Below are 1,153,433 nucleotides of genomic sequence, written 5' to 3'. Positions count from 1 at the left end.
GTCAACTCACTCACTGCACAGGAACTACGACACATTTCACTGATTCTATCCTGATTTCACTAACACTTCAAAAACATTTCACTGTTCAAATTCTTTGCACTGCCACTATAAACTATAAAGCTTCACTGACAGGAACACGTTTCACTTACACAGCACACTTCATTGACACGACATACTTCTTCACTGATACAACACACTTCACTGACACAACATAATTCTTCACTGATACAACACTTCAATAACAACATATCATTTACACCCTTTAAATACTGTGTATAATTACCGTCTATTAGTAAGGTCCTTAAGCCTATTTTTAAATGCATTTTTGGTTGTTGGTAAAGCCTTTAGTAAGTCTGCAGGTAAAGCATTCCAGTCCCTGATAGTACGATTGAGAAAAGAAAACTTTCCAGTGTCCGTCCTCTGCCTTCTTTCCCTCAATTTATATGAGTGGTCGTTCCTTGAAGAGTAATTTGGCGGCTGCAACCTATTTTTTATTTCTCTCCAGGCAGGCTCACCTCTGTATGTTTTGAACAGTGCGCATAATCGAATTCGCGTTCTCCTGTCCGTGAGTGTGTCCCATTTTAATGGTGAATTTTTCCGACAACACTTAAGAGCCCGTTTTTGAATCTTTTCCAGTGTCTTAATATGTTCTAATCTGTAAGGATCCGAACATGCAGCACCATATTCCATTACTGGACGTACTAGTGATTTATATGCAATCTCTTTGGATTTATCAGAACCTTTTCTTAGTACCCTCATCACAAAGTGTAACGCTCTCCATGTCTTTCCTGCTGTGTCTGTAACGTGTTCCCCCCAGCCGAGATCGCTGCTAAATGTTATTCCGAGGTATTTACATTTGTTAACTTCCGGAATGGTTTCACCCCCTAACGTATACGATGCGACTATTTTATTTCTTTTCCTTGTAAAGCTGATGGCTTTGCTCTTTAGAGAATTTATTTTCATTTTGTTGGCTATTGCCCAATCGTTTATTCTATTGAGGTCATTCTGGAGAAGAGTAGTATCTTCATAACTTTTTATTTCCCTGTATACCATACAATCATCCACGAATAAACGAACCCTAGACAAGATATTAACTGGCAGATCATTTACAAAAGCCAAGAATAGAAGAGGCCCCAAGACATTCCCCTGCGGGACCCCGGAAGTAATTTCAATTGGGTTCGATAATTCCTCCCCTACCCGTACTCTCTGAGTGCGACAAGTTAAAAATTCCTTGATCCACTGGAGCACTCTGAAGTCAATCCCCGTTGATTGTAGTTTAACCAACAATATATCGTGTGGGACTACATCGAATGCATCTACTTGGCTATTGGAATCTATTCAGTCTTCTAAATCCTGACATACCGTTACTAATTGACTCTCACATGAATAGCCCCCCCGAAATCCATGCTGACAGTTATGTAACCAATTTGAGTCATCCCAATGCTGCCTTAGATAAGCTGAAATCAAGTGTTCCATCTGTTTGCAAACCACAGAGGTGAGGCTGACCGGTCTGTAATTTTTTGTATCTGAGTGAGACCCTATTTTGGGTAATTTCCTAAATTCCATTAATAAAATATACTAAATTAATTGTTCAAAATGTTCTCTATTGCTGGCTAGACAGTAATACAGCGTGTTTTGGAACTCCTCTATCCTGTTTTAAATTTCTAAAGAATGGGTTTATAATACACAACCATAATATTCATAAATTCATAATACATAATATTCATAGGTTTATAATACACCACCATAATATTACTTTGTGTTACTATTTGAAATAACCTGTTAATCAAGAAAATTTAATTTAAACAAAAAAACACGTCAATTTACATATAAGTTTATAATCAGTGTTAATTCCATTTTAGGTTTCACCCCCCTCACTCTCCCCGCATTTCTCTTCGAAATTTTTAATGGCACCATTTTATTTTGATATTTAAATTTGAAAGAGTATTCAATTGTTTATACATCTCATTCATTTGTTCCACATCTTTTGTTTTCTATCATTGGCAATTAGATTGCTAGAGGCTTTGAATGGCTTGTCAAGTTCAGAATGGAAAAAAGCCCTCAAGCTGCAATATAACCTTGTTCCTGTCCGGGCTCTTCCTGGTCATAGTCGATCTGCAGTGAACCTGAAATCTTGTCCCACATTCTTGGCTCATAACCCATAGGAAACTTAGTCAGAAACTGGAGACACCAAAGAATAAGATCAAAAATTGCAGCTTTCTTTTTCTGAAAGGGTTATGAAGTTCATGAAGAAGTCTCGTGAATTGCTGTGGACAGTGGAAGTAGAAGGATTGACATCATTTCTATTAAATGTACACAGGACACCGCACATGTTTTGGACACCACCATCAGATCTGAGGCCAGGTGTAGTCAGCCAGAAGAAGTAGATCATGAAAAATGGGCGATTTATGATCCATCTACCTACTTCAATCCTCTGATTGAGGCTCTGGCTGATATGTAAATCTTTTATCAGGCAGTACATCTCACTTGACGAAATGTGTCTGAGGAAGAACGTTTGTTTGTATGCATCTGAAGTCTTACTACGTAGTGTAATATGTAGCTAGTCGGCGATGTATGCAATGGAGAGAGAAAGGAACTGGCCACCCTACCCCATTATCTCCTAGCCTAGTTGCCTCATAAGTAGTGCCTTGTTGATATCACTTGTGAGGTTCAAACCTGTCTTCGAACAGTTGACTAAACTACATACAACTACCAACTTCAAAGACAAATATAAAATTTCCTGGAGTAAAGTAATAAAATAAAATTTGTAGTGGATTTTTTTAAAACACTTGGAATCCTTAAAAATGAATATACTGATTTGTCCTTTTTTTTTTTTTTTTTATCTAATGCTCTGGATTTAACAATGAAGTCATCATCCTTCTTGCTCTTTTTTTTTTTTTTTTTTTTTTTTTTTGTGTGTACATGTATAATACAGTCAACAGCATAATAGTCTACAAAGCGAGACACAGTTTTATTGGATGCGATAAGTACTGTTCAAGGAAAGTCTGCTGCCTACTATAGCAGTTAATAATAAATGTGGTGATTTTAACACAGAAAACGAATTCCTAGACATTGGCACTTCTATGAAAGTAGTTTTCAAAATATTTATCTTCGATTTATTTTCCTTAATTACTTAATGTCCAGTACACTAACTAGGACTACTTTTTGTGTACCTACTATGTCATCATTAGCTTAGGAATCAGCTGACTAGTTGCTCTGTTTCCTGGAGTAGGAGGAGGATACTATTTACCTTTACATTCTTCACGCGAGAAAACTATAAAAGAACACTAATAAAGAAAACTAAATGTAATCAAAGTGCTAAAGAAAGTAACAGACTCTTTTAAAATGACTCGTGATTAGTTATTTATTAATTAGTAAAACACTGTTATACAGCAACATTAAGCTAGAATATTATCCAAGTAAAACGGATTAGCCATCACTTACGGTTAACTGTCAACCCCTTCCTGTCCATTATAATGGATAATTAGATTTTGCTGTATATAGATTATTGATTGCTGTAAATTCTAAAATTTTTCCTTGTCCATTATTTACTTGTCAAAGTGTAGTTTGCTCCTTGCATTGGTGTCAGCTGTTCTTATGTCTGTTCCCTTGGTATGGTTTATAAATCTTTCAATTTCACTGGTGTTTCTTCTTTACATCTTCAAAAGCAGATGTTTGCACAGTAGAATTTATGAGCTCAGATCGTATTCCTGTGGCTACAGAGTCTTGATCTGAGAGTTGATTGACTAATAACTAGGGACCATATTTTTTGGTCAAATAAAATGGGTAATTTCGGTGTTAAACCTGCCACTATTTTGGTTAGTTTTTCGTGAATAAGTTGTCAATTCGGTGGGTATTTTGGGAAAGAAGTTGTCAGTTAATTGTATTATTTTAAAATTTTATTTTCTTCTTCCTTACACATTTCATATATGAGCATCACCAGAATATAAACTAAGCAAGGTTTCTGTGTAGTCTGAACTAAGATTTGTACGAGTCAGTGAGTATTTTCGTATATGCAGAACATCCCTCTGACTCTCCACATTAGATGTAGGAAACCACACTTCCTGCAATGAAGTCATCATCCTTCTTACTTTTTTTTTTGTGAACATGTATAATTCAGTCAACAGCATAATAGTCTACAAAGCGAGGCACAGTTTTATTGGATGCGATAAGTACTGTTCAAGGAAAGTCTGCTGCCTACTATAGCAGTTAATAATAAATGTGGTGATTTTAACACAGAAAACGAATTCCTAGACATTGACACTTCTATAAAAGTAGTTTTCAAAATATTTATCTTCGATTTATTTTCCTTAATTACTTAATGTCCAGTACACTAACTAGAACTACTTTTTGTGTACCTACTATGCCATCATTAGCTTAGGAATCAGCAAGGGAAAAAATGGAACTCTCTGCATCAAAATCCACAGTTAATTCCCGATTTACCACGAAAATCGTCTGTAGCTGCATTTAGATTGGCAACAGGCCATGATTGTTCGGCTAAACACCTGCATAGAACTGGAATATATCAGTCTCCTAACTGCCCATTGTGCAACTCAAACCAAGAAATGGATTCGGAACACCTCAGAATCTGTGCTTCATTGGCTGGTCATGATAATATCTTTGAAAAATATTGGAGTGCAAGAGGTCAAATGACTTTATTGTCAAACGCCTGGCATTAGAAAACAACAACAACACTTCCTGCAAACACTTGAACGCAATTCATTGTGGTCCTCTACTAGTTCTCCCAGAACCTCTTTGCCTCAAAATATATCCTCCAAGCGATTGATAATTTAACTGAAACAAAAGTCACAGACATATTTTTTTAATAATAACGAATAACATTTTGTTGCATGTTTCGTAGCTTGCAATGGAGGTGGTATATTTTTTGGTTATTGATATATTAAAGTAAAGTAGATTGTCTCCGTGTGGTGCCTCCTGGATAGTACAAAATGATCTACAACACTGATCGAGGAGCTCTCAGTAGACCAACAAGATACACTACAAACCTTTGCAAAAATCATGCAGTGGAATGTTTGGTGGATCATCTACTCAAAAATCCACAGAAAAAAAATATATTTCATGACATCCAAGTATTTGGCATAAATGAAGCACATATAACACAAAGACAATAAAATAGTACAATATACCAGGCTGCAAAGTAGGAAAGTACATGGCCTATACAAGAGGGAAAAAAAAAAGACAAATTGCAAGTGGATACTTGTCATTTTTATAAAAATGACATACCTTCAAAATTCAGAAAAAGAAATCAACAACACAGATTCATCGGAAATAACAGAGCTAATTATATGATATAATAAAAGGAAATTCAAAATTTATGGAATCTACAGTCCACCACAAAATGACAACCTAAACCTCAATATAATTGAAGTACATGAAAACAATATCCTCATAAGTGATTTGAACTCTGCTTCACCAAACTGGGGCTATAACTACTACAACAAAGTTGGAAAAATAGTAGCAACTGTCTAGAATTACTTTACAACAGAAATGACACAGACATATTCATACACTATTCCGGCAGCACAACCAATCCCAACCTTATAATAGTACCCACAAATATCCACAAAATAGCCAAAACAGAAGTCATAGAAGATGCTGGGAATGGACACAGAGCTGTAATATAGACACTCAATTGCAGAGAAAAGATACCACATATACAAACGAAAACAAAAAACAATCTGGAACTTCAAAAAAGCAAATTGGGATGCATATAAACAAGAAATTGAAAATAAAGTCCTAACAATAGAAACCCAAGAAAGGTAAAGACATTTTTGAAACAATTATGCAGACTAATAAACGAAATGGCAAAACAATATATTCCAAGAGGATGAACAACAAAACTAAACCATTCTGGAATGAAACACTATCAAATCTAAAGAAACATAGAGATGAGGCTAGATCTAAGGCCAAAGCAACAAACCTTCCAGAAGATGTAACACAATGGAGAAAGGAAGCTGCTATTTTGAAGAAAAAAAAAAAAGTAGCAAAGAGAGAAGTTTGGAACAAATTTATCACAAAATTAGACTACACAACCAACCCTTCTAAAACATAAGTTTTTGAAAAACTAAATAATAAAAACCAAAGAGACAACATGGAACCATTTCTGATCAGACAACAGGAAGTCACAGACAGTTTACAAATAGCAAATGAGTTGAACACCAAAAAGGAAAGGAAAGAACTTATCTTATAAACAAACTCAATCCTGAAGATTTCGTAATAAATAACAGTGTATTTAACCAAAATTTCATGATACTAGAACTTGAAGCCATCAAAAACCTCAAAATGGAAAGACAACCTGGATGAGACAGTATTCATTCAGAGATGATAAAGAACCTCGTAAGAAGAGCAAAATAGTTTTATTAACCATTTATAACCAGTATGGAATTCCACTGAAAATGTACCCTCAGACTGGATAAAAGCACTAATAGTACCAATATACAAAAAAAGAAAACCAAAAGAACTCCTATCATTATACCATCCAATTGCACTGACATCAGTTAAACAAAAATCCAAGAAGACATGATAACAGAAAGATAAATTTGGTACCTAGAATCCCTTGGAATTCTAACACTGAACAAGTTGGATTTAGAATCAACAGCACAACAACCATGAGACTCGCACAGAAAATTAGAGAACCCTTCAACAATGAAGAAAGCGTTCTTCCTATATTCATAGATATCAAAGGTGCTTTCGATACAGTATGGAGATCAAAAGTAATACGTAAACTGAAGTCAATCAGCGTCATAGAAAAAAATGTTAATTTGGTTCAAAAGATTCTTAGCACAAAGAATAATTACAACTAGATATGACGCAACTTCCATATTCAAACAAACAAAGCTTGGCTTTCCTCAAGGTACCAAAACAAGTCCAATTGTACGGTATTCAATGTATGCACCGTTGCTTACGAGATTATACAAGCTGGCGCATAACACGATCGAGAGTAGGTCTCTGAGAGTCATGACAATTTCTGCCGCTAGGTTCGCCTCGCTGTACTAAGAAATGATGAATAGTTCCATTACTAAGCATTGTGTATCGTGAAAATAGTTTGATTAATTGTGCCTTATTGATCGAGTACGAAAATTATAAATATGCCAAGCATATTACAGTCTTATTTGAGATTTATTGATGACTTTAAATATCAGTATGCAGATTTTCAGCGTCATTTAATGGAATTTACAATTTTGTTTCCCGAAAGTCTGAATTTGTTGAATTAAAAACTACATTGTTCATATGGTTCATTTACTTTGGCAAGTTGATTGTTTTCAGTTCCGTGTTTTTCCTTTAGATTTCGTTCCCTCTAATTTGTTATAATTGCTGAAAGTGAACTACCGGTTTCTGCTACTTTCAGACATTATTATTATTATTATTATCATCATCATCATCATCATCATCATTATCATCATCAACAAAATCAAATTAATATAGTTCTTAGCTTGTCTTGCCTTAAGGCAATCAGTAGCGTTATTCGAGGAAAAGATTATGATTTACCATCATCATTTTATAGTGACGAAATATTCCACGACAATGGTTAATTTATTACTGCTGAATATTGGCACATATACGATTTGCATTATTTAGGATACAACATACGCAGCAATGCGATTTTAATATTGAGCATGCTGAGTTTAGTGTAACGTACTCCCCTCATCCTCCAAGCCAAATCAAATATTATTACGACATTACGAGTAATAAATAAATAAATAATAATTACTACAATTATTCGTTGTGATAAAGTACAATTATCACTGCATAGTGTACCGAAAATTTTACTTTATGTTTTCATTAAATTAACATGTCATGAGTGACGACAGAAAACAGCTCAGGGGAGCGAGATTAAGACATTACTAATGAAATGGGGATCGGGGGGAGCAGATGTGCATGTGCCTATGGGCGGCAAATTCTAAAAAAATATTGTCCCTGAGATTCCTGAGATATTTGTTTATGTTTTGGGAAATGGTCAAATTCGAAAACCATTTCTGATCACATATATTGCAGTCTTAACTTCCTAATTAATTAATTCCAACTCCTAATTTAAAAACTGTTTACACACACTAAAATATCATAGCATTTGACTACTGAATTAATCTTGCACAGGATAGGGACTGATGGCGGGCTTATATGAGGGCGGCAATGAACCTGCGGGTTTCTTAAAAGCCATTTGTAACAGGTAAATCAGCAGGCCTATTAGATATGTATTTCACCACTCCAAGGTGTGCAAGAAAAATCGCACATTTGTACTAATCATGTATTGTGACTGCTGTTTGCTTTAGTAAAAATCATAACACTTCAACGTCAATATATTTTTAAAAAAGAAAAGGATAAGTTAGGCCTACTTACAAATGATTAAATTATGAAGTCATGGAAATGGAAGATTTAATATCTTGATTCAATATCTTAATTCATTGGAATAATAATAATAATAATAATAATAATAATAATAATAATAATAATAATAATAATAAATGAATACGTGAAAAGGGTAGACTACAGTGTTCATGTAAAATATATTAAGTTTCTTTCATTATTTCCGAAAAGGTACGGTGTGTGAATTGAACAACAGAAAGGTAGTACCTTAGTTTATAATATGTAATATCTTTTAATATCAAGAATGACAGCCTTTTATTGTAATATAATTGAGACGTAGAAGTTTGGAAATTTACGTCTATTATCCATAAAATATTGTACGAAGCATTTAATAAGCAACGGTGAGTCCTTTAAATGTCCCAAATATCAGTGTCATTTAAGTGTTCTGCTATGAATATTTAGTATAGAACAGCGCTCCGAGCGGCGGAATTGGCATTACGAGGGAACCACTTCAGACCCGTATTTCAAGCGCTATGCGCCAGCTTGTATAATCTCGTAAGCAACGGTATGCACAGACGACTTTCCCAAATACCTATCAAACGACATCAAATGTTGCATGTTTGCTGATGACACTGTCATATGGCCCCAGCCAAAAACAATAAATACCAAAAGCAAATCCTCAACAGTAATATTAACAATTCATTATATGCTATAGAAAACTGGGCAGAAGACAACAATCTGGAACTAAATACTCTGAAAACTACCTTTCAGCTCTTTTAACACAATATAAATTTGACCTCAGAATTAACATTGAACCAATACAGCAAAGGAAAACCACAAAATACCTTGGCATTACCCTGGACAGCAAACTCGACTGGACTAAATACATTGAAAACAAAATTACAAAAATAAATTTTAGATTATCATTTCTGAAAAGGCTAGTAGGAGCTAAATGGGGTAACTCACAAGACACATTCAATTAAACCTATAAGTAGAGACCACAGGATTTCGCATTAATTTCGAAAAGAAATCGTGATGATAATATTATATTTCGCATTTTATCGCAAATTAGTTGTAAGGTTATGGCAATAATTTCCTATAAATTGGAACGGAATGTTACGTGAAAAAATAATAATGCTATGTTATGTATTAGAGGTCAAAATAATGATAGAAAAGTTTTTATACATAATTTTTTTTTTTCTACATTCTATCCTATGTAAATTTTAAATAATGTTTATTAATATGCAATAACTTGATAAAATACTGAAAATTAACTTGAAGTATCAAATTAACATGATTTTGTAATAGTTTAGTGTGATGCAACATTTATTTTAACATGATTACCAGTATTTGCTTTATGAAAAAGTATGTAAAATAAAAATAGTGTTATTTAATATTAGTAACATAACACGCGTGCAGTAATAATTATGATTATACACAATTATAATACTGTATATATAAAACAAATACTCAATCGGAACATACTTCAGAAGCAAGTTCTAACTGTTGGGTCATCCACCTTTTCAATATGAATATTTGCCGCCCTCACATAAGCCCGTCATCGGTCCCTATCTTTTGCAAATTAATGTAGTCCCACCTCCCTCGAATTCATTTTAGTATTATCCTCCCATCTACGTCTCGGCCTCTCCAAAGGTCTTTTTTTCCTTTGGCCTCCCAACTAACATTCTATATGCATTTCTGGATTCGCCCATATCTGCTACATGCCTTGCCCATCTCAAACATCTGGATTTAATGTTCCTAATTTCAGGTGAAGAATATAATGCCTACAGTTCTGCGTTGTGTAATTTTCTCCATTCTCCTGTAACTTCATCCTTTTTAGTCCCAACTAGTTCCTAAGAACCTTATTCTCTTACACCTTTAATCTCTGTTTCTTTCTCAAAGTGAGAGTCCAAGTTTCACAACCATACAGAACAACCGATAATACAACTGTTTTATAAATTCTAACTTTCAGATTTTTGACAGCAGACTAGATGACAAAAGCTTCTCAACTGAATAATAAGAAGGCATTTCCCATATTTACTCTGTTTAATTTCCTTCCAAGTGTCATTTATATTTGTTACTGTTGCTCCAAGATATTTGAATTTTTCCACCTCTTCGAAGGATAAATCTCCAATTTTTATATTTCCATTTCGTACAATATTCTGGTCATGAGCGTAATAGATCGACTATTGATCAGATTTTTTGTATTCGACAGATAATGGAGAAAAAATGGGATTATAAGGGTACAGTACATCAGTTATTCATAGATTTCAAAAAGGCTCGGTTAAGAGGGAAGTATTATATGATATTCTTATTGAATTTGGTATTCCCAAGAAACTAGTTCGGTTAATTAACATGTATCTCAGTGAAACATACAGCAGAGTCTGTATAGGTCAGTTTCTATCTGATGCTTTTCCAATTCACTGCGGGCTAAAGCAGGGAGCTGCACTATCACCTTTACTTTTTAACTTCGCTCTAGAATATGCCATTAGGAAAGTTCAGGATAACAGGCAGGGTTTGGAATTGAACGGGTTACATCAGCTTCTTGTCTATGCAGATGACGTGAATATGTTAGGAGAAAATACACAAACGATTAGGGAAAACACGGAAATTTTACTTGAAGCAAGTAAAGCGATCGGTTTGGAAGTGAATCCCGAAAAGACAAAGTATATGATTATGTCTCGTGACGAGAATATTGTACGAACTGGAAATATAAAAATTGGAGTTTTATCCTTCGAAGAGGTGGAAAAATTCAAATATCTTGGAGCAACAGTAACATATATAAATGACACTCAGGAGGAAATGAAACGCAGAATAAATATGGGAAATGCATGTTATTATTCGGTTGAGAAACTCTTATCATCCAGTCTGCTGTCCAGAAATCTGAAAGTTAGAATTTATAAAACAGTTATATTACCGGTTGTTCCGTATAGTTGTGAAACTTGGACTCTCACTCTGAGAGAGGAACATAGGTTAAGGGTGTTTGAGAATAAGGTGCTTAGGAAAATATTTGGGGCTAAGCGGGATGAAGTTACAGGAGAATGGAGAAAGTTACACAACACAGAACTGCACGCATTGTATTCTTCACCTAACATAATTAAAATCCAGACGTTTGAGATGGGCAGGGCATGTAGCATGTATGGGCGAATCCAGAAATGCATATAGAATGTTAGTTGGGAGACCAGAGGGAAAAAGATCTTTAGGGAGGCCGAGACGTAGACGGGAGGATAATATTAAAATGGATTTGAGGGAGGTGGGGTATGATGATAGAGACTGGATTAATCTTGCACATGATAGGGACTGATGGCGGGCTTATGTGAGGGCGGCAATGAACCTTCGGGTTCCTTAAAAGCCATTTGTAAGTAAGTATTCTGGTCATGAGACATAATCATATACTTTGTATTTTCGGGATTTACTTCCAAACCTATTGCATTACTTGCTTCAAGTAAAATTCCCGTGTTTTCCCTAATAGCTCGTGGATTTTCTACTAACATATTCACGTCATCTGCATACACAAGAAGCTGATGTAACATATTCAATTTCAAACCCTCTCTATTATTCCTGAACTTTCCTAATGCCATATTCTATAGCAAAGTTAAAAAGTAAAGGTGATAGTGCATCTCCTTGCTTTAGCCTGTAGTAAATTGGAAAAGCATCAGATAGAAACTGGCCTATACGGACTCTGCTGTACGTTTCACTGAGACACATTTTAATTAATCAAACTAGTTTCTTGGGAATACCAAATTCAATAAGAATATTATATAAAACTTCTTTCTTAAACCAAGTCACATGCTTTTTTGGAATCTATGAATAACTGATGTTATAACCTTATACTCTTTTTTTCTCCAATACCTGTCGGATGCAAAAAATCTGATCAATAGTCGATCGATTACGCCTAACAGTGCACTGATGGTCCTTAATAATTTCATCTACATATGGAGTTCATCTTCTCGAAAGAATGTTGGACAAAATTTTGTACAATGTCAACGAACGTGATATTCCTCGAAAGTTACTACAGTTAGTCTTGTCCCCATTCTTAAAAATAGATACTATTATGGACTCCTTCCATTGTTCTGGTACAATTTCCTTATAAATTTCGCAAGATAATGTGCTTCCATCCCTCTTGTATTAATTCTGCTGGAATTTGATCGATACCTGAAGACTTGTACTTATTCAGATTTTCTATTGCAATTTCAACTTCAGAAACTGTGGGTTTGGGTATAAATAGCTCAGCAGTCTATATTTGAATTTCGTCTTGATCATTTCTATTTGGCCTGTGTACATTTAGTAGTTGTTCAAAATAGTTTTTCCATCTGTTCAGGATTGAATGAGAGTCTGGAAGCAAGTCACCATTGAGTCATTCCACGTCAACTCGCAGAAAATTGTACAAATTTTGACCTTCATATTTCTAATTGTATTTATATTTTTTTTTATCAACTCTATGGGTCTAATAAATTAACAAGTGTACAGTAACTTCGGTTATAGTGAACCTCTGTGGACCAGCATTTTTTTTTCACTATATCCGAGGTTCACTAAAACCGAAGTGTCTGTTTTTATACTACTGACGTTGCTATACATACAGTATTAATGTCTGTTTGGTACAGACCACATTCAATATCAGTACTAATGCTCTCTTTATCTTCCAATTTAAATGCTTTATGCTTCGACATTCAGATGTTCACAGTTCGAAACTTGAATCTAATCTGGCCATGGCCTTGATCACGTTTACCCTTGTTTGATATCCGTTCTTAAATTCCTGTATTCCCTTATATAAATCTCGAATGGTTTTGTTGTTACTATTTTTGTTTCTATTTCATTCAGTTTTTCCTTCAAGTAATCTCTCTTTTTATTCCAAAGTGTACGACTTGCTTTCCGTCTTTCATTGAAATAATTATCTCTGTTCAACTGGATCCTGTAAGAATTTCAATTTTGCCTGTTTCCTTCTTTCTACTATCATGATGTAAATAATCATGACCATTTTTTTAATTTGGCTGGGTCTAAATTCCCTCTGTATTTACAAGTTATAATAAGAACTAGAGATGAAAAACGATCGAGAAAGCAAGACTAACAGCACCCCCAAAGCCAAAAACCCACACGACAAAGTTGCATACGAGTACGTTGCGTCATTGATGTAAAGACTGGTTATGAGTGTTTCAAGACATCGAAATTGATCACTCTCAACGTCAAGCAGCCTTGAATCACCACAGTTGTTTATACCTGACTGAACTTTTATCTACTTTGGAAACGGTTATATATGTATAAACAATGAAGTAGCCTATTTGAAGTATCATGTCTACCTTTCAGTGTATAATAATATATTCCCCAGTCTTATTTAATTACCAGGCCCTAATTAAAAAGCTAGGAATTTTCTTTTCATATGTTTGAGATCAAGTGTGCAATCTCAAGTAAAAAGATACAGTAGAACCTCGATTATCCATCAGCCTATTAACCGATTGGTGGATTAACTGACTCTCTCTCTCTCTCTCTCTCTGGCTTTTTTTTTTTCTGCTGCAGAAAAATACTAAGTACTGTACAATATGTTAATACGTATTTTTTCTACGGAAGGTTATTACCAGCCTTTACCATTACACAGTATGTAGTAGGAATCCTACCGTTACTGGCAATAGAAACACTTTTGGAAGGAGATTATTTCAAGAGAGATTTCCAGATGTTCTAATTCCGTGTCAAACTACGATTCATAGATTAGTAAAGAAATTAGTAAATAACGGGAAGTTTTCTTGATAAGAAACATAATAAACCACATACAGTACTCATAGAAGAAACCTTTCAGGATACCCAGGTCAAAAATATCTTCCTCATTCCGCTTATCAGTTGCCAGTGTCGTTCTTTCTTCTCCTCGACTATATGTGAATGAACCCTGAAACATATAAGGGTGGGAGTTGAGATGGTTACTGAAATAACGGGGTTTGCATTGTGTCAGTAAGCAAGGTTTGTCTACATTTCTACTACAGACATTCCAGTGAAAGACCGAGGAGTGCTTTGTGTGTTACGAAATGTGTATTGTGAAATTTGAAATCTGGCATCCTTGTGTGATCGTCACTATATAATTGACTAACTTTTGCAAACGCCGATTAGTGCACTGAGTTACAGCGATAAACTTAAGTCAATAGAGGATTGTCTTCCAATCTGGAAACAAAGATCTACACTTTAAACGGTAAGATAAGACTGTTAACAGAATATTACTTTTACTTATTCAAACATACATGATTCTTAATTATAGATGTTTTTAATTGTTTATTTTATCAGCTGCTGTGTTTATCTACAGTCAGTATGTAACATCACGAAGATTAAACCAAAATATATTGTATGTGATCTGTGAAAGGAACTAAGTCCAATTTTTAAAGTGAATAATCCATTAATCCATAATGGAGTTTTTTTTTCGATTATCGACTGTTGGGCTTGAATTCCTCATATTTTTTCTCTAGTTGCAGGAAGATCAAATGCAATTTTAATAGGATGTTAAAATATGATCAAAGTAGTATCACGATTATTCGTGGGTTTTGTAGGTTAAGGACATGTGGTTTTGAATATGCAGGATAATTCTGAAAATTTGAAATTAAAACATGATTTTTAATAGTTAGTCTACATTAAAAGCATTATTCACGAAATGTATTTTTGGAGTCAAGGTTCCCTTACTTTCTTATTTTATACATAGACTCCTTGATAATAATCATCCCAGGTAATCGAGAGATTACTGTAGACCTAGGTATTGTTCCATTGTAAAATACAGATGTAAACTTCTAAGACTTCTTGAAGTACTGAATATAATCCAAGCTAACATAGTTTGCTGTCGAGGTTACATGTGTTTTTATTACAATTTTTCTTTCCCTCTTCCAAAATTAAACTGTAGCCAGCAATTCCTTACTTGAATTAGTTCTTTTTGTTTAATAGCACTTTTGAGGCGCAATTTAATTAGTTATATATTTAAGATTGAAAGCATATATTCAGAATCTTTCGGAACCTAATTAAAGGGAAAAAGCTTTCCCTGGTTTTTACATGTAGGAACACTACATAAATTCTCAATGGTTATATACTGGAAAACAAATGCACATGCAAAGCGCGTCCCTCAAAATACACGCTTGCGCTATCTGTTTGTGCTAGTTCAGGATATCTCTATTAAAACAGAATTGCTGGGTAACTTTCGGCACTGGACTTCAAACTCATTTCAGCATCAGTAATAAACATAACATCATCCATACCATAGCCCAGGTTAAGTATAAGAGCACAGCCGTTTTGGCTACCCAGTCATTCACAGAATAGAAGTTGTAAGCACAATAAGCCTTAAGCTGCAGTATAAGCCTTCAGGTTGCTGCTCTGTACAAGAGAAAAAAAAAAGTTCCACTCATATTAGTATCCATTGACTGTTACATAATTCACTTTCCATGTAAAACATATGATAGTTTATATTTTGATGATGCTGAAATATGATAATATAAGCAAAAAAGAGTAACACGAAATTTTATTTTAAATAAACAATATAATGCATTTGACTTTTATTCCTCAAGGGAAGAATTAAGTCTGTATTTTTGTACACGTTATTTTGTTAACAATAAACAACAAAAATTGGTAACTTATTTCATGACTCACCCACCAAAATAGTGACAGGTTTAACACCGAAATGGTGTGTGTTATTTCGACAAAAACTACTCTGTCAAATGTTTACTTCTGCGTTTTAAAATGACTGTTATGTTTTAGGCTCCTATTTCTCCTGTTCACTGTTTGCCACTTCTCATATATTTTCTTCCTGGTATAAATCTTTTCTTCTTGAGGTTTGTTTCATTTCTGGAGTTACTGTATTGCAAGTGCTGTATTATTTGTTTCCATTTTTATTCAGTTTATGTAGTAATGCACCGTATAAACCTCTCAGAGTGCTGACAAAATAATATCACTGTCATCTTTCAGATATTTTCTGAGCTTACCACTTTTTTCGTCACTTTTATTACTGTTCTTAAATTGCTTTCCAACTCACTGTCCAGGTCGTTCTCTATTTTACGCTGACTGAATGATTATTCAATAATATAATTTTGATCCATTCCCATTTGACGATCACATTGTTCTTGAGTTGTTTTAGTAGCACTTCACAGAGCCCCAAACTGCTAAGCTTTTAGAAGACAGTGATTGAGGTATTGTTTAGCACTGTATATTTTTAAATTATATCACCAAAATCACACTTCCACAAAACTGACTTAATTGCTGTAGATCACTCTCCTCCATTTTTAGTCCCACAGAAGACTGAGTAATATCATCTTCCATTCATTCATAAATTTCTGTCCAAGGGCAGATCTTTCACTGCACATCCAGCATTCTCCATTCCTTCCTATTTTCTGATTTCCTTTTAGTCTCGCATATGATTCATAATTTTTAATGTTGTCCATCATATGATATCTTCATCTGCCCCAAACTTTTCTGCGGAATATCATCGTATAGTAACAGAAAATTATCCCCAATGCACTTAACTGCGTGCATGTGTTCTCCCCTCCTCACAATTTATTTTTCTATGAGACATAACATGAAGTACGAGGGCTATTCATAAATCAACTTCCGATTGTTGATTGTGGATTGCTAGACCGTTGCAGAAAGATTGTGCTTGTGCAGTAGCCGTAAGTAAAGACGTGATAATGCTCCCATGCATCGTGCACTCATTTTGGTTCAGTAGTCTGTGAGAAACAACTGTTGATAATGGACGCGATTATTACTCGTCCCTCGATTTCTTCATGCAAAAGGAGTTAACGCTGCTGAGATTCACCATCGATTCTGTCGTGTTTATAGCAACATTATGAGTGATAGTGCAGTACGGTACTGGTGCAGAAAATTTAAGAATGGGTGTGAAGATGTGCACAATGAGGGAGGTCAAGGACGACATTCAATTGTGACTGATGAACTCGTTCAACAAACTCTGGGTGAAAGACGTTGTTTCACAATTTCTGAAAATTTCCCACAAATTTCAAGGACAAGTGTCTATGAAATTGTTACGGCAAGGTTAGGTTTCCACAAATTTTGTGCACGATGGGTGCCGAAAAATCTCACTGACCAGCATAAAGCTCAGAGAATGATCTCGGCCTTAACATTCCTTTAACATTACCACATTGATGGTGATCAATTTCTGTACAGATTCGTGACAGAAGATGAGACATGGGTACAGTTCGTGAATGCTGAGACCAAAGAACAGTCAAAATAATAACAGCAGATGTTTATTGTGAAATGCTAAAGAAGCTTCTGAGAGCAATCCAAAACAAACGCTGCGGATTGGTCTCCAAGGGTGTCATTCTTTTCTATGACAATGCTAGTCCCCATACTGCTGCTCGCACAAAGACTTTATTGAACAAGTACACACGGGAATCTTTCGAACATCCCCCCTACATCCAGACTTGGTGCCAAGCGACTACCACCTGTTTCCCAAGATGAAGAACTGGTTAGCAACTCAGTGCTTCATTGACAATGAGGAGCTCATGGACAAAGTGAAAACCTGGCTGAGTACACAGGCAGTGTCCTGTTATGAAGAAGGAATACACAAGTTAGTCCCACGCTATAACAAGTGCTTGAATTTATATGGCGACTATGTTGAAAAATAGTGTCACTATCCAGGAACGTTTTCCAGGCAATAAATAATTTGTAACATTGTTTGTGTTTTTTTTTTTTGTAGCCAATCGGAAGTTTATTTCTGAATAGCCCTCGTATTACACATAGGGTGGTATTTTTTCAGACCATATGCATTTGACCGCCCTGTCAAAATACGTGCATATGATTGGCACCATTCCTTCTCCACACTGTGTCCTGTGTAGAAAGGATTAAATCATGGCAAGAGTCGTCTGTCTGTGGTGCTCTTCTCAGCTACATACAAACAATTGTGGGAAATTATTGAACTCCAAGAAAATGTATGGTTTCGTTGCCAAACACCTGTACATTGGACAGCAACAAGGTGCATCTGCACAACGTGCAAATAGAATAAATTTAATTCTCTTATCTAGATATAAGGATCTGGCCTAAAACCAACATTCCCTCCCCTCCCCCTTCCCATTCACAGTAATATAATATAACTTCAAAAACTAAAGGAATATGAAACAAATACTGACCACTCGTCTGTTATATATGTGTTAAACGGTTTCTTTCTGTGAATGTATCTGCTCATTGAAATATTACGAAGGGATCATGCATTCTGAAACAGTGCATCTAATTGTTATCCATGTTAATAAAACATACAAATAGCTGCAACCAATTATTGAAAGAGTTTTGTTGTTGTTAGTTAGTATTTATTTAATGCACAAACATTTGGTACAAGATCATTCGTCATTATTAGTAGTAGTAGTAGTAGTAGTACTGTCATCCTCTGAGGAGTTTAGTGCTGAGAGGAATGCGGTTCCAACTAGCCTAGCTAGCGCGGTACTGGAGTGGGAGGAAACAGTGACAGCGGCATTCTGGAAGGAAGTACAATCATACTGAAAACACGTGCACACAGTCACACTACTACAAACTGAAGACTGCATATATTTGGACGATTAATACTTCCCACTCCACTCAGCTTGGCTTGGCTGTAGCAACAAAAGAATCTACCTGCAATCCCCCGCACCGATGGCAAGAATACCTCAGGTCCCAGCACTAAACTCGTCAGAGGAAGACAGTAGTAGTAGTAGTAATATCATTATTATTAAATATCAGTAAATAAATCATTCCTATTGTTATTGTTGTTATTATTATTGTAAAAAATTTTAAATTATGGTTTATTTATGCTCGCAACTGCTGAGGTTATATCAGCATTGGTAGTGTGACAGAATTTTGTCCTGCAGGAGTTCTTTTACATGCCAGTAAATCTACTAACATGATGCTGTCGCATTTAAGCCTACTTAAATGCCATCGACCTGGACCGGTATCGAACTCGGAAACTTGAGCACAGAAGGCCAGCGCTATACCGACTGCACTACCCAGGCCAACATTATTATTATTATTATTATTATTATTATTATTATTATTATTATTATATCAAAATTGAAGCCTTGATTTTATGTCTTGCATCTTACATATGTTTTTCATTATTTCAGTAATGACTGCAAGTGGACACAGGTTGACTGTGCTTTCGAAAGCAGTTAGTGGTGTTGCTACAACCACAGTGACTACAGTGAATCGCATGATTCCAACTGCTCAAACCACGTCGACATCAGTATCAAGACCAGTGATGAGGGTACCTCCTCTTAACATGACGTGTGGAACGCAGGCAACATTAGGTACTTTGGTAAACACAGTGGTGACAGGCACTACCACAGTGACCACGACAACTACAGTAACTACAACCAAGACCTGTACAGCTCTCACACAGCCAGTCCTAGCTGCTCTAGTCCAGTCTCCAAAGAACAATACAACTTCTTCATTACCATTATCTAGTAGTATAGTGACACGGAATGAAACCAAAATTGCGGAGCAAAACAAGCAAAAGCAGGAGATGCAAGAGGAAAATCGATCTGTTTTCTACTTGGTGAGTGTATGTTTTAAAAATAACTTTGGTTAAGAAATAATATTGATCCAAACATCTCCTCCAAGGAATACAATGCTCAAACTGTAGATTGCTTTGTAATCTTCGTATGTAATGCATTGTATTGAGGTATATACATATCACACTGGGGATCAGGGAAGTAAAGTGGTGTTGGCAGGAGGAACAGGAGTACGTACCCAAGAAAATCATTGCATTGCTGTTTTTGGACTTGGACTCACTGGAATCTAAATTCAGATGGATTTAGTGTGACTCATAAATTAACGTTTTAAATTTGCTCTTTCGTATAGTTATATTGTAAACTCGAAGTGTAATCTCAAAAACTTTTAATGCTAAAATTTTTTGGAATTTGAACAGAAATCGTTTTCTACCACTTGTATAGCTGTATCTTTAACATCTGCATACCTTTCTCTCTTTCCTCTTCCCTTCTTATGCTTTCATCACACTCCAAGTAATGGAAAATATTAGGTTTGTAATCTAGGTACATTATTTATTGAACATCTTTATTTTTATTTCTCTCGTGCAGCCTGAACTAGAAGAAAAGAAACGAGAAAGAAGAAAAAGAAAATTAGAAATGTTGAACAGATTCAATATGCGTCGCTGTGCAGCCTGCCCCATATATGGGTCTGATCTGATAGACGCTATGCGAATTGTGGATTTAGTAGAACCTCATTCAGGCAACTTCAGAGGTGCTGGTTATGTACACTGCTTGAATTCGCTAAAAGACTGTAATAAACCAGACAGGTTCTGGACACAGACAGAAACATTGAGAGCAGCTGTTAATACTCCACTGCACTATGTTGATGATCTTAGAGACATTTTTTCAAGGTAAGATTTTAACTGGTTACAGTTTAAAATAAATTTGAATGTTGTTTGATGTTGGTTTAGGATAAATATGGGAACCTAGGCAATTGCTAATTTTGAATGATAGTACATTAGAAGCTTCGTGTGACTTTATTCTCATATCCTTTAATCTCCAACCATATCAAATAGCTTTGTTGAAAGTAATTAAACATCTTCCCTTCAATTTCATTCGTTTTTAGAAGCTTTCAAGTATATACAGTGTTATTCAGAATATATGATAATTGTGTATGCAAAATCTGCAAAAGAGAAAACATCCTGGTACTTTCCTGTAACCCATCTCACTGTGGTGGGGGGGGGGGGGAGATTTTGAACTTCAGTCCATGCACCAGAATTAACAACAATTTAAACAAAATAAAGTCATTGCCCACCAAATATATAGCAAACACCCAGACCCAGTACTCGGGTTTGCACCATAAAACAAAAGTAAATATATAACATAGTATGAAGTCAGGGTCATTTTTATATGGTTTACTATAAAAATGAACAGAACTAACATTTTTAATTAAGACACAGATATTGTTTCAAATTATTAGATACATTACCTTGAAAGATATATAGTAATCTAGTTTTAGGGTAGATTTGAGTACCCACAATTTAAAAAAGTAAAAGTATCATTTTGATCAAATGTTCATCATAAACTTCCATTTACTATTATGCATAATGCCAAGATCAAAATTGTCTATTTAAAATGGAAATAAAATTTCTCATTTTGCTTTGAAACACTGAGGTGATGCTGAACTTAAGTCGCCTTCATGCCTCCATGATCACTAGATTTTGTGTTACAGTCTTCAAATAAGTACTTCACTGTGAGATTAAATAATAAGAAGTTTACTTTCTTAATTTACGAGTACAAGTTTTCTGAGAGCAGTCATTAATGTGTAATATGATAAGTAATTTAAAAACTGCTTAATATTTTGTAACATAAAGAGAAAATAAATACTACAGTTCTATGTATTAGGATATCATTACAGTCCAGACTTGTCTTCAAATGATTGATAGCATTATACTTCATTCATTCATAGTTTTCTGCCCAAGAGCAGGTCTATCGCTGCAAACCCAACATTCTCCCATGTTTCCTATTTTCTGCCTTCCTCCTTGTTTCGACATATATCTTAATGTCGTCTATCATCTGATTCTTCTCCCGTTCACCATTCCTTTCATTGCATCCTTCAGTAGGCAGTTTCTTCTCAGCCAGTGATGCAACCAATTCCTTTTTCCCTTCCTGATCAGTTTCACCCACTCTTTCCAACACAGCTTCATTTCTTATTCTGTCTGTCCATTTCACACTCTCCATTCATCTCCATATCCACATTTCAATACTTCTCTTCTCTTCTCTTCTCTTCTCTTCTCTTCTCTTCTCTTCTCTTCTCTTCTCCTCTCCTCTCCTCTCCTCTCCTTACTTGTAGTCGTAGTCGTAGTCATGTCTATATTTTTGCTCCATACAATACCACACAAAGCACTTCACTAGTCTCTTCCTTAGCTTTTTTTTTTTTTTTTTTTTTTTTTTTTTTTTTTTTTTTTTTTTTTCCAGAGGTCCGGCAGAAGATGCTCTCCTTTTTCTACTGATGTGTTGTATTTAATAGGTCTAGTTATTCCAATTAATTTCTTTCCTAATTTCAACAACATCTTCTACTGATTGTTTTGCATTTACTTTCTCCTTTTTTTCTATTCTACTCCTCTACTTTTGTTACTTTATCTTCAAATAGCATTGCTTGTGTTGCTTGTTTTTACAATAAAATTATTACGAGTACATTTTTTCTACTCCATTTTGTTAGTTTTATGTAAGTAACACAAAAACACTATAAATTCATACTGGCTACGAAACGTGATTACATCCAGCACTCATTGTGAAATTCTCATACTTCACACATAAACATGTTTTTCGCTTTTAAATATTAAATGCTACAACCCAGAGAGGCCGCAATACACAAAAAAATGGAATAAAAAATTTCATAGTCATGATCTCCCCAGTCAAAAGTCTTGACGAACTTTGTCATGCTATATGCAGGGTGGGCCAAAGAAAAGGGAGATTTTTAAATAGAGAAATGAAACTTTAGATATTGTAGTAAATTAACTTTATTGTATGAAAATATAGAATATAGTATGCCATTTGCATGTAACTACTACTACTTGCTCTCCATCAATGTGCATACATTCTTGTAATTTCTCTTTGAAGTTTCTCATTTCACTTTACAACAGTTTGACTGTGATGGTCCAAATTTTTTCACGAATTGCTGTCTTCAGTTGTTCCATGTTACATGGTTTCTTTGAAATTACCTTACTTTTTAGATACCCCCATAAAAAGAAATGATATGCACTTAAATCGGGGGATTGTGCAGACCAGGGAATGTCTTCATTTCTCGATATGATATAATTCCCAAACAAAGTTCGCATTTCTGTCATAGAGATGGGTGCAGTATGTGCTGTTACACTACCTTGCTGAAATTAAGTTAATCTGTTGATATGAGAATTTCTTCTTCTCAATTGACCACTTAAAAGAAGTTGAATCATTATCACATAACGAGCTGCATTAACAATTTATGTACAACGATTGGCAATCTTTTCTTTATTAGAAGGTTTCTTTTTTAGAGCTGAGCCTGTTTGTTCTAAATTTCGAACTCAGATTTTAATTGCATGTGAAGAGGGCACAGGATCATGAGACGGAGTTGAAAGTGGCGGCAAAACTCCTTATGAACAACTTCTGCATATTGACCATCTAGATAATAAGTTTTTACAGCAAATCCTCGTTGCTCACCAGTCCAATGCTCCATATTTAATAAATTACAACAATTAGGCTAAATAATGACAATGAATCTAAGCCTGCTGAAATAATCCATATACTACCAACAACAAAATTAAAATCTCCCGTTTATTTGGTCCACTTTGTATAACAGATTTATTTTCCTTGTAGTTGAGAGTTACTTGAGAAGGAAGCGTTTCCCCAAACCGACACTGCTTGATTAATTTGGGAAATACCTTTTCATGCCCTAACAATTGTTTAACTTTTGAACATTGTGTGTCATTTGGGAGTTTTCTTTAATTAATTTATAATACCTTGCTTTGTTAGCTTCTTAAGTTTTTACTCTAGTTTCTTAATTTTTTGTAAGCCTTAGCCCTATCTTTATTCACTTGCATTCACACTACTTGTTTTCTATTTCTGCTCAGGTCCTGTTTCTTTAATGTTTCCACCAGTTTCACTAGCACTAGCTGTTACAGTAGACCTATCTTCTTCTTTTGAAAATAATTTTTACCTCAGTTTACTTTTGTCAGGTATCTTCTAATCCTGTACGCCCAGTTCCTTTGAGCTTTTTTTTTATGTTCAATTTCATTTATTGCATTCCATAGATCGTACATTAGCATTGAAACTTTAAGATTCGGAACAAGTCAAGAGATATGCAGTTTTTTTTTGTTGAGATGATCAATCACTTAAATCAGATATGTCTGAATTTTCGCTGCTTCTTTTCTTTTACAATATATTTCTCGTTCTCTACGTTTCACTTCTTCATAGAGTATCGGATCAGATCTGATTCTCTCTCTGGATACATTTTTCTTCCGCTTTTCGTTTTTTCCTTCTGAGTTTTCCTTCATTCCAGTCACTTTGCTTATATTTACTCTCATATGCAGAAATTAAAAAGAAGTGGCATTTTCATCTACATCTTTCCCACACATAAGGCATGTTTTTCATATATTAAATAAGTTTTTTTGTACTTTGAACTAAATATTTAATGAGGTGTACTATCATGACAAAATAATAATTGAAAAATATGTTATTAAGATCTTGTTCACCTCCATGTGAAGCTACTTTACATGGAGGTGACATATTTCATGTTTTTCCTAATCTATTTGTAACCCATAACTTCAAGTCCAATGTGATTTATTTCTGACATTAAAATTCTATTTCACACCATCCTATCAGAAAAGTAATGTTTCACTAAAATAGTGTAGGCAGTAAAGAGGTCATGGAGGTGACTAAAAGAAAAGGTAACTTAGCAAAAGTGGTTTTACAGTTTAATTAAAGTGAACAAGGGAACACTTAACCACAGTGTCCACAGTGAGATGAAAAGGTGGTTGTCACAAACATCTACTGGAATAATATAGCAGTGTTATTTGCGAATCTAGTGGCCTTTTTAAGAAACTTTCTGAATTTCAATGAAGGCAACCAAAAAAAACTAGTTACATATATTCACAGAAAATCTACAGCCACCTCGTAATGGGGATGTTTACTTCTTACATTTTCCAATAAATATAGATGTTTCTCTATACAGATGGTATTGTAATCATAATATGTAAAAAGTAATTTTGAATTTATAGTCTTACAATTAGGGTAAAACAGAGGTAGATACATCCATGATGGTGACATTTTGCATTATTTCTAAATTCTAACAATAAATCTGTAATATTTAAAGCAAGTTCACATTACTCCCTATTTTTGTGAAATGGCCTCTTTTTAACCAATATCCGATATGCGTATGTAAAGTATTTCTCTAGTTCTCAATGGTTCCAAGAAGTAACTAGTGAAGATAGTTGTAGTTCAAAACTTAATCTTTTACAAAAATGTTTTTTCTGTTGTGTAGGTTCGTGTTGTGTGTGCCAGCAGTTTCAGCTCCTCAGCCTAAGTTCCATGTATCTCATCCTCCCCCCTCAAAGTTCTGGGGACTGAAGAGAACTCAGGCCATGCTACAGCAAGAACTGTCATCACGTAGTGCTTTACTGCATCCTATTGCTAGTGCAATGGTTACACAGTTCCCGGATCCTAGGCTTATACAGTATGATTGTGGTGGGTTAATAGAACACTATATTTTTTTAACATATACCTGCGAAGAAAATAACTATCCAAATTATCTACTCAACCTTTTGAGAAATTGTATGCATATTTGAATGAAGAAACTTGTCTACATAAATAATTCAACCTTATCATAGCAAGAGTTCGTTAAATTCAGGATATAACTTGTTATAATTAGGGCTCGGAAGTTGATCAAATATCACCATTTTTGAGACGTCACTGACAATGCAGGATGCAATATGAACTTGTTTCACTTCAATACGAACCAATATAGCCTACTTGTATTATGCATTTTTGCATCTTTCGATCTTCTATTGTCTATTGGTCATTCTTAAGGAAATGTTCTACTTTTTGTTGCATATTTGCTAATTTCTGCTTTTTAACAGACCTTTTTTTTATGTTGTGGTCATAGTCTATATTCAAGAAGCAGGTTGCTTATGCAATTCCATTGAATCATACAGTAATTTTCTCTATTATTGCATCGGCCTTGACCCCTGATTATGTTTGTTATGTGCTTCCCCCCATTCAGTGCAACAGAACAAATACTGCAACCACAGTCAGCATTCGATTATGTCTCACAAGTGAAGACATAAAAATTCCGAAAGTGAGTAAAATAAGCAGTCCTTTTGCAATAGTTAGTGATTGAGTTTGGTGACAATATATTTCCCACAGATGAAAGTATACCATTTTGTAAGTTGTGAGAAATTAAAATACGAGGGCTATTCATAAAGTAACTTCCGTTTATTTTTTACAAACCTGTGAATGACGTTACAGAATTGGGTTACAATACGTTTGAAAGTATGCACTCTAGTCTATTGTTCCACATAGTTTCCAGTCACATTGAGACACTTGTAGCATTTGACGAGCTTTGAAATTCCGCAATCGTAGAATTCGGCCGCCTGTGACTGAAGCCAACCTACGAAGCTGGTTTTCAACTCTTCGTCATCGTCAAAACACTTCGAGTCAAGCCACGTCTTCATGTGCATAAAGAGATGGTAATCGGTAGGTGCCAAATCTGGGCTATAGGGAGGATGATCCAATACTTCCCAGTTGAACTCTTGCAGTTTGGTCGCAGTACAACGTGCTGTATGCGGCCGGCTGTTGTCATGCAGGAAAATGACCACAGAGCTCAACATGCCACGATGTTTGTTTAGAATGGCCCTTTTCAAGTTCATTAGTGTGTACAGTAATGCTGTGGCATTCCTCTCCAAGAACTCCACTAGCAAAATTCTTTTCTGTCCCAGAAGACAGTTGCCATGAGTTATCTCGTGGAAAGTGTTTGACGACATTTTGTGGGTTTTTTCGGGGAGTGAGTATGGCCCCACTGCATTGATTGAAGCTTTGTTTCTGCATTCCTGTCACAATCTGATCGAGAAAAGCATCACCTTCTCTTAATGCTCAAGAAAGGACAGTGCTTCTCCCATCTGCTGAGCCTTTGGTCCTCAAAAAGAGTGTAGGCACCCATCTGGCAGAAAGTTTCCAGTAGCCCAAATCTTCGGTAATCACTTTGTACAGAAGAGTACGACTAATCTGTGGAAAACCCTCTCTAAGCTCCGACATGGTGAACCTGCGGTTTGCTCTAACCTTTTCGTCAACCAAACGAATCAGATCTGCATTCATGATACTCAGTCGAACACTTCTCTCTTTATCCTGGACATTGGTTCGCCCATTTTTGAACATATGGCACCATTGTCTTACACTACCTTCACTCATTACATATGGCCCATAAACTTCACAAAGTTGGCGATGGATTTTATTAGTTTTACAGTTTTTGGCAACAAGAAACCTTATTACAGAACGTACCTCACACCTGGTGGGACTTGCGGTTGCAGCACACATTTTGACAGTATGTAGCTCAGAGAAGAACAAAGACACGACCTTGACTCTACTGCTGCTCGTCTTGTACTGCTTCAAGGTACACTCTAACTCAAGAGCGGCGCCACTGTCTCTGTTGTTACGCACGCTATATGAAAACGGAAGTTACTTTATGAATAGCCCTCGTAAGTGCAGATGCAATCAGATATATGGTGAAAGCAGACACAGCAATAAAATCATTTTATACAAAAAAAGGGTTCACATAACGTGCATGACTTCATAGAGTGGTGTGAACCACTGCGTGAAAAATTTTCGCGACTCAACAAACTTTTGTCAAATATATATACATCTTCTGTGTGTGCATGCGTTTTTTTCTCTTTCATGAATAAGACATTTTCGTGTCGAAAAACAATGTGTAAAGTCGAGAAAGTTTGTTCTACATAATGAAAATGTTGACTTCGTGCTTTTGATGAAGATTTTTCACCAGGGTCCTTGGTCATTTCATCTATACACAATTGAAGTAGAGAAGAGTTTATTACTACTACTACTACTACTACTACTACTACTACTACTACTACTACTACTACTACTACTACTACTACTACTACTACTACTGCTGCTGCTGCTGCTGCTTCTTTTTAAATTATGTTATATTTCAGAAATTGAAGGTCATTTTTCTGTCATTTTTTAGGTCATAAACTTCCAAGCTCTAGTTATAATGTGTGTCTATAATATCTTAGAACATAATCTATGAAATTATATATTGTAGTAGTCTGAGTTTTTCTGTATTAACTCTTCCATCAGTTGTGAATTTATTTTATATCACTTGCATTGTCTAATTTTTGTAGGAAGTGGTACATTGTATTTTGTTGTTGAGCCATTTCGATCCCTTACTAATGACGTCACATTTTTTTTTTTTACCATTCATGATATCCGTCTAAGTTGTTAAAATGTAATTTGAATAGCTTACTGTTCCTTCTCTCCGAATTTTTGTCACACACTTCAGTTACTTTTATCTTTCGTGTTGCATCGTGCTTTCATTTTGGCCATAATGTGTATACTGCCAGTCAAAAATTTTTGGACAGGTACAGAATTCATTCATTTATAGTTTTCTGTCTGAGGGCAGGTCTTTCACTGCAAATCCAGTATTCTCCATCTCTTCCTATTTTCTCCCTTCTTCTTAGTCTCCACATTGATCCATGTATCTTAATGTTGTCTATCATCTGATAACTTCTTCTGCCTCGAAATTTTCTTCCATACACCATTCCTTCCAATGAATCCTTCTTAGTCAATGGCCCAGCCAATTTCTTTTTCTCTTTCTGATCAGTTTCAGCATTATCCTTCCTTCACCCACTCTTCCTTTCCAATTCTGTCTGTCCATTTTACACACTCCATTCTTCTCCATATCCACATTTTAAATGCTTCTATTTGCTTCTCTTCACTTCGTCACAGTGTCCATGTTTCTGTCCCATATAATATCACATTCCACACAATGCACTTCACTAGTCTCTTTCTTAGTTCTTTTTACAGAGGTCCGCAGAAGATGCTCTTTTTTCTATTAAAAGCTTGCTTGTGTCCTCCTTTTGACTTCCTGGCAGCAGCTCATGTTACTATTTACAGCACACTCCAACTATTTGAAGCTGTCCACTTGTTCCATTGCTTCATTTCGAATTCGCAAGTTTCCTTTCTTTAGTTTTTTTTTTTTTTCTGATAACCGTGGTCTTCGTTTTATTCACACTTATATTCAAGTCATGTTGCTCATAATTGTCAATTAGCTCCAGTAGCATATCTCTTAGTATCATCTCCTCTTCTGCTAACAGCGCCATATCATCAGCAAATCTTATGCACTTTACTTTTCTTCCTCCTATTAATCACATCTCCCATGTTCTGAAAACAGAGGACAGGTATTATTTGTTTTAATTACCACAGTAACAATGGAGTATATCCCACTTATACATGTAGTTTGACACATTTATAATAAATGACTCTTTGAAGAATTAAACTTTCTTTTCATTAAAGAAACCACTCTTTGCAGAAGCCACTTTCTTCACTACTCCTGGCCATATGCTTAATGAGTAATTCTGATATGTGCTCTGTGGTGGTGTTTCACTCCTATCTGGTCCTGGAATGTTCCGTAGTTTTTCCTCTAATGTTGGACAAATATTTCTCACACGACAATTGCACTCCTACCACTATGACTCCAGATTTCAGTCTAGCGACTGCAGTGGTACCTTCGTATATTTTTATTTTCTCTTACCTTCTTCTTCTTCTTTCCTCCTCTCCCCTAATAGTCAGAGCTTAATTTTGATATATGTTTAGGATCATTATGTTGCATAATCAATTCTAGCCCAACTAGACACATTGCTGAAAGAACTGTGTTTCTCCTCAAAATGTTTTTGTTTGGTGTGTCCTTTATTCTGTGGAATTTACGAACTTCACTGAAAGAAAAGCAGCCCCCCACATCATAACAAATCCTCCCCATGTTTTATTTTTAGAGTTATACCATAGTGAATAGAAGAGAAAATTTGAGCACTATCGTAGTTGATTGGCGCCAGCAGAAGTCGCACTAGCATGGCTAAAGATCCATCCTATGTGTTACATGTGGTATAGTGAGTTTCCAGTATTATACGAAAGGGAATTCCTTAGTAAACACTGTTCTGTTCGCTATGGGCAAAGTAAATATTAACTCTAAAGTGAACCTGTTTGCTATCTTGTTTCATTTGGTCAGCTAAAAATATATTTGTCGTGATATATTTATTCAAGGAATGTTTTAATGCGGCTATTGGTTATAAATCTGATGATTCATGTTAAATCTCAGAAAGGTATTAAACATTAAGATTTACCGATTCTGCTTGTAAAAGTGAAATAAACATCTAGGTGAAGTAAGGTAATTCGGGGGAAGACGCCACACCTAAGGTATTTCTTGGCTATAGAACTCAAACCTGAAGTGATAAGGCAATATAAACAAATTTATCGTATTTTTTTCAATTATAATTGGCTCTGTATAATGATTCGTTCCTTTCCAAATACGTGTATTATTAACAATTTTTCATGTTAAAGAACTCGTGTCAGGGTGCCATCTTCCCCCATATATATGGGGAAGATGCCGCTTGGTATGGGGTAAGATGCAACAACACAGTAAATGGCATACATAAAATAAAAATTGAAATATTATGTATATTTTATTACAACTATGGAGAAACATCTATGAAATTAATTACATATTTGTTTCATGATTATTTTGAAACCATTCATTAATAAAATTAGGACACAATTCTGAATGTTAGTGCGAGCCTGCACCACTTTTCATACAGTGCAAATTATCACCACTGCAATCTATGTGCAACCATTTCTTGCATGCGATGCACTGTATCCAGTCACACTTAGGACATTTCTTAACGTAAAAATGTCCATTACAAACAATACAAAAATCATCATCATCATCATCATCATCAAAACTATTGTCACTTCATCGTGACTAATATCATCACCAGAGGAAGAAGATGAACTTCCACATCTCTTTTTTTCCTTGGTTGGGAAGGTTTCTTTTTATTTTTGGCCTTTTCTCGCTTAGTTTCTCTTCTCTGTGCTGTAGTTAAGACCTACGCTGTTTGTTTTTTGTACATCCAGAGGGTTTAGATTTTCTTACTTGAGGAATAGGGCTGACTGTTTTCACAGTTGAAATTCCATTATCCATTCTGATAGGAGCAACTGTTGATTTAGATCTACTGCCACATGCTCCGCTAGTGGTAGGACCTGGTGAACCTTTAGTAAGGTTTGAAGATTCCATCCATCGTTTCAGAGTTCTGTATGGAATGCCATACATCCTCGCTGCAGCCCATAACGTTTTTCGTCCATAGTTTACATCTTCAGCAGCTCGAATTAAATTTTATTCTGACCAAAATGTCCAATCTGTTTTTCTTTTGTAGTCTCGAATCATCGTCTTTATAGAAATGAAATGTCAATTACATTTTTAATCATTGATACCTTTATAAAATATCAGAGAATATGTAAAATAATATAATGTAAAATATTATGAAATAATAACCTTTCCACAACATAATTTAAGGTTAAATATATTTCTTAACCATGTTGCGTCTTCCCCCAGTTACAAGGGGAAGATGCCACTCACACAAGGTTGCTGCCGTAGCTGCATGCCTCGTGTGTGTAAGAGAATGCACAACTCACGTATATAGCAGATATTCCATTTAAAATAAAATATCAGTCTATGAACCTTAACTATAAACAATGAAATATTATAAAGTATGTACTCACCGGGCTATATGCTCACAAGATCCAAAATAACGGCGATGAAAATTGATATCGATAAAAAAAGACAAATGCACATGCTACGTGTCCACCTCGTCAACACTCTTCAAACTAGAAGGTCCACGTTGACCACTGCTGCAAACAAAGTTGCGTCTTCCCCCGAATTACCTTACATATTAAGTACCAAACACCTATTTTTTTTTTTAGACATAATTTTTTATGAGAGAAAAAGTTGCAACTGACGGATCAGGGAGGTTTATCACTTTGAAGTGTGCAAATTCAGTCCAAACATTTGATAATGTATTATGTTTCTTCATTATGTATCCTGCTAAGTGAAATGCTAACTTCTGTTTAGAGAATTTTTCATTTTAAGGAAGAATTAATTCACTTTCTCAGTCTTTCAGTATTTTAATTTTGGTCTTTACTTTTCTATTCACTTTCATCATCCATTGTGCGGAAATGACTATCGAATGAAGTAAAGGGTGAATCTATCTTGGGTTCACAGTTGGCAATCGAATTTAAGGCAAGTTTGGTAGGAATGTACAGACCCAGAAACAAAAATTTTGTATCTGGGTCTGTACACATATTGTAACATAATTATATAGGCCTATAACTTTTTTTTTTAATGGCTGGTACTTGACTGTTCGTCATTCATCCTTATGAAGCCAGTAATGTAAAAAAAGTTTCGTAGTGGAAGAGTGATCATCGCAGTTGAGAGAATGCAGAATATCAAAATGACAACTCCAAAAGACCTTGATTACTTGAGTATATTCTGCCATCAGAACATATCTCAATCCTCTGTTCAACAAATATTCCATTTCTAGAGTGCTCTTCAAGATTATTCTTAATGGTTCTGAAATTCTTATAGATGCAAACGTGTTTTTCTGAAGTGTTAGACTGTGTAAAAATTCTTGTAATATTTCGTGGAACAAAGAACCTTTGTAAACCCTTTTTGTGAGTAATGTGTAGTTAAAAGCATCTGCAAGGTTATTGAATTCTGTTGCGAAAATGTCGGTACTGATGTGCTGACTACCACCAAATTCGTTATGCTTCATTTCTCTAACTAATTTAATTGCATTGAAATGCCAATCTCGCATTCATCTTCTGAAATGTGGTTGGCTCCGTGGGAGGTTGTCAACTTAAGACAAATTTGAAGCTCAACGAATTCAGGATATGTGTCAGTCTCGAGTAACTGTCTATAATACGAAGGTTGTTACGGCATAAGTCATGGCACTTTTTTTTTTTTTTTTTCAAAATTAAGCAATGGTATCACGAGATGTCTTATGTCGTATGTTGTATGGCATCCATAGTATATGATCGCATCACTGGATTGGGATGTATGGTTATCACACAGAAAGCAGTATGAATTCAGTTGTGAGTCAACTATCATGCCTTGTATTCATAACACAAGTATGTTGTCTAATCACTATGCTGATGGCAGTGTGATACGGTTATCACACAGAAAGCTGTGTTAAACATAATGCATAATACAGTTGTGCCTTGTGACCCAGTGGTTTGTTAGGGTGGTGGCTATGTGTGCTGTAATGCTATTTCAAGTATCGTAATAAACACGAGTAGCATGATGCTGAGTCATTTATGGATGTTTGATCATTAGTCTATCTTATGTTACCCTACTAATACACCTATTGTCCTTTCAAATAGCATGTTGCTGTATTGTTTATGGATATTGGACCCCTAACCTATCCTACCTCATTAGTACACATACTCTGCTCTTTCATTTGTTTATTTCAAAATTTTGGACCACGCCACATTCTCACAAAAAGAAATAGTTGCCTACCTTCGTAATTACAATTTACTTATTTGTCTTTGTATAGCAACAGTACATTGTCGTGGAAATAATTACGTATGCACTCCAAAATATGTACGGAATGTGATAAAGACCATTTTTCTTTGGTCATCTATTGAATTTGGAATGGAGGAGCATTTTAATTTGTATTTTTTTCTCCATACATCCAAATTTAACCCTGCACTTTTATTTGATTGACTTCCATCACTTGTGAAGCCACGTTCATCCTTCCTTGTTCCAAATTAATTAGACTAGGGACCATACTTTTTGGTAATAGTGATATGAGCGAAATTTTCCGCAATTGCTTTCTTTGTTACATTTACCCTTATTGACACCTAAAATACAATATTTAAGCAAAACATACTAGCTAAATAACACGAAATTTTGGAACAGTGTTCGAATAACCGCGAATCATAGTAAAAACTACGAAATGTGCCCCGAAAATTTTGTTCAATATTGTTTAAGAGCATGTTTGTTTCAATTTGTCACTCATTTAGTAATGCCAATATTTCTGCATTTTTGCTATGGTTATCGAAAAACGATTAATTTCTGTAGTCGACTGCAGGAAAGTTTAAAGAATGTTGTTTGCAACATAGGGCTACAACATTATTCAGTCTTTACTTCAGTATGTTATGCACTAGAGGCTATAGTTTGGTGCAAAAAAGATTTTTGAGGGACTAGTAGAGAACCGCTATGAATTTGGTGTAAATTGTTTGCAGGAACTGTGGTTCCAAACATCAGTCTAATGTGGATATTGAGAGGGGCTTTTTTGCATACACGAAAATATTCTCTGACTGTCGCACAAATGTTCGTGCAGACAATGTAGAAACAATAGATTAACGATGCTGATGTGAGATACATGCAAACCATAAAAAGTAACAAAAATTTCATATTAAACATAATAAATAATACATTCAATTGACAACTTATTTCACGAAATACCCACCGAAATAGTGGCAAGTTTAACACCGAAATTATACATTTTATTTCACCAGAAAATACACTCTAATTATGACTTGAATTAATATTTTGGCCAAAATGTCACCAGGAGTTGAATTTTTGCTAGCATAGATTGCCTCATGCTGGATTCAATTTTACAACAATGGGACAAATATGAACACTAGTGCGTAATTGGCAAGATCATTCTTTTTGTTGTCATGAGTTTCGTCCTCCGAATCAAAAAATTGATCAAGTTTCAGTGAAGATGAACAATTAAATTTAATGTTTTCACTTAATTTATCTTCCCTAGTCGTTTGCCTCCATTTTACTCGTTTATTACAATATCTATCTCCTGGCACCACATTATCATAATCATCCTATCACATCATCGAGGTAATGTAACTCCGCCTTCCAGGCGCCCCAACCTCAGAAGTGGGTTACAATTAAGCCACGGCCAGGAGAGAAGACCAGAAATGTCGAAAAGACAACCTGGTGGCATTGGATTAAAACAATATCTGTCATTGCATTTATGGCATTTCTGTTCTATTAAAACCAGATTTACATTTTGAACCATTTGCATTGTCATTTCGAATGAAATTTAGTAGGCAGAAGCAGTAACTCTTGTCTCAAACAATTCCTGTAATCCTTAGGTTATTTGATTCTTAAAAGCAAACTTTCTAATTTAAATTCATTGAAATAACGCATGCCTTTGGGACTAGTGTTGCATTTCTTTAGTGTCATGTCTACAATTAATTTTTGTTTCTTGTCGAGACATTTTAGACGACCTTCAGCTTCAGTTTGTGTCATTCTGGACCAGCTTCTTTTCAATCAGCCTTAATTTCACTCTGCAACTAATTATTAGTTCTAATTAAATTTCTGTTTACATTTTTAATTTATTTTTCTAAATTTAGTATTATCTAAGGGGTGTCAACATAATCATCGACTATTTTGGATGTAGAAGGCTGATTCAGATTTGTTTATTCCTGAACTGTTGCTGATGATGTTGTCAACAGTGATTCTTTGCTCAGTTTCGTTTTTCAGTGGAGTTCTTAAGATATACAGGGTGTTAGGGGTTAACAGGAGGTTCTTTGTATGAAATAGAACCAATACTTTCAATGAAATATTTTTCTACAACGCATAGTTCAAGCAATAAAAAATAAATTGTGTTGAAAGTTTCGTTGCCGAAGTTTTCATATCTCTTTAAAATTTTAAGGTTTACTATGAATGTCGCAATAGATATTAAAAAGATGAACAGTGTATGTCTTTGTCTTTTTTGCATAAGGTGAACAATTTATTCACAAATTAATACTCAAATTTTATTATCTGTATGTTCTGTATAACTAAACTATTAGTACTGTAGTTGGCACTGAGGGTTTATGAACCTAAAGCGGTATGATGCTGCAGTTGCAACCCTCCATTCGTCACTCCATTGCTACAATGGGAAGCTAGAGGGAGTACACACACTTTCTCTTCCATACGCTTTGGTTATACTATATGGATGCATATTTTCAGTTAATGAATGACAAATGAAAGTACTCCATGTGGCCTAGGCTTCAATTTCGGCTCTTCAGATCACAGGACATACTTCCGTCATCAATTGTCTAGTGTTTTGTTATCATTTGCCCATTTTAGACTCTTCTGTATGTTTCCTTTTCTGAGGAGTTGTTCCTTGTTGACTGCCAATCTTCCCCAGAAATTCGCTTCTGAAAGACATCTCTGCAAAGTACTGATAGATATATTGTTATGAGCAATTTTAAAAACTGTTAGATTTTTCGATATCAGTTTTCTATTTCTTTTACTAATCAGTACAATAAACCTGTCCTCAGCTTTGAGAATTTTCGATGTCAGTTTTCCATTTATTTTACTAATCAGTACAGTAAACCTATCCTCAACTTTGGAAATAGTTCTAGGTGTTCCATGTCCTATTTTGTTCTTATTGGACTGAGTTGTATTGTACTTCTGGATCACATAAGACACAGTTCATCTCGGAAAATTTAGTTTCTTCGAAATTTCACGAAGACTGTGAACTGATACCGATTTATCTGCACTCAGTGTCCATTACTCATTCCCTAATAATTTCAAAAATAAAAATTATTTAACAAAAAGATACTGATCATTTAATAAATAGTATTAAAATTTATTAAAAAAGGTTATGTACCTTGGACAGACGGACCGTTTCGACGCTGGTGTTGCGTGTTCATCAGTGTCCTACGAACACTACTGCCGATCTTGAATTCTGCCATTTGAATTCGTCAGTTGTAGGGGTGGGGGTGTGTTGCTCTTATGGTGGGGGGGTGGTTGTTTGTGTGCTGTGTATCATGATATCGAACAGTGTATGGGTATTGAACTGTAATTGTGTATAAAGTATATGTTGTATGTTACTATATGTTTATATATTTCGTATTGTTCTAAGATGTTTAACTGTGAACTGTTTGGTGTGGTGTGTAGAATTTCCATATCTGTTTCTATATTATTGTAGTTATGATTATTGTTGATAATATGTTCTGCGTAATTTGATGTGATGTAGGGTTTGGTTATAGCTTTAATATGTTCATTATGTCTTGTTTGAAAGGATCTTCCTGTCCTATGTAAAAATGTGGGCAAACACCAGTTGAATTATATTTATTTGAATGTTTGACGTGATTAGTTCTGTGTTAAGTTATTTGTTTTGTATGCTATCTTGTATTTTAGTTTTCTGAATGAAATTGCAATTTTGTAAGTATTGATATTGTGATATGTTAATGTTATGTATTTATTCTCATGTGGTGTTTGTGTTGGTTTGTTCTGTTTTTGTTTTGCCTTTTCTTATTAGTGTGTGTGTGTCTATCATGTTAGGGTTATATCCATTGTCTTGTGCTATATATTTTATTGTGTTTAGTTCTTCAGTGTAGTTGTCATTGTTCATTGGTATGTTAATTAATCTGTGTCATTGTGCGGAAAGCTGCATGTTTATGTTGTATGAGATGATTTGATGAATTGTGTATGTGTGTGTTGTGGTTGTGGCGGGTTTCCTGTATATTTTGAATTCGTGTCTGTTATTTGTTTCGGTTATGGTGATGTCTAAGAAGTTTATAGCTTGATTATGTTCTGTTTCTATTGTATACTTTAATTTGGGATGTATTTTGTTGAGTAGTTGATGTAGATTTTCTATTTGTATTTTGTTTCCATTATATAGGACTATTAAGTCATCTACATATCGATGGCAGTACATTATGTTCTCTGCTTGTTTGTTGTTGTCAGTGTTTAGTATGTGTGTTTGTTCTATATTATGAATGCAGATTTCAGCTAATATGCTTGATATAGGTGAACCCATTGGTAATCCTTCAGTTTGTGTGTAATATTTATTGTTATGTGTGAAATAATTTTGTTTTGTAATAATCTCCATAATGTTTATAATTTCGTCAATGTGAGTCTGTGGTATGTTATTTTTGATAAGCACAGACTCACATTGACGAAATTATACACATTACAGAGATTACTACAAAATAAAATTATTTCAAATCGATATTGATGGATGGCTTGACGATTGTGACTCATTATAACTTCTCCAGCTAGTGAAAATTTTATTCCAGCAAGTTGTTTGTGATATGTAAGCAAGAGTAATCTTTCCACATATTGCTAGTCTCTTTTTGTACTTACAGGTAAACTGCAGGTGCTAGACCGATTACTTCGGCAATTGAAAGCAGAACACCACCGTGTACTGATTTTCACCCAAATGACTAGGATGCTGGATGTGTTAGAAGCTTTTCTCAATTTTCATGGCCACATCTATTTACGCTTGGATGGAACAACTCGTGTAGATCAAAGACAGGTTATTTGTTGAATATTTATTATATTTTATGTCGTTTTTAATTGAATTTTATCTCCCTAATGATTTTGTAGTCATGACAAATTTATATTTATGAAGTTTGTATGATTCTTGATTTGTAAGAATTTAATTGCAAAAGCGAGATAGTTCCTATCTTATGTCTGGTTTCTACAGACTCGTAAAATAGGCCATGGATAAGCTATCCATGAGGTACAATTTATGTAGTAATGATTACTTTTTGTGTTTCTACAAACCAACAACTAATAATTTGCTAGTACATTAATATCAAAGGGTAGTGATGTGTCTCACATAACCTCTCCTACCCATTTCCCATCCTCACCTTCTCGTGGTGTAATCTGTTTTTATGAACGAGGCTCTGAGAACTGAGTCATGGCGGTATAACCATTCCACCTATTACTGAGGAAATGCAGTATTGAAGCAGGTCCAGTAGCTTAAAGATGGCAACCCCATCGCTGGACTTACCACCTCCTTGCTAGCAACTAGTTGGTGGGACATTCTATTGCTTTCAAGCCTGATAAAAGGAAAAGCCGGATGGATCATTTTGATGACGACTTATAAATGAATAAGGCTAATGAATGGAAAAAAGAAAATATTATTAAATTTGCTACATGAAATTGACCATAAAGAAGAACAATTAGATGACATTTTGGCAAAGAAAGGAATATTTGAGCCTTTCAGAGCAAAAGTGATGTAAGTCAAAATTGGGTAATGAGGTTTAAAGTAAAAATTCTATCAAATACAGCGCAAAGTAGCAATTAATATGTCCTTCTTGCTATCCACTGACTACTAATAGTTTAAATAAATTGAATATTAATTGCAACTTTGCACTGTATTTTACAGAATGTTTACTTTAACCCTCATTACTCATTTTTGACTTACACCAGTTTTGCTCTGAATGGCTCATATCACTATTAACAGAAATTTAAAATTAGATTAATAACGTTTGCAAATCTTGTTTTACTAGCAACATCAGAAGATGATTTGCAATGGTCAGTACATAATTTAAATTTAATAGTTCAAAAATATTCAATGGAAATATCCATTAACAAAACAAAAATAATGGCCTTTTGTAGTAAATACCCAATACCAAACAAAATTTGATTAAATAACAAAATTTTTGGAAACAGTTAATGAGTTTAATTATTTAGGATATAAACTTTCTTTTGTTGAAAATTTGGATTATCAGAAAAAATTGTTGTTGTTGTCTAGTGCCTTGCATTTGGCAATGAAGCCATTAGCAGTCGTGCTTTCCAATACTTTTGAACTGTAGTTTCTTCTGATCTTAATGCTTCACAGGTCTTCAAGTGGTCTTCATTCATTTCTGCTGGATCGGTCCCCCTTGCATAATGGGGGTTTACGTCGGGTAATGTAACTGCTACATTGTAAAACTGGTGCCCGTTAAGAAAACAGTTACATGAAAGCCACAACATACATGAGTATGAGTCCTAAAGATAAATATTCAGAAAAAATTGTAAAATTCAACAAATCAATGGGCATCATTAGTACAAAAATCAACTCATACTCGTCTTTATCAAATAATAGCTCGACCAGTCTTATGTTATGGGAGTGAAGCGTGGACTACAAGGACAAAAGATGAAAGCAGACTAACAGCTTGCGAGATGAGATTCATGTGCTGAACAGCTGGCTACACTAAATGGGATGAAAAATGAAGATATCCTTCAAGAACTTAATGTGTCATCAATACTGGACTATATCTCCAAATTATCAGTTAAACTGGAAGGAACACGTCTCAAGAATGGTTTCATCCAGGATCCCTAAGGCAATAATGAAGTATCGTCCAAATGGGAAATGGTCACTTGGTTGACCTATGAAAAGATGGCAAGAAAATCGCTTTTACAGGCCGTAACAGTTCTTTTGGGACTAGTACTTGACATCATGATGATGATGATGATGATGATGATGATTAATATCCAAATTATAAGTCACATACAGTATTATTTTATCAAATTCAGTTCGGTTCTTTGTTTTTATATTTGCCTAATTATGTCTGTTTTCAAAGTCATTTGACTGTATCCTAATGTGAGTATAATCAGTACAGTCTATGATTTTTCGGGAGCCAGATAGGTAATTAAATTCATTAACAGTAGTCTTAACTTCATCTTCTGTGGACATTGTAACATGTTCATTGGTCATACTAGCAATTCAATTCTTTTTATGATTCTGCATACTGTTATTTTGTGAATTTGTAAATAATATCCAGTTAATATTTGAAAGCTTCCTGTGGCATAAAATCTTAAAAGTTGTCAGGACTTGATTGATGGGGAAAATTGAAGTGAACTTTCTTCGCTTTTGGACAATATTAGGTTCAGTTATGTCTAAAAGATTAAAGATTGTGGTTTCTGACAAACTGTACCCAGACAAATTTTCCCTTCTGGAATTTGATTCGAGGGCCTAATGTCTGAAAAAATATATGAGAAGTATATTAGGACTACATAACTAACCAGAAACTTATAAGAAAGTGATAAAATGAAATAATTATATTCCTTACTTTTCTCGAAATATTCTTAGACTCAAAATTCCTACAACTATTTATATACGTAACTTCATCACTTAAGGAGAGGGAATTTAGTAAGTACATCATGTAAAGTGATTTGAACTATATGAAACTGTGAAGAGTTGTTAGCCTTGCAGTTTTATCAGATATTGACAGTTAACAGACTGCTTCAGAAGCAATTAAACCTGACTGAAGAGCACACTGGAAGATAATACATATGAAATATATGATTATGTTAACTCATTGTGCATAAGTGTTTAATTTTCAATTTATATATACAGTATAATTCCTTGTATCTGGCAACTGTGGGACAAAGCCAGTGATGCATAAGTGATTTTGCCAGATTATTGGAAAATATGTTTATAGGTTATGTCAAGACATACTGTATAAATATGTACAATGTTAGTAATGAATACAGTAATATACATTTACAATGTTTATTTTTAGTACTGAATACAGTAATATACATTCATCAGTTCATAATTACAGTAATACATAATAGCGTCAAAAATACTAAAAGTTTTCGTAACCTTATGACAATTTTAAATTGCGGTCATGTGACATGAAGAGCAGTGTAGCCAACGTCGCAGCTATGAAGACGATGATGTACCGGTAGCGCTTGATGGTTTGAACCTATTTAACATATCTCTGATGTCTGCTTGTTTATATATACTATTACTCGAATTAAACTTCTACACACTAGAACATATTAGAGAATTTAGACTCATCCAACACTCCTTCGAAATGGGCAAGTTCAAGTGGTAAATTTAAAGATATTGTCTCTGTGCATTGTTTGCAAGCTCCAAGTGACAGCTTACCAATGTTACCCAATCTACTCAGAGACATAAGAGGGTTTTCTGTCTTTTGTTTTCATGCATGAACAACGTAAAGAGTAAACACAATATGCAGCATGTGCGATCCACGAAAACCACTCACATTTTCGTCCAACTCTTCCCTTTTGCATGAATGACTTTTTTTTTTTTGGCCTAGCCAAAAGTGCCGTTGTTTTGGTATTGCCGAATATTTGGGTGCTGGATACTAGGGATTTTATTGTACATATAGATTCAGTTGGACTGCTACAAACAATCAGCGAAAGATGGCTAGAGAAGAATAAAGAAATGTATATAGTATTTGTAGACCTAGAAAAGGCGTTCAACAGAGTGGATTGAATGAAATAAACTGATGGGAATCCTAAAGAAAATTGGTGTGCATTGGAAAAAGAGGAAGCTGTTCAGTAACCTTTGTATAAAATGAGTCAAAGTCAGGATAGGAGAAGAAATCTCTGAAGGAAGTAAAATAGGGAGAGGAATACATCAAGGATGCCTTTATTATCTACCCTGTTCCACATATACTTGGAGGATTTAGTGAAGAACTGTTTTCAGAACATGGGAGAAGTGGTAGTAGAAGGAAAAATAATAAAGTGCGTAAGATTTGCTGATGATAGCATTTGCTGGAGGCATTTAATAAAAAATTACAAGTTGGAGGGATTTTCTGTGATTTATCCAAAGCATTTGACTGTATAAATAATAAAATCCTGCTAGATAAATTAGATTATTATGGAATTAAAGGTGTTGCACACCAATGGTTTCACTCATATCTCATAGATAGGAAACAGAAAGTTGAAATCAATACAACTAGGAAATCTGCATCCTTGCCCTCCTAATAAAAGATGTAGGTCATCCCATATTATTTGCAGATGACACAACATATTATTTGCAGATGACACAAGTGTAGTAATTACAGCCAATAACTCCAACACATTCCAATCTTCAACAGAGGAAATTCTCTTCAAAATATGTGACTGGTTCTCAGTCAATAAATTAGTATTAAATTTTAACAAAACTAACATAATTCAATTTAAATCCAGTCCAAATTCAACGTCGCAAATTTCTAGTGCAATGATTAATAATAGATCCCTATTAGAAACAACAACAACCAAATTTCTTGGCTTAAAAATCGATAATGTGTTAAATTGGAAAAATCATATTAAAGAAATTACCCCCAAACTAAATTCAGCTTGTTTTGCTATTAGATCTATGCAAAAGATAGTAAATATCAATGCCTTAAAAACAATATACTTTGCATACTTCCTCTCGGTAATGAGTTTTGGAATAATATTCTGGGGAAATTCCACAGATAGTAACAATATATTTCTATTACAAAAAAGAGTAATTAGAATAATAGCAGGTGCCAAATCTAGGGAATCGTGTAGGACTATTTTAAAAAAACTACAAATAATGCCCATGGCTTGTCAGTATATCTTTTCATTAATAATCTTCCTCATATGTAATCGTGAAAACTTTGTAACTAATTCAACAGTTCATAGCATAAATACACCTCAAAAAATGACTTTCATACTCCATCGGCAAGTCTATCGTGCTATCAAAAAGGAGTGTGTTATATGGCAGTAAAAATTTTTAATAGCCTCCCTATCGATATAAAAAATGAAACTCAAAACATAAAATTATTTAGGGCCAAATTAAAGAAGTACCTAATTTCTCACGCCTTCTATTCTGTAGGTGAATTCATGACATTCAATAACGCTTCATGAAATTGATACCAAATCTTTGTGTTGTACTAGTAGACTATATTGTAAATCTCGTCTGTATATATTTCATCTAGACTGTGACTATAAATTAAGATTTTATAATAATATTAAATTTTTTGACTTGTTCCATATTCTAGCTGTAAGCATGTATGAATACCATGGAATGTTAATAAATATAATACAATACCTCTATGAATCAGTTTTATATTATTCGGTTGAATCAACAAAAAAAATTTATCATTAGTTTTAATAATTTAACAGAAATATTGGTCTTGTAAACCAAAAGTAAGGAACACCTTTTAAAACTTCATAAAAAAAGATATAATCTTTTCATTAATTCCCAAAACTATGACATTGTTAGCAGAAGAGGAGATGATACTAAAGGATATGCTACTGGAGCTAAATGACAACTGTGAGCATTATGGGATGAAGATAAATGCAAATAAGACGAAGACCATGGTGATAGGAAGAAAAAATAAAGAAGGTAAATGTGCGAATTCTAAATGAGGCAGTAGAACAAATGGACAGCTTCAAATACGTGGGATGTTTTATAAGCAGTAACATGAGCTGCTGCCAGGAAGTTAAAGGGAGGATAGCAATGGCCAAGGAAGCTTGTAATAGAAAAAAGAGCATCTTCTGCAGATCTCTGCAAAAAGAACTAAGGAAATGCTTTGTGTGGAGTGTAGCATTGTATGGGGCAGAAACACGGACAGTACAACTAAGTGAAGAAAAGTGACTAGAAGCACTTGAAATGTGGATATGGAGAAGAATGGAGCATGTGAAATGGACAGACAGAATAAGAAGTGAAGCTGTGTTGGAAAGAGTGGATGAAGAAAGAATATTGCTGAAATTGATCAGGAAGAGAAACAAAAATTTGCCTGGGTCACTGGTTGAGAAGAAACTGCCTACTGAAGGATGCATTGGAAAATTGGTGAACGGGAGAAGAGTTCGGGGCAGAAGAAGATATCAAATAATAGACGACATTAAGATATATGTGGAGACTAAGAGGAAGGCAGAAAATAGGAAAGACTGGAGAGTGTTGGGTTTGCAGTGAAAGACCTGTTCGTGGGCAGAACATTATGAATGAAATATACAGTGTAACTTATACGCTGTTTTACATTGGCTTATCTTGTACTTTGTGGATGCAAGTGTTATATTTTAAGGCAATGCAATTTCTGAATGTATGGAAGGTAAATCGGATGGGATTTGAGCATAGATAATTTTTATACTTCATTGTACATCACATGATGTAGTGGGTGCAAATTGAAAACACATGATATCGGCATTGTTTATGCCTTCTTAAGTGAATAGTGCATCTCTTATTGTACATATTTCTTCATACCCAGGGTTCTGTAGAACACTTTTTTATTTTGCTCTGCAGTATATATTGACTACACCTCAACTCTGGCTACTAACAACAGGCATCTATGATGAACACCGATCAAAATACCCCTCATTTCTCATGAAAAACAAGAACTGAAAAGACTACAGTGAATAATAGTGGACTTTCAGCAAACAGCTGGTTACATTAAGAAGATTGATTGATTGTCATTTTATTTTCTACCCTTTCTGTAACTTGTCCCTCTTGTGCTTGATTCAGTAATAGTGACACTTGTTTTATTAACTGAAGAGCATCTGGCAATTTAATTTCGATGATTATAAATACCATATTGTACTTACTTCAGAACTGAAATTTCACGAAATATATAAAAAAATGTTTTAAAAGTTAATGTGAAACAAAATCTCTTCCTACCTTTATAAAAGAATTATGCTCCTCCTCGAAGGCGTTGATTATGTGAACAACTACGTCATAATTTTGAACATAATATAAGGCTGTGTCTAACCATATCCCTCACCAAGTTATAATTGGACGTGGTGACAAAGAAATTTCAGATGCCATTTCCTTACTTTCTTGATTCTAAAAAGTGCCTACAGAAATATCTTCTTTACATTGGCAATAGAATTATCGACGTCACTGAAGCAGGCTCTAATTTCTTCTGCAACTCTGTAAAGACAGTAGGCCATGCAGATTAGATATACAGTGAAAACTCTCATTTACGGACATCGAAGGGACGTAACAATCTGTCCACTTCTGGGAGGTGTCCTTTATTGGGAGGGAGGCTCCCCAATCTAACAGTAAATTTATAATATGCATTATGTATCCCTTCACGCTTTAAATGAAATGTATTACTGTAGTTTAATTCTAAATACAGTATACTGTACTACAGTAAATTCTTTGCAACTTTGAACTATAGTAGATAAGACCAAAAAAGGAAAATACAGTACTGTGTCATGCAATTTTATTCTAGGTTTACAGTTATGCAGTACTATAATTTATACTTTTCAACTGAACCTTTATGTTCAGGTGTCATGCTCATGTCTCTCGAAACCGAAGAGCTGATTGAAGGGAAGAGAATAATCCTACTAACCCTATCATGTATCGAATACAATTTCACGATCGCGGAAACCTGGATCCATCATACAGGTTAAATTTTATAACTTTGTTTATCCACCCCCTTCCAGATGACAAGAATTGGTAGCCTAGGAAACCCTTATTTATTGTCTTCTTTCATGTTACGGAATTTCTGTACAGTTCTCAAAACTAAATTTTCAATTTTTTTAACACATTACGTCTTGAAATTCAAGTTCTGTCCGCAGTCAGAAGGTAAAGCAAGCTTTAGGACTGTGAAACAGCTGTCTGCGTCCGTGTCTGAGAGTGTCCGTAAACAAGAGTTAAAATTATCATTATTTCTATATTATTTCAGTTGGGACATAAAAATCTGTCCGTATATGAGGAGTGTCCGTATCTTAGGGGTGTCCGTAAGGAGAGGTTTCACTGTATTAACTTTGGATAAGATTTTTGTATTTCTTTGGCAGTTTTCTTATTGTAAGCAGCACCATCAGTAACCAGTAGCAAAACATTTTGTTTCTTAACACCTGCAGGCCAGAACAGAAATGAGGAATGATCAGATAACTTTGTAATTTTACAATAATTAACCTCCTCTAGTTCTTCTGAGGTTAAGGGATTTATTTCACCTGCATCTAGCGTGATACAGTTTAACCACTGACTATTTCACTGTTATACTGTACAATATACAGTACATATACACACACAGCGAGTTTGTTATGGAGTGGCATGTCCTGCTCAGGCATGCACAACACTTGACATCTATACTTTGTGTTTCAGTCTGATTGTTTTCGTTACTTACTAAACTTTCTGTCCTTATTCATCACTGTCGCCATCATCATCATCATAAGAAGAACTAGTCACTTATTATATTCGTAAATTTTTTTCTGTTCAGTCAAACATATAAGATAAAGAAAATACAAGAAAACAAAAGCAAAATCAGCATGGGACTTTGGCTATAAGCTGTTTTATGTCCGCCATGTTGAATATTTGTCTTTGGATAAAGCTATAGTTAATTAATTCAATGATTTACCACAGGATAAAAATATCTCGAGTTTGTAGTAACACTTTTACAGTAATGTTTATATTTATCAAGAGGATAAAAGGTTATCCAATGTGTAGAAACTTGCCATTAATAAGGTCAGAATTATCCGGACTAATAGGTCGTGGTCTACTGGCAATGTTACGACCAGATGTTTCGTCTACAGCTGCAGTAGACATCATCAGTGACGAGGCACTCTAGGACATAATGATCTCCTCAGAGTGCCAGGGGTGCTGCGACTAGTTTCGCGTCATCATTTATAGGGGGATCTGGGTACGGGTTGATGTTGACAGTGCAGTTCACCTTTATCCTGCACTGAGAAACAGTCCTGACCAGGCTGAGTGTGTCTGAACCAAATGAATTGAATCAAGGCATTTTCGGCAGCTGATTATCTTTCAGTGCATGACGATCTATTGAACAATTACGAGATGTGTGTCATTATTTGGTGTTTTCTCATGTGCATTCAGTTTCATGTTATTATTTATTTTTTTATACAAAAAATTAATGTGGACATTGAGACGTTAATTTCAGCAGTTTAAGAAAGACAATCTTTGTGGGAACAGTCTCTCAAAAAATACAATAATCGGGATTTTTCAACAGAGTTGTGGAAATATCTCCAGAAATGTTCGTCATTCCGTAGATTCCTTATAAAGATGGAATTCTTCATAATTTCCGAGCCTAAAATTTAAATCATGAGCACAATAACGTGTCTTTTCCTACATATTTTCTGGCATGAAGTTCTCAGGAGCAGTAAAAGAGCAGGTGATACCACAAATGCAATGCCACAGGTATTTGAGAATGAATTCGAAAAACCCTGTCTGAAAATAAAAACTGATGCCACTTCTAATGAAGATTTTCAAAATCAGTGTATCTAAGATTGTCTTTGAAGATCTTAACTGCAAGCCTATTGTCATCTGTTCGCACCTTGTTTAAGAAAATTATATTGGAAAGAGTAAAGAACCTCTGCGGGCATACCAGAAACGGACACAAAAATATTATCTTCACGAACGAGAAAATGTTCATTATTGATGAGAAGTTCAACAAACAAAACTACAGAATGTACTATGCCCGCAGCAGCTGGGAAGCTCATGGGATTGCTCCTTGTGTTCAACGAGATCATCATCCATCATATGTGATAATTTGGTTGGGAGTGTTGTTTCTGGGTATAACAGGTGGATTTTTGTGAATAAAATGGTGCGGAATTATTCTTTTAGAGAAGTTTGTGAAGCCCATCAATTAGGCCATGTTCGAGAATTAACATTGGGTCTTCCAACAAGACTCTGCACCAATTCACGGCTGGACATATGGAAGAGTTGCGTAAGGACAATGTGCACAAATATTGGCCATTCATATCCAGATCTCATTATGCTGGATTACAAACTAAGGGACATTTTGGAGAGTGAAGCCTGTTCTTCATGACACAGATTTGGAGAGCATAAAACGTGCTGTGAAGCAAGTAGTAAACAATTTACTTCCAAGTATTATATTGTGCATCCATTGACAATTTATTGGCCATGCTGTTAAGAGCTTGTGTGAAAATCAAACAGATCATTTTGAATATTTGTGTGTTCAGTGTATACTTAATATTATAGGTAGTTAATAGAGATATTTTTTTTATATTGCAGTTTTTTTATTCTCCCATTCTCTTTAATGTTGTGACAGAACTTGTGTGATAACACTAGATATGTTGACATACAGAGGCTCTTAAAATATTATATTGTAGACTCGTGTAAAGACTTCCTTTGTCCCTCGGATATGACAGACTTACTAGAACTCTGTGAACCTTCTGTTAATGCTGCAAACACTACTCCTTGTGATTTCATTTATCAAATCGTTCAGAAAGTAAATTGAGTTTCTTCTTTTATCATTAATAGAGAATACTATTCAGAATTACATCAAAATATATCAATTTTTGCATTGTTTCTTCTTCAGCTCTTAATGGAACGTTTTAATGGAGACCACCGAATATTTTGCTTTATCTTATCAACTCGTTCTGGTGGAATTGGTGTGAATCTCACTGGTGCAGACACTGTTATATTCTACGACAGTGATTGGAATCCAACGATGGATGCCCAAGCTCAAGATCGTTGTCATAGAATAGGGCAAACTAGAGATGTTCACATATACAGGTATTTTGTTATATTGACTAATTGTATGGTTGATGTCTTTCTTTTCTAGAGGATGAAAGTTTATGCAGATATTACAAATGTAGGCTAACTTGTTACGTAAATACGTAGAAATTCTGTGTTTATTTATTTCAAGTGAAATATCCTGAATGTATGCATACTTTTTTTCCACAATGACGTTTGTGTATGTCTTTGAAGTTTATACCTATTATATACTAGTGGCTTGTGCAGCAAATGCTGCAAAGTAAGTATGAAATTAATTTTGATGTAGTTTAAAGACGCAGCTAAAATAGGAAGCATGACTCAATTACTACCTAGGAAAATTAATCACACATATAAATATCTACATCACACTGCAATTAAATATATGAAAAAGACCCACACCACTTGATTAATAACTATAAAAATATTTCATTTTTAATAACAACATTGTTACCTTATGTAAGTTTTACAATTTTCAGTAACACACACACACACACACACATACAAAAAAATATATATATATAGCCGATACTCAGTAAATTATAGAAATGAAGATCTAATTTAAAATATTCTTTCTCTGCGTCTGCTTATATAAAACCCCATAAGGTTTCACTTTCTTGTCATCAATATAGCATATAGTGACAAATACTAAGATAATTGCATTAACTATAATAATATTTGATTTGTAATGGTGATAATGTCATGTAACATTCTTAAGTTTTGTAGTTCTTAATATCCAATACACAGCTGTACTCAGAAAACCACAGACCAGAGAATCAGATCTGTAAATTTGGAAGCTTTTATATGTTATCAAAAAGTTACAAAAATGAAGATCGACATATTGGCATTATGTCAGAGAATCTGAGCCATCTGAACTCTAAATATGTCAGCAATCCTGCAGGTTGTAGCCTTCATGTAATATTGTTTCTTGTAGTGTGTTTGTGTTTTGTTTTATTCTGAAAAGCCATTATTTCTCAAAACTGACGACAGATGGATTTTGGAAAATAGGAAAATGATGTAGGAAAATTGACATTTCACTGAAAACTACTATTTTTCTGAAAAACTTTGGTTTCCAAGCTTCAAAATGAGGGGTCATTTATTAAAATCCATTCAGCCGTTTTCTCGGAATTTCCATTACTAGTTCAAATTATGTATACATATATATACATATATATATATATATATATATATATATATATATATATATATATGGATGGATGGATGGATGGATGGTTTTGGGAAGACATAAAATAAAAATACTATAATATGATGGCTGTTAATATTTATTTTTCAGTGATCTGTAAATACATTCTGGAAGGATGGGTGGTTTTCCTATGTTAGACCTCAATGTGGCACCATTGTGTACACAAGATTTATTTCTGCTATTTATGATGCAGCATCTCAGGGGCAGTTTCTTCCAAAGCTGAGACAATCTTAGCTCATGTATTTTAGGCTTGCTGTGCATAGACATCTTTCTTCACAAAACCTCAAACAAAGAAATCAGCTGGCATTAGGTCTGGAGAATTTGGATGCCATGTAATTGGCCATCATGACCTCACCAGTTGATCTCGAATATTATTCACGAAATTCTTTTCCTCAATGAGGTGATGTGTCATTCTGCTGGAACACCATCCCCATGTCGTTTTCTTGTTGCAGCTGTGATGTGAAAAACAAATGTGACCCTTTCTGGAGATCCACATTTGTAATGCCTGAACATATTATATGCATTAGAGATAAAGTTTCAGATAGCATTGACAGGTTGTGTATGGTATAGCTATCTCTGCAATCATCTAAGACTCTTTTTGGGACTTGCTGTCACACCAATGCTAACAGCAGCTTCAGTTTCAAGCATATGCCTATGACTACTAATGCATGGCATGTTAACAGATCCAGTTTTTTCAGATGTGCAGTACCGTTAACTTTATCAACTTGTAATTCAGAGATCACCAAACATATATTCATGGTTAAAACAACTTTGAATTGATGTTACATTTTCAAGTTTTGCGAACTGCAACACGTATTTTGCTAGTTGCCTTGCAGTAATTTGTCTTGCAGTAATTCGTATTTTCTTTATTCAGTCGTTTCAATCTAACTTCGTAAAATCAATGATCCAAAACAACCGTGTTTTAACATCTTATTGGAATTAAAATAATTTTTGTACCACTTCTAATAATGTGAATTTATAGTGATTTTATGTCTTTCCATATGGGTTAGATTGTGGCTTAGTTTTATTTTATTTTTCTGTATTCGTAGGTTAGTTAGTGAGAAGACAGTTGAGGAAAATATTCTGAAGAAAGCTAACCAAAAAAGACTTCTTGGTGACCTGGCAATTGAAGGAGGAAACTTCACAACAGCTTATTTCAAAGGTGTAAGTATCTTGCTTAATTTTAACAACTATCTGAATATAGAACAACACTTTTGCACAAGTGTTGAGGTCTGAGATCGTGGAGTTGTCACTCCATGTCCTCTAGGTGCATTTATGGTGTCTAAAGGGAAAATTTTTACCATTTTTCCAGTAGAATAACATTGACATTAAATTTATTGATGCGAGTAGTTCTCAGTACTTATCGTTTCGTTTCACTCTCTCCTTACCCTTTCCTTTCATAATTTGTAGCTTGTCTTCAATATTAGATGTGGACTGTCAGAATAGCCTATACTTAAAAGCACTATATTTGAATATGTAAAAAACTAATAGGTTAGAGTTCTTGTCAACACTAAAATACATATTATACAGTGCATACATTTTGTCTTTTAACATTCATGTACAGGACCAACGTTGCCAGTAGCGATCTGTTATTCAAGGACATGGCATGGTCACTGATAAGATTGTTGTCTGTATTGTGTGCACTATTGAGTTCAGTTTCAAAGCAATACATCTGTTTTGTGTGCAGTGTTGAGTTTCATCTCTCTGTTTGTATCTGTTGTTTGAGTCATGGTCAGAGATTTAATATAGAGCAAAGAATTTTCATTTGCCCTAATTTAAAAAAAAAATCACTTGTTCAGTATTGTGGAGAATTTCAAGGACGTTTTCCTGGGTTTGATCCACCTGAAAGGACTACAGTTCATAAAATAGTGAATAAATTCAAAACTACGGGACAGTATTACACAAGAAAAGGAAACGTAGGCATCATGAATCAAAATGTGTTTAGATGCTTCAGTGCTGGCCTTCTAGCAAATGGGGAACTCTTGCAACATCGTCTTTGAAAAGGTAAGTATTTTTTAGCACATTCACAATTTCAACTTGTAAAGAAGTATTCTTTCTACGGTTTATGTCACATGTTCTAGATTCATAACTGAGCACTCGGTGGGTCATGTGTGGACAGCTGAGCTGTGCACTGCCATTTCCACTCATGCAGAAAGATAAAATGTTGTTGTTGTTGTTTTCTAATGCCAGGCGTTTGACAATAAAGTCATTTGACCTCTTGCACTCCAATATTTTTCAAAGATATTATCATGACTAGCCACTGAAGCACAGATTTTGAGGTGTTCCGAATCCATTTCTTGGTTTGAGTTGCACAATGGGCAATTAGGGGACTGATATATTCCAATTCTATGCAGGTGTTTGGCTAAACAATCATGGCCTCTTGCCAATCTAAATGCAGCTACAGACGATTTTCGTGGTAAATCGGGAATTAACTGTGGATTTTGATGCGGAGAGTCCCATTTTTTCCTTGGGATTGAGTTATCAAATTTTGTTTGTTGAAGTCTAAGTATGTAGATTTAATAAATCTCTTCACAGAGTAATACGTAGATTTAGTAACAGCCTGTAAGTAGCAGTGCTGCCCTTCTTTGCTAAAGCATCCGCATTCTCGTTTCCCAGGATTCCACAATGGGATGGTATCCATTGGAATACAATTCTTTTATTGAGTGATAATAATTGAGAGAGCATTTTAGTTATTTCTGCTGTTTGAGATGAAGGTGTGTGTTTAGAGACGATTGATAGAAAAGCTGCTTTGGAGTCTGACAATATAACTGCATTCCTAAATTTATTGATGTGGCATAGAAGATTCCTGCGACATTCATTTATTGCAATGATTTCACCATCAAATCTTGTTGTTCCATATCCAAGAGATAAAATGTGTGCACTGTATATTTACATATAGATGTCTGTTCACTACAAAGAGAATTTGTGCAGTCGTCATTGTGTTACCTGTCGAGTCTTCTCCTCACTTTCTGAAATGTGTTTTCAAAGTCATACTGTCCTCCTCATTACTTACGTTATGCTATTGAACTTTAATCATAAAGATAGAATCAACAGAACAGTAATGTTACAGTCTTTCACATTCAGAAAGTAAGCAGTTCATTTCTGACTCTGGCATCCCAGTTGTGCATAAAAACCCTGCTATTTCTTATTTTTAATGTGATTCACTTTCAGTCAACAATTCAAGATCTTTTCAACATTGATATTGCTGAAAATGATGCTTCAAGGAGAATGGCGGAAGTACTTGAAAGAGACAGTGAACTGGAAAAACGACGACAGAAAGATGATTCTCAGGTAATTGTAATATACACGTACACCAAGCATCATCGATCAGTTATCATACATTTCTATGATAACTTTTGCAGTGATGCAAAATAAAATTTGCATGAGCCAGCTTGTTTACTTACTTTAGAGGTAAACATTCTAGAATCGTGCAGACAAAGTAATAATTTACAGTGCTCATACTAGGATGGAAACTTCATAATTATGTACTTCGGTACATTAAAATATAATATAGCATAGGGAAGTTCAACAGAGGTGCATAAACAGTCTTCTTCTGTCTTTCTCGCTTGCTCCCTCTTATTGTTCGTTCCCTCCCTCTTAGTCTTTTTTTTTTCTGATGACCAATTATTTTTTTTTTTTTAGTCAGGTAAGTTTGACAATATTGAGAATGCACAATAGGTAGTTAAACAGTAATTTGGTATTTAACATTATACTGTATTTGTTTAATTCTCTTAAAATCATATATAAACTTTTGAAAAGAGGAAAAATCCAAATTATATTTACACCTTTGAAAATCTCAATTGACAAATATCCCAAGTCCAAAATTTACCAAATCTGACTTTTTACGTGACATATACATTGTGTTCTGCATAGGCTACCATCCTGTAAAAAAATAATGAACCTTCCAAAATTTACCAACTCTGTCTTTTTATATGACATATACAGTACATTGTTTTTTGCATAAGCTACCATCCTGTAAAAAAGAATGTCACAAGTCCGACTCTGAACTTTGTGTTTTTTAATCTTACAAATATTTACTTCTTCTTCTTCTTCTTCTTCTTCTTCTTCTTCTTCTTCTTCTGCCATGATGTAACTTTCCCACCCAGTACGCAAATGAAATTGATAGTGTAAAAATTAAAAATCACAGAGATTTATTTCACAATTGAACATAATTAAGATAAAAAAAGTTTTGATGTTTTCTGTACCCAATCAGTTCCTAAGTTTAGAGTAAACTATTCCAAACTTAGAAAGAAAAAATACTACCAAAGAAGACTTTAGCTTTGAATTACTATTTAATCAGGGAATATTTCGTGTATGTGTATGTGTGTATATATATATATATATATATATATATATATATAGGGTGTACGGTACAGCGCTACAGTTCTTGGCAGGTGTTGAACATAGTTAATAATAATAAGTTTAATTTTTTCCCACAGACAAATCTACTTAGAGAAAAACATAGCTTATAATGTTGATCACATTATTATGTGAATGTTTTCTCTCCATTTTTCTTTGATTCTTCATGCTGTGTGTAAATTTTCTGAACTGCATATCTAGTGTTGAATTATAAAGAAAAAAATAAGAACACAGGAGTGACATATTCTGTGAGTACTTGTCTATGTTGTATATTACATATTTAAAATACAGTTATATTTGATCTGTATGTTCTGCTGGTTATGTAATTAAATTCATTCAACCTCATAACCTAATTTTACTTAAAATAATTTGGGTGCCAACATCTGTATCATTTTTTTCTACATATTATAATTATTGGCACCCCCTGCCAACAACTATATTATTGTGTATTAGTGATATAAGTACAGATTTTGAATCGCCTTATAGTGTAGTTCAATTAGGTATATTTTCGACTCACTTCTGATACTTAGTTACAGTTCTTGGCAGGGGTGCCAATAAACTGTAATTTTGAAATGAAAAGGTATGATAGTTGTTGGCAGTATTGCGATATTATAGAAAACTTTCCCCCCCTGCACAGGGTGTCAGAAATGTCGTCAAAAAAGTAAAGATACACATCTGAGGATTTAGAAGCTGCTATTAATGATATCAAAAGTGGACTTCCAAAAAATGCAGCTGCGAAGAAACATAATGTTCCTTGGGCAGAATTCAGTTTCATTTAAAGTAAGATTTTGTTAAAAGTCGCCCTGACCCCAACACAATTTTGACTGATGAAGAGGAAATCACTCTCAAAAAATGGATCATTGATAGTTGTAGAAAAGGATTCCCTCGTCGTAAGGCAGATGTGATTGCAAGTGTCAAAGAATTTCTCCACAACCGGCCAAATCAATTCATAGACAATACACCAGGTATAGGTTGGTATAAGGCTTTTCTGAAAAGACATCCAGATACTGCGACTCGGACTAGTGGAGCTGTCACTTCAGCAAGCAGCTGCGTCAGCGAAAAAGACATTCGAAACTAGTTTGTCAAAATATCTGAAGTCTAACGGAAGAACAGAACATTGATGTTCTTAATCAACCTGACAGGATATTCAATCTGACGAGACAAGTTTCATATTGAATCCTGTAAATTGAAAAGTTTTAGGCGCAAGAGCAGTTAGACATATTTATGAGGTGGATCAAGGAAATGCCAAAACCTCCATAACTGTAATGTTCATCTTTTTAGCTAGTGGCTTGGTGGTACCACTGATGGTAGTTTTTCCGTACAAGAGGATTCCAGCAGAAATTGGGTGCTCAGTTCCAGATTCCTGGGGAATTAGTCACAGCGATAGAGGCTGGATGAAAACTGAAGTCTTCTATGAGTATGTTGTAAATGTTTTTGTGTCATTTCTAAAAGAGAAAAACATCTAAACACCTGTAATTCTATTTGAAAATGGGGATAAAAGCCACATATTATGCCATATTATTCAACTCTACACAGAACTTGGTATTGTATTAATCGCGTTGTATTCCAACGCAACGCAAATTCTTCAACCAGCCGACGTAGCAGCATTTAGGCCCATAAAAGAAGACCGGAGGAAAGGAGTACCGGTACTTAATTTGCACACAAAGATCACCCTCATGAAGACCTGAAAAAGGAACATTTCTGTCCAGTCTTAGAAGCAGCCCTAGAGAAGTACGTTACAGTTAAAATGCTCCGAAGTGGTTTCTGAGCATGCTGGCTATTTCCTTGGAATCCTAATTCCATTGATTACTCAAAATGTCTTGGAAGCAAAGTAATAAATAGGACATCAGCTCAGTCATACAGTGAACTATTGCCAAAATTAGATTATGAACATTTCAAATTACTGGTGGCTGAAGAATTAATAGAAAAGTTCAAAGACATTAAGAGTGAGACTGAAGTAGATCACAATAATGAATTTTATGTTCTCTTCAGGATGTGGAACGAAGTATTTCGTAAAGGTGTGCAACCAAAGATAATGAAAAGACAAAGCACTGTTTTAGTTCTATAATTAAGCCAATTATTTGAGACTATAAAACGATAGATAACAAGCAAAATTTGGAAAAAGATTCAGGCAGATAAAGAACACAAAAAACAGGCAGAACAAGAGAAAAAAGAACAAAGGAAGAGAAAGAGAGAAGAAAAACTCTAGATACAAAACAGATGCTTAAGAAAAAGAAAGAGCGAATTACTAACATGGGTAAGGGTACTGATGTAACTGAAATGTCATCTTTCAAACAAGACATGTGTTATGTTTGTGTTCGTAATATTAAAACTGAAAATGGAAGCCTGCAATGTTCACTGTGCAATAAGTTATTCCACAAGAAATGTGTACCTAAAAATCATCAACAACATATTCCCGACAATACAGACTGCGATGATTTCCTTTGTCATCTGTGCTACAATGTTGATGAAAGCAATAGTGAAGACTTGTTTTTAAATACTGAAAGTGATAATGAATAAATGGGACGTGTGTTGATTTCAATTTTGTTATAAACTGTTGATAAAACGAGTATGCCAAGAACTGATCAATACCTGCCAAATATTGTAACAACCCTGCCAAGAATTGTATTTTTCAGAACTTATTTTTTAACATGAAAAAATATTATTATTTAAATTTAAAATGTAACTTGATATATGTGAATATATGTAAAAAATATCCCTTTGCCCCATAGAAGTTTCATTTTTACGATTGAACTTAAAATATCTACTCAATTTTTAATTGACTAAAAAATCATCCTTAACCCTGCCAATAATTGTACCTTTACCCCTATATATATATATATATATATATATATATATGTATATATATATCTTTTTCTGTCACTACTCCTGCAACCTCTGGTGCAAACAGACGTCTAGAAATATTGGTAATTTTGTCTTCGAATTTACAGCACAGAAGTTTCTGGATAGTGTTCCAAGAACAGTTCTTTTTTATTTTGAATAATAATGTCAATTTCTTCAGTTCTTTTCTTCCGACATATAACTACACAAGAAGGTTACTAAAGTTTTGGCAATGACTTATCTTTTTTTTTCTTCCTAGGTGCCTTGTCAGTAAAAGTTATTTTTGTTGGTCCAATGGCTACCCACTTAACAATAGTCATTCACAATCTTGAACTCCTGTATTTTTGTACGGTGTCATTTTCTTGTAACAGTGCTGTCCAGCTTCTGATGTGTTCCATGTTTATCTCTTCATTTGCATCACACAATACACAGGTGGATGCATGGGAAATTCTTATCCTGTGCAGTTGGCTTGCCAAAAAATCATAACCTATTACCAATCTGAACATCACAACAATAGATTTATGTGGCCCTTGGGAGGATTATCTCGGGATTAATCAATAAAATTTTCCAGGTTTTATGTTTTGGTCCATCTGAATGTTGTTTTTGGGCAGATCTGAAATCACTTTTGATTAGTTGTTTTACAGAATAAAATACAAGTCCGTTATTATAGTTAAGATCACGTAAGTATAGTTTCTAAAAGCTTAATTTGGCATCTCTTCAGTGTTGTCAACTAATAGGTACAAGATATAACCAAAGAGGATAAAGTCATAATGCCATATACTGAAATAATAATATTATTTTGCTTATTTACTTATTTACCACATCTTCCTCTTTGTGTTGGAAGATGTTTTCTAAATGGTTCAGTAATTTGTGAAAGTATATCTTCCTCCTTCCTGGACCTCTTGCTCATTTTGTTAGTAATTAGTAGATTAGTGTGATCTAATATTAAAATGTATTTTGTCTGACGACATGAAATTCATTGCTTTGATTAAACAGTTTACGATTGACGAGACCTAACCTAAAAATATATTTTGTTTGATCGCGTGAATGATTAGTACAAATTCCGAAAACAGAATACCACTTCAAAATGTATACCCTACTTAAAATACAAACTCCTTAGTCGCTATCATGCTAGTTTCTCTCTTGAACATTGTAATAAAATAATCTGAACACTAAGAAATATATTTCTATCTATTAGCCACGTACATGTTTCATACCAAGTAGGTCTATAAGTTATATCTTATTTAATTACACTTAACCTGGATATAGTGTTGTATTGGAATCACAGCACAACACAACTGAATTATGTATTGATATTAATATTAATACCGGTATTATTAATTACCTTCAAATTTCACAAGCTTATTTTCTTCCATTTCATCAGTTTTCTTTACTCCAAACCAAAATTATTGCTCCCAACATAACAGAAAATAACTGCCAGTTGTATTTTTTAGTAGTAGTCGAAATTTGAAACGAAGTTGATAAAAGAAAATTCAACCTGATATCAAAATCACTATAATCCACTAGCACATGTAGTAATAGGGGGAAAATGGTTATTTTTTTCTTCACCCACTCTTTCTAGCACAGCCTCATTTCTTACTCTGTACGTTTCACAGGCTACATTCTTCTCTATATCCACATTTCAAATACTTCTAGTATTTTCTTTTTACTTCGTTGTAATATCTGTGTTTATGACTCATATGATTCCACACGTCACTTTTCCAGGCAGATCTCCTAGGTATGACCTTCAATGGCTTCACGCCATGCAAATCAGTTTTTTCACCCTTAGGTTATTGAGTTAACTGATCTGGACTATCGATGGTTGTAAAATTTCAATGTAAATATATACAATACAATACAAAAAGTCTGCTGTTTCATTTCCTTTTATATCACAGTGGGAAGGAATCCACTGTAAACTAATTTTTTTTCTGTAGTTTAGTTAGAAAATAGATTCTTTTCTTATAATCCTGAATTTTAGCCTCTTTTGTAGACTGTTGTGAAATTATAGCTTGTATGTCTGCCATTGAATCTGATAATATGGCAGAGTTCTGGAATTTACTTAATCTGAATAAGAGGTTTTCCAAAGATATGTAAATAGTAGTAACTTGTCCTTCACAGTTTTTGAACCTCATAAGTGACAATAATAAGACGTCACCTCATGAGGGAGCTGAGCCAGGAGATATTGGGATAGAGTGGCAAGTTCCTTTCCCCCTCCATTGCATATATCGCTGACTAGTAACGTATTTCACTAATCAGCAATGTTGTTGTTGTTTTCTAATGCCAGGCGTTTGACAATAAAGTCATTTGACCTCTTGCACTCCAATATTTTTCAAAGATATTATCATGACCAGCCACTGAAGCACAGATTTCGAGGCCTAGGGGTTCATTTCCCTTTCCTTCTCCTCTTTCTACTTTTCTGTTCCTAGTGCTGACCTGCTATGGCACTAAAATCGTCCTCCAGTGGCTTAAGGAGGGAAAGCTGGTGATCAACAAGATCTCCCAGCTAGGTCCAATGGACCCGTCGACCAACAGCAGGTGTGGTCCTCCAGACATTCTGGGGGTTGTGTGTGAATGAAGTAGCCACCAAAACGGTAAAATATGGTGTTCACTTAAATCGGCTACAACTTGCCTTTTAACTCCAATATGAAATGAGTACCATTAAGGTAAAATTATCCGGAGGTAAAATAGTCCCCCAATCGGATCTCCGGGCGGGGACTACTTTAATGGTACAGAATCAACTAATCAACAATGTGCAGTAGGCTTACAGTAGATTTATGAACATATCCAAAATCTTCCATCATTACCAGAGGAAAAATAGCACAGCGCAATTATATAATAACTGATGCAGATGTTCAACAGAATGTTTTCAAAAATAAAAAGGAAATTGTTTACCTTTTCAAATAATCTTTAAGTTCAGACCCTAAAATACACATATTTTTGCACATTTTCATTTTTTTTATTGCGTGGTGTATTCAAGTTTCAATTTTTCGAAACAAGGTTAGGAACTGTAAAATCTAATTCTGAAGATTAGGACTTTCTACTTCGAAAGCCTGAATCTGTTTTAAAACTCATGTTCATTTATATTTCAAAGTAGTGCACTCTATTTCGAAAAGTTCTTGGCCACTGTGGTCGTTCAGTAATATTGATCACTTCCTCACAATCACTCATAAGTTTTCGGAAAACATCTGTCATGTCCATGTGTATAGCGGAAGCAGCCATCACCATCTTGCACTGTTGAGCCTTAAACTGCAATTTAAACACAGAAGACTGCCGATCAAGGTAAACTTAAGTTAACTCAAGATTAACTGGTGGTTAAGGTTTATAACTTTATAATACGAAGCAGAACGAAAACTGAACATAAGTTTAAATGGCGTTCATAATACTGGCCCTAAGTCCAGTTGAATCAGTTGATTCATCAACTTGAATTACAAACATGGCATTGTTGTTTCCAACCTTGTCTCTCACTGAAAATTCAGTGTTTTCAGATAAATCCTGAATTTTCGCCCAACTGTATTGTCAACCAAAGAATTTTTTTTTTTAATTTCAGTATAATAAGCCTTCTCGCCAGCTGAGTGGAGTAGTGTATTTTTTTTTTTTTCAATAATCTCCAATACTTATTTCTTGAGCTTTCTCAGACATATTGAATTTCTTAGTAAACACAACACACTTTTTTTTTTAACATTTCTGTGAAGTAATTCACAGATTTGTCTTTTAAGTGGCTATGTTTAGTATGAAAATGACGAATCAGTTTATTTGGCACGATACTTGCATTTGACAGGTTTTCTCTGCAAACTAAACACTCCGGACTGGGACTGCTCTCGTCATCAGACCACATGAAATCCATTTTCAAACAATCTTCATTATATAAACGCACTTTTCTTTTTGTGAAACTTGTACTACTTTTGCTCGATGGCAAGTTCTTACTTGTTGATGCATCTACATTCGTTTTCTTATCATTAGTAATGAAGCGTTCAGAAGTCAACATGATTAACTTCTTTTCCAAAGATTTTGAGATATTCAAGGTTAAAGTTAAACACACACTATTTATTCTGTGATGTAATTGAGAAGAATACTGCAGTCTGTGAGCTTTTTACTGAACTATGGAGCAAATCACATTGACCACTGAAAATATGGTCAATTTAATACATTGCTAACTTATAAACTCTGAAATAACTGAACCAAAAGTGGAGTTAATCATGTTGACTTCTGAACGCCTCAGTTGTTGCAACGTATGGTGAATCTTCACTGTAAGTTCTCTTTCTTATAATAAATTTATCCATGACTAATAATAAATAGTAGAGAAGTGAACATTCAGACTGTACTACGAAAGAAAAAGTCACGTTCCATTATACTTTATCTACCACACAGACTCGCAATAGACCTGCTCACGAAGCCACATTTTCTCACACTGAAGTACAGAACAATACCACTATGCTGCTTGTTGGCATTTACATGCTGCTGTCTAGCGGCACATACTTGGTACACACATTTATGTGTCTATCAAGGACATGTATCTACCAGGCAGCTGGGTAAGCAAGAGGTGACCAGCGATTTTCTTACTTCATTTCATTTATCATGAGTTAATAGCTCAAAATAATTAAATATACCAGACAGTTCGCGATACTCTATAAACCTTCAGAGACACCCAGTTTGGAAAGCTCTGATCTAAATGTTTTGAATTTCGGACTTTTTTTTTCCTAATATGCCCTAATGGCCAGCTTCGAATTTCCGAGAATTTCAAACTAGGCCGCATCTTATAGCAATGAACATGTACTGTGTTTTCACGTTCTTACAGTTTCACAGCTAATCTGCTTTTGAGCAAAATTGATTCAGAATATATAAATGACGTTTCATATCTCCCAGGGTTTAAATTACGATTCTATAAGAGTAAAAAACGAAAAACTAATATATAATTCGCATGCAAAGTATTAGAATTTTGCCAGGACCTTTGGACGTGGCAGAGGGAATGAATGAGTGTGAAAAACTCGTAGGTGTGAATCATATAAAAGGAATTTTACTGTAGTAAGGGAAAGTACTAGACCAGTAAATTGCAATTAAAACCTGCCACCCCTGATAACATATTGTGTAAAAACATGTAGCATATCACAATTCTGAAAACTGTGAAAATTTAGTGAAACTGCTTGCCTTAGGTATCTTTGAAGGAAGTACCAGTCAATTAAAATTATTTTCATAATTCAGTATTAAGTATTATTCACTTCATCTGTCATATATTTTGGTTATTAAGCAATGTACTGTATTTTTGTGCTAAGATTGTAGAATAAATGGAGCTCTTGCTTGTTAGTCACTTGCCTTTCTCTGAGTGCTCAGATTTTGATAAGAATACTGCTCATATATTTTTATAAATTCTGTTTATGGTATACACGTTATAAAAACCTATACTTTATAGGCTTCCGGAGTTCCCGAATTTTAGGTCTTTTTTGATTGAATATTTAGGTTATTTCTGAAGCTAGTGTTTAGGTAATATTCCGCCATTTATCAATATTATCGGTAATTATTCTTTTATTAACACGGGAATATTTATGCATTTGTATCACATAATCAGACTTACTTTAGTGTAGTGTTACGACATTCTGCTTTTACATATAGTAACCAATACCATGTTTTGAATACTGTTTATTGAGTTATATCCTTTGCTATGTTTCTTGTAGTTGCCTCCTCCTAATGAAGATAAGGCCGCATTAGGTGCTTTAGAATCAGCCTTAGCTGCAGCAGAGGATGAGTCAGATGTCCAGGCTGCCAGGACTGCCAAAGCTGAAGCAGCTGCTGATTTGGCAGAATTTGATGAATCAATTCCTCTTGAGGATGGTGAACCAGGTGGTGCCTCAGGTGAACAAGAAATGAGCAAAGCAGAGTTGGAAGTCCATAATCTTATTCAGCAGGTATGTACTGTAGTTGGGAAATAGCATTGTTCTTCGTCTTCATCTGTTCGTTTTTTTTCTCTGCATTTTAGTCCATCCTTCATTCTATTTATAACATTTTGTATTCATACATAGATATGTTTGTACAGTAAAACCGCACTTAACCAAATTTCTCTTAACTGAAACTGTAGAATAAAGATACATATTGTATTTTCTGGACCATAACACGCACATTTTTCTTTAAAAAAATTACTGTCTAAAATATGACAGCATGTTATGTTCTAGAGCAGCAGTTCCCAAACTTTTTCAGCCATGGAGCCCTTTTTGAAGCAAAAGTTTCTCGTGAAGCCCCGAGACTTGGATATATATATAAAATAAAGGAAACAATAGTAAAAAAGTACTGGATATAATTTGTTTAAATCTACAAAATGATATTAACAAGTAGTTAAGATATTTAAAAAATGTTACAATGTTACGTGTACACCTGAAGTTAATGTGAAGAATGTGCCTGTTTCTTGCGACAGAGTTTGTCAATGTCCGGTGTCATAGAAGTCAGTTGAGGACGACGAATATCGTCTTCTGTGTCCAAACAAGTTCGATATTTTGTTTTTGTAGCCATGTACCTCGAAAAGGTCGTTTCACTGAGGTACCCAGTATCAAAAGGCAGTGAGAGAAATTTAGCTTTTGAACTTAATATCAAAAGATCCTCCCCTAACTTAGCCCAAAATTCGGGAAATGGATTGTTTTTAAATTATGCCTGACAGTGGCTGTTCGAAACCATGTCTATAAGGACCTCATATCTGAAGCAGTGAGGACTGCTCGTTTTGACATCACTGGAAATGGATCTACAATCCACTCATATTTCTTTAGAATCGATTCCTGAGTGTCCCTTGGAAAGTATGAATTCATATTTTGAAGCAAATTGTCAAGGTGTTCTTTCATTATTGCTATGAATGAGACATTCATTGTTATGTTATTTTCTTCTATAAAGTTTGAAGTCAATGATAAACGTAAGATCCTTATTGTCGACGCTTTCTATGTAGAACGCTATCTTTTTCTTCAGTGCGACAATTTCGTCATCAGCATCGAATATAGTCTTCCATTTACCTTGTATGTATGTGCTGAATTCATTTTTGAAAAATGTCTGCCAAGTAACATAATTTGTACAGCCATTCCTGAACATTCAAATAATCTGCTAGCAAACTGTTCTGGTAATTCAAAAGTGAAGAAACTTCCATTCGAATTTCATGTAATCGGGTAACCGTGTTACCGCACGACAACCATCGCACTTCTGTGTGTAATATTACTAACAATGACTTGGATATACTACCCATGTCTTCACACAGGATTTTAAGTAGCCTACACTGCGAAGGTCGTGCCTTAACAAAGTTGATAATTTTGACAGCGTTGTCTAGTACCTGCTTTAATAACGGGCGTGTCGGTGTAGTACACAGTGACTACTTGTTCAGTTTTTAAAACTTTCTTGATCCTTGTAACAGCGCCAGCAACAGGACCTACCATGGCCTTCGCGCCATCTGTGTACACATCAATGCAATTGTCCCACGGTATCGAGTTTTCAATGAAGAAGAAAAAATTTCAGTACCACTTGTAGAGGATGGCAGTGGCTGCAGAACAAAATATTTCATGAAAGAACCTGAAAATTCATACCGCACAAACATCATTAACATAGCTAATCTAGCAAAGACCGTGGATTTGTCAAGTTGTAACGAAAATTTCGTTTGGCTGATACGGGAAATCATATTTTTTACGTCTTTTCATAGATTCTGGATTCGATTATGCAGTGTTATTTGATAAGGACACACCGGAAATCAAGTTTGCAGTTTTCTCGTCCACCATGCACTTCACTACTTTCACTAATAGTGGTTTCATAAGAGTTTCAGCAAGGGTGAGGTTTACCATCAAGAGTCTGGTTATGACTAACCAAGTACGACATTTTCAGTGCTTTCTCGTTGTTTGTTTTTACACTAAGTAAATGAGCGTTTTTGCAAAAGTCGATAGATGCAGAAATCAAGATTTTACAGAAATTACTTTTTTTAATTTAAACATACAAATATTTATTTTAGAACAACAATTTTCACAGGAAGCATTCTTTGTTCTGAGACAATGAGTGTAGATTTGAAAAATATAAGCATTTTTTTTTTATTACTTGTCAGTTTTACGCCAAAAAAAAATAGAATTTTTGCAAAAGTCGATAGATGCAGTCTATCTTCATATGAATCTCATTAAAACACAATAAAATAGAAGAAAAGTATTAGTGTCAACACAAAATTACAATTTTATCACAAAAGTCTGATGGGACACATCTGCTAGAACTGTTGTGTACAAGTTCTTTGCCTCTCTTGTTACTTCGAAATAATGCATGAGTTTCTTAACGTCATTCTTTTTTACTTTTGACACCATGTTGACTTCTGGATGAGCAGGGGAGTTTAACACACTACCGCATGTTTTAATTCTTGGTTTTAGAAACCACACTGCCATTGGGCACGCTGTATATGTGTTTTGCACTGTAACAGAAACATAACGACTTTTCCCAAAGTTTTACTGTAAGTGATCACTCGCTGCAGAGCCTTCTTAAATGACAGTGTCAGTCTTAACATCTTTTGAGCACTCGATTTTAAGTACATGATTTTCCAGTCCTTGTTGATATTCTTGACTGAGCCATGATTTTCTAGCATCTTGTGGTAGTCATTGGGGTCAATATGTCTTCCAATCTCCTATAGTCTTTTTCTATTCTTCCAAAAACACGATCTGGAGCCATATAGCTATGACGGTGTATCGGAAAGAAAGAAGAATGTGAGTAAAAATATTGTTTTGCTCCAAAAAAAGGCATGAGAGTTGCCATCATAATGCTATTCTTGTTCACACTAGCACAAGAATACAGATAAATGGTGGAAGGGGCATTAGTTGAAGTTTTTTTTCTAGATTAAATAAAAATCTAGCAATGCAGATGCGATTTAGTTACATCCCCTTGATCACTGGGTCTTCAACCAAGTACAGAATGAAATATCCTTAATTTCTTGTGTTTTTGAATGTATCACAACACAGAGGTTGTAGTGTCATACTTGTCTTGCGTAGAACACTTCGCCCACCGATAATTTCGGTAGAGGTTGATTTTGTTGTAAGTCGAAACATGTCTTTATTACTTCTGGAGTATCATCTTTCATAATTTTGTAAAACTTGTCTGCACGGAGTTTTTGTAGCCTATATTGGGTCCTTAGTTCATTTTTTACCAAGTCTGAGACAGACTTGGTAAAAAATGAACTAAGGACCCAATGCCTTTATTTGGAATAGGCTTATCTTGCAGGTTGAGCAGGAATCAGTATGGGGAGTTTTAAATGACAGGTTGAAATAACTGTAAAATATATGTTTATACTTCGAGAGTGAGTAACTCTCAAGTAGTCCCAAGTTTTTTCTTTTTTCACAGAAATTTGACCACATTTTTTTAATAGAGAGATCTGGAGGCAGATTTCTCCTACTAGATTTTCCCCCAGTATAGTGGCTCTCTCTGCATTTATACATCTTTTTGTCATTTTAACTGTTATTGTAAGATTCTCATGCTTCTTAGCTGCAGTATTTCCTCCTCTATTTTCCCTTGATGACTGTCCTGTAGAGTAGAATCTATTTTGCCAGAAGAGACAATCGGTCCTTTGAGAAACTAGTTATGCCTTGGAAACTTGACGTACAAACTGGGATTATCTGTCCTTCTGTTTTCCTGATACTGTATTTAATTGACACACTTTGTTTTCTTTTCGAAGATTCGGTATTCACCACCCTACGCTTCGGTGATGTAATGGTCATGAGCTTAATAACTAATTTGTCTTGATTTATTTTGCATAAAATCTTAAATTTATTGTGAAATACACTAATATCATCAAAGGTTAAATCTGCCACTTTACACTGCTTACTTCCTTTAATTTTTGGATTGGAGGAAGAGTTTGCAAGTCCATGAGAGCATTTTATATTCAGTTCATGCTCCTTTGTTCTACGCTTCCCTGTACGAGGACTCTTTAGTTCTGGATTTCCTACCACCCACTACTTTTTGAATCATATTCATTTCATCTACTGGATCCATTATTCACACACAGAAACTATCTAGAATATCACAACATTGGAAAATGCTCTTACTTAAAGCTTGTCTGAAGTCACTCGTGAATGAATACAGTTTTGAAAAGTATTTCACTTCATATTCGCCACTTAACAGTCAAGTTGAGTGGGAGAAATAGATAAATAGTTTTTGCCTCAGTAATTTACAGTTATGCGAGAAATCCTAAACAGTGAAGCTTTAGTTTGGGGAGGGAGATCAAATAGCTTCCGTCTCAGTGATTTACCGCTAGACGACAAAAAATAGCATTCCAATTCTGCCGGCAACTCTAATAAAATAAAATTGTCTGAAATAGTATGCTGAAAACTATTTTATTTAACCCTGCACATATTTCAAATATATTTGGAGTTATTTTCGACATTGAACAACCATTTGAAATACATTTCTGAAAAAGCTCGTAAAAGATTCTCCCTTCTGAAAAGACTAGCAGGAAAGAAATGGGCTGCTCTAGAAATACTTTGAACACTACATACAAAATGTTTATACAGCCAGTGCTGCCGTACTGCAGAGAAATTTTAATTACTTCACATTTCATAAATGCAATAGAACGTGTTCAAAACCAAGCTCTCAGGCTCATTACTGGTGGAATCAAAATAACTCCAATAGATTCTATGAGATTCCTCACTAATATTAACAGCATCAAAATGATTATAAAAGAAAAAGCACTGATTCAATATGAAAAACTTATCAGATTACCAGGAAACAATTGGCATTCATACAGTCCTCTCCGTAGATTAAAAATTCAAAAAAGTTTCATATCCATGGTTCAAGAATTAAAACAGAAAATCAACATCCTGAATTTAAAAGAAAACCTACAAATTAAACCAAACCCTTTAACACTATTAAATATAGAGTATAATCTAAATTTAACATAAATACTGAACTCAGCAGTAAACACTGAAATAATGAAACAATTGTCTTTAGAGACAATTAATATTAGGTACCCTCCACAAAATTGGCTTCATTTATACACCGATGGATCCTTGATCTCCAGAGAACAAGGTGCCGGTGCAGGTGTTACGTGCTGTCTCTTCTCACTTTATAGATCTCTTGGATATGGAACAACAAGTTTTGATGGAGAAATCACTGCAATAAGTGAAAGTCTCAGGAATCTTCTCTGCCACATCAATAAATTTAAAAATGCAGTTATATTGTCAAACTCCAAAGCAGCTATTCCATCAATAGTCTCTAGACACATACCTACATCTCAAATAGCAGAAATAAATAAAATGCTCTCTCAACTAATAACACTCAATAAAAGAATTGTATTCCAATGGATACCATCCCATTGTGGAATCCTGGGAAACGAGAATGCGGATGCTTTAGCAAAGAAGGGCAGCACTGTTACTTACAGACCTGTTACTAAATCTACGTATTCCTCTGTGAAAAGATTTATTAAATCTACATACTTAGACTTCAACAAACAAAATTTGATAATACAATCTCAAGGGAAAAAATGGAACTCTCTGCATCATAATCCACAGTTGATTCCCAATTTACCACGCAAATCGTCTGTAGCTGCATTTAGATTGGCAACAGGCCATGACTGTTTGGTCAAGCATCTGCATAGAATTGGAATATATCAGTCTCCTGACTGTCCATTGTGCAACTCAGATCAAGAAATGGATTCAGAACATCTCAAAATTTGTGCGTCAGTGGCTAACTATGACAATATCTTTGAAAAATATTGGAGTGCAAGAGGTCAAATGACTTTATTGTCAAATGCCTGGCATTAGAAAACAACAACATATTTCAAATAAGAACTCGAGCATCTATAGAGTTTTGCTTTAACTAAGAGAGAGCATCTATCGAGTTTTGAAAAAACCTGGAAGGTTTGGTGGTCTCTACACACGGTATGGATCAAGTTTTGCTAAATCTGAGTTCATAGATCGATTCCGGAGGTAGAAAACATACGATATCCATATATAACTCATTTTCGAAAATTTCTGCATCTATCAACTTTTGCAAAAACGCTCGTCAATTTTGTCTGAACTGCATGGAGTTCGTCACTATTTCTTTCGAAGTAGTCTGCAGTTTTATTTTTGAATTGAGAAATGCCGTCTAAGCTTGGCAGGGAACATAGAACTATTGGGAAAAACTTTGTTACATATCACACACTGTGGACGTTCATCAGCAAACGCAGTGAATCCCATGTCCAAATATAAATGACCTTTAATGTATTTAATAAAATCAATGAACACTGTATTATTGACCTAACATGTGTGTTTTATCATTAAATATAAATCACAATATTTTCGTTTGGTACTTTCAATAACTTTACACTAGGCACCATAGACTCTGAGACAGGATCATGTTCAACATATTCCGAACTCAATTCCCAGGAATTCGCACTATCTTCTTTGAAGTAAGGTTATAGCTTTGTTATCTCCCTTTGACTGAGCACTGGTTGATGGCTAATGACTCTTAGGTCTTAGGGAGCCCGTCGTAAGCCACAGTTCCCGTTCAACGAAAATTTAGCTAACACATCTGCTATCAAATTAACATGCAGGTATACAGTATATATATTTTTTTAGGTAACGTAACAGTCAATAGATTGTAGATTCCACGTACCATGAATAACAAACGCTGCCTGCCCAGTATATAAAAAAATAAAATAAATTTCGAGAATCCTTGAGTACTTGGCAAGCAAGAAAGATCGAGATAGTTCCAGTGACGAGTAGATCTAATATTAATGCTTCCATGTAGCAAGAAGAACGCAAACTACTTTCTCAGAAAGTATTTTTCGCTTGATGGAAGTAGTTTCCATTTTCCCCGCTAGAGACTAGATGGAATTAGCAATTTTTGTCATCTTCATAACTTCCGCAGACGGAGCCCCTGAGAATCATTTGCGGGGCCCTTAAGGGCTCCGCGGAGCACACTTTGGGAACTGCTGTTCTAGAGGACTGTCAGTGCTTGCCGATGACACAGCTACCATTTAAATCTCATCCCACAGCAAGGCTACAAATAAGAGTGAATGCCCTTTAATGAATGCAGTAGGGAGAGAAATCTACATTCCACAATCTCATTTCACTTGTTTTGTGTTAGCCAGTGGCCAGAGGGTGTACAATGGTCCTTCAAATGAAAGTTATTCTTTGCTTGCGTACTTTTTGTTCTGTCTACCCACTAGCCAAAGAATTTGCAACCAATTACAACTGAATGAATGATGTCAGCTGATTCCATATGTATTCACTTCTGTGATTGTGCAGTAGGTAAGTGTTAAGCAGTTGTTAATGCACTACCAGAAAGAGTACCCATGGATTAACCAGAGTGGGGTCATGTTATCTGAAATAGTTCCACTCCCTTTGGTTCGGATAAATGGGGTTTTACTGTACTTTTCTTCCCATTAGTTGAGTTTAATAGATTTTGGAGTTAAATCCTGGATTTTAAATTGTTTCATATTTATTAGAAAGTGCCGGCATAGCAGCTAGAGTGCTGGACTTATCTCCTATGGTGGTACACCATTAGTAAAATCTGTGTGTGCATGTGTGTGCGTATATGCACTTTTTTTTTACAATTATTCTTTCTTTAATAATAATTTATATTAAGAAACGTAAAAAATTTATATATTACAGTTATATGAACACTAATAAATATAATATAATATCATTAAAAAATTAGTAAAAGTCAGACATGTTCCGGAGATGCTTCTTCATCCTCAGTGACTTTACCGCATTGTTGCTTCGCTTAAAGGAGACTCCTTTAAGCCAAGCAACAACGCGGTTCGATCATCTGAACCAGCCGTCGTGGTAAAGTCAATGAGGATGGAGAAGCATCTCCGAAACATGTCTGACTTTTACTAATTTTTTAATGATTATATTATATTTATTAGTGTTCATATAACTGTAATATATAAATTTTTTACGTTTCTTATCAAATCTATGAACACTGTATAATTGGCCCAACATGTGTGGTTTATCTTTGAATATAATTTATAGTCTTAGTAAAATTAGATTTTATGCACTAGTAGAAAGTTTATCTGAGGGTGATAATTTTGACGAATGCATGAAAACTGTTTACTCTCGTGTGCTATACAATACTGTATCCATTATTGGTATCTAAATTTCATTTTAAATTGTACGCAGTGAATTAAAAACTTTTATGCCATCCTAGCATTAGAAACAAGTTGTTACTACATCCCATATCAGTCGCTATGACATAATACTGTAACACTTGCTATTTTGCTTACCGTTTCTATGCGTGACGTAACAAGAAATGAAATGCAGGACAGAAGATAACTTACCATTTATTTCCAATCTTTAACAATTTTGTATCACTTTTGTAATAACACATAAAACAGTTCTGTGGTTCAGAGAAACTATATTAACAAAATGAAGGAACGTTTGTAACATAACCTGCAAGGTCATCCATTTCTCTTTATTCATTGTCAATGCCAGATGCAACTAATCGATACAAACATATGAAGACTCTGTCAGCTATAGATCCCGAATTTCTTTCATAATTTATTTCCTTCAATTTATAATGCTAAGATGCCATAAAGTGTTGTCTCCAACTCGTGGATAATCTTATTATGACACTCCTGAATAAGATTATCCTTTGTTGCATAAATTACTATTAATTCAGTACTGCGAATAAAGCCATTGTTTAAGTTGCTAAAGACGATGTAATAAAGACCAGTTTAGATAGAGCCCGATCACAACCTAGTGGCACCAACATGCGTGAGCTTCTTTCTGATTCTTCGGAGTGGGGGGTTTTGTGTGTGTGGAGGACTGCTTACTCATACAGCATTCTGTTCAAACTCCCTTCCCCCCCCAGCAAGATTCTTGAGCGATTCCATGTTAGTGGATGCCAATTCATCTTTTGCGCAGGTGCCACGAGTTTGCGATCAGGCTCTACCAGTCGTGAATAAAAATTATTATGTATAATATATCAAGCAAGCAGCATTTACACAGTTGTCTAGATAAGGGTTCCATCCATCAGTATGTCATACAATATTTCTTGAATTTAAGAAATGCTATTTTAGACAAGTTTTCTTTACAACAAGTAATTTTGTCGAAGATGTAAAAGCTTAAAATTCTTATAGATAAACATTTTGTAACTGACGGTAATTTGGAGAACAGTTCAGTGAACTCTTTATAAGTATAGCCTTATTTCTCTATTTTACGGTTGTACAATTTCAGGATTAACAGTTTAGTGACTGAATTGTGAAAAAGAAGACTTGTCTTTACTAGAGTTGCTCTAAAGAAATTATTACTCCATTTCCAAGGGGAATTCAAATCAATCTGATACTAAATATTTATCCTCGTGAGTCTTGAAGAAATTTGTTTTATTTTTAAAGTTCAGTATAATTCCATGCTTCAAGAAAAAGTCACTGACATGAGGAAAAATGCTGAAAAAATTCTGCAGCCTACAGTTATGGCAAAAATGCGGGTATAGTGTACTATACTCTTAGAACTCAGGAAGTTAATGGAAATGGGAATTCAGTTCGAACTGAATCTGAAATTCGATCCTTCTAGATAGTAGGATTGGATCGAAATTGCTGCAACATTTTTGGCATGTAAACAAAACGGTATTGAAATCAAATGGTTTATGCACCTAATTTAGAACGTTTCAAACAAGGAGCTTTGACAATATCGACTGCAAACAGAAATATGTGGACAACGAAGGAAATAATAACCATTTTGGAAAACTTTTGTGAAATGCAAATCCACATATTTTTTGATGGAAAGCGATTTAAAAATGCTGAAATCTAGACATGTGGAGAAGGAAATGGAAAAAAAGGAGTTATAATTCCAAAAGTGCTGAACAGATTTAAAAAAATGGAAAAGAATGAAATCGGCTTAGAGCACATGTCGAAAATAACACAAAAATAGTATTGCAGAGTGTAGGCGTTTGAGTTGCTGACTAATTTCTTTGAAGTCAGACATTAGCTTCAGTTGAGGGGTTGGATACTCCTGAAGTTAGCCCTCAGGAGCTGGAATTTTCAGATGCCAGGAGAATCAGTCGCGTCAGTGCTTTTGTCACTTCCATATTTCTTTATTTTTGTAATGATAACTGATCATTGATATTAACACCTATATGAGCAATTAAGACCAATGTTAATAATAACAGCCATAAAGATGTGAACCAAAGTTAACCAACGTAAGAATGTTGAATTATTTTGATATCGAAACTTATGAGTCGAAATTGATCTCTGTTTGTATTGAAACTTACATGGAAACATGAATCATACTGAATACAGAAAGTATACTCAGATTGATTTGAATTCCCCTTGGAAACATAGTATATTTCTCCCTTACAAGTTACACCAAATTCTTCAAAATAAGTGTTAATTGTGTAGTAGAAGCATAAGTAATGTGCATTCCAGCCCCAGTTCCTTAATAATTTCTCACATAACTTCGTAATATTCCATTGCAGCTAACACCTGTGGAACGTTATGCAATGAAATTTGTCGAAGATACAGATGCTGCTTGGTCTGCAGAACAGTTGGCTGCAGCAGAGGCAGAAATAGAACAACAAAAACGAGAGTGGGAACTTGGACGACTGCAGGCACTCAAAGAGGAAGAAGAGCGCCTTGCAAGAGTTGCAAATGATGAAGAGCAGCTTCTTACATTCTCGCATGAGGATGCACACAACCAGGTTAATAATACAAGTGGTCCTACAAATTCTGATGATAGTAGGAGATCTGTAGTGAGTGTTGGTCGAAGGGCAAGGGGAAGTGGCAGGGGTCGGGGTGGGAGGGGACGTGGTGGGAATAGAAATCATGCTGGGGCTCTGAATTTTTCCACAAGTGATAGTGATACCTCTTCTTGTAACGACATAGATGCAACTTCTTCTGTTGAGGAAGAAAGTGACGAGAAAGGTAGTAGTTCAGGTGACGAAAGTTATATTGATGAGCCTAGAAATCGTCGTAATATAAGTAGCAGAAAATGTACCACTCCAAATAATCACTGTCTCTCAAGTCAAAATAGCCCAAGAACACGATCGAGAGGTTCAGTAAGCATAAACTTGTGGACGCTGGATGTGAGTCCTATCTTGCCTGGTGTGAAACCTGTAGGTTCAGCAAGTGTGCGAAGTCAGACACCAACTCCCAGAGGTGGCAGAGGAGGTAGGGTGCGAAGAGGCTGTGGGCGTGGTGGTTTCCATAACTTCTCGAGATCTCCTGAAAGGCAATCTATATTGCCTAGACGTTTATCCAGTAGTAGTGCCCACAGTGTTCCTCACAACTCACCTCCCCCTGTCCCATATTCTAATCCAAATCTCGTTATACGAACTAGACGTGCATCTGCCACACCTTTCCGACAGTCGGATGGCAGTGAAGTTGAGACATCAGAACCTCTGTCTCCTAAGAAAGCAAATAGAATGAGTCGGGTAACACGTAGATCTGAAAGTAGTGTAGAGGGGAATGGACCGATTTCCTGAGTTCGGCTTAATAAACCATCTCATTGTTGATGGTTATAATATCTGCTTGTAACCCGGTTCAAATCACTGCAACTTTTTAATAACATAAGAACAGCTCCTCGTGCTGTTACAAACGTGTAATTCTTCCCTTTAAAGGACTGTCTTTTCTTTACTGTTTTCCAGTAAAGTTGTAAATAGTTTAAGTTAAACCAGAGTCATTGATGGATCTGGATTTTTTTTTACATTGTTTTAGTTTTAAATCAAATTGAAAATATCTGTAAATAGTTTAAATGAATTGAACCAAAATCATAGCTTCAATCAGGAGCTTATTTTGACATGTGAACTATTGGATTCCTGACTGCCAAGTTCACTACATTGTAATTAGCATAATTTATGTTTGAGTGTGTGCATGTGCAATCGACTCGAGAGAATGCGAAGTGATGTTAATTTTATTTTACCATGTGGGCACAGACTGCGTGGTTGTGTTGTAAACTAGAATGTGACATGTTGTCACAAATGTTTCGAGTCAGCAAACCATTTTGTCCTGTGAATTTAGACTTATAAGGAAATAAAGTGATTTTCTTTCCTTGCTATGACCTGTGTTTTACTTATTTCTTGGTACGTTTCCAAGTGGGTTCAAAGGTTGAGCTCTGTTTTGGTGTCAAACTTTGCTCTGTGTGCTTGTTTATATTTTGCATTGGCTGTCAAAATTAGTTTGGTGTGGCACAGGCTTGTCATTACCTTGAATGAGTGACTTAACGCCAAGAAGGCAAAGACTCGTCTATTTATGCTAAAAGGGCCCTTACAATTAATGAACAGTGGCACCAAAACCCTGCCTGCCTTTGCCATTCCAAACTTGGAGACGACCCAAGATATAAGCATGCACAGTGAGCAAGGAAGATAGCAACGTCTTGAACTGACACATGTGTGCATAATAAACGTAAGTATCATGTTTCTTTTAATTTAAAATGACGACAGAAATTTCTTTTCGCATTTAGTTTTGAGGGAAAGTAAAATTTTTCTAGTCTGTGGTCCTCTATGTTATATTAGTATAAGAATACACTGAAACCTCTCTACAACAGACACCATTGGGACCAAAAAAACTGTCTGTTACATAATAGATGTTTTGAAAGAAAAGGCTTTTATATAATATAGAACTACTATAGTATGGAAATGATCAATCTGCTCTCATATCAGATATAGACTACTGAATTGCATGCAGAACATACTGTATTTAGTTTATAATAGCCACTCGCATAGCTCAGTCAGTTGAGGTGCTTGCCTGCAGATGCGGAGTTGAGTTCGATTCCCGATTGGGCTGATTACTTGGTTGGGTTTTTTCCGAGGTTTTTCCCAAACGTAAAGCAAATGTTAGGTAATCTATGGCGAATTCTCGGTTTCTCCTCACTATCACCAATGCTATCGATGCTAAATAACCAAGTAGTTTATATAGCAAAATAACCAAGTAGTATTATATGGTAATGCTCACATGAAAGCTAGGAATTCCAGCTTGTATGTATATTTAACTCATAAACTGGTAATATTATAACACAATGTTTTACATTCACTTTTTTATAAAAAAAACTTACATTGTTTTATTTGTTTATTTGGTACATTTTGGTTTCACATTGATGCTTTCATTATGTATAATTAAGTCTTGTACCATCCTCAATCCATTTTTTATCTTCCCTCACAATATAGAACTGCTTTAATCACCTAACACAGTCTAGAACTTCTATATGGTACTATTGTTAATCATTTCTGTATTAACACCATCACTACCATTGGTGTCATCATCACATTCTCTACACATACTCTTCTATCAACACCATCACAGTCATTCCTTTGCCACTATACCTCCAGCACAGGATTTTAAGAAGTAAAGTGTGAAAGAACAGGCTTGTCTCATCAACATTAAAAATATTCTCAGGAGAATAACCACTGATGAGTGAAGACAACGTTCCCTCCCAGTTTGTAACTGTCTCCATACCAGCAGTAGATAATTATCCACAAATTAAAATGGACTTAATGTCATGTCGCTTTCTAAATTTTTCAGGATAGCTATTTGAAATCTGAATCATCCAATTTAACTGTAAATTGTAACACTTTGGCTGAACCACTGGTCCTGATACAGGAATGTTTTGACTTTTGATTCTGCTGAACCACTCTATGACTGCTTTATTAATAAGGACACCATTCCCACTTTGAAATTGTCGGATGCGCTGCTCGTTACATTAAGGTGCCAGTTCTTGAGAAGCTTGTCATGTTTCTTCATAAGTTCTGCCACCTTTTGTTTTCCCTATCTTGAACCTTCCAATAGTTTTCTTACTTCACACCTTTCACGTCTATTGTAGTCGATCATGTCCACCTTTTCCTTCAATGTTAAAGATTTCCGCGGTTTTCCTTCAATGTTAAAGATTTACGTGGAATCATTACAAACTCATCTTTGCCAGTTCGCTTGTTGCTGCACACTATAAATACAGAGGAAAGAGGTTTTTCAACCACTGGTGTGATCTTGCCACACCTTGTTCATTTCTATTAACATCGGTTTTCACCAACCCTGCAAAGATAGAAAGGAACAAATGTCTATCTCTCTCTACTAGAAAAATACTACCGGTATACCTCTCTCAAGTTACTGTATTCTTCATAAAAACGGTCGGTTCTGTTAGGTTTTCAGACTGAGGAGGGGGGGGGGGAGGTGAGAGTTAAGCCTTCGGAGAATTCTGAATGAAAATTCTGTGGTACAGGCTGCTTCAAAAATATACTTACACATAACACACTATGCTCCTATACATTTATTCTAATATTTTTCTAATCTGTGTCTGTTAAGAGGTTTGGACTGTGATTTTTGGTAGATATTTTGTTTCCATGTCAGTAATAAAGTGTAATCCATCGTAGATAGGTTAATTAATATGGAGTTACAATATATCGACTTATGAACCAAGAAGATTCTCTGACAAAAAGTGGTGGCCGCTGTCATGCGGTGTCCATTCAGGTAGGTTTCACTGTAATAGAGAATGATATCTGGCTTTCTTCTCCAGATATTGATCTGTTAATAAATTCTAGTTATTGTAATTATTATTAATGGAGAAAAATTCGTTCCAGCACTGGGAATCAAACCCAGGACCCCTCAGGTTGATATGCTGAGTGCTCCTAACTAACTGAGCTATGCCAGGATCTGATCCATAGCACCAGCCTAACTCTCATCCTTCGTTTTCATCAATGGCCTACTACCTGCATCATATACATATGTACATACAGTCAACTCTGGATATAGTGAACTCGGTTATAGTGAACCTAAATCGTTGGTCCCGACCCGCAAACATTAAAAAGTACATTAATATTTCCATTTATAGCGAACCTTGTATCCTGACAAATTCTTATTTGAAGTCAGACCTTCTTGTATAAAATTGAAAGAATGTGTTGTGAACATTCTAAGTTTCTTACTTTTTTAGTCAAAGGACAAAGGTAGGATTAGCGGTTCCTAGACAATGAGCTGTACTGTAAATTCAGGCAACAATTGACGATCTTGCCTCACTCCACCATCGAAGGGTTGACATTCTGTTCTCAGGCATCCTACACTACTATTATTTCTAATCCTCCACCGTCAAAAGGGTTGCCTTTTGTTCTCAGAAACATTTCCATTATGACAGATAGCATCGAAACAACGGAAAATGAAATTGCCTTCTTTTATTAAAAGGGGACAGACATTATGTCCAAAGCATAAATGAAGGTAAGATTTCGATGGCTTTCAAACTCCATCAGCCCCCTCCCAGTTTCCATTAAGTGGCCCAGGAAATTCCAAGGCTGAGTATGCAGTCACACTATAACAACGTTTGTCATTTCTACCTGATCTAGTGTTCGAACAGTGAATGTACTGTATAAAAATGTCGAAGTGTAAAGTGTTTTCTTTGGAAGATAAGGCAAATATTATAAGTGACATTGAACATGGTCTTTCGCAAGCGGACGTGAGTTGACAGCATAGTTTAAGTAAATCAACTGTAACAATATACATATATAGTGTAATCCATTCCACAAAAATGAAATATTTTATTTTCTTGTTCACAATTTCATTCATTTATGTCATTTAAGGTTAAGGGAGAGACACTTCGGATATAGTGAACGAAATATGCAAGTCCGCAGAGGTTCACTATATCCGGAGTTGACTGTATATACATAAGCGCATATTTCAATGACTTTATGGCCATTTTCAACAACGTTTTAGATCACTGTTAACACTTATAAATATTCTTATTTCAGGACCTTATTCCATAACTTTGTGTAGTAATCACGTAAATACCATTATTCATTAATAGTATTTATGTGATGACTTAACAATATTCAATAGAGGACGATGAGGTCCTCAAATAATATATGTGTTAACAATGATATAAAACTATTGTTGAAAATGGCCATAAAGTCATTGAAATATGGACTCCTGTATATATGACATGTATGTCTAAAATGCAGGTAGTAAGCTATTGCTGAAAATAAAGGAGAGTTTGGCCAGTGCTATGCATCAGATCCCGGCATAGCTCAGTTGGTTAAGAACACTCAGCGTACCAAGCTGAAGGGTCCTGGCTTCGATTCCCAGTGCTCGAACGAATTTTTCTCCTTTAATAATATTTACGTGATTATTAGACAAAGTCATGGAATACACAATATTCAATACAGGATGTGAGGTCCTGAAATAAGAATATATTGTGATTATGTTAGAAGTAGGAAGAAAGGCCTTTTCTGCAGTTTATTATTTCATAGTACCAGCCTCGTAGTCTTGTGGTCAGAGCTTCTGGCTTCAGTTCATGGGATCCCGGGTTCAATTCCCAGTTACAACACAGGAATTTTTTCTTAAAGGGAATTGTTTCTGTGTTCGTTCATGGTCTGGAAATTAGGTTAAGTTTGAGTTTAAGACCTCTCCTGGTGCCATACATTCGTAGTCATCCTATCATAATATCATTGGGGCAGCCTAACTCTGTCTTCCAGGTGCTCCAACCTCAGAAGTGGGTTATGAATAAGTCATTGCCAAAAGAAACCAGAAATGTCGAATGACAACCTGGCTACATTAAAAAAAAAAAAGACAAAGTTTCCAGGCTTTTATTATTAAACATACTTAGATTTATATATTAATGATGTGCTGTCACTTTTCATTTAACTCTCTACTTGGCAAATGAAGATCGAACTTGGAAAAAAAAATATTCACAAGTAGAATTGTAAGCATCATAGGGTAATTAAATAGTAACTACGTCATATTTTTTTAATAGAAAATCTTTAGTTGTATCCTATACATAGAGATGTGAAATTATAGCATTAATTATTTGAAGAAGTAGCATTTCTTAGCTAAAACCTGTTTTGATATTTTGAGGGTATAAATTAAAATTTTGTTGTTGGTCCAGTGCATAGATATTTGACAATGAAGCACTGCTTACGTAATATATATAAGCTGATGCATCCACTTAAAATACAGCTCTCAACCGGATCCCACACTCCTTCAGTGGAGCAGCGTACACCAGAGTGAAACTAGTGGCCAACAGGCTTGGAGCTCACATATTTAGTTTCTTACAGCCCCGAACCCCTTGCAAGGACGCGTTTTGCGTACCTTTTAAATTTGTCCTCCCAATTCTCCTGCTGAGAGCGATGTTTGATTCTAGGGATTTGCAGCATAACACCTGAATGACATTGACATTTGGGGCATTTAAAGGAGTCACCATTGTTTATTAAATGCTTCGTACAGTATTTTATGGCTATTTTCCAACTTCTGTGTCTCAATGGTGGAGCTGTTTGGACTTTTTCCATTGCTAATTGTCAAAATTATAACACAACGTTTCAAAGAGTGGATCTCTCTTTGTCTTCAAGTGATAACTTACTGTGGAGATCGTTACAAACAGCTAGCCTGTCTGAGTATAAATGTTATATTATAATTTTGACAATTAGCAATGGAAAAAGTTCAAACAGCTCAACCATTGAACAAATCACATTTGCTCTTCCCCCATTCATTCAGATCAATTCTATATCTCAGTCATATTAAAATAAATGGCTGTCATTCCTGATATTAAAAGATACTATAGTACATATAAACTATGTCGCTGTCTTTCCTGCAGTTCAATTTGCACACTAAACATTGCAAACTTAATACATTTTACATGTACATGTGCACCTATTATTATTATTATTATTATTATTATTATTATTATTATAAGAATTAGCAATAAATTAAGGTACTGTATTATCACCCATTTCCCTGAATTCATAATTAAACATTTGCAAATAGGCCTAACTTTTCCCTCTCTTTTTAAAATACAATAAAGTTGAATTGTTTTGATTTTACTGACTGATAGGAAGCTGAAAGCACATTGCATGAGAATTACAATAATTGCTGGGAAGTCGTTATAGGCCAAATGATTAATCTATAGTGTATGGTAACAGTAAAATAATGCTGTAGTATTTTAGTGTCTATAAATATACACTTCCAGTCAAAAGTTTTCGATCATCTATCACAACTATGGATTTGTGATTAAAACAGGGATTTCGTTTTGAATATTCTTAGAGAGAGAAAATATTTAATTTGTTGGTCTGTTTAGCTTTTCCGAAGTGTTTATACATTGAAATAAAGTATATAGTTGTTTTCATAGCTGATCGAAAACTTTTGACTGGTAGTGTATTTTAAATGTTAAGTTAAAATTAAATTAAATTAGGAAGTTAATCTGTATTTTATGTGATTATTTCTAATTACTGTTGTTATTCTGCAAATCGAACCACAGTAAAGAATGTGACTTGTCATTTCATTGTATTTTACAAGATGTTGAACTAAGAAGGAAGTGGTATTTAGCTTTTGTCGTCAAGGGGACAAACTAGGGACTCTGGATGCCAAGCGAAGCATTACATGTTTGTAGCAGGCAATTCATAGAAGCTGATTTTAGCATTAGCACAACAAGAAAATGTTTGTTTCCTAATGTGGTACCATCCATATTTGAGGATTTGATAAACAAATATCTCAGGGATGTTTTTGAAATTTTGCTGTTCATAGACAAATGCGCATCTATCTTCCCTCAGTTTGCCGCTTTTTTTAATATCTATCTCACTCTCTTGAAATGTTATCTCGCTCATCACTCATGACTAGTAAATTTAATGAAAGTACAAAATAAAGCAGTGATAGTTACCTTGGGGGATGAGGGAAGCCCATTACAATAACTCTGCATGTGCAACGCTAAAATTCTTTTGCTACATATTTTGTATCCTAAATAATCCAAATCGTGTATGTGTTAATATTCAGCAGTAATAGTTTACCATTGTAGTAGAATATTTCGACATTGCAAACAATTTTTAATCACATGTACATCAAAATTATTAAATAAAATTACTAATTGTCTTAAGACAAACTAAGAACTATACTATAGTAATAGTAGTAGTTTTTATCCAATGCTAAGCTATTTTAGCAATAAAGCTGTCATCTGTCTTGTAGTCCAATATTTTTCGTAGATATTAGTTTATATGGGAAATGCCTGTTATTATTCAGTTGAGAAGCTTTTGTCATCTAGTCTGCTGTCAAAAAATCTGAAAGTTAGAATTTGTAAAACAGTTGTATTACCATTTGTTCTGTGTGGTTGTGAAACTTGGACTCTCATTTTGAGAGAGGAACAGAGATTAAGGGTGTTTGAGAATAGGAAAATATTTGGGGCTAAGAGGGATGAAGTTAAGGAGAATGGAGAAAGTTACACAATGCAGAACTGCACGCATTGTTATCTTCACTTGACATAATAATTAGGAACATTAAATCCAGACGTTTGATTTGGGCAGGGCATGTAGCACATATGGGCGAATCCAGAAATGCATATAGAGTGTTAGTTTGGAGACTGGAGGGAAAAAGACTTTTGGGGAGGCCGAGATGTACATGATAGGATAATATTAAAATGAATTTGAGGGAAATGGGATATGATGATAAAGACTGGATTAATCTTGGACAGGATAGGGACCGATGGTTGGCTTATGTGAGTGCGGCAGTGAACCTGCGGGTTCCTTAAAAGCCGTAAGTAAGTAATTAGTTTAATAGTAGTAGTAGTAAAAATGGTTCTGAAAGTGGAAGACATGGTTTACTTTAAGCAATTAAAATGAATTAGAGATTCACAGGACTGAGAAACATTCAACTTGCCAAAGTAAAAGCAACAGCTGAAGAATATAGTTTGAAAGCAAACTTTTCAAATCCATGTTTTCGGAAAAGAAAATAGTAAATTTCATTAAAGCACTCTTAAAATCTGCATACTGTTATTTAACATGCCGTAAACAAATCTGAAATGTCACTGTAACATGCTTCACGTAAGCCTATTTATAATTTTCGTACCCATTCAATTAGACAGGATTAATCAAACAATTTTCAAGTGCCTAGTAATGGAACTAATAATCATTTTATAGAAATTTGGGACAAACCTAGTGACATAAATTGTAATGACGCTCCACAACTTAGTTGTGCCCTGTGACTATGCCAGCTTATACTCGTATATACACTGAAACCTGTTCAAGACGGAAATGACATGGTTCTAATTTTTTCCCCTTGTGAAGAGGTTTCCGTATTATTCAGTTTAAAATTGAATGGTAACTGAATAAAGTTGCACTAAGAACTGGTCCCTGTGATAAGCTTCTGTGTATCAGTCTGTATCAATATTGAGAAGTAAGATTAAATTTTGTGGCACAAAACTGTTATGTTACTAATTCTGAAAGTCAACAAAACGTGTATGCTTTATACCTATTTTATGCAATTTATGTAACAAGTTACATCCACAAATATAGTCGTGAGCTGCCTCAAAGTCCATAAAGATAGCCAAATTATTTTCTCCTTTATTGAAAGAATTTTTAATTTCTTGACTGAGATGAATGACTAATTCATTTGTAGAAAGAAACTCTCTAATCTAGCTTGGCGTGAGGAGATAAAGTTTTAGAATTCCAAGTACCACTTAAGTCGGTTTGAAATCATTTTTCCCTGATTTTTGCTATTGCAGTAATGAGTGATATTGATCTATAACTGGGAATATCATGTGAGGGTTCGCCCTTTTTCAAAACAGCAATAATTTTTTTCCCCAGTCAGCTGGTAGTGTATTCTTTCATATTTTGATGTTTAATGATAGTAGTTTTCTCCTAACTGTTTTATAAATTCTTATTGTCTGGGTCTGGAGATGAAGTTTATATAATATGAACAGTTAATAGTTTTAATTTTAGTAAATATTCAATTTTAGGTGGAATTTATGTACAAAGAATTGGTGCTGACAATGAGTAGGCTACTACTGCTTTGAACTGAACTGAAAAGTCAAATTCTATCAGTGAGAAAGCCTGATTGCTAATTGGTCAGTTTCACTTCCCATAACGGGGATGCATTGACGCTAAAATTAATTTGTAAGCTCTCACCTAACCTGAATAACTTACCACCCCTTTTATGCTAGGATGGACTTTTGCCAACAAACTCCGGTTCCAGGAAATTAGATAAAATCTTCTTCCCTCCCCTTCTAAGACCAATAAGGAATGAACTTGATGAGCCAGTGTTTGTCTGTAAGAGAATTTTTGTAGCTTTTTTTAGAATTTTTTCAGTTTTAGTACCTACTGTATTTTTATTTTGAATATAGGCAAAAAAACAGAGAGAGAGAAAAGAAAAAAAGGCACTTTTCAAACACAAATATAGTTTTTAGGAATTCATGGTTCATTTAGGCATTTTAGGTCCTATAGAATTTTATTATGGGAATCCTGTGTACATGAAATGTAGAGATATTTAGGATGTAGCAAACAAAATAGGTACGGAACTACAAATCCTTTCCCTACATAAACAAAGTTTCTTTAAACTGACATTAATATTGATGAACATTATCTTTAACACTAGAATGCCCAAACTGGTTAATTTTACCCAATGGAATCTTAAACTGCACAATATTCTACATTAATTATTTTTATAAAACTATCTCTTTATAAGAGTCCTGAATATGGACGTGTTTCATATGCAAGGTGTATTCTTAAAGTAAGTTCCAAAAGGGTGTAGTAAGTAAACGGGAAGATATTTACAAACCATTTTTGTTGCATTGTATTCTCCACACTTCAATTACTTCTCAACATAATCTCCACCATTATTGAGGCATTTATCGAGTCATGGCACAAGTCTTTCTATCCCTTCATTGTAGAATTCGCCCGCTTGCAATGCGAACCACTCCAGCACTGCTGTTTTCACTTCATCATCGCTATCAAAACGTTGACCACTGAGGAACTTCTTGAGGTGCAGGAAGAGATGAAAGTCACTCTGAGCCAAATCCGGGCTGTAGGGGGGGATGGTCAATTTGTACCTAGCCAAATTTCGAGATGAGATTTTGGATGTCACGAGCTGTGTGTGGCCGAGCGTTGTCATGAAGCAACACAACTCCGTCGGTCAGCATCCCATGTCTCTTGTTCTGAATTCCGCGACTGAGCTTCTTCAAGGTCTGACAATAGGTTTCTCTATTAATGGTTTCACCCTGAGGCAAGAATTCGATGAGTAGGACTCCTTTTCTGTCCCCAAATACAGTGCACATGATCTTGCGTGTTGACATGATTTGTTTGAATTTTTTTTTCCTTGGCGATGCAGTGTGCCTCCATTCCATGGACTGCTGCTTCGATTCAGGTGTCATGTGAGACACCCAAGTCTCGTCACCTATCACGATATGGTCAAGAAACTCATCGCCTTGCTCACTGTAACATGTGAGAAAGCTCAATGCACTGGAAGCTCGTTTGGTTTTGTGTTCCTTGGTGAGCATCTTGAGTACCCATCGTGAGCACAATTTTCGATATCATAATCGATCTGTTACAATTTTGTAGAGAACACTCAGCGACATTTGTGGAAAATTCAAGGAAAGCGAAGAAATTGCGAATTTCCTGTCCTCATGAATTGTTTTATCGACAGCACGTACCAAATCGTAATTGATCAAAGATGGCCGACTAATATGCTGCTCGTCATGCACAGAGACACGGCCCTCGTTGAACTTCCTAACCCATCTCCTGACCATTCCATCACTAATGGCATCATACTCCTCACAAAGTTGACGATGAAAGTCAGCTGGTTTGATGTTTCTCGCATTCAAGAAATGGATAACAGGCCGCATCTCACAGTCGGCGGGGTACTCGATCACTTTAAACATTTCAACTGATCACAACTAACCACACACACGGACTGAAGCTCTGAAACTGCATGCACAGCTTGCCTGAGGACTGAAGAAGAAAATACGCATGCGCAAAATAACGATAGCAGCGATGAGACGGCTATAATTGAAAACGGAACTTACTTTAAGAACACGCCTCGTATACAAAGAATCAATGTTATTAACCACGTATTGTTTAAAATTTGAGCTGATTTACCTCCAACACCCAAGTGGATCATTTAACCCAAGTTTGAGTAATGTTATTTATTTATGTATTTACAATCCTGATTGTGATTTTACAATCTGTTTATTTTATTCAAGCAACAAAGACGTTATGTATCTGACATTATGCAACAATGCACAAAATCTAAGTTGCATTTTATATTCTTAGATTTCTTCATAGTAGTCCTTTCAACATGAATGTGACAAACACAATATCTCATAGACCACATCAGAAAATATTATGTGGAAATGAGCTCATCGCTGAGGTCCAAAAAGTTAGGAATGAAGATTCAGATGGGAAAGAGATATTCTCTTACGAAGATGATGATGATGGTGATGGTGATGATTTTGTGCCTTCACAAGATGATTCATCCAGCGATTCTACAGAGAGTGAGATTTAAAAATTGAAGAAGCATTGTGTGAAAATAAAAAAGAGGTAGTTTTTTGTTATTATTATTATCACCATCATCATTATCATCATTAGTATACTAGGTGATTTAGAATCTGAAGATTAACCGAAACTTCGCTGATGTGAAATAAAGCAGAATTGTAAGGAAAACAAGAGTATCAGTAAATGCCTACATTGCAAGAAAATAGTCTATGGTAAATGTAGAAAAAAAAAATACATATCTTTGTCAAGTGTGTGTGATCATCGGATTTGAACTTAATTATATCTGGCAGTTTGATGTTTATAGTACTGCAGTTTTTGTCTAAAAGTATCATTTCTTGTACTACCAATTTTTGTCGCATTGAAGTAAAATACCGTACCATTGTTAAATTGTTCAATTTTTGTGTATTCCTACTAAAATGTTATAAATGTACCAATACAAAGCTAAATATAAATACTGGAATAAAAGTACAAAGGATTTCAAATGTTATAGTTTGGGTTAAGTTGACCCGTTTCAGCATTCTAGGTAAACAGAAACTGGGCATTTTAGTGTTAAAGAATTTAGTAACTGGAGTGAAAAAAAACTTACCTTTAAATGTTAATCAGATTTAACTTACACCGAACGTAAATGTCCAATTTGAATGAAATTTGCATGTGAATATACTGTATGTAGCATTCCTTCCAAGTGAGTAATAACTTAAACATTTTAAAGAATCAAAAGTAGTATTTTCATATAAATACACATATATGAATGTACGAGGCGCGTCCATAAAGTAACTTTCCCACTCGTCCCACAGCTAGCAAACCATATGTTGCGCGAAGTGACTGTGTGTATGTGATAGAGTAATGTCCTGGGATGGCACATGCACTAGCAGAACTTCCCGAGTGCTCTCAGTAGCTTTGTTGCATTGGTTGAAGTTGGACGCTCCTATTCCAGCTCCTGCAGCGTGTGAAGTGCAATCAGTGATAAAGTTTTTGAATGCACAGGGGATAGCGCCGATTGAAATTTATCGTCAGCTGTGCCAGGTCTATGGGCCTAATGTCATGAGCAAGCAGTGCGTTGCTCCACAGGGTCGTTTGTGATGATGGTTGACCTCCCACTGCACTCCTCGTCATGCACATTTTGGTGTCCTATTGCAAATTGTCTACACCAGCAACGCACCATCTGCTTGCTCATGATATTAGGCCATAGACCTGGCACAGCTGACGATAAATTTAAATCGGCGCTATGCCCTGTGCATTCAAAAACTTTATCACTGATTGCACTTCACACGCGACGGGAGCTGGAATACGAGCATCCATCTTCAACTAATGCAACGAAGCTACTGAGAGCACTCAGGAAGTTCTGCTAGCGCATGTGCCATGCCAGGACATTATCATGTACACGCAGTCACCGCACAACATATAGCTAGCTGTAGGACGAGTGGGAAAGTTACTTTATGGACGCACCTCATATTTTACAAACCATCGGTAGATTGCTTAATCTTCATCCAGAAACCCTACGGCCTTGCTTTTTTCTTTTCACATTGGCCCTATGGAAGTGATCTCAAGACTTTCTTTACTTTTTTCCTGTTAGAAACGTGAAAATAGTCGACACACTGATTCCATACTTTCTCGCCACATCTCCTTCATGCCACTGTGTATTTTGCTTGAGTTACTGATTCTTTCTCACGCATAAGCTGATACAATCCAGTATTGGTGTACACACCAACAGTAGACATCTTGGTTACAAAGGCTAAATAGTAGAGTCACCAACTACATACATGTGCGGCAGTCAGACACACACACAGAGATAATATTTTTTATACAGCCAGAGTAGTCAGTCGGCTTAGATTAAAAGGCAGCTCCATTATAAAACATCCCTTTTTACATAGGGATAGGGAAATGGTGGGGACCAATATAAAAATTTGCAGAACTGAAAAATTCGTTGTTCTGGCGTTTGTTGTGACGATAATATTTTGTTATATGTATTGTAAATAATTGTTGTATTCGAAGTCATTCTATTATTCTTTATACTACTCAAGAACTCACAATCTTCAGGTCCATCGGTTCTGTAATTTACATTTTCTATAAATTTATTATTATTTTATGCAGTATTTACTTCCTTAGCCAATTTAGCTGCAGTTTTCCTCCATCTTGAACATCACTTCCATTTTTTGTACCTTCTGCCTTATCCCTACCTGTATTTTTTTTGTTTAAGTGGGTTATTTTACGACGCTGTATCAAATCTTAGGTTATTTAGCGTCTGAATGAGGTAAAGGTGATAATGCCGGTGAAATTAGTCCGGGGTCCAGCACCAATAGTTACTAGTAACCCAGCATTTGCTCATATTGGGTTGAGGGAAAACTCTGGAAAAAACCTCAACTAGGTAACTTTCCCCGACCGGGACTCGAACCTGGACCACCTGGTTTTGCGGCCAGATGCGCTAGCTGTTACTCCTCAGGTGTATTTTGTTCGCTTTTTAATGCTTCTAAATTCTCTGACCAGAATGGTTTGTAATTCCTCCCTTTTTCCCTTGGAATACTTTTTTTTGTGTGTGTGTGCGTGCGTGCGTGCGTGCGTGCGTGTGTTTTTTTATCAGTTTTCAGTTATGTTAATTTTTCATTCCAAAAAATGTTTATACATGAAATTTTCATGTCTTATAAATTTTCAGTTGCGTTAATTTTTTTAATTCCATAAAGGTTTATACAGGGTGATTCACGAGGATTTACCATCAGTTACGAAGCTTGTTTCCGAAGACATTCTGAGTAAAAAATGTCATATAAACATTTGTCCTAATCTCAATATTTTCAGAGCTACACTGATTTGAAGTTGTTTGTAAAATGCCATTAATCTTGAGTTTTAAGGGTAAAAAAGTATTACAGATAAAGAATGAACTATTCAGAAGTATCATTTCTTTAATTAGCTAGTATTCTGAGCTAAAAATATGTTGTAAATTCCATAGTTGCTTCATACATAATTTTTTTCCGATTTTTAACTACAACATTTTCTTACACATTTATCACAGCAATTGTTATAAGTCATGCCGCTCTTGTAAATTTTTGAAGACTATACATTAGGATGCATTATTAAACTGTAAAGAATCAAGTTCCTAAAGTCGTATGATTTGTAACAATTTTTGTGATAAATGCGTAAGAATGATGTAATTTTTAGTTAAAAAATGAAAAACAAAATCTGTACAAAGCAATTGACAACATATTTTTAGCTTTAGAACACTACCCAGTTAAAGAAATGATACTTCTGAACAGTTCATTCTCTATTTGTAATCATTTTTTACCATTAAAACTAAAGAAAAAAGATATTTTACTAACAACTTCAAATTCGTGTAACTCTAAAAATATTGGTATTAGGACACATGTTTATATGACATTTCTTGCTTAGAATGTCTTCGGAAATAAACTCGGTAAGTGATGGTAAATTCTCGTTAATTACCCTGTATGTGAAACCTTCACCTCCATTTATGAAGATTTTACGATTTAAGTATTAACCTAGACAGTATTATTACTAAAGAAAAAGAATAGCCCAGGACCACATAAAATTCATGGGGAATTTATCATGTGATTAGGACGTACAGCCAAGATAGTAATACTAAAAATATTCAGTAAGATCTGGTACAGTGAAAACTGCATTCCTGTAATATGGAAGAAAGCCATAATTATACCCCATTAAGAAGAAAGATAAATCTACCGATCTGGTAAACAGTTATAGTTGCATATCCTTAAAGTCCCTCTCCAATTAAAAATCGCAGTTTTGTTTTTGTATTTATTGTTGTAGCTTTTTCAGAGAGAAAATTACATTGTCCTGCAACTTTTAGATCATAATTCAACAGTAAAATTATTGCCTCTTGATTCCATGATGTCATATAGTCCCAGCCGTGTCAATATGGCCATGACTAGACTATGATAATCACATGACTCTGATTCGTGCCGAAGCCTGTCTTTCTCGTTTGCCATGGTCTCAGCTCTATACAGCTTACACAGCAAATACACGTACTTATTGTTTAGTTCACTCAATGTGTCTGGAATAAAACCTTATTGCTTCAAACCCCAGAAAATAAACACTGACGTAAATCTAGCTGATGCTTCAATAGAAGATAAAATTTAATATTTAGGCTGGTTTTTGTGGGGAATATCAGTCTATGTCTACAAACAAAGTGTGCTTTTGTTGCCAAGAAAGTGTCATTATAAACAATCTTAGAGGAAATGCAGAGAGCATAACATTTCATGATTCGTTTGAAAGTGCAGATTTAAATATAGATATTCTTAATACAGTCAGAGTCGTTCTTTTAATCATAGTGAGATCAGAATTCATCTTCGAGAAAACAGATCTAAAAATGGAATTGAAAATAGAAACTTTCGGTGTGTTGCATATAGACAGTTCATACACGTATACTGGGAAGCTCTAGGGAAGAGAAAAAGGCGTGTAATACCATCCTTTGTTGTGATTAAAATAAGAAACTGATTTCCGGGAATTGGGAATGTGAGTGTGAAGTGCCTGAAAAATAAAAACTTCGTACACTAAATATTTTGTAGTATAATCTACATGTAAATACACTACTAAATAATAAGAATTTATACCTGTAGTTTACAGTTCCTGTCATCTGTTAAATTGGATTACATTGAACTTTTTCTAATGATTGTAACTGCAGCAATACAACTGGGGACAACACAGCTGTAGACATCGTCCACTTCATATGAAATAATCCCTCCTGTCCACTTCATGTGAAATAATCCCCCCCCCCCCCTCCCTATGATTTTCATTACTTCTTCGAAAATCAGTTTTCGCCATTTCACGAGATTTCCATTCATACTCTGTAGCAGCAATCCATTTTTAGTGGCCTCTGAGTACTTGAGTTTTTGACAATTTGAAGAGAAAAATTCGCTCCGGCATCGGGGATCGAACCCAAGTCCTTGGTTCTACGTACCAATCTCTCTTGACCTACGCCGCATTCAAACCCCGGTGCCGGAGCGAATTTTTTCTCCTCAAATATTAATTGTCGATATTATAGATATCATTCTGTATAACAAATTAATAAATCTATAATACTTGAGTTTTTATTTGATGGCACTTTTACCTATGTTAGAGTCCACATCTGTGGAGTAACGGTCAGCTCGTCTGGCCGTGAAACCAGGTGGCCCAGGTTCGAATCCTGGTCGGGGCAAGTTACCTGGTTGAGGTTTTTTCCAGGGTTTTCCCTCAACCCAATATGAGCAAATGCTAGGTAACTTTCGGTGCTGGACCATGGACTCATTTCACCGGCATTATCACCTTCATTTCATTCAGATGCTAAATAACCCAGATGTTGATACAGCATCGTAAAATAACCCAAGAAAATAAAAATGCTTATGTTAGAATTATAATGCATTATCGCCAACATAGTGTGCAACACCATCCTATCATACCAAGCGAACTCTCTTTGGTTTATATTTAATTATTAGAGCCCGGATGTTACGCAAAACACCTTTTTTTAAACTGAGTGTATGTATGAAAGACCTATTAAAGATAAACACGTTTCCACACATTTGGGGATGATAGGCCCAATTTTTATTTTGCTTTTTTTGCCTGTTTTAGCTCCCGTTGTCTATTTAAGGTTAAATGCCTTTTTTTTTTAGCCTTTTTACATCATTATTGTACATTTTCTATGTTTTTAATGCATTTAAAATAAACCGCACATAAATTAGCCTATATCAAAAACAAAAAACGATTGTACAAATTAAAAATATATAGGCCTATTCACCTCACACAAATAATTGCTGAGAATCTTATTTTCCAGCAATACATATGTTTCCTAGAAGTCGTAAACTTTCCCCTACCGATTCCATCTTTTATGTCACTTAACAAAGATGTTTGAACAGTATAACTCTCAGTGCTCAGGTCACTTCGGGGTTTACCAGCGAAAGAAAGGAGATGAGGGAAGTATTAGAAGCAAGTCTCCAGATCCCGTTACTGTTGTTGCTTGCATTCACAAGTCATGCACACTTTGAAGTCTCTAATCCCTTCTCACACCCCTCTTTTTGAGACAATACACAGTCAGTTTTTCCCGATTTCTGAAAGAAATTAGAGACTGTCCTTCTGAAATAAGTTGTTTTAAGTTTGCTCCAATCACTTCAGTAGAAGTAGAAAGATCTTTTTCCACCATCAAAAACGTTCTGACAGACGGCTCACTATGACAGTTAACAACTTAAAAAAGCATCTTGTTGTGACATGTAACCAAGGAAAGTGAGTATCGTGTGGGATAGTTTATTAAGTATTTGTCTGTTTCCATGAATAATAAATGCCTATTTTCATTATTTTTAGTGCCTATATGCCTGCCTATTTTAACCAAAATAAATGCCTAAACATCCGGACTCTATTAATTATACATTGTAAAAAGACTCTAGATTCCCAGTGTGGCAATAATGTTTCGTCTGTTGTAAATCTTTCAGAAAGAAAGCATCTAGTAATATTGACTGCATAAATCTGTGGTCATGTAAATTAGATCTTATCCCGTTTCATTTAGTTGTTGATTATTAAGTTCAAAGTGTTCACAATTTTTTATTATTGCGTTTCCAGTCCATGTACATACGAATTTTTAAGTGAAAGCAATTTCATCACTTCCAAATGATTCACTTGACCATCATAAATTATTAATTAGAATTGATTTCGTCTTGTTTATAAGTGGTGACTGACTTCCACCAGGGTTCAGTATCTTCTGTAAGGATGTGCTAGACATCAAATTCTTGTGTTATATTAGGAAAAGCAGTGCATAACATTTTCCTGGTTCCACGGTGTCTATCTGAAAGAAATAGATCAATATTTAGCTCTATTAAGATCGCCAAGTAAGCAAAGATTGATATTCTGGTTTTTGTAATTCTCTAGAAACTACGCCTTTTTGATGGACAATGAAGTTGAGAACTCTGTCCGTCATCAATGTTCATTATTGTTTAGGTAATATTCTTGGCACTAAAACCAGGACTATCGTATTGTCCATCACCTTGTATCCAGACTTTATAACTAATAGATTGGAACTGCTCATCTCGTTTTTGGCTCAAAACTGATCTGATTGTTTGACTGATATAGGTTTTAGTAAGTCTGAAGAAAGTGTCTTGTCTGTGAGTGGCTAAATTAAAAATTTTACATATATGAAGGTAGTGAGTTTCACAGTTGGAAGAGATTGTTAACATTTTCCTGTGATCACCGCATCATTTTATCACCATCCACACACAGTTAGTTAGTCAGTTATTTATTTACCTACCTACCTATCTATCTATCTATCTATCTATCTATCTATCTATCTATCTATCTATCTATCTATCTATCTATCTATCTATCTATCTATCTATCTATCTATCTATCTATTTATTTATTTCAATCTTTGTTCACGTCATGGCAGATTAGATGTGTACTTAGTAATCAATATGTAAACATTGCCCCTGGTATGAAAGTTTAGTAATTCCTACATGTTTTCCCCAGCCCTGACAGAAGGTTAATAATGCTAGCAGACACCCTTACAGAACAAAGAAAATTCTATGTTCCATCCCTCCATTACCTTCAACCAGTAAGTCACTTTCCAATTCATCTTGTCTTTCAGCAGTGTCACTTGTCATTATCCAATACAAAAGATTTATCCATATTTCCATCTTCTTTGCTTTAACAACCATTTTCTATGTTTCTGTAACTTCACAAACTATTTCACACTGCACACCAATTTCTGGAAACTGAATTCACGACTCTGGTTTTTCAAATCCTGAAGTTGGTATCTGAAATTCATTGTGATGAATTTCGTCCATGAAACTTTCATTACTCACGTCAGAATGTTGGAAATTATTGGTTGCTTCAGTTCCCACTACTGCTTCCCTTACAACTTTTTTCCTCAGATAAAATCTATCTTTCCTTCCTTCTTTTCTTTTCAGTTAAGTTGAGTCTTGTTGCTTCTTCAGTTGCAAAGAAGGAACATTGTTGTTTTTCAGTACTCTTGGAGAGTTAGCTTCCATTAAGGTTGACTTTAAAACTGAGGATAACTTATAATCTTCATCTCTAAACTGAATGGAGCATACCACACATGTCTTGGAAGGACAAGGAATGAAGTCCTTCCGATTGATCCTCTTCAATCAGGCATTAAATAGTTCATTATATTTTTCTTTGTTCCATTTGATTACTACACTCAAATACACAACACATGGTCATTGAATTTATAATATTGCAGGCAACAAATACATGGAGAACATTGGCGTAGCTAATTAGCATGCAGCTGGGATGCAATGACGTCACAACCAGTGGAGAAAATATTCAGAGGAGGATTTAATTAGAGTTGTCTAATTTCTTTGCAGTTATTCGGAACACAAGAAATTTGTAACTACTGTAAATGTACATGATTTTTAATTGGAAAGAGCCTTTAACATAAAACATTGATTGTTGCCAAGATAATTGAAAAAATTATCACAACAAGACTAATGTATTTGTTCAAATCACATATCGCAATTTTCGCAATTTTTTTTTTTTTTTGAGTCAGAAAGTTAAAATTTTTATAAGTATGACCATGACTCATTGTGTAGACACATTTTACAATCGCGAATTTTGCCATTTTTGTAGTTAAACATTTTTTTTACGAATAAAGCTGAATCATACATGCATTAGTTCCGAAATTTTATTTAGACAATGAAACATTCAAAATAAGTATGAAAATGAGTTTGTTTTTAATGTTTTATAATATGGAAAGCATGACTGCTCAGCTGTGAAAAGTGAAAAATCTGTGTCATGCATGCACAATGTTCAGGTTCGCTACACACTAACACAATCAAAAGAAATGTGTAAAAGATATTGATCGGATTTTCATTAAGTGTACCCAACGAAGACTAAGGAATAATGTATTTTGATAATAATTCGGTCTCTTAACAGAAAAAGAAACAACACTTGCTCTCTTTGTTGACTTCGTTGACTTTAAAACACCTTTGATCAAGTATGGAAAGGCAAAAACTTATTTATAAGATTAGTAATATGGAGTTAAGAGGAAACATGATGAGATGGTTTTTAGATCTTCTGCCACAAAGATACAGTGAATGGTATTTAACAAAATTTGGCTTTTTCGAAGGAGCTATTTCTAACCCAATCCTTTTTAACATTTTTATAAATGAATAAAAGGAAATGTTAATAAATTCTCTTAAAGCATATTTCAGATGATACTGTTGTGTGGATCAGTCGAAAAAACAGTCACAATAAACGACACTACGAAAACGAAATGAAAAGATTATCAAAGACTCATGAAGGCTCGCTAATAATATGGAAGTAAATAAAAAAAAACAGTGTATCAGTAATTTCTTTTACAGCACTCCACAGATAAACTACAACTAAAAATTAATAATGACTTAATACAGGAGCAAGAATATGTAACATACCTAGGAATAATCCTAGATAGAAAACCCATTTTCTGAAATACATTAATAACATAACGAGAAAGTGGACAGAAAGAAGAACATTTTGAGAAGACTAGTAAGTGTTAAGTGAAGTGGATTTATAAATCTACTTACTAACAAGGAGAGGACACGCTCTGTATATCACCGAATTAAATAAGATTGTGTGAGATGAAAGTACAAGACGTACTGTTTAAAATCATACCTGGTATAGGTGGCCAATGACCCCTCGTTTTGGAAATATTGGCTATTGTTTGTGACATACTTCTGTTAGGTGCCTAATAGGGAAGCATTGACCTGTGTAAAAGCGTAGCTCATATGGTTGGGTGCTGAGTTGTCATCCAGGCAACCCCTGTTCGAATCCTAATGCCTTCTCATTTTTTTAAAACTTGATATTATTATTATTATTATTATTATTATTATTATTATTATTATTATTATTATTATTATTATTATTATTATTATTATTATTATTATTATTATTATTATTATTAGAACCAAAAGAAAGGACAATTTGGCCCAAGAGTGCAATGTCAAGTAGATGAACTCACTTCTAAATTCGGAAATATATGTGTAACACGTTCTTCATCAGGAAAGCTGACATCTCAACTCCATAAGCAATACCTGGAGAAAGTAATAAAGACATATGTGAAAGAGCAGCCTTTTCTTCTAATTCTGGACTCATGGGAAGGGCAGGTAAATCCTTCTTTGTATGATGAAATATTTAAAAATGAAGAAAATGAAATAACGTGCAACCTTAAAGTGATTTCACCCAAATGTGCTGGATTATGCCAGTCCAGTGATGTTTATCTTTTTAGACAGGTGAAGATTTTTATCAAATATTTGCAAAATAGCTCTTTCCTTTTACAAACTGGATGACAAATTACTTCAAGGGAGGATGCCCTCAAAATTCACTCTTTAATTCACTTTCAGTTGTCAGCTCCTATATTCAAAGCCATGTTGAAATATGCGTGGTATGCATCAAAATTAATAAACGAACGAGAAGTGTTTGGGAATGTGAAAGATGTCCGTTTCGCAGCAGAATTGCGGAAAAATGTGTGTGACTGTGGACAACCTTTCATTTGCTGTGCATGATGCAGGAAATATGTATGTTTTGTGTGTTTTTATGATATTTATCTTAATGAAACATGTACAAAATGAAGTGGAATAGAAACGGAACAGACATCAGTGACCTGCCTACTGAGCAATATTTCCTTGTTTATCCTTTACAATACAATGTTAGTTAATTAGTAATTTGTTTAAAACATGACGAAGAGTTCAATACATTGAGAAATATGATATAAGTAAATAGATTACTATGATCACACTATTAATCATTATTAAAAGAAAAAAATACAGGACCAGTTAAGATTCGAACTCAGGTTTCCTGAATAACAACTCAGCACCCAACCATATGAGCTACGCTTTTACACTGTTCAATGCTTCCCTATTAGGCACCTAATGGAAGTATGTCACAAACAATAGCCAATATTTCCAAAACGAGGGGTCATTGGCCACCCATACCAGGTATGACTTTAAACAGTACTTGTACTTTCATCTTACACAATCTTATTTCATTCGGTGATATACAGAGCGTGTCCTCTCCTTGTAAGACATATAAAAGGTAATAAAACCTAACTTGCTATATTACGGATGTTAAGTAATATCTACAGTAAATAATCAGCTTAAACATAAATTTAAAATAGCTTAATCTAAATCTCCTAGAATTGTGCCAGAACATGTCAGGACAACTCCTATTGCTGCAATAACTCTCTCAATAAAAACAGAACTTGATATTAAAGCAGCATTATGGGACAAAAACTGAAATATGACATAGGTACACAGAAATAAATGGTTCCACATTCCTGACAGTAAAAACCCAAATAACATTTAAGAACTATATATGAAAAGAAAAACGAAACAAAATCATTAAGATAAGTGTTAACCCAATATCATACAGATTGATTCCTTAGAATATATATATAGATAATAGAATTATAAATTTGACATTAATATTCAAGTCGCCAAAAAGGAAGAATCACCTGAACTGTAAAAAATGATAACACAGTATATTAAGTAAACACTATCCAATTGAATCATGGTGTAGAACAGTTGATTGACTTATAAAACAGAGATGCAGGTTTTGGCGATTGTTGTGAAAATTCTCAAAATATGCACCATTGGGTCAATATGCTGATAATGTCAATGGAGAAATCTTAGCTCTCAGAGCTGCATTAGAAATCTCCTTTACAGACTCAACATAACCAGAAAAATGACAAACTTAAATGATTCTGAGCCATCACTACAAAGCATAATTAACTAGATCTGCAACTGAAATCATACAACAAATAAAAAAATTCAATTAACTAGATCTGCAACTGAAATCATACAACAAATAAAAAAATTCCATCAGACTCTTAAGAATTGAAATACAGAAGTAATTCTTCATTAGATATGCTGTTTAAAAGGAAATGAAATTGTTCATACTTTGACATAACATATGGGCTTAACTCTGCCAGGTTAAATAAACCATCATTATTATTATTATTATTATTATTATTATTATTATTATTATTATTATTATTATTATTATTATTATTATTAAAAACCTCCAAAGTTGACATAAAACTAGACTTTCAATTAGATCTTCCCTGAAAACTTTATGAAAAAATTATTGTCTGAAGAGTAACATAAACTATTTAAAGGAAATAAATTCTATGAAAAGTATGTGTAGCTCAATTTTGATTAATGATTGTCTTCAGAATAGAACTAATTAAGGATAATTACTGCTCACTGTGCAGAGATCTGAATGCAACTTAAAATAAAGAACATCTACTGGAGTGCAGTCGACTTGATGGTAATAAACAGAAGAATGATAATTTAGTAGTCTTATATTGCGAGTCTAGAGAGAAAATAAAATAATAACTATTAGTGCCTTATACAGCCACTAACTAGAGTAGTGAACCGTATACGAAATGTGAGGTCCACTATTACTGTACATGAAAGAATTGTTGACATGGAATACAAATACAAATATAGCCACTAGGAACCAATCAAGCAAACATGCATAATTCTCTATGGAAATTTGGTAAATATTCAGTCAACTGTTCTCAATAGTAATGATATATTGCCATTACTTCCACACAGGTCATCACTAATAACCTTGTCATAAATTGTGCTAAGATTTTTAATTATCTTTATTTCTTCATGTGTTTACGATATTATTAAGTTTAGTGTTGATCTAAATGAGGGGTTGGAAAGCAATGGTGGATCATTAATGTTTAGGTGAGGGGTTTGGATTTTTTCCATTGCTGGTTGTCACAATCAAAAATTAAGACAACGTATCGAAGGGTGGTTCTCCCTTCGTCTTCAGGTGGAAGGAAGGAGAGAAGGGAAAAGAACCTGCAGAATAGCTGTACGTAATGATCCCAACAGCAGGTTTTTTTTTCCCTTCTCTCCTTCCTTCCACCTGAAGACGAAGGGAGAACCACCCTTCAAAACGTTGTGTCTTAATTTTTTATTGTGACAACCAGCAATGGAAAAAGTCCAAATCCCTCACCTAAACATTATTAAGTTTAGTTTTCTGAAACAATTTAAAATTAAATTGCTGATATATTAATTTCGACATGTGAAGCAACTTTAATTTCCTTGCACATACAGTTTCCATAACAGTAACACAAGAATTCAGGACATTTTGACATGACAAGTCTACATATTTATGTTTTTTCAACCTTTATTGCATATACAGTGACTTCATTTGGACATGTGGCCAACTTGGTGGGGATTTGCTTGGCCTTGCGTTGCACTGCTTGTAACTGATTATGTCCCCTTCACTCTACTGTCTCTCAGTGTGCCGCTAAATCAGTTTCTGTGACACCATGTGTTTCAATGTGCCAGCTCAACAGGGATTTACTTGGTACCAGAAAGCATGCTGTTTGCCAGCGGAGTCGAATATTCATAGCCCCTAAAATTAAAGCACGTAGATGCAAATTATAACTGTATAATAATCACAAACCTTGCCATAGAAGATGTTGGAAATGAAGTCTTTATGCCACCACACATCTCTCACACCTTCAAAAAAAATTTTCATTGAGACACATTAATTCTGCTTCTGAAATTGCGGCAATTTTTCTTCTGTCTTTCAGTTTGTTCAACATATGCGGGTTATTCTGATACACTTTATTTTTTAAAGTCTCCCTTAAATAGAAATCGCATATAGTAAGATCTGGAGACAATGCTGGCCTTAATCCCCTACTGATAACTCTGTCTTCAAAAATTTCTTCTGTTAATTGTAACGACAGAACAGTTGTGTGTGCTGTAGTGAAATCTTGTTGAAAATATGTTTGTGTACATTCACTGTATCCTCAAAAAATATGGAGCCTGTAATTCTGTAAGCATTCACAGCACACCAAACACCAATTTTTTGGGGATGCAATGGCATTTCGTGTACAAGATCGGGTTTTTCTGCACTCCAGTATCTATTGTTTTGTGTCAATACATGGCCATTTAAATAAAACCATGCTTCGTCAGTAAAAAAAAAAAAAAAAAAAAAAAAAATTAACTGCCGGTACGTAGAGTCATCATTAACATTATCCAACACCAAATTGCAAAAATTGACTCTACTTACATAATGATGCTGACACGCCCTTCAAATCTCACTATCATCATCTCTACTTACATCATTGTCTGGTTGCAATTCCTGAACTACAGTTATCTTATACAGCTTTAATTTTAAAAGTTTAGATTCCTGATTCCTGCACAAGTTTACTCAGAGATTTCCTTAGACTTGGTTCTAACATTTGCCCAATCTCATTGAGTTTTCTCTCTGTAAGGACACGGCAATTTACTCTCGGTTTCTTATCAAGAACTAGTCCTGTTTATCTAAATCTAGTCACAAGATTACGAACCATTTCCCTGTGAAAAGCACAACAGCAGGAAATCTGTCTATAAATCGCCATCTCACTTCTCTACAAGAGTCTGTTTTCACATAGGACTCATACATAAAAATTCTGTGTTCTAAAGTATATTGATTTTTTTGGCATTATAACAGTACTAACACACTGTAGAAACGCACTGAAACACTTATCAATTTCCATACAGCATAAAGACTTCAACTGATTTAGCGGGCACACTGACAAGGGACACCTTTGACCTCAGACAATCAAAACCGCATTAAAACATTCATAGAATAACAATCGATCATAAATAAAACTGTGTTGTGTGTGTGTGTGTGCACGTGTTTTTTTTTTTTTTTTTTTTTGCATTCTAATCAACAGTGCCAAAAACTCTCTGCTTAAAGTACTTATAATAGCGCAAAACACACATATATATAGCATTACCACACACCTGATAGTGCTTATATTAGTCCTCAAAGTGCAGATGCGGGATTTCGATGAAGTGGTTAAAACAAAGTGGAAGAGAACAATGTGCATACCTCACAAAAGCCATGTTATCACATTCCAAATCACTTTCCCATTCACGCAGACCAATATCAAAAGCCACACTAATTACATTTTCAAATGATGATGTTGGTATGTCAATATCATAACCTGGCTTTCGCCAAGCATATTGAAACATAGGCTTATACGTAGGTGCAGAAAATTGATTGTAAATCACAGAGTGAAGTGATGGTTTGGCACATTGTAGTCTTACAAAATCAGTAATCCTTCTGATATAGAGCTTATATTGCCGAAAGAAGTAAAACATCAAGGGGTTGGCAATATTTTGTTGTTTTCAGTGGCAATATCTTCAGCCTAACATCTTTGTTTGGAAAACTTGCATGTAGAAGGGTATGATCTGTATGACCTGACCAGGAATCACACAACAATAGGCTCTTTTCACTTGTTACATGTTCGCCAAGGACTGAAGTTAGAAAAGGTTTCATGTGTTCTTTAGTCATTTTTCCACTTTTGCTTGCCTCCACATGAATGTTTCGTAGATAGGTTGTTTCAAGTTTCTTTGAAATATTTGAACCGAAAGTACCTTGCGTCTTTTGTAAACAGATGTACAACTTGTTTACTAGTCTGCCTGTCATTGATAAAGCCACATCAATTATGTAGCTGGGTAGAGCTATGTACAGACTGCAACACACTAGCTGTAGTTTTCTCTCCTCTGTGGGACAGTTTGATCCTGAAGACATTTCATACTAGAATTGACTCTGGTCACTGTTCCAAACATTACATTTCTTCACACCCTCCTCTCTTATGAACATGTTCACTTCCTCCACAAATTGTTGTGCCTTCTGACGTATACTATTATCGTCTTCTTTGTCCTTAAGTGTGACAAATGTAGTAATATGCCTGGATGAAATGCCATATTCACACTTGAGATGGTCGATAAAGGAAATGGAAGCTTTAAAATTGTTCTAGCCAACCATTTTAGCCGCTTCCAGTGCCCACATCTCAGATGCCAATAGTGAACTGTAGATTCATACCTCCTTGCACTATCAAATTGCGATATTACATGCTCTTATAGTTTGTAATTGCAACAGTCTGTTTCCTTTGAAACAAGCTCCTGCTCGCCGTTTGTTAGATGCATAATTTAGAATTAATGAGCAAATGATTTACTTTTAATGCACTTATAGCACTTCATTAGTTTGTTATAGGAATTGAAGCCACGATTGTAATAGTCTTCATAAATGTTCTCTGGTGCGCTGTCATCAATATCTTCTAATACACTGGACCTCGTTTTTTTGGGTGGAGAGAGTTCGTACTCACTTTGACTTGACTGTTCCTGTTGCTCTGGAGATGAACGTCGTGTACTGCTTGAACAGCCACCTTCAGGTTCAAGTTCTCCTCTCCTTCAAAATTAATATAGCTATCCAGCATAATGTCATGTATTTCTGTGTCATCCCCATTATATTTCTGAATTATTATGTTGTATAATATATCCCCGAACCCTATGTCCTCGGCCCCAATGTCATTTCCATATTCAGCACGTCGCAATTTTGTCCCTAATATTTGGACCACATTCGTAGGATTAATTCTCTTCATGATATCACTGCACTGTACACAGTTTACACAGTAACCTGCTTGCGAATACTCCAAGAGACAAATACATACTGCAGCGATACCATTCACGCAACTGGAGCACTGGTTAGTGCAGCTACAATATCCCACCGTCTAATGGTGCTAGCAGACAAGTGCGGAGTTTTGCATGGAAATGACACACACCACTGTTTTGTTTATGATCGATTGTTATTCTAAGCATGTTCTCGTGTGGTTCCGATCGTTCGAGGTCAAAGGTGTCCCTTGTGAGAGACGGGAGAGTGAAGGGAGACGTAACCGGTTACAAGTGTGCTGTGTAAGGCCAAGCAAATCCCCGCCAACTGGTCACACATACAAATTAAGTCACTGTACTAATAATTAATGACAGTATTTGGGAATATGTATTAATAGCACAACAAAATAATATTAAATTGGACTTATTTTGTACAGTTACGCTTATATGTATGTATCCAATGCCTACCCACTACACTTTTCGTGATTCGGGTTCCGCATATTGCGGATAGATGGCAGGATTGTGACCAATTTTATAGTTATACACCACTTTTGCAGGCTACGCTCTACAAAAGCATTTCTCAAACTTCTCTATCGAGGAATCCTTTTAAACCCAAAATAAAAGTGTGGAACCCAGCGGAATATTAGTGGTGTGTGTGAGCGTGCATACATGCGTGCATATGTGTGTGTATATTACAGACAAGTATTAAATTACCAAAAGTATTTTTACCACTAACATTACACATTTTTATTATTGTCACATATTATATATATTTAACAATTATAAATAATGTTGTTGAACTGAATTTGCTGTTATTACAAAGATTAGTAATCCTAGCTTATTTTTAACACTAACATTATAAATGTTCCTGAGATATATTTGCTACTGTTACAAAGATCAGTAAATATATAACAAGCATAAACGAAATTAAGTCCACTTGCATTATTAACACGTTTTGTAATTCACACTAAAATTCAGGTATTTAATCTTTTTTATAAAAAAAAACAGCTATTTGAAATAGATCAGTGGGACAAGTGTTTTTATTGTTTACGCCTGCATATTCCTTTAATATCGGGTTTAATGTTGGAAAGCTGAAGTCTCATGTCTGGTTCTGTATCCAGTCTGTTTCGGTATTTAGTTTTGTTAGACGTATACACAGAAAACCCAGTTTCACATAGGTAAGTACTTACAAAAGGAAGTAGAATTGTAATAGCTTTCTTTGATAACACTGGGTACTCTCTTCTCAAGCTGTGCCAAAAATCCATCAGAGGGAGATTCTTAAACGAGGTTGCAGGGATAAATTAGATGTCAATTCCACTAATGCTTTGTATTCTTCACAAGCAAGGGAAGAAGGTTTTTCTTTGATGTCAAATGGATTTTTGACCCACACGTTTTGAGAATTGTTTTCACTTTTCTGTACTGGAAAATACTACTCTACAATGTGGCGCATATCCTCCAAATGCTTTACAAATTTTTCACTGATTTCATCAAGTTATTGGAGAGTTTCTTCGTTCTCCTCAAAGAAATCTTTCAAAGCAGAGAAACTCTGAAATTCGCGGCCAGCTAGACTTCTCATCCAGAACTGCAATTTTCTCTTTAAAGTCCTGAATTTATTTGCTGCAGTGAATATATTAGCAATTTTCCCCTGCAATGACACATTTACTTTGTTCATATTGACAAAAATGTCAGCTAAATAGGTAAGTCGAGTCATTGTTTGTCACTCAAACGATTGTCCAACTCGAAATGGTGTTCAATGAAGAAAACCATCACCTCAGCCCTAAGTTCAAAGAGTCTACTTAAAGTCTTTCCGCGAGAAAGCCATCTCACTTCTGTATGGAGAAGCAGAGATTTATGAAGACTTCCCATGTGCTCACAAATGATTTTGAAGAGTCTTGAATTTAATGGTCTGGACTTGATAAAAATTAATGATTTTTACTGTTTCATCAAGAACATTTTGAGTGACAATGGCATTTTTGATGCGGCCAAAGCTTGACGGTACAAAATACAATGACTGCTTTTGCAATTTTTTGCAACTGACTTTATGCGCAATACTGCACCAGCTGTTTTCCCAACCATTGCCTTTGTCCCATCTGTGCAGACATGTACACAATTGTCCCAGAGTATATGATTTTCTTCCAAGTACTCACTAACAAGTCTGAAAATGTCAGATCCTGTTGCATTAGCTGGCAGCGGTTTACATAATAGCTTATCGTCTTCAATAGCATCTTCATAATGGTAACGGACAAACACTAGTACAACTGCCAGATCTGCTACACTTGACTCGTCTATCTTTAGTGCAAATTGACATGATCTGAGCCGACAGTTTAATTCTTTCTTGACCTAAACTACCATGTCTTCAATGTGACGAGCCACTGTGTCATTTGAAAGCAGCATGGAAGATAATTCTTTAGCCTCCTTCTCATTGATAATGCACTTAACCATGTCACTCGCGCAAAGTTTTATTAATTTTCCAGTTACTGTGTGGGACTCACCTGCCTGAGCCACTCTGTAGCTTACAATGAAAGATGCCTCTGTTGCTTTTTCATTTGTGCTATAAGATGTCTGAGCTAAGAACTTTTGTGAATTTAGTAACTCACGACGTTTCCTATATCAAAGAAATCAATATTCTTGTCATGAAACTGAGTATGGTTTGTTCAAAAATGGCGACGTAATTTTGAAGGTGCCATCAAACTATTCGGTAAAATTCTGTCACATATTCCACACTGAGGGTAATTTTCAGCATCAATGAAACTCAAGGCTAAGTAACTCTCATTATATTTACATTTTTTAATTACAGGTTCATGTTGTGTTTTGGATGTTGGCTCCTTCATATTTTCAGATGATGAGTAGCTATTTTGTAAACCTGGTGTTTCCATTTCGCCTTCATCAGACCCATATACTTGTTTAGGGATAGTTGAAGTTATAGTGGTACACTTGGATGTTGATTGTTTTAATGATCCTGTTCCAGCAAATACTTTACTCCTGCTTCTTTGTCACTTCGCAAAGAGTTAATAAAAAAAGCATGCACAGAGAGGAGCTGTAATTTTTTCCATAATATTAAAAACTTCATGACATTTGCAAGACATTAATAATTCAGGCAGGACATCTCTCTTGAAGATAAAATTCAAGACAATCCCACTTTTCAGGATGTCACTTTATTATTATTATTATTATTATTATTATTATTATTATTATTATTATTATTATTATTAATCATTTTATTGCAACTAAAATAGAAAAATATTAAACTCGAAAGAAACTAATTGCAGAAAGTAAAAAGAACAGGCATCCAATAAAATAGTTATTTATGCAACAAGTGGATAATCTTAATGATTATGACATGAGTGAATGTCATAATAAGATTATCCATGAGTCGGATACAACACTTTATGGAATCTTAGCATTATAAATTGTAGGAAAGAATTATGACAGAAATTCAATTCAGGATCCATAGCTGACAAATTGTCTTCATATCGATTAGTTGCTCCTGATCTTGGCATTGAGTAAAGAGTAATGGATGACCTTGCAGATTATGTTACAAATATTCCTTTATTTTGTTAATATAGTTTCTCTGAACTATAGAACTGTTTTATGTGATATTACAAAAGTGATACAGAATTGTTAAAGATTGGAAATAAATTATACGTTACCTTCTGTACTGCATTTCATTTCTTGTTACGTCATGCATAGAAACTATAACCAAGATACCATTCCGATATTACATTATAGCAAATACATCATAGCTTTTGTCAGCATGTGTGCTATAATAAGTCAATTACGCACGATTTTCGATGTAGTAACAACCTGTTTATAATGCTAGGATGGCATAAAAGAAAATATATTATAAGAAATTTTTTTTTTATAATTTCTTTGTGTTATGTCTTCGTCTTTTGCATTTTTTTTTCAACTCGTTGACTTTTTGGAAGAATTCTATCTGTGCTGAGGTTTGTTTTTATTTTTTATCTTAGAACTCAAATTTTACTAATATTATGTTTGTGTGGAAACTTGTTTTCAGCATGTGTAAACAATCCAGTTCTCTCAACTATATCATATAAGCAGTGCCATAATGTGACTTCTGAAGGGAGGGTAGCAACTACAGTATTATACTATTATACTATTATTATTATTATTATTATTATTATTATTATTATTATTATTATCAATTACACAGTACTACATTCTATTGTACATTACATGTACATTTACATAAATTTTACCTGATCATTCTAACTTCAGTTCCATCCTCCAATTTTTTCATTGTAAACAAGTCAGGTACGTCATCATGTAAAGAAAGTCTGAATTGAAGTTCCTGCAGCTGATATTTCTTGATATTCATCAGCGAAGTGATGACAGCCTTTCCTGAATCTGTGTATTTCTCACAACATTTTTAATCCTTTATAGGACAGAGAAAATGAATGTTCACTTGATGTGCTTGTGGCAGAAATCATTAATATATTTACACAATTTATAGCTCCCTTGCTTCCAAATGATTGTAGAGTTCGAGCACCCACAGTTCTTCCCCATATCAGAATCAGAATCAGAGAAGACCACACTATACTAATTTTTTACAGAAATGAAGTCAAAATAATTTCCATAATTTTGCTTTAAGCATGAAAATTCTGTATTAGGAAAAGTATATTTATATTGAAGGAAGTGCTTAGGTCAAGGTTAATTATTAGCTAATTTCTCTTTAATATTAAGTCAAGTAACATCAATATTTCGCAATGGAGGTGACTGTAATATTGTTTTATTTCTTCGCCATCCATGCTATAAAAATGCATTCTTTTGGCTCGAGAAGAACATTCGAAGTTAATAATATTTTGCTGAGTTCTCCCTCAAATTTCGCAAATTACATTTGAAATCAGCAATTTTTTTTATTGCAGAAACTAATATCGACCTGTTTATTTTTAAGAAACTGAAGAGTATTTCTGAGTGTGGAAACATCAAGGAAAAGGTACCCAACAAGAAATTGAATCTAAATCATTTATAAAAGACTATGGAGACCACGAACTGAATAAATAGTATCTTGATCCCATTCCTCTCTATTTTCAACAATAGAATTAACAAGAGATTCATTTACGTCTTTACATAAATTAAGTTTCGAGAAGAGGATTTTGATAGTGCCATTTAGTTGCTGAAACAAAATTAATCTTCTTGTTTATATGTAACTAGCTGAAAGCACCCAGCATTGCCCAGGCAGTGGCGATTTCTCTTAAGGAGCACATGAGCAGTGCACCACCTCTTCAAATAATACATGTTTTTAAATGTATGTCAATCAGCTACAGTAGACTATGTGAGCGACATAATTCTTTATTATAATACTACGTAAAAATAACACTGCACGTGTACTGGTCTTGTTGACGCCTGGGACTTATGTTTACTGCTCAACACTTGCGGCACACTGTTCCATTGGAGCATGCGCAGTAGTACTGTTTCACTGGCAGGTTTTGGAGCATGGTAGGAAGGCAATGCAATGTGCATAAGAGGGGTTAGGAGCACTTTCAGATGTGTTCTCAAGCTGTTTGCAGTAGTAGTTAGATCGTTACATCACAAATGTTACAATGAATAGTGTGCAAAATCTTTTAAATATGTAATTTTCTGTAAGACCTTTACACGAAAAGATCAAAATAAAGAAGATGGGTACACCTACACATGAATTAAAATTACAAGTGGCGAAGCATAGTAATAGATAAGAGAAAAGAAAATTGAACATTCGGACTTACGAAAAAGCAATATGTGGCTACAATATAAAAGACGCTGTATTTTGTTTTGCTTGCCAATTGTTCGACGGCGATAATTTATTGACAAAAACAAGTACATTTTATGAATTTTATTTATTTTTCTGTTTGAATTTAGGACTGTGCGTAGTAACTAAATAATTTTGATTATCGTTCTGCAGGTATGATTGATTTGAATCACATGAATGAAAGAATTAAAAAAACACGATTCTTCAGCTGCACACATCAACAATAATGTTAAAGTAGCAGTATTGGGTCAAACAAATATACAGACACAATTGGATTTAATATTGGATTGTTGCACTTCACAATGATAAAGTTACCAAGAACAGATATATGTGTGCGGTTTTGTGGAGCTTTTGAGTTGGCTTTAAGAGGTCACGATAATGGAGACTCATCTTTAAACGCTAGTATTTTTCTTCGCCTCATCAATTTCAGTTCTGAATTAGACGCAGTCTTAAGGAACATTTGAAAAGAGCAACAGTGTTTAAGGACACATCAAACATTATACAGAACGAAATGCTTCAAGCCATTTTGCATGTATGCCATGATGAGATTTCAAAGAAATAAAGAATGCTGTTGACTTTTTAGCAGTTAAGGCTGATGAGACGACAGATGTATCGAATGTTTGTGAACATGTGAACTTTGTTATAAAACGCAATATAGCTAAAACAATATTATTTACAGTGTGTTGCAATAGAAATTGAACATTTTACTTTGCTATTAATGGACCTACATAGGAAACTAATTAACTGCAATTTCTTGACTAACAAAATTATGTAAATCTATACCTATATAACATATGTTAATAGTTATGGAGTAGTTAGTACAAATAATGATAATAATAATAATAATAATAATAGGGTGTAATAATAATAATAATAATAATAATAATATGATAATCATAATAAATATTTGTGCACCACCAGGATTATTTATCACCACACGCCACTGTGCCCAGGTATTCCTTTTTGCTTCTACTTTTAATTAAACTGTTGTTAGACTTTTAGGATAAATCGGAAAGTCAACTATAGAAACCAAAACTAATTGTTTTTACTAAGCTTTCCTCGTCGATAAAGATGAATCTTTACGTAGCGTCACTTACATGAATTAATGAACTTCTTAGTCAGGCACCAAAAAGAAAACATTTCATCATGTGCCTTACATTCAACTGTTTTTTAATTTTTATTTATTTATTTATGTTTGTTAATTTTTTATTCTGGTATAATTAAGAACATCAGGCCTTCTCTTCCACACCACCAGAAATAGAAATAAAATAATAGAAAAATCAAACTATAAACAAAGTAAATCCAGGCTACAGTTACACAAACTTTAAATGAGTTAGCATTGTCTTAAAGTTCAGCAAAACAAAAACACACCCCTCGGTCCCTATGCGCCGAATTAGTTTGACTCAATGTTCCACAAATTTTACATTTTATCTCTGTTGGTCAAGTGGCTTGTCTTAGTCGTAGGCGTCAGCATATTAAAAACATTTACAACCTTTCTGTCGTCTTCTTTCCTCCTCACTGCAAATGTGACAGAGACAGAGATAAAATAATTATAAAATCTGTACATTAATCTGAACCTGTACTGACATACATTTCGCGTAACTTCATGTCCATGCATGCTTTCACCTGAACTTAAGAAACAGCTGACAATAAATAGGACATTTCCTTGTTCCCAGTCTGAACCTGTTAGGGTGTCATTGTGAGCCGAAATTTATTTCTCTGTCAGTCGTACCAATGAATCAATATATACATATATAATTTAATTTATATTGGAAGACTTTCATCATGCCATGTTTGCAGTTTTTCTTGGGAAAGGTAAATGCTGTAGCTTCCTGTTGCTTTCCGCACACCACTCTTTTGCATCTTAAAAGATACCAGGGGGCCCCAGCGTGGAGGTGAGGAGAGTGGATTTGATTTGAGAGATATATATTTTAAATTACTACAGTGGGCTTACATATATTCACATACTACATTAGGAACATGACAAAAGTAACATTGAATTGCTTTTGATATATGTACAATTCTTTCTTTTCCCCTCTGTGTGTGTGTGTGTGTGTGTGCGTGCGTGCATGCGCGCGCGTTTTTTTTTTTTTTTTTTTTTTTCTAAATGAACTTTGAGCGAATGTCCTTGTGCCTTATTTTATTAAGGTCATTGGAGTTGCTTAAAATCGAAAGGAATGTTAGTGGGTATCATAGGAATACATGAGATAAAAACTTTTCTCCTATAGTTTTGCCAGTTAATATTGTCACTTCTGTTATGTTCTGCATGAGTTTTTTGACAACAATTCTTGTTCCATTGCATAATTTTAGTGGGTCAGTATTTCGCAATAGCATTATTGGTGATTCAATATTAAGTATTAAATTATGTCGTGGCAATCCTTGTGGTTTCAAAGAATTCAAGAATTCAGTTGCATAAAACACAGCCTGCTTACTATCTACAACTGTATCGAGAAACTCATAACACGGTCCTGGACTGTGTAAAATAGTTATTGCATGTATTGTCTAGATTTTGGCATTCTTAATTTCGCGTATTTTTCCTCAGCCTCGTGAAAATTGGTGTTGAATACAACAAACAATAATAAAAAACAATTGATTGCAGAAGATTGCATTTTTATATTATACATGAATGTTTTACTGTATTTATTTTTATGTTTAATTGTTTTAAATAATTTAACGTCCATTTGCCCAATTTTAATGTAGCCTATGTTTCTCTTGGTTATAAAGGCTAAATGAGCAAACTTTGGCAAATATCGGTCAAAGTATGTAGATTTGTATAGAGAACATACATAGCCACATTCACTTTTATTTATAAGTTTCTAATTCTAGTTGATTTTCATTTAGTTCCAAAACACTGCAATGTAAAAATAAAATACCTTTACTTCCTTAATGGAAGAGGCATATTAGGAGATAACTAAATTAAGTTTATGTGCGGAACAATGCATAAATATGGCTTGATTGTATTGCTCACGAATCTGTGCCCTGACCCCACTACAGTAAGTTTGGAAAACTAATTTTTGACCGGCAACAAAAATAATTTATTATCTCAACAGTATGGCAATAGAATTGACAGAATGATCAGAACTCGCATCTGAAATTAAAGAAGAAATGTCATTTTCTAACTTTGTTGCAATGATTCTTGACGAAATTTCTTGTGATACAATAAAATGTCATCAATGTTTAGTTATATGTCTAAGGATGGAGTGCTGAACAATTTTAGAAGTTAGACTTAATTTCCTTGATTTGTAGAGGAGAACTCTTGTTACTACTCTTAAAAATAACACAAGTCCTGTGACTCAAAACAGACTGCTCTATTAGATGCCAAATTTATTTTTCTATTTTCCCTGACAGTTGCATTGTGTTTTTCAATAGCAAGCTTATATTGACTGCTTATAGAAAGTTCAATTCCGTCTTTTTGCCAAAAACTGTAAGTTCCTGTAAGTATAAAATGTGATTATGTGATGGTTTCTGGTGTTTATTGTCTTGGTAAATATTACAATATTATGGATTTATTAATTTGCCCTACAGAATAATCTCTGTAATGTTGACAATTAATATTTGAGGAGAAAAATTCACTCCGGCACCAGGGATCGAACCCGGTCCTTGGTCCTACATACCAAGCGCTCTGACCACTGAGCTACACCGAATTCAATCCACAGCACCAGATCGAACCTTCCTCCTTCAATGTTTCCCTTTGTGGCCTGACTCCAAGTTAGGCATATATGTTGACGTATATGTCTAGTGTCAACTGCCATTATACTAGGAGCGCACTCAGTTGAGTGACTTATTTGGCCGGCATTCCGCAGTTATGGTGCACTGCTAGCTATGAGAATATTATGGATTTATTAATTTGTTCTACAGAATAATCTCTGTAATGTTGACAATATTTGAGGAGAAAAATTCGATCCGGCACTGGGGATTGAACCCAGGTCCTTTGTTCTATGTACCAAGCGCTCTGACCACTGAGCTACACCAAATTCAATCCACAGCACTGGATCGAACCTTCCTCCTTCAGAATTTTTCAAGTTTCATTTTCTAGACTTGTATCTTTCTATTTGTTACATTTGCATCTAATCTTACTCCAGTATCACTGCAATTTGTCATCTTGAGAAAGCATTTGTATGTTTTGCTATGAGGTTACTGTAGGTGGTTGGCCAATTTCCTCTGCTAGATGTAATCTGGTTCTTCAGAATTTTCCGTTGTCTTTCGTGGATGAGATGGTGTGTAGTTTGCTCTCCTAGACTGCAGGGGCACAATAGATTGCTTGCTAGTTTAAACCTATGGAGGTAAGCTTTTGTTTTCCAGTGCCTTGTAACAACTGCTGTGAACTCTGATGATATGGGGATTTTGAGTTTTAGTTGTTGTTCTATTGTTGGAGAAAATAATTTGCATGTGGCATCTTTCTGTGTATTCTGCCATCCACTCTGCCACTTTTCGAGACATTCTTTCCTCAGCTCAGTGACGACTGATGTTATAGGTTTCCTGTTAAAGTTTATAGGTAGTATAGCTTCAGCTTCTTCTTTGGCATGTTTGTCTGCCAATTCATTGCCTTCCATACCAATGTGTGCCTTTACCATCCAAAGTTGAAGTTCTTAAGTTGGCGAATCTTTCTTCGAATTTATTCTAATATTGGGCTATTTATCAAGAGTGAGTGAGTGATTTTTTTATTTTTTTGGTGTGTGTGTGTGTGTGTGTGTGTGTGCGCGCGCGTGCGTGTGCGCGCGAGAGTGAGCATGTTTTTTATATACTCATTTAGCAGCACTTTACCATTATTCATGAAGTACACTTTAAACAGTTTTTTTTAATAGTTTGTTCGTAAAGTCCTAATTTGTAGTAATATTCTTCAGAAATATTACTTTTTCAGCCATAAAAGTGACTTTAGTTTATGTTCGAAGTAAAATTGAAGATGTCTTTGAATTCAATTTTATATTTGTTGTTTTTCGTTTTTTTCCTCATATGAAGTGTAAAGAGAAAGTGTTCTGATTCTGCTAAAATTCGATTTCATTAGTTTGATGAAAGTGCACATTCCTTCAGCATGCCCGTTATGTAAACAGTGGCTTTTGTCATGCCACCTGTCCATGTGTAACAATTTCTTCTAGACTATTAGACGGATTGTGTTCACATTCAGCATCTTCTAGTCATTTTATCAAAGAATAATGAACAGGAAATATATCAGTTTTTGCATCTTTATCTGAAATAAGAACACAATGGCAATTTACTCTAAATCAAGGCGTGTTTCGTGATTTCTACATAGCACAAACAAACAAAAATTGGAACAGTATAGTTTATATTACATAGAGAAATTAATTGTCATCTTTTTAATTGTTTCTATTTTCCACTGCAATTTCATTCTTAAATTTCTACTGTTCCAGCACAAAGGAATCACAGATAGGCACAAATCCTTGTTTATTAATACAGAATACCAGTCTTAGACCCTCCTCAGGTAATGTATGGATTAAGTAATTAGTTTTACAGCTTCACTTCAGTGGCCTGATTCAACTGCACTGCTGATCATTTCATCTGAAAGCTATAAGCTATATACTTACAATCGCATTATACATCCACTCATGGTCTGAGACTGAATTCTGCTTGAGCTGATCACATGTTCCCACTCCTCCCCATAGTTTCAGGTAATCTCATAGCAAATCGTTGATCTCATCTTGCTGTCACTCACTCCATTGACGTCAGATAACCTCGCAATTGATGCAATGTCGTTAAATAACCAATTTGAAATTATTACATGTACGAATAAATATTTTACGTGAATTTGTTCAAATTTAGTGTTGTACATTTACTTAATCTATACTGTTGTATTTATGAATGAAGTTAGAGAGCTTATTTTTTGGGATTATAAAGATTGTTTTTTTGTGCAATCCAAAAAATTAATCCCAGTGTCAGAACGAATTTTTCTCCATTAATAGCAAAAGATTAAAGGTTATTTTCTTATTTCGATGCATACAGTAAATTATTTTAAATAGTGCAGTAAAATAAGTTATAATTTGAAATATGATTGGAGACTTGATAAATGAACTACATTGGCGCAAGTAAAATCTATATTGAGAAACTATCTTGTCATCATGATATCCCCCCCCCCCATATGAACTGTGTGAAGAAATGAAACTGTAAAGTTAGGCATGTAATATTTGTTATTTAGAAATCTAGTTTAACATTGAAATTCTGACTATAAAAGATTGGCAGGTGATAGAGAAAAAGAAGGATCTGTATATTTTACGAGTTGGAAGAGGATTAAAATAAGCTCCTTTTGACAAATAAAGCAGGGTTGTCAGTTACACAAAAAAGTTTAATATCATTGTGGTCTTTTGTAAAGGTGTTTTGAGAAAAGTAGCAGTTTTAGTTGAATTTTGGAATACGTATTCCAGGAAAACAGGAGATGTTAGGGAATTTTTTTAGAGCAAATAACATATAATTGTCCTGCATTGTTTTTTATTGTTTACTTTAACACGTGATTAAAACTATAAAATCTTCTAGAGTTAAAATGTTAAAATTGTTACAATTAAAAAAAAAAATGTAATGTACCTTTATGACAGATGAGATCCGTTTCAACACTGCACAGTGGGCCAGAATCGACTCAAAATGGGACAAAATTATTTTATGTCTCTATTATTTTCTTGTATGCATAAAAGCAATAGTTATTCAATAGTTTTCAGTTTTTCTTTAAGTTAAAAGCACTTTCACAACATAATAGTTTTTTATTCAATATCTGATTCCTTATCATTACATTTCCATTACTGACATTTTCTTCATGAATGGCACTTTCTTCTTCTTCCTCACTAGAGTCTTTCAATAGTTGTAATTCTTCCTTCCACAAGGGAGTTTTGTGTTTTTTATGTGACTTTCTTGATATTTGAAATGAGAGGATCGGAAGATATGAGAAGGTTGTTGACTAAATCTGTCACTGTATTTTTACGAGAACTTTTCCTTGTGTGGGGCTCTCGATATATTATTTTAATATCTTTATTATGAGTCTCCTGAGCCTCCTCAGATAACTGTGCAATTGGAAGCAGAGCTGGGAGGTTAAACTAGGGATACTTCTGAATGAACAATTTTGCAATTTCTACGCATATTGATTGAAAGAATGAACTTTAATGTCTCTTCCACTAGAAATTACTCGAAGAACAACTGCAAAACATATAATATCCCAGTTATGGATATGTTAATTCAGGATTTGAGAAGAATCTTCTAAGAGTATTCCCGTTGTTTGAGGTTCCACTCTCTCCTGATTTAGGTTTGTCCACAAGAAGTCCCATCTCATTTGGAAACCAACTCTGAATTTCTTCCTTTCTCCTTTTCATAAATTCGTCTGGCTGCGTGATCTAACAGACTCTGTAACTTCACTTCTGCACTTATTTCTGTCAGAGTAATGTCACATAGATAGCAATCCAGCTTTGCTTCTCGAACTTCATTGTACGCTGGATATAAATCTACATTTCTACATGTTGCTTGCAGTCTCAATAAAGTGTACTAGTACTTAGATAATTTCGTATCCATTATCAGGGCTAAAACGTCATCACCACTATATTTTGCAACATTTTTGCAGGAACCACTATGCTGGTTATATGCAGTTGGAAATTTTGCCGCATGGGTTGGTATAGCTACTTAGAGCATTTTCCATTAGTTTAGCTGTTTCTCTTTACCAGAAGCCTTCAGACTTATCTGAGTAGCAAGAGCAAGCACAGCAGGATCAGCAGCTTCTCTGAGGTGTTCAGTTTTCCTCCTCTTGGTCTTCTGAGATGATTCAGAGAACAATTTTCTTTGATGACCAGAATGACTATACAACTATGAACATCCAGCCACATGTGCAACATGAAATTTATTACATGGGAGCAGCTTAAATTCTTGATCCAATGAACTGCCATATTTTTCTTCCTATATATTTTTCATTCTGTAGCAATTCTGCTATCTTTTATTCAAATTACTGCAGAATGAACTAATTTTTTCTTTAGTTCTGAAGAAAAATCTTGTTGACAATTTTCACATAATCGTAATTATGGAATAACAAACTCATGAACAGCTGTCTTATCATTATTATTTTGTAGCAAGGCTTCCATGATTTCACGGTGTAAAAAACAGCGGTCATCTGGAATAGTAATGAATAATATTGTACGTAGGTATCTGAATTTTCGCACATTAAACAGAAAAGTGCAAGTAGCTGCAGCTGAATACGACTTTTCTGCAATCTATAGGGTCTGTTTAAACCATCGACACAAAAGTTTTCGTAACATCGAGTGACATGCACTTTATAACCCTCTTTAAATATTGAAAAGTAAAATATATTAGCTTAAATTGCATTCCTCCGAGTTATCACAAATATTTACACTCTATATAAACCAATTCAAAATTACATGTATTCCTAATAAAACCTACCCTTTGTTCTAACATTCTCAGCCATTGCTATTTCTTTATTCACGAATATCACCATGTAACACACGCCACTGTCTCAAGCGCACGGCTTAGGACTGACTGGTGTGCTACTGCCTGGTTACAATAGCTCTCTTTCAAGGCTGTAGCCACAGTTGTTAAAACATGTTATCGATGATGCATCATGAGTTTAGTGCTCACCAGGATCTCTACTATGAGTATATACTGTCAAAAGTATTGTAAAATAAAGTTCATTTTTTCAATTTTGTCCCATTTTTTACTCAGTCTGGCCCACTGTGCACTGGTGTGATGTCATCTTCACTGTCCTTCGAGCTACTGCTGCTCCAGCTGGTGTTGATTTTCGGCATTTGCTTTCATCAGTGGTGATGGTGGGGGTATGTTGCTCTTATGGTGAGGGAATGGTTGTTTGTGTGTCGTGTATTGTGATATTGACACACAAACGACCATCTCTCACCATAAGAACAACATGTCCCCACCACCACCACTGACGAAAGCAAATGCTGGAAATCAACACCAGCTGGAGCAGCAATAGTTTGAAGAATACTGAAGATAACACCATACCAGTATTGAAATGGGACCCGTCTTTACCTTTTCTAAAAGTTGTAATACTTAACATTTTAACTTGAGAAGGTTTTATATATGTCCATATTAATATTTGTTCCATAACATTGATAAGTTGACCGTAATTTCATTGAAAATGGATAGCAAAATGTGTCACAGGAAGACGTGACAACCATGCATTCACTATAATGGAAGCAAGTCTAAAGTGGGAAATAGGAAATGCACAGCCACCAGTATCCCTCTGTGATGTGTTAGATTACTGAACCTTTTATGCAGTTACGTACCGGTACATAATTTTGCGACTCTGCTGCTACTCTTATGTGAACATGTTTTCAATATTGCAGTTTATATGAATATCTCAAAATCTGTTCAAAAACAACCACAATGATATTAGGCTTTTGATGTTCAACTCCTCTGCCTGATTCATTTTTCAAAAGGACCACATTTAATATTTAATACCAATCCATTCTATATAATGAGAACAGAAGGGAATGTGAATGGAACTGTTCTTTCCAGTTGTTTTAGTTGAAAAGTTAGAAATGCAGAATAGTACTGTAGTAGTTGGACAGTTATAGTACATTAATTATTTCATTAATCAATACATTGTTATAGAACATAATATCTTGTTAGCTAATATTCAGTTAAACTCTCTTGCTCTCCAATATTTCTCACACACAGCGGGTTTGGAAGATAAAGCTGGACATTACTGAGGATGGTTCTGATTAATTTCTTCTTGAAGACTGCACGATGGACAAAGTGGTGAAGGAATAATTCCAATTTTATTCAAGTGTTTTGACAAACAGACATGCAGCTGTACTTTTCCTTGGATACTCAGGAATTATATTTTGTTATGTACATTGAAACACTTCTCATTTTTTGTTACTTGTAATTTCGTAGAAAGGTATGATACTGTATTTTGAGTTGATTAATCTTTTTACTTTTGGAAATGATAAAGTTGACATAGGGTTTTATAAGATGTTACTTCCCTTCTTAGCAAAATGGTCAGCAGCCTCATTACCAAATAATTCACAGTGTCCAGTACCCATTGAAAAACTGTCCTTTTGTTAAGATTTATCAGATAATATATAATTTTCCAACAATCAGTTACTTTTTACTCTAGGTGGCAGATTGGTTGTTATAACAGCAATCTTTAGAATCACTGAATATAACAGCTTCTTGAATATAAAGAGATCCGGAGGTAAAATATTGCACATATTGTAATGCTGGAAAATTTAAAAAGTACATATTCCTTGCATACTTAGCCACAAAAACTACAATATATTTTGGTATACATTCTTTCTCCTCGACTTTTTCTTCTAACGTCGTTTTTTATTCACTTTTAAACTTATTGGAGAAATATACTGAGAAATTTCATAATTTCTACTTCAGTGGATAATTTTTTTTTTAATTCGGCTTTAATGATTTTTTATCATATCTTTTCTGAGAGAAATTAATCTTTATTGGTATGCAACATAGCATAAAAAATACAAATAAAATAATTCTTAATAATGCAGTATACATGATGATCTTCAATTTATTTCACACTAATACAGTAATAACTTACAAACTCTCGCACCCATACAATCACACAACCATCAACCACTTAAACATTCCACTCAATTATAGGGATTCTACAAATCCTCTGCCATCTCCTTCCCACCCTCACAGTAATTTAGTTACAATATTAGGAAGATTATCTTATACTAGAGCTCTATTGCAGTCTTTAGATATTTATTATGGAGTTCATTATTTTATATGACCAGAAAACCTGTTTAGTCTTCGCTACCCTCAGAATTCAGTTCACAGCTCATTGTAATACACTTTTATGAAGCAGTGGAATAATAGTTGCTGTATATGTGACACCAGAAAATTGTTTCAGAATATTGGAAAAAGTAAGTTGCCATAGCAATAATTTCTTCAGACAAAGGATTTAGTGTATAAAACATATATGTATTTATCCATGCCTTTACTAAATACTTTTGCGTTTGTAAAGTAGGCTTTTATTCAACATTACTTTATTCCACTAGTGAGATAAAGATTTCACCTCACAGTTTGAACGTTATCTCACAGTTCATTAGTATTTTCCTAGTACCCGGGTACACACATATACTTTTCCATTCAACTATTACTCAAGAAGTTAATATATTAGTTACTAGATGTCACTACCTCTACTTCGTTATTACCATTTCTTAAATATACATACACTCAATCTCCTTCTCTTTTCTCTATCTACTACGTCGTAATTTGTGCATTGCATCCATATCTAATATGTTTTTTTTTTTTTTTTTTTTTTTTTTTTTTTTTTTTTTTTTTTGAGATGCAAGTAGACTTGAACCTGCGAAGTTTGGTTTATAGGATTTTAATTTTAAAACTTTAAAACATCACGCGTTAGTCAACTGAGCTAAACAGACACGATGATAAGTAAAACAACACGCATTAGTCAACTGAGCTAAACAGACACGATGATAAGTTATCTTTTAATATTCCTCTTAAATTTACAGAAGTAAAATGTGAAATTATTTTAATCACATTAGTCCTGTGAACACTTCTGAATAATCCCTGAAACTTCAAAAAGACGAAAATACACGTTTAAAATGAAAAAAAAACTATATATATATATATATATATATATATATATATATATATATATATATAATTATATAATTAATTATAATTTGTTATTTATCCAACGCCTTAGATACCATTCTTCACTAATCATGACCTCCTACATCATAACCTACCTAGTACACGTATCGATTCTAAAATCCATGCCATGATATGTGATTATATGAGGATTTATTTTCAACATATATTCTTTTATAAAACAGAATTTTTCGTTATGGTCATGGATAAAATTACGTATGGTACTTGTGCGCGTGATCTTTATTGTGCTCGTGTAATTTAAGCACTGGGCTGACGCCTTGTGCTTAAATCTTTCTACTCGCGCAATAAAGATGCACTTACATCACATGTACCATAAATAACTATTATCATTAGGCTCAAATTTACTCAGAATTGTTTTAAAAAAGCGATATAGATATTAAGTTTTTAATATAACTACATTTAAAATAATTTCAAGCAAATATATGATAAATAATTTGGTATTTTCTGTTTGCTACCTCTCTTGTTTTTACGTGAATAATTTCGTTGAAATGGAAGTGAAAATTGACACAAAACAGATTCCTGCCCTCCCTTCTACCCAGCTAATATTAATAGTAGGTCTACCTGTATATGCAGTCATTATGTATTTTCATTTGTCAATATGATGTACTTTCTAAGTATACCAGGGACAGAACAACTAGAGGCTTCAGTGACATCACTACAGAAGAACCCACACACAGCAGAATTGTTCGTTGCACTACAAACTGAAAACGTTGACCACTTACTTTCACTGATCCAGCTGCGCTCTCACAATACAATAACTTCTGTTGAGAAAATGTTTTGCAGCTGAATGGCACCGTACCTGCTAGTGTGGGAGGAGGGGGTGGTCGGACTGCTTAAAAGTAACTGTCTCCAAGCTTCTAGATGTTCTGTCCCCGGTATATATTAAGATAGTCTAAGTTCAAACAATGAAAACTATACAGCATTTCTAAAGAGTGGTTCATCACATTAATGGAAAAAATCTTCCCTAGACTTTTCTTCATAATACTATTTTTTTAAGTACTATTTCATATTTACAGAAAATTGGACTATTAATTACATTTTACAAACAAATCAATATCTATAATATGTTTATTCAAGCAGTATGCATATAAAATAAAATAACACAAGTTGGAGTTTTCACCAAAATAATATTAAATAACTATTAATGAAACCCAACTGAAATTTTTTCTTAGGCACGAAAATTAAGCTCATGTTATGTTGTAGGCAATATGTTCTCAAAATTTATTTCAGAGAAAGCTTTTCTATCATTATAGTGAATTCTTGTTAAATGTTATACTTCTGACTGGTGGAAGTACTGTAGAAGCTTATTTTCTCCAGTTGAGATGAGAAGTGAGCAAGAATAAATTAGTAGGAAATCTTGTATTTACCTGTCTATTCAATTGATTGTGATTATAAACTTAATTTTAATTGTGGGATGATAGTGATTTTGAAGATAGTAATCACAGACATTTCATTTGAGGGTGCTTATATAAAATAGTGTTCATTTATTATTCCATAAAATGTATAAAGGAAAGTAGCAATGGCCAAAGAAGCTTTTAATAGAAAAAGGAGCATCTTCTGTGAACCTCTGGAAAAAGAACTAAAGAAGAGACTAGTGAAGTGCTTTGTATGGAGTGTGGCATTGTATGGGACAGAAACATGGACATTACGACGAAGTGAAGAGAAGCGAATAGAAGCATTTGAAATGTGGATATGGAGAAGAATGGAACATGTGAAGTGGACAGACAGAATAAGAAATGAAGCTGTCTTGAAAAGAATGGGTGAAGAAAGAATGATGCTGAAACTGATCACGAAGAGGAAAAGGAATTGGTTGGGTCACTGGCTGAGAAGAAACTGCCTACTGAAGGATGCACTGGAAGGAATGGTGAATGGGAGAAGAGTTCGGGACAGAAGAAATCAGATGATAGACGACATTAAGATATATGGATCATATGTGGAGACAAAGAGGAAGACAGAAAATAGGAAAGATTGGAGAAAGCTAGGTTTACAGTGAAAGACCTGCTCTTGGGCAGAACACTAAATGAATGAAAATGTATAAAATATTGTAAGGTAGAATCAATTTGTAGAGCTTTCACAATACGCATTTCTTTTACAAAGAATTCAATAATCATTTATTAGATATAAGTGCTGTCTTAATAATGTTGACGTAAGTTGCTTCTCAGACTGAAACCTTATCTTTTCCCTCCATGTCAATTGGTAATATAGTTGCAGCACATGATAAGGTCACACTATAGGTCTTGCCTCTTCTACTGTACATTTAATTAAAACATATAGAATGTCCCATTTATCTTGCTCACTAAAAATAATTTCTTGTCTTACACACTGTATGAAAAACTGTTTCAAACAAATTTGTTTAAGTATAATGGAGGATTAATGCTATGGGTACATCATGTGAAATTGTTCATTCAAGAGATACGAGTAATGACTTAATTCCTTTAAATAGCACATTTTATTCAGTGATTCATTTAACCTCTTCAAGACACGTTTAAATATGTACCGTATCACAGTGAAGCATTCCAATAAACAAAATATTGAGAGGTGTAAAAGAATATTGAACTCGTATTATATATACTGTACTTACTGTAAGCTCGAAGTAAAATGAAAATGAATGAACGATCTAGGATGTCATTCATCCAAAGATTGTAATTATGTAATAATTCCAATGGTCCCCACGTTTTGTTACTTTTGACAAGACGTGAAGTTAAATGATTCACTGAATAAAATGTAAATGGTGTCATTTGAATAAATTACGTCATTACTTGTAGCTTCTGAATGAACTAGGCTACAAGAAAGATATACCTAAAATATTTATTCTCCATCGTACTTGAACAAATTATTTGAAACAATTTTTCATAAGGAAAAAATGTATTTTGGGTGAGCAAATTGGACACCCTGAGTATTCAAAATCGACAGAGCAATGTACTCACATTAATAGCAACAAACGTTAAGTGACAAATAATATTGATGAGATTCGTACATTCAGGATTTTAATATTAAGTCCTCTCTTCTAGGTTTGGGTGTCTCAGAGTGCTAGAGAGCAAATGCCAGTAAGTATCCTCTTTTACTTTTATAACAGTTTCGGAATTATTATTATTATATGAGACTATTATAGAAACCAAGAGATTCTGTCTAACACAAAAGAACATAGCATCAGGAGGTTACAATTAAATGTATTAACAAGGAAACTGTAAAAGTTAATGAAAGTAATATTCGGAAAATTCTCTCTCTCTCTCTCCCCCTCCCCCTCTCCCTCTCAATTCCTTTATTTTATTCTCTGTGTTCATAAATCAAATTTTATAGGGAGTATATATTGAATAGCATATAAATACCGGTATGACATGTATAGAATAATAATTTACTTAAACTGCTTTATGATATCATTGCATGATGAGAAATCATTCATAAGTCATTAGGACGATATGTTTGTCTTGTAATGTTTCTTTTTTACATAACTATTGTATCAGTATATCTCAAAATACGATTATGCAGTTCTGAAGTTGTGTTACAAAACTTTACCTATGAATTGGTAAAGCAACCACAGCTCACACAGTACCAGGTTGGACTTGTAGGTTGTGCGCGAGCATGGATTCAAATCCTATTTGAACTGATTACCTGTTGGGTTTTTCCGACATTTTCCTCAACTCTAAGTCCAATATCATGCTGATATTCATTTCATGCTGAATCTTTGGACTTATCTTGTTAGATACTACTTTGCTATCATTAATTCCACCAACAAGCACAATAAGTCTACAACATGTGATGCATTTTAAACAGAGAAAAAAATGGTAAAACTGATTTTTGTATATTTATATCGCATATAATTTTCTAACTATACTTTCTTAGTTAACAGTGCCCTTATTTATTCACGTATATAATTTCTTTCAGTATACGTATTGTCACCTGACATAATTAGGAACATTTTAATCCAGATGTTTGAGATGGGCAGGGTATGCAGTACATATGGGCGAATCCCGAAATGCATATAGAGTGTTAGTTGGAAGGCCGAAGGGCGAAAAAAAACCTTTGGGGAGGCCGAGACGTAGATGGGAGGATAATATGAAATTGAATTTGAGGGAGGTGGGATATGATGATAGAGACTGGATTAATCTCGCGCAGGATAGGGACCGATGTCGGGCTTATGTGAGGGCTACAATGAACCTCCGGGTTTCATAAGTAAACATATTGTGCATTATCATGAAATGGTGATCTACAGTTGTTCAAATTTCATAAAACGATTTCTATTGGTTGAAGGATATTGTCTTGTGTTGGTGATTTACTCCATAGGAGATGGATGTTATGTTTCATTGTTTTGCATATTGCCACATAGTTATTCATTGTAACTAATGTATTGGATTAGAAGTGTCTGTTTCTTATTTTATCGAAGACAACAGAGCATCATGCCAGTAAATAATTAAATATAAGGAAGATTATGATATGTAGCTATTTTATATTTTTACACTTGTGTATATAGATGTGGTGCCCACCAACTCCTCCTCAGGATGATAATGATGTATACATAGACCATGCAATGGGCTTCCTATATGAACAGACAATCATGTCTGAATCACAGCTACCAGTTGTGTATGTGAAGAAGGAACATAAACGATTGAGAGTGGATGCTTTGCCATCTGCAGAAAGAGAAGGTGAGCAATTGCAATGAATCACATTAATATTTTTGGCAGACTTCTGTTACTTTCTTCATAAGCCATTAACATTTTGGAAGAAAACATTTCGCTATTGTGAAATATTATTAATTCAGTAATTCATTTGTGCTTTAAACATCAGTGTAGAAACAGAATTGCTAAGTTCCTATATTTCCATTTGTCTTGTTTCGAGATTTGTTTTAATGACTACTAATAATGATATAAATGAGAGAGAAAGCAATGATAATATGAAGAAGTGTAGATTGGACTTGTCATTGCTGATGATGAAAAAGTAAATCACGTTTCAAAGATAGAGCCATTCTTCGAAACATTGTAATTTCCTTTTTCATCACTTGCATGGAAAAAGTCAAATCTGCACCTCTTCTGTGTGTTTAATAAAATTGAATTTCCACACTTATTGCTCCAGATTCACAACATTCTCAGCATTGTCTGTCTCTCCGTCAGCATAATACTTGATCGTCATGAAATTAAATAATTATTATGTTAAAACAGTCATAATCAGTATCATTGTCATTTAATTGTAATCTTAATCTTGTTGAAATCCACAGTGTCTTCATTTTATGCTGTCCATATTAATCATCGTCGTGGTCGTCATCATCATCATCATCATCATCATCATCCCTGTAATTTCTGTCATAATGAAATTGTGCCAGCGAGTTCTATCCTGTGTTAAGGCTTTCGTCTCTCTCCAAGTCTTATTGATAGTTATTAGTTCATTCTTGATGATTTGCTTTCAGGTGATAATCAGTCTGCCTTGCCTGCAATTTCCTTGCAGATTCCAGTACAATGTCTGTCTTGCAGTCCTTTCTAGTGACTTTTATAGAGTGTATCTTATCTGCTTCATGTACACCTTCTTGGAACACATTATGCCACTGTTAATTTATCTGTCTGTCCCAACCGACAGTTTCTCCTCTGTTCTGTAAGCTGGATCTTGATACTTCGTTGTATATGAACATGGACACTTAAAATGAATGTTGCTGAATGATAAAATAAAATTACATGATTCAGATATATATATATATATATATATATATATATATATATATATAAGAAATGGGCTAATGAATTTAATATTGTTTAGAAAGAAAAAAAAATTTTTAATATAAATGGTTTGATAATAGTTAATAATTATATGCTAATAAATTCATCACAAAAAATCCTAGTGTCCCTATTTTAAAGACATTACCCAAAACTCATAAACAAGGACTCTTGATGAGACCCATACTCAATAGCAGAAATGCACCTAATCACAAAGTAAATAAATACCTACATGGATTCTTAAAGCGTAATCTAATTACAGAGAATGAGCATCTTCTAATGAACACTACAGTCGTGCTGAAACCTCCTGACATTTTGTGAGCACCAGTAACATGCTAGCATGATGTGTCACAATTACTCTCTCCGTCTCTGTCTCTCAGCTGCAGTAGTTTTAAAACTGTGGAACGCGACCCTTTACCTGAGATTGGTTTGATAGAGAGATATAGAAGACTTCTTAATAATAATAATAATAATAATAGTAATAAATATTATCATCAGATTGCATCAAATGAAATTAAAAGTCACAAAGTATAGAGAAATTAGTTGAGTCAGATGTAAATAATCGTACTCGCTGAGTTTATATAAATTTTTGTAACAGCTTTACTTTTATTAGGATTAATAAAGTTGTCGAATAATGCAAAGGTGCAGAGTGATAAAATAAATTGAATGATATGCTTAATTTTAAATAGTAATTTTCTGTACAAATTAATTGACATCGCTCTAAATAGCATTATGTCCATGCTGTCAAAGCATATTCTTGCAAAACTAGTTGTTATTATATGCCTGCACATTTCATATATAATACCTTTATCAATTACCCCATTTGTTGTGTTCAAGTCCCGCATAATACCCTATTTTTGTGGAATATTTTCGATGGAATTTTCAGCAATGTACTATAACAGCAGTGAGACATTTTGGCCATTGAATAAATTTTTTCTGATCAGTTTGTTGTCTTTTAGTGTATTGGAGTGTCTGTGTGAGTGATTACAATGAGTGTTATAGGAAAAGTGCTTTCTGTGTCAGAAAAATTGGAAATCTTATGAAAGTACGATGAAAACAATACTCTTAATCAGAAGCAACTCTCTGATTCATTAGGAATCCCATCATCGACATTAAGGATGATAATAAAAAGTTACGACTCAATCACTGCAGCTGCGACATCGGGAAGATGTAAGTGCAGGAAAGTGAAGCTTGGTAAACATGTGGACTTGGAGAACATGCACATGGCAAACAACTATAAATGACTTTTTTCGAAAGAATTAAGTACAGTACATATTGTAAATATTTTTGACATACAGTACACTGTATTGTCTTTCATGAATCATGTATTGCAATAAAGAAAAATGCTAATAGATTTTGTATATAAGTCACAATTAGCATACCCACTTAATACGTGGTCCTGGTTAATACGCGGTTTATACACAGTCCCTTGACAGTGTCTTAACGGGGTTTCACTGTACTAACCCATAAAATTGGAACCACTGGAAGTAGAAATATGATTTTTGTTTCTTTGTTTTCAGAAAACATTAAACATTCATCATATAATTATACATGCAGGGTCCCTACAACATACCCATTTTCCGAGCGCACTTGTTATTTGATTTTGAGACTTTCTAAGTGGTGAGTCTGCATGCCCATATGTTGCAACGCAGCACTGCCGCTATTGGCTATCGCCAATAAGCGGACACACCTGCAACACCTGCAAAGTGTCAGGAGGTTTGAGCGCAACTATAAGCATCTCGTAAGAAAATTATCCAAAATAAAAACCATAGAAATAAATTAATCTCATTAGAGATAACTAATCTATATACAAACATACCAATCAGTGAAGTTTTAGACATAGTTAACTCGAAATTAAATGAACTACAACTGGACCCTCCTTAATAAAACAAGTTATCAACACACTAAATATTTCTTTAAAACAAAACTACTTCAAGTTCAACAATAAAATTTTTTAACAACGAAAAGGCCTAGCTATGGACGATCCTCTTTCTGGTTTATTAGCGGAAATATTTTTACAACATCTAGAACAAGCATACATAGTTGATCTTTCCAACAAACTCAGCATTTCAACCTGTGTAACATACGTTTACAGCACACTCATCTTGTATGAAAGCGAGTCGTCTAACAATGAAAAATTACTCATGAGTTCAACAAAATCCACCCTAACATACAGTTCACACATGAATCAGGTATTAATGGTTCAGTTAATTTTGTGGATTTCAAAATTACAGTTAAACAACCCCGAATAACATTTGACATTTTTCAGAAACCTACCTCGACTAATCACACAATACATAATACATCCCCCTTCACTCAAGATGCAAATTTATATACCTAATAGATAGAATGATCACAACTCCTCTAGATAAAAACAAATATGAGAAAGAATATAATTACATTCTAAACCATGCATTAGATAATGGCTACAACAAACAGATCATTAAAAATCTTATTACTAAAAGAAAATCCATTCTAACCAAGAAAAAATTTACTAAATTAATCCCCGAAAATACAGCTTTTAAAAAACATCGATTTTAAATGACCTACTTTAGCAAAATCTCAAACAAATTAAATATTTCTTTTAAACAACATAACATACATATTGCCTCCCGTAAAAATAATAAACTAAATAATAAATGCCCAATCAAATAAATAATAATGACACCTTCTCAAACAGAGGAATTTATATGCTTAATTGTAAAAAATGCCAAAAGAAGTACGCTGGTCAAACACATAGGAATTTCAGAACTAGATTCAATGAACATGTATGAGTATCTGATCTGATTTTAAGTACAATAGAAACAGGTCACAATTCACCACACATTTAATTGAAGAAGGTCATGAACTTCATAATATAAAAGATACATTACAAATACAGAGTGATTTATATAGAACTGACACATTTCTTTCTTTCTTTCTTTATTTCAAAACGAATTATGCTAGCCACAATTTGTTATACCTCAAATGTAGAGTATCTTTTGGAGATTACTAACCTTTATTGCAAATGTTGAAAATTCTTTATTTATTCGGCTGGAAATTCACTTAATGACCAGTTTTTAACGTCAAATTAAACAGGAGTTTTGATTCCTGTCATGAGATGCGCAGATTTTTATTTTTTATTCTGTATATTTGTCATATTCTTTTAGAGATCCAGTTGTTTCCAATTTGTTTACCAATTCCAGTATTGTGTTTCTTTGGGGGGGGGGGGATTACGAACACCAAATTCTCTCTGGTATGCCCTTTGAGTAGCTGTAATTGAATTCCTAATCCAGTATTGCTTCACAAGATATAGCTTTTAATTTAATGTGTACGTACTGCATTTTCAGTGACTAAAACAAAATGTCGAAAACAGCTGCCAACAATAAGGAATAAAGAATAAACATCTGCGCATCTCCTGACAGGGAATCAAAACTCCTGCTTAATTTGACGTTAAAACTGGTCATTAAGTGAATTTGCAGCCGAATAAATAAAGCATTTTCAACATTTGCTATAGAGGTTAGTAATCTCCCAAAGATACTCTACATTTGAGGCATAACAAACTGTGGCTAGCATCATTCGTTTTGAAGTAAAGAAAGAAAGAAATGTGTGAGTTCTATATAAATCATTCTGTAGTTAAAACCTTAAACAATAACAACACAGTAAGCATTGCTGAAGAATATTTTATCGTGAAGGCCTACAATCAAGGAACCCAACTTTTAAATGAACAAATTACTAATATAACAAACCCACCAAAAAATTCATATAAACAAATTACCACATAAAAAGTTCCATTTCACTCTACAAACATTACAATTTACCCTCTTCACAAAACAGATGACATATGTCTAGATAACGAATAATAAGCTGTAAACACAGAGCAACTGTCAGTATCGTTGCAGTGCACAATCAGCACAGAGCTCCTCTTAACACCTCCACACCACGTAAGGTTTTATAATAGTTGAAGCAACTACTATCAAACCATTTATATTTAAAAATTTTTTTTCTTTCTTTCTAATACAATATTAAATTCATTAGCCCATTTCTTACACAAACATATTACTTTCAGTTTTAACCACGTGACTGTCAAGTCGCACTGTGTGCTAACTTCTGTAGGAAGATAATACATATATTCATTCATTCATTCATTTATTTTATTCCATAGAGCTTACATGAGCAATGAAGCTTTAAGATGTGGAACAAGTCAAAATTTTACAATATTACAATTACAATTTTTACAAATTTTTATAGTTTTACAATTTAGTAATTTTCTACAATTTTTACAATTTTGTGCAATTTTTTACAATATTTTAGCGAGATGTAGTGAGATGAGGTGAGGTCCGAGGATTTGCCAAAATATTACCCGGCATTTGCCTTTTGGTTGGGGAAAACCTCGGAAAAACCCAACCAGGTAATCAAATCAAAGGGGGATAATCAAATCAAAGGGGTTGATGCCAAGAACTCGCCATAGACCATCCGGCTTCAGTCCCACGGCTGTGGAAAACCTCAGAATAAACCAAAGACCAAAGGGGGATCCAATCCAAGCCCGAATACAGCTCCGGATCAGCAGCCCAGCGAGTGTGCCGACTGAGCTACATCGATGCTCTACTAAAAGTATACAATACTTAGCCAATCAGATTATTAAATTTACAAACGCAAACGATTATTCATCAGTTGAGATATATGTACAATACAAAACAAGTAAGTTAATTAAATTTAAGGCATAAACAATTCAACCAGTTGTGATATACAGAAATTGATAATACATATCATGCAAACTACTTCAAATTACAAACACAAACAATTTAGCAATAGAGCTATATAGATTACTGTTCAATTTAAAGCATATACATATATATATATTTTTTTGAATCATGTAATTTTATTTTATCATTCAGTAACATTCATGTTATGTGTCCATGTTCATATACAATCTGGATTTTAAATATTTTAATATGTAATCAACATGTATCTTAGTCATAATGTTTCCACACGAGGTATTCATATTCTTGTATTGTTACATGTTCTGAAGATGGCAGTTTATGCTGAAAATGTTTAACACTGTAAATGTTGTAATATTTTGCTAATTACAGCATTGTGATTTTAATAAGCAATTTGACTGACATGCCTATTCAATTATTGTGATGATTTTGTTACTGTATCTACTCGCGTTAGACTCTTTTTTTTTTGTTCCTTTTTATGCAAAATAGTTTGGGGGTCTTAGATGCGCATTGTAAAAAGTAAGGAACTAAAGTTTTAGAAGTTAGGTAACAGTAAGACTAAATATAGAGATAAGTTTAAAAATGCCAATACTTTTTTCTGCATGAAGTCAGTCACATTTGGTTTAAATGACACAGAATAAGTCACTCACTTGTAGTTCTTCTTTATATTCACACTTGACACTAATCTCTGTCTCTGAACTGCTGACTTCGGAAGTATGGTATGCAAAATTCGATACCATCAATAAAGAAGAAAGGAAATTTGTGCCTCTGTCTTTGCCGTGACAGTGAACTAACTGGACAAAGGGTGCAGTAGGTATTTTCAGGATAAACAGAGAAAGAGATATATTGTTCCTCTTTGTCATTACGAAGAAATAACAGGACAATGAAACAGAGGATGGTTTCAGAAGTGGGTTTTACCTTGCAATCTTTGGATGAGTATTTGTGGTTGATAATGTCCACTACTATGCAAAAGTCTTAGGCAGGAATTGAGAACCTAGAGGTATGCATTGCGCATATGTCAGACAGGTCTAATATACGGATATATATATTTTCTTAATGTAGAGGGAGGGTCTAATAAGCGAGTAAATGCAGTATTTTCCACATATATATATATTGTGAATTGTTTCCTGTTTCAGTTTTTAAGGATATATATGCATGCATTCATTATAATCGGTTTGCTTAAATTTAAATGTATGTTTTACTACAGGTCGTCGTCCTATGAAGATGAGAAAAGAAGAGTCCATGTATGCACCTCGATCGCTGTTTGACCGACCCTCACCTGCATTAGCAAAGATGCGCCGAGACATGAAGATGCAGCGATGTCGTGGCATTGTACGTTCTCCAGCATCTCTCCAAGGATTGAAACCCCCAACAATGGTCAAACCTCTGCCAGAATCAGAGTATTTTCCGGACTGGGTCATTCATGAAGATTGGGCACTTCTTCAGGTAACATTTAAAATAATTAATTTTTTGTACATTTTACATATTTCTAGTTATTATTTGGTAAAGAAATAATTTTAGCACATAGATTTCATAATGACGATTATTTTACAAAATTTATATGTACATTTGCTTTTCATAGAAAATGTTACTACATTTCTGCTAAACACTTGTAATTCAATATTTTATCTCTATTATTTGTCCAGATAAGATGAAACTACTTACATTGTGCATCTCACAACTAATTATATTATAACCATGATTGAAGCAATTATATACATACACATAATTTGGCGTACTATAGTCAAAAATACGAATTTAAGATTAAATTGTAAACTCTGATTTATTTTATTTGTTACTGAAATCGTATTTAAGTTCAGTTTTCTTAATACACATTGCATTATTATATTCCATTAATTATATTCTACGTAATCAGTGATTTTGAAAATATGGACTATTGAAAGGTTGCAGTACGTGTGTTTTTATTGTATTTGTTTTCTTTTGTCATAGAAAATATGGTTTTTGAAATACGTTTAGAAGTTACATGTCAGAATGAAAGAAAATGATTTGGCAAGGATAGTTGGTGTATAACAGAAAAAGAATATTCCTATGAAACTATTACTAGATGATGTTATCATGAATTCAGATCTCTTACTACTGTGCAGTTTCTCCACATATAAAAAAGCCAATATCTGGGAATAGTACCAAAAAAAAAAAAAAACGTGCAAACCACAGAACTTAAAACAATATCCATGAAGCAAGAAGAACAAGTTAATGGAAAGTGAGATACATACTTTTACAAAGAAAGATTGCCACTTGGAACACCAATATGGAAAGGAAACATGAATTAAATCCTGGGGAAGAAATCAAAACAATTTTTAAAGCTACCAATTGAATATTGGTCCCAATGCATTTTCTGGTATGATAATGCTCTGTATTCCTAAGTCACCTAATTGGTAACCATTTCTGTAAAATTCCCAATATCACTTGACGCTAGAAATACTGTAGAGTACATAATTACAATATTTGGATTCCAATCCTTTATGGTATAATTGGAAATTTTACAGTTCAGTATTCTGCAACCAGTGTGTTCAAAACTGTTATATATTTTAAGAAATTTAGTGTAAAGTTTTATTTATTTATTTATTTATTTATTTACTTATCTAATTATTTATTCAGTTATTTAGTTTATATACTAATATATTTATTTATTTATCTATTTATTTTTTATTTTATCTATCTATCTATCTGTCTGTAATTCTTTTATGCATAGTGTTCACTGCAAACCCAGCATTCTCCAATATTTCATATTTTCTGCCTTCCTCTTATTTTTGGCCCTGGGTCATTCCATGTAAATTCATCCAGAAAATTCTGAAAATGTCACCCTGTGTCAGAAATTTTTATAAAAATGTGTTGAATTGTGCTACAAGCATATATATGGTTAGTCTTACAATTTAAATGGATTTTGCAGATTGGTTGCAGAGTAGCAATTGCCAATTTCTTTCTCGTATTGTTAAGAGCCAAGATGTCAGATGATGAGTGTAATATATGATTTTATATAACACGTTGTAAGTATATATTACATCTCTCTAAAAAACCTATATTTTACAACATATAACAATACATGGTTATTCTGTCAGTAAATATACAGTCACAACTCATTGAACAGATTACAATATCTGTTTGTTTGTTCACTTCCAGGTAAATAAGATGGAAGGTAGCAGTTGCCATTGCATTCTGGGAAGCTTGCATGGGGAAGAATGCAGTGGTGGTTTGAAGGTATTGAATACATTGACATACGAAGAACAGGAACTTATACTCTGACGTAGTCATATCCAGTCCATACCTCTAGATGACACCACTATTTGTTCAAAACACATAGACAAATATTTACACTGATTCGCACTGCATCAAAGGTTATGCTGGGACATTTTCAACATTCACAAGCCTCCAATTAAATCAACCTTACGTGAAATAACGTTGGAAGAAGCAAAGGAATTAAGAGACAGTGGACTAGCTGTGACTCCTGGGGAGAAGCTCTGTCCAACATATAGGAAGTTCATAGCACACTCACAACTCAAAACACAACATCGTCTTCTTTTGGTGAAGAAGTTACTGAGTCTACAGATTTGATTCAAAAGTAGACTGAACACCACTTTACTTCAGTTAGATATATCCCCTATGCAACTGCACTCAGTTCCTAGACACAGCCAATCGGTTGCAGCTATGCGAAAATTTCAATCAGCAGCACAAGCGCTTCAAATTAAAATCAGTAAAATTTATGATACTGAATTAGCAACCGAACCAGAACTTAAGACAACAGAAGAGAACGTGGAAGAGAAAGCACAACATTTTTATGAGTTAGGGACAAATTAAAGATGAAATTAAACATATCAACTTCCGTGAATCCAACTACTTACACTGGTATCACTGTTGTGGTCTAAAAATAAAATTAGTGAAATGTTTGACGTTTCTGAGTATATGATATGCCAGGCACATCCACTTGTGACTGAGGAAGTTATTCTAGCATTGTCTGAACCAAGGAAAAGGAAGAACCTATCAGAAGAGACAACCAAGAAGAAAGTGATTGATTTTTACTTGGATGATGACAATTCAAGAATAATGCTTGGAATGAAAGATAAAGTAAGCATAAGTAAAAATGTTTATAAACAAAAATGGCTTATTTTAAGCAATCTGTCAGAGCTGCATTCTTTGTTCAAGACAACATTCCCTCACAACAAAATAGGTTTATCTAAATCTGCAATCCTCAGATCTAAAGAGTGTGCTTCAGGTCCTTAGGTATACATGCTGCCTGTGTGTGTACAATCTACTAGAATGTTCAGTTGCTTCTGGAAAGTATTTGTGTGAAAGGAACTTTACATGATCTGATTAAACTAATAACTTGTGACATAAGTACCTGTGCATAACAGAATTTGCATCCTATGTCTTTGTGAAAAGTACCCTAGCAATCTTGTCGTAAAAAAACATATCAAACAACAATTCCCAGATAACTTTGATCCTGATGAACCAATCCAGTACAGACAGGGGTAGCAACAGATAGAGTAAATATGGTTGTTGAAGTAAGCACTTTTTCTGAATTTTGTAATTTACTAATACAGAAAATTGAGAAATTCATTCCACATTCATTTATAGCAAGAGCATAGTCTTCTTACTTGAAAATGTTAAAAGAGAACCTGGATAATGAATCAGCTATCATTTTATTGGATTTCAGTGAAAACTACAGTTTTGTAACTCAAGACGAGGCCCAAGGGTTTCATTGGAACACAGGTAGCTGTACACTTCATGCTGCAGTAGTATATTACAAGAAGATGAAAGACTTTATTCAAAGTGCTTGTGCCTAATTTCTGATGACATGAATCATGATGTATCTTTCATTTACCAAACTCGAAAGATCATATTCAATTTCTTGAGAACAGAGTCTCTCTTACACATTAAAACTGTAGAATACTTTTCAGATGGTTGTGCTGCTCAGTACAAGAACCGCAAGAATTTCATTAATACAGTATATGTAAGCATGAAGCAGACATAGTATGAAATTTACTGGTCATTTTTTGCTGCTAGCTATGGAAAATCTTCTTGTGATATAACTGGGGGTACTTTGAAAAGGATGGTTACGAAAGTCAGTTTACAAATGCCATTTAATGAACAAATAACCACTACATCATAAGTGTTCAACTTTTATAAGGAGAATCTCGAGGAGATTACTGTGTTTTTGTAACAAAAGAGGAAATGGTTCAAGTCGAAATGATCTCACTGAATGGTTTGAAGATGCAAAAACCATTCCTGGGACATGATGCATGCATCAATTTGTGCCTTTGTCTACATATGAAATTGGAGCAAAACGATTAAGTTCTGATATGGAATACAGTGTGGTATTTGACATATTTAAACCTGTTGTGAATTCAAATTTCAAGGCAAAATCTTATGTTCTTGTGTGTATGAATCTTTGTGGTATATGGGTTTTATTGAAAAAGTTAATTATGAAGAAGGTGATGCTACAATAAAATTCATGCATTCACATGGGCCCTCTCCATCATTTCATTGGCCTGACAATGATAGTTATGAAGTTCCATTTTCGAACATTTTGTGCCGAATTGCTGCCTATACTTTAAACCAAGATTCTTACAAGAGAATTGAAGTCAAACTGTCTCAATTGTAAAAAGTTACATTTTGTTCACATTTTGAGAAATGTTGTGCCTTACACTTCTTCATTTCTCTGCCAAAAATAAAGTTGTTATTATTTCCCCGTTATAAATTTTTTGTCTACAGATATAGCACTGTGTTCTCATTACTATGCATATGAGTAGTTTTCAGCATTTTCTGAAGTGTGGCAGTTGGGAAAAAAAAATTAATTTCCAATAAACGGGAAAAAAAAAAAAAAAAAACCTTATAAAGGCAAAAGTGACATAGTAAATTAAATGTGCAATTTTTATAATCTCCAATATAAATCTCAGTAACAGAGCAAGTTTAATAAAAATCCAGTGAATACATTGAAAACTGTGGCATTATTTGTAATTTTTTCAACTGCTGACATGCAATGACTATATTTATGACAATATTACTATATTTTGCTTCAACAACTTCATAGATTTCAATACAATTTTAAAGGAAGTCATTCATTGAAGTATGCAACACATATGCAAAGTCTCTGCAAATTGGAAACTGTATGTGACATGGTCTGGATGAATTGACATGGAATAGGAAGGGTCCCCTGTCGCCTATTTTTTTTTTAAGAACTGTTGTTCTAAAGTTTACTGTTCCAATTTTGTGTTCCATTTATTGGACATTTAAATTTAATGAAGAATAGCTGCTAAATAGTTTTATATAATAGGATAATACTACAGCTCATTTATCCCATGCATCAATGAATTTGTTGTGAGACATTTTCGGAGAGAGAATAATTTCGCAAGGACTATGGTCTCCGAGATCCCTAATCTTACTCCACCCGATTATTATTATTATTATTATTATTATTATTATTATTATTATTATTTTATGATTTTATTTATTTATTTATTTTTTTAAGGAATGCTGCTAAGTCGGCAGTAGGCCTATATTAAGGCAACCTTAAAGAATTGATTACATAAAGTTGGCAATAACAAATTATACAAGATCAGTGACAAAATAAACTTTAATAATTAAAGTGTCCCAGAATAAAATAAAACGTGTATATCTACTCCTTGGACATAATGGGGAACATTTCCGCATTTTATTTGAAAGAATAGTTCAATTATTATTATTATTTTTTTTTTCTAAAAAAATGTGTCCCCTTTTATTCAATATGCTCCATTGCAGTAATTCAATACTACACACATTTGTTGCTACATTGTTTTTACATTCTGTCAGAACTTAAAACAAAAACTAATAGTAAACTATTTACAATATTTACAAGGATGTAAGTCTGCTGACTGAATAGAGTTTATGAATTATTTAAAATTATTAATACTAATATTTTAACTGGAGTAGTATTTTCACTATATACAATATAATACACTGCCGTGAAGTCTAGTGACTTAATAAAAGTGGTGAATTGCTTATAATTATTTTAACATAACTAACTACTACTACTACTGAATACTAATACTAATACTAATCTTAAGTAGAGTAGTTTTTTTTAACTATTTACAATATTTACAGTGATGTGAAATCTATTGATTGAACAAAGTTTCTGAATTCCTTATAGTGTTTTAACAATAGTTTCTCATGTGACACTGGCCATCTATCTTGATTTCTATATATTCCCTTCTTCAGTATATCCCTTTGTTTATTCAGTTTGACACACGAGTATATTAGGTGATCTACAAATTATTATTATTATTATTATTATTATTATTATTATTATTATTATTATTATTATTATTATTATTTGGTAGAAAGAAATCAATTGCATTATATTTACTTAGTGCAATTTTTGCATGGCAAGAAATAGTATTGCAGTTCATAAATGTCCTGGTAACGTAATTTCTGAGTTTTAAAAAAATGCAGAGAATTTTGATAAAATGTAAATCTCTTACAAAATATACTATTAAAGCATTGTATGTTAAAATGCGGAATATTTATACGTACACCAAATAACTTAATTGCGAAAAAAGAATAGAAAAAAGGGATTGTAAAATCAAAACTTGTTGTAAGTAAGACTTACTGTAGAAAACTGTATGCTATGATTGTACTTTGCATCTTTTTTTTTTTTTTTTTTTTTTTTAAATATATTTTGATCTGAGTAAAGTTTATAATCCCATAGGAAAAGTGTAATTTCAGATTAAAAGAATATACAAATTGAAAACATTAAAGAAAAATGTGGCATATTAAAGTTATGTATCTTATTCATATTGTGTTTAAGATAAGAGCATTGCTACTGGACTCTCCACCCATTAACATGTAGTATTCTGTCATGGACAAATTATTATTACTTTCAAGTGTCAAATCACTTAACATGCCAAAAGTAAGGTTCGCGAAGACCACTTAAGAGTTGAGAACAAGATGTAATGTGCTACCATACTCAGTACATGCAAGAAACAAAGAGAAAAGGAGAAGGAAACAGAAAGAGAAATAGTATAAGAAGATGGTAGTGGCGGGGTGACAGTGGCAAGGGTGGTGGAGGCATGAACTAAGTAAAGTAGTGAGAAATAAAGAACTTCGTCCAACAGAATAAATAAATTTAGGTATCACTTCCATCATCAGTTAGATAAAATTTTAATTGATTTTTTTTTAATCCACGTTTTATATGTATTTAAAGAATTAGAAATAATTTTACACAAATATGGTGAAAAATCTAAAGAACATAAATTCAGCATTTAATGTACCTCCATTGTTTGAAATTCAGCATTTAATGTACCTCCATTGTTTGCTAAGTGACTGAATTCACTGATAAAAGTATAAAAAGTTGTAGATGGATGGATGGACGGACAGACAGACTGACTTTATTGTCAAAAATGCATAGACATGGTCAAAAAGTAAACATACATTAAAATATAAAAAAGAGTCAATGAAATATTATTTCATTATTTTAAATGGTTCACATGTGCGTCCTCACTGTAAGGACCAATTGTATTAACATTTTCTTAATGTATTTCCTAAATGTAATAATGTTATTTGTATCTTCGACATCAGCTGGTAGACTATTATAAATCTTTATACCAAAAACCATACAAGTTCTACTAATATTAATATTAAGGTAGTGTACTGGAATACTTGAACTATTTTTGTTACTAGTTTCGTAAATGTGAAAGTCACTATTTTGATCAAGATCCAGAAAGGTTAGTATGAATTAATTCCAATACTTTAAGGATGTATATACCATAATATTATTATATATTATAATATATAAGATATTCTCTACAGGAAGTTTCACTATCAACACCTTCTATGCACCTGATAATGCATTTCTGTGCCACGAAAATGTCATTCAATATGGTTCCAGATCCCCAAAAGCAAATACCATAATTATATGAAAGTCTAGGCTCAACTTGTGCATAATAAAAAGACAGTAACATATCATGATTAATTATAGGCACCGTGCATGGGTCTCAAAATCGTACTGGTGGTACCGCGCAGTGTCTCAATTTCTAATTAACTACAGGCTCGCAGTCATTCACTAGTCATGTGTGATATAGAAATTACATGCGGCTTTCTGCCGATAAAAAGTTTTAATATTAATAAGAAAGGGTTCATTGATTCATAGTGTTCTGCCCAAGGGCAAGTCTTTCACAGCAAACCCAGCAATCTCCAGTCTTTAATTATTTAATAGACTCAGTGGAAAGTTCAGTACTGCTAGAGGAGTGTAAAAATGTAACTACAAAGTTCCTGAAATATCAGTGAAGTTGTTTGATATTTAAATCAGATTTCAGACCATTGAATGAGGGTGAACAGTCATATTACGAAAACATTGATATACTTATATTTGATATCATGATGTGTGTAATATTTATGTGTGTATAATGTCTATAAATTACGTATTTTAATGTGATTTAATTCTAAAAGTAGTCTTAATTACATTTTCTGAATAATGGGCGACTGCAAATTCTCTAAAAATAACACATATGAACAATATCATCAACATATTACCTCTGATTAAGGTTCTGGCTGATACATACATCTGTTATCAGGCTGTACATCTCACTTGACGATATGTGTCAGGGGAAGAACAATATTGTTTGTATGCATATGACGTCTGACTAGTGTAATTTGTAGCTAGTCGGCGATATATGCAATGGAAGGGAAAAGGAACTGGCCACCCTACCCCATGATATTCTGGCCTAGTTGCCTCATAAGTGGTGTCTTGTTGGTATCACTTGTGAGGTTCAGACTTCTCTTTGGACAGTTGAATAAACAACAAAATCAACATGCAGAAGCAGTTCAATTGATAGTTTGTGTAAAATGTTATAATATATATTTTAATTCGCTGAATGCACCTTTCAACATGAATTCGAACACTAGCAACGCTGTAAGTAGTTTCGACTTCTTCAGCTGTTAATTTACCATCGTGCAGATACGGTGGAGTAACAACAATGATTCCTTTATCGGAGAGGTTTGTTATTATTCCGGGAAAACCTGACTTCATCACCACCTACTAATAAAGTCAATAATCCGCAATCAGTTGTTATGAATATGTCACTCGATCTGCCAAGGTAGCATTTAGATTTGAAGGCCACCATCTGATCCACGTTGGATGGCTGTTCCACTTCTGAACAATTAATTGTCACTCTACATTTTTCAATATTGCAGGCATTGTTTCCTGAATACTTTCTCTGCTAGGCCAAAATCCAAAATTACAGTAACCATTGTGGATGTCAACAACATTAAAGTGGCGGTAAAAATACATCATAATTATAATTGTACGATTAACTTTGAACATCAGAATAGCAGAATACGACAATCCAGTTTTCATTTTAATTTGAAAATATGAGTAGACGATTTTCTTTACTAATCTTGCTCTTGGATAGAATTTTTCGAAAGCTTTCGATGTGAAATTCACTAATAAAAATGGCAAAACAGAATATGTATGGTCTACATCTTGGGGCGTTTCGACTATTTATGGTAGCTATTTTTGGGTTAAATGATAGAATTGGAAATATTTCTTATTATGATTCTACGGGTATGATTGTATTTCAATTGGCTGCAATTTTAACAACATATTCAAAACCACATTTGTCACTCCCATTAAGTCTGGTAGTTGTGTCTCATATTTTATTGTAGAATAATCTCGGAAACCTTGCATTTCATTAAACATATCATCAGTTTTTGAACTCTTGTCATAACATTTCTTATGTGACTTCAGTTCGGCATGTAATGGAATAGACACTTGAGTAGACAATTAACACAATTCAACTGTGAAAGAAAAAACAAAATCACTAAGAATGGTTTCGTTTACTTCTGCCTGTATGCCTACTTCACTTCTCGAAATAACACTTGTTGAGCATTCGCCTTCCATAAAACTTTTAAATTTTCATATTTTCTTCTTCTTTTTGCGTCTCTTTCGTACCTTTACGGAGCTAGTTGAGATGAGGCAGTCTTTTTCTTATAATCTCTTAGAAAAATACTGGGAACGGTATGCTAGTTTTGGGTGTGTACTGATCTCGTTCCCAATAAAATGAATACCGTAAATTCTTGTTGCGGGTGTTGGTTTCCAAGGTGAACCATTAACACTTGAAATCAAGAATTAAATATTGATATGAATACATTTAAAAATAAGTATATTATTGTTATTATTATTATTATTATTATTATTATTATTATTATTATTATTATTATTATTTATTTTTGCTAATATTATATGTTACATAATATGTATGTAAAGAACTCAGTAATTATGTACTTTTTTAAATTTAAATTATAAATTCCTGTCGTTGTTAACTTAATAGTTATTTATAAACATAATACTATATGCATTCTATTTTTTATATTAGGCCTAGTATATAATAATACTATGATTACAAGCAGTGTAGCCTTATTTACTTTCGTCTGCGTACTGCATGAATTCACAATTAGCGTCGTTGTGCTTCAAGTTTCTGTTTTTGGGAATGAATAAAAACAATATTGGTGTGTTCCTATAAGCATTACTACACTCAAGAACACAGCAATTTGCGTTACCTTTCCGCATTTTAGGATCATCCATATTTCTAATCATTTAACCTGAGATATTAAGTATATTCATACGCTTCAAACACAGCTCTATCGCTGCTGTCCTGCAGTTAGTAACAACAGTCGCCACCAGAGGAGCTTGCACGGTGCCTATAGTCCTAAAGATTCGAATTTGATAACAAATACTATTAAGTTTCGAAATTAAGCTTATACAGTGGGATCTCCAAGACATGTGATGATCAAATGTAACACCAAAAAACTTAGTAGTGTCCCATTTACGTAAATATTGATTTTGAATAGAAATATGTATGTATTTCATATTTTTCTTTTAAAAATTATGGAAGTGATTATAACCCGTCTTATTAACATTCATATAAAGCAGATTGTTATCAAACCATGTTTTGAAATCTTTCAAGAGTTCACTAACGTTTTCTCTAAAATCCTGTTCGTTTGTGTCTTTAATAATAACAGAAATATCATCAACATACATACACATGAAATAATTTCTTAAATACATGGGTAAGTCGTTGACATATAAAAGAAATAATATTGGACCCAAAATGAAGTCATGAGGAACACCTACATAAATGTGTACAGGCTTGACCCAACACTGAAACCTAAATAATCCATAAAATTATGCCTATATTAAGTGACTTACCAAACTTGAAGACTCCATCCAGCTACATCCCGAATGAAAGTTAATGCATTTTGAATCTTGCGTACAATGTTAACTTTATTCTAGTTCAGTCCATCACACTGTATCAAATGTTTTTAAACACTTATGGTGTTACTTTCAAAACTTCATATTCACTTTTAATTCATACTAAATTGTCAAGAATTTTTTAAGAAGACACTCGCAATGCTACAAAAAGCTAACTACCCTATATTCTCACACAAATGTTCCGCACATGGTTTTGCTTTCTGCTAAAGTATTAATCATTTGAGAGAGATCCAAGTTTTTGACAACTTAATTCTCAATACAAATGTTAGCTAAAGCTCACAAATGGTCGTGGTTCGTTGCAGAGCGCAAATATGTGTTTATTAATTTTAACTTACTGAAGCTATGCTCTCCACTTTCCATTGAGATAGGCATAGACAACAAAATCCTAAGACAACATATTGGGAAAACAATCCACCATGTTGTCTTTGAAAATGAAATTCAAAGATTGAATGGGAGTTTCTGTGCTGTCATTATTCACTACTGCCTCTAAATGTATTAGTTCATTGTAGAGCTCCTGGCCGTTAATATCACTTTGTCCTAAAATCTGATCTAGAAGAGTTTCATGAATGTTAATTCATTTTGACACCAAAGATGAGGCGGCATCACCAATAATTAAATTAAGTGAATGACCTCCAAGAATGCCCTTGGGTACTTATGTAGAATTCTATTTTTCACTCTATTCTTCTTTCCAACCATATTGGCACCATTATCATAATCTTGTCCTCTACTGTTGTTCATATTAAGTCCACAGTTTTCGATCTCCTCTTGAAGTGAAGTAGCTAACCCTTCTCCTGTTGAATCAAATACTCTACAGAAAGAAAGGAAAGTTTCTTAACTTGAATGAGTTCTTCAGTAGAATCAACAAAACTTAAAGTGAATAATAACTGTTCTTAGTGGCTAAAATCAGGTGTATCAATTAAAAATATATAGCTTTCTTAGTCTTGTTGATGATTTCATTCATTACTTGAGTTTCAAGAAGTTGTATGAGCTCATTTTGGACAACCTTATCCAGATAATGGTTATGAATTTCTTTGATTGGATCCTTCTCATGTGTTCTGCCATCATCAGGTCATATTTTCCAAATAGTTGTACAAGGCCTATCAGGTTGCCATTGTTTTTTTGCAAATTGCTTGCCATCGCTTCCCCTGAATGTCAAATTATGCTGAGATAAAAACAATAGTTATTTCAATCATATGTTCTAAAACCCCTTTTATGTTCTGACGCTCTCTGTATTTGACTTTGAAGCTGATCATTAATAGGCCTACCTTTCAGATTACAAATATACTTTTCTGCATCATGTAATTTGCCATAGCATACAAAACGTTCACTTGCAGCCTCATTCTATTTTAAATACTCACCGATGTTCTTCCATTTGTTAAGTCCATTTTCGCCAAGTTGTGATGGAGAATTCCCGAACAATTCAGAGCAAAAACAATAAACCCTATTTTTGTTTCAGAATATTGAAGCCATTGGTGATAACATGTTTCATTATTGGCTAGATTTCTTATGCAATATTACAGAGAAAATCTCCGACTGCGATTTGTTGATTTATTTTCGATATTTTTCGGAGCATCGAATGAAAACCGTGAATCAGGGCCAACTATTTTTTGTGTTCCATATGCATGATCTTGGTCTCGAATTTGAGGTGTGAGACTCGGCCATAGACCTACGTCATTCAAATAATCTATCTGAAGATTATCTGCTAATGAAACAGGTGTTTATGTGTTTTCAGTGTTTTCTGTTTCAGTAGGATAATTGTTATATTCTTGTTCACTAAGATGTGTTTTTGTGTCATCGTTATTAAATGGCTCACTTTGTTTACTATGTTACAGTTATTATCATCACATAATAAGTAACTAGACATGAGTTTAGCACTAGCTCTCATTTCAGCTAAAGCTTTCGCTTTTCGCTTTCTATTATATGCACCAGACAGTTTAGAAATCATTTTCTACTCAGATATTAACACAAATTAAAACAAAACAAACTAGAAACCACAGTGCACAGTTTACCACAATATTTTAAGCACTCACATTAGTAACTGAATATAGTAAACTGGGTTCCAGTCTCACAATAACTGTACAATCGCATTGGGAACTTGTACATTGTTACGTCGTTATGTAAACTTTTACTCGTAAAATGTGAAAGTACATTCGAATTTCATTATATTTAAAAATAGTGATTTTGACGGATTAAGACTAAAGGTGGGCCTCTATTATATTACTTATTTGTCCCAATGTAACATTTTGAAAATTCTCTTTCAAAGTATGTACCTATGTACATACCAGATGTCTTCTTTTGTGTGGACATATCCTCCTTTTTAGGCCTTCTTCCGGGGTCCGGGCAGATTTTTAGAAAATCAAGGAATATCCTTCTTTTCGTAACTTGTATGTCTGATATTTTGAAATTACCTGATTTTACACCTTTTTCAAGTAATTTTCCTGTAGCAGCAGTATCGACAGAATATATTCTTTGCCAACGATCATAACTCTCTTTGCATACAAAATAATACTAAATTCATAATTTGTGCTGTCTTTTTGGGTATTTTGATAATAATTATAGTTCCCTTGGCTTTCATATGTAGTTAACTGTAAAATCATTTTATATTATTAAGTTTTATCATGAATATACTGTAATAAAATAGATATTGACATAATTTTAAGTATAATATAGGCCTAAGCCTAAATCTAAATAGGGTAGATATTTTCTGTCCTCTTTAATAATTATAGTTCTCTTGACTTTCATATGTAGCTAACTGTAAAAGCATTATTATTTAGTTTTATCATAATTATTTTTGTAATATTAACATACTTTTAAGTATGATGTAAGCCTAAATCTGTACTGTAAATATTTTGTAAGAAAATAGATATTGATGTAATTTATAATATAATATAGACCTAAGCTTAAATCTAAGTGCATATTTTCTGTCTCTTTTTTCGAACAATGTCCTCCTTTTTGAAGCTTTGTGTCCTCTTTTCTATCGATGTGAATCTAGTTAACCTATACTTAGGTCGAATTTAAAAATACTTGTCAGACAGTAATGAACCTTACAGCAGTCGCCTATAAGAAGAATTTAGAGTATTTATTGTTGGACATGTATGCAAAGTGACATAAGCTCAATCTGTATAATGAAGAAACATTAAATGAGGAAGGTGCAATGGCAAATGTATGATATAATAAATGAATTACAGTATTTAATTTACTGATGTGAATTAATTTAATAAAGGGTCTCAACTGCTGGAAATAATTTTTACTATAAAATATCAATGTTTAATTTAATATATAATACGAATATGATTTTTCATTATTTTGGTGCCCCTTCAATTTGGCGCCCTGGGCCATGGCTTGGCTGACTCTTGTGCCAGCTCTGAATGAGTACATTTTTAGACCTATATGTATTAATACATTTATTTGTTTTATGTAATATTTCAAGTTAAACTTTTGAATGATACAAGTATTAGATGGCTATATGAGCAAAGAGTGAATTTATATACTAGTAATTCTGCAACGCATAATTCAAATGAGGAGGAATGGAACAATATCACCACAATATTACAGCAGGCAGCCTTTGAAAGCCTTGGGACAAAGAAGAAATGGTTTCGGGTAAGAGGATTACAAATCTGGGATGAGGAAATAGCCAAAGCAATACAAGATAAAAGAGAAGTCTTCCAGAAATATATCGCATTAGGAACTCTCGAAGCAAAAATAGAATATAATAGGAAGAAAATCATTGCAAAACGTGAAACTAGAAAGAGACACAGAGAAAACTGGGATAGATTTGTCTCCAACTTGGAAAGAGATATAACCAAACCCATTTCAAAAACCTACAAAATGTTAAAACATTTAAACAAATATTTAAAAGATAATGCGAAGATTAATGTTATTGATAAACAGATTTGGCTGCGATATTTTCAAAATTTGTGGTCACTCCCCTACGATACTTTACCAACTCCAATATCAAACAACAATGATCCTTGCTATATATCTGAAGATGAATTGAATATAGCCCTTAAAGCTTGTAAAAATAACAAAACTCCAGGTGAGGATGGACTCCCTATAGAACTTTTCAAATATGCTGACAGATCTCTCAAAATTAAATTTCTTAATCTTTTGAACAGAATACTTGAAGGAGAGGCTCCACCAACATCATGGCAAAAAGCTATCATCATCCCAATCTTCAAGAAAGGCAACATCAAAGATTGCACAAACTACAGAGGAATCAGTCTCCTAAATAGTGGATACAAAATTTTCTCAAGAATGACAGCTCTTAAGTTGGAAGCTCACTACAAAACTCTCATTGGTGAAGAACAAAACGGTTTTCGAAAAGGCAGATCTTGCGCAGATGGATATTTTACTTTGAAGATTTTGATCGAAAAACATAGGGAATTTAATAAAGAAACTCACTTGGCTTTTATTGATTATGAAAAAGCTTTCGACCATGTTGACAGAAATAAGCTCTTTCAAATTTTGGCAGATGATTCAGTTCCAAACGCAATTATAAGAACAATTTACGAATTATATAACAACAATATTATCAAAATTACTATTGGATCAGAACATACCGAATGGAGACCGATAAACTGTGGAGTTCATCAAGGATGCCCCCTCTCACCACTTTTATTCAATATATACATCAACTCCATCATCAGACATTGGCGACTAACAATTCATGGAAACATCCTGCTCTTCCGAAATTGTACTCTAGATACATTATTATATGCAGACAATCAGGTTCTTTTTGCTACAAATGAAGACAAGCTGCAGTACTCAATATATACCTGAATATAATAGCACAAAATTTAAATATGAAAATTTCCCCAAACAAAACAAAAATTGTGGTGTTCCAAGGTAAACAGCCAGTTAGGAGTAAAATTTGCATTGGAATCCATACGTTAGAACAGGTAAACTCATTTAAATATTTAGGTTATAATTTGACATATTTACCTGTTACTGATATATCTGAAAATATTCAACATTTTAATGGAGCCTTAAGAACCATCAACAGGTTTTCACAATCACGAAAACCCAAAAACATACCAGGTTAAAAGCATATAAAGTTCTAGCAAGACTTGTCCTCATGTATGGTAGTGAGGCCTGGACTGTCCAAAACTCTCAGATGTTCAATGCCTAACAACTGCGGAAATGAGATTTCTAAGGAGGACTGCTGGCTACAGCTTGCTTGACCACAAAAGGAATGAACTAATTACAAAAGAATTGAAAATTACTCTTATTTATGAACATCTCAACCACTATACACAAAAATGGCTTAACCATGTCAATAGGATAGACCATTCCAGACTCCCAAGACAAATTCTCCGCTATATACCACATGGAAGACAATCTTTGGGACACCCCCTGAAAAGCTGGACGGAGACTGTAACATGCCACTAGACCTAATACCTGCAAGGACGATGATGATGATGATGATGATGATGATGATGATGGTGATGATGTAATATTTCAACATATTGATATCTATTTTCAAGATACGAAGCAAACCATTTTATTACCACACCACAAATACCATATCTTTCAAATTTAGTAAGAAGAAGTTTGTAATTTACACAATCAAAAGTTCCACTAAGATCGCAAAAAAATTTCAACTTTGAGGTTTGTCATTATCAAGAACAGACCAAATTTCGTTCCAGGTGCATTCTGAAATTAAAGGACTAACAGCGAGATTTTTCTCCCATCTTCCATTCTATAACCAGCACTTAATTTTCTGAAATAAAATTTATTCGTTTGGCTAAAGGAAATTAATGAGTGATTATACAATATCTGAATATAAAAAATAATTGATAAATTCCTTTCATGAGAAACATATGAGGTATGAACTCTCTGTACAATTTAAGTATCAAGATTGAAATGAGAATACTGCAGTAGACACTGAAAAAATATATATATATATATATATATATATATATATATATATAAAATAATAATAATAATAATAATAATAATAATGTTTTATAAATGTATATTCATTCAGATATATCATATACTTCCAAGGGGACAAACAATGAAATACTTATGATTAAAATAAATATAAACATACATATCTGCAAACTTGTTATTAGGTTTGTATTTTCAATAACAGTCGAATTACGAAATAATTTGTTGCTGTATTCAGTGTTTCTTTTTAGTTAAATTAATTTTCCATAGTTTCTTTGTTACATATGCAAGAAGCATTTCAACTCGAAAGCAAGAAAAACTAAGTTTCCATCAAGAAACTAGACCTACCACATGATATCTCCAACAAATCTACTAAGCCTGTCAATGTTCAACATTTACGAAGAAAACTGAGAGAACAAGAATTCGATAGATGGTTCTCCTTACCTCAAAAGGGAAAAGGAGTAATTCTATTCAAAGACTTCATGTCAGCCAACAGATGGGTAAATAGACCAGAAAATCTTATAAGCAGTGAAGTGAATGGAAGGATGGCCTTAAATTAACAGCTCATGTATATCCTGTACGCCCTCTACCAGGGCGATCTCAAGGTGGAAACCATTGTCGGCATTGCCACAATGAGATAGAATCTATTGCGCATGTCTTGGAGTTTTGCCCTTTTAGTAAGACATTGAGGAATACCCGCCATTACAATATAAGAACATCAATTCCTGACGCCTTAAAAAAAAACAGTACCTTGTATAAGAAGAGGTACATGGGATATCACAAGATGGGTCTTGTAGAAAAATAGACATGATCACTATTTCACCTGACAAATTATCTACAGGGTATATAATTGACCCCACAATAAGAACAGAGACTACTGCCAATCAACCAATCAGTGGCGCCAACTTATATGGACCCATGGGGCCTGAGCCCACCCAATAATTTGTTGTGCTATTATTATTATTATTATTATTATTATTATTATTATTATTATTATTATTAATGAGATTTATTTATTTTAACTTAAAACTAAAGTGTTTGAGCCCACCCAATGTTTTCCAAAAGTTGGCGCCAGTGCAACCAATTGAAGTTCATAATGAGAAATGTGCTATCTGTGAACCATCAGTATTGTACTTCAAGGAGAAATACCATCTGTCGTCCATTAAAGTTATAGGTTTAATGATTGGTGCGAAGGGAACAATATCTAGTACCTTTGTTACATCCTGCAGGAAATATGGCCTCTCAACAGAATTCATTAACTCTATAGCTAGTTCAGCCCTGAAAAGTTCTCTAACCATCTTGAAAAATCACTTATATTCGAATTAATCTTTGTTAACCTTTTCTACTTAATCATTACTATTCAGTTTCTTGGTTAATTCATGTTATTGCCTCCTGATTATAATATTTTATATATGTATTATGCCTTCTTCTTACATTTCTCTCGTCCACACCTGTGGAGTAACAGCGCGTCTGGCCGCGAACCAGGTGGCCCGGGTTCGTTTCCTGGTCGGGACAAGTTACTTGGTTGAATTTTTTTCCGGGGTTTTCCCTCAACCCAAGATGAGCAAATGCTGGGTAACTTTCGGTGCTGGACCCCGGACTCATTTCACCGGCATTATCACCTTCATCTCATTCAGATGCTAAATAACCTAAGCTGTTGATAAAACGTCGTAAAATAATCAATTAAAAAAATATATTTCTCTCTTATATTGTACACTTTGTCTTTTGACAGCCACTAGTTAGTGGAAGTCGAATAAAGGTTATTCTTGTTAATAAATTGCTTTCATTGTCATTCTGTGTCAAGTTTGTAGCATAATTTTAATGTGTATCTGTTAAATGTTTTTATACATATGTCGGAAACAAACCATTCCAGTTTCTCGAAACATAAATAGACATATTACTGTCTCTACTTCAAATCTGGAACATGGGCGTTTTTTGTATTGTAGGCAGTGCAGGTGCTACTTGAGCTGCCTCTGAACCTGATGATCCTGTCGCCAGGGCACACTCCAAACTGGGACATGGTGGCAGATATGGTCAACAATGTGTCACGTATATATCGCTCGTCCAAGCAGTGTCGCAACAGGTAAAGTAACTTAAATAGCATATAAGTAGTAAATGTATTATGCTATTTGATGAAATTGAGGTTTAACAAGTACTACCAGGTGTTGGGTTCAATTTCTTTTATTTAGAATTGTTTGATGTCAGCATTGTGTATATTCCTAAGTGAATTGGAATCATGGATGTATTTGTAATAATACAAAATATGTGATATGTGCATTCTAATTAAACCGTAATTTACAACAGAAAATTTTGACGACATGAAATATCAAGTATAAAGTATTGAAAAATTGTCTGCAGAATTGGAAACAAAATAAATTAACCTGCGATGTACAATATTCAACAATGATGAAGAGTTGAGCCAGTGTATTATTATCGTACAAAAGAGATGAGGGACTAATTTATATTACAGACACACTTATTGCTCAAACTAGAGTTGTGAATGAAATTCCTCCTGGAAGTGGATGATTTTGGAACATAGTGTACAAATTCAAGGAAATCACTTAAAAATGATTCTGCACTCTTTATGAAATAAAGACTATCTTCACATTTATACACATGGTTATTACATTTCAAAATATAAAAACTATTTCATACAATAGTCATATTCTTTCAGTCTGGATATTGAGCTTTTGGCTATTGACACTGCTCTTCAATGTGTTTCCCAAATTTCTGATAAATCTGTATATTTACTGATCCCGAAGGGAATATTTTTAATACAATATAATAGGCACTAACTTTATATGTACACACAGCTATTGCTATTCGGAAACAACTGAGTAAACTCAAAAATCTCCAAAAGGAAATATATTTTAATGAACGTGTAGCCACCTTGTTAAAGTTGATAATATTGTGAAACGGCAACATATTTGTAACCCAGACATTTCCAAAATGTATATTTATCTAGTGTCTTTGCTTCAATCGACTCTCATTTTACAATCTTATGGATCGACAATAATTAGCTCTCTTCTGATAGAGCTAAAATTCCATTGGACATACAAAATAAGTGAAATGGCCTAAAAATGTACAAAAACGTACCATGACATATTCAAACTTCATTATTTTGTTTTATTTTATTTTATTTATTTACTTTATTATAATATATTTAGTTATTTGTTTCTCTGTTTGTTTATTCATATATTCATTTATTTATTTATTTATTCATTGATTCATTTATTTAATCTGGCGGAGTTAAGATCATCAGGCCTTCTCTACCACACCACCAGAATACAAATATACAAAAGAATTAATGCAGAGAGAAGAAATAAATGAGAAAAAATAATGCAAGTACAAATACCAATACGAAACAAAAAAAAACACAAATGCGAAAAGAGGGGAGGAGAAAAATACAAGTACAAAGTACTAATATAATTATACGAGTATTAACTTCTTGATATATTCAGTTTTAATCACTGACTAAACATTTAAAAATAAATGACTGATTGTACAAATTTCAAAAGAATCATAACATTAACAATTTCGAAAAGTTTACAATGAAGTTAAAATATTCAGTTCACTGCATTGCACTCTTCTGAGTAAAATGCTTATTAAGTTTGTTTTTGAATACTGTTAAATTCTGATAGTTTCTGATGTCCCTGGTTAGGGTATTTCACAAGTGTGATAGCAAGATAGTAAATGATATGTTGATATTTTATGTGCTGATATGGCTAATATGCAACTATTTTGTGTGCATGCGTGTGTGATACAATGATAGGTGACTGAAGTGGGAGGCAGGATAGGTAGGTAGGGATAGAGGCGTGAAGGACTTGAAAAAAGAGAACAAGGGATTGAAAATTTCTATATTTGTTAAGCCAAAGCCAGTTTATACAGTTTGGAAGGATGCAGTAATGTGGTCAGCATGACAGACATCTGCAAAGATGAAGTGAACACAAGAGTTGTCAGCACGTAGTCTTTACTATAGGTTGACATTGAGGTTGGTCAGTATAAAATCATAATAATCAAGTTGGTTCATTACTTGTCTCTCCAGTAGTAATTTTTTTTAATAGTAGGAGGAGAAATTTTCGAATGCTGTTTAAGGAATGAAGTATAGAAAATACTTTTTTGATAATATGAATTACTTGGCTGTTCCAATTTAGATTAGTATCGAAGTAAACTTCAAGATTTTTAACAAAGGAAGTAAAGTGATTATTACGGTATGTCATTTAATTTTACTGAAAGAGCAAGAGTAATGTTGGACAATAGACGTTGATTTAGGATTTCATGTGATTTTCCTGCATTGAGAATGTATGTCTCTCTCTCCCTCCCTCCCCTCCCCCTCTCTCCCTCCCTCCCTTTCTCTCTCCCCCTCCCTCTCTCCTTTTTCCCCCTCCCCCCATTATATCTTGTTTGAAAGGAACTTCCTGTCTGTCCTATGTAAAAATGTGGGCAACTATTGCATTTTAATTTGTAAATACCAGTTGAATTATATTTATTTGAATGTTTGATGTGATTATTTAGATATTTCTGTGTTGTGTTATTTGTTTTGTATGCTATCTAAATTCTAAATGAGGCAGTAGCAATTGCTACCACTGAGATTTTTATTTTTACGCTTTTTTTTTTTCTTTAGGTATTCCATACATGTTTTCTCAAACCCTCTGTAAACAATCCAACAAAAGCGAGTGCTTTAAACTATAATGCGTGCACAGAGTAATTTAGATTTCAGAACTGGCTATTTTTCATGTGCAATATTCTCTCTCCTCGTCCATCCGTTTCCTTTAATTTTCTAACCATATTGTTACCATTGAGATTGGATCCTAAGGGCATCCATGGGTGTACTATGATTAGTAACATGAGCTGCTGCCAGGAAGTCAAAAGGAGGATAGCAATGGCCAAGGAAGCTATTAATAGAAAAAGGGGCATTTTCTGCTGACCTCTGGAAAAAGAACTAAAGAAGAGACTAGTGAAGTACTTTGTATGAAGTGTGGCATTGTATGTGGCAGAAACATGGACATTACGACGAAGTGAAGAGAAGCAAATAGAAGCATTTGAAATGTGAATATGGAGAAGAATAGAATGTGTGAAGTGGACAGACAGAATAAGAAATGAAGCTGTGTTGAAAAGAGTGGGTGAAGAGAGAATGATGCTGAAACTGATCAGGAAGAGGAAAAGGAATTGGTTGGGTCATTGGTTGAGAAGAAACTGCCTACTGAAGGATGCACTGGAAGGAATGGTGATCGGGAGAAGAGTTCGGAGTAGAAGAAGATATCAGATCATAGCGACATTAAAATATATGGATCATATGAGGAAATGAAGAGGAAAGCAGAAAATAGGAAAGATTGGAGAAAGCTGGGTTTGCAGTGAAAGATCTGCTCTTGGGCAGAAAACTAAATGAATGAGTACTATAAAGATTTTTTTTTTTTTTTTACATGTTCCATATTCTAGCTGTGAAGCGATGTACAAATGCCATGGAATGTAAACAAATATAATACATGGCACACAATGAGTCAGTTTCCTTTTCCTTGGAGAACTTTCTTACTGTCATTTCCTGCAGAATCCTGTCGAATATGAATATACTTTTTAGGATGGTTTTGATTGACCCACATTTTGTCAAAATGCACTCTTAAGTCAAATTTCTCTGGAAGCTCTGAGATCTTGTAACTTACAAAGGCATTTAATATAAGCTGCAACAATTTTCTCCTCTTTTCATAAACAATTTTCAGCCATCAGTAGCTTTCCTATAGTCCCTATACAAACTCCCTCTGCATTGAAGCAGGCAGCTACAGTTAAGTTTGCAGCAGAAACTTCCATACTGAAACAAAATTGTGCTTTCCTTTAACTAATCTCTGTATCATTGCAATTCAGAAATGATTGTTATTGGATTTCTGAATAATTGAAATTACTTACTACCTGCTGTTTATCCCACTTACATCTTTTTGTGTATGCACAATATATATCACGCCTGTGGATAGATAAATCATTTACGTCAGGTTCAACTAAACATTTTTTTTTTTTGTTATAGAACGAATATACAAACAATGTATAAGCACTCATGAATTAGTTAATGAAATTAACTCCAACCTGTAAGACTAGGAGAAGGGGACGTGAAAGTCAGTAAGTCAGCTACATTCAAAGGAAATACAATTTAAAGCCCAAAACAAAATACAGAGTGTCTCATTTGACATGCTTTCTTTGTCTGGATCTTCAAATTGGACACCATTTTCACACTTTCTGCTGCTATGGTCTGTCCATGGAGTCTGTAGAGTGTCAGTCACAAAGCAAACTTTCTGAACAACTGGCTTCATAGCTGGCTGGTGCAATGAGTAGTCAGAGTGTGAAAGGGAAGGGCACGTGGGAGAGGGAACACAACTAGCATCTAGCTGTTGATGTTAAAACAGAAAATATGTCAAACGATAAGATGGACTCGACATTGTGATCAGAAGACTCCCTTTGCAGGTGGTAGCAAAACAGTTTCTGAATGTGTTGAGGAAACAATACAATGGCTAAGAAGTGATACCTGGTATCTGTAAATTTGCAGGTGAATCAGGAAACTATTTTAACAATTAATTTTCTCAAAGTAGACAAACTGATATATATATTTCTGCTTTGCAAGATCTTCTACTCAGAAACAAAATATTAGTTAGTTGTTAAATTTTGTGAATATAATAATTAGTTAATCTATAGGAAGAAGTATGTGGGAAGAAAACAGTTCAAGGATTAAAAGGATTAAACATACAAAATGGTGGAATGAAGAAGTTAAACAGAAAGTAAAACAGAAGAAAAATGATATGGAAGAGATATTGTGAAACAAAGACAAGAGAGGATTGGCAGAGTTATGTAACAGCAAGAAATGAAGCCAAAATAGAAGTTCGAAAGGCCAAAGAACAAACATGGGAAAAGTTTGGGAATGAAATAGAAAATAATTTTAGAGATAATAAAAGAAAATTTTGGACATTAATTAAGGGACTACGTGGAAAGACAGGAAAAAGCATAAGAAACATATAGGATAAACAGAATAAATTTATTACTGATACACCTAAAATTCTTGATACATGGAGGGAGTATTATGAAGATATTTTTAAAGAGGAAGAAACGAATGAAGTGGAAGAAGAAGACGACGTAGAGAATAATTTTAATGAAAATGAAAACAACAATGTAGATGAAATAGATACTGAAATATCTATAGATAGCATGAAACTAGGAAAAGCAGCTGGACCAGACAGTATAACACCGGAAATGATCAAATATGGAGGAAGATGGGTTATAGTATGGCTAAGAAAGATCTTCCAACAAGCATGGAATGAAGAAAGAATACCAAATAATTGGGAATATAATTATATAATTCCCATTTTTAAAAATGGAATTAGTACAAAATGTGAGAACTACAGAGCTATATGCCTTTCCTCTGTTGTCTTTAAACTATATACCAGAATAGTGGAAAGCAGACTTAGAAGGGAAGTAGAAGGAAAGTTAGAAGAAGAACAAGCAGCATTCCGACCATTAAGACAAACCCAGGATCATATTTGTACATTGAGAACAATGATAGGAAAAGATGTGTATTTAGCTTTCCTAGATCTAAAATCAGCATTCGATAGAGTACCAAAAAAAGAAATATGGAAATCACTACATAATTTAGAAGTAAATAAGAAATTAATAAATGTAATTAAAAGTATATATATGAAAGTGCAAGGGTCAGTAAGAATAAACGGACAACAGAGTGGAAATTTTAGAATGGAAAAAGGAATGAAACAAAGAGACAGTCTAAGCCCATTATTATTTATAACATTCATGGATCAAATCATAAAACAATGCAGAAGACGAACAAGAAGATATAGAATTGGAAATTGGAAACTTAGACCTATATACCTGCAATCACTGATATATGCAGATGATATTGTTTTGATTAATAATAATGTTAAAGACCTTCAGAATGCAGTTATAGAATGGGCAAGTACCTTAGAAAAACGAGGTATGGCTGTGAATATTAGTAAAAGCAAAATATTGAAGATTGGAGGGGAAAAGATAAATTTCGAAATAAAATAGAAAGATCAAACATTAGAACAAGTAAATAGTTATAAGTATTTAGGAACAATAATAAATGACGTTGGCAAACTAGACAAAGAAATAAACAATCGAATTAGAAAAGCAAATCAAGTTTATTATAATCTAAATAATACAATTATTGGAAAGAGCGAAGTAAACAAGAAAACAAAAATGCAGATTTATGAAACAGTATATTTACCTGTACTATATGGTGCTGAGACTTGGGCAATGATGGATAAGCATAAAAGTAGGGTGACCGTATCAGAAATGAAATATCTGAGAAAAGTAGTTGGGAAAACTAAGAGAGATAGAGTTAGAAATATAAATATTAGAAATTAACTACAGCAGGCACCAGTAGTAGAACAAATTGAAAGGAAACAACTGAATTGGTTTGGACATCTGGTTAGAATGGGAGATCAGAGGAACTTGAAAGAAGTATTCGAATCAAGAGTAGAAGGTAAAAGGAGGGGGGGTAGACCAAGAATAGAATGGGAACAATACGTTAATGATGTGGTGAGGAGAAGAGGGAAGGAAATCTGGGAAATAAGAAGATTGGCATTGGACAGGGAGAGATATAAGAAATGGGAGGAGGACCCGACGTTGCAAGGCACAAGGGATAGATGAAGAAGAAGTTAATCTATAGTAATTTTGTTGAAGTAAATGACCATTTTTATAGATGCGAGGTATCACTTTTTAGTCATTGATACAGATGGTGCGTAATTTATGTATTAGTGTTGTAAATAATATGTAGCATTGCTGTGAAATGTCGCAAAAAAGAAGTTGTTCTGAGAACGATAACACCATAATACAGCATGTAACAAAATGATAGCACAGCAAAACACTACTTCACCTAGCAGCAGCAGCCGATACAAAATGCTACTTCCTGATTGGTCCAGAAGGCTACCACACAGCATTCTTCAGTTTTGTCATGGGAAGGGTTGCGAATGCAAATAAAAATGGTTTGGGTATAGATTGTGCACTTAATTGTGATTTTATCTCAACAGACATCCTTTACACCAACATTTCACATTTTCCATGCACACTCCCATAAAGAAATTTGGCAATATATACTGTTGAAATATTTAATAAGAAAGTATGTATAACTTGAATGTTAATATTTATTTCTCTTTCTTAAAACTATAATGTTTATAACTACCTGTATGTGTTATCTCCCTGTTCTGTGTTTCTTTCATCCTGTTATTTTATATAGTGTAGCTACTTGTGTAGCTACACTATAGCAAAACAATGTAATTTTATTGTATTCTTACTGGCAACAACACTCTTTTGTTCAGTGTAATGTAACAATTTACCACGCTTTTTATGTATATGACAACAGGCTTTTAGGACAAAGAGTGCAGAACAATGCTGATTTGTGTGTAGAGTAAACATGTATATAGTTTTATCAGTGTATGATCTCTTAAGTTGGATAAACATGGTTTTTAACATTGCGTGATGATGTATTTAAAAAGTTATCTTATTTGGCTTTGAATGTAGTGTGCAGGTTTTTTTTAATTGTAATGTTCTATTTTCAGATATGATACAATAATTGTGCCTAGAGAAGAAGGTAAAATTTTCTATGATTCAAATCCAAAGAAACAAAAGAAGACGAAGGGAATGTATAAACTTCCTCCACAGACAAAAACAAATCGCCCAATGAGAACATCACAATTATACATCCAAGATAATAATGGAACTTACACGCAATTGTATACACAGCGATTTGAGACAATCAAGGCAGTATCAAATAAACGAACACCAACTGTAAAACCACTTTTGGTGAACCCTACTATGAGAAATCCCAAACATGCTGCTGTTTTAGCGGACAATGGAATAACATATGATCAACCTCTTACTCCAATAGAGGTGGCGACACGCAGAGCAGAAAGGATTGCTAAGGAGAAACAAAAAACTGCACAAGCAGCTGCTGTAAGTAAAACTTTTGTTGAATAAATATACATGTCTTTACATTTAATAGCATGTCCTAACTTGCTATACTATCTGCTACCCGCAACGTGGCAGTGTTGTTAAATTATTTCATGGGTTTCATGGAGTGTACTTATGTAAGTTGTTAGAAGTGAAATTATGCAGTGTTATATTTGAATGAATTTAGAAACGCAAAAAATTCGGTATTGTTATTGTTATTGTTATTATTATTATTATTATTATTATTATTATTATTATTATTATTATTATTATTATTATTATTATATAAAATCATGATATTAGAAATTGTTAGAGTGCCAACCATTGTTATGCCATGATTTGATAGAAGATCTAAAGCTAAAGGAACTGACGTGAAAAAGTTGCCCGTTATGTTCCTGCCAAATTTATGAATAGGTTGGATTAGATTTTCTTAACTGCATGTTAACTGTTGTTCAGAAGATAGGGTCTTCCTGTTGGCTGTTGGGTTCCTGGATATATGTCCATTTTTACTGTATAGAAGACACGAGCATCTGCCAAAGGAAATACCTTTATTCCATATTTTGCAGGTTTCTTAGGCATAAAACACCAAAAGAAATATCTTCCCCTGATGGATTCCAGCATTTCATCAACTGTTACATACTCATAAGGGGTTCAGTAAGCTCACAACAAAGTCTTCAAACAGTATCCATACTGCAGTTAAATTGTCTTATGTTTTCCTTTGTTGTATAATATGAATATCATCAAAAGTGCATACAAGCAAACAGAGACAGTTCTGGTCCTGTTCCACCAGTTGTCCACGGGTCTTTTACGTTCAGATGAGAATTTCATCATATCCACTAATGACACAGATAAAAGTGAAATCACCAAATTGGATGTGTGGAAAAATGGCTGTCATTACAAAATCTGTGCTGTATATAATCTCCCAAACAACAAACCTGACTTCTCCAGTTTAAACTTTATAAATAACATTATATTCCTTGGTGATTTCAGTGGTCACTCCCTTGTTTGGAGTTATGCTCACACCAATGCATCAGGAAATGAAATAGAAGATATTTTCAACGTGTCTAACTTACAACTTGTGTATACTAAAAACAACACCCACACATACCTGCACTACAATGGTACTCAAACTACACCATATCTCATCCTTGCATCCTCAGATATATTTTCGAACATCGAAAGAATGATCATAGATGACCCAGGATCAGAACACAGACCTGTTATAGCCATAATCAAACTTCCTCACAGAAAGGACAATTGAAAACTAATACAATGAGAGCCTTCTGGAACTTCAAAATAGCAGATTGGTGTAAATTTACATCTTTATAGAAAAGGAGCTGTCTGCAAGTAAGATTGATTTTTCACAATATCCTAGTATAATAGTAAACAAATAATCATATCTGCAAAAGACTTCATCCCAAGAGGTAAAGTTGGATATTTCAATTGTTTCTGGAATAGTAATTTTGGTATTCTAAAACAAGACTGCGAAGCCAAAAGAAAACTGGCTAAGGCTAAGAGCCAGGAACATACATAATTATAATGAAATGGAGACAAGCGGGCAATATCCAAAGCCAAAAGACGAGCATTTCATAAATTTCTTCAAACTTTCAAGACAATAATGGTTTTATTAATAGATTCTTCAACAAAATTCAAAATAAGACATCAGTCATGATAAAGCAACCAATTAATAATAGAAATAAAACTCTGACCTCTGATCAAGACATAGCAACTGCATTTGTAAAACATTACTCTAATAATCAATAGAAGAGTTCAGCAACCGCATTTGTAAAACATTACTCTATTAGTCAAAAGAAGAGTTCGTATGCAGTAAAGATGTCAAGAGATATTAAGAAACAAATAACACACACAGCAAAAAGGAATTAAATAATTCCAAAGGTCCAAGTTCCTATCCAGTCTCTGTTGCTGACTTTTGTTACCAGGAACTCTGATTTGCTATAAAGGATTTAAAAAACCAAGAAGTCCCCTTGTGAAGATGGAATTCATAGTGAGTTCATCAGACATTTGGATAGTGAAACTAAGAAGTCAGTTTTTCTATGGTTCAACAAAATTTGAAAGACAGGCATCATCCCATCTCAATGGAAAAAAGCAGTTATTACAGGGCAAGGATGCATCACACATTGAGAACTAGAGACCCGTATCTCTGCTCAGCATAATGACAAAAACTATGGAAAGGATGGTGGATAGAAGGTTTAATTGGTTCCGTGAAAATCTTAGTATGCTTTCAAATGAACAGGCAGGATTTCAAATAAATAGATGTACAAGCCAACAGACACAAAACTAGGCCAGCATATCAAGGATGCTTTAGATAAAAGCAATGTTTTGACAATGATTTTCTTCGACTTTATTAGTGCCTATGATTCTGTCTGGAAGGACAACCTTATTTTAACACTAGAACTGTCGGAACCATTTATATACATTTTGACTGCTTCTGATAGTATACCTATACACAGTACAATGTTAAATAACAAAATAAGCAATATTTGATAATACTTGAATGTTTCTCTTATTCGCCTGGTAACTTTACAATGAATTATGTTATTCAATATAATATATTTTACTGTTTCTCTTACTTCCCTGGCAAAAAGAATTCGTGCTTCCTACATTAGATCAAAATGCAGGAATTGAATCTCCCCGCCTGTTTCTAATCATTGTTCCATTGAATAATGGGGGCCCCCACGTTTCAGACCACAGTTCATCTATCTCAATGCTCTTGGTTCCTAAAACAAGTCTGTACTTATAATAAAGCAAAAAATATATATATAAACCTTTTCTAAACTCAAAATTAAGGAGTTGTTTCCAAGAATCCTTTCGACCTCAGCTTCTGTGCATTTTCTTATGTGCTTCAGTATTATTTCGTCAACAAACAGGCGTTATGCACGTGTCATAATCTTATTAGATACATATTGGTTTGAATGTGGTGTAGGTCCTCCATTCTCTTTCAAAATATTCTGCTGAGCAAACCTACCTGGAATAGTAGTACCAAAGTCCCCTACAGTCCACTCTGTAATGCTGTTCTTGCCCAGAAATTTTAAACCTGGGTCAGGAAGTAGTCACTGTCTCGAATCGTACTACTATGTCGAGGTTGCACTATTGTGAAAGTGCTGTTACCTCTTAACATGGGTGTGTGATCTCTCTGACTCGACCAAGGATGAGATTGGCTGACTGGCTTTACAAGGGCTGAACCCGGGATTGTCTGTGGCCCATTGTGCACCCTATACAGTAGAACTCCGTTTATCCAAAATAATGGGGGCAGAGCCATTTCAGATAACGTGATTTTTCATATAATCAATGAGAAATATTTTAGGTAAAAGTGGAGAGGAAAAGAGATCATTAAGCATGTAAATTATAAACAAAAATTGATGTGCAATTACAATATTAAATTCATTGAATTTCCATATGTCTCATGGCTTCTAACTTATCCTTTATGGATATAACAACACATTTTCTTTTACTCGACATTGCACTTGAATAACCTAAAAATAAGACTACCGATAATGCGATAATTGCAACACAACTAAAATGAATGAGAAATTGGAAACTTGCTTCGAATGCATACATCATAATCCTGTAATTCGTGGGTAAGTGGGAGGAGGGGGGAGCGAAAAGAACGTCTCACTCGGTTACCGCCGATACTATACAAAACAAGTATTTGGAGGATGGAAGTGGAAAACAGATGCATCATTGCTGTGAGAACATTGACACTTAAATTTGTAGCCATGTTAAATTTGTAGCCATGTTACAGGGGATGAACAAAACTTTTTTTTTTTGCTACATTGTTTCAGATAAGCTGGATTTTGGTTAAGAGGGGTTTTCTGTATATGCGATAATTGCCTAAGTCCTGGGTGACATCATGAATCTGACGCTGTCAAATGGGCCATCCTGCCTCAGTCACTTATAGAGTCAGTCCCATTTCGCTGACAAGTAGCCTGATAGGTCTCAGGGGCCCAAAGCCTCAAGCTCTTCTTTCCACCCATAAGCAGTGCTGACTAGATCAGACGCTATGGACAGTATGAGAGGAGAATTTCGAGCCTTTGGCGTGAAATGAACTCGATAGCTCAGTTGGTAGAGCGCCTGACCGGAGTACAGGAAGTCGCAGGTTCGAGTCCCGCTCGAGGTTGTGAAATTTTTCTTTCATACCATGGCATGATTGTGACTATATAAGTATTTAAAATTTATTAATATGTCACGTATATACGTCATCCAACATAGTAAGATGAAGTTTACATTTACAAGATAATTCTTTTTCCCATTTGTAAACTTTTTTAATTCCATGCTTACATAGTAGCATTTGTCTGTTCTTTTATTGTAATTTTTTTTGTAGCACTTTCACTTATGTAACATTATAATAAAGTAGCATTTATATGATTTCAGTAAAACGACATAGGCTTATAATCCCACATTGAAATTTTCTTATCTCAATCAGGAACCTGCCGCGCTTTCTTGATTACGTTATATGACCCACATACCAATTTAAATTTGACACCCCTGATTTAGTCATGTCTCAGTTTCATTGTGCATTATTCCTTCAATCCACTTTAATAATTTTGAATATGTTTTATATTGTTGTTGTTTAGTCAACTATCCGAAGACAGGTTGGAACCTCATAAGTAATACCAATAACTCATGAGGCAACTAAGTAAGGAGATAATGGGGTAAGGTGGCCAGTTCCTTTCTCCCTCCATTGCATACATCGCTGACTAGTAACAAATTACACTAGTCAGACTTCAGATGTATAAAAACAATTGTTCTTCCTCTGACAGACATGTCAAGTGAGATGTATGAGGTGTGATCATTAAATTCCGAGACCTGTCCCATAAATGGAAATAAAATTACCTGATTTAAATTTGGCTGCCATCCCCTTCAAAGTAGTCCCCTTGGGCAGCTACACACTGATCCCAACGTGTCTGCCATTTTTGGAATTCCTCCTGGAAGACGTGTTCTTGAAGCCTGTCAAGCACCTTCTGCGATTTGCGTTGGATTTCCTCCACTGTGCCAAAACGGCGACCCTTTAGTTTCAATTTCACCTTCGGAAACAAAAAAAAAAGTCGCAGGGGGCAAAATCTGGTGAGTACAGGGGTGAGGAACGACGACCATCTTGTTACGGGTGCAAAACTGGCGTGTTGAGAGAGCTCTGTGAGCTGGAGCATCGTCGTCATGAAGCATCCATTTGTTCTCTGTCCAGAGTCAAATGGACGTGAGGATCATTATGCACAATTTTTCGAATTTTTTCGACATTCTGGGCAGTATTGCACGTGTGTGGTCGACTTGGCCTCTTGTCGTTCTCCAGCTATGTTCTGCCATTTCTGAAATTCGAATGTCACTCAAAACACCTCTCCTGACTCACTGCTTTGTTCCCATAGGCTTGCTTCAACATTCCATGGGTTTCAGTTGCTGATTTCACGAAGAATTTGATGTTGGATCTCTGCTCCAGTGTCGAGTCCATCGTGATTTCGCAAGTGCGTGGATGCACGTGCTAACAGAACCTTGTGTAACACAGGTCTCAATGAAGATAGCTCTTTGAAACTTTGCGTTGCATCTCTACAAGGTCGTCTAGTGTCACTGCTGCATGCGCGCGTCAATCACATGATCCCTTCTCCCACATCAAGCACAGTTTCGGAATTTAATGATCATACCTCGTACTGCTGATCATAAATGTTCATATCAGATAGAACCTTAATCAGAGGGTATTTTATATTGGTTTTATAAAATAAATGTTTATTATAATACAATTTGTCTGTGAGTGCATGCGTGCGTGCGACAGAAACCAGAAACATGGACATTACGACGAAGTGAAGAGAAGTAACTAGAAGCATTTGAAATGTGGATATGGAGAAGATGGAATTAGGATAAATACAATTTGCTGTAAATTTTAAGTGTGTCTAATGAACGAAATGAAATAAGCTGTGAATAACAGTTGAAACAGTAGTATGTGTGTGAGACTGTGGAAGAACATTGGAACATGCCTAATGAGGTATTGAATTTGAAGAAAGGTAACTGTTGCAACACACATGTTGATAGTACAGCATCCACTCCCCCTGTTTGTAGGTCTATTAAATCCAGTAGTGTTCAATGTGCTTATTGTCACTGGTTAATATTACGAACTGCTGCCCCAATACCGATGTTCTGCCTCCCCCATCAGCAATTAATGTTGTGGAAACTACATCTTACTGACACCACTCTGTCCTTGTGATCATCTCCATGAATTTACAAAATGGGTCAACAGCATTGGCCAAAGTTTTTTTCCTGAACAAGTAGTATGCCAGAAAGAAATCGTACTTTAACCTGTTTGTTGTATGGGAGCAGGGTTACCTTAACATGCTGCCACTTGCTCTCTACTAGTATTGATGTGGGCACCAGTTTTCTCATCAACGAAAGTAAGTGAATAATTAACTGTCATGTGGATGTATCCCCCTTCCTTCAAACAGTTGTATGATGCCCAGCAATCAGTAATCACAGTTGCACCTAGAAGTATAAATTGCTTAATGATTGCAATAGTGTGCTAATAAATACTTCACTTGGCTTCAGAGAAGAAATCCTTAAATTATTTAATGACATTTGGAAAACAGGATTTTATCTTAAAAATTGGAAAAATGCAATAATAATCCCAATCCTGCGCAGATTCTGCAGTTAATTCTCATTTAGTAAATTTATGGGTCGAATTATGGCTTTCTTCTGATAAAGGCAAAGTTCTTCAAAACATACAAAAGAAACCTAATGATTTACAAATGTTCCGCAACATTCCCAGACACATACAAACTTTCCTAGCAAGAGCCAGGACAGGCCATTTTATCACTCAGAAGTATCTTCACTGCTTTAATCTTGTTGACTCTAGTAGTTGTTGCTGGTGCGACAATAACGAAGAAGATATGGAACATATCCTTTTAAACTGCCCTTCACAAACATCCATACAACTAATCTAAAATCTGCAATCCCTGTAATCTTGGACAATTCTCTCCAATATACACTGAATACACCTCATCTTTGGAATGTGGCTGTTGAAATATACAACCAGCATCGTGCTTTCTATCCATCATTTGTAAGAAGAGGCAATTCATAGTGAAACATAGTGGAACACGTGTTGTCAGCAAATAGCTGGATGCACTACGAAGATAGATTAATGATCGCAACAAGATTTCAGTGATAAGAAATGTGTTGTCCCTTTCTTGTTCAATTTCAACAACTTTGCCCTCACTCCCTATACATACAGAAGTTGAGTGGAGTAACGGTTAGCATGTCTGGCCACGAAACCAGGTGGCCCAGGTTCGATTCCCGATTGGAGCAAGTTACGTGGTTGAGGTTTTTTTCTAGGTTTTTCCCTCAACCCAATATGAGCAAATGCTTGGTAACTATTGATGCTGAACCCAGGACTCATTTCACTGCCATTATCACCTTCATCTCATTCAAATGCTAAATAACCTAAGATGTTGATAAAGTGTCGTAAAATAACCTACTAAAATAAAAAAAAATACAGAAGTTGACTCAGTGCAATCGCAGATCATCTCGTGATAGAATTGTTGCATATCAGTCATAGATATTTAACCAAATCTTTATTTCCCTTAGTGAGTTGTTGCTCTTGAAAAACCACAAGCCGTAACAAATGGATTTCTGAAAATCACAAGATTTCTGCTGATATCTCTTGGTACAGATCCATTATGCTAGGTTAGATTTGGCCAAGTTTTCATACCTTCGTCACACTTGCGGCAAACAACATGAGAGTGGAGAAGCCCAGAGAAACCGAAGACCTTTCTCGTGATCTTTGAAGAGTTCGTTGAAGAAGCATCTTGACAGAAGACTGTCAGCACCAAAATGTGATTTCCCATAAGAACAGCAGAGAATATGTGGACAACATTATCAGGAAATCTAGCCATTATTTAAATTTAAATATGACTAGCAGTGCAGATATTTTAGGAAAATTTAAAGAGAATTAGTACTATTATCGAAAAGCAGAAAAACTCCACAAAAAGGAACACAAAAAATAAATAATTAATAATGAAACTTTTATAAAAACGTACTGAGAACTAATTAAATAAAATGAAATTGAGGCTTAGAAAAACACACAAAGAACTAAGTAATTATAATGGAATTGAGGCTTAGAAAAACACACAGAGAACTAAGTAATTATAATGGAATTGAGGCTTAGAAAAACACACAGAGAACTAAGTAATTATAATGGAATTGAAGCTTAGAAAAACACACAGAGAACTGAGTAATTATAATGCATCTTATATAATAAATTGTTTTAACTGATTTATGCGTATCTGGAACAAACTCACCAAGTGAATAAAGCAACCTTTCTAAGGCTGAAAGTTTCCACGTGCGTCTTCTGCCACTGCACGAAGCAGAATGGTCTGCTTGACATTGAAAAATCCCATTGTTATTATCAGCTATTCATTCTCACACATATACAGTATTTACAGATATTCAACCCACATGACAAATTAGTAGTCAGATGATATCTATTTGAAACTTATGCAGTGTGAAGAGGCGACATTTATTTGGCTGTTAGAGGTATTCCAAAGTTAAATAGAAATATTTTCCATTTACCCTGTAAGATCCACACAGCCGAGGTCATTAAGGTGCAGTATAGATAAGTATTACAGCAGTTCAAGTAACAGGACCACCTAAATTAATGTAAGTGTAACTTGCATTTTGTTTCTAGTATACTTGTGTAATTTCAAGAAATACAGAGAAAGATGAGGAGAGGGGGAAGGGAAGAAGGGAGAAGAGTGGGGAGGAGATAGCAATAGAAAGAAATATTTTTCAAATATGCGTGAGTGTTGAGAGCAGAAATAGCATAAGTAAGCAACAGACTGATTGTCCTCCTAGTCAGTCCTCCAATAATAATCCATTAAAATAGATTGCACTATTAAGAGGACAAGTAAAGAACTGTTTTTGAGCCAAAGACAATTAACAGTTAACTGGTATGTTGTATATAAGCTGCTGAGAAGGTCCCATAATTCTTTTTTTCTGATGCTGCACATATTGGCATGTAGCAATTTGTGCGTCTACTTTTTGGCATTTGTCATAACTGGTATGTTGTATATAAGCAGATGAGAATGTCCCATAAATATTTTTTTTTCTGATGCTGCACATATTGGCATGTAGCAATTTGTGCATCGCCTACTTTTTGGCATTTGTGATAACTGGCATGTTGTATATAAGCAGATGAGAATGTCCCATAATTTTTTTTTCTAATGCTGCACATATTGGCATGTAACAATTTGTGCATCGTCTCCTTTTTGGCGATTATGATGAAGAATCTTGTTCTGAGGTTGGGGCACCCATTAGGTCGGATTCTGTTAGCCCCATATGATGGATGACATGAGTATGGAAGTAGGCAGGATGGATGAAGATGAAGGTGATAATTATGGCGAAATGAGCCTTGGGTCTGGTGCCGAAAGTTACCCAACATTTGCTCTTAATGGGTTGAGGGAAAACCCTGGAAAGAACCTCAACCAGGCAACCTGTCCCAACCAGGATTCTATCCCTGTCCCACTGTTTCGCAGTTAGACATGCTGACCTCTAATCCAAAATGATAGACTATATTCCATAAATATTGTTATTGCTGTTTATTCATCTATGTGAGTAATGCCAATCTTGTATTAACTTTCTATAGTTACACATGTATTGTGCACTTGTTTGTATCACTACGATGTCAGAGCACAACTGACTAACATTATTATTTACAGTAAAGTCTTACAGATAGGTTTTATATCTGTATATGCGGACTTCTCTAATGTAGAGGAATGGAGTTCTACACATTGTTGGGTTTATCTCATATGACATAAGCATTTCCATCTTGACCAAAGTTGTATGACGTCATTGTAGTTTCTATTTGAATGTAGTCGTTATAATTACTCAACTTACAAATTGTTTTTAAAGAACCCAAGGTTCATTGCTGCCCTCACATAAGACTGCTATTGGTCCCTATCCTGAGCAAGATTAATCCAATCCCTACCATCATATCCCACCTCCCTCAAATCCATTTAATATTATCCTCCCATCTACGTCTGGGCCTCTCCAAAGGACTTTTTCCCTCAGGTCTTCCAACTAACACTCTGAATGCATTTCTGGATTCACCCATACATGCTACATGCCCTGCCCATCTCAAACATCTGGATTTAATGTTCCTAATTACCTTTCATGAAGAATATGAAGCGTGCAGTTCTGTGTTGTGTAACTTTCTCTATTATCCTGTAACATCTTCCCTCTTAGCCTCAAATATTTTCCTAAGCACCTTATTCTCGAACACCTTTAACGTGTGTCCCTCTTTCAAAGTGAGAGTCCAAGTTTCACAACCATACAGAACAACTAGTAATGTAACTGGTTTATAAATTGTCACTTTCAGTTTTTTTTAAAGCAGACTAGATGACAAAATCTTCTCAACTGAATAATAACAGACATTTTCCATATTTATTCTGTGTTTAATATCCTCTCGAGTGTCATTTATATTTGTTGCTCCAAGGTACTTGAATTTTTCCATCTTTTCAAAGGATAAATATCCATTTCATACTATGTTCTGGTTACAAGACATAGTCAAATAGGCTACTTTGTTTTTTCGGGATTTATTTCCAAGCCCATCTTATTACTTGCTGCAAATAAAATTCCCGTCTCTTCCCTAATAGTTTGTGAATTTTCTCCTAACATATTCACGTCAACTGTATAAAATGTAGCTGTTATACTTAAAAAAAAATACTTGAAATTGATTGGAACTTTCTGTAGCCTATACCAACATTAGGTACTTTTGTTTTCCTAAGCTCACTAAATTCATAAACAGGACTGCTAAAAATGTACTCTAGGTTTATCAGCAAGAATGCTATGTACCGAGCAATCTGTTGAGTTGTCACGTGACCACTGTGCTATCAGTACATTCATAAGCACTCAGTGGTGGTATAAAATGACTGAAAAGAGTGGTTCTAGAGTTAACCCTCACAACTTAGCTGCTCTAGAATTGTACGCTACTTATCTGGGGTCTTTTCATCTGCTGCAGTAGAGAGAACAAGAAGCTAATTTTACAAATACAAATAATAACTCTTGAACCTACAATATTGTGACTTTTATTCTGCTTTAACCACCACACACTCGACAACAAAGTGACTTTTATCCTTAATACTTCACCCTACAACAATGGGTATTCCACTCAACACAGCAACACAATAGTCGTTATTGCACTCCACATGACGACAATGGCAATACATGACGTGTATTATTGAGAAGAAAAACAATGTACTCCTAATTTCAATTAATGTTCACAATGCACTATATGCAGAACAAAACTGTCAGTTCTCAATTCACAGTACGCTTGCCTTGCCTAATTCTTCTAGCTCACTGTTCAAGTTCACTGCACATCGAACTCAGGTCTTCCGAGCTGCGTCACACTCGCCTGGTGGACACGGTCACAGTTACGGACTCACTCACTCAAGTTCACTGCGTGTCGAACCCAGGTTCCCCAGATGCTGTTCATTGCACGTCGAACTCGAGTCTCCCAGATGTGGTCCTTTGTATGTCGAACTCAGGTCCCCCTTGCTTGCTGCTGTCAAGACAAGACTTGAAGATTGACTGACTGACCGACCGACCGACCGACCACTTGCACTCTTATTACTAAACCACACGTTCTGGAATCTTCGATTCGCGTGGCATTCACAATCTTCGAGAGAAACACGCTTCTAGATGTCTTCCTTGCTCTCTCTGCTCCACGCCGTCACCTTAGTTCTCATTCCCTCGCTTCGTACTGCACTACAGTTCTTACTGAAGTTCTAGTTTCCATTTCGCCACGCCTACCTTCTCACTAGATGCACGCACACACTCCTGAGGCAACCAGAATAATCCAGACTGGTGCCACAATATATTACCTGTAGCCTACATGGCAGTTTATGCTATATTTGTTTCATTTGTTCATTTTGCTTACAACAAAACAGTATCACTGCAAAATAATTCTAACTAGAAAATAAAGATGTGTTCTACAGCTGGGGCCATCCACAAACCCATGCAAGAAACATGAAAAAAATATATAATTATGAAATAATAATTTTACTTGTAAAGGAAACTAAAATAACCAAGGATAGCATATTTAGGTTACTGGAATGTTTCGGAGTATATAGATGTAGATATTAACAATAAAAATGGTATGAGGACAGAAAAGATCCCAGGTAAGTATCAAGGGTTAATACTGATGAGTAGAAAGAGTATTTTAAGTTTCTAAAGGATGGGAAAGATGTGTGTCTCTTCTGCTTTACTGATTTGCCATATATTTTATATTTTATTTCTGGTCATGAAAAATGATATGGATAAACTAGATCGTCAGGAAATATCAAAATAGGAAAAGCATGTTTTAAAACAACCATGGGGAAAAATGGCTCCGAAGGGCCACTGCACTCAAAGCCGCCTTACCCCACTCCACCGACTCTCTCCTCCGCCTGGTGCTTCTCTAGACACGCTTCATTCAGTGGTGGGTATGGCTTCGATCTCAGGACGTCAGTTTCAGGAAGAGTGGCAGAAAGAATTTTTTGTTACTTACATAAAGAAGAAAGTCTGTTGCTTAATATGTGAGTTTAAAATTGCGCATATAAAACGCTTCAATATTAAACGCCACTTTAATCAGAAGCATAGGCTAAAGCTGACTTCGGTGATCTTACAAGTATTTATTTACAATTTTAAAAGCTATTTTCGTAATATATGTGAAAAGATACAAAACAAGATATGTTTATGGTATTTTCAGGATTTAGATACTTGTTATTTTTATTGAGTAGTATCTGGAACTGAACCTATTTAAAACTTTGAGTGCATATTAGGCCTACTTGATGCGTTCTCTTTCCAAGAAAGATTTTCAGAAGAACTGCAATGGACATGGAGATGTGTCTGTTCAATAATCCATTTGTATTTGATGTTACCCAAGCATCAGAGCCACTATAGAGATGCAAAAGAGCACGCCACTAAAGTGTTTAGGAAAAAATGGATTACCTACCAGAGGAACAATTCCCTAATCTGCGCACATTTGCAATGCGTATGGTATCTATGTTTGGCTCAACTTACTGTTGTGAGCTGTTTTTCTTTTCAAAATGAATATGACCAAAAGTATCTCCAGGTCTAGGATCACAGACATGCATTTAGTTTCAGTATTACAGTTGAGTTGTTTTATTTTAGAGCTAAATATATCCTTTTTAGTTAATAACAAGAAATTTCGAGGGCAATCAACAACAACAAAAATGAAAATCAGCAGTATAGGCCTACAGTAGTATTTCGTTTCATTCATATCTCATGTATTTTGTTTAATATGTTTTAAAATTAAATGACAGTGGAGCTTAGTTTTACTTTCTTTAGTATTTATAAAAAAAAAAAGAAACAATTGATTTTGTTGATCATTATATTGTGTTTAATATGTTTTCCAGTTAAATGACAATGGAGCTTAGTTACTTTATTAGTTTTAAAAAGAAACAATTTATTATGTTGAGCATTGTATCTTTTAATATATTGTGCAGTTAAATGACAATGGAGCTTTGCTTTTTTCTTTATTGTTTTTAAAAAAGAAATACTTTATTATGTCGATCACAAGGCAGTTCAAGAATTTTTTGTGCACATGATAAAGGAGTAGTTATACAATTGAAAAATATATAATTTGCCCAATGACAGTAGGTGGCCGTCATAATTTATTATTGTATGATACGTGTACTTCCTATAAACAAAATACTGTAAAGATTTTGAAACAAGAAATAAGAGCGGAGGAATTACTGATGCGCAAGGTGTGTCGAATCCACCACTGCACTTGCCTTAGCAAAACAGCTGCTTTACCCCTCGCCTGTCAATCAGACGAATATGGGGTGGGTAGGAACATTCCCTCCCTACTTTGCTTATAGTCCGCATAGCTGTTTTAAAATAATAAGGGAAGAGTACAATTCAGTGATCAGTGCTAATAAGGTGTAAAGTTTCTAAACGCATTGCAGAATCCTCGAAACTTTTAATAGGATCCGAATTTGTAAAATAATGTTTAGTTATGGCTGCAGAACAAATTTAATATGTCTTCTGCTGTGGAAAACTTCAAATATGTTTATTTCACGAAATTCTTACTCATAGAATAATTGACATGACGAAAAATTTGGAAGAACAGTTGATATCTTAAAATAAAACTTGCAATGTTCTTCTCGTTGACACTGGATGAGAGCATCAATTGAAGAGACACAGTTCAGTTTGCAGTGATTTTGAGGTTCTTCACTTCCCACTTTCTCCTCCTTGAAGAGCTGCTGGATTTGGTCTGTCTTACACAAAATAGGAAAATATTTTTGCAACATTGCTGAAAATTATACATAAATTTTCTTAACCATTGGGAAAACAGGTGTGTGTATCAACTGATGGAGCTCCTTTTATGTTAGGGAATTCGACAGGATTTGTTGGATCACTTCTTAAATTCTTATTCAGGAAAGAAGTCCCAGAAAACAGATTCCTAACAGTTCATTGCATCATTCATCATATGGCACTTTGTCCAAAGCCTGTGTCATATGACAGCATGATGGAAGTGGTTATAAGAACAGTAAACATTATTAGATCCAATTCTCTTTTATTGCATAGGCACTGAATAGACTATAGTGGACTTTATGTTGTCAGCAAACAGCTGGATACATTAGGAAGATTGATTATTGCATAGGCAGTTTCAAGAATTTAAGGATATTAAATCTGACTCAGCAATGTTACTCATTACTAGGGAACAGATTTCTAGGTCCTAAAAAGAGACATTTAGAACTTTATAAAATCCAATTTAGGATTTTTGGGAGTTATTTAAAATTAACAAGTATTAATTTTAATTTTAGGAAATATTTCATTTTGGGTACAATTTATGTACAAAGAACTGGTGCTGACAGTGAGTGTTCCTGAACTGAAGACTCAAATTCTGTCAGTGAAAGAGACTGATTGCTGATTGGTCAATTTCACTTTGCATAATGGGGGTGCATTGACACAAAAGCTAATTTGTTAGCTATCGTCATGTCAATAGGACTTTTATGCTAGGATGGACTTTTCCAAATAAACTTCTGTTCCAGGAAATTAGGTAAAATTTTCTTCCCTCCCCTTCTAAGACCAATAAGAAACGAACTTGCCAGACCAGTGTTTGTAAGAGTTTTTTACATTTTAAATAGCATTTTTGTAGTTTTTTGGGAAATATTCCATTTTAGTACTGGTATTTTTACTTTAAATATACGAAAAATACCAAAAAGGTGTTTTTAGGCATTTATAAGACTTTATGAGTTATATTACTGGTTGTTCTGTATGGTTGTGAAACTTGGACTCTCACTTTGAGAGAGAAGGGTATTGGAGAATAAGGTGCTTAGAAAAATATTCGGGGCTAAGAGAGATGAAGTTACAGTAGATTTGAGAAAGTTACAGAATGTAGAACTGCACGCATTGTATTCTTCACCTGACATAATTAGGAATTATATCTAGACGTTTGAGATGAGCAGGGCATGTAGCACATATGAGCAAATCCAAAAATGTAGATAGAGTGTTAGTTGGGAGGCTGGAGGGAAAAAAATCTTTGGGGAGGCCGAGACATAGATAGAAGGCTAACTTAAAAATAGATTTGAGAGAAGTGATATATGATGGTAGAGACTGGATTAATCTTGCTCAGGATAGGAACCAATGGCAGGCTTATGTGAGGGTGGCAATGAACCTCCGGGTTCCTTAAAAACCATTTGTAAGTAAGTAATAAGACTTTATGGTTCTTTTAGGCGTTTTAGGGTCTATAAAATTTTAATGGGAGGTTTCTGTGTATGTGAAATATAGAGATATGTTAATGACATAGTCTAGGATGTAGCAAACAAAATACTGTATGTAAGGAACTAGAAATCTGTACCCCACTCATTACCTACATTGTCAGATGGTTGAGTGGAGGCTGCGAGTTAGGGAAGTCATCTGTTCTCCGTAATGAAAGCCAGTGTTTCAAGAAACCCAAGAATGGGAAATTCCAAAACTAAGGGATCAAGTATGGATTTGTGATTTGACATTTTTGTCAGACCTATTTTTGCTTCACAGCACTTACAAATATAGAAAAGATTAGAACCCTATGAAACAATTCTAGACTTGATTTGGTGATCTGACGTCTATGAATAAAGAATGGAGGCTCTTTACGATCTCTTCACTTTCCAACCATCAGTAGCTCCATATCTTCAGTATTGAAACTAATAAATTTACAAAACAATACAGAGCCACCGGCGCAGCTCTGTTGGCTAAGGCGCTTGCCTACTGATTCAGACTTGTATTCAGGCGTGGGTTCGATTCCCGCTTGGGCCGATTACTGGTTGGGTTTTCCCCAACCGTAAGGCAAATGTCAGGTAATCTACGACGAATCCTCGGTCTCATCTCGCGATCACCAGTCCCATCGACGCTAAATAACCTCGTAGTTGATACAGCATCATTAAATAACCAAGTAAAAAAAAAAAACAATACACCACTCCAGGCTATTGGAAAAGTAGGAGTAGAATCGCTTTGCCTTCTGTTTAATAGATGTGGTTGAGCTCAACATGTAGGGCCTGTACTTATGGCCTGTGACTTGTTATAATGAGCCATATAGTGATCTAAAGAATAATTCACGAAGTTTCATTTAAAATTGTGTGGGAGCAGCATAGTTCGTTTGTTTGATCATTTATTAGACAGTGGTTTGTAAGAATGGCAGTGGCATGAGAAGAGAAAGCTTATTACAACTTTGAATTCCATTCCACAAAATCTGTAACTAATGTGCAAATTTATTTCCGCACATGATTTCAGAAGGATATACCAAGTAGTAATGAATAAAGATAAGTATGGATAAAGAATGGAGGCTCTTCACGATCTCTTCAGTTTCCAACCATCAATAGTTCCATGTCTTCACTATTGAAATTGATAAATTTACAAAACAATACTCCACTCCAGGCTATTATTATGGGATTCACAACTTACAAGAAATGCATGTTTGTGCAAAAGGAAACCCACCAGCTGCCTCTCTGTCTTGGATGGAATGATTCAATGCGTAAGGAAAACTTATCAGCTAAGATCAAAGAAATCGACGACAAAGAAAAGTAGAGCGCTTAGAATACCACAGCAGACAGTTTGGAAAATGCTGCATAAACATTTCAAAATGAGACTGAATTGTTTACAGCTGCATGGAGCTTTTTCTTCTAATGACTATAATCAATGACGTGAATTTGTTCATTTCAAGAAAAGTTGGGAGACCAAGAATTGGCTGAGAAAACACGGGATTAAGACCATTCATAAACCACCCACAAAGATCCAGAATTTACTGAGACCTGCGTCTTAGGACACCTGGTTCTACAAAATACCTTGTGAGTGTGGGAAATGCTACATCGGGCAGACGGGACACACCATTATGGAACAGTGCAAGGAACATCAACGCAGCATAAGACTATATTACCCCAATAAGTCTGCAGTAGCCGAACACAGCCTAGAAACAGGTCATAAGATAGATTTCGGCGCCACCACCGTCTTGGACAAGACATCAGGTTACTGGGACTTGGTTATCAAGAAAGCCATCGAAATCCAGCTAGATGGCAATAATTTCAACAGAGATGGGGGTCTACAGCTGAGTATGGCATGGGAACCTGCCATCAATACGCTTCGAGCACCAGCACATGGTAGACAGTCAGGACCAGCAACTAGCTCCTGATTGGCCACCGCTTCCACCAACCAGAATGCGCCTGGCAGTCAGGACTAGGAACTAGCTCCTGATTGGCCCACAGCAGGAAGCCCTACTATTGCATATATACTGGCTAGACATGGTCCCACATCACTTTATTCTCTGAAGAAGGTGGCAGAGCTAGTCATCGAAAGCTTGGAAGCAAATCTCCAACTCACCTGGCTGAGAACCCGAGAAGAGTTATTCTAACAATGTACTCCTAATTTCAATTAATGTTCACAAAGCACTATGTGCAGAACAAAACTGTCAGCCTTGGCTATTTCTTCTAGCTCACTGTTCAAGTTCACTGCACGTCGAATTCAGGTCTTCCGGAAGCGTCGCCCTCGCCTGGACCCTGCCACAGTTACGGACTTACTCAAGTTCACTGCACATCGAACTCAAGTCCTCCGGATACGTTGCACTCGCCTGGATACTGCCACAGTTACGGACTGCACATCGAACTCAGGCCCACCTTGCTCGCTGCTATCCAAGACTTGAAGGCTGACTGAAGACTGAAGACTGAAGACTGAGTGACTTCCGAAGACTCGCGCTTTCATTTATTAAACCACATGTTCTCGGACCTTCGATTTGCGTGGCTTTCTGGATCTTTGAGAGGAATATGCTCCCAGATGTTTCCCCTGCTCTGTCCGCTCCGCGCCGTCACCGAAGTTCTACTCCCCTTGCTTCTTACTGTGCTATAGCTCCTACTGAAGCTCGAGTTTCCATTTCCCCGCACCTTCCTTCTCGCTAGATGCGTGCGCAACTCCCTGACGCGACCAGAATCTTCCAACATGGTGCCACAATACATACATACATACATACATACATACATACATACATACATACATACATACTGTCTGACCAAGTTGTTATGTCGCATCTCAATTTCCCCCCACCTGTTTCTGCTGACTTCTCTGTAAAGGCTATGGCTGGGATGTTAGACTCTTTCCTGAAAATATTTTCTGTTCGGAATTGGAAGTCTATGTAATATTATGTAACTGTTTAAAATAATTTAAAGAAAAGGGTCCCATAAAGTAAGTAACTGTCACATGACTTCCCCCATTTTGTCGACCCTACAACATAACCACTCATTCGGACAGTGCATGCATACATACATACATACATACATACATACATACAATCTCTGATTGAGGTTCTGGCTGATATGTACATCTATTATCAGGCAATACATCTCACTTGGCAGTATGTGTCAGTGGAAGAATAGTTGCTTGTATATATTTGAAGTCTGATTAGTGTAACATGTAACCAGTCAGCAATGTATGCAATGGAAGGGGAAAGAAACTGGCCATGCTATCCCATTATCTCCTGGCTTAGTTGCCTTATGAGTGATGTCTTATGGTGTCACTTATGAGGTTCATACCTGTCTTGTTGTGTATCACGTCGTTGTGCATGAATTAGAGTTTTTGTAATTAATGTGCTGTTAATTAAAAGAACTGATGATATTGCAGGCGCAAGTAGTATTGTCTGCAGAGCAACAGTTGGTTGCTCAACGCATACAACAGCAACAGCAAGTGGCAGCAGCTGCAAAATCTATACCTACTCCTGTTCCTCAGGTATCCTTGGCATCTGCCCCACCTACTCCTTCTCCAGGCCCTCCAACCCCAGCACCTGTACAGAGTTCAACACAGCAAGCTGTCATGGTGGGTTTGGGTCAGGCACAGTCATCACAGCAAATAGGTGCAGTTGTATCAGTAGCTGGCACCACAGTTATACAGACTGGACCAGTAGCAACTGTGACTCCAGCACTCAGCAGAATGCAGAGGCCTGTGACAGCTCTTACAGTACAGGTGTGTAATATTACCATTGTGCATTATTGTTATAATAGTACATCATCTTCCCTTAAACTAATTTGAATAAAATTACACTGTAGATTGTAAATAGATTTTCTTTATTGGTACTTTTAGAGCATACCAGCATTACTACATGTATTGACTGTTTCAGTCTGTTCCCAGCCCTTTCCCCATTGTAACAGAACCAGCTTCTACCATGAAGTATGCATACAAAGATTGCCCTTCAATCTTATGATTAAACTACAGGATTGAGAGTGTAATTAAATGGCATCACAAGTGTTCAGTCTAAAGGAACAGTCACATTCGCTACTTTTGCTGCGAAACTTTTGTACTGCAGCTGCATGCTACTTTTCGTGCTGTGCAACCCTAGCACTGCAAAAGTTGCAACTAGAGGTTGCGAGTCTGTTCACACACAAGGTGCTACTTTTGCAGCCACAGTCTAGCTGCAGCTTTCCATCTCCATATTGACTTTTCAATATACATTTTGTGGTTATGCTCTCATTATTAGTTTCGGATTATGAAACTCATGCGATAGCATACTTATCTATTATTTGCTTTTCTGACCTAACTAGTATTCAGAAATTGACATTGTTTTACTATAAGCTATTAAAAACACCTATATACTTAAATGATAACCAACAGCATAATCACATAATCAATGTTGGCAACCCTCTTCTTTGAAATTATGCTACGGAAAATTAAAAAAAATTAATTGTCAGCAAATATACCCAGCCTATGTTGTACATTTAATAACTGTTATAGATCATTCATTTTCATCACACTTAACATTAATATATATCCAAACAATAAAAGTATCATTGACACATTTGGGTGGCAACACTGGTCGCAACTGCTCCAAAAGTTTCAACAAAGCAGATAACAAAAATGCTGCACCTGCAACCCTGAGAACTTTGTTACTTTTAAGCTGTGCGCAGCATGAAAAATTAGTGGGCAGCAGGTTTGGCAGCCGCTACTTTTCAGGTTGCACCATTGTTCACACTTCGCAGTACGAGATTTGCGCAGTTTTTTTGTGCTGCAGCACTGCAAAAGTAGTGACGTGTGACCGTACCTTAACCTTAAATTAAAAAATAATATATATATATATATATATATATATATATTTTTTCGAAATTATACTCATCTGCACGTAGACAAGCTTCAATAATTGTTAAACAATAGCTCCAGTTCTTGTTATGTAATGTTATGAAGGACATTACAGAAATGTAATATAATGGACACTTATGTAATTGATGGGTGCTGCCTCTGAACTCCAGTAACGAATTTCTTTGGAAATTTACATATATCTCGATAAATGTAGCCACAGTTTGTCAATAAAAAATATAATTTCTGAATTCTCAGTCCTGTCAAATAGACTGCAGAAACTAATACAAAGTAACATTTTAATGTTGCTGTTGGGATTATTCAATCTTCAAATCACTGAAATCTTATACAGTCACAATTTCAGTAATTTTGTTACTGTAATTCACATGAAACTGCACACTGTGCTGCTAAATGATTGAGAGGTTCTCTTGAACTTCCTTCTAATGTTTTTTTTCAATTTCTCTTCTGTTAAAACAGTCCTCCGGTTTGCTTTCTTGTCCAGTACCAACCTTACAGCAAAATCTCTTTACATTTCACTTGCTTGGGACATTTACACTCAGTTACACAAATTTAAATTGACACTGTCGATTCAGTCTATTCTTAACAAAAGTATTCACTAATAACATACACTGTTTCTTGCTTATCTACTTCTTATTTTATATCCTATTGCAACGGATTGCCCGAGTATAGTGAATTATGCACTAAGTACAGCATCAATTTAATCACCCAAGAACTGGGAATTGTGCATGGACTTTCCCATACAGTGTTGCCAGGAAAGTGGAGAAACCCTATAGTAGGATTTCTTTGTCATATATTCGGTTATGGCATTTTGGAGTGTATTTGTAAAATTCAGTATTGAAAATATTTGTGTATTTAGTCTGGCTACACAGTGAAGTATACTGCACATGCATATGAATATTATGCCTTATTCATACTAGAGCTTATACAGTTGAATAGAACATCTGTGTACATAGAATTCCTGTATATGACCCTATGCATTTATGGAGTGGTACCAGTACACAACAGTTTATTACACTGTGGAAGTTGATGGTTGCAGGGTCTAGCATAAGCCACTTTGTGTCACAGCGAAATACTAACTAATAATGTGAAAGAAACAACCTTCAAAGTTACAAAACTTCGTATATGTCTTTCTATTCTCAAAATGTACCTGCCTTGTTTTCATCACTCCCTGTAGTTGCCATTTTAGCTGTGGACTCACTGTCATTAAATTCTGGATTTTGGTGATACTGAACTGGGTCAGATTAGCAACTCAGTTATTTGGACATTGTAAATATTATTGTCTTTACTAATTGACATATTAATTACTAGAAAGTGTAACAATAATGTAAGGATTAATAATTAAATTGAACAACAAAATTGTTACAATTTTGCACTACGTTTATGTCATTTGATTTTAAATGTTCGAATCCATTGTTACACAAATCTGTATACAAGATGTATCTAGAATGGAGAATGTGAATGGATTTTATTTTCCTTAGAGCTGGTCTTTTAATGGGAAATATGTATAATGTTATATCTTATTTAAAATTAAAATATTTGATCTTTCGTGATAAAAAAAATGAAAGCAAAATTCATGTAACTCGAAAACAGCATGTAATTTGTGTGACATAGCGCAATGCAACATAATTATGTTTCTGGCCTGGCTGTAGTGAATCATTCTTTCCTGTGCTTAGTTTTTTTCATATCTACTAATCGTTTATATTACTATGATGTACCGAAGTACATATGATATTTTTGTGCAGGAATTCTACATTACTATATTGTGAAGAATGGGTAGAACGGAGAAAAATTCTCTCTCCAGCACCAGGATTCGAAGCTGGGTTTTTTAGCTCTATGTGCTGATGCTTTATCCACTAAGCCACACCGGATTCAAATTCCAATGTCAGATTGAATCCTTCTCAGTTTAAGTTCTACCTCCATGCTCCCCCTTTAGTGGCCTACCCTCATGTACTGTGTTACAGAATATGTGACAGCAGAGCCTGATTTAGGCAGGAGCCTATGGTGCCTCTGCTCAGAGCCTCAAAATCCAGGAACAAGCTTTTTTTTTAAATGAATTACGCAAATGAAAAACAGACAACAACTCTGCCAGCTGAAAATTAGAATTGAGATAATAAGTAATTACCTAATGCATTATTACGTTAGAAAACAGATCAAAATCACTTTATTGTTTTGAAACTTAGAGTTATAAGTTGATTGCAGAGTTTAATGTGTTCAACTTGTAAAAGTTATTCAAATTGAGGGGCATTTTCACAAAACTCGTTATCTACATTTTTTTTTCGATTTTGAAGTTTTAGTGTATCCTTACGTTTTTGGGTCAGGAGAATTAAGCTAAAGTTGGTAAGTATATCAGTAAATTGATCTTGAAATAAAAGAGATTTTTCAAAACTCGGTATCTACAGTTGTGTATTTTAGAAAAGAGTTGTCTTGAAAAAAAGAAGATTTTGTAGATAACGAGTTTTGTGAAAATGCCCCTCAATTGTAACAGTAGTCCCATTTAAATAATTAATCATGAATTCAGCAGCAGAAGTCAACAACATTGTCAGTTTTCATTGTATTTAGTGTTAAACCAAGTGTCTAGTACTTGTGTTCCTTGCAGCGTATCTATTTTTTGTTGTTCATGATTAAAAACGAAATTCCCAAGCCAATTTGAGTTAGGAGTCAATAAAAGAAAACGGAAAGCTATTGAAATTCAACAGGAAAAACAACGCTGATTATTGAGCAAGTATATTCGTTCATATGTTACTAGCAGTAACTCCTTTACCCACAGAGACCTTCAGTTTCAAAAAGTTAAGAATATTTTAAAACAGACTAATGAAGATTTTGGCATACAGGGACAACAATCCTCCACAGCTACTAAATTGTGAAGAGTCAAGGTATGTTTAATTATATAAGCCTAAGTCAGAATTTAGTAAAAGTGAATATTCCTTTCAAACTCTTGAATTACTACACTAGAGGAAACAAGGAATAGTGCTGGTACTACAACCAATGCAATCAGACTGACCTATCTTGTGGCCACACATAATCACTAACACCATATAGGACCATTTTATTTTTAATCCTTCTCAAAATAGAGAATTAATAAAAACCTCTGTGAAATAAATAAATGGTGAAAAGAGATAGGTGACAATTTAAATAAAATAAGATAGGCCTAATTATCATATCATATATATTATATGAAAAGAAGGGGCCTCATAAAGAAAATTAAGCTTCGGGCCTCTGGAATTGCAAATCAGGCTCTATGTGACAGTGGCACAATGTCCAATACTATGTACAGAGATGCACTCATTACGAGTGACTAAGTGGCTGGAGTCCGACCAGTGAGCTCTATGCTAAATTGGAGGCACCACTGCAATGCTCTTTCCTGTCTGAAAACGTGACTGTTGGCGAGGGTATTGCTCTCTCTTTCTAACTAATGTGTTCCAATGGATCTTTCGTGAGGTTGATGTTGCATATGCGCAGTAAGCAATAAAAATACCATTAGTGTAAGATAACATTCAGTGCAAGAGACAAAGACAACACTGTTAGAAAAAGATAGCAATGCACTCCGGTGCTCAGCATTCGGCCACACCTTTCAAGCATTGAGTAGTGCCTCCAATTTAGTATAGAGCTCACTGTGTCTGACAGAACAAGGTGCCATTTTGAATCACGAAATGATTACTTACGTTTATCATATATGATATTTCCTTGCAGGAATTCTGCATTACCACATGGTGAAGAATGGGTAGAACAGAGGAAAATTCTCTCTGGCACTGGGATTCTTCACTATATACTAATTGTTTGTTCATCATCCATCGGTCTCAGTTGTTTCAAGAGTATCATAGACTGAAAACTGTCTTTGAGTGATGTGTCTACAGTATGTGCTATGGACATTATTAAACTGCCTGATTAGTGAACTTAGAAAGTGTACAGGCTACCAGGTTGAATAAGAAATTACAATAAAATATTTAAATAATAATAAATTAATAAAGTAAAATAAAATTTTTACAAACTATGTTTCTTATAAGAATATTAATATAAAGTATAAGCAGCACTAAAAAAGATTTAAAAAATATGTTCGTGTTTATCCTTTCGAGTTGAACGAAACAGTTATAATATTTTGTAACAGTTGTATTTGTAATGTCACAGGACAAAAGGAAACACATTAAAGAAATCAAGAAAGAAATTCTAGATAAGACTGAATAAAAATTATTCCTTTTTATACCGAATGGCTCAGTATTGAAAATATTTATTTAGTTAGTCTTAAAGAAGATGCGACAAAAGCAGAAATACACAGTGAGACCTATCCCTTGGACCGGGCTCAACAAACTTCAAAACTGAACTTCTGGCCATAGTAATTCTGTAGAGTAATCACTATATAAAAAGGAAAATAGTAGCCTAATCCTAGTAGACTCAATATCAACAATACAGCAATACTGCATGCACGTAACAACTCAAAGACTTATTCAGGATACACATCTATGTACAAACTTCCAAAAGCGAGGTTTTTGCACTACAATTACATCCCATTTAATGCCTGATACCCAAAACAACCTACCTAAGAATTCAATTCGTTAAATGAAATAATGGTTTATGTTATCAGTAATGTTATTCAGCATCCTTCTTATCAAACAGCAAAATGAACATATATATTTGGTTTATTTTTATGAAATACTGTGACTGAAATAGATTATGTCTTCTTTTGAAGAAATTTGAGATGCATCACAAAATCTCTGTTCTGTTTATACAATCACATATTTACTAAGTTACATTAAACATTGTCATTACTGATATAATAAGTTTGCCCAAGCAACCACATCTATGAGCAATGTGCCAAGGCTGTAGTTCTTTTCCGGCCATAGTCATTGCCTTCAGTGCACCATGAGATGCGAACTATGTAGCACCACAAAATGATATGTAGAGCAATGATGAAATACCAGTAGGGGAAATAGAAGTATACCCTACCACTAAAGTTGCCATATATTCAAACTTTAATTGTATTGTAATTTCGATAAGTCAGATGAATACTAGAATATTTATTGAGTCGTTCCGTCTTTGACTTATCTTATTCTTTATGTTTATGAACAGTATATATTAAAATTATACATGCATTAAAATTTAATACATAATATGAGACAAACGTTTGTAGTAAAGAATAAGATATGTCAAAGATGGAACCACTCAATAAATATTTTACAGTGTGTTCCAGCAATAAGTACCGGTTTATTCTTCTGCTGCTGAATAGCATGGTGCTTGAGCAACCACCAGCAAGTGTTAACAATTTTGTGCTATACACACTTCACATCTCCGTAAAAAACCATTGTTCACATTCATGAGCTCCACTTCACTGATTTGTCTAATTGCGTCACGAATATTATCTTTCATTTGTTCAATTGTGCGAGGATTATTTGCAAACACTCTGTTTTTTAGTGTTCCCCATAAATAACAATTTTTAACAACTATAACGTTAGATTTAGGGCTTTAATTGTAATTTTTTTCTTGCTCGCTGGGCAGATGGTTTTGAAATTCTGGTCTCCTGTGCTACACATCTCAGACACTTTTCAGGTGTACGTTCCAAAGCAGCTACAATTTCGTAAATTTTTTCTTCTGTAAGCACACGAGATTGTGGTTGTTTTTTTCTGTCAATTACACAACCTGTTTCAATAAACTTTTTCTCTAATTGTTTTATTGCTCTCCTGGTCGATTCTGGGCAGCCTGAAAAACGATTTCTAAATTTTTGCCTTGTTTTGCCACACGATTTTTTTTTTCATATAGACTAATAAATTTTCACAATTTATGTACGTTCAAGCACAGAATATCTCACCATTACGCAGTCTCCACATGGTAACGACACAACACAACATGACTCCTCTCTACATATTCCAATCTCAGACTGACTAGTCGCTGAAATCTTACATGAGGTATTGAACACTGAGAGAGGGGGAACTCATTCATTCATTCATTCATTCATTTATTTTATTCCATAGATCTTACATGAGCAATGAAGCTTTAAGATGTGGAACATGTCAACATTTTACAATATTACAATTACAATTTTTATAGTTTTACAATTTAGTAATTTTCTACAATTTTTACAATTTTGTACAATTTTTTTACATTTTTTTACATTTTGGCGAGATGTAGTGAGATGAGATGAGGTCCGAGGATTCGCCAAAATATTACCCGGCATTTGCCTTTTTGGTGGGGGAAACCTCGGAAAAACCCAACCAGGTAATCAAATCAAAGGGGTTGATGCCAAGGACTCGCCATAGACCATCCGGCTTCAGTCCCACAGCTGGGGAAAACCTCCGAAGAAACCAAAGTCCAAAGGGGGATCCAACCCAAGCCCGAACGCAGCTCCGGATCAGCAGCCCAGCGAGTCTGTCGACTGAGCAACATCGATGGCTCTACTAAAAGTATACAATACATAGCCAATCAGATTATTAAATTTACAAACGCAAACGATCATTCATAAGTTGAGCTATATTATAATACAAAACAATTTAATTAAATTTAAGGCATAAACAATTCAACCAGTTGTGATATACAGAAATTGATAATACATATCATGCAAACTACTTCAAATTACAAACACAAACAATTTATCAGTAGAGCTATACAGATTACTATTCAATTTAAAGCATATACAATTCATCGGCCAAATCTATACAAATATATACAATACAAAGTAGCATACTTTCATTAAGCTATACAAATTTGTGCAATTAATATCAAGTAGATTAATTCAATTTATAATCATAAACAATTCATCAGTTGAGCTATACATATTACCATTCAATTTACAGTAGGTCTATATACAATTCATCAGTAGAGCTACACAGACTAGTAATCATTTTAAGAACATATACAATTCATCAGCCAAACTATACAAACATATACAATCAAATTAGTATTTTCGTTAAGCTATACAATTCATATGAAGTAGATTATTTCAATTTATAAGCTTAAACAATTCATCAGTTGACCTATACAGTATACTATTTAATTTACAGTACATACAATTCATCAGTTATGCTAAACAAAAAATACAATACATAGTAAACAGATTAAGTCACTATAAAAACATATTTTAGTTGAGCTATATAAAATTGTACATGTCATTTAAGTAGAATAATTCAATTCACAAGCATAAACAATTCATCAATTGTGTAGAAGGTATGAGTATGTAGAAATTTGGTTGATTCTTTTCTGAACCTTTTCTCGTTGTTCTTCAAATCTTTAAGATAATTAGGCAGTGCATTGAAGACTGTTATACATGAATAGCGAACTCCTTTTTTAAAACAGCTTAGACTAACAGAGGGTAGATGAAGATCTGATTTATGTCTTCTATTAAAATGATGAATGTCTTGATTAGTACTGAATTTATCTTGGTTCTTAATATACAGCATCATTAGGGAAAGAATGTATTCACAAGGTAAAGTCAAGATTTCTAAGTTTCGGAAAATATTTTTACATGAGGTCCTTTTATGCACACCGGCCATTATTCTTATAGCTTTCTTTTGTAAAACAAAAACGTGTTTAGCTTCAGACGAGTTACCCCAGAATATTAATCCATATTTCATTACAGAGTGAAAATATGCAAAGTATGACATTTTAAGTAAGTTTATATCACCAATAGTAGATAAGGATCTTAATGCATAACAGGCAGAGCTCAATTTACGAGTAATACATTCTATATGCGTTTTCCAGTTCAAGTGATTATCCAATTCTAATCCAAGAAACTTTGTGCTTATAGATTCTTTGAGATGAGTTCCATTTAATCGAATACTGTAGGAAACCTGAGCACTATTGTGTGTACTAAATTTGACTGCACTGGTTTTATCAACATTAAGTGCTAGTTTATTTGCATGGAACCATTCATTCATTAGATTCAGCACTGTATTAGAAGTGTTTATAAAATGATCGTATTGTTTGCTTGAAATAATTACACTTGTATCATCTGCAAATAAAATTACATGGGATGAATTGTTTATGGTCAAGGCTAAATCATTAATATAAACTAGAAACAACAATGGACCTAAAATTGACCCCTGCGGAACACCATGTTTAATATTTCTAAATTCTGAATAAGTAACTTTATGACTATTTGGTACATTTATTTCTACTTTTTGTTTTCTATTTGATAAGTACGATGTAAACCAACCCAACATCTCATCTTTAATACCATAAAACTTCAATTTTTTTACTAATATACTATGGTCTACACAATCAAATGCTTTAGCCAAGTCACAAAAAATCCCACCTACATGTAGTTTCGAATTTAATGAATTTAGTATTTCATCCACCAAACTAAAAGCAGCATTCTCTGTCGATTTTTGTTTTCTAAATCCAAACTGTTCTAAAACTAATATATTGTTGGACTCCAGGTAATGATATAATCTGTTATACATAACTTTCTCAAACACTTTTGAAAATGTTGTTAATAATGATATGGGTCTGTAATTAGCAATAGTACATTTATCTCCCTTTTTGTATATTGGTTTTACTATTGAATATTTGAGTCTTTCTGGAAAAATACCACATTGCATTGACAAATTGCATAGATAGCTTAACGGAGGGGATAATATTTCAGAACAAGCTTTCAGAACTTTACTTGGAATTTCATCATATCCAGAGGAATATTTTGTTTTTAGTTGTTTTATCACATGCATGATTTCTGCTGCGGTAGTGGGAATAAATTTGAGACCTAAAAACTCAGTGTTAAATGCATCAGTTAGGTAACCAAGTGCAGCATCTTCTGCACAATCTTGAATGTTTAAGTTCTGAATAATATTTATATAGAAGTCGTTAAAATGATTTGCAATTGATTTTGGGTTATCTATTTTACTGTCATTGATTTTAATGCAAGTAATATTTTCACTCTTTGAATATCGATTAGTTTCATTTTTAATAATATCCCAAATAGTTTTAATCTTATTATCTGAATTTTGTATTTTTTCATTCAGATACATTTTCTTTGCATCTTTTATAACTTTTGTCAAAGTTTTACAGTAATTCTTGTAGTAATTAAGAACATGAGGATCATCACTATTCCTACTCATTAAATATAGATTCCTTTTTCTAGCACATGATATTTTAATTCCCTGAGTTATCCACGTGTTTTTACTTTTACATTTTTTCACCACCTTGACTGGAAAACATTCATTGAAATAATTGGTAAATGTAGTGAAAAATGCATTAAATTTAGTATTAATATCAATGGTATCGGTATTATATACATTTACCCAAGATTCATTTTGTAGACATGTATTTAAATGATGAAGAGATTCAGCATTTATAATCCTTTTTTTTATTTTTAGATTAACACTTTGGAATTTTTCACTCATATTGAAAACACTTAGAATTTGTGCATCGTGATCAGACAGGCCATTGACTAATGGTACTGTTGAATAGGAATTAAATCTACTTTTATCTATAAATATATTATCAATGGCAGTACTACTTCCAGCTTGTGTTCTGGTTGGAAAACTTACTGTGTGACTAAGATTATAAGTTTCAAGAAGTGAGTTTAATTTTCTTTTACGTGAGCTTTCTGATAGATAATCTATGTTTATGTCACCACAGATTACAAATTCGGTATGTGGTTTATAAAGTCTTTTCAATAATGAATCTAAGTTAGTTGTAAATTTCTTATAATCTCCCATTGGCGCCCTATAAACACATAAGATAATTAAATTTGATATCTCATAACCAATTTGTATTCCACAGATTTCAATATCTTGTTCAAGGCAAAAATCAGATATATCAATTTTACTAAATAATAGATCCTCTCTGATAAAAATACAGGCACCCCCTTTTTGGAAGACATGTCTACAGAAATGAGAACCTAATACATATCCATGTAAAGACAGTTGTAGTATTTCCTGTTGCTTCATATGATGTTCAGTTATACATAACATCTGAGGTTTATGCTTTTGAGTTGCTAAAGAAGTGATCAATTCATCAGTTTTTTGTTTTAATCCCCTAATATTTTGATGAAAAATAGTGAAGTTACTGTGTTCATTACTAGAAACATCAGAGCATTTACAATTTAGTTGAACTTGTTTCAAACACCTTACTGGTGGGAGGTTTAACCTAAAAAAGGAGAAGCCCTAGCATTAACTAACACAGGAATATTACAACTCTGCTTTTTAACATGGCTGCCTCTGATGCTATTAGCAATAAGAACCGAAAGGTGCTCCTTGCCTCTACCATTCAGATGCAGGCCATGTGACGTATATTCATACCTTCTTATAGGGCTTACATCTATCAAACCAATGTGTGATGCCCCAGGTCTCATCAGAGCCCGCTCAAGCCGCATATTCACGCTCCGCACCCTCCTGTGAAGATACGGCTTGTCGTACCTGCTGAAAAGACTGAGAAATCCCACATTGGTATGGCTGCTCATCTCAATTATGTTGTTGACATCTTTCTCAATAGAATAGTTACAATCGTTATCAATACTATTACCTGGCCCACCCACTATAACTACATGATCCCTCTTAGAAAATTCTGAACTCAATTTCATCATATCCTCAACAACATTCTTGAGAGGAGCATTAGGCTTACATACACTAGATACTTCAAACTCTTCGCCCAGTTTCGACTTCAAAAGTGAGGAAATACCTCTTGCATGGCTGCTTCCTAAAATCAATACTTTACTCCTACAATCATTAACCTTATCTATTTTCTGACTTACCTTTACTAGTGTCGATACTGGGTCTGAGTTCTCCTGATCAACATTCATTGCTTGAAGAGCACTGAATTTGTTGGTCAGTTTGATTGATGCAGCATCATCCGCAGAGAAACGTCTACTCCTAGATTTGGAATTCTTCGGTTTCATCCAAGTGTGAGATCTCTCTTTATTCGAAACACTAATGCTATCCTTCAAAGCTCTCAATTTATTAATTTCACACTTTGCCTCATCTAATTCCAATTCTAGGCCTCTGATTCTCTCCAGTTGATCGCGCATCTTTCTATCATATATACAATCACTACATTCCCAACTACCTTTGTCAACAAAATTATCAGGATCTATATCTATACATTTCCAATGAAAACAGAAATTACAATTATTACATACCAATCCTTTCACTACAATCCTTCTACAACTACGACAGTTTCCAGACAGAGCAGCCATAGCACACATTATGTATATACTGTACCTTATTTACAAATTCAATTTCACTCACTTTTCAATTTAATGTACTTACGTATATTAGTTTTAGGTTATTTCTACCCTTAAGTATCACCACACTATAATATTTCAATAGGCCAACACTACACTTTATCACTTCACTATACCACACTTTTCGACGTTGAAACTACACGACACGTCACTGCACTTATATTTCGGTCTAGATGAAACTTCACTATTTATGTTTTAAATTATTTCTACTTTGAAGTATCACCACACTACAATATTTCAATGGACCAACACTACACTTTATCACTTCACTATCCGGTACAACACTTGTCGACGTTAATCTACACGATACGTCACTTCACTGCACTTATATTTCAGCTGGTCACCTAGCAGTTGCTCAACCACTGCCACTGCCTAGCGGCTGATGATTAAACCTGTACTTATTGCTGGAACTCTCTGTAGTGTATTTAGACGCAAAATTGAGGACATCATACCAAATAGTGTGTTATAATATTAAGAGATGCTTAATCACAGACAAATGGGTGGTATTAATAAAAATGAAGACCTTACTTCGCTCATCTTCCTCATGAACAAAACGAGCTTGCTTTTTCTGTGAGGAAGCTCTGAAATGTCGTATTAATAAAAACTATCGGAGCTTGCTCTTACATGCCGGAGTTTGCTCACAGAGTTTGCTTCACTTCGCGTGGGACTTCGTATCAGTAGAGTCGTCAGTCGGGGTCAGTCCAGCCACAACAAGCAATACCGCCACGTATATTTCGATCGAAAGTTGATATATGTGATACAGAGGAAGATGTTGAGGAAAAGGGGAAATACTTATCTTTGTTTATGGACATCATTAAGAATTTTCAGTTATATTTCAGAAGTCAATGTTACTGGAATCATGGCAAAAGAAATCCCCCCGCATTTGCAGATATTAGAGAGAAGTATGAAAAAGGGTTTGGGTGCCAATAAACATGGCACAATTAATTTAAAAAGTGTCCAATATGAAAACCAGACTTAAAAAAGATAGGAAACAAGCCCATAAAAGTAAACAAAACCACTATCTCAATTTAGAATAGCTTAATGATATCAATATTAACTAATACAAAATATGACAATTATCACATTCCTTTTCAGTTACTATTTCCATTTAGAACTTTCATACATTTTTCTGTTTACTTGTAAAATAGTGTAGGCTACTTAAACTGTGGGAGTCTTACTATTACCGGGTAACTTACTTACAAATGATTTTTAAGGAACCCAGAGGTTCATTGCTGCCCTCACATAAGCCCTCCATTGGTCCCTATCCTGAGCAAGATTAATCCAGTCCCTAGCATCATATTCCATTCCCTCAAATCCATTTTTATATTATCCTCCCATCTACGTCTCGGCCTTCCAAAAGGTATTTTTCCCTCCGGTCTCTAACACTCTATATGCATTTCTGGATTCACCCATAAGTGCTATATGTCCTGTCCATCTCAAATATCTGGATTTAATGTTCCTAATTGTATCAGGTGAAGAATACAATGCATGCAGTTCTGTTGTGTAACTTTCTCCATCCTCAAAAAAAAAGTCCAGGGTAACAGTAGACTTAATTATATATCGATATGCTAGGATTAAAGGACAAAAGAAAAAAAGCAAAGGCAGTACCAGACAAAATAACGGTTTGACTAGGCCTACTTGTAAAAAATTGAGTAGTACCACATCATAAAGAAATAGGAACTTCTAGGGCGATAAATGAATAAATTTTTATAACAAGTCATATGGCCTAACTCTCTGGCAGGGTCATCATCATTATTATTATTATTATTATTATTATTATTATTATTATTATTATTATTATTATTATTATTAACCGTTTTCTGTAAGATGTAATAGGGACGTCTGCGGTGATTGGGTGGTCAGACATTCGGGTGGTCCGGGTTCGTATGGGATCTTTAATTGAAAAATCCATAGTGACACTTGTGGCGGACAAGGTTGCAGTTGGGTTTCTCAGAGTTCTTCAGTTTCCCCTGATTATGAATTTACTTCATTCTGTCAACATTACTCCATTCAGTCATTATTCCATAGCATTCCTCGAATGCTGGCTAGTGATGTAAAGAGGGGGCTGGCCAAAGGATGAGTGGAGTTGCCTGCTCTAAACCTGGATACATAGTGAACCTTAGTGTAGTCAGCCGGTGTGAGTTTGGGAATGTGCCTAGCTTGAGGGTTAGCGCAATAGATCTTGATAGCTCGCAGTGCTGGGTCATAGTGCCCATCTCCCGAAATTCCATTTCATTCCAATCCATAATACTTGAACTAATAATTTCATGTAATTTACATTTGTGTGTAAGTTGTAAATAAAGAGGTATTCGACATTCCGTATGTTATCAGCTGTGATTTGATAGTAGTTTTCAGAGAGCCTTGCACGCTTTTCCTTATAATACTCTTTGTGTTTCTTTAATGCCACCAGTGATTGTTTCAACAGCACTAGCCTCTGTAAATTGTTAAGGAAATATTTAAATGCACTGCCTCTGGTTTGGTTTGTGTCACCTAAGAGTCGGTTAAACAATCCACATTTTCTTGATTAAATCAATACAAAGTTTTTTTATCTCTCGAAAGTGAATCTCTGTGCTTCTTATACAACTTTTGAGGCCATTGAATATTCATGAAACTCAGCCATTTCGATACAACAGCTTCACTCCACAAGCTTGAGTTACCGAAATAGGTACCTCAGGTTTTTTGAAGCAAATGCTTCAAAGCAAGAAGCAAAACTCCGTTTTATTAATAAGTAATGTAAGGAAACTATTACGTGATGACTCCTTGCTCAAAGGTGGAGGAAACTCTTGGTGAGCAAGCTCATTTTCCTCAACTTTATTAATAGGAAAAGGAGGAAGCTCACAAAATTTGAAGCAAACTCATCTTCCTCATCTTTATTAATACCACCCGTTGGAGCTGCTTATAGTGAGATGGAGATGCAGATTCTATTATTCCACATTCATCGACCTATCACGAAATATCAAGGATGGAAGAAACAAAATTCGTGCTGAACCAGATCCTTCCAACCCCTAAATAACATTTTAGAGATACAAATTCACGCAATGAGTCGTTCAATTTTAAACAATTAAAATAAAATCAAATGTTTAATATAGTGCATGTTTTGATACATAATTCCTGATTTATTATAATTTCAGTATGCATATAGAAGTACATAAAAACAACAAGAATAAACTTCACTGTTGAACCAAATTTCAGTCATTCATGTTCCAGTAGTGGATAACTTCATTTAAACAGCTCATGAATATTTCTTTGTTGGTCTGATTTTCTTTAAGATGTCAGGAATTTTTAGCAAGTACAAATGAAATGCTACACAACTGAAATGACGAAAGATATACTTCACTTTAGTTTGTCCTTTCACTTTCTTCATAACAAGGCAATTGTTAAAAAAAATGGCAAAATGTCCAGCAAGCATGGCAAAGAACTTGCGATTCTCGCCCCTTTCTTCTTGTTATCTTCTATTCTGTAACCAGTTCTTTAATTTCGTATTAGTTATCCCATCCCACAAATTCCGTATTCTAATTTATGACATTAATTTTGTTTGGCCATTTGTTATTGTTATGTCGTTATACAATTACATTCATTTTTGTGTAATCTTTCAAGTAATATTCTTTTTACGTAGATAGATTATCAACTTCTCACATGACTCTTAACCTGAAGAACTAAAACCATAACCTGATCTGCTGATTTTCAACATGGCCGAATATGTACATAGTCGTCACCATATATATATATATATATATATATATCAGTAATATGCACAGCAAGGTTGAATATTGAGGCTGAGAGTTCTGGACAATTGAATAATTTTGTTTTAATTGCAGGATATGGTAGCTGCAGCAGGACAAGTAAGGACAATGGCCAGCTCGCCAGCTGTTGTGTCAGTAGCTAATCTTACTTCTGGACAAGTCCAGCGATTTGCAACGGGAAATCTTGTATCCCAGTCTCAGACCGTGGTTACAACAGTAACAACAAAGGGTAAGGCAGTTTTAATATTAAAAATAATTAAATCTTAAATTAATTAAATTATTTTTCTTTAACCACTCGCCACACAATTTCATCTATTTTCTTATTACTAGGGCCTGGAAGTTCATGCCCTAAAAATCCACTGAATAATATGCCCTTAAAAAAGTGAAAAATATGCTCTAATACCGGTACATAAAGAGAAATTATGCTTCCTGTAACAGTACGAATTCTAATGAGTATGAACTTACATTATTCCTTAGAGCAATGATGTTACCCGGTTCTATTATGTTTTAAAGGAGGCTTTAGCTAAACTATAAGAGCTGTATGTCAGAAGAAGAAGAAAAAGAAAGGAAGATTACTTCTAATGGAAAGGAGTGATATTGTTAAATTGAGGACAAAATATCTTGAAATAAAGAACAATGACAATGCGGGTGAGAACAAGAAAACAGTGATATTTCTGGATGAGACATGGATTCACCCTACTTATACTGTGAGCAAATGTTGGCAAGACAATACAACGGATGGTGTGTTAAAGAATGAAAGTATCGGACAATGCTGGATAATTGTTCATGCTGACAGTGAAGAAGGGTTTGTTTCTGGACCATTTCCAATCTTCAAATCGAAGACTAAGAGTGGCGATTCCCACGATGAATTGAATTTTGATAATTTTTCAAAGTGGATCCGAGAAATGCTCATTGCCAATCTCCCGCCAAACTGTCTCATTGTTTTGGATAATGCTCCATATCACTCAATGCAGTATGATAAACCACCAACAATGGCGTTGAGAAAAGTAAAAATTAAAGCTAGGCTGGACAGACATAATGTTGCTTACGAAGCCAACATGGCGAAGGTAGAATCAGTGGACCTTGTGCAGGTTTGATGCCCACCACCTAAGTACCACGTAGACTCTATTTTCGAAATGTATGGACATGAAACTGTAAGATTACCTCTGTATTATTGCTATCTAAATGCTGTCGAGTACATCTGGAGAACTGCAAATCATAATGTGGATCAGAGTTCAGCTAAAATAAGAAATCGCACAATACAAGCGGTGTTAAGTGTAACAGTAGACAAGTAGAAAAACGCTGTGACTCATGTAAAACGACTTGAAAGTGCTTATTGGGAACTCGATCATTTGATGGATGACGAAATTGAGCAACTTCTCATTAATCTTGGTGGGTTGGATTCCGAGAGTGACTCCGATTTTGATAGCGAATCATCTGCTTCCAGCCTAAATATACATTAGGCTTAATAAGGTATGAAATTATTATTATTATTATTATTATTATTATTATTATTATTATTATTATTATTATTATTGACATAAACAGCATTATTCATTGCTCATCATCAGCAGACGTAGTAGTAACTTGAAGATAACTGTTCAGTTTTAGTAAATGTGTTGCGCTATTTTACAGTACTGCAAACTTAACTGTACTTAACTTCATTCCTTGCCAACTCAGGTCGCCCCCAACCACTCTGCTCGTCGCGCTCTTACCTCCCCTCCCATGATTGAATGTTAACATGGTCACACTGTATTTACAATATTAATTATTTCTGCCATTACCATCATCAGTATATCTTTTTTCTTATTATTTCAAAACATTTTCTTAATCAGTTGGGAAGCAGTTTCATTGTGATCTTCCCTAAATATATCACATATAGATAAAGCACTACCGTAGCTCAGATGGTAGCATGTTTACCTGCTGATCTGAAGTTGCGCTCGGGCATGGGTTCGATTCCCACTTGGACTGATTACCTGGTTGGGTTTTTTCCGAGGTTTTACCAATTGTAAGGCAAATGTTAGGAAATCTATGGCAAATCCTCAGCCTCATCTCGCTAAATACCATCTTGCTATTACCAATTCCATTAATACTAAATAACCCAGTAGTTGATACAGCATCGTTAAATAACGAAGCAAAAAAAATACCATTCGATGTATTATGTATCCTCCATAGTTTCTTTCTTTAAATAGTATTAAAATTTGTAGTCCCATAATTCCTTTAATGAGTTGCACATATTTTTGCAGTATGTATAAAAATGAGTCTTAAGAAGATGACACATACCTTCTCATTACATATTTCATGTGTTTCACAAAAATTGATTTACTTCATCATGTTGCAAATAATGTTAATGTTTATAGTTGATTCTCTCTTAATCTAATAGATCACAGTACATAAATGAGCCCATTTATTATGCACTGTAATAAGGTATGCTTTAGTTTTATGGTTGCACACTGAAGGTGTTCGTTACTATTCCATAACACAAGTTACTTGACTTACTGGTAATTTACATATTATATGGTTTAAGGAGATGACATACCATACATCGGTCACATGATCTAAGACAGTGTTTCTCAACCACCGGGCCACAGACCGGTACCAGGCCCTAGCATTAATTATACTGGGACATTAAAATATAATTCCTGAGTATCCAAGGAAAAGTGCAGGTGCATCCTTTCGATTACTCACATGGCATGACTGTTTGTCAAAACACTTGAAGAAAATGGAATATTTCTTCATACTTTTGTCGATTGTGCAGTCTTCAGGAAGAAATACATCAAAATCACCTTCAGCAATGTCTAGCCCTTTCCTCTAACTTAATGGATTTATTGCCAAGAACTCTACATTAGTTGACAACAACATATTTTTAGACACGTCTAAGTTGTGGTGTTTGCTCTCAATTGAAAAATGTTGGTCAGTGTCCGTTTGAGGAGAATATTACTGCAGAATGAATAAATTCTATTCACACCACCCATTCTTTCTTAGGCCCCAATAGATTTAAGCTCTAAGATTTCAGGACTTATTCTCTGTGAGCTATCATTTCTTTATTGACAGTGCTAGGCTCCATAAATAATAATTGTTTCAGTAATTCATTATCTCTCGGTATGTCCAGGAGTAACAGCAGGTACTGTGACAACAGGAGGTAAGGCGCTTAACCCTGCACAGATTCAGCTCTACAAGCAGCATCAAATAAGACAGCAGCATCTGCACCAACAGCGACTTTTGTTACGAGACCATCAGCTGAAAGCTCTACAGAGTCAGTCAACTATTGGGCAAGGAAATCAGAAAGTTTCAGTTGCTGTAACCACAGGAACAGCCATGGGCATAGCTACAGTTGCGGGAGTTACAGCTGTGCAAGTCTCACAGGCGCAACAGCAGCAGCAACGTGCTCAGGTATGAATGAAATTTAATTAAATTATGGCTTATATTTACAGGTTTCTTAATACATTAAAACCCCTGTTTTACGTCATCATGTAGCCCAATATGGTTTCCTTGCTTCCAACAGTTATTTTATTGGCTAAATTCATTCTCATAATCAGAACAGTATACATCACATTGATTGATTTCTCTAAACCAGTCATGGATGAAAATTATTGCAAAATCAAAGGAGATTCTACCAGGAAGACTTTCAAATTAGAATGTATATTCATTAAGAATGCGAAAATGACGAACATAAATTTAAGGAACATTTAACACATACACCATTCTGGTACATGTTATAAATTTGTAGTGTGAATTCTGGGGGGAAAAGAAAAACACGTTAGCTCTGAGAATCAAAGGACATAAAACCGAACAAAAAATGAATTCGTAGTGCAACAGCTCATGAAGGCCAACCAGTCGGCTGCTAGCCTTACGTCCACATGACTCAGCAGAGGCGAACAATCATCGAACCGAAACAGAGGTATTGTGTGATTAGCACAATGATCCTCGCCAGCTGTTATAACTGGTCTTTAACCAGATTTCACTGCCTATCATAGCTCCTCAAATTCATCACAATGTTGAGTGGGCATCATTCCCATACACTGGCCGAAATTTAATGAGAAAATTCCTTCCTCATGAGGACTCGACCCAGCGCGCATTCTGTAACACAAATCTTAGGCATAATGCCTTAAACCAGTGATAGCCAACTGTCAGCCTGTGGAATCTGAGGTTTACAGGAATAGTCCAGTTTCTAAGAGAACACGTTTCGAATTCTGTTGAACTGCAGAACAATATTGAAATCGTTAAATCTTCGAGAAACTTGGATTTTCTTGCTGATATCACTCAACATCTAAATGTCCTAAATTTGTAATTGCAGGGCAAGAAGCAGACAGTAAGTCAAATGGTCGCCTTTGTTGACAGTTTCCATAAAAATTTTTATTATTTAGTTCTGCATTAGAGAAAAATAACCTGCTACATTTTTCTTGTCGAAAAGTCTTGGCGAAGGAAACATGGAGTTTGAAAAATATAATTAAATTAATGAAGAGTTGACTTCAAAGTTTGACCAATCTTTTCAAGATTTCGAAACTTTTGCCCTGATATTTCTTTATTCAATAATCCTGTACATTGTGATATCGAATATCAGCTAGGTCATCTGCATTTAGAGTTTTGTGAACTTCAGTGTGATCCATCAATCAACACATCTCAGGTTACTGGAGTTGACTTTTAGAAATTGCTGCGACCAGAAAAACTGGGCTCTCTAATTTTGTTCTTTTTTTCGCAAGTACGCACATATGCGAAGCTGCGTTTTATAGCTGATGCATGTAAAATCTAAGAACAGAAACAGACTTTCAGATACTGTGGTATCATATCACACTGGCCACACTGGTTTTCGTTTATGGTAAACTGTAAAGTCACATAATCAATGTTCTACACATGTGTCACATTATCATTACCACATATCATGATACGACAAGCCCATTTGTTTGATCGTGAAACTTTATTGTGAGCAGAATGGCGCAGGAAAGGCTACGTTTCAACATGAATGATGACTTAATATTAATGCATGAAATAATTGCAACTAATCCCTATGAGAACTTGAATATGTGGAAAGATACTCATGAGAAAACAGTGACTGCAACTGAAAAACCTTTCTGCCTGCGAGCCATAAAAAAGCATATGGATCATCTTGTCAAACTATGACGGAATTCTGACACTGAAAATTTACGGAATTGAGTATAAATGTATTAAAATATAAAATCAAAATATTTCCTTCATTAAAAACAAAATTAATGTAACATACAAAGCAAGAAACAAAACAGCTTCACGGCAATTCAACAATGATCATAACTTATCACATTATGTATATTAGATGTAATTATGACATGAGTGAACATGCATAATTATTAGAGATAATAGATTTTCGCAACTACGATAAACACAAAGTGTGCCCAAATGCTGCCAAAGTATGTAATGTGATGTTTAAAATCATGTTAAGTATATTACTGTAGATTTTAATACGTGATAAAATGCGAAATGTGTTTCTTCCGTTTTTCTTGTCTTTGTCATATTCATTGACAGATGCCTGGCCAAAAACTATTTTTATGGCAAAGCCCACTGTTGTAATTACTATATTCAGTCACGTGACATTATAGTTTATGGTAACAAGAAACACGTTATGGCAAAAACTCTCTATTCTTCGAGTGGCAAGCTCACAATTATACGTGGATTTTAAATCACTATTTTCCCATATTCAGAAAACAAAGTGTTCTTATTAGCAACGTGTGTAGAAGGATTTCATTTATTTAAGGACTATAACAATTTATGTTCCACAAGATTTTTATGCTTCTTTCTGCTGAAAGAGGAATCATTTTGTCTATCAACTTACTATTTTCTGTTGAGTAATGATAAATTTCCATGAATCTGACCTTAAACTAAATTACATGCATGACGGGAACTTCTTCCCCCCCTCCCTCCCGCATAGGTAAAACTAAACTTAAAATATAATCTGGCCCCTAATGGAATTCTCTGAATTAAATTTGGCCCTCCAGGAATATTACATTGGCCATCTCTGCCTTAGACTACAATGCTGTGACGTTGAACATACATAAAACCAAAGTTTCATTGTAATTCAGAACTCGAATAATTATAGCAAATTTTTCCACAGGCATACTTAGTTACATGTACTCTGTTACTCAGGAGATATACGAAACATAATCATGTGAATGCTTCTTAAACATAACATTTCTAGCTTCTGTCCAGAAAAAGATTTTTATATATCTACATCTGAAATTGGATGACTTGTTATAATTTTCTTATTAATATAAACAAGAGACAGCTTCATGAAATCACAGATTGCAAATCAGGGTTTATTGAAATAACTCTTTCCCTAGAAGAAGAAAAAGAAGAATCATCTTCATCTTCTTCCTCCTCCTCCTACTGTTTCCACTTTCAAATATACAAGTGATTTTACGTTATGTATAGTAACATCGTTTTCAGCCATATCGTTGGCTTCTAAAACCTCGTTAAGTCCTATTTTTCGCGAATGTTGAATTCTCTGTATATTTTCAAAATAGGCTACGTCTGTTGATAACACTTCTTAAGTATACAAATGTTTTTATATTGTATAAGTAACAAATGCATGACAGTAGTGACAGTATTTAAGGTAGGGTATAAACAGACTCTGGATATCAAACAGTTACCTCAGACTCCAACATAGCGAATGCATTTGATAAATTCTACTCTCAGAGACAAAAGAAAGTCTAATATGCCAGAAAAATGTCAAAAAGTGATCAAGGAGGAAACCATGAATAAGAAATAGAAACTTATAATACAAAATTTTTATGCTGACTTTTCCGAATAAGCTAACAGCTATCAATGAACTACCAAATAAAGAAATCTCCTGGAGAAGACAAAATTCATAAGGAACTTATAGAACATATAGGAGAAGAAATAACAATCTTGCTGTGGTTCAACAAAATCTGGAACTCAGGCATCATCCCATCCCAGTGGAAGAAAGTCACTGCCATTTTATTCATTCATTCTTAATTTTATTGCCAAGAGCAAATCTTTCACTACAAACCCAGCATTCTCCAATTTTCCTTATTTTCTGCCTTCCTCTTAGTCTCTGCATACGATCTATATACCTTAATGTCACCTATCATCTGATACCTTCTTTGCTCCGAACTTTTTTCCCATTCACCATTCCTTCCAGTGTATCCTTCAGTAGGCAGTTTCTTCTTAACCAGTGATCCAACCAATTTCTTTTTCTCTTCCTGTCTGTTTATTTCACACATTTCATTCTTCTCCAGATCCACATTTCAAATGATTTCATGTTTCTGCCCCATACATTGGCATGCTCCACACAAAGCACTTCACTAGTCTCTCCCTTAGTTCTTTTTCCAGAGGTCTGCTTCTATTAAAAGCGTCCTTTGCCATTGCTGTCCCCATTTTGATTTCCAAGTATTTGAAGATATCCACTTGTTTTACTGCCTCAGTTCGAATTCACATGTTTATCCTCTTTATTTTTCCTCTGATAATTATGGTCTTCGTCTTGTTTGGATTTATTTTCATCTCATACTGCTCACAGCTATTATTTAGCTTCAATGTATATCCCTTAGTATCGTCTCCTCTTCTGCCTTATCATCAGCGAATCTTATGGACTTTATTCTTCTTCCTCCTGCCGCCATCTCTTCCATGTTCTGAAAACAGTTCTTCACAAAATCCTCCAAGTAGATGTTGAACAGGATAGGTGATAAAGGACATCCTTGTCATACTCCGCTCTCTATTCCACTTCTTTTTTTATATTACTTCTCCTATCCTGACTTTGACTCATTATTTCATATAAAAATTACTGAATAGCCTCATCTCTTTCCAATCGATACCAATTTTCTTCAAGATACCTATAAGTTTATTTCAATCCCATTATCATATCAGCCACCTGCGAAGCTCAGTCAGCTAAGGTGTTTGCCTGCCGATCCAGAGTTACACTCAGGCGTGAGTTCGATTCCCGCTTGGGCTGATTACCTGGTTGGGCTTTTTCCGAGGTTTTCTCCAACTGTAAGGCGAATGTCAGGTAATCTGTGGCGAATTCTCGGCCTCAACTTGCCAAATACCATCTCACTATCCGCGCTCCCATCAACACTAAATTAACCGAGTAGTTGATACAGCATCGTTAAATAACAAAAAACTATCATACCCATACTCAAAAAAAGTAAAAATCCCTCTTGCTTTCAGAACTACAGATGTATCTCTTTAATTATTATCTTAGCTAAGACCATGGAAAGAATGGTCAACAGAAGACTGAACTGGTTTCTGAAAACCTTTGACATTATAGCAAATAAACAAGCAGTTTTTTAATTAATAGGTCCACAAGTCAAGAAGTCACGAAGAAAACTCACTCAATAAACTTGTAACAATTCAAAATCAAGACTAATCTACAGTATGCTTCTGTTAACAGGCATGAAACCTCTCAGGTTAACACTCAAGGAAAAAACCATTCTTCTTTACAATAAACTCATCAGAAGCTCGGATGATTATTGGAGGGCATATAGCATTTGAGAGGGACAACTCAAAACACAGAATGGATTTATCCAACATGCTATAAAGATTAAAGAAAGATTGACAATAACCAGCTCTCACTATATTTAATGTAACAACAAAATCCCACTGAAATGGACAGTTTCAGGTTATCCATAGAATTAGAACAACCTACTACAAAACGCCACATAGACAAAGTCAACTTAAGACTATTAGGTCTTGAAACAATCAATGTTAGACATCCTGAAGATAATTGTACTGACAGCTCAAAAATGGAAGAATGTACCAATGTAGGGGCTGACGTCTTCAACAACCTGTTCTTCTATATATCAGTTGGATGACTGGACAGCATTTGATGGAGAAGTAGAGGCCATACAAGTGGCATTAAGTCAACTCATTCTACATCAAAATAAATTTATAAATGCTGTTATCCTATCTGACTAAAGCACTCATTCAGTCTATTAGTAAAAATTCTCTCTCCCCTCCTCTCACTGGACATCCTGAATTGCTAGAACACCTTCAAGTTCCTAAAACAAACTTGCGAAACAGTTGCTCTTCAGTGGATCCCAGGACACTGAGATTTATGGTAACAAACAGGCAGACACACTAACCAAAATAGGAACTAAACTATGTATATCTCTCCAGAAACCTGTGCCATATATTCCTAAGAAGAAATATGTGAAGCAGTTTTCCAGAAAGGAATCCATGTATGATTTAGATGTCAGAACATTCCAAAAGCAGTGGAGACGCTATCCAGAATAGCATCGTGCATTACAGGCACTATATTTGTTTCAAGTTTGTCGAGTATGGTGAATTTCGATATTCGTCAATGTTAGCTCTGCAGGAGGAGGCATATCGTGTTTGTTCCACCTTGTTATAAAAATATTCACTGTCCTTCACTCATGTTTCAATCGCTTAAGAATTTTAGCACTTGTTTTATGATTAGTTTTTTATATGAAATAAGAGGAAGTTTTTAATGTCTTGGTTGCCTCTCTCATGTTCGAACATTGCAGGACACTAATCCAGAACACACCATGTGAACCATGAAGAATAACAGTGGCTACCTTCCATCTCAATATTGGTCATGATATACTGGCCAAACACTTCTATCATTTGAGAATCTTGCAATTTTCAGCCTGTATTTTTTGCAACCTTGAAGAAATGGACCTCAACATCTTAAAAAGGTCCCACCCTTCACTGCTCCACAGAAGTTTGAACACTACTGCGAAGCAGGAATGAAGATGACTTTCTTTGTTTTTGGTCAATGATCTACATATCATAACCTAGCCATTACATAAATTACTCAGTTACAAGGTTTTTAGAAGTAAGCAAACGGTATATGGCTCATAAATTAACTTACAACATATCTTAGATTAGAGGTAGTTAAACATTTATGTTATGTGACTCATCTTTGACTATTTAATACACAGAATTTTACTTATGCTACTAGGTGAGCTGTTGAAGTGTGAACTAGCATACAATATTTGTTCTATTATCAAAAACACAGCTGGTTTCCACCTATGGGCATGCAATCAAGGTCACGTCAATAACCCCAGGGTGCCTAGTTCGACAGTTCTTTTATTAGCAGTTGACTATTTCTTTGTTGTGTATGTAACCACAGAATGTATTATGGCTCAACATATTTTTCTACTGAACAATGTGTATTTATTTATGATGCATATTTGTTAACAGAGTTGGCTCAACAAGTTCAAAGTCGATTTGAAAAAAGATTCCTGGGTATAGAAGTTCTAGTTGTACAGTAATTCAGATTCTTTATAATACATTTCAAACAGCAGGAAGTGTTTGGGCTAAGGAACCAAACAAACAGCGTAGGATTCCCATTGAAGGAACATTAAGCATTATGTGGAAGATTCTTCTAAAAAGTTCGTTTCTCACCTTTCTCAATATATGAGATTTTCTTAGACACTGAGCAAAGAGCAGCAAAATTGTTGAAGTTACATAAGAAAACTGTGGTACATGAACTTAAAGACATAGACACACATTTTGTGACTGGATTCTGAATAAAGTACATAACGGAGATATAGACCAACATTTAATATTTTTCTCAGATGAGGCTTGGTTCCACCTCCATAGATATGTAAACTCACAAAATAATCATTATTATTGGTGTTCTGAAAATCTAATATCATTCATAAAGTGCCACTCCACGATGAGAAAATTGATGTATGGTGCACCATGACCAGCAAAAAATCATATGACCTATTTTTTTTATGAGACAACTGTTGATGCTCACACATACGTGAATATGATTTTGCCTTTTTTTAACAGAAATCTAGCAAATCGCATACAGCCAATGTTTCGATGACAGAAATCAAGAGTGTGTTCAACCAGGACAGAGTGTGTTCAATCAGGACAGAGTTATTAGTAGTGCAACCAAAAAGCATAACAGCACTTTAGACATATTGTTGCTATCCCAAACATAATTTTGGTTATCATCGCCGCGGCCTCATGCTTAACATGTCGGCATCATACAATAACGTCCGGTGTGCTTTTAAAACATCATTTTGCCGACCAATTGTTGCTCTGTAGATTTCACTCTAAGCGTCACGTTGTCATGTCTACTTCCTCGATAAGAATAAGCACTAGTTTGTTATATTGTTAAATGGCTATTATTATTATTATTATTATTATTATTATTATTATTATTATTATTATTGTTATTATTTCATATACGAGTACGTTGACATTCTTAACTCTTAATAATAACTCTTTAATAATAATTTTTAATCACATACCTTAATCATCCTCAGCACAAGACATTGCAACCTCGGTTTTAGTCCACGTGGATTAGACAAGTAGGTGTCATTTAATAATGGAAGCAGCTTATTGGTTCCAATATTGAAATTGAGGCGAGTGATTGGAGTAGTGACATAAGAAATTGAAAACAATAATACAATTAAATTTCAAAGACCTGCCGAATGTTATGCACAAGGCCACTCAAAGACCTGCCAAATGTGCGTGGCGATAATATCTTACTGTCTCAATGAAACAAATGTTAGAAACACAATAAAGCATAATTTTAAAAAAATAAAGCATAAAAACATAATATTTAAGATAGAGCATAATTCTTGGAAAATGAACTGCCTGCTTTAATGCACTATTTATAACAATTGTGACCAACAATTAATATTAAAAATACATTAACAATGAGAAGCTGCTTTTTCAACAATGGAAATTTCAAACTATAATCTATTTTAAATCCTTAACTACGGTTATATTTGTAGTTCTGCGAGAACCAGTACAACAATTAAAATAACATTACAAAGTACAAGTTTAACGGTTTTATGGCCAGTTCACACTCTGAATCAGAAGGGTTCATATCTATTTGATACCAGCATACCGAAAACATTTGTAATTGCGATACAAAGGGTTCCCGAGTTTCCTACAAACAATTTTGTGCCTGAAAAGGGGAAACTTTTGTGTACCTTATGTTCAGAGTGTATTAATTTAAAAAAAAAATCCATTGTGCAGAAACATGTAGATCTCTGAAACAGAGTGATGGACAGAGTTGAACTTCAGGTGGTCCTAGCAGCATACATGCGAATGAGATACCTCAAGTATGGCAGCGTATGGAAAAATCCAAGGATAATATGAAAGATCTTGTGGAAGCATTCACTTCTGCTGATATTCCATTGCATGTCTTTCGTAACCAACGATTTCGTCAGTGGATAGCAACAGCTACATGTATGCAGTCAGCTCCCAGTGAAACCACTCTAAGAAGTTATCTTGCAAAGTGTGCTGAAGACGACTTTCAGGAAACTACCTAAGTCAAAATGTAAGGGAAATTCTGTCTATCTAATGGCTGATGAAACAACAGATATAAAGAATCGTAAAGTGGTGAATGTTCTTGTTGCTCCACTGGATGTTGTGAATGAAAAACTCCGATTTGTGAAAACCAAAATTGTTGAACACTGCAATGCCGATGTTATAGTAAATTTTATACTTGATATACTAGATCTTATTGGTGTTCACAGAAACAATTTTATTGTTTTAATATCAGACAGTGCACCATATATGCTTTCTGCTGGCAGGCCACTGGCTAGAGTTGCACCTCAGTTTTTACATTCTACATGTTGGGCTCACGTATTGCATCTTTGTGCTGAAGAGATTAGATTTTCACTACAAATTGCTGATGGATTCATTGCAGCTGTTAAAGTTGCTTTAGCGAAAACTGCAGCTGGAAGGGAGAGATTGCTGGACTGCCTAAAATAAGCAGGAACATTATTTTGTTCTACCTCCAGTTCCTCTAATAACTTGCTGGGGGAAATGGCTGAAGGCAGGAAAATATCATGGCATCAATTTCAATGCAGTCAAACATTGGATTGATTTGGAAGATGGTGAAGGCAGTGCTGCTGTAACAAACTTAAAGCGACTGGTTGAAAATAAATAACTTGTACTTAAACTCAGAGCTATATCTAAAATTTCTGATGGACTCTGCAATCAAATACAGATTTCGGAATCAGATAATCAAGATGCAACAAAGGTCTGGCTTCTATCGTCAGTTCTTCAGATGCAACGTGTAAAAAATTGGCAGGATATATGAATGAACATCATCCTGCTCTAAATTTCTGGAAGGAAGTTCAGAATTTAAATCCAACATTAGCTGTTCCTGAGAAGATTTCTTCGGTTTTTACTTCAGGTGAACTGAAATGTTTCTCTGCCATTGATGTTTCAGTGAAAGAAATATCAACATATGCAGCAATGGTACATGGAGAAAATTTGTCTTCAACTTATGCCTTATCCTTCTGGCAGAAACATTCCATCAAGATGCCTATCCTAAGTCAGCTGGCAATGAAGCCAATTATGGTTCCTCCATCATCTGCTTCAATTGAGAGAAGCTTTTCTACTCTTAATTGGATTTTGAACTTTAAACAGTCATGTCTGACAGAAAAAAGTCTACAGTCTCACTTACAACTTGCAATTAATCAAAACAACGTCACGAGGGTGTTCATCTGGAGAGTGCGAGTGACAGTGACAAGGATGACTAGATTTTCATTCATTTCATGACTAGATTGCTTGCAGTATATTCTTCTATAAACTTAATACCTATCCTGCAAACTAACATTAGTGACAAAAAAATTCAGTTTGATGATATACGTAAACAGTATTTTACTTAAGTTTATTGGTATAAAATACATTATTACGTATTATTTATGTTAAAAGTAATTTAAAATAAAGCATAATTTGAAAAAAGTTAAAGCATAATTATCAAAAAAATAAAGCATAATGTGGGATGCTCTAGTTATTAGTAAGGATTTGCAGTCCCTTCGGTCCTCTGCCCTTTGCGAATTTTATGTCTGGAGTAATTTAAAAGATATTATATACAAAACAGACCCACACATTCTGATAGATAATAATAATAATAATAATAATAATAATAATAATAATAATAATAATAATAATCCGTGGCACTACAGCCCGTGAATGGCCTAGACCGACCAGCCGACTGCTGGCCTCACACATATCGAGGCAGAGGTGGACGATCATCCAACCAGAATGGAGGTATCGTGTGGTTAGCACGATGATCCCCCCAGCCGTTATAGCTGGTATTTGCAACTGGATTTCGCTACCTATCGTAGCTCCCCAAGTGCATCACAATGCTGGGTGGGCACCGGTCCCATACACTGGCCAAAATTTCGTGAGAAAATTTCTTCCCCCATGAGGACTCGAAACAGCGCGCATTCTGTAACGCGAGTCCTAGGCAGGATGCCTTAGACTACGACACCACGGCGTGGGACACATTCTGATAGAACTGGAACTTAATATTCGTTAGGTGATTGCTGCCATGTCTCAATAACAACTCCAGCAAGTGATGTATAGTTTTTTTAAAGAGATGCCAGAACTGGACAAAGGAGGCACCCAGTCTCATTACCTCCTTTCATAAAACTGGTAAGTAACTTTTTAACTTCTTTTTCGTCCACACCTGTGGAGTAACGGTTAGCGCGTCTGGCCGCGAAACCAGGTGGCCCGGGTTCGATTCCTGGTCGGGGCAAGTTACGTGGTTGAGGTTTTTTTTCGGGGTTTTCCCTCAACCCAATATGAGCAAATGCTGCGTAACTTTCGGTGTTGGACTCCGGACTCATTTCACCGGCATTATCACCTTCATCTCATTCAGACGCTAAATAACCTAAGATGTTGATAAAGCGTCGTAAAAGAACCTAGTAAAATGAAAAAAAAAAAACTTCTTTTTCTCCATAGTTTTTAAGGAAACTGTATATGTGTGGTTACATCACTGCCATTCTACAATACCCACAGTGGCACTGAGCACTCGACGACAGTACAAATGCTGGTTTGCACTTCAATGGCTGACTCTATATGCACGAGAATACTCAAAATTATAAACTTTGTATTTTGTAAATTTGTATCATTTCATTCTAGTTCATCAAACAAGCTACTGCAGGGGGGAAGCAGACAGCAATTGCTCGCACTGTGTCAGAAACTGAAATGGCAGCTTTAATCAAGCGCCAGCAACACTTGGCAGCACAGCAGCAGCAGCAAGCTGGAACAACGCAAGTGACTCAAGTGCAAGTACCCACACAGACAGGCCTTACTCCAGCTCAGATTCTGGCACAAGCTGGCTTACAGGTAAGTGCATAATTACATCTGCAAGAACGTTGAAATTTGGAAAAATCTGCCAGATAAATATAGACATCCATATCCTCACTTTATCCACATCCATTTTTTGTAAGTCTTCTTGAATATATCTCATGAATGATGATTCTATTGAGATCTTCCCCACCTGACCTTATTTTGTAATATTCGGTTTATTTTTATGCCTATTAATGCATCCCTAACTAATATAAGAGCTTTATTCAGCATTTAGTGATAACACTGGAAAAGAAAAGAAAAGATATACTACTGGGTTCAAAAAGTTCCCGGAATTTTACTACCATTTTTCGTATTAATATATAACAAGGGATATTATACATTTGTTTTGTTGGTAACATTCATGATGTCATTTCCTTAAAGTTTGTTGATAATGGCGATTGTTGGTTTTGAATTGTAGGCAATTGTTTATCATAGTGTTTTGTTTGTTCGTCGCATTTTGTAATTATGTCCACAGAGCAACGTACAAACATCAAGTTCTGTGTTTTGTTACACAAAACTCCTGCAGAGTCATTAAGATTGTTGGAAGAAGCATATGGCGAAGCAGCGATGAAAAAAACTCAAGTGTATGCCTGGCATAAACGCTTTTCTGGTAGCCGCGATACGTACGCAGCGGCCGACCAACAACTGCAACAACTGAAGCAATCGCTCAGCGTGTGCGTAATGTTGTGAGGGACGACCGACGTAAAACCATAAAAGAGATAGCAGCAGAGGTCGGAATATCAGACGGAAGTGTACACAATGTTCTTCACAAGCATCTCAACATGCATTACGTGTCTCAGAAGTTAGTTCCGAAAATGTTGTTGGCAGAACAGAAAGAAACAAGAATGACTCTTGCTGGGGACATGATCAGTATGGCTGATGAAGATGGTGATTTCTTAAATAAAATTATTGCTGGTGATGAAACTTGGTGCTACTTGTACAACCCATCCCTAAACGACAGTCATCTGAGTGGAAATCGAAAACATCTCCTCGGAAGCAAAAATTTCCTAGGGACACTTCCAAAGGCAAAGTTATGTTGGAAGTTTTCTTCGACTCTCAGGGACTCATCCACCATGAGTTCATTCCAGAAGGTCGTACTGTAACGAAAGAATTGTACGTAGAAATCCTCCTTCGCCTCCGGGACGCAGTGAGAAGGAAACGTCCAGAAAAGTGGGTAGAAAACAACTGGTTCCTTATGCATGACAATGCACCTGCTCATCGTGCAATTATTGTAAAGAATTTTCTTGCCAGGCACAACATAACTGCATTGGATCACTCACCATACTCTCCTGATCTCTCACCACGTCATTACTTTCTGTTTCCCCGTCTGAAAAGTCATCTGAAAGGACGGAGATTCAATGCTGAAGAGGTTATCGCAAACGCGACGAGAGCACTAAGACGGGTTTCACAAAATGGCTTCCAGGAACACGCGTTGGCAAAAGTGTGTTGTTGCGGAAGGCAACTATTTTGAAGGGAATGCTGTAGAATAGTGTTTAAGGTACGTTGTTTATATGATACTAGCAAATTCCGGGAACTTTTTGAACCTAGTATGTATATACATATACAGAGCCTTCAACTTAAGATGCAACCCTGGTCACAGCAGGTGGGTCGGTGATAGACTGTTCTCTATAGTGGGAAAACTAAGCGGTGTTGTGAGGCAGCAGCCAGGCAGGCGGGCCGGCAGATAGGCCGGTATTTCAAGCAGGAAAATCCAGCGGTGTTGTGCAATTCAGCATTCAATTGATGTTAGTTTGTCTTCTGTAAGGTGTATACATGTTTGGTCAGTTTTAGTTTTCATTTAATGTGTTTGGTGAACTACTGTGCTGTTTAAGTTTAAATTTATCATAGTGTTTACCACTGAACAGAGGGTGTTTTTACTTTTGACGTATGCGAAGAAGAAATCCCACAAAAGTTGTAAATTTCGTCTTCAATTCCCTGATGCAAGTGTCCCAAATAAGGCCACGATTTCAAGCATATTCAGGAAATTTTGTACCACTGGTTCAGTTTTTAGACAGGAAGAAAAACAAGAGATGCACTGTACTAATGGAGGAAAAGCTTGATGGTATTGGAGCACTTTTAGAGGCAAGTCAGAAAAATCTATCTCACATGTAGCTACACAGTCTAGTGTGTCTGTAGGATCGGCCCATAAAGCCACGAAATTGTTACGTCTAAAGTTTTATAAAATTAGAAAAGCTCACAAACTGAACATTTCTGATAATAATGTTGGAATTAATCTCTGTAACTGGCTTTTAAATTCCATACACGATGGCATAATCAATCCTGAACTGTTGTTCTTTACCGATGAAGCATGGTTGCATTTAAGCAGATATGTAAATTCACAGAATAATCGCTATTGGAGTGACAACAATCCCCATGTGCTTCATGAAGCACCTCTGCATAATGTTAAAGGTACGGTCACACGTTGCTACTTTTACAGCAATGCAGTACAAAAAACTGCGCAACTCTTGTACTGCAACGTGTGAACAACGGTGCAACCCGAAAAGTAGCGGCTGCCGAACCTGCTGCCCGCTACTTTTCCATGCTGCGCGCAGCTTAAAAGTAGCGACGTGTGAACAGGTTCTCAGGGTTGCAGCCGCAGCATTTTTGATATCGGTTTTGTTGAAACTTTTGCTGCGGTTGCAACCAGTGTTACCACCCAAATGTGCCAATGATACTTTTATTGTTTGGATATATTTTAATGTTAAATGTGATGAAAATAAATTATTTGTAACAGTTATTAAATACACAACACAGTCTGAGCATAATAATTGCTGACGATATAATTCATTTTTTAAATTTTCCGTAGCGTAGTTCCAAACAGGAGGGTTGCCAACATTGATTACGTGAATATATTGTTGGTTATCATTTAAGTATATAGGCGTTTTTAAAAGCTTTATAGTAAAAATAATGTCAATTTCTGAATACTAGATACGACAGAAAAGCAAATACTAGATAAGGAAGCTTTCGCATGAGTTTCTTAATAATGTGAACATAACCACAAAATGTATATTGAGAAGTCAACACGGAGATGGAAACCTGTAGCATGACTGCAGCTGCAAAAGTAGCGCCTTGTGTGTGAACAGACTCGCAACCTCCAGTTGCAACTTTTGCAGCACTCGGGTTGCGCAACATGAAAAGTAGCGTGCAGCTCGTTACTTTTGGCTTATGTGTGAACACAACATGCAACTTTTGCAGCTGTAGTACAAAAGTTCTGCTGCAAAAGTAGCGATGTGTGACCGTACCTTAAGGTTGGCATGTGGTATGCGATCACTTTCAGGAGAATAATCGGGCCAATATTCCATTACGACACAGTAGATTCTCATTGTTATACATCAGTGACATATTGTCTCAATTTTTTTAACAAATGAACGAGAATTAAAAAAATTATGGATGGTTTATGCAAGATAGTGCAACAGCCCATACAGCCGAGCGATCTATGCAGGAATTTAGGCGTGTATTTGGTGAACAAGTGATCGTTAATTGGCCCCCGCTTTCCCCAGATCTTAATCCATGTGACTTTTATCTTTGGGGTATGTTAAAACATAAAGTGTATATGAACAATCTTCATACATTAGAGGAACTTCAAAAAAATATCCGGGCCATGATCTCCAGCATTTCAAGGCAGAAATTGGATTGCGTATTTCAGCATCTTTTTCGCCAGTGTGAGCATTGTATTGAAGCTGACGTAGGTTATTTTGAACATCTTATGTCTTAAGGTAAGAAATTAAACACCATTAAATTAATTTTACAGAAGATAAACTAACACTAAATACGGGTAGAAAGAATGCATACTAGGTCACTTAGCAGTTCACTTGCCACACAACGCCGCTAGGTGTTGTCACTTGGGAGTACTGCCCAACTGCCGGTGCCTGGATTGCATCTTAAGTTGAAATTAGACTTTTTAACCTTAGAAATATGTGTCTGTTCTTCGTAATAATATATTTATATCTGTGTTTTAGTTGGGATCTCTTGTTATTGAGATTATCTTGAATTCGTTACTACAAATATTGTTCTCTTTATCTAATTTCTTCAGCATCATCCTTTAACTAATATGATAATTTCATCTTTGTAGTCTGTATAAGGATATCTTATTTCATTGTAAGAACTCACGATCTACTCACATATAAAAACATGTGTAACTCTACAGATCATGCATTTCTTTTCTCACATTGTTTCTTGTAGTTGAAAATATAGCTTACAATTATCATTATTGATGCAGCTTTATAGCACGATTGTAACTCAAAACAAGTGCTAAATATCACGAGGCTGCATTGTGATATGTGATGAATAGGGGGCGGATTCATATGCACTAAAAACGGAAAAATATATATGCACATATGCACTAAAAATACAAAATATGCACTGTTAAAATTAAATAAAAAGAAAAAATTTATTTTTAGGAAATTACTATTATTCATGGTTTTTCTGTTATACATAACAATATTGAGATACCATCAGTTGTTAAAGTTGCGTATCCTTCAACTAATTGCTTAAGTTTACTTCTGACATATTTTTCGTGTGTCATAGTTGATAAAACTAATTCAAATTGATGCTTTTCTTGCAGCTAAACTGTTCTAAAATGCAATGCACTTCACACACTGTCGAATTTTCTCTGACTTGTCACCATAATACAATGAAATATTCTGATTTGCCACATCGGCAAATAGAAGACAGAAAATTGCATTATCGAGCCCATATTATTGTTGACAGGTGGAGAAATTTGAGTTTAGCAAGCACAAAGTAGTCTTGCGAAATCTCAACTTTCAACCATCATAACGTCTCTATATTATACATTTGCACAAAGTCAGCAATGCATTTCATTATGGAGTGCTTTGTTGATTGCGGAATTGTCTGCAATAATTTGCCAACAACAGTGCACTGTTTGCATGTTGTCAGATTGCAATAAATAAAATATAATACTGTAATGTGTTTCAGTGTCTGTATTTCTTCTGTATTCCAGCTTTCAGGTAAAGCTCCCTATGAAGAAGCAGACTTGAATAATTTCAAGGGAAAAATTGTTCTGGTACCAGGTATCGATCCCAGGACCCTTTGCTTAGTGCATGAATGCTCTACTTACTGAGCTATCCAGGAACTACACCCGACACTGAAAAATTGGGACGGTGCCAGGTGTAGTTTCTGAGTAGCTCAGTTGGTAGAGCATTTGTGTGCTAAGCGAAGGGTGCTGGGATCGATACCTGCCCCAGAACAATTTTTCCCTTGAAATAATTCAAGTCTGCTTCACAGGGAGCTTTACCTGAAAGAAAGATTTGCATAATATATACGTCACAGGTCGACCTGGTTGGCGAGTTGGTATAGCGCTGGCCTTCTATGCCCAAGGTTGTGGGTTCGATCCCGGGGTCCACACCTGTGGAGTAACGGTCAGCGCGTCTGGTTCGAATCCCGGTCGGGGCAAGTTACCTGGTTGAGGTTTTTTCCGGGGTTTTCCCTCAACCCAATACGAGCAAATGCTGGGTAACTTTCGGTGCTGGACTCCGGACTCATTTCACCGGCATTATCATCTTCATTTCATTCAGACGCTAAATAACCTAGATGTTGATACAGCGTCGTAAAATAACCCCATAAAAAAAATCGATCCCGGGCCAGGTCGGTGGCATTTAAGTGTGCTTAAATGCGACAGGCTCATGTCAGTAGATTTACTGGCATGTAAAACAACTCCTGCGGGACAAAATTCCGGCACATCCGGCGACGCTGATATAACCTCTGCAGTTGCGAGCGTCGTTAAATAAAACATAACATATATACGTCACTGTAGGTACATTAACAGAAAATCACAATTCAGGTCACACAGAGTTTGTGTGAACTCAGAGTTGGATTTCTGGTGCCTTGTTAGCCTACTTAAGTTGTGTGGATATAAAGAGAAAAATTGGGTTGGTGTCGGGTATAGTTCCTGGGTAGCTCAGTCGGTAGAGCATTCGTATGCTAAGCGAAGAGTCCCGGGATCGATACCTGGCCCTGGAACAATTTTTTCCTTGAAATTATTCAAGTCTCCTTCACAAGGAGCTTTACCTGAAAACCAGATTTGCATAATATATATGTCACTGTAGGTATGTTAAAGGAAAAGCAACAATTCAAATCACACAGAGTTTGTGTGCACTCAAAGTTGGTTTTCTGGCGCCTTTTCAGCCCATTTGAGTTGTGTGGATATAAAGGGAAAAATTGGGACAGTGTCGGGTGTAGTTCCTGGGTAGCTCAGTCAGTAGACCATTCGTGCACTAAACGAAGGGTCCAGAGATCAATACCCGCCCCGGAACAATTTTTTCCTTGAAATTATTCAAGTCTGCTTCACAGGGCTTTACCTGAAAGCCAGATTTGCATAATATATACATCACTATAGGTACGCTAACAGAAAACCACAATTCAAGACACACAGAGTTTGTGTGCACTCAAAGTTGGGTTTCTGGCGCCTTGTCAGCCCACTTGAGTTGTGTGAATATAAAGGGAAAAATTGGGATGGTGTCGGGTGTAGTTCCTGGGTAGCTCAGCCGGTAGAGCATTCGCGCACTAAGCGAAGGGTCCCGAGATCGATACCTGGCCCTGGAACAATTTTTCCCTTGAAATTATTCAAGTCTGCTTCACAGGGATGTTTACCTGAAAGCCAGATTTGCTGAATATATACTGTGACATGACGTCTATTTTCAGATGCCTTTTAGGAATAAAACTGAAATACACTATGTTTGTAGAATGTGCAACACCATGAAGGAACATAGGTAGGCATGTGAAAATTATACTAAATATAACGCAGGGTATGACAAGCAACTGATTAGAATTTCAAAATTATTTTGCATCCCTGAACCTCTGAACTGATGTGGTAGGTGCATAAACAGAGGGCTTTTATGGAGTCAGACGAGCAGTGTATTAGAGTCAACAGGCAGTAAACCTTTCTCTAAGAATCATTATGCCTCATCGTGCTAAAAGGGCTCAGAATAAGCAAACAACAAGAGTTTGAATGGGGACGAATGATTGGCCTGCATGAAAGTGGATTTTCATATCGCAATATTGTTGCTCGTGTGGGACATCATGCCACTATAGTGATGTGAGTGTGGAAACAGTGAACCAAAGAGAATTGGACAAATCGAAAATCCGGCAGTGGATCACACCACAAGATGACAGACATCTCGTTCCCATGGTAGTGACAGGTCGTTCAGCTTCATTACAAATGCCAGCACAATGGTGGAGACTGTAACAGATGTAGTACTGTCTGTTTCCACTGTTTGACGATGTCTGCTTCACAGAGGGTTGGTTGCACACACTCCTTTGCTGCGGATTCCCTTGATCATAGTTCATCGACATCTCAGGCTACAATGGGCTCGTGAACATACAGAGTGGAGTGCAGATTAGCAACACGTGGTGTTTTTGGACGAATCCCGTTTCAACTTGGACTATAATGATGGTCGAATATGCATTAGACAATATCGTGGTCAGCGGTATCATCCAGACTGCATTGTCCAGCTTCATACTTGCCGAATACCAGGCATGATGATGTGGGGTGCCATTGGGTATCATTCACTATCTCGGCTGCTACGTATTGAGGACAGACTCAACAGCAACTGGTACATCGAGGACGTTGTAGAGGCAGACACTCCTCAGCACACTCCTGACGTTATATTCCAGCAAGAAAATGCCTGACCACATGTTGCCAGGAATTTCCAGCTCTCTTCAGTGGCTTGCCCATTTTTACCAGACATGTCACCTATTGAGCATGTTTGGGATATGGTTGGTCGACAATTAGCCCGTCAACAACTTCCAGCAGCCAGCTGCAATGAACTGTGGGCATGTATACAAGCAGCCTGGCAGGCCATTCCCCAGGAAGAGATTCAAGGCCAATGGCGTGCGGTGATGACGTTTCTGGGGAAGCAATTCCATGGAAACACTATGTAGGCAACAGGCATCGAAGCCCAGTTGAGCAATGGCATACATACAGGCACTGCTTCTCTTCACGTCACACTACAGTATGCCACTGTTTTGCTTCAATGCCATGATGTATAGCAGCTCTGATTGCAGCTCGTGGATGTTTCACAAAACACTGATGTACTCATATGTATTCATGTGTATTGGTCTGAAACATTAATCATTTGTGTACATCAATATTAGTAATATGTAAAATAAATTTGATTCAGTTCTCATGATTCCTTCATGGTGTTGCAATTTTTACAGACAGTAATGTACATTTTTATTTGTGATACGGATCTAATTTCATTAAATTTTTCACTTTTCACCCCTTATTAAGGGTTTTGTTAAAGAATATGGTACAAGTTTTCCATTAAGTTGCTGATTTGATATTAAATTAAATGTGCACTGTGATATAACATTTTTCTAGGTGCAGCAGGCAAGTACGTCAGGGCAAACACAAGTTGCAACATTAGTGAAAACAGTGTCTACTCCAGGAACATCACAGAGTGTGACAATCCCAGTGACTGGAATGACTTTACCTCAGGTAAAGGCCACATTGGCTCCTGGTGCCATGAAAACTGCCACACAACATCAAATACGACAATTGGCACTACACCAACAGTTGCTACAGCGGAAACTACCAGCTCAGAAGGTGGCACAATTGAGTCAGGTATGGATGGATAACATATTCACACATTTCTAAGATTGTTAAATATAATTGTAAAACTTGCTTCATTTATTAACAATTATAATTACGAAATATGATAAAAAAAACTAAATTTCCCTAATTTATATAGATCCTTTTACAATTTTCATTCTAATTGAAAATGTGTTAAAACACATATTTATCACTACTTTTTACATAGTTTCTAAAAACAGTTATACACTTTTCCCCTCTTGACATGAACTTGAAGATTCCTTCTCGGCACAACTGCCTCTTGACAGCTACTCTTCAGTGCTACTGCATTATGTGGAAACTGTTGTTCTCAAAGTCATTTCTGTCAGTGACTAAATGGAAGGAGAAACATTTAATAGGTACAGTTCTCCAAAAAAGGAATGGGACAATGGAATATTCTTAAGTCTCAGATGTAAGACACTGCGCATGATCGGAGACCAGAGCACTGATACACAAGATAACGAATATTGAGTTACTTAAATTCAGGTTATTTGGTTTGTTACTAACATCGTTCCGACATTCACTTCAAAAACTGCAAAAAATATGGTAATATGACGTAAATAATAGATAAATATATACATAAATCGTGTAGTTAAATCGACATTTGAACCTTCATGACTAGATCGACACACGCAGAAAAGAAAACTTTTGTGTCCTCTCAATAGCTCAGGTGCTAAGTCTTCTGTGTATTGTGCAGAACAGTGCGGGTTCAATTCTTAGTTTATACCAACGGCTTTTTTTTTTGTCTGACTAACGTTGAAATAGAGATTTACAGAGTCCAGAGATTGTGTTAATGATCACAGGCAATACAAAATTACAAATTATAATATTATAAGCATTAATCTAATTAGTGTATTTACACCATTTATATAATCTTATATATACACAGAGAATATTGTGTCACATTAATAGCATTAAAGAGACTTTCTTTATCCGTATCCTTTATACGCAATATGTAAGTTGCCTGGGGATTTGCCTGCTCCCATTTTCAGCTCTGATAGTTACAAGCTTTATTCATAGTGCTTATGATAAAAAAAAGTAAAAGGAAAGAACGTATGCAGCCTTTAAGGATACTTGCTTAAGTAATTATTTAGTGAACATAAACAGTGACTTTTTGCAGTAAGGTGTACCTGAGTCATTCCATGTCAAATCGCACAGCAATAAAACATTACTTTCTCGGAAATGGTCGAATTTTTTTTCATGAATTCCAGACATCAAATAAGGAGACCCATATTGTTTTATTTTCACAATTATTAATTATTTGTGTAGTTATGACTATTTGAAGTTACGCAAATTATGCGCACACTGTTACATAAACTCACTTGGAACTCTGTGTCTACATATAATTGAGATTTGCGGTTTGGTGCATTTTAAAAGACTAATGGCTGGTTTCACCAAGCTTCTTTAAATCAGCACAAACGACTTGTCAACAAATGGATCGTTTAATTTTAACGGGACCTTTAAAAGTTGACTGTTTCACCAAGCCTCGTATCTTTAAAATTAACAGGTGTTTACTAACGAGGGGATTTTGTACTTGTATCTTGCATGTTTTGTTTTTCATATGACCATGGCTTCGAAATCGCGAATTTCATTGGTTACATATGATCATGGCTGACTTTGTTTGGCATGAGGAAACAATCATAGGCAAACGGATAAGAGGCAGTAATTTTAAGAACATCTTCCTAAATACAGTATGTTGTCACACCGCAATTAAAAAAAAAGACAGCTGCTTCTAAATGTAAATAATAGGAATGTAGAGCAGTTAAATTGTAACTTCTAAAGGAAATCTAAGAAAATTTAGTGGACTATAAGGTCGACAGCTTCAAAATTGATGCCACACTTAATTATATACAAAGCATTCTAAGCAGTTATATTAGGCCTAAATTTAGGACGGGAAATTGCCTCTACCATAAATTGCATACTACTTTTCCACTGTATTTCATACAAATTTATTAGTACCCTGTAACAATTTTGCCATGCTTGTGTGGCAGGATTCAGGAGAGGTGTCATTAAATTGGATTTTAAGGGGTATCCATTGTCTCCTAAAAGAAAATCTCTTTGCACCCTTTTCATTTAAAAGGCATCCTCCTTTGGAATGTTGTGCTATCTGTCTAGACCGTAACATTATCTTAAACCGAGAAGAATCTGTTGGAGAGGCGTTAAGTGGGTGATTCCTATCTGTCGTATTCTAACCTATTACAATTTCAATAAACTAGCGCTGAGGTAGTTCTGCTGGTTTCAGAAGTGAAAATCGTTGAATTTGTAAAGGATTTTTTTGTGGTAATGCATTTAATCGTATATGCAAGGCATAACAAAAACCTAAACTAATCAAACATAAACTGTCACAGATTCGTATGTGCAAGGTGTATAAGCAGAGTACGAAGGAAACTACCTCAGCACTAGTTTAGCCACAATTTTTCTATACGGAGCATTACATAGGCCTATGAAATTGTTTGAATATTGAAGGAAAAATATGTTCTTCTATTGCAGATTCTTTTGGCTATATTACTGCCAGGATATACCATACAATTGGAACATGTACACATTCTATGTTGTCTATGACAACATAAAATTTAGTTATAAGCTTATTAGGCCTATAGAAATAATGACTATTGTAATGTTGATAGTACATCTGATAATTTATTCACATATCTGGACAATATAGCTTTTGATACCCCGTTCATATCATCAATTACCATTTCAAAACTTCCCGCAACGTTATCTTAAAGCGAGAAGAATGTGTTGAAGAGGCGTTAAGTGGGTGATTTCTATCTGTCGTATTCTAACCTATACAGTAGACCGGTATTCAGTTTCTTCTAGAATCATTCTTACTACTTATTTCATTAATGTGTAGCTTTCGTGGAATTCTTTATCACAATCTTCAAAATGATTATTCCGAGTGTTATTACAACATATAAGTTCGTTGTTATGTTGAAGTTCTAAATAAAGAACTTCATCATCGAATAATTACGTCTGCCATGTTGTTGACTCCTTAACGCATCGTTACTGTTTCAATGCAACGAATAGGTCCTAATAAATTAACGATGAATTTAAAGATGCATTAGCAATAATGATACTTGGTGAAACACAAAAACTGACTAACGTGTCATTAAATTATTTAACGAGACGTTATAATGATAACGAAGGTTGGTGAAACCGCTCATAAATACAACACTTTTTATTACTTTAGACTTATCACAAATAAATTTAAAATTTGGCCTATTTTTTTAATCATTTCTTTTTCAAAGCAAAATTACTATATTAAATAGCCAAGTTAAAAATCTGGAAAAAATATAGACTTGTTCGCTGATGTATTATCTGTAAACTACTGCATTTATAAATATGGGATCGGCACCCATACATTTGTAACAATTTATTTTCCGGAGGCATGCATGCACTCGCGATGCCCAGCTAATGAACTGCTTGCAGCCATAGGCTAGAAGGCTGCCCTTGGAAAGTTTTACGAAATTCCCCGTTGCATCTGATGTCACCATACTAATCATCAAATGATTAATACCTTAAGGAACAGTAAATACCTTATCGAAAATTATTTTATTATTGTCAGCTCAGCTAAGAGGGGAAGCCCTTCTCAGTGTTCTATGTTTATACTGTAATATAGCCAAGTGTTTGATGATAGCAAGGCTGGGTAAGGCAGTAAACTAATGGCAGTAAACAGATGGCAGGAGACAAAATATAGAAGAGAAAAATAATCAGTTTGGGTTTGAATTTCACGCAATGACGTGACTTCTATACAACATGAGTGATGGTAAAGATCGCGTAATATATAACAAATGTTTAAATCCATTTACCTTCCTAATCACGCTTTTAAAAAGAAAAGTACATTAAGACGTGTAAGTCGCGACTTATTGATAAAGCCCAATTTAAAGGAGTCTTTGAATGTGCAAATATGTGATTCGTTCCGTAAAAATCAATCAATTTCCGGATAGGTCAGGTGAAATTATATGTGAAGCCGGTAGTCTTGTGATATTAATAAACATGAATCAAATGAAAGTACGGACAGAGAAAGTGATTATCCCAGTTCTTCTTCTAGTAGTTCTTTGGATACAGTGCTAGAAATCACTAATATTTAGGAATTAAACAAGAGTTTGATGTCAATAGAATCCCCTATCAAGAAAAGAAAGCTACAACAAAAACGATACCCCCGTGAAAAGTTTCAAAAACTAAAGGCTCCCTAGCATGTAAAGTTTTTCATGTAGAAAATGCATCGTCATCCCTTCAAGAGTCAGCCATATTTTATTTTTGACGGAATGCAAAGAAATGTACAACCTGAAAATTACATAGTTATTGCAGACTTTTCTGAAAATTATTCATTTGTAATACAAGATTCAATACAAGGTGTGCATTGGAACATATGCCAAGCCACAATACAATACAATTTTATTTTTACTTCCTACTTTATTTTATTTTATATTCTCTTATAGTCCTATTAATATTATATCTGAACTGTGACCAAACACGAGCGCTGCTCACCCGGTCTCAAATTTTGTTAATACTACTGTATCTCCTTTTTCTTATTGATTGTATTATTTTATTTCTATTTCTCTTGTTTGTAATTCTTTATTCTGTATATTTAAATAAATAAATAAATAAATCCTTTCGTAGTATATTTCAAAGGAGATACAGAAATTCGTTACAAAATTACTGTCATCTCAGAAACTATGAAACATGACACCGATCCCTTCCACTTTTTTCAATCCAAAGCAATCAATTTCTTAAAGCAAGAATTCAACGATATGAAAAAAATCATCTACTTTTCCAATGGATCAAGTTCACAATACAAAAAAAAAAAAACGAATTTTGAAAATAATTGCTTACATGAAGACGATTATGGAATTAGTGCTGAATGACACTTCTTTGCAACGTCGCATGGTAAAGGTCCATGTGATGGGATTGGAGATACTGTTAAAAGACTTGCCACGAGAGTTAGCCTATACAAGATCCTATAACAACACCAAAAAAAAAAACTGTTTGATTGATCACAAAAAACATTTCTAACATGTCATTTATATTTTGTCCATTCAATAAGCACAAAAACCACACTGAAAATTTGCAGGCCAGATACCATAATCTAAAACCAATAACTGGTACATTAAAATTACATTCTTTCATTCCATTGTCAAAAACTGAAGATTTAGTAAAACAATTTTTTTTCAAGAAAGAAGGTAGGCGAATGAAAATTTAAAGTGTGAATGAAAAGAAACATTTAAAAAGCATAATGTACAATTATTTGAAGATATTATAATAAGTAAATTAGTAGTGTTTCCTCGAGTGACTTGATCCATACTGGGTGGAATGTTGCAACGTTCAGTCAATCATCCAGCTCCGATAAACCTCCCAGCACGCTTTAACACTTCCCGTCCACTGCTGCTGTGCCGACCACTACACATTCTGTTATAAGTAATTAAATTTCCATTGAACTATTGGAGATCCCATTCTGATTTTTTCTGGAATTATTAAGAATACTTCAGTGCACCTAGTAGGCATTTTTTTAGATTTTTAATAGGGCTATTTCATATTGATATATATGTTTTAAAAATTGAATTATAAAAAAATATTTGTAATAATTATATTAAAATTAGTTAGTAAATATTTAATAAAAGACTGTACTTTAAACTTTTAAATGCATTTTTCAAAAAAATTTTAACGAATTTTAACATGTAATATTTTAAAAACATGTGGACTCAGGAGGAAAAAAAATACTCTTGTTGGTTTATTAGACCCATAGAGTTGATAAAAAAAAATATAAACGCAATCAGAAATATGAAGGTCAAAATTTGTATAATTTTGTGCGATTTGACGTGGAATGACTCACCTGTCTAACTAAATTAATTAGTCAAATGTTCAGAACATTGGATTTTTTCCATTTTTCTAATATCCTAGTAAACGTCTGTGACAGCTAGCACGTCTGGCCGCAAAACCAGGTGGCCTGGGTTCGATTCCTGGTCGGGGCAAGTTACCTGGTTGAGGTTTTTTCCGGGGTTTTTCCTCAACCCAATATGAGCAAATCCTGGGTAACTTTCGGTGCTAGACCCCAGACTCATTTCACAGTCATTATCACCTTCATATCATTCAGACGCTAAATAACCTGAGATGTTGATACAGCGTCGTAAAATAACCTACTTAAAAAAAAACGTCTGTGATGTTATTAACACTTTTATCTGAAATGTCAGTAGCCTTGCAGTTTAGTATGTTCCTATTTGAATCCTCTTCTCTTCAGAGAACACATTTTGGTGACGTATAAATTCAAATTCTGAAGAGAAGCACTGCCAAACAGTCATATCCAGATACTTGTCTGAAGATAGTCACTGCTGTTCTTCTTGGAGAATTATGAATCAGAGTTTATTATTTAAAATTTCACGCCAAGATTTATGTTCACTGACATACTTATTATTACTTAATATTGTTCATTTCTAATTTTTCCTTGTTAATAATTTTACTGAATAATACGAAATTTCAGAATGAAACCTTCATTGCATTGTAGTTTCCTTCTTTTCCAAAAAGTCTGCATTTTCATTTCCTTGTAATTCATAATAAGAAAGTATCCATTGTAAAGCAACTATTTTTGTCTGTTTTTGTAGAAACTTAATTTTGGTATAGATTTCTCTCACTCTCTTGTCTTCTCATGTTAACCCTTCAGTAGGTCTACTTGTGTACTTTTTCATATCATATTCAGTCACATGGAGGACAGCTTTCACCCAAGATACATTCTTGCTTTAGAGAATGAATTTGAACATTCTTTTCAATATCAATGGTTACATAAATGTGTTACTATGGAGTATGCATACAAATAGTTTTGAAATAGAATTAGTTTATTTATAATTAATATAAAATTATTTATGGGTAAATTTCAAACATTTTTACAGTTACTTACAAAATTAACACTGGAAACACAATTATAATCCTTGCTTTGTTGTGAAAATCTTTCTATACAAGAATACCTGAATAACTTGGGTCCTATTTTCTTATTGTCCTTGGATTATCCTTCAAAAACCTTTATTCCTGAATGCTTTCTGCAGACATATATTTACAGTACCTAGTTATTTACAAGCAAATGGTCAGCACATGTCCGTTTTGAACATTTCACACACCATATCTAGTCGTTTTGTCTCGAGACTTACCAAATTGGTAACAACGGCCCCTGGATCCATTCCTTTGTTCTGGGGCTGGTGTAGCTGATTCTTGAATTCCCAGCAGTACTTGAGAACGCCTTCTAATCCCTGAAGGAATCTAATAAACGTATATCTACAATCCTCCGAGGTTTAGTAGAACAAATTATCCCTAAAGATATAGTACAGGGCATATCGAAAGTCCGGTAACACTTTCAATATTTTATTACACAAAAACTACTAATGATAGCACTTCAAACACACTTCAGTTTAAAGTCAAACTCTCAAAGTTCTGTTTACACCTTACAGAGATTCAATGTGTGAACCACGAGTGACTCGGCAGATGTCCAAACGATAATCAAACTCTTCCTATACCCTTTTCAACATATCCTCTGTGACCGTGGCGGCAGCTTCTCGAATTCTGGTTTTTAGTTCCTCTAAATCACGTGTAAAGGACGTGCTGGAGTAAGGGACAGATGTTTCATGACATGGCCACCAAGGTCACCCGATATGACTGCATGTGACTTTTTTCTATGTGGGTACCTAAAGGACCGTGTGTTTGTACCGCCTTTGTCACGTGATTTAGAGGAACTAAAAACCAGAATTAGAGAAGCTGCTGCCACGGTCACAGAGGATATGTTGAAAAGGGTATGGGAAGAGTTTTATTATCGTTTGGACATCTGCCGAGTCACTCATGGTTCACACATTGAATCTCTGTAAGGTGTAAACAGAACTTTGAGAGTTTGACTTTAAACTGACGTGTGTTTGAAGTGCTATCATTAATAGTTTTTGTGTAATAAAATGTTGAAAGTGTTACCGGACTTTTGATATCCCCTGTATATAGCTCACAAAAGTTACAATGAATACTTACCGAAACTTAACAGAAACCGTAACATAAAAAGTCGCGTGATTTACAATTTATTATCACCCAGAAGAATAAAACCTTAGCTACACACGTTATGTGAGCTTGGTTTCGAAGGTACCCTAAAGTCTAACAGTTGTAAACCCTTTCTAAGAAATACAACAATGAAAAGAAACATGCTGGTTGACAGGTGTCTCCCATGCGAGTACTGAAGGGTTAATGAAACAGTAGCCTAAATTGAAAATTTTGAATCACAAAATATGGCTAAGATAGTATATGATTTATTCTGTAAATTAATTATTGTAGGCCAGTATTAATTCATCTTTATAGTGTATAGAGCGTTCTCTCATGTTGCAGCCTAAAACTCCGTACTTTTCTGGACTGTTCTTTACAAAATGCACTTAGTTTAAATCATTATTTCCGAAGCACTTATTAACTAATTTTTCTGAAGCTAATCCAAGCCTCTCTTTCAGGAGTCATACATTCTTCAAAGGTTTTATCTTTAGTTAGTTCCCTAATCTGCAGCCCTATGAAGATACTTTCTTTGACTTTTACCTCTGAGAGTGGAGGAAACTTGATTAATTACTGAAAACAATTGCCATTTTTATTCAGTGTCTTAGTAAATTGGTTCATTAAGTCCAATTTTATGTGTAGGGGCGGTAACAGAATTTTTTCAGGATTTACTAAGCTCTTCTTCATTATGTTGTTGGAACCTGGTATCAGTGTGTCTTATAGACCATTCTCTTTTTGTCCAGTGATTCTGTCTATGTCAACTGTCCCATTCACATATGTAACATGAGTACTTGGTGTAACCCTGTTGTTGTCCTAACAACATGCACAAAATCTTCAAATCACCGCAGAGCATCCATTGATGTTCCTTGTAATTGACTTTTTCGAGTAGCCGCTCAAGATTTTCATACATTTTCTTGAAATGGACAGAATGAGCGACTGGAACTAATGCTAGAAGGTTACCATTATGTAGTAACACACCTTTTAAACTTCTCTTGCTTGAATCGATGAGGAGCCTGCATTCATTTGTTTTGTACTCAGCTCCTAACTTATTTATGGTGTTCGAAATATCAGTGCAATATACTAAAGAGTCTTCTTGGTTAAAATACTGTTGTAGATTTTCTCTCGATTTCTATAAAAGGTTACATAGGTTCCTGGAGCTAGCAGATTCTTCTCTTTCAGCTTTGAAGCTATAAGTTCTGAAGCGTCCTTTGGGAGATTTAAATCTCTCATCAAGTCATTCAGCTTATTTTGTGTGAAAGGTTGGAGCATGCCTTGTGTGTCTGCCCAATCAGAATCTTCAGATGACTCGAAGGTGTAGAATTTGTTTCAGAATGCTGTATATGAAGGTTATTAGGAGGGTTTGGTACAGGAATATCAGGACCATGTGGTACAGGTCTTATAGCAGATTCCAAGTCAGGATAAGTCTTTCCTTTTTCGTTTTTGTATTGAAGCCTTTTACTTTGCAAATACAAAAATAGCAGTCGTCAGTGTGGTCTTTTTGGTTCACACCACACGTCAGAATTCCAAAACTAAGGACCTTCTTCTTTCCCTTTAACCAGTTTCTTAACTCCGCAATAAAACACTGCACGCTTTATGAGGAACCCACGGTTTATCCTGATCGCTCAGCTTCATTCCAAAATAAGCAAAATAAACACTTTTAACATATGAAGTTATATATCACATATTCATTTTGTATGAGATCTCGCCCATCTCATTGAATACAACACAGCTACTATGAAGTAGCCAATATGTATTATTACTATTTAATACGAGAAAAATTCGTACCGGCACCAGGAATCGAACCCAGGACCTCTCAGCTCTGCGCGCTGAGTGCTCTTTCCAACTGAGCTATGCCGGGACACAATCCACAGCGCCAGCCGAACCTCTCTCGTAATGCTTTTACGGCCTTACTACCTGCATTTGAGATGATACAAGTCATATATATGCAGGAGCGCATGGCCACAAAGTCATTTAAATATGCGCTCCTGCATATATATATGACTTGTATCGTCTCAAATGCAGGTAGTAAGGCCGTAAAAGCATTACGAGAGGGGTTCGACCGGCGCCATGGATCGTGTCCCGGCATAGCTCAGTTGGAAAGAGCGCTCAGCACGCAGAGCTGAGAGGTCCTGGGTTCGATTCCCGGTGCCAGTACGAATTTTTCTCGTATTAAATAGTAATAATATGAAGTTATATTGTGTCTCTGTTTTGCAATCATGAAACGTCCACAAATATAACAAAATATATTTGGATCGTTCAAACACTGCCTTCTGTTCATGGTTATAGCACAACAAATAAACTAAAACACACCAAATAGTCCACAGAAACACTCTGCATTAGAATACACTTCTCAGAACTGGTTAATGTAACTTTTCTGCACTGTCCCCCATTACAACAGTAGAAAGTGCTGCCATCTGATCATAAAATATTGTCACCTCCAGTAACACAGTGATGCAAAATTAACACAATTAGAGTGATTGTTTACTCTCAAATAAATAGTTGTGTTCCTATTTAATTAAAGATATTGTGTATTTTTTGTCTTAATAATCATAAATACTAAAATTATTAAAAATTGGTATGTGATAGGACAAAACCATTGTTATTTCTGGAGTCAGGTGAACAAAGTGAATATGAAACAAGTGTCAAAATCAAAAAAGGAAAATTTGTGTTGACCTGTGTAAGTTGCACGACTGTTATTGGCGTTGATTGTACAGCATCAGTAACATTGTTGGCACAGCTATTTATTGTCAGTTTGATTTTGAACAGTTTCTAATCTTTGTAAACGTATTGTAGTAAGTGCTTCACATCCGTATAATAATAAGTTCTGTATGTAATGTTTAATATTGATCTTGAAAATTCCCATGTGGTAATTGCTAAATGCTGCAATATATTTTAATTTCTGTCTTGCGTCTTCAATCACTTTGTTTATGTGATTTTTTTCCATGTTAGTTTCTGATAAAAAGTGTACTCTTAAATATTTGAAGACTTGATTCTTTTATCTTGGTCAATTTGAATGTTGATCTCTGGTGTACTGTGACTTAATAAAAAGGTCTTGATAAACAATATGTTTCATATTATTTATATTAATTCTCATAGCAGTTTCAGGGATTCATTCATGTGAAATTTTAATGACTTCATTTATTTTGAGAAAAATTATATTGGAATGTTTTTTTTTTTGGAATGAAACCCATAAAACTAGATCATCTGCAAATAAAGCTGTTTGCATTTCTGCTACTTGTTTTAATTTAGAAAGGAGGTCAAATAATATGAAACTTAACTTAAGACTGAACTTTGAGAGACTGCCTTATTTTGATGATTTATATTTTAAACAACTATTTCCAAATTTGATCTATAAAATTGTGTATCTACTTCAGCATTCTTTCTTTGGCATCTAAATTTGATAATTTTTCTAATAATTTTAGTCCTCATATTGAATCACAAGCATTTTTTTTTTAAATTCCACACACTGCAAGTAGTGTTTCTCTTTTATCCAATGCATCCTTATTATTTTGGCTAAGTAAGACAACCTTTTAAATTGTTGCAATTAAGTTTGAGTTAACATGTCTTGTTTTAACACAAAAATAAATTTTTAACTCTTCAGGTGACAGGAAAAGCAGGTGTACCAGCACAGTTGATTGTCCAGTCTCAGAAGACAATGCCAGCCACTGTTGTGCAACACATTCAGCAAGTTATAAAACATGTCCAGCCACAGACTGTGCAGCATATAGCTCACGTAAGCACTTGAGATCTTCCTTAATTTCTATTAATGTACCGATACCACCTTTACTTTTTTTAAAGTGATTTGGGTTATTTTTACATACTCTTTACTGATTCAGTTAAATAATCCCATATACCGGTAATGTTTTATAATACATAATTACCATCAAACTACAAAGGCGTTTTTTGTAGTACTTCAAATTGATTTCATGTTATCAAACTTTAAACTCTCATATAAGAGTCTGAGGTATTTCCGTCATTATTATTGAAATTATCATATAAATCATCTTGTCCAGCTATGGGAAGGCATAATTGTAAAATAGGTAGGCGGACTTTGGAATAGATATCTGCATGTTTTGTACTAGGCCCATATAATATATTCAGATATAGAATTTGAATAATTTTAATGAATTAATATTTCAATTTATCAGACTTAGCACATTTCTATAAATAGTTCTTTCCTTGTACTTCTGCTTTTTGTATAAGCATAGTGTGTGTGATCATTGTATCACCATCTGTATGCGTGGAGTTTCTCTAAATAAATATTTTCGTCTGCATTACATCCTAGATAAAACAGTCTGTGATAAGTAAGTTAACATCCTTAGTTGAAATTTCTAAAAATAGTTTTGCTTTACAAAATTGGAAGAAAAGGACTATGAGGACATAGAATATATGACCAGAAAACTTATAGAAGAATATAATAAATGAGGGGTAAAAATAAATTTAGAGAAAACACTATATATGTCCTGTGGGGAGGAAATGAAAGATTTGATTTTGGAAGATGGGTTGGGATGTATCAAAGGATGTGAGGAGTGTGAATATTTGGGGGTAAAAATTAACTCAACATAAAGCCAGGAAAGTGACATAAAATATAGAATTCAGAAAGGTAGATCGGTAATAGCTGTGTTAAATGGGGTTTGGTGGGATAACACATTAACAATTGAAACAAAGCTCCAAATCTATAAATCTGTAATAAGGAGTACTATAACATATGGGGCGGAGACATGGCATTTAAACACGAGTCTGAGATTGAAACTCCTCTCCACTGACATGAATTATTTTAGACGTTCCACTAGACATTCTAAGTTGGAAAAAATTCGAAACACAAGCATTAGACAAGAAATGGGAGTTAATAGTACATTGTCAGATTTCGTTAGCTACAAGCAATTAGAATGGTATGGCCACGTACGTAGAATACCAGAAACAAAATTGCCCAGACAGATTTTGGAATTGATTCCACCAGGAAGAGGAAAGAGGGGAAGACCAAGGAAAACCTGGATGGACGATATAAGAAGTGGAATGAAGGAGAGAGGCTTGGAAGGACGGGAGTGGGAGACAAGAGAAGAATGGAGGAAGAAGATAAGAATTTAATCACTTTGGATACAGGAAGATACAGTTTACATTGTAACCCTGTTAATAAATAAACTATTATTAAAACTATAGGAAGGACTGTGATTTTCTACTTATGACGAGGAATCTATTATCATTTGAATTGACAGGGCATTATCGAAATTCAGCATCAAAACAGTATCTGTAACATTGCGAGAAACATAGATTTTTCTGAAACCCCCTAAAACAATAGGAAATATTGTCTCTCTCACTGGAAGGATATAAATTAGGTGCTAGTTACTGCAGACAAACTCTTGAGGATGGAGGTGTGAATGTATTTCTCAGATCTGACCTTAATTTCAAAAATATTGATCTTTCACATTTTTGCAAAGACAGGGATTTAGAAATTTGTGCTGTTGAATTAGAAAATGAAACATACAATTTCATTATAATATGTCTATATAGAGCACCATCTGGAGACTACGAAAATTTTATTCATTTATTGGAAAAGACACTGGAATACGTACAGAAACTGAAACGTGAATGCAATATTTGCGGGGATATCAATGTCGATTATCTAACAGAAAGCAATAGGAAAGATCAACTAAATTTATTGCTAGCTTCTTTCAATTTAGTTTACACTAAATTTTCCGACCAGAATACAAGGGGATTCAGCTACTGCAATAGACAACATATTTATCAGAAAAGAAAGAATAGGTATATCTCAAACAACCCCCAATAATTAATAGTCTTTTGGATCATTGTGCTCAACTCCTAAATATAAATGTTAACACATCATAAAAAACCCAACTAAAGTGAGATTCAGAAATATAAATAGGGAATCATTAAATAATTTTGAAATAAATCTTAAAAGGAAGCATGGGAAACAGTACCGGTATGTAGTCAAAGTGATATGAACAGTAAATTCAACGAGTCCATGAAACATTTCTAAATATTTTTTAATCCAGTTTTCCTGTAAAGTATAAAAATGCACAAATATGCAACAATAGATGGATTACACAAGGTACCTAGTAAAATCTCATGCAAACCAAGAGATCGTTAGATATACAGAGCAGAAATAATAATGATACAGACTTAAAAACAACATTATAAAAATTATTCAAAGATATTACACAAAGTGATCCAAAAAGCTAAAGAATTGCACTATAATACTGTAATACAAAACTCTGATAATAAAATCAAAACAACTTGAAACATAATTAAAAGGGAAAATTGACGATAAAAAAGTAAAGTAACAAACTATAACCTTATATCTAACAATACAAAAACGTCAGACCCAAATGAAATTGCAAATATATTTAACAAATATTTTCTTACAATAACTGATAACCTCAACATCCCCCAAAATAATGTTACTAACAGTTTAGACTCTTTAACACAATATTTTCCGACAAAATTCCCAAATATTCAAATATTTCTAACAAACAAACTAGAAATAATTGCAATTATTAAAAATCTAAAGTCAAATAACTCCTCGGGGTATGATGACATAACAAGCAAAATATTAAAAGCGAGTTCACATATTATAGCTGGGCCACTAAGTTATTTATGTAACTATTCAATGTTCATTGGTGTATTCCCTGAGAGATTAAAATATTCAGTGGTCATTCATATCTGCAAAAGGGGAGAAACAAGGTCTCCAGAAAATTACAGACCCAATATCACTTCTACCAATCTTCTCCAAAGTCTTTGAAAAAATAATGTATAAAAGATTATATCATCATCTAGAAAGATACAACATTTTAGTCTCAGAACAGTTTGGATTTAGGAAAAATAAATGCACGGAAAATGCAACATTTAATTTAACTGACAAAATTCTGGAGGCAGTAAATAAAAAATTACAAGTTGGAGGGATTTTCTGTGATTTATCCAAAGCGTTTGCCTGTCTAAATCATAAAATGCTGCTAGACAAATTAGATTATTATGGAATTAAAGGCATTGCACACCAATGGTTTCACTCATATCTCATAAATAGACAACAGAAAGTCGAAATCAATGCAACTATGAAATCTACCTCGACATGGGAACTATTAATAATGGAATTCCTCAAGGATCAATATTAGGTCCCCTACATTTTCTAGTGTTCATAAATGACCTTGCCCCCCTAATAAAAGATGTAGGTCATCCCATATTATTTGGAGATGATACAAGGATAGTAATTACAGCCAATAATTTCAACACACAGGCAATTCTCCTCAAAATATGTGATTGGTTCTCAGCCACTGAATTAGTATTAAATTGTAACAAAACTAGCATAATCCAATTGAAATCCTGTCAAATTCAACCTCGCAAATATCAAACCCAATAATTAATAAGTCCGTAATAGAAACAACAAGAACCAAATTTCTTGGCTTACAAATTGATGTGTTAAATTGAAAAAATCATATTAAAGAAATTACCCCAAACTAAATTCAGAATGTTTTGCTATTAGATCTATGCAAGAGATAGTAAATATCAATACCTTAAAAACCATATACTTTGCATACTTCCTGTCGGTAATGAGTTTTGGAATAATATTCTGTGGAAATTCCACAGATAGTAACAGTATATTCCTACTACAAAAAAGAGTAATTAGAATAATATTGGGTGCCAGACCTAGGGAATTGTGTAGAACTATTTTTAAAAAACTACAAATAATGCCCCTGGTTTGTCAGTATATTTTTTCACTAATAATCTTCCTCGTATGTAATCGTGAAAACTTTGTAACTAATTGAACAGTTCATAGCATAAATACATGTCAAAAAAATTACTTTCATACTGCATCAGCAAGTCTATCGGGCTATCAAAAAGGAGTGCGTTATATGGCAGTAAAAATTTTTAATAGCCTCCCTATCACCTTTTGTTCTGTAAGTGAATTCTTGACATTCAACAACACTTCATTAATATTTCTGTGTTTTATTAAGTATTGATACTAAAACTTTATGTTGTACTAGTAGATTCTTCTCTTCTGTATATGTTTCAATTAGACTGTGACTTTATATTACTATTGAGATTTTTTTTTTCGTTGACCATTTCCATATTCTAGCTGTGAAGCAATGTAGGAATACCATGGAATGTAAATAAATACAATACAATACAATGCCATGGAGGGGATGGAGGTAAAGCTCCATGCTTTCATGATGTTGGTATTAAAATAAGGTGATGCTGTTTGCACCATGCTCCAACCATTGCTTTCACAAGGAAATACATGATACTTAATTTGACAAGAGGCTGATTGAATCTCAGGTCGTTCTGGAAGTTTTGGTAACGAGAAAAATCCTGCCACCACCCAGGATTTTAGTCTGTAGTCAGTTGCTCTACCAACTAAGCTGCCTGGCTACTGTAATGTTCAGTCAACAAGTGGTATGATGAAAACAGTTTTGAGGGAAAGATGTCAATTTGTTTCAGCAAAAAGTGTTCTTACAAGAATATCTGACACACAGATGTCAGTTTCGCGCATTTAGTTTTATAAATCAGTTCTGTTGGTAATGAAATTATTGAAATTTTTTATTTGTTGCATTCATTTATTCATTCATTCATTCATAGTTTTCTGCCCAAGAGCAGGTCTTTCACTGAAAAGCCAGCATTCTCTTATTTTCCCTGTTTTCCGCTTTCCTCTTAGTCTTCACATACGATCCATATATCGTAATATTGTCTATCATCTATATCTTCTTCTGCAATGAACTTTTCTTCCATTCACCATTCCTACCAGTGCATCCTTCAGTAGGCAGTTTCTTCTTAACCATTAACCCAGCCTATTTCTTTTTCTCTTCCTGATCAGTTTCAACATTATTCTTTCTTCACCCACTCTTTCTAGCACAGCTTTATTTCTTATTTTGTCAGTCCATTTCACACATTCCATTCTTCTCCATATTCACGATTCAAATGCTTCCAATTGTTTCTCTTCACCTCGTCGTAATGCCCATGTTTCTGTTCCATATAATTCCAATCAAAGCACTTCACTAGTTTCATCCTTAGTTATTTTTCCAGTAGTCCGCAAAAGATGCACCTTTTTCTATATTTATTGCATATACAGTACATCATTAAAAATGTAGATACAAGAACACAAAAAACTTTTTGTATAGTATGTAACATATCTGTTTATGAAAATATAAACTAAAGGTACAGTCACACATCGCTACTTTTGCTGCATCCTACTTTTTGTGCTGCAACAGTTGCGACTGGAGGTTGCGAGTCTGTTTACACACAAGACATTATTTTTGCAGCTGCGGTTTTAGCTGCAGCTTTCCATCTCCGTGTCTATTCTTCAATACATTTTGTGGTTATGTTCATATTAGAGTTTCAGATTCAGGTGATAGCTTATTTACCACCGCTTTTAATTACAGAATGGAGAACAAAACATTAAACTACAAAAAGCATAAGATGTTGGGTCAAAGAAAGAATAAAAATACAGAACAATTTGAAGTTACATTCCCCTTCGAGAACTACTATAAAGGGGATAGGCCCTAATGTTCGGTATAAGAACTTTTTGCGAGTATTAGGAACATTACTATTTTTTTAAACCTTCTTTATTGTATTGGTTCCGAATACAATGCATTTTTTAAACATCATCTTCTGAAATTTGCATTGTACTAGCAATTTCTGCTAAAGTCTTTTATTTTTTGTTGGGAATCGTCATTTTCAAATTCCATAAGCACTCTTTTGGTTCAAGTAGGTTTATTATTTATTTTCCTGTCTTAACTAGCATTTAAAAATTGGCATTATTTGTATTATAGAGCTATAATTAAAAAAACGTCCAAGCAGTCAAGTACCCATAGTCAATGACAATAGAAGAAAAAGCACTGATTCAATATGAAAAACTTATCAGATTACCAGGAAACAATTGGCATTCATACAGTCTTCTCTGTAGATTGAAAACTCAAAACAGTTTCATATCCATGGCTCAAGAATTAAAACAGAAAATCAATATCTCAAATTTAAAAGAAAACTTACAAATTAAACCAAACCCTTTAACTCTACTAAATATAGAATATAATCTAAATTTAACAGAAGAAATACTGAAATCAGAAGTAAGCACTGAAATAATAAAACAATTGTCTTTAGAGAGAATTAATATTAGGTACCCTCCACAAAACTGGCTTCATTTATACACCGACGGATCCTTGATCTCCAGAGAACAAGGTGCCGGTGCAGGTGTTACGTGCTGTCTCTTCTCACTTTATAGATCTCTTGGATATGGAACAACAAGTTTTGATGGAGAAATCGTTGCAATAAGTGAAAGTCTCAGGAATCTTCTAGTTCACATCAATAAATTTAAGAATGCAGTTATATTGTCAGACTCCAAAGCAGCTATTCTATCAATAGTCTCTAAACACACAGCTTCATCTCAAACAGCAGAAATAACTAAAATGCTCTCTCAATTAATATCACTCAATAAAAGAATTATATTCCAATGGATACCATCCCAGTGTGGAATGGGATGCACTAGCACAGAAGGGCAGCACTGCTACTTACAGATCTGTTACTAAATCTACATATTACTCTGTGAAAAGATTTATTAAATCTACATACTTAGACTTCAACAAACAAAATTTGATAACACAATCTCAAGGGAAAAAAATGGAACTCTCTGCATCATAATCCACAGTTAATTTCCGATTTACCACGAAAATCGTCTGTAGCTGCATTTAGATTGGCAACAGGCCATGATTGTTTGGCCAAACACCTGCATAGAATTGGAATATATCAGTCCCCTAACTGCCCATTGTGCAACTCAAACCAAGAAATGGATTCGGAACACCTCAAAATCTGTGCTTCAGTGGCTGACCATGATAATATCTTTGAAAAATATTGGAATGCAAGAGGTCAAATGACTTTATTGTCAAACGCCTGGCATTAGAAAACAACAACATAATAGTTTTTTTTTAAATTATGAAAATTGACAAACTCTTTTGGAATATACAGCTTGAAAACGTGAAAAAAGGAGATTTGGCTACATTTCAAACGAACAAACAAACGAACAAAATCAACAAATACCCAGAACTGCATAAAATTAAGGGTTCAGTTTAAAAAATAATTATAGTACTAAAAGAGAATATTTTTAAATATGTTTGTACAAAATATGAATTATACAAAAGATGATGAAAAAGCATATCAATTTACACATAACAAATGGCACTAAGTTGAAATAAATACTGTGCTAATATTATATATGAATTATTCATCTATGAGCTCTGAAAAGGAACAAAGTGCACTGAAGAAAAAAATTAAAGAATATATCAAATTAACAATCCATCTGGAAAATAATATTTTTAATTAAGACTGTAACATCGAAGTATATTGAAAATTGCTATTAATAACATAATAATCTTAGATCCGAAAAAAATCCAGATCCAGAGTATAGATGCTGAATTTCTTAAACATCTTGGCAAACAAGCAAAACTAAGACTCTACCTCCATAGTCTCTCCTGGAATACAACAATACCTGCTGTCTGGGGGATGGGGGAAGGGGAACTCTATTGTAGTACTAATTTTGAAAAGTTAATCTAATCCAGCTAATTTACTTTTTCAAGTTATCAGCCGATGTCACTTACTAGAGTGTTAGGCAAAATTATGAAAAAGATGATTTTACTCACATTAAATTAGTTCCTGGAATCTGATAACCTACTTTCCTCTAATTAGACTGGCTTTAGAGAATTACATTCAACAAATGAACAGATTTTAAATTTTAGTCAAGACATTAAAGACAGTTTGAGCAGAAAAGAAGCTATTTTAACAATATTCATTGATGTTCAGGGAACATGTGACTCAGTTTGGAGATACAAATTACTTGAAAAACTGCAAACTTTAGGTGTTAAAAGGCAGTATATTATGCAGGATCAATGATTTCATTATCCAGCGATTTATTGCCACAAGATATGAAGTAGTTTATGTAAAAATAAATACAAACCAGATTCATCAAGCCTTGCCAGTACTACACACGCCAGTAATGCCTGCAATTATAATTTAAATGAATTCGTGAAAATTATAATTCTAATTGGAGGAAAATACACAAGGGTCCTGGATTGATGCCTGAAGCACATCGTAAGAATTAATGTTATTATTTCAGATAGGAAGGAAGAACTGTAATAAATTACTTTTTAATTAGGGCTATCGAGATTTTTTTAGCAGAAGGGAATTGTGTGGCTGTGTTTTAAGTGTGCAAAAAATAATTTGAAAGTGAGTTGTAGTGTAGCAAAGTGTTTTAAATTGAACTGGAATCTGGGGACAGATACGAAGTAAATTAATAAAAAATGGACTAAGATAGTAGAATCAGATTTGAAAAAAAAAAAGCATTAAAAATTAATCTAATATAGGAGGACTGTTATTAGTGATAAGCCAGATAAAAATGGATACTCTAATGCTGTTATGAAAATAATGCCAGTAAAAATTCTAGTTTAAGATATATTTATTAATAGCTAATAATGATAATCAGATGTTAATATAAATAACAGTTATGATAGATAGATAGATAGATAGATAGATAGATAGATAGATAGATAGATAGATAGATAGATAGATAGATAGATGGATGGATGGATGGATGGATGGATGGATGGATGGATGGATGGATGGATGGATGGATGGATGGATGGATGGATGGATGGATGGATGGATGGATGGATGGATGGATGGATGGATGGATGGACGGACGGACGGACGGACGGACGGACGGACGGACGGACAGACAGACAGACAGACAGACAGACATTTATTAGCCTTAGGAAATACAATGATTTCATGGCATCGTCAGAGTGAATACATAATAAATATGCGGTTACATACATGTTATTCCGACATACAAGATGTCTGCAATAATATACAAATAATATACAATCAACACATTCAGTAATGAAGTCAATTCTCCACAGTTTTCTTCAGACCATTACTTGTACAAGGTTCTTGGTTTCCTTATCTTCTTGGGCAGTCTCACCCCAGACATGAATCAGATAGAAAAGAAGAGCAGTAAACACAAAAGGAGATACTAACTACTGTAAGCTAAATTTGGAGTGCTAAACTAAGATACTCATTGACAGTAAAAGGCATGTGGAAAAGTAAAATATGTTTCACTGACTTTTTAAATCTAGCATAGTTAAGGGCTTTAGTTTCAACAGGGAGTTTGTTGTAAAGTCTTATCCCTGTATGTGATAAGCTATTGAGACTCTTGGATAACCTATGATGATTAAAATGTAAATTATTGCATGTTCTTGTGCTGTAGTTGTGATAATCAGAGTTTATTTTAAAACTATCATAATTTTGGTGGATGAAACAGACTGTTTCAAGTATGTAAATACAAGGTAGGGGTAAAATATCAAACTCTTTGAATATTTTTTTACTATCCGAGCGAATAGGTACTTTCTTTATAATTTTCAATATTCTCTTTTCCAGTCTAAACACTTGTGCAAGTTTTGATGACGACCCCCAGATAATTATCCCATATGATAATACAGAGTGAACATAGCCAAAGTAAACCGCTCTAAGTAGTTCCTTGGGAGTTATATTGGTTAGGACACAGAAAGCATAACACAAACGACTTAGTTTATCAGTTAAGAATTGAATATGACTTTCCCACGTGAGGTTGGAATCAATCCATATCCCTAAAAATTTTGTACAATCGACGTCCTTTATTCCAGTATTATTAAGTAGTATTTCAATGGAGTCATGTAGTTGTTTCTGACTGAAATACATACAAACGGTTTTACTGACATTCAGTTTTAGTCTATTGCTAGCTAACCACTGTTCTAGTTGTCTTGAGGTTTCATTTATTTTCTCCTGTAAATTATTTTTATCAAGAGCATTGAAAACAATATTGGTGTCATCTGCAAAGAGAACGGTTTTAGCTTGTGTTATTCTTGAGGGAAGGTCGTTTATATACAGGAGAAATAGAATTGGGCCAAGTATGGAACCCTGGGGCACCCCGCTTTTCATGATAGTGGGATATGATTTCATTGAGCCTATTTCAACAAATTGTTGCCTTGCACTTAGGTAAGAAACAAACCAACTTTTAGCTAACCCCCTTATGCCAAACCATTGTAGTTTCTGGATCAGTATCATGTGGTCAACTGTGTCAAATGCTTTGCTTAGGTCCAGGAATAGCCCAACTGTTTGATTCTTGTTGTCTTTTGAATTTAGAATAAATTCCGTGAAAGTGAATATGGCGTTATTAATTCCTTTGCCTTTTTGAAATCCAAATTGAGCATTAGATAGTGCACCATTGCAATCTAAAAACCGAACTAATCTATTATACATAACTTTTTCAAGGATTTTGGAGAATGTAGATAATAGAGATATCAGCCTATAGTTGTTAATATTTTGTTTATCTCCCTTCTTAAATATAGGACATACTTTTGTGAGTTTGAATTGTTCGGGAAATTTACCACTAATTAAAGATGAATTGCAGATGTTTACTAGTGAGCTACTAGTAGTACAGCACATTTCTTTACAATACCATCCGGAATGTCATCAGGTCCACAGGAAAGATTATTTTTTAGTTTTTTTATTATATCGAGAATTTCATCTGCAGTCACGGGAGATAGAAATATGGTGTTTACATTTCCTGTTCCATGTAAGGTTGTTTCCTGACTACCTGTTACCTGGTTATTAGGATTGTCTGCTACATTTGCAAAAAATTTATTAAAAATTTCAGCTATTTAGAAGGAATTTTGAATTGTTTGACCATTATGTATTATTGAAAAGTCTTGATTTGAGACTTTGGTATTTTTACAAGTTTCTTTCTTTACAACTTCCCATATAGCTTTACCTCTGTTCTGTGCTTTCATAATGGATTCTCCATTGAATTTCAGTTTGGCTGCATGTATAACTTTCTTTGATGTGACCAGTATACAAAATATCAAGGCACATCATAACTTGAAGGCCTATCTGTATTGATTGCATGAGATATTCATGATTTATTTCCTATTGTTCTTTTCGTTTCGTAGTAATTCATACTTCCTCTCATCTCATCTAGCTTTTTTAAGTTGGGATCATAAATAATCAAATTCTTGGAAAGGAAGTAATACCTATATTACATATAAAACTGACAAGTTCAGTCTTACAGAGCTAATGTTGAAACTTATGATGTAGGTATCAGGTGCACAGGCTGTTACTCAAGCAACCTCAGGAAGTCAAGTGATATCTCATGCTGTGCTTACCAAATCACCACAAGTGTCAGCAGCTGGTCCTACACTGCAGACTCGAGTCATTCCTGTGTCCAGTACGCAACAGTCTTTAAAGCAGACTATACAGGTAGGAAAAATGTATATAATACAGAATTTTTAAGAAATCACACTTGTATTCGCATAGAATTATGGTATGGTATGGTATATGGTATATGGTATATTTCTCAATATACTCGGTCCTGCTGGCCCTTCACATTTCTGTATTCGGGCCAGCATTTCCTTACTTACACTATTTACAATTTTAACAAAGCCGTGATGTGACCCTTGAAGCCTGTTCATGTTCCTTTCACTTTCACTTAATATTCATTTCTTGTCCTATTCCTACATTCAACTCCATTCCCCTTTTCTCGTAACTAACTAAATACTGCCGTCTTGTAAATAACATAATACATTTAACCTTACGTATTTAATATAGAACCCTAACCCTCGTTGACTATTTCCCTAAAAATTCACCCTATTATTAAATACACTGACTAAACACTTCTTATACTACACATTCGCGCTCGCAGCCTAGCACATTTGTTACACTTTATTTATAACCCTATTTGAACAAAACTATTATTCAGTAACCCTGAAAAAAAAAATGTCGCAGTTCAATTTGAATTATCCATTACATAACTTACACCAGCTATTATTTGAACCCACTAATACACCACTTTCTGAGATTATAAACAGTTTTTTCTTCTCTATTATCCCCACGTTTCACACTCCTAGTACGATTTGCACTCTCAATATTTCCCCTTCTATTCCCCGCACTTATTTCATTTCCTCGATCACTACTCTCTTCTTTCGATGGTTCAGCATTCTTCTCTCCCCCCTTCTGCCTTCTAACTCCAAGGTCTCCAACTCTGTTGCTATTTGATGCTTTGCTAGTTTTGCCGACTTGGCCTTGGGGTGACGTCATTCCTGCTCGTCTAGTTGATGATGTAGCCGCTGCCTTCGAGTTCATCGCCTGAATGGAATCTGATGATAATGCTGATTTTCTCCGACATCCTTCTATCGCAATCTCCTGTGTCGCTGCCCTCTTGCCTTCTGCAACTTTACCTTTTCTATTAATTCCGCTATTATTTACAATTTCTCTTACTTTCTCCTTTATCTCTAATCTTTTTCTTTCATCAATGTTCTCATCATTTGACGGTGCATTTAAGTTTTCTAAACAAAATTCGACATCGAATAACTCTCCATTAATTTTCAATTTATCCTTAATTAATTTAGCGTAATGTCCATTTTGTCTAGCTGCTTTCATAAATGGCACTAAGACACTCCTACACCTCATCTCGTATTCAAAATCTTCATCTATACTAATGCTCGAGTCTTTCAATGATTTCTTACTATACATGATCTTCTCTTTAATCATCCTGTTTGCCAGTTTGACCAAGATGGGCCTAACATAGAATTATGATAATTATTTTTATCAATATTTTTTGCTTCAACTGTAAGTTGCATTCTCTCCACCCCCTCCCCAACCTTTGAATTACATACAAAGTTATTAACCAAAATTTTAGAAATTATTCTTTTGTTTTCATATGGTAGAAGTTTGAACAATAAAAATATGTAGACCTTTCTGGATATTGATTTATGTAGTCTATGTACGTACTTAGTGCCTAATTTTTTATTTACATTCAGTATATCTTAGTTTTATAAATATAACTTAAATGATATAATTCAAACTTTAATACCCTTTACTGATAAAAATTCTTTAGTGATTACTTCTGTAACACACTTGGTTTAAGAAAACTACATCTTAAAATTACACTTCATGCTGTGAACATAGTTATTATGCCTTTTGATGCAGACATAGTCATTTCTTATATTCTTCAAATTGCGATTTTAGAAATATCCATATAAAAGTATGGAGCACAAATAATTTAAAGCCTTACAGGTAATTAACTTTGCATTAATAACTTATTGCCATACCATAATATCAAATTAAAACATAGATTCAGTTTACTATACAAAAAATTGTGTTAATTATAGTGAATCTATTAGTACAAAACTTTATAAAATCTTAAAACTCTAAAAGTATTAAAATCGTTTAAAAAATTTAATATACCTTGTGTAACGTACAGTATCGTTTCGACATTGGTTTCTGTGTTTTCATCAGCATTTGGTGAACTACTGCTGTATCAGCTCGTATTGTTTCTTCTTTCGGTGTTTCCTGTCAACTATGTGAGGGAATGCAATTTTAGTGGTGATGGAAGTTGTTTGTACATTACATACTACTAAAATGAATAATGTGTGTACTACCTCTTTTGATGTTCTGGCTGATATGTACATCTATTATCAGGCAGTACACCTCACTTGATATGTGTCAGAGGAAGAACAATATTGTTTGTATACATCTGAAGTCTAATTAGTGTAATATTTTAATAGTCAGCGATATATGCAATGTAGGAAGAAAAGAGCTGGTCAACAATTCAATTATCTCCTGGCTTAGTTGCCTCATGAGTGATGTCTTAATGGTGCCACTTATGAGTCTATATGATGATATTATTTTTAAGCCTATTGAATAATAATAATAATAATAATAATAATAATAATAATAATAAATAGTCACTTAGAGGTTCAAGCCTGTCTTCGGACAGTTGACTTAACCAGTGTTCCGCAACCAGTGTGCTGCAGCACACTGATGTGCCTTCACAAGGTGGAAAGTGTGATACGAACTTTTATCTATTGTTGTTGTTTGGTCAACTGTCCGAAGACAGGCCTGAATCTCACAAATGATAAAGTGATACCAAGAAGGCACCACTTATGAGGCAACTAGACCAGGAGTTAATGGGGTAGGGTGGCCAGTTCCTTTCCTCCTCCATTGCATACATCGCCTACTAGCTACATATTACGCTAGTCAGACTTCAGATGTATACAAACAATTGCTCTTCCTCTGACACATATTGTCAAGTGAGATGTACTGCCTGATAATAGATGTACAGTACATATCAGTCAGAACCTCAATCAGAGGTTATTATTGTAAGAAATTAATACAATTAATTAAAATTAAAATGGTGTGGTGACAAAACATGCCCAATCTCCGAGTGTGTTGTGAAAAACTCTGTAATGTTGCTACGGTTCCCAGTAAATTGAAATGACATATGTTAACGAAACATTGACAGATATGTCAAGCAAAGATGTGAATTATTTTCGTCGGTTGTTGGAACAAAATAAAAAACAAGTGATGCTCATGACAATATCGGTACAAGTTTCTCAAAAAAGTACAGAAAGCTAGTTATAAGATAGCCAAACTTATCGTAAAGACCAAACAAACACACACAATAGCTGAAACTCTGTTAATGGCTGCCTGTAAAGAATTTGTGAGAATAATCTGGATTCAGAAGCTCCTAGTGAAATTTAAAACAATTTCTCTCTCTCTTGACACAATCAGTCACCAAGTTAATGACATGTCCAGTGACATCAAAGACATTATGAAGGAGAAAATAAAGAGCAGTCAGAAGTTCTCACTTCAGATCGACGAGTCCACTGATATTAGTGGTTGCGCACAACTTCTTTCCTACATTCAGTACATTGATGGAGATGTAATTGCAAAGTTCCCCCCCCCCCCCGCCCCAAAGAACTGCACAAGCAAGCAATCGGTGAAGAAATATTTCGTACAACTAATGAATATGTGCCCCATAATGAATTAACAGAAGAGTATTGCATTAATATAGACAGGCTTCTACAACAGGCCAAGTGAAAAGATTTGTGGCTAAAGTACGTGACATAAGTCCTAACAACCATCGTCATATTCACAGCAAAGCCATTGTTACTAAGTTTTTACCATCTCCTTTGAAAATTGTGATGAACAAAGTAGTAAAAATCGTGAACTTTATCAAATCACGGCCTCTAATAAGCGGTTTTTTTTTTCCGTTTTGTGTTAGGAAATGGGTCAGAGTACACTACACTACTGCTACATATAGAAGTGCGATGGTTATCACGAGGTAAAGTGTTAGCGTAAATGTTTGAACTTAAAGAGGAGGTAGTTGCTTTTTTTGACAATTGAGGGCATGAGTACACAGATTTATTTGCAGATGATGGATGGGTATTTAAGTTGGCATATATTTCCGATATTTTCTTACATTTGAATGAGTTTAACAGAAAAATGCAAGGTAGGAACGAAAATATTCTGACTAGTATGGATAAGATTCAAGAATTATGTTTCTTGCACTTCATGAGTCAAATCTTACTAATTTTGGGTTGAGAAAAACGAATATGACAATGAAAAATTTTTCTTAGCTCTAGTTTCTGTGATACACAATAGGTGGAAATATTTCAGTTTAACGGATTAAGAGAAAGCGATACATTTTAATTACATATGCCAACAACATTGAAAGTGCATTTAATTTTTTTTAAATGGCAGTTACATTCTAAGAGTTCTAAATTTATGGAAGAATACCTGGCATATGGTTGGGTCTGAAGAGAATCATGTGTGGCTTCATGAGATCGTCGTCTTTTAGCTTGCCTCTTGTAAGTGAGTTCCGGAGCATCCCTACACAAAGACAGCAGTAATCCGCAAGCATTGTTTCATTCCAGCGGCCCTGATATCTTTGTTCCATAACAGAAATATCGTGATGGAACCTTCCTCCGTGTTTATCACTGAAAGCTCCATAACTAGGAGGGAAAAAGTCTAGGTAGGAGTGGAGAAAATGGATTTTAAGGGACATTTTGCATCCGAGTTGATGGTATTTTTGCAGGAGCATTGTCACCAACTGAGTGTAGTTATCATCGCTTTTGTTGCCTAAAAATCCATGAATAACTCCCTTGAAGGCTTTCCAAACTTCCTTTCCTTTCCCCGCCAAAACTTGGTCAAATGCAGGATCCTTTACATGTTCTCGAATTTGTTGCCCGACAAATATACCTTCCTTGACTTTGGCATCACTTAATTTCGGAAATTTCTCTCTTACGTACTTAAAGGCCTGTCCTTCTTGGTTCATACCTATGACAAAATATTTTATCAAACCCAGCTTAATATGAAAATGTTGACTCTAAAAAATGAAATGTCACTTTATCTACAAAGCAAGAGCTAATATGTCATTTTTATGGTGATTTTTTAATTCAGCAGGTGGAAATACATAAGAATTAGCTATTTTTGAGCAAGAAACATTTTCATTGTTGACCAGTGATTTTGGAGAGAGTGTTCAAGATTTCGACTGGTTCATGATCCATTCATTGTGGATTCAAAACATCTTTCAAATAATATACTCATACAAGAGGAACTGGAGATTTAAAAGCAGACAGAACATTGAAATTAAAACTTCTCGAAATGCCTTTGGAAACATTTTGGTTGTCAATAAGGAGTGAATACCCAGCTATCTTTGAGATGGCAGTTAATATGTTATTGCCATTTTCAACTAAATATATGTGTGAACCAGGCTTCTCGACATTAACTGAAATTAAAACATCCAAGAGGGAGAAACTCAAATCCATCAATGAGGAAATAAGGCTTGCACTGTCAAAGATTCCGTCACGGATCAGCAAATTGTGTGCAGCTAAACAGGCTCAAGTACCACATTGAAGATGTGAGTAAAGTTATTTATTTTAATATTAGTAGAAGAAATGTGTATTTTCTACAGTGAATTAAAGTTAATAAATTGTTGATAAATGTAAGAATCGAGTTCTGTTTTTAATAATGATGACAACAATAGTAATAATAACAATAATAATAATAAATTTGATTACATTACGTAATTATATTAAGAGAGTCACATCATATGTTTTGAGGAGATTAACATTTTGGTGTGTCGTGTTGAGTCTAGGCCCGTCTAGGGTGTGCCGTGAGTAGAAAAAGGTTGCGAAACACTGGTCTAAAAAACAACAATGTGTGTACTGAATTGTAATTGAGTATTAAATATATGTTGTGGATATGTTATGGTATGATGTATAGTATCTCCATGTCTGATTCTATGCTATTCTAATAATCATGATTGTTGTTAGTGATATGTTCTGCGTAATTTGATGTAATGTATGGTTTAGTTATTACTTTTATGTGCTCATTGTACTTTTTTTTTGCAATGATCTTTATATTTATCCTATGTAGAAATCTGGGCAGCTATTGCATTTTAATTTGTAAACTCCAGTTGAATGTGCTATTTGTTTTGTATGCTTTATCGTATTTTAGTAACTGCCCCCCCTCTCCCCCACATAATACATTATAGATTATATGACAATTGTGTTTCTAAATCTAATATTATGTTATTAATAGAAAACTATGCTACCTGTACAGAGTAACAATGTTTGTATTTACAGGTAGTAACTGCTACACCTGGAGTACGCACTCCCGTCCCCAATGTGACAATTGATTCAGCAGGAAGACCACAAGTGAGTGTAGCATCGACACTTGCTTCAGCTCTCACTGGCACTATCAAAGTAGCGCCATCAGTCTCCACAGCTCAGCAGCAGGCTATCTTGTCGCAGGTAAGATCATTTTGTACATTTAGTAGTTGCGCAAAATAGTTTTTCCATCTGTTTAGGATTGATGGAGAGTCTGCAAGCAAGTCACCATTCTCATCCTTGATCACGTTTACCCTTGGCTGATATCCGTTCTTAAATTCCTTTATACCCTTATATAAATCTCGAATGTTTTTATTCTTACTATTTGTTTCTACCTCATTCAGTTTTTCCTTCAAATAACCTCTCTTTTTATTCCTAAGTGTACGACTTGCTTCCCGTCTTTCATTGAAATAATTATCTCTCTTCTCCTCAACTGGATCCTGTAAGTATTTCAATTTTGCCTGTTTCCTTCTTTCTACTACCATGCAACAATCTTAATCAAACCACGGTTTCTTTTTCTTAGTTTCATAATAACCTATGCTCTGCTCAGCTGCAATTTTGATACTATCTCTGATATTTTCCCACACGCTATTAACATCTAATTGTTTCTCAACTTCGTCGGAACTTTCTAAAGTGGGAAACCTATTCGAAATTTCGACCTGATAATTTTGCTTAGCTTCCTCGTCCTTTAATTTCAAAATATTGAATTTAGTAATATTAACTTGTTGCTCTACTCGCTTGGCTACTGATAATCTTTCTCTTAATTCTCCAATCACCAAATAATGGTCAGAATTACAGTCTGCACCCCTGAAAGTTCGAATATCTACTATACTGGTATGTATATATGGTATTATATTATATTATATTATATTATATTATATTATATTATATTATATTATATTATATTATATTATATTATATTATATTATATTATATTATATTATATTATATTATATTATATTATATTATATTATATTATATTATATTATATTATATTATATTATATTATATTATATTATATTATATTATATTATATTATATTATATTATATTATATTATATTATATTATATTATATTATATTATATTATATTATATTATATTATATTATATTATATTATATTATATTATATTATATTATATTATATTATATTATATTATATTATATTATATTATATTATATTATATTATATTATATTATATTATATTATATTATATTATATTATATTATATTATATTATATTATATTATATTATATTATATTATATTATATTATATTATATTATATTATATTATATTATATTATATTATATTATATTATATTATATTATATTATATTATATTATATTATATTATATTATATTATATTATATTATATTATATTATATTATATTATATTATATTATATTATATTATATTATATTATATTATATTATATTATATTATATTATATTATATTATATTATATTATATTATATTATATTATATTATATTATATTATATTATATTATATTATATTATATTATATTATATTATATTATATTATATTATATTATATTATATAAAAAGTTTGTTGATAACGGATGTACTCCGATAAGTAAGTTTTCAATTTGTTATGGGGGCTCTTGAATCTCAGGAGGAATAAAATTTATTTTACAACAGGGCAACATAATCTGCTTGGCTCATTACCCAAATTTTTTGCATTGCATTTAATGCATATGTATTTTATGTATTTTAACTCGATTCAGTTGAGCATAGTTAAAATTTGGATTATAAAATAATGAAATGTTATGCTAACATATTATTACTGCATACTAAATCAATACACTCTCGTTGTTCGTTAATTCTCTGAGATAAACATTATTTTAAGAAATACAGGAAACGAATACACAGAATAGCCTATCAAGTTTTCTGTGCATAAGAAGCTATTTTAATCTTACCTGTCCTCAATTCACTCAGAAGTTACTGTAATAACATTATAGCATTATGTCCATGCAGAGAAACTACACTTTCCAATGGTGAAATAATAATTAATTATACAAATCGGTTAATTTAGCTTCCGATATTGCTTCATAAACACAGAAACATTTTCTGTAGGCTATGATTCATAGCTTTCGATTGTTGTTGACCAAGGCCCCTTATAGACGAAGTCATTTGTTTATTTCATTACACGGCCTTAGATGGCAGTTATTTTAATTTTAAAACTCATTTATCTCATTAAATATCAGTCATGTCAAAATTTTTCAAAGAATAAAACTTATCGGAAATGATTTTTAAAGAAATTTTTGTTATGTAACATTTTTCATAAAAATCAATAATAAGCGAGATATTTCGATTTATTTAATTCAGGCCCCCTTATAACCCCCCCTTTTAAATAATGTATTTTGAATGCCATACAGCCTATAATCTAAGTTACAACGAACTTAATTTATATTCCAATTTTCATCGAAATCCGTTCAGCCATTATTGCGTGAAAAGGTAACAAACATACAGACAGACAGACATACAAACAAAAATTTCAAAAAAGCGATTTTCGGTTTCAGGGTGGTTAATTATATATGTTAGGACCAATTATTTTTTGGAAAATCGAAAATTACCAGAAAAATTTCGGCTACAGATTTATTATTAGTATAGATGACAATAAATAAATTGTACGTTGATAAGTTAGTGATAGCTATATGACCGGATGTCAATGCTGTCATTCAACATTGTAACGCACTCCAGCCAAATAAATAAATAAATAAAAAGTAAGTAGGTAAATAAGTATAAAGTAAATAAGTAACTAAATAAATAAGTAAATAAATAAATAAGTAAATAAACAAACAAACAAATAATATGCGTACTGCAGTTTAAAGAGAACTGGAACATGGCAAAATCTAAACCCGTGAAGGAATACTACTTCCAAAGGAAATGGGAATTGTTGTTGAAGAGGAAATAATTGCTTGTTTACTGTGACCCATCCAATTTATTTCTACTCGTCATTTCAATATTAAACCACATATAAACAAAGTCCATATTAAGAATTATGGAATGCACAAACTTTCGGGTAAGCTCATTATTACGAACTGTATATTGATTATTTATTTATTTATTGTAAAATTACGGACGTCACTCGTTGTGTTCATTTTGAATTGAAATTAATACCAGTAGTGACTTTCAAGGTTCATTACTTAAATGTTATACATTTATGTTTCCGTAGGCGATGATAGGAGGAAAGTTTTAGAAAATCTAAAACAGGTTAGGTGCAAAGCAACTACCGACAGGAAATCTAGCATAATTGTAAACCTTGAAACGAGATAACGCATTATAAAAACAATGAATTTATTACAATCCTTTTTGAAAATTACATGCCGCCACTGATCGGCCAGAGAATGTAAATAACTCTACGCAGAAGTCGATCATCCCCAATAGAAGTGGAATGAGGCTGACTTCATATTTCCCCTACTTAACGAGTTCTGCAGGCCTGGTCCATCTGATAATTGCTTCAGGCAATCTCCTTTTGAATGTTGCAGTACCAGATTATTATTAGTCTCCTTTCATTGCGGACTCAGTACAGTTTCAGAATTTTTGTCTATCTTCTGAAAAGATTTATTTCATTGTTATTTAATTTTCTTGTGTTATAATCTGTGGAACTTATCACACTCAAATGCCATGTTAGTACATTTATTTTCGTATTGTAAATGTTAACTTCCTCGTTTCACTTTACAAATTTCTTTTTTTATAAATTGTCTATACAGGTAAATGCAGCATTACAGGGACAACCCATGTCTGTGGCAGTACGTCAAGCAGCCCAGAGCCCAGTTCGTGGCCCACCACTAGTGGCAGTCACTGTACAGCAGCCAGCAGGAGTACAGCCTCAAGGCATTGCTACAGCAGTAACTACACAACAAGTGCTTACCCCGCAGCAGCAGACAACTGTCACTTCATCAAGCAGTTCACAGGATACTGTACGTAGTAGCTCCAGTTAGCATTGTTAATTTTAAGTTATGGTCTCTTATTTCTATATAGCCTGTGGTGATAGTTCACAATATCCTTTGATAACACTAAACGACAATTAATTTGAATTTTAAAAAATTACACGAACATGTTATTTCTAAAATATTTTGATGCATTAAGGTCAAATATGCTGTCGGATATTACGTAAAACCCATGTTTTTATAAAATTGCATGTTAAACGTTTTTGATAGCGGCAAAGAAAATAAAATGAATTTTTGTAGCAATACATTATTCACTATAAATTGTTCTGATTCGAGTGAAGTAACAACATAACATACCTGGCAAGAATTTCCAGCTCATCCTCCAACCCCATCCTTTTTATACTGTGCAGTGCAGTCATTTAACTTCCGCCATTTGCTCTTTTCTTGTGGATATTCAGATTTTCTTTTTATCTGAGGCGACCAAATATTAGTGTCATAGTGAATGGTTTTAGCACAATTGTCCCACACACACAAAAACAACAGTGTTTTGTGTATTCACATTGTATATGTAAAATAGCATACCATATACTAATTTTTAATTTTCATTTCATTTAATGAAAAAACTCCAAAAGGAAAAACATTTTAGTGGATACCTAGTCATTGTGGTATACCTGAAAATGAGAAAGTCGATAATATTGCAAAACAGGCAACATATTTGCAACCAAAACCTCTTCAAATGATATCTCTATCGAGTGCTTTTGCTTCAGTAAAGTCTCATTTTATAAACCTATGGATCAACAATTGGCTCTCTTCTGACAAAGGAAAAATTTTACAGTCCGTACTAAAGAAACCAAATGACCTGGAAATGTACAAAAACTTGCCCAGACATGTTCAAACATTTTAACAAGAGCCAGAACAGGTCACATTGTCACACAATTGTTCCTACACCAATTTCACATTTCTGATAATTCTACTTGTCTGTGGTGTAATAATCATGATGAAGATCTGGAACACATTCTTCTATACTGTCCATCCATAAACTACAAAAGAAGTAAATTAAAATCATCAGTTCCAGTTGCAGAAAACACAGCTCTGTAGTATATATTGACCACACCCCAACTCTGGCTACTAGCAACAGGCATCTATAATGAACACCGATCAAAATACCCCTCATTTCTCATGAAAAACAAAAACTGAATAGACTACAGTGGACTATAGTGGACTTTATGTTGCTAGCAAACAGCTGGATACATTAAGAAAATTGATTGATTCATTCATTTAATGAATTCCATAGATCTTATATTAGCATTGAAGCTTTAAGATGTAGAACAAGTCAAGATTTTACAAGTTTACAATTTTCTGGCAAGATGAATGAGCCCAAGAATTCGCCATAGATTACCTGGTATTTGCCTTATGATTGGAGAAAATCTCATAAAAAACCCAACTAGGTAATCAGCCCAAACAGGAATCTAAACCAAGCTCGAGCACAACTCCAGATCAGTAGCTAGCGAGTCTGCCGAATGAGCTACGTTGGTGGCTCTGCAAAAAATATATAGTACATAACAAGCAGATGATTCAGTTTACAAACCTGAACAGTTATTCATGAGGTGAGCTATAGAAATATAACACATAGCAAGTAAATTACTGGAGTATCCACAGATGAAACAATTATACAGCTTGTACAGAAAAGAATATCACAGTTTTAAGTGGTTTGTATGGCTATGTAAGCAACAATAGACGTTTGTAAACCACATGTAATGAAAAATCAGGTGTGAAATTTTTTTTAATCTGTGCGCAAAAAGTTGCTGTTTCACCCTGTCACATGGCACTGTTAAAGACATGATGACTCCCAAGCATAAAACTTCCTGTGTTCTGCAGCTTGTAAAGTACAATTTGGTAGTTACAGTCCAGCAGGTGTTCTGACGCCAATTTGGATATGATCCTTCATCTGGCAACATTTGCTGATGATATAACCAATTCGAGATGACAGACTACCTGTGTAAAGGGAAGAGTATGGGACAACCTCATGTGTCAGATGATAAAGTCAAAAGAGTCAGAATGGCTTTGTGTGTAGTCCTAAAAGAATTTTTTGATAGGAAGCCTGCACACCATATGGCATCCACTAACTTCACCCTCGAAATGCAGGAGTGAGCAACGGCTAATGAAGTTTCCTTAGTTATGTTATTTTCAGTGATGAATTGAATTGACATTTCATATTAGTGGTAAACCAGTGGCGCAACCAGAATTTGATTCGGGGGGGGGGGGATAGTACATATGGTAACATAACTTTAATGTGTCATTACTTATAATTACAGTTTGAATGAAATAGAACTCATTGGAGTAAAGACCTCCCAACTAAAGCAAAGAAAAATCCATTTGCTGATGATCCACATAGACACAAATGCAACATATGCTTTCTCGGCAACAATGCAGCTATGCACATGCACAGTGCGTTATCACTGTAAAAAAATACCTTTTGAGTTTATCTTACACACCACGTATCGCTTATTGTGCTGATGAGTAAACATGAGATGTAAACTTTTCTCGCTGCAGTTCATTTCGTCACCTTTTACTCTCAGGACATAGGTTTCGTTTCATCACACTTCTTTTAATGTAAGCACGTTCAGAATGCAACATGCTCGGCACTGCTGTATGGTATACTCACATTCTAGTATATACAGTCACGAAGCTCAATACTTACTAAATACACATACATAGACAGTCGAAATATGCATCCATAGATAGTTGCTAGCCACCAGGATCGCTACTATTGCCTCATCACAGACTCTTTCCCTAGCAGACGATAAAATGTATTGTACTTTCGATATTGTGTTCTTTTGAAAAAATTAAAAACCTTCCTTCCACTATTGAAATACGAAATACATAAGTTCATATACTATTTTCATAAAGCATATATTATATTTTATAAACTCACCTTCCTGGATCTTTCGGAAGAAGGATAATTCTGACCTCTTTTTCTTAGAATTTATAGTGCAACAAACATCTCCTTGTCTCATATCATTATTCAAATTATTATATTTTAGCCATTTACAGTTATTACAACCGATAACAAACATTTCACAGTTTACACAACTTTTCACAACAATGCGAAATACGGCACAGTCAATGCCTTTTCGATCTGGACCGCCGTAATGTATGTTCGAGTTTTCTGTTTCATTGTATAGAGCTCAATGAAATATTATATTATAACTTTATTGCGTATCATTGCTAAGTTTTATTTAGTGTAATGTGTCCATAAGTTTCATGTACTTCTTGCTGCATAATATGTTGCAGAAATAATTATAAAACTGTGTTATTTTAATGTGAAGAGAATTTTACATGTTAACATAATCTGTTCGCATCAACATTTTAAGTTAAGAATTGAAGCTATTTTGAGGTTTAATAAAAAAGAATTTACATTATGATTTTAATTTAGCACATTTACCTTCCTTAATTGTAGACAGAAAATTTACTATACCACTCCTATGAAATTAGTGTACATACGATTGTGTTACTTTGTCTCTTAGGTTGTAGATAAATACATTAATTCAGTCTCAATTGTAGTATTAAAATACAGACAAAATTGAATGTGAGGGGTATCATACATGATGTTTAATTATAATGTATACTTGCAAATATAGGAATATAAGTTAAATATAGTAAACATAACCTATAATTTTCATATGACATAATATACCGGTACATATGTAATGGCACGGCATTGGAGACCACTAAAATTAGACAGAAAGGGGCAACTGGTACAGTAAACATAACCTATAATTTCAGCATATCTAAATATCCATGCGGTGCAACTGATAATTATTGAATCGTGCATAAATGAATATACGAGAATTTCGCAATATTTAATCGAAATAAAGGCAGGTATTACACATACGAACAACGTAATTTTCACACCAAAAATAATGTTACACCTTAACCCATTTTAGCGTTACCATATGGTAATGTAGTGCAGAAAGCAATATAACTTGCTTCATACCCATCCTTAATTAATAAAACTGGAATTTTTCTTTGTGAATCCAAGCTACATGATTGGTTCTTTCTTATTACATTATGAAATCACAATTTTATTATACCAGTTGGGTAAGAGCAGCTACGCGATTTAAATGTTGCTTTCTCAGCAGCAATTTTGGAGAGCAACAAGAAGTAAGATAATTTTTTTGTTACTTTGATTAACTTGATTGTAATGTTTGTTGTGGTATTTTACTTATTGTTGATTGAGCACAAGTTTACAATACATAACATTGTTGTTGATATAATACATAGTTTCTTATGTTACCATATGGTAACGCTAGGCTAATATGTTGTCACTCATTCTTTGTGCTCTCTTGCTACTAACAGTAAGATGGAGGAGTTACAGAAAAGTACAAGTAACAAAATAAATGTTACAAACAGGTGCGTGGAAGTGCATGAGATACTTTGGGAATTAGAAAACGAAAAATTAGAGCATTCTACATACAGCCATGAAAGCCCAACTTTCTACCTGACGAGAACTCTGCTGATGTAGAGGGTGGCATGTTCGACAACCTAAGTGGAAGGAAACTGAGTACTGAAGCTGGGGTTATTTTTGTTAATAGCGACAGAATAGGTGGACCAGATGATATTCCTTTTGTAGAAGAAGAGGAAGTTGAAGAGTCATCTGTGATAGAAAGAGAATGATACCATCAACATTTCAATGTGTGGAAATGGTGTCATTAGGGAAAAGTAATGGATAAAACAGTATGTTATAACAGTTCAATCGATTTCTCCAGAGAGTGACTTTTAAAGACAGAGATGTGACAAATTTTGTTTTCTTTATAAAAATTCGCTTTATATATGTAAAAACTGTTTTAGTCCATTTTCACATGGTAGTTAGATGTAGCTATACAAAATGCTTGGCAGCCAAGTAGAAGATCTGGCTCACCATTGAATGAATTAGAATTGAAATGGGAAATTTGAAGAAGTAGGCTAGGGGTGACCATCTACTTCCAAAAACAGCGATATTGGAGCTACGAGACGTGTCCAAAAAGTAAGTTTCCCTGGGGCCGTTTGCAGAAATAAAATACAATTTTATGGAAAGATTTATTCGAACAGATACAGGAGTTGTTGAGCTATTTTTTTCAACATATTTCCACCTGAATTGAGACTTTTTGATACTGTGGTATCAACAGAGAGGTGCAAATGGTTCTATTTCCAAGGGGGAACTTCTACAAGGGACAAAAGTTGATCCCACGGTGCGACAAATGACTCAGTTCCGGTGGGAAATATGTTGAAAAATAGTTCAACAATTGCTGTTTCTGTTCCAATAAATCTTTTCATGAAATTGTATTTTCTTTCTGTAAACAGCTCCAGGTAAACTTACTTTCTGGACGTCATTCGCAGAACATCTAATTATATAAGATACGATGAAATGGAACATTAGTGATTCCGATACCCGGAGACAAAAGACAGCGATGTGCTGGTGAGAATGCTCTTCTGGCATACAGCTTTCTCAAATTTAGATGTAGGTATCTGCAGCCCATGTTTTTTTGTCATATCGTAAGAAATGTTTTACTTTACGACCGAAAGATGTGAAAATCGCACAAAAAATTAACATAAAACATTATGTTATGAAAATGTGTTTTGTTCATATGAGTATATTGTGACAATAATTCTATTACATATATTTGTTCAGGTATTGTGAAAGTAATTTTCTTATTTTTGTATTTTTTGTATTATTTGTATGGAGTGTGGTATTGTGTGGGACAGAAACGTGGACATTATGATGAAGTGAAGAGAAACGAATAGATGCATTTGAAATGCGAATAAGGAGAAGAATGGAACGTGTTAAGTGGACAGACAATAAGAAATGAAGCCGTGTTGGAAAGAGTGGGTGAAGAAAGAATGATGCTGAAACTGATCAGGAAGAGGAAAAGGAATTGGTTGGGTCATTGGCTGAGAAGATACTACTACCTACTGAAGGATGCACTGGAAGGAATGGTGAACGGGAGTGAATGGTGAAAAGTTCGGAGCAGAAGAAGATATCAGATGATAGACGACATGAAGATATATGGATCATATGAGAAGACAAACAGGAAGGCAGAAGATAGCAAACATTGGAGAATGCTGGGTTTGCAGTGAAAGATCTGACCTTGGGCAGAACACTGAATGAGTGATGAATATATTATTTGTATGCTAAAGTTCAGTTAAGTTCAATAAATTGCTTGAAAGATGGTATTATAAGGCAACAACTCATTCTTCAAGATTTAACAACATAATGATCTAGTGTTACCATATGGTCACGCCCTGTAATTCCACATATTCGCTTCAACAATAGAAAACGAAAGCATTGTTGTGTTCAATTACATCCATTTAATTAGTCTATAATGAAATAAACGAAAAACTTGACGAAAAATAATTCAGGCTTTTAAGGATTAACTCGCAAGTGAATTATGTCTGAAATGTCTCATAATCATTGTTTTAAATTTTATTAATGCAATTATAATACATTTGAAAGAAATATATGTTACTCTTTATGCATTCCAACTAATTTATATGGTTGAAAAGCCGCCCTTCGTGATCGATTTAAGGGAGTCGCATAGTCTGCCTTACGGCCTGTATTAGATCACGATGGCAGTGGCACAGTCTATTGTTCCTAGTACTCACAGCGCTCCAAGCGGCTAGCAACTATCGCGAGAAATGCAAAAAATCATTCCAAGCTTCGCGACTGTATATATTAGACTGTGGTATACTGTATTGCAGCCCAGCATGGTTCAATCTGCGGTCCATCATACTAATTTGCTGGCCCTCTACCCTTTTATCCTTTTTTAAAATGTAATATAATCATAATGTATTATCTGTTCCCAAATCATAAGTGTTACAAAGAATTGTGGTTTACCATCATATTCAATAAAAAAAATAACTTTCTTATCACTTTGATAGATGACAGAAATTGTCACCTATCTTCTGCAACACACTGTCTTCTTGATTGTTCCTTTTTGTACTATAATAAATGTTATACACAGCACAGGTTACCAAGCTTGAAGAGTAAAGATTCAAGAGAAGAAACATAGCAGTCATAAGATGCTACTATCTCTAGGAAGGAAACATACTGCTTTGACCACATGCGTGCTTTGTCATAATTGAATGAACTACAGTACATTCTAATAGAAACTACATCATAATAATAAGAAACTACGAACCTTCAATATAAAATTTCGTACTCAAATCTTACTTACATTTTCTCCTTAAAGTTATCTATGTGAAATACCTCTTTTTTCCTTTCTGTATTATTCAGATACATAATTTTGAAGTGATGGCCCTCACCTGCTTTAAAAAGTTTCGATTTCCCCTCAAGTAATGAAAGGTTAGACCACTATGCTATAGCCTATCTCGTAGGCAAAGAGTGCCTTTGTTTAGTCTTAGTGGTAACGATATAGTGTATAGTAGTATATTTGCTTTTTTGTGTAGTGGTTATGGAATTAAAGTATGTGATTATGTCTCGTGACCAGAATATTGCGCGAAATGGAAACATAAAAATTGGAGAGTTATCTTTCGAAGAGGTGGAAAAATTCAAATATCTTGGAGCAATATAAATGACACTCGAGAGGAAGTTAAATGCAGAATAAATATGGGAAATGCCAGCTATTATTCGGTTGAGAAGCTTTCGTCATCTAGTCTGCTGTCAAAAAATCTGAAAGTTAGAATTTATAAAAAGAATTTATAAAACAGTTATATTACCAGTTGTTCTGTATGGTTGTGAAACTTGGACTCTCACTTTGAGAGAGGAACAGAGATTACGGGTGTTTGAGAATAAGGTTCTTAGGAAAATATTTGGGACTAAGAGGGATGAAGTTACAGGAGAATGGAGAAAGTTACACAACGCAGAACTGTACGCATTGTATTCTTCACCTGACATAATTAGGAACATTAAATCCAGACATTTGAGATGGGCAGGGCATGTAGCACGTATGGGCGATCCCAGAAATGCATATAGAGTGTTAGTTGAGAGACCAGAGGGGAAAAAAACCTTTGGGGAGGCCGAGACGTAGATGGAGGATAATATTAAAATGGATTTGAGAAAGGTGGGATATGAAGATAGAGACTAGATTAATCTTGCACAGGATAGGGACTGATGGCCGGCTTATGTGAGGGCAGCAATGAACCTGCAGGTTCCTTAAAGCCATTGTAAGTAAGTAAGGTTAGGAAATTAATTTGGCTTCAATATAGGCCCAAAGAATTTTAGCTAATTTATTTTAAACAAATCCTCTTTTACAGATCTAATGAAGTATGTAGTTTAACTTCTTAATATCTTTTAAACTTTTTTTTTTTTTTTTTTGCTAATGGCAGGCAAAAGTAACAGAGGACAAGACATGGAAGTTTACAGTGAAATGTGCCATGAGAAATATAAACTTTTAAACGTCGATAAAACAGACCTTGAAAACATTTCATCATATCTAATAAATTAAAAACCAAAATATTCGTACAGCATTGAAAAGAAAGGCAACAGATGATTTATAGAGCTGGGCAAACAGCCTCTCAGTTCCGATGATTCCTACTGGTGAGACTAGCAGTCCGATAATGCTAATTCCGAAAATTGTATTATCGACACTGCCATTCTCGAGACCAAGCATTACGATACTCGGCCTCTCATCGTATAAGAAAATACGTACACCAACTGTCGGCTTAATTGCCGCCAATCACTGCAATTCGTGACTCATACTGAAATGTTAATGTTAATAAAGTAATTTCAAGAAGACACAGCAGTATGGTACGCAATAAGAACACATTATGATTGTCGACATTCTTACAGAAGTTACACTATTCTAATGAACTATTTATCGCCTTTCTTGGGAAGCAAAACAATGCAGCATTTTCGCCAGTCATTGTCTAAGATCATCTGAAACAATAATAAGCTGTAGTAGGAACTATGATGTGCTTTCTCGTTATATTTCATTGACATTTCCATTTTAATCATTTGATACTGTTTTGAATATCACTATTGTAATTGATATCACACAACTATATATTTTATAATAAATAGATAAAAGCTAATTACACGGTAGGTATTTTATTTTTTATTTTATTTTAAGATATGAACATAACAGGCCAACCAATTACAATGTTCACTTATAACTAAGACATTAATTATTTAATACAAAAAAATTACACAAAGAAGTATATATATATAAAAGGCTGATACGGGTGGTCTGAAACACCTGGTATTATATTTCTGAAGACATTCTGAGCAAAAAATGTCATATAAACATGTGTCCTAATCTTAAATTTTCAGAGTTACATTAATTTGAAGTTGTTTGTAAAGTACTATTATTCTTTATTTTTAAGAATAAAAAAATATTACCAAACCAAAATGAACTATTCAAGAGTATCATTTCTTTAATTAGCTAGTATTCTGAAGCTAAAAATGTGTTGTGAATTCCATAGTTGCTACATACAGAGTTTATTTCGATTTTTAACAACAAAATTACACTTTTCTTACGCATTTATCACAACAATTGATACAAATCTCGCCACTCTTGTAAATTTTTTAAAACTGTACTAATGACTAATTAAATTGTAAATAATCAAGTTCCTAAAGTCGTATAATTTATGACAATTTTTTGTAATAACTGCGTAAGAATAATGTATTTTTTAGTTAAAAGTTGAAAAACAAAATCTTTACAAAGTAATTAACAACACATTTTTAGCTTCAGAACACTAGTCAAAGAAATGATACTTCTGATAGTTCATTCTGTATTTGTAATATTCTTTTACCCTCACAACTAAAGAAAGATGATATTTTATTAACAACTTCAAATTAGTGTAACTCTGAAAATATTGAGATTAAGACACATGTTTATATGATATTTTTTGCTTAGAATGTCTTTGAAAATAAGCTCCGTAAGTGACGGTAAATCCCCGTGAATCACCCTATATATATATATATATATATATATATATGTATATAAGAGAGAAAAGGTACGAGAGATGCAATTGGATTGCAACGAACAATCGGCAGAAGATACCTAGAATCGAAAAATCGAAAAATCTAAGGAGAATTGGGAGGAAAATTTAAAAGGTACGCAGAACGCGTCCTTGCAAGGGGTTGGGGGCTGTACAAAACTAAATATGTGAGCTCCAAGCCTGTTGGCCACTAGTCTCACTCCGGGTTACGCTGCTCCCCTGAAGGAGCTCTAGAAAATTTTGAAGGGGAAGCCGAAATTGGACGTAACCTCTTAGGTACCACATACGCGAGGGGGGCTGAGATTGATCAATTGATCACGGAACGGGGCGAAGAGTAGTTGGCTGGTGTTTGCCGTTAGGATGGCAAGACTCCGTCATCTGTTGTTCGATGACAAAGCAGGTGAAGGCCGTCGGAAGAAGCGCCGTGAAATCTAAGCTGCAATTTGAGAGGTCCCTGTCCTTTCAATTTGCGACTTATTGAGTGACCTCGTATGTTTAATAGACTATTAATATTATCTGAACTAGGGCATACATAATTTATAATAAAGGTGGAATATATATGGGGAAGGGCATATAGGTCCGTGGCCCATTTCTTATAGGGCTCATCCCGACATTTGTCTTACGCCTGAGGAAAACCACGGAATACCTTAGGCAGGATGAGTTGTCTCATATAAGAGACTAGCCAATTTGGCTATTATGTAGGAGGTCATGAGCCTTGTTGATTTGTCTCAATTTCGAGACCAGCCATTTGGCTATATGATGGCTCAATTGCGAAGAGGGGGGAGAGATGTAATTGTTAATTAGGGAGATTCATGGGGATATGAGTGCAGGTCCGTGGCCCATTTCTTTTAGGGCTCATCCCGACATTTGTCTTAGCGCCTTAGGAAAACCACGGAAAACCTTAGGCAGGATGAAGATACCTAGAGAAGTATGAAGTATATATATAGTATTTGTGGACCTAGAAAAGGCATTTGACAGAGTGGATTGGAATAAACTGATGGGTATCCTAAAGAAAATTGGCGTGGATTGGAAAGAGAGGAGGCTGTGCAGTAACCTTTATAAGAAACGAGTCAAAGTCAGGATAGGAGAAGAAATGTCAGAAGGAAGTAAAATATGGAGAGGAGTACGACAAGGATGCCCTTTATCACCTACCCTGTTCAACATCTACTTGGAGCATTTAGTGAAGAACTGTTTTCAGAACATGGGAGGAGTGATAGTAGGAGGAAGAAGAATAAAGTGTGTAAGATTTGCTGATGATATGGCATTAGCAGAAGAGGAGATGATACTAAGGGATATGCTACTCGACCTAATGACAGCTGTGAATGTCAACAAGACAAAGACCATGGTCATAGGAAGGAAAGTAAAGAAGGTAAACTTGCAAATTCTAAATGAGGCAGTAGAGTAAGTGGACAGCTTCAAATACTTGTGGTGTACTACAAGCAGTAACATGAGCTGCTGCCAAGAAGTCAAGAGAAGAACAGCAATAGCAAAGGAAGCTTTTAATAGAAAAAGGAGCATCTTCTGCGGACCTCTGGAGAAAGAACTAAGGAAGAGACTAGTGAAGTGCTTTGTGTAGCATTGTATGGGGCAGGAACATGGACATTACGACGAAGTGAAAAGAAGTGAATAGAAGCATTTGAAATGTGGATATGGAAAAGGATGGAGCGTGCGAAGTGGACAGACAGAGTAAGAAATGAAGCTGTGTTGGAAAGAGTGGATGAAGAAAGAATGATGCTGAAACTGATCAGGAAGAGGAAAAGGAATTGGCTGGGTCACTGGTTGAGAAGAAACTGCCTACTGAAGGATGCACTGGAAGGAATGGTGAACAGGAGAAGAGTTCGTGACAGAAGAAGATATCAGATGATAGACGACAGTAAGATATATGGATCATAAGCGGAGACAAAGAGGAAGGCAGAAATTAGGAAAGACTGGAGAATGCTGGGTTTGCAGTGAAAGACCTGCCCTTGGGCAGAACACTATGAATGAATGAATGAATGAATGAATGAATGAATATATACAGGGTGAGTAAAAAGTATGGAACAATGCTTGTAACTTTCTTTTTTCTAATTTTATGAAGAAACTATACAGAAATTGTAGGGTATCAAAGAAGGAATATTTTGAACATGTTTTCAAATACTAGGCTTTTCAATGAGTCTGTGTTTTTTTAAATGGCACTATATACTACTGCATTAAGGTGCTCCTCCCCTATGCTGTTCCTAAGGTACGATTTCTTAGTGATGAAAATGACCTCAGCTGCAGGATTGACTACAGAACATCATTTGGCAGCATTTCCTAACGAACTGCGGGAATGGCTGAATGAAGTTGTTCTCCATCACTGGATTGGTCATCAGTTCATCATAGAATGAAATAGTTTACATTGGTGGCCTCCAAGGTCTCCCCGATCTCATCCTATGTGACTTCTTTCTCGGGTGTATGTGCCACTGACTTGAGATAAAAGATTGTTGTGGCTGTTGCATCCATTACACCAGATATGCTGACCAGAATGTGGGAAGAACTTGACTCTGGTTGAATGTGTGCCATGTAACAAGGGGTGTCTGCATTGAGAACTTATAGTACGTGCTTTAAAATCTTAAAACCTCGAAGACATTCTTTCATTCTGTGTATGGTTTATTATTTTATACCACAAATGAAATAAATTATATATTCTTAAAACTCCGATATTCATGTATGTACACCAGGTAGTTTTTATACTATGGGGGATCATCAGTGCAGTTTTAGGCGTAATAGATCTACTATTGATCAGATTTTTTGTATTCGACAGATAATGGAGAAAAAATGGGAGTATAAGGGTACAGTACATCAGTTATTCATAGATTTCAAAAAGGCATATGACTCGGTTAAGAGGGAAGTATTATATGATATTCTTATTGAATTTGGTATTCCCAAGAAACTAGTTCGATTAATTAAAATGTGTCTCAGTGAAACATACAGCAGAGTCCATATAGGTCAGTTTCTATCTGATGCTTTTCCAATTCACTGCGGGCTAAAGCAGGGAGATGCACTATCACCTTTACTTTTTAACTTCGCTTTAGAATATGCCATTAGGAAAGTTCAGGATAACAGGCAGGGTTTGGAATTGAATGGGTTACATCAGCTTCGTGTCTATGCGGATGACGTGTATATGTTATGAGAAACTCCACAAACGATTAGGGAAAACACGGAAATTTTACTTGAAGCAAGTAAAGCGATCAGTTTGGAAGTAAATCCCGAAAAGACAAAGTATATGATTATGTCTCGTGACGAGAATATTGTACGAAATGGAAATATAAAAATTGGAGATTTATCCTTCGAAGGGGTGGAAAAATTCAAATATCTTGGAGCAACAGTAACAAATATAAATGACACTCGGGAGGAAATTAAACGCAGACTAAATATGGGAAATGCGTGTTATTATTTGGTTGAGAAGTTTTTATCATCTACTCTGCTGTCAAAAAATCTGAAAGTTAGAATTTATAAAACAGTTATATTACCGGTTGTTCTGTATGGTTGTGAAACTTGGACTGTCACTCTGAGGGAGGAACATAGGTTAAGGGTGTTTGAGAATAAGGTGCTTAGGAAAATATTTGGGGCTAAGCGGGATGAAGTTACAGGAGAATGGAGAAAGTTACACAACGCAGAACTGCACGCATTGTATTCTTCACCTGACATAATTAGGAAAATTAAATCCAGACATTTGAGATGGGCAGGGCATGTAGCATATATGGGCGAATCCAGAAATGCATATAGAGTGTTAGTTGGGAGACCGGAGGGAAAAAGACCTTTAGGGAGGCCGAGACGTAGATGGGAGGATAATATTAAAATGGATTTGAGGGAGGTGGGATATGATGATAGAGACTGGATTAATCTTGCACAGGATAGGGACCGATGGCGGGCTTATGTGAGGGCGGCAATGAACCTTCGGGTTCCTTAAAAGCCATTTGTAAGTAAATAAGTAACTTATACTGTATGTATGTCACTCAATGTATATCAGCAAAAAATATATATGTAGCCTCCTTTGGTGTAGAATATCTGGGAAAATACCCAAACTGAATCTAATTTCTCAAAATTTAGTGCAGTTGAGATATGATGTTTTGCCTCTTCACATGCTATGCAATTGATGCTCCTGCCAGCTGTGGAATTCGTGCTTTTTCTCTCCCCTCACCATACACAGATAGGTAAAGTGGTGTACAAAATGCAGAGCTGGATGAATGAACTTGCACATTGAAGAGGTCGACAGATGAACTTGTCCGAAGAGTTGATAAAAAATTTCGCAAAAGACATTACTTCACAATTTCATAGCTTTCGTATGTGTTTTCACAAATTTATTGAAATGCTCTGTACAAGATCATTACAAGTAACCTAAGCAGCTACAAGTTTTGTACACAGAGGGTGTCTAAAATGCTTACAATGCAACCAAAATGCAGAGACTGTGACCAGCATTATAGTGAAGATGGGGATGATGATCAGCATTATAGTGAAGTTGGGGATGAATTTCTTGACCATATTATCATTACAGGCGATGAAACGTGAGTTCAATTTTTTAATTTCGAAGCTAAAGAGCAATCAACGCAGTGAATGTAGACACATCTACGAAACAAGTCCAAAAAGTTCAAACAGACGTTTTCTGTCAGAAAGTTTCTGGGATAGGAAAGGAGTGCTTCTGACTGAATTACTGGAACCAGAACAAAGAACCCTGACCATCAGATATTGTATTCTTCCATGACAACATGGCGACCACACACTATCACTGCTGTGTATTAGTTTGGCTGGGAGTTATGTTGTTTGTCTATACAATCTGGACCTTGCACTGAGCACTGTTACCACTTCTTTATCGACACTAAAATCTGGTTGGAATTCTAACACTTCAGTACCAATGAGGAGTTGATACTTGTAGAGTCAAACCACAGTTGAGCTGCTAGGTGGCAGCATTCTTTGATACAAGAATAAGAAAGCTCATGCTTAAATATGATTAGTGCCTCAATGTAGAGAATGACCATGTTGAGATGTAGCCTAGACTTGTAGTTATTTTTGTCTAAAGTCGAGCGTTTTTATTTTTTAATTTCATGATTATTTATTATAGTAAGAGTGTCACTGAAGAGCCATTCTCAGACTTTCGGAACTCATCTATTATGTGATATGCAGAGAGGATGTTGAGGTATAGTGTAAAGTTTAAATGCCCAAAAGAGCTGATTAAAGTTCCAACAACTTGAAGTATGAATAGCCTAGTAAGCAATGTTTTAGAAAAAGTAAAATAGGCATGTGACTACAGTAATAATAATCATCATCATATTTTATATATGTTATAATATAATCATTCCACGAGCATAAAGTCGGATTGAAAACTGCACTCCATGCTAGTTGTACAGTATTTAGTTAGTAGTTCAAATTAAAATCGGCCAAGGCTTACTGTGTGCAACAAGAGTATCGATCAGAGTTCACTTTAAGGACATTGACAACAATGATTACAGACTTTCTATTGGTAGGCGTGATTGGCATACTTGTTGTTGCTCCAAATAAATGAAAAAATAAAAGCAAATGGTACAAGATGGAAGCATCCAAAGGTGAACAGCATGCTGTAATTATTTTTTTTTTATATATATGTACTGTAAAACTTTCTGAAATCCATCGCAGAATGATTGCAGTTTATGGATAGACATGTCTAGGGAAATCAACTAAAGGATTAGTGTGTGCAGTTTCTTTCCAGGCGAACATCTATTACGAGAATCCACGACCAGAATAACTGCTGAAGGCTATCAGGCCAAATTCAACATGTTGATGCCTTTGTCCGAAAGAATAGGAGAATAATAAAATAATAATAAGCGGACTTTTTCTGTTGTTGAATATCAGCCATAAAAGGATTCACAACATTCTTCATAAACACATTCAGTTTGTGCTGAGCAGAAAGCCAAACGTGTGAGAGTCTGCCAACAGAACCTCAGACAATATCAGGAGAATGTGATCAGTTCTTGCACCGCATTGTGACAGGTGCTGGTACCATAATTTTGAGCCACACTCCCATCGATCTAGTATGGGAAGGAAACACACCAGATCTCCTCCTCCTAGAAAGCTCAGATTGCAAAGAAATGCAGGAAAAGTTGTTTCATTATTAGTGTTGTTTTTAAACAATATTTATTGCTAGTGGAATTTCTGGAGCAAGGACAGTACTCTACTGACATTTTCGGGCATCTCAGCCAAAACATAAAAAATAAACGCTCAGGCCTTTTGACAAGAAGCGTGGTCGTAACTCCATTGTAATGTTCGAGCTTACACCATCAAATCAACAAGGGCAAGTTGCAAAGGTTTTGCTGGGAAACACTACCATATCCCACTAAAGCCCCAACTTGTCTCTATGTATTTTCAATATTTTTGGAGATATGAAGAAAAGTCTGTAAGATCCACATTTTCATCGGAAAGTGATATTAAATATTAATTCATCTCCAGGCTACAGGGATTATATGACGTAGCCAGTATGCATCACTTGGTGTCACTGTGGGAGAACCGTTTAACAACCATGATGAGTATTAAGCAGTAAACTGAATTCCTTTCTTTCTACTAGCAATGGCCGGGTTTCATTTGAATGACCTAATAGTATTATGGAATGTCTTTTTTTTTTTACACACTTGTCCATCTGTATAATATATATTATATGTTTCTTTAGGATGGCACATGTCTGCAATGTAACACTTATGGTGAACATGATTATGCAAACTGAACATCAAGGAATTACCTCCTTTTTCGACTCTATATAAGAAGGGTTAGTAGTGATGCACAATTTATAGTCTCTCTCCTATCCAACAGCCTTCCTAACTTCTTGTGGTCCACCCTGTTTTTACTGATAAGGCTCTGACAATGGAGTCACAGCAATATAACTGTTGTATCTACTAGAGAGGAAATGTCTGTCTATAGGCTAAAAGATAGCAATCCTATCATCAGACTCACCTATTCACCTATTCAGAGACCAGTAATCCCTCATGGGGAAATTGTACTTACTTATAGATCTTATAAGCAACTACTGGGAATGTCTCCTCAAACTATGGTATCATCTCCATGGAAAGAGAAGTATGGTCAACTTCTTTGATATATATATATATATATATATATATATATATATATATATATATATATTTTTTTTTTTCTGAATTATAGACATCAGCTCAAAGAATTTGAGTGACCACAAGGATCCTGAATACAATAAACATATAAACATGTACAATATAATGTGATGTGATACATTAAAGAAAAAAGAAAGTTAATTGTTGAAGGCAAATATAAGTGGATTAATTGAAATAGAGATGATGTAATATTTGAAGAGAATCCTTGATAGTATTTATAAGAATAGACATTATATAATCAATTCTAGACTAATACATTATAGGACCTAAACAGGCTGTGGGCTATAACCCTGATTGCTGCCATTGCTGCTGATGATGATGATGATGATGATGTTTCTAAATATCTGATTGATTAGTTAGCCTATTGTAAATTATTAGTGATACTAAGTGGTGGTGGTGGTGGTGGTGGTGGTGGTGGTGGTGGTGGTGGTGGTGGTGGTGGTGGTGGTGGTGGTGGTGGTGGTGGTGGTGGTGGTGGTGGTGGTGGTGGTGGTGGTGGTGGTGGTGGTGGTGGTGGTGGTGGTGGTGGTGGTGGTGGTGGTGGTGGTGGTGGTGGTGGTGGTGGTGGTGGTGGTGGTGGTGGTGGTGGTGGTGGTGGTGGTGGTGGTGGTGGTGGTGGTGGTGGTGGTGGTGGTGGTGGTGGTGGTGGTGGTGGTGGTGGTGGTGGTGGTGGTGGTGGTGGTGGTGGTGGTGGTGGTGGTGGTGGTGGTGGTGGTGGTGGTGGTGGTGGTGGTGGTGGTGGTGGTGGTGGTGGTGGTGGTGGTGGTGGTGGTGGTGGTGGTGGTGGTGGTGGTGGTGGTGGTGGTGGTGGTGGTGGTGGTGGTGGTGGTGGTGGTGGTGGTGGTGGTGGTGGTGGTGGTGGTGGTGGTGGTGGTGGTGGTGGTGGTGGTGGTGGTGGTGGTGGTGGTGGTGGTGGTGGTGGTGGTGGTGGTGGTGGTGGTGGTGGTGGTGGTGGTGGTGGTGGTGGTGGTGGTGGTGGTGGTGGTGGTGGTGGTGGTGGTGGTGGTGGTGGTGGTGGTGGTGGTGGTGGTGGTGGTGGTGGTGGTGGTGGTGGTGGTGGTGGTGGTGGTGGTGGTGGTGGTGGTGGTGGTGGTGGTGGTGGTGGTGGTGGTGGTGGTGGTGGTGGTGGTGGTGGTGGTGGTGGTGGTGGTGGTGGTGGTGGTGGTGGTGGTGGTGGTGGTGGTGGTGGTGGTGGTGGTGGTGGTGGTGGTGGTGGTGGTGGTGGTGGTGGTGGTGGTGGTGGTGGTGGTGGTGGTGGTGGTGGTGGTGGTGGTGGTGGTGGTGGTGGTGGTGGTGGTGGTGGTGGTGGTGGTGGTGGTGGTGGTGGTCAATATAACTGCAAGATTATTTTTAAGTGTTTTAGAAGGGTTAAGTTTGTAGCAGAGCTTGGTCCCATGTATATTTTATTTTGTAAATTAATAGTTGTAGTAGTAGTGTAATTTATTATTAGGGCTCGGATTTTTAGTTGCAAAAAATCGGAAAAATATTTAATTATTTTTTCAGTTATTTTATGTGAATATAAACAAAATGCAGTACTCACTAGTATAAATTATTCCGTCTCGCCAACTGCTGAAGAATTGCAGTACACAATGAGATTCATCCTCAAGTTGACAATGACAAATGATGCAGAACACTGCCTTGCACTGAGAAAAAGATCACTCAACGTCACAAGAAGTCAGCCCAGCAAATTTATAATAGGGCATGTCACTCACATTCACATCCATATCCTTTTCTTGCTGGCCATTCAACACACACGAAATCTTACACCTAGTGTGAAACCCACTGTCTTTTTTCAAACACATTTCTATATATATTTTTTTAACACATGTGCTGTAGCTCCACATCAGGATCATCCTGAACTGTTTCTGACAGAAAGATTCCTCCCATTTTGAAAGAACAGAATACTTCAGAAATATTTATGGTAAGATTGATAGAAGCCCTGGCCATTGAGAAACAACATGCACTCCCTAGAGACTGTTTATGATTGGAAACGAAAACAGAGACAGCTGATGTTTATGAAATTATAATTGCTTCCTGAATCAGAGTTATAATTTACAAGACACTCCTAAATGACACGTCAATGTTTATATGTGTTAGTTACAGTACAATTTTTAGTGGTGACAGCTCTTATTGTTTGTGATGAGAGAGCAGACTGCAGTTCCACAGATCCACAGATAGGCAGTTCCAGAAAACAGTTGTTAGCTGTCACATTTAAGCAATTGCATTGAACATTTGGGTGATAATTAATCTGAAATGGAGCTTTTGTCGAAAACTATTTGATGAAAACTTAATTTTTATGTGAAATAAAATTTAAAATAAATGCTCAGTGACCTTGTCCGAAACTTAAAATACAATTACAAGTTTCTATTACAGTGCATATAAAATATTTATTTACCTAAGAATCCTAGCCCTATTATTTTATTATAATATAATGTATATTGATCAGTTATATGTGTTTCTTGCATTTCAGTCCCAGTAAAATTGATGCTAGTTTCTCAAGAAAGAGACAGAAGAACTATTGTATCTCTCAAGTGGATAACCAGTAGGGAGAAATTGGTTATATAGTGTGATGTAAAACTGCTTAGGTGGATTTAATATGTAATATTATAATTTTATTGAAAGAAAACTTGCAACAAAGCAGTGGTTTTGTTACAGTACTCACCAAAGTGTCTGCTGTTGGATTTCAGTCCCTGTGTAATGTTCATAGTTGAAGTATTTTTGTACCTGGAAAGTGAAATAACGCTTAAAATTAATTTAAAATTAAAATTGGAAGAAAGACAATCGACACATATATTGTAGGTTGTTAAAATTACGATCACCATCCACTTATATATTTACATCTCCACATTATATTGGCAATTCTAATCCTACATTTCTTGAAAGTTTCATAGATTTGTGTGTCAATGTTCTGTGCAAGCACGTGTGTTGCAGGTGTTTAATTTCTTATGATTAAGAATGTGAGAGATTATTTTATATCAAATATGTTTAAGTGATGGTTTGTATGGAAGAAAAAACATCAATAAGTTGAAAACAATAGACGTATTATTCCAGTGCTAGTATTTAATTTGTTAATGGCTGTATAAATAATGTGTATCAGTGTGTGTACTTTTATTAAATGACTTCTATTTTGTTCTCTTTCAAAGAACAATGTGGTATGCTTGAACTCGGACTTTTATGTCTTGTGTTTCACACGTATCAAAAACTGTTACTATGTATAATGTTTTTGCGAATACCACAACATGATAACCAGTGATATTTGAATTACGAAGATGGGAAGGAAGTATTACATAGTTATATAATTGAGTGTGTGAATGCGTATTGATATTGTAAATATGCAGAGTAAAAAGGTGTGCATACATTTTATTGTATTGATAACTTAATTATCTTGATAAGATATATGCATAATGTACATTTTTTAAGTAATATGAAGTAAGTCTGTTTTAATGTTCTCTTTTAATTTTGCAGTAAATTTCTTCAAAGGCAGTTAATTTGTCATTAGTCTCAATTCTGGAATAAAAATGTTCTTGGTGCAACCATACAAAGTCATTACAGGTATATACAGCAATGTCCACACATCTCATTATAAGTATTTCGTACTCTGTGTGTGTCATTACACAAAGAAAACTGGCAACAGAAAAGCATTTTGACATTATATCAGGAAATTTAGAGACTCCTAACATTAGGTCTCATTACAGTTTTTTTTCTTTTTCTAGCTTCCTTGCTGCTTTTAACACATAATCGTCCTATCTTGCTAATGATGAATAACCTCTGCAGGTGGAAATGTTGTTATAAAAAACATGTTTAGCTTTGTCAGCGCCTCTAAATTTTAATGATAATATTTTCTAGAAATAAATCATACTGTAAACCGGGGTTACTTTGACCCACTGAAATACATTTTTAAATGGTCTTTAATTGGTTTATTGTGAAATTTTTTAGAAATAAGGCTCCAAATTTCATATGCGAATGCGGAAACATTTCCTAAAAGCATTTCAACAATCATAATAGCCACTGATAATAGTACATGTGATACAGCTTAGTTCAAAGCTGTGAGCCAAATTTACCTGGCACATGGGGTTACTTTGACCCACCTGTGTTTTCTCATTTATACGAAATACGAAAAGCCTGAAATCCCATAAGGGCAACGGCCTCCTACAGGAGAGTGTAGGGTGAGCTAATGGTCTACTATACTTGGGGAGGCAGTCCAAGAGAGCTTACACTATACACTTACAAACTAAACACATGAACAAATTATACCAACTAAACATGAAAAACAATATAGACTGAACACATAAATTATGCAAACTGAACACATAAATTATAATTTGAACACAACTGTCCACACTAAACACACGATAAAAAAAGAAAAAATTACACAAACTGAACACATACATATTCTCATCTATAACCATAGTATAATTAAACTGGGCCATTGTAATACAGCACCTGAGAAATTAAACAAAAGATAATTACAGATCTTTTATATTATGTTGATGCCTTGAACACTCTTTAATTATTTTGGGGGGTTTATTATCTTAACAATATTTTTCCACTTGTAAAATAAAATGTTCTTCTGTTTAGGCCATACCCAATATCGACCAATAGGACTTGCATGCATACAGTCAACATAAATTCCATTTTCTTCCATTTTAGTAATAACAGCTTAGCATTAGGAGTTACTTTGGCTGGGATCAGTGTAACTCCTATCCACGTGCATAGGTGCTATTTATTTTTAGATAGAAAATACTGTCAAGGGATTTTACAATAATCAAGTATTGTATGCCAATACTCTGAGCTTACAAAAAATATACTTACTTGATTTTTTCAATCACCAGTATCAGCTGGGAAGAAGGAAGTTTATACAGTATTAATTTACTACTACTACAACAAACACCATGAACAGCACAGGTGTCCAACAGAGACCATTATAGAAAATCCTGATAGCGGGAGTTATTCTTAAAATATTTGACTATCATATGGTGCGCATAAATGGATGATGTGGATAAAACTCGCAGTGTGAAAATTTTTAAAAACCTTTTTATCGTGTGTGGGTCAAAATAACATGCATTAGACCAATCTAACTGCGGTTTACAGTAGGTACTTTAATAACAGAGGATGTGGAAGGTAATAACATTTTTATCCTTACAAATAACAAGATGTAAGTGAAGTACAGTAGAACCCCGATTTAGGCGACCTCCATTTAACGTTTTACCGCATTTAACTTCGAAATTTCACGGTTCCAATAATTATTACGTATGATTAATGTATTTTTAAATTCGATTTAACGTTATTCTCTTTGCTGTGAAACCCGCATTTTACATTAAAAAATGTTTAAATGATTTTTTACTCTACTAATGCAAAAATAAATGCATTTTGATTCAATGTGTAAAACACGAATTCTTTGTAGGATCAGCGACTTGGCAATGCTGCTGCCTTGCTGCCACATGATTTCCCCTCCTAAGTTTAGGGCCTACTTATTAAATCAATCAATCAATTAATTCGATTTGTTGATTTAAGTTTTACCTTCACAGATTCATTCTGTTCCACAAACTTAACCTCACTGAAAATACCACTTGTTTCCTCTGGTTATTTCATTGGTTTTAATTCTTTTTTTTTATTATTATTATTATTTTTATTAGTGGAGGTTCGTGGGCGACAGTCCCAAGCCCCAAACAAATACAAAATTACATTCTGATTTGGACTGAGACATAGCTAATATAAAGTAATTTCTACTCACCTTAGTTCCAGGAAGTGGCCTTTAACCTGGCATCATCTATTGATGGTATTTATAAACAATAATAATATGTGCACGAACACGGAATCCTGTAAACTCCAGAGTTTACAGGATTCCGTGTTCGTGCGGGAAGGTCTACATCGGTACTACACAGCGGAGCGTCAGAACGAGACTGACAGAACATAATAGGAATTGCCGCCTAGGACAGATCGACAAATCGGCAGTGGCAGCACATGCCTATCAAGAGGGCGATCACAACATTAGATTCAAGGACACGGACATCTTGAGCACGACGACGCACTTCTTCCCCCGTCTACATAGAGAAGCGATCGAAATACATAAACATAACAACAACTTTAATCGCAAGGAAGAAGGCGTAAAGCTAAACAAGTGTTGGTACCTGGTCCTAAACAGAACAGATAAGAAGCCACTACAACAAAAGAAAGGAACCCAGAACGGGAGCAGCGAACAAAGCAGCGCGGACCGCAGCGACAACAGGCCTCGGCCCGCGAGCCGCACTATAAATACGCTCGCACAACCAGACACAGGATCAGTTGCCTCAGGTACGCCGAGAAGAGTCTTGCGACCTCGGATACCACTCCACTGAAGATGTCTGCCGCAGTTGCAGACGAAACGTCTTGGTATAAAACCAACTAATAGACCATGGCCTCTCAGCCCGGAAAATGAATCTACTTCTATAGACTCCGGCCGTGAAAGCCTACACTGCAAGAACAACAACTGAATGTTACCTAAATCTGTATTTTCGTCTATTGTGATAGTATGTCCTGGGTGACTGAAAATAAGAGATCCATTAAGAAAAGTTTTAGCTTCTCTTGCATTTCTCACCTTCACACTCGATTCCACAAACAGAATCTGTGTGCTCTTGGCATCTTGCAACATGTTCTACATGGTATTGCAATACTTTTACATTTTAAACTCAGTTTATTGCACTTGTAATACCATACATGTACAATTTTGCATTGTAAAATGTAATAAACATGTGAACAATACCTCAAAATAAAAGTTAGAAATATAGACTCTCATTTCACAACAGAAAAACAGAAATAGAAGATGTCTATTGCAAACCTGCCAAGTCTCATGCACAGTGTGTGAGATACACTGAATTGAGGCCGATCTCATGCTCGCATGCATGCAATCTGAAATCTCACGCATTTGTGGATTGCAAAATTTTAATCCAAGACAAGCTGAACTCTCACTCATTTTTCGATTACAAAATTTTAATACAAGACAGACAGTATTCGTTAAGATGTATGGGAAAGTGCTAAAGTCCAAGATGAGGAGCAAGTAAGTTGGTACATTCACCAAATGGGCACATTTATCTGAGATGAAACTAGCAAATGGAGAAATAAGATACAAGAGGCTATCTGAGGTTGCAAAATTGATTTTGATAATTCCACATTCTAATGCTGGGCAAAGAACGTGTTTTTTCTATAAGGAAAAATAAAACAGCTTTTAGATCTTCATTGAATATGGATGGTACATTATCATCTGTCTTGACAATTGGCCATCCCTGAGCCATATCACACATTCGAACCATCAAAAGAAGTGATAGCTAATGCTAAGAAAGCAATACATCAGTATAATAAAACACATTGCAATAAAGAGTGAGATTTGTGTCGTTTACAATTAAGTGCAACATTTGGAATATAACCTACAGAGTGAACCAGCTAGGGCTAGACTCCTAACTGCACTCACAGTGGCTGATTCATACATAACGACACTACCATATGCAGAGGATTCATTCGTGTTTTTGTGGTTAGTATTGCGTAATGATGTACTTACCTAATTCACAATTCAAGTTCGAAATGACGTCTTTGTGATATCAGGCAGGCTGCATATTCCTGAAGACATGTCCAGCAGAATTTGTTCTCCGAAATGCATCGAATTTATGTCATGTAGCAGTTTTTCGTGAAAACGGTGTGTGTTTTGAGTGTTTCACTTAACCATTGAGGTGGAACCATCCTTCGTTACTATAAAAAAATTAAGGTGGGGTCAAGTAGTCCATTATACACTGACTGTTGGAACCACATGCAAAACCTAAATCTGATAATCAGGTTTCATTAAACTCTCAACTACACGAATTTTATAAGATTTTAATTTTAATTATTTCGTATCTCTTATCACTGAAGATTATGATACCACTACCCACATGCCGGGATGATGTCATAGGACTTCTCTCTAGTCGGTGGCCAATTTCATTTAACATCTTCTCAATGAGAACACGCTTCACACATGTTCGTTTCTTATCCAATACTGATCCAGTTGTACGAAATTTTTTCACTAAATTGTAAATCAATGCTTTAGAAGGCTCTGGCGAATCAGGGAATGACTGACAGAAGTTTGTTACAACTGATCTCCAAAATTCGTATTTCATAAAGTTCTCGTAAATAAACACTCTTTGTTTAAGGCTGTATTTCATAATGAACACACTATTGCACTCTAAATGTATGGTATAAAGCTGCACCCTCGCTTGTGAATGTGTTTACGTAACTAAACACGAAACATAAGCGAGCAAGAGGTCTGATCATTGCGATGGTGCAGCAGGTACTACACATACGACTTTCCGCTGATGCCGTAGATCTGACTTGCTCTGTATTAACTTATTTTGTATTCTGTTGTTTTCCACAATAATTTTCATTATAAAAAATTGTGGTTTGCTAATGATTAATGATGAAATAAATTATATATAAAAGAAATTTGTTGTCTCTTCAATCCTGTTCTTCCTGACCAGTGATCTCACCAGTAACCATGGGGATCCTTAGTAACTCTGCTGTTGGCTAAGACAGTACATATCATTTCCTGTAACAATTCATAAATAAAAGGAGAGTATGCTACAATTTGTGTCTTTAAAATAAAAAAAAAAAACACTACATACTATTAAAATGTCCTTTCTCCTTCTGCTTTTTAAATTAGAGTCTGCATCTTATTGAAAAGAATGTTGATTACAAAAATCATTGTACATATAACAATTACTTCTTTCATTTTACATATGGAGTTTCAGTGCAGTAATTCTGCATTTCCGTATGGTGAAGAATCAGTAGAACAGAGAAAAATTCTCTCTGGCACCGGGACTCGAACCCAGGTTTCTAGCTTTACATGTTGGCGCTTTATTCACTAAGCCACACTGGATTCAAGTTCCGAGCTGAATTGAATCTCTCTCATATTTCTTCCATGTTGTAATGAAGCATGCATTAAATAACTACAAAATCAAATTATAGCGTTGTGGCTACAAGTGTTATATGATATTGACAGTTTACTGTGTGCGAGAAATTGCAGGTATGTGCATTGGCAGAAACCAAATTTTTTCCCTTTTTCATGTGTTACAAAGGAAAATAGGGCCAATGGCTTCTAAACCTGATGAGACAGCGAAGTTACAAATAATTTACTCTTTATTGTGTAAATTGCAATATATAAAATAAGTTATATTTGAACAAAACTACCAGTACCGTGTACCACTTCAGTATTTACATTAGAAGCAGCCATCACAATTAGTCACTTTCTCTTTGCATCCAGACTAGAATGGCATCTACTTGCACAGATAAACCTTTCGAACTTTAGTAAACAGACAGAGGTCTAATTGGTTCAAAAAAAAAATATAGTTACAATAAAGTTGAAGCATACATTAACCATACTGTAAATCCATTCACAACAACAGGCAAGGCAGTAAGGAAGGAATAGCAGAATTTATTTCAGGGAGTCATGATCTAAAAGTTTTATGATACGAATACTAACATAAAGTATACCAATAATAACTGCAGTTAAAAATTAGAGTAGACCCAACTTAAATATCAATGTTCCTCCTACTTGGAAGCTGTCCATTCAATTACGGAAAAACGTCAAAAATAAAATTAAACATAAACATTACGAAAACATAACAAGAGACATTGATAGAATATAATGATACTAGTAGCATATGAGGCAGCATATCAAAAATGTATTCAATTTTAAAACATCGCACTTATTGTATTTCCTGCATTCAGACTTTAATAGGCTACTTTGTAAATTGTCAGTACAATGCAAGATTTATGGGAAACCTAATTCTTAGACAACCAATATGTACTGACTTTCAATGAACTTGCTATTATGAAGTAATCTTTAAGGGAGAATATCTTTTAGAGAAAGGGAGATCGTTATTGTGCATTTATCTTATGTTTGATGGTTTCACTGTCTGATATCTCCAAGAAATCCTTTATATATAATGTTGCTCGATTTTGTTAATTTCGGTCCATTTATGACTTGCATTTTAACAAAATGAACTGATGTAACCTGATAAAGGTGACATACATCATCATGCTGTGGCAAAATACAAGATTTTGGAGATAAATCCCAACTTTCTTTAAAGTTTGTTCTTCTGATTTTTAAATTGTCATAGCAAAGACAGGACAGACTGATGGTCAGATGTGGTCATAAGATGTATCAGCTTAGGATGCTACGAATTGCTGGAAGTTGAACTTTACTGTTTTGGCAACATTGAATGAAGTGTTCATTCTCCTTTTTACAACTAAAGTGATGGGTTCCACAGAGTGTACATGTCAGTCATACTTCCACCACATCTATGCCTCAGGTGCTAATACACTGCTCTTCCATTCAGGTGGCATTTGCTGGCGGACATTCTAGAACGAATTAAAGAACACAGTGACTACTTTAAACAAGTTTGTTTTTTTTTTTTTTTTCTGATGAGTCAATCTTTCACAAGTTAAGAGACACAGTTCGAATTTGAGGGTCGGAAAAATGAAATGTTGGTGAAAATATGGCACGAAATTGGATATCAATTAGATGTTCTCCGGACAATAAACAAAGCTCATGTGAAAATGTATGCATGAAAACTGTGTAAGTTTGCTGAAAACCGCATCCCTGTATCTAGCGTTGTTGTTCATAATCAGGGAAAGACTTTGTGTTCATCCTTGATACAAAATCTTAATACAAATAGATATTAACATTAATTAACTGATACATTGAAAGATGATCTAATTTTTTCAAATTATGTTGGCCAACTACATTTCCTAACTAAGATTGCCAACTGTCCAGTTTTGCACTGAAGATTTCTATTTCTAGGGAAATACAGAGCATTTGCCCACAGCTGGGGCCAGGAAAGTGGCCTGCCTGCGGTGTTGCTTGCGGGAATCGTCTATCCGTAAGCTTCTGCTTTCTATACTATACTCTGTAGGGTTTTAATTTTAAAAGTTTAGCAGCTGTAAAGACTGATGTTTTTGAAACACCAACTTCCTGTGAAACACGTCTTAGAGATTTATTAGGAGAGCATATAAATGATGCACTGATTTCATCAATTTTTTTCTTCCGTCAATACTCTTTGTTTTCGCTTAGGAATTGTAGCATTTATCGACCCTGTTGTCCTTAATTTGTAAACAAGGCATCTTAACAGTTTCTCTACCCTGAATTGGAGCACCTGGATATTTCACTTCAAATTGCCTACGCACCTCTCTACATGACTCTGTTTTCACATATGCATCATACATAAAAACTTTCTGTTCAAGCGTGAATTTTGCGTTTTTCATTGTTAATAAATTTTACACACATGCTGAATATTTAGCAATTGTGTCAAGAAACTGCACTGTACGTGTTAAATACTGCAACATCTGGCTCACAACTGATAGCTTGTCGACCTTGATGTCCTTGATTGTCGAGCGTGTCTCAATAACTGCACGCACAAAGCGGCGTATCAGTATATGCCGCTTTCCTGGCCCCATCCGTAGGCGAACGCTCTGTAGTTTATCGTCCAGTTATAAGTCTAAACCAGATGTCAAATCAATGGTTATGAGAGTTTTTTTTTTTTTGTACAGGTTTAAGGTGAAGTTTAAACGGACGGCATTTTACATCATCTGGCTAAATGGCAATTTTAAACAAATGAGATTTTGATGCCACATGTCATACTGGAGGATAAACTAAGTGTACGCTCACTTTTTGCACCTTCTCTTTAAATATAATCTTATTATTACATAATAATGTACGTGCCATTGCCTGAATTCGAGATTCCAAGTTTAGCATCATACTGCTATGTGTCTAAATCTTTAAAAATGATGAATGTAGTTCTGCATTAAGCAGCTAAGTGGTATGTTCTTGGTGCTTACATTGTTGGTGCATATCTGACATACTTTCATCACCATTGTGCAGTTTGTCACTTGGATGAGATTGTCTAGAAGTTCTTCAATCCTTTGTTAACCCTTCACCATATGCGTGCAATTGTACGGTAGTGGCAAAAAAAACCGGACCGACCCTTGTAGCTGATTTCAGAGCCTTGTTCACTCCAGAGCACGATGGACTGGTAACTAAGACTTTTGTGGTTCGAATCCTGCCTGGGAAGGAAACTTTTTTTTGTTCCTTATTCAAATTTATTCCCAATACTTTTCGATTGCAGCAATATTTTACTACTCAATTAAATTATTATTCCCAGAACATGAATTTTACCAGCAATCGAAAAGTATTGGGAATAAATTTGGATAAGGAACAAAAAAAAGTTTCTTTCCCAGGCAGGATTCGAACCACGAAAGTCTTAGTTACCAATCTATCATGGTCTGGAGTGAACAAGGCTCTGAAATCAGCTACAAGAGTCGTTCGGTTTTTTTTGCCACTACTATACTGTTCATATATAAGAAATTTAAATGTTTATTTCTAGCTTCACATTAAGAATAAATTAAATTTTTACAGAATTTTTATCACTAATTAGCTGTAGAAAAAACTGAATATTTTCTTAATGTATACTAGTGCATTATATTTGAACATATTTATTCTGGTTGGTTTAATTTGTTATATTATCAAAACTTCACAAAAACACAACCTACTCTGAGGAAACAGACTCAGGTTTATGATTATAAAATTTTACACACAACATGATCAAATGTCTTTACATATGAGCTTTTAACATATCTGACACATGTTTGTTTATGGTTTTGCTAACTTTGTTTCTCGGATAGCTTTCACAACGACCACTGGATGACATTCTTGGGATACCTTTCCCATCATTATCCCAAGGCCCTTGGCATTTTGAAGGGAACATTTTTGGCTCCCAGCAAAATACAAAGATCTATAAGTGCCTTTATTTCTGCTAGATTCGTTGGTGAAGTATCACGTTCCTGACTGAATTGTCCTCTAATTGAATGGATATAGATATTTCTATAATTCAGAATAACATCTTTAATGTCATCATCAATGAGGCAAAATCAAATTTCCAATGTTCATTTGGCTTCACTAGCTTTTCATTTTTTGCCACGTAAATGAGTGACTATATGACAGGCTCTTGTTCTCCTGTTTCGAAAAGTTCATTTTTTTTCAGACAGTACCATCCTTACTTGTGTATATAGAATAATCTCTATCTTCATAAATCATCATCATCAATTTCCATACTTTCTTCTTCAGATATACAGGGTCCGATAGAAACAATCTACCACTTTCAACAGTTGGAAATACATACGACCATACTGTGAGGATGAAACTTAGAAGGCAGGTAATAGGAATGTCGCCATTTAGTAAGCAATGGAGCATTCGGGTCCTATGCATCGTGTTTTTATGTTTGAGGCATATTTTAAAAATAACGACAGTGCAGTAGCTACACAACACCAATTTCAATGACACTTTAACGTTGAGACATGGAAGAGTACCAGAATGGCATACAATTCAGAGGTGGGTCGATCAGTTCCGTGTTACTGCAGTTGCAACAAATAAGAAGCCAATGGGAAGGCCGAGGACTGTATGGTCACCTGAAAATATCGAAAGGATAATGAATGTATTGACAGGTGTCCCTGGTGTTCAGGAATCAGACATGCTGCAACTTCACACATGTCAGACAGAAGAATTCGCCACATTCTCCATAAAGACTTACGTTTTCATCCTTACAAACTGCAGGTGACCCACAAGTTATCTAATCGTGATTATGCCTCCCGGAAACAGTTCAGTTAGCACTTCATCGAGTTGATGAATGAAAATAGAGAAATTCTTCCTAACCTCATTATGTCGGATGAGGTTCACTTTGTACTGTCAGGTCATGTCAATAAGAAATAAGATACTGGTGTGATATTAATTCAAACGAACTTCATGAAAAACCACTACACAGTCCAAAAGTCACGGTTTGGTGTGGTGTTTCGGCTTTCAGCATTATTGGACTCTACTTTTTTGAGATCACCACGGGAACACAGTCACAGTCAATTCGCAGAGATACATAAACCTACTGACGACTTTCTTTATTACAGAATTACAGAGACATGGCATTAATTTGGCTACAGTTTACTTCCAGCAGGACGTTCCCATACTACTCAAGTTTCAATGACAGAATCATCTCTCATTTTGGAGACTTTCCATGGCCAGCCAGATTCCCCGATTTGACTATCTGCGATTTCTTTTTGTGGGGGTACCTCAAGAGTTGAGTGTTTCAAACACGTATCCCCAACATTGACAATCTTAAAAGACGCATCAGGGAAGAGGTCCAAGCAATTCCACCTCCAATGTTGGTAATGGATAGTTTTGTTAGTCGAGTTCATAAGTGCAACACACAAGACAGTGGCTATCTAAGTGGTGTAATTTTCAAGATATAAAATGTACACAGTCCTGGGTTATTGAGTGTGTTAAAATGGCATTGTATTGTCTATCAATTACCACTCTTGTTTGTTGCATTTGCTAAGTGGTGTTTCTGCAGGACCCTGAGTATTATGGTCACAATCTGTTAAATGATGTTTGTCACTATCAAGTTCATCACCTTCATTATATTCTTCTTCATCATCTTCATCAAGTCAATTATTAATTTGCCGAGTTTGTGGACCTTGTTTTGCCATGGAGTTGAAAGTACAGGTGTACATACAGTCGGATTTGATTTCCGGTTGGGGCAAGTTATCTGGTTGAGGTTTTTCCGGGGTTTTCCCTTAACCCAATACGAGCAAATGCTGGGAAACTTTCGGTGCTGGACCCTGGACTCATTTCATCGGCATTATCACCTTCATCTCAGTCAGACGCTAAATAACCTAAGATGTTGATAAAGCGTCGTAAAATAACTTACTAGAATAAAATAAGCAGCCGAATTTATACAGCATAAGGCGCTTATTCCATTTCATAGACTTACTAAATAACTGCTAGATCACTCACTGGCACTAGTGTTATGCTCCCAAATTGGACAGCCGAAGGGCGGCCATTTGTATGGTTGAGCTGAATAAGTATGGTTCGTTCGTGTGATGTTTTTAATTGCAGGAATGCACATGGATGTAAAGATAAAGAAGGAAGGAATGTTACATTTCACTGATTAGTTCATCTTTAATTTCTACGACAATTTTTGCTCCGTATTATGTTACAGAAGACAAACTATTGTACTTATACGACTGTTTATGCTTCAGGTTTCCTCTGAGTAAAGATTCCCTTAACCGAAAGTGGATAGGTGCAATCCGCAGAGAAAATTTCTACCCTACAATGAATCATTCTGTGTGTTCAACTCATTTCCAAGATAGTTGTTACTTTTCAAACTAGGTACTGCCCGTGTCTCACTTCCTGAGCTATTTCTTTGCGGGGCGAGACGCAGAGGGGGAGAGTGGGAGGTCCTGGGTACTGCATATGTCTACTACCCTACGTTCAACATATCGGACTTTTTAGGATTCCTTTCGTCAGCTATGGAGCAAGATCAACCATGGACAAGGGAATGTACAGGCTATTCCCTCACAAAACAAATTATGTCCTACTCATTCAATTCATGTAACTAAACACTATGGGCCATATTCATAGAATTCTTAGCATGGGCTTCCAATGGATGATCAATGAACTAACGTTTTTCGTATTCATAAATCAGTGTTAGCGATATGATATGATATGATATGATATGATATGATATGATATGATATGATATGATATGATATGATATATGATATGATATGATATGATATGATATGATATATGATATGATATGATATGACATGATATGATATATGATATGATATGATATGATATGATATGATATGATATGATATGATATGATATGATATGATATGAATCGTGTACAAATAATCACTCAATAGCCGGGGCTAGTTTAGCATGCTCATAGCGTGGGCTAGCGAAATGTCTATGCATAGCACCCTATAATACCAGTGATAGACTACAGTCTCTACTCGAGATTATCGACCTAATCGCGATTACGGTTGTTGTGGGTACACATCTGTAAACTCTTTCCTCTATGGCAGTGTTTCTCAAACTTTTTCCACCCCAAAACCCTTTTAATCTAAAGTGTAAGTGCGGAATCCTTGTAATGTTTTATTAGTAGGCCTATTTAATAATTAACAGACAAGTGAAAGCTAGTATCTCAATAATTCTGTTCAGTGGGACGAATGTATTTACTTTTTAAGTCTGCAATCTGTAGTCTCAGTTCTACTGTACTTCCGCATTTTGTTTTAGTGAACACATACACAGAGAATCCAGTGATGAAAGTGATAAGTATTATTTTCCGTTTTAAATGTTCATTAAACATATTATTATTACGCATATTATTGGAATATTATTATTATTATTATTATTATTATTATTATTATTATTATTATTATTATCATCGGTGGTTTCGTGTTGTTATTGATTCATATTTTCGTAACATTTATATATTTTTATAGTAACCACTATGTATAAAATAGCCACCGGAGCAGCCCAGTCAGCTAAGGCGCTTGCCTATCAATCCAGAGTTGCATTCGGGCGCGGGTTCGATTCCTGCTTGGGCTGATTACCTGATTGGATTTTTTTTCCGAGCTTTTCCCCAACAGTAAGGCGAATGTCAGGTAATCTATGGCTAATCCCTGGCCTCATCTCGCCAAATACCATTTCGCTATCACCAATCCCATCGATGCAAAATAACCTAGTAGTTGGTACAATGTCGTTAAATAACCAAGTAAAAAAAGTATAAAATAAAATTTAAAATCATATAGGGGTCACGGAACTGCGGAACATACTTTGAGAAACACTTCTATGGTAATTCAGCAGTTGTCCAGACTGAACAAAGAGTGGCCTAGTGTGTACATACATTTTCGGAAATTGCCACCAGAGATAATAGTGATAGTGGTAACCACATTAGAGTCTCCAGTATTATAAACAGTAAAGACCCCTGCACTGGCATAGGATGTTTTCAGAACATGCAATATGCTGCCGTGCTGCACGCTGCTGCTGCTGCTGCCGTGACGATCCGAGCAGACCTAAGAGGCGTGGTTATAAGCACCAGGGAACTCTCAGTTCAGGACGTGAGACACGGGCAGGGCATTATTACTAGGAGGCGGATGTTGATGAAAAGTCATCTTAATTTTCACATTATGACGATGCCTATTACTATAGAAATCCTTTCTATGTTAATATCAGCGTAAAAAAGTAATTTCTTATATTGCATTTTTTACGCTTTTGAACTAATAGGTCATTTTTATATTTTTTTCGGCATTTTTTGGTCATTTTTAATACTTTGAAGAACTTTTAGATCATTTGCAATGCATTTTACTTTCTTCTTTACCGATAGATCTGTTTATAATTTGCTAACCAAATAGGTCAGTAGTAATTACCTAAAGAATTAATGAATAACAGTGAAGTTTGAGTTTTATAGTTTGGAACAGACTCTGAAGTCCATCCCCTATTTCACTGAATGCTTCACTTCACACAATGGGCGTAATATAAAATTCTTGACAGCAGCTTAGTTTAAGTGAGGACTTTTTTTTTTATTATCCAATTTAATAAACCCTATTTCACCCTGAGGTATATTAGGGTTATAGTTGGCATCAAAATACATATTTTATAACCAATAAACAACAGTAAAGTGATAACATAAAATAGTGGTCACATTTACAATTTACATGAATTATGTAGAAGCATGCACATTAGTGAAAGAATGGCTCCTGTTAAAGATTAATGAGATGTTTGAGGAATAATCAATATAAAAGGTATACAAGAATGTCTAACCATTTCAGAGTAAATCACGATCTTAAAAAGATAATGAATAGTAGATTAATAAAACAAAGTTTCACTTTCACTTTCAAATTAATACTTAATTCATGAACAATGAAACAGTTAAGAGTAATAAAGAGATATTACAAGCAATGATTTACGGTTACAAGTTACATACATGATTCAGGAACAATTACAATAATTAAAATATAACACAAGTAATGACTTACAACTAACGAATACCGAAATTCTTGAAGGGCAATATATAATGGTAGGGGCAATACAAAAGATTTAAAAACAAATGGAAACAGTACAGTAAAGGAATAGTAGAAAAAATGGCTTAAGATTACAAATTAAACACATTCTTTTTAAAGCAATAGGTAACAACAAAGAGATACTAATAACAATACACTGACTATAGTTACAGATTAAACACATTATTTAAAAAAAATTACAAACACGCAAATGATTAATAGCTATTTTCAGGCATCATTCAAAGGGACCATGACTGTAATTCACATCTTCATGACGTTATTTCGTATATTATTTTGTATTTCAACCTATTTCAATTTGTTATTTTTCACTGTAACAACAAAATATGTTTCATAAAGCCTCAAGACATTTCTCTACACTTATTGTATCACGGTACTCTTTGTCAATGGCAACCTGTAATGGTTATAGGAAGAAATATATATAAATAATTTAAAATGGTTATTAAACACAATATTTTAAAAGCAATAAATAGCTATATTAACAGATGACTTGAAATTTACGAATTAAATGCATTATTTACTAACAACAATTGGCAATAAGGAGGTATTACAAGAAATGGCTCAAAATTGGAAATTAAATACTGTACATAATTAAAAAAATAAATAAATAAATAATAAAAACCATATGCGAAATTGAAGACTTACAGTTTCATAATAGTTGATTAGAACTAATACGATTTTTCCCGCAGAATAATTTAACATTTTACAGTTTCACGAATATTCTATTCAAGATGGACATGAAATAATTATATGATTTAGAGTTGGTAAGTATATTGGTTAACGGTTTGGTAAATGCATAATTTAAAGTGTTCAGTAACAACTCAAACGCGTATCTTTCATGGCAAAAGACTGGATAGTCATATAATACATGTTTGACATCATGAGATTCCTCCCCACAAATGCAAGTTGCATCGTCTTTAATATGGAATCTATTTAAGTATTCCCCGAATTTCCCATGCCCAGTCAAAAACTGTGTCAGCACGAAATTTGGTGTAATTCCTTTACATTTATTCTGATCATAGACCGTTCGAAAATATAGCTCTTTTGTAAGAATCACTATTGACCCATCTGTCGTTCCATTCTTGCATATATTGTTCTTTGGCTACCTTTTTGATATAGGATATTGGACATAAATTGTACGACAGTGGCATATCAGAGTTGGCTGCCATCTTTGCCAATTCATCGGCTCTCTCATTTCCAACTATCCCAGTGTGACAAGTTATATAAATATGGACGGCACTTTGCATTACTAAAGTTCTTATCTCTGAGGCTATAATGTTAGTGTTATATTTATCATTAATTGATATTACTGCTGACTGAGAGTTACTGTGAACGCAAGCGCTGTAACCAGACTGACTTCACCATTTGATTGCTTCTCGCAAAGCTAGTAGTTCCGCTTGAAACACTGAGCATTCTGAGGAGAGTTTGAAGATAGCTGAGGTGTGTTCGCTATCATTCCTGTAGGCAACAAAGGCACAGCCTACTTTGGCATTTTGATTCGACAGTTTATCCAAACACGATCCATCTGTATAGATCAAACAGTCGTGGGAATCTGCATCACAAGTTTCTTTGAGACAGGGTATGTATAAAGATGGATGCCCTGCCTGGAGAGAATTTGCTGGTTCTTGTACATGGAGATGTGTCAAAAACTGAGGGATTTTTCGGCCTTGTTTTATATTGCTGATGTTTGCTTTAAGTTCACCAACCAAATATAATGGTTCAATATCTGCTATAACCTGAGAGGCTGCAGTAGATATTGTACGATATCCTCGGATAATTCATAAGAGATATCCTCGTTGAATCTGAGACAGTTTTTCTTGCGCCCATTTTTTCTGTAATATATGTTGGAATGCTGCCACACAGTAAAGAACCATAGGTTCTGCTGCTCCCCGATAAATTATCTTTAGTAAAGAGGAGTTAAGGCCCCATGTAGGTCTAGTTGCAGCGGAAAGAGAGCAGAAAGTAGCTTGTTAGCTTTACCAGCAATGTGTTGAAGATGTGGACGGAAAGTCAGGCGCTTATCTAAGACCATGCCTAAATACTTAAGTTCATCAACTAGTACAATGCTTGTGTTATCCATAGAGATGCTTATCAGTTCTATTTTTCTTTTTCTTGTAGTTAGCATTGCTGATGTTTTGGACGCATTGAAGTTGAGTTTGTTTGTCTTGCCCCACATGTAGATAGCCGCTAGTGCTTCATTGACTATGTCCTCTAAGTGCCTAAATGTACTTGATTTTGCAAGTATTAGAGCATCGTCGGCGTAAGCGTGCAGCGTCCATCCTTCAGGGAGTCGTTGTTATAGCAGATCATCATAAAGTATAATCCAGAAACCTGGACTGCATGCTGACCCTTGTGGACATCCTCTCGTCACATTCTTGATAATGGTCTCATCGCTTATAGTGAGCTGACTTCTGCGGTCTTCGAAATAATTTTTAACTATTCTATATAAATTTCTAGGGCATTTTTTAAGCTTTAGTTGATGTAGTATTTTTGGCCACCAGGCATTGTCAAACGCACCTGATATGTCCAAGGAGATTAATAGTCCAATTTCTTTCCTTGAGTGTACCTCCTGTATCCAATCTACAACTTTACAAACTGCCAATTCTGTTGATTTCAGCGGCATGAATCCAAACTGAAGTTCACTGAGGGAACTGTTACTTAGTAAGTGATACATAATGCGATCTATGATGAGTTTCTCTAGGCATTTTCCCAATATAGGCAGCAAGGTGATTGGTCGGAAAGAAGAGGTAGTAACTTTGTTGCTACTTTGACATTTCGGTATTACTTTAACTACACCGAATTTCCAGCAGTCAGGGAAAACCCCGAGCTCCAAACATTTATTGTACAGATTCAATAGAAGTGAAGCATGTGAGAGATGTATTTGTTTGACAACATTTGCCGATAGTCCATCAAGTCCCGGAGTCTTACGATCATTTTGCTTCAGAATTATGCGTTGCACTTCAGGAGGTGTGAAGTATGTATCATCTAACATATCTGGCTCAGCATGTGTTGTTGCACGAATTACTCTTTGAACATCATTATCTTCCATGTCATCCGGAAAAAATTTACTCACCAGGGCGTTTGCAGTATCTTTTGTATTTATAGTGGGTCCATTTTCCGTTTCCAGTGTTGTTAGCACTTTATTAAAATTTTGTGGCTTCCAGAAGTGTTTATATATAATACCCCAGGGGTTTGTTTGTGTAGAACAAAAGATTTTCTAACTATTTGCTTTCGCTTGCGACATCATCAATCTGTATTGAGATTTGACCTGGTAGATTTCTTCATACTTCACACGAAGAAGGTCACACTTCACTCGTTTATACCTACGGTAACATGCGAGAACACGTTTTCTCATTATTGTAAGTTCAGTGTTCCACCAGTAGTTCTTCAAAGGTTTCTGGCTTAGTTTTGGTAGATGGGCATCACAAAGTCGTGCTGTAACATCCGTGAGTTTTTTAGTGACAATATTTAACTCTGAAGAGTTATTAACATTTTGTAGCTCTTCTGATACTGGTACAAGTTTCCGAGTAGCTGATTTTTTAAAATGCTCCCACAGTATATTTTTTGTTCTATACTTCCTTGTTAAATACATTCCCCCAATGTTACCACATGTATTTTATGATGTGTTAATTTTAGTAACAATCAGACTGTGGTCTGAAAGGGATGCCTTGTCGCTCACTCTCCAGTCAGTAATATAGGCCTATAATACATTATAGAATTACACACACTCAGATCTATAAAACTAGTAGAATTTCCGCGTCTATATGTTGGCATGTTCCCCTCATTAAGTATGATAAGGTTGCTGACAGAACAAAAGTCATAACATTTTTTGCCGCGGTCGGCAGTAATTGGACTTGACCATCCTGTCTGTATGTTTTGCATTTATGTCCTCTATAATTAGCAGAGGGTTCCCATTTATCTCTTGACATATTTTAGTTAGTTCTTCTATTTTGTGGTCCAAATTAGAGACACAATATATATTACATATATATAAACTAATAGTATTTATAATAATGTTTACCAGAACCAGATCTGGTGTACAGATCTGTTGTAATTTTAAAGTATTTTTGTATTTTGTTATGATGGCTGAGCGAGTTCTTTAATTATTATCATCAGTTTCATAAACTGGTGATCCGAAAACAGACGCTAGCTTATGTCTTGTGTTAGGTTCTTGAACACAAAGTACTTTTATCTCTGCCATACCGGTAGGAGGAGGGGGCACAATCAGACAAAAAAATTTAAAAATTATAACTGCTAAATTTCTAGGAATATACCAATTTTTTTTAGGGATGCACATTATTTATACTTTCACTTAACACCTGACAAACTCAGAGAATTTTAATGCAGCAATTTTATTAGATACAAACATTTAATATTACAGCAGCATAGTGTCTCATTGTGCCCCAGTAAGGGGCACTATCAGACATCACTGGGGCAGAATTAGACACTGACTAACGCTGATATAATCCTGGAATTTTTTTTCCATTTACTTGATTAACAAATCATATATCATTCTGAATTCAAAGTTTCTAAGTTCTATCGCACATCAATATTATCAAAATGGACTTCAAACTGATGATAAGATGCTTGACGTTTTGTTCCTTTTAGTTTCAGTAGTGTGGTAAAATAAGTTTTTATATCTTTTAAGCTTACAGACGATATGTCCTCTACAAGTGGTTATACAAATTTATTTTCCATTTTCAAGCTTTTCCGCAGGAAAGTGACTTCAAAATCATCTTTGAAGCAATAATCCTGCCAACATAAAAAATGTTTTTCTTGTCATGAAAATGGACCAGCACATAATCCCCTTCCTGAGCCTCTTTGTCTAATTCCTCGAAACCAGTAGGATCTGGAACTGTCATCCAATCCATGTCATTATCACTTTCATCATAAACAATTTCCATTGTTTGCTCGTCATCTGAAGATTCGGTTTCTGGCTTCTTGTTTGTTATTTTCTTTTTCCTAAATAGTTGTTTTTTTAACTATTTTGCTTTTAATTTGGTTCGATGTTCTTTCTTCTAAAGATTTTTTGATTGGAGTGTCTGTTGCAATGCAGCTTTTCCCTGTCCTCCTTCCCTTTCTTCTGTTTTTCTGCTTACCAGCCTTCGGGTAGCTGACAAAACCTTTTACTCAAGGACTTGATTCATCTTACTGAGTTCAGCAGAATTTTTCCTGTTAGAACCTGATGTTGAAGTACTGGCTGATGTGGTATCAAGACAATCTATCACTACTGGTGTTTCATCATGTCCTTCTCAGTCTTCCTTTGTCTATTTCTGATCATCCTATACTTAGAATAACATATGTTTTACTGTCACAATTATTATTATTATTATTATTATTATTATTATTATTATTATTATAAATTTATTGTAATAATTAAACAATATTTTACAATACTTATTAATGGCAGACATTGTCTGATTGTACCCCATCATGGGTGTCTGATTGTGCCCCATAGTGCATATAACTACATTTTGATTTCGCACTGCAATGTGGATACTGTGATCGGATTCTGATCAGTGTTTAACTGTAGCTTAAAAACAGCTTTATAAAGTGTGCTATATTTAATTATTAAAAAAAAATACATATAAAAACAAACAACAGAATAATGAAAGGAAATTTTTTCAAAATCTTACCTGAAATATACAAAACACCTTTAACTCACGAAACTCAAACAAAGCAGTCTTGCAATCAACAATTCACAGCTTGGTATGGGTTCAACTTCTTGTCACTAGATGGTGTTTGATGTACAACTATTCCATCTTGCGGAAAAGTCACTGTCTAATTGTGCCCCCTGTCTTATTGTACCCCCTCCTCCCCTATTCCTATTTGTGTTTTGGTTGGTGTGAAATTCACTATTAAACAGTAATTCTTGCGTTGGCACTAGAGATCTATGTAAATTTTGTTGGTAGTTCACGATTTCAGCCATAATTAATTTTTGATTTTATTATTTCAATGATTCTTTTGTATGCCGGACATTCAGATGAAGTTGTTGCATGATTAGGGTCTGACGGTGTGAAGAACTTTCTATTAGACATCTTGTTATTGTAGGTTATACATTCAATTTTTGTTCGTGGGCATGAACTTAGCTCGTGTTCCTCGACGCACTGCGAACAACTTTTAGTAGATTGGCAGTCAGCTGACACATGGCCAAAAGTGAGGACTTTGACCGCTACTGTTCTTTTGTCGGTACGAGGGTGTCTTTAGAATTTATGTTTGGAAGGGGGAAAACTTTCACCATGTCCTGGACAGTATGTTGTGTCCTCAACATGGTTCGGAAGGGATTTTTAACACAAAGATTGCAAGAATGCACACTGCGCCCACAATTTGTTTTGTCATTCACACTCCGTCATCTGGAAGATATGGTAACAAAAGTGGAGCGTGGAAGGAGGAGGAGACAGAATGAAAGCACTGACAAGCATCACCCCATTGAAACACAATGTAAACCCTCATTAAAATCTATAGTTTTCCCTTAAAACCTTAATTTCGTTACATGTTCTTTTCCTTTATCTTAGCCAAATTTCAGGAAGTTGCCTCCTCTCTCCGAGATTTGCAGGGCAGTAATTGAAACAAGGTGACTAATTTTTAAGAAGTTGTGGTGCGAATACGGTGAATAATATTTAAATGTCATTTTCTTTCAATTCCATGTCATTTTTCCATTAGTTTAAGGGCATTTTAATGATTATTTTAAGTAGATTTTTAGATCATCAACATCCGCCCCCTAGTTATTACCATATGCATTGTTATTATCCTTCATACACTCCATATCCTTCATTTTCTGCAAACAGTTGTTGTTTCAGTGCATACATGAATAATTATTCGCCGAATTTAATGATACAGACACCTATAAATTATAAAAAAGTTAATTTCTTAATATGACTGATTGAAAGTAACTCGTCTTAGTTAGGCCTACAGATTAATGAAACAGTTTCTTATACTACTACTGCTACTGCTACTACAACTACTTACTGCTACTACTACTACTACTACTACTACTACTACTACTAATAATAATAATAATAATATTATTATTATTATTATTATTATTATTATTATTATTATTATTATTTCACACAGCAGTTTAACCTACAGATTAAATTAAAAAGTAGACATTAATTCTTTTATTAACCGTGGTTATGAATATTCACGTTCAGAGTTCCTAGGGGAAAATAATCCAAGCCTGACAGCCAAAGTTGCCAGGTATCCCAATTTAGGCGGGATTCTCCAATTTCCTGATTGAATCCTGATAAAGCGAATTGGGGATTGATAAAAATCCCGATTTGAGAGATAATAGCTTAGCACGTAATTTAAACAAAGTAGTCTGCATTTCCTATTATCCGATACTTTTATTTATGTACTGACTCAAATGGTACCGGTAACATTGTAAACATAGAGGTAACCCGCGGAAATTTAGTAAGTCTATGAGGTAACCCAGGTGATTGCCGTAAGGCAACTCTACTCGCAAGATAATAGTTCCCCTAGTTCTACCTCATTGTTGATTAATCCGTTTCGGTACCAAGTTGCTGTTCTCGCAATTAATAAAAATTTTATATTTTAAGTTCGTTGAGTGGCAAAAAAAATAGCGTTTTGATATCGTATTTTACACTAATAACAGACACATACAATTACGTTTTATAGTTCAGTGAACTATGTTTAAACATAGATTCATCGTCAGATATACCGATACTGTTGGAGTACAGGTTCCGAAAAAGAAAAGTTGCAAAGTTAATTTAATAGCGAATGATTAAAACAATGATTAATGGTTAATAAAAGAAAAAAACGATTAGCCTATAGTATTAACTGTACTGTGTGTCCGTATTTTAGTGTTTCTCAAGGAGGCGTATTTACATTAAAAGCACGCGAACACTACTTTGCAGAAAATGTCATAAATCTTATGATAAATTGTTGATAAGTCTAATGTCGTAAGTTAGCTTCTGATATCCCGATTTCCCTCGCAGAAAACCTAGCAACGCTGCTGACAGCAGAAACACGCTATTAAAGGTACGTATATCGCAAGGGAAGTATTGTTTCTGTAAATAAAAACATTTAGCTTTTGGATACGCAATACAAAGCGTATTCAAATAGCTGTTTCGAAATCCCGCGCGTTTTCTACCAAACAAATGGCGGCTTTCCGCTGCTTCAATTTGAGAACATATTTCTCCAACGAGTTATATATTTATTTGTCTACAGCCGAGGCTGCGCAGAATTTTAGCGCAGGGACAAATTGAAGCTTGCGTCCGCCGCCATGTTTTGGGAGAAGCACCGGCTAGAAGACGGCTGTACTGTGCAATGTTGAATGTTTAATATATATGTTTGGTGTAACTTATAAATCAATCTGAATGGATGAATTAAAGAAATCCTATTAACATTAAAACGACCACGTTATGGACATAATTCAAGCTCAGTTACCATTAGTTTGACACGAAATGAAAAAAGACTGGAACAATAATTTGATACCGTAACCAAAGACGTTGTATAGTTTTAACAATATGGTATATTGAGCGAACAGAAATACAAATGCATATTGTAGTAGCGGTAATAGTTCAGATGAAAAGAAAATTATTAGTAATAACTATTATTAACAAAACACTGCCAGCTGTGTAAGGCGTTACATTAGGCCTATAATGTAAACACATGTTTGCTTTGATGTGGACGAGAAACAAACAATTTTATTATTATTTATCTGCTTTCATATCACATAATTTACACCTGTAAAATAAAAACACGTACCGTACCTAATGTTTTAGATTGAAATATAAATAGGCCTGCCATACATTAGCTTATTATCAAAGCTGTAGTATGAAATAAGTGTCACATGCATGAATTAGTCATATAATAGAACTCAAGCCTAGTGTACAGAACATCTTGCCTATTGATTCATTATTATTATTATTATTATTATTATTATTATTATTATTATTATTAACTTCGTTAAATGTTATCTTTCAACTTTTTTTATGTAAAGTCGTGTTGAACCGGTAACCTTAAGCTGTGTGGTGACATCTGTTCTTTATATAATACTTTTAGTTGGTTATTTAATGACGCTGTATCAACTACCGGTACTAGATTATTTAGCATCGATGGTATTGATGATAGTGAGATGTATTTGGCGAGACGAGGCCATAGATTACCTGACATTCGCCTTACAGTTAGGGATATCGGAAAAAACCAACCAAGTAATTAGCCCGAAGCAGGAATCGAACCCACGCCTGAGGCAACTCCGGATCGGCAGGCCTTAGTCAGCTGAGGTACGCCAGTAGCTCTTTATGTACTTCTATGGTCAGTTTAACGAGTTTAAAATGTGACTCTAGGGGGAATCTGGGACCCATTTCCTAAAATATGTTCCTATAGTTGTAGAAAGATTGTACAAGTGTTCTACTGTTTAACCAATTCCCTGATTAACCTGAGTTAACTTGGGTTGCTAACTTCTGTCAAAATTTATTACCCCGAGTTAACTTGTTTGAGTCCCATTTTCGCTGCTAAGGATTATTATCCCGAATATATACCTTTCCATCCTTCCATTAACCTTTCCCTTACTAGAGGACTACAGAAGATAGTGATATTGCTACATCTGGTGGTGTGTATTGTACTGCTTCCTTGGGAGTGGAATTCAATGCTCATATAGCATTCACACACAGTAGTGAGTATATGCTAGTTAGTTTTGGCGGTTTCTGTTTGTGTTTAGTGTTTTTTGTGCTGTTTTGTGTAAAGATGGATCAAGTTGGTGATTCCGAAACTTTTGATCAGGAATATATTCCTGTAGAAGATAGGAAATTAAACATCGGTATCAGAAGACGAAGTTATAGACCAACATATAGATTCAGATCAGTTGATGTCGCGTCTTTTCGACAGTGGTTTCAATAAAAGACATCTGGCACCACTTGTTCTGCACCTCCGAGGTCCCCATTCCCTGAAATTTTAAAATTGTTTCTGATAACGATAATTCTCAATTTGTTTAATTATTCTTTGATAATGACCTCATCAACATTATATTCGTGAGACGATTCGGCATGCTAATAAGTGTTCACATAATGCTGAAAATAATTCGTGGCGGTCTACTACAGACTCTGAAATACGTGTACTTTTGGGCATAGTGATACTGCAGAACATTATTCACAAACCTGAAGAACAGATGTACTGGTACAAAATATATTCAATGACTGCTACACCATTCTTCCCAAAACGCTCTCATGTAGGAGATTTCTCAATTGAAAAATTCCTACACTTCGCCAACAATGAGGACTACGACCCGAAAACCCACCCAAATCTGAAATTGAATGAAGTCTGCAAATTTTCCGGAATCTTGAAGACAAATACACTCCCGACAGAGATGTCACCATCGAACAGAGCCTGTTGATTTATAAGGGGCGACTAGGGTGGGTACAGTATGTATCACTAAAACGAGCCAGGTTTGGGACAAAGACATATATGCTCTGTGAATCTATTGTAAGAGCGGGTACGTTTAGTCCAGTATAATTTACACTGGAAAAGGAACCGTTCTTGACAACGACTACAAGGATATTCCAACGTCTGGCCAAGTAGTCATGACACTCATAAGTCTTTACTTGGCTGGGACTATTGTCTTACAGCTGACAATTTTACACGTTACCCCAGTTATCCAACATGCATTTCACACACTACAGACACTTATGGGGCTGTGAGAAAGAGTAGGAAAGAAATGTCATCAGGAATGAAGAGAACAAAGCTGCGGCCTTCCCTTCCAGAGGGGCAAGAACATTACCCTCAGGTTTAAATAGTGGATATAATTGAAGAAATCTACCCATGGCTTTTCCTGTTATTTGAGTGACATGTTGGTTCCAGATTAGTGTTTTATCCATAGTTATTCCCAGATATCTGATTTTAGGAGTCCAGTTGATGTATATATTGAATAATTTGAGTCGGGTCCTGGGTTGGGCTTGTCGTTTTTGAAAAATGATTGCAGAGCTTTTAAGAGGATTTATTTTAATTTTCCATCTATAGGTCCATGTTTCGTAATTATTTAAGAAGTTTTGTAATCTATTGATTGCAAATGGTAGGTTTTCTGCGGTTGATAAAAATGCGGTGTCGTCGGCATATTGAAACATGTGAATATATGGTTGTGTAGGGATATCTGCGGAGTAGAAGTTATAAAGTATAGGTGATAGCTTGGATCCCTGTGGCAAACCTGCGTATATGTTATACTTTGTTGATGAGGCACCTTGATGTAAATCTTGAAATTTTCTGTTGGAAAGGTATGACTTAATAAAGCGTATTAATTTTGGGTTTGTTCCAACTTGAATCAATTTATAGTATAGACCTGTATGCCATACAGTGTCATAAGCTTTGTTAACATCAAGTAACATCATCGCAGCATACTGTTTGTTGTTGAAAGCAGTGGTGATTGTTTCGGTTAAACGGAGAAGTTGCATTGTTGTGCTTCGTCCTGACATAAATGCAAATTATTCATCGGGTATATGTCTCTGTAGATGTGGATATAGTCTGTTATACGTATATCACTCCTTCGTAGATTTTTCTAAGTGTGCTGAGCAAACTGATCGGTCTTCTGTTTTGTGGTAGTTGTGGATTTCTCCTGGGTTTGGGAATTGAAATGATATTTGGAGTCTTCCATAGTTGTGGGAACATTTGGAGTTTTAGTGCACTATTGTATATTTTGGTAAGGTGAGTCAGAGCGTTTCTCGGTAGATTTCTCAGGCATTGGTAAGTTATTTTATCGGATCCAGGTGCTCTTCTTTGTGGTGCTTTTTTGATAGATCTACTAATTTCGGAAGGTGTGGTGTGTACAATTAACCCATTTGGATAGGTTTGGAAGAACTGTCTTGTTTGTCAGATATGAGCGTGTTGTGGTGTGTAGTTTGGATCATTTTGATATGTTTGGAACTGTTGAAAATATGTAGATGCAATTATTTCAGCTTTTTCTGTTGGTAAATAAACCAGCCCATTTGGTCCAAGTATGGGATGATTATCGGAATTTCTGTTATGAATTAGGCGTTTATTTTATGTTCCAAATTTTGTTGTCTTTTTCAGCAATGGAGATATCTCGTTCAAAGGTTGCGATACGTAGGTCTAATAATTTATTGTGAATATAGTTCTTTAGGAAATTAAATTGTCCTATGTCACATCTTCGGTGGAATTTATTTTTTAACCGTTTGGTCTTTCGTTTTCAGTTAATTCAGGGAATTCTGAAGATATATTACGACTAGCTGTTGTTGCCTGCGAAGTTATATGTGCCTGTCTGATGGTATTAGTTAAGGTTTTACATGCCATTTCTAGTTCTTCCTCGGTGTTGATTTCTACGTTACCTGGAACAGAAGTTTCAAGGATATTTCTGTATTTTCTCCAGTTAACAGTGGTTGGTGATCTCACATTGTATGGCAGTTCAGGTGGTTTCAAATCAACTATTGCTAGCACCGGATTGTGATCAGAGTTTAATTCATTTATGGTGGTTATATAATTTATAGTTGCATTGGATTTATGTAGGAATATATCTAAGACATCAGGTTGGCAGTTGACGCGTAGGGGATAATGTGTGGGAGTTAATGGTTATAATAACCATGTTCAGTGGAATCTTTATGTAGCATTTTCCCGCGTTGAGTTCTTTAATCTGCAGTTCCAATTTATATGTTTAGCATTGAAATCACCTCCAATAATAAACGACGGATATTGTTCTAACAAGGCTGTTAAATCTTGTTCGGTCAGTGATACACTGGGTGGTGCATATACGAAACCAATTATTATTCTTTCATTTACAGAGTTGATTGTTATAAGCACAGCCTGTAAATATTGTAGATTGGCAGAATGGACATAGCTCTGTACTATTGCAGATTTTATGAGTAGCTACTCCTTCATGTGGTGCATTTGGGCCGTCCGTACGATATGTTATATATTTCGGAATATGAAATCGTTGATTGGGCTTTAGATGGGTTTCTGTGATCAATAGTATATCAATGTCGTGTTGTTGAAGAAACGTAGGTAAAAGATATTTGTCACGTTGTACACTGTTAGCATTCCATGTCATTATTTTAAGTGGTTGTGTGCGATGATAGTATATTCTATTTATGGCTGTTGTTTTTGTTCTGTAGATTCAGTTGGTAGTATTTTGTCGAGTATCATAGGGACAAAGTTCCAGGTAATTATGCTTTTATCTATGACGTTGGGTGCCATCTTGAGTTGGACAAACAGATTTGCTACCGTAAAGCGGGGTGACTTTGAACAGTAATTTAGCGCCTTTCTAAATTAAATGCTGTACCCAATTGCGATAAAACTGTTTAAGTTGTCAATAAACTAGTTCAGTTTTTTCGCAATAGGGTACAGCATTTAATTTAGAAAGTCGCTAAATTACTGTTCAAAGTCACCTCAGCGTTCAAAGTCACCCCACTTTACGGTAATTTTTAAGAGCTCTCTAATGTTGACTACCTGAAGAATGTTGAGTAAATCTTTTAGTAATTCATTGGTAGATGTATCATTATTTGCTTCCTTTTTTTGGTTTGTCAATGGACGTGTCCATGCAAATGTTTTGTGTTTTAGGCAGTTGTGGGAAGTCACTTTTTTGTGGAATTGAATTAGTAGTCCGGGAATTCGTTTTGATAAGATGGTTTTCGGTGAGTTTCACCTTAATCGGACATTTGGAGTAATTTGCGGGATGATCTTGATTGCAATTACAGCATGTCGCTGGTATGTTGGCTGGTTTTGTGCAAGTGTATGAAAAGTGGTTTCCTGAACATTTCATACATCTAGGAGTTACTGTACACCACTGTGCTTTATGACCAAACAGTTGGCATCGGTAGCATTGAATTGGCCCTGTTTTTCCAATATAATCCTCTATGGTAACCCGATAATGTAATAAACCACGAAGTCCTTTGATATCAGAAACGTTGTCTATATTTTTGTAGGTGATAGCCCATAATGGTAGTTTGACCAATTCGTGTTGGGAGCCTGTTCTGATTGATTTAGTAAGCTGTCGGATGCTTGTAATGGGATATTTCAGTGCAAGTAACTCATCTTTAATTTCGTCTGACTCTATTGTTGGAGGTAAACCCCTTAACATGACTTTGTGGATCTGTTTGTCTTGTTGACCATATGTAAAGTACTGGTAATTTTTGTCGTTTAGTATTTGAATGATCGCTGTGTAGTGCTGTTGAGTATTTGTGAATATTTTCAAACCTTGTCTTGTGTACTGAAACTCAATGTTTTGTATAAAATTTCCCAAGATAGTGTGAAGTACTTTTGTAGGCACTTTTGTTACGAGTACAATAGGAGACGGTTTGCCTGTGGTGGTTGTTGATTGGCTTGATTTGGCCTTAACTCCAGATGGACCTGGTTGATTTATATTTGTTTTCTTTGTTGAAACAGTAGTCGGTTGGTCAGAAGCTTTGCTAAGTGATTCTGGTGCATTTGGTGTTGTTTCTGTTAGTGCTTCATATTGGTTTGATGTAGTAATTGTGAAAGTAGGTTGTGTTCGTTGTGTTGCCGTCTTTTTCGGTGTTTGGTAGTCATTTCCATCGTTGGAATGATTTCTTTTATAAGGTTGAATAGTGTAGAGTTGTCCAGTAGATGATATAAATGTTCCAGGTTCTGGAGTTGCTTGAACCATATGTTCCGATGCATTATCTACCACAGCAAAAGTATGAGTCACGTTACCTGAATTCATATTGGCCTCGACAGGAAGAGTATCTCCATTGCTGAATTTTCCTGGAAATCCATGTAGATCTTGTTTGTTTCTTTCGATCATTATTGTGAAGTGTCAACCAGGAGAAACTGCAGTTAGTGTCCCGCAAAAAATTTTTCAGTCCAAAGATGGGACACTGCGCATGCGCAAGACTCAGACAAGTAAAGGAGCTACCACACCATAGATAAAGCTGGTGCTCCAACAGTAACATGTACTTAAACCGTTTTAGCAGGTACGTTTCACAACAGCTGAGACTCAACATAACAAATGGCGGCAGTTATATTGCATCGTTTAGGGCCGTTTTCTCCAAAGATAGTTAAACTTGGGATAAATTAAACCCGTTCAACTTTACTATTCAGTTTAAACATGCTTCCATTTTCTCCATAAATATCTGACAGCCCACCCGTTTAAATTAATGTTGGCACTAGATGCCCATGGCTTCTCATGTGTTGGCTACACTGAATAACTAGCCAATCGGAGCCACGAGACGATAAAAGTCACCCTCGGCTCTCTTTTTGCGCATGCGCCATCGGTGTAATATTTCCGCTTCCGGTGTGATGCTGGGCCTCGTTGTAAGCATAAAAATTGTTTTATTCACCGCATTCTAGATTCACCCACAGTCTAATACATACAGTCACGAAACTTCAACACTTTTTCTGCCAAAATTCGCGACACTAGCGCCCAAGCGGCAGGCAAGGCACTGGTCATAGTCTCGTTCAGCCAGCATATGCTTTAAAGGGATGAGAGATATTATAATAACGTTTTAATCATGCATCGGAATAAAAGCAATGTGTGCAATGACGAAAATTGCAGTAACAAGTTTAAATCTCAGAATTTGTCGTTCTTCAGATTACCTGAAGACCAAGAGAAAATCATTACTCAGTCGTAACCAATAATCCACGTTGAAGGTAGCCTACGTATTGTATTCTATAAAACATTTATTAGTTATGTTACCTATTTGTATGTCAGGAAGGAGAGTTTAAATAAAACCAAAGTAAATACCTGTTACAGTATATTAATTTTTTGCAGAAATCATATGCGTAAATGTGTAACCATTCCGATTTTGGATAATGTATCTTAAGTTTTTAATGCAAGTAATTCCATAATTTTTGTATTCGTCTTTTTTTTCTTTATATTTTTCAAAAGTTGAACGTTATATTGCATTCAAGTAGGGATCATGATGTTAATTTTTCAAGAATTCATGGATTATTGTAATCCTTTTGCAAAATATTCACTTCTTGAATAAATCCAGACTGTGTCGATAAATTTCTGATTTGTTGGTGTAGATTCATGTGGCAGACGTATTAAGTTCTCAATAGCCTTTTTAAATTTAATATAAAAAGCAATCTTTTCTGTAACAATTTGCATGACTGTTATTGGTGTTGATTTTATATTCCCAGTGATTATTTGAGCCGTTCAGAGCAGAAGTGGTGTAAGTCAAAATTAGGTAATGAGGTTTAAAGTAAATATTCTGTAAAATACAGCGCAAAGTAGCAATTAATATATCCTTCGTGCTATTCACTGACTACTAATAGTTTAAATAAATTCAATATTAACTGCTATTTTGCGCTGTATTATAAAGAACGTTTACTTTAACCCTCATTACTCATTTTGACTTACACCACTTCTGCTCTGAAAATAAAATTAGGCCTAGATTTTCTGAGTTAATTGAAGTCACAATTTTTTCAACAAAATTGTGTGTTCATTTATTTGTTCTCACCTACGTCATATTAACAATAAGGACATGTAAATTACGTATTATATAAGTAGGATAAGTTAAAATTAAGCTTATGTGTGAAAACTGGAAATGTAATGTAAAATGCGGTAAACTTGCCATAAACATTTACACCATAATATCAGCACTATTTGCCACTCAAAATAATAAAGGAAATACCGGTTCTTAAGAAATGAAAAATAATGAACTTCATAAATCAATGTCTGTCATATTAAGGTTTAAATCTTCCCCTTTTTATTTTCAAGTTTACCTCAGCGGCCGAGTTTGCCCCAATTTGCGGTATGGAAAATAGTTACTTTCTCAGGAAATAGGGAGAGGAATTCACCACGCAATGTACCCTACGAGATATGCCCTTCAATTTTGAAGCTATTAATTTTGACTCTTCTCACAGGAAATATAGAGTTCCAATGATTCATAAATATATTTAGGAATGAATTTAATTAACCATCCACGTACGAACAATTATATTATTTCAAACCATGATACGTGAACAGGACCATGATTCAGTTGTAAGGAGCAGAAAGAATTACGTTTATTCCCAGCTTCTGAAACTTGTAGATTAACTGCGTGTGAAATTCATCTAGGATTCTAAAGTAAAATTAATAAGAATCATATACACTTATACTGCATAGCATAAAAATATAAAACAAATTACGCAAAACCCGTTTTCTGATATGTTATCATGTGTCGTGTGCTCACTTTTAACTTGCCTGCCGCTAGAGGGCTACTGTCGCGCCAGCTGTCAAATGTTGGCATATTTTATACGTATGAGTTGCGTGACTGTAAGTATTAAACTGTGATTCACCTTCGTCACGATCATATATTATTTACATTTCGGTGATACAAGTTACGTAATTATAATAATAGTGCATTGATAGATTTCACAATTATTACTCCAGATCCTGTTATCCAAGTCAAACGTTATTTTCGTATAATTGTATTCCAGAATATTTCCTCATAAGTCTTGATAGGCTATATGTATTAAGAGTTAATTTCTGGTGGTAGTATTGATATTAAACTTGGCTAACACAATATTCCATCAACAACTTCAGAGGGGCGGCAAGAACTAGCGCTGAGGTAGTTCTGTATATTTCAACTGTAAACCAAATTACGAATCTCGTGATATGCAAATAAATATCACCAAACGTAGGTGCCAACTTCAGAGGGGCTGCAAGACACTTTGTGTCCAAATTTATAAAACCAGGGGCGTCACATCCAGTAAAATTAAGAGTGATCTCAGCCTTGTTAACAATTCGAAGAGATATTCCTATGTAAATAAAGCGGCGAAACTAGCGCTGAAGTAGTTCTGGTGATTTCGGAAGTGAAAATTGTTGAATTTATAAGGGTTTCTTTTTATGTAGATACAGTTGATCGTATATGCATCATAGACAAATATATGCATGGCGTAACAAAACCCTAAACTAACCAAATCTAACCTGTCACAGATTCGTATATGCAACATGTATATAAGCGGGGTACTACTCCAGCACTAGTTTAGCCAAAAATTGAATTAATTTGTTTGAAAGATGAAGTAGGTTATAGGCCAAAGATTATTATTTGAACTCTATAGAGAGTAGTGGTTTGGTTCGACTGGAACATCTCGGAAAAAAGAAGATATATTTTTTTTTTTATTATTACCGGTATAGACCTATATTCATTATTATTTATTATTCCACAGTTGAGTAACAAAATGGACAAGGAACCATCCAAAAGAACAAATCGGGACACCCTTAGAACAATAGCATTTTAAATATCGTGGTAAATTAGAAAACATACCACTAACTTTATGAGTTCCTGTAGGCCCTAAATGTTTTTATCCATCTAAATCACTGATAGAGGAGGTCAGCTGTCGAACATGTTAGTAAAGCAATTCACAGTGCCGCTATCTTTCCTGAATTTGAGATCGGTGAATCTTCACACATGCAACAGAGTGACTCCACTTCTCTATCCATGATCCACATTTTTGTAGTTCAGTTCAAATCTATGAACTATTGGGATCGAACAGTAATGGTCCTAAGTCTTACCAAGTGGAAATAACACAGAGCTAACAGTTAATTAACAGTGTATGGTAATTATGTAGTAATAATCGGCCAGGCCTCCATATTCCCGCAATAGAGGTCCAGGGCACCTTCGTTATCATATGTATTTTCTTTTATTAAATTTCGTTTGTATATGATTAACTTGTCATCCAGTATCCACTTTACACCCTGGATCTCTGTTGTAGTAAGATGATGGCCTGGCCGATATGACCTGTCGATGGTTTGTTTCTACACAATTATTAATATATATATATATATATATGTATATACTTGGTAATGTATCTATCCTGGATCTCTATTACGGGAAGATGGCCTGGCTGGTGATTACTACTTAATTACCCAAAATTTAAAACTAACCATTATCAACACTCGTTTTTAGGTTGCTTTTTTTTTTTTTTGTTATGATCGTCGTCGTAGGTGTGTGCTCGTTAATTGATTAGCAACGGCTATATAACTACTGATAATGGATAAATGCTTAATAAAGAAAATTGTCCCCACTGAAAGTGCAGTGAACGGGAATACAATGATAAATTGGGTTATATTAATGATAGTGAAACTAATGGCTCATCGTCGGGTGGCGATCAAAACCTTGTAATTCCAAAACTGGAAATTTTACAAGAGAAAGATATAATATTACTGATACGATATCATGTTCACGTGCTCTATTTTATGTACATGTCTTAAATGTCTGTTTAAATTCGACTGTTTACTAAATATGGTACTGCAATGTTTGCATACCACAGGCATTATTACAGAAGTTTGAAAACTAATCCATCAATCTCGAATGAAAGTAAAAGAAATCCAGTTCACAATTACTGCGGTAAATAAAACATTTTTATGCTTACAACGGGGCTCAGCGTCACACCGGAAGCGGAATTTCTTCACCGATAGCGCATGCGCAATAAAGGGAGCCGAGGGTGACTTTTATCGTCTCGTATCGGAGCCAAGATTACTGATGGCGCGTCAGATTTTCAATATGTCAGCCACAGATCACGATGTCAGTTGTTTACAGAGAATTAATGCTATAATCAAATCAACGCGAATAAAGAAGGAATGCATCTACTAGTTTCACAAATAAATAAATCATTTATACCCATGTGAAGTGTTGTGTATCATTTAATCAGCTGTTTTCTTGAATTTATTGGAAAGCGTTCTCGATTCCATTTTTCTCTGATAGGCAAGATCGTACAATAATTTGAGTCATGTGTTAATGTGCATTATCTGGTGGCATGTGTGGATCCATTTTAATATAAAAAATTAATTTCCTTTAGTTTATTCCTTTCCCTCCGAAAATCACGATCTTAATTAATTTCAAGAAGACAACTTCCAGATTTTTAACGTGTTCGGTAACCCACTAAATTAGGCCTAACTGTTGTACCCAGGATCTTGATAATTCTAAGGGAAATAGCTTTTATTTTTAACATTGTAGTATGTGACCTTATCTATTTTTATGGTTAAATCCACCATTAGGTTGCCGAAGCGAAGTGTCATGGCGGACGCGCGCAAGGTTACTACGTAAATCAAATTAAGCATGTATGCATGGCAGCCAACACTACACTCCTTAGCGATGAGAGAAGAGCTGCTATCATGTATTTCCATAGCCAATATGTTGTAACTGTATGAAATCATGGACGTAGTTTACAGACAGAACACCAGAGTCGCATTCACACGATGCTTCCAGCTCAGGAAAACCGTACGGCAAAGAAACTGTTGACCAAACAAATTATTACCCGGGTTCGATCCCCGTATCAATGTAATTCCGTGGAACATGTATAAGTACCACAGATATGCAAATAATCGTAATCCTAGGACATATAATGCCTCAATGACAGGAAAGGTAACGCACTGAGGTCATAGAGTGAACTACGAGGACAGCCAATGGACTGGTAGAACGGACAGTGTAGTTACAGCACAGAGACTGAGACGAAAAAGACTGAACTGCTAGGACAGAGAGTGTAGTGACAGGAAAAAGATTGGACTCATAGCACACAGAGTGGACTGAGAGGACATAGATTGGACTGAGAGGACATAGAGTGCACTGAGAGGAGAGAGAGTGGACTGAGAAGATATAGAGTGGACTGAGGGCATATAGAGTGCCTTGAGAGGAGATAGAGTGGACTGAGAGGAGATAGAGTGGACTGAGAGGACACAGGGTGGACTGCGAGGAGATAGAGTGGACTGACAGGAGATAGAGTGGACTGAGAGGACATAGAGTGGACTGACAGGACATAGAGTGGACTGACAGGAGATAGAGTGGACTGAGAGGATATAGAGTGGACAGAGAGGACATAGAGTGGACTGAGAGGACATACAGTGGACTGAGAGGACATAGAGTGGACTGAGAGGAGATAGAGTGGACTGAGAGGACAGAGTGGACTGAGAGCAGATAGAGTGGACTGAGAGGAGATAGAGTGGACTGAAAGGACATAGAGTGGACTGAGAGGATATAGAGTGGACTGAGAGGATATAGAGTGGACTGAGAGGACATAGAGTGGACTGACAGGTGATAGAGTGGACTGAGAGGACACAGAGTGGACTGAGAGGATACAGAGTGGACTGAGAGGAGATAGAGAAGACTGAAAGGAGATAGAGTGGACTGAGAGGACACAGGGTGGACTGAGAGGACACAGAGTGGACTGACAGGAGATAGAGTGGACTGAGAGGACACAGGGTGGACTGAGAGGACAGAGTGGACTGAGAGGACACAGGGTGGACTGAGAGGACATAGAGTGGACTGACAGGAGATATAGTGGACAGAGAGGACATAGCGTGGACTGACAGGAGATAGAGTTGACAGAGGACACAGAGTGGACTGAGAGGAGATAGAGATGACTGACAGGAGATAGAGTGGACTGAGGGGACACAGACTGGACTGACAGGAGATAGAGAGGACTGAGAGGACACAGGGTGGACTGAGAGGACACAGAGTGGACTGAGAGGAGATAGAGAAGACTGACAGGAGATAGACTGGACTGAGAGGACACAGGGTGGACTGAGAGGACACAGAGTGGACTGAGAGGAGATAGAGAAGACTGACAGGAGATAGAGTGGAATGAGAGGACACAGAGTGGACTGAGAGGACATAGAGTGGACTGACAGGAGATAGAGTGGACTGACAGGAGATAGAGTGGACTGAGAGGACATAGAGTGGACTGAAGGGACACAGAGTGTACTGAGAGGACACAGAGTGTACTGAGAGAAGATAGAGAAGACTGACAGGAGATAGAGTGGACAGAGAGGACATCGAGTGGACTGACAGGAGATAGAGTGGACTGACAGGAGATAGAGTGGACTGAGAGGACACAGAGTGGACTGAGAGGAGATAGAGAAGACTGACAGGAGATAGAGTGGACTGAGAAGACATCGAGTGGACTGACAGGAGATAGAGTGGACTGAGAGGATATAGAGTGGACTGACAGGAGATAGAGTGGACTGACAGGAGATAGAGTGGACTGAGGACACAGAGTGGACTGAGAGGACACAGAGTAGACTGAGAGAAGATAGAGAAGACTGACAGGAGATAGAGTGGAATGAGAGGACACAGGGTGGACTGATAGGACAAAGAGTGGACTGACAGGAGATAGAGTGGACTGAGAGGACACAGGGTGGACTGAGAGGACACAGAGTCGACTGAGAGGAGATAGAGTGCACTGACAGGTGATAGAGTGGACTGAGAGGACATAGAGTGGACTGAGAGGAGATAGAGAAGACTGACAGGAGATAGAGTGGACTGACAGGAGATATAGAAGACTGACAGGAGATAGAGTGGACTGAGAGGACACAGGGTGAACTGAGAGGACACAGAGTGGACTGAGAAGAGATAGAGAAGACAGAGAGGTGATAGAGTGGAATGAGAGGACACAGAGTGGACTGACAGTAGATAGAGTGGACTGAGAGGACATAGAGTGGACTGACAGCAGATAGAGTGGACTGAGAAGACACAGGGTGGACTGAGAGGACACAGAGTGGACTGAGAGGAGATAGAGTGGACTGAGAGGACATAGAGTGGACTGAGAGGACATAGAGTGAGTGGACTGAGAGGACATAGAGTGGACTGAGAGGACATAGAGAAGACTGACAGGAGATAGAGTGGACTGATAGGAGATGGAGTGGACTGAGAGGACATAGAGTGGACTGAGAGGAGATAGAGAAGACTGACACGAGATAGAGTGGACTGAGAGGAGATAGAGTGGACTGAGAGGACATAGAGTGGACTGAGAGGAGATAGAGAAGACTGACAGGAGATAGAGTGGACTGAGAGGAGATAGAGAGGACTGAGAGGACATAGAGTGGGCTGAGAGGACATAGAGTGGACTGAGAGGACATAGAGTGGACTGAGAGGACATAGAGAAGACTGACACGAGATAGAGTGGACTGACAGGAGATAGAGTGGACTGAGAGGACATAGAGAGGACTGAGAGGACATAGAGTGGACTGAGAGCACATAGAGTGGACTGAGAGGGGATAGAGTGGGCTGAGAGGACATAGAGTGGACTGAGAGGACATAGAGTGGACTGAGACGACATAGAGTGGACTGAGAAGACATGGAGTGGACTGACAAGAGATAGAGTGGACTGACAGGAGATAGAGTGCACTGAGAGGACACAGAGTGGACTGAGAGGAGATAGAGAAGACTGACCGGAGATTGAGTGGACTGAGAGGACATAGAGTGGACTGACAGGAGATAGAATGGACTGAGAGGACATGGAGTGCACTGAGAGGAGATAGAGTGGACTGAGAGGAGATAGAGTAGACTGAGGACACAGAGTGGACTGAGAGGACCCAGATTGGACTGAGAGGAGATAGAGAAGACTGACAGGAGATAGAGTGGACTGAAATGACACAGGGTGGACTGAGAAGACACAGAGTGGACTGACAGGAGATAGAGTGGGCTGAGAGGACACAGGGTTGACTGAGAGGACACAGAGTGGACTGAGAGGAGATAGAGAAGATTGACAGGAGATAGAGTGGACTGAGAGGACACAGAGTGGACTGAGAGGAGATAGAGAAGACTGACAGGAGATAGAGTGGACTGAGAGGACACAGGGTGGACTGAGAGGACAGAGAGTGGACTGAGAGGAGATAGAGAAGACTGAGAGGAGATAGAGTGGACTGAGAGGACATAGAGTGAACTGAGAGGAGGTAGAGAAGACTGACAGTAGGTAAAGTGGACTCAGAGGACACAGGGTGGACTGAGAGGACATTGAGTGGGCTGACAGGAGGTAGAGTGGACTGAGAGGACACAAAGTGGTCTGATAGGAGATAGAGTGGACTGAGAGGACACAGGGTGGACTGAGAGGACATAGAGTGGACTGAGAGTACACAGGGTGGACTGAGAATACACAGAGTGAACTCAGAGGAGATGGAGAAGACTGACAGGAGATAGAGTGCACTGACAGGAGATAGAGGGGATTGAGAGAACATAGAGTTGACTGAGAGGACTTACAGTGGACTGAGAGGATATAGAGTGGACTGAGATGTTATAGAGTGGACTGAGAGGAGATAGAGTGGACTGACAGGTGATGGAGAAGACTGACAGGAGGTAGAGTGGACTGAGAGGACATAGAGTGGACTGAGAGTACATAGAGTGGACTGAGAGGACATAGAGTGGATTGAGAGAAGATAGAGAAGACTGACAGGACATAGAGTGGACTGAGAGGAGATAGAGTGGACTGAGAGGACATAGACTAGACTGAGAGGAGAGAGAGTAGACTGAGAGGACATAGAGTAGACTGAGAGCAGATAGAGAAGACTGACAGGAGATAGAGTGCACTGAGAGGAGATAGAGTGGACTGAGAGGATATAGAGTGGACTGAGAGGAGATAGAGAGGACTGACAGGAGATGGAGAAGACTGACAGGAGATAGAGTGGATTGAGAGGAGATAGAGTGGACTGAGAGGACATAGAGTGGACTGAGAGGAGATAGAGTGCACTGAGAGTACGTGGAGTGGACTGAGAAGACATAGATTGGACTGAGAGCAGATAGAGAAGAGTGACAGGATATAGAGTGGACTGAGAGGACATAGACTGGACTGAGAGGATAGGGAGTGGACTGAGAGGACATAGAGTGGACTGAGAGAACATAGAGTGGACTGAGAGGAGATAGAGAAGACTGACAGGAGATAGAGTGGACTGAGAGGAGATAGAGTGGACTGAGTGGACATAGAGTGGACTGAAAGGACACAGGGTGGACTGAGAAGACATAGAGAAGACTGACAGGAGATAGAGTGGACTGAGAGGACATAGAGTGGACTGAGAGGAGATAGAGTAGACTGAGAGGACATAGAGTGGACTGAGAGTAGATAGAGCAGACGGACAAGAGATATAGTGGACTGAGTTGAGATAGAGTGGACTCAGAGGACATAGAGTGGAATGAGAGGACACAGGGTGGACTGAGAGGACATAGAGTAGACTGACAGGAGGTACAGTGGCCTAAGAGGACACAGGGTGGACTGAGAGGACACAAAGTGGTCTGACAGGAGATAGAGTGGACTGAGAGGACACAGATTGGACTGATTGGACATAGAGTGGCCAGACAGGAGATAGAGTGAACTGAGAGTACACAGGGTGGACTGAGAATACACAGATTCGACTCAGAAGAGATAGAGAAGACTGACAGGAGATAGAGTGCACTGACAGGAGATAGAGGGGACTGAGAAGACATAGAGTGGACTGAGATGACTTAGAGTGGACTGAGAGGACATAGAGTGGACAGAGAGGATATAGAGTGGACTGAGAGGATATAGGGTGGACTGACAAGTGATGGAGAAGACTGACAGGAGACAGAGTGGACTGAGAGGAGATAGAGTGGACTGAGAGGACATAGAGTGGACTGAGAAGAGATAGAGTGGACTGAGAGTACATAGAATGGACTGAGAGGTCATAGATTGGACTGAGAGGAGATAGAGAGGACTGACAGGAGATGGAGTGGACTGAGAGGAGATAGAGTGGACTGAGAGGATATAGACTGGACTGAGAGGAGAGAGAGTGGACTGAGAGGACATAGAGTGGACTGAGAGGACATAGAGTGGACTGAGAGCAGATAGAGAAGACTGAGAGGAGATAGAGTGGACTGAGAGGAGATAGAGTGGACTTAGGACATAGAGTGGACTGAGAGGACACAGGGTGGACTGAGAGAACATAGAGAAGACTGACAGGAGATAGAGTGGACTGAGAGGACGTAGAGTCGACTGAGAGGAGATAGAGTGGACTGAGAGGACATAGAGTGGACTGAGAGGAGATAGAGAAGACTGACACCAGATAGAGTGGACTGAGAGGATATAGAGTGGACTGAGAGGACACAGGATGGACTGAGAGGTCATAGAGAAGACTGGCAGGAGTTAGAGTGGACTAAGAGGACATAGAGTGGACAGAGAGGAGATGGAGTGGACTGAGAGAACATACAGTGGACTGAGAGGACATGAAGTGGACTGAGAGGACACAGGGTGGACTGAGAGGACACAGAGAAGACTGAGAGGAGATAGAGTGGATTGAGAGTACATAGAGTGGACTGAGAGGAAATAGAGAAGACTGACACAAGATAAAGTGGACTGAGGAGACACAGAGTGGACTGAGAGGACATAGTGTGGACTGAGATGACATAGAGTGGACAGAGAAGAGATAGAGTGGACTGAGAGGAGATAGAGTGGACTGAGAGGACATAGAGTGGACTGAGAGGAGATAGAGTGGACTTAGACGACATAGAGTGGACTGAGAGGACATAGAGTGGACTGAGAGGACACAGGGTGGACTGAGAGCAGATAAAGTGGACTGACAGGAGATAGAGTGGACTGATAGCAGATAGAGTGGACTGAGAGGACATAGGGTGGACTGAGAGAACACAGGGTGGACTGAGAGGAGATAGAGTGGACTGACAGAAGATAGAGTGGACTGAGAGGACATAAAGTGGACTGAGAGGAGATAGAATGGACTGAGAGGACATAAAGTGGACTGAGAAGATATAGAGTGGACTGAGAGAACATAGAGTAGACTGAGAGGACATAGAGTGGACTCACCGCAGATAGAGTGGACTGAGAGGACATAGGGTGGACTGAGACTACACAGGGTGGACTGAGAGGAGAAGAGTGGACTGACAGGAGATAGAGTGGACTGAGAGGACACAGGGTGGACTGCAAGGACACAGAGTGGACTGAGAGTAGATAGAGAAGACTGACAGGATAGAGAGTGGACTGAGAGGAGATAGAGAAGACTGACAGGTGTAAGAGTGGACTGAGAGGAGATAGAGTGGACTGAGAGGACATAGTGTGGACTGAGAGGACATAGAGTGGACTGAGATGAGATAGAGTGGACTGAGAGGAAATAGAGTGGACTGAGAGGACATAGGATGGACAGAGAGGACATAGTGTGGACTGAGAGGACATAGAGTGGACTGAGAGGAGATAGAGTGGACTGACAGGAGATGGAGTGGACTGAGGGGACATAGAGTGGACTGAGAGGAGCTAGAGAAGAGTCACAGGAGATAGAGTGGACTGACAGGAGATAGAGTGGACTGAGAGGACATAGAGTGGACTGAGAAGACATAGATTGGACTGAGAGTACATGGAGCGGACTGAGAGGACATAGAGTGAACTGAGAGGAGATAGAGAGGACTGACAGCAGATAGAGTGGACTGACAGGAGATAGAGTGGACTGAGAGAACATAGAGTGGACTGAGAGGACACAGGGTGGACTGAGAGGAGACAGAGTGGACTGACAGGAGATAGAGTGGACTGACAGCAGATAGAGTGGACTGAGAGGATATAGGGTGGACTGAGAGGACACATCGTGGACTGAGAGCAGATAGAGGCGACTGACAGAAGATAGAGTGGACTGAGAGGACATAGAATGGACTGAGAGGAGATAGAGTGGACTGAGAGGACATAAAGTGTACTGAGAAGATATAGAGTAGACTGAGAGGACATAGAGTAGACTGAGAGGACATAGAGTGGAGTGAGAGGGCATAGAGTGGACTGAGAGGAGATAGAGATGACTGACAGCAGATAGAGTGGACTGAGAGGACATAGAGTGGATTGAGAGAAGATAGAGAAGACTGACAGGACATAGAGTGGACTGAGAGGAGATAGAGTGGACTGAGAGGACATAGACTAGACTGAGAGGAGAGAGAGTGGACTGAGAGGACATAGAGTGGACTGAGAGCAGATAGAGAAGACTGACAGGAGATAGAGTGCACTGAGAGGAGATAGAGTGGACTGAGAGGATATAGAGTGGACTGAGAGGAGACAGAGTGGACTGACAGGAGATGGAGAAGACTGACATGAGATAGAGTGGACTGAGAGGACATAGAGTGCACTGAGAGTACGTGGAGTGGACTGAGAAGACATAGAGTGGACTGAGAGGAGATAGAGAAGACTGACAGGAGATAGGGTGGACTGAGAGGACATAGAGTGGACTGAGAGGACATAGACTGGCCTGAGAGGATAGAGAGTGGACTGAGAGGACATAGAGTGGACTGAGAGAACATAGAGTGGACTGAGAGGAGATAGAGAAGACTGACAGGAGATAGAGTGGACTGAGAGGAGATAGAGTGGACTGAGAGGACATAGAGTGGACTGAAAGGACACAGGGTGGACTGATAAGACATAGAGAAGACTGACAGGAGATAGAGTGGACTGAGAGGACATAGAGTGGACTGAGAGGAGATAGAGTAGACTGAGAGGACATAGAGTGGACTGAGAGGACATAGAGTGGACTGAGAGAGCATAGAGTGGACAGAGAGGAGATAGAGTAGACTGACAGGAGATAGAGTGGACTGAGAGGAGATAGAGAAAACTGAGAGGAGATAGAGTGGACTGAGAGGACATAGAGTGGACTGAGAGGACACAGGGTGGACTGAGAGGAGATAGATTGGACTGACAGGAGATAGAGTGGACTGAGAGGACATAGAGTGGACTGAGACGACATAGAGTGGAATGAGAGGAATAAGGATGGACTGAGAGGAGATAGAGTGGACTGACAGGAGATAGAGTGGACTGAGAGAACATAGAGTGGACTGAGAGGAGATAGAGTGGACTGAGAGGACATAGAGTACACTGAGAGGACACAGAGTGGACTGAGAGGACATAGAGTGGACTGAGAGAATATGGAGTGGACTGAGAGAAAATAGAGTGGACTGAGAGGACATAGAGTGGACTGAGAGGACACAGGGTGGACTGAGAGCAGATAGAGTGGACTGACAAGAGATAGAGTGGACTGATAGCAGATAGAGTGGACTGAGAGGACATAGGGTGGACTGAGAGGAGATAGAGTGGACTGAGAGGACATAGAGTGCACTGAGAGTAGATAGAGCAGACGGACAAGAGATATAGTGGACTGAGTGGAGATAGAGTGGACTGAGAGGACATAGATTGGACTGAGAGGACACAGAGTAGACTGAGAGGACATAGACAAGACTGACAGGAGATAGAGTGGACTGAGAGGAGATAGAGTGAACTCAGAGGAGATAGAGAATACTGACAGTAGATAGAGTGGACTGAGAGGACACAGGGTGGACTGAGAGGACATTGACTGGGCTGACAGGAGGTAGAGTGGACTGAGAGGACACAGGGTGGACTGAGAGGACACAAAGTGGTCTGACAGGAGATAGAGTGGACTGAGAGGACACAGATTGGACTGAGAGGACATAGAGTGGACAGACAGGAGATAGAGTGGACTGAGAGTACACAGAGTGGACTGAGAGTACACAGGGTGGACTGAGAATACACAGATTGGTCTCAGAGGAGATAGAGAAGACTGACAGGAGATAGAGTGCACTGACAGGAGATAGAGGGGACTGAGAGGACATAGAGTGGACTGAGATGACTTAGAGTGGACTGAGAGGACATAGAGTGGACTGAGAGGATATAGAGTGGACTGAGAGGACATAGAGTGGACTGAGAGGACACAGGGTGGACTGAGAGGACATAGAGAAGACTGAGAGGAGATAGTGTGGAGTGAGAGTACATAGAGTGGACTGAGAGGAGATAGACAAGACTGACTGGAGATAGAGTGGACTGAGAGGTCACAGAGTGGACTGAGAGGACATAGTGTGGACTGAGATGACATAGATTGGACTGAGATGAGATAGAGTGGAGTGAGAGGAGATAGAGTGGACAGAGAGGACATAGAGTGGACTGAGAGGACACAGGGTGGACTGAGAGGAGATAGATTGGACTGACAGGAGATAGAGTGGACTGAGAGGACATAGAGTGGACTGAGAGGAGACAGGGTGGACTGACAGGAGATAGAGTGGACTGAGAGAACATAGAGTGGACTGACAGGAGATAGAGTGGACTGAGAGGACATAGAGTACACTGAGTGGACACAGGGTGGACTGAGAGGACATAGAGTGGACTGAGAGAATATGGAGTGGACTGAGAGGAAATAGAGTGGACTGAGAGGACATAGAGTGGACTGAGAGAACATAGAGTGGAATGAGGGGAGATAAAGTGGACTGAGAGGACATAGAGTGGACTGAGAGGACATAGAGTGGACTGAGAGGACACAGGGTGGACTGAGAGGAGATAGAGTGGACTGACAGGTGATAGAGTGGACTGAGAGGACACATGGTGGACTGAGAGCAGATAGAGTCGACTGACAGAAGATAGAGTGGACTGAGAGGACATAGAGTGGACTGAGAAGATATAGAGTGGACTGAGAGGACATAAAGTGGACAGAGAGGACTTAGAGTGGACTGAGAGGACATAGAGTGGACTGAGAGGGCATAGAGTGGACTGAGAGGAGATAGAGTGGACTGACAGCAGATAGAGTGGACTGAGAGGACATAGGGTGGATTGTGAGGACACAGGGTGGACTGAGAGGAGATAGAGTGGCCTGACAGGAGATAGAGTGGACTGAGAGTACATAGGGTGGACTGAGAGGACACATGGTGGACTGAGAGCAGATAGAGTCGACTGACAGAAGATAGAGTGGACTGAGAGGACATAGATTGGACAGAGAGGAGATAGAGTGGACTGAGAGGACATAAAGTGGACTGAGAAGATATAGAGTGGACCGAGAGGACATAGAGTGGACTGAGAGGACATAGAGTGGAGTGAGAGGGCATAGAGTGGACTGAGAGGAGATAGAGTTGACTGACAGCAGATAGAGTGGACCGAGAGGACATAGAGTGGACTGAGAGGACATAGAGTGGATTGAGAGAAGATAGAGAAGACTTAGATGACATAGAGTGGACTGAGAGGAGATAGAGTGGACTGAGAAGACATAGACTAGACTGAGAGGAGAGAGAGTGGACTGAGAGGACATAGAGTGGACTGAGAGCAGATAGAGAAGACTGACAGGAGATAGAGTGCACTGAGAGGAGATAGAGTGGACTGAGAGGATATAGAATGGACTGAGAGGAGATAGAGTGGACTGACATGAGATGGAGAAGACTGAAATGAGATAGAGTGGATTGAGAGGAGATAGAGTGGACTGAGAGGACATAGAGTGGACTGAGAGGAGATAGAGTGCACTGAGAGTACGTGGAGTGGACTGAGAAGACATAGAGTGGACTGAGAGGAGATAGAGAAGACTGACAGGAGATAGAGTGGACTGAGAGGAGATAGAGTGGACTGAGAGGACATAGAGAGGACTGAAAGGACACAGGGTGGACTGAGAAGACATAGAGTAGACTGACAGGAGATAGAGTGGACTGAGAGGACATAGAGTGGACTGAGAGGAGATAGAATAGACTGAGAGGACATAGAGTGGACTGAGAGGACATAGAGTGGACTGAGAGAGCATAGAGTGGTCTGAGAGGATATAGAGAAGACTGACAGGAGATAGAGTGGACTGAGAGGAGATAGAGAAGACTGAGAGGAGATAGAGTGGACTGAGAGGACATAGAGTGGACTGAGAGGACACAGGGTGGACTGAGAGGAGATAGATTGGACTGACAGGAGATAGAGTGGACTGAGAGGACATAGAGTGGACTGAGACGACATAGAGTGGACTGAGAGGAAGAAGGGTGGACTGAGAGGTGATAGAGTGGATTGACAGGAGATAAAGTGGACTGAGAGAACATAGAGTGCACTGACAGGAGATAGAGTGGACTGAGAGGACATACAGTACACTGAGAGGACACAGAGTGGACTGAGGGGACATAGAGTGGACTGAGAGAATATGGATTGGACTGAGAGGAAATAGAGTGGACTGAAAGGACATAGAGTGGACTGAGAGAACATAGAGTGGATTGAGGGGAGATAGAGTGGACTGAGAGGACATAGAGTGGACTGAGAGGACATAGAGTGGACAGAGAGGACACAGGGTGGACTGAGAGGAGATATAGTGGACTGACAGGGGATAGAGTGGACTGACAGGAGATACAGTGGACTGAGAGGACATAGGTTGGACTGAGAGGACACATGGTGGACTGAGAGCAGATAGAGTCGACTGACAGAAGATAGAGTGGACTGAGAGGACACAGAGCGGAAAGAGAGGAGCTAGAGTGGACTGAGAGGACATAAAGTGGACTGAGAAGATATAGAGTGGACTGAGAGGACATAGAGTGCACTGAGAGGAGAGAGAGTGGACTGAGAAGACATAGAGTGGACTGAGAGGACATAGAGTGGACTGAGAGCAGATAGAGAAGACTGACAGGAGATAGAGTGGACTGAGAGGAGAAAGAGTGGACTTAGGACATAGAGTGGACTGAGAGGACATAGAGTGGACTGAGAGGACATAGAGTGGTCTGAGAGGACATTGAGAGGACTGAGAGGACATAGAGTGGATTGAGAGGAGATAGAGAAGACTGACAGGAGATAGAGTGGACTGAGAGGATATAGAGTGGACTGAGAGGACACAGGGTGGACTGATAGGACATAGAGACGACTGGCAGGAGTCAGAGTGGACTAAGAGGACATAGAGTGGACCGAGAGGAGATGGAGTGGACTGAGAGAACATACAGTGGACTGAGAGGACATAGAGTGGACTGAGAGTACACAGGGTGGACTGAGACGACATAGAGTGGACTGAGAGGAGACAGGGTGGACTGAGAGGAGATAGAGAAGACTGAGAGGAGATAAAGTGGACTGAGAGGACACAGAGTGGACTGAGAGGACATAGTGTGGACTAAGATGACATAGAGTTAACTGAGAGGATATAGAGTGGACTGAGAGGAGATAGAGTGGACTGAGAGGACATAGAGTGGACAGAGAGGAGATAGAGCGGACTGAGAGAACATAAAGTGGACTGACAGGAGATAGAGTGGACTGAGAGGACATAGAGTTGACTGAGATGACATAGAGTGGACTGAGAGGATATAGAGTGGACAGAGAGGAGATAGAGAAGACTGACAGGAGATAAAGTGGACTGAGAGGACACAGGGTGGACTGAGAGGACATAGTGTGGACGGAGATGACATAGAGTGGAATGAGAGGATATAGAGTGGACTGAGAGGAGATAGAGTGGACTGAGAGGACATAGAGTGGACTGAGAGGAGATAGAGCGGACTGAGAGAACATAGAGTGGACTGACAGGAGATAGAGTGGACTGAGAGGACATAGAGTTGACTGAGAGGACATAAAGTGGACTGAGAGGATATGGAGTCGACTGAGAGGAAATAGAGTGGACTGAGAGGACATAGAGTGGACTGAGGTGAGATAGAGTGGACTGAGAGGACATAGAGTGGACAGACAGGACATAGAGTGGACTGAGAGGACACAGGGTGGACTGAGAGCAGATAGAGTGGACTGACAGGAGATAGAGTGGACCGATAGGAGATAGAGTGAACTGAGAGGACATAGGGTGGACTGAGAGGACACAGGATGGACTGAGAGGAGATAGAGTGGACTGACAGAAGATAGAGTGGACTGAGAGGAGATAGAGTGGACTGAGAGGACATAATGTGGACTGAGAAGATATAGAGTGGACTGAGAGGACATAGAGTGGACTTTGAGGACATAGAGTGGACTGACAGGATATAGAGTGAACTGACAGCAGAGAGAGTGGACTGGGAGGACACAGGGTGGACTGAGAGGACACAGGGTGGACTGAGAGGAGATAGAGTGGACTGACAGGAGATAGAGTGGACTGAGAGGACACAGGGTGGACTGCAAGACCACAGAGTGGACTGAGAGTAGATAGAGAAGACTGACAGGATATAGAGTGGACTGAGAGGAGATAGAGAAGACTCACAGATGTAAGAGTGGACTGAGAGGAGATAGAGTGGACTGAGAGGACATAGTGTGGACTGAGAGGACATAGAGTGGACTGAGAGGAGATAGAGTGGACTGAGAGGAGAGAGTGGACAGAGAGGACATAGGGTGGACCGATGGGACACAGGGTGGACTGAGAGGAGATAGAGTGGACTGACAGGAGATAGAGTGGAATGAGAGGACATAGAGTGGACTGAGAGGAGATAGAGTGGACTGAGAGGAGATAGAGAATAGTGACAGGAGATAGAGTGGACTGACAGGAGATAGAGTGGACAGAGAGGACATAGAGTGGACTGAGAGGACATAGATTGGACTGAGAGGACATAGACGGGACTGAGAGGACATAGAGTGAACTGAGAGGAAATAGAGTGGACTGTGAGGACATAGAGTGGACTGAAAGCACATAGAGTGGACTGAGATTAGATAGAGTGGATGAGAGGACATAGTGTGGACTGAGAGGACACAGGGATAACTGAGAGGAGATAGAGTGGGCTGAGAGTACATACAGTGGACTGAGAGGACATAGAGTGGACTGAGAGTATATAGAGTGGGCTGAGAGGAGAAAGAGTGGACTGACAGGAGATGGAGGAGACTGACAGGAGATAGAGTGCACTGAGAGGAGATAGAGTGGACTGAGATTACATAGAGTGGACTGAGAGGACATAGAGAAGACTGGCAAAAGATAGAGTGGACTGAGAGGAGGTAGAGTGGACTGAGAGGACATAGACTGGACTGAGAGGAGAGAGAGTGGACACAGAGGACATAGAGTGGACTGAGAGGACATAGAGTTGACTGAGAGGAGATAGAGAAGACTGACATGAGATAGAGTGGACTGAGAGGAGATAGAGTGCACTGAGAGGACATAGAGTAGACTGAGAGGACTCAGGGTGGATTGAGAGGAGATAGAGTGGACTGAGAGAACATAGAGAAGACTGAGAGGAGATAGAGCGGTGTGATAGTACATAGAGTGGACTGAGAGGGGATAGAGAAGACTGACAGGAGATAGAGAGGACTGAGAGGACACAGGGTGGACTGAGAGGAGATAGAGCGTACTGACAGGAGATAGAGAGGACAGAGAGGACATAGAGTGGACTGACAGAAGATAGAGTGGACTGAGAGGACATAGAGTATACTGAGAGGACATAGAGTGGACTGAGAGGACATAGAGTGGACTGAGAGGATATGGAGAGGACTGAGAGGAAATAGAGTGGACTGAGAGGACATAAAGTGGACTGAGAAGATATAGAGTGGCCTGAGAGGACATACACTGGACTGAGAGGACATAGAGTGGACTGAGAGGACATAGAGTGGACTGAGAGGACATAGAGTGGACTGAGAGGGCATAGAGTGGACTGAGAGGAGATAGAGAAGACTGACAGGAGATAGAGAGGACTGAGAGGAGATAGAGAAGACTGAGAGGAGATAGAGTGGACTGAGAGGACATAGAGTGGACTGAGAGGACACAGGGTGGACTGAGAAGAAATAGAGAAGACTGACAGGAGTTAGAGTGGACTGAGAGGACATAGAGTGGACTGAGAGGTGATAGAGTGGGCTGAGAGAACATACAGTGGACTGAGAGGACATAGAGTGGACTGAGAGGACACAGGGTGGACTGAGAGGACATAGAGAAGACTGAGAGGAGATAGTGGTTTGAGAGTACATAGAGTGGACTGAGAGGGGATAGAGGAGACTGACAGGAGATAGAGTGGACTGAGAGGACACAGAGTAGACTGAGAAGACATAGTGAGGACTGAGAGGACATAGACTGGACTGAGAGGAGATAGAGTGGACTGAGAGGAGATAGATTGGACTGTGGGGAGAGAAGGTGGACTGAAAGGATACAGAATTTACTGAGAGGACATTAAGTGGACTGAGAGTAGATAGAGTGGACTGAGAGGACAGAAAGTGGACTGAGAAGATATAGAGTGGACTGAGAATGCATAGAGTGGACTGATAGGTCACAGGGTGGACTAAGACAATAGGATGTGGACTGAAAGAACACAGACTATACTGAGAGGACATAGAGTGGACTGAGAGTACATAGAGTGGACTAAGAGGAGATAGAGAAGACTGACAGGAGATAGAGTGGACTGAGAGGACATAGAGTGGACTGAGAGGAAATAGAGTGGACAGAGAGGACATTGAGTGGACCGAGAGGACATAGAGTGGACTGAGAGGAGATAGAGAAGACCGAGAGGAGTTAGAGTGGACTGACAGGACATAGAGTGGACTGAGAGGACATAGAGTGGACTGAGACGACATAGAGTGGTCTGAGAGGACACAGGGTGGACTGACAGGAGATAGAGTGGACTGACAGGAGATAGAGTGGACTGAGAGTACATAGAGTGGACTGACAGGAGATAGAGTGGACTGAGAGGACATAGAGTAGACAGAGAGGACATAGAGTGGACTGAGATGACATAGAGTGGACTGAGAGGTTATGGAGTGGACTGAGGGGAAATAGAGTGGACTGAGAGGACATAGAGTCTACTGAGAGCACATAGAGTGGATTGAGGGGAGATAGAGTGGACAGAGAGGACATTGAGTGGACCGAGAGTCCATAGAGTGGACTGAGAGGACACAGGGTGGACTGAGAGGAAATAGAGTGGACTGACAGGAGATAGAGTGGACTGAGAGCACATTGGTTGGACTGAGAGGTCACATGGTGGACTGAGAGCAGATAGAGTGGACTGATAGTAGATAGAGTGGACTGAGAGGAGATAGAGTGGACTGAAAGGACATAGAGTGGACTGAGAGGATATAGAGTGGACTGAGAGGACATAGAGTGGACTGAGAGGACATAGAGTGGACAGACAGGTGATAGAGTGGACTGAGAGGACACAGAGTGGACAGAGAGGATACAGAGTGGACTGAGAGGAGATAGAGAAGACTGAAAGGAGATAGAGTGGACTGAGAGGACACAGGGTGGACTGAGAGGACACAGAGTGGACTGACAGGAGATAGAGTGGACTGAGAGGACACAGGGTGGACTGAGAGTACAGAGTGGACTGAGAGGACACAGGGTGGACTGAGAGGACATAGAGTGGACTGACAGGAGATATAGTGGACAGAGAGGACATAGCGTGGACTGACAGGAGATAGAGTTGACAGAGGACACAGAGTGGACTGAGAGGAGATAGAGATGACTGACAGGAGATAGAGTGGACTGAGGGGACACAGACTGGACTGACAGGAGTTAGAGAGGTCTGAGAGGACACAGGGTGGACTGAGAGGACACAGAGTGGACTGAGAGGAGATAGAGAAGACTGACAGGAGATAGAGTGGACTGAGAGGACACAGGGTGGACTGAGAGGACACAGAGTGGGCTGAGATTAGATAGAGAAGACTGACAGGAGATAGAGTGGAATGAGAGGACACATAGTGGACTGAGAGGACATAGAGTGGACTGTCAGGAGATAGAGTGGACTGACAGGAGATAGAGTGGACTTAGAGGACATAGAGTGGACTGAGAGGACACAGAGTGTACTGAGAGGACACAGAGTGTACTGAGAGAAGATAGAGAAGACTGACAGGAGATAGAGTGGACAGAGAGGACATCGAGTGGACTGACAGGAGATAGAGTGGACTGACAGGAGATAGAGTGGACTGAGAGTACACAGAGTGGACTGAGAGGAGATAGAGAGAAATGACAGGAGATAGAGTGGACTGAGAAGACATCGAGTGGACTGACAGGAGATAGAGTGGACTGAGAGGATATAGAGTGGACTGACAGGAGATAGAGTGGACTGACAGGAGATAGAGTGGACTGAGGACACAGAGTGGACTGAGAGGACACAGAGTAGACCGAGAGAAGATAGAGAAGACTGACAGGAGATAGAGTGGAATGAGAGGACACAGGGTGGACTGATAGGACAAAGAGTGGACTGACAGGAGATAGAGTGGACTGAGAGGACTCAGGGTGGACTGAGAGGACACAGAGTCGACTGAGAGGAGATAGAGTGCACTGACAGGTGATAGAGTGGACTGAGAGGACATAGAGTGGACTGAGAGGAGATAGAGAAGACTGACAGGAGATAGAGTGGACTGACAGGAGATAGAGAAGACTGACAGGAGATAGAGTGGACTGAGAGGACACAGGGTGAACTGAGAGGACACAGAGTGGACTGAGAAGAGATAGGCAAGACAGACAGGTGATAGAGTGGAATGAGAGGACACAGAGTGGACTGACAGTAGATAGAGTGGACTGAGAGGACATAGAGTGGACTGACAGCAGATAGAGTGGACTGAGAAGACACAGGGTGGACTGAGAGGACACAGAGTGGACTGAGAGGAGATAGAGTGGACTGAGAGGACATAGAGTGGACTGAGAGGACATAGAGTGAGTGGACTGAGAGGACATAGAGTGGACTGAGAGGAGATAGAGAAGACTGACAGGAGATAGGGTGGACTGATAGGAGACGGAGTGGACTGAGAGGACATAGAGTGGACTGAGAGGAGATAGAGAAGACTGACACGAGATAGATTGGACTGAGTGGAGATAGATTGGACTGAGAGGACATAGAGTGGACTGACAGGAGATAGAGAAGACTGACAGGAGATAGAGTGGACTGAGAGGAGATAGAGAGGACTGAGAGGACATAGAGTGGGCTGAGAGGACATAGAGTGGACTGAGAGGACATAGAGTGGACTGAGAGGACATAGAGTGGACAGACAGGTGATAGAGTGGACTGAGAGGACACAGAGTGGACTGAGAGGATACAGAGTGGACTGAGAGGAGATAGAGAAGACTGAAAGGAGATAGAGTGGACTGAGAGGACACAGGGTGGACTGAGAGGACACAGAGTGGACTGACAGGAGATAGAGTGGACTGAGAGGACACAGGGTGGACTGAGAGGACAGAGTGGACTGAGAGGACACAGGGTGGACTGAGAGGACATAGAGTGGACTGACAGGAGATATAGTGGACAGAGAGGACATAGCGTGAACTGACAGGAGATAGAGTAGACTGAGAAGACATCGAGTGGACTGACAGGAGATAGAGTGGACTGAGAGGATATAGAGTAGACTGACAGGAGATAGAGTGGACTGACAGGAGATAGAGTGGACTGAGGACACAGAGTGGACTGAGAGGACACAGAGTAGACTGAGAGAAGATAGAGAAGACTGACAGGAGATAGAGTGGAATGAGAGGACACAGGGTGGACTGATAGGACAAAGAGTGGACTGACAGGAGATAGAGTGGACTGAGAGGACTCAGGGTGGACTGAGAGGACACAGAGTCGACTGAGAGGAGATAGAGTGCACTGACAGGTGATAGAGTGGACTGAGAGGACATAGAGTGGACTGAGAGGAGATAGAGAAGACTGACAGGAGATAGAGTGGACTGACAGGAGATAGAGAAGACTGACAGGAGATAGAGTGGACTGAGAGGACACAGGGTGAACTGAGAGGACACAGAGTGGACTGAGAAGAGATAGGCAAGACAGACAGGTGATAGAGTGGAATGAGAGGACACAGAGTGGACTGACAGTAGATAGAGTGGACTGAGAGGACATAGAGTGGACTGACAGCAGATAGAGTGGACTGAGAAGACACAGGGTGGACTGAGAGGACACAGAGTGGACTGAGAGGAGATAGAGTGGACTGAGAGGACATAGAGTGGACTGAGAGGACATAGAGTGAGTGGACTGAGAGGACATAGAGTGGACTGAGAGGAGATAGAGAAGACTGACAGGAGATAGAGTGGACTGATAGGAGATGGAGTGGACTGAGAGGACATAGAGTGGACTGAGAGGAGATAGAGAAGACTGACACGAGATAGAGTGGACTGAGAGGAGATAGAGTGGACTGAGAGGACATAGAGTGGACTGACAGGAGATAGAGAAGACTGACAGGAGATAGAGTGGACTGAGAGGAGATAGAGAGGACTGAGAGGACATAGAGTGGGCTGAGAGGACATAGAGTGGACTGAGAGGACATAGAGTGGACTGAGAGGACATAGAGAAGACTGACACGAGATAGAGTGGACTGACAAGAGATAGAGTGGACTGAGAGGACATAGAGAGGACTGAGAGGACATAGAGTGGACTGAGAGCACATAGAGTGGACTGAGATGGGATAGAGTGGGCTGAGAGTACATAGAGTGGACTGAGAGGACATAGAGTGGACTGAGACGACATAGAGTGGACTGAGAAGACATGGAGTGGACTGACAAGAGATTGAGTGGACTGACAGGAGATAGAGTGCACTGAGAGGACACAGAGTGGACTGAGAGGAGATAGAGAAGACTGACCGGAGATTGAGTGGACTGAGAGGACATAGAGTGGTCTGACAGGAGATAGAGTGGACTGAGAGGACATAGAGTGCACTGAGAGGAGATAGAGTGGACTGACAGGAGATAGAGTAGACTGAGTACACAGAGTGGACTGAGAGGACCCAGACTGGACTGAGAGGAGATAGAGAAGACTGACAGGAGATAGAGTGGACTGAAATGACACAGGGTGGACTGAGAAGACACAGAGTGGACTGACAGGAGATAGAGTGGACTGAGAGGACACAGGGTTGACTGAGAGCACACAGAGTGGACTGAGAGGAGATAGAGAAGATTGACAGGAGATAGAGTGGACTGAGAGGACACAGAGTGGACTGAGAGGAGATAGAGAAGACTGACAGGAGATAGAGTGGACTGAGAGAACACAGGGTGGACTGAGAGGACAGAGAGTGGACTGAGAGGAGATAGAGAAGACTGAGAGGAGATAGAGTGGACGGAGAGGACATAGAGTGAACTGAGAGGAGGTAGAGAAGACTGACAGTAGATAAAGTGGACTGAGAGGACACAGGGTGGACTGAGAGAACATTGAGTGGGCTGACAGGAGGTAGAGTGGACTGAGAGGACACAAAGTGGTCTGATAGGAGATAGAGTGGACTGAGAGGACACAGGGTGGACTGAGAGGACATAGAGTGGACTGAGAGTACACAGGGTGGACTGAGAATACACAGAGTGAACTCAGAGGAGATGGAGAAGACTGACAGGAGATAGAGTGCACTGACAGGAGATAGAGGGGACTGAGAGGACATAGAGTTGACTGAGAGGACTCACAGTGGACTGAGAGGATATAGAGTGGACTGAGATGTTATAGAGTGGACTGAGAGGAGATAGAGTGGACTGACAGGTGATGGAGAAGACTGACCTTAGGTAGAGTGGACTGAGAGGACATAGAGTGGACTGAGAGGACATAGAGTGGATTGAGAGAAGATAGAGAAGACTGACAGGACATAGAGTGGACGGAGAGGAGATCGAGTGGACTGAGAGGACATAGACTAGACTGAGAGGAGAGAGAGTGGACTGAGAGGACATAGAGTAGACAGAGAGCAGATAGAGAAGACTGACAGGAGATAGAGTGCACTGAGAGGAGATAGAGTGGACTGAGAGGATATAGAGTGGACTGAGAGGAGATAGAGAGGACTGACAGGAGATGGAGAAGACTGACAGGAGATAGAGTGGATTGAGAGGAGATAGAGTGGACTGAGAGGACATAGAGTGGACTGAGAGGAGATAGAGTGCACTGAGAGTACGTGGAGTGGACTGAGAAGACATAGAGTGGACTTAGAGCAGATAGAGAAGAGTGACAGGAGATAGAGTGGACTGAGAGGACATAGACTGGACTGAGAGGATAGGGAGTGGACTGAGAGGACATAGAGTGGACTGAGAGGAGATAGAGAAGACTGACAGGAGATAGAGTGGACTGAGAGGAGATAGAGTGGACTGAGTGGACATAGAGTGGACTGAAAGGACACAGGTCGGACTGAGAAGACATAGAGAAGACTGACAGGAGATAGAGTGGACTGAGAGGACATAGAGTGGACTGAGAGGAGATAGAGTAGACTGAGAGGACATAGAGTGGACTGAGAGGACATAGAGTGGACTGAGAGAGCATAGAGTGGACTGAGAGGAGATAGAGAAGATTGACAGGAGATAGAGTGGACTGAGAGGAGATAGAGAAGACTGAGAGGAGATAGAGTGGACTGAGAGGACATAGAGTGGACTGAGAGGACATAGAGTGGACTGAGAAGAGATAGAGAGGACTGACAGGAGATAGAGTGGACTGAGAGGAGAAAGAGTGGACTGAGAGGACATAGAGTGGACTGAGAGTAGATAGAGCAGACGGACAAGAGATATAGTGGACTGAGTTGAGATAGAGTGGACTCAGAGGACATAGAGTGGAATGAGAGGACACAGGGTGGACTGAGAGGACATAGAGTAGACTGACAGGAGGTACAGTGGACTGAGAGGACACAGGGTGGACTGAGAGGACACAAAGTGGTCTGACAGGAGATAGAGTGGACTGAGAGGACACAGATTGGACTGATTGGACATAGAGTGGCCAGACAGGAGATAGAGTGAACTGAGAGTACACAGGGTGGACTGAGAATACACATATTGGACTCAGAGGAGATAGAGAAGACTGACAGGAGATAGAGTGCACTGACAGGAGATAGAGGGGACTGAGAAGACATAGAGTGGACTGAGATGACTTAGAGTGGCCTGAGAGGACATAGAGTGGACTGAGAGGATATAGAGTGGACTGAGAGGATATAGGGTGGACTGACAAGTGATGGAGAAGACTGACAGGAGACAGAGTGGACTGAGAGGAGATAGAGTGGACTGAGAGGTCATAGAGTGGACTGAGAAGAGATAGAGTGGACTGAGAGTACATAGAATGGACTGAGAGGTCATAGATTGGACTGAGAGGAGATAGAGAGGACTGACAGGAGATGGAGTGGACTGAGAGGAGATAGAGTGGACTGAGAGGATATAGACTGAGAGGAGAGAGAGTGGACTGAGAGGACATAGAGTGGACTGAGAGGACATAGAGTGGACAGAGAGCAGATAGAGAAGACTGAGAGGAGATAGAGTGGACAGAGAGGAGATAGAGTGGACTTAGGACATAGAGTGGACTGAGAGGACACAGGGTGGACTGAGAGAACATAGAGAAGACTGACAGGAGATAGAGTGGACTGAGAGGACATAGAGTCGACTGAGAGGAGATAGAGTGGACTGAGAGGACATAGAGTGGACTGAGAGGAGATAGAGAAGACTGACACCAGTTCGAATGGACTGAGAGGATATAGAGTGGACTGAGAGGACACAGGATGGACTGAGAGGGCATAGAGAAGACTGGCAGGAGTTAGAGTGGACTAAGAGGACATAGAGTGGACAGAGAGGAGATGGAGTGGACTGAGAGAACATACAGTGGACTGAGAGGACATGAAGTGGACTGAGAGGACACAGGGTGGACTGAGAGGACACAGAGAAGACTGAGAGGAGATAGAGTGGATTGAGAGTACATAGAGTGGACTGAGAGGAAATAGAGAAGACTGACAGGAGATAAAGTGGACTGAGAGGACACAGAGTGGACTGAGAGGACATAGTGTGGACTGAGATGACATAGATTGGACTTAGAAGAGATAGAGTGGACTGAGAGGAGATAGAGTGGACTGAGAGGACATAGAGTGGACTGAGAGGAGATAGAGCGGACTGAGACAACATATAGTGGACTGACAGGAGATAGAGTGGACTGAGAGGACATAGATTTGACTGAGAGGACATAGAGTGGACTGAGAGGATATGGAGTGGACTGAGAGGACACAGGGTGGACTGAGATGAGATAGAGTGGACTGACAGAAGATAGAGTGGACTGAGAGGACATAGGGTGGACTGAGAGTACACAGGGTGGACTGAGAGGAGAAGAGTGGACTGACAGGAGATAGAGTGGACTGAGAGGACACAGGGTGGACTGCAAGGACACAGAGTGGACTGAGAGTAGATAGAGAAGACTGACAGGATAGAGAGTGGACTGATAGCAGATAGAGTGGACTGAGAGGACATAGGGTGGACTGAGAGAACACAGGGTGGACTGAGAGGAGATAGAGTGGACTGACAGAAGATAGAGTGGACTGAGAGGACATAAAGTGGACTGAGAGGAGATAGAGTGGACTGAGAGGACATAAAGTGGACTGAGAAGATATAGAGTGGACTGAGAGAACATAGAGTGGACTGAGAGGACATAGAGTGGACTGACCGCAGATAGAGTGGACTGAGAGGACATAGGGTGGACTGAGAGTACACAGGGTGGACTGAGAGGAGAAGAGTGGACTGACAGGAGATAGAGTGGACTGAGAGGACACAGGGTGGACTGCAAGGACACAGAGTGGACTGAGAGTAGATAGAGAAGAGTGACAGGATAGAGAGTGGACTGAGAGGAGATAGAGAAGACTGACAGGTGTAAGAGTGGACTGAGAGGAGATAGAGTGGACTGAGAGGACATAGTGTGGACTGAGAGGACATAGAGTGGACTGAGATGAGATAGAGTGGACTGAGAGGAAATAGAGTGGACTGAGAGGACATAGGGTGGACTGAGAGGACATAGTGTGGACTGAGAGGACATAGAGTGGACTGAGAGGGGATAGAGTGGACTGACAGGAGATGGAGTGGACTGAGGGGACATAGAGTGGACTGAGAGGAGCTAGAGAAGAGTCACAGGAGATAGAGTGGACTGACAGGAGATAGAGTGGACTGAGAGGACATAGAGTGGACTGAGAGGACATAGATTGGACTGAGAGTACATGGAGCGGACTGAGAGGACATAGAGTGAACTGAGAGGAGATAGAGTGGACTGACAGCAGATAGAGTGGACTGACAGGAGATAGAGTGGACTGAGAGAACATAGAGTGGACTGAGAGGACACAGGGTGGACTGAGAGGAGACAGAGTGGACTGACAGGAGATAGAGTGGACTGACAGGAGATAGAGTGGACTGAGAGGATATAGGGTTGACTGAGAGGAGATAGAGAGGACTGAGAGGACATAAAGTGGACTGAGAAGATATAGAGTGGACTGAGAGGACATAGAGTAGACTGAGAGGACATAGAGTGGAGTGAGAGGGCATAGAGTGGACTGAGAGGAGATAGAGATGACTGACAGCAGATAGAGTGGACTGAGAGGACATAGAGTGGATTGAGAGAAGATAGAGAAGACAGACAGGACATAGAGTGGACTGAGAGGAGATAGAGTGGACTGAGAGGACATAGACTAGACTGAGAGGAGAGCGAGTGGACTGAGAGGACATAGAGTGGACTGAGAGCAGATAGAGTAGACTGACAGGAGATAGAGTGCACTGAGAGTAGATAGAGTGGACTGAGAGGATATAGAGTGGACTGAGAGGAGACAGAGTGGACTGACTGGAGATGGAGAAGACTGACATGAGATAGAGTGGACCGAGAGGACATAGAGTGCACTGAGAGTACGTGGAGTGGACTGAGAAGACATAGAGTGGACTGAGAGGAGATAGAGTGGTCAGAGAGGACATAGAGTGGACTGAGAGGACACAGGGTGGACTGAGAGCAGATAGAGTGGACTGACAAGAGATAGAGTGGACTGATAGCAGATAGAGTGGACTGAGAGGACATAGGGTGGACTGAGAGGAGATAGAGTGGACTGAGAGGACATAGAGTGGACTGAGAGTAGATAGAGCAGACGGACAAGGGATAGAGTGGACTGAGTGGAGATAGAGTGGACTGAGAGGACATAGAGTGGACTGAGAGGACACAGGGTGGACTGAGAGGACATAGAGTAGACTGACAGGAGATAGAGTGGACTGAGAGGAGATAGAGTGAACTCAGAGGAGATAGAGAATACTGACAGTAGATAGAGTGGACTGAGAGGACACAGGGTGGACTGAGAGGACATTGAGTGGGCTGACAGGAGGTAGAGTGGACTGAGAGGACACAGGGTGGACTGAGAGGACACAAAGTGGTCTGACAGGAGATAGAGTGGACTGACAGGACACAGATTGGACTGAGAGGTCATAGAGTGGACAGACAGGAGATAGAGTGGACTGAGAGTACACAGGGTGGACTGAGAATACACAGATTGGTCTCAGAGGAGATAGAGAAGACTGACAGGAGATAGAGTGCACAGACAGGAGATAGAGGGGTTTGAGAGGACATAGAGTGGACTGAGATGACTTAGAGTGGACTGAGAGGACATAGAGTGGACTGAGAGGATATAGAGTGGACTGAGAGGACATAGAGTGGACTGAGAGGACACAGGGTGGACTGAGAGGACATAGAGAAGACTGAGAGGAGATAGAGTGAAGTGAGAGTACATAGAGTGGACTGAGAGGAGATAGACAAGACTGACAGGAGATAGAGTGGACTGAGAGGTCACAGAGTGGACTGAGAGGACATAGTGTGGACTGAGATGACATAGATTGGACTGAGATGAGATAGAGTGGAGTGAGAGGAGATACAGTGGACAGAGAGGACATAGAGTGGACTGAGAGGACACAGGGTGGACTGAGAGGAGGTAGATTGGACTGACAGGAGACAGAGTGGACTGAGAGGACATAGAGTGGACTGAGACGACATAGAGTGGACTGAGAGGAGACAGGGTGGACTGACAGGAGATAGAGTGGACTGAGAGAACATAGAGTGGACTGACAGGAGATAGAGTGGACTGAGAGGACATAGAGTACACTGAGAGGACACAAGGTGGACTGAGAGGAAATAGAGTGGACTGAGAGAATATGGAGTGGACTGAGAGGAAATAGAGAGGACTGAGATGACATAGAGTGGACTGAGAGAACATAGAGTGGAATGAGGGGAGATAAAGTGGACTGAGAGGACATAGAGTGGACTGAGAGGACATAGAGTGGACTGAGAGGACACAGGGTTAACTGAGAGGAGATAGAGTGAACTGACAGGAGATAGAGTGGACTGACAAGAGATAGAGTGGACTGAGAGGACACATGGTGGACTGAGAGCAGATAGAGTCGACTGACAGAAGATAGAGTGGACTGAGAGGACATAGAGTGGACTGAGAGGAGATAGACTGGACTGAGAGGACATAAAGTGGACTGAGAAGATATAGAGTGGGTCTGAGAGGACATAAAGTGGACAGATAGGACTTAGAGAGGACTGAGAGGAGATAGAGTGGACTGACAGCAGATAGAGTGGACTGAGAGGACATAGGGTGGATTGTGAGGACACAGGGTGGACTGAGAGGAGATAGAGTGGCCTGACAGGAGATAGAGTGGACTGAGTGGACATAGGGTGGACTGAGAGGACACATGGTGGACTGAGAGCAGATAGAGTCGACTTACAGAAGATAGAGTGGACTGAGAGGACATAGATTGGACTGAGAGGAGATAGAGTGGACTGAGAGGACATAAAGTGGACTGAGAAGATATAGAGTGGACTGAGAGGACATAGAGTGGACTGAGAGGACATAGAGTGGAGTGAGAGGGCATAGAGTGGACTGAGAGGAGATAGAGTTGACCGACAGCAGATAGAGTGGACTGAGAGGACATAGAGTGGACTGAGACGACATAGAGTGGACTGAGAGGAAGAAGGGTGGACTGAGAGGTAATAGAGTGGATTAACAGGAGATAAAGTGGACTGAGAGAACATAGAGTGCACTGACAGGAGATAGAGTGGACTGAGAGTACATACTGTACACTGAGAGGACACAGAGTGGACTGAGAGGACATAGAGTGGACTGAGAGAATATGGAGTGGACTGAGAGGAAATAGAATGGACTGAAAGGACATAGAGTGGGCTGAGAGAACATAGAGTGGATTGAGGGGATATAGAGTGGACTGAGAGGACATAGAGTGGACTGAGAGGACATAGAGTGGACAGAGAGGCCACAGGGTGGACTGAGAAGAGATATAGTGGACTGACAGGGGATAGAGTGGACTGACAGGAGATAGAGTGGACTGAGAGTACATAGGTTGGACTGAGAGGACACATGGTGGACTGAGAGCAGATAGAGTCGACTGACAGAAGATAGAGTGGACTGAGAGGACATAGAGTGGAATGAGAGGAGATAGAGTGGACTGAGAGGACATAAAGTGGACTGAGAAGATATAGAGTGGACTGAGAGGACATAGAGTGCACTGAGAGGAGAGAGAGTGGACTGAGAAGACATAGAGTGGACTGAGAGGACATAGAGTGGACTGAGAGCAGATAGAGAAGACTGACAGGAGATAGAGTGGACTGAGAGCAGATAGAGTGGACTTAGGACATAGAGTGGACTGAGAGGAGATAGAGTGGACTGAGAGGACATAGAGTGGACTGAGAGGACTGAGAGGACATAGAGTGGATTGAGAGGAGATAGAGAAGACTGACAGGAGGTAGAGTGGACTGAGAGGATATAGAGTGGACTGAGAGGACACAGGGTGGACAGATAGGACATAGAGACGACTGGCAGGAGTCAGAGTGGACTAAGAGGACATAGAGTGGACTGAGAGGGGATGGAGTGGACTGAGAGAACATACAGTGGACTGAGAGGACACAGAGTGGACTGAGTGTACACAGGGTGGACTGAGACGACATAGAGTGGACTGAGAGGAGACAGGGTGGACTGAGAGGAGATAGAGAAGACTGAGAGGAGATAAAGTGGACTGAGAGGACACAGATTGGACCGAGAGGACATAGTGTGGACTAAGATGACATAGAGTTAACTGAGAGGATATAGAGTGGACTGAGAGGAGATAGAGAGGACTGAGAGGACATAGAGTGGACAGAGAGGAGATAGAGCGGACTGAGAAAACATAGAGTGGACTGACAGGAGATAGAGTGGACTGAGAGGACATAGAGTTGACTGAGATGACATAGATTGGACTGAGAGGATATAGAGTGGACTGAGAGGAGATAGAGAAGACTGACAGGAGATAAAGTGGACTGAGAGGACACAGAGTGGACTGAGAGGACATAGTGTGAACGGAGATGACATAGAGTGGACTGAGAGGATATAGAGTGGACTGAGAGGAGATAGAGTGGACTGAGAGGACATAGAGTGGACTGAGAGGAGATAGAGCGGACTGAGAGAACATAGAGTGGACTGACAGGAGATAGAGTGGACTGAGAGGACATAGAGTTGACTGAGAGGACATAGAGTGGACTGAGAGGATATGGAGTGGACTGAGAGGAAATAGAGTGGACTGAGAGGACATACAGTAGACTGAGGGGAGATAGAGTGGACTGAGAGGACATAGAGTGGACAGACAGGACATAGAGTGGACTGAGAGCAGATAGAGTGGACTGACAGGAGATAGAGTGGGCTGATAGGAGATAGAGTGGACTGAGAGGACATAGGGTGGACTGAGAGGACACAGGATGGACTGAGAGGAGATAGAGTGGACTGACAGAAGATAGAGTGGACTGAGAAGAGATAGAGTGGACTGAGAGGACATAATGTGGACTGAGAAGTTATAGAGTGGACTGAGAGGACATAGAGTGGACTGAGAGGACATAGAGTGGACTGACAGGATATAGAGTGAACTGACAGCAGAGAGAGTGGACTGGGAGGACACAGGGTGGACTGAGAGGACACAGGGTGGACTGAGAGGAGATAGAGTGGACTGACAGGAGATAGAGTGGACTGAGAGGACACAGGGTGGACTGCAAGACCACAGAGTGGACTGAGAGTAGATAGAGAAGACTGACAGGATATAGAGTGGACTGAGAGGAGATAGAGAAGACTGACAGATGTAAGAGTGGACAGAGAGGAGATAGAGTGGACTGAGAGGACATAGTGTGGACTGAGAGGACATAGAGTGGACTGAGAGGAGATAGAGTGGACTGAGAGGAGATAGAGTGGACAGAGAGGACATAGGGTGGACTGAGGGGACACAGGGTGGACTGAGAGGAGATAGAGTGGACTGACAGGAGATAGAGTGGAATGAGAGGACATAGAGTGGACTGAGAGGAGATGGAGTGGACTGAGAGGAGATAGAGAATAGTGACAGGAGATAGAGTGGACTGACAGGAGATAGAGTGGACTGAGAGGACATAGAGTGGACGGAGAGGACATAGATTGGACTGAGAGGACATAGACCGGACTGAGAGGACATAGAGTGAACTGAGAGGATATAAAGTGGACTGTGAGGACATAGAGTGGAATGAAAGCACATAGAGTGGACTGAGATTAGATAGAGTGGATGAGAGGACATAGTGTGGACTGAGAGGACACAGGGATAACTGAGAGGAGATAGAGTGGACTGAGAGTACATAGAGTGAACTGAGAGGACATAGAGTGGACTGAGAGTATATAGAGTGGGCTGAGAGGAGAAAGAGTGGACTGACAGGAGATGGAGGAGACTGACAGGCGATAGAGTGCACTGATAGGAGATAGAGTGGACTGAGAGGAGATAGAGTGGACTGAGATTACATAGAGTGGACTGAGAGGACATAGAGTGGACTGAGAGGAAATAGAGAAGACTGACAAAAGATAGAGTGGACTGAGAGGAGGTAGAGTGGACTGAGAGGACATAGACTGGACTGAGAGGAGAGAGAGTGGACAGAGAGGACATAGAGTGGACTGAGAGGACATAGAGTTGACTGAGAGGAGATAGAGAAGACTGACAGGAGATAGAGTGGACTGAGAGGAGATAGAGTGCACTGAGAGGACATAGAGTAGACAGAGAGGACTCAGGGTGGATTGAGAGGAGATAGAGTGGACTGAGAGAACGTAGAGTGGACTGAGAGGACATAGAGTGGACTGAGAGGACACAGGGTTAACTGAGAGGAGATAGAGTGAACTGACAGGAGATAGAGTGGACTGACAGGAGATAGAGTGGACTGAGAGGACACATGGTGGACTGAGAGCAGATAGAGTCGACTGACAGAAGATAGAGTGGACTGAGAGGACATAGAGTGGACTGAGAGGAGATAGAGTGGACTGTGAGGACATAAAGTGGACTGAGAAGATGTAGAGTGGACTGAGAGGACATAAAGTGGACAGATAGGACTTAGAGTGGACTGAGAGGACATAGAGTGGACTGAGAGGGTATAGAGTGGACTGAGAGGAGATAGAGTGGACTGACAGCAGATAGAGTGGACTGAGAGGACATAGGGTGGATTGTGAGGACACAGGGTGGACTGAGAGTAGATAGAGTGGCCTGACAGGAGATAGAGTGGACTGAGAGGACATAGGGTGGACTGAGAGGACACATGGTGGACTGAGAGCAGATAGAGTCGACTGACAGAAGATAGAGTGGACTGAGAGGACATAGATTGGACTGAGAGGAGATAGAGTGGACGGAGAGGACATAAAGTGGACTGAGAAGATTTAGAGTGGACTGAGAGGACATAGAGTGGACTGAGAGGACATAGAGTGGAGTGAGAGGGCATAGAGTGGACTGAGAGGAGATAGAGTTGACTGACAGCAGATAGAGTGGACTGAGAGGACATAGAGTGGACTGAGAGGACATAGAGTGGATTGAGAGAAGATAGAGAAGACTTACATGACATAGAGTGGACTGAGAGGAGATAGAGTGGACTGAGAGGACATAGACTAGACTGAGAGGAGAGAGAGTGGACTGAGAGGACATAGAGTGGACTGAGAGCAGATAGAGAAGACTGACAGGAGATAGAGTGCACTGAGAGGAGATAGAGTGGACTAAGAGGATATAGAGTGGACTGAGAGGAGATAGAGTGGACTGACAGGAGATGGAGAAGACTGAAATGAGATAGAGTGGATTGAGAGGAGATAGAGTGGACTGAGAGGACATAGAGTGGACTGAGAGGATATAGAGTGCACTGAGAGTACGTGGAGTGGACTGAGAAGACATAGAGTGGACTGAGAGGAGATAGAGAAGACTGACAGGAGATAGAGTGGACTGAGAGGAGATAGAGTGGACTGAGAGGACATAGAGAGGACTGAAAGGACACAGGGTGGACTGAGAAGACATAGAGAAAACTGACAGGAGATAGAGTGGACTGAGAGGACATAGAGTTGACTGAGAGGTGATAGAATAGACTGAGAGGACATAGAGTGGACAGAGAGGACATAGAGTGGACTGAGAGAGCATAGAGTGGACTGAGAGGAGATAGAGAAGACTGACAGGAGATAGAGTGGACTGAGAGGAGATAGAGAAGACTGAGAGGGGATAGAGTGGACTGAGAGTACATAGAGTGGACTGAGAGGACACAGGGTGGACTGAGAGGAGATAGATTGGACAGACAGGAGATAGAGTGGACTGAGAGGACATAGAGTGGACTGAGACGACATAGAGTGGACTGAGAGGAAGAAGGGTGGACTGAGAGGTGATAGAGTGGATTGACAGGAGATAAAGTGGACTGAGAGAACATAGAGTGCACTGACAGGAGATAGAGTGGACTGAGAGTACATACAGTACACTGAGAGGACACAGAGTGGACTGAGAGGTCATAGAGTGGACTGAGAGAATATGGAGTGGACTGAGAGGAAATAGAATGAACTGAAAGGACATAGAGTGGACTGAGAGAACATAGAGTGGATTGAGGGGATATAGAGTGGACTGAGAGGACATAGAGTGGACTGAGAGGACATAGAGTGGACTGAGAGGACACAGGGTGGACTGAGAGGACATAGAGAAGACTGAGAGGAGATAGTTGTTTGAGAGTACATAGAGTGGACTGAGAGGGGATAGAGGAGACTGACAGGAGATAGAGTGGACTGAGAGGACACAGAGTTGACTGAGAAGACATAGTGAGGACTGAGAGGACATAGACTGGACTGAGAGGAGATAGAGTGGACTGAGAGGAGATAGATTGGACAGAGGGGAGAGAAGGTGGACTGAAAGGATACAGAATGTACTGAGAGGACATTGAGTGGACTGAGAGGACAGAAAGTGGACTGAGAAGATATAGAGTGGACTGAGAATGCATAGAGTGGACTGAGAGGTCACAGGGTGGACTAAGACAATAGGATGTGGACTGAAAGAACACAGACTGTACTGAGAGGACATAGAGTGGCCTGAGAGGACATAGAGTGGATTGAGAGGGGATAGAGTGGACTGAGAGAACATAGAGTGGACTGACAGGAGACACAGTGGACTGAGAGGACATGGAGAGGACTGAAAGGACACAGGGTGGACTGAGAGTAGATAGAGTGTACTGAGAGGACATAGAGTGGAGTGAGAGGAGATAGAGTGGACTGAGAGGACACAGGGTGGACTGAGAGGAGATAGAGTATACTGACAGGAGATAGAGTGGACTGACAGGAGATAGAGTGGACAGAGAGTACATAGGGTGGACCGAGAGGACACAGGGTGGAGTGAGAGGAGATAGAGTGGACTGACAGGAGATAGAGTGGACTGAAAGAACATAGAGTGAACTGAGAGGACATAGAGTGGACTGAGAGGAGATAGAGAAGACTGACAGGACATAGAGTGGACAGAGAGTACATAGAGTGGACTGAGAGGAGATAGAGAAGACTGACAGGAGATAAAGTGGACTGAGAGGACACAGATTGAACTGACAAGAGATAGAGTGGACTGAGAGGACATATAGAGGACTCAGAAGACAGTTAGTGTACTACGAGGACATATAGTAGACTGAGAACACAGTAGACTGAGAAGACTGGGAATGGACTGAGATGACATATGGTGGACTGAGAATACATAGAGTGGACTGAGAGGACATTGAGTGGACTGACAAGACATGGATTGGACTAAGAAAAACCAGAGTGTACTGAGATGACATAGAGTGGACTGAGAAGACGGGGAGTGGACAGAGAGAACACAGAGTGTACTGAGCTAACACAGAGACTGCTGAAATTACTTAGAGTGCACTGAGAAGAGAGTGAGTGCAGTCCTACGACAGGGAGTGGACTGAGATGACATACAGTGGACTGAAAAAACACGGTGTGGACTGAGAAGACAGGGAGTGGACTGAGATGACATAGAGTGGACTGATAGGGCATAGAGTGGACTGACAGGACGGAGGGTGGACAGAGACGACATAGAGTGGACTGAGAAGACATAAAGTTGATTGACAGAACAGAGGGTGGACTGAGAAGACATAGAGTGGACTGAGAGAACAAAGGGTGGACTGAGACGACGTAGAGTGGACTGAGAAATAAAGGAGTGGACTCAGTATATAGAGTATACTGAGATGACATAGATTGAACTGAGAAGACAGGCAGTGGGCTGAGAGGACATAGACTGGACTAAGTACATGGGGAGTGGACGGAGATGGCACAGATTGTATTGAGAGAACAGAGGGTGGTCTGAGAAGACATAGAGTGAACTGAGAAGGCAGGGAGTGGACTGAGAGAACACAGAGTGTATTGAGATGACATAGAGTGGACTGAGAGAACACAGAGTGTACTGAGATGACACAGAGTGTACTGAGAAGACATAGAGTGGACTGAGATGACACAGAGAGTACTGACAGTACAGAGGGTGGACTGAGACGACATAGAGCGGACTGAGAAGACGTAGAGTGGACTGAGAAGATAGGGAGTGGACTGGGAAGAGAAGGAGTGGACTGAGAGGAGATAGAGTTGACTGAGAGAACAGAGGGTGGACTGAGACGACATAGAGTGGACTGAGAAGACAGAGAGTGGACTGAGAGAACACAGAGTTTACTGAGAAGACATAGAGTGGACTGAGAAGATAGGGAGTGGACTGAGAAGAGAAGGAGGGGACTGAGATGACATAGAGTGGACTGAGAGGAGATAGAGTTGACTGACAGAACAGAGGGTGGACTGAGACGACATAGAGTGGACTGAGAAGACAGAGAGTGGACTGAGAGAACACAGAGTGTAGTGAGAAGACTTAGAGTGGACTGAGAAGATAGGGAGTGGACTGAGAAGAGAAGGAGGGGACTGAGATGACATAGAGTGGACTGAGAGGAGATAGAGTTGACTGACAGAACAGAGGGTGGCCTGAGACGACATAGAGTGGACTGAGAGATCACAGAGTGTACTGAGATGACACAGAGTACTGAGAAAACATAGAGTGGACTGAGATGACATAGAGTGGGCTGTGAGTAGATAGAGTGGACCGAGAGGACATAGAGTGGACTGAGAAGATATAGAGTGGACTGAGAAGACACAGAGTACTGAGAAAACATAGAGTGGACTGAGATGACATAGAGTGGGCTGTGAGTAGATAGAGTGGACTGAGAGGACATAGAGTGGACTGAGAAGATATAGAGTGGACTGAGAAGACAAGGAATGAACTGAGAAAACAGGGAGTGGACTGAGATGACATAGAGTGGACTGAGAGGACATAGAGTGGACTGGCATGACACTGAGTGTACTGACAGAACAGAGGGTGGACTGAGACGACATAGATTGGGCTGAGAAAACAGGGGGTGTACTCAGAGGACATAGAGTGTACTGAGGTGACGCAGAGTGGACTGAGAAGACAGGGAGTGGACTGAGAGGACATAGACTGTACTGAGAACACAGGGTTTGGACTGAGAGGACACAGTTTGCTGAGAGAACAGAGAGTGGACAGAGAGGACAGCAAGTGGACTAAGAGGACATAGAGTGGACTGAGATTAGATAGAGTGGACTGAGAGGACATAGGGAGGACTGAGAGGATATAGAGTGGACTGAGATGACATGGAGTTTAGTGAGAGGATAGGGAGTGGACTGAGAGGACATAGAATGTGCTGAGAGAACAGAGATTGTACTGAGAGGACATAGAACGGACTGAGAAGACAGGGAGTGGACTGAGAAGACATAGAGTGTACTCAGAGGACAGGAAGTGGACTGAGAGGACACAGAATGTACTGAGAGAACGGAGATTGTACCGATGGGACTTAGAATGCACTGAGAAAACAGGGAATGGACTGAGAAGACATAAGTGTACTGAGAAGACTGGGAGTGGACTGAGAACAGATACAGTGGACTGAGAAGACAGGGAGGGCACTAAAAGGACATAGAGTGGACTTAGAAGACATAGATTTGACAGAGAAGACAGGGAGTGGACTGAGATGACATAGAGAGGACTGAGAGGACATAGAGTTGACTGAGGAGACATAGAGTAGACTGAAAAGAAAGGGATTGGTCTGAGAGGACACAGAGTGTACTGAGAGGACAGTGGGTGTAATGAGAGAACATAGAGTGGACTGAGATAACATAGAGTGGACTGAGAAGACAGGGAGTGGACTGAGAGGACAGGGGGAGGACTAAGAAAACAGGGAGTGGACTGAGAGGACACAGAATGTACAGAGATCACAGAGAGTGTACTGAGAGCACATAGAATTGACGGAGAAGACAGGGAGTGGACTGAGATGACATAGAGTGGACTGAGAGAACATAGAGTTTTCTGGGAGTACATAGAGTGGACTCAGATGACATAGAGTGGACTGAGAAGTCAGAGAGAAGACTGAGAGGACATAGAGTGGACTGAGAAAACAGATAGTGTACTGACAGGACACAGAGTGTACTGAGATGACACAGACTGGACTGAGAGGACATAGATTGGTCTGAGAAGACGGGGAGTGGACGGAAATGGCATAAAGTGTATTGAGAGTACAGAGGATGGACTGAGAGGACATAGAGTGGACTGAGAAATCAGGGAGTGGGCTGAGAGAACACAGAGTGTACTGAGATGACACAGAGAGTACAGAGATGACATAGAGTGGACTGAGAAGTCAGGGAGTGGAATGAAAGAACACAGATTGTACTGAGATGACACAGAGAGCACTGAGATGACATAGAGTGGACTGAGAAAACAGCTAGTGGACTGAGAGAACACAGATTGTACTGAGCGAACAGAGGGTGGACTTGGAGTACATAGATTTGACTGAGAAAACATATAGTGGACTGAGAGGACATAGAGTGGACCGAGAGGACATAGAGTGGACTGAGAAGACATAGAGTTTGCTGAGGAGTAAGGGATTGGTCTGAGAGAACACAGAGTGGACTGAGAGGACAGTGGGTGTAATGAGAGAACATAGAGTGGACTGAGATGACATAGAGTGGACTGAGAAGACAGGGAGTGGACTGATAGGACATATTGTGGACTGAGAAAACAGGGAGTGGACTGAGAGGACATATTGTGGACTGAGAAAACAGGGAGTGGACTGAGAAAACGGGGAGTGGACTGAGAAGACAGGGAGTGGGAGGGCAGAGAGTGGACTGAGTGTCAGAGAATGGACTGGTTGGACTTTGTGTGGACTGAGTGGAAGCAGATTTTACTGAGAGGAGAGAGTGGACTGGGAGGACAGAGTGAACTGAGAGCACATAGATTGCACTGAGAGGACAGAGTGTGGACTGAGAGTTTAGAGAGGGGACTGAGACGTCAGAGATGGGACTCAGAGGACAGAGAGTGGACTGTGATGACAGAGAGTAAACTGAGAGAACATGGAATGGAGTAAGAGTTCAGAAAGTGGAATATGAGTACAGAGAGTTGACTGAGAGAACAGAGAGTTGACTGAGAGAACAGAGAGTGGACTGAGAGGCGAGAGAGTGGACTGAGAGTACATAGAGTGGACTGAGAGGAACCAGATTGGATTGAGAGAAGAGAGAGTGGACTGAGAGAACAGAGAGAGGACTCAGAGGACAGAGTGAACTAAGAGAACATAGAGAACTGAGTGGTCAGAAAAGGGATTAAAAGGACAGAAATTGGACTGAGAGGACACAGAAGAAAATGACAGAGTAGAGAGAGAGATCAGAAATATATGTTGATCTCAAGAAAGGTATTCCCCTCAGTGAGACTTGTAATCTTGCTAGTTATTAGTAGGGGACAGAAAAAAAAAGAAAGAAAGAAAGAAAAAAAAAAGAAAAAGAAAAACAAAAGCAGAAAATGTAGATATAAGTTTCTTGCTGTAATATTTACGGGCTACTGTTTGAACTCAGTGAGGGCATTCTTTCTTGAGTTCGAAACTAGTAAATTTAAAACATATCGTTATGGATATAAAGGAACTCGGGGAAAAAAAAAAAAAAAAAAAAAAAAAAAAAAAAAAAAAGCTATTTCTGTAAACATAATATCCCATGTCCATCTATTAGCAGGCCATAGTTGGATTCCTGTCAGGACATTATTTCCCTAGTTCGATCCTTGTAAACTTATTAGTGACAGGTACAGCCGGTACAGGTATGAAGAAAATGCTAAAAAAAAATTGTAGAATTTGTAAATATTAACGCCGTTACTGGAATAGTAATAGGCTGTACTTTGAAGTAAAGAATAAGTTTCCTAATTCGAGCCTAATCTAAACATGTGACATTAGTATGGCTATTAAGGATTTAGTAGTCTAAAAAATGCATGTCAAGTCACAGCTGATAACATACGAAATGTCGATTACCTCTTTATTTACATCTTACACCAAATGTAACTTACATGAAATTATCAGTTCTCGTGGGCCTATTATGCACTGGAATGAAATGGAATTTCGGGAGAGGGGCACTATGACCCAGCACTGCTACCTATAACGTTCTATTGCACTAACCCTCGAGGTAGGCACATTCCCAAACTCAGACCTGCTGACTACAATAAGGTGCGCTATGTATCCAGGTTTCGAGTAGGCAAACCCACTCATCCCTAGGCCAGCCCCTCCTTACGTCACTAGCCGGCATTCGAGGAATGCTATGGAATAATGACTGAATGGAGAAATGTTGACAGAATGAAGTAGATTCCTAATCAGGGAAAACGGGATAACCCCGAGGAAAACCCAACTGCAGTCTTGTTCACCACAAGTGTCACTATGGATTCTACAATTAAAGATCCCATACAAACCCGAACTTGTTATAAAAGTTTCTTCATTTGCCCTAGAAGTTCGTTTTTTTATGATGTGTAGTACTCAATTTCTTACAAGTAGGCCTAGTCCAACCGTTATTTTGTTCGGTACTTGCTTTACTTTTTTTTTCATTTGTCTTTTAATCCTAGTATTTTTTCAATTCTCTTTTAATCCTAGCATATCGATATATACAAGTAATTAAGTTTACTGTTACCCTATTTTTTTTAGAAAGGAGAAAGTTACACAACAGAACTGGATGCATTGTATTCTACACCTGATATAATTATGAACATTAAATCTAGACGTTAGAGATGGGCAGGACATGTAGCATGTATGGGTGAAACCAGAAACGCATATACAGTGTTAGTTGGGAGGCCGGAGGGAAAAAGACCCTTGAGGAGACCGAGACGTAGATGGGAAGATAATATTAAAATGGATTTGAGGGAGGTGGGATATGATGATAGAGACTGGATTAATCTTGCTCAGAATAGGGTCCAGTGGCGGGCTTATGTGAGGGCGGCAATGAACCTCCGGATTCCTTAGAAGCCAGTAAGTAAGTAAGTATGTTTATAGGCACCCTAACCCTTTTTTGATACTTCTAATTTCTGCAAATGCGGCGGATTTATTTTTGCCACCAATTCGGTAACATTGACTTCTGAAATATAACTCAAAAATGCTTAATGAAGTCCATAAACAGAAATAAAATAATAGGCCTATTTCCCTTTTTCTCAACATTAGCCTCCGTGTCACTCATAGCTCAATCGCTAATCCTTTCGATCGAAATACACGTGCCGGTATCGCTTGTTGTGGCTGGACTGACCTCGACCGACGACTTTACTGATACGAACTCCCACGCGAGGTGAAGCAAACTATGTGAGCAAGCTACAGCACGTACAGTAGGAACAAGCTCCGATAGTTTTTATTAATACATTTCAGAGCTTCCTCGCAAAAAGACCAAACTCGTTTTGCTCATGAGGAAGATGAGCACAGTAAGGTCTTCAATTAAATTAATACCACCCTAATATTTAGATGCAGTGCAAGTAGTAAATTCCGTATAGAGGAAATAATTAGTTCGTGAGTTTTGGCAAGGAAAACTTGTAATTGAACAGTTTCTTAACTGTATAATTCCCTATAGAGTTCAAATCGTGTGTGGGACAAATTGACTGGTTGACGATTTTTCCAGGGTTTTCCCTCAACCCTTTTAGAGCAGATGCTGGGTAGCTTTCGCCGCTGGACCCTAAACTCATTTCGCTTGCATTATCACCTTTATATTAGCCAGACGCTAGATAGCTATTATAGTTGAAGCGTAGGGCAGAATAACGGTCTATGTTACAATTTTTAAAACCGAGTTTTAATGGAAATTGTTTTTCAATTTCAGTATCAGAGGCGCTTCTACACAAGTTACAACCATGAATTTCTTGCTAGGAACAACGGTCTATATCACTATATTTTTAGTCACTTCTACCAAAAGCATATAGTATTGTAGGGCAGCGTCTAGTAGCTACTTCTGAGAGAGGTGTTGAGGAACTAAGATACCGTAACCTCTCGACCTATGAGTGCGATATGCCGAGCTGAGATAACATTCAGTAGGGTATATCATCCGTTGAAAAACATTACCGCTCCATAGTCTGTAAAGAAACATTTTAAATCTCTGCCTCTATGCAAGTCACAGTTTGCGTTTAGAAGGAAGAGAGATAGCAAAATGTTGTAATGTTTTTAATACTATACTAAAAGCATGAGATTTCTGCGGAAGATATTACAGGATCGAAGACTCATTCGAGGACGACCGAACATTATTTATTTGCGTTGCAAGAATATGACAAAAGTTAAACGCTTTAGAGCAGAGCAAAGACAAATTGTCTCTATGAAACTTCGATAGACACCGATTTGAATTTCCAAAAAATAATGCCAGAAAAGATAAGATGTTAGAAGGAAACAAGTCAAAAGGCTAATAATAGTAGATATAGGCTTCGAAACTTATTTCGTGATGGTGGTCTCCTCAGTTATAAAGTTGACTCAACTAGTGGTGACTACCACCAAGAAATGAATTCCTCCAGCTTAGAGAAATGGTTGAGAGAGCGAGTACCTCCAAACTTGCCACCTGTCTCTGTAACAGTGCCAGTCATCTATGGACGAAATAATTCGAGTAAGTGGAGATGAGATGATGGAAGTGATAGTGATGATGGTGGTGGTAGTGGAATGGAAGTCCTAGTGCTAGTGATAACTCTGTCTTAGCTATGCCTTTGGAGTGAAAAACACATGGTTTTATGTGACAATAATAACATATACAAGTTAGACTATGTAATAAATTGGGTGTAGTATAAGCAGTAATATGTGCTGTTGTTAGGAAGTCAGGAGGAGAATAGCAATGGCAAAAGAAGCTTTAATACAATAATGAGCATCTTCTGCCGACCTATAAAAAAAAGAAGAGGAAGAGACTAGTGATGTGCTTTGTGTGAAGTGGGGCATTCTGTGATGCTTAAACATGGACATTACGACGAAGTGAAAAGAAGAGACCAGGAGCATTTAAAATTCGGATATGGAGAACAATGGAGCGTATGAAATGGACAGACAGAATAATAAATGAAGCTGTGTTGTAAAGAGTAGGTGAAAGAATAATGCTGAAACTGTTCAGGAAGAAAAAAATAAAGAATTGGCTGGGTCACTGGCTGAGAAGAAACTGTCTACTAAAGTATGCACTGGGAACGAATAGTGACCGGAAGAAAAGTTCGAGGCAGAAGAAGATATCAGATGATGGACAACTTTATGATACACGAATCATATGCGGAGGTTAAGAGGAAGGCAGAAATTAGTGAAGATTTGAGATTGTTGGGTTTGCATTGTAAGGCCTGCCTTTGGGCAGAAAACTATGAATTTTCATTAATTCATTCATTCATAGTGTTCTGCCCTTGGGCAGGTCTTTCATTACAAACCCAGCATTCTCCAGTCTTTCCTATTTCCTGTCGTCCTCTTTGTCCCCGCATATGATCCATATATCTTAATGTCGTCTATCATCTGATGTCTTCTTCTGCCCCGAACTCTTCTCTCGTTCACCATTCCTTCCAGTGCAACCTTAAGTAGGCAGTTTCTTTTCAGTCAGTGACCCAGCCAATTCCTTTTTCTCTCTCTGATAAGTTTCGGCATCATTCTTTCTTACCCACTGTTTCCAACACAGTTTCGTTTCTTATTCTGTCTGTCCATTTCACACGTCCCTTCCTTCTCCACATCCACATTTCAAATGTTCATAGTCGGTTCTGTCCACTTCGTCGTAATGTCCATGTTTCTGCCCCATACAATACAATGTCAGTAAATCTACTGACATGAACCTGTCGCACTTAAGCATACTTAAATGCCATCGACCTGGCCCGGGATCGAACCCGCAACCTTGGGCATAGATGCCCAGCGCTATTATATATATATATATATATATATATATATATATATATATATATATATATATATAATATTCATTCATAGCGTTCTGTCCAAGGGTAGGTCTTTCAAAGCACACCCATTATTCTACAGTCTTTCCTATTTTCTGCTTTCCTCTTTGTTTCCTCTTATGATCCATATAATATATAATTTTTAAGAATGTAATAAATGGCATTTAACTGCTAATTCACACAATACTCAACTTGGATAGTCTATGTCTATATTCGTAATTTACATATCCTCAACGTTCAAGAACGTCGTAAGGAATGAGTGCAGTATACAACACTTGGGAATGAGCTTATTATCATAAATAAAAACTTGCTACTACATCCATACAGTGAAATCTTGTTCTCCTTATCGAAATTATAATATAACTTGTGCTGCTTATGTATATAGAGCAAATGTTTTTCGTACGCTAGTACCAGCTTTTGTAGATGTTAATATAGCTCGCTTATCGCGATTACGTCATAATCAGGACTACGGAGTCCAGCTCGCTACTAAACGTGGCCCTATACGAGATACTTTACAAGTGCACACAAATATGTTGCAGTATCAGTACCGCAGGCCACAATACAAAACCATTCCTTTCTAAGCGAGGGGAGAGTTATGTACAGTAAAAAGGTAAAGGTATCCCCGTAACATGCCATGAAGGCACTTGGGGGGCATGGAGGTAGAGCCACATGCTTTCCATGACCTCGGCACTAGAATGAGATGGTGTGGTCGGCACCACGCTCTGACCATCTTTTACCCCGGGGAAAGACCCGGTACTCAATTTTATAGGAGGCTGAGTGAACCTCGGGGCCGTTCTGAAAGTTTGGCAACGAGAAAAAATTTTGTCACCACCTGGGATCGAATCCCGGACTTTCCAGTCCGTAGTCAGCTGCTCTACCAACTGAGCTACATACAGAAATATCTGACTGATAAGTGATATATTTTGAAAGCAGTGTGCCGTAAAAAGTAGGGACTGCTCATATTTGAAACTCAATATTTAAAAAAATCATAATGTTCAATAAATATAATACGGCATTTTGAGTTCGTGTAATATTAAATGATGAACGTGATACGTAGACTGTAAAGTAAGAGTGTAGTGATCATTGACTAATCACCCAAACATAACTTCGACGTTGTTGAGGCACGACACTGCACAGCCACGCAGAACTTTCAATTACGTCCGGCTCAACAGTATGCAATATGTTGACTTACTGCAGCCTCCTCATATAAGAGACGCAGTGGAGATGGGGAAGCACCTTCAATTGCCCACGTGCAGGTGTTATACTATGGTTCAACATAGGTACAGTACTAATGCACTAGGCTTTCATTTATCGTATAGGCAAGGGTATTATAAGAAATCATTGATTTAGACATCGAAGCCCATGTCACGCCAAATATAAACTGTAAGGAAACCGAAAGAAAAAGGTTTGTTCCTACGTTAGGCAATTATATGGAAATACCCTCCTTTACAGTTTATGCTATTTTCTTATTTTTAATGTTTATATTGGTGTTGTAAAATAATTGCATTTGCACGCGTTTTTTATGTTTTACCGTCATTGCATTCATCATTACCTAAACATTGTCATGCAGTTAGGTACCAGTACTGGTTTAACATTATTTGTTTCTTCATATACTGTTTACTAACATCTGTAGTTTATTATTGTTTATACCAGAATGTGTTAGGATTGTTCAATATGTATTACATTCTATGTGTACAACAATATTGGTATGATTTATTTACTTGTTTCATGATTAATGTCTCACTTTCCCTGCGGATCACTTTCCCTCATACTAGGCCTATCCTTACCATCTGTGTCAACTGTTCTCATTGGATTACATTATTCCACTCTAGAAAATAATGCCCTTCCAGGTGTGATACTAAGGATATTTCAGTAAGATGTCGTGAAGTATAATAATCTTCCAATTTTTTTGCTTTCCCTTCATACACACACTTATAACTCATAAGTTCACAATGCTCGAACTTAGGAGTTAAAGCCCTTCAGCCTTAAATCAATTGTCGATTACTATTTAGGACAGGGACTTTACGAATTCTCCATTCTTTAGAGTACCAACGCCTTCATACACATACTAATGTCATATGTTTACACTAGGCTCGAATTAAGATAATAATTCTCTGACTTACTTCAGAGTACAACCTGTTACTATTCCAGTAAGGGCGTTTATATTTACTAATTCTGCAATTCTTTTTTAGCATTTCACACCTCTACCTGTCATTCATAAGTTTACAAGGATCGAACTCGCGAAATAATGTCCTGACAGGATTCTAACTATGGCCTGCAAATATGTTGACATGGGACATTATGTTTACAAGACTACCATTTTTTACAGTTCCTTCATATCCATAACGATATGTTATAAGTTTACTAGGATCGAACTCAAGACAGAATGCCTTCACTGAGTTCAAACAGTGGCCCGTAAGTTTCACAGCAAGAGACTTACCGTATGTCTAGATTTCTGCTTTTGATTTTTTATAGCAATTTATTACTTCCCGTATTAATCACATGTAAGATTACAAGTCTCACTGAGGGGAATAATTTTGTCGAGCTCAACCTATATTTCTATTCTCTCTGTCTACTCTGTCATATTCTTCTGTGTCCTCTCAGTCCAATTTCTGCCCTTACAATTATCTTTTTGTCCCTCAGTTCCCTATGTTTTCTCAGTCCTCTCACTGTCCCCTCAGTCCAATTTTTGTTCTCTCAGTCCATTCTATGTCCTCTCAGTCCACTCCCTGTCTTCTCAGTCCACTCTATGTCATCTCAGTCCACTCCCTATCTTCTCAGTGCACTCTATATGTTCTCAGTCCAATCTAAGTCCTCTCAGTCCACTCTATGTCCTATCAGTCCACTCCCTGTCTTCTCAGTCCACTCTATGTCATCTCATTCCACTGTATGTTTTCTCAGTCTGCTCTATGTCATATCGGTCCAATCTATATCATCTCCGTCCACTCTATGTCATCTCAGTCCACTCCATTTCCTCTCAGTAAACTCTATGTCCCCTCAGTTCACTCTATGTTCTCTCAGTCCACTCTATGTCTTCTCAGTCTTCTCATTGTCATCTCAGTCCACTCTATGTCCTCTCAGTCCTCTCCCTGTTTTCTCAGTCCACTATGTGTAATCTCAGTCCACTCTATGTTTTCCCAGTCCACTCTGTGTCTTCTCAGTCCTCTCATTGTCATCTCAGTCCACTCTTTGTTCTCTCAGTCCACTCTATGTCTTCTCAGTGTTCTCATTGTCATCTCAGTCCACTCTATGTCCTCTCAGTCCACTCCCTGTTTTCTCAGTCCACTATGTGTAATCTCAGTCCACTCTATGTTTTCCCAGTCCACTCTGTCCTCTCAGTCCACTCCCTGTCTTCTCTGTCCACACTATGTCCTCTCAGTCCACTCTATATCTTCTCAGTCCACTGTATGTTCTCTCAGTCCACTCTACGTGCTGACTCCACTCTATGTCCTCTCAGTCCACTCTATGTTCTCTCTGTCCACTCTATGTCTTCTCAGTCTTCTCTATGTCATCTCAGTCCACTCTACGTTCTCTCAGTCCACTCTAAGTATTCTCAGTCCACTCTAATTTTTCTCAGTACATTCCCAGTCTTCTCAGTACAATCCATGTTTTCCCAGTCAACTCCGTCCATTCTCAGTCCACTCTATGTCCTCTCAGTCCACTCTATGTCTTCTTCATCTTCTCTATTTCATCTCAGTCCACTCAATGTCCTCTCAGTCCACTATTGTCTTCTTCATCTTCTCTATGTATTCTCAGTACTCTCTAAGTCCTCTCGGTCCACTCTGTTTCCTCATTCCACTCCATGTCTTCTCAGTCAACTCTCTGTCTTCTCAGTCCACTCTATATAATCTCAGTCCAATCCCTGTCTTCTCAGACCACTCTATGCCATCTCAGTCCACTCTATGTCTACTCAGTCCAATCTATGTCTCCTCAGTCCACCATATGTCCTCTCGGTTCACTCCCAGTCTTCTCAGTCCAATATATGTAATCTCAGTCCACTCTATGTCTTCTCAGTCCACCATGTGTCATCTCAGTCCAATCTATGTCTCCTCAGTCCAATCCGTGTCTTCTCAGTCCACTACATGTACTCTCAGTTCAATCCCGCTCTTCTCAGTCCACTATATGTCCTCTCCGTCCAATGTATGTCTTCTCAGTCCACTCAATGTCTTCTTAGTACATTACTTGCATTCTCAGTCCACTATATGTCATCTCAGTCTACTCTATGGCGTCTCAGTCCACTCTATGTCATCTCTGTCCACTATATGTCCTCTCAGTCCACTATGTCATCTCATTCCTCTCTATGTCCTCTCAGTCCAATATATGTCATCTCAGTCCACTCTATGTCTTCTCAGTCCACTCTACATTCTCTCACTTCGCTCTATGTTCTCTCGGTCTACTCTATATCTTCTCAGTCCACTTTATGTCCTCTCAGTCCACTCTAAACCTTCTCAGTCCGCTCTATGTTCTCTCGGTACTGTCTGTCTTCTCTCACTCCCCTTTCTGTCCTCTCAGTCCACTGTATGTCCTCTCAGTCCACTGTATGTCCTCTCAGTCCACTTTCTATTCTCTCAGTCAACTCTACGTTCTCTCAGTCCACTCTATATCTCCTCAGTCCACTTTATGTCCTCTCAGTCCACTCTATATCTTCTCAGTCCACTCTATGTCCTCTCAGTACACTCTGTGTCCTCTCTGTCCACTTTCAGTCCTCTCAGTCCACTCTATCTCCTATCAGTCCTCTCAGTGTACTCTCTGTACTCTCTGTATCCTCTCAGTCCAGCTTCTGTCCTCTCACTCCACTCTATGTCCTCTCATTCCAATCTATGCTCTCTCAGTCCACTCTATATCTTCTCAGTCCATTTTATGTCCTCTCAGTACACTATATCTTCTCAGTCCACTCTATGACCTCTCAGTACAATCTGTGTCCTCTCAGTCCACTTTTTGTACTCTCAGTCCACTGTGTGTACTCTCAGTCCACTTTCTATACTCTCAGTCCACTCTATGACCTCTCAGTCCACTCTATGTCCTCTCAGTAAAATCGGGTGATCTCTCAGTACACTTTCTGTCCTCTCAGTCCACTCTATATCTTCTCAGTCCACTTTATGTCCTCTCAGTCAACTCCAAACCATCTCAGTCCACTATATGTTCTCTCGCTACTCTCTGTGTCCTCTCAGTCCCCTTTCCGTCCTCTCAGTCCACTGTATGTCCTCAGTCCAATTTCTATTCTCTCAGTCCACTCCATGTACTCTCAGTCCACTCTATATCTTCTCAGTCCATTTTATATCCTCTCAGTCCACTCTATACCTAATCGGTCCACTCAGTGTCCTCTCAGTACACTCTGTCTCCTCTCAGTCCACTATCTGTCCTCTCAGTCCTCTCAATGTCCTCTCAGTACGCTCTGTATCATCTCAGTCCAGCTTCTGTCCTCTCAGTCCACTCTATGTCCTCTCATTCCAATCTATGCTCTCTCAGTCCACTCTATACCTTCTCAGTCCATTTTATGTCCTCTCAGTACACTCTATATCTTCTCAGTCCACTCTATGTCCTCTCAGTGCACTCTATGATCTCTAAGTCCACTTTCTGTCCTCTCAGTCCACTCTATCTCCTCTCAGTCCACACTATCTCCTCTCAGAACAAACTGTGTCCTCTCAGTCCACTCTCTATTCTCTCAGTCCACTCTATCTCCTCTCAGTCCACTCTATCTCCTCTCAGTCCACTATATGTCCTCTCAGTCCACTTTAGGTCCTCTCAGTCCACTCTATGTTCTCTCTGTCCACTCTATATCTTCTCAGTCGACTTTATGATCTCCCAGTCCACTCTATGTCCTCTCGGTACACTCTGTGTCCTCTTAGTCCACTTTCTTTCCTCTCAATCCACTCTATCTTCTCTCAGTCCATCCTACGTCCTCTCAGTACACTCTGTGTCCTCTGAGTCCACTTTCTGTCCTCTCAGTCCGCTCTATATCCTCTCAGTCCACTCAATGTCCTCTCAGTACATTCTGTATTCTCTCAGTCCACCTTCTGTCCTCTGAGTTCACTCTACGTCCTTTCAGTCCACTCTACATCCTCTCAGTCCACTCTATGTTCTCTCAGTCGACTCTATATCTTTTCAGTCCACTTTATGTCCTCTCACTCCATTCTATATCTTCTCAGTCCACTCTATCTCCTCACAGTACACTTTGTCCTCTCAGTCCACTTTTTGTCCTCTCTGGCCACTGTATGTCCTCTCGGTCCACTTTCTATTCTCTCAGTCCACTCTATGTCCTCTCAGTACATTCTGTGTTCTCTCAGTCCACTCCATCTCCTCTCAGTTCACTCTATCCCCTGTCAGTACACTCTGAGTCCTCTCAGTCCACTCTCTGTCCTCTCTGTCCACTCTATGTCCTCTCTGTACTCTCTCTGTTCTCTCAGTCCTCTTTCTGTCATCTCAGTCCACTCTATGTTCTCTCAGTCCACCCTATGTCCTCTGAGTCCACTCTATCTCCTCTCAGTCCATTCTACGTCCTCTCAGTACACACTGTAGACTCTCAGTCCACCTTCTGTCCTCTCCGTCCACTCTACATACTCTCAGTCCGCTCTATGTTCTCTCAGTCCACTCTATATCTTCTCAGTCCACTTTATGTTCTCTCAGTCCACTCCATATCTTCTCAGTCCACTCTATGTTCTCTCAGTAGTCTCTGTGTCCTCTCAGTCCACTTTCTGTCCTCTCAGTCCACTTTATGTACTCTCAGTCCACTTTATGTCCTCTCAGTACATTCTGTGTCCTCTCAGTCCACTTTCTGTCTTCTCAGTCCACTTTATGTTCTCTCAGTCCACTCTATGTCCTCTCAGTCCACTCTATGTCCTCTCAGTACACTCTGTGTCCTCTCCGTCCACTTTCTGTCCTCTCAGTCCACTCCGTGTCCTCTCAGTCCACTTTCTGTCCTCTCAGTCCACTTTATGTTCTCTCAGTCCACTCTATGTCCTCTCAGTACACTCTGTGTCCTCTCCGTCCACTTTCTGTCCTCTCAGTCCACTCTATCACCTCTCAGTCCATCTACGTCCTCTCAGTACACTCTGTGTCCCCTCAATCCACTCTATCTCCTCTCAGTCCACTCAATGTCCTCTCAGTACATTCTGTATCCTCTCAGTCCACCTTCTCCCCTCTCAGTCCAATCTATGTCCTTTCAGTCCATTCTACATCCTCTCAGTCCACTCTGTTCTCTCAGTCCACTATATATCTTCTCAGTCCACTTTATGTCCTCTCAGTCCACTCTATGTTCTCACAGTCCACTCTATAATTTCTCAGTCCACTTTATGTCCTCTCAGTCCACTCTATGTCCTCTCAGTCCACTCTACAAACTCTCAGTCCACTCCATGTTCTCTCAGTCCACTCCATATTTTCTCAGTCCACTTTATGTCCTCTCAATCGACTCTACATCTTCTCAGTCTACTCTATGTCCTCTCAATACTCTCTGTGTCCTCTCAGTCCACTTTCTGTCCTCTCAGTCCACTCTATGTTCTCTCAGTCCACTCTATGTCCTCTCAGTACACTCTGTGTCCTCTCAGTCTACTTTCTGTCCTCTCAGTCCACTCTATCTCCTCTCAGTCCATTCTACATCCTCTCAGTACACTCTTTGTCCTCTCAGTTCACTCTCTGTCCTCTCAGTCCATTCTACGTCCTCTCAGTACACTCTGTGTCCTCTCAATCCACTTTCTGTCCTCTCAGTCCTATCTTTGTCCTCTCAGTCCACTCAACATCCTCTAAGTCCACTCAACATCCTCTCAGTCCACTCTATGTTCTCTCAGTCCACTCTATATCTTCTCAGTCCACGTTATGTCCTCTCAGTCCACTCTATATAATCTCAGTCCACTCTATGTCCTCTCAGTCCACTCTATATCTTCTCAGTCCACTCTATGTCCTTTCGGTCCACTCTATGTCCTCTCAGTCCACTCTCTATTTTCTCAGGCCACTCTATGTCCTCTCAGTCCACTCTACATCTTTTCAGTCCTCTATGTACTCTCAGTCCACTCTATTTCCTGTCAGTCCACTCTATTTCCTGTCAGTCCACTCCATTTATTCTCAGTCCACTCTATGTCCTCTTAGTCCACTCTATGTTCTTTCAGTCCACTCTCTATGTTCTCAGTCCACTCTATGTCCTCTCAGTCCACTCTATGACCACTCAATCCACTCTACGTCCTTTAAGTCCACTGTATCTCCTCTTAGTCTAATCTATATCTTCTCAGTCCACTCTATGTATTCTTAGTCCAGTCTATGGCCTCTCAGTCCACTCTATGTCCACTCTGTCCACTCTAGGTTCTCTCAGTCTACTCTATATCTTCTCAGTCCACTCTATGTCCTGTCACTCCACTCTATGTACTGTCAGTCCACTCTATGTCCTCTCAGTACAATCTGTGTTCTCTCAGTCCACTTCCTATTCTCTCAGTCCACTCTGTGACCTCTCCGTCCACTCTATCCTTTGTCAGTCCACTCTATATCTTCTCAGTCCATTTCCTGTCCTCTCAGTCCACTCTATCTCCTCTCAGTCCATTCAATGTCCTCTCAGTACATTCTGTATCCTCTCAGTCCACCTTCTCTCCTCTCAGTCCACTCTATGTCCTCTCAGTCCACTCTACATCCTCTCAGTCCACTCTATGTTCTCTCAGTCCACTCTATATATTCTAAGTCCACTCTATGTCCTCTCAGTACACTCTGTGTCCTCTCAGTCCACTTTTTATCCTCTCAGTCCACATTCTATTCTCTCAGTCCGCTCTGTGACCTCTCAGTCCACTCTATGTCCTCTGAGTACACTCTGTGTCCTCTCTGTCCACTTTATGTCTTCTCAGTCCACACTATCTCCTCTCAGTCCACTCTATCTTCTCTCAGTACACTCTGTGTACTCTCAGTCCACTTTTTGCCCTCTCTGTCCACTGTATGTCCTCTCAGTCCACTTTCTATTCTCTCAGTCCACTCTATGTCCTCTCAGTCCACTCTATGTCCTCTCAGTACACTCTGTGTCCTCTTAGTCCACGTTCTGTCCTCTCTGTCCACTCTATCTCCTCTCAGTCCACTGTATCTCCTCTCTGTACACTCTATGTCCTCTCAGTACTCTCTGTGTTCTCTCAGCCAACTTTCTGTCCTCTCAGTTCAATCTATGTTCTCTCAGTCCACTCTATGTCCTCTCAGTACATTCTGTGTCCTCTCAGTCCACTTTCTGTCCTCTCAGTCCACTCTATCTCCTCTCAGTCCATTCTACGTCCTCTCAGTACACTCTGTGTCCCCTCAGTTCACTCTATCGCCTCTCAGTACATTCTGTAGCCTCTCAGACCACCATCAGTCCTATCAGTCCACTCTACATCCTCACAGTCCACTCTAAGTTCTCTTTGTCCACTCTATATCTTCTCAGTCCACTTTATGTCCACTCAGTTCACTCTATATCTTCTCAGTCACTCTATGTCCTCTCAGTACTCTCTGTGTCCCCTCAGTCTCGTTTGTGTCCTCTCAGACCACTCTATGTTCTATCAGTCCACTCTATGTCCTCTTAGTCCACTTTCTTTCCTCTCAGTCCACTCTATCACCTCTCAGTTCACTGTATCGCCTCTCAGTACACTCTGAGTCCTCTCAGTCAACTTGCTGTCCTTTCAGTCCACTCTATCTCTTCCCATTCCACTCTATGTCCTCTGAGAACCCTCTGTGTCCTCTCAGTCCACTTTGTCCTCTCAGTCCACTCTATGTTCTCTCAGTCCACTCTATGTCCTCTCAGTACAATCTGTGTTATCTCAGTCCATTTTCTGTCCTCTCAGTCCACTCTATCTCCTCTCAGTCTATTCTACGTCCTCTCAGTACACTCTGTGTCCTCTCAGTCCACTCTATCTCCTCTCAGTCCACTGTATCTCCTCTCAGTCCACTCTATGTACTCTCAGTACACTCTGTAGCCTCTCAGTCCTCCTTCTGTCCTCTCAGTCCACTCTACATCCTCTCTGTCCACTCTATGTTCTCTCAGTCCACTCTATATCTTCTCAGTCCACTTTATGTCCTCTCAGTCCTCACTATATTTCCTCAGTCCACTCTATGTTCCCTCAGTACTCTCTGTGTCCTCTCAGTTTACTTTCTGTCCTCTCAGTCCACTCTATCTCCTCTCAGTCCACTCTATCTCCTCTCAGTCCACTATATGTCCTCTCAGTCCACTTTATGTCCTCTCAGTCCACTCTATGTTCTCTCAGTCCACTCTATATCTTCTCAGTCCACTCTATGTTCTCTCAGTCCACTCTATGTCCTCTCGGTACTCTCTGTGTCCTCTTAGTCCACTTTCTTTCCTCTCAGTCCACTCTATCTTCTCTCAGTCCATCCTACGTCCTCTCAGTACACTCTGTGTCCTCTCAGTCCACTTTCTGTCCTCTCAGTCCTCCCTATATCCTCTCAGTCCACTCAATGACCTCTCAGTACACTCTGTATTATCTCAGACCACCTTCTGTCCTCTGAGTTTACTCTATGTCCTTTCAGTCCACTCTACATCCTCTCAGTCTACTCTATGTTCTCTCAGGCCACTCTATATCTTATGAGTCCACTTTTTGTCCTCTCAGTCCACCCTATATCTTCTCAGTCCACTCTATCTCCTCACAGAACACTCTGTGTCCTCTCAGTCCACTTTTTGTCCTCTCAGGCCACTGTATGTCCTCTCAGTCCACTTTCTATTCTCTCAGTCCTCTCAGTCCACTCTATGTCTTCTCAGTACACTCTGTGTCCTCTCAGTACACTCTGTAGCCTCTCAGTCCACCTTCTGTCCTCTCAGTCCACTCTACATACTCTCACTCCACTCTATGTTCTCTCAGTCCACTCTATATCTTCTCAGTCCACTTTATGTTCTCTCAGTCCACTCCGTATCTTCTCAGTCCACTCTATGTCCTCTCAATAGCCTCTGTGTCCTCTCAGTCCACTTTCTCTCCTCTCAGTCCACTTTATGTTCTCTCAGTCCACTCTATGTCCTCTCAGTACACTCTGTGTCCTCTCCGTCCACTTTCTGTCCTCTCAGTCCACTCTGTGTCCTCTCAGTCCACTCTTTGTCCTCTCAGTCCACTTTATGTTCTCTCAGTCCACTCTATGTCCTCTCAGTACACTCTGTGTCCTTCCGTCCACTTTCTGTCCTCTCAGTCCACTCTATCACCTCTCAGTCCATTCTACGTCCTCTCAGTACACTCTGTGTCCCCTCAATCCACTTTCTGTCCTCTCAGTCCACTCTATCTCCTCTCAGTCCACTCAATGTCCTCTCAGTACAATCTGTATCCTCTCAGTCCACCTTCTCCCTTCTCAGTCCACTCTATGTCCTCTCAGTCCATTCTACATCCTCTCAGTCCACTCTGTTCTCTCAGTCCACTCTATATCTTCTCAGTCCACTTTATGTCCTCTCAGTCCACTCTATGTTCTCACAGTCCACTCTATTTCCTGTGAGTCCACTCTATTTCCTGTCAGTTCACTCTATTTATTCTCAGTCCACTCTATGTCCTCTCAGTCCACTCTACATCCTCTCAGTCCACTCCATGTTCTCTCAGTCCGCTCCATATCTTCTCAGTCCACTTTATGTCCTCTCAGTCCACTCTATATCTTCTCAGTCTACTCTATGTCCTCTCAGTACTCTCTGTGTCCTCTCAGTCCACTTTCTGTCCTCTCAGTCCACTCTATGTTCTCTCAGTCCACTCTATGTCGAATCAGTACATTCTGTGTCCTCTCAGTCTGCTTTCTGTCCTCTCAGTCCACTCTATCTTCTCTCAGTCCATTCTACGTCCTCTCAGTACACTCTTTGTCCTCTCAGTCCACTCTATCTCCTCTCAGTCCATTCTACGTCCTCTCAGTACATTCTGTGTCCTCTCAATCCACTTTCTCCCCTCTCAGTCCACTCTATGTCCTCTCAGTCCACTCAACATCCTCTCAGTCCACTCTATATTCTCTCAGTCCACTCTATATCTTCTCAGTGCACTTTATGTCCTCTCAGTCCACTCTATGTTCTCTCAGTCCACTCTATATCTTCTCAGTCCACTTTATGTTCTCTCAGTCCACTCTATGTCCTCTCAGTACTCTCTGTGTCCTCTCAGTCCACTTTCTGTCCTCTCAGTCCACTCTATGTTCTCTCAGTCAACTCTATGTCCTATCGGTACACTCTGTGTCCTCTTAGTCCACTTTCTTTCCTCTCAGTCCACTCTATCTTCTCTCAGTCCATCCTACGTCCTCTCAGTACACTCTGTGTCCTCTCAGTCCACTTTCTGTCCTCTCAGTCCTCTCTATATCCTCTCAGTCCACTCAATGACCTCTCAGTACACTCTGTATTATCTCAGACCACCTTCTGTCCTCTGAGTTCACTCTATGTCCTTTCAGTCCACTCTACATCCCCTCAGTCCACTCTATGTTCTCTCAGTCCACTCTATATCTTATGAGTCCACTTTTCGTCCTCTCAGTCCACCCTATATCTTCTCAGTCCACTCTATCTCCTCACAGAACACTCTGTGTCCTCTCAGTCCACTTTTTGTCCTCTCAGGCCACTGTATGTCCTCTCAGTCCACTTTCTATTCTCTCAGTCCTCTCAGTCCACTCTATGTCTTCTCAGTACACTCTGTGTCCTCTCAGTACACTCTGTAGCCTCTCAGTCCACCTTCTGTCCTCTCAGTCCACTCTACATACTCTCACTCCACTCTATGTTCTCTCAGTCCACTCTATATCTTCTCAGTCCACTTTATGTTCTCTCAGTCCACTCCATATCTTCTCAGTCCACTCTATGTCCTCTCAATTGCCTCTGTGTCCTCTCAGTCCACTTTCTCTCCTCTCAGTCCACTTTATGTTCTCTCAGTCCACTCTATGTCCTCTCAGTACACTCTGTGTCCTCTCCGTCCACTTTCTGTCCTCTCAGTCCACTCTGTGTCCTCTCAGTCCACTCTGTGTCCTCTCAGTCCACTCTCTGTCCTCTCAGTCCACTTTATGTTCTCTCAGTCCACTCTATGTCCTCTCAGTACACTCTGTGTCCTTGCGTCCACTTTCTGTCCTCTCAGTCCACTCTATCACCTCTCAGTCCATTCTACGTCCTCTCAGTACACTCTGTGTCCCCTCAATCCACTTTCTGTCCTCTCAGTCCACTCAATGTCCTCTCAGTACATTCTGTATCCTCTCAGTCCACCTTCTCCACTCTATGTCCTCTCAGTCCATTCTACATCCTCTCAGTCCACTCTGTTCTCTCAGTCCACTCTATATCTTCTCAGTCCACTATATGTCCTCTCAGTCCACTCTATGTTCTCACAGTCCACTCTATAATTTCTCAGTCCACTTTATGTCCTCTCAGTCCACTCTATGTCCTCTCAGTCCACTCTATGTCCTCTCAGTCCACTCTACATCCTCTCAGTCCACTCCATGTTCTCTCAGTCCGCTCCATATCTTTTCAGTCCACTTTATGTCCTCTCAGTCCACTCTATATCTTCTCAGTCTACTCTATGTCCTCTCAGTACTCTCTGTGTCCTCTCAGTCCACTTTCTGTCCTCTCAGTCCACTCTATGTTCTCTCAGTCCACTCTATGTCCAATCAGTACATTTTGTTTCCTCTCAGTCTGCTTTCTGTCCTCTCAGTCCACTCTATCTTCTCTCAGTCCATTCTACGTCCTCTCAGTACACTCTTTGTCCTCTCAGTTCACTCTCTGTCCTCTCAGTCCACTCTATCTCCTCTCAGTCCATTCTACGTCCTCTCAGTACATTCTGTGTACTCTCAATCCACTTTCTCTCCTCTCAGTCCACTCTATGTCCTCTCAGTCCACTCAACATCCTCTCAGTCCACTCTATATTCTCTCAGTCCACTCTATATCTTCTCAGTCCACTTTATGTCCTCTCAGTCCACTCTATGTCCTCTCAGTCTACTCTATATCTTCTCAGTCCACTCTATGTCCTTTCAGTCCACTCTATGTCCTCTCAGTCCACTCTCTATCTTCTCAGGCCACTCTATGTCCTCTCAGTCCACTCTACATCTTTTCAGTCCTCTCTATGTACTCTCAGTCCACTCTATTTCCTGTGAGTCCACTCTATTTCCTGTCAGTTCACTCTATTTATTCTCAGTCCACTCTATGTCCTCTTAGTCCACTCTATGTTCTTTCAGTCCACTATATATGTTCTCAGTCCACTCTATGTCCTCTCAGTCCACTCTATGTCCACTCAGTCCACTCTATGTCCTTTCAGTCCACTTTATCTCCTCTCAGTCTACTCTATATCTTCTCAGTCCACTCTATGTACTCTTAGGCCAGTCTATGGCCTCTCAGGCCACTCTATGTCCACTCAGTCCACTCTAGGTCCTCTCAGTCTACTCTATATCTTCTCAGTCCACTCTATGTCCTCTCAGTCCACTCTATGTACTCTCAGTGCACTCTATGTCCTCTCAGTCTACTCTATATCTTCTCAGTCCACTCTATGTCCTGTCAGTCCACTCTATGTACTGTCAGTCCACACTATGTCCTCTCAGTCCACTCTTTGTCGTCTCTGTCCACTCAGACCACTCTATCTCCTCTCAGTCTACTCTATATCTTCTCAGTCCACTCTATGTCGTCTCAGTACACTGTATGTACTCTCAGTCCACTCTTTATGTTTTCAGTCCACTCTATCTCCTCTTAATCTACTCTTTATCTTCTCAGTGCACTCTATGAGCTCTCAGTCCAGTCTCCGTCTTGTCAGTCCTTTCCCTGTCCTGTCCTGGGATGTATAAGTTCCTAATTTTACGATAATTTGCAATTCTTTCATACTTTTCCCAAAGAATTACTTCTAGACTGGAATCGATCCGGGGTATTAATGTGTTAGATCAACACTTGCTGTACCGCACGGGTATACTGTGCTGGAGGCATCGTATCAATGCGACTCTGGTGTTGTGTCTATAAACTACGTCCACGATTTCATAGTTACAACTTATTGGCTTTTCAACCACATGATTGCAGGCTTTCTCTCATCGCTAAATAATGTAGTGTTGGCTGCAATGCATACGTGCATAACATGGATAAATATATAATAGGATGCGAAACTCACTGAGTTTCCCGTAACACATACTAGAGGCGCTGTTGTAGAATTGATCGTGCTGCCATCTATATGCGGTTAGAGGCGTTATTACATCTAGCAGCGCACCAAGTAGCGAAAAGAACTACTCCGTGCATCCAGCAGCGCACCCAAGTAGCGAAAATAATAACTAATTACTCCGCATATCTAGCAGCGCGCCTGGCGGCGAAAAGTTGAACTATATGCAGTAAATATTCCTCCTCTCCCCCCCCCGCCCCAAACCCTCAATTTAAAGTAAAACTTTAAAATTTTTATTCCTCACATCATCTTTCACTGAAAATTGTTATTGGAGCCAATAGTTGGAAGAGACGGTCTATTTTACACTACCTTATAATGTAACTAATTAAAATACAGCCAAACAGGGACAGAAAATAAAAGAAAACAAGGTTAGATAATTGGGATTTTATTCTTTAGGTAATAGTGTATAGTGCACTTTAAGTCTGCAAAAACTAGTTGCATAATTGAAATTACTATATTATTGTATACTATTTTACAATACATTCAACAACACAATTTTGACAAGGTCCATCATATCACTGTTTAACATACACTACATGTGCAGTAGGGTTACCAGATTGTAACAATTTAAAAGCAGGTCATTTTAAATGAAAAAGAATTTTCCATATAAAAGCAGGGCATAATAGACTAACTTGATACTTGACGTGACGTCTTTTTACATTCTGTTATATAATTAGGTAATTTGTTTGTCTTTGTACAATAAAACTGATACAAAACTATTATCATGAATAGAATTGAAGTATACGGATTCTAAATTAGCTTTTACCTTATTTAATTTTCGGATTGTTAATACTTCTCTGGTGACTCGACTTGTTTGAGCAAGGATTTTACACACATAATTCCTCTAATGGACCCCAACTCAATAGTTACTCTCTTTTGTCCATTGGGAATTGGCAAGAAAGAAAAGCAGGACAATTTCTGATTTTTACGAACCCTGGCAGGATGCAGTCCATGTCAAGCGAAATCCAGAACATCTGGTAATCCTATACACACATTTACACTTACATATTTAGTGTGCAGTACATTGGTAAAGTCTATACAACAAATTGAATAATTGAAATTGTGGGGCCCAGTCGGATAAGAGAAAAAGCCACATCTATATATTTATATTTTGGAATGCTCTGCCATCTGTGCTCGTTTACAGATGTAAATGATACCATTTGAATAATGTGTTGTCATATAGTTTAGTCAGAACATATTTCTTCACATTCCAATGAGATATCCTACATATCGAAATTTATGGTTTGTCCCCTTGTCTGCCTGGACCCATCAACTATTGGTTAGTCAACTGTCCAAAAACAGGTTTGGACCCTACAAGTAACACTCATGGGACAATCAGAGCAGGAGGTAATGAGTAAGAGTGGCCAATTCCTTTCTCCCCTCCGTTGCATACATCGCTGACTAGATACATATTACATTAATCGGATTTCAGATACTACAAAAAAATGTTTGATAATTGAAACTGTCATATTACTATCTACTATTTTGCAACACATTTTAGAACACTTTTCTAGGATCACATCTAAGGTTCTTAGACATTGTTGTTTGGCATACACATAACGGTAACGTATATCAAAATGTTGTATGTACTGAGGGTCAGAGTGAAATACATGAGCTGCATCACTTACTTGCATTATGTTGGGCAAAAAAGTTTACTAGGTGAACTGAAGGTATGTTAACCCCCAACTTCCAAAGTCAAATATCTCTCTTACATACACACACATGTACCACATACTGTAACTTTGCTCCCTACAATTACACAATATATTTAACATTTGCTAAAAACATTTTTTTCTGGGGCAAAAAAAAAATAAATAAAAATTTAAAAAAATAATAAAAAAAGCTATGAACTTTCCACCAATATGATATTATACCTTTTTGTTACACACAATATGAGCTATTTACACTACTTTAAAGACACTGCAATTTTTTCTCCAGTCTCTTCACCTTTGCTTTCAGAGCTGCCATTTTTAGTTTGTTGCTCCTGGGTGAAGATGAGAAGTGAGGACTCGAGAAAAGTTTTCGTTTTGCAACACCAGGACCTAAAGATTACGAAATTAACTTCAGATTAATCTAATTGCTGGGAACTATTTTAAATAAAAAATGAAACGTGACAACACCTTTAGCCTTGTTAAGTTAATGTAGGCCTAACAAAAGGCATGCAAGCTATGGATAGGCTATATAACATACTACAAAATTGACAATACATCAAAATGTGATCAATATTTACCAAGTATGGAAGGAGGTGTAGCTGAAGCTGAAGGAAACTGTTCCATCTTGGATGTATTCATGTCAGTATCTAAGGAAATAAATGATAAATTGAAGCAAGAATTGAACAGACTTTGTGCTCCATTCATTTCAAACTGCTCTTAACTGTACAAATTATAACTCATATAAATGTTAAGTAATAGTAGCAATCCAAAAGTTTAATGCTGCAACAAATTTGATTGTGTTAATCTGAATTGTTCGTTGTTATGTAATATAAAATATTTTTTTGCTAATAGGCTGGGCCATAGAGGACAACTGACACTAACAGAAAGGGATAATCAGCAGAGGTGTTGGGATATTAAAGAGAAGTCAGTAAGAGGGAATGATAGTGTACTTCGTGTGCCAGGGAGACTTGTCAGGATATCAGTTGCAATATCGATCGTCTGGTTCAAAAGTGCGACAACTCAAAAAAACAAGTTTTGAGATATCTTCAGTTGAAAGTTTCAAATAAATCCCCTAAAAAGGGACAGATTTGTGGTTCATAACCACGACAATTAGAACTGAGTCAGTATTCAGGACGAGTATATCACGATCTTCCAGTTCATTATTAATAGATTTCGAAATGTAGTAATAATGAATTAATAAAGTCCATAGTTATAATTACTTCTAAAGCAGTTTATTTCGTTTTTATTCCTTTTGGTTGTAAATATGACTTATCTCAATATTGAATCGGAAAGAGCTCCGAAAGGGGCTTTCAGTAGTATAAATAACTAAAAAATGGCAATTTTTGAGTTGTCGCACTTTTGAACTGGACGATCGATATACAAGATAAACACCCTGCCCTGTAGTTAAGAGGATTTGTTATTATTCGCTACTGTAAAAGAATGAAGTATGAACACTGCAGACATATGGCCGGGGGCAATTAACTTAAATGATTACTAGCATGTTACCAGGCTCACAAGACAGTATCGCTTACCTTCAGCTGTGGGAACCACATTGAATAGGAGCGATGGTTGCTGATAGCCCCTCAGCTGCTCACCAATCATACTGTTCCCTGTAATAATCACAAAAAAAAACGAAACATAATTAATTATGTATTTTGAAACATGTAATGTAAGAACAGCTGATGAGAAACTAAGGCATTCCTTGAAATCCATAAACTTGACTAAGTGGAATAATTACCTTGTTGGCATGCATCTTTATTCATCCCGGAATATGCCGTCGAAGCAGTAATCTTTGAAGCTGGAGTACTCATAGGAGCAGGAATTGTTTGAGGCATAGCTGCCAAGCCTGCAGCCTACTCAGTTGCAGCTTGTAAACCTATGAGACTACGCGTACCTGAAAATAAAGAAAAGAGTAATGAAATCGGAAATTTTAAACATGAATGACATAAAAACATTGCTAGTGTACTAACTATCTTCAGCAGCTGCAGAATCAATCTTCGCCCTCCTACCATACGTCCGCAAAGTCTTGTGATGCCTGAAAGTTGGGGTAGACCCCGGTGATAAGGTCGCTCGAGGCATAACTGGGCTAGATGGTGGGCTCCGGATTTTAGGGTTTGATGGCATCACTAATCCATTAGCATGAACAGTGGGCACTGCAGTTTGCTTAAGTATCACTTTTTGTGAAGAGCTATAATAGTCAGACTCAATGAAGTGGTCCATGCAGATTCTCAACCTGTGTGTGTGGCATGTGCGGCAACTCGATACCGGTCCTCTAGCCCACAAAATCGGAGCCACTTGCAACACCTAAAGCAATGGATTACAATTACTAATGAGATAAAGTAGACGAAATATTGAATAGAAATCATGCAAAAATTGGGGAAAAAAATAATAAGTTATCTGCTGCATTTGTGTTATTTTAAGAGATGTCTAATGCACATCACTAGGTGGTGAGTGACCATAGGAAAACTGGTAGCAGCAACAGATATTGGGTAAAACTAAATTAAATATTAGGCCTAAGCTTATTATTATTATTATTATTATTATTATTACTACTACACATGATTGAGAATTTCTCCAGAATGGCTAACTACATCAAAGAAGGCATAATTTTATTTTCCATAACTGTGAGATGTTTATACTAAAAACCACGTGGTTTTAGTTTGCAGCCATGTGGCCTAATGCTACAATTCAGGTTTACGAGGTTTCATTTTCAGCCTTCTTGCTCTTTTTCGTCAATATTTCACATTTCGTTACAGTTTGACTGAATTTCCGAACCATCTAAATTTATACTCCTACTATAATCCTAAATAAACTAGCAGAAAGCAATGCACAGCTCGTCTAACCTACTTCACTAAAAAGTACATTGTTTTCAAGTGTAAGGTTTAGGCTACACAGGACACAATAATAATACTAAAGCTTACCTCATAGGTTCCTGAGGAAAATAGAAAAAATGCTTCCCTCCCACATTATTAACAGTCTTGCATCCAGGCGCTGAGCATCTTCCTCGAATCTTTTGCATTTTTCTGGAGTCCATCTTGCCTTCATAACGCTGTTGGCTGGTCATCGGCCAACGTTCTGACTACTTCGTATCGGAGAGTGGAGAACGCTGGTCCTCACGTAGTTCTATGATTTACCACCTACGACGTTGGGCGCTGATCACCTTATTTCAGAATACCGCTTCTAGATCGTGCTGTCCGCAGTTTCGCATCCTATTATATATTTATCCATGTGCATAATTTTGAATGACGTAGTAGCCTTGCGCTCGTCCGCCATGACACTTGGCAACCTATAGGTGGATTTAACCTATTTATGTAATATTCACAGGCCCTAATGTATAGTTGGCTAGATTGGGCAAATACCCAGAGCAAAGGAGCAAGAGAAAGTATTTTAAAGTAGGATGTTGAAATAATTGTTAAATACATGCTCAGTAAAAATGAATATTTATAAATAATGTAATAAAAAACAGCTTTTTGTTTGGTGAATTGGCACAATTATTGTTTCAAATTTTTGTTTGGTAATAGAAGGGATTAAGTTAAAGAAAGAGGTTAGGGTGCCAACATTTGCCCTGTCCTGTTTTCCAGTGACCTAAACCCAGGACCTAAATATTCATAATAGGTGTCATCCTCTTGTATTATTTTTATTTCAGTACACGGTTGGTTGCACTGTATGATTGCTTCATCGTCCATTATGAATTTTGATCAGATTATCATAAGCTGATTAACGTACACTGTAAGGTCCTGTGTTTAGACATGGAGAATTCAGGGAAGAAAGTAAGAATTTTAGTCCAGTAGAAATTGATTTACTGCTCTCTTTACTTAGTACAAAGAAAGATATATTAGATTGTAAGAAAACTGATAGTGTATCTTTAAAAGACAAAGAAAAAGCTTGGCAAGAGCTAGCAGAAAGTTTCAATGAAATTAATGGAACTGTAGTACTGGTAAGAGATTAAAGGGGGAAGTATGAAAACCTCAAAAAGACCTGTAAAAGGAGATTTTCCGAAGATAAAAAAATACACATCAGGTGCAGGTGGAGGTCCGAATCAACCGAACTTAATAATAACTTATATTAAAATAAAAGAGATTATTGGTACAATACAACTTGAGGGGCTACCATCTGTATGTGACTCAGATTGTCCTGGCCAGTCATCACTACTCGCATCTGTGGAGCATCCATCTGCGAACATTGGAAAAGCACAATTTCCTCCTCAAATCCAATCAATTCAAAATTCCAATGTAATTCCCTTTTCATCTGTGAATCTGTACAAGTCTGTAGCTTCTGAATCCCAAGCATTTGTCGCAGGTGACGATTCAAATCCCACTGATCAGGTAATTGAAGATATATACCAATAGTATCTCAGGATAATATACAAATTAATGTAGTAGAAGCCATTCCATGTAGCAGTCAATTGGCACAATTCAGTATTCGGGACCTGAGGAAACCTACTTCCACTCCACTCCTAGTAAAGAAGAAAAGACCATCACTAGACAGTTCATTGACAGGAAAGAAACTTATGGCATTATGGCAAGAAAAACAAGTTCTGCAGTTACAAAAACAAGCAACAGAGGATCAAATTCAGTTCCAAAGGATGGAGCATGAATTTAAAGTACCGGTAACATAAATATGAAAGAAGAACATAGAGTGAAGATGAAACTCACAGAACTTCATATAAAAAATAAGGAGTTTGATCATGAGATGAAAAGAAGAATTCTTGAACTTGATGTTAGGAATAGGGAATTGGACCTTAAAACAAACAGCTAACTGAAATCACAAGATTTTGAAGTAGTTATGGTGTTTATTTTGTTCAAGTCTATATGTTCTTTTTTATTTAAATTTAAAAATTTAATCTAACACATTAAATCACATTAGGTAACTTATATACTGATAACTTCAGTTTTGTAGTGGTTGTAATATGTTATGATGTCATTTTGATATTTTCATAATGTCATTCGGTTTATATCATTCGAATATAAACGAATATAAACAACCTCAAATGGTTAAAAAACGTTTTTTTACCACGGAAAGAGTAATGGAATTCTGTTATAATATAAACAATATTGATTGGGAATCCCTCTTTAATGTTAAAGACCCAATAGCTGCTCAAATTTTTAATACATTTTTAAATTTATTATTAGAATATTTTAATTTAACTTTCCCAGTCAAGAAAGTAAAACTGAATAAAAGTAAAAAACAACCAAACAAATGGTATTCAGAAGAATTAAAACAGATGAAAACCCAACTACTAATACTACATCACATCAATAAGGTGACAGATCTGCCCATGGCTAAAAATAAATTAAATGAAATTAAGAAACAGTACAGAAGCCAATTAACTCAAGCAAAACTGGATTATAATACCAAATTAATCGTAAACTCCGATAACAAGTGTAAAACTGCCTGGAATCTCATAAATAGAGAAAGATCCAGTAACACTCAAAATCATACAAAGAATCATAATATATCGCCGGAACAGTTCAATGAATTTTTCATTGACTCAGTGGACATAATCAAATCCAGAATTCAACGCTCTGAACTGTCTCCAATGGATATACTAAACAGAAATGACAAAATCTCCTGTACTTTTAAATGGAAAGATGTCACCACCGAGCAGGTATGGGATACAATAAATACCTTGAAAAAATCAAATTCAAAAGACGTTTATGATATGTCGAATGATTTTTTAAAAAAAGTTAAAAATTCCATATATATTCCTCTAACACAAATGATCAATATTTGTCTACAACAAGGCATATTTCCCGATCAACTAAAAATTTCGAAAGTAATCCCAATATATAAAAAAGGCAATAGAACAAGTCCAAGTAGTTACAGGCCAATCTCTATCATTCCTGCGTTATCTAAGGTATTTGAATATGTAATTTTCAATCAAATTTATGATTATTTTGAAAATTCAAATCTCTTTAGTACTAACCAATTTGGCTTTAGGAAAAGTAAATCAACAAATGATGCAATAGAGCTTTTAATAACGGAAATTTTAAGAAATTTTGAAAATAGGTCACCAGTTAATGCTACATTCTGCGATCTCACTAAAGCTTTCGATTGTGTTGATCATAATTTAATTTTATCAAAATTAGAATTTTATGGTATTCGAGGGAACACACTAAATATTTTTAGAACCTATCTTCATGGGAGAAGTCAATTAGTTGCTATAGGTGAAAATTGGTCAAGTCTCACCACTACACATTATGGGGTTCCTCAAGGGTCAATAATTGGTCCCCTATTATTTTTAATAGCAATAAATGATCTTCCAGAATTCATTAAAGCAATAACAATTATGTATGCACATGACACTACTTTCCTATGTTCTTCCTCTGCTCTAAATCAATTACATGCTCTCAACAACGACACTCTATCACAGATGGCTTTATGGTTTGAATCTAATGGCTTCTTGCTTAATCAAGAAAAAACCATCAACTTAACTTTCAGCCTAAACTCAACTACACAAAATTTCTGGGACTTTTTATAGACTCCAGTTTAACATGGGATAAGCACATCGAGTACATATGCACAAAGCTATCAAGAGTTTTATATTTGCTAAAGAAATTATCTACTTGCATTTCTCAAAATTATTTAAGATGTGCTTACTTTTCTTTCTTTCAGTCGATAATTCGATATGCCCTAATTTTCTGGGGAAATGGAACCAAAATTGGTAGCGTCTTGATTTTACAAAAGAAGGCCATTAGAATTTTATGTAAATCAAATTATCTGGAACATTGTCGGCCACTTTTCAGACAATCACGGATTTTAACAATCATAAATCTGTATATATATGATCTAGTACTTTACACTGGGTTTGGGTGGTCTGGCTGTGTTGATTATTCGGCAGACGTCTCTTCTCACTTCTTCAGATATTCCAGGAGGAAGAGAGGAGATAGCTTGCTCCACTCCACTGATAATGTCCTTGACTGGATATTTTCTTGGAGCTGGAACGAAATTTAGGCCCTTGGCTAGTACCGATATGGTGTCTTCGTCCAATGTTTTACTTGATACATTAATGACAAGTTTGTTCTTGTCCAGCGGTTGGATGCCTGGCTGTGAGGGGGCCAATCTGTGGAATTTCTCCATTTGCCTCCCTCTCACTGCCGTTCCTGGATATCCACATACACAGGAAAGCAGATGGTACTCTCGGACATGGCGTGTATAGAAAGCCGACGCACACAGATCTGTACCTGAATGCACTCAGCCTCCACCACCCTTCGCAGAAGAAGTCCGTCCTGACTAATCTACTACATCGCGCCATAGTCATTTCCGATATCAACAACTTGCCTGCAGAAATGGACCATCTTCGTAGAACACTACAACAAAATAACTACAGCCGGAGAGACATCAACAAAGCCCTCAAACAAGTTACCACGAGATGTAACACAATAGACTTAGACAGCAAGCAAGAACCGACAAAGAAAGCTTTCATTCCATTCTGCGGGAGCGTGTCACATAAAATAAGCAGAATCCTCCAGAAGGTAAATATCAAAACCATCCATAAACCACAGAGCAAAATCCGGAGTCATCTACGTCAGGTTAAAGACAGTCAGGGCCTAAGGACTCCAGGGATTTACAAGATTCCATGCGAGTGTGGCGAAGTATACATAGGGCAGACTGGCCGCACAATAGAAGACAGAATCAAAGAACATAAGAGGAGCCTGAGGCTGTATTACCCAGAAAAATCTGCAGTGGCGCAACACAGCATAGAAAAGGAGCATAAAATACTGTTTGACCACACCAAGGTCATTAACAAATCAAGCCACTAATGGGATCGTACAATCAAGGAGACCATAGAGATCAACCTGGAGAAAAACAACTTTAACAGAGACAGTGGACTCCAGCTCAGTCAGGCATGGACACCGGCCTTAGACCAACTCAGGCCCTCTTACAATCAAGGTCATGAAGATCACGGACCGAGGACGGCAACCGATTCCAACCGGCGGAATAGGGCTCGCCGCCCGCCAAACTTCACGCAGGAATCCCGGGAGGGGCGGAGCTTACGAGGGATGACAATTCCCGGCCCCGGATTGGCCGATCCGCCAACCAATCCCGTTTCACCTGAGACAGCCTAACATCTATATAACCTTTCGACTTTCTGTTCGGACATCACTTCCCTGAAGATGGCTGCAGAGATAGCAGTCGAAAGCTTGGAGCATTCCAAAATCTTAACTCGGCTGATATCCCGCGAAAACATATTAGCGAGGAAATCTTTTCTATACCCCATAGCTCCTCTCTACTCGACTTCTAGTCTTTATGATGGCCTCTTGAAAAAGTTGTTCCTCTGGCGTGTGTGTAATTGTCAGTGATGTAATGAGATAATTTTGTACAGCATATCCACTATCTCCAACTAGAATGGCTGCACCAAATTCTCCATCTTCAAATCGCCTCTTAATTCTTGAAGAATTAAAAATATGTGAGTCATCAGATGAGCCTGGCCACCTAGCCACAATGTCTCGAATCAGCAAGGAAGCATCAGACAATTTGCACATTAATTGAAAAAAATTCCTTGCAATTTCTGAAGATTTCTGCATCTCCTCCACTGGTGATTGTATTTTCACATGTGTTCAGTCAATTGCACTAATATAGTTAAGAAAACGCGAAATCGTATAAATTCCGTGCTTAACCCTTGCCGTTCCTTTAGGTGTTGTTGGCATGTTGATACAACGCTGTGACAAATGTCCTATAGCTGTAGAAACTTTTGCAAGGATTGAGAGAACAGAGACTGGAATTAGAGTACAGAGAGTGGACTGAGAGTAGAGAGAGTGAACTGAAAGTACAGAGAGTGAACTGAGAGTACAGAGAGTGGACTGAGAGGACAGAGACGATCCTGGGAAGATAGATAGAGCACTGAGGGATATGGAGTAAGCTAAGAGAACAGAGACTGAACTGAGTGCCAAGAAGGTGGAGAGCGAGGATGGTGAGTAGACTGAGAGACCAGAGAGTGGACGGAGGGGACAGAGAGTAGACTGAGAGGAAAGGAAATGGACTGAGAGGACAGAAAGTGGACAGAGATTACAGAGAGTGAATTGAGAGTACAGAGAGTAAAATGAGGGCCAGAGAATGGAATGAAGGGACAGAGTGGACGGAGACGACAGGGAGAGGACTCAGACAACAGTATGTAGCCTGAGAGGATAGGGAGTGGACTGAGAGGATAGGGAATGAGCAAGAGGAGTGGGAATGAGCTAAGAGAACAGCGAGTGAACTGAGAGAAAAGAGAGTGGACACAGAGAATGTTGAGTATATTGAGAGAACAGAGAGTGGACTGAGAGGACAGAGAAGGGGCAGAGATTACAGAGAGTGAATTGAGAGTACATTGTGTGGATTGAAAGGACGGAAAGTGATACAAAGAAAACTGAGAGGATGGAGTGGGCTGAGGAGAAAAAGAGTGAACTGAGAAGACGCAGATTGGACTGAAGGAGAGAGAGAGAGAGGACTGAGGTAGTAGAACAGGGAAAGGAAACAGAGTGGACCGATATCAAAGAGAGAGTACTGAAATTACAGTGAGTGAGCACAGAGAGGACTGAGAGGAAAGAATTCTGAATCGCAGTTTCCCCAGTTCACTCTCAGTCCAATCTCTATCCTCTCAGTTCACTCTCTGTACACTCAATCCACTCTCAGTTTTTCACCCCACTCTGTCCTCTCTGTCACCTGAGTCCATATTCTGTACTCTGTCCTCTCAGACTACTCTCTGTCCTCTCGATCCACACTGTGTCTCCTCTTTGTTCTCTCAGTCCACTCTCTGTCACCTCAGTCTACTCTCTGTCCCTTCCCTGTTGTCTCAGTCACTCTCTGTCATATCAGTCCACTCTTTGCCTTCTCAGTCCATTCTCAGTCCACTCTCTGTCTTCACTCTGTTCTCTGAGTCCACACTCTGTGCTCTCAGTACACTCTCTGTTCTCTCAGTCAACTCTATCCTCTCTGTCCACTCTCTCTTCTCTCAATTCACTCTCTGGTCCCTCTCTATTCTTTTAGTTCACTCGCTATCCCCACAGTGCTCCATCTACTCTCTCAGTCTCCTCTCTGTCCTTTCAGTCCACTGCCTGTCCTTTCATTCCACTCTCTGTAGGCCTACTCACAGTCCACTCTCTGTATTTTAGTCCACTCTCTGTACACTCAGTTCACTCTGTCACTTTTGTGCCTTTTCTGCCCTTTGCCTTCCCTCTGTCCACTCTCTCTCGTCTCAAAGTTCCGTTCATGAAGGAAAGAGGAGACTGAGAATAAAACAATGACTGAGAAGACAGTGATGACTGAAATTTAATGGAAGGGGTTCAATATGTAAGGTTTTTTTAGATTTAGATTTTCCAGCAAATCCTTCATACCCACATTAATGAATTTTAATTTTAAGGGGCTCGAACTAAGGAGATAACACGCTCACTAGGTTCAAACTACAGTCCGATATTTAACGGAGGGGGTTCATTATGTATACAAGTTTAGGTTTTTCCTGCAATTCTTTATTCCTACAATAAGCAATTATACATTTTCAGGGCTCGAACTCAGGACCCGTCATTGGGTTAAAACTACAGACTGTAATGTGGCGGAAGATTTGCATTGTGTATATAAGTTTTTAGTTTTTCCTGAAATGTTTTATTCCTTTAATAAAAAATTATAAATTTTCGAGGCTCGAACTCAGAGAATAATACCGTCATTGGGTTGAAACTACAGGCTGTAATTTGGCGGAAGATGTGCATTGTGTATACAAGTTTTAAATTTTTCCTGCAATTTTTATGTCTTTAATGAAGAATTATAATTCGAAATTTTCTCGGGCTCAAACCCAGGGGCTCAAACCCAGGAAATAATGCCGTCACTGGGTCCAAACTACAGACTGGAAATTTTTATGCCTCTAATAAACAATTATAGCCTACACATTCGGTATTCGAACTCAGAAGATATTGCCGTCACTTTGTCCAAACAAGAGACTGTAATTTGGCGGAAGATGTGCATTGTCTATACAAGTTTTTAGATTTTTCTTGCAATTTTTTGTGTCTCTAATACAGAATTATAAATTTTCGGAGCTCAAACCCAGGATATAATCACAGTCTACTATATACAGTCGCGAAGCTCAATATGTAGTAAAAATGCAAACATGGGTAGTTGCCCACCACTAGGATCGCTACTATCGCCTCATCATCGCAGATCTCTCCTAGCAGCCGACAAAATATGTTACACTTTCGTTGTCGTGTTCTTTTGGAAAAATTAACATCTTCCTTCCATTATTGAAATATCAAATGCATAAATTTAATTTATTATTTTAATGAAGTATATTAAATTCCACCATAAACTCGAAGATACCTGCAAGAAATAAGTTAATATAATTTTTGTTTGTGCAAAACGAACTGAAATTTACTATAATCGCTTCACTCATTCAAGATTATAGCGATAATTAACTATGAAACCAATAAATATTAATTTGCATTTCTCTTTACAACAATAATAATGGAAATATGAATTAATGGAATAACTTACATGTACCGGTACTTGTAGTGTAGGCTTACGTAATTAACAAAGTGGTATGAGGTTAAGCAATAATAATCACACCAGAATTGGAAATAAAACGTGATCAATAAATTTTATTGTAACAGACTTTTTCCACGTCTCTAGTAAAGCAACAAATAAAAATAACAACAAAATTAACAGCTATAATTAAAAACATATCCTTTGAAGAAAAAAGTAGGCCTAAGCAATAATAATCCCACCAGAATTGAAAATAAAACGTGATCAATAAATTTCATTAAGACAAACGTAATTTTTCTACGTCTTTAGTAAAATAACACATAAAAATAATAACAAAATTAATAGCTACAATTAAAAATATATCCTCTGAAAAAAAAAAAAGTAGACCTAACCTTTATTTCTCTGGAAATTTAGCAGCCTAAGTGACAGAACTTTAACCGGTATCTAATGTCCTTTCGGTTAGACTGAAACATTTCATTGTGCAATTTAAGGATATAATGTATTCTAACAGTCACAAAGAACTTCAAATTAACAGTTTTGTTTCTGCACAGCATTCTTGTGGAAACCCAGGAACCTTTCTGAATCTTTCGGAAATCGGAAAAAGGATAACTCTGGCCTCTTTCTTTTACTGTTGCTACAGTTTATAGCACTACAAACGTCTCCTCCTTGTCCCATATTATTATTGCAATTATTATATTTTAGCCATTAACATTTTCATTATAACCAATAACGAACATTTCACAAGCATCAATGTGAAATACGCAACGAGCTAGCACTCGACAGAAATAGGACACAGTTCAAAGTCGACCATGGACAGTCTATTGTTTCTAGTTGCTAACCGCTTGGAGCGCTTTATCACGAGATTTGCAAAAAAAACACCTCAAGCTTCGCGACTGTATATAGTAGACTGTGATATAATGCCGTCATTGAATCCAGACTACAGGCTGTAATTTCGCGGAAGTGGAGCATTGCGTGTACATGTTTTTGGACTTTTCCTGTAATTTTTAATACCTATAATGATGAATTATATATTTTCGGGGCTCGAATTCGGCCTTAATTGGTTCCTATGTTGGCGGTTCCATAGAAGAACCGTTCCTACCTACTACAAACATAATCTTTGTAATATGACAACAGTATTTTACACTCTTTGCGCGTCTTGTACTCTCTGCTCGACCTGCATTAGGTTTTTATCGAGAGGAAGATTGGCATAAGTAACAATTTTCGTTACAGTGGAGGCAGATGAGTTAAGGTTGGTAGCGCAAAAAGCGCTAGAAATATGTTGGCACTCCTTCAAATGTTACAGCATAGCGGGACAAATACTGCAGTAGAGCCGTCAGCCATTATGTTATCCATGTTTGGCACTGGGGTCGGTGTCCAGAAAAACCACACTAATACGAATTAATAGTGAAACACATTAATTATGTATTTATAATAGTGATTACAATATAATGAAAATAAACTTTTGAGAATAGAGCACTAGTTTAATATACCGTTGTAATAGATTCTTAACTATAAGTCTACGCGACATACTAACGGACTACTCGCTACGATAGCACCACAGTCTAGTATATACAGTCACAGTCTAGTATATACAGTCACGAAGCTCAATACTTACTAAATATGCAAACATAGATCATAGACAACTGAAATACGCATCCATAGATAGTTGCTCACCACCAGGATCCCTACTATCGCCTCATCACAGACCCTTTCCCCAGCAGACAATAAAATGTATTGTACTTTCGATATCGTATTCTTTTGAAAAAAAAAATTACACCTTCTTTCCACTTTTTAAATATGAAACACATAAGGTTTATATATCATTTTCATAAAGCATATTATATTTTATAAAGTTACCTTCCTGGATTTTTCGGAAGAAGGATAACTCTGACCTATTTTTCTTACAATATTTATAGAACCACAAACGTCTCCTTGTCTCATATTATTATTATTCAAATTATTGTATTTAGTCATTTACAGTTATTACAACCGATAACGAACATTTCACAGTTATTTTGTTGTTCTGTGGTTTACACAACTTTTCACAACAAAGCGAAATATGGCACAGTCAATGCCTTTTCGATCTAGACCGGCCGTAATGTATGTTCGGGTTTTCTGTTTCAGTGTAGGCTATATACCCCAGTGAAATATTATATTATAACTTTATTGCGTATCATTGCTAAGTTTTATTTAGTGTAATGTGGCCAAAAGTTCCGTTTACTTCTTGTTGCAGAAATAATTACAAAATTGTGTTATTTTAATGTGAAGAGAATTTTACGTGTTAATATAATCTGTTCGCATCAACATTTTAAGTTTAGATGGAAGCTATTTTGAAGTTCGATAAAAACGAATTTATATTGTGATTTTAATTTAGCAAATCTAACTTCATTAATTGTAGACAGAAAATTTATCATACCACTCCTATGAAATTAGTGTACGTACGATTGTGTTACTTCGTCTGTTAGGTAGTAGATAAATACAATAATTCAGTACTCAATTGTAGTATTAAAATACAGACAAATAGAATGTGACGGGTGTCATACATGACATTATGTTTAATTATAATGTATAATTGCGAATTTAGGAATATAAGTTAAATATAGTAAACATAACCTATAATTTTCATACATCTTGATTACACAACTTTTAACACTGTATCACTTCGGAATATGTATCATAAGAAAGTTCTTATGATACATATTCCTATAATTTTCATGTGAATGGCAAGGCATTGGAGTTCACTAAATTTAGACAGAAGGGGGCAACTGGTACAGTAAACATAACCTATAATTTCAACATATCTAAATATCCGTGCGGTGCAATTGTAAATTATTGAATCGTGCATAAATGAATGTACAAGAATTTCGCAATATTTAATCGAAATAAAGGCAGGTATTACACATACGAACAACCTAATTTTCACATCATAAATAATATTACAGCTTAACTCGCAAGTGAATTATGTCTGAAGTGTCTCATAATCATTGATTTAAATTTTATTAATGTAATTACACTACATTTTAGAGAAACATATGTTACTGTTTATGCATTCCAACTAATTTATATGGTTGAAACGCCGCTCTTCGTGATCGGGTTAAGTGAGTTGCATGGTCTGCCTCACGGCCTGTATTAGATCACAATGGCTGTGGCACAGTCTATTGTTCCTAGTACTTACAGCGCTCCAAGCGGCTAGCAACTATCGCGAGATTTGCAAAAAAAAAACCCCAAGCTTCGTGACTGTATATAGTAGACTGTGATACTGTCACGAAGCTTAATACTTAATAAATATGCAAACATAGACAGTTGAAATATGCATCCATAGGTGGTTGCTCACAACCAGGATCGCTACTATTGCCTCATCACAGACACTTTCCCTAGCAGACCATAAAATGTATTGTACTTTCGATATCGTATTCTTTTGAAAAAAATTAACACCTTCCTTCCACTATTGAAATATGAAATACATAAGGTTTATATATTATTTTCATAAAATATATATTATATTCTATAAACTCACCTTCCTGGATCTTTCGGAAGAAGGATAAAGGTAAGCGTTCACTACATCGTATCGCACTCGTCAGACGTATCGCACGGATCGGATATTTTACGTGGAATGCGTTCACTCTAACGGCTCTGCCTCATCGGATTCCCTATCAGCTGTTTAAAACATATGACGTACGATATTGATATTGAAAACAGACGAGTTTTGAGGTTAGGTAGAACCAAAGAGTTTGTAATATATAACTAGAGACACCAACGGCGCTAGTTTCGCGTACAAAATTGAACCGCAGTTTGGCCGCCATTAAAGGGAGTTGATGCTTCGCCGGGAGTGCAAGCAGTTCATGCTTATTTGAGGAGTATGAATAAATATAAGTACACTTGAAGGGAAATAATAAGAAAATGGTGAAATACTGCGCCGCAAATATTGTTCTAATATAACCTACTACTGTAGGATGCCCAGGAAAGCATGCATCTCTTAATATTTGGAAGAATGTTCTAAATGCAGTTCCTCCTTTGAATGTGTTTACAAAATGTCGGAACATTTCTTGGATACAGTTTTTTCCAGAAACACATTAATCAGGTTTATAAGGTTTATTTCAACATTGTATGTAAGGATTAGGTGCCATCATATTGCAATGGATTATAATAGCAAAGTACACAAGAAAATCCTCAGACAGCATCTGTATGAAACTGTTTTGTTTCAGAATAAATGATATCATATATGTTCTCGTTTTGTAGAATATGTACTTCTAGTTTATTGTTGAAAGTATAGCCGATGACAACCAATTTATTACCACCACCACTACCACAACTTGCCTTGCCACCACTACTAGCCTACTAGTGATACTAATACCACCAATACTACTACTACTACTACTACTACTACTACTACTAGGTCTCTATTATATCACTACTACTAGGCCTACTAATACCACTACTACCAGGCCTACTACTACTACTACTACTTGGCCTACTACTAATACTAGGCCTATTACTACTAGGCCTACTACTATTACTAGGCCTATTACTACTAGGCCTACTACTATTACTAGGCCTATTACTACTAGGCCTACTACTACTACTAGCCCTACTGTTACTACTACTACTAGGCATCTATTATATCGCTACTACAAGGCCTACTACTACTACTACTAGACCTATTACTACTAGGCCTACTACTATTACTAGGCCTATTACTACTAGGCCTACTACTATTACTAGGCCTACTACTACTACTAGGCCTACTACTACTACTACTACTAGCCCTACTGTTACTACTACTAGGCCTCTATTATATCGCTACTACTAGGCCTACTAATATTACTAACACTAGGCCTACTATTACCATTACCACTAGGCCTACTGTTACGGCTACTATTAGGCCTACTATTATATCACTGCTACTAGGCCTACTATTACCATTACCACTAGGCCTACTGTTACGGCTACTATTAGGCCTACTATCATATCACTGCTACTAGGCCTGCTACTACTACTGCTGCATTAAAAACTCTGTACTGACCTCTAACCTGGTGGTCATCAACTATACAATTAATAGATTATGATGATAAAAATTTATTCTTACAATGTTTTAAGTCAGTGGTTCTAGAATTTTGATGATCTCATATTTCACCACTAAACATTTTCTAAGCACCATATACCTTTCTTTTCCTTTGCATGAAAGGACAAAAGTATATATTATTTTAAATATTACAGTAGATATCTATTATTGTAGCCTCAAACAATATTGGTAATACTGACAATAATTATTCATGTTGGCATTGCCATTATTCAATATTTCACTTGCTTATCCCGAGTATATATATGGGTGATTTAATTTATTTTTTATGTTATCGCCAAAGATGAATCATATAATATTTCAATAAATACAGCGCTCCTCTGCCATTCATATTTATTTCATCACGATCCATCCTTGGTAAAAAATGTTTAAAACAGTATCTATCATCAGGCTACATCAATGTATTGTGGTATTGTTTTCAAATTTCGCGCCGCAAACACTCCCTTTAATGGCGGATGTCAGCCGATTCAATTTGTGACATTTTCCTTGCCTGCCACTCACGGGTATGTGTCTCTAGTAAGTATTACAAACTCTTTGGGTAGAACATATGATGTAGGCCAGGCTCCGCCAAGTCGAGTCAAGATCGCGAGAGGGCGTACAGGCCTGCTTACGGCTTCCACTGCGGGCAGTACACTTGTACACTGCAGTCTATCAGTGGTGGAACCTATCGAGTTCGCTTGGGGGCACCGGTGCACTGCATTTTGCACCAGGAATATTTATGTGCTAAAACATGAACCTTAGCAATGTAATGGATGTTGTTATGCGAACAATTAATTTCATAAGGTCTAAAGGACTCAATCACAGGGACTTCAGGGCACTGCTTGATGGTATTAACAGTATGGGGATTTACTCTACCATACCGAGGTAAGGTGGTGAAGTCGAAAAATTCTGGAACGTTTTCTCGCACTTAGAAATGAAATTGCCTTATTTATGGATGTACATGGGAAACCTATTAGAAGCCTTGGACATGAAAGAATATATAAGAATAATGCAACAATTGTGCGAAGTTTCGAACGTAGATTTGAGGATATTAGAGATCTTGAACAACAATTTAAGATATTTGCAATATCTTTTTCAGTGAGTGTCCTGGATATTCCTGCTGAACTACAATTAGAAATACTTGATTTACAAAGCGATATTGAGCTAAAGGATAAGTATCAAAACAAAAAGTATTAACCATTTCTATACTTGTTTTCCACGAGAAAGGTTTCCTAAACAGTACAATCTTGCTGCAAGAACGTTGTAAATGTTCGGGACAACCTACGTATGCGAAACAATGTTTTGTTTAATGAAGTTTACAAAGTCACGTCACAGAAACAACTAAGTGATGAACAATTGAAAGCATGTTTGCGATTGGCTGGTACTAAAACAATAGCTCCGAGAATTAAATAGCTGCTTACTAACAGAAAACTGCAAAAATCGCAGCGGATCTCTGATGTTTAAGAAAAAGTACTATTATTAGAGAATTGTATTTGACTGACAATGTTTGTACTGTTGTTTTATTTTGTTAATTGAATTGTATAGCAATGAGAAGAAGACAAACAGTATATTAATCTGTATAAAAGTGTATATTTTGTTTTGTTTCATTATTGTGCAAACATGCAAAAATTTGTTTCATATATAGTTAACTGTACAAAATTGTATAGAGTACTGTTTTTCAGTATAGTGCAATTAACAGTGAAAGCGTGCTTCAATTAAAAGCTGAAATTAATTTACATTCTTATCACAAATTTGGTTCACATACAAGTTCTTAGCTCCGCCACTGTGGAAGCAGCTACCCTTGCCCGCAGCCGTACGTCAGGGCTTGAGGGTTTGTACGTACGCACGAGAGTGTAGTCACTTGACGGTCCCTGATCTAGGCTATTAGCAACAACGAGTTAGAATTCTAACTCGTTGATTAGAAATCATGAGTGATAGCACAGTCTAGTATATACAGTCGCGAAGCTTGGGGTGATTTTTTGCATTTCTCGCGATAGTTGCTAGCCGCTTGGAGCTCTGTGTGTACTAGGAACAATAGACTGTGTCACTGCTATCGTGATCTAATACAGGCCGTAAGGCAGACCATGTGACTCGCTTAACCCGATCACGAAGGCCGGCGTTTCAACATATGAATTAATTGGAATGCATAAAAAGTAACATATATTTCTCTAAAATGTAGTGTAATTGCAATAATAAAATTTAAAACAATGATTAGACATATACAAATCTAGTCTTTCAGGTAAAGCTTCCTGTAAATCAGATTTGAATAATTTCAAGGGAAAAATTGTTCCGGGGCCGGGTATCGATCCCGGGACCTCTGGTTGAACGTACCAGCGCTCTGCCAACTGAGCTACCCGGGAACTCCACCCGACACCGTCTCACCCGGCCCCGGAACAATTTTTCCCTTGAAATTATTCAAATCTCCTTTACATGAAGCTTTACCTGAAAGACTTACTTACTTACAAATGGCTTTTAAGGAACCCGAAGGTTCATTGCCGCCCTCACATAAGCCCGCCATCGGTCCCTATCCTGTGCAAGATTAATCCAGTACCTATCATCATATCCCACCGCCCTCAAATCCATTTTAATATTATCCTCCCATCTATGTCTCGGCCTCCCCAAAGGTCTTTTTCCCTCCGGTCTCCGAACTAACACTCTATATGCATTTCTGGATTCGCCCATACGTGCTACATGCCCTGCCCATCGCAAACGTCTGGATTTAATTTTCCTAATTATGTTAGGTGAAGAATACAATGCGTGCAGTTCTGCGTTGTGTAACTTTCTCCAATCTCCTGTAACTTCATCCCTCTTAGCCCCAAATATTTTCCTAAGCACCTTATTCTCAAACACCCTTAACCTATGTTCCTTAGAGCTCTATATAGAGCTCTAATGTTCCTCTCTCAGAGTGAGAGTCCAAGTTTCACAACCATACAGAACAACCGGTAATATAACTGTTTTATAAATTCTAACTTTCAGATTTTTTGACAGCAGACTAGATGATAAAAGCTTCTCAACCGAATAATAACACGCATTTTCCATATTTATTCTGTGTTTAATTTCTTCCCGAGTGTCATTTATATTTGTTATTGTTGCTCCAAGATATTTGAATTTTTCCATCCCTTCGAAGGATAAATCTCCAATTTTTATATTTCTATTTCGTACAATATTCTGGTCACGAGACATAATCATATACTTTGTCTTTTCGGGATTTACTTCCAAACCGATCGCTTTACTTGCTTCAAGTAAAGAAAGACTAGATTTGTATAATATATACGTCACTCTGTACATTATCAGAAAACCACAATTCCAAGTCACACAGAATTTGTGTGCACTCGATGTGGGTCTCTGGCGTTTCGTCAGCCCACGCGAGTTGTGTGGATATAAAGGGAAAAGTTGAGACGATGTCGGGTGGAGTTCCCGGGTAGCTCAGTTGGCAGAGCGCTGAGGTCCCGGGATTGATACCCGGTCCCGAAATAATTTTTCCTTGAAATTATTCAAATCTGGTTTACGGGAAGCTTTACCTGAAAGACTAGATTTGTATAATATATACGTCACTGTACGTTAACAGAAAACCACAATTCCAAGTCACACAGGGTTTGTGTGCACTCGATGTGGATCTCTGGCGTTTCGTCAGCCCACGCGAGTTGTGTGGATATAAAGGGAAAAGTTGAGACTGTGTCGGGTGGAGTTCCCGGGTAGCTCAGTTGGCAGAGCGCTGGTACGTTCAACCAGAGGTCCCCGGATCGATACCCGCCCCCGGAACAATTTTTCCCTTGAAATTATTCAATGATTAGACACAATTCCTTGCGACTTGAGGTGTAATATTATTTTTGGTGTGAAAATTATGATGTTCGTATATGTAATAGACCTACCTGCCTTTATTGCGATTAAATATTGCGAAATTCTTGTACCTTGATTTATGCACGATTCAATAATTTTCAGTTGGACCGCACAAATATTTAGATATGTTGAAATTATAGGTTATGTTTACTGTTCCAGTTGCCCCTTTCTGTCTAATTTTAGTGATCTCCAATGCCCTGCCATTCATATGGAAATATTATAGGTTATTATTAGCCTACTATATCTTATATTCCTAAATTCGCAATTATACATTATAATTAAGCATAATGTCATGTATGATACTCCGCACATTCAATGTGTCTGTATTTTAGTACTACAATTGAGTATTGAATTATTGTATTTATCTACTAGTGGTATGATAAATTTTCTGTCTTTAGCAAGGAAGGTAGATGTGCTATATTAAAATCACAATATAAATTCGTTTTTATTAAACCTCAAAATAGCTTCCATTCTGAACTTGAAATGTTGACGCGAACAGATTACCACAGTTTTGTAATTATTTCTGCAACAAGAAGTAAAGGGAACTTATGGACACATTACACTAAATAAAACTTAGCTATGATACGCAATGAAGTTATAATATAATAATTCACTGAGCTCCATACACTGAAATAGAAAACCCGAACATATATTACGTCCTGGTCTAGATCGAAAAGGCATTAACTGTGCCGTATTTCGCATTGTTGTGAAAAGTTGTGTAAACTGTGAAATGTTCGTTATCGGTTGTAATAACTGTAAATGGCTAAAATACAATAATTTGAGTAATAATATGGGACAAGGAGACGTTTGTTGCACTATAAATTCTAAGAAGAAGAGGTCAGAGTTGTCCTTCCGAAAGATCCAGGAAGGTGAGTTTATAAAATATATACTTTATGAAAATAATATATAAACCTTATGTATTTCGTATTTCAATAGTGGAAGGAAGGCGTTAATTTTTCAAAAGAACACGATATCAAAAGTACTACACATTTTATGGTCTCCTTGGGAAAGTCTGTGATGAGGCGATAGTAGCGATCCTGGTGGCTAGCAACTGTCTATGGATGCATATTTACACTGTTTACGTTTGCATATTTAGTAAGTATTGAACTTCGCAACTGTATATACTAAACTGAGGTGATAGTGAGGAGTTTGTAATTGCTTCATGCATATTAATTGAAGAGGAAACGAAAGAGATATTGGTTACATAATATATTATCAAAATCCGTTCCTATGCCCCATGGTGTCCCTGAAGGCTCAATTCTTGGTCCAATATTATTTCTCCTATACATAAATGATCTCCCGTTAAATATAACTGAAGAGAAAACTGTCTTATTTGCAGATGACACAAATATAATACTGAGTGATAATAAGGAAGAGAACTTGCAAATGAAAATTAATGCAACATCAACGAAACTAGACAAGTGGCTAGCAAATAATAAGCTTAAATTAAATGTAAATAAAACTGTATATGTATTTTTCAATCAATATCCAACTGACCAGATTCACATAGTTCTTAGTAATACCATAATTAAGGAAGTAGAATGCTCTAAATTTTTAGGTATATGGATAGATTCCAGTCTAACATGGGAAAAGCATATACAACATCTAACTGAGAAGTTGAGTCGCTTATGTTATGCTTTTCGTGTCCTTGCGAAGATATCATCCATGGAACTTTTAATATCATTCTATTTTGGATATGTTCATTCAATACTATCATATGGCATTATTACCTGGGGATCTTCACCAAAAGTGACACAAGTCCTCAAATTGCAGAAAAGAATACTCAAAATCATTAAAAAAGTTCCTATTCGGACTGAAAGTATAAAAATTTTCAGAGAACTAAAAATCTTACCTGTACCCTGCATATATATTTTAGAAACAGTGTGCTTTATTCATCAAAACATAGATTCCTTTAAAACAAATTCAACCTATCATGAGTATAACACCAGAACATCCCAAAACATACATCTGAATTACCACAGGCTTACCAGAAGTCTTAACATCATATCACATAGAGGCAGCAATTTATATAATAAACTTCCACAGAAAATCAATGAACTTAACATAAGAAAATTAAAAAAAGAGGTAAAGAACATTTTATTAACACATATGGCATTTTGCACAAATGAATACCTAAATTTAAAATTTTAGAATTTAACGTTTCTTGATACTGCCCTTGACCATTTGTTTCAGGTAACTCAGAGTTGAAGAAAAGACAGGGGAAAGCAAAAAGAGAAGATACTAGGTAGAACAGTGGAGACTGAAGATCAAGCTTGTCCTATATATATATTTTTTTCTTTTTTTTTCTCTCTTTTTTTTTTGCATGTCACTTAATATTAAACTGTTAAATTTATTTAGAATTAAGTCTATTTTTGTATTATATTGTATGTTATGTCATTTTTCTTGTGTACTGACGACGCCATGAATGCTTGTAATTCTATTCGGCTAATAAAGATCTAATCTAATCTAATCTATTTTTTTTATTCGTTCCATAATATTCTTACATTTGCTTTATAGCATAGAATAAAGAATATGTCCAATTCTTACGTTTAACAATAAAATGCGATACATATAAAATGCAAATATGAAATATGTACAGAATTAATACCTTAATAACAATAATATTTTATACAACGTAATATGTTTACCATTTAATAGTATTATAATATTTACACAGTACTGTGAAATGTCAAAAATTCATCTACAGAATAGAAAGTGTGAGATATTAAGTAATTTTTTGAGTTTTACCTTAAATAATGCAGGGTTTTGGCTATGATTCTTCATGTCTTCAGGAAGACTATTGAACATTTTTATCGCCATGTAACGTACTCTCCTTTGAAAGCATGATAAATTTGATGATGACGTATGAAAATCATTCCTTCTGCGGGTATTTATACTATGTATGTCTGAGTTAGTTGGAAAATTTTCTTTATTACATAAGAGGAAATTTATTGTAGAGTATATGTATTGATTTGTTAAGGTTAGAATCTATAATTTTTTTTTAAATAATCTACATGATACTCTAGCCTTTGCTCCAACTATTATTCTAATGGCTCTTTTTTGTAATAAGAATATATTTTTACTATCTACAGAATCTCCCCAAAATATTATTCCTTAGGACATAATGGAATGAAAATAGGCAAAATATATTGTCTTTCAGATACTGCTCTTTAGAAATGTTGTAACGACCTAATTGCGAAGCATGCTGAGCTAAGTTTGGGGGTTATTTCTTTGATATGATTTTTCCAATTTATTGCATTATTAATATGCAACCCAATAAATTTGGTTGTTGATGTTTCTTGTAGAGGTATATTGTTGATAGTTGTGTCAATTGTTTCAGAGATTAAATTTGAAGTGCCTTTAAATTGAATTATGTTAGTTTTATTAATGTTTAATGCTAGTTTATTGGTTGTAAACCACTCATAAATTTTAAGGAGAATTGTTTCTGTTTTATATTTGAATGTGGCAAAGTTCTTGTCTGTAATTATGATACTTGTGTCATCTGCAAATAGTATAGGATAACCTATTCCTTTTATTATGGGGCCAAGGTCATTTATAAAAATTAGAAAAAGAAGAGGCCCTAATATAGATCCTTGTGGGACCCCTGTATGAACATTTCCCCATGTTGAAGTAGATTTAAAGGAATTATTAAATGCGTTGATTTCCACTTTTTGTTTTCTGTTTAAGAGATATGACTCAAACCACTGGTATACCATAGTATTCTAATTTTTGTAGTAGAATTTTATGGTTAATACAATCAAAAGCTTTGGAGAGATCACAGAATATCCCTCCTACTTGTAATGTTTTATTAATATCTTCCAGAATTTTATCAGTTAAATTAAACGTCGCTTGCTCAGTTGATTTATTCTTTCTGAATCCAAATTGTTCGGGAATGAGAATGTTGTATCTATCAAGATGATGATATATTCTCTTATATATAACTTTTTCGAAGACCTTTGAGAAGACTGGTAGAAGGGATATGGGCCTTTAGTTTTCGGGCGAGGTTCTGTTCCCTTTCTTGAATAAAGGAATAACAACTGAATATTTCAGTCGCTCTGGAAATATACCATTAAACATTGAAAAGTTACATAAATACGACAGGGGCTTGGCTATTATCTGTGAACTCTTTTTAATATTTTACTAGTAATTTCATCATATCCCGAGGAATTTTTAGACTTTAATTGCTTTAGAATTGTAATTATTTCTCGTGAATTTTGATCGAAAATTTTGAATATTTAGGAAGTTTCAGGAATAGATATTTTCAAATAATCGATGGCATTATTATTATTATTATTCTGTGGGATGTTTAGGTTGTCAGTTATTGAGAGAAAATGATTGTTGAATATGTTCGCAACTTCTGTTGCATCTGATGTTTTTCTATTATCTGTTACAAGAGTGTAACCTTGTTCTTTACTTCTACACTTTCCACTTTCTCTTTTTATTATATTCCAAGTTGTTTTGATTTTATTATTCGAGTTTAGAATAATTCCGTTATAGTAAAGTTCTTTGGCTTTTAAGATTACTTTGTGTAATATTTTAGAGTACTTTTTAAAGTGAGCTATTAATTTGGGGTCATTACTATTTCTACTTTGAATATATTGAGACCTCTTAGTTTTACAAGAGATTTTTATGCCTTGTGTAATCCAATTGCTTTTGGATGTTTGAGAATTTTTGTACTTTACAGGAAAACTGGATTCAAAGATATTTAAGAATGTATTATGAAACACATTGAATTTGCTATTCATATCACCATTATCATATGCTGATTCCCATGTTTCATTTTTTAGTTTAGCTTCGAAGTCCTTTAAGGATTCTTCATTTATGACCCTTAACCTAAATTTATTCGGGTGTTTTGATGCAGGAATGCTATCGTTTCTTCTTATTAGTTGAGCATCATGGTCTGAAAGACCATTTATAATGGGAACTGTGCGGTAACTATCTAATCTTTCTTTCCTTTGTAATTATATTATCAATTGCAGAAAGCGATCCTTTTTGTATTCTAGTTGGAAAATCGACTGTATGTATTAAATTGAAGGTTGCTAGTAATGTGTTAAATTCTTCTTTTTTAGTGTTCTCAGTGAGATAGTCAATATTTAAGTCTCCGCAAAACATGTATTCGTGTTTTTTTTCATGTATGTGTTGTAATGTGTTTTCTAGTAGATGAAGAAAATGTTTGAAATCTCCAGAGGGCGACCTGTATAAACCTATAACTATAAGATTACCAGATTTTAATTCTAATTCTACCGTACACATCTCTAAATCTTTTTCTCTGCTAAATTTGGAAAGGCTGATATTTTTAAAATTTATATCGTTTCTAACAAATATGCACACACCTCCTTTCTGTAGATTCTGTCTACAATAGCTATCTCCTAGTTTGTATCCTTCCAGTGAAAGTGCCGATAATTCCTATTGTTTCATATGATGTTTAGTGACGCATATTATATATGGGTTTATTTGTTCTATGTCTAAGAATGTTAATAACTCTGGTGACTTGTTTCTAAGGCGTTGTATGTTTTGATGAAATAAACTAAACTGATTTCCGGTATCTTTTGTTTTTGAATTTGAATTAACCCTACAAAATTTATGATCTGTATTTACTTCACTGTTCTGATTACCTGTATGCCTACTTTCTTTTTCTAATTTATATTTTACCCTAAAAAAGGAGATGCCCTATGATGATCAGCAGGAATTATATTGGTAATCACTGGAATCCTACCCTTTATTCTATTAGCGATCAGATGCGAAAGCTTCTTCTTGCCTCTAGAATTCAAGTGTAGGCCATGAGATGTATAATCATCTCTCTTAATGCTACATACCTCTATCACATCAATATGAGAGGCATTGGGTCTGATCAAGGCACGTCCAAGTCGTGCATTCATACTCCTCACCCTGCTATGAAGCCACGGCTTGCCATACCTGTCAAAAAGCTCCACTACCTCCATATTTTTGTGGCTGCTGTCCTTACTTATGTTCTCTAGATCTCTCTCAACAGAGTAACTAACATCTCTATCCATGCTGTTCCCTGGCCCACCCACTATTACAATATGATCCCTCTTGGTAAAACCAGAAGATAATTTTACCAGATCTTCTGTAACATGAGTAAGTCCAGCACTAGGTTTTACTATGCTACAAATCTCACAGTCAGTCCCTAATTCCTCTTTCAACAGGTTTGCTATTCCCCTCCCGTGACTGCTCCCCAGTAACAATACTTTACTTTTTCTACCATCATCTTCAGCAGAAGCCTGTTGTGGAGGATTTAGGGATGGTTGATCAACTTCCACTGTTTCTAAAACATCGAATCTGTTGGTCAACTTTATTTCACTAACATCCTCAGCAGAGAACCTTCTCCTCCTACGACTTCTTCTGGATACAACCTTAAAATCAAGCAAATCTGAATTGAAAGTTGAAGCAACATTTCTACTTCCCAATTGAATTTTTGAGAAATTCCAGCTCATATCGTAGGTTGGCGATGGTTTCCTCCTATTTTACAACTAATGTTTTATAGCGACAGAGTTCACATGACCAGTTATCGCATAGACTAACCTCATCACTAGTAGTGTTACTACATCCGTAATGAAACCACATTTTACAACTGTCACAAAATAATCCCTGTCTAACTTTCCTACGACACGCACCACAGTTTCCACTCAAATCACACGCCTTAGCACTCATGTCACTGGCACAATAAATCACGAAAACAATTAGGCCTACACTTCACACTTCCTAATATTACACACTTATTGTTAGCACTGCACTTTATCACTTCACTATACCGGTACCACACTTGTCGATGTTAATCTACACGATACGTCACTTCACTGCACTTATATTTGTCTTGATGCAACTTCACTATTTATGTTATTTAACACACGCAATTTCTTAACCAACAATAATATTTATATTGAAATTGTGCTATTAATGAATTAGCCTAGTCCTTCTTAAACTATGTAAACACGTTCTATATTAGGTGTTACAATTAAGCCTACTTGTGTATCAATTAAATATTTCAACTTTACAAATAACAAAAAGACTCAAAATTAGTCAACTTGTGAGTTAAGAATTACTCAAACGACTTCAATTTGGAGAGTATTACACATTATTCCCTGATTTAATGGAAGATGGTGTTAAATTTTTTGAATATTTTCGGATGACGTATGACAAATTTATGATTCTCTTGGAAATGATGACACCAGACTTAACAAGAAATAACACGTCGTTCAGGACAGCAATTGGGCCCAGAGAAGGACTTGCAATATGTTTGAGGTACTAATAACTATTATTGATACAATTATATAATAATTACATTTATTTCTTAACACTGTGATGATTAACTTAGTAGCTGCCGTCATCCTCTTCATCATCTACAATTAATACTTGTTCTCCCATTTCCACAGTCTGTATAAACCTCTCTTCTTCTGCCATCTGATTGGCAATTTTCAGTTCCTCGGCGGCGATTATTTGAAAAACTTTGCTTTTAACATTAATTTGTACAGGCAAAGGGAACGTTTTAATAGTTTGTGCCATATTTATAAAGAACATAGTGAGGGGATCTGTTGTGGAATCTTCACGAGCTCTATTTGCTTCACAGGCTTTTTTTTTTTTTGCAAATATACTTGGAGGACACTTGCTGCAGTAGGTTCAGATGTCTTTCTTTTCCTACCCGATGAACGACTTGTGGATGAAAGTGGTGATATGTCATCAGTATCCTCGAAATTTATAGGCCTATCTATTATTTCATCATAAGCATCCTCCAAATATGATTCATTATCTTGTGATAGCTGTGATGAAATATTAGACTCTCTTGATTCTTCATCAAATATACAAGGAACCAAGAAACTCAATTCCTTCTCGAACTTGGGAGGCTTTAATTTTGGGGTTGCCTGCCCGCTTCTTGTTTTTCGTAGATTCAGCGCTTTGCTATGGTTGTCGCATATACGCGTCCATCGTTCTCGACATGCTTTCGCTAAAACATAAAAGAAAAGAAAATAATTTTGTGTGTTATTAGACGTCTACAGTAGAGGAGTTAAGACCTGTCCTGTGACGTTATCATGTGCCGTGGTTATATGATCAATGGGTAAGGAGGGGGAAGATAGGTTATATTCTGAGATGAACTGCCATGTCAGTACATTCGCATAATATTAACCACCATGAAACAAACACTCTTTCTGATAGCTTATTCTTTCCCGTCTCAAACAGCTCAAATGCCAGATCTCACCTCCTCATCTAAAATATGCTATGATTGCAAGGGATTTTCTTTTGGATTTCAGATACCTTGCTACTGGAAACTCATTTCGTTCCCTAGCATTCAACTATAGAATTGGAGAACGTACAATACGAGAAATAGTGTATTCAAACTGCCAAGCTATGTGGAATAGACTTCAGCCCATCTACATGCCAGAACCTGATAGGACCAAATGGATGAATATTGAGAAGGACTTTTGTGACAAATGGAATTTTCCTAATTTAGTAGGTGCAATTGATGGAAAATATATCATAATTGAAGCACCTCCTAGGAGTGGCACACAGTTCTATTGCTACAAGAAACTTTTTAGTACAATATTGTTGGCATTAGTAGATGATAATTATAAATTCATTGTTATAGATGTAGGCGCATTTGGTAAAAATTCAGATGGCAATGTTTTTAGAAATTCAAACTTGGGTATTGGATTAATGAATAACACTTTGGATGTACCTCCAGCGAAAAATCTTCCTGATAGTAATGTTGCTCTTCCTCATGTTATAGTGGGAGGTGAGGCTTTTCCTCTCCGCACTTATTTAATGAGGCCATATTCACGTGATCAAGCTCAAGGGGATGAGATGAATAGGATTCAATTACAGGCTAAGTAGAGCCAGAAATGTTTCTGAAAATGCTTTTGGTATTTTGGTGAGAAAGTTCCGAGTCTTTCAGAACAAATTGAGCTTGTCACATGAGCATGTGAAAATTGTTGTACATACTGCTTGCATTCTACACAATTTTTTGAGAGACGATACATGCCATTGGAATGAGAATGATTTCACTGTTTCAATTTCTGACATGGAAGGTTTGAGGAATTTAGTAAGAGTGGGTGGAAATCCATCCCTTCAAGCAATGGAGATCAGGGATCGGTTTAAAGATTATTTTAACTCAGCTTCAGGTTCAGTAGAACGGCAGCTTAGAAAAGTCAGAGTTGGACAAACCAGCAATCAATAAAAGTAATGCTTCAACAGAACCACCCCATGCATATAGTTAGGTTATTAACTTTGGTTGTAGCTTAAAATTAATACATAGCTAGAAATAAGGAAATGTATATCTCTTGTTCATTATGGTCCCAATTACGTAGGCTAATAACTTTGAATGTGCTTAGATGTAGGCTATGTTTAATAAAAATTATATTTTGTGATAATTGCCTGGTTTTATTAGAATATTTGAGGAGCTTTTATTCAAAACTTAACATGTCCATTTTTAGAAAATGCTACAAATATGCGTTTTTATGATAAACGAAATTTTTCTTCGGTAAAAATTTACACGAATCGATTGCAAAATATATAGGTATATATATGTATATATATATATATATATATATATATATATATATATATATATATATTTCGCCATAGAACATATTTTGTTCATTGCAGAAAAGTAAATTTTTGGCCTCTGAAGTGTATTTTCGTATATTGTACATGTTAAGTATTGAAAGAAAAGCTCCTCATTTAAAATGTTTGATGACCTACTTACCTGGTATTCATTGCATTAGCAATTTCATCCCAGATGTTGTCCCTTACCAGTTGATTACTGTAATGGGGATGCTTTAAATTATATAATACATCGTAGTTTTCTAAGAAAGAGATGTTTTCCGTCTTCCATTTTGGTGCGCCACTGAGCATGGCATAACATAATATCACGAGTTTAGCAATTACAATTGATTTATTAAAGCAGGCCATGATCGCACGCATCGGAAAAGTTTTTTTTATGTTTAATATTGATCGACCAGCACACTTGCTATACAGACCACTGTTAAATTATGGAATAGCACATGCAGAATATCATGCTGAGGTTCGCTCTAAAGGCTCCTCTAATTAAATTAAATTAATTAATTAAACATTTTTGTGAATAAAAATATGATGATTTTCTGTGTTAAATTTATGAAGAGTCGTCAGTATCACATGCAGAATATCATGCTGAGGTTCGCTCTAAAGGCTCCTCTAATTAATTAAAATTAATTAATTAAACATTTTTGTGAATAAAAATATGATGATTTTCTGTGTTAAATTTATGAAGAGTCGTCAGTATCACTAAGAAGGATGTCTTGAGGGAGTTTCCTTTTAAGTCGCGATGGCTGACAAGATCTTGCTCCAATGTTATATGTCACAGCTCCAGGAACACCAGGAAGTTTGTTGAAGAAAGATTTTGACATTGAATGGATGTACTGTTCTAGTGGAAGAATTCCCAATTCTTGATGCAGTTGTTGATTTCTTACAAACCAGGGGGCATTTGTTGCAGTACGCAGGAACTTCTTCTGGAGAACTTGTAGGCGATGCATGTGTGTCTTATTTGCTGTCCCCCACACTGGCGCTGCATGAGTTAAAAGAGGTCGTACAAGCGAGGTGTAGAGTAGCATTGAACAGTCCAATCCAATTTGTGAACGTCTATTAAGCAAAGGGTATAATTTTTGAATTCTAGAAGAGGTCAGTGTAACAATGCGAGTTATATGGGCATTCCATGTAAGTTTCGTGTCTAATAGTATTCCCAAATATTTGACAGCTTCTTGACTAGAGAGCCATGTAACTTGTTCATTTAGAAGAACCAAAGGAGGTGGATTATGAATAGGCCTTAAAGAGAAGATTTTAGCTTCTGTCTTGGTAATGTTGAGTAGTAATCTCCAGTCAGAGAATCATTTAGACAGCTCCTGTAAGGATGTCTGAAAAGTGCTGATTGCAGTATTTAGGTTACTATGAGAATAACAGAGAACTGTATCGTCAGCATACATAGCTATGTGTGACGGTTGTAAACATGGAATGTCATATGTGAAGATATTGAAGAGAAGTGGTGACAGTATAGATCCTTGTGGTACTCCGGCTAAAACTGGACGAAGCGTTGATTTAATGCCATCTACACGTACTGAGAACTGACGCTCAGATAAAAAAAAACTTTTCACGATGCGTGTGAGATAGTCAGGAAAACCAATTCTATATAATTTTAGCATTAGACCATCATGCCAAACAGTATCAAATGCTTGGGCAATATCCAGAAACACAGTGGCAGTATACTGTTTTTCTTCAAAGCCTTTTATAATGGATTCAGTGACTCTTTGCAGTTGGTGTGTTGTAGAATGTTTCGGACGAAAGTCAAACTGAAAATCTCGTATTACCTTGTTTTGGAATATAAATTTACAAATGCGATGATGAATAACCTTCTCAAACAATTTCGATAGCGTGGGCAGTAAGCTAATAAGTCGATAACTTGATGGCAAGTGCGTAGGCTTGTTAGGCTTATGAAAAACCATGATTTCAGCAAGCTTCCAGGCTCGAGGAAAGTACCCAATTAAAAGGGCAGCATTGAAAATTATCGTCAAGTAAGTAAGAGCTTTGTTGGTGAGCTTCTTTAGTACAATGTTGGGTATAAGATCATGACCAGGAGATTTTTTATTTGGAAGCCTTTGAATGAAGTGAGACAATTCTTGTGGAGTAGTATAGGAAATTTTCTCTGGGACAGTCGGTTTATCAATATTTTCTATAAGTTCTTCTTCAAATTCAGACGTAATCTGTTCATTTTTATTCTCGTTTGGGGTGAATACATGTTGATAATGAGATGCAAGCAAGTTACATTTCGACTCTGTGTCTGTGGCTATTTGAGAGTCTAACCGAAGTGTCGTGATGACTGTTGGCTCACGTAGAATATGCTTTGTAGCGTACCAAAGAGTATTATCAGCTTCAGATATAGATGATAAGTAAGACTGATATGACTGCAGGCGATGTTGTTTCAAGATTTTTCTTGACTAATCGTATGAGATAATTCAGCTTCTTCCGCTGCCATGGTTGCCTCTCTCGTTGCCATTGTCTATGAAATCGATGTTTTTCCTTAATTAATTGGACTATGGAAGATTGTAAGTAGTAGCGCGTTAATGGCCGCTTGGAGCACATTGTAGAATAATTTACACATGAGCATATTGTGTCCGTAAAATGTTGAACATCATTGTCAACAACTGTTGCTGTTAGTGGATGATATTCTGTGACTAACATTGAGTCTAGAGTCAACTGAAATTTATCTCAATCAACAAAACCATTAATAAGGCGTTGCACTTTAGGTGTTACATTAGGAGACAAGTGGAAAGTAATCAACACTGGACAATGATCTGAATCAAGTGTTGTTAATGATGCAATATAAGTTGGTAAATGCATATTCTTTTGAATTCCGATGTCAAGGATATCGGGAAGATTGGCGGGATTATAAGGATAGTGTGTTGGTTCAGTTGGTGCGAGAATATGGAGTTCAAGTTTGTTAATGTAGTTGTAAAGACGATGTCCATTTGGGTTCGTTACTCTGCATCCCCATGATGTGTGTTTACAGTTTAGATCGCCCACAAGAAGTAATAAAGGCAGGTATTACACATACGAAGAACCAAATTTTCACATCATAAATAATATTACAGCTTAACTCGCAAGTGAATTATGTCTGAAGTGTCTCATAATCATTGTTTGAAATTTTTTATGTAATTACACTACATTTTAGAGAAACGTATGTTAATGTTTATGCAGTCCAACTAATTTATATGGTTGAAACGCCGCCCTTCGTGATCGGGTTAAGTGAGTTCCATGGTCTGCCTTACGGCCTGTATTAGATCACAATGGCTGTGGCACAGTCTATTCTTCCTAGTAATTACAGCGCTCCAAGCAGCTAGCAACTATCGCGAGATTTGCAAAAAAAAATCACCCCAAGCTTCGTGACTGTATATAGTAGACTGTGATAGCACGGTCATGTCTGGGAAAATTACGGATAATTTTGCAGAAGGGGGTAGAAGAGAAAGTGACGTTACTTCGTCTAGTTCAGTCGTTCGTCGCCGTGTGGCGCTAGCCCTGTTTTCCGTGTTCTGTTTCAGGATCGCTATTCAAGTGAATGCAAAAGGTTTTTAAAAGTAACCCATTAGATAAGGATGTATTGTAGCGTACTTAGTTACAATTTTTACTTTAAAAAATGTAATATTACTACATTAATAAATTGTGAGTTATTTAACACAACCCTGAATAGTAAATATAATAATTAACCTAAATATGGAACATTGTGCCGGCTTCAGCCAGAAATACGCAAGAAAAAGTACAGCATCGCAAAACTTAACATTTTGTAAGGCATTATAAAGTACGCATTGACATGAAATTATAGTTTTTATACACAAGAAAGAATCGAATATAATATAATAAGGGAGACACTTTATTTTGACAAATAGTTTTTATCTACTATTTAGTCATTAGTTGCAGTTGTATCTGGTTTATACATAATTCAGGGGAACAAAAAATATTACGTGCAACTTAGACTCATAAATTAAGCTTCGATATTATATTGTGACAGCCCCGTCGAGACTCGATCACGCGTCCCACAGAGGGCAGGGAGCGCGTGGAAGGATCGGACGACGTGACAAATGAAGTTGAGCACGCATCAACTTTCTAGGACATGTGCTGTGACGAAGGAAGAGGGAGAAGTAAAGCAGCTGGTGACTGAGGGGAGAAATCCGGAGAAGTCTAGATAGGCGCCATCTTCTCGGCATCTGTAGATTGATCGCGAAATCGTAATTTATCGAAACTATGGTTTAGTAATAAATACAGGACGCGAGGAGAAGAGAGTTGGCAGTTTTTGGTCAGCAAGCAGTGTGTAGCAGCAAAGCCAGCTTCGAGACCGGAGTTCGACTTGAGTCTTTGTCCGCGACTGTGCGAGGGTCCAGGCGGGAGCAACGCAGTTGGAATCCTTAAGTTCGAGTGCAGTGGACTGTCCCCGGAAGGCCTGAGTTTGAGTGCAGGGGACTGTCTCTAGAAGGCTTGGGTTCGATATACTGTGAACTTGAGTGAATGAGCTAGAGGAACTAGCCAAGGCAACGAACTGTGAACTGAGAACTGACAGTTTTGTTTTGTAAATAGTGCTTTGTGAACATTAGTTAAGATTAGCAGTACATTGTTGTTCTCAATAATCCAAGTGGATTGTCATTGTCGTCTGTGGAGTGCAATAACGAATACTGTGTTGCTGTTTAAAGTGGAAATCCCATTGTTGACGGGAGTGTTTAAACTCAATTATAGAAAGTGATTATTGTTGTTTTGATTAAAAGTTACATTCTTGTGTGAAATAAAAGTTACAATATTTATGCTAATCTAAGTTTTGATCTCATGAAATACCTAGGTTATTTTGTGTTTTGTAAAATTAAAACAATTTGGTAGCACTGTATTAAGTAGTTGTATGCCACTTAATGGAGAATATTAAATTAACGACTTTTCCATGAGATCTATTACTTTCTCATATGCTCGATTAGAAATCTCTTATATGATGTGGAAACATAATAAACAAATGTAATAAAATTGTAAACCAGATTAAGTTCTAGTCTAGATGCAAAGTAGAATTATACTATACTTTTGTTGCCGAACTAACTTTTACGTTAATTATGACTAAAGTGCTATTATTAAAAATCAAATAATTAATAATTAAACATGAATATTTAATGAAGTAGAAGCTAGGTGCTTGGATTCAATTAGGAGTTCACAATTAGCACTTTAATACAGCACATTTTTTTAACCGGCACATAGATTGAAAAATGTTCAGATGTAGAAAGTCTATGGTAATCATCACATGATAATCATTTTCTAATTCCAAAATGTCGCTCTAGGGGATTCTAGTTAATTTTTTTTCTGTCAGAATATATTTAAATCTGCTATCCCACAAGAATTAATATATTTCGCTAGTTCTCTGAATTGTCACTCTAAATAATTCAAGGGTTCTTTCTTAGGCAAACGTGTTCTTTGTATTGTAAATTACGTGTCATATATTTTCTAAAATGGTGTAATGCTAGAATCCTTTGTACAGGGCAGACGAAGGAGTCTTTGACTTCAGCGTATCTGCAAGGTCGTTCATTCACCTTTGAATTCTTTTGTATTTTCACTTTCCTCAAACCCATCATAGTTTATGACTGTAAAAAATGTATCGATTTTGAAAAACTCACACTATACAGCTGAAGTGCTGGTCTCGAGTTCATTCACTGGAAGGAATTACGGTCAATGTAAGTAGACATAATTTTGGCCACTCAGGTGTGGAGTAAAGGCACATAAATGCATACAAGCGAATGATTAGCTAAGGTGTTCTTCTCATTTTCGCGTGTCACATCCAATTATTTTATACTAGGATATTTCTGTAGTGCTCGGGAAAAGTGACACAAGTCAGTTTCCACAACCCTATTTTGATAATTTATTGACAACTTACGAAACATCTGTTCGCTTGGAAAAAAAGTGCAATAGTTATTCTTCCCATTACAATAATTCATAAAGAAAAAAATCAAATCGACATAAACCAGGGTAAGTTGTCAATAAATTATCAAAAAAAAAAAAAAAAAGGTTTGTCAAAACTGACATGTCACTTTTCCCAAGCACTGCAGATTTAACGATGCTGTATCAACTGCTGAGTTATTTAGCGTCAATGGAATTAATCATAGCCAGATGGTATTTGGTAAGGGTACATTGTTATGAGAAAGGATTGATGTCCTCTTCTTTGGATATTTTCTATTCTTTTCTTTTTTTAAGATATCGAGGCAAGTTTGGGCAAATATGTGTTATGGCATACGGTTTTGGTCGCCAGTTCTTGCGTGGAAGTCCCACCTCTTTACTGGCAATAATAAATTTATCGGCTCTTAAAATCAAAAGTCGCCCTCGGTAGCGCAGTTGGTATAGCGCTGGCTTTCTATGCTCGAGGTTGCGGGTTCGATCCCGGCCGAGATCGATGGTATTTAATTGTGTTTAAATGCGACAGGCTCATGTTAGTAGATTTACTGGCATGTACAGAGGTGTGAAAATTATTAGAATAATCTTAATTTTAAAGGTTTTTTAATAGTTCCTTCACAAATAGTCATTGAATTGATGAATATTGGTATATACTATTACTATACTGATGTAGAATATATTTATACTAACAATGCCGGAAAGCATTGTTGTACATTGGTATTTTTCTTATTTTACAATTGTTATGGGAATTCAGAAATTATTATATTATGTTGGCGGAATTGGAAACATCAAAAATGAATTAAGAAATGCTTTAAACAAATTGTTCTTTGCGTTTACATTGTTGTGACGGTTCAAATGAACGTATACATCTGTTTTGTGCATATAATTTTTTATGTTTCCAATTCCGCCAACATAAAATTTTTTCTGAATTCCCATAACAATTGTAAAATAAGAAAAATACCAATGTACAATAATGCTTTCCGGCATTGTTAGTAGTAAATATATCCTATATCAGTATCGTTGCTTACGAGATTATACAAGCTGGCGCATAGAGCTTGAAAAACGAGTCTGAAGTGGTTCCCTCGTAATGCCAATTCCGCCGCTCGGAGCGCTGTTCTGCCCTATATATTCATAGCAGAACACTTAAAAGACATTGACATTTGGGACATTTAAAGGACTCACCATTGCTTATTAAATGCTTCGTACAATATTTTATGGACAATAGACGTAATTTACAAACTTCTACTCCTCAATTATATTACAATAAAAGGCTGTCATTCTTGATATTAAAACATATTACATATAAACTGAGGGACTGTCTGCTCTGTACTTCAGTTCATACACCAAACATTTCCGGAAATAAATTAACTTGACATCTTACATACACGCACTATAGCCCACCCATTTCACCTAATATTATTAATATTGTTATTAAATAAGATATTGCAACTAATTAAGGTACTACATTATCTTTAATTTCCTTGAATTCATAATTACGCATTTGCAAGAAGGCCTAACTTTTCCCTCTCTTTTTAAAAAAAATACGGACGTCACAATAACTGAGAATTATAATTATTGCGCGATTTTTTCTTGCAGTGGTGAAAACATTTCTATAGGCCTACTGATTAATCTATTGAGCATAGTAATAGTAAACGCTGTAATATTTTAGTGCGTGTACGCCTACTTAGCTCTTGTAAAACGAAATGTTCACTTTCACTTTCAACGGAACACTCACTTATATTCAGTTCTTGTATCTTGCAGTAAATTATCCATTTGTGATCATCTTTCCAATATAACCTCCTATTGAAACGACCACTTAAAATCATGAGCTAGAATTTATTATTTTAAAAACATTTCCACGTACATACTGTTATAATTGTTATGAACCACAATACAAAAGACAACACTGTGAAATTGGATTAATTTACCAAGATCAACATCAATACCGGTAGTATAAAATCACATATAGGCCTAGGCTATATTATTTCATTACTTTATGGTATTAATTAGAAAAATTAATTTTGATGAATTTACAAATATGCTGAAATAATTTATGACACCACTTATAGAAATGTAAAAATATGTATGTACATTTTGAAACAATGGGTATAGCACCACTTGAAAATGTTGAGCATTTTAACAGTAACTTGTAAATTGTTCCATCACGTTGTCTATAGTGTTCATTTATTGTAGCACTTTTAGAACGAACGTGGTTCACATACATAAGAAGAAATGACGATGGAATGAGTCGAACACATACAGTTTTCTTTAATTTTTAGCAAATGATGAAGTTGAATAGCCTATATATTGTTACTTCATATCCTAACATAAGTAGAGTTGCCACCATAGATGTAACACCTGAAATGAATATAAAATAAATTAATGTATTGATAATGATACAAGAATAAAAAGAAATTAGGCTAGACATAACCCCACAAAATTACAAACACATGCTAAAACAAAAACAGAAAAAAAAACTTTACGTATCCGTATATAATAAAACTAGATATTCCAGATATAATTTGTTTCACACGATAACCACCTCAGCCTATTTCGGCAGCAGCCATTATTAGTTACAGTTTGAGGTGCATTACCCAATCTCATACTAACCTTGTTAAGTTCTCTAACCTAATTCACTGAAAATTACGTAACAATACACAGGTCTAAAATACAGACAAATACATATTAATTACCTAATAAGTACAGCATGAAGATAATTCATTACTTTTGTCGGTATTTTCTAAAAGAGAAAGGGAAAACAGTAACAACATTATCTTCAATGTTTACATCACGTCGTTCACATTTTCATTAGGCCTATATCAGTAATGCTTGGTAAGTGAAACAATGCATGAAATTATTTTACATTTCGGGTCACATCATTCGAGAGTCGGAAAATGCAATTCGCCACTTTTAACATAGCATTGCTTGTTATATGAGAGAACTTTGACATTTACCTTAACCTATAAAGATACGACCTGTTGGTACCGAGTTCTTCACATAGCAAAACACAGACAATTTTCGAATATAACTTAGCTGAACAAACTTCAAATAACACTGTAATATGCTTGGCATATTTATAATATTCGTACTCAATCAGTAATGCACAATTAATCGAACTATTTTCACGATGCACAATGCTTTGTAATGGTATTATTCATCATTTCATAGGGCAGAGAGGCGAACCTAGCGGCAGAAATTGTCATGACTCACAGAGACCTACTCTCGATCGTGCTATGCGCCAGCTTGTGTAATCCCGTAAGCAACGATCAGTATAGTAATATATACCAATAATCATCAATTCAATTAGTATTTGTGAAGGAACTATTAAAAAACCTTTAAAATGAAGATTATTCTAATAATTTTCACACCTCTGTAAAAAAAAACTCCCGTGCGACAAAATTCCGACACATCGGCGAAGCTGATATAAACTCTGCAGTTGCGAGCGTCGTTAAATAAATCATAATTTTAAAAAATCACATTCAAAACCGCAGAAAAATGGATATCACAGATATGAGGACGAGCATACAGTTTTCTGTGTTCGTGGAATTGCTCTACCCCACTTCTCAAAAAATAGTCTACTCTGTGGATGGATAAAAGAAACGTCTGTTCTTTACAAATTATACATTATAATTGGATTTACATCAAGAACAAAACAATTAGGCTTATTACTACTCGTTCACATAACGGCACAATAAAAATCACCCGAACACCACAAGAAATATCTTCTTAATTCCATAGCAGAACGAGTTCTACCTGCTCTGTCCATAGTATCACCAGCGAACAGGGATTATAAAGAATGGACACTTCGCGTCGGTACCTTTGATGTAGCCGGACCGATTTCAATGACCTTCAAGCCAGCTAAATCATCAGATTCTGCTTTCTCCCTAGAGTTGGCGCTGACATCACACTAGCTAGCAGTCGACACAGCGGAAATATAACACATACAATTAATACATCTAGGTACATTATGTACTCAAATAAAATAAATTGGATCCATAAAATAATAAATCCTTCATTAACTGCAATGTCTAGACACTAGAGTTCCTTTATAATGAGAGTTGAGACGTTGACCCCAACAACAATCAATATATGTAATAATTTGATAGCGCTGAAAATGGAAAAACAAAACTCTTACGAGAAGTAAAACCAATATTATATTATTATACAAATATTAAACGAATTCGATACCTAATTTTATAATGTATTATATTATTTTATAATATAATGTATTATATCTGAAATATAAAATATTATTATTACAACTAGTTTGTCACTGAAAAACAAGGAAGTGCTGTTAACTTGAATTTATTTGAAGCAAAGCGTTACTGGATTATTCAATAAGTTAGGCGACGTTTGGATCCTGTGGCTCAACTCTATTCTCAATTAGTATCTTAGCATATGCTTGATTACACTATCTCTAGCGCTTGAAAGTGGAACTAACCGCTGGCGCACAGAGAAACAAAACACAGGAAAATACGCTCAGTGTCCATTCCTTATAATCCCTATTCCAACACACTATCCATATAATCCCGCCAATCTTCCCGGTATTCTTGACATCGGAATTCAAACGAATATTCATTTACCAACTTATATTGCACCATTAACAGCACTTGATTCAGAACATTGTCCAGTGTAGATTACTTTCCAATTTTCTCCTAATGTAACACCTAAAGTGCAACGCCTTATTAATGGTTTTGTTGATTGAGATAAATTTCAGTTGACTCTAGACTCAATGTTAGTCACAGAATATCATCCACTAACAGCAACAGTTGTTGACAATGATGTTCAACATTTTACGGACACAATATGCTCATGTGTAAATTATTCTACAATGTGCTCCAAGCGGCCATTAACGCGCTACTACTTACCATCTTCCATACTCCAATTAATTAAGGAAAAACATCGTATTCGTAGACAATGGCAACGAGAGAGGCAACCATGGCAGCGGAAGAAGCTGAATTATCTCATACGATTAGTCAAGAAAAATCTTGAAGTAACATCGCCTGCAGTCATATCAGTCTTACTTATCATCTATATCTGAAGCTGATAATACTCTTTGGTACGCTACAAAGCGTATTCTACGCTAGCCAACAGTCATCCCGACACTTCAGTTAGACTCTCAAATAGCCACAGACACAGAGTCGAAATGTAACTTGCTTGCATCTCATTATCAACATGTATTCACCCCAAACAAGAATAAAAATGAACAGACTACCTCTGAATTAGAAAAAGAACTTATAGAAAATATTAATAAACCGACTGTCCCAGAGAAAATTTCCTATACTGCTCCACAAGAATTGTCTCACTTCATTCAAAGGCTTCCGAATAAAAAATCTCCAGGCCATGATCTTATACCCAACATTGTACTAAAGAAGCTCACCAACAAAGCTCTTACTTACTTGACGATAATTTTCAATGCTGCCCTTTTAATTGGGTACTTTCCTCGAGCCTGGAAGCTTGCTGAAATCATGGTTTTTCATAAGCCTAACAAGCCTACGCACTTGCCATCAAGTTACTGACCTATTAGCTTACTGCCCACGCTATCGAAATTGTTTGAGAAGGTTATTCATCATCGCATTTGTAAATTTACGTTCCAAAACAAGATAATACCAGATTTTCAGTTTGGGTTTCGTCCAAAACATTCTACAACACACCAACTGCAAAGAGTCACTGAATCCATTATAAAAGGCTTTGAAGAAAAACAGTATACTGCCACTGTGTTTCTGGATATTGCCCAAGCATTTGATACTGTTTGGCATGATGGTCTAATGCTAAAATTATATAGAATTGGTTTTCCTGACTATCTCACACGCATCGTGAAAAGTTTTTTTTATCTGAGCGTCAGTTCTCAGTACGTGTAGATGGCATTAAATCAACGCTTCGTCCAGTTTTAGCCGGAGTACCACAAGGATCTATACTGTCACCACTTCTCTTCAATATCTTCACATATGACATTCCATGTTTACAACCGTCACACATAGCTATGTATGCTGACGATACAGTTCTCTGTTATTCTCATAGTAACCTAAATACTGCAATCAGCACTTTTCAGACATCCTTACAGGAGCTGTCTAAATGATTCTCTGACTGGAGATTACTACTCAACATTACCAAGACAGAAGCTAAAATCTTCTCTTTAAGGCCTATTCATAATCCACCTCCTTTGGTTCTTCTAAATGAACAAGTTACATGGCTCTCTAGTCAAGAAGCTGTCAAATATTTGGGAATACTATTAGACACGAAATTTACATGGAATGCCCATATAACTCGCATTGTTACACTAACCTCTTCTAGAATTAAAAAATTATACCCTTTGCTTAATAGACGTTCACAAATTGGATTGGACTGTTCAATGCTACTCTACACCTCGCTTGTACGACCTCTTTTAACTCATGCAGCGCCAATGTGGGGGACAGCAAATAAGACACACATGCAGCGCCTACAAGTTCTCCAGAACAAGTTCCTGCGTACTGCAACAAATGCCCCCTGGTTTGTAAGAAATCAACAACTGCATCAAGAATTGGGAATTATTCCACTAGAACTGTACATCCATTCAATTTCAAAATCTTTCTTCAACAAACTTCCTGGTGTTCCTGGAGCTGTGACATATAACATTGGAGCAAGATCTTGTCAGCCATCGCGACTTAAAAGGAAACTCCCTCAAGGCATCCTTCTTAGTGATACTGACGACTCTTCATAAATTTAACACAGAAAATCATCATATTTTTGTTCACATAATTCACAAAAATGTTTAATTAATTAATTTAAATTAATTAGAGGAGCCTTTAGAGCGAACCTCAGCATGATTTTCTGCATGTGATATTCCATCATTTAACAGTGGTCTGTATAGCAAGTTTGCTGGTCGATCAATATTAAACATAAAAAATATATATAATCCCTATTTGCTGGTATCACCATCACCATCAGCATCATCATCATCCTCTTTAGTGACGTCGTATCTTCCTTATATAGGTAAGATTTTGGCGTCCTTTTCACTAATCTTTCCGTATTTGGCACTTGTTACCACCCAGAGTATATTACCATCCTCTCTATGATTAGAATTTGATCTTACACCTCTTGATGTGTTGGTAGAGAATGAGTCTCAAGCTAATTTCATTTCCTGATAGTGTGTCTGGTATTTTCCATGGCCCATAGCCAATGGTTTTGCCTATATCGTATAGTAGTTCATCAATTACGTGCTTGTACAATAATTCAGTTTGGAAGGAAATATGGTTAACATCGCCAATGGCTTTTTGACAGTTACATTGAGGTGAATATTTCTGCCGAATTAAATATAAGTATTGAGGAGTATGTGTTGTTCTCAGTTTCAAACATGAAACGGAAGAGATAAGAGGTCTATTGGCATTCTTTCTCATATACCAGGGCTGCGAGAGTCCCCCTGATAGTTCAGAGGTCTGTCCTATTTGAAAACGAATGAAGTCTTGCACAGTAGTTTGAAATGAAGTATGTTGTTGTCTTGTTGCATCTTTGGCCAATTTATCCGCCATCTCGTTACCATTTCTACTGGCATGTCCTGGAATCCAAATCAATTTTATTGAATTTGTTTGTGCCAAGGTATAGCACTGTTGTTTTATATTGATCTCTAGCCATGAATACCGAGAATGGATTGAGGTATTTGTGATTGGCTGGATCATGCTTTTAGAATCTGAGCACATTAATATAGAACTGTTGCTTATCTTGATATGTGCTATTAGTTCTTGTCGTATGGCTATCAGTTCTGCAGTGTAGATAGAACTTTCATTGGGTAGTTTGACTTTCGCCGATGTGTTAGTCGTTTGATTGATCCAGGCTGCCCCCACTCCCTCGTTGGTTTTTGATTCATCAGTAAATATGATATGTGTATGTTGTGGCGGATTTTGGGCAGTTGTGAGATATTCAGCAAATATTTTGGGGGTTTACAGGTCATGCTTGTGTAATGTTGTGATGTCATGTGGAATTGTTCGAGCTAGAATATTGTAAGGGATACAATATACAGGATACCTGGGGAGAATGGGAACGTTCTGCGGCAGATACAATGATTGGAATATTCGGTATATCTGAGGTAACTGAAATTTGTGTGTGTGCATTTCTCTTGCATATAGACTAATAACACCTTTTAGTTTATTGTAGAGTGGTAATGTGCAGTTCGTAATTATAGATGCTAGAAGTTTGTGAGCCATTCGAATTTGTCTGATCTGTAATGGGGTGTAAGCTATCTCTCTTAATGTTGCCTCCTTTTTTGGATTGCCGCTAACGCCAATGATTTTTTTTTGCCACCATAGTGTTTTTTTTTTATTTTCTTTGTAATTTGTTTGTGAGACTCTGGTAATATGGGGAGGGCATATTCAATAACGCTTCGAAATACGTTATTGTGAAAAATCTGTAGATTTTTGGGATGATTGCCCCACTTCTTGTGAGCTAGGTATTTGAATAATGTAGCTCTTTGTTGTAATTTAGGAATAATGTTCTCGTAATGGTTATTAATTTTTAAGTTGTGGGTAAGAGTAACTCCCAATATCTTGATCTTGTGTTTGGCTATAATTTCTATGTTCGAGATGAAGAATCTATGTGGAATGGATGGCATGGTGCGTTGATGAGCAAAGATAGTATATTGAGTCTTATTAGCGTTTAATTGTAGTCTAATGTTTAAGAGGTAGTTCTGTATGGTAGTGATATAATTTTGGAGCTGTTGAAAAATGTTAGGATCCTGTGATGTAATTGGGATACGGGCTGTAATGAATGTATCATCTGCAAACATAATTATTCGTGAAAGTATCTGTGGTAGGTGAAAAATTTGAGACGTGTATAGAGCGAAGAGAAGAGGACTGATTGCTGAACCTTGGGGTATTCCGGAGTTGGTCGTTCTGCTTTCTTGATATTGGTAGGTTGGTGGGAAACTGAGTCGCCTGTTTGCCATTAATCTTATGATACAATTATTGAGAGCTTTTGGAAAATCAAATTTACTGAGCGTAGTGGATAGCATTTGCAAGTTAACGTTATCGCATGCTTTCGAGATGACTAATGCCAAGATGATGAGAAATTCTTTGCCCATCCATGCCGCATATATCTCGGTGAGTAGCATAAAAATTACATTTACCGTTGAATGCTCTTTTCGGAAACCAAATTGATTTTTGGGCCATATTCCCATCCTTTCTGCATAGAAGGAGATTCGGTTATTAAGTATGGACTCCAATAATTTCCGTTAATTGTTGCTGAATATGATGGGTCTGTAGTCGTTGATCGTCAATCCGTTGGTATTGGGTATTTGTATGGGTATAACATGATATTGATTCCATGTTTCCGGTATGTTACTCGAGGTACTTATATTGGAATAACGCTTGGCTAAGCCCTGTATAAAGTGATTTGGCAAAGTTTCGAATATTTGATATGTAATCTCATCTGGATCTGGGCATGTTCCAGTTTTGCTTTTTTGAGATAATACATTCTTTATTTCTGAAGCGGAAATTGGGTCTATAAAGTGATCTGCAATGGGAATATCCTGATGATGATGATTATTATTAATATTTAGGATGTCTTATGGGATTTCATCATGTGTTATCATCCGTAGAAAATCTTGTTGCATGTTATTGTTTAATCGGAGCATATTTATCCTTCCCTGATGTCTATTGTTAAATCATCGAATGTGATGCCATATCTTTACTAATGGTGTTTTGTGGGTTATTTGTGAGCAGTATGTTTTCCAACATCTTCTTTTAGCTTGTTTAATTAGTTTCACCACTTTTGCTTGTCTTTGTTTATATATTATGAAATTGGCTTGGGTTTTTTGCTTGATAAATTTTATACATGCTGCTTTGCGTTGGTCGATTGCATTAACGATGTCTAAGTTCCACCATGGGGGCTTGATCTTGGATGTAATGGTCTGTCAATTTTAGTATGGTTATTGATGTTGTGATGCTCCAAAATGGTCAGAAGTGTTGTTGTCCACGTATCTATTTTCTGTTCATTCATTATACTATGATATTTAGATTGATTAAGTTCTGCTTGGAAGAGTTTGTGATTAAGTTTTATTCTATAGTGATTCTGGATTAATTTATAAAGAGCTGTACTTTTTGCCTAATTTTGATATCAATGATCAAATGTTCGCTTCCTATGGTTTCATGTGACATACTCCATATTGTAGATGGTATTAGTCCCTCCGATATGAAGGTCAGATCGGGAGAACTATCCTCTTGTTGTTGGTATCCTATTATTGTGGGGCAGTCTTCGTTGATGAGGGCTATGTTATGTTTGGTAAATAACTCTAAAAATTTGTATTTTTTACCGTCCCTAGTGTCTTGGATAGGTTTTTGTAGGTTAAAATCACCCATTATAATATAATTTTTACTAAGTTGCATATTAAAATGGTGTTCCCAGAATGTTCTGGTTATATAATTAGCAGGACTGTTTTATACACCTATGATACTAGTGTTTGCCATTTCAATTTGAATGGCTTGAAGGGATTGGTTGTAATTAGAAATGAGTGATGTTCCAATAATGGTAATCTGTTTGTTTACCATCATTACTATTCCACCTCCCTCATATTGGTCTCTATCGTTTCTAATAATGTTGTATTGGGGATGTTTAAAAGAATGCTTAGGGTGTAACCATGTTTCCGCAATAAGAATTATTTCTAATGCTCCTCGCATTCCATTGGATTAGTGTAAGGTCATTTGTTGGTGGTAAGATTTTCTGTTATTCTTGTGTTGCCGTCGGAAATAATTGTTTGAGTAATAATAGGATATTAAGAGCATCTATTTGTTGTTGGTTATCATAATTACTGCTTAACGGAATGTTACTTCCACAGTTCTTCTCTTCTTCCACTGGTTGTGTCATGGTTGAAGGTTTCCGTATTTTTCTCATTTTCGCGGACGAAGAGTGGTTAGTGTATTGACATTCCTGGGAAATAGTTCGGTAAATGAGGGATTCTTAGCGCTTTGTTCTGGACTTCTTTTAGCACGTTCTGGAATGTGTTCTGTTGCTGTCACTAATCTCTGTCTAGAATTTTGCTTTTCGGGGTGATGGGTCTTATCCAATTTCGTCGTTCCCGTAGCTGTTGCTTGAGTATCGTCCGATGTCTTAACTGGATCGCTTTGAGTCCCCTTCAGAATTGGAAATTTTTGTGTTTTTTTTTTCTGAGTCCTTTGCAATCAAGGCAATAGTGGAGTATGTTTCCCTACCAGTCACTATTTGTATTGCCTCATATCTGGATATGTTATTATCGTTAATTTTGTCGATAATGTTACGCTCCATGCGTTTTGTGGAACACACGTCATCTGTAACCATGTGTGATAAGATGCAGTGGGGGCATCTTATATTCTCTGATGTACAATCAGTTATATATATATATATATATATATATATATATATATATATATATATATATATATATATATATATATGTTTAATATTGGTCGACCAGCAAACTTGCTATACAGACCACTGTTAAATGATGGAATATCACATGCAGAATATCATGCTGAGGTTCGCTCTAAAGGCTCCTCTAATTTATTTAAATTTATCAAAGATGTTTGACATTTATACTATTTATGACGATTGAATGTAGAAAAAATATCACAAGTGGCGATGAATTGTATTGTTTTTATTTGAAAATGAGGAAAGGTGGCTGATAATTGTAGTCAGAAGCTTATCGAACTTGTACGATATCACCCGTAGGCCTATTTATATGATACACGGGATGAAAACTATAAAAACACGAAACTTAAAGAAGAAATCTGGAGACAAATATCAGATTATCTGAAATTAAATAGGGCTATATTTTATTTTGATGAGATTTAATAGTATTAATTAAACATTTGAAATAATGTATCTATATGTCTTAACAGTTTATATTTTACGTAATTGTAATCAGAATAGAGCAAAGAAATCTCTATGATATCATGAATGTCAAAAAAACTGTGGTCCATTGAACCTCAAATAATCCCTAAACGTGTCATCATTCAAATCGAAACCAGTGTCCAAAACTCGCTTTTATTTTCGTAAGATACAATGAGATTTCAGATATTTCTGGCTTTAATTTTAGGCCTACTTCTTCTTTTCATGAACTTAATATTGTGTTCGTACATAATTTGTAAAGTACGACATTATACTTACAGGTTATATATTTAAGTTAATATACTTAAATATATAACCTATAATATTTCCCCCAACGAGTCATACCACAGTCTACTATATACAGTCACGAAGCTTGGGGTGATATTTCGCAAATCTCGCGATAGTTGCTAGCCGCTTGGAGCGCTGTGAATACTAGGAACAATAGACTGTGCCACAGCCATCGTAATCTAATACAGGCCGTAAGGCAGACCATGCAACTCGCTTAACCCAATCACGAAGAGCGGCGTTTCAACCATATAAATTAGTTGGAATGCATAAACAGTAACATATGTTTCTCTAAAATGTAGTGTAATTACATTAATAAAATTTAAAACAATGATTATGAGACACTTCAGACATAATTTACTTGCGAGTTAAGATTTAATATTATTTATGATGTGAAAGTTACGTTGTTCCTATGTGTAATACCTGCCTTTATTTCGATTAAATATTGCGAAATTCTCGTACATTCATTTAAGCACGATTCAAAATTTTCATTTGCACCGCACGGATATTTAGATATGTTGAAATTATAGGTTTCGAAACCAGTGTTCTGTACCAGTTGCCCCTTTCTGTCTAAATTTAGTGATCTCCAATGCCTTGCCATTCATATGAAAATTATAGGTTATGTTTACTATATTTAACTTATTTCCTATATTCGCAATCATACATTATAATTAAGCATAATGTCATGTATGATACCCCGGACATTCAATTTTTCTGTATTTTAATACTACAATTGAACTGGTGAGTGGAAAGGGGGTAACATTCCAAATTCATGCTTTAGAGGAAATGAAAGAAAACTGTTTTGTGACTTTATTTTTACTTTAATCAAAAAACTTACAATGGGTCACATTTACTACTAGTTACAAGTATCTCAGCCTTTATATTTGTTTGTTAATATATACTTTTTTTTTAGATTTGATTGTTTAAAGTTTGGGAATGTTACCCTTTTTCCAGTCAAATATAATATTGTTTAAAATGAACAGAAATATTTTGAACAATTAGCAAGTTTTCTTTATAGCGTAACTCAATTTGACTAAATTTCTTGAAAAACATACAATTTGAATACATATATATTTACACATCATCATCATCTGCACCTTCTTCGGCATCATCAGTAGGTCAAGTTAGTCATTCTTCATAGAAGGAAAGATATTCTTCTGGAATGTACTGCAGTATTTTTCCTACATCTTCAATCTTCTTTTTCTTTATTGTAACTTTGTTGATGTATGCCTGTACATCTGGAACTGGTGCATCATTCCCCTTACTCAGCTTAAACTTGTATGCAGCAAAACTGTCTATAAACTCAGAACAACGGACAAAACCTTTTTCCTCTTGTTTGAAGATGTTGTGTCTATATTTACTTATAGTAAATGACACTTTCCTTAGTGCCAAAAGTCCTGTCACAAGGCATGAAGCTGTGTCCTCTTACAGGGTAATATTGGTGAATTTCTTTGAAACAATCACTCATTATAAGAGAAAGCAATAGCCTGCACATTGTGTTATTGCGGTTCTGCCTGCTACATGCATCACAAAAGACATGAAGAATCTCGACTTCCAGTGGGACGAAGGTTTCAATGAAATTGAGCAAAAATGTACACACATCATTGGGTCCTTTCTTGGCTTCTCCTTCTGGGTAGTTATAAAAGACAGATTGTCCAGTTTTCAGGTCATGGACGTTGAACACATAATACTAAAGTTTTCTCAAATAAATCGTTTCTTGAACTGGTAACAAAGGCAGGGGAAAATTTTGCATAAAATCAAAAACAATATCACTGACTTTTGGATCATTTTTGCTCAACTCTGTCACACTCTGAAGTTTATTATAAAATCTTTTGGCCCGCCGCTTATGTACTACAAGATCAGCTTCAGTATAACGACTTGCAGCTTCATTTAGAGTTGTTGATTTTATTTTAGTATTCAACTCCTCGCAGGTAGAACAAACATCTACCTGCGAGGAGTTTATTTTCATGGAAGTATCGAAGATAATATTCATATTTCACTACATCTTTACACTGTGGATGTTTTCCTAAATATAACTGATGCATTTGGTCACAGATAACTCTGCATCTATGTAAGTTATTGGGTTAGAGATGCAGTGAGATGTGTGCGTTGGAAAAGATGCAATATGCACATGAATTTGAGCATTTACAAAGGCTGGTAAAATATTTCCTCTATTTACATGCTTTCTCGACCATCTTCTGGTGTTTTCTTGGACTCTATAGGAGTAGTTAATCGACTCACTGCGTTATTTGAACTAGCATGTAGACTTATAAAAGCTTTGCGGCACACCTGAACTCGGACATTACCTTTCATTACATAAAAGGTAAAGGATGACGTGTTTGCTTTTGAGTTTCCATTCACTGACCGATGCCTAGCCACTTCTTGCCTACTTATGAAGCCCATCAAATAAACATCTTTTTCATTTTTTGGCCGAACATTGAACACCGTTTTTATGATTGTTTCTTTTTCCACATTTGAAAACGTATTTGTACACCTTTTTTTCGACAGTTACAGTCTTTGACCGTTTTTTTTTTTTGGTCTCGACTAATACACCTTTGTAGGTTACAAACTCTTCTTCCCTACTCCTAGATATTTTCTCCATTTCTTTTGTATGTGAATTCTTGTTCACCTTTCCTTTCTTTCTTCTTGGCTCATTATCTTCCTCTTCAAACATTGTTGTTTTTTACTCAAAGACACTAACTTCAAAAACTATTTTCCAAATCTTTCAGACAGAAGAAGTCTGATCAAACATAACCTGGAACACCTGTATAACGAAGTATTAAAACAGTTAAGAAAGGAAACGATTATTACAGTGTATGCCAGCGCTCCAAGCATACCATATGAAGACTAACAAAATAATGCTCCACTATTGAGTGGAATAAAAGTAACATTCCTGGAATGTTACCGTTCTTCTACTCAACTCCAAACACGGGTCCATGCTATTGGCATTAGGATGATAGGTATATTACTCCTTTCCTGCTCAATAGGTAGGACTATGATATATGAACAATTCTGCTATCTCAATTTATTTTCGCATTTTTTGGAATGTTACCTTTTTTCCACTCACCGATTCAATTGAGTACTGAATTATTGTATTTATCTACTACTTAAGAGATGAAGTAACACAATTGTACGTACACTAATTTAATACGAGTGGTATGGTAAATGTTGTGTCTAAAATTAAGGAAGGTAGATGTGCTAAATTAAAATCACAATATAAATTCTTTTTTATTAAACCTCAAAATAGCTTCCATTCTAAATTTGAAATGTTGACGCGAACAGTTTATGTTAACATGTAAAATTCTCTTCACATTAAAATAACACAGTTTTGTAATAATTTCTGCAACATATTATGCAACAAGAAGTAAACGGAACTTATAACACATTACACTAAATATAGCTTAGCAATGATAAGTAATAAAGTTATAATATTTCACTGAGCTCCATACCCTGAAATAGAAAACCCGAACAAACATTACGGCCTGGTCTAGATCGAAATGGCATTGACTGTGCCGTATTTCGCATTTTTTGTGAAAAGTTCGTTATCGGTTGTAATAACTGTAAATGGCTAAAATACAATAATTTGAATAATAATATGGGACAAGGAGAGGTTTGTAGTACTTTAAATTGTAAGAAAAATAGGTTAGAGTTATGCTTCCGAAAGATCCAGGAAGGTGAGTTTATAGAATATAATATATGTTTTATGAAAACAATGTATAAACCTTATGTATTTCATATTTAAATAGTGGAAGGAAGGTGTTAATTTTTTCAAAAGAACACGATATCGAAAGTAGAGCTGAGACGAGATGTTATGGCACCAACCTACGCGAAGTTTTAAATTGCCGGACAGCAGGGTAGAGGAGTGGGGGTTGTTTGGGTTACGGTTCTCAAGCTCAGAGTGGCAGTCATATCCGTTTCATCTGTTTCTAAAAATATACGTCTTGCCTTAGTATCACCACTTTCCTACCCAAGAGTCCGAAGGTACCTAATGGAATTACGCCCGCTATTGCATCTTTATATTTTTATTCTCCATCCGAATCAGACGACTGATCTGTGCTGGAATCAGATGTCTCTAAGTTTATGGAAATGTTCTCCAAAATACTGTCCATCACGTGCTCACTTTCAATGTAATTGTTCTCTACTTTCTTCACATAATCATACATTGATATCCAATTTTGGAAGAAGAGATTACAGAGTCGGCCTCTGCTTATGCGTTATGTAGAAATTATAGATGAGACTTCTTAGGACTTCCTCATCAAAACTGTCTAGAGCTGCAACAATCTTCTTCGGCTGTGATTTTTCCGGACTGGAGAAAGAATATCCTGTTCCTGCCTCAATATTTTCCTCTTCTTTCCTGATTCTTGCCAAGGTTCGCTTTGAAATACCAGTGGCAGCCACTACTCTTGCACACACGCTTTTCAATGGAATTGGTATTCCATTTACGGCTTCTTCTGACGTGAATTTTGTATTGTATTGTATTTATTAGCCGTCAGAATACAAGGATTCATGGCATCGTCAGATAACAATTACATGTTAATACAATGGTATAATAGTAATGTAAACAAGTACAATAGTAATGACAACAATTATAATTGCAACATAATAATAATCACTTTCTAATATTGTGTATTTTATTATAATGACAATCTTGTCAGTTTGTGCTTCTACCAGGTACATGAAGAGGAAGGTAAGGAGCAGTAAACAGGGAAAACAACAGCAATCAATAACAGTATATAAAATAGAGATTGTTACATTTCCTGTTCAAGATTTAAATTTAGGCACTCGTTTATGCTCAGTGGCATGTGCTTCAACAGTATATTTTTTACCGATTTCTTGAAAATTTTTTGGGTACACTTCCTGATATGTAAGGGGAGCTTGTTGTATAATTTACAACCATTATGAGATATGCTGTTAAGACTTCTGGTAAGCCTGTGGTATTTTAAATGCATATTACTGGAAGTTCTAGTATTGTAGTCATGGTATTCAGAGTTTGGTATAAACTGTATTGCATTCTGATGGATGTAACAGACTGTTTCTAGTACGTAGATACAGGGGACCGGTAGTATATTGAGCTCTTTAAAAATGCCTCTGCTCGCAGTCCGTATTGGAACTTGTTTCATGATTTTTATTATTCTCTTCTGCAATTTTAGTATCTGTAAGGATTTTGATGATGAGCCCCAAATGATTATGCCATATGCAATAACTGAGTGTACATAACCATAGTATATTGACAATAGAAGCTTCAGGGGCGATATTTTGGTTAAGATACGAAAGACATAACATAAACTGGACAATTTTTCATTAAAAAATTGTACATGATATTCCCATGTTAGATTTGAGTCAATGTATATGCCTAGGAACTTTGTACAACTTTATTCCTTAATCCTGATATTATTAAGTAATATTTGGACAGGATCGTGTAATTGATGTTGGCTAAAGTTTATACAAATGGTCTTGTTTGTGTTTAGTCTTAACTTATTGTGTGATAGCCATTTCTCTAAATGAGTTGATGTTTCATAGATTTTTTGTTTTAAATTATCCCTATTAGTATCATTTATAATAATATTTGTATCGTCTGCAAATAACACTGTCTTGGCTTGGGCTATACTTATTGGAAGATCATTTATATACAAAAGGAACAATATAGGTCCAAGTATGGAACCCTGCGGAACACCATTTGTTAGGGGAGCAATGTTTGACTTGACTGCTCCAATTTCGACTATTTGTTTTCTATTGTTTAGATACGAAGCGAACCAGTTACCTGCTAATCCTCTTATACCAAAGCGACTCAACTTCTGAATTAGTATTTCATGGTTTACCATGTCGAATGCCTTACTAAGATCAAGGAAAAGTCCAACTGCGTGCTCTTTGTTGTCCTTGGAGCTTAGAATAGATTCTGTGAAATTTTATGATGGCATTACATAGTCCTTTTCCTTTCCTAAAGCCAAATTGAGACTCACAAAGTATATTATTTACTTCCAGGAAAGATATCAGTCTAGAATACATAACTTTTTCAATAATTTTAGAGAAAACTGATAGAAGAGAGATTGGCCTATAATTTTCGATACATTCCATTTTACTCTTCTTTAGAATATGACGAACTTTTGCTATCTTCAAGTTTTCGGGGAATGTACCTGTCGCTATGGAGGAGTTACATATATCTACAAGGGGACTGTTAGAAGGGCAGCATACCTTTTTATAATATGGTCTGGTATTTCATCAAACCCACCTGTTAGACTATTTTTTAAATTCTTCATTATCTTAAGTATTTCTAATGAAGATACTGGGGTTAAAAATGTGGTGTTATTTATGTTGCAGTTTGTAATTGAGGATTGATTGATTGCTTGAGAAGTGTTGTAGCTGGTTACATTTGCAAAGTATTTGTTGAACAATTCAGCAACTGTCTGCGGATCTTTGACTATATGGTTGTTTAATAATTCAATGGTTTGGGTAGCATTTTCTGAAGTTTTACCAGTTTCTTTCTTTATAACATCCCATAATGCTTTCCCTTTGTTTTTAGCATTCGCTATGTAGTCCCTATTGGAATTTGCTTTTGCCTCAAAAATAACTTTCTTTAAGATATTGGCGTATGCCTTATAGTACGATTTAAGATTTGGATCATTTGACAATCTACTGAGTTCATGCAATTTTCTTTTCCTTCTACATGAGATTATGATACCTTTAGTTATCCATTTATTAGACTGACGTGATCCATTATAGGATATTGTTATTTTTTTGAGTGGGAACGCAATGTTAAACTAATGTCTCATGATGTTTATGAATTCTATTGATTTACCATCAATATCTGGGTTGCTAGTTACATCCATCCAATTTTCCTTTTCAAGCAAACGTTTGAAATAATCTATATTTTCTTCACTAAACATTCTTTTATATTTTTTCACTTTATGATTATTGGATGTAAGAAATGTATTTACTTGCATATGAAGCAAGGTCCCATTGTGGTCAGAGATACCCATGTTTATACTCTCTCCTATGAACGAATGATGACCACTGTCTATGATTATTTGGTCAAGACAGGTTTTGGTAGTAGAGGTTATACGAGTCGCAGTCGATATGGTCTCTATTAAATTAAATGAGTTAATTAGTTGTCTAAATTCAGATGTTTCCTTACTATTAACTAAAAAGTCTATGTTGAAATCCCCACAAACAATTATTGGGTTGTTTCTATTTTTTATGTTATGTAGAAGCATTTCTAAGTTTTCAAAGAATGTTGTAATACAGCCATCTGGCGAGCTACATATACATGCTATTGTTAGGTGAAAATTGTTATTATTTATTTCAGTAACTACATGTTCAAATGTTTTACATATATTGCTGCACCTCCATGTTTATAAATTTTGCGACAGTAGTAGGATGAAAGGTTAAAATTTTGTAATTGAAACGATTTAATTTCTGTTTCATTGAGCCAGTGTTCAGTGCAACATAGTACATCTAGATTTTGTAATTCATCATTTAATAATATATCTACTTCATATATTTTGTTCCTCATGCATTGAAAATTCTGGTTTATTAAGGAAAATGTACTGTAATTATTTGTATTACCAGAAGTCTTACCAGTACTCACATTATTGTTAGTGATCCCAAAGTTGTTTACCCTGACAGACTCCTTTGTCTCTTCTTCCTGGATAAACTTGGACATAAAAAATCCTGAAGACGAGCAGGTGCTTTACTAGATCGCGAAGAAGCTCTCGTGCAGGTCTTATCATTTGGCTGATCGAATCCCTGGGACTGATCGTCATTCCACTGAAGAGTAATGGGGGTACTCGGGAGTATTAACTTGCTATGTAATATCACTGCTATTTTTCTCACTGCTGCCTCCTTTCCTTTACCGTTCAAATGTAAGGCATGTCTAGTGAAATTGTCTCTATTTAAGTCTATTTCATTTACCTTTACATGATCGTACACTTTTAGTCTCTTTTTCAGTTTCCTATTGAAATTTACAACCTCACTGTTGACACATGATGTTGTAGGAAGGTCATGTCTATGTAGAGCGTTCATTACTATGATATTGGTTTGGTCATTTCTTTCCACAAATTGTTGTAGACGACGTAGTCCATTGTCTGTGTTGTTCCTGGCTATATCATTGGAACCTCCCCAGATCACTACCGTGTCTTTTTTGGTCATTTTCTTCATCTCTTCTTTTGCAGAAGTTGTTATAACGTCCAGGCACATACCAGGCTTTACTAAACCACTCACTTCCGTATATTAATTCACATGTAACCTTAGCTCAGATGCACACCCTCTGGCATGACTATCACCTATTACCAGTATTTTATGTTTTTACGTGTGCTAAAATTAGGCCTACTGGAACTGGTTTGCTTCACTGCTTTCGCTGCTATTGGCCTACTTCCTTCTCCATCAACTTTTTTCCCTTCTTCACTCAACTGATGTCGTTCTTCGTATTGTAGAGGAGTAAATCTATTACTTGTAGGTATATTTTCCACAAGGCTGGTACGAATATTTCTACCTCTTTTTCGATCAGGTTGAGACCAAGTTTCAACAGTGGAAACATTATGCCTAGGCGCCAATGTGTGGGCTTGGTTGGTAGCTATTTGGTTTGCATTTTCTTGGAGAATCCGTATAATTTCCCACGCAGTCTTCAATTCAGCGGAAACTTTACACAATTCCAATTGTAAGAATGCACAAGACGTACACTGATGATCTTGATTACCTTCAATATTACGATTATTCCTGTAAGCACAAGTACACGCAATCTGACTGGCCGCCATGTTGATGTTTAATTTCCATACATTTTATGATATTTCATATTCTTGACTATGAACCATTCTATGATGTCACATATTAGACAATGCCATAATGCGGGCGCTCAGAACAACGAGCACAGAATGGATAAAGTAGACATGAACAGCATTGATGTGAAGCCGCTTTTGTGGACAGTCGCCATTATGATGCTACCAAAACATTGGGCTCCCGGTTAGCACATGGGCAGTTGATTGTGATGTTGTATCGTTGTTTTAATTAATAAATGAACTAATTTAAATATGCCTACATGTGCTGCGTATGGTTGCACAAACAGGCTTTCAAAAAAAATTCCTGGAATAACTTTTCACAGGTAAATATGCATGTCTGAAATGTACTTATTACCGGTAGATAATGAATGATTTAGCCTAGGTTAGTCGGTTAGATTCGTGTTGTTCACCTATTAGTTTGATTAAGAGAAAGGATTAGTGTATTGATATTATTGTAATTACTTTTTATAATCACTAAATCAGACTTACGCTTTTTAGACTTACCATTTACGTGCGAAGCTAACCTAACAACCCAAGTTGGAAGTTTGTATCGCGTGCTATAGAAAATGGGTGTACCGAGGTTTCTCGTCAACCGAATGCACGTATTCGTTTGATGAAACAGAAATAGTGTATTAATATTATTGTAATTAATTTTTATAATCACGAAATCGGACATGCTTTGCAGACTTAGCATTTACGAGCGAAGCTAACCTAACATCCCACGTTGGAAGTTTGTGTCGCGTGCTATAGAAAATGGGAAATGGGTGTACCGAGGTTTCTCTTCAACCGAATGCACGTATTCGTTTGATGAAGAAAAAGGAATAGTGTATTAATATTATTGGAATTAATTTTTATAATCACGAAATCAGACTTATGCTTTGCAGACTGAGTAGCTTCATTAACTCGGTCGTGATCTAACTTGACCCACTTGGTAATAAAACTTCACTTTTGTCCGCCATTATAATCTAATTACACTATAAACGAAGAGCCTATCAAATATTACATGGTTAAGGGCATTCCACTTTTTCTCTAAACAAAATTGGGACATCTATACGAAATACTGGCAAAAGGAAGAGAATGATAATTTGCGTTAAGAAGCAAGTTGCATTATTAAATTGAAGCAAATGGATCAACCTATAAAAGTAATTATTATAGGCTAGCATTTTTATTGGACTGTTATCTTCCTTTTTTTATCATTATTGTTTGTTTAACCTTACAGGGTACCTATTAAATACCATACTGCAATTTGTACAGCTGTCAATTTAAATAAGTATATATGTGATTTATCGATGACAGTTTTGCAATTTTTTTTTCTAAAAATACGTGCCTAGCGATTCTGTATTACGAAATAAACAAGAAAGTTTGAGCCCTCCAGGAAATTAGGGACATATGGAATCCCCATTATCATCAAAGACGTCGTAGTTATATATCTAGACACACAATTGGCGCTGGTGTCGTGTACAAATTTGAATCGGTGTCGGTTAGAGTTCCCGAGTAGCTCAGTGGTAGAGCGTTGGTACGTTAAACCAAAGGTCCCGGGTTCGATACCCGGCTCCGGAACAATTTTTCCCTCGAAATTATTCAAATCAACTTTACAGGGAGTTATACCTCAAAATCTTGATTTGCATAATACACGTTACTGTTCGTTAACAGAAAACCACAATTTAAGTCACACGGAGTTAGTATGCACTCGAAGTTGGTTGCTTGACGGTTGTCAGCCCACTTTGAGGTCTGTGGATATAGAGGGAAAAATTGGATCGGTGTCGGTTAGAGTTCCCGAGTAGCTCAGTGGTAGAGCGTTGGTACGTTAAACCAAAGGTCCCGGGTTCGATACCCGGCTCCGGAACAATTTTTCCCTCGAAATTATTCAAATTTGAAACCTCTCGCGCAGGTTTGCGCGACGCCATGTTTGGGGAGCACGAATGATTGTTTCTATAAAGCATTCGGAGTTTAGAAAATACCATTCAGTATAATGTGCGTACACACTTAGCGAACGAACAACGAACGAACGACAAACGATTGCATTCGTTGATTGAAATCGGTACGTGTGTACGTCGCAGCAAAGGCAAACCGATCGTTTGGTTTGCCTTCGGAAGTGATCCGTCGCTTGTCGGTACATCAAAGGAAGTTGGTATTCGTTGTGGACGGGATTTGCCACTAGCTTGTAGTTCGTAGCAGAACGCAGCGCTTAGTTCAATTTCACTAACAGGATGTCGAAACTGGAGTGGACGGAAGACGCTGTTATAGTAAATCTTATTAATGCATATAGGGAGCAGGAAACTTCATGGAATCCCAAGTATCCTACTTGCCACAATGAATTAAGAAAACATGATGTTTGGGAACCTATTGGAAAGATGTTCAGCTGCAAGATAGGCGAGTCAAACACGTGCAAAATTTGAAAATTATTTTTGTTTATTTATTTTCAGTGGATACATGTTTTTTGTTTATTGTAGGGAGCAGAAGTCAAAAAGAAAATTGAAAATTGAATCCCTACTGACATCATTCCGCAGGGAAAGACAGAAGTCCACAAAAAGATCAGGAATGGAAAGTGATGAAGTGTACGAGTCAACTTGATTCGCGTATAAACATATATTTTGGACAAATTCACGCCCAGAAAAAACAAAGTTCCAACCTTGTGCACACAAAATAAATTATTGGCACTGAAAAGTGTCTTTTCGTAAGCATGATGCGCATACGACAAACACAGACAAATCTCTCTTTTTAGTATTTTAAGATAATTATTGTCAGTGAGGTATCCGTGTACTGAAACTTTCCCCTGGGGCCTATTTCATAAAAGTAATAATTTAATACCATTACTAAAAAGGTAATAACATTAAGTAATATTATTACTGTTCTGTTTCATAAAAGTAATAGTTAATAATATTATATATTACTGTAAACGCTCATATTATTACTAAAATAAATAATAATAGGCCTATTACTAAAGTGTTTCATAAAGCAGCAAAGATAATTAAATTTATTAATAATATTAACGTTAGTTCCATGACTGTATTTTAAGTAATAGTTTAATAATTTGTAAAAAGTAAATGCCACTGTAGGGTTAGATTTTGAAGATAAAACCACGAAAACATTTGAAATGGATAATTCTGACTCAAATAGTGATGAAGAGGGAGTGTTTGTCCGACGTCCAAGAAAATTTAGACAACGAATATCCTACAACCATATGCAAGAAAGTTACGAATATAATGAAATAGTTGACCTTTCAATTCGAGAACTTTTCGCAAAAAACTTCTGTTTCTTCAAGTTATTGTCACGTCTTTTCCCCATTTTAAAAAGCATCAGAGACAAAATGAATTACTAACAAAGTCCCTCTCCATACTTACAAATACTTACAAACTGTCATAGGCGCCAATGTAGGTGGACCAGGCTGAAATTGAAAACTATCGTATCTAATTGTAAAAGAGGAACAATTGGAAAGGGTGAAACCTAAATTAAATTCAATTACAGTAGAACTGTTAGAAAGTAATTACTGTATATTTTACATTATTTTATGTTATTTGAATGATTGAACTTAACGTTTTTTCCCTCCTTTCTCATCATTTTTCAAATTATAATAATTGTTCAGAAATATATGCCTATGGGACATTTTCATCACAAAATACAGTAATATTAATATTTTCTGTACCTATTGAAAGGTTTTTTCAATACATACTTGTGACAACCTGAATGTATATATACTCTTCACTAATTAACATTGTGAAGATCTTGGTGAGCCAAAATCTTTTGCAGACATATATCAACAAGTAGATCTATTACAAAATATATGGACTACTTTAAACCACCCCTATTGAGGGCATAAACTAAAATTAACTTACGAGATTTATAGGTACCGTATCTACAATTCCACATCACAATCTCTAATTAGAACATATTTGCATTTTGTATAGTCAGGTAGCTTCTTGAAAATACTTCTTCAACATAATCAGCAATAAAAACCCATTAAGACAATTTCAGTATTTTTATTAATTTCGTCATAACATTAATCTTCTACAACATCCACACCTTCAAAATCAAACACGATATTTTCTAGGAACGATTTCACCGCGTAAGTACTTATGTCGTTATTGCATTATTTATTTATTTTTGATAAAAGAGTAATTTACGATGGCACCAATAATTTTTAAGCTTTTTTATATAAGTACTTGCGCAGTATTCCGAATTATAACGGAACTTGAAATATTTTGCATAAGACGCTTTGCAGGGTCCACTAACCCTGTCGTTAACACTGTCCTTAATGCTGCTACAATATTGTCATCAAAAGTTTTCACTGCCTAACATTTTAATATGGTACTTCTTTAGATAACGAGGTGTAAGTTTTACACACACACACACACACGCGCGCGCGCTCGCACACACACACGCTTCTGTTACTGATACACTGTTTTTGGAATTGCAAACTTTACAACAGCAAAGACGTGAACAATTAGGAATGATAAATATCTGTTCACAATATCTTAGATTTATCATATTGTTTCTTTTACTCGTAAATCAACTGAATCAAATAACAGAAACAATAACTTCGAGTTGCAGTGATTTACAATCTTATCTGAAATAAATTGTCTCCCAAACCTTCACACATATTACGATTTACTCTGTTGTTGCTATTAAAGATAGTACTTCAAAACTTATTTCATTCAACAACTGTTAACAGAGAGAATAATATAAATAGCTGTAGAGTGCAGACCAACTTGGTTATGTTTGTCAGCCTTAACCTCAAATCATCTGGGTATTGTACGTACGTATTTTATGACTCGTGCAAAACGTTTATGAAACAGAATTTAGTCGGTTAATAAAATTGTTTTCATGACTGTAATACTATTACTTAATATTATTACTGTGTTTATGAAACAGGCCTGCACTTGCTATAATTATATTTTCGTCTGCCTTTATAGCGGACAATCAGCGAATGTGAACGTTTTCTGACAATTTGCTGATGATTTGTACGTCGCTTCAAACAGCGAACGAACAACGAAGTTTTGCTTCATCATTCGTTCGTTGTTCGTTCGCTAAGTGTGTACGCACCTATATAGGAGTTTTCTTAGTGGATTTCCTCCTTCACTGTAATATAACTAAACTTATTTAAGTATTTTCTAACGCCTAATATAAAATAACAGAAGTAAATCTTAATATTGTAACTGAGCATTTTTTAAAATATAAATGCCGTATATAGCTCATAAATAGACTTATTGCTTTAGTTCTATTTCCTATGACCGAATACATGGAATATTTTTACTTATGTTATTTTATATACGTTAGAAAATACGTAAATAATTTATTTAAAACATATTACAAAGAGAGGGATGTTCGCTAAAAATATCTGTATACCCAATGGTAATTTCCAGACATCATTCTTAATGGCACAATATTGTCAAAATGTCATTGTATTCATTGCTGGCTTAGTTGTTAAATCGTTAAGAAAAATATGGTGTAATAAATCTAAAGACTCAATTTATGGTACGTAGTCTACCAGCAGTAAAGAAAATCTCTGTTATTTTTTTAACGAAAGAATAATGGGAGTCTTATCATACCATCATCTGAGATTAAAGAAATATGCCGCTTAAGTGAAAGAGCGATTATACAGATGTTGACAGTTCAATGGCATATTACCACCCACCCTTACATCGTGTGAAAACAATGTGCTCTAGAAGTAGAACACTTGTACAATCTTTCTTCACTTATAGGAACATATTTTAGAAAATGGATTGTAGATCCTCCCGAGAATCATATTTTAAACTAATCTGGGATCCATTTTCTAAAATATGTTCCTAGGCCCTAAGTGCAGAAAGATTGTACAAGTGTTTTACTTCTAGAGCACATTGTTTTCACACGATGTAAGAGTGGGTGGTAATATGCCATTGAACTGTCAATATCTGTATAATCGCTCTTTCACTTAAGCGACATCAAGAGGAGTAGAATATTCTACTCCTCTTGAGCGACATATTTTTATAATCTCAGATGATGGTATGATAAGACTCCCATTATTTTTTTGTTAAAAAAATAAAAGAGATTTTCTTTACTGCTGCTAGGCTACGTACCATAAATTGGGTCTTTAGATTTATTACACCACATTTTTCTTAATGATTTAACAACTAAGCCAGCAATGAATACAATCACATTTTAACAATATTGTGTCATTGAGAATGATGTAAGAATGAGGGAATTGGAATCAATGTCTGCAGTAGAAGAGTCATGCCGCCTCTGATTCTCAAAACACTGAGAATTATTATTACGTACAGTGCGTTAGGTGTTTGGAAAATATCATTGGGTATATAGACGTTTTTAGCGGACATCCCTCTCTTTGTAATATAATTTAAATAAATTGTTGATGTATTTTCTAACGTATATAAAATAACGTAAGTAAAAATATTCCATGCATTAGGTCATAGAAAATAAAAATAAACTAATAAGTCTATTTATGAGCAATATAAGGCGTTTATATTTAAAACAATGCTTAGTTACAATATTTAGATTTACTTCTGCTATTTTATATTATGCCTTAGAAAATACGTAAATCAGTTTAGTTATATTACAGTGAAGGAGAAAATCCACTAAGAAAGGGCCTATATACTCAATGGTATTTTCTCATCTCCGAATGCTTTATAAAAACAATCATTCGTGCTCCCAAAACATGGCGTCGCGCGAACCTGCGCGAGAGGTTTCAAATTTGTACACGACACCAGCGCCAATTGTGTGTCTAGATATATAACTACAACGTCTTTGCTAGTAACCAACTAGCTAACCCAACATCCCTCCAGTTGAGTGTGAGGGCGAGTCCAAACAAACGAACTAAAATGCGTCCCTCGCGCTGGTGCCATAACTTCTCGTCCGGGCTCTACAATACATTTTATGGTCTGCTTGGGAAAGAGTCTGTGATGAGGCGATAGTAGCGATCCTGGTGGTGAGCAACTACCTATGAGTGCATATTTTACCTGGTTACGTTTGCATATTTAGTAAGTATTAAGCTTCGTGACTGTACATACTAGACTGTGTCATTACTATAATCATATAAATGCTTTCTGCATGAAGGCAGTGCATAGATGATCATAACGAGGTGTGATCTGTAATAATGAGAACTCGCCAAGTGTGTGGAGGAAGATTCTTCGCCTCTTTCTCGCAACACATTTCTCGCTAGCGAAAACTCTTCAAGTGTGTTACGGGCCTTAGGATTACCACAGTCTACTATATACAGTCACGAAGCTTGAGTTTTGAGGGTGCCCTTTCCCTCTTACTTCAAAATTGCAACCTTGTGCACACAAAATAATTTATTGGCACTGAAGAGTGCCTTTTCGTAAATATAATGATGCGCATTCGAAAAACGCAGACAAATCTGCTCTTTTTAGTATTTTAAGACATAATTTGGTAGGTGCAGTCCGTGTTCTAAAATTTTCCCGTAACTATAGACTGTGCCGGTACTATTTCATTTTGTCTGTAATGATGCGATAATAGCGATCGTAGTGGTGGCAGCTATCTAATGTTTGCATATTTACTACGCATTGAGCTTCGTGACTGTAAATACTAGACTGTGAGATTATAATTGACAAGACGGCAGCTATTGCCCGGAGAGAGGGAGCTTCTGTCTCTATTCGTTGAAATCAACGAGTTAGAAAGAGAAAGATATAGAGTGGTCATTGCGCCGCCATGTTTGAAGAAAATTGAACGACCGTCGGTAATGAACTTATGCGCCCAAAACAAAGTGGGCGTGGTGATAACTGACATTAGAATCGTCAGCTGTCTTAATTTCGTTTGCATAAATCAGTTAAACTGAAGTGGAAAAACCTAGTATTTCGTCAAATACGTGCTAGGAACTTAATCTAAACTTATGTACGCTAAATTTAAAACACTTGAGCTATTCCTAGAAGGAATGCTTAAAAGAATAACCTAAGCAAAATTGTCATGTAGTATGACAAGAAGTCCTAGCAAATATACTGAAGAAAATGTTAATATTCCTAGGTTCTTTTAAATGCGACCTGCAAGATTGCCTATAAAATGAACGAGTATGATTCGGATGATTTTATTAAATTGTTTTCCCAGTCTCTACACGTTGCAAAACTATTTACTATACCATAAGATATAGAATGAAAGTAGGCACTATATGTAGTAAACAACCTTTACCTCCAAGCTTGTAACGTGGGTGAAACATGACAAAACACGCTTTCAGTCTTTTTGTTACAGTAAAGTAAAATTATTATCGAAATGTGAACGTGAGGCCAACAGCCGGCTGGTCTGTCTGAGCCTTTCAAGGGCTGTGGCACCACAGATAATTATTAGTGTATAATTGAGCACCCACGTACAATAATGGGGTAAGTAGTTACGAAATATATTCATACTTACCCCATTATTGCACGTGGGTGCTCAATTATGTTCTTTCATGTCCTTCCAGTCAAAATACCAACAACAATACGACCTACCCCAGAGTTTTGCGTTATTTTGGATGCGAGTGTCGAAATATAATTTTAATATTTGATTGCTATTACTAGGTTTGAAACGGAATTGTAGCGGTTTTATCCGTATTTAGTTTAACTTTATCACTAGTGAACCATTTATTTGAATAATCGTTTGTCTTCGAAATAGGCCTACTTCTTATAAGCTACAGCTAATCGTTTCTTGTATAAGCAGTAAGGACAGAAGGAGCAGAAATAAAGGATGCCGGTGACGAAATACAGTTTTAATATTGTATTGCTATTTGTTTTTCACTGGGTCTGAAACGGAATTGTATTGGTTTTATCCGTATTTAGTTTAAGTACATTACCAGTGAATCATTTATTTTGTTTATACCGGGCGTTGTTACTTATTTATGCATGAAAAAAAATGCTGCTAATTAACGAAACTATGGACTTAACTTCATAAAATTTACATGAAATATGATATATCAGTTGTCTTTTTCCTTTTGACATTGCAGTTATATGCAGCACACACAACAGGCATGTTTTTTCTTCGTTTTTTTGTACTCCTTACCGCCGTTAAACAACATTGTAAGCAGACGAATTTTTACAAAGGTGGGCGCTTAGCTCAGATCTGCCGTGTTTCGCAGTGGCACCGCAAAGAGCGTTGTACAGGACAACATGGCCACTCTATAGTCTTCTCTTTCTATCTCGTTGGTTGAAATATTTTTTCAAAGATGATAGGACAACCGTAAATAAAGCAAGAAGGAAAAGAAGAAGAAGAAGAGGTAGAAAAACGCTGCTTTATGCTTAAGAGGACTGTTCTTGTTAGTTAATATCCTATCTATAACCATGTCGGATATGGCGGATAGTGAGGTGAGTGTCACGTGGAATGTTTTGTACAGTGATTTTTTAGTGGTAAGATATTCTTAACTATGAATTAATCTTGTTGCAGCTAACTAAGGCATTGAGAGATTTGCCTGTGCGGATTCAAACATCCAGTAGAAAAGAGAGGAGATTCATACTTCAAAAAGTTGTTGCGGTGTTGTCAAACCCAGGTATTTATAGGCTACTGAAGAGTAAGATTATTTTAAATAATAATTTCGCTATATTTCTAGTTAGGATGCAGTGTTTATTACACCTTGGTTGATTACCCATAAACTGTTTTACAACTTTGTGATTAGTTCGAGAATTTGTAATGTATAAGCAACAGCTTTAGCCTTCGAATTATAAGTGGAACGTATGTAAGTACTGTAGACTTATTGACGACACTCTGATTTAATATTTCAGGTGCTTTACTTCAGTGAGCCACGGTAGTATTTTCGTAAAAGATCAGTACTTTTCCTTGGACCAAAATTTAATATACTAACCAGAACTTCCCGTGAGCTAGTTTTTCCCTTTCATCATTTACTCTAGTTTCGCCCTTTCGTCATTTACTCTAGAGTGTAAGTTCATACACTTGGAATTGCTCTCTTAACGTCAGAAAACTATCAGGTCTCAGTTGATATAAATTATAAAGGATAAATTTCAGAACACGGATTCCTTCCTTTTTCTCTTACTTCAAAATTCCAACCATGTGCACACAAAATAAATCTTCCAAGTAGATGTTAAAATGGATAGGTGATAAAGGGCGTCTTGTCGTACTCCTCCCACTATTTTACTTCGGCAGACATTTGTTTTCCTATCCTGACTTCGACTCGTTTCATATAAAGATTACTGAACAGCCTCCCGTCTTTCCAATCTACATCAATTTTCTTCAGTATCTCCATCAGTTTGTTCCAATCCACTCTGTCATACGCCTTTTCTAAGTCCACAAATACTATAGCCTATACACTTCTTATTCTTCTCTAGTTATCTTTCGCCGATTGTTTGTAGTAGTCCAATTGCATTTCTCGTACCTATTTTTTTCCTTCCTGAAGCCAAACTGCTCGTCTTCCCATATCCTTCCATCTTAGAATATAAATGTAAATTTAGTATTCACAGGAGAATCTTTGGCGTGTGCGATATCAGGCGGATAATTCTGAAGTCGTTACATTTCTTGGTGTTATTTTTCTTCGGTATTGGCAGCAATGCTAGGCATGTAATTAATGAACCTCAAAATTCATCGCTCTTTTTCAGTAACTGTATATTTATTATGACCCTGTGAGGTGAAACGAGCTTGAGCGACTTCCGCCGATTTTGGAATAGACACCGACGCACTTGAACTGCCAAACATAGAAAACAAAAAATCACACTCAATCGCTTTCAGCTTCATCTTGACGGGATATTAAAAGCCTAAACTAACCTAACCTAACCTAACCTAACCTAACCTAACCTAACTGCATCGGTGTCTATTCCAAAATCGGCGGAAGTCGCTCAACGCTCGTTTGACCATTTGTTTTTGCAAGATATACTAAAACCCTAAACTGACCTAACCTAACCTTTTCCTAAATCTGTGACAGGTTAGGTTAGGTTAGGTTAGTGTTTTAGTATACGTTGTATACACTAAGGTTAGGTTTAGTGTAAAAGTGGTCTATATGCAACGACGTCTCCTAGCAATTACCAACTTCATAACACGGTTACCTTACTTCCCTCTTGCCCCAAAATTCCAATCTTGTGCACACAAAATAAATTATTGGTACTGAAAAGTGTTTTCGTAAGTGTGATGTGCATTCAACAAACACAGACAAATGTGCTCTTTTTAATGTTTTAACATAAATTATTGTTGACAGTGAGGTAACCAAAGAAAAATTGAGTGCCAATACCAATTTCGCATTGAAATAGGGTAGAAAGTTGTTATAAACATAGGGGCCATCAGAGAGGTGCTGGCAGGCGGGATCGCTCCATCAAGGTGGAAGGGCAGCACATATATCTCATTTCCTGCGCTTCTTTACTGATTACAGGGTCATTCCATATGAAATCAACAATACATACAACCTTACCCTCTCCAATTTTAATAATATTTACGGCACTTCTTATAACCAATTAGAAATTAAAATATAAAAGGCTTCATATGCCCTAGATAACAGTTATAAGAGCTATTTGAAACAGTGAAAAATTGCCTCAATTCGCATTGCAGACCTTCACATATTTTGGTATATCTTGAGTTCTGTTTAAGATATGGAATTGATCTTTAATTATAGGCACCCTTTGAGTGCCACATTAAATATTTTAAATGTTAAGAACATTAGGTAATTCAAATGTTTCAAAAACATACAAACTAAAAAAAAAAATAATTAAAAACTCAAGTCCGTATGTGCCTAACATAACTACAAAGTTTATTAATTCTGGAGGAAACCTCTCCGTGGATTTTAGAAGCTCTGTGTGGTGGGACCATGGTTTTACATGTCTTGGATTTTTTAAGTTTTATGTAGTTTTGGATGATAGAGTAATGTTATGTTTGTTGCTAGGCGATGTTTACTGTTTGGTGATGTTTGGAGTGGTTGAGGTTAGCATAGATTGGGCTTAGGTTAGTTTAGGTTGTGATAGATTGTTAGGTTATAGTCGAAATTAGGCTACTGTATGTTTTCGAATTTTTTTTGTATTACCTTTCTAAAGTCTAGCATAAAATCGTCGTTTGTGTGTGGGGGGGGGGGGATGGAGGGATGGAAGAAGTTTGAAAATCGTGGGGTGGTGGTCCTCCAGAATTATCGAAAATTGCGTAGGTAACTTACCGATTACCTAATCCTACTATGGATGTAAAGGACGAACACATTAATTTTTAATATTTTCTTGTAGCATGTCTATGATTAAAGTTAGTTTATGGTAGTAGGATTTATTTTATAATGAACACAGTTTTGTTGTAAGTATGGAATTTTTTCATTTGCAATTGGCTGCACGGTTTTTTTAGTAGATTATTTTACGATGCTGTATCAACATCTCAGGTTATTTAGTGTCTGGGCTGCATGTTAAAAATATATATCAATTTAGTGTTCCCAATAGACGCAGCATAATTCAGAACATGACTTGCAGTTCTGCAAATTAGCTATGTTTGTAACAAGTGCTGTGTAGGTAACTTAATGTGTAAAGAGTTTATATAATTTAATGTTGTGAAGTGTTACATTTTGCAATGAGTATACATGAACAACTTTTCTGTTGCAATCCTTTCCAAGAAGAAACACTCAGTCATGTTGTGAGAAATTGAAGACCAATTCAGAAATGAATGATAGACTTTGTTAGTGATTTAAATTTTGTAGCTAATGCTGTAAAGTTTGTATCTAATGCAGGATTAAATTTCATAAATTGAGAGAAAGGGAAAACTGTGATAGTCCAGATGAAGAAACTATTGTGGGGCAAAGAATTGAACAAGTGTAAGACGAATCAAGAGATACCACTACTTGGAATGTTGCTACTGAATTACTAAATATTAGATAACAGGCTGCTGGGGAATCCCCTATTAAGAAGAAGCATTTGACAGAAAAGAGGTACAGTAGAATCTCGATTATCCATCACCCTATTAACTGATTGGTGTATTATCTGATTGTCTCTCTTTTTTTTGCCGCAGAAAAATGAAGAACAGTATATAGTGTTACTATGCATTTTTGCTAGACGATTATTACAGCCTTTACCTCTACATAGTATGTAGTAGGAATGCTACTGTTACTGGTAGTAGAAACACTTACTTTTGGGAGGGGGTGTTTCTCACAACTTGTAAAATAGTCACGATCTCCTTTCAAATAAATTACTCCAAGAACTTCCACACAATTGAAAACTTGTGCATAATTTAATCATTATGTGCAAGATGTCAAAAGAAGAAGTATTAGCAGTTTGTGAAAGAAAAAACTGTGGCTCATCTCGCATAACAATACGAGAGTGCCAGTATACTTGATTCGAAAACATGACTGCCTCTCTTCTTGGAATTGGTAATCCCTCATAAACCCCCATCCTCTACTCAACCCCTAGCCGCGTGGCAGAAATACAATAGATCCCAGCATTGCCAAATCTAGCAGTCATTGCCTCTACCTGTTGGGTTTCACCCGTTTTCAGTATCTTTTTAGACATTTGTCGACGTGTTGTTTAATACCGTTGTGCGCTTCAATATGTCTATTTATTCCGGCCATGATTAATGAGTGTTGTAGCAGATGATCCGCAGCCAGGCCTCCTGATTCACCTGAAGATCCAGGACCATCACAAGAACAAATAACACCGTCGAATAAAACAGAATATCTTATTTGTAGAGGAGCGTAGCTAAAAAAACAAAGTGTTAAAATTATTCTAACGTTAGAAATTCTATCCATATTGTAATCGAAAGTTAAGGCAGTTTGATAAGTACAAATCTTAATCACTTAACATCGGACGCAACCGGCGGAGTTGGTAAAAAAATTATATATGGGGCATAGAAATTAAGAATTACGATTCACCAACTGAAGAGAAAATAAACTAAAACAGAATTCGGTAAGATAGACGATTTTATACGTGATTTACTTCGTCGAACAGTATGTGAACAGTACGCGAAAAAGATATCACCAACAGCAAATAAACTTACGGAAATATTCTGGCCTGATTTGTACATTATGTTTAAGAATACAGAAAAAATTTCATTCGATTCTATCCAGCACTTTCGGAATTACCAGGAAAAGGGTTTTATGGAATATAGTTTGCGAAGAGGAAAAAAAAGCTCATGCCGTTTTCCACTTAACAGCTATTATAGCCAATGCCGCACTTTACATTAAAATCATAACTTCAGAACTAATACAGAGCCACTGGCGTAGCTCAGTTGGCTGAGTTGACTACCGATCCGAAGTTGTACTCGGGCGTGGGTTCAGTTCCCCATTTGACTGATTTATCTGATTGGAGTTTTTTCGAGGTTTTTCTCAACAGTAAGGCGAATGTCAGGTAATCTATAGCGAATCCTCGACCTCATCTCGCCAAATACCATTTTGCTATCACCAATCCCATCGACACTAAATAACTTAGTAATTGATACAGTGTCGTTAAATAGCTAAAGAAACTAATACAGGTTGTTTTACCTGAATGAACTTCAATAGTTGGTGTAGAAATTTAAATTTTATATTACGCCTATATTTTACATAACAGAATTTTAAGGTATAAGAAGTGTACATGCATCCTTAATTAATTCAATCATATTTCGTATCTTATAACGTTCCTTAGGCCTACAGAAAATTTGCATCGATTCAGCAACTAAACTGGCAGAGAAACAAATATAGGCCTATTCTTTTTTGTGCTTTAATATGATTTTCGTGTTATGAAAAAATGATCTAAAAGGAATACATTTATCCATGACTGGTATCTAAACTGGTCTTTATTTCACCGTCCTTAGCAACCTAAATAATGACATTATTCACAGCAGTGTTAAAAATTTTTCTAACTTACAGCAGTGAATTAAATGTTTTTAAATGACTCTCTATATGACAACCAACATATTAGCATTAATTAAAATGAATATATACGAACTTCTTTGCCAACAACACATTACAAAGAAACGACCTACAATTTAAAATTAAATTTACATACCAGTAATGAATAAAATATTGTATAGCACACTAGAGTAAACATTTTAATTGCTTGTGGAAATTATCACCCAAGGCAAAGCGGATAAAATCTAATTTTACTCTCTTGTACTATACATTGCTATTCAATGATCACAGTTTCCGAAAATTTTACCAGCGTAACATCCTTAATTAAGTATAAAATTCTGGAACTTCAATAACATGAGAATTTAACACTTATTATAGAATTCTGCATTTCTTTGTTTATTTAGGCAAAACATGTTAGTGAAAATATAAATATAAAGTATTTTTAAAATAAGTTTCTTCATTTTTATACCAATTTTGTTTTAGTGATTTATAAATGAAGGTATATTTACAAAGATAATATAGTCTCGCTGAAAATCGCAGTTTCACGGAACAGAGTTTGAAAAACGTTCGCAAATCACAATGACTTCAAGAATTGGCAACTCGGCTAAGGGTTTATCCCTTGCGCGTGCCTGCAGTTAACTGGTGAAGGGGATGAGGGAAGGTCGTCATGTTTTTGTGCGAAGTATATAAAGGTGCGCGATGTAGTAAACATGAAACAAGAATAAAGTGCTACATATTACTGTATTTCACTGTTTTTATGTTTCCATTGGTTATTATAACCAGTATATTGTTTAGTGTAATACTGTAGTGTGTACATTGTCTTGCCATAAATGCTGTTACAAACTAATTAATTGAAAACTCGAAAATGGCTTGAAATATTTTAATGCTCTTTTAATATGTTGTATTTACATGTTCTTGACGCACATACCACTAATCAGTTTTCAAAATGACCACCTTTTGTACTCACACAGGCTCTAAGTCTTTCTGGTCATTAATCTATTGCAGCACGCACAGTCTCCATTGTTGCCAACAACGAATGCTTCAAACTTTCAATTGTAGGGTGTCCCTTCTTATAGAAGATGCCCTCAAGCACTGACCACAGTTTGTAGTCCAAGGGATTGAGGTCCGGACTGTCAGACAGCCAGTCTGCAGTAGAAATTAAATCAGGCACATGACGCTTAAGACACACTTGCTTTGACCTCGCCTTATGGGCTGGAGCAGAATCCTGCTGGAAACTCCAATTTTGATTCTGGAACAATGTGTGGTTTATGTCTTTTACAATAGACTTCAGTACCGTGTTTTCATACTCTTTTGCGCTGGTTTTAACCCCCATTTCACAAAAATGCAACTGGATGGCTCCAGAATAACTCTCCCGCCCACCAAACCATAACTGAGGAGGGATGATGGCCCCTTTGAACTTTCGGAGCTTTTTCACGGGCTTCCCGAGAGCAAGATGCATACACCCTGTCATTTTGGCAGTTGAAAGTCTCTTCAATGGTGAAAATGTTTTCGTCTATGAAGAAAATTCTTCGGTGTCCATTGTGGGCGTAACGCTGCAGGAGGCGTCTGCATTTCAGCACTCTCTGCTTCTTCAGTCGTGCATCGAGGTAATGTCAAGTACTTCGGAAATAAGTTCTAAGTCCAAGGTCCTCACTAAGCAACCTGGACATTGATCTTTGCGACATGTTGAGCTCCCGTGCCATGACTGACTGTTTCTGGACAGGATTTTGGCGTATCCAAGTTGCCACTGCCTTCTGTGCTGCTGCAGTCCGTACAGTTCAAGGTCGACCTTCCCTTGAGCAATCCTTAACAGACACGATTTCAGTGAACCTCTGGATAGTCCAGTGAACAAACATTCAACCAATCTTTAGTCTTTTTAAGGTCTGGAAAATTTCACTAGCAGACTTTCCAACCTTATGCAATGCTCTTGCAGCAACACGGTTATCGTAATCTCCCCATTCCATGCTTAAAACTGCTGGTATGTGCTTCCTCTATCACTGACGAACTTACAATGAACCAGGGTGACGGTTAACGCAAGGGTGGTTTATTACCCCTAAAACTGGTTGTGCAGTATGAGTCCAAAGTTTGTAACTATTTATGGCGAGACTAGTATGAGGACACCAATGGTTGCAGTACAGTAGGAGTTTCAAATTACGAAACTATTATGCTCTTAATTCATGAAAATATTTTATGGTACAGATTATCCGACCTTTTCTATTAACTGTTCAGTCCACCCCCTTCATTACCACGGATAATAGAGGTCCTACTGTATTCACAAGAAAAGGCAAAGAAAGTAATGCATGCTCTAAAAAGGAAAATTTTAAAAATTTCCTCCAATAGTGATAGTGAAGATAATATCAAAATTACAAGTCATGACTCAGAGATAATTTCACAACTGAAAACAAAATATAAGATTATTACCAATAGGCGTGAACAAATCCAAATACTAACAATATTGGAATTTAAAAAAAATTGAAGAATTTAAAGTTTCTAACTTTATGGCTAGAAAGTCTAAAGAACTGGTAAAGAACCACGGGATGTTGTCTACACCAAACCCCATACCTGGCAGGGTACTGAGTCATGCTACGTACTGAACTTGATTTACGAATTCTATACTGATGATGTTAGTAGATGCATGCCTGGAAAAAGGATTTTGTGTCTGTAAATGAAGGTAAAGGAAGGTAAGAAGAGAGTACACAAGCAGAAGAGATTCGTTCTTACTTACTTACAAATGGCTTTTAAGGAACCCGAAGGTTCATTGCCGCCCTCACATAAGCCCGCCAGCGGTCCCTATCCTGTGCAAGATTAATCCAGTCTCTATCATCATACCCCACCTCCCTCAAATCCATTTTAATATTATCCTCCCATCTACGTCTCGGCCTCCCTAAAGGTCTTATTCCCTCCGGTCTCCCAACTAACACTCTATATGCATTTCTGGATTCGCCCATACGTGCTACATGCCCTGCCCATCTCAGACGTCTGGATTTAATGTTCCTAATTATGTCAGGTAAAGAATACAATGCGTGCAGTTCTGTGTTGTGTAGCTTTCTCCATTCTCCTGTAACTTCATCCCGCTTAGCCCTAAATATTTTCCTAAGCACCTTATTCTCAAACACTCTTAACCTATGTTCCTCTCTCAGAGTGAGAGTCCAAGTAATAAAACTGTTTTATAAATTCTAACTTCCAGATTTTTGGACAGCAGACTGGATGATAAGAGCTTCTCAACCGAATAATAACACGCATTTCCCATATTTATTCTGCGTTTAATTTCCTCCTGAGTGTCATTTATATTTGTTACTGTTGCTCCAAGATATTTGAATTTTTCCACCTCTTCGAAAGATAAATCTCCAATTTTTATATTTCCATGTCGTGCAATATTCTGGTCACGAGACATAATCATATACTTTGTCTTTTCGGGATTTACTTCCAAACCGATCACTTTACTTGCTTCAAGTAAAATTTCCGTGTTTTCCCTAATCGTTTGTGTATTTTCTCCTAACATATTCACGTCATCCACATAGACAAGAAGCTGATGTAACCCGTTCAATTCCAAACCCTGCCTGTTATCCTGAACTTTCCTAATGGCATATTCTAGGTGATAGTGCATCTCCCTGCTTTAGCCTGCAGTGAATTGGAAAAGCATCAGATAGAAACTGACCTATACGGACTCTGCTGTATGTTTCACTGAGACACATTTTAATTAATCGAACTAGTTTCTTGGGAATACCAAATTCAATAAGAATATCATATAATACTTCCCTCTTAACAGAGTCATAAGCCTTTTTGAAATCTATGAATAACTGATGCACTGTACCCTTATACTCCCATTTTTTCTCCATTATCTGTCGAATACAAAAAATCTGATCAATAGTCAATCTATTACGCCGAAAACCGCACTGATGATCCCCAATAATTTCATCTACTTACGGAGTTAATCTCCTCAAAAGAATATTGGATAAAATTTTGTACGACGTCAACAAAAGTGATACTCCTCGAAAGTTACCACAGTTGGTTTTGTCCCCCTTTTTAAAAATAGGTGCAATTATGGACTCCTTCCATTGTTCTGGTACAATTTCCTTTTCCCAAATAGCAAGTACAAGTTTATAAATTTCGCTATATAATGCACTTCCACCCTCTTGTATTAATTCTGCTGGAATTTGATCGATACCTGGAGACTTGTACTTTTTCAGATTTTCTATCGCAATTTCGACTTCTGAAAGTGTGGGTTCGGGTATAAATGTCTCAGCAGTTTGTATTTGAATTTCGTCCCGATCATTTCTATTTGGCCTATGTACATTTAGTAGTTGCGCAAAATAGTTTTTCCATCTGTTTAGGATTGATGGAGAGTCTGCAAGCAAGACACCATTCTCATCCTTGATCACATTTACCTTTGGCTGATATCCGTTCTTAAATTCCTTTATACCCTTATATAAATCTCGAATGTTTTTATTCTTACTATTTGTTTCTACCTCATTCAGTTTTTCCTTCAAGTAACCTCTCTTTTTATTCCCAAGTGTACGACTTGCTTCCCGTCTTTCATTGAAATAATTATCTCTCTTCTCCTCAACTGGATCCTGTAAGAATTTCAGTTTTGCCTGTTTCCTTCTTTCTACTACCATGCAACAATCTTCATCAAACCACGGTTTCTTTTTCTTAGTTTCATAATAACCTATTCTCTGCTCAGCTGCAATTTTGATACTATCTCTGATATTTTCCCACACGCTATTAACATCTAATTGTTTCTCAACTTCGTCAGAACTTTCTAAAGTGGGAAACCTATTCGAAATTTCGACCTGATAATTTTGCTTAGCTTCCTCGTCCTTTAATTTCAAAATATTGAATTTAGTAATATTAACTTGTTGCTCTACTCGCTTGGCTACTGATAATCTTTCTCTTAATTCTCCAATCACCAAATAATGGTCAGAATTACAGTCTGCACCCCTGAAAGTTCGAATATCTACTATACTAGTATGTCTCCGTTTATCTATCAAGATGTGATCTATTTGGTTGTGTGTCAATCCATCTGGAGAAGTCCAAGTATATTTTTGTATATCCTTATGGGGGAATGTTGTACTTTTGACAATTAAATTTTTCGATGTGGCAAAGTTGACTAATCTAACTCCATTGTCACTACTAATTGGGTGTAGGCTCTCTTTTCCAATAGTTGGTCTAAAAATATCCTCCCGTCCTACTTTAGCGTTGAAATCCCCCAATAAAATTTCATGTGATATCTAGGGAACTGATCAAAAGTATGTTCCAATTCCTCATAGAAGCTATCCTTTATATGGTTGTCTTTCTCTTCTGTAGGGGCGTGAGCATTTATAACTATGATGTCGCACCATCTACCCTTAAGTACTAAATATGATAACCTGTCACTGATAAATTCGGCCTTTTTTACTGCTGATTTTATTCTTTTATGAACAAATAATCCTGTTCCTAATTGGTGATTATTGTTTCCTTCCCCATAATACAACAAGTAATCTCCTATTTGTGATATGCCATTCCCATGTAACCTAACCTCTTGTACTCCCACGAAGTCTATTCTATATCTAGCTAGTTCGTTTGCTACTAATGTTACCCCTTCTGTTCTATAAAGACTAGTTATGTTCCAAGTGCCAAATCTCAAAACCTTATTCCTTTGCTGTGGTCGTGCCAGAGAATCAGTCCTATTCCGAGGCTTATTGTAGGGATTCGTAACAAGCTGTTTTTTACGGTGATGGGTTGTTAGCCCTTCGCCCAACCCCCAAGCTGGAGGACCACCCCTTATCGGCTGTCCATGACTGCTTATTCAATATATTCGCAGCTACCCTCCATATCTGGAGGCCGTCTCCTCTATCCGCAACCTGAGGACGCGCCATGCCGTGGTGATAGGGACCCACAATACATGGAAGAGATTCGTTCTATTGAGTTTAAATGAAGCATATGCATTCTTCAGACAGCACCATCCATGTATTAAAATAGAATTTTCTAAATTCTGTGAATTAAGACTGAAGCATGTAGTTACAACTGGGGCATCAGGTATTCATACTGTATGTGTTTACACTGTACACCAAAATGTCCAATTAATATTATTAGGTGCTAAATTGAAAGAAACTGCTGAATCTAAAATAGATTTAAATTTCATACAATATTGCCTCTCACATGTATATGAAGAATCCACTTCAAAAAGGGGGAATGTCGAATTGATTTCATTTTGCAAGAAATTAAATTTAAACTTTGAAACCATATTACAGAACATTGAGCAAATGTAACTCATGGTCCACACCTGTGGAGTATCGGTTAGCGCATCTGACCACGAAACCAGGTGGCCCGGGTTCGATTCCCGGTCAGGGCAAGTTACTTCGTTGAGGTTTTTTCCGGGATTTTCCCTCAACCCAATATGAGCAAATGCTGGGTAACTTTCGGTGCTGGCCCCCGGACTCATTTCACCGGCATTATCACCTTCACCTCATTCAGACGTTACATAACCTAAGCTGTTGATAAAGCGTCGTAAAATAACCTACTACTATAACTCGTGTGTTTATTTTTTTTACAAAACTCAACACACATTACAGAAATGATATGCAGTAAACTGTGGCTCTTGCTGACCAATTCTTGTTACCAGAATAATTTTTCATCAATAAATGTAAACAGTAAATGACAGAAAGGTGGAATGTCAACCATTAATGCAAAGAATAAATAAAAAAAAAGGAGGAATGTCAGTAATCTTATAAAGGTGTGTTTACATTAGTTCACATTAAAGAACCTTTACGAGAGAGTTTGTTGTAATATTCTCTTGCATCTACACAACAAAACCGCTTGAGGAGTTGCAAATCTTTGAATCTATCTCATAAAATTGGTAACAAGTCTGAAATAAAATGAACTATTACTGATATTACTACTTATCACCTTTTAGAAAAGTTTAAAAGTAAAAGTTATGTTTATTACCTTGATAAAGCTTCTCAGGCAGGAGTAACTCTCCACTTCGTAATTGAGTATCCTTTATTTGTGTAAGCCATTTGTTGGAACCATGACTGCAGTTTCCCACATTCCATTATATGTGGATCTATGCTCTGCTAGACGAGGATGATCAACTGGGAAAACAATTTCAGCGATTGGTCTTGTTGCAATTGGGCAGGCTTTCTTAAACAATGGTGTCAATTACAGTGTCCAGTTTCTCAGCATAGCTTGGTCAACATGTACAACATGGTAAGCAGATGGCTTCATGCGAGCACTCTAAAATATTTGTATCCAATGTTCTGGTAATTCTGCTAGATATTTCTGGTTTATGAGAGCCATGTTTTGGTTGCATTCTAAATAATGGCATGATTGTGACTATAATAGTATTTAATTCAACAATGTTTTTGTTTTGACTGGCGCATCCATCACAAAACACCGTAAGATTCTTCACTTTAGGGCCCAAAATATTAAAAATAGAATGATGAAGGAATGAGGTCACCTCATCACACCCTTTTTTCCTACTGTTTCTGGATATCAGTAGGAAACTAAATATCCTGTGAACAAAGTGTAGATGTTGAAGGAATAGATGTCATTCGTTGTAAGGTTAGGCATACATAGGTTTTTTTGAAAATCAAAAGCAATAGCTTCATGCATTCCACTCTTCATGCTGTTCTTTCTTGCTTTTCGTTTTCTGTTATAAAATACTTCGGCTTTATGCTTATGAACTTAATTTTCCACTTGTGCTGTCTTCATCTGATTCTCAATGTCGTGTTTTTCATCTCCTGATAAGGAAGAATCAGATAATTTTGTTGAAGCACCTTTGCATTAGTCTGGTACTTATTACACGCACTGCATGTATCGAAGCTTGGATAGCCAAATGTGATATTAAATCTCGTATTGAAGAACTTCCTGTAATATTCATATGAAACAGGTGGCAATTTTTCTTCTTTGTACATTTCATATATTTTATTAATATTTAGTGTATCTGGCAGATAAACTCTTTTACTTTTCTTCCTACTGTAATGACTCTGCTGTCCCTTGAATGAGTTGATATGCTTGACCACACTGTCTGCGACATCTTTTGGTTTTCTGCAATGTTTGTGGTCATATTTGCCTCACCAATCTTTCGATGGTGTCTCAGTATTTTTAGAGCTTTTTGTAGATTCTAAATGCGTTTCTTGGTAATCCCATGTAAAGACATGAATGCCTTATAGCATACAGCATTTTCTTTGGTACCACTTCGACAATTCTCACTCTGTATGAATAAAATTTATCAGGGAATAAAGCATTTTCTTCTGGGTTTCGTGGTCTATGTTTCCGAATCCAATGAACGGTTATTAATCCATATAGAATGCGTTTTGTTCGTCCACAGATCCTAAAGCATTAAAGTCTTTAATAATGCGTTTAATGTCTTGTTGCGGAATGACCTCAAAACATCGATAATGTTTGCACTTGCAGTGTGATCCAGTTTCATGTGTTGATAACTTACATCACTACTTCTACCATAACTTTTACGTTTCCTTGTACCTGTGTTTATTTTCTTCACACTGCTGCACTCACCTTCACTGCTTTTCAAACATGCCATCTAGACGTGATTTAAAACCTTAAAAAGTAACAATAAATAACAGCAGAAAATGTCTACACATCACTACGAACAAATAATTCTCGTGAAAGAAACGAGTCCTTAGTCGCTTCAAACGGATGCCAATGTAAATACATGATATTCTCCTTTTTGATACTGTTTTGCTCTGACATTCCCCCTGTTTGTGTTGTATACCAATTCGTCAATATGATGTAGTGCTAGAATTTTCATCTTTCTTATAATGCAACGAAGTGTAGGCCTATTGTATTCTACTCCCTTTGATCTATAGTATTGAACGTTGATCTCATTTTTCACAAATTTACGACATTCCCCCGTTTTGCAGTGCACTCTTTATATGTAACCCTCCATTACCAGAATTTTATCTTGGGAACTGTGAAAATTGCCCTGGGGAACAAAAATTACAAAATGTTCTCTCTGATTGTTTCAATTAAATTTAATTGATGAAATAGCTTACAAACAGTGGTTACATACGGACAGAACAGTCTTAGAAACACTGTCTCATTCTGCAGAAGAATTTTTGGAAATTTTATTTGTAATACTGAATACCCTTTCATGTCATGTCCATTCATTCATTCATTCATTCATTTATTGCAGCAAACTATCAAGTTTCCTGAATGAACTTATATCATAACTTCACTCAAATGAGTTCATTATTCTGTGTGATTTTGCTGAGAATTATTCGTTTTTACTTCAAGATGAAGTTCAGTCATATCACTGGAACAATGTTGAAGCAATAATCCACCTGTTTGTTGTTTACTTCAAGAATAGTGATAACACTTTGAATCTCATTTGTTACCTATATCATAATTTGAGAATGTTTGATGCATGATACCACTGCTCTACATTTCTTTCAATGATACGTTCTGCTTTTCTCTCTGGGAATTTAAGAAAATTAAAACACGTTTATTATTTTTCGGATGTATCTGCAACCCAGTAATAAGAACAAGAAGAATTTTATTAATGTCTGTAACCATAAGTCGGATTTTGGGGTGTCTGCTGAATGACATTTGTATGCAACATCATGTGGTATGAGACCATGTGATGGTGCAGCAGAAACTGTTAAGGGGACAAGGTAATGTGAATGAAAAGCACTATTTCTCGTAAATTTCTCAATCAAGATGCGTGCAAATTTGACCACATATATACAGTACTCTGAGGATTATTTCTGTCATTAATTTGTCTTACTATCTACTGTATTTGATTTTATAAAAATTGTTGTTTAGTCAACTGTCCGAAGACAGATCTGAACCTCACAAGTGATACCAAGAAGGCACCAGTTGAGGCAAGTAGGCCATGAGATAATGAGGTAGGGTAGCCAATTCCTTCCCCCCTCCAATGCATACATTGCCGACTAACTACATATTACACAAGTCAGACGTCAGATGCATACAAATTATTATGTGAAAAAAAAATTGTCCAATTTTTAGCTAAAATATGGGTATATTGATGTACTTTTTTCTCGGAAACCACATGCAGTAGAAAATTATTATTTTTTTCTTCACTTACATTATATAGTTTTTTATTTTGTCCACCAGAAATAACTTACTAGGACCATTGGTTTACAAGAATATATATATATATATATATATATATATATATATATATATATACTTTTTTTACATGCAGGAAATTAAAAATCATTATTGCTCTAATTTTTTCAATGGTTATATGGCACCAAAAACCAAAATTTTCATGATATCCTTATGATTGTAGCAAACTGTTCAGAGTTCAAGACTATTTATGAAAGAAGTGTGCAAAATCTCAGGTTTTTAGCTTCAATATTTTCTGGGAAATGAATACATACGTGCAGAAAATGTAAATTTGAGAAAAACTGATTTAAAATAGGTGTCAACTATTATGCACGTATGGGCGAATCCAGAAATGCATATAGTGTTAGTTGGGAGGCCGGAGGGAAAAAGACCTTTGGGGAGGCCGAGATGTAGACGAGAAGGTAATATAAAAACGGATTTGAGGGAGGTGGGTTATGATGGATTAATCTTGCTCAGGATAGGTACTGATGGCGGGCTTCTGTAAGGGCGGCAATGAACTTCTGGTCATTTGTAAGTAAGTCCACTATTATGAGTCACATCATCTGCGTTTTCATGAGCTGACTCTTTATGCTTCTCAGCATTTCTTCTTGTGGTCCTGGCTTCCTTCGTTGATGATTGGGCAGCTTGCTGTGCATGTTAAACCCGATTGTTGTCTATGCGATGTAGTGCTGTCTCAGTGTTGAAACCTGGTTTTATGCCCATTTAATTCAAAACCAGCAATCTACATGCAGCACCATTATTGAATGTGATCACAGCATCATGTACAGCAAATTAAATTGTCTCATGTCCCACAAACATTGTTTTTGGTACTTGCTTCCAGATTAAGTTATTAAAACTTTTATTCTGGTTCCATGTTGACCATGCAAACACTTTTTGAGTAAGTTAATGTCTGCAAGCTCTTCATATACTGGTTTAATTGTCTCTAATACTGCATGAGGAAGAGAATGCCTGTGGTGGTATGCCTATCCAGAATCTGTATGCCTTCTGAAATCCACACCACAAGTCAGGTTCCTTTGGGCAGAGTTGGTGTTGAGATCTGTCATCGGTTGAAGCCTTATGGGGAAATGATGCCCATACTGCTGATTTCATTTCGTTTAAATTTTCACTGCTACGTCTAATGGCTAGGCCATAAGTCTGAAGTTTATCTATTTCACCCTCAATTAGTTGGCCTGGCCACCAAGACTCTTTCCGTTGAAAGTTTTTTCCCCCATTCTCTTTTGCATGTGGCTCACTCTAGCTTTTCAATATCTAAATCTCCATAAGGCTTACTCTTACATACAGTTTTATAGGTCTTAGAGTCTCCATCTCCCAAATATTTCACATTTCTGACACCACACTCCCCTAAAGAGCACTGAAAATTTTTTTAGCACCTTTTGTACACACACACACACACACACACACACACACACACACACGCGCGCGAATGGCCTCATCCAGCAAATTTCAATGGCATAGAGGATGTCGACCCAGCAAAAAATAATGCTGGGGAAATATATACTGATGGCAGCAAGTCCAAGGATGGAATTGGCTCAGGAATCGTGGTGCTACTCAGTGGTCAAATATCTCAACAATTACAATACAAGCTTGATGACAAATGCTCGAACAATCAGGTGGAACAACTTGCAATCCTAAAGGTACTAGAAACAGTACCAGAAATGCAACAGAACCTCAATTCTCCTAAAACTCTAGCTCTATATATTGACAGCAAAATTACACTAGACTCGCTAAAAAAATACCAGTAATCACAACATCTTAATAGAAAACATCAGGCAGGTATTGAGCTGTCTGAAAAGCAACAACTGGACGGTAGCATTCTCGTGGGTCAAGGCTCACATTGGTATATATGGAAATGAATTAGCAGACCACATTGCTAAACAAGCTGCCAGAAGTGACTGAGCCCATATCCTTCAACAAGATGCCGAAGACCAAAGTACTGAAGACACTGCGAGAAGAGAGCATGAGGAGTTGGGAACGAGAATGGCGAGCTGCAAACAATGGAGCAGTAACAAAGAAGTACTTTCCCAGCATCGCAGAGAGATTAGTTATGAAAATTCCAATTACATCGGGACTCATGAGCGTGTATTTATTACATGAATTCGGGATAGCTGCTGATAAAGTCAGAAGAACAGGTAAATGATCTGAACTCAATTCATGTATAACTCTTGGAAGACACCCCTTTAACTGGAATGAATATGTATCTTGTCTTGATATCTCTACTAACTTGAAGATTCCCCTAAAAAATAAAAGAGATATAGATATGGCAATAAATACACTTACCAATAATATTAAAACAGCTGCAAATACGGCGTCTTCCAATAGTTCAAACTTTAATCGAATTAGAAGAAAAACAGTATTTCCACCACATATCTTACAGCTCCAATATGTGAAAAGATCAGCCAGGGCACTATGGCAAAGAACAAAATATCCTCATAAGCAAAATTATAATAAGGCTACACAAGAACTAAAATTAGCCCTAAAAGAATTATACAGAGAGGCAACTGACATTCAGTTAAAATCCTTAGATTCGAAGGATGGCAGTCTATGGCATAAAACAAGACAAATTACTAAAGAAACTGAAAAGATTCCACCGCTAAAATATGACAATCAGTGGCTCACAAGCCCAAATGATAAAACTGAGATATTTTCCAAAATTTTAGAAGACCAGTTTAAACCTAATGACAACGAAGATAATATTACAACTTTAGAAGTGAATAATACTCTAGACCAGCCTCTACAACTGTCTCCAATTTGTAAACTATTCACTCCAGCTGAAGTCAGAAACACGATTAATAGATTACCCGCGAAAAAAGCCCCTGGACATGACTATATAACACAACCTCTCCTCTTGCAACTGCCTAGAAGAACTGTAGTACTGTTAACACAGATATACAATGCAATGATACGCTTATCATATTTTCCTTCAACATGGAAGGACGCTAATATTGTGATGATTCCTAAATCAAATAAAATTCGTACTGATCCATTTAACTACAGACCTATAAGTCTTCTGCCTCTCTTTTCTTTTATTACCAAGACTATTAACGCATCTCGAATCATTGTTACCAAATACTCAATTTGGATTCAGAAAAATGCATTCCTGTCCGCAACAATTGCACAGGATTATTGACATAATTCTTGACACCTATGAAAAGAAACAAATCTGTTTAGGCCTTTTCCTTGATACAGAAAATGCGTTCGATAAAGTGTGGCATAATGGCCTCTTATTCAAACTAAAAAACCATCTTCCTGACACATACTACCGTTTAATTCAATCATTTCTTAGAAGACGAACTTATTCAGTAATATACGAAGGTGTACAGTCTCAGATTAGATATATTTCTGCAGGTGTACCTCAAGGGAGCACTCTAGCCCCTTTTCTCTATTTAATTTACACTCATGATATACCAACACCTAAATCAGATTCTCTAACTGTAGCTCAGTTCGCTGATGACATTGCTGTCCTTAGCAATGGAGATACTGGTGAACAAGTGACAACCATTCTACAAAACTTTCTTCAAGAAATTTAAATATGGAGCAAAAAATGGAGAACAGTCATGAACACAAATAAGTCATCAACAGTAACATTCACATACCTCAAAAAAGAAAAAGTACTTCCATTATACATCAACTGTTCACCAGTACCACAGCATGAAGAAGTACGATATCTTGGACTCATCCTAGACAGTCGCTTGACCTGGAATAAACATCTCACTTACACCCTCCAGAGATTAAGATACAGACTTCATCGATTGAAAGCAATACTTTCCAGCTCTTGTCTTTCCCTTTCCAACAAAAGGTTAATATATGTAATGTTTCTCAAACCTATTTGGCTCTATGGATGTTCATTATGGGGGTCGGCTTCTATAAGCCAAATCAAGCGTATTCAAACATTCCAAAATCGGGCACTAAGGATAATCACTGGAGCATGATGGTACGTAAGAAATGAAACACTTCATTCAGATCTAGACCTAGCCAAAATAGAGACTGTAATTCATTCTTCCTACACACGCTTATTTGCAACATTGTCAACACATTCTAACAACTTAATCAACCAGATTCCTCGGAACCTACCCCCTGCACGACCTGATCATCACCTCAAGAGGAAAAGGCACACTGATTTGTTGATGCTTTGAGGAACGTTAATGGACGTCACCCTCTCCACAAGTCTCATATTATTGTAACGTTAATTATTTAAGCACAATTGATAGTACTAATGTACAAAAATTGTCAAATAAGTTAAAAGACATCGGGACTCACAACCATGCTCATAGGACACTGAAGAATAAGGGCCTACTTCTATAGATTTCCCATAACACCAGATGCAACTTGCCCCTGTGAAGGAGGAGATCAAACTGTCGACCATGTTCTGCTCGAATGGTACAAATACAACATGGAAAGGCACACACTGCGAAGAAACATAATAACCAAGGGAGGAATTTGGCCACCAGTTAAAAGAGACCTAACAAAAAGATTCTTAAAAGATTTTTGCAAATTTGTGAATTCAATTGACTTCACAAACAATTAAAGTAGTAGTAGTAGAGTAGTAATAAGCATATATCTGTACATAGTGTAAATACATAAATGTAGATTAGTAAGACAGAATAGGATTTATTAAGAAGAAAAAGCCAAATTGTACAAAGTACAACTTTACTAAACTCAGGCATTCCATACAAATAGCGGCATAATACAAGCTTATATTGTAATTAGTCAACAATCAGGTATATGGTAGCTTATCAATCATCAACTTAACACAGCTGGAATTCAACTTAATATGTATCCCAGGCAATATAGATGTAAACCAGAACATGTAGTATTACAAACTGTAATGGAACATGTTGTTCAATTTAGTATTTTGTCTACAAAGTATGTGTATCTATGTAACGGAACTGTCCCCGAACACGAGCTTTGCTCTTTCGGGGTATTTTAATGTAACGTTTTTATGTATATGTTATTATTAAATAAATAAATAAATAAAATAAATAAATTACGTTTTGTAAAAAAAAAAAAACACACACACACCCACCCACACATGCGCGCACACACACACACACAGACACAGACAACTTTAAGAGGTATCCCAAAGAAAATAGGAAATTTCAAAATTAAGGACTTGCCCAGTCATTATGTCCCAATATTGATAAATTAGTTAAAGGAAAAAGAAACGGAAAATGCATAAAAATGTCCACATAATCGTTGTGTGCCTTCTTCCAAATTGCAGAGAAAAGAAAATATAGTATGTATATCTTTTCTCATAAAATACAGCAAAGGTTTAATCATTTCTAACCTTTTAAACACATTGTATGATTGCAGTCATTATAAATAAAGGATATCTTGATGTACAAATGAAAGTGCATAATAAAAATTTCCATTCACAATATATATTTAATCACAATGACATCAGCTGAAGAATATCAGTGACCACAGGGATCCTGAATTACAGAAAACTATTTACAAAGTAAGTGATTTAAATATAATGTCAAACAAATAACATAGAATTAAATAATATAGATTTGTAGTTTGTAGGTACTAAATAATTTTCACTGGGATTATAAAGTCTTAAAAAAAAAGAATGATTAATAATTAAATTATTGTTAGGTTGGTGGAAATATAAATGATGGTGAAGAATCTTCAAAGACACAACCAATTGAGAGTAACTTTAATATTTTTTTTAGAAATATCCATGATAATTTAGAAATTCCTCTTGTACAACCAAATAATAAGCCAGTAACTGACCAATTGTCTTCTGAAAGATTTTACTTCAATGCCAGATAAGAGATGCAGGGCTCATGATTGACTTTTTCTCTTTATCCACTTCATCAGGCTGTTGTAAATCTCTCTCAAATCTGAGAGTCTTATCGATAACAATTGCTTTTTGTGTTCATCTGTTTGTTTCACTAAATTAAATTAAATGAAATACTATGTAATCATTAAATACAAGAAAGGGACCATCATATGAGACTGACTTTGTTATAGATTGTTTTTCGCATAATAGAGCAGAAATTGAATTGTTTTTAATCAGTACATAAGATATGCAATTCAAACAGTTAACATTACCATTGGGATAGCCAAGCATTAAACTGTGTTATGAATGCCAGATCACTTTTGTTTATCTCTTACATCACTGTTAACTGCATGCCTAATACCCTCTCCTCACTCCCTACAAACTGCTGCCCACATGTTACAGTCCCTGCAGAGATGTCAACTGCGAGAAGGCAGAGTGGAGTGAGGTGGTCACAATGGTATATCCTGTCCTGGTCTGCTTTAGATCATTTAAAGGAATTTCACTGTTTCTTAAAGCTACTTTTAAAGGTAGATTGTTATAAATCACAATTCTGCTTACTATACTTATGCCATTATCAACTTACTGTTTCACTGAGATCATAGCCTATTTCAATTTGTATAGCCACACACAATCATAATTTCATTTAAAGAATCATTTTCACAGACTCACAGTACATTTGCAAGCAACTCTTCCACAAAGCTATTAAAATCACTTATTACACCTGTTTTCAATACCTGTTCTTCTTTTTCTTTATTTAGTTCTTCTATGGCCTCTCTTCTAGAATTTGGGTTAGGCTATGTCTTCCATTTTGGACTTAATGATACACTGCATCGTTCGAAAGTTTAGGATACGTAAGAAGTACAGTCAACTTTAGATATACTGAACCTAAATTGTTGGTCCTGACCCGCATACATTAAAAAGTACATTTATATTTCAGTCGGTTATAGTGAACCATAAAAATTGAAGTTACAAGAGTTGTATCCTGATAAATTCTTATTTGAAGTCAGACCTTGTATAAAATTGAAAGAATGTGTTGAGAAAAACATTCTAAGTTTCTTACTCCTTTATGCCCGTGTGCATCATTCTCGATTAAAATTTGACAATGGTTAAGTTGGCACTTGACCATCTTCAACGCCAATTTGCGGAGTATCAATCTCGATCAATGTTAAACAAGCGAGTTGATGATGATCAAATTTGATCACGGCTGTGGGACCGATTATCTTGAATTGAACATGGTCAAGTCGAGAAAACCAAAATGGCGGCACGATTTGACGTACTTGATGGAATTGAAGATGAAATAATGTATCTTGAACACGCAAATCATTGCGGAAATAACAGAATTGGTGTTATTGTAGAAAGAGTAAGTTTGTAGATGAATAATAAAAATGTTTTTTTTTTCTCAAAATAGACTAATGTTTTATATATGTTTCTGCTTTGGAAGATTGGGACTTGAGGACAAAATATTATTTAGGCCTAACTGTCCAATTTTGTTAACATAATAATAAAATAGTTATTCTATGCTGGTAATATAGTAAAACTAAATTACCATTTTGTAGAATGCGAGATTATCACTTATTAGCTATAGATTTGCCGTTTGAAACTATTAGGACCTACATGATGTTTTGGACAATAGGCTATTTACGCTTGAATTAAGAGAAATTACACAGATACCTTTCTTTCGCACTTATTCCAAAATTCCAACCTTGTGAACACAAAATAAATGGATAAATTTCAGAACAAGGATACTTTCCTTTCCCTCTTACTCCAAAATTCCAACCTTGTGCACAAAAAATAAATTGGCACTAAAAACTTCCTTTTCGTATGTATGATAATGCGTATTCGACATACACAGTCGAATTGGTTTTTTTTTTTTTTTTTTTTTTAATTATTGTTAGCGAGGTAGCCATATATTGAAATTTTCCCAAATAAATTATTGGCACTGAAATGTGTCTTTTCGTAAGCAAGATGATGAGCATTGGACAAATACATATAAATCTGCTCTTTTAGTAGCCTATTTCAAGATAATTGTCAGTGAGGTATCCGTATACTGAAATTTTTCCAATTATCAATAATATGAAATAACCATTGTATAAATTACGTTGCAAATTATGTGGAATTATGAAAAAACACGTATAACTCATGTTGAATTGTGAGGTTAAATCCAACCAGGTAGCCTGCTTTTCTCTTAGAGAACTTCCGTCAATACTTTTTTTTCTCTAATATGGATGCAGAATTGCTGACGAGTTCTAAAAGAATTCCCACTTCGAACTGTGAGAAGTTCAGTGCTCTTTTTTTTTTTTTCTTCCATGATTATTGAAACTTTGAAAACTACGAGGATATTTGAAACAGTCCGACAAACAAAAACGAAGCGATAATTGACAGAGTGCGTACGTTCGCTGTTTTATACGCAGTAACCTAGCGCTCAGATGATTATTCTCAAGCGAGCGTACTGTCAGCTGATGGTACTGAGTTGATCGAGGGAAAATGTTGGTGCACCGCATCTGTAACTTGATCATTGTCAAGAATTAACCATGTTTCCGTGATTGCTGATAAACGGGCTATATGATCGAGAATGGTGCACACGGTTATTAGTCATAGGATAAAGGTAGGATTAGTGATTCTTAGACAGTGAGCTGTACTGTATATCCAAACAACATATGACGACCTTGCCTCACTCCACCTTTGAAGGGTTGCCATCCTATTCTCAGGCAGACTATTCTACTGTTATTTCAAATCCTCCACTGTCAAAGGGTTGCCTTTTGTTCTCAGAAACATTTCCATTGTGACGAATAGCATCGGAACAACAGAAAATAAAATTGCATTCTTTTATTAAAAGCGGATGGACATTATGTCCAGAGTATAAATGAAGGTAGGATTCTGATGATTTTCACACTCCATCAACCTGCTCTCAGTTTCCATTAAGTGACCCGGGAAATTCCAAGGCTGAGTACACAGTCACACACCTTAACAGTGTTTGTCATTTCTACCTGATCAGTCTGTTTCTAGTGTTCGAACATTGAATGTACTGTATAAAAATATCGAAGCATAAAGTGTTTTCTTTGAAAGATAAAGCAAATATTATAAGTGATATTGAGCGTGGTCTTTTGCAAGCAGATGTGAGTTGGCAGCATAATTTAAATAAATCAACTGTGAATAACACTATACAGTGTAATCCATTCCACAAAAATGAAATATTTTAATTACTGTATAGTACTTTATTTTCTTGTTCACAATTTCATTCATTCCTGTCATTTAAGGTTAGGGGAGAGACACTTCGAATTTAGTGAACCTCGGATATAGTGAACGAAATATGCAAGCCGCAGAGGTTCACTATATCCGGAGTTGACTATAATTTCATAAGTGTGCCATCAGCTTGTCTACATCAGTGATTGATGCACACAGCTGATGAAGAGTTAGAAGTTCAATCTTTCCAAGGTACTGCAAGAATCCAGGCTTCTCTTCCATTTTCATCATTGGAGAATGAAAATGTTATATGCGTGCCTGATTTCAATGTACTGTCGTAGGTAGACTTGCATTCAGGAACAAGCATTGTCTAAGCACCTAAAATTTGAATAATTAAACTTTAATGATATAGTACGGTATGTGTCTAAAATGAAATGTCAAAATTATTAGGTTGAGTAGTTAAATAGAAAAAAAAAAAAAAGAATATAGTAAATCTTAGTTATATTTTTCCCGTAATACAGCGAAAAGAAAAATAGCTGTTAAAAACAATATCCATCCTTAAAAAAAACTAAGTGTCAATTTAAATTAAACTTTCACTACGATCTTTGATCATTCTCCTGCACTTGAATTTAAACTAGAGCTTAGAGTCTGACTCAGCCCTATGCCAATGTTGCCAATTCTAACAGCAGCATGATTTGTTAATTTATCATAATGCATTAATATTCAAGCACTGTCCTGCTAAACATACTTGTTTCTTCATACTTGCGAAGAAGCTTGATACAGTATTATCACTGCATGTAGGAAATAACGTGGTTACTTATGCCTGTGCTGAGGTGTGAGAAATGGTGAGAAGCTACCAGACCTAGAAGAGTTTCTATAGTATTGCTGCATTTACAGGTTGTTTAGTTTCGAGAGAAAGGAATGCATAGAAATGTAACAATGAATGTTGCATTTATTGTGTGGGAAGTCTCTAAATATAAAGTTGTTTATATTCATTCATAGTTTTCTGCCCAAGGGCAGATCTTTCACTGCAAACCCGACATTCTCCACCTTTCCTATTTTCTGCCGTTTTTATATTATAAACATATTTTTTTGTAGTTTTCTTATGCTGCTGCTGGTAATCCACAAAATATGTCCCTTCTCTGACTCAGGATAAAATGCATATGGCAGTAGTCTGCTAAACTGTAAGATGTAACACTTAACTGAACCTGCACACCAAAGTTGCAGAATATTTTACTATTACAAATCAGAGGATCTTCAACCTGCCTTCCACATGCGCATTTTCGTAGGTTGGTGATATTGATGGTGTTTTTTATTACCTGTGGTTCAGGTTCCTACACTGGTGCATGAACCACAAGATGCTCTCTGTAGGTGGGAAAAAATTCAGGCGTGCACATAAAGATACCCTACTCTTCCATACTAAAGAACATCTGCCATGCTACATATGTTTCCGTGGGTACAAATAAAGTCAGATTCTTTTTTAATAAAGTTTGTACCGGTAGTTAATATAAGTGGATTTTTCTGAAAAGTATTTTTACAAAAGGTTAGAAGTGATTACTTTATAGTTTCTAATAATGTTGTTGTTGTTTTCTAATGCCAGGCACTTGACAATAAAGTCATTTGACCTCTTGCACTCCAATATTTTTTTAAAGATAGCTATTATCATGGCCAGCCACTGAAGCACAGATTTTGAGGTGTTCCGAATCCATTTCTTGGCTTGAGTTGCACAATGGGCAATAAGGAGACTGGTATATTCCAATTCTATGCAGGTGTTTGGCCAAACAATCATGGCGTGTTGCCAATCTAAATGCAGCTACAGACGATTTTTGTGGTAAATTGGGAATTAACTGTGGATGATGATGCAGAGAGTTCCATTTTTTCCCATGAGATTGTGTTATCAAATTTTGTTTGTTGAAGTCTAAGTATGTAGACTTAATAAATCTTTTCACAGAGTAATACGTAGATTTAGTAACAGGTCTGTAAGTAGCAGTGCTGCCCTTCTTTGCTAAAGCATCCACATTCTTGTTTCCCAGAATTCCACAATGGGATGGTATCCATTGGAATACAATTCTTTTATTGAGTGATATTAATTGAGAGAGCATTTTAGTTATTTCTGCTGTTTGAGATGAAGGTGTGTGTTTAGAGACTATTGATAGAATAGCTGCTTTGGAGTCTGACAATATAACTGCATTTTTAAATTTATTGATGTGGCAGAAGATTCCTAAGACTTTCACTTATTGCAATGATATCTCCATCAAAAACTTGTTGTTCCATATCCAAGAGATCTATAAAGTGAGAAGAGACAGCACGTAACACCTGCACCGGCACCTTGTTCTCTGGAGATCAAGGATCTGTCAGTGTATAAATGAAGCCAGTTTTGTGGAGGGTACCTAATATTAATTGTCTCTAAAGACAATTGTTTCATTATTTCAGTGTTTACTTCTGATTTCAGTATTTCTTCTGTTAAATTTAGATTATATTCTATATTTAATAGAGTTAAAGGGTTTGGTTTAATTTGTAAGTTTTTCCTTTAAATTCGGGATATTGATTTTCTGTTTTAATTCTTGAACCATGGATATGAAACTTTTTTGAGCTTTCAATCTACAGAGAGGATTGTATGAATGCCAATTGTTTCCTGGTAATCTGATAAGTTTTTCATATGAATCAGTGCTTTTTCTTCTATTGTCTTTTTGATGCTGTTAATATTAGTGAGGAATCTCATAGAATCTATTGGAGTTGTTTTGATTCCACCAGTAATGAGTCCGAGAGCTTGGTTTTGAACATATTCTATTTAGTTTATGAAAGGTGAACTAATTAAAATTTCTCCGCAGTATGTCAGCACTGGCTGTATAAACATTTTGTATGTAGTGTTCAAAGTATTCCTAGACCATCCCCATTTCTTTCCTGCTAGTCTTTTTAGAAGGGAGAATCTTTCACGAGCTTTTTCAGAAATGTATTTCAAATGGTTGCTCTATGTTAACTTACTATCGAAAATAACTCCAAGATATTTGGATTCATACGTCCTAGGAAGGTGTTGGTTATTGTATTGGATATTGAATTCTCTTTCTTTTTTTACCAAGTGAAAATATTTGGAAGTTACTTTTGCTTAAATTGAGTGTCATCAAAAGTTGTTGTTGTTTTCTAATGCCAGGCGTTCGACAATAAAGTCATTTGACCTCTTGCACTCCAGTATTTTTCAAAGATATTATCATGACCAGCCACTGAAGCACAGATTTTGAGGTGTTCCGAATCCATTTCTTGGTTTGAGTTGCACAATGGACAGTTAGGGGACTGATATATTCCAATTCTATGCAGGTGTTTGGCCAAACAATCATGGCCTGTTGCCAATCTAAATGCAGCTACAGACGATTTTCGTGGTAAATCGGGAATTAACTGTGGATTTTGATGCAGAGAGTTCCATTTTTTCCCATGGGATTGTGTTATCAAATTTTGTTTGTTGAAGTCTAAGTATGTAGATTTAATAAATCTTTTCACAGAGTAATATTTAGATTTAGTAACAGGTCTGTATGTAGCAGTGCTGCCCTTCTTTAGTAAAGCATCTGCATTCTCATTTCCCAGGATTCCACAGTGGGATGGTATCCATTGGAATACAATTCTTTTATTGAGTGATATTAATTGAGAGAGCATTTTAGTTATTTCTGCTGTTTGAGATGAAGGTGTGTGTTTAGAGACTATTGATAGAATAGCTGCTTTGGAGTCTGATAATATAACTGCATCAAATGTGATGTATTTCATTTTGCTTAAATTGAGTGTCATCAAATTTGATGTATTCCATTCATGTAGTTGATTTAGAGCTTTAAGAGCAGTTTCTAATAATGTATTATTTTGGCTCCATAGATTAAAATAACTCAAAAGCATTTGTAGTATTTTTTTTTTTTTGGTCACTCACATTAGTGTAAATTTCTGTAGTGTAAGTCACTTTGTAAAACTATATAAATAGGAAATGTGTAATAAACTTTTTACAGTGCATTTTTATTGCAGTTCCTTGTGATTTCATTTCATGTTAGTGTTCAATGACACATCTTTGTTGCAGGTATCACAGAAGGTATCATTCGAGGAATTTGTAAAGTATTGCAGTTGGCATTACCACGATACCGAGACAGCACATCTCAGTCCTATATTCGTAACCTGATTGTTGCCCTTGTTGAACAACATGGAGATTGGACTATGAAGCACCTCACATCTACATTAAATGACATTGCTTCAACACACAAGAACTTGGTTCCAACGTTAGTGGCTCAGCTTTTATTTATTATTATTATTATTATTATTATTATTATTATTATATCTCATTGCAATTGATAAGAAAAAGTCCACACCTATGGAGTAACGGTGAGTGCGTCTGGCCGCAAAACCAGGTGGCCCAGGTTCGATTCCCAGTCGGGGCAAGTTACTTTGTTGAGGGTTTTTCCGGGGTTTTCCCTCAACCCAATATGAGCAAATGCTGGGTAACTTTTGGTGCTGGACCTCGGACTCATTTCACCGGCATTATAACCTTCATCTCATTCAGGTGCTAAATAACCTAACTTGTTGATAAAGTGTCGTAAAATAATCTACTAAAATAAAAAAAAAATGGTAAGAAAATCTGACTTTTTTAGCTAACAAATTCTGTTAGCTCGTTCTAGAAGTTTCGGCTAGATGCTGCAAATGCCAAAGTGTATGTGTTTTGCCATCTGTTGAATTTTATGTAATTTTATGTAAGTGAATGAGTGATTTTATCATTTATATATTATTTACAGTTGTATCTGTGTGTGATCTATGGTTGTATCCTGACTAACCAAAGATGAAATGCAATTGAAAATATTAAACAAAAATCCATATCCCTATATATTGAAAGCTTTTGATTCGATTGGACATGAACACATTTTACGAGCTCTTAGGAAATCAAATATTCCAAACAATTTGAACTGCTTAATTGAATCCTTGTTAATAGACAACATACTACAAATAGAAACAAATGTATTTAAAAGTAAAGCAGTCAGAGTAAAGCGTTGTCTTCCGCAAGGTTCTCCATTGTCACCTATATTATTCAATTTGACATTAGATTATGTACTAGAAAATCTGACGGATTATGACATCATTAAGCAGTATGGTTATGCTATTAACACTGACCTGCCTTCCGTAAGTGCATTTGCAGATGATTTGGCTTTAATCTGAAAAGACGAGAGATCAGCAGTTGAACTTATCAATCTGGCAGAGAGTAAGCTAGCAGAAATAGGCCTTGAAATTAATCCCAACAAAAGTAAATGTATTATAATTAAAAAAGAAAAACTATCACCAGGAGAACTTACATCATTACGTCGGTCTGTTATTCAAAGTTTGAAGAACGAGTCAGAAAGCATCAAATACCTGGGTGTTGCCTTCAATGACGAAATAAAGTTAGATAAAAAGAAAATTATAAATAATTTGTCACATGATCTCAATAATCTCGTCCAATGCATATTGTTAAAACCAACCAAAAAATGAAAATAATTAACGAATATATATGGCCAGGTCTTGTTTATGCCTTTCAATGTGCTCCACTCAGCCATCTTCCTGAACATTTTTCGAAAAATATTGATAAAATTATCAGAAGTGTAATCAAGGAAATATTATCCCTCCCAGATGACACTCCGAATGCCATGCTGTATGCATCGAAGAATGTAAGAGGTCTTGGAATTCTGAGAGCTGAATGGGAAGCCAGTATTCAACACTATAACATCTGTAGGCGACTGGAACACGTGAATGATGCACATCTACATCACATGAGAAATCTAGAAGAGGAGAAGAAAACATCTCTCATGCGCCTGAAGATTGTTCCAAACAGCGTCACTCCTCAAACTGAAGGAAAACATCTCAGAGAAGTTCTCAGAAAACAATCATTCCAGTCATGGTGCCAGCTCCCACATAAAGGCAAAGGTGTTTGTACATATGAAGGATGCCCCAAAGCCAACTCCTGGATCTCCTCTAAAAAGTGTCTTTCGTCCTCGGAATACATTGTTGTCGCCATCCCGGCTGCAGCGAGACTGAAACACTTGGCCATGTACTGAGTTCTGTAAGAAGGGAGAGCTACTGCATAACAACAGACACCATCGTGCCCATACAGCAATTGTCAACCTGCTAAGAAACAGGATGGGAAGTACATGAGGAGATTTCATTATGTGTCTGAAGATGATTCTCATAGAATTCTCATAGAAGTGTGGATATAATTGCCATCAATAGAAGAACCCAGAAAGTGATGGTCTTAAACCCTATGATTTGCTTTGAATGAGACACGAATCAGTCATTGCAGATAAATGATGAAAGCGAGCCAAATATGTACCTTGTCTTCTATACCTAGTGAAAAAATGGGATTTCGCTTTACAACTGGGATGTTACAGGCTTACTATTTGAATCAAGGGGTTGTTTACCAAAATTTACATGTAATATCCTTAAATCCTTTAAAATTCCCTTTTATGAGGTTCAGAAGATAGTGATGGAAATTCTGAAGGCCTCTCTTCAAATTCTACACTATCATTTATATGTTAACACAGAAATTTCTGTTTTAATGTACAAATCGAATAATTATTTTACTCATTTCATTTCCCTTTATCTTTTTATGTTTGTTAATTCCGGATCCCAGTTGTCAACCTCACTTGAGGACGGATGATTTTAAATAAATCTTAGTGATATATATATATGGTACAAAACAATTAAGCAAAGATGCATTCATGCAAACATCAGGATTCTGGAAGAATACAACAAATGGAATGTAATAAAATAATAAAAAAAAGAAAAGATACGAAATTTAAATAAATTCCACAATAAAAAAAGGCTATGATAATAAATTAATCTGGTTTTCAAGAGAACAAAGAAAAGGAAAAGGAAGAAAAAGAAGTATATATATTTTTTTACAAAACACTCGCAGAGAAAAGGGCGTATAATTGAAGGGAATCTGAATTGAAAAAGTGCAATTTTAGTTTATTTTTGAAACTAGATAATGTTTGACACTCTCTGACATGCTGTGGTAGAGTGTTCCAGAGATGAGCTGCAGAGATGTTGAAAGATGAAGAGTAGGAGGATGTTCTGTATATATGATAATTGAATGGGGAGCATGCAAGAATTCATTTATTTTCTTCCATTTAATGTGTTGTTTTTAGTGGTAAATATATTGTCTCATATATTCGAAAACAAACTTTTATCTTCTTTGATTAAAATAATAAAAAATTAAATGCCAAGCAACTCAACATTTCATTGGTTATATTACAGCCTACATTATTTCAACAGCATTTATTCAGTTCATATTGGGTGAAATATTTTCTCTATATTGCACTTACAATATTATTGCCAGTTGTTCATAATTCATTTCAGAAAATTGCTGTGACATCTATTTCAACTGGAAAGATGCATATGATATGATGTATTTCATGTCAACAATTACATCCATGTAATGTGAACCTCACAAGTTTGTGTTTCCAGTGCCACTATTATATTTGTTACAAATATACCTTTTTGTAGATGCTGTTTTAATTTAGATTCATACCTCATACTTACATTCTCTCATTATTGTATCCTACTCTTTCCCTTACATTCATTCACTATTTACTATAGTCTCTTGCTTCTATTCTTACCTAAATTCTTCTATTCTCCTATTTTTAAAGTCTAATGACTTAATTCAGTTCATTCAAGAGTGACCTTTTTACAATCCATTTCTTGATTTCCAGTTCACTTATATCGAACGCTATTTCTTTCTACATCATTATCCAATAGATTCGTTATTATGTTTGTTTCTTGTGTACATGCCATTTTCAGATATCACTTATTTTCTACATACTATGCTTCATTATTCTAGCTATCCTCCCCCACCATACTCCTGGCCTATTTTCATTATCTCTATTGTCTCACTTAACTTTCTACTACACTCCCCTAATTTATTCTTTATTATATTTACAAAACCATCTATATCCTTGACTGTCATTGGACCAGAATTATCTACTTCACCTATTCCTTTTTCTTCTCATCACTTCTCCCCATTTCAGTCCTTACACTCACAGAAACACTTTCACCTCCCTCTAGGTACTGACTTTCCTTCCTCGAATTTTTACTCGCGACACTAGACTTCATTGCCCTTGTGAAACTTAAGCCGCTCTTATCTATTTTCTTCTTATGGTGTGTTTGTCTCGGCATATTCCTCACCTCGTTTTTCATTTCCTGGTTCTGTCTCACTTCCCTCAGCACGTTGTCCTTGCTTTGCACACTCAGCGACTAAGCTCCATCATCCATACGTCCCTTGTCAGTGATCTTGTTATGATAGCTATGATGAGTTTGATAGCTACAAAGACAATGAACGCTCCTGTCTTGTTGAAAATCTGAAACGTAAAATGCACAATGAAGATGCAAATGGCCGTGCTAGTGTTGTTAGAGTGAGCTACAAAATAGCATTACACATTGGCAGAAACGTAAGACCATTCAGCGGAGGTGAGATAGCAAAATGATATTTAATTAATGTAGCTGAAGAATTAAGTCCAGAGCATTTACTTCATTATCAGTCAGTCAGTTTATCCCCTATAATAAAACGTCGTGTACAGGACCTAGCAGACGATATTGAAAGCCAGAAATTGCTAAATCATTCATTGCGTATTCTCTTGCAGTAGATGAGAGTAATGACATTACCCACACTGTCCAACTTGCTATTTACGTCAGAGGTGTTAATGAATGAAGAACTTGTAATACTAGAAGAACTATTAAATATTGTGCCAATGAAACATACTACTATTGGAGCCGATATTTTCACTTGTATTGAGGAGACAATAGAACAACTCAAACGTCCATGGCAGAAGATGGTGTCTTTAGCTACTAATGGAGCGCCAGCTATGTGTGGAAATGAACAGGGAGTTGTTGCATTGGTACAACATAGAAGGGAAGGAATAAATATTGAAATGGAACTTATACTGGTGCACTGCATTTTGCATCAGGAAAATTTATGTGCTAAAATCTTGAACGTTAGCAATGTAATGGATATTGTTGTGCGAACAATTAATTCCATAAGGTCGAAAGAACTTAATCACAGGGAGTTCAGGGTACTACTTGATATTAGCAGTGAGTATGAGGATTTACTCTACCACACCGAGGTAAGGTGGGTAAGTCGAGGAAAAGCTCTGGAATGATTCCTCGCACTTAGGAATGAAATTGACTTATTTATGGATGTATATGGGAAACCTGTCCCAGAAATCCAAAATCAATAATGGATAAATACGAGGGGGATCCAGGAAATAACGACCGTTCGCGCATACCCGCCGCGCAGCTGACTCCCCTTCCTTGTTTGAAGGTCAACTGGCTTCCTTAACATGTGTTCTCATAATGTTGTGAGTACTGGTTGCAACAAGTCGCCATTGTGCATTTTGTGTTACTTAAAATGAACGACGTGATTGATAATCCCGCCGACTGTGAGGTGAGGAGTGTGATTCGATTTTTGAATGCCCAACATTTGAAACCTGCAGAAATTTACCGGCAATTGAAAGAAGTGTATGGTGATACTGTAATGAATGAAAGAAATGTGAGAAAATGGTGCGAAATGTTCAACAATGGGCGAACAAATGTCCACGATGAAACTCGACCCGGACGCCCATCACTCATCACAGAAGACCTGAAGACTAAAGTGAACGACAGAATCTTGCAAGACAGGCGCACATCACTCGACGAATTGCATATTGCCTTTCCTGACATTTCTCATTCTTTGCTTGGTGAAATTGTGTCGCAACATCTTGGCTACCACAAAATCTGTGCACGATGGGTTCCACAGCAACTGAGTGACCAACACAAAACTCAGAGAATGGCCTCAGCATTGACATTCTTGATGCGATATCACACACATGGAGACGCCTTTCTTGATCAAATTGTGACTGGTGATGAGACCTGGGTGTCTCACAACACCCCAGAGACCAAGCGCCAATTACGTCAGTGGCATCATCCCTCATCACCCAAGAAACCGAGAAAATTCAAACAGACTCTCTCAACACAAAAAGTCATGGCTACTGTCTTTTGGGATCGCAAAGATGTTCTTTTGCTGGATTTCATGCCAAAAGGCACTACGATCAATGCAAATCGATATTGTGAGACTTTACGAAAACTACTGCGAGCCATCCAAAACAAGAGGTGAGGAATGCTTTCGAGAGGAGTTGTGCTTCTTCACGACAACGCCCGTCCGCACACTGCTGCTTTAACTCTCGAGAATTGCTGGATCAATTCGGTTGGGAAATCTTTGATCATCCGCCCTATAGTCCAGACCTTGCTCTTAGCGATTTTCACCTTTTCACTAAGCTGAAAGACTTTCTGGGTGGTACGCGTTTTGGAAGTGATGAAGAGTTGAAGAAGACAGTGAACACCTGGCTTAATGAACTGGCGGCAGAGGAGTATAACCGGGAATTCTGAAGCTAGTGAACAGATACGACAAATGTTTAAATGTAGGTGGTGATTATGTAGAGAAGTAAAGGAAGCTTCAGTTATGTAACAGGCTTTGTTTTTTCAAATAAATATATATTTTTTTTAATTATTAGAACAAAACGGTCGTTATTTCCTGGATCCCCCTCGTAATTTGGCTTTCTTTGCGGACTTAACTAGCCACCTTAATGAACTCAATATCAAAAACTACAGGGTAGAGAGCTCATTATTACTGAGTTGTAGTTACATCTTTGGGAACACCAGTTTATCAACAAGGAGACAGTAGGCCTACATTTCCCTAATGTAACCGCAGTAATGCAAAATATAGAATCCTTGGACATGGAGGAATATATAAGAAAAATGCAACAATTGTACGAAGACTTTGAACATCGATATCAGGACATTAGTAAACTTGAACAACAATTTAAGATATTTGTAACACTTTTTTCAGTGAGTGTCCTGGATATTCCTGCTGAACTACAATTAGAAATACTTTATTTACAAAACAATATTGAGTTAAAGGACAAGTATCAAAACAGAAAAAGTATTAATCATTTCTATACTTGTTTTCCACGAGAAAGGTTTTCTAAATTACACAATCTCACTGAAAGAACGTTGTGCATGTTCGGGACAACTTACATATGCAAAACACTGTTTTGTTTAATGAAGTTTACAAAGTCATGTTACAGAAGCCAACTAAGTGATGAACACTTGAAAGCATGTTTGTGATTGGGTGGTACTAAAACAATAGCTCCGCGAATTGAAAAGCTGCTTACTAACAGAAAACTGCAAAAATCACCGTGGATCTCTGATGTATAAGAAGTACTATTATTAGAGAATTGTATTTGAATAACAACGCTTGGACTGTTGTTTTATTTTGTTAATTTAATTGTATAGCAATCAGAAGAAGACAAACAGTGAACAGTTTTATTTTCTAGTGTGTATAGGTATAGAGTACAGAGTAGGCCTACTGTTTTCAGTATAGTCCAGTTAACAGTGAAAGTGTACTTCAATTAAAAGCTGAAATTCATTTATATTCTTAACACGAATTTGGTTCACATACAAGTTCTTAGCTCCGCCAATGTGGAAGCAGCTACCCTTGCCCGCAGCCATACGTCAGGGCTTGAGGGTTTGTACGTATACTCACAAGTGAGTAGTCACTTGACGCTCGCTGGCCTAATAGAATAGATTATCCTTTGCTGTCATCATCTCATTGATGTCTTCTCCAAATTTCTAGTTCTCTCCCTCCTCATCATTGTTATCAATTTCTTCTCCTCCTCCTCCTGCTCCCCCTCCTCCTCAGTGTTCTTTGTTTAGTATTTCTATTTCAGGTTCATTCAAAAGATTTTTCACCACTTGTGGTAGAGATTTTTTTCTTGATGAGAAAGGGAGCAGTGCTAGATATTACAAAAAGGTTTTTTTTTTTTTTTTTTTTTTTTTTTTTTTTTTGCATATCTTTCACGAAACCTCTTCACATCTTTATGTCTAGCTTTTTGTGCCTCTTCAGTTAGCATTCCTATTGGTAAGATGACTGATTCTATTATCTGTTCATCATGAATGAGAACTTTATGTACAATAACCGATATGTACTACCATGGATACAGATTTCTTTTGTCATGTGTAGGCTAAATGAATTGAAGGCCTCAAGATTAATTGGAAAGCCGCTTGATATTGCATGCAGAATGACAAAGTTTTCTTATGACTTCTTCATTTACACCTATGATAGATGAAGATAATTCTGGATATTTGAAAAATTGGTGTGCAGCGTTGCCATCATTTGTATTACCACTACTCCCTGGTATAGGATGATCAACTAATAAGTCAGTCCAATTCCCAATCTAAATTCACCTGTCACACTCTCTGTTTCTTGACAGCAAGATTTTCTTTTCATATTGATTTTGGACTTTATTTTGGAATTCCAGTGGTACAAAATGTGCAGCAAACATTAAAAAAAAAAAACCTGATTCATGTGTGCAAAGTGGATAGGTCACAAACAGTTTATGCAGATGCTACATTGTTCATGGCTTTTGGTGTGCTATTGTATAATATATAGCATGTTTATGATGACGATTTAGTAATAGCACTGCAAATTTTACCATTCACCATCGTCAGTAATAATTTAGAAAATACATATTTTTGTTTTTCAGCCATCATCACTCTAGCTGACCTAGGATTATTAATTTGTTCCTCCACTTTATTTATTTCGTTGAATGACATATCTGTTGTCTTTTTTTTTCAAGGAGCACTGTTATTCGTGTACAGTAATGGCAAAAAAAAAAAACCCCAGACCAACCCTTGTAGCTGATTTCAGAGCCTTGTTCACTCCAGAGTTTGATAGACTGGTAACTAAGACTTTAGTGGTTCGAATCCTGCCTGGGAAGGAAACTTTTTTTTTGTTCCTTATTCAAATTTATTCCCAGTACTTTTCGATTGCAGCGATATTTTACCAGAACATGAATTTTACCAGCTTATTTTCTAATGGCTTTCGAAATGGGCTATGCCAGCAGTCGAGACTACAACAATTTCAATAGATTACTCACTATCTTGTGAATGCAGGTGTGGCATGTGCAGTGGCTCATTTCGGGGACTATGATTATTCCATCGGTCCGATTTTTTTTGCCACTACTATACAAAATCGTTTAGGAAGAGACCTGGGATTCTTTCACATTACAGTTTTTTATTTTTGCGAAGCAGTTCCTGTTCTTTGGCCTAAAACATTAGCTCCATTTCTTCTTCCTAAAGTTCGAAGAGTGATCTGTGTTGCAAACGATGTTATTCTTGTGTAGAAAATTTCTTGGTTAGAGAACGAACTAATTTTCTTTTAGTTTTTCTTCCGGCTTCTCAAACGATTTTCTGGGTCTTCCAGTACCAGGAGATGGTAAGTGGTGTTTCTAAACTCAGAATTAGTTTTGTAATTAATTTAAAAACTTTTAGGGAACTTCAGACTTTCCCTATAACCAGTTACAATACTTTTTATGTAACTCATAACAGTAAATTGTTTTTTTTTTATACAAATTAATACGTCCTGTGAGCATTCCTGTCAAATTTCTTTTGCATATAATCACATAAATCTTGGGGTGACTTTTTCCCCTGGAAAATTAGGTCATATAAATCCATTTTCGTCATTATCAGCAGGAACCTTTGTTCCTTCCCTGAAATAAAATAGTTTTTTCTCCAAAGGCTCAAAGATCGACAAATCTGAAAATAAACACTGTAAACACCATGAGTTTGCCTACATTTTGAACTGAAAGTGTGCTACTTGCTAAAGCAAGGAGATGCACTATCACCTTTACTTTTTAACTTTGCTCTAGAGAATGACATTAGGAAAGTCCAGGATAACAGAGAGGGCTTGGAATTGAACGGATTACATCAGCTGCTTGTCTATGCGGATGACGTGAATATGTTAGGAGAAAATGCACAAACAATTAGGGAAAACACGGACATTTACTGGAAGCAAGTAAAGAGATAGGTTTGGAAGTAAATCTCGAAAAGATAAAGTATATGATCATGTCTCGTGACGGGAATATTGTACGAAATGGAAATATAAAAATTGGAAATTTATCTTTTGAAGAGGTGGAGAAGTTCAAATATCTTGGAGCAACAGTAACAAATATAAATGATACTCGGGAGGAAATTAAACACAGAATAAATATGGGAAATGCCTGTTATTATTCGGTTGAGAAGCTTTTATCATCCAGTCTGCTGTCAAAAAATCTGAAAGTTAGAAGTTATATTACCGGTTGTTCTTTATGGTTGTGAAACTTGGACTCTCACTTTGAGAGAGGAACATAGGTTAAGGGTGTTTGAGAATAAGGTGCTTAGGAAATACTTGGGGCTAAGAAGGATGAAGTTACAGGAGAATGGAGAAAGTTACACAACACAGAACTGCACGCATTGTATTCTTCACCTCACATAATTAGGAACATTAAATCCAGATGTTTGAGATGGGCAGGGCATGTAGCACATAGTAGCACATATAGGCGAATTCAGAAATGCATATAGAATGTTAGTTGTGAGGCCGGAGGGAAAAAGACCTTTAGGGAGGCCAAGACGTAGATGGGAAGATATTAAAATGGATTTGAGGGGGGTGGGATATGATGATAGAGAATGGATTAATTTTGCTCAGGATAGGGACCAATGGAGGGTTTATGTGAGGGCGGCAATGAACCTCCGGGTTCCTTAAAAGCCAGTAAGTAAGTAACTAAGTGTGCTACTTGCTGGGGCCTGTCATTGTTAAAACTCTATTTGAAAATAGACATTCGGTTTTGTTGGTAACTTACTCTGTATATGAGGATTCCACATCAAATCGAACAGGCTTGTGACTTTGATATTTCGAAACAGTTTGGAAATTTTTGTGTGTGTTTAGGGGGTTAAAAAAAGAGACCCCGTATATTTTTATTTCAGCCAAAAACATTTTTTTGGATTATAAATCAAATTTGAAATAATTAAAAATAGGCGCATTGATAAACATAAATGCTTATAACTTCGGTTTTGTGTATTACACAGAACTGATCTTAGGCTGAATTGAAAGTTTAAGAATTTATTGTAGTTTTAATTCACATCGCTAATATAGTTTTTTTTAATAATTTATTGTAAGTACAACACTAATACATTTTCATAGTTGAATTTTTAACATGTTAGTGAGAATTAAAAAAATAAATAATCTATTTATTTCCTTTCAATTTTGTCAATGTGTGTGTAATTGGAAGATGGAACTGAGGAAACTGAATTGTAAAGAAATATTTTAGAAAGTGCGTTCACAGCCTGTACTCGTAGGATCCATACCTCCACTCAGTGTTAGGATCTGACGGGAGATATATTTTAGAAAGTGCGTTCGCAGCCTGTACTCGTAAGATCCATACCTCCACTCGGTGTTAGGATCTGACGGGAGATATATTTTGACTATCATAAAAGAATTCATCAATGCTGTTGAGTAAACGCTTCTTTGTGGAAAACTACAGTAATCCTCATTCCATAGGTAATAAAGACTCTGCATGTCAACAAACATACCACAAAATCCTTCTGCACCTCAAACGATATGCTTTGTTCTACTGTATGGAAAACAGCATGCATCGGCACATGTGGAGCAATGACAGATGATGTGATATAATAGATAATTATTTTAAACTAACAACCTAACCTACAACATCGAATACATGTGGGATTTTTACAAGAATGTACTTAATTGTAATTTTATTGTTCATATTATAGTTGTAATCCCTTGGTAGAGGGGCAGAGAAGGCCCGACGGCCTTATCTCTACCAGGTTAAATAAATAAATACTACTACTACTACATTATGAACTATCCACGTCAGGTAAGGAACTGTATCTAAAGGGTTTGTCCTTAACATCCTATAATGTTTTAGGCCTGAATTACTGGTAACTGGCTAGCCATTATAGATTGGGCTATTAATGTGCATATATCGCAAGTCGTTAACAACACGCAGTTTAACACTGCACAGCACCGACAAAGTACTTGTATTATAGTACAGAACAAATAACATACTAATAATAATCGAGACTGACGACCAGTAGTTGCCTTCCTCTTGCAAAGTTATTCTTATTGAGAACAACATGCAGGTCAGGACGGAGAAGACACTCCGACAGAACAACTTTGACAACAGAGAAACTAGTTTCGGTCCTCTAAGGGTCTTCACTGACTATACTCTGCTGGGGTATCAGAGGAGATGTAGGACCTGGCACAGATGGGGCCTTAAGTCGAGCATAGCATGGGAACCTGCCACTACATACTTTGACCAAGGTGGCCTAGACTAAATACTAGCTCTTGATTGGTCTGCAGTAGGAAGGCCAACTGAACGCTGATATACTGGCCTAAACACAGTCCCACAGCACTTCAGCCCTTGGAGAAGATGACGGATCTAGTCCTTGAAAGCTTGGAATCAGCAATCCCACTGACCCGGCTCAGAACCCAAGAAGAATTAATCATCATCTAGTGCTGGGAGAGTCTCAAGTCCTACATCTGTAAATATCTTCTTGTATTCATTAAACTCGTAATCAGCTCAGATGGCTGCTTCTGCTAGATATGTATAGAAAACAGGTGACTTCGACCAATAGCATCACTTTAGTATCAGTTATTTGTGTTTACTAATCAGGATCATGTTCCTAATATTATAATAATGTATTATGTTTTAGAGGAATTAATCGAAATGTAATGGAGTCATCTAAGACAGCTAACAAATTTGCACAGGCAGCCAATAGTGTGAAAGTGTACCAATTCTTCAAAAATGAGGTGCCGTAGATAGAAACACAGGCTCAGAGCTGTACTAATAATATTGCCATATCTCAAGTGTAGTGGTGGGATATGATTTTGTCTCTATGACAGGTTTGTCACAGGTTCAGACTGTGACTACAGTTCCGAAATCACAGCTCCGAGAAATTGTCATCTGCCCAATATGTGACTCTCAGTGACGGCAACTGGTACTGTCTTCACACTATGAGTTGGCGCGGGGAGTAGATAGGCGGGATGGGGGAACTTTACGCTACACTCTGACCTGAAAACTTCAGTTCACTTACTTGGCTACAAGAGAACGGAGTCAGACATAAAAGATTCCGCAGCTTCGCCATTGTCGCTGTGACTATCATTATCACATTTTTCAGAATTGCTGGAGTATGATAATAATAATAATAATAATAATAGTTTTATTTTCCCTGGCAGAGTTAAGGCCATCAGGCCTTTTCTTCCACTCAACCAGGATCAAATCACATACAGAAAAAATACATACCGGTATACAAATATGAACTTAAAAATAATAATAAACATAATCAAGTAGAAAAGAGAGATTGAATACATATAGACAGTCAGTATTAACTTTAAAATAACAATAATAAAAAAAATATATATGTAATAAAAAAAAAAGAGACAATACATAATCACAAACAGAAAAATACATTCTAGTATACAAGTATTAAGTTAAAAGAAAAAAAAAAGAATTAGTACATATGAATATAATCTCACAACTAAAGGAATAGTAAAATTAGTATGATCAGCACAGCACGTGTTACATTGAGACAATGACAATTACCTAGATATTAGTGTTAATGGAAAAATAAAGTAATGACTGTGTAAAATAATAATAATAATAATAATAATAATAATAATAATAATAATAAATAAAAATTATACCTAAAAACTAGTTCTGTGCATTTAAAATATTTCTAAACAACCTAATTTTAAAAAACGGGACTAAGACTACCCCTGATTTCCAGCGGCAGCGAATTCCATGAGCGGGCCATGGCTATTGAGAAAGAACTTGAGTACAGAGATGTCTGATGACGTGGTATTGATAGCAATAGATTGTGCTGTGAACGTGTATTATGATTATGATGTGAAGCTAGGAGAGTAAACCGAGAGGCAAGGTAGTTGGGTGTGGAATCATGTATAATTCGATATAGCAGGCAAAGAGAATGTACTAATCGTCGATCTTGCAAGCGGAGCCAGGAGAGTCGTAGAAAATATTCCGATATATGATCATGTCGGCGGATATTGAAACTAAATCGGACGCAGACATTATGTACACGTTGAAGTTTTTGAGAAAGTTCAGCACTTAGGTCACTATATAAAACATCACAATAGTCAAAGTGAGGCATTACAAGGGTCTGTACTAGAATTTGTTTTAGTTTAGTAGGAAGGAAATTTTTCAGGCGTTTCAAAGAATGCATGATAGAGAAAACTTTTCTACAGATATATCTGATTTGCGTATTCCAGTTCATATTAGAGTCGAAATAGATGCCGAGGTTTTTTACAGTAGCACTGAAAGGAATTATTTTGTTGTTGAGAGAGACAGGCTGAAGTGTGTTCATAGTAATAGAGGATAAAAGCCTTTGCTGTCCCAAGAGAATGGCTTGGGTTTTATCTGGAAACGTTCGTTAAGAGTATCAGGCCGAGAGTGTATATATACTTAAGGTCGTTCGCATACAAATGATATCGGCAGTGCTCCAGAACTGAAGAAATGTCATTAATATATAGAGTGAAAAGCAAAGGACCTAGTACAGACCCCTGAGGGACACCTGCTCTCACGTGTCGCCAAGAAGAACGATTATCATGATATACACATTGCTGGCAGTCGCGAAGGTAGGAGTCCATCCATGTGACTGCACTCTCAGAAAGATGCATTTGTCTTAGCTTTGAAATCGACAGTGTCAAAAGCTCGGCTGAAGTCAATTAGTGTCAATACAGTAATTTCACGTCTGTCTATAGCTTCACGAATGTCTTCAGAGATCTTGAGTAGAGCAGTAGTCGTACTATGGCTATTTCTAAAACCTGATTGACAGGCGTCCAATAGATTTTGTGTACCAAGGTAAGCAGTCAGCTGTTTGTAAACAATGCGTTCTAGGACCTTCGACAGTGTGGGAAGAATGCTGATTGGTCTGTAGTCATTTGCAGTCATTGGTATGGCGGTTTTAGGGAGTGGATGAACGAGGGCGTATTTCCATTGTTGTGGGTAGGTAGAGGTGATGAGGGAAGCATTGAAAATGTGAGACAAGGTAGGGAGAATTATATCTAAAATCAAATTTAACATCAAAATATTAATGCGATCTGTGCCTTGAGCTTTAGTTTTAATCCTTTGTAGTGCTATTTTTACGTCTAGATCAGTGGCATTAGTGAAATAAAATTTGTCGCTGTCTGGGATAGGAGCGGTTGAAAGTTCATCTATGGCTTGTTGTTTCAGGTCAGTATTGGGATGTGAAGTGGAAGCGGATGTAAAATGGTCATTAAGTACATCTAGAGGAATGTTGATGGGATCCGTTGGCGTCTTATTCTGTCCTATCCCCATTTGTCGTAAGTTGTTCCATAGTTCACGTGCATTTGTGGACGGCTCGATTAGGCTATGGGTGTGTCGGAGTTTGGAGTTATGTATCATTTGTGTGGTTTGATGTCTAAATTGCTTGTATATTTGCCAGTTTTCATCAGTTTTATTGCGTTTAAATTTACGAAAGGCTTCATATCTTCTACTCATGTGATCACGAATTGATTCGGTGAGCCATGGTGCATGACAGCGCTTCAGACGCTTTGTTTTTGTAGGTGCGTGTTTATCATACAACTGCAATACTAAAGAATTGAAAGTGTCGATTTTTTCGTCTACGGTGCGTAAGTTCCAGATAGAACTCCAGGGAAGTAGAATGGTGTCGTCTGTGAGCTTTGTGGCATCTATATTTTTTAGGGCTCTGTACGTTAAAATTTTAGAGGTTTTTTTCGGGCACTGCAATGAGTATTCAGCAGAGATTAAATCATGTGCAGATAACCCAGGAACAGGTAACTGTCCATGTTTCAGTATTCTCTGTGGCTGCAATGTTACAATTAAGTCTAGAAGAGTATCTGATGTGCTATGATCTGTCCATGATAATTGTCTGTTTATGTTCCAGCCTGTATATTAATTCGAATCTCTCAACAAAGCCATTAGCCCCACCGCCCCCATCCTGATGGACAACAATGAGTGTTCTGGACACATTTATGGTAGTCAAAACTCCTGTAACATTTTTATCATACCAGCACTTGGGAAACGTTAAATTGGTATGCCTATCTAGCCGCATCTCGTCCAGATACAAAATCGGTTTTTCCACTTTCCTAAGCTTTCTTATTTGCTGTAGATATCTTCACGTATTCTAATTTAGTGTTTTCCTCAAATTTTTTTTTTTTTTTTTTTTTGCTGCACACTTCTTCTACCTGAATCCTTTTTCTTCAGTATTCGTCTTAATGTTGTCTTTCATTTCAAATCAATTTCCTCTTGTAAAATGGTAGAAGTTTGTTGCAGCTTGGTACTATTTTTTTTTACTTGTTATTTAACGACACTGTAATAACTACTAGCTTCTTCAGTATCGATTGAATTGATGATGGCGAGATGGAATTTGGCGAAATGAAACCGGGGATTCGCCATAGATTACCTGACATTCGCCTTCTGCTTGGGAAAACCTCGGAAAAAACCCAACCAGATAGTCAGCGCAAGTGGGAATCGAACTCACTCCCGAGTGCAACTGCAGATCAGCAGGCAAACGCGCTACCTCCTGAGCTACGCCGGTGGCCCTCTTTCTTTTTCAAATAAAAATTCTTAATTATATCTTTTTTGTCAATCTCCGGTCGAAGTCATCTACATTTGTGTTTCGGTAGTCTGGACGTTTCCGTTTTTTTTTCTCCCTGAGGTGTCGACAACGCACTTTCTTGTGTGCAGTCTTTCATTTCATTCCTTATACGCTGTATTGTTCTTGTGGATAGATTAGAGTACTTTTCTACCTTTGCTGTAGGTTTCGTAAAAGGAATGCAAAGGCACTGTTGTTCTTTTTCTTCATCACAGAATTATTTTGCACTTCTAATAATATTCCTTTCTTCGCTATAGATTGTCAATCCTTGTTTCCTCTTTGTCGACATGTTTACAATAAACAAAAAACTGCTATAAACTTAAATAACAGTATACAATAACATAAATTCTATTAACTATATTATTATCAACACTATTAACACGAAAAGCAAACGATAACTAAAGCGATACAAAGATTTGCGGTTTACTGAAAACAATTGTCTTGTTGAAACTAATAAAACACTACAATAAAAACCCCACTATTATTTTCACACAGTCGCAAAGACTCAAACAGAAATATTGCAGTGAACAGCGCAGTGTGCATGCGCGACTGTTTCCCCGCCGCCCCGTCTATAAGTACTTCAGGCGACTTCTCCTGGCATGACAACAGTATGTATACGTATATGTGACAGGTCCAGAGTGCAGACAATTGCAAGTCAGAAGATTAACTGCAAGGACAACGTAACTAGGATCTAATTAATTTTAATCACATTTAAATGGGCAAAAGGTTATAGTCGACAACTCTTTGATACTGAAGCTCCCTCAAATGATTCATTTAACCATTAGTGAACATTCTTGGGCGAATATACACGCTCATACATAGTGATAATACAGCACAGAGATCAGAGTGTGTTTTGCTTTCAATGTACTCTCTGCACTAATCACTATTTTTGATACAAGACATAGCACCAATATATCAACTTAATTTGCAGAAGAGTGATAAACATAAACCTCTGTCAGCTCTTGATGAAAAACATTGGTATTCTTCGTGGTTTGTTAAGAGATAAGTAGATTGTAATAAAATTAAGTTCTATACGACTTAGAGCCACCAAGAATCATCCAAACACAAAACTTAAACTGAGACAAAATCATGGTCACAATGACTTTTCCGGACCTGTCAGATTTCCGATCTGTGACAGCAAAATGCCACACCCCACATCTACTCAAGAGAAGACTCCAGCCATCTGCAAAGTGAGCTTACACAATGTGCAGAGGATTATAAACGAAGACCAAAAAAAAAAAAAATGAAGTGTACAGATCAACAGGAAGAAATCCAAAACATGGTAACCAGTCACGGACCTGGATGATTTCAATAAAATTATTTTGCAAAACACAGTTTTCGACATGTATTAGAAGGGCAAATTTCTGACTTTGAAGAAGCTGGTGAAAAAAATGAAGGAGGCATTGGGAGTTAACACGTTCGCTGCCGACTGTATTGTTGCAAAATCTATCCCCAGGAGCTGATTAGTTTTTTATGTTTATTTATCAAGTAATAGTGTCTATGAATAATTTTTAGCCTCATATACAGTTTTCGAGTACAGACATTGTTTGAAATCTTGATGACGCATTTACGCGTCACCGGCACCGCGTTAATAATTCCTGTCACACTTATTTTTGTTTTTTACGTGACTGTATATTGAAATATTGTTAGGGAAAAACAAATTAGGCCTATCTTCATTTGTGGTAGATTCTGAAGCAGGGATCGACACGCAACCCAGGTTGACGAAGGCAATCAGGACAGTAGAATGTTGATTCATTTCTTCTGCCATTCTCGTAACACACTTTGCAGCGTTTCCTCATTTTTTTTTTTTTTTTTCGCTTTTCTCATTAGCGCGTTGTTTTGAAGGCAGGTGTTTCACAGCTGGTGATTCCTGTTTGATTGTTGGACTGCTGAATGTTGCATTCGAGAGCAAATATCTTGTTACTGAAAGTCTGAAATCATGTAACGAAATCCTACTCCTTGTGGTGTATCGGGAATGGAAATTATGTGCGTTCAGTAACATTATTTTGTAAGACGTGGATGCCAATTTTTTTATACCACCGAACTGTTTTTCTTTCACATGGGTAATAAGAAAGCATTTGATCTTGCCGATCGACACCTGACATGTGGTTATTATAATTTTCAATTGCATGTGGCTTTTGTAATTTTTGCCCTCTTTTATTTACTGTTTCAACAATACTGTCTTCAAATTCAGTCGAGATAAATAAGACGTCGAAATGTCCACATTTTGAACTGGAGTGTCAACTGGACTGTCAACTGGAGTAGTACTTGAAGTATAAGATGTTTCAAAATCAGTTTCACTTTCATTATGACTCTCACTTTCACTTTCACTTTCATTTTCACTTTCACTTTGGCTTTCATTTGGATTGAAATCACTGCCACTGTTCGAATCAGCCATTGAAGTATTCAATAGACGTGCAATTTCGTCTTCCTTGCAAGTTTTAACTTTTACGATTTTTTTGCATTTGAAGGACCTGGAGGTGTCTCAAAATTATCCTCTAATTTATCATCCATGATTCCTCTACTTAAATGAGCGGAAGGTAATAACCAAGAATGATAATAAGTAGCAGCACCCTAAAAGTAAGTAATACTATATAACAATACAAGATAACCAAAATACTGAAGGAACAATGTGCGGGAAAGCAAGAAAACAACTGTGACGTGCATATGCGTCACTGGCATATGGCGCGAGGACTGTGTGACGTCTATATGCGTCAAGTGGCATTCAACGTGTTAATGGCAGCAGGGCGATCCATGCTATGAATTTGGAAGGACACGGGTTTTGAATACAGAAACTAACAATAGAAAGAAAATTCTGTTGGAAAAGAATTGATAGTGTTGCAGCCAGAACTGATTTTCTAAGGAAAATGTACCATGTAAGGGAAGAAGGACAGTTGTAAATCTTCTATCTCAACAAAACCTGGCTGCATCAGAACCATATCAAGAAGATGTGCTGACAAATGAGTGATGGTTTTGGGAGACTCAAAATGTTTGTTCATGGGGTGGGTGAGGAGTCATGCAGGCTCATCCAATATTGAATTCATTCCACAACATAAATTAATATTCTGCTTGAAAGCAGTCTTTGAACTCCTACTGTCACAAAGATATGGACTCTTCAGAGTTTAAAAAATAATTTCTTGAACTGTTATCTACCATTCCACTGAATTCCACAATGATGATGATGATGATGATAATAATAATAATAATAATAATAATAATAATAATAATAATAATAATAATAATAATGGACATTGTTAGCAACCACTCCGTTTGTCTTGACCAAGCTCCAAGCACGAACACTACGGAAACAGAAATACCTTGTTTTGAGACAACTTCTCTCGTTCATCCAACCTGAAAAGAGAAGAGCTCCTGATTTTGGTGACTGTTCAAATCCAGGACAAAATCATATGAAATCGATTTACTTGCTGAATATTGTGGCCGTAAGTTTAGTGTGTTTTCCCAGCTACCAATGCCATTGCAATCCCACTGAATTAGTTTTGACACAGGTGAAAGGTTTTGTGGCTGTCAAGAATAATATGTTAAGACTCATGAAGTTGTATCTACTATTTTCATTGAGACATTGGAAAACTGTGTGATACATGGAAAAATTGCATTTGCTTTCTCCATCTCTTCTGTGGTCAAAGAAATACTAAGGGATCATCTTGCATTGGTTCCATAGTTCCGATGATGACACTGCTCATGTAACGTCCTATTGCATCCATCTCATCAATAGAGATCCATATTTTTTTTCCTGCAACTTCAGTACGAATCCTCTGAAGAGTTTCTTTGTAGCAGACACTCAAATAATTTTTTCTTATTGTGGACTCTGATGGAACCTCTTCTTTTGTGTATTTCTGCAGGAACATTCTGAGGGACTGGTTTTCTAGCTTCCAGAAAGGAATTCCCGACTCTGCAAAAACCTTGTAGAGATCCAGAGAAAACTGAGATTGTTTACTTGTTGTTACAATCACTGTTGATATTAAAGAGAACTTCTTCTGTCTGGTCATTTTGGTAATTCCAGTCTTATGTTTCGCTGTTGCAAAATGTTGAAGTATAAAATACTTGTTTTCATGGTTAATTGTTTTTCACAAACGTTGCACATCAAAATAGTACCATTGGTATATAGCGTACTGAACCGAATTCACGGACATAACCATGTAGTTTACTACTTAAGTATGCACTCACTTTTGGCATGATAAATATTGCAATAATCACGAAAACTGGAGATGTTTAATACAAGTTCAGTCCCAAACTAACATATTATTCGACTTGCTACAGTGAAGAGACTTTATCTGTCTCTATTTTCTTTCAGAGATCAGGAAAAACCCACTGTGTATTGTCTGAAAGAGGAGTGTAAGAAGGGATTAGTTCAAAGTACGCCTAGTACGCTTGACTTGTGCTTGCAAGCAACAACAGTGACAGGACCTGAACACTTGCTTTTAATACTTCCCCTTATCCTCTTTCTTTCGTTGGTAAACCCCGAAGTGACCTGAGTACTGAGAGTTATATTGTTCAAACATCTTTGTTAAATGACATAAAAGATGGAATCAGTAGGGGAGAAAAGCTTACAACTTCTTAAAAACATAATATGTATTGCTGGAGAATAAGATTCTCAGCAAATATTTGTGTTAGGTGAATATATATTTTTAATTTGTACAACCATTCTTTTTTGTTTTGTTTTTTTTTTAAATAATTAATGTGCGGTTTATTTTAAATGCATTTAAAATATAGAAAATGTACAATAACGATGTAAAAAAGGCTAAAAAAGGTATTTAACTGTAAAGTAGGCAATGGGAGCTAAAATAGGCAAAAAAGGCAAAATAAAAATTGGGCCTATCATCCCCAAATGTGTGGAAACGTGTTTATCTCTAATAGGTCTTTCATACATATTCTCAGTTTAAAAAAGGCATTTTGCCTAACATCTGGGTTCTATTTATAACATACACCTGCAAGCTGCAAAATCAGTTTGTCCTTTCTGGCACATCATACAACATAGATGTAATGAAAAAATTAACATTGGTACTTATGGAACAGAACTATCAAACCCTGCAACAAAAACTAGATAAACTCATAACTAATAATACGCAAGAAACAACCAAAGTAAATAAAATTTCAACATTTAATAAGATAGTCAATTTTACAAATGGATAATTCAGTAAAGAAGAAACAGACGTCCTAGGAAAAGGATATAAATACAATTACCACACAGATAACCTACAAAAAGCAATATAAAATTTAGCAATTGAATCTGAAATCATAATTCAAATTTGTAAACATGATAATCAGGACTACCTACTTAAGATATAAAACAGCAAACATTATAAATGAATACAAAAACAACCCCAACACAATAAAATGCTATAGAAACGGCAAGAACGAACATAAACAGATTTTAGAACTGGGTAAGAAACTAAAACAAAATATACTACCGGTCAAAAGTTTTTGATCAGCTATGAAAACAACTATATACTTTATTTCAATGTAATCTTCAAGCGTAATGACGAGACAGAACATTTTATTAACAGACAAGAGTATTGCTTCGAAGAGAGAGGAAGGTTTATTATATATTAGAGTTTGGGCATATTCTAAGAGATACCACCACATAAATATAGCTTTGCGAGTCTTATATGATGGCAAATTTGTAATTAAAAAAAGTCGTTGTGGGAGATTCGAACCTTAAGCTATTACTATTAACTCGTTTATTAGATCAGTGTCGTAACAACTTACGCTACTGCGACTGTTAATGTCGTTTCAGCATAATACTTTATTTTCCTGTTCATATTCGCTTCGGTTGATTTTGTATTTACAATTTTATTATTATTTCACTCGTCAGAGGCCCTGATGTATCTAGAATCAACCCTACATTCGATTTTATAACATATTTCAGACTCTTAAACAAAATACAGCAAATTTAAATGGTTTAATTATGTATTATCTGGTGAACTACGGCTTTGACCAGACAAGCATGCGCAATGTTATGTCTCTGGAACTTAGAAATTGCCGGCGGCTCATTCTTTTTGCCATTAAGTTTACATCTATTATCAGGCAGTACTTCTCACTTGACAATATGTGTCAGAGGAAGAACATTGTTTGTATGCATCTGAAGTCTGATTAGTGTAATAGGTAGCTAATCAGCAGCGATGTATGCAATGGAGGGGGAAAGGAACTGGCCCTACCCCAGTATCTCCTGGCCTAGTTACCTCAGAAGTGGTGCCTTCTTGGTATCACTTGTGAGATTCAGACTTCTCTTCGGACAGTTGACTAAACAACAATGTAGACGATACTTTATGTACAAAGAAAAAATTGGCACATATAATAGAATTATAGATAGATTTAATAACATACATAATTACTTGAAGTTCATGCATGAAACAGAAAAAACACAATATATTTTCTTGACCTTGCTTTGATACGAAACACATATGCGATACATTTACAGAAAACCCACAACAAATCATAGCATACATGTAGCATCTAACCATCCATATTCACAGAAGATCAGTAAGTTTAATAAATTATTTAATATAGACAATGATACTACACCCCTTAACCCCAAGAATTGTATTACCGAATATAATCATTAAAAATTAATCAATCTTCTTAATGTATCCAGCTGTTTGCTGACAACACTTTAGTCCACTGTAGTCCATTCAGTTTTATTAAAAAAACTTAATAAACAAGTGAAAAAACAAAGCAAAAATAATAACCAATAATATTACACTACAACCTGTCAGAGAAAAAAAAAAGCCAACCAATAATAAATTAAACAATATAGTAAGCAATAGATTACAGATTATCGACAAACATCTGAAATACAATATTTATTGTATGTTAAATTGTAAAACCTGCAACGATAAATATGTTGGCTAGACCAAACGGAACTTCAAAACCAGATTTAGTGAACAGAGAGCTGACTTCCGCAACAATAGACAAAAATCAAAATTTGCTACACATTTTATAAATAGTAACCATGAATTTGCAAATGTTATTAAAACATCAAAAATCCTAAAAATTGTTAACAATAACAGTTATTATAGAAAGGCCTTTTACTCATCCCTCACTCATAAAAGATCTAAAGTAATCAATCAATCTTCTTAATATATCCATCTGTTTGCTGACAACAAAGTCCACTATAGTCCACTGTAGTCTTTAAGTTCTTGTTTTTCATGAGGAATGAGAGGTATTTTGATCAGTGTTCATTATATGCTTGTTGCTAGTAGCCAGAGCTGGGGTATAATCAATATACACTGCAGAGCTGTGTCTTCTGCAACTGGTACTGATGATTTTAATTTATTTCTTTTGTGGATAATGGATGGACACTATAGAAGAATGTGTTCCAGATCTTCATCATGATTATTACACCCCAGACAAGTAGGAGTATCAGAAAGGTGAAATCTGTGTAGGTACAATTGTGTGAAAATGTGACCTGTTCTGGCTCTTCTTAAAATGTTTGAACATGTCTGGGCAAGTTTTTGTACATATCCCAGGCATTTGGTTTCTTTTGAATGGACTGTAAAATTTTCCTTTGTCAGAGGAGAGCCAATTGTTGATCCATAGGTTTATAAAATGAGACCTTACGAAGCAAAGGCACTGGATAGAGATATCACTTGAAGAGGTCTTGGTTGCAAATATGTTGCCTGTTTTGCAATGTTATTGACTTTCTTGTTTCCAGGTATATCATAATGACTAGATATCCATTGAAATGTTATTTTCTTTTGGAGTTTTTTTAGTTTACTTGTTTCTGAATGGGAATAATTCTATGTGCATATAGGTTTGGTACATATTTGATTATATTAAATATAGCTCCCTTTGAGTCAGTAAGTATCCAAATAGATTTTTCAGAAATTTGAGTAACACACTGAAGAACAGCATCAATAGCTATCAATTCAGTGTCAAGACTGGAGGAGGATGAACATGATATGAAGTAACTTTCTTGATATTTTGGAATATGATACCCTGCTCCTGATGTCCCATCATCATGGTGTAGAGATCCATCTGTATAAATTTGAAGGTTATTCTTATATGTGCTGCAGAGTAGTTCCATGGAATCTAACTTAAGAATGTATGAAGGATCATTTTTGGAATGATTTCCTGGAATTTGTATGCTATGTTCTGGAATTACCCATTTCTATGGAGTTTTAGCAATAAGTGTGTCTGTGATATAGATTGGTATTTCTTCTTTGTTTATTTTGTAGAAATTACGCAGGATATTATCTGGCAGTTTGAAGAACATCCGAGATCTAGATGAGGCTTGCAATTTTGAATGTATTTTTAAATCCGCTTTTAATACATAGTGTCTGATTGGTTGAATATTACATTCAATTTCTAGGGCAACAGTAGATTTGGTTTTTGGTACTCCTAGGCATAATCTTAAGGCTGAATTTTAAAGAACAGCAATTTTTTGTAGATGAGTTGCTGATGCTCCTCCCCATATTTCATATCCATAGGTCAATTTCGATCGTATATAAGAATCATAAAACAGATGCATTGTCGTGTTATCTGAACCCCAATTCTTATTAGCTATGATCTTCAAGAGATTTAATTGTGGTAGACACTGTGAATCAACATTGGTTAAATGTGTTTTCCATAAAAGTTTCACATCAAAAATTAATCCTAGGATCTTAGTAACTTCAGCTTAGAAAAGCTCTGCTCTGCAGAGGCCACTGACATTGGCATGCATGAAAAATTCTCAGTGCAACTGTCACATTTGGGAAAACTTCTTTTAAATGCTTTTAGTAGATATACTGAAGCACCAGTAAATTGTTAGACAACTGTTTCAATTTGCTGGTAACATGGGGAATAATATTTCTGATTCATTAGCAAGATTTTGATGCATTCACATGTCCTGCTTTTTGTTTCGGACTTTTAAGAGCATCTGCAAGATTTTTACAACTATTATTCTGATCCTTGTTTCATCCTTGTTTCTTGTCAAATTCTTATTGTCACAAATAACACTGAACACATCTGAACAGTGACTAACCGTTCAAATCTTTCTCTCAAAAGCATAAGAGCAATGTCTATTACAACATGGAAAAGTTCATTTGTACACGATTTTCTTCTCCTGTAGTGGGCTCATTCCTATTGTCATAATAAAATATCTTTCCATCTGAATAACACTCCCTAAAGATGTAATCAATTATTCTTCGTCTGCATGCCTTCCTGTTGAATTGCTTTATTAACTTTATTGACATGATTAAGGATCTCTCTTAATATTGACATATCTTAAGAATTTCGTCAGATCTCTCTTAACATTGACATGACTAAGGATTTTGTACTAGATCTCTTTTAACAAATTACCTGTCATTGAAACACATGGGGCCCTCTTTAGAATTTTCTTTCAACTCTTCTAAACCATGTCTTTCAGATGGGACAAGTCACCTAGTTAAAGCGTTTTCCGAGATTTTTCCTGAACCAATTGAAGCAGAATTGCTGGGCAACTTCCGCTGTTGGGCCTCGGACTCATTTTTCAATCATCTATCAAATGTCATTGTCATCATTACCATAGTCTGGGTAATGTACGGAAATGAAATTTGGAGCTCCCTTATTATATAAACTTCGCTTGCAACACACTGCGCAAGTGCAGGAAACAAGAACCCGTGTGTGTGTGCGTGCATGCGCGTGTGTGTGCGTGCGTGCGCGCACACACACACTACTTGTGGACAGTCGCGCAAAATTGTTGCCTGCATACAGGTGGACTTCCATCAATACTCACTTCAAATTTTAATTTTGTTTCTGTACAAGAATGTGGCCATTCAGCAACAAATCTTTTCACTACTTGTGGACAGTCATGCGAAATTTTTGCCAGCATATAGATGGACTCCCATCAATACTCACTTCAAATTTTAATTCTGTTTCTGCACAAGAATGTGGCCATTCAGCAACAAATCTCTTCACTACTTCTGGACAGTCATGCGAAGTTTTTGCCAGCATATAGGTGGACTCCCATCAATACTCACTTCAAATTTTAATTCTGTTTCTGTACAAGAATGTGGCCATTCAGCAACAAATCTCTTCACTACTTGTGGACAGTCATGCAAAATTGTTGCCTGCATACAGGTGGACTCCCATCAGTACACACTTCAAATTTTAATTCTGTTTCTGTACAAGAATGTGACCATTCAGCAACAAATATCTTCACAAAACAGGAATGGTAAGTACAATATGCCTCAGTCTGCAGTGTAAGCCTTCAGGCCCCTCCTCTGTTAAGGAAAAAACACCATTTATGTTTAGCTCATACCTAACAGTTTTAACATCCACCACTGTGGAGTAATAGTTAGCCTGCCTGACCTTGAATCTATCGGGCTCTGGTTCAAATCCTGGTTGGGACAAGTTACCTGGTTAGGGTTTTTATTGAGATTTCCCTCAACCACTTGAAGCAGAATTGCTGGGTAACTTTCGGCTTTGGAGCTCGGATCATTGTGCCTTATTAGCATCATTTCATTAATCATTTTTGATAATTGCAGGTTGACCAGGAGGACATGGTTGCAGGATTTGCCTACAGGTGGCACCTGTCTGCGGGAGCTGCGCATATCCCAGAGAAGCCACAGAGGCTTCAATAGGTGGACTGTGGGTGACCAGGGGGGTGTAGCTCCCTCGGATAGATGGCACCTTGGTGAGTCATGGAATCGAAAGTAGCATGGCCTTCTGGTTAAGGTTGCAGCAGCTTCAAGCACATAAATTGCGAACAGATGCCATCTATTTGAGGAAGCTGCAGAATAACATTACAGAGAGGTGGAAGTATGATTTCCAGTCAGAACTGGAGGCTGTGGCTGAATCGAAATGATGGCACCATACAGTGAATCATGTGCTTGAAGAGTGATCCAAGGACTTCAAAAAAATCATTCCACTATAAGGAGGGTGCACAATAACCCTAAGGAGCAGTGCTTGGCTAAAAAAAAAAACAGATTTAACATTTTCAATCCTAGTCTCCCATCTGTTTCAGAATGTGTTTTCAGTGTCAAGTGTACACGAGTAGTCGGAATTTCCTAGCATTTCACAAATGCAGAAAATAAAGTGAACATTCTTTATACTGTACCAAAGAAATATAGTGCAATTGCTGAAGATTTAGCTGCATCACAAACAACCAAGCTCATATTTTGAGTACAGCTCTTTGTATTTCTTGAAGGTAACTAGGTTGTGTTATATTATTTTTTCCCCTTTCATGTTGCTTCCATTGTCATATGGTGGGAAGACAGTTTCAGTGGGAAATTCAACCTGTTCTTACTAATAATGCAGGTGACTCTTTAAGTCTGATTAGTGAACTATGTTCTACTCAGTGAAGAATGCAATGAAGGAGGAGAGGAAGTGGCCACCGTACCCCATTATTTCCCATCTTAGTTACTTCATGAGTGATTCCTTATTGGTGTCACTTATAAGGTTCCAACTTGTCTTCAGACAGTTGACTAAATAACAACAATGTGGTTGACGATGGTGCCCCCTCAAGCTCAGGGGCCTCTACAAATGCGGGTGCTGCAGGACCCTTAAACTGGCTCTGCTGTGTTATATTATTCTGTAAAGCAACATGACCCCCATACTATAGACCAGTCCTGGGCATAAAGGAGGAGGAAAAAGGAAAGGAGATACCCCCGCCCATGCCCTTTTCGCATCACTGTTTTCGAAATGAACAAATAGTAAAGCAATGTGTGTCAGTGGTCGATTTTAGGTGACCAGCAAGAACTGAAACTATGATGCATGCCTTTTACAATCCGTCACTCAGCAATGCTTGGCTTCAGGTCTACTCGTATCAGTCTGATACATAACTGTCTGTTGGGGAATGTAGTGTGGAGAGTTAGGGATAGTCTTCAGTACCTCAATTGATGTATTAACGCCCAGACCTGCTACAGGCGAATTTAAAGGTAATATGAGAATGGAAATTAGAAGAATTATGAAAGAACTTTTGTATGTGAATGAAAATTTTATGGAAAGGTGTCTGGAATGAATGCAGACAGATACCACTTAGAATAATAAATAACAAAGATTAGTGCTTATTGTGAAGTAAAAGTATATTTGTGTGCATGGTATTGTTTGTCATAGTTTTACGACTAGAAATACATGGGATGTTATGGATCGATAATGGTGCAATGTAAACCAGCCACACATTGTTCATTTATTATATATGCTTCCAACTTCATGGTCAGTCTTTGTTCTGTACTACAATTCGTTTTATTTACTGTATATGTTTGTAAATGTAAGCAAAAATGTACTATACATTATGAGTAGGGAACGGATTTTTAGGTGCTAAAATGTAATTTAGGACTCTTAGGAGTTTATATAAAATTAACAATTAATAATTTTAATTTTAGTAAATATTCTGTTTAGATAGAATTTATGTGCAAAGAACTGGTGCTGACAATGAGTGCTACTGAACTGAAGACTCAAATTTTATCAGTATAAGACACTGATGGGTCAGTTTCATTTCACAGAACAGGGATGCATTAACGCGAAAACTAATTTATAAGCTCTCGTTTAACCTGAACAATGTACACTCTTAGACAAAAAAAATGACCGGACTCTTGAAGCGTAAATTTGTCTAAGTTCCGTTCGGCTGTGCACCTGATACACAAGACTAAAATCAGAGTAGTAAGGATGAAACAGTGAGATCCAAGAACATACTCTTATATTGGGAAACAACAGTTCGAACTGTGTATGTGTCATAGCTCTGTGGTAAAAACTCTGACTTCACACGCAGAAAACCCGGGTTCGTATCCGCTTTCGTATAAGTATATATATTTGTTTCGTTTTATTTTTTATCTAGCTAGAAACAAATGATACATTTATTAACGTTGACAGGAGTTTTGATTAGTTAAAAAATTAAACAAAAACATTCAGTAATATCGGAGACTTCTTCCTAATTACCCTTGAATTAAAATAGATGCTCAGTTCTTGAATCTTCTCCCTTCTCCATAAGGAGTATTGTTCAGTTACTAAAATTAGTAGTAGTAGTAGTAGTGGTGGTGGTGGTGGCGGCGGCGGCGGTGGCATAATAACAATAATAATATTCATAGTATTACAAGCACAATAATAATAGTAATCATCATCATCATCATCATGATGTTAATAGTATTGCAAAAAGAGATGAATAATGTTCAGATATTGGCTGCACTCGTAAATAGTGCCGTTACATATCTGCTTTGTAATAGCTCCGTGGTAACAGCCTTGCTTCTTGTGTAGGCGATTCAAGGTCGTGTACCCCGTAAGGATGTCAGATGTTTATTTCTATATTGATGTGTAATTTATTCAGAGACATCTGGAACTTCTGAAAACATAGTTCTGCGCACATGTAACTGCGCATATTAAACGTGAAACAACCATTCTCTCTTGTCATTATCAGGGGTAACATGGCTGATAGAAGACATAGGCCAGATACGTGTAGGCAAGCTCTTCTCTCTCTTGTGAGGGAGGCCGGATTTTCTGCTACTGAGGCAGGTAGGCGACTAGGAGTGCATGATTCCACAGCTAGAAGATGGGTGAGATTATCCGGAGAAGGAATTGAACATCGTAAGACAGGTTCTGGTAAAAGACGTGTTTCAACTCGTGCACAGGATGCTGTTTTAGTTACAGAAGTGGAAGTGAACCCGCATCAATCTGCTTCTTCAATTACAGTAAATGCCCATTTCCCTGGATCTTCTCACACTGTCATGAGGCATCTGCGGGACGTAGGACGTTATCCAAGAGTGGCAGTAATAAAAGGGTGCATCACTGATGACCACAGATTATTCCGCCTTGCATTTGCAGAGGAAAATGTTAATTTCGATTGGAATAAGGTAATATTTTCAGACGATGTTAGTTTTTCCTCTGACAATTACGGGCAGCAAATAGTCTACTGATCACGGGGATCCCAATACGATCCTACACATGTGGCAGCTCGCTTTTGCAGTGGCCGTTCATCTGTTCAATGTTGGGGTTGGATGTCCAGTGATGGCCTGGGTGTTCTATGGCGGCTCGACGGAAATCTTAATGCCCAACAATATAAGGTCTTATTGGAAAATGTTATGCTTTCCTTTGTACGGATGATATATCCTGATGATGATATCATATTTCAACAGGATAATCATGTTCAAACTTCTGTCGAGGTCATGAGATGGTTTTCAGAGAGGCCATATATCAGACTGATAGAATGGTCTCTCCCTGTTCACCAGATCTGAATGTCCTAGAAAATGTGTGGTCGGAGGTGAAGAAAACTGTGAATGCGATGATAAATACAATCCACATCGGCCTATCACAAAAGATGCACTCTGGAACATTATCGAGGATGCTTGGGACCGTGTATCTTCACGTCGACAGTACCTGAGATGCCTGATCACATCCATACCCCGTAGGATGCAGGCGGTTATAGATGCGGAGGGATTACATATCCGGTATTGAATTTTTTGTCTATTTTGATTTTTGTTTATTGGCCTCCGAGATGTATTTCTTTATTTTATTTAATACAAAGAAAAGGATGATGTTTGTTTATTCCTATCCGAGAAGGATTTCTTTTACTTAAGGTTTATTTTTGTTTTTTTCTATCCGAGAAGATTTCGTTTAGTCTATTTAAATACAAGATATAAGAGAAAGGATTGCTATAATGTATCTAACTTGCCCTTTGTAAATATTTAACTTTCTGTTAAATATTTCACAATACTGGTTATTATCAGTATACAAGAAGTAAAAAATGAGAATGGAAAAACAAAGTATAGACTGAGATTCGAACTCGAAACCTTTCGAATACAAGACCACAATGCTACCGACTACACTGTGCGAGAGAGATGATGACTCTTCTCTTTAAGAAGCATGTTCTATAATCATCATATAGTGGTGGCAGTGGAGTGTTGGAAACATTTACGACAGAAGAAATTCGTCCGCGTATGTATCATGCTCTGACGAATGCACCCGAAGTCTTCCGAATCGGACATAGAATCTGGAGCCCGGTCATTTTTTTGTCTAAGAGTGTACCATCTCTTTTATGCTGGATGGGCTTTTCCAAATGAACTTCGGTTTCAGGAAATTAGGTAAAATCTTTTTTCCTCCCCTTCTAAACTAGTGTGGAACGAACTTGTCAGACTAGTGTTTGTAAGAGTTTTTTTATATTTTAAATATTAGCATTTTTTTAGTTTTTTGGTATTTTTAGTACTGGTATTTTTATTTAGATGCAAAATACTAAAAAGGTGCTTTTTAGACACAAACATAGTTTTTAGGCATTTATAGGCATTTATAGGCATTTATGGTTCATTTAGGTCTTTTAGGTGCTATAAAATTTTAATATATGTGTATATGAAACTTTGAGATATCTGAATAACATACGTCTAGGACATAGCAAACAAAATATGTACAGAACTAGAAATGCGTTTCCTAATTATAGGCATTTTGCAGCAACTAGCTTAGGACTCACTTTGATATTACGAAGAGACAAGCAGGATGGGCAGGTCTCCATATCAGCCATATTGTTCTATTCTGAATATTGTGCTCACTTAATATAAACCAAAGACATCTCAGAAATAATCGAAACTATCTTAGTCTTCTGTTTTTGTGATTTTATTCCCTTATATATTGCATACGAATAAATTCGCACATTAGACATGCTTTATAACAGAAAAAACTGTAGTCTGTTGCATACATATTAGGGTGCATTGCTGCCAGAAAATTGAATTCATATTCTGTCCTAATTAAGAAATTAATTTTATTATCTTACGTTGTTTGGATGACGTATATACGTCTGTTGATGTGACGTATTAATGAATTAAATACTATTATAGTCACAATCATGCCATGGTATGAAAGAAAAATTTCACAACCTCGAGCGGGAATCGAACCTGCGACTTCCTGTTCTCTGGTCAGGCGCGGTAAGATGAAGATTACATTTGTAAAGTTTCTTTCCACCCATAAGCAGTGCTGACTAAGATCAGACGCTATGGACAGTACTCTATAACAGAGTCGCCAGTATGAAAGGATAATTCCGAGCCTTTGGCGTGAGACGAACTCGATAGCTCAGTGGTAGAGCGCCTGACCAGAGAACAGGAAGTCGCAGGTTCGATTCCCGCTCGAGGTTGTGAAATTTTTCTTTCATACCATGGCATGATTGTGACTATAATAGTATTTAATTCATTATTTTTATTAGTTAGCATCTTGTATCATTTCAATAATATAGTAAAACATCTGTATAGTTTAAATGTAGAATATATTTGCTTATTGTAATTTTAATTTTTGTCACAGTTTTTAATCTAATAGAGAGATCCATTATATTACCACACTGTTTTGTTGACTAGACATACCACTTTGTATTATCTTCTGTGGTTATGTTGTGAAACACAACTTTCACGATGTACAATGTACAGGTTTTAATAAATTGTATTTTGAACGCTATTAATATTTTTCAGGAATAATACATCTCAGAGTGGTCTGTATGCTTTAGTTTGGTCGTGTCTGTTGATTGAACATGGTCTCAACAACTGTTCAGACAATGCAAAGGCAGAGTTCCAGAGACTGGTAGATACACAAGCAGTATTATTGTCAATAGTACTTGCTGCAGGAAACAGTAAAAAATCGACTAAAGCATATCGAACACTGTCGACTATGTGGAAGTCTGTTAAAGATAGTGAAGAATTGTATGGAAATGCAGTTACAAGCTCAGAATCTAGCACGCACATTGTAGTGTTTGCATCCTATCTCATTCGACATCTGGCGGAAACAAAAAAAGTGGAGCTCATCAATAAATATAAGGTATGGTTATAATTATTTTGTTGACAAGATCTGTTGTGGTTAAATATAATTTGAAATAGTGTACGAATGCATGTTTTATATTTGTATTTCATATACATTTACAAGGGAGTGTGATTTTTTTTTTTAATTTCAGGTAAATAAAAAGAATATTACATGTCCTTCTTGAAATTAGTAGAAATATGCAATTTAATCATTCAATTTATAATCCAGGTTTCATAGATAAATTACTTTACAAAATAACAGACCAATTGACTAATACCAATGTACACACAGTGTAACTCTGTAACTTCACTCTCATAGTACCCTCCTATTGCCTTTGCCATTAACTCTGAAAATACTTGCCACTGCAGCAGAAAGTATATACTATCTTATTCTAATTAGTATCATTCATGAATGGGACGGAATATTCAAATTCAGTTTTCTAGTTCTATTATTAACAAGCACGAAATTTAGGAATAAACAGTTGGTATTTTAACTACTGTTACATAAATTTTTTACATTCAGTTTTTGCTAAGGAATGACATAACAGAATAATTAATAATTTTAGTGATGACTTTTGTAACACTGCACCACAGTCAAGGATTTAAGGCATAGAGATCCTGTGCAAGGCTATAGAATGCAGTGAAATTTGCAGAGTAAATTTCGAGATGTAGTTTGACACACTTCAACAAGTTGTCAGAAACTTTCTTGTAATCCATGTAGGTAGTATTTATAAACATTTGAAATTTTTTTCCTATTGTACTCTGAATATAATATAATTAGAAAGTTTTCTTTTTAGGCAACTCTACTGGAAATGTTTATTAAAGTAGCTATCAGTTGCAAAACAAAACCAGCTGTGTACATTATAAAAGAATCTGAATCATTATTGCGACATGTGTCACACGAAGAATTCAAACAGAGCCTCTTGCCTGCTTTACAAAAGGCTATGCTGCGGAATCCAGAGATCATTTTGGAATGTGTGGGTCATGTGATGACAGGCTTATCATTGGATTTAAGTCAGTATGCGTTGGATCTAGGCAAGAGTCTTGCAAGTAAGTTGAAGATTTGAATATATTAATAAAATATTGACATATTCTTGCACAAATTAAAATTAAGTTTTTCAGTGTTATATATTTAGTGGATGTTTTATTTTTATATGTAGAAACGTAATGAATTAATGAATTTTACATATAGAAACATAATGAATTAATGAATTTTCATAATGAAATCTTCCATGAACGAACTCTTCCATATCTCTCTTTATAATTGTCAGTGTCAGCTATCTCTCGCGTAATGTATATGAAGTGAAAATATTTTTGGAAGAAATTGTGATTCAAGGTATATATATATATATATGTTTTTATTTAACCTCTCAGGCCAGTTTGCTATCTAGGGTAGTTCTGTAGTGGTTTTACATACAGTACATATCAGGCACGATTCCACAAACCGACCACAATTCGTAATCTATTGGAGATATTTTCATGCGTTTTTTTTTTTTCGGATGTATTGCAGAGAGTCTGGTTTTTACTACCATGCAGTTATAATATGTTTAACAATTTCGAAAATAAAGTAAAAAAGTGACGTCATTTTGAATCTAATTCTACTAGGGGTTTAAATACTGCTTTAGTGCTTAGCACTGGTACTTTTAAATACTGGGTTGAGGGATTACTATTGTAAATCTTTGTCAGCTTTGCTGTTGAAATACCTCTGTCATGCAGAAAACAATGTATTAATTGTTATTATAAGTACACCTTTAGAATCTTTTAAGGATAAATATTAAGAGAATTAATTTATTTCTCAGCAAATTTACACTCAAAAGAAGATCTTGCACGTGAGGAGTCAGTTTCAGCTTGTAAGAGTCTTGCTTTACAATGTAGTGATGCTGGTGCATTGGAAAGTTTGTTACAACATTTCTTCGATGTTTTCCATGGATCTGAAGGAAAATTGACAGTAGCAACACACAAAATGAATGTACTACAGGTAAGAATTTTTGCTGTTTTTGTGTTGCATGTATTCTTGTAATATTTATCAATATCAATTTATAGTTGAAATAGGTATTCATATACAAAATTTCTGTGCAGTATGTGAAATACTTGTCTCATGGATGGATGTGCAGAGAGTATCTTTTGCAGTTACAATTAAAGGTTTATCTTATAAACAATCTTCATGTGTTTATATTGTAATAGTGTTAACTTACAAACTCAAGATTAGCACTACTTCAATAACAAAACGAAAACAACTCTTTGCGAAGTTCTTAATGCAACATGTTATTAAACTTTTTTTATAGTGAACCAACAGGATTTGGTTTCACATTTTACCTTCTTATGACGTTTACAGTTTTAGTACTTGAATATTGTTGCCATATTTTGTCGACATTGTGTAGTTAGAGCAGTACACCTACTTACTGTAGACATGAAGAATTACTATGATAATAAAGAAACTGGCGTGATTAATAGAGAGTTTGTAAAATACTGTAAAGGAAGAATTTTAGGAAAGAAAACACCAGTTACCACTATTCATGTGAGACAGGGCAGTGTAGTTTAACCTTGTTCACCTAAAAGGATGAAGGCAGCTGAGTGGATAAAAATTTCAGTCCAGTTGTAATGGGCTTGCAGAGCAGGAGCACTGAAAAAGTAGATGTACATTCAGAATATGCCATTGAAAGCCATTTCTGTGTCAGTGGTACTAATTTTATTATTGATCTTGAGATATGGATCCAATCAACACTGCACTAGATAGATAGTAAAACCTCGTGACTGATTCCACTGTAGCTAATATTGTATACTGGATGTCATAGAGCTCAGATGTTTGGTTATGAGTCCAGGCCCCGGATCCTTAGGTTTTAAATAACTAAAATTAGGTTAAAACTAAAATTAGGGTTTTTAAACCCATGTTTGAGAATTTTAAATCTCCTATTTCGAAATGTGTAGGTTTTTACGAAAAAAAAAAAAAAACAGCATATTATTAATATATTGCAATACTACTAGACTTATATTAAAATATCTGTTACTATAACATTATAAGTCTAAAAAGTAGCCTGATGATTGATGTGATGATGATGAAATGTTTTATGGAAACTATTTACCAATATTAACACATATTCTGTTTACAACACTTGTATCTTTATTAAATTACTAGCCATACCTACGTGCTCCGCTGCACTTGGTAGAAATAAATATAAAGTAATTACATAATTAAAATAGGACATTTGGTCCGGGGGAACATTCGTGTTTGATAGAAGACTAAATCGTTTAATATGTTACTTAATTGAAATTGTATTTAAATATTTAAAATTCAATCATTTTGGCCCAGAGACCACTCATTTGGTGCAATGATAATTCCTTTAACATGTTTATTAATTGTTACTATATGCAAATAATTAAAATATTATCATTTGGGTCAGAGAACATCCGATTTTGGTGCAAGGATAATCCGTTTAACATTTTTCTAAATAATTGCCCTCTATGCAACAAAGAAGAAGAAATGACTGAAGATCATCTACAAACCTGTGAAGTTCTACCTGATGGATCCACCACAGAGAAATATGGAAAGCAAGAACGCTAATGGCTTCATTGCTAAAGCCCGGCATTCGATAACAACAACATTTTTCTAAATTAGTCTTGAATGCAGCCTTTAATAAATCATTCCAAATTAATGTCAATATAGAATGGATTGTGTACGAATATAATTTTTATGTTAACCTTACTGTGCATCTTTTTTCTTGTTTGCTAAGTTTATTTAGACAAGCTTTAACATATGTGGTCATGTCGCATGTTTAGAATGTGTGAGTATGTCAGTAGGCCATTTTTACCCTTGTTGAGTTTCTGTTTCTGTAGTGTTTTGTAGATGGCTTGTGTTCACATAACTGATTATAGATTTTGATTAATATTTATCGTATCTGTAATTGAGGCGGTGATGAATCTTGGCATGTACATTTTCAATTTGACATTTGTCTTTATGACTAAGGGAAACCATGAAAAACTCCAGTCAGATTGGTCGGCCACAGAGTTTGAACCCGTGACCTCCCGAATGCTAGTCTCAAATTCTACCATCTGAACCGACTCGCTTTGTTGTGGATCATTGTTTATGTAAATAAAAAAAATTAAAATGAATGTGGTACATAAATATTATTTTAAGAAACACAGGAAACACAGGAAACGAATATGGGTATGCCATTTCGTGACGCCTTTTAAATTAACTCAGCTCCAATGAGGTCTATGGTAAAATGCTTATTTATTGTGTGCTGTATTTTTGGTCCAGTAAACATACTCATCTTTACGACAAAACTCTTAAAAATACTATTATGTTCTGTGGACAAAAATAAACTTAAGTGTATAAAATTAGAGTACTTTATGTGGACCAAATAAAGTTGTAATAATCAAATTATACAATACGGTATTTCGACAGAATATCAAGTTAAAGATCTATTTTAATCTTACCTAGTCCTCATATATAGCATTACATCCATCTAGAGAAACTACAAATTTCAAATACTGAAGGAATTATCCAAATTGTTTAATTAGCTTCTGAGATTACTTCATACAAACACACAAACATTCTCTGTAAATTAATATTCATGAACATCAAGGCCGCCTTAAATAGACACAGTCATTTGTTTTCATTTCATTATAGCCATCGTCGTTCTTCCTGCAATAACTCCTGTGACATTTATCGATTTTCAGATTTTTGTTCTATTAAATAACTTAAATAGTGATACAGCAATTAATAAAATCTTCTAGATATAATTATATTTCTTTCTTTCGAAAATGTCGGAATTCATGATCTCTTATGTACCACTGCCATAGAATGAATGGATGTGTTTTTTTCTTCCTAACGAGAAATTTTATATTTTGCACATAGGAGTTATTGCAGGAACAACGGCGCTATAATCTGAGGTGTCGGTGGAAATGTATTGTATTGTTATTTTAAAAGTCTTGTATATCCTTAAATATCAATCCTATCAAAATTTTGCATAGAATAAAACTTAACGGAAATCATTTTTAAAGAAACTTTTGTTATGTAACATTTTTCACAAAAATCAATAATCGAGATATTTCGATTTATTTAATTCAGTCCCCCTTATAACACCCCTTTTAAATAAAGTATTTTGAATGCCATGGAGCCTAAACTCTAAGTTACAACGAACTTAATTTATATTCCAATTTTCATCAGAATCTGTTCAGCCATTGTGTGAAAAGGTAACAAACATCTAGACAGACAAACAGACAGACATACAAACAGAAATTTCGAAAAAGCGATTTTCGGTCTCAGAATGATTAATTATACATGTTAACGTCAATTATTTTTGGAAAAGCGAAAATTACCAGAAAAATTCGGTTACAGATTTATTACACTAGCCTGCGAATTTCAACTTTGTGTTTGTTGCCTAAAGTAAATAATGTGGTTTCATATAATGTCGAATCCGAATTTTCAATCCGTTTACTTCTATCATGTCAGGTTTGTTTGCGAAATCACTTTAAATGTATTGTATAATTACGTGAATTTCATCACAAACTTTTTCATTTCACTTTTTTATTTCAAATGCAAAAACAATATTTAAAAAACACAACTTGCTGAAATTATGTGTATGGTTGTTCATACATGTCACTAGAGTGTCTTTGCTTTGTTTCGTCTTGTTTACTTCACTGTTGGATGTATAAATTAGCACAATTACGCTACTTGCTTCTTAGTTGAGAAAGTTCTCCTGCTCATCTTTGTTTTATGTTTGTCTTCAGGTATTTCACGCATGATGTTCCAGCATCCCTGATACCTCCTTTCGAACTCCTGTAGATCCTTGTGAAATCGTTCACCTTGCTCTTCGCTTAAAAATCCTAGATTTTTGGGGAAATAATCTAGGCCTAGGTGAGAAAACAGAAAATTAATTTTGATACTTGTATGCTTCAAGCATGTTAGCCACATTGTTCCTGTAATTAGGATCCGTGTTGTTACCAAGAAATTTTAAAACAACTTCACAGAATCCACGCTGCTTTCTCCTTTTAATCCGTAGCGTATTTAAATGCTGCATCAGACATTTGTTTTCTTATGTCAAGATCATTAAATAGACCTACATCTTCTTTTAATTTTCTTCAGATAGTAGTGGAAATTTCTCACATACCATACTTGAAACAGTCTCCTTCCTTATTTAAAGCCTTTACAAACTGTTTCATTAAGCCAAGCTTAATGTGGAGATGTGACAGCACAAATTTAGAAGGACTCACAAGCTTTGGCGCACAACATTCTTAGAACTGACTTCCAAATTTTGTCGAGGTGGCCATTCTTTTATAGTCCAGTGATCAACTTGTGCCCTACTATCCCACAGACAAAGAAAGCATGGAAATTTGGTAAAACCAGATTATTGACCCAGCAGCATAGTAGGAACTTTGAAATCAACACAAATTTGCCAGTTGTGTTTATTGTAGTTCAGTCACAATAACAGCAGTTGCAAATTTGTGTATGATTTTTTGAGGATCACTGAATAAGCAATGGGCATTGAACCAGAAACGTTTCCATTATGAAGGAGGACACCCTTTAAACTTCGCTTAGAAGCATCAATGAAAATTCTCCATTCATTTGGGTCGTAGTTGGGAAGTCCAAGTTTTAGCATAAATTGTAAATAATACTGCAATATACAAGATGATCACCTTCGGAGAACCCATTTCGCATTATCGGTACCAATAGTATGATGTTTCTGGGCACAGTAGATTTTTTTCTTGGTATCCAGAACCTAACAACTCAGCAAACACTTTAGGGAGGGCAAGACTCCTCACTAAGTCATTTAATTCACTCTGGTTAAAACATACACTTCTGCAGCACCTGATTCTGGTAGATAGTCACTGTCACTCGTCACTTTTCCTCACTTCTATATCAGACTCGGATGAAAAATGTTCAAGATTTTCTGGTCGCATAGTAATTGGTACATCAGGCCCATGGGGCACAGGTAAAATGGCTGACCGAATAACTGGATACACGATTTGCTTTTTACTTTTAGAATCATACCCATTCACATCACACAAACAGAAGTACCAGTCATTACTATGATTGGACTGCTCTCTCCAAACCATAGGTACTCCAAAAGATAGTGATGGTCTTCTGCCGTTGATCCAATGACGAAGTTCTTCAATGCATACTCTACAAATTTTGCGTGGTGCCCAAGCTTTACTTTGGTCTCCAAGTTTGATTCCAAAATAGGCATGATATGACTTTCACAAAATCTGTAATATTACACCTCTGCTTAACCATTGTGTATATCTCACATAAGTTATACATGGTGTTTAAAAAATACGGGGCATAATTTCAGGTATGTATTTCCCACATGTAGACAATCAAAATAGTTCATTACAACATGTGTCCGGAAATGCTTTATTTCCGAGTTATGGCCTTCACAACATTGAAATTCACCGGAACATTTTTCTTTCCGCAGGTCGTTGCCGTCAAAGGAGACATTAAGAGGGCACTCTGACAGTTCATTCCGAGGTGAAGGTTACATTCAGTGTTGTGTAGGTGTTAGACTGTGCGACATGTATTCAAATCAAGAGCTGGCAGAGATACACTTCATGTACGGTAAGGCAGACGGCAATGCTGCGCTGGCTCGTCGTTTGTACCAGGAGAGTTAACCACAGCGACAATGTCCATATCGGAAGACATTTGTATGTCTCCATTACCGTCTGTGCGAGTATGGAAAATTTAACTCTCCTAGTTTGGGAAGGGGATGACCAAGATCTACAACTCCAGAAGTATAGGAGGAGATTCTGGAGGCTGTGAACATGACTCCTTCTATCAGCACACGAAGGGTAGCGTTGCAAGTCAATGTTCCTCATACGACTGTCTGGAGACTGTTGAAAGAGTATCAATTGTATCCTTATCATTTGCAACGTGTACAGGTCCTGTCACCAGCAGATTACCCTGCACGAGTTAGGTTCTGTCAGTGGTTCTTGCAGCAGTATGGTGTAAATCCGAACTTTCCTTCCTTAGTATTATTTACAGATGAAGCACAGTTCACACGAGATGGCATAACAAATTTCCACAATCAGCATGTATGGGCATATGAAAACCCACATGCAACTGTTCCATCTCATCACCAGGTGCGGTTCTCCCTCAACATGTGGGCCGATATCATTGGTGATCGATTAGTTGGACCCCATGTACTTGTAAACAGACTTATGGGGCAGGCGTACACAAACTTCCTGGAAAACACCATACCTCATGTTTTAGAAGACACTCCACTGATCAATCGTCAACACATTCACTTCTTGCATGATGGCGCTCCTGCACACTTCAGTCATACGGCTTGCCGGTACTTGGTTCGAAGGTTTCCTGATCGATGGATAGCTAGACGTGGCCCAATTGCTTGGCCTCCACGCTCACCTAATCTGAACCCTCTCGATTTCTACTTGTGGGGCCATTTAAAATCATTGGTTTATTCATCTCCGGTGCCTGATTTGGAATCCCTTTGGAATCGAATTGTGGCATGTTCTGAGGACATACGCAATACTCCTGGAGTTTGGGATCGTGTTCGCAGGTCAATGAGACGTCGATGTGAGGTCTGTATTCAAGCAGGAGGTGGACATTTTGAACATCTTCTGTAATGACAACGACCTGTGGAAAGAAAAATGTTTTGGTGAATTTCAATGTTGTGAAGGCCATAACTCGGAAATGAAGCATTTCCGGACACATGTTGTAATGAACTATTTTGATTGTCTACATGTGGGAAATACATACCTGAAATTATGCCCCGTATTTTTGAAACACCCTGTATAATAAAAGTGGTCTGGATTACTTATGTATCCTCGATGCGATGTGGTAAATACTTTCTTACTGAACTAAAAACTTTCAACATTCTACTCCACATTAAAGCTTCAAACTGATTTTGTTTCTGAATTTCATATTGAAGGTATACTGATGAGCTATCACAATTTGACTATAATTATGTGTGTGTGTTCCGCCTTTGCTTATCATACAATTAAATGGAGAAACTAATAAATCATATTTTCATTAACGTTTTCGGTACCTATGTACCATCTTCAGATGTATGTATATAATGCTAATTGTTAACCAAGCCTCTGGGTGCATGTGTCGTAAACTTAAATAATCAGTGTATTTGTGCGTACTGTACTATATCGATGAAGTGTTGCCATGATTGACTAAATAATTACCTAGCTCTTATATACTATTTGTTGGTACAGCATACTATCAAAATTAAAGTTAAAAATTAAAAATTGAATATTTCAGTCAATGTTTAAAACACTGTTTAAAAACACTATTTAAAACTGTTTAAAAACACATAGTTTGTGCATCACTATAAATATATGACGTTAGTGATCACTTGTTGTGCGGTGTTTGCCAATGTGAAGTTGAATGGAGCAGTTGTGGCGATCTTGTTTATTAGCGTTGAGCTAGACGTGGTATCGCTGACATGGCTATGTTTGCTGAAAGTGATGTTGTGGCACTTCTATAATAGTTAATGGCATTGCTGTAATTTGTACCCATGGATGTATTGTTAAAACAAATTGAAGGTTGTCAAGTCCATGGATTTAGTATCGCCTGGCGTGTCTGTAACAATGATTAAGTATTAATTTATGAATTTGAAATTTAGAATATTTGAAATTGTTAATTTGGATATTCCATTAACTGGTGTTGGTTTTGGTTAACTGCTAGGGGTGATGCCTGTTATGTAAGAAAGAAAAGTAACGTACAGTTTTACCGTGTGTTGGTCTGCTTGTGCTTGATGCAAGGCTGATACTAAAGCGGTGGGCTTGCTCACAGTATATTTAAGTTATGTTGTCTGTTATCGGGAGTGGAGGGGGGATCGGTGAGAGCTGTGTGTGCGATTGTTTAGGCGGGAATAATTCGAGTAAATTGAAAAGTGGATTATTTATGTTAGCTATTTGTTCATTTAGTAGGGGTTTTCCTGAGTTGTGTTCTTTTATGATATGAAATTGTTCAGCTGTTTCTATTGTGGGGTCATTTGTGATTTTTAGTATTTTCAAAGTGTCGTTAATATTTGCGAGTTCGTGGTTTTCATCTATGAGGTGTTGTGCGAATTTAGGTCTGTTTCTATTATAAACAAAGTCAGAGGTGTGTTCACGAAATCTTATTTTGAAGTTACGCCGAGTCTGTCCTATATATGTTTTGGTGCAATTTTTGCAGTTTAGCTGGTATATACCGCTGTTTAGGAGGGGTTCATTATTGTTGGTGTTATTAGGAATTATGTTGTTTAGTTTGTTGTTGGTACGATGGGCTATGTTAATATTTTGTTTTTTAAAAAAGTTACTAAGTTTGTTTGAAATCTTGCCGTAATATGTTAGACTATGCCATTGTTTTTTGTTTTGTATTTTCTCGGGTTGTAATGTTGTGAATTCTTTTTTTATGTAATTTTGCTTTTCTCTTTTGTATTAAGTTGTTAATTAGTTGGTTTTCGTATCCATTTTCAGAGGCTATTTGCTTTATATAATTAAGTTCTTTATTGTAATTATCTTTATTTAGCGGTGTATTGAGTAATCTATCAATGAGGAAACGGAATTTGCTAATTTTATGTGTGGTTGGGTGTGTTGGATGTTTATTTATATCATGTGTGGTTGTTGTTTTCTTCCTGTATATGTTAAATGTAATTATTGGGGCTGCTATTGTTATATTTAAATCTAGAAAGTTAAGTCTATTATTATTGCTTTGTTCAAGTGTGAATTTTATGTTTTGGTGCCATTTGTTAAATTCATCTAGTATTTGACTGTCTATGTTTTGGGTGTTTTCGTATATTATTGTTGTATCGTCAACATATCTTGCGTATGTGCTGAAATTGAACTTGTTGTTTAGATTATTTATATGTTTGTTTTCGAGGTCTTGTAGGAATATGTTAGCTAAGTATCCAGATAAGGGGTCACCCATGGCTAATCCAGTTGATTGAATGTATATTTTATTATAAAATTTGAAGTAATTTTGTTTTAGTGATGTTTTTAGTAATTGGATGATTTGTTGAATTATATTGTTATCTAATTGGGCTATCTAATTGAATAATAATGTTAATGGTTTCATCTATTGGTATATTGGTATATAAATTTATGACATCTAGTGAAAGTATTTTGGTATTGCTCGTGGTTTTGAGTTTTTGGAGTTTTTTTATTATTTTTTTTGTGTTGGTGATGGTATATTGGTTGTCTTGAATGATGTTATTACTTAAGAATTTGTATAAGTATTTATTAACTTTATAATTTGGGGCTTCTCTGCAATTCACTATTGGTCTCACAGTCACACACACACATAATTATAGTCAAATTGATTTTGTTTCGTTTCCAGGTGAAACACAGACTAATGAAATGTGAGAGGAACTAGTTGAGTTGAGTTGATTTAAGACGGCGCTTATTCTGTCGGATCCCGGCCAACTAGTCACTCATATCGAGTGCACCTCAGCACACATGTGTGGACTTTGGTCCTGCGTTCATAGACATCTATGACGTAGTGCAGAGGGTGGCCACTAGAGGGAACCCAAGAGTTGGAGCTTAATCTGAGATGATTCTAACCGGCGTCGGAGTTGTATCTGGTGTGGCTTAGTGGATAAAGCATCAGCACGTAGAGCTGAAAACCCGGGTTCAAATCCCGGCGCCGGAGAGAATTTTTCTCTGTTCCATTACTCTTTCATCGTAGTTGAGTTGAGTCTCTCACCAAGGAAGGAGTGGCTGACATTTCTATCTCCCACAAATAAAGATAATGGCAAGGCTGCACGTTATTTCGAACTTTGGAGGTGGTAATTTCATTGCAGACTAGTGTTATTAGTATAGATTACACCTGCAAACCACTCATTTAATTAGTGCTCCTAACATGACACTAAACAATGAAATATTTGGACAGATTTTCAGGAGTGAAACCTCGTCATAAAATCCTCAAGAAGTAGTCTACTATAAGAGTGGATTGCTATTCGTACAATATAATTCAATTTTCTCAATTAAAGGAATCATGCCCAATAAAAAAATCTCATTAACAGAGCAAACTGAATTGTATTGTATAAATAACACTGTTGAAGTCAGCCTCACCTGTTCACTAGCTACTGCATGATAATGGATCGAACTTCTCACACCCTTGAGGTGGAGAGAACACTAGCTACTCTTTCACCATGTTATCACATGATTGTGCCACGTCTGACTGTTACATGTGCCTTTTATGTTAAAATTTGTTCGATGTTTCTACAGATTGTCGTGTTCTGTATACCTTGTCACTGCATTGTGAAACTTTACTTTCAAAGAACTCTACCTACAATAAGGTATTTACGCTGCATTGAACGGCATTAATATTTCAGCATGTTTCACAGTTACTTTAAAGTAAATAAAATACAGATATATAGGCCAAATAAAATTAGATCTTTTTAGATTCTGACAAGCAATTTTAGGTCGTAACCTACACAGTAGGTCATTTTAGGTCCTATAAAATTTAAGTACATTATTTGCTTGTCCATAAAACGAAAAAGAAAAGTTGTTGGATAACTTTTGGTGCTGGACCCCGGACTCATTTCACCGGCATTATCACCTTCATCTCATTCAGACGCTAAATAACTTAAGATGTTGATAAAGCATCGTAAAATAACCTACTAAAAAAAAAAGAAGAAAAAGAAAAAGAAAAGTGATATTTCCTGAGTTACGAGATAGCAACAATAGGTTCGAACCCAAGAATCTGGATCTTGATTATGACTGCCATGGCTGACCTTGTATTAAATTACAAATTTATAACTGTATCCATCTACAATTATTGATGACGAAACTAAACAGCAAACATAATGAAAGGCGAACGATTGTTATCACTCTGAATCTTCGAGGGCAGTCAGTGCAGTATGAGTGCATAATCACCGTTCGAATTTTATCTGAAGTGAAGTAGTGCAATATGGAAATTCCAAAACACTAACTACTGGTCTGTTGTCCAAGAGTCCGGTCAGATGGAAAAGAAATAATAAATAACTCAGTGCAATTCTGCGAGCAGAAAAAGAAAAAGGTACTAGTAATTCCATTGAAAAGAGCAATGGAAAAGTGACTGCAGCTGTAGGAAAACGTGTAAGGACAGTACAAAATCATAATGCTGGATCCACGGGCTATCAGCCAAGTTAAAGTTGTAGAATACAACAAACTTTCGGCTACTGACTTTGTAGTCATCATCAGGGAACTGATGATACCGGTATCTGAATGTTGTCTCATATATGAGTCATTCCACGTCAAATCACACAAAATTATACAAATTTTGACCTTCATATTTCTGATTGCGTTTGTATTTTTTTTTTTTTTTTTACCAATTCTATGGATCTAATAAACCAACATGTGTATTTTTATTTCCTCCTAAGTCCACATGTTTTTAAAATATTGCATGTTAAAATTCGTTAAAAAGTCGCACAATGCAACATTTAAAGCTTCATATTTTTGAGGATATTGATGTTAAACATTTTTTTTGCAGTGTCTACCATGATTATATCTCTTGAAAATCATAGCTAATAGGAAATGGGGATCAGATATCACGACAATGTGTCTGTTTTATAATGCTTATATACGATCAAAATTGACCTATGGATGTGAAATATGGGGAGGAGCATCAGCAACTCATCTACAAAAAATTTCTGTTCTTCAAAACTCAGCCTTAAGATTATGCCTAGGAGTACCAAAAACCACGTCAACTGTTGCCCTAGAAATTGAATGTAATATTCAACCACTCAGACACTATATACTACAAAAGGATCTAAAAATACATTTAAAATTGCAAGCCTCATCCAGATCTCAGATGTTCTTCAAACTGTCAGATGATATCCTGTGTAATTTCTATAAAATAAAAAAAGAAGAAATACCAATCTATATCACAGACACACTCATTGCTAAAACTCCAGATGTGAACGAAATTCCTCCATGGAAATGGGTGATTCCAGAACATAGCATACAAATTCCAGGAAATCATTCCAAAAATGATCCTCCATACATTCTTAAGTTAGATTCCATGGAACTACTCTACAGTACATATAAGGATCACCTTCAAATTTATACAGATGGATCTCTAAATCCTAATAATGGGACATCAGGAGCAGGATATTATATTCCAAAATATCAAGAAAGTTATTTCATACCATGTTCATCCTCCTCCAGTCTTGACACTGAATTGCTAGCTATTGATACTGCTCTTCAGTGTGTTACTCAAATTTCTGAAAAATCTATTTGCATACTTACCGACTCCAAGGGGGCTATATTTAATATAATCAAATATGTACCAAACCTATATGCACATAGAATTATTCCAATTCAGAAACAACTAAGTAAACTAAAAGAACTCCAAAAGGAAATAACATTTCAGTGGATACCTAGTCACTGTGGTATACCTGGAAACGAGAAAGTCGATAATAATGCAAAACAGGCAACATATTTGCAACCAAGACCTCTTCAAGTGATATCTCTATTCAATGCTTTCGCTTCAGTAAAGTCTCATTTTACAAACCTATGGATCAACAATTCTGACAAAGGAAAAATTTTACAGTCTGTACAAAAGAAACCAAATGCCTGGGATATGTACAAAAACTTGCCCAGACATGTTCAAACATTTTTAACAAAAGTCAGAACAGGTCACATTGTCACACAATTGTACCTACACAGATTTCACATTTCTGATACTCCTACTTGTCTGTGGTGTAATAATCATGATGAAGATCTGGAACACATTCTTCTATACTGTCCATCCATAAACCACAAAAGAAGTAAATTAAAATCATTAGTACCAGTTGCAGAAGAGACAGCCCTGCAGTATATATTGACTACTCCCCACCTCTGGCTACTAGCAGCAGGCATCTATAATGAACACTGATCAAAATACCACTCATTTCTCGTGAAAAACAACAACTGAATAGACTACAGTGGACTTTATGTTGTCAGCAAACAGCTGGATACATTAAGAAGTTTGATTGATGTTAAACATTTTTTGAAAAATGCATTTAAAAGCTTAAAATAATGTCTTTTGTTAAGTATTTACTAACTAATTTTAATATAAAGTATTACAAATATTTTTTTATGATTCAATTTTTAAAAGTTAGATATCAATGTGAAATAGCTGTATTAAAAATCTAAAAAAATGCCTACTTACTTACTTACTTACAAATGGCTTTTAAGGAACCCGAAGGTTCATTGCCGCCCTCACATAAGCCCGCCAGCGGTCCCTATCCTGTGCAAGATTAATCCAGTCTCTATCATCATACCCCACCTCCCTCAAATCCATTTTAATATTATCCTCCCATCTACGTCTCGGCCTCCCTAAAGGTCTTTTTCCCTCCGGTCTCCCAACTAACACTCTATATGCATTTCTGGATTCGCCCATACGTGCTACATGCCCTGCCCATCTCAAACGTCTGGATTTCAAGTTCCTAATTATGTCAGGTGAAGAATACAATGCGTGCAGTTCTGTGTTGTGTAACTTTCTCCATTCTCCTGTAACTTCATCCCTCTTAGCCCCAAATATTTTCCTAAGCACCTTATTCTCAAACACCCTTAACCTATGTTCCTCTCTCAGAGTGAGAGTCCAAGTTTCACAGCCATATAGAACAACCGGTAATATAACTGTTTTATAAATTCTAACTTTCAGATTTTTGGACAGCAGACTGGATGATAAGAGCTTCTCAACCGAATAATAACAGGCATTTCCCATATTTATTCTGCGTTTAATTTCCTCCCGAGTGTCATTTACAAAAAAAAAAAAAAAAAAAAAAATGCCTACTAAGTGGACTAAAGTATATTCTTAATAATTCCAGAAAAAATCACAGTGGGATCTTCAATAGATTAATGGAAATTTAATTACTTACGAAACAATGTGTAGAGGTCGGTGCATCAGCAGTGGATGGGAAGTGTTAAAGCGCGCTGGGAGGTTTATCAGCGCTGGATGATCGAGTGAACGTTGCAACATTACACCCAGTACGGATCAAGTCACTTGAGGAAACACTGCTATTTACTTATTATGATATCTTCAAATATTTGTACATTATGCTTTTTAAACATTTATGTTCATTCACACCACACTTTAAATTTTCATTTGCCTACCTCCTTTCTCGAAAGAAAATTGTTTTACTAAATCTTCAGTTTTTGACAACGTAATGAAAGAATGTAATTTTAATGTACTAGTTATTGGTTTTAGATTGTGGTATCTGGCCTGCAAATTTTCAGTGTGGTTTTTGTGCTTATTCAATGGACAAAATATAAATGACACATTAGAAATGTTTTTTGTGACCAGTCACACAGTTTTTTTTTTTTTTTGTGGTGTTATAGGATCTTGTATAGGCTAGCTCTCGTGGCAAGTCATTTAACAGTTCCTCCAATGGCAACACATGGACCTTTACCATGCAACGTTGCAAAGAAATGTCATTCAGTGCTAATTCCATAATCGTCTTCATGTTAGCAGTTATTTTTAAAATTCTTTTTGTTTTTGTATTGTGAACTTGATCCATCAGAAAAGTAGATGATTTTTTTCATGTCATTGAATTCTTGGTTTAAGAAATTGATTGCTTCGGATTGAAAAAAGTGAAAGGAATTGGTGTCATGTTTCATGCTTTCAGAGATAATATTTTTGTGACGAATTTCTGTGTCTTGTTTGAAGTATACTATGAAAGGAGTATTGTGGCTTGGCATTTGTTCCAGTGCACACTTTGTACTGAATCTTGTATTACAAATAAATAATTTTCAGAAAAGTCTGTAATAACTATGTAGTTTCCAGGTTGTACATTTTCTTTGCATTCCGTCAAAAATTAAATATGGCTGACTTTTGAAGGGATGACGATGTATCTTCTACATGAAAAGCTTTATTTGTTAGGGAGCCTTTTACTTTTTGAAACTTTTCACGGAGGTGTCGTTTTTGTTGTAGTTTTCATTTCTTGATAGGGGATTCTATTGAGATCAAATTAATTCCTCAATAATACTGATTTCTAGCACTGTATCCATAGAACTGCTAGAAGAAGAACTGGGATAATCACTTTCTCTGTCCACGCTTTCATTTGATTCATGTTTATTAATATCGCAAGAACTACTGGCTTCACATATAATTTCACCTGACATATCCAGAAGTTGATAGATTTTTTACAGAACGAATCACATATTCACACATTCAAAGACTCCTTTAATTTGAGCTTTATCAATAAACCGCGACTTAGTGTACTTTTGTTTTTAAAAGTGTGATTAGGAAGATCAAATGGATTTTAACACTTGTTATTTATTACGCAATCTTTACCATCACTCATGTTGTATAGAAGTCACATCACTCCATGAAATTCAAACCCTGACTGATAATTTTTTTCTTCTATATTTTGTCTCCTGCCGTCTGTTTACTGCTATAAAGTTTACTGCCTTATCTAGCCTTGCTATCGTTAAACACTTGGCTATATTACAGTATAAACATACAGCATTGTGAAGGGCTCCCCCTCTTAGTGGAGCTGACAATAATAAAATAACTTTAGATAAGATATTTACTGTTCCTTAAGGCATTAATGATTTGACGAATGAATGCATTTGTTTTGTTGTATGGCGACATCAGTTATTATATGCAAGGGGGGATTTCGTAAAACTTTCTGCTGGCAGCCTTCTAGCCTACGGCAGCAAGCAGTTCATTAGCTGGGAATCGCGAGCGTGTACATGCCTCCGGAAAATAAATTGTTACAAATGTATGTGTGCAGATCCCACATTTCTAAATGCAGTAGTTTACAGATAATACATCAGGGAACAAGTCTGTATCTTTTTTCAGATTTTTAACTTGGCTATAATAATGTAGTAATTTTGCTTTGAAAAAGAAATTATTAAAAAAATTAGGCCAAATTTTAAATTTATTTGTGATTGGCCTAAAATAATAAAAAGTGTTGTATTTAGTCTTTCAAATGTGCCAAACCGCAAATCGCAATTATTTGTAGATACAGAGTTCCGAGTGAGTTTATGTAACAGTGCACGCATAATTTGCGTAATTTTAAATAGTCATAACTACACAAATAACTAATAATTGTGAAAATAAAACAATACGGGTCTTCTTTTTTGATGTCTGGAATTCATGAAAAAAATTCGACCATTTATGAGAAGGTAGTGTTTTATTGCTGTGCGATTTGACGTGGAATGACTCATATATATAAATTGGTTTGGTCAGATGATGCGGGATTGGCTAGCTGTGGGACCAATCCGGGGCTGGGAATTCTGTGTGTTCATAAGCTCCGCTTCTACCGGGGTTCCTCTTCTGATGTTGGCGGATGGCAAGCTTGGATCGGCTGGCTGAGCTAGGTGCTGGTCCTCGGTACTCGGTGTAGGTTTTTGTGAGAGCTTTAGTCTGTTCAAGGCCTGGACCAATGCCTTGCTGAGTTGATATACATATTGATATATATCGCCAAGTAAGAACTGCAAGTCATTCGACACAGTGTGTCTTTAAAGGTGCCTAGCTATCAGAACAGATACAAATTCGGCTCTTAAGCAATGGCATTTCTAATAAATGATATGTACAGGTCAAAATAGCAAATATTTCGGTGTGGAACACCATAGTGCAGCAACCCAAAGAATAAAATAGCCTTGTCTTGGGCCCATGAATGTCAGTCCTGGTCCCCTCATTAATCTTGGAGTCATCCGTATACCAGACCAACCCCTTGACGTGGTTAGGAGTCCTTGGGTCAAGAGTTCACTCTTCTTTGGAAAAATAACCGTGTATAATGCCTCAAAAGTATATTTAGACATGAACATTCCATCGCAAGAATTGGCTGCGACTTCTGAAGCTTTGTGAGGACTGCCAAATGCCCTTTCAACATTGTTTAAAGGACCAGCAGCCCAAATTATCAAGTCCAGAGGAGATAGGCCCAATAGCGCTCACAAAGAATTGCAGGCTTTAGTTACCTTGTACTCAATATGCTCTCTCCAAGTCAGCTGAGAATCCAGAATAACTCCAAGGTACTTTGGTTATTAATGGAGAAAAATTCGCTCCAGCACCGGGTGTCGAACCCAGGTCCTTGGTTCTACCACTGAGCTACGCCGAGGCTGAATCCGCAGCACTGGATTGCATCTTTCTCCTTTGATATTTTTCCTCTGTGGCCTTACTCCATGTTCGACATATATGTTGATACATATATTAAGTCTACTGCCATCACACAAGGAGTGCACTTATTTGATCGAGTTGGTGGTTGGAATTCCACAGGACTGTTGGCGAATAATTTACTTAAAGATTTTTTTTGTAAGACCAAAAAACAAAATATCTCCAAGGTACTTGTCTGACATATAGCGATGCAACTTCTTCCCAAAGAAGAGCGGCTCAAACAAACCATCCAGCCATCTTTTTCTTGTAAAAACAAGAAGGTCAGTCTTGTCAGGATTGACTGACAGTTCCACCTCACGACACCAACTCTCCACAGTCTTAAGAGAACTTCGATCAAGTCCTAACACCATATTATCCCCCTGGGCACAGTAAAGATCAGTGAGCACTGATTAAGTGATACTGTTGCCTGGTGGCCCTCTAGAGAAGCCATAATCCATTGGATCACCATTTGGTTGACCCCATGCCTTGTAAGTCCTCTATAGATGGAGTCCTTCAGACCTGTCTGTGTCCAAGAAGACAGCCATAGGGTACGAACACGTTGACGATGGTAGACTAGCTGGTAGAGTAGCTGGTAGCGGTAGTGGGGGAAATGAATCGCTAGAATCATATGACACCACACACGTTGACTCATGGATGGTCGTTTTACTGCTAGCTTTCCAGCATGCTGTAGGCTCCAAGAATGGTTTCAGTCATTCTTTCAAGCTTGCAGCGCAAGTCTCGGTGTGGAGCAGAGAGGCATTGGAGAGGTGATCTGTGGACCAGATGTCAATGATGACTTGTGTAATTAGTAGAGACGACTTTTATCAATTATTTGTGTAATTCGTGCTTTTTAACTTACACAAATTTGTATTCTACTTTAAACTATGCGCGTCTGATTTAGTTTGACGTTAATTGGCCGTAACTCAGTAACCAGTAAAGATTTTGAGGAGCGGTAACTTTTAAAACGAATTTCCATTCTTACTCAACATTTTTCTCGCTTTGACCCCCCCATCTAACATGAAAAACAAAAAAGTTTACCGCTTACCGAAAATTTTTTTCTGTAAGCAGATCACTTCAAAGTTAGTATTTTTTTTCTCACTTTTAAAAAACAATATTTTGACTTCGAATTGTTTTCTATGCTTCCCTTGGACATTGACCTATCAATACAAAAAATTGCAGCGCGATTGTTTGAATATCATAGATGCTACGACGTGATAAGTTAAACGGAGCGAGAAATATCATTCTTGGCTACTCCGACTATCAGCCAGCGGCCTGTCAAGCTCCGCCTTGAGCATACCGCTTGCTTCACTCGTGGCGGGAATCCTGTGTCAGTGGTTGTAAAGTTTTAAAACACTGCACACATTGGATGTAGAAAAACGTATTGCTCGTGTGTTCGAAAGACCTGCCACGACATTAACTTTTCGTATAAGATTCAAAACTGGAGGTAATTAATTTTTTTAATTACAAACTACTAATGAATTCGGATGAATGGACATCGTCGTTCACCAATAGGCCTGATTAGCAGTCTTCGATTTCATTTCAAGAGTTTAATCGCTTTCTTCTGTATGTGCCTCAATACCACGAAAAATAAAAAAAATAAACAAATAAATAATAACTAATATCAATCAAATTATTGAGAATGTTCACTAGACACTATTTTGTAAGAATTGTACAGTTTACCTCAGTGTGAGTATAAGCCGTTCTTCCTGCAAAATAGGATTCCCTGGCAATTTTTCCAAGCCTTCTGTATGAAATCTTTGGTTAAATAGAGAAGATAATCGAAAGTTTCGATTTCCACTCTCGGGTAGCTAATGCATTTTTCTGGAAAGTTCCGCAGATATTTAAAAAGATAATATTCACCAAACGCAACCCGTATTTATAGGATGAAGGGAACACTCTCGAGAAAAGAATTCTTGTAATAATAATCACTTTGATTCTGCACTGTCTAATAAATCAAATTCGTCCTCACTACTTGAATCCCTTGCGATATCAAGTCTACACAGAGATTCCAAGGAGATGACCTAATCAGCTGTGAGTCAGCTGACAGATTAAAGCGACCTGCAAACAAGCTCCAATTTGTGCACACCAAGCTTCCTTGTCTTTCATAAACACTGCTAGCGGAGCCTGCTAGCTTTAAAGCTAGGCGCCAACGTGTTCGTACCCATAGCCAGCTCTTCCTGATCAAACACCACGAGCTGATGATTTGCCAGCCTGGTAGGCATGTTGATTAGGATGTAGAGGCTTGTATGCCAGAGCTTGATTCCTAATATGTCTGCCTACCAAACTTTCCAAAACTTTCAAAAGGAGGGAGGTCAGGCTGATAGATCGATATTCCTTTGGCCTAAGGTAGATATTTCTACCAGGGTTAGGAATAAACACACTCTAGCCTATAGTCAGAGTAAATGAACCCTATAACAGGCAGGATCGAAAAATTCTTATCAGAAGTGGAGTAAATATATCCTGTCCCTGTTGTAGCAAAGCAAACAAGCAAATGGTAGGGGAAGTATCTGGTGCCCCCAACCCCTCTTATACGTAGCAAAGCAACCACTTACTACTTGAACGAGATGACGTAGCTATCGTGGCTGAACTTTGGCTGTAGGTTTAACATGTACAATATTTCTTTTAAGGAATATAAGCATAAATAACTTCAAGACAACAAATAATAGTTTTAATCTTTAAAACTCAAACAGATGGTGTCCTAGTTAGTTAACAAGGTAAGCCTATATAACGAAAATGAACTGTTTTTTTTTCTCTCTTGATCAACTGTTTCAAATTGTATAAATTAAATCTGTTTACAAAATAAATTAATCTTCCTGACACTCACTGGAACATAGATGCCACTTTTTCATATTTATAAGTTTGTTGATGTTAGGTTCATATGTTGATAAGGAAAGATGGAGAAGCCAAACAAGATGACAATGTGAATAATTTCGAGGGAAAAATTGTTCTGGGACTGGGTATTGAACCCGGGATGTTTGGTTAAACGTACCAACGCTCTACCAACTGAGTTACCCAGGAACTCTACCTGACACCGATCCAATTTTTCCCTCTATATCCACAGACCTCAAAGTGGGCTGACAACTGTCAAGCAACCAACATTGAGTGCACACTAACTCTGTGTGACTTAGATTATGGTTTTCTGTTAACGAACAGTAACTTGTATTATGCAATCTAGCTTTCAGGTATAACTCCCTGTAAAGTTGATTTGAATAATTTCGAGGGGAAAAATTGTTCTGGGGCCGGGCATCGAACCCGGGACCTTTGGTTAAACGTATCAACACTCTACCAAGTGAGCTACCCGGGAACTCTACCAGACACCGATCCAATTTTTCCCTCTATATCCACAGACCTCAAAGTGGGCTGACAACCGTCAAGCAACCAACCTGGGACCTTTGGTTAAACGTTTAACCAAAGGTCCCGGGTTCTATACCCGGCCCCAGAACAATTTTTTCCTCGAAATTATTCAAATCAACTTTACAGGAAGTTATACCTGAAAGCTTGATTGCATAATACACGTCACTGTTCGTTAACAGAAGACCACAATTTAAGACACACAGAGTTGGTGTGCGCACAATGTTGGTTGGTTGACGGTTGTCAGCCCACTTTGAGGTCTGTGGATATAGAGGGAAAAATTGGATTGGTGTCAGGTAGAGTTCCTGGGTAGCTCAGTTGGTAGAGCTTTGGTACATTTAACCAAAGGTCCCGGGTTCGATACCCAGCCCCAGAACAAATTTCCCTCGAAATTATTCAAATCTACTTTACAGGGAGTTATACCTAAAATTGATTTGCAAAATGACAATGTTTTCAATTTATTTTGTAGTTGGTTTTCAATATCCCCCCCCCCCCCATTTCTTGTACTTGACTTGTGACAGTACATCGAGAGAGACATATATTTTCAAATGACTTCAATTTTTGGGGGCAAATATATTTCGCTGCAACAATGAGATACTTCTTAATAAACTCACCCTCAGACAATGGTTTCATATGTTTGGCAAAATTAGCTCCGATATACAATATTTTTCATATATATATTTTTAAGATGAGCAACTGAAGTAGGGATTGTAAGATGATCGAAATCCATTTCTTCTTGTAAGTCATAAAATGGACAATTTGGAGATTGATATATTCCAGTTTTATGCAAATGCTTGGCTAGATGATCATGTCCTGCGATAAATCTGAATGCTACTAGATGATGTCCTGTGCCATGGCGTCGCGGTCTAAGGCATCCCATCTAGGACTCGCATTACAGAATGCGCCCTGGTTCGAGTCCTCATGGCGGAAGAAATTTTCTCATGAAATTTCGGCTAGTGTATGGGACTGGTGCCCACCCAGCATTGTGATGCACTTGGGGAGCTACGATAGGTAGTGAAAATCCGGTTTTGCAAACCAGCTATAATGGCTGGGGGGATCATCGTGTTAACCACACGATACCTCCATTCTGGTTGGATGATCGTCCACCTCTGCTTCGGCATGTGGACGTGAGGCCAGCAGCTGGCTGGTCGGTCTTGGACCTTCAAAGGCTGTAGCGCCATGGATTTTTTACTAAAGAAGATTTCCATGATGAGTCAGGAATCACATTGGATTTTGATACAGAATGTTTCATTTCTTTCCTTGTGATGTGAATATAAAATTTTGATTAATAATATCTTTGTATAATAATTTAATGAGTCACTCCTGGTAGAGGTGTGTGTCTGTGTGTGTATGCATGTGCATGCATGTTTAAAAATTCAAATGTCATATTGTGAATCAGGCTCTGGAGTTACTTGAATCGTAATACTAACCTTGGAACATAAACTAAACCGAGAGTTATGCTGTGACGTGAAGTAGGGGATGAAGGAGAAAGTAGGCCTGGTGATTATTAGCTGCACTTATCAAGGACAGCTGTGAGAGGTTCGAAATGCTAAATGCCAATCACATTCGTGTGGCCAAGTGCATTGAAGTGGAATTAGGAATATTTGAAAATCTGCTTCCAAATTGAGATACATTTATTTTATTATTAATACAGTGCACAGTGTTTCCATGAGGTTCAAAAGCTGGCCAAAAATGATTTTTTCACTTTTAATTTTATGGTGTTTACAGTATACCCCAACTTTTTCCAAGGTCTGATGGTCATAAAACAGCTACCCTCGTAGCAGGTCTAATTCTACGCAGTTGTATTCGAACCTTTGAAGCCAGTGCATGAAGTGTCGTTTTTGCTGTGTTGTGGTTGTGTGCTTTTCAATTAGAATTTCAATTATTATTTTTTGTACTTCTGTGGTTGATTTTCAGGTAAATGTTATTATGGATTGTTATTCATTTTTTTCATTCACTTATTATAGATCTTCCATAGATCTTACATGAGCAGTGAAGCTTTAAGATGTGGAACAAGTCAAAATTTTACAATATTACAATTACAATTTTTACAAATTTTTACAATATTTTACAATTTTTACAGTTTTACAATTTAGTAATTTTTTATAATCTTTACAATTTGTGCAATTTTTTACAATATTTTGGCTAGATGTAGTGAGATGAGGTGAGGTCCGAGGATTCGCCAAAAGATTACTCGGCATTTGCCTTTTGGTTAGGAAAAACCCAACCAGGTAATCAAATCAAAAGGGTGAAATGAAGTGATGCCGAGTTATGTTTTCGAATTAAGAATATGTTATTATTATAATGATTAAGTACATTATGCTTCGCTGAGGACACGTAACTATATTGTGTAAAATTTTATTTTGTGATTCCTTAAGTTCGGTCTTTATGCAGACCAGCAAAAATTGCCTCACATTGCCCCATGTTATTTCCTTAACCAATGTGTAGTCTGACATGTTTACTTAATAATTTTGAAAGGTAAAATTGCCCATATTTGCCCCTTTGGATAAGATTTAGATAAATATATGTATTGACGTATTTCAAATTAATCGTCTAAAATACGAATATTCTCAGTATTACTTAATTTCTTCTCTACAGCAAAACTGTGTTCAATTTGGCTATCAAATAGTTATAAAAGTTAAAAATAACAAATTTTTAGTAATTTATTTTGGTTTCAGAATGGAGTACCATTGCAAAAGGGAGGAATTGTTTAATACTTTACAGAAGGAAAAAAATGATCGTAAGAAACAGAAAGACGTAGTATTACAGTTTCTTATTATAAAAATCAGTCTAGAAGACTGCCATGATCAAATTAAATTGTTAGAATGACATGTTTCTCATTTTTGCATTAATTTGTTTCACAGACTCGATAAATCAAACAGGATGAGTGATAGGTTTTTAAAAAACAACGAGCAGTGGTTATAGGCCTATAAAGAGTTTGTATGTGATTTAAATGTTATAAAACCTACTCTACCAAAAAGAGGAATATCACAGGCAAAGTTTGGGGAGAGCAGTAGTAGATCTAAGCCTAGAAAAACTAAAAATGTAAGAAATCTGCAGAGACTGGGGAAAATTTAACATTCTCTGCACAAATGAAGTAAGTGCAGAAATAACCGTCATTGACAGTAATCTCATCCACAGATGTGGAATTATACTTAAAACCATATCCTGTGGATTTGAAATAAACATAAATGAATTTGAAAAATATGGAACCGAGATTGCCAGATTATTTGTCTCACTGTACTCTTGGTATCCCATGCCTGTCACTGTACATAAAATACACATTCATGGTTCGACTATTATTTCCGAGGCATTACTTCCAATTGTACAAATGTCGGAAGAAGCACAAGAAGCAAGGTATAAACACCTTAAGCAATTTCGTAAACACCATGCCAGAAAGATTTCAAGAGAGGCCACTAATCGGGATGTATTCAATCAACTCCTTGCCATCTCTGATCCTTTTATAACATTCTTCCGCCAACAGTACCGAACAAAATACAAGAAAAGTATATTACATGTGCAAGTCATAAACCTATTGAGTTCTGAAACAAACAAGGGACGGCTCAGGTCTACTGCAAGCGCAATCACAACTTTCGGAGGGGAGGACAATACCAATACTAGTAACAGTGATCAATGAACATTCTTTACCTTACTAAAGTGCTAAAGTGTTTCTGAATCTGTATTGTGTACATGCTCACTTAGATTTTATTATTTATTAAGTGTCCCCATAATAAACATAATAAACAGTGTACAATGAAACCTCTCATTTATGGACATCGAAGGGACGTAACAATCTGTCCGCATCTGGGAGGTGTCCTTTATTGGGAGGGAGGCTGCTCAATCTAACAGTAAATTTATAATATGCATTATGTATCCCTTTACGCTTTAAATTAAATGTATTACTGTAGTTTAATTCTAAAAACAGTCTACTGTACTACAGTGAATTCTTTGCAACTTTGAACTACAGTAGATAAGATCGAAAAAGAAAAATACAGTACTGTGCCATGCAGTTTTATTCTAGGTCTACAGTTATGCAGTACTGTAATTTACAGTTTTAAAATTAACCTTTACGTTCATGTGCCATGTCTCTGGAAACAGAACAACTGATTGAAATGAAGAGAATAATCCTACTAACCCTATCGAATACAAATTCACTATCGCAGAAACCTTGGACCCATCAGACAGGTTAAATTTTATGATTTTGTTTATCCACCCGTTTCCAGCTAACAAGGGTTAGCTGGCTGGGCTATTGGTAGCCTACGAGACCCTTATTGTCTTCTTTCATGTTAAGGAATTTCTGTACAGTTCTCAAAACTAAATTTTCCATTTTTGTAACACATTAGGTCTTGAAATCCAAGTTCTCTCCGCAGTCAGGAGGTAAAGGAAGCTTTATAACTGTGAAACAGCTGTCCATTAACGGTCTGAGAGTGTCCATAAATGAGAGTTAAATTTATCATTATTTCTATATTATTTCAGTTGGGACATAAAAATCTGTCCATATATGAGGAGTGTCCGTATCTTGGGGGTGTCCGTAAGGAGAGGTTTCACTGTAGTTACTTTAACGTGTAACAACTATTAAAAAGTTACTATTTTAAACAGTGATGAACATAATCGTACAATTTTTGTAATACTTAATACACAGATTAACTTAATGAATGCTTATATATATAAAGTGTTAAATTAAGTGCCTTTGTTATGGACGAAAAAAACTGGGTCTACCACTTCACTGTTCAAGTATGCCAGGGAAACGCGAGCCATCAGTTGAGAAACACTGTCCTAAGATAAGCAAGTAGACCTGATATATTGTTAATATGATATTATCTTTCACTTGGTACCAAAAATTGGTAAAAAAAAGTATTAAAGTAGCTTTTAGTATTCTTGGCCAGCTTTGATGCCTCTAGGAAACACTGTGCAGTGTTTTGAATTAATACGTATGTCTACTTTAAGTTTTGCTCAGAATCACTGCTACTTTCCTAGGATTCAATCAACTGTATCTCTTTAACGTTTGATAATTGGACCCATGTTCATATGACGTATTATGCTCAAAATTACCCAAAGAACTAATTCCTAAAGTGTAGGTCATTAATTGTGAATCACTCTGTATATACATAAATGTATATGTATTATGCAGGGTGATTCACGAAGTTTTACCACCACTAATGGAGCATTTTCCTGAAGTGGATTGGAACATATTTTCATAGTAAAGTTTTTTCCTATCTCACATAATTTAGGAATAATCTTTGATTTTATAAATGTATAGGTGTGAATAAAGCTCTCAAATGTGCGAATGCGCTTACTTTGCAATGCATAGAGAGTCATTTGTCGCATATTCAGTTGATGGTCATACATTGTGGAGTTAGCAGCTTGTTAGTTGTCTCAAGATGCTTTATAAATTTACAACTGAGGAATATGCCGATATGGTATTTATTTGTGATATGTGTGAGGAAAATGCAACAGCTGCTGGGGCATTCCACAGAAAAGTCAACCCAGACACGATTTTGGGAAAGTTAATGAAGGAGAATTTTTTCTCCTTAAAGTTGTTATAAAAGTTTTATATTAAGCATGTCTGGTTGAAAATTAGGCTAATTTCAAGTTCTATATGCAGTATTCCTGTTTAAAACTGAAGACTTTGGAACAGCTGCAAAAGCAAAGAAAAATAACATAAGTTTGAGAGTGGCTAGCAGCATTTTTAAGAAGATATTGAAAGGGTTTTGAATATTTTTAGTATGTTCACAGGTATTAAAACCTAAATCCATCTATAACAAAGTAAGATTCAAACTACAGAAATATTTTATTGTTGATGTCCCATACGTGACATTAAAAGGTTCATATTCTTTGAAAGCAACATGTAATAGGAGTAAAGTTTTTATATTTTTAAATAGTATTAGTATGGCTAATATTCATTTGCAGTTTTGAGAATTTTAATGCGTTTTTTAATTAACATATTTCCATTTGTTTTTATGTCCCATATGTGACATGCAATTGTTAGTAATTTGAATCAAGTGACTGGAAGTGAACTACTGAACAATTTTTACTATATGTATCGGTACTGTATAATAATATAATATTGGATTGTATGTATTTATGCTATAGAATGGATGAAAAGCTTAAAAATCCACTAGAAAGACTATAGTTTGGTTACAAACATCTTTTTTTCTTCCTGACATTGTATACACATGCCCAGGAAAGACTCAACTTTTATATGGGAAAATGGGAAAAAGATAACACTAAAAAACCATTACATTACAATGTTTTTGAAAGAGGATTTTGCTATTTTTCGAGAGGAAAATCCAGACTTCAGTTCAGGCTTTTCAAAGTTTTGCAGTTTCAAACCCAAAAATGTCCTCTTATTGAAGGATATACCATGTGATCAATGCAGATGTCAGATACATGAACACTTCATTTTGAAATTGAAAGCACTAAAAATAAATTATTCTGAAGAATTCTGGAAATTTAATTTAAGTAATATTTCATCAAATTCTGCATGTTGGTATAATAACTCTTGTAACAATAAAAAAAAAAAAAAAAAAAAAAAAAAAAAAAAAAAAAATGTGTCCGATGAAATGAAACAAAAGTCACATGGAAGGTCTGGGAAAAAGATTCAGAAGGCAGACTGACTTTGTTCTTGAAGGAAGGCTTTGTTGGTGAACTTCGAGATATTGTAATTAACGATTTTCCAGAAAAGATGTGACATGTCAATCTAAAGAGAATTAAAGTCATGACATTTGAAAATGACAAATTTAATTTTAATACTCGTATATTACAGGTGGACTTCTCAAAGTCATTCAGTTGTGAATATACCAGGATGAAATACAAAGTGCTTTATGGTCCAGGAGAAGCAACCTTTTGTTTACAGCTGCTACATTTTTCATGGATAAATGCAAGATGTTTCAAGTCTGTTCTAATACTGCACACAAGGATAAAGATATTATATTTGTCATGGTCAACTTTGTAGCAGAATATTTATATTGGAAAGGAATTCACTACAGCCTGCTGAAGAAGCAATTTGGAGTAATGAACCAGCTTCTGAATTTAAGAATAAGTACATTGTTAGGTTGATGCAGTTCCTTTCTGATAAAACAAGAAACAATTCAGTTGGAAATCCTTCACTACATCTCACAGGAAAGATGTGATAGATGATGTGGGCAGCAATGTGAAACACTTAGTGAGGCAAAAAATGATAAATAAAAGAAATTCCAAACTTTGTGCAGTGTGCAAACTATTTTGCTGATTTGGGAACATAGCTAGTACCGTAAACTTGTATTTTCCACATTAATGAAGACTATATCAGAACTGAAATAGAAAAGGCAATCCATGGAGCACAGTGATCGTGGTTCCAGGCATTTCTATCTTTCATGTCATGACATAAATGTAAGTTGCAAAGTACACACCCTGTCAAAAGAAACTCAAGTAAAAAGTAGGAGAATGGATAACTGTTACATATGAAGAGCAAGTATACCCAGACCAGGTCAAAAACATTAATTCAGGTAATGAAATTAAAATGTCAGTTATGCAAGAGTTTTGCATTGGGGAGTACAAATGTCCAAAGGATTCAGACTGCATCATCTATAATCTGGGGGATATTGTAAAAATGATCACCCAAACAGGTGAACAAGAAGTAAGTTTCAAATTTAAGAATCTGTAATATTTCTTACTAATGTTGTCACACTGTTGTTATATGTTAAATGTATTGCTGTCTAACTAAATGCTTTGAGAATGCCAAGAAACTATGTTCTTGATTTCATTTTTTATAGTTTAGTGCACAAGTCCCATACGTGACAGCAGAGGTCCCAAACGTGACAACACAGTTAAAGATAAATTCTACGCTGTTGAAGAGCAAGAAGTTAGTCTGAATGGTCTAGTTGATAAGCAAACTTCACAATGAAAACATAAAAAATTTGTCGAATTTTTTTTTTTTTAACATTGATAGTTTAGTTGAATTTTGATAGTAGTTTTACATAAGCAATATGATGGTGGACTTCGAGTGTCCTATATGTGACAATAAAATCTTAATTAAGTAACCCTAGTAATAGGACTTGCACTAAGAGTCTGAATGCACTCTGAATCTCCTGAAGTGTCTTGCTAAGTCTCATAACAAGCCAAATTTTTTTGCAACTATTTTACTAGCTGTTAGAGTAATTATTTCAAAATAAAATTGTGAGCAACTGTCCCATACATGACAATGGAATGTTCCTTCTGCAGAATATCATTGTCGTTATCCTAATTGTAGATTCCGAATCCTAACATTAGTGGAACATTTAACACACTAAAGCTAAATGGTTTACTCCCCAGTATTCGTATCCAGTATGAAATATGTCAACAACATGATGTAGCAGAAGAAGAAAACATTCTCAATGCTATACAATGCAGTTCTTGAACTTCAAGATGTGTAGCTCGGTGACTCAGTGTTAGTCAGTCAAAGGTATGGATAACACTCCATGTATAGGCCATTCAATATCTCGTGAAACCTACCTGCTCATCAGGGGAAGAATAAAGTGGACTAAAGAGCTTTCCTCCCTCGCTACACTATTACTCATAGCAAGCAAGCTCGCATACTTCCACCATAAGGTTCTTAGAATATGCTATAGTGCACGCAAGCTTTTGTTTTCATGAGATAACGAATGACCTATAAATGAACTGTATCCGTATCATCTTCAAGAAGTGAAACATTTAGAGCCGCAAGAGCATGCCCATTTTTTTCGAGTTCTGCACCTGGTTAAATGGAAATGGTACAGAGTTTTACCACTGTATTATGTGCCTCAATGAGTCACAATTCACACAGGATGGCATTAATAACTTACATGAATGGGTAGATATTAACACTAAAGCAACGGAGAAAACCATTTTCAACATCGATTTTGTATAAATGTATGGTGTGGTGTTCTGTATGATAAGCTGATAGGTTTATTCATTTTACCCAGAAACTTAAATGTTGACATGTACAGTCAATGACACAGCTCATCTGCCCTGAACCTTGGGGAAGTTAGGGGTGGTGTTTAGAGGGGTGTGAGGCTAACTTCGGAGCAAGCGGCTGGCTAACGGTACTTTTGGTGTGAATGCACTCTGCTTAATCCCCTTTCTACTTTCTTGAAAAAAACATTTCTCTCTTTCCATTTGTACTTGGAAGACGGAAGTGAACGTTTGCTTAATAGAATTGCTGGTGTAAATATATATTCGAAGTTAAGACGTAGCAATATAACTTTCGTGTGTAGTGTTTGCGTAGCTATATATATATATATAGACTAAGTAGAATAATTTCGTGCGTTTGTGTGTATATATAGAGACTAAGTGTATATAACAACTCTTATAGGATAATTCGGTGTGATAGACTAAGTGTATATAGTAATTCTTACAGAATAATTTCGTACGTAGTGTTCGTGTGTATATATAGACTGAGAGTATTTCTAAGCTTACCTGTATATAGCAACTAAATTTATTAACTTAAACTTAAGTGTGCCTAATCATGCCGCCTCCTGAGAAAAAGAAAGTAATTCATTCCCAAGCACGTGAAATAATAGCGAAAGTGATAGAAACGTGTGATAACGAAGCCAAGAACAAGTGTCTCACGCATTTAGTTACTCAGGCCACTAAACGCGCGGCATATTACACTGGTGTGTCTGAATTTACGGCAAAACAAATTAGAAAAGAAAATTTGGAAAGAAACCGAGATCGCCCCAATGAAGTTCTCTCGACTCCTGGAAAAAAACGACCAACTCGGCCACAGCATACGCGTGTTGATGTTGATGACTTTGATAGGTGTGTTATTAAAAATACTATCCACGACTTTTATATTCAAGAAAAGAAAGGGCCAACTGTGAGCAAGCTTTTGCCTGTAATTAGAAATAAAATTAATTTTCCATGGAGTGGTAGGTCACTAAATAGACTGTTGAAAATGATGAACTACAAATGGAAAAAATCCCAGTCGAAGAGAAAAATTCTAGTTGAAAGGGCTGATATTGTTGCTTGGCGACATACTTATTTGAGGAAAATTGAGGAATTCCGTAATCAAGGGAGAGAAATTGTATATCTCGACGAGACCTGGGTGGACAGCAACCTAACTTTTAAGAAATGTTGGCAACATTCTGATGAGTTCGGCATACAGGCAAACCATAGTGCAGGAAACAGACTTATCGTCCTACATGCGGGTAGCAAATATGGTTCCTTAAGAAATGCAGAACTCGTTTATAAAGCTGGTTCTGCGAGCGGGGATTACCACGGGCAGATGAACCAGGTAAATTTCGAGAAATGGGTTGATGAGAAATTAATTCCCAATCTTCCGCCAAGGTCAGTCGTGGTCATGGACAATGCCCCCTATCACTCCGTTCAGGTTGATAAGGCTTCAAATAAGTACGCGCCAAACAGAGACATGATAGAGTGGCTGAGAAGAAAAGGAGTTGAAGTCAGTGAAAAACTTCATAAAGTCGACCTTTTCTCCTTAATCGAGAAACACAGGCCTCAAGAAAAGACTTTTAGGGTTGACCGAAGGCTGGTGGAGTTCGGACACAACGTACTGAGACTTCCTCCTTATATGTGTGACTTATCCCCGATCGAATTACCATGGAAAAAGATGAAACACAAAGTGAGAGAAAATAATGTGACAGGAGATTTATCTTTGCAAAGATTAAAGGAACTTACAGAAATGGCTTTATCGTCAATAACTAAAGAGTACTGGGAGGGTTATTGTCAACATACATTGAAAGTGGAGAGCCAATACAGATTTCGACATAATACATTGCCTGCAGTAGTGGATAATCTAATTTCTTTGGATAGTGACAGTGGTAGTGATAGCGATAGTGATGATAGCAGCAGTAGGAGCAGCAGTGATGATGATGATGATGATGGAAGTGATTCAGAATTAGCTACTCCATTGTAACGGGGCGCAGAATTGGTAAGTCAATGTTTTTATAATGCATGCTACATTGTATTTCTAACTTTCTCTCCATCCACCCCATCCACTACTAGTGCGAAACTACTACCCCAACTCCGCATTCCTTCCAGGGCAGATGAGCTGTGTCATCGACTGTACCTACACTTTCTGCAAAACGAATTGCCATAGGTACTAGGCAATGTTCCTCTTGCAACGCAACTTCGTATGCATTTCCAACTTGATGGGGTGCCTGCTCATTTCACCTTCACTGCGAGAGTTCATCTAAACCAGTATTTGCCACACCATTGGATTGGTCACAGAGGTGCTCATCCCTGGCCACCCATGTCCCCAAGTTTGACACCAATTTATTACTGCTTATGAGGGTGGATGAAGGATCTTGTGTACCAGATTGAGGTAAACACACGTGAAGAATTAATTGTGCATATTATGGATGCTGCAGCAATCATCAGAAACACTCCTGAAGTTAAGGAATGCAACGTGCATGATTCATAAGCGTACAACCAAGTGTGTAGAGGTAGGAGACACATTGGAAAATCTCTTGTAAAACTAAGAGTTGACGAGCAGAATGAAGTTTACAACAAGTAAGCAGTTACAAGAGTGGGAACTGTATCTATTTCTTTGTTTTTTCTATAGTGGTGTTATTAAATTTGCCTGTAATTTAAAATTTTCAGTAACCTGTAGTGATTTAACTATGTCGGATCTAATGTTTTTATTTACCTGTTTTTGCTCCATTTGACTTCAGGAAGGTTCTCCCTGAGTGGCAGTAAAACTTCGTGAATGACTTCTGTATATGTTGTTTAGTCAACTGTCTGAAGACTGGTTGGAACCTCATAAGTGATACCAATAAAGCATAAATCATGAGGCAGCTAAGCCAGGAGATAATGGAGTAGGGTGGCCAGTTCCTTTCTCCCTCCATACAACACTGACTAGTAATATATTTCACTAATCAGACTTAAGATGTATCAAATACTGTAGTGAGCTAATACCTGTAAGCAACATGATTAATGTGGTGTTGAGTGGCGACACGAGAACACTAGTGCTGTCTGTTGGCTTGGTTTGAACAATGCTTCCAATATGCATTGCTTCAAATGCTGTGTAAAGCTCTCTACAGTATTTGATTTTGCACATCTCTAGGAGGGGAACGCCAAAAGGAAATAACATTTCAATTGATACCTAGTCATTGTGGTATACCTGGAAACGAGAAAGTTGATAATATTGCAAAACAGGCAACATATTTGCAACCAAGACCTCTTCAAGTGATATCTCTATCCAGTGCTTTTGCTTCAGTAAAGTCTCATTTTACAAACCTATGGATCAACAATTGGCTCTCTTCTGACAAAGGAAAAATTTTACATTCTGTACAAAAGAAACCAAATGACCTGGAAATGTAAAAAACTTGCCCAGACATGTTCAAACATTTTTAACAAGAGCCAGAACAGGTCACATTGTCACAATTGTACGTACACCGATTTCACATTTCTGATAATCCTACTTGTCTGTGGTGTAATAATCATGATGAAGATCTGGAACACATTCTTCTATACTGTCCATCCATAAACCACAAAAGAAGTAAATTAAAATCATCAGTATCAGTTGCAGAAGACACAGCCCTGCAGTATATATTGACTACACCCCACATCTGGCTACTAGCAACAGGCATCTATAATGAACACTGATCAAAATACTCATTTCTCGTGATAAACAACAACTGAATAGACTACAGTGGACTTTATGTTGTCAGCAAACAGCTGGATACATTAAGAAGATTGATTGATCTCTTGGAGGGGTTGGGAGAATTGTGATAGGCCTATATGTTATTACATGGGAGGTAAAGAAATCATTACAGAACAATCACATTTGTATTCACGATAATTTAATTGTCATAACTATTCAAAGAACATTATGATGCTAATAATAATATTATAAGGTTTTAAAAGAGAGATCAGATTGATGAAAAATAACATTAGGCCTATTTACTAACAGCTTAATTTTCGCATTAGTTCTATATTCTCCAGTTACTTATGCATTATTTTTTTAGCCTTTCTGTTCTTTTTTCCATGTACTGTTCTACGATTTATTCTGTCATATTCATTTTTTACAATACAATTTATCGTTATGTTAAGGAACTTATTAATGAAAAGAAGTTTAGAATCTTTTTATACTGAATTAATTTGACCTATTTGTTAAAAAATAAGGTTTTTTTTACACCTTGTCGGCTTGAAAAATTTGTCTGAAGTTCGTGTGAAATGTTGATCGAATAATTTTAGATAAAGCAACTGAACTATTTGTGGGAATGAAAAAATTTGCACTGTCATACTTTTTATTTGCAATTTGCTGATAAATGCCTGTCAAGTTTTCAGATTTGAAACTAGCTAGTTCCAGTTTGCATGTTCCATATGTTAATGCATTATCTGGAATCATACAATGATCATTATTGCCCTCTTCAAATTCATTGGTATCTACAATATTGTTGTCTGTTGTTGGACCACCTTTGCAGATCTTAAATGAACTTCCTTCAATCTCCTTTTTCGTAACTAAAAACTCACTAACTTCAATTTCAGAGTTGCCTTTTTCCGAAAGTGTTAAGAGCTGACAGCTCATAATTCCTCTGACGGCAGACTTAAATTTACTGCTGTCAGGAGTAATGTTATTACCACCCTTAGAACACACGACAGAGAAAATATTTTCAAGACAGTTTTGCGTTACATGTCTTGTAAGCAAGAACCGAAAGTTAAAATTCTGTTCCAGATCTTTCCATAAGTGATGTAGCACTATTGTATTTTGTAACCAATCCTTAAAGCAAAGAGGGTTTGGCTTTCTTTCAGTCAGAATTTTAAGTTCTGAAAACAGACTTCCTAATTTTTCCACAGTCGTCCAGTGACAAAAAATAGTTTAATTCCAGACAGAGCGGTGTGTCCTTTGATAACGAGGCACCTTCTGTGATCTGTTTCTTTGGACTGTGCCTCTTTGGTTTGTCTATTTCTCCTGATAAAGAGAAGGACCATCATTCTTCTTCAACTTAGAGTTGTTATATAGGACTATGTAATATATACAGTATATATATATATATATATATATATATTTAAGGGTTATTGTTATTTAGTCAACTGTCCGAAGACAGGTCTGAACCTCACAAGTGTATAAGAGTATATAATGATTTTATTTTGTTTTTATTTTTACAATGGACCACTTACTCTTGACTCTGTGGATTTGGGTTTCGGAAGCCTGACTGCTGAAAGTGTTTGGCACAGATACGATAAGACTTGTTTAATTTTTGACAGTAGATGAGCTTTGTATAAATTGTGTAACAGTAACTTAGTGACAAATTATGAAATTAGCAACTCTAGTAAAAACATGTAACTTACAACACTCAGAAATTAGAAATAACATTGATTCTGTTATTCACAGCTTGTTTGTATGGCTACTGTTCTGCTTTCTGTCATTCATATTAAGTATTTTATAATACAAGAAAGACTACCAAACATTAAATGCAGTATGTATATAAAAGTGTTAAACTTACATATTTCTGCTGTGAGGGAATCTGAAAAAAAGACACCGGTCCTCATTGACAGGTATAATTCTTACAATTAAACACTGCAAAACAACGCCTGCTTTACACTTACTTCATCATTAGCTTCTTACTCAGGCAAAACAAAAAATGTTTTGATTTCTCCTCAGCTTATTCAAACCTTGACACTTGGAGTGCTGTTAATCGATGTTGCACATATGGGAGCCAGTTTTCCGGTATTAATATCGACAGTATTTGAATGTATGCAACAAATTGAACAAATTGTTCTTCCTTTGGTACATATCATCAAGTGAGATGTACTACCACCAAATAATAGATGTATCAACCAACAACCTCAATCGGGGGGAGGGGGTGCACATGCTCGTGTGCATCATATAAACCGACACACACATATTTCGCAAAAATACATAACACTTTTACTTATATCAATTATATTGAGCAACTTCTGAAGGCTGAGAATTTGAAGTGTAACATTGGCTGCCATCTAGTGTCATATTCATTAAACAATTACTTACTTACTGGCTTTTAAGGAACCCAGAAGTTCATTGCCGCCCTCACATAAGCCCGCCATTGGTCCCTATCCTGAGCAAGATTAATCCAGTCTCTACCATCATATCCCACCTCCCTCAAATCCATTTTAATATTATCTTCCCACCTACGACTTGGCCTCCCCAAAGGTCTTTTTCCCTCTGGCCTCCCAACTAACACTCTAAATGCATTTCTGGATTCGCCTATACGTGCTACATGTCCTGCCCATCTCAAATGTATTCATTAAACAATACAATAAAAAATAGAGAGAATGGAGTATACGACTAATAACCCACACGAAATGCAGATCCTTAAAAGTGTCTTGTGTACATTCTCTATAAATCCTGCAACATTTTGTTGAGGCTCTCCAAGGCATGGGTGTAAACCTGAATGAGGCATACTTCCACTAAGATGTTGCAAGACTGCATACAGCAAATGTAGACTTTAATTTCCTGGATGAGCATTTTCATGGTGGAATAGTCTCTAATCAGTATCAGGAGTGATTTCATGGTCTTGGATGAACTTGACCTCCATATTTACCAGACTTAAATCCGACTTAAATCCTTGTGATTTTTATTTATGGGGATTACTGAAAAACCAAGCCTAGCAGAATAACCCTCACACAGTTGAATTGAAAGCCAACATTCAAACTGCTATACAGGGAATTCGTGATTAAACTCAAAGAAGGTAGTGGGTAGTTTTCATCAAATATTGAATATGATAGTGGCTACTAGAGGGTCTCACATTCAAAATATTTTTACATAGTATCAAATTCCCACCTTTCCTGGATATTTTAACACCAAAACCACTGATATATCTAATATAATAGCTGAAGTATAACCATTTCAAAGTGTTACGTATTTTTGTGAAGATCCTGTATATATAGGGTGGAAGTGAAATAGTCTTGCAGATTTTCAGAGCGAATAGCTCATGTTGTATGTAACAAAAAAACTATAATATATTGGTGAAAAGTTCATAGTTTTTTTTTAGAAACAATTGTTTTTTTTTTTCCTCAAATGTTTAACAACCTCTTACTCATTAACTGTTGCGAGCAGGATAGTGGGTTTTGTCATATTGATAAGAAAATTAATAAAGAATAATTTATCCCTCTGGCGTATTTCAATAATATGGACGGTTTTCATGTAAATTTAATTTTAAAAACCTCTAAATTCAAGCCTCTGTATCTGTGAGTTGGTTGCAACACAGCTCCAGGGAGAACAGCTCATCTAGCGAGACACACTGTGTTACCGAGTTTGTTGACCTCTTACATCTGTATAATGAGAAGCGTGTGTTCACGGTGATATTGCCTGACTGCCAAAACTTCAAAGTTAATTTTCTATTTAACCATGCATTTAATCACAAAACATGATATAGGTTTTCTATTCATTTCAGTCTGCAAGGTTATTTCACTCACTGTGTATAGCTTTATATGCCATAAATAATTAGGAATGATGCAACTTAATTATTCCTTTGACTTAGTGGTTGTGAATTTTGTGTCATAAAATTGATATATGATATGATATGATTTATTGTCTTTAAGCAAACAGCCAAGTGATGATGGCCCTTCACATTTCTGTATTCTGGTACTCGCCATCACTATTTACAGATTTATTTACTATAATATCCAGTTCTCAAAATTACATTCTGCCCATAACTTGAACCCATTATTTATCCTCATACAATATTATCCTCAACACCACATCTTATAACACCATACCACAGTGATACACCACACAGAAGCAAATTTCCAACCCTACCTATTCTGACGACCACCCTCCAAATTTATCTAATATCTGACTATAGGCATCCAACAAGGAAAATTCAGTGTGCAGAAACCAGCGGGCGTGACTGTCTCGGGCAGATGACATATGCTCCCGTTCCGAGCATGCTCTCAAACCTACTGCAGGGGAGTAAGAGGGGTATAGCATGCACGACACGAGGAGTTCGAGCTGCGACACGAGGAGTTTGAGCTGAATTTTGCTTGTAGGATATCTATAACTATTCCCCCTTTACATCAAAGTAGTTTACTATCCTCCCCTATACATAATAATAACAATCACCACAACAAGTTCTGTATGATAAATTTATTTTTAATGCTCAATCAATATGATTTATGTATTTGCAAATTTTATTGCTATTACATCTCAAATAGATATAAACATTTTCGCCTGTTCGGCATCATCAGATATTTAAAAATTGACGAAATCTAAACTTAATCCATTAAATTGTACAAAGTAATATGCATAACAAAGTTGATTAATTTTATCATGAGTTTTATGTAGTGGAAAGGTTATTGGTAGAAATGTTCAATTTTGAATTTGTGTAATTTGTTTTGCTGAAAAATAAGATTGTGGATGTGAATGTTAATACATATAACTCATGTTACATATGTTTATTAATATCACTTAATGTAAAGATAAAATAGTTAAAATTGATAAAATTTATAAAATATCATACTTTCTGTCTAGATTAGAACAGATCACATAGTGCTATGCAATTATTACGATGTAGTCATATGGTGTATGTTTATGCAATACATTTGGATCTTCTATAGTGAAATTAAAACAAATTACACAAATTCAAAATTGAACATTTCTACCAATAAGTTTTCCACTACTTGAAACTCATGATAAAATCAATCAACTTTGTTATGCATATTACTTTGTACAATTTAATGCCGAACAGGCGAAAACATTCATATCTATTTGAGATGTAATAGCAAATAATAAAATTTGCAAATACATAAATCATATTGATTGAGGATTCAAAATAAATTTATCATATTGAATAGATTTATCTGAAAACCAAAATGAATTGTAAAATACAACAAGTTCTACTCGCTATTATTGTTCTTGGTCCATTCTAAGTTCAACTTAATTATTTACTCTCGTTTCCAGAGATACATAACACTACATTCACACACTCCACATAACTAATCTTCTTGGCCACACTCCTAATACCCTCATTTTGTTAACCTTGACCCTTTCTTTTTTCACTTGAACCCTTCACATCAATTCCTTAAGTCGTAATGCTTCTTAGTTTGCGTCTTAGTTTTTAACACTCTTATCTTCTCCTCACCAGTTCCCCTCCAAGCTCCTTCTTTTTCAGCTCCTTCACTCTATTCGGTATTGCCCCAAACAGCTGTTAGCAATTGACGTTGCTGTGCTTGCACTTTGCTAGCTGATTCTCATGCTTCCTTATTCTTTGATGTTATACTCTGATTACCATTACCTGATGTCACTAACTTCTTTCCTCCTTCACTCAGCCTCGGCTTTCACGCTATCTTCCATCACTGATGCTGACACCGCATTCAGTAAATTCCTGACTATTGCCCTTCCTAAACTGTTGGATAACTCTTCGGATTCCAGCAACCTACTCGCGCTCGTGTCACTCATCATTACCTTTGATACAATACTTTGGCTTTTCTCCTTCAAGATTTTTCTGTTTCTCTCCTTTTCTTTTGCTCCTGTTTCTGTTTCTGGGTCATTTATGCTGTGCAGGCACTCCATACTGAAGACCAAGTTGTTTATCTGATTTTATCCTTAATCAGTCTCGTGAAATGACCATTCCTATGTGCTGATTTCAGGAAAGGAATTAAAACCCTTCTTCTGCTTCTCACTTCATAGCTCTAGTCGTTGTCTTCTCTAATCATTATGTTCCCTAACAGTCTTCTTTTCCATAAGATTCTCTCTTTCATAATCTCGCACTTAAATTTAACTAATATTGGCCTAACATGTTCAGAATTTTGGTTTAGCTTCCTTCCTACTTTAAAAGCTTTCAGTAGCCTACTTGCCTGTCACTCATGTCCATAACAAAACACTCCCAACACACTCTCATTATCTGCTCTCTTTCTTCTTCTCGAAAAATAACAGATTTTTTCTCCTCTTCTCCTCATCAAAGTGTTCCCATTTATTTTTTTAAATTTCATTTTTGTGCTGTAATTCTTCTATCCTCTTCTTCATCTCTGCTATACCATTATGTCTTGTTTACTGTACTTTCCTCCATTTCACTATTACGAACTTTTATTCCCCAACTTAATCACAGGCCAATACCTCTACTACACCTTACTTCACCTGACTTTCCCAAAATGAACTGTCCTCCTCCGCTACTTGCTTAAGACTGATAAAATTGATGTATTACTAACATTTTCAGAATGGTAGTTAACCACTCAGGTGCACATCTCATGTAAGTGTCTTGTTTTCAAATTTATGGAGTGTCAAGTGATATTAAATACATGTATATTGTTTATGTTCACATGCAGTTAGTGGAATGCATGTCTTTAGATTACATAAGCAAAATAGTAAATTCACGTGGGAATATTTTACCCTATTTAATAAAAGTATTCCTTGCATCATGTTTTCATTTACTGTTACGTTTTTTTTTGCCCCCATTCAAGAGATATTGAAGGGAGTGCTAGCAGTATTATTTCCTCAATTTTTCTTCACTATCATTTACCATAAAAGTGATACAAAAACTGTGTTTTGCAGACATGGAAACTCGTTTCGATGATGCAGTGAAAAAGAAGTAAAAAATATCTTTGAACTGACTTTGACATTAAATAAAAATGATGTAAATTTATGATAGTGAAACTTACAGCCATGAAATTGTTTGTTTTAGGGTGCTGGTAATCTGAGCTACAATGTAGTAACGGGAAGCAGTGTTCAAAGATTGGCTACTATTGCAGCAGATCATTTTATTAAAGTCTTAGAGAGTGAAGGTAGGAAGTATTTTCTGCTATTTGAATTATATGTAGCCTACATTTGTTTGTGAAGACTTGTCTTTGTTTCAATGACAAGGGAACAGATTATCAGCTGTTTTATGATTTAAGCATAATATAAGGAATATATATCACAAGTACAGAGGGACTCTCTGTAATGTCACAACTTTTGGCATAGCAGTGGGCTGTTGCATATTCATCTGCTGACTATTTTGTCGACAGGAAATAAATTAACAGACTTTATCTTGCTATATTTTCAGTGGAATCTCGAATTGACTACTCTCTCTTTTTTGAATTCATGTTTTGCATTGTGCGAAGAAGTTCCCAACAGAACTTTTATCCATTCTTCCTCTCCAAAACATTATTTACTGACAGCATGTTTTCATTAACAGAACTAGGTTTATGGGTATTCCACTATGTCCTGGAAATTTGTCACCATGAAAGCCTAAAAACTCGTATAGCATGTTTCCATATTTCTTGGTTCTCATTTTTTTTATACAATCTCGCAAACTGTTGGAGTATACTTTATATCATTACAATAAAAAATACATTAAAATCTCTCATATCCGACACCCAAATAACTGGCAATACCAAAACAATGGCACTTTTGGCTGGCCTAAAAGAAAATGTTTAAATCTGTCACATTGTCACAATCTGGGCCATCAATTTAGCCACATTAGGAAATTCGCACGAACTTTAATTTTCAGTGAATATTCGGACCTAAAATTAGTGTATTATTTGTATTATGTGATGTGTTTTAATAATTCAAATCCACACAGTTTTTCTGTTTATTCAGTTATGAGCAAGTGATAGAGAAATAAGCTTCACATGGCTGCAGTTTTAACATTTGGCACCATGAAATACGAACTTTTTTTTGTATATACTGGTATTTATTCAATTATCTGGAAAAATCTCGTATCAGGAACTAGCCTGGTCCCTTTGGTGCCGGATAAGAGGGATTCTACTGTAATATAATACTTAGCAGTGTGGTAACTCTGTGTTTACTCAGCTTCTTTTCATGCCAATTTTCACATTTAATGCACAACAATTTGACAGATAGTACATTATGAAATAATCCTCTCTCATTTATGTTGCTTACGTTCTTTGGGGCATATCCTGTTAGTGTGCTTGCAACTTTGTTTGCTTTCACATGTCTACTGTCACCCATGGTTTATAATTATACAAGATAGAAAAGAATTGGTGCCACAGACCACTTACCGGTACTGCACGAACATGATGATGGGATCAGTTGTGTTCTGGAGCCCTCCGTGACAGATTGTCTTGCATGAAGTATGTTTTACTCAGTACTGTACTTTGTGATTCTGAGTATTATAAGCATACTAAATATGTAAATTACAGGTTACTATAAATTATAGGTTTAAGCTGAGTTTTTATTTCCTATTAATCTATCCCCTATCCACTTTCATATCTGTTCAATATTTTCAATTGCCCATTTCCTTTGGATGTCTTGATCTAAGATATTTATTTTTGTAGTAACTAATTTCTTTCCATTTGCTTAAAATTTCTTTTTAACTCCTTTTGAAATTTACGTTCTTAATGTGTTATCTCTTTTCGTACACTTCATTATTCCTTAATTGTAATTCCATTTCAAAGTGTAAGAATGACTCATAAGCCTAGTGTTGCTGGCAGACCATTGAAAAGCAATGCTAGGGCAATTATTTATAATGTTGCGAAATATTTGCAAGAGTAAAATGGTTTAATTTGGAATGTATTGTTCAGTCGATAAGTGAAGCTTTGGGAGTTTGTATTAGCTGGGTGAACAGAATATTAAAGGAGTCACTAGTCAGGTAAAATTTTCAACCCCCAAGGGGAAGTTTAAAAAGAGGGTGGGGTTTTTTTTGTGTGTTTATATATGTATGTAAACTTGCTAGTGCTAAATTTTCTAAATAAATTAACTTTGAAAGATCAATCTCTATTTATAGGTATTGATTTCTTTGTGTACCACCTAGGTTTAAAACCAATGGAACTTACTAACAGGTAATGATCTATTTCTAACTCAGGACCTCTGAATACTCTAGCATCTAGAACTATTTTTGATAATTTAACATTACAAAGTATATAATCTATAATTGATTTTGAATTTCTTGGTTCCCATGTGAATTTATGACTGTCTTTGTGCTCAAATAATGTGTTCGTAATTTTAAAATAATTAAATAATGCGAAATCGATCAGTCTAAGTCCATTACTATTACATGTTTCTTCTCCATGGGTACAGACAAATTGGTCAGTTTTTGTGTTCCCGATTCTTCCATTAAAATCTCCCATTATAATTAGCATATCTGACTTATTGACTTTATTGACAATGTTTTGTAAATTGTTATAAAATGTTTCACTTTCTTCTTCCTTGCCTTCCACTGGAGCATAAATACCAATAAATGTTAAGTAGCCCCATTGTAATTTTAGCTGTAATTGAATGATCCATTCATTCCAGTAAATTTAAAACGTTTTTGTATCCTTATCATGATCTCAGCATTAGGTCTAGTTTTACTGTCCACTCTGATGTAGAAATGTAAATAATTTTGAGTCTTTTCGGATCCCTTTAATTTCTTTTTTGTTTCTGAAATAACTGCTACTGCAGTTCCCTTTTTTGCTAAAATATCATCCAATTGATCATCTTCGTGTGAAATACTTTGTACATTTCATTTTGCAAATTTTAAAACATTTTCTTTTTTCCATGTCTTGTCCTTGTTTTTTGCAAGTGCGTCGTCAGTAGTATCCTTCCTATTCAGCCGAGGCTTCATATGAGGTTTGAAAGCAATATAAAAAGGACGCCTATGGGTTGCTAGTTCAGCAAGAACTTCAATTACAATCAGTCTCACAGTTTATAAACAAGTACCAGCTGCAGTGGAAAAACCATGTTCAATGAATGAATCGGAATAGACTTCCAAAAGCCATGTTTCAATAACATCCCCAAGGGGAGAGATCTTAAGGCCGTCAAAAAAAAAAAAAAAGATGGACCGAGAATGGCTCACTGGGACTATAATGGACCTTGGATGTATCTTCTTATTTATAGTTAATGTTTTAAAAAAATTAAACATAACCACCACCTCTATACTATGGGATCATTTGATATCAACTTATGCACTTCTTCCGAATTACATAAAGACTAAATGTTGGATGCTATAACAATTGTTGAAGAAAAAAATATATATATATATTCACATATATACCCTGGCCATATATATCGAAATATTAAATATTACAGGAACAATCCCTAAACCAGACTATTTTCTACACAAAACCGAATACCATATACAAACTGAAGGACTAAAGATAAGCTATAAGCGGAGATGTTCATCCTAACATGGAATGCACACACACACACACACACACACACACACACACACACACACACACACACACACACACACACACACACACACACACACACACACACACACACACACACACACACACACACACACACACACACACACACACACACACACACACACACACACACACACACACACACACACACACACACACACACACACACACACACACACACACACACACACACACACACACACACACACACACACACACACACACACACACACACACACACACACACACACACACACACACACACACACACACACACACACACACACACACACACACACACACACACACACACACACACACACACACACACACACACACACACACACACACACACACACACACACACACACACACACACACACACACACACACACACACACACACACACACACACACACACACACACACACACACACACACACACACACACACACACACACACACACACACACACACACACACACACACACACACACACACACACACACACACACACACACACACACACACACACACACACACACACACACACACACACACACACACACACACACACACACACACACACACACACACACACACACACACACACACACACACACACACACACACACACACACACACACACACACACACACACACACACACACACACACACACACACACACACACACACACACACACACACACACACACACACACACACACACACACACACACACACACACACACACACACACACACACACACACACACACACACACACACACACACACACACACACACACACACACACACACACACACACACACACACACACACACACACACACACACACACACACACACACACACACACACACACACACACACACACACACACACACACACACACACACACACACACACACACACACACACACACACACACACACACACACACACACACACACACACACACACACACACACACACACACACACACACACACACACACACACACACACACACACACACACACACACACACACACACACACACACACACACACACACACACACACACACACACACACACACACACACACACACACACACACACACACACACACACACACACACACACACACACACACACACACACACACACACACACACACACACACACACACACACACACACACACACACACACACACACACACACACACACACACACACACACACACACACACACACACACACACACACACACACACACACACACACACACACACACACACACACACACACACACACACACACACACACACACACACACACACACACACACACACACACACACACACACACACACACACACACACACACACACACACACACACACACACACACACACACACACACACACACACACACACACACACACACACACACACACACACACACACACACACACACACACACACACACACACACACACACACACACACACACACACACACACACACACACACACACACACACACACACACACACACACACACACACACACACACACACACACACACACACACACACACACACACACACACACACACACACACACACACACACACACACACACACACACACACACACACACACACACACACACACACACACACACACACACACACACACACACACACACACACACACACACACACACACACACACACACACACACACACACACACACACACACACACACACACACACACACACACACACACACACACACACACACACACACACACACACACACACACACACACACACACACACACACACACACACACACACACACACACACACACACACACACACACACACACACACACACACACACACACACACACACACACACACACACACACACACACACACACACACACACACACACACACACACACACACACACACACACACACACACACACACACACACACACACACACACACACACACACACACACACACACACACACACACACACACACACACACACACACACACACACACACACACACACACACACACACACACACACACACACACACACACACACACACACACACACACACACACACACACACACACACACACACACACACACACACACACACACACACACACACACACACACACACACACACACACACACACACACACACACACACACACACACACACACACACACACACACACACACACACACACACACACACACACACACACACACACACACACACACACACACACACACACACACACACACACACACACACACACACACACACACACACACACACACACACACACACACACACACACACACACACACACACACACACACACACACACACACACACACACACACACACACACACACACACACACACACACACACAGTGCTTTTTTTTTCAGCCGGAACGCGTTCCGGTAAACTTTTTGCCATTACAAATTCCAACGAGATATACTTTATAAGTGAAATTGAAAATTAAAATTGCCGCCACTGCCGAGTCCAAGAGTTTACATTTTCTCATTATTATCGTTGGTGCAAAAGTAACTCATACAATCTAGTGCTGCCAGCTTCTGTTATTGATCCTGAAACTATAGCTCGAAATCGCAAAATTTCCTTTATGCTTAAAATCGAATGAGCTCCGTTTGGAACTTATTGTAATATAAGGTATGTAGGCCTAATATTTTTAAACTTACGTTTTTGTTGTACAATGTGATTGAGTGATAGAGTTCCAGTAAACGTTTTTCCAAAAAAAAAAAAAAAAAAACACACTGTGTGTATATATATATATATATACACTGTGTGTATATATATATATATATATATATATATGTAGGTTCACATATTATATACCCTGATCACATATATCGAAATAGGAAATATTACAGGAACAATCCCTAAACCAGACTATTTTCTACACAGTACCGAATACCATAGACAAACTGCCGAATAACATATACAAACTGAAGGATTAAAGATAAGCTGTAAGCAGAGACGTTCATCCTAAAATGGAATGCACACATGATATTATACAGTATAATGTAGAGAACAAATATGTAGACTAAATTTGAAACAGGTACAGATAATATAGGCCTACATTTTCTATTAAAATAGGTACGTAGTAGAAATATTACAGTAACAAAACGTGATAATTAAGAACAAACAGGTTTTACAATGACATAACAAAAGATGATGATAAAGGAAAAAAAAAAACAAACACAAGGAGAGAATAAATTTTTTGCAAATATTTCGAACTAGTGAACAATAACATAGGTACTAAAATAAAAAAAAAAAAGAAAATTACAAACATACCAAATCATACACATAATGCATACTTAATTCAAAATGTTCTCGGGCTTCCAGCCAGGTAATAAGTTGGTGATCCACTGACGTTTCGAGGATGTTCATCTTCCTTGTCTTCAGGGTTAATTGGCAATTACGGGGATATCTTGCTCCTTATTTATAGTGCCGGGGGGAGTAGTCAGCTGAGGAACTGGGCACTGATTGGCTTTCCGTGTTCCATGCATTGTGGACTGCGACGTGAACACAGCTGATGTGTTGCCTTGTGTTGTGCAGTGCGACTGATTGACTGTGGGTCTCTCGGTAGGCCCGGCGGATGTGTTCTCATGTATCCTCTGTTGATGACGGGCCGCCATCTGGGTGTTGAGAAATTTTATAGCTGGTGTCCATGCAGCGCTGAATTGGAGACCAAAGTCCCGATTTAGGTTACCGCTTTCCACCACTATGGCCAGGGTTTCCGTAACTCTTCTATTCCAGTAGCCCGAACACTTCATCAGGACCTCAGTATTATTGAAATTAGCTGTATGGCCTTTTTCAATAGTGTTCAGCCAGTCCGGATTTTTCTGGCTGCATTAAGGTGATACTTCATTGGTGTTCAGAAAGACGCGTAATTATTGTACATTCAGCCTGGCCAATGTAAGCTGCCTCACATTCACAAGGGATGCGGTAGATCCCTGGTATTCTGAGGCCTAGAAATGATTTGATAAGGGAGTTGAAGTTGGTGGGGAAGCATAGGTTGAAATTGAGGTTATTACTAGGAATGCTTACAGTTTCAAAAAAGTTACGTCACGCCACTGAAGCTTATTTTAAATTTTACTTATTCTCTAAGAAGTCTTCATGTACTCCTGGTTGAATACCACTGCTGTATACAATAATGTCTCAGCCTTTCCTCTAAACCTGTGTTTACATATCCTAAAATATCTTAAAAACTACAGAATGAAATTTGATAAAAAAAATTACAAAATTAGTGTTTATAGAGGCAGAAAATCGAGTAAAACACAGTGTAAAATATATTTATTTAAAATTTTCAATCATATGATTTATCATTTTTATTGCAAATTAACATTTGGTACAACATGTTACTAAAAGAAAAGTATAAATGTTTTCGCCTATACGACATCATCAAATACATAATTGTTTAATGATATCTAACAGAATTATAATGTAGAATGTATTCACTTTGTAATGAAATATTAATTTGTATATTGTGTAACAGTAAGAAGTAAAGTCATAAATTATATGTAGTAATAGTTTAATATAGTTATTGGGAGTACATTGATATCAGTTAATTTACATTTGAATTGCTAATTTGCCGAAATTGTACCTGACATGGTGTATGCACACATATAACTCATGTTACAATATTTTGTTATGTGTTGGTTAACACTGTTAAAATTAAAGTTGATAAAGTATAAAATATCCTCATACTTACACATATATGTTAAAATTTGAATTTCATATGAAAAAATTGACGTTTTTAATTGTGCATGAATATTGTGATGTTGTAATATTTCATTACAAAGTGAATGCATTCTACATTATACTTATGTTAGATATCGTTAAACAATTATGTACCTGATGATGCCGTACAGGCGAAAACATTTATACTTTTCTTTTAGTAACATGTTGTAGCAAATGTTAATTTTAAATAAGAATGATAAGTCATATGATTGAAAAATTTATAATAAATATATTTTATAACTTTGTAATTGACTTATTGGAAAACCAAAAATGAATTGTAAAAAAACAAACAGTGTAGGTAGACATGAATAAATTATTTCAAGATGCTTGAGTGGGACCCACCCTAGAACCTTTATGCACTGACCAATTACCATTCATGAACATCACTGATCCTCATCACACAGCTGGTCTCTGGTGCAAACTTTGTATGTGACTAGCTTGCTGCCTGCAATATGTTAACGTTGAATTTACTATCATTCACGATGCCAAACCAATTTCAGAAAACTGTTACTTTTCTGAACAGATGGTGCCTATATTCACGCTTGAAAGTTTCTTATATTACCTCTTATTTGCTGCTATAAGAATTAAAATAGTTAATTAATATTATCTTTATAAATTAGTTTGATTTATGTTATATTATAGTTCAAGTTAAAGTTCCTACATCTTGAGGAGTAGTATGAAAACTAACTTTGTCTTTGATGTCACAAAATGTGGTAAAATGAAGAGATGAAGTGGTTGAGGTAAAGTATGTTCACTGTACTTTTAATCTTGATGTCAACAAAACAAATTGTATTCATCTGTGACAGTTGTGAAACTATAATGCAGGATACTGGTACTACTTCCAAATGCCATTTGATTAGGTACAAGTACTGCATCATTAAAATGGCCCACAAACAAAATAAAACTATGATCTCTGTAAGATTATTATACAGTGACTAATAATAGTAATAATACATTGAGTAGATTATAGTTGAGGTAAATGGTTGAAATGTATCGGTGCAATTATTGTGTTCTTAGCACGAGAAGTTTCTGTTCTTTTCATTGTATTTTTCTGTGCAATGTGGAGTTCATAGTGTGAATATTGTTTTACATTGGTTGTGTTATAGAAAATCATTTACATTGCTTTTCGTCTTCCAAGCAATTCTAATAAGAGTCGTGATAAGTCGTTAGTTTCTAAGATTAAAGGTAATCTGTGACATATGTATTAACACTTATCTCCATGGCTCTAAAATAAATCTGTCTTCTTCCTGCATTATCGAAGTCAACATATGTGATGAAGATATTCAGGAAATAGTAAGAATCCTTTCATCTGGTTTAGGAGTTGTAAGTAATACAAGAGTGTCCTCCAAGATTAACATCCTCCTCCTGCTAGGCCTCTGACTTTTTTCGAACCCCTTTCTTATGAAGAACCACTTTTTGGTTTCTGACGATCTTGTGATGCACTCCATAAGAAGTTTTCCTACTTGTTCTGCTTCTGGAATAGATGTAATTCGTCCTTAGTATTTGAAAGTGATGAGTTAGATGATTATTTCTGCCCTCACTATCTGGGATTTGGTACCCCTCAAGGTTGTGAAGAAATTATACACACTGTTCGTACATTCCTTCGTCAAAATGTAGTAGTAATAAAGTTCTTCTTAAGATTCGTTTTAAAAATGCGTTCAGTTGTGTTGGAAGAGATTCTCTATGTTAGAAATTGTTGGAGAAGATTACGAGCTTCCATACTTCTCTTTGGCAGGCATATAGAACTCCAAGAGACTTTTTTTAAATCCCGAAACAATCTTGTCTCAGAGAGGAGCACAAGGTGACCCCATGGGACCTATGCTCTTTAACCTTGTAATTCATCCTATTATCTCTCAATTAACGAGTATGCTTAGTCTCTTCTACTTAGATGATAGAACTTTGAGATGAACCAAATATAGTTCTTGATGATTTTGAAAAGATTGTTGAAGATTGCAGGTCTATTTGGCTTGAAATCAATCCTAAAAAAAAATGTGAATTGTACTTTTGTTCTGTTCGAGATGAGGATGTTGTATCTGCTTTTGAGAAACTTACTCCAGGTCGTAAAATAGTTTCTAGTTCTAAATGAACTCTTCTTGGTTTTCTGACCATGCTTGATGCTGTGGAAACCTCAGTGGAACATAATTTGGTTTTGATTCTAAAGACGATTGATGGTCTATATTCAGTCAATTCTCACACAGCGTAGTTCCTCTTAAAAACTTATTTTATAGCTCATAAATTTAACTACTTTCTTCGTACCATACCTTTATGATTTTTCCCATCTTTTATCAAAGATTTTGATAGTAAGGTGAGAAATAATTTAGAATCTGTACTTAATCTTTCACATGACAACTGGTTATTAGCAAATTTACCTATATATTCTGGAAGAATTGAGTACCTCAGTGGAAAAACGGCAGATCCCCACTCAAAGCAATTGCGAGATAATTGCAGTTAAAGTTTATTGTAAATTATTCTGATGTGTAGGACATACATATATCAAACCTAGTTTAGAGGAAAGAAGATACAAATATGATTGCAAATCAGTAGTGCCATAGATATAAACATAGTATATCAGTATCTATTCAAAATTGAAGATAGCATTACAGGCATATATATGACTGTCTCATCATCAATAAATTTGATGTTTTCACCCGTACTTGTGTCATTTGCAATCTTAAAATTTCTGTAAAACTCTTCATAAACAGGAGGAATCAGTGGTAAGAGTTTCATTAGGTCATTATACTTGGACATCTTGATGCAGTGGCCACTTGGGTACCTGAGATTGAAAGTGATCACTGTGCTTGCTTGTCGATCCCTTCTTTTTGTGTTTACTTTTATCTACTCATCTTGATTGCCATACGTATAACTGAGTCCAATAATATCAGGCTCATCTTTACACAGTGACATTCATACAAATTAAACATTTCCTGAATAGAGTGGACACTTGAGATGTACAGTTGTCAAAAAAAAAAAAAAGTGGCCGCACTCGTGAACAGCGAATATTTTCAAAGTCCACTTCGGGTCGTGGCGATGTTACACAATGCATGTGCTTGTACAAGCAGTTCCGGAACTATGAAAGTGTTCTATATCTGCACCTCGTAGGCCAGCGGTAGAGTGCTTGTTTAATGATTCAAAGGTTGTGGGTTCGGGCCTTCTTCAAGTTTTCATTTTATTTTTTAATCGTTCTTTAGCGATGTAAATGATATTCAAATTATCATTTATATCCAGTTATCGTTCTTTAGTGATATGAATAAAATTCAAGTCATCATTTGTATTCTGTTATTATTTTATAACGATATGAATAATAATAATTATTATTGTATCTCCAATGGGGGTTAGCCCTATTTTACATATGTATGTTAGGCTATAGTTTTATACACAAAAAAGATAAGCATAAAGAGAAATGGAAAAGAAAATTAAATTAGCTTACGCGATGTAAACAAAACATAAACAATCCGTAAATTAGGCATTGCGATTGCAAAACAAATATCAGTTATCAATTTGAAACATACAAAAACATAAACAACACACATACGTAACACTTCTATAACACAAATATGCAGGTTTCCGTACCATACATCATAAATTAATACACAATAGTCACACAAACACAATCAAACTATAATTACGACATTGTGACGACATCAAGCATCCCATAACTGACTCACATACATAACAAATCAAGCATCCGTTGCAACACATACACTTCAACATAGTAACCACACTTTTAAAAGTTACAAATTTGGCTCCAAGAAGAATAAATAGGACACTGTTACTAATTACTATTCTTCTACAATTTCTTAAATACATCTGTAATAAATCTGTGAAATTCCGATATGAATAATATTCACGTTTTTTTATATTGTTATCGTTCTTTAGCGATATAAATAATATTCAAGTTATCATTTATATTCTGTTTTCCATCATTAGCATTATAAAACAATATTCAAGTTATTTATATTGTTATTGTTCTTTCGCAATATAAATAATCTGTATTTTATGTAAGTAATTATTATAACACAAATAACCATCTTTCTTTGTAAAATAGGTTATTTTATTTAGATAATTAAATACGTATTATATAATATCTTATATTAATTAAACAAACCGATATTTTATCATTTATATTCTGTTATCGTTCTTTAGTGATACTGTATAAATAATATTCAAGTTATTTATATTGTAATCGTTCTTTAGCGATATAAATAACATAAATTTAATATTAGGTTTGGAAAAATCCAGTTGCATAATACTGGTACTAGTTTTTCTTTTTGTATTATTACATTATACTATCTTGAACCACAATAAAATGAAAAGGAGTAACGAGGAATTGAACCTGAGACGTTGACATCTAAATTCCGACGTTCGTCCGCTGAGCTACGAGGGCAAAAGTGTGGAAACATTTTCGGAAAAATTGGTCCAATCACACTCTAAGATTTTCTGATGATTCGTAGAAGCTAGTCCAGGATGCGGGGGGCAAAGGCTAATTGAGATTTCCCGATCTCTGATCGGGTCAAACATCCTGATAGAATTAATATTTAACCCTTGCCGTGACTTTCGGTGAAATCCGGAGGGCCCAATTAGTCAAATCCACTCTCCTCATCTCCACGCTTGGGCCCCCTGGAACTTAATAAGATGCGAAAGAGATAGTGGTGTGCGGAAAGCAACGGGATGTTACCACATTTAGGCCTATCCTTCCCAAGAAAAACTGCAAACATGAACAAAGGAAGCTTTTAATAGAAGAAGAAGGATCTTGTGCGGACCTCTGGAAAAAGAACTAAGGAAGAGACTAGTGAAGTGCTTTGTGTGGAGTGTGGCATTGTATGAAGAAGGAACATGGACATTGCGGCGAAATGAAGAGAAACGAATTGAAGCATTTGAAATGTGGATGTGGAGAAGAATGGTGCGTGTGAAGTGGACAGACAGAATAAGAAATAAAATTGTGTTTGAAAAAGTGAGTGAAGAAAGAATGATGCTAAAACTGATTAGAAAGAGAAAAAGGAATTGGTTGGGTCTCTGGTTGAAAAGAATAATAGACGACATTAGGATATGTGGATCATATGCGGAGACTAAGAGGAAGGCAGAAAATAGGAAAGATTGGAGATTGTTGGGTTTGCAATGAAAGACCTGCCCATGGACAGAACACTTATGTATGTATGTTCAGAATGCCTGGAATATCGTGTCTAAGAACAGTCGCTATTTGCAAAGACTAGTCAATTCCATGCCGACTCGACTGCAAGATGATCGAGATAAGAGGAAGATAGACTAAATATTGAATTGTGGCTTTTTGTTTTGTTTTTTGAACACTTAATTGTTTGAATGTTTTAAGGCCGACGCCAGTAAATTTGTTTTGTTTATGCCATGAAAGATATTTTTATTGAGAATAAAATCTTTTTTCTTTCCATTTGCAGCCACAATATCATAATGATAAAGTCATGGCATAATATATTAATGAACCTGATGTTAATTACTAAAATAATCGTAAAAGAGAAAGGAGCCATTATGTATAGTTTGTCTCTCTCAAAAACAGAACAAAAAAGAACATAAAAAGCACGAAGTTGTAGTCGAACACAGGACCTCATGAATAAGAGGCCTGAACGCTACCATTACGCTATCGATTAACACATAGAATACTTCAATTATAACTGTAGATATCAGGCAACATGTTCCAACAACATGTAACATCGCCTGTCTCCGAATTGTAGCGAAGATACCCGAAGGGAACTTTGTTTCAGGAGAGCGGCCACTTTTTCTTTTGACAGCTGTACGTTTTATTTGGGGTTCTTGATCTGTTGCAATGTGATTGGTACTTTGGAAATGACCGTATGTGTTTCCTGATCTGTTCTTTGTCCTCTTTGATTTTGTGTGGCCTACTTGTATGCCTAACTCACTGATAATGCGAAGGTGTGAGACGTGCTGTCTTTGGAGACGTTGGTGTCGTATTAATATTTTCACGTAGAACGGGGAAACCGCATAAAAATCACACAGGAAACACGTATAATAATAATAATACTAATAATAATAATAATAATAATATAATAATAATAGTAGGCGTACCTCGTACTGTTCGCAGTCTCCGTACTGTCACACAAAATATTGACAACAGGGCTTTCTGGCATCAGGAACTCGCCGATTGTTAATAGGAACACAGTACTTATAAGTCCAATTTCTTTGCGAATATCTGGATTCACTCTGTATTTTTTATAAGCCTTCCTCTTCACACATTTTTCAATAAGGCCAAAAAGGTAGGTGTTCTGTCTGTTGTAGTCCCCCATGTCACAGAACTCCATAAAGAACGTGTCTTTTTGTTCGGTGGTAAGGCTACTGTATTGGCATACCGACTCGGACATTTGACAACACGAGACCAAATTCACCCTACACTTTTTTAACACATGCTTGTGCGATGCATTTACATATTCCTCCCCTCTATTTCTACATATTTTTCGTTTATTCTTCACCCAATCCTGGGAAGTTCGTGATCGTTTTCTAGCTTTCCCAGCAGCAACTTAGCCACTCCACTCGTTACGGACGCCATTCTGAGACTGATTTGGGATATGCCGATCTTCCACTAGGCTAGAGCATGGCAAGCAGTTTTGCAGAAGCAAAGAATACAGATTACAGCCTAACGACATATCCAAACATAACTCGTTTCTCAATATGTTACTAGATCGTAGCAGGATACAATTCTAGTGAAACATGCATTTTGACGGCGGGTTGGGATCTGCCGTTATTCCACTGAGGTACTCAATTGGTGTTCTAACTGCATTCATGCATCTGCTTATGGAGTGCTTAGTTTCGTCAGATCTGTTTTATTAAATTAAGGTGATGAATCGAGATCAGACATTTGCATGAATCTGTTGCAATATGGACAATTTTGAACCCTGATCAGGATTTTCCTTTTCATCCACAGATATGGAAACACTAGCATTGTTTAAACGCTGTGTATATCCATCGATCTCTTGTTGATTCTTCCCCTTCTGACATAGATCAAGCACTCCTCCTCGCTATACAGGGTGAGTCAGGAGGAAAGGTACATGGTTTGAGGGATGATAATATTGGTGATTCCGAGCAAAAAAGGTTTATATGAACATATGTTCTGTTCTTAACGGTTTCAGAAAAACTAACCAAAACATTGAGGAATGGGAAAAGTGCAGGTGATTGTAAATTAAAACATTGTTACCTTATGTTCTGTTCAGTTGTGTACTTTTTTTTACAGAACATGTTGAAAAAGTCCACCGCCAACTTCAATGCACTTTGCAGCTCTTGTAGACAGCTGTTGTGTTGCTGATTTGGACATTCCTTTACTTGAGCACAAGCATGTAAAATGCGAGCGAGAAATTCCTCTCTTGTTTCCACTTTGTGCTTGTAGACTTCGCTCTTAAGCCAACCCCACACACAGTAATCCAATAAAGTAAGGTCTGGTGACTTTGGTGGCCAAGAAATGACTCCACTGCGACCGATCCAATGCTCAGGATACATTTCATTGAGGTACTGCGTCACTGACCATACAAAATGTACAGGAGCTCCATCATGCTGAAAATACATACAAGGTCGTGTTGCCAAAGGAATATGTTCCGAGTACTTTGTTAACATGTTTTGAAGGAAATCAAGATACTTTACTCTGCTAAGATGGTTATCTAAAACAACTGACCCAATGAGTTGGTCATCAATGACTCCGCACCACACTTCTCCCATTCCTCATGGTTGCAGGTAGTTTTCTCTGAAACAGGACATATGTTCATATAAACTTTTTTGTTCAGAATCACCAATATTATCACTCCTCAAACCATGTACCTTTCCTCCTGACTCACTCTGTACAAGAAAATGAAGCCAGCTCCTGTCTGAGAGCTATATCTTAGATTCTCAGTTCTGCTGCACATTTTGCTCTTTCAATGGAGGCAAGTACTGCAACATCATTGACCATTATCATTTTGTCATGTGTGCTGTTGAAACACACTGGGCCTAGTGCGCAGCACCCAAAGAATTATCTGCGGAAGTTGGTAGAAAACTTATGGATGTCTCAGGGGAATCTTGGTGTGCCGAATTTTTTTTTGCCAGTTCATTAGCATTGCCATTCAAAGGGGAACACCATCAGTGTTATAGAAACTTCTCATGCTATTTCAACATTGTAGTTCATTTCATAATTTAATTATTATAGTTCGTTTTAATTTATTTCCTTGTATTATTATTTAATTTTAGTTACGTCATGTACCCAAGATGTAAACAAATATGTATGATTTATATGTCCTGTTACCAATATATTAAGTGTACACATGTAAAAGAGAATGTCATTATTTGTAATGGAGTGTATTGATATGTAATTAATAATTGTAACTTAATGAAGTTAACAGTGTTTTCTAAATCTTACGTTAATTATGCTCTCTAAATCTGCGTCAGATTCACTCTAAACTTTTAAAATGTTTTCTTCATTTGCATTTTTTTACCGAAAAACTAGAAACTGCTTCTACCATGCTATTTAAGATCACTCAGAAAACAAAACTTCAGATTCTGCATGAAAATGTCTCTCATGTATTCAGTTCTTAAACTGAAGAACATAAGTTTTAGAGATAGCACACTGCTGGTTTGGAAATGTTAGAGCATGATAAGAAATTATGGCATCATTTATTCCTGATCTTGGGTCATAGTTTTGAGTCACAGACAAAACAACTCATTAAACGGCAGTGATGTACAGAAAGGTATTGGAGGTCACAGATAGCATCTACCCGATTCAACATTCATCGAAGCTGGAATATATTGTGTTGTGGAATTGCCTATGCTCTCAACTAATTTACTGGTGACGTGTTTTAAAATATTATTTTCATTTCCTGATGTATCCCCTTTCCTTGATGATATAATATAATATAATATATATTTTTTTTGTGGTGGTGGAGGCAGTAGATTTAATGATTTCATTCGTGTTTCAGTTCATGAAAAGACTCTGATCCAGGCTTTGGAAATGCTATCATTATGGTGTGCCAAATTCAGCAATGAAGTACCAAAGAAAATAATGGAGTGGTTAAAGGTATGTCATTTTCAGATATACTGATACTGCAATATCTCGATAAGAGTTTCATCTGTTAAGAAACAAGGAGTGTGTTGAAATATCATTTAAACTATGTAAAGCAAGTAATGGCGTCCATATACAGTAAAAAATTTGGAAATATTTTAAGTATATTGCTTACTTGCTTTTTCATTTCAATTTTCCAATTATGAAATTTCTTTTTATATGTATTCTTTTTTTTTTTAATACATTATGTGTGCAGAGTATAATTGTCTTAAATTTATTTGTTATAGAAAGGGCCAGGTTTGAAGACGTCAACAGCAGCTGTGCGCACAGCATACATAGAATGTATGTCAGCCTGTTTTCATGGTAATACTTTAGCACAAGGAATTGAACTTATACCACAGCTCTTAAAGACTATTGAGAAAGCTGTTGCTCAACCAGCACAGGTCTGTATAACACTTAAATTAAACAGAAATAATGTAGCTTTCAAATTACATTTCTTTAGTTGGAGTCAGAAAAATCACAATTGTTCCTATGTACACTGCCGTAAAGAAGAATGAGCGGACTCTTGGTCCTTAAAAATACGATATTTAGCACGCAATTCACAAGAGTACAAGTTGTATTGTACATGGTACTACACTATGAAGTTCTGCTGCTGTTCAGTGCAAGACTCCCACTTAGTGATGCTAAGACAGTAGAACGTTTAGCTCATCTGTAGAAGGCTTGTTTTGTATACACGATGCACCACCGTATTACACCATTTACCACTATCTACCATTTATCACTATCTACCATTAACCACTCTACTACCATTTATGCCACTCGTCAGATGTTAACCGCACTGAGTCTAATGGTGGGCACAGTAGAATAGTGATGCATAAGGTGATCAGATAACAAATGCAAGTATTATAACAAACAATATAATTGACTGAATGATAGATAATATACAATACACGAATAAATTGATATACAACAAAATATAATGATGAAGCTAAATAGCAAGTACTGTAACAAGAATACAATCTGAAAATATATGTGTTGAACTATCGAGTACCGTTATATCATATGACTTTATCCTAAACTTCCTTTTACAACAAATAAACAGGATTAGGTTTATACAAAACTAACTTGTAAATTGACTTGAACCTAATACTCATATCTGTCAACCTCACACTATCTCATTCATATCAAGGCTCACAATACACGAATCCTATTGAACACTATACATAACTGAACCCTATTCATTATCATACATAATTGAGTATTCAATGTTATACATAATTGTCGTAATACATGAGCCCTGTGTTTCAAACTATAATTACACATCTGCACAACATAATACAACAAACATAATAAACACAGAGAGAAGGAAAAGGAGATAACTAATACTGAAGTAATCTGAGCAACGTAATAAATTTTACCTTCAAAATGATAGATGCAAATAGTTATGATAGCTGATTCTACTATTCATAGCAGTGTTCTCGAATCTACTACCAAATTCACAAATACGACGTATAATACAATCCATCTGAACAAAGCAATTAATTTAACTTTCAAAGTGATAGATGCAAATAGTTATGATAGCAGATGAAGTTAACTTTACTCATCCTTGCGACGCCAGTTTCCTGAGTATACTAGCAGATGAAGTTAACAATACGACGCAAATTTCCTGAGTCTACTTATCCCTACGATGCTGGTCTCCTGAGTATATTTATCCTGACAATGTTTAGTGTACGACGGCAGTTTCCTGAGTAAATTTACCTACCAAGAAGACTAGCTTTCTCTCTCTTTAATGTACCTCGTGATCTAGCCAGCCAATAGGAAAAATTAACAGAAATTATGCATCGAAAAGGTGGTGCTGTCAGACATATGACAGCTATGCAAAGAATGTCGGTGGTACAGCAAGCTAGTAGGACTGACTGAGATGTTGAGCACGACTCAACGAGGTGAAGGGTTCGATCGGTGGTTGTTTTTTTTTTTTTCCATTTGCATTTGTTTGTCCTTTTTAAAGACAAAACACTGTTGGTTATGTGAAATGTTTTTATTGTTGGCTATTATGAGGCTGGATTTGACCAATATAAAAGAAATGTCATATTTGGAGGTGGAAAAAAAAATGAACCAATAGAAGAAAAAAAAAACTAAATGTAAAAGACTGTGGAACTAATACCTTGTGCACATACTGCCTGCGTCTATCACAGCTCTCATACGCTGCGGCATGAAGTTCACAAGATTGTGGAAAAATTCTTGATGCAATGTCACCTCTTCCCATGCATCAACAGCTCTATACCACAATTCGTCCTTGCTGTGATATGGTCTTGACCATTTGGAGCCTAAAGTTGCCTTCACTCTTGCCCACATGTGTCCTACCGGATTTATATCAGGTGACATCGGAGAGTGATCCAAGAGATGGATATCACGCCTCCCCCTGAAACCGTCTTTGAACCTGAAGGGCCTGGTGCACTGGATGGTTGTATTGTTGGAGAACACAAGTATTCCTTCATTATAATGCTCCTGAGCGGAAGGAACTAATTCATTCTCCAAAATATAGAGATAGGCTGCCATGTTGAACCTCGCGTGGATATGTTCTAGAACTCCTGCTCTATCGTATGACATCCACCCCCAACATGATATATGATTTTGCTGCAGAAGTTAAAGATTATGGTCACTCATTTCAAATTGTAAAAGAAAGATATTGGCAAAGAACTTTTGAAACCAAAATATATATGCTGTGTATACTATGATAATTGCTGTTCATGTTATGTATGAAGTGTATAATGCCATCCTTAAAATTTAAGTAAGTTATCATATTTTATTAAATTACATAATTATAAATTATATTTTACATTTACAAAAAATATTTAGGTGCTTAAATATTATCATACATTTCCAGATTGTAAATGAGAGACGTTGGCAGATAACTTTTGAAAGTAAATGTACAGTTTTACATAGTGTACATTATGGTGAAAAATAATTGTTGGGACATAATATTTATGTCGTTTACTGCCATTCTAAATTCGTATGGGTAAATTCAGAAATGCACATATAGTGTTAGTTGGAAGACCTGAGAGAAAAATACCCTTGGGGAGGCCAATATGTGACTGATGGCAGGCTTAGAACCTCTGGGTTCTCTAAAAGCCTCATCAAGAAGTAAGAATACAGTTGTAACAATAGGATAATGATCTGAATTAAGTTCATGAATGACAGTTGCTGGTGAGGTACAAAAATATTCAATATATTTTCCAATTAAAAGTCTAAAACATCAAAATCTAAAACAGAAGAATAATGAAGAAATCAGAAGGAACCTTTCGCAGTGAATTATAAGAACAAAAAATATCACAGTCTTGTTGTTGACATTTGTTGTGTTTCTGTATGATTAGAATGTTGTTTTCTAATGCCAGGCGTTTGACAATAAAGTCATTTGACCTCTTGCACTCCAATATTTTTCAAAGATATTATCATGGCCAGCCACTGAAGCACAGATTTTGAGGTGTTCTGAATCCATTTCTTGGTTTGAGTTGCACAATGGGCAGTTAGGGGACTGATATATTCCAATTCTATGTAGGTGTTTGGCCAAACAATCATGGCCTGTTGCCAATCTAAATGCAGCTACAGACGATTTTCGTGGTAAATCGGGAATTAACTGTGGATGATGATGCAGAGAGTTCCATTTTTTGCCTTGAGATTATGTTATCAAATTTTGTTTGTTGAAGTCTAAGTATGTAGATTTAATAAATCTTTTCACAGAGTAATACGTAGATTTAGTAACAGGTCTGTAAGTAGCAGTGCTGCCCTTCTTTGCTAAAGCATCCGCATTCTCATTTCCCAGGATTCCACAATGGGATGGTATCCATTGGAATACAATTCTTTTATTGAGTGATATTAATTGAGAGAGCATTTTAGTTATTTCTGCTGTTTGAGATGAAGGTGTGTGTTTAGAGACTATTGATAGAATAGCTGCTTTGGAGTCTGACAATATAACTGCATTTTTAAATTTATTGATGTGGCATAGAAGATTCCTGAGACTTCCACTTCTTGCAATGATTTCTCCATCAAAACTTGTTGTTCCATACCCAAGAGATCTATAAAGTGAGAAGAAACAGCACGTAACACCTGCACTGGCACCTTGTTCTCTGGAGATCAAGGATCCGTCAGTGTATAAATGAAGCCAGTTTTGTGGAGGGTACCTAATATTAATTGTCTCTAAAGACAATTGTTTCAGTATTTCAATGTTTACTTCTGATTTTAGTATTTCTTCTGTTAAATTTAGATTATATTCTATATTTAATGGAGTTAAAGGGTTTGGTTTAATTTGTAGGTTTTCTTTAAATTCGGGATATTGATTTTCTGTTTTAATTCTTAAACAATGGATATGAAACTTTTTTGAGTTTTCAATCTACAGAGAGGACTGTATGAATGCCAATTGTTTCCTGGTAATCTGATAAGTTTTTCATATGAATCAGTGCTTTTTCTTCTATTGTCATTTTGATGCTGTTAATATTAGTGAGGAATCTCATAGAATCTATTGGAGTTGTTTTGATTCCACCAGTAATGAGTCTGAGAGCTTGGTTTTGAATATATTCTATTTCGTTTATGAAAGGTGAAGTAATTAAAATTTCTCCGCAATATGTCAGCACTGGCTGTATAAACATTTTGTATGTAGTGTTCAAAGTATTCCTAGACCATCCCCATTTCTTTCCTGCTAGTCTTTTTAGAAGGGAGAATCTTTCACGAGCTTTTTCAGAAATGTATTTCAAATGGTTGCTCCATGTTAACTTACTATCGAAAATAACTCCAAGATATTTGGATTCATAAGTCCTAGGAAGGTGTTGGCCATTGTATTGGATATTGAATTCTCTTTCTTTTTTACCAAGTGAAAATATTTGGTAGTTACTTTTGCTTAAATTGAGTGTCATCAAATTTGATGTATTCCATTCATGTAGTTGATTTAGAGCTTTAAGAGCAGAATTTTGAATTTTGTCTCTATGTCTAAGATCTGGAAGTCCACAAAACTATATCATCTGCAAATAGTGCTGTTTTCATGTTTGATTCCTCTAATAGGGAGGGTAAGTCATTTATATAAATATTGAATAAAGTTGTGCTGAGGACAGCGCCCTGAGGTAGACCTTGATATGTTTGTCTGTAACTAGAAAGTGAGTTATCGAATTTAGTGGCAATGAATCTTTGAGTAAGGAATTCTGATATCCATCTGAACATATTGCTGGAAATACCTAATTTCTGGAGTTTTAGTAATAATTTATTTCTCCAAACATAGTCATATGCTAACTGAAAGTCAATAAATATTGCCAAGGTATCTTCTTTCTTGTTAAAACTATCTTTTATTTCTTGGCTGAGGCAGTATGACTTGTTCATTGGTAGAGTGTAGTTGTCGAAAGCCGGCTTGTCTTGGTGATAAAAGATTTTGGGATTCTAAATACCAAGTTAATCTGTTAGAGATCATGGACTCCATGGTTTTTGCTATCGTGCTTAACAGTGCTATTGGTCAATAACTATTAACATCATGAGCAGGTTTCCCTTTTTTGTGAATTGGTACAATGATTGCTTTTTTCCAAGCTGTAGGAATTGAGGTGTTCCATGATAAATTGAAAATGGATAAAAGTACAAACTTGGTTTTTTCCCCCAGATGTTTCAGAAATTCGGAATGAATGTTGTCGGGGCCAGGAGATTTCTTAGTTTTTAAATTTTGTATAGCTATATTTAATTCTTTGGAAGTAAAATGTTGATTAAATATTTCAGGTTTTGGACTAGTAATATTGTTTTTATTATTTTTATGTAATTTTCTTTTGATAAATTTGTCAGTTTTTTTTATATTGGGATGTAATCTGTGAGAGTTTGAGTAGTGTTTATTAAATGCGTTTGCTCTATCTCTACTATCTGTTAGTGTTTTGTTATTATGAATAATAGGTTGGCTAGTATTTTCCTGTATGTTGGAAATATTCTTGAGAAATTTATATGTTTTAGCGCAATCGGTTCTGTAATTAATATTTTCAATAAATTTATTAAAACTGTTCTTTTTTGCTGTTATGATTGCTTTTTTAAGAATGGGAGTCTTCTTCCTCCAATCTTGAGTATCTTCTGGTGTTTTGCTATGTTCTGCTTTGGTTCTTGCTTTATCTCTATCTTGTTTCAATAAATTCAGGTTGTCTGTCCAGAATGGGGTGTATTTTTTTGGTTTGCCTCGTGGAATGTGCTTTTTTGCAATTTTAAGAAGAGATTCACAGAAATATTTGTTCAATCTATTTGAGTTTGTATTTTCCATTAGTGGTGTGTTGAGCTTGAGGTATTTGTCGAGTTCTGTTGTAAATAGTTTCCAATTCGCTTTCTTAAAGTTCCATGTATGATTAGAATGTGAAGAAGTATGAAAAGTTACCTACAGGTTTGTTTTTCTTTTCCATTATGGAAATTAAAAACCATCTAATTTCAGGCACTTGTTTTTAAATAAAGACCTATATAAACATTCGTTATTTTGATACTCATAGGTGTTTTATATTAAGGTTGTATGCTGAAGAAGATTGGATGTAAAACATTGTCTTGAAACAGTAAATTCTCTCCTAAAAATTGATTACTCTAAGTTAGATTTATTTTGATTTTCACGATTTAATTGTTTTGAACATTAATTTAAATTTCAATTGATTATTATATATGAGTACATTTCATTGAAGTAAAGTGACAAATATCACTTTTAAAATAAAATGGTATAATGGAGTAATCCAGTAAATATGGCATTTTAGGCTGATATCCCGAACATTATGAGGTGATTACCTGTATATGTTTGTGCGCATATATCTAATACATTCTTTCTCTCTGACAGATTCCTCTTGTAACTGAAGCATTGTGTGCTGCCTGTTTGTTGTTGAAAATGGCTTCTGCTGACATTGGGGCTGACAAGAAATTAGACACTTTATGGAATGTAGTACTAGACATGGATAAACAACTCTTTGTTTCTGAAAAATTTCTTACTCTGGCATCAGATGATGGCAAGTATCAAGAATAAGCTTTAAAATGAAAATGTTGTTGTTGTTCTCAAATGGCAATTGAAAATTGATTTGCATCATTCTTTCTGTAGCTTCCCCATAAAGTTATTGATGGGAAACTTGCCATATTGTAACTCTCTTAGTGTTAACCAAGTGTACCACGAGGAGGTAGAGTAACTCCACACCCAAGAATGAATAGTATTTGTAGTAATTATGTAATAATGTTCTCAAAATATGCGACAATAATGAAATCAATATTTAGAAGTGAATTACATTTGGGCTCTTTTTTGTAACAAACAAAAAATAGCATTCTTTTTCATTATATTTTCTAGAAAGTAATTTTTTATGTGCCAATCACTAGACTTATGAAGTTACATTTTTATTGTAGTTCTGTTATGTTCGAAGTGAAAAATAATTAATTTTGCTGTCATACCAAATATGAAAAAGAATTGTGTTCTTTCTTTCATTCACCACTATAAAATATCACAATTAAATAATTAACCAAAATGGTTATTCATCTTTCCCTTTTCTCTCACATATATGTATGTACAATATAAATTCAGTTATATTAATGTGTCATGATAATTGAATGAGTAGTGCAATTTTTATCAATAAATTTGTGTAATTGGGAGAGTGCAAGTAGTAGAAAGAAATTATCAGTCTATGATGTCCTAGTTGTTCTATTAATTTGACCTAATATCCCATTTTGTCTCATTTTTATTTGAAACTATTATGTTTATCGAAGATGACATCACATCAGTGAGAATAACGAAAAACAATACTCATTCACTTGGTGTGTACATGTGGGCATATAGGTTATAGTAATTGCTTCATTTAAATTAGTTACCAGTGATGTTTAGAACAACAGGCAGAATTGAATTAGTGACCAGATATTTCGAACGATAGTGTATAGACAATGATGCACCAGTCAAACAGAGAACAATAATAATGTTGTACATATTTATTAATTACCAGTGACACGATAATGTAAGCTGCTTGGGAAAGATGTTTAAGAAGGATCATTTTCCATTTTATGACTAAGACATGTTAAAGGCCACTTTGTTAGCTCAGTTGGCAGAACACTGGCATATGATTGTTGACCTGGGTTCAAATCCTGGTGATGTTGGAGTGTGTGTGTGTGTGCGCATGCGCGTGCGTGCGACGTAAATGAGGGACGATCTCTTGATCGAATGTGTCATAGGCAATAATATACAATACATTTTTTTTTTATTATTTTGATAATTTATTTACATTATTTTATATACGTTATTTTATTTTAACTGGCCATAAAGGAAGTTTTACTACATAAATAATATATCCGTAGTATTTTATTTATGCTGTCTCAAACAAAATTACCATAAAATTATGTGAATGTACGTATATAAGCTCACTGACAATAACAGTGTATTAATTCTAAAATATATGTCTTTTACATTATTGTTGTTCATGTCCGAATGTGTGTTATTGCTAAATTATATCTATATTATCATGTCGTGAATGTATAGTAGTATGTATGTTAAACCTACTGGAAATAACAATCTGTTAATTTTTAAAATAAGCGTCTCTCAAAATATTATTCTTCAAGTTAACAAATGATTTATTGCGAGATTATACTGTATTCTGTACATAAAATAACAATGACATAATTAATATATAACATTATTTTAGATACATTATTTTATTTTAAACTGATATAAAGGGGGGGTATTTACTACATAAATAATATATCCGTAGTATTTTATTTATGCTATCTCAAACAAAGTTACCATATAATTATTACATTGAAATATTAAATAAAATAACATTAAATTAAAATTACGTAAATGAGGGATGATCTTTTGATTGAACGTGTCATGTGGCATGAATATACAATATAATGTGGCATAGAACACATTTTTGTTTAATATTTAAGAATTCAAAATCAAACATAATAGGCAGCAAACATGAAAGCATTCATAACACGTAAATTCAATTGCTTTACTAGATAGCTCTGTAGCATAGTGGTAGGGTGAATTACTTTGGTGTAGAGGAACCCAGGTTCGAACCTGTTTTTTTTATTGTTTTGATAATTTGTTTGCATTATTTTAGATACGTTATTTTATTTTAATCCGACATAAAGGGGGTTTTACTACATAAATAATATCCGTAGTATTTTATTTATGCTATCTCAAAGTTACCGTACTATGAGCTGAGCTCGACGCATCAGCGGATCACTTCGTTTACCATCTCGCCGACAGAGCCCACATCACTGGCATATCGTCCATAGTGCCACCTTTTCGCTTCCATATTCTTATCTAAATTCCTATTGGCCGGCTAGGATTTTGAAACAAATGAGAGAGAGAGAACCGAGTTTTCCTTTTACCTTCAGTACAAAAGTATTTTCACTCAGGGATCCGCCTTTGACTTGTTAACTCCACTCAGGAATCCGGCCTCGACTTGTTAACTTCTCTCCAGAATCTGACATCGACTTGTTAACTTCATTCAGGGATTCAATGTTCTACAGTTAATTTCATTTTACGGATTCAGTCGACATATATAAGGTTGTATTGAATGCATCATGGAATAGCTAGTCAAAATTACGAAGTTGTCTGGTATCTGTTATATTTGTATATGATATATTTGCTGAATGGTTTATGAGCATATTTGCTAGTGGTAATGTATGGGGTCGTGTATCAGATTTTGTGAGGTTTGTAGATGCGCCGAGTTATGTTGTATTGCTGCATAGTCTGTTACAGTGTAAGCGATGTGGTGTCATGGATTCATTTTTGCGTGAGTATTAGAATATGCAGATATTGTATTATACGTCGTATCCAAGTTCCAAGATAGTTCGGCGGAATTGTGAATGACAGTTATTGGTTATATCGTGGTAGACTTTGTAACGAACTTGTATGTTAAAGTGTTTTCTTAGTGCTTCTACTTTCTATTCCAAATTGATTTCTACCTTCTAGATGATTCGACATATAGATCTGAGTGTATTGAATCTGAGTTTGCTATTTATGTGCGTACATGAATTTGGGGGTATTTTGTTTTATATATACATTTCTTTTCCCTCTCTCTCTCGGATATTATACTTATTGTGATAGTATAGAGATTTATAACATTTAGAGATTGTAATTAAGAATAAATTCTTATTTAATTATGTCCATATTGATCAGGCGTGTGACTGTTTACTTTGGATCGTTTCTTTGTAAATTATTGAGTTAAGATCTTGAACCTACTAGTTGGATTTTGACTGCCATTTTTAGAATCTAATTGGGCACTTAGTGAGAGTTTCTCGGAACCGCTGGACATTCATGTTAAGTTTTATATGTGGGTTGAGACGTTGTGAAAGTGTTTTAAAGGTTATGAACTTAATATTTTTGGAATTTGCCAATTGGATTGAATATGATTTCAGAGGAATAGTGGCAGTTAATGTTTCATGGATCGAAGGTTCTAGACATTATTGATTGTTGTATTTGACATTTATTTAGCGTATTATTTTTCTTCATTTAATCTCATACATTCATGTTTGTTTCATCAAATCATTTATGTATTTGTTATTTATTATTTGTTAATTATATTTGTTATTATAAATTCACACTGTTTATTCTGCAAGTCTTCCACTGCGCACATCCCAATTATCCGATGCACCAATGCCATCTGGCGAGTAACATCCTGGTAGCATTGAATATTGGGGAGAGAGATTAGTAGTCATTTGATTAATGATAATAATATATTTATGGTACTAAAGCACCCTCTCAACTATTATGTAAATGTACTCTACATACGTAAGCTCACTGAAAATAACAGTGTATTCATGCTAATGTATATTATGTCTTTCAAAATATTGTTGTTCATGTCCGAATATGTGTTATTGAAAATTATATCTATATGATCATGTCGTGAATGTACAGTAGTATGTATGTTAAGCCTACTGGAAATAACAATCTGTTAATTTTTAAAGTAAGTTTCTCTCAAAATATTATTCTTCAAGTCTAATAATTCCGAGACTATACTGCAGGGGCTGTTCTGTAACATAAAATAAAAATGACATAATTAATATACAGTATTATGTACGAGTATTTGTAAGACGTCATTTTTCAAGTCATATTTAAGAAACCGGGTATGACATAAGCAGGCGTAAAGCGGACAAGGGGTACAAAATTCTCCAATCATATATTTTCTATTTCCATATTGATTCTTTGATACGCGATAAAAAGGTAAATTGTAACTCACCATGAAACCCCAAGGGATTCAGACTGGGAACAAGAGAATTCCCTATTTATTGTTAACTGGTCGACCTGGTTGGCAAGTTGGTATAGCGCTGGCCTTCTATGCCCAAGGTTCGGGTTCGATCCCGGGCCAGGTCGATTTCATTTAAGTGTGCTTAAATGCGACAGGCTCATGTCAGATTTACTGGCATGTAAAAGAACTCCTGCGGGACAAAATTCCGGCACATCCGGCGACGCTGATATAACCTTTGCAGTTGCGAGCGTCGTTAAATAAAAATAACATTTTTTTGTTAACTGTCTTTAAAAGTCAAGCGAAAGCGCATGTAGACAGGAAATTACACTAAATTTATATCAGCACATCTTTAGATCAAAGTAGAACATTGAGTCTATGCAATACTGATGTAAAGGGACCGAGGAGATGTTTTGTTTAGCTAAACTACAAGACAAAACTAATTAAAAACAAAAACACTAAGGTACTTGATGACATCTTTTCTCTTCGGTGCTGATCTTCAGCTGTTTTAAATTTTGTTAATTTTGGCAGGTGTTTTGGCTAAGAAGGTTATTAATTCATGTAAGTGACACTGTAAAGATTCATCTTTAGGGACTAGGAAAGTTTAGTAAAGACAGAAATTCGTTTTGTTTTTCTATACTCGAGTTGCCGAGATCTCCTTAAGTCTGAAGCAAAAAGGAAAACCCAAGCAATGCCGGGTGCTTTTAGCTAATATAAAATAAAATAAAATAAAATAAACATAATTTTATTTCTAACTATAAATAAATAGATGCACTAAACCTAGGACTATAAATAAAAATTTTTCTATAATAACGCCTACAATAAGCAAAAGTAAACCTAACTTATAAGTACTTCTATTTCACCCAACTATTACCAATTTAAGTAATTACATATCACCTTAATTAAATTACATATCAACTTAATTATTTACATCACACAACTTACATAATTACACTGCACCTACAATTACATTTTCAATCTAATCTTCTCAACCTTTCCTTAAATGTATTGATTTTGAGAGGACCCCCCTGAAAGATTGCCTCAGGTAAGCTGTTAACAAAGGAAAATTTTGCCACTCCGTTCTTTGTTTTCTGCATTTAAACTTCCTAACTCTTCAACCAACTCTGCCATTCATATCACCTAGTATGATGAGTTTGTTATTGTTACACATATCAATAACTGAAATCAGTTGTTCAAAATATTCATATTTTATTTGTATTTTTGAATCTTTGTTGGTGCGTAAGTTCTTATAATTATCATATCCATCCAAAAATGTTAATAACTAATTTTATTATACGTTCATTAATTTCATCCCAACTTTTTATCAAGTTCTTCCATTTGGTTTCACTTTTGAAAATACTTCCATTTCGTTTCACTTTTGAAAATAAAATTTTAACAGGGATTTTTGGCCCCATTATAGAAAATAACTCTTGAGGAACTTAAAAGAATAGATAAGAACACACACTTAAGATTTTGAAATAGTGATGTTGGTGATAAGCTGAAGATTACAGTTGCTTAATCATGTTCTGTATCAAAACCATAGAAACCTATTCCATAGAGTGATAGAGAAATAAATACCCAAGAGGTAAAAGACCTCCTGATAGACCAAAATTCCCATGAAAGTACAAAGTACTCAGTGGTCTGATCTCCATTTAATTCGAGGCTATCATAAGGACACAGCAGAAGACAGGAGTCTTTTATTATTATTATTATTATTATTATTATTATTATTATTATTATTATTATTATTATTATTATTTTACCCACAACTTTGGAGTAACAGTTAGCATGCCTGACCCAGGTTCAAATCCTGGCTGGGACATGTTTTTTTTTAAATAGGTTATTTTATTATGTTTTATCTTAGGCCATTTAGCATCTGAATGAGATGGTGATAATGCCGGTGAAATGAGTCCGGGATCCAGCACTGATAGTTACCCAACATTTGCTCATATTGGGCTGAGGGAAAACCCCGGAAAAAACCTCAACCAGGTAACTTGCCCCGATCGAGAATCGAACCCAGGCCACCTAGTTTCGCGGCTAGACATGCTGTTACTCCACAGGTTGGACCTGGGACATGTTACCTGGTTGAGGTTTTTTCCAGGGTTTTTCCTCATTTCATTAAGAGCAAATGCTAGGTAACTTTCGATGCAGGACCCTGGACTAATTTCACTGGCATAATCACCTTCATGTCACTCAGACACTAGATAACCATAGCAGTTGATAATGTTTCATAAAATAACCAATTAAAAATTATTATTATTATTATTATTATTATTATTATTATTATTATTATTATTATTATTATTGTTGTTGTTGTTGTTGTTGTTGTTGTCGTCGTCGTCGTCGTCGTCGTTGTCATCCTTGCAGATATTAGGCTTATTGGCCTGTTACAGTCTCTGTCCATCTTTTCAGGGGACGTCCCAATTATTATTATTATTATTATTATTATTATTATTGTTGTTGTTGTTGTTATTATTGTTATTATTTTTTTTTATTTATCTATTTTTTATTTTTTTTTTTTTTTTTGCTGTTCCTTTGTTAGGATATTACCTTCCAATGATTATCTTCCATGACAAACGATTATGCCACTCAAAAACATGCATCTGAGATGGCTAAAAGCTTGAGAGGGAGACATATATGTGTGTGTTAAATTTTCATGGTGGCAATGTATGGTGAATGTCAGTGTGGGACTCCTGGAATAATCCTCCTTGGATTAATATTCACTTTGGCAACACCAGTAAATGTCTCGTAACAGTTGTTCATTTTCCAAATGATGTTGAGAAAATGACGTGTACTGTTTGTCGAGATGCTATAGGAAGCAACTCTTTCACTAGACTTTGTCCCATGAAAGGCTTGTGATTGGAAAACACTCGAGAGGAACCTCAGAAGTAAATTTTTGTAATTTAGGTCTTCTATATACAGTGTGAACTGTAAGTAATGTCATTAATTTCAAGGGTTTATTCTTTGAGATATTTCAAACAAAAAAGTTTAATACAATTTTGCTCGTTTTTTGCTTTTTCAAGAAAAAAAATTGTTTTATATCGTTGGTGTTGGTGCAAAATGTCTTGTGTCAAAATTACCAACTTTTCAGGAAAAGGGGGGGAAAAAAAAAAAGAACTGAATAATTTTGTTGGTTTCAGATCAGTTACTTTGAAACTTAAAATATTATCATAAAAACAAATCTTTTAAAAGGTGTTATCATTTTGTAACTGGTAACTGCTTCATATTTCTATTTTTGTGAACTTATGACAATTTGCATTTCACTTATGACTATTTTCCAAATGAAAATAGTTAATAATAAATTACGTTATTGAACTTTCTACCTATCTCTAAAATGAAATAATAACTATTATCAATGATAAAATGAAATTATTAGGTAAATGTGATTAAAAGAAGCGGAAGAATGAGTCATTATTCACAGGTTTTTCTTTTTCCAAATATTTTCTGAAGCCGTGAAGATTCCTTTTTCTTCTGGTGGACCTGGTACTCAGATGAAACAGTACCTAGATTGTATTTTATGCATAATTGACACTGATCCTTTCGGTTGATAAATACCAATGTTCAACTTGTACATCAATCTACAAAACACTGACCAACTTGCTTTTTATTTATTGTTCTTAGAGTAGAAATTTTGAAATTCACTGATAAGTTTTGCCTTATTTTCCCATATAGGTTCAAGATGAAGCTTAGTACAAGTATGTTCCCCCTCTTTTTGTAGATCATACAGCCAATGTTGTTTTTCTTCTCTGACTAACCTCTTCGATGTGTACAGGAGTAGTGACATAAGCTTTTCTTGCACATCAGTCATCCAAAAATGTTGAAATGCTGCTGTTCGGTCTGTTTCAGTAATTGTTGAACATGCTAATGAATTAGTTCGCACTGCAGTCCATTTACATGAATAACGTGGCTTTAGTAGATTTCAACTAATCTACAGTATATTTGCCATCTACTATCTTAAACCTTTGTATTTTCCCCCCCTCTCATTCTTTTCATTTTGTTTACATCTATTCCTCAGCTCTCTGGATTTGACAACTTTTTCCTGCTCCTCTTCCTCTTAGTCTCTTTTTCTTCCAGTATTCCTTGAGATTGGTTCTCTTCTCTATCAGCTCCAATGGTTCCTTGTACTTCAGATGCCTGCACTTGTGTTTGTAGTTCCTCTCTTCGGTTAGGTTGCCTTTTCTTCTTGTTTTTTATATGTTTTTTATTTATTGATCCATCACTTGAAGAATCAATTTGAGCATTTTGCGATTCATAATCATCTGAAGATTGTAATAAGTGTTGGAATACTGTATTTTTCTCCTCATCACTTAGACATTCATGATATTGATATTTTTTGTCAGTTCTATTTTTTCTTCTTTGTGGTTAGTTTTCTATTTCATAATTAACTGATTCTAAATCTTGGATTATTGGCCTTTCTTCATCACTTAAAATATATTGGGACTGAGCCCTTAGATTATTTCTTCCTGATATTGTTTGTAGCTGGGTTTCTTCTATACCAGATTTTTTAACGTCCTCAATGGCTCAGCCTCCAACAAGAGCTCATCACTATCATTATCAATTTATTAACATATGATTGCAATAGGGAACGAAATAATGGCAAGATGCACATAACTTAATGAAGAAATTCATTCGCAAATAAAGAATACAGTGTTATACATATGAACCCAACCTATTGTAAAATAATAATAGCACATAACCATTTATTACCAGTCAGTTATAATTAAATAAAATATATTTTACTCGTCAAAATATCTTAGAAATCATTGCTAACACATGATCAGATGATGAGTTTAACATGAGACAATTTGCAGGAACTACTGAACAGACAAAGAACATATGACGTTTTGTAAATGTTGAATTACTCAGCTGCTGATCAGAAACTTGTGATATTTTGCAATTACATGTGAGCCCCAAAATAATGCATGTCTAGAGGAGAAAAAGAAATTTCAATTTTTTGACATATGACGTTTTGCATGAACACCAACAATATGAAACATTTCATAAACATTTTGAGAAAGCTACTGAATTAATGTGCAATATGTTCAATCAAATGTGGATATGGAGAAGAATGGAGCATGTGAAATGGACAGACAGAATAAGAAACGAAGCTGTGTTGGAAAGAGTAGATGAAGAAAGAATGATGCTGATACTGATTAGAAAGAAGAAAATGAATTGGCTGGGTCACTGGTTGAGAAGACACTGCCTACTGAAGGATCCACTGGAAGGAGTGGTAAACAGGAGAAGAGTTCGGGGCAGAAGAAATCAGATGATAGACAACAGAGGTCTATCTAGGTAAATTTTTTGACATGACGTTTTGCACGAACACCAACAATATGAAATATTTCATAAACATTTTGAGAAAGCTACTGAATTAATGTGCAATATGTTCAATCAAATGTGGATATGGAGAAGAATGGAGCATGTGAAATGGACAGACAGAATAAGAAACGAAGCTGTGTTGGAAAGAGTGGATGAAGAAAGAATGATGCTGATACTGATTAGAAAGAAGAAAATGAATTGGCTGGGTCACTGGTTGAGAAGACACTGCCTACTGAAGGATCCACTGGAAGGAATGGTAAACAGGAGAAGAGTTCGGGGCAGAAGAAATCAGATGATAGACAACAGAGGTCTACATCAGACGTTTTTGCTCGAGCGCCAAGTAGTTCATAGCATAATCCGATAGGTAGCACACATGCATAATAGGTAAAATTGTCGCGAGCGATAAATTCTTGAACAGTATAAGCCGAGCGTTCTTGTTACTGGCAAGAAGTAGACTGTCAGAAATGGAGAGCGAGCTAAAAGATGTAGTGAAGTTGAAACTACTCAACAAGGAATACAAGTTAAGTGCTAAAGAAGGTATGTGTGAGACAAATTCTTACTTCTGATACTTAGTGTATCAATCTTTGCATCTGTAACAGTTGTACAGCATGTTTATTCATTTTATTATATTTTCTGTGACATTATCTCTGTACTAATATTGTTATTAATCTACTGCTATATCAATAATATTTTGTAAAACGTTTCTACATTGTCGCAGTATATAGGCGGAATAATATGTATGGACCTATCATATTATATATGTGGTAAATCACATATTGAATAATTATTAATTAGCAATAATAACTGTGTCGAAGATTTCATACTATTTTATTTATAACTCCATGTTACTATTTTGGTATGTTCCATTAGACGTTTGTCATAAATGCAGAAAATAAAGCTTTATTTTTACGGTGTGAGCAAAACATATGTGTATCTTATCTGTCGCCTTCCATACAAGATAAGACATGTCAGTGAGATGACTTTTTACTGTGCTTCTATTTATTATGAGCGTATCACGACAGACCTTATCTCACTCGAGGGTGCGACATTCGACCGAATTCAAGCAAGCATTTTAACTCCAATGCAGCACTCTGATAGACATCATTAAGATATATGGATCATATGACGAGACAAAGAGGAAGGCAGAAAATAGGAAAGACAGAAGAATGCTGCTTTTGCAGTGAAAGACCTGCCCTTGGGCAGAACACTATGAATGAATGCTCAGTCTATTTAACAGAAGAACATAAACCATGAGCAATTATTAAAATATATGATCCACAAAATCCCCAATAATTTAAAGTTATTAACCCCCCAATAACAATTCCTATATGAGCTACAGAAGAATTACAGTGTATTATGATAATTAATGATTGAAAGATTTTTAGTTTTTGTCCTTTATATCTGAACAAATGTAACTATTCGTTCTGAAAAAGAATTTTAAAATGTTACATTTGTTCAGATCAAATTTCTGCACATTTAAAGGACAAAACTAAAATTCTTTTAATCATTGTTATCATAATACTCTGCTGTCTTAAATTGACTGAGCATATTGAAAAATAAATCAGTGGCTTTCCCAAAACACGTTATGAAATGCTTCATATAAAAGTTTTTATGTCGAAAAGGAAGCAAGAACGAACAAAATTGTATTAAATTTTTTATTTGAAATACCTCAAAGAACAACCTCCTGAAATTAATGACATTACTTAAGTTCACTCTGTAAGTGTGAGTATTTTACGGTTTCCTTTTCATTTATCTTGTCTTTCTGATACTTTTAATTTTTTTGTACTTATCTTTCCTCTACTTAGATTATCTAATGTAATATATACAGTATAAAAAATGTAACTTTTCGTTCTGCAAAGGAATTTTAAAATGTTACATTATTTCGGATCAAATTTCTTCACATTTAAAGGACAAGACTGAAATTCTTTCAGTCATTTATTATAATACACTGCTGTCTTGAATTGACTGAGCATATTGGGAATTAAATAAATGGCTTTTCCAAAACACGCTATGAAATGTTTCATATAAAACATCTTTTATCTCGAAAAGAAAGCAAAAACGAGTAAAAACTTTTTTGTTTGAAATATCTGAAAGAATAGCCCCCTGAAATTAATGACATTACTTACGGTTCATCTATGTACTACCTGTTCCACTTCACGTTACCTCTCGGAGTGATGTTACTACCGTCTCTGTTTACATCAGAACTACGGTGACTGTGGGCAGCAAGCGGAGTTGCGGGGGTAGGAAACATGGCACAGTACGTGTTGCAATGTTATAGACAGTATGTAGGTTCTCGCATACCATGCAACAGTAGAATGGAAGCGATCATAGTATAACAGAATTCCTTGATGTCTGTAGTACCTGTCAAAGTCATCTAGCTCTACTACTTTTGTGCTGTTTTAGTTTCGGCACACCATGTTCTTTTCTTTCTTTTCCTTTTCTTTCTTTCTTTTCTATTCTTGTTATTTTCTTTTTATTATTAGTTACCCTCACCTTTCATAGGTGGCTTCACTTCTCCATTTTTAGTCTTTATTTCTTCTTTAGATAGCTTGTTTTATTTCCGCCATTATTGCTCCCTCTTTCCTCACATGTAAGGAGCGAATTTAAGTGACCACGTGTCTTGGGGTTTGAATGTCATTGGCCATTTTGCATTAATTATTCATTAGCGTCGGTTTTCTGGGGGAGAATTTCCATACAGTTGCAGTCTCAGGGAGTGACTCGTTGAGGAAGGTTGGACGACAGCTGGGGAGAACTGTGAGTTGGTGTAACGGCTGTCCGTGATGGGATCGCGGATAACCCAGTTCGGGAAGGACGTGGACTGATGTTGTCTGGGATCGAACGGGGTTCGTGACTTACTACAGGTGGTAACGTAGCTGAGCTGCGGTGATGTATGCTGTATGTTTATAGAGGTACGAGTGTTGAAGAGAGACCATTGTTGAGTTGGTTTCGAGACTGGCATACCAGGAAGCTAAACAGGTTTTTATAAGTTAGTAAGGTTAAGTTTATTCTGATTCATAGAAGGAGTTTGGTTTCATATGGAGTATGAGATTATTACTGAATAAGCTGGCATTCATCAAGGGTTTTACATTGATTGTGTTTGGTTGTGTATTAGTGCTTTTCCGCCATATCAGACAAGTTAGGACTTGTCTAGCAAGCTGCTAATAATTATTATCTATGTGGACAGATGGCGTTACTAGTTTGTGCTATGGCGAATGCCAGTTCAGTGACCTTTAGTGGTAAGCCAGTGCCGATGTGTTGGTGAATTATCAGTGAGTGTACTTTACTGAAGACCTTGGTTCATTTCCATTTTTCTAAAGTGTTATTAATAGATGTTGACAGAGAATGTTAATGATTTATATGGAGTGTTTTCTTTGTATCACCTTACCAAAGAGACAGTCGATCCTATCATACCTTTCGACGGCAGGGTAATACTTTATTGTTGAAGTATTGTTTACTTTATACTTTTACCATCTATACAAAGTAAATAGAGGCCAACCGTTGCACTTTTGTGCGTCTTGGGTTTTTACCGGGAGTTAATATTTGAATTCCTAGTTTTTCTGCTCTTTCACACTCTTTCCCAATTGTTTTTATTGTTTTTTCGCTTACCCCAACAGCTTTTGCTGCTCTTTCTACTGCTTTTGCTGAAGGTAGAATGAGACCTGCCCTTTTTTCCTCTCTACAAAATTTCAGTACGTTATAAATTATCTTCCTGCTTTGAGAATTGTACACTTTCGGGGATGATTTCTTCTTTGGAGGAGTTTCCATATTTTGTCACAATTTCAATCCTTTCCTGAAAATTCCACACAGTACATTAGGCTATCTTATGGATTCGGTTATATAAAACGTAAACTGAACTTGATTGAATTCACAGTGTAATGTCATTGCAAGTTATCTTGAACCTTACATCCCCTAAGTCTGTCTTTGGAACTGCTCAGTACGGCGTGTACTCATCAACGTAACGGCACGGCAAGGATGCCTCTCCCTCGGGTAACGTGACTCTTTTCAGAAAACGTTGGTTCTTTCACTTTACGGCTCTCTACTGCAAAAGAACTTGGTTCAATACAGACATCATCTTCTCTCGATACTCCGGTTTTAAGAGGAGAACATAGTTTCGTAGCAAGCTTTAATTAACCTGTAATGAGTAAGTATTTAAATATAATCGTGTGTACACTCCTCTCTCATCCGGGCTGGGGACCGACAATGGCGGAGTTACTATTGCTACTTCTATACATTATATAGGCCTGCATGACTTACACCTTCAGTTAATATGTACATATTCTTATAACAATATTTTACAGACTTATTATTTGAATTTACATTAATTTACAATTATACACAATCCATATCCCTATCATTGCTGCCATCATCGCTTGTTTCAAAATTAATTATTTCGCCAATGGCATCATCCATTCGGAATTATCTTCTTAATCGTAGGTACTACTTTCTGAACACGATAGAATTCTTCGATTGTATCCCAAATGACATGTTGATCGAAGTCGTCCACTTCAACTTTACACAAGTCTAATTCTGGAATGAAATAATATGTTTGGTAGAACTATAAGAAAATAACAACTTGCAACAGTAATTCATTATGTCGCTCACAGTTCACACACTATTGTACATAACTATTATAGCAATAATTTCTAAACATTACATACCTGTTCTTTCCCAGAGTAGTGTGAGGTTCATTCGATTGTAATTCAATGTTATTTTTAATTCTCTTCACGGAACTAATACTTTTGCCAGAGTATTTAGCTGCTCTCTCCTATTCCTTAGCAAGAGGTTCCAGCAAATATATGTTTAATTTTTCCTCCTCGCAACACTTAATTTTATTATATTTGCGATAATTTCTCCTTCTCCGCTGTGGATAACAGTGTTACTTTTTCTCCGCGGTGGTGTGATTTCACCATAATTACTACCCTGTGGTTGCTGCTCCATGGTACGCAGTGAAGGAAATAGCTCTATGTCTCTTGACAAGAGATTATGCTGCTGAGCATGCGCAAACAACTCAGTTGGCTCCACCCGCGTTACGCGCTTCCTTCCCTCTGCCCCTCTGTCCGCGCTCAGAAGGTTCAAGATAACTTGCAATAACAATATTCAATGATAAAACTAAATAAATCACTAATGCAGTATTAGAATGCGGCAACGGCATGTAAACACGAAACGTTTCATTCAATATACAGCATATTAAAAGATATTACAACTAAATGAATCACTAATGCAGTATTAAAATGCTTCAGTTGAGTATAAATATGTACCGTTCGATTCAATGACAGTATATTCAATGATAATATAACTAAATAATTCACTAATGCAGTATTAAAATTCTTCAACGGATTGTAGACACGTCCCTCACACTGCTCTAGTCTAGACTGATAGACTAATATTCTCTCGCGACTGTACAGTGTATGACGTAACGGATGGTTCACGAAGATACTTCAGGTAATGTGAGCTGAAACGGGTTGTATATATACTGTGTGTGTATATATAATTATATATAAATTTATTTTCTTTCTTTCATATACATAGTTGATTAATTGATAAGTTTATAACATATGGTTTATAATTTTGACTTCAGTTTAGGTGAGTTATATGTTATTTGTTTCAGCTCTATACCATGTGATGCAGTTGTGCGAACGCCTTCTTATGGACCATGCTCACAGACTGAATGGGAAAGCCAATCCTTTGCATAAAGCAATAATATTCTGTTTGACTTCTCCTAGTTCATCTTTACGTTTATGTTGCCGTCCAATAGTAAAAAAATTGATTTCTGTATTGGGGGGAACTCAACTTGCACGCTCTTTATTAAAGGAGTTTACCAGATTTCTTGAAGCAGCCAGAATACCTGCTGGAGACTCTCTTAAAGAAAATAGGGATTGTCCAGATACAGGCACAGTTGGAGGAGGAGGGGGAGGGGGAGGAGGAGGAGGAGGTGGTGGTGGTGGGGGGGTTGGGGGTGGAAGTGTAAATGAGATAACAGCAAAAGTAGCTGTGAATTCTGTCATTACCTTCTGCTCAGGAAGTAATCTTGCACCTGAAGACGCACAGCTTCTTGCACTTGACAGCCTCATCTGCAGTCATCACCCAATGATTGGTAAGTTATATCTGTTTTATTTTAAAAGTTTAATTCTTCACTAAAGTAGCATAATTTATATTCAGTATTTAGGAAAATGTTTCATTGTAAAGTTAGCTTATAGTGTTAGGATGCTGCAGTAAAAATGCTACGAGAATCGAGACATTCCGAAGATGTTTTATAACAAAAATATATTAGGAAAGAACAAATACATAACCTATTGAGAATAATGTCGGAACATTTGGAGAGGCAGTATGTATTACATAGAAATGAATTCGGATTTACAGTTATCGCTGTTTGTAACTGTGTAAAATATGTCAATTAGCTTTTGGTCACATAAATATAATTTTCTCAAATTAGTGGATGCAAGTAAAAGTAACAAAAATGTCAGTTCTGCATGCTTATTGCCTCAACCCTTAAGGAAACTTACTGCGACATACCATTTCATTGTTTTAGACATGATTGATAATAAGCATTGCTCGAAGTTGTTAGTACAAATTTTACATTTGTGTTCAATTAGTAAATAGTTTCAAGTAAATGTTTTCAATAAAGAATGAGATTAAAATGTTTTATTTATAGCCACACATATAACATTATTATATTTTATACAGTTGCAGCTTCTCCAAACTTGTGGCTGAAACTCTTGAAGTTCTTGAAACAAGATCCAAGTGAATTTATCAAACTGTATGAAGAAAGTATTAAAAGAATTTTAATTGACGAATACATTGCTTCTCAGGTAATCTCAGTTACATATTTTTCTATTATTTAAGTCTAGTATAAGGAATATCACAAGTATAATTTGTCACTGTTAAGAATATAATTCAGCCTTTTATTTGGAATTTATGTTTCAGTGCTTAGAGAATTGTTTACAGACAATAGTGTGTTTGAATCCTGACATCATGCTTCCATCTCTGGTTACTTTTGTAAGCAAGCATTTAAGTAATACATCTATTCTTCTCGTTACTAAAGATGAATACTTCACGTTCCTAACACCAGAGGGAGAACTTTATGACAAGAGTGTCATATCAGGGTAAGAGATTTTGTTTATATCTTAAGCCATTATTTTATTTTTACCTAATACTTTTGAATTAACTCATATATTTAAATATATCTCTATTATAATAGAATTAGTGTCCACAATTTGATCGTAATCTACACATTTCGTTAAACCTAAAGAGATTTAAATGTGATGACAATTTGAAAATATGTAAGGATGTAACTTTTTTGAAATCTATAAAATATGAAACTGTTGTTACTGGTGTTAGCCAGTGGAATGTAGATCATTACAGTAAAACTTAGTTAAGACACTTTTCAAGAGAAGAAACAGAAAACGCGTCTTAGACGGGAATTGCTTCCTTATTTCACATCACTTTGTAACTAAATATGGAACTAAGATATGTAGCTTTCTAAAGTTTTCAACAACAATAAAATTATTATAGTGTCTTTAAATGTAAGGCATATCTTATTGCGATGTATACTGCAATGTGTTAATACAAGTACAAAAACATATTGTATAAGGGAAAATACAATGTTAGGACAGTAGGTACACTATTCCTTTTTAAAATGTCTGTAAAGTTAGTTGTTTTATTCTGTCTTGATTTTGTAGTACGGTACTACTGAATTTTCAGCATGATTCGCATGTTGCTACATTTCATCAGAAGCTCCAGCTTCAATGTACCTATGGATTAGAGAGATAGCATCTAGGACTTCATGACGTGAGGGTACTTGTCTGGTTCAGGTTCATTATTATCTAGTTATTACATGTAGTGCTTAGAGCACCAATCTCATTTTCAAGACTATCTTCAGTTTATAGTACCTGAGAGGTGATGACATTATCATCCATAGAAACAAATTCTTGTAAATTGACGTCACCTACCCTTCCTCAGAGCAACTGCAATTCTTTGTTATTGGAACAATTAAAATCACCTTCTTGACCTTCAGCAAGAGGGCTAGAATTAGAAGAGAGGGGCTCATAAGCGGAATTAGTGTAATCTGTCAAGAAGCTTCTTTTTGCCACCAGTGCCAGTGGAGCGCCACATGCACAAAAATGGCGGGAATTTCAAACGACTTCCTGCACAGGAAATAGCGGAAATTTCAAAATACTTCCCTGCACATCCCTGTTATATATGAATGTTTGAAATGTAACCATCTCTATTACAATTCTGACTTAAAAAAAAAAACTCTAGCCAATACCTTTTCTTTTTTAAATTACAATACCATCAGTGTTTTCAGAACGTGATAGCCCATGAAGTAGAGGTAGGAAATGGACCGTGAGATTTGAAATGATTTAGACATTACCAAGCAAATCTGTTATATTAGAATGCATCAGATTTATTTAGTAACAATATTTTATTTTGTACATAAACACAAAGATCTTTATTGCAATTAACTGTTTAATGTTTTGCTGTAATACAGAAAAGATCCTGTGCTCACGATTGTTATATAATTAACAACATAATAGTAAATGTTATTTACTTACTGGCTTTTAAGGAACCCGGAGGTTCATTTCTGCCCTTACATAAGACCACCACAGGTCTCTATCCTGAGCAGTATCAATCAATATACACCCTCCTTTCTGATACTGTCATTGAACCCATTTTTTCCCTTAAATTTACATCTGTCTCCAAAAAAAAAACAAAGTAGCAATTACAATCAATTCTGAGTATATTTCATCTACATTCAACTTATCAGCAGTACCTAATGATTCTTTTAGTGCTATGCAGTTCATCATACAGAAAATATCGTTTTCACTGAAGTCATACCATTTGTTTAGGTAGTTCGCACATAGAAGTCATTTCACGTCAATTGGGATAGTTTAAAGAGAAAAATGACCTTCATGCCAACAGTTTTATGAAACTCTTTAAGGCATTCTGTGAGTAAAAAAAAACACACACACGCACGTGCACACAGATCATTGTATTCAGACAGTAAGATCACCCTAGATTCCCTCGAAAACAGCAGGAACCACAATCCATTAATAGAAGACATCAGAAAAAAACTGACTTCCTTAAGAGAAACAAGCTGGAACATAACCTTCAGCTGGGTTAAGGCTCATATAGGGATATTCGGGAACGAGCTTGCCGACCGCCTTGCCAAGAAAGCTACAAGGGAAGACACAATACATTACAGCAAGATCCCCATGAGTGCCGTAACAAAGACTCTGAGAGAAGAAAGCCTTGCGAAGTGGGAATATCAGTGGCAACTAGCAAGAAACGGAGCGGAAACAAGAAGATATTTTCCACAAGTTTCACAGAGACTAGCACTGAACATACCTCTTTCAGCTGGACTTACAACCATGCTAACTGGTCATGGAAGAATCAATGCATATTATTATAGATTTCACATTCTACAAGACTCAACATGCAGCTGCAATAACGGTGACGAAATGGTAGACCATATTTTACTCGAGTGCACGAAGTACAACACTGCCCGAAACAAATTGGAAAGGATCATAAATTCCAAAGGAGGAAGGTGGCCACCAAACAGACGTGATCTCATTTCCAAATACTTCAAGGAATATTGTAAATTCATACGAGAGGTAGATTTAGAAAGTAGGCAAAGTGTGTAGCAATACGGAAACACAAATATGGAGAATAGTAAATATAATTATCAAGACCATATAGAATTATGACACTCAGTCTCATCTCTGATTGTAAGAAAATAGCAATCTTCTAAGCGCAAATAGACATGTAGTATTACTTATGTAATGGAGCATGTTGTTCAGTAAAGACAAAAAAAAAACATACACACACACATACACAGAGAGAGAGAGAGAGAGAGAGAGAGATTTTTTTACAAAATACAGGAAAACTTCATTTATTCCTTTCTCACTTACACGTTTTTCACACTTTTTTTTCCTGAAATCCCGGCAAAATTCCTGTACTTCCCGTGTTAATTCATTTCAATTATACATTTTTCACGCTACACGATCGTACTTTAAATCCCAAGAGGTACAAAACTTCATTTATATGTTCTAATTAAATTTTGCTCCAAATTAAGTTTGCTGTGAAAATGTAAGAATGCGAAAGGACCATATTTACTCCAATGAATATAATATGCACACCAATTTTTGTATCCTACAGTCCAGAAAAGATCTGGTGAATATAATATGTACCTTTTCTAAAAACCACTTAAGATTAAAATATTATCAAGACAGGTTGTAAAGGCACTCCCTTACCTCTAGCTATACATCACATTCATTCTCATTTGCAGTATCAGAACTGAAACTTCCAGTCAACAGGTCTGGGTTGGTGTCAGACAGTGACTAATGTCATGCCACTCTTTCGTCAGTAATAGGGATATACTTTGAGGGATGCGCTTTGTATGTGCATTTGTTTTCCAGTATATAAACTTTGAGGATTTACATAGTGTATTAGTACATTAAATACTCCTTAAAATGACTAAAATGCCAAATTTTTGTTGTGTTCCTATATTTAAAAACAAGGGAAAGCCTTTTGTCTTCATTCAGGTCCCGAAATATTCTGAATATATGCTTTAAACCTTAAAAAATTTAACCAATTAAATTGCGCCTTGAAAGTGCTAGCTATTAAACAAAAATAACTACATCAAGTAAGGAATTGCTGGCTACAGTTTCATTTTGGAGGAGGGGAAAGAAAAATTAATAAAAGCATATGCAACCTCGACAGCAAGCTTTGTTAGGAGTTCAGTACTTTTAGAAGTCTCTGAAGTTTATGCCAGCATTTTACGCCTGCAGTAAACTCTCGATTAACTGGGATGTTTATTATCCAGGATGATTCATAGTGAAATCCATTTCGTGAATAATGTTTTTAATGTGCTGTAGACTAATTATTAAAACCATGTTTTTACTACAAATTTTCAAAATCATCCTACATAGTATTGAAAACTACATGTTCTTAACCTAGAAAACACAGGAATAATCGTGATATTACTGCGATAATATTATACCATCTTATCAAATATTGCATTTGATCTTTTTGCAGTTAGAGAAAAAAATACGAGGAATTCAATCTCTATAGTCCCTTCCCTATAAAAAACACACATTGATGGCTGTATATGTTGTTTTTACAATACTAATGATTAAAGAGGTAATATTCATCTTCGACAAAGTTCCTATTTCTTTTATTCCTGCACCTCATTCTCAAAGTTCTCGTTTAGGTTAATGATAATGAATATTCAATTTACTCGTATCTATATTCTGCATACTGCAAATTTCCCCATCCATTTCTTAGGGGAATCGCTCAGTATTATGCAAGTTTACGTTATTATTTATTGTAAATTAAATAAAATTAAATTATGATGTAAGAAAATACTGAATTATATTAAAATATACTAGGTTATACAAAATAATTATAAATATAATCTGACACGCACAGAAAACCAACAAGCAGGAGAATGTAATCAACTGTAGCATATGATATAATATTGCCCTACAACATGTTGTGCCACATGAAACGCTCCTGCCATCTAACGGTAAAACTTCGTGTAATATAATCCACACTCCTGTTTTCAAGACGTCTTTTTGTGAAAAGGAGGTGCATATTATAATCACGTACAGTATGTGTTCATTTCAAAGATGTCAATTTACAAATACACTCATATTGTTAGAATAGAATACAAAACATATACCTGTACTTTCCTTTGACACTCTGCCCCTAGCAGAAACTATCAAGGTCCAGACAGTAACCTAGTGTCCATTAGAAGGAATCCCTTCTTAGAAAATGCAGGCAACTGAAATATAATTCCTTCTGCAGAGCATTTTAACTAAGATTTTTTCAGGCAAGAATAGTGAAATATGAGATCATTATCCAGGAAAGCATTTTAAGCGGGAATTTTTACACTGGCTCATATGGGATAGTTCAAGGGACTGGGGGAAAAGAGTGTATTATGTGGGAAAACACATTAAACGTGAGCATCTTAACGAAGTTTTACTGTATTTGTCATCTCTCTTGTTTCCCAGTAGAGTGCTTTAGTGTTGTTGACCTTGCGATTGTTAGTGAAAGACTTTGCTTGTTTAAAATCTCGCTTTTGGTGTCTATGGTGCAGTTTATTACTTTTGTTAATTTTAACTCGAAGTACTTGCTGAGGTAATTGTGTCGAGTATATAGTCGGAAATGTATGGCTGGCTGTGTTTGGGATTTCGTCAATGTTTTCTTCATTAATTTGCTTCCAGTCCTATAGACTAGTTGTTTATTCTAGTGTTCTGAAGTGATCCTTTATCAATTTACATTTTTTTTTTATTTTTACATTAAAAGCAGGCATCGTTTTAAGCCAAGTAGCTTTTTTAGATAATTCATTGGCATCTGCATTTCCTAATGAGCCCAAGTAGGATGGCACTCACTGGAAAACTAAATACAATATTAAGGTAAGAGTATATGCACAAATATTAAGGAATGTGCACTAGTAGTTGGAATGTTGGGAGTTTGATTCCTAATGAGGTCTTGATTTTAGTATTGATCTAATCTCTTCGGCTGCACTGTGGCCTTGAAATTCACTCAGCTGCTGACAAAAATGAATACCAAGATGCAAAGGTTGCCAACACTTAGGACCGACATCTTTACTGCTTTGCAGTGCAAATTTTTCATGATGTGGTAACTTAACATACCACCACCATGAAGATATTTCAGACATGTAGTGGGACAGATACAAATATTCAGAAGTTACTACATACAGATTTTAATACACCGCCGCCGCCACCACCACCACCACCACCACCACCACCACCACCACCACCACCACCACCACACCCACCACCACCCCCACTACCACCCCCACCACCACCACCACCACCACCACCACCACCACCACCACCACCACCACCACGACTACTACTACTATATGATTGCTCTATTGCTGTAGGTAAGTGCATTTGGCATTATTCATATGGCTCCAGTAGAATGTAATAACTGGAAATGTTTAGTATAACTTATACTTATGCTGTGTAAGTATGTAACACTTTAATATAATAAACCAGTGTGAAAGATTCAAAACTCGTGTTTTCATTTTATTTACGTAGTGTGATGGGCAAAATTTTTTAAGACTTCTCTTCATTATATGTAGGAAGGATACCGAGAATGAACTTAATGCAAAGAATATGAAACGAGAAAGTAAAGTATACTCCTACAAGGAACAACTAGAAGAATTGCAACTTCGAAGGGAATTAGAAGAAAAGAAACGGAAACAGGGCAAGTTGAAGGAACCTCAGTTAACTCCCAAACAGAAGGAAGCTCTCAGACTTCAGTTAGAAAAGGAAAGCATGATACGTGCCAAATTGACTGAGGTAATAGTACTACATATAACTATAATTAATATAATTGCAAATTAGTATGGTTCCTATACATCTCTTACAGTCTAACATTATTCTCCTTTTGGTTTCACTGCTTCTCGTTTATTTTTTTCTTATTCTTCATCTTTTCCTTCTTTCACATGTTCCTTACCTTCTTTCAGCACTCCACTTTCATATTTCTTCTTTCTCTGCCCTTCCTCTTTGAGGTTTGCAAATTATAATACACTGCCCTCCAAAAAACCGTAACATCTGTTTTTTGTAACAGAAATCACATCCAAATGTGGAAAAATTAAATTTGCTTCTACTATATTATCACAAAATTATTTTTCACACAGATTTGAAGCTTTAAGAATGCTTGAATAAATTTAATGTTACTAGAGTCGATGGCAATTTGGAAGGTAATAGTCTGCTAGCATTTGCGTCAAGAGAGACAGATAGCGAGAGCAAGGTAGTGTACAACATTGCCACATGTGCACGTGCAATACAAATAGCGCAGGAGAAAATTTAAATTGTCAAAAGACGACCTTAGCCGTCGATTACTGTAAGCATGACACCAAACAAACCCTCTTTCCTTCACTAACAGTATTCTTTGCATGGTTCTCAATCCCACAACACATGCTTCTGCAGTCGTTTCTTGTGCATTGGCAACGTTGCAGCCAGCATCTATACACCTTAAACACTATTTTCCACGCCTGCCTGTGCAATACTTGCCTTTTTTACAGTCTCTTCTTCCATTTAGTTATCTTACACACACATGTAAATGTTAGTTTTACTTATTCAATGTATTGAAACACTTGCACGTGAACAAACGAACTTGGAAAGTACTGACTGATATCGATTGGTTCTACGGTACAAGCTTGTGACATCACATACCAGAAATGCTATGGTGCATATAACCGCACCCAGGATCTCACGAACATAGCAGTAGCTGCAACTTTCATTTGTAGATGTGATTGCTATTCCCGAATCCTCAGGGCTTAGAGGTATGTTTATGCGTACTTCTCTCTTAAACCTTTTCAGAATCTCCACAGAGAATGTTCACATTAATGCTGAACATTGATAACTCAACAATACTCTCACAACAGTACTTCTAAGTCCTAGCACACTAGAGCTGGAAAACAATAAGGCTATAAATATAAACAACTCAATTGTTGGTAACATTACACTTTTATAAGCACTGTTAAAGCTCAAAATCTGCGTGGAAATGATTCTTTTATAATTTTGTGATAATATAGTGTAAACAAATTTTATTATTCCACATTTAAATGAGGTTTCTGTAAAAAAAAAAAAAAAACTAGATGTCACGGTTCTTTTTGTATGGCAGTGTATTAATAAACGTATGGAAGTTACATTCATTGTACGTTATATTTGGTATTCTATAACTGCTTGTTATCCTTATTGATGTGCATGGACAGTTATCTATGAAAAATATAGATGAGTCAAACCTAAGTTACTGACATTCTTGTGAGTCACGAGGTTGCTTTTGACAGGCAGTGCATTGGGTTTTCTTGATTAGTTGTTGCCTCTCAGCCCAACTCAGTACACAGTCTAGAGTGCATGGGTTTTTCATGTTAATTGTTTACACTAAGCTGGTGATAGAATTTTGCTCTCACTTCGTATTGGTATTATCCATCAGTGAGTTGTCTGAACTCTATTGAGAAAGACGTATTTTTGGCCATAGTTAAATACACAGTACAAAGTATTTATCTCGTTCAAATCTGTCTATTGAAGAAGAGGAAGAGGAAAGAGAAGAAGATGAAGAGGAAGAGGAAGAAGACATATGACTTGTGTCTATGCAAGTTTCTGCAGCATTTTTCAGAGACTACATAACTATTGAAAACAGGGATTAAATTAATAAGCAAGGTTCCATTCTCGATAAAAAGAAACGTTGTCTGATGCTTAAGCACAACTCTTAAAACTTCTGAACTTCAGAAGACACGTACGACCAAAACGTGTTGTTGTACTGTGTATGTAAGTATAGTTGAAAATACATCTATTTCAGTACAATTGAGACAACTCACTAATGTAGATTGACAATGCAAAGTGCCAGCAGAAATGTGTTGCTAGCTTAGTGCATTCAATTAACAAAGAAACCCCACAGGCTTAGAGAAAACAATTAACCGAGAAAACCTAACATACTGTCCGTCAATAGCAACATTGTGGCTTAATAAGAATGTTGGTACCTTGAGTTTGAATCACTCAGTAGTTCTCAGTGAAACTTCTGGATGATAATAACACAGTTGTGTAAATGTTAATGCAACTGCCTCGAAGATGTATGAATTTGTTTTCTACATAGTCATGATCAGCAAAGCATATTTGATTTAATTGTGACTTCTGTTAACTGTGCTGTATATGAAAAATACGGTATCTAAAGTAATATTTTTATGTTTTTCATAATTTTCCAGTTGAATGAAAGACTTCAGAATGTGGTGTCAATGATGAGAGCAGCTGCAAATGGGAGTGGTGAGAAACTCTCTTTGTACTTCCGAGATCTTCTGCCATGCATCTTGAAGGATCTGCAGTCTCCACTGGCTGCACCATACCTTTGTCCATTGTACATAGAACTTAGGAAATGTGTTTTCTTCAACAAGGAATATAAATATTTGGGTAAAGTATACAAAAGTTGCATAAAATCAGTGTCGTATTATGACGAGTATTGTTGACAGACGACATGCTGTACTAATTTACTAGTTATTAAAATCATTAAAATGTTACTTTAAAACTATTAGTTAAATTTGTAAATGACCACTAGTATATTATTGGCCTTCATCTAGTACAGCCTCGAATATAATAAGACCCCAAGTTTTCGGATGTTCTGAATAGGAAGAGGGGGAACTTGGTATAATACGATCTATGCTTTGAAAATGTTACAGAATTTAAAAAATAAGAAAACTTAAAAAATTTATAGCTGTTTTCAAGTCCTCATTTCCAGTGTGCAGCAACATCCTCTTCTGGATGTCACTTCAGCCTCCTCCTCCTTCTTCTCCTTCTTCTTCTTCTTCTTCTTCTTCTTAATACTTATTGTCGTCATTTTGTTCTCCAGATTGATAATCTTCCCACAAAATGTCACATCACTGCTGTCCATGTTATCAGAAAGACAGCACTTTTTGAAACCCTTCACAATTGACTCATTCTCAGTCCTATTCTATGCTTTAATTATTCACTGGGCCAGCAACAGCACACTTGGTATTTTCAGTCTGCCTGTTGGTGTCAGATCATTGTCCTCTTTAAGCAACCAGTCATTATACTCTCTTTACGAGTTATTTTCAAAGAATTGATTAACAACGTCTAGTCTTTGAAGATGCAGTCCTATCCTTCCTGGGATAATAACTAAATCATTGTTCATTTCTTCTACCTGCCTCTTGATTTTGTCAGTTGCGTAGCCATGAAAAGAACCAAGAATGAACATTTCTCTCTTTCTTAACAAAGCACATGTTTCTTGTCCTTATACAGCTTAAGCCATCCAGCCATCAATTCCTTAGTCATTCAGCCCTTATCCTGTGCTCAAAAATATAACACCAAGTAATTACTCTTTCAGGAGAGTTTTCCGTTGTAGAGTTGCATGTGATGACAGTCTGCATGTCCTATAAAGTAGACTTCTTTTTCGACAGAAAAAGGCAAGTCTGTGATTATAATATGAGTACTGTTTTTGTACGGCTGTTTTTATGCAAAAAATATCGCACTAGATTCGGACCATTTCTGTATACATACTAAGAAAATTTATTGTATATAGTTTACATCTTTATTCTGTCAACATGAAGAGATTAATTTTGTCATATTCTGTAAGTTCGTTTCAGTTGAAATCTGACTCTTCGTTTGTAGCTATGTATAAGTTCACTCAGTTATTTTAAATTACATGTAAATTTATTTGTTGTATATTCTGCTAATTCATGCACACATGTTTTTCTGGAAATCAAGAGCAGGAATAGAAGTTTATTTTTCAAGTATGTGATCCATAACAATTTGCGATTTGGTAGCTTTACAGTAGTATTGTAGCCAGATATTACCTAATGTTCAATTGCATTCAGATTTCTTATTTAACCCAACTGCAAGGAAGCAATAAAAATTGACAATAGGTAATGTAGTGTAAGAACAAACTTACAACATTTCCCTAAAATACTCCCATACACTAGTGATGAGAAACATGAACCAGAGCTCTTGATGCATTCTAAGGCTGGTATTCATAATCGACACTTTATATCACCACTTTGCAAAGTGACACTTTTGACGAAAGTGGCTCTTTCATATTAGTGGTATTCATAGACGATTGAAGAAATGCACTTCACAAAGTGTCACTTTACGCCAGCAAAGTGTCGAGTTACAATTTGGTTGGTAACAGAAGTCCCACAATGCCTTTCAAAACAAGTGAACAAACAATAACAAATTAATGACGTATAACCTACAAATTACAATGCTTGTGATTTGAGTTGGGAGCCTAATTGATCGCGCGAGGAAGAAAATATATATTTAAAGTTGTTTTATTTCAGTTTCTTGTTTTTCTTTCCGATAGTTTAGATTATTTCAGTCAGTTCAGATATATAATATTTTATTAAATAGTTAGTGATACTGCTGGTGAAATTAGGTTAGGTTTTTGTACAGTACATAACTGATTCAGTAATTTATATAGTTAGATTAGGTTCTGTACATATCTTTTTCATTAATTTATGTTGCTAAGTTAGATTTTGTATGTATCCGTTCCACTGATTTATACAGTTAGGTTAGATTTTGTACATATCTTCTATTTGTTGATATAGTTAGGTTAAATTGGACTGAGTAGGTTAAGTTTTGTGTATGTTTATATATATAATCATTAAATTTATATCGTTAGGTTAGGTTTTATACGTATCTGCTTCATTGATATATCATGTTATTTCCGTTATTTTCATTTTCGTCTTTTTCGTGAATAGTGAACAGAAGTAAAAAAAAAGAATGAGATAAACACACTACTACTACTACTACTGCTACTGCTACCGCCACCGCCACCGCCACTACTACTTTCTCTCTCTCGTTTCCGCAAAACAAAATAGGCCTAATAGTATGAGATCTCTTTTCATAGTGAGGTTATGACTGCATCTGAACTAGAGACAGTAGATGTATTGCTTACCGGCGTGAAAATATATATTACCGGTATCAAAACAGTAATGATTATATCAACATAAAGATAAATCTTATCTCAAAATACAGATAGTCAACAACAATCAAAATCGTTTTAAACCCAATATAATTATGGAATTTGCTTAGAAGGCAGGCACGTGAGGTCTCTCAATGCTAATTTAAGAAAATTATGCCTACATTAGATTGAAGTTAGTTTAATATTATTTGAGTTAAAAAATTCGTTTCAATAATAAAAAATAAGTTATATAGGCATATCTACCTACATATCACTTCATCGAATTGAGGTTATAGATATACGAATGTTACTACAGAAATACCTGAACTATAATATTATATATATTAATGTATGGTACATATCTGTAGCATAGAATTTTAATGCAGTCAATAACTGTATTATTGGAGGCAAACGTCTAGTATTCGTTTTTGTCAACCAGTCATCGAAAATAGAAGCAATCTCAATAAGTTTCTTTATCAAATCGGAACCGTTTTTATTTTTAATTCTATATCATTATAAAATTCCACGGGATTGTCTTTAGGCCTATCTCTAATTTGTACATTGTCCACTAATTGTGCCATCTCTTCCACACGTTCTAATAATTCGACAACTTCCAAGACGTCCACCAGTTTTCTACAAAGTGTCACTTTTGGCTCAAAGTGTGGTCGGAACTACACTTTCATCCAAAGTGTTCCTTTGCACCAAAGTGTCGACTGTGCAATGGAAAAGTGATACTTTGCGTCTTCCAAAGGACTCTTTAATCGAAAGTGTCGACTATGAATACCAGCCTAAGTAATGATGCTATATCTGCTGGTCAATTCTTAGTATGGTGTGCCTATTTTTTGTGTCCATCTTATTCACTTTCTACTTAAAAGTGTCATGTATTATACATGTGTTAGGAATCTTATTGGTAAGACTATTAATTTATAATGTAATATTATATTTATTTATTTGTTCACCACTTTGGAATAGTGGTCAGGATGTCTGACTATGAAACTAGTGGACCTGGGATCAAATTGGGGTTGGAACAGGTTGCCTGGTTGAGATTCTTTCCGGGGTTTTCCTCAACCAACTAAGAGTAAATGCTGGGTAACTTTCGGCACCAAACCCTGGGTTCATTTTGCCGTCATTATCACATTCATCTTCATTCATCCTGCCAACTTTCTTACTCATGTCATCCTATCATACGAAGCTAAAAGTACCGACCTAATGAGTATTCCAATCTCAGAACATTATTCATCATAATCGCCAAAAAGCAGGCAGAGGCGCAAATGCCTAAATATCAGTGTGTCTGTAACTGTTTAATTCCCTGGATTTTCAAAACTGCTTCCGATATAATTTCAATCATTGCATGAAAAATGATGAAATTTACCGGAAGTAGCTTTGAAAATCGAGGAAATTTGAAAGTGATAATGTTTTTTTTTTTCCTGAAAAAAATCTGTTAAATGCACATAGCTGATTTTGGAGGTGCAGGGTCAGTATTCTCTATCACTGATAAAAGTTACTTGGAAAGAACTATCAGATGGGAGGAGACCTTTGGGATGACCCAGATTCTGATGAAATGACCAGGTGTAACATGATCTGGAATGAAAAGGTGGAAAAAGGTCCGTAGCATGAGAGAGAAGCTTGGAGGAAAATTGTGATTGAGGCCAAAATGTTTTGGAGATTTGATGCGTCACAGTGAATGAATTTGATTGTATTTTATACCTCATTTCAAGAACATTTGTATTATTTTTATCTTGGCTGTATAAGAATTAGAATTTCAATAGACTTATAGTCCAACATACAGTATATGCTGATTGCATATTTAATAATAATATTAACTTATTCTATACTTCTGATTGAGGTTCTGGCTGATATGTACATTTGCACTGCTCTGCGTCATTTTTGAGGTCAACATTTTTCTAACTGATAATATAAAATGGTTGTATAGTTTCAGTCAGCAACTTATCGAAGTGTAAGTACAGAGTGAATTCAGTTATGTCACGTTAAATTATATATTTCACAAATCACATTATATTATATTTCACGAATATTTTCGACTTATACAAAAGTCATCTTCAGGTGACATAATAGAAGCAAACAAAATTGAACACAGGTGATTGCAACACAATGAGTGAACACATATACACATTACAAAACATGCATGCTCATTTTAAAAGAGCATTAGCATGGCTCTAAGTCGCAACAGTATACAATATAATCTTAATATGACCTTCAAACTTATTTTTCTAACTGTTCTTTCATATTTAGTGCATGCTGAGTTCAGAAATATGACTCAGTTTGCTCAATCAGCTCAGACTTTTTTTGCTATCGAATCTTTCAAAAAGATGATATTTCAGAAATAAATTGAGGACCGCTTTTGCAAAACTTGCTAACTGCAAAATTTTCAAAATTGAGATTTTGGTGGATTAGTTAACATAAGACAGGCCTCTACATGATGTTAAAGGCTTCTTAGGAAAAACCTATTATTTCCTTCACAGTAATGCGTTAAAGTGTGATCGTTTTTCCAAACTTGCTTTCCGCTAAGTGAGAGTTATAGCAAAACTTGCAATTATTTCAGTTTTTTGTGCCTCCTATAAAATTTAGTTTTTACAGTTAGCAAGTTTTGCAAAAACGGTCCTCAATTGTATCTTATAGTTATGAAACTATACTAGTTATGGTTTCAAATCAGACTTATATTACATAAATAGTAAAATTTGTATATGGAATGAAACACGAACATTATTATTGTGGAAGAAAGAACCTTTTCAAGGACTTTCTTGTGTGTTTTACGTCTGGAACATCCCTCTTGATGTACCAGCAATAGTCTGCAAGCATGTTCACATCCCAACGACCCTAGTACCTCTCTTTCTTCACTCGAATGTTTCAGTGAAAACTCTCGCATTGCTCCTCTCTGTATTTCCCATAATTTTCAGGAAAGTAATGTAAATACGAGCTGAGGAAGTGCATCTTTATGAACATACATGCACCAAGAGTCTGATAACTGTGCAGGAGTTCAATGGCATGTTTGTACTCTGGGTTCCTATGGTTGCCTAGAAAGTTCGTAATAATAGACTTCAATGCGAGCAAGGCATTCCTCTCTTTATTCTGTTTATTATTATCGAATTTGGCATCATTCATAAGCTCCCTGATTTTAGGACCATAAAAAATATTTGCTCTTAGTTTACCCTTACTGACACATGGGAACTTCTGACTTAGGAAAGCAAGAGCTCTACTTTATTTGTTGAGTGTCTTGACAAAATTTTTCATTAGGCCAAATTTGATGTTTAGTGATGGAGGTAGAATTTGAGGATCCACGAGAGCTTTTGACAGAACGGTGTGTGAACCTGGTTTCAGGCTAGGTCTTGCTTCCGAGATGCGTTAACATAGTGCAGCACACATGAGGTGCGAAAGGTTTGTCCTGATCACCAATTTTAACACTAAAGTAGGCATGAAACATTTTCCTCACAAAAGGAGTGATTTTAAATTTTCGATCTTACGTTGTGACTTTACCATAAATGTAGCTAAATTAGTCTGGATGATTTATTTCTATTCATTTTGTAAGAACGTTCATTAAATCAATCTTATCACTGAGAAAGCTTAAGCCAAACTACATGGTGCTGCAAGAAAGAAGGTAATTTTATCCTCTATCTGTCTCCTACTAAGTTGCCACTATTCAGAGTTGCAAACTATGGCCTGCATCTCAAGTGTGATTTTCAAGGTTTGAAATACGAATGAAATTTCTTGAAAAGGTCCTTTTTTCCACATTAACTCTATTTATGTACTGTATCATATTAATGTACATATGATATGAATTTGAGTCTGTTTCATAGTGGTAAACATCATTATCTCTTACCTGTTTTATGATTTATTTTTGTAATACATACTGACTGAAAACTCAGTTAGTAAAAAAACCTGACCTGGTTGAGCGAAATGAGTTATATTTTTGAATTCAGCATGCAAGGAACATAAAAGATCAGTTATAAAATCCTTGACCTCAGAAAAAAAGTTTTGAAACGCAGACCAGTGTATTATTGCATGATGCATGTATTAGATGCAATCTAATTAGATCTTCAAGTTGTATTATGTATTCTACTACATTTTATGATTGCATGGATTTTATATATATGTTTTTTTATATAGGTGATCTTATTGGACATGTGACTTTAAGACTTCAGGCTCCATGTTGTGATCTTGATGGACAATGGGAAGATGAAGAGTTAAGCATAGCTGTGAATCGCACCATCACAACACTACATAAGGCAACAGTGAGACCTCGACGAATTGCTATGAATCCTGACACATCAGGGTCGCATCTTACTGCTCCTGCGTTTTGTTATGTTTTCCCTTTATTACGTTCTGCTCTGTTGTCCACATTGGCAAAGACAGATGATGCTTTAGTAACTTGCTGCCTTCAAATCATTTCTGAACATGCGCAGATGAGAGGAGGTGGAGAAGATGACCAAGGAAACGACCTTTATCATCCTAACTTGCTTCCACGAAAGCAAATGTTCGAACTTCTCATAGAAATGATAAGTACGTTACATTTAATTTAATAATTAAAGTGTGCCTTCTGAATTCAGATTCTTAATTGTAATATATTGTTACTAAGTAACATGAATGATAAATTTGTGTTTCTTCTCGAATCTAACAGTTCTGTCTCAGTTCAAAATAACGTAGTACATACAGAACTGTACCATAGTGATGTAGAAAGTAGTTCAGTTTTTTAGAAATAAAAATTCTGAACAAAATTCTTCTGAGTAACATATGTCCTGTACATGTTTAGGTCTCTCTCTATCTCTCTCCCCCCTCTCTCCCTCTCTGCCCCCCTTCTCTCTTCCCCTCTCCATACCTCTCTCATCTCTCTCTCCCTCCCTCCCTCCCGTATAAGAGAGTAAGAGAGAAAACCAACAATGTTTTTAAACAAATAACTACTATTTGTAAAGAACTTTCACCAATTAAGAGGAAAGACTTTACACAGATGAACAGAAAGATACCATATTGAAAACTACTTTTTCGACATATAGCAAGGATACTGATAACATGAAAATGTCTGAATAAGTGATTTGCAACATAACACTACTTTGTCAGCACTCTTCAGACTAAAGAAATGAACATTGTAGTTCATGTGTTATAAGTCTACATACTTCTACCTTTCACTTACACGTTATAACATTTGTTTTGTATTGTAGCCTAATCATTTTTAGTTGATTTAGAAATTTACACGAATGGTTAAGCCAACAAATTTTTATCTTTCTGTAGGTCGTACTGGAGGGCGTATCCAACAACAAGCTGGATCTGCTCTGCTTGATGTAGCGACATCAGGTTCTGGAACAATAGGCTGTGCACGTGCAAGTGCAGATGAAGTTGACAGTTTGCTTGCAGCATTGCAGAATCCATCTGCAGTGGTACGGGATGCAGCTCTTCGAGTGAGTAGTAATTTAATATTATTATATGGAGGAATATTTTCTAATGGAATTCAAATAGGAATGTCTACAGTAGTCAGTTGAAGCACACCATTAGCTGATAGACAATTGCTATAGTTGTTTGCATTTGTTTTTTAATTCGATACGGTATTTAAAATGCAAGATGTGGTTTTGTTTTTATTTTTGGTGCCATACTCAATACAGACTGATGAACTGCTAACGCACTTCTTAATCTAACCTTTCTTCTTACTGGTGACCATAATAGTAGATTAAATTATGCTACATTAAAATATTTACCTTATTCGAATGCAATCATGGTAAGTGTTTCTGCATTCACAGCTGTCAACCTCCTACTCACTACCAGGTTGTAATTTAAAAACTATCTTTCTGCTTCAACATTTGACATTGGGTATCATGCTCCTTAGGGTGGCAATGGTTGCCACAATCATTATAAGACAATTTCATTCCACTTAAAAGCTCACCAACAATAGTTTCATTGCATTTAGAAGCTACCAATGTTGACATCAACACAATCATTCTTGGCAAGCTCTTCCTTCACCAAATTATGGAAACAAATGTGGGCCTCTGAGAAGAGTTGAGGTTCTAATTTCTGGATAAATGGCGCATTTTTCTTCATTGCCAGCAATTCATTTGGAGATATGCTTTTTGTAGCATTCAGGGGATCAAGTAGTGCTCCGATAGATTCAACAATTTTCATAGATGGATGAGAAATTTTCATTTCATCATGGCTGATTGGGCTGAAATGCGTGAGTTTTGTTTTTGCTTCAGCCTTAAGTCTGTTGGAAGCTTATGTAGCTCTTGTGACGTTTTTTGTGGTAAATATACCATCACAGATAAGTTTCAGTTTTTATTCAATATCATTCAACTTTCTGCAAGAAGGTTAATGGTAAGGTATGTTGAACTAATAGAAAAGTACATGGAATTTTAAGAAAGCAGATTGGAAACTATTTACAGCAGAACTAGACGAACACCTCAAGCTCAACACACCACTAATGGGAAAATACAAACTCAGATAGATTGAACAAATATTTCTTTCAATCTATTCTTAAAATTAAAAAAAAAAAAAGCACATCCCATGAGGCAAACCAAAAAATACACCCCATATTGGACAGAAAACCTGAATTTATTGAAACAAGATAGAGATAAAGCAAGAACCAAAGCAGAACAAAGCAAAACACCAGAAGATACTCAAGATTGGAGGAAGAAGACTCCCATTCTTAAAAAAGCAATCATAACAACAAAAAAGAACAGTTTTAATACATTTATTGAAAATATTAATTACAGAACTGATAGTGCTAAGACATATAAATTTCTGAAGAATATTTCCAATACACAAGAAAATATTAGCCAACCTATTATTCATAATAACAAAACACTAACAGAGAGTAGAGATATAGCAAATGCATTTAATAAACACTACTGAAACTCTCACAGATTACATCTCAATATAAAAAAACCGACAAATTTATCAAAAGAGAATTACATAAAAGTAATAAAAACAATAATACTAGTAATATCACAAAACCCGAAATATTTCATCAAAATTTTACTTCCAAGGAATTAACTATAGCCAGGGGCGATTTCTCCGGGCATGCTATGCTTGCTGCGCAAGCCCAATATTTTCGTAGAATGTGTATTTCTCAAAATGGGATTACGTACATTAAAATTTATTTTGATTTTTGTAATAATGTCTAGGCATAATACCATCCGCAGGTTGCGCACCGCAAGATCGCAACGCTTGCTCGTTTCTCTGAGCTACAGGAAAGACGTAGAAACAGCGAGAATGTGATGCACGCGCAAGTGCCTTTCTCCTAATCCGTCCCAGTCGCACATGCTTCTGTTATATGCTGTATGAAGCTCTGGTCCGAGAGCTACACCGACGACTATATTTAACGTTACACAGATAGCAGCAGTGTTGCCGCCAATTCAGCAGTTTTCCCGCTAAATCTAGCGTTTTTCGGCGTTAGTTTAGCGGGTAAAATTTATGAAACTTGTATTGCTGATCTAGGGATTTAGGGGGTATTTTTAGCACTTACAGCGGCAAAATAATATAATTTGACATTGACAATATAGCAATTTAGCGGTTTCTGCAAGGCTTCACAGCGGATGTTTAAGAATCGAGTTGGCAACACTGATTGGCAGCAGTTTTTACCAGTGAATGTGCTGTGATTTGCGAGTGTAATGTAATTTTATGAGCGGAATGCATATGTTAGCTGCTGCATGTATTATTAGTTCTTAAACGTTAATTTGAAGTGTTGCAATGAGTTCGGAAATGTGTGTTATTGAAACTTTATTATCAAATCTATTTTCCCGGAGGACTATTCAAGAGAAGACCGACATTATAAAGAACGGCAGACCATGTCCAGAGCTCCCAAATTTAAAAAGACAGCATACGGAGAAAAATAGAGAATATGTGCGCTCGTTCAGTACATCTCAATACAACAATACGCACAATACGCATTGGTTGGCAGGATCGAAAAAACTGAATAAACTGTTTTGTTGGCCGTGTTTGTTATTTTCTACAGATAACGGTGTATGGTGTAAAAGTGGCTTTGACAGTTTAAATACTTTAACATTGTCTATTACAAGACACGAAAAGTCTGCAAACCAGATGAATTATATCCTCCCATCTTCCCCCATCAATAAAAGAGCAAGCCTAACTTTCGTGACCAGCATTCGCCCCTGACTATAGCTATACAAAATTTAAAAACCAAGAGATCTCCTGATCCTGACAACATTCATTCACAACTTTTTAAACATCTGGGGGAAAAGGCCAAGTCTGTACTTTTATCCATTTTCAATTTATCATGAAACACCTCAATTCCTGCAGCTTGGAAAAAAGCAATCATTGTACCAATTCACAAAAAAAGGGAAACCTGCTCATGATGTTAATATTATTTTATCGACCAATAGCATTATTAAGCATGACAGCAAAAAACTATGGAGTCAATGATCTCCAACAGATTAACTTGGTATTTAGAATCTCAAAATCTTTTATCACCAAGACAGCTAGCCAGTTTACGACAACTACACTCTACTAATGAACAAGTCATACGCCTCGGCCAAGAAATAAAAGACAATTTTAACAAGAAAGAAGATTCCTTGACAATATTTATTGACTTTCAATTAGCATATGACTATGTTTGGGAAATTATTACTAAAACCTCAGAAATTAGTTATCTTCAGCAATATGTTTAAATGAATATCAGAATTGCTTAGTCAAAGATTCATTGCTACTGAATTCAATAACTCACTTTCTAGTTACAAACAAACATATCGAGGTCTACCTCAGGGCGCTGTCCTCAGTACAACTTTATTCAATATTTATATAAATGACTTACCCTGCCTATTAGAGGAATCAAACATGAAAACAGCACTATTTGCAGATGATATAGTTTTGTGACTTCCGGATCTCACAGACATAGAGACAAAATCCAAAATTCTGCTCTTAAAGGTCTAAATCAAATACATGAATGGAACACATCAAATTTGATGACACTCAGTTTAAGCAAAAGTAACTACCAAATATTTTCACTTGGTAAAAAAGAAAGAGAATTCAATATCCAATACAATGGCCAGCACCTTCCTAGGATTATAAATCAAATATCTTGGAGTTATTTTCGACAGTAAGTTAACATGGGGCAACCATTTGAAATACATTTCTGAAAAAGCTCGTAAAAGATTCTCCCTTCTGAAAAGAAATGGGGATACTCTAGAAATACTTAGACTACTACATACAAAATGTTTATACAGCCAGTGCTGACATACTGTGGAGAAATTTTATTTACTTCACCTTTCATAAACGAAATAGAACATGTTCAAAACCAAGTTCTCAGGCTCATTACTGGTGGAATCAAAACAACTCCAATAGATTCTCTGAGATTCCTCACTAATAGTGTAAATTTTTATACTGAACAACAATGTAATTTTGTTATGTCAACAATAACTCTTCACTTTCTACAATTTAATTTCACTCCCGTCAACAATGGGATTTGCTTTCCACACAGTAACACAGTATTCGTTAGTGCACTCCACAGACGACAGTGACAATTTACTTGGACTATTACGAACAACAATGAACTGTTAATCTTAACTAATATTCACAAAGCACTATTTACAACACAGAACTGTCAGTTCTCAGTTCACAGCTCGTTTGTCTTGGCTAGTTCTTCTAGCTCAGTCACTCGCGTTCACAGAATCTCGAACCCCAGACCTTCAGAGACGAGCCGCTGAACTTCGAACTCAGGTCCACCAACTGCAGTCCACTGCACTCGAACTCCGGGCTTCAGGCTCCACAGTTATGGACACAACTCAAGTCTCGCTCTGGTCTCGAAGCTGGCTTCACTGCTACACAAGACTAACTCGCTTACTGTCCAAATCTGCCTGTAACAACACTGGCTTATTGACTGACTGATTGACTGACTCACGTTCACTTGCGCATTGTATTTATAACTAAGCCATAGTTTCTGGAGAGTTCGCTGTCGGTCGACAGATGTCTAGAAGATAACGGCTATCCAGACTTCTCTGGATCTTTCTCCTCACTCCACTTAATGGATATTGTTAGTTTTAATTCAAACAATAATGAAACTTTTATTGTCACAACAATAATCACTTTCTATAATTTAATTTGAACACTCCCGTCAACAATGGGTATTTCCACTCCACACAGCAACACAGTATTCGTGGGTATTATAATCACTTATCAGTCAATCTGCTTAATGTATCCAGCTGTTTGCTGACAACATAAAGTCCACTATAGTCCACTGTAGTCTATTCAGTTGTTGTTTTTCACGAGAAATGTGGGGTATTTTGATCGGTGTTCATTATAGATGCCTGTTGCTAGTAGCCAGAGTTGGGGTGTAGTCAATATATACTGCAGGGCTGTGTCTTCTGCACTTAAATACAGTACAATATGTGTTCATTGTTAAGATATGGCTGGCTTTGAAATCCCTGGAAATTCGAAGCTGCCCATTCTTGTCTCTACAAGTGCTAGTGCCAGTGTCCAGTGGGAGAATCAATTCAAAAGAAGGGAAAGAAGTGTGTGCAGAAGGAATTTAAATGGAACATTTTAAACAATGAGAATCCAGTCCAAAGCTGTGACCGCATTGAATACAACTATCCTAACTCCCCTCCAAACTTAAAATGTTTTGACAGTAGACTCAACCTAATATGACGAGAAGGTTCCTACTTTTTATTTGGTTTTTTGAATTCCATTAATTGGAAGAAAGAGAAAGTGTTTCTATCTGACTTTTTTTTTTTGTACAATGTTCACATGTTAATGCTATCTCAAAAGTAATTAAATGCCATTTTAACGTTTTTCTCACTTATGCATTTTTTCTTCAGACCCCATAAAAAAGTATAAATGAAGTTTGACTGTAATTGGTTTGTTGACTGTTATAGCTTGTAATAATATAACTGGTGTAGTTTTAACTGCACTTGTTATCAGTCATAAAGCTACAGTATTTTATTTTGAATAAACTTTATTTATTCAGCTTCCAAGTGAAGGCTGCCTAAAAAACAAAGCTTACCATAAAATTGTTTTTTTTTTAATAAATGATAGGTAAATAATTATAATGTAAAAAGAGAAACAATGGAGAAGGAAAAGAAAAAGAAATAATACAGTTATAAATAACTGAAAATTATTAAACAAAATATTATTATTAATTCCAGAAGAAACATCATTTCTTCCTAGTGTCTATTTATCAGGTGATTGCAGTCATCTATTCAGCACTAGTTGCAGGAACCAACTTAAGAATGAGCAGATCGCTTTATGAAAGAGATCAGTCTATTCAAGTGTAGAGATTGTTTCTTAGAAATTTTATAGATCCCTTCACTGCAGATAGAGATACTCGCACTTCAGTAACAAAAGTTTTTCCTAGATCAAACTGTTTGCAAAAATGCGCGAATCTTTTTGTGATGGTCCCTTTAGCCCCAATGAGTAATCAATAACTTCGATCAAGTGCATTCAAGTAATTCTTTGTTTTGAATGATAATATTAATATTTCACCACAATATTTTAAAACTGGTTTTACATACACATAAGTTGTATTCAGTGTTGTTCTAGAGTTTCCCCATTTAGTACCTGATAATCTTTTTAGTATTTTAAATCTATTTAGTGCTTTCTCATTTACAAGATTTTTCCAGATCAGTTTTTGTACGAAAATGTACTCCCAAGTATTTTACATTTTTTTGTAAATTAATATCTTTACAACACAAGTTAATTTCAACTGGAGTTGACCTTAAGGAACATAATTGGAAATTAGTTTTGGCTGTATTTACAGTCATTAAATTATTTGTACATAATTAACTTACTTGTTGTAAAGCTGTTTGTAAAGCTGTCTCCAATTTTTTTTATTTCATCAGCTTTTTGTGAACTCCAAATAGCCAAATCATCACCAAAAAGAGCTGTTTTTAGTTCACATTTTTCTAAATGTTTTGGAAGATCATTGATATAGATGTTAAACAATGTTGTACTAAGATCCACTCCTTGAGGTAAACCTAGATGGATCTGTTTATATTTGAAGGTTGCTCTTCCATAACTAGTAACACGACATCTTTGTGTTATAAATTCTGTGGTGTTTGATTAAAACATGGTAACTCCAAAATACGTGTTTTGAGATACAAGCATTTTTATTTTCACTTTTCCTGCACTTACTTACTTACAAATGGCTTTTAAGGAACCCGCAGGTTCATTGCCGCCCTCACATAAGCCCTCCATTGGTCTCTATCCTGAGCAAGATTAATCCAGATTAATCCAGTCTCTATCATCATATCCCACCTCCCTCAAATCCATTTTAATATTATCCTCCCATCTACGTCTTGGCCCCACCAAAGATATTTTTCCCTCCGGTCTCCCAACTAACACTCTATATGCATTTCTAGATTCGCCCATACATGCTACATGCCCTGCCCATCTCAAACGTCTGGCTTTAATGTTCCTAATTATGTCAGGTGAAGAATACAATGCATGCAGTTCTCCGTTGTGTAACCTTCTCCATTCTCCTATAACATCATCCCTCTTAGCCTCAAATATTTTCCTAAGAACCTTATTCTCAAATACCCTTAATCTCTGTTCCTCTCTCAACGTGAGAATCCAAGTTTCACAACCATACAGAGCAACCAGTAATATAACTGTTTTATAAATTCTAATTTTCAGATTTGTTGACAGTAGACTAGATGACAGAAGCTTCTCAACCGAATAATAACGCATTTTCCATATTATTCTGTGTTTAGTTTCCTCCTGAGTGTCATTTATATTTGTTACTGTTGCTCCAAGATATTTGAATTTTTCCACCTCTTCGAAGGATAAATCTCCAATTTTTATGTTTCCATTTCGTACAATATTCTGGTCACGAGACATAATCATATACTTTGTCTTTTCGGGATTTACTTCTAAACATATCGCTTTAATTGCTTCAAGTAAAATTTCCGTGTTTTCCCTAATCATTTGTGGATTTTCTCCTAACATTCACATCATACGCATATACAAATCATAATTCTCGTTCACATACAAATGTGAATGAAAATAACATAAGATTAGGTGGAGATATGACTGAGATACCAAACAACAGAGAACTGTTTTTTTTATAAGGACTGTGCTTTCAGCTAAAAAAGGCCATTTTTTGGAGTTATCATGTTCTGACCAAACACCACAAAATTCAGTAATCCAACATAGCATTTTATTTCCATGAATTCCCATTTGTTGAAGGTTTCTGAGTAAGTTATATCTCCAGACACATAATTAGTTTTAATTGTATTATTGTGCTTTATATGCATGTTAAATTTATGATAACTGTGCCATTTGTCACTGAATTCAGAAAATACGACCAGTCATTTTTTGTGTGAGTGTGTGTACCTGCTAATGTGAGATTGTCATGTCAAAATGAAATTGAAAGCAGTAGTAGTAGCTCTCTTCTCAAAAGAACACGATTGAAATAAGAGTTCATATAAATCTATAAGTGAAGATTTTGATCTAATTAGATCATATTATACTCCGTCTGATGTTTCATCATCAGAAAGCATTTCTGTTAGTTAATTTAATAATATATTTTTAAAAGTCTATAATCTGGACATAGAACCATATCATACTCTACTTAAAAATGTAAAATATATAATATGGGGTGAACCGTAAATAATGTCATTAATTTCAGGGGTTATTGTTTGAAATATTTAAAATAAAGTTTAATCCTTTCCAGTCCCATGTTGGATGACACCCGACACTGGAATTTCCACATTGTGGTCCCGTGTTGGACAGCATCCGACACACTTCTCGCGAAGCTTATAAACAAACTGTAGTGTAGCTGCAGGACAATAATTGTGTTAGAGTAGAGTGTGCGGTAGTGTTACTCAAGTGGTGTTCAAACGATGATTTCTGCATTGTATAATAGTCGTAAATTTAATAGAGTTATCAGTGTGTAGGTTTAGTGCAATGGCATCTACAGGCAAGAACGTGTTGAGCAACAAACAGATTCACAAGAAACTGTGTGATGACTCCTCCGATTCTTACAGTGAATGCAGTGGAGATTTGGATATTGACATAATTGAACCTTACAAAATATTATATCATTCTGAGTTTCGTGATAGTAGTGATGATTCTGGTGATGATGATGCAGGTGGAAGTGTTGTTGGCATAAGTGCTTCTAATGACTATTGATAATGAAGGTGGTACTGTGATTGATAGTAATGACGAAAACTATAATGGTGATAGTGACGATGATCATGATAATGATGATTGGGCTCTCTGGAGCGATGATCTTGACTTTAGTAAATATGCATTTTGTGGGTCACCAGGCTATAAACCACCTAGAAACGGAAATAATCCCACTAATCCATGTGAATTTTTTCAGTTATTTTTTAGTGAAACTTTGTTGAAAGAAATAGTTGGTGAAAGAAAGATACACATGAGAAAAAATAAACAAAGCCATGCCTCTGAAGAAGATTTATATTTGGATCGGGTGGAAAGAGGTCACATCAGAGGAGCTTATGGCATTTCATGGTGTGTTATTGAATATGGCAAGACATGTCAAATGTTCCATGAAAGGTTTTTTCTCCGAATAATGGCTCGATTTCTCTTGATTCTACAAAGACATATCTTCGAAAAAAAGATATTTGCATATATATTGGGGCCTTCACATCTCTCCCCCTCCCATGAACGGAACTCCAGATAGACAAATGCAGTCCCTTGCCAGTAAAGTAAAGAACGTTATAGAATACGTGGATTCAAGATTTTTAGAATTTTATAATCCAATGTAATATTTGTCTGCTGATGAGCCAATAGTAAATTTCAAGGGTCGTGTGGTGTTCAAGATGTACAATCCACAAATGGATATGTTTATGGATTGATACCCTATTATGGGTCTTTGGTGTACCCAGAACTCACATTTACAAGCAGAATTGTTTTGGAACTCATTACCAAGGTTCAAAACGCAACACAAGAGAAAGGATACCATCTGTATATCAACAGGTTCTATACCAACATGAATCTTGCTAGAGAGCATCAGTTGTTTTTAAGACTACTTAATTTCTCACGTCTTCTATTCTGTAGATAGATTTATGACATTCAACAACACTGCATGAATATTTGTGTCTTGTATTAAATATCAATACTAACCCTTTGTATTGTATATTAAAAACCATTTGGTATATTATCAGTCCCTTCTGTATATATTTCAACTAGGCTGTGACTATGAATTAAGATTTTGTAGTACTAATAAAAATTTTTTTAACGTGTTCCATATTCTAGTCGTGAAGCGATGTACGAATACCATGGAATGTAAATAAATGCAATATAATACAATACAATTAAAAACCTAATGACTTTCATGGTTCTTATTAGAGTCCTTAAACAAAAGTTCTGCAAGAGCTTTGTTCTGAATTCGCTGCAGAGACTGAATTCCTGTCAAGACAATTATAAATTATCACTAGCCGTACCCGTGCGCTCTGCTGCACCCGTTAGAAATAAATATAAAGTAATTACATAATTAAAATAGGACGTTTGATCCAGGGAACATTCGTGTTTGATAGAAGGATAAATCGTTTAATATGTTATTTAATTTAAATTGCATCCAAATAATTAAAATGCGATCATTTTGGTCCAGAGACACTCATTTGGTGCAATGACAATTCCTTTAACCTGTTTCTTAATTTTTATTACATGCAACCATAGTTTAATGAAGATTGACATCATTTAGATTTAATGTGTATATTTTATTTTACTTGTTATAGGTTTCCATTGAATTATGGTAATAACTTAATTTTAACCCTTGTTTTCTATGTATTCAGTAAATGGTGCTTGGCCCACTATGGTTGTGAATCCTTCAAATAAATTATATTATATTATATTATATTATATTATATTATATTATATTATATTATATTATATTATATTATATTATATTATATTATATTATATTATATTATATTATATTGTATCATATTATATTATATTATATTATATTATATTATATTATATTATAAGTTACTGTAATAACATTATAGCATTATGTCCATCTAGAGAAACTACACTTTCCAATGGTGAAATAATAATTAATTATACAAATCGGTTAATTTAGCTTCCGATATTACTTCATACAAACACAGAAACATTCTCTGTAGGCTATCTTTCATAGCTTTCGATTGTTGCTGTCCAAGGCTCCTTATAGATGAAGTCATTTGTTTTTTTAATTCATTACACGGCCTTAGATGGCAGTTATTTTAATTTTGAAACTCATTTATCTCATTAAATATCAGTCCTATCAAAATTTTTCGAGGAATAAAACTTATCGCAAATTACTTTTAAAGAAACTTTTGTTATGTAACATTTTTCACAAAAATCAATAATAAGCGAGATATTTCGATTTATTTAATTCAGGCCCCCTTATGACCCCCCTTTTAAATAATGTATTTTGAATGCCATATAGTCTAAAATCTAAGTTACAACGAACTTAATTTATATTCCAATTTTCATCGAAATCCGTTCAGCCATTATCACATGGAAAGGTAACAAACAGACAGACAGACAGACATACAAACAAAAATTTCAAAAAAGCGATTTTCGGTTTCAGGGTGGTTAATTATATATGTTAGGACCAATTATTTTTGGAAAATCGAAAATTACCAGAAAAATTTCGGCTACAGATTTATTATTAGTATAGATTATTTGGGGCAGTGTCTATGCTTGCAAAGGCATAGAACTCGATCACCAAGGAAACTGTTGTCAGTTGCTTTAGGAAGGCTGGATTCATTGGAAGTGGAAATGAAAGTGGAGGCTAAGGAAATGCTCCTGTGACTGAAAGCCACTGCCACATGTCGAGAGATTTGGATCATTTATGACTATTTTCTACGGGAGTTGACAGTTTACTAGAGCATACCACAAAAAATTCTGTGGAGACTACTGAATCATATAGCCAACCTGTATAGAAAAATAAAAGTACCAAACAACTTGGAAAAATTCTTTATTAGGCTAGGTTAGGATAAAAGAATAATTATTGTCAAAAATAATTTTTATATGAGTAATATATGTATTGTACATAAAAAAGGGACTGTTAGATCTAATATCAATGCCCTTTTCTCCTGTCTCTTGATACCATTATGGCGATGTGTCTGTTGTTTGCATCTTTGGAGCATCATTATACTTCTTCATAAACTTTAAATTTTGATTTACGTAGTGAAGATGCTGTAGTTGATCTAACTTTATGATGACGTGAATTTCTTAATAACTAACTGCCTTTTTGGACAGCAACCCTGCACATGGCCTAATGTTGCAATCTTCTCACATCCTGGAAATCCACAGAATGTTGTAGTGTTTATCATTTCTGCACTGATCTCACTGCAGCCATATTACAAGATATTTAATGGTCTTTGTCCATTTGTCCAAAAATTCGTTTTAGTGTCATTTTTAAATACTCTTACCCCTTTCCCTTTATGTGAAAGTTTATCTCAAGAATCGAATGCTTTTTGCCATAATTTTTTTGTAATTAAATGTCCAGAACGTGGAATAAGATTCCTAATAGCATTGAATAGAAGTGGGCATAAAGATTTAAAAAATACGAGATTAACAAATGTAGAAGAAGGAATAAATTGAAAAGAGGGAGTCAATAAAGGCCAATTTGATTTATTAACGAAAATACTTTCTAGACCTAGAAGAACTTCAGATGGCAAAAACAATTTTATTATGATTTCGTAAACAACAAAATGTTCATAATTCAGTTGATATTAATGATGCTATTACTTAAAAATATTACAATGATATTATTTATGCGTTACTCATTTGCAGGGAACACAAACTTATTAACAATGTTAATCCATCATTTTTAATAAGTGGAGAGAGAGATTTTTTTATGTTGTGTGATGAAAAAATTATAAAAATTAAATCAAATCTGAATATTGGTGAATACATATATTGCATTTATTACTTACATTGAAGTTAATCAATAATAAACTGTTTCATGTTAAAGCTGGAATTTTTTTTATGTTTTAAACCAGAACCAGGAATGGTATTTCAAGAAGGATATAAATTCTATGCTTGCTTATTTATAAAATTTAACATAAATTAAATAACAATTTTTGTTTATATAAATGAATGTATGGAAAGAAAATAAATATACTACAGTCAGCACTCAAACAGCACCTGCTATTATTGTGCCATCCTCGCATTGTGCCAAGAAAAATTTGCAAACAGATACGCTTATGTGCTAAATTTATGAGAAACTTCGGTACTGTGCCTTTTCACTTAGTACCAACATGTATGTCTTGTTAATATTAGGTTCTTCTGACGACAATAGTGACAGGGATTGTGACTCGGGTATTGTGGTACTATCGGATTAATAATGAAACTGGCAGATGAGTTGAATATCTGTTTACTGTGCATAATCTCACTGCAACAAAATATTATTTGATGTGTAAGTGGGGAAGACAACCTTCCCAAAAGGCTTTCAGTAACCTCAGCATGTGATTTCTAGTGTAAACCCTCAAAGTGGAACTGACTAGTTTTAATACTTTTTTTTTTCCTCAAGTCTGTAGTCACTGCTATTGAAGACTATCTATTATAAGTATCAGCACTATGATAGATGAAATTGATAAGATATTTATACACTCCTCAAAATAAAAAAAGTTGTCATGTTTTTCGATTGTTATATTTCTAGTACAGAAAATAATTTGTACAAAATGTATTAACAGAAATATACCTCGTAGTTTATTGCTAAATTCTACAACAAAAAAACTCAAATCAAACGTATAGTCCTCATGTTAAGAACAAATTCAATTGAAGGTGTCTAAAATGAAAATGAAATTTGTAAACATTGTAAAACAAAAATGTTTTCTTTTGTTCTTTATTCAGTTTCAGTAATGTGTTTCCTCTTCTTTCTCGAATTATGGCAGCACAGCGATTTGGCATACTTCTGATTAGCCTGCCAATGTTAGGTTGTGGAATTCCTTGTCACTTATCTTTTAGAGTCTCCTCTAACTGTTGGAGTGTTTGTGGCAGATGTGGATGCTTACGAACCCTTCTTTTAAGATGATCCCACAGATGTTCTATTGGATTAAGGTCCGAACTGCAGGAAGGCCACTCCAGAACGTTGATGTGGTATTGGGTAAGAAAATCTTTACACGCCGAGAAATATGGGGATGGACGTTGTCATGGGCAAGTAAAAACTCTTCTCCCATACATTCTGCTACAGGTCGTACATGGGAATTAAGAACTTCATTGACATACCGGTCACCTGTCAGACTGATTTGTCCTCCTCCGAATCACTATAGACTCTGTTCTCATGTCCAATGTAATCCCTCCCCAGAGCATGAGTGACCCTCCTTCAAAAGGAACTCTTTCAGTGACTACATCTTCAATATGACGCTCTCCCAGTCGTCTCCACACACCAACACGTGCATCATTACCAAACAGAGGAACCTTGGTTTCATCACAAAACATGATTCGTCTCCATTGTCTCAACTGCCAATTTGTGTTCGTCTGCAAAGCGTAGTCTCAGTTGTTTGTATCGCCATGTTAAGCGTGGCACTTTTTTCGACCTTCTGCACCTGAGATTCTTTTCATGCAGTCTATTACGTTTTGTTTAGTCACTCACCCTTTGTCCTGTAGCATTCTGAAAATCCACTTGGAATTCTCGTGCCTTATGCCTGCGGTTTCTTATTGCAGGGAGACACAAATAACATTCTTTAGCAGGGGTAGTTTTTCTTCTATGACCTGAACCTGGCTTCGTAGTTGTATGTCGTTCATTATACTGTTGCCATAATTTGGAAATAGCATTGTGACTTATTTCTAGTTGTCTGGCTACTTATCGCTATGAGTGCCCTTCTTGAATCAGAGTAACTCCCCGGCTTGCTTCCTCCACTGTCAAATGCCTGTTTACCCTGTTCTCAATATGACCATGTCCTGTCATGGCTGTACACACCTACACTGTGTGCCTACCGACAGAAACAAGATGTTCACCCATTCTGTTTTGGGCAGTGTTTGGTTTGATTCCTTCTACTGGTAGTACCTCAAACTGTCAAAGGTCACAAATCATTTTCACTACACGAACATAGAGTGCATTTCACTTTGGGAAGAAAGATATTTCACTACCTATTGTGTGTTTCACGATACACTCACCCAAACTTGTGACAACTTTTTTATTTTGAGGAGTGTAATTTCATTTAAAAAAATTATGGAATGTATTTTGTGATTTGTAGGTTTTTTTAACCGTCATTTTGTTATGCTGAAAAAAAAAATGTAATGTAACTTTTGTCTGTGTGATTTATAACACTTCAATTATTTGTCGTTAAAAAACATGTATTGCATTGTTTCACAATTAGAAGAGGAAATGAGAAATCCTCATCTAACGAAGAAACAGTTACTCTCATGTTACTCTCCTCATACTGAACACATAGATCTCCATAGCAGATAGACAAATATAAAAAAATTAACTTTAATGCAATTTTGCATTATGAACAACAGCACATACTGAAGGAGAGTAGTCTTAAAATAGTATGGACAGCTATGTTTTGTATTTGTGTATCTGCCATGGAGATATGACAGTGTGTGCAGTTCGAGGGGAAACTTCATAAACAGTTCCCCTGTAATCTCGTCTTTGTCCACACAAATTTCTCCTGCTCATTAGGATTCAAACTTGGTTCTTTGACATTAAAAACCAACATTCTAACTGTTCAGCAAACTACTCCCAGTGTTGTTGATTTCCTTTTCCCCTTCTTCTCTCCCTGCTTTTTCTTCTTCTGCTCGTCATTGTCATCATCATGCTCATCTTCATGAATCCTCATAATTATTGTTTGCTGAATAAATTTGGTAAGATCCATTATTTCTAAACTTTTAATTATTTGTCACAGGGATTAATTGCTATGGTCGGTGCTTTTCCAACTTTGAAAGAAGATTATGAACAAGCATTGAGATTAATTAGGAGAATATGGGTTGCACGTTTTGATGTTTCTGAAGAAAATAGGTAAGTAGTTGCATTGTGTGTCTTGTTTGGATATTTTTGGATACAAGGCTTTTTAAGAAACTACTGGCCTCAGGTATCAAGCTCAGTTAGTGTAACCATTGGTTGAATTTTCACTTAAGATGGTTAAGCATTTTTATGATACATCAACCTCAGTTAGGACTTCAACACAAAGTTAACCATGGCACATGGTACATTGGACAATCTAGCTGGAATAGATTGGTAACTTCTATCTAACAGATTTTCACAAAACCTTGTGTATTAGTTACAATTACCATATTTGTTTTTGTGTACAAAGTCATAATACATATGGATGAGGTAAATTACCCATTTAGGGTTGAATCTAGAACTATACCTCTCTGCTGTTTAGCAGATTTTCACAAAATATTGTATATTAGTTACAAGTACCATACTTATTTTCTGTAAGAAGTCTGATTCATTTGGATAAGGAAAACTATTCCTTTATAATAGAGGTGAATCTGTACAAAAATAACTTCTCTTCTTATCTGACAGATTTTCATAAAACTTTGTATATTAGGTACAGGTAGCATACTTATTTTGTGTACGAAGGATAATTGCAGTATGTTTGGACAAGGTGAACTATCCCTTTATAAGAATGAATGTATACAAAACTTATTCCTCTCCTATGTAACAGATTTTCGTGAAACTTTGTAAATTGGTTACATACTTGTTTTGTATATGAAGTCTGATTGCATTTGGATAAGGGAAATTACCCATTCATAGGTGTTAATGTATACAAAAATAATTTCTCTCATCCAAGAGATTTCCATAAAACTTCATAAGGTTGTTATAGATAGAATCCTTGTTATGTAGATATGTTGACCCTATTTTTAATGAGTGAGTAAACGTAGTATAATTTTAAATAAATGTTAATTAAATGAATTTATACTGAGAAAACGTAATTTCTCTTAGACTACTTTTAAAATGTACACTAGTAGCCTAAATTAGATTTTCAACTGTGAATATATTTATTTTTATTTCAAGTCTCAAATTAGACCTTGCAAAGTCTTAAGATATGAATTATTTTACTAACTGTGATGGTATAAACTGTACCTGTACTCTGGACATTCTCTACTATCACTTATTTGACTCGCTGTTCTGCTACCTTCTTCAGAAAAAGTTACCGGTATTCTGATTAAGAGAGTCACTTCAAAAGAAGTGCACAACATTTTTTAATTCAGTTTTTATCCTATAGCTTTGCTATTTTAATATAATTTAGATACAGCCTTTAGGAACAAAATGTAACTTTTCCACATAATTCCCATCCCTTTCAATTGCCTTATATCACTTTGGAACTTGGGGTCTGTATACCTGCACGTTTGAGCCACTGTTTAGCAGCATTCACTAGAGAGTCATTATCTTCAAATTTCGTTCTGCAAAGGGATTCCTTCAATTTACCAAAGAAATGGTAATCACACAGTACCAGATCAGAGCTGTAAGATGGATGTTTCAATGTTGTCCATCCAACTTTTCTGATCTCGTCCAAAATTTAGTAACTCATGCAGCTGGACTTTGTTGTGCAACAACAAAACATCCTGCTTCTGCCGATGTGGTCGAACACTATGCAGTCGAGCATGAAGTTTCTTTAGATTTGCCACATATGCGTCATAATTAATTGTGGTTCCGTGTGACATGATGACCACAACCAAGAGTCCTTCTGAATAAAAAAAACACAGTAGCCATAACTTTTTTGCCAAAGGTGCTGGTTTGAATTTATTCTTCTTGGATGAGTTCACATGGCCACTCCATGTTTACCTCTTCGTCTCCAGTTCAAAATGGTGTAATTATGTTTTATCTGTCACAATTCTTGCAAGAAAGTAATCTCCTCTCATCTCATACTATTCCAAAAGTTCACTGCACACTGTTTTTTGGGTTTGTCATTTTCAACCTTTTGTAAATATTTTTTCTACTATCTCGTTCTCACAACACAGGAACTCTATAACAGCACATTGTTTTTTTACGAATGTTAAATGCAGCAGTCATCATGAAGGAGTGTTGTGACAGTGGCACTCATGGAAATGGGTTGAATTAACTTTGAATACATATGGGAAAGATGCTACTGTGAAATCTATAAATGCAAACGTGTAGACTAAATATTTTATTTAAAAAAATGTTCTGCATTTCCTTTGAGGTGATTCTTCGATGATGATGATGATGATGATGATGATAACAATGTTATAATAATAACAATAATAATAATATTATTAATTATTTATTATTATTATTATTATTATTATTATTATTATTATTATTATTATTATTATTATTATTATTTGTCCGAAATTGGCTAAATTTTTTAATATAAAACAAAAGTTGTACTAATTCAAATAATGGAAGGGGTAAATAATTACAAATATTCAACATACCCTGAAGAAGGTACAAGTGGAAACATGGAGAACTGGAAATGCGAATGTTCTTATGAGTCACCAGATGTACTCTCTTCCGCAAAGTCCTTTGTTGTACTTGATTCTGCAGACATCCTGGTATATCCAAAAGGCACTGAACGTCTGATTGTAATTTTCTGTTTTGATGCTCTTATGTCTGATATTACGGATATATCTCCAAGGTTCGCTTTTCTAGTTCTTGTGCCTTGCTGCTAGAGCTTCTTCATTTAATTGTCCTATCGGCAATACAGCGTTCTCTATAATTTTGTCTCATTTACTAAAATATTGTGGACTATGATAGGCTTTAAAAACCACAGATACAATAAAAGGTTTTAAGGTCTGTCTGTCGTGCATAACTGTCGAAGACGGAAACATTGATCAGATGGTCGCTGGATATAGCTTCCATTATGGTGAAAAAGCATTTTATTAGTTCAAGATTCACACCTGTAATTTGTTAAGTTACCTCGTGTTCTTCTGTTTGAACAGCCTGTATCCCCAAGAATTACATGGTCTACTAGGAGACTTAACCTCTCCTTAAATTGGTATTTTACTTGAGATTTTTTTTTCATCCACTGCAGCTTTGTTGTCCGTATTTCTAACCTGCCATTTTTTAATTCACGTCTAAACACTTCATGAACCTAATCCATGCATACAGAGAAGACACACCAAAGGCGTAATGTGATGGGCTTGGTTCTTTTTCGGTAATATCAATCTTATTCAGTCCTTTGGCATTGCTCTGCACACAGAACAGCATTGCGATAATGTTCCAGTGATTGCATTGCAAATCTTTCCATCCACCATGATCATTACGAAAATACATTTTACAAGAAATTTCTTTCCATTTATTCTATTTCTTTAGATCGTAATGTTTCAGTTTTGGCTGTTCATAATTTGAAATTCCCTGTTAATGAACTCAATGTATTCTTTTTAAAAAATTACATAATTGGCCAACAAAATCATGTAGATGATGGACAGGGATTTTTTCCTTTGTTCTTTTCATTACCAGAATACAGTTCTAAAGATACCAGAGACAAGATTAAAACATCACTATTAATAGAGAGCTCTTCATTTTCAATTTCACGCTAATGGCTTCAATGCCAGACAAAAGGCATCAAACAATAACATTTTCAAATTTCTGTTGGTACTGGCTCTATCCAATATGGCCATCATGCTACCCATTTAAATACATTATTAAGCTCGGTCTTTGAAAACATGTTCTTTTGAAGGATAAAATGAATTTTTTTCGTTTCTAATTGCGTAGTATTTATTTGTTTAGTCATTTTTTTATTTTTATTTTTACTGTCTGACCTTGCAAGGCATGCCTATACACACAGAATAACACACAGTTTACAATAATGATTGTATATGAATGGGCGTATGAAAAAAATATATAGATAAAAATTTAAGATAAAAATACAGATTTTAAATCACAAATATACAATTAAACAATTATGTGGAGTGTTTACCATATAGGTGAGTTTTTAAGATAGCAACTGAGTATTTAATTATGTTTTGGACAATTTCGTCTTGCATATCTTTGTCTAATTTATATTTCCCTTTCTACATCACAAAAAGTTTAGGGACTGTTCCTCGGGACTCCAACTGCAGACCTGTCACTGTGACACTCTGGACGTTGTATTTGTTATGGAAGTAAGGTATTGTTGACTCGTATATTTCTTTTTTTCTCTTTATCAACATCCATAAGTTGTGCTTTAGACTGTTCAAAGTGTATTGTAGGGTCGATGGTATCTGCTACAGTTTTTTTTGCTATTGATGGCGATGATGTCAATCCTCCATATGCTATCTTGATCAGCCAAACAATGAACTTCTTTGTAAACTTCCAAACCTTTGTTTCGGAGAGTAGCAGCAATAAGGGAACGAATGATGTTATGTCGTTTTATTCTTAAGATTTCTCCCTGAGGACACCTCTCAAGCACATGAGGTAGAGATTCAAACTCACTACATTGTCTTCAGTGGGATGTGCCTGTGGAACATCCTGAAAGAGCTCGAACTGGCGCTACCATGGCAGTCATTTTTATCATATCTCTCCACTCTGAACTGGAAAAACCTTGCTTTTTAATAATCCAAGCATTGGCAGATGGTACTTCTGAAAATAATTCAACACCTTTTCCCTTATGAGGGTATGAACACCACTCATTATATTCGTTTTCCTTCAGATGTCTTATTTGACGAACATTCAAATTCTTCATGGACTGGTCTAATTTCAGTTCATTAAGACAGCCATTTTCGAAGTCTCTAATTACATTGACATGGGTATCACACGAATATTCTAATGATTTGTTGATGTTTAGCTGTTGTTGATAGGTCTCCCAGGAAATTGGTAAAACTGATAAACCCTTATACTTGTGACTGGTATAAAGCATGTTGTTAGGTGTATCGCTAGGAAGCTGCAGAATTTGTTTTACAGCACTTCAAATCATATTATCGGTCTTATTTAGAAACTGTTTTGGAATTTTACTGACATGGGCTATTTGAAGAGAATAGGTAAGAGTCTGTCCGATAAATTGATTTATTACAACTAGTTTCTGGTGAGGCTGAAGCAAATGAATTGTAGATAGTATCCAAGTTATTTCGGAGCTTGTCTAATATTTTTTGTTCGTCAAATACTAAGGCTTGGTTAAATGTAACACCTAAATATTTAATTTTTTGATCTGAAGTAATACTATGAATGCTGCAAAATGTCGTATAGATGACGTCGCTAGTAAGTTAGTTATTTATTTAGTACTTTTGTCTATATTCCTAGTAGAAAGAGGAATACCGAAATACGTAGTGAGAGCTCTACAGAGTTTGTACAAAGATACGGTTATTAAAATGAATACAAACTGTTCAAAATTTAGAGAAATTAACCAGGGAATTAGACAGGGTTGCCCGTTTGTCACCTGCTTTATTCAATTTATACATTGATGACGTCATAAGAAAATGCAAGTAGCTTTAAGTAATCATCAATCACCATCTGTATTCATGTTTATAATATTCAGTGTATATTATTTATTTTCAATAAATTTTTATCATTTTGATAGCTACCACATCTTGTTGCAGAATATTATTTTTAAAAAATTTAATTATGTATTTTTCTAACATTAATTTACATTTTCTTTTTTGTTCTATTGAATTGATTAGGATGCTGATACTTTAAATCCAAGATTTGGATGGCTATCATTTCGATATACTCCACTTATATTTTAAACAGAATTAACTTGAATACAATATTGTTCGCTGATAACCAAGCAATATTTGCTTTTTCAGAAGATAATTTACAGAAAGCAGTTTATCAATTGAATTAATTGATTAAAGTATATAAAGGGCTGATATTTCTAATATTCACTCAAAAAACGAAAGTTATGGGGTTTAAAGGAAATGACCACATGAGAACTAAAATAGAATTGGAAGGGAAAATAATAGAGTAAGTTTTTAAGTTCAACTGCCTTGAGTGCATAGTATCATATACAAAAGCAAATGATTTGGAAAACAAAATTGGTAAATATCAGTGTTTGATTGACACAATAAAAAACACTCATGAAAAAAGTACGAACAGATACAATATCGAAATTTTATAAAACAATGGCTATCCCAGTGACTTTGAAATTTGGACATTAACCAATCAGCAATTAAAACGATTCGAAGCAGCAGAAATGAAATTGTTTCACCCTTTGGCTGGCTACACTTTATTAGATCATCAGACAAACAAAAGCATACAAAATAAATTAAATATGAAGAACATAATTGACAAAATTCAGCAGTACAGATCGAACTGGTATAATCACTACTAAGGATGGAACCAAGCTGTCTCCCAATATAACTTTTCAACTACACACCAACAGGAAAACGAGGTGTGGGTCATACGATAGAGAGATCAATTGTGATAGCGGAACTGGTCATCAGGTCCAAGCTGTGTGGAATGTGATGATTTATTGATTGATTTATTTATTTATGTATTCATTTAGTTATGTATTTATTTATTTAGATGTTTAGTTATTCAGTTATGTATTTACTTATTTATTTAGTTAATTATTATTTAGTTATTTATTTAATTATTAGGTATTTATTTATTTAGTGATTTCTTTATTTTTTTTTACTTATGTAATTATTTATTTATCTAGCTGGTTATTTATTTTTTTATCATGAGCATATATAAGGTGAAACAATTACGAAGTTGAGATTTACAAAAGTATTTAATAAATTTTAAAGACGGAAAAGTTCATCGAAAGGGCTGGATTTGGGAAGAGTACCTAAAATGTTTATTGCATTTCTGCATTGAATAGCTATACTTAAGCATTGACGCAAATAATTAATGCATCGGTACCAGTAATGGAAATCAAAATATGCCTGATTTGAGATACCAAATCTTTAGCATCATGACTCCAAGGACCGAAGGTCACCACAGCAAAGGGGATAAAGATATGTCTAAAACAGTGCTATTCAATCTATGGTATGCGTACCCCCAGGGGTATGCGGGATTGTCTCAAGAGGTACACATCCCACTGACCCACTGATAGCATATGTAGACATGCTGACATATTTTATTATATTTGTTGATAATTATTGCAGTTTACGTATTTTCGTTGTTTTTTTTTTTATTATTTTCCATATAATTACAATGCAGTTTGGGGCTGCAAAGGTAAAAAAAAAATGTATTTTGGAAGTACACTAGCAAAAAAGATTGAATACCACTGGTCTGAAAGATGTGCATATTTATTGACTTTTTTCTTCACACCTAATTCAACAGCAGACGCTGCGTGTCTGGAGGTATTCTGTAAGTGAGATGGATATTATTGTGATGTACCAAAGTACATATGATATTTCCGTGCAGGAATTCTGCATTATCATATCCACTCATTCTTCATCATATGATGATGCAGAATTCTTGCACGTAAATATTATATGTACTTCGGAACATCACAGTAATGTGATTTAAGAGTGCACTTATTCCATCAGATCCCAGCCACATAGTCACTTTTAATATGAGTACACCTCTGCACATAGTGTGTTGGACATTGTGCCACTGTCACACATCTGTGACACAGCCACTAAAGGGAAACTAAAGGTACGGTCACACGTCGCTACTTTTGCAGCGATGCAGTACAAAAAAATTGCTCAGCTCTCGTACTGTGACATGTGAACAACGGTGCAACCCGCAGCTTAAAAGTAGTGACGTGTGAACAGGGTTCTCAGGGTTGCAGCCGCAGCATTTTTGATGTCGGTTTTGTTGAAACTTTTGCTGTGGTTGCGACCAGTGTTGCCACCCAAATGTGCCAATGATACTTTTATTGTTTGGATGTATTTTAATGTTAGATGTGATGAAAATAAATAATTTGTAACAGTTATTAAATGCACAACACAATCTGAGCATATTTGCTGACGATATAATTCACTTTTTTAATTTTCTGTAGCATAGTTTCAAACACTAGGATTGCCAACATTGATTACGTGAATATGCTGTTGGTTATCATTTAAGTATATAGGCGTTTTTAAAAGCTTTAAAGTAAAAAGAATGCCAATTTCTGAATATTAGTTAGGACAGGAAGGCAAATAATAGATAAGTAAGCTTTCACATGAGTTTATTAACAATGCGAACATAACCACAAAATGTATATTGAGAAGTCAACACGGAGATGGAAACCTGCAGCATGACTGCTGCTGCAAAAGTAGCGCCTTGTGTGTGAAGAGACTTGCAACCTCTAGTTGCAACTTTTGCAGCACTCGGGTTTGCGCAGCATGAAAAGTAGCGTGCAGCGCGCTACTTTTGGCTTACGTGTGAACACGACACGCAACTTTTGCAATTGCAGTACAAAAGTTGTGCAGCAAAAGTAGCGACGTGTGACCGTCCCTTAAGAGGTGGAACTTAAATTAAGACGATTCAGTCCGGCATCGGAACTAGAATCTGGTGTGACTTAGTGGATAAAGCTTCAGCATGTAGAGCTGAAAACCTGGGTTCGAGTTCCAGTGCCGGAGAGAATTTTTCTCCGCTCCATCCATCCTTCATCAAGTGAGATGGAGCTAGAGTGTCAACGCAAGTGGAGTCCCAAATTAAAGATTTTCCTCTAGACCATGGGATTAAGGTGAGACCATCGGATCATTTTTCATTCGCTCGACTAATACCTGATGGTTCCATAAGAGATGGGATGCCACAAGAAGTGAGAGATCTTTTAATGATATCATTGAGTGATGTATGTCTGGGAATGCGACCCTTACTCCTCGCACATTTGAGTGTATGATGGCCGTAAATATCAGCAATTCCTCTGCAAATACATTGGTGTGGCTGGCAGAGTTTACAACCAAGGCATAAAGCCATTGCGATTTTAAAGGATGTACTATCTATTAGAGTGCCAATGTGAGGAGATGGTAATGCTGTAACGAAGCTCCAAACTCTCTCTCTTGAAGAACTAGGAGACGTGTAATGTCTTGTTCGAATTTGAAAGAAGAAACAAGTTCACCTAAAATTTTTTGGGAAAAAATAACGTCCCACTGATTTTGAAATTCAGGATGGGCAGGAGGATGAGTAGTTTGTGAGGAAGTATACCAACTAGTCAGAGCATCATGCATATGACAGATTTCAGCTGCATCACTGTATTTATTTATTTATTTAGTTATTGTTTTATTTATGTATTTATTTAATTATTTATTGGTTTATTTAGTTTTTTATTTGTTTAGTTACTTAATTATATTTATTTATTTAGTTATTTATTGCAGCACGCACTTAACTCATACCATTGTGCTTACAAATGAAGACAAAAAAGTAAATAAATAAATAAAAAGAAATCTTCTGCAACAAAAGTAGCAAAATAAACAAAACAGTAAAATTAGAGGATCTCTGCGTGCATGAGTTACCTTGCTTCCCAGTCTCTTTCCCACATTGATGACTTGGTGAGGGCTGTGTGACTGAACATTGGTTATCTTTAAATAACTTCACAATGTTGAAAGTTAGTGGCTTTACTTGTGCTAATATTTACTTAATTAATATGGAGAAGATTTAAATTTTTTAAATGATTGATAAATTGACAGCTTACTAGTGTTAATTATGTAAGCACGTTTACTTTTATACTCTTCTGTTATTTTATGTGGTGACATTAATATTGATAACGCTATTACCAGTATTTTCTCAAAATGTCTTGAAGTTGACTTTAAAAATGTAGTTATCTATGTCTGATTACAGTGCACTAAGTCTAAATTAGGCTATAGTTTCCAAGATTTAAATAATTCTTCTTCGATTTTTAATAGCTACCTGGTTATATTCATTCATAGTGTTCTGTCCAAGAGCAGGTCTTTCACTGCAAACTCAACATTCTCCAGTGTTTCTTATTTTCTGCCTTCCACTTTGTCTTCTCATATGATCCATATGTCTTAATGTCGTCTATCATCGGATATATTCTTCTACCCCGAACTCTTCTCCCTTTCACCATTCCTTCTAGTGCATCCTTCAGTAGGCAGTTTCTTTTCAGCCAGTGACCCAACCAATTCCTTTTCCTCTTTCTGATTAGTTTCAGCATCATTCTTTCTTCATCCACTCTTTTCAACACAGCTTCATTTCTTATTCTGTCCGTCCACTTCACACATTCCATTCTTCTCCCTATCCACATTTTAAGTGCTCGCTTCTCTTCACTTCGTTGTAATGTCCATGTTTCTGCCCCATACAATGCCACACTCCATACAAAGCACTTCAATAGTCTCATCCTTAGTTCCTGGTTATATAAGGCTACATAAATTTAACAATTTTAATTTATCGAATTTTATTCATTTTGATAATTCTTTTTAGCTATTTTGTGGTTCTTTTAGTAGGCTACTTGTATTGCAGCTGAATTTAAATGCAAAGATAAAAGTTAAACTGATTCAATGATGATGTGAAACATATGAAAAATGAAGTTGCATATCTATTGCAGCTGAATTTAAATGCAAAGATATAAGTTAAATTGATTCAATGATGATCTGAAACATATGAAAAATGAAGTTGCATATCTACACTTTGGTCACTTCATTACAAAGTTAATGAGTTTATTTAGAGTACTGTATCTCAAAGCAAGGAAAAGCTATAGAGATCAACTTAAACAAGCTAAATTTGTATATAATGTTGCTCATATAGACAATTTCTCAAATAAAGCAGCATGACATGTTATTAATATAACAAGAAAATGTAATACCAATTCATATGACCTAAATTGGACCACATTATGCAGAAAGAAACCAACCCACATAGTGCTAAAATTGAGTAAAATTGAGTTGAATTTAAAGGAAAATAAATTCACAAAAAAGTATAGAGTTGGGGCTCATATTCATCAAATTCGTATTATATCAAATACCTTTTACCCAAATATTAAATTCACAAGATAGCCCTTCACCAATGCGAAATATTCACTGTGGTGACGAATGTCACTAAGTTGCCACCACCGCCTCAGTGTACTTTGTGGTATATGAGTGTGCCCACACTGGCTTGAAAGTATCGCTGGGCATCTGCAAAACTGCAACGTTGAAATTTAGATTCTCCCTGCTTGGTTTTTTTCCATGCTGCTGCAAATTTTATGACGTAATCCTCAGTCTTAAGCAAGTTGCAGAGGAAGTCGGTTTGCTTTGTGCAAGTCAGGAGATAGTAATGTGTAGTAGAGGCATTGACCTGTGTTAAACTGGTGAATAAGTGTGTGTAATAGTGAAATGGAGGACAGTACAGTGAAACAAGACCTAATGGAAATGAAGGAGAGCATGGCAGAGCTAAAAAAGAAGATGGAAGAAATTAAACTGGAAAACGAAATTCTGAAAAGCAAATGGGATCAATTTGAGGAGGAAAAGAGGAGAAAAAACTTGTTATTTTTCGGGATAGAAGAAAAAGATAGCAAACAGAGTATCAATATATGTGAGAAGATATTATAGCTCGACCAACTACAAAAAGACTTTCGATTTTTCCAATACTCACGTGGCCATGGAGGGAGAGAAGTCATCATGAGCAGCTCGCTAGGCTGGGTTACACTAGTTGGACTCCAATTGTGGTAGACAATGACACTGCCCCTTCCTTCAAAACGTTTTTTATCAAGCTGGCGGAAACTCCCGTAGCTTCCTTGTTGATGTGACAACATTATATTTCAATTTAAATTCTTTTTTTTCTCTCTCTCTTTTACAGGGTTAGGTACATCTTACAGCAGTAAAATTTTGGAAATATTCAACATTTTTCTTCCATTACTGTATATTGTACGATAATGAAAATTGGAATGTGTAAAACACTGTCCTTCTGATATATAAAAAATATTTTCACGATTAAAAAAATTATTTACATTTTTTTTTCTTTTTTTTTTTTTTTTTTTTTCAAAATTCATTTCGCTGTGCAGTGATGAAGCATTTCCCACATAACTCAAAAACTATTCAACATTCTGTGATGAAATATTTTGTGTATTAATGTATGTTATATCTACAATATGATGCAAGATCACTTCTCTACCTTTGATGGATTGTCTGATAAAAAATAAATTCATTTAAAAAATGGCCAAGTGTCAGTATTTTCTTCTAAAACAAAATAAAAAAAAAACATTTATTAAGGAATGTAGTTGAAAGAGCATGATATTGTAAACATGAGTTTCAGTAATAAAATAAAAGAGAGAGAACACGAAATAGTTAACAAGTGTATGAATTATGAGGAAAACGCTTCATCACTGCACAGTGAACTGCCACCATTTTGAATTTGTAAAAAAAAAAAAAAAAAATTAAATAATTTTTTAAAATTGTAAAAGTGTTTTTTAATATAGCATAAGGATAGTGTTTTACACACACCAATTTTCATTATTGTACAAGATAGAGTAATGGAGGAAAAAAATGTTGAATATTTCCAAAAAATTTACTGCTGTAAGCTGTACCTAACCCCTAAAAAATACTTCGAAATGTTATAAATAATTTTACGTGCGTCACTTTTCAAAAGCCTGCCACGCACATTTGGTTTCCCTACCATTATTATAAATTACAATGTGTTTTAACTATACACAGTACGTCGAAATGGAATATTAATAAATAATTGATTTTAAAATGAAAGATTGGACGCGGACACGAGTGCTGTTTCGAATAGTTTCAAACGTACTCGCTACGAGATGTCGATCAGGAAGCACATCTACAACACAACAGATCCCCCACTATGACAACCCGCGCATGAACTAACCCTGGTTTGTGGCGCAGGTTTTAATGTCAGTGGTTGGGCAATAGGAGTGTGTTGAGAATGTTTTGGTATGGATGTGAATGATGGACAAGTACAAGAAGCATTTAGAGTAGGAGTCGACCTGGTTGGCGAGTTGGTATAGCGCTGGCCTTCTATGCGCAAGGTTGCGGGTTCGATCCTGGGCCAGGTCGATGGCATTTAAGTATGCTTAAATGCGACAGGCTCATGTCAGTAGATTTACTGGCATGTAAAAGAACTCCTGCGGAACAAAATTCCTGCACATCCGGCGATGCTGATATAACCTCTGCAGTTGGCAGCGTGATGTTGGCAGCCGTCAAATAATGAAAGAAATAAACATTATACAGACAGATACACAATTCTGTCCTTATTACAAAAGTAATAATTTATTCAACTTCAATGTCTAGTTTTCCTCTACATGTGAGTCTGCAGTCAAAGCAGTGTAGAAATCCTTCGTCACCAGTTACTAGATCCATGATTGATTGTAAATCGCGAAGCTTTGGCGTTGTTAATGGTTTACTGTTGAACCACTTAGACATACTGATCGTCGACCAGTTTTGCTTTTCTTAATATCAATTTCAACATAGTTTTCTTCAAAAGATCCACAGTTGAACTCAATAATACATCTCGGTGAGAGTTTTCCTCTACAGCTGCGGTAGACATCATCAGTGGCGAGGCACTTTAGAGCGTAGGGATCTCCTCAGCATGCCAGGGACAACTGGTGCTACGATTAGTTGTGTGTCATCATTTATAGATGGAACTGGGTGTGGCAGTGACAGTGTGGTCTGTGTTGGAGGTTTCAATATTTTGGTTGCGGACCATGGTATAGAACTGTTTCGTGTTGACAGTAGCAGAACATGTATTCCAGGGAGTTGGTCAGAGTGCTTGGTACGTAGAACCAAGGACCCGAGTTCGATCCCCGGCGCCGGAGCGAATTTTTCTCCTCAAATATTAATTGTCAGTGTTACAGATATTATTCTGTATGACAAATTAATAAATCTATAATATTCTCATAGCTAGCAGTGCATATGTCTGTACAGATTACTGTGCACTTAACTGCAGGATCCCGGCCAAACAAGTCACTCAGCTGAGTGCACTCCTAATATAATGGCAGTTGACATTGGACATATACGTCAACATATATGCCTAACTTGGAGTCAGGCCACAAAGGGAAACATTGGAGGAGGAAGGTTCGGTCTGGTGCTGTGGATTGAATTCGGCGTAGCTCAGTGGCCAGAGCTCTTGGTACATAGAACCAAGGACCAGGGTTCGATCCCTTGCGCTGGAGCGAATTTTTCTCCTCAAATATTAACTTAAAAATTTAAATAATTAAATTGCGCCTCGAAAGTGCTAGATATTAAAAAAAATTAACTACTTCGAGTAAGGAATTGCTGGTTCAGTTTCATTTTGGAAGAGGGAAAAGAAAAATTAATAAAAACATAAGCAACCTTGACAGCAAGCTATGTTAGCTTAGATTATATTCAGTATTTCTAGTAGTCTTCAAAGTTTACACCTGCAGTAAACTCTTGATTAACTGGGATGTTTATTATCCAAGACGACCCATAGTGAAATCCATTTCGTGAATAATTATTAAAACCATGCTTTTGCTCCAAATTTTCAAAATCATCCTACGTAGTATTCAAAACTGCATGTCCTTAACCTACAAAACACAGGAATAATCATGATACTACTGCGATCATATTATATCATCTTATCAAGCATTGCATTTGATCTTTCTGCAATTAGAGAAAAAATACGAGGAATTCAATCTCGATAGTCCCTTCCCTATAAAAAAACATATTGGTGACTGCATATTCTGTTTTTAGCGTATTGTACTTACAATACTAATGATTAAAGAGTTAATATTCATCTTCGACAAAGTTTATATTTTATTTATATATATATATATATATATATATATATATATATATATATATATTTATTTTATTCGTTCTCAAAGTTCTTGTTTAGGTTCATGAATATTCAATTTACTCGTTACTATATTCTGCATACTGCATATTTCCTCATCCATCTCTTAAGGGAATTTGCTCAGTATTATACAAGTTTACGCTATTATTTATTGTAAATTAAATTATGAGGTAACAAAATACTGAATTATATTAAATTATTGGAGGTTATACAAAATAATTATAAATATAATTTTTACACGCACAGAAAAACCGATATGCGGGAGAATGTAATCAACTGTAGTATATGACATAATATAGCCACAGTCTAGTATATACAGTCACGAAGCTCAATACGTACGGACTATGCATCCATAGATAGTTACTAACTACTAGGATTGTTACTATCACCTCATCACAGACGATGCGAAATAATACTGGCACAGTCTATTGTTCTTAGTACCCTCAACAACTCAAGCTTCGTGACTGTATATACTAGATTGTGATATAACCCTACAACATGTTACCACATGGAACGCTCCTGCCATCTAACGGTAAAACTTCACATAAGATATCCCTATTTATCTTCCGATAACTTCAGTCATTATTTCATTAATTCGATTAGAGAAATATCTAGTAAAGTATTTAATAATAACAATGCTGCTATGAGTTGTTTAGATAAATGCTTAAATTGTAATTTACCTAATAATTGCTGTCAAGATGGTTTGAATGGAAAACAGTTTCTATTGATGAAGTTGTAAAAATTGTGAATGGCTTGAATTCTAGATCTAAGGATACTTATGACATTAGTAATGATTTAATCAATTTGTAATTCCATGCATAATTACACTGTTGTTTGTATTAATCATTGATTATTAACTGGTATATTTCTTCAAACTTTAAAAATAGCTAAAACAGTGCCTCTTCATAAAAAGAGTGAGTGATCTGCAGTTGACAATTACAGACCAATCTCTATAATGCCCATATTTTACAAAAATAGTGAAACAATAATATACAATCAATTAATGAATTATTTAGGAAATAATTCACGTTTTATAAATTCTCAATTTGGATTTAGGAGTGGTCTGTCGACTGTTAATGTGGTGAGAAGTTAGTCAGAACTGCAGTAATACATTGGCTACTTACGCTTTCTTTCTAAAGCTTTTTATTTTATTAACCATTCCATCATTATTTCTAAACTATACCGATATGATATTACTGGTGTTAAATTGGGTCTGTTTTGGTCTTATCTATCAAATCGTATTCAGATTGTTTTGTTTTGTTTGTTTTTAATGGACCATATTGAAATGTTGCTAAAATAGAAAGTGGCTTTCCTCAGGGCACTATTTTGGGTCCTTTTCGGGTCATGGTTAATGATTTACCTGTCAACTCAAGTAGTGAATCTCTCTTATTTGGTGATGATACAACCCTGTATTCTTCTGGAAACGGTATTGAAATTTTAACTCTATTTATGTCCGAATTTACAGATGAAGCTTCTAAATGGTTTTTGTCTTAATATCTCAAAAACCCAATAGATTTTATTTTCATTGAAAGAAAATCTTATTGATAATTTTCAACATAATGTTAAACTTTTAGGTATTGTGTTGGATTCTAAATTGACGTGAGAGCCTCAGATTGATTTTGTTCGCTCTAGGCTTTCAGTACTATTTATCTATTAAGACACTTAAAAATCTATTACCTAAACAATGTTTAAAAATAACTTGTGACTTATGGTGTCACTCTTTGGGGGAACAGTAGCAGTGTTCATAAAGTTCTTAGTATACAGAAAAAAAGCTATTCATATTCTGACTGGTTCATGTTATGATGCTCATTGTCGACCTCCTTTTATTAAAGAGGAAATTCTGTCATTAATGTATTTATATGTAAATGCCTTATGAAGGTGATATTAAGTTTAATTGATTGCAGTAAATTGGCTGACGTACATCAATATAACACTAGGATGAATTTTCATTTGCTTGAATCCATTCATAGGCTAACTAAATCCAAACAAACATTAAATTCAATTGCTATATCAATATTTAATGAGCTTCCTCGAGAGGCTTACACAATTAATGACAAAGTTTTTGGAAGATCTCTCAAACAATGACTAATTTCAAACCCATTTTTTAATGTTAATGAATTCTTTTTGTCATCTGTAAATATTTTTTAGTATTTTTATAAGTAATATGTTTATAATGATTGTTTATAGAATCATCATTTGATGCTTGATGAGTGGTATTTAGATAGATAAATACATGGATGGATAGATAGGTGAATAGATGGATAGATGGACAGATGGATAGACATAATGACAGTTACATAGATTCCATAGCATATGGTTGGTTGTAGAGTCTACAATTCGGACTATTCACAATGCCAGGGATGTAATACTGTGACTCCAGAGAGTCACGCATACTTTTCCCTTCCTTCCACTTTCCATAACACTCGAAGACCACCCATCCCAATGCAATGCAAAGACACTGTAGTACTTATCTATGTAATGTCTGTGGCCATGGTAGTAATACGAGTTCTTCAAACAAACGTCTCATGTTTCATAGTGATTTCCCAGTCACTATGAAACATTCAATTTTTTTGTCATTGATAATGATAAAATCAGATGTTTGATCTGCTTGACGCAATTCATGTATGTTTCTCACTTTAATATTAAAAGCCATTTTAACAAATCTCATCATACAACTACGGAAAGCATGTACACTTGGTCAAAATGAAAGTGGCTGGTCTCTTGATAAGCGAAAATTTCCTAAGTCCCTTTGGGTGAACATGCAGTTCACTACCATAAACCTCTGTGCGCCGCTTTAGTAACTGCATAATGCAAGGCGCTGATTTGGGCTACCTCCACAGCATGCTTCGAATCTCAGTAGTGAATTTTTTGCTTTGTTCTTTCTTTTATTTTTTACAATTCCTTTTAGTGTAATATAATCAAATAATTTTGCTTATGTTAATTCAAATTCATGTTACTTACAGATAATTACAAAATTGATGAAAATTTGTGGTTATAATTCCAGGAAATCAGGATATATTTTATCATCAGAATTATGATTTTTCTTCTTGTTTACAGTTACTACGTTTAGGCCCTGATGATCACGGATTTGATTAGTATAATAATCATATTCCCTGTAGCACAACTTGCAAATTAATTATTGCCTATTATTTTACTGTCAACATATTATTTACTGAATGTTCCTTAGGAAATAGAGTATAAAGCAGCAGGGATTAATAAAATAATTAACACAACATGCTTGATGTGAAGCAGTGGTTAAGCTACTTAACTTCTATGCAGACAGTTCGAGTTCAAATCTCCGTAGTGAATATTTTGTTTTATCCTTTCTTTTATTTTCTATTACTCCTTTTAGTGTAATATAATCAAATAATTTGCTTACGTTAATTCTTGTTACTTACAGATAATTACAAAATTGCTGAAAATTTAAGGTTATAATTCCAGGAACTCAGGATATATTTTGTCATCAGAATTATGGTTTTTCTTCTTGTTTACAATTACTACGTTCAGGCCCTGATGATCACGGATTTAGATTAGTATAATAATCATATTTCCTGTAGCACAACTTGCAAATTAAATATTGCCGATTATTTAACCATCAACATATTTACTGAATGTTACTTAGGCAATAGAGTGCAAAGCGGCAGGGATTAATAAAATAATTAACACAGCATTGTAATATGAAAGCTCTTAATTGTCGTCTTTAATGTTACTTCCATCTAGCTTCAAAAGTTTCTATTAACATGAAACAAATAATAAAGTGAAAAGTATTCTAAGGATAAAAAAAAATGACGAAAATCTGTTATATTTTCACTGATGCATTTAAAAGGCAATAAAAACAAAGTTTAGTAACTCCACGAAGATTTGAACTTGCAATCTCAAGAACTCTTAGCTATCAGTCTACAAACTACACTAAGAGTTTTACCACAGTTAGAATGGCATTGTAACGAGCAATGGTCATACTCCACTTTAGAACTTTTTATGCAGTATATAACGTTTGTGTTCGGCTCGACATATCACTGCAAACAGTTATTTTCCAAGATGAATATCATTAAATGTGACATACACAGCAGATTAACTGATTTTCATTTATTGTGCCAATTGAGATTATGTTTAGATATTCAGCTTGATAAATTGACAAACTGGTGAAAGCTAAAAGGTATCAGCATTCCTCTTCAGAACATGGCTAACACGAATAATAATATTACGCAACTATCTCTATTATAGTATTACAGTGTTCTGTATTGCATTGTGTTACAAACTAACTTTCAAATATGCCACTGGTGATGACATAGCCAGCGGTTTGTTTTCATGCTAGATGTGAACAGACTGATGTCCACTTTATCGTATAGAGTGGGGTGAGTAAAGTATATCTCACCCCTACTTGCGAGTTTCACATCCCTGCACAATTCCAATGCGGTATTGATGTTTGGCCAGGCAGTTGTGGCCTGTACAGAGCCGAAACATAGCTACAGCTTCCTTTCGTGGCCAATCTGGTAGATAAGAAATTTCTGTTTTCCAGATACTATTCTGTGACCTCAGAGTTAGTTTTTTTTTTTTTTTTTTGCATGTTCCTTTTTATAGGTTTGGTAAATAAATAATGTGTGATGCAGTGCGAAAGGAGAAAGGCTTGTGTTGTGTTTGCAGAATTTGGGTGCCTCTTTTAGCAAGTGAATCTGCATTACGTTGTAACATTATTCTTTATTCTGCTCTGTCCTTTGTGGTGACAGTATTGAGAATATTTGTTATAGACTGTACTGCTGCTTTAGAATCAGAAAGGATAACAACATCATTAAGTTCTGAAATTCTACATGCTAATTGGTGAAGGCAATAAAGTATAGCTCGAATTTCACCATAAAAAATAGACTCAATATAACCAAGTGATGAGCAGTGAGAGAAAAGTTTGCAGTGGAGACCTACTCCTACCAGCCATTGCTGCCAATTTTAGACCCATCTGTATATATGTGTAGCCAATTAATGGAAGGAAATCGTGTGTTTATTGTTTTCATAACATTGAGTTTTAGTATAGTTGAATCTGTTTCAGTCCTCCTGCAGACTTCTGTCAGGTCAGTATAGGTCTGGATGGAGATCAATCATCAATAGGTTTTTCGACGATATGACCTGTTCAGGTCCATGATAATGCTAAATTTAGTCCTTTCTTTAAGTGCAAATTGGATTAAACCTTACTGTGGTTTAAGTCGCCTGCTTTCGTTTTCATATTCTGATCAAAAAGTGTTGCTGGGTAATCTAATAAGTCTTTCAGAAACTTTGACAGCAGATTCCAATATTTGTGATTAAATTGCTCTGTTTTCTGTTAGGAAGAGCATGGCGTCAATTGGCGTGGTTTTGACTGCACCAGCGACAAGACGTAATGCTTGATTTTGTTTACATCCAAGTTTAGCAGTTTGCTATTTAGATTCTATAGCTAAGACACTGCAGCAGTATGTCATTATGGGTTTATGTGTATGTGGTATTATATTCAGTCGTTTCTTGATCTTCTGCACAGTGACATCAATATAAGCACCCCATGAGAGGTGGCTGTCTAAAGTCACACCTAGATACTGTATTTAAATTGAACTGTGTAACTGAGAGGTGAATTATTATTTGCAATGTAGGGCTCCATTTTGTTTATGAGATAATGAAGAAGTCTGATAAGTAGATTTTGATATATTTACAGCCATGACTTTTCATTACACCATTGACTAATGACTTTCAAAGTTTTGTTCAATATATTTTCTGTGTTTTACTTTGCATTTCTCTTGGGTACTGATGCCCACATAACAAGATCCTGCATTAAGATACTGCATTAAGATGGCGGACGAAACTTACGACATGATAGAAGTCTCGACAATAAACCTAGTGAAAATTGCCGAAGGAAGCAATAAACTGAAAAAGGAACTCAAAGAGGAAATTCTGTAATCAGTAAGCGATATAAGAAAAGCATTTATAGAACTGCATGACAAGTTCAGAGCGAAGAATGAGGAAATAAGTGAGCTGAAAACAAAGCTAAAAATAATGGAAGAAAATAATTCCAACCAAGAGGACACGGACAGCCAAGTGGAAGTAAAGGACAAGTGGCACCATCTGTTGACGCAAGGGAGGAAGCGCTGATAATGGGAAACGTGAGAGAGGCAATGCCAAGTGGGAATTTCCAGAAGCTTCAGGCTGCTGAGAGCAACCGACAGGGAAACACAAAAGAGAAAGAAGAGATGCGTAACCAGTGGTTACACAAAGACTGCAGAGGCATCAAACAGAGAGAATTTGATAAACTGTGTAAGAACGCATGTAACCTAACCAAGCTCTGTAGCTGTTGCAAAACCGCGTTACAGAAAATTATACACCAGGAGGTAATAACACAACACCTACTGACAAAAAACGACGAGATAACAACCAACAACCCCGTAATACAGAAGCTAACGCAAAAAGTCGAGAGCCTGACCGACTTCCTACAAAACAAGCTAAACGCGACAATTGAGATGAAAATTCAAAATGCGACACATAAGCTGAAACCACCAACATCTAGACCACCGGTGATGACGGAGCAGGAGAGGCTGGTAGAGACAACACAACTTATCATTGCGGAAAAGGAAGAGTTCCCACCATTAACAAGAGAGGGACATGAGAGGACTACAACTGAAAGCGAAGATGATGCCCAAGACAAAATGCAGAACAGCGATGAAGAATCATGGATGGAAGCAAGACCCAGGAGGAGACAGCAACAACTAGAAGCTTGGGTACGCTGACAGGCACCGGAACAGAAGACAACGTCCTAAAGGCAGCAGAGAGAAAGGCCTGGCTGTTCGTGGAAGGCTGAGACAGGAATCAACTCCCGAGTCAGTGAAGAACTTCCTAAGCAGGAAGGGAATCGCCAAAGAAATTATATGCGAGGAACTACCCAACCAGAGGCAGCACCAAGGCGTTCAAGGTAGGAATTCCGTTCAACACCCTGGAGACGGTGAGCAAGGATGAGTTTTGGCCAGCAGGGATAAATGTGAGGTGCTTTCGTTTCTTTCGGAGAGGCAGCGGAGCACACCTCGATTAGAACCCACATCACGCCATGAAATAGACAAGACAGTGGAAGAGCACAATGGACTATGTTTCTGTGGAATATAGAAGGCCAAAGAAACGTAATGAACATCGTCCTGGAAAACATATAAAAAAATTACGACATTTTAGTCCTTACAGAAACCCTTGCGAAGGAGCCTGTTCACATTTCAGGAAGATACGCCACCCACGCACCAGCAATACAGACAGCAGAGGGCAGGCCCTCAGGAGGAGTATCCTGTTACACCAGCCCCAGAATAGGCCAAAAAACCTTTGAAGAGACAGAGGAAAACGTAGTAATCATGAAGACCAACTTAGTCACAATCATAGGCCTCTACTTCAGGCCTCAAACGAATATCCCACAAGTCATGGGCACAATGATGAACTCCATCAAAAGTACTGCACCAAATGAAAGAATTATACTATCCGGCGATTTCAATTGCAGAGTAGATAAAAACAACCATAGAACCAGGATATTAACAGAAACACTAGAAGAAGAAGGCTTCACGCTCATAAACAAGGCTGAAGAGAAAACATACATCGCCTCAAACGGCAGAAGCACAATATACCTGGTATTTGTAAGAGGAAACGACATAGAAGTACAAAGACAAGAGGTTCTCGCCACATCAACACTGACCCCTCTCAGAAAACACCTCCCAGTGGTCACCACGTTCAAGATCCACCCACTCACAGTACGCAAAATGAAACACAAAAGCCCAAAAACATCCAGAAGAATAAACACCAAGGTACTGGAAGAGTCGGCCTTGGAAATCCAGTCAATCAGGAAAGACATACACAACAACGAGTTAACGAAAGCAATGGAGAAAATTGAAACTCTCATCAGCTCGGCAACATCACAAGCGTCACAGAGAAAAGCCAAACCTTGGTTCGACGCTCAATGCCACTGTCAAAGAAATCGCACTCTGAAAGCACTACACCAGCCAAGAGCAACAAATAGCCCTCAGGACTTACGAGTAGCTTACTATGCTGAAGCCAGGCGTGATTTCAAATCACTCAAAAAGCAGAAGAAAGACGAGTACACGGAAAGAAAAGGGCGGGAGACAGCAGAAGCCGCAAGAACGGATCCTTTCGTCGCATTAAAGAGGAGGAGCTCAAACCACTCTCCAAATATTCAAATGGAAACCTGGCGGAACCATTTCCAGACAATCCTAAACCCAAACGGGGAAGAACAAGCCTACATGAAAATAGATCCCGCCCAAACAGCGGCATACCAACCACTCACAGCACAGGAGTTAACCACTGCAATAGTAAAACTCAAAAAGGACAAAGCAGCCGATCCGGACGGAATTTTCAACGAATTCATAAAGGACACCAGCACAATACTAATAGACACATGGGTAGAACTCTATAATAAATGTCTAAAAACCAGAGAAATTCCACACTCATGGACACATGCCACCCTGAAAATGTTGTACAAAGGGAAAGCCCAACAACCGACCCGGACTCCTACAGGGGGATAGCACTGGAAAATAACCCCCTCAAGCTGCTCGCCAACATCCTAGCTACCAGGCTAACAAAACTATTGGAACCACAAATCCCCGAACAACAATTTGGGTTCCGGAAGGGGCGCTTGACTCTTCAAGCAGTGACGGCCCTCCTCGGAGATGTCAAAGAGGCCCTGAGAGTACCGAAGCATAAGTTCTACGCAGTCTTCGTAGACTACTGCAAAGCATTCAACAGTGTAAACAGGCAGCGGCTAATGGACAAGCTGAACAACATGCAAGGCCTGGACAAACACGTCCTCAACCTGGTCCACAATATATTAGCACAAAACTTCATTAAAATAGACGATACAGTCCAGAAGTCCAAGGAAGTCTGCCAAACTAGAGAGGTACCACAGGTAGACCCTCTAAGCCCGCTCCTTTTCAACTTCATGACAGCGGACGTAACACAGACACAGGCTCCCTCAACAGTGATGTATATGTACGCAGACGACATGGTGCTCGGGTCTACCAACATAAGAGAGTTACAGGTCTCCATGAACAATCTTTCATCTTGGGCTGACGAAAACGGTCTGCTCATAAACCAGTCAAAAACTGTACAAATGGTGTTCAGAAAGGGTGGAAGAATAGCAAAAAGTGACACAATCTGGCTACAAAATCGACCACTGCAAATTACAAAGGCATTTAAATACCTCGGTGTAACGATACAGATGACAGTAAAATCCTTTAGAATCCACATTCAAGAACGAGCAACGGCCGCAGTAATAGCTATCCACGACATAACAGACATTACCCAACTAGCACTCTCAACAGCCATGCAGCTTTTCTGTGCCAAGATACTCTCTATATTGTCATATGGACTGGACATCACATGGACCCGGCTAAACTACAATGACCTCAAGACCATGGAGAACGTCAAAGCAAGGTTCTTAAAAGCAGCACTGGGAATCTCAAAATATACACCCTCGAGAATGGCGTACGAACTCGTGCGAGAACCCTTCCTGATAGAGGAACTACGAAGCAGACTCATGCAGCCATGTACCGCAGCAGAACTTCGACTACGCACGGTCATGCAAGAGAAGAAGGCGGAAATAGAAAGTGAATTCTATGGAACGGATGCGATGATCAACCGTAACTGGACAGGGCCGAACAACAAGTTATGAAGCGCTATAACAAGGCTAGCAGTTCACAGTTTTCACCGCAAACTGTGCAGAAGATCAGAGTACCACGAACCTTCCCCCGAATGTGTGTGCAAACTGTGCAGTGAAGTGTGTCCAAAATATCATTTTAGTAAATATGTGAATAGAATGAAGTCACTGGTGGAGTATAGTAAAGAGAAGTAACTCATTCCAAACTAAATTGCACGTTTGTGCGCACTTCTTATTATTACATAACAAGATCATCAGTGTAGAGGAGACACTGAACTTCAGTTTGTATCCCGGACAACACTTCATACTGAAGTGGCGAAGTAATCTACTAATTTTAGCAACAATGAAGTAGGAAGAATATAGTTATACTCTTTTCTCTCGCTCCTGTTTTCATGGTGCAGTACTGAGTCTTGCTGTAATTATTTTCAGTGAAGAAAGCAAGAGCTTCCTGTACTGTATAGGGTTTGTGTACTTCCAGCTGGTAATTGGTACACTTTCTTTATTTTCGTTGCCCTTCAGGGGGCTGTGGCAGCCACCTCTTTGATCATTTGGGGAGGATCACGCCTTCTTGAAGATTGTAAGGAATACAAAACAAACTCTTCTTCAGTATGCGAAACTAAATCTTTCACAACATTTTCCTGGTTACATTATATGCTTGATTCTGTAAAAAGTTTACAGGGTCTCCCTACAGTAGATGTTGATGTTCTACTGTTAACAAAACTGAAGTTTCAGATGAATAATTTATATTCTCATGTAAATTTCCTTTTTTTTTTTTTTTTTTTTTACAATATTCGTGAACAAAATTCTCTGCAATTATGGAGAAAGATTCCTTCTCATCTTGAGAACAGTTCTCCAAATTAAGTTTTTTTAGTAATAAAAGATGCGAGTCATTGGTCTCTATGTTTTATCATTTAACATTTCAAAGAACTGTCATCATGTCAGAGAGTGGCTCTGCTGGAACACTGTAAAATTCAGTGTATACACCATTAGCACCTAGTAAATGAACTGTCTTAGAAACCTAAATTGTCAATATATTCTTAATAAGTTGTCCTAAAAATTACAGCGCTCACTGATGCCGTTCATTTTTAAAGGTTTAGACAAATATTGAAGTTCAAAATTTTAACAAAATGAATGCCTATAAATTTGATGCAAATAAAAGGTTTTATCGCAATATATTTTTCATTGCTTAAACATGCAAAAGATAGTACACACTTCCAACTTCAGTTTCCATTTTACAAGTCTACATTCTCAAACTCTCACAGATTACATCCCAATACCAAAAAAACTGACAAATTTATCAAAAGAGAATTACATAAAAATAATAAAAACAATATTACTAGTACAAAACCTGAAATATTTCATCAAAATTTTACTTCCAAAGAATTAACTCTAGCTTTTACAAAATTTAAAAACCAAGAAATCCCCTGGCCCCGATAACATTCATTCCGAATTTTTTAAACATCTGGGGGAAAAAGCCAAGTCTGTACTTTTATCCATTTTCAATTTATCATGGAACACTTCAATTCCTGCAGCTTGGAAAAAAGCAATCATTGTACCAATTCACAAAAAAGGGAAACCTGCTCATGATATTAATAATTATTGACCAATAGCACTATTAAGCATGATAGCAAAAATCATGGAGTCCATGATCTCCAACAGATTAACTTGGTATTTAGAATCCCAAAATCTTTTATCAACAAGACAAGCCGGCTTTCGACAACTACACTCTACCAATGAACAAGTCATACACCTCGGCCAAGAAATAAAAGACAGTTTTAACAAGAAAGAAGATACCTTGGCAATATTTATTGACTTTCAGTTAGCATATATGACTGTTTGGAGAAATAAATTATTACTAAAACTCCAGAAATTAGGTATTTCCAGCAATATGTTCAGATGGATATTAGAATTCCTTAGTCAAAGATTCATTGCCAATAAATTCAATAACTCACTTTCTAGTTACAGACAAACATATCGAGGTCTACCTCAGGGCGCTGTCCTCAACACAACTTTATTCAATATTTATATAAATGACTTACCCTCCCTATTACAGGAATCAAACATGAAAACAGCACTATTTGCAGATGATATAGTTTTGTGGACTTGCGGATCTTACAGACATAGAGACATTGATTCAAAATTGTGCTCTTAAAGCTCTAAATCAACTACATGAATGGAATACATCAAGTTTGATGACACTCAATTTAAGCAAAAGTAACTACCAAATATTTTCACTTGGTAAAAAAGAAAGAGAATTCAATATCCAATTCAATGGCCAACACCTTCCTAGGACTTATGAATCCAAATATCTTGGAGTTATTTTCGATAGTAAGTTAACATGGAGCAACCATTTGAAATACATTTCTGAAAAAGCTCGTGAAAGATTCTCCCTTCTAAAAAGACTAGCAGGAAAGAAATGGGGATGGTCTAGGAATACTTTGAACACTACATACAACATGTTTATACAGCCAGTGCCGACATACTGCGGAGAAATTTTAATTACTTCGCCTTTCATAAACGAAATAGAATATGTTCAAAACCAAGCTCTCAGACTCATTACTGGTGGAATCAAAACAACTCCAATAGATTCTATGAGATTCCTCACTAATATTAACAGCATCAAAATGACAATAGAAGAAAAAGCACTGATTCAATATGAAAAACTTATTAGATTACCAGGAAACAATTGGCATTCATACAGTCCTCTCTGTATATTGAATACTCAAAGTTTCATATCCATTGTTCAAGAATTAAAACAGAAAATCAATATCCCGAATTTAAAAGAAAACCTACAAATTAAACCAAACCCTTTAACTCTATTAAATATAGAATATAATCTAAATTTAACAGAAGAAATACTAAAATCAGAAGTAAGACAATTAATATTAGGTACCCTCCACAAAACTGGCTTCATTTATACACTGACGGATCCTTGATCTCCAGAGAACAAGGTGCCGGTGCAGGTGTTACATGCTGTCTCTTCTCACTTTATAGATCTCTTGGGTATGGAACAACAAGTTTTGATGGAGAAATCATTGCAATAAGTGAAAGTCTCAGGAATCTTCTATGCCACATCAGTAAATTTAAAAATGCAGTTATATTGTCAGACTCCAAAGCAGCTATTCTATCAATAGTCTCTAAACACACACCTTCATCTCAAACATCAGAAATAACTAAAATGCTCTCTCAATTAATATCACTCAATAAAAGAATTGTATTCCAATGGATACCATCCCATTGTGGAATCCTGGGAAACGAGAATGTGGATGCTTTAGCAAAGAAGGGGAGCACTGCTACTTACAGACCTGTTACTAAATCTACGTATTACTCTGTGAAAAGATTTATTAAATCTACATACTTAGACTTCAACAAACAAAATTTGATAACACAATCCCAAGGGAAAAAATGGAACTCTCTGCATCAAAATCCACAGTTAATTCCCAATTTACCACGAAAATCGTCTGTAGCTGCATTTAGATTGGCAAGAGGCCATGATTGTTTGGCCAAACACCTTCATAGAATTGGAATATATCAGTCCCCTTATTGCCCATTGTGCAACTCAAACCAAGAAATAGATTCGGAACACCTCAAAATCTGTGCTTCAGTGGCTGGCCATGATAATAGCTATCTTTAAAAAAATATTGGAGTGCAAGAGGTCAAATGACTTTATTGTCAAACGCCTGGCATTAGAAAACAACAACAACAACAACATTCCACTCACACACAAACGATGTACAACCACTAGAGATGAACAACAATCAAGTAAGCGAGACTAACAGTGCCCGCAAAGCCGAAAACCTGCATGACAATGTTGTATTATGTCGCGTCCTTGATGTAAAGACTGGTTGTGAGTGCTCCGAGACTCGATATTGATGACTCCCAAAGTCCCTAAGTCAAACAGCTTTGAATTACCACAGTACCTGACTGAACTTTTATCTACTTTGGCAACTGTTATATATATGTATAAACAATCCAGTTGCCTATTTGAAACATCATCTCTACTTTTCAGTGTATAATAATTCGTTCCCCAGTCTTTATTTAATTACTAGGCCCTTATTAAAGGCTAGGAATTTTCTTTTCATATGTGATCAAGTGTGCAATCTCAAGTAAAAAGATATTAATGTTATGCTTTATGTTTCTTAGAAATGCAAATTTATTTGAGAATTGTTTTTTTTTTCTGTTTATATAACCATAGGTAATATAATATAATAGAACCAGCACATTTGATAATTAAGGTACTGTTCTGTTTTGCCTTTGTGTCTGATTTAAACATTTGTAATGTTATTTATTTCAATGATGTATGTTATTCAAAGTTACGAAATCTTTCAGACCGACTAAATGCTATTTCGAGAATGATGAGCGAGACTCGAAGCACACGAGAATGATGAGACGAGACTCGAAAGACAAATGCAACGAACACAGTGAGCGAGAGCGGCAGTTAGTTTTGTTCCTCTGTAATAACCACTTACTATTTCGCTTGTCAGAGACTGGTTGAAACCCCAATATAGACCTCATCTAATACACTTAACTTTTGGAGCTAGACTAAACATAAACAATACTTTTCCAGGGATACGGTATCAAACTTATTGAGAGAAGCAATTGACATTGCTTAAGAGTTCTGGTGTCTGAAATTGTCAGAATGTTAGACTTGAATTTTTTAATTTTTTTACAACTAGATTGTCCATCCATCCCACTGGGTACAGTAATCTCTGACCAATCATATTACAGTGTTTAAGGGATATAACCAGTGATTAGTAGTAAAGTAAAAAAGCAGCCAGATTCACAGCTGTTGATTTCGAAGACGAATCATATTTTGATTACTTGGATCTAGGTCATGGTGAATGTGAAATTGTCTTAGTGAAGAGAGGGAATTTTTTCGAGGAATTGAAAGAAAATTTCAGGAGAGATTTCGTTTACTGACACCTACTGTGTCATTTCTGCTGCAACAGATGAACATATGGAATATCCTACAAAGAGAATCAATCCTGCTTCTGGCATAAACTGACTTATAACATTTGAATTCTATGCAGTTGGTGTTTTCAAAAGTCTGTAGTTCCAAAGCAAAATGTGATCTCATATTTTGCTGTTTTTCAGGAGTGTGCATTTGAAGTGCATTTGACTATAAATATATAGTAATCATGTTTCATAACAGTAGGTTAGAGAGAAAAATAATAGAGATATGCATGCCATCGTTTGCCACAATAAAGATACCATCAGGATGCACAACATATTTCAAAATCTCATTTTCGCAGAAATTGACATATCACCTTTTGCCTTGAGACTACAGAATTTTAGTAGCAAACATAGCACGGTTGAATAGAACAACTCCAACACAATTGTTCACTATCACTGTAAATAGCATTATTTGGTCCCAATGTTGCAGGCTGAACAGAGATAGATTATGAGTGGATTGTACAATATTTAAAAGTTATTCATGGAATTGGAACCGTAGATTATATACACATTCACATTAATCTTTTTGTGGTCCATACTTCGTTCTTTTATTTATGGATATTCCATCAGTTTTTTTACTACATTACGACTGTCAGTACATTATACTCAAACTGAATTAAGTTATTACTTTTAATTTTCTGTGTTATACTAAAATAGAGGGAATGAAGTGAAACTTACAAACATATGAAAGAGAAACAGTTTATTTAAATGAATGCAACACGAAAATAATGTATATGTTTGTTTCTATGTAGAATAGACGAGTAGAGTAAATGCAAACATTGTCTATCTTGTTTCCAGCAGTATGAACACTTTCTTTTTGTGTCACTTTGTAGAAAAATGTACTATCACAGATTGTACCCTAGTTGAATGAGGTGTCAACCAATCATGTACAGTATAACTAACTAGTAGTTATAAATAGTGCATCAGAACTACATTTTAATCATAGTTACTTTTCCATTATGCTTCTGTATTCCATGTATACATTTTAACCGAGGTTGATGTACTTAGTCTTAAATTTTAATTTATTTTCATTAATGCTATATATTGACTACTCCCCAACTCTGGCTACTAGCAACAGGCATCTATAATGAACACGAATCAAAATACCCCTCATTTCTCATGAAAAACAAAAACTGAATAGACTACAGTGGACTATAGTGGACTTTATGTTGTCAGCAAACAGCTGGATACATTAAGAAAATATTGGTCTTAATTTTAATTTTATATAATTATGTTTCAGGGATTTGGCTGAGAAGTTGTGGGATGTAGCTCAATTGCAGCTTCCAACTGCTCTGTGTGAAGAGTTATTGAATGATGTGATTCACCCAGTAGATGAAATACAGCATGCTGGAGCCCAGGCTCTTGCCGCCTTACTGAAACAAGAAAATTGCTTCATTGATGATGTTTTGGAGAAACTGCTTGCAATCTACCAGGAGAAACTTGCAGTAAGAATCTTACAACTTTTATTTTTTTGGCTCTTACTATCTTTAATTAATCAGAGGTAGGTAATATGACATAGAAATCGATCAGTGTTCACCATTTGCTTTAGAACTTACTACAAGTATATTTTACTCAGAAATAATATCTCATTCCTAACCACTTTATGAAAGATGATGATATGGATTTGATTGTGTGGTGTTTTTACTCTATTATTACGTTTGAAAAATAGATAATAGGCTATGAATACAATTGAAAATTTAAAAATTATCTTCCCCTCCAATCTCCTTTGTCTCTTATTTTATTTTTCTGCTTTTTTAAAAAGAACTATGCAACATTTTTGTCCTTACCTGTTCACTAAATTACATATTTTTTAAAGACTCTTAATTCTAGAAATGTGCAGTTTCTGTATATGGTAGCATATGCATAATATATCTTTACTCGTGGACTTTTTCTATTGGCATGTTATATGAACAAGTCAGTATCAGTTTCAATAATTTCACAGAATACTAATTGCTGGTGTAAAAATGTATTAAATATAAGCATCTTAAATGTTGTTTAAGTATCCATTTTAAGCATGGAGATGCTAAAACTATATTTGTTTTTCCCAACATATAGGCATCTGGCATCTGCTTATGAAATTACCCATCACCAGTCCAACTCCTCTTTTGCATGACCGCAATTTTCCCGTCATTTACAACACTTTTTCTTGGTCCCTTCAATTTTCGTCTTATTGTTTTATATTCCCCTCCTCCCTGTATTATTTATGCTGTCGTAATTACAAACTTCTCGTAGTTTTCGTTGTTTCTGCCAAATGGAGAAAAGATAGATGGCAGCCATACAAAAAATTGAATATAAATTGAGACAGCGAACGTAAATTTTGCTATAAACACATTTAATTTATGTAGATTCAAGTATAACATTTATGTGGCCACGTGTTTTTCTCATGAAGAACAATGTGATCACTGGGGAGGAACAAACCATCTCCAGGATAACAGTGCTGATACTAGTGATGATGATGTTGATGATGGTGGTGATCATGATGATGACATAGTTGGTGCTCCCACAAGAGGAGATGTAATTGTAACCTTAGTGACTGTGAGGAGGTACCTTTCTGCTACAGAAGGAGGTGATTCAATTTTAGATAAACTGTATGAGCTAGAGAAGCAAATAGAAAACTTATGACCTAAGATAAGAGATGTCAACAGTTAAAAAAAAAGTCACTTTTTTATGAAAATAATTACAGTAGTGTCATGTTTCGTTTTGAAATATGTATGTATGCTTTATATTTTGAGAATTTAAAGTGGTTAAAATAATGCTTATAATACTTTACTTTTCTAAATTAAGTATTTAACATTTGTAATAGTTAATATAGGGTAGTCTTCTGTGTTATAAAAGTTTCAAGCATTGAGTACAAATCGCTCTATGTATGGAACATTGTGTCCTTAATGTTCTTGGTATGAGTAAATCATTACCCATAATTTACACTTTACATCAACTTTTCAGAGTCCCTTAAAAACTGTGAATGAGTGGTATGACTGTAGTCTGTTTTATTAAAAAGAAATGAAAACACTTACTTTAGATACTACTTTAATTGATGCAGATAACCCAAATAATAAGTTTTTCTTCGGATTTTTATATCATTTCTTTTTAATAAAACAGACTGCAGTCATACCACTCATTCACAGTTTTTAAGGGACTCTGAAAAGTTGATGTAAAGTGTAAATTATGGGTAATGATTTACTCATACCAAGAACATTAAGGACACAATGTTCCATACATAGAGCGATTTGTACTCAATGCTTGAAACTTTTATAACACAGAAGACTACCCTATATGAACTATTACAAATGTTAAATACTTAATTTTGAAAAGTAAAGTATTATAAGCATTATTTTAATCACTTTAAATTCTGGCAACAGGCCATGATTTGGCCAAACACCTGCATAGAATTGGAATATATCAGTCCCCTAACTGTCCATTGTGCAACTCAAACCAAGAAATGGATTCGGAACATCTCAAAATCTGTGCTCCAGTGGCTGGTCATGATAATATCTTTGAAAAATATTGGAGTGCAAGAGGTCATATAATTTTTTATTAACTTCATTAGCAGAATTTTAAAACCGCCAATTTCGTATTGTGACATAAGTTCTCCAATTTGCTCTTTAGTATATCAACCAGACATGAGCATTTGACTATCAATTGTGAAAAATTGTTTGGTCAATGTAGTTTGATATTACATGGGATCTCGTTATTAAAGACTGTTACTGTAGTGATATCTTCAGCGTGCAGGTGATTGAACGAAATTATTTTACATGCTATCTCGAAGTTATTTAATGGTGGTGCTATGCTGTATATTGCTACAGTATTGTGTCAAAATGTGATTATTTTCAACTAATGTAAATATAATGTGATTATCTTACTAAAGTATCTACTGGTATATGTAATGTGTTGAACAAGTGGGTTTTTCCCTTTTATTGCTGCTGCATATTTAATAATTGATAGTGTATTCTCCACTTGCTTGTTCTCGTGATCTATATTGGTTATCTGTAGGGACAGATGTTGATGAAAAGTCATCTTCTTATTTTTCACATTAGGATGATGCTTATTAATATACTTTCTATGTTAATATCAACGTAAAAAAGTAATTTCTTATATTGCATTTTTTTTTTTTGCATTTTTTGGCGTTTTTTAAGTAATAGGTCATTTTTATATTTTTTCGGCATTTTTTGGTCATTTTTAATACTTTTGAAGAACTTATATATCATTTGGAATGCATTTTACTTTCTGTCTGTTAAATCATTTTCTAACCAAATAGGTTAGTAATGATTACCTACTGAATAAGTGAATAACAGTGACGGTTATGTTTTATAGTTTGTGGAACATACTCTAAAGTCCATCCCTCATTCCACTACAGGCTTCACTTCACACAATAAAAGTAATATAAAGTGCTTGACAGCAGCTTAGTTTAATTGAGGACTTTGACCGCTACTGTTCTTTTGTTGGTATGAGGTGTCTTTAGAATTTATGTTTGGAAAGGTGGAAACTTTCACCATGTCCTGGACAGGACATTGTGGCCTCAACATGGTTCAGAAGGGATGTCTACTGTAGTAGACAACAATTTTTAACATAAAGATTGCAAGAATGCACGCTGCGTCTACAATTTTTGTCATTCACACTCCCTCATCTGGAAGATCTGGTAACAAAAGTGAAGAGTGGAAGGAGAAGGAGATGGAGAATGAAGGCACTGAGATGGACCATCCCTGATTGAAACACATTGTAAACCGCCATTAATATCTATAGTGTTCTCTTAAACCTTCATTTTGTTGCATGCCCTTTTCCTTCATCTTAGCAAATTCCAGGAAGTTGCCTCCTCTCTCAGAGATTTGCAGGGCAGTTATTGAAACAAGGTGACTGATTTTTAAGAAGTTGTGGTGCGAGTACTTTTGAATAATATTTAAATGTCATTTTCATTTAATTTTATGTCATTTTTCCATAAGTTTAAGGGCATTTTAATAATTATTTTAAGTAGATTTTTAGGTCATCAATATCCGCCCCCTAGTTGTCTGTTAATAATGCGAAAAAATACAACTAAGTTTTTAATATAGTTTTACAACGGAATTTCTTGCAATAAAAGAGTCGAGAAAATGTGGAATCTTCACGTTTTGTACAGCTTGCAAGTGTAATTTTAGTGTCTCATGATAGATTATAATATGTACATTGTGTTCAAGCATGTAAAGACGAAAAAGCATGTAGCAAATTCCGAGTACATTGAAAGAAAACAAAATACTAAATTTTAGTGTTCCTACAAAAGATGATGGTGTGCTAAGGACTTTATTTATTACTGTGCACATTTTAGCCCTAATCTGCACAGACCATGCAGGTTCGTTGTTCAGGAAAATATTTCTTGACAGTGAAATCACAAAGAAATGTGGTTGCTCTCGCACCAGAACTGCAGCAGTTATGAACAGGATGGGAAATGAGGGAAAGATGAAAGTAATAGCATCTTTATAATGTGGGCCATTTTCAGTTGCTACCAGTGGTAGCAATCAGTCTGATTCCAAACTCTATCTGATTGCTGTTACCTGTTACAACTCTGAAACTTTGCAAGTAGAAAGTTGTTTATTTTCAGATCCAGCATTGGAGAGAAATGCGACTGGTGTCAGCATAGCACATCTGCTATTGAACGACTTAAAATCAGCCAACATACCTCTCTCAAACTGTTTGGCTTTGAGTGCTGATAATACAGAAATATAACAGGACCACCATTAACGAATGATTCACAAATTGTACATGATTTTGATGATAATAAATATACATATACAGGGACATCATTTTATTTTTACTAACATTTTTAATATTAACTTGCCTATCCTCTGGATCAACGCCGTTTGCTACCCCCTTCCACAACTGGAGTTCGATGATACTGGCGTAATATACAAACAAATCACTTTACTAGGTATAGGAGGGAAGAAAAGTAATTCATCCATTTACGTAAACTAAGAAATATTACGCTTTCGAGTTTGATCATTTTCATTAGGTTTTTGTTTAATCAAAATACAGTACCGTACAGTATTAACAATAAGTGTTTTTACTCACGAACTGAGCTATCCATGTGGACGTATTCATTATGCAGTATACAGTATATTATACTGTCTACAGCACATTAGCGTACAATATAGAGAATGAAGTTAAATTGAAAAATAATCATAATATGGATATGTAAACACATTTTTGAAAATGGTGGCCATTCATTTCGATACAGGCTTCAGTTCTAATGTGCATATTATCGCACTGTAGACTATTGTACCTAATCCCAATTATCAGTTTCGTCCTTCGTACTAGTAACTCGTGTTGAAATAATTCTGTACCTACTCTATAAAAGAGTACCTTACGCACTGTAAATTCAATCTTCACTTCCGCCCGATCCAAAAAGATAAAATTACTCAGACATACTATCTACTGTCCGTCCACAAGTGGTTATGTCGTAGGGTCGTAGAAAGGGGGGAAATCACGTGACAGTTAATTACTTAATGAGACCCTTTTATTTAAGCTATTTTAAACAGTTGTATAATATTACGTATAAGTCCAATTCCTAACAGAAATAAATGTTCTCAGAAAAGAGCTAAGACAGCCCAGCCACTAGTTGGCGAATAAAAGCTGGTGGGGGAAATGGGGATACGACGTAGGCAAGTGGACGACAGTACCTATGCAAAAATGATTCGATATTGAAAGCTCTTTCGTCACTAGAAAACGCGAACATATTTTTGGAACATACTGTTTACTATGCTACTATGACTGTGTATGCGGTATTGGATCTGTGTGGAGGACGGTTGAACTTCATTAGTAGAAGGGGTGGGAGTGAAGTACATTAAAAAACTCAGGTACAATAAAAATTGAAGTAAAAATAAAATGATGTCCCTGTACATATACAATGCTGATAATACCATGATTGGGTTGAATATCGTGGCAGGACATTTAAAGAAAAAAATTGATAATTTATTCATTGTTGGATGCACATGCCATCAAATAACTTTGGCAGTTGAAAAGGCTGCAACATGTCTCCCAGCAAAGATTCATGATATTTAGTGGAAATTTTTTGTACTTAAAAAAGAGCCAGAAGAAAGGATAAATTGAAACAGTTCTATGATCTTCATGAGAAAAATATTGAAACATGTATCTGCTCGAAGGCAGTCCCTGAAAAAGTGTTTCGACTTCAGCAGCAGTAGTAATCACTAACAAGCTTCTTCAATAGTGAGATTTCTAATAATAAAGGTGATTCAAAGAGGACATTACAACGATTTTAGATTCCGAAACTTGAAGTTAAAGAAAATGCTAGTGAGAACTACACCCTCAAATTCTTCAATCTAGTGCTCCTCATATTCATTTGCCTCAACCCATTTTATTAGGGTTATTTCAGAAGTTAATTTCAAGATTTGTTAAACCCAAGGCAATTAAAGAAGCATATTCAATATTAAAAGTTGATTACCACAGCAGAATAAACCAAAAGAATGATTGTGAGTTATCATTTTTTTTTTGTGTGTGTGAGAAAATATTACTGCACAGCTTGTGACTACATCATTCATAAATTTCCTTTAAAAAATGAGGTGTTAATAAAAGCAGAGATTGCCAATCTGGCATCAATTAATGATGCTTCATTTACAGATGTTCACTTTCTTGTTGAAAGATTCCCTGCGATTTTGAAGTGTGAAGGAAAAGATATGAACAAAGAACTAGATACATTGTAGATGTAATTTTGCTCCTTGCAGATGTAAGATATTGAAGCCGTTAGTAAGGAGAAAGATTGGATGTACAGTACAGTGATAGGAAGAAAGAAATCTAAAGATGGAAGATTAAAGTATGATAAACTGTCAAGGTTAATGTTAGGTGTTCTCAATTTCACACAGCAGTGTGGAATGTGAAGAAAAAACAACACAGATCAGATCTTCTTTTTCTAATGCTACTCTGGAAAAGCCATTCAATCTATACAAAAGGGGAAGTGTTTCGAACTGACTTTCGATCCTACCCACATTCCTGAAGACAACTAAATTAGCAACTTCAAAGATGTTGATAAGTCTCTGGATTGTTCAATTTCTGAAGTTGGCAGATATAGATATCCCTGTAACCAGTGTATGCCTGTCAGTAGAACAGTTTTTCATGTTGTGATTAAAGAAATCATGTTCACCCAGAACCATGTAAATTACATTCAGATGTCAAATATATTCTCTATGTTGAATACGCCTCAATCCTGGAAACTGGACACATGTTATAGTTCTATCTTGCACGATTCTTTTGTTCTATTTTGTATTTCTGCTACCTGTTTAGAGTTGAGTTTTATTGAACCCTTGTGGTTTACAAGGACCATTAGCATAGTGGAATGAGAGGTGGTTTTCCTTGTGTTATTACTCTGAACCTTTTTCTACATTTCTGGAAGTATCCACTTTGTCCTTTTTGTAACTATACTGTGGTAAAATTTGAGTATGGAGTGAAGGGACGTTATATTTCGTAACTGTAAACTTCATGTTGCGAAATTTTTTCTCTAGGCCTGCAGTGTAGAAATCAGTCTCTGTTGAGGTGTTTACCTGTGAGAGTTAGTTTGTACAGTTTGTGTAGTGCCGCAATATGAATTGGTGTTGGTGGAATTAACCATTGAAAGGAAGAAAGAAATTATCGATCACTTGTATAATGGTGTTAGTTGTAGGAAAATTGCAGAAGAGTTTTCTAAATCAAGTCAAACATTAGCAACAATAGGACCTCAATATTAAATGCATGGGAACAAAATTGCAATGGGGAAAGAAAAAGAGTTTGCAAAACTGTTAATGACGAACTAAATGAAAGGTGTTTGAATTTTTCGGTCATGTCGAAGCAAGAATAATGCAGAACTGCATGCATTGTATTCTTCACCTGACATAATTAGGAACATTAAATCCAGACGTTTGAAATGGGCAGGGCATGTATAGCACATATGGGTGAATCCAGAAATGTATATAGAGTGTTAGTTGGGAGGCTGGAAGGAAAAAAATCTTTGGGGAGGCCGAGATGTAGATGGGAGGATAATATTAAAATGGATTTGAGGGAGGTGGGATATGATGATAGAGCCTGGATTAATCTTGCACAGAATAGGGACCAATGATGGGCTTATGTGAGGGTGGCAATGAACCTGCTGGTTCCTTAAAAGCCATTTGTAAGTAAGTAAGTTGTAAGTCGAAACAAGAATGAGTTAGTGGGCCAATAAATTCTTCAAGAGAAAGCAAGAGAGATTACTAAACAATGAGATATCACCACATTTTAGTCAGCAATGGATGGTTAGATAGTTTCACAAATGCAACAACATAACTTTCAGTGTTCTCTGTGCTGAATCAAGTGGAGTTGATATGCAAGTAACAGAAGATTGGAAACGTAAACTGCTTTACATTATCTCTAGTTTTGCTGCAGACAATATATTTAATGCATACGAAACCTGTATACTATACCAATTACAAACATGTTTGTTGATTGAAAAAGGTGAAATGTGTAAAAGAAGGAAAAATCAAAAGAGAGAATTACAGTTTTGTTTTATTGTAGTGCATGTGGAGAAAAACTAAAATTGCTTGTTACTGGAAATGCTGCCAATTTAAATGCATTCAAAAGAAATAATGTGAAAGTAAATGACCTTCATGTAACATGGCATCACAATAGGAAAGTGTGGAAGACTGGGGATGTTTTTAGTGACTGGCTTTTTTTTTCTCTCCGGAGGACGACTTGCTGGCAAGCACCACAGTCTTAAGGTACGGTCACACGTCGCTACTTTTGCAGTGCTGCAGTACAAAAAAATTGCGCAACTCTCGTACTGTGACATGTGAACAACGATGCAACCCGAAAAGTAGCAGCTGCCGAACCTGCTGCCTGCTACTTTTTCATGCTGCACACAGCTTAAAAGTAGCGACGTGTGAACAGGGTTCTCAGGGTTGCAGCCACAGCATTTTTGATATCGGTTTTGTTGAAACTTTTGCTGCAGTTACGACCATTGTTGCCACCCAAATGTGCCAGTGATACTTTTATTGTTTGGATATATTTTAATGTTAGATGTGATGAAAATAAATTATATGTAACAGTTATTAAATGCACAACACAGTCTGAGTACATTTGCTGACAATATAATTCATTTTTTTAATTTTCCGTAGCGTAGTTTCAAACAGGAGGGTTGCCAACATTGATTATGTGAATATGCTGTTGGTTATCATTTAAGTATATAGGCGTTTTTAAAAGCTTTATAGTAAAAAGAATGCCAATTTCTGAATACTAGTTAGGACAGAAAAGCAAATAATACATAAGTAAGCTTTCGCATGAGTTTCTTAATAATGTGAACATAACCACAAAATGTATATTGAGAAGTCAACACGGAGATGAAAACCTGCAGCATGACTGCGGCTGCAAAAGTAGTGCCTTGTATGTGAACAGACTTGCAATCTCCAATTGCAACTTTTGCTGCACTCGGGTTGCGCAGCACGAAAAGTAGCATGCAGCGCGCTACTTTTGGCTTACATGTGAACACGACACGCAACTTTTGCAGCTGCAGTACAAAAATTGCGCAGCAAAAGTAGCGACGTATGACCGTACCTTTAGGCTATTGTGCAACCTCCTTATGTTGGAATGATTGTTGAAGTTCCTTTAGCATTGCTCTTCAAGCGTATGATTCACTGCATGGTGCCTTCGTATCAATTCAGCCACAGCATTCAGTTCTGACTGGAGACCATTCCTCCGTCTGCCTGTGATGATGTTATGCTGCCTCCTCAGATCAATGGCATCTGTTCGCAATTCATGTGCCTGAATCTGCTGCACCCTCAACCAGAAACCCATGCTGCTGTCGATTCCATGACTCACCTAGGCGTCATCTATCCAAGGGAGCTACACTCCCCTGATCTAACCACAGTCCACTTATTGAAGCCCCTGTGGCTTCTGTGGATATGTCAGCTCCTGTAGATAAATGTTGTCTGTAGGCGAATCCTGGAACCACGTCCACTATGTCCTGTTAAGCCTGTAATTAAAGATGATTAATTAAATGATACTAATAAAGGCGAATTGAGTTCGAGCAATTCTGCTCTGAGCGATTGAGGAAAACCTCGGAAAGAACCCAACCAGGTAACTTCTGCCAACCAGGATTTGAACTCAGGCCTGCTTGTTTCACAGTCAGGAAGGTTAACTGTTACTCCACAATGGTGGACTAGTGACTGGCTTAAAGAAATAAACTTTAAAATTAAAAAGGAAAAAAGTGAAATTGTATTGTTTCTTGCCAATGCTACGAGTTGTGTAAATTTGAATTTGTCGAATGTCACTGTGAATGGTGAAATTGATGTACAGAAAGCAACTAATACAGGCTGTGATCAATATTACAAAGAATTGCAATAATGCAACAGAATTTCCAGAAGCAATAACCATTCTTGATATAATAAGGTGGATTCATGTGGCATGGAGAGATGTATCGCAAGATACAATAATGAATTTAGGCATGCAGAATTTCTGCAAGAAGCAACTATTGAGACAGAAGTAGGAAATGCCATTGAAAATATTGCAGCGACTTAAGAGAGATGCCATTGAGGATACATGAGTGAAGAAATGGAATGCCTTCTTGAAGTTTATCATAGCCAAATTCCTAACATTGAAGCTATGAAGAGTTTTACGATATGTTTGAGGTGCATAAGATGTTCCTGATACCGTCCAAGAAGTGCTACAGAAGGTTTTGTCAACTGACGACAAGAATGAAGAAACATATTCGGACAAAGAAGAAGCGAATTCTGTCCCTGAAAATCCTTCCACCCATCAACGAGCTCTGGAGTGCTTCAAAGAATTATTGGAGAATTTATGCGTCTGCACATTATCAGCCACAAATAATTGATTTTTTATTTGGACTAGAATGTGACGCTGAGAAACAATGGGCATTGTGAAAAATTAAGAAAACCAAAACAATCAAACATTGTCTTTAACAGACTTTTAAAATAAGCAGTGATTCAGTTATTATAAATTTCTATCTGATTTAACGTGTATGGTATTAATATAATATGTTCTTTTTTATTTGATACAGTAGTTAACATTATGTACAGTAATTTCCTTTCCATTGCCTGCTAAAAATATCTATTTTCCTCTACCTTGGACACTCCGTTAGGTTGGACAATTTTTTATTGTACCATACATGTCCAGATTAGAGAAGTTTTACTGTGTATGAATTCAAGCGGTCAAATTTCTTATCGTCTGAGTGTAAAGTCAATATGGAGTGCCAGGAAATTTTTTCTGCGTCTGACTGTAGTTGAATCTTGTTGATACATTTTAAGTTGTGGTATGGCTTATATTTTGATTTTGATTTAGGACATTTCAAGGAATATCAATCAATCAATCAATCAATCAATCAATCAATCTTCTTAATGTATCCAGCTGTTTGCTGACAACATAAAGTCCACTATAGTCCACTTTTTGTTTTTCATGAGAAATGAGGGGTATTTTGATCGGTGTTCATTATAGATGGCTATTGATAGTAGCCTATATATACTGCAGGGCTGTGTCTTCTGCAATTTGTACTCATGATTTTAATTTACTTCTTTTGTGGTTTATGGATGGACAGTATAGAAGAATGTGTTCCAGATCTTCATCATGATTATTACACCACTGACAAGTAGGATTATCAGAAAGGTGAAAATGGGGAAGGTACAATTGTGTGACATGTGACCTGTTCTGGCTCTTGTTATTTCAAGGAATATGTTGTTGTTGTTTTCTAATGCCAGGCGTTTGGCAATAAAGTCATTTGACCTCTTGCACTCCAATATTTTTCAAAGATATTATCATGACCAGCCACTGAAGCACAGATTTTGAGGTGTTCCGAATCCATTTCTTGGTTTGAGTTGCACAATGGACAGATTTCAAGGAATATACCATGTATATAATATCACGAGATGATGTTCCTGGGGCTGCACACTATCCATGAACTCTGTCTTATCGGTAATAATCAGGTCTAGTAGGGGTTCAAAGAACTGTGTGTGGTGAATGGGCTTGAGATGGAGAACTGCTAAATCAAGAGCCTGAAGCACTGTCAGTAATTGTCTTGTGTGGATTGAAGATGGGACTAGTAAATTTGTATTGAAGTTTTCCAATATTATGACATGTTCATAATCTATAATAATATTCAATATGGGTATTTTTTTTGTTGGGTTATTTTACGATGCTGTATCACATCTAGGTTATTTAGCATCTGAATGAAATGAAGGTGATAATGCCGGTGAAATGAGTCCGGGATCCAGCACCGAAAGAATATGGGTATTTCAATTTCTACAATATCGTTAACTTTAGGTGGTTGGTAGATGACACAAATGATGCATTTTTTTTAAATTTGGTATTAACTTCTACAAATAATATCACTTTTTCATCGTAATCGCCTGGAGAGGCATATATAATTCTAGAACTTAAATTTGACCTAATATATATTGCAACCCCGGCTGCAAAAGGGTATCTGTCGGATACAGGGGGGAGAGCCATTAATCCTTCCCATTGAAGGCTTTAAGGAACCAACCTGGACAAATACCCAACGTCCCATCCCTACCTTCCCGTGGTGCAGCTGTTAGTAAGCATAATTTTACAAGCTGAACTAAAGGGAGGGGCTACTCATCAATTAGCACTGGTCAGCTTGATGAGTTAATGACTGAATTTGGTATAATTTTCCTCTATTCAATACCTAATTCCCTCTTTACCCTTTCCTATCCAGTCCTCTGACTGAACTCTTACTTTCTTCGACCCCGACGGCATTTGAGCATTCGAGGCCTAGGGGTTCATTTCCCTTTCCTTCCTCCTCTTTCTACTTTTCTGTTCCTAGTGCTGACCTGCTATGGCACTAAAATCGTCCTCCAGTGGCTTAAGGAGGGAAAGCTGGTGATCAACAAGATCTCCCAGCTAGGTCCAATGGACCCGTCGACCAACAGCAGGTGTGGTCCTCCAGACATTCTGGGGGTTGTGTATGAATGAAGTAGCCACCAAAACGTTAAAATATGGTGTTCACTTAAATCGGCTACAACTTGCCATTTAACCACTCCAATATGAAATGAGTACCATTAAGGTAAAATTATCCGGAGGTAAAATAGTCCCCCAATCGGATCTCTGGGCGGGGACTACTTTAATGGTACAGAATCAACTAAACATCTTACAATGGAATGCTGGTGGTAAAAAATCAGCCAAGAAGACTGAACTAGCCAATATACTCTCACATAATAATATAGATACCTTCCTTAATAAAGAAGCAAACCTTAATGCTGACCAATTAAAATATTTTAATTTTAAAGGTTTTAATATGAAACTGTTACCCAAAGGTAGACAGATCAGTAGCGGAATTCTCGCAGGTACATCAAAGAAATTAATTACAAATTTTCAAATCATAAAAGAAATGGATAATCAAGACAAATTAGAACTAATAAGAATTGAAGTATGGAAAAATCAACAAAATTTCAAAATCTACAGTGCCTATAATCCACCTAATAATCCCCTTGATCTAACTTTGTTTGATATACAACCTAAAACTATCATAATTGGCGACTTTAACGCCCCTCCCAACTTTGGGGCTACAATAATGTAAACCAACCTGGAAAAATGATCATGGACCTCCTAAATACTACAACTGCAGAACTTGTCTACAGAAAAGAAGATCCCCCTACTTTCATTCATTATTCTGATTCTGGTACAAATCCAGACTTATTACTAGTAACATCAGATATCCATCACGAAACCAAGAAAAAAATAATTGAAGACCCTGGATCTGGCCATAGAGTCATCATCGCTTCTATCCATCTCCACCAAAACCGAAGAAAAGAACTCTACAATAACAAAATAACATGGAACTTTAAGAAAGCGAATTGGAAACTATTTACAACAGAACTCGACAAATACCTCAAGCTCAACACACCACTAATGGAAAATACAAACTCAAATAAATTGAACAAATATTTCTGTGAATCTCTTCTTAAAATTGCAAAAAAGCACATTCCACGAGGCAAACCAAAAAAATACACCCCATTCTGGACAGACAACCTGAATTTATTGAAACAAGATAGAGATAAAGCAAGAACCAAAGCAGAACATAGCAAAACACCAGAAGATACTCAAGATTGGAGGAAGAAGACTGCTATTCTTAAAGAAGCAATCATAAGAGCAAAATGGAACAGTTTTAATAAATTTATTGAAAATATTAATTACAGAACCGATAGCGCTAAAACATATAAATTTCTCAAGAATATTTCCAACATACAGGAAAATACTAGCCAACCTATTATTCATAACAAAACACTAACAGATAGTAGAGATATAGCAAACGCATTTAATAAACACTACTCAAACTCTCACAGATTACATCCCAATATAAAAAAAAACTGACAAATTTATCAAAAGAGAATTACATAAAAATAATAAAAACAATATTACTTGTACAAAACCTGAAATATTTCATCAAAATTTTACTTCCAAAGAATTAAATATAGCTATACAAAATTTAAAAACCAAGAAATCTCCTGGCCCCGACAACATTCATTCCGAATTTTTTAAACATCTGGGGGAAAAAGCCAAGTCTGTACTTTTATCCATTTTCAATTTATCATGGAACACTTCAATTCCTGCAGCTTGGAAAAAAGCAATCATTGTACCAATTCACAAAAAAGGGAAACCTGCTCATGATGTTAATAGTTATCTACCAATAACACTGTTAAGCATGATAGCAAAAACCATGGAGTCCATGATCTCCAACAGATTAACTTGGTATTTAGAATCCCAAAATCTTATATCACCAAGACAAGCCGGCTTTCGACAACTACACTCTACCAATGAACAAGTCATACGCCTCGGCCAAGAAATAAAAGATAGTTTTAACAAGAAAGAAGATACCTTGGTAATATTTATTGACTTTCAGTTAGCATATATGACTGTTTGGAGAAATAAATTATTACTAAAACTCCAGAAATTAGGTATTTCCAGCAATATGTTCAGATGGATATCAGAATTCCTTAGTCAAAGATTCATTGCCAATAAATTCAATAACTCACTTTCTAGTTACAGACAAACATATCGAGGTCTACCTCAGGGCGCTGTCCTCAACACAACTTTATTCAATATTTATATAAATGACTTACCCTCCCTATTACAGGAATCAAACATGAAAACAGCACTATTTGCAGATGATATAGTTTTGTGGACTTGCGGATCTTACAGACATAGAGACATTGATTCAAAATTGTGCTCTTAAAGCTCTAAATCAACTACATGAATGGAATACATCAAATTTGATGACACTCAATTTAAGCAAAAGTAACTACCAAATATTTTCACTTGGTAAAAAAGAAAGAGAATTCAATATCCAATACAATGGCCAACACCTTCCTAGGACTTATGAATCCAAATATCTTGGAGTTATTTTCGATAGTAAGTTAACATGGAGCAACCATTTGAAATACATTTCTGAAAAAGCTCGTGAAAGATTCTCCCTTCTAAAAAGACTAGCAGGAAAGAAATGGGGATGGTCTAGGAATACTTTGAACACTACATACAAAATGTTTATACAGCCAGTGCCGACATACTGCGGAGAAATTTTAATTACTTCACCTTTCATAAACGAAATAGAATATGTTCAAAACCAAGCTCTCAGACTCATTACTGGTGGAATCAAAACAACTCCAATAGATTCTATGAGATTCCTCACTAATATTAACAGCATCAAAATGACAATAGAAGAAAAAGCACTGATTCAATATGAAAAACTTATTAGATTACCAGGAAACAATTGGCATTCATACAGTCCTCTCTGTATATTGAATACTCAAAGTTTCATATCCATTGTTCAAGAATTAAAACAGAAAATCAATATCCCGAATTTAAAAGAAAACCTACAAATTAAACCAAACCCTTTAACTCTATTAAATATAGAATATAATCTAAATTTAACAGAAGAAATACTAAAATCAGAAGTAAGACAATTAATATTAGGTACCCTCCACAAAACTGGCTTCATTTATACACTGACGGATCCTTGATCTCCAGAGAACAAGGTGCCAGTGCAGGTGTTACGTGCTGTCTCTTCTCACTTTATAGATCTCTTGGGTATGGAACAACAAGTTTTGATGGAGAAATCATTGCAATAAGTGAAAATATCAGGAATCTTCTATGCCACATCAATAAATTTGAAAATGCAGTTATATTGTCAGACTCCAAAGCAGCTATTCTATCAATAGTCTCTAAACACACACCTTCATTTCAAACAGCAGAAATAATTAAAATGCTCTCTCAATTAATATCACTCAATAAAAGAATTGTATTCCAATGGATACCATCCCATTGTGGAATCCTGGGAAACGAGAATGCGGATGCTTTAGCAAAGAAGGGCAGCACTGCTACTTACAGACCTGTTACTAAATCTATGTATTACTCTGTGAAAAGATTTATTAAATCTACATACTTAGGACTTCAACAAACAAAATTTGATAACACAATCCCAAGGGAAAAATGGAACTCTCTGCATCAAAATCCACAGTTAATTCCCAATTTACCACGAAAATCGTCTGTAGCTGCATTTAGATTGGCAAGAGGCCATGATTGTTTGGCCAAACACCTTCATAGAATTGGAATATATCAGTCCCCTAACTGCCCATTGTGTAACTCAAACCAAGAAATGGATTCAGAACACCTCAAAATCTGTGCTTCAGTGGCTGGCCATGATAATAGCTATCTTTAAAAAAATATTGGAGTGCAAGAGGTCAAATGACTTTATTGTCAAACGCCTGGCATTAGAAAACATCAACTACATATTGCAACCCCGTGTCTTCCTTTATGTAATCGATCATTTCTTAATAAATCAAGGTCTACATTGAATGAAGAAAGAGTTCGTTTTAGCCAAGATTCTGAAATAGCAAGAGCATGTAAATTTAGAGCCGAGAAAATATAATGCATTTTATCTAAATTTGTAGTAATACTTTTAACATTGATGTGCACTACCTGAAGAAACGAAGAATGTTTTTCAAATGTTGTTGCTAGGGTGTTTGAAATCTGAGGGTAGCAGAATGGGTTCTCGTGCAGGTCTGTTGTGGCTGGGGAGGATATAGGTGAAGGTCTTCGCTCTTGTCAGGGGTTTGACGGCCTGTTTAACCAACAAATAATCTTAGCCAAGTTAAACAAAATGTAACTAAGAAGTTGTTAAGAAGTTAGAAGAGCTAACCTAGAATAAGTATTAAAAAAAAGTAACACTGATAGTAGTAGTAGTAGTGGTAGTGGTTACAAATGGCTTTTAAGGAACTTGCAGATTTATTGCTGGCCTCACATAAGCTCGCCATTGGTCCCTATCCTGTGCAAGATTAATCCAGTCTCTATCATCATATCCCACCTCTCTCAAATCCATTTTAATATTATCCTCCCATCTACGTCTCGGCCTCCCCAAAGATCTTTTTCCTTCCAGCCTCCCAACTAACACTCTATATACATTTCTGGATTCACCCATATGTGCTACATGCCTTGCCCATCTCAAACATCTGGATTTAATGTTCCTAATTATGTCAGGTGAAGAATACAATGCGTGCAGTTCTGTGTTGTGTAACTTTCTCCATTCTCCTGTAACTTCATCCCGCTTAGCCCCAAATATTTTCCTAAGCACCTTATTCTCAAACACCCTTAACCTATGTTCCTCTCTCAGAGTGAGAGTCCAAGTTTCACAATCATACAGAACAACCGGTAATATAACTGTTTTATAAATTCTTACTTTCAGATTTTTGGACAGCAGACTGGATGATAAGAGCTGCTCAACCGAATAATAACACGCATTTCCCATATTTATTCTGTGTTTAATTTCCTCCCGAGTGTCATTTATATTTGTTACTGTTGCTCCAAGATATTTGAATTTTTCCACCTCTTCGGAGGATAAATCTCCAATTTTTATATTTTCATTTCGTACAATATTCTGGTCACGAGACATAATCATATACTTTGTCTTTTCGGAATTTACTTTCAAATCTATCACTTTACTTGCTTCAAGTAAAATTTTCGTGTTTTCCCTAATCGTTTATGGATTTTCTCCTAACATATTCACATCATCCACATAGACAAGAAGCTGATGTAACCCGTTCAATTCCAAACCCAGTCTGTTATCCTGAACTTTCCTAATGGCATATTCTAGAGCGAAATTAAAAAGTAAAGGTGATACTGCATCTCCTTGCTTTAGCCCACAGTGAATTGGAAAAGCATCAGATAGAAACTGGCCTATACGGACTTTGCTGTAAGTTTCACTGAAACACATTTTAATTAGTCGAACTAGTTTTTTGGGAATACCAAATTCATTAAGAATATTATATAAAACTTCTCTCTTAACCCAAATCTATGAGTAATTGATGTACTGTACCCTTATACTCCCATTTTTTCTCCCCTATCTGTCAAATACAAAAAATCTGATCAATAGTCGCTCTATTACGCCTAAAACCTCACTGATGATCCCCAATAATTATTTCATCTACTAACAGAGTTAATCTTCTCAAAAGAATATTGGAAAAAATTTTGTACGACTTCAACAAAAGTGATATTCCTCGAAAATTGCCACAGTTAGTCTTGTCCCCCTTTTTAAAAATAGGCCTGTTCTATAAAGACTAGTTATGATCCAAGTATCAAATCTCATAACCTTATTACTTTGCTGTGATCGTGCCAGAGAATCAGTCCCTTTCCGAGGCTTATTGTATGGATTCGTAACAAGCTGTTTTTTTACTGTGATGAGTTGTTAGCCCTTTGCACAACTCCCAAGCTGAAGGACCACCCCTTATCGGCTGTCCACAACTGCTTATTCAATATATTCGCAGCTACCCTCCATATCTGGAGGCCGTTTCCTCTATCCGAATCTGAGGACGTGCCATGGCGTGGTGATAGGGACCCACAATACATGGAATAATAATAATAATAATAATAATAATAATAATAATAATAAGAATAATAAGAATAATAAGAATAATAAAAATAAAAATAGACTCAGGAAAACTAACACTATAAGAAAATTAAATATCATAAAATGATATTGCACAACACCTCACAGTTTAGAAGTTCATAAAGCACAAGTTTTCCAGTGCTTTATATTTCCCACTTTAGCAAATATTATACTATCTATTCTTCAAACAGTAGAGTTGTCGAATTTGCTTATGGCTTCCCTTAACAGGCCATACCTTACCTTTGTCAAATCTTCCTTTATGATGATGCCATAGCCCTTTAGCTTCTTCTTCTAGAAGAAGACGTCACTCCTCTTACTATAACAATAAAATTTAGCGATAATCAGTCTCGGCTTACCATTGAAAGTCATGCTTCCTGTCTGGTGGCTTTGTCAATATCTTCGACCTTTAGGTCCACTCCTGTATTCACCATCAGTTCCACCACGAGCTTGTCGGTATCCTCACCAATCTCCTTTCGATCCTGAAGATTTTCACACATTGTCTTCTCTGATACTGCTTCGAATCATCTACTTTTCTTTTGAGTTTAATAATTCTACGGTCTCGCTGCTCGATCGTCTGTTTTAGGTCCTGGATGACATTGAAGTCTATGCTTTCTCTGCAGCTTCGACTCTATTACATCTTTTATTCGGTTGGGTGATGTTTGCAGCATGCCAGAGTCCTACATCATGCCGAGAAATGTTACCTTAACCATGCACTGCACTGTAGTTTCGAATGCTTCTGATTTCATCACTTTAGGTGTGTATGTATATACACACAATTAATACTTTTACACTTAATAGATACACACTATTCTAATGCTTAATTCCCGATATGCATTTTCAGAAAAACTTGTAAACAATGAGCAGTTTATGTGCTGTCACTCGCTATATGCCATGACACTCAGATGAGTAATAAGAAAGCAGATAAATGTAAATTGTGGTTGGTAACTTTTATGTGTGAGAAATGGCAACAAGTGAGCGGCATGCAGAAGTGAGCCACTTGCTAGACCAACTACTATGAATACAAAATATGTCTTACCTTATTATTGATAATACTCTGTTGGAATCATTATGAGAACTACTGATGATATAAGCATTGATTTCATTATTACCATCACTGCCTGGAATTATATGGACTACAATATTATGTTGTCTGTCGCATCTCTGACAAGACCATATTCCTCCCGAAACTGTTTCTCAAGGGACTACATCTGCCAACAAAAACCATATTAGTCTTGCATGCATTATCCTGCTGCGTAACTTCTCGAGTGTAAACTGTGCTGTTCTGTTACTTTCTGGGACTTTTACTTATGTTACATCATTCTATTTTTGTGCTCGGGTGTAGGTTCAATTCCCTCTTGGGCTGATTACTTGGTTGAGTTTTTTCCGAGGTTTTCTCCTACCATAAGGTGATATCATGTAATCTATGGCAAATCCTCGGCCTCATCTCGCCAAATACAATCTTATCACCAATTCCACTGATGCTAAATAACTCAATATTTGATACAGTGTTGTTAAATAAGCACTTAAAAATAATTCTTTCTACCAATAACGATAAAGAATGCGTCAGATATGAAACAATCATAACTGTAATTCTTCAGACAATTATCGCAACCTCATGTTCACCTTTATTGTTTTGGGCTTTTTCAACTCCAATTTCCTGTTCACTGAACAGGCGTAATTATGATTCGTTATGTACTGCAACATGGCGACAATTGCGGCCATTACAATTGATTTTGGCCAATGATGGAATTATTGATTCAATTAGAAAATATGTGTGGAGTTACAGTAGTTTCAACAGTTTGTGAAGTGCATTGTTATGATTTGAAAAGAGAAATATCAGCTCAACAGATTGCAAATATAGGTAATGATTAATTTTTGGTCTACAGAATTATCTGTTATGGTTACCATTAGTTATTAATGGAGAAAAATTCGCTCCAGCGCTGGGGATCGAACCGGGTTCTTAGTTCTACATGCTGAGCATTCTAATCACTGAGCTCAATCCATAGCACTGGATCGAATCACAGAGGGAAAAGTCTGGTTTGTTATACAGTGACAACATTTTATGTCCTCACTTACTTCCAGTTCTCTTAATAACGTGTTAGTCCACTAGTAGACTTTTTAAAGTCATATTTCGGGTCCCATCTGTTACTACAGAAATAAGTTGCTTTATGTTCAGATTCATTTCTTCTATATAATATATATTCTTCATGCTTGAAATAACTCTTCTCCTTTTGTATTTCCTTAAAGTGCAATGACATCAAGCAAATATTCTTATATAGAGGGATCCTTCGCGGTGAACATTACCACTTCTACTATATTGATATCTGTGTTTCCACCTAAACTGAGAGATTAGGCCATAGTTTGATGCATCTTTGATTTATTTCTCGTTCAGCTAGTGTTTCAATATCTCTTTTCCGCCTTTGTATTTTCTGTGTGGATAATTTCATACTGTTAGAAACATCAGATTATTTGGGACAAGTAATGTTAGCAACTTTATTCAGACATGATTTAATGAACTCTCCTTCATTATAGCACTTCAATGATTTTGCAATTTCGAAAGCAATAACAACTTGCATGAAGTTCTCTTTGACTCATATTTTGTTTAATCACATTTTAGTACCAAAACTATTTGAATTTAGTTTTCTTTTAATGTTTTAATTGCTTCGTCCTGTCCAGTCCTATGAAAAGAAAATTGTTTTTATCCTTATTTTCTACTGTATGCATTTCTGTTTACAATTACATTGGATATGTTCATGCTTACCTATGATTTCGTGACAATCATTATGACGTGTCGTAATGTCGCTCGATATTTGATGTGTAAGTGCCTATTAGAATTTTAGAACCCAATATGCACAACAAATATTGTTCCTCTCATTTTTCCTTAAACACATTTCCGAACAGATGTTGAAGGTTTTGAGAAAGAAGCAATCTAAATCTAAGCAGGTAACCAGCCACTGATAGATGCTTGTGTACTGGAGTTGTCAGGGAGTTGGATGGAAGGGAGAGGATGAAGCAAAGACAGTTTACTGCACTGCCTCTGTGACGTCACTATTGCTAGTGACCACGATTACATTTTTGCCATTCGGCTAATGGTGTGTCTTCATCCATTCATCTGATAGAGCTAAGACTTTCAGGCTTTCTCTTTAATTCAGCCAGAACTAACTACAACAAACAATATAAAATACAATATAGTTTTATAGACCCGGGTTCAATCCCCGGTGTACCCTCCGACTTATAACTTGTGTTGGGCAAGCTTGTGGTCCAGGTAACAAGGATTTTTCTGCAGGAGCTCCGATTCCCCTGTGACATTCCAACAAATCTACATAACTGGCTTCATATGGGTGAATGACGAACAGTCAAGTACCTGCCATTATACATCTTGATCACACAACTTTTAACACTGTATCACTTTGGAATATGTATGATAAGAACTTTTTTGTGTTAAATTTTAACGTACCTTGTTAACATGTTTCGACCAGTTCCGAAGATGACCAAAAATAGGTCGAAACATGTTAACAAGGTACGTTAAAATTTGACACAAAGTTCTTATCATACATATTCCGAAGTACCTGCCAGTAGTTAAAAAAAAATAATAATAATTAGACTTTGGAACTTCATGCAATTGCATGTTTTTACTGATTTAGCATATTGAAAAATTGAAAATGGATCTTTGCTGATCATAGTTTTTACGTTCGAATGCATATTTCGAGGGTTTTTTCCTTTAAATGCATATATATTTTTATTTTGCATATTTAAATGCATTTATTAACATCTTTCCTTGTTCTTCCCGATTTATTATCTAATTTCACTATTTTCTCTGTGATAAAAATAATAATTTTCAAGAAATATAAAACCAATATTGAAATCGTGGAGTTGCTGCAACGACATTAGATACTTTCTGATAGTTCGCTCTGATTTTTTAGAACCAAAACCGAATATATTTAAGCATATGCGACAATGAGTCACGTATTGTTGAGGTCATGAAATTGCTGCAACAATGGATACTGCTAGTGCACTCTGATTTCATAAAGCCATAACTGTATGTATTTAATTAAACACCTGCGAGAGTGAAGTCATGTGGATTGTAAATTTTCATTTCAACAAGAGGCAGTAACCACCAACCAAGTAAAGAACCAGAGCATGAATGATCTGCTTACAATTTTAACTGCCACCTATCTCATTGAGGAATTTGGAAGAGGAAAAATAAATGTTTACATGATATCTTATTTATACATTGTGTGCAAACTGCCTAATTAAAAGAGAGCATGACCTACTGAATTCAAATATTTATGTACAATTAGTAATTAGTACATTTAAAGAAAAGAAAAATGGATTTAATAAAAAGATGACATGATTATTATTTCACATTATTTTCGTATATCATATTATTGTTAAACTAAATAAACCTCAAGTGTATAAAAATATTAGAGATTTATATAAGAGCATAAAGGAATTTAAGAAAGGATATCAGGCAAGGGGTAAACATGGTCAAGGATGAGAATGGTAGCTTGCTTGCAACACTCATTCCATCCTGAACAGATGGAATAACTACTAAATGTGCATAGGCGAAATAGAAATCATTGGGTCGATATTCAGATACAAACTGCTGACCATTTATACCCAAACTCACACTTTCTGAAGTCGAAATTGTGATAGAAAATCTGAAAAAGTACAAGTCTCCAGGTATCTTTCAAATTCCAGCAGAATTAATATAAGAGGTGGAAACACATTAGCTAGTGAAATCTTTAAGCTTATACTTACTATTTGGGAAAAGGAAATTTTACCTGACTAATGAAAGGAGTCCATAATTGTACCTATTTTTAAGAAGGGGGAAAAGACTAGTAACTTCCGAGGAATATCACTTTTATTGATGTCATACAAAATTTTGCCCAATATTCTTTTGAGTTTATGCCTTATGTAGATGAAATTATTGGGGATCATCAATGTTGTTTTAGGCGCAATAGGTCGACTATTTATCAGATTTTTTGTATTTGACACATATTGGAGAAAAAAAGGGAGTATAAGAGCACAGTACATCAGTTATTTTAGATTTCAAAAAGGTATATGACTCGGTTGAGAGAGAAGTTTTATATAATATTCTTATTGAATTTAGTATTCCCAAGAAACTAGTTTGATTAATTAAAATGTGTCTCAGCGAAACTTACAGCAGAGTTCATATAAGCCAGTTTCTGTCTGACGCTTTTCCAATTCACTGCGAACTAAAGCAAGGTGATGCACTATCACCTTTACTTTTTAACTTTGCTCTAGAATAGGGACGGAAAACAGACACTCTCAGAGAGCTTAGCATCTCCTGCTACAGTTGCTGTTGTACTCATGCTGACTGCTCTGTTTACAGTACGAGTTTTCCACACCTGGTCTGGAATATGTCATTAGAAAAGTCCAACAAAACAGGAAGGGTTTGGAATTGAATGGATTACATCAGTTGCTTGTTTATGCAGATGGCGTGAATATGTTAGGAGAAAACCTACAAATGATTAGGGAAAACACGGAAATTTTACATGAACCAAGTAAAGCAGATAGGTTTGGAAGTAAATCCTGAAAAGATAAAGTATATGATTATGTCACATGACCAGAATATTGTACGAAATGGAAATATAAAAATTGGAAATTTTTCCTTCTAAGAAGTGGAAAAATTCAAGTACAGTAAAATCCCTCATATCTGGCACCCAATTAACCGGCAATACCAAAATAACGGCACTTTTGGCTAGGCAAAAAAAAAAAAAAATCATTCATGCTTGAAAACATAGGCAGAAAACCCCGTTATGTCCCTGGAGATCGGTAAGCTGTCACTTGGGCCTTGCAAACAATTCGCAGAGACGATATCTTTAAATTTAGCACTTGAACTCTCTCATTAGAAGGGGTGTTGGACGAGTCTAAATAGGAAAGTGTGAAATTCTCTGTTCCTACAGTGCGTTAAAGTTTCATTCGGGTGATAGTATATATAAAGAAGAAGACATTAGAGATATGTTAAAGAGGTTCAAATCATCGAGCGCTACTTCATCTTCATAGTTGCGACATTGGCTACACTGCTCTGCATGTCACATGGCTATTTAAAATTGTCTTAAGGTTACGAAAATGTTATTTTTTACGCTATTATGCATTACAATAAATTATGAAGTGATGAATGTACATTACTGTATTCAATACTAAAAATAAACATTGTACGTATTTCAAAACTTTATTTTTAAATATCTACATATATGAAAATTACTAAATTTAAACATGGAAAAAAATGTTTGTGCAGTACAGTATGTCATTACATAACCTATAAACGTATTTTCCAATTAACGCTGCAAAATCAGTTACTGGCACTGGCTTTGTCACACAGTTGCTGGACACGAGGTATTCTACTGTACCTCGGAGCAACAGTAACAAATATAAATGACACTCGAGAGGGAATTAAACAAAGAATAAATATGGAAATGCTTGTTATTATTCAGTTGAGAGGCTTTTATCGTCCACTCTGCTCTCGAAATAGCTGAAAGTTAGAATTTATAAAACAGTTATATTACCAGTTGTTCTGTATGGTTGTGAAACTTGAACTCTCACTTTGAGAGAGGAACAGAGGTTGTTCGAGAGTAAGATGCTTACGAAAATATTTTGGCTAAGAGGGATGAAGTTACAGGAGAATGGAGAAAGTTACGGAACGCAGAACTGCACGCATTGTATTCTTCCTAACTTATGAGGAACATTAAATCCAGACATTTGAGATGAGCAGAGCATGTAGCATGTATGGATGAATCTAGAAATGCATATAGAGTGTTATTTGGAAAACTTGAGGGGAAAAGACCTTTGGGAAGGTCGAGACATAGATGGGAGAATAATATTAAAATATATTTAAGGGAGATAGGATTTGATGGTAGGAACTGGATTGATCTTGCTCAGGATAGGGATTGATGGCAGGTTTATGTGAGACCAACAATGAACCTCCGGGTTCCTCAAAAGCCATTTGTAAGTAAGTATTTTTTACTTCATATACTTCATATTTTAGCATATATTTCACTAGTTTTTACTGCATAGGTGCATGCTTATTTTCTGGTTCTGTGGTCTAGTAATAATACAGTATAGCCAAATATATGAGTACAATAAGACTTTTAGTTGCATGATTTTAGATTATGACGTGTGCAACAGGGGTTGTATCTTTTTTGGCCACAGAAAAAATGAAAGTACTAAATAAAGGCTGTCTCTTATACTGCAAAGATCTGAAAGTGAACCTGCAGAAACAGAACTCTATGCATTTCACGGGAAAAGTAGAAAGAATTATTACAGGACACACAATGTTCATTAGAAAACTGTAGTTACATACTCAAGTGCATTTCCGAATATGAATCCAGAATGTATTTTATTTTATTTTTATTTTAGTAGGTTATTTTGCGACACTTTATGAACAGCTTTGGTTATTTAGCGTCTGAATGAAGTGAAGGTGATAATGCCGGTGAAATGAGTCCGGGGTCTAGCACCGAAAGTTACCCAACATTTGCTGATATTGGGTTGAGGGAAAACCCCGGAAAAAACCTCAACCAGGTAACTTGCCCCGACCGGGAATCGAACCCGGGCCACCTGGTTTTGCGGCCAGACACGCTAGCCGTTACTCCACAGATGTGGACTCCAGAATGTAGATCAGCCGTTTTCAACCAGTGTGCCATGGCAGATTAGTATGCCATGAGTGATCCGCGGTGTGCCGTGAGAAAACGAAAAGGTTGTCATAGTAAATTGGAAAAATAAAAGTGAAAAGAGTAGTAAAAAGTAAGTCCACAAGAGTCAACATTTAGCGAATGCAGTACAAGCCAACATTCAGTAAACATATTTCCTCTAAAACCCTCAAAATTCCCTCATTGGTTGGAAACCACTGGTGTAGATTATGAGTGTACCACAGGTTTTTAAATTACTCCTTTAGTGTGCCACATGTTGAAAAAGGTTAAAAAACGCTGATGTAGATAGTTGGAATTTATAAAAAGATTTGATTGTTGTTTTAGATTTTACCACCTAAACTGGACAGTTTTGGACGTGTGGTGGAACAGCCTGTGGATACATGGGAACCGCGCAGTGGAGTGGCTCTTGCTCTGGCTCAAATTGCACCGCTTCTCACTCCAAAGTCTGTTTCGCACCTCATCACATTTTTTGTATCTGTTGGGCTTGGAGACAGGAGTCCAGAAGTCAGAAAAAATATGCTGGCAGCAGCATTGGCTGCTGTAGATCTTCATGGAAAGGTGAGACATTTTTCAATAGCCTATTTAATTATGCTGAATGCTTTGCAGGAGCCAGTTTTCTCAGTTACAGGTTATAGACTGGAAGATTAAAGGTTCGATTCTTTACAGAATTGAGAGATTTCTCTCTCTGTTGTAATTTCTAGAATGGCTCTGGCTTCCTCAATCTTGTATAGGCACCGTGCAAACTCCTCTGGTGGCGACTGTTGTTACTAACTGCAGGACAGCAGCGATAGAGTTGTGCTTGAAGCGTATGAATATATTTACTTAACATCTCAGGTTAAATTAGAAATATGGATGATCCTAAAAAGCGGAAAGGTAACGCAAATTGCTGTGTTCTTGAGTGTAGTAATGCTTGTAGGAACACACCAACCGATATTGTTTTTATTCATTCCCAAAACAGAAAACTGAAGCGCAACGACGCTAATTGTGGATCCATGCAGTACGCAGACGAAAGTAAATAAGGCTACACTGCTTGTAATCATAGTATTATTATATAGCTACTAGGGCTAATATAAAAAATAGAATGTATATAGTATTATGTTTATAAATAACCATTAAGTTAACAACGACAGGAATTTATAATTTAAATTTCAAAAAGTACATAATTACGGAGTTCTTTACATATATATTATGTATAATATTAGCAACAATAAATAATAATATACTTATTTTTAAATGTATTCATATCAATATTTAATTCTTGATTTCAAGTGTTGATGGTTCACCTTGGAAACCAACACCCGCAACAAGAATTTACGGTATTCATTTTATTGGGAACGAGATCAGGACACCCCCAAAACTAGCATACCGTTCCCAGTATTTTTCTAAAGGATTACAAGAAAAAGACTGCCTCATCTCAACTAGCTCCGGAAAGTTACGAAAGAGACGCAAAAAGAAGAAGAAAAGATGAAAATTTAAGTTTTATGGAAGGTGAATGCTCAACAAATGTTATTTCGAAAAATGAAGTAGCCATACAGGCAGAAGTAAATGAAACCATTCTTAGTGATTTTGTTTTTTCTTTCACAATTGAATTGTGTGAATTGTCTACTCAAGTGTCTATTCCATTACATGCCGAACTGAAGTCACATAAAAAATGTTATGACAAGAGTTCAAAAACTGATGATATGTTTAATGAAATGCAAGGTTTCCGAGATTATTCTACAATAAAATAGAGACAGAACTACCTGACTTAATGGGAGTGATATTTGTGGTTTTGAATATATTGTTAAAATTGCTGCCAATTGAAACACAATCATACCCATAGAATCATAATAAGAAATATTTCCAATTCTATCATTTAACCCAAAAATAGGTACCATAGATAGTCGAAACGCCCAAGATGTAGATCATACATATTCTGTTTTGCCATTTTTATTAATGAATTTCACATCGAAAGCCTTCAAAAAATTCTGTCCAAGAGTAAGATTAGTAAAGAAAATCGTCTACTCATATTTTAAAATTAAAATGAAAACTGAATTGTCGTATTCTGCTATGAGGGTGATGTTCGGAGTTAATCGTACAATTATAATTATGATGTATTTTTACCGCCACTTTAATGTTGTTGACATCCACAATGGTTACTGTAATTATGGGTTTTGGCCTAGCAGAGAAAGTATTCAGGAAACAATGCCTGCAATATTGAAAAATGTAGAGTGACAATTAATTGTTCAGAAGTGGAACAGCCACCCAATGTGGATCAGATGGTGGCCTTCAAATCTAAATGCTACCGTGGCAGATCGAGTGACACATTCATAACTGATTGCGGATTATTGACTTTATTAGAAGGTGGTGATGAAGTCAGGTTTTCCCGGAATAATAACAAACCCCTCCGATAAAGGGATCATTGTTGTTACTCCACCGTATCTGCATGATGGTAAATTAACAGCTGAAGAAGTCGAAACTACTTACAGCATTGCCAGTGTTCGAATTCGTGTTGAAAGGTGCATTCAGCGAATTAAAATATACAGTATAACATTTTACACAAACTATCAATTGAACTGCTTCCGCATGTTTATCTTGTTGTTTATTCAACTGTCCAAAGAGAAGTCTGAACCTCACAAGTGATACCAACAAGGCACCACTTATGAGGCAACTAGGCCAGAATATCATGGGGTAGGGTGGCCAGTTCCAGTGGCGGCTCGTGGGTACTGAATTCAGAGGGGCTGCATACAAAAATAAACCATGCAACTTATCTTATTTAAAGATTAGTTCCATGCGCCTTGTCTTGTAGGTTGCAAGTTTTTTAATCAACTTCTTATTAAAATCCGATATGTCGTTTAACATAGTCTTTACAATGGAAAACATAGCTAATGCGGTCAGTCTCTCTTCTCTTATCGTATTTCTAAGATAGGATTTTACTCTCTTCAAGCACGAAAAGCAACTTTCTGGTTCGAAAATTGTCATTGGTACAGCGATAGCTATGCGTAGTATTTCCACAACTTCTGAAAATGAGGTCTTTAAGTTCTCAGATAGAAGAAACTGCAAGAGCTTGACTGGATCACTGATATTTCTGAATTCTTGTCTCTGATACAACACAGTGAGTTACGTTTTTAGTTTGTCTTTATCGGACATTGGAAAAAGCTTCACACATACATTTAGGTCATTGTCAGGAAATGATTTTTTGTAGCATTCAAATTTTTCTTGACACAGATGAGAAGATAATATCAGATGATCTATGAACTGGAATCGAGTGCTAGCTTGTGTGATAATGAGGTCACACACTTCCTTGAGTCCCGCAACCCTTGTCTGAATCCCTTCGACCTTACGACGCTTTTTAGGGTTTTCATTTTCACAGATCTCGCTGCTCAACTGTGCACTGTTCCGTATTGTCTGGCATTTAAAAGAATCCTGCGGGACAAAATTCCGGCACACCGGCGACGCTTATATAACCCCCGCAGTTGCGAGTGTCGTGAAATAAACCATAACTTAATTATTTTATATGAAGATTTGAATCTTAGAAATATCTAACTGGCGATGTTGCAGTTGGTTGTATAATATATCTACATGATACATTAATAAATGAAAAAAAAAAAAAAAACTGAGCCAAAAATTGAATTCAGGATCTTCAAGAGTATGCACCAGGGTGCGTGCCTCATTTATTGTGATGTTGTTAGATATTTCAGATTCCATTATGGTTTGAAAGCATTCTAGCAATGGCTCCTTCTTCTCATGAACAACATTTACTGTTCTTATTTTAAAACTCCATCTTGTTGCCCCAGCTGATGGAATTGTCTTTGAAACACATTAATCTAATACAGGCTGTGTGGAGATCGAGAGAAGAAAGCAGGGATACTGGATAAATTAGCAAAAAATATGCGAGCTTTGTAGGCTATTTTGTTCAGCGGCCCTTTCCATTTATGAGATTCAACTGATGGGCACTTAATTTCACATTTCTCCTGAATTGTTAAGGTACTGAACTGAATAGACTGTAAAATATTGTACAGAATTAAACATTGTCGCACTTGTTATACTCACAACATTAAAGAAAAGGTATTTAAAACTGCGCGCTACTGACAAACTGCTGCAAATTTTGCAGCGCCTCGAAACTCTGGATTCATGGCGAGGGGCAGCAGGGGGAGGGGTAAAACTAATGCGGAAAGCATCCGAGACGAGACTGGCAGCTCCAGGAGAGGAAGTGGCTTCACCAATCCGTCCTTGTCTATCGTTTCGCTCTGGCAGCACCAGGGGAAGAAGTGACTTCACTAACGACTGCGTGCTTGTCAATGAGAGCGAAATTAAAAAAAAAAAAAAAAATTCGAGCCGCTAAATAGAGATTGTATAATAAATATATTTCACAACATAAACGAGACAAGAGCCGCAAATGTCTGGGGGTGCTGCAGCTCCGCAGCCCCCCTTCGAAAGCCGCCCCTGGCCAGTTCCTTTTCCCTTCGATTGCATATATCGCCGACTAGCTACAAATTACACTAGTCAGACTTCATATGCATACAAACAATATTGTTCTTCCTCTGACACATATCGTCAAGTGAGATGTACAGCCTGATAACAGATGTACGTATCAGCCAGAACCTCAATCAGACGTGATATGTTGATATTGTTCATATTATGTGTTGTGTTTTAGAGAATTTGCAGTTGCCCATTATTCAGGAAGTGTAATTAAGACTACTTTTAGAATTAAATCACATTAAAATACGTAATTTATAGAGACATTATGCACACATAAATATTACACACGTCATGACATCAAATATAAGTATATCAATGTTTTCGTAATATGACTGTTCACCCTCATTCAATGGTCTGAAATTGATTTAAATGCCAAACAACTTCACTGATATTTCAGAAACTTTGTAGTTACATTTTTACACTCCTCTAGCAGTACTGAACTTTCCACTGAGTCTATTAAATAATTAAAGACTGGAGATTGCTGGGTTTGCAGTGAAAGACCTGCCCTTGGGGAGAACACTATGAATCAATGAACCCATTCTTACTAATATTACAACTTTTTATTGGCAGAAAGCCGCATGTAATTTCTATATCACACATGACTAGTGAATGACTGCGAGCCTGTAGTTAATTAGGAATTGAGACTGTGCCGTGCCACCAGTACGATTTTGAGACCCATGCACGGTGCCTATATAAATGATTGTAGGATGAGCAACATCCTGAGTGTGATGCTGACCACTTACTCATTCCAGCTTTAAGATATATACTTATGTGGTTTATATGAGTTCCGTAGTGAATGCTGTTGAGGCATGTTTTACTGTTAACTATAGACAAAAACTCCTTATAGTTCGAGCAAGATCTCCTTATTAGTAATAAGAGAAATTGCATTAATATCATGTGTTCTTGTCTATAATTGTTTATTTTAAAGTGTACAATTCCTCTTCTAATAAATCCTGTTTTCCTTACCCTCCTACTATTCAGATCTGGCATTTTGTGCATCCCTCCAGTGTCGAGATGGAGAGAGTTGAAAACGGTATCATGGACAAAAGGGCCGAAGCTTTAGGGTAGGGATTGATATGACGATGAAGAAAGAGAAGAATATTGTTGTTTAAATATGGTAGGATTGAAGATACGTGGATTAAAGGGAAACGAGAGTGCCTTGGAGGTGAAACACTTGTTCTGAGGGAGGGGAGACAATGGAGTGGGGAGGTAACTTAAAAAAACAGAAAGTGAGTTTGGAGTGGTTGTCTCTGTTGATGTTCGGCAGGTATGGTCAACGACGACCACTGAAGGGTTTAATTGTTACTCTCTGTTATCGAGGTTCAGTGGGCATGGCTCATGTTTAGCTGGTACATAGTGGATTGGATTCAGCAGCCATAGTTTGTTATCGACGATCTCAGAAAGGAGTGGATAATTTCTGATATTGAGGTTTGGTAGGCATAACCCTAGATCGACGATCAAAGAGAGGGACTACAAAGGAAAGCAGTGGTCAAAGAAAGCTGGAATGAATGTAGGGTAATCTAAGTCAGGGGATAGGAATGTTTGAGAGTTGAAACTAGAATGAAGTCAAAGTGGCTGAGCTGAAAGTAGGACTGCTGCCACTGTAGGGCAGTCTCAGTCCTGCCAGATGCACAGGTCTAGTGACAAGTGATGTGTGTGCGTGTGTGCGTGTTATTCCATCTCAAATCGACCGAAATATGGAGAAAATTGACCTTACAATTTCTAAATACAATAAAACTTTTTTTTTGTACGTAGAGAACTGTGATACAATGCTTTGTGTAAAGTTTGAGGCATCAGAACTTCATAGTGTTTAAATTAAAAATATTTAAATTTATCGTATTTTCATAAAATTTGCAACTTTAAACTGTTGTAGCTCCGAAACCCTTTCACCCAATGATCAAAATCATGGTTTATTTTGATGCTGAGAAATTAAAGTTTATATTAACATATAAACAGTTTTTCTTACTTTTTATGGAAATGGAGAAATTTAGATTTTTCCTCATTAAGATGCCTTTGCCAAGGAAAAAATATTTTAAAAATATATAGTTAGATTCCACATTGAAAGTACAAATAAACATATATCTTTTACTGATGGCACGTTGATAAGAAAGTATTGAAAATATCAAATAAAGAAAATAAATAGTATGCGCGTGAACTAGCCAGCTGACTGTGAGGTGGGAGCTAGCCGAGGTAAGCAAGGCCAGGAGACAGGTTTTCATAAACACAGGAGTAAAATGACACCCAACACTTGCTTATCTTCAGCTCTCTCAGTGCGTGCGGTACTGCGCCATTCAAGTCTAGGTGTGTGAAAATCTATTTAATACCCTCGAAACTTACTGCCATACCATTAACCAAACAATGCCGAATCCCTCTTAATAATGCAAAGTTTTTTCTCAATATTTTTTTACATTGTTACAAATTGGCAAAAACCCTAAAAGTAAGTAAAATCAGATTATCTGTCTCTCTGTATACAATAAAAATAAGGATTACTTCTTAACATAACCTACCAAATGTCAGCTTCAAAATGAGCTCTCGTTCAATGTTCTGCAGTAAATGGTTCCAGAGTTCTGAGCTCTGAAAGGGGCTTGTTTTTATAAAATACGCTAAATTTGTCGCTTAATAATACGATAGTATATTTTTGAAAATGCTCTCTCCTCAGTGCCTTGTATAAATGGGGAAAAAATTAGAGTACAAAAAAAAATGCGAGGTTTTTTACTGATCGATTTCATATGGAATAGCCCATATCTTCTCTCTCCCTTCCCTAGTATTGACTTCGCTTTTGCACACAGAAGTTTACAGTGTTGGGCACATTTATTATTTTTTAAACGTCAAGAAATTACGTGGTGACCATAGGGGTCTCACAGCTTGAATACTTCTGGAAGCTTTGACCTGACCTACTTATGTTGAACACGGAGATACCAATGCCTGTTAAAAATGAATAATTCGTACCATACATAGCAAAATGGAAGATTACTACACAGAATATGGTGCAGCTTATTGACTTCTTTGTTCATTCTCAGATTTTATCCCTTTTCCTCTTTGTTTGTCAGAGTCTCTGACGTTTACAGTTTCAGGTGTGACAATAAGCTGCAAATGCACGAAAAAAATGTAACATGGAGGGACGAGTATCAGCTGGCTAATAGTTTTTACCTACAATTCTATTATTCAGAAACGGGTTTTTTATGGGTTGTAAATCTACGTAATGGAACACCTGAATTCATTTCCCTTCCAAACACCATCTTTTTATTATCCCTTAAAAACTGTTACCTTTAGCTGGGTTTGAACTTTCAAACTTCTGATCTAATGACCAACATGGTAACCATTTGACTACCGAGGACAACTTCATTATGCGAAATCTGTTTACTGAGTTGTAATTCCTTACACACATATAAGTATGCTCTTAACTGTAACCCTGTCAGTGAGATAGATAAGTCAGCACTGACAAGGAGAAGATTCAATCTTGGGATCACAAATTAATATTGGTAGATTGCTAAGTTACTGTCAGTGATCATTTTCCATTTTTGTTAATATGCTTGCATTCTTTGTCTAGCAGCGATAGCTCAGAATGTAATGGAGAAGTTCTGACTTCGAAAACTGTTTCTATCTGTTCTTATTTTTTTTTACCATGTTATTCTGTGTTCAGAATTATTACTGTAATCCAAAGTCCATCAAAAAAAAGTATACCCACGTTTAACAGATGGCATCTGTGAACTTTAAACTTTTTTAAAAGTTGGTTGAAATTTTGGTAGCAATGTGTAGTATGATTTTTTGTCAGAAGTCGTTTATTGCATGACCCTAGTATGTATGACAAACAAAATGCCCGAGGTCGTCATCATCATAACCATTTCACGTATTAGACCTAGGAGTCTATTACCGTCTCTATTCAGCACTTTTTAGGTCTTCCGAAGTTCCTTCGGCCTCTTGGAGTATAGCGTAAGATCAGTTTTGGCAAGCAGTTGGAGGGCATCCTGGCAATATGTTCTTTCCAGTTCAATCTGTACGAGGTACGATTATCATTTGTATGTATGTATGTATGTATGTATTTATTTACACTGCAAGTGGGCAAGCACCCGGTGCCAGTGGTATATACAATATAAACAATACACAATAAAATTTACAATACACAATACAATTTTACAACACATATACAATTTTATACACAATACAATTTAACACAATAATAATAAAACATAAATAAAATACCTGATTTTACAATACAACCTACATAATTATGTATAGGTCCTACATAAGTTTCAATAGTCTTTCACTTTACTCTCATCTCATTCCCTGTAGTGGCACTATGACGCATTTCACTGACACTTTAGCACACATTTCACTGACACTCTGTAACACATTTCACTGACACTATAGAACACATTTCATTGACGCTATAAATTATCACTGATCAGAACTGTTCACTGCACTGTAAAACCATAACTTCACTTACTCATAACACTTCACTAATACAACAGCTCAAATAAGACGAATAATTACACCCTTATGCATACTTATAAACAGAACTACATTTAAACTAAACATTTCTAAACTCTCTTACATGCTATTTTTAAATAATTTACAATTCAAATCAAGGGAGTAACTCGTCAGCCAAATAAATACATGTCACCTTAAAAAATTAAATGTTAAATGTCACCTTAATTTTAATTTACACTTTATACAAAACTTTTTAAGTTATTCTTGAAGCTCCTTAAGGAAGGACAGCCCTCAAAGACCGCTGCAGGTAGGTCATTCCAATCATTTATAGTTCTATTTAAAAATGAGAATTTACCTACATCCATTTTCTGTTTCCTACATTTGATTTTAAAAACATTATCGTTCCTACCATAGTACGTTGGCTTTTCTAACCGAGTCGTTATGTCTACCCATGCTTTCTGACCTAGATGTGCTCTATACAATGATGTTATTCTAGTTTTCCTATGTCTGTTTTCCAAAGTTTCCCATTTAAGTTCTTTTATCGTATCGTTTCCATCTTCTCTTTTACCTTTAACAAATTTAGCTGCCCTATACTGGATTCTTTCTAAGGAATTTATCTGATATATTCTATAGGGATCCCAACATGTAGTTCCGTATTCCATTAACGGTCGCACTAACGTTAGATATGCTATTTCCCTCGATTTGGGGCTAGCCTTTCTCAAGATTCTCATAATAAAGTGAAGTGCCCTCCATGCTTTACCCGTAACATTATCAACATGCTCTCCCCAAGAAAGTTTGGAGTTTAAATACACTCCTATATATTTACAACATTGTTCTTGCGGAATTACAACACCACTGAATTCGTAATTAAAACTAGTTTCCTCTCGGGTTTTACAAAATGTTATAGATTTACTTTTAGAACCATTTATTTTCATCCTATGCTTTAACGCCCAGTTATAAATTTTATTCAAGTCTGTTTGAATAGCATCTACATCTGAATTATTTCTAATCTTTCTATAGATAATGCAGTCGTCTGCAAATAGCCTCATGTTTGATGTAATATTCTGGCATAGATCATTTACGTATATTATAAAGAGTAATGGACCCAGAACGCTGCCCTGTGGCACCCCTGAACTTATATTTCCAATTTCCGATATTTCATGACCCACTCTATCTCTCTGGGTTCTACCTTTTAAGAATTCTTGGATCCATAGCACCACTCTTTTATCTATTCCTAGCCTACTTAACTTATCTATTAATATGTCATGTGGCACCAAATCAAATGCTTTCGAAAAATCAATCACAACTGCATCGATTCTTCCGCCTCTATCTACCTCTTCAGCTAGATCCTGAACCAGCGACGTAATTTGACTATCACATGAGAAGCCTTCCCTGAAACCATGCTGGCAGTTGTAAAACCAGTCTTTCGCATTTAGAACATGACGAATATAATCCGAAATCAAATGCTCCATGACTTTACATACGACAGATGTAAGGCTAATCGGTCTGTAGTTTCCGACGTCTAATTTATTTCCACCTTTATGTATGGATACCACTATAGCTGATTTCCAGTCACATGGAATAGCTGCATTGTTTATGGAAACATGAAATATACGCATTAAGTATGGAATTATGGCCTCGGAACCTAATTTAAGAATCTCTGTAGCAATACTATCTGGTCCTCGAGACTTCCGATTTTTTAATTTCGTTATTCTCTCTCTAACCCCTTTGGAAGTTATTTTGAAAGTCGAATTTAGTTCACATTCACGGTCTGTGACACAACCACTCCTATCAGCGGCATTATTATTATTATTATTATTATTATTATTATTATTATTATTATTATTATTATTATTATTATTGAAAACCGAAATGAAATAGGAATTTAATAAGTCGGCCTTTTCTTTCTCATCAGTTATACTTTCTCCGTTCTGATTTCGTAAAAGCACTACTCCTTCATTTTTTCCTTTTCTCCTGCATACATAATTATAAAACTGTCTCCAATTGTTACTTTCTTCTTCTTTTATAATAGTTTTTAGAAAATTTTCCTGAGCTAACCTTTTTTCACACTCAAGTTTCTTAATTAATTCGACATATTTTTCCCAATGCTCATGGCTTCGTTTACGTTTACTAAATGCTTGCCTTGTCTTTTTCTTTAAGTAGCGAATATAATTAGTGTAATATTCTGGGTCCGGATTTTTCTTAATTATTTTAGAAGGTATACATTTTACTAATGCCTCGAAAATTATAGTCTTAAATTTATGCCACACATTTTCCATATTTCCTTCAGTCCTTAGAAAGTCATAATGCCTTTGTCGTAGAAACGTTTGTAATTCATGGACATCGGTTTTGTTGAAATTGCAGACAGACAGTGGACTTGACCTCGGATTTACTGTGTTTTCCCAGAAGATTTCTAATAAGACGCTATTGTGATCACTTATTTTATGAAGACTTTCAGAGTTGACAAAGAGAGAGACAGGTCTTAGTAGGTAAACATCTAAGGGGACATTGTTATGCATCGGGCCATTTACTACCTGCGTGAAATCTTTACGCCAGATCAATTCATTAACAAAGGTCTGTGCATCTGAATTTGTACCTGAAATCCCGTTCCAGTTAATTTTCGGGAGGTTTAGATCCCCAGCAATTACTACGTTTCGGTCTTCTGATACTGTATTAAGATATTCATTTAGTTTGTGCAAAGTTAAATTGTTTAATTCACTGGGTGGTCTGTAACATGCTATTACATCTAAGGTTTCCCGCCAATTTCTTATCTGAACATTCAATATTTCAACTTCCTCATGTATCCCCAGAAGATTGCTACTTATTTCTATCTTAGTACAAACGAAAACTCCCCCTCCCTTTTCACTTCTATCCTTTCTGAAGACTATAATCCGACCTAAAAATTTCCGAGTCATTTATGTCTTCCCTAAGCCATGATTCCGTCCCAATTATTACATCTGGATTATAAACATCGACCAAGTTCCAAAACGGAATACGTTTATTTCTAATACTTCGGCAATTAACCTGCAGTAGTCTTAGTAGGCCTGTCCTTACTTGAACATTCTGAATCCCCATGGCACCTCGCCGTCACTGCTGGTCTCCGCCGCCCGCGGATAGGTCTTCGACCGCACCGCCCGCTGGTAGTCCCTCGACCCTTCTGCCCGCTGGTAGACTCTCACCTCTGCTGACTGCTGGTAGTCCCACGCACCCGCCGTCCGCTGATGGTCCTTCGGTGCTGCTGCCCGCTGATGGATCCTTGATCCCGCCACGCCATATTGTAGTAACTACCCGCGCGAAGAGGGATCCTATGTCTGCAGCTTCCCTCCGATTTAGGTGGATTCCGTCTCTTCCGAAGCATCTGTCGTCTATCCAGGAATTTGGATCGACGAAACGCGCACCAAGACACTCCGCTACCCACTCGAAAGCTTTATTCACACGACCCACTTTTCTCCGTTCACATCCCTCCGTGTGACGATTCCACTGATGACAATCCCAGCTGCCGGATATTTCTTCTTCGTTTCCATCACCAAGTCATATACATCTGCCATGATATAATCAACACCTCTTCGCAAATCGTTTGTTCCTACGTGAAGGACGATGTTTTTCGGGTCCCCTCGTTCCTGATTCTCGATCACGCTTTTCATCTCTTTCATTCTAATCCCAGGGATTGAGGAACACAAATCATATTAAAGCGATATTTCAAACTTGATAATGTTGCTGACATTCACTGACAATGGAGGTGTAAGTTTGCATCAGAATCTCCAACACACGTGACAGTTGGATGAATTCGTAATAAGTATGAAACCCATGTACTATGTGTGATGTGCACAAAGGAAGATCCAGCAAGCCTTGCACACCAACAAGTCCTGCTTCCTCAGCTGGTCAGCACACAGTGTGTGCATTAGACAGAAATTAGCGGTAGAAAACAACTATATGGAGAGTTTACATGCAATGAATGAAGGTGATCCTGATTGAAGAATTCAGTAGTATTGTGAATGGTTTCAACACGTGGTAGATGAGGATGAAGAGTTTGTGAAGAAGATGAAACAAAATTTAGGCGTAATGGAAAAGTGAATCAGCATAATTGTGTTTACTGGGCTCTAGAAAATCTCGATGTTCATGTGGACAAGGCAATTTACCGAGAGCTAGTGTCTGGTATGGGTTGTCACCATTCTTCTTTGTACTGTTACTGGGCAAGTATGCCTAGACATACTACACACATCCATGTTACATGCCATTCGTACACTTTATGGGAATGATAAATGTTTATTCCAACAAGATGACGCACCACTGAGGCATGAGAGTATACCTCGTTGAGAATTTGCAGGGACACTGGATAGACAGAGAGGTACAATTGAGTTGATTTAACGCCCTTGAACTTCTATCTGTGGGGAGTCTAAAGGATGTGGTGTATCAGAGAAAACCAGCTACACTGGTGGTCCTTTGGAAAGAAATATGAAATGGCATGCACAGTATCTCCATTGGACACTTTGGCTAATGTTGCCCCACGAATAATAATGTGTCTGGACGCAAATGATAACCACTTGGAGCACCTCGCGTAATTGCAGAGGTCAAAGATAACTTGTATTCCCATCTCTTGATGTCTGTATAAATTTAGTATTAACATTTTTATACAAGTTTTTCTTTTGCAGAAGTTTGTATACATTTTTTAGCAGACTCTCAGACTCTGTATATTCATAAATACAGTGGGTGGACAAAGAATTAGGAATTTCTTATTCTAATCTTATTTTACAAATTTTCAAGAACATTATACACACCCAGTGCATCCATTTATGTGGAAATGAATATAAAAGTTCATTGTTAACACTCTAGCATCTCTTAGCATTTTCTAGTTGAGCTCACATATAGTGTTAATTTTCAACAATGTGACGTTAAAACATGTGTCTGGGTTTCAGCCCAGTGACAGTCCTTATATATTGGATTTTATTTAAAGACATGTTAGTTAATAATCCAGAACACTCGCAATATTACAAATTTCTACACTCTAACTAGACACCCAGGAACTTTTCTTCTTCAAGGAAATTTTCCAAGAGCTGAGCCCTAAAATCGAACCTGGACATCCAGATCTTGAAGCCAGCATGCTGACTACAGAGACAGTCAAAAAATAAATATGAAACATCCCTTTTGGCATGATTGTGATGGTAATTTAGTTATTTGCCACTAGATGGCTTTGAGTTTTGATAAATGAAAATACTAGGTATAAATTTAAATAAAGTTGTAAACCTGTCACCGAGCTATCAATCCAAGGATCCGATGGTCTGGGGTATTTTAAACTACCTGGGTAGTCATGAAATTCCCAGTCCTTAGTCCAACAGATACTTCAGAAGTGATGGATCATTAGAGCGCCACAGTTATTCGTGTTTTTCAAGTTGGCAACTACAAAGTTCCAAGATTCAAAAGCTAGTAAGTACTTTTTCAATGTAATTAATGTAATTGGTTATGTACCCTGATTTGCTTCGATTTAAATTTATAAATGATTATACGTAAGCAGGGTGTGGCCAAAAATTTCTTGTCATTTCGTTATTTCTATTAGAGTTTTAATTTGACTGTCACCCTATGCCGATCAGGTTTCTCTTTCAAAAAGTAGTTCAATTCCTCCTCTTTCACAATCTGTAAACAAAATTTGCTCTTTTTTCGTGAAAATAAATTACTTGTGAGGCCTCATCATTGGGCTCGCATTTTGCTTACTCTATAGGCTTACAGATTACAGCTCCAGAGATGGCAGTTGCGTGGGAAAGAAGCCCAGGAGACGATGCAAAAAAAGAAAGAAGAAATCCAAAATGCCATGAAGGCCAAGTTAGGCCTTCTTATAGACGACCTGAGACAAGAAGGCAGCAGAACTTCAAATGATGGTAACATAGCCTGTCATTTCTTCCAGGAGCTCACAGAGAAGTGTGCCATACTGCTACAGACCTTATCTTGTGGTCTTGACATTGACCCCGAGAAATTTTATACTTCAGCAAATGAAATTCATGATCTTCACCATGCAAAACTAATTATGGTTCTACATGTCTGTCTCGGTACATAAAATTGTGGCTCATGGGTCCTCTATAATTTCTCACAGTCTTTTACGATTGGGAGATGTCTGAAGAGGCCTACGAGGCAATAAACAAGCATATAAAAGAAATTGAGAGCATCATTCTCAAAAATGCTCAATAGAGGACACTATGAGAGATGTGTTCCTCCACTGCTGATCTCAAGCAACTCAAAGATTTCCACCCACAGAGAGTCAATGACTCATAAGAAAAAGTAGTTATCCGTATCTGTGCTTAGCCTTTTGATGGCCAGTTTCACCAAGCTTCACTGTGTTTTTAATGATTCATTAATTTATTTACTGGTTTATTAAATCATTTTTATAGCTCACCAAGCATCTTTAAACCTATGAACCAGTAAAACTATCATTAATTTAGTGATAGAAATTTCCGTCTTTAAATTTTTAATGGTTCACTAGTTGCAATACAAAATGGCGAAACGTTTCAGTGTAGAATTGTTATATTTGAAACAGCTCGAAAATTAAGATTCATCAGAGACATTTTCTACAAGATGACTAAGAGGATGGATCCAGAGGGATTGTTATTGTTTGCACTGACTTTAAAACAGAAGCGGAAGAACTGGATTCATGAAATTTATAATCGTTTTCTTTCCAAAGGAAATTTAATTTTCCAGCAGGATAACCACCCCGCACACCCACCATAAATGTTCAAAGATGGTTCATGGGAAGGCCTGAAAAAGAGGAGGATTGACAAATATCGAGACAACCCACCTCAAAATCCAAATTAGTTGCGGGATCAAGTTCTGGCTACCTAGAAAGATCTTGCTGAGGACCAGAACTATTTCCTCTATCTGGTGGACTCAATGCCCCAAAGATGTCAGGTAGTGATAGACGCCGATGACATGTGGACTAGAGTCGGGCAAACAGCCTCTTACTCCCACTCGTCTCGTAGGCGAGACTAGCTGGCCGATAACACCAGTTCCGAGAATCGTATTCTCGAGATTGGCACTCTCGGGAACGAGGAATACCGGGTCCCGGCCTGTTATCGCACGGCCGACTTATCGTTACGAAATGCGTACACTGACTGCCTGCTTAATTGCCACTCATCACTGCAATTCGTGACTCTTTCTGAAATATTAATGTTCATGAAGTAATTTAAGAAGGCACAGCAGTGTGGTATGCAATAATACAGCACATTATGATTGTCGACATTCTTACAGAAGTCACACTATTTTAATGAACTATTTATTGCCTTTCCGGAGAAGCAAAATAATGCAGCACTTTCAGCCATTACCTAATCCTAAGCTAGTCTAAAACAATGACAAGTTATGGTTGGAGCTATGATATACTTTCTCGCTATCAGCATTTTGTTGACATTCCATATTTAATCATTCGATAGTGTTTTGTATACGCTATAGCAATGGATATCACACGACTGTATTATTATTATATTGCGCGTTCACATCTGGATAGTTCGTTGTTATGGAACGGCATATTCATCAGGATGGGTAATTATTGCGCTGTGTAAGGACGAAATAAAATAATACTTATTTATATTATTATAAAGGACCAAAGACTCTGACAAAAGATATTTTTGTTTCCCAACTGATAAAATGCTGAATGTGAAATGGAAACACTTTTGCAAGGGGAAGGGCAGAATTACGAAATAGAGTAGATCCTTTCACAAATTGATCATAATTACTTACAAATGCGTTTTAAGGAATCCGGAGGTTCATTGCCGCTCTCACATAAGCCCGCCATCGGTCTCTATCCTGAGCAAGATTAATTCAGTCTCTACCATCATATCCATTTTTATATTATCTTCCCATCTACGTCTCTGCCTCTCCAAACGTCCTTTCCCTCCTGCCATCCAACTAACACTCTATATGCATTTCTGGATTCGCCCATACATGCTAGATGTTCTGCCTATTTCAAACCTCTGAATTTAATATTCCTAATTATGTCAGGTGATAGTACAATGCGTGCAGTTCTGCGTTGTGCAACTTCCTCCATTCTCCATCCCTCTTAGCCCCAAATATCTTCCTAAGAATCTTATTCTCGAACACCCTTAACCTCTGTTCCTCAAAGTGAGAGTCCAAATTTCACAACCATACAGAACAACCGGTAATGTAACTGTTTTATAAATTCTAACTTTCAAGTTTTTTGAGAGCAGGCTGGATGACAAAAGCTTCTCAACCGAATAATAACAGGCATTTCCCCCCATATTTATTCTGCGTTTCCTCCTGAGTGTCATTTATATTTGCTTTATCATAACAACGAGAATAAAAGAGGGTTATTATTATTATTATTATTATTATTATTATTATTATTATTATTATTATTAAATTAGTTACTTTACGACGCTTTATCAACTGCTATAGCGTCTGAATGAGATGATAATGCCAGCGAAATGAGTCCAGGGTCCAGCGCCGAAAGTTACCCAGCATTTGCTCTCAATGGGTTGAGGCGAGAAACCTCAGCAAGGTAAAGGTTGGTTCACAATAAACCGGGAACGGAAACGACAACGATAAATAATCTATACTAATAATAAATCTGTAAGCGAAATTTTTCTGGTAATTTTCGCTTTTCCAAAAATAATAGGTGTTAACATATATAATTAATCATCCTGAAACCGAAAATCGCTTTTTTGAAATTTTTGTTTGTATGTATGTCTGTCTGTCTGTCTGGATGTTTGTTACCTTTTCACGCGATAATGGCTGAACGGATTTCGATGAAAATTGGAACATAAATTAAGTTCGTTGTAACTTAGATTTTAGGCTATATGGCATTCAAAATACTTTATTTAAAAGGGGGGTTATAAGGGGGCCTGAATTAAATAAACCGAAATATCTCGCTTATTATTGATTTTTGTGAAAAATGTTACATAACAAAAATTTCTTTAAAAATGATTTCCGATAAGTTTTATTCCAGGCAAAATTTTGATAGGACTGATATTTAAGTCTGTCTGTCTGTCTGTCTGTCTGGATGTTTGTTACCTTTTCACGCGATAATGGCTGAACGGATTTCGGTGAAAATTGGAATATAAATTAAGTTCGTTATAACTTAGATTTTTGGCTATGTAGCATTCAAAATACTTTATTTAAAAGGGCGGTTGTAAGGGGGCCTGAATTAAATAAACCGAAATATCTCGCTTATTATTGATTTTTGTATGTATGTCTGTCTGTCTGTCTGGATGTTTGTTACCTTTTCACGCGATAATGGCTGAACGGATTTCGATGAAAATTGGAACATAAATTAAGTTCGTTGTAACTTAGATTTTAGGCTATATGGCATTCAAAATACTTTATTTAAAAGGGGGGTTATAAGGGGGCCTGAATTAAATAAACCGAAATATCTCGCTTATTATTGATTTTTGTGAAAAATGTTACATAACAAAAATTTCTTTAAAAATGATTTCCGATAAGTTTTATTCCAGGCAAAATTTTGATAGGACTGATATTTAAGTCTGTCTGTCTGTCTGTCTGTCTGTCTGTCTGTCTGTCTGTCTGGATGTTTGTTACCTTTTCACGCGATAATGGCTGAACGGATTTCGGTGAAAATTGGAATATAAATTAAGTTCGTTATAACTTAGATTTTTGGCTATGTAGCATTCAAAATACTTTATTTAAAAGGGCGGTTGTAAGGGGGCCTGAATTAAATAAACCGAAATATCTCGCTTATTATTGATTTTTGTGAAAAATGTTACATAACAGAAGTTTCTTCAAAAATGATTTTCGATAAGTTTTATTTCAGGCAAAATTTTGATAGGACTGATATTTAAGGATATAAAAGAGTTTTAAAATAACAATAGAATACATTTCCACCGCCACCTCAGATTATAGTGTTGTTGTTCCGTAACTGCTATGTGCAAAATATTAAATTTTTTAGTAGGAAGAAAAACAAATTTATTCGTTCTATGGTAGTAGTTCATAGGAGATCGTGAATTCTTACATTTTTACACAATTAACTCTATTAATTTGGAGTGATTTATTAAAGGATGCATTCAAGACTAATTTAGAAAAATGTTAAACGAGTTATATTTGCACCAAATGAGTGGTCTCTGGACCAAAATGATAGCATTTTAATTATTTAAATACAATTTAAATTAAGTAACATATTAAACGATTTATTCTTCTATCAAACACGAATGTTCCCTGGACCCAATGTTCTATTTTAATTATGTAATTACTTTATATTTATTTCTAATAAGTGCAGCGGAGCACACCGGTACAGCTAGTGTTAAAATAAATGTATTTAAATGTGAACATTCACAATTAACGAGAAGATTGCCGGAGCCCGGAAACGGGAACATGAAAGTTAATTGTGAATGCTCACATTTAAATGTATTTATTTTAACAATATTTCCGTTATCATTGTCGTTTCCGTTCTCGGTTTATTGTGAACCAGTCTTAACTTGTCCCAAACAAGATTCGAACCAGAAGCCGATCGTTTCACAGTCAGGTGTGCTAACCGTTACTCTACAGCGATTATTATTATTATTATTATTATTATTATTATTATTATTATTATTATTATTATATCATTATTATTATTAGTATTACTGTTATCATCATCATTATCGTAATCATTAGGATGATTAAGATTATGATTATCAGGATTATTATGAGGGTTATTATTTATTACTGTCTTGTAAGTTATCATTAGGTACAAGTATTAGAAATCTGATTAATTCTTAATTTGTTATTCTCGTTCCTATAAACATAGGATAATTTTTGTAAATCATATAGGCCTATATAATTTTATATTGTAACATGGCTAGAATACAATAATGATTGTTCTGTAACAATAATTTATAACGTGCACACCAATAGAAAGTGTAGTTTTCTATAGTATAGGCTGGTTCACAATAAACCGGGAACGGAAACGAGAACGGAAATAATGTTAAAATGAATGTACAGTATTTAAATGTGAGCATTCAGAATAGTTAATTGTGAATGCTTACCTTTAAATACATTTATTTTAAAAATATTTCCGTTCTAGTTCTTGTTGCCGTTTCCGTTCTCAGTTTATTGTGAACCAGATTTTAATATTTTCATGTTTCATATCATTGTGTTACAAACAATTTTTTTATTTAGTTGCTATAAAAGATAGCCTAATTACTATAAAGTGTAAACCATCTTGGACTATATAGCCTCATTTTCAACTATGTTTATTAAAATACCAATTAATACTATCCGTACAATAACGAGTTTTCATGCGTTGAAGGGTTCCGTACAAATTTTACGGAACAAACGTTTGAGTCATGAGTCCTGCGCTAACAGGTTAACTCGCCGTTATTCGAGAACCAGTTAAGATTTTGAGTGGCCATCACTTTTAAAAGTAATTTCCATCCTTTCTCAACATTTCTCTCTCTTTGACCCCCCCATCTAACGTGAAAAACAAAAAAAGTTTGCCGCTTACCAGAGGTGAAGTCTGAACAGATCAATCTCCATCGAAGTTATTTATTTATTTTTTTTTCACTTTCCAAAAAAGATTTTCAGTTCGATTTGTTTTTCTATGCTTTCCTTATACATTGAGCTATCAATCCAAAAAATTACAGCGCGATTGTTTAAGTATTATAGGAGCTACGACGTGATATATATTTAAAGAACCGGGAAATGCATAAGCCAATGCTTCCTATAGGAGCACGGCCTGAGCGATATTGCTTTCTTATCAGTACTACAGTCCCGCCTAGACCTCCGAGACTGTCGGGAATGACCTAGTATCAGTAATCTCGGGACCAAGAGAATCTCGTGTTCTCTATCAATGAGTCATTTGGCTACGTTAGGTACTCGCGCACTGCTCGGGACTGCGGTGATTACGCAACCGAGAACGGGCGATAATATGAGGCAGTCTGCCCGACTCTAATGTGGACAAAGTATTAGAGCCACATATGTATTTTTTTTTTTTTTAACTTTTCTTCAATTTGTTTGTTTATCTTTATCTTTGTTTTATTTCGGGAAGAAAATTACTCTCTCAAGAGTTTTTTTTTATTTTCCTAGTGGAGCCAGAGTTGGGAAATAATTCGTTCCACTATAAAATAAAGATAAAAAAATGAAGAGAGGTAACATGTATAAAAATTAATTACGTTAATAAAAAAAAGTTGATCTGATCGGGAATCGAATGCGAGTCCTGGAGCACACTACTGATTGCTCCACCAGAGAATCAGGTAGGTAGTATGATGAGAAACTTATATCCGCTCGGCTTGAAGTCTATGGAGACAGCACACATATAAACGTACTCGTCTAAATTGCGGTCAAAACTTTAACATTTCTATCACCTAGAGACACAACATAACTTTTTTCTAAGACTACATGATTTGTGATGCAGTAGGTTGTGGTTTCATAAAAATAATGTTCTGATATAGTTATGAAAAATTCATTGATTGCACTTATTTATCTGTAATGAGCCATTACTTACTGTTCATTAGATGTTAAGAAACTTTGGTTGGTGAACAGCGTGCATTTGAGTGAATTGTTAAATATTTTAATGTTCACTAGTTAATGTTTCATTCAGATTGATTTACTGAAGGTTGGTGAAACCAACCCTGAAAGTGGTAGAGGAGCCTCAACTGTTAGATGATTCCAAATGAATGTATATAAAGTGTAAATATATTTAATGGGGGTAGATACACCTTTACAGCTTAAAATATTTCATTTTTCAAATAATTTGTAATATATACTCCAACTCTTAAGTTACATTTTGTTAAACAATTATTTAAATATGTACAGTTTCCCTAGAAAATAAATGAGACAATTGAACATTTCTAAGACTCAGATGTAAGACACTGCGCATGATCGGAGACCAGAGCACTGATACACAAGATAACGAATATTGAGTTACTTAAATTCAAGCTATGTGGGTTGTTACTAGCATCGTTCCGAAATTCACTTCAAAAGCTGCACAAAGTATGGTAATATGACGTAAATAATAGATAAACATATACATAAATCATGTAATTAAATCGACATAGGACCTTCATGACTAGATCGACACTCCGCATAGAAAGGAAACCTTTCGTGTCATTTCAATAGCTCAGACACTAAGACTTCTGCGTATTGTGTAGAAGAGTGCGAGTTCGATTCTTAGTCTATCCAACGATTTTTTTTGTCTAAATAACATTGAAATAGCTAAATGACGTTGAAATAGAGTTTTACAAAATCCTGAGATTAAATGTTAATGATCGCAAAGAATACAAAATTTAAAATTATAATATTATAAACATTAATATCATGAATGCATTTACACCAATATATTACAAACTAACAATTAGAATGAAATCTAAAAAAATATTCCTAAGCCACACAGACAAACTTTTCCAAAGGTTTAGAGTCCTTTGGCCTATGCCATTTGTTGAGTAATTATTACAGTATTTTATTAGTAGCTTTCCTATATGTGTAACAAATGCACTCGCACAAAACAATTTTTGTTAAAAGTTGGCTTTAGACTATTTCATTCTCACCCCTTAACTTGATTTTAACTATTTTATCTACTTGTTTACAATAGTGTTTAACTTAATGTGCATTCAATTTTATTCATGCTATGATTGAATGAAAAAGTACTGTTGCAGTTATTAACTAATTAGATATATTAATACTAATTATTAAATGCATCTGTTAAATAACGAATTGCAGTATCTTTTGCAAAATCTTGAATGTTTAAGTTGTCAATAATATTTATGTACTATATACTATAAGGTGTTAAAAAGACAGGAGACGTTTCGGTTATACAGTGGAATCGACACACTACTGTACTCGTATGAGCTACCAAGACAAGACAGTGGCATTAGCAGCAGTCCAGAATTTAGATCCCACAGCAGGCATTTGCCATTCGGTACAGAGAAGCAAGGATATTTTATGACCCGAGCTATGTTGTGAAATCGTGGCCTTAAGTGGCTGTCTTCTTTGTGATCCTTTTTCTGGTCCTTGTCCTTGTTGTGGTCCTTGTAACAATTCTTGTTGTATTTGTCATGGTATACTTATCGTGGTTCTTTTGTATTCCTAGTCGTGAACAATATCATAGTCATTATTGTAATCCTTTTTGTAGTGTTTTCCTTTGTCCATGTTGTCATCATTATCGTAGTCCTTGTCGTTTTCCTCGTGATTCTTGTCGTCATCTTGTTGCCTTTGTTGTAGTCCTCATCATGGTCCTTATTGTCTTTGTCATGGTTCTAATCGTGGCCTTGGTGCTTGTCGTAATGCTTATCATGGTCCTTGTTGTGTCCATGTGGTAGTCCTGATTGTTATCCGTATCGATGCATGTCCTGATCCTTACTGCGGTCGTTGTTATTCTTGTCTTTGTGTTCGTCCGTTTTGTGGTCCTATAATGGTCGCTTCTTTGTCGTAATATTTATCGTGGTCATTATTAGGGACTGAATTTTTATGTAATATCAAGGTGTGAAATATGTACATATTTATGTAAGAAAAATAAGCTGAATATGTACCAAAATATGTAAAATCATGAAAATATTTAATATCAATATCTGGCAGATATAGGCTAGGTATGACTCTCCAGTTGTGATTTCATAGAGCACCCGACTTTTTTTTACCGCACACTTGACACATGACTATTTTTCCATCTGTAGTGAAAGTTTCGTCCATCGCAATCCATGATTTTATTTTTGTTGTTAGGGTTGAAGATACAGGGGCCAATTTATTTAGTTAAAAGCAGTAAATGAACTCACTTGCACTTTATAAACTAAAACTAGAGAACTGAGTGAAATCAATGACACAACAGTACTGCAAGTACTGTTTCGCTGTACTGGATTAGGAGAAAATAAGAGGAGATGTGGAGACACATGCATTTTAGCTGCTCCCTGTAAGAAACAAAGTACCTACTAAAACCTCAAACTATATGCATTTACAAACTATTCTTTGAAAAGTGACATTCCTGTCTCATTCAGAAGGGCAGGATTATTCCAGCCAAGAACCATACTTAATAATTGCTCGGAAAATCCCATTTCCATATAGGTCTACTAAATTTAAAGTAAAGAGGTCAAGCAATAACCTGAAAAGCTATTTATTTTCATCTTTCAACATCTTTCAACATTTATTGCAGCTCATGCCAGACTTGACACGGGTTTTCCCTGGAAGGATTAGGAAGAGGGTGGGTAAGGTTGCAAATTGCGTGGGAATGGCTTGTTAAGACGTGTGCAGAACAATTATAGTTGGAGACAAATTGTGTCGTCCTCGTCCCACTTCACCATATGAAGGCAACGCTACTTTCTGAGGGATTTTTACAATACAAGGTAGTTGTGTGAGAAAGGTTGCCTTTTGTTCACTCATATTTATAGTGGGAGGTATGGGGTGAGTGCCTCTGTTACTTCCTGGAACTAAGAATGTTATGTTTCGTCCCAAAATATGTCCTTCCTTGCGTAGGTAAAAAGATTTTTTAAATCTGTGTATTTCAAATTGTAAACTTCCCCAGCAGAAGTTTTTTTTTTTTTTTTTTTTTTTTTTTTTTTTTTTTTTTTAGAGAAGTAAAAATGAATAAAACCCCTAAATATGTAGATTATGTAATACCAAGCCATAATATGTAATGTGGGGCAAATATGTAAAAATATGTAGTATCAAATTTTAATATATTAATGGTAATTACAAGATTCGTAAAGATTTGTTATTTAATTACGGTTAGGTGGAAAGGAATATAATAAGTAATTACATAAAAATCCGGTCCCTAGTCATTATTGTTGTCCAAGCCATGGTGTTCTATTGCGATCATTGTCGTGGTGCATGTCATGGTCCATTTCATGATACTTATCATGGCTCTTGTCCTTATCGAGATCCTTATAGTGGTCCTTGATGTCTTTGCCATGGTCTTTATCGTGGTCATTTTTGTCTCTGTTGTGGTTATTCTCTGCATTTTTGGGGTCCTTATCACAGTGCTTGTTTCCATTGTAATGGCCTTTTTCGATCTTTTTTTGGTCATGGTCCTTATCGTGGTCCAAGTCGTGATTCTTATAGTTGCCTCTGTCTTCGTCCATTTCGCGTCCTTATATTGGTCCTGGATGTCTCTTAGCATGCTCCTTACCGTGATAATTGTTGCCTTTGTCATATTTTTTTTATCGTGAACATTGTTGTCTTTGTCATGGTCCATGTCGCGATTATCGTGGTTCTTGTCTTCGTTCATGTGACGCTTCTTACATTGGTCCTTATTTTCTCTGGCATAGTCCTTATCGTAATCCTCGTTCTTTTTGTCATGTTTTTTTATTGTCATAATTGTTGCCTTTGTTGTGATCTTTGTTGTCATTGTAATAGTCCTTACCTTACTCTTTGTCTTTGTTATGGTCTTGGTCCTTATCTTAGTCCTTATCGTGATCCTTATCGTAGTCAGTGTCCGGTCCTTAAAGTGGTTCATGTTATAGTTCTTATCATCCTGAACCTTGTGATGCGTGTCGTGGACCATGTCGTGATCCTTATCGTAGTCCTCGTCATCCTTATCGTGATTATTATAGTGGTCCGTTTTCTCCTTCACATAGTCCTTATCGCTGTCCTGGTCTTTGTGAACCTTATTGTAGTGTTTGTCATGGTCTTTATCGTGATACTTATCATAGTCTTTGTCGTGACCCATGTCGTTAATCTTATCGTGGATCTTGTCTTTGTTTTGTTGTTGTCATGGGTCTTAACATTTTTCTCGTCTTTGACGAAGTCTTTATGGTGATTATTCCATTGTCCATGTCATGGTCCTTATCGTGATTGTTGCTGTAGATCTTGTAATGATCCTTGTCTTTTCCACGGTCCTTATCATGGTCACTGTTGTCTTTGTCATGTTTCTTATCATAATCCTTGTCTTTGTTGTGGTTCTTATCGTGGTATTTGTTGTCTTTGTTATGATCCTTATCATGGTCTTGGTCCTTATCGTGGTTCATGTCGTGACTCTTATCATGAACCTTGTCCTTATCGTGGTCTAATTCGTAATTATTATCGTGACCCTTGAATTTATCCATATCGCGTTTCTTATATTGGTTCTTGTTTTCTTTGTCATGCTCCTTATCGTGATCCTTATTATTTTGTCGTGGTCCTTGTTGTCTTTGACATATCCCTTATCGTGATCTATGTTGTCTTTATTGTGGTCATTGTTGGCATTGTAATAGTCCTTATCGTCCTCCTTGCTCCTTTTGTCATGGTCCTTAATAAGTATTTGTAGTCTTTGTCATAGTCCTTATCTTGGTAAATTTCGAATTCCTTATCCGTGGTCCATGTCGTAGTATTTATCACAATACTTGTCGTGGTGTTTGTCGTATTTCTTGTCGTATATTATCATGATGCTGATTTTGGTCCTTATTGCGGTCCTTGTTGTCTTTCTAATAGTCCTTTTCGTGGTTCTGGTCCTTCTAATCCTTATGGTGGTATATGTCGTGACAGTCCTTGTCGTGGTGTTTGTCGTGTTTCTTGTATGTAACCATGGTCCTGATCTTTGTCCTTGTCGTGGTCCTTGTTGTCTTTGTCGTGGTCCTTACAATGTTCCTTGCTGTCTTTGCCATAATATGTCCACATTTGTCATTTCAAAATTAATATTGTTTTTGCACTTTGGCAAATGACTTTTGTGTTACATGGTATTTTTCAATCTTTCATTAAAGATAAACGATCAATAACGTAAAAAGAGACCTATACCAGAAATACACAGACAACTGATAACATTTTGCACTAGTGTGCACTTTCGAGTAGGATGAAAATAGGCCTACGCATACCCGACCAGATTTCTTCCTGTCTACATCGATATCGAGTGAACCACACTGTAGAACTTTAACTTCTGACGACCAAGAGTCGTCTCATTCTTTTTAAGGGAAACTGTATATTATAACTTCCAATGTTACGATTTGTATGCATAATGCTGCGCTGTTTTTTTTTTTTTTTTTTTTTAATTGTGATGGGGAGAGAGTACCCTGTTTTTCTATGAACTGCAATTTTCAAATCCGTTTTAATGATACCTCTAAAACTACTGAAGAGAAAGTTCCAAATTTTTTGTGTGTGTTAACATAAACATCAAGGGAAATAGAATTGAAGGTAGGGGCTATCAGCCCCCTCAGCTCTGCTCGTGACGTCATCTGCCATCAAGGCTGGGCCTTTAAACATGCCTTGTACTGTGGAAAGCAATGCACCAAAGATATTTATGACACTCATAAAAAGGCCATTGTGATCCCAAATAATTTTTCAATTATTGTGGGCTCTTTAGACATTGTTAAAACACTTATTCCTTTACAACAATGATATGAAAATAATACAGAATGACTCTCTAAGAAGAATATTATGTTATTGTGCTCACATTACATAGTTGACAATTTTCTTAATTTTCTTCGCTGTTCTACAGCTACTTGTAGACGATTTACTTTTCTGCCCTTGTCGGCATATGTTGAGAACTTTCATGATGATCGAGTTCTGGAGTATCATTCAATAACGAATGGATCTATAGGCGTACTAGAGATCTTTTCGTTCAGTATATTAGCAAATGTTTGTGCTATGTTTTTGAACTTGTTTAATGTAGTCCCATGCTACTCCTCAAAAAACTTTTCAAATTTGTAAACCACACGAAGCCAGTCAATGGAAGGACGAATATTTCTCCGTGAAACACACTGTAATCAGTCGGATTTCTTACATTCACAGTTTTTTTCTTCACTATAGAAAAGTTTGTTTGCAATATACACACATAAATATTTCTTCATCAATCGGTACAAAAGATAATCGGCTAACATTTCAATCAATTCACTTTTTTCATAATTATTTACTTTAAGGCTTCAATTTGACTTCCATTGCGATATATCACACAAACCTCAGATTCTACGCCCAGATGTCACATCATTTGAAATATGTGTCTGACTTACATTAATTCCTAAGTCTTTCCGTAGTTTCTGATTTTGAGGACCCATGTCACTGACGAAAGCACGTACCGTCATTTCCCATAACTATGGCCCTGGAACACAACTATGGTCCATTCAAATTTTGTAGTCCAAAACGTAGTACCTCGTTTATATTTTTGCTGTACTTAGTTTGAAGTCAAGTCACTGCAGCTATCTACGAACTGTCTATATTACTTCTACAATGTTCTTTGAATAGTTGTATCATGGACCATATTTGTGTTCCAGGACCATAGTTATGAGAAATGATGGTACTTTAAAACCAGAGGCTTGTAAAGAGATTATTATTTTTTTCTAATAATGAAGGCGTGATAATACAATCAAACTGTAATTCATTGACTGCTTCCATTTCCCCATCAAACTATGAACAAGTATGACCTGACCATAATTTTATTGTAACTTATGACCCATATAAACAGTTCCTTGTTGGGTCCACTGCCTATTTTTATTCTGTCGTAACACAAGACCATATTTTTCTCCATTTTAATTAAAACCTGCTTACACTCAGTTGTTGAAAGACGTTTACGTAAAGTACGTGTAAGGGGTAAGGGGTAATATTCCTTACATAGTCTGAACGTCTTTTCGAAATTGCATGAAGTGCCACAATTACAAAAATATCGTTACTGTCCCAAAATTTAACATGAGCCATGAGTTGTGGTTTTATGTTGGCATTTTGAAACGAGTTGTTCATATTTAACAAGAAATTATTTTAGATTTTGAAAGTTATTTCTCAAATTTTGAAATGTTTTGTTCCAACTGTCATTTGCTACTTGTAGTTATTTTTGCAGTTCATCGTTCATTGCTCGAATTTTAATAACTTTTTAATGGATCTTTTCTTCGGTATTTTCACTTTCACTATATGTATTTGATGTACCTGACTTCAAAACTTCACACAAGAGTTTTTCCTATTGCTTAAATAAAACCATGCATTGCGTTCTCCTTTTGGATATCACACTGTGTATTACTAGGTAAGAATACCTAAATTAGGTTCAGCCGAATTCTTTAGTTTCAGTTTTTGTGGTAACCTTAATAATTCTGCTTTAAAATCGCGATGATAAACAGAATTATCGAAATGATCGAACAAATATGCGATATTTCAGGTCTAAAACTGTCTGCTGCATTACGTAAATATATCCACCTTTCACGAACAACTTGTGCCTTTGGATATCGATTGTAAATTACGTTTTATCACCACAATTTTTCCCCTCTGTTTTTACATGTTGCTATTGCACAAGTGCAAGAAATATTTATAAATTAATCCTTTTTATACTCACTAAGAAATACTGTACAACTGCATTACAAACTTGGCAAAGTAAAATTGAAAAGAAGTTACTTAAAGTATCTATAGGAAGTAAATCGATTGTAAATTACGTTTTTATCACCATAATTTTTTCCTCTGTTTTACATGTTGCTGATGCACAACTGCAAGGCATTTTTTATAAATTAATCCCTTTAGCACTCACTAAGAAACACTGATTTATCAAACATCAACAAACAAACGTACGATTAACAATGGATTTACTAATGGCAGTTATATCGAAGTCTTAAAGGAAATCATCATCATCATCATCATCATCATCATCATCATCATCATCATCATCATCATCAATAGCTATCTCATGTAAAAAGCTGTCTCTCCATCGCTTCTTCGGGCGTCCACGACCTCTGTATCCAAGGGGTCTGTAATTTAATAATCTCCTGAGTAGTCTATCATTTGATATCCGTAGAACATGCTCATGTCGGTTGCTCCGATATTTGTGGATTGTCTCTGTAATGGCTGCGATATTTAGTTCTTGTCAAATGTCTTCATTATATTTATGGTCATAGAGAGTGTAGCCTGCTAGTGGTTTTAGTAATCTCATCTTAGCTGCTTCTATTCTTTTTAGTTGACTAGTTGTTAGAGTCCAAGTTTCTGATCCATATAGCAAAGTTGGAATGGCCATTGTTTCGTAGAATTTCAAAATTGTGTCTTGCCAGACCTTCTTAAACAGCGTATTTCTAATATTGTTCTTAGCAGCTGTTGAAATTTGGCTAATTTATTATCTATATCTCGAGAATGAATATAGGAGAGATTACAGCCAAGATAAGTAAAAGCATTTACTTGCTCTACTCCAAAGTTATTGATAACTATTTTATAGAATTTTTATCAATAAAGGCCATGGTTTTTGTTTTGTGTATAGAAATTTCTAAATTGTACTCTTTTGCTTTTTGATATAGCCTATGAATTGCCATTTGTAAGTTGTCTTCGGTGTTAGTTAATATAATTAAATCATCTGCGTAGAGCAGAGTATTAAGGGGTTTGTTATCGATCATAAAATGTGTGGCCAAATCAATTTGCCAGTCCTTAATAAGTGCATTAAATAATTATGAAAAAAGTGAATTGATTGAAATGTTAGCCGATTATCTTTCGTACCGATTGATGAAGAAATATCTATGTGTGTATACTGCAAACAGACTTTTCTGTAGTGAAGAAAAAACTGTGAAAGTAAGAAATCCAACTGATTACAGTGTGTTTCACGGAGAAATATTCGTCCTTCCGTTGACTGGCTTCATGTGGTTTACAAATTTGAAAAGTGTTTTGAGGAGTAGCATGGGACTACATTAAACAAGTTCAAAAACATAGCACAAACATTTGCTAATATACTGAACGAAAAGATCTCTAGTAGGCCGATAGATCCATTCGTTATTGAATGATACTCCAGAACTCGATCATCATGAAAGTTCTCAACAAATGCCGACAAGGGCAGAAAAGTAAATCGTCTACAAGTAGCTGTAGAACAGCGAAGAAAATTAAGAAAATTGTCAACTATGTAATGTGAGCACAATAACATAATATTCTTCTTAGAGAGTCCTTCTGTATTATTTTCATATCATTGTTGTAAAGGAATAAGTGTTTTAACAATGTCTAAAGAGTCTACAATAATTGAAAAATTATTTGGGATCACAATGGCCTTTTTATGAGTGTCATAAATATCTTTGGTGCATTGCTTTCCATAGTACGAGGCATGTTTAAAGGCCCAGCCTTGACGGCAGATGACGTCACGAGCAGAGCTGAAGGGACTGATGACCCCTACCTTCTATTCTATTTTCCTTGATAAACATTATGCTCTTATGTTGGATAAATTGTTTAGAAAAAAAATTATTAGAAAAAATACTTTAAAATCAGTTTCTTAATTTTAAATGTAGATTAAAGATATTATATATTTACCCAGAATATTGAATGGTGGTAGATTTGTAAACCTATCTTTTGGTTTAAAACTGAAGAAAACAGAACATCGAAAAGTTGAAAATTACTAGAGTTAGGATTAGAGTGCCGAACTTTGGAACAGAAAGCAGTCGCTATTTTGAAAAATTGAAACCTGTATCAATAATCAAGTTAAAAAATCGATAATGGTCTTGAGATAAAGTAGAATGATTATATTGTAATATTTCTTGTAACTCTATACACCAAGAAAAAAATATTCAAAACACTAAATTTTTTACTACTTGAAGCTGTACTCCTCACAATCATTATTCATGTAAATGTTTTTCTTATTTTTGTCCTAAAATAATATTCTTGTCTCAAGAAAACTGATGGATTTAACTCTTCATAGACAAAAAGGGTTTTGGCCAGGTTTTCAGGGTTCCTGGACCACTGTGGAATGGAAGGAACTTAATATTGAAATCTTCAGTTACTTAATAACAGTCACTATTTTCATTTATTTGGAGAAGTATTTGTGTGTTAGAGAATGATTACTTTAGAGCCGGCTTTGTAATGAAATTGAAAATGGATATATTATGTTAGTATAGTAGCAGCGCAGTCTCCATCAAAGAGTTTGAATCACCGATTCGCTACTTCTTTATATGTATGTATATATATATATTATTAAGATTTTATAAATGATATTCGATATTTTGTGCTGCTGCTCAAAATACTACCATTAATGCTCTTTTCATATACAGGATTTCTCTTTGAAGCACAATGAAATCAACTATTGATGCGCTCATGAAGCCAGATATGAACAACTCATGTCTGGTCTTGCATTGAGGTTGGATCAAGGGTAGTGTCCTACATTGCCATGGCAACTGACACAATACAGGCAAAGTATTCATTTCATGTCAGCTAGTATTTGAATACTATATTGTGGGAGTGTTCTACGTAGTGGTTATACATGTTTGTAGTGGTACAACTAAAGAGACATCATATTCTGTGTCATGAAACTTCGAATATATTTCAAATTACAGGAATGTATTGTGTATTAATTTTAGTGTATTAAATATTTTGTGGTTTTATAGTGGTTTTAAGTGATAAAAATAGACAACGCAAAACCTTTCATTAGGAAATTTAAATCCCAGTGGAATGTTGTACAAAAATGGTTGTGTGCCAGCAAAACTTATGCTGTTGGCTGTGTTTATTAATTGACGTAAATGAAGCATTGAATTGCAATTGTGTCAGTGATTTATAGAAAATTACACATCTATTTCAGAAGCATGAATCATTGCTGGAACATTTAAAGAACTGTGTCAGGTTTAAGGTGTTAGAAGAGAATATGAATACAATTTCTGATGCTCCAAAGCGAGTTTCAGAAAGTGATTAAAAAATTGCTGATTTCAGTTCACATTTGTTTTCACTGTTACTTTTCGTTGACTACAGAGCATGTCCGATTAGGATTGGTACTGTTACACTTGCAACCAGCTGATGCCATTATTTTCATGTTGATGTCACGTGATGCCTGAGCCATTCGGTAGATACTGTTACCTTTTCCTTATGAAAGTAATATCAGAAATTTGTAAATGAATCGTCTCATGATTATCAACGAACTTCACCAAATATCAAGATTGTATTAGGAAGTGTGACAGTAGCACTTAAAACATGACTGTAGTCAATAGATGCACCAAAGTAGAAGTAATGTGTACTTTGTGTAATGCTACTGAAAGGTCCTTGTTCTTGCTAATGGCTATTTGCTGTTTAACATGAAAATGAATATGATTGCAGGAAACTGTCAATAGTCTGCTGCCTGTTTTTGAAGAGTTTCTGGATAAAGCACCAGATTCTGGAAGTTTTGATGCTGTTCGACAGTCTGTGGTAATTCTAATGGGTTCACTTGCCAGACATCTGGAAAGAGATGATCGCAAAGTGAAGCCAATTGTTGGGAAACTTATTGATGCTCTGTCTACACCATCGCAGCAGGTAATCTGCCTATTGATTAAATAATTAGTTCTACTGTTGTTCATAGATTTTGGTTGACACTTCATATTACCAGTATTTATTTTATAAGAAAATCAGAATTGTTAAAAGAAATATTCGTCAGTCTAATAATAACTTAGTTCATGTGTATAGTATTTATGAAAATCATGCTTTTTTTTTTTTTTGTAGATATCGATGGCTCAGAACAAGACTGTTACAACTAAAAAAATTCACTTTTTGAGTTATTACCATCATTTGAACACTTGAATTGAGAACATGCTATGTGAAAGTGTTAAAACTCTAAAAATTTCCTAATGGGACATAAATACACATTGTTGTGCCATGATTCTCTGATTTTCCATATACAATGGAAAACTTTAAATGGCTCTACTGAAAAATCTCAATTTTTGAGTTGTAACAGTCTCGTTCTGAGCCATCAATATGTAGATTATAATACAGGAGTATCCTGATTGATATTCAAACTAAGAAGCATCTGCAGTCAAACAGTACCAAACATATGTTGGAAATAAGTGATTGATTTTTTGCATAAATGTAGAAGAAGAATACAAGAAAAGAAGAACTGCAATTTCAGCCTAAATTCAATTGCAGAGTGCAGACATTTAAAATTGAAGAATTGATGGGGAGGAGGCTGGGAGGCGAACCCAAGATACAAATAACTTGCATGCTAAAAAATGTCAAGAAAACATATTGTGAAATGAAGTTACTGGATAAAATACTGTATGATTTGTAGTTTACTCCAGGATTTCCTGATATCACTGCACAGTAACAATTTAATATAGGATAAAATAGTGATTAGCAGTGTAAAGAGAAAACTTGAGAATTTTGTAACATGCTCAATATGGTCACCCCTCATGATATGAGAGATGCCTATCCTATAAACTAATTCAGTCCATACACATTGCAGCATTGCCATGTCTACCTCGATAGCTTTGGTGATGCTGTCAAATAATTCCTGTAACTCTCGGAGCAAGGGTGGCGCATACAAAGTGACTTTAACGAATCCCCATAGGAAAACATTCAAGGAAGTTAAGTTTGGTGATCGAGAAGATCAGACAAGAAGTGATCGATTTTGTGAGATAAATGTCCAGGCATTGACTTCATGGAGCTACATTGAAAGGCATCTCTCACTTGATCGACTGCTTCCTCACTTGGACCTAATAACCCAGGGCAGGCATGCATGAACGTCATCTTCACTATGTATGCATTATGCCCCCCCCCAAGTTAAATTTGCATCCCGTGAATGCAAGAGACGAACGCTAGTATCTCTAATTGCTCTAGTTGTTAGTATATAGCCTACTGTTTCGTCTGTGAGTGAGGTCATGTTACAAGAGAAAATGCAATGAATGAGGCTAATATATATATATATATATATATATATATATATATATATATATATATATATACTATGTGTAAGAAATACACTGCATATTATTAACACTTTCACAGTATTTATATGAGTACAACACTTTCAGCACCTCCTGTACACCTGTATTGACCACTATCTCATACAACTTGCTGATACGAACAGTAAACACTTCTTTATCAGCTTACTGTTTACTCCTAGGTAGGGACCGGATTTGTAGGTTTTTACCTATTGTTTTTTCTTGCTTCTGAACCCCTAATTTCTTCAATACATTTCCGAATCATAATCGTAGGAGTCGTATATATGTAATTCTGTTGAACCTAAAAAAAAAAAAAATTGGACCTTAGTACCTAAAAAAACCTAAATCATTGTTGATAAGCGCTATCCTGTATTTACTGCGTTATACAGGGTGATTCAAAACCTCTTTGACAAACTCTGAGGGGTGATAGACCTAACAATAAGGAACCCTTTTTGTTAAACAACCTATGTCTTTTGACGCATCGTTTCGAAGTTATCATTGAAAATGGCTGCATTCAGCCGGGACAGCACTGAGTTAGCGCTGAAATAGCGACAGCATTGAACACCTTGCTGACCGACAGCACTGAAATAGCAGCCGCCATTTTTCGTAGCAAAATTTTTTGCTGCAAGTCCGCTGCAAGCCAGCAATAGTGGAGAGGGTAGGCAGTCTTATATTCCAGAGTAGACGGAACAATGGCGTCTTTCTTTGTAAACACAGCGGACATTTTGCAATCTGGCCATACAGCAACTCACAGCTGCTGTAACTCAGCAAAAATGAATAACTGAATTAGTGCTGTCCTAGCTGAACGCAGCCAATGTTTTTGTGTGGGCTTACGTCAATATATGTGAATGTGTTCACCACTGTTTGTTTGCTGAGATGTTTGTAAGAGACGAGAAGAGTTGTTGTTTGTTTACGTTTAATGTTTAATACCTTTTCCTTTCAGTTCAGTCTAATCATCAATTGAGCAATTTGACTTTCAAGATACCGAACAAATCGATTATAAATAATTTTCTCCATTAATTTTGCAAGAATACTTGTAAGAGAAATCGAACGGTAGTTATCTATTTGACTTGGTGTTTTATGTGCCTTCAGAATAAAAAATAATAATGGCTTTTCTCCACATAACAGTAACTATTGTAAACCAGGAGAGGTTGACAATTCTAAGAATTCTAAGACACTTTTAATGCTGAAGGTCCAAAATGTTGAATAATTTCTCATGAAATCATATCTGGTATTGGACTTTTGCGTACTTTCAGTTGTTTGATGCCTCATTGAAGTTCCTGAAGAGAAAAGTTTATTTTAAAAATGTCCATAGAGGAAACATTAAAATGATTCCTAATGTTATGTTTAATGTTTTTCGGTCTATTTTACTTATTTTTTGTGTGTTGAAAAAGAATTTAAGGACAACTTTGTTTTACATTTCAATTTTTGTAATATATAACCGAATAAGGTGATTTTCAGAAGGTAAATTTATTATTTACTATTTTTAAACTTTATTTTCCCATAAATATTGCAAATATTATGCCTTGTATAAAATCATTAATTGAATTAGTAACATTATGTATAAGTTTATGGCAGTGAAAATTATCACGAAATTACTGCCATATTTTTAATCATTAACATGACATTTTATATATTTTTTACGAAATTAAAAAAAAATTAACACCAAAAAAAAAAACGCGGTCCTGTTTATACATTCTTTCTTAGGATTTGTTTTTTTTTTTTATTCTTTATAATACCAATCAATTTATGAACTTTTGGTGCTATCTTTCCTGTAGTCAGTATTTGTAGTGAAATTCTCAAAAGTCTGTCTCTTTGACTGAATAATTTATTGTTTGAAGTTTGCAGCAGTTTTCCTGCAGTGTATATCATCATCATCATCATCATCATCATCATCATCATCTCAATTTCCCCTCCCCCCCCCCCCATTTTGAAGTCTTGCCTATTTCGAATTATTTTTAAGCAAGTTTTGTGCTTCAGAATGGTTTACAGTTAAATTCTTCTTCTTGGGATGTTTTGTCTTGCTATATTAAGGGCGATGCTACAGAAATCCTTTACAACCTTATCAGTTGTAGCTCTTTCACCTGTCTTGAAATTTGCACATTTAAATTCTAGATCTTCAATAAATTTATTCCGGTTTGCTTTCTTGTAGTTTCAGGAGAGTCTTGGTTTCGCGCGAGAGAGAGAGAGAGAGAGAGAGAGAGAGAGAGTGTGTGTGTGTGTGTGTGTGCGTGCGTTTTTTTTTTTTTTTTTTTTCCAAATAGAGTTATTATGTGCTGAGTTATTTAGTGATGGTGTAATGGTTTGTTCTAGATGTTCATGGCTTGAATATATTTCCGAAATGCTCGTAGGTGCCTGGATGTTAATTGCTGATTAGTGACTGGCCAGGTTCCTCCATTTTGTGATATCTCTTTTATGAGGATGGATCTTTGATTTGTCATATTGGGACATCCGTAGATTAGGTGGTTCACCGTTGTTGTCCTCTGTGGCATGTGCAGGCTGGATCATCTTTGAGATGGAAGCGGTGTAAATATGAATTGGTTTTCCCGTGACCTGTCATAATGGCAGTGAATTCCGGTGTTACCAGGAGTTTTGTTTTTAATCTGTCCATGACGGAAGGGAAAAATGCTTTGCTCAGCGCTCCTTTTGTGGTATTATTCCAACATTCTTGCCATTTCTGAAGTCCTAATCGTGATATTTCTGATTTGATTGTCGAGTTTGGGATTTTCTTGTATATTACTTCACCTCCCGTGGATGCTGCTTTTGCCAGTCTGTCAGCGAGTTCGTTTCCATACAAGCCAGCATGGGCCTTAACCTAGCCAAAATGGATTGTCCAGTTTCTCTGTTGTAGTGCAGAAAGAGTATTATGAATGTGAGCTATTAGTGTGTTGTGCTTTGTGTTTCTCTTCAGCAAGGATATTGTGATGTTGCTGTCAGTATACACAGCTGCCACTCGCTCTTCATCCGGTATCTTCTCCATTCTTTGCAGTTCCTGTAGTGCTTTCCAGATCGCAACTTGCTCAGCCTGATTGTTAGAGCATCTTGCATGTAATCTGTACTTCAACTGGCAGATGAGTTCCTCTCTTTGGAATATTGCTGCAGCTGCTCCTACTTTGTCTTCTGTCTTGCTCCCATCTGTGTAGATTTCTATTGCGTAGGTTGTGTTGTCCTGAGTTCCTATGATAGACTTATCTTGTGCAGGATGGTTCCAATTTACTGGTTCTAGGGGTGTGTCATAATCTCTCGCTCCGTGTGTTGCTTTATATAGTTGAATATTACCATCTATTGTGATGTTGATGGGTTGGATGCCGGCTATAATGCAGAACGTATCAAATGAAATGATTCTATATGCTTTGATGATTTTAATATTACATAACCTTTGGATGCGTTGTAGTTTACTAACGTTTCTGGACTGTCGTAGGGCTTCCTCCCACACCGGTGCTCCATATGTCAGGATTGGTTCTATTGCTCCTTTGTGTATTGTATATAGAGCTTTATGTCCTGGGCCCCAGCTAAGCTTTGCCGATTTTGAGAGCATATGTATTAATGCGATTGCTTTGTCGTGTATATAATCTATGTGCTTGTTAAATTTGAATGATCTGTCTAGATACACTCCAAGATACTTTAATTCATTAACTTGGTCTATTGGTTTGTTGTTAATGTAGATGTTTATGACCTCGTTATGTCTTTTCTTCCTGGTAATAACTAGCACTTTAGACTTTATTGCATTGAATTTGATTTTATTATCTCGAGCCCACCATTCGATTTTCATTACATCTTGATTTGCGTAGTTTTCCGATTCCACTATGCTTCCACCTTTCGTCATAACAAGTAAATCGTCTGCAAAGGCGATTACTTCAGAGTGTTGTGTGTAGTCCAATTGTAGTAGATGATCGTACAGAATATTCCACAGGTCAGGCCCGCAGCATGAACCTTGTGGGCATCCTTTCTCCACTGCTTTTTCCGTGCTGTATCCGTTGGTGCATAGGCTTGCCTTCCTGTTCTGGAAGTAGTCCATAGTTAATGTGTACAAGTTTTTAGGACAATTCTTCTGTCTTAAGTTACTCATAATACTAGGCCACATAATACTAATAATTTGGATTTATATTAATATAAATCATATATATATATATATATACCTTTATCTTTCAACAATAATGCTGTATATTCATAGATAATCTGTATTATATATAAATTAATTATTATAATATAAATAAACCTATTTTCTGGTAAAATAGGTTATTATATTTAAGTAATTAATTTATATATATATATATATATATATATATATATATATATAAAACCTTATAATAATAAAAAATCGAGTTACCAGTAATTAATAGAACATCCATTATAAGTTATAAATACAGGACCGACAAAGAAAACATCCTCTTAAAAGTAACAAAAGTAAAGTGCCTGAGTAAAGGGTTATCGTGATGGGATAAATAAAGTAATATAAATTACCTTTATTACATTTAACAGAATTAAACTATTACCTAAAACATCAAACATTTTTGTGCACCATACACCAAAATGTATGATAAAATATACATTATATTAGAAAAGTAAGCTAAGTAAGCTAATGGGTTCATACCCCATTTATAGAGGAAATCCTCTCTTCTCTAATGACCAACAATTCAACAAAAATCCTCTTATTAACAACTCTAATAAGCGGTATATTAATTTCAATTTCATCAAATTCATGATTAGGGGCATGAATAGGATTAGAAATTAATTTATTATCATTTATTCCTCTAATATCATCTAATAAAAATGTATACACAACAGAAGCCTCAATAAAGTACTTTATTGTACAAGCTCTAGCGTCATCAACTCTACTATTTCTAATTATTAGAAAATCAATAATTGAAGAATTATACACATTTTCTAATAATTATTTAATGTCAATAATTATTAATACACCTTTATTGCTAAAAGGTGGAGCTGCCCCATTTCACTGATGATTCCCAAGTATTATAGAAGGATTAAGATGACACAATTGTTTCATCTTAATAACTATTCAAAAAATTGCACCCCTAATATTAATTTCATATTCACTAACCATAAATATATTCATGTGAACTATTATTTTAACATCAGTTATTATTGGATCTATTGGTGGGTTAAATCAAATTTCAATCCGAAAAATCTTAACATACTCTTCAATTAATCATATAGGGTGAATGCTAGTAGCTATAAACATTGGAGAAAACATATGAATTATTTATTTCCTAATCTATTCAATTTTAACTTTAACAATCATTACAATTGTTAGATCACATCAAATTTCATTTATTAATCAAACATTTTTAATAGGAAGTGAAATATCTACAGTAAAATTCTTAATATTTACCACTTTACTATCATTAGGAGGACTTCCCCATTCTTAGGATTTTTACCAAAATGAATTATTATTCAACATATAATTATTAACGAAATAAACTTTATTATTTCGTTAATAGTGGTTATGTCATTGATAACATCAGTGGCGTATACTGGTTAAAGGGTTTGGGCTACCGCTGACCCTATTATTACACAAAATATATCTAACAATTACTTTAATTTTAATTACTATGGTAAAACTAATAATACAAAATTATTACATTATGTTATATTATAAACTTTTTCTTTTGTAATTTCCTTGGGCTACCCCCGGTAGCCCGCAAAATACGCCCCTGGATAACATTATATTATTACTTACGAATTTGCTATGCAAGCTTTATAATTCTATATATTGAACCAAAATGAAATATCCAATTTCATAATAATAAAATTATTCCAGTTGGAATAATTTTATCTTCAATTTCCATATTAGGTTTAATATTATGCACATTAGTAATAAATGTCTTTTAAAGGCTTTAAGTTAATTTTAAACTAATATCCTTCAAAGCTATAAATAAAGATTAAATTTCTTTAAGCCTTAGTAACCAATTTACTCCTATAGAATTGCATTCTATTATCATACAAAATATGAATATAAGACCTCTAATAAATTTATTCATTCTTGATAGTAGAAGAGAAGCAATTCTCCTTAATAGATTTACAATCTATCACCTATTTAATCTCAGCCATTCTACTAATTTTGCAACGATGAATATTCTCAACAAATCATAAAGATATTGGAACTTTGTATTTTATTTTTGGTGCCTGGTCAGGTATAGTAGGAACATCATTAAGAATACTAATTCGTGCTGAACTTGGACAACCAGGCTCACTGATTGGGGATGATCAAATTTATAATGTAATTGTTACTGCTCATGCCTTCATTATAATTTTCTTTATAGTGATACCGATTATAATTGGAGGTTTTTGTAATTGACTAGTACCATTAATATTAGGGGCTCCAGATATAGCCTTCCCACGAATAAATAATATAAGATTCTGATTATTACCACCTTCATTAACCTTATTACTAGCCAGTAGTATAGTAGAAAGAGGTGCAGGTACAGGATGAACAGTCTACCCACCACTAGCAAGAGGTATTGCTCATGCTGGAGCATCTGTTGATCTAGCAATTTTTTCATTACATTTAGCAGGTGTATCCTTAATTTTAGGAGCTGTTAATTTTATCTCCACAACAATTAATATAAAACCAATTAATATAAAACCAGAACGAATTCCACTTTTCGTATGATCAGTAGCTATTACAGCATTATTATTATTATTATTATTATTATTATTATTATTATTATTATTATTATTATTATTATCACTACCAGTACTTTCTGACCGAAAGTATTATTAACTGACCGAAACCTAAATACATCTTTTTTTGACCCAGCAGGAGGGGGGGATCCAATTTTATATCAACACTTATTCTGATGCAAATGCACCTTGTACATCCAGGCTGATTAAGGCAACATAGCTGTTGGTTTGCAGGCTTTGTAGTACGAAGTGTTTTACTGCCATTATGGCGTCTATTGTACTTTTCTGGGGTGTAAATCCAAATTGTCGTGTGCTAGACAACTTGTTTGAATTTATGTGATGTTGTATTCGATCTATCATTAGCTTCTCCAGCACTTTGCCACCAACATTGATTAAGCTGATGGGTCGATATTTTGACACACTGTCACATGTCTCTCTTCCAGGTTTAACTATTGGGATTATTGTAGATCGTGTCCAGATTTTTGGGAAGTGTCCAGTTTCAAGACATATGTTATAGATTGTAGTGAAGAATTTAGGAAATTGTTTGAAGGATCTCAGTATAATATCACTGGACAGACCGTCCTCTCCGGGCAATTTTGTGGGATCAAAATTTTGTAGGATGCGAAGGATCTCCTCCTGTGTGAATGCCACATTGTTCGGCATAGTCAATGTTTCTGCTATTTGCCTCCTCAACTGGGCTTGAAGTTCATTGTCATCATGTCTGCTGTCTTCAGGTACAATATGGTCTATCATATATTGTAAGGTAGCCGTAGTTTGTTTCCTTAATTGTTTGTGCTTTTCACTGTCATCATGTTCGCTGTCATCTGGGACAAAGTGAGCCATCATATATTCTATTGTGCTTGCTGTGTCGGTAGTGTAAGTACCATCGTTCTTTCGGAGTGTAGTAAGTGAACTTCGTCCTCTTAATTTATTAGCTGCTAATTTATACACAATATTCCATGGATTGGATCCTTTAGTATTGGTACAGAATTGTTTTCCTGATTTGATTTTCTCCATATTTATTTTTGACTGGTACTGCCGACTACCTTCTAGGTACTTAATTTTTATGTCCTGTCACAGTTGCTCGTTGTTTTGTGTCCTTTGATATCGCCTCCTAAGTGCGTTCACCTTCTTTCGAAGCACAGTTAATTCCGGTGTCCACCACGGAACAGATTTGCCACTATGCTTCACTGCTTTTCCCATACTTATTCTAGAAGATCCTTTACATGATTCACTTATGCAATTTTGTAATTTGTTAACTAGTAATTCCGTATCTTCATAAGATTTCATCTTGTTGGCTAGTTCTTCGTCTAACTGTTTAGCATTAATTTCACACCCGAATGTTGTACTAAGCTGTGTTGCTAGTAGGTGATCAAATTTTTCGTAATTTTCTTCTTTAACGATATATCAGGCTCTGTGGTAGATGCTTGTCTTGTCTCTGTTCACTTCGCCTATCTTGAAAGATATTATCCTGTGGTCGGAACAGCTCTCTTCCTCCGCTATTTTCCAATCCGTTATGTGCCCTAGAAGTATGTTATTTGTGATTGTTAAATCAATCCAACTTCTGCCTCTTGCCGTCTCATATGATGGTATTTCCGTATTTTCGTTCAGTATGTGCAAGGTGTTAATGGTAAGGAATTCTTCAAAAAGCCTTCCACGCTCATTGTTTATGTTGTCATACCATAGCTTATTTCTAACATTCGTGTCAGCAAGAATTAGTAGCCTTCTTCCCTTAATGTGTGTGAGAATTCTTTCAGCTTTCCTAATATCTTCCTCTATGTTTGAAACTCTATCAAAGTACATGCTTGAGGCAAAAAATACTTTCTTCTTGTAATTAACTTCAACGACTATGCAATCTTCATCTGAGATTTGCCTGATTGTTGTAACGTCAATATCTTTGTTATTGACAATTACCGCTGCTCTCTTTCTTCTATGGCCACTTGTATATGTCCTCATTGTTTTCGATATTCCTGACAATTCATTATTAATAGTGTAGGAATCCTGAATGAATGTTATGTCAATGCCCTGATTTTTAATAAGCTGCACTAAATTGCTAGTCGCTGTTCTCGAATGTTGCAGATTAATCTGGAAACACGTGAGTCCATGGTAATCCATTCTAATAGTCAGTGTTTAGTTGGTACCATTTAAGTACTGTTTGATGGCAAGGACAATCTTTGTCTAGCGCAGAGTGGTTCTCGTTCATGCTGTTGTCGCTGTTATATTTATTGTAATTGACACAATTTATACATTTGTAATTCTCTTTTCTCTCCTGGCACTCCTTTAATGTGTGATTTCCAGTGCAATTCGGGCATGTTTGAATTCTCTTGCAATCTTTGGCAAGATGATTGAACTTGCAGCACTTGTAACAGCGGGTGACTTTTATGTAGTCATGCCAGTTACACATATTCCAACCAGCTTTTAGTTTTTTCCCTAGTATTTGTTTTCTTAATTCAGAACCAATTTCAACAACAAGGTTCTTGCATTTTTTCCTATCTTGAAATTCAAATTTTGGTTTCAGATCTCCCTTATCATTGTTAAGTTCTTCATTCTGTGTAGAGAGAGCTTCTACTGCGTTACGTACGTATGTATGTATGTTGCAAGTGGACAAGCACCTGGTGGCAATGGTATACACAATATAAACAATACACAATAAAATTACAATACATAATACAATTATACAATACACAATACAATTTTTTATACACAATACAATAAGAATACACAATACAATTTAACACAATAATTACAATTAATAATAATACATAAAATAACCTAATTGAATAGTTACCCCGAAAAGAGATCTAACCCACAAATGACAAATTGTTGAGGAAACGAAAAAAACATTTTATTCTTATTTGAAGGTTAATATCTTAAGCCAAGCATACATACTTGTAGTATTGCATTCTATTTTAAACACATTTGAGTCAAACTGTACGCAAAATAATATATTACTATTAAATATCAACACATTAATGCAAAATTGAATGGAAAAACGATCTATCCCTGAAGAATGGAAAAACGATCTATCCCTGAAGAATGGAAAAATGATCTAACCTACAACTAATTTAAAATGCTATAATAAGAAGTGTAAAGGTCACAATCAATAATGATTCATTTTCAAATGTTATATTGTCAATTTCACTCAGCTACTTTGAGAGTTTTTTTTATGAAACTTCCGTCCTATTGTCACTCTAAGATTTTGATAGAATTCACGAAATTGGAGAGGAATGAACTTGCACATATGCAACAAATCCACTTTCTTTGCTTTCTTTATTGCCATATCTCCATTGTACAGTTGAGCTATAACTGTTGGGAGTGGAATTAGCTTATTACTTCGTTTGTGAGTTGCCAAGAACTCCTAGGTTTACCATGGTTGAAGAATATTATGGCTTGCTCGAGTTCTGAGTCTATTTGGCTCCTCTTCTAAAAACTGGATCCAAAAGCATGAAAGTAATCTTAAATTTAGGATCTCTTTTAAGCATGCCGTCTATGAGTGACAGATCAATAAAATTATCTGTGTCCATAGGCCTATAATATGCGGAAAATCCAGGACTAGCATTAACTACCACTTCGACCCACTGTTTAGGGTGATAGACTGTGGATTTTTTTCTTTCTTCTCTCTATTAATGCAAAATCCCTGTCTCAGGGAAGAAAACTGTGTCCACTAACCAAGAACTTCTGATCAATGGTTGTTAAATATTTATTCCTAATGAGGTAATGATAGAGAGCTAAGCATCGCCAGTTATTATTTTGACCGATGCAACGATCAGACCACACTACTAACCTCTTCTTCTCGCCTGGTTTTAGTGGCTGGAAATGTAGGTCGATGTACTTCAGAATGCACGACGTAACTTCTGAAGAACCTTTTTTAGCCACTGACTCATTCCATACGAAGAAAAAGGCTGTATCTTCTCCCATGTTATGGATACCCTGATTGTAGGTAGCAAACTGTCTTTGGTAAAATACAGAAGAATGGTGAAGTGTAGGACAGAAGATTACTTGCTGCATATCCGTACACAGTACCACATATTCAGTGTTCTTCTTTGCAATTTCAACATCAACTTTAAGGGCTCTGTAGGCACCTTCTGCCTTCATATGATGAAGTGTACTCTGTGCAGTAATCTTCTTCTCTAGTTCTTCAGTGTCAGCTGCCACGAGTTGGATATACATTTCATCACAATATGAGCAAGAGTCTGATCGTGGTGCACCAAATCTCAATCTGAATTCACTCCTGAATATACCTCTATATATGCTGCGTGAACACTTGACATTAGGATTAGTTTCCTTAAAAAGATCATACATTTTTTCCAAAGACAGTTCTGTTCATCGTATGTTAGTTTGTAGAAGTTCTGGAATAACTGTTTCTTCATATCAGGAAGAATCTCTCCACACTGATTACGACAGCGGCATACAGTAACATAAAAAGTGTGATGATGATAATAATAATAATAATAATAATAATAATAATAATAATAATGATTACCTGTAGTGTACAAAAAATCAACATAGAGCTTACATTTAAAATAAGTGTGAAAGCGAAATATTTTTGTGAAATTAATACTATTTTCTCCCTCCTAGTTTTCAATAAATTTTCATATCGGAAATAATGTGTATTCGACAAAACATGTTTTTAAAAATGGTTTCACACGACGTAATAGGGTAAACTGTATAGTGATTGACCACTTAAGCTAATGAATAATAAAACAATGAAATAGCGGAAAACAGTGGTAACTTATTGAGAGAATTTTAAAGGCATTGGGTCAAGTGAAGATTCAGAAACAAGTCAAAATCAATAAACAAAAGAAAAAATAAAATTTTAATGCAAAGATAAATTAAATAAACACAACAAGTCCACTTTTACAGTTATTGACCGTCTACTGCACAGTTATTGACCACACGCTTATTAGTGATTGACCGTCTACTGCACAGTTATTGAATACTCATTTATTAGTGATTGAACAACACATTTTCACAATTTTCACCTTTTTCTTGTCTGTTTCGTTTCTCTTCTTCTGATCTTTCTCTTTAAGAACTATTCGCCACCGGTGTAGCTCTGTCGGCAAAGGTGTTTGCCTGCCGATCCGAAGTTTCGTTCGGGCGCGGGTTCAATTCCAGCTTGGGCTGATTACCTGGTTGGGTTTTCCGAGGTTTTGCCCAACCGTAAGGCAAATTTCAGGTAATCTATGACGAATCCTCGGCCTCATCTCGCCAAATACCATCTCGCTGCCATCAATCCCATCGACGCTAAATAACCTCATAGTTGATACAGTGTCGTTAAATAACCAAGTTAAAAAAATAAGAAAAGAACTCTTCTCGCTGCCTTTTCTTTCATTTCTTATTCGCTTCCTTCCTTCTCTTGCCTCTTCTTCCATTTTTCTCTTTTGTGCCTTATCAGAAGCAAGTGTGTGTCATTTCTCTGATGTTATTACAAATGGCTTCCCCAGCACTGGACGAGGACCAAAGAACACTTTTCCTTCAACGGGATATTTGCTTCTGGACGCTAAGGTTGCTTTTAGGACACCAAACTTCTTGGCAGCTTCATTTAAATCAAATCCACTGTGGACAGGTTCTGTAGCGTTTTGTAAAGCTTCCCCTGTATAATGCACTTTACCTGGCTTAGGCATTATAATATAGTATCAGTCCTCTAAAAATCCCCATCATTTAACCGATAACATATATAGAATTGAAGCAAATTGGTCATTATTCTAACAAATAATTTATGAACGACCAATCACTGTAGTTTGCGGCCATTCACTTTATAGTGATTGACCACGGGGCATTTTTATGTCATATAAAAACTTTAACAAAATAATATTCTGTGGACGGAAACCTTATACCTTTTCTCACACTGTGAGTGTAAAAACGAGCACCAGAATTTATGTATCCTTTGCAGAATAAATAAATTATTGGATGCATTATTCTTAGCAATTTCTCTAGTTACTTACACTTGTTTAGGTTCAGTTGCATTTCCAATCGATTTCAGTCCTCTCAGACAACAGACACTAACTCAGTGGGATGAACAGCGACAACTAACCACAAATAAGGGTTACTACTAGAGGTATATGCAGCAAAAAGTGAAATCACGAGCGTGGTTTATTCACAATATACTTGAAAAAAGGAAGCGGTCAATCACCGTATACTGGTCAATAACTACCTAGTTTACCCTATGTGTATGTTACAATGTTACCTAAATATTTAATGAAATATTACTAATGACTCGGACTACAGATATGAAAACTAATAAAAAAACACAGCTTATAATAAAAATTGCAGTTACATCAGTGTTCCACTCACCGTTTCTGATACACATTTTCCCGGCACAAAGTGCCTTTCCTACTCATATATGGCTTCCCAGCATTCCTTAAGGCGTTATTCTTATTATCCTTCCATTCATGAATGTTTATTTTGCGCTTCTGGCCTTCATTTAATTGTTTTTCAGCACTAATACTCACAGATTGTTTCCCTATTTCCGCCATTTAGAACAGATAGATCACTATTTGCCGGAATCCCAATATTGAAACAAAAAAAACTAACATTTGAAGGAGAAATTATGTCACTTTACATCCGCTAGGCGATGACATTTCTTCGATAGATCACTATTCCACTGAAAACTCAACTTTCGATTTTTTGTTGGTTAGATCTCTTTTCGGGGTAACTATTCAATTAATAAGTGAACCTAATTCTACAATACAACCTACATATATAGGCCTATAGGCCCTACATAAGTTTCACATTTGTACTGATAATAATCTTTTACTTTACTCTCATCTCACTCACCTTAGTGGCACTATGACGCATTTCACTGACACTTAGGACACATTTCATTGATACTCTATAACACATTTCACTGACACTATAGAACACATTTCATTGACACTATAAATTATCACTGATCGGAACTATTCACTGCACTGTAAAACCATAACTTCACTTACTCATCACGCTTCACTAATACAACAGCTCAAATAAGACAAATAACACTAGTCAACAAGGTTTTTGTCACAAGGATGAAAATGGTCATTTTAGATCAATTTTTGTGTGCTGATACTAGATCTGAACTTGAAAATTTTCCATCACGCATCATTTAAGAGGAAAATTGGAAATTGTGAAAAAATAAGAATGAATTTACCAAAGAACTCGGGTATCGAACTATGGGCTTTATGTAAACGGTTACACAGTATATTCATACGTTTTATAACTTATTGTTGCTCAGGATATACTAAAAGTGTATTTTAAGGAATAGGTTCTTTCAAATACATGAGTCTGCATTAGTAAGGTGCGTAGTGGGTGATATATATCTGTATTATTTTATTGCTTTATGACGCTAGACCGACAGAAAGCACTGAGAGTGTGGGCTTTTAGAGCGAAATAGATTGCATTTTAGGATTAGTTGAATATTGTTTGAGCTTGTGACAAGTTGTATCGCTGGTTTTAAGTGCTTATCTTCGCGTTCATTTACTCTTTCTCAGAATGAAAAAATCTCGTCGTGCGTTTGTAAATTCGCCGGACAGCTTTTGTTACGTATGTGGAGAATTTACGGCAAAATCGCAGCAATGGCCGTTATCAGATAAGTTAAAACAAGCATTTTATTACTATTTTGAATGTAATGTGTGTGATGACAAATCATGGGCTCCCCATATGTGCTGCACAACATGTTACTCAAAACTGATAAACTGGATGAACGGAGAGAATACTCGAAGTATGTCGTTTGCAGTTCCAATGATCTGGCGTGAACCGACAAGCCATGCAGAAGACCGTTATTTCTGTTTAACAAAGATTATGGGATTTTCAAAGAAAACAATATCTAAAATTGAATATCTTAATGTTCCATCTGCAATAAGACCTGTACCACCTGGACCAAAACTCCCTGTTCCTAATCCTCCTTCGCAATTGGAGGAATTGGTTCTTCCAATAGAACAAACAGATGATTTAGCTCAACCATCAACATTCTCTGATCCGTCCTATAGCCCAGAAAGTCGTAAAGAACCCCATTTAATTCAACAATGTGAACTGAACAACTTAATAAGAGATCTTAATCTCACTAAACAACAAGCTGAGATTTTAGGGTCTAGACTGCAACAATGGAACCTGCTAGCACCAGATACTAAAATTTCATTGTACAGGAAGAGACATGAACGGTTTTCAAAGTATTTTATAATGAAGAATTCTATGTGAATGTGTGTAAATATAGACAGCTTAATGGAAGAATTAGGATTTCAACAGATCCCAGAGGAATGGAGATTATTCATAGATTCTTCCAAAATAAGTTTAAGAGCAGTGTTATTGCACAATGGAAACACTAAACCATCAATTCCAGTGGCGTATTCAGTAGATATGAAGGAAACTTATATAAATTTGTCAGTGTTACTAGATGCAGTCCAATATAAAATATACTGCTGGCAACTCTGCGGAGATTTGAAAATTGTCGCCTTATTGCTCGGATTTCAGGATGGATTCACAAAATACTGTCGCTTTCTCTGTTTGTGGGGTAGTAGAGCGACTGAAAAACACTACATAGTGAAGACTGGCTTCCCAGAGAAAGCTATGTCCCAGGAGAACATAATATCAAGTATGTCCCTTTAGTAAAACCGGAAAAATTACTGCTTCCTCCTTTACATATCGAGCTTAGTTTAATGAAGAGTTTTGTTAAAGCTATGGATAAAAATGGAGAAGGTTTTGCATATGTAAGGAATATGTTTCCGAAACTCAGTGAGAGGGAATTTTTGTTGGCCCTCAAATTAGGAAACTTTTGAAAGATGAGAGCTTTGAAAAAAATTAAGTGTTGAGGAACAAGAAGCTTGGAATGTCTTTGTAAGTGATGTTAGTGGGTTTTTAGGTAACAATAAAGCTGACAATTACCAATAGCTTGTACAAGAACTCCTGCATAGTTATGAGAAGCTTGGTTGTCGTATGTCATTGAAAATACATTTCCTCCATTCCAATCTGGACTTTTTCCTAGAGAACTTAGGAGCTGTAAGCGATGAAAAAGGGGAAAGATTCCATCAAGATATACACAGGATGGAACAACGATATCAAGGAAGGTGGGATTCTAGTAAGATGGGGGACTACTGTTGGTTTTTGTTCAGAGGTGACTCAAACTACAAGAGGAAAAAATAACTCTAAGTAACTAAATACTTTTTTTTTTAAATCTAGCTTGAAGTCTGTATATGGTTGTTTACTTCAATGTAGGGCTCCTAAATTATTTAATTTGAGATTTTAATCAATTTAATTTATAAACCTTAAAAAATTATAGTTACTTTGATCCAGTTTTAAATTAATAAAGTAAAAGCCTATTTTGAAGGGAAAAAATGGAACATAATGCCACTTTTTCTTATTGTAATTATTATTTATGCAGTGTTATTATTTTTCTGTGAAACGTCAGTGTATTTTGTGTATAAATTTTGCATCTCAGGAATTTATTTATTTTCACTGCTGTAATTACGTATTTTGAAATGCGTGAAAACGTTTTTTTAATCAAAATATTTCCCCTTCTGTCACACAAAAATGTTACGTGTTACAGATTTTTCGCTGCCATTTTCGTAATCAGCAGGGTCGATTTAGTAAAAATCAGCTGATTTCATTTCTGTGACAGACAAAAAGTTAAAATTTGTTGACTAGTGTAATTACACCCTTATGCATACTTATAAACAGAACTACATTTAAACTAAACATTTCTAGTCTAAGACTCTCTTACATGCTATTTTTAAATAATTTACAATTCAAACCAAGGGAGTAACTCGTCAGCCAAATAAATACATGTCACCTTAAAAAATTAAATGTTAAATGTCACCTTAATTTTAATTTACACTTTATACAAAACTTTTTAAGTTATTCTTGAAGCTCCTTAAGGAAGGACAGCCCTCAAAGACCGCTGCAGGTAGGTCATTCCAATCATTTATTGTTCTATTTAAAAATGAGAATTTACCTACATCCGTTTTCTGTTTTCTATATTTGATTTTAAAATCATGATCGTTCCTACCATAGTACGTTGGCTTCTCTAACTGAGCCGTTATGTCTACCCATGCTTTCTGACCTAGATGTGCTCTATACAATGATGTTATTCTAGCTTCAAAAGTTTCCCATTTAAGTTCTTTTATCGTATCGTTTCCATCTTCTCTTTTACCTGTAACAAATTTAGCTGCCCTATACTGGATTCTTTCTAAGGAATTTACCTGATATATTCTATAGGGATCCCAACATGTAGTTCCGTATTCCATTAACAGTCGCACTAACGTTAGATATGTTATTTCCCTCAATTTGCGGCTAGCCTTTTTCAAGATTCTCATAATAAAATGAAGTGCCCTCCATGCTTTACCCGTAACATTATCAACATGCTCTCCCCAAGAAAGTTTGGAGTTTAAATACACTCCTATATATATTTACAACATTGTTCTTGCGGAATTACAACACCACTGAATTCGTAATTAAGACTAGTTTCCTCTCGGGTTTTACAAACTGTTACAGATTTACTTTTAGAACCATTTATTTTCATCCTATGCATTAACGCCCAGTTATAAATTTTTTTCAAGTCTGTTTGAATAGCATCCACATCTGAATTATTTCTAATCTTTCTATAGATAATGCAGTCGTCTGCAAATAGCCTCACATTTGATGTAATATTGTGGCATAAGTCATTTACGTATATTATAAAGAGTAATGGCCCCAGAACACTGCCCTGTGGCACCCCTGAACTTACATTCCCAATTTCCGATATTTCATGACCTACTCTATCTCTCTGGGTTCTACCTTTTAAGAATTCTTGGATCCATAGCACCACTCTTTTATCTATTCCTAGCCTACTTAACTTATCTAGTAATATGTCATGTGGCACCAAATCAAATGCTTTCGAAAAATCACTCACAACTGCATCGATTCTTCCTCCTCTATCTACCTCTTCAGCTAGATCCTGAACCAGCGACGTAATTTGACTATCACATGAGAAGCCTTCCCTAAAACCGTGCTGGCAGTTGTAAAACCAGTCTTTCGCATTTAGAACACAATGAATATAATCCGATATCAAATGCTCCATGACTTTACATACGACAGATGTAAGGCTAATCGGTCTGTAGTTTCTGACATCTAATTTATTTCCACCTTTAAATATGGGTACCACTATAGCTGATTTCCAGTCACATGGAATAGCTGCATTGTTTATGGAAACATGAAATATACTCATTAAGTATGGAATTATGGTCTCGGAACCTAATGTAAGAATCTCTGTAGCAATACTATCTGGTCCTCGAGACTTCAGATTTTTTAATTTCGTTATTCTCTCTCTAATCCCTTTGAAAGTTATTTTGAAAGTCGAATTTGGTTCACATTCACGCTCTGTGACACAACCACTCCTATCAGCATTATTATTATTATTATTATTATTATTATTATTATTATTATTATTATTGTTATTGAAAACCGAAATGAAATAGGAGTTTAATAAGTCGGCCTTTTCTTTGTCATCAGTTATACTTTCTCCGTTTTGATTTCGTAAAAGCACTACCGGTACCCCTTCATTTTTTCCTTTCCTCCTGCATACATAATTATAAAACTGTCTCCAATTGTTACTTTCATCTTCTTTTAAAATGGTTTTTAGAAAATTTTCCTGAGCTATCCTTTTTTCACACTCAAGTTTCTTAACTAATTCGACATATTTATTCCAATGCTTATGGCTTCACTTATGTTTACTAAATGTGCGCCTTGACTTTTTAAGAAGCGAATGTAATTAGTGTAATATTCTGGACCCGGATTTTTCTTAATTATTTTAGAAGGTATACATTTTACTAATGCCTCGAAAATTATAGTCTTAAATTTATGCCACACATTTTCCATATTTCCTTCAGTCCTTAGAAAGTCATCATGCTTTTGTCGTAGAAACGTTTGTAATTCATGGACATCGGTTTTGTTGAAGTTCCAGACAGACACTGGACTTGACCTCGGATTTACTGTGTTTTCCCAGAAGTTTTCTAATAAGACGCTATTGTGATTACTTATTTTATGAAGACTTTCAGAGTTGACAAAGAGAGAGACAGGTCTTAGTAGGTAAACATCTAAGGGGACGTTGTTATGCATCGGGCCATTTACTACCTGCGTGAAATCTTTACTCCAGATCAATTCATTAACAAAGGTCTGTGCATCTGGATTTGTACATGAAATCCCGTTCCAGTTAATTTTCGGGAGGTTTAGATCCCCAGCAATTACTACGTTTCGGTCTTCCGATACTGTATTAAGATATTCATTTAGTTTGTGCATCAGTTCCCTAGCTATCACATGCAAATTTTATTGGGGGATTTCAACGCTAAAGTAGGACGGGAGGATATTTTTAGACCAACTATTGGAAAAGAGAGCCTACACGCAATTAGTAGTGACAATGGAGTTAGATTAGTCAACTTTGCCACAACGAAAAATTTAATTGTCAAAAGTACAACATTCCCCCATAAGGATATACATAAATATACTTGGACTTCTCCAGATGGATTGACACACAACCAAATAGATCACATCTTGATAGATAAACGGAGACATACTAGTATAGTAGATATTCGAACTTTCAGGGGTGCAGACTGTAATTCTGACCATTATTTGGTGATTGGAGAATTAAGAGAAAGATTATCAGTAGCCAAGCGAGTAGAGCAACAAGTTAATATTACTAAATTCAATATTTTGAAATTAAAGGACGAGGAAGCTAAGCAAAATTATCAGGTCGAAATTTCGAATAGGTTTGCCACTTTAGAAAGTTCCGACGAAGTTGAGAAAGAATTAGATGTTAATAGCGTGTGGGAAAATATCAGCGATAGTATCAAAATTGCAGCTGAGCAGAGCATAGGTTATTATGAAACTAAGAAAAAGAAACCATGGTTTGATGAAGATTGTTACATGGTAGTAGAAAGAAGGAAACAGGCAAAATAGAAATTCTTACAGGATCCAGTTGAGAAGAAGAGAGATAATTATTTCAGTGAAAGACGGGAAGCAAGTCGTACACTTAGGAATAAAAAGAGAGGTTACTTGAAGGAAAAACTGAATGAGGTAGAAACAAATAGTAAGAATAAAAACATTCGAGATTTATATAAGGGTATAAAGGAATTTAAGAACGGATGTCAGCCAAGGGTAAACGTGATCAAGGATGAGAATGGTGACTTGCTTGCAGACTCTCCATCAATCCTAAACAGATGGAAAAACTTGTTTGCGCAACTATTAAATGTACATAGGCCAAATAGAAATGATCGGGACGAAATTGAAATACAAACTGTTGAGCCATTTATACCCGAACCCATGCTTTCAGAAGTCGAAATTGCGATAGAAAATCTGAAAAAGTACAAGTCACCAGGTATCGATCAAATTCCAGCAGAATTAATACAAGAGGGTGGAAGTGCATTATATAGCGAAATTTATAAACTTGTACTTGCTATTTGGGAAAAGGAAATTGTACCAGAACAATGGAAGGAGTCTATAATTGTACCTATTTTTAAGAAGGGGGACAAGGCTACCTGTAGTAACTTTCGAGGAATATCACTTTTGTTGACGTCGTACAAAATTTTGTCGAATATCCTTTTGAGAAGGTTAACTCCATATATAGATGAAATGATTGGGGATCATCAGTGCGGTTTTCGGTATAATAGATCGACTATTGATCAGATTTTTTGTATTCGACAGATAATGGAGAAAAAATGGGAGTATAAGGGTACAGTGCATCCGTTATTCATAGATTTCAAAAAGGTATATGACTCGGTTAAGAGGGAAGTATTATATGATATTCTTATTGAATTTGGTATTCCCAAGAAACTAGTTCGATTAATTAAAATGTGTCTCAGTGAAACATACAGCAGAGTCCGTATAGGTCAGTTTCTATCTGATGCTTTTCCAATTCACTGCGGGCTAAAGCAGGGAGATGCACTATCACCTTTACTTTTTAACTTCGCTCTAGAATATGCCATTAGGAAAGTTCAGGATAACAGGCAGGGTTTGGAATTGAACGGGTTACATCAGCTTCTTGTCTATGCGGATGACGTGAATATGTTAGGGGAAAATACACAAACGATTAGGGAAAACACGGAAATTTTACTTGAAGCACGTAAAGCGATCGGTTTGGAAGTAAATCCCGAAAAGAAAAAAAGTATATGATTATGTCTCGTGACCAGAATATTGTACGAAATGAAAATATAAAAATTGGAGATTTATCCTCCGAAGAGGTGGAAAAATTCAAATATCTTGGAGCAACAGTAACAAATATAAATGACACTCGGGAGGAAATTAAACACAGAATAAATATGGGAAATGCGTGTTATTATTCGGTTGAGCAGCTCTTATCATCCAGTCTGCTGTCCAAAAATCTGAAAGTTAGAATTTATAAAACAGTTATATTACCGGTTGTTCTGTATGGTTGTGAAACTTGGACTCTCACTCTGAGAGAGGAACATAGGTTAAGGGTGTTTGAGAATAAGGTGCTTAGGAAAATATTTGGGGCTAAGCGGGATGAAGTTACAGGAGAATGGAGAAAGTTACACAACACAGAACTGCACGCATTGTATTCTTCACCTGACATAATTAGGAACATTAAATCCAGACGTTTGAGATGGGCAGGGCATGTAGCATGTATGGGCGAATCCAGAAATGCATATAGAGTGTTAGTTGGGAGACCGGAGGGAAAAAGACCTTTAGGGAGGCCGAGACGTAGATGGGAGGATAATATTAAAATGGATTTGAGGGAGATGGGGTATGATGATAGAGAGTGGATTAATCTTGCACAGGATAGGGACCGCTGGCGGGCTTATGTGAGGGTGGCCATGAACCTTCGGGTTCCTTAAAAGCCATTTGTAAGTAAGTAAGTAAAGTTAAATTGTTTAATTCACTGGGTGGTCTGTAACATGCTATTACATCTAAGGTTTCCCGCCCATTTCTTATCTGAACATTCAATATTTCAACTTCTTCATGTATCCACAGAAGATTGCTACTTATTTCTATTTTAGTACAAACAAGAACTCCCCCTCCCTTCTCACTTCTATCCTTTCTGAAGACCCTATAATCCGACCTAAAAATTTGCGAGTCATTTATATCTTCCCTAAGCCATGATTCTGTCCCAATTATTACATCTGGATTATAAACATCGACCAAGTTCCAAAATGGAATAAGTTTATTTCTAATACTTAAGCAATTAACCTACAGTAGTCTTAATAGGGCTGTCCTTACTTGAACATTCTGGATCTCCATGCACCTCGTCATCACTGCTGGTCTCCGCCGCCCGCTGATAGGTCTTGGACCTACCATCCGCCGGTAGTCCCTCGACCCCTCCGACCGCTGGTAGACCCTTGCCCCTCCCGACCGCTGGTAGTCCCTCGCCCCCGCCATCCGCTGATGGTCCTTCGGTCCCACTGCTCGCTGATAAGTCCTCGATTCCGCCGCCCCATGCTGTAGAAACTACCCGCGCAGAGAGGGATCCCATTTATGTAGCTCCCCTCTGATTTAGGTGGATTCTGTCTCTTCCAAAGCATCTATCCAGCAGTTTGGATCGACGAAACGTGCACCAAGACACTCCGCTACCCACTGGAAAGCTTTATTCACACTACCCACTTTCCTCCAGTTCATGTCCCTCCGTCTGACGATTCCACTGATGACGATCCCAGCTGCCAGATATTTCTTCTTCGTTTCCATCGTCTAAAAGGTTTCAAGTCATATACGTCTGCCATGATGTAATCAACATCTCTTCACAAATCGTTTGTTCCTACGTGAAGCACGATGTTTCCAGGTCCCCTTGTTCCTGATTCTCGATTACGCTTTTCATCTCCTTCACTCTAATCCCAGGGTAACACTCTGTCGCCAGCTCCGATTGTAGATTTCCTACATGGTGAATGATGGAGTCTCCGATGATCACGCTTGCTGCACAATGCTTCTTTTCCTTCTCTAAGCCATTTTCCTTTTCCCGTCACAACAACTTATTTTCTTCCTCCAAATACTTGATTCATTGCTCTGCTTTCTCTAGCTTCTCGCGTAGCTTCTTCACCTCGTTCCAAAGACCGATGAGCTCCCTATTGCCTACCTTGTTCCCGCAGTTCTTGCACACCCACGTTTCTTCTACTATCTGTTCCCTCCTGATCTTCTGACAAGTCAGTTGAAACCACTTCTCACACTGGTTGCACAGCACGCCTACTCGTAAGTTCTTTCTGCAGATCCCACACTTGACATTGGTTGTCGTTGCCGCTTGCAGGTCCTGGATTTAGTTCAGTACCACCAATAATTATCAGTATTGCAATCATTACGTGAAAGAAGAGACACTCAGACAGACCTGCCAAAGCTGTCTCTTTCACTCCCCGCGTATCCTTGACCTTGCTGCCTTGAAATATATTTCATTTCTTCTGTAAGAGAAAATATATAACTAGTCTATGTCCACATCCTGGGTCGTCTATTGCTTTACGAGATGTATTTGTGATATATCTGATGAAGGGAGTGTAAGATCTGGGTTAGTTATTAAACCATTATAATGGAGGAAAGTTGATATGTCATTTGGATGGTATACTAATTCCACGTTATTTGAATTTATAAAATCTATAATTGTTTTTCTCTGGTTGATTTATATCTGTACAGTATATCCCCAGTTTAGGTATGTACATTTAAGTCTCCAACAATTGCTGTTTTTTAATTCACTGATATATATTCTAAATTGCATTATTTCCTTGTGCATTATATATTATGCTAAAAGGAGTGATATGATAATTATCTCTCCATAATTTCACTTTTATGATTTCGGATCTGTCTTCATTAGTCATCCTTTCACAATATTAAATTAATGAGGGATCGACTTACAGACTGCTGTTAAAATTCCACTAACTATTTGCTTTGATTGTGGTAATATATAAATTCTTCATTGAAAACGGTCTATGTTTTCCTGTTCAATATTTGCTTCTTGTATCGTAATGATGTCTAGCTTCTGTTCATGGATGATTTTCAATATTTCAGTTTTTCCGTATTAGTGAAACTACCAGTATTTCATTCATTCACTCATTCATTCATTCATTCATTCATTCAGTGTTCTGCCCAAGAGCAGGTCTTTAATTGCAAACTCAGCTTTCTCCAATCTTTCCTATTTTATGCCTTACTCTTTGTCTCATATGATCTATATATCTTAATCTCGTCTATCATCTGATATCTTCTTCTGCCCCGAACTCTTTTTCCATTCACCATTCCTTCCAGTGCATCCTTCAGTAGGCAGTTTCTTCTCAGCCAGTGACCAACCAATTCCTTTTCCTCTTCCTGATCAGTTTCAGCATCATTCTTTATTCACCCATTCTTTCCAACATAGCTTCATTTCTTATTCTGTCTGTCCACTTCACACATTCCATTCTTTTCCAAAGTGTTTAATTATAGGATCTTTATTGATAATTTTTCTGAAGTAGTCCCTTCCGCAGATATGAATTGGGAACTATTTTACCTCTGGAATTCTTTACTTTAGTATGTTCTGTTGAGCTTTATTTGTAGACCATTTAGCATTACCCATATGTTGTAATTAGAAAATGATGTTGTTTGCTAATGCTCTTGGCTGTTGGATGTCCTCTTGCATGCCAATAATATTTCTGTAGCTGAGAATTTTCATCTGCATCGATTTTTGTGATGGCTTGACACTTGAAGAGGTGGTCCTTATTCATTACGTCATTGTTTTTATATAATGAATAGCATGGTGATGGGTAGAGATAAACTGCCAAACACTCATGACCTATGTAGAAATGGAAGAGTGCCATTGATGCTATCCTCGGGAAAACTGGGATTAAGTGTTTACTATTTTGCATGAGAAAATAACTTTCTAAATTCTTGTGCAGACCATATTTCAACCCAAACAGTCTCCTCTCGATCACGTGAAATGTTATCGGTGGCAGGGGAATATGACATACTAATTCTAGCTCATTGCAGTGTCAATACATTTTGTCTATGGTAATGTTGTCTCCAAATGGTGGAGAGTTGCAACGCATGGGGCTATGTTTTTATGTGCTTATATTCCTCCATTGTTGACTAGTCTTGTAACATCATGTAAGCAATATTTGGTACTTCCCAACATTCAAACGTATTTCAGTTATAACAAAATAAACATTCATAGGGTGGCAGTAGGGTGCTTTCAAATAACGAAAAATATCCATATAAAATTGTAGGCTCTCTTTCAGAAATTAATCTTTCAAGATTGTTTATAATTTAATGACATTTGCACAAACATAATAAAAGTTTAAAATCTGTTACAGAATTTCAATTTATTTCTTTCACTCCCTACTGATTTTCTTTTCTAAGAACAGGTTAATGAAACAATTTCTGAACTTCACTCATTAACAAATTCATTAGGCAGATTAAAGTATGCCTTATATATTTTACATGTCTTGCTAAATACTTATACAAAACAGAAATTTCAGTGCTTTCTACATATTTCACCCTATATGTGTTGTAACAAAATAGACGCAGTAATGAATATCTGTGAAATTTTATTTAGAGATAAAAGAAATCTAATATCTTTATACTTACGGTGCCAGGAGGCAGATACCTGTAGTTTAAAATGAATCTTATGCTTGGAAGTTGTGTATTTTGTCACTGTTTCAGCTGACTTACAGACTTGACATATGTTTTCAACTCTTCATCCTCTTTCATTCTACATTCATCTGCTCGTGTAATACCGAAATTGGTGTTATTTTGCTACAGGTACAAGAGGCAGTAGCTAATTGCCTTCCACCACTAGTTCCTGCTGTTAAAGATGACGCACCACACTTGGTCCAGAAGTTACTTTACCAGTTGCTGGAATCTGAGAATTATGGCGAGAGGAAAGGAGCTGCTTATGGTTTGGCAGGATTGGTTAAGGGAATGGGCATCCTTGCCCTTAAGCAACTTGATATAATGAATACTCTGACGACAGCCATTCAGAATAAAAAGAATTATCGTCATCGAGAAGGTATCTATGTATGCATGCATATTTTCTTTCATAGTTAATTTACCATATGAACAACAAATCTCTCTTAGCTAGCGTTTTTTATTTACTATTTTTTAAACTTTTACATAGACTTTACTTGAGATATTTGTTCCAAATTGACCTTTTGGAAATTGCAATTAAAATACAAAGTTGTTTTATGTTAGTTTTTATGTAATCTAATTTTATATTTAAATCATTCCAGGTGCACTATTTGCATTTGAGATGCTTTGCAACATGCTGGGCAGATTATTTGAACCATATATTGTACATGTTCTGCCACATTTGCTGTTATGCTTTGGAGATGGAAGTCAATATGTTAGAGATGCCACAGATGATACAGCTAGAGTTGTAATGAGCAAGCTGTCTGCACACGGAGTGAAATTGGTATTGCCATCTCTCTTGGCTGCCTTGGAAGAGGACTCTTGGAGAACTAAAACAGGTCATTATTTGATTATCTACATGTTAAGACACATAAGACTTTCGTTCTAAATGAGATAAAAGCAATGGTGGATTATTATTGAGAAGAGGTCTGATTTGAACTTTTTTCATTGCTGAAGAAATATAAAAATGCTACAGCATTTCTATCTTTATCTGTATCTACTTTTTTTTTTTTGTATTATATTAGTATTTTGTTCTTTAACTTTTTGTTAAATTTTAACTGCTTGTATACTTTGTGACCTGGTAGAGTGTAAGAGAAGGCCCTATGGCCTTAACTCTGCCAGTATAAATAAAGAATTATTATTATTATTATTATTATTATTATTATTATTATTATTATTATTATTATTATTATTATTATTAGGTGAAAAATGTCAGAAAATTGTTCATTAATATCATTACAGATTGACTGACGCAGTTCAACCATTTAGTTATTTATGTGAAATTGTAAAATTCCCAATAGGTATGATATCCCTTCTTCAAAATAAGTAGGAAAGGCAATTTGGAATAACAAATGGCACTTTAAAATTAAGAAGGTGTTATGAGACGTTTGTACTCATTCACATTTCCTTCAGTGTTTATTTATTTACTTACATGCATCACTAATGAATAGTATGTCTCACATATGAGACTAATCAGTTATTGTAGTTTATATCTGCTAAATTCTAAAATGACAATGGTTCATGTTTAGAAGATATTTTTAATATTTAAAAATATTAACAATAAATTTGACCATACAGTTACTTATGTATTTTTAAACATGTATCTTACAGTCTTACAGCCTGTCTTCTTTCAGGAACATCTCTTATCACTGACCAGTTAGCAATAATCAATGTGTTCCAGTTATCATACCTTGGCAGTGCCTTTCTAGAGTAGCAGTATCCTTATAAAACGCTCGTCATGTTCATTGCTTACTGAAGTCCAGATAGGAGTGGAGAAATGCATTTTTAGAGATATGTTATACTCTATTTTACTGTCTACTATTTCCCTGTAATTTGACTGCCTGTTGTTACTGAGGAAATTTCTTACAACTGACCTAAAGCAACAATTTTCTCCTCGCCAGCCAGAAGCTCATCAAAATCCCGTATTGATATCTGTTTTCTTATTTAAGGGTCTATCAAGTCTTCTTCTCTGATTTTAGAATCACTTAGTCGCGGAAATTTATGAAAAGGACACCTAAAGGCTTCATTTCGATTCATTCCATTAGCAAAGTTTTTCATCAGTTCAAATTTCATATGCAATGCTGGTAATATTACTTTGTTCTCATATATGAGTGATTTGTGAATAGCATGTTTTTGCACCTGGTTCTAGATTCTATAGGAAAGATCATTCCTTAGTTACATAATGTTGTTCTTTGCATAGCTAACCCACCCACACAAAAAGCAGCAGTATTTCGTATAATTCTTCTGAATACATAATACAATAGCCACAACTTTTAAATCTGCACATATACTTGTGTTTGTCATAATTTAAGAAATTAATTAATTGTTTGGTATTATCATAGGAGCCGTTCAGAGCTGAATTGGTGTAAGTCAAAAATGAGTAATGAGGGTTAAAGTAAACATTCTGTAAAATACAGTGCAAAGTAGCAATTAATATTCAATTTATTTAAACTATTAGTAGTCAGTGGATAGCAAGAAGGACATATTAATTGCTACTTTGCACTATATTTTACAGAATTTTTACTTTAAACCTCATTACCAAATTTTGACTTTAACCACTTTTGCTCTGAATGGCTCATGTTTCTTTTATAAGAAGTGCATACACAACTGGAATGCTTAGTAATTTTTTGTCATTATGTGTCCCCTGTGGTGGCTGAGTGGTCAGACCTCCAGCCTGTCATGCAGGTGGTCCGGGTTTTAGCCCTGGTCAGGCATAGGATTTTTTATTGAAAAATCTATAGTGACACATGTTGCAGACAAGGTCACAGTTGGGGTTTTTCTCGGGTTTCTCCCATTTCTCCATATTAGGCATCTACAGCATTCCATCAACATTTCTCCATTTCATCATCATTCTGTAGCTTTCCTGAATGCCAGCTGTCAATGCACAGAGGGGGCTGGCCTAGAGACAAGGGGGATTGCCCGCTCGAAATCTGTGTATGCAGTGAACCAGAGTGTAGTCAGTTGGTGTGGGTTTGGGGATGCATCTAGCTTGAGGGTTACCACAATAGATCGTGAAAGGTCGCAGTGCTGGACCATAGTGACACCCTCCCGAAAATTCAATTCAATTCCATTCCATTGCCATTGTGTAGTAATACAGCATTCAGGCTAACTTGAGAAGAATTTGTAAAAATTCACTATTCATTTGCAATATGTTGAATACACATGACATCCATTAGACCATCTGCATAATTCAGTCAATCAATCCAATGTCATAACAGCTGTCGTCGTCTTTCGGAAACCAAACTCCACTCCTCTCTGTTCATCCATTGGCCTCGCTCTAATCCTCGAGCATTCATAGCTGCTAGTAAATCCTCCATCCAAGTCTTTTTTGGTCGTCCTTTTTCCCTTCTTTCTGGTGAGATCCATTTCATAATTATTTTTGGTAATTGTTGTTCTGGCATTCTTCTGATATGGTCATACACTGTAACCTTTTTCTTTCTATTATATCTGCATAATTACAAAGTAAAAATATTTCCTTGATTAGAAGAACTGTTGAATATAAAAAGTGTATATTTTAACATTTATTTCAAGTAAATTCCACTGTTTAAGTCTTGATCCTTGCAATTCTGTTTTATTCTTAGACAATTCTGAGACTCTTACAAGATTCTGCAGTTCATTTTGACTCACTTTATGAGATTCAAAAGATAGCAATGTTGTTATTTAGTTAACTGTCCAAAGACAGGTTTGGACCTCGTGACACCAATAAGACATCTCATGAGGCAACTAAGCCAGGAGATAATGGGGTAGAGTAGTCAGTTCTTTCCCCCTCCATTGCATACATCACTGACTAGTAACATATTACACTAATCAGACTTCAGATGTATATAAACAATTGTTCTTTGTCTGACACATCGTCAAATGAGATGTACTTACTGCCTGATAATAGATGTACATATCAGCCAGAATCTTAATCCGAGGTAGATAGCAATGTTGTTGTTGTTGTTTTCTAATGCCAGGCGTTTGACAATAAAGTCATTTGACCTCTTGCACTCCAATATTTTTCAAAGACATTATCATGACCAGCCACTGAAGCACAGATTTTGAGGTGTTCCGAATCCATTTCTTGGTTTGAGTTGTACAATGGACAGTTAGGGGACTGATATATTCCAATTCTATGAAGGTGTTTGGCCAAACAATCATGGCCTCTTGCCAATCTAAATGCAGCTACAGACGATTTTCGTGGTAAATCGGGAATTAACTATGGATTTTGATGCAGAGAGTTCCATTTTTTCCCTTGGGTGGTATAAAATCTGAATTCTTTAGACTTTTATTGTTTTTGCATTGCTTCATCTGATGTTGGTTGTGATGTCTGCTCTTCGCCTAAATCAAATGTGTAGGAGGCTGGAAGGTCAAACACAAATAGTTCATATCATCACTATGAGGTACAGAATGAATGGCTGAAGGAATATTTGGTTAAGTTAAAGTTTGTTTTATCTTATTGATCATGCCAATAATAGAAGGAACCATATAGAAGTGGAGTTCACACTATCGGTACCATGAATGACATCATTCTTTTTCATTTAGCCACTCATGTAGTTTTGTTGTACAATTTAGACAGCAAATATAGGGTGCAAATGCCTTACCTTGTGCTCCTGCTCTGCAACCAAATTAATGATAGTATGTCTTTTTAATAATGGAAGGTTCTTCCTTTTTGTGATTTAAAACTAATTTCCCCCACAAATATAACAAAAATTATTTGGGTTATTATCACACTTGCGAGGCATTTTCGTATTTTGATACCAACTTTAATTTTAAGCACTTATAGCAAAGTTTATATCATTCACTATTGGCTCGTTCCATAGTCATGTTTGTGACAAACATATTTCTATATGCAGGTACAATATGGTAATTTGGTTCGTAAATATAGAAATGGAGGAAGAACCATATTTTGTTACATACATTACTGTAAAATATTTTTACCATAAATACTAACACAGAATTTATTACACTTAGTTCCTGATAATGTTAAAAGTCTTTTTTTTTAATGATCATGTATGTGATAAAAAATAGAAGTAACAGTTGGCATACATTCGTTATTTTTCAAAATTCTGTGAATCATATATTACAAACATAAACATTTTGTAATTTTTTAGATTAGTGGAGGACTAACAAACATCACTAAACAAAATTAATAATTGTGTATTATAGTTGTGTAATGCAATGAAGTTTTGTCAGTCATGTTTGTGACAGGTAATCACATATGTGACATTGTATGGACTTAGATAACTACAATTCCATGATTATTAATTATGGGTGATGATAATGTTTGAATGATATTATCCAGTTGTATGATTGCTACATCATCTTTTTGATATATAAAGTTAAATTCAGACTGTTTCTTAAGGAAAACAACTCTGATATTAGAGTTGTCCACAGAAGATGCTTGTGCAACGAATGGCTTCCATGCTTTCTTACTGAATATTTCCACAAGTAAAAATATGCCAGGTGAAATTTTAGAACTCAGTTTGATGGCAGTTTATAGGATTCTCAGCTTTGAACAAAGCATGTGCTTCTTTCACGTGTACTGCAAGGTAATATTTGTGAATGCATTTTATAACTCCATTTTCTGATACAGTCATTTCTTCACACATATCTGGAGCAGTGCAAGAATATTTTCACTAATTCCCTACGTTGATTATTGTTGATACCACTAGATTTGTTCTCTATTTGGAGTTTTAAACACTTTCTCCACCACACTATCCACAACTGCTAATCGCTTGTGTGGTGATGCTGGCAAAGCTTTCATATTTTCTTCACTGCCTTAGCAAGAGTTTGTGGAATCCTTTAAGGTGAAGCTTGAGGGACAGAAGCATTGGAAGGACCTGTTAACTCAGTTGAACTATTCTTGTTATTCTTCTTATTTCCTCTGTCGTTTTGTGTCTGACTCAGTTTCTTCTTCTCTTTCTTTTTCATAATTGATGCTTTTGTATGCCATCTCGTTTTGTGTCGTTTTCTTTTTCCTTAAAACTTGCATCACTTTTCTTTCTTTGGTAATACTGTCCTTGATCATTGTCAATATTTGATATTAGAAACTTCTAGATTGAACATAGGTGTCTGTCACATTATCTAGCTTCTATAGATACCATGTGGTTATGTATGTATGTATGTATGTATGTATGTATGCTATTTATTAACACTACAATTGGGTATACACCTGGTGGCAGTGGTATATAATATACAATAATAACATTACAATAATACAATAATTACAGCAATAAAAAATAAAATACTTGAACAGGAAGTTACTACTGGTGCTATTTAATGAGAGTATTAGAAACTAATATCACAGTGTTCTCTAGTATAAACGTTTGTAATTAATTACAATGTCACATTCCTGACCTGTCAACATATATGACCATCACAAATTCTAATATTAAATCAAATTTTGATTTTTTTTTTTTTTCTGGGTTTTGATAAGACATTATGATTTGTTTTTACGTACAATGTTTGGAAATGTTTATTTAAACCCTATGGTATGGGGAGAAAGAATTCTATTAATGGTCATGTTTGTGACTCCTAAAAAATGTAAAGTGTTCTCTCATTTACAGAACACTCAGCATACAACTACATAGATATTCAAAATAGAAAATGTCAACTTCTGAACTCATGAGGCAAAAATGAAATTCACCATAATAAATATCACATATTTTTCTATGAAGATTAGCTAAAGTTTTTCACCACAAAAAAAAAAAAGTTTGACCCTGGTTTCAATTTCTGTGAAATGAGCCTATTGTATAATATGTTATAGAATGACTGAAATACAATTCACATTGCACAAAATCACGTACCTGCCAAAGAGAAACTAAACTGAATTCCTACTTGAGTAACACATCTAAGAGTAGTACTTACTGCTGGATGCTATAAAACTCACTGCACACCTGTTACAAATCGTTTCAAAAATACCAGCATGTTAGCCTATGGGAACTCAGAAAATGGCACTTGACTTATGTATCTTCGAAAGTAGAACAATCAACAAAAATGCCCATTTTCGTGTTTTGTGAAATTAGTAAAAAGTATGGTTAATTTCATTTTCGATACATTTTTTACTTTGTAAGTCTGTCTTTTATTTTAGTTCTCCATTCTGAAATTCATGCTTCAAAAAAGAAAGAAAAATATTGGAGCATGTTTGAAGAAAGTTTGTGCGATGTTTAAAAAGCCTTCGTCTATAATCAATAATTCTATAATATTAATAACAGAGTATGTGCTTAAGATAACGAAACCATAACAACCTCCGATTTCATCTTCACAGACTGCAAGAGATATAAATTGTGAGTGTATTGTGTCTTTAATTAATACGATGTTGTCACTTATTATAGATGATTGTGCTGTCAGTCTTATTAAGTTATTATTATTGAAGACTATTGTTGCAATCATTTCTCCAGAATGTTAAATAATTCATGTTCCATGTGATACATGGGACACTAGTGTAAGGATGTTTAAAAAGTGAATATTACAGTGCTTAATTTGCAACTGTTGATGTTTGGATACATTTTGTACTTTCATGATATGTGAATATAACAAGTTTCCTCTGTGTAGTTATATTTTTATAAATGTTTAAAGATAAAGTAACATTTTGTTATTTTTTACTGTCTTGTAATTCCAAATATTACGAACACATTTCTTACATGAAAAGGTGATAAATGTCAGTATTTAATTAATTTCATAACTAGCTGTACCCACGCACTCCGCTGCACTTGTTAGAAATAAATATAAAGTAAGTACATAATTAAAATAGGACATCTGGTCCAGGGAACATTCGTGTTTGATAGAAGGCTAAATCGTTTAATATGTTACTTAATTTAAATTGTATTTAAATGATTAAAATGCGATCATTTTGGTCCAGAGACCACTCATTTAGTGCAATGATAATTCCTTTAACATGTTTCGTAATTGTTATTACATGCAAATAATTAAAATATGATCATTTGGTTCAGAGAACATCCGTTTTTGGCGCAAGGATAATTCGCTTAACATTTTTCTAAATTAATCTTGAATGCATCCTTTAACACTTTGCGCCCGGCCATGGTAATATTACCATGCGTTTAAATTCACCAAGATGCTGGACATGGTACTATTACCATTACAAGTTTAAAAATGTACTACACTAAAACCGTTTGAGTTTTCAACATGAATGTTGCATTGTATTGTAGGTCCGTCATTCTAGTTTTAGTTTTATATAGCAAAGACATCAATTTAATTAGACTTCAAGTTATGCCCTCTGGAACAATGTACTGCTGCGTCTTCAACCTCAGCGACTTATTCAAAGCTTGCGTGCAAAGTTCGAACATTCGTTTTGAGAGAACCATGTGAGGTATCATTATGAATCTTGTGCCATATTATAGCCCTGTTCATATAGTATTAGTTTCATAAAGCAGAGGGCTCTAGCTTATGGCATTTACATGCTATGCCATCTGGAGTTCTGTGCTATACCTCTGGTAGCTTGGCATAAAGAGAAACATTTCTTGAAGTAATGTTTATGTCAGCATTCATAAGATAACATTCTCCAGCTGTAATTCTATGACCCCAGACTAAATATAGAATGCCTCATAAGGAAAAGTTTCACAGTATCTCCAGTTGGTTCCTAGATATTACAGTGGAAGTGTGTTCAATGCGTAATGGATAAGCCAGGGATGAGTACAGATGTGCAACCTTCGCGGCCGCGATATGTAACGAGTGCCAAACTGTGTGAAATTTTAAATGATTCCAATTCAGATTATGAGGTTGAGGAATCTAATCGTTTTGTTACGGAGCAAGATTTTATTCTTCCAGAAACAGAAGAGCTAGAAACAGAATCTGTACCAGTAGACCCAGAAACAGAACCTATAGGCCTACCAATAGAACCACAACCAGAGAAAGGACGAAAAAGAAAACGAGCTGCTTCTAGAAATCCCACAGAAACAAATTCAAGGTGGAACAAAAATATTCAGTTAGTAAATAAACCTATATTTTCTGGAAATCCGGGACTGAACCCAGATTTGGAAATAAATGACAAAAGCTCTGCCATTGATGTATTCAATTTATTTGTTGACAATTCAATATTTTCGGAAATTCAATCAGAAACAAATAAATATGCCAAACAACAAATCAATATCAGAAAAAATGAAGACCTATCAAACCAAAATCTATATATGCTCAATGGAAAGACGTGTCTATAAATGAAATAAAAATATTTTTTGCAATAGTCATTCATATGTGCTTAGTAAAGAAGCCGTCTCTAAGGGATTACTGGACTTCAGAGCCAATTCTACGCACTACTTACACAAAAACAGTTGGGATGTCTCGGGATCGATTCCTGGCAATTTTCACAATGCTGCACCTAAATGACAATGAGAGACGTGTCGCCAGAGACCAGCCAGCCTACGATCCTCTCTACAAAATAAAGCCATTCTTGAATATCCTCACAACGAGATTTAGAGACTTGTACACTCCAGATGAAAATCTTACAATAGATGAGGCTATCTGTCCATTTCGGGGTCGAATATTTTTTCAAGTTTATGTAAAAGGAAAGCCTCATAAATATGGAATAAAAATCTATGAACTGTGCGAGGCTATCAGTGGATATGTGTACAGTCTCGAAGTTTATGCTGGTGCACACGAAACAGAGGTAGATTATAATGCTGCTTTCAGTGTTGTCAATAGATTATGTGAACCAGTAACAAACAAATGGCACATAGTCTATATGGACAGATATTTTTAAAGTCCAAAACTTTTCGATCACCTGTGGACTGTTGAAACAAAAGCAGTAGGAACCATTATGGTAAATCGCAAAGAAATGCCAAAAGATATATTTTCAGAAAAACTAAAAAAAAGGGGAAAAACTGACTGCACAAAGAGATCATCTCCTAGCTATAAAATGGCGTGATGTACGAGATGTATATTTACTAAGCACTGCACATGATGATCACATTGTTCAAACAACATCGAAAGGAGAGCATCAAAAAATAAAACCCATTGCAGTTGTGGACTATAATAAATTCAAAATAGGAGTAGATAAATCTGACCGGATGCTCTCATATTATTCCTTTCAGAGGAAATCATTGAAGTGGTGGAAAAGGTTGTTTTTTCACCTCTTTGATCTTGCACTTGTGAATGCACATATTTTGCATCACAAAAAATGTGTAAAGAAATTGACACTTCACAAGTTCATCGCAAAAGTTGCAGAGAGTCTTGTTACGAGTGTAGGGATGGAAATGACGATACCATCACGTCTAAGTACTGGTGGTAGGCTTGTTGGAAGAGATCATTTTCCTCACAGGATTCCTGGTACAGGATCGAAACAAAAAGGTCATACACAGCGTACGTGCAAAGTTTGTGCAGATAGAGGCAAGCATCACACTGGCAAGGCCACACAGAAGTACACGACCATCTACTGTGCAAGATGCGATGTGGGACTTTGCATCGGGAATTGCTTCGAAATCTACCATACAAGAGCGAACTATTGGGAGTAGCAGTGAAAAGAAACTAATGCTAAGATAACTGAATGTGAAAGAGAGTAATATTTAGTGTCAAAAGTGTGTTTTATATGTATATAATTAGTGTGAATTATCTATGGAATCTTGGAATAATGTGCCAAAATCTGCAACAACAAGACGCTCTCGGGATGAAATGTAAGTACCAATACAATTATCATATACAAAAGTATATATCTTTATTTAAATCCTGTTAAAATTTTATATTTTTATCTCTAAATTTATTAATTTTATTAATTTTTTTTTCCAACCCTTAAAACTTTCCGGCACACGGTAACGAGGGTATTTAAATGGCTCCAGGCTCAAAGTGTTAATAAATCACTCCAAATTAATAGAGTTGATTGTGTATAAAGATAATTTTTATGTTAACCATACTGTGCTTTTTTTTTTTACATCTGTGGTCATGTCGCATGTTTAGAATGTGTGGGTATATGAGTAGGCCCTTTTTACTCTTGTTGAGTTCCTGTTTCTATTGTGTGTCGTAGATGGCTTGTGTTCATGTAACTGATTATAGACTTTGATTAATGTTTTTGGTATTGGTAATTGAGGCGGTGATGAATCATGGCATGTATCTATCCAATCCGGCATTTGCCTTTATAACTAAAGGAAATCATGAAAAACTCCAGTCAGATTGGTCTGCCACGGGGTTTGTACCTGGGACCTCCCGAATGTGTGTCTCAAACGCTACCATCTGAGCCAACTCGCTCAGTTGTATATCATTGTTTATGCAAATGAAAAAATGAGGTACCCTACATAAATATTATTTTAAAAAACAAAGAAAACAAATATGGGTAAATTATGATCGCAAGAACGCCATTTCGTGACACCTTTTAAAATAACTCAGCTCCAGTGAGCTCTATGGTAAAATCCTTATTTATTATGGGCTGTATAGTCCAGTAAAAAATACTCATCTTTACGACAAAACTCTTAACTATTATGTTCTGTGAACAAAAAGAAATTTAAGTGTATAAAATTAGAGTATTTTATGTGGACCAAATAAAGTTGCAATAATCAAGTTATACAATATTTCGACAGACTATCAAGTTTTCTGTGCGTAAATATCTATTTTCATTTTACCCCAGTCCTCATATGTAATATTACATCATCTAGAGAAACTACAAATTTCAAATAGTGAAGGAGTTATTCCACATAAAAATTTTATTGGGGGATTTCAACACTAAAGTAGGACGAGAGAATATTTTTAAACCAACTATTGGAAAAGAGAGCCTACACATAACTATAATGACAAGGGAGTTAGGTTAGTCAACTTTGCGATATCAAAAAATTTAATTGTCAAAAGTACAACATTCTCCCTTAAGAATACACATAAATATACGTGGACTTCTCCAGATGGATTGACACACAACCAAATAGATCACATCTTGATAGATAAACGGAGACATACTAGTATAGTAGACATTCGAACTTTCAGGGGGGGGGGGGGCAGACTGTAATTCTGACCATTATTTGGTAATTGGAGAATTAAGAGAAAGACTATCAGTGACGAAGTGAGTAGAGCAACAAGTTAATATTAGTAAATTCAATATTCTGAAATTAAAGGACGAGGAAACTAAGCAACATTATCAGGTCGAAATTTCGAATAGGTTTGCCACTTTAGGAAGTTCCAACGAAGTTGAGAAAGAGTTAGATGTTAATAGCGTGTGGGAAAATATCAGAGATAGTATCAAAATTGCAGCTGAGCAGAGCATAGGTTATTTATTTATTTATTTATTTATTTATTTATTTATTTATTTATTTATTTATTTATTTATTTATTTTATTTTATTTTATTTTATTTATATTTTATTTTATTTTATTTTATTTAACAGGGCAAAGCCCCAATTACAATAGACAGTACAGATTTGTTAAAAAAAACACAGAATTGCATATAACATGAAAAAAAAGATAAAGCAGAAACAAATGCAAGATACAAGTGTAATTACAAATTAAAAAAAGAACAAATACCTAGATACTACCTAAATAAAAGACACAGATATAGATATAAATGAAAAATACCAAATAAAAATAAATTAAAAAGAGTTAAGTATAGATATCATAGCCATGTTAATAAATGCAGTATACAGTATTATATAGTAGGACTAATAGGCTTAATTTATTTATTTAAGAAATTCACCGCTACAGAACATGTGTTCCAACCAGGATGTTACCTGACTACAACTACAACCAACATGCAACTAGAATCCAACATATCATGAAACCATTGCTGTATATAACTTTTTCTTGTACGTATTGTACGATAACGAGAAATCTAAATCCTGTTTATTTGATAGATGATTGTAAGTTCGAAGCATTAATAAAAGTGAAGACATTTTATGAGACAGTGTTTTTGATGTCTGTAAATAAAAGAGAGATCGCTTTCTCAAATTTGATTTACCAGTATTGAAACTAATTAGCTGTAGAAGATCAGGGTTGTCTATTAAACCATTTATGGTTTTGAACAAATACATTTGTTGTGCTCTTATCCTGCGACTACTGAGAGATTGTACATTAAATTCAACCAGCATGGATTCATAAGATTGGATTATGTTGTAACATGAATGTTTTTTCATATATAGCAGTTTTAGGATAGGTAATGAGAGATTACCACTCCTAAATCATTTACTGAAGTGACTCTTTCTAATTTTGTGTTATTTATGCTATATGTGTAATCCAGAGAGTTAGTATTACGAGTAAAGGTAATGTGTGAGCAATTTTTAATATTAAAGTTGAGTTTGTTAACAATGCTCCACCTAAAAATACTATTAATATCTTGTAGCTCAAATGAGTCAGATTCATGTGTAATTTCTTTAAATAATTTAACATCATCTGCATATAATAAGCAATTGGAATGTTGTATATGTTGTGGTAGATCATTGATGAATAGTAAGGAGAAGAGAGGAAACTAAGAAAAAGAAAGCGTGGTTAGATGAAGATTTTTGCATGGTAGTAGAAAGAAGGAAACAGGCAAAATTGAAATTCTTACAGGATCCCGTTGAGGAGAATAGAGATAATTATCTCAATGAAAGACGGGAAGCAAGTCGTACACTTAGACACTTAGGAATAAAAAGAGAGGTTACTTGGAGGAAAAACTGAGTGAGGTAGAAACAAATAGTAAGAATAAAAACATTCGAGATTTATATAAGAGTGTAAAGAAATTTAAGAACGGATATGAGGCAAGGGTAAACGTGATCAAGGATGAGAATGGTAACTTGCTTGCAGACTCTCATTCAATCCTGAATGGATGGAAAAACTATTTTGGGGCAACAACTAAATGTACATAGGCCAAATAGAAATGATAGGGACGAAATGAAAATACAAACTGCTGAGCCATTTATACCCGAACCCACACTTTCAGAAGTCGAAATTGCAATACAAAATCTGAAAAAGTACATGTCTCCAGGTATCGATCAAATTCCAGCAGAATTAATGCAAGAGGGTGGAAGGACATTATCTAGCGAAATTTATAAACTTGTACTTGCTATTTGGGAAAAGGAAATTGTACCAGAACAATGGAAGGAGTCCATAATTGAACCTATTTTTAAGAAGGGGGACAAGACTAACTGTAGTAACTTTCAAGAAATATCACTTTTGTTGATGTCGTACAAAATTTTGTCCAATATTCTTTTGAGAAGATTAACTCCGTACGTAGATGAAATTATTGGGGATCATCAGTGTGATTTTTGGCATAATAGATCAACTATTGATCAGATTTTTGTATTCGACAGATATTGGAGAAAAAATGGGAGTATAAGAGTACAGTACATCAGTTATTCATAGATTTCAAAAAGGCATATGACTCGGTTAAGAGGGAAGTATTATATGATGTTCTTATTGAATTTGGTATTCCCAGGAATCTAGTTCGATTAATTAAAATGTGTCTCAGTGAAACGTACAGCAGAGTCCGTATAGGCCAGTTTCTATCTGATGCTTTTTCAATTCACTGCGGATTAAAGCAGGGAGATGCACTATCACCTTTACTTTTTAGCTTCGCTCTAGAATATGCCATTAGGAAAGTTCAGGATAACAGACAGGGTTTGGAATTGAATGGTTTACATCAGATTCTTGTCTATGCGGATGATGTGAATATGTTAGGAGAAAATCCACAAACGATTAGGGAAAATGCGGAAATTCTACTTGAAGGAAGTAAAGAGATAGGGTTGGAAGTAAATCCCGAAAAGACTAAGTATATGGTTATGTCTCGTGACCAGAATATTGTACGAAATGGAAATATAAAAATTGAAGATTTATCCTTTGAAGAGGTGAAAAAATTCAAATATCTTGGAGCAACAGTAACAAATATAAATGACACTCGGGAGGAAATTAAACGCAGAATAAATATGAGAAATGTCTGTTATTATTTGGTTGAGAAGCTTTTGTCATCTAGTCTGCTGTCAAAAAATCTGAAAGTTAGAATTTATAAAACAGTTGTATTACCGATTGTTCTGTATGGTTGTGAAACTTGGATTCTTACTTTAAGAGAGGAACAGAGATTAAGGGTGTTTGAGAATAAGGTTCTTAGGAAAATATTTGAGGCTAAGAGGGATGAAGTCACAGGAGAATGACGAAAGTTACACAATGCATAACTTTACGCACTGTATTCTTCATCTGACATAATTAGGAACATTAAATCCAGACGTTTGCGATGGGGTGGGTATGTAGCATGTATGGGCGAATCCAGAAATGCATATAGAGTGTTAGTTGGGAGGCCGGAGAGAAAAAGATCTTTGGGGAGGCCGAGACGTAGATGGGAGGATAATATTAAAATGGATTTGAGGGAGATAGGATATGATGATAGAGAGTGGATTAATCTTGCACAGGATAGGGACTGATGGCGGCAATGAACCTTCGGGTTCCTTAAAAGCCAATTGTAAGAACTAATTATCCAAATTAGCTTCTGAGATTACTTCATACAAACACAAATATTGTCTGTATATTAATATTGATAAATGTCAAGGCCGCTTTAAATAGATGGAGTCATTTGTTTTTATTTCATTATAGCAGCGTTTCTCAAAGTGTGTTCCCCGGAACCCCGGGATTCCGTAAGCAACTCTTAGGGGTTCCACGCAATTCCTGATGTGAAATTATTTACTTTTTAACCTCTAAAATATAATGTAATAAAAATATGAAAAAAAGAATAAGAACAGAACTATAACTGTTTATTCAGCCATTCTATTGGCAATTATCAGGACAAAAATGGGTACCGTTTACGGCAATCCAATCACTAATGCACATTGTTGAAATAATAATAATAATAATAATAATAATAATAATAATAATAGGTGCGCTTGAAATAACTTAAGTGTCCGCAGCTAACACATTTTCCAACAACAATGCACAGGTGTAAATTGTATACGAAATTAATTGAAAGTTCTGTGAAGGATATTTCGCAGATTTGTTTTGACGTTCCTTCAAGAAAGCTCATGAAACTTCTTTTGGAGAAGAAAGAACATTATTTTGAAGTTTAAGGTACGTTATGTGTTAATTGTGTCTCAACGTTTATTTAATAATATTCGAAAAAGCTCAAATGTTTTAAAGAAAAATTGTGCGAGTTTTGTCATCCCTTCTGCAAAATTGTGTAAATAGAGAGCAAGACCGATCATTGCGCGCTACGCCATCGTATTTTTAATACAGAGTGATACTGATCATAACTCTACTTTTTTAATGCAGGGTGACACTGAATCATGGATCGGAGGCTTAAAACAGGATCATTAAAACAATCAACATCCAACTGTGCCACTAAACTTCAACTATCCCTAAACAAGTATGTGGGTCTGATGAAACCAGGTGTACAAAATAGCTTCTCGTCACCTGAAAATGTGATGGAGACAATATCAAAAACATAACATGAACCTGTAATTAAAAAACGTAAATATAATGAGAGTTACTTAGCCTTGGATTTCATGGATGCTAAAAATTGCCCTCAGTGTGTAATATGTGGCAGAATTTTATCTAATAATTCGATGGCACCTTCAAAATTACGTCGCCATTTTGAAACAAACCATGCTCAGTTTTGTAACAAGAATATTGATTTCTTTGATAGAAAACGTCGTGAGTTACTAAATTCACAAAATTTCTTAGCTCAGTCATCTTAATATAGTACAAATGAAAAAGCAAAAGAGGCATCTTTCATTGTAAGCTACAGAGTGGCTCAGGCAGGTGAGTCCCACACGGTAGCCAAAAAATTAATAAAACCCTGATTAAACTGTCGGCTCAGATCATGTCAATTTGCACTACAGATAGACGAGTCAAGTGATGTAGTAGATCTGGCAGTTGTTAACATTATGAAGATGCTATTGAAGAAGATATGCTAATACGTAAATCGCTGCCAGCTAATGCAACAGGATCTGAAATTTTCAGACTTGTTAGTGAGTACTTTTGAAGAAAATCATATACCCTGGGACAATTGTATTCATGTCTGCACGGATGGTGCAAAGGCAATGGTTGGGAAAACAGCTGGTGCAGTATCGCGCAAAAAGTCAGTTGCAAAAAATTACAAAATCAGTCCTTGTATTTTACACCATCAAGCTTTGGCCATATAAAAAATCCCACCGTCCCCCAAAAATTTTCTTAATGAAGCAGTAAAAATCATTAATTTTATCAAGTCCAGAAAATTAAATTCAAGACCCTTGAAAATCTTTTGTGACGACATGGGAAGCCTTCAAAAATCTCTGCTTCTCTATACAGAAGTGAGATGATTTTCTCGCGGAAAAACTTTAAGTAGGCTCTTCAAACTTAAGGCTGAGGTGATTGCTTTCTTCATTGATCACCATTTCAACTTGGACGATAGTTTGAATGACAAACAATGGCTCTTGACATTTGCATATTTAGCTCAATTTTTGTGCTAATATATTCAATGCAGCAAATAAAATCAGGGCTTTCAAGAGAAAATTGCAGTTCTGGATGAGAAGTCTAGCCGGCCGTGAATTTGAGAGCTTCCCTGCTTTGAAAGATTTCCTTGAGGAGAACGAAGAAACTCACCGAAAACGTGATGAAATCAATGAAGAATTTGTAAAGCATTTGGAGGATATGCGCCACACTGTAGAGCAGTATTTTCCAGAACAGAAAAGTGAAAACAATTCTCAAAACTTGTGGGTCAAAAATCCATTTGATATCTGAAGGATATGAAGCATTACTGGAAGTGACGTCTGATTCATCCCTGTAACCTCAGTTTAAGAATCTCCCTGTGGTGGATTTTTGGCACAGCCTGAGAAAAGACTACCCAGTATTATCAAAGAAAGCTATTACAATTCTACTTCCTTTTGTAAGTACTTACCTATGTGAAACTAGGTTTTCTGTTATACGTCTATCAAAACTAAATACCGAAACAGACTGGATGCAGAACCGGACATGAGACTTCAGCTTTCTGACATTAAACCCGATATTAAAGAAATATGCAGGCGTAAACAACAAAAACACTCGTCCCTCTGATCTATTTCAAATAGGTGTTTTTTTCTGAAAAAATTAAGTACCTGAATTTTAGTGTGAATTACAAAACAGTGTTAACAATGCAAGTGGACTTAATTTCATTTATACTTGTTATATATTTACTAATCTTTGTAACAATAGCAAATATATTTCAGAAACATTAAATAATTTTTAAATACGAAAACGTATAATGTGTGAGTTAAAAAAATATGTTTAATTTTATTGGTAAAAATAAACCAGGATTACTAATCTTTGTAATAACAGCAAATATAGTTCAACAATATTATTTATAATTTTTAAATATGTATAATATGTGACATCAATAAAAATGTGTAATGTTAGTGGTAAAAGTACATTTGGTAATTTTATATATATATATATATATATATATATATATATATATATATATCACTAATATTCCGCTGGGTTCCACAATTCTATTTTAGGTTTAAAAGGGTTCCGTGGATAGAAAAGTTTGAGAAACGCTGCATTATAGCCATCGACGTCGTTCCTGCAATAACTCCTATGTGACATCGATTTTCAGATTTTTGCTCTATTAAATAACTTAAACAGTTATACAGCAAATAATAAAATCTCCTATATCTAATTATATTTCTTTCTTTCGAAAATGTAAGAATTCACGATCTCCTAAGTACAACTGCCATAGAATGAATAAATCTGTTTTTTCTTCATACTGAAAAATGTTACATTTTGCACATAGGAGTTACAGAACAACGACGCTATAATCTGAGGCGGCGGTGAAAATGTATTGTATTATTATTTTAAAACTCATGTATATCCTTAAATATCAGTCCTATCAAAATTTTCCTTGGAATAAAACTTATCGGACATCATTTTTAAAGAAACTTTTGTTATGTAACTTTTTCACAAAATCAATAATAAGCTAGATATTTCGATTTATTTAATTCAGGCCCCCTTACAACCTCCCCCCCCCCTTTTAAATAAAGTATTTTGAATGTCATGTAGCCTGAAATCTAAGTTACAACGAACTTAATTTATTTTCATCGAAATTCGTTCAGCCATTATCGCGTGAAAAGGTAACAAACATCCAGACAGACATACAAACAAAAATTAAAAAAAAAAGTGATTTTCGGTTTCAAGATGATTAATTATACATTTTAATACCAATTATTTTTGGAAAAGCGAAAATTACCAGGAAAATTTAGGTTACTAGTATAGGTAATTTTGAATGTATGCTTTTCAATCTAACTAAAAAGAACACATTTCTGTTTTTATCCCACTGTTTCCATGTTCAAGGTCTTAAGTCACTTTAGATCCAGTGCAGCATTCATCACAGCATCCATTCCAATAGTATGAGTTCATTGCATTGTTGCGAAGATTAATTTCCAAGAGGTACTGGATTCGTAGTTTATTTTAGAGCATCTAATTTTAAGAAGAAGTTTTCACTTGTGATACATTTGCATCGATCAGCTGATGTGTTATGCAGCAGAAGGACATGGCTTGGCCGAAGCTTGCAATATATGGAAAACCCCACTTTTATTTTGCAGAATTGCAACTTAAAGAATCTGTCAAATAGTACTTTCTTTCTTTTGTTTCCATTCCCTCTCTCCAAACAACTATCTCTTCTTTCATTCCTGGGGCAGTATATACGATGTCAGGTTTAAAATAAAATTGGATAATCTTTTCTTGTATATCAGGTCTTGAGTTCAGCGTCAGTTTCTCATTTTTCATCATATTGCAATCTACTTCGTTTACTAATTTAGCAACCACAGCTTTCTTCTTTGTAGGAGATTTCGAAAGAGCATAATTTGCTGAGCTGAATACAATTTTTGCTGAAATATCAAGCACATCATGCCATGAAAAGAGATTCTAGGGCTTTTTTCAGTTCACAGGAAAAGTGGATCAAAGGGAGCAATGCAATGAGAAGCAATTTCTCCCGTACATCACAAGTACTTTTTGCTTCATTTTGTATATATAGTTTATAGCTGGATTGTTCTTCTTGATACATTAGTGGGCCTAAAAAATTTAACAATAAAGCATTAAAGGTAATAGGACGCAACTATTATAAATACTAGTAAAATTGCAGCAGATTAAAATAGCTGGATATATCCTGTACATCAGACAGAGAATTATCCAAATGGTATTTAAAGGTAGACTCCGTGAAAGTTTTTAATTAATAGGTTCAGACTCTGATCAGATTGTGGGCAGTAAGCTTCCTTCGAATAAGCAACTTATAAGTGTTTTATTTTATTACTCTCATAAAGTAAAATTAGATCATTATCATAATGATTCTTTAATAAATAATTAAAGAAACACAAATATTTTGGGAAAAACCCCATTACCAGTAAGAGGATAAAATACTGCATTGAAAGGGACAGGAACAACAGTTTGTCAATAAATTAGATTGTCTCTTTGATATTGTGCACGTGGAATATCCCAAAATAATCGAGATTGAAGAGGACAGGCAAGTTTGACTCAGTCAAAGATAAAAAGGCTGCCTATATTACATGAGTGGTATTCATTACAGTGAACTACACTTGGAAGAATGGTCTCAAAGACGAAAACAAAAGAAGAATCAAGGAGGAAACAGTCCTTTACAAGAAGTGAAATCCATCATCTTCAACTGGTTCCTCTGCACCAAATCAACTTACTGCAAACATTGAGGATCCTTCAGGCCCATATTTCTGCCAGAAGAGCTATGAAAAGCATCATGACACCAAAATTGCCTGCTGTGCTAGACAAATGAAGATAAGCAGCAGAAATACAGTTAATTTATTAATGGTTGCAGTGGAGGCATTAGAACAAGAGGTTTGCAAAGTAATAATTAATCGTACCCCTGTACACTAATATTGCAAAACTCTGTGTGCCAACCATGTGAAGCAAGTTACCTGAATGAGACATTAATTTTGTAGTGGCTCCTTGGGATAGTAAAGTATTACCAGAAATTATGGGAAACGAACTAGTAGAGTGACTACCAGTGGGAGTAACATTTCAAAATCAAGAAATTTTACTAGGGTTGTCATGGTTAGAGAGTGATACAAGAAGGTAACAGTGTGAAACTGTGTACAAGTCATTTGAAGAATGGGGGTCCTACAGGTCAAGGACAGGTTGCAATACAACATCTTCGAATACGGGCTGTCTAAATGGAGCATGCAAATTTCATTATTAGACCAAAGACTTGGCAGAGATTTATTATACTTTCTACATTCATCATATGCATGAAATCGTATTAAGATTTGTGTGTGTGTGAAGTATAGATGGGCATATGTTCTGGTCCTGATATGCTGTTTTAAGTGTTTCCAAAGGCACTGGAGTTCAATCTTTATTAAACATTTCATCCTGGGGTGGAGAAACCACAAATGAAAGAGCACTTACAAGATTTAACGGAATACATTCTTTCATTTGCTAAGGAGGTGCTATATAACAAGTATACAAGAGGAGATTACAGAGAATTGTTTGAACTTAATTTGATATCTCTAGTCAGTGTTCCACCTCGTGGAATTGTGTTAGAGCCCCAGGAGCAGTGTATCATGCTAGATGCATGTTTGAAACAATCTACAGCATAGAAGTGTTTATATCCCACAGTAATTTTGTAGTGAGTGAGAAGAAAGTACCAGAGCTATACAGTTATATAATTTATTTATTTATTTATTTATTTATCTATTTATCTGGTAGAGTTAAGGCCACGAGGCCTTCTTTTTCACCCTACCAGAAGTAAAATGTACAGTAAAACAGTATAAAAAATAAAAATATTAATTCATTGATTATAGTTCACGTTAACACTTTGTTTGTTAAAAACATAAAATTGTTTAGTCACACGTTAAAAAATGTAAAAATTTTTAAAAAAGATATATACCTTTGACAGACAGCCCGTTTCAACGTGATGTTACGTCTTCATCAGTGTCTCCTGAACTACTGGTAATCTTGAATTCTGTGATGTGCATTTGTCGGTTGTAGTAGTGGGGGTGTGTTGCTCTTATGGTGGGGGCTGGTTGTTTGTGTGTTATGATGTATCATGACGTCTAATAATGTGTGGTATTGAACTGTAATTGTGTATTAAGTATATGTTGTGGGTATGTTATTGTATGTTTATATATTTCGTATTGTTCTAAGATGTTTAACTGTGAACTTTTTGGTGTGATGTGTAAAATTTCCATATCTGTTTCTGTATTATTGTAGTCACGATTATTGTTGATAATGTGTTCTGCGTAATTTGATGTGATGTAGGGTTTGGTTATAGCTTTAATATGTTCATTTTATCTTGTATGAAAGGATCTTCCTGTCTGTCCTATGTAAAAATGTGGGCAACTATTGAATTTTTGTTTGTTAACTCCAGTTGAATTATATTTATTTGAATGTTTAATGTGATTATTTAGATATTTCTGTGTTGTGTTATTTGTTCTGTATGCTATCTTGTATTTTAGTTTTCTGAATGAAGTTGCAATTTTGTGAGTGTTGGTGTGTTGGTTTGTTCTGTTTTTGTTTTTCCTTTTTTATTAGAGTGTCTATTATGTTAGGGTTAGATCCATTGTCTTGTGTTATATATTTTATTGTGTTTAATTCTTCAGTGTAGTTGTCTTTGTTCATTGGTATATTAATTAATCTGTGTCTCATTGTACGGAAAGCTGCATGTTTATGTTGTATGGGATGGTTTGATGAATTGTGTGTATGCATTGTGGTTGTGGTGGGTTTCCTGTATATTTTGAATTCGTGTCTGTTATTTGTTTTGGTTATGGTGATGTCTAAGAAGTTTATAGCTTGGTTATGTTCTGTTTCTATTGTATACTTTAATTTGGGATGTATTTTGTTGAGTTGTTGATGTAGGTTTTCTATTTGTCGTTTGTTTCCATTATATAGGACTATTATGTCATCTACATATCGATGCCAGTACATTAGTTTCTCTGCGTGTTTGTTGTTGTCGGTGTTTAGTATATGTGTTTGTTCTATGTTGTGAATAAAGATTTCAGCTAATATGCTCGATATAGGTGAACCCATTGGTAATCCTTCAGTTTGTGTATAATATTTATTGTTATGTGTGAAATAATTTTGTTTAGTAATAATCTCTGTAATGTGTATAATTTCGTCAATGTGAGTCTGTGGTATGTTATTTTTGATAAGCATTTTTCGAAGTATTTCAAGTGTTTCTGTTACTGGTATGTTTGCATATAGGTTTTCGATGTCAAATGATGCTAATGTTGTGTTGTGTGGAATGTGTTTGTGTTTTATTTTCTTAACTAGGTCTATGGTGTTGATTATTGTTGTTGGGTTTTCAAATTTTATACTATTTCTTATAATGTATAACCCACAGTAATCAAAAATGGGGCATCACTAGCTATTGAACAATATTTCTTTTTGTGGAAAGAGGCAGAAAATTTCGCAAATGATTTAGAGAGTGGAGCAATGAAAATACTTTCTTACAGATGTGAGTTACTTGACTATTCCAGTTTAGATCTCTGTCCATTAATAATTCAAGATTTTTTACAGTGTTGCTATAACAACTCATTTATTGACAGTCTTGGTTTTGTCGTTAATTGTGCTGAGCAAGTGTCGATGTCCCATTACAACTGCCAGTGATTTTCCTGGGTTTAATCTCAATCCAAACTTTTGAGCTCATAGATAGATAGAGTTTAAATCTTCAATCATTGTGGTCACTGCGTCAATTAGTTCATCAGGACGAAAGTGTATATAGATTTGTAAATTGTTAGCATATAATTGGTATCTGCAGTGCTGTATGGTGTTTCTCACGTCATTAATGTATATCATAAACAGTAGAGGGCCTAGCACCGATCCTTGAAGAACTCCACACTTCGTGATGCGCCAATCAGAAGAGAAATCACCAACTAATATACACTGCTGGCAGTCACGAAGGTAGGATTGAAACCAAGTAACAGCATTATCTGATAGATTCAAGTTTTTCAAATTACACAAAAGGAAATCAATATCAACAGTATCAAAGGCCTTGCTGAAGTCAAGTAAAGTCAATAAAGTCAGTTTACTGTTATCCGTAGCTTCACATATATCTTCATTGACTCTTAGTAATGCAGTTGTGATGCTGTGGCCAATCCTAAATCCTGATTTGTAATTGTTGAGTAAGTCGTGGTTTAAGTATGTTGTCAGTTGCTTCAGTACAATACGTATTTTCCAGTACTTTTGATAATGCCGTTAGGATGATAATAGGTCTATAATCTTCCGGGAGAAAATGGAACTTTATTTTTGAGGAGAGGATGGATAAGGGCTTTTTTCCAGAGGCTTGGAAAATTAGCAGTAATAGGTGAAGTATTAAATATATGTGTCAGTGTAGGCAGTATTATGTCATATCACACACAGTAATTTAATATTTATTTTATCTACTCCCTCAGCTTGAGTAGTTATAAATTTCAGTGCTCTTTCCATGTCTATTTCTGTGACATACAAGAACTGAAACTTCTCATGAGTTGGTAGTGAGGTATTTCATAGCTCGTTAATAGTCGCTCTTTTTTCCATCACAACTGTCGCATCTGTACAGATGGAAGTGGTCATTAAGAATTTCTATGGGGATTGTATTATTGTCAGCTTCACACCTAATGTTTCCTAGACCTAGGTTCCATTTATTTTTCCATAGCCTCGAGGAATTAGAGCCCAGTGAGGAAAGGTTATGAAAATGTTTTAGTTTACATTCCAAATGTTCTGAGTAGTCTTATTACGTAATTGTTTATATTGGTTATAGAGAAAGTCACTTTTGTCACGTCTATATGCATGGTAAGCTGCTTCTCTCCTCACCATCAGCTCATGTACGTCATGCAAGGTGCAAGAGGTTTCTTGGTGCGTTTCATAATGCATAAATTAATTGACTAGTGAATTTTCTAATTGATTAACATTATGTGTGGAGATTGATGTATCACGCATAATAAACATTTTTGGAAACTTCGGTAAATAATTCTTCTGATTTGGCGTTGTAATCTCCAGGGGATGCATATAATATATAACTTTAGGATTTAAGTCTGACCTAACATAAGCAACTGTTCCACCTCCACGCCTCATTTCTAATTAATATATCGCTGGCTAAATGTTACAAGGGTGTATGTAGTAATATTTCTGATATAGACATAGAACCTTGTAATATTGAGCCAGTGATATATCCATCTAAATTAACAATTGAGAAAAGAAGAATGGATTTCAGCCAATATTCTGAAAAAAAAACTTTGCGAGTAGGTTTAAGGAAGAGAATATAGATTGTAATTCGTCATAATGAGTGGTAAGACTTTGGGTATTCAAGTAGGCAATATGGAGGGATGAGAGATGTTTTTCAAACGCTTTTATGAGAACTATTTTCGCCTCAGGGCTACTGGACAAGTTACAATCTACGTACAGTGGCAGAAGGAAAGGGTGGTGAAGCATTCTGTCAGGGGCTGCCGGGGTAACATTTCTAAGAGTCAAGTTAGCCAACTTTAGGTAGAACTATACAACTGTATAAAAAGAAGTGAAGTGCAAAACTAATTTAATCACTTTAAAATTAATATAATATAAATTATTATTATTAATATTAATTCTTGAAATATTAAAAATGAAAATAACTAAAATCTAAGTAATGCTAATGGGTTTATGATATAATGAAAATAATCTAAAACTACAGTACTACTAACAGAGTACTACTAATAGAATAAACTAAAACGTTAATGGTTAGCTATAAAGTAAAGACTAATCGTATATCTTATGACCTTAGCTCCACTACATTATTTAGTCTTCTCTTTACATTGCCTTCCTTAACAATAACAGAACCATCTAGTGTTCAGACATTAGTCACACTATATTTGCTAATACCTTCACGCAACAGTTTATATCTGGCACTGGTGAGATCCTCCTTACAGTTATTTGACTGCTTTTCAAAAATCTTTTGCTGCGGAAAACCTCACTCCTCTTTCTATAAGAAACAAATTTCATGGTGATGGCCCTGGAATGTTCATTTGTCTTTTTCCCCCACACGGTGGCTCCTGTCTACGTCACTCACCTGCAGAGTTACTCCTGTTTTCTCTGCCACCTGGAAAGCAATGACATCAGTGTCCTCCAGAATACCAAATAGTCCACACCTGTGGAGTAATGGTTAGCGTGTCTGGCCGCAAAACCAGGTGGCCCAGGTTCGATTCCCGGTCGGGGCAAGTTACTTGGTTGAGGTTTTTTCCGGGGTTTTCCCTCAACCCAATATGAACAAATGCTGGGTAACTTTTGGTGCTGGACCCGGACTCATTTCACCTGCATTAGCACCATCTCATTCAGACACTAAATAACTTAAGTTGTTGATAAAGCGTCGTAAAATAAAAAAATAAAAACCAAATATGCAAAGGCACTGTCGTCATTGATATTGCTCCATATCATCTATCCTGCACTCCAGTTGTCGAATCTTCTTGTCCCGGTCGTCCAGTGCAAGTTTCAGCTTGTTCATTAGGCCCCTGCTTTCCTCTAGGGCCGTGCTGAGCTCTGCTACTGCTACAGTCACTGACTCTTGTATTAGGCTGGCAAAAGTTGCCAACATGGTGTCATGAAGCATCTGCTGCACTACGCATTTCACCACATCTTCAATTTAATCTTTAACATTATTTTTTGGTCCCATATTGCTATTTGTGACATGATAATATGAAGAAGACGATTTAATTAATTTCTTGCACATGGTATTGCAGACTATTAGCTATTTACACCTACGAAAATAACTGGCTTGGTCATGAGCTATATGCATCACCACATAGCAGCATAAATTTCAAGCTAAGACTTAAAACTTTTACAGGTTATACCGGGCGGACAAAATGAAATTGGCCTGGATAATCTGTAATATTTACACATCCAGTCTGAAACTCTTGCGCAAACAGTTCTGGACACCTTTTCCATGAATTGTGCTTCGCATAACACTCAACAATGAACACGCGTTGTTTTGTCATGAGCACCATTTTATGTTGCATTCAGCTGACCACTAAACACGTCTGTTCCTCTCACTCGGTCAAATGTAATGACACAGCATATCTCGGGACAGTGCATGTGGGAGATGTGCATGCGCAGACATGTGACAGCAACCAACTGTTGTATTGAAATCACGGTTTCCTGCATTGTCAGGGTCATTTCCGCATCAGTCTTATACATATAAGTTCATATATTTCATATATATTTTCCGTGGGCTAGTTTTATTTTGCCCACCCCATAGTATCCCATGAACAGATAGAGCCTGCAATATCTTAGATGGCTTTACAAAAATTATGTTCCCATCTTTGGTATGTGACACCTGAGAATGCTGCACTGACGTTTTTGGGGCAAAAAGTCGCCACTCAAGTAAAGAAAAAATGACCAACACCTTCATACGAGAGGAGAATCTATTTTATGATGAAAATGTGAAATTAATCTCACTTCTGCTCAGAGACGTCCATATCTCTGGTTCTAAGGATATTTCAGACTGTACTTGTGCAGGATCACTTTATTTCTTAATAGATTTCACATTTTACAGATTTTTTTATTCTCAGCTCCTTTGTACTGTGAAAATTATAATTATCTGAAGATACTTGAAATTGTTAAAACTTTAAAGTTGTGAATAATTTTGTAGAAGGTGGATAAAATTGATGATGGCTGCATTGAGATGCTTCCAAAAAACGGAAGAGGAAAATAAATTCATACTGTATTACAAGTTGTGACAGACTGTTTGAAGAAATTTCCTGACTGTAAACTGTAAACTGTATTCTAAGTGTAAAAGTTAAATTCAATTACTTAGATAGGTAGATAGCTTTACTATAATTATTGCAGTACCAACAGGAATTAAAATTTTTAGTTGATTAGCTACTGTATATGGATCTCAATTATCTTATAGAGCAACATGTTTATGATCATTGGGATTTGTATTTCTATTCACTATTGGAGGTTTAACAGGTGTCATATTAGCAAATTCATCAATTGATATTGTATTATTCATCCAATAGATCATATACAATGATATAGGACACGCCAAAACAAATACATAGCACATAACATATATATACTAAATAGATATAAAAATACATTAAAAGATGTACTAAAGTAAAATATAAAGGACATAAATTCATACAATGAGCAATAGTTTTATGGCATGCTAAACAAATAAGAGTTACATTAAATAGCAAAAATAATTATTAAATCTTACATTTGAAAATTACTGTCTTTCATATATACAAGCATTTCAATAACATCTAATTATACAAGAATTCATCTATAGAATGAAAGGTATGTTTCAATAGAAAGAATCTTGTTTTCTAAAGCTGTGTTTGCTTTTTCCTTCCTTGATGCTTGTCGGTAATTTGTTAAAAAATCTTACTTCCCATTTTTAACATATTTTGTTTGTAAATATTTATCTTACAGAACTGAATACTGTATGCAAATTGACCTTTTGCTGTGTATTGTAATAGTAAATTGCTATATTTCTTTTTATAAATTTCCCAATTTGTCTATTAGATAACAAACAATTTCTAAAATATTAATATAAGCAAGTGAATGGATTTTATAAAATGTAAATAGTTCTTGACATGAGTTCCTGCTCCCTACCCCATATATTATTCTAATGCCCTCTTTTATAATTTGAAAACTTTTTCTCTTTCTCGATCATTTACCCAAAAAGTTATGCATATCTTAAGTGGGAATGAAAATAAACTACACTGACCGGCAAAAAAAACCGATCACTTGAAAAAAATACTAAAAGTCAAGTTTAAATGTAAATTATGAAGTAACCCAAGAAATAACATAACTGTAATCATACTCAATTTAAAGATTACACTTTTATGAACTTGTGACACGTAAATTCACACCTTTCACTCCAATTTTGAGTCAATGACAGTCATATGTTCTTAAATCTACACTTTTGTTGAAATTTTGCAAAATTTTTCACTTAACTTTCAGCTGAATATTTGTTCATTAAACTTCACTGAAAATGATGTTGATGCATAAAACTTAAATTCACACTATCATTAACTGAAACAAACACTCATTATCCAGTGTGTCCCCGCTGGCCCTAATTACAGCTGCCATTCTCTCAGGTATGGTTTCGATTAAGGTTATGGTGTCTCTCTGGTCGATATTGTCCCATTCCTCTTGGAGTGCAGCCCGCAGATCACCTAAGGTCTCCGGAACAGGATTAAGATCTCGGATATGTCTATCCAACCTATCCCGGAGATGTTCTATAAAGTTTAGGTCGGGACTCCGAGCTGGCCAGTTGAGACGAACAATTTCCAATGCATCAAGATACTGTGATATGCAGCGTGCTGCATGTGGACGAGCATTGTCATGCATGAATATGAAATCATCGCTAATAAATGCAGCAAAGGGCACGACGTGATCGACTAGAATCTCATTGATGTAGCGGTGAGCGTTAAGACTACCATTCTCGACGATCATCATTCCGTTTGGGCCTCCATGGAGATGCCGACCCACACCATCACGGAACCTCCACCGAATGGCATCCTTGCAGACAATGTGCATACCTCTCTCCGTACCATCTGGGGATTTCAGGGAGAACCTGGACTCAACAGAGAACAGCACACTGCTCCACTGCTGCACAGTCCATTGGGCATGCTGACGAGCGAACTGAAGACGGTCGGCTCGGTGCTCTCTGGTCAGATCTGGTCCCGTAGCAGGTCGTAGTGATTGAAGATTTTGTTCTCCAAGGCGTCGTCGAACAGTCCTCTCGCTCACATTAACATCCCGCACATGTAGTCAATTCCGAGCTTCAACTGCTGTAGTATGGCGGTTTCTTAGAACCTGGCTGACGAGAAGTCGATCATCTCGGGCTAAAGTCTTCCTTTTTCTGCCAGAATCAGTCTTCTGGAGTAACTCTTTGTTTCCCGGAACCGTTTCACAGCCTCTTGCACCTTGGTGCATGGTGCGCCTATGGTATCAGCGGCGTAACGGAGGCTGTGTCCGTCATCAATGACAGCGACAGCTCTGGCAACATCTTGGGGTGACAGAGGCATTGTCTGAACTAAATTTATTGACGAAATGGCAAACAAACCATTTTCGACAGTTGTTATTCATTTTCAAAAAGGAAAGGAAGCAATAAAGCAATAAAACCTCTTCAATTGTTTATGATGACCTACCCCACATGTTCAGCACAGAAACACACTCCTTCGTTGTTAGATTTATTGGTGTGAAAGGCGTGAATTTACATGTCAGAAGTCCATAAAAGTGTAATTTTTAAATTTAGTACGATAACAGTTATGTTATTTCTGAGATTACTTCATAATTTACATTTAAACTTGACTTTTAGTATTTTTTTCAAGTGATCGGTTTTTTTTTTTTTTTTTTTTTTTTTGCCGGTCAGTGTAAGTAGATAATTTTTAACATGTATAAACTTACTTCTTCTTTCAGTGATTTAATTAAAAAAACTAATGGAACTAAGTTTTGATATTAACGATTTAATTCGGCTATTCCATTTCTTGCATTCATGCAGCCTATATGTATACTTAGGAATTTTGTGTCTGCCTTGTATGAGATTTCAATACCATTTAATTTTACTTCAGGCGTAACAGGTTCTGTGTTTTAGAACTGGAACTGTGGAAAGCAATTGCAGTTTTTTTTTTTTTTTATTTATTATGAGTCTGTTTTCATAGAACCAATTGTCTAGCTCATCCTTAGCTGTTTATAATTTTGATTTAACAATATCTTCGGTTTGCCCTGTCACTAGAATATTAGTATCACCAGCAAATAGTATTGTTTCTACATTCTGATTATTAATTGAAAATCATTAATATATAAATGAAAAAGAATGGGTCCCATTATTGAACCTTGTGGAACTGATCACTGCCTGTCGATCACTTCATAGTTTAAGAATAGAATTTGAATTCTCGGAATCATTAATAACTGAAATTTCCACGAAACTTTTTCGGACTTCTTGTAGAATCCTAGATTGAACACTATTTTAATTGAAGTAAATGTAGTCTTGACTTCGAATTATCAAAATTTAGCTTCGAAAGCTGTAAATTCTATATGAATTTTTAACATTGGTTTAGGAATGTCAGGGGAAATAAACATTTACTTGAATTATCCCTTGTCGAATTAACCACTCTCTATTTTATATCAAACTAATTAGAAAAGGCATATGCTTTTCACAAATTTTGAAAAGTTGCTGATGAAATTACTTAAATAAAATTAAGAATTTAAATAAAATTACCTATTAAACAAGTCCTATTTACCACATTCCTTTAGTGACTTAATTGGGAACTTCTCTCAGATCACCAGTTCTATTTTGTGTGTGTATGTGAATGTGACTGTCTAAAAATATAAATGTAATTTTAGGTTCTGTGGAGTTACTGGGAGCAATGGCATATTGTGCCCCTAAGCAGCTGTCTTCTTGCTTGCCAAGTATAGTTCCCAAGTTGATTGAAGTCTTGAGTGATTCTCATGTTAAAGTGCAGAAAGCAGGAGCACAGGCTTTGAAATTGATTGGATCTGTTATTCGGAATCCAGAAATCCAAGGTGAGTTGTTAAATGAAGAAATCATAGAGTAGAGAACTTATAATTTATTTGTAATTGAAAGTAAGTTCTTTACTGAGAAATACAATAGGCCTATAATCTCATATAGAGGAAAACATTTATCTCTCCTGATTAAAATTTCAAACAAAGTACGAAAACAATTTAAATAATTTTACATGACTCGGGTATGATATTTCGTTGATATTATATCATAGAATATGTTAATACAACAGCATTTATCCTATTCAGACAAGGTGAAACTTTTTTGCACTCCATTTTACATTACTGCCAATTGCTTGTTCATTCTTCAGAATAAGTTGCAGAACTAGCAGTTTGATACGGAAAAATTTAACACATTATGGTAAAGGGATGTCACAATTTTCTGAATGGTCAAAATCAAATTCCTGGATTTCAACCAAAAAATATCTTTCATCTTCTCCGGGGATGAATGCCATAAAAATAATTGTAATGTTATCCCTGTCTGCAATGTCCCAGGTAGGAGCCAAGATCCTTGTTGCTGTCCCTTCAACAAGATTGACACTCTCCCTCATGTTCTTGCTTTCTGTCTCAAAGGGAAGCTATTAAGAAATAATAGATATCACATGTTGAGGAGTAACACTGTCGAATGCCTTAGAAAATATGAAAATTTTGAAATTTATGAAATACCATGTATCTCAGCCGAAGGTTCCAATAAACATGCTGATAGTGAAGATGAACATTGGCTTTGTTATTAACTTAACAGTACGTTTTGAAAAAAGTGATGTTCAGAGCAAAGAAATAGATCGTGAAAAAAGAGATAATATGAACCTTGCTTCAAATACCTGCAAGAAAAATACAACATACCTGAAAATTGCTGAGAGATGATTTGACTATTGTTTGGAGCACGTGGAACTATTTCAAATTTTTGTGTACATTTTTGCCATAGATTTCATGTTAATAAATGAAATCTCCAGGATATATCTAAAGAAATTTTTACTTCATCTTTGTTAATAATAATGTAAATAAGCATTTGTACTGTTTTATAAATGAATAATAAATAATTCGGTTTTAGGGATGGCTGTTAAAAAACTTAACTATGTAGAAATATTTTTTTTCTTTTATGTGTGCGTGTGTATACAAAGAAATGAATTATGTGCCTGTAACCAGTGTCCCTTGTTGTAGAACAGCTATTTCTTTCTGGATCCTCCCTTTATAGAAATTTACAATGACATCTATTCCTGAAGAAAAGACGCATTTTCAGTATTCTTATATATCTGATGTTCAAAATAACTTCATCCTCACCACCTGTGCTCAGGACACATTTTTCACTTCACATTTCGTGGTAGACTTGGATGGACCGGGGTTTCTGCAAAAATCCTATAACTCCATTTTTATAAGTTTTGAGAAAAACTGAGTTGAAGTTTTAGCAGTCTAAAAAACAGAAATAGAAATAGAAATTTGATACACATATGTTTCTAACAACATTGTTTAATTGAAATATAGCATTCATATAACATTTCCGAACACTCCACTACTTTAGTTACCAATTAATGAAAAGAATATGTAAACAGTATGGACTTAATGGATTTTCCCGGACAAACAATTGTAAGAGTGCTCACGGCAGAAACAATTAATATGCCTAGTCTGAATCATTACTACCATTGTCTTAAGCTCTAGGTTCAGTTACAAAGTCCTTAAGAGTTACTGAGGTTTGTAGTTGTTAATACTAGCTGTGGAATTCTTTTGGTAAGTTATAGCTCCATTTCTGCAAAGTTTCGGCAAATCTAGTTTTTTGTCTACGCTTGTTGGCAAAGGTTTACAATATATATATTTTTTTTCAGCTAAATCCTTTCATTCAACCTCTTTGGACGACCTCTTTCACTTGTATTGAAAGATTGATAAGCATTTGGATGGTCATACCGATAAAACAGAGTGTCAGAGTGTGCTTTACAGTACTTGAAACATTTTACCGTTAGCCAATTCACTTTATTCCCTACAGTGCCGACTGTTTTGTTTTTCAGTAGTAGTTTACTTACTTAGTTCTTTCAGGTCAACAAAATCTTGAAATTTTAATTCTTTTACAACATAGGGACATGTTTTTTGTTCTTTCCGTGAATTTGCTCTAGCAACTGGAAAAATGTTTAGCCAGTCCTGCATTGTTTTTTTTTTTAATCCAATGCCACTAGGTTGTCTTTTCGACATTTCTGGTCGTCTCTCCTGGCCGTGGCTTAGTTGTAACCCACTTCTGAGGTTGGGGCACCTGGAAGGCAGAGTTACATTACCCCGATGATGTGATAGGATGATTATGATAATGTGGTGCCAGGAGAGGTCTTAAATCTAAACTTAACCTAAATTTCAGACCATGGACGAACAAAGGAATAATCCCCTTTAAGGAATAATTCCTGTGCTCTAACCAGGAATCGAACCCGGGACCTCATGAACTATAGCCAGAAGCTCTGACCACTAGACCATGAGGTCCTGCATTGTATAAACTGAAATGTGTTTCTTAGTTGTTTCAATTGAACTATGCATGGAGTCAACCTTCATGAAACTATGTCCACTTTTCTTAAACTTCTGTTCTATCACTTGAACTAGGTGCACATTAAAAGTGCTGCAATGTGGTGGTTCCGGTTTTGTCCTCCACAAGTATCTGAGAACATGGAAACCTCTTTGACTTCATCTGGAATAATATTGGCCAAGAAATGCATAAAGCACATTCCAATTTTAGAACTACCTCTCATACTGTTTACTTCCGACCAAGCAAAACAGTAAGTAACAGTAGAGAACATTTTGGCGGAATGAAACTCTTAAGAAGTAAACACTATTACTTGAGCAACAAGCCAAGAATAAAAAGTCAAATGAGATAGAGAATGTATTTTATTACAGATTACTGCATTGTTGTCAAATAATTAAATATTACCATCATCTGTTAAAAAGTAAAACTTAATAATGTTAATTATCACTAGCGTTGATGACTTGCAGAATTCTTCCTGTGTGAGAAGCTGTAGGTAACTATGTAAAAGTTCTGTGAAAATCCACTAAGTGATTCTAAAGGCTTTTCCCTGGCAATAAAATGGCATTTTAGGACATATTTATTATATTTAATAACTGACTTATTGAAAAATCAAGCACTGTACAAACTATTGTTCACTATTGAAAACTGACCAAGACTACAACTCCAAAACTATACCTCACAGGAGAAAGTGGGTTTTCCCAGATGATGAAACATAACATTTTACATATTCAGGTAACAATAACTCCATTTTCAGCAAAATTGGAGTTATAGGGTTTTTGCAGATAGTATGTAGGTATATGACATAGCTCATTAGCACTAGAAATGAATATTGGAGGACCTACAACAACAGAGACATAAAAACACAACTCGGATTTATTTTTAGATGACCATGGCATTAAGCTCTCAGAATTCGATAAAATGTCTTCCAGAGCCACTTTTGCACCCTCAAAACCCCATAAATCAGGAAAAGGTAGATTTCAACTTGGAATTAACTGAAGCAATAACAAAAGACCAAGATTGCTTGGCTTAGAAAATATCAACACCAGATACTCGGAGAATGACTATCTTCAGACATGTATTTATACTGACGGATTTCAATTGCAGTTTGGTGGTAATGTTGGTGCAGGTGTCTGTAGTTTGATATTTTCGTTATAAATCCCCATTGGACATAATAGGACAGCCTACAATGCACAAGTAGAAGCCATCCACACAGTGCTGAAGCAGCTTACTTTGCATCATGGGAAATTCAACATTGTAGCCATTCTCTGAGACTTCAGAGTTGCAAGTAATAGGATCAACAGATCCTACTTTGTCAGATGAGATTCAGGATTGCTGCAGAAATATAAATACAGTAGAGTTCCAATTATTCAGACTATATGAGCCGAGGACAATCCGAAGTGGTTTTTGATCCTGTAATCTTAAAGGAACAAACGTCAGACCCAGTAATATAGAAAGACATTACTCACATGTACATAATAAACGAGTTTTTATTCACAATACAGTACAGTATGTAATTGACTTTAAAAAGACTTTGTTATTGTTCAGTACTGTAGTTAAAAAAAAAACGATCCAGATAACACAGAAGACCGGATAATCGGGACTCTACTGTACACTGAAAGACCTCACTAAAGGACACTGCCAAATTCATGGAAACAAGCAGGCTGACTATTTAACTAAGAAAGGTGCAATATTGCCTCTCACTTTCCAGAGAGAAATGTCATAACAATCTGCCAAGCTCTTAATAAAAAACCAAGTGAAGCAAATGTTCACATGTGACTTAGAACCAGAACTTCAAGTAAAGAGTGGAGAAACCTGATACTCAACAAACCAAATAGCCCGAGGAGGACAGCAATGAAGCAGTTTTGCCTCAACACCACACACGAATTCTTGGGGAAACATTTGTACCATTTTGGAATAGCACTAACAGCTACTGTTATTATGTCCTCTGCAACGAGGAAGAAGAGTTAGACAGACATCATCTCCAGCTTCGCTCTGTGTACAAGGAACTGACAGATACTGGAAAGCTCAAACAAACATTTGTAATCACTTTGGAAAATTATTGTATTCAATATTCCTGTCATTAGAATAAATAAATATATATTCCCTCAGTGGCAGATACTGGACTTTGCATCATTCGACCAAGTGTCCTCATCTAAGCTATAGTTCTTTTTCCTACCATAGACATTGCCTTCAGTGGACCGTGGGAGGTGAACTACATAGCACTGCATGATGATGATGATTAATGGAGAAGTGTAGGGGGAAACAGGAGTCTTCGAAATTCTACTGCCAAGCATCGTCTTTGTCCATGACAAATTCCACCTGATCCTGTCATGATTCGAACCTGGATTACTAGCATGGAAAGATGATGCTTTAACCATTCAGCTAAGGGTGCACCTGTATCATTGACTTGGATTTTTGAAGGATGAACCCGAGACAGGTCCTTACACTTAGACATGCTTTGATCCATTGTATGTTGTATACAGAGTGAGTAAAAAGTATGGAACAATGCTTGTAACTTTCTTTTTTATGAAGAAACTATTTTTACAAAAGTTGTAGGGTATCAAAGAAGGAACATTTTGAACATGTTTTAAAATACTATGCTTTTCATTTATAAAGGGTGTGCCAATGAGACTGTTTTTTTTAAATGGCATCATGTAGTTCTTTCCCCATTTTTGAATTCTTCAGGTCTGACTACATACAAAATTAAATTTTGTTTTGCCAATTATAAACTATTGTTTTGCAAAAATTACCTCTTTTGATGACAATGTATGTGCACTGAAGGCAAATTTTAATGCTTCTGTACATCAATTTGAGGAGGCTTTGGATTAAACAATTGCAGACAAAAGCTAATAGAAACAGATGAATAAAGTTAATAAAAATAATTGAATAACAATCTGAAATCAATATGTGATACAACACAGCAATGCTAATTTTAGCTTTTATAGGTTTTCTTGCTTTAAAATCCATGTATTATATTACTATTGCAGTTATATTTCAATGGTGCATATCCTACAATGTGTCTTTTTTAAATTATAAATTTAAATAATATTAAAATTGTTGTTCAAGTTATTTTTATTAGCTTTATTCACTTGTTTCTATTAGCTTTTATCAGTTGTTTAATCCAAAGCCTCCTCAAATTGATGTACTGAAGCATTAAAATTTCCCTTTGTTCAATGCACATACATTGTCATCAAAAGAGGTAATTTTTACAAAATAATAGTTTATAAATGATTCACTCCATCCATGTAGAGGATTAGGAACTACACATCGCACAGAGACAACTGCACAATGTGCGCTACTGCACAGTGTGCAGGGTTTTGGCATGCTTGCCCTAATAGAATGAGGTCCCATTCACAGACGGGTAGCCTGATAAATCTGGAACCCCAAACCCTTCCTAAATCAGCATCATGAAACCGATGCTGAGAGGTGTGATGGGGAGGTAGAGGGTGTTGGTGAAATGACAGAGGGAAATGGGAATACACCGAGAAACTTTTGCAGCGTCTTTCTCCACCACAAATTCCATCTCGACCTTGCTGGGGATCTAATCTGGGCCGCCTGAATGGAAGACCAGTGCACTAATACTTGAGCCACACCTGTATCATAATACTGTATTATCCGTATAATTTATTGTAACAGTAGTGTTTACAAAATTAGAGGAACGCAAGTTTTATATTATTAGTCTTGCATTATAATAGACTGAATTATTAATTACTGAATCAGTTGGTGCCACAAATTTTAGTCTTCATGAATCAGTAATTCTTCTTTACAGAGGAAACTATTATATATTTATGTGTTTGTGATAGATAATTGGATTGTACTTTCGTCTGGAATTCTTCATTAACCATGGCTTTGATTTTTGATACAAGAATAATGAATAATTAACATTACATAGCCTGAACCTCAGCTAACTGTAATTTAGCTTTTGCACAGTACTGTATGTGTGCTGTAACGTCAAACTCATTTTGTGTGTTTCGAAGAGTAGTGGTAAAATACATTATTATTATATGCAGTAGAATGGTATTTTTATTAAATCTTGTACTTATGTTTATTAATCAAAGGCTGTAGAATTTATTTGAAGAAATACACACACATGATGGGGTCAGAGGAGGGAGAGAGAGATTTTTTTCACCGTTGCAGTGACATTAAATTTACGATCTTGGGTTTTTTTGCTGGAATGTATAATGCGTGTTTATTAGTTATAAATAATCTCTAATTATTCTGTTCGTGTTTTTCAGCTATTGTTCCTGTATTACTGGAAGCATTGCAAGATCCATCAAACAAAACGGCTACTTGTTTACAAACTTTGTTGGACACACAGTTCGTGCACTTCATTGATGCGCCATCTTTAGCTCTTATCATGCCTGTTGTGCAACGTGCATTTATGGATCGTTCCACAGAAACACGTAAAATGGCTGCACAGATAATTGGAAACATGTATTCTTTAACAGATCAGAAGGATCTTACTCCATATTTGCCCACCATCATACCTGGGCTTAAGACTTCTCTGCTGGATCCTGTGCCAGAGGTAAAAATTCTTAATGTAATTGTAGAATATGGGTTTGAAATAATGAAAATGGAATGTGGACAGAATCATGCTCCTCACTCTGTGTGGTGTAGGACATTATGCATTGGAGTAACATTATGGAATGAGTGCTGATTCAAGTCATGGGGGGAGAAATTTCGGTGAGTGTATGGGACTGGTGCCTACCCAGCACCGTGATGAATTTGGGAATCTACAGTGAGTAGTGAAATCCGGTTTTATAAACAAGCTATAATAGCTAAGGGGGTCATCATACTAACCACACATTACTCTTGCACTGTACTGGTTGGATGATCGTTCACCTTCACTGAGGCATGTGGATGTAAGTCCAGTAGCCAGAAGGTAGGCTTTTATGGGTTGTCATGTAACAGTTTGTTGTTTGGACAATAATATAGGAATTGTAAATGCAATATCTGTATTATATAATTATAGGAAATCCTCTATCTAACACTTTTCTGGGGACATGGAATAATTAATCTTAAATGGGGGTTGACGCTAAATAGGAGTTTGTTACTTTTGTTTAAAAATGTTTGAATACTTTTGCAAAATGCAATTTATTTGCAAAATAAATAAATTATGGACAATACTGTACAAAAAAGTGGTAAACATGAGGGGAAGAATTGAATATCACTGCCATTGCGGATACTATAGAATCTTATCACAACAACTGGTATGAACATGTATTAAGAATGCCCAAGAGACTATTGGACTATATACCTCATGGAAAATGAGACATCAGAAGACCAAGGAAGAGATGGAAAGACAACTTTCTTCTGGAAGCGGAACAGGCCAGGATGCCTAATCCAAGACTGTTATTGATGATGATGAAGTAAATTGAATATATCAGACAAGAAAGCTAACTTTACCATAAATTTTGAGTTATTAAAGTAGCTACTTTGCATATGGTGAGGCTTTACTGTTCAACATTTGAATTATGTATGTACGTCATGATGTAATTCAAAAACATGCTGCAGACATTTTCCTCTAGAAAGACAGCAAATTTTGGCATGTAGAAGCAAGCTTTATACAAGGACTCAATTTCCGAACATAATACAGCTAGCATCTGTACTACATTGTCACATGGTACATGAAACGTGGAAGACAGAGACAACAGAGACATGGGACAAAGGCAGAAATGCCAACCTCTGCAGCAAGCGGACAGGTCGAGATCTGTTTATTCATTGTGTGTCATGTTTAAATATACTCTTACTGAAGTCATTTTCATCCAGGTATATTAATTCTTCACTTTACGGATCAGTAGGTCTTGGAGTCACTAACATGCGAAATAAAGTGACTTTGCTAATGTCAGACAAAGAATATCTTAATTTTGAAAAAAGAATGTTGAATATTATATTGCACTATCTAACATTTGGAAATTCTCTCCTGAAAAACTGTAAGCTAAAATATTTACTCAAAGGTCCTGACTTCCTTGTAAAACAATCCTGAATTTATTACTGTTTATTTCTCCAGGAGAAAGAGGAAATATATATGTTCATAGGGACTGGCTACGAATCTTGTGATAACACATCCTAATCATATCGATAGGATATGTAACTTAGTACTCATATTGAAGTTGAAGATTATTTTCTTCTTCTCTGTTAAATTAAGACCATGTAATTTAATTTAATCCTCTAGCTTAAACCTATCTAGAGGTCGAGGATTCTATATTCTGGCTACGGATCTGGCTATAATACAACATAAGCATGTGTGTTCATACTTAATTCAGTACCAGTACTCGTATTGAAATTGAAGATTATTTTCTTTCTCTCTGTTAAATCAAGCCTATCTCATTTAATTTCATTCTTTAGCTTAAAGGCCCATGGTTCTATATTCTGGCTACGAAATTGGCTATAAGAATGTAAGTATATCTGTTCATACTATTCAGTACTCATATTGAAATTGAAGGTTACTTTCTTTTTCTCTGTTAAATGAAGCCTGTCTAATATAATCTAATCCACTAGAGGTCCAGGATTCTATATTCTATCACTCTGGTGGCAGTATAACCTATACAGAAGTGAATAATCCAACAATATTGTATTATGTAAAATTTTCATAGATTTCAAAAAGGCATATGACTTGGTTAAGAGAGAAGTTTTATATAATATTCTTATTGAATTTAGTATTCCCAAGAAACTAATTCGATTAATTAAAATGTGTCTCAGTGAAACTTACACCGGAGTCCGTATAGGCCAGTTTCTATCTGATGCTTTTCCAATTCACTGTGGACTAAAGCAAGGAGATGCACTATCACCTTTACTTTTTAACTTTGCTCTATACTTCATCTCATGGTGTTTGAGAGCGCGAGTAAACAACTCCATACCTGCTGCACACTGGTCCACGTGCTGTGGCTGCGCACTACTACTGATCCTACAAACATAAACATAGCACAGAAAACAATGATTTTAAAATAATGTTGAGTGAACTCACCAGCTAATCGTCCGTTTCTAGAGGTTCAATTCCGGACATGTCAACGTCACCGGAATCATCAGCACCATCATCATCATCGTCACTGTCACTGTCATCACCCACGTTAATAATTAGAGGTTCCACCAGCTACTCTGTCAGGCAATCTAGACTCCACATATTCTCTTCTTCCCCACGCACATGGCGGATGCAATCTTCCCATTCACGTGACGATATATTTCCTACTGCCTCAAGCATGAGTTCTCACACTTCTGAAAGTTTGAAGGTTTTATTGTTCCTGGCTACATGCCCTTTCAGTTGGCTCCAAATTAATTCAATAGGATTAAGATTGCAATGGTATGGTGGTAGTTGTAGAACCAAAATCTTCCAGAATTTTCGGCAATTTTGCCTACTCTATACTGGCGGCATTCGGTTACGAGGTGACTTGGGATACACTGCAATAGTTCCAGCTTGTGATAATTTTCCTCAAAATACAGTTCTTTTGAAATCAGCCAGTCCCTGATTCTAATATTACTCCACGATTTATTGGGCATTCTTTCCACCATTACGCTGTGATAAGGAGCATTGTCCATAACTATAACAGAGTCCTTTTCCAGGCGTGGAAGAATTTCACTAAATCATTTCTCGAATCTGTCCCCATCCATTTCCTCGTGGTAATCTTTAGTCGACTTGGACTCGAAAAGAAGAAGACCCCCATCCACGAACCCTTTCTCACTACCAATATGAAACACTATCAGTCTTTTCCCCTTTCCGGTGGGGTTTCTTAGTCCAGTTGATAGCCCAGAGAGGAATGCCTGTTTTTGGGTTTCAATAGTTTTGTCCACTAGAACTTTATTAACGGTGTGCCCCGCATTCACCCACATTTCGTCTAGGTAATATATTACCTTGCCTTGAGCCCTATGCTCTTTTATTGCCCTCAAATATTTCCTCCGCCACAGCACAATGTCATCTCTGTCGAGCAACAAACACTGACGATTCTGTTTTTCATATTTAAATTGAAGCACTTTAGTGAGCATTCGATGCAGGGTGGTGCACGAGAAATTAGGCAAATTTTTGTCATTACGTACCATGGCAAGAATTTTGTCTGCAGTCGGTATCTCATTACGAAAATAAAACTGATGCACTATAACACGAATTGCACATTTCGTTGCTTCATCATACTTTTCTCCTAGTTGTTTAGCCCAGCGAATTTTTTTAGGGGTGGTCAACTTTTCGCCCTACTTCACCTTACTTCGTAGTCGATAAATGCTGGCTTTAGACATGCCTGTTGCTTCAGTAGTCAACTTTGTCACTTCATCAATAACTATTCCGGGATTGTCGGCAACAATCTTATTGAAGACATTTAGCACACTCTCTTGTTGGCCTCTTTGCAGCGGTTTGCCTTTCGAATGCTTCTTCACTGAAAGTTCCTCCATTTCAATTATTATATATACGCACCCAGGTTTATACATATATGTACAAACAGACTATAAAATACTTTACTTAACACTATATATTATTATATACATTGCCTCTCAGTAAAAATCTCAGCATCAGTCAACGTATTATAACTGTGTAATGCACAACGCAAGTGTTGTCTGGAGGAGGGGACGCTGTTGATATTTTGTGTTCGCAATCCCATCCAATGTTAATCTGCATCCACAAATAATTACATTTTTAAAGCATTTTATGCTGTTCATAAACCCACCAAAAATATAACATGTATATCTAGTTTGAGTTCTCTACAATATCATAATAAATTAAAACATTACAGTATTGTAAATGACCGTAAACAGTACGAACGGCGACAAAAAGAGGGGAGTGAGATCACTAGAGTAACAGCCACTGGCAGGCAGTCCAGCTCATCTGCTAGAACATCACCGGGTGGGGTAGTTGTTTACCCGTACTCTCAAACACTGTGAGATGTAGTTTAGGAATATGCCATTAAGAAAATCCAGGACAACAAAGAGGGTTTGGAATTGGACGAGTTACATCAGCTCCTTGTTTATGCAGATGATGTGACTATGTTAGGAGAAAATCCACAGACTATTGGGGAAAACACGGGAATTTTACTTGAAGGAAGTAAAGAGATAGGTTTGGAAGTAAATCCCGAAAAGACAAAGTCTATGATTATGTCTTGTGACCAGAATATTGTACGAAATGGAAATATAAAAATTGGAGATTTATCCTTCGAAGAGGTGGAAAAATTCAAATATCTTGGAGCAACAATAACAATTATAAATGACAGTCGGGAGGAAATTAAACGCAGGATAATATAAAAATGGATTTGAGGAAGGTGGGATATGATGATAGAGACTGGATTAATCTTGCACAGGATAGGGACCGATGGCGGTCTTGTGTGAGGGCGGCAATGAACCTGCAAGTTCCTTAAAAGCCATTTGTAAGTAAGTAAGTAAAATTTTATATTAAAAATGGAAAATATGTAGTGTGTGTGTGCGTGTGCGTGCGCATGCGAGTGAGAAGTTAAAATCATACCTGTGGTTATTCTCAGCTTTCTTCTTGCTTTCACATTCTATAACGACACTGCTAACACTTACTGCTAATATCGTATTTGAAAAATCGTACGATGAAGTAAATACTTCTGAAAATCGTCCAAATCATTAACACTTTTATTTTATTTTGTCTCTTTGTCCTGCCCAAGAATACGAGATACCGTAGGCACTCTTGATGCACACGCCTGTGCAGTCTGATTCTGTGTTTGTGAAAAATTGACATACACTGAATCGTTAGTAAGTTCCTTTAAACATTATATACAGAAAATACTATATTTATCGCCTTTTGCATATAACAGACTAAACACCAAAGCCACTTGCAATCTCTTCAAGAGATGTTGTTACGGCAAGTTCCACATCACACAAGAGAAAACAGTTCATGTCTGAATTTGAAAAGAAGCAGGATCTATCTTCGTTTAGAGAGATCACACAGAGGGACTTCGGAACAAAATATGTTGTATGTTGTAGATTAGATATCTCTGTTTATCTTACAGCAGTAACACGGGAGCCAGTTGACATACAGTTGCCATTCTTATACATTTCGTTTCATAATTTTGAGCTCTATCGAATGGCACTGCTTAAAATTCATTCCTAGCTATAAATATTGTAAAAGGTAAGGTAAGGCAAAAAAGAAAGTAATACGCAATGCTTCAGCAAGATGTTCCAGTGATTTAACTAGGCAACACCACTTCACTGTCACTGGCTAGTCAACATAGACTGACTTGAACTAGCTCCACCTTATGTCTTATTCTGAAAGCGCTTTAGTATCAAAAATGTATGGGATAAAAGATTCACAAAAGAAACTAAACACAACATTTATAAATCACTTGTTAGAAGTACAACTTTGTGTGGTGCAGAAACTTGGCAATTAAAAAATATTACAAAAAAATAAACTTTTGGCAATGAACTACTGGAGAAGATCAGTGAGAATGTCAAGAATGATGTAATAAGAAAGAAAATGGAAGTTAACATTGTAGAGAATATATCACATTGCAGCTAATATGGTACAGGCACGTGATGTGAATGAATGAAGAAAGATTACCAAGGATGACTTATGATTGGATTCCATCAAGGAGAAGGAAAACAGGAAATCCAGTGACAACATGGAAAAAGGGAATTCTGGAAGTGATGGAGAGAAGACAATTGAATTAGTGCATAAAGAAAGGGCTTCAGTCCATTTTAGCTAAGTTGTGAAATGAAGAAAAACTGTCTGGAGTTCTTGCTATTACAATAAAAATGTAAAAATGGCTAATATCAAATACAGGATGCCCATTAGGATTGCTCTGAACATGTTTCATGAATTTAATATCATTAGTTGAATTTTACTGATGACCTTTCTTTATAAAACACGTTCACAATTGAGTAACTGTAATATTTATTATTTCGAACCACTCAGAATTTCTATACAGGCTTTCTTTGTTCACAGAATAATGTTTAAATATTGTTCTTAATATTATAAAACATATTATCTAGTCTCAAGGTACATAACAGGTACTGAAATTAGAGACAAAAAATTTCGTCTTTCTCTAATCATCTTCATTTTCCTGGAGTCCTGTCACAGTAGGCCAAGATGTAAGATCCTTGAAGTACTTCTGATGCTCATCAGATATATATTCGCCCAGTTTCTCAAGATCAACTTTCAACTTCTTAATGGGTACCTTTCCTGCTGGGTATGCAGAGTCTATTGGAAATGATGGCATACGGCTTGAGGTATTACTTAGTCTGAAAGTGCTTCTTGTCAGGTCATCAGTGAATGTCCTAGCAATGATAACACCCCTGAACTCTGAATTATAAGAAAGATATGAAAAGGAGTGAATATTAAAATTAATTTTGTCTTTCTTCTGGCCCATTCTACCTGTAGTTTCCTCTGAAACTGCAGGTTTGGAATAAAATTGAGGCCATCATCTTTTGAAATCTAATGTGTCAGGGGCCTGAATGCACTTCACAATGAACTTTCGGAGATTATTAGAGCTATGAATAATCATCTGCATTATGTCTTTCATTGTGTACAAATGATCTTCTCTTTTGAGTGACCTCTTGATGATACTGAAATCCCAATCGCACAGCATGAAGCTGTGCCCTCTCAATGGGAAAAGTGTTCAATTTGTTTTAATTTTTCTGTATCTGTCTGTGCACAAAGATATCTGGTGAAGGTGTGTGATTCTTATTTTGGTCCCCGCAATTATTAGAATAAATACAGTAGCGTGCAAATTAATCCGAACAACGTAATTACTTATGCAAAAACACTCAAACGGGATAAAAAAAGGATCTAAGACATACCTCAGTAATCTATGTGGCCTCCCTTGTTTCTAATAACAGCTCTGAGACGATTTGGCATGGATTCCACTAATTTCCCGCAAATATTCTTCATTTCTTCATCACGAAACCATACAACAATGAGGGCAGAAATCATCTTCTCCTTTGTAGAACAATCCATTTTTTGCATTCTTCTTTTGCAAATTGACCACAAGTTCTCAATAGGGTTGATGTCGGGTGAGTTGCCTGGCCAGGGGAGTACCTGAATATTCTTCTTGTTGAAGAATTCTGTAGTTTTTCGAGACGTATGGCATGGTGCCAAGTCTTGTTGGAACACACCTCTGCCATCCGGAAATGATTTTTGCAGCTGGGGTACGATTCTGGTTTCCAATAAGTGAATATATTTGTCAGAATTCATCATTCCCTTGATAGGTATTAATGCTCCAGGCCCTTCATGTGTAAAACAACCCCAAAACATTACTTTGGGGGTGGGGGTATTTGGGTGCTTGTTGGAGATGAGCTGCTGTTACTTTTTCGGATCCTTTCCATACATAAGAAACACGGTGGCCGTGGACCTCGAAATGAGACTCATCAGAAAAAAGTACATTCTTCCAGTCATTCACTGTCCAGTGTTGATGTAATTTTGCCCACATTAAGCGTTTTTTGCATATAACAGGGGTTAGCAGTTGCTTCTTAATAGGCTTACGAGCCCATCGTCCAGCTTCCAAAAGCCTACGCCGCACTGTTGTGACATGAATATTCGCCCCAGTGGTAGCCATTAACTCGCGGGTTAAGTCGACAGCAGTTAGTCTAGGATTTAATTTAGTTTTCCTGACAATTAAACGATCATCTGCAGGTGAAGTGTTCCTTTTCCGGACACAGTTTCCTTTTTTCTGGGGTGTGATGGATCCAGTCTCCCTGTATCGTTTTATGATCGAATTAACAGTAGCCAAACCGATGTGACGTTCTGCAGCAATTTGCCTCTGTGTCATAGAAGAATGCTCTGTTAATGTTATAATTTTAGACCGTTTTCGTGGAGTTGTATCCATTTGTGAAGACGACAGAATGTACACAGGATTGCAGTATTAAGTCTTCAACACAACTGAAATGCTTATAAGTACAAAACGACAGGCAAAATGTCACATATTATAAAAAAAATAATGACAGACCTTCAACAATGGAATTACATGTACTACAGATGTCAATTAAAGCGGTATGAGCAGCTGTGAGGCCAACAGTGACAGAAAATGTAAAAATATGTCGTGTTCAGATTAATTTGCACGCTACTGTACGAAACCCTTCAGCACTTGTGCAGTCATCATTGTTAACATAATCCATGAGAAAATAGCATGCCTCATTGGGACCTTTTTTGTATTACCTTCGTGGTACAGATAAATTTTGGCAGTATTATCTTTGATGTTATGAATGGCAAAAACGTTGACATTAATTTGACATAAATAGTATGTTTCTTGAACAGATGTTACTGGTATACTGATGAATCAGACTGTCGTCTTCCTTCTGATTCGTTTTGTTCAATACGATCGTCGTTCATTACTGTCACATTAAAGAATTGCTAATGGCAGTCAGGAAAAAGGTTTCGTCTTATAGCTGCTGTAGAAGAGAGATAATAAAATACTTTAGTGTACAATATCGATGCAATGCCACAGCCAAAACACCTCAAGACAATGTACACTTATACATGGAACAAAAACAAGTGAAGAGCAGTACACTAATCGAAGAACACCCAGTGTCCCCATTGTCGTTTCGTAAAAGTAGGGCTTCAGTTCAGACTGCTACCCTTCCTTTACAAAACGTTCACATTCCGTTCACGATGAAAGAAACATTGGACTGGTATCTTTTCTTGATAAAACGATGTGTTCAGCATTCAAGATGGAAAATTCAATGTTAATTCAATTTCGAAAAAAATATGACTTATGCCCTTTCTTTATGATGCAATTCAATTAAGAGAAGGACAATGGTTGATAGAGGAGAGTGGTTTCTTGCAATACGAGAAATTTACTGATTTAGTTGTCAGAAGATGTTAATATACATTGTAAACTGATTGAATAATAATAATAATAATAATAATAATAATAATAATCACAAATTAACTTATAAATTAATTTTAACTCAACCAGTTTAGATATTTTATTAATATATTTTGAAATCAAAATATGGTGCTCTGTAACCCAGTTCAAAGTGTTTTGCAACCCACTAATTGATTACCATTGCAGTGCATAACACCTGTTTTCAAATTGAATGTCTGAAGTTACAATCTGAACTAAATGTTTGGATTACAGTACAGTACAGTACAGTACAGTACAGTACCGGCTTTTGTTTGTAAAGGGTTGTTGACACAACAGAAAAAAGAGTTTGGCCTACCCCATACTCTACCTCTTTTCTCAGAATTCCAATTCTTATGGCGAAGTGCATCAACATCGTTAAAAACGCAGTAATCATAGATTACGAAATGATGGTTAAATAGTAACAGTGGTTAAAATGTAATTTCTGTGCACCATTTATAATCACCGATTACTTAAACATGGCTAGCTGACACCTCATTTAATCAGAGTAAAGTCTATGATGGTACATTGTTTCTACAAAATGATTAAAGGAAAGCATCCATACCGCTGCAAAGTTCATAGTCAACATCTAAAAACGACTGCGCTCACTCCGTTCTACATCGAAATGAACATGTCCTACAGTTGCGCTTTGCATTTGTTTGCCTTTGGGCGCTGTTATATTTGCGAGTTGCATTTCTTTGCTTTTCAGTGCTATTAGGTTAAAATCGTTCAAAATAGAAAATTGAATGCAAAAATGATTATATCCCAATGTGAGGTTGAAGTATCGATAGACTTAATTACTAGATTTAAATATATTATATAAAAAGATGGAATATCTATAAAGGAAAAGGATGCAAAAGATTAGTAGGAATGTGTATAAGATCCAGGACCCCATTTACACGAGGGAACTGTTCATTATCCTAAATCCATCCATAACCTCTCTTTGTTCAGCCAGTGACATAGAGAAATAGGTATTCGATTAATTCCCTCTTAAAGTGCAGAAAATAACAGTTACATAGAATCATAATATAAGCAGCCGATCCATAGGAGAAATATGACTTTTTGTGTTATTTCAAGTGATCCATTTGTAGATTTTGATAAACGAAATCCCTCCTGAAATTTTCTGTCACCTAACTTAATTCCTCGTAAGAATCTCTCTTTTCACCAATAAACTTCACCCTCATGCTCTATCCAAGTAATTCAAGTATTGTACAATAATGTCTTTTAAATAAACATCTGTGGCTCTGGCCGCCATATTGCTTTACTTGCTCTACTAATCACTGGTTATCTCTTTTAACCACTCAAATATGGCCGGTTACAGATTACTGTGGTTAACCTCCTATTTAAGTTGTAACCGAGGTCGATCCACTGTAAAAATGCTTAACCAATGGTTAGGTGACAATTTTAACTGGTGGTTACACTAACCGACATTGATGCACGTGGGCATTAGCCTATGAAATGCTTGTGTCACAAGAACTGAAAACAGTATTGGTGACTATGACATTGCCAGCTAGCTGCAAATTTCTCTCTGTTTGTACTGTTGTTAAATGTTGCTATAAACAAGTTGCTTATTAAAAATATGTCGTTATAAAAATAATAAATCACATTTGTTTAATACAGATTAAAAATGTACTGCTTAATGACTAACATTGTAACCAAGATGTCACGTCACACTCGCCGAGGTAGCTATAACAAAGTTCAAGTTGCATTGAATCCTTAATATCTCATTGTGTATAGTGGAATATTAATTTTATTCCAGGTGCGTAGTGTGTCAGCAAGGGCTCTTGGAGCAATGGTGCGTGGAATGGGCGAATCTAGTTTTGAAGATTTACTTCCATGGTTGATGCAGACACTGACGTCAGAGACAAGCTCTGTAGATCGTTCAGGTGCTGCCCAAGGTCTGAGTGAAGTTGTAGGGGGATTAGGCGTAGAAAAACTTCACAAATTAATGCCAGGTAATTGTTTTTAAATGTACCAGTACCAATTTTTATGTATGTTTGAACATATGAATATCACCATTTGGTTTCTCCCTTTGAAAGTTGGTTGATTGGAAGAGACTTGTGTTACTATTGTTTGTAAGCTCTTTAGCGCCTAGCTATCATTGCTATTTGAACATCTATCACTGTAATTATGCTTGTGTTTCAGAGATTATCAGCACTGCAGAACGGATTGATATTGCACCACATGTGAAAGACGGTTATATTATGATGTTTATTTATATGCCAGTTGTGTTCACCAATGAGTTTACACCATATATAGGACAAATCATCAATCCAATTTTGAAGGTAATTCTTTTTTTTTTCCTCCTCTCCTAAGTAGTAACAAAATTCTTTGTTGCTCTCTCTTTCTGCCTCTCTTCCTTCCTCCCTTATCTCCTCTCCCTTATGCCCCTTTCACCTATGTTCACCTTTCTTGTATTCCATTTCATCTCTGTCCTTCCCCTTTCTTCATTCCCTCTTTTTAATGACACTATTACCAATTTCTAAAAAAAATGTGTTTACTTTTTTGCACAAATTCATCTGTTATTTACAGTATATTCATAATGTTCAGACGCTGAAGCTGCCATTGCTGACTATTATTACAGTAAAATCTTGAATTACGAGATAATTGGTTTCGAAAACGTGCTCTTAACCCAAAACACTCGCATATCAAAGTGACTTTCTCCATAAAAACAATGAAAACTCAGATTAATTTGTTTCACAACCCTTTATTTATATAAAATACAGTATAATTTAGGTAAAATTTATTACAATAGTGCAACACAAATTACTTTACTGTATATATTATTTTAATGTACCGAAGTACATATGATATTTCCATGCAGATATTCTGCGTCATCATACGATGAAAGAGTAATGGAACGGAGAAAAATTCTCTCCGGCGCCGGGATTTGAACCCGGGTTTTCAGCTCTACGTGCTGATGCTTTATCCTGCGTTCATAGACATCTATGACGTAGTGCAGAGGGCGGCCACTAGAGGGAACCCAAGAGTTGGAGCTTAATCTGAGACGATTCTAACCGGCGTCGGAGTTGTATCCGGTGTGGCTTAGTGGATAAAGCATCAGCACGTAGAGCTGAAAACCCGGGTTCAAATCCCGGCGCCGGAGAGAATTTTTCTCCGTTCCATTACTCTTTCATCGTATGATGACGCAGAATATCTGCATGGAAATATCATATGTACTTCGGTACATTAAAATAATATATATGATATGCGTAAATCACTTCGTGATTTAAGACGGCGCTTATTCCATCGGATCCCGGCCAACTAGTCACTCATATCGAGTGCACCTCAGCACATGTGTGGACTTCGGTCCTGCGTTCATAGACATCTATGACGTAGTGCAGAGGGCGGCCACTAGAGGGAACCCAAGAGTTGGAGCTTAATCTGAGACGATTCTAACCGGTGTCAGAGTTGTATCCGGTGTGGCTTAGTGGATAAAGCATCAGCACGTAGAGCTGAAAACCCGGGTTCAAATCCCGGCGCCGGAGAGAATTTTTCTCCGTTCCATTACTCTTTCATCGTACTTTACTGTAGTTTGTTTTTGAGTGTCTTTCATCTGTTTTACTTCTTAATAAACTTCTTGAATATTTAAAGAAAATATTTTCACTATCACTAACGAAATCACTTCTGACTGCTTGATGGACGTGACTGGAATCTTTTGCTTTGACTAAGAACCTATCCAATGACACCTGCTTTTGCCTCGTTTTGAGGATTTTGCAGAAATGTGACATTGTGTTGCTGTTAAACAGATTTATTGCACGCACTGCTACAACCTTATCAGGTTGGTGAATTTGAACAAAATTTTGCACTGCTTGCAACTTTTTACACACTTCTTTAATCCAATATGTAGCGAGAAATTCGTCCACTCTTTTAGATGGAAATAAATATTTTGAAAATTTATTTTTTAAAAGAATTGTCTCAAGAAGAACTCAGAGAGGCTATCAGGAATACTCATAGTAAAAAGCAGTCAGGGGCAGACAAAATTTTCCTGAAATTTGTCAACTCTCCAGTCTATCTGTAATAAGTTTTGAGTAGAGAATATAAGTCTTCCTTCGGACTGAACAAAAGCCATAATCATTCCAATATTAAAGCCATGCAATGCAGAAGATAATATGAAATCCTACAGACCTATTGCTCCTCATTGATATTTGCCAAAATAATGGGGCGAAAAAAATGGTAAGAGCACGACTGAATTGGTTCCTGGGAAAACAGAAGTGTCTAATTGAGGATCAGGTTTGATTCAGAAGCAGCATGTCGACCTTGAAATGCACTTATGAAATTTGTCCATAATGGTAAAGGAGGGTTTAACTCTCAGAGAAGCACTCTTGTAATCATTATAGATATCAAAGGAGTGTATGACACAGTTTGGCGACCAGAACTCATTAGCAAATTAAAAAAAAAAAAAGATTGGAGTGAGAGGATACACATTAAGCTGGTACACAAGATTCCTGCTACAAATATGGGTAAAAACAAGGTGAGAAGGTGCTGAATCAAGCTATAAACATTCGAAACTGGGTCTTCCACAAGGAACAATGTCAAGTACAACTCTCTTCAACATCTATATTAATGACCTGCGAGAGAAATTAAAGAAAATTGAGGACATTAAAGTCAGTATGTTTCACTGATTACTAGTTTCGAAGTGTTGTTCTTCATTCTCCAAAGCCTAATTAGTATGTTTGCCGATGATGTTGCTATTTGGCCATTGGCAAGAAACAGAAGAAAAAATTAAAGAAGTAAACTTGAAGAGTCGATGAATACTGCTTTAAATGAACTTAGCACATGGACTTCAGAAAAAAAATCTGGAGCGTGAAGACAGCATCAGTTACAGCTCTTCAGCAATATACACAAAATCTTCCAATCAAGCACGAAATACAAAAACAAGTAGTGACGAGCATTATCAAGATGGAAGCTCCATCGAGAGCCAGCTGGATTCATAAAATAAATCAAAACCAATCTCTCAAGACTCAGAAACACCAGTCACAGCATGTAGAAGGATCTTGAAGGAGTTAAGTATTCCAGAAAAACTGGAACCTATAGGAGAGACTCCAATCCATTCAATTATACTCAGTATTAGCCAACCTGACTCTCCCAAACATTCTAAAACAGACATACATATAGCAATTTTGAAATGCTCAGTGCTTAGCGTGTTAAGTGAGAATAAAATTATCCTGAAGAAGAATGGCTGAGGGTGTTTGTTTTTGCATTACATACCAGTGGGCAGCTACAAAACTAAACTCGACGGAGAAATTGAAGCAATTCGCCTGGCTATACAATACTTAATCTACCTTCAAAAAAGCAGTTCATTCTGTAGATTCCCAAGTCGCCATTCAAGCAGTATTCTCCAACAAACAAACACAAACAAGGAGAGTGCAGGACATCCAACGAATGCTAAAATAGCTGAAGTGTCTTGGGAAAAAGTGTATAGTCTTCCAATGGATCCCGGCCCTTTTGGGGAGGGGGAGGGTAGAGGGAAACGAAATTGAAGATGGCTGGCCAGGAAAGAAACTGAATTCAAGATAAATGGAAGGTGAATTCAATGAAGAAAATTATATTGCAGGAAACTAAAGAAGTAGAAAAGAAGCAAGAGAGCAAGCAAAGGAGGGAAAATAGGAGAATATGCGAGAATTATGGAAAACCAAATCTAGAAAGGAAGCCTTGGCAGCTTTTTGACTGACAGCAGGCCATGACTGTCTCACGGCACACCTTGCGCGAATGAAGATGTTGTTGTTGTTTTCTAATGCCAGGCTTTTGACAATAAAGTCATTTGACCTCTTGCACTCCAATATTTTTCAAAGATATTATCATGACCAGCCACTGAAGCACAGATTTTGAGGTGTTCCGAATCCATTTCTTGGTTTGAGTTGCACAATGGACAGTTAGGGGACTGATATATTCCAATTCTATGCAGGTGTTTGGCCAAACAATCATGGCCTGTTGCTAATCTAAATGCAGTTACAGACGATTTTCGTGGTAAATCGGGAATTAACTGTGGATTTTGATGCAGAGAGTTCCATTTTTTCCCTTGGGATTGTGTTATCAAATTTTGTTTGTTGAAGTCTAAGTATGTAGATTTAATAAATCTTTTCACAGAGTAATACGTAGCTTTAGTAACAGGTCTGTAAGTAGCAGTGCTGTCCTTCTTTGCTAAAGCATCCGCATTCTCGTTTCCCAGGATTCCACAATGGGATGGTATCCATTGGAATACAATTCTTTTATTGAGTGATATTAATTGAGAGAACATTTTAGTTATTTCTACTGTTTGAGATGAAGGTGTGTGTTTAGAGACTATTGATAGAATAGCTGCTTTGGAGTCTGACAATATAACTGCATTTTTAAATTTACTGATATGGCATAGAAGATTCCTGAGACTTTCACTTATTGCAATGATTTCTCCATCAAAACTTGTTGTTCCATACCCAAGAGATCTATAAAGTGAGAAGAGACAGCACGTAACACCTGCACCAGCACCTTGTTCTCTGGAGATCAAGGATCCGTCAGTGTATAAATGAAGCCAGTTTTGTGGAGGGTATCTAATATTAATTGTCTCTAAAGACAATTGTTTTAGTATTTCAGTGTTTACTTCTGATTTCAGTATTTCTTCTGTTAAATTTAGATTATATTCCATATTTAATAGAGTTAAAGGGTTTGGTTTAATTTGTAGGTTTTCTTTTAAATTCGGGACATTGATTTTCTGTTTTAATTCTTGAACAAAGGATATGAAACTTTTTTGAGTTTTCAATCTACAGAGAGGACGGTATGAATGCCAATTGTTTCCAATGAAGATGTACTCAACAATGAATGCACCATTTGTCATACTCAAAATTCCATCATGGACGCTGGCCATCTCTTGCAGTGTACTGATCTGTATTCATCAAATAGAAGCAAGTTTAGCCATACTTTATTGGGATGACAGAAGTAAAATGGAATAATTCTCTATGAAGTCATAGAACAATAATAATAATAATAATAATAATAATAATAATAATAATAATAATCATCATCATCATTATCATCAGGTAACATTAATAATCCAGTATCATGTTCATCAAACACAAGGTACCTGACATAAATTTTTAATGGAAACAGCTGAATTTGTCAGTTTCAGATGCAGTTATTTTCTGCATTAAGCACAGTAATAAATCTATTATCATTTACTGTAACTTTGGAATAGTTGTAATTAACGGTCTATTTAAATGTTGATTTTTGTTTTTATTTATAGGCTTTGGCAGATGAAAACGAATATGTTCGTGACACAGCATTGAAAGCTGGACAGAGAATAGTCAATCTTTATGCTGACACTGCTATAATGTTGTTGTTGCCAGAATTAGAAAAGGGGCTTTTTGATGATAACTGGAGAATTCGTTACAGGTACTTGACCATTAGTAGAAATACTTCAGTAGATTTAATTTCCTTATTTATTTTATTTAAGAGGTTGTTGTTGTTTAGTCAACTGTCTGAAGATAGGTCTGGGCCCACAAGTGATACCGACAAGGCATCACCCACAAGTGACACCAACAAGGGATCATTCATGAATCATGAGACAACTAGGCCAGGAGATAATGGGGTAGTGTGGCCAGTTCCTTTCCCCCTCTTAAGAGGTTATAAAACAAATGTTTATCTTTCATTATGGCATTGGATTCACTTATGAGGTTCAAACCTGTCTTCGGAGAGTTGATTAAACAGCAACATTGTAAGACTTAAAACGATTTAATTTCACTATGTATTTTATTTAAAGGATTACCGTATGCAATAATTTTCATTAACTTATGAGGCTAATGTTTTCAAACTGTCTTCATGTTTAAAGTTACAAAGTATCTCCTTAATTGATAACAATAATAAATAGAAGTAACATTTTGTCGTGTTCCTGATTGCATAAAATTTCTGATGGAATATTTTTTATTAGACATACTGGTAACACAGTTTAAAATTGGTTTTATTGTTGTTTGAAAATAAACCAAAATAGACTGCAGAATTGTGACTTCTGTAATTATTAATTATATTCTCTTACATCAGAATCATCTTCAGTGATGTTCAGCCATTTCCTCTAAGCCCGTTGGATGTGAGAAATATTGCAGAGCAAGAGAGTTAATGGCTTTATAGCCAAGAACTCAGAGTTAGTTAATAATAATAATAATAATAATAATAATAATAATAATAATAATAACAACAATATTCTCGCTTTGATTTCACAGTTCAGTCCAGCTGTTAGGAGATCTCTTGTACAGAATATCAGGAGTTTCTGGAAAGATGAGTACAGAAACAGCAGATGAAGATGATAACTTTGGAACAGAACAGTCACATCATGTAAGTAATTTTTAACTTCTTAGGCCTATATGAAGTTCTTTTCTTTTCATTAATATCGTGAGTAGTGCCCACAGTTTTCTTTCTGTTAATTCTAGTGCATTAGTTAATTCTAAATTTTCTTGCAGAGTTGAATGTAGAAGATTTCAGTAGGATGTGTTGTAAGGATTTGTCTTCTCTTTTGTGGATTTTTAATATAGGATTGTCACTGATTTTGAAGCATGTGAGGTAGGCTATATTCCCTTTAGAATGTGGTTCATTCTTGCTTTATTATTATGTTCCGCCTCTCTGCACCTTGTCAGCATCATTCTCTGTCTTGACAGTCTTGATGAAGTTCCTTGTCTATATTGTCTCGTCAATTGCCCCATGGGATGGCATCCATTGAAACACCTGATTCAGAAGTCTCTTTTTCTTACGTTGATATGTCCAAACCATAAAAGTTATTTCTGCTGGGTATCATCAAAGATATCTCTGTCCATCTTCATCATTTTCTGTCCGTTATTCTATCCAGCGTGAATCATGCTGTACTTCGTCTTAAGAAATTAATTTTAATAGCTTACAATTTATTCCTATTTTTCTTACTAACATCCCATGCTTTCGAACTATACAGGATGACACTCTGGATAATAGTTCTATAGATTTTTTGTTCTTCTTAACATCTTATTACATAAAACTGAATGCAGTGCCCTTGTCATAGCCTATTCTATATTTATTTTTACCATAATATCATTATTACTGGTTCTCTGTTAAAACTTACATGAAGATAATCTACTTTCTCTATGTCTGCAGTCGTAGCTCTGTCCCTCACCAAATTCACAGTGTCAGTTCCACTGCCAAGTACATCTCAATTTATATACAAACTCAAACTCTTCAGCATTTCCATGAGTTTGGATGAACTACACTTAACATGCTCTTGGTATTTGAAGCCATATCCTAGAGATTTTCTCACTTTATTAATCTGGACAGCATCTTCTACAACAGCAAAATTTGGAAGGAGGAAAAGATAAAACCTGGGAAATTTTTTTGATTAGCCCCAAGATAATCCACCAAGGGCCACGTAAATCTGCTGTTGCGATGTTCAGGTTCATAACTGGTCATGATTGTTTGGTAAGCCATCTCACAGGATAGGAATTTCCCATACGTCTGCCTATTGTGTGATGAAGAGATGAATATGGAACACGTCAAAAGATACACAGCATTGCTACAAGAAGATGACGTTGCACAGAAGTACTGGAATGTAAGACGGTGAATGACTTCATTGTCAAGTGCCTAGGCATTGGAATAACAACAATCTTTGTATCAAAAGCCAAAAACGTTTTCTGAAGAAACATCTTATTTTCTTCAAAAAGTAAAAGTCAGGCCTATTTTACTGGAATAGATCCTTAAAATAATACTTCACTGGTCATATCCAATACTGTGATAACGTAGCTTGACTTTAACTGATGTTCACAATGTCTTTAGCATTCTCCAAGTCTCAGCACTCCAGATACCACCTATTAATCATTCCTTACACAATTTTACATCTTTACATTATCTTTTAATTCTTTCTTCCTAGCACTTCTCTTTTTTACTGTACTATTCAGATACTTAAAAGCTTCTCTACTTTGATCAACCTTCACTTCAAGGAGCTTCAAATAAACCTCCTTCTTCTTTGTGATCATCTGAGCAATTTTAACATTTCACCAGCACAGTTTTTCCTTCTACTTATACACACCAATTCTTTTTTGTAGAATCATCTTCTTCCCCTTCAGTAAGGACTTATACTTCTACTAAAGCACTTGGGCATGAGTGATCCATTATGTACCCCATAAACTAGGAATCAACCCAGGAGATCACAGTGGTTACTGGCTTTATGATGCTGCTGGATTCTATTTTCTGAAATGGTTGCTTCCACAGTCTACACCTTGTTTCACTGTTACATCTTACACTTTTAGCTTTGATTGCTGTCTTAAAATTAAATAGTCAGTTATTTACTTTAATCCTCTGTAAATGTATGTAAATAGAATATGCCATTAGGAACATTCAGGATAACAGAGAGGGTTTCATCAGCTTCTTGTCTATGCAGATGACGTGAATATGTTAGGAAAAAATCCACAAACGATTAGGGAAAACACGGAAATTTTACTAGAAGCAAGTAAAGCGATAGGTTTGGAAGTAAATCCCAAAAAGACAAAGTATATGATTATGTCCCGTGACCAGAATATTGTATGAAATGAAAATATAAAAATTGAAGATTTATCCTTCGAAGAGGTGGAAAATTCAAATATCTTCGAGCAACAGTAACAAATAGAAATGACACTTGGGAGGAAATTAAACCCAGAATAAATATGGGAAATGCCTGTTATTATTCGGTTGAGAAGCTTTTGTCATCTAGTCTGCTGTCAAAAATCTGAAAGTTAGAATTTATAAAACAGTTATATTACCAGTTGTTCTATATGGTTGTGAAACTTGGACTCTCACTTTGAGAGAGGAACAGAGATTAAGGGTGTTTGAGAATAAGGTTCTTAGGAAAATATGGAGAAAGTTACACAACGCAGAACTACACACATTATATTCTTCACCTGCCATAATTAGGAACATTAAATCCAGACATTTGAGATGGGCAGGGCATGTGGCACTTATGGACGAATCCAGAAATGCATATAGAATGTTAGTTGGGAGACCAGAGGGGAAAAAGACCTTTGGGGAGGCCGAGACGTAGATGGGAGGATAATATTAAAATGGATTTGAGGGAGGTGGGATATGATGATAGAGACTAGATTGATCTTGCACAGGATAGGGACCAATGGTGGGCTTATGTGAGGGCGACAATGAACCTCTGGATTCCTTAAAAGCCATTCGTAAGTAAGCAAGTACCAGAACAATGGAAAGAGTCCATAATTGTACCTGTCTTTAAAAAGGGGGACGAGACTAACTGTAGTAACTTTTGAGGAATATCATTTTTGTTGACATCGTACAAAATTTTGCCCAATATTCTTTTGAGAAAATTAACTCCATATGTAGATGAAATTATTGGGGATCATCAGTGTGGTTTTAGGTGTAATAGATCGACTATTGATCAGATTTTTTGTATTCGACAGATATTGGAGAAAAAAATGGTAATATAAGGGTATAGTGCATCAGTTATTCGTAGATTTAAAGAAAGCATATGACTCGGTTAAGAGAGAAGTTTTATATGATATTCTTATTGAATTTGGTATTCCCAAGAAACTAGTTTGATTAATTAAAATGTGTCTCAGTGAAACGTACAGCAGAGTCCATATAGGCCAGTTTCTGTCAGATGCTCTTCCAATTCACTGTGGGCTAAAGCAAGGCGATGCATGATCACCTTTACTTTTTAACTTTGCTTTAGGAATATGCCATATGTTGTCCAGGACAACAAAGAGGGTTTGGACTTGGACGAGTTACATCAGCTCCTTGTTTATGCAGATGATGTGACTATGTTAGGAGAAAATCCATAGACTATTAGGGAAAACACGGGAATTTTACTTGAAGGAAGTAAAGAGATAGGTTTGGAAGTAAATTCCGAAAAGACGAAGTATATGATATGTCTCGTGACCAGAATATTGTACGAAATGGAAATATAAAAATTGGAGATTTATCCTTCGAAGAGGTGGAAAAATTCAAATATCTTGGAGCAACAATAACAAATATAAATGACACTCAGAAGGAAATTAAACGTAGATTAAATATGGGAAATGCCTCTTATTATTCGGTTGAGAAGCTTTTGTTATCTAGTCTGCTGCCAAAAAATCTTAAAGTTAGAATTTATAAAACAGTTATATTACTGGTTGTTCTATATGATTGTGAAGCTTGGATTCTCACTTTGAGAGAGAAACAGAGGTTAAGGGTGTTTAAGAATAAGGTGCGTAGGAAAATGTTTGGGGCTAAGAGGGATGAAGTTACAGGAGAATGGAGAAAGTTACATAACGCAGAATTGCATGCACTTTATTCTTCACCTGACATAATTTTAGAAACATCAAATCCAGAAGTTTGAGATGGACAGGGCATGTAGCACATGTGGGGGAATTCAGAAATGCTTATATTGTTAGTTGGGAGCCCAGAGGGAATAAGACATTTGGGGAGGCCAAGACGTAGATAGGAGAATAATATTAAAATGGATTCCAGGGAGGTGGGATATGATGATAGAGACTGGATTAATCTTGCTCAGGATAGTGACTGATGACGGGCTTATGTGAGGGCGACAATGAGCCTCCGGGTTCCTTAAAAGCCATAAGTAAGTGTTTCTTAGCTAGTTCCTTGAGCACATCATTTTCATTCACAGAAACTTTCTCATGTATCTATGTACATGAGGGCCAGTCCATTAAGGTGCTCCTCCCCTGTACCGTTCCTGAGGTACAATTTCTTAGTGGTGGAAATGACCTTTCAGGAGTACGAGTAGTAATTACAGGGAGAATTTCCATTATTGTGAACAGGGTGTGTATTACTAGAAATAAGCAACTGTTATAATGTTGCAGAGCTTCAACAGTGTTTCTTTTTCTTTTTTTTTTTTTTTTCTGGGGTACTCTGGAGGGGGTTACCCCTAAAACCTTCCCTCTCTGCGCCAGTGATTTACCATAATTAACAGCGACTGATTCTTAACATTACAACTAGGCAATGTTGCGTAAGTGTGAATGGCTTATGTTGTTCTGGATGGCTATAAAGCTGCAACCTCCATATACTAAGTCATATGAATAGGGTTGTAACAATATAAATAGTAGGACCTACCTAGGTTGTCAATTAACTTCAAACATGAATATTTTTTATTATGAAGACTTCAAAAAAAAGTATGTACACTTAACGGCAAAAGGAATGGACCGCCAACAATTTCAAAGCGCCAGAGACATAACTTTGCACATATTCGTCTCATCACAGCCCTAGTTCACCAGGTAACACATAATTATACCATTTACATTTTCTGTATTTTGTTTAAGAGTCTAAAATATGTTAGAAAATCGAATGGAAGGTTGATTCTAGATACATCAGAGCTTCTGAAGAGGGAAATAATAATAAAATTGATAAATACAAAATCAAGCAAATATGAACAGGAAAACCACGTATTATGCTGAAATGATATTAACAGTCACAGTAGCGTAAGTCGTTACGGAAATTATTCTATTGGACGAGTTAATAGTATTAACTCAAGGTTCGAATCTCTCACAATCTTATTTTTTTAGTTACAAATTTGCCATCATATATCGTCGCTTATCTGACGAAGTGACGTAAGCGCCAAAACAAAAAATTTGGAGATACTTCGCCAGCACACTTCGTTGGACCATATCTATATTCTGACGAACTGGCGTACATCCATCTCTAATGGTTACTTGGCAGTGAACATCGTGTTATCATCGTAAACGCCATTGCTCTTTCATTCTTTTTCAGACGAACTGGCGTATCAGCCTCGCAAGTCGCTTACGTCTCTTCATTAGGTATTACCATTTTTAAAATTGGTCGTTACGTCTATGTGTGCAGTGTATTGCTAGGCTGCCTATAATCCATGGATTGTCACGTGATGAACATTTATTTATAAATTCGAGCAAACAAACTATTTCAACATTATTAAGCTGTCTGGAGTATGAAATTGGCTCAAAAAGAAACAGTCTCTGCAAAGCAATAGTGTATATCAGTCTCATTAAAGCGGCATTGCATTATATCAAACATGGACGTAATAGTAAAATGGAGAGATGGATCTACTAATGTGGTATCATCTAATGAGATTGAAAGTATTGATTGTGACACATTGAAGGTAGGAGTTGAAATTAAAATGTATTGGTTACCGGAGAAAAAATATTATTAAGGAAAAGTGATTCAGGTGGATTATTCAAAAGAAAATTCTGCGAACGAAGAATCAGAATCGGAGTCTATGGATGCTCCTCTCAGTATTTTGAAAAGCCACACACAAAACAATTTTGAAGCCGATGTAGATGCTAAAACTACTGATAGTACTATTACAAAGGAGCAGTGTTGTCATGAAGAAAATAAAAGACGCGTGCTGGACTTGCCAATTAGTTACTATGAAGACAGTGACTGTGATCCACAATATTCTGAAAAGTGTCAGTTTCTCAAATGCAAAAGTGAAGCTTCTGATATTTGCAAACTTTGTAAATGTTTACTATGTGTTAAGCATTCAAGTGACAATAATGAATGCACTTTCCATCGTTCAGAAGAATCTTCTGAAGAAAAACAACAACTTCAACAGTCATCACGTAAAAAAGTGTTCAAGGTAGTTAAGAATAGTGAACTTCCAAGTACATCTATGTCACCACATCTTTCAAATCTCTATGCAGTGGACGGCGAAAGGAGAGAAGTTCCATTAAAGAAGATTCGTCGTGAAAACAAGAAGAACGTGGCACACAAGAAAAGAACTGTAGGTGAAGCATACACCAGTACTAAAACAAAGAAACTCGTACCAGCTCGCCAATTAAAATCTCGGTGCAATGAAAAGTGTGGTAAGCAAGTAACAGATGATGAGAGAGTAAATATTTTTTCAAGTTTCTATGGAATGAAAAGCCTACAGTTGCAACAAGAGTTCATTGTGCGGCATGTGAAAGTCAAATCCGTAAAACAGTCTAGTACATTGATCTACAGTCTACCTCACAATAATGATACTGTTAACGTATGCAAAACAATGTTTCTAAACTCTCTGGGTATTTCAGAGAGGACAATGTGCACGTCACTTGAAAAGAAGACTCCCGAAGGTATGATTGCTCCCGACAACCGCGGAGGCCGAAATGAAAGACTCAAACTACAAGATAAGCTGCTCAGAGATTCTGTTGTCGCTCATATAAATAAGTTTCCACGAATGGAATCCCATTATTGCCGCAAGTCCACGTCTCGTGAATACTTACACCCTTACCTGACACTGTCTAAAATGCATGCTATGTAGAATGAAGAAACCATCTCACAGCCCAAGGCTAGTTATCAGACTTATTACAGAGTTTTCAAATCAATGAACCTATCGTTCCACCATCCTAAGAAGGACCAGTGCAGTTTGTGTGCAACTTACTGTGATGCTGATGATGTAAAGAAAATTGAGTTGCAGGGTATGTACGATAAACATACAGAAGAAAAGAATGCTGTAAGAAATAAGAAAAACGATGCAAAAATGGCTGCCAAAGAAAATCCTATAGAATTTGCATCTGCGGTATTTGATCTTCAGCAAGTTATTCAACTGCCTATTTCCAAAGAAAGTGCAGTCTTCTATCGAAGGTGTTTGTCAGTGTATAACTTCACAGTGTACAACATTGCCAACAAAGACTGCCATTGCTTCCTGTGGAACGAGACTATCAGCAAGAGGGTATCTTCTGAGATTGCAACCTGTGTGGGAATCTACCTCCAAGAACTAGATGCCAAAGGTGTAAAGAATGTCAGGCTGTTTGCTGATGGTTGCAGTGGCCAGAATAAGAATACCATTGTAGTGAACATGCTAAGCAACTCTAAGAATTTACTGTCTATCAATTTGTGCTTCTTTGAACCTAACCATGGTCAAAACGAAGGTAATTCTGCACACAGCACTATCTCAACAGCTCTGGCTCAGGCAGGAGACATATTCATACCGTGCCAGCTGGTACCTATTGTGCGACTTGCTCGACGTGCTGCTCCGTATGAAGTACTCTCTATGAGGGTAGAAGATTTCTTTGACTACAAAAGTATTTCAGACAGCCTTCGGATCTGATCTCTGAGAGAATTTCAGTCTGGAAATAAGATTGATTGGACTACAGTCAGAGAAGTCAGAGTGATCAAAGACGACCCTAACTGCATTTTTGTAAAAACCAGTCATTTGGACGAACATTATGAGCAGCTATCTCTGAAATCACGGAATATTTCTGAAATTTTGAAACTTCCTCTGCCTCTTCTTAATGTCACCTCTCCAAAGATTTCGGTTGAGAAGTACAACGATTTCTAGCAGCTATGCAAAGGCTCAACACCAGGAATAAGAGATGTTGTTTATAAAACGTTCTACAAGGAACTCCCACAATAATTCTAGGGTACAGTTATTATTATTAACCCATGAACATTTTCAATACTTGTTTGTGTTCCTTAAAATTGTTTTAAACAAATAAATACATTATTCATTAATTTTATGTAATTTAAAAAAATTATTGATTTTGCTTTATTAAAATAAGTTTATAATCCTCTTTATTTCCTAGACTTTCAAATAATTATAATGTATAATAAAAATAAAAAATAAATAAAATTAGTCAAAAAATAAATAAAGAGTAATACAACTCAAAGCAATAGCATAAATTAGTATTATACGATCAGTCATGTGTATGGCGTAAGTGCCTTCCTATTATGAGTGAAATCTTTCGAACAGACGTATCTCCAATTAAGGCCTTCTTGGCCTATAAGATATCAAAATTTTAGAGTTTGCCATTAGTCCTTATTAAGAGGAACAATAAACGAACTGAATCAATGTATTATCTTTGACGTGTCAATTTATTACTTTGAGTTGTAGGTCCGCATATAAACACTTTTCTTTCAACTGCTCTCCTGTAAAATTACACATTTGTCGCTTATGCCACTTTGTCTTTTTAGCGACGATATGTCTCGCAAAGCAATATTTATGCGACGACATCTTTTAGAATATGCCCAAACTCTAATAAATAATAAACTTCCCTCTCTCTTCCAAGAAATACTTCTGTCTCGTCATTACGCTTGAAGATGGCGGAGAGACAAAAAATCCGTCAACAATCTATTGTGTCACGTGTCGGGGGTGGATGTCATACGATGGGGCAGGACTTCTGGAACACATCCACTGTCGGTTTACGGTAGAAGTCTACTAACACATTTTGGAAAACGTAATGATCCCTTCTGCCCGAGAACGATATCCAGAAGGAACACTTTTCTTCCAGCAGGATGATCACCTGGTCGACTGGCCTCCAAAATCACCAGATATGAATCTGATTGAAAATTTGTGATCTACAGTCAAAAGGATCCTACGCTCTAATTGGACAGAACAACCACCCGTTTGGATAGCTGACGAATTGTGGGACAGAGTTCTAGATGCGTGGGAGGAGATGGTCATGAATTTAGACCTGTTCCATAATCTTGTGGACTCAATGCTGCGCAGAATGAGTGCAGTTGTTGACGCAGGTGGTTTGTGGACGAGATACTATTCCCCACCACAGGCATTTTTTTGTTAATATATGAACAAATTGTTTGCTTTTCTTTATTTAATTACTTATTTATGCGTCCGGTTTTTTAGGATGTGAAACAAGTATTTTTGTTTTACAGACCAGGTCTCGCCTATTAATAGCCCACAGGTGATGGGCAGTAATATTTTTTGCAGGGCAGGCATAACGAAGTTTATGAACAAAAGCCATTTGAGGAGGTGGTGGTGTATGATCATCCTCTCCTCTTCTACTTCTTCTTATAGAGGCTGTTATTCACCAGATGTATGGTACATTGGATGATTGGATGTGTGCAGTGGAAGACTTTTAGAAATAAATAGTGTGAATTTGTATAACAGATATAATTAACAAATAATGGATAACAATATTACATGAATGATAATGAAATAACATGTAGATATGAAATTAAGTGAACGAAAATATTACAAGTAATCTGAATAACCAGTGAACCAATAACTGAATCGTGGAGACTTTACCTACACTGGGCGAACATACTTACAACTCGTAATACAATCTAATACAGCCATTTCTCAATAATCAGTTGCTGAACTATTAAACATTTAGTCGTTGAAAGATTCTCTCAATATATGTGTGTGTATATATATATATATATATATATATAGTCAACTAGATATAAACCTCAACATGAACGCCCAGTCAGTATGCCAACTCATAACACATGCCCCATTCAATTACAGATAACATAAAATCTGATTAACCAAATTGAACATACACATGGGCTCCGTATCACACAAAGAATTTACCCAATACAAACTGTCACACGACTGATCACTATATAAATTACCAATTCCACATATGTCTGACATAAACTGTGCATATAGCACTAACAATAATCTCTGTACCTTACAATCAAACAATGCCCGAGAGAGAGAGAGAGAGAGAGAGAGAGATACGATAGATAATAAATAACCGACGATAATTTCAAATACCAATAGTCGTTTGAATAGCAACTGAAACTCAATGCACTCGATTCCTGAATACCGGTGTGGAAACCAATAATAACCAATATGGAGTAGCAAGTACTAGAATAGATAACGAGGCCCATACTATTCCAGTTCATTACACCGTCTATTACGATGTAAGCCAAAAGATCGTAATCACTACGCTATCACCAAAACCGCCTTGGAACTTCAATACTACCTCACATATCAAAGTTATATCTCATCACATAATCCCCGAATACAATACAGCCTCACATATCACAATTACATCACTTCACGTAATTGCAATTACTTAACCCAAGACGTATCATCAGCGAGTGACTTCCATACATGATCCACCACAATATCTCAAACACAAACAACCAAAAATGAGAATAATATCACAACCCAAATTTGCCTATTCCAATAATAACAAATCTGATACAACTTATTGCGGCACTAAATCCCAAGATATATTTCAAACAAGGTTTCATATGATCCGTAAATTCTCAAGTGAAATATAATGATACACTATTCTCGAACAATCTAACACAATGAACTTAAGTTACAAGTGTAGAATACAATTCGAGCTCAATTCCCTGAGTGCACGTCGATTGTCTGAATGAAGTTGTCAGTACGCGGCCTGGCTGCTGAGTAATGTTGTCAATACGGACTCCGGCTCCTGAGTAGTGCTAGATATAACTGCGAATAGCGAAGTAACCTCGCTTTCCCTCTCTCCTCGTCTGACGTAATCAACCGGCCAATAAAAAAATTTGGATAAGAAAATGAAGGAAATCGTAGTGCTATCTATAACATATCGTCTGAGAGCACTCTGTCGGGCGAAGTGACGTACTAGGTGGACAACTACGATGTCGAGCACGGCTCACATTTCACATTTAAACTAATAAATAAATTAAAAACTAAAATAAAAAAAAAATAATTCTCCCGTACTGGGAGGCGAACTCACATAACCTCTGGTATCGATGGGCCACACACAGCTCGTAAAGTTGAGTACATTGTAGATGGACGACTTACAATGAAGAGAGACCATAGCAATGCCTTGAGGTGTAGTGCATTTACACAAGTGAACCGTGCGATAGAACTTAGCATTTCTATCGACCAAGAGTCGGCCCATTCTTTTTGCCATTAAGTGTACATATCAAAAGAGTAAAAAGGTTATTTCACCCATGTTGCAGTTATGAAACAGTTGATATTTAAAATAAGAATAAAAATTTTTTCTCTCCTTTTGTCAATAATGCCACAGACCCTGTATGTATAGGTTGCGTGGCCTCCCATTGGACTGTGGAAGCTGCTGTCTAAGAGATAAGAATATTTATATTTCAAAAACTAGTTGCAAAATTATGCATTTGTTTCATAGTATTGTTGAGATTGAAGTTGTTATCAATGTCAAAGTTCAGTATGATAGAAGAACACCTACTAAGCCAGTCTTATTAGGACTCTTACAGATTTAAACATATGTCACTTTACCTTTCATTCAGTAACAAGATGTGTAATAAAACCGTAGTATAATAAAAGTCATGTTGATTGTCAGAATGTTATTGTTATACAGTAAAACTTCCTTTATACATTGTTATGGTGTCTAAATAAAAAAAACGCATAAGTGAGAAAAATGTATAATTTAAATGATATTTAATAACATCTGAAATAACATTTGAAGACTATATGGGAAGAATGAGTGAAGTCAATATTAGTACAATTTTCACAAGAAAAAATTGGAACTTCATGATTAGGCCATCTTTGAGTATATAAATATAGTATTCAAATTTATAACACATTGTTGAAGAATTTAAGGTTATTTATAGGATATCTTAATTGCTTAGAGCCAAAGCTGACTCGTAATTTACATTTCAAACTCCAATCCAGAAAATTTTACTTACCGGTATCTTCTTACTGTGTGATCTTCATTTGCCTAGTATTTTAGACTGCTTGTTTCTAAGTAGTAAATCATGCTGTGTTACAAAATGTTTTATTGTTTCTGAAGCAGTAACAGTGTCATTAAAGGACACAAGTTTGTTGGAGACAAGCATGGATAGCTTCGAATTTCAATAATAATGAACAGTGCTGTATTTTCGTGTTCTTACATTTCCTCAGCTAACCTATTTTCGAGCAAAATTGATTTAGAACATATAAATGGTGTTTAATTTCTCTTGAGGTTTAAAATAATTGTATAAGTATGAAAAAAAAAACTAAACTAAAAACGTATATCTGAAATAAGTTAACAGGGATGTGTATTTCTTTGTTTCCTTCTCCAGGCTATCATTGATGCTCTTGGTGGAGGACGTCGAAACCGCGTGCTGGCAGGCCTGTACATGGGTAGATCGGATGTAGCTCTCATGGTGCGACAAGCGGCACTTCATGTATGGAAGGTGGTTGTAACAAATACCCCTCGTACACTACGGGAGATACTGCCAACACTTTTCGGTCTTCTCTTGGGTTGTTTAGCTAGTACCAGCTATGACAAGAGACAGGTATGAAATAATTACCTCTTCATTTCATTCTTATTCTAATGGCGAGCATTGGAGGTTGAGTCTATTTGTTGCATTAATGTTTCCTGCTTCTTGTAATTTTTTATCTTGTTCGGAACAGACTAGTAGGTGGTTGTTGTATAATAATTAAACAGATGTAATTCTTATCAAAAGTTTTACCATAATTATTCCCATAATTTTATTAATGCCAATTAATGCTTGTTGATAAATCAAATTTTTTTAATGCTGGAGTAGCAGTTTTAATATAAATTTACTTCTTCAACTTCCCCTGTAATTGCGAGAAGAAGAATTTTTTTTCCCCTCTCCACTTATGATACCCATTAGTCTGTCACTTCATCCGAATCTTAAAAAAACATTTGGGTATATCTGTTGGCCTAGTTTCTATAAAAGATACAAATATGACTTGATCTTATGTATGTTCGTGTGCCTTGCTTGATCATATGAGTGCACACTTCAAAGACAGTAAAGTAGGAGAGAGAAGGAGAAGGAGGGGGATTCTCTCAGCTTTGAAAAGCTATGTATATGAATCTATTTTTAATAAGTCTGTGAAAGACACAACAAAATAAATCCAGTTTCTTAAATATAAATCAGCAAACTGATAACGTCACGTAAGTAATTAAAAAAAGCTGGGAAGAGGTGGATTAAAATAACACCTCAACAATTTAAAAAATTCGTCTATATAAAAAGTTGCTTCATTACACTCAGATATGCACTGTATTTTATAGTCTAGAATTTGGAAACACACTGATCTAGAAAGAATGCACATCTACAACATGAAGATGAAACATTAATTTTATCACTGCCAGGAGCATCGTAGCCTATAATCATAAATAGGGTAAAAATTTACCATGGTTTTCAAGTTTGATATAAATATCCATTTAGCCTAACATAAGAGAATAACAGACATTGGCTTAATTGTTAACGAAATACAAAAGGCAATTCAGGTACAAAATACAGCAACAATAAAGTATAAAATGCACAATTTAGTGATTACTGACTTCTTCATTCTTGAAGTTATATTTTTAATATCATATGAGCAGTTGGTAAATATCCAGAAGGATGACAAATTGCTATTATTATTCTGATTTTTTAAACTAAACCAAACTATAATGGAAAGTGTAGATTTAGTGCTGTAAAAGAAGTCGTAATATGCAAATGTGTTTCAATAATAAAGCCTGGTTCATAAAGATCTCAGAAGGTATCACTTCTTTGGTATTACAATCCTGCAGACAATACCACTAAAAGTAAATGGAAATCATCTTGTGTAAATTATTAAGGAATTGGGGCTGTTTAATTAACTGTATTTTTCTGCAAGAAGGAAGAGTATTTTATACAATAAGTTCTTGGGTTGAAGTGCACAAGACTAAGTTCCATTCTATTCTAAATCAAACAAGGGTAGCTCAGTTGCTTTCACATTCTGTTTAAATGAATTGACAGTTTAATTTTGTGGAAAGACTGTTGTGGTTTAAAGTGTTATTATAGACAGTTACCGTAGAATATAAGAATAAGATCCAAACATTTGACGTGATTTACTTTAAGGTTGCCGCTCGTACTTTGGGTGACCTAGTGAGGAAGCTGGGTGAACGTGTATTGCCTGAGATCATCCCAATTCTCGAGAAGGGGCTGGAGTCAGATCAGCCAGATCAACGGCAGGGAGTGTGTATTGGTCTGTCAGAGATAATGGCCTCTACTAGCAAGGACATGGTTCTAACATTTGTTAATAGTTTGGTGCCAACTGTTAGAAAAGCTCTGTGTGATCCACTGCCAGAAGTGAGACAAGCTGCTGCAAAAACTTTCGACAGCCTGCACTCTACTGTTGGAGTACGAGCACTTGATGACATCCTGCCTGCAATGCTGAACCAACTGGTATGCACATTACTTTGCAATTTATGATGATTATTTTTTTTTATTTACATATGTTAATAAGAATTATATGTGAGTTGGTTTATTTCCAATGACTCTGGGTATGATCAATTAAGATCTTCAATTTGTTTAGAAGTAAATTCTACTGTATAAGTTTCTTCTGTTATGTGCAAATGTGCTGAAATACAAATTGTTTAAAAAATACAGTAAAACCTGTTCAAAATGGAAGTGACATGGTCCTAATTTTTTTTCCGTTGTGGACAGGTTTCCGTATTAGTCAGGTGTGAAGTTAAAATTACATATTTTATCATTTGTATATATGAAAAAAAAAATGGCATGCCACAAACTGCAAGAAGTACAAAATATTCTGTTTAACACTACTCACTTTAAATCAGCTTTCTGTCGCTTATTCCATTGGTGAATCATATTGATGAAAATGAGATTTGCTGTATAAATATTATAGTAACTTACTCATTAAACACCATTAAAGTTTACTAATGTTAAATTTAATATTCAACACTTTACTATAATACTGTACTATATAATCACAGCACATTATTTAATTGAACTAGGAGCCATCCACTAGAAGCCTTGAATTCTGGCTTATCTAATTTCTTTGCCAGTTCAAGGGTTTGCTTTGCGGAGTAGGTCCAAAAATTGACATGGTCTTTGAAAGAGCATGCACAACAGTTCATTTATTTCCACATTATTGACTGCAAGCCATTTACTCATGATACAGTCTTTATTTTTTGAAGTGTCACACCTGAGTTTTCCACAACTGAACTTCAACTTTATTTCCCATACACTTTGTTTCTCATTTAACTCTGCAACTTTTACTTCATCACTTAATGATAGTGTCACATTTTTACGCAACTTTTTTCTTTTACCACGAAATCACTACACTTGCATTCTACCCAGCTACGACAGTATACGGATGTGAAGCATTGAAAATCTTTGAAGGGTCTCGTCTGCCTAGTCAACAGGGTAATAAAATTTATGACCTCCAGGCTAACACATCCTCGTACCCTCTAAAATTTTGCAAAGAAAGCTTGTTTTTATCTTAATGACCTACATATTTTGTACTTTCCTCGAAATTACACACTGTTTCGAAATATAGTTTACATTAAATTAGTATGTCCAAAATATTATTACCATTTTGAACAGTAGCAGACAGTTTCCGTTTCTGCATTGGACAGTTTCCATTTTATTCAGGAAAAATTACATATAATACATACGAATTTCACCGGGACCAATAAATTGTTCCGAAATAGACAGGATTCCAGATTATTCAGCTTCCGATTTGAGCAGGTTTCACTGTACTATTTATCCACTGTTTTAATTCATCATCATCCTCTTTCCCATTTTATCTTGTACAACTTAGTGCAATAATTTGATAAGAATTTTATGTTTCATGTTTCATGAAACAGTTTAATATTTAAAGTTGTTAGACAGAGGAGCTCTGATGGGGAACATTGATGAAATGGAGGGATTGTTCTCCACTGTATTAGAGTGTCAGACACTTTTGATTCGTCAAGACATGGTCTAGCAGAAGAGAAAATGCATGTTGATACAGTGAAATCTCAGTATAACGTACATCAAAACATAAAATTATTTATACTTTATTTTGAAAGGTGCGTTATATTGAAAAAAAAAAAGAAAGTTCCATCCAAACAAAGTTGTTTGGATTTTACATTAGATAATGTGGAGTGATTCCACAACTTAGCTTTCATTTACTGCAGCTGTGTTTACACCCCATGCAAGATTCAACAAACTCAAGAAACCCACTATGCCTATGCAAAACTTCAAGGAGTGTAGGAAATTGAGTTAAAATATATACTGTTGTCACTAGTTTTTTTTTTATATACCTCCCATAGGTCTATCTTTCGAACTCCTCAGTGTGATGTGTACTTGTCAAGGTAACGGCACAGCATCGATGCCCCTCCCTTAGGTAACACGACTCTATTAAAAAAAACATTGACCCTTTCACTCACTGCAGGGTGCTCTGCCATGAAGAAACTTGGTTCAACTACTGACAGCATTTTTTCATGGCACTCCAGTTTTCAGAGAAGAACATTCGTAGTAGGTCTTCGTATTTAAATATAGTCGTGTGTACCCCCTTCTCTCTTATCTGGGCTGGGAATTGACAATGGCTGTGTTATTATAGTTATTTCTATGCATTATATACATTATTTAAACCTTTTATATAAATATTGTTATATCAATATTTTACTGGCTTATTCCAGTTTATATTAATTTGCAATTAGGCAAAATCCATATCTCTGTCAGTAGGCCTACTGCCATCGTCATCATCATTGTTGCTTGGTCAAAAATTAATTATTATTTCGTCAATGACATCATTCATTCCTCCGGCCTTCTAAAGGTATTTTTCCTCTAATGCAGTGACGTGTCTGTAGTGTCCATTCCAGTCCCCTGTAGTCACAACAGAAAGGCAAAGAAAGACCTTTCATTTTCAAGATTTATAAGTTAGTCCGATCTCCTACCAGTGGTACTCTACTACAATAATACAGCTATGCTACGTCGCTTTTAAGTCACTGCACGTGGTTTTAAATGGAAGTTCTCACAGTAGCACAACGGATATGAGATCACTACACCACCTGCTGGCGACGAGTTGTGCGTGACCTCACTACCTTGCGACAACCAGTCACTTGAGATGGCTGAAGAAGAATGGAACAATATTATCTTCGTTCAACTAGTAGAACAATATCTGTGCCTATACAATCATAATTTGGAGGAATACGCAAGGAGAGATGTAATTGAGAAAGCATGGACAGAGATTGCACAGCAGCAAAACAGTACAGATAGGCCTAAGCAATAATTGTGTTCATTTATTTGAATTCGATGCTACAACAGAGTAGAAGCTCCATTCAGTAGTTACATGTGTTATGTTATAAATAAAATAAAATAATTAGAAATAGAAACCGAGAGAAAAAACAGAAAGAGTGGAAAGAAATGAAAGAGGGAGGGAGAGAAGGAGGGAGGGAGGGGGTATATATGTATATATATTTCATCTCAAAACTTCCCAGTCTAAATAACTAATTATTTAAATTGAATTCAATTTAAACAAGAAACACGTCAATTTAGATATTGAGGGGGAAGTCTGAAACCAGACTTAATTGCATTTTAGATTTCACCCCCCAACCAATCCCACTTTGAAATTTCAAATGGCACCCCTTAAAATACAGGAATCTTGAAAACTGCTTTTGAATAATTGTCAATTTGATTTTTGTGATATATACTTATGGAGACCTAATTTTAGAAGCATATTATAATTTAGTGCATACAAAACAATTATAAAGTGTAGTCAATGAAGAATTATTTTTCAAATCTTCAAAATTACGAATTATAAATCCAGAATTTCATTTTCCATTTCTTGGGCACAAACAAAAGCCTCTCTATTGATGTTGTTCCTAATATATGGCTTCTGAGATATTGATAAGCTATGACGACATCATCATCATCATCATCATCATCAGAAGACATCTTCCAAACATCTGTGTATCGGTCACGTCTATGTGTGCGAGGTCCTTATCTATCAGTCCCTGTGCGATAACGAAGCTATCACTTGCATTCCGGTAGCGTCATAGTAGTGTAACACTGGTGGGAGACCAGCCTTAGACAGAATAATGTCTCCCGTCATATAATGTGCTCAAATGTAGTATTTCACCTTATCCCAGACCAACTCAATCACAATGAAGAAATCAATGACCATATGATTTGAAAAGCTTGTCTTTGATTTATCAAGGCTCAGCTCACCCTTCCTGGGCTTGATTTCCATCTAGATCATGAGGGAATTTATGATGGACAAAGCTGAAGCAAGGTGTTCTGTTTCTCCTCACCATGGTCATCATTTCACCAATACTTCACAGTCAACCTCAGTTTGTGAGGTCCCAAGTCAGACCTCTGGAACAAATAAAAAATTATTTAAGGTTATACTGTAGGGTGGTCCTGCTCATAGTGACATTATAATCCACTCTTTTTCTTAGCAACTAAACAACCATGTCTCTCCTAATGGCATACTTGGCATATGGTTTGTCTAATTGTTTGCAGTAGTATGAGGTATTATCCATTACAATGACATATTCTTCAGGCAAATTGGACAGATCTTGATTCTGAGTCCTTTTTTTTTTTTTTTTTTTCAGAATTACTTAATTTCATCTGCCTATGATAGTTTTCCGTTGATATGTTTGCTTGCTTATAAACTAACTGGGCTTCCCATAGAAACCCATTTTCTAACCCCACATATACAACAATCAATCTGCTCTATGCTCTTTCCCATGCTGTTGCACCTTCCTTCTGCCAGCATTTACGAAACTTAATATTGCTGTCAATCCATGTTTTGTCCGTATAAAATATAGTTTTGTTCTGCAGTCTAAACTGCTTCATGGGAACAATGTATCATGTGCACAATCCACAATGTCTGGCCTTTCAATGAGTAACTTCCTCTATCCTTGGCACTTCTTTCACACAAACTCCATTGTTTTTAATAGATTCCAGAATGAATAACTTACCATCACTCATTTCTCTATTTCAAAACCGGAATCACCTTCCTAACTGTTGATACTACTTCTTCCTTAACCAGATAGAATTTTTCGATTACATCCCGAATGACATGTTGATCGAACTTGCAGAACTATAACAAAATAGTAACACACAGTGATTCATTATGTCAGTATATTGCTGAACATAACCATTAGAACAGTTACTTGTAAACATTAAATATATATCTATTTTTTCTTGGAGTAGTGTGATGTTCAATTGGTTGCAATTCAGCCTTCTTAATTCTCTTCACAGAAGTAATACTTTTGCCAGAGTATTTAGCCGCTCCCTGATACTCTCAAGAGTCCACACCTGTGGAGTAACGGTCAGCGCGTCTGGCTGCGAAACCAGGTGGCCCGGGTTCGAATCCCGGTCAGGGCAAGTTACCTGGTTGAGGTTTTTTCCGGGGTTTTCCCTCAACCCAATGCGAGCAAATGCTGGGTAACTTTCGGTGCTGGACCCCGGACTCATTTCACCGGCATTATCACCTTCATATCATTCAGACGCTAAATAACCTAGATGTTGATACAGCGTCGTAAAATAACCCAATAAAATAAAAAAAAAAAAAAAAAAAGATACTCTCAAGAGGTTCCAACAAACATTTATTTAAATTTCCTCCTCACAACACTTAATTGAATTTGTAGTAATTTCCCTTTCTTCACTGTGGACAACAAGGTTACTGTTTCTAGACAGTGATGTGATTTCACCAGAATCGCTACACTTTGGTTGCTGTTCGATCTTCAATGTTATAATGTTATGGGTACTCAGTGAAGAAAATACACAGCTCTATGTTTTTTGACAAGAGAATATGACACGAAGCATGCACATACTGCTCTGTTAGCTTCACCCTGACAACACATGGTACATAGTAAAATCAACACAATTTGAAGAAGTTCTTCATTTTAGTTGGGTTGTTTTCCTCAATAATTTATCTTCTACATACTATTGAATTTCATTTAATGAAATGAAAATCATTCTTGCTTATAGTTACCAGATGAAAAAATTTAAAAACAGGACATTTTATCTGAAAAAGCAGGATTTTCCATCAACCCTTTTGAGTCTCATGTTGGGTGACATCCGCCACTACAATATCCGTGTTGCATCCCACGGCGGGCAGCATCCGACATATTTCTCGCGTGAAGTGACTGCGATATTTAAATCCATGTCCCATCTCGGGTGACATCTGCCCCTGCAATATCCATGTTGCAGTCCCACGGCGGGAAACATCCGACACATTTTTCACGCAGACTGACTGCAGTATTTAAATCCGTCCACAAAGGGTTAAAAGCAGGGCATGATGGACTAACTTGACATGACTTTTTTTTTTTTTTTGTTTGTACTAATAATAAATCTATAACCAAAATTTTCTTGGTAATTTTCGCTTTTTCAAAAATACATGATGTCATCATGTATAATTAACCATCCTGAGACCAAAAATCGCATTTTTGAAATTTTTGTTTGTCTGTCTATCTGGATGTTTATTACCTTTTCACATGATAATGGCACAACCGATTTATATCAAAATTGCAATGTAAATTAAGTTTGTTTGACTTAGATTGTAGCTATATGGCATTCAAAATACTTCATTTAAAAGGGAGGTCATAAGGGGGCCTGAATTAAATAAATCGAAATATCTCGCTTGTTAGTGATTCTTATGAAAAATATTACATAACAAAAGTTTCTTTAAAACGGTTTCTGATAAGTTATATTTTATGCAAAATTTTGATAGGACTGATATTTAACGAGATACACGAGTTTTAAAATGACAATGCATTTTATCAGCACCACCTCAGACTAGTAGGCTATAATGAAAGTGTTGTTGTAGACAAATGACTTCGTCTATAAGGTGCCTTGCACAACAACAAATGGAAGCTATTCTTTTAACACTATTTTATACGGATATAATTTGAAACCTTGTTCAAACTTTTGAAGGACTGTTTTGTTCTTTATTCATCGCTTTAGGGTCATAATGGTCGTGAAGCAGACTCAAGGAGACAACTCAATGACCAAGCCTGAAAGGCACAGTTGGGTAGAGTCGACTTTGTCATATTTCGCCCTTGGTTGCTTTGTCCAAACTTTGTACGTATACGCCAAGTATCCATCTGGAAATTTGGTTTGCGTCCTCTTTGGTGATGGTGCATATGAGGAACTGCTGCTTTCATGATGTGGTAATTGTTACTCATCATATGTTGGTGTATCATCTCTAAAATCGCTGTCTGTATCCTCATTATTATCCATCCTCATGGACAAGTGTATGGACCTCCACCATAATTAGGTCCTCTAACAATTCCTTCTTGATTTGTTCAAATTTTATAAGATCAATTTGACGTGATGTTTCCTCTGGTAGTCCGAAGAAATCCGCCAATAGTTTCACTAATATTGCTGGAGTAATAGTTCCCATTGCTGGTGGGTGTGCAACATACATGTTCATTTCCAGACAAGTTGTGTCTGTCAACAACATTTCCATACTTGTCAGTCAGTTCTTGGAAAAGCAAAACAATGGACAGACGTTGCAGCATAGCACTCAAAGTGTGTGTATAAGGAATATCATAGCGCTCATGAATATGACTGTAGAATCTCTACCTGTTGACCATTGCACCTTAAAATTTGTCAACATCTCTGATACCCTTTTCTGTAACACATGTTTTGGTTCTCCAACCAGCAACGATATCTAAGGTACCATTCCCTTGTAAGTATGGGTCAATAATTCCATCATGTACTGATTGTGGAAACCACATACAGTAATTTAGTCTTGCCTGGCTATGTGTGGTGTATTACATGTCTTTTATAGATCTTTAGTTTTAAAAATGTAGCAAGTACATGCACAGATGTTGCTGATATCCCATTCTCTGGGCTAAATGATGTATAGATTTTATCAGACTATTTTCCACCTATTCCCTATGTCGCCTGATGTTTCCTCAGTTAACATGTCATCTCCTTTCCTTCTCCTTTTCCAAAACTGAACCTGTGTTCCTGAATTTTGCTACTAATTTATAAGTTGTACTTCTACATGAAATTGGAAATTATGAATATTTTTGGCGAAATTTCCTATGCATTGTCCTCCACAATTCGTGCTTCGTGAAAATATCATATATGAAAACACACTGTTCCACACTGTACTTCGTAACACTACATAATGACTTGAAAGAAAAAAGCGTGGCCTTCGAGCGCTGATATCGGGCATGCTCCACCTACTTAGAGTTTGGGTAACTGACATGCCTCTGACTGCCACTTACACTCATACCATGCTGGTGTAATGATAAGCTGTGCATATTGTAGAATGTGCAATGTAAATAAGAATTCTGTATTCTTTTCTGGAATAAATTAAAGAAGGTCGTAATCTACCAATAGTCCTACTCACAAGGGACACCTTTGATCTCAAACGATCGAAACCACACGAAAACATGCTTAGAATAACAATCGATCATAAACAAACAATGGTGTGTGTCATTTCCATGCAAAACGTTGCATTCTACCTCAAGTGACATTTTAATAGAGAGAAACAAAGTAACAAGATATCAATACCATAGGAGGGAAATTATACGTAATTCAATGACGTCAGTGTATCATTACATTTTCGATCAACAGTGCCAAAAACTCTGCTTAAAGTACTTATAATAGCGCAAAACACACATATACAGCAGTACCACACACTTGATAGTGCTTATATTAGTCCTCAAAGTGCAGATGCTGGATTTCGATGAAGTGGTTAAAACAAAGTGGAAGAGAACAATGTGCATACCTCACAAAAGCCACGTTATCACATTCCAAATCACTTTCACATTCATGCAAACCAATATCAAAAGCCACACTAATAACATTTTCAAATGATGATGTTGGTATGTCAATGTCATAACCTGGCTTTTGCCAAGCATATTGCAACATAGACTTATACGTAGGTGCAGAAAATTGATTGTAAATCACAGAGTGAAGTGATGGTTTGGCACATTGTAGTCTTACAAAATCAGTAATCCTTCTGATATAGAGCTTATATTGCCGAAAGAACTAAATATCAAGAGGTTGTCAATATTTTGTTGTTTTCAGTGGCAATATCTTCAGCATAACGTCTTTGTTTGGAAAACTTGCATCTAGAAGGGTACAATCTGTATGACCTGACCAGGAATCGCACAACAATAGGCTCTTTTCACTTGTTACATGTTCACCAAGGACTGAAGTTAGAAAACGTTTCATGTGTTCTTCAGTCATTTTTCCACTTTTGCTTGCCTCCATATGAATCTTAGCATGTAGGCTTTCACAGCTGGAGTCTATTTGAAATGAAGTTTCCTGGTTAAAATGTCTTGGTCTACTGATGAAGATATTCCCAGACGTTTTGTCTACTACTGCGGCAGACATCTTCAGTGGTTAGGTAACCTAGGTCGAAGTCTTCTGCTAGGAGTACCTGTCTGCCGCAGTATTAGACGAAACGTCTGGGAATATCTTCACCAGTAGACCACAGCATCTTAGCCCGGAAACTTCATTTCAAATACTCCACATGAATGTTTCGTGGACAGGTTGTTTCAAGTTTCTTTGAAATATTTGGGCCGAAAGTGCCTTGCATCTCTTGAAAACAGATGTACAACTTGTTTGCTAGTCTGCCTGTCATTGATAAAGCCACATCAGTTATGTAGCTGTGGGTAGAGCTATGTACAGACTGCAACACACTAGCTGTAGTTTTCTCTCCTCTGTGGGACAGTGTTGATGCTGAAGACATTTCATACTGGAATTGACTCTTGTCACTGTTCCAAACATTACCTTTCATCACATCCTCCTCTCTTATAAACATATTCACTTCCTCCACAAACTGTTGTGCCATCTGACATATACTATTATCGTCTTCTATGTCCTTACGTGTGACAAATGTAGTAATATGCCTGGATGAAATGCCATATTCACGCTTGAGATGGTCGATAAAGGAAATGGAAGCTTTGAAATTGTCCAAGCCAACCATTTTAGCTGCTTCCAGTGCCCACATCTGCAGATGCCAATAGTGAACTGTAGATCCATACCCCCTTGCACTATCAAATTGCGATATTACGAGGGGGATCCAGGAAATAACGACTGTTCGCGCATACCCGCCGTGCAGCTGACTCCCCTTCCTTGTTTGAAGGTCAACTGGCTTCCTTAACATGTGTTCTCATAATGTTGTAAGTACTGGTTGCAACAAGTCGCCATTGTGCATTTTGTGTTACTTCAAAATGAACGACGTGATTGATAATCCCGCCGACTGTGAGGTGAGGAGTGTGATTCGATTTTTGAATGCCCAATATTTGAAACCTGCAGAAATTTACCGGCAATTGAAAGAAATGTATGGTGATACTGTAATGAATGAAAGAAATGTGAGAAAATGGTGCGAAATGTTCAACAATGGGCGAACAAATGTCCACGATGAAACTCGACCTGGACGCCCATCACTCATCACAGAAGACCTGAAGACTAAAGTGAATGACAGAATCTTGCAAGACAGGCGCACATCACTCCACAAATTGCTGAAAGACTTTCTGGGTGGTACGCGTTTTGGAAGTGATGAAGAGTTGAAGAAGACAGTGAACACCTGGCTTAATGAACTGGCGGCAGAGGAGTATAACACGGGAATTCTAAAGCTAGTGAACAGATACAACAAATGTTTAAATGTAGGTGGTGATTATGTAGAGAAGTAAAGGAAGCTTCAGTTATGTAACAGACTTTGTTTTTTCAAATAAATATATATTTTTTAATTATTACAACAAAACGGTCGTTATTTCCTGGATCCCCCTCGTACATGCTCTTTTATAGTTTGTAATTGCGACAGTCTGTTTCCTTTGATACGAGCTCCTGCTCGCCGTTTGTTAAACACATAATTTATAATAATGAACAATTTGATTTACTTTAATGCACTTATAGCACTTCCTTTGATACGAGCTTCTGCTCGCCGTTTGTTAAACACATAATTTATAATAATGAACAATTTAATTTACTTTAATGCACTTATAGCACTTCATTAGTTTGCTATAGAAATTGAAGCCACGATTGTAATAGTCTTCATAAATGTTCTCTAGTACGCTGTCATCAATATCTTCTAATACACTGGAGCTCGACTTTTTGGGCGGAGAGAGTTTGTACTCACTTTGACTTGACTGTTCTGTTGCTCTGGAAATGAGCATTGTGTACTGCTTGAACAGCCACCTTCAGGTTCAGGTTCCTCCTCTCCTTCAAAATTAATATATCTATCCAGCGTAATGTCATGTATTTCTGTGTCATCCCCATTATATTTCTGAATTATTATGTTTTATAATATATCCCCGAACTCCATATCCTTGGCTCCGATGTCATTTCCATATTCAGCACGTCGCAACATTGTCCCTAATATTTGGACCACATTCATAGGATTAATTCTCTTCATGATATCACTGCACTGTACACAGTTTACACAGTAACCTGCTTGTGAACACTCCAAGTGACAAATACTTACTGCAGCGATACCATTCACGCAACTGGAGTACTAGTTATTGCAGCTACAATATGCCACCATCTAATGGTGCTAGCAGACAAGTGCGGAGTTTTGCACGGAAATGACACACACCACTGTTTTGTTTATGATTGATTGTTATTCTAAGCATGTTTTCGTGCGGTTCCGATCATCCAAGGTCAAGGGTGTCCCTTGTCAGTTGTCATACTGAATGTCCATGAATGTTTACTCTGATTGTGATGTATAATGGTTACATAATTCGCAAATTACTCCTGGCCCTGTTATTCTTATTTCTTCTTGTGAATTAATGTAAATTAATTAATTAACGTAACTATTGATTAATACATTACTTTCAAGTGATAGAAAGAGAACAGCTGAAACAGCTGAACAGATGAAAGAAAATTCCCTATTATTATCATAACAGGCTGATTATGATGATTAGTGATTATTAACCCTTACTGACTTGTAATTATATGATTTGTTACATGGCAGAAAGTACTGAAGCTCAGTTTGAGGTTTCATCAGAATGTATCTGACTTTATTTTATTACCCGCATACTAGTGACAAGTGAGAAGATTAAATCTTATGATAGTAATGCTATAGGGACAACGAAAATTAGAGTGATAAAGATTTTGTTTGCAAAACATTAGACCTTGTCACTTTGTGACATTGCATCAGAGATGCAATTGAAGAAATCACTGGACAAACATTATAGAATGTGTACACAGAGATTGAAAACCACTTGGATATTTTGCGTGCTACTAGGGGTGCATATATTGAAATTATCTAAGGAGCCATGGAGTGGGCCATCTCTGCCAATCCACTGATTTGAGAATGTTTGGTTAAGATGATGGCGAACTTCAAGAGACCAATCAGGGTGAGCTGCTCCTTGCTGAAAGATGAGTCGATTACATTTCCTGTAGCTTGGGGATGACGTAATTGATGAGCATATCTATATACACATTTTCATTTGTCTCCCTCCTCCTCCTTTGGTTATATCCAGTCTATTTAAGTGCCCTCATCATTACATTTAGAGCTTTATATGAGGGGTTCACAACCAGAGTGGACAAAGTCCATCTGGAATAGTTCTGAGATATTGAGTCTTAAAGTTCCTGGCTCATGCTTAGCAACCTTCACCTTCTATAGGAAATGCTGCCCTCTGTGGAGTAACAAATGAGTTATGGACTTTGTTATGGCAATGACTAAATCTAAGTTTTCTTCATCCGAAATTGTATTAATCCACAAACTTATCACCGGTGGACTTGGTCCACTCTGGTTGTGAGCCCTTCATATATAACATGTAAATTTAATTTTTCGGTATGAGATGGTTTGTTTTCCTTAATTTGTCCCATAACTAATCCTTAATTCTTTTCTCTTAAATATAGATAGTGGTTTGTGTCATTGTTCACATTTCACTCCCATAGTAGCAATATGGTATATCTTTAATTATTTATATACTTCGTCACAAGCATACCCGGTCACATATACATTGTGTAGATTGAACTACCTTACCTGACTAGTTCCTGAAGTGCTTAGAACTTATTTTCATTAAAATCTTGTATGTATTATTTGAATATGTAATCAACTTACAGTATAAGAACTACAATAAAATAAATGAAGCTGAAGCTGTGCCATTCAGGTTGCATTTGCTCAGTAATTCAGATTTTTTTTTTTTTCATGTTACATGTTTGTAGTTCATAGTTTTAAAATGTTTCTATTTTTTTAAGCAGCTTCATATTCTTTTTTTGTGTCAATAGTTAGTACTCTTTATGTGTATCTAGGTGAAATTTTAGCTGTTGAATAGAATTTTTAGATTTTATGAACCAATTAACTAAGAATTAATGTTCGATTTACAGGGCTTTAAATGGATGCTTTAAATTAAATTAACTAACTAGTAATTTTGTAGGTGTCTGTTTCTTTTTGTTAGAATGATCCAGATCCGAAGGTAGCTGAATCTACTTTAGATGGACTGCGACAAGTTATGGCCATTAAGTCTCGTGTAGTTCTGCCATACCTTGTACCACAACTTATTGCTCCTTCACGAGTGAACACCAAAGCCTTATCAATACTTGCCTCTGTAGCAGGAGAAGCTCTTACAAAATACCTCCACAAGATATTGCCAGCACTTCTGGCTGCACTTTCTGCAGCTCAAGGCACTGCACAGGAAGCTCAGGTATGTAAATTTGATTCTTAACACTTGTGATGTGGGACATTTATCATTTTATATTGATATAGAAGTAGTAGGGATACCCGGTCTGTGAAGGTCAGACAAAGTAAATTGTGCTTAATTAAAGCATGCAAACACAGGAGCTGTGGTCTTGTTGATTTTTGGAGTTAAAGTTGAGATAAGGTTCTGTAAAATAATTTACTTATGTGTTGACAGTGATTCAGAACGCTGCTTTGCAGATATTAATTTTAATTTTCTCATTTCTTTTTTTTTTTTTTTTTACACATTTTCACTTAACTATTGTGAAACTTGCCTTTGTTGTCACTTCATTTAAGTTGTCACCTGGCTGAAAGGCCGATTTTCCTTAAGAACAACACAAATTTCCCCTTTGTTTAGCAGCTGCCTCATGCACTGACCAGTGGCCGGAATGTACTTGGGTAGGAACGTAACAATATCGGTCACTGTCAAACAAAAAAACCTTTTCTTGGATACTGTATAACTTATTATTTCGATGGTTAGAGGGTATGATGCTATATTACGGGGACAAGAGATAACTGTACAACAGTACAATCTTCTCATGTTCAGGCAAGTTGGTTACTGTTTTATGGCTCTTTTGTCTGTAAATTCTTAGTATTTTTTAAAGAATTGGAACACTGACTTTTCTATCAAATTGTTGCGGTATGTTTTAGGTCAGCGTGATGGCCAAAAAAGAAAGAATCTGTTTTCAATTATGTGAATGATTTCATTTATGAATGGTTTGGATCCACATCTGTGGAGTAACGGTTAGCGTGTCTGGCTGCAAAACCAGGTGGCCCGGGTTCGATTCCTGGTCAGGCAAGTTACCTGGTTGAGGTTTTTTCCAGGGTTTTCCCTCAACCCAATATGAGCAAATGCTGGGTAATTTTCTATGCTGGACCCTGAACTCCTTTCACCAGCATTATCACCTTCATCTCATTCAGATGCTAAATAACCTTTAAGATGTTGATAAACCGTCATAAAATAATCTACGGTACTAAAAAAAAGAATGGTTTGGTTCAAGTGTGCAAGGGCAGAGAAATTGTCAGTAAGTAGGCTATGATTCAAGCAGGAAGAGGTATTTGCGCGATTTATCACAAATGTAACTGATTAATGGCCGTAATTTTGTCTCGAATTTTCGCGAAAATTGATCATTTCTGCGAAAATCTTCATTTTTACGATAAAAACGAAAAAATGGCACTTTTGTTAAAATTTATTTTTAAGAAATATATTCGTTTCGAAGATATTGGCTGCAAAGGAATGAGAAATCATTTGGAAAAGTACATTGATCCAAAATTTTATTATTCTCTTTTATGACCTGCAGGACTGTTGATGGCTGGGTTTTCCTGATCCTCTGGAACATTCCGTTTATTCAGAATACATTCATTTTTAAGTTATTATTAGCTGCAAGAGTAATGGAAAGCATGACCGCATGAACTTCTATTGTTCTCTTGGATTTTCCCATTACCTTCTAAATATTACCAGACCTGACAGTGGCATCCAAGATGGCGGCCAGAAGAGGGCTTTCTTAGATTACATTGAGTTAAAATAAATACGGCACCGATAAGATTATTTTAACAAAATTCTCAATGAAATAATAAATAATAAAGTTCCTAATCTACATAAATGAACATAGTAGATTCAGTAACATAAAAATATGCCTACATCTACACCAATAATAAAAGAAAACAACTGATTAAAATATTTTGTTGTTGTTATTGTATTAGACCTATATGTATTTATATATGAATACTGGCAATTGATCATTTTAATCTCTTGTAAAATTCAAGTTTGTAAGGATATAGAAGGCAGTACTACAATACTGAATAGCTGCTGCTACTTCAGGATTTAGGAAATCTTACCTGAATTATACAAATAGATTCTATCATCAACTGAAAATTATATATTATGGAGTCTTGCCTTCCTACTCACTAAATTTTGTCACTGTATTCACTGAGATTGGTTGAAAATAAAACTAGCAATTCACAGTTCAATTTAACACTGTGCCCACTCATTTTATTTAGAATGAAATGACACTATTCACCATAGTTTCTCACTGTAATATCCACTTCTAGATACACAAGAAATTAGATAGGCTCTACAACTAAAAACGAGGAATTCACAGCTTGGAGAGCACAGCAACCTACCTTTTTAACTTGGAACACTTGCAATGAGTTTTATTTTTATCTTTCAATGCCTGCTTTTCATTTTGGATCTTGCAGTAATTATTAATAAATATGTGGCCAATACCATTCAGCACTTCACTGCTAGTTTTCTATGCTCCTTCCTGAAGTTTCAATTTTTTTCTACACACAGTTATAAACGAACTGTCTGCACATGGAAATTTATCTTCTCTGATAACGAAATCAGAATCAAAATGTCCACTTATCCCTTAAATCTTTATCGTCCAGAAACAAAAATACATGTACAAATGGAATTTCTTAATCGTAATTTGATTTACAATCTGGGACACTACACTTGCGAGGCATTTTAAGGTGAAGTCTGTTAACAACATAACAAATAACACTTTCAAGCTTTGTTCTCTACGAAAACAATTATTAATTATAAGGTCACAATTCTGATATTATATGCTAACTTATAAACCTCTCCACGATTACACTAGAAACAAATTATACAAGAGAAACAATAAACAGTCACATGAAGTACACATACTTTTACAATTGCGTTAACCACTCGATTGTGCACCATGTTTACTCACTTCCGCTTCCAGTATCAGGTCTGGTAGTATTTAGAATGTCCTGATTTCCCCTTCACTTCCCGACCATTGTCACCATAGAGACGTGCATGTGAGAAATTATTAAACAGGTTGAAGGAAGGAAACTGTCGTATACAGATACATTTCATAGATAGGCATCAAGGTGTGAGAAGTTTAATCAGGACTTAGTGTCCCATATGATAGTATGGAACATATTGCATATGTCGAAAAACTTTATGAAGAAAATTAAAAGTGTGGAGAAAAGTACTCTGAAATTCAAGGCTGAAAGAATGGCATTATAGTCATGACGCTGTTATTCCCGGTGTGACTCCTCCTCTTTGCTTACGTATTAGGAAGTGAAGGCTCTATAAAGTCTAGGTAGGTAGTATCGTTCGCCATTTTTGTTCTTTCGTTGCCGAGCTACCATACGAGGAATCTATTTGTCGCACCGTTAAACATTATCATGTCGTAGCTCCTATGATAATAAATCAAACACACTGTAATTCAGCAAATAATTGAGCGGCAAATAACGTCTTTGTGTGCTTTCTGCGAACGCCAACGAAAGAGCCAAAATGGCGGGCGATTATATTAAGTATCTATCGAGCCTTAAGAAATGAATAACGTCTTCCTCAGTGAATCACAAGACGCACACACGTTTAAATGTAGCCAACCTGGAACGCGATTGGCTGCCAGAAATTAGAGCGACGGGACTATAATAATCACATATGTTGGGCATCAGAGTCGTGTAATGGAAATGATTCCTTATTGATTGATAAATTCACGTCACTGCTGCACCATATCAAACACGAACTTGGGTGGATGGAAGATGGAAAAGTTATGTGCTGTGAACACGATTCGCTTTGCCAAAGAAGAGAAAGTAGGGCTCAAAGGGCACTGTGACTCAATAAAACATTTCTGAATGACTTAAAACAAACAAAATACTATGTTTACACTGGTAGTTTGGAAAGCTATCACAATATTAGGTTAAATTATATACTCGAAATCATTTTTCATATAAACGAAAGTACATTCGGTCTGTTATAGTCATTATGGATCACAATTGGAATTTAGAGGAACAAAAGACAGGATACATAGCACAGTACTCGAAAGCGTCAGTACATGGGTTATGAAGCAACAATATTTTTCAAAGCAATGACAGCTGGAAGAGCATAATGAAGCACATTATCAACAACTTCCAAAACTGTGGATCAAATCTACCAGAAGATCTACGTAAAAATTAATTTTTGGTCCTACAGAATTATCTGTTATGGTTAACATTAGTTATTAATGAAGAAAAATTCGCTCTGGTACCGGGGATCGAACCCAGGGCCCCCAGTTCTACGCACTGGGCACTCTAACTATTGAGCTATGCCAAGGTTCAATCACCAGCACTGGATCAAATCTTTCTCCTTTGGTACTTATCCTTAGTGGCTTTACTCTATTTTCGACATATACCTAAGTATATTAAGGCTGGTATTCATAGTCGACACTTTATATCACCACTTTGCAAAGTGACACTTTTGACGAAAGTGGCTCTTTCATATTAGTGGTATTCATAGATGATTGAAGAAGTGCACTTCACAAAGTGTCACTTTACGCCAGCAAAGTGTAGAGTTACAATTTGGTTGGTAACAGAAGTCCCACAATGCCTTTCAAAACAAGTGAACAAACAATAACAAATTAATGATGTATAACCTACAAATTACAATGCTTGTCATTTGAATTGGGAGCCTAATTGATCGCGCGAGAAAGAAAATATATATTTAAAGTTGTTTTATTTCAGTTTCTAGTTTTGTTGACAATAGTTTAGATTATTTCAGTCAGTTCAGATATATAACATTTTATTAAATAGTGATACGGCTGGTGAAATTAGGTTAGGTTTTGTACAGTACATAGCTGATCCATTAATTTATATATAGTTAGATTAGGTTCTGTACATATCTTGTTCATTGATTTATGTCACTAAGTTTAATTTTGTATGTATCCGTTCCACCGATTTATATAGTATGGTTAGATTTTGTACATATCTTCTATTAAGTTGGATTGAGTAGATAAATTTATATCGTTAAGTTAGGTTTTTATGTATCTCCTTCATTGATATATCGTGTTATTTCCTTTATTTTCATTTTTGTCTTTTTCGTGAATAGTGAATAGAAGTAAAGAAAGAATGAAATAAACACATTACTACTGCTATTATTATTATTATTATTATTATTATTATTATTATTATTATTATTATTATTATTATTATTATTATTATTATTATTATTATTACTATTACCATTTTCTCTCTCTCGTTTCCATTATTGCCTGCTCTTCAGGAATATTTTGAATGCCAAATGTTTCTACAATGCATAGCAAAATAGGCCTAATAGTATGAGATCTCTTTTCATGGTGAGGTTATGACTGCACATGAACTAGAGACAGTAGATGTATTGCTTACCGGCGTGAAAATATGTATTACCGGTATCAAAACAGTAATGATTATATCAACATCAAGATAAATCTTATCTCAAAATACAGGTAGTCAACAAAAATCAAAATCATTTTAAACCCAATATAATTATGGAATCTGCTTAGAAGGCAGGCACGTGAGGTCTCTCAATGCTAATTTAAGATAGTTATGCCTACATTAGATTGAAGTTAGTTTAATATTATTTAAGTTAAAAAATTCGTTTCAGTAATAAAAAAATAGGTTATATAGGCTTATCTACCTACATATCACTTCATCGAATTGAGGTTATAAATATACGAATGTTACTACAGAAATATCTGAACTATAATATTATATATATTAATGTATGGTACATATCTGTAGCATAGAATTTTAATGCAGTCAATAACTGTATTATTGGAGGCACTGGCAAACCTCTGTTATTCGTTTTTGTCAACCAGTCATCGAAAATATAAGCAATCTCAATAAGTTTCTTTATCAGATTGGAACCGTTTTTTAAACTCTATATCATTATAAAATTCCACGGGATTGTCTTTAGGCCTATCTCTAATGTAGCGCTTTTGTACATTGTCCACATTGTGCCATCTCTTCCGCACATTCTAATAATCGACAACTTCCAAGACGTCCGCCATTTTTCTACAAAGTGTCACTTTCGGCTCAAAGTGTGGTCGGAACTACACTTTCATCCAAAGTCTTCTCTTGCACCAAAGTGTCGACTGTGCAATGGAAAAGTGATACTTTGCGTCTTCCAAAGGACACTTTAATCGAAAGTGTCAAATATGAATACCAGCCTAAGTCAATTCTCATTACACTAGGAATGCACTCATTTCGGTGACTTAGGTGGCCGGGATTCCACAGTATAGGCTCATTCACAATGAAAATTAAACATAACGTAAGCATTAACTTAAGAATATAAACGTTACGGTAAAATCAAGAAGTCATACCATCATTCACGATGGGAACATAAACATAACAGCAAACATACTTGGTAACCATGGAAACATAACAATGACGCCATTTCCTCATATTCTGTCGTATACTTCAGTGCTCCACGATTTGTGTTCTGTTTGCAAATCACGTAAGCATAAGCATGAAAGTTTGGAGTTTGCAAACTTTCATGTTAACATCTTACGGTAATGTTTATGTCATTGCTTATGTGAATCATTGTGAATGATCCCATTTGGTAGCCTGGGTGCAAACTTCTGTGTTTATGTTACGGTTATGTTTAATTTTCATTGTGAATGGGCCTTAAATGCACTGTAGGCGAATAATCTATGTAAAAATTAATTTTTAGTTCTACAGAATTACCGTTATGGTTACCATTGGTTAAGGAGAAAGATTCGAATTTTTCTCCATTAATAACCTATGGTAACCATAACAGATAATTCTGTAGGACCAATAATTAATCTTTATGTAGATTATTTGCCTACAGTGCATATATACTGTGGAATCCTGGCCACCAAAATCACTCAAATGAGTGCTTTCCTTGTGTAATGACAAATGACTGGAGTAAGGCCACTAAGGAAAAGTACCAAAGGAGAAAGATTTGATCCAATGCTGGTAATTGATTCTCGGCATAGCTTAATAGTTAGAGCGCCCAGTGGGTAGAACTGGGGGTCCCAGTTTCGATCCCCTGGGCTGGAGCGAATTTTTCTCCATTAATAACCAATGGCTACTTGAAGATGGTGAGCTGCTGAACTTGTTGCTGCCGCAAAATATCTCACACCCACCACGTCCATTCGAGGGCAATTTGAAGAGGAAGCTCTTATTACGTTTCTGGAATCAACAGTAAATCATAACTTAATAATGTCTGCTTATGTATCTTCATTTTATATACTGATATTTATTTAGTTAACTTTATAGTGCAGTTATTTATTATTTTTTATCAGATATAAGTAACTATAAAACCACTGTGAAACTTACAAAGCCTATGTAACTTAATTTTCATACATTATTGAGGATACTTCTGACGTATTTTTAAAGCCAAAATAATTTCCACTTAGTTCGGGAAAATGTGCCTAATAGCATTCACGACACACAATGGAATTACGACACTTTCTATATCCTATTGCTGTCATGAATTTATCCAGCTTACAGACTGTTTGTATACTATGTGGCGCCAGGTTTTTTTTCTCTGGATTATCTGAAGTTAGTAAGCATCTTTTCATTTTGCTCTCGGTCTTAAACTCAAATTGTGGCAGGTAAAATTTAAAATTTGTTTATTCAAAATTAACTTAATAAAAGAAGAGTTATGAATCACTCAAAAATAAGCATCTGTCTTCACAGTTCTCACATTATTCACTTCCACACAACAAACATGCTGCATCGGAATTCACTTCACTATAGTGTGAACATTTACACCAGAATTTTTTATCTGCCCTATCTGTTATAGTTCGGGACAATACTTGACAGACTCTTTCCTAGAAATGACAAAAAAGTCTCCCCTTTCTAATCATTTATTTAAAGGGACTGACCCTTAGACCAACAAAGGAACCAGCCCTCATTAAGGAGAAATACGGTGTTGACAAGTATCTAACATTCTAACCAAAAGAGCAATTTCTTAATTTCTATCAGTCAGTGTATGTGCAGTGCAGTGATCAACTGAAACAATGCCTTCCATTTTTCTGTTATGATTCAGTGGTGCGGAAGTTTTCAAAGTAAGAAATGAAGAGGAAAATTTAAATCCTGACCCTTCGTTTCAAAGACCCCCAGAAAGAAAAAAGACCTTCTTATTGGAAAATGAGGGAATTGCAGATGCAGACTGTGAAGATGGTGAAACAACTTAAAAATTTTCTGTGTTCCGTAGTTGATAATAAGGATGTCTTAATAAATAAAAGTTTAAAATAATCAATTAACTGCAGATGTAGCAGATGTAGGAATTACCATGGTAAAGAAATTTTCATCCATCAATCTCGACAAGTATCAGACTCTGACTGAAGAACACAAGATGATTAAATTCTCTTCTAACCGAAGTGACGACTTTTCTCGTGACCTATTGTGCAGAACAGTTTATGAGGAGGCTTCGCATTTTTGTCACAAGAGCTATATTGGATGGAGTAGTTTCTCCTGGTACATTAATGACGTCAGTCAAAGGCGTAAGCAGGTTACAAGACACCTATGAGTTCTGACTTGTGTTATGTAGAATCACATGTTATTACATATGTTTATATGTCTATAAGTTCATTGTGATCCCATTCAGTCATAGAGGAGGTGCACCAGGAAACAAATGCCGCCATCAATATCTACACCGCAGTTGTTTATTTTGGAATTTGGAAATGATTATTTTTGTGTAAGGAATGGTAACATATTCTTAGAATGTATATTTTTTGTCATTGTAATAGTAGTTATTTCAATAAATAAGTGTAAATTATTGTTTGTATAATATGAATAAAACTTCTGTTGTATATTTATTATCAGATTATTAATTTTTAAATTCACTTGTAATCAATGGCGTGGCAAACATATTTATTCAAAAATGCTTTGATTGTGCAAACCATTAAAATTAAGTTGCAGTGTTGTCATGATATGCTCCATTATATTTTACATTCACTGTAGACCTACTGTACCGCCACTTATGCAGTGAGCGGCAGACATTTGAACTCTCTCCATACAAGGCTATATTCCTCGATAAATTCAGTGTTCACACAAAAATGCAAAGCCTGTTTATGAGTGTATGAAGCTGTATATAACCTAATATAAGAGAACTTGACTCAAGCCATGCAGGAAAGGACTGAGTTATATTTCATTCTTTTGCCATAAACGATTTATGTTTAAGTTGAATTATTTTTTTTTTAATTTTTACATGTACTTTCTTATTTTTGTTTATAATAAATTTTAATTTCTAAATATATGGTTATAACAGTCGAAGAGTTCATGACGCATTAATAATGTATTTAGCAAGAGATGTGGCAGCCCTTTGAAATCTGATATTTGGCATGTGTCAAAGCTGCTTTCAGGCAGGGCGATGGAATAATATTTTTATAGAAACATCTAATCTGTATTTGGTATCGGAAGTAGGATCTGTTATATAAGTGGACAATTGTTCTTCAGACGACTCAAATGAGGCTTAGAGCACTCAGTTATATTGAAAAGGTCACAATTGTTTTAACTGTAGGCCCTACTTACCTGTTTCTTTGTTATCCTGCTAATTTACTTTTCATATTTCCATTCTGTCCCTATAAACTGTTTGTGTTTAAGTTTACTTATTTTTTAATCTTTACATGTACTTTCTTATTTATGCCTGTAATAAACTTCAATTCCTAAATAACATGGTCTCAACAATTGAAGAGTCCATAACATATTATAATACATTTAGCAAAAGATATGGCAACTCTGTAAATTCTGACATTTGGCACGTTTCGAAGCTACTTTCAGGCAGGGGGATGGGGCGAGGACAGTAAGGCTTGTTCCCAAAGTATACTATGATTTCAAAATAATTTTCACTATCATCATTATTAGAACTGTCTCCCTCAGGTTCAAACTAATAAGTTTGATGACACCCGAAGACACAGTTTTATTATGTCTCATGTTCCACAATAACAATCACCTGTATCACAGTCATTAATACCTGGCAGGCAGAATCAATGACGTCATCGCCACTGCGATTTTCTTTTCTTTATGAACTTACTTTTTAACCAAATGGTGCAGCATTTTCGCTTAATGTCTCCTAATTAATACTACCATTAGAATATATGACTTGTTTCAATTTTATTTTTGCATTTTGTTCCCCGTTAACTTCATTTCCACATATTATGCAACCTAACACAAAATATTCAGTTATAAATAACACTCAGTTGAAATCCATCCTTACTAATGTATATAATTTTTTAGCAAATGAAAATGCTCACTTCCATGCATGTGTGCAACTACGAAACAATATGATAAACATTCTGAACAATGAAGAAGTAGTTTCTGCACTATTTCAGTTATGGAATTGTACCTTTACATGTAACTAAAAACATAACATGTTTATATCGTTTTTGAAAACATGCTATGCTTTTGACTATTTACTTCATAAATTATGTAAATAAGTCCCCAATCATGAAACTTTGGATATACAACTAAAGGCAAAGTCATTTCAGGTGATAGGTTTTTTTTTTGGGGGGTAATCCAGGGGTACTATTTTCGGTAGTGCACTAACATCTGCTTAACATCTACAGCATCACAGAAGTGAATACACACAGAATTAGTTGTAACCTCTTATTCGGACGTATTTTTGGGGTAGAAGGTGGGTAAACAAAAAATACGTAACCAAAGAGTAACTTGACGGGACCAAAGTACATTGTCTGAACACACAGCAAGTGAACTGAGGGTGTGGAAAACAGTTCTCTCTGTTTACTGCATACCTTGCAGGGCAGTCATCCTTATTCATAGTCTTGCTGTGAAGTGTGTGAGAAGAGCTGGCATTCCTTCATGCAGAAATATTTTAGACAATTAAAACAAACTGCGTGTTATTGGTCCAAAAAAATGCAGTATGTATTTTTACTACTCCACCGTTTCCGTTAAACTGAGTCTCAATTAAGCAGAGTTTTAATTTTAGTATTACTTAGCAAGTAATACAATTGTTAATCTTGCTTACAGGAGTTGGAGTATTGTCAGGCTGTAGTTCTGTCAGTAACTGATGAAGTTGGCATCAGGACAATCATGGATCAACTGATGGAATCCACAAGATCAGACAAAGTAGAACTACGACGTGCATCTGTGACTTTACTTTGTGCCTTCTGCCGACATACACATGCTGACTATTTGCAGTATGTCCCACAATTGCTGCGAGGTCTAATACATTTGTTTACCGATTCAAACCGGGATGTATTGCAGATGGCATGGGAGGCACTCAGTGCCGTTACGAAGGTATGTCATATTTGTCAAATAAGTAATTTTATGATAGTGGTGATTTATTATATAATCTTGAAAACATATTGTATCTTTTAGATGTGTTTTCTTATGTAACATATCTTATATCAACCAATCAATCTTCTTAATGTATCTAGCTGTTTGCTGACAACATAAGGTCCACTGTAGTCTTTTTCAGTTCTTGTTTTTCATGAGAAATGAGGGATATTTTGATCGGTGTTCATTATAGATGCCTGTTGCTAGTAGCCAGAGTTGAGGTGTAGTCAATATATACTGCAGAGCTGTATCTTCTGCAACTGGTACTGATGATTTTAATTTACTTCTTTTGTGGTTTATGGATGGACAGTATAGAAGAATGTGTTCCAGATCTTCATTATGATTATTACACCACAGACAGATAGAGGTATCAGAAAGGTGAAATTGGCGTAGGTACAATTATGTGATAATGTGATCTGTTCTGGCTCTTGTTAAAAATGTTTGAACATGTCTGGGTAAGTTTTCTACATTTCCAGGTCATTTGATTTCTTTTTTATGGATTGTAAAATTTGTCCTTTGTCAGAAGAGAGGCAATTGTTGATCCATAGGTTTGTAAAATGAGAGTTTACTGAAGGAAAGGCAATAGATAAAGATATCACTTAAAGAGATCTTGGTTGCAAATATGTTGCCTGTTTTGCAATATTATTGACTTTCTCGTTTCCAGGTATACCACAATGACTGGGCATCCATTGAAATGTTATTTCCTTTTGAAGTTTTTTTTAGTATACTTAGTTGTTTCTGAATAGGAGTAATTCTATGTGCGTATAAATTTGGTACATATTTGGTTATATTAAATATAGCCCCTTGGAGCCGGTAAGTATGCAAATAGATTTTTCAGAAATTTGAGTAACACACTAAAGAGCAGCATCAATAGCTATCAATTCAGCATCAAGACTGGAGGAGGATGAACATGGTATGAAGTAACTTTCTTGATATTTTGGAATATAATACCCTGTTCCTGATATCCCATCATCAGGGTTTGGAGGTACATCTGTATAAATTTGAAGGTGATCCTTATATGTGCTGCAGATTAGTTCCATGGCATCTAACTTACGAATGTATGGGGAATCATTTTTCGAATGATTTCCTGGAATTTGTATGTTATGTTCTGGAATCAGCCATTTCCATGGAGGAATTTCGTCCATAACTGGAGTTTTAACAATGAGAGAGAGAGAGGGATTTTTTTTATAGATTCGTATTTCTTCTTTATTTATTTTATAGAAACTACACAGGATATTATCTGGCAGTTTGAAGAACATCTGAGATCTGGATGAGAAAAACACTTTGTTTTTTTTCACGGGCATATTATACAGTTCCGATAAGCTGAGATATAGAAAATTATGTATTGTGTATTTGCCGTCTAAAATAGCTTATTAAATGCTAAGTGAAATTTATTCATTAAAGATTATGCATAAAATACTTCGCTTTGTGTGGCATTACTGAGAATGAATAAAATATGACAATAGGAATGCATGTGTAGAGGGAAAGAACCTTCTAAAAACATGAATAAAAGAAGATAGAAATGCAAAATAAACATGATTTCCTTTTTCACTAATTGTCAGGATTTAGCACAACCAATTGGAAGAGAGAAGATACATATTGTTAATGATTAGAATTATTTTAAAATATTTATTTACTGTAATAAATAATGCTTGTGATATAGTTAGTAACAAGGGAGTGTTCACTATACTCATACCGAAACTTACCTTAAAATTTTGCTGGTGTTGTACATGTCCTACAAGAAGCCCACACACACAAAAAATTAGCTGCGACTTTCAGCTGCTAGGCCTCGAGATCGAGCCTGGAATGTGTTGGGTCAAAGCAACTGGAGTTGGACATCCCTTACCAGCTTCATCCCAGCTGCGAGGAGATGATCATTCATTCTTATTGTTTGTCTTTGTCAGGAACGAATGTATAGCAGAAGTAGCTTGCATTGTTGGAGTGATTAAAACACAGATCCTTTCAGCACTATACACAACAAATAATCACATTATTTTCACATTGTTCTTCACATTTTTCACACGTGTTTCTAGGCAGTATTTAACAGGTACAATGAACTCAGGAGGTCGTTCTGTTGTATACTTGGTTGCAAACCATGAGTATTTGATCAAGTCCCGGAATCGTGGGAAAGAAATTTGGTAATGAATGAATAACTGCATTTTCAAAATACTGTCCCTTTGAAAAACTTTAAGATGAATATTCTCATTAGCAGTCAAAATTTCTGTTAGATGACGATATAATGCTTTCCACTGCCGAAAGAAAAACTTGTCTAATGGTTGAATTTTCCCCGTAGTTCCAGGAGGAATCTGGAGAAGTCTGATGGTCTTGCCGGGTGGAATGTCTTGAAGGCAAGTTGTATCGTTATAACTGGTCCATGAATAAAAAGCAGAGCACAATTATCTTTACAAAAAGGGAAGAAGGGCCTCATTGAACCAGAATCTCAGCTCTTTTTTCCTAATTTTTCTCCGATTTCGTTGCAGTGACAAATTTTCTACCTTAAACATGCGTTTAGAAACTTTAGACCCAAAAGTATTGTAGCTTCATATAATACAATGAATAATTTAGGCAACAGAGATCCATTCATACTAATAGTGGACATAATAGTATATGAATGGGGGGCACGCTATGAGATCGAGCAACAGTTTCTGTATGTGTCTCCCCAACAAAAGACAAAGTCCTTTTCGCTCTTAAATCCACTCTTGTCGATATTATAAATTGAAGATGGGGAATAACTTAATATTCTCTCTTTTGCTGTTTCCAAAAATCTTTCAGCCACTATATATTTTTCTTCCTCCTTCACAAAGGAACGAGACTCATTTTGTATTTTCCTGCTTATTGAATTTTTTTAAGCAAGTGATTCAAGAATTGGATATGCTGAAATTACTTCTTCTCTTTGAAATGTATTTTGAAATTTCCAAGGTCTGTAGCTTCAAATCTTCATCAGTCACATTCTGTTTTTCTCTCCTTGCTTCTACAAAGCTAGCATATAATTCATCATACTGTGACAGCACCGTCGAGACTCGATCACGCGTCCCGCAGAGGGCAGGGGCGCGCGTGGAAGGATCGGGTGACGCGGCAAATGAAGTTGCGTGCACATCTGCTTCCTGGGGCATGTGCTGTGGTGTAGAGGGGAGAGGAGAGACGGCGATCGCGGCAGAGAGGGGGAAGTAATGCGCCTGCGACTGAGGGAAGAAATCCAGAGAATTCGAGAGGTGCCATCTCCTGGACATCCGTAGAAATTTCCAGCATCGTACTTTCCCGAAACTATGGTTTAGTTATAAATACGACACGCAAGTGAACTTGAGCAGTTAGTTAGTTGCAGTTGTTGTTGTAGTCGTTGAACAGCAAGCCTGCCAGTCTTGTGTAGCAATGAAGCCAGCTTCGAGACCGGAGTTCGACTTGAGTGTGTCCGCAGCTGTGTGAGCGTCCGAAGTCCTGAGTTCGAGTGCACTGGACTGTAGTTGGGGGACCTGAGTTCGAAGTTCAGTGGACTGTCTCTGAAGGTCTGGGGTTCGAGATACTGTGAACTCGAGTGACTGAGCTGGAAGAACTAGCCAAGGCAAACGAACTGTGAACTGAGAACTGACAGTTCTGATTTGTAAATAGTACTTTGTGAACATTAGTTAATATTAGCAGTACATTGTTTTTCTCAATAATCCAAGTAAATTGTCATTGTCGTCTGTAGAGTGCAATAACGAATACTATTGTGACAGCGACGTGAGATTCGAACTCACGACCAGCGTCCCGCAAGAAAGCAGATCGCGCGGGGACGGCGCGCGGCAGAAAGAAGTAAGGGGGAAGGGCCTACGCGGCGAGAGAGTGGAGAGGGAGTTTGCGCGCGCATCTTCTGCTTGCCTAGAGAGGCCGAGAAATCCGTCGAAGTGGAAGACTCGCGAATTCGAACTTTCGAGGCTACGTCGCTGTGGTTATAAATTACGGTCGCGAAGGAACGACAGTAGTTTTCAGTTGATTAGTCAGCCAGTCAGTGAGAAAGCCAGAGCAAGCAAGCCAGTCTTGTGTACCGGAGTTCGACTCGAGTGTGCGTCCGCAACTGCGTCAGCATCCGAAGGCCTGAGTTCGAGTGCAGTGGACCGCAGTTGGAGGGACCTGAGTTCGAGTGCAGTGGACCGCAGTTGGAGGGACCTGAGTTCGAGTGCAGTGAACTGTCTCTGAAGGTCTGTGGTTCGAGATACTGTGAGCTCGAGTGACTGAGCTAGAAGAACCGTGAACTGAGAACTGACAGTTCTGATTTGTAAATAGTGCTTTGTAAATATTAGTTAAGATTACAAGCAGGAGTTGCGCCGCTCTCTCGGCCTCTGCACTTATTACAGAAGATTCGTAGCTGGGTACGCCAACATCGCTAAGCCTCTAACCCAGCTGACCGAGGAGAAACGACAATTCCAGTGGACGGACAAATAAAGACTAAATAAAATTTAAAAAAAAAAGTAAAACCCGAATTTCTCCATACATTTCAACCAACTCACAACGTACTTTCAACACAACTACTAACATCAACTCTTAAGAAAACATTTAAAACTACGGACCTAAAAAAAAACTGAAGTATTAACCTCAATGTATAATAAAATTATCTTTTGAGGCGGAGTCATCCTTCCAGTTGCTGAAAGAGGCGCTCTGCACTGCTCCTGTACTGGGATATCCCATCCCTGGAAGGAAGTTCACACTTGACACGGATGCTAGCAACGTAGGCATCGGCGGAGTACTCTCTCAGGAACAGGACGGGCAAGAGAGGGTGATTGCCTACTTCAGCCGAACACTGTCCAAGGCTGAGAGAAACTACTGTGTGACGCGTAGAGAACTTCTTGCCATTGTGGAAGCCCTGAAGCATTTCCACAAATATTTGTATGGCCAGGAATTCCATCTGAGGACAGACCATTCTGCACTCACCTGGCTATTGGGCTTCAAGAATCTGGAGGGGCAGACCGCCCGTTGGGTTCAACGTCTGCAGGAGTACAACTTCACCTCTGAACACCGCCAAGGGAAGAAACATTCCAACGCTGATGCCTTATCAAGACGTCCATGCCCGGATGGCTGCAAACACTGCCTGAAAGTAGAAGAGCGGGATGGCGCCCACGCAGTCCGAGCAATTGCCGCCCAGCCGAGCCCAGGATGGGATAACGCCGCCATAAGGAGGGAGCAGCTGGAGGACCCAAACATTGGACAGCTACTGCGTGATGTGGAGTCCGGCCAGAGACCAGTATGGGCCGATATCGCCAACCGTAGCACCACTTACAAGAGCTACTGGGCCCAGTGGGAATCCTTCACTGTCAAGGACGGTATCCTGAAGAGGATTTGGGAGTCGGCCGATGGAAGGACCCGCATAGAACAACTTGTCCTGCCCAGGAGCAAGGTGAAGGAAGTGCTTGAGGAGACTCATGCTGGAGTGACTGGAGGCCACCTGGGAGCCAACAAGATGCTGGACAAGTTAAGGCAGAGGTTCTATTGGTTGCATCAGAGAACCGACACGGAACAATGGTGCCGAAGATGCGATACCTGTGCAGCCAGTCGCGGACCAAGGACACGCAGCAGGGGAGCCATGCAGCAGTACAACGTGGGAGCTCCTTTTGAGAGGATCGCCATCGACGTTGCTGGACTGTTCCCGGTCACGGATCGCGGGAACCGCTACCTGCTAGTTGCCATGGATTACTTCACAAAATGGCCAGAGGTGTACGCGATTCCCAACCAAGAGGCTTCGACGGTGGCTGACGCGCTGCTTGACAACTTCATCTGCCAATTCGGGGTTCCCCGGGAATTGCATAGCGATCAGGGGCGCAACTTCGAATCCAACCTGATGGGAGAATTGCTCGAGCGTCTGGGGGTGCATAAAACCAGGACCACTCCCCTCCACCCACAGTCCGACGGCATGGTGGAATGGTACATGAAAACCGTGGAGGAGCACCTGCGGAAAGTGGTGTCCAACCATCAGCGAGACTGGGATGCAGAGTTCCACTGTTCCTCTTGGCCTACAGAGCTTCTGTCCACGATACAACAGGGATGACACCGGCAAACATGGTCTTCGGGAGAGAGCTGCGCCTGCCCTGTGATCTGCTGTTTGGCACGCCACCCAGCGCCGACCAGCCAGCGACTATGTGGCAGAACTCACCGAGAAGTTGAATGGAGTTCACCAACTGGCCAGAGAGCACCTCAAGATGGCCAGCGACAGGATGAAAGTGCGCTACGACAGATTAGCCAACTCTGCAGGATTCCAGGAAGGCGACCTGGTGTGGCTGTACCGACCTACCAGGACCAAAGGGAAATCCCCAAAGCTGCAGCGTGCCTGGGATGGACCATACCGCGTGGTGACCCAGATCAACGACGTGGTGTACCGCATCCAGCGACAATCTCGAGGGAAGATGAGGGTGGTGCATCTGGACCGATTAGCAGCCTACCAAGGGACTGCCCGGGACGAGCAGCCCTAAGGAGGGGGCAATGTGACAGCGACGTGAGATTCGAACTCACGACCAGCGTCCCGCAAGAAAGCAGATCGCGCGGGGACGGCGCGCGGCGGAGAGAAGTAAGGGGGAAGGGCCTACGCGGCGAGAGAGTGAAGAGGGAGTTTGCGCGCGCATCTTCTGCTTACCTAGAGAGGCCGAGAAATCCGTCGAAGTGGAAGACTCGCGAATTCGAACTTTCGAGGCTACGTCGCTGTAGTTATAAATTACGGTCGCGAAGGAACGACAGTAGTTTTCAGTTGATTAGTCAGCCAGTCGGTGAGAAAGCCAGAGCAAGCAAGCCAGTCTTGTGTACCGGAGTTCGACTCGAGTGTGCGTCCGCAACTGCGTCAGCATCCGAAGGCCTGAGTTCGAGTGCAGTGGACCGCAGTTGGAGGGACCTGAGTTCGAGTACAGTGAACTGTCTCTGAAGGTCTGTGGTTCGAGATACTGTGAGCTCGAGTGACTGAGCTAGAAGAACCGTGAACTGAGAACTGACAGTTCTGATTTGTAAATAGTGCTTTGTAAATATTAGTTAAGATTAATAGTTCATTGTTGTTCGTAATAGTCCAAGTAAATTGTCATTGTCGTCGGTGGAGTGCTATAACGAATACTGTGTTGAGTGAAAATCCAATTGTTGACGAGAGCGTTTAAGGTGAATTGTAGAAAGGAATTATTGTTGGAAGAATAAAATCCTGTTGTGAGTTAAAAAAAGTTACACTATGTTACTGTGTGGAGTGGAAATCCCATTGTTGACGGGAGTGTTTACATTCAATTATAGAAAGTGATTATTGTCGTAACAATAAAAGTTACGTTGTTGTTTTGTATAAAGTTACAATACATTAATTTTTATGCTCCATGGGGTTTAGGGACATAGATTCAACTTTTTTCTTCCGACTGTATAGTTGCCTCAATGATATCACCAAATTTTGCTATGAACATTGGACAAAGAATGACGTTTCTTACCACCTTTGTTAATCCAGAATGTTACTACTCTTCTCTTACAATCATTGTTAATATCTTCTCTCATCTTTTTCTGTGGACTGGAAACATAACTCAAATTAGTGTACTTTGTTGGAGATCTGTCTTTCGAGACTAGACTAGACGGCAGTTCGGAAGGCGGTTGGCTGCTATATGCGCCATAGCATTTCTAGTATGTGACGTCACAAGCTTGTACAATAGAACCATTTGGAATCAGTCTGTAACAAGTACTTCACGAGTTCGTTTGTTCACGTGTGAGTGTTTCAATACATTGAATAAGTAAAACAAACTTTTACTATGTGTATGTAAGATAAATAAATGGCAGAAGAGACTGTAAAAAGACAAGTATTGGACAGGCAGGCGCGGAAAATAGTGTTTAAGGTGTATAATTACTTTAAAAACATTGACGAGCAGAATGCTGCCGGCCATCTTGATGCTTGCTGCAACATTGCCAACGTGCAAGAAACAGCTGCAGAAGCATGTGGTGTGGGATTGAGAACCGTGCAAAGAATTTTTTTAGTGAAGGAAAGAGTTTGTTTGATGTCATGTTTATAGTAACCAACGGCTAAGGTCATTATTGTCTTTTGATAATTCAAATTCTCTCCTGCGCTATTTGTATTGCATATGTACGTGAAATACGATATGGCTATGTTGTATGCTGCCTTGCTCTCTTTATCTGTCTCTCTTAACGCAAACACTAGCAGACTACCACCTTCCGAATTGCTGTTCAACTCTGCATTCCGAAGATTCCAACTGCAGGCTCAGAATTCGGATCCATTATTTCACTCGCGCTTGGAGTGTGGATTTTGCACATGGATAACGAAGATGAAGTGTAACTAATTTCACCATCACTGCCTTCTTCTGGTATATCTAAAATTCTCTCCAAAATCACAGAAACACCAGTAGAATTTTAAAAAATTAAATTAATAATATACCGGCTCATTTCTGTTTCTTCCAAACTTATTTCGCCCGAAGAAAAAAATCCTTTATCAAGAAAATAATGCAACGCAAATTCTAATACATTAACTGGATTCATGTCTTATTCTTCACGGAAACACAAGTCAACTGACCAATATGAACAAAAGAAGGCTGTTTGTTGCAGGTAGTGTGGGCAAACACAGAAAATCTGATCCGCATGATTCACTTACCTGATCTAGGCACTTGTTCAGAGAAAGGCAGCAGGCTGTTAGGGTTGCTCAATCCCTTCTCTAAAATACCATGTTATTATCCCTATATGTTTCTAGAGATTCTGAACTCATTTTCGGGTACTTCCAGTTGAAAGCCACATCTAATTTTTGGTGTGTGGGCTGCTTATAGGACATGGACAACACCAGCAAAATTTTAAAGTAAATTTCGGTATGAGTATAGTGAGCATTCCATTGTAAGTCTGTTCTCACGATCAACATGTTGCTGGCCCCTGCTTTAGACGAGGGTCATTGTACGATTCTGAAAGTTAAACATACAGAGTTACACAAAATTTCGAAATTTCCAAAGAAATGTAATTGTGAGATTGAGGTTATATTGACACATTATACCTAGGATACTGTACAATATATGATTCTGTAATTTCATTGTATTTTTTTCTTATAACATTACTTTGTATTCCATATATTAGATCATTTATTTTCCATACATTCATCCTAGTAATATTTCTTTTTGCAGACTTTGGACTCATCTCAACAAACTGCACATGTTGGTGATATTAGACAAGCAGTACGTTTTGCTGTTAGTGATTTGAAAGGACAGGATTTGCTTCCAGGTTTCTGTTTGCCAAAGGTAAAATACTTTAAATTATGTACCGTAAAGTGGGGTGACTTTGAACAGTAATTTAACACCTTTCTAAACTAAATGCTGTACCCAATTGCGAAAAAACTGAACTAATTTATTAACAAATTAAACAGTTTTTTCTCAATTGGGTACAGCATTTAATTTAGAAAGGCGCTAAGTTACTGTTCAAAGTCACCTCAACGTTCAAAGTCACCCCACTTTACGGTACCTCCATCTTGCAGTCTTCAATTCTTCTGTACAATAGACTACAACTGGGCTTTGTAAGATATCAAAAGTTGTAAATCCATGTATGGAAAAAAAAATGTTTTTAAATATTAATTATGATTTAAAAAATCATTTTGTATGAAGATAGCATTAGCATGAAAAAAGATTTTAATTTCACAAATCGGCATAATTCTATCATGTGAGTCCATGCAGAGCATTAATTCATTTTCCAAATTCATAATGTGAGCAGTGCAATGTTATTCAGTACTCAAGTTGGTGATTCATTCTTTATCATTTTCATAGTAATTATTTTTGTGTCTTTATTCTGAACATATGCATTTTTTAAATACCACATGTATAGGACCCATGATTAAAATAAGTTCCATAATTTCAAAATACAGTAGAATATCAATTGTCCAAACTAATTGGGACCAGCTACAGTTTGAATATTAGATTGTTCGGATAACCGAACCTGGGAACTACAGAGTGCATAAAATTGAAGGATTTGTGTATTTTATTTCTCTTTCAATCTGCAACTCCCTTATTCCATGCCGTTATTTGAAATTGTTTAACCAGCCAGTGCTACATTTGAAATCTTAAGAGCCACTCAATTTATTATTAAGCTGTAATGCCTTTTCGCACAACAGTAGATCTGATACCGGTTCTCCTTTCGAATGTCTTTGTATAAACCCAGAAAAAATATTTGGGCCACCTGAATTTTCAAAGTTTCAGTTATAACATACTATGCATGCTCGGTGCTTACTGGGTCTGTGCATATCACAATGTAAACTGCCTCTTCGAGAATGGAATTACTTCCTTGACTAATAATTTTTCTTTTTTCCAAACTACATCGTTTGGGGGGGGGGGGGCAGGGAATAAAAATGATAAATACAGGAAAATGATAATACCGGGAAACCACAAAAATTACCGTATTTAGGCTTATAATAGATGCAACAGAGTTATGAACGTATCCCACAGTTCCCTAGATGATAATGAATTTAATTTTTAATAATAATCATAAATAATATAAAATCATAATGGACATATCTAGTAATATTTTATTCTTGTTTGTAAGCTTGTAATAAAAAAAATGTATTGTTTGCTTAAATAGGGTATAAAATGAACAACCGAATGGTTAGTGATTACACTGAATGTACCTTTATTAGAACATTATGTACACTATTTCTTGCAGAAAAAATCTGCAATTAGCAGATTTTATGCCTGAATTCTGTAGTGAATTTCTGATAAGACGATATTGAAGTAAACAGAAAGGTGGAGTTTTACCACCTCCCACACAATCGTATCAAGTCATGCAAGTGATGACACACTAGAAATTATTGCGCAATTCCTTACGAGATGTTAGTCGTTACGTCTGTCTACAACACAACTGAAGCAAGCAGCACTACAAGAGACAACAATTGACATTAATGCTGCTTAATAACACAGTGAAAGTTTTTAAACTATTAAAAAGAACCAATCATAAGGTAATAAATTAACTCTGTTTTAAAAATTTAAACGAATGAAGTGCATCCAACATTACTACATTATATTACCAGTACCACAGGTAGCAATTGGTATGTTATGCATTCTTTATGCGGGGATTTTTTTTCCTACATATTACTGTCAAAAATTGAGGTGCATACATTATGCAATGGCTTCTGTTACGCGAGTAAGTGCGGTAGTGTACCAGTTAAATTAAAGAGTGGACATGGAAAACTATATTATCGTAATTTCAATTTTTTTTTCTTGTGATTGCCTATACTTACTTATGGCTTTTAAGGAACCCGCAGGTTTATTGCCGCCCTCACGTAAACCCGCCATCGGTCCCTGTCCTGTGCAAGATTAATCCAGTCTCTATCATCATATCCTACCTCCCTCAAATCCATTTTAATATTATTCTCCCATCTACGTCTTGGCCTCCCCAAAGGCCTCCTAATTAACACTCTATATGCATTTCTGGATTTGCCCATACATGCTACATGCTTTGCTATCTCAAACATCTGGATTTAATATTTCTAATTATGGCAGGTGAAGAATACAATGCGTGCAGTTTTGCGTTGTGTAACTTTCTCCATTCTGCTGCAACTTCATCCTTAGCCCCAAATATTTTCCTGAGAACTTTATTCTCAAACACCCTTAATCTCTGTTTCTCAAAGTGAGAGTCCAAATTTCACAGCCATACAGAACAACCAGTAATATAACTGTGTGATTGCCTATGTGATTTTAATAATGTTTCAAAATATATTATCCAATATTATAAATGTGTTTAATACTATTAAAAATATATTTGACAATATACAACTTCATGTCTGCATAATCTACATGTCCTGTTTATTCATTTCTGGAATCTGGTAACCCTATGCATGGGACGATGACATTTTTGAGTGGAGGTACTAATATTTAATAAGTTGACAAATACTGGGAAAAGTGTAAACTGTGCTCTATTTTTGTCACACAATTTTTATAAAATGAATTCACCCTTAAGGCTGAACTAGTTGAAAAAAAAAATAGAAATTGCATAGTTTCGCCCACAGTCCACATAAAAAAATATATAGGTACTTTTTGTATGGATCCACATCTGGGAACAAACAAGTAGGTATCTTTTTATCTCTTCTGTATTGTTCTCACTTAATACAAATGAGACTCAATTTTAAATAAATAAATGCATATTACCATATTTGCACTTGTATTATAAAAGTACTGAGTACTGGACACACATATATACTGTAGAAGAAAATTATTTATGTGTGCATTTTCACTCTCATCAGTCTGACAATTTTAGCACCACACTTTTATATGTCTGTACTACATCATGTTAAGATATAGGGAAGCAGTTGAATTAATATCACACTCTACTTCTGTTTATTGTGTATTATCTTCATAATTTTTATTGATTCATTGGGAATCATATGCTTCAATTTTATGCTTTTTTTTTTCTCTTGCTATAACATCTCTGATCATATCGCAAGTTAATCTTTTGGGTGAGTGAAATCCGAAAGCCTATGTATTGGTGTTGAGTACTGGTTCTATTGTTATGAACTAGAGGCGTTTGTAGATGTATTCTGATTTATGTTGTTCAGTCAACTGTCCTAAGACAAGTTTGAACCTCATAAGTAACAACAATAAGGCATCACTCATGAGGCAACTAGGCCAGGAGATAATGAGGTAGGGTGGCCAGTTCCTTTCCCCCTCCAATGCGTACATCGCCGATTAGCTATATATTCCACTAATCCAGCGGTTCCCAAAGTGTGCTCTGCGGAGTCCTTAGGGCTCCGTACGCGGAAGTTATGAAGATGACAAAAATTGCTAATTCCATCTAGTCTCTAGCGGGAAAACTGAAACTACTTCCATCAAGCGAAAAATACGTTCTGAGAAAGTAGTTTGCGTTCTTCTTGCTACATGGAAGCATTAATATTAGATCTACTCGTCACTGGAACTATCTCGATCTTTCCTGCTTGCCAAGTACTCAGTGATTCTCGAAATTTATTTTATTTTTTATATACTGGGCAGGCAGCATTTGTTATTCGTGGTACGTGGAATCTACAATCTACTGACTTATGTACCTCAAAAAAGAAATGTATACTGTATACCTGCATGTTAATTTGATAGCAGATGTGTCAGTAAACTTTCGTTGAACTGGAACTGTGGCTTAAGACAGGCTCCCTAAGACCTAAGAGTCATTAGCCATCAACCAGTGCTCAGTCAAAGGGAGATAACAACAGCTACAACCTTACTTCAAAGAAGATAGTGCGAATTCCTGGGAATTGAGTTCGGAATATGTTGAACATGATCATGTCTTAGAGTCTACGATGCCTAGTGTAGAGGTATTGAAAGTAACAAACGAAAATATTGTTACTTATATTTGAACATGGGATTCACTGAGTTTGCTGATGAACGTCCACAGTGTGTGATATGTAACAAAGTTTTTTTCCCAATAGTTCCATGTTCCCTGACAAGCTTAAATGGCATTTCTCAATTCAAAAATTCACAAATAAAACTGCAGACTACTTTGAAAGAAAAAGTGACGAACTCCATGCAGTTCAGACAGAATTTTACCTCGTGTAAAAACAAACAATGAGAAAGCACTGAAAACGTCGTACTTGGTTAGTTATGACCAGGCTCTTGGTGGTAAACCTCACCCTTCCTGAAACTTATGAAACCACTATTAGTGAAGGTAGTGAAGTGCATGGTGGACGAGAAAACTGCAAACTTGATTTCCAGTGTGCCCTTACCAAATAACATTGCATAATCGAATCCAGAATCTATGAAAAGACATAAAAAATATCATGATTTCCCATATCAGTTAAACGAAATTTCCGTTACAACTTGACAAATCCACGGTCTTTGCCGGATTAGCTATGTTAATTATGTTTGTGCGGTATGAATTTTCAGGTTCTTTCATGAAATATTTTGTTCTGCCATCCTCTACAAGCAGTACTGAAATTTTTTCTTCTTCATTGAAAACTCGATACTGTGGGACAATTGCATTGACGTGTGCACAGATGGCACAAAGGCTATGGTAGGTCCTGTTGCTGGTGCTGTTACAAGGATAAAAAAAAAAAAACTGCACAAGTAGTCACTGTGTACTACACCAACACGCCCTCGCAACGAAAAAATGCCAGCATTATTAAAGCAGGTACTAGACAACGCCCTCAAAATTATCAACTTTGTTAAGGCACGACCTTCGCAGTGTAGGCTACTTAAAATCCTAGGTGAAGATATGGGTAGTATACACAAGTCATTGTTAGTAATATTACACACAGAAGTGCGAAGGTTGTCGCGTGGTAAAGCGTTGTTCCCGATTACATGAACTTCGAACGGAAGTTTCTTTACTTTTGAATTACCAGAACAGTTTGCTATAGCAGATTATTTGAATGATCAGGAATGGTTGTACAAATTATGTTACTTGGCAGACATTTTTCAAAAATGAATTCAGCACATACATACAAGGTAAACGGAAGACTATATTTGATGCTGATGACGAAATTTTCGCACTGAAGAAAAAGAAAGCGTTCTACATAGAAAGCTTCGATAATAAGGATCTTACGTTTCTCATTGACTTCAAACTTTATAGAAGAAAATAACATAACAATGAATGTCTCATTCATAGCAATAATGAAAGAACACCTTGACAATTAGCTTCAAAATATGAATTCATACTTTCCAAGGAACACTCAGGAATCGATTCTAAAGAAACATGAGTGGATTGTAGATCCATTTCCAGTGATGTCAAAACAAGCAGTTCTCAGTGCTTCAGATATGAGGTCCTTATAGACATGGTTTCGAACAGCCACTGTCAGGCATAATTTTAAAGCAAACCATTTCCCGAATTTTGGGCTAAGTTAGGTGAGGATCTTTTGATATTAAGTTCAAAAGCTAAATTTCTCATACTGCCTTTTGGTACTGTGTACCTCAGTGAAACGACCTTTTCGAGGTACACAGCTACAAAAACAAAATATCGAACTTGTTTGGACACAGAAGACTATATACATCTTCAACTGACTTCTATGACACCGGACATTGACAAACTCTGTCGCAAGAAACAGGCACATTCTTCACATTAACTTCGGGTGTACATGTTGTAATATTGTAACATTTTTAAAATATCTTAACTACTTGTTAATATCACTTTGTAGATTTAAATAAATTATATCCTGTATTTTTTTACTGTTGTTTCCTTTATATATATATATATTTTCACTTTTCTAAAAATAATTGGTGTTAACATGTATAATTAATCATCCTGAAACCGAAAATCGCTTTTTTGAAAATTCTGTCTGTCTGTCTGTCTGTCTGTCTGTCTGGATGTTTGTTACCTTTTCACTCGATAATGGCTGAACGGATTTCGATGAAAATTGGAACATGAATTAAGTTCGTTGTAACTTAGATTTTAGGCTATATGGCATTCAAAATACTTTATTTAAAAGGGGGGTTATAAGGGGGCCTGAATTAAATAAACCGAAATATCTCGCTTATTATTGATTTGTTTGAAAAATTTTACATAACAAAAGTTTCTTTAAAATCATTTCCGATAAGTTTTATTCCAGGCAAAAGTTTGATAGGACTGATATTTAAGTCTGTCTGTCTGTCTGTCTGGATCTTTGTTACCTTTTCATGTGATAATGGCTGACCGGATTTCGATGAAAATTGGAATATAAATTAAGTTCGTTGTAACTTAGATTTTAGGCTATATGGCATTCAAAATACTTTATTTAAAAGGGGAGTTATAAGGGGGTCTGAATTAAATAAACCGAAATATCTAGTTATTATTGATTTTTGTGAAAAATGTTAGATAACAAAAGTTTCTTTAAAAATGATTTCTGATAAGTTTTATTCCGGGATATTTAAGGATATACTAAAGTTTTAAAATAATAATACAATACATTTCCATCGCTGCCTCAGATTATAGTGTCGTTGTTCCACAACTTTTATGTGCAAAATATTAAATTTTTTAGTAGGAAGAAAAACAAATTTATTCATTCTATGGCAGTAGTGCATAGGAGATCGTGAATTCTTACATTTTCGAAAGAAAGAAATATAACCTATCTGATGATACTTAGGTGTAAATTTTTCTGACATTTTGCAGATTCGATTTCCTAACCGTTTCAAATGTATATCATTTTACCTTTTAGGTGTGTTTCCAAATTATATGTAATACCCTTTGTCAAATCTGGCAACCTCTTCATAAGGGAAACTAAATTTACTAATTATTATTATTATTATTATTATTATTATTATTATTATTATTATTATTATTATTATTATAGTAGATTGTATTATTTGCTGCATCACTACTTAAGTTATTTAATAGAGCAAAAATCTGAAAATCGACATGTGACATAGGAGTTATTGCAGGAACGATGACGATGGCTACAATGAAATCAAAACAAATGACTCCGTCTATTTGATGTTTTTCAGTATTAATATACAGAGAATATTTTGTGTGTTTGTATGAAGTAATCTCAGAAGCTATTTGAAATTTGTAGTTTCTCTAGATGGATGTAATGCTACAAATGAGGACTGAGGTAAGATGAAAAGAAATCTGTACACACAGAAAACTTGATATTCTGTCGAAATATTGTATAACTTGATTATTGCAACTTTATTTGGTCCATATAAAATACTCTAATTTTATACACTCATTTTACCATAGAGATCACTGGAGCTGAGTTATTTTAAAAGGTGTCACGAAATGGCGTTCCTGCGCTCATAATTTACCCATATTTGTTTCCTGTGTTTCTTAAAATAATATTTATGTAGGGTACCTCATTTTTTTTATTTGCATAAACAATGATACAACCAAGCGAGTTGGCTCAGGCGATAGCATTTGAGACACGCATTCAGGGGTCACGGGCTCAAACACCGTGGCCGACCAATCTAACTGGGGTTTCTCATGATTTCCCTTAGTCATAAAGGGAAATGCCGGATTGGAAAGATACATGCCATTATTCATCACCGTTTCAATTACCAATACCAAAAACATTAATGAAAGTCTATAATCAGTTACATGAACACAAGCCATCTACAACACACAATAGAAACAGGAACTCAACAAGAGTAAAAACGGCCTGCTGATATACCCACACATTCTAAATACACGACATGACCACAGATGTTAGGGCATGAATAAAATAAACTTAACAAAATAATTTTAAAAAATGTACAGTAAGGTTAACATAAAAAAGATCTTCGTACACAATCAACTCTATTAATTTGGAGTGATTTATTAAAGGATGCATTCAAGACTAATTTAGAAAAATGTTAAACGAATTATCTTTGCACCAAATGAGAGGTCTCTGGACAAAATGATAGCATTTCAATTATTTAAATAGAATTTTTATTAAGTAGCATATTAAACGATTTATTCTTCTATCAAACACGAATGTTCCCTGGACCCAATGTTCTATTTTAATTATGTAATTACTTTATATTTATTTCTAATAAGTGCAGCGGAGCGCACGGGTACAGTTAGTATATATATATTCATACTTCCGTTTATGCATCATGTGAAATATGCTTCATAGAATGTAGACAGATAAAACTAAAAAGTAAACAATTCTTGGGGCTTCACGAGAAACTTTTGCTTCAAAAAGGGCTCCGTGGCTGAAAAAGTTTGGTAACCACTGCACTAATCAGACTTCAGATGCATACAGACAATTATTTTTCCTCTGACACATATCATCAAGTGAGACGCACTGCCTGATATAATAGATAGATTTGTTGTTGTTGTTTTCTAATGCCAGGCGTTTGACAATAAAGTCATTTGACCTCTTGCACTCCAATATTTTTCAAAGATATTATAATGGCCAGCCACTGAAGCACAGATTTTGAGGTGTTCCGAATCCATTTCTTGGTTTGAGTTGCACAATGGGCAGTTAGGGGACTGATATATTCTAATTCTATGCTGGTGTTTGGCCAAACAATCATGGCCTGTTGCCAATCTAAATGCAGCTACAGACGATTTTCGTGGTAAATCGGGAATTAACTGTGGATTTTGATGCATTTTCCCTTGAGATTGTGTTATCAAATTTTGTTTGTTGAAGTCTAAGTATGTAGATTTAATAAATCTTTTCACAGAGTAATACGTAGATTTAGTAACAGGTCTGTAAGTAGCAGTGCTGCCCTTCTTTGCTAAAGCATCCGCATTCTCGTTTCCCAGGATTCCACAATGGGATGGTATCCATTGGAATACAATTCTTTTATTGAGTGATATTAATTGAGAGAGCATTTTAGTTATTTCTGCTGTTTGAGATGAAGGTGTGTGTTTAGAGACTATTGATAGAATAGCTGCTTTGGAGTCTGACAATATAACTGCATTTTTAAATTTATTGATGTGGCATAGAAGATTCCTGAGACATTCATTTATTGCAATGATTTCTCCATCAAAACTTGTTGTTCCATACCCAAGAGATCTATAAAGTGAGAAGAGACAGCACGTAACACCTGCACCGGCACCTTGTTCTCTGGAGATCAAGGATCCGTCGGTGTATAAATGAAGCCAGTTTTGTGGAGGGTACCTAATATTAATTGTCTCCAAAGACAATTGTTTTAGTATTTCAGTGTTTACTTCTGATTTTAGTGTTTCTTCTGTTAAATTTAGATTATATTCTATATTTAATAGAGTTAAAGGGTTTGGTTTAATTTGTAGGTTTTCTTTTAAATTCGGGATATTGATTTTCTGTTTTAATTCTTGAACAATGGATATGAAACTTTTTTGAGTTTTATAGATAGATTTCTTATGAATATGATTTTAGTGATGAATGAAGCTGGTGATATACATGGATGTTGTGGCCCCAATTTCCTGCATTTGCCTTATGGTTGAAGGAAAATCTTGAAAAATCTCAAGCAGGAAATTCAATCTGACCGGAAATTGAAGTCAGGCCCTCTGCATAAGAGACCAGCATGCTAGCTCCTACACCACAGAGGTGGTCATTTGTGCTCTAATTGGCCAGTATAGTGAGATTTTATGGAAACAAGATTGTCTAAAGTAAAGTGTGTTCATTGTGATTCAGTATTATTCTACATTTACTTACAAAGGAAATAAAACTATATCTCTTTTATGTGTGTAATAATTAGAGAGGGGAATTTTAGTCGCTAAAATAGGCTCTTAAACTCCTTTATTTAGGCTCTATAAAATAAAAAATAGACTTCTTTGTTAAAGAATGTCACTAATATTAAGATTCAACATTTATTTAATGCAAAATTCTAGGATTAAAGAAACTTCCACACATTTCACATTTTACAAGGGTACACGTGCATACACAAAATGAAGACATTCTGTCTTTAAGTTAGTGTTTTTCATTCACTAATCACATTTCCATAGTTTGCTTCACATTAGATGATCAACACCTATTGTGGCTATTGTGTCGCTCACAAATGGTGAGAAAAAGGACAGGGTTGTTATCTGTCTTGGAATATAATAATAATAATAATAATAATAATAATAATAATAATAATAATAATAATAATAATTTGTCCTGAAGGAGTTCTTTTACATGCCAGTAAATCTACTGACCGGGATCGAACCCGCAACCTCGAACACAGAAAGCTAGCGCTATACCAGGTACGCTACCCAGGCTGACTGAAAGTTGGAATTTTAGGATTGAAAGATTATAAGAATGAGAAAGGGTGGCCCGGAGTGTTGTTCACTGCTAGGAAGGAGTTGTTATCCATCTTGGAATATAAACGGTACAAGATGTTAAGAAAAACAGTTGATAATTACGAAAAAGATGCAAAAATGAAGAAAAAGAAACTTAAAAATAGGCACTAACATCGAAATAGACATTTTTAGGCACTATAAAATCCCTTCATTTATACCTATATTTCCAAGAAAAATGTAAATATTAAATCTCAAGCTTGTATGTATCAAGGAAGAAAATAGGTTTTTGCCTAAATTCCGCTCTCTAGTAATAATTAATTATTTTACCACTTGTGTGAAATTTGTGTTATGAGATACATGTTTATGAATAATAATTTGTTATATTTGGTTATATAAACAACTTTTTTTAACTTTCCTGTGTTACTGGTAATTGAATCTAATTGTGTAATCAATATGTATATATTTATGATTAATTTTCAGGGAATTACACCAATTCTTCCTATTTTCCGAGAGGCAATTCTGAATGGACTTCCTGAGGTGAAAGAACAAGCTGCTCAGGGACTGGGTGAAGTGATAAGACTGACCAGTGCTGAAGCATTACAGCCTTCTGTGGTTCATATCACTGGCCCACTCATTCGTATTCTTGGAGATCGTTTCAACTGGAATGTGAAAGCTGCTGTGCTGGAGACTCTTGCTCTACTTCTTGCTAAGGTAAAATAGATTTAAACTCGATAAAATAACGATCATGTATTGAAAACCAAAGACGTTGTAGTTATATATATATATATATATATATATATATATATATATCTAGACTCACAATTGGCGCTGGTGTTGTGTACAAATTTGAAACAGGTTCGCGCAACGCAATGTTTGAGGAGCATGAATGATTGTTTCTATAAAGCATTCGGAGTTTAGAAAATACCATTGCGTGTATAGGCCTTTTCTTAGTGGATATCCCTCGTCACTGTAATATAACTAAACTTATTTACATATTTCCTAATGTATAATATAAAATAACAGAAATAAATCTAAATACTGTAACTAAGCATTGCTTTAAATATAAACGCTTTACTGCCCGTGTCTCACGTCCTGAACCGAGAGTTTCCTAGTGCTTATAACTAGGGACCGGATTTTTATGTAATATCAAGGTGTGAAATATGTACATATTTATATAAGAAAAATAAGCTGAATATGTACCAAAATATGTAAAATCATGAAAATATTTAATATCAATATGTGCCAGGTATAGGATAGGTAAGACTCTCCAGTTGTGATTTCATAGAGCACCCGACTTTTTTTACCGCACGCTTGTCACATTACTATTTCTCCTTCTGTAGTGAAAGCTTCGTCCATTGGAATCCATGATTTTATTTTTGTCGTTAGGTTTCAATAAACAAGGGCCATTTCAGATAGTTAAAAGCAGTAGATAAACTCACTTGCACTTTATAGGTATTGTAAGTACTAAAACTAGAGAACTGAGTGAAATGAATGACACAACAGTACTGCAAGTACTGTATCGCTTTACTGGATTAGGAGAAAATAAGATACACATGCATTTTAGCTGCTTCCTGTAACAAACAAAGTACCTACTAAAACCTCAAACTATAGGCATTTACAAACTGTTCTTTGAAAAGTGACATTCCTGTCTCATTCGGAAGGGTAAGATTATTCCAGCCGAGAACCATACTTTCTAATTCCTCGGAAAATCCCATTTCCGTATAGGTCTACTAACTGTAAAGTAAAGAGGTCATGCAATAACCTGGTAAGCTATTTATTTTAATCTTTCAAAATTCGGCTAACTTATTGCTGCTCATGTCAGACTTGACACGGGTTTTCCCCAGAAGGATTAGGAAGAGGGTGGGTAAGGTTGCAAATTGCATGGGAACGGCTTGTTAAGACGTATGCAGAACAGTTATAGTTCGAGACAAATCATGTTGTCCTCGTCCCGCTCCATTGCATGAAGGCAACGCTGCTTTGTGAGTGATTTTTACAATACAAGGTAGTTGTATGAGAAAGGTTGCCTTTTGTTCACTCATATTTACAGTGGGAGGTATGGGGTGAGTGCCTCTACTACTTTCTGGAACTAAAGACGTTACCTATTTGATTGATACCATACTTATCGGACCCAACATGCGTTTAAAATTAAAGACGTTATGTTTCGTCCCAAAATATATCCCTTCTTGGGTAGGTAAAAAGGTTTTTTTTTTTTTTTAATCTGTGTATTTCAAATTGTAAACTTCCCCAGCAGAAGTTTTTTTTTTTTCTTTTAGAGAAGTAGAAATGAATAAAATCCCTAAATATGTAGATTTATGTAATACCAAGCCATAATATGTAATGTGGGGTAAATATGTAAAAATATGTAGTATCAAATTTGAATATATTAATGGTAATTACAAGATTCGCAAAGATTTGTTATTTATGTACGTTTAGGTTGAAAGGAATATAATATATAATTACGTAAAAATCCGGTCCCTACTTATAACCACGCCTCTTAGGTCTGCTTGTACCGTCACAGCAGCTGCTGCGTGCGGCACGGCAGCATATGACATGTTCTGAAAACATTATTTTATGCCATTCCAGGGATCTTTATTGTTTATATACTGGATACTCTAATCGTGGTTACCACTATCGCTATTATCTCTGATGGCGATTTCCTAAAATATATGTACACACTAGGCCACTCTTAGTTCAGTCTGGACAACTGCTGAATTACCATGCAGCAGCATTTCTCAAAGTATGTTCCGAGGTTTCGTGAGCCCTATGTGATTTTAAATTTTGTTTTATACTTTTTTTTTACTTGGTTATTTAACGACATTGTATCAACTACTAGGTTATTTTGCATCAATGGGATTGATGATAGCGAAATGGTATTTCGCGAGATGAGGCCGGGGATTCGCCAAAGATTACCTGACATTCGCCTTATGTGGGGAAAACCTCGGAAAAAACCAACCAGGTAATCAGTCCAAGCGGGAAACGAACCTGCTCCTGAGCGCAACTCTGGATCGATATGCAAGCACCTTAGCCAACTGGGCTGCTCCGGTGGCTATTTTATACTTAGTGGATACTATAAAAATATATAAATATTACGAAAATATGAATCAATAATAATATGAAACCACCGATAATAATAATAATAATAATAATAATAATAATAATAATAATAATAATAATATGCGTAATAATAATATGTTTAATGAACATCTAAAACGGAAAATACCCATAATATTTATCATTTTCATCACTGGTTTCTCTGCGTATTTGTTCACTAAAACAAAATGCCGAAAAGATAGTATTTAGAAGTACAGTAGAAATGAGACTACAACTTTTCCACCATAAAGCCAGATTGCAAGTTTAAAAAGCAAATACATTCGTCCCACTGAACAGAATTATTGAGATACTAGCTTTCACTTGTCTGTTAATTATTAAATACTAATAAAATATTACAAGGATTCCGCAATTACACTTTAGATTAAAAGGGGTTTCGTGGTGGAAAAAGCCTGAGAAGCACTGCCATAGAGGAAAGAGTTTACTGATGTGTACACATGACAACCATGATCGCGATTAGGTCGATAATCTCGAGTAGAGACTGTAGTCTACCACCGGTATTAGTGTTTAGTTACAGGAATTGATGAAAAGGGCATAATTTGTTTTGTGAGGGGGACAGCCTATACATTCGCTTTTCTCTGGCAGATCTTGCTCCATAGTTGACGAAAGCAATCCTGAAATGGCCAATGTGTTGAACATAGGGTAGTAGGCACATGCGGTACCCAGGACCTCCTACTCTCCCCCTCTGCGTCTCGACCCGCAAAGAAACAGCTCTGGAAGTGAGACACGGGCAGTATATTGCTCATAAATAGACTTACAATATTAGTTTATTTCTATTTCCAATGACCGAATACATGGAATATTTTTACTTACGTTATTTTATAAGTGTTAGAAAATAAATAACTTATTTAAGTTATATTACAAAGAGGGGGATGGCCACTAAAAGATGCCTATATACCCTATGATATTATCCAAACACCTAACGCATTTTAATAATAATCCTCAGTATTTCGAGAATCAGAGGCGATATGACTCTTTAGAACTTTCAATCGCAGACATTCATTACAGTTCCCTCATTCTTAGTCATTCTCAATGACAATATTGTGAAAATGTGATTGTATGCATTGCTGGCTTTGTTGTTAAATCATTAACAAAATATGGTGTAATAAATCTAAAGACTCAATTTACGGTATGTACCAACAATAAACAAACTCTCTTTCCCTTTTTTTTAAAATAAAAGATAATAGGAGTCTTGTCATACTATCATCTGAGATTATAGAAATATACCATTTAAGTAAAAGAGCGATTATAGAGATGTTGACAGAGAATAATGGCATATTACCACCCAAGGGTCTCTCTTACATCATGTGAAAAACAATGTGATCTAACAGTAGAATACTTGTACAATCTTTCTACAACTATACGAACATATTTTAGAAAATGAGTCCCCAGATTCCCCCGAGAATCACATTTTAAACTTGTTAAACTGACCATAGAAGAGTAGTTTAGTCGACTAAGGCCTGCTGATCTGGAGTTGCACTTGGACGCAGATTTGATTTCCGCTTGAGCTGATTACCTGGTTGGATTTTTTCTGATATCCCCAACCGTAAGGCGAATGTCAGGTAATCTGTGGGAAATCCTTGGCCTCATCTCGCCAAATACCATCTCGCTATCATCAATACCATCAATGTTAAATAATCTAGTAGTTGATAAGTGTCGTTAAATAACCAACTAAAAGAAAGTACTACATAAAGAGCAGATGTTACCATATAGCTTAAAGTTACCGATACAACACGACTTTACATAAAAAAGTTGTAAAACAACATTTAGTGAAGTTAATAATTATTATTATTATTATTATTATTATTATTATTATTATTATTATTATGAATCAATAGACAAGATGTTCTGTACACTAGGACTGAGTTCTATTATATGACTAATTCATGCATGTGAGGTTTATTTCATACTACAGCTGTGATAATAAGCTAATGCATGGTAGGCCAACTTATATTTCAAACTGAAATTAAATTTAAAATAATTAAAAAATATAATTATTCGCTAATATTTATTTACTAATATGAGAGTTGCCATAAATCTTCTATAGAAAAATATGAACATTTTAATTTTCCCAAAAATTTTGGATATTATTTGCGTTAAAGAAAACTTCTACTATATTGTACCAATACATAAAAAATTAACAGCGTAACTGAATATAATTTCATAATTGTACTCTCATAGTGTGGTTTCTAATAGTTATAATCAGATAGGCTAGTCTGATTGATTTAAAATACATAGTATGTATTAATAAGTGTTTATTCACCAATCATTCTTATACATTGGGAGGAATGTACTTACTTCAGAAAAGAAGTAATTTTTTTTATGAAGTCATAAAAGTCTATCCATGAAAACTCTGAAATGACGTCAATTTCAAGGATTGCTTTACCGAATTTACTTGGAGTCTATTCCTTCAATTGTTCTAATGGTTTTCATCAAAGGGAACTCTCTCTCCATAGATGCAGAAGTTCCTGGAAGACAGTACACAAATTCTAAAACCTTCTAAAATTGTTGGTTTTGTTTCACGTTCTTTTAATTTGACGATAACTTCAGCCCACAGATTTACACTGTTCAGTACAGTGTTCGAGTCATTTTTTTCCTTTCTCCTTCTCCAATTTTTTTTTTTTTTGGCCTTCTAAAGCACATTCACGAGCATGACCTCATCAAAAGTTTGTTAAAGTTCATAGCAGCTTTAGGATTAGAAACGAGTGAATCAATAAATCCAGCTGATTTCTCGACATAGAGCCAGTGTATGCCTAATTCATAACTAAACCTACTTCAGTCCAGGAAAACTGCTCAGCACCCTCAAAACTCCCCTTCCATACTTCGAGATATGAAATACACTGATCATGAGAGTTCATAATATATATATATTTTTTCGAAATCCTTAATTTCAGCTTCAGCAATCAATATTACCAGTTCCTGATTAGCTGTTTGGGGGATGAATTTATGTTTTCTCCTGGAAATGAGCTTCACAATCTGTGAATGTAATACTCTGGTATCTTTATGTATCTTGATGGTATCTTTAAACCAAAATGTACAAAATAGTAGCTATTATCGTTAGTTGCTATGTACTAAGTAGGTGCCATCTTTTGAAGGATGTAGCAACTAATTATTAAACTCTTTTCTGACCCCAAATGAGAGAATACGGACATTTCGTCATTTTTTTACTTGTACTATACAGACACAGACACGGGTCTTAAAATACTTATAAACTCTCTCCCTACAATACAGATGTATGGTAACCCTACCCATTTCGTAAATATACCATTATTTATGCTTGAAACAAGTGTTAATACAACTACATCATGATTCACCCAGAAAGAAAGAATAAAAGCTGCAATGAGCAGTATTTTGATCCGCCACTGCTTGTAGTGTTATTCTCTCTCTCTATCAAACTTATTCTCAAGCCCTCCTACTCTATCTATGTCCCCCTTAGTTCCCCTACCGTACCCATGCCTGATCTAGTAACACTTTCTAACACCCAAGCATCCTTTGCTTCAGTTCTTTGAGTCCTTTAAATAACACTACAAGAAAATGTCCAAGGGTGTTAAATGAGGTGCGTGAGGATGCCTGGTATAATTGATCCTTTTCTACCAGTCCACATGATAGGAAGTCCTGAATGATTTTATTTAATGTGTTAATGGCTCATGAGTTCGAGGGTAATGTTTTTGCTATTTCTGAATTTCGGGAGACAATACATTTCCAATAAATCCAGAACTGAATAGCTTGATATCTTTTTCTTGCCAAAAAAAATAGTCTCACAATTCTGTTAATGCACACCTCACATTTACATTTCGATTATTTGCGATTTTTTTATGGTTGTCATTTTTTTAACTTGTGGATAGTAGATTTAGTTCAAATGACAGATTTTCTTAAACTCTGTCGGAATTTTTCCAAGATATATTCAGGGACTTCACTTGATATTCTCACTCTCCTTGTGAATTTCTTTTTCTCTACACTGCATGTTTCTTTAAAATGTCAACATACCACGTCTTGACGCACTTGTTATCTGAGACCTATTGCTGGAGCTCCATATTACAGATTCTTAAATTCATGCTATATCTTCATAATGAATTCAATTTCTGCACACTATATGCTATGCCTTGATAACAGATTCAAATTTTGCAAGTCAAAGACAGTCAATTTTTTTCGCACAGAAGCTGTAATGATGAGTAAAATTTTTACCAATAAAATCTTAGTATGCACATGCAACTTGAGTCATATAAATTGTTTGAATTGGTGCTTGTCATACTACATAAACTACAACACAAGACATAGCACATATATCTAGGTCTCACAAGCAAGGAATACCGACAGAAGGAATGCGAATGAAACAATGTGATAAGGAAGAGAGGGCGACAGGAAAGGTCACGAGATAGCTTGAATGATATTCAAGAGTACAGTCGGAAGAGAAACGTCATTGATAAAATCAGTCTTGCATTGTGATAGCTACATTACGACTTTAGTTTGTTCCATTGCATGTGAATACGTATCTTGTATTGCACGGTATTTTATTTCATTCATAAACATATGTTGCGCATTTAATTAGCTTCGAATTTTTCTCTTGCTACATTCTTTATTTCCACAGCGATTCCTCATTTGTTCATCTTCTTGGAAGACACAGTACTTCCATCGGCCCGCACCTCTCGCCTCCTTGGTGTGCCTACATACACACTTCAAAACAGAGAGTATCACCACCATTTCTTTTAGGTAATCGTTCCTTGCGCGAGCTATAATTATGTATATTCACGGGGGTGGGGGGGTAATTCCATGCAAAACAGTATGACGAAAAACATTCATATCTCCAAATTTGTTAAAAATTGTACATTCAACTCTTTATGTCATATATATTAATCATGTACAAAATTATGTTTGCGACAGCTACTGTTTAAATGTAATGGGCAGTTAAAATATTTTTATTTGAGCACATAGCTCTATTTTAAATTTGTTTTCTGACCATAAGAATAATTACAAAAAATTTTTTAAAGATATCATTAGGTAGCTTACAAAATAGGTTATTAAGATACTACGAGGCGTGTTCTTAAAGTAAGTTCCGTTTTCAATTATAGCCGTCGCATCGCTGCAATTGTTATTTTGTGCATGCGTGTTTTCTTCTTCAGTCCTCTGGCAAACTGTGCATGCAGTTTCAGAGCTTCAGTCCGTGTGTGTGGTTAGTTGTGATCAGTTGAAATGTTTAAAGTGATCGAGCACCCCGCAGACTGTGAGATGCTGACTATTGTCCGTTTCTTGAATGCGAGAAACATCAAACCAGCTGACATTCATCGTCAGCTTTGTGAGGTGTATGGTGATGATGCCATTAGTGATGGAATGGTCAGGAGATGGGTTAGGAAGTTCAACAAGGGCCGCGTCTCTGTGCATGATGAGCAGCGTGCCGGTCTTTGATCAATGACAATATGGTGCATACAGGAGGTTCACAATTTCTTTGCTTTCCTTGAATTTTCCACAAATGTCGCGGAATGTTCTCTACAAAATTGTGACAGATCGATTACGATATCGAAAATTGTGCTCACGATGGGTACCCAAGATGCTCACCGAGGAACACAAAACCAAACGAGCTTCCAGTGCATTGAGCTTTCTCTCACATTACAGTGAGCAAGGCAATGAGTTTCTTGACCATATCATGACAGGTGACGAGACTTGGGTGTCTCACATGACACCTGAATCGAAGCAGCAGTCCATGGAATGGAGGCACACTGCATTGCTAAGGAAAAAAAAATTCAAACAAACCATGTCAACATGCAAGATCATGTGCACTGGTTTTTGGGACAGAAAAGGAGTTCTGCTCATCGAATTCTTGCCTCGGGGTGAAACCATTAGAGAAATCTATTGTCAGACCTTGAAGAAGCTCCTTCGCGCAATTCAGAACAAGAGACGTGGGATGCTGACTGACGGAGTTGTGTTGCTTCATGACAACGCTTGGCCACACACAGCTCGTGACACCCAAAATCTCTCTCGAAATTTGGCTGGGATCAAATTGACCGTCCCCCCTACAGCCCGGATTTGGCTCCGAGTGACTTTCATCTCTTCCTGCACCTCAAGAAGTTACTTGGTGATCAATGTTTTGATGGCGACGATGAAGTGAAAACAGCAGTGCAGGAGTGGTTTACATCACAGGCGGGCGAATTCTGCAATGAGGGGATAGAAAGACTTATGCCACGACTCGATTAATGCCTCAATAATGGTGGAGATTATGTTGAGAAGTAATTGAAGTGTGGGGAATACAATGCAACAAAAACGGTTTGTAAGTATCTTCCCATTTACTTACTACACCTTTTTGGAACTTACTTTAAGAACTCGCCTCGTATAATTCAGTGCAGCTCTGAATATTGTGTTTAAAGAAATTCAAAAATATATTTTTAAAAAGTCATTACATAAAATCGAATATTTCAATTCACATAAAAAAAATAAATGACTGAGCATTGTCATTAGCCTGTCAAATTTTCATAATGGGATCTTCAAAAAATAAGGAAGTTATAAATTAAAACAACTTGCCGTGTAAAGGATGACTTATGCCGCTGCACCATGTGTCATCACTGCTGCTGGTCACTGTGAGAAGCGTTTCCGTATTGACGACCGGTGTGTGTCACATGTCTGATTTCAATTAGTTTCGGTACTTCTGATGAAGCAGAATAGGGTTTTATTGCTAACTTTCCATTAACTGGAACCACACAGTGAACACTTCTTGTTCCAGGAACAGTCTTGAGGCCAGCAAATCTTTGACGATTTAGATTTTGTAACTACTTTTTCATGTTCTTCAATGGATGTGAATGACACAATAATTCCCTGTATATTGCATTTAGACCAATCATATAGTCCTTTAGGAGTTGAAATTAGAGTTCCTGGCTTTTGCAGCGAGCTCGCTTGATTGTACCCCTTACACTGTCACTGGACCCTTTACCGTGACTAGTTCCAAAGAAATGCCACTCCGCAGGTATTTGAAAATCGTGTTCATGATTTGAGTAGATTAACAGAGTTTTTTCGTTCTTGTATTCGCTAGCTGCTCCATCACTGAAATCATATATTTTAGGTGTTTCGGTATGTGTTTGTTTCAATTGTTCTAGCATTTTCCTTTAAAAAACATGAACTGTTGCACTATCGTGAACTAAGCATTCCGAAATTACTGAAAAACAAAGGTTCTCTAAATTACCACCAACTGAATTTCTATAATATACTATGAATGAGTGTATTGTTGCTTGAGAAGTACTCCAGTGTTGATCTTGTGTAGCATCCTGAATAATGAAACTGTAATTCTCTGAAAAATCACCAATTATAATGAACTTACCAGGCTTTATTTCATTTTTCAGTTACTTTAAATAATTTGCTTGGGACTTTGCAATGAAGTTGTATACAGTATCTTGAATTTTTTAAGCCAACCAATGAAGTTATTAATGAAATTTACACAGTCACTTTTCACTAAAATCATATTAGCCCTGTCAGTTGTCGTCCATTCCTTGTACTAAATTTCTCTGTAACAATGACGTCAATATTTCTGATAGATTTCTGATATATACATTTATAGTTCCTTATGTTCAGGAGCATATGCTTCTTCACTCGTTGAATTTCCCACCTCTGTTTGTAAACATTCTTCTTCGCTTGTTGATTTATCGACTTTACTTTCAGTCCCAGCAACTTCACTAATTATTTCAATTTTTGAAATCTTATGGCAAAAGCGTTCTCAAATAGCATCACCTACCACTAATGCGGGGCCTTTTTATACATGCTACTTTTCACTTTTCTTTTACAGACTTGTAACGAATGTTTTTAAAGTCCGAAAGTGTTGCAACACCACAGATGACTCCAACTTTTCGTCTTTAATTTAGGCATGTTGAACACTTACAACTTACAATGACAGAACGGATCAAAATCGCCGTCTAAACTGAAGGGAAAAAAGTTTAAATGACAGAACAGAACAAAATCACCCTCTAAACTGAAGGGGAAAAGTTGTGCTGAGATTATAACAGGAAAAAAAACAAACTCTCACGTGAAATATATTAGCGTACCGTTGAGCGGATGTCGCAACATCTGGCATTTGTCATATCGATTGCTAAGCACACGTGTGGGTGTCTGGTATGAGTGCGTGATGTAATACACTGCACAGACTTTGATCCTTAATGGCAACATTTGCAATTCTGGTTTATTTAATATTTCCTAAAGTATTAGAGATCCCATCATAAAATTTTTGTAATAGATTAAGAATTGTTTATCTCACCGTAAAAAACAAAGTATAGTAAAAAACATATTCGATTTGAAAATATTAACATTTCTTTATTTTACTGTAAGTTTTACATGCTCGAAGTAAAAATCCATAATAACTCAGAAGTAAGTTTAAATATATAGAGTCATCATTGTATTGGCTGATGTTATACCGCCAGCATTCCATTGTAAGATGTTTAGTTGATTCTGTACCATTAAAGTAGTCCCCGCCCGGAGATCCTATTGGGGGACTATTTTACCTCCGGATGGCAAGTTGTAGCCGATTTAAGTGAACACCATATTTTAACGTTTTGGTGGCTACTTCATTCACACACAACCCCCAGAATGTCTGGAGGACCACACCTGCTGTTGGTCGACGGGTCCATTGTAGTTATTTTCGATAGTAAGTTAACATGGAGCAACCATTTGAAATACATTTCTGAAAAAGCTCGTAAAAGATTCTCCCTTCTAAAAAGACTAGCAGGAAAGAAATGGGGATGCTCTAGGAATACTTTGAACACTACGTACAAAATGTTTATACAGCCAGTGCTGACATACTGCGGAGAAATTTTAATTACTTCACCTTTCATAAACGACATAGAATATGTTCAAAACCAAGCTCTCAGACTCATTACTGGTGGAATCAAAACAACGCCAATAGATTCTATGAGATTCCTCACTAATATTAACAGCATCAAAATGACAATAGAAGAAAAAGCACTGATTCAATATGAAAAACTTATCAGATTACCAGGTAACAATTGGCATTCATACAGTCCTCTTTGTAGATTGAAAACTCAAAAAAGTTTCATATCCTTTGTTCAAGAATTAAAACAGAAAATCAATATCCCGAATTTAAAAGAAAACTTACAAATTAAACCAAACCCTTTAACTCTATTAAATATAGAATATAATCTAAATTTAACAGAAGAAATACTGAAATCAGAAGTAAACACTGAAATGCTGAAACAATTGTCTTTAGAGACAATTAATATTAGGTACCCTCCACAAAACTGGCTTCATTTATACACCGACGGATCCTTGATCTCCAGAGAACAAGGTACCGGTGCAGGTGTTACGTGCTGTCTCTTCTCACTTTATAGATCTCTTGGATATGGAACAACAAGTTTTGATGGTGAAATCATTGCAATAAATGAATGTCTCAGGAATCTTCTATGCCACATCAATAAATTTAAAAATGCAGTTATATTGTCAGACTCCAAAGCAGCTATTCTATCAATAGTCTCTAAACACACACCTTCATCTCAAACAGCAGAAATAACTAAAATGCTCTCTCAATTATTATCACTCAATAAAAGAATTGTATTCCAATGGATACCATCCCATTGTGGAATCCTGGGAAACGAGAATGCGGATGCTTTAGCAAAGAAGGGCAGCACTGCTACTTACAGACCTGTTACTAAATCTACGTACTACTCTGTGAAGAGATTTATTAAATCTCCATACTTAGACTTCAACAAACAAAATTTGATAACTCAATCCCAAGGGAAAAAATGGAACTCTCTGCATCAAAATCTACAGTTAATTCCCGATTTACCACGAAAATCGTCTGTAGCTGCATTTAGATTGGCAACAGGCCATGATTGTTTGGCCAAACACCAGCATAGAATTAGAATATATCAGTCCCCTAACTGCCCATTGTGCAACTCAAACCAAGAAATGGATTCGGAACACCTCAAAATCTGTGCTTCAGTGGCTAGTCATGATAATATCTTTGAAAAATATTGGAGTGCAAGAGGTCAAATGACTTTATTGTCAAACGCCTGGCATTAGAAAACAACAACAACATCATTGTATTGGCACAATTTTTACGTTGATACAATGAAGCATGTCATTTTAATAATATTTTTAACAATAGTCTACATATCAAGTCCCAGAATATTTCACCCTTCATTACTTTTCAACCATTGGTGAGATGAAGTTCATATTAGACCATTTAACTATTTATTATTATGACATTCATTTACTAGAATATTGAAAAAATCCATAACTTGATGTTACAAATTTTAAAATTTTGTATGGAATGACCCAGAGTGAACCATAAGTAATGTCATTAATGTAGGGGTTACTGTTTGAGATATTTGAAACAAAAAAATTTAATACAAATTTGCGCGTTTTTATTGCCTTTTCGAGATAAAAATTGTTTTACATTAAACATTACATAGCGTGTTTTGGGATAGTCATTGATTTAATTCCCAATATGCTGAGTCAGATTAAGAGAGCAGTGTACTATGATAATAAATGATTGAAATAATTTTAGTTTTGTCCTTTAAATGTGAAAAAATTTAATGTGAACAAAATGTAACATTGTAATATTTCTTTGCAAAATGAAAAGTTACATTTGTTCGGCTCAAATTTCTGCACATTTAAAGGACAAAACTAATAATAGTTCAGTCATTTAATATCATAATATACTGCTCTCTTAAATTGACTGAACTGTTTGGGAATTAAATCAATGGCTTTCCCAGAACATGCTATGAAATATTTCATATAAAACAATATTCATCTCGAAAAGAAAGGTAAAAACGAGCAAACTTTTATTGAATTCTTTTGTATGAAGTATCTCGAATAACCCTCTGAAATTAATGACACTACCTATGGTTGGTTCACTCTGTATATAGCTCCAACAAAACGATTAGAAGCTCAACTCCAATTCCACTTAAGTTACTACTAAATGTTCGGAATTACACTGCCCTTGCACTAAAGGATCGGGCATATTTTTTAACGTATGAAACAAGCAAAAAATTAATTTGACCAAAAAGTGGAGCCACCTCTTTTTGCAGGGAGCCTTTCAGTTATTCAAGAAAATTTTCTGGATTTGAAAATAGCCTCTAAATATACGTAGTTGTGCTAGAACGAAAACTGGAGCATTTATTAGGAGTGTAGCTAAAGAATAGACGAAAAATTATTGAAACAAAATCTCAACCTTTCTCACTTCTGACAGGTGGAAGCAATGATATTGGTGATTTCAAGCTATATCCATTAGTTATGTCACTTTGAAACAGAAATCAACCATCATCCTGAATATTCAGGAATCACATGACAATATTGGAGAAGATATTTTTAATGTTTAATCTTTTGGATGGTGAACTGAAAAAGAGGAAAATCCTATAGGAGAATTGTATTGGTCTAGCATGTGATGGTATGAGTAGGCTAGATATGTCTGAACGAGGTGGTTATCCCTGTTACAATGTGCAGAGAGAGTCTTAGAGCATTGCCACCCTCTGAAAATGTTTTTCTCTTAAACAGACCATGCATGACAAGTTAAGCTCACAATTTTAGGAAGTTAAGGATCAGTTTCAAAAGTCACCTACCAAATTTTGTCTCTTTTTTTTTTTAGTTCTTTTCTTCCAGTTTTCAACTCTCTAAATATATTCCTGCAATACGAGAAACCTCTTATTCACCAACTTTATTCTAACTTACTTTTTTTTTTAATGGTGAGTTTGAAACGAAGATTGATTGACTATTATTTTAAATCTCAATGATCTGGAAACTGGAGTGACGTGACAGATTACGTAATTCACGATTTTTACTCAACTTTTTTCTATTCCCCTTCCCAGAACACTTTCCTGTCATTAGTTTTATAGACGTTCAGGGAGGCTTCCCTCTCTCCCACTCTCTCTGCTGCGGATAATTCGACATTACGTAATTCGAAGTGTAAGTCCCCCCCCCCCCCCAGCACTTCGAATTAGCAACTCTTTACTGTATATGATTGACCATTTTCCTAAGGGACTAACAGCAGAAGAAATTGAATCCTTAGAAACAGAGTTTAGTTGTTTCTTTTGACAAGGATGAAAGAGCTGATAAAATTTGGTTCGAAATTTCAGAGTTGACATTGCTGGAGCAAGAAAGTACGCTTAACTAAGTAAGCTGTTGATGAGAGCTGCCATGCTCTCCTTTTTCCACAGAGCAATTTTCCAATGGAAAGAGTTTTTAGTTTTGTGAGAAAAAACAAAATAGAATTTCGTGCAAATATGAACAGAGAAAATCTTGTCACCCAAGTGCTTTTAGAAAATAGCAACTGCAAGTTGCAAAACAGGCAACTAGGCTGTAAAACAGGTGTGTCAAACTGACGGCCTGTGGACTGCATATAGCCTTTTACATGTTATTTGGCAGCCTGCTTCGCCTCCATGGAAAAATATAACCACAATATAATTTTATATTTTACCACGCAAACCTTAGTCAATCTATTGAAGTAGCTGTGATGATTGTCGATGTTTGCCATCTATTAAAAACAACACTTACTACTTAACACAGAAATATCCAGGAGGGCAAGATACCTGTTTTCCAGCATGTTAACTACATTTAGTTGCTCAATTGAGAAAATTCTACCGAGTTCTAGTCTGTTCTATTGCCTTATATATATATATATATATATATATATATATATATATATATATATATATATGTCATTGTTTTTCATATTAAGAGACAGTTCTATTGTAGCTTTCGTATCAGATGGTAACTTATAAAGCTTTTTGACTAGAATTTAATAAACTTATTACATTTAAATATTTACGTATTTCTGGCATGATGTCGCTTTCCAGACCATCCAGAAAAAGAAAGATTGTTGATGAAGGGAGAAAATTCCAAGAAAGATGGGAGCTCAGTTATTTTTTGCATGGAGGTCGAAGGTAAAATTGCATTGTGTTAATTACAGTGCATCTATAAGTGTTGTCAAAGAGTGTAATGTTAAACGACATTGTGATACAGCTCACAAAGAAACTTTTTCCTGTATTCAGAGTAAGAAAAACTAAAGAAAATGAAAAATAAATTGCAAAGACAGCAAAGTGTATTTATAAAAATGAATGAAAGTAGTGAGTCAGCAGTGAAAGCCAGTTATGAAATCATCTGTTTACTGGCAAAACACACCAAATCTTTTAGTGAAGGCTCCATGTTTAAGGATGTATGATAAAAGCAGTGGAAAATATCTGTCCCGAAAAAGTGAAAGTGTTCAAAGAAATTTCTTTGACAAGAAACACAGTGGCTCAAAGAATAACTGAAATAGCTGACGACTTGCGTGAACAAATACAAGAAGCATCTTCATCGTTTCAATGCTTTTCAAAACACTTGACGAAAGTAATGGCATTGTTGATGTGGCACGAATTGCGTTGTTTTTTCAAGGCTGCAGTGATAGTTTGAAAGTAACTGAAGAGTTTTTGGAATTGATTCCAATCAATGGAACTACTACTGGGGAAGACAATTGTGATGCTGTATGGGAAATTTTTACAAAAATACAAACTTTCTCTCTAGAGGCTCGTGGCTGTGACTATGGATGATGGCAGTGATGATTGGCAGAGACAAAGGATTTGCAGCAGTGCTAGAAAAAAAAGCTGAAAGACGAGTATGCAGAAAAGCCAAAACTGCAAACTTTCCATTGCCTTATTCATCAGCAGTGCCTTGTCCCAAAGTGCTCGAAATTGACGATGTGTTCAAGACAGTGTGCAAAACTATGAACTTCATTCGATCCTGAGGGCTTTACCACTACCAGTTCACTAAACTCCTTCAGGATTTATTCATTCATAGTGTTCTGCCCAAGAGCAGGTCTTTCACTGCAAACCTAACATTCTCCATTCTTTCCTATTTTCTGCCTTCCTCTTTGTCTCTTCATATGACCCTTATATCTTAATTTTGTCTATCATTTGATATCTTCTTCTGCCCCGAACTCTTCTCACATTCACCATTCCTTCCAGTGCATCCTTCAGAAGGCAGTTTCTTCTCAACCAGTGACCCAGCCAATTCCTTTTCCTCTTTCTGATTAGTTTCAATATCATTCTTTCTTCATCCACTTTTTCCAACACAGTCCTTCAGAATATGGACACTGAATTTGAAGGGCTACTGTACTACACTGAGGTTTGCTAGCTGTCTTGCCATAATGTATTAAAGAGGTTTTATTTACTTTTGGAAGAAATAATACCGTTCCTGGAAATGAAAGATGAGGATGTATTTCTTTTTAAGGATCTGTCATGAGTACAAGATCTGACCTTCCTAATTATAATAGGATACTTAAATGATTTAAACATCAAACTACAAGGGAGAGACCAACTTATAACTCACATGTTCGATTCACTGGCTAGTTAAAAAAAAAAGTTTATCTTGTGGTAAAATCATTTAAAAGAAGGTAATCTGGCTTATTTTCCTACATGTGAACTGTTCAAAATTCAAAATAAAAATTACAGTTTTTCAAAATACTGTGAGAGAATACAAAACATTGAGGAAGATATAAGCGGCCCTTTAAAGATCTTAAGGCACACGTGCATGACTTTACTTTCTTTCACTGGTCCCTTTTCTTATAATGTCCTCCTACTTCCTTATAAAATGAAACTAATTGATCTTCAAAATGATTCAATTTGAAAAGAATAGCATCGAGAAGCTGGAATCCCAGAAATCCATTCATATATAATGGAAAAATATCTACAGATGAGAAAGTTTGCAGCAGAAATCCTGTGTCACTTTGGGAGCATATATTCATGCCAACAGCTGTTTTTTACGTATGAAAGCTAACAAAACAGCTCACAGATCAAGGCTAACAGATGCCAAACTTTCTTCCATAATGAAAGTTGTGTCTTCGGAATCTCTTGTTCCAAAATTTATGAAATGGGTTGCAAACAAGCTGTGCCAACTATTTGACAAAAAAGTCATTATATAAGGTAATTCCGGGAGAGATGCTCCACGGGGGAGAGTCGCCCCACCCTCCTTTTCTCCTTATCTCAAAACCTCTAAGGAATCGACCTTGGGACCATTTGTTTAATTCGTATACCACTCTCGAAGGCAAGCAGTGCAATCTTTGTGACGGTTTTTTTGTGTGTGAAAAGTGAACAGGAAAAGGAAATGCTGTTTTTCGTAGGCTTTGTTATAATATTTATAATTTTTCAAAATTCGTAATTGGGATAATGGCTATGTATATGTTGCTTAATCCAATATATTTGACAAGTACATGCATTGTACTCCATTCTAAAAAAAAAAATTAAGTAATTGTCCATTACGGTTACCCTTAAATACATAAGGCGTAATGGTCATGGTAAAGGGAGAGATGCCCCACCTGTTTGAGGGAGAGACGCCCCATGTACTTAAGAGTGATATTACGGTACATAACTAATTATTATTAGTATCCTTGCTGAATTTATTGGAATTTTAATTGAATTATTATATTAGAATATAATTATTGTATATTAGAGGCCAATAATTTTAAAGGGTGACCAAAACTTGCTAGAGGATCACATATTTTCAAGAGGTGTCCAAAGTTGAAATCCATGAACATTTTAAGGAATACCGGTATTATAAATTTGTTGCAGCGACATTTTCAATAAGTGCCCAAAGTTGAGAGCCTTCAAAATTTTAAGGGATGTCCAAAGTTGTGTTTGAAAGACACATTTCACGACCAAACATTAGTCAATGCAATCCCAGAGATTTCTTCGATCTTACTGTAACTTTTTGGGGAATTAATGAAGCATCGCATTCCACCGACTGAAATCTAGTGGAGTCTTCAAGAAACATCCAATGGCTGCAATTCTTCCCAGAGCGAAACCTTGAGTTACCTGTCAGGCAGTCAGAAGGATCATCCATCTGTCTGAAGAGGTCAAGATATGTCGAGACAAGTAGTATTTTGACCTACTGGGGCCTGTTTCTCAAAACTCACGGACTAGTAATACTAGTCTGTACAGTAGTAATATTAGTTTATTTTACAAGTCTGTGTTTCTAGAAACTACAAGGGTAAAGTAGTAGTTACCAGTTCACAGACTAGTAATATTGGTCGATTTCACCAGTTCATAAGTGATTCTGTTTCTCAAAATGTTAATCTAGTTGATTATACTAGTATTTAACAGGAATATTCCTACAAGACTTTAAAGACTGGTGATTTCTATATTATCAGTTACCAGTGGCAATCTTTCTCATATAATCAAAACAAAATATTATAGTTATTTTTTTAATAAATGTGGTTTAGTGATTTCGATTGAAGTAGTAGAGAAGTTGTTGTGAGAAGAGCTAAAACTATATCGAGAAAGAACAATTATTATTCCTTTACGGGAGCATTGTTTAAATATAATGAATGGTTTAAATAAAGTGCTGAAAAGCTTGGAGAGTTGTTAAATATAGTGGGACCTGCCATAACAAGACAAACAAATAGAAGTCATGCATTATCAGCAAAGCTTCAAAAACAAATTGCTCTACAAATCGGGATGTTGATTATTTTCCAATACCATCTGGTTTTTCTGCCCTAGACCAGCAACACATGCCGAATTTTTTTCCTAATAATCTAATACCAATTCATCAACTGCAGTAATTTTTGCTGGCTTTCCTCCTCCACTGCCAGTTCTTCTGACATTGTCAACTTTAGCCTACAATTTAAATACAAAACGACACTAATTTATGAATAGATCAAACGTAAAACTGAAAAAAAAAATAGCGAATTTTTCAAGTCATAAGTGGCATCCATGTCGCCAGTAGACTCACTTGCTACATAATGTGTTCATATTATGATACTGTGAACTTGAATTGGTACTCGTCAAAGTTGCTTTCTTAATGTTGGGCCAATAAGTGTCCCTAACGTATGCATAGTCTTTGTTCTGAAGTATCAGTTCCATAGCCTCACTTATTACAAATTTTTTTGTCCAGTCGTTTACTGTATCATTTTTGTTATTATGCTTGAAAACGCACCGAATGATATATCCTTTGAGTCATTAATGATATTGAGTATAGTTAATTTGCTTTCAATTGATGGAATTTCAAGAGAAGAGAGAAGTAAGAACCAAAACACAAACAACTTAGCCTCCTAACCCCAAATAACAATACCTACCAATGGGTATAAACAAATGAACTCAATCAGCTGACTAGTGAAAGAGATCATGTGACTAGTGAAAAATTGTCACAAGTTACTAGACTGGTGAAATAGTTTGAGAAACAGAATCTACTAGAGCTGGTGAAATATACTCTGGTAACTAGTAACTGGTGAACTACTAAACTAGTATTTTTGAGAAACAGGCCCCTGGAAACAATTCTATGTAAAGGCAATTTTTAGGAAAGCCACATAAAATAGAGGAAAGTGGCATCCAACTAAACAAATTTACAAGGAAAAGAGGTTGAGAAAAAAGGGATCCAAAGATGTTCAAGTCCTAACTTCAAGCGAAAAAGGTGGAAGTGATTCTGTCATAACATGTTGCAATTCGGAGGGAACATTTCTCCCACCGGCAATGTTTGAGAGGAAAAATTGAAGTTTTTTGGCGGATTCCTAGCAGAAACGGGGGTTTATATGAATCCAAAATCGTCCTATGTTCCATCAGAATTATTTATGAAGCGATTGAAGGAAAATTTTACTCCAAGAAAGAATCCTGGCAAGATTCTCTTAATTTTGGATGAACATTCAGCACATTTAGACAACATAAAATGCTAGAATGAGGATAATGAATCACAATTGTTTGCCTACGAACCTATGCAACTCAGGCACTTCAATCTCTTGATCGCTAACATTTTAAGTCTCTCAAGAATTTTTTCAAGAACAGAAACACAGCAATGGGTAGCTTATAAAAAGCAAGCCTGACTATCCATCTAGAAAGCTGCGTTGGTAGTAATAGAGAGGTCATTTCGAGCCATAGGTTTCTATCTTTTCAATCCAGATGCAGTTCCTGAGCACCTCTTCAGTATTTATGGTGCATCAATCAACAACACAGCTGTAAGAATTCCTTTCTGTGCCTCTTCAGAAAATCTCAGAGAAGAGAAAACTTTATTGGCTACAAGTTCTAATGATAACGGGATAAGAAGTTGTAATTTCGGCTCAAGTGCCACAATGGCAAATTCAGCGACAGCGACTCCTTTCAAATCCTTTCATGAAATAAACTATGTGCCAGTAATATCTTTTGCTGTGAAGAAAAGAAAACGATCGGTAGAACGCGTTACAGGTGGAGATAAAAATGGAAACACCATCTTTGAAAGCCTCCTAGTTCCAAAAAGCTCAAAGTCAAATTCTTCAAAATCTAGTAGATATAGAAGACACTTTTGGAGAAAATATGAAGAGAGTGTTGTCAAATGAAACAAAGTATATAGTCCCTACTTTGTTGAGTGCCTTGAACATTTTATCAAATGAAGGAAGTTGTTGATTGGATTCAGTGACTTTCCTGCAAGAAGTTGCATAACATGTGGGCTAAGTGTGTGGTCGCACTGAAAAACGAGCTCAGAAAATGAACTTATTGCAAAAATAAAATAAGCAACATTATTTAGAGTGTTATTTATCAAATTAATAGTTTAATTTAGGAATTACCACAGCGGGGCATCTCTCCCCTATATGTGTGTATATTACAGTGATATCGTATCTGATTTATTTTTATTTTACCACTTATTGTGTACGAATTATCGATTGTTTCATATTTTACATAAAACTTTAATGTATTTCACTTGCTATAACACATGAATAAAATATCTGCTTTGGTTTGTTTAATTTTTAAACGATAAAAACTTTAAGTGGGGCAACTCTCCCGGAATTATCTTATATATAGTCACATTCCTTCCAGTGCATCCTTCAGAAGGCAGTTTCTTCTCAACTAGTGACCCAGCCAATTCGTTTTCCTCTTTCTGATTAGTTTCAATATCATTCGTTCTTCATCCACTTTTTCCAACACAGTCCTTCAGAATATGGACAGTGACTTTTTGTTAGATAGTTGGCACAGCTTGTTTGCAACCCATTTCATAAATTTTGGAACAAGAAACACAATATATATGTATATTGTGTTTCTGGTGAAATACTATATTCTATAACTTTCCATTTACGAAAAAGTCCACATCTGTGGAGTAACGGCCAGCGCATCTGGCTATGAAACCAGGTGGCCCTGGTTCGATTCCAGGTCGGGGCAAGTTACCTGGTTGAGGTTTTTTCCGGGGTTTTTCCTCAACTCAATATGAGCAAATGCTGGGTAACTTTCGGTGCTGGACCCCGGACTCATTTCACTGGCATTATCACCTTCATCACATGCAGACGCTAAATAACCTAAGCTGTTGATAAAGCGTTGTAAAATAACCTATTAAAAAAAATCTACGTAAATTGATATATTACATGTTAAACTCGCTTTTCATTGCTTTGTGTTTCTGGTGAAATACTGTGTTTTATAACTTTTGTTAATTTGTTCTTTTGTAAATTGAAATACATATCATGCACTAAACTTGCTTTTCATAATATGTTCAATAGGCCTATTATATTATATTATATTGCATTATTTTATCATATTTTTATTTCCATTGAAACAGTTGTTAATGCATTATCAGCTATGAATATGAATCGACAACAAGGCATTTAAAAAAACATCAATGGTTTAGCAGTGGCAAATCTATAGATCATGTGTGGTCTACGAGAGGTTTAGTAATATACGAAATGGCTCATGGCCCAAATGAGTTTGACACACCTACTGTAAAAATTAAAGCGTCTGGCTTCAACCCTCACCCAAATATCTTAAATTTGGTACCTCTGCATAAGAAGTACTGGGGAAACAAGATTAAAACTACCATTGTACAGTGAACTTATAGGTTGTATATGTACTTTCTCAAACAAGTTTTTTTTTTTTGCTTTCTGCTTTTACTATTCAGATGTCTTTACTAAGCATTTCATATGTATTTATATTAATGGCCAGTGGTAATGTCAAGTCCCATTGCATTAAAAAAAATGTGTTAGTTACATCTCAAATATTATGGTAACTGACTTTTTGATAACTACAAAATGTGATGAAGGCAATTTGTCATTTTTCATGATAATGTAGCATTTAACTTGTATATTTCCTTAATGTGATATTTACAGCTAGGTATTTTATAGCTCGTCGTAAAATTTACACAATGTGGCAAGTTGTATTATTAACCGGTACCCCTAATATCTTGATGGTGTGCTACCACGTTTTCACATACTATTTCCTATTGTGGTACAAAATGATCCATAGACCTTGCCACTGCCATGCATTATCATGGTTTTTTTTTTTTTTTTTTTTTTTTTTTACATCTTGGTGTCTTAAGGTGTTATACCTAGAACATATATATATATATATATATATATATATATATACACACACAATATATATACACACACACACACACATACACACATGGTGGGCGGAGGTTTTTTCCCTTCAATTTTATACAATAATTTTATTATAATTTTTTACAGTAATTATATATCACAGTTTGCTCTCAAAATTAGTAATTAGAGAGTCCAACAATTCACTTTATCAGTATCATGTATGAGGAGGATCTAGGTTGTGGAGACAACAGCAGTGATGAAATTCCATTCATGCATAAAACGTGCAATAAGTTGGTCTCTATTGCATGGACGAGGTTCTTTGAAACTGAATTCTGTAGTCTATCCCATAAATGCTCCATAGGGTTGAAATCCGGACTGTTTCTCGTTCAGTCCTCCCAAACAGTTGAACATTTTGTTTTCAAAAGTTCTACTGAAGTTTTGGCTGTATGAGCTCTAGAACCATCATGCCTGAAAACTGTCATGCTGGTATTTGGAAACAATCCTTTCTGCAGTGATTGTGCATACATTGGCACAGTACTTTCCCGATAGTAAGTACCATCAGCAGTCTTGGTATCCACCACATGGAGCTTCGTCTCCTATAACCGCAAATGCAAATTCAGCAGTAATTCCTTTGTTATTAAGAATCATTGAAAAGTTAAAGAAAGTGATAAATACAGAATTTTAAATCAACTCACTTTGTACGAAGTTGTAATAATGTTTTTTAAGATAACAGTGCACCACTACTGTATAATGACACTTTGAAACAGAACACATGAACAGGACCTGATTTATAATTTCAGAGACCCAGAGCTTGATTTTCTTTATGAGACCCCTTATTTTCATATTCATATATTCTGTTGCTTAGCTCCTTTCATTGTGTATTTATTTCACAGAGCTTTTTATTAATTCTCTATTTTGAGGAGAATAATTAAAAATAAAGTCTTCCTTAAGGTAATCAGTGATTATGTGTGGCCAGAAGACAGGTCAAAGCTGATTTCATTGGTTGTATTATCTCTTGTTTTCTCTAGTGCAGTAATTCAGGAATTTAGGAGAAATGTTCATTTTTCCTAAATTATGGCTTAGGCTTATAAACAAAATTGGCTTTCCACAATGTAGTAGCTGTGGCGGATTGTTGTCTCTGTATGCCAATATCTTCTTTAGTCTGTGTTAAAACATTCTCAACTTTTTGAAACTGAAGGTCTGTGGGTAAAGGAATTACTGCCAGTAAAATATGAACAAACATACTTGCTCATTGATCAGCGTTGTTTTTCCTGCTGTTGAATTTCAATAGCTTTCCATTCTCTTTTAATGACCCCTAACTCAAATTTGTTTGGGAATTTCATTTTTAACTATGGACATTCCTACAAAAACACTTTAACACTACCACTACACACCGATAATGGTTCTATACAAACAGAAATTAGATAAGCTGCAAGGAACACAAGCATTAGGCACTTGGTTTAACACTCACTACAATGAGAATTGACAATATTGTTGGACTTTGGCTGCTGAATTCATTATTAATTATTTAAATAGGCTTACTGTTACAATTTAAATAAACTGTAAGCCTACATGGTAAACAACTTTTATAAGTTGAACACATTAAACTCTGCAAGCGACTGATGTCTCTAAACTTAAAACAATAACGTGATTTTTTATGCATTTTCTAATATAATAATTAATTAGGTAATTACATACTTTCTCAATTCTGATTTTCAGTCGGTAGTTTTATTGCCTATTCAATTTGTATAATTAATTTTAAAAAAGTTTGTTTCTGGATTTTGAGGCCCCCAGAATCATGAGACCCTGAGCAGAGGCACCAAAGGCTACTGCCTAAATCAGGCCCTGCACATGAAACTTCGGGAAAGTGATGAAATACTATCAGCAATAAAGGCAAAGAAATATCCAATATGATACAGCCTACTTCATCGGTTAGGAACAAATGATACTACCTCCACACTGTAAAGAAACTTCCAAAACTCTTGAAGTAAAGAAAAAAAAAGGAAGAAACTTTCCGTCTAACACACACACACACACACATACATACACTTTTTTATGACCCAAGGGATACATGTATGTGTAAACTATGTCCTCAACAATGTGACAGATACCATATACAGGATGTCCAGCGAGGAAATGCTCCATCAGTGAATTTGTAAAAGACACATAAGTCAATGGACATTGTGCGCAATTCACTTCTATTATAATATATAGGAGTGCCAAAGATAAGATATTCTCCCCAATGCCACCAGGTTGTCATTCGACATTTCTGGATCCCATTCTATATAATTGGTGCTTTTAGGTTGGTGTGATGCTGAAACAGTTCCTACCTCAGCTACAGACGACATTCCTCAAAGCTCTTAATGATTCAAATCGACAAGTTCGCATCAAAGCTGCAAGTGCTCTCAGTCACCTTATCGTGATCCACACAAGAGCAGATCCTCTTTTCACGGAATTACATACTGGAGTACGGTCAGCAGATGATCCTGCAATCAGGTAATACTCTCCTTTTTATTAATACTTCATTGTCTCCAGAGACAGTGCTGTAGTTTTTGAGGTGGGAAAACCCTGAAGGGCAATTTTTTTTATTGTTGATGATGGCAAGAATGGTCCAACAAGGTTAGCTTCTATTTCTGAGTTGGGAGGACTTTTAAGGCGAAATTCTTTATTAAGTACTGATGATAGGCAGGAATGGTCTAAAAAAGATGATTTCTGTTCCTGAGGTGCAAGAAACTTTAAGGGAAATTTTTTTATTGCTGACGATTGGCGAGAATGGTCTGACATATGTGAATTCTGTTTCTGAGGTGGAAGAGCCTTTAAGGCGAAATTGTATATCGTGATGATAAGGCAAGAATCGTCTGATGAGTGAATTCTATTTCTAAAGTAGGAAAACCTTTAAGGCGAAATTATATATTGCTGATGATTAGACCTCGGACATTTCCTTTTGCCTATTTTATTCCTGCATATAACCTTAGACACAGAAAATTCACGCTACAAGAGATCGTTATTTTTTAAGTATGCTTTGGGCAGCGCCTGGTTCACATGACTAGGGAAAGGATGTTTATTTTGCACCTAATTTACAACTTGAAATATACCTTTGTTATGTATTAGTTATAACACTTTATCTATAAACAGTCTGAAAAAGCAACAAACAGAAGGAAAACATGCATAAGAAATTTCTTCACGTGTAAACTTAAGCTCTTACAGAATCAAGTGAAGTCTTCCAAAGCGGATTTAGCATATGACGACTTGTCTTTTTTTTTCCTAAGGTGGTACATAAGTTAGGGAACTTAATCGAAATGCATGTGATGTCACTTAAAACCTCCAGTCCAAGCTTCATAGTGCCTATACCTATGCCTATTTTATAAATATGAGCTTATTATCATTTTTTTCTTTTTTACGTGGGCATTTCGTTCTTCAGAATTTTCCCTTCATTATAGTGTTCAAAGTTAACCTGTTTTGTTACCAACAGTCTATTGTTGTTACCTCCAGCATCTTGCACACATGTGTTCTTGTAACAAAAGTCTTTCCACTCTCAGCTTCATATGCTTACCTGCTTGATGTACATGTCACTATTCAGTCAGCAGTTTGGTCTGCTGATAATTTTTATATTGCTAAGAAAAAAAAAAAAGAGATTCAAGATGAGAATGAAAGAGTGGATAGGTTTCCTGACAGATGGAAGAATAGTAATGTATTTACTGTGAGTACAATATTAAAGGTTATTAATTTAACAAAATTTAACGTGCTATCCTTACTCTTAGTAACAGGGTTGCCAGACTTCTCACATCAAAATAAGGGACATTAGCATACAATTAGCTTTTAACATAATAATAAATCCAAATTATGAAAAAATTCCATCGTTCACAAAATGTAATAAAATAACAGAACTGTACATTCATTTGGATTTTCAATCAGTGTCCTTACTTACGGCTTTTAAGGAATCTACAGGTTCATTGCCACCCTCACATAAGCCTGCCATCGGTCCCTATCCTGTGCAAGATTAATCCAGTCTCTATCATCATATCCCACCTCCCTCAAATCCATTTTAATATTATTCTCCCATCTATGTCTACGCCTCCCCAAAGGTATTTTTCCCTGCGGCCTCCCAACTAACACTCTATATGCATTTCTGGTTTCACCCATATGTGCTACAAGTCCTGCCCATCTCAAACATCTGGATTTAATGTTACTAATTATGTCAGATGAATATGATACGTGCAGTTCTGTGTTGTGTAACTTCATTCTCCTGTAACTTCATCCCTCTTAGCCCCAAATATTTTCCTAAGAACCTTATTCTCAAACACCCATAATCTCTGTTCCCCTCTCAAAGTGAGAGTCCAAGTTTCACAACCATACAGAACAACCGGTAATATAACTGTTTTATAAATTATAACTTTCAGCTTTTTTGAGAGCAGACTGGATGACAAAAGCTTCTCAAGTGAATAATAACGCATTTCCCATATTTATTCTGCGTTTAATTTCCTCCCTAATGTCATTTATATTTGTACGGTTGTTCCAAGATATTTGAATTTTTCCACCTCTTTGAATCTGGTATTTCCAGGTCATTTGTTATTGAGAAAAAAAAATAAAAGAATGGTACTGGTAATATCGTTTCATGGAATCCTACTGACAACTAGTCTTCGGACTTTCCACTTAATCCTGTCTTTCTTACATTGGAATTTCCAATTCTCAACTCTTGCTCATTACAAGCCAAAGGTCGAAATACTGCAAGAAAGGAAGGCAGAAGCAGCATTGTGTGGATTTGTGAAGTGCTGCTATACCTCCTGTTAGAACTGCAAGAAGAGATTGTGTCAAAAGTACAGTTATTTGGTATCGATAAGTCATCATCATCATCATCATCATCATCATCATCCTTGCATGTATTGGGCCTAATGGCCCGTTATGGTCTCTTGCCAACGCTTGAACGGTCTGCCCACGGATCTCTTGCTCACAGGATGGTAATTAAAAATTTGGCGTGGAATTCTAGAATGAGGCATTCTGATGACATGTGATCTCCAGTTTTGTCTGTATTTCTGTAGGTATTCCGTAATTGGTTCAATCTGCAGTTCTTTCATAATGTCAAAATTTTATAATGTGATCCATTCTCGTGTATCCCGCTATACGACGCATAAATCTCATTTCTGCTGCCGTTAATCTTTGTGAATCAGTATTACAAATCGTCCAAGTTTCACTACCAAAACAGAGTATAGGTCTGGCCAATGTTTTATAAATTCTGGTGCGCGTGTGTTTTTGTACTAAGGTTGGTTTGAATATCTGATTGATTATCCCCATTGCTCTGTTGAATTTAATAATTTTCTCATTCAAATCTTTTTCTTCGTCATATGAAATTTGGTAACCAAGATAACTAAAATTTTTAACTTGTTCTATGATCTTATTATTGATGCAAATTTTGCTATGGACTGGTTCCTTTCCTAAAAAAGCCATCACTTTAGATTTGTCAGTTGAAATTTCCATATTGAAACTTTCTGCCATTTGATTAAAGTTGTAAACCAAACGTTGTAAATTATCTTCTGAAGTTGCCATAAACACAATATCATCAACAAATAATAAGGTATCTATTTGGGACAAACGACTTATCGGTATACTTCCATGTGGTTTAAATCTCCATTCCTTAATATTGTGATTCATGTATATTATAAATAATAGAGGATATAAACTGCAATCCTGTCTCACTCCTTGATTTATTCGTTTCCATTCTGAATATTTGTTTTCAATCCTAACCTATATATGATTATTATTATTATAAATATTGTAAATAGCTGTTATTAATTGATTTGGAATACCGTCATGTGCTAAAATATTCAATAATTTGTTTCTGTCTACTCTGTCGAAGGCTTTCTTCATATCAATAAATGCCAGTTGGGTTTCAATATTAAATTCTCTATGTTTTTCGGTCAAAAGCTTAAGTGTAAAATATCCTTCTGTATATGATCTGCCTTTTCGGAATCCATTTTGTGCTTCATCCAGTGTAGTGTCATAAAATTGGTTCAATTTAATTTTTAGTAATTTGGTATAAGTTTTGTAGCCAGAATTGAGAAGGCTTATTTCTCTAAAGATATCACACTTGCTTATAACACCTTTTTTGTGTACCGGAATTACTATTGCTCTTTGCCAACTTTCTGGTGGAGGATTCTCGTCATTAAATATTCTGTTTAAAAAAAGTAAAAATCTATTATTAAAAGCATCTCCTGCATACTTGAATAATTCCAAATTGATATCATCTTCCCCAGGTGCCTTATTATTTTTACATTGTGATAGCACTATTTGTAATTCATTTAAAGTAAAATTTGCCATGTCACCATTATAAGAATTTGGAAAGCATAAAATTGTATTCTTTTGCTGCCATAAATCTCGAAAATAATGAACCCATTCCTCCAAATGGATTGTATTAATTTTAACTCTTTCTTGTACCTCTCCATTTAATTGTTTCAAAATTTTTAATGTTTTTGGGTTTGGTCTAGTAATATCTGTTTCCAACTGAACAGCAAAGTCATTCCAACATTTTCTATGATTTTTCCTAACTTCCCTCTTTGCTAATGCTCTTTTCTTCTTATATTCCATTTCATCAACAAGTGTACCAGTTGATAGATATTTTTTAAATGCTTCCCTCTTATCAGTAATAATTTTGGCTACATTATCGTCCCATTTCCTTAAACCACGTTTTCTGTTCCATTTCTTTTTAGTTCCTAGACTTTCCTTTGCTGCTGTAGTTATAATTCAAATTACTCCATTCTTCCTCAATATTACTTCCTATTTCTATATTTGGTAAATTAACTATTCTCTTATCATAGAACCACCGAATACTTGGGCCATTAAGTAGTGAAACCTTAAAACAAGATGTAGGTTATTTAATAATTTGTTTATTATTATACCACCTTGGAGGAAATCATGCTGGTGCAACTAACAAATAGTGATCAGATACAATTTCAAAGCTGCGAAAAACCCTTGTGTCCAATATAATACCAGCCATTTTTTTTGTTGGTGATTACATAATCAATTATTGACTTTTGACCTCTGGCCTCCCATGTAAATTTGTGACTCTGTGGATGTTTAAAGTGAGTAGTCATAATTTTCAATTGATTATACATTACAAAATCAATTAATCTCTCTCCATTCCTATTCTTTATATGTTCGCCATTTGTTCCTATATATGGCCCTATTTTAGTGTTACCTATGCGTGGATTTAGATCCCCCATCAACAAGAGGAAATCTGATTTAGGGACTTTGTCCATTATGTGCTGTAATTTCTCATAAAATTTTGTATTTTCTTCTTCATCGCCCTCATTTGGGGTATATAAGCCAATTACTGTTAAATATCCCCTGAATGTTTTAAATCTTAATTGAATGATTCTCTCATTCCAATAAGTATAGCTATGTATGGAAGATTTGAGGGATTTATGGACCATAATCATTACACTTGCTTGTGCTCTCACATTCTTGTGTACTCCACTGTAAATTTCGATATAATTATTGGTTTCCTTCGTGCCTCTTAATTTCCTCTTGGTTTCTGATATTACAGCTATGTGAATTTTCTTCTTGTTTAAATTATCATCTAATTAATCATCTTTATGGCAAATACTACGTACATTCCAAGTAGCAAAATTCATTATATTCTTTCGTTTCCAACTCTTGTCCTTTAACAATCATGGGTCGTTACCATTGTAAGCAGTTGTGTTCTGTGTTTGTAGAGACTTTTTAGTAAGAAGATGTCCTTCCAACAGGTTACTAGCCTGGAGGAAGTAAGTCCAGTGGTGGGGTTGCCACCTATAGCCTCTGGACAGGCATGGGAGTACAGCATTTCCTCTGTACTAGATGTAATGGTTATACTGCAGAGCCCCCATTAGTTAATTAGCAGATTGCGCCACAAGCAGGTGGGGTTGGGATTTGAGTAGGAGAGATTGTGGAATGCACGTCACTACCCCTTACAACCCTCGATAAGTCATAAAATGAATATTTGTAAAGTTTAAGAAATGTAACCAGCTTATATAAAAACATGCATCTGCATGGAAATCCGGGCTCTAGTTATGAGTTTTTGAAGCAGTCTGAATGCTGTTGGATATAGTTTATTCAGTCTCATGAGATTCCTCCATAAAATTAATTAGTTTTTTACATACACCACTTCAACTATCTAATGAAAAATACTGTACACATATGGGATAGAATTTTCTGTTCATTTTATTCGAAGTGTCTATATATACAAAGAAAAAAATGTGCATTATTGTGATTCACAATGATCAGATTTATGGCATCTTAGCCTAATACATTTTTCACTAAAACATCAGCTTTGCTTCTATCACACGCAATATTTGTAGCTATTCTGGAATCCTCAAATAGATAATGGACCAACTTGTTCTCGTAATCCAAAGAGCTGTAGGACAGGTTTTATATTTTACACAGAGATGTACTTGAAATTCTACCAATACAATCTGCAAATAAATTACTTTAATTAGTGAAAAGAATCGAGTAGATTAAACAGGGAGAGTATCCCAATTGTTTCCTTGTATTCAATACCGTAAAGTGGGGTGACTTTGAACGCTGAGGTGACTTTGAACAGTAATTTAGCGCCTTTCTAAATTAAATGCTGTACCCAATTGCGAAAAAACTGTTTAAGTTGTCAATAAATTAGTTCAGTTTTTTCGCAATTGAGTACAGCATTTAATTTAGAAAGGCGCTAAATTACTGTTCAAAGTCACCTCGGCGTTCAAAGTCACCCATTTTACGGTATATATATATATATATAAGGAAAAGACCAAAGAAATAATGATATTCAAATCATAGTTTTATGTGCCTTTTCTTCTTGTGAAGCATTTCTTCTTACGAAGAAATTCTTTATTGATTCTGCATCTGCATTTCACCAACTTTGTTGCATCTGTGGTCTACTCCACAGCTATGTTACGGCACATCAGTCCATCCCCCATGAGCGATCGAAAATTATTTCTTGCAGTATTTACATCCTGTGTTGTATTTATTTAAACATTTTAAATAATCATCTATTTTCATTGTTGTAAAAATGTAATGCTAACTGAAATGTTGAAGTTATGCATAGACCAGTAAAGTTACATATCGCCTCACAAAATCGCAACAGTGCATGTTTTACGATACAATAATTCTTTTTCATCAAATGCTTAAAACATGTAAATAAAGACAAATTTTACTACCGTTTTTCTTATAGAATTTGAGGTTAAAACGTAAATTTTATTCAGTCTTAAAAATATGGGTCAATTTGCATCCCGTGAAAGATTTATAAGGGATATGGGAGTTTCTTTAAATATACGATTATGGCTTAAAATGCAAGTTGTCTGGCAACCTTAATTAGTAATACAATGAAGTTTCAATACTTTCTCGTTTTTTACACGATATTAAGGTAGTATAGACAAAGTGAGCTGTAAATTTTATAACTTTATTTGTGGTAAAGGCATTTCATGTTTTAAGTCATCCCCAAAGTGTGGCAGGAGATTAAGGCTCCAACTTATTGGAGATTTATCCTTCGAAGAGGTGGAAAAATTCAAATATCTTGGAGTAACACTAACAAATATAAATGACACTCGGGAGGAAATTAAATGTCGAATAAATATGGGAAATGCCTGTTATTATTCGGTTGAGAAACTTTTGTCATCTAATCTGCTGTCAAAAAATCTGAAAGTTAGGATTTGTAAAATAGTTATATTACCGGTTGTTCTGTATGGTTGTGAAACTTGGACTCTCACTTTGAGAGAGGAACAACAATTAAGAGTGTTTGAGAATAAGGTTCTCAGGAAAATATTTGGGGCTAAGAGGGATAAAGTTACAGGAGAATGGAGAAAGTTACACAGCTCAGAACTGCATGCATCGTATTCTTCACCTGACATAATTAGGAACATTAAATCCAGATAGGTCCAGATCCGTATAGGTCAGTTTCTATCTGATGCTTTTTCATTTCACTGCGGGCTAAAGCAGGGAGATGCACTATCACCTTTACTTTTTAACTTCGCTTTAGAATATGCCATTAGGAAAGTTCAGGATAACAGGCAGGGTTTGGAATTGAACGGGTTACATCAGCTTCTTGTCTATGCGGATGACGTGAATATGTTAGGAGAAAATACACAAACGATTAAGGAAAACACGGAAATTTTACTTGAAGCAAGTAAAGCGATCGGTTTGGAAGTAAATCCCGAAAAGACAAAGTATATGATTATGTCTCGTGACCAGAATATTGTACGAAATGGAAATATAAAAATTGGAGATTTATCCTTCGAAGAGGTGGAAAAATTCAAGTATCTTGGAGCAACAGTAACAAATATAAATGACCTCGGGAGGAAATTAAACGCAGAATAAATATGGGAAATGCGTGTTATTATTCAGTTGAGAAGCTCTTATCATCCAGTCTGCTGTCCAAAAATCTGAAAGTTAGAATTTATAAAACAGTTATATTACCGGTTCTTCTGTATGGTTGTGAAACTTGGACTCTCACTCTGAGAGAGGAACATAGGTTAAGGGTGTTTGAGAATAAGGTGCTTAGGAAAATATTTGGGGCTTAGCGGGATGAAGTTACAGGAGAATGGAGAAAGTTACACATTGCCGAACTGCACGCATTGTATTCTTCACCTGACATAATTAGGAACATTAAATCCAGACGTTTGAGATGGGCAGGGCATGTAGCACGTATGGGCGAATCCAGAAATGCATATAGAGTGTTAGTTGGGAGACCGGAGGGAAAAAGACCTTTAGGGAGGCCTGGACGTAGATGGGAGGATAATATTAAAATGGATTTGAGGGAGGTGGGATATGATGATAGAGACTGGATTAATCTTGCACGGGATAGGGACCGATGGCGGGCTTATGTGAGGGCGGCAATGAACCTTCGGGTTCCTTAAAAACCCTTTTGTAAGTAAGTAAGTAAGTAAATCCAGACATTTGAGATGGGCAGGGCATGTAGCACGTATGGGCGAATCCAGAAATGCATATAGAGTGTTAGTTGGGAGGCCGGCGGGAAAAAGACCTTTGGGGAGGCCGAGACGTAGATGGGAGAATAATATTAAAATGATTTGAGGGAGGTGGGATATGATGATAGAGACTGGATTAATCTTGCACAGGATAGGGACCGATGGCAGGCTTATGTGAGGATGGCAATGAGCCTCCGGATTCTTAAAAGCCATTTGTAAGTAAGTAAGTTGGACTGATAGATTAGCCTTATTTTTTTTACAGGTGAAAAGTGCAAAGAAGTGGCATTTAAAGAGTCATGAAAACACAGTAGCTCATGTTAAAAGTGCAGCAAAGTGGATTACGTGAAAATATGTATAATTTATATGCAGTATACACACATTTTGAATATTAGTTCCTATTTTAGTGTCTATTTTAGATGTTTCTAGTGCCTACTTTTACGTTTTAAGTGTGTTCATGCCCAAGCCCTTCTTATAATATGTGAGAATAGAGTGACAGTTGAATTCTGTTTTGGAGGTGGGAGAACTTTTATATATCTTGATTACACAACTTTTAACACTATATATATTTTTTATTCCTAGGAGAACTTTTAATGCTGATTATGATTAACAGATTGGAATTGGAAGAAAATTGATTGGTAAATGGTAAATTGCGTGGAACCGTTCATTTAGGCACAGGTTTTTACATGCCATAAATTCATGACAAGGTACTTCCAGCTTTATTTCCTTCTTAAAGAAAACAATGTTGAATATTTATATCACCCTCAAGTGAGGGTGAATTAAAGAACTCCAAATATAATGTCAAGCTTGGTAACCATTCTCACATTAATGATGACTATGCTTTCATGATATTTCATTGTTAAAATTATGCCTCTGTTATATACAACTTTGTTGCCTTATCTTAGAAAATTGTAGGTTTGTGACACGTCAAAATTTGTAACGGAATTTAAACCTAATGTTACGTTTTTTTCATTGGATATCTTATATAGAATGAAGGCAAGTTAATGGACATAGCAATTATTTGAGAGTTAATGTAGGCCTACATAATTTGTAACCAAGGGCATATTCTTGGAGAACTGAAAAGTGAACTATGTAACACTTACTGCTTTATTTTTACCTAGGGAAACAATGCTGCAGGCCCTGAGAGGTGTTATTACTCCAGCAGGAGATAAAATGACAGAACCTCTTCGCAAAGCTGTGTATGTAACACTAACAGGAATGCTTGGTCATCCAGAAGATGTCACACGTGCAGCAGTAGCAGGCTGTTTGGGTGCCCTCTGCCGATGGCTCTCTCCAGAACAACTTCATGCTACACTTACAGATCATCTACTTTGTGAGTTATTACCAACAGCTCAACTTACTATATAAATTGTACTTCACTAGGCATGATTAGTGCCTATCATCCTGATTTGGAAGTTATGCTAAATACGTATTGTTTGTCACTGTGATGTATGTGATGTATAGTTTGCATTGGGAGTAATTTTGCTGCATTTCTTAGCTACTAGTTTCGTTTAAAACAAGAAGTCATATCAGATGGAACTGACCACTGCCAGTCTACATCATCTAGGCAACTAAATAGGTGAGATTTTGCCTAGTACTAGCTTAGTGCAGTCTTCCTTGCTAGATTTTCAATACAATATATATATATATATATATATATATATATATATATATATATATATATATATATATATATATATATAAATGGCGTGTAATATCAACCAAACTATTAAAGTTCTGAAGCTGACCTTGTGAAATAAGTGAATTATTGCTCATAGACTGAGCAAACCATTCTTTCTCATGTAAATGATAACAGTTCTGATTAGTTTCAATTTTCAGTAGGAATTATTAAGTTCTGGCTATGATACTGTCTTCATTAATTTAAAGTGTATTTGTAGTATAGATAGAATATTCATCGAATATTTTATTTATTATTTAACGTGAATATGTACTCTTCGTAGGTCTGTTGGATTCAGTCCATAAATATATACATTAATCCTCCAGTAGTTGCGTGCTCATATGCAACATTAGTGATCCCATAGATCACAGTTGTGTATTTTTTAGTTTTTTTACGTGTAATTTTTATTTATTTATTTGTTTATTTGTCTATCTATCTATCTATCTATCTATCTATCTATCTATCTATCTATCTATCTATCTATCTATCTGTCTGTCTGTCTGTCTGTCTGTCTGTCTGTCTGTCTGTCTGTCTGTCTGTCTGTCTGTCTGTCTGTCTGTCTGTCTGTCTGTCTGTCTGTCTGTCTGTCTGTCTGTTTGTTTGTTTGTTTGTTTTTATTTGTTTGTTTTTGTTTGTTTGTTTGTTTGTTTATTTATTTATTTATTTGTTTATTTACTTACTTACTTACTTATTTACTTATTTACTTGCATCGGATTTTAGGACAAATGCCTATTTTGTTCGTATAGGAGAAAGCAGAAATAATTTCTGATCTTTACATTTCATGAAAATTGAAAGCTATTCATAGGGTTTAAAAGTGCCCTAAAATGATTTTTAGGGCCTAACTTTTCGATATTTCCCCCTCAAATTCCTAAATCAGTCTAAAGTTTCATTGGTTTTTGTTTTTATTCACTCCCTTATACATGTTGACAATACTGATAGTGTGTTAGCTCTCTCATTTGTGTAGAGAAGTTTCAAGCGTAGGAAACAATCCTGTGAAGACCACACCGGAAGAATGAGGTAATTCATAAGTCACTTTTATTAAAATTTCGAGGAGAGCAATTTGAAAGTTTGAAACCCAATAACTCAAAAATGTTAATGATACATTTGTGAAAATTTCAATATATTTTCATGAATTATAAATGAAATAAACTTGGAAATTTCAAGTTTTACAGTTGCACCATTGTTGAGAAATAAAAATATGAGCATTATTGTGCTTCTCTGTATGTGGGAGGAATGAGGTAAATACATAATAAAATTCAACATCCTTTCTATAAATCTTAAATTATATATTATATCTTAGTACTACAACTCTGTATCGTTCATTCTTTCATTTTTAACAGTGTTGGTTCCCTTTTCTATAAATGCAACAATAATGAAATTTTTTAAAATTACCAGTGGGCCTAAACACAAAATTAGTTTAAGAAATGTTTATTATGTTTCAACATACGTTCTTCAAACATATTAATTCGTGTCTTCAGTATACACAAAATTTGGATAAGGAAACATTATTTTTCAACCTGATGTACTTCAAACATATTAATTTATATCTTCCTTGGAAGGAGACACTAATACTAATATTTACTTCGATACATCATAATAATATATGAGACTAATACTGTTGAGTCTTAGGTCCTACAAATTTCTTGAGTTGTTGAAGATCATTATATTTCTCTTTCGAAATGCCGTGTTTACTGAATACATGCTGCCTCTGAATTTAAGCCGCACCGACATTTTTAGTTTAATTTTGGGAAAAAAGGAAATTTCCGCCCCTACTTAACCCCTCGATGATTTACTGATATGATAGTGAAATAGGTATCAAATGGATTAAATGATGAGACTAAATTACACCCAGTCACTGATTTTATGCTAAATTAATTTTTATAAGTCACTTTAAGTTGGCTGTAAAGTACAGAGAAACAAAATATGTACACACACATATTCACTCATTCACTTGCTCACTCATTCATTCAATCACTGTCATTTTCCTCTTCTGATGAATCTGAAACATTGTCATTGTCCCAAAGAATATCACCTTCACACCCATCAAGGTTGTTTGTTATACAGCACTACTTGAAGTCTTGTTGCATAGTTACATTGTTAATGCCTGCATATTACTCATATCTGATTTTAAGCTGCAGATATATTTCATCAGTCTTAATCTAACAAAAAAAGTGTGGCTTATATTCAGGTACGGTAGGTAGCAGATCTGAGATTGAAAAGAAAAAGACAAAAAATTAGATTCGTTTATAAAATTAATAATAGTGTTTGTAATCTTATTATTTTAATTTAATCATCTGCTGTGATTACTTCTTATGCTGATTACACTGGAATTTCTTCAGTTACATCATCCCTTTTATGCGAAAGAAGAGTCACACAACTTAGCTCCATCTTCATACCTCTTTTTAATGGGCAACATAGTTATTAACAGTTGGTCTGGATAGTGTAGTCGGTATAGTGCTGGCTTCTATGCTCGAGGTTGCTGGTTCGATCCCGGCATTTAAGTGTGTTTAAATGCGACAGGCTCATGTTAGTAGATTTACTGGAATGTAAAAAAACTCCTGCGGGACAAAATTCCGGCACACCAGTGACACTGATATAACCTCTGCAGTTGCGAGCATTGTTAAATAAACCATAATTTAGTTATTAACCCTGTAAGATAAGAACTTTGTTCATCTCATGATTATAAAGGTTGAAATCCTTTATTGAAGCAAATCTTTCATCTTCAGTAATCACTCTGTAACACTTGTACCTTTTACACCTGCAATCTTCGCATGGTTCGTGAATCTGTACTCTTAATTTCTTGTTTACATTCTCAGTTCTTCTGTATGATTTACTCTTTTTTCTTAGGTGTGTCCGTATTTAGCTTTCTGAATCTGATGAACTTTTTAAAACTAAATTAGCCTGACAGTCCCACATAATTTTAGTATTATCAACATGATAGAAGAAATGCCAACAATGCTACTAGTTCATTGTAGCAGGTACACACCATAATAACTAATAACATGTCAATACAGAAATCATTGCATTGATTAAATCATTCTTGTTAGGTTCTAAGATGACTGTACACTGTTTTCTTAATATAAATTTTACAAGTGACTAACCTCATTTTCAACTTGTACTTGTCATGGAATGATAAATTAGGCCTTGGGAAACGAAATGAACGCAATATTTCAATTTCGTAAAAAGGTGACTTACCTCGTTTTTCCCATGTGGTCGTCTTGTGCTGTGGTACAATAATGCCAAGAGACGAAAATGCAAAATGTGTGGTCATTCGACAATGAGTAACAGAATTTTCAGATTTCATTCACGATGGGGAAATAATATTTTTCCAGCTTTGTAACAAACAAATATGTACCAATAATCTAAAAAAAAATTTCATGAGTACTGTACTCCATTAAGTATATGTAGACATGGAAATGCTTGTGCTGAGATTGTGAAAAGAAATGGGCCTACTGCTATTGCCCCACTATATAATATATACAAGGGTTGGATAAAAAGTTATGGCAACACTGCTGTCACATGACGATGGTATGTTCGAGAGCTGCCAGCTGTGTGGACATGAACAAGGACTGTTAGATGAGTTAGTGCAGCCAGTGGTGACAGTACTCTGTCAATCTACTGCAGTGTGTAGAACATTGACTTTCATAGGGATAGTGCAAGCGCCCTAAGACCATGTTTACAAAATTAGAGCAACGTTCCTGGATCAAAATTGAAATGACACTAGGTCGTAGTGCACAAGAATGTTTTCAGGGACTGCGTGAAGCATGTGGCAATGCAGCATTGCCATATCACACAGTGGCACGATGGGTTAAAGCATTCTGGAAAGGCCTTGTTGGACCGGTACCAAAGGGAAGGTGATGACTTTTTTGGACGAATCGTTGCTATGGACGAAACCTGGACTTGCTCGTATGAACCAAACTTGAAATGCCAATCAAATGAATGGAAGCATCCCGGTTCTCCTCGTCCAAAGAAAGTGCACCCTACACAAAGTGCTGTGAAGGTGCTGTTCATTGTGGCATATGACATTGATGAGGTAATACTGCACCACGCTGTACCTCCAAGGCAGACGGTAAACGCGGACTACTACTGCAGGTTCCTGCAGCACTACCTTTGTCCAGCGCTCAGGAGAAAACGACGATACTTGGTGGTACAGAACACCATCATTCTTCATGACAATGCAAGGAATCACACCGCTGCTGCTGTCAAGGACCTCTGACACCGCTGGCAATGGGAGATTCTGGAACATCCACCGTACTCACCCGATATGAGTCCATGCGATTACAATCTCTTCGTCAAAGTGAAAGAACCACTGCAAGGGACCTGGTACAATACCAGATATGAACTTATCCATGATATAGGGCAGTCAATATGGAACATCAACAAAGATGGACGCGCTGATGGTGTATGCCGCCTTCCTAACATTTAGAAAAAGGTGATAAATAAGGGGGGGGGCGACTATATTGAAAGTATGTAAATGTTGTACCCCTGTGAATAAAGCCATGTCAGAAATATTGAACTGTTGCCATTACTTTTTATCCAACCTTTTGTATAAAGCTTATTTTTTCGTCTTAAATGTACCTTAAGAAAAAATTATGTAGCCAGAAATTATAGTGAAACTGTCGTATCCATTTGAGAGGGTAAAGGTGATTCTGACCATTGTTTACTAGATTATACAAGCTGGCGCATAGCATGATCAAGAGTGGGTCTCTGAGTGTCATGACAATTTCTGCCGCTAGGTGAAAATTCTTTGATTAATCTTGCATTACTGATCGAATACGAAGATTATAAACATGCCAAGCATATTACAGTCTTATTTGAGATTTATTGATGACTTGTTAAATATGCAGATTTTCAGTGTGATTTAATGGAATTTACAATTTTGTTTTCCGTAAGTCTGGATTTGTTAAATTAAAAATTTTGCTTTCAAACTAGGGATGGGAGGTTATTCGAAAATAACCGGTTATCGGTTAACCAGTTGTTTTAAAATATATTTAACCTGAAGGAAGTTAACCAATCAAAATAACCGGTTAACCTGTTATTTTCCAGTTATTATTTTTTTTACATTTTAAAGTCAGCAAACTACTCCGGAAAACAAAATGAGAGGTTGTTTGCATTAGAATTCGAAGAAAAATTTACAATCAACTCCAAACCAACCAGAAGATAGTCAAAATAATGTAATTAGATGCTGAAGATCATCAGTGACGTCCCTAAACAAAATACCAAAGATAATCATAGGTTATGAAATTGCATTTAGTTGCTACTTCATTCACATTGGGTTATAGGTGAGATAAGTAAAAAATAACGCAAATTTAATAATTTTTACAATTGAATCAGTCGGAGCTAAAAGGAACAAAGTCATTTTTCACAACTTTTCAGGAAAAGCAAAAAACATTCCACTAATAACACAAATATTATATTTTTATGTTATAGAAGACAAAAGAATATTTTAAAGTCTAGTTTCTTTTTCCACCGTTCAATGCGTATGACATCCGTTCTTCAAATTGTTGCATAAATCAAAACTGCATATTTTGACTTAGTTCCTTTTAGCTCCGACCGATTCAATTATAACTTTGTTTATGATAAATTTCGACGTACAATCTATTCTCCTATAACCAATAAGTACTGAAGTCAAAGTTTCTCGACGTATGGACAGAGAACATCTGCAACCATGTTATCCCTGAAGTCCACCTGTGAAAGTGATTGGTATTGGGAAGCTAGAGACCTAATGTGACAATGATATAAAAATATCAATAACCTATACTATTAGAAAAAAAAGTTTCTCGCCATTTGAAATACTCCAATACTGGCAGATATATATTATAAGTCAATCAGAGAAAGTCAGCGATTAAGATAGGCATATACTATTGATATTGATTCGAAGTTGTATTTCATTTTACCATCTATGGATATACGAAGTAAGTAAAACAGTAACCCATACCCCATTTAGAAATGATCCTCGAGACAAACAATTTATATACAAGGTTGATTATATACAGTACAAAATAATAAAAGAAACTATGTTCGATTGACATTAAACTAGAGATAAACTTAAAATACATTTGATTCAGTGTATATTTTAAAAAATAACCAGTTGTTCGGTTAGTGAGGAAAATAACCAGTTAACAGCATGAAATTAACCGGTTATCAAAATAATTGGTTATTTTTGCCCATTCCTATTTCAAACTACATTCTTCATCTGGTTCATTTACTTTGGCAAGTTGATTGTTTTCAGTTCCTTGTTTTTTCTTCAGATTTCGTTCCCTCTAATTCGTTTTAATTGTTGAAAGTGAACTGCCAGTGTCTTCTACTTTCAGAGATTATTATTATTATTATTATTATTATTATTATTATTGTTATTATTATTATGGAGCTCTACCTCCATTCCCCCCAAATGCCTACATGGCATGTTACGGGGATACCTTTTTACTTTATTATTATTATTATTATTATTATTATTATTATTATTATTATCATCATCATTATCATTAACATAGTATAGTTCTTAGTTTGTCTTACCTTAAGACAATCAGTAGCATTATTCAATACTTTCGAGGAAAAGAGTATGATTAAAACTCATTTCTAATGGCGAAATATTCTACAACAATGGTTAATTATTACTGCTGAATATTGACACATATACGATTTGCATTATTTAGGATGCAACATATGCAGCAATGCGATTTTAATGTTGCGCATGCCAAGTTTAGTGTAGCATACTCCCCTCATCCTCCAAGCCAAATCAAATATTATTACGACATTACGAATAATAAATAAATAATAATTACTACAATTATTCGTTATGATAAGGTACAACTATCGCTGTATGGTGTACCAAAGATTTTTCTTTATGTTTTCATTAAATTGACATGTCATGAGTGACGACAGAAAACATCTCAGGGAAGTGAGATGCAGACATTACTAAAAGAGAAATGAGTTTCGGGGAGAGCATATACCTAAGGGTGGTAAGGGCCACAACCGACTTACAAATGCGGAACTTAAAAACTACATGCTGAAATATTTGATCACCTCGCTTATGCAACGGAAATGCTTAACTTCACATGGGAGGATGTAGTCTTCTCCGATGAGGTCACATTTTAGAATGGAGATGTGGGGAAGCTACTGTGAATCCAGCACCAAATATAATCCTAAATACGTTGCACCTACTCACAGAAGTGGCCGTTTTAGTATTCATTGCTGGGGTTGGATGACATCTCACGGTGCCAGGATGCTACTGAGACTTCCTAGATCTCTCATTTCCACAGTATATCAAGACCTGAGTCTTTGGTTGATTCCAGCCCTTGACCTAAATTATCCTGAAGGACAGTTCATTCACTTCCTGCAGGATAATCATCCAGTTCATAGATCAGTAACAGTTCAGCAGTGGTTTGATCAGCAGCAAAGGATCAAAGCGATACCATGGCATTCAAATTCTCCTGACCTGAACCCCATTGAGAATGTCTGGGTATTAATGAAGAAGACTTCGAAAACGTCATCACTGGCCAACAACCAAGGATGAGCTTTGGTCGATGGTACTCAAGCTTTGGGAAAAACTCGCTCTCAAAGAGAATTACTTTGAAGACCTTGCTGCTTCTATGCCTGATCGACTCCAAGAGACCATACAGCAGCAAGGTCGACAGACATCTTATTAAGTTGTTTGTTTGTCTCGGATAGAGACGGAAATCACGTCTTAAAACTGGCATTAATTTTTTTCCATGTTTATTTTTTTTTTCCTTTCTTTTCTTTTCTTTTCTTTCTTTCTTGTATAGTTCCAGAGCCTACAGCGAAAAATTAAACTTATGAGTAAGGTATAATCATAATATTTATTATACTCTCTTTGTATGATATCGTCCACATCTCTTATGACAATGTGGAATGAGCTAAATTAAAAAAATAAAGTTGTTAGGATTTGAACCTATGCCACTCTCCAACTGTCACACGTCGATTCCAATCAGTACTCTATCTCTAACTGCATAGCTATCACACAGTTCTCCGGTTGTTCTTCTTCTTTCTTCCATATTCAGATAAGGATCTGGTTAAAATGTAAACTTGCCTGAAATGTAGAAAATGTGCTCAAGTGAATGCAGTGTCGGGAATCCATCACACACATTATCAAGAATGTGCTCTATCTTTTTGGAGCAACTACCTTCTCTACATAAGATTAAAATTAAGAGGAAATAAACAATATAATAACGAATAAGTTGACCTCTCCACACACAGAATTAAGCAGTGGCGTGCAGTCAACCCCAGCAACCCCAGCACTGCTGGGGTAAGTAATTTCTATACACCGTTGTTTTACTATACTATATTCATTGTTGCATAAATCTAGTTTGAATTTCCCACGCGCGAATCCACTATGATGTGCTGTCAGATGAGAGCTCGCCAGACCCAGCAATACTGAATTTGCTGAGTTAGCGCATGCGCTCTCTATATTTCTGGTGTGCTTTGCGGGTAAGAGAGTGAGAGGGGGTTAGTCGTGTATAATGTAAGAAATCCTGCAAGCTGGCATTTGGTGACGTCAGAATTCTTAGCCAGTGAGAGCTCACTGTTCTTAGCGCGTGGAGCAACGAGCTAGAGTTTCTCTAGCTCGTTGGCGTGGAGCCATAGAGGTATAAATGGTGAATTGATCAGATCAGGATAGCCAATAGTGTAGCCAGAAGGTTTTAAAAATACTGATGATAATATTATTGAACATATTTTACTCGTATCAAGTTGGAAGTTACCTTTTAGCTGGAATGTAAACTTGTTAATAAACAGTAGGCCTACATAGTTAATTTATTTAATATGTTTTATAATGTAGTTATTTCTGGACTGACTTTTATTGCATTCAGTTTGTTAACTTGGTAAGCGTGGCCAACTACAATTTGAATTTGTGTTTACGCTTAGAATTTACACATGTCGCGAAGTAGTTAAAGGTAGTTAATGCAGTTCGCTTTGTGGCATTGTCATTGAAATATTCTAGTTGTTATATTAATTTTATTGAGAACATTTGTAATTTATATGAAAAATGAGTATATTGGAGTGCATAATTGAGAAGCTACATGAGTGACCGTTTTCAACGAGGCCTTTTCAAGAAAAGAAGAGCATTATACAGGAAGGTAGGCCAACCCCTGAGTTGCCAGATTTGGTACATAAATCTAAAAATTGTACCAGACATTTTACAGTTTCTTCTTATGAGAAATATTTATGGCTAGCTGGAAGCAGAAAATATAACTATTTTGTTGGAATTGTCTGTTATTTGGCCAAGATAGAAATACCAGCTGGACAAAATCAGGTTACATTAACTTAGGGAGCTTCACAAAAGCAGCAGTTTCTCATGAGCAATCTGTTGGGCACATTAAAGCATCCTATTTAATTGCCTCTTTTGGAAGAGTTCGGGTTGACATGCAACTAAGTGACCAGCTTAAAAATGAAATAACTTTTCATAATAAGAAAGTTGAGCAAAACAGGGAACTCCTTAAGAGATTTATTCATGCTGTGTGTTTTCTAAGCAAGCAAGAACTTGCATTCAGAGGCCACGATGAATCCAGTACTTCCATTAATAGGGGTAACTATGTTGAACTTCTGAAATATACTGCAGAATACGATCCCCTCTTGAAAGCACACTTAGAAACCTCTACAGTATTCAAAGGCGTGTCTAATAGAATACAAAATGATCTAATAGAAGCAGTAGCCAAATCTTTATTAGAAGAAATAAAATTAGAAATAAAATTAGCGCCAATTATGTTGCAGTTTTAGTTGACTAAACAACAGATGTCTCTAATACTGCACAATTTTCCATTGTACTCCGATACGTACATAATGGCCAAACAAAAGAAAGGTTTATTGGCTTTCAAGATGTAAGTGAAAATCGCACAGCTCCAGAGATTGCTGAGCTAATAAGACAATACTTGACGGAATTTGACAGCAATGATAAACTAATCGCACAGTCTTTTGATGGAGCGGCCTCAATGGCAGGTCGTATAAACGGGGTACAAGCACTTATTAAACAGACACATTCACAGGCGTTATTTGTACATTGTTATGCGCACTGTCTAAATTTGGTACTATCAAACACAGTCAATAACATAAAAGAATGCAAAATTTTTTTTAGTACTCTGAGTGGCATTGCTGCCTTCTTCTCCCGGTCACCCAAGAGAACCAAGTTCCTAGATGCGTTTCTACAGAGGAGGCTACCTAGTGTTGCACCAACTCGATGGAATTATACAAAGAGATTGGTAAATACAGTCTATGTCCATAGAAATGACTTATATAAGGTGTTTGATGCAATGCTAAACAATTCAAGTGAAATTGAGAAAGATATTTTGGCACCTGTAAAGGGTTACCTTCTAAATTTGAGAGACTTCACTTTCTGTTTTCTGCTGAGAACTTTTGACAAAATATTTGCATTTACTAGTGTTCTATATAGCATTCTTCAAAGCAAATCTTTTGACATTGCCTTCTGTAGGAAGAAAGTAGATGAAACTCGCAGAAACATATCAGCCATGAGAAATGAATTTGAAACTGTTTTTGCAGAAACAGCAGATGAAGTCGGAGAACCATGCAAAAGAAATGTGAATTACAAACAAATATATTATGAAATATTTGACAATGTTGACAGCCATCTAGAAAGTCGATTCCAAGACTATGGTAGCTTAGGCTTTTTAGGACTAATATCAAGTGAAAATGGAAAATATGACATTTATCAAAAGCAGTTCCCACAGATTGAATTCTCTAACTTACTTAGTGCCTATGGTAACCATTTTGAGGAAGTCAGGTTGCGAAATGAGCTAACTGTGTTCTATGCTGCTGATGATTTTAAAGAAAAAAACTCATTTGAGTTATTACAAATAATGTCAGACAAATCCATTTCGACATGTTTTCCACAGCTTTCAAAGTTAATTTCACTAATATGTACAATACCAGTATCTACAGCTTCAGTCGAGAGGTCTTTCTCAGCATTAAAACGAATTAAAACATATTCAAGAAACAGGACTGGCGAAAAAAGACTATCAAATCTGGCGTTACTGTCAATTGAAGCAGATCTTCTTGAAGAAATCAGGCAAAAGGACACATTCTTCGAAAGGACTGTAGGTTTCTTTGCTGTGCAGGACAGGAGAATGGAGTTCACCATTAAGTAACAAAACAGCACTTTCATTCCTGGCGTACGGTTATCCCACAACATACCTGCATTATGTAAGTATTTTAAATATTTATATTAATATATTTAAGATGATTAATATTGCACTTATTCACTATTATGTCAAACAAATTTATGTTTTTTTTTTTTTTTTTTTTTTGCTGGGGTATCGATGAATGTCACCGCAGGCCACTGGAATTAAGAGAACAGTTAAAAAATGTAAAAATTAGTACCTGCTGTTATTTAAGAAAAATATATTTTTTGGCATACCTTGTATACATGAGGATATAAATTTTCTAAATTATGTGCAAAATATTAAATGATATGCATCTAATAAATATAGCATTTAACACTTTTAATAAACTTTCACATTATAAAATTATTAGCAATATTCTGTGTTGTATTGTATTGTATTGTATTGTATTGTATTGTACTGTATTGTATTGTATTTATTAACATTCCATGGTATTCATACATGCTTACAACTAGAATATGGAACAAGTCAAAAAACTTAATACTATTATAAAATCTTAATTTATAGTCACAGTCTAGATTAAATATACAGACGAGATTTACAATTTGGTCTACTAGTACAACACATAGTTTTAGTACCGTAATTTCACACAACTATGGTCCTAAGCCACAACTATGGTCCAAACACATGCGCTCACGAAAAGAGTGATATCTCAGTTCCTAGTGATAGTTAGTGATTATTTAAATACTAAAGCATAGAGCACAGATATAGTAATATTGTGAGGGTTATGAAACGCATCCTGTCTGCCATGTTTTGTCGCTAGTCAACTGTCAATTGGAGTTAGGTTTTGCATGTTACCTCGTCCACTGGAAACTTTCTCTGCCATCAGTTACCACAACAAGAATTTCTGTGTTCTTGATGGTCTATATGACAGGTAGTTTAGTATTTACATACATTTAATGAATATTTTTACAGTTGCATATGTATTTTCATATTTATTGGAAGAATAATAAAAAATGGTACTTGGAGTTCAACTATGGTCCTATCATTTTTGTGGACCATAGTTGTGTTCCGACTTCTGGTTTCGGTTCTTACATTACAGAATGTTTTCTATAGCTTCTGGTGGTGCCACCTAATAAAATTTTTCGTAGAAAGTTGGCAGGAAGGTCCTATAAGCTATATGATGACAGAAGTATGGATCTTTGTATAAAATATATCACCAACAAGGTACTGACGTAGCGGGAAGCCGCAGAAAAGTACAAAATACCTCGTAGTTCTATAATACCTAAATCGAGAGCACTGCATGAAAATAAACTAAACTCACCTGATCGACAATGGTTCTTCTTGTCTTCAAAGAAAAAAAAAAAAAAAAAAAAAAAAAAAAAAAAAAAAAAAAAAAAAAAAGGCATTCGTGCATTCGTTGAACATGCTATATCCATGTCCAATCTTGGATTTCTGATAACTTTATTCTACTTCAGGTGTAATGTGAAAATGTACCTGGATAGCCAAGACCTCAAAGTACCAGCATTCTCTAAGAATCTACCTGGAAGACGTTGGGCAAAATGCTTTTCAGTACGTCACAAGAATGAATTATCACAGGTTTTGCAGTCTCCAAATGTGACCGATCTGATGCAAACACTAAATAGAACTTATTTTCGAAATTGAAATACCATTGGCGGCAAATACTTGACGAGTGAAAAGGAACACCAGATGGAAGAAGCATGCCAACAGGTTCCAAAAGTGTATTTCCTCCATTATTAAATAAGCTCTGGAATAAAGTTACTGTATTCCGATATCGCAAGCAAATTTGCATTTCCTCCATTATTAGATAAGCTCTGGAATAAAGTTACTGTATTCCGATATCGCAAGCAAATTTGCAATTGGGTTCAGGAAAGTTGCAATCCTTCCTTTTTGTGCAGTTGAAGTTCTAGGAAGTGTGCCATTATGTTCTGATCCTAAAGTCAGAAACCCAGAAGGAAGTGCTGTTTCAGACACATTCATAAAATATATAGAAATGACAACGAATCAAGCAATAGAACAAGGAACATCATAAAGAGGAGAAAGAAGAAACTTGATGTTGAGTCAAGTAAAAGTAATTCAGTAGCAGATATTTAAAATTTTGCATTACCATCTACCTCCAAAATTGCAATTTGCTCAAGCAGAAACAAAGGTTATTGCAAGGGGACGGCAGTAGAGAGTTATACCGTGAAAAATGAAGATGGATATTGCTTGGCATCAAATCTTCATTGAACTTGTCAGACATTGAAAAGACACTCAAAGATACTTCAAACCATCTTAAAAGATATTAAACGATCTATCAGTAAGCCAAAGTAGCGAAGTACGAAAAGGAAGCTTTTCCATGTACCTGAACTTGAAGGTCTATGGAGTTAAACAAAAAATTAACCAACTGATTATGTACCTATCTGTTTGAGAATGTTTGATTTTGATTAAGAATGGTTGTCTTAATTTTTTTTATATTGATTTCATTATTTGATACAAATTGTATTTTTCTTAAAGAAACAGCGGTTATGTTAAAAATAAGAAATAAATAATTTTTCTCACTATCTTCTGCAAAATCTGTATTTTATATTAAAAATTATTGACTGCTGTATGACACAGTTGCAAAACATCCCCTCAACTGTAGTCCATGAGCGATTTATATTAGGATATATGCAATGGACTATAGTTGTGTCTTCATAACACAACTATAGTCCACAGTTTATGAAAAGATGTTCCATATACCAACTACATTTCGAATAACAAAAGTGTTTGATATTAATTCCTGACCTTTCTAAAGTTGATATCAACAAAATAAATTCTTCTAATAGTTTTATTTTGTAAATTACATTGAGAAATCTAAAAAGTGATGAGATATTGGACCATAGTTGTGTGAAATTACGGTATCAATTTCATGAAGTGTTATTGAATGTCATGAATTCACCTACAGAATAGAAGGCGTGAGAAATTAGGTACTTCTTTAATTTGGCCCTAAATAATTTTATGTTTTGAGTTTCATTTTTTATATCGATAGGGAGGCTATTAAAAATTTTTACTGCCATATAACGCACTCTTTTTTGATAGCATGATAGACTTGCCGATGGAGTATGAAAGTCATTTTTTTGACGTGTATTTATGCTATGAACTGTTGAATTAGTTACAAAGTTTTCACGATTACATACGAGGAAGATTATTAATGAAAAGATATACTGACAAGCCATGGGCATTATTTGTAGTTTTTTTTAAATAGTCCTACATGATTCCCTAGATTTGGCACCTACTATTATTCTAATTACTCTTTTTTGTAATAGAAATATATTGTTGCTATCTGTGGAATTTCCTCAGAATATTATTCCAAAACTCATTACCGAGTGGAAGTATGCAAAGTATATTGTTTTTAAGGTATTGATATTTACTATCTTTTGCATAGATCTAATAGCAAAACAAGCTGAATTTAGTTTGGGGGTAATTTCTTTAATATGATTTTTCCAATTTAACACATTATCGATTTTTAAGCCAAGGAATTTGGTTGTTGTTGTTTCTAATAGGGATTTCTAATAGGGATCTATTATTAATTATTGCGCTAGAAATTTGCGACGTTGAATTTGGACAGGATTTAAATTGAATTATGTTAGTTTTGTTACAATTTAATACTAATTTATTGACTGAGAACCATTCACATATTTTGAAGAGAATAGAATAGAATGTTTTATTTTCACTGGCAGCCTTAATCAATACAAGATATATTTAAATTACGAATATTTACACTACACTTAAAAGATTCTCCAGCAATAGTCTTACTTATTGTTCACACAGTAGACAGTTTGCATGGAGACTCTTAAAGAATTCTGGGAATTTGCACATATTCAGTACCAATCTGTTCTTGGACATTCGAAAACAATATAGCTATCGTTTTTTCTGGCTATTGATAGAGTTATTTCTATTTTTTCTGGTTTGAAATCGTATTTCCTCTCTCAAAAGTCATGTCCTCAAATCTTAGACAATTTTTTGAAAGCCTCACTTTGCTTTTATTTCCTCAGTTTTTTAAGTATCAACTAAAAATTTATAGGTAGTAATTTTACTAAGAAAATTGAGAGTGAGAAGATAACAGCTGATGGACTTCTTACAATTCTCAATTCACTTACAGATAAAATTCGACATAGGAAGGGAGAGCACTTTTTAACTTTAGAAACTCAGTCCTTGCTTTACAATGTTGCAGGAAGATGGGGAAATCGATGAATAAAATTTTCACTGTCATGTGAAGAATTCTATGATGCGTGTTTAAGTTACATTAAAAAATGGGTCCTTAATAATCACACTGAGGAACTGATGTTTTTATCGTGGCTTTGTTTGACATTGAAAGATGTATTCACATGGACTGGTACAAAGTCATCACTCTTTACTGTCTGTAAAACTTCAGCCACGCATATTGATGAGGACCAATATTTCGAGCATTACAAGCTAGTTGAAAAGGTTCTAGTTTAAAATGATCGAAGGTGGGGTGGGGTTCAGTTGAGAATGATAATTTGACAGTTGAGGATATTATTATTGTTATCCAAATATTGAAACCCTATTTTACCTTTGGTATATTAGAGTTGTAGTTTGTTACATGTGAAATACATTATGTAGTGATAATACACAATTTTAAAGAATTAATAGTAGGTCTGAGTCATAGTTACAATATAAATACACTAATTAAGAGACAGTAAACAATACTAAATACGTTATGCAATAATTACTTTCACTTAAAACAAAATGAAATAAAATTAGAAATTATAATCGAAGGTGTAGAGAAATTGCAAGATTATTACATTAATTTGTGATTTTATACATAATTTTAGGCAATAGTAATGAGATAATGCACAGAATTGGCTTAGTTACAAATAAAACACCTATTATCTAGTTGGTTTGCGATAGTAAAAAAAATAAAAACAAAATTACTTACGGTTACAAACTATATACCTGTCATCAAATACTGAACAATAGTAAAATCTATAATACAAACATAGTTATTGTTGTTATTACTATTATTATGTCCCAAAGATAGACACCTTATTTTACACAGTGCATTAGGATTTTATATCATCATTAATTTACATACAATTAATAGCTACAGTCTTGCGTGGATGTGGTGTATGAACTCTGTGAATTGTTTGTAACAACATTTTTTTCTAAGAAAATGGTAAAGGGGTGTGCAGTAATTTAAATTGGAGTCCGAGATATGATATCTTAAAAAGTGTCTTTTCCTTTCGAACACTGGACAGTGAAAAATCAAATGTTCAACAGTCTGATTCTCTTTGCATATGCACAGAGATTCTTCTGCACTTTTGATCCTAAATCTTTCAAAGTAGGAACCGAATTTTCCATGGCCGGTCATAAATTGAGTGTAAAAGAAGTCGGTTGAGAACTGGCTGCAACATAGTCTGTCTTGTACATTGGGAAAGAATAATTTCTTGGTCACAGAGCCTTTAACACTAGAGTTCCAGTATGTATTCCACTTGAGTGTAGTTGTGTGCTTGATCTTCTGCTTAATGTATGAAATAGGATAGGTGGAATATTTATATTCTGAGTTGGTTGAGGCTGCTTGCGGATAAGTGGGTACAAATTTTTAAAACATTTATTGAAAACATTGTAGCTGTGTCAACTTTTTCGGCTGTGGTTGAATTTGCTCTCTGTTTCCCCCGGACTAATGCTTCGGTTGAACATGTGATTTCGCTCATGAATTCATTTTGAAGGAACAGGCTAGACATTGACACTGTTAAAGCGAGTATGATACTTAAAACTCATTTTTCGGCTTTATCATGTGTGAAATTTTACCACAAGATCCTGAAGGACAAAAGTATATTTGATGGTATTATTATTATTATTATTATTATTATTATTATTATTATTATTATTATTATTATATCATTATCATCATCATCATTTAATTAGTAAACTTTATGGCTCAGGAAAATTTATTTTTAATTGTTTTTAATTTTGGAAGTTTAAATAATCTGTAGGATGTAGGATACCAATCTGTTTCATACACACTTTTGCATTTTTTTTCTTTTTCTTTTTTTATTATTTTTTTACAAGTTTCAAATTTTGACCATTTTAATATAGCAACCCAATTTTAGGTGCTTGAAATTGCACTTTGTAGTGCTTAAAAATCCCATGTATATCGATTACACATTAACAGAGTCTGATTATATTCATTTTTTCAATATTCCCGAAAGAATTGTTTGTGCAATTACATATTATAATAAATGCTGTGAAACATAAATTTAGAGACTGTGAGTGTTTGGACAGAGCAAAATTGTGATCCAAGAATGCACCAACTTAATTATGTGCCAAGAAAACTCTTACTTAACACTTGTCAATTAAAGCGACAAAGTAAGAGAATAGAGAAATATACAAACGAAATTCGGAAAGTAGTATGATGTGAAGAAGTACCTTAGAAATCAGGACGACTTTGAAAAATGTTGTCTGAACTATATTCAAAATGTGTGGTGAATGATCTGCACAGATAACATGAACATGGGTATAAACTGCAATGGCATAATTTCATCGTTGAGAATTATTTGAGAAAATTAAGCTTGCAAAACAAACATTTCTTTTAGATGTTGTTGCCACGAGAATAAAATTTGTATCATATCAGAATTCCAAGGAATATTATCTCACATTTCACACAGACTAGATGTGGATTAATCAAAGTTATGAAAATGTAGGCCAGAAATTTCATTGAGATCGGTGTTATTCAGATTAAAGGACCATGGTTTGCTGGAACTGGTGATGCCAAGAACATCTGGCATTCCAAGGAAATCTTTGCACCACACCACTGATGTTGTCTACTGGAGTAGTAGATGAAATATACGGTAACAACAGTTCCAGCAGACCATGGCTCTTTTGCTTGGAAAACACTGATTCCAATCATAATTATGCAAAAATGGGCACATGATAGGACTTGAAAAGAAGAGATGATCTCAAAATTCCAGTAGAAAATAGTAGCAGACATCGTCACACAGGATTCTGCAAAAACTAATTTTATTCTACAAAGCCACATTTTTTCACATCTCCAGGTCAAAGTTTCAGAATACCACCATACAGTGATCCAACTAGTGTAGGAATAGATTTCCAGATAGACTCCTAAATTTGTTTTATTATGTCACTTATAATCTTGGGAGATAAATAAGGTTCATACCACAAATTCCACTTTAGAACAATTTGCAACTTAAGTGAAGAGAAAATATATTATGAACCTTGTGAGGCAAGAACTATGTTACTAAACTGAGTTAAGTTATATTACTTATATCAGTATAAGTTCAATAATACTCTAGAAAGAGAACATGATATTCCGTGGTAAGAATAAAGATAAGTGTATAGTATATACTGGACTTTTTTAGTATATACTCTTGTTAGTAAGAATAAAAACATTTGAGTACCTACTCATTTTTTATTACATACTCATAACATGGAAGCATAGTAGAATATACTCAAGTGTCTATCTTGTACAGAATGTATACTAGGGTGTATCGAAAAAAAAATTTTTTTGAAAAATGAAGGTGGCTAGTGCGGAAAAGTTGCTATTTGTGGCAGAAAGAACGTAGGAAAAAAAGAAAATAGTAATTTGACAATATCCTGTGTCTCCGCATCAGTTCTAAAGTTTTGCGAGCTTAATGCTCTATGTCTGTTTTCAAATTTTGTTTCGTAGTGTAACTCTTCGCCTATTTCTTTAAATTTACACTCAAAAATAACCCAGGGCTCACTACAAGGAGGTGGTTGCACTTCCAGCCCCATCCCTCCACCCACCCTTAGTAGTATACTTCGGTGTCAAATGTTGATTTACGCTGCATACTCAGACTTCGTTTCGAAGCATGGCATTTCTCAGCTATGCACACTAAATTATGTGAAGGGTTACTACAGCTCACATACAAGCGGAGAATCCTATAAGCAGTTGTAAGTCATCGAGATTGAACAACTGACCCTGGTTTCTTCCTTTCAAGCTCTATCGGACAATGGCCAGAATGAACAGCTTGGTAGATCCCCAGAAGATACTCCTGGTCAGTAGGCCTACTAAGATCGGAGATCCACGTTCCACGTTAATTTTGTTGATCCAGGGTACTTCAATAACTTTGAAATTCGCCATGATTTTGTCTCACAATGGAGTAACTCTTCTCCAATATGTCCAGAACGTGTTTCTGGACCTGTAGTGATACCAGCAAGATGTTTAATGAGATAGTGGAGTCGAAGTTCATTTGCATGATAAAGACAAATTATTCATTGGATGGCCTGCTGATTTCCATTTCGATGCACACCATCGATCCGTTCTTTCTTCCTGTATTTGTAGGGACTCCATCAGAAACAAGTGTTGCTAGGGGCGATACATCTAATTTACTTGCCCTTAAAGATTGAAGCACGGCTCTTCAAATCTGATATCCATGTCCAGAGGAAGGGGAGACATGTCCAATATACTTTGAATGTGGTTCTTCTAATAAAGTTACGAGTATAATTATGCTCCTCTTCTTTTTCTCGGCGATATAATCGGTTGTCCTTTTTCGCCTGTGTTAATGCCTTGTCCTTTCGACCATCAAAATATACTGTTCGAATGAACTTATTATTAGGTGTTTCTTCTTTCTGAATTTTATCTCCAATCTTCATTTCTATCGTGATCATCTATTATAAGACCCTTATTCCTAGTAGATATTATTCTCGTGCTTGTAGCATAGCTGTCGCAATTAGAGCCACATCTTTCCTCGAGGTGCCTATCTGAAGGCTGCTGAAGATAATTTTGGTAGATGCAAGCGAGCCTGAGCACCAGAAGGCTTCTATTCGAAGTCAGAATACACACTCCTTCACTCCTGTTCCGACTGGTGCGAAGGCGAAGACTCAGAGCTTGTAACTGATGTCTGTTTCTCTCTTCCTCAGAATTCAAGTCGCACTTCTTCAGATCGATGGCGAATGGACCTCTTCGCTTTTCTCTCTTCACTTTTAAATAGTGTCTTCGTCGTCACAATGTCGATATTATCAATAATCATATTTCGTTAATTTTTCTGATCCATTAGAAAGGATACTCCTATCAATGGAACTTTCCTACTTAACTCACATTCACAGAGACTTTCCGGGTCCAGGCACTTACAAGTGCATATATCAAACAATTTTCGACCTTTATTAATAAAAGCCTACTCATGCGCCCTTGAGGTTAGCCCACTTCATTAGTGCGATTTCAGAATATTCTGATATTTACTATGATACTATTTCATCTTTTCCACTACTCTACGATTGCTGATGGTAGGAAGGCCTGCTGTTTTAAAAACCTTGATAAGTCTGTCAGCAGTAACATGAGCGATGTCTTTTACTGAAAGGTGTTTTCCACCTAGATCGTTTGTCTTTAACTCTCTGATCCAAAGAAAATGTGTTATCACATCTTTATAGGTTGGAAGTTGCAACTCCCTTATCGGTCCTGGTATATCGAACAAAGGACTCAGCAGTACGGCGAGTACTGAATTATTTTTTCCACTCATGACAACACGATGGATAAGAACTATTGCGTGTACTACTAAACAATTGATATGATACACGATTTCACAGGAACAACAGCGATACAAACCTGGCCAGAGTAGCCTACCAAATACGACTGCTGGGCAGACGCTACCCTGACTGCCAGCATCCCTCTCTTCTCTCACTTCACAAGAAGATACTGGTAGCAGATACTTCTCTTCTTGTACTATCTTTGCTAACTTTTGAAAGATCTGGTTAACGAGGGGTAGTTGTATAGGTATGCAGACAATTTTTACAAGCATGCGTTATAAATTCGAATCTTCAGTTTTGATGCTGAGACTCAAGATATTGATTAAATTTAATTTTCTTTCTCCTGCAGTCTTTCTGCCACAAGTCGCAACTTTTCCGCACTAGCCACCTTCATTTTTTTTTTTTTCGATACACCCTAATATATACTCATGCTTGATAAGAATAAAAGCTAGTATATTCTCATATTTATAAGTTCGTTCTCATGTTATTCTGAGTATGGTTTGTAGCAGGCTCAATTCTGAATATTTGTTGATTTTTGTTCAGTTTAAAGTTAAATAAAAAAAAATGGCAGAATTTATGAACAATGTAGTACCTCATGGAAAAATATAGAAAAAGACGTGAACTTCAGAAGCCTTTAACGCTTCACAAAAGTGAATGTGAAAAAGGTTAAACACGTATTTGTTATTCATAAAAAAACATAACCTATAAAAATATGAATGGCTATCAAATTATAAGGTTAGATTGTATTGTTAAATATAATTAACAATTACAGTTTATTTTGTAAAATTTAAATTGCAAAATGCAATTACTTGTAACTTTAAATTATATATATACTAAAAGATAGAATTAGCATAACTGGAATTCTAGAAATGGATTGTAATCTTTATCCAACATCCCATAATGACGATTTCCCAGTACTATTTTCTTGTTTCCTGTTTATTAACGTCACTTATCTTATTCTCTCTCTCTCTCTTTCATGTTTATTTATTTATTCATTTATTTATTTACTTATTTATTTGTTTAATTAATTTGTTAATTTATTTACTTATTTGTTTATTTATTTATTTATTTATTTTATTTTGGAGTGTAGGCTTTCACGGCCGGTGTCAATAGTAGAAAAGTTTTCCGGGCTATGAGGCCGTGGTCTGTTGGTTGTGAGACCAAACGTTTCGTTCACTGCTGCGGTGAACATCTTCAGTGGTGTCTATTGCTGGTGCGGCTGGTTCTACTGCGTGTGCCGATTACAGTCTGCGCTGGCTGCATCGTTGTATATATAGTGCGGGAGGGGGGGGGGCTTGCTGTTGTCGCCTCGGTCCGCGCTCGAATGTGCTTCGCTGGCGGGTTTGCTGTTTTCCACGTGCTCCGCGTCCGAGGTTGTGTTGTTTAATTGTGCTACGCGGGCGGGTTTGATTTTGGTTTTCCTTAATGCCGGATACCAGGCCTTGTTAACCTTGAGGCCTTCTTCTTTTCGATTGAAATTGTTCTTATGTTTATATATTTCAATCGCCTCTCGGTGTAGCCTCGCGTAGAAATGTGGTGTGTCGCTGAGTGTATCGGTGTCTTCGAACCTAATTTTATGTTTGCCTTCCAGATAAGCATGTTCAGCTACAGCCGACTTATCTACGTAGCCAAGGCGGCAGTTTCTTCTATGTTCGGAGATCCGAGTCTTGAAGCTCCGCTGCGTTGTCCCTATGTAGACTGCTCCACATGAACACGGGATCCTGTAGACCCCCGTAGAAGATAATCTGTCGCGTTTGTCCTTGGCTGAGCGTAGGCTGTTGCGTATCTGCTTGGTGGGCAGGAAGATAGTGTCCACCTTGTGCCGGTTGAGGATCTTGCTTATCCGGTCCGTAACTTGATCATCATCCCCGGCAGAAGCGTGCAATGATTAAAACCCTCTTCGACCGAGCCATACGGGTTTCTGACCCCCAACATATAGACCAAGAAATCGACCACCTACATTCAGCCCTAACCACTAATGGCTACGCCAAGACAGAGTTAAAAAGGGCCTTGAAACCAAGGAAGAAGACGACACCGGAGTCAGGCCAAGACCATACGAAGAGAGGCACGGTGTTCTTGCTCTATCACAAGCAAGTTACGGACCGGATAAGCAAGATCCTCAACCGGCACAAGGTGGACACTATCTTCCTGCCCACCAAGCAGATACGCAACAGCCTATGCTCAGCCAAGGACAAACGCGACAGATTATCTTCTACGGGGGTCTACAGGATCCCGTGTTCATGTGGAGCAGTCTACATAGGGACAACGCAGCGGAGCTTCAAGACTCGGATCTCCGAACATAGAAGAAACTGCCGCCTTGGCTACGTAGATAAGTCGGCTGTAGCTGAACATGCTTATCTGGAAGGCAAACATAAAATTAGGTTCGAAGACACCGATACACTCAGCGACACACCACATTTCTACGCGAGGCTACACCGAGAGGCGATTGAAATATATAAACATAAGAACAATTTCAATCGAAAAGAAGAAGGCCTCAAGGTTAACAAGGCCTGGTATCCGGCATTAAGGAAAACCAAAATCAAACCCGCCCGCGTAGCACAATTAAACAACACAACCTCGGACGCGGAGCGCGTGGAAAACAGCAAACCCGCCCGCGAAGCACATTCGAGCGCGGACCGAGGCGACAACAGCAAGCCCCCCCCCCCCCTCCCGCACTATATATACAACGATGCAGCCAGCGCAGACTGTAATCGGCACACGCAGTAGAACCAGCCGCACCAGCAATAGACACCACTGAAGATGTTCACCGCAGCAGTGAACGAAACGTTTGGTCTCACAACCAACAGACCACGGCCTCATAGCCTGGAAAACTTTTCTACTATTATTTTATTTTATTTATTTTATTTTATTTATTTATTTTATTTATTTATTTTATTTTATTTATTTAATTAATTTATTTATTTACTTATTTGTTTGTTTATTTATTTACTTATTTATTTATTAATTTAATTAATTTATTTATTTATTTATTTTATTTATTTAATTTAATTAATTAATTTAATTAATTTATTTTATTTATTTATTTTATTTATTTATTTATTTATTTTATTTTATTTATTTGTTTGTTTGTTTATTCGTTCGTTCGTTCATTCATTCATTCATTCATTCATTCATTCATTCATTCATTTATACCACTGCAGCATGCTAATAGCATGTGAAAGTCTATAAAAAAAAACTGAGCATCACGGTGCAATGTGGTCAAAGAGGATAGGTAACTCGAGTACATACTAACTTTTAAATGATCAAGAAAGCTGTAGAGATGAGTATATATTCCCGTTAGGTAGAATGTCTTTATTCTTATGAATATGAGTATGTTCTAGTGGTTACGAGTATATAATCACAGGAAGTGCTCATACTCAAAAGTATAAACCTTGAGAAAGTACTTAAGCTTTATTCTTACTACCCATTATCCATTAGACTTGCACCTGCAACTCCTGTTATTTGTTCTCTAACGTGATATGTCAGCCATCATTTGTATATGGTTTACATTTTCATTAATTTTTTTCAGTGAAATATTTATTTTTAACAAAGAAGTAAATGTTTTTTTTTTTTTTTTCCATTAGTTTTGTGTGAGCCAAGGCCAACTCTTCCACCTGCCAAAACTACCCCTCAGTATTCTTGTTTATAAAATAGTGGCGTCTAAGTGCAAAAAAAAAAATGTTGAATTCCTGTTACTTGTTAGGAGTGTAATATATTGCGCCACTTTGTCTCTCTCTGGTGCCAGTGTATGGTAATTTTGTCTTGGAATTTACTATATTATATTAGCTGAATACACATTCTTTATTATTTTGCAAGTATGTTACCAGTACTCATTTTGTAGGCATGTGTGTGTGTGTGTGTGCGTGCACATTCAATGAAATTTTGTGGCATTATAATACTGAAGACTGCTTTTCTTTCACTATCAAGTAAAATGGAGCCGGAACAGAAAATAATATTTCATACCTTATGTATCAATAATAATAATAATAATAATAATAATCCATGGCACAACAGCCCGTGAAGGACCATGACCAACCAGCCGGCTGATGGCCTCACGTCCACATGCCGAAGCAGAGGTGGACGATCATCCAACCAGAATGGAGGTATTGTGTGGTCAGCACGATGATCCCCCCCCCCCAGCCGTTATAGCTGGCTTTCTGTGTACCAAGAATATGTTAAACAACGGCAATTTGCCTAAATTTGTCTGATTTGATAGAAACCTATATACACATAAATACTCGATTTGCATCAATTTTTCAAAATTAAGTACTGATAATCTGGAGCAACTGCAAAACACTTCCTTAATGCCTATGGTGTTAATTTTTAAGTGTAACATCACAGTCTGATTACCTCTTCCAGATATATTGTATGACAAACCAACACACATGGAAAATTTATGTAATCGTGAATGCAATGCATTTTTAAAAAACTTTAATATTATATTAAAAAATAAAAAAGTCTGACTTCTCAGTGGGAGCCATTGTTACTACTGTACCCCTCTTGTGGATAGCTTGTAATACTAACATTGAGAAATACTGCTTTAAAGAAATTTTGTGCTTTTAGAAAATTGTACCTTTTAGCTAATCACATTATTGAAATAGAACAAGAGGTCATCATCGTTTTATAAGTGTTCTGTTTAAACAGGAGACATGTGATAACAAAATGGTTAAGGCACTACGCTACAAACTCGAAAGTCGTAGGTTCGATTCCTTACAGGATCATATATATTTTTTTTTATTTGAATCAGTCCTTCCAGTTGCATTATGTCCATAGGTCAGCTCAACCACTAACAAAAATGGAGGATCAGGAGGTTTTCCTGGGTGTAAAGTTGACAAGCACAAAGGACTGACATCCCTACTAGTACTAGTATTAGTTGTCCTCTCCATGGCCTGTAATGTGGATAACTTTACTTTTTGTGTTTAAACAAATGAAAAAATACTATGAAAACTGTAAACTACTTAAGAATAATCATTACTGGCTTCTCTAACTTTCATATCATCTTCCTGTATGAGTTCAATAATAAATTTCACATGTTGCAAATGCATTCTCGTTTTGGCCTTTCACTATAGTACCACACCTTTGAAATGAAACTTATGTTATGCTTTTCTTTGGTACATTATAGCTTAAATGATAACTTCTTAACAATTCACTCTAATTATACTGACTACATGGTAACTTCTTTCTTTAGACATGCATCCTGATAGCGCTGTATTTCCACAATTGTCTCATAATAATCTCTTCCCGTTATCTAGCATTATTTATTAACATTCTATGTATTTTAGTTTTAATTCTCCTACACAGCTTGTAGGGCTTATGTGAGGGCGGCAATGAACCTCCAGGTTCCTTAGAAGCCACACAGCTTGTATTTCATTGTTTAATTAATAGTATATAGTATTTTCCTGTTTAATTCATAAGTAACTCTTGTTTACACGTAACTTTGATCGAAATCAAATTGTTGTATTCTTTGTAGCTTGTAAGTTTATTTATATTTTATGTATACTTTTTGCTGCTTGAGTGGAAGAGAAAGCTTCACGGCCTTAACTCTGCGAGTTAAAATAAATAATAATAATAATAATTATTATTATTATTATTATTATTATTATTATTATTATTATTATTATTAAGCTGAACATTGTTTGCTTTAATTAAATATCAAGACATTCCTTGTTGTTGGTGGTATTGTCGTCGTCATTGTTGTTGTTGTCGTGGTGATGGTGGTGGTGATGTTTTTTGTTGTTGTTGTTATTAACAACTAATGCTGAGTTCTTGGCAATAAAGTCATTAAGTCTCTTGCTCTCCAATATTTCTACTTCACTTTCCAATATCATTATTTTTATAGCATAAACATATTCTACTATTACAGTAAGCATCTGAAGTGAAAGTGCGGGAACATCATAGATTTTTTAGGAAAATTCCGTAACCATCTTATGTTTACAATTAATTGGTAAGGTGGCAGTGTCAGCATTGTGCATGCAGTTATGTCACCACAAGCAAACATGCAAGGTCGCACACATCCACAGTTGTAGAGGTAGAAAAAGGGACAGAAGGATTTGAACAGAATCTATCACTGTTTTCGTTTCTCCTTCTCATTTCTTCCTCCTGTCTTTTTTGTCTCGGAATACTATTACAGTTTCCTCTTTGCTTGAACTTGGATTCAATACTCTTTAGTCTATTATTGGAGTTGTACTCATTAGTGTATCTGTTGTGTTTTCACAGATGATGATCTGCCTTTGGATTGGACATTACGCCATGGTCGCAGTGCTGCCCTTTCCGTTGCTCTTAAGGAAGCAGCTGCACAGATCTACACAGACGAGTATAAAGACAAAATATGCAGAGTGCTACTAGCATACCTGATGGCAGATAGGGTATGTTACTTTTATCTACTTGTGTTATATTGCACACACAGCAGAGCATTATAGTCTTAAGTTCTAAAGCCAAATATTATGTGATTCCTATCGTGAAACACCAAGATGACAGCATTTATCATATTTTTAGTACCACTTATAGTAAGTTCAAGTAAAGATGACATTGCTGAAAAAAAAAAACAAAGAGATATTGGATACATCTCTATTTAGAAAAATACATCACAGTTCTGCAATGGTTTTGAAAGGACTTGTTCTGCATAAGAAAATAATAAGGAATTTTATGGGATTGATGGACAGACCCTCTGTACTGCCTTCAGAATTTAATTTTAACACAGGCGGGATATAGCCAGTAAATTTTGTCTTGAATTCTCTCATTCAGAGAGAGGACTCTTTTAAGAAAATTGTTATTGGAAACAGTGGAACTTCATAAAATTGCAGAACGATATTTGATGTATAGAGAAAGGAAAACATGAAATGTGAAGTGGATCAATGAATGGTTGTATAGAAGGAAACAGGATGAGCATATAAACAGGATGAGCAGAAGTACAATAGTTAATCGCAAGGGACAACCTACTAACAGGTATAAGGAAACAGGGCTGACCCAAAAGAAGATGGATGGTACGACAACCTGAACTGAATGGCAAAGAACAAAAAAAACAGACTTTATGTCTGCAGTGGAAGAAAAAGAAGATCACTGCTATCTTATCTCATGAATCATATCATCAGATGTGTGATTTTTTTATTTAAATCAGATTTTTTTTATTTCAATAACTTTTTTTACTTAAATACTTTAAATTTATTTTTTAATTGGATTTATTGGTATAAACAAAGTATTGTTAATAACAAATCACAGACCAATGACTTTTTCTAGTTTTAAGTTTTAAAAAACCATACTTGAAACAAATTAAACTAGAAGCTCCACAATTGATAAACATTTAACAACATAATGTTGAATTTAACATGTACTATATATGGGCATTTCAAGCTTCAGTTGACTTAACATGTTGACTGAGTATGTTGAAGTTAACACTTTTAACTTTTAACATGTTGACGTGTTTTCTAGTAGCAAGTCAATTCACTTGCTTGTGTGGCATTGGTAGAGTTTCCGTAGCAACAACTAACTTTCGATTTTGTGATGCATAACTAAGAGCACCTCTTGATCATTTTTATACGATCCTTGGTGTTGGCTGTAAGTTGTTCGAAGTAATGGAATGGATGAAAGAAAATAGGTACATTAGAATTGATCAATGCACTGATGAAAAGGTCTTGTGTGTGGGATGTCTCTGCAAAATAATACAGAGACAAAACAAAAAAGACCGACTGTTTTAGAGAGCTAGAATTATTATTTAATTGTTCTCAAGAACACAATAGAGAGTTTTCGCACCCTCGTTGTACTCTAAACGTCAACATAACATTGACGTCAATAATGACGTAATTGGTGAAATATGTTAACGTTCGTAAAACTTCAGAAAGAATCATACGATATTTCCCTCTCCTTTAACATTTATCATGTCGTAGCTCCTATGATAGTCAATCGCACTGTAATTTTTTTAGTTGATAGTCCAATGTCTAAGGAAAGCATAGACAAAAATTCCAGATGAAAGTCTTTTCTCAAAAATAAGGAAAAAATATTAACTTCGATGTGATGTGTTCAGACTAGACATTTACACCTTCAAAAGTTGATAAGCGGTAAACCTTTTTGTTTTTCACGTTAGGTTGGGGGGGGGGGGGGGTCAAAGCGAGAAAAATGTTGAGAAAGAATGGAAATTACTTTTAAAAGTGATTGTTACTCAAAATCTTTACTGGTTTCCGAGTTACGACAAGTTAAACAAAGAAGTACTCATGACTCAACCTTTTATCTGTTGGAATCTCAATGAAAAATACTTTCCTGAACCTTCTTGTACTTCGGCCTGAATAATTTATCCATCTTGAGCTGTTCTAAGTATATGAATATCATCCACAGTGATAAATCTCAAACAAGATACCATGTTTTAATACCGAATTAGGCCTACAATAAATTTCATTCACGTCCACATTATCTGCCTGGAGATAGCGGGTTCCGCTATGAAATAACGTGAGGTGAGTGGCTCTGATTGGCTCTTTCATCATTGACGTCGACATAACGTTAACATTTAGCATATGGTGAGGATGCAAAAACCCTGTATTGAAAAAAACTCATTCCTACATTTGCAGCACAGCCGGGAGCTACAAAAAAAAAACAGACAGTCTGGGAGCAGTGTGGAAGACATATAAGCCCTACATGTCTAAATGGTTTGCATTTGAGGTGATCAGTTTCATGGAGTGAGGAAATAATCTCAATAAAACAAGGACTAATCTTCCTTCACAAGTGATAAGTTTAATCATATTAAGTCATACAGAAATGTATTGTAGTTAATTACAGAAGCCAAGAAACACAAAGTTATTCTAAGGTGCAAGTGAGGTGAAATGGCTGCTCTTAATTGTGTATCTTTCTTTGATATAACAGGAAGCATTTTTTGCAGCACTATATTAAAATCGTGTTCTGACATTCTCAGAAAGTTTTTGAATCCAAATTGATCTCCAACTTTAAGTTCGTTTAGAATGTCTCTTTTACTCAGATGTTGCCGCACCCACATTCTCATTTTATTCCTTTTGAATGAGAGTCAATAGCAAAAGCCAAATCATCTTCATCCGAGTCCATTGTCCAGATTTAAAAATAAGATACTATCTATATTAAAATCTCATAGCCTGTTCATGGTGAACTATGCAAAGAAAGTCAAGTTTGACATGTTAACAGTGTGGACAAAGTGTTAAATAAAATTAGCATTAACATGTTGGGATGTTAACAGTTAACAGTTTAACATTTAATATGTTGTTAAATGTTTATCAGTGGAGATGAGGCTTAATATACCAATCAGACCCTTAGTTAATTACATGTCTGCACCAGCATACAAGCTAGCTAAATACATGTAAAACATCATGAGAAACAACATGCAATTGAACAATCACACTGCAGTCAAGAACAACACAGGCCTAGTCAATCACATCAAGGGCAAACACATACCCCACAATTCAACACCAACATTGTTTGACATCACCAACCTATACACTCACTAACATATCCATACTTGAAACAATAAAAATACTAGAACATAAGTTAAAAGACAACACACCACAACCACAAATAGATGAAAACTCGTAAATTATTTTCATATAGTTTCTTCATCTTGGATTGTCCACACCTGTGGAGTAACGGTCAGCGCGTCTGGCTGCGAAACCAGGTGGCCCAGGTTCGAATCCCGGTCGGGGCAAGTTACCCGGTTGAGGTTTTTTCCGGAGTTTTCCCTCAACCCAATACGAGCAAATGCTGGGTAACTTTCGGTGCTGGACCCCAGACTCATTTCACCGGCATTATCACCATCTCATTCAGACGCTAAATAACCTAGATGTTGGTACAGCGTCGTAAAATAACCCAATAAAATAAAATAAAATTCATCTTGGATTGTGTTTAATAATGTCTGTTTATTCAAATGTTTTTGTAAGAACACAAGTTCTGATGCTTTGTCTGCACGAAGCCTTTTGCGTAACTTAGACTGCACAACACCAAATGTAGAGAAAACACGTTCTACATCAGCAGAAGATGCTCTTGCAGTTAGCAGTTGACTAATTACATTCATGATATCTTTGTCATTACTAATGATAGATTCTTGTGACTTCCACCACTGCAGTGCAGAGGCACCTCCTAAAATCTCATCTGTGTATATAATTTTTGAAAATGGGCAAGATTTTGCTTCTTATTTCACTGTTGTTGGTAATAATGAGGATCCACTATAGTTGGTTTGGGCAAACTGAAGATTCACGTTCTTCTACAGTTAGTTTATACTTGGAGGAATGTTGAAGCTTAGGATGAACCAAAAAAGTCAAATAATGTTATGGTGTAAATGCTTTATTGTAATGCTTTTGAAATATCTTTGTTGTGGAATGATTCTTGTCTTCATTTATTATACAGTATTTAGTCTTTCCAAGTTATCTTTCAGAGCGTTCCATTGTTCGACAGTTTGGTCAATTGTGCAATCATTTTTCTGATAAATGTCAAGTGCTGCTGATAATGGTTTTAACATATTTAGCAAGTCTTCTGCATTACACTTGATTTGAAAGTCACTCATTTTTTTTTCGAAATCGAGCTGTTCTCTTCACAAATTTTCATGAATGTAGGCCTAGGCCAATTTTTTTATGAATGCAGTGAGACAGTCCACAAATGTGTTCCATCTCATATCTTCCGGTAATATTAGCTTAATGACTGTACACGTTCTTTTTTAATTTAGCATTTGCAAAATGTTTGTTGCGAAAGTATTTTACAATTTCTATGACATGTTCTTTCACATTTGGAGCATTTTTTTTTGTATAAATCTTGAGATAGAAGGTGCAGAATATAGACAGAACAACCAAAAGTAATCACATCAAGATCTTCACGATTCTTAAGAGATCTCTCATTTTTGACATATTACATACGTTATCAGTAATAAAACTTCTAATGCTACATATAAATTCTCTCTCACAACTTTTCACAAAATCCACAGCAATTTCAGTCATATAATCTGAAGTGTGTGGGTGACCTGCTGTATCAATTGTGTTGTAAAAGTTCACATACCAGCCTCTGTGATCACTGGTTCATTATGAATATTTGACCAGCAATCTGAACTCATACAAACAGTTTGTTCACTCATATTTCAGAAACATTCATCTCGTTCTCTTCTATAAATATCTTCAAGAAGGGGTCCAGCAACATCACTGCGTGAGGGAGAACATTAACTAGGCCGTAACATTTGTGTTAACTTGATATATTCTGGATACTGTATGCATCAAAATGAAGTATTTGTTGCATAACAAAATTTATTTACTTGCTTATCCACTGTATCTTCCGATTCGAGCAGTTGTTTTGACAAAAAGAAGCCGAATTGACTTTGAGTAATATTTTTGTGTTGAATTACAGTAGAACCTCTATTATCCGTGGTAATGAAGGGGGTGGACTGAACGGTTAATCGAAAAAATCGGATAATCCGTACCATAAAATATTTTCGTAAATTAATTAGATAATATTTTCACTTTTTTAATTTCCTTCGAGATCTTTTAACACGCTAGGTAGTGAATCAGTATTTCTCTCATTTAGATTAGATTAGATTAGATTTATTTATTTAACCTGGTAGAGATAAGGCCGTCAGGCCTTCTCTGCCCCTCTACCAGGGGATTACAACTATAACATGAACAATAAGATTACAATTAATATTAAATTTACAATGATAATTACAATAAAAATTAAAGTACGACAAGAATACCTGATTAATGAAAGCTAGACATTTTATCATAGAAGTTAAGAACAAAGAATATTTTTGTATTTACTAAATTACAAATTAAACCTACAATAACAAAATTCTATAGTGATGAAATTACCGGATATTAAGTCTGGTTGTCAACAACGGGTTTTTAAGGGGCAAGGAAATTCCTTGTAATGGATGTCAGCGGTAAGATAGGAATAGTAGAGGTCTCGTGTTGTAGATTTACATACTTTACACACTTTATTGTTGATTTTTATTAATTCTCGCACAATTGTAACATCAGTCTCTTATTCTGATGCGAGATGAGCCACAGTTTCTCTTTCCCCAAACAAATAAATTATTTGCACTTTTTTCGGCACTTAGGACAACACGTTTTCTTTTGTCACTCATGGACTATATTTTATATAAAGTACAGCGACTTGAACAGTAGACCATATTGTTTAAATGTCAAGGCTTGTAATAATACTCTCAAAAAAACCTACTAATATAAAGTACAGTAGTATTAGTTCATATGCTTCTGTAGCAAAAAAAAAAAAAAGAGAAGGACAGTCGGATAATCCTGCAATCGGTTAATAGGGTGACGGATAATCGGGGTTTTACTACCTGACTCCATTATTTCTTCTCCAGCTGAAAATCTTCTCATCTTTATTGCTGATGGTGTCTTGCACATTTCATTACTGATATTAGCAGATGAACTTGGCCTAGTTGTAGGCCTATCACCTATAAGAAAATGACTGCTTTGTAAATTTTTAGTAGACTATTCACTATATACCTACTTTTTACTATATCACTTGTAAAAATTCTAACAAAAGCAGATAAGAATATACTACTGGAGAAAACATTTCCAATATTTTAATCTAATATTAAATAATATTTTAATATCCTACTTAATACTAGAGAGGAGAGCAAGTATCTGTTACAATCAAATTAATTTTAATTCACTTATTCAAACTTACTTTCATTAAGTGGTGCTTGTTCTACAGAACCAGAAAAAGCTTTACAATTTTTATCTCCCTGAATCTTTTTGCATTTCAGAAGATGAGATTTCATTCTTGCTAGTAAACCTAGGATTTCTAAACCACATATTTTACATTTTGCTTTGGATCCTATGCTGCTGTTTGTTGAAAATTTTATATCATCTCCCCATATAGGATCTTTTTTCCTCTCTACATTAGACATTGTAGCAAAACAAAACTAAAACTGTACAGATTTAAGCACAGCAAACATAAGATAACTCAGCTGGTTCAGTTACAAGTTCAACTGCCAGCAGTAAGTCGGTTACCTGTAATTGACAATGTCCCAACAATTGTTTCTAATGTATTTAAAAATTGAAAAGTTCCAATGGCATAACATTGACGTCACAGATTAAATTTTTGTACAGGGCTTTCATTTCAAAACTTCCCAGTCTAAATAACTAATTATTTAAATTGAATTCAATTTAAACAAAAAAACACGTCAATTTACATTTAATTGCATTTTAGATTTCACCAGCCTTCCCCACTTTGAAATTTGAAATGGTATCCCTATATTTTTATACTTAAATATGAAAGAGCATTCAATTGTTTATATACTTCATTCAATTTTTTCACATTTTTTGTTTTCTGTCGTCACCTGGCAACCTGTATTTTTGTTATTATCAGTTGATTGTAGGATGAAAACACAACTTATTTTATGTAATTTTCTAAATGTAATCAATAAGGATGATTTATGTTCTCTCTTGAAGGGTATACACCATTTCAAAATAATTTAATACACGAACACAACTATTACATGAAATGCTCAATAAGTTTTTGTAGCTTTATTCTCTTCAGCTCTAATCAACAATAACAATAATCCAGGTTGCCAGGCGACGATAGAAAACAAAAGATGCGAAAACAGATGAATGAGGTGTATAAACAATTGAATGCTCTTTCATATTTAAGTATAAAGATATAGGGGTGCCATTTCAAATTTCGAAAGGGTGAGGATGAAATCTAAAATGCAATTGAGCCTAGTTTCAGACTTTCCCCTCAATATCTAAATTGACGTGTTTTTTGTTTAAATTGAATTCTATTTAAATAATTAGTTAGAGGTTTTGAAATGAACGCCCTGTATGTTTAAAATGTAAAAACTAAAAAATTATTTAAATCAATGATTTAAAAAAAATCAGTCGATTAAAATCACTTTGATTTAAATCAATCCACCCTGGTGGTCCACATTAAATTCTGTATGTGTTGAACCATGATTGTATCAGTAATTTCATTGATGGTCAAAAATTAGTCCACCAATTGGAAACCTTTAAAACATAAACTTGTATAAAAATAATTAGTATACTGTATCTCAGTTTGTTTTCTCTCAGTTTACTTTATTGATATGAAGAGTTTGCGGGAAAAACGATGAATGTCACAGTTTTGTTAAGGTTGATGTCATTATCTAATTCAATGGATCACTACGAAATGTAATGTTGTTCTTATGAAAAATGGTAAAAAGTAGAATTATCACCACGAATACAGTAATACTGTCCTTTATTTTCTATAGAAACAGCACCACATCTTGCAGTTATAGTTAGCTCATTATCTAATCCTTAACAGAAATGTCACATTCATCGTTTTTCCCTCGAACTCTTCATATGTTTATGTATGCTTTTTCATTATGTGTGTGTGTGTTGTTGTTGTTTTTTTTTTTTTTGCACATATTTGTAGTTTGACAAGTTATAAATGGCTTGAACAGATACTTTACACATTGTGGTAGGGAAAGGCATCAGTGTCAGTGCTCTGTGTCTGATTGTGCCTAAGTCAGCACATATTACATTTAGTCACTTGATAATATGAGTGAGGAGCTAATGCCTCTGCACGTGCACTGAAGTCTAGCACTTTTTTCTTTTGCAGTGTGATTCATTCGTCTAGCACATTTAACTTTTTTATAGTATGATCCATTCCTAAGTTGATATGAATGGAAGTTATCACATTTTCAGTGTCTTAAGTTAGCTGACTGCCATATTCATTGTAACGCCATTATTATTTTATAGAGCAAACTCGTCGTTTGTGTTGAAGCATGCATTATATTAAAAGAATAGGGTTTTATAATGTCATGTTACTCAGAAGGCAGAGAATTTGTAGTTAATGTTAGAGAGTAGGAATAGTATTTCGAAAATGAGTATTTAAAAAGTTCAAATATTCGGCTTGAGATGGATTATGACTACGAAATGAGATGCAGAAAGAGAATGTTGCTGCCATTTATGTGGGCGTTTAGAAAGAATGGACATTTGCAAGGTTATATGGGGATAAAATGAATATAAATAATGAGATTTTTTATCTAGAATTTTGTCTAGAAAACTTAAATTTCAAGGACAAGAAGACAGAGGATATGGAAAGAAATAGAAAGGATTTAAAAATTGAAATGAGAAAGATAATAAATAAGCAAACAGGGGGGAGGGAAAATGAATGAAGTCATAAGAAGAGAGCTTAGTAGCCAAGAAAGTAAATCAGAGAATATGGGACAGGAATCAATAAGTTCAGAACAATCGGAAGTAGAGCATTAACCATACAAGAATTGTCTGACACAGCTGGATCGGAAATAGTGAAAGCAGACACGAATGACGTCATGGAAAGGAGAGGTGCCTGGATGCGAATAATGCAAACGTCACCATGTAAGCAACAAGGATACAGGACTGCTGACAATAGTGGAAGAGATAGGATGCTACAACAGCTGATTAACACAAGGGAGACAGCAAGAAGGAGAGGTCAAGGACTGAAGGACAGGAAGGAGGGAAAGAAGGAGAAACAAGGAGGACGTCCTGAGTCAACAAGGAGGGGAAGTAAAGAAGAAGAATGGATCAACTACTTGTGAGATGAGGAAAGGAGGAAATAAGGAACCACAAAACTACACACTACGAAGTTGGTGCTTAAGAAGGGGAAGTGATAAAAGAGTGGCAAAAGACATAGAAACATTAAGTAAGTGTACAATCAATAATAGTGACTAATAAAAAGTAATTGGAGGATAAAGTGAATAATTGAATAAGTGCAAATCAAGATTTCAGGTATAACTCCCTGTAAAGTTGATTTGAATAATTTCGAGGGAAAACTTTACAGGGAGTTATACCTGAAATCTTGATTTGCATAATACACGTCATTGTTCGTTAACAGAAAACCACAATTTAAGTCACACGGAGTTAGTGTGCACTCGAAGTTGGTTGCTTGACGGTTGTCAGCCCACTTTGAGGTCTGTGGATATAGAGGGGAAAATTGGATCGGTGTCGGTTAGAGTTCCCGAGTAGCTCAGTGGTAGAGCGTTGGTACGTTAAACCAAAGGTCCCGGGTTCGATACCCGGCTCCGGAACAATTTTTCCCTCGAAATTATTCAATTGAATAAGTGTTTAGAGAAGTAATAGAGGATAAGGGAGGTGACAAGGGAAATTGAAAGTGTTTATAAATAGGAGATGGAAGTGAAAGGTTACTAATACAGAAAGTGCTCGCAAAGGATAGTGTACAATCAGGGGGATTTTAAATGATAGGAGGGGAGGAAGTACTTCAATGTAAGTAGACAAAAGAAGTGTTGAGGTGATCAATGGAAAGACATGAAAGATTTAAAGGTAGAAGGGTAGATAGGCAATAGAGGGTATGCATTATACTGTGCAAACAATAATAGTGACTTAACAAAATGTAATAGGAGGAGGAAGTGAGTAAATGAATAAGTGATTTAGTGACGAGTGAAGTGATAGACAATAAGGGAGGTGACAGAAGGAATTGGAAGTGATTGTAAATTGGAAATGAAAGTGAAGGGTTACAATTATAGGTAGTGTTTGTAAAGAACAGTGTACAATTCAGGGAAATTTTAAATAATAGGAGAGGAGGAAGTACTTCAATATAAAAAGACAAAAGTGTTGATACAATCAGAATATAGAAATCCAGAATCGAATTAAAGTCGCTAATAAAGCATATTATTCACTTATCCCTCTAATTAGGTATTGTGGAGCTAATTGGAGAAGTTGAATTGAATTATAAAAACAATGATCCGTAGTATAATTATATATGGAAGTAAGAATTAGACTTTCACAAAAGAATCACAGAATGCAGTTGACAACTTCGAAAGGAAGGTGTTAAGGAGGATATTTGGACCAGTGGTAAGGGAAGGAAAATGGAGAATCCGATATAATCATGAATTATACACCTTATACAATGATATAACTTCGTTAACTTTCATACGGATCAGGAGACTGCAATGGGCAGACATATAGTCAGATGGAGAAGGGAAGGATACCAAGGAGAACTTTAGAGGGGCAGTATGGAGGAAAAAGACCTGTTGGAAGACCACGGAATAGATGGGAGGATATGGTTCAAGAAGATACTACCAGTTTGCTGCGATTGCAGAACTGGAAGGTGGCAGCAAGGGATAGAGAGGAATGGAGAGGAAGAATTGGGGAGGCCATGGCCCGAAAACAGGCTGAAGAGCCATAGATAGTAGTTGAGGCAATCATTGGAAAGATGGGAAAGTTCCTTTAACCTGTTTCTTAATTTTTATTACATGCAACCATAGTTTAATGAAGATTGACATCATTTAGATTTAATGTGTATATTTTATTTTACTTTTATAGGTTTCCATTGAATTATGGTAATAACTTAATTTTAACCCTTGTTTTCTACGTATTCAGTAAATGGCGCTTGGCCCACTATGGTTGTGAACCCTTCAAATAACTTAAATTATATTATATAATATTACATATTATATTATATTATATTATATTATATTATATTATATCAGAAGTAACTGTAATAACTTTATAGCATTATGTTCATCTAGAGAAACTACACTTTCCAATGGTGAAATAATAATTAATTATACAAATCGGTTAATTTAGCTTCCGATATTACTTCATACAAACACAGAAACATTCTCTGTAGGCTATCTTTCATAGCTTTCGATTGTTACTGTCCAAGGCCCCTTATAGACGAAATCATTTGTTTTTTAATTTATTACACGGTCTTAGATGGCAGTTATTTTAATTTTAAAACTCATTTATCTCATTAAATATCAGTCCTATCAACATTTTTCAAGAAATAAAACTTATCGCAAATTATTTTTAAAGAAACTTTTGTTATGTAACATTTTTCACAAAAATCAATAATAAGCGAGATATTTCGATTTATTTAATTCAGGCCTCCTTATAACCCCCCTTTTAAATAATGTATTTTGAATGCCATATAGCCTAAAATCTAAGTTACAACGAACATAATTTATATTCCAATTTTCATCGAAATCCGTTCAGCCATTATCACGTGAAAAAGTAACAAACAAAAATTTCAAAAAAGCGATTTTCGGTTTCAGGGTGGTTAATTATATATGTTAGGACCTATTATTTTTGGAAAATCGAAAATTACCAGAAAAATTTCGCCTACAGATTTATTATTAGTATAGATTAAACTATCAGTTTTGCAGAAATTAATAATTTTCCTGTTTGAATAATAGGCTTGTGTTTAATAATGTTTCTCGTTCCTTGTTACGTTCACGTAATGTGAAAAATCAACAATAAATCAAATAATATTTCAGGATGTAACATGTACAGTTACATGTTTACATCTATGTTATGATTATTTTATTTGTGTGTGTGTGTGTGTGTGCGTGCGTGCGTGCGTGCGTGCGCGCGCGCATGTGTGTTTTTTTTTAACCTACAAATTAAACCAAACCCTTTAACTCTATTAAATATAGAATATAATCTAAATTTAACAGAAGAAGCACTGAAATACTAAAACAATTGTCTTTAGAGACAATTAATATTAGGTACCCTCCACAAAACTGGCTTCATTTATACACTGACGGATCCTTGATCTCCAGAGAACAAGGTGCCGGTGCAGGTGTTACGTGCTGTCTCTTCTCACTTTATAGATCTCTTGGGTATGGAACAACAAGTTTTGATGGAGAAATCATTGCAATAAGTGAAAGTCTCAGGAATCTTCTATGCCACATCAATAAATTTAAAAATGCAGTTATATTGTCAGACTCCAAAGCAGCTATTCTATCAATAGTCTCTAAACACACACCTTCATCTCAAACAGCAGAAATAACTAAAATGCTCGCTCAATTAATATCACTCAGTAAAAGAATTGTATTCCAATGGATACCATCCCATTGTGGAATCCTGGGAAACGAGAATGCGGATGCTTTAGCAAAAAAGGGCAGCACTGCTACTTACAGACCTGTTACTAAATCTACATATTACTCTGTGAAAAGATTTATTAAATCTGCATACTTAGGCTTCAACAAACAAAATTTGATAACACAATCCCAAGGGAAAAAATGGAACTCTCTGCATCAAAATCCACAGTTAATTCCCGATTTACCACGAAAATCGTCTGTAGCTGCATTTAGATTGGCAACAGGCCATGATTGTTTGGCCAAACACCTGCATAGAATTGGAATATATCAGTCCCCTAACTGCCCATTGTGCAACTCAAACCAAGAAATGGATTCGGAACACCTCAAAATCTGTGCTTCAGTGGCTAGCCATGATAATATCTTTGAAAAATATTGGAGTGCAAGAGGTCAAATGACTTTATTGTCAAACGCCTGGCATTAGAAAACAACAACATATATATATATATTTTTTTTTACGTTTTAGGTACCAATAGCAATGAATGGAGTCAGAGGATGTGGGTATCTTTTCCAGCATTTAATGCTGACAGACCAACCCATACCACAACAACTTTTGGCACCTTTTGTAAGGGTATGTACATGCATTTAATTTCACATTATGAGTATCAGAAAGTATTTTAATGTTGAAAAATAAAAATTGCTTTGAGACTTTCAACAATCCCGGTATTGGTAATGAAAAGTTTTCAATACGGAGTGTGATTATTTTCCCCTTCTATTCAGTATTGGTCTCTGAACATAAATTTTAATTGTAAATCTTATAATCAAATAGATATAGAATTTGGTTTATAAATTTGAGAACAAGATTAGCACAAAATGACTGTTTACTAGAAATGGACTTAACTAATTATGTAGCTAGTTCTCAGTATTATATAATAAAGCAAAATAAATCTTAAATAGTAGTTGCTATGCCTAGAATTGCATGTAAGTTATTAGGAATAAATTAATAAACATTTAATTGTTTAAGATTTCATATCATTAGATATATTTTAAGCATTTGTAGGTGAAAGTTACACCTCTTTTTGAGGTCTTAAGTGGAGTTCATCATATAGTAATTAAAATGTGTGCGAAGTGTTGTGTATTAGATTCATTAATTCATTTAAACAAATTATATTTGTTTTGTATTTGCATAACCTTCGATTTTATTTGAAGACACTGTACAGTGGAATTTCGATTATCATTGTTAATTCATTCCACAAAATTGCAGTGGTTATCAAAACAACGATAATTGAATCATTTAAACCCATGTTATAGCAACATTTTGATACAAAAATAAACCTATAAACATCTTTATTTTAGGCTATAACTTTGAATATAATTGTATAATACGGAATGATCAGATGAAGTGTGAACAGGAGCGACGGGGCTTTCACTTTATGCTGCTGATGCACTCACAGTGGGCTCACAGAGCCGAGATACCAGCATGCTGTCAAGGTTAATAAAAATGTCTTCAAGCAACTGGCAACATATTACGGTGTATTATAGGTGTTTCCTTGTGCATTTAAAGTGAATAAGTGTGAACTGTATAACAGCTAACCAAATGTCTACTGAACAACGTGTAGGCCTATATATTTGTAATTCATATGTGTTATCCCAATCTGTCAGCCAAGTACGAAGGTGAAGGTGATATGAAACACGATTCCCAGGTGTAAAAATTCCATCATTTACAACAATCCATAATCTTTATAATAAATTTCAGACAACAGAAAGTGTTAGCTTAAGAAACAAAACAGGCAGCATAAGGTTCTCACAGAAGAAATATTAAATGACACTGGTCATCGATTAGATTGCGTTTTTTTATCTCTGGGGTACATTAAAAATTCTGTATACAAGACAATCCACGTACCCTGGAAGAACTGAAACGTAATATCTGTCATAAATTTAATAACATTGAGTTATGGGACATTTCATAAAGAGGTGCCAAAAATGTGTGAATAACGAAGATGACCAGTTTCAGCACTTCTATCAGTAAAATTGGTAAGTAAGACACTTTTTAAAATAGTTACGAAAACTTGTATATTTGTATCACTATGAATCTACACCGTCTGTTCCTGCTGTGAGTGCAACAGCTGTGCATAGTGAAAACTCAGTTGCTCCAGTCTACACCTCATCTGATCTCTCTGTACAATCCCTTAATACAGAACAAGCCAAACTTAAAGGACTGGCACTCCTCCGTCTCTCAACACTAATGACCTTTCATGTAACTAGTGAATTATTTAAGGAAATTGAAAGAATCTTTACTGCATTTCAGAGCAGTTGCTCAAAGTTCGGAAAAATCAGTGCATTACCTGCCACACAGCAATCTCACAGCTCAGTACCATTAACTTAGATTTGCTGTAAGCACAGCCCAGGCACAATGCGTAGGTTTTCCTTATCAGTTGTTGCCCTATGCTGGTACTTTACATTGTCATTCACAGTTAGTCAGATGTCTGGAGCCCTATGTGAAATTTTTGATGATAAGAGTAATAAGTACTGGACTAGTGTTTGAAAACAATCCGCATATTGTGGATGCTCTCAATGATGAAATAACACAGCTAATACACTGTATTAATGAGGATGAATTTCATTGAGTGGCCCAGAATATCATACACCACTGCAGTATGTGTATAGAACATTTTGAAGAACTGCTTTGAAATTCAAGTAAGATTCTCTCCATTACCATAAATAATTCACTAGTTACTCAAAAGATTATTTGCTGGATTGCAGTGGAAATGACAGAATGTTATTTACAAGAATTTGTGATTTGTCTACCAAACAGTATGCATAATCACATTGATTTCATTTAATAAAAGTTGTTAAAGTCATTACATTTCTTATAGGTCTTTAACACAAAAGCTTAATAAATGCTGTGAAAGCTAGTGAACTTTGAATACCATGTTTTAGTGTAGAACCATGTTTGTTTACCAAATTTGACGTTGAAGCTAACTACTTATATGTTCTTAGATGCCTATGTTACAGGGACAGTGAACCTACACAACGCTATAGAATATTGTGATCTCTGATAGAAACAAAAAAACTCATAGCCAAAGAAAAGATTTGCATTATGGTGACTGCAGGCAATAAAACTAACGTGCAATAGATATGTATGAAAACTGCCACTTATGTTAACGGATGTATCCGTTCTAATTATAGTAATTTGGAAGATATGCATGTGTTACATGCGTAGGACTTCAGATATAGTCAATCAGAAGATGAAGAGGGTTCCATAATAATTTCGAGAAATACAAGTCCTTGAAGTAAATTAAGTCAGTGTTCATATGAAGTGTATTGTTGGAATCCTGAAGTGCTAGATCGTTTTGCTTCCTCTTCACTTAAGTGATTAGGCTTCAAGCCTGTTGCGACTTCACAGTGACTCTTTTTAACGTTTCCTTGGTCTTCCTTGGTCTCTTTTTCCTTTTGGTCTATATGTTAATATTCGTTGTGGAATTCGGTTGCTACCAAATCACCCTAGATGTTCAATCCACTGCTGTCTAAAATTACGAATCTTTTCTTCCAGTGATGCCATGTTTATTTCGCTTCTTATGTCCTCATTCCTGATTCTATCTAGCCTTGACTTATCTTAGAAACTTAATTTCAGATGCTTGCAATTTATTTCTGTCATTGCTGTGAGAGTCCAGGTCTCTGATCCATATAACAGAACTGGTACTGCTCTTACATTATACATCTTTATTTGAGAGTCTTTCCTTGTTTTACCCTTCAGTGTTCTATTTATTGTACCACATATCTGCTGAAACACTGGAAGTTTGTTTCTACTTTCACTTGTGTGTTTGTAAGTGACTTCACATCCTAAGTATTTGAAACTAGTAACCCGTTCTATTGGTATATCATTTAAAATAATTTTAGTTCTGATACTTTATTTTCCATTAAAAGCCATCGTCTGATTTATGTTCTGAAGTTTTAAAATTATACATCTCATTTATTATTTGTAACTGATATATTGATTTCTGATTTTGCCAGCATCATCATCAGATACAGAAACAATAGGAAACTACTGTGTCTCTCATCCATTTTCCTCATACATTCTGGTAGCTGCTGAATTGCCACTACAATCTTTATGGTTAGGCACATCCTGGTAGCTGTCAGATTGTCAGTACGATTATTACTGTTAGGCACAGCCTAGTAGCTATCAGATTGCCAGTACAATCATTACAGTTAGGCACAGCTTTGTAGCTATCAGATTGCCAGTACAATCATTACAGTTAGGCACAGCCTGGTAGCTTTCAGATTGCTAGTATGATCATTACGGTTAGGCACATCCCAGTGGCTATCAGATTTTCAGTACGATCATTATGGTTAGGCACAGCCTTGTAGCTATCAGATTGCCAGTATGATCATTATGGATAGGCACTTTTCAGTACGATCATTATGGTTAGGCACAGCTTGATAGCTATCAGATTTTCAGTATGATCATTATGGTTAGGCATATCCTGGTAGCTGTCAGATTGTCAGTACGATTATTACTGTTAGGCACAGCCTGGTAGCTATCAGATTGCCAGTACAATCATGGTTAGGCACAGCCTTGTAGCTATCGGATTGCTAGTAAAATTGTTACAGTTAGGCACAGCCTGGTAACTTTCAGATTGCTAGTATGATCATTACGGTTAGGCACATCCCGGTAGCTATCAGATTTTCAGTACGATCATTATGGTTAGGCACAGCCTTGTAGCTATCAGATTTTCAGTACGATATTATGGTTAGGCAGATCCCGGTAGCTATCAGATTTTCAGTAATATCATTATGGTTAGGCACAGCCTGGTAGTTATCAGATTTTCAGTATGATCATTATGATTAGGCACATCCCGGTAGCTATCAGATTTTCAGTACGATCATTATGGTTCGGCACAGCCTGGTAGCCATCAGATTTTCAATACGATCATTATAGTTAGGCACAGACTGGTAGCTATCAGATTGCCAATATGAATATTACAGTTAGGCACAGCCTAGTGTCCATAAGATTTTAAAATTCATATTTGGAAAATCCTATAAGCTTTACAGAATTATCACAACATAAATTTCACCAACAGTCAGAAAACTTATCTATTTATTACAAATTATATTATACAAACATATTTGAAATACATAAATGTTTTCGCCCTTGTTACAGCATCTTCAGATAAACTTACCTAATGATAACAATAACTTCTATCATGTCTGTTCATAAATTTCCAGTCATTAAAAATGCCTCAGTTTACAAATGTTGAATTAGCAGACATGCATATGGCATATGGAGCAGCTTATGTCAGTACTAATAAGGCATGGCGAATTTATGCGGAGCAACATCCTTAGCATCATAATTTCTGTCACACAACATTTTCAGGGTTAGATCAACGTCTTTGAGGTAGTGTTCAGTTTCAAGTAAAGAAAATAGATTATGGAGTCAATCGAATTGTTAAAACATTAGGCTTTTGAGATAGGTTTTGCAACAGTGTGAAAATAATGCACGCATGAGTACTTGAACTGTTTCTCATTCAGTGAATATAGCCATTTATCTTTTTATTTACTTCGTAACCATCTTCAGATATTTAGAAGAATTTGTTGTTCAGTTATTCAACATTATACTGTGTCGACAATGGTGGTCGTAATTTTCAATTTTGATCATCTTTTCTTAATATTTGCATAATTTACTGTATAGCCATCAACACGAAATAAGTTTCTTTTCACGTTGAGATTCCTCGAAATCTTCATTTCTTTCTTATTGTTATATCCCAATACGGAAGCATTTCCAGACACTGTATTAAGAAAAATTCTTACGTGTCCCCTATAAAATCTGAAAATTAGTAATAGTTATTCTGAAACACCCTGTTCTCCTCCTTCTCTCTGCTCATTGTTCTAATTTATAGTTGTACATTGAATTTTGTATGCACAAGTTATGTAGGGCTACACAATCCGTTTATTTGCCTCAAACTCACTAATATTTACTGTAATTTAACTTGTAAAAATGCAATGCTTCAAGATAACTGTTTCCACATGCTAGCACTTCTTTTGTATCCATTTTACATAAAATAAACCGACTACTCTAGGTGAAAAGAGTATGAACTTCACTAGTAGCTGTGATTGAACTCTTCACTAATCAGTTGTGAAGTGCAGACTAGGTGTGGACGTGTGACTGGATGCTTAAAGTTGGTCATTCTGGAGAAATATGTTGGTAAAATTTTGACGACAATGGAATTTGTGTTAAATAGCGCACAATAGTTGGTAAAAGTGATGATAAATCGAAGTTCCACCATATAATAGTTCCATTCCTTATTTTGATCACTGTAAGGCTGATTGACTTTATCTTTACATGTTTAGTTTCTATTGAATGCAGTATCAGAGTGGTATTTTCTTATCTGGTTTTCTATTATGATTTTGTGTACACAGTCCATGAACCACAGTAGCAACGAAGTTAAACAACTGTTAGCAAAAGTATGTTCAGTATTGGCCAAGACAGTGCCACCACAGCAAATGGCACCAGAACTTCTACGCTTGCTCATTCCCATGCTGGTAAATGGCACTAAGGAGAAGAATTCATATGTAAAAGCCAACAGTGAGTTTGCTTTAGTGTCTGTTCTCAGACTTCGACAAGGGGATGAAACACAGCAGGTTAGTTTAAATTGCTTAATTATTATTTAACAATACTGTATCAACTCTGTGGTTAATTGATAATAGCAAGGCAATATTTTGATGGTGAGTCCAAGCTTTTTAGGATTGCTAAACATTTGGAGAAACTCAACTGGACACTTCAACCTGCTCCTGAATAAAAGCTTACATTCAATAAGGCACTTTCCATATGAAATGAGATAGTTGGGATGCATTTATTGCCTTTGATTTTCAAAGAATACTATCAAGACTCGGCTTTGGTTTCGACTTTGATGGAAACATAAAAAATTGAGATAATGAAAGTAATAAGTAATTTTTATTGTATACCAACAATGACACAGAAATGATTGCTGGGTATTCTTCATGGTATATTTCTTCTAAAGTTAATTCGGACCTAAGGTCACAAGACATTTATTCATATAATAAAATTTTATGAATTCTTTTGTGATCTTGTTGAGCTTTGTAGGATGTGAATTCAAATAAACAGCCAAATATGATTGGGTACTGTCATAAGGCTTGAAATATGTTTCAATTTAGATCAAAAGATGGCGAATTTGGTGTCATTCCATTGAACAGTACTCTTTTTCCAGAAGGAACTCACTGCCATGTGATTTGTGCCAAAGACCCGAATTTATTTTGAATAACAATGCTTACTCTACCTCAATAATGTTCAGTTTACTTTATCATTATATTATAAAGTATAAAGAGAATGTATTGTGATGCTGCAGAAAATTGGTTTAGAAATTCTCACTGAAATATATGTTTTCAACATCCCTCATACCGAAAAAGTGGTTTCAGTCTGTGTACCTACATTTGGTCACAGCAACATAGTCACGCGACACTTCATCACATAAAACCAGCTGTTGGAAAATTTCAGTGGTGTCTCCTGGGGGTGTGCGGGTCGTGCACCAACGCCCAAATAAAATTAGGAAATTATGCTATTATTCTTTTAATCCGTATAAAGTACATTACATCAGTGTTTTTCTTTAATAATGATTATTAATGCTTCAACTGAACTGCTACTGCTATCTATCGTCTAGCGGTCTAGCCTAGCAGTATGAAACGCGCTAAACTTTGCCATGGCATTGCAATGACTCGCTTGCTGGACCCTGGCTGTAAGAGACTCATTGCGCATACTCTCTCTCTCTCCCCCCCTCTCCCTCTCCCCCTCTCCCTCTCTCTCTCCCTCTCTCTCCCTCTCCCCCCTCTCTCTCTCTCTCTCTCTGCTCGTCAGGACTTGAAATTACTTCCAACGCCACACGCCAGTACCGGCCTGAGCAGTGTGTTATATATCGTTTTAAGATGGCTAGTGAAAGCATTGTACAAAAAGTATTACATAATCCTTTTTCATCGCTTCCTTATGCACAGAAAAAACAAGTTATTGACAGCGGCAGACCATGTCCTAATTTAATAATATCAACGTCTGTAAAGGGCAAATGTGGTGCTACTGGAACTGGAAGGGGGTTTGAGAGACAATTTCGTAAAGAGCTATATGAGATTTCAAACTGGCTTTGCAGCTGTGATGTAATGAACAGATTTTATTGTTGGACATGTTTTTTATTCTCGACAAAGAAAACTGTTTGGAATCAGCAAGGGTATGGTCATTTAAATCACCTTAATACTGCTGTGAAGAAACATGGTGAGCCAGAAATGCATCTCACTAGTCTTTTTAACGTTCAACAGATTTATTGCATCCCCTACTAGAGTTGACGTTCTTCTGGATTCTCAATGAAAGGTTGAAATAGAGCTGCATAACGAAAAAGTAAAAAAGAACAGGGAAATATTAAAGAGGTTGATTAATGCTGTTTGCTATTTAGCGAAACAGGAACAGTCATTTCGAGGCCACGAGGAAAGTTCAGAATCTATGAACAAAGGAAATTATGTGGAATTTCTTCTTGCAAGTGCCGAGTTCGATTCACCATTGAAAGAACATTTACTAACGTCTACAGTTTTCCGCGGTACTTCGGCAAGCATTCAAAATGATTTAATCATTTCAGTGGCCGATGTTCTGAGAGATGAAATCTACAACGAAATTCAGAATACAGATTTTGTGGCTATTATGCTTGATGAAACATCAGACGTAAGCAGTAAGTCACAGTTATCAACTGTATTTCGTTATTTTTCAGTTTCACAGAAGAAAGTAATAGAACGGTTTCGTGACGTGAGTGCTGACAGAATTGCAGCAGCTCTTTTTGATCATGTCAGTGAAATAATGGAACAATATAACTGTGGGGATAAACTAGTCACTCAAACATATGACGCCGCTGCCGTGATGAGTAGTCACCTCAATGGACTTCAAAGCAAAGTTTTGGAAAAATACCCTAAAGCTCTCTTTACGCACTGCTATGCTCATGTTATGAACCTGGTACTTCAGCAATCACTAGAATGTAACAAGGACCTAAAAGTATTTTTTTTCTGGTCTTAAATCACTGCCTACTTTTTTTCTCATTCTTCTAAGAGGTTACATGAGGGTTCAGCATTCATGTCCCGAAAGCTACCATCATTGTCTAATACCCGATGGAATTTTACCTCTAGACTTATCCATACAGTCAGTGAGAACAGAAGCATTGATAATGTTCTTTGAACATGTTAAGGAAAGTGGAAACTTCGATCATATAACCGCAATGACCGCAAATGGAGTTTCTAGCTTCCTCAAGGATTTCCAGAACATAATTTTAATAAAGGCTCTATCTAACCTACTTTTTCAGATGTTTTGTTCACTGTACTCCAATCTAAAAATGTTGATATTTTGTATGCCAGTACTAAAATTACAGAATTTCAACAGCAGCTGCAAAAGGAAAGAGAGAATTTCGAAGCAGTGTGGTCTTCTATTCATGATACTGTGGAAGTTGAAGAAGTGATTGAAGTAAAAAAAAGAGGAGATTGAACACTGAGTCACAGCGAGATTATTTCAAACGACTTTATTTCGAAATCATTGATAATATTAGCAATCAGTTAACAATTAAATTTGCATCATTTGAAAAGCTGCAGTATTTTAATTTGATAAATCCAACAAAAATGGCCCACTTCAATAAAAGAGAAAACTTCCCTAATGATTTATTAAATAGAGTGCAAAATATTTATGGCAGTGTTTTTAATGTAAGCAAACTCCAGAATGAACTTCACGTATGTATGCTTCTAATGAAGGGACGGACAAAACGCCAATTCAAATTGTAAATTATCTATTGGACATGAATTTAATGAGTGGATTTACGGAAATACACAAATTAGCATTGCTGGTCTCAACAATTCCTTGCACTATGTCATCTGTCGAGAGGTCATTCTCATCATTGAAGAGGATTCACACCTACTGCCGCTCTACTCAAACACAGAACCGGATGACTAACTGAAGCCTTATCTCTATCGAGAAGAAATTACTTGCCAACTTATGAGAGGAGAAATCTAGGTTCTACGACGCAGTAATCAAGAAATTCTTGCAGAAGGAAAGGAGAGTGAATTTCGAATTCAAATAACGTGAGTAATGAGACAGCTTTAGTGTTTTTGGTTTTTAATTAATTATACTTAAATGTTGTTTAGATTTATCTTATCGATGTTTACTCTGTCAGCTTGATTCAGTTTTACTGAGGTCCCAAAATTAGACGAAAATTTACGCTAATTACTTTTATGAATGACTTTCCTATAATTTGTTCACAAAAAATGTGAGGGAATGTGTAAAGGTTAATAGAGTATGTTTTATTTAATTTTTTTCTTTGTCAACACCTTAAGATCAAAGTCAGGACACGCCACTGGAAAATTTGTACTCACGATGACATCACTGAATGCAAGCCACAATACATAAGATGTAATATCAATCGAGGAGTATACAGCACTCCGGATTCCAGCAGTGGACTCCCAACACAAGCATCTGACATAGACTACACAATATTGATTTATAGATGGACAGATTATATTTTATTTCACCTTTATTTTTACTGTGTTACAACAACCTAGGAAAATACGTCACAAATTGCCACTCTTAATAGAACTCGTAAATTTTCGTCTACTAGCCACAATCTTTGTTTAGACATTACAAGTTTTCTTTCAGGAAACAAGTGTTCCGAAATATAGATCCAAACATAGCATCTATGTAGGGTAGCGGCAGTCGACCTATGATAGGACTACACATATTTTTTATGGCAAGCATTTTAAATAAATCTAACCCAGCCTGGTGTGTTATAAATGGCAACGTTTTATGTCCTCACTTATTTCCAGCTCTCTTAACAACACGTTACTCCACCTAGTAGACTTTTTTAAAGTCATATTTCGAGTCCCGTATGTTACTACAGATACAAGTTGCTTTATGTTCAGATTCATTTCTTCTATATATTTTCTTCATGCTTGGAACAACTCTTCTCCTGTTGTATTTCCTGTACAGTGACATTGAGCAAATATTCTTATACAGAGAAATCCTTCATAACTTTGCTAGTGAACATTACCAGTTCTACTGTATCAATATCTGTGTTTCTACCTAAAGCGAGAGATTAGACCACTGTTTATGCATCTTTGATTTTATTTCTCGTTCAGCTAGTGTTTCATTATCCCTTATCCTCCTTTGTATTGTTCATGTGGATAATTTCGTACTGTTAAGAACATCAGATTATTCAGGGCAAATAATGTCAGCAACTTTATTCAGACATGTTTTAATAAACTGTCCTTCATTATAGCACTTCAATGATTTTGCGATTTCCAAAGCAATAACATAACTTGCATGGAATTCCCTTTGACTCAGCTTGTTTCATCATATTTTAGACTGGAACTATTATTTCAATTTAGTTCTTTTTTAAATGTTTTAATTTTTTCGCCTGTCCAACTCTACGAAAAGAAAATTATTTTTATACTTACTTTCTACTATATACATTTCCGTTTACAATTACATTGATATATTCATGTTTACATATGATTTTGTAATAATCTTATGATGTGTTGTAATGTTGCTAGTTGTTTGATTTATAAGAGCTTATTAGAATTTTAGAACACAAGAGGCATCTACATTGTCATCATATGCATAACAAATACTGTTCCTACCATTCTTCCTTAAATACATGTTTCCGAACAGATGCTGAAGGTTTTGAGAAAGAAGCAATCTAAATCTTATCAGGTAACCTGCCACTGCTGTTGTAGAGAAATTGGACAGAAGGGAGGGAGTGAAACGAATACAGTTTACTGCACTGCTCCTGTGACATTACTACTGCTAGTGATCACGATGACATTTTTGCCGATTCCTGCATAAAACACACTCGCCACATGACACTTTGTCACATTAAACTTTCGGAACGCAACACTTACTCACATATTATGTATTATTTAACTCGCTTTCACATTTCTTTTATGTAACAACAATTTAGAATGAAACCAAGGTAATGACATCAATTAATCACATTTCTCTTAATTATCAACAATTTAGAATGAAACAAAGGTAATGACATCAATTAATATTATTCAGGTAATGATCTAAATTTTTTAAATTAAATTCAAAGTTTAAATTTTAAATTAATACATCTAAATTTTCTACCGTTGACCATTCTACATTGACAACTTCCATCAAGAGAAAACCAAAAGTCATTTGGAAGGAATATCTGTTTTATAAACCTAGATCAAGCAATAACAAGACTATAATGGAGATGTGAACGTCGTTCAGGTTGCATTGCAGTGTTGCACTTGGCCTCCAATACACACGAGGTATTACAGGAAACAGAACTCTCTTTACTTGCTTAAAGTAAAATTCCGTGTTTCCCTAATAGTTTGTGGATTTTCTCCTAACATAGTCACGTCATCCACATAAACAAGAAGCTCATATAACCCGTTCAATTCCAAACCCTCTCTGTTATCCTGGAATTCCTAATGGCATATTCTAGAGCGAAGTTAAAAAGTAAAGGTGATTGTGCATCGCCTTGCTTTAGCCTGCAGTGAATTAGAAAAGCATCTGACAGAAACTGGCCTATATGGACTCTGCAGTACGTTTCACTGAGACACATTTTAATTAATCGAACTAGTTTCTTGGGAATACCAAATTCAATAAGAATATTACATAAAACTTCTCTCTTAACTGAGTCATATGCCTTTTTTGAAATCTATGAATAACTGATGTACTATAACTTTGTACTCACATTTTTTTCTCTATTAGCTGTCGAATATAAAAAATCTGATCAATAGTTGATCTATTACGCCTAAATAATGATTCCCAATAATTTCATCTACATATGGGATTAATTGCCTCAAAAGAATATGAACAAAATTTTGTATGACGTCAACAAAAGTTATATTCCTATAAAGTTACTACAATTAGTCTTGACCCCCTTTTTAAAGATAGGTACAATTATGGACTCCTTTCATTCTGGTACAATTTCCTTTTCCCAAATAGTAAGTACAAGTTTATAAATTTCGCTAGATAATGCACTTCTCTTGTATTTATTCTGCTGGAATTTGATCAATACCTAGAGACTTGTAATTTTTCAGCTTTTCTATTGCAATTTCTACTTCAGAAAGTGTGGGTTTGGGTATAAATGGCTCGGCAGTTTGTATTTGAATTTCGTCCCGATCATTTCTATTTGACTTATGTACATTTAATAGTTGCCCAAAATAGTTTTTCCATCTGTTCAGGATTGAATGAGGATCTGCAAGCAAGTCACCATTATCATCCTTGACCACATTTACCCTTGCCTGATATCTATTCTTCATTTCCATTATGACCTTACATAAATCTCTAATGTTTTTATTCTTACTACTTGTTTCTACCTCATTGAGTTCTGAAAGTACTATATCCAAATAATATTGACGAAAACAAAGTGCTGCTCATCTACACAGATTCCACAGCATACATGGTTGCTGCAATGGCATTGCTTAGAGTGTTTTATTCTTTTATGTTACACATGACGTGTCTTACCCATGATATGAACCACGTAGCAGAACAAGTGACAATAGAATTTTCTAGGGTCAATAAATTAATCTCTTTGGTGAAGAAAGTTTTCGTTAAGGCACCATGAAAGATACACATTTTCAGAGAAGAGCTCCCACCAAGAGCAGCAGAGTGCTACATTGAACATTTCTTAAAGATCCAGAAAGTCATAAAAAAAAATCTGAGGATGCTGCTTGTGTCACTTCAGCAAAACAGTTACTCGAAGATCCCTCCATCCCCTGTGATTTGGCTTACATTAGTTCCTACTATACATTTCTTGTGGCGATCATTTCAAAATTGGAAGGCTCAGGGAAACCTATCTATAAAAATATGGCTTTACTGGAGGAGTTCAAACAAAAAATCAAGGAAGCACCAGGAGGTTTGAGAGAAAAAGTGTGTACAAAAAATGGAAAACGTTTTACAAAAGAACAAGGGCCTCAATGAACTGTGTGCAGCAGCAGATATTCTTGTGGAGAAATCCGGTGTAGTTTATGTAGAACATTCTTTTTCTACTTATAAACTGATTTTCACTGACAAGCTCCAAACTTTTTCTCTAGAACACTTAGAAAAAAAAATTATGGTTTATTTAATGACACTCGCAACTGCAGAGATTACATAATCAGCGTCGCCAATGTGTTGGAATTTTGTCCCACAGGAGTTCTTTTACATGCCAGAAAATCTACTGACATGAGCCTGTCGCATTTAAACACACTTAAATGCCTTCGACCTGGGCCGGGATCAACCTCGAGCACAGAAGGCCATCACTATACCGACTATGCTACCTAGGCCGACTAGAACACTTAGAGAAGGTTTTAGTAATTTATTGCTAAGCCAACTATGGTTTGTACAATTGAAACAAATTTTGTGTAGTTTTAAATGCGTTTAGATATATACATATATTTAAGTGACGGTACCAGTACCTTTGACAAAGTTTAATCTTTTATATAAACATACTTTGGACACTCAAGTACCGTTTCGTATAGTTTACAACTCTATGCATAGGTCTAATGTTGGTTTCTTTGCTTTTGTCAATAAATTTGCTAATTTGTTAAAATTGTACTAATTTTATAAATTTCTATAGCTTTTCCTATTCTGTACTTTTAGAGCTTATTTTATGTTTTTATTTATTTATTTATTTCTTCTTGTAACCACTACAGGTTGCCATTGACAAAGCGTACCATGATAGAATAAATATAGAGTAAATGCCTTGAGGCTTAGTGAAACATTGTTGTTAGAGTGAAAAATAACAATTTGAAATAGATTGAAACACATAATAATATACGAAGTAATGTCAAGAAGATGCGAATTAAAGTCATGGTCTATATGTATAATGCTTGAAAATAGCTATTGATCCTTTGAGTTGCAATTGTTAGATCTCTTAAAATATCTTTATGCAGGCCAAAAGATTTACAGAAGTCGACTAGGAACCAGGGTATGTTCCCACGGGCTCCTATCATTAGTCCCGTAATGACGAATTCTAGATGATATTTGTCCTTATAAAAATTGATGGAATTCATGTATATTCCTTTTTACCTTGTGTACTTCTTCTGGCTGATCTTCATGCTATTCGAATCTAGTGTAGGGTCTATGATGTAACCTAAGTGAGGTACTGAAAGAGCTTATTTTAGGCACCTAGAACAATGCCCTGAATAGAGACCTACGTACATTTTGAAAAGTGTTCAATGATGGTCCAAAAAGTATGAATGAAAGAGTCCTCTACCATTTTGTTCCTTTGCATAAAGGGTTCCCAGAAACAATTATTTTAATAATATTTGATCCCATTATCTTTTAAACACATTTATAAATATTTATAAACGTATAAACGTCTTTACATTATAATTCTTAGTTCCAATAAATATTTTACATAATGTCTCATGTTTACAGTTTAATGGAATTTTAATACTTTTATTATTAATAAATCACTTTAAGTAATGGATGGTTTGGCATTGCTGTTACTGAAATGTAAACGCATGCTTCACTCTAGGCCTGAGTACAGCAGGATGTAGGTGGCAGTGTGTTTTGCAGCCCATGCAGTAGTAAGTGGTTGTTGAAATCTTAGACAGATACAAGTTTCTTACGAGACAGATTGTATTTTTTTTTGTGCAAAATTATCATTATTTATTTCATTTATACTATTTATTTATATTTAAATGATACATTTATTTGTTTATTTATTTAAATGTAGTTTTCAACAGCGGACATATTTGGTAAAGTAATCTTTAATGAAACAAAGCAGTTTCTCATTTAATAACATTTTTCGTACTTACACTGAATATTATGACATCAGCTTAAAGTTTCTTTTTTATCCATTTCACAATACAAAATATATTTAATTATACAATAAAATATGGCTCTATCAGAGTGAAGGTATCAAAATGGTTTCTTAACTAAGGCATTATTTAGAATGAGTTACATTTCCATTGTTAAAGATTTTCAGATGAAGGAGCAAGTCTGTTTCTTCTTAAGAATTCAGTATTCAGATTTTTATTATACATGTATGTTAATTCTTGCGATTACAACATTCCAAGTTTTAGATATATATAACAACGTGGTGGTAGGCAGAAATGCAGCATGATAGAAAGAGATGAAGGCTTTCTGTTAATGTAAAGATACTGGAATAACATAATATGTATACAGTCCTCATACCCAGATGGAAAATGGTAAAAAATTGCTCTGAAAAGCATTTTAGTAATTGTACTTTTATTTTAATTAATAAATTTGTTATGTTTCAGCGCTGCATGAACTTGTTGGATGTTGGTGCTCGTGAGTCTCTGAGTGATGTTATCAGCAAAGTGTTGCGCAAAGTGGCAAATCAGCCAGAAGGCAAGGATGAAGATCTTGATGACACTCTGTTGACATGATCGGTTGTGGTACAGGAGTGGGAACTGATGAGAGACCTTAGTCACTTCCTTGTATGTCATGTTCTAGTATCAGGGGTGTTGAAAAAGGAGGTGCATTCTAGTATCATGTGGAATAGAGACTGGCATTATAATTTGTTAGAAATATTAAATCTGTGGCAGTGCCGTATATACAGGACATTACATCATGTAGATCAGTTCTTGCTGTGTAGATGTGAACGTTCTTCATGAGCAGGGGCACTTCTAAGTAATTCATCTTTGTCTATTTGATTTCAATGGATTTACATTCTTTGATATGATACCTAATATTCATGGTGTGCCTCTATCATCCTTCCATCATATCATGACGTAATATGATGCTGCTTCTTATAGTTCCTAATACTACTACTGTGAGTTCAGTGTGCATTACAAATTTGTCTTCTGCCCCCTCCCCACCCCTCCACCTTGAAATGTGTATTCATGAACCCAGTAGCTTACATAATCAGCTTTGGTTGTTGCCTGAACTTTTTCCATGTAATCTCACTACAGACATTTGATTAGTCAAGGCTGAATTCCTTGGAAGTGCCCCAAGAAATGTTGACTTGTGTCATATCAGAAAGTTGTATTATTTTTTGTTTGTTGCAGTCATTATTATTGTCTCTCGTGTAGTAGTCCCACTCCTATTGAACTGAAGAAGGTTGTTACGTATGTTTTCATACAAGAAATGTCACACTTTTCAACAGTTAATTTGAATTTTACAATGTAAAGGAAATGCAAAGAAAATTCCTCCTCTGTAAATGAATTGTACAGGCCAGGAGATTAGCAAGCAGATGTTTATCTAGTTCATTTTTAAAATCTAAACTTTATATGATAAGAAATTAATCAATTTCTCTTGAATTGAAACGTAAATAAATATGTACTTGGAAAAATACATTAAGTTACTGCACATGGACAAATTAGCTGAATTACAGTTTATTTTTATTTTAGTTTAAGTTAATGTTAATTTAATTTTTATTTTTATTAGTTGCAGAGCTATAATAAAGGCGGAATTTTAAGAACTGTAAATTTAAATAAAGTGAATAATATGTGTGCATACACATGTGTTTAAAGTGAAGTATCCTCTATTATATGCCATGAAGACCCACATGATAATGGCAGATTAAATTTCCCATCTTTGCATTAATGGCTATAGGAAATTGAGTCCTATGTGCTCATTGCCTTTACTCCTAGTACTAGTTCCTGTTAGAGGCTGTGTTGACCTCAGGGTCATAGTGCTGCCAGAAGGATTACACCAGTGGAGAAAATACATTAGAAATCGAACCAGCAGCTTTCAGTGCCATGCCTTAACCATGACTACCAACCACACCCATCTATCTATCAGAGGTGTCATAGCAGAGTCAACAATCTCCACTTTTTTAGATGTCCGTTTTATTGTTCCAATAGATTCTTTAGTGCCATTACTTTATGACAATGGGTGTTATTTGGTTCTAAACTTGCAAACTACCAAACTACCACTCGAAATTAAGTTTAAAATCTGTGTTTGCTGCAGAATTAACCCTTAAGCAGTCACACCTAACTTTGTAACATTAATGGCTGGTTTCACCAAGCTCCTTTAAATAGAATAAATGACTTGTCAACAAAGGGTCGTTTAATTTTAACGAGGTCTTTAAAAGTTGACTGTTTCACCAAGCTTTGTTTCTTTAAAATTAACATGCGTTCACTAACGTGGGAATTTCGTACTTTTATCTTGCATGTTTTATTTCTCATATGACCATGGCTTCGAAATCGCGAATTTCATTAGTTATATATCATCTCAGCTGACTTTTGTTAGTTTGGCATGAAGAAACAATGATAAACAGGTAAGAGACAGTAATTTTAAGAACATCTAGAAGTTCTTGATTCTTGGTATTCTTCCTAAATACAGTATGTTGTTATATCATAATTAAAAACAAAAACACAGATGTAATAACTTTAAAAAAGAAGAGATTTGGGTAACATAATGTGTTATATTATGAAAAAGAAATCAATAATTTTCCAAATGTAAATAGGAGAAGTGTAAAGCGGTTAAATGGTAACTTCAAAAGGAAATCTAAGAAAAATTTTGCAGACTGTAAGGTAGACAGCTTCAGAGTTCATGCCACAATTATATACATAGCTAGGGTGACCAGATTCACATCAGTAGAAAAGAGAACAGAAAGTATGAACTTAGAATTAAGCTTAGGCCTATATTATACTATAAATTACGTCAAATCTATTTTCTTACAAAATATTTACGGTACAGATTTAGGCTTGTATCATACTTAAAAGTATGTTAATATTACAAAATAATTATGATAAAAATAATAATAATTTTACATATGAAAGTCAAGGGAACTATAATTATTAAAGAGGACAGAAAATATCTATTTAGATTTAGGCTTAGGGCTATATTATACTTACCATTATGCCAATATCTATTTTATTGCAGCATACTTATGATACAACTTAATAATATAAAATTATTTTATAGTTAACTACATATGAAAATCAAGAGTACTATAATTATTATCAAAATACTATACATAAAAAGACTGCATAAAATGTGAATTTAATATTACTTTGTAAGGAAAGAGAATTATGATCGTTGGCAAAGAGTGTATTCCGTCGATGCTGCTGCCACCTACAGGCAAATTACTTGAAAAAAGTGTCAAATCAGATAATTTTGAAAATATCAGGCATACAAGTTACGAAAAGGAGGACATGTCCGACAAAAGAGGACGTCTGGTCACCCTATACATAGCATTCTTAGCAGTTGTTCTTAGGCCTAACTCAAGAATTGGAAACCGCCTCTTGCATAAATTTCATACTACTTTTCCACAATATTTCATGCAGATTTACGTCCCTGTAACAATTTTGCCCTGCTTCTGTGGCAGGATTCAGGAGAGGTGTCATTAAATTGAATTTTTAGGGGTATCCATTGTCTCCAAAGTAAACCTCTTTGTACTCTTTCCATTTCAAAAGGCAGCCTCCTCTTACATCTTTGGAATGTTGTGCTATTATGTACTGACCCTGGTCATCTATTTACAATTTCGGTAAAACTAACTAGCACTGAGGTAGTTCTGGTGATTTCAGAAGTGAAAATCGTTGAATTTGTAAGTTTTTTTTTTTTTTTTTTGGAGATTCAGTTGATCGTATATGCAAGGAATAACAAAAACCTAAATTAACCAAACCTAACCTGTCACAGCTTCGTATGTGCCTAGATCATATATACTAACAGATAGCTCTTTTATATAGGCTTTAGAGTTTGCAGTCGAGGCCGGCTTGATGTAGTTCAATAATCGTCAACAGATGGCACAATGACCAACACCATCACGAGACACGAACTCTGAACCGGTCTGGTCGGTCTAAATCGATTATTTCTTGCTTACGAGATATTCTCGTAAGCAACGGTATGTACTGTCGACAACTGATGACCATGGATAAATATTATTGGCCTATATGACCTTGGCAAGTTTGGAACGAGGGAGTTCTAATTATAGTTGTCACGTGGGCGAAGCGAAGAGATAAGATAAAGTACGCCTTTGTATTGAATAGAATACAATACAGAGTCTCGCGCAAAGCCAATCTACCTAGAATATGTAGACCATGTTATAAAGTTATCAGTCGGCTAAATTATGATTCGTTATCTCTTCTGTTTTTATATATTTGAGTAGTTTAATATCAAAGACGGACATCTGTCGTCTCCATAGTTTTGATCTAGAGGCACATTTTTGTTTCACAGTGTTCTTTGTAGTATTTTAAAACAATTTATTTTTATAAAAGTAGTGTTAGAATTTGTATGTAGTTTCACCATAACTGAAAAAAGCATGAAAAAATGTACAAGAATCCACATTATCTAAATTTCATCTGAAGGTCAGATGTCCGCCTTTGATATTAAGCTACTCATTTGTCGTGAATATTATTTATATTATCAACTGAGTGTGTAACATAATTTATCCGTTAATTGATATTTCACTAATGATAAATCTAAAGAACAATGGGAAATAAGGGACTAAACACTGAAAAATAAATAAAATAAGAGAATTTGACGTTCATAATTATAATGTTGTCGGAGTTTTGTTATACTTTACTTTGAATTATTTTAATTTGCACCACAAAAACGTATGAAAATTAATGTTAACATTACCTATTTAGTTATGATAGTAGTATATTGGAAAATTTGTGCATATAGCCTGATTACAATATATAAGTAATCCTATCCTAACCTAACCAATGGTAGTCTTGTTTATTTCATACATGTTCGTATAATTATACAAAAACAAGAATAATCTAGTTTGCAGCCTGTGATATTGTCTCGTTTACAGTATTATATAATATACATATTACGATATTTACTAGGTACTTTAACAATATATAGTTAATAATATTATAAAATATACAGGCCTAATCCATTACCAAGAAATAGCCCTTCCCTCACATGTTCAATACTGTTTACCTCAAAAGGCCTTCAAACCTTAAAAACTATTAGAAACTGGATTAAAATAGTCATGTTGATGTAGGCCTACAACATTACATTTTTTGTCACTACTCCTGATCCCATTCTAACAGTTTCAGGTTTTGTAATTTGTAACAATACTAACAATACTGATGGGTCATTCCATAGTCACACACGTAACATTTTCGAAGTAACTATGATCTTCACAGGATACTTAATCAAATACTTAGGAGTTCATGAAAGACACATCACTGTTTTTTAACGTAAGCATTCCAAAATATAAACAGAAAATCATAATGAAAAGGAATAATTAATAATGTAAAAAATATTAAATATTATATGGTGTGACACATGAACATTTTCTTGCCACTTAATTTATTACCAAAATGGAAAATGTTCATATTATTGTGCCAAATGTCATAAATGCATTTACTTGTTTTCGAAACAATTAAGACATTTGTGAAGTACATGTAACTGCTAAATCGCATACTTTAATAAAAATAACAGTGCCATTAACAAATAAAATATTACAAATTATATTGTGACACACGAACATTTCTGTCAAGTTGATTACTAATCTTTTCAAATGCATATAGAGATTTACCGTATACACTGTGCCTACAGTTCTTATTATACAAAGCAACACTTGATTACATTAAAGTACACTTTCAGATTTAAAATATCCACGGTTGTTTACAACTATATGTGGTGATATCTCCTGTGTAATGTCACGTAACAAATACATCAATATAGGCTATCCACTTTTTCTGCCATTTGTAGTACTTCCCTTTTTTTAACAACACAGACGCTTTAAATTCTTCGCCACCACAAGCTTTTGTAACTTCCTCTGCTTATCTGACGTCTTTTTTTAAATTGATTATTTAACGATGTTGTATCAACTACTAGGTTATTTAGCCTCGATGGGATTGATGATAGTGAAATGATATTTGGCGAGATGAGGTTGAGGATTCGCCATAGATTACATGACATTCGCCTTACAATTGGGGAAAACCTCGGAAAAACCTCAACCAGGTAACTTGCCCCAATCAGGATTTGAACCCGGGCCCACTCATTTCACGGTCAGATGTGCCTACCATTACTCCACAGCAGTGGACCGAACATGGGTTATGTACATTAATTCTTTTGACTTTCGGTTAGCTTTCTTAAGAATACGCATAAAGAAATGTAGTGTTTTCCAGGCTATCCTTGTAATATTAGTGACTTATTTCAACCAGTTTGTTACTAAAATATATACAGTACCTAAGTGTTTACTTGTGACACTGGTGATCCATTTAATTGGTATATGAGACGAATTTAATTTTGTGTTTTACAGAAGGATACATATTGATTTACTTTTGCTCACATTGATTTTAATTTTATTTGTTGTAGTCCAGTTTTCAATAACGTCAAGCTAGTTTTGCAAGGCGGTGATATAAGATTTATCACTAATTTTTTTCTATATATTATACAGTCATCCACGAATAACCTTGCCTGAGAAGTGACATTTCTATTCAAATCCTACAATAATTTTCACTAAATATTTTGCACCGAGAAGCTAGTATACATTTAATTTTACTTCTGAGACCAGTGAAATATATGCCAATTTTATTAGAAAGGTACATGTATAATTATCCAATAGCATGATATTATCTGCAATAAAAACTAAAGGGCATGAAAGAAAAGAAGAAAACATTAATGCTGTGGTTCTTAGAGTTCCATTAGAGTTACACGTTCATTGTCCACTGAAAGTTGTATTTCTCTATTGAAGTGTAAAAGAGAAACTCTCATAAATTATGTCAGAAACAAAGAAAGGCACCACCCAAATATGTGGGATAATTAATTTAATAATGTTATTACCGGAACTTGAAAAAAGCAATCATATGTAATGGGTGGGGAAAAAAATATTTTTTAATCGCGCTTCTATAGTTCGACAATGCTGACTATTCAGAGTATTCAGAGGAAAGAAGTGACTATAAATATAAAAAGGAACGATCCGCTACCTAAGCGAGCATACATTGTGAGATTAATGAATGACTGTATTTTGATATTTATTTTTTCAAAATTTTGGCCCCAAAATATTTTTATAAAACTAATCTAGAATTTAAGTTGTTTTAGCAATGATATTTTTACTTAAAACAAATGAAAATCGTTTGAGCCGGCAAATGCCGACAAATCCGCCATTGTTAGTCCAGCGCGCGCTATGCAGTATACAGTTGTATAGGGAAAGAATGGAATTTAAATGCGAAAAAATTCAGTGCTGCTGTATTCAGAACTGTTCACAGCGAACTGAAAAATGAGTACATTTGTTTTTTTCTGTGACAGGGTGAAAGAAATAAGGAAAAAGGAAAGAATACATATAGAACAGAATACATATAGAACGGGTTATAGGCCTTGGCAAGACATACAAAATCTTGCAATCAAAGCTTCACGTCAGTAAAATATGTATTTCTGGCAGAATAATTTTTGTGTGTTTTATGTTATGTAATTTCAGAAAATCAATCATGACCCCTTAACTACAATGGTCATAAATAAAGTTTAGGTTAGCCATATTATAATCAGTTTTTAAAATAAAATATTTGTGTGAAACCTCTTATTGTCGTTTTCTTTTTTAATACATCTTGGCACATGGTTGTGGTTGTAATTTTCAATGGAAGTTAAAATAACTGTTTAGTAGGTTAAGTATTAGGATCAGAATATTGAATGGAGTGAAACGAAGACAGTTTTCTGTGATCAGCTGATCACAATAAATCAATCTTAAGTATTAATATACAAAATCAAATACTTCTTTATGTGATAATTATATAGGTTATGATGTAGTGGGTATAGGTAAGGAGAGCTACATAATTTGAACAAATGTTGGTCTCTATTATAACCAATACTGACAATTATTCAAGTTTCAGTGAAGTTGAAAGATTTTCTTGGTTGGAAAATATACAAACTACCTACACAATTTACACAAAGTAAACAAAATTCATCATAAACAAAATTCGTTATCTCTAATTAGGCCTACTCTAAAATGACAGGAACAAAATATTCTTTGTAAAAATAATCTAATTTTGTCACCATTTCCTCAATGAACATTTCGTCTCTATGTCCATCACTAGCATGTCAACTGAAGTATAAACCACAAAACTACAATACTGTCGCCCAGTAACAAATAACTGTCCTTGCACCTGAAAATAGTGATTGTGATTTTTTTTTCAAAGCTACTCCATAGCTGTTTTCTTCCAGGTAAGATACAAATTTTGTAGAGATCTTCTCATGTGCATGACTTGGTACCCCTTTAAGTTCTAAAACCCTATCCTCTCCAATAAGTCCATCACAAGATGCAGCCAAATAGTGTTTTGTGGGATGAATAATAAGACCACATTTTTTTTAACAACGTGATCTGTAATTTCCGAATATCTCTGCCTTGCTAGATCTTCCATTTCGAGCCCCCATCTCATATTGTCTGAGCAGTAACTGTTTCCTTGGAATATAGCTTTTGCCAGGCTTTTCGGTGCTCTTGAATGACAGATTTTTCCGAAATTGCTGGCAGTCAATCGAAATTTTCGTTCTTTGAACCATAGAACCTGCGTTGACTGTTCTTTTGTTTTTTCTTCAATTTCTTTTCTTTGCTTATCAGAAACCACCACAAGCTCTTCAGCATACGAGGAACAAGGGTCGCTCCCATAATAATGGTCATGAACCACTCCATAGGCACTACCCTTTTCATTTTTCAGTCTGTAGAGAAATGTAAGTTTATGCCTGGAGCTCTTAATTAAACTTTCAACATAATGTTGATATCCTTGTTGGTTAATTCCCAATACATTTCTAACTTCACGGCATGATTCCTGGTAAACTTGTCCTAATGGCAAATTTTCTACTTTCATGGGACTTGATGGTTTAAGACGTTTGCTAGGTGGCTGATGGAATGTTTGCAGACTCTGCGTACAAGTCTCAAAACATGTAATTACACCACTTTTAGAGAAGTGTTCTAGGGCATAACTCACTGCAGCAATGTGTTTGCAGCTAGCTTTAGGGCCTGCTCCAGCAACACATCCACATTCAGCACCTAGAATTTCTCCCGATGTCCCTAACATTAGCTTGATACCATAGGTTTTGTGTATTCAGATTTAACACAACTACTTATGAATACTCCACTTGATCCTAAACAACATTTTATGTACATCACAAATTTTTCGATGAATAGTTTGTAGCCTGCATCACACAAAGACCTGTAGTTTGAGACAGGTGCTCCATCTATTTCTGACTTACGGAACACAAAGTAATCCATTAAATGGACATTTGTAGTTAGTATTTTGTCTTTATGGCTGGTTCCTAAATCTTGAAACAAGCTATCACTCGGAAACTGCAGAACTTCTGTTTCAGTTGCAGGTGCCGATGGCTGTATTTGCAGTTTTATGTAGGACTTTAACCTATAAGAGAGAGAGAAAATAAACAAAATATAGGCCTACGAGTATTTAGGATGTACAAAATTATTATAGGTGGAATTAATAATTAGAATAGGCTAAACAACGCGATAAATACATATGATTTTGTGGTGCACTGATATGCATTTAAGTGACGTGAAATGAAGAAAATAATTGCATAAAGAAACTGAAATTTCTTTACTTGGCTATATAATATACAATAATGAATTTATATATAACGTACATTACGTTGGGAATAAAATAATACATTATATTAGGCAAAATTACCTCTCTAATAATTCTTCCTTCCTTCCACTAGTTTTAGCGCCTCTCTTCTTTAATTCCTCTTTCAATTCCTTGACACTGAGGCGCTGTATATTGTCCATTATATGTTTGATGTCATAAATATATACAGATATGCTCTTATCCTATAGAAAAACTAAAATTATTAACTTATTTCTCTCCTGCGTACATGGTAGACAACATGAATAGCAGACGAAAAGCGGCCGAAAAAAAAGATGATCGACAAGCGCTTACCGGCTAGTACACTAGCGCTGTCTGCAGGGGAACTTTTGCAGAATACATCCCTATTGTTGCTAGGGAGGTATTGTATACTGAAAATTAAAAACAATTACATTTTGTACATCAAATGATGACAGATTATATATTGAACGCAAACAACATTACATCAGCCATGTACCAAAATGTCATCTATGTGTGTTGATGAATTTGGGTAAAACAAGCTTCTGTATGCTACAATTTAGCGACACATCAAAGTCTTATTGTAACATAACCTCACATTACAATGAGAAAGAAATTTGGAGGTGGCATGACGTAAAAAAATCATCCCACAGTCGTATTACTCTATGTACTGTTCAGGTACTCTGTCATCTAGTGTTTGTTATCGCAAGCTCATTTCTCGACACTAGCGCCCCATAGCGTCCGTTATTTTCCAGTTGCGTCCAAATTTAATATAAGCACAGTCTACTATATAGTAGACTGTGATATAAGCTTGGCTGATCTGTTTTATATATGATCTAGGGTATGTGCAAGGTGTATAATCAGTGTACAAAGAAAAATACCTCAGTGCTAAATTCGAGCCCCTACAGCCGAGGCTGCGCAGAAGTTTAGAGTACGGACAAATTGAAGCTTGCGTCCGTCGCCATGTTTTGGGGAAAGCGCCGGATAGCAGAAGGCTGTGTTATGCAGTGTTGAATGTTTAATTTGTATGTTTGTGTATCTTATAAATCAATCTGAATGGATAAATGAAAAAATTCTATTAACATTTAAAGCAACCATGTTATGGACATAATCAAGCGTACAGTAGTTACGTTAGTTTGACAAGAAACAAAAGAAGACTGGAACAATTTGATACTTTAACCAAAGACATTGTATAGTTATTTGATAACATATATAGCGAACAGAAATACAAATGCATATTGTAGAAATAGTTCAGATGAAAAGAAAATTATCAGTATTAACTATTATTAACAAAACACTGCCAGCTATGTAAGGCATTACATTAGGCCTATATTTTAAACACAGGTTTGCTTTCATGTGAACAAGAAACGAACAATTATTATTTATCTGCTTTCATTTCACATAATAGACACCTGTAAAATAAAAACAAGTACATAATGTTTAGTTTGAAATAGAAGTAGGCCTACCATACATTAATTTATTATCACAACTGTAGTAGGAAATAAACGTCACATGCATGAATCAGTCATATAGGCCTAATAGAACTGAGGTGTAGTTTACAGAACATCTTGCCTATTGGTTCATTATTATTATTATTATTATTATTATTATTATTATTATTATTATTGATTTCGTTAAATCTTGTCTTTGAACTTTTTTATGTAAAGTCGTGTTGTACTGGTAACTTTAAGCTATATGGTGACACCTGTTCTTTATGTAGTACTTTCTTTTAGTTGGCTATTTAACGACGCTGTATCAACTATTAGATTATTTAAAATTGATGGTATTGATGTTAGCAAGATGGTATTTCGAGAGATGAGGCCAAGGATTCGCTATAGATTACCTGACATTAGCCTTACGATTGAGGATATCGAAATAAAAACTCAACCAGGTAATCAGCCCAAGCGGGAATCGAACCCGCTCCCGAGCGCAACTTCGGATCGATAGGCCTTATTCGACTGAGCTACGCTTCTTCATGTAAGCCTAATTCTATGGTCAGTTTAATAAGTTTAAAATGTGATTCTCGGGGGGAATTTGGGAACCCATTTTCTAAAATATGTTCCTATAGTTGTAGAAAGATAGTACAAATGTTCTACTGTTATCATATTGTTTTTCACACTATGTAAGAGAGACCCTTGGATGGTAATCTGCCATATTCTCTCTCAACATCTGTATAATCGCTCTTTCATTTAAGCGACACATTTCTATAATCTCAAATGATGATATGATAAGATTCCGATTATTCTTTCGTTAAAGAAAAAAGAAAAGGGATTTGGTTTACTGCTAATATGTACGATAAATTGACCATATTTTCTTAATGTTAAGAACAAAGCGAGCAATGCAAACACATTTTCACAATATTGTCATTGAGAATGATGTAAGAATGAGGGAACTGCAATGAATGTCTGCAGTTGAAAGTTCTAAAGAGTGATATCGCCTCTGATTCTCAAAACATTGAGGATTAGGCCTATTATTAAAGTGCGTTATGTGTTTGTTTATTTATTTATTTTATTGGGTTATTTTACGACGCTGTATCAACATCTAGATTATTTAGCGTCTGAATGAGATGAAGGTGATAATGCCGGTGAAATGAGTCCGGGGTCCAGCACCGAAAGTTACCCAGCATTTGCTCGTATGTTATGTGTTTGGAAAATACCATTGAGTATATAGTCATCTTTTTAGCGGACATCCCCGTCTTTGTAATATAACTTAAATAAGTTATTTACGTATTTTCTAATGTATATAAAATAACATAAGTAAAAACATCCCATGTTTTCCGTCATTGGAAATATAAATAAACTAATAAGTCTATTTATGAGCAATATAAAGCTTTTATATTTAAAGCAATGCTTAGTTACAGTATTTATATTTATTTATTATACGTTAGAAAATACGTAAATAAGTTTAGTTATATTACAGTGCAGTTGGATGTCCGCTAAGAAAACGCCTATATACACAATGGTATTTTCTAAACTCGGAATGATTAATAGAAACAATCATTTGTGCTCCCCAAACATGGCGTCGCGCGAACCTGCGCGAGAGGTTTCAAATTTGTACCAGAGTCCGTGGATATTCAGAATACCGCAATCGTTTGAGCCGGCAAATGCCGACAAATCCGCCATTGTTAGTCCAGCGCGCGCTATGCAGTATACAGTTGTATAGGGAAAGAATGGAATTTAAATGCGAAAAAATTCAGTGCTGCTGTATTCAGAACTGTTCACAGCGAACTGAAAAATGAGTACATTTGTTTTTTTCTGTGACAGGGTGAAAGAAATAAGGAAAAAGGAAAGAAGTGACTATAAATATAAAAAGGAACGATCCGCTACCTAAGCGAGCATACATTGTGAGATTAATGAATGACTGTATTTTGATATTTATTTTTTCAAAATTTTGGCCCCAAAATATTTTTATAAAACTAATCTAGAATTTAAGTTGTTTTAGCAATGATATTTTTACTTAAAACAAATGAAAATCACGTACCAATTAGGATCAGTGTCAAACTTTTACTATCTTCCCCCTTTCAATCCAAGCATTTCTGAATTCAATCCTATTTCCTATTTGCAAGAATTACATAATATATTTGTGAAGTTCTGAATTCATTCTTGAGACAGGATTGTATTGTTTGGTTCGATTGGAAAATGCAAAGACCCCAGAAAGTACAAACGCTATTAAGGTTAGACTGATGTGAAATTTCAGTTTTCTAAACTATTCTAGGTAGATCTATGAAATTTTGTACTTTTAATTTGTAATTTTGAATTGTGTAAATTTAGGTTTTCAAAAATTACTATTTTGGCCGGAATTTTTGTCTACGTACGTGTCAGACCTTCAGAAACGAAACTTACTATACAATTTTCCTCATTATTTTACTAAAAAAATAATTAAAAATATTTAATGCACTAAAAGTGTAAAGACAGAAAAAAATCAACTCGAGCGTAAAAAAATTAATATTAAAAAATACCTCTTCTGGCTGATATGCATATATATAATCAGGCAGTACATCTCATTTGACGATATGTGTCAGAGGAAGGACAATTGTTTGTAAGCATCTGAAGTCTGACTAGTGGAATATGTAGCTAATCGGCGAAGTACGCATTGGAGGGGGAAAGAAACTTGCCACCCTATCCCATTATCTCCTGCCCTAGTTGTCTCATGAGTGATGCCTTATTGGTGATACTTATGAGGTTCAAACCTGCCTTCGGACAGTTGACTAAACAACAACAACAGCAAAAAACGAGTGCTAGGTATAATAGTAATAGTAAGTTTTGTTAATATTCAAAAACCTCTACAAAAATCATGCATGTAGTACAGAATCTGTAGAAAGAGTAGCATTTTTAGCAATGCAAAATTTACAGGAAATTAAAATGGAGAAAATTGACTTCAAAAGTTTGGGATAATAATAATAAACCAGGTCTCTGTCTTTTTTATTTTCTAGGCATTTTGAAACATATAGAACTAGCATATTATATACAGAACTTATCCTTATATACACTATCACGCAGTGCACACCTAACCTGCACTAGTAAATAAAGATGACTAAAAAAATTATATAATCTTATGAAAACACTATAATGGATAAATATTTACAAATCACTATGGACTGTAGACACTATTATAACACTAACAATAAAACTGTTAGAAACTTGCAAATATTTCTTGTATCACAAACAAAAACAAGCATAGAAAACACGTTGTTATGGCTACTAGCAACAAGTGGAATTTTCCTTTAGACAAGAGTTATGCTCTCCTTTGTAACTGAATATCTTTTGAAGGAAAGCAGCCTTTGAAGTAGGTCTAACACCTGTTGGATTCTATGAAGAAATATTTCGAGAAGTCGAGAAGCTACACTGGTTCAATCGGAAATCTAATATAATACATAATATATGAAATATAGCGTAATTTCCAAAATGGTCGCAGAATTCAGAGTGGAGGTCGTAGACGGAGAATTTAAATTAGGTGAGAGCCCGCAGCCTTTTAAAAATGTGACCCTAAACAGCTGATAGACCGGTCGTATGGCCATGAAAATTGGCAGAGGTCATCTTTAGATCATAAATTAATTTTTAAAGATAAAAACAACGAAACGATTTTTTTTACCAAAAATGGCAAACTCTCACATCAGTGTAACTTCTATATTTTTAAAGCTAAACTCACAAAATGTTTATCACTAGTATGTCTGGTTGATAATAAGAGATGTACAAAATTTCGTCTCTCTCTATGATAAGTGATTTGCATTTTATTAATAACTTAATTATATAGTGTATTGCTTAATGAAAAAAGTCCCTTGCGTCACAATTTATATTATTTTTAATTGATATTCACTTTTAAGATTCTTTATATACATTGGAACAAACATTACTATTGGAATTTTCTGTACAGCGAATGGGTAAATTACTAGGAATTTTTATGACTATTAATTTTATTTCTATAATAAAAATTCTAGTAATTTATTGATTAATTTCACAGCAAAACCTTATAGTAAGCTTTTATTCCATGTGTGTAAGGAGCCATATAAGTGAAAATCACTTAAGCATAATGTCAATTGTAGTGCAAGCGCCTTTTTATTTAAAGCGGTTCAATATTTTAATAAAATAATTAAGAAAATACAGACCACGTATCATAGGCAGATGCAATTTTGTACGCTTGTCACTATTAAGCAGATATACCAGTGATCAAAATTTGGTGAATCTAGCTTCGTAAGTATGGTAGTTATTGATTTCACTGTTGTGAACTCTTAAAACTAATGAACTTCGAGAAATTTCAGTATAGTGTCCCCTTATATGCGGAAGCCAGAGAGTTTGCACGAGGAATTCAGTTGGAAATGTTTAGATTTATTGTTATTTTATTTGCAACATTGTTGTTTTCATTTGTTACTTGTAATTTATTAAGTTCATGCTGCTGTAATACCTATAACTGTGATGTTTATGAAGAAGTATATTGAACACTTAAATGTTTATTTATGCTGTAATAATTATTAAATGAAGATTTTATACATTAGTATGTTGCCTGACAATAATGTTCTATAATGTAAGAAGATCCTTTAGACGTTTTTGCCCTTCAAATTAAAAATATCTGAGTTTTACTTTAAATATTCCTATCCCTAGCGTGTTGAAAAGGACAAACAATGGCGGCCGACTCGGTGATTGCGCTACTCTGGATATCCACGGACTCCGATTTGTACAGACCACCGCCGTCTGGATTGTAATATACTGCCTGCTCTATGACGTCCATTTTGCGTATACAGTCTGCTGAAAAATCTCCGCTAGATGGCAGGTCATACAACACCATACGTAACATTAGTTATAATGGAAATTTAAACGCACTCTGCTTAATAAACATAATTATTCTCAAGTTTTCCTTTAATTAAACTAGATAATATGTGTAAATGTATACCAGAGATAAAAGCTTACCTGGCAAAAATGATGTCCATCCCTTCAAGTCACAACTTCAGAATTTTCCTGGACTGAGGCTTTGAATAGCACACCGGTCGAAATGCAAGCTGTGTTTCTTTCCTTCCAATATTTGCTAGTAGTGGTCGTACAAACTTTGTTATTATAATGTGGCTAATCATCTGTTGATGATTTGGCATACTGCAATTCAATAATGCGCATTCTGAAAGAGGAGAATGCGCAAATGTGCGAATTGTTTTTGTTAATTGAGAAGACTTAGTACAATACGGTACTGCGGCTTCAACGAACTCCTGCAAATGTTTTATTAAGGCAACAAAAGTCGATTTTGGGTATCTAAGCCCTCCTCTGTCTTGGTGATGGATAATTTCATTTAATGGCGTCGACGTTTTAGGCATAGATATATTCCTAATACAACAATCACAACTTACTTTCTCCTCAATTACGCGTATTAAATATCCGCAAATCAAAGCTTGGGAGACAGTTTCTAAATTAATGTCTACTCTGTCATTTGGTACTGTAAGTTTGTCCAAAAGAATCAAAACATGATCAGGAAGAACAAGGTCATTTTCGGTACCGGTATCAGTGATACTATTGCCACCAGTTGGAAAGGTTTCTCCACAATATGCATTATCTCCAGTGACATTGGCTGCTTTGGAAGGTATCATAAGACCAGACTTCAATATTCTTTTGATAGCATATGCCGCTGTACGTGCATCTGTTATATCGTTACTACCACCTCCCATTCTAACGGTGCTAAAAAGAGCCTCTACTGGATCTCCAGAAAATCTTCTTGTGAGGACGTAGAAAAATCCATTTTTCAAAAGATGTATAATACAATGAACTGTAGAGTTCACAGTGAACAGAAGTGCCTCTGTCGTCTCTTTGGTTAGCCCTTTCAATTTAGCCCGTTTCGATTCAGCCTGAATCCTTGTTATATATCCAACGAAGTATTCCTGTAGCCACTGCAGTCTTTCATCAGCTACAGAATAAAACTGCATGGAATTCGGGTCGCATTGTCTCATATGCTGTGTTCTGTCACTTACGTCATGCACAGTGAAAAATTTATATATACACTTCATGAAATGTACAGATGGGCCAGCTTCTGAGAAGTCTCCATTGGTATTGATACGGGCATTGTTACTCTTCATGAATTCAACTGTGGCAGTGACTGCAGGAGAGAAAACTTGTACAGCCGTTAATACATTCATTTTTTCGAAGTTTGTAGGTTCAATGTTTTTTTTGGTTAAGTATCGAACGGGCTTCACTGTCAACTTCGCTTGCAGACGATATATTTCCTTCAAATATTTGGAACTTATTAGTCCATCACCGTCAGCCATATCCCTGTCTAGGAATTGAGACCTAATGTTCTTAATCAAATGACAGTAATCAAAACTTAGAAACAGCAGACGTTGAGGATCACAAGGGTGTAGAACACTAAATTTCAGATCTCCATTTCCAAACTGTCGAAACATTGAGACATTTGTTTTATGGTTGTCTGTCACAATTCTCAGTACATAGAATCCACAGTCTTCTACTGCTTTGATTACTTGATTAAACAATTGATACAACTCTTGACCCTGTAAACCTTTAACAAGATAATAAGCTGCTGGTATTGTGAATCTTTTTGAGAGGCCATTCACCACAAAACAAAGTAATTTATTTGCCAACGTTGGATATTTTCCTAAGCATTCATCATATATACCCTCTGCATTAACTATTCCGAAGAACTTGTCACTTGTTCTATCGTAAAGAAGCCGTTCCTTTATTGCCATTTATTCGGCGATAATTGAAACAATCTTTTCCATGGGTTCCAGGTTTTCACATTCTATTTGGAGTCTGCTCTTTACCAATGGAGAAATCCCAACATCACAATCAACATTCCCTATGTATCTGTCCAATGTGCTTCGGGAAGGGGCTGATATTAATTTGGACACTCGCGCTTGATCATAACCCTTGGGTGACACTAGTCTCCATGCTAGACAGTAACGGATACTTAATTCTGACCATTCAGGCCTTTTCTTGCCAAAATTATTTATTTGGTCAAGTAAATATACAGCTTTTTTATTTTTTTTCTTCAGCTAATTCTTTTATAACCGTTAGTTGATCTAATTCTTGATGATGCATTTTTTTTCAATTCAATTTTCATAGCTGCCATGTTTTTCTCTAGTCTATAAATTTTAGATCGGCGCCTATTAATTTCCCTTCTTGAGCATGCAGAACTGTTATCATCTTTGAGATTAACTTGAACTCCTATCTCACACTTGTATTCAATTTCATCACAAGTTTCTGTGTGGAATTTATTTGACCCATCTGAAAAAAAAAAGAACTTTCTTCTAGCAACAATACTAAGATAAAAAATTCAAGCAAATATTAAAAATTTGTTCTTAATTAAGTACTTTCCAGAATTCCCGCAAAGTTCTACCTCACTTTCCTTTTTCACTGAAGTGGTTCTTTTCTTACGAGGTGTAATCTTCCGAGATTGCAGATAACTGGGGTAAGCTGGGAAAATGCTTGGTATAACATCAGGCTTTAAACTTTTTTCTTGCAGTTCTCTCTATAGTCTTCTGAACGAAAATGGAGACTACACACACGTGAGTAATCGGTTGGAACCCACCTGCTACTTTTACAGGCACCTTGTCTGGATATAGACGCCAGCCACTTTTCTCTAAGTTCTTTTGCTGAGGGAATTTCGTGATATTTTATTCCTTTTGAATGTGAACTTCCTTGTCTAGATTTACAAAGGGGAACACAACAATTCACCATTTTAAACATGAACACAGCACCTAATTCATGTCGAAAATGAATATCACGTTTCGCAATAATTTATGACTTTGCACAAACTTTATATACACAAATTAGAGCACAGACAATCAATATTTTCATCATTACTGACTTAAACGAGTATTTAGCTTAGTTAGATGTAATAATTAATCATACAATCACTAACAATCGCCTCAACACTTTAACACCTGCAGATTAGAAATGATGCGGTATGGTGCAGTCACAGTCGCGCTCTAGCGGCAAATTCTAGAAACATTGCTATACGGCGTTTCCAATGTTAAATTTTACCATAGAGCAGGCAGTATATTACAATCCAGACGGCGGTGGTACAGACACCAGCGCCAGTTGTGTGTCTAGATATATAACTACAACGTCTTTGGCTACATTAGTCACAATTTCTCTATGTGGAGCTTTGCATATGAAGTTGTTCGAATACAGAATGACAAATAGGATCTTGTATTGCAGGATCTTTCGGCCATATTACTACCAGGGGCCTGTTTCTCAAAAATACTAGTTTAGTAGTTCACCAGTTACTAGTTACCAGAGTATATTTCACCAGCTCTAGGAGATTCTGTTTCTCAAACTATTTCACCAGTCTAGTAACTTGTGACAATTTTTCACTAGTCAGCTGATTGAGTTCATTTGTTTATACCCATTGGTAGGTATTGTTATTTGAGGTTAGGAGGCTAAGTTGTTTGTGTTTTGGTTCTTACTTCTCTCTTCTCTTGAAATTCCATCAATTGAAAGCAAATTAACTATACTCAATATGATTAATGACTGAAAGGATATATCATTCGGTGCGTTTTCAAGCATAATAACAAAAACGACTGGCTAAAGTAAACGACTGGACAAAAAAATTTGTAATAAGTGAGGCTATGGAACTGATACTTAAGAACAAAGATTATGCATACGTTAGGGACACTTATTGGCCCAACATTAAGAAAGCAACTTTGACGAGTACCAATTCAAGTTCACAGTATCATAATATGAACACATTATGTAGCAAGTGAGTCTACTGGCGACATGGATGCCACTTATGACTTGAAAAAAATCGCTATTTTTTTTTTTTTTTTTTTTTTTTCAGTTTTACGTTTGATCTATTCATAAATTAGTGTCGTTTTGTATTTAAATTGTAGGCTAAAGTTGACAGTGTCAGAAGAACTGGCAGTGGAGAAGGAAAGCCAGCAAAAATTACTGCAGTTGATGAATTGGTATTAGATTATTAGGAAAAAAATCTGCATGTGTTGCTGGTCTAGGGCAGAAAAACCAGATGACATTGGAAAATAATCAACATCCCGATTTGTAGAGCAATTTGTATTTGAAACTTTGCTGATAATGCATGACTTCTATTTGTTTGTCTTATTATGGCAGGTCCCACTATATTTAACAACTCTCCAAGCTTTTCAGCACTTTATTTAAACCGTTCATTATATTTAAACAATGCTCCCGTAAAGGAATAATAATTGTTCTTTCTCGATATAGGTTTAGCTCTTCTCACAATAACTTCTTTACTGCTTCAATCGAAATCACTAAACCACATTTATTAAAAAAAATAACTACAATATTTTGTTTTGATTATCTGAGAAAGATTGCCACTGGTAACTGATAATATAGAAATCACCAGTCTTTAGAGTCTTGTAGGAATATTCCTGTTAAATACTAGTATAATCAACTAGATTAGCATTTTGAGAAACAGAATCATTTTTGAACTGGTGAAATCGACCAATATTACTAGTCTGTGAACTGGTAACTACTACTTTACCCTTGTAGTTTCTAGAAACACAGACTTGTAAAATAAACTAATATTACTACTGTACAGACTAGTATTACTAGTCCGTGAGTTTTGAGAAACAGGCCCCAGGAGATATGATTGAAACATGTGCACAATTTATTGTGTCAATGACAACAGGAAATTTAGCTGTAGGCCTATTATAAAATTAATGTATTGTGGTTATAATGTTGATAGTATATCTGATACTTTATTCACATATCTAGATAGGTGTATAGCTTTCGACAACCCATTCATATCACCAATTACTATTTCAAAACTTCTCGTAATACAAAATCCTATAGCGAGAAGAATCGAGGCGTTAAGTGGATGATTCCTATCTGTCGTATTTTAACCTATATTCAGTTTCTTCTAGAATCATTCTTACTAAGGTAACTGTACCAGTCTTTGACACTATAAGCATGGTCGGTCTTTTATAATTCTTAATGAAATTAAAATTAAATATGCCAATTTCTTATAACCAAGTCACAAAGCCTTGCATGCATACTATCACGTGGTGAAATGAAAAATCCAATTTAACCCTTGTACCCTTTTTGGGATCTTTTCTGACTTCAGTGGTAATATAAAGTTAATTAGCAGGCACAGTTTTTATTCTAGAATTTTTCAACTTACAGATATGCCCATTTGAGCCCTTTTTATAACCCATAAATAAATAAACGCATTTTTTTAATAGAGATATGTGCGTAGTAATTGCAGACTTACGATATAGGCTCAGAAAAGACTCCTTTAAGGATTTATAAAATTTACATGTTTTCGTGTTACAGGTTTAGCTATTAATGCAAGTCTCCAGTTAGTAACAATATTGTGTATACATATCAAAAATAGAGACAACATCGCTGCATTGTTGTTGTTACAGAAATGGATGTTTTATATGGTGCAGGTTATAGTGAAACACAATTATTTCTAAAAGATTTAAAAAATGATTATGTGCAATATGGAAGTGAACAAATGAATACTTACTATAATTATTGTAATAAATGTGTTAACTAATTATACAGTGGAACAAGACTGTGAGGAACAGTAGAGTAAATAATATTATTTTCCTTGTCTCCTATGATATTCATAATAGGTAATTTTGTTTCCTGAAGTTGTTTCGTTTGTTGTCACATTCCTGTAGTATAATTTCTGTGCTGTGAAACGAAGAATACTGGGTGGCAATTAATATTGTTCACATTCCTGTAATATCTCTGTCAGTTGTTTACTTTTCTTTTATAACCAGTGAATATGAATACTGTAGTAATTTTACATGTAATATCACCAACCCCCCCCCCCCCCAATCTATACACTAAATTGTTAACTGATTCTTCAGTGAGATAAGACTGTGATCAAGAGAAAACTATCCTTGTTCTGTCTAATATTTACTTACTTACTTACTTACAAATGGCTTTTAAGGAACTCGAAGGTTCATTGCTGCCCTTACATAAGCCCATCATCGGTCCCTATCCTGTGCAAGATTAATCCAGTCTCTATCATCACACCCCACCTCCCTCAAATCCATTTTGATATTATCCTCCCATCTCTACGTCTCGGCCTCCCTAAAGGTCTTTTTCCCTCCGGTCTCCCAACTAACACTCTATATGCATTTCTGGATTCGCCCATACGTGCTACATGCCCTGCCCATCTCAAACGTCTGGATTTTAAGTTCCTAATTATGTTAGGTGAAGAATACAATGCGTGCAGTTCTGTGTTGTGTAACTTTCTCCATTCTCCTGTAACTTCATCCCGCTTAGCCCAAATATTTTCCTAAGCACCTTATTCTCAAACACCCTTAACCTATGTTCCTCTCTCAGAGTGAGAGTCCAAGTTTCACAACCATACAGAACAACCGGTAATATAACTGTTTTATAAATTCTAACTTTCAGATTTTTGGACAGCAGACTGGATGATAAGAGCTTCTCAACCGAATAATAACACGCATTTCCCATATTTATTCTGCATTTAATTTCCTCCCGAGTGTCATTTATATTTGTTACTGTTGCTCCAAGATATTTGAATTTTTCCACCTCTTCGAAGGATAAATCTCCAAATTTTATATTTCCATTTCGTACAATATTCTGGTCACGAGACATAATCATATACTTTGTCTTTTCGGGATTTACTTCCAAACCGATCGCTTTACTTGTTTCAAGTAAAATTTCCGTGTTTTCCCTAACCGTTTGTGTATTTTCTCCTAACATATTCGCGTCATCTGCATAGACAAGAAGCTGATGTAACCTGTTCAATTCCAAACCCTGCCTGTTATCCTGAACTTTCCTAATGGCATATTCTAAAGCGAAGTTAAAAAGTAAAGGTGATAGTGCATCTCCCTGCTTTAGCCCGCAGTGAAATGAAAAAGCATCAGATAGAAACTGACCTATACGAACTCTGCTGTACGTTTTACTGAGACACATTTTAATTAATCGAACTAGTTTCTTGGGAATACCAAATTCAATAAGAATATCATATAATACTTCCCTCTTAACCGAGTCATATGCCTTTTTGAAATCTATGAATAACTGATGTACTGTACCCTTATACTCCCATTTTTTCTCCATTATCTGTCGAATACAACAAATCTGATCAATAGTCGATCTATTACGCCGAAAACCGCACTGATGATCCCCAATAATTTCATCTACGTATGGAGTTAATCTTCTCAAAAGAATATTGGACAAAATTTTGTACGATGTCAACAAAAGTGATATTCCTCGAAAGTTACCACAGTTGGTTTTGTCCCCCTTTTTAAAAATAGGTACAATTATGGACTCCTTCCATTGTTCTGGTACAATTTCCCTTTCCCAAATAGCAAGTACAAGTTTATAAATTTCGCTATATAATGCACTTCCAATATTTAATATAATATAATGCTATAATATTTATGCTAGTTAATTTTGCTTCTTGAAAATATGTAAGTAAATAATAAATAAATAAAATAAGAAAATAAAAGACTAAAAAATATTTAAAAAATAATAAGAAATGACGTATTTTTATATTTCACCTATTATTTGCATGCATGATGTTCATAAACATGTATAATTATGTTGGGGTCATAAGCGACTCCAAACAAAGTTTATGTAATTCTGGAGGAAACAGGGTACAAGAGTTATCTTCAGTTCACTCACCATTTATTTTTTTGTTGACCAAGGAGAAAGCACCAGTAATTCACAGTCTTCATTTTCGTATGTACCAGTTATTGACAACATATACACCAGTGTTTGACTGTTGTGCATTATTTTATATTATCTTAAATACATTCAGATAACTTACAGAAACACATTATACTTACATTATTAAAGGGACAATATAAGTTACTGGTACATATTTTTTAATATCCAAAATGTAAGCCAGATTGAAACTTTTTAACCAATTTATCTTCAGATTTTTTTTCTTTCATGAACATCCACAGGTTTAGCAAATTCATATCTTGTCCTTGCACCAGTGCTGGAAAGGGTAGAGGAGGCTAATTTTTCAATAATGGCATTCATATTTACGACAGAAATATCCTCTTCATCCATCTTAAAACACTTCTTATCATCACTTACAAATTTCATTGATATGACTTTAAGTTCATTGTCTGAAAGCAACTACTGAATGACACAGATATATTTGATTTGTACAGTGTGGTACTTCTTTTGTCTCCATAAAATTTAATCAGCAGAAAGTCTCCAACATTATATATTTGTCACAGGGCAAAAATTCACATTCTTCTTCTATCTCTGATCCAACGAGCTAGAAGTAAGAAATGTAAAGTGACGAATATGCTCTGGGTAGTATTAGTTTGAACTACCGACCGCCATGTTTTAACTGGTCAGCTCACTTAGCAGCAGATGATGTATACACATGTGTATATTTTTAAAATCCCTTAATTAAGATCCCTCTGTTCTGCTTATAACTGTAGCAATTGAAGTGACAAAACAAAAAATATGTCGTATTTCAAGTAAGTAGTCTGCCATAATTTGGTATTAGTATAAATTTAAAAGTTGTTATTGATAGAAAAATTCTAGTCGTGGGTTGCTACAGAAGTTTCCTGACTACTGTTAAAAATACAGAAGTGTCAGTAAAAATATGATATATGCATTATTGCGGTATAAAATAATATTCACAAGATACAACATGTCCTTTCTATACAGTCTATTTAAACATTCTGCCACCCAGAGCAGTTTACATTTTGGCTCCCCGTTCCTTAGATTAGAATGCAAACAGTCATACAGCATACCGGTAACTTAATTTTTTTTTTTTTTTAAACCTTTATTCGAAATTACATAGGCATACTATAAAAATAAGTTTTTAAAATAACTGTTAAATATTTTCAATAAACTAATTTAATGTAAGCTTGCTGTATTTTTTGTCGAACTTGCCCTGCCGCGAACATGTTTCTTGTCAACATACTCCATACCTCTCACCAGCTTAGATTTTATGCAGAGCACAACCAAGACGTTTAGGCCAAGACATCTATTGATGAATATTGGTAAATTTTCATTCTACGGCAATCATTGTTTACAATTCTGTCATTGATTTGCAAAAGGTGACATGTCCAAAATAACAAAGTGTTGGAAAATCGCAAAAACTATAAGTTAAGAAATTAAAATGTTTATATATATTTTTTTTAAATTAGATCACTATGGATATATACATTCAGGATACATGAACATTTTAATTTTTATAAGTTTTATGGTTTTTATGCGATTTCCCAACACTTTTTAGTTGGATGTGTCCCCTTTTGGAAATAGACGACAGAATTAAACACTCACTAAATCACATACCAATTGATTGGGCAACCTAGCAGGCTACTGTCACTCCACATATGCAACTGCAAACAAACCTAACGTACATATACCTTAACATTGAGCATTGTTAAGTACTGCTCAGTGCAGTTTCAAAAATGAGTAAGGACGTTTTCACAGATGAATTGGTAACCACTCTTTGTTGTCACAATCATAATATTTATTTGCTTTGGACTTGTTCGAATGTCATATGAAGATATTTTCTCGGGAAGAGTTTATTACATAATAAAAATGTGCTGGTAACGATTTTTTTAAGTTTCTTTTTCCTCGCTCATAAAAACGAAATTCGGGAATACAAAAAATGGCACCCCGGGGCAACTGCCCTGGTCTCCCATTGGTAAGTATGGGCCTGTATACAGTTCCTTCATCTCATCTTATAGGAACCACACCCACTTGTTGACCAGTTAAAACATGGTGGACATAGGTTCAAATGTTTCAAAGATGGCAGCACGATCGCCACTCTATATTCTTACTTCTAGGTCATTGCTCTGATCCTTTCAAAATATCAGTGTCATACATACTAACACCATTCTCTTTCCAGTCATCTTCAGATATGTCTGAAACCAGTGCAGTTTCCATTTTTTTCTTCGTGAATTGCAATGCAGTTTTCTTCTCTTTCTTAGTTCATCTGATCTCTGCTGTACATTCTTTCTCTTTCTGTTGTGTGTATATATATATATATATATATATATATATATATATGTATATATTTTTTGCCATGGTTCAGATGTAATTATTTCCTTTGTCTTTCTTTATTTTTAGAATTTGTTGAAGTTCAGGCCAAAGCAGGGCTCGCTTAAGAGGTGATGATATTCCAGGTGAGCAGGATGAAGATTTTGAAATGCTTTGTGAATTTTGTATATTCAATACAGATGGATCCACTGTTGTTAAAAGTTCTCATGTTCTTGTACTTCATTCACTTAATTCTGATCACTGGCATTGTTCAATTAATGATTGAAACTTTGAACTTCTTTAGTTAGTTTTCCCTATAACTTAAAAAGTGATGATTCTTTCATTGGTCCATCCCAGATGTTTTTTTTTTCTTCCCCCAAAAAATCATTAAATTTATCTAATTTCTGAATAGTTATTCTGGATTCAAGAAATTTAAAACCTTTTTTATAATTACTTTGTTTCCTTTTGATTGAAGGAAAAAGGTACTTGCATTAAAAACGAGTTTTGGTTCATTTGTAATATATATCATACAGATCATTTTCTATTAAATATTTTCTAGCTTCAGAGAACAAACTACGTAACTGAGTTTCAGAGACATTTGCCTTTGATGTCAGATTTTGAGATATTCTTCCAGTGAGTTCAGGATGAGTACAATTTTTTTTGTCCCTGGTCTACCTTTATTAAAAGGGTTTGATCTTTGATCTGAATTCATAATATGTTGGACACTGGTCATAAGTTGTTCCTTAGTAATATTGTAATTTGGCAGTGTCAAGATCCATGTCACTCATGTCTTCCTCATTCGTTAAAATTGTTGATCTTATAAGTTTCAAGGTCTTTTGCTTTCACTTTATAAAGAAGTGTGACTCGAGGAACTTGAAAATGTCTCGTAACTATTGTCACAGGCATGCCTTGTCTTACTGCTACAATGGCTTCTGTCATTTGCTCTGAAGTATTATTAAGTTTAGGAGATCGCATTTCTGCAAAGATTGACACATGCACCCATGATAGATACTCCCTTGTTCCAGTTATTGACGTGGGTATCAAACATTGGACAGAACTGAAAGAGAGTAAATTTTTTTATACTTATGTGTTTATACTGGTGATTAGTTTTTAAACAAAGAAATTTAAGACACAAAAGATCCAATAATGTGCCAGTTATTGAAGGCTATGTCAAACATTGGAACAAAATCATTTTTAGTATACCAGTATTCGACAATCCCAATAAAAACTAATAACCTAAAAATAAATTGAAATTCATTTGCTTGTATTTAGTTTGTCAAAGTTTGATTTTATAGTGATATTTATCAGCAATCACATATATTAATGCTGAATAAGTCATAATACCATATAATAATTAAGTGTACCGGTACCTTAATTTCTTCTACTAGGAAAATGGAAGAAAAAGTTCTTCAGCAGAGATTTAATTGAGCTATTTTCCCTCCAAACAAAAGAATGTCGTGGTTCGATTGGGCAGCTTAAATAATGTTTAAACTTAAATGTCACACGAATTTCATGTGGGTAGAGAAACCTACTTTCTTATTTTATTCGAAATAAACAGTAACAACATTCCCCCATAAGGATATACATAAATATACTTGGACTTCTCCAGATGGATTGACACACAACCAAATAGATCACATCTTGATAGATAAACGGAGACATACTAGTATAGTAGACATTCGAACTTTCAGGGGTGCAGACTGTAATTCTGACCATTATTTGCTAATTGGAGAATTAAGAGAAAGATTATCAGTAGCCAAGCGAGTAGGGCAACAAGTTAATATTACTAAATTCAATATTTTGAAATTAAAAGACGAGGAAATTAAGCAAAATTATCAGGTCGAAATTTCGAATAGATTTGCCACTTTAGAAAGTTCCGACGAAGTTGAGAAAGAATTAGATGTTAACAGCGTGTGGGAAAATATCAGAGATAGTATCAAAATTGCAGCTGAGCAGAGCATAGGTTCTATGAAACTAAGAAAAAGAAACCGTGGTTTGATGAAATTGTTGCATTGCAGTAGAAAGAAGGAAACAGGCAAAACTGAAATTCTTACAGGATCCAGTTGAGGAGAAGAGAGATAATTATTTCAATGAAAGACGGGAAACAAGTTGTACACTTAGGAATAAAAAGAGAGGTTACTTGAAGGAAAAACTGAATGAGGTAGAAACAAATAGTGAGAATAAAAACATTAGAGATTTATATAAGGGTATAAAGGAATTTAAGAACGGATATCAGCCAGGGGTAAACGTGATCAAGGATGAGAATGGTGACTTGCTTGCAGACTCTCCATCAGTCCTAAACAGATGGAAAAACTATTTTGCGCAACTACTAAATGTACATAGGCCAGACAGAAATGATCGGGACGAAATTGAAATACAAACTGCTGAGCCATTTATACCCGAACCCACGCTTTCAGAAGTCGAAATTGCGATAGAAAATCTGAAAAAGTACAAGTCTCCAGGTATCGATCAAATTCCAGCAGAATTAATACAAGAGGGTGGAAGTGCATTATCTAGCGAAATTTATAAACTTGTACTTGCTATTTGGGAAAGGGAAATTGTACCAGAACAATGGAAGGAGTCCATAATTGTACCTATTTTTAAAAAGGGGGACAAAACCAACTGTGGTAACTTTCGAGGAATATCACTTTCGTTGACGTCGTACAAAATTTTGTCCAATATTCTTTTGAGAAGATTAGCTCCGTATGTAGATGAAATTATTGGGGATCATCAGTGCGGTTTTAGGCGTAATAGATCGACTATTGATCAGATTTGTTGTATTCGACAGATAATGGAGAAAAAATGGGAGTATAAGGGTACAGTACATCAGTTATTCATAGATTTCAAAAAGGCATATGATTCGGTTACGAGGGAAGTATTATATGATATTCTTATTGAATTTGGTATTCCCAAGAAACTAGTTCGATTAATTAAAATGTGTCTTAGTGAAACATACAGCAGAGTCCGTATAGATCAGTTTCTATCTGATGCTTTTCCAATTCACTGCGGGCTAAAGCAGGGAGATGCACTATCACCTTTACTTTTTAACTTCGCTTTAGAATATGCCATTAGGAAAGTTCAGGATAACAGGCAGGGTTTGGAATTGAACGGGTTACATCAGCTTCTTGTCTATGCGGATGACGTGAATGTGTTAGGAGAAAATCCACAAACGATTAGGGAAAACACGGGAATTTTACTTGAAACAAGTAAAGCGATTGGTTTGGAAATAAATCCCGAAAAGACAAAGTATATGATTATGTCTCGTGACCAGAATATTGTACGAAATGGAAATATAAAAATTGGAGATTTATCCTTCGAAGGGGTGGAAAAATTCAAATATCTTGGAGCAACAGTAACAAATATAAATGACACTCGGGAGGAAATTAAACACAGAATAAATATGGGAAATGCGTGTTATTATTCGGTTGAGAAGCTTTTATCATCTAGTCTGCTGTCAAAAAATCTGAAAGATAGAATTTATAAAACAGTTATATTACCGGTTGTTCTGTATGGTTGTGAAACTTGGACTCTCACTCTGAGAGAGGAACATAGGTTAAGGGTGTTTGAGAATAAGGTGCTTAGGAAAATATTTGGGCTAAGCGGGATGAAGTTACAGGAGAATGGAGAAAGTTACACAACGTAGAACTGCACGCATTGTATTGTTCACCTGACATAATTAGGAACATTAAATCCAGACGTTTGAGATGGGCAGGGCATGTAGCACATATGGGCGAATCCAGAAATGCATATAGAGTGTTAGTTGGGAGACCGGAGGGAAAAAGACCTTTGGGGAGGCCGAGACGTAGATGGGAGGATAATATTAAAATGGATTTGAGGGAGGTGGGATATGATGATAGAGACTGGATTTATCTTGCACAGGATAGGGACCGATGGCGGGCTTATGTGAGGGCGGCAATGAACCTTCGGGTTCCTTAAAAGCCATTTGTAAGTAAGTAAGTAAACAGTAACTGTCAAAGATTGGTACAGTGTCAAAGACTGGTGGAGTTACTACTTTCCTTAATGTGTGGCTTTCATGAAATTTTTATCACTTAAATCTTCAAAATCATTATTCCGAGTGTTATTACCAAATATAAGGTCGCCATTATGTTGAAGTTGTAAATAAAGAATTTCAAATACGTCTGCCAAGTTGTTGACTTCTTAACACATCATTACTGTTTTAACACAACGAGTAGATGCTAATAAATGATAATTTTAAAGATGCAATAGCAATAAAGGTGCTTGGTGAAACACAAAAACTAACATATCATTAAATTACGTAACAGGACATTATAATGATAACGAAAGTTGCTGAAACAGTCCATAATAGTTGCATAGGGGTTGGTGACACCCCAAATGTAATGGGTTCTTATGGGCTTTTTTTTTAGTGAATAATTAAAATATCGTTCTTTTTTTAGTTATACAACTATATGAAATACTTTAATACCTACCACAATCTTATAATTAATGTATGGTAATGGTAATATTTCAGTATTGGTTCACATATAATATTCGAACATCTATTCACTCCTAACCATAATTTACTTTTTATCTTTCTTTCCAGACCACTTTCTTCATTTATCTGTGTGCACAGTCACTACTTAATATATATTGTTATTATTTGTTGGTCAGTTTAGTCACTGTCACTATTTTTACAATAGGAGCACAGGGTGTTGGTGTCATCCTCTGGGATACTTGAGATAATAACAATTTAAGTGGTCTGCCACTTAAATTGTTATTATCTCAAGTATCCGAATTCTGATTTCAAACATGTTTACAATTATTGTTGCCTTACCAATTTTAAGAAAGGTACTGAAAGTTTCAGAAGGACAAGCTTACTCAGTGTGTAGTTAACAATTCCATATATGTTGACAACACCCCACATGACTGCTTAAGGGTTAACAATTTCCATTATCATTTTCCCAGCAGACTCAGCAACCTCCATATGAGGAGCATTGTTTCAAAACGTGTTTTTTCCATTATGAAAAAACTGAACATGTGGCATTTTTTCTACATTTTATGAATGCAGAATTAAAATCTGCAATGATAACGAGAAAAACGAATTTTTTCTCATCGTAATATGATTTTAAAAGGAAGTGTTGGTTACAGCAGACCGGAGTTTTTAAGACAAAAATAGTAAGACTGAGAAAACTCATTTGAAACGATGCTTCTTATATCAGGCAGTGGTGTGGCTGGATTGTGGTTACAGGGTTCTCTTCACGTGACATGTCATTACAACATTATTACTGTTTAGTTGTTGAAAGTAAGAGGTGTATTCACTGTTATTTTTACAGTTATTTGTAAATTTGGAATGAATCAAAATCCTGTTGACGTTTAAAGAGAGCTTTGTGTCCAGGTATTTGGAAACAATGTTTAGAAAAAGAATGAAGGTATGAATATAATTGTTTTTAGTTATGGACCTTAATATTGCATTTTTAGTCTGTGTTATAGTTTGTGTACTAGTTACTGTTTAACTTCTTACCACCAATTTATGTCTTCTAATGTAGCTTTTCTTGTTAAGGAAAAATACAAGTAAGTTATTTTCTTTGGTTCAGGTACAAGCCTACACGTTTTACGCAATTTCCAACATGTTCTCTTATATTTGGATCTCTCTATTGTCGTTAACACACTATGAAAAATAGTAAAGTTTTTCATGATATATTTATCACATACTACAAATTAGAAAAGGATGTGGTAATACTTTAATATTGTCACCCAGTGGCAATTGTCATGTGCCGGTCTCCATGGTCGTTTCTCTCCGACGTGTAGTCGAGATGGGGAGAGGAAACGGGAGTGATGGGACAACATGGCCGAAGTGTAAAGGGGAATAAGGTATCGATGTTAGGCCCCATGTTGGGCGCCAATTGTCGTACACCAGTCTCTGTGATCATTCCTTTCCGACGTATAGTTGAGGTGGAGAGAGGGGAAATGGGAATGATGGGACAAGAGGGCTGAAGGGAAGTGATGATACCATGATGCTGGTGTTGTGTTCCGGTCTTCGTTGACGTTCTTCGGCTGGCTGTGATCACAGGTGGAGAGAGGAGAAATGGGAGTGACTGATAAGTTGTGTCGAAGCTTGTGGGAAGGGAGGATGATGTGACGATGTAGAAAGAAAATACTCTGATACAGATACAAGTGTTTATTTAAACAGCGTTCTTTTCTAGTTCGTGAGCAGGGGAAACGGGAGTGCCGTTGAGAAAATCTAGACTATTGAAATTGTGACCCTCTGACTCTGACAGAAGTTAACTGGAAGCTGTGCTGATGCCAGGATTGATATAAAAGAGGGGTAACGGGAGTGCCTGGGGAGAAATGGAGACAAGACAAGGAGAGGGTACTATGGGGCTGATAGGAAGTGAATGGAATAGCAACGTAGAAAAAGCAAGAGGGGAAACGGGAGTGGCCTGAAGTTCTACGCTGTGGAGAGAAGGAGAGCGAGAGATGGAACTGGGTTCGAGATTCTCTCAATCGAGGGATCAACTAAGATGCTTAGTGACTTTTCGTCAGAGAGAACAAGCTCCGTAGGTGTTGAGGGATCAACAAAGATGCTTTGCGAATTTTCGACACCAGGAGCGGGGAAACAGGCAACTCTTTTGTCGAGGGAACAACAAAGATGCTTTGCGACTTTTCGACAGGAGAGGGGTTCGAAGGCAGGACTCGGGTCGGGCAGACTGAGGCCGGAAAGATCGGGGAGGGGGAGGGGAAATTGACGGGGAGAAAGTGTAAGGGGTGCGGAACTATGGAAGGAGAGATGAGGTGGCGAACTATATAGGGAAGAGTGAGAGAGAGATGAGGATGAACTGGAGATGGAGCGCAAGGTGGTTCTCCATTCCGGAGTGGTGTACGTGCCGAGACATGTACGAGCGACAAAAAAATGTAACTGAACCGAAGCAAGAAGATGGGCTCTGACCGGAGGAAGTGTGATAGCTGTCCTTCCATCTGTGGCCAAGGGCCAAGAAGGTGAGCTCTGGACGAGGAAAGCATGACAGCTATTCCCCGGTCGAAGGCAGAGACTGTGGCTGTTCGGAGCTGCCTGTCTTACATACTCCTCTCAGAGATGCGTTCCCCCCCCCTCTATGGCGTGGTGATGCCATACGCTGAACTGAGGGCACTCATTTCTCCTCTTTGTTGTCTTATGCAGACAGCCAGTGGCATAGTCTATCCTCTTTTACTCGCACAAAGAAAGAGAAAGCAATATCACCCGTCCTTTACAAGGTGCGGGCATATTTCCCTGTTTACTCAGAAAACGAACCTAAGTAGACTGCATGGGCATAAAAGATGATATACACAACACAATAAAGTGACGTAGGCCTAGACAGAAAGCTAATTCACATTCTGAGAAGATGTTCCAAACCTGTTTCATGTAACAACAGCTACTAAGACCTTGATTCAGTTTGTTCAAATGCTTTTGAAAACGTTCTTTGTGTTACTGTTTTTAATTTCTGAGGAACACAATTCTCATCCAAAAGAGAATCAAGGTGGAAATTACGAATCTGAAAAGTTCGTTGCTAAAAAGGACAGTGTTTTGAAGTCTGTTAAGTGTGAAGGTTCGCATTACTGCAGAAGCTCGTCTTCTAAAGTTACCACCTTTCAAGGACTGCTGGGCTGGACAAACCTCTCATCCACAGAGATCGAGGAACAAACAGATTTTTTTTTAATAACAATCTACTTTATACCATTCACAAGTAAAAAACATTCAATATACAGTTCAAGATGTCCCATTTTGTAGTGTCAACTTAAGCCTACAGAGTTAACATAAAATATATGAATACTAAGAAAATGTCTTCACATAGTCACTCACTTCTGTGTTCCCATGTTCTTTGCTAATTTCAGCAGCCTTTCGCTATTTTTTTTTTTTCATTAATAAAATTTAAAAATTCAATGCAACTTTCAGAAAAGTTCACTTTGATCTGAAGTTCAAGTTTTCTAACAGCTGTTTAAGAGGCAGGATGTGCTGCAGAAAACGAAAGTAGGTAGGTAGATAGATCTTTATTGTCGAAGGCATAATATATGCATAGACATGGTCAAATATATACAATTACATAAAATTTAAAATAAGTCAAATATAAAATATATTATTCATTTCAAGGGCTCATGCGTGCATCCTCAAGATTGTAGGGACACAATTTTATTAATTTCGTTTTTATGTAATTCCTAAATTTGAGACAATTTTTTGTATATTTGATGTCATCAGGCAAACTATTGTAGATTTTGATACCAAAAACCATATACGTAGGTTCTACTAGTGTTTGTAAGATTGTGTGCAGGAATAGTTAGACTATTTTTGTTACGAGTATCGTAAGTATGGAAGTCACAATTTTGGTGAAAATCCGACATTTTTATTAATTAGTTGTAAAACATTAAAATATATAAACCATAAACAGAATATTTTACTGTAAAAAATGTTCCCTACAAGAGGTCCTATTGTCAACGCCTGCTATGCATGTGACAATATGCTTTTGAGCAATAAATACATCATTCAGCATGGTTCCAGATCCCAAAAAACAAATACCATATGAAAGCCTTGACTCGACGTGTGCGAAATAATAAGACATTAATACATCGTGATTTATTATTGTCCCCAAAATTCTGATTTGATAACAAATGCTATTGAGTTTAGAGATTAAACTTGTACAATGGGGTCTCCAAGACAAACAGTCATCAAATGTAACGCCCAAGAATTTAATTGTTTCCCATTTACATAAGTATTGATCTTGAATAGAAATATTAATGTCCTTCAAATTTTTCTTCTGAGAATAAAATTGTGAAAGTGAATATATCGGGTCATATTAACATTTAAGTGAAGCAGATTGCTATCAAACCATGTTTTGAGATCTTTTAACAGGTCACAACAGGTTGTCTCTAAACCCAGTTCATTTCCATCTTTAACAATAACAGAAGTATCATCAGCATACATACACATAAAATAATTTCTTAAATCATGGTAAATCGTTTACATATAAAAGAAACAATACAGGGTCCAGAACAGAGCCCTGAGGAATGCCCACATCAATATGTACATTCTTGGATCTATATTTATGTGTATAATTTTTTATTTTATGATCCTTGTGTAGTATTTCCACATATTGATATCTGTTTTGAAGATAAGAGGCAAACCATTTTAATACTATCCCACGAATACCGTATCTTTTAAGCTTAGGCAGAAGAAGGTTATGATTCACACAGTCAAAAGCTCTGCTAAGATCGCAAAAAATTCCAACAGGAGGCTTACCATTATCAAGAGCAGACAGAATTTCATTGAATAAGCTATAGATTGCAGTATTGGTGGACTTTGAGGGTCTGAAACCATGCTGATTATTGACTAAAATATTAAAACGATCCAGGTACTTGAGTATTCTGTTTAGCATGCAATATTCAAAAACCTTGGAAATGGTATTACCAATTGCAATGGGTCTATAATTTTCCACTTTGAATTTATCAGATTTTTTAAAGACTGCAATAACTTTATTAAGTTTTAATTCAGTTGGAAATATACCTGAACAGAAAGACATGTTAATAAGATATGTAAGTGGTTTAATTATAAACTCACTACTTGTAAGGGTATGGCCACACGAGCTACATTTGTAGCAAGTTTTCTGCTACAAATGTAGCTGCCGTAATTGTCGCAAAATGGGTGGCCACACGGGCGCTACAATTACTGCTAGTTTCTGCATTAAATGTTGCTACGTGTGGCCACATGACATGCCACACGTAGCGACATTTGTAGCTAGTTCTTTTGCGTTTTGCAGCACTCAGCAGTAGTGTAGTGGAAGCTTTCTTCCGAGATGGAGTATGAAGCCAAAGTCGCTTTGTGTGTGTTGTTAGTGTACATTATTACGGTCACACACAACTGTAATGCGCATGAGAAGAAAATTTATAGCAGTACCATAAAGTTAACTTTTATTCCTGCGTCGATTTTACAACAGGCAATATTGTTCATCAGTAACAATCGGAAGTACGGTGTGGATGAAGAGTTTGCTGAAAGGCTGTATGAAGACCTAATTTCTCGTGGTTCTGTAGAAGGGTCATTGGGATTGTACGATAGATTAGACATGCTCTTCCCCTGTCAATACACGAATTTCTGAAGCATCTCCAAGTAAAAAGGAGTTTTAAACACAGTGGCGTATACTGGTTAAAGGGTTTGGGCTACCGCTGACCCTATTATTACACAAAATATATCTAACAATTACTTTAATTTTAATTACTATGGTAAAACTAATAATACAAAATTATTACATTATGTTATATTATAAACTTTTTGTTTTGTAATTTCCTTGGGCTACCGCCGGTAGCCCGCAAAATACGCCCCTGTTTAAACATGACCCAAAACACAACTCAAAGAGGCAATCTGTTTATAACATATTTGAGAGATCTGTCTTGTAAATTAATTGTTTTTTTTTTACCAAATGAAGTCGCTGTGAAGGCTTTACTGGAACGCTATTGTATAGATTTTTAATTATTGAAGGAAACCTTTGGTCGAAAATGAAAGAAAAAAAATACGTACTCTCAAAGAACGGTATTTTGAAAGGAGTATAAGAAAACACAGCTATCATAAAAATTCTCTTTTTCTTGGTTTTGCAGAATACTTATTGGACGTTGTGGCAATTTAAACTTGACCCTTATATCCCAAAATACAACTCAAAGTGGAAATGTCTTTATAAACAATACTGATTTGTGAGGTCTGTCCTGCAAAAGAATTGTACGTTTTTTTACCAAACAAACTTGCTGTGAAGGGTTTGCTAGAACGCTTTTCTATACATTTTATTATTGAAGAATTCTTAGGTCGAAATTGAAAGAAGAAAAATGTATGTACTTTTTAAAGAAAGATATTTTGAAGAGAGTTAAAAAATAGGGCAACTCAGCTGGACTCTACATAAGCGAAGCAATATTTATTGGCACCATATTGTTAGTAACAAAATGTTATATATATTAGCATCGTATTGTTATAAATGTTATGATTACATATACATACCGAGAATTTCAACCATTAGAAAAACGGGTTTTCCTTCAAATTTGAGAATGCCTTTCTCCCATTGTACATCTTATCAAATAGAAAACCGAGTTTACTTTCTCTTAAACATGATAGATCATGTTTCTCAGATTATTAAATTTCGGGGGAGGGGGAAACTGAAAGGTGAATCTTAGGGTATGTTACAGTTTCATGTCTCATAAAGTTTTTTACCAACAAAAGAAAATTTTAACGATAAAAGATAAGCGAGGTGGTACAAATTACGATATCTTATAGCTAATTCGAGAGACAAATTTCACTGCACTCATCAGTGTCACTTGTTTTATTTTTAAATACATTTGGCCTGAATAAAATGCCAAGGTGTTGTATGCCTGGCTGCAAATTCAATTACGAGAAAGGAACTTAGTGGTGATATTTACTTTTCCTTCTGAAGTAACAAAAAACAGGAATAAGATTAAGAAAATAGTATTTAAAATTAGCTTACGCGTGTATCCATACGCATTTGTAAATTTACATTGCGCTAAATTATTGTAACTCTCTACTGTAAAATGAATAACTTTGATTTGTTATTTCACTCTTTTTTAAAGTCTTAATCTGTGTGTCCTTTACATGACATTTTATTTTCGCTTTCTATCTCATTCCTAAAAAATTAAAGCATAACCATTCATTTTACACGGTTGTTTGTACTTTTATTACAATTTTTTTTGTTTTCTTTTGCATGATATTTATTCTTTATTTATTGTCAATTAGTAGATAAAAGTCTTGTGACATGTATATTCTTTGACTCGTTGAGTCTCCTCTGGGAATTAGTAAAGCAGAAATAAATATTAATATAAATTTAAAGTTTGAAAATATGGATTTCATAATAAGAAATTCCCAGTAACTAACAACAATGTTAATTCGTTTAAGGTGGAAAATTATTGGTCACGAATAAACCTAACATGTCAGACGGTGCCAAACTTGCTACATTTACTGCTCCGTGTGGCCACTTCCATTTAACTCAATGCGGTCTATAATTCCAGCTACATTTGTCTCAGAAAACTTGCTACAAATGTAGCTGCACGTGTAGCCACCCATGTCACTACGTGTGGCCACCCAACAGCAGTAAATGTTGCAGAAAAAATGGACCCGGACCCATTCAAGTTGCGACACAACCTTGGGATGTGCCAAACTTGCTACATTTACTGCTCCATTTGTCCACTTCCATTTAACTCAATGCTGCCTATAATTCCAGCTACATTTGTCGTAGAAAACTTGCCACAAATGTAGCTCGTGTGGCTGTACCCTAATGATTAACATAGAAGGAAAATCATCAGGACCAGATGAGAATTTGTGTTTAAGTTTAGTTTTTAAAATTTTATGAACTTTGGACTCTGAAAACTCACTCAAATACATAGATTTGTCAGTAGACTTAAAATTACTAGCATTGTGTTCGAAATTAGAACCATTCAAGTGAGAAATAACTTGTGCTGGAGCATATTTAAAAAATTTGTTGAAATTATCAACTATATGTAGAGGATTTTTCGTAATAACATCATCAATTTTCAAAGTAATATTTTCATGTATATTTTGACGATTTGTTATCTTTCTAATTATTATCCAAGCCATACTACCTTTATTCAGTGCATTATCCAACATATTACTGTAGTAATGTCGTTTGGTGTTATTTACCAATATTCTATGGTTACGCTTAGAATTTTTATAAACAATATAATATTCTGGATAACCTTTAGATAGAAAAAATAATTTCTTGAGATACATGCTTGAATATTTAACTTCATTATTAACCCAGTATCTAGAGGATTCAGAAGATTTACAGAATTTGACAGGAAAACATATGTTAAAATAATACATTAATACTTTATAAAAATAACTAAACTTATCAGAGAAATGTGAGAGTTCGAAGACATCAATCCAATCCTCTCCTGCTACCATATTTAAAAATTTCTCACAAGTGGTTGAATTAAAAATTCTTTTAGGATATACAGAATTATTTATAAATACATCAATACAATAAAATTCATATAAAATAGTACGATGTTCAGAAAACGTATTGTCAATGACACAGCAGGTGTCCTTTGCATCAACCTTGGTAAAAATGTTATCGATCGTAGTAGCACTATTTTCAGATGCACGCGTAGGCCATTGAACTCTATGCTCAAGACCAAAAACTAAATCAATAAAATCTTTTGAGGGCTGATAACAATTCAAGTTAAAATCTCCACATAAAATGATATTTACAGTTGGTGTAAAGCATTATAAATACCATCGAAGAATATATTAAGATTACCACTAGGTGATCTATAACAGACCAAAGTAATATAAGAAACACCATTAATTAACCATTTTAGACCACAAATTTCAATATGTTTATCAATGCAAAAAGCATTTAAATCGATAACACATGTGCCCAGTCCCAACTTAGTCCAAATAGCAACACCACCATGTAAAAATTCATTCCGACAATAAAAAATAGACAAGGTAAAATTATTAAAATTACATGATTGAATGGAATCTGAAGTAAACCCAAACTTCAGTGAAACATAAGAATTTTAAATTACTGACATCTGATAAAAAATCAATCTCAATATCGTTAATCTTATTGGAAGAAATACCACGAATAAGTAACAATAAATCCGGGTCGAATGTCACTATTTTGGAGCCAACCTCTGGCGAATGTGAAAAAACTTACCGATACATGCACCATATGGCTGTATTGAAGAATTCATGGCATTTCTAAAAGTACTCTCATAAATTGTGACCTTAAAGGAAGAATATTGTTTTGTATTTTTTCCGAACAATTGTTCACATATTACTTCTGGAAATTTTGAAATTAACATTCTCTTTATATCAGTTACGGTAATGTCAGGATCTATTCTATATACATGTTCTCCATTTGGGGCTACAAATTGCCAGATTATTCTTGAACAGTCTTCTTCGTCCGTTGACAAAAAATATGATTTGATGGCAGGCTTGCAATGTATAATTCTCTCAATTGCAGGAAGCAGAGACAGCCATCATGTACGAATGTGTCCCAGTATTTCCTTGAACTTTGTATCATCGACATAGTCAGAAATTTTTTAGTGTCATAGTGAAAGGTTTTAAGGTCATTGTCGTGCGCCTGTCTCTGTGATCATTCCTCTCCGCCGTGTAATCGAGATGGAGAGAGGGGAAACGGAAGTGACGGGACAAGCTGGCCGAAGCATAAAGGGGAATGAGGTATCGATGTTGTGGCCCCAAGTTGGGCGCCAATTATCGTGCACTGGTCTCCGCTGATGTCCCTCTGCTGAATGCTGTGGTCACGGGTGTAGAGAGGGGAACCAGGAGTGACGGGACAAGATAAGCCAAAGCTTGTGGAGGGGGGTGATGTATCGATGTTATAGTAAAGTTAGCAATATTTGTTTATTGGAAAATAACAAGAAAAGTATTAAATGTTTTTCCCTAGTTCTGGGGTAGAGGAAATGGGAGAGTCATGATAGAAATTGGTAATTTAGAAATTCGTCTTGAGATACTGATGCATGAAGAGTTACGATGAGGTAGAATTCGTGTGTAAGGGAGACAGGGTAACGAGAGTGCCTGAGTACTATAGTTAGGTTTGTCCGGAGGGTACACTGAGGGGGGAAGGAAAACAAGAGAGAAGGAACTGAGTTCGAGGTTAGTTTTCTCAATCGAGGGATCAACTAAGATGCTTAGCGACTTTTTGACAGAGAGAACAAGCTCCGTAGGTGTTGAGGGATCAGAACGAGCCTAGCTTTGCTTGTTTTCGACACCAGGAACGGGGAAACGGGCAACTCTTCTGTCAAGGGATCAACTAGCCTGACTAGCGACTTTTCGACAGCAGAGGGATTCGAAGAAGGGACATGAGTCGAGCAAGTCAGGGTGAACATGGGGGAATGAAGTCCAGACTGTTTCAAAGGTGAGAGGTAGGGAGAAGAGGCTAACATCGGAAAGGAGATATGAGCTCTTCCTGACAGTGGAAAGCAACTAGCTCTTGTCTTGCCAACACATTAAATTTTTTCCCGCTAATAAAATGTTGGTGAAATTCCGTTAAAAATCCGCTAAAAATTAAAAACAGGCCACATAACTTATTATATAGACATGTTAGTAAAATACTAATACAGTATCAACTCACCTGACTTTAAAACAAGAATAATTTGTCACCATCTCCCTCCAATTCAATGTCATCTGAAGCAGATGTAGTGGGTGCGGAATCTGTGGTTCGTTATGCAGCCATTGTACCTATTTTTTGCAAGACGTCTGTCAGAAATTCGTAATCGTGACAGCACTTGTTGAGACGTTTTATACCAGCTCTTACAGTCAGCACAGCTTTCACCATGGTAGTTGTTAGTCTATTGCGTAAAGATGTTTTTAAAACATTTAATTGACTGAAAGCCCCTTCCATCTCTGCATTAGACCAGGGCATTACCTGCTTCTAGTTCTGCCATGCCCAGAAAAGTAGAAACAATGCGACATTGCTCATAAGAAAAATAAAGAACTCACACAGCTAACAGTTTGGTGTCAGTAGATTCGTCCAGTAACAGACTGAAATATTCATGCCCTATGTCCTGTTTTAATTCCGACTTGAAATGAGGGAAAAGAATATTCTTTATAATACCGCTACCCTTAATACGATGAATACGCATAGTGGAGGAGTGGTCCGCTCCTTTAAAACACTTTTTCGTTAGATTGCAAAGGTGATCTACTGTTTTATTGTGCAGTGATTCACAAGAAACAAAGTTAAGGCAACTTCTGTAGCCGCACATTCATTAGTGCTCTTAACTACGGGAAATTGCAATGTAGATTGTCTTTCACAAAAGAACGGCTTGGCACCATTTAAATGTTTCTTACTTTTACGATGATTGAGATCTGACAATCTTGAATTAATATTAGACTGACAATATCTGCATCGCCCAATTGTTGGATCCGCTGGTACTTCAACCAACCATCTTTTAATAATTCGTTCGAGAGTCAATCGTTTCTAAATTTTTGTGTATATTTCTTAACAGTTTCTTTAGGCATTGTAACACTAATAACTTGTAATAATTTAAATTGACAACACTTTAGAATGATAGTAAAAATGCTAGTGTAATGTATTAAATAATATTAACTCAACATGTATCACGCACACAGCACCATATAAGACTTTACATTCCCGGTTGAAAGATGAAACTGAGTACAGAAATGTTGACCAGAATTAAGACAGTATTGTTGATTTATTTTATCATGAAGTTGCTACCTATGATTGGATGGTTCCAACATACTGTTTCGAATATCTGTGATTTTATTTGCCAAAAATTCTTGTAGGCGGGATTTAAGTTAATTCATTTCACATTTCTCACGGGAACAGCGAAATTTGGATTTCAGAAATTAATGCAAGAACAGTTCTCATTTCTAGCAACTAAAAGTGTAATTTAGCACGTTTTATTGCACTTGTACGTGACTCTCCAAGTGTACAGAGACCCAGACATAGTGACTCCTAGCCACTCCTAGTCTTTCAGTGAAGTCTGCAAAATATCAAGCAAGGGTACCTTTGTTATAAGAAGATCTATGCTTTTTGTGGCTGGGGAAAGGGGTGTGCAGGCATTGGTATAGCGTTAATATATTCGGAGACAAACCTTAGAGAGACTTTTTCTAAGAAGTGAAAGTTGCACCCACTTCTCTCACACACTAGCTGACAAAGGAAATGCAATAAAATCCTTACTTGCCTAACTGAGTTTTTGAGTTTTTTTACCCGCAATTAATCCCACCTTCATTCATTGTCTAGATTCTATAGTATGTGTAACCTGCAAGATGTGTTTCTTCCGGCAACATGGTTTAGTAAAGAAGCTAAATGAACCAGGACCTTATTAACATTTAAGATAAACTTTCAATAGAAAAAGTGTCTTTTAAAACTCTATTCATTTAAATTAGTCTACAAACAAAAATGTAACCTATATGTGTTGTGGAAAATCCGTTTGAAACCTTTGACACACACTACAAAATCCGTCAAAATATCCGCTAAATGCAATTTTTTTCCGCTGACAACCTTTAAAATCCGTCGAATCTAGCGGAAATTCCGTTGGCAACACTGCGGTTCTGGAACCATGTTTTATTGAGTGGCTCCTCCGTTACATGACTAGTAATGCTATGCCCGGGCTGTCGAGTGGGGAGGAAGCTAGCCATGCCAGCACCCCCTTGCAGACTCCAATTTAACTGGCAGGGTCCTGCAATATCGGCAGGGCATGGTCAGTAGCAAGTGTTCCTTCTTACTGGCGAGGGTGGAAGCAACAGGACTATAATATATATAGTCCTCTTGGATGGAAGGCAGGGGGAGAATGAACATCTTCTCTCTAAGACTTGCCATGTGGAGGGCAAACTAGAGAATAAGTGAGTCGAGGTAGGCTCGCAAGGAGTATAAATGAAGGAATCACAATACCATGCTTGATAGTATTGTTCTTCAGTTGCAGTTTTCACTTTTAAGTAACTCAAAAACGTAATTCTTGCTATAATTCACAAGTGCGTTGTCAGCACTGTATGCACTTACATGGTTATGGTGAAAACCATTCGATTCAATTATGTTCTTCACAGCATTATTTCTCTACTGCTTGTAACTATGCAAGTCCATGACTGGCAGCTAGGTGGCGGAACGTTGCAATCTCTCAAACTTGGCATAGGTGTGACAAAGTTATGTTTGCCCGGGTTCTGGACAGTGTTTCAAGTTCCGGGACAATCCTACCAAAAGCTGGACGAGTGGCAACCGTGTCTTCTCCTGCCAGATTTAAACTTATTCAGCAACAATTTCAGTTTGGAGTTTGGGCATCCAGTCATAGTCATTTCCGTTCTCAGTTTATTGTGAGTCAAAAATCTTCACGTTACCGTCCTCCACTACCCATCCTTGTTCTGGTTCTCGTTTCTGGTTTATTGTGAACTGGCCTTTACTGTGTGGATGGATGTAAAGCTGGAAATTGGTCAAATTTATAGAATGTTAAAGAATTTTACAACCTCAAGAAGTTAGATAATATTATTCATATTAATATGATTTTTTTTTTACTATTGGCGGGTTCTTGACTTTCGACATTTACCCATATGAGGCCAGTTCTATAGACAATTCTGTGGTCTATAGAACATGATAGCTGTTTTTGAGATATAAGCATTTTTATTTTCACTTTCCCTTTAAAAATCAGAATTCTAGTTTACATACAAATGTGAATGAAAATAACCTAAATTAGGGCGCTGTTTAATTCGTATTTATGTACGTGCTCGTGTATTTGTATAACTTCTAAGCAGCCTACCGATAGGTGTAGATAGGAAATTGCCTTTTGGAGTTATCGTGTTGTCATCAAACACTACAGAATTTACCGACAGAGTCATCTGAGATGCGCCATAGAAAGCTGGTCTACGCTACACCTGTGATGAGATAATATGGTGATGGATATTTGTTGGGATACCAGAGAGGAACTGGAATTCCTGGAGAAAACTTCTGTGTTACCTGGACCATGGGCTTGCCCAACACAAGTTACAAATCGGAAATACACCGGTGATCAAACCCGAGTTCACAGGATTATAAATACAGCGCTCTAGTTACTAGACCACCGTGGTGACAGCATCTAAATCTTTTGTTTATCATGCATCTTATTGCGACTGTTGCGTAGGCCTAAGTATCAACATTAGAGATAGAAGAAAGATGGCAATGTACAGCATTACCAGGAGGCACAAAGCTTACAATTCATTTACATTTACAAACAATGAATATGAATCATGTAACTCGAATTTTTCAATTTTCTGAATTACTAGTTTACTGACATGCTTAAATAATTCTTATATTTCAATTTTAAGTCCAAACTGAAATGATTAATTAATTTGCCTACCGACCTCCTACATTGCCATAAATTACTATATTCATTCTACACTTCAGATCATTATGTAAAAATCTGTGGTCTCTACCTATCCCTCTCCATATCTCAACATAAGACTACTCTCGCGCAAGTAAACGAAACCCGTACCTATAGTAAAGTAACAGCAAATCTGTTTCATACGGCAACATGTTTCGTTGCCTGGTGATAAGAGAAGTAATAAATAGCTGTAGCTACAATAAGGTAATAGAACTACTGGAAACTGAGAGATGTCCTGTAAATAGCTGCACCAGTAGCGACTGGTAGTCAAAATGATGAGTGTGCTACAATCTCATATCGGCCTACATTATATGTTTTTTATCTTAATCTGAGACTCGCCTAGTGACGAAATATGAAGTCCATACGACGTTCCTTCGTACTGCAGAATTTGTCATTTACCCTGACGTTAAATCTCTCCATCTTGGACGTCATACTCTTTTCTATTTCAAGAGCAGTGAGACGATCCTGGGATATAGTGTTCCTTAAAAAAGTTTTTATACGTTTCCGAGTAGCGAAGTGTGACAAAAATTTTGGGTAAGCTGGTCAGCCATGGTGATCTAGGCCGTGCTTTACGTCGCTAAAAGGTAAACGAAACGCGGAAACGCTCCTGTTTTTAATTAACTAAATTCTAAACTGATCTTGATGTTTGGGAAAGCTCAGCTTAACCTGCCTATTCTGAAGCTTCGCCAGGGAAAAACATCTTTCTGGCTCAGCAGTGGTCATTGGTGTTGTAACCAAAATATTTAACAACTTCGTTACTTCACAGAATGCAACCTGTAAATTGTTGGAGACTATGTATTGTAACAATTGAACAGCCGTCTATATTTCGGAAGTCGGGTCTTCCGTATAGAACAGCGTTACCAACCTCGGAACTACATTTCCAGCCATATCTGTATCAAAATCCAGCTACTTTGCTCTAAAACCAGCTACCTATGAAATGTTGCACTTGTAAATATTATTATTGTTATTATTATATTATTAATATTATTGTTATATTATTGTATTATTATTATTATTATTATTATTATTATTATTATTATTATTATTATTATTATTATTGCTGTTTTATTGTAAACACCTAAACAGAGAACCAAACGAACAAAGAAAGTGAGGTTCCCTTCAGAAACGACTACCTGAATTTTCTGAAGAACACGGGTCTCTTGATTTACAGCGGTCAAAGATCCCGAACTTAAATTTACTACTGAATGACAGCTGTTATACTAACCTACTTTGTATGAACATCTGGTAGTATGAAAGCCCTTTAAAGTAAAGTAGGGATAAATTTAGAATTGTGTATCCAAATACAAATATGAAAATAAACCAAAATAACGCTCGCAATTATCTTTAAATTAATACATGTGTACATTACTTTATATAATAATATTCTACGTTTAATAAGCAAAGAACCAAACAAATAATTAATTGGTATCGTCTTGCAGATTCATTCTTGATTACACGGTTATATCATGAACGTAATATTGTTAAACTTGTTAAATTAACGGCGAGACTTTATGCCGAAACTAGTCACTAAGATAAAGTATCATAATACTATAGTTTCATCATTTTACACAGTGAATTTTAAAAAGTTGTTAATTTCACAAGTTTAACAATTAGATTAGTAATATGTACCTAAGTGTTAAAAGTGTATAATCATAATCAAGAACGAATAAAAATAATTCTAATAATAAGTTTTTGAATATTAAACTCACCAATTTCTGATGCAGCATTATTGTCCTCTATGATACGTCTTGAAATTAAATCACTATTTAGTCTGCACGTGGGAATTAAATCACTATTTACACGTACGTATTGAAATTAAATCACTATTTACGTCCTAAATTTCATTTAAATATATACTGTATAATTATGTAGCCCTACATATGATATTTACAAATTGAAGATGATTTATCGTCAGTTCAACACATTTTGAAAAATACATCATCTACGGTTGATATTATTAGCTGTTAACCCAGCCCATAAAATTTCTGCTCTTTTAACAGAAGTATTCGCTCGGCATGTATATTCCTACTTGGTTGTGAATTCCACTGAAACAAAGTACGCTGCCCATGAACTAGTCCTTTGACAGACTTCAAATGTTTCTCAGTATTTGAATGTTCCCTCAAATTACTCAATTTCGCCACAGTTTCCCATCTACACGCTCTGCAAAATGCTTTATTCGGCACCCCTACTACAGGTCGTATCCATCCTTTGAACATAGAATCTTGTTCCCATTCCCCCCTATACTTTTGTTGTCGAGATTCTAGTTTCAATTTAGATTCACCATGAATTAATTTCTTCTTCTCGGGAGTCTCTACACTTCTTCTACGTGTGGATTTACATACACTCTCCGAAGAACTCATACTCAGCACTATTGTAAGACACTGCACATTGACAAACTATCACAAAACTGGCAAAACGTAGGTCAAGATTAACTAAGTGAACTCGACTGATTTTTCAGACAGACTGAGGCTAAAATATAAAAAAAGATAGGCATAGAAGGGGATGAAGAAGGGTGGTGGAGAAATAGAAAGTTTAAATAAAAAAAGTTTATGTTAAAAATTGCAGTTCAAGAGTCCCTCTCAAAAACAATAAAAATGAAACCTTCGAAGCTAAAAAATACTGTAGGGCCTTTTGTCCAAGACTGACGGCTTCACTGGGCAGCCTATTCAAAGTTTCGGTTTAGAAAGTTGATTCTATTACTTATCTTCAGAAAAAATATACAAAAATAGCTTTTGCATTCTTCTTCCTTTTTTACGACTTTATTCATAGCTTCTCACGGACAGGAATAAAGCCAAACAACCCCTATTCCTTTTTATGAAGGGGCTTCTTTAAACCTTCAAACATATCACACTTCTTGACCGTGCAGTCCTTTCATGGCTTCGTTTAGAAAATATTGACACTCTTTCCTTTTTTTATGACTTTATTCAGAATCTTTCCAAGAGATTGTTATAAAAAGTTATCCACCCTTCCTTCCCCCCTTTTTATGATATGCGTTGATTCCTTCATCGCGCATTCAAGTTTTCAGTTTAGAAAGTTGACCCTAATATTTTTATCTCCAGAAAAACATACAAAAATGGTTTTCCCATTCTTCTTCCTTTTCTATGACTTTATTCACGGCTTCTCAGCGGACAGGAATAATGTGAAACAACCTTTGCTCCTTTTTATGAATCGGCTTCTTTAAACCTTCAAACATATCACAAGTCTTGCTAACATGTAACAAGACTTTCACCTCTTGACCGGGCAGTCCTTTCATGGGTTCACTAATAAATTGAGACTCGTCCCTTCTTTATGACTTTATTCAGAGACCTTTCCAAGAGATTGTTCAAAAAAATCTTCACCTACCTTCCCCCTTTTTATGAACCTGCTTTGAACTTGCCTTTCTAAAACTATACCATCTCTCAGACAAACTTAAGAAATTGAATAATATTTTATTGTGGTCCGGTGGTCGAGTCTCGAAACGGCTACATTTTGTCATCAAGCTACAGCCATCCGGCTACCAGCTACGGGTCCTTAAATCCTCCTACGTTTAGCCGGTTCCAGCTACAGTTGGCAACGCTGGCATAGAACTCCAAGTTGTGTCTTAAACACTCTTTTGTTCAGTATAGTATAGCTGTTGACAGCAACTTCAACAGATAGATGGCAGCAGCAGTCGGACACTTGAATTACCAAATACATTGTAAATAGTTCCGAGCAAGCCCCTACAGTCTCAGCTGCGCGGAACGAGGAAACCGGGGCAAATCGAACGCTGCGCTTGCCGCCATGATGTAGGAGAGCAGCCGCATAATAGCAGTACGTAAATCACACAATTTAACGCTGTGATGATCTAAAATTGACAGATTATGTCCATTTTCGACGTTTAACGTAAAATTAGGACGAAATAAATATATTCAAAGTTTCATTGATATGGGTCAGAGCATTAAAGGAAAGAAAATACGTACGCAACAATTGATAGAAAACATGCTCATACATCAATAAATAGGCCTACGCAATACACATTATAGAATGTATAATTTTTCGTTAATCAGCATATTGTTAGGTTTCAGAGAATGGAAAATTATATTAACATACATTACTCTTAGATCACAAGACGTAAATACATGCACCTTGATTACACAAGTTCTTATTATCATCATCAAATTCTTAAGTGAAATAAAAATGTGATGTTGTTAAGTTTTAGAGAATCGAAAATTATATTACCGGTACTTTTAGACCACAGGACATAAGTAACCACGCAAAATGTAATGCGCAAAGGTGCACTCGAAGTTGGTTGCTTGACGGTTGTCAGCCCACTTTGAGGTCTGTGGATATAGAGGGAAAAATTGGATCGGTGTCGGTTAGAGTTCCCGAGTAGCTCAGTGGTAGAGCGTTGGTACGTTAAACCAAAGGTCCCGGGTTCGATACCCGGCTCCGGAACAATTTTTCCCTCGAAATTATTCAAATCAACTTTACAGGGAGTTATACCTGAAATCTTGATTTGCTGAATGATATAATTGTTCGTTGCGTGGTCGGTTAATTCAATTCATTCCTAAATATGTTTATGAATCATTGGAACTTTGTATTTCCTGTGAGAAGAGTAAAAATTACGTAGCAGCTTCAAAATTGTAGGGAATATCTCGTAGGGTACATCGCGTGGTGAACTCCTCTCCCTATTTCCTGAGAAATTAACGATTTTGCATACCGCAAATTGGGGTAAACTCGGCCGCTGAGGTAAACTTGAAAATAAAGAAAAGGGGAGGATTTAAACATTAATATGAAATTCATTATTTTTCCATTTCTTAACAACCGGTATTTCCTTTATTGTTTTGAGTCACAAATAGTGCTGATGTTATGGTTTAAATTTTTATGGCAAGTTTACCGCATTTTACATTACATTTCCAGTTTTCACACATAATGCCCAATTTTAACATATCCTACCTATAAATACGTAATTTACATGCACTTACTGTTAATATGACGTAGGTGAGAACAAATAAATGAACATACAATTTTGTTGAAAAAATTGTAACTTCAATTAACTCAGAAAATGTAGGCCTAATTTTATTTTCAGAGCAGAAGTGGTGTAATTCAAAAATGGGTAATGAGGGGTTAAAGTAAACATTCTGTAAAATACATCGCAAAGCGGCAGTTAATATTTAATGTATTTAAACTAAGAGTCAGTGAATAGCACGAAAGATATATTAATTGCTACTTTGCGCTGTATTTTACAGAATTTTTACTTTAAACCTCATTACCTGATTTTGACTTACACCACTTCTGCACTGAATGGCTCAAATAATCACTGGGAATGTAAAATCAACACCAATAACAGTCATGCAAATTATTACAGAAAAGATTGCTTTTTACATTAAATTTAAAAAGGCTCTTTTATTTCTTGAGAACTTAATACGTCTGCCACATGAATCTACACGAACACATCAGAAATTTATCGACACAGTTTGGATTTATTCAAGGAGTGAATATTTTGCAAAGGGATTACTATACTCCATGAATTCTTGCAAAATTAACACCATGATACCTACTTGAATGCTATATAACATTCAACTTTTGAAAATATAAAGAAAAAAACACGAATACAAAAATTATGGAATTACTTGCATTAAAAACTGTAGATGTATTACCCAAAATCGGAATGGTTACACATTTACACATATGATCTCTGCAAAAAAATAATATACTGTAACAGGTATTTACTTTGTTTTTATTTAAACTATCCTTCCTGACATACAAATAGGTAACTGATAAGTAATAAAATAATGTTTTATAGAACACAATACGTAGGCTACCTACAACGTGGATTATTGGTTATGACTGAGTTATGGTTTTCTCTTGGTCTTTAGGGAATCTGAAAAAAGACAAATTCGGAGATTTAAACTTGTTGTTACTGCAATTTTCGTCATTGCACACATTGCCTTTATTCCGATGCGTGATTAAAACGTTATTATAACAGCTTGCATCCCTTTAAAGCATGTGCTGGCTGTATCAATCCTATGACCAGTGCCTTGTCTGCCGCTTGGGCGCTAGTGTCGCGAATGTTGGCAAAAAAAGTGTTGAAGTTGCGCGACTGTATCTATTAGACTGTGCTAGCACTTTCCAGCGTAAAAATTGCCAATCAGAGCAGTGATTTCAGCTTCGCACATGGGCATAATTGTCTACATTCTGATGTGGAGTTTTGAGTAGCACAACGAACCCTCTGAGCTTAGCCTCCAATTAACTAGAAGCCTACTCACTAGTAACATACCTTATGTAAACAGTGTCGGCGCTGCGATGTAAGATTTCTCCGCTTGAAGCGCCACAAGCAAACCTCATTTCATGAAGATCTCTTGTGGAAGCAGAGTAGAAGATGACACGTTTGCGAATTATTCTTCTTTACCACTACGAGTCCATCTGATTCTTGACGACGAGAATTATAGTTCATGTCATAATCTTTATTTTACAATGATAAGAAAACTGTTTTGTTCGTATTAATATATTATAAATATTGTAATGAAGAGACGAAGTGCGCGGGTTGTCCACTGAGCCTAATTAATAGGAATTGTCTTAACACTTTTCCTGGAGAGCGAAACTGGTCCGTCAAATTGTTGGTGAAATTAGTTATATATGGTCGCAGGAATTTTTGCAATATTAATTTGCTCAATATCTCTGAATGAACATCTTTACCACACTGCAAAACCGGATTACGACTCATATAAGGCAATAACATATCTGACAGTGGTTGACCAATCATTGATTTCAGAACCTCATCAACTACACGTTCCAGTCTTGTTAGGAGCATTACGAATATGGGTTTCGGATATCGTAAACCACCCCTATCTTTACCTTTTATTAGGACCATTAATAGAGAAGGAGATTGTGCACTACTGACTCTGTTCACACAGTCGTCGCATTGTATATTTTCTTCGACGACACGTACCAAATATCCTCCGATATGAGCAGCAGCAGCAGTTGTCATTGAAACAGAAGGCAATTCTGTTGGTTCTTCCATATATTTCAATTGTGCAAGCATTTGTGAATTTAACACTGGAACACAGACATCCTGGATTTCCTCGTTTACTGACTTACGTGTGGATGGCATCCAACTACTACAGGCGGAATCAGGTCTTACATTTCCAGAAAATGATGAACTAACAAGGCCAGTTACTAAAATTTTGTGGAGCGCCTGAGTAACACTTGCTGCGTTTGTTTGATCGTTACTGCCTGCAAGCTACCTGATACAACTAAACAAACTTTCTATTTCATCAGAAGAAAATTTCCGTGTGAGTACAAAATGGAAACCATTCTGCAGAAGGTACTTAATGCACTAAGCAGCAGATTTGGTTGTGAGACAAGCTGCTTCAAATGTTTCACTGCTAATGAACTCTGCCTTTCTAGTTACTGACTTCTCCCACCATTCCAAATACGGTATGAAGTCATTTTCCAACCAGAAGAGTCTTGCGTCATCAACCGAAAAAAAAATGCATTGCATCATCATTCCTTTTGTGTACATACTGATGAGTGTTTTTCACATTTAAAATGGTAAATCATTTGTTTACCATTTTCAGGAACTCGATCGTTCCTTCTGCATTTTTAAATTCGGAAATTCCGAATTCAGGTCCATGCTTCTTCAAAAATTTAAGAGCAGATATTATATCTGTAGATAATATATCTACTGCCCTGCCCACGTGTATTTCCTCGAAATTAGTAGGATATACATGCTTGTGTGTAAGGCGCCTAACTAATGTATGTTATGTCATTTTTCTTGTGTACTGACGACGCCATGAATGTTTGTAATTCTATCGGCTAATAAAGATCTAATCTAATCTAATCTAATCTAATTTCAAGTTTTTTTCTCTCTGCAGTTCGTAGAGCCTCCTAACAAACCAGCCAGTGACAGTTTTCCCACAATTACTCAGCTCTCTATTTACGTCCATTTCTCAGATTCTTCAGGATATGACATTGGTCATATGACAGAAAAACGTGACGAGAACTGTCCAGTGGGTGTGGCACTACAGGTTGGGGGGCGTTACCACCTGACAGAATCCGGAACAGCTTTACATTTGTGGCATGGTTGTCTGCTACAATCCGTAAAACAATAAGCGATGCATTTTCAACTTTTTCAATTACTTTAATTGTCAGTTGATGCAGCTCCTCTGCTTTCACGTCTTTTGTGAAGAAATAAGCAACCGGTATCTTGAAATGGGAAGCTAAGCCAACAAACACAAAACACAACAATTTTGTTGCAATCACTTTTCCCAAGCCAAGGTTATTTTCAAGCCCATTCATTGAAACCAGTCCCAGAACTTCATCTGTCGCTTTACAATAAATTGAGCGTCGTTGTATAGCCATTTCGTCTAATATAATGGAGCCACATATATTTATTCCTTCCGAACATTTTGCTTCCGCGTGTAGCCTCTTTTCAATTAGACTCGACACCATTACACCAGTAGTACTACCAACATACCTCTTTAAAGTAGATTTTGATGGCAAGGTTAATAAATGTGCATTTCTTACAAATTTATATTCTGCCGGTGATTTGCTTTGCCACAAAATACAATATCTTATAGTTGCGTCGCTCCAGCGAGGTTTAATATGGGAGAAGACTCTCAGCTGCTCCAATAAAAACATTGCCTTAATATTTTCTTCTTCACTTGCACTTGCAATTTTATTAATGTTGTAGTGAGCAACCTTTTCTTCTAATTCTTTAACTCTGTCTTTGAGCTTCTGCTCTTTTTTGTAGTTCAGATATCTTTTGTTTCGCACGCTGACGAAACCTTTGCAGCGTTTGCAGTTTCCTATTTTGCAACGAAATACTGCGTCCATTTATCTTTAACTTTGTTTGAACTCCAATGTCATTTTTAAGCTGATGTGAAGTATAGCTGTATTGGCAGGATTCGTTATTCATATTTCCATGATCTTCATCAAGATTATCATGGTTATTATATTTTAAACATTTTGTTTCAGCTCTTACGATTACTCTTCTCGGTTCATTCAATTTAATTCTTTTACTTGGAGGGTAATCTTGAAAAACACTAGGAAGTGCATCGGGCTTTAATTTCTTTATCTTTAGACCAGTTTTATAGTCCGTGGCAAGAAAATGATTACTGCATACCACAGAATGATCATTAGGCTGCCATAATTTATCCTTCGTATCACCTACATAAGAGATCAAATGAAAACTATTTAGGTAGGAACTGAATATAAACATTTAAAATGTTTCTTTCAGGAACGTATATACCTTGTCTGCTTATTATTTAATCCATAGTATGTATGTATGTATGTATGTATGTATGTATTTTATTTCGTCCTAATGATCATACAGGATGATGTTGGACACGTCAAATTAATACTAAAAATAGTTCTAAAACTAATACACATTTACAAAATAATGCTAATATATATAACATGGTGTATTATACTGACAAATGATTGAGCACTACCACTAAAATTGTCAAATCTTCGCACAATAAACCTAGAATGAATAATTATCTATGAAACCTTTATCATCTACTATTAATAAATATATACGTACAACTTAACATTTAATAACTGTAAATACTAACATTCAAGATATTCTTGTACTGAATAAAAACAACAATCCATAAGAAATTTCTTTAATTCTTTTTTGAATTTAACATTAGCATTTAAGTGTTTAATTGACCCGGGTAATTTATTATAAAGAAGTCTGCTGTTATAGGAAACACTTTTTTCAAAAAGAGAACTTTTGTGTCCAAACAGGTGCAAATTAGACCTTCTTCTTGTACAGTGATTGTGAATTTATTCATTTCTGGTAAATTTTTGGAGTTGTCTATGGACGCAAATCAAAATCTCGTATATATAAATGCATGGTACAGTGAGAATGTTTAGAGTTTTGAAATAAGATCTACAGCTTGTGTTGGTGGGGAGATTTAACATAATTCTTATGACTTTCTTTTGAATTTGGAATATTCTGGAACAATGGTTAGATTTTCCCCAAAATGTTATACCGTATGACAATAAAGAATTAAAATAAGCAAAATATGAAATTCTAAGTATATCTATATTCACCGATGACCTGAGGGTGTAAATTGCGAAGCATATCTGAGAGAGGTTTTTAGATAAGCAGTCAACATGTGACACCCAATCGAGATTATTATTTATAAACACACCAAGAAATTTAATATTCGTTGCATATGTTATTAGATCGCTTCCTAAATATAAATCTGGAAAGTCTATGTTTCTATTCAATTTATGATGAAATCCAATTGCAATGCTTTTACTTTTATTGATTAGTAATTTATTTTCTTCAAACCATGTCGTTACCTGTTCTGTAATAAAATTTGTATTTGCTTGGAGCTGCTGTTTATTCTTTCCTGAGATTAACACATTTGTATCATCAGCAAAAAGAGAAAATTTAGCATTAACATTACCACAACATTCTACTAAATCATTAATATATAACAAAAATAGCAGAGGACCTAGTATTGAACCTTGTGGGACTCCATAATTAATATTTTGTAGATTAGAGTGGCTAATTTTGTTTAATTTTTATTTGCTATCCAGATATTCAATTTCTACTAATTGTTTTCTATTTTGTAAATAGGATTCAAACCATTTAAGTGGAGTTCCTCTTATTCCATACTTTGATAATTTATTAATGAGAATCGAATGATCAACTAGATCAAAGGCTTTGGATAAATCAAGAAAAATTCCCACGCATTGTTCTCTATTTTCCAATTTTTCATATATTTCTTCAATAACATTCTGAATTGCATTGCTAGTTGATTTCCCTTTTTGAAACCCATTTTGAGCATTTGATAAAATTTTGAATTTATTAATAAAGGCTGTAGTTCTATTGTGTACAACCTTCTCTATAACTTTTGAAAATACCGATAGTAATGCAATTGGCCTATAATTTTCGATCTCTGTTTTTGGTCCTTTTTTGTATATTGGTATTATTTTTGCTATTTTTAAACTTTGTGGGAAATAACCTTCATTCAGTGACAGATTTATGATGTGACATAATGGTTTAACGATATGTGAAGAACACTTCTTTAGTAAAAAGTTTGACCATTCGTCTAGACCTGAGGACCTTTTGTTTTTCATGTTATTTATTATAGAAAGTAGTTCATTTTCGGTTGTCGGTTGGAAGTAAATGGAGGGGTAGATCACATTTTTGTTTGCAGTTTTTTTAGAAGTGTTTGTTATTATTGGCTTACTGTTGCTAGTTAAGTTACTAGCAATGTTTACAAAGTAATCATTGAATTTTTGAGCTATGGTAACTGGATTTGCAGTAACCACACCATTACTGTTTATACTGTAATTAGTGGAATCTTGACTAGGGAATTCATGAAAACTAACGCCAGGAGCTTTATTTCGGGAGCCCTGTTTACAAAATGGCACGCAGCAATATACCATTTTTCACAATACACTACCACAGTCTACTATATACAGTCGCGAAGCTTGAGGTGTTTTTAGCAACTCTCGTGATAAAGCGCTCCAAGCGGTTAGCAACTAGAAACAATAGACTGTCAATGGTCGACTTTGGACTGTGTCGTATTTCTATCGCGTGCTAGCTCGTTGCGTATTTCACATTGATGCTTGTGAAATGTTCGTTATTGGTTGTAATGAAAATGTTAATGGCTAAAATATAATAATTGGAATAATAATATGGGACAAGGAGGAGACGTTTGTTGTGCTATAAATTGTAGCAACAGTAAGAGAAAGAGGCCAGAGTTATCCTTTTTCCGATTTCCGAAAGATTCAGAAAGGTTCCTGGATTCCCACAAGATTGCTGTGCAGAAACGAAACTGTTAATTTTGAAGTTCTTTGTGACTGTTAGAATACATTATATCCTTAAATTTCACAATGAAATGTTTCAGTCTAACCGAAAGGACATTAGATACCGGTTAAAGTTCTCTCACTTAGGCTGCTAAATTTCCAGAAAAATAAAGGTTAGGTCTACTTTTTTTTTTCATATGACATATTTTTAATTGTAGCTATTAATTTTGTTATTATTTTTATGTGTTATTTTACTAAAGACGTAGAAAAATTAAGTTTGTTTCAATGAAATTTATTGATCACGTTTTATTTTCAATTCTGGTGGGATTATTATTGCTTAGGCCTAATTTTTTCTTCAAAGGATATGTTTTTAATTGTAGCTGTTAATTTGTTTTTTTTTTATATTTGTTGCTTTACTAGAGACGTAGAAAAAGTCTGTTACAATAAAATTTATTGATCACGTTTTATTTTCAATTCTGGTATGATTATTATTGCTTAACCTCATCCCACTTTGTTAACTGCGTAAGCTTACACTACAAGTACCGGTACACGTAAGTTACCCCATTAATTCATATTTCCATTATTATTGTTGTAAAGGCAAATGCAAATTAATATTTATTAGTTTCATAGTTAATTATCGCTATAATCTTGAATGAGTGAAGCTATTATAGTAAATTTCAGTTCGTTTTGCACAAACAAATATTATATTAACTTATTTCTTGCAGGTATCTTCGAGTTTATGGTGGAATTTAATATACTTCATTAAAATAATAAATTAACTTTATGCATTTAATATTTCAGTAATGGAAGGAAGGTGTTAATTTTTCCAAAAGAACACGACAACGAAAGTGTAACATATTTTGTCGTCTGCTAGGAGAGAGATCTGCGATGATGAGGCGATAGTAGCGATCCTAGTGGTGGGCAACTACCCATGTTTGCATTTTTACTACATATTGAGCTTCGCGACTGTATATAGTAGACTGTGACACTACTAAACGCACAAGGAACTACAGCATATTACCCGCTTTCGTCATGTACACATGCAATATCTATATATAACATAATACTGTAGCAGAAGCCGGCACAAACTGCGCGAGGTAGAGTCACTGTATGTGAGGTTGTCTTGCAGCGCCTCTATCGGTTGCTTTTAGGACAAGCGAGCCGACAAGTGTTTACTACTATGAAAAAGTGAGAAGGCTTTAAATCTCTTTGGAGGCTAAGCTCTGAGGCACCAAAGAGCGAAGACTAAACACTTTATAACGCGTCCTGAACATAACCACGGGAAATTGTCAAATGACGATCAAATACTATGATATTACAAATACATTATTTGAGCAAAAATTATCATTGTGCTGTAGCACAATAGCACATAAGGACAGTCCGCCCCTCAGCTGCACTGATAGTGGATCCTCCTTTTAGTAAGGGGAAAGTAAAGAAATGGCAGAGAATTATGGAAGAGACACCTGAAAAAGGACAGTTTAAGACACGACGAGTAAAACTGATAAAAACAAAAGCTAATTTTAAAGAATTGCCTTTTTATTAACCGAGTAAGGGTGTGGTGACAAATAGCAAGGGACGAACTCGGAAGGGGTGGGAGTATTTCTTGGCGTGTCTCCAGTCAACATGTCCATTCACTCGCGCTTGACCTACTCTTGCGTCAACGAGTTAGACTCAGTATCTAACTCGTTGTCCTGCGTCTATATTTCTCGTTCTCTAAAGCAGGAGGGCCAAATTATCACATTTTACTCTAAAAACTTCGTCGTGGCAATTCGTTGTTTTTCTACTGTTATATTCTCTGTCCATAGTTATAGTCTGGATCAGTTTACTTAATACCCTAAGGGTGAAACCTAACCATTTTTCCCCTATTACTACATATGCTATTGGATTATAGTGATTTTCTAGCTCTCAGATTGAATTTTCTTTTGCCAACTTTGTTTCGAATTTCGGGTACTGTCAGATACTACAACTGGCAGTTATTTTCTAACTGTTATGTTGGCAGCAATGATTTCGGTTTACAGTAAAGCAAACTGATGAAAATGCAAGCAAGTAAATACATTTTTAGGTTAGGTCTCCTGAATCGTAAACTCTTTAGTCAAATCAATAAATTTCATATTGCGTGACAAAATAAATTATAATATAGATCATACGAATCCCAATTACCAACATAATATGCGAGAAGTCTAAGAGGAAAATATACTATTTCATAAAAAATTATTGAACCATTTAGGAAACACCTCGCAACATAAAGATGAGATGAGGTAAATAAGCAAGACATTGTTATTGTTAACACTATATTATTATTATTATTATTATTATTATTATTATTATTATTATTATTATTATTATTGTTATTATTAATTTCAGTACGTAGCATTGTGATTTTACCCTCTTTGGTGATATCTGGTATTAGTTGGCAATACTGAAGAGATGGCCAATTGGACTTTTAGGAACTACTGTATTACTACTCCTTACTATAGACATGGAAAGACTTATAACATTGTACATCTTGAGTAAAAAGAACACAGATATGGTAACTTAATAATTCAAGATAAAAAGACAAACTCCATGTCTGGACTCTATATCGTGCGAGACATGGCATTTTGTACCATACACAGAAACAACCAACGTTTCAGAGTCACGTTTCGATTGCATTATTGCAAGGTCATAAGTGGAACGCAGATCAACGAATCAAAAACGAAATCTTAGATAATTAATGTTTGTATCGTTTAGAGCAGTGGTCGGAACTCTGCTCTGTCATGCACAAGGCATACCCGCCAGCAGCGACGATTGCACACTAGGACTGTGTCTTGTCCGTGGGTAAGAGACGCTAGCCCGAGCGTGCAATGTTTTGATGACTGCTGGTTTAGAGGATTAATATTTTTGTTTGAAAAAAAGATTTGTATGTTAAAGAAAATTAGTTTTCAGAGGAACACAATATAAAAATGACTGGCAAATCAGCGAAAGAAAAGCAGCGATCCTAATGGAAACATAATGAAGCGAAAGAAGGCCAGTCAGAGACGTGGGATTAACAGATATCCTAATCTAATTGGAAGACGGATTTGACAGAGCGGATTGTAAAGTACTTATGGAGATCCGTAAGAAAATTTATGTGGACTGGAAAGTGAGGAGGCTATTCAGTAATCTTTATATGAAACAACGAGTTAAAAAAAAAAAAAAAGAGTAGGAGATGATATTTCAGAGGAAATGTAAATAGGGAGAGGAGTACAACAACAATGTCCTTTATCTCACACCCTGTTCAACATCTACTTGGAAGATTTAGTGAAGAACTCTTTTGAGAACATGCATAAGATTAGCTGATGATATGACGTCGTCAGCAGAAGAAGAGACGATACTAATGGATATGCTTCTGGAACTAAATGACAGCTGTGAGCAGTATGGGATGAAGATAAACGCAAAAAAAAAACGAAGAGCATAGTCATAGGAAGAAAACCAAAGCAGGTAATCTTGCGAATTCTAAATGAGGCAGTAGAGCAAGTGGACAGCTTCAAATACTTAAGGTGTACAGTACTATAAGCAGTAGGAAGTCAAAAAGGAGGATAGCAATGGCAAAGGAAGCTTTTAAAACAAAAAGGAACATCTTCTGCGGACCTCAGGAAAAAGAACTAAGAAAGCGACAGTGAAGTGCTTCGTGTGGAGTATGACACTGTAAGGAGCAGAAACATGGACATTACGAAGAAGTGAAGAGAAGCGACTAGAAGCATTTGAAATGTGGATATGGAAAAGAATAGAGCGTGTGAAATTGACAGACCAAATAAGAAATGAAGCTGCGCTAGAAAAAGTGAGTGAAGAAAGGACAATGCTAAAACTGATAGGAAGAGAAAAAGAAATTGATCGGGTCACTGGCTGAGAATAAATTGCCTACTGAAGTATGCAATTGAAAGAACGGTAAGCGGGAGAAGAGTTTCGAGCAGAAGAAGACATCAGGTGATATGACATTAAGATATAATATAGATCATATGCGGAGACTAAGAGAACGGCAGAAAATAGGATAGATTGGAGAATGCTGGGTTTGCAGTGAAATACTTCCCCTTGGGCTCCTGCCCAAAATCAGTTTCTTAGCGATGAGTTAAATATGAGTTCTGTTCAAACTAGATCGTTAATCCTGTCTGGTTCATGTTTAGAATTGGTTTTTATCTTAAATCTCAACGATAACTATCATTTTTATTTATTACTTCTCTTATCACCAGGCAACGAAACATGTTGCCGTAAGAAATAGATTTGCTGTTACTTTACTATAGATACGGGTTTCGTTTACTTGCGTGTGAGTAGACTTATGGTCAGAGATGGAGAAGGATAGGTAGAAACCACAGATTTTTACATAATGATCTGAAGTGTAGAATGAATATAGTAATTTATGGCAATGTAGGGGGTCGGTAGGCAAATTAATTAATCATTTCAGTTTGGACTTAAAATTGAAATATAAGAATTATTTAAGCATGTCAGTAAACTAGTGATTCAGAAAATTGAAAAATACGAGTTACATGATTCATATTCATTGTTTGTAAATGTAAATGAATTGTAAGCTTTGTGCCTCCTGGTAATGCTGTACGTTCCCATCTTTCTTCTATCTCTAATTTTGATACTTAGGCCTACGCAACAGTCACAATAAGAGACAGTGGCGTGCGGTGACCATTCAGACAGCCGAAGCACTGAATATTATAATTGTTAGGTAAACAATAGTAAATCAAGGGGCTTGCCTTGATAAAATCACAACTGATAATAATTTAAAAGAACATATATTAAAATAAGTAGACCTAATATCAATTTAAATTTCTTAAAGCTACCATTAAACAACATTTGATATAAAATAACAAGCTTCTAGCTTTAAACTCACCCTTGGCACTTCTCACAGCAAGATCAACGGAACTGAAATTCAATCCTTCTCTCCTGGGAAGCAAATTTGGTAACCACCTCATCAAAGAACTCTTTCTTCTTCCTGAGTTCTCCTAGTAGGGGCGCTTCAATTGAAATAATTCCAAGATGAGATAGTCTCTCTTCTCCAGTAGAATTTCGAGAGTAGCTTTTGATTCTCTTCAGCGTTGAAAACGACCTTTCTACTGAAGACATACTCACAGGAATTGTACACAGTAATGTCACTAACACATTAAACTGCTGAAAACTTTTTTTCAGCATTGAATTAGTACTCAATAGTTTTGCAAGTTCACTCATGGTTTTATTTCTAAACTCTTCACTGCTGTACACTACAATCAGCTCATTTTTCAATCGAATGATGTCGAAAAATTTTCCATATGTATCTATGAGACTTTGAAAGCAACTTTCTGGGAATTGGTTAGTATATTTTTCATAGTTTTGAGGCGACAATAATTTTAAAAATTTCAGTTTAGAATAATCTTGAAATCTTACATCCAAGTGGTTATCAATATTATCAAACATTTCGCAATAGATGCGTTTATATTTGATATTTTTTTCTCTTCGGAGGCTCACCTACTTGAGACACGGTTTCTTGGAAAACTCCTTCATAATCGTCACGTAATGCGGCTATGGAACGGCGAGTTTCTTGTATTTTCTCTTGACAGTAGAGAATATCATTTGCTTGGTTCTGTAGGATGTTGTACAACACATCGGTGAAGGTAAATATTTTGTCAAACATATTTAAGAGAAAAACAAATTTGAAATCTTCCAAAAGTGTCAAAAAGCCATTAATTGGTGCTAAAATATCTGACTCAATTTCTTGAGGGTGTTCTAGCATAGCACAAAATACATTACAAAGTTGAATTCTGTTCCTGCACACAGTGTTTACCAGTCTTGATGAATAATTCAATTGCGTTGGACAGAAGTGTGGAACATTGATGGCCACTGTGTTACATTGATGGCCACTGCGTTTTCATGACTATAGGATTTCTCACTGGGCAATGAAGGTACGTAGTCTTCCTGCTAAGGTATTCACTGTAAATCAATCAATGAAGTCCCACGTTTTTACAACATCTGATGCTGAGCTGTCATACTCAAACATGTACGAGTACTAGATAATAGTTGGAGATTTTAAATGACACCTTAATTTCTTTAGGAACTCCTTTTCCATATGAATTTATAGAGAGAGTATTTAGCTTATTTTTATAGAACTTAGGCCACCGCCTTTTGTAGTATAAGGACAGGGCTGGGCAGTATTTGAAATACGTATTTGAATTTTGTATTTTGTAATTTGTAAGGATTTTCGAAAGTGTTTTGTATTTAAATACATAAAATTGATGTATTTTGTATTTCAAATACTCGAAATACTTTCTTCTTCTTCTTCTTCTTCTTCTTCTTCTTATTATTATTATTATTATTATTATTATTATTATTATTATTCATGTTTTGGATTTAGATTTGAAGAATAAACTTTTGTCTTATTTGCCTACCCATTTCAGATGTGCTAGCCATATACTTAGTTTTCTTGCCACAACTGATTTCCTTAATACCATAAGAAATCTCCAACAGCATCAAGGATCCATTACCCAACACTTACTAAATGTTCAGCATTATGGAATGCGTCTAGGAAACCCAAATCCTCAGAAATTATATCAGATGTCTTGAAATATTCATTAAAGTTTCCTTGCCCAACTCGATGGAATTCTCTTTATGACTCAGTCTCTCAAATACTGCAATTCAAACATGATATAAACAGTATATGTGAAAAACTGGGATTGCCAACCTTCAAAGATGATGAGTTTTAGTACCTTGAAGAATATTGTGCAGTTCTGAAACCCACTGCCATAGCCCTTGATTTAATGCAAAATCAGAAGACGTGCTTATTACGGCCAACTTTCGTCCACATTAATTTCCCTTAAAAACAGATTACGGTAAATACTCTGTTATCTAGTAATCTACTCCATCTGTTCCAAGTAACTCCAATCCTAATAAGTTCACTTTCATCAAGATTTAAAGCATTGTTTGATCTGATCCCAGAAGCAAATTGAGCTATTTTAGCAGCTTGCTTCCATCCATCATTTAAGATGAGATGGCTACCTGACACTGTCTCACCAAATGATAAGTAGAGGATACAAAATATGTGTGTGAAATCAGCTGAGCAGTTCTCTGATACACCTTTGGTCAGTTCAGATGATGAAGATGATGAAAACAATTTTTATGTTTTCAACTCAAGTGCAACAGACTTTGAAAAGCAAAAAGAAAAGAAGTTGTCTACAGCGGAATATGAACTTATACAATTCTTCAACGGCAAAGGGACTCTAGAGAATTACCAAACAGTGAAACAAGCTTTTATAAAGTATAATACAAGTTTGTGTTCCTCTGCGTCTGTAGACAGACTGTTCTGTTTTGCAGGATTTATTCATTCACATGCAAGGGGATCCTTATCTGATGAACTTCTTAAGAAACTGTTTTTTTAAGGGAGCAGTAATTATTCAGATGTAGCATAATTTCATTGATGACTGGGAAAAGGAAGAATGTTCAGTTACAGCATTTATATAAAATTTGAAGATAAAAATACTTTCAATGTTAATATAATATTTTAGATTTTCTGTAATAGTCTTACTTCTTTATATATTGTATCGAGTATTTGAAATACAAATGTGCTTTGAGTTTTTGAAATACAAATGTATTTTGGTTAATCGTTTTAAAGTATTTTGTATTTGTAATTCAAATACTATTCTTTGAAGTATTTTGTATTTGTATTTGAAATACTTGAATGTCAGTATTTTTCCCAGCGCTGTCTAAGGAAAAGTTAAGAGTGCTAAGTTGAAGTAAACTGAACTGGCACCAGCAACATGCTTGTTACACTGTTCAGGACTATAAATTCTATCCTGACGACGCACAGTGGTCTAGAATGCAAATTTAGCGGGACATATTAATAACTTTTCAGCTACCTAACAGATTTTTTTTTAAATTTTACAAAGCAGTTTTGTATACAAGCTCTGATTACGTTGGTATAAGGGGAACTACTCCTTATAGGGGGCATAATTAGACAAAATTAATAACTTTTCTCCTATTTAACAGATTTTTATGAAATTTTACACAGTAGTTACAGGTAGCATATATGTTTTGTATACAAGCTCTTGATGCATTTAGACAAAATTTGTAACTTTTCTTCTGTCTTAATAGATTCTTATAAAACTTTATACAGTCGTTACAGGTAGTGAACTTGTTTTGTGCACAAGCGCTAATTCTCTGGATTGTCTTTGTTTCGACCTCATACTTGCTGTAACGGAAAAGCTTTCTTGGGAAGAAACGACTTTTTCCAGGGGTAAGTTTTCTCACAATTTTCATTACTATCACGATAAGAACCTAGCTCACTAAGCCTATGTTCATTTCATTTAAAAAACGGATATTCCTTATCCTCTTGCTCTCCAACGATAAATTATCTTATGGGGGAAAATGTAACATTTTAGGTACTATTGCACCTTTTGGGCACTCAGGAAGTTTATTTGATGCATAATTAACAAGCTGTCATCTTAAATTCCCTGAATTGTACTGTGGAAGCAGATTCGGCTCACAGATATTGAAATAACTGCAACCGAGAAAAATTGCACTACTGCACCTGGAAAGAATACTGCTCATAAATTATTACTTCCGCAAATCTGCGCACCTTAAGACTAGATTTAAAATAGAGGTAAATACTGGAAGAAGTGAAAAAAATAATAATTTTTGGACGAAACAAAGGGTTTTTTTCTCTACCTTAGCAAAGTCTGCACTCAATGGTTATATTTATATTTTGTCCCGTGTCCATTCATGCTAATTTGACATACTATAATAACATTAAATGTAACAAAAACAAACAGTGTTACATATCCAAAGAACTACTTAACATGTTGGTACCAAATATGAATGGAATCGACCACTTACAACAGAGTTACAGCACAAAGAAAACGGCAGACTCGCGGCACTTGCTGAGTAAGAATGCGGAGTGGCGAAATGTGGCATGTTACCGGCTTCTTATCTCACTATGCAGCCACCTCCGCTGATTAAGATAATCAATTGAGTGTTACTCAGTTATATAGGAAAAATAATTTAAGGGTTTAATTTTATTTTTTTACATGTCATTTTTCTACATTTTTTATTTTGTCCTTCTAAATATGGATTTCAGACCACTGTGCGACGTAATGTTTTCTTCATCACACCGAAATTCTGGTCACTTGGTAGAAAAGAGTGACCTCTTATTGGAAGGTAATGACGTATTTTGTCAAATCTCTTCAACGTAGTCAATGCCAACAAAAATGCACAAGAGTGTGATTGCGGTTTTGACCAGCACAGCCATCTGAAAATATATTAAGTTCCCTGACATTTTCTGGAACATTCGTTTTATGTATTCATTCAACAAAGGACACACTTCATTTGGGCCCTTTCACCCACTGCTTTCACGATACAAGTGAAGATTTGCATTTCCAGTTTTCAGATCATGAATTTCAAAAACAAAACCCATACCAGTGTACAGTAGAATACCTCCTGCGTGCATTTAGGGCAAGCGGGGTAAGCGCCGCATACCCTAGTAGACACACTTCAAATTAATGTATCAATTTTATCTCATTCAGCTTATTTTTAATGAAGTGTATTCTGCACTTCATATATAAATGTTCTGCATTAACTACAGTTCTGCAGTAAGGCAGCTCTTCGTTCACAGCTTGCCTGAAGCCTCATTTTACAGTGCTGGCGCATGCGCGGACAGTAGACAAGTATATCACTGTATTGCCTATATGCTCGTACACGCAATAATAAGCGTTGGGATTATCGCTTTTCCAGACTTGTTAAGTTCCTGCAGAAGAATACCGGTGTTGAATTTGGCAGTGTGTATGAAACATGAGATTTGTTTGTAAATTGAGATAGAGTTAAGAATCTTTCAGTTATTTGAAGATTTTGTTTCTTTGTGAGTGACAATTGAGGGCTTTGCCGGAAGAAAGGCGGATAGACCTATACGCCCTTCTTCGGGAAAATGGTTTAAAATGTAGTGAATAATTCGCTAATTATAGTAGCGAAATTTTGTTTTGATTGTACTGTACATACCTGCAGGACAGGGCTGCGTGCGTGTATAACATTTTATTCAAGTGCGTTTTAAAATCTTAGATTGCATGTATCACAATTCGCCATATTGACGTATACGCCCTTTTTCCGGCAAACCCCCCAATTTATGTCGTAGTTTTCTGTGTATAAACTAAATACTGTATTGATTAAGAATGGGCGATTCGTTATGTCCTATCGAACAATTATTGAAAAACACATTTCGACTACATTCTTTACAAGAAAAATTAAACACAATACAAAGAGATCGACCATGTCCTGAAATGCCAACGCTTTTTGCAGCTCATAAAGACAAAGGAAAAGAATATACTCGACATTTTCAAGCGTCCCAATATAAGAAAACTCAGTAGGTTGCAGGAAGCGCGAAATTAAATAAACTCTTTTGCTGGCCCTGTCTTATGTTTTCTAAAGAAGAAACAGTTTGGTCTAAAAATGGTTATGATAATCTGAACAATCTGCACAATGCCATTAATAAACATGAAAAGTCACAGGCACATATTTTTAGTGTTTTACAATTTCGAATAGACGTACAGTTAGATTCACAATTTCGTGCCAGTGTCGAGCAACACAAAGAAACGGTGCGAAAGAACAGGGAAATATTGAAGAGGTTAATTGATACAGTCTGTTTTCTAGCCATGCATGAATTGTCATTACGTAGTCAGAAGAGGCAGTTAACGAAGGAGTATATTCAGGTGCGCTCAATTACCTTGCAAAATATGACTGAGCTTATTTCCGAAGACATTCTGAGAAAAAAGTCATATAAACGTTTGTTCTAATCGCAATATTTTCAGAGTTACATTAATTTGAAGTTGTTAGTAAAATACCTTTTTTCTTTAGTTTTACGGGTAAAAAATATTACAAATAGAGAATGAGCTATTCAGAAGTGCCATTTCTTCAATTGGCTAGTTTTCTGAAGCTAAAAATAAGCTCCGTAAGGGACGGTAAATCCTCGTGAATCACCCTGTATATATATATATATATATATATATATATATATATATATATATATACACACTGCCGAGCAAAAAAAAAAAAACGCAACACTTGAATAAATTTGAAGTATCAATCTGTAATACAAATTGTAACATTTCTGTGTGCTTCTATGGACCTGTTTGTGTTAGGCAAGTGTTAATTCATGTTTTGGGAAGATAAGTATACCCATTGGGTCGTTTGTGACACCCTCTTTGTCACTTCCTGTCCGGTACTGTATATTTATTGCTGTGCCATTAAAATTTACAACCCTAAACCCAAGCAGCTAAAACAAAGTTACAACACTATAGTTTTCTTTTTTTGGTTATAAAGGACTTCTGTGATATTGAACTCAGTTTTCAACAACATGTAAGAAAGTTAAGATGACGTTAAGCCCCATGAACGCCGCTAGAGCAGTCGCGTTGGTAGAGGATGGCCGCAGTTTACGTTATGTGGCTCAGGTGTTGCATATAACTCCGTCGACTGTTTCAAGTACAGTGCAAAGGTACAAGGAACTTGGTTCATATTCTCGAAGACCGAGATATGGTAGGAAAAGGTCAACTTCTTGCTATAGATGACCAGTTCTTGCGCCTTCAAGTGCTGCGTAACCGCCACACCACTGCGGTGAAAACCAGAAATCGACTAGACTAAGTGCGAGATGTGAATGTGAGTGGACTGTGAGGAGGAGGTTACATGATGCTGGCCTGATATCCAGAAGATCTGTCCTTGGCTCAGAACTTACAAGACAACATCGTCAAGCTCGCTTACAATTTTCAAGGGAACATCAGAAATGGGCTGACAAACAGTGGGGAACAGTTCTGTCCTCAGATGAGTCCCGATTCTGCCTCAGATCCTCAGATGGAAGAGAAAGAGTGTGGAGGACTGGAGAAAGGTATTCTTCATACAACTTTTCATCAAGGACAGCATTTCAGGGCGGTTCAGTGATGTTGTGGACAGACGTCAGTTTGACTGCACGAACGAATCTTGTTTTGTGGAAGATGGGTTTCTTACTGCCCATCGCTACATTGAAGAAATTCTTGGGCAATATGTTCTTCCTTTTGCATCACTTATTGGTGACAATTACGTGCTCATGCAGGACAATACACGTCCTCGTGTGGCGCGATGCGTCCTCCAGTACCTCAATGAAGTAGGGATCCAACTCATGCAATGGCCGTCACGTAGTCCGGATCTTAACCCAATTGATCATCTGTGGGACATTTTAGGAAGGAATGTCCGTCAACATGCTCCAGATACTCTTCAAGAGCTACGGAGCCATGTATGCGACACCTGAGCCACATAACGTAAGCTGCGGTCATCTTTTTCCAACATGACTACTCTAGCGGCGTTCTCGGGGGTTAACGGTATCTTAACTCTCTTAAATGTTGTTTAAAACTGAGTTTAATATCACAGACTTCCATTATAACCAAAAAGAGAAAACTATAGTGTTGTAACTATGTTTTAGCTGCTTGGGTTTAGGGTTGTAAATTTTAATGGCACAGCAATAAATATACAGTACCGGACAGGAAGTGACAAAGAGGGTGTCACAAACGACTCAATGGGTATACTTTTCTTCCCAAAACATGAATTAACACGTGCCTAACACAAACAGGTCCATAGAAGCACACAGAAATGTTATAATTTGTATTACGGATTGATATTTCAAATTTATTCAAGTGTTGCGTTTTTTTTGCTCGGCAGTGTATATATATATATATATATATATATATATATATATATATATATATATATATATATAGGTTTTGAGAAAAGCTGAAAGTTTCATAAGTCATGATTAATATGCATAAAAGAAATGTCAATAAGTAAACTTTAGAGCTTACCCACACAAAAATTACACCGCACGCCCCTGCTCCTGTACTGGTATATGAAGTAATGTGACGTTTTGCATAAAGTCTATTGAAATTCCCATTATACTTTCTTCATTCTGGCATTTCTTCTTAATCTCACTAAGATTACAGCAATCTCTAGGAATAGTTTGCTTTAAAATAGTTATAATAGAACAAGTATGACACTTTTGATTCTGGATACTTTTGTTTGAAAAGTGTATGATTTTTACATTTAGTTCAGCATTCAGTACTTGATTGGCCCATTTGAATAATGTGCTACCTTATCCTCAAATGATTCTATATGCTGAGCAACTTATTCACATATTCTGAAGGCATAGCTGTGGTTCTAATTTGTTTTTATTTTGAAAAGGATACAAGTCAATTACTTAAGTCTATTTCAAAATAAACATACAATTATAATCAGTGATAAAATGATAGGGAGTGCCAAGACTTGAGTTCTTTTCATACAAAAAGCAGTATTTAGGGATGTACATTACATTAAACTATATAACTCAATTTTGCTAATTCAGTGACTTAACCCCTTTTCAAAATAAATTATTCAATTATATTAATTTCTTCATTACTTCTTGCTTCTGTATTTCCATTATTGTCTTCATTTTTAGTAGGATTATTACTATTTACATAACTCATCGTTTATGTCATTGTTGTCAACGGAGTTATTCGCAGCTGTAAGTTGAGACTGTGCATTTACGTTATTTGCACACACCTCTTCTCTGATATTATCGCCGCGGCCTCATGCTTGACATGTCGGCATCATACAATTTTAAAACATAATTTTGCCGACCGATTGTTGCTCTATAGGTTTCACTCTAAGCGTCACTTTGTCACGTCTATTTCCTCGATAAGAATAAGCACTAGTTTGTTATATTGTTAAATGGCTATTATTATTATTATTATTACTATTATTATTATTATTATTATTATTATTATTATTATTTAATATACGAGTACGTTGACATTAACTCTTAATAATAACTCTTTAATATAATTTGAGAGCGGTGCGATAATACCGCCATTTCGGAATTTGTATCGTGACCACAAACTTCATAACTACTATCTATGGGTCTAAAATGACCCATATCTTATCATAACAATTCTTGCACAGATACAATCAATCTCAATTGTGCACATTTATATACAACTGAATATGGATTGAGAATACCACATGACATCCGGTAGGTAAGTATGTGCATACTCTTCTGACACAAGAAAATATGAGAATAAATCCATATGAGTCTATATTGGCCCACAATTACCAATTCAGAGATTAAAAAACAGCCATTCTTCAGGATTAACTAGTCTTATTACTTTTTGTGTCAATGTGATTGTCTGTGTACACCAGCGGTGTACCACTTCTAACGCATTTATGTTAATATGTACGACTAATATTTCAGACTGCGTGCGCGCTGAATGTTTCCCCACAAGCAAGAACGTGTCAGACAGAGGCTTGAAGTTATACAAACGCAAAAACGAGTGCGGTATTCAAGTTGTGAAGTAGGCTACAATTATTACTACAAGAGACGTAAAAATAACGTATACCAAAGTTCAATTCCGAACGGAACATCATATTTATATAAGGTGAGCATTAAGATGGTGCTCAACTCAGGTTATGAAAGTGTTGTGCCCATTTCTGACACCAACGTTTTGTTATACTATATTAATTCTGACACCAATATTTATTGTTAAGCTCTATCATATCTGACACCAGTAATTTGTCGTGGCGCTTGCCGCGACAAGGGCGGATGGCTTATCTTCGAGATAATCGCGAGTTATAATCTCTAACAAAATAACACAAACTAATGAAACACTGGGTTATACTTTATAAACTGTTCTTTCTTGTGGATAGGAGGGATTCCTACTTAGAATGTGATCTCAGGTTTTCGGAATAATCACAAGTGTAGAAATTCACTATTACTAAGTTTATTAATAAAAAATATCAATTCACTACAGATAAGATATTGAGTATTGAACGATTTGGAAAGTATGAAAATTTCTGTTAATTCTGAAGTACCAAGATAACTAGTGAAATGAAAAGTTTAAAGAATGATCTGATGATTTTACTTACAATAAATAGTAGGGCGAACCCTAATGCTGTCCAAAGGTGGTGCCATATTCGATGCCATTTTCAGAACTTTTACTGGACGTCAGGAGCGCTACTCCATGACCGCTGTCTTGACCAATAACTAATGACCGTGTTTTCGACGTTTCATGTCCTTTTATAAACTCTCGGACCGCGTCCTTTGTGACGTAACAGAGTGACGCTATTTTACCCGCGAATCTTCTAAAAGACGATATTGCATTCACTAAACACCACGCTTCTGATTCTTAACCATTCTTTCAAATCGGGGTTTCCGGTCGTTACTTAAAACAATATGGATTCAAGGAACTTTCACGACTGAATCTGTTTTTGACTTGACCAATGGAAATTCAGGATTTCGGAATCATCGCCAATTAAAATGTCTCGTTATAAGTCAGCTGTTGCTAAGTTGAGTTCGCGATAAAATGCAAGATGCAAGCGTACGCATTTCTGCATGTTCAAGGACTGGACTGTGACTTTGAGAATGTTAACTAAACTGTGCTCTCTAATCTGTCGAAACAGGAAGCGAGCTCTTTCGCAGGTATGCATGTATTAATAATACGATTTCGTTACTTTAAATTGAAGTGAAAATATATTGCTTATCATAATCCCTGGGCACAACAAAAGTTTTTCTGTTAGTACCTACACAAAATTAATGGACTCAAAGGCCGGCCGCATATTGAAAGCAGCGTAAAGTAGCACAACACAGTTGGGGGTACAGTTCTTCACGAGCAGAGAAATAGGGCTGGGAGCAACTACCGCATATTGACACCAGTCCATTAGTCCAGGCAGAGCCTTCAAGCGGGATAACAGGTATTCGTTCTCGCTGCTCGGATTTGGAGTCCAAATCAGATGACGACTGGTTAAATTTTATGACTTTAATTAGTGGTCAAGGAAAAGAAAAATTCGACCGAGAAGTAATTTTTTAAAGAAAAGTGGCGAGTTCGTTTTAAGTGATGAATTTCCTGATGCAGAATTTAAGGCATATTTTCGTTTAAATAAAACTCAATTCGATGAAATTCACAATTTCATTGAAAGCTACTGTATATCAAAGGAACTGGATGTAATGCTCTGCAGTCTATTGGGTCAAAAAGAGAACGAGGACATTATTGACCTAGTGCAGTATTTCTCAAACTTTCTCTACCTTTTCTATAGTGTAATGGTGTAGAGTGTAATCCATTTACTTTGTTTTGATATTATTATTATTATTATTATTATTATTATTATTATTATTATTATTATTATTATCATAAGATATACTCACTCATGGCTTTTTAAGGAACCCGGAAGTTCATTTTCGCCCTCACATAAGCCCGCCATTGGTTCCTAACCTATGCAAGATTATTATTATTATTATTATTATTATTATTATTATTATTATTATTATTATTTTATTCATTTATTGACGTGGGTGTAAGAACGAAATTGGAACTGTGTTAATTATTCATATTCACTGACAAAATCTTGCATTTTTTTGAAATTACAAATTACCGTACCGGTAGGGGAGACCCGGGCAAAACGAATAACCCGGGCAAAGAGAATAATGCATATTTCTTAGAAACGCCAACAGGTAGCGCTTTCTGCTATGTTGGGGAAGAATCCCAACCAGATTTTTCTGCTGGAACTGACTTGTCGTCATTCTAGCTAGTGAGAGAAGAAGTCAGCGTGTGTTTGAAGAAAATTGACTGTTTTCTTAAAATATTTCAAGGTAAGAGAAACAAATGTACAACACACAATACTGCAGAAAATTTTTATTATGTTATAGCAATATATAGGCGATACGATTAGGCCTACTTCTAAAGTGCCGTACTTACGAAGAAGATTATTGACGTTTATGTTTGTATAACCTGAAATGAAAATCGAAATGGCGTCTGTGGGCAAAGTGGATAACTTATCCGCTTTGCCCTGCCACCTTTATTTGACTATATAAGTGTTATCTGTATTTTTGTATGTATTTGTCTATTGTAATAAAACGTGTTAGATCATTTTACATAGTGGAGGCATTAAGTCACACTAATTAAATTATAAATCAGTAACGCTGATCTTAATTTTTACTTTAAAAGGTCGTAATGTGTTTTCAGATGGTTTAATTTTTCAAGAGGAAGACGGAGCAAGCCAAATGGTCTGAAGAAGCCATGAAAAAAGCACTTGAAGAAATAAAATCTTCCAATCATTGGTTCTGCTATCTGGCCATACAACCATAACGTGTTTTTGGTGAAGATTTTGCTCCAGATCAACTTACAAATCGCCCACTTGAGATAGAAATCAGCGAAACGACAGCTGGCTCAGATTTAACAAATTCTGCGGTGCCAGCTTCTTCAGCGGCTGAAGAAACAGTTAATGCTCACTCAGAATCAACCACCTCTGTTATGTCGTTATCTTCAGAGATTGAAGGAATATCCAATACATCAATTACACTCAGATTTTCAGTTCCGGTTACACCAAAACCCTCAACAACGTCAGCAAGAGAATCCAAGTCAGTTCTTTTGATTTAGACCAGTGCCAGAAGTGGATGCTCCAAAGATACGAGTTCAACGAAAAAAATGTCAGCGCTCTGAAGTTCTTACATCTAGGCCTATACCAATTAAAAACGTTGAAAGAGAAGTAACTTATGGGCAGGAGCAAAAGCAGACGAAATCCAAGTCTTCAGTGCTAGTGAAACGTCGACTTGTTGAAATTTGTACATTTGTACTAATCTAACGTGCTGTAATGGGCCGTAAATAACATATCCTATTGTCTAATATAACTCATTAACATCGTGTTTATGTGTTGATTTAATTTTATTATCAGTGAATAAAAATTAAATAGAAATATGAAAATGTTATAGGGACATTCACTTTGCCCGGGTTAATTATTCGCTTTGCCCGTGTACCCGGGCAAAACGAATAATTAACTATATTTTCTTTCTAAAATCATATCACAGTCCGTAGGTACGAGAAATAAATTGCTGTTTTTTATATATGTGGACAACATGTGTCACAACCAATGTCATGAAGATTTTATTTCGGGTGCACCAAAATATAGTCTGTGGCATTGTTTGTTCTTAGCTTATCCGCTTTGCCCGGGTTTCTCCTACTACAAAATTGTATACGAATTAAAAAAAATGTTGTAATTTTATTAGTATTTAATAATTAACAAATATGGAAGCTAGTAACTCAATAGCTCGTTCAGTGGGATGAATGTGCTTGTTTCTTAAACCTGCAAATTATTTATACTCGTATGTATGGTTTTATGGCAGAAGATTGTGGCCCCATTTCTGCTTCTGAATTAGTCCGTTTCCGTATTTCCTTTTTAGTGCACACAGAAAATTCGCTATAAAAGTGGTACATGACATTATTTACGTTTTATATGTTCAATTATGATGATGATGATGATGATAATAATAATAATAATAATAATAATACAAAAGTAATTGTTTGTTATCATACTATCATTATAATCATTAACGATGCTTCATATTTTTTATTCATGATTTCGTATTTTTGTATACATTTATAGTAAATTTTAAATACTCCTACATAATAAGATATTAAACACCCCTTCCTGGGGTTCCGCGAAACACATTTTAACAAAAGCTGACTAGTGAGTAAGGTGAAGAAAAACTAATTTGTTTGCTTGTTCAAAATGGTGATAATTAATCAGCATTCTAATGTATTTGATAACTAGAAAGAAAAGAAATAATACACATTGTTTGTCTGATTTACAATGTTGTGTCAAATGGAAAGTCTGATGGCAAATATACTTTCCTTTTTAATAAATTTCTTTGAAACTTGCCTTTAGGAAAAGAAGTTCACTGGCTGTTTTGTTCCATATCTAATCTTTTAGCTACTTTCTTATGTAATCTCCATGGTCAGTGTCATAATTATAATGCTGGGTATTCTCTCACAACGTCTACACTTCAATGTTTTCACACCGACTCCGCAGAGTAATAATTTAAATTAATAAATACACCAATTGGGGAAGTATGTTTTTTCAACTTCAATAATAGAAAAATCCTTTCCGTGACAATCCATGGAGGGACAAGGTCAATCAGAGTCTACTGGGTTCAAGTCTACAAATCTCACCAGAAGTGAACGACCATTCAACCAGAAAGGGGATAACGTGTGGTGAAGACGACGATCTCCACCCCCCCCCCCCAGCTATGACAGCCTGGTTGCAAAATCGGATTTCGCTTTTTGCTGTAGTTTTCCAAATTCATCTCAATGCTGGGTAAGCATCGGTTCCATACAAGAACAAAAATTTCCATGAGAAAATTTCTTCTGTCCTGGAGAGTCGAACGAGTGCTCTTTCCTTAAGGCAAGTCCAAGGCATGACGCCTTAGACTGTAGTCGTTATTTCATTTACAATAAAAACGAACAAAATTGCTAGAAATTGATCCAAATCTGGTAAACTACCAATAAATATGTATTGTGTAACTAAAATTATGTGAATTATAAAATACTTGTTTTCCTACTTCTGATCCATAAGCACGGGGAATGTTCGAAGTTCTGTTACGAGTTATTACTATCATTTCACTACCTTTCCGCTTGATTGAAATTAGAGGCTTGCGATAAGAATATTTTAAATCTTCTCATCCATCCCTGATTGAAGAACAATAGCAGAGCTAGGAACTTCGTACCGATTTCTATCGTCCTATGCAGAGTACGTCCAGCCAGGTGCGACGTCATCAAAACATAGTTACAGCTACTCATATAAATAGGAACGTACAGTGGAAAGGAAAACAAAGTCGTCGTCAAGGCAATATTCCCGTTTCCGAAAAAAAAAAAAAAAAGACCTATGGGCATTCTTAAATGCACAGCTGGTTACATAATTATGTTTATGTACAACTATACAAATTGTTACATACATATAGATTGACATTGATACAATTGCTCTTTACATATTTACATCATTTACACCTATAAAATATAACACAGAGTGTAACATTTAGAGAAATGATGCAAAACAATTGGTTGATAATAAAATAATACATTGAAACGGAGGGCCTCCGCTGGCTAACCTCGCGGTAAATCGTTGGATAAGGTTGAGTATCTCGTTGGGTGAGGAACAATTAAATAAATACTTTAAAACAATTCAATTTACCTGATAACATTTATTAATAGAACTCAGTTAATAACGTCTATATAAACTATATACAAAAAACAACAAGACACTTGAAATATGAATCTTAATATAATATACGAAAATAATAAGTATAAATAAGGTGACTTGATAATGACTATAATAGAATGGAAGCGTCCCAAGAAAACCAAAAACTGCACTAAAGCAGACGAAACCCAAATATCTATCAACCATAAAACTACTGTCCCTCCGGGACTGATTTGACGAATCATACAGAACTCACTGACATCCACCATTACAGAAAAAATTTAATTAACATATTTTACACAAATTTAATATTAATTTTAATTGGTCCTGAATTCTGAGATGTACTAATGCAGAATATGAAACTGACGAATGTGAGCGAATATTTCTAAGTGAAGGAAAATTAACGGAAATAGAATTTAGAAAAGACTATATATATTGATAAATAATAACGTCACCAATGGCCGAATCCACTTATAACCACCGGCAGGTCAGTCTCCGGGTCCATTTGAAATCGTCTTCCTTGTGACCATGACGAAACCAATTCTCTTTACATAATATCGGTTGGACACACCGCAACCGGAAACGACGTTGAGGCAGTAGTACAAAGAATACGAAATCCCTGGAACAGGCGCCCGCCTGTCCACCACAAAGTCGCTATACCAGGTCATAATCGGTATCCCGATAACTCGGCGCTGCGGCCGATTCCCCAGGGATGGATTCGAAGTTTCCCCATCGAACGCCAATCAGTCACTCCCCGAGTGGCTTTCTCCTCTGAAGTCCTATCAGTCACTGCCGAGTGACTTTCTCCACTGAAGTCCGATCAGTCATTGCCATCACGCTCCGCGTGCCGAGTCATCCGGAAAGACGACGGTACCAGACAAAATTTGAAAATGAACCATCCAGTCACAAGCAAGGCAGAAATCACCGACCAATAAGAAAAATTCATGATAGAAATAAACTCGCTCTTTATACATAGAATAAATCGACAGAAAATGGCGGATAAGAAAACGCCATCTATTAGAAAAAAAGAGAAACTAAAACCAAGAAGTAAAGAAAATAAGGAAAGGGAGAAAAAATCAATACAGAAAAACAGGGTGCCGGAAAATAAACGGCACAACATTTCGTAAATATCTTGAAACATTTGGTAAGTAAAAACCAAAGAGGGAAACAAACTGAAACACACACACACACACACACACACACACACACAAGTGTTAGGAAACTTACTGTGTTTATACAGGGAATGAATCTCGCTCACATTTGAACAGGGTATTTGAGAAACCCCTCATGTCCATTTTTTTTTTTTCAAAATTGAGATAAGGATCATATAATATCTTTAGGGGTCGATACATCGTTTTATGGAGAAACTCCTTAAGTTTAGCCATTCTTGTAGCATATAGGGCCTGTTGAAAAATACATATATTTGAGAAACCCCTCACGTACAGGACATGAGGGTTTTCTCAATTACATCACTTTCCGTGATTTTGGAATAGCATTCAAAATGTTACAACATTTAATATTTATATGTTGGTAATGTCTCGGGAGGAAATTAAACACAGAATAAATATGAGAAATTTCTCTTATTATTCGGTTGAGAAGTTTTATCATCCAGTATGCTTTAAAAAACTTGAAGGTTAGAAGTTATAAAACAGATATATTACCGGTTGTTCTTTATGATTGTGAAACTTGGACTCTCACTTTGAGAGAGGAACAGAGATTAAGGATGTTTGAGAATGAGGTGCTTAGGAAAATATTTGGGGATAAGAGGGATGAAGTTGTAGTATTCTTTATTTCACATAATTAGAAACATTAAATTCAGACGTTTGAGATGGGCAGGGCATGTAACAGTATGGGCGAATCTAGAATTTATTGCATATAGAGTGTTAGTTGGGATGCCGGAGTGAAAAAGACCTCGAGGGAGGCCGAGACATAAATGGATTTGAGGGAGGTGGGATATGATTGTAGACACTGAAATAATCTTGCTCAGGATAGGGACCGATGGCGGGCTTATGTAAAGGCGGCAATGAAACTCAGGGTTCCTTAAAAGCCATAAGTAAATAAGTAATGTTAAAAGTCACATATTTATATGTTGGTAGCATTTGTATGATTTGATATAACTGGACAGTGCTGTAGTAAGACATTACCTAAGGATGATTAATAGAAAATTCTTATCAACCAACTTTTTTTTTTCACAGTATTGACTGATACAAATAATTTTTGTAGACATCAAAATATAGGATGTGGCAGTGGGATATGACGGTTTTTACAGCCCTGTTGTGGGGAACTCGGGACGAATTGAAAGGAAACACATACTGGATGTAATCTAGTGCAATGCAATTTATTAATGTTTGATTACTTTTAAAAAACTACATTTCGTTAGCCTCCACGGCAACGAATTCATTCCTACAATCTGCTATGGAAGTTTTGCATAAGTCGCCCCAACAAAACAGGTTCGATGACACTAATTTCGTTCCTTATGTTTTGTTTTAGCTGGATGATGGTGCGAGGCTTGTTGCGATACACCCTCCTTTTGAGATAACTCCATAGGAAGTAATCAGCGCACAATGCTCATGGTTCAATGAACTGACTGCGAAACAAGTTTCCAGGACGAATAATTTCACGATTTGGAGACACTGCCTGGCCGCCAAGATCTCCTGACCTGACTGCAGCTGACTACTTCATATGGGATTATCTAAAAAGTAGAATGTATCGCAACAAGCCTCGCTTCATTATCCAGCTGGAACAAAACATAAGGAACAAAATTAGTGCCATCGAACCTATTTTGTTGGGGCGAGTTATGCAGAACTTTCATAGCAGATTGCAGGAATGTATTCGTTGCCGTGGTGGCTGCTTACCAAATGTAATTTTTTAAAAATAATCAGACATTAATAAATTGCATTGTACTAGATTACTTCCAGTATCTGTGTTTTCTTTTAATTCGTCCTGAGTGTCCCACAACAGGGCTATAAAACAGTCATATCCCATTGCTGCACCCTATATAATAGGTGTATTGATATTTTATAACAATACAATACCTTCAATCGCATTCTACTTCAATAATAATTAAATAACTTCCCACATTTAATCTTTTATTTGAGAAAGCCCTCATGTCCCAAATATTTAAATAATTTTTCTGAGGAACTGACTTGTGTTAAAACCTCAATTATGAACTTGAAACATGTAGTTACACCGTGAATCCAAGGGAAAAATATATATTTCCATAAAGTTATTTTCATATGGGAAATATTTAGTTTTTTATCTCTCCTGAAAATTTTAAGATTTTGGATATGAGTGGTTTCTCAAATAACGTGTTCATTTGCAGTTCAACAATATGCTGTTACTCAAACGTCTTCCATACTGCCGATGTGGCCTTGTTGCATGCAGTAAGGGTTCTTAACATGAATATGAAGCACTCCAAGCAGAGCCGTGCAGGCTGGCCCACATCTCAGCACTGCGAGTCCTAATCCATCAGCAACACTGCTTGACGCGGCCGCTTCCTAGCCCATCGCAATGGGCTTCGAAGCCCACCGTAACCCGCCGCAATGCTCAGTACTGCACCAATTGATTGCATTCTACTGCTTGGTTGTGCTTTTGCTTGGCGTGTGGTATCAACATACAGTTGCCTGCATATCGGACACATTACAAAATTAAATTATTTTCTACTATTGTTGAACACAGATTTAAAAACTGTCCCTATGGTACTTTTTAAATTTCCATCCGACTTTGTTGTTTTAAACTCTCTAGCAGCGATTTTCTCCTTTACCGCTTAAAAACTGTCCCTATGATACTTTTTAAATTTCCATCCGACTTTGTTGTTTTAAACTCTCTAGCAGCGATGTTCTCCTTTACCACTTTTTCTCTAGAGAGACTGTATCTTAAAATGTATGCTTTCAAGTCCGGTGTCTGTGATGAAGGTTTACCGGGCTGCTATTACACTATCAAAGTTCTTTGACAGATATGTTTTATAAAATATATGACAATGTGATGATTTTCTTTTATAAAAGTTTATTTGATAAAAGATCTTTTATAAAATGTAAGTTGAGTTTGTTATCTTTGATAAAAGAGTTCTATACCTTGAAACAAATATGGTGGAAGCAAATATAACTGGACTGTTGCTACCACAAAAATTCTGATATCGGAGTATGAAGGAAATGAAATATTGTAAATAAATTATTTTTGTAATATAATATTAATAATAATAATAATAATAATAATAATAATAATAATAATAATAATAATAATACTTTACTGCCTCCCATTTTCCATCGCTTAATGTTCGTATTTCGTAAAACTCAGTCTTACCTATTGACTAAGGATTAACAGAAACCTTCGTAGACTATAGGGTTTAAGGAGATTTAAGTTGACGAATCAGGCAGTTTGTTGATTATAGAATAGTTTTTATTATATAGAATACTTCATAGTAACGAGGAAAAGACTATGCAGCGGCAACTGGAATTATCTAGAAAAATGTGTGCCGGGAACTGGTCCCTTTTCATATACTATATGCACACATCAGTAGTTATATAGTTTAGCTATATGTGTATAGTTTTTGGAAGTAACTGTCCATCTACGTCCACTCAGATCTCGGGTCTGTATGTTTACCCTTATGCCTACCCATTTCAGCTTTAGTTTGCTTGCTGCAGAGATATCAGCCGACCTTGCATCGGTGAGTAACTTGCTCTGGAGTTCAGATTAACAAAATCCGTCTGCCAAAATCGCTGGTTCCTACTATAACTGATAGAAGCGGAAACTTGGGCTCGAACACGAACCAAGGACCCACAGAGACACGACTACCCGACATAACACCGAGCACGAGCAACAACGAACCCGCAGACACAACGCATCCCAACGCAACCTCCCCCTCCACAATTGAGAATCTGGTCGAAATGGCAATTCGATCAGCTTTGAAAAAAATGGAGTTATACCTCGAACAACGACTGAACCAGATAGAAGACAGACTTGCAACTTTTGCCATCTCCCTACTAACCACGGACGCACAGCCACTAAAAAGACGCAGACGACTAACGGCAGCCAATCAGGCAGCGAAAAGGATCCTGAATAAGAGAGTGCTACACCACTTCTTAAACAATCAGATCCAAATTGATCTCGCACCATTCATGACGCGAAACACGCAAGACAGACAGACAGTAGACCAAACAAACACGCTGACAAATATACTAAATTAACATGGGACACATCATTAGACATGACATGACGATACTACATATGAACATTCGTCACCTGTATTCCAACAGGGCCGAACTGACGCAACTACTAAACGAATTAACGCCCGACATAGTACCACTCAACGAAACGCACTTAGGGCAACAAGACAAATTCACGCAAAGAGGCTACACGATCTTTCGACGAGATCGGAACAGACGTGGAGGGGGCGTGGCACTGATGTGCCGAGACACGCTCCCAGCATCTCACATTAACCATCCCCCGCAATTCAACCATATTGAACACGTCACCATTAAAATACATATCACTAATTTTCCCCTATACATCACCTCAATCTATCTTCCGCCCGACGCAAACTTCCCACGCGACTTTTTCACCCACATAGACACCTATCATAAGTCAATTATCATTGGTGACGTAAACGCGCACCATAAAGACCTTGGTGACGATCGTAACAATCGCGCAGGCTCATACATACTCAACTTCATCAGAAATTCCAACCACCATCACATTCTCACAGGCCCTACAAGACTACCAGACCAGAGACAGCACTACAACACTACTAAACCTGACAAAGTACTTGTATCCACTCACATCTCACATAGAATTAATGACATCACTACAATAGCGCCATTAGCAAATTCAGACCATTGCCCCATTTTCGTCAATATAGCCACACGACACTGGACACCCACAACACAACCCCGAACTAGAACAGTATACAAGTACCAACACGCAGACTGGGAACTATACAGAAACTACATTACTGACAACTTACCACAGCCCACGGATATCAATAATATGGAATCCCTAATTAGGGTAGACGAGCTGCTACTACAGGTGACGAATGAAGCACGACTACGGGCGGTACCACACAGACAAAAGACCGCTACAAACAAACGTGAACTACCGCCAGACATAATAAGACTAATCAGGACCAAGCGACGCGCACATAGACTCTATATGCGTACACGAACAGACGATGACCGACGCCTATACAGAGGCCTACAAAACGATGTCAGGAACGCTATAACGGACTTTGAAGCTAACAAACGACTAAGACTAGTCACCAGCCTAGACAATAACCTACGCCACGATCCTGCCAAATTTTGGAAATTACTTAAGAGACTCAGAGGCAACACCATCCCCCTATATCCAATCAAACTTAACAACAACTACGTTTTCAACACGACAGACAAACTAGAAGCATTCCATGACAGACTACAAGAGATACATAACCACCAAGACAGACCGGAATTCGACCACGCCCACTACCAACGCATCACTGACACAGTCCAAGCGAGACCTGACCTATATTTCCCCCTCGACGCACCAGCTGTGAACGGGGCAGAGAACCCGCTCACAACAGACTTCACGATAGAAGAAACACGACAGACAGTACTAAAGACAAATAACAAATCACCTGGACCCGACTGCATACCGAACGTCCTGATAAGACAATATCCCGACCAAGCCATTGAGTTTCTAACAGCGATCTATAATGCTAGCTTGCGCCTCGGGGCATTGCCGCCGAGGTGGAAGCATGCACATATTTTGCTGTTTCCGAAACCCGGTAAGGATCTGACAGACCCGGGCAATTATCACCCCATTAGTCTCACAGTTACAATCTGTAAGATTATGGAACGGATGATCAACCGACGACTAATAAACTACCTAACAGAGAATGACATAATACCAGACACCCAAGCCGGGTTCAGACCAGGAGTAGACATTGTCGACCAAATACTTAAAATTATCACACCAATCGAACTCGGCTGGACACGCGGAATGACATCGATAATGGTGGCATTAGACATGCAACGGGCCTTTGACTCTGTCTGGCTTGACGGGCTCCGTTACAAACTCCACAACACAGGAATGCCGCACATGATTATTAGATGGCTATCGGACTTTATCCACGACCGCACGGCGCAAGTGAAAATCAACGATTCACTCTCTACGCCCATCACAATACGTGGGGGCGTCGCCCAAGGCACGGTATTATCTCCGGTACTATACAACATCTATGTAGCGGACATCCCACAACCGCAACGACAGACTTTTAAATAGGACAATTCGCAGACGATACTAAACTCACTGCAACAGGACAAGGAATACAGACACTCGCTATACAACTGAACCAATCCCTAGCCCGACTAGTAGCATGGCTCGATCAATGGAGACTTACAATTAACACAGACAAAACACAAGTCATGCTACTGAAGCCACGACGCTACCCATCAATCACGCAACGTAACAGAAACCGCATACGAATTAGGAATACAAGACTTGACTATCGAAACGAACTGACGTATTTAGGCGTGACTATAACCAGAAAACTGACGCTAACTAAACAAATTCCTAAACTTAGACAACGAATTATTCTTGCGACGAAACTACTACACAACCTAACCGGGCGCCCACGCGAACGAGCCAGCTGTCTCCCGAAAACCAACATCATCATATATAAATCCTTTATCAGACCAGCCATCCTATACGCCTCACAACTTTACACCCGATTACCTGCCTCTAGCCTCAGCGGCTTAGGTGCCACGGAAAGGAGACTAATCCGCAGAGCCTATCTCCTCCCCCGCAACACGTCCAACGCAGCTACCTACAGATTGACAAAAATCACCCCACTAACAGAATACATACGCCGCAAAAATATCCAATATGTCCATAAAGCCATCCACAGACCTTACTCCCAACATTTCTTCGTACCACCACCACCGATAAACCCGACAATCACAATTTCAAACCTATACCAGCAATACGTCCAATACAGACACCAACCCCGACAACCAAATCCCATTAGGCCCTAACAAAGCGGATATAACAAAGTTAGTCGACAAGACGATGACATAAATTAGACTCACGAACACACAAACTGACACAACCACCCGACAGCGGAGGTGATGGCGGCGCTGGACGTCGGACCCGGCGGAGCCCTCCCCTGATGAAGAAGAAGAAGAAGAAAAAGAAGAACAACAACACACCCCTCCAAACCAAGCCTCCCGAACCCACCAGCTGTGCGGCTCGTTGTGACAATATCTACGAATATATAATATCGCAACCCGAAGAGGGCACTTAAGTCCCTAAAGCGGGCAGCCCCTGTAGGGGCTAATACAAACTTAGTTAGTTAGTTACTTGGGCTCAGTGCCTTCAGACAAGCCCAACGCGCAAAACCGTTCCGCAAGCAGTTCCCTACGACCCGTGGGGTGATGCTTAGTGACGTCACGAGCTAGTTCCGTGCGACACTGTGGAGTCCAGTGTTGTGCAGTGCGGAAGCAGCCCAGTTGTGCAGGACCAAAGACGTTATAATAGTATAGGACTCTGCCAACTACTATCAAGAGACAGCTGTACACGAATACCACACCTTCTTTCACTCACTCCACACCCCCTACTGCCTTATATAAGAAAAGGATAAACAAGACATTTTCCCGCCTATAATAGAGACTCCAATGTATTGTATATAATAATAATTTCTCTGTTCTTCTTTCTTATTTTTTGGTATACTTCTTATTTATTCAACTTCTTCTCCACTTAAATTTGGATATTTTACAATTAAAATTAAATACATTTATAAAGATTGTACAATGTTATACTATTGTAAAATACATCGAAAGGAAATTTAAATCCGTATACAATAATTTTAAAATTCTGAAAGCAATTTTACGACGAAAATAAAAATCAAAATACAAAAAGAAACACCTGAACGTGGTTGTTAAGTTATAAGCCTCTCTTATCAATTTCTGTCCCACTCATCTTCATTTTCTCCCTTCAGTTCTTCATTTAATGATCTTCTACCTTATATTGCCCCCCTATTCTTCATATCCTGGCGTTCGGTTATTTTCCGTCACTTCATTCTTCATCTTTGCCCCCAGTTGTTTATTTCCTGCCCTATTTTCTTCAATTTCTGCTGCAGAGTTCATTAAAATCTGCCTATTATTCTTTATTTTCTGATCTTCTCCTTTACATTGATTCTCTGTTCTTTTATTTTCTGTCGGTCGGTTATTTTTCGTCACTTCATTCATCATCTTTGCCCACAGTTGTTCGTTTTCTGCCCTAATTTCCTCCAATCTCTGCTACTGGGTTCATTATATTCTGCACTTTATTTTTTTATCGTCTGCTTTATAATGCCACTCTGTTCGGTTATTTTTCGTCACTTCTTCTCTTCATCTTCTGCCGCTAGGTTGATTAATTTGTGCCCTCATTTTCTTCAGTCTCTGCTCCGCTTTTTTATTTCCATTCGACTATTCTTATTCTCTACCTCTCCATTCTTTACTTTCCATTCCTCTCTTTCTACTCTCTGCCTCTATTGTCTTATTGCTCCGTACGTCACTTGTTAATTTTCTGGGCTTTGCTTCTTTATTTTCATTCGACTCTTTATATTCTTCAGCTCTCCATTCTTTACTTTCCATTCCTCTCTTTCTACTCTCTATCACACTCGTCTTCTTTTTCCGTACTTATCAATTTTCTGGGCTTTGCTTCTTTATTTCCATTCGACTCTTTTTATTCTAAACCTATCCATTCTTTACTTTCCATTCCTCTCTTTCTACTGTCTGCCCCTATCGTCTTCTTTTTCCGTACGTCACTTGTCAATTTTGTGGGCTTCGCTCCTTTTTTTTTTTTTTTCCATTTGACTGTTATTATTCTCCACCTCTCCATTCTTTACTTTCCATTCCTCTCTTTCAACTCTCTGCCTCTATCTTTTTCCGTACGTCACTTGTGAATTTTGTGGGCTTCGCTTATTTATTTTCATTTGACTCATTTTATTCTCCACCTCTCCATTCTTTACTTTCCATTCCTCTCTTTCTACTATCTGCCTCTATAGTCTTATTTTCCCGTAAGCCACTTGTCAATTTTGTGGGCTTCGCTTATTTATTTTCATTCAACTCTTTTTATTCTCTACTTCTTCATTCTTTACTTTCCATTCCTCGCTTTCTACTCTCTGCCACTATCGTCTTCTTTTTCCGTACGTCACTTATAAACTTGTGGGCTTCGCTTATTTATTTTCATTCGCCTGTTTTTATTCTCCACCTCGCCATTCTTTACTTTCCATTCCTCTCTTTCTACTCTCTGCCTCTATCGTCTTATTTTCTCGTACGTCACTTGTCAATTTTGTGGCCTTCGCTTATTTATTTTCACTCGACTCTTTTTATTCTCTACTTCTCCATCCTTTACTTTCCATTCCTATCTTTCTACTCTCTGCCATTATCGTCTTCTTTTTCCGTACGTCACTTATAAACTTGTGGGCTTCGCTTATTTATTTTCATTCGACTCTTTTTTTTATTCTCCGCAGCTCCATTCTTTACTTTCCATTCCTCTCTTTCTGCTCTGTGCCTCTATAGTCTTATTTTCCCGTAAGCCACTTGTCAATTTTGTGGGCTTCGCTTATTTATTTTTATTCGACTCTTTTTATTCTCCAGCTCTGCATTGTTTACTTTGCATTCCTCTCTTTCTACTCCCTGCCCCTATCGTCTTCTTTTTCCGTACGTCACTTGTCAATTTTGTGGGCTTCGCTTATTTATTTTCATTCGACTCTTTTTATTCTCCACCTCTGCATTGTTTACTTTGCATTCTTCTCTTTCTACTCTCTGCCCCTATCGTCTTCTTTTTCTGTACATCACTTGTCAATTTTGTGGGCGTCGCTTATTTATTTTCATTGGACTCATTTTATTCTCCACCTCTCCATTCTTTGCTTTCCATTCACCTCTTGCTACTCCCTGCCCCTATCGTCTTCTTTTTCCGTACGTCACTTGTCAATTTTGTGGGCTTCGCTTATCTATTTTCATTCGACTCTTTATTCTCCACCTCTGCATTCTTTACTTTCCATTGCTCTCTTTCTACTCTCTGCCGCAATCGTCTTCTTTTTCTGTACGTCATTTGTCAATTTTGTGGGAGTTGCTTATTTATTTTCATTCGACTGCTTTTATTCTCCATATCTGCATACTTTACTTTCCATTCCTCTCTTTCTACTCTGCCCCTATCGTCTTCTTTTTCCGTATGTCACGTGTCAATTTTGTGAGCTTCGCTTATTTATTTTAATTCGACTATTTTTATTTTCTACCTCTCCATTCTTTACTTTCTATTCCTATCTTTCTACTCTCTGCCTCTATCGTCTTATTTTCCAGTACGCCACTTGTCAATTTTGTGGTCTTCGCTTATTTATTTTCATTCGACTCTTTTTATTCTCCACCTCTCCATTGTTTACTTTCCATTCCTCTCTTTCTACTCTCTGTCACTCTCGTCTTCTTTTTCCGTACGTCACGTGTCAATTTTGTGAGCTTCGCTTATTTATTTTAATTCGACTATTTTTATTTTCTACCTCTCCATTCTTTACTTTCCATTCCTATCTTTCTACTCTCTGCCTCTATCGTCTTATTTTCCCTACGTCACTTGTCAATTTTCTGGGCTTCGCTTATTTATTTTCATTCGACTCTTTTTATTCTCCACCTCTGCATCGTTTACTTTGCATGCTTCTCTTTCTACTCTCTGCCCCTATCGTCTTCTTTTTCTGTACATCACTTGTCAATTTTGTGGGCGTCGCTTATTTATTTTCATTCGACTCATTTTATTCTCCACCTCTCCATTTTTTACTTCCCATTCCCCTCTTGCTACTCCCTGCCCCTATCGTCTTCTTTTTCCGTACGTCACTTGTCAATTTTGTGGGCTTCGCTTATTTATTTTCATTCGACTCTTTATTCTCCACCTCTGCATTCTTTACTTTCCATTGCTCTCTTTCTACTCTCTGCCGCTATCGTCTTCTTTTTCTGTACGTCATTTGTCAATGTTGTGGGAGTTGCTTATTTATTTTCATTCGACTGCTTTTATTCTCCATTTCTCCATTCTTTACTTTCCATTCCTCTCTTTCTACTCTGCCTCTATCTTCTTCTTTATCCGTACGTCACGTGTCAATTTTGTGAGCTTCGCTTATTTATTTTAATTCGACCCTTTTTATTTTCCACCTCTCCATTCTTTACTTTCCATTCCTATCTTTCTACTCTCTGCTTCTATCGTCTTATTTTCCAGTACGCCACTTGTCAATTTTGTGGTCTTCGCTTATTTATTTTCATTCGACTCTTTTTATTCTCCACCTCTCCATTGTTTACTTTCCATTCCTCTCTTTCTACTCTCTGTCACTCTCGTCTTCTTTTTCCGTACGTCACTTGTCAATTTTGTGTGCTTCACTTTTTTATTTTCATTCGACCCTTTTTATTCTCCACCTTTCCATTCTTTACTTTTCATTCCTCTCTTTCTACTCTCTGCCCCTATCTTCTTCTTTTTCCCTACGTCACTTGTCAATTTTGTGGGCTTCGCTTATTAATTTTCATTCGACTCTTTTTATTCTCCACCTCTCCAGTCTTTACTTTCCATTCCTCTCTTTCTACTCTCTGCCCCTATCGTCTTCTTTATCCGTACGTTTCTTGTGAATTTTGTTGGCTTTGCTTCTTTATTTCCATTCGACTCTTTTTATTCTCTACCTCTGCATTCTCTACTTTCCATTCTCCCTTTCTACTCTATACCCTTCTCGTCTTCTTTTTCCGTAGGTTACTTGTCTATTTTGTGGGCTTGGCTTATTTATTTTCATTCGACTCTTTTTATTCTCCACCTCTCCATTCTTTACTCTCCATTCCTCTCTATTTTCTGTCCCCCTCCTCTTCTTTTTCGTACGTCACTTGTATATTTTTTCGCTTCTCTTCTTTATTTCCGTTCCATACATTTTATTCTCTACCTCTCCATTCTTTACTTTCCAGTCCTCTCTATCTATTCTCTCCTCCCATACGTCACTTGTCAATTTTGTGGGCTTCGCTTCTTTATTTCTGTTCGCCTTTTTATTCTCTGCCTCTTCCTTGTTTACTCTCCATTTTCTCTTTTTATCCTCTGCTCCTCTCTTCTTTATTTTCGGTACGTCACTTGTCAAGTTTTTGTTCCTCTCTTGTTTATTTTCTATAGCTCTCTTTTGGTGCGAATTAGTTTCCACCTGGAATTGATTTGATTTTTATTTTTTTTGCTAAAGATAATTGTAGGCAGGCAATTATACTTCAATAATGTATTCCTTTATTTAACTTTAATGAAACACTGCAATATAGAAACATTAATTAGTTAATGACTCTCAGAATACCTCCTTTATCTAATATGTATGGGTCTACAATGGACATCATAAGAATAACCTGTAAAATTGCGACTTTTTTTTCTGCAAGGCTAAAATCTTGGAAATGCCACTGCCGTTACGCCATATACTGTATGATGTGATACATTTCTCTTAATATAAGTGCCACTGCCGTTACGCCATATATGATATGATACATTTCTCTTAATATACTCGGCAGGCAGGCAGGCAGGTGGACGGACCGATAGACGGACGGACGGACGGATAGATTTATTCGTTCCATAATATTCTTACATTTACTTTATAGCATATAATAAAGAACATGTCCAATTCTTACGTTTAACAATAAAATGCAATACATATAAAATGCAAATATGAAATATGTACAGAATTAATACCTTCATAACAATATTTTATACAATGTAATATGTTTACCATTTAATAGTATTATAATATTTACGCAGTACTGTGAAATGTCAAGAATTCATCTACAGAATAGAAAGTGTGAGATATTAAGTAATTTTTTTAGTTTTACCTTAAATAATGCAGGGTTTTGGCTATGATTCTTAATGTCTTCAGGAAGACTATTGAACATTTTTATCGCCATGTAACGTACTCCCCTTTGAAAGCATGATAAATTTGATGATGGCGTATGAAAATCATTCCTTCTGCGGGTATTTATACTAAGTATGGCTGAGTTAGTTGGAAAATTTTCTTTATTACATAAAAGGAAATTTATTGTAGAGTATATCGTCGTTCCAATGGTAAAGTTGAGAATCTGCATTTTTGAAGAAATTTGAATTTTAACGATGTTTTCGTTGTTATTAATCAAAGCACACTTTGGTAAATTTTCGTAAATGTATAAAAATAACTGTTCCTGGAATCACCAATAACAGTTTTACGAAACTATAAGAACAAGGAACTTCAACCATGGTAAATTTGCGAATAGTCCGTTTCGCATCTTTACCATAGAAGCTTTCGCCGGATTATTACGGAGACTGACCACAGTAAATTTGCGAACGTATTATTATCAGGATACATTTTAATTCAAGCAGGTTGATAGTAGTGTGTAACACGATAGTACTTTATCCTAATTAGGGAAGGCATCCAGTTCACATCTTTTGCACTAATTAGAGCAAGAAATCTATTTATATTTGTTGTTCTGTGAGACAGAAAGTAAATACATAAAGAACCCATGTCTTTCAAACTACCTTAGGTAATGTAGTATCGAATTTTCTAGAATGAAATCGACTAGTACATTCTCTAAGATATGTTTAATTATTATGATTCGTGACTTCATAGGCAACAATTGCATTATTAATGTTTATGTCATTGTCATTCGAAATTGTGTATCGCCACGGTAGTTGTGAATGCTAATAATAAGACTGGTGTTTTAAGAGTTACCGAATTTTAGGTTATGTTACGGTAGTAAATTGTACCTCGGCGCACTTGTATCAGCTGTTCAGTTATCCGACAGGTGAAGTTTTATAATGTGATTCGTTACTATGTGATATCATCTCGAGCAGGGCCGTCGACAGAATTTATGGGCCCCTATGCAATACTGTACTCGGATCACCGTTGAAAAAAGTAACAATTACAAGTTACCAGTTATTCTAATCTTAATAATTGTTTGCATAATAAAAAAGATAACCCCATACACAGATACGAACCTAAAAATATACACTTTTATTACATTGAAAACTTTTAGCAAAACTTCACATTTTTACAAAAATCCACAAGAATAAAAATATATAATACTCTAGCATTACCTTCCCTTTTATACGGAAGTGAGATTTGGACATTAAAGAAAAAAGATATGAGCAGAATCAAAGCACCGGAAATGAAATTTCTCAGACGGACAGCAGGATATACTTTTTTAGATCGAAAAAGGAATGAATAAATGCTGGAACAATTAGAGTAGAGTCAGTAGAAGAGAAAATAAACAGATACAAACTAAATTGGCTACACCATGTAAAACGAATGGACAATTCAAGAATCCCCAAAATGATGATGCAATATCAACCCAGAGGACATCGACGGTTAGGAAGACTCTTTAGAAGACCGCTAGATGGGGCCGAAACAGGTCTACACAGACCTAATTCGTGACGGATGATGATGATGATGATTATAAAACATTATTCTTAAACACCTGTAATTTCTAACTTTCAGTCCAACATCAACAAACAACTCTCCTTGACTTCACTGATGCAAAATCATAATTTATATCATCAAAATTTAAATACCTAGCAAGATCGTTCTCCAGACTAAGGAGGCCAAGGTTACTCAGTCGTTCTTGACATAATGTTTATCTGAATACATTTTTTATTTCCTTCATTTTGCTGAAGGATCTTTCAGCATCAGCAACTGTCACAAGAATTGTATAGAATATTCTAATGGCTATACAAATATTTGGAAATAAACTGTCCAGTTTTAATTCCCTCAGACTATTTAGGAGATTCATAGGTTTCAGTGGGGTTGGCCCTAAATTAGAGGCATGAATTGATTTTAAATATTTCGGCTTATCACTGATTTCTTTGTTAATGTCTTCATAATATTTTTCACGCAGTCTAGCACCCATATTAACATCTTTCAATTTTTTTCTGTCTCTCCTTGTGCTTCTCAGCTCCCGACTTATGCCTGTACTTGTCCATTGTGTAGTTAAACTATAACCAGTAACACTAATGAACAGAATTTACTAGACAACGACAACGAAAAGACGAAAGTTTCGACGCGAAACATACAATGAAACGTGATCTTGCGACTTCGGTTTGGGAAAGTCCACTAGCATATTGCGGCGGGCCAATGGGTTGTTGGTAGTTAAGAAGGACAAGCCAGTAAGTAATTGAACGTGTTCGGTACAAGCGATGGGAACATGGTTCAGGAAATGCCGGGCCCTCAAGTGTCGTGTCGGTGAACGTTAATGCGGGAAACCGATATTCTATTACTGTATATAAAAGTCAAAAATTAAATATGAAGTGGTAATTTGTATTAATTATACTGTTGTTGAGTTAACATGTCAAATTTATGTAACAAATATTCTTACAAAATTTTATAGTACCCGTATGTATCTGTGAATAATTATTCATGATAATAAAAAGTAATCAGACTCACTTAATCTGACGGGCCCTTATTGCTCACGGGCCCCTATGCACTTGTCCCCTTTGCCCCCCCCTTCTCGGCGGCCCTGATCTCGAGTATTCATTATGTTTAGTCCGGTAATTTAATAATAAATAAATAATAAATAATGATTTATTTTAGCTGGCAGAGTTAAGGCCGTAAGGCCTTCTCTTCCACTCAACCAGAAAAAAGTGTATATACATATGCATGAACTTACAAAGAATTCGACAATTTGATTAAGTGAGAGTTACATGTATACAAGAGTTATATACGAATTAAACAACAAAATACTATGAACTATTAATTAGACACTGAAATAAACTGTGTAGCAGAATTATGCTCAATACATAGAATGTTAATATATTTCAAATAATATTAGATAATAGAAAGAGATTATTATGAGACAATTTTGAAAATACAGCACTATCAGGATGATGTCTAAAGAATGAAGTAACAATGTAGTCAGTGATAGTTTAAATCAGTAAGATTGGAGTGAAATGCTAATAAGGTTATCTTTTAAGCTGTTTTAAAGGTGTTTATTGTCTTGCAGCCCCTAATACTTTGTGACAAGGAATTCCATTGACGCGAGGTGGATACTGTAAAAGATGATGAATAACAAGATGTTCTATGAAGAGGTATACTTAGCGTGCCACAGATAAGTGATCTGGTATTTACGTCGTGGTTAGAGTATAGATAAGAGAAACGAGACGAAAGGTAATTTGGTGTTGAGGTGTGCAGAATTCGATAGAGTAAAGACAAAGAGTGTAAAGTTCTGCGTTCTTTAAGTCGGAGCCACGAAAGACTTGTGAAGTACGGTGATATGTGATCATATCGTCGGATGTTGCACACGTATCTGACGCACATATTCTGAGCTCGCTGTAACTTGACTGACAATTCAGAACTTAGGTCACTTAACAAAACTTCACAATAATCGAAGTGCGGCATTACTAGGGTTTGTACTAGGGTAAGTTTTAGTTGCTGGGGCAAGAAGTTTCTCAAGCGACTCAAACAGTGAATGGAGGAACAGATTTTTTTTATCGTTTCTTTAACTTGAAAATTCCAACTTAGATTATTATCAAAAAAGAAGCCAAGATTTTTTACGACAGATGAATAAGGGATTAGCGTGTTGTTAAGGGTAACAACTGAAAGATTACTGTTATTAAGGGAGTTAACTAAACGCTTATGTCCAATAATTATAGCTTGAGTCTTACTTGGGTTAAGTGCGAGTCCGAAATTGGCCGCCCAAGTGGAGACAGTGGCTAGGTCACAATTTAACTTGTCAATCGATTCATTGATCGTATTGGGTCTGGAATGTATGTAAAGTTGTAGATCGTCGGCATAGAGGTGATATCGGCAATACTGTAAGTTCTTTGATACGTCATTAATGTAGATAGAGAAGAGTAGTGGTCCTAATACGGAGCCCTGCGGCACTCCCGCCTTTGTGCATCGCCATTGGGAGAATTGATTATCAAGTGAAACACACTGTTGGCGGTCCCGTAGGTAGGAGTCCATTCACCTCAAGGTATTGTCTGACAGGTGCAAAGTCTTCTTCTTTGCAAGAAGCAAGTCGATATCAACAGAACTAAAGGCATTGCTGAAATCGAGAAGAGTTAGTGCCGTTACTTCACCTCTATCCATAGCTTCACGGATGTCCTCAGTCACTTTAAGTAGGGCTGTAGTAGTGCTGTGTCCATGCCTAAAACCCGATTGATAGTCATCAAGTAGTTTGTGTTCGTCGAGATAGTTCGTAAGTTGTCCGTGTACAATATGTTCTAATGCTTTTGAAAGAGTGGGAAGAATTGATATCGGTCTGTATTGGTTTACTGTAGAAGGTGTGTTAGATTTAGGTAAAGGTTTCACTAATGCCATTTTCCAGAGTGAGGGGTAGGACCCAGTCATAATAGATGCATTGAATATATGGGTGACGGTCGGCAGGATCACATCTATTATTTTATACAGGAGAGTGATATTTATATTGTCTATACCTTGGGCTTTAGATTTCATACGTAGCAGCGTCTTCATTACGTCAGTCGGGTTAATGTATTTAAAGAAGAATTTATCCCACACAAGTTGGGGGTAAGATCTGAGAAATTCAAGAGTCTCTTGTTTATGTAATGGTTCAGATGGAACAGTGACGAAATGTTCATTTAGACTATTGAGTCACAGGTTGATGTTATCTACCCGAGGCTTTGCTTTTGTTAGACCCAGGTTATTAAGGTTACGCCACAATTCTTTCGCACTGACCGAAGGTAGAATAAGGGAATGTGCATGGCGTAATTTAACATTTCTTACTGCTTGATTACATTTATTTCTTAAAACTTTGTAAGTGTTAAAATCTAATTCGTCCTTGCTCCGTCTGTATTTATGATAAGCAGTGTCTCTATCTGTCATGAGTAATTTTATGGCATCGCACATCCAAGGCGCAGGGCGTCTACCAACTCGTCTGGTTTTCATGGGTGCGTGTTTATCGTATAACTGAATTACTAGGTCGTTAAATTTTTCGATTTTGTCGTCAATGTCTGATAAATTCCACACTTCAGTCCAAGGTAGGCTATGTGCGTCATTGATTAATTCATCATGCTCAATATGCTTTAAGTCACGGTATGATGTGATGTGAGGTTTATATTTTGGACAATACAAGGAATATTCTATGTTGTATTATTGTTAGTTCTTAAAGCAACCTTTTATTGTTCACGTTTCTCTTATAAGTGAACAGTTAGGCCTACGACTATGAATCCCAAGGAATCTTCAGATAGTCGTGGACGCAGACTTGTAAAGCTAGCTTTGGAAGTTTTAAATAACAGTCCTGAAAGTGGGTATACAGAGGAGTAGGCCTATGTTATGGCGAGTGAAGAAAACTGTATTCCAGCACGGTCTCGTTATGCTAAAACTTTAGCCAATAGAGCCATTAAGGAAACAGCCAAGGAACCCAGTGATTTTAGCGGTGATGGCTGTGATGATTATATACCATTGTCACTTGAAACTTCGGACTCAGACGAATGTGATGTGCCAGATGTCCAGTCTCTTCAAACCAATTGTCCCTTTTCAACCAGCGTGCATGAAAATGATATCCTTACGATCAACCCTCCAGAGCTGGCAATTGCAACAATGCAAGAACTCTCAACGGAAATACACCTTCAGCAGCATCTCAACATTCGACAGCAAAGAGAAAGCAAATTTCTGACCCCAGTAAGTGGAAACGAAATGCACAGCGATTGAAAAGACTCAAGGGGGAAGAATATTTAACGTCGAAGGGAAAAACGGTACCTGCTAGACCAATAAAGGATCCTCCTTGTTTAAACCGTTCGAATCACCAATGCTCTACTATTATTACGCCAGAGAAAAGAGAGCAGATTTACGAAGAATTCCGTGCTTTAGAAAACCTCGAACAACAGCGTCAGTTTGTTTTGAAAAACGTTAGACTTAATACGACAGCAAGAAAGACTACTGGTGGACCCTCAAGGAGGAAGAGCATTGAAGTTTTTACTTTTAATTGCGATGGCGAAAATAAAGCTTGATTTGAAAATAAAGCTGTTTGTAGGGAATTTTTTCTGGCAACATTGAATATAACTGAAGGTTTTATAAGAGGTGCATACAACAAACTTTCACCATCAGGGGTTCTGCAAAAGGATAAAAGAGGGAGAAAGCCACCTCCTCAAAAACTTAAGAATGATGATGAACAGTTCGTTAGTACTCATATTCTGTCCTTCCCATCCATGGAGTCACATTACTGTCGTAAGGCATCAGAGTACATGTATCTAGATTCTTCGCTCAACGTATCAACTATGTACAGCATGTACAAATCAAAGTGTGACGAAGCGGGAAAGAAACAAGTTGGAACGGAAAAGTACCGGCAAATTTTTCGAGAATACAAGGTGCGTTTCCATAAGCCAAAGAAAGACCTATGCAAGCGATCTGTCGCACACACAGAAATTGTATCTGAGACAGGCCAAAATTATGACGAAACACCTTACTTGAAGCATTTTGAACGCAAAGAAGCTGCTCGTGTACACAGGAACGAAGACAAGGAAGCTGCCAAAAATGATTCTAAAGTAATTTCATTCAACTTTGATTTACAAGCGGTTCTCAACTTGCCGTCTACAATCTCACCATATACAATCTTTGGAATCTAGACGTGAACTGTTTTACTTGGGATGAGACAGGGGAAAACGGGGAAGTATAGAAATCTCCACTTGCATTTACAAATACTTGATGGCTAAACGTGGAATACAACATGTTAGGATGATGTTTGATAGTTGTGCTGGACAGCAGAAAAATGCCACTTTTGCTAGCATGTGTCTTCATGTTCTAACAAATCATTCAACCATTCAGCTTATTGACCATGCATTTTTTTAACCTGGCCACAGCCAAATGAAATGTGACTCCACTCATTCAAAAATTGAAGACAAGTCAAAAACTATCCCTATTTATACTCCAGATGGATGGGCGAAGTGATGAGAACAGCTCGCGCAAATCCACGACCTTACGAAGTGTCAACCCTTCTGTATGACGACTTTGAAGACTTCAATAGCACCAAAGAATATTTTCAGTGGCGTAATTCCCCAAATGCAAGAGAAAAAGTGAATTTCCGTGATGCAGTTTGGCTACAGTATCGAAAGGAGAAAAAAGATACAGTCTTCATAAAAACTGACTACACAGCTCAGGAGTTTCAATAATTGGCACTTGTGAGGAGAAGGGGTCGTCCACAATCATCACAGTCTGTACATCCATACTCCAGCAGATTCAACATCTCTGCTGCGAAGAAAAGGGATCTGATAAAATGATGCACAGATTTGCTCATTCCAAGAAATTATCATGCCTTCTACGCAAATTTACCATCATCGTCTGATGCCCGTGATGTCTTACCTGTACTGATGCGTTGGAAGAATCTGACAGCGACGTGTGATTATGTTTTCCACTATAGCTGAAGACATTTCATACCACATAAAAATATTTTTTGCACTTGTAATAATATTGTGTTATTGTTTTGGTGAAGAGTAAAGCTATTATTATTATTATTATTATTATTATTATTATTATTATTATTATTATAGATCACTAATTTTAAGTGAAATGTACATTGGAATTAAAGCCTTTTTATATTTTTCATAGCTATAATAAACACAACAGTCTTAAAACAGATTCGCAAATTTACTATTACATGTACAGGTATCGTCTGTCACATTAGTAAAGTTACGAATCTGCTTTTTAGGGCGTAAGCTCTCATAATTGATTACACTAAGTGATATCATTATAAAGAGGTCGAAAAAATAGTTTGTTTTGCGTTGTTTTCAACTGAATAGCTATAAAACCTGATTTTTAATATGCAATTAAAAGTGTTTTTTGCCCATACTGTAAAATTGTGATTTTGCAGTTTCGCAACTTTACATTGGAACGACGATATGTATTGATTTATTAACGTTAGAATCTCTAATTTTGTTTTTAAATAATCTACATGAATCTCTAGCCTTTGCTCCAACTATTACTCTAATGGCTCTTTTTTGTAATAAGAATATATTTTTACTATCTGCAGAATTTCCCCAAAATGTTATTCCGTAGAACATAATGGAATGAAAATAGGCAAAATATATTGTCTTTAAGATACTGCTGTTTAGAAATTGTTGTAACGACCTAATTGCGAAACATGCTGAGCTAAGTTTGGGGGTTATTTCTTTGATATGATTTTTCCAATTTATTGTATTATTAATATGCAAACCAAGAAATTTGGTTGTTGATGTTTCTGGTAGAGGTATATTGTTCATAGTTGTGTCCAATGTTTCAGAGATTAAATTTGAAGTGGCTTTAAATTGAATTATGTTAGTTTTATTAATGTTTAATGCTAGTTTATTGGTTGTAAAGCAGTCATAAATTTTAAGGAGAATTATTTCTGTTTTATATTTGAATGTGGCAAAGTTCTTGCCTGTAATTATGATACTTGTATCATCTGCAAATAGTATAGGATAACCTATTCCTTTTATTATGGGGCCAAGGTCATTTATAAAAATTAGAAAAAGAAGAGGCCCTAATATAGATCCTTGTGGGACCCCTGTATGAACATTTCCCCATGTTGAAGTAGTTTTAAAGAAGTTATTAAATGCGTTGATTTCAACTTTTTGTTTTCTGTTTAAGAGATATGACTCAAACCACTGATATGCTATGCCTTTAATACCATAGTATTCTAATTTTTGTAGTAGAATTTTATGGTTAATACAATCAAAAGCTTTGGAGAGATCACAGAATATCCCTCCTACTTGTAATTTTTTATTAATAGCTTCCAGAATTTTATCAGTTAAATTAAACGTCGTTTGCTCAGTTGATTTATTCTTTCTGAATCCAAATTGTTCGGGAATGAGAATGTTGTATCTATCAAGATGATGATATACTCTCTTGTATATAACTTTTTCGAAGACCTTTGAGAAGACTGGTAGAAGGGATATGGGTCTGTAGTTTTCGGGCGAGGTTCTGTCCCCTTTCTTGAATAAAGGAATAACAACTGAATATTTCAGTCGCTCTGGAAATACACCATTAAACATTGAAAAGTTACATAAATAAGACAGGAGCTTGGCTATTATTTGTGAACTGGCTTTTAATATTTTACTAGTAATTTCATCATATCCCGAGAAATTTTTAGACTTTAATTGCTTTAGAATTGTAATTATTTCTCGTGAATTTGTTGGAAAAATTTGAATATTTGGGAAAGTTACAGGAATAGATATTTTCAAACAATCGATGGCATTATTATTATTATTATTATTATTATTATTATTATTATTATTATTATTATTATTATTATTCTGTGGGATGTTTAGGTTATCAGTTATTGAGAGAAAATGATTGTTGAATATGTTCGCAACTTCTGTTGTATTGATGTTTTTCTATTATCTATTACAAGAGTGTAACCTTGTTCTTTACTTCTACACTTTCCACTTTCTTTTTTTATTATGTTCCAAGTTGTTTTGATTTTATTATTCGAGTTTAGAATAATTCCGTTATAGTAAAGTTCTTTGGCTTTTAAGATTACTTTGTGTAATATTTTAGAGTACTTTTTAAAGTGAGCTATTAATTTGGGGTCATAACTATTTCTACTTTGAATATATTGAGACCTCTTAGTTTTACAAGAGATTTTTATGCCTTGTGTAATCCAATTGCTTTTGGATGTTTGAGAATTTTTGTACTTTACAGGAAAACTGGATTCAAAGATATTTAAGAATGTATTATGAAACACATTGAATTTGCTATTCATATCACCATTATCATATGCTGATTCCCATGTTTCATTTTTTAGTTTAGCTTCGAAGTCCTTTAAAGATTCTTCATTTATGACCCTTAACCTAAATTTATTCGGGTGTTTTGATGCAGGAATGCTATCGTTTCTTCTTATTAGTTGAGCATCATGGTCTGAAAGACCATTTATAATGGGAACTGTGCGGTAACCATCTAATCTATCTTTCCTTTGTAATTATATTATCAATTGCAGAAATCGATCCTTTTTGTATTCTAGTTGGAAAATCGACTGTATGTATTAAATTGAAGGTTGCTAGTAATGTGTTAAATTCTTCTTTTTTAGTGTTCTCAGTGAGATAGTCAATATTTAAGTCTCCGCAAAACATGTATTCGTGTTTTTTTTTCATGTATGTGTTGTAATGTGTTTTCTAGTAGATGAAGAAAATGTTTGAAATCTCCAGAGGGCGACCTGTATAAACCTATAACTATAAGATTACCAGATTTTAATTCTAATTTTACCGTACACATCTCTAAATCTTTTTCTCTGCTAAATTTGGAAAGGCTGATATTTTTAAAATTTATATCGTTTCTAACAAATATGCACACACCTCCTTTCTGTAGATTCTGTCTACAATAGCTATCTCCTAGTTTGTATCCTTCCAGTGAAAGTGCCGATAATTCCTATTGTTTCATATGATGTTTAGTGACGCATATTATATATGGTTTTATTTGTTCTATTTCTAAGAATGTTAATAACTCTGGTGACTTGTTTCTAAGGCTTTGTGTATGTTTTGATGAAATAAACTAAACTGACTTCCGGTATCTTTTGTTTTTGAATTTGAATTAACCCTACAAAATTTATGATTTGTATTTACTACACTCTTCTGATTACCTGTAGGCCTACTTTCTTTTTTCTAATTTATATCTTACCCTAAAAAGGGTCTTGCTGATCCTTCACATTTCTGTATTCGGGTCTGCATTCCCTTACTTCTCTATTTACATCTTAAAACACAGACGAATTGTGACGTTAATAGGGCTATCTCCTATTAACTCTGCCTTTCATGTAACTTCACTTTCACTTATCCTTCATTCTAATTTATCACTCTTTATTAATCTACTTCAATTCTCTCTTCTACTCTCTCTTCAGCTACATTAATAGCTATTTATATCAACTTTCTCATTCAACTTCACTATCACCTTTCTCATAATTAATTGAATAATTTCCCCTGTAGATAAGACAAATGCCTTTAAAATAATTAACTATAGAAAACCTAGACTTCGTTGACTATTTCAGGTTAAACATAATCTCTTACTAAATTCACAGTCGAAACAGTTTAACGCAATCATATTAGCGCTCTTACCCTAGAACTTTGGTTTCACTTGATTTATAACTTGATCTTAAACATACAATTCCTTAACCTTCACATCGTGCATCCGTTCAAATCCATTTACCTCATAGGCCTATATGAATCCCATATAACTGTACACTGTTAACAAATGGTGAAGAATATGTACGAGTAATATATCTTTTAAGAAAGAAATGAAAGGTCTTTGGGATCGTTTACTTCAATTCTCAGCAAATACATGACCCTAAATAATGTCGTGCAAAGAGAGATTAAAAAAGTAGGAGTTTCCCAATTCATAGTTCGGTGCAATATAATTCCTAATAATTTCACAACCTGTGATTGAACGTCACCTTTTCTATTTATTTTTCTATTTCTGGGTTTCTCTTTCTCTCTGTTTGTCACTTTTTGTCCCTATATTTTTTATTTCCCTCTTTTCTGTCGTCTTCTCCTCTTATGGTGTCGACGTTTCTCTTCGTTTCTCCTCTGCTTTATCCTACCACCAGATATAAACGTGTGTGTCCACACCTGTGGAGTAACGGTCAGCGCGTCTGGCCGTGAAACCAGGTGGCCTGGGTTCGAATCCCGGTCGGGGCAAGTTACCTGGTTGAGGTTTTTTCCGGGGGTTTCCCTCAATCCAATACGAGCAAATGCTGGGTAACTTTCGGTGCTGGACCCCGGACTCATTTGACCGACATTATCACCTTCATTTCATTCAAAAGCTAAATAACCTAGATGTTGATACAGCGTCGTAAAATAACCCAATAAAATTAAAAAAAAATACACGTATGTTTGAATATTTTGCCGGTCTTTCTGTCTTAGACCAGCAACACATGCAGAATATTTTCCTAATAATCTAATACCAATTCATCAAATGCGGTGAATTTTACTGGCTTTCCTCTCCACTGCCAGTTCTTCTGGCATTGTCTACTTTAGCCTACAAATTAAATATAAAACGACACTAATTTGTGAATAGATCAAATGTAAAACTTAAAAAAAAAAATAGCGAATTTTTCATTAAGTTATAAGTGGCATTCATGTCGGCAGTAGACCCACTAACTACATAATATATTTATTTTATGATACCACAGCTTGGTTGGCCATCAATTCTATTGTAGTTTCAGAAAGGATAATCATTATTTGATTGAAAATCAATCTTTCATCAGATATGATCAAGAGATTTTTGCTGATTAGTGACTGATCATAGATCGTTTGTATGCTGTTTATAGTGCAGTTAAGGTAATTTATAATAGTACGCTAAATAGTTAAATAGGCACATATATATATATATATATACATATATACACCGTGTTCCGCTTATAAGTATAACAAAAGAAATAGCTATAACTTCTGAATTAATACAAGTATATAGTTGAAACCAACTGCTACAAAGAATGAAAACTGGGAATTTTTGTTACCTTATGTTCCATAAACCTCAACATGGCTTCCATTGGTGGCACGGGAAATATCCAACCGGTATTCAATCTCGACCCAAGTGTTATGAAGCATCTGTGGTGTAACATTGTTGACAGCAGCATAAATTCTTTCTTGTAAGTCTGCCAAATCACGTACTGGCGTCCTGTAGACCTGGTCCTTAACAAACCCCCACAGGAAAAAATCAGGTGGTGTTAGATCTGGTGATCTGGCAGGCCATGTGATGTACGGTGATCCTCTTCCGATCCATCTTGCAGGGAATTGTTTGTCTAAGAATGTGCGAACCATGTTGGCAAAGTGTGGTGGAGCCCCATCTTGCTGGAAAATTGCTCCATCTGGAAGTTGTGGCACAGCATACAGTTGCAACATATCCAGGTACGTGTTTGCAGTGACTGTCTTTTCAGCAAAGAAATAGGGACCAATGATTCTGTCACGCATGATCCCACACCAAACATTCCATTTAGGGGAATCCCGTTGGTGTTCAATTACGACACTTGGATTTTCCGACCCCCAGATGCGACAATTGTGTCGGTTTACTTTTCCACTGACGTGGAAGGTTGCCTCTTCTGAGAAACAGACTCGAGTTAGAAATGTGTCGTCATCGTCCACTTTATCCAACATTGTTTCTGCAAAGCGTTTTCGTTCCAGTTTATCATTCGGCGTAATCATCTGATGAAGTTGCAGCTTGTACGCTCGCAAACGCAATCTTTTATGGAGCACTGTATGCACTGTTGTTGGTGGGATGTTCAACTGCACACTAGCCTGTCGAATGGATTTCCGCGGGCTTCTCTGAAATGCCTCGCGAATGCGTTCGACATTTTCGTCAGACACTTTACGCTTGGAATGTTTACCTGCATTAGACAACAAACTTCCTGTTTCTCTGAGCTGCCTATCCCATTTCATTATTGAGACGTACGTCGGTACAGCTTCCCTCGGTCTAAGATTGTACTGACGGCGAAACAAGCGCTGTACACGAATTATGGATCTATGTTCTGCTAATGACAGCACACAAAAGGCTTTCTGCTGTGGCGTCCACATGCTGACTGACTAAAGATACGATAAGAATTCTCTTATTTAATGATCTGCGCATGCGTGAGTCTTCTAAAAATAAGTAACAACAATGGATTAAAACTTCCCAATTTCCTCTTTACAATGGTACCAATCTTAACCCATTTGCATGCATTGTTATGAAATTATAACTATTTCTTTTATTATACTTATAAGCGGAACACGGTGTATATACATATATATATATATATATATATATATATATATATATATATATATATATATATATATACAGATTCTTCTAATTATTAGATTTTCAAAAATCACGTTGAAATATTCTATAATCCCTTCGTTACTCGCGTTAAATTTCGTAACGCCAGTACTCACCTGGATTACAATGGTAATCCACATTTGTTTTTGTTTGCAGACATGGTTTAAACATTGCAATTAGATTTAAATGTTAAGAAATATATTGTGTTCAGTTATTACAGTAATGAGAATGGATATGTTACGCATAACGGAACGTATTAAATATAAATATTAATAATGAAACGTATTATAGTACACAAATTGCATTCAAGTGACATGTTTACATAATGTTTCCACACTGGACGTGTCTATGAGTCATAATTTATTGTTGCACCATAGTTATGAGTTAGTTCACTATCATCTTAATTATGTAGGTTATCTAGAATTGTTGCTCATTCGCTGTTTGAAGGTCACCTGATCTCTTGATGTAAACTCTCCCACAGGAAACGCAAGTTCACTACTGCTGACCTTTGTTACGTCATATTTGATAACTAAATACCTCACTCAGGGGTGTAGCAATGAAAAAATTCAGGGATGTAACAATCATTCACACTTCACATATAATATTTTACAGATGTTTTTGCAGTTCAGATTTAACGCACATGATAGCCTAATCTACATCTGATTCAATTATCTAAGTAGGCCTACGCATTTCTTCCATACAGTTCAAACAAATTACATGTTTAGTAAGTCAAAGAAAATAGAGGCCAGCGTCGTGAATTTCTGCTTACATCATAGGCTGAGCATAACTGTTCCAGGACATTCACAGCACATTTAGTTCTATTATAAAATGATATTATTTCATGTTTCTAGCTGCCTCCCGTTTCCTCATCCATTGCCTTATCATAATGCATGGTTGATAATGCTAACAGTGTTTTTTTTTCTTTGGTACATACGAAATAATTGTGCAGCGTTCATTGAATCCAAACAATGTACTGTTAACTTGCCTGTCTTAGTAGTTGTGAAATGAGGAGGGATTTCTCTTTTGTTTTCTTTCTATGTTCCTACAAGTGTAATTTTGTCATTTTCTAGAAGATCTAAACACAGAGGTATGCTCATGAAACAGTTATCGGTGGTCACATTTCTTCCTGTTCCTTTGATGGGATGAACCAGCCTCTTCACCACTGCATGTGCACTGTTACTTCGGTGAAATGGACAGTCTGGTTGAATACCAGCATAAATTTCCAAGTTATGAGTGTAATATGTTTTCACATCCACCTTAGCAAAAATTTTGATCCAACATTTTGTTGGTTTAGTAGGTATATACTCTTCATGGGACATCGTCCTCTGAATGCAACCAACTGCTCGTCTATAGTTACATATTCGCTTGGACTACAGCACTTTTGTGAGTTCTGAACAAATAACTCTAATACTTCACGTATAGCAGCCAATTCATAAATTTCTTTCCTTTCCTTTTGTCATAAATGTTATCAAAGAGTAGACATCGTAACAAAAATTAGAATCTATTGTAGGTCATTGTCAGGTAAATTGACTCTATTCCTGTGCCATTTTTATCCCATAGTTCTCTTACGTTCAGTCTTCCCGATTTCAAGGCGCCAGCAAAATACAAAATACCCAAGAGTGCCTCAATTTCTACGTCATTTGTTAATTTGCAATCTCTGTCACGTCCGTAATTACGCTTCACTTTTTCAATACAAATATTAGTACCCTTACAATTACATTGATTATTGTCTGATCAATAAAGCAGTCAAAACTCTCTGTGTGGGTCCGCGCAATTCTTGCAGCCCTTTTAGGGCTCGATAAATGAATCACTATATTTTGTGCTCGTCTTCTCCCTCGTTGAGCTCCTGGATCTGCCTGCCAAATTGTAGTCTTTTTTTCTATCCGTATAGCAGTTTCCATCATTTATAGACATTAGTCTTTCATCACCACCACCACCACCACCATCATCATCATCATCATCATCATCATCATCATCATCATTGTCTTCTTCTGAATTAGAATCGTGAACTTCATTCTAAAGATCTCCCCTGTTGCTTTCATCATCACTTTCATTTTCAATGCCATCATCCATATCTTCATCCAGCCATTTGCAAATGTTGTTTGTAGTTTCCGTACCCATTGGAGCAAACTGCGAAGAGGATGGAACGATGTCACACATTTTTTCATAAACTTACTGCATTGCATCACTTATAACCATATTAAAAACTATTTCACTTACCTGAACAAAAAACTGACGTCAGTACTCGCGTGGATTACAATGGTAATCCACTCGGAAAAATTGTGCATCACTTTATAAAACTTCGTATAACTTTCCAAAGGGTTGCGACAAATACGTCTAAACACCAGTAATGCCTCACTTAGACTGTGACGAGAAATTGCATTGACGCTCAACTACGCAGTGCTGCAGGCAGTGACGTAATAGAGGATTAAATATCAGTGGATTACTATTGTAATCCACGCGAGTACTGAAGGGATAATAGGCCTATCTATAAACAATGTCTGACATCCTATGGTGAACGACATCGTGATTTCGGAAATCGGGGACCAAGAAATTGTATGTTTTTTTTTTTCTCCATCGCCCAAATATCAACCGTGTTCTCATTTTCTACTAGATTCATAAAGCCCTCCACGATGTTTAATAAGAGAGGTCTATTATTATCAGGAATATTTGGTCCCTCACGTTTTTTAACTTTGTTCATTTTATTACATTATTGTGTGGTCTATATAGATGGAATCAGTGTGTTTTACTTATACAAAAACAAGAAAACGGCAAAGCATTAATTTGTTTTCTTGATCAGCGCCCACTCGATGCATTCCTTTTTTTCACTCTTGAAGACCATCAAATTCGTCGTTGTCAAATAGCACTGTAACCAAATGCATCTCTTTCTTAAATCACCAATTATTAGTAAATAGAGGCAAGTTGATTGGAGATCCACTTTCGTGCAACGCTATGAACAATCTAATAAGTCAGACAGCAACTGATTGGTAATCAGGGACTGATTTGATTTGCATTTCCGGAACCGAACCAATAAGCGTAATTATCTGCTTGAACGACTAACATTATTTGGACACCGAAAGGAATGTCTGATATTCACAAAATGCCGGCATATGTTTCAGCATACAGTAAATACCGTGTTATCTATCTTCTCTTCTTCCTGTGTATTCCAGTACGCCTTAATTAAAAAAGACCACGTTACTTGGTGCCAGAACTAGATGGGCGAGCTAAAGACCAAGAACCAACGAGCACGAAATTGTGTTTTCTTTTCATATACGGCTCCAGGGAAACGTGCTTTCTGGAAGGCCTTCGTATTTGCTCTCGAGTCGCCAAAATTTGTGTAAGCTTTTGTTTGACATTATGGTGGAAGAAAAAAATTAAAATTTTTATCTCCCTCCATGAAAATGTTTGCTTGTCAGATAGTGGTCCACTCAATTTCTATTTCTCTTCCTGATCAGTTTGAACATAATTCTTTATTCACCCACTCTTCCCAGCACAGCCTCACGTCTCCATGTATATAGTTGTGTTATAGACTTAAAATAAATAATTGCTTTACGTGCTATACCTACAGAATATTGTAACTTTCTTATTCTTTTCATTTAGCCACGGATTCACTGTATTTTGTTTGCACTCTATAGAAACGTTGAATTTTTTGTTAGACTTCGTTGGAGGACTAGACTCATAGGCTAACTTGATTATTATGATTTTGTTGCTTCTTTTCATCAGTACACAAATCTGTAGCTAATTGAACGACTACACAGCACTGATAGTCAGACATTTGTCGAACTGGGTTTGATCCCCGATCAGTGATCACACATATATCAGATTGGCCATTCCTATATTATGAAATGGCAACATAAAGCAACAACAACCACCAGAGCCTCTACCGTCGAAAAGGCATTTTCGGTAATGACCCCTAGATGGAAGTACAGTTGCTCCATGCAATTCCATAAGGATTATAACATGAATTCGTGTGCTGTCGCTAGAAGGCAGCGTAGTGAAATTAATAAAACTGGTTATTTTGTACAGTGCGTAGCATAAGTCTGTACGCAGCGAGAGTAATGCGGTAGCACAAAAAGTTATACTCAGTTACGTTGGCAACGAATTTCGCTAAACTTCGGCGACGCATGTACGCGTATTAAATTAAATTACATTAAGTCAGATTAAATTGAGCTTAATTACTTGCCAATGTTACAGAAGATACTGGAAATGTCGCCCTCGCTGCTGAAGGCAGAGTTCGACTCTTTTATACTTGTTTTCGAACACTTTGTTTAGAGTTTCCCGTGTAATTGAATTTACGTAATTGGTGATTTCTCCCTTAAGTTCATCAATTGTTTTGGAGGTTATTCTTATATACCGCGGATTTTGCGGAAATCCAAAGATAATAATCAGGAGGCGTAAGGTATAGTGAGCGAGGTGGCCATAGTCCTTTAGTGATAATCCGTTCCCCAAAGATTTCATTTATTAGCCGTAACGTTTTATTGGATGTGTGAGGGGTCGCATTGTCTTGCTGGAAAGAACATCTTTCCATTTCATCTTTATTCAGGAGGATGAATGGGCAAACAATGTCTGAGCAATACACTTCTGAATCTACGGTCGTGTTAAAAAATTGGTCCTATAATTCGCGCTCTGGAAATGGCAATCCAAACTGCGACTTTTGCAGCATGCAGTGGCGCTTCTTGCAATGTATGAGAATTAGTAGAAGACCAAATACGCGAATTCTGGCTATTAATATATCTAGAAAGGCTAAACCATGCTTCATCAATGAAAAACATTCTGTCCAAAACTTCACGTCCGTGTCGATTGATGAACGACTGGAACCACTGGCTATAGTGTAACTTACTCTCTTCTCATGATCTACTTGTTTTGATTCATGGACAATTGTAAATTTATAAGAATGCAAGTTAAGTTCCTTTTTTACGGCTCTATTGTGCTGATCGCACAGGAAATGTGCTAATTTCCGCATTGTTTTGGTGAGACTCCTCAACATTACATCACCAATTTCATCCACTTTTGCCTGGGTTTAGGCCTACCGCTTCTCGGACCGTCATGTACTGATCCGGTGTCACGGAACCTAGTAATTAAATCTCGCACACTATCTCGATTAAGACATACCGAATTTGGAAAATGTTAATGAAATTTAAGTTTTACAGTTTCCGAAAACGTATCACCTTTACCGAAGACATACTCCACTATAAACGAACTCTCTCCAATAGATAACATATTGACTTCTAACGCACAAAACACAACCACTTCTTACAGGGGTGGACGCAAGGGGGGGGGGATTAAGGGGATATATCCCCTCCCGAAATTTTGAGAAAAATACGAAACAAGAAACAAAAATAATATTGATTTTAATTCGTGAATGTACATAGGAATTAGAGGGTTTTCCACGTAAATTCTCTTTGCTAAAATGTTAAATAAATGTATCTTTGCATTCAATGAAATCCCTATATCTGGGATTTTTCTTGCCTCTGCTTCGCAATTCTGATCCGCTGCCCACTGGAGAGTAGCACTGTTCTCTGACACTTACTATAAGAGATCCAACGCAAGAGGACTAATAATATAATTCGTTATGAATGACTAAGTGGCCAGGATCCGAGGAATAAGCACCATCTTAAATCACAAAGTGATTATTTTTCGCATATCATGATATGCACCTCTGCACATGTATGGACATTGTGCCATTGTCATACATCTCTATGACGCAGTGCATGAGGGTAGGCCACTAGAGGGAACCCAAGAAGTGGAACTTAAACTGAGAGGATTCGATCCGACATCGGGATGGAAATCCGGTGTGGCTTAGTGGATAAAACGTCAGCACGTAGAGCTGAAAAACCGGGTTCAAATCCCGGTGCCAGAGAGAACTTTTCTCTGTTCCACTCTTCAATCATCATATGATGACGTAGAATTTCTGCACTGAAATATTATCATATGTACTTCGGTACATCGTAATATAAGCCATACAGAAACCAACATTTTTGGTGTCTATGATTGTAGCTAGCCATGTTTTTAGCCTGTCACATGGTTTAGCCAGTCTACTACAGTCAGAACAGATGGACCGTAAGGCATGCATTAAACTATGTGAGAATCTAGAAAGAGAACTGGAAGATTTTCGTTTAAATTTTCAGCCAGTGAACCTAGAGGCAAAAAGTGTTGCTGAACTTGCTGGAATTACGCTGGAAATTCCAAGAACTGCAGGGAGACAAACACGGCATTCTAACTTCAAGACAGAGAGTCCTGAAGAGTATTTTAGGCTTTCAATTCTTCTTCCCTTCTTAGACTATTTCATTAGTCAGCTCAAGGACAGTTTTTTGAATCATAAGGAAATCTAAAGTCCATAGAAACTTTGCTGCCTAAAAACATAGTGCGAGCATCAGATCAAGATTTAGAAACTGCTGTTCAGGCTGTAGTAAATCAGTGGCCCAATGATGTTGATGCATCACCAGAGTCTTTCTTCAATGAATTGAAGATGTGGAGAAGAAATTTCCTTGATCACAAAAATCTTCACCTAATGCCTACTGATTTTATATCATCTTTGAACAGGTGCAATGAAATTTTTTTCCCTGCACTCACAAGGCGCTAAAACTTTTCTGCACGTTGCCTGTAACTGCAGCAACACCAGAATGGTCGTTCTCAACATTGCGGTATTTGAAGACTTACTAGAGGAGCAGGCAGATTAAATGGACTGGTCTTGATGATGATACATAAAAATGTAGAAATAAAAGCTTATCAAGTACTGGATGAAATGTCTAAGAAGCCTCGTCACCTTCTTCTGTAAATATCACTCTGTCATTGTTTTTGTATTGCAATCATTGTAAATATTAAAATTTAAAAATTGTGGTTTATTTAACAATGCTCGCAATTGCCGAGGTTATATCAGCATCGCCGGTGTGCCAGAATTTTTTCCCGCAGAACTTCTTTTACATGCCAATAGATTTACCGATATGAGGCCTGTCACATTTAAGCACACTTAAATGCCATCGAACTGTGCTGGGATAGAACCCGCAACTTCGAGCACAGAAGGCTATATCGACTACGCTACTCAGGCCAACTTGTAAATGTTTGTAATTCGGAAACAAATTGTGAGTATATAAACTTATTTCTCATTATACCATCTCCTCAAATCCCTCCCCGAAAAAAAATCCTGCGTCCGCCCCTGACTTCTTACAAGCATAATGTCCACACTCAGATGTACGTACTATTCAGTTACTACCTGCTCAAGGTCAAGGCCCGTACCGCTGCTCCCTCGCCTTATCTTAGCTCTGCCAAATTAAGCGCTTCCACGCGCATCTGTGTTCCCTGCGGAGAGACTTTTGCCAGGCATTCTGTTAGACTGATCAATTATTAAGTTGGTTATTTAGCGACGCTGTATCAATTACTAGGTTACTAGGATGAGATTGGTGATTTGGTGATAGCGAGATGGTATTTGACGAGATGAGGCCGAGGATTCGCCATAGATTAACTGACATTCACCTTACGGTTTGGGGAAAACTTCAGAAAAAACCCAAGCAAGCGCCTCAATTTGTTATATGTAATCAGGGTTTCAACCATACAAATCAGTTGTAGAGGGAGGAAACAGAGCGATGGAAGCTCGCTCGAGCAGCCGCAATCTCTTTTTTTTCCTTTTGGAGGAGGGTCCGCAGCCTTAGGCTTATTGTGCAATCCCCTTATGTTGCAATGATTGTTAAAGTCCATTAGAATCGCTTCTTTAAGCGCGTCAATCACCGAAGGCATCCAGTTCTGACTGGAGACCTGTGACTTGTCTGTGATGTTATTCTGCGGTCTTCTCAGATCGATGGTATTTGTTTGCAATTCATTACAAGAATACGCAACATTCATAATATTCATTAAAAATTGATTTCACACATCAGGGAAGTTCGAATGTAGTACCCTTGTATTATTAGAGAAATAGGTTACCTGTATCCGAAATAACTCTGATCCTTTCAGATGTGATAAGCAGGGTTTGTGGTAATTTATTTTGCCTTCTTTCACTAACAAACTGTATGTATAAGATCTTCGTGGCGTTTAAGCGATTATACAGCTGCAATTAACACGTAAGAATTTCGAAACTACCTACTGAAAGAAAGAGCGATTATAACTCATCAATTTGCTGTCATATTATGGTTGCAATGTTACCTACTGATCAATTCTTCCTAGACCACCTCTGTGGTGTAGGGGTCAGCATGCTGGTCTCTTACGCAGAGAGCCCGGGTTCGATTCTCGGTCGGGTTGAATTTCCTGGTTGAGGTTTTTCAGGGTTTTCCCTCAACCGTAAGACAAATGGCAGGAAATTCGAGCCACAACATCCCTGAATATCACCGGCTTCATTCATCATCAAAATCATAGTCATATTCAGTAATACATCTACAGACGCCATCTAGTTCATAACAATAGACCCAGTCTTAACAATAGTACACAGGCATTCGGATTTCACCCAAAAGATTAACTCGCGATATGACCGGAGATGTTAAAGCGAGTATAAATAACAGCAAAAAAGAATTCTTGCTAATTGTTATGGACAATAACAAACAGTACAAGTTGGTGAAGAATACAGCTAGGAAGTTGGTACCAAAACTGTTAAGTTGTGTGAACTTGGACTATATCTCTACTGAGTAAAAAGTAATAGAGCGTCTCTCGGTGTCAGTGATGCAGAACGACTAACACAGTGATGTCAACGAGAGCGCAAGCGTGCCTCATCGCCCGTGTGCGCTGTTCAGAGCACGTACGGCATGCAGGTACAAGTCACTGATGAATTCAAGGGTTGTACATTACACATTGAGTAAATTTTAGGCTGACTGGACTCCTGACTTCTTATGAGTGAAAGAGGCGAAAATGTTCTTTGTCTGATATATGGAAAGCATTTAGTTACGAAGAGAAGCAATGTGAAACGCCTGAAATTATTAATTTATGTACATAATGATGTATTGAAATGTTGTTGTTTTATTGACATTAAATAGTAATAAATATATGTTTAAGTGTATTATAGAGGTTCTTCCTCGCTGCATTGCATTTAAGTTTACAGAATAAAGTACAAAAAATGTGAGTGCTAATAGCGTAGACTCGTTATGAATTCTGTCTAAAAAATTGTGAGATATGCTGTCCATAGATTTTCAGTTTGACAATGGTCCTTACCATTGTGATGTCCTTTGGTTAAGCCGAGGAAAAGTTTTTTTCCAGATTCTTTCAATTGCGTGAACAGAGTCAAGTTGGAAGTTCGCTTTGCCTGGTAATATATCCAAGGTACGAATATTTGCGGCGCAAATTATTTCTATATTTGGCAGTAAGCACATATGTGAGCAATTTTCCTCACTTATGAACCTCACAAAATCAAGACTAATACCAAGAGTATTAGAAGATAACAAGCGTGCTATGCTACGTCATGCTGCAAGAAACATAATTTCGCCGGAAATAAGAAGGTTGGTGTCGGCAAAAACAAGCAAAATACTTCTGTATTAGACGAGAAGTCAGGAATTTAAATTTTTTTCTAGAAATGTGCTGTTCATATAATGAGTACATTATTAAGTGTGTAACAGTTACATACCAATTAGTTAGATAGGCCTCATTATCTAAAACCTCTTACTTACTTACAAACGGCTTTTAGGGAACCCGTAGGTTCATTGCCGCCTTCACATAAGCCCGCCATCGGTCCCTATCCTGTGCAAGATTAATCCAGTCTCTGTCATCATATCCCACCTCCCTCAAATCCATTTCAATATTATCCCCCATCTACGTCTCGGCCTCCCGAAAGGTCTTTTTCCCTCCGGCCTCCCAACTAACACTCTATATGCATTTCTGGATTCGCCTATACGTGCTACATGCCCTGTCCATCTCAAACGTCTGGATTTAATGTTCCTAATTATGTCAGGTGAAGAATACAATGCATGCAGTTCTGCGTTGTGTAACTTTCTCCATTCTCTTGTAACTTCATTCCTTTCAGCCCCAAATATTTTCCTAAGAACCTTATTCTCAAATACCCTTAATCTCTGTTCCTCTCTCAAAGTGGGAGTCCAAGTTTCACAACCATTCAGAACAATAGGTAATATAACTGTTTTATAAATTCTAACTTTCAGATTTTTTGACAGCAGACTAGATGACAAAAACTTCTCAACCGAATAACAACATTATTGTAAGGTTTCGTAACAAGCTGTTTTTACGGTGATGGGTTGTTAGCCCTTCGCCCAACCCCAAGCTGGAGGATCACTCCTTATCGGCTGTCTGCGACTGCTTATTCAATATATTCGCAGCTACCCTCCATATCTGGAGGCCGTCTCCTCTATCCGCAACCTGAGGACGCGCCATGCCGTGGTGACAGGGACCCATAATACATGGTATCTAAAACCTCTAAGATAAAAATATATAGACCTACTATGTTTATTATTTGTTGCAATCCTATTATTTTATTTTTCTGTATGCACAATGTCCTGTAATTTCTTTCACTTTTGTATTGATAAGTTTAAAACAGGAAAACAGTGCTTTTATACTATTTGGATTATTACATAATTATATAAAAATTAATATATTCTAGCTATTATCTGAAACTATATAAGTTAAGGAGAAGTTATGTTTATTATTTATTGCAGCCCACAATTTTATAGTTCACTGCATTCATTAGAGAGGTACACTCTACAAATCATGTTCTGATTTCTTGTTGTCTTGTATGAATGTAACACGTTATCTATTATTTAAAAACAGTTTAATTAGTTTAATTTATCTTGCAGTGACAGACCAATAGAGTTCACTTTGTTCACCCCTTCTTATTCTCTGCTGCTGCCTGCAGAATAGATTCATTGCAACCAGGGAACACTTGATCGCACGCAGAACCGTCTACGTGCTCTTGATCTTGATATCGCTGGACTAACATGTACAGTCGGGTGGTAACCAAAATGTGATCCAATCGTTCATAGGCTTAGAACAAGAAAATAATAAAAAAAACAATAATTTGAAATTATAAAGTTCGTAAATCCCAATCTAAATTAATTTATCCATACATATAAAAATAATATACAAAGTGTACAATTATGATTCAAGCCTCATTGTAACAAATTAAGGAAAAAAAAATTTTTTTGTACTCTGAAAATATTCGTTCTATGTCATAAGACGTTACTGGAGCAAATCTGAAATATGATACAATATTTATTACTATCATCAGATGAACAACTACTTTGTGTATCTAATAGTGTATCTCATATGTGGCACATAATTAGGGTGACCAGACGTCCTCTTTTGTCCGGACATACCCTCCTTTTTAGGCCTTTGTCCGGTGTCGGGACAGATTTTAAAAAAATCAAGAAATATCCTCCTTTTAGTATAACTTGAATGTCTGATTTTTGAAATTATCTGATTTGACGCCTCTTTCAAGAAATTTTCCTGTAGATGGCAGCAGTATCGACAGAATAGACAGAATATACTCTTTGCCAACGATCATAACTCTCTTTGCATACAAAATAATATTAAATTCTCATTCTGTATGGCCTTTTTATGTATTTTGATAGTAGGCCCTAATTATAGTTCCCCTGCCTTTCATATGTACGAGCAGTTAACTGTAAAATCATTTTATATTATTAAGTTTTATCATAAGTATACTGTAATAAAATACACATTGAAATAATTTTAAGTATAATATAGGCCTAAGCCTAAATCTAAATAGGGTAGATATTTTCTGTCCTCTTTAATAATTATAGTTTCCTTCACTTTCATATGTAGCTAACTGTAAAAGTGTAAAAACATTATTATCAAGTTTTATCATAATTATTTTTGTAATATTAACATACTTTTAAGTATGATACAAGCCTAAATCTGTACTGTAAATAGTTTGTAATAAAGTAGATATTGATGTAATTTATAGTATAATATAGTTCTAAACCTATATCTAAGTACATATTTTGTCCTCTTTTTTTTTTTTTCGAACAATGTTCTCCTTTATGAAGCTTTGTGTCCTCTTTCTATCGAAGTGAATCTGGCCACCCTACACATAATATTAAATCCATAATAGTTTTCAAGAAAATGTTTTGTTCCTATTGTAATGGCAGCTAGGAAGTTCGTATCGTAATTCCGATGTTGAACTTGGACTGTAAAGCAACTGAATGCATAGCAGCACGAGGCGTCAACATTTAACGAAGAATAATATTAGAAAAAATAAACATGTTACACACTCCTGCTTGCATAATTATTTAATAACAGATGAGCTTACTTTTTTGGAATCATGCATAATATTCACATTACTTAAATAATGCAATAATAACAGAATAGTTCACTTTGTTCAGAACCTAAAATATTCATATAAATTAACAATAATCTTCAAACTATTCACGACTCTACAGTACGCCACTATGCGTTGTTTGTGACATACTGTGTATCATCAGTACCGGGAGGCAGCAGGGCGAGGCACGGGTGATATCTGTACTCCTCGCTGTACTCAACTGAAATCTACAGCTTTGGTACGAACTTCTTAGCTCTGGTGATGAAGCTATTTTTCATGTTTCCACGTATGTTCATTGACACAACTTGACAATGTGAAATCACGAAAATATGTCATTATTGACGTAAACATAATTGGTCGAACCAATCGGAAATCGAACTCACGCCCGAATGCAGCTTCGGATAATAAATCAAGCGCCTCTGCTGACTGAACTACGCCGGTAACTATTCGTAGAATATAGTGCATCCTTACGTATACCAAGTCTTTGCTAATTTCATAAGCAACAGGCAATGTTATCTATCAGTGACGAAATATTAAGCAGATCCTGTAAGGTCTTCGCAGTATAAAATCAGCATTCCTGACTACAAATCATGAAATCCCGAGTTCGACTCTCGTCCTGAGCATGGAAATTAGTGATAAGTATAGGCTAATCAAAATGGTCCAAACACTCTTATTTTTGTCATATGGGCTCAGATTTACGGTAAATATCTTAACTTTGAGAAATTAATTATATTCATTTTAGTTTGAGCACATTTATATATTTTGTTTTATTTACATGATAGATTTTTAGCTCTCAATTTTCAACATTCTTAAAATGTCTCAACGTTAGATCTTACTGTAGTTAAAACTGTATGCGCATGGAACATTTTGAACATCAGAAATAAAGTTTCTAGAAAAAGGCAAGTTTTTGAAAAGAGATACAATCTAACTTATGGAGCAAGCCTTATAAAATCGCTCCTGGAGGTCTTAGAAGACGTAGAGGCAAAAAACCGCTTACTATCAAATTCCTAAGTACTCAAGGAATATGTTCGTACAAAAAAAATCGGCTGATGCGCTTATCTGCCGATCTGGAGTTGTGCTCGGGCTCGGGTTCGATTTCCGCTTGGGCTTATTATCTGACTGTTTTTTTTTCAAGATTTTTTCCAACCGCAAGGCGAATGTCAGGTAATCTATGGCGAATCCTCGGTCTCATCTCGCCAAATACCATCTCGCTATCACCAGTCATCGACGCTAAATAAAGTAGTAATTAATACAGCGTCGTTAAATAACCGAACTAAAAATGTCAGTTTCTTACATTCCACGACTGAATAAACAAAGCGCAATTTTACTAGAAGAAAAGTATTGAAATGTGTGTTGTGGTTTGCAAAATTTTAAAGTTTAACTTCAGTTCACTCCACTTGTACTGCGGAAGGACAAAGTATCTTTGAATGTGCAGACTTGCGCCTTCCGGCATTTCTTTCTCCATCCTACAGTCAGCTTTTTGAGCTCATTCCCCTCTCCCACCGTATATGGTACTAAGAGGTTGCGTCCATTTTCAGCTTTCTCCTTCAAAAATTTCTAAAGCTCTTTCAGTGGAGCAAGAAAACCCGGAGTGAGACAAGTGGCCAACAGGCTTGGAGCTCACATATTCAGTATTTCTAAGCCCCGAACTCCTTTTGCAAGGACGCGTTTTCGCGAACCTTTTACATTTCTCCTTCCATTTCCCTTCTCTTTCAATTCAATTCAATTCAATTCAGTTCAATTCAATTCAAGTTCAACATTCTCAGAAAATTTCGTAACACTAAGATAAATAATTTCTAAAAGAGTGTAGCCTCCTACCATTGAATGAAAAATGTAACTTTCGGAAAAAAAAAAAACAACATTAATTTCTAGCAAACAATGTAGTAGATAACAACAATTCCAGATTAATTCAATATCACAAAGTTATTTTATTCCGCACAAAAAAAAAAAAAAAAAAATTTAAAAACTACGAACATTAGGGTCAAATCTATTACAATCTGATTTCAGGCAATTATTTTTCAACTTTTTTCTATACCGTAACAACCATCTCCCCTTAAACAACAGTCCCACGAGCTTACCCGTGAACCACGAAAGCGGTTTTTACAAAGAAAAAACTTGATCCTGGGTTCAAACGTACAACCTGGATCCGAAGCAGCGTTATGTTAATATCGTCTGTAGCATCATGGGTAATTAAATACTTAACTTCCTTCTTGCCCCTCATCCTAGAGAGCCCAGCGAATGAGTATACGGTAGGAATGAGTTTTCTTGGATAGACCTACCTTAATGACTTGCTACATTTACTTAGAAGTATGAATTTACATAGTAATAAATACAGTAGCGTTTGTTTTTGCCGGCAGATGTTGAGGGACGCTGCAAGCACAAAATTGCGTGCAACATCCAACATCAGATAGCGAGGCGACCAGGGAGGATCTGGAGTTGGTGACCACAGCGAAATTGCATTAAGTGAACTCTCCCCACGTTTTACAAGAGATGTTATCTAAACAGATACATATAAATTACTTCGCATTTTGTTTGTAATTGATCCCTAGAAATTGCCGATTTCCATGTCATAAACTGTTCATGGAACTCAAAGTTCAAATATGAGATTCAGACACGTCATGTAAAGGTGCGTCCAGACTTGCAACAGAACATCGTAGCGCAACCGCGCTGCGTTCCTATCTGGACAGCGAACGATACTTCGCAACATCGGCGTGTAAAGTCTCGTACAGATATGCGCGCCGAAACCCGTAGCGCAACCACGACCCGCGCCAGGGTAATGTTACTCACGGTTGTTGCGCTATTACGTTGCGGGATGAACTTTTTTAACCCGCGCCGAAGTCCGCAACACTACGGCCCGGTTGCACCAACCCTTGTTAAATATTTAACATTACGTTAAGGCAGTTTAACAGTAAACTTAACGGAAGCGATGTTTCATCACCTGTTGTTACTGCTATCATCATGTTAAACCCACTGTTAAATTAACATAGCATACTCCCTCAGTTAAATCCTTAACGTCCTGTTACAGCGTGAATCATGGCTGCCAGAGAACATATGTTACACGCCGCATTATTATATCGAGATATATTTGCAGTGAAAACAATTAGCTGCAATCACTACTTCAGCATTTTTAGTTATTCAGAATAGATACGTTCATAAATACTAAAATTATTCATATTAATATTAGCACTGCATCCACAGTAAAGAGAAGATATGTGTTTATTAACGTAAGCATTTCTTTGATTATTATTTCGTATTAATACTCAGATATAATTGCAGATTTTCAAAACGATATTTCTTTATTTCACTGATTTAAGAGTTCACATGTAATTATGACTAATAATGTGTGAAGATATGTTAGATATATAAGATATGAAAATAATGTTAACGCTTATTCAGCATCACAATTATTTTCGTTTTCTATTGGTTCTATTTGATCCTGGATAATTGAGAGAATCTTCGTACAAATATCAACTTTGAGTGTGAAAGTAACACCGTCAGTTTTCAAATGTTCCACTGTATCTTGTGCATGACCCGTCTTAGCATTTCTTTTAATATTTTCATAACATTGATTTGTTTCATAGTTTGCGTTTTCACATCCAAATGGCGATTGAAAATATTGGGTTAAAGAGACCCATGTTTGTTCCTTTTTCCTAATGAAAGTTCCATCACTACGTTTGAGTTCAATTACATTCATATAATTTATAGATATACTAAAATAATTATATTTCTCATAATGTCACCTACAGACTTTAAATATTTGCTGGTGCCTAATGTTGCAAAGGATACCACATTCAGTTCAAGAAAGAGTGGCAGTGACGATGCGATTTTTGGCAACCGTACAATAATATGCAATAACATTGCTGAATCAACACAAGACTAAAATTAGGTTAAGAGTCATAAATGAAGAATCTTTAAAGGACTTTGAAGCTAAATTAAAAAAGAAACCTGGAAATCAGTATATATCAATGAAGATATGAATAGTAAATTCAATGCGTTTCATAATACATTCTTAAATATATTTGAACTAAGTTTTCTTATAAAACACAAAAATTCTCAAACATCTAAAAAAATTGGATTACACAAGACATAAGAATCTCATGCAAAACAAAGAGGACTCAATATATTTAAAGTAGAAATAGTAATGACCGCAAATTTATAGGTCTAATTTCTGTAGTACAATTTTATGATTAATAGAAACGAAGGCTTTGGAGAGATCACAGAATACCCCTCCTACTTGTAATTTTTTATTAATTGCTTCCAGAATTTTATCAGTTAAATGAAACACAAAGTAATCTTAAAAGCCAAATAACTTTACTTTAACAATTTATTCTAAACTTGACTAATAAAATCAAAACAACTAGGAACATTATTTACTTACTGGCTTTTAAGGAACCCGGAGGTTCATTACCGCTTTCACATAAGCCCACCATTTTTCCCTATCCAGAGCAAGATTAATCCAGTCTCTACCATCATATCCCACCTCCGTCAAATCCATTTTAATATTATCTGTGTATCTAATGCTTACTCACTTCACTTGGGTGATTCGGGTTCTGCATACTGCACATAGATGGCAGGACTGTGGCCCACTTTCAAATTGCACACCACTTCGGCGGGCCACATTATGCATGATGTGTATCTATGAAGAATTATATATTTATTTATTTATTTATTCATTTGTTGATGAACATAACAGGCAAAGCCCAATTACAATGTTCACGACTAACAAATTAATTGATAAAACATAAACAAGGAAAAGGAAACATACACTTATGAAAAACTGAAACATAATAGAAAAAGGGAAAGAAACAAAGAGAAATTGAAATAAGGTGTGAAAGTAGCTTCAGATTAACTAACAACAATATTCTGTAAAATATGATAACAAATAATTCTGTATCTAGAGAAATTCATATTGAAAATATCAACATTCGGATGAGGATGTAATTTATTGTATAACTGTAACATTTGGAAAACTGGGGAATTTTTGTGGGATTCAGTATTTGTCCTTGGTATGTAAAACAAATTTCGAAATTTCGTTTTAAGTTTAGGTGCATATAATGTTATATAATAAAATAAACCAACACAGTCCAACTTATTGTTAATAATTTTATAAAGAAAGTTTAAAGATTGACAATTTCGTCGAATTTGCAAACTAGTAAAATGGAAATGTTGAAGCATTGTAGCATAACTCTCATAGGTAGGATAATCATTATAAAGTCTGTAATATAACCATTTTAGAAATTTATTTTGAATTTTTTCTAGTACCGGTAACAGAATATATTTGTTAGTAACTGGGTTCCAGATAACAGCAGCATATTCTAATTTAGATCGAACAATGGAATTATACAAAATTATTATAGTTTTCACTTTGAATTTACAAGAATTTCTCATAACAAAACCTAAACTTTTATAGGACAAATTTATAATATTATTAATATGACTATAAAATGTAAAATTGCTGCTAAATAATATACCTAAATCTTTATGTTCATTTTCTGCTGGTAAAACTTTTGCCTCTATTTTATATGAAAATTTAATTGTATTTTTCAATCTAGAAAAGGTCATATGTATACACTTATTTATATTAAATAACAATTTATTATTAATACTCCATATATGTAAGTTTGTAATATCTGTTTGAAGTAGCTTACAATCTGATATAGTTTTGATTTCTTTATACAATTTAATATCATCCGCAAATAATAAAATTTTAGAATGTTGTACACAATTCACAATATCATTAACAAACAATAAAAACAATAATGGACCAAGATTGGAACCTTGAGGCACACCAGAATTTACCGTAAAAGGCTTAGAAGTATGTCCATGAAAGTTCACAACTTGTACTCTTCCTTTCAAGTATGATTTAATTAACGATAGCAATGAGAGGGAAAATCCATATTGTTTCAATTGCAATAAAAGAATATCATGGTCAACCTTATCAAATGCTTTCTGAAAATCTGTATAAATAACATCAACTTGTAATTTATTATCTAGTTGGGAGGAAACAAATTGAGTGAAATGTAGTAAATTTGTACAGTAACAGTTGATCTTCCAATCATAAACCCATGTTGATCATGTGAAATTGATTTTGCTACGTAAGTATAAATTTGTTTATATATTAATGATTAAAATATTTTAGCTGATGTCGATAAAACTGCAATAGGTCTATAATTTTGAATTTCGTTAATTTTACCAGACTTGAATATTGGAGTAATTTTTGTACATTTCCATTCTTTAGGGAAACAGCTGTGTTTTATAATGAGATTGAATATACTAGTTAGTGGTGATACTAAATTATCTGCACAAGCTTTAAATACATAAGGTGGTATAGAGTCTGGTCCTGCAGATTTTTTGGGACGTAATTGTCTTATAGCACATTTTACATCTTCATGTGTAAAATACATTATGTTTAAGAGATTACAATCATTGACTATATCAGTTGATACATCACACACAGGGTCCACATTATAAGTGGGTTCAGTTGAAGAATAAACAGATTGAAAATAGCTGACAAAACCTTCACATATGTCATTCAACAATGACAATTTTTTTCCATTATATTCCATGCAACGCAAATAATTTGTGTTTTTCCTTTTATTTTTAACAAAATTCCAGAAACTATTAGAATCAAACAAAATTGTACTGTCTATTTTATTGACATATTGATCATAAGCTTTTTTCATTTCATTTTTCGTGAGACTCCGATAAAATTGATACATCAGTAAGTAATATTCTGAAATATGTTTTTTCTTTCTAAACTTTTCTTTAAGTTTTAAATTGTTTATTACATTATTATTAAACCATAAGGAATACTTATTTTTGTATGGTTTAGTTCTAGGAACACATTGATCTATAATAAAATACATTTTAGTATAGAATATATGAACAGCAAGATCAACATCCTCACAAAGATAAATACTTGTCCAGTCACATTGTTGTATAAGTCGATATAATTTCTCAAAGTCAGCTTTATGAAAATTATATTGTCCAGATTGACTGACTGACAGAGTTACTAATTTAAATAATTTAAATGTTACAGACAATGCAGGGTGGTTAATATCTATCTGTACTAAAGACGGAATTTCTTCTTCAACCTCTAAATATTCTATATTGCTTATTATGAGATCAAGAGTTCTATTGTTTATATTAGATATTTTATTACTCGTGTAGGCTACTAGGGTGAGTGTATGTGTAAGTGTAGTGTAGGGAATGGGTGAGGATGATGATGGTGAGGAAGGAAGAAGGGGAAACCCGGTGCCGGCACGTAGGCTACTCTGCCGAGTAGCACCAAGAGGGCCGCCAGGCTTAACGTCCCCAGCCGATGGACGAATCATTATCATTATTTACATGAAAATTTCTGACCCCGCCGGGAATCGAACCCAGACCGGCTAGTCTGGATATAGAACTTGCTACCACAGAACTAACTCGGTGGGTAAAATTTGTATGCATTCAAACATAACATTTAGTGGAGAATCGGAATATGTAAATTTTAATATAGAGTATCATTAAAAAAAATTAACTTTACTGTCACACCATTTATGTCTGAATATCTAACTTTTTTCGAACAATGGTATCATATTGTATGGTTTATCTCCAACACCTTTTTGTATAAAACATTTTTGTAAAATTTAAGAAGTTATTAGCAATATTCCATATTTATTGTTCACTCTGTTTTAAAAGAGTATATCAACATCTTGAATGCTATAACATTCTCATTTCAGAACAATAATTTGGATTCAGAAAGAATGCATTAAGTGAGCAAGCTTCGTTTAATTTAACTGATAAAATTCTGGAAGCAATTAATAGGAAATTACAAGTAGGAGGGTTATTTTGTGATCTCTCCAAAGCTTTCGATTGTATTAACCATAAAATTGTACTTTAAAAATTAGAATACCGTACTATGTTATTAAAGGCATAGCATAACAGTGATTTGAATCATATCTCCATATCAGAAAACAAAAGTTGAAATCAACGCATTCAGTGACACCTTTAAACCTACTTCAACATGGGGAAATGTTCATACAGGGTTCACGCAAAGATCTATTATGGCATCTCCTTTTTCTAATTTTTATAAATGATCTTGGCCTCTTAATAAAAGGAACAGATTATCCTAGACTATTTACAGGTGGCACAAGTATCATAATTACAGACAGCAACTTTGCCACATTCAAATATAAAACAGAAACACTTTTCCTTAAAATTTATGACTGCTTTACAACCGATAAACTAGCTTTAAACATTAATAAAACTAACATAATTCAATTTAAAACCTCTTCAAATTTAATCTCTGAAACATGAGATACAACTATCAACAATATACCTCTACTAGAAACATCAACAACCAAATTTATTGGTTTACATATTAATAATAGGTCTACATTAAACTGCAACCATCATATTAATGAAATAACCCCCAAACGTAGCTCAGCGTGCTTCGCAATTAGGTCGTTACAACAATTCGTAAATAGGAGTATCTTAAAGACAATATATTTGCCTATATTCATTTCATTATGTTCTACGAAATAATATTTTGGGGATAGTAAAAATATATTATTACAAAAAGAGAAATTAGAATAATAGTTGCAGCAAAGGCTATAGAATCGTGTAGACCATTCTTTTTAATTAGAGATTCTGACTTTAACAAATCAGCACATTATACTCTTCAATAAATTTCCTCTAATGTAAAAAATAAATTTTCCAACTAATTTAGCCATACTTATATGACTACCTGCAGACAGAATGATTTTCAAACGCCATCATCAAACTTATCATGCTATCAAAGGGAGTACCTTGCATGACAATAAAAATTTTCAGTAGTCTTCAAGACATTGAGTCATAATCAAAATCCTGCATTATTTAAAGTAGAACTAACAATTACCGTACTTAATATCTCACACTTTCTATTCTGAAGATGAATTCTTGACATTCCACATATTGGTAGTGTAAATATTTTAATACTATGAAATGGTATACATATGGTATTGTATAATATGTTATTGTCATTAACCTCTTCCCTTACTATATATTTTACCAGTTTTGTGAAAAAAGTATCATATTTTTTTATTTTCATAGAGAGGTCATTTAATATTGCAGAATCACTGTACACCACTAATTTTCTTACATACCTAAAAAATCACTATGAAATATACATACATTCATACCTGAATTATTATCCCGAGTTATCTCGTGCACCTTGATTCCAGCTCTGGTAGTTGTCCCACTTTGATTTTCTCCTGAACTATTTACCAACTTATTTTTTTTATGGATTAATTTATGAGGTACAATACCAGTGCTGTTATCAAGGCGTTAAATGTTGCTTGTCGTGTGATAGACTCGAAAGCAGGGTATTACGCACAGTGGCACATTGCATTCCGGACAGTAGTATCTGCTCTCCTATATGAGAGCGTTTTGGGAAGAATGGTGTAGCAGTCATTGAATATTTGTACCAGTACATCTGTTCTTCAGGTTTGTGAATAATGTTCTGTAGTAACACTATGCCCAAAATTACACGTATTTCAGAGTTTGTAGTAGGCAGCCACGAATTATTTTCAGCATTCTGTGAACACTTATTAGCATGCCGAATCGTCTCCTCGAATATAATGTTGATGAGGTCATTATTAAAGAATAATTTAAAAAATTGAGAATTATCGTTATCAGAAACAATGTTAAAATTTCATTGAATGGGGACCTCGGAGGTGTAGAAGAAATTTAATGGTGCCAGATGTCTTCTATTCAAACCACTGTCGAAAAGACGCGACATCAACTGATCTGAATTTGTTTGTTGGTCTATAACTTCGTCTTCTGATACCGATGTTTCATTTCCTAATCTTCTACAGGAATATATTCCTGATCAAAAGTTTCGGAAACATTAACTTCATCCATCTTTACGCAAAACGGCACAAAAAACACTAAAACACAAACAGAAACCGCCAAAACTAACTAGCATCTACTCACTACTGTGTGTGAAAGCTCGCAGTAAGTCATTTTTAACATAAAGACTAATGTTCTGAGAGATGTATACTAGTATTTTAGAAATTAAGAGATCGTTATTTCCACAACTCATAACATACTACATTGGCAACGTGATTATAGAGATAGAATTTCGCAGTAACACATTTTCGGACATGAACAACAATATTTTGAGAGACGTATATTTTAGAATTATACAGTGTTATTTTCAGTCGGATTACGTACATTCACATACTACATTAGAAACATGACAAAAGTATCACTGAATTGCTTTTTGATATATGTAAAATCTTTTTTTCCTCCACTCCTTTGTATAAAATATAGTTGAGAATGTGAAAAAACACATAGTTTTTAAGTTAATGTCTGCAACTTTGATTGACGGTCCTTGAGCTTCATTTTAACAAATGGCCATTATAAATGCTAGCCGCACTGAAATTGCAGTTGCTTAAAATCGAAAGGCATTAGTGGGTATCATAGGAATGCGTGGAATGAAAACATCTTCTTCTTTCGTTTTTCCAGTTAATATTGTCACTTCTATTAGGTTTTCATGAGTTTTTTTTTCACACCAATTCCTGTTCTATTGCGTAATTTTGGTGGGTCAGTATTTCGCAATAGTACAATTGGTGATTCAATATTAAGTACGTACGGTATTAAATTATGTGGTAGCAATCCTTTTGGTTCCAAAGAATTCAGTTATAAAACAGAGCCTGCTTAGTATCTACAAGAGTATCGAGAAATTCATAATATGGCCCTGGACTGTGTAAAGATACGTACCGGTACTGTTTGAATTTATAGATTTTGGCCTTCATGATGTATCAACACTGTTATTTAATTTCGTGTTATTATTTCCATGGCCTCGTGAAAGTCGATGTTGAATACAACAGAAAACAATAAAAAACAATTGACTATAGAAGAATGCATTTTAGTATTATGCATGAATGTTTGATCGTATTTATTTCCATTTTTCATTTTTTAATTAATGTAACTCCCATTTGCACAATTTTAATGTAGCCTATGTTTTTCTTCCGGTTATGAAGGTTAAATGTGCCAACTTTGGCACATATCGGTCTAAGCGTGTAGATTTATATAGATAACATACATACATACATACATACATACATACATTCATACCCACATTCACTTTTATATATTAAGATATGCCCACGAGCTTGGATATATCAGCATCTCGAACAACTTTCTCCAGGACGAGATTAAACAATAGACACGCTTAGGGGTCTCCTTGCCTAAGTCCATTCTTGGTCTCCAGGAGTTCAGTGATTCGTTCTGAATTTTGATATGACACTGGCTATTCTTCATTGCAGCTTGAACTAAATAAATAAGTTTATGTGGGATTTTAAATTCCCCCATTACTTCATAGAGACCTGCTGTATTGATGGTGTCATAGGCTGTACTAAAATCAATTAATAGATTATGGTTCTCAATATTATGTTCAGTAGTTCTCTCCAATATTTGCCTTAAAATAAATGTTTGGTCTATTGTCGATTTGCCTTTCCGAAAGCCTGTTTGATAACTTCCTATGACTTTCTCAGCGTGTGGAAGTAACTTTTTGTATAAGATCTTAGAGAAAACCTTTGAAGTTGTGCTGAAAAGTACAATACCTCTGTGATACAGCCATCATAAACTATTAATTCATGAGTTAAGCGAAAGAAATATAACACATTCAACATAATCTATGGAAATATTAGAAATTTTCAAATAAAATCATCGAGTTCAGTTTTGGACTCGTGTATTGACTTTCTTAATTACTTACGATGAATTCGGAAAGTTATAGTTTCTTTTGTGTGTTTTCTTTGCGTCTGATCCCAAGAATAGTATGGGTAATTCCATAGACTACAGATATTGTGGTCACTGATGTCGTACTATTGGCAACTTATGTGTTGTATATCCCATGCTTGTCAAACTCGTGCACGAACGAATACGGAGGGGGTGGTTACTAATATTCTGACTGCTTCATGTCTCTTGCATTGACTCAACGTAAACAGAGCTATTGTACAGTGCGTTCGTAGCTCGGCCGGACCGTTCCACGGCGGTCTTGGACTGCGTGAAGATTGGCGCTCCTACTGCCAGAGTAGCGCTGCAGCTACCGCTGACGCGCCAGTCAGTCGAGTTGTATCTATCGTAAGGGAAAGAAGTCTGTGCGCGTGTTGTAAATAAAATTGTGTTGTCTCATAGTGATAAAGTGTATATTAATAATGGTTGAGTATACTTCAGAACAACGTGTTTTTCTCTATGATGCTTATGTGAAACACTCTTCTGCAAGAAGGTGTCGAAGAGAATTTGAACATCGGTTTGCAGATGTTCGAATTCCTAGCAGGTCAACTATTCATGATCTTGTCAATGAAATCAGACGTATAGGTTCTTTTTCGAACAAGAAACGTGTTCAACAACGCCGTGTAGTATTTAGTATTTATTTAGTAGTATTTATTTATTTAACCTGGTAGAGATAAGGCCGTCAGGCCTTCTCTGCCCTTCTACCAGGAGATTCCAACTACAATATCAACAATAAAATTACAATTAGTATTAAATTTACAATTACAATTACAAATAATATTACAGTTAGTATTAAATTTACAATTACAATAAAATCAAAGTACGAAAAGATTACCTGAATAATTAAAGCTAGATAATTTATCTTAGAGAAACAAAGAATATTTTATATTTACTGAATTACAAATTAAATCTAGAATAACAAAATTGTATAGTGATGAAATTACTGAATATTGAAATATTTTATGATAGATTAAAGAAACTATTTACAAGTAATCAATTACTGACCAAGTGCCTAGTAAGTTTTCGTTTGAATTCAATTTTATTTCGACAGTCCCTGATGCTAGCAGGTAGCGAATTCCAGAGTCTTGGCAGGGCTATTGTGAAAGAAGATGAGTATGAGGAGGTGCGATGGGATGGTATTGTTAGTATTGTTTCATGACGAGAGCGTGTGTTCAGATTATGGTGTATTAACAGAAGAGAAGCTTAATGAAATAGGGGACCAGTTAGAGCACTCACCCGGCAAATCACTATGACGTTTAGCACAAGAGGTTAAAATTTCCAAGACGTCAGCTTTTGTGGCAACGAAAGTTCTGAAACTTAAGTCGTACAGGGTAACTGTAGTTCATGCTTTACAACCACAAGATCCTCTAAGTAAGGTTAATTATTATTTTTTATTCAATGCAGTGGCACATGACTAGTCATTGCGCGTACAATGGCGATAGAAACTAAGATGAAAGAAAACGAAATAAAGTGAACAATGTGCAAATGAAACTACGAAGGAGAGGATGTCAGCACTGCTGCTGCAATTATTTCAATTGATTTTTGCAGTCCGTTTATAATGGCGACGTGGACCCACTTTTAACGTTCTTCACTGATGAAGCGTGGTTTCATCTTCACGGTCACGTTTCTACTCAGAACAATAGATATTGGGCTACCGAAAATCCCCATATTATTCATGAAGTTCCTCACCACGCTGCAAAGGTTGGGGTTTGGTGTGCAGTGAGTGCGAGTAGAATTATCGGTCCCATATTTTTCGGCACAACAGTTGATTCACACGTCTATGTAACTTCAATTTTAAATAATTTTTTTCCGCAACTAACAAGAAATGAACGATTGAGTGGCTGGTTTCAGCAGGATTCAGCTACGCGCACACCGTTGCGAATTCTACGCATGAATTGCGAAGTGTGTTTGGTGACAGAATAATTAGTCGTTCTCTGTCCTATCTCCATGCGATTTTTATTTGTGGAGAATGTTAAAGAATAAAGTCTATGCATCAAATCCGCACACGTTACAAGAATTGAAGGACAACATCACGAGAGAAATACAGGCAATCAGTCAACATGAACTTTCGCGAGTGAACCAGAATTTTTTTCGGAGATTTAGGGAATGTGTTCGAGTTGAAGGTCATCACTTTCAACATCTGTTGTGATGCAGGTAAGTCCCTATAACGTCTTTGGGTAAGTCTAATGCATAGACAAATAACAGAAAGATATGCAGCTCAATGCTAAAACGACGCCAACATAAGCTGTCAGGACGACCGTAGAGCCATCTGTAGTCTTTTGTAAACAAAAACTGTACCAGCATTTTACCACCCACCTCTACTGCTGTGTCGGTAACTACGATCACTACTATACCAAACCATTCTATTTACTCGTACAGAATGAATTATTTCTTTTAAAACACTTCACTTTTGGTGAAAATGTTTGAATGCAAATTTTATTTTTTTAATTGTATAATATACAATATTGCATATATATCTTGTAAAAGACAGATGTCCATTTGAAAAAAAAAATCACAATGTACAGCACTATTTATATTGCATTTTGATTAGAACTTTATCTCCTTTCCCAGCCCACCCGCCTGTAACAATAATCAATAGTTCTCAGCTTGGTATTTCAGTTTGGGAAGGAATGGAAAGGGAACTTTTAGGGATTTAAATTTCCTTCTACTACATTTTTTAAGCTAGCGACTTAATTTCTGTATACAGGAACCTCTTGTTATTAGTATGAATGTCCTTAAGTTCCAGCAGTACCAGTTAAAAACTTTAGAGTTAATTATTATTTTATTTTCACCTATTTTAAAACATATATATTCCCACAAAATATAAGTTACTGGTCTGACAAAAAATGGACATGCATATGTCTACAAATGAATACAATAGACACAATATTGTTCCAGAAATATTTATTTGTAAAGTAACACAAAAGAATGTGGAAGAAGCACAAAGAACACAAAATATATTGTACAGGTATTATTACTAAATTATCAAAATAATAAGGAACAACTCTCAGTGATTATTATTATTATTATTATTATTATTATTATTATTATTATTATTATTATTATTATTATTATGCATTCGTCTGGCTTTTAAAAGCCACTTTATTCATGCACTAATAGGGCACACTCTGTGAGTCTCTGTAGTGATACTTTTACGTTTACATACTTCTATTAATATCAGAAATACACAGTACATTGTCGATTACACAAATCAATTAGGGATTACATTGCTAGATAATTGATTTACCTATGTATAAATTGGTATTTTCTTACAATTATATATACGTTGTAGAGTGGAAAGTAACGCACAATAATTTTTTTCTGCATTGGTATTCCAACTGGGATGTTCACATTTCACCGAGATATTGTTTGAAGTTTTCGCTACAGACACAATTCCCAGTTTCTGACCATAGGAGCAGCATTTTTCCAATATTCTAAATGTTTGCTGGTACTGCTAAGTCTACAGCGCAGATCCTTACCATGTTGAGGATATATTGTGACACCATTGAAACTGTCTAACAGGGTATCAACCTCAGTGACAAAAGCAGATGTGTATATCGACCTATCTTCCAAGAGCCCTGAAACATTAAACATCAAGAGCATAAACTCTAAAGTTAGGTTATACTGTAAGTAAATGCCAATCAAGGGTGGATTTAAAAATAGCCAATAAGGGCCATAACCTAAAGCAGCAAATTTCGTCTCTCTCTATTCAAATTAATTTACTCTCACATAACCATACTTTATGCAACTGGTCATAACAGAGAACAACGAAAACTATTAATATGGTAGCCATAGTTCAAAATCAAAGACAAAGCAAGTTGCAACATTTCTCCACACTGTTTAAGAGCAGTCATGAGCATGCAGCAAAATGATGTGGAATCTACAACTAACATTTTTTATCACTAACTACCATAATATTGAAGTCAAAATCTTATGGATTCTAATTAATGGCACTTCATTACATTTACATTACTAGTTTGGTGTTAGAAATTCTTTTAAACCGATAAATTTTCCAAGGCCTTGGTGAAACATACCACAACATAAGTACACATTACTGTTACCAATGTTTCCAAATTTTATCACTCATGAAATAGGTTCAAATCTATATGAAATTCTAGAATCATTTTGGTGAATATTTAGCAATGTAATAATTGTGTTCTTAGGAAAATATTTGGGGCTAAGAGGGATGAAGTTACAGGAAAATGGAGAAAGTTACACAACGCAGATCTGCACGCATTCTGTTCTTCACCTGACATAAGTAGGAATATTAAATCCAGACGTTTGAGATGGGCAGGGCATGTAGTACGTATGAGCGAATCCAGAAATGCATATAGTGTTAGTTGGGCGGCCAAAGGGAAAAAGATCTTTGCGGAGGCCAAGATGTGGGTGGGAGGATAATATTAAAATGGATTTGAGGGAGGTGGGATATGATGATAGAGACTGGATTAATTTTGCTCAGGATAGGGACCGATGGCGGGCTTATGTGAGGGCGGCAATGAACCAGTAGGTTCCTTAAAAGCCATTTGTAAGTAAAAATTGTTTAAATTCGTATACTATGCAAGTGTTCAACCATTTTAACACATTTTTCTCAGCAAAGTACAATGTTTATTGTGAGGAAATGAGATATTTATGTCGAAGAATGTTTATTTATGTGCTACTTCTGTAATTTCACTAGAAAACAAACTGATACAATGACATGCTATATGAAGACAGTAATATATGTCTGGTGTTGGTGGGACTGGAATGTGTTCTTTGGCAAAGGAGGAGGGACACAGGCCTGTGGACTTTATTTGATAGGTTTTTGAGGGTTGTAGGAATTTGAGGTCTTTTTGAGGAGACAATTGGGTAAGTTCATTTTCTGGTAAAAGTCGTATAGTTGATAGAATGGATGAAGGATAAGAAAGTTGTGCGGATGAAGGGTAATTCGATTGTGAGTCTGAATGTGCGCTTGTGATTGATCCATCCAAAGCTGGAACTGCCGACCAGTTGAGACCTTTTCTCTCTTTTGTTTTAAAATCAGTCTCTGAAAAGTGACGACTGCATACTACTCTGTTGAACAGTGTCGTAGCAGTATGTTCGGTATAGGTTTCACCTATACTTTCTGCCCAATGTACAGCCCTGTAAAATGTAGAAGTATTAATTAGAATTACCAGTAAATAGAATAGGCCTACCCTAGTATCATACAACCTTGGGTCTATTGTATATTCTGGGACATTTAAGAACTACGAATTTTATGATACTGTTCGAAACTCTAAGCTCGTATATCATACAGATCGAGTCTCTTTCTAGGTCTATGATTATGTAACTAGCAAAATATGCAATTAGATAGTTACTTTGTAGAATTTCTAGGCATTTTTGACAATGCCGGCTTTGTTTTCAACAACAATTTGTGAAACGGGAGTAGTCCAAGTTTGTACATGCAAATGCAAAAAGACTGTTGCGCATTCTCAGATACTTTCATTTCAAGTAGGGTTGTCTAGTGACAGTACTAAATAAGAAACTTTTCTTTTGATCCATTTTTATATTTAATATGGTATTTTTCCTGAAAAGCTACACCAAAAGAGACACAGTTTCCTCTTGTTTCACTGGATTCTGTGTGATTTATATAGTCATAAACATGTGATTTTAGTTTCCACGCACAAATAATTTCAAAATAAAAATCCTATGACATCTCTTTATACTTATGTATTGTTGTAGCTCCTCCCGTATTTGTTACAATGTTACTAATTTATTACCAACATAACATGTGAGAGGCCAGACTTAATTAGGTTACTAGGGAAATTGTCTATTTCTCTAGTATTGCGTTCTTAAACTCTCTAGTGTTATACTTGTAAGAAGTGGAGAGACGGGTTATAACAATGCATTAGAATATACCGTACAGGTAAGCATTAAACGATTTTTATGCTGAAAGTATTTGTGGCTGCAAAATAAAACCACGTGTTTTACATTATACTGTATAAATCTCACAGAAACCTGTGAAGCAATAGAAGATTGCACTTTATTTGGTGTAGCTGATCTGGGCAACTACTATTGATATTGTTATTATCACAAAACATGTTTGGCTACTGCAATATTGCACAGCTAATCACGTGCTTAAATGTTAGGTTAGGTTTTAGCATATAAAAAAGGACTCGCCTAAAAAAAACATTGCTGTATTACTCTCTGTAGGTACAAATACAAGAGTAATTTAAAGGAATATAGATTAAGTAAACAATATTACTAACCTCAACATTTTTCGGGAAGTGGAAAAATGGTAAGTCCGAATCCCTTCTATTTGACCCCAGACAACCAGGCACAGAGCAAGTTTTTACCCAGGTTTTCTGGGACATGCTGGAATGACAGACAATACTACAGTGATTTTTCTTACATCCCTAATAAGTAATTAAATAATAAATACATATTATGTTAATCAATCAATTAAGTTAATTAAACATATTATGTGTTTAATTCTTGCATTGTTTGCTTGAAACGTATCAATCATGTCACCTCACAATAACTTCAATCACAATGTGTTAAAACTACATCACAATAATTATTCACTTATATTTATAATTTCAGCAAATAAATCTCCATTTGTAAAATAATAAGTACTAAATATCACCTCCTTCTCAGAATAGCATAGGTGAACACATGTAACACACGTTAACAAAAGACACGAATACATAAATAAACAACACAATAAGTGCTCATTATGTTTCATTTATACTCTCAGATATCCACTGCAAAATAAGTACGTAAATATCATCTTACCTCAATAGAAGAAAACACGTGTAGCACAAAACTTCTGAGTAATATCACAGTCTACTATATACAGTCGCGAAGGTCAATATGTAGTAAAAATGCAAACAGGGGTAGTTGCCCACCACTAGGATCGCTACTATCGCCTCATCATCGCAGATCTCTCTCCTAGCAGACGACAAAATATGTTACACTTTCGTTGTCGTGTTCTTTTGGAAAAATTAACACCTTCCTTCCATTATTGAAATATTAAATGCATAAAGTTAATTTATTATTTTAATGAAGTATATTAAATTCCACCATAAACTCGAAGATACCTGCAAGAAATAAGTTAATATAATTTTTGTTTGTACAAAACGAACTGAAATTTACTATAATAGCTTCACTCGTTCAAGATTATAGCGATAATTAACTTTGAATTGAAACCAATAAATATTAATTTGCATTTCTCTTTACAACAATAATAATGGAAATATGAATGAATGGAGTAACTTTCGTGTACCGGTACTTGTAGTGTAGGCTTGCGTAGTTAACAAAATGGGATGAGGTTAAGCAATAATAATCACACCAGAATTGGAAATAAAACGTGATCAATACATTTTATTGTAACAGACTTTTTCTACGTCTCTAGTTAAAGCAACAAATAAAAATAACAACAAAATTAACAGCTATAATTAAAAACATATCCTTTGAAGAAAAAATTAGGCCTAAGCAATAATAATCCCACCAGAATTGAAAATAAAACGTGATCAGTAAAGTTCATTAAAACAAACTTAATTTTTTCTACGTCTTTAGTAAAATAACACATAAAAATAATAACAAAATTAATAGCTACAATTAAAAATATATCCTCTGAAAAAAAAAGTAGACCTAACCTTTATTTCTCTGGAAATTTAGCAGCCTAAGTGACAGAACTTTGACCTGTATGATACAGGTCAAAGTATACTGGTTAAAGTGGCGTATACTGGTTAAAGGGTTTGGGCTACCGCTGACCCTATTATTACACAAAATATATCTAACAATTACTTTAATTTTAATTACTATGGTAAAACTAATAATACAAAATTATTACATTATGTTATATTATAAACTTTTTCTTTTGTAATTTCCTTGGGCTACCGCCGGTAGCCCCGGTAGCCCGCAAAATACGCCCCTGCGGGTATCTAATGTCCTTTCGGTTAGACTGAAACATTTCATTGTGAAATTTAAGGCTATAATGTATTATAACAGTCACAAAGAACTTCAAATTAACAGTTTTGTTTCTGCACAGCATTCTTGTGGAAACCCAGGAACCTTTCTGAATCTTTCGGAAATCGGAAAAAATATAACTCTGGCCTCTTTCTCTTACTGTTGCTACAATTTATAGCACTACAAACGTCTCCTCCTTGTCCCATATTATTATTCCAAATATTATATTTTAGCCATTAACATTTTCATTACAACCAATAACGAACATTTCACAAGCATCAATGTGAAATACGCAACGAGCTAGCAATCGATAGAAATACGACACAGTCCAAAGTCGACCATGGACAGTCTATTGTTTCTAGTTGCTAACCGCTTGGAGCGCTTTATCACGAGATTTGCAAAAAAACACCTCAAGCTTCGCGACTGTATATAGTAGACTGTGGTAATATTACCCAAACCATGTTGAAATAGGAATGAAAACACATACCGGTACGCAAAATATCGACGCAGAATTCGATTGGTTGATTTGTTTGCCATCTATTGAGGAATTACTGAAGGAACGGGGACTTATTGCTTACCAATGTCGGTAGACCAACAATGTCAAGTTGCACCCCCCTGGTAACAGGTCTAATGTTAGTAGAGTAGTTAGTGTTCTGTACCCATGACTTGCTGGTCATTTACGTGTAACTCTGGCGGCAGGCGCGTCAAACTCACCCAGTCCAAGGCCACCGCGGAACGGTCCGGCCGAGCTACGAACGACTAGTGACAGTGGCGGTTGGTACTGTGCATACACTTTGCACTCCTCTTTTGTTATATACTCATTATTATAATAACTTTATCATTATTCTCGTCTTTCTCAGTAGGCCTGTTGATTCATAAAAATATGTATACAGGGTAATTCATGAGGAGTTACCGCCACTTACGGAGCTTATTTCTGAAGATATTCTGAACAAAAACTGCCACATAAATATGTGTCTTATTCCCAATATTTTCATAGTTACACTAATTTGAAATTGCTAAAAATTCATTTCCTCTTTAGTTTAAAGGGTAAAAGAATGTTACAAATAGAAAATTAACTATTCGGAAGTATACTTTCATTAATTGGCTAGTATTATGAAGCTAAACATGTGTTGTTGCTTTACAATTACACAATTTTTTTTCCAATTTTAAACTAAAAATTGCATTATTCTTACACGCTTATCACAACAATTGTTACAGATCACACGACTTCTGATTCTATACAGTTCAATTTTGCATCCTAATGTACAGTCTTGAAGAATTTACAAGAATGACGTGTTTTATAACAATTGTTGTGATAAATGCGTAAGAAAAATGAAATTTTGTAGTTAAGAATTGAAAAAAAAAAATTGTACGAAGCAACTGTGGAATTAACAACATATTTTTACCTTCAGAATACTAACCAACTGAAGAAATTATACTTCTGAACAGTTCATTCTCTAATTGTAATATTCTTTTAGCATTAAAACTAAAGAAAAAAATATTTTTTAACAATTTCAAATTAGTGTAACTCTGAAAATATTGAGAATAGAATCCACGTTTATATGATATTTCTTGCTCAAAATGTCTTCGGGAATATGCTCCCTAAATGACGGTAACGCCTCATGAATCACCTTAATACATTTTACGGACCAATAGGCATACTGAGAAAGATAAAGTTATTACAAAAAGATAACTTTTATGAATGTGTATCATACAGTGTTTTTCTACAAATTTACATTAAGTAAATATTTTAAGTTGGAGAAGTTATAAAGGAGCCGCAACGGGCTTAAAGCCTACAGCTTGAAGAAGAAGAAGAAGAAGAAGAAGAAGAAGAAGAAGAAGAAGAAGTTATAAGATCACGAAATAAGTAACCACGGAATGACAGAGTGTTTAATTCATGTTCACGATTTCATGCCGTCTAAACCCGCCATATAATCAACAAAGCGGTTAGGAAAAGTTGAGTGTTATATCTTGTTACAATGAGTCCTACATATGTAACTTCAGAATAATAGGGCTAAAAATGTAGATATGAATGTTAAATTTGTTTCTTATTTGTGTTACGTGTAATATTTACATCATGAATGATTGAGGTAATGCCATTAATTTCTTATTGAATGACGTTTGTACATTGAATATTGCGTTTTCTTTAGCAGTGCGTAAAATGATTACTTACTTTTCTTACGCACTAGTGTTTTAAAGGCTCACTTTATGCATTGATAACAGTGGGTAAAATGCAACTTTACGCACTATCGTAGAAAAAAATAGATTTTTACCTATAATTCAAAGCATGCACATTCGAATACACATTTTACAGACTCTGTCGGAGAATTTCACCTACTTTCGTGAGAAACCGTGACCTGATCTACGGCAGGGCCAGGAAGAAATACGAAAAGGAGGACTATACTGTCTGTTCCGAGAGTTTGAATGTGTTTAAAGCGATGTGAGGAAAAGCACTGCATAACAGTACCAGGCTAAGATGTAATTACAAGATCTCTGATGGGACAAATTCGCTTGTTGTTACACATTATCACTGCAGACTGACACGTCCTCATCTGTTGCCGTGCAGCAGCAATTACACACGCTGTAAGCCACTGCGTGCTAAAATGAAAACGAATTTATGCACATTACATCGTGCTGAGTAACTTATCCGTGTCCTACCTGAGTAGAAGATACTACTAACTGGTTGACGGAACTCGCTAATACGATTCTATTTTATCAAGCACATCATAATCATCACCGCAATTTTCTGTCATCAGCGTAATATTTAGAACTGTCATCATAATTATCATTATAGTAATAATTTTGTCATATTTCTTAGATGGGAAGATAATATTAAAATGGATTTTAGGGAGGTGGGATATGATGGTAGGGACTGGATTAATCTTGCTCAGGATAGGGACCAATGGCGGGTTTATGTGAGGGCGGCAATGAACCTCCGGGTTCCTTAAAAGCCAGTAAGTAAGTAATAAGTTCTATCATAATAATTATTGTCGTCGTAATACTCCTGTCATCAACATCGTAATATTTCGGCCATCATCGTAATATTATAGGTCTACTATCAGCAGCATTATCGTAATTTTTGTCATATTTCTGTCATAATTATCATCGTCGTAATACTTCTGTCATTAACATCATAATATTTATATCAGTCCACCGCTGTGGAATAACGATTAGCACGTCTGACCTTGAAGCGAGAGGGTCCGGGTTTAAATCCCGGTTGAGAAGCTATTGAGGTTTTTTGAAGTTTTCCTTCAACCAATTGAATCACAATTGCTGGGTAAGTTTCTTTGTTGGACCTTGAACTCATTTCTCCATCATTATTACACTTCCTCTCGTTCATCATCACCTCCCGTTTCTTTCCTAGGTTTCTGCCTTCTTTCGTTGTAGAGTCGCCTGCGGACCGCCGCTGAACTTGGATCCCGTGGATGTGGTCATTCGTTGTTGGTGGTAGCGCTACGCACCGTGGACTCTCCACCGGGCTCATGATACCTCGTGGGACCGGGGTTCAGGGTCCACGGTGAGATCTACGAGAAATGGTAACGGGATCATGTAGGCTGTAACCATAGACTTACTAAATAACCGCTAGACCGCTCACTGGCGCTAGTGTTATGCTCCCAAATTGAACAGCCGACGGGAGGTCATTTGTGTGTAGAATTGAATAAGATGGTTTGTTCGTGTACTGCTTTTAATTTCAGCAATGCACACGGATGTAAAGAAAAAGAAGGAAGGAATTTTACATTTCACTGGTTAGTTAATCCTTAATTTCTACGGCGATTTTTTTCTCTGTATTATGTTACAGAAAACATACTATTGTACTTACCATGTGACTGTTAATGCTTCAGGTTTCCACTGAGTAAAGATTCCCTTAATCGAAAGTGGATATGTACAATCCACAGAGAGAATTTCTACCCTGCAATGAATCATTCATTGTGTTCAACTCATTTCGAAGATACAGTATTTGTTACCTTTCAAACTTATTTATTATACACTGTTATTGTCCTTCATCCACCCCATATCCTTCGTTTTCTTCAAACAGCTGTTGTTTAGTGCATAAGCTTACGTCAGTAATTATTCACCGAATTTAAAGATACAGAAACTGTATAAATTATAAAAAGTTGGCAGTGTTTTATTAAAAACAATTTAAGTATAATATATTTTATGCTTTTGGTGATACGACTGCTTTAAATTAGTTGTCCATTTAATGTTTTAATATGACTGATTAAAAGTAACTCTTGTTTTAGTTACGGATTAAATGAAATATTTTCTTATACTACAGCTGCTGCTACTGCCAGTAATAGTAAATGCTTTTTGACTTCATACAGCAATTTAACCTACAGATTAAATTAAGAAGTTGACATATTAATTCTTTTATTAACCGTGGTTATGAATAATCACATAGAGTTCCTATGAAAATGATGCAAGCTTGACAGCCAGAGTTGCCGGGTATCCCAATTTAGGCGAGATTTTCCCATTTGCCTGGTTGAAAACTGATTAAAGCGAGTCGGGATTGATAAAAATCCTTATTTTACAGATATTAGCCTAGAACATATTTAAACAAATTAGTCTGTATCTCCTATTATGCGATATTTTTATTTATGTATTGACCCAAATGGCAACACTGTAACAACAGAGGTAACCCGCGGATATTTAGTAAGTCTGTGAAGTATCCCAGCTGATTAGGCAACTCTACACGCAAGATGATACTTCCCCTAATTCTATCGCATTGTTGATTAATCCGTTTCGATACTTAGTCGCTGCTCTCGCAATTAGTAAACAATATGTATTTTAAGTGTGCTGAGTGGCAAAAAAGTCAGCGTTTTGATGTCGTATTTTATACTAACACCATACACTTACAATTACTGCGTTTTATAGTTTAGTGAACTATGTTTAAACATGGATTCATCGTCAAATAGTGCAACTGTTGCAGTACCGGTTCCAAAAAAGGAAAGTTGCAAAGTTAATTAAGTACGGTAGTGAATGGTTAAAACATATTCATGGTTAATAAAAGAAAAAACTATTATAGTGTTCACTGTATTGTGTCTCCTTCGTATTTTAGTGTTTCTCACGGAGGCGAATATTACATTAAAAAGCACGCAAACACTACTTTGCAGAAAACGATTTATGATAGTCTTGATAGGTCTAATGTCTAAAGTTAGCTCCTGATATCCCAATTTCCCTCGGAGAAAACCTAGTAACTCTGCTGACAGCAGAAACACGTTATTAAAGGTATCTCGCAAAGGAAATAATGTTCCTTTAAACCAGGGCTTGCCAAACTTTCATAGCGAGGGCCACATTAACCATCCGAGAAAGAATCGCGGGCCAAGTCACGTAAGTTTAAATTAAGTCTAATAAACAAAGCTCACAAACAACATTGCGTTTTATTGAGCTAAAACTTAGACTTTCAAACTGTTTTCTTTTTTTCATTCAACTGGCACGTTATGTTTTTGGCAATATCTTCCACTCTACGAGCAACTGTATGTACTGAAAGACTGATATTATTAAATAAATGTACTTTCTCAGGACAAATCTCCTTTTCCGCCATTAACAGTCACGATTTAATAAGTTCACCATCACTAAAAGATTTTGCCCTTTTCGTCAGTTGTTACTTTATTGTCTGATTTCTGTTTCTTGAAAATATTCTGTTGAGATGCTAGTCCACTTTTCATTGCTTCAAATTTATCACCCCGTAACTTCCTTGTAAATTGTGAAAATTTTGAAAAATGTTTGATTTCATAATGCTTGCGGATATTATATTCTTTAAAGACAGCAATTGATCCGTTACAAATCAGGCATAATTACTTTATTTACACTTTTAGTCATACAGTAGTCCAAACTCCATTGTTGTTTAAACACAGAACATTCACTGTCCATTTTCTCTTCTTTTTTTTTTTTTTTTTTTTCTTTCCCTGCCATAATTGAAGTTAAGTTCCGCTGTAACAACTACTAGTAAATGCTTGTAGATTAACTCAGAGTGCTAATACTATTCTGAACTGGACAATATTTACCACTTCACATTTCCACTGCTCTATTAGGCCTATATGTGAGCGTGTACCGAAAGAAGTCGCTGTTGTCAGCTTACAGCGGTGCAATCTCTGGTTGTTCTGTTGCCACACTTCGCGCTTGGGCTGGAAAACCCACGGTCGCCTGGCCGCTGAACGCTTGCGACCAGTAGTCTATATTGTAGCAACATAATTGTTGTCACAGTATATGAAAAATTTATCTAAGAATCTGGGCCTCTGATTTGATTTTATCGATCGAAATTTGTGAATAAATTAATCTTTTTTTATTGACTTGTATTTTTTTTTCAAGTTAGTAAATGGGCCGAACAAAAGTAGCTCGCGGGCCTGATCCGGCCCGCGGGCCGTAGTTTGGCAAGCCCTGCTGTAAACAAAAACATTTAATTAATTGATGGACTAGTGGACTTACTCTTGTTAAATATGTAATATTTGTCCGGCTTACAGCTGTTTCAATGCTTCACGCACCATCATCAGAGCCTACTAGATCGCGGCGTCATCTCGAACTTCTCTACCTGTTAGGAGGGTGTGTTTTATTGTTGGAAGGTGTTGAAGTGTGGAGTCGAATAGTGTGTGTGTACTGAAATTGATCTGTGTGTTGAGGATTTGATCGGGGTGTGTTTTAGTGTGTTTGTATATTTCGTATTGTTCTAGTGTGTTGAGTTTTTGGTTCTTGGGTTGTGTGTGTAGGATTTCCATGTCCGTATTTATGTTATTGTATGTATGGTTAGTATTGGTTATGTGATCGGCGTATGTAGATGTATTGTGTCCTCTAGTTATAGCTTTAATGTGTTCTTTGTAACGTGTTTGAAATGACCTGCCTGTCTGTCCTATGTAGAACTTGTCGCAACTATTACATTTGAGTTTGTATATACCTGTGTGGTCGTATTTATTTGTTTGTGTTTTGTGTGTGTTGAGATGTCTTTGTAGTGTGTTTTCTGTTCTGCATGTTATGTTGTATTTCTGCTTTCTGAATGAAGATGCGATCTTATGTGTGCTTTTGTTTTCATATGTTAGTGTGATGTATTTCTTGTGTTCTTGTGTTTGTGTTGTGTTTTGTGTATTTTTGTGTTTGTTAAGTTTTTGTTTTGTCTTCCTTATGATGTTGTCTATTATGTTTGGATTGTATCCGTTTTCTTGTGCTATGTATTTGATTATGGTCACTTCTTCATTGTAGTGTTGTTGGTTCATGGGTATGTTGAGTAATCTGTGTACCATTGTCCTGAATGCAGCATGTTTGTGTTGTATGGGGTGGTTAGATGTGTTGTGTATGTGTGTGGTGGTGGTTGGTTTTCTGTATAGTTTGAAGGTGTGTTTGTTGTCGATTTTTGGTATGGTGATGTCTAGGAAATTTATGGAGTTGTTGTTTTTAAGTTCTAGTGTGTATTGAAGTTTTGGGTGTAATTTGTTTATGTATTGGTGTAGTTTGTGTATTTGTCTTTTGTTTCCTTTGTATAGTATGAGTATATCGTCTACATATCTGTGCCAATATATTATGTTGTCTGCATACATTTAGCTTTCGTATACGCAATACAACACGTATTCAAATAGCAGTATTGAAATTCCGCGCGCTTTCTTCCAAACAAATGGCGACTTTCTGCTGCTTCAATTTGGGAAAACATTTCTCACTTCTCCGCTACTGCGTGGTAGGGGCTCGGCTGTAACCAAGGCCCTACACTAGTGGCTGCGCAGACCATACGGGACAGGTCAAATAGAACATTGCGCAAACGCCATTACTATGGCAGCTCAAGCTAGCAGGCTATTAAGTTTCTAGCTACAAATATCACAAATATAAGTATCCGGACCCTTAATAATACATCAAAATATGATAAACTGTGAAATTATTGTTTATCCTTACTATAATAAAATAATAAGTACACAATACCATTTATAAAACCAATATAACTGGATTACATTCCGTCAATAAAGTTTCTTAGGAAGGCGTGCCTACTGCACTTGAAGTACCTACAATATATTATGCTCTATAATTATTATTTTTTTTTTTCAAAACTAACAATCCTCTTGATATTCATATATTAAATACTATACAAGTGTTATTGTGACGAACAAAGTGACAATAAAAGCGGACAGGAATGAAGAAAATGTAGACCTACTAATTTATCCTAAAGAAAGTAAAGAGACTCTATTATGTTGAATGTTATTAATCAATCCACTAAATCTTACTTCAAAATGCATTAAGTTGGAATCTCAATAATAATAATAATAATAATAATAATAATAATAATAATAATAATAATAATAATAATAATAATAATAATAATAATAATAAGAATAATTTAGGGCTATTATATTAAATAATAATAATAATAATAATAATAATAATAATAATTATTATTATTATTATTATTATTATTATTATTATTAGTATTATTATTATGGGATATTGTAGCTCTCTTTATTCATTTCATTTTTATTTTTTGTTTACCGATAAGCAACTATGATATGAAGTATAATAAGTTTTTTAATTGTCCGCCTATGCTTATCTTTTGTACAGATATAATTCTTGTTACATGAATTGGTCTATCGCATTAACGTTTTCGATACCTTGTTTTGTATCATCATCAGATGCATGTGCATAGTAATACTTAAAATTAAAAATTAAAACCTAGCCAATTGGTGTATGTCGTGAAACTTCTATGGTATGTTTGTGTGCATATTGTAATTATTCACATTGACGCTAAAACATTCTAAATCTAAAACTATATCTAAAATACAATTTAAAACACTTGTTTAAAAGTCACAATATTTGTTATTATATCACTATAGTTCATTTCTGTGGCTTGATACATTGCGATGTTGAATGGGGCGGTGTATCTTTAATGAATTACCGCTAGTCTCACTTATTGCACAGTATATTGCTTTCACTTAAAATTCTTTGTCTATTGTTCGAATTATCACACATTAAATTCATAAAATGAAGTTCATTGGTGTAGTGTTGTTTTGTATATAAACTCAATCTTCTGACATGTTTAAATTACAATTATGGTACGATGTCGATTCCCGTGTTCTAGTAAAGCCGTGCATATCTGCGAACAGTATTAATGTTATTATAGATATTGATAAAGTGTATTTAGTTATGATCTATCACAATACGTTGTATTGGTATGTTAACTTACGTTCGAGCTGTTTGACGTGTTGTGTTCTTGATGGCTGCGTGGCTTATACTGGAATACGGGTCTCGCTCACAAGATGCTAATGCACGTCATCTGGTACCGGAAGTGGAGTAGGGGGTGGGGGAACCTGTTTGAGGTCTGTGTGCTTTTGTTTTTGTGGGAGTAGTTTTAATAAATTAAATAATGGATTGTTGGTATTTGTTATTTGTTCGTTGAGAAGGGGGTGTCCAGAATTATATTCTCTAGCAATGTAAAACTGTTCTGCCGTGTCCATTGAGGGGTTGTTTGTAATTTTTTATATTTTTAGTGTGTCATTTATATTAGATAATTCGTGGTTTTCTTCAATGAGATGTTGTGCAAATTTTGATTTGTTTCTGTTTTATATGAAATCTGTGGTGTGTTCACGGTATCTTACTTTAAAGTTCCGTCGGGTCTGTCCTATATATGTTTTTATACAGTTTTTACATTTTGATGAAATCTATGGTGTGTTCACGGTATCTTACTTTAAAGTTCCGTCGAGTCTGTCCTATATATGTTTTCGTACAGTTTTTACATTTTAGTTGATAGATGCCACTGTTTAAGAATGGTTCGTTGCTATTAGTTTTATTGGGTATAATATTGTTTAATTTATTGTTGGTTGTGGAAGCTATATTAATATTTTGTTTTTTGAAAAAGTTACGAAGTTTATTTGAAATCTTTCCGAAATAAGTCATGCTGTGCCATTGTTTTTTATTTTTTGTTGTATCTGGTTGAAGTGTGGTGTAGTTGTTTTTGTGTAGCTGTATTTTCCTTTTTTGGATTAATCTATTAATTTATTGTTTTTCATATCCATTTTCGATCGCTAGTTTTTGTATGTAATTAACTTCTTTGTTATAGTTGTCTTTATTCAGTGGAGTTGTGAGCAATCTATCGATGAGATATCGGAATTTACTAATTTTATGTGTGTTGGGTTGGATTGAGTTTTTATTAGTTGAATGCGTAGTTGATGTTTGTTTTCTGTGTATGTTGAATAGTATTGATGGAGGATTGACAGTGATATTTAAATCTAAAAAGTTTAGGCTATTTTTATTACTTGATTCTAACGTAAATTTTATGTTTTGATGCCATTTATTAAACTCGTTTTGTATTTGTGTGTTTAGGTTTTGGGTGTGTTCATAAATTATCAGAGTGTCATCTACGTATCTTGCATAAATGCTGAAGTGGAATTTATTGCTTAGGGAATTTATGTTTATTTTCTAAATTTTGTAAGAATATGTTTGATAAGTAACTGGATAGGGGATCTCCCATGGCTAGGCCTGATGATTGAGTGTATATTTTATTATTGAATTTAAAGTAATTTTGTTTTAATGATGTTTTCAGTAATTGAATGACTTGTTGAATTAAGTTATTATCTAATTGAACTTCATTCAGTTTTTTTTTAGCTATTATGTCAATGGTTTCGTTTATTGGGTATTTGTATATAAGTTTGTTATATCCAGTGAGAGTAATTTGGTGTTGTTTGTAGTTTTCAATTTTTTAAGCTTATTTTTTATTTGTTTAATATTAATGATGTTGTGTTGGGTATCTTGTATGATGTTTGTATTTAGAAAATTATATAAGTATTTGTTAAGTTTGTAATTTGGTGCCTCTCTACAGTTGACTATTGGTCTCATTGACATTTCTGTTTTATGTGTTTTGGGTAGTGTCTTTAATTTGGGTGCATTTTTTTTTTCTTTTTTAGTATATTGCTTTCACTTAAAATTCTTTGTCTATTGTTCGAGTTATCACACATTAAATTCATAAAATGAAGTTCACTGGTGTAGAGTTGTTGTGTATATAAACTCAGTCTTCTGACATGTTTAAATTATAATTATGGTACGATGTCGATTCCCGTGTTCTAGTAAAGCCGTGCATATCTGCGAACAGTATTAATGTTATTATAGATATTGATAAAGTATATTTAGTTATGATCTATCACAATACGTTGTATTGGTATGTTAACTTACGTTCGAGCTATTTGACATGTGTTCTTGATGGCTGCGTGGCTTATACTGGAATACGGGTCTCGCTCACAAGATGCTAATGCACGTCATCTGGTACCGGAAGTGGAGTAGGGGTGGGGGAACCTGTTTGAGGTCTGTGTGCTTTTGTTTTTGTGGGAGTAGTTTGAATAAATTAAATGATGGGTTGTTGGTATTTGTTATTTGTTCGTTGAGAAGAGGGTATCCAGATTTATATTCTCTAGCAATGTAAAACTGTTCTGCCGTGTCTATTGAGGGGTTGTTTGTAATTTTTAATATTTTTAGAATGTTTTAGCGTCAATGTGAATAATTACAATATGCACACAAACATACCATGGAACTTTCACGACATACACCAATTGGCTAGGTTTTAATTTTAAATTTTAAGTATTACTATGCACATGCATCTGATGATGATGCAAAACAAAGTATCGAAAACGTTAATGCGATAGACCAATTCATGTAACAAGAATTATAACTGTACAAAAGATAAGCATAGGCGGACAATTAAAAAACTTATTATACTTCTCTTTATTAAATCAAGCGTCAGATCTGAAAAATTTGCTGTTTACAATGTCATGCAAATTTTCGTTAATCAGGTTGTTTTTCCTTCAATTTCTTAGTCAAGCTTCTTACATAGTTGCATTTCTATCACATTCTCTGATTGAGGTTCTGGCTGATAAGTAGGCCTACATTTATTATCAGGTCCACGCCTGTGGAGTAACGGTTAGCGCGTCTAGCCACGAAACCAGGTGGCCCGGGTTCGATTCCCGGTCGGGACAAGTTACCTGGTTGAGGTTTTTTCCGGGGTTTTCCCTCAACCCAATATGAGCAAATGCTGGGTAATTTACGGTGTTGGACCCCGGACTCATTTCACCGGCATTATCACCTTCATATTACTCAGACGCTAAATAACCAAAGCTGTTGATAAAGCGTCGTAAAATAACCTACTGAAATAAATGAAAATAAAATCTATTATCAGGCAGTACATCTCACTTGACGATATGTGTCAGAGGAAGAACAATTGTTTGTATGCATCTGAAGTCTGATTAGTGTAATATGTAGCTAGTCGGCGATGTATGCAATGGAGGGGAAAATGAACTGGCCACCCTACCCCATTATCTCCTGACCTAGCTGCCTTATAAGTGGAGCCGTCTTGGTATCACTTGTGATGTTCAGACCTGTCTTCGGACAGTTACTAAACAACAATCTGTCACATTTTCTTTTATAAGCCAGATTTTAATTTTTCGAACTCCTAATCTGTTCAGTCTTTTTCTATAACTCACCTTTTCCATTAGTCTCAATTTTTTTTTTTTTTTTTTTTTTGAGACTGAGCATATAATCGTGTTCCGCACTAATAGTATCAGGGACGTGTGAACAATTCGCAATAGCAGTTACATTGTCTGGTTTTTAGACTCCAGTACTTTTCAGAATCCTCATAGGATGTTTTCCTACCTAAAATAATATTATACCACGAAAAAAAGAAATTCTACTAAATAGCCTATACTTTCAAATGATGAAGTTCAAGCCAATGGAAATTAGGTCTATGTGAACTTAACTTGTTTCAACAATGAACCTATCAGCATAAGTTGTTCTGAAAAATTAAAGAGGAATGAAACTGCGCGACTTTCCTTTTTTTCATGTGATTTCCGGAAGCAATCTTCTGTGAAATGTTCAGAATACAATTCATGTTGTGATAATTTGTTCGAATAAAATTATCTCTTCTAATGGCAGATAACCAATCGCAATAGTAGTTCTGCTTTTTTTTTTTTTTAGGGGGAAAGCTAGAAATAACACATTTTATAATAATGTTTCTATCATATTAAAAAATAGCAGCAATATGTTTGCCGAAATAGTTTTAGTGTAAGCTAACAGAATAATTCAATCTACATAAAAGTGCTATTTATTGCCTGCATGAATTGCACCTTAAACTATTAGATGCATTTAAATATCGTTATTTACGCAAGAAAAGTGATGCTGTAGCCTTTCCTGAAGCGATTTGTGCAGTTATAAGCCTTACAAAAATGCATCATTATGATAGATTCATCAAATGCACACTGGAATACTCGCAGGCACTATCACAACTACCTGTTAAATGCACATTTACTACAATGATGTCGATGCGCGAAGGGTTTCAATTTTGTACAGCACAGCAGCGCTCTCTGTGCGTCTAGATAGGTAACTATAATGTAATTGGCTGTAACAAAGTTCAAAGGCGGCGTGCAGAGGGATCTGCGCGCAGAGGGCCTTAGGACATGCACACTAGAGACCTGCAAAACTGCGCATCACCAACTGAATCAACACACTATCCATATAATCCCTCCAATCTTCCCGATATTCTTGACATCGGAATTCAAAAGAATATGCATTTACCAACTTATATTGCATCATTAACAGCACTTGATTCAGACCATTGTCCAGTTTTGATTACTTTCCAATTGTCTCCTAATGTAACACCTAAAGTGCAACGCCTTATTAATGGTTTTGTTGATTAGGATAAATTTCAGTTGACTCTACACTCAATGCTAGTCACAGAATATAATCCACTAACAGCAACAGATATTGACAATGATGTTCAACATTTTACGGACACAATGTGCTCATGTGTAAATTATTCTATAATGTGCTCCAAGCGGCCATTAACGCGCTACTACTTACCATCTTCCATACTCCAATTAATTAAGGAAAAACATCGTATTCATAGACAATGGCAACGAGAGAGGCAACCATGGCAGCGGAAGAAGCTGAATCATCTCATACGATTAGTCAAGACAAATCTTGAACAACATCTCCTGCAGTCATATCAGTCTTACTTATCATCTCTATCTGAAGCTGATAATACTCTTTGGGTACGCTACAAAGCGTATTCTACGCGAGCCAACAGTCATCCCGACACTTCAGTTAGACTCTCAAATAGCCACAGACACAGAGTCGAAATGTAACGCTTGCATCTCATTATCAACATGTATTCACCCCAAACGAGAATAAAAATGAACAGATTACCTCTGAATTAGAAAAAGAACTTATAGAAAATATTAATAAACCGACTGTGCCAGAGAAAATTTCCTATACTACTCCACAAGAATTGTCTCACTTCATTCAAAGGCTTTCAAATAAAAAATCTCCAGGCCATGATCTTATACCCAACATTGTACTAAAGAAGCTCACCAACAAAGCTCTTACTTACTTGACGATAATTTTCAATGCTGCCCTTTTAATTGGGTACTTTCCTCGAGCAAGGAAGCTTGCTGAAATCATTATTTTTCATAAGCCTAACAAACCTAAGCACTTGCCATCAAGTTATCGATCTATTAGCTTACTGCCCACGCTATCGAAATTGTTTGAGAAGGTTATTCATCATCGCATTTGTAAATTTACGTTCCAAAACAAGATAATACCAGATTTTCAGTTTGGCTTTCGTCCAAAACATTCTACAACACACCAACTGCAAAGAGTCACTGAATCCATTATAAAAGGCTTTGAAGAAAAACAGTATACTGCCACTGTGTTTCTGGATATTGCCCAAGCATTTGATACTGTTTGGCATGATGGTTTAATGTTAAAATTATATAGAATTGGTTTTCCTGACTATCTCACACGCATCGTGAAAAGTTTTTCATCTGAGCGTCAGTTCTCAGTACGTGTAGATGGCATTAAATCAACGCTTCGTCCAGTTTTAGCCGGAGTACCACAAGGATCTATACTGTCACCACTTCTCTTCAATATCTTCACATATGACATTCCATGTTTACAACCGTCACACATAGCTATGTATGCTGACGATACAGTTCTCTTTTATTCTCATAGTAACCTAAATACTGCAATCAGCACTCTTCAGACATCCTTACAGGTGTATTTCATACACAGTCAGACTATAGAAGAAAAATAAGTAACGTAACTATACTAATATAATGAGATCGAACGTTTAATGTATCTGCCCAATGTCACCTGGAGGTGACATGACACTTTGTAGTCCCTGTATACACTATATGCACCTTTTTCACTTGTTTTTGAAAATTGCATATAAAATATCAATAGTTTAGTAATGTATATATAGAAACAAAAATAAAACTACTTAACTCTTAGTACTATTTTTACAAGCCATTATGTGAAGTGCGCACAAAGTTGAAATTCTTCTGCATCCACGCTAATGTTTTCTTCTCTACTGCTGCAGATTTACGAGCTAGTCGCCAAAAATGGTTGAAATTCAGTTACCAGATGTCTAATAAGGCATTGTCGACGGCGATTTATATTTAAATATATTTATTGGTAATTTTGGACAGCTTGTTAGGGAGCGTCACCTGTAGGTGATATTGGGACATCAAGAGTTAAGGAGATTCAAGAATAACTTAAAAGGTTGTGTATAAAGTGCAAATTAAAATTAAGGTGACATTCAACATTTAATTTTTTAAGGTGACATGTATTTATCTAGCCTGACGAGTTACTTCCTTGGTTTGAATTGTAAATTATTTAAAAATAGCGTGTAAGAGGGCCTTAGACTAGAAATGTTTAGTTTAAATGTAGTTCTGTTTATAAGTATGCATAAGGATGTAATTATTTGACTTATTTGAACTGTTGTATTAGTGAAGCGAGGTGAGTCAATGAAGTTATGGTTTTACAGTGCAGTGAACAGTTCCGATCAGTGATAATTTATAGCGTCAATGAAATGTGTTCTATAGTGTCAGTGAAATGTGTTACAGAGTGTCAGTGAAATGTGTGCTAAAGTGTCAGTGAAATGCGTCATAGTGCCACTACAGGGAATGAGATGAGAGTAAAGTGAAAGACTGTTGAAACTTATGTATCCTATACATAATTATGAAGGTTGTATTGTAAAATTAGGTATTTTATTTATGTTTTATTATTATTGTGTTAAATTGTATTGTGTATTCTTATTGTATTGTGTATAAAATTGTATATGTATTGTAAAATTGTATTGTGTATTGTAAATTTTATTGTGTATTGCTTATCATTTTATTGTGTATTGTTTATATTGTATATACCACTGCCACCGGGTACTTGCCCAATTGCAGTGTAAATAAATACATACATACATTACACAGCATTCACTCATACATATGAAAGGATTAAGGGAAGGATCGCCGTCCACGGCCGGACTTTTAAGAGGTACAATCCCGGCATTTGCCTGGAAATAACTGAGGAAACCATATGTAGAAAATCAAATAAGCATAATGTATAATGTGAGATATAATAAGTAAATAAATCCAAAATAGAATTACAATTAATCACAAACATAAAATTAAATAATTATTAACTCTAAATGCATTCCTCCAAAACAGCAGCTATTCATATACAGGGTAGAAGTGAAATAACCCTGCAGGTTGTACGGGGCGATAAGGTTCACTTAAATGAATGGCAAACCTATATTACGTTTTGTGATTAAATGCACGGTTATTAGAAAATTTAGTTGGAAGTTTCAGCAGTCTGGCAACATCGCCGCCAGTTGCACACTGCTTTTTCTTATTGTAATACAGATGTAAGACGTCAACGAACTCAGGTCTGTCTCCCTAGCATGTCAAAGTGAGCCATAGATAGTATTTCTGTCATAGCTGTGGTTCGACTTTTCTTCAGTGGCCAGATGATTGACAACACAGTCTAAGACATACAGTCACGAAACTTCAACACTTTTTCTGCCAACATTCGCGACACTAGCGCCCAAGCGGCAGGCAAGGCACTGGCCATAATCTCGTTCAGCCAGCACGTGCTTTAAAGGGATGCGAGATGTTATAATAACGTTTTAATCATGCATCGGAATAAAGGCAATGTGTGCAATGACGAAAATTGCAGTAACAACAAGTTTAAATCTCCGAATTTGTCGTTCTTCAGATTCCCTAAAGACCATGAGAAAATCATAACTCAGGAATAACCAATAATCCACGTTGTAGGTACCGGTAGCCTACGTATTGTGTTCTATAAAACATTATTATTACTTATCAGTTACCTATTTGTATGTCAGGAAGGAGAGTTTAAATAAAAACAAAGTAAATACCTGTTACAGTATATTATTTTTTTTGTAGAAATCATATGTGTAAATGTGTAACCATTCCGATTTTGGATAATGTATCTACAGTTTTTAATGCAAGTAGTTCCATACTCTTTGTATTCGTGTTTTTTTCTATATATTTTTCAAAAGATGAACTTTATATTGCATTCAAGTAGGGATCATGTGTTAATTTTTCAAGAATTCATGGAGTATTGTAATCCTTTTGCAAAATATTCACTTCTTGAATAAATCCAGACTGTGTCGATAGATTTCTGATGTGTTAGTGTAGATTCATGTGGCAGCCGTATTAAGTTCTCAAGAGCCTTTTTAAATTTAATATAAAAAGCAATCTTTTCTGTAATAATTTGTATGACTGCTATTGGTGTTGATTTTACATTCCCAGTGATTATTTGAGCTGTTCAGAGCAGAAGTGGTGTAAGTCAAAATTAGGTAATGAGATTTAAAGTAAATATTCTGTAAAATACAGCGCAAAGTAGCAATTAATATATCCTTCGTGCTATTCACTGACTACTAATAGTTTAAATAAATTCAATATTAACTGCTACTTTGCGCTGTATTTTACAGAATGTTTACTTTAACCCTCATTACCCATTTTGACTTACACCACTTCTGCTCTGAAAATAAAATTAGGCCTACATTTTCTGAGTTAATTGAAGTCACAATTTTTTCAACAAAATTGTGTGTTCATTTATTTGTTTTCACCTACGTCATATTAAAAGTAAGGGCATGTAAATTACGTATTATATAGGTAGGATAAGTTAAAATTAGGCATTATGTGTGAAAACTGGAAATGTAATGTAAAATGCGGTAAACTTGCCATAAACATTTAAACCATAATATCAGCACTATTTGTCACTCAAAATAATAAAGGAAATACCGGTTCTTAAGAAATGAAAAATAATAAACTTCATAAATCAAAGTCTGTCATATTAAGGTTTAAATCTTCCCCTTTTTTATTTTCAAGTTTACCTCAGCGGCCGAGTTTATCCCAATTTGCGGTATGGAAAATAGTTAATTTCTCAGGAAATGGGGAGAGGAGTTCACCACGCAATGTAACCTACAATTTTGAAGCTACTAATTTCGACTCTTCTCACAGGAAATATAGAGTTCTAATGATTCATAAATATATTCAGGAATGAATTTAATTAACCATCCACGTACGAACAATTATATTATTTCAAACCATGATACGTGAACAGTTCCATGATTCAATTGTAAGGAGCAGAAAGAATTACGTTTATTCTCAGCTTCTGAAACTTGTAGATTAACTGCGTGTGAAATTCTTCTAGGATTCTAAATTAAAATTAATAAGAATCATATACACTTACCGTATAGCATAAAAATATAAAACAAATTACGCAAAACCCGTTTTCTGATATGTTATCATATGTCGTGTGCACACTTTTAACTTGCCTGCCGCTAGAGGGCTACTGTCGCGCCAGCTGTCAAATGTTGGCATATTTTATACGTATGAGTTGCGTGACTGTATGTCTTAGACTGTGATTGACAACTCACTGAGAGTTCGATTGCTCGAAAATTAGTTGCTAGACTCTAGTCATAGTAAACATACTAAAAGCATTGGTTGTAGTATGTTTCAGAAGATATAAAGTTGTTTTTGTTTTAGTTTTACTATTGATTGAGTTTACCGCTTTTTTAAGAGTGTCATTATTGTAATATTATAATTCAGTTTTCTAGTGTAAACAAAAATTACAAGCTTGGTACTTTGTGGATACCGAAAGTTTTTTTCTGCAATTTACGCTTTACAACGTCTGTAGTTTCACGCTGTACGCTGTTTGTTCCTCTTGACGATACGCAGCTATAATATCTGGATGGTTCACTGTGATCTTCCTTTTATATGCCAGAGCCGTCCACCCACAGAGAGATCGAATCAACTCGAATACTCGTTAAACCGAATGCTGAGACAGTACGCAAGCAGATGTACTTCGCATACTGCCTATAACGCCAGGCGTTCAGTAGCGCTACGTAGGGTTTCTTCGGTTACAACCGGTTTTGCAGGACTCTAATGAACACAAATCCATCTCGGATAGTACAATGCGCTCACCCGAGCGGCTGCGTGCGAGGACAGTCCAGTCCGTTTCCTCCCCAAAAGGAGGAATAATACATAGAATAATTCTATCATAATTATCATCATCGTAGTATTTGTCATCATAATTATCATCGTAACATTTCTGTCATCGTAGTATTTCTGCCATCATAATTATCATCGTAATATTTCCGTTATCAACATCGCAATATTTTTGTCATCACAAATGCCACCATCGTAATATTTCTGTTATTACAGTTATCATACCAATATTTCTGTAATCATCATCGTAATATTTTTGTCATCACAATTGCTATCATCGTAATATTTGTTATCACAATTATCACCACCGTAATATATTTATGTCATCCACAACATCATATTTCTGTCGTCATTATCACTATATTTGTCATATTTAGTCTCATGCAGTAGCAGTATTTCTGTCATAATCATCGTAATATTCCTGTCATTCTCGTCATCGTAGTATAATACGTCGTCATTATCAAAATAATTGTTGTTATCAAAATATTTCTCATAATCATAATTATCATTATTACAATCATAATCATTATCGGACAGCTTCCATTGTGTAGTGGTTCATTTATCTCTTTATGGACCAGGAAGTCTTGCGCTAAATAAATTTTTTCAAGAGTGATAGGTTGTGGCACGTGTCCATTCAGCCACGATAGAAAGCAAACTCCGGTTGAAGAGCAGCCAATTAATAATACCTGCGGGGCCTTGCAGTACCCGTGGTATTAATTGTAATGAACTTAGTGACACAACAAAATTAAACAAATATTTGAGGTTATAATATTTTATTGTGAAACAAATCCTTTCATTTATTGATTTATCGACAAGACAGAACTACTGAGATATTTTGAATAACAAAATTGTAACATACAGATACAGATTATATTATAAATTAAGACATACCTACAGAGTGACGAGAACCTATTATGTATGACTTGAGGCTTTCCCAGCATTTGATGTAGAATAACTCTTCTCGGGTTCTCAGCCAGGTGAGTTGGAGATTTACTTCCAAGCTTTCGATGGCTAGCTCTGCCATCTTATTCAGGGAATGAAGTGATGTGGGACGAAAATCGAAAATCGAAAGAGGAGAATTGGGAAGAAAAATTTAATGGTACGCAAAACGCGTCCTTGCAAGGAGTTGGGGGCTGTACGAAACTAAATATGTGAGCTCCAAGCCTGTTGGCCACTAGTCTCACTCCGGGTTACGCTGCTCCACTGAAGGAACTCTAGAAAATTTTGAAGGGGAAAACCGAAAATGGAAGTAACCTCTTAGGTACCAGATACGCGAGGGGGGCGGAAATGTGATCAAGTGATCACGGGACGGGGCGACGAAGAGATGGCTGGTGTTTGCCGTTAGGATGGCAGGTGTTATCTTGCACATTGAAAGGTGCTTAGCCATTTCGCAGTGCAAGTGGAGTCGTGAAGACTCTGTCATCTGTTGTTCGATGACAAGGCACGTGAAGGCCATCAGAAGAAGCGCCGTGAAATCTAAATCTGCAATTTGAGAGGTTCCCAGTCCTTTCAAATTCCGACTAATTGAGTGACTTCGTGCATTTAATAGACAATTGTAGGTTCTGAACTAGGGCATACGTCGTTTACACGAAAAGGGGAATATATATGGGCAAGGGCATATAGGTCCGTGGCCCATTTCTTATAGGGCTCATTCCGACATTTGTCTTGCGCCTTAGGAAAACCACGTAATACCTTAGGCAGGATGAGTTGTCTCATATAAGAGACTAGCCAATTTGGCTATTAGGTAGGAGGTGATTATTGTCATGAGCCTTGTTAAATCGTCTCAATTTAGAGACCAACCATTTGGCTTTATGTGACTCAATTACGAAGAGAGGGGAGAGATGTAATTATTAATTAATTTAGAGTAATTAGGGGGATTCATGGGGATATGAGTGTAGGTCCGTGGCCCATTTCTTTTAGGGCTCATCCCGACATTTGTCTTAGCGCCTTAGGAAAACCACGGAAAATCTTAGGCAGGATGAGTTGTCTCAATTTCAGAGACTAGCCAGTAGGCTCTTAGGTAGAATGACTGTATGAATCGATGGATATATACTATCCCATTGGCTCTATGATAGTTCCATCGATCAACAAATGTAGTTATTGTTAGGGAGGGATTTTGTTTAGCCCAGTTAAGACAAGGTCATTTTGAAGCGGTTGCACTATCCAAGGAGTCTCATGGAGTTGAGTCGTTACTACCAAAACCTGGGAGTAACGCCAGCCTCCCTGTCCTCCTGTCTGAAGTACAGCTAATGGACATGAATAGTGTCTACGCCGTAACCTAGGATCATACTGGCCGAGGCCAGATATGAGCGGGTTGGGGTTAGCACGAACTTCCGCATACAGGTTCCTAGCCAGTCGAGCAATGAACTCGTCTATGGTTGGCAAGTCTAGTTCATCATGGAACTTTCTTCTCGAGGCGACTCGGGGGAGATGGGTAATAAGTCGAATCACCTGGTTTTGGATAACTTGGAGTTTACGGAGATGGGACACTGCCGCAAACCCCCATGCGGGTGCGGCATAGGTAATGACAGAGCGAATGAGGGCCTTATACATGGTAAGTCCTACCCCCAGGTTGTCAGGAGTTAAGGCCGCCAGAATGGGATAGTGTCTAACTATCAGCCCGTTGGCCTTACGAAGAAGGAATTGGATGTGATCTCGGAAGGTGAGATGAGAGTCCATAATGATCCCTAAATATTTAATTTGGTTCATCCACGGCATTTCTTGTCCGAAAAGTGTGGGTGGTGGTGGTATGACTTCGAGCCTCGCTCTTAGTGAAAAGAGTGTGGCCTGACATATCTCTACATTGACGTGGGGCGAAAAATCGAAAGAGAATTGGGAGGACAAATTTAAAAGGTACGCAAAACGCGTCCTTGCAAGGGGTTGGGGGCTGTACAAAACTAAATATGTGAGCTCCAAGCCTGTTGGCCACTAGTCTCACTCCGGGTTACGCTGCTCCACTGAAGGAACTCTACAAAATTTTGAAGGGGAAGCCGAAATTGGACGTAACCTCTTAGGTACCACATACGCGAGGGGGACTGAGATTTGATCAAGTGATCACGCAACGGGAAGAGGAAGAGCTGGTTGGTGTTTGCCGTTAGGATGGCAAGACGCTGTCATCTGTTGTTCGATGACAAAGCATGTGAAGGCCTTTGGAAGAAGCGCCGTGAAAACTAAATCTGCAATTTGAGAGGTCCCTGTCCTTTCAAATTGCGTCTAATTGAGTGACCTCGTATATTTAATAGACAATTTATAGGTTCTGAACTAGGGCATACGTCGTTTATAATAAAGGAGAATATATATGGGGAAGGGCATATAGGTCCGTGGCCCATTTCTTATAGGGCTCATTACGACATTTGTCTTACGCCTGAGGAAAACCACGGAATACCTTGGGCAGGATGAGTTGTCTCATATAAGAGATTAGCCAATTTGGCTATTATGTAGGATGTGATTGTTGTCATGAGCCTTGTTGAATCGTCTCAATTTCGTGACCAGTCATTTGGCTATATGATGGCTCAATTACGAAGAGGGGGGAGAGATGTAATTGTTAATTAATTTAGAGTTAATTAGGGAGATTCATGGGGATATGAGTGCAGGTCCATGGCCCATTTCTTTTAGGGCTCATCCCGACATTTGTCTTAGCGCCTTAGGAAAACCACGGAAAAACCTTAGGCATAATGAGTTGTCTCAATATCAGAGACTAGCCAGTTGGCTCTTAGGTTGAATGACTCTATGAATCGATGGATCTATACTAGCCAATTGGCTCTATGATAGTTCCATCGATCAACAAAAGTAGATATTGTTAGGGAGGGATTTTGTTTAGCCCAGTTAAGGCAAGGTCGTTTTAAAGCGGTGGCACTATCCAAAGAGTCTCATGGAGTTGAGTCGTGGCTACCAAAACCTGGGAGTAACGCCAGCCTCCCTGTCCTCCTGTCTCAATAGTATAGCTAATGGACCTGTCTGGTGTCTACGCCGTAACCTAGGATCATACTGGCCGAGGCCAGATATGAGCGAGTGGGGGTTAGCACGAGCTTCCGCATACAGGTTCCTAACCAGTCGAGCAATGAACTCGTCTATGGTTGGCAACTCTAGTTCATCATGGAACTTTCTTCTCGAGGCGACTCGGGGGAGATGGGTAATGAGTCGAATCACCTGGTTTTGCCTAACTTGGAGTTTACGGAGATGGGACACTGCCGCAAACCCCCATGCGAGTGCGGCATAGGTAATGACAGAGCGAATGAGGGCCTTATACATGGTAAGTCCTACCCTCAGGTTGTCAGGAGTTAAGGCCGCCAGAATGGGATAGTGTCTAACTATCAGCCCGTTGGTCTTACGAAGAAGGGATTGGATGTGATCTCGGAAGGTGAGATGAGATGATGTGGGTCCATGTCTAGCCGGTATATATGCAATAGTAGGGCTTCCCGCTGCGGGCCAATAAGGAGCTAGTTCCTAGTCCCGACCGCCAGGCGCATTCTGGTTGGTGGAAGCGGTAGCCAATCAGGAGCTAGTTGCTGGTCCCGACTATCTGCCGTGTGCGTATTGATTGCAGGTTTCCATGCTGTACTCAGCTGTAGACCCCCGTCTCTGTTGAAGTTATTGCCATCTATCTGGATTTCGATGGCTTCCTTGATAACCAAGTCCCAGTAACCTGATGTCTTGTCCAAGGTAGTGGTGGCGCCGAAATCTATCTTGTGACCAGTTTCTAGGCTGTGTTGGGCTACTGCAGACTTATCGGGGTAATATAGTGTTATGCTGCGTTGATGTTCCTTGCAGCGTTCCATAATGGTGCGTCCCGTCTGCCCGATGTAGCATTTCCCACACTCACAAGGTATTTTGTAGACACCAGTGTCCTAAGACCAAGGTCGTCCTTAACTGGTCTCAGCAAGTTCTGGATCTTTGTGGGCGGCTTAAGACCATCCATATAGCTCGTTGTCTCGGATGCTTTGTGCGTTAGTTACTCCCCTCCCACTGCTGCCCCTGGCCATGAATCCAGAGTTTCCAGGAGCTGCAAAATTTGCAGCAGCTTGTCAGTAGCGCGCAGTTTTAAATACATTTTCTTTAATGTTGTGAGTATAACAAGTGCAACAATATTTAATTATGTACAATATTTACAGTCTATTCAGTTCAGTACCATTAACAATGAAGGAAAAATGTGGAATTAATGGCAAAGTGCATCAACATCGGTTAAAAACGCAGTAATCATAGATTACGAAACGACAGTTAAACAGTAACCATGGTTAAAATGTAATTTCTGTTCACCATTCACAACCACCGATTACTTAAACATGGCTAGCTGACACCTCATTTAACCAGAGTAAAGTCTATTTTGGTACACTGTTTCTACAAAACGACTAAAGGAAAGCATCCATGCCGCTGCGAAGACAATAGTCAACGTCTAAAAACGACTGCGCTCACTCCATTCTACATCGAAATGAACGTGTCCTACATTTTCGCGTTGCATTTGTTTGCCTTTCGGCACTGTTATATTTACGAGTTGCATTTCTTTGTTTTTCAGTGTTGTTAGGTTAAAATCGTACAAAATGGAAAATTGGATGCAAAAATGATTATATCCCAATGTGTAGTTGAAGTATTGATAGACTTACTTACTAGATGTACTAGATATATTATATAAAAAAGAAGTAATATCCATAAAGGAAAAGGATGCAAAAGATGAGTAGGAATGTGTGTACGATCCAGGACCCCATTTACACCAGGGAACCGTTCATTATCCTAAGATCCATCCATAACCTCTCTTTCTTCAGCCAGTGACATAGAGAAAGAGATATTCGAAATAATACAGAAAATAATAGTTACATAAAATCGTAATATAAGCAGCCGATCCATAGTAGAAATATGACTGTTTTTGTGTTATATCAAGTGATCCATTTGTATATTTTGATAAACGAAATCCCTCCTGAAATTTTCTGTCACCTAACTCCCCGTAAGAGTCCTCTCTTTCCACTAAAGGAACTTCACGCTCGCGCTCCATTCAAGTAATTCAAGTACTGTACAATAATAATGGTCTTCAAAATAAACATCTGTGGCTCTGGCCGCCATTTTGTTTTACTTGGTCTACTAATCACTGGTTATCTCCTTTAACCGCTCGAATATGGCCGGTTAGAGATTACTATGGTTAACCTCCTATTTAACTTGTAACCGAGGTCGATCCACTGTAAAAATGCTTAACCACGGGTTAGGTGACAATTTTAACCAGTGGTTACACTAACAGACGTTGATGCACGTGGGCATAAGTGCTCATCAGTTGAATCTCATAATGGAAAGAGCCGCTAAACAAAATACAAAGACTCGCAAATTTTTTGCTGATTTATCCAGTATCCCTGCTCTCTTCTCTCGATCTCCACAGTCTGTATTAGTGTTTCAAAGACAATTCCATCAGCTAGGGCAACAAGATGGAGTTTTAAAATAAGAACAGTAAATGTTGTTCATGAGAAGAAGGAGCCATTGCTAGAATGTTTTCAAACCATAATGGAATCTGAAACCTCTAACAACATCGCAATAAATGAGGCAAGCGCTCTGGTGCGTACTCTTGAAGATCCTGAATTCAATTTCTGGCTCAGTTTTTTCATTTATAAATGTATCATGCAGATACATTATAAAACCAACTAAAACATCGCCAGTTAGATATTTCTAAGGTTCAAATTTACATATAAAAATTAAATTATGGTTTATTTAACGACACTCGCGACTGCAGGGGTTATATCAGCGTCGCCGGATGCCGGAATTTTGTCCCGCAGGATTCTTTCAAATGCCTGGGTCGGGATCGAACCCGCAACCGACTATGCTACCGAGGCCGACTCTGCATATCAAGCTTTGTTAATGCCATACTGACAATACGGAACAGTGCACAGTAATGTTGAGCAGCGAGATCTGTGAAAATGAAAACCCTAAAAAGCGTCGTAAGGTCGAAGGGATTCAGACAAGGGTTGCGGCAGCCAAGGAAGTGTGACCTCATTATCACACAAGCTAACACCCGATTCCAGTTCATAGATCATCTGATATTATCTTCTCTTCTGTGTCAAGAAAAATTTGAATGCTACGAAAGCTCATTTCCTGAAAATGACCTAAATGTATGTGTAAAGCTTTTTATAGTGTTCGATAAAGACAAACTAAAACTGGAGCTCACTGTGTTGTATCAGAGACAAGAATTCAGAAATATCAGTGACGCAGTCAAGCTCTTGCAGTTTCCTCTATCTGAGAACTTGCAGGCCTCATTTTCAGAAGTTGTGGAACTGCTACGCCTAGTTATCACCATACCAATTACAACTTCCGAACCAGAACGTTGCTTTTCGTGTTTGAAAAGAGAAAAATTCTATCTTAGAAATACGATGAGAGAAGAGAGACTGACCGCATTAGCTATGTTTTTCATTGTAAAGACTATGTTAAACGACATCAGATTTTAATAAGAAGATGATTCAAAAGTTTGCAACCTACAAGACAAGGCGCATGGAACTAATCTTTAAATAAGGTAAGTTGCATGGTTTATTTTTGTATGCAGCTCCCCTGAATTCAATACCCACGAGCCGCCACTGCTCTATTTTATCGTTCATCCATTCTTTAAAATTAGACTCATCTCTGTCTAAAGCCTCCTGCCTACGGTCATCTGGGGCCCGTTTCACAATCCTTACAAATTACAAATTAACAATTTACAAATAACAAGTAAAAGTTTACAAATGCTTGTAAATTGTGTTTCACAATGCTATTTTATTAGTTTGTAAAGTCAGACGAACTTTACAAAATCAGCTAAAGAAATTCACAAATACGCATTATTGGTTACACAATATCGCCAACGACAGTTTACAAAAATCGCTAAGGAGCAGAGCTGAAGTCGCTGTATTTTTGCTATTATCGATACATATGTTTATATTTTGTACTAAAATAGATTATTCTAAGCTTGCTGATTCATATTTCACCAACAGAAAATATAAAGTATTGCTAAAAAAATTAAAAGTATTTAGATTTGTATATATTGGCAACATGGAGTTTCATGTGATGTGATTGGTCGAGTATACAAATACGTCTGTTACTTAAATGACCAAAGTTAGCACAAAATTCAGTCAAATAAGTAAATAACAGATTTGGTCCACGTACAGATATGCAATCTATAAAATAATTACGATGTCTAAACACAAAATCAGGTTAATTTTTTGTGTTGATCCATCAGTATTTATTAATGTTGCATTCCTAACCTCTCAAACATTAGTGATCCCATCAGCAGCATAAAAATTCTCTGCTATAGTAAATAACATTTTGGTAATCAAAAACCTGCCCCGAATTTAACTCTTTTAACAACATCAACTACCCTGTGGGCACTTTTACACAGTGATATCTTAGAAATTCCATGCTTATCTGCTAATTCACGGAACTGACAGCTAGTATGCATCCAATGCAAAACAATACAGTTCTCGCTTTGAGGTTAGGGCATCACTTTTCTCTTTTGGATGTTAGATTTGATGTCCCATATCTTGTAGGAGAGATTCCAGCGAAACGGGACTCGAAACGACTTCAGAATACCGCGTAAGTAGTGTCACTATTGCATTATTGAATTATTTATTTTGGTGTAAGGAACTTCTTTATTAAGTGCGAGTAGTTATTAAATGCAGTCTTCGTATATAAATACTTACGCGGTATTCTGAAGTATAGCGCGGGACTCATTCGAAACCTTTCATTAAATTTATACAATGATACGAACGTGTTATTAATTCTCGCCCGGAGAATTTTACGTATGTCTCCGTTTGATTAGGCCTAAATTCAATATCTTTGTCTGAGTCATTAGAACTCCTTAATAACATCAAAACAGCGTGTGTAAAGTGTGTAAAGTGAGCAAAATTTAATTTGTAAAAATTTGATTTCCTTTGTAAAGTTCAACATTACAAACAAAGAATGTGAAACAGAAGTTTACAATTTACAAGCACAGTTTACAATTTACAAAGATTGTAAACATTGTGAAACAGGTCCCTGGAGCTTCTCATTTGGGACCTGGAACAGTGGTTAGGTAGGAAGACTGGTTTTCAAAAGCTGATGAGTTGCATCGTCAGTTAGTTTAGGTCTGTCCTTGGGAACTAGCAAAACTGTACCATCGTTCCTAGTTCCTTTAAGTTCTCGAACAATGAACTGTTCACTAAAATGGTTAATATACACAACTGCAGAATTTCCGGGCACAAAATTTTCTCTTTGAATATACTTCAACCACTTCTGCCTTCGTTGTGGATCCTTCGGAAATTAAAAAGTTGAAACTGGTGGAGTTTTCTGTGATTTATAATTTGATACACAACCCGGAACACGACACATCCGCGGCATCTCCAAAATATTAAGATTGCTTTACTTTATTATTATTATTATTATTATTATTATTATTATTATTATTATTATTATTATTTAGTGGCAATTAAGTGAATGTGGTGTACTGAATAGTAAAGAAGCATATTAAACTCTTACATTGTTTTCATGTTCACAATAGGCCTATTCCTTCAGTCACTGTTGAATAAACACACAGATCAACACATACAGTAAATACACAAAATTGTTACTGTCACAACTTACTTTAATATATCACATTTTATAGATACGGTATAGATCACAACAGATATGTTAGTGATTCAATCTCACGCGAAACACTGCTTGCAATTTGTTTTGAATCTAGAGATAACACTTTTGTAGTGACGTCACATCATTGGAATTTAGATTGTGTCAGGCCTTATTATCACGGAGGCCACGAGTGTAGCGTGGAACCCTGGTCAGCAAGGACGCGAATGCATTTTCGTCTATGGAGATTTACCGAGACAAATAGCGGCTTTGTCTCGGTTATGGAATTGTTACAGCGAGGGAAGGCTGAGAATTACTCCGTATCACGAGCCTCGAGGGAGTCGTCCTGATATACGCACGCTTGGTGCGTGGCAACATGTCGACGCTTACTTCGTGCTATCGTCCGTTAGACTAGACTAGGGATGGGCGAAAAATAACGTAGCAGTTACTTTGTAACAGTTGCTTAATTGTAACGGTTACAAAAATAACTTGGACACGAAATAACTAGTTGCTCCCTGTTACACTGTTACTTTTGCCTGGCTGTAACTTCTGCAAAAGAAACTAGTTATAATAACGTCATTACGTAGTGTTCAACCGGTCCACGAGATAGCGCGGCCACTAATGTGTTTCACCATCTGGTTACAAAAACGTGTTCCTAGAGCAGAGCACGGTTTCGATCAGAGCCGAGAATGTGACAATTCACAATATTATTGTTATTAAATCTGTAAGAAAATTTATTAAAAGGGGCTATACTCTTCATAAAATATTTCCACCCGAAGTGGAATGTGTATATGCAAGCTAAACCATCACAAAGAATTAGTCATGATGAATAAATCAATTTAGTTTATTATATATCATAAGCTATTGATGTCCTTCGTAATAATATAAAGTTTTCAAATATTTAAAATAAACTATTATTGCATGATTTATCGCATTAGGGCCCTACTAATTTCATAGGTGGATCTAGCCTTTCAATGTCGTGGGTGGAGGAGAAAGTTATGAGCTTGTTTATATAGGTACCGCTAAAAATACTTTAAATAATTTCTTAAACGTTTTCTACACTTCTGTAAAGTCGTCATATCTTATCCTTTTACAATGCTATCTTTCATGGGCGTTGTGGAGTAACGGTCAGCACGTCTGGCCGCGAAACCAGGTGGCTCGGGTTCGAATCGGGGCAAGTTACCTGGTTGAGGTTCTTTCCGGGGTTTTCCCTCAACCCAATACGAGCAAATGCTGGGTAACTTTCGGTGCCGGACCCCGGGCTCATTTCACCGGCATTATCACTTTCATTTCATTCAGACGCTAAATAACCTGAGATGTTGATACAGCGTCGTAAAATAACCCAATAAAAAAAATTAATGGGCGTAAGCAAGTGGCTCAGGGGAGAGGCTTTAGCTTCCTAAATCTCAAAAGAAAAATTAAAAAATATATGTTAGCACTGAATAAATACAAAAAGCAAACTGAAAGCATTGTATTTTCTTTTAGAAAAACCTGTCTAATACTAAAATGGAACTATGTGACACAAATCCATACTATTCGGTTACTATTCCCTCCCACCGTTCTGAAGTCACCAACATTGTACCATAGCCAGGGATGTGCAGGAGGGCACTCATAAAGGCTCCCGAGAGTCCTTTGTTAAATATTTATATTGGTTCCAAGATCTTTGTTAAAATAACTCGCAAGAAAAAATCAATCAAATAAACGCATTTTTCTAATTTAGGTAACCAGTTACTATTCTGCATTCTGCTAAAGCGATCGATTGACAATACAGAAATTTAGTGGCTTTTGCACTGTTTGTTCGAGACTCTCTATAGCTACTGTAATTATGATTTCCGAGATTTCGTGGATAACGTAATAGGAAAATATTACCCTTTTTTCATTCACTACAGCCAAAGCCAAAATAAATCACGAATTACATCACCATTAGCAGCGCGGAACCTGTAAAAGACTTCAGTGTAATTAATGACATTGCCACTTGTGAAAGAAGTAAGCTTACAATTTCCCACTTGTCCATTTTAATGACAATTATACTTATCGGGAAACCTATTAAATAATGAGAAGGGTACCAGTTTGTGCTATCCTGTTTCAGAAATAATCGCCTGTGCTATTTCGAAGATCAAGAATAATAATAATAATAATAATAATAATAATAATAATAATAATAATAATAATAATAATTATTATTATTATTATTATTATTTTCTTTCTTGGGATATCTAAAAGTTAAAATTTAATAATATTCCGAATAGCTTTAATTGCATTATCTGAATTTTGTACTTTTCTATTCAAATGTATTCTATTTCCCTCTTTCATAATTTTGATAAATTACACTGTACTTCTTGTAGCATTTAAGAACATGAGGATCATTACATTTCAGCTCATTACATATAGATTCTTCTTTTGAATACTTGGATTTTTAAGTTCCTGCGTTATCTACATGTTTTACTATTGAATTTTTTCACAACATAGAGTGGAGAACATCCACTGAAGTGATTCTGAAATTAAGTGAAAAATACAATACATTTACTCTTAATATCAGTAGTACCAGTATCATATACGTTTTTCCAACATTCATTTTGAAGACATAAATGTAAATAAACACTAGATACAGCATTTACGATCCTTTTTTAGTTTTTAAATTAATATTTTGAAATTGTTCAGTGACATTGGAAACACTTAGCATTTGTTTATCATGTTCAGACAAGCCATTGATTATAGGTTCTATCGAATAGTAATTCAGTCTAATTCTGTGTACAAAACTTTTATCAATGGCTGTGCTACTTCAGCTTGTATGCTGGTGGGAAAATAACTCTACGACTAAAGTTTCCAATTACAAGGAGTGAATTTAATTTACTTTTACGAAAACGTTCCGAGAGATAATCTATATTTATGTCACTACAGATCACAAATTCCATATGAGATTTCTAAGGTCTTTTCTTTACAAATTCAATGTTGGCTATAAATATTAATAAATAATGTAAGAAATATGAATGATTGTAGTTAGAAGTCTGATTTACATTATAAAAAGCAAGAAGTTACATTCCTCGGCAAGATTCGAACTTTCGATGTTTGGTTTTGTCGTGCAACGCATAAGCACGGACCTATTCAATGCTTATGTTAATAGCCTACAATTTAGCTGTAGCAATGTGGTGTCATAACTTGGGGTTTGTTTACTTAATGTAATTAGATTTAATTTGATTAGTTTCGCAACAATTGGACTTCCTGTTATATCCTGTTACTTAAATATTTAATTTAGGGTTGATTTATTAACTGTTACTGTGCAAGATGCCGCTTATTTCAATAATTCCATATCACGTTAAATAGTCATTGTCTACATTAAAGTATTATCGTCATCCCTCATTTCTCATCGTAATGGCGAACCGACGTGAAATGAGACAGCGAGTTATAGTTCTAGTTGAGGCTGGATATGAGGCTAGATCTGCTGGCCGTTTGGTCGGTATTCCTAGAAGTACAGCCTCGAGGTGGGTTCATCGTTACCAAAATTTAGGGGAGGTCGAAAATCGCCCTATTCCTGGGCGTCCGCGGATTTCTTCTTTGGAAGAGGATGCTCTCTTATTCGAGACAGTTCGACAGGACCCCTTTCGGACTGCTAACGAAATAAGAGCAACATCTAACTTTCCTGGTTCTTCACAGACTGTGATCAGCAGATTGAGGAACCGCGGTATTAGGAGCCGGAGGACTGCCCAAATGGAAATATTGGGGAAAGCAAAAGCTGTCGACCGTCTTGCCTTCGCTACCAATCGAGTGCATTTTGATTGGAGAAATGTAATTTTCTCCGACGAAACAACCATCTCGAGTGATTACGAAGGTCCTGTCCGTGTCTACTGAGAGGATGGTCTCCAACATGATCAGCGCTATGTGCACCGACGTGAAAAATCGGGGCGCTTTACCATATCGTATTGGGAGTGGATGTCTTACGATGGACCTGGCATTATAGAACGCATCGATGGCCGATTTAATACCGGAACTTACGAGTACATTCTGGAAAATATATTCCTTCCTTCCGCCCGAGAACGTTTTCCCGAAGGAACATTGCTGTTCCAGCAGGATAAACACCCCGTGCGCTATGCCGCAAGCATTCAAAGATGGTTTCAAAGGAGACCCGAGATCGAAATCATTAATTGGCCTCCGAAGTCACCTGATTTGAATGTCATCGAAAATTTATGGGCGGAATTGAAAAAGAGGAGGATAGTCACTTATGCCCGCCGACGCTCTCGAAATCAACACGAATTGTGGGATCAAGTTGTTGGCACTTGGGAAGATCTCGCCGGGGATCAGAACTTATTCCACAATCTCGTGACATCCATGCCGGATCGACTTAGAGTTGTAATAGAAGCTAATGGCATGCGGACAAGATTTTCAGTTAACAGGTCTCTTTTTGTTTCTTATGATTTTTGTTTGAGGAAAAATACTTTTAACTTCCAAGTAAGATTTTCTTTTTGACGAGGTTCAGCCCACTTGTAAGACCCAGAAATTGGGCATAAATTATTCCATATTTTTCGACAAATTAGACAGTCGAGGAACTCTGAACAAATTAATTACACTAAATAAAAAAAGTTTTAGCTAGGATTGAACACGAGACGTTTCGGTTATATAGTGGAACCGACACGCTACTATATGAGCTACCGAGACAAGTCAGCGACAGCAGCAGTCCAGTATGTAGATCCCATAGCAGGCATTTGCCATTCGGTACAGAGAAGCAATGATATTTTGTGACCCGAGCTATGTTGTGAAATCGTGGCCTTAAATGGCTGTCTTCTTTGTGATCCTTATTCTGGACCTTGTCCTTGTTGTGGCCCTTGTAACAATTCTTGTTTTATTTGTCATGGTACTTATCGTTACGTCGATATCGAGTGAACCGCACTGTAGAACTTTAACTTCCGAATCGTCTCATTCTTTTTAAGGGTAACTGTACACTTAACGGCAAAAAGAATGGGCCGACTCGTGGTCGAAAGAAATGCTAAGTTCTATCGCGCGGTTCACTCGTGTAAACGTAACCCACTGTAAGGCATTGCTGTGGTGTCTCTTCATTGAAAGTCGTCCGTCTAAAATGTAGTAAACCTTACGCGCAGTGTGTGGCCCAGTGGTAAGAAGTCTGACATCCGTACCAAACGTTGTGAGTTCGCCTCCCGGTACGGTAAAATTATTATTTTTTATTTTAATTTTTATTTAATTTATTAGTTTAAATGTGAAATGACATTTGTTAACAAACTTCGTTATGCCTGCCTTGTAAAAATAGTATTGCCCATCACCTGTGGGCTATAAATAGGCGAGACCTGGGCTGTATAAACAAAAATACTTGTTTCACATCCTAAAAAACCGCACGCATATCAAACACAAATAAATAATTAAATTAACAAAAACAAACAATTTTTAATATATTAACAAAAAAGGCCTGTGGTGGGGACTAGTATCTCGTCCACAAACCACCTGCGTCAGCAACTGCCCTCATTCTGCGCGGCATGGAGTCCACAAGATTATGGAACAGGTCTAAATTCTTGGCCATCTCCTCCCACGCATCTAGAACTCTGTCCCACAATTCCTCAGGTGCCCTTAACGGGTGGTTGTTCTGCCAATTAGAGCGTAGAAACCTTTTGACAACCCATTAATATGATAGTGATACGACAAAAACACCGTCCAACTCTGCTTCGGCAAGTGAACGTGAGGCCAGCAGCCGTCTGGTCAGACTTGGCCCTTCAGGGCTGTAGCGCCATGGATATATATCCATGCAATTTATGACTGGACACGGAAAATTTAATTCATATTTTGAACGTTTCAAAATTGACAAACGGCTCTTCATGTTCCTGTGAATACCCCACACAAACAGTCGACCACCTGTTATTTGAGTGTCTGCTCCGCTACAAGAACGCACGTGCGACACAACTTTCTCACCACCAATAACAAAAGTTCTTCTGAAGCAATGTTGCATGAAGGAATTTCACAGATTTATTACAGATGTGTTTAAGACCTTGCAGAAAATAACAGTAGTTAGTAACAGTGTCCTACTTATTCTTTTTGAAGTCAAATTTGTAACTTTTAAAAGTATGGCTATTATGTTGAAGTGTATGTGTTGTAGCGGATGCTTGATTTGTTATGTATGTGAGTCATAGTTATGGGATGCTTGTTGTCGTCGCAATGACTTAATTATAGTTTGATTGTGTTTGTGTGACTATTGTGTATTAATTTATTATATATGTTACGGAAAGCTGCATAATTGAGTTATAGAGAACGGCTATAAGAAATGCTACGTTTATGTGTTGTAATTGTTTTTTGTATGTCTCAAATTGATGCCTGATGTTTACTTTGTAATCGCAATGTTTAAATTACGGATTGTTTATGTTTTGTTTACATTGTGTAAGCTAATTTATTTTTCTTTTCCATTTGTTTTTATGCTTATTTTTTTTGTGTAAATTATAGCCCTAGCATACATATGTAAACTAGGGCCCCCCCAATTGGAGATACAATAATAATAATAATAATAATAATAATAATAATAATAATAATAATAATAATAATAATAAAGTAACATTAAAAACAATTGAAGTAAAATAATTAATAATAAAAACAATTTGAAAAGAATAATAAATTATCAATAAAAACGTAACGTCTCAACTAAAACCTAATTGCTTGTACACTTAGCGGCAAAAAGATTGAGCCACTGGCAATTTCTAAGTTCCAGAGACATAACATTGCGCATGCTCGTCTCGTCAAAGCCGTAGTTCAACAGGTAACACATAATTAAACCATTTAAATTTGCTGTATTTTGTTTAAGAGTCTAAAATATGTAATAAAATCGAATGGGGGTTGATTCTAGAAACATTAGAGCCCTTGAAGAGTGAAATAATAATAAAATTGATAAATACAAAATAAACCGGAGCGAATATGAACAGAAAACCATGTATTATGCCGAACCGATATTAGCAATCACAGTAGCGCAAGTCGTTCCGGCATTAGTCTATTGAATAAGTTGATAGTAATAGCTCAAGGTTCGAATCTCCCCCTATATTCTTTTTTTAATTACAAATTTATGTGTCTCGAAAAGCTATAAATATGAGGCGATATCTCTTAGAATATACCCAAACTCTAATAAATTATAAAACTCCCTCTCTCTTTGAAGCAATACTGCTATCTGTTAATACAATGTTCTGTCTCGTCATTACGCTTGAAGATGGCACAGAAACAATAACTCATTGCCCTGGTTCGCATAGGTTATTCTTCAACAGGACTTCGATTGGAGAAATGTCATTTTCTCCGACCAGGTAATTGTCTCCAATAGCATTCTGCGTATGCTACTATCCGACAGAACTTCGATTGGAGAAATGTCATTTTCTCCGACGAGGTAATTGTCTCCAATAAAAACGATAGTGCTGCCCTAGTTTATTGTATGAATGGCCACCGATGCGATGAATGCTTCGTGAGATGAATTAACAAGTCGAGTTGCGTGAGGGTCGTGTGTTGGGGGTGGATGTCATACAATGGGGCAGGACTTCTGGAACGCATCCATGGGTGGTTTACGGCAGAAGTCTACGAACACATTTTGGCAAATGTAATGATCCCTTCCGCCTGAAAACGATATCCAGAAGGAACACTTTTCTTCCAGCAGGATAATCCTCCGATACACACAGCCAACCGGATTCAAAGATGGTTTACAAGGAGGCGTGATGTCGACCCAGTCAACTGGCCTCCAAATTCACCAGATATGAATCCGATTCAAAATTTGTGGGCTGCAGTTAAAAGGACCCTGCGCTCTAATTGGGCAGAACAACCACCCGTTCGGACACCTGAGGAATTGTGGGACAGAGTTCTAGATGCGTGGGAGGAGATGGCCAAGAATTTAGACCTGTTCCATAATCTTGTGGACTCCATGCCGCGCAGAATGAGGGCAGTTGCTGACGCAGGTGGTTTGTGGACGAGATACTAGTCCCCACCACAGGCCTTTTTTGTTAATATATTAAAAATTATTTGTTTTTGTTAATTTAGTTATTTATTTGTGTTTGATATGCGTGCGGTTTTTTAGGATGTGAAACAAGTATTTTTGTTTATACAGCCCAGGTCTCGCCTATTTATAGCCCACAGGTGATGGGCAATACTATTTTTACAATTCAGGCATAACGAAGTTTGTTAACAAATGTCATTTCACATTTAAACTAATAAATTAAATAAAAATTAAAATAAAAAATAATAATTTTACCGTACCGGGAGGCGAACTCACAACGTTTGGTACGGATGTCAGACTTCTTACCACTGGGCCACACACTGCGCGTAAGGTTTACTACATTTTAGACGGACGATTTTCAATGAAGAGACACCACAGCAATGCCTTACAGTGGGTTACGTTTACACGAGTGAACCGCGCGATAGATCTTAGCATTTCTATCGACCACGAGTCAGCCCATTCTTTTAGCCGTTAAGTGTACAGTTACCCTTAAAAAGAATGAGACGATTCGGAAGTTAAAGTTCTACAGTGCGGTTCACTCGATATCGACGTAATGATAAGTACCATGACAAATAAAACAAGAATTGTTACAAGGGCCACAACAAGGACAAGGTCCAGAATAAGGATCACAAAGAAGACAGCCATTTAAGGCCACGATTTCACAACATAGCACGGGTCCCAAAATATCATTGCTTCTCTGTACCGAATGGCAAATGCCTGCTATGGGATCTACATTCTGGACTGCTGCTGTCACTGACTTGTCTCGGTAGCTCATATAGTAGCGTGTCGGTTCCACTATATAACCGAAACGTCTCGTGTTCAATCCTAGCTAAAACTTTTTTTATTGAGTGTAATTAATTTGTTCAGAGTTCCTCGACTGTCTAATTTGTCGAAAAATATGGAATAATTTATGCCCAATTTCTGGGTCTTACAAGTGGGCTGAACCTCGTCAAAAAGAAAATCTTACTTGGAAGTTAAAAGTATTTTTCCTCAAACAAAAATCATAAGAAACAAAAAGAGACCTGTTAACTTAAAATCTTGTCCGCATGCCATTAGCTTCTATTACAGCTCTAGGTCGATCCAGCATGGATGTCACGAGATTGTGGAATAAGTTCTGATCCCCGGCGAGATCTTCCCAAGTGCCAACAACTTGATCCCACAATTCGTGTTGATTTCGAGAGCGTCGGCGGGCATAAGTGACTATCCTCCTCTTTTTCAATTCCGCCCATAAATTTTCGATGACATTCAAATCAGGTGACTTCGGAGGCCAATTAATGATTTCGATCTCGGGTCTCCTTTGAAACCATCTTTGAATGCTTGCGGCATAGCGCACGGGGTATTTATCCTGCTGGAACAGCAATGTTCCTTCGGGAAAACGTTCTCGGGCGGAAGGAAGGAATATATTTTCCAGAATGTACTCGTAAGTTCCGGTATTAAATCGGTCATCGATGCGTTCTATAATGCCAGGTCCATCGTAAGACATCCACTCCCAATACGATATGCTAAAGCGCCCCGATTTTTCACGTCGGTGCACATAGCGCTGATCATGTCGGAGACCATCCTCACAGTAGACACGGACAGGACCTTCGTAATCACTCGAGATGGTTGTTTCGTCGGAGAAAATTACATTTCTCCAATCAAAATGCACTCGATTGGTAGCGAAGGCAAGACGGTCGACAGCTTTTGCTTTCCCCAATATTTCCATTTGGGCAGTCCTCCGGCTCCTAATACCGCGGTTCCTCAACCTGCTGATCACAGTCTGTGAAGAACCAGGAAAGTTAGATGTTGCTCTTATTTCGTTAGCAGTCCGAAAGGGGTCCTGTCGAACTGTCTCGAATAAGAGAGCATCCTCTTCCAATGAAGAAATCCGCGGACGCCCAGGAATAGGGCGATTTTCGACCTCCCCTAAATTTTGGTAACGATGAACCCACCTCGAGGCTGTACTTCTAGGAATACCGACCAAACGGCCAGCAGATCTAGCCTCATATCCAGAATCAACTAGAACTATAACTCGCTGTCTCATTTCACGTCGGTTCGCCATTACGATGAGAAATGAGTGATGACGATAATACTTTAATGTAGACAATGACTATTTAACGTGATATAGAATTATTGAAATAAGCGGCATCTTGCACAGTAAGAGTTAATAAATAAACCCTAAATTAAATATTTAAATAACAACATATAACAGGAAGTCCAATTGTTGCGAAACTAATCAAATTAAATCTAATTACATTAAGTAAACAAACCCCAAGTTATGACACCACATTGCTACAGCTAAATTGTAGGCTATTAACATAAGCATTGAATATGTCCGTGCTTATGCGTTGGACGACAAAACCAAACATCGAAAGTTCGAATCTTGCCGAGGAATGTAACTTCTTGCTTTTTATAACGTAAATCCGACTTCTAACTACAATAATTCATATTTCTTACATTATTTATTAATATTTATAGCCAACATTGAATTTGTAAAGAAAAGACCTTAGAAATCTCATATGGAATTTGTGATCTGTAGTGACATAAATATAGATTATCTCTCGGAACTTTTTCGTAAAAGTAAAGTAAATTCACTCCTTGTAATTGGAAACCTTAGTCGTAGAGTTATTTTCCCACCAGCATACAAGCTGAAGTAGCACAGCCATTGATAAAAGTTTTGTACACAGAATTAGACTGAATTACTATTCGATAGAACCTATAATCAGTGGCTTGTCTGAACATGATAAACAAATGCTAAGTGTTTCCAATGTCACTGAACAACTTCAAAATATTAATTTAAAAACTAAAAAAGGATCGTAAATGCTGTATCTAGTGATTATTTACATTTAAGTCTTCAAAATTAATGTTGGAAAAACGTATATGATACTGGTACTACTGATATTAAGAGTAAATGTATTGTATTTTTCACTTAATTTCAGAATCACTTCAGTGGATATTCTCCACTCAATGTTGTGAAAAAGTTCAATAGTAAAACATGTAGATAACGCAGGGACTTAAAAATCCAAGTATTCAAAAGAAGAATCTATATGTAATGAGTTGAAATGTAATGATCCTCATGTTCCTAAATGCTACAAGAAGTACACTGTAAGTTATCAAAATTATGAAAGAGGGAAATAGAATACATTTGAATAGAAAAGTACAAAATTCAGATAATGCATTTAAAGCTATTCGCAATATTATTAAATTTAAACTTGTAGATATCCTAAGAAAGAAAATAATAATAATAATAATAATAATAATAATAATAATAATAATAATAATAACAATAATAATTATAATTATTATTATTATTCTTGATCTTCGAAATAGCACAGGCGATTATTTCTGAAACAGGATAGCACAAACTGGAACCTTTCCCATTATTTAATAGGTTTCCCGATAAGTATAATTGTCATTAAAATGGACAAGTGGGAGATTGTAAGCTTACTCTTTCACAAGTGGCAATGTCATTAATTACACTGAAGTCTTTTACAGGTTCCACGCTGCTAATGGTGATGTAATTCGTGATTTATTTTGGCTTTGGCTGTAGTGAATGACAAAAGGGTAATATTTTCCTTTTACGTTATCCACGAAATCTCGGAAATCATAATTACAGTAGCTATAGAGAGTCTCGAACAAACGGTGCAAAAGCCACTAAATTTCTGTATTTTCAATCGATCGCTTTAGCAGAATGCAGAATAGTAACTGGTTACCTAAATTAGAAAAATGCGTTTATTTGATTGATTTTTTCTTGCGAGTTATTTTAACAAAGATCTTGGAACCAATATAAATATTTAACAAAGGACTCGCGGCAGCCTTTATGAGTGCCCTCCAGCACATCCCTGGCTGTTGTACAATCATAACGAATAGAAAGAAGAAGTGTGCGCGCTCCTATCTGTTCAGCATTGTCGACGGTGACCAAGAGAATTAGTGGCGCTGCGATTGGTATTGCTCAGTTGGAAGCGAATATCCATAAAAGAAGCAGTAGAGTGTTCGTTGATTTTTTTTTTTGCTTTTTTAATGTAATTAAGTGCGTTAAATACTTTAAGTGCCAATAAACTAATCTGCAATTATTCGTACACGAGTGACAATTGAGTAGCTCTCACAATTTATTTATTAAAGGACGAGATTATTATGTTTTTGTCTTGTTATATTTGAAGCAATGCCTTCGTGTTTTGTTCCGGGTTGTAGGGCGGGATATGGCGGAAATGCTTCCAATAAACAGTTTTTCACTCCTCTTGAGGACAAGGACGAATTTTATAAATGGGCAAGGGCGATCCCAAGAAAAGACAGGCCATTGTCGCGAACAAGTTCTATTTGTGACTCTCGTGACGATTTTATTGTTAAAGTAGACGCGTTCGTTGTGAATAACGAAAACGTTGAATTGCCGAGACTGAAGTGGAAATTAAAACCAGGTGCAGTTCCTCATATTTTTCCGGGCCTGCCAAGTACCTCTCAACGCCTATCAAATTCCGAAAACGACCAATACGGAAAATTCAAGAATCCACAACTCCTCGTAAAAGAAAGAGAAAGGATGAAGATTGTCTTCCTGAGAGAAGTATGACAGATATTCCGCAAACAAGAGGTGAACCAAATTATGTTGATATTCAGTCCTTCTTCTTCTTCTTCTTCTTCTTCTTCTTCTTCTTCTAATAAAGAACTAACTGTAGTTTCTGATACTCAGAAAACAATAACATAAGTTATCTGAAAAACCAACTGAGATATCAATCGAAAGTTAACGCGCGCTAAGGTCAGTCTGTCATCAGCCAAAGCTAGAATCAGCGCTTTAGAAAGCGAACTTAAAAGTACATAATTTGCATTATAAGAGCAATGTAGATCTCAGTAAAAATCAGAAAATAGTACTAGATGCCATGTTAAAAAATGAAATATTAAGAAACCTAATGGAATGAGGTACAGCAGTGAATTCATTCTAGAAAGTTTATTGCTTAAAATAAAATCACCTAAAGGATACAGACATTGTTTACAGCATGAATAGAATTGCTACCACACCCTTCTGAAAAACACTTAAGAAAATTATGTAAGAGACTTAAATGCCTCTATGGAGTAAATCTACACGCCATTGATGCTATTGCACAGTGCTACAAAGATGAAGATGAAAATAATAAATACGGTGTATTAATATTCGATGACGTGAAACTTAGGGAAGAAATTCAGTTTAATAATGCGTCACTTAAAGTAGATGGCTTCGTTGATTTCGGGAATCTAACACCAGACACTCATAAACATCAACTGGCAAACCACGCCATGGTGTTCATGTTTATTCCCTTCCTGCAAAGCTGGGTGCAACCCGTCGTGATTTATGCCATTAGAAATGCCGCACCTGGGGATATTCTTGCAAAAATATTCATCCAAGTAATTTTTGCAACTTGAGGAAGGAGGAGCAAGAATTGTAGGCGTGATGGAAGCCAAACAAATAAGAAAGCTTGGAAATCGTTAGGCATAAATGGAAAGAAGGATCAGTCTAATTGTTTTATTTTTAAATCCTGCATACAATGAAAGGAAATTATGAGCATTTTCTGACTTCGTTCATATCTTAAAATGTACACGAAACAATTTTAATTGTAAAAACGTCGTTTATTATAAGAACGAATTAATATACTTCAGTTTTTATAAATTGCTGTATAATGAAGATTATTCAGCATCTAAAGGGCTTAAAGTGTGTCCTAAACTGTCTTCAGTACATATAGAACCCTCTTCCTTTCAAAAAATTAGTGCAAGTCTAGCATTTCAGATTTTCAAGCCAACGGCTTCATAATTTTATCGAGAAATTTGTATATGAGGTTTCGAAGGCAGCGAAAGCACTGAACAATATACAAGGGATTTAAATCAAGTTGCAGATTGCTTAAATTCAAGGTCTTTATAAAGGTTCGAATTGTCATACTGTCCTCATCAATTTTCTTCATTCCATCAACACTACAAACAATACTTTCGCATCTGACAGAACCATGGAATCTTTGAGAGTTTCTCTTCAAAGTACACTGGAATTGAGTGAACTTCTTTGGAGCAAAGGGTTCCGATATTTGTTAACTGCAAAATTACATCAAGATCCCCTGGAACGCCATTTCGCAATCATTGAGCTGCGACGACCATCCAACTATTGATTTCCTCCAATTGCATAATTATGTTGCAATGCATTTAAGTTCCTATAAAACAGGCCTTGTCATCTGGGGGGAACTGCGAACCAAAATGGGATACGTCCTTGACATCTTTCGTGAACCAAATGCGTTTACAAACCCGAAATGTAGAACAGCGCAATAAAGAAATAAAAATGTCGACGGAAAACAACCTTAAACAAAAAATTGTCCTTCAACATGGTTCCGAATTTCAAGATTGGGAAAGTGCTATTCCAGAATTAGAAAATTCATCTACTCTCGTAGATAAATGTTTGGTATATCACCTGGCTGGATACGTGGTGAAAAATAGTTCCAAATTCATTCAATGTAACCAGTGTGCTCGCTCCCTCCGTCATCGTGGACACAAATCGTCGTATTCCGCATTTACAGAAATAAAGGATTACGGATCTGGTCTCCTTCCTGACTCGTCCTTCGAAGAGCGTGTTTCATTTGCTTATGCAAACAGAAAAGACAAGAAAAGAAAATTTGAGCGATGGAATGTGGGGCGACATATTTCACAAGTGCATAGACAGTATTACCTCAATTGTAATTCACCCACCGGGAACAGGATGCTTATTCGATCATACCATGGATATCATACAGAAACTAATTTTTCACTATATGAAATGTCGGTTCTTCTTCCGGACGAAACATCCGACGAGAACTCCAAGCTCCGAGGGCTGCCAAATCATCTCGTAAATTCTCCAAAGTGTCGGACAAGTAACTGTTGGTGAGTACACATTGCACGCTTATAAGTAGGCCTAAGTTAAGTTTTACATATTAAAAATATAATTTGTTTTACAGTGTGATGTATATGAATGTGTTTTTCTTTCAAATAGTCTTAAGGTTATAAGTACAATGCCAGTTACGTACGTATATGGAGCGAATGGTAAAAGATGCAACTAACGTTAAGTGTATTTGCGTACTTACACACGGAACAGACTGAGCGAACTCTGCACTAGCTCCACGTGGTATCGGCCGTTTGAACTAACAGAGTGCGACCACTATTTCTACATGTTTCTCGCGACAGGATCATCAAGTACTCTGAGATTACCAAGAGCAGGGGCCTGTTTCACAATGTTTACAAGCTTTGTAATTTGTAAACTTTGCTTGTAGATTGTAAACTTCTGTTTCACAATCTTTGTTTGTAATGTTGAACTTTACAAAGGAAATAAAATCTTTACAAATTAAATTTTGCTCATTTTACAAGCATTCTGTTTCACAATGAAGGGTAATTTTACAAACGTGTAAACTTTACTTGTAAAGTTAGCACATTTTTCTACAATAGCTCTGAGATGTGTAAAGTTTGATATTGCAACAAATTCTGAATAAATACAATAAAGATATATTTATTAAATTAATTTTTGAGTAACTGGGTAATATTAAGAATTAAACTAGAGCAGTTTTGATGTTATTAAGTAGTTCTAATGACTCAGACGAAGATATTGAATTTAGGCATAATCAAATAAAGACGTATACGTAAAAATTTCCGGCCAAGAATTAATAATACGCTCGTATCATTGTATGAATTTAATGAAAGGTTTCGAATGAGTCCCGCGCTATACTTCAGAATACCGCATGCGTATTTATATACGAAGACTGTATTTAATAAATAATCGCAAAAAAAAAAAAAGAAGTTCCCTGCACAAAAAATAAATTAATTCAATAATACAATAACGACACTGAAGTCGTTTCGAGTCCCGTTTCGCTGGAATCCCTCCTCCAAGATATGGGACATCACATCCAACATGGAAAAGTGGTGCCCTAACCTCAAAGCGAGAACTGTATTGTTTTGCATTGGTTTAATATACTAGCTGTCAGTCCTGTCAGTTCCGTGCGTTAGTAGATAAGCACGGAATTTCTAAGTTATGTGTGCAAAAGTGCCCATAGGGTAATTGATGTTGTTAAAGGAGTTAAATTCAAGACAGGTTTTTGATAATAAATACAATAAATAAATACTTATTAAATTGATTTTTGAGTAAGTGGATAATATTAAGAATTAAACTAAAGCAGTTTTGATGTTATTAAGGAGTTCAGATGAAGATATTGAATTTAGGCCTAATCAAACGAAGACGTATATGTAAAATTCTCCGGGCAAGAATTATTAATATCACGTTCGTATCATTGCATAAATTTAATGAAAGGTTTCCAATGAGTTCCGCGCTATACTTCAGAATACCGCGTAAATATTTATGTACGAAGACTGTATTTAATAAATACTCGCTCTTAATAAAAAAGTTCCCTGCACCAAAAATAAAAAATTCAATAATGCAATAGCGACATTACTTACGCGGTATTCTGAAGTCGTTTCGAGTCCCGTTTCGCTGGAATCTCTCCTACAAGATATGGGACATCATATCCAACATCCAAAAGAGAAAAGTGGTGCCCTATCTCCTAACCTCAAAGCGAGAATTGTATTGTTTTGCATTGGATGCATACTAGCTGTCAGTTCCGTGGGTTAGCAGATAAGCACGGAATTTCTAAGACATCAGTGTGCAAAAGTGCCCACAGGGTAGTTGATGTTATTTACTATAGCACAGAATTTTTATGCTGCTGATGGGATCACTAATGTTTGAGAGGTTAGGAATGCAACATTAATAAATACTGATGGATCAACACAAAAAATTAACCTGATTTTGTGTTTAGACATCGTAATTATTTTATAGATTGCATATCTGTACGTGGACCAAATCTGTTATTTACTTATTTGACTGAATTTTGTGCTAACTTTGGTCATTTAAGTAACAGACGTATTTGTATACTCGACCAATCACATCACATGAAACTCCATGTTGCCAATATATACAAATCTAAATACTTTTAATTTTTTTAGCAATACTTTATATTTTCTGTTGGTGAAATATGAATCAGCAAGCTTAGAATAATCTATTTTAGTACAAAATATAAACATATGTATCGATAATAGCAAAAATACAGCGACTTCAGCTCTGCTCCTTAGCGATTTTTGTAAACTGTCGTTGGCGATATTGTGTAACCAATAATGCGTATTTGTGAATTTCTTTAGCTGATTTTGTAAAGTTCGTCTGACTTTACAAACTAATAAAATAGCATTGTGAAACACAATTTACAAGCATTTGTAAACTTTTACTTGTTATTTGTAAATTGTTAATTTGTAATTTGTAAGGATTGTGAAACGGGCCCCAGATGACCGTAGGCAGGAGGCTTTAGACAGAGATGAGTCTAATTTTAAAGAATGGATGAACGATAAAATAGAGCAGTGGCGGCTCGTGGGTATTGAATTCAGGGGAGCTGCATACAAAAATAAACCATGCAACTTACCTTATTTAAAGATTAGTTCCATGCGCCTTGTCTTGTAGGTTGCAAACTTTTGAATCATCTTCTTATTAAAATCCGATGTCGTTTAACATAGTCTTTACAATGAAAAACATAGCTAATGCGGTCAGTCTCTCTTCTCTCATCGTATTTCTAAGATAGAATTTTTCTCTTTTCAAACACGAAAAGCAACGTTCTGGTTCGGAAGTTGTAATTGGTATGGTGATAACTAGGCGTAGCAGTTCCACAACTTCTGAAAATGAGGCCTGCAAGTTCTCAGATAGAGGAAACTGCAAGAGCTTGACTGCGTCACTGATATTTCTGAATTCTTGTCTCTGATACAACACAGTGAGCTCCAGTTTTAGTTTGTCTTTATCGAACACTATAAAAAGCTTTACACATACATTTAGGTCATTTTCAGGAAATGAGCTTTCGTAGCATTCAAATTTTTCTTGACACAGAAGAGAAGATAATATCAGATGATCTATGAACTGGAATCGGGTGTTAGCTTGTGTGATAATGAGGTCACACTTCCTTGGCTGCCGCAACCCTTGTCTGAATCCCTTCGACCTTACGACGCTTTTTAGGGTTTTCATTTTCACAGATCTCGCTGCTCAACATTACTGTGCACTGTTCCGTATTGTCAGTATGGCATTAACAAAGCTTGATATGCAGAGTCGGCCTCGGTAGCATAGTCGGTTGCGGGTTCGATCCCGACCCAGGCATTTGAAAGAATCCTGCGGGACAAAATTCCGGCATCCGGCGACGCTGATATAACCCCTGCAGTCGCGAGTGTCGTTAAATAAACCATAATTTAATTTTTATATGTAAATTTGAACCTTAGAAATATCTAACTGGCGATGTTTTAGTTGGTTTTATAATGTATCTGCATGATACATTTATAAATGAAAAAACTGAGCCAGAAATTGAATTCAGGATCTTCAAGAGTACGCACCAGAGCGCTTGCCTCATTTATTGCGATGTTGTTAGAGGTTTCAGATTCCATTATGGTTTGAAAACATTCTAGCAATGGCTCCTTCTTCTCATGAACAACATTTACTGTTCTTATTTTAAAACTCCATCTTGTTGCCCTAGCTGATGGAATTGTCTTTGAAACACTAATACAGACTGTGGAGATCGAGAGAAGAGAGCAGGGATACTGGATAAATCAGCAAAAAATTTGCGAGTCTTTGTACTTTGTTTAGCGGCTCTTTCCATTATGAGATTCAACTGATGAGCACTTAATTCCACATTTTTCCTTTATTGTTAAGGTACTGAACTGAATAGACTGTAAATTTTGTACAGAATTAAACATTGTTGCACTTGTTATACTCACAACATTAAAGAAAATGTATTTAAAACTGCGCGCTACTGACAAGCTGCTGCAAATTTTGCAGCTCCTGGAAACTCTGGATTCATGGCCAGGGGCAGCAGTGGGAGGGGAGTAACTAACGCACAAAGCATCCGAGACAACGAGCTATATGGATGGTCTTAAGCCGCCCACAAAGATCCAGAACTTGCTGAGACCAGTTAAGGACGACCTTGGTCTTAGGACACCTGGTGTCTACAAAATACCTTGTGAGTGTGGGAAATGCTACATCGGGCAGACGGGACGCACCATTATGGAACGCTGCAAGGAACATCAACGCAGCATAACACTATATTACCCCGATAAGTCTGCAGTAGCCCAACACAGCCTAGAAACTGGTCACAAGATAGATTTCGGCGCCACCACTACCTTGGACAAGACATCAGGTTACTGGGACTTGGTTATCAAGGAAGCCATCGAAATCCAGATAGATGGCAATAACTTCAACAGAGACGGGGGTCTACAGCTGAGTACAGCATGGAAACCTGCAATCAATACGCACACGGCAGATAGTCGGGACCAGCAACTAGCTCCTGATTGGCTACCGCTTCCACCAACCAGAATGCGCCTGGCGGTCGGGACTAGGAACTAGCTCCTTATTGGCCCGCAGCGGGAAGCCCTACTATTGCATATATACCGGTTGGACATGGTCTCACATCAATGTTAATGTAGAGAAATGTCAGGCCACACTCTTTTCACTAAGAGCGAGGCTCGAAGTCATACCACCACCACCCACACTTTTCGGACAAGAAATGCCGTGGATGAACCAAATTAAATATTTAGGGATCATTATGGACTCTCATCTCACCTTCCGAGATCACATCAAATCCCTTCTTCGTAAGGCCAACGGGCTGATAGACACTATCCCATTCTGGCGGCCTTAACTCCTGACAACCTGGGGGTAGGACTTACCATGTATAAGGCCCTCATTCGCTCTGTCATTACCTATGCCGCACCCGCATGGGGGTTTGCGGCAGTGTCCCATCTCCGTAAACTCCAAGTTATCCAAAACCAGGTGATTCGACTCATTACTCATCTCCCCCGAGTCGCCTCGAGAAGAAAGTTCCATGATGAACTAGACTTGCCAACCATAGACGAGTTCATCGCTCGACTGGCTAGGAACCTGTATGCGGAAGTTCGTGCTAACCCCAACCCGCTCATATCTGGCCTCGGCCAGTATGATCCTAGGTTACAGCGTAGACACCAGACAGGTCCATTAGCTGTACTCTTGAGACAGGAGGACAGGGAGGCTGGCGTTACTCCCAGGTTTTGGTAGTAACGACTCAACTCCATGAGACTCCTTGGATAGTGCAACCGCTTCAAAATGACCTTGTCTTAACTGGGCTAAACAAAATCCCTTCCTAACTATATCTACATTTGTTGATCGATGAAACTATCATAGAGCCAATGGGCTATTATATATATCCATCGATTCATACAGTCATTCTACCTAAGAGCCAACTGGCTAGTCTCTGAAATTGAGACAACTCATCCTGCCTAAGATTTTCCGTGGTTTTCGTAAGGCGCTAAGACAAATGTTGGGTTGAGCCCTAAAAGAAATGGGCCACGGACCTGCACTCATATCCCCATGAATCCCCCTAATTACTCTAAATTAATTAATAATTACATCTCTCCCCTCTCTTCGTAATTGAGGCACATAAAGCCAAATGGTTGGTCTCTAAATTGAGACGATTTAACAAGGCTCATGACAACAATCACCTCCTACCTAATAGCCAAATTGGCTAGTCTCTTATATGAGACAACTCATCCTACTTAAGGTATTCCGTGGTTTTCCTAAGGCGCAAGACAAATGTCGGAATGAGCCCTGTAAGAAATGGGCCACGGACCTATATGCCCTTCCCCATATATATTCCCCTTTTCTTGTAAACGGCGTATGCGTGCGTATGCACGAGGTCACTCAGTCGCAATTTCAAAGGACTGGGAACCTCTCAAAATTGCAGATTTAGATTTCACGGCGCTTCTTCTGATAGCCTTCACGTGCCTTGTCATCGAACAACAGATGACAGAGTCTTCACGACTCCACTTGCAATGCGAAATGGCTAAGCCCCTTTCAATGTGCAAGATAACACCTGCCATCCTAACGGCAAACACCAGCCATCTCCTCGTCGCCCCGTCCCGTGATCACTTGATCACATTTCCGCCCCCCCTCGCGTATCTGGTACCTAAGAGGTTACGTCCATTTTCGGTTTTCCCCTTCAAAATTTTCTAGAGCTCCTTCAGTGGAGCAGCGTAACCCGGAGTGAGACTAGTGGCCAACAGGCTTGGAGCTCACATATTTAGTTTCGTACAGCCCCCAACTCCTTGCAAGGACGCGTTTTGCGTACCTTTAAATTTTTCCTCCCAATTCTCCTCTTTCGATTTTCGATTTTCGTCCCACATCACTTCATTCCCTGAATAAGATGGTAGAGCTAGCCATCGAAAGCTTGGAAGCAAATCTCCAACTCACCTGGCTGACAATCCGAGAAGAGTTATTCTACATCAAACGCTGGGAAAGCCTCAAGTCATACATAGTAGGTTCTCGTCACTCTGTAGGTATATCTTAATTTATAATATAATCTGTATCTGTATGTTACAATTTTGTTATTCAAAATATCTCAGTAGTTCTATCTTGTCGATAAATCAATAAATGAAAGGATCTGTTTCACAATAAAATATTATAACCTCAAATATTTGTTTAATTTTGTTGTGTCACTAAGTTCATTACAATTAATACCACGGGTACTGCAAGGCCCCGCAGGTGTTATTAATTGGTTGCTCTTCAACCGGAGTTTGCTTTCTATCGTGGCTGAATGGACACGTGCCACAACCTATCACTCTTGAAAAAAATTATTTAGCGCAAGACTTCCTGGTCCATAAAGAGATAAATGAACCACTACACAATGGAAGCTGTCTGATAATGATTATGATTGTAATAATGATAATTATGATTATGAAAAATATTATGATACCAACAATTATTTTGATAATGACGACATATTATACTACGATGATGAGAATGACAGGAATATTACGATGATTATGACAGAAATACTGCTACTGTATAAGACTAAATATGACAAATATAGTGATAATGACGACAGAAATATGATGTTGTGGATGACATAAATATATTACGGTGGTGATAATTGTGATAACAAATATTACAATGATAGCAATTGTGGTGACAAAAATATTATGATGATGATGACAGAAATATTGGGATGATAACTGTAATAACAGAAATATTACGATGGTGGCATTTGTGATGACAAAAATATTGCGATGTTGATAACGGAAATATTACGATGATAATTATGATGGCAGAAATACTACGATGACAGAAATGTTACGATGATAATTATGATGACAAATACTACGATGATGATAATTATGATAGAATTATTCTATGTATTATTCCTCCTTTTGGGGAGGAAACGGACTGGACTGTCCTCGCACGCAGCCGCTCGAGTGGGCGCATTGTACTATCCGAGATGGATTTGTGTGCATTAGAGTCCTGCAAAACCGGTTGTAACCGAAGAAACCCTACATAGCGCTACTGAACGCCTGGCGTTATAGGCAGTATGCGAAGTACATTTGCTTGGGTACTGCCTCAGCAAAGAGTTTGTAATACTTACTAGAGACCCATACCCGTGAGTGGTAGGCAAGAAAAATGTCACAAATTGAATCGGCTAGCATCCGCCATTAAAGGGAGTGTTTGCGGCGCAAAATTCGAAAACAGTACCACATACATTGATGTAGCCTGGTGAGAGACACTGTTTTAAACATCTTTCACAAATGATGAGTCGTGATGAAATAAACATGAATGGCTGAGGAGCGCTATATTTATTAAAGTATTATAATGGTTCATCTTTGGCGATATTCTAAAAAATAAATTAAATCACCCATATACACTCGGGATAAGTATGTGAAATAGTGAATAATGGCAATGTCAGCATTAATTTTCAGTATTACTAGTATTGTTTTAAAGACATAATAATGGATATTTACTGTAATACTTCAAGTGATCTATATTTCAGTCCTTTCATGCAAAGGAAGAGGAAGGTATATGGTGCTTAGAAAATATTTAGTGGTGAAATATGAGATCATAAAAATTCTGGAAACAGATTTAAAATATAATCAGAAAAATTTTATCATAAAACAATCTATTCATTGTGAAGTTGATGACCACCAAGTTAGAGGTCAGTACAGACTTTTTAATACAATTAGTAGCGGTAATAGTAGGCCTAGGAGTAGTGGTAATAGTAGGCCTAGTAGTAGTGGTAATAGTAGGCCTAGTAGTAGTGGTAATAATAGACCTAATACTAGTGGTAATAGTAGGCCTAGTAGTAGTGGTAATAATAGGTCTATTAGTAGTGGTATAATAGACCTAGTAGTAGGGGTAATAATAGGCCTAGTAGTAGTGGTAATAGTAGGCCTAGTACTAGTGGTAATAGTAGGCCTAGTAGTAGTGGTAATAATAGGTCTATTAGTAGTGGTAATAATAGACCTAGTAGTGGGGGTAATAATAGGCCTAGTAGCAGTGGTAATAGTAGGCCTAGTACTAGTGGTAATAGTAGGCCTAGTAGTAGTGGTAATAATAGGTCTATTAGTAGTGGTAATAATAGGCCTAGTAGTAGTGATAATAATAGACCTAGTAGTAGGGGTAATAGTAGGCCTAGTACTAGTGGTAATAATAGGTCTATTAGTAGTGGTAATAATAGACCTAGTAGTAGGGGTAATAATAGGCCTAGTAGCAGTGGTAATAGTAGGCCTAGCAGTAATGGTAATAGTAGGCCTAGTAGTGGTAATAGTAGACCTAGTAGTAGTAGTGGTAATAATAGGCCTAGTAGTGGTGGTAATAGTAGGCCTAGTTTTTGTGGTAATGGTAGGCCTAGTAGTAGTGGTAATAGTAGGCCTAGTAGTAGTGGTAATAGTAGGCCTAGTTTTGGTGGTATTAGTAGGCCTAGTAGTAGTGAGACCTAATCCGTGGTAGTGGTAATAATAGACCTAGTAGTAGTGGTAATAGTAGACCTAGTAGTAGTAGTCATAGTAGACCTAGTAACCTAGTAGTAGTGGTAATAATAGGCCTATGTAGGCCATCAACTATATTTTCATTAATTTCTTTGCATTTAATACAACTAAAAACTAGAAGTACATACTGTACAATACGGAAATTACATTATTAATTCATTTATTGTGAAACAAAACAGTTTTAGACAGATATAGTCTGAGGAATTTCTATGCACTCTGCTATTATAATCCACTGTAATATGATGACATCTAATCGTTACAGACACTGTTGAAACCAGCCTTATAAACCTGATTAATTTGTTTCTGGAAAAACCTTATCCAAGAAATTTTCCGACATTCTGTAAATACATTCAAAGGAGGAACTGCATTTGGAACATTCTTTCAAATATTAAGATATGCATGCTTTCCTGAGCAACCTACAATAGTAGCTATGTTCGAACAATTATTTGCGGCGCAGTATTTCATCATTTTCTTATTATATCCCTTCAAGTGTACTTATATTTATTCGTACTCCTCAATAAGCATGAACTGCTCGCACTCCCGGCGAAGCATCAACTCCCTTTAACGGCGGCCGAACAGCGGTTCAATTTTGTACGCGAAACTAGCGCCGTTGGTGTCTCTAGTTATATATTACAAACTCTTTGTGCCTCAGTATTCGGTTTAACGAGTATTCGAGTTGATTCGATCTCTCTGTGGGTGGACGGCTCTGGTATATAAAAGGATGATCACAGTGAACCATCCAGATATTATAGCTGCGTATCGTCAAGAGGAACAAACAGCGTACAGCGTGAAACTACAGACGTTGTAAAGCGTAAATTGCAGAAAAAAGCTTTCGGTATCCACAAGGTACCAAGCTTGTAATTTTTGTTTACACTAGAAAACTGAATTATAATATTACAATAATGACACACTTAAAAAAACGGTAAACTCAATCAATAGTAAAACTAAAACAAAAACAACTTTATATCTTCTGAAATATACTACAACCAATGATTTTAGTATGTTTACTATGACTAGAGTCTAGCAACTAATTTTCGAGCAATCGAACTCTCAGTGAGCTGTCAATCATCTGGCCACTGAAGAAAAGTCGATCCACAGCTATGACAGAAATACTATCTACGAAAACAGCACGCCTTCAAGTTAGCTTCAGCCAGAGTCACAGGGACAAAAACGGCAATATTCTGGAGTTTCTCAAAGACGCTCCCGTTTCCCCCGCCCACGAATAGGAGAAGGACACTGCTTATTTCAAGTAAACTACTATATCTGTATCAACGTATTTTCTTCCTACATCATCGTATAAACCCCCACCACAAATTTCGTCCTCACCTATCATTCACTCCAGTTTCCTCTCTCTCCACCTGGGATCACACCATCATCAGCAGAAGAACGTCAACCCAGATCGAAGCACAACACCTATATCGAACACCATCCTTCCCCACACACTTCAGTTCCCCTTGTCACGTCACTCCCGTTTCCCCTCTCTACACCTGGGACAGCAGTCATCAGCAGAGAGACGTCCGCAGGAGGCCGGCGCACGACACTGTGTTAGGTTATACTAGAGTTCATAGTTGTGTGCCAGCGCAGGTGAACAATTTAAATTACTTGTTTAATGATAATAGCACTTGGAAATATACACTGTAAAAGATCTTTTGCAAAAGCCATTCTCTTCTCGCCCACTAGAAGAGAAATGACATATAGTGAATAAGGGTAAACCTACCTCACCACTTCCGAATTTAGTGCAACAATAGAAAACAAAAAGGGAACAATACACTAGACATTTTTCTATTTCACAATATGAAAATGTAGGATGGTTAGCGGGTTGTGAAACTTCAAACAAGTTATTTTGCTGGCCATGCTTATTGTTTTCTAACAAAAATGAGGTTTGGAGTAAGCATGGATTTGCTGACTTAAATTACTTGTTTAGCGCACAGCAAAAACACTCAAAATCTCAAACTGATGCACAATGTTTCCTGAAATCAAAACTTTTCGGCAAACAGCGAATTTATACTTTACTTGATGATCAACGAAGGACTGATACCAGTAAACACAACGAAGAGGTTAAGAAAAATAGGGCCGTATTGATACGAATCATTGACGCTATTTGTCTTCTAGCTTACCAGGAGTTCCCTCTATGGGGACATACGAATCAGATAGTTCTTTGAACAAAGAAAATTTTTTAGAATTTTTTAATGTGTTAAAAAAAATATGATTTACTTTTAGAAAACCATCTAAATTCGCCCACAGTGTTTCGAGGAACTTCTCCATTGATTCAAAATGATATCATAAAAGCTGTTACTGATGTACCGGTAGTAAAACAAGAAATAAAAAATGAAATTAACTCAGTTTCATTTGTAGCTATAATGCTTGGTGAAACTTCTGATATTGAGAACAAATCTCAACTATCTACAGTTCTTCGCTATGTAAAGGGCGATTCTGTCTATGAAAGATTCTTGGGATTTGTAGATGTTAGTGCTGATAGAACAGCAGATGGTCTGTTTACTCACGTAGAATGAATAGTTAATGAATTTGAAATTTCTGATAAACTCGGGGGTCAGACATATGACGGAGCTTCTGTAATGAGCGGTCATGTGAATGGCTTACAATCTAAAGTCTTATCAGCCTATCCAAATGCAAACTTCGCCCATCGTTATGGCCATGTTCTAAATCTTGTTCTCCAGCAGAGTGTATCAGTTATTAAAGAATGTAAAATATGCAAATAGGCTAATATTTTTCCGGAACCGGAACAGTCGGAACTGTTCCGAGAAAAACAACTTCGCCCATCACTAATGCCTTGTGCCGCAATTAAAGAAAATATGCATCAAGTGAAAAGACAGCTTCAACATAATGCATGCCCACACTCCGTTAACATGATGAAAGCGGTTATCCACTAGCTTGGTTGAGAGGTCATTGCACTTCCCCCTTATTCTCCCGATATTACGCCCTGAGATTTGCTCAATTTCCGTTCTCTATCCAACAATCTTCGTTCCTCTTCAGGGAACCAGATCCTCTCAGCTGTAGTGGAGACGGGTCTGTTGTTTGTGGTTCCTCTCTCCGACATATTTAGCTCCAGTGGTTTAGGAGCTGGAAGGATTTCACGGCGTCCGCTCATGGAGAGAGAGCCATTGGCATGGCCGGAGAGGTGTGCACACCGTTTCTCTTCAGCCGAATCTCCTACTAAAGGTTTAACATGTGGCGGTGGCTGTTGCTTTTCGCCAGGAGCGGTGTCCCTGGGTAGCTGCGGCTTGGGATCCTCACCGGCCTCGGGTTTGTTGACCAACAGACTACTGCACCGTTTCCCAAGCTCAGCTGTCCTTGACGGTAGTCTAGTTGTGCTGACATGTCTCGCAACCATGGGGTCCCCAAGATCGCATCAGCGCGTAGCCCAGGTGTGACGAGGAAGTTGACGGGCTTCGTTGTGCCCGCAAGTGTAACAGAGATATCAGCTTATCCCTGGGTTGCCATTGTCTCCTCGCATTGAGCAAGATGAATGACATCCTGTCGGGCTCGTATGGTGCTGCCGATTGGAATTTTCGTAGCATTTATGAAGTTTCCGGAGGCGGCACTGTCGACTACCGCTGTGGCTGCTTGGGATCCCATCTGGATGTCAATCCGCAGGACGGTTTCCTCCTCATCAGGGGCTAGGGCCATCTGCGCGACGGGGGCTGGAGATCGGGATGTGGCGAGCAGGATCGGTGCGTCTCTGCTGTCGGACCGGACAGTCCCGACTGTAGTGATACCCCGGGCAGTAGTGGCACCGTGGAGCATTTGATGATGAAGTGGAATGATGCTTGGCAGCGGTGTGCTTGATGTCGCCTTCCAGAGGAACAGCAAGATGTATCAGATCCATTGTAGTGGCTGGAACCGGATACCTGAGAAACGGCTGAAGTTGTGGCCGCAGAAGCTCGATGATCACCGGAATGATCGTGTTGGGATCGGCATTAGGAAAGAGTCGCCGATGAAGGAAAATTTTTCCTGTGATGAACTGATCGATGGCCTCGTTCTCTCGTTGTTGCTTCCCGAAGAGGGAGGCCTGGAGAGTAGCCCTTACAGCCGAGCTGTCGAAGCGGCGAGTCAGTCCTTGTTGCAGTTCCTCCCAGGAGAAAGGAATGCTACTGAAGAACAGTAACCAGTCCCTGGCTGGTCTCTTCAGCTGGTGTTGAACGAGGCGTGACCACTGGGAGGGGTCTACCTGCGCCTCGGTGAGTAGGTCGCGGCATCTGGAGATGAAGCCGGCCGGGTCCTCGTGCTCCAATCCATGGAAGTCGGGGAGCACAAGGGGCTGTGGAATCTCGGCGGGGCGAAGACTGCGCGTGAGTCTCCGCAGCATCTCGAGTTCCATCTTCTCTTCGTCTTTCTTTTTGCGACACCAGTCGCAAATGTACGGGGTGCTTTCTCGGAGCTGGGGCTCGTCCTCGAGCCCGAGGTACACTGCATGGTAAAAGGTGGGGCAGGTGCCGCAGTCCACGTAGTATTGCCCACGTCCGGGGCAACCCCGTAGGCAGCACTGGTCTCTGGTGCGTATAAACATTGTTGGGCGCCACCGAGAAAATGACTCCTCTCGGAAGAGTGAAGAGCTATGGGGTGTATGTGCATTCGTCTCAGTACCAACTGAGAAAAAGGCCCCATGTTGGGCGCCAATTGTGCGCCGGCTTCCTGAGGACGTCCCTCTGCTGATGACTGCTGTCCCAAGTGTAGAGAGGGGAAACGGGAGTGACGTGACAAGGGGAACTGAAGTGTGTGGGGAAGGATGGTGTTCGATATAGGTGTTGTGCTTCGATCTGCGTTGACGTTCTTCTGCTGATGATGGTGTGATCCCAGGTGGAGAGAGAGGAAACAGGAGTGAATGATAGGTGAGGACGAAATTTGTGGTGGGGGTTTATACGATGATGTAGGAAGAAAATACGTTGATACAGATATAGTAGTTTATTTGAAATAAGCAGTGTCCTTCTCCTATTCGTGGGCGGGGGAAACGGGAGCGTCTTTGAGAAACTCTAGAATATTGCCGTTTTTGCCCCTGTGACTCTGGCTGAAGGTAACTTGAAGGCGTGCTGTTGTCATGACTGAGAATATTGGAGAGGGGTAACGGGAGTGCCTGGGGAGAGACGAAGAGGGAGAGAGAGTAGCGAGGGGCTGGTAGGAAGGGAACGGGCTAGCAACGTAGAAAGGAGTAGAGGGGAAAAACGAGAGTGCCTGGGGAAAACTGAAGAGAGAGTTTGCTCGAAAAAGGGGTGCGAATACGGTGGGTACGAGAACTGAGAGACGGGAAGCAGGGGTGGTGAAGGTTCTCGCCTATCGAAGCTCTGCCCCAAAGGGTCCGCGATTCGACGACCGACGAGAGATGGAGGGGTTACTCTCTGCTAACGAGCTCCGCTGACAAATGGCCGGGGATGGGCGTCCACAGAGAGGGAATTCAAGGATAGAAAACGTTTTCTAAAAGGGTTCGAGCACGGTAAAGTAAAGACCTGTCTGCTAACGAACTCCGCTGACAAATGGCCAGCGATGGGCTTCCACAGAGAGGGAAGTCGAAGATAGAGAAGACAATGTTTTCTAAAAGGGTTAGGGCACGTGGAAACCAGACAAGGTGATAAAGGGGGGGGGAGATAGTCAAGAAGAGCGATACTAGGATTGCTTGGTTAGGGAGATTGGAGTGGGGAGGCGGAGACAGAGCCGGCGATGCGTTTCTGTTCCGGGGGTAAGTGTCGGCCGTGAAAACCCGGTCCGACGAAGTACAGCACGCTGGATCAGAGAAAGAAATGTTGTCGGTGGCAGAGGGAGCATAGTAGCTGCCCCCCCCCTAGCTGGCGACGAATGTTTCTATGCGATCAAGATTTGATCAAGTGATCACGGAACGGGGCGAGGAGGAGATGGCTGGTGTTTGCCGTTAGGATGGCAAGACGCTGTCATCTGTTGTTCGATGTCAAGGCATGTGAAGGCCGTCGGAAGATGCGCCGCGAAATCTAAATCTGCAATTTGAGAGGTCCCTGTCCTTCCAAATTGCGACTAATTGTCTCTATGCCATTTGGGCCCGCCTTATATACACCTCAGGCTTCGCGCCATTTCTCCCCCTCTTTGGCGTGGGTTTGAGCGTTATGAAACTCTGACGTCAGAACGTCCGCGAAAACTCTGTCTTGTGGCAATCCACGTGCTTGCTTGCACATGTGGCCACCCGACTGTGAGGCGCCAGGATTCTTATCCTCCTCTCTGCACTGTAGCATGGGGGTGGCTGCATCCGGCTTTAACATGAGGGGGGAGATAGTTCCTCGGGACCTGCGTTGGCGATTTTCAAGTAAAACTAGATAACACGAGACCTAAAGAATCCGCACGGGCACAAAAGAAGTGACATACACACAACAACAGTAAATTCACTCACACAAACAATAAACACACACGTCAAACACAATATTTTGTAACGCTACAATTGACAAGTTGACCTGCCTGTATACAGGACGACCTGCGAGCTTGAGAGAAGTGAGTATCCCCACCATGCCACCTTGAGCGCGCAGAGAATTATAGCAGTAACTCTCAACAGGGGCTGTTCTTTTGTACCGACAGGACAACTAGACCAGATCTCATCCCACTTCGTCAGGCAAGCGTACGTTATAAAACGAAAGCCGTTCTGGGGATGGTGTGCACATTCAACCAGCAGGCATTTAAAATATGTAAATGGTAATAAATTAAAATTGAGGGGGTCCCGGCAAGAAAGTGCTAAGCCACATTTTTGGCCAAATTGAACTAATCATGCCATCTAATGGGAAATAATACATTTAAAATTATGGTGTCAAGGGTTTCTGCAGAAAACCTAACAGATTACTCTATTATCTGTTGTATGTTCTTGCCCTAATACTTCATGCATCTTCTATAATTGCAAGACAATGTCAAGCAACAAAGGCAGTTTGGAGAGAATGGTGCACAGGAGGAAGCTGAAGTTTTCTAATGAATCAAATGATGAAGGAAGTAATTCCAGCTCTGATTCTGAATATTTGCCACTTTCTGAAGAAGAATTAACATCAAAAACTGAAATATAGTTGTGTTGCTTGACATTATATTGCCCTCAGAATGTTAAATGTAGATTGGACAAAGTACGCATTTCATTTCATAAAAGATGTTTCTAATTGCTTTTTCATTATGTATTTAAAGTAATAATACTGTCCATTAATGTCTAACGTTTTGTTCCTTTTATCACCTTATGTGAGTCAAGATATTCTTAAATCTAAAATTGTTGCTTGGCATTTTCTTGCTCTAAATTTTTGCAAAATGTTGCTTGGTATTCTCTTATCCTAAATATTTAATATTTATATGAGTGTATTACCATATTATTGAATTGCCATCAAGTAGATTTCTGAGTATATAAACATATGAACTAATTTGACTTTTATAATACGGTATTTTATTTCTGGAAGAAAAAAATTCATTATTAAAATATTGTTTCAACTATATCAGTAATACATTTCCATCAAGATGGCAATAGAACTATCTTGCCACGAGAAGAAGCGGGTATCTCTTCGGCAGTATTGAGGCCGGTCATATAAAGCGAAGGTACAAGAAGAATTCCCCAGAAAATTGCTACAAACAATATACTTTCATTTTCAGAGTTAAAATTAATGGAAGGTCAGTGAGAATTTGGAAAAAAATCATTTATGAGCATTGACGGTCTTCAAAATCATAGAGGACGAATGAACAACAGTAGAATGAATATGGAGTTTGAAGAGGTTTCTTGGAAGAAAGGGAACGGAAGTACCATGATTGTAGACAGAAAAATGTGGGACTTCTGAAAATAAAGAAAATCAAACTTACAGATGTAATAAAGCTAATGGAATATGTCCCCCCAATCCACCATGGCTTTTACCTCAACTTGATATCTGATGATAATGGTGATGATGAGGAATATGATGTGAAAGATGTAGGGTATTTCAAAAATCAGCTTAAACATTAAACCGCTATAAATATTATAATATTTCAGACAGAGAAAAAACAAAAACATTACGGTGCTGGGCAAACAACGGGGTTTACAAACATTGGGAAGATGTCCGTCGTTCTCTTGTTCAAGTATAGCATTCTGTCAGCGACAACATGCACAGCATTTTGCAGATGTCTTGGAATATTGGCAATTTCTTGCGAGATGCATCTTTCAGTTGAAGTAGGGTTGTTGGATGTGTCAGGAAAACTCGTTCTTTAAGGTAACCCCACAACCAAAAGTCGGCCGGATTAAAATCTGGAGAACGCGGAGGCCACATTGTTGGAAAGTGCCTACTGATGATACGATTACCAAAAATCTGCGTAATTAACTGTTTTGCAGGGATAAAGATGTGGGGTGGAGCGCCATCTTGCATGAAGATTGTTTTCCATATCATGATTCCTTAGTTGAGGGATGACGAAGTTCTGTAACATGCTGTAGTAGCGCTCCCCATTTACTGTAAGTCTGTCTTATTCCATTATTGTCCACACCTGTGAAGTAACGGTTAGCGTGTCTGGCCAGGGTTCGATTCCCAGTATGGGCAAGTTATCTGGTTGAGGTTTTTCCGGGGTTTTCCTTCAAGCCAATATGAGCAAATGCTGGGTAACTGTCGGTGCTGGACCCCGGATCATTTTACCGGCATTATCACCTTCATTTCATTCAGACGCTAAATAACCTAAGATGTTGATAAAAAGTCGTAAAATAACCTACTAAAAATTAATGGTGAAGCTAACACGCGTAACTGAGGTTCGTTTTCCGACCAAAGTCATCAGTAGGCACTTCCCATAAATGTGGCCTCCGCGTTCTCCAGATTTCAATCCGACCGACTTTTGGTTGTGGGTTTACCTTAAAGAACGAGTTTTCCTGACACATCCAACAACCCTACTGCAACTGAAAGATGCTATCTCGTAAGAAATTGCCAATATTCCAAGACATTATCTGCAAAATGCTGTGCATGGTGTCGCAGACAGAATGCTGTACGTTGAACAAGATAACGGCGGACATCTTCCCAATGTTTTGTAAACCCCGTTGTTTGCCCAACACTGTGATATTTTCGTCTTTTCCCTATCTCAAATATTATAATATTTATAGGGGTTTAATATTTGAACTGACTTTTGAAATACCCTATATTTTAGGTTACTGTTTGTCTTTTGAGAAGTAACGAAATTAATATCAAATTTGTTTGTGGTAAATAATAGTTGAAAATATAACATTTCTAATGTCAATAAAACTTCGACTAAATAATTAGTAATTATTCTTTTCACCAAGACAGTGTCAAGCCACAGAACAGTATACATAATAGGCTACATTAAAATATAAATTTGTAATATAAAATAATAAAAAATATGTATAATATATTTCATATTTTCATTAAAAGCGTATCAGGGAAATTAATTATATCTATAGAATAAAAATTTAACTTTTTCTGTGATTTGAGGATTTGATCAAACATTCAACTTGCATTATCTCAAAAGTGTAAAAATGTGGCTTGGCACTTTCTTGTCGGGACCCTCTCAATTAGTCTCGAACTATATAAGAATGAGATTACCACGCATTTAAATTGTGATAAATAAAAATTACTGTTTGCATTATATGAAACAACTTCAAATAAAAAATGAGATTACCGAATTTACAGGGTATCCAGCGCACACCTTGAACACCCGCAATATACGCCCCTGTTCTTTATCCCACCAGATGCATATCATCTTCTGTGAATAGATTAATTTTCGTATTGAGTGTTGTGTATTGAAATGACAGAATCATTTTCATGCAGTGCTTTCTCCGACGGCACAAATGTTTCGAGCTGCCTCCGCTGCCTTTGCTCCTCTATTAAACCCAAACAAAATAATATGTCTTAAGTGTTCTGTTTTTTTTTTTTTTTTTTTTCCCCCCACTTGACACTGCACCTTCTTCAGCCCACCAATAATACAAAATTTCTTCAAATTCGCAAAATTCAAGGTGTAGGGTACTTACAAGCACAACACTCCAAACAATGAATGACAAAAGATAAATACTCTCGTAACAACACAGTGTTGTAATGAACAAAAGTGCCACGAACTTGTGCATCAATCTAACAGCCTATTTTTATTTTGAAGGAAATAAAAAGCATTTTGTTTGTTATGTTCTGTACCAATTTACTTTATTGGACATTTTAACATCAGACAACACTTCAATAGCAAGCATGCTAAAAATAAAGTATGAAAAAAGACAAGTAACATAATTTCATTTTTATAGAATTATAGTAATTATTTTTAATTAATTTACCAGTTAATGCTTAGCTGTGTCAAATGACTGTTTTCTACTAAATTTACTGATCAGCACAATGTAATTCTACAAGATTCTGCACCAAAATGAAAATTTGTTGCCTATTATAGGGGACGAGAGAAAGCAAATAATTGTTAGAAAATCTAAAAAGACAAACAACGGGAAAAAAAATTTCACAAGGTAGAAAGAAACAGAATATCATCACACTATCTGCAACAGCTAAAAAATTTGTGAGTGGAGTAAATGCCATAATAAGAGAAGCACATTACAGTGCTGATTGTATTTTTAAACTGGCCAGTCAAGATTTCAATACCGAAATGACAATTGAAAGAAATAAATGCTGGTGAAAAGCACACAGTTATAGTGGTTCAGACGGGCATTTGAGCAAATGGAAGAGGTTTGTACGGGCAAGCAAATATGGATATGTATAAATTTATGCCAACTATGTGGCAAAGTTGCACTGGTTTTACACACAATACCTGTTCTTCTAAATTTTCCATATGAAAGAGTACACTGAATACCACAATCCTAAATTTTGACATACGAGGTAGTACAATGAATACCATTAGTTCTAAATTGTGCTGTATGACAGAATACCACATTTCCATCAAATTACCAGATAGCAAACATGTTACTTGTTTACTTGTGTATGTGTGTGTGTGGTGTGCCAAACATGGACTTCATAAAGACTGTTACCAATTAGTGTGCCGATTACACAATCATTAATAAATTTAAGTGGAAATTTCAAAGAGACATGCAAATGGGAAACAAATCATGAAGGAGTACAGTGAATAAATGTCTATCAAAAATAGAAACAGGTAACTAAAATCTTAAGTGAATTGGGATAACATGTGCATTTGCATATAGCTCGTAACAAATGTAAAAGAAAAGCATGTAATGAATTGGTATTCCCGCCAAACAAAATTTTATGCAAAACTATGTCAAAAGTAGCAAATACTTCCTCTTTACAAATAGATGATGTTACGGATATTCATTTAGCAGTGTAGAGCCAAAAAGAAATAGGCCTATTGACTGCTCTGCAATCAGCAAAAGAAGCCTTACAGAAGTTACATAGTGAATCTGTACGAACTAATGTAGCAGTCATGAGCACAGTGCACCCTTGGGCTAGCGTCTCTTACCCGCAGATAAGACATTGTACTAGTGTGCATCCATGGCTGCTGACAGGTATTTTCTCTCTCTCCCCCTTCTGCATTATGGTTCAATTGCAGTACATTTACCCATTTCAGCAAATGCTGACGGCCACTGAACTAATGGATGTGAACAATTTTGTCATGTAAATCTTGAGTCAAGCATTATTTCATATGTGAAAATAATCTGCAGTGTTTATGTTCAAATAGCTCGTTTGTTCTAGCTGATGGTACCTTTTATACACATGTAAACATTTTAAGCAACTCTACACAATTCATGTGTTCTAAGAGGTGGGTTACATTCAACTTGTTTATTGTTCACTTCAGAGTAAAACTGTAGCACGTTACGAAAGTATGTAGTGACAAATTCATAAATTATGCAAAGGATGCTTTAATCCAGAAACAATTATCGGTATTTTAGATTTTGAGGTTGCTGTGCACAATGCTGTTAAAAATTGTTTTCCCAATTAGACTAAAAAATGTTGCAGTTTTCATCTCGTGCAATCTTGGTACCTACAGCAAAGTAGTAACATGGATTGAAACAAAACTATAAATCACTTGTGAACAGAGCAGTCGGCATGAGTATCTACATAAAACAGAAACTAGCGAGAGAAGGTAAATTCTCTGCTATAAACAATCTGAAGTTGGAAAATGGTTGTCATTTTTTCAGTTTACCATATTTACTGCTAAAACAAGTACCGGTATTTGATGCATTGCCTCTGATAGCACACAAGTGAATGCCTTTCTAAATTGTGTATGATAATTACGCCAGTGACGAAAATCCATTTCCTTCAACCCTTTGGACACAACCTCTAAATGAATACAGTCCTAGAACTATGAATGGTGGAGAGTTGTTTCACCAACGTTTTAAGAGGGAATTTTACTGTGCACATTCATCGATACATGTTCTAAAAGAGGTGCTGAAAGAGTAACAGAGTCAAACTTGTATTTTAATGAAGTTACAATTTTTTGTTAGAAGGCACAATAAGAAATGCAAACTTAAAGTTATGCAACTAATACTAGAACAATTGTTTTGGAAAAGATAAATTTATTACATTATGTTAAGCTGATGGGTTATCAATTTAAAGCATAAACTATTTAGTTTCCATATTTGCATAAAGATGTACCCATCAAGTTGGATGGGGTCAACATGACGTAGTGACAAAGAGGCAGAGTGTGTGATTTTAAATATAGTACGAGAGAAGCAAGTATTATATGATTTTAAATATAGCAAGAAAGAAGGAAGCTTTGCTAACAGTAATCAATATAAGCCTACACATCGTTGCCACATCTTGCATAAGAAAAAGGTAAGAACGTTTTTGTACCCCTTCAATTTGCTCACGTGACTACCGTCATTTGCCCAAACGACAATTAGTAATTTTCTCTATTGATATATAGGTATCCATTTGCTCAAATGTTAATTACTAGACTCAGTCTATGGCAGTGATTCGCGAAATCTCCAAGGGATCTGTCAAAATATTTCTGTAATGCAGAACTTTATGAGGTTATTATTATTATTATTATTATTATTATTATTATTATTATTATTATTATTATTACTGTTGTCATAGAAATCAGATTAATAATTCAGCATTTGCAAATTTTATTTTCCAATACTCATAATACTTATGCATGGGGATATACATGTATAATAATAAAATATCTGTTAATTTTTATGTTTTTCAGACTTGCTAAAAGGTTTGTAGTCATCATGTCTGAACCTCTGTTCCCTTACAGTAGCACGTACAGAGTCATAAACACATTGAATTGCATTTTGAGCTGGACTTTACAGAAAATATCTTTGCATTAATATCTAAACTTCAGACTTCCCCATGGGTATTGTTAAGCTCCATCTAACAAAATATTAATGAATCAAATATTATGATATGCACGGTATGTTCAAAGGGTTTTCTAATGAAGAGGTATGTGCAAAAACAAATATTTCAAAAGTGGAAGCCGTAATAGCTAGAGCTTGTAAAATATGTGACTGTACAGTTTCAGAAATACTGAAACAATGTCGGAAAACAGTCGCAGACAACATTAATGAATCCAATACCGAATGTGTGAACCTCCAGTCAGACTCTAGTTCCAGTGAACATGAATATAAATTGAGGAAGAAGAGGAGGATGAGTATGGCAGTTAAGTTTGTTATTCGTCATACTAAATTCAAGCAGGAGAACTTTTAGGAAGGACTGACTATAATAATAATAATAATAATAATAATAATAATAATAATAATAATAATAATAATAATAATAATAATAATGTGTTATTTTTAATATTTCTCATTGCTGCTGCTGCCACCATTACCCACCACCATTGTTGTTTTCTCAATAATGGATTCATTTTTTCATCAGAAAACATAAGTCTTAAATAATCAGTCAGGCAAACAATTTCCCTATCTGAAACACGATTGCCAGGATATCGTCTCGTGAATCACATTTCCATTCTTCTGCACGAGTTCGTTTTTACATACACAGCTCACATAACTCTTTTTTTTTTTCTAGACTATACTTATGATTAATTGATGAACTAGTGGACTTACTCGTGTTAAATATGTAATATTTGTCCGGCTTACAGCTGTTTCAGTGCTTCACGCACCATCATCAGAGCCTATTAGATCGCGGCGTCATCTCGAACTTCTCTGCCTGTTAGGAGGGTGTGTTTTATTGTTGGAAGGTGTTGAAGTGTGGAGTCGAATAGTGTGTGTGTACTGAAATTGATCTGTGTGTTGAGGATTTGATCGGGGTGTGTTTTAGTGTGTTTGTATATTTCCTATTGTTCTAGTGTGTTGAGTTTTTGGTTCTTGGGTTGTGTGTAGGATTTCCAAGTCCGTATTTATGTTATTGTATGTATGGTTAGTATTGGTTATGTGATCGGCGTATGTAGATGTATTGTGTCCTCTGGTTATAGCTTTAATGTGTTCTTTGTAGCGTGTTTGGAATGATCTGCCTGTCTGTCCTATGTAGAACTTGTCGCAACTATTACATTTGAGTTTGTATACACCTGTGTGGTCGTATTTATGTGTTTGTGTTTTTTGTGTGTTGAGATGTCTTTGTAGTGTGTTTTATGTTCTGCATGTTATGTTGTATTTCTGTTTTCTGAATGAAGATGCGATCTTATGTGTGCTTTTGTTTTCATATGTTAGTGTGATGTATTTCTTGTGTTCTTGTGTTTGTGTTGTGTTTTGTGTACTTTTGTGTTTGTTAAGTTTTTGTTATGTCTTCCTTATGATGTTGTCTATTATGTTTGGATTGTATCCGTTTTCTTGTGCTATGTATTTGATTGTGTTCACTTCTTCATTGTAGTGTTGTTGGTTCATGGGTATGTTGAGTAATCTGTGTACCATTGTCCTGAATGCAGCATGTTTGTGTTGTGTATGTGTGTGGTGGTGATGGTTGGTTTTCTGTATAATATACACAACACATCTAACCACCCCATACAACACAAACATGCTGCATTCAGGACAATGGTACACAGATTACTCAACATACCCATGAACCAACAACACTACAATGAAGAAGTGAACACAATCAAATACATAGCACAAGAAAACGGATACAATCCAAACATAATAGACAACATCATAAGGAAGACATAACAAAAACTTAACAAACACAAAAATACACAAAACACAACACAAACACAAGAACACAAGAAATACATCACACTAACATATGAAAACAAAAGCACACATAAGATCGCATCTTCATTCGGAAAACAGAAATACAACATAACATGCAGAACAGAAAACACACTACAAAGACATCTCAACACACACAAAACACAAACAATAAATACGACCACACAGGTGTATACAAACTCAAATGTAATAGTTGCGACAAGTTCTACATAGGACAGACAGGCAGATCATTCCAAACACGCTACAAAGAACACATTAAAGCTATAACCAGGACACAATACATCTACATATGCCGATCACATAACCAATACTAACCATACATACAATAACATAAATACGGACATGGAAATCCTACACACACAATCCAAGAACCAAAAACTCAACACACTAGAACAATACGAAATATACAAACACACTAAAACACACCCCGATCAAATCCTCAACACACAGATCAATTTCAGTACACACACACTATTCGACTCCACACTTCAACACCTTCCAACAATAAAACACACCCTCCTAACAGGCAGAGAAGTTCGAGATGACGCCGCGATCTAGTAGGCTCTGATGATGGTGTGTGAAGCACTGAAACAGCTGTAAGCTGGACAAATATTACATATTTAACACGAGTAAGTCCACTAGTTCATCAATTAATTACATTCAAGTGTTAAAAGTGGTGTACGCAAGATTCAAAATGGATATACTTATGACGTGGCATAACTAACAATGAACAACGTAACTTGCGCACAATGACTATGATGATAATTTTAATACAAAACTGAGTAACACGTTAGCTCACTAACAAACTCTAAACCAAAACAACAGGCGTGACTCAGTGTCTCTTATCTATTCGCTCTGCAATTGCTGATTATGCCTGACCTCTCACAATAAAAAGCCATGTTCTGATGGCCCCAAAATAATACTACTAACCCTCAGCAGTATCTGATAGCCTCGAATTCCTTTATAGAGGTAAAGTATTTGAATTCATTACCCCCCTCCACTAATAGAATGATTAGTAGAATTAAACTGAAATTACTGCTAAATTCTGCTGAAACTCTCACACTTAAGGAAAGACATTTCATATCCCATAAATCAACAACATGGGAGTCCAAACTTTATTTCCCTTCTTAATAGAGCCACTTAAAAATCTTTTTCTTTAAAAAGTCATCTCCTTTAGCTGGACGTCAAACTTTCTGATAATTAATTATGACATATCTTCAACAACTCAATATTATGAAAGTTTACATAATTTACATAAATAGACTATTTCACACTAAGAGAGTTTTTACTATGTGCACGTCAAAATTAGCTCCAAAATCGTACCTAACAGTTACCATGGTTATGAGGTCAAATTTACACATTATAATCCAAATCATTATTACCTCTAAGCTGTGCAAGTATGTGACTGCATAGTGAATTAAATACTTTCACGTACAATTTTTGTTGCGCAGCAACACAGAAACACAGATGCAATCTAAATACAATTTCGATTGTACAGACCCAGAAACAAAATTTGGGCCACCTGAATTTTCCAATCTGTACATGCATTTGCAGTCGAATTACACTCGCCAAACTTTACATGAGATATCAGTAACCCTTATTTGCTTTGAAATGGATGCAATCAGATTAGATAGTAATAGTTCATTTGTTTGGTAATGTTTTCGGAATTTGCCATCTGATTGAAAACGCGAAAATAAAAAAAAAAGTTAAAACGACAGGATCTTGAAGCAACAAAGTTAAAATATCTGCATTTACTTATAAGATCTGACACAGATATTAAGTTTATTACATTATCAGTTAGTTTACAGAAAGTGACAAATAAAAACTAAGTTACCTTCTATTTACTATAAAACTTATTTTCCCTTTCAAACAATGAAGGCCCACCCCCACTTAGCGGAATCAAACAGAATTGAAACGAAAAGTCTGCTGCCGCTCCCATCTAATGGGACTGAACCGAACAGTACTTTTGTGTTTTGTGATACAAAAGAGTATAATTCTGCACAAGATTTATTAATTTGTCTCATTCATATTAAATTGTGATTTTTATATACATACCAGTACTATTTCAGCAATAACTTTCAATACTAAACAAATTAAGCCGCCCGGAATTGATATGGTTCATTTGTATTTTCACGAAGGCATCACGAGAACTTATGATCATATCCGAAACAAAAAATTCTGTTCCGACAGTGAAATAAATATTCTAGCTCTGAATTCTATTCTGTTCGATCTGACATGTCGCTTTCTGTTAGCTTCCATTTAAATATATTGTGAAGAGAAATTCTGTTCGATTCGATTCCACTAAGTGGGAGCAAGCCTCTATAGGCCTACACATAAACCACTGTAAGAAAGACAGCCTACTAGCTAAAAGGAACAAATACAACACAATGCTTTACATTTCAATATTGAATTTGTTTCTGAAGTTTCTTGATTTTGAAATCAATTCACCACTACTGCTGGGTTTTTTCATCTAGTATTATTTGCTTCTTCAATTGTACTCTTTCAATTCAACTTTGAATTTTTGTCTGCCTTGTTCACCCAGGTTATATAATTAATTATATTTCGTTACGAATAATTGCTTAAATTAGTTACTACACTCTTTCTGATTTGTTACTTTTGTTACTGGTAGACATACTGGTTATTTTATGCATTGTATATTCTTTTAAATCATGTGTAATCATTTGGATAATACTCATACATTTCCTGATGAGTTTTGGGAATGACAAGTTTTTTTTTATCCCTTTGCTATGGCAAATGCAACAGAGCTTGAACTTTGAGAACACAAGATAAAAAAAATCCAATTACTGTTGCACTTAATAAGTCACAACAGCATTATGACTTGAAATCCATTGTTTCTAAGAAAGTACATGAGTAGTCCAATTAAATTGAACTACTTGAACTCTTGGTTCTTTATGACATCTGTAGGATAATTTATGTTTCTAGCATGAATGCAAACGTGGATTCAATGTAAAAAATTCAATAAATTGTAAAATCTAGAAACAGACTGGAATTTGAACATTTCGATGATCTAATGTGAATCACGACTTATGTTTAATTTTGACTGTGTTTAGAGTCAATGAATTTTTCTTAAGGACAGATGAGAAAAAAATTATCGAAAAATAAAGTAAATTTATTTATGCTGTATTTCATTCTATCATTTTAACAAACAAAATTAAAAGTATGCGGATTTCCAACTTCCATTAGAAATATTTTGATTCCAGTTTGTATATCACTGATAAAACTAAATGCCATGTGGTTGTCAGAATTTCCTGCTCAGAGCAACACAACTGTTCACGACAGTTGTCAGTTGTAAAAAATTAGAGGTAAGATTGCTTCGAATGAGTAAGAGTTTAAGATATAGGATGAATAGATTTCTGATAAATGAAGTATAACTTCTAGAGACTTTTTCCATTGCTAGTAATGAAAAGGAAATCACACTATCATTGTCTTCAAGTCAGAAGAGGCTTCTACTCATTGGGGTCGTTACAAACAGTTCAATATGCTTGACTCAACCTACAAAGAGCCAGTCAATGAAATGTTATGATTTTCATTTTCTTTACCAGCCACTGAAAAAATTTCAAGCTATACCTCTTTTAAACATATCACTATTGCTTTTTTGCTTTTTCTTCCTTCATTCAGATCAATAACTCAACTGAAAGACTATGGCAGATAAGACCTTATTTTAGCAAAGTACTGACAGTAATACATAACAATTAATGCATGCAGTACTATCTATATTCAGGAACTTGAGCATGAAGATTTTGTTGAAATCATAAATAAATATGAAAAATTTACTCAATATACTTTTTTTTTTTGTTCACTGTTGTTGAGGTCCTGTCTTTACCACATTTTTCACCTGCTTGCTACTTCAGTGGAATAATTTAAAATCAATAGTGTTTCTGACAATTACAAGTTATCTAAAAGAAACTGTTACATTCAAATCAGAATTGGGGGGAGGAGTTACATTCTTTGAAATGTATGCTTTGGTCGATGATTTCATATGTACAATTCGAATGCATATATGATTTCCAGGAATGAATATATATATATATATATATATATATATATATATATATATATATATATATATATACATCCTATTTTCACACAAAAATACTTGCTTTATGAAGAGTTGACCTTTATAAAACTCAAACTTATTCAGAGAACTGCATTCTAATTTGCAGTAGTGGCTACTGGGGGAATAATCCTTATTTTAGTTAAATCTGTCGATTTAATTCATTAATCAAACCAATTAATCGATCAAATGTGTTTTAATCAATTAATCAAACCAATTAAAAAATCGGGATGTGGCTGTGGGTTTTACGTGAATACGTGTGGTTGAAAGTGACAGATATTTCGTTATACACTAGCTCGATGGAGTTCCGAGATCTACTACTTGAAAATTTTCGCCCATGCCCAAAATGGCCACAAGTCACTGTGGGCCTCATGCCTCGCACATGTGCAGCGACAACTCAAGGTCATGCTCGCATCATAGTCATATACTCAATAGAATGAGACCACATTTATATCAATTATATTATTAGTCACGAAGTTACAGTGTAGGAATGGATCACCCTGCAAACATTACATCGCAGTTTCTATTCTGAGATGTATCGGTATGATTTGAAAATCGTATGCACGTCAAAATTATCGTGTGGTGAAGGAAACATAACTGCTTTGTGAAGTCTGTATAGCACAAAATGTGTATATCATTGGTGAGGTACAAGCAACAAGCAGATGGTGGAGAGAAGGAAGAAACAGTGGGAAATAGACCTTGAATTCTACATCACTGGCGCTATGAAGACAGTAACTGGACAAAGGAGAAACAGAAACAGTGGCACATCATAACATGATACTCCATCCATGGATTTCATCATAAAATATGCACAATCAAGAGATACCATGAACGTGGACAAACATGTGTTTGGTGAACTTTGCAATCAAACATGTGAATGCACCACTTAGAAAGGTGCATCAAGAGAACAAAATCAATGAACGAGTTCTCCAAATTTCTAATAGAGTATTATTATTGGTGAGATACACTCTTAAGCTAGGATTGACAGGTCTTCAAAGTAAAATAATGTTCTTGTCTTCTTGCTGTAGAAAGCTAAAAGCAATAATGCTGTAGAACACAAGATTCCTCCGTAGCAGCTTTCTTCTTTGAAAATGCAGCTTAGCTGCCATATATTTTTACAAATATGGAAAGGACATATCGTATATCGTGTTATATTTGCGGACATATTGTCCTCAGTCAAATAACCATCCGAAGATAGCTGGAAGTTTGCAATTGAAAGTGGGTTAATGATCCGAGTAATAGTTTTCCTTGGAATTAAATACTGGTACTTTTGTTTTCTCCACATGCTTATTAGTCGTTTATGAAACTGTCGAAGCTCAGCTAGATTATCAGTTTGTGCATGATTGAAGGTTATTCAGAGGTCGCTGCATTCAGTGTTGCATGTTTGTTAACTTTAGTTACAAAAAGTGTGTAGAAAACTTGGTTAAAGTTTCGGATTTAAATTAAACAATTATGGAAAAAAAAAGTTCTGTAAGAAATGCAGAAAATAGTTCAGTTATAGTGGAAGCACAAGTAGTGACTGTAAGTAAGAGTGAACTGGAAACTTTTGTTTCTTTTTCACGCTTTTGTATAAATTATCACTGCCATTTCCTTCTTAATAATTATAAGCGATATACAGACTACATCAATAAAATTGCAAATATTTATAAAAATGTGTGTTCTTTTACAGCATATTATGGAGTTATAAAATGTTATTAGTGTTTTTATTCAAACTTACACTGTTTAAAATTGATTAAAATTTGTTTAACGGGTCGATTAATCAATAAAAGGCATCTAGTTAACTGATCAAAATTTTTAGTTGATCAACAGTTCTAATTTTAGTACCTACATGACATATCTTTGAAGTTCTCACTTTTATACCATGTGGGTACAGGTACAGCAATGTATTGTGGTGTAGAAACAAATATTCTGACTGTAAAAATATTCTTGTGGTAGAGACAGAAATTTCACTTAGACAAATTTCAAAATGATTTTCATTACTTACAATAAGATAAACTAACATAATGTTTACCTTATAATAATAACTGATATTGCATATTTTGGTAAATTTTTGTGTACATCTTAGGACTTGTCGTACCGTATACAAACCCAGACTCTTTACTATTAAATACTGTTGTCAGCACTATGCCTTAATTTCTCTTTAGATACTATTCACTGTAGAGTATTAAAAGATTACTGTGATTAAAATATTTACAATTATACAACCAGGTGCATTTCCTTATAACCTGTCCTACCCAATTTCCATCCTCACCTTCTCGTAGTGCAAACTGTTATAAAAAGCGAGGTTTTGGAGACTAAGTCACAGCAGTATAACTACTCCATTCAGTACAAGAAAATTCTACACTAAATAAGGGTGAAGTAACCATCAAGTGTATGGTGCCCACCAGTAAGTGTTACAATTTTCTTTTTTAAAACACTCCAAATATGATGGCTCTTTGGAAAGTGAAAGTACCCAGAGGGAAATATTCCTCGAGTTAGATTTTCAGGTAGAGACCTTTTTCCAAGGACCATGCATGAGAACTCTGTATCAATTAAAATTTTACAATGGAAAACACAAGGATTGTTTCAAGAAAAAAAAAAAAAGAATCTTAATTAATGAAGATATGGATTAAGATGATTTTTACTGTCCAACTTTTTCCCCAAGTGTGAATCTTCCTGCCAAAAACTGGAATGCAAGACAACAAATGGCATCACCACCAACTACTCAACATCAGATTCCAATTATACAACCTAATCAGTTAAAATCAGAACAAGATGATGAGTATACAATCTCCCTTAATAAATTACCATTTCTTGTTATTATCCTGTTAATTAATTAAAAAGTGTATGTATGTATGTATGTATGTATGTATGTATGTATTTATTAGCCGTCAGAATACAAGGATTCATGGCATCGTCAGATAACAATTACATGTTAATACAATGGTATAATAGTAATGTAAACAAATACAATAGTAATGACAACAATTATAATTACAACATAATAATAATCACTTTCTAACATTGTATATTTTATTATAATGACAATCTTGGCAGTTTGTGCTTCTACCAGGTACATGAAGAGGAAGGTAAGGAGCAGTAAACAGGGAAAACAACAGCAATCAATAACAGTATATAAAATAGAGATTGTTACATTTCCTGTTCAAGATTTAAATTTAGGTACTCGTTTATGCTCAGTGGCATGTGCTTCAACAGTATATTTTTTATCGACTTCTTGAAAATTTTTTGGGTACACTTCCTGATATGTAAGGGGAGCTTGTGAATATTGAATATTGTGAATATTAAGTTACAACTGCAAAACAAAGATGATTTTTCAAATAAATCACTAAATAATATGGCAGTGACACTGCATGTCTGCACAAGAGATATGAACTTGTTGCTTGTATGATTAGTGCAGTTTGATTCATCAAAGGATTTAGTGAATCCTAAATCACTGAAAGTGTCAACATAAGCTGACTTAAATCCATTTCTGACATTTATTCAGCTCGTAGAGAAAAGAGCTATCACTGTACAATGAAAAGGGAAAGAGCAGGGACATAAAATACATACTTTATGAATAATCTGATTGAGAATGAAAATCCAGCTCACAGCCCTGAGTATGTAAAGAGTAAAACAGAGAAAATTAATGTTGTGCAAATGCTACAGTGGGCCAAAATTAATAACTTTTCTCCTATGCAACAGATTTTCATGAAACTTTGTACAATAGTTACAGGTAATATATTTGTTTTGTATACAAACGCTCATTATAGTTGTGTAAAAGAAACTACCTCATTATAGGGGATGAATTTACACAAAATTATCAACTTTCCTCTTATCTAACAGATTATCATCATACTTTATACAGTAGTTACAGGCAACATATTTATTTTGTGTACAAACTCTCATTAAATTTGTGTAAAAGAAACTACACCATTATAGGGGGTGAATTTAGATGAAATTAATACTGTAACTTTTCTATCTTACGGATTTTGATCAAACTTCGCACAGTAGTTATAGGTAACATATTAGTTTTGTGTACAAACTCTCATTACGTCAGTGGCGTATACTGGTTTAAGGGCCTGGGCTACCACTGACCCTATTATTACACAAAATATATTTTAAAGTCCCTATAATAAAATTCCTTACCTATTTATATATGAATTTCAGACGTCTTGACTGGGACGAAAATACTTTGATGACTTCGTCATTGAAATTACAGTTGGGCCGCTTGCGAAGTTTCTGTAGAAATGACTTTTCAATGGACATCAGTGCCAAGCCGGATAAACGTTCTTGTGTATGAGTTGATCTACAGTAGGATTTTATTCTCTTCAACGCAGAAAATGTTCTTTCTACTGATGCTGACGTAGCTGGTATTGTCACAATTAATGTTGCCAATTTAAGGACTTCAGGAATAACTTGGTTCAGCTGGTTTTCATATATGGCAGATAATATTTCATGGATAGGTTTGTTCGAAAAATCAAAGACCTCTGCTGAATATATTACACTTAATTCATTTTTCAAACGTACTTGATCAAAGTGACTGTTATAGGACTGAAATAATTTGTTTAGTGCCTCATTCGGGAAGTTTTCTCTATAAGCAGAAAATTTTTGAGAATCTAGAAGATATGTGAACTGAAGCTTTCCATAATCAGAAAATCTGTCAGTAATTTCCATGTGCATACGATCTAGTATGCTGTAGTACAGCTGCCTGTATTTCAATTCATCATCTCCTTTTCTTCGCTTTAATGGTGGTTCCATTGTATTGGCTGAAGAATTTTCATTTTCCATATGGACGGAAACCCACTACGTCTGAACTCGAATATAGTATTTTTTAACTTTGATACCTCTTGCAAGCAGTATGCTATGTCTAGACTTTTTGTCTGAAGAATATTGTAGAGCACATCTGTATGTGCGAACACTCTAGCATAGACTTCAAGAAGAAATATATTCTGAAACTGTGTGAAAAAATACAAATATCCTTGAGCCTGCACAATTACATCATCAACCCAGTTTTCTTCAGAGTCATTATAAATGATATTTTCAAAGAAAGCAGTCTGTTGTTCTCTGTATTACTTTACTGTATTTACAAGCCGAGATGTAAAATTGCATCTAGTTGGTGCTACTTTTGGAAGTTTCTTTTTCATAAATTCTTGAGTTTTTCTGATCTTTTAGAAGATGATGAGAAAAATGCAGCTAAACCAGACAGTGTTTTGAAAAAAAAAATGCGGCATTCTGGAATGGATGAAGTAGTTTGTTGCAAAACTAAATTGAGAACATGGCTGTAACAATGGACAAATAGTGCTTGAGGATACTTTCCTTGAACTTTTGTTTTTAAGCCATTAATATTTCCCGCCATAACTGAAGCACAATCGTATGTCTGTGCAATTAACTTATTGCCGACATTGTATTCTGCTATAACACCTTCCACATGCTGAAACCAGGCAGCAGCAGTTTTGCCCGAACTGACATTTGTGAATCCTATAAACGGTTCTTGAACATTGGCAGTACTATCGACGTATCTTAAAACAGTGGACAATTGACTCTGATTAGAGCAGTCACTTGTTTCATCAACAACAATGGCCGCAAAAGGTGCTTCTTCTATTTCAGATTTTATGTTCTTTATCATAACCCCACTTATAGCAAATATTAAGTCATTATGATTTGCGGGAGAAGTACCACGAAATACTGTTGAACTCTCAAGATGATTGGCCAGTAAATGGTCAAATTCACTTAAGGAACTTAAATATTCAATATACTTTCCTCTATTGTCTGATTCCACACTCTCATTATGATCCCGAAAAGCCAATTCTTGTTTTCCTAGAAAGCAGACTGCGTTAATAAGATGCAGTAAAATCTCCCGATTTTTTTTCCACAGGAGCACTGTGTTGGTTGATATGTAGAGCTTTTTGCTTATCTAGCTGTAAATCAATTCTTGTCTTCCCAAAGTTTGCAAAGTTCATGCTACTACAAATATGAGCTTTTGATTTGTCGTGTTTTAGGACTGCCGTTCGAAGGGAGTTGATATTAGAAAACCCTCTTTTGACCACACATTAGTTTCGCGGCTAAATAACAAATATGGCCAGCAAAATAGTTTAGACAGTTTAGAACTACCACACAACCAATTCCACTTACCATATGATGTTGAAGTGAAATGGCGTGTGTACTCACGCTGTTTTTCTTTTACGTCCATGGACAAATTTAACTCAAGAGTTGGTCTTTCCATTTTCACAATTTCAACTTCCTCGTTGTATGTACGGCGGTTAAAAGGCACTTTTAATAAACCTTCTATTACACAGTCATTTTCAACACAAACCTCTCCAGAAACTTGTTCTGCCATATTTTTCACAATATCACTTAATTGGGAAATTAAAAACTTAATAATTCACAATTAATATAACTCTTAGACACTCGAACAAATCACAAATTTAAAATACTGCACTGCAAGAACACAATTACATTCATGAGCTAGCGTGCTAACTGTACTGTTGCTTCACGTCTGCGAAGAAACCGATCACGAGAGCGGCAACTCACCCGGCCTTACACTGCACGTTGGAAACAGAAGAGAGCGGGGGGATGGGCAGTTGTGCGACCGGACAGCGTGCGCGGTACGGTCACAGGTTACCTCATGTAGCAAGCGGTTTCTCCAGTGATGCCGCCTTGACAACTTGTTTCTTTTCGAGAGCAGAGAGCGCATATAAATCTAACAATTACTTTAATTTTAATTACTGTGGTAAAACTAATAATACAAAATTATTACATTATGTTATATTATAAACTTTTTCTTTTGTAATTTCCTTGGACTACCGCCGGTAGCCCCGGTAGTCTGCAGAATATGCCCCTGCATTACGTTTGTTAAAAAAAACTACCCCATTATAGAGAGTGAATTTAGACAAAATTATCAACTTTCCTTCTAACAGATTTCCGTCAAACTTTATTATAGTAGTTACAGCTCTTTCACGTTTTGATTACTGATCGGAGTCACAGTGCTGTTATCGTCTTTTGACTAGAGGACAGGGTTGGAGATAAACATCAGACTATTCAGTACAGTTCCATCTAAAGATTAGTGAACGTAACCTGTCCCGTATGTAATATGAAAGGACGAATCTTGTAGCGAATTTAACAAGATAAATCAATGTAACCTAATTAATGGGCATAACATTAATTTGTAGTAAAATACACTCTTAATATTACACACTACCGGTACATAATACCGTACCTTTATCATTGTAGCGGCTTTATACCAAGGCAAGAATCCTCATCTGCAGTTTTTGTAGAGCTATCACCATATGAATTAATATCACTATCAGCTGTTTCTGTGGCACTATCACTGTCAATAGTACTGTCATTAACACTGTCAGTTGTTTCAGATTCGCTTCCAGAATCAACACCAACATTATTATTCTTTCCATTTTGTCCTCAATAAGCGCATCCCTAAGCCAGTAGTCATTCTCAATATTTTTTATGTGGGCACATGCACGAGACCAATCCGTTGACGTTATCTCGTTTATAGCCTGCTCTGTGACCTGTCTGAGAGACTTTAGGTTTAGGCTTCCCACATTTTGTGTTGCGACTTTCTGCTTCGCCATACCCCATACCAAATGAATCTGCAACAGATCACAGTGATGAGGTAATCTCAGAACTGTGAAGCCTCTCTCCTGAAGAATTCTGTCTGCCTTGTATGCAGGGGGAGGTTTTGCAATTTTTACAATCTCTAATCTGCTTTCGTAAGATCTTCTGTTAAGTGTACGTTATTTTCTCGTAGCCAGGTCTGTATTTCAATTTTGCGGTTACTGCTGGATGGGGCTTTATTTTTTTTTAATCGTGTGGTAGGGAGCATTGTCGAACACCTCAATGGCACCGTGTGAAAGATTCGGAATCAATTTTTCCTCCAGCCACTTGTAATTATTAACCATTCATCTCATCATGGTAATCGGCAGATTTTGTCTTCGAATTATAAATTACTGTAGCTATGCACCTTGAACGAAGCCCATATTACCCCCTGCATGCATTATTATCAGCTTTTCTCCCGCACTAGAATGTTGGACTCCAGGAAAAGATTCATGCTGCCAACATTTTGTTGACAGTAGACCGGTAGTGTATGGATCCAAGTCTCGTCAGTATAAATAACAGGTTTTTGAGGCCCCTTTTCATTTTGTCTTATTGCTTTCATGTAAGCAGTGTGGTGTGCTACAATATCATGGGATTCTATGAGCACTAAATGTTTGCTTTTACATTTTCTGAACTTGAATCTCATATCTTGTATGATTTTTCTAAATGTACTGCACCCACACTTGAAATTTAATTCATTTTTTGCAAACTGGAGAAGTTTCCGAAGAGTTGGAATTTCCTTCTTCACTTCATAAAAATCGAGGAATTTCCTTCTGGCCGCACACTTACCGAATTCATCAAGGTTAATTTTATGTCTCTGTTTGCGTTTTTTTCTAGGAATAGTAATTTTTTATCCTGTTGCACATGCTTTCTCAACATCCTTTCTAATGTTATAAACAGTTTCTACACTTTTGCCTATGGATTTTGCTGCTCATTCAGTTGCTTTTTGAAGCGGAATGAACAGACCGTTTATATTTTCATACTTGCAGAACTGGATAACATTGTATATTATCTGCTTACCGTTTGAATGTCACTGCACGAGAAGGACCCTCCATGCTCCATCATTACAACCAGAGAGGATAGAAGAGGCGCTCTGATACAACTACGGCACTATGCACTCACACGTCACAAGACTACATTCGGACTGCAGCGATTAATTCCTACTGATCTTTACTGTACAAGCATGCCCTCTAAGTTCTCCTTCCAACTGCAACAGTTCCAACCTCTGCAGTCGGTAACGAAAACGTAAAAGAGCTGTTACATTTGTTTTGTATACAAACTATCATTACATTTATGTAAGAGAAAGCATCCCATTACAGGATGTGCATTTGGATAAAGTTAATAACTTGTTTTCTATATAGCAAATTTTCAGATATTAATGTATTGCTGTTTAGTGAGTTTATAGGTATATTCTAATAAAATGAAGTACTTCAGGGATATATATGGTATAGGCAGTGAACATGGTGAAAAATAGGCTTTTTTGTATTTTGTAGCCCTTTTCGGAGTGGTTTCTCTTCGTCTTTTATTACAGATGCTGCATCCCTGCATTCCTCAATGAGAGCTGATGTACAAGACACGATTCTTTTGATCTTCCCTTCACCAATGACTGTATAATCTTACCTTGAATTAAACTGCCTTCCGAAAATTATTTTCTTGGTCTTCCAACAGATGATGCAGCAGGAGTAGGCTCTGTGATACTACATGATCGTAATAATCTCGTAACAGACTCTGGGAAATTTATTTCTGAATTGAAACATTTTCGGTAATTTAGCACAAATCTCTTACATTTTCTACTATATTGTTTTCGAAATATCTGAAAGTCAGATCTCAAAGGCCTAACCATTTTCGTAGTATTTTTACTTGGTTATTTAGCATCAATGAAATTGGTAATAGTGAGATGGTATTTGGCGAGATGAGGCCGAGGATTTGTCAGAGATTACCCGACATTCGCATTATGGTTGGGAAAACCCAACCAGGTAATCAGCTCAAGCGGAAATCGTTCCCACGCCCGAACACCACTTCAGATCAGCTGGCAAATTCACTACTGCCCAAGCTACACTGGTGGCCTAATTTTTCTTGCAGTAGTATCACTAGTCCCATAATATTCTGATTTGTCCTTCAAATAATTACATAAATTATTCACTGTAAACCTTTCCTTCTGGAAGAGTGCCATATGAGTCATCATCTATAATTCGACTCCTGTTTGAGACATCATTGTTACCTCTAGAAATAAAAAGTGAAGGACTGTTCTAAACTTTTATATAATAGTAAATAATAACTATTTAATATTTATTATGGAAACATTAAAATCCCTGTTGTTAAGCAAATGAATTTAATGTAAGAAATTGAAATTTTATTTCAAGACTAATTCTGTAAGATCGACATATAAAATTATAATAAACCAAGTTCAATTTATTCAGTATCTTTAAATTAACATCCTATTTACTTTTTATTAGGGTTTTGGTCCGTTTTGTGTCGATTTCGTACAATACCAACTGACATTTTATTTTCGAATAAGGTAAGTTCTAATTGCAGAATTTTTTCTTGTTAGTCACCTTGGAAGAAATGACAAATATCTTAAAAAGACGCAAGTGGCGCACTTTGAAGTTTAAAGTTTAGCCCTTTGCTTTCTCTACAATATACTAAATTTTTATCAATATGTTCTTATATGTATTTTTTAAAAATCTGTTTAAAGTTCTAGAATGAAAATAATTGAATTTTTTCCCTAACAAATACTAGTCAATATCACGGACACATAGCTCTCAGTATATGTATAATTATTATACCAAAAAGTTACACATACTTTTATCTTTAAGATTCAATAGGAGTGGAAGCTTCCTCTTGTTCACACTTTCTTGCAGCCACTAACTTATCTCACAGTGACAATAACAGTCTGATGCTAGACGCAAAGTCAGCATCTAAACATTCATCACTGAGGATCTGCCACACAGTATTATTTTAGACTACTCTCGTTTAAAGACTGAATCATGATGGGGCGATATGTTTGGAATAATAATAAACCATTTTTACTTACATCTTCAAGAGTGACCAAAATTATTTTTGTCTCGCTAGATTCGTGATTTGTACCACTGTGCAGTGACCACAATCTACAGCTGTGCATTATTGGAAAAGCAAAGACTACATACACTCTGTACTGAATAGTAGTAGGTACTAAGTTCTTTGATATTTTAGTTGGAATAATTAATAGGCCACTTGCTTCAAAATAATACAATGAAGAAGGAAGAACAAATAATAATATCTCACTGCACACTACCAAAATGTTTCGGAAAAAAAAAAAATCCATGTTTTCATGACCTTAGTACCTGAAAGGAATGAGTGGTAGGCATCATGCTCCAGGAAGATCTCTGAACCATTTTTTAAATTACAACAGAGAAAAATTTCTTTCCTTTGCCTACATATAATCACATAACAGAACAAAATATTACATATTTGTAAGTACCCAAATTGAGACTTCCAAGAAAAAGAAGCTAAGGTTTTGAATAAAACATGTTCTCATTCTACCAGCAAAATAGTGCAATATAGAATATTATTTTCTTTATTTAAAATATGATAAAAGTTTAAAACTTAAACATTTAATAACTTCATAGTGTTAAAGTATATTCATTTGTTATAGATTCACTTTATAACACATATTTAAAATTAATAAAAGTTTAAAAACTTCAAAACTTTAAAGAACTTCATTATGTTAAAAAAGATAATATACCTTAACCTCAGGGGCGAAAGGAACCAGCCACCCCACCCAATTATTTCCTGGCTTAGTTTCCTCATAAGTGTATCACTTGTGAGATTCAGACCTATCTTCGGACAATTGACTAAAAAATTAATAAAAGCCTAAAAACTTCAAAACTTTAAAGAACTTCATTGTGTTAAAATTGGTTAAAAAAAAAAGGTAATATACAGTCATTTGAGATAACTTTATACCGGTCAGTGTAACTTTGTACCAGTTCCCAATTTTACTAGAAGATTTAATTTCACATTTTCTAAGTGTAATATTTTGGACTGAGGCCATCTCTGGCCTCACTTACTCACTTACTTAAACTTACAATCTCTATGCTTTGCTTTCTATGTATTTTTTTTATTTATTTATTGTTGCTTTAACTTATAACAAAAGTCATATTATCGTAACACAAACTTATTTTAACAATAACATAACATTTAACAAGTTAATTCACCTACAGTAAACATTGAACAATTTTATCAAATAATCCAGTTCATTTGAAAAACTGTATAACACTATTGCAGTAAGAAGATTCATCAAGAGATCTTGCTATATATACTGATGGGGATTTTTAGTTGTTGTCGTAGCTGATTATATTGAGGACAGTCCTGGATGATGTGCTTCACAGAAAGAGTTTCACTACAAGTGTTACAAACTGGAGGAGGTTTTTCCTTTAGTAAAAAACCATGTGTGCGCTTGGTATGTCCAATACATAGTTGTTTGATGAGAACTTGATTCCTTCGTGATATATGTTTAGTTGGATAGGATAAACTGGAAGCAGTTCTAATTTCCCTGAGTTTGCTAGTAGATGTTTGAAGCCAACTGGAGTACAATAGATTATTTCACTTTTTTTTTTTTAAGGTGAGTAGCTATATCATTATGCCAAGTGTCACTGTCCATATCCTGTATAGGAAAACGAGTTGCTTCTTTTGCTACCATACTGTCCTGTTCATTTCCAAGCAGACCTTGAGGTAAAGGAATCCAGATTACGAAAATTTGCTTTTATTGTAGATCTCAGTGTAATAATATCAGTGGAGAGGTTGAGTTATGTAGGGCTTTCATAGCAGATTGAGAATCAGTAAAGAACAGATATGGATCACCATCAAGGTGTTTTAGTACATTCTCAAAGGCCTTTTTAATTGCATACAGTTCAGAAGAGTAAAATGTATAAAATGTTGGTAGGGTATGCAGCATAAGGTGAATAGGATAAACTATTGTACATGCAGTGCCGTTGCAAGTTTTGAAACCATCTGTATAAATATGAAGATAATTTGGATATTTTCCACAGATTTCATTGAACAGTACCAGTAGTTGGTAAATGTTTCTATTTGTTTGTTCTTTTCGATATTTGCATAACTCTTTATTTACATATGGTATTTTGATCCTCCAAGGTGGTAAATTTATTTGTATTTCTCTAGAAGATATCTGAGGAATTTCTATATTTATTTCACTGAGACATTTCTTTAATCTTGCAGAAAATGGTACTGACTGAACTTGATGATTAAAAGTAGAGGAGAAAACAAACATATACATTCTAGAATTCGGAAAGGCAGCTGTCTTGAGAGCATAGGTAATGCTTAGTTGTTTTCGTCAAATGTGTAATGGCGCTTCACCAGCTTCTATAAGTATGTTGATGATAGGACTAGTTCTAAATGTTCCCAAAGCTATATGTAGAGCAGAAGTCTGTATTGTATCAAGCATTTTCAAAATAGTTCTTGCTGAATTATACACTATAGCACCATAATCCAATTTGGCTCGAATAATGAACTTATAAGAACATATTAATACATGGCTGTCTGCTACCCAATTATTTGCAGACAGTATTTTGAGAATATTAATTCTGCAAAAGCAATCATCTTTGAGGGCCTTGAATTGAGGTAACCATGTTAGCTTTTTATAAAATATAATTTCTAAGAATTTTATTGTTGTTACAGTTGGAATTATTATGTCAAATGTAGATTAAGGGGAGGATGATCAGCTTTTTTTCTTAAAAATAATATACTTTTGCTTTTACTTGCAGATAATTTAAAACCAGTTTCTTTTGACCATTTTAGGACTTTGTCAAGGCATGTTTGTAAAATTTCTTTTGTTGTACATACATTTTTACATCTGCGGAAGATAAGGTCGCCTGCAGAGAGGCAAGCTTTAATAGGAGAATTTATTATGTAAGTTATATTTATTATTAATGGCAATAAGGAAAAGTGTTACAGTAAATGTTTGTGGTACTCCATTTTGCATAGGAATTTCTTTTGATAATGCATTTGTCACTCTTAGTTATATCTTTCGAGCTTGTAAGAAGTTGTATATGGAAGCTAACATATTTCCAATAACATTATTTCGAAGGAGAAGATTAATTACATGTTCATGCCAAACCATATGATAGGCTTTATGTATATCAAAAATAACAACAATAAGATGTTGTTTATTCAGGAATGCATCCAGAATTTCCATCTCTAGAGTTATTAAACTATCGTTTGTTGAGTGGTGTTCACGGAAACCATTTTGTTCTGGAATAAAAAATTTAGTTTTCTCTAAGTACCATCTTAGACATTTATTAATAACTAGCCATACCCGTGCGCTCCGCTGCACCCGTTAGAAATAAATATAAAGTAATTACATAATTAAAATAGGACATTTGATCCAGGGAACATTCGTGTTTGATAGAAGGATAAATCGTTTAATATGTTATTTAATTTAAATTGCATCCAAATAATTAAAATGCGATCATTTTGGTCCAGAGACCACTCGTTGGTGCAATGGCAATTCCTTTAACATGTTTCTAATTTTTATTACATGCAACCATAGTTTAATGAACATTGACATCATTTAGATTTAATGTGTATACTTTATTTTACTTGTTATAGGTTTCCATTGAATTACGGTAATAACTTAATTTTAACTCTTGTTTTCTACGTATTCAGTAAATGGCGTTTGGCCCACTATGGGTTGATCCCTTCAAATAACTTAAATTATATTATATAATATTACATTACATATATTATATTATATTATATTACTAGCTGTACCCGCGCGCTCCGCTACACTTATTAGAAATAAATATAAAGTAATTACATAATTAAAATAGAACATTGGGTCCAGGAAACAATCGTGTTTGATAGAAGAATAAATCATTTAATATGCTACTTAATTTAAATTCTATTTAAATAATTAAAATGCTATCATTTTGGTCCAGAGACCACTCATTTGGTGCAAAGATAATTCGTTTAACATTTTTCTAAATTAGTCTTGAATGCATCCTTTAATAAATCACTCCAAAGTAATAGAGTTGATTGTGTACGAAGATCATTTTTATGTTAACCTTACTGTGCACCTTTTTTTTTTTTGTTAAGTTTATTTTATTCACGCCTTAACATCTGCAGTCATGTCGCATGTTTAGAATGTGTGGGTATATCAGCAGGCCGTTTTTACTCTTGTTGAATTCCTGTTTCTATTGTGTGTTGTAGATGGCTTGTGTTCATGTAACTGATTATAGACTTTGATTAATGTTTTTGGTATTGGTAATTGAGGCGGTGATGAATAATGGCATGTATCTTTCCAATCCAGCATTTTCCTTTATGGCTAAGGGATATCATGAAAAACCCCAGTCAGATTGGTTCGGTCACGGGGTTTGAACCCGGGACCCCCGAATGCGTGTCTCAAATGATACCACCTGAGCCAACTCGCTCGGTTGTATATCATTGTTTATGCAAATAAAAAAATTAGGTATCCTACATAAATATTATTTTAAGAAACACAGGAAACGAATATGGGTAAATTATGAGCACAGGAACACCATTTCATGACACCTTTTAAAATAACTCAGCTCCAGTGATCTCTGTGGTAAAATGAGTGCATAAAATTAGAGTATTTTATGTGAACCACTTAAAGTTGCAATAATCAAGTTATACAATATTTCAACAGAATATCAAGTTTTCTGTGCGTACAGATTTCTTTTCATCTTACGTCAGTCCTCATTTGTAGCATTACATCCATCTAGAGAAACTACAAATTTCAAATAGCTTCTGAGATTACTTCAAACACACAAAATATTCTCTGTATATTAATATTGATAAATGTCAAGGCCGCCTTAAATAGACGGAGTCATTTGTTTTGATTTCATTGTAACCATCGTCGTCGTTCCTGCAATAACTCCTATGTCATATATCGATTTTCAGATTTTTGCTCTATTAAATAACTTAAATAGTGATGCAGCAAATATTACAACCTACTATATTATATAACTTATATATATTTCTTTCTTTCGAAAATGTAAGAATTCACGATCTCCTATACACTACTGCCATAGAATGAATAAATTTGTTTTTCTTGCTACTAAATAATTTAATATTTTGCACATAGAAGTTATGGAACAACGACACTATAATCTGAGGCGGTGGTGGAAATGTACTGTATTGTTACTTTAAAACTCTTGTATATCCTTAAATATCAGTCCTATCAAAATTTTTCCTGAAATACAACTTATCGGAAATCATTTTTAAAGAAACTTTTGTTATGTAACATTTTTCACAAAAATCAATAATAAGCGAGATATTTCGGTTTATTTAATTCAGGAGCCCTTATAACCCCCCCCCCACTTTTAAATAAAGTATTTGAATATCATATAGCCTGAAATCTAAGTTACAACGAACTTAATTTATATTCCAATTTTCATCGAAATCCGTTCAGCCATTATCGCGTGAAAAGGTAACAAACAGACAGACTTAAATATCAGTCCTATCAAAATTTTGCCTGGAATAAAACTTATCGGAAATCATTTTTAAAGAAACGTTTGTTATGTAACATTTTACAAAAAAGTCAATAATAAGCGAGATATTTCGGTTTATTTAATTCAGGCCCCCTTATAACCCCCCTTTTAAATAAAGTATTTTGAATGTCATATAGCATAAAATCTAAGTTACAACGAACTTAATTTATGTTCCAATTATCATCGAAATCCGTTCAGCCATTTTCGCGTGAAAAGGTAACAAACATACATACAGACAGACAGACAGACAGACATACAAACAAAAATTTCAAAAAAGCGATTTTCGGTTTCAGGATGATTAATTATACATGTTAACACCAATTATTTTTGGAAAATCGAAAATTACCAGAAAAGTTTCGCTTACAGATTTAATTATTAGTACTAGCTGTACCCGTGCGCTCCGCTGCACCCGCTAGAAATAAATATAAAGTAATTACATAATTAAAATAGGACATTTGATCCAGGGAACATTCGTGTTTGATAGAAGGAAAAATCGTTTAATATGTTACTTAATTTAAATTGTATTTAAAATATTAAAATGCGATCATTTTGATCCAGAGACCACTCATTTGGTGCAATGAAAATTCCTTTAACATGTTTCTTAATTGTTATTACCAATTATTTTTGGAAAAGCGAAAATTAACAGAAACATTTTGGCTACAGATTTATTATTATGTTTATATTATATTATATTATGAAAAAGTGTGTTGATAACGGATGTACTCGAATTAGAAAGTTTTTAATTTGTTGTGGGAGCTCTTGAATCTCAGGAGGAACAACTTTTACAACAGCGCAACATAATCTGCTTGGCTCTTTACCCAATTTTTTTGCATTGCATTTATTGCATATGTATTTTATATATTTTAACACGGTTCAACTGAGCATAGTTAAAATTTGAATTATAAAATAATGGATTGCTAAGCTAACGTACTATTACTGCATACTAAATCAATACACTCTCGTTGTTCGTTAATTCTCTGAGATAAAAATGAATATGTTCATAAACATTATTATAAGAAATACAGGAAATGAATATACAGAATAACCTATCAAGTTTTCTGTGCATAAGAAGCTATTTTAATCTTACCTGTCCTCAATTCACTCACAAGTGACTGT

General features: G+C 35.9%; 3 protein-coding genes and 2 long non-coding RNA genes across 11 annotated transcripts in view; 2 read left to right on the top strand and 3 right to left on the bottom strand.

The window, feature by feature from the left end:
- The window catches only part of dom (domino helicase), a 689,640-nt gene extending 413,034 nt beyond the window's left edge, over positions 1-276,606 (top strand). For 4 of the 5 annotated variants that reach the window (XM_069845730.1, XM_069845733.1, XM_069845731.1 and 1 more), the window contains 24 exons: positions 19,383-19,813; positions 20,355-20,656; positions 25,267-25,469; positions 37,947-38,116; positions 48,579-48,775; positions 51,008-51,122; positions 53,130-53,249; positions 62,828-63,058; positions 73,536-73,757; positions 123,038-123,073; positions 124,498-124,669; positions 131,636-131,874; positions 150,526-150,662; positions 158,149-158,542; positions 177,683-178,021; positions 194,129-194,282; positions 197,166-197,446; positions 208,910-209,116; positions 217,458-217,700; positions 229,309-229,440; positions 240,837-240,998; positions 247,169-247,336; positions 250,928-251,137; positions 270,629-276,606. In XM_069845730.1, the coding sequence (XP_069701831.1) occupies positions 19,383-19,813; positions 20,355-20,656; positions 25,267-25,469; positions 37,947-38,116; positions 48,579-48,775; positions 51,008-51,122; positions 53,130-53,249; positions 62,828-63,058; positions 73,536-73,757; positions 123,038-123,073; positions 124,498-124,669; positions 131,636-131,874; positions 150,526-150,662; positions 158,149-158,542; positions 177,683-178,021; positions 194,129-194,282; positions 197,166-197,446; positions 208,910-209,116; positions 217,458-217,700; positions 229,309-229,440; positions 240,837-240,998; positions 247,169-247,336; positions 250,928-251,137; positions 270,629-270,637 (4,874 nt within the window). In that variant the 3' untranslated portion in view covers positions 270,638-276,606. The remainder of the gene's footprint in view (positions 1-19,382; positions 19,814-20,354; positions 20,657-25,266; positions 25,470-37,946; positions 38,117-48,578; positions 48,776-51,007; positions 51,123-53,129; positions 53,250-62,827; positions 63,059-73,535; positions 73,758-123,037; positions 123,074-124,497; positions 124,670-131,635; positions 131,875-150,525; positions 150,663-158,148; positions 158,543-177,682; positions 178,022-194,128; positions 194,283-197,165; positions 197,447-208,909; positions 209,117-217,457; positions 217,701-229,308; positions 229,441-240,836; positions 240,999-247,168; positions 247,337-250,927; positions 251,138-270,628) is intronic. The other variant, XM_069845732.1, reaches the window with a different exon arrangement.
- An 86,412-nt stretch (positions 276,607-363,018) lies between these two features.
- Positions 363,019-367,478, bottom strand: LOC138713553 (uncharacterized). Of its 3 annotated transcripts, none has more exons than XM_069845723.1 (6): positions 367,223-367,478; positions 366,311-366,605; positions 366,040-366,195; positions 365,834-365,911; positions 364,880-364,948; positions 363,019-364,691 (listed from the first exon to the last, which is right to left on the bottom strand). In XM_069845723.1, exons 3-6 carry the CDS (start codon positions 366,134-366,136, stop codon positions 364,561-364,563), a joined length of 375 nt encoding a protein of 124 aa, XP_069701824.1. In that variant the 5' UTR covers positions 366,137-366,195; positions 366,311-366,605; positions 367,223-367,478; the 3' UTR covers positions 363,019-364,560. The 3 variants fall into 3 exon arrangements, with proteins under 3 accessions (XP_069701824.1, XP_069701823.1, XP_069701825.1); XM_069845722.1 differs by having other exon boundaries at positions 366,272-366,605; positions 367,223-367,477; XM_069845724.1 differs by lacking the exon at positions 366,311-366,605.
- A 62,631-nt stretch (positions 367,479-430,109) lies between these two features.
- Positions 430,110-930,042, top strand: l(3)80Fj (lethal (3) 80Fj). The gene is made up of 41 exons (XM_069845727.1): positions 430,110-430,264; positions 430,344-430,446; positions 458,796-458,991; positions 491,611-491,953; positions 492,732-492,984; positions 493,734-493,912; positions 533,866-533,965; positions 551,080-551,177; positions 551,450-551,605; positions 557,989-558,154; positions 573,300-573,785; positions 574,376-574,500; positions 574,616-574,794; positions 580,803-581,022; positions 583,434-583,635; positions 590,264-590,656; positions 591,383-591,549; positions 606,901-607,013; positions 637,355-637,559; positions 664,000-664,233; positions 696,409-696,603; positions 723,312-723,558; positions 723,779-724,015; positions 754,325-754,504; positions 761,231-761,520; positions 772,530-772,725; positions 772,916-773,055; positions 777,990-778,138; positions 778,963-779,074; positions 791,420-791,635; positions 793,193-793,519; positions 806,446-806,691; positions 817,452-817,721; positions 826,853-826,966; positions 837,762-837,992; positions 862,919-863,112; positions 872,678-872,889; positions 900,048-900,196; positions 913,106-913,210; positions 918,997-919,218; positions 928,843-930,042. Exons 1-41 carry the CDS (start codon positions 430,241-430,243, stop codon positions 928,969-928,971), a joined length of 8,103 nt encoding a protein of 2,700 aa, XP_069701828.1. The 5' UTR covers positions 430,110-430,240; the 3' UTR covers positions 928,972-930,042.
- A 6,138-nt stretch (positions 930,043-936,180) lies between these two features.
- Positions 936,181-938,643, bottom strand: LOC138713559 (uncharacterized). The gene is made up of 2 exons (XR_011335915.1): positions 938,122-938,643; positions 936,181-937,839 (listed from the first exon to the last, which is right to left on the bottom strand). It is a non-coding gene; the product is annotated as an uncharacterized lncRNA (long non-coding RNA).
- A 120,899-nt stretch (positions 938,644-1,059,542) lies between these two features.
- LOC138713552 (uncharacterized) lies at positions 1,059,543-1,063,715 on the bottom strand. Its single transcript, XR_011335909.1, has 3 exons — positions 1,063,406-1,063,715; positions 1,062,880-1,062,985; positions 1,059,543-1,061,773 (listed from the first exon to the last, which is right to left on the bottom strand). It is a non-coding gene; the product is annotated as an uncharacterized lncRNA (long non-coding RNA).
- Between the last annotated feature and the right edge of the window lie 89,718 nt (positions 1,063,716-1,153,433).

The sequence above is a fragment of the Periplaneta americana genome, chromosome 14, assembly GCF_040183065.1.
Source record: "Periplaneta americana isolate PAMFEO1 chromosome 14, P.americana_PAMFEO1_priV1, whole genome shotgun sequence".
NCBI classification, from domain to species: Eukaryota; Metazoa; Arthropoda; class Insecta; order Blattodea; family Blattidae; genus Periplaneta; species Periplaneta americana.
This window is presented reverse-complemented; position numbering and strand designations above follow the sequence as displayed.

Coding starts and splice junctions, on each gene's coding strand:
- LOC138713553 (XM_069845723.1), bottom strand. CDS start 366,136: ATGCCTCAAACAATTCCTGCTCCTATGAGTACTCCAGCTTCAAAGATT. Junction 365,912..366,039: donor TAAAGATGCATGCCAACAAG/GTAATTATTCCA, acceptor TGATTATTACAG/GGAACAGTATGATTGGTGAG. Junction 364,949..365,833: donor TGTGGTTCCCACAGCTGAAG/GTAAGCGATACT, acceptor TTATTTCCTTAG/ATACTGACATGAATACATCC.